At 38.2% G+C, this 999743-nt stretch overlaps 14 protein-coding genes and 2 long non-coding RNA genes across 41 annotated transcripts; 9 read left to right on the top strand and 7 right to left on the bottom strand.

Annotated features, from left to right (window-relative positions):
* Nucleotides 1–75785: 75785 nt before the first annotated feature.
* LOC120315433 lies at nt 75786–91165 on the top strand. Its single transcript, XR_005558682.1, has 3 exons — nt 75786–75876; nt 76009–76090; nt 89795–91165. It is a non-coding gene; the product is annotated as an uncharacterized LOC120315433 (long non-coding RNA).
* A 55149-nt stretch (nt 91166–146314) lies between these two features.
* On the top strand, nt 146315–149783 carry SOX1 (SRY-box transcription factor 1). Its single transcript, XM_039359750.1, has one exon. It carries the CDS (start codon nt 147399–147401, stop codon nt 148584–148586), a length of 1188 nt encoding a protein of 395 aa, XP_039215684.1. The 5' UTR covers nt 146315–147398; the 3' UTR covers nt 148587–149783.
* Nucleotides 149784–283731: 133948 nt separating this feature from the next.
* On the bottom strand, nt 283732–302999 carry LOC120315432. Its single transcript, XR_005558681.1, has 4 exons — nt 302889–302999; nt 300632–300792; nt 290033–290112; nt 283732–283765 (listed from the first exon to the last, which is right to left on the bottom strand). It is a non-coding gene; the product is annotated as an uncharacterized LOC120315432 (long non-coding RNA).
* Nucleotides 303000–373594: 70595 nt separating this feature from the next.
* Nucleotides 373595–375552, top strand: LOC120315430. The gene is made up of 2 exons (XM_039359752.1): nt 373595–373955; nt 374613–375552. The coding sequence occupies exons 1-2, from the start codon at nt 373684–373686 to the stop codon at nt 375352–375354; spliced, it is 1014 nt and encodes a 337-aa protein (XP_039215686.1). The 5' UTR covers nt 373595–373683; the 3' UTR covers nt 375355–375552.
* A 533-nt stretch (nt 375553–376085) lies between these two features.
* TUBGCP3 (tubulin gamma complex associated protein 3) lies at nt 376086–456791 on the bottom strand. Its single transcript, XM_039359740.1, has 22 exons — nt 456511–456791; nt 446236–446343; nt 442971–443038; nt 440687–440764; nt 438372–438577; nt 435704–435876; nt 419344–419462; nt 418598–418723; nt 413828–413896; nt 412810–412942; nt 410347–410513; nt 398725–398835; nt 397782–397890; nt 395783–395972; nt 393204–393339; nt 392514–392582; nt 390228–390363; nt 386192–386280; nt 385909–386040; nt 385543–385683; nt 383472–383588; nt 376086–377199 (listed from the first exon to the last, which is right to left on the bottom strand). The coding sequence occupies exons 1-22, from the start codon at nt 456584–456586 to the stop codon at nt 377041–377043; spliced, it is 2712 nt and encodes a 903-aa protein (XP_039215674.1). The 5' UTR covers nt 456587–456791; the 3' UTR covers nt 376086–377040.
* Nucleotides 456792–481493: 24702 nt separating this feature from the next.
* Nucleotides 481494–651985, top strand: ATP11A (ATPase phospholipid transporting 11A). Of its 6 annotated transcripts, none has more exons than XM_039359715.1 (30): nt 481497–483118; nt 582461–582583; nt 585142–585231; nt 586057–586137; nt 587522–587629; nt 595080–595208; nt 596026–596129; nt 599766–599816; nt 603504–603568; nt 604519–604600; nt 605785–605935; nt 607540–607737; nt 609389–609562; nt 611195–611358; nt 612624–612695; nt 613001–613074; nt 613766–613869; nt 614485–614666; nt 615238–615489; nt 617298–617472; nt 618258–618360; nt 618584–618729; nt 622367–622426; nt 629679–629806; nt 630875–631010; nt 638960–639025; nt 639820–639923; nt 641098–641263; nt 645431–645535; nt 647811–647948. In XM_039359715.1, exons 1-29 carry the CDS (start codon nt 483080–483082, stop codon nt 645518–645520), a joined length of 3417 nt encoding a protein of 1138 aa, XP_039215649.1. In that variant the 5' UTR covers nt 481497–483079; the 3' UTR covers nt 645521–645535; nt 647811–647948. The 6 variants fall into 6 exon arrangements, with proteins under 6 accessions (XP_039215653.1, XP_039215649.1, XP_039215651.1 ...); XM_039359717.1 differs by lacking the exon at nt 645431–645535 and adding an exon at nt 643709–643797 and having other exon boundaries at nt 481498–483118; nt 647811–647945; XM_039359714.1 differs by lacking the exon at nt 647811–647948 and having other exon boundaries at nt 481498–483118; nt 645431–645765.
* A 2043-nt stretch (nt 651986–654028) lies between these two features.
* Nucleotides 654029–661564, bottom strand: LOC120315421. 4 transcript variants are annotated; one of them, XR_005558680.1, is made up of 3 exons: nt 661358–661553; nt 658280–658536; nt 654029–655022 (listed from the first exon to the last, which is right to left on the bottom strand). XR_005558680.1 is itself a non-coding variant. In XM_039359733.1 (2 exons), exon 2 carries the CDS (start codon nt 657704–657706, stop codon nt 656606–656608), a length of 1101 nt encoding a protein of 366 aa, XP_039215667.1. In that variant the 5' UTR covers nt 657707–658536; nt 661358–661564; the 3' UTR covers nt 656284–656605. The 4 variants fall into 4 exon arrangements, 2 of the variants coding, with proteins under 2 accessions (XP_039215667.1, XP_039215668.1); XR_005558679.1 differs by lacking the exon at nt 658280–658536 and having other exon boundaries at nt 661358–661539; XM_039359733.1 differs by lacking the exon at nt 654029–655022 and having other exon boundaries at nt 656284–658536; nt 661358–661564.
* On the top strand, nt 661205–775411 carry MCF2L (MCF.2 cell line derived transforming sequence like). 12 transcript variants are annotated; one of them, XR_005558678.1, is made up of 31 exons: nt 661205–661461; nt 667022–667214; nt 720450–720533; nt 723845–723959; nt 726408–726498; nt 731356–731475; nt 732870–732986; nt 741360–741509; nt 742166–742290; nt 747153–747267; nt 748208–748327; nt 748431–748622; nt 749629–749820; nt 750452–750611; nt 750733–750809; nt 751392–751468; nt 751884–751950; nt 753317–753432; nt 755588–755657; nt 756941–757033; nt 757125–757217; nt 758665–758790; nt 761057–761278; nt 763723–763815; nt 764281–764359; nt 764961–765027; nt 767678–767787; nt 771563–771681; nt 772121–772195; nt 772774–772877; nt 773316–773343. XR_005558678.1 is itself a non-coding variant. In XM_039359720.1 (31 exons), the coding sequence occupies exons 2-31, from the start codon at nt 667046–667048 to the stop codon at nt 773408–773410; spliced, it is 3471 nt and encodes a 1156-aa protein (XP_039215654.1). In that variant the 5' UTR covers nt 661207–661461; nt 667022–667045; the 3' UTR covers nt 773411–775411. The 12 variants fall into 12 exon arrangements, 11 of the variants coding, with proteins under 11 accessions (XP_039215654.1, XP_039215659.1, XP_039215655.1 ...); XM_039359720.1 differs by having other exon boundaries at nt 661207–661461; nt 772121–772233; nt 773316–775411; XM_039359721.1 differs by lacking the exon at nt 661205–661461 and adding an exon at nt 661629–661726 and having other exon boundaries at nt 772121–772233; nt 773316–775411.
* A 2505-nt stretch (nt 775412–777916) lies between these two features.
* Nucleotides 777917–800697, top strand: LOC120315420 (coagulation factor VII-like). Its single transcript, XM_039359732.1, has 8 exons — nt 777917–778223; nt 779997–780157; nt 792865–792889; nt 792980–793093; nt 793506–793646; nt 794974–795077; nt 797858–797978; nt 799347–800697. The coding sequence occupies exons 1-8, from the start codon at nt 778154–778156 to the stop codon at nt 799886–799888; spliced, it is 1278 nt and encodes a 425-aa protein (XP_039215666.1). The 5' UTR covers nt 777917–778153; the 3' UTR covers nt 799889–800697.
* Nucleotides 800698–803521: 2824 nt separating this feature from the next.
* Nucleotides 803522–821701, top strand: LOC120315425 (coagulation factor X-like). The gene is made up of 8 exons (XM_039359741.1): nt 803522–803688; nt 808796–808956; nt 813077–813101; nt 813889–814002; nt 815489–815620; nt 816200–816453; nt 818801–818918; nt 820032–821701. Exons 1-8 carry the CDS (start codon nt 803619–803621, stop codon nt 820604–820606), a joined length of 1449 nt encoding a protein of 482 aa, XP_039215675.1. The 5' UTR covers nt 803522–803618; the 3' UTR covers nt 820607–821701.
* Nucleotides 821702–827244: 5543 nt separating this feature from the next.
* On the top strand, nt 827245–841683 carry PROZ (protein Z, vitamin K dependent plasma glycoprotein). 3 transcript variants are annotated; one of them, XM_039359735.1, is made up of 9 exons: nt 827245–827331; nt 830875–830994; nt 831905–832068; nt 832956–832980; nt 835107–835220; nt 836773–836904; nt 838038–838123; nt 839526–839640; nt 840941–841683. In XM_039359735.1, the coding sequence occupies exons 2-9, from the start codon at nt 830925–830927 to the stop codon at nt 841456–841458; spliced, it is 1224 nt and encodes a 407-aa protein (XP_039215669.1). In that variant the 5' UTR covers nt 827245–827331; nt 830875–830924; the 3' UTR covers nt 841459–841683. The 3 variants fall into 3 exon arrangements, with proteins under 3 accessions (XP_039215669.1, XP_039215672.1, XP_039215670.1); XM_039359736.1 differs by lacking the exon at nt 827245–827331 and adding an exon at nt 830703–830721; XM_039359738.1 differs by lacking the exon at nt 835107–835220.
* A 183-nt stretch (nt 841684–841866) lies between these two features.
* Nucleotides 841867–855599, bottom strand: PCID2 (PCI domain containing 2). The gene is made up of 15 exons (XM_039359739.1): nt 855272–855599; nt 854446–854519; nt 853326–853415; nt 852376–852449; nt 851830–851895; nt 851248–851289; nt 850607–850661; nt 850314–850417; nt 849656–849731; nt 849409–849550; nt 848637–848737; nt 846630–846703; nt 845329–845454; nt 843888–844011; nt 841867–842613 (listed from the first exon to the last, which is right to left on the bottom strand). The coding sequence occupies exons 2-15, from the start codon at nt 854479–854481 to the stop codon at nt 842524–842526; spliced, it is 1200 nt and encodes a 399-aa protein (XP_039215673.1). The 5' UTR covers nt 854482–854519; nt 855272–855599; the 3' UTR covers nt 841867–842523.
* Nucleotides 855600–866821: 11222 nt separating this feature from the next.
* Nucleotides 866822–895354, top strand: LAMP1 (lysosomal associated membrane protein 1). The gene is made up of 9 exons (XM_039359747.1): nt 866822–867049; nt 877067–877179; nt 887066–887285; nt 887605–887763; nt 888251–888471; nt 889052–889174; nt 891761–891830; nt 892233–892403; nt 894415–895354. The coding sequence occupies exons 1-9, from the start codon at nt 867001–867003 to the stop codon at nt 894552–894554; spliced, it is 1266 nt and encodes a 421-aa protein (XP_039215681.1). The 5' UTR covers nt 866822–867000; the 3' UTR covers nt 894555–895354.
* Nucleotides 895355–895533: 179 nt separating this feature from the next.
* On the bottom strand, nt 895534–934331 carry GRTP1 (growth hormone regulated TBC protein 1). Of its 2 annotated transcripts, XM_039359749.1 has the most exons (9): nt 933774–934331; nt 933504–933569; nt 929632–929783; nt 920255–920413; nt 913166–913290; nt 909413–909509; nt 898803–898975; nt 898518–898703; nt 895534–896472 (listed from the first exon to the last, which is right to left on the bottom strand). In XM_039359749.1, the coding sequence occupies exons 2-9, from the start codon at nt 933530–933532 to the stop codon at nt 896383–896385; spliced, it is 1011 nt and encodes a 336-aa protein (XP_039215683.1). In that variant the 5' UTR covers nt 933533–933569; nt 933774–934331; the 3' UTR covers nt 895534–896382. The 2 variants fall into 2 exon arrangements, with proteins under 2 accessions (XP_039215683.1, XP_039215682.1); XM_039359748.1 differs by lacking the exon at nt 933504–933569 and having other exon boundaries at nt 933774–934322.
* A 6485-nt stretch (nt 934332–940816) lies between these two features.
* On the bottom strand, nt 940817–982842 carry ADPRHL1 (ADP-ribosylhydrolase like 1). Of its 4 annotated transcripts, none has more exons than XM_039359744.1 (8): nt 982310–982827; nt 975182–975346; nt 968999–969124; nt 966620–966760; nt 964536–964663; nt 963978–964110; nt 963006–963159; nt 940817–941125 (listed from the first exon to the last, which is right to left on the bottom strand). In XM_039359744.1, exons 1-8 carry the CDS (start codon nt 982521–982523, stop codon nt 941053–941055), a joined length of 1134 nt encoding a protein of 377 aa, XP_039215678.1. In that variant the 5' UTR covers nt 982524–982827; the 3' UTR covers nt 940817–941052. The 4 variants fall into 4 exon arrangements, with proteins under 4 accessions (XP_039215678.1, XP_039215676.1, XP_039215677.1 ...); XM_039359742.1 differs by lacking the exon at nt 940817–941125 and adding an exon at nt 952281–957656 and having other exon boundaries at nt 982310–982842; XM_039359743.1 differs by lacking the exon at nt 940817–941125 and adding an exon at nt 959019–960289.
* Nucleotides 982843–984753: 1911 nt separating this feature from the next.
* LOC120315431 (DCN1-like protein 2) lies at nt 984754–999235 on the bottom strand (the record flags this gene model as incomplete). Its single annotated transcript, XM_039359753.1, has 5 exons — nt 984754–985277; nt 986888–986984; nt 987436–987518; nt 993689–993819; nt 999030–999235. Coding segments are annotated over 5 exons (597 nt in total), but the record flags the coding sequence as incomplete, so codon positions are not given.
* Nucleotides 999236–999743: the final 508 nt, after the last annotated feature.

The raw sequence follows: 999743 nt of genomic DNA, 5'->3' as shown, positions 1-999743 counted from the left end.
GGTTGCAAGTCATTTCAGTCATTGCCTTCTGATACATTACCACACACACGCATTCTCAATCACTCACTCATTCATTTCAAGGTACCAGTGAAGTGGTCTTTCCCATGAAGCTTGAAGAGCATTTGAGCACGGGCCTCTGGCGAATTTTTAAGAATTGTGGAAATTGTGCATTAGAATAAACAGCCTGTGTTAAATAGAATTTATTTTTCAGATTTTGTTGCAAGAAGCAAAAGATACACTGTCTGAGTGGCTGGACACTAAGTTGGGTAGCCAAGTGACTGACAACTCTATATTTTCAAAACTTCCCAAATTTTGGGAAGAAGAATATCATAAAGATATGGCAGCTCTCAATGTAAGTAGACATGATTATTCATCAAAACTTCAAAAGACACTCCAGAATAGTATTGCTCATCCTTTATTGTTTCAAATGTCCTCTTCTTTTCAAGACTAGAAAGGAAATGTGTCATATGTGCAGTTAAAAACTTCAAACCACAAGTTAGGAAACTATTTCAAATAGATCTTGAATTAGAATTTTATTAAAATGATAACCAAAGAATGAATTAGTGAACACCTACAGGCAAAACCAAGTCATTATTAAAAGCCAACACGGGTTTGTCAAAAACAGATCATGCCAGACAAATCTTATTGCATTCTTTGACCAAGTGACAAAATTAGTGGACCAGAGGAATGCTGTGGATATAATTTACTTGGACTTCAGTAAGGCATTTGACAGAGCAGATCACAACCTACTACTTGATAAGATAGAAAAATGCAGGTTAGACAGCATCACCACCAGATGGATCCGTAGCTGGCTGACCAGCCGTACTCAGCATGTGGTCCTCAATGGAACCACATCTACATGGAGGGAAGTGTGTAGTGGGGTGCCCCAGGGCTCTGTTCTGGGCCCAGTGCTCTTCAACATCTTCATCAACGATTTGGACGAAGGGATAGATGGGGAAATAATCAAATTTGCAGACAACACCAAGCTGGCAGGAATAGCCAACACTCCAGAAGACAGGCTTAGGATACAGGAGGATCTGGACAGACTTGAACACTGGGCACTATCTAACAATGAAATTCAGTGGTGAAAAAAGTAAGGTTCTACATTTAGGCAGGAAAAACCAAATGTACAGGTATAGTATAGGGGGTACCTTGCTCAATAGTAGTAACTGTGAGAGGGATCTCAGAGTCCTAGTGGACAATCATTTAAATATGAGCCAGCAGTGTGCCGCAGCTGCCAAAAAAGCCAAGGCAGTGCTAGGCTGCATTAACAGAGGGATAGAATCAAGATCACGTGAAGTAATACCACTCTACAATGCCTTGGTAAGGCCACACTTGGAATATTGCATCCAGTTTTGGTCACCACGATGTAAAAAAGATGTTGAGACTCTAGAAAGAGTACAGAGAAGAGCAACAAAGATGATTAGGGGACTGGATGTTAAAACATGTAAGGAAAGGTTGATGGAATTGGGTATGTCTAGTTTAATGAAGAGAAGGACAAGGGGGGACATGATAGCACTGTTCCAATATCTCAGGGGTTGCCACAAAGAAGAGCTATTTTTCAAAGCACCTGAAGGCTGGACAAGAAGCAACGGGTAGAAACTAACCAAAGAGAGAAGCAACCTAGAACTAAGGAGAAACTTCCTGACATTTAGAAAATTAACCAGTGGAACAACCTGCCTTCAGAAGCAGTGAATGCTCCAATACTGGAAGTTTTTAAGAAGAAACTGGACAGCCATTTGTCTGAAATGGTATAGGGTTACCTGCCTGAGCAGGGGGTTTGACTTGATGACCTCCAAGGTCCCTTCCACCTTTATTATTATTATCAATCATCGCACAGTCAGCCAGATGTTCAGACTGGATTTGGCATTTTGTCTACCTATCGAGTCCTTACCCAGGACCTGGGATAGGCAGAATTAGATGTTTGATGGTATTATAGGTATCGTCGCAGGATGGAAGCAGTTCCTAATAAGGCCGCCTTTTGCAATTGACTAATAGCAAATTTGTCAATGCCAATGGTGTTCAAGTGGTGCTCCAGTTGTTTTGTGATTGCGCCCAAGGAGACTATGACTATTGGTACTACCCTTGCTTGCTTTTGCCACAGTCTTTCTATTTCTATTTGTAGGTCTTTGTATTTTGTTATCTTCTCCAGTTCTTTCTCGTCTATTCTGCTGTCTCAAGGCACTGCCACGTCCACTATCCAGACTTTTTTTTGTCTTTCTTATCGGACAATTGTTAAGTCTGGGGTGTAGTTGCAGGTGCTTGTCTGTTTGATTCTGAAAGTCCCAGAGGCAGTTTAATTTTATCTTTCTATGACTTTCTATATTGTATGATCCCACCAGTTTTGCTTAAAGGCAAAAAAATGATATTTTTGCAGATCTTCCAATGCACCTGTGCTACTTGTCATGTCGCTGCTTGTCATCAGTCTGTGCAATTTCTTGCAAACAGCTTACCAAGTGGTCCACTGTTTCTTCAGCTTCTTTGAATAGGCGGCACTTACTGTCTGTTGCTGTCTTCTCAATTTTGACTTTGTATGCATTTGTCCTTAAGGCTTTGTCTTGTGCAGCCAGAATTAGTCCCTCGGTCTCTTTCTTCAATTTTCCTGCTCTTAGCCATTGCCAGGTTTTATTATTATCTGCTTTCCCCAGCTATTTTTTTCATGTATTGGCCATGTAGTGCTTTGTCTTCCCATGCCTCTATTCTGTTCTTCATTTGGTCTTTCTTGAAGGCCAGTTTGGTCTCTCCAGTAGTTAGTAAGCCTTCCTGATATACTAATTTCAGTGCATCTTAATCATTGTTCTTCAGATATTCTTCCAAAGCCATTTTTTCTTCTTCAACCATCTGATGTACTTGTAGAATTCCACGCCCACCTATTTGCCTTGGTAGATAAAGTCTATCAATGTCACTGCGTGGATGAAGGGCGTGATTCATTGTCATTATTTTTCTGGTCTGCCTATCCATTGCTTTAGTTCTGCTTGAGTCCAGGTCACTATTACAGTGTGTACCTAATGACTGGGATTGCCCCCAGGTGTTGAATTTGCCTTTATGGTATTTCCTCCATTGAGTTTTGACTTTAAGATCTTCTTCACTCTCTTGATGTATTCACCTCTAATCTTTTTCTTGACTTCAGTGTGCTTGATGTTGTCAGCTTGAAGAATACCCAAGTATTTGTAGTACTCTTCCTCATCCAGACTCTTAATGTTATTTTCGTGGGGCATCTTGATTCCTTCAGTTTTCACTATTTTTCCTTGTTTGATAGTAAGTGTGGCACAGTTGTCCAAGCCAAACTCCATTCCAATATCTGGCTAATATACGGACTAGTGTTGAGCAGCGATTCTATTTCAGATGCGTTTTTCCTACAAGTCTTCAGATCATCCATGTAACGGAGATGGGTAGTCTAGAAGATGTTTTTGATGTTTGAAAACCCCCCCCCCCCCCATGTCGAGTTATTCAGTATTTTGACAGAGGAAAACAGTGCAATAACAAATAGTAATGGTGATAATGAATCTCCTGAAATATTCCTCTCTTGATATTAAACCTTCTCCAGTTTTTCACCATTGATCTGCAACTGTGTCTTCCATTGTGCCATCGATCTTTGCACAAATTTTCTGATGTTTCTACTGACTCCTGTTATTTCTAGGCACTTTATTATCCAATCATGTGGCAGAGAGTCAAATGCCTTTTTTTAGTCAATCCATGCCACATTCAGGTTGGTCTTCCTTCTCTTGCAGTTTTCCAAGATCATTTTGTCTATTAAGAGTTGATCTTTTGTTCCTCTGCTATTGGGGCAGTTTCCTTTCTGCTCAGGTGGAAAGAGATTGTTTTCAACTATATGCTGTTGTACTGCATCAGCTACTACACCAGTTAGTAATTTGAAAGTTGTTGGTAAGCAGGTAATTGGCCTGTAGTTACCTGGTGTTGCCCCTTTTGCTGGATTTTTCATTATTAGGTAGGTTTTCCCAGTTGTTAGCCACTTTTCAATTTATCCTCCTTGTAATATATTGTTGAATTGCTTGGCAATGAGTGGGTGTATAACAGTTAGATGTTTCAACCAAAACCCATGCAGTTCATCTTCACCTGGTGCTGACCAATTTTTGATTTTCTTTGCTCTTTTTTCTACCATTTTTGTTGTTATTACTAGTTCTTTCATTTCAACTTCTGTTTTATTTGCATCCACATCTTTTAACCAAGCTGCATCCTTGTTGTATTTCTTTGGGTTATACCATATCTGCTTCCAGAATTGCACTGTTTCTTCCTTGTCAGGTACTGACTGATTCCTTGCAGTTTCTCCATTGATGGATTGGTAGAAACGTTTCTGATTGGATTGAAATTGGAGGTTCTGCCTATAGTTTGCAATTCGAGCTTCATATCTACTGATTTTCCTGCTATAGCTGTTATTTGTTGCTTTATTATTTCCAGTGCTTCCTTGATCTTCCTTGTTTCTAAGTGGTATTTCTTGATTAGGTATTCTTTGGTCTTCTTGTTCTTCAGCTTCTTTTCTTTCATCTGTTCTAGCTTGCTTGCATGTGATCTTAACTTGCTGATCTTATTTTCTAGTCTAACCTTCCATTTTTCTGGTGCACTGTTTGTTTGTTTTTTCTTCTTTGTTGATTTTGCATCCCAGGTATTCAGTTATAACTGAAGCTGTGCTGTACATTAGTTGGTTTGTTTCTTGCAGTGAATTGGTGCTTATACTTGCTATTGCAGTATTTGCATCTTTTAATGCTTGTGCTAGCTGTTTCTTTGGAACACGCTTCAATGCAGGCAGCCTTATTCTGTTGTTTTTGTGCTGTTCTAGATGCTCAATTATTCTTTGTTTCAATTCTTTTATTTCTTTAGTTAGAGGGTTTTGTTCTTACTGAGGAAGAGGTGCATGGTTTCCAAATGAGAACAGTTGTATATCTCTACTGGATTCTTTCACTGCCAACTCCCCCTGGTTTGCCTCTACATTCTGAATTACTTCTTGTAAGGCTGTGATTTCTTTGCCCTGGGTAAACCTTTGCAGTTCGTCCAATTCTGTTTCTGTAAATACTTTATTTCGTGTTATAAATCGGCGTTGATCTGCTAGTCTCTGTTCTGTTATTTCTGATTCTGGATGTTGTTCTTTCCAGAATTGGTGCATTCGTTTTAGATATCCTCGCCTTGTTGGACTTGATCTGTAGTAACAGATCATTCTTTCTTTGTTTTCCATCACTGTGTACCTGCGACGGGTAAACACCTTTTCTTCCAGTAGTTCTGCAGCTGCTAGCCCTGGTTGCTCAGCCAACAGTCCTGAGTCCTGGAACCCATTTTTCACCAGATATCCAGGAACTCCAATATCTAGTGCGGACCTTGTTAACCCGGGCGACGTCCGAGTCGGTATGGCATTCTGCAATTTATGTCTCACCATATTTTTTATGGGAGAGACACTCTTTGTCTGACTCCTCTGATGAGACCTGTCCAGTATGGTTGAACCTCTGGCATAGCTCTCATCTTCCTCAGAGTACACAAGCCCCACAACCACGTCAAGGTAGTGCCTCACTGGGGGTTATTATATTATTATTATTATTATTCATTATTATTATTATTAGTATTATTATTATATTATTATTATTATTTTGGATCATCGCACAGTCAGCAGATGTTCAGACTGGATTTGGCATTTTGTCTACCTATCGAGTCCTTACCCAGGACCTGGGATAGGCAGATGTGGATGTTTGATGGTATTACAGATATCGTCGCAGGATGGAAGCAGTTCCTAATAAGGCCGCCTTTTGCAATTGACGAATAGCGAATTTGTCAATGCCAATGGTGTTCAAGTGGTGCTCCAGTTGTTTTGGGATTGCACCCAAGGAGCCTATGACTATTGGTACTACCCTTGCTTGCCTTTGCCACAGTCTTTCTATTTCTATTGTAGGTCTTTGTATTTTGTTATTTTATCACAGTCTACTTTACATCTTCTATTCTGCTATATCAGGCACTGACACGTCCACTATCCAGACTTTTTTGTTCTTTCTTATCGAACAATTGTTAGAGGTCGGGGGTGTTATGTTAAGGTGCTGTCTGTTGAATCTGAAGTCCCAGAGCAATTAATTTTATCATTTTCTATGATTCTTCTATTTTATGATCCCACCAGTTTTTGCTACAGGCAAATGATATTTTTGGCAGATCTTCCAATGCCCCATTGTTGCTACTTTGTCATGCCGCTGCTTGTAGTCAGTCTGTGCAATCTTCTTGCAACAGCTTACCAAGTGGTCCACTGTTTCTTCAGCTTCTTTGCATAGGCGGCACTTACTGTCTGTTGCTGTCTTCTCAATTTTGACTGTGTATGCATTTGTCCTTAAGGCTTGGTCGTGTGCAGCCAGAATTAGTCCCTCGGTCTCTTTCTTCAATTTTCCTGCTCTTAGCCATTGCCAGGTTTTATTATTATTTGCTTTCCCAGCTATTTTTTTAATGTATTGGCCATGTAGTGCTTTGTCTTCCCATGCCTCTATTCTGTTCTTCATTTGGTCTTTCTTGTAGGCCAGTTTGGTCTCTCCAGTAGTTAGTAAACCTTCCTGATATACTAATTTCAGTGCATCTTCATCATTGTTCTTCAGATATTCTTCCAAAGCCATTTTTTCTTCTTCAACCATCTGATGTACTTGTAGCATTCCACGCCCACCTATTTGCCTTGGTAGATAAAGTCTATCAATGTCACTGCGTGGATGAAGGGCATGATTCATTGTCATTATTTTTCTGGTCTGCCTATCCATTGCTTTTAGTTCTGCTTGAGTCCAGTCCACTATTCCAGCTGTGTACCTAATGACTGGGATTGCCCAGGTGTTGATTGCCTTTATGGTATTTCCTCCATTGAGTTTGGACTTTAAGATCTTCTTCCTCTCTTGATGTATTCACTTCTAATCTTTTTCTTGACTTCAGTGTGCTTGATGTTGTCAGCTTGAAGGATACCCAAGTATTTGTAGTACTCTTCCTCATCCAGACTCTTAATGTTATTTTTGTGGGGCATCTTGATTCCTTCAGTTTTCACTATTTTTCCTTGTTTGATAGTAAGTGTGGCACATTTGTCCAAGCCAAACTCCATTACAATATCTTGGCTATATATACGGACAGTGTTGAGCAGCGATTCTATTTCAGATGATGTTTTTCCATACAGCTTCAGATCATCCATATAAAGGAGGTGGGATAGTCTGGCAGATGTTTTTGATGTTTGATAGCCATGTCCTGAGTTATTCAGTATTGTTGACAGAGGAAACAGTGCAATAACAAATAGTAATGGTGATAATGAATCTCCTTGAAATATCCCTCTCTTGATATTAACCTCTCCCAGCTTCTCACCATTGATCTGCAACTGTGTCTTCCATTGTGCCATCGATCTTTGCACAAATTTTCTGATGTTTCTACTGACTCCTGTTATTTCAAGGCACTTGATTATCCAATCATGTGGCAGAGAGGCAAATGCCTTTTTGTAGTCAATCCATGCAACATTCAGGTTGGTCTTCCTTCTCTTGCAGTTTTCCAAGATCATTTTGTCTATTAGGAGTTGATCTTTTGTTCCTCTGCTATTGGGGCGGTTTCCTTTCTGCTCAGGTGGAAAGAGATTGTTTTCAACTAGATGCTGTTGTACTGCATCAGCTACCACAACAGTTAGTAATTTGAAAGTTGTTGGTAAGCAGGTAATTGGCCTGTAGTTACCTGGTGTTGCCCCTTTTGCTGGATTTTTTATTATTAGGTAGGTTTTCCCAGTTGTTAGCCACTTTTCAATTTCTCCACCTTGTAGTATATTGTTGAACTGCTTGGCAATGAGTGGGTGTATAACAGTTAGATGTTTCAACCAAAACCCATGCAGTTCATCTTCACCTGGTGCTGACCAATTTTTGATTTTCTTTGCTCTTTTTTCTACCATTTTTGTTGTTATTACTAGTTCTTTCATTTCAACTTCTGTTTTATTTGCATCCACCTCTTTTAACCAAGCCGCATCCTTGTTGTATTTCTTTGGGTTATCCCATATCTGCTTCCAGAACTGCACTGTTTCTTCCTTGTCAGGTACTGACTGATTCCTTGCAGTTTCTCCATTGATGGATTGGTAGAAACGTTTCTGATTGGATTGAAATTGGAGGTTCTGCCTATAGTTTGCAATTCGAGCTTCATATCTACTGATTTTCCTGGCTATAGCTGTTATTTGTTGCTTTATTATTTCCAGTGCTTCCTTGATCTTCCTTGTTTCTAAGTGGTATTTCTTGATTAGGTATTCCTTGGTCTTCTTGTTCTTCAGCTTCTTTTCTTTCATCTGTTCTAGCTTGCTTGCATGTGTTCTTAACTTGCTGATCTTATTTTCTAGTCTAACCTTCCATTTTTCTGGTGCACTGTTTGTTTGTTTTTCTTTTTTGTTGATTTTACATCCCAGGTATTCTGTTATAACTGCAGCTGTGCTGTACATTAATTGGTTTGTTTCTTTCAGTGAATTGGTGCTTATACTTGCTATTGCAGTATTTGCATCTTTTAATGCTTGTGCTAGCTGTTTCTTTGAAACAAGCTTCAATGCAGGCAGCCTTATTATGTTGTTTTTGTGCTGTTCTAGATGCTCAGTTATTCTTTGTTTCAATTCTTTTATTTCTTTAGTTAGAGGGTTTTGTTCTTTCTGAGGAAGAGGTGCCTGGTTTCCAAATGAGAACAGTTGTATATCTCTGCTGGATTCCTTCATTGCCAACTCCCCCTGGTTTGCCTCTACATTCTGAATTACTTCTGGTAAGGCTTTGATTTCTTTGCCCTGGGTAAACCTTTGCAGTTCGTCCAATTCTGTTTCTGTGAATATTTTATTTCGTGTTATAAATCGGCGTTGATCTGCTAGTCTCTGTTCTGTTATTTCTGATTCTGGCTGTTGTTCTTTCCAGAACTGGTGCATTCGTTTTAGATATCCTCTTCTTGTTGGACTTGATCTGTAGTAACAGATCATTATTTCTTTGTTTTCCATCACTGTGTATCTGCGACGGGTAAACACCTTTTCTTCCAGTAGTTCTGCAGCTGCTGGCCCTGGTTGCTCAGCCAACAGTCCTGAGTCCTGTAACCATTTTTCACCAGATATCCAGGAACTCCAATATCTAGCATGGATCTTGTTAACCTGGGCGACATCCCAGCCGGTATGGCATTCTGAAATTTACGTTCACCATATTTTGTATGGGAGAGACAATCTTTGTCGGACTCCTTGAGAGAGACCTGTCCAGTATGGTTGAACCTCTGGCCATAGCTCTCATCTTCCTCAGAGTACCCAAGCCCCACAACCACGTCAAGTAGTGCCTCACTGGGGATTTATTATTATTATTATTATATTATTATTATTATTATTATTATTATTATTAGTGATCATCGCACAGTCAGCCAGATGTTCAGACTGGATTTGGCATTGTGTCTACCTATCGAGTCCTTACCCAGGACCTGGGATAGGCAGATGTGGATGTTTGATGGTATTACAGATATCGTCGCAGGATGGAAGCAGTTCCTAATAAGGCCGCCTTTTGCAATTGACTAATAGCGACTTTGTCAATGCCAATTGTGTTCAAGTGGTGCTCCAGTTGTTTTGGGATTGCACCCAAGGAGCCTATGACTATTGGTACTACCCTTGCTTGCTTTTGCCACAGTCTTTCTATTTCTATTTGTAGGTCTTTGTATTTTGTTCTCTTCTCCAGTTCTTTCTCTTCTATTCTGCTATCTCCAGGCACTGCCACGTCCACTATCCAGACTTTTTTGTCTTTCTTATCGACAATTGTTACGTCTGGGGTGTTATGTTGCAGGTGCTTGTCTGTTTGAATTCTGAAGTCCCAGCGCAGTTTAATTTTATCATTTTCTATGACTTTCTCTATTTTATGATCCCACCAGTTTTTTGCTTACAGGCAAATTATATTTTTTGCAGATCTTCCAATGCACCATTGTTGCTACTTTGTCATGCCGCTGCTTGTAATCAGTCTGTACAATCTTCTTGCAACAGCTTACCAAGTGGTCCACTGTTTCTTCAGCTTCTTTGCATAGGCGGCACTTACTGTCTGTTGCTGTCTTCTCAATTTTGACTTTGTATGCATTTGTCCTTAAGGCTTGGTCTTGTGCAACCAGAATTAGTCCCTCGGTCTCTTTCTTCAATTTTCCTGCTCTTAGCCATTGCCAGGTTTTATTATTATCTGCTTTCCCAGCTATTTTTTTCATGTATTGGCCATGTAGTGCTTTGTCTTCCCATGCCTCTATTCTGTTCTTCATTTTGTCTTTCTTGTAGGCCAGTTTGGTCTCTCCAGTAGTCAGTAAGCCTTCCTGATATACTAATTTCAGTGCATCTTCATCATTGTTCTTCAGATATTCTTCTAAAGCCATTTTTTCTTCTTCAACCATCTGATGTACTTGTAGCATTCCACGCCCACTATTTGCCTTGGTAGATAAAGTCTATCAATGTCACTGCGTGGATGAAGGGCATGATTCATTGTCATTATTTTTCTGGTCTGCCTATCCATTGCTTTTAGTTCTGCTTGAGTCCAGTCCACTATTCCAGCTGTGTACCTAATGACTGGGATTGCCCAGGTGTTGATTGCCTTTATGGTATTTCCTCCATTGAGTTTGGATTTTAAGATCTTCTTCACTCTTTGATGTATTCACCTCTAATCTTTTCTTGACTTCAGTTGTGCTTGATGTTGTCAGCTTGAAGGATACCCAAGTATTTGTAGTAGTCTTCCTCATCCAGACTCTTAATGTTATTTTTGTGGGGCATCTTGATTCCTTCAGTTTTCATTATTTTTCCTTGTTTGATAGTAAGTGTGGCACATTTGCCCAAGCCAAACTTCATTACAATATCTTGGCTATATATACGGATAGTGTTGAGCAGCGATTCTATTTCAGATGATGTTTTTCCATACAGCTTCAGATCATCCATATAAAGGAGGTGGGATAGTCTGGCAGATGTTTTTGATGTTTGATAGCCATGTCCTGAGTTATTCAGTATTGTTGACAGAGGAAACAGTGCAATAACAAATAGTAATGGTGATAATGAATCTCCTTGAAATATTCCTCTCTTGATATTAACCTCTCCCAGCCTCTCACCATTGATCTGCAACTGTGTCTTCCATTGTGCCATCGATCTTTGCACAAATTTTCTGATGTTTCTACTGACTCCTGTTATTTCTAGGCACTTATTATCCAATCATGTGGCAGAGAGTCAAATGCCTTTTTGTAGTCAATCCATGCCACATTCAGGTTGGTCTTCCTTCTCTTGCAGTTTTCCAAGATCATTTTGGCTATTAGGAGTTGATCTTTTGTTCCTCTGCTATTGGGGCGGTTTCCTTTCTGCTCAGGTGGAAAGAGATTGTTTTCAACTAGATGCTGTTGCACTGCATCAGCTACTACACCAGTTAGTAATTTGAAAGTTGTTGGTAAGCAGGTAATTGGCCTGTAGTTACCTGGTGTTGCCCCTTTTGCTGGATTTTTCATTATTAGGTAGGTTTTCCCAGTTGTTAGCCACTTTTCAATTTCTCCTCCTTGTAGTATATTGTTGAACTGCTTGGCAATGAGTGGGTGTATAACAGTTAGATGTTTCAACCAAAACCCATGCAGTTCATCTTCACCTGGTGCTGACCAATTTTTGATTTTCTTTGCTCTTTTTTCTACCATTTTTGTTGTTATTACTAGTTCTTTCATTTCAACTTCTGTTTTATTTGCATCCACCTCTTTTAACCAAGCCGCATCCTTGTTGTATTTCTTTGGGTTATCCCATATCTGCTTCCAGAACTGCACTGTTTCTTCCTTGTCAGGTACTGACTGATTCCTTGCAGTTTCTCCATTGATGGATTGGTAGAAACGTTTCTGATTGGATTGAAATTGGAGGTTCTGCCTATAGTTTGCAATTCGAGCTTCATATCTACTGATTTTCCTGGCTATAGCTGTTATTTGTTGCTTTATTATTTCCAGTGCTTCCTTGATCTTCCTTGTTTCTAAGTGGTATTTCTTGATTAGGTATTCTTTGGTCTTCTTGTTCTTCAGCTTCTTTTCTTTCATCTGTTCTAGCTTGCTTGCATGTGATCTTAACTTGCTGATCTTATTTTCTAGTCTAACCTTCCATTTTTCTGGTGCACTGTTTGTTTGTTTTTCTTTTTTGTTGATTTTACATCCCAGGTATTCTGTTATAACTGCAGCTGTGCTGTACATTAGTTGGTTTGTTTCTTGCAGTGAATTGGTGCTTATACTTGATATTGCAGTATTTGCATCTTTTAATGCTTGTGCTAGCTGTTTCTTTGGAACAAGCTTCAATGCAGGTAGCCTTATTCTGTTGTTTTTGTGCTGTTCTAGATGCTCAGTTATTCTTTGTTTCAATTCTTTTATTTCTTTAGTTAGAGGGTTTTGTTCTTCCTGAGGAAGAGGTGCCTGGTTTCCAAATGAGAACAGTTGTATATCTCTGCTGGATTCCTTCACTGCCAACTCCCCCTGGTTTGCCTCTACATTCTGAATTACTTCTGGTAAGGCTTTGATTTCTTTGCCCTGGGTAAACCTTTGCAGTTCGTCCAATTCTGTTTCTGTGAATACTTTATTTCGTGTTATAAATCGGCATTGATCTGCTAGTCTCTGTTCTGTTATTTCTGATTCTGGATGTTGTTCTTTCCAGAACTGGTACATTCGTTTTAGATATCCTCTTCTTGTTGGACTTGATCTGTAGTAACAGATCATTATTTCTTTGTTTTCAATCACTGTGTATCTGCAACGGGTAAACATCTTTTCTTCCAGTAGTTCTGCAGCTGCTGTCCCTGGTTGCTCAGCCAACAGTCCTGAGTCCTGTAACCCATTTTTCACCAGATATCCAGGAACTCCGATATCTAGCGCGGACCTTGTTAACCCGGGCAACGTCCGAGCCAGTATGGCATTCTGCAATTTACATCTCACCATATTTTTTATGGGAGAGACACTCTTTGTCTGACTCCTCTGATGAGACCTGTCCAGTATGGTTGAACCTCTGGCATAGCTCTCATCTTCCTCAGAGTACACAAGCCCCACAACCACGTCAAGGTAGTGCCTCACTGGGGGATTATTATTATTATTATTATTATTATTATTATTATTGATCATCGCACAGTCAGCCAGATGTTCAGACTGGATTTGGCATTTTGTCTACCTATCGAGTCCTTACCCAGGACCTGGGATAGGCAGATGTGGATGTTTGATGGTATTACAGATATCGTCGCAGGATGGAAGCAGTTCCTAGTAAGGCCGCCTTTTGCAATTGACTAATAGCGAATTTGTCAATGCCAATGGTGTTCAAGTGGTGCTCCAGTTGTTTTGGGATTGCACCCAAGAGCCTATTACTATTGGTACTACCCTTGCTTGCTTTTGCCACAGTCTTTCTATTTCTATTTGTAGGTCTTTGTATTTTGTTATCTTCTCCAGTTCTTTCTCGTCTATTCTGCTGTCTCCAGGCACTGCCACGTCCACTATCCAGACTTTTTTGTCTTTCTTATCGACAATTGTTAAGTCCAGGGGTGTTGCAGGTGCTTGTCTGTTTGAATTCTGAAGTCCCAGAGCAGTTTAATTTTATCATTTTCTATGACTTTCTCTATTTTATGATCCCACCAGTTTTTGCTTACAGGCAAATGATATTTTTTGCAGATCTTCCAATGCACCATTGTTGCTACTTTGTCATGCCGCTGCTTGTAGTCAGTCTGTGCGATCTTCTTGCAGCAGCTTACCAAGTGGTCCACTGTTTCTTCAGCTTCTTTGCATAGGCGGCACTTACTGTCTGTTGCTGTCTTCTCAATTTTGACTTTGTATGCATTTGTCCTTAAGGCTTGGTCTTGTGCAGCCAGAATTAGTCCCTCGGTCTCTTTCTTCAATTTTCCTGCTCTTAGCCATTGCCAGGTCTTGTTATTATCTGCTTTCCCAGCTATTTTTTTTCATGTATTGGCCATGTAGTGCTTTGTCTTCCCATGCCTCTATTTTGTTCTTCATTTGGTCTTTCTTGTAGGCCAGTTTGGTCTCTCCAGTAGTCAGTAAGCCTTCCTGATATACAGTACTAATTTCAGTGCATCTTCATCTTTGTCCTTCAGATATTCTTCCAAAGCCATTTTTTCTTCTTCAACCATCTGATGTACTTCCACATCCACCTATTTGCCTTGGTAGATAGAGTCTGTCAATGTCACTGCGTAGGTGAAGGGCATGATTCATTGATATTATTTTTCTGGTCTTCCTATCCATTGCTTTTAGTTCTGCTTGAGTCCAGTCCACTATTCCAGCTGTGTATCTAATGACTGGCATTGCCCAGGTGTTGATTGCCTTCATGGTATTTCCTCCATTGAGTTTGGACTTTAAGATCTTCTTCACTCTCTTGATGTATTCTCCTCTAATCTTTTTCTTGACTTCAGTGTGCTTCATGTTGTCAGCTTGAATGATACCCAAGTATTTGTAGTAATCTTCCTCATCCAGACTCTTAATGTTGTTGTTGTTGTTGTTGTTGTTGTTGTTGTTGTTATTTATTTATTTCCAGAAGTGGTAGAGCCAATTACTCCATTCTGGTTGAGACAGTTCCAATGTGCCCCCAGGACACACTACCTGAACCCACTGAACTATCTCAACCACCCAGTTCTAAACAAAAACATGAAATAAAGACTCAACAACAGAGAGCAGAACTCCATAAATCTGACAGTTTTGCCAAGAAATAAGACTGCAGAAGAGTCAGCACTAAGGAGTTCTGGATTCTGCCTCACTGTGTATCTTGTTTTGCCCTAGATTTATAGCTTGTTCATTGGATAACCTATGCCAAGCCTATGACTATGTTTTCAATTGCCAACTTACAATATTAGAAAATGTTTCTTTTCTTTTCAAAGTTCTAAGCTTGCGTATCATTGGACTATGGCAGGCATCCAACTTTCTATCATCTTGGGTGGAAAGCAGTAGTGCTGCACAGACAATTGGGTTTATTTATATATTTACTGCATTTCATAAAACAGTTGGGTTTTTTTCCACTTTGGAAAGATAGAATTGGGATTTCAATACAATTCACATGTGGCATAAATGCATAAGACATATTATGCAATGCTTTAGACTCACTGTGTAAATGGTCTTTTGAGCTTGCAAGACCAGTGCTATTTAGGCTGTCTTCAAGTTAACTATGGATATTTATGATGCCTGGCTGGAAAATGCTCAGGTGCAAGATGCTCAGCCTTGCTGATATTTCACCTCCTGAAGCTTCATGTCTTCAGGAAAAAAAAACAATGGAAAAACTATTCATCTGGCTCTGGAGAAAATGGCCTCCCTTGACCAATTGCTTTCATTTTTTTTTTTTTTTTTTGTAAAATTTGTATTAATTTTTTTCCAAACAATTCAATGGTATTTATTCAACAACGTGTTGTCTGAGTTTATCATTCACTAATACAAATTTAATTCCTAATCCTTTATTCTTTTCTCCAGCCATTGATAAAATAAGTCCCAAGTCTAATAGTATTTTGTTTCTTCTTTTTCTTTCAACCTCAAAGTAAGTCTGTCCATTTCCACACATTCTAGTATTTTTTTAATTATTTCTTCCTCTGATGGTATTTCTTCATTTTTCCAATATTGTGTGAATATGATTCTTGCTGCTGTTACCACATGAAAAATCAAATATATACTTTGTTTATCAATCTTTTCTGGCATAATACCTAATTTAAAAAATTCATGTTTAAAATCTACGTGTTTTCCCAACATCTTTTCTAGCCAAGTATGTATTTTTGTCCAGTACCTCTTTGCTTTAATACATGTCCACCAGACATGATAATAAGTACCTGACTTATGTTTACATTTCCAACATCTGACATATTTTTAAACATTTTTGCTAATCTTGCTTGTGGCAGTGCCATCTATAAAAATTTTATGTACATTTTCTATATAAGAAGTTGACATTGTCAGTTTATAATTGCTTTCCCATAAGTTTTGCCATTTTTCTAATTCTATATTATATTCAAAGTTCTTTGCCTGTGTTATCATTGTTTCTTTAACATTCATCTTCCATTTTCAAATTCAATAAAAATTTATAGATTTTCTTAATTAGTTTCTCATCAGAGGTTAATAATGTCTGATCAAACAAGGTCTGCTCTTTATAAAATCCATACAGTTTAACATCTTTATCATATCTAACTTGCATTAATAAGTATGCCCACCATGATAGATCTACACCCTGATTTTCCATCTCTGGCTTAGATATTAAATTCCCTTCAGAATTTAGAATATCTCTATATGTCCATATTTTCTTAAAGTTAACTAAATTTGGATGTATAAATGTTTCCATTGATGAAAATCTTCCTGGAATTTTCAAATATATTTTATATTTTATTTTTTCCCATGTTAATAGTAATGCGTTTCTTATATAGTAGTTTTGAAAGTACTTATGAATTTTATTTTTCCCAAACCATAAGAAAGTGTGCCAACCTAGTTGTTGCCACCAGAGACTGGCTACCATTGCTTTAGGCAAGTTGCCATCACCAGAAGCTGATTAACATCGTTCTGGGTAAGTTGTTGTCATTAGAGATTGACTACCATTTTCCCTGTAAGTTCTTATTGCCTGAGATCAACCAGCATCATCCCAAGTGAGTCACCATCAAGAGAGAGTGACCATCATCGCCCCATGTGCGTGGCTGCCGATTGTGACTGAATACCACTGTGTTACGTGCCCTCTTAGGCAGAGGAGCCAATGTGAGAGATCTCTTTGGGCTGGTGGCCAGTTGGAGCGGAGGTTGGAAGGGCCCGGACTTAAGCGGTCCCTATGGGGGTGGCATTACACATATTTATAAAGTTTTGTCCAAAGACTATTATTTTAAGTTGTTGAGTCATAAATTGCCAGGAAACATTATCAAACACCTTTTTATTTGTCTCTTTGGTACAAATCCATTTTGATCTGGATGTATAAATTTAATTAAAAATCTTTTCAGTCTCTCTGCTATTATTGAAGTAAAAAATATAGCCCACATTTAGTAATGATATTGGTCTGTAATTTTTTTATCTGGGTCAAATCTGAATATTATTTTGGTATTAAAGTAATATTTTCTTCTGTCCATGTACTTGGAAGTTTAGCCTCCAACAAAAGTTCATTACACACATCTTTCAATGATGCACTTAATGTATCTTGTAGGCATTTAGATAACTTTGCCAGTAGCCTCTGTTAATTCCATCGTTGTTATTTTTTCATTTAACATGATTTTAAAATTTTCTGAAATTTTTGGTAAATTATTTTTCTCTAGATATTGAATTGTTTTCTCCCATGAAATTTCTTCTATGCCTTACAATTTCTTATAGTATTCTTTAATTATCTTTTTTATTTCTTCATTTTTAAATTGTAAACAGCTTTTTTCATCTACTAAATTATTTATCAGTTTTTTCTCCTTCTGTTTTCTAAGTTTATAGGCTAACCATCTTCCTGGTTTGTTTGCATTTTCAAAAAAGTTTTGTTTTACTCTTTTAATTTGCTGTGCCAAGTTAATTGTTATTTTCATTTGTTTTTTCAGTATTTTCTTTTGTGGATTTATTCGTAGTTTTAATTCTAGTTTTTTTAATTCTTCTCTTAAAAGTATATATTGTTGACTTTTTTCTTTTTGCCGTATATGTTATAGCTACACCTCTAAAATATGCTTTGGCTGTATCCCATACATTTTGTAGTGTTGTATCTTCTTTTTTGTTTTCTTTAAAGAAGAACTCCATTTCTTTTGTTGCTAATTCTATAAATTCTTTTTCTTTTAATATGAATTGATTCAAAGTCCATCTTAATTTTTTTTGTATTCCTTTCCATGTCATTTTTAAAGGATTATGATCTGCCCATGTACCTAATTCTATCTCAATCTCCTGCATATTGATCCTTAATTCAGGTGTCATCCAAATCATGTCAATTCTGGACCAAATTTTATGGGCTATTCAAATAGAATGTATATTGTAATTTTTTCAGATTAGTTTCCCTCCAAATATCTTGTAATCCAATTTCCTCTATCATATTAAAAAAAAGTCTTAGGTAATCTTTTTCTTCCACTTTTTCCTGTTTTCTGCTTTTGTAGTCTAATGCCCCATCTACTATTGCGTTAAAGTCTCTTACTAAATCAATATTTTGGTATTCCATTTCTGTTATTTTTCTATGAAGATTTTGATAGTATTCTTCTTATTTATTGTTTGGTGCATATATTGCTACCAAAAATGTTCATTTTTGATGTAGAAATATTTCTACCATCACAATCCTTCCTTCTTCATCTGAATAAATCATTTTAGAATCTATTGTCTCTTTAACATATACAGCTACTCCTCTTTTTTTCTATTGTGTTGATGCATAATAAAGTTTTCTAATTTTGGGATATTCAAAGAGTTTATAATATTATAATATTGGTTTTTTATATGTGTCTCTTGCAAACAAATTATATCAATATTTAATTTTTTGTAATTTAATGTACAAAAAATATTTAATATTTAATGTAATTTTTTGAAGAGTTTATTTCTTTTTGTTGGGGAATTCAGTCCATTTATATTTACTGAAAAGATTCCATTTTCTTTCTCCATTTTGTTTACTTCTATTTAGGTTTTGTTGATTGCGTAGTCCTCTTCTCCCTTGCCATTCCCTCACCGTCTTGATCAGGCTTCTCTTTCCTTTCTTCTGTTTGTAAAGTAGTTTCCTCTACTATTTCTTCTGTCTGTTTCTAGCCTTTTCTCTCCTCTTGTTGATGTTGTACTCTTTCATTTAGAAATGCTTGATTTCTTTCATCAAAGTCTTCTGCCTTCTAAACTGAGTCCAGTCGATATCTTTTATTATTCCAGTTGATTAAGATCCCTTCTGGCATTAACCATCTAAAGTTTATACCTTTTGCAATCAACTTTGTGGTCAAAAAAGTGATACTGTCTTCGGGTGTCTCTTATTGTAATGGTTCATCTCTAACTCTTTTCAATATCTCATCTCTTATTGTTTTCTTTATAAATCTTACATGACTTCTCTGAGTAATATGTATTTCTGTGCATGGTTTGAATTCATTCAAAATATTTCATCTATTTCCATTTGTATCTCTGCTCTATCTATTTTTAAAGCCTCTGCCAGTAAATTAATAATCACTTCTGCTATATCTTCTTCTTTATCTTCAGGTATATTTTGGAATCTTAGATAGTGTACAGCTTTCTCAATTTCCAAAGCTGCAACTGCTCCTTCTAAGCTTTGATTTGCTTGTTCTAGTTTTTCATTTTATTGCAGTAATACTTCCATTTTTTATCAATATCTTCCGACTTATTTTCCATTTTCTGAATTCTTTGTTCATTTTAGTAATTATTTGTTGATGGGCATCAAATTATGCCTTTATATCCAACATTTGTTCATTTAACTTATCAAAGTTGTTTTTTGTCTCTTCATGATTTTTCTATTATTGATTCTTGAATTAACCATAATGTGGCTTGCATCTCTATTTGTACAGTATTTATTTTTTCTCTCTGCAACATTGTTTCAATAGATCCCTCTGACTTGCTGAACAAGATATTCCAACAGAGGGTGCAGAAGAGATTTTTTTCATAATTTTAGTGAAATTTGGTGCACTCGTTTTTCAACTGACAAGTGGGAGGCACATATGCAAAGTGCTGTAAGTCCTGCCCCGTTCACCTGAGTTGGATGTACATACCCTCAAATTAAAGCTGACAGTCTGCAGTTAAAGCACATTGTGTTTGTTTCATTCCAACTCCATTGTGGTGGTGTATAGCGCCAAAGATGTTTGAATTGTGTCGATGTCCCAATATTTCTGGACCTGACTGTACATGAGCAAACATTTGTTTGAATATGGTTAAAAGAATAGAGAACTTTGAACATAAAGGGGCCCTATAATAAGAGGGATAAGAGATTTAAGTAGTATAGTATGTTTTACAAAATATGAAATGAAAAAATATTGGGATGACGTAACTTTTATAAATATAAGTGAAATATAAGCTGATCAGAAAGAATGTTTCACACAGATGCTATAAGATAGATAAGAAATACAGTATTTTTATAATGCATGAAATATGAAAATATTGGGATGGTGTACTTAAATGGAAAAATTTGGATATTTAGATGACTAGCATTGAGGAAAATCATTACTGATAAGAATGGATTGAATAGAAGGGGGAAATTAAGTTTAAACAAAAATCACAAAAATAGGATGCATGGTGAACTAATGAGATGATTTTTATAAGAATAATATAAACTGATAAAAATGTTATACATAGATGTTATTATCTGTACAAATATGAAAAAATGTCTATATTTAATCATTTATATATTGAAAATATTAAGAATTATATTTGTTTAAGGTTGAAGAAGAAGAATACAATTGGGAGAAGGGAAGATCAAAGAAATATATTATTAATTAATATACTAATTATGGAATTATCAAAACCAATCATTATTGACTGTTAATTATTATTGCTTTTTTCAAATATATAAACCAAGACAACATGCTGTACACCAGGCACTGGAGATTGTTATTGTAAAAAAACCAATACAATGTTTTTTTAAAAAAAGAGGAGGAGGATTGAATTGAACATTTTTAGTAAGGCTCAATAAAGACATTTTACTGAGAAGCACATGTTGCCCATGGGCTATATATTGACAATCTTTGTTTTTTGGAGACTCATGGGTATAAAATCATCATTTTATCCATTGTCTATCCATTGCATGATGAAGGCCTCTACCGCATGTTTCTAACCAATACGGTTCTGAGCTTTCTTTTGCCAATTGGGCCTGCAATACTTACAGATGTCATCGATCCATCTTGTTTTAGGTCTCTTTCGTGGATGCTTTTTATCAAGTGGGATCCATTCTGTGACTGCCTTGGTCCACCTGCCATCATTTCTTCTTGCTATGTGACCAGCCTAGTTCCATTTCAATTCTTTTACTCTCTTGATGATATTGTATACTCTCGTTTGTTCTCTAATCCATGTGCAGGTCTTTCTATCTTGTTTTGTATGCCAAGCATGTATCTTTACAGGGCTTTTTGCACCACTCGTAGGTTTTGTATCGATCATGAGGTTAGTGTCCTTGTTTCACTGGCATATGTTAGAGAAGGTAGCACACACAGATCGAAAACTTCTCGCTTCAGGCATCGGAGGAGGTTGTTCTTGAAAATTATGCTTAGCTTGCTGAATGCCTGCCAATCACATTTAACATGCCGTTCAATTTCCTTTATTGTATCAGCTTCCATTGTGATCCATTGTCCAAGGTCTACTACATCTAGTTCCTCTCCAGATATAATTTTTTTTCTTTCTTTGGTGAATTTATTAAACATAACCTGGCTCTTTTTCAGGTTTATTTTTAAGCCAAATTGTTCTCCTGCTTTGTGCAGCTCAATATAACCATGGAAAATAAGAAAATTCATTTTTCAAAATGGCACTTTTGGGTTAAGATCTAGATGAGAATGAGTGTTGGCAAGAAGAAATTGTGTGGAGGACCCAAAGAAATTTTCTTTTCTTTTTTTGTAATATATTTTATTGATTTTTTAAAAAAACATAAATCACTTAATTGGTGAACAGTGTGTTGTCTGGGTTTACATTTGTAAAACAATCACTAACAATTGATCTCTATAATCCATAATCCACATAATGGTTTTAGTTGATTTCCTCTTTTCCCAAAATATCTTCATTTGCAAACATTGAGTTAATAAAATTCTTATCTTATATTTAATAACAATTAAATATATAATTTTCCCAATATTTCTAAAAATAATAATCACATCAATATAATATTTCTTTTCTATCCAATCATTCTGATTGCCTTATCATAGATCAGACATGTCAAACACAAGGCCCACGGGCAGGAACTGGCCCCAAATGTGGTTCCGTCTGGCCCGGGGACCTGCTCTGGAAAGAGCAAAGGACCGGCCCACCACACCTCAGCCTGGCCCAGGCCAACCAGGTGCTGATCTAAAGCCAAAACACTCTCAGCCTTAAATCCACGGGGCAGCCCCACCCTGCCCCCTGGATGCACGCTCAAGTGGAGTCTGGCATCCCTGCTGGCTGTCTTGTCCCGCAGGCTGAGTTCACCCAGGACGCCGGCACTGGCTGTCTCCTATATCTCCTATGCGCGGGGGGGGGCAGAGGTGGTGAGGCAGCTCCTTGCTGGTTCCAGTGGATCTTAGGCTGAGCACATTCTTGTTTTGATGGACGCAACCAGTTTGTAGATCAGCGCCACTCCCCCCACCAGCACCTCCAGACTCGCAGCCATGAGGCATCCCTTTCAACGGGACCGCCTCTGCCTGCCCACATGGTATAGGAATGGCTGGCAGCAGCATGTTAGTACTGGCAATCACTCCCCCACCCATCACCCCTTCCTGAGCGCAGGGGAAGGAAAGAGATGAGGGCGAAGGAAGGAATGGAGGGAGGAAGGAAGGGAGGGAGGGAGGAAGGAAGGAAGGAAGAAAGGAACAGAGGAAGGAAGGGAGGGAGGGTCGGAGGGACCATGTCCCAGTGCTCGCTCCAGTCCCAGCCTCCTACGCCAGAGCCCCTCAGATCTGCCCCAGTCCTGCCCAGGCACCCCTGAAGCGAGTGATGTCAAGTTGGCCATGCCCACCTGGTAGGCTATGCCCATCCCAGCCACACCCATCCGGCCCCCTGAGGGCAACCACAATGTTGATGTGGCCCTCAATGAAATTGAGTTTGACACTCCTGTCATAGATCCTGTTCCAGTCCTTATTTTAATTTGTTTCTCCCACCAAATTCTAGGTATTCTTACTGGTTAAGATTTTCTCAAAAATTAATTACATTTAAAAAATTAATTCTATTTTTCCATATGAACCATCTCACACTTTTACATTTCTTAAGGAATAGATAAAACAGTGAAAAAAGAAAGGAGAGCAAGAGTAAAGAAACTTAAAAAACAACATACTGCTTAAAATATATATCCCTCCTAAGCTAATATATATTTGTTTCCTAAATTTCTTATTCTTTTTAACCCTAATTAAAAATATGTTTAATCTTTAAATATTCCATTTAATACATCTAGTCATCTAGTTCTTTAACTCTTATTCAAAACATTTTATCTATTATAATTTTCTTAAATTCAATCACATTTAAATATCTAAAACATTTCCTTTATCTAAGTCATTTCAACTTTTTTATATTACTCATATCAAGAAAGAGAACAAAAAAGGGAAAAAAAGCATACTATATTATTTAGGGAATTAATCCCTCTTAAAATGACATATATATTCCAAACTTATTCTATTTCTTTAACCATATTCAAACAAATGTTTCTTTTTTAAGTATTCTCTCTGGTAAGTCCCATCATCTATGTTCTTGGTTTCCACTTTAGTCTTTTCCTTTGCCCATTAACTTTCTTAATCAATGTATTTTGCTGAATCAAAAGATTTTTCTGTATGTTCATAAATGTTACTGTAGTTATAAAAAGTAAATCAGATGAAGTGTCTTTGTATGGGGCTTCTGCCTTTCCATGTTTGTTGAAAATCTTTTTCTTTTTCTTTCTCTCCACTTTTCTTATCATTTCCTTTCTCTCTGATGTTTCTGACATCTCCACAGTCCATTTTATCCAATCTGTTTTTTGTCTTCAGATTTATTTTGTAGTCTTAAGGAATAAATTATTTTTTCCAATTCTTGTGAATTTTATTCCACTAGGATTAAATTGTGTTTCCTTTTTTTGTTCAGTTCCATCTTTAAGTCTCTATTCTCTATTTTGTATCCACTTATCTGTTTTATCTGCTCCTTCTCTGTTGTTGTTTTCTGGGATTTTTTTTGTTGTAGAGTTAAGTTGGAAATAGATTGATTTATATTTTCAAAGTTATTTTGGATTTCTTTGTGGTTTAAAGTCATTGTTGTTTGAATTAGTTGCAGTATACTATATATCTCCTCCTGTGAAGTATTTATGTTTTCTTGATATGTCCTTTCTACATGTCTCTGATCCATGGTGACCAAGAATTTGAGTTTTTCTCTTCTTTTCTTTTCTCTGCAAATAGCTTTAAAGTCCCAGTTAAATAGATATTTGTAATCCAAAAAGTTCAAAAAAGTTTTTTTCCTGAAATTTATAATTCTCTCTTTGTCTACAGCCCAGATTATTTTCTTTTTTGGCATAGCTGTTCTTTGTTGTTAAAGCTTTGAAGGTCACAAACACAGATTAGCTTTTCCCAGGTTTTGCCAAGTCTTATATTAAAGTCATAGCTGCCATAGTCTTCATCCACCACTAGATGGCAGCAACTATTTCTTTTTCAATTTCAAAAATGAACAATTATCTTTAGAATGAGAGTCTTAACCATTCAAACATATTTAGATTTATCCAGATTTAAGTTTTAAATTTCAGGTTTTATATTTATTTCACTTCCATATATTTTGATCCTCCATAAAAAGATTAATTCACCACTTCCATTACTATAAGGGTGGGGCAGAAATCCCTCTCCTTCCCTTTCAGAGGCATTTTGCTTCTTGGAGATCTTTCCAGGCAATTAAATGTAGAATAGAAAAGAGAAGATCGAGTTCTTCACCCAGTTTCAAGCATGCTGTTCACAGTTGTGCTGATTAGTGCTTTTGGACTTTGGTTGCTAGTAGCTTGGGCTGGTCGACGCAATATGGCCAGCCTTTCTCCTGTCTAGTTAGAAGGCTTTCCCTAAGTCAAACAGAATGGCCGCCACCATTCCAGAATTGCTGGAGCACCCTTCTTTCTTCGTCGCCTCTCTGGGACAACTTAGACCCATTTAGGGTCTCCTGGCAGGGCGAAATGAGCTGCAGGGGTGTGGAGAATCTGCAAGCCCACGATCAGTTGCTACCACGCAAAACTGGAAGTCTCCCAAAGTGATTTTGCTTAATGGTCAAAGATGATGGTTTAAAGATTTCATAAAGTACATTTGACTCTTAAGAGTCAAAAAGTCACAAAAAAACCTGAAAAAGGAGAAATAATTTGATTTTGTGAAAAAAAAATGGAACTTTGTACCAACAGATGGACCCATACATTTTTGTCTAGATAAAACAAATGATTAAAATTGGAGCATATTGTCAGATGGAAGGTGGAAAAAATACCACGATAATAGTATAATTTTAATAGCACACCTTATTGTAAGAATGTTTTTGGCAGACATTTAGGTTCAAGGTATAAAAACTGCCATATTATGTTTCAGTCTTCTGTGTAACTAATATGTATTTGAAACACTAAAGGGACTGGTTACATAATTTTATTGGCAACCATGGGAGAAGTTTGCCACTCCTTTCTCCCAGTTTCCAATCTAACTTACAGTCTTAGATTTCACTACTGGTAATAGTCACTAACCATGCTACGCCTGAACCTGCTTAGATTTTTACTTTGGATGAATTATACTGTATTATGGTGATATAAATGTAGTTTTAAATTTAATCAGATAGTTAAATTTAGGGCAGAGTTAGAATCTTAAAATTAATGTTTAAGACTGGAAACATTGCTCAACATGAACTTAACATATCAAAAATGCATAAAGAAATTCATTAACTAACTTTTACGTTGTTCTAATTTCCTAACAGTATTTCAAAATAACTAGCTGTGATTAATAGACCATGATCAGAATTTTGATTAGTCAATTTTCCATTAGAAAGGAGATTTTTTAAATTGTACATTAACATTGTTTGAATTATTTAATTGTAGATTTCAATCTTGTCTGAAAAAGCAATCTTCAGCCATTCAATAGCATACAACGTTTGCATTTTGTGTGCAAACATTTACAAACATGCTCCCATTTCTTTTACTTCTAGCATTGATATTTAATGGGTTTTTTAATGAATGATTGTTTTCAGCAGTTTCTTTGAGTTTCAGTCAGCTATATTTCATTCTGGAATAAAAACTAATGATCCATAAATTCTTAATGCCATATTTTTATAACCAGTAAATTAGTCTTTAATGGGTTCAATAAGTTTTGTGATGTATGTCATTAATTGTTAATGGTGTTTTAACTAGATAATTGTTGTGAAAGGTTGTTTATCATCTCCATTTGGGAATGACTGATCCTTCCAATCTGTTCCGCCTCCTAATGTTGAACTACTCTATCTACCATCGCATGCTGAAAGGAGTTCAAGAGCTTGGGTGGCACAGATCAAATACCAAATTCAAACATTTTCAGTGGATAATGAACCATCACATAGAGACTATCAAACTTAATGAGGCTAGATTAGTTTTGACTTCTAGACAGAAATATTTCTGTATTGCATCTCAGCACTTTCTATTCACTTTGCAGCTACTATATAAATCAACCCTAATTAGTAAAAGCAAATACTCCTCTATAGATCTAAGCCAAGGAATTCAATTGTAGAAAGATTCTCCAGCCTAGCAGTTGTAGCACCATATGTAAGTTTTAATAATCTTAATACTTTCATAAATGCATAATGATAATCCAACATTTAAGTGAGATTTCAGATAGTCGTTGACTTATAACAGTTCGTATAGTGACTGTTCAAAGTTACAATAGCACTGAAAAAAAGTGATTTATGATTTTTCACACTTATGACCAGATTAGTTTTAAGACATGTTTAATTACAACCAATTTAAGATTAGGTGTCAATAACTTGTATTTCCCATATATATCTTCATCCCAGATCAATCCAGTGATTCCACACTATAAGCAAAATCTCCAAATCAAAAACATTTTATCAAGCTATTAATGGAGAGACTGCAGTGAACCAATCAACTCCTGATAAAAATGAAACTGCAGTTCTGAACACAGCTTTGTGACAGCCTAAAGAACTGCAACAAGAATGCAACAAGTATTACAGACAAATGCCTGGCAGTGGCTAAGAGCAGGAAAATTCTTGGTACACAGGACCCAGCCTTAAGAAGAAATGCAAACAACACCAGAATTAAAAAGACAGCAACAGACAGCAAATGCTGCCTCTGCAAAAAAAGTTGAAGAAACAGTAGACCACATATTCAGCTGCTGAAAGAAGGTCACACAGACTGACTACAAACAACAGCATGACAAAGTAGCAACAATGATGCTATTGGAATATATCTGTAAGAATAACTGTTTGTTCTCAGGCAAAAAACTGGTGGGGCCAAAAAAGAAAAAAAAGGACAAAGTCATAGAAAACAAAGAAGCTAAAGTGCTCTAGGACTTTAGAATTCTAACAGACAAACATCTGCCACCTAACATTCAAGATTTAAAAATTGTCAATAAGAAAGACAAAAAAGATAGTGGACATGGCAGTACCTAGAAACAGCAGAGTAGAACCAGAAAAAAAAATCACTAAATACAAGAACCTGCAAATAGAAATAGAATGACTGTTACAAAAGAAAGCAAACACAATACCAGTAGTAATAGGCATATTGGGTGCAATCCCCAAACATCTGGAGCACCATTTGAATACCACTAATATTACAAAATCATCATCGGTTAATTGCAAAAGGCAGCTTTACTTGGAGAGGCTGACAATAGCTCTAACCATCAAAAACAGCAACTATCTGTCTATCCCAGTCCTTGGAAAGGACTTGCTAGGTGGATAAAGACGCCAAATCCAACTAAATATCTGGCTGACTATGTGATGAACCATACAATATCATTTGGCGGGCAGTTTTTTTGCCATCATGGGTCATGGCGCTATTTAGAGATACATGTAGATATTTTTCTGTTGCCAAGACTACAATTGGTGTAGCAATGCAAAGGGGTTATCAAAATCCTATGAGGCAAGTTGTTTTGTTATTTTCCATTTTTTTTTACTTTTGTCACATAGAGAAATACACACCAAAGGGGAAGAGTTGTAATTATTATAGATTTATTAAGCCTTTTATTTGGATAATGAACCAATTTCTTCCCATCAAATATCAGCAAGTAGTTGTTGATGAATTTTAATATCATAATGTTTAGATTTTCTGGGAGCCACAATGAAGAGATTCAAAGGCCATATGTAAACTTGCATTCTACATTAGGCAGGGGAAGGCATGTACGATAACTCAGGAAGCTGATTTTAGGTGCCATAGAAGGAAAACAAATTGATTTATTATTTACCATTATATTATAATATTACTATCAGATAGGGAAAGATCTTTAAGGGATTTTCTTTGTTAACTGGCAATTTATTTATATGTAATTTTCTGTTACATTTATTTAAAAGATTTGTTATTTAAATAGTATATTTAATAGTATATCTTGTAGAGAGGGAGTCTTTTGTAACAGAAACACTGAAGGCTTCAAATTTGTTTATACTTGCCAGAATTATTTTTAGATTTACTTTTGAGTAGCTATGTAGGAAATGGTATTAATTAGGTGTTCAGCAGAGTAATGTCCCAAGGGGAAAAACTATCCCTGTGTCTAGTTGTTTTGGTATGCAACATTTTATAGTGTCGTCCCAAGTTTATATTCAGGATGTGAGGGGTCTGTAGGTATTTTCTCAGTCCTCCTGATCTGCACAATATGTAGGCTTTCTATGGGAGGCAGGCTGGTTTCAATTGTTCTTTCTGCAGTCCTAACTGTCCATTGGAGTCTGTACCTTGCCTGTTTGGTTGCTGTACCAAACCAGACAGTTATAGAAGTACAGATGAGAGACTCAATAATTCCTCTGTAAAATAGTATCAACAGCTCCTGGGACAGTCTCAACTTCCTGAGTTGATGCAGGAAGAACATTCTTTGTTGTGCCTTTTTAATGATGGTTCTAATATTAGGTGTCCATTTCAAGTCCCCAAAATTTGGAGGATTCTACTGCTGAAACTGTGTTGTCAAATATAGTTTCAAATATCATTAATCTGATCATAAAACTTGAATGAGGACATTTGACTTTAGCAAGATTTTTTCTCTTTAGGGTTCTTCTGTATCGGCTTACTAAACAGATAAATTGATAGATGGACGGTTGGTTGGTTGGTTGGTTGGTTGGTTGATTGGTTGGACAAATAGATGAGAAAGATGAAAATGCCCCCCCTTTTCATACTTTTGGCACTTAAATGAACTTTAGGATCTGTTAGGAAATAATTTTACCTAAGCATTTTTACAACACTTTGCAACAATAAGTATGCTGGATGTTATATGAAACAGAATAAGCACTGAAGTGCCCTGAGGCATTTAAGATTCTAGTTCCGTGACTAATTGCAGAGGCGCTGGAGATCATACAGTAGGAGAGAAAGAAAAAAGAGAATGCACTACCCCTTGTTATGATGGGGTTGTCCAAAAGAGATGAAGCCATGCAGAATGGCAAATTTCCAATTCAGGCACTGAGAGTTTATCCTGAGAAAGTTGACCTTTTAAACTAACACTGAAGCTTTTTTTATTATTTTTTGAGCAGAAACTGCTCTTTAATAGATTTTCTCTTTGCTGTTTATTACACATTGAGTGCAAGGTTTGGTTTCTAATAGTTTCTTTTCATTGAGCTGCCTGCTGCTGACTGTGGAAAATGTAGGTTTGGCTACACTGATGGCTCTCCGTAATGGCTGTGATTACACCCTCTGCATCTTCTTCACAGTGCCAGCCTTTCAGCAGAACAGCACATTATGCCTGGATAAGACTCAAAGAGCAGTTTAATATCAGGGTTCTTTGGAGCTGTAATAAATGGTTCAAGATCGAAGAGATAATGCCACAGTAATATGACTGGGTGGCCTATGAAGCAAAACACATCAATAGGGCATACATATACATTGGAGTAAAAAAAGGACTTCTGCTTTACCAAGCAAATGTTTATATAGAAAAAGACCATGAAAATGTGTAGCATGTGGGAACACATAGACCAAGTAGAAACAGATGTGGAGCAAACTACCAGCCAACTTATTACCCATAGCTATCTGCTAATATTAAATAAGATTAGACAATAGATGATATGTTGAGTCATCCTTTGAGAGAAAAGTAGTGTAGTGTGATGGAATAATAATTGTGATGGCAAATGAATTTCAATAATAAATCAAAATTTATTTACCAAAAAGATAAACAGAATGGCCATGGAAGGACAAAAAAGTAGGGGAAGCAAGAGCAATTTCCAACTTCCTGCTGGCTTCCGCATTGACTTTGCTTGTAGGAAGTTGGCAAGGATGGTCAAAATCACAATCATGTGACCATTGCTGACTGTGAAAGTGCTGCCACAACCAAAATCCTTGAAATTTTAATTCTAGGCGTGTAATGGGTCCTGGGCTTTGTATGCATTTTTAAGTCCCAGTCCTCCCAGGTAAATCAGACAGGAAACATAAGATGAATTAATTATACTTTACTATAAAACTATGTTAATAAAATCTTGCAAGTCTGAAAGTACAAACTTTCCAACATCTATTTTTACTATTTGATCCATTAGGACAGATCCTTCCTAAGCCTTTTTTCTGTTAGACCAGTGGGTCCCAACCTTTCCAGCTTTGCAGACTGGCAAGGGAGGAAGAGGGGATGGTTCCGCACAAGCAGCAGGCAAGCGCGTGTACAGCTCCATTTGCTTGAGCAGCAGGCACCTGCACCCACCGCTCACACAAATGGAGCTGCATGCATAAGCTCACCTGCTGTTCACAAAAGTGGAGCAACACGCATGCACTCGTACACTGTTTCCACAGCCCAATTCCAATGGGCATGCCCCAAACCCCACATCCCAGGGTTTGAGAACCCCTGTATTAGACCTCTAAGGCTCCTCCCTCTGTTATTTGATTGTTTCCTAGGCAGCATCTCTTCCCCTCATTCCTTAAGGTCATCCGTGCATTCAATTTTATTATATTAGTGGAATCAAAGTACCTTGATTCAAAACGTGTTGTGCTATAATACCCTGTTTTGGCTAACTGAAGTTTACAAACAAACACTTAGAGTTTAGTAGTATATAGATTCTTCTTAACTAATATTTTTTAAATATTATTTCTGCTTTTGTGCAAATTTTACTGTCTGCTCCCCAAAGGGGTCTAGGGCTTTTTCTTTCACAGTGGAACTAGGTACAGTATAGATCCTGGAATTGCTACCTCAAAAATCAACTTTACTCCAGTTTTCCTTTGTACATACGAAATTTTGATTAAAAGAAGATGGTGTAGTGGTTAACACGTTGGCCTAGAAACAAGAGACTGCGTTCTAGTCCTGCCTTACAAATAAAAAACCATCCGGATGACTTTGGGCCTCTCAACTAACCTGACAGAGTGGTTTTTGTGGGAAAAATCTGAGAGTGTTGACAAGTTACCCATATTTAGTTGTAAAAGAAAAATGTGTGATAAAAACCTTTTAATAATATTTAATATACTATCTTCAGATTTTCTATTTTTCCTGCACTTTGCAAAATAATGATGGCTACAATAGGGGTGAAAAATGGAATTAAGATCATCCTCACATTAAGATTGATCCAAAGATGGCAATTAGTACCTCAAGCAAGAAACTATTTTCCTGTTATACCTAAGCAATTATCCTTATTTGAGGAGAAATGATAACAAATGGTTGCTACTTATTTGACATCTAGAGGCTTCAGAGTCTACCTTGTTATCATTGTAGGACGTTCTTCCAGGTATTATGTTAACCAGTTTAGAGTACGTAACAGAGCTAAAATGGATCTGCAAGTAAGTGAAACTATTCTGAATTTGCTGCAAGAGAGCAGCAATGGATGTAAAACTATGCCTCATTCAGCAAAATGGGTGCTCAGCATTTGTAAAAATGCTTTCAGATTCTAAATCTGGACAATCTTCCTTTTAATTTTTTTAATATAATTGTATTAAGAATTACTACTAATTGTATTGCAATACAATTACTAATTGTATTACTAATTACAGTAGTAAAAACTAAAACAGACTAACTTTAAAGAAAAAAATAGAATAAAAAGAAAAATAGAAAGTGCAAAAAAAGAAATAAAAACAAAACAAAGACTATAATAAAGAAAAAGAAAAAAATAACGTCAACTTTCTTCACAATAGGTATAAACAAAATTAATCACTTTTTATTCCCTGTAATGTTAAACAGATATCACTTCATCCCATATCCCACCTCATATCTATAAGTAAATTCATACAATTCTTCAGTTTTGGTGTCAGCAAAAAGTCTGTAAAGAGTTGCCAGAATCTGCCAAAAAAGTCTTATTTTAACCATGATCAATTAAACCTACTTTATATTCCATTCTTTTACTTCTAACAGTCATAATCTTTAATTCAGTCTGGCTACATCTTCCTCAGCTATAGTTTTGCTGAAGAGTAAAACCTCCTTGGGAGTTAACTTTTGCACTAATGATTTAGTTCTTAGTTTGCCCAATATAAACATTTCAGGATATTCAAATTCTAGTTGAAGGAATAATTTTCTAAGAACATTTTTAGGTGCTAATTTTGTGATCCTCAGATCCTGCAACTTCTCAGTAAAGTATGAGCAGTAGATTAAAGGGATGACAATGCAAATAGTCTCAAAATGTAATAATAAGAGACAAGAATATTTGGAACATATTATTTATTGTATTAGTTCAGAATATTCCTACTGCTATTCCTACACTGAAATAGATTGAGCTACATTTGGACCATGTTGGAACCAGAAGCCAACAATGAGTTTTAACTACAAATCAAGAATGATCTAAATATTTTTGATACCTTATTGCTATTTGTTTTCTGTTTTTTATTTTAAAATCATAACTATGAGAATATAATTTGTGCTTTTTTTCTTTCAGTATCATTTTGCTAAAATATAGAACTTTTAAGTCTCCAAGTACATTTAACTGTTGACTTGAATAATTCTCTTCTCCAGCAATGAAATTTTAGAAGATTTCAGTATGAATCTATCTATTTAGGCTTGAATATAAAAACAATCATTTCCTATTATACTAGAGTTGTTAATTAACACAGCAAAATTGGGATGATTGTGTTATCAGTGATGACTGCTATTTTAAATGATCATATTGCTTATCTCATGCTCTTCACAGAATTGACATAAACTGTATTTTGTACTTTGACACCATTTTTTCCTGTGGGTTTGTGGGTAAGGATATACATATCAATTAAGGAAAAAATCTTTGAGCGCTGGCTAAAGAATGAGCCTTGTGTTACAATAAATTCTTAGTATTTAAGGCCACAGTACTCCAAGCATATTAATGCTTATGAGCAGCGGGACTCGATGATCTCCAAGGTCCTTTCCAACTTTTTTATTATTATTATTATTATTATTATTATTTGTCTTCATTGTGCATTGGATAAATAGGGGCATTTTCTAATTATGAGTAGGTGTAGCCTCATCTTTACTAAGGCAGCAATAGCAACTTGAGATAACACACCACTACTTTGGCTTGGGCATTCAGGTAGTCCTCTACTTACAACCACAATTATAACCAGAATTTCCATTGCTAAGCAAGGTAGTTGTTAAGAGTCACACACAATTTCACCACCTTTTTTGCCATGTTAAGCTAATCGCTTCAGTTGTTAAGTGAATCATGGGGTCTCAACAAATGTGGTTTCCGCCATTGCCTGTTGGAAGCTCGTTAAGAAGGTCCCAAATGGCAATCACATGATCCTGGGATGCTGCATGTATCATAAATTCATACCAGTTGCCAAGAGCTAAATTTTGATCACATAACTGTGAGGGAATGCTTTTTTTCCAGTGGTGTTGTAATTTCAGTCACTAAACAAATGGTTATAAATCAAGAACTACTTGAAACTCTAAATACTTGTCAAGTTCCCTGGCCTGACGGACTTGCCTCTTAAAGATCAGTTAACTTTAGAACAAAAGAATGAGTGGAAATCCAGTATGCTGCAAAATAAAGTAACACATTCAGCATTGCCTTTATTTACAAAGATATCCCAGACTGGAAATACAAACTGATCATTAATTAGAAATATGCCCTCATTTTTAATTCTGTATTATTAGTTGTTACTGCTATGGTGAACCAGATGTTTCAAAGATTGCTAAGAGTTAAAGATGTCATTATTTTGTTAAATGATATCTGGAACCTAGAATTCTCGGGAGTTGTGATCTAACACATCTGAAGGCTATCAAGTTGCCTGAGAATATATGTTCCATAATAATGCTATTTAATGTTAGATGTTAGCTCTGGAAGGAAGTATCACTCCAAATAGTGACAAATGAATTTTCAGTTCTCAGGCACTAAAGTAGTCCCCAAAAACACAGAAGGTCACCAAACTTGTATTTACCAAAAAACTAAAGGAACAAATTGTACTTGTAAGCATGATTACGCTATTGTTTGTATACACATATGCAGATGTTTATATCATGCTATGCAGGCTTGTGACTTATGTGAAGGCAAAAAATAGAGTGGGAATGCCAATGCTAACCTGCAATGGATATTTCTAGTAAAACAAAGGTCTTGTTGCAGAAAGATTTCTATCTAGTTCTCAAGCAATTGAAACAGAAACATATTCAAATATGTCCATCAAAATGACAAAATTGGGAACAATGTACATAGGGATGTTGGAAATATAGCTTGTTCAGGCTAAATATCTGGATGCACGAATGACTGGATGGCTATTTCAAGTGTTGAATTTGGCACATGGTTGCTACACAATGGCTAACTGTTGCATTTAGTATTACAGAATGTAGAAACACCTTGGGTGACTTTGAACAAGCAAATCAGGGATGGATCTGGTTAATATTTTGGTGACAGCCCAGTGCATATTAGACTGAAAACTTGATAAATTGTTATACCTGCTGCCTCAGCAGGTGGCAGCACCTGCCTTATCTTGTCTGTTCATGAATTCTGAACAGAGCTGGGTCTACTTAGTATTTGGAAAGGAGAGTACCAATGAATGTAAGGGGTATATTATAGACTGGGAAATAAAAAATCATTACTGGAGCAAGCCAAAGCAAATCACTTTCCTATTGTTTCCAAGAAAATTACATAGTTTTATTAGTGAAGCCACCAGGAATGAAGTTCAACTAAAAGGAATGTTGTCATTAAGTTCTATTAAGATCATCAAGTTTCATGTCCAAATAATTAAATACACAGTCTAGCACTGGCAACATTCATGCTGAGACTTTTCAGTCTCTTCAAATTGCAAAAAGGGAGCAATTGTTTTCTTGTATAGGAGATGTGATATTAATATGTAGCACCCATGTAATCATTAGGAGTGGAGCTCAACTCAAATATGTTTTTATTTTACTTTATCATGAATCAAAGCAGGAATTCATGTATAGGCTAGAAACACTTCATTAAGAACTAGGATCTATTGAGCAGGAAGAAAAATTAAGTTGGGGGGGGGGAGCCAATATTCAACTATGTCATTCTGTGGAATTGCAACTTACTGTGTTTATGATCACAACTTTGGATTATATCATTACTAATTCCTGTTAATATATATGCACAGAGAAACCCATAAATATGCAGATGCTGTACATTTTATATGGAGAAAAACACCACTAGTGTTATGTGTACTTTCTAGAGTACAGAGACCTCTTTTTGCATCCATCATCAGCAACTCAATCATTCAAATAAGGTGAAATCACTCATACAATAATCTCTACCACATGATACTCATCTTTGTGAAGCATGAATAAATCATTGTGCCCCTGATAGGGCATTTATGTCACAAATTGATCTAGGAAAGTGGCTTTGCAACAGTTTGATAGTTATGGCTGTGATCGTGGTAAATGGGTGTGTGTGAGTGAATGAATAAATCTTTGTATTTTGACTAGTTTAGATACTGGAACCTGTTGAAACTGAAGCTGTGAAGAGAGAAAAATCTTGTTGCAAGAATCAAAACGTATGGGTGTGAGAGGAACAAATGAACAGAAGACTGGCTCTGTCTTCCCTACGCATTTTGTGAGAAAAGCAGTAAACTGATAAGCAATTTTCTCCTGGTGAAAGAGCAAAACTTCCAGGTTTCACCCCAGAGCAATCATTTCCATTTGTCTAGCATTACCAAATCCTGGGTCTGTAATGAGGTTGTTCAATATTACTACAGTGATATCAACTAAACTATACCAGACATTTCACAAAGGAATAAAATAAATAGGGTTGTTCCCAAATGATTCATAGATGATAACTAGAAAGGAGGCAAAAGAAATAGGAAATAACATGTTGCCCACAGTTAAGATAATAAAATCATAGTCTGAAGTGCAATACAGCTTAAAGCATTAAGAAGTCACATTGATTTAGATTGGAAAGAAATCCATCTTCTGTCCATTTGACCTCAAACTGGACTCTGCTCAATGTAACTTAATCCTGACCATGCATAAAATTGCAGCCTGGGCATTTCCACCAAAAGACAGAATTTTCTTTCTTTTTTAAAATTTGTCTGCTTTAAAATTAAATTGTGGCAAAATGTGAATAGAAAAGAAGAAAATAAATAATTTTTGCAATGTGTCTTTGAAAAGAGTTTAGATATGTTCAAGAAAATAATTTCTAAAATACAAGTCATTCTTGCAGACTTATCCTCAGTATAGGTACTCTGATGACTTAGCAAAGTGCTTGAGCTCATAAAAATATAGTTTTAGAGATATAGTGTCTACTTTTGAATAGGAAATTTCCTCTCTTAAAAAGAGAATCTTATTTCCACTAGATTTTCTGCAAAACTGAAAAAAAATCTCTATCAATAGATCTGTTCATATTCCTCACATCCATTACTAACCTTACTTTGCTCTGCTACTCAAAAATAATAAAAGCAAATTTGTTATCCTTACCTTATTTTGCCATGCTGGCTTTCTAAATATAGCAATTGGAACAACATTTAGCTTACACATATTTATAGTTGAAATATGTCATTTTCTCCATGACCATATTAGCATAGTGTTGGAGTAAAAATGGACAGAAGATCTTCAAAGTTCAATCCTTTTGAAAGTGATAAGTATGTTTCGAAAAGTTGCTTCCAGAAAAGGTTACTGTGAAATGCCAAGAAAAGGCACAGAATAGCCAAATTATCAATTTCTCTTTCAGTTCAAATTTTACCCTTATCAGAAGAAAGTGGTAAGTTTATTAGAGTCACTTCTCTTTTGAAATGGGTTTTAAAGCAACTCCCAGAATCTGCTACAGCCATCATTATATATAGCCTCTGAGAGAACGAACATAAATCAATATGGGTAAACATTGGTGTACACCACTCTTCAATGCTTCAATAAACACATCACACTCAATTCCAGAACTTCCTTATACATTTCTATATGTGAGCCAGCTGAGGTACCCAAGAAGCAAAATAAAAAGAAATGTAATAATTGAGTAGAAAGGTCTAGTCACTAGGTATGTTTGGGAGGGTTGGAAAAGATTTTCAACTGTGCTTTGAGAACTATGTGACAAGGCAGTCTGTGATTTCAAAACTGAATGTCCCGAAATAACAAACATATACCTCGGATATGGTACTAGAACAGTGGTTCTCAACCTTTTTAATGCTGCAACCCCCAACCGGTCGTAAGTCGAGGACTACCCAACTGGTCATAAGTCAAGGACTATCCAACTGGTCATAAATCAAGGACTTTCCCTGCCCGGGAGCGCCACGCATGCGTGGTGCCGCCCCCTGCGCCGGCCGAGGCGTAGCTGGCAAGCGGCAGAGACGGCACAGACCGACCACCGGCTGGGCCACCAGCTGGCCCAGCCCAAGGGAGGTAAGGCACCCGCTGGGCCCCACGCGCACCAGCAACCCTCCCTGCGCCCGCTGGCCTCCCACCTCCCACCCCTGGCCCTCTTTTACTTACATTTTTAGTAGTTGCTCAGCAGGGAGGGGTGGAAACTTCCAGACAGCTCACTTTCGCTGCAGACAACTTGCAGAATGGGACTTTTGGCGGGCTCAGCAGGGCAGAGACAGCCTGGACAATTCCTATTGGCTTTTGAAAGCCAATAGAATTCGGCTCTATTCAAGAGAGTCTATTCTATTGGCTTTCAAAAGCCAATAGAATAAAAGGGAGTAGCACAGCTAAGGAAAAGGGGAAAAAATGGCGGACTGCGTTGTTTGGTGACCCCCGTGAAATGGTCGTTTAACCCCAAATGGGGTCCCGACCCACAGGTTGAGAACTGCTGTACTAGAACAAGGAAAATAAAAGCCTTGCTCAGAATTTTGATAAGAAAATATAACAACATCATTTCAAGTTGTAAATAAGTCATTACTCATTTTATTTATCTGATTATATTCATTTGCACTAAGTCTGTAATTAGATGTAATTTCATACTTCCAAGTTGTTGTGATAGTGGTGGTTAAATGTAATTGTGGTAATGCTCTGATGAGTTCAGATGTGAACTATGGGCTGTTGTGTTCCAGGAAGATCCAAAATAATTGCTCACTGAGCATTTCCAGTTTTACCAAGTGTGAGGAATAGGTCTGTGCAAGGTAACACCCACCTTTGCTTCAGTCTATCTGTTATTCTTGATTGAAATAAATTTAAGAGTTGAAACTTTTACTGTTTGAACTGCAATCATGAGAAATGCCATTGTAGCACAAGAAGGGTATAGAAACTTGGAAAATATTTTGCTTAGTTCTCTATGTGTATCACTATAAATGAGTGAGTCTGTTACAACTGATGCTTCCCTCCCCCAATATTTATCTATGTTGATCACCAATAAAACATGTCAAGTCTCATGAAAAGCAGATGAATGCCTCTGTCAAAGGTATTTAAAATTGGTTTTCTTTCTATAATTACTATATTCTTCCATTCTTGTGTCCCAATCAGTAGATAGTCCCAAACAGATCATGGGAGATCTGTATATCTATCAGAGTATCTTCCATTCTAGAACTTAGGAAGATTGTCTCTAAAGTATGGATTTCACAGAAAATTCCCATAGAGTTTAAATTTTGGAATATCTGCTACTCTCCAAAGATATGACTCTCTGTTCTATAAACCTTTGCTTATGTTTCAGTTCATAATCTTGTCCTCAGTTGTTCTCAAGAGTTAAAGTGAAAGCAAAACGTGTAGGAAAAATTTAACATTTTAACTGGAAGAAGGAAATATTAAAGAGATCCCATTGCAAATATGAATGAGATGACCAAACATTGACTTTTTAAGTGTTTTATCCCTCTCATTCAGATCTTAAGAAATTATGAATAGGGAAGAAACCGACTGAAATTCAATCCTAACAAGACTGGGGGACTTTCCATACTTGATTTTAGATGGGGGGAGGCACTTTTCCACTAATGTCTACATTTAATTTAATTTAAATAAAGAGTGAATGAATGAATAAAATGCACAGAATCCCCTTTGAAAGTAATTCATACTATCCTGTATGTTTGTTTCCAGACTACATACAACATTCAATACAATCAGAAATACAAAGGAGAATATATGTGGGGAGTGCCCGAGAGCATTTGTATCACCATTAAAGTTGGAGAAAATGTTCATGGAGGAGCAATTTCTGTAACTATCTCTCTGTGATTCTTTCTATGTAATTAGAGTAATATAAAATTTAACTTTTACAAGAAGAAGCCAAGTGTTTTGCTTGGAACTGTCCTGAGTGAAGCAAGTGTGACAGACAAGAAATGAGTAATTTTTTTCAAAAATGAGTGCAGTTATGCACACAGGATTTTTTTTTTCTGTACAGAAGTTATTCAAGATACTTATATGCTTTTTGCAAAAACAAAACAACCAGCAATTTGAGCCTGCAGATAAAGTGCTATACAGCTTGTAAAAAAATGAGTTCTCCTACTTCTCCAATACTCATGTTTTAAATGGAGCAAATCTTACCCTGTATTGAGCAGCAGTTGTGCTTCAAAGAAGTGCCACTACTATATAACAAAGAGCTTCAGTGTAAAACCTGCCTGCTGGAGTGGGAACTGGCAACATTAAAGATATGAACTTTAATGGGCAATTCCACACTATAACCTAAATTGCTGGTCTCCTGTGCTGCTCTCTGCTGTTTATAAAGCCAACTTAAGAAATTCTAGTCTGTATTGCAGTGGGTTGGCAATGAGCCAGGCTAGTGCTCAGCCCAGACTATGGCCATGTATGGCCTGATTGGTCATTTTCCTGCTTCTTTCACTTCTCATCTCTGCAGGGTGGGGGAAGCCTCACTGGCTGGCTCTGTGTAGGCCAGTCCAATCTATCTGCCTTTTTGTTTTAGGGATCATTCCCTTCTCATTAGTCTTTGTCCCTTGCCTTTGCTTTCCCAGATAGTTATTCACATGGACACTTTCAGATGCTGCACTATTGTAGGTCTGATGCCATAGTAAACAAAACTTCTTTCTTTCATTCCTACTTCATGCATGTAGGACCATGGAAGCTTAGTAGCAAGGAAGACATTAAGAAGTGGAAGGGAAGGTAGGGGAGGAGAGGGGAAGGGAAGTACCATGGACACGGTGGCTGGAAGCTTGTGGTATGCTTCACCTAGCCTGGGCAGAAGCTAAAAAGATCACACTGGGAGATTGGATGTAGCATGAGCTTCTAGGGTTGAGAACTTAATGGCCATTGTTAGTTCAATTAGAAGGCTATTAACAAACAAGAGTGGCCAACCAGCACAAAACACAGTTCAGTAGGATTCCAGGGTAGCCACCCGCTTCACAGAGGAGGAGGCACATTGGGCAATGCAGCTGATCAGAGGTGGGGCTGCTAATAAAATGGAACATAGTCCTGGAGTCCATCTACTTTGAAAGGCTTAAGATAGCTCAGATCAGACAACAGCACTTTTGAATCAAAGCTAAAAAACATAGGCATAGAATATATTTGCAATGTCTGACACAACATCTGTTTCTGTACTTAGGAAGTGGTGAGTGGTACAGGCTGGTGATGAGCCAAGCAAAAATTGGCTCTATATCTGCTCTGATTCTTTTCTAGGTTAACAATTGTCTGTTCAGTTTGTCATAACTCCATTACTAGTTGTAGGTCATTAATAATATTCCCAGGAACATTTTCTATGTTACAGCATAATATGCACTCCAGCAGTTCCTAGGTCATCCTAATATTTCAACTTCATTTTGTATATTCTGTGCATAATATTCAAGTAGCCTGAGGAGTATACAAAATTCCATTAAACCATGCATGTTCCACAATGCTCTTTTTTTAATTGAAAAGTTTTATACAATTTTTCCATTTTATTACAATACAATATCCCCCCTCCCTCCCCCCCCCACCCTAACCCTAAACCCCCCCTAACTTCCCAGAGCTGATTACAGGGTTACAAATAAGCAAACAAATTCTAACTAAACTTATCCAACTATACCAATAACCAAATCCATAAAATACTTTAACTCAAATACAAGAAAATTTCAAAAAAAATTAAAAACAAAAATAACAATATAAACAATTCCCACTTTAAACTATAAGTTATTCAAAAACTAAATGATACTTTCTAATCCCATATTTGTTCTGTACATAATTTATCCATCTTCTCCACACCGAGATGTATCTTTCTTGTAAATGATCCTTCAAATAAGCAGAAATTTTGGCCATTTCTGCTAAATTAGAAACTTTAAGCAACCATTCTTCTATAGTGGGCAAAGAATCTTTCCTCCAATATTGCCTAACCAGTAACCTTGCAGTTGTAATAAGATTCAACATTAAAATAGTTTCTTTAGCATCACAATCTACAATAATACCTAACAAAAATAATTGTGGTGAAAATTTTATCTTTCTCTTGAAAACCTTTTGAATGTTCCACCAAATCTTAACCCAAAAAGGTTTTATGTTTCTACACGTCCACCAAATATGATAATAGGTTGCATCCAAGCAATCACATCTCCAACACTTAGGCTGTAAATTGGGATATATGCGAGACAATTTTTGGAGATCCAAATGCCACTTATAAAACATTTTATAAAAATTTTCTCTTAAATTTTGAGCCTGAGTAAACTTCACATTCCCAACCCAAATTGCCTCCCATGTATCTAATAAAATCGGTTCTTGAAAATTTTGGGCCTATTTTACCATACAATCTTTGACTAATTCTGTCTCTGAATCCAATTCCACTAATACATTATAAACTCTCTTTATATGACCTCAACTTTGATCTTTAATCTGTTTTATCAAATTCTCATCATCTAAAGTAATACCAATCTTTTGGTCTAAACTCCATCTATCTAACAATTGCCTATACTGAAACCAAGAGTAAACAATATTTTCTTGCCTTAATTCATCTAGCGATTTTAATTGCCAATGCTCTTAAAAATACATATGGACAGAATGCAAAGGGGATTCTAATTCCACAAACCGAATTATGTAAGTAAATTGGGAAAATATATCAATTTCTTTTTCATACAGAGTTGATGTCCACATTTTCCATGGATCACAGGTTATATCCAGATAACCAGATGTTATTACCTAGCCATTCACTTATAGTAATATCATTGGTAAATATCCTGAGAGAGTCTTCAATTATGCATTCAGTATATTCTCTCTTGATTTATTTGTAAAGCTATTTTACCAAGCAGGGAAAATAGAATGTCTCCACCAGAAACTTTCCCATAATTTTTCATTGCCCTCCTAGTAGTTCATAGTCACTGTTCTAACTATATCCGGTTCTCTTTCTAAGCTAATTGTGTTCACGCTAGCCAATACAAAAATGTTACAATATTCTATGGTCAAGAATCACAGTTGCTGTCTTAGCCAGCCTTGAAAACAAATAAAAATCAGACCAGGATACAGAGCTAGTTCTAGACATTTTGACATCCAAAGTTATATTTTTGTGCCCCCTGTGGCATAGCTCATCTTCCAATTGTATTAGGAATTTCAAAAGGGCATCCTCTTTGATTTTTCCCCAAGTTTTTTTACTTTTTACCTTACACTGTGTAATTATATTTAATCCTTGAGTGAGTGCGCTGGATCACAGAGTGCACCGTTATTGCTTTTTGCTTTCTTATTGCATTTTTCAGAAGTCTTTTCAATTTAAGTGCCCCCTAAAATTTGGTGGCTCTAGGCCAGTGCCCATTCAGTTTTTGCCTTGAGCCAACCCTACCAGGATATGAGATAGTAGAAATCCAAGACCAAAGGAGCAATATCCTAGGAGAAACCAAATAATACAATTTATTTGATTTGGGCACTGCCCAACTCCAAATTTTGGTATTGTTATAAAAGAAAGCTACATCAATGTGTCCATGTAATCACTAGAAACTGAGATATATTTGAGGGAAGGTTTACCATTGATCAGGTCAATGGGAGTGAATGCAGATAGTTGAGAATAATAACAATGCCCTCTCCTTATTTCATATGTTTGATCTCTTTTCATATTCCCTTCACAAGAAATCTTTGAAGGAGTAAGAGGTGGTTTCTGTTCACCTCCATGCCCCAAAATCTTTACTTCATCCCTAAATATTTGTGGTAGTGGGAGACTCTATTCAGATTTCCTCCTGCTATAAAATCATATATTTTAACAAGTTTTCAAATGAGCTTTTTTTCTCTTTTCATCCAATATTACCCTATATTTCTTTGCTCTTGTCAGCCAAAGGCAGCATTCACATCAGAGTAGATAGAACAAGTCCAAGATTTACACTCAGTAATATTTCTGAAGCAGAGCAGGTGCAACTGAGGGGGGGGGGGGAAGAAATAGCAATTTTTTTAAAGGAGTCAGATGGCATTGTGTAGCAAACAGAAGGCAAAAGACTAATTTCTAAGCACAAAATCAGGTTCTTTTATTGATTCAGAATACATTAATTTGTGATGCAAGATTTAAAATGCCTGCTTATAGAAATATAGCCATCTGATTGTGGTTTAATTTTCCATGGACTGCAATATCTATCACAGAGGAACTGTACATATCATCTGCAGGTTTCATCTTTTTGGAATGAACACCTGCAGTTTCACATGTGCGGGGGAGGGGGGGAGACAGAGAGAGAGAGAGAGAGATTATATAAGGACAACTTATCATGCAGCTGTACAATGCTATCTCCATCTCAGTATCCTTTGAATTGCAGTATCCTTGAGCAAAATATTTTGCAACGATGTTCAAGAGGGAATATTTTGAACTCCATTTCTTTACAGTTTTCTAATATGTTCAAGGTCATCACCAAATAGCAAATTAAAGTAAAATTAACTATACTTTTTACCATCTGATGTACTTCTGCCCCCATTCTCCATAGAAAGGTATCTGGAGTGCCACTACACTAGGAACAATGCTGGTGGCTTTCAAACAGTATGAATTTGACATGCTCTGAATTTCTGTGACATGCTAAATATATGTTAAGCATATGAAGCCACCCAGTTCCAATTACATTTTGTGAAATTGAAAGTGTGCACTAGGACTTTGGCTGGGAATATATATTCTTTTTATTAATATGGTATATCTATACATTCATTATTATTATCATTATGTATTCAGGTCATGGTCCCCAGTGCATATAGAAACTGTAATAAAACAGAATCAAACAAATACATCATCATAATAAAATGAAAATAAAGTACATTTTATATAAAATCAGAAAATAATCTGATATATTTTATATACAGACTGTAGCACTTTTTCAGAGCAACAAGTTTATTTAGAAAGTTTACACTATATTCAATCCATGTAACTGTGCCGGCTCTACAATATTTAGTTATTTATATAACATTTTTAAGAGAAAATAATTATGCAAAGAGTTGATAACTAGTTCTTATCATGCCATAAAGAAACTTCTTCCCAATCTCTGAAGAGTTCTTTTTAAAAAAATAGCAACATCTTTTAAAATATATTCATGGACAAATAGATAAATAAATGATATATACATTCCTATGTTTCTTTCTCTTTGAAAAACTGTATGCTGCCAAGTGTTTATATTAACAATATAAACTTTAGAGAATATCCATCAGGGTGCTAATCATAACAGCAGACCATCACCTTGACAGGAAACCCTATTAACTGCAGAGGCTGCTGAAAAGTGGGCTGATACCCATATGTGTGTGTGTGTGTGTGTGTGTGTGTGTTTGAGGGGGGGGGAAGGGAAGGAGATTTACCACTATAAAAACATATAAGACTTACTGTAAGCTAAAAACCCAAAATATAAAAAGAGAAAATAATAATAATAAATGTTGACCTTCTAAATACTTGTCCAATTCATCAGTATACAACCTAATTATTATTATTATTATTGACTTTGTATAATGTTTTGTAATTGTGATAAAGAGGCTTGTTAAAAATAGGTCCCTGACTTTGATTCTGTTATATACAGTACTATAATTGCAAATGTACTATTCTTTGAGGAAAAAGACAAGACAGTGGTTTCTAATAACAAGAGAAATGCAAAATTTAGACTAGTTTTTAACACTTTCCTAGTAAAGATGAAACGCTAGGAAAGAGAAGAATGCAAACATGGTACTTTCTCAGATGCATCTGGTTGAAACAACTTTTTTGCCCTGGAGGAAGCCTTGAAATGTTTTTAGATTTCAGGAAAACCCTGTATAAATATTGCCAAAAATATAAACAGTTCACAGTATAATTTACTTCTGACCTACACGATCCATGTTTTACAATATTTGCAACAAGAGCAGAGCAGTTGTGGTACCAAGAATCCCCATCACTACAACTTTGCATGGTGCACAGTGTGCAAAGTTCAAAAAATATTTTTTTTTCAATCATAATCTAGCAAGCTCTTATAGAACCTTAGGTTTCCTCAAACCACAGTTGAGAAAGTGATTTCCCAAAATCACTAAAATCTAGAATATTGCTTTCCTAGGAGCCATGGTGACACAAAGATTAGAATGCAGTATTGTAGGATAACTATGCCCACAGCCAGGAGTTCAATCCTGACCAGCTCAAAGTTGACTCAGCCTTCTATCCTTCTGAGATTGGTAAAATGAGGACCCAGTTTGTTAGGAGGCAATATGTGACATTATTAACTGCTCAGAGAGTGCTGTAAATATTCTATTTTTAAGTTAACTTACAGAGTTTGCTGTAGAAAACTTGTCTGTTTTAAAGCTGAGCATCATTTTCATTTGCATAATTTTATCTTATCTGAAAAACACTAAATATATCCACACAATTTGAGATACAAATTGGGTCTTCTGAGTAATGTTAAACAAAAAAATCCAGATTTCCTTCTCTCTCTTTCTCAAGAATAAAAGTGGCTTAGAATGTGTTAAGTCCTTGAAGCGAAGGCGAAGGAAAAAGGACACATTGCTGTATAACAACCTTTTATTGTGCATTCAGTCAAAATTCCAACAATGAGCAGAGGCATGCAGGCCTCCTTTTATATGCCCAGATCCCCAGACAACATGGTTACATAATAAGGCACTTTTTGTGCCTTGCGCAAGCGCGCAAAGCCAGCACCACTCAGTCTGGTCCCTGGCAGCTTTTGCAAAGCCCGGGACCCTTGTAACGTCCCGAGCCTGCATTTGCAGGCTCAGGACACAACACCCTTCCCCCCTAGCTTGGAACACCCTGACATCCAAGCATGGAAGGGATTCCTTACTGTTGCCACCACTCACACTTCCTATCCTTGCTTTCTTATTACAAGACACTTAAATTATAATCAAAACGAAATACATTATTACAGTATTCTTAAGGGTAGTACCCCTTGTAATTGGACAGCAGTTTTACAAAGTCTGAAAGATATTTGGGGGGGGGCCTTGGTCCTTTGTGACCTCCTCAGACCGGGAGAGTTCCCTGGGTCCAGTCCATGACCCACTATGTTAGATGAGCCCAGACATGGATGACCACTTACTTCAGGAGACCCTGGTGTTGTTGCCTGACCTACCTGCTCACCTGCCAGGCTCATTAGGTCAGAGCTTTGCTGGCCCCTGTATCTGGTTGATTTGCCCCTCTGCTGATTGGCTGAGCCCTCTACACACTCAACCCAACATCTCTTGGAGGGGTGGTAGTCCCCGGATCCACAATGGACCCTTCTTGGGAGCACTGTCCCTCACCTCCAAGGTCCGTGAGGGGATAGTCAAGAGTGGCTATCCTGTGGACCCCGATGTGGTGCCTCTCTGCTTGCCCCCCTTACAGAGGACCTCCTTCTGTGAACAATTGCAGAATTGAACCTGCTTCCTTGCTGTGTTGCCAGTTCTTGTGCATTATATGAGTTATGTGGATACCCCCGGTCAGTCTCCCTGTCTGGAGTGTTACTGGTTCTGTGTGGAATATGTGGATGCCCCAGGGGTAACTCCCTGGCTGGAGTGCGTCTGGGTGTGTGGAATAATTCTCTGCCCCATGAATTCCTGTTTGGAGCACTTGCGGAATCTTGAGATGGGGGATCAATGATCTCCTCAGCTGCCAGTAATGGCTGCTGACATTGATCCTTAGAATGCACTTTATGACCTTCCTCCCCCCCCCAGTGCAGAACCAGGAGTACAAGGGTACAAATCCAGCCGCACACGCAGCTGATATATGTGCCGCCGAATGACACGGCCGTCAGCCAAGGACACTTCATAAGACAAGGGTCCCGAGACTTTGCAGACCACAACTGATACCCAGAGATGACCAGGTCCGTAGTTCTGAGTCCAAACCGGATCACCCACGTGAAGGCACCTTGGTGCCCGTGGATGTGGCACCTGAGACGTCACCCGGTCAGGAAGCAGTCTGTCCAGTTTAGTAATGAGCCGGCGACCCCAGCGGAGTCAGCAGGACTCTTCCCTGTGGATGTGCAAGGTGTGGTGTGATGTTCAAGAAGAAAGTGTGCTAACCTGTGATGCCAGTCACCGTAAGTCAATCTCTTGGTGGTGCGCATCATATGCTCAACCATCCTGTTGGTGGATGGGTGGAAAGGAGCCAAAGTTGCATGGCAGATCAGGTTGGCTTGAAGAAAAGCCTGGAACTCAGAAGAAATGAATTGAGGACCGTTATCTGAAACCAGAACATCTGGAAGGCCATGAGCAGCAAAAATACCTCTCAGCACCTGGATAGTCTTGGCAGTAGTAGTGGAGGTCACAGGAACAACCCCTAGCCACTTGGAATGGCTATCAACAACAACTAGGAAGAATTGCACCTGAAAGGGCCCAGCATAATCAATGTGTACCCTAGACCATGGTGTTAAGGTTTCCTCCCACCTATGAACTGGGGCCTGAGGCATTTCAAGCCAGGATTGTTGGCACACATGGCACCCATGTACCTGGGCCTCGATGGCTTTATCAAGGCCAGGCCACCACAAATGGCTGCGCACAAGCGCTTTCATCCTGACTATCCCAGGGTGTCCCTCATGCAAAGAGATTAAGATTCTAGACCTCAATGAAGCAGGGATTACTACCCTACTTCCCCATAACAGGCAACCCTTGAAACTGGACAACTCATGCCTCTTATGCCAGAAACTTTGGAACTCAGAATCAGGGCACCTGTCAGGCCAACCTGACAACACCCACAGCAACACGTGTGTAAGTGTGTGATCAGTGGCAGTTTCTGCAGCCACATCCCTAGCATTGAGGGGAGATTCAGGCAATTCTTGAATGGACAGAATATTAACTGCTGGAGCAGGGTCAGGCTCCAAGACTGGCAGGGGTAATCTACTTAGGCCATCAGCATGGCCCATTTCCTTTCCAGGTTTGTGAATCAGCGTGTAGTCATATGCTGACAAGAAAATGGACCATCTCAGCATACAAGGAGAAAGGATATGTGGGGTCTGTTTGGTTGTGGCAAACAATCCCAGCAGTGGCTTATGGTCAGTGTAGACCGTGAAATGGCAGCCGTATATGAAATCATGAAACTTCTTAATGCCAGCCACAATGGCCAGCGCTTCCCTGTCAATCTGAGCATAATTATGCTCAGCAGAAGACAGTGTTCTGGAATAATAAGCCACAGGGACCTGTGTCCCATCAGCTATCAGATGGCTAAGGACAGCCCCTACTCCATAAGGAGAAACATTGCAAGCAATGCAAACAGGCAGTTGCTCATTGAAGTGAGCTAATACAGCATTAAAAGTAAGCAAGGTTTAGCCTCATTGAAACTTTTTTCATGGACCTTAGTCCACTGCCAACAGGCTTGTTTGTCTAAGAGCCTATGCAAAGGCTCAGCTATAGCAGCTTTATGTGGCAGAAATACATGGTAGAAGTTCAAAAGGCCCAGAAAGGCTTGAAGTTCGCCCTTAGACTTAGGGCTTGGGGCCTGCGTAATGGCCTTTAATTTAGCATCAGAAGGGTGAATGCCTTGAACATCTATCCTGAATGCCAAAAGTCAGTAGAATTGACTCCTATCTTACACTTGTCTTTTTTTAACTTAAGGCCTGCTCTTCTAAAACGAAGTAAGACAGCCCTTAATATCTCTGCCAAGTTTTGGGATGATTCCCCTGCAATGAGGACATCATCAAAATATGGACAAACTCCAGGAATACCTCTCAGTGTGTTTTCCATGATACTTTGGAATATGCCAGGGGCTACATTCACCCCAAATTGCAATCTCTTTACCTTAAAAGCCCCTCTATGGGTCACAATTGTTTGAGCTTCAGCAGCTGCCTCATTAACAGGCAACTGTTGATAGGCCTGTGCCAGGTCAAGTTTCGCAAAAATGCACCCCCCTTTTAAGGAAGTCAGAATGTGACTTACTACAGGTACTAGATAAGCATGTTGCTGTAATGCCTTGTTTAGTGTGCACTTGTAATCTGCACAAATACGTATGTCCCCATTAGCCTTAAGAGTGGGAGTTTCCCAAGGACTAGAATCTACAGGTTCCAAGATGCCCTGCTGGAGCAATTTGTCCAGTTCAGCATCAATTTTGCCCTTGAGGGCAAAAGGTACCCTCCTAGGCTTGACCCTAATGGGTGTTATGGAAGGATCTAATTGTAATGAAACTGGAGGCCCCTTATAGGTTCCAAGCTCAGAACTGAACACATCTGCAAATTCCTTGCAGACTTCTGCAAGACTTAACGTTTGCAAATGGTGCAGGCCCATGAACTGGATTCCCAGAGCCTCAAACCAATCAAGTCCAATGAGACTCGTGCATTCACCCCCAACAACCAACACATCTAAGGGACCCTCAAAATCCTTGTACTGTACCTTAAGGGTGGCCTCCCCCTTAACACACAACTTAGAATTCTGAAAGTCAGTGAGTATCACATTGGATGGCCTGAGTTTAACTCGAAGGCCACTGCTGCTACAAATCTTCCTGAATATGTTGAGGGAAATTATGGAAACAGTGGACCCAGTGTCCAATTCCATGGATAAAGGAACCCCCTGCAACCTTACTTTAAGGGACAGTTTCTTCTTTAAGGGTTTATGTGTGCCTGTCCTTAGAACACTTCTGCGTGTTGTGCAGAAACCCACCCTATTTTGGCTGGGGATCCTGGTACCTTTCAGATGCAATTCTTCTCTAGGTTGTACCTTCTGATGATCCAAACAGACGAATGCGATGTGGCCTTGCCTACCGCATGCCCTGCAAATGGCGGAACGGAACCGGCAGTCTGCTCTTCTGTGGTGTCCTCCACACCCGAAGCATTGCAGAGCCATTGAAGCCTTTTCTGTGTGTTCCTTCTGTCTCCTTCCAGCTGCCTGGTAGAGCTTGCCCACCTCATCTTCAGGAACTTCTTCCGACTATTCTCTCACGTTCTCCTGGTGGACAGCGATGGTCTCCAGAGAGCTTCTGTTGGGCCACATGTTCTTGACTGCCCCTCCTGCTGCTTCCTCTGCTGTAACCTCTCGCAGAGCATCTTGGAAAGAGACATCTTCCTTAGTGAAGATCTTTTGCTGTAAGTCTCTATTCCTTAACCCGCATACAAAACAGTCACGTAGCCTTTCTTCTAAGTCTTTAAACTCACACGGTCTGGCTGCTCGTCTCAAGGCCACAATAAAGTCTTTAGCAGATTCTCCTGCCTTCTGATCCCTTTGTTCAAATGTGTGCCTCCATGCAATGATGGACAACTTGGGCTGAAAATGTTCCTTTAGAAGCTTCTTTAAATCCGTGTACGTTACGCCTTCCAGAGAAGCAGAAGCCACTAGGTTTTCAGCAATCTCAAAAGTCTCTTGTCCGCATACACACAACAATGTGGAAGCCTTCAGCCCATCTTCACGAATTTGGTTGACTCTGAAATAGTTCTCCACCCTCGCGACGTATGATTCCCATCTTTCCGGGTGTGTGATGTCGAATTCTGACAAGCGGCCGATCTTCACCATTGTAGCTTGTGCTTCACCCACTTGCTTCTTCAGGGAAAGGATCTTTCACCAAACTCACCCTCCAGCAATGCTGTACTGGCAGGATGGATGATTTTAACGCCGTTTTTCCCTTCAGGACTTCTTTTGGGTGAGTCTTATAGCTTCCTTCTATTTTTCTTGTGAAAGATCCCACCTTCATCGTCAGTGTTAAGTCCTTGAAGTGGAGGCGAAGGAAAAAGACACACTGCTGTATAACAACCTTTTATTGTGCATTCAGTCAAAACTCCAACAACGAGCAGAGACACATAGGCCTCCTTTTATATGCCCAGATCCCCGGACAACATGGTTACATAATAAGACACTTTTCGCGCCTTGCGCACGCGCACAAAGCCGGCGCCACTCAGTCTGGTCCCAGGCAGCTTTTGTAGAGCCCGGGACCCTTGCAACGTCCCAAGCCTGCATTTGCAGGCTTAGGACACAACAGAATGAATATTAATGTAAACATAATATTCATTTGCATGGAACAAAAATGAGGAAGTAGAATAAATATAAGAAGTAATATCTAAAAAATGCTCTACTTAAAATAAAAAAGATTATTGATTCTAAAAATCAGAATGTTTATCAGGAATGCTTGAACTTTTCATATTAGTCTACATTTTTTTTTCTATGCATGCATTGATGGCCTTATTTTAGTTTAGAGTTGTGCTTAAGAGTTAAACTCAAATTGCCTAACTTTCTCCCACCCAAGTTAAACTTTTGTGTGCTACATCAAATTTTTGATACAGGTTTGAAAATATTTTGTGTTGTGATAAGCCTAGAGAGACGGCCAATTTTCATGTATTGTTAGCAATTCCTTTGAGAATAGCTTTCTGCTGTCTGCTAGCTGTTAATGCCCATAAACTTTGGCAGCCGAAGCCATTTTCTTGCCAGTTTCCCTCTTCCAGATTAAGAATACTTTGTAGCAGAACAACATTCCAGATTCAGAACAAATGGTGAGGAGTTCAGCAAGGTGACTTGTTAGGACAATTCCATCTGCCAAACCTCTGAGCCAGTTGGCAACCAGACTCCTTGTCAGAAAAGGTGAAGGCTACCTCTACAGGAGAATGCCTCCGACCCTCATATTCGCAGGAGTATTTGCTTTGCTAACTAAAATTGCAAAACTGGCGGAGAGCCCTTTAATTCCATGAATAGTTCCAGAAATGTTTGAAGATTTAAATATTGGCAGGCCTGAAAAGATTAAAAATAATGGGCATGCATATGGGATATTTTCACATGATACTTTTAAAAACTGCTTATAAATCTCTAAATTTCCTTTAGCAAGCTATGTGATATTCTACTATATAATCAACCATCTTTCAGGGAGTGGTTAAAATCCACTTTACAAGAAGAAAAGGAGTATAATCATAGGTTCCATTGACTGGATGATAGAGCTGAAATAAATATTTGGAAATATTTCAGATTCATCCCAATTCATCCACTCTATGGCTTCAGTTTAAAATTTGTAACATTTAGGTGTTTTCGTGTTATGGGCATCTCTTCTTCATGGGTTTCTTTTTGGTGTGCTAAATACTAAATTCTATTGCATGTCAGTTATCAAATATTAAGCACATGCTAGCTATTATTCATCTCTGCTTAAGCGAATGATATGCCTCTTGCCATTTACAGCCATGTCCCTGCCTTTTTCTGTAATATCCCCTATACTCTATGTTTACTAACACACGGTGCTTTTATAGATGAAGAAAAGCCATATTCCAAAGCCATGTAAGTATATATTCCCAAATGGATTAGTAATTAGGGTAGCTTTTAACAGTGCTTTTAATGAGAATGGGAAAAACAGGAATGAGATACCAATCCATATGTGATATTTATTTTGCATATGAAGATGGGACCAAATCCTGATCCTTAGGTTTGGAAAGAAAATCATTTATTAGAGGCAACCAAATAGTAAATACCAGTCTCTTCTTTGCTATGCCATGCTCATTTCCCATTAGGTGGAAGGAGGCAATAGTCTCAAACATATTCTGGTTGCGGTGTAAGAGTACCACATTGTTACTTATCTATATTATTAGATTTGCCTTTTAATTTGAGACCAGAAATCAAGAGAGCAAAATCACTTAGGGAATAATTTCTGAGTACTGAGTGCCCTTTCTCTCTGGTCAGCAACAATAAAAGGAGTGGCCACATGTCTTTTTCTGTACTTACTAGTTAGGAGTTTAATTCAGCAATATGCTAGTCTTCCTGGTTCTAATATGTTTTAGTATGATCTTTGGATCTTTGACTCCTTATTTCTGATTCAGTTCTGACAGCCTGGCTGCAGCAAGGCAACTTTGATAGAAGCTTTTATTGGGAGCCAGTAAAAAGGAGAGAGAAAGGAAGAGAGTAATTCATTATGGATTCTGTAACCCATTTATATATGATAGATTCAGCGTTCACGGAGGGGGTGCTGTAGGACAAATAGTATTACTTCAATACACGCAGAGAGAGAGACATCTCTGTGTGTATTAAGGTAGTGGCCCCCAACCTTTTGGGCACCGGGGACTGGTTCCATGGAGAAAGGATTTTCCATGAACAGGAGGCAATGTGGTTTTATGTGCTGCCTGTATCCCAAGGATGGGGCTTCGCTTGTTTGTACAAACCGGTTGCTGGCATGTATGCAGACCAGTGCTGGTTCACAAACTGGGAGTTGGGGACCCCTGTATAGGAATAAAATACAATATTGTATTTGTGATGCAGTCATGTCCAGCTCAGGATATTTTCTTTTTGTGTTATCAAAATAGAAAATTCTTGATTGGCTTTCAGTAATATTACAGATTCTGAAATCTGTACTGCTTACCTTTGTCAAAAGATAAGCAGTACTGCTTGATGTAGAATATACAACTCAAGAAACAGTCATGATGATGATGATGATGGATATATTTGTATCAATTATTCTATAAAATGATTTCTTTGCCAGGTAGAATGGTTTATTTGTTTTTGTTAATACAATAGAGTGGTTCTATAAGTTCTTTTAAAATACATTAATTAATGTAATTAAGTAAGTTATTTTTTCCTCTGCTTCACATTAGAGTCCTCCCTCCTTTGCTCTTCAGACACTTTGTATTTAAATATTAGAAAATGTAAAGATCATGTGACCATAAAATCCTCCATGTTGATTTATTCAAGCAATTGAAGTGATCATGAAATAATGTTCTAATAGGGAATGGTCTTATGGGAAGAAATTTTGAGGAAACAATGGCTGCCTCTAGTTCCCATCTGAAATTTACAAAATTTCCCAAACATACATTCTTATATGCCCATATAGCAGTCACATATGCACACACACATTACAATAACATTTTGGCATTTAAACATACAGGTGGTCCTCAATTATCATCTGTAATTGGGACTGGCAACTCCATTGCTAAACAACATAGACATACAGTGAAATATCACATGACTGCACCAACTTACAATGGCTGATCTGTCAGTTTCAGTTAAGACTATTAAGCATGCTGTCACATGATTGTGAATTGTTACTTCTGGCCAGCTCCCTCATTGTTTTTGCTTGTTGGCAGCTGGCTGTGAAGGTCTTAGATGGTGATCACTGATTGCCAAGTGCCCAAATCATAATCCTGGGGATATTGTGATGGCCACAACTTTGAAGACTGGTCATAAGTTTCCTCATTCAGTGTCATCATAACTTTGAACAGTCACTGAATAAATCAACAAGCAAGAAAAACTTATCTTTCTTAACTGAAACAGATACTTAAATTTATGATTATACAGCCCAAATAAATACAATTGTAAAAAAACTACCGTGCTTTTTTCCAACCATGGTGGACTTCGTATTTTCAAAGAGAGTGAGGAAAAGACAAAAAAAACTATATGCAGTCTGAATCTTGCAACACAGAAAGTTCAATATGTATGGTAGCACTGCAATAAAAGATCCTTACTCATGTTCACAACATGATATGTATCCATGTTGTGAAATTTGCTAATAGATTACAAAATAATAATCCTTTCCTTGTTAGCTCAACTTTATTGGCATAACACATTAGTGTGCCATTATGACATTATATTCACACAAGTCATGTCCATATGCCTACTCTTTTGGCTCTGTTTCCTCTCAGTATTCCTTCTTTCTTTTAGCCTTGCAATTAATTTTTCCAGGAGATTGCAAAGTATAACTATGTAGATAGGCAAATCCTTTGACTAGTAGAGCCAGGGTCAGAAAAATATTTATTTCTAAACTTCAGGAAATTGTTGTGTCTCTGCAAAGAGTATTTGGATGGCATGGTCAACAGTGTCTCTCGGATGTGTGAGAAGGACTGATATTGTGATATACTAATCATGACATTGATTAGACAACTATCCATTTCTGGTCTGAAAATGTTAGCACTCAACCTATTAAGATGCCGTGTTTGGTTAGCAGCACAGTATCATGGTCTAAAAAACAGTATTTATGATGGGAGTTCTTTTATTCAACAAAGTGAAGAATTGGTATCACATTTTGTTTGTTTGACCTGCTTATAAAGTCAGCCAATTCACTAATGACTGAAACATTCATGACAGAAGACTCTGTATCCATGCCTTGTGCTGGCTCTTGAAAGCACACCACAGGCTAGCTCTATTTATTCAGCATATGCAAACTGAGTAGCAGTTGTGCTTTCAAGAAATATTGCCGCTGTGGTATTTGAGACAGGAAAGTAATTTTACTATGAATCCTATCCTAAATAAAGGGAGGCAACGAAAGCTTTCCTTCCTTGTTTTCAGTTATAATATGCTAAATCCAAAAATTAAAACAAGCCTGGTAGCACCTTTTCTGATTAACATTTTATTAAAAGGCTTAACTTCATTGCATCTGATGAGGGGAACTGTAGCCCTGCAACTGCCTTTAATAAAATGTGTTAGTCAGAAAAGGTACTACAGACTCCTCCTGGTTTTTTGCTGTCATAGACTAAGACAGCTGTTCTCCTATAATATGCTAATATCCAAGCAGCAATTCTTTGTTGGTTGTTAATGTTTTGGACCAATATTGTTGAATGCTGTAACTAAAGGAAGCATACACACCTGGGGTATCCTGCAAAAATTAAGACTGAAAAAAAATCATGCTTTTAAAATGAAAGAAAATTACAAGCCTTTTATCCAAATGACAGGGAAAAGGTTTTGCAAAAGCTCCTCAGCACTCCCACCTCCTAGTCCCAAATTTTTGCCTAGCTGTGTCACTGAATGCAATGCCATTAATTTTAATGATACGTCAAATGGCTAAAAGAATTGAGCACAGCAGATCAAAAGATATACTCTTTGAATTCCATTACACTTTCTGAGGACCTCAAGGGGTTAAAATAGCAACCAGTTTGATCAAGTTCATATTATTTTTGCCCATTTTTGTTTAATACTGTATTCTCTTTTAATTTTAATTTGCAGATGAGATATAAAATATAGATTGTTTCTTACAAATAAGATTTAGGGGTGGGGACCCTTTATTTTGCTAATATAGCACAAACACAGTCTGACTGCAACATATTTACAAAATGGTCCTAACTACAGAATCTTACAGTAATTTGCTAAGTTCAGTTTAGTAGTGAACAATATACCTCACACTTCATTTATCCCTTCCTCTACACATACATACACCTTGTCCAATTATTTCTGTTTTCCTGACATACATAAGGTCAAATTGTTCTTTTCCTCCCCTTCTTTTTCCTAGCTCTTATGCCTGCTTGCCTGAGCAATGGCCTTTTGTGGCACACTCAGACCACAACCTGACAGTCATCATTTTGTCTTTTAGCTTTTTAAAATTATTAGACTAATCAGACTTGATACCAACCTTTTCAAAGATACTATCCATTACATTGTCAGTAAAGCAGACTGGAGACTAAGTGTCAACAGAAGGTGAGACAGAAAATCAGCCACAATCTAAAAGCTAATTAACCTGCCTAGAAGTTAATTAAATACATGTTAGGAGCAGCAGGGTAGATCCTAATTAAACTTGTCTAATAACAGTACATTGACATATCCCGACACTGAGAATTCCTTCAGGATTTAAATAATTGTGTAAAGAGCAATAATACCTGCCACATGGATGCAAGCAAACCCTGAAGATGCACATATTTCTCAAGTATTTCTATACTAATTGGGCATGTATTTTAATTTACATCTCTTTAAATGTTGATTTCCACAATTTTTCCATATCACATTGCTTTTCCTCTCCCTACCCATTTTGTCTGAAATTCATCAGAAAGAACCAATTCAAGCTGAACCTGTTGACAGTGGGAAATACTGAGTATCATTAGTTGCAATGATGGTGGTTAAATTAATTTGCTGATTTTAGTGTTGACATATTTAAATAATCCATAGGTCTTTCTAACTTCACATTAGTAAATAATGAATGTACATATACATAACCTCGCTTTCATTAAAATAAGTAGAAATCTGTTTGGGGTTAAACTTCATTATTTTTATATAATCCAGAAATGACATAGCTTGATAAATTATAATTTGGCACTTGAATAGTAATTGTTTGAGAATGGCCACTTTCAGGATAGCAATAATGGGAACTGAGAAATTAAACCGTTTATGAATTGCTTTTTCAGGTATCAAATTTATATTTATGCATTTGGTTGCAGAAATGCCTTGCTGGCTAATCCTAGCAATTGTGATCCTGAAAGATAAGCAAAGGGGTGAAGGAATAAACACTTGATTTTGATGCTCATGTATTTAAAACCTATGATCTTCCTGATTTTCAAATTGAAACCTCTGTAAGACTTGCTCTTTGTATATGCCTTTGAGTCAATGTTGACTCCTGGTGACTCCTGGTTTTTTTGGCAAGATTTTTCAGAATTGGCTTGCTTGCTTGTTATATATAACTTCTTAACTGTTCATCTCCCTCATAGAGGAGCTTGCTATTGTTTTTCCTAAGGCTGACAGTGAGTGACTGGTCAAAGTCACCCAGGTGACTTACTTAAGATAGGACTAGAACCTACAGTCTCTCAGTTTCTAGCATGATACCTTAATGACTACATCAGGGGTCCCCGTGGACTGGCATCGGGCCGTGGCATCGGGCCGTGGCATGTCAGAAAGAGGTCCGCGCAAATAAGCAAAGTCCCATCTGTGGGATACAGGCAGTACATGAAACCACGCCCCCTCTGGTCAGCGGAACAACATCTCTCCACGGGACTGGTCCCTCGTGCCCAAAAGGTTGGGGATCTCTGCACCACACTAAACTGGCTGTCTGCAAGAGATGCTGTAGCAGGGAATTTTTTTACATTTTTAGAAGGTTGGATTAGAACAGGAATCTTCAAACCTGGTCCTTTTGTGACTTGTGGACTTCAACTCCCAGAATTCCTTAGCCAGGCAGGCTGGCTGGCTAAGTGGGAGTTGAAATTCTGGGAGTTGAAGTCCACAAGTCATAAAAGGGCCAAGTTTGAAGACCCCTGGATTAGAAGATCTCAGAGAAGTCTTCCACTTCTCTGATTACTGTTAAATAAAATTAGCTATTGAGAAAGAAATGTAAACGTAGCTATTGAGAAAGATCTGCAATATGATCTGTTGTAAGCACTGAATTCTATGCTGTTATGTGCTTCGATTTGCTGCTATTTTAGAGGAGCTGGTTGGTATAAGCAAAGTTATCTTAATCAAGATTTACTGTTAGCAGGATAAATAGCTATACAAGCCAGTATGCTGTTCACAAACACGTTTGTTTTTACACCACTTCATACAAGATAACTAGACTACAAGCTTTGTCCTCAGTCTTAGATTCAATATTTAATCATATTTTTCAATTCTAACAGTTTGGTATAGTGGCTAACATGCTGTGAAAACATTTGCTCAACTAGGAAGCTCTGAGAGGGACATAATTATTCTACTCTTTGTGATTGCTTTCTGGATGAATGAGTGGAAAAGCCTATCAGTACAGAGCTGACAGCATGGAGACAGTCACTGAGGCATGGTTGCGCTGAACAGCATGGAGAATAAATGTGCAACTTGAACTGTGTTGCCATTCCAGTAGTAATCCACTGTTCCTGATAATTATTCTACTATTGGGTAATTTTTGAGCAAATTCCTTTTGGCCTAAATTATTTTGAAGCACTAGCTTCAAAAACAGGCTACAATTGGAACAACAATAAGAGAAAAAGAGAGAAAAAAAGTTTGACATTTAAAAAAAATTAACAGAAACTTCCACATGAGAACTATTAGACTGAAAGAAAAAATAGAATCATATTACCTATTTTATTTCATTAAAAAAATCAATTGCTATATGACCTAAAAAAAAAAAAACCCACCATGGACAATCACTTAAAAAAAATAGATTTTGAGCAAGTACAGCATATAAGTTTCTCTGTAAAAACAGCTGTCAAGCAAATACACACACACATACAAATAAAACAAACCCTGACATTTGACCAGGTTCTGTTTTTCAACTGAGTTGTCTTTCTATCTTGCATGCCCGTTAATCCCCTATTGTGCCATCTAGGCCACTGAAAAGAATGATGTCAATAACAAATATGCAATTGCTGATAAAGCTCATCTCTGCTAGAACACCCCTGAGCGGCATTGTTGAATGCTGACGGGCTTTTAGTGAAACAAATGCTAAATGTCAGCTTTAAGAAAGAGCTGGAATTCTGATTCGTTACTGGGTTTTCGTTTTCAAATTTAGACTGGGTTTGGAGTTGTTGTTGCTGTTTTGTTTTTTGTTTTTTTTGTCATGTTCTTTTTCATGATCTTGATGTGCTCACTTTTATTTTAGTTTAGTCCTTTTAATCTTAAACATTTTTGGTATCAGTGCAAAGCCTTATCCTTATAGGGACAAGGCTGTGGGGCAACTAGATCTGGAAACAGTTAAATGCAAAGTAATGTAGCCTTACATCTTCTCACTAAGTAGCAAAGGATTAATTAGAAGATGAAAGCACTCTGATCTTTTCAGGCAATATAGTGGTAACAATAATCAATTAACCTTGAAAGATCTATATGGCAGGGTTTAAGTATGAAGTTGTTTGAAATGCCAGATTATCTGTGCAGACGATGCATTTGTTGTAAGAAGAGAAGGGTTAGACCACTTTGTGGTATAGGATCATAGGCATGCTGAGCTCTGCTGAACTAAGTAGGAATATTTCTGTATAATGGATTTAAGAGTGGAGTATTATTCTGATGCAACAAAAAATGCAATTGGAAATAACACATTTCCTGCACATAAGCTCATGCTACACATAGATGCTACTTTGTCAGACCCATAGAGTAACCTTGTATAATGGTGACTTTACACATGATGTCTCTGAACTCACATGATGTCTCTGAACTGGGAAGCTGAACAGAGTTGGATTCAATTATATAAGTGATTATATAGACAATATTTTTATTGAAAAGTTTTATTAAAATTACAGTATACACCCCAAAACCCACCCACCCTAACCCCCCCTCTCCCTCCCCCACTTCCCAGAGCTGAGTACAGGGTTACAAATATAATAATCAAACTCTAACTAACATTAACCAACTGTATAAATAACCAAGTCCATAATGCGCTTTAACTCCCCTTTAACATAAGTATAAACAAATTAAAAATAAACATAATAATATAAACAAGTCATTATTAAACAATACAATATCCAAATTGTTAAACAATACTAATACTAAAAATAATAATAAAACTAATAAAAATTCAATTATAATAAACTATTAATAATAATAATACTCTAAAATTTACTCATAAACTAAATGGAACTTTTTAGTCCCATATTTATTCTGAATATAATCTATCCATCTTCTCCAGACCCAAATATATCTTTCTTTCAAGTAAGCAGAAATTTTCACCATTTCTGCTAAATTTGACACTTTAAGCATCCATTCTTCTATAGTAGGCAAGCAATCCTTCTTTCAATATTGCCCTACCAATAACCTTGCAGCTGTTATCAAATTCAACATCAAATTAATTTCTTTAGCATCACAATCTACAATAACACCCAATAAAAATAATTGTGGGGTAAACTTTATCTTTCTCCTAAAAATCTTTTGAATGTTCCACCAAATCTTAAGCTAAAAAGCTTTTATATTTCTATAAGTCCACCAAATATGAAAATAAGTAGCATCCAAGCTACCACATCTCCAACATTTGGGCTGTAAATTGGGATACATACAAGACAATTTTTAGGATCCAGATGCCATCTATAAAACATTTTGTAAAAATTTTCTCTTAAATTTTGGGCCTGGGTAAATTTTATATTTCTAAGCCAATTACCTCCCATATATCCAATAGAATTGGTTCTTGAATATTTTGGGCCCATTTTACCATAGAATCTTTAACTAAATCCATTTCCGAATCCAATTCTATTAAAGCATTATAAATTCTCTTTATATGCGCTCGATTTTGATCTTTAATCTGTTTTACCAAATTCTCATCCATTAAGGTAATACCAACCTTTTGATCTAACTTCCACCTAACCAACAATTGATTATACTGAAATCAAGATATTTTCTTGCTTTAACTCAACTAACAGTTTTAATTGCCAATCATTCCCTACCAATCTAAGTAATTCCTTATAAGAAATCCTATCCAAATTCACACCCATAGATACCTCCTCTACCACGTGTCCAGGAATCCCCCAGATTGGTATTTTATAATTTAACCTATAATAATACTTTTTCCAGACACGCAATAAAGCACTTCTTAAAATATGAGATTTAAAAGCCTGGTCAACTTTTTTGTTATAAATTAAGTATGCATGCCACCCATATAATAAATCCCATCCCTCAAGGTGAAGTATACTTGTATTTGTTAAATTAAGCCAATCACTAACCAGTGTTAAAACCACCGTATCATAATATAATTTCAAATTAGGCGCCTTAAGCCCTCCTCTTTCCCGTGCGTCTTGTAAGATCTTAAATTTAATTCTTGGTTTTTTCCCCGCCCAAATAAATTTATTAATACCTAGCAATTATAGGTATTATAGACAATATTTTTGACATAAAAGTGGTTTGCTATTACCTACTTCTGACACATTTTTGAGTTGTCAATTTAGTTTACAACCCTAGAATTCCCTGGTTGTCTTCCATTCAGCACTAACCAAGCTTGACCCTATCATGTTCCTAGCTAGCTACTAACCAGACCAGCCATGCTTAAATTCCAACCACCGACTACTCAACTGAATGCTACCACATTTCTGCAAGTAAATAAACACACCCAATTCACTAACTTAAGAGTTCTGCACTATGAAAATCTATATAGCAATTAACGTCTTCATTTATAAAGTGTTATATGAACCTTTATTTCAAGAATAAAAGCTGTGCAGCCACACTGGGCTGTTTAAATAGATTTTGCTGACTGCAGCATTACTATTCATTCCATACTTAGGAATTGATAATTATATCTTACTGTAGTATTACAGTGAGATAATATCTCCACTACACCTGTAATAAGTAATTTATAAAGTTTAGCTGAGGTCAAAATGTAGTCCTATTCTAGCTGTTTCCATGCATGAAAGAAATTTACTGGGACACTCTATAAATGTGGCAAGGGTGTAATTCTGCCACTGCCACCAAGATTTTGGGGAAAGTCATTTGAGCATTAAAAAAGTGTGCCTAATGCTAAGGCCAGCCCACTGGTCCCAAAATCTCCTCTACAAAATGATAGAAATTTTCTTCTGAAGACAGAAATTTAAATGATATAGTGACAGACAGAAAGAATAATCCCTCACTTTTTCAACATTTCTCTCTGATAAATCATTTACAATGAGTTATTTGTTGATTAAGTGCTTATTGATATATTTATCTTTTAATATTTTAAAATACTTCTTAATCAAACTAGACCCAGTGCCAATCATGTACAGATATACAATAAAAATGTACAATAAAAAATCAGAAACTAAAATAGGTAAGATACAGAAATCAGTTTTGTTTTGTTTAATCAAAAACAAATTTAAAATTTAGGGAGGGAGTTATTTATAAAATTGAGGCAGAATGTCCAGAAGAATAATAGGACATTAGAAATAAACATTCTGGACCAGACCAAACATTCTATGAGAACAATGCATTTGGTTAGCATGGTACTATGAACACAGCTATAGACTGAACAGCCTCATTTATGATGGCAGTTCTTTTTATCTTCCACAATGAGGAACAGTTGGTATATTAAACTGTTAATGAGGAAAGGCCTTGTGAATTGATCATTGCTTTATTTTCATGTTTAATTACTTCTTTTTAGGAGGTTGTGCCTAGTGATATATTTTGGATATGGAGTTATCACTGTCATGAAGAAAATGACACTAACCAATGAGCAAAAACCTTTTGCTTAGCAAGATACTACAAGTGCAAGATGAAGGCTACAACTTAGAGAACCCAATTTTTCAGAGGCAGGGAGTTTTATTAACATAATGAGGACTGAATGAAAACTACTAGTAGAGAAAGATTTTGATTTTAAGCTGCCCAGAGTCACTGGCAATGAGTAGGGAGCCATAAAAAATTTATAAATAAATAAACAAACAAATAAATAAATACATAAATATGTCCAGTTATAATTTTTAAAATACATGTACTGTAATGTATTCATTGCATGCTCATTTTTAAAAATAATTAATAATTCATTACTTTTTATAATTTATTATCTTTAACCTTCAGATGCTAATTGGAATGGAGTCCATGTTATAATTTTGTTGACATAAATGTTCTTAAGGCATTAGATCAGAAAAATGACTATCAATTTCCAAAGGTCATAGTATATAGATACTTGCATTAATTCAAAGAATTCAGATACAAGTAGTCCTTGACATGCAACCACAACTGAGACCAAAATTTCCATTGCTAAGCAACACAGTTGTTAAATGAATTTTACAACCTTTTTTACCATATTTGTTAAATGAATCACTGCAATTGCTAAATCAATAACATGGTTGTAAAGTGAATCTGGCTTTCCCTTTGACTTTGATTATCAGAAGGTTGCAAAAGGGCACATGCCACTTGCCAAGCATCCAAATTTTAATCATGTGACCGTGGGGATGTTGCAATGGTCATAAGTGTGAAAAATTGTCATAAGTCACTTTTTTCAGTGTCCTTGTAACTTTGAACAGTCACTAAACTAATGGTTATAAGTCAAGGACTACCTATATCTTATTTTGAAGTAATGTTTTCTAATATTTTTTTCTCACAATTTGAATAAATTGTTTATTTCAGACTTTCATTAAGACATTTTCCTACCGTTTCATTAATTATCTTTAGGTCACATGATCTTTATGTGAACATGTACAATAAAATGCATACAATGAATGCATGATTAATAACAAGTAATTTCTGGGCTTTTCATAGTTCTCCACATATGTATGAATTTTGTATAAATTTCAGCCATGCTGAAAGACACATTATGTTCAGTAAAATATATTTGCAGCTAAGAGTTGCACTTAAATAATGTCTTGATCATATGAATGCATGATGCATAAATGTTTAATTTTTTTATATCTTCTCAATCTTAATTGACACAGGCTTCTGGAACCCAAATGATTAGTCTACCCAAAAACTTCCTCTCAACTTGTTCTTATCGCTTCTGCCTCCTGCATTAAATCATCATAAAGCAATTGATCTGGGTTAATTACTTTATTTTACTATTAAATGTTTTAACAGTCAGATTTTGATTCATTTAAGAAAAAAATATTGACAGACTTCCAATTTGCGTTGCGATAAGATAGATGCAGGAAGGCAGGGCTCTGCCTTCCATGCCCGATTTCGCCCTGCTGGGGGCCTAAAAGGGCCTAAAGTTGCCCCAAAGAGGCGAAGAAGGAGGGGTGCCTCGTCAATCATGGAGAGATGACAATGGGAGGAAAACCCTCCAAACCAGCAGGGGAAAGACTGGCTACATTCTTGTGGCCAGCCATTAGCCACTGACAACTGAAGAAGAAAAGCACCAATTAGCAGATCATAAACAGCATGTTTGGAACTGGGTGAGAATAGTGATCCTTTCTTTACTATTCTACAACTGAATTGCCTTGGGAAATTCCCAAGAAGCTAAAAACCTCCAAATGTGAGAAGGAAAGGGATTGTAACCCCACTCTTCAAGAGGAATAGAAGTGGCGTGTTAATTTCTTTTATGGGGGACAGAAATATATAATACTGAAGTGGAAGTAACATAAATCTACAGTTTTGATAAATTTGAGAACTGAGATTACTGTTAAGATTTTCTCTTTGGGAAAAAAATATTGAGGTGAAATATGAGAAATCAACTCTTTGTTTTAAGAGTGGGAAATGGATTTTGAATAGCATAGTGGTGGATTTGAGTATAGCACTACAACTAACTTCCTGGCTGCTTGGTGACTTCTAGCTTAATGGAGAACAGCTGGCAATAAAGGAAAATATTTTGGCATACTTATCACCTTGACCTTCTTGGACTATAAACACCTACTGATCTTGGATTTTAATCTCAAGAACTATTGGGAGAGGCTTCTGGTGGCGCTGCGTTGCCGATGATGGCTACTTTGTAGCCGTCCATCTGAGACAGCGTTAAAACCGCCAAGGACAGCAGACATCAGCTGTTCCGCGGTTTGAAACTTCTTTCCTGGGCAAAAGGAAAGAGGTGAGGTTTTTTTACCCTGAATAGTGGTAGAGCCTCTGAAACCCTAAAGTGTTTTTTGGGGGGTGAAGGGTGAGCTCCCACGGAGTTCAGGGCATCTCCGCTTCTCAGATGCCTTTGTCCCTTGTTGTTTTTGGGACAAAGCAAGACACCGCTCCCACATCCGCAATTAAAGTAAACTGGTGAGGTGATTTAGAAGCAGACAGAGCTGATCAGTGGATTGTATTTTTATGTTTTATTTGGACTTTAACTCTAAAGAATTATATATTTTTTTCTATAGTGAGGGAAAGTAAAATGGCGATGAGAGGCTTTTCCCTTTTTTTTAAGCGCACGGAAGGAAAGTGAAAGGAGTTTTCTTACTTTCTTACTTTTTTATTCCTTTTTTGTTATAATAGTTTCAGAATTTTTGGGAACTTTGGGTGTTTGTAAGAGGAGGAATATTTCTTCTTCTTACAGACAAAAAAGGGGTTTCTTTTTTCTTTTTGTTTCCTTTTTTTGGTCTTTTGGATTTTTTTAAGGAGGAGGAAAACGTTTTAAAATGGCTTCGAAGCGTCAAGCGTCCTCTGCTGTGCCTAAGGTGGCTTCTTCTCCGGCAATATTACCAGCACAACAACCTAAATCCAGATCACCACCACCCTCTCTGTCTGTACCACCACTTACGGTAAAAGACCTTCAAGATGTTATGGGAAATGTTGTATGTCAAATTAGAGGAGAAATGAAGGAGCTTTTAGTAGAGAGAAATAACATCTTGAGGGAGGATATAGTATTGGCTTTAAAAGGACTTGCTTCTGTTGTTGAAAAGCTGGACTCTCGTATTGAGGATGTTGAGACAAAGTGGATTCATTGGAGGATAGGGTTGAAAGTGTGGAAAAAACGGTGGAAACTTCACAGGATGAAATTGTTATGTCTCAGTACAGAGAGATGGAGTTCGCTTTAAGAATCAGGGGTTTGAGGGAAAATATGCAAGAAAATCTGAGAGAGGTGGTGGCAAATGATATTGCGTGATTTTGGAGAGGGATCCAGAGGAGATACTCAGAGAAATTGAAAAAATATTTAGAGTCAATTCCTGGATTGCAAAGCAGAGAAACTTGCCAAGAGATGTGGTGATTTATTTTGGAAAAAGATCTTTACGCAATGAAATTATACAAGCATTTTACAATAAGAGATTCCAGATTGCTGCTCAGTATGTTATAATTTTAAAGAAGATTCCATCTAAAATTTTAAGAAGAAGAAAGGATTTTGCTTTTTTATCAGATGAACTTAAAAAGTGACAGATGCCATTCAGATGGAATATTCCAATTGGAATTGTGGTGAGTCACGCGGGGACACGTTATAGACTTAATACTGTTTCTAAGGCAAAAGAGTTTTATATCTCGGCCCTGGGAGCGCGCTCATCACCATCTATAATGTTTAAAGCTTTGGAAGTGAAGGAGGGAGAGCAGTTGGCTGAAGATGCTGTATCAATGAAAGTTGGAAAATTACAGGCTGAGTTGTTACAGCAGTCTGAGATGAAAGAACAGAGAATAACCCGAGCAGCGCATAGACGAAAAGAAAAGGAGCAACAGAAGAAGGAAATTAAAGAAGTTACACAAGAATTTGCTTCTGACCCTGTGGGAGGAGCAAGACCTAAGAGATCTTCGTTGGTTCAATCTTCGATGGTAGATCTTCAAGCAGTCTTCTCTAGGCTAATAGATGGAGGAGATGGCATTAACCTGGAATGTTAATGGCCTTAATTCTCCACAGAAAAGGAAGAAAATATTTCATTATTTGAAGCAATATAATAATGACATTGTTTGTTTGCAGGAAACCCATATTATTTCAAAGGATCAAAAATATTTGATTAATGCTCGATTGGGTTCTCATTTTGTATCTTCTGCTCCTGGGAAAAAAGAGGGTGTTGTTATTTATGTTAAGAAAAATTTATCAGCTGTATTAATAGATTCTGATCCTCAAGGGAGATATGTTATGATTGAAGTGGGAATGTATGGTAAGAAATTGCTTATAGTGGGTTTGTATGCTCCTAATCAACAACAAAAACAGTTCTATAGGTTTTTACACCAAAAATTGATTTCATTGGATTATAGATCTGTTATTCTGATGGGGGATTGGAATGGAGTTTTGGATACACATAGAGATAAGAAAGGACTTTCTACTTCTTTTAAGCAAGCCAAACTACCTAAGGCTTTTTTTGACTTGAAAGAGGATTTGGAACTGAGAGATTTCTGGCGGGAACGTAATACGGAAGAGAGAGACTTCACTTTTTTTCTGACAGACATCAATCGTTTTGAAGAATTGACTTTTTTCTGATTATAATGGATTTATATTTCAGGGTAAAAAATGTAAAGATTTTTCCAAGGACATTGACAGATCATAGTCCTGTATGGATGGAATTGGTTGCTGAGAAAGAGGAGAGAAGATCTTGGAGATTGAATGAAAATTTATTTAGACAAGAGGCGAATGTTCAGAAACTTAAAGAGTATTTAAAGGAATATTTTACTTTAAATATGTATAAGGGAACCTCAATGGCAATGGTTTGGGATGCTAGTAAGGTTTATATGCGTGGGGTTCTGATTCAAATGAACAAGGCTTATAGGCAAAAACAGATGCAAAAGCGTAAGGAATTGGAAGATGAGATTAAAATAAAAGAAAAAGCATTAATTTTGAATCATTTGGATAAGAATATAAAGGCTTCTATAAATTTGCTTAAAACACAGTTTAATATGTTAATGGCTGATCAGGCTGCAACTAATTTACTTTATATGAAACATAATATATTTTGTAATGCAAATAAGCCAGGGAGGTGGTTGGCTTATCAATTAAGGAAGAAACAGAAGTCGAGAATTATAGATAAAATAAATTATAATGGAAAAGTGGTTTTTCAGAAAGAATTGATTAAAAAATCTTTTTTAGATGTTTATACAAAATTATATACGGGTAAGAAGGTACAGAGTTCAGATATAGATAAATATTTACAAGATGCTCACTTTCCTAAGTTATCAGATGATCAAAGAGATGAGATTAATGGATTTATTACTTCACAGGAAATTATTATGGCAATTAAACAATTAAAAGCTGGTAAAGCACCTGGTACCGATGGATTGACATCAATTTATTATAAGACTTTAAGTGATGAGATGATAGAGCCCTTAAAGCAGTGGTTCTCAACCTTTCTAATGCCGCGACCCCATAATACAGTTCCCCATGTTGTGGTGACTCCCAACCACTTATACATCACCGGGTGCCAGGGGCGTGGCCAAAGAAAAGGGGGAAAAAATGGCGGACAGCCTTGCTTGGCGACCCCCGTGAAATGGTCGTTCGACCCCAAATGGGGTCCCGACCCACAGGTTGAGAACCACTGCCTTAAAGGAACTTTTTAATAATATATTATTGGGTTTAGAGACTCCCCCGTCTTGGGGAATGGCTTTTATATCTCTGATTCCAAAAGAGGATCAAGATCTTACTTTACCAAAAAATTACAGACCCATATCTCTTTTGAATGTAGATTATAAAAATTTTTCAAAAATTTTAGCCAATAGACTTATGACTGTATTGAATCAAGTGACATATACTGATCAAACAGGTTTTATAACTGGGAGATATATGAAGAATAATGTTAGACAAATTATTAATTTAATAGAATATTTGGATAAAAACAATCAGATTTCTGCAGGATTGATTTTCTTAGATGCTGAGAAAGCCTTTGACCAGTTAAATTGGCAATTTATGTTAAGGTTGGTTGAAGAGATGAATTTTGGAGATAAAATTTTGCAAGCTCTTCAAGGTATTTACCAAAGACAATCGGCACAACTTATAATTAATGGAGGTTTATCTGAGGTTTTTCAAATTGGAAAGGGTACAAGACAGGGTTGTCCACTGTCTCCTTTGTTGTTTGTTTTAACGTTGGAAATTTTGTTGATTAAAATTCGTGAATCATCTAAAATAAAGGGAATAATGATTGATAAGAATGATTATAAATTAAGAGCTTTTGCAGATGATTTGGTTGTTACTTTGTCTCAACCAACTTATTCTGTATTGGAGTTGTTACAGTTGATAAATCAATTTGGACAAGTTTCTGGTTTTAAATAAAATAAAACTAATAATAAAACTAAAATACTATCTAAAAATATGACTAATTTGGATAAGGAGACGTTGGTTAAATTGACGGGCTTTGAAGTTGTAAAAAAGGTCAAATATCTGGGGGTTTATATAACTGCTTCTAATGTAAAATTGTATAAAAATAATTATGAAATGTTATGGTCTAAAATACAGAAGGATTTGAATGATTGGAAAAAATTGCAACTATCTTTGTTAGGGAGAAATGCTGCAGTTAAAATGGATGTTCTGCCAAAATTCCTTTTTTTGTTTCAAATGATACCTATTCTAAAGAAAGAGGCAAATTTAGAAGAATGGCAGAAGGGTATCAATAAATTTATTTGGGCGGGGAAAAAACCAAGAGTAAAGCTTAAAATTATACAAGATGTTCGAGAGAGAGGTGGACTCAAGGTGCCGAATCTGAAATTGTATTATGATGCGGTGGTTTTAACATTGATTAGTGATTGGATTAATTTAACAAATTTAAATATACTTTTTTGGAAGGGATGGGATTTATTATATGAATGGCATGCGTATTTAATTTATAATAAAAAGGTGGATAGGGTTTTTAAGTCCCATATCTTAAGAATTTCTTTATTGCGAGTTTGGAAGAAATATTATAGATCAGATTCTAGAATACCGTTGTGGGGAATTCCAGGGCATGCAATAGAAGGGATAAGGAAAGGAGTGAAAATGGAGAGTATTTCTTATAAACAATTGCTTAATTGGGATGGGAATAATTGGCAATTAAAATCTATGGACGAATTAGCGCAAGAAAATATTAATTATTCTTGGTTTCAGTATAGACAATTATTAGAAAGGTGGAGAATAGATCAAAAAGTGGGTTTTATTAGGGAGGATGTGAATTTGATGAAACAAATTAAAGATCAAAGTCGAACTCATATAAAAAGAGTTTATAGTGTTTTAGTGGAACTGGATTCAGAAACAGAATTAGTTAAAGATTGTATGGTTAAATGGGCTCAAAATTTTGATGAGCCGATTTTATTAGATACATGGAAGATAATCTGGGTGAGGAAAGTCAAATTTACTCACGCTCAAAATCTACGAGAAAATTTTTATAAAATGTTTTATAGGTGGCACCTTGATCCACAAAAGATGTCTCGTATGTATTCAAATGTGCAGCCTAAATGTTGGAGATGTGGTTGTTTGGATGCAACGTATTATCATATTTGGTGGTCATGTAGAAATATAAAGGCTTTTTGGATTAAGATTTGGTGGAACATTCAGAAGATTTTTAATAGAAGTATAAAATTTACACCATAATTGTTTTTATTAGGTATTATTGTTGATTGTGATGATAAAGAAATTATTCTAATGTTGAATTTAATTACAACGGCAAGGTTGCTGATTCGGCAATATTGGAAGAAGGACTCTTTGCCTATTTTAGAAGAATGGTTTCTTAAAGTTTCTTATTTATCTGAAATGGCAAAAATTTCGGCTTATCTGAAAGATCAATCGCAAGAGAAATATATTTTGGTGTGGAAAAGATGGGTGAATTTTATACAGAATAAATATGAGATTAGAAAGTATTACTTAGCTTTTGACTAATCTATGTTTAAGGGTAATGGTTAGAATCTTTGCTTTTATGTATTGGAGTTAAAGTATTTAAAATTTTGTTTTTTGGATGTATGTATAATTGTTTGATGTTCATTTAAGTTGTATGTTTTTTGTTGTTTTTAACCCTGTATTCAGCTCTGGGAAGTAGGGGGGAGGGTGATGGGGGGGGTGGGAGGGGGGGAGTATTTTATTGTAAAATTTTAAAAATTTTCAATAATAAAAAAAAGAACTATTGGGAGAGAAAGAAAAATGTAACCTTTGACTACATTTGCCTGGGAGATACTTTTGAACTGTTTTCAGGGTGGTTGAACATTTTGAACATTGTGGATTACAATCCTGACTGACTGACAATTCTTGGACTCCTGAGACAAAGGATCACTACAAAATATTGCTTTTAGGACTAGGCTCATATTCTGGAACCTATTGGATTATAAAGACTACACATAAAGACCAGAAAACTAGATGAAAATTTGTTCTACTCTTATTAAGATTGGTGATATGAGACAAGACTTGTATTTGGAGAACATAAAAGTTTTGACAGATTATCTGGAGGGGGGAAACAAAATGGATGTTTTACACCCAGCTAAAAGTGGTAAGAATATTTACCTTGAACCTCCATTTGAAGCCCCCACCCAGGCTAACCAACAATCTCCAGGAATGATGCCTCAAGAAAAAATAAACATCTTTCAGAAGGAAATATACTCTAGGCTACAACTAATTCACCAAACATTTGTTGCATACAAAGAGGACACAAAAAGAAACCATAATGAGACTAAAAACAATTTAGTTAATATAAATTCACCACCAGTCAATTGCAAAAGGCAGTTTTACTCAGCCTTCCATCCTGCAGCAATATCTGTAACACCATCAAACATCCAGATCTGCCTATCCCAGATCTTTGGTAAGTACTCGATAGGTAACAAAAATGTCAAACCCAGTCTGAACGGTTAATAATAATAATAACAACAACAGACAGTAAGTGCCACCTATGCAAAGAAGCTGAAGAAACAGTGGGCTACCTGGTAAGCTGCTGCAAAAAGATCGCACAGACTGACTACAAGCAGCTGCATGACAAAGTAGCAAAAATGGTGCATTGGAAGATCTGCAAGAAATATCATTTGCCTGTAAGCAAGAACTGATGGGATCATAAAATAGAGAAAGTCATAGAAAATGATAAAATTAAACTGCTCTAGGACTTTAGAATTCAAACAGACAAGCACCTGCAACATAACAACCTGTGTTAACAATTGTCGATAAGAAAGACAAAAAAATCTGGATAGTGGACATGGCAGTGCCTGGAGACAGCAGAATAGACAAGAAAGAACTGGAGAAAATAACAAAATACAAAGACCTACAAATAGAAATACCAAGACTGTGGCAAAGGCAAGCAAGGGTAGTACCAATAGTAATAGGTGCCTTGGGTGCAATCCCAAAACAACTAGAGCACCACTTGAACACCATTGGCATTGACAAATTCGCCATTAGTCAATTGCAAAAGGTGGCCTTACTAGGAACTGTTTCCACCCTGCGATAATATCTGTAATACCATCAAACATCCACATCTGCCTATCCCAGGTCCTTGGGAAGGACTCAATAGTTAGACAAAAATGCCAAATCCAGTCTGAACATCTGGCTGACTGTGCGATGATCAACAACAAGAACAATAATTGTAAATAAAATTTCATTCAAAACACATTTGTAGCAGATGTGTGAGGAATCCAGACTGCAAAGCTGGTTAGTAAATATAGCAGCAGGTAATTATCTTCAAGAGCCATGGTGGCACAGTGGTTAGAATGCAGTATTGCAGGCTAATTGTGCTGACTGCTAGCTGCCAACAGTTCAGCAGTTCGATTCTCACTGGCTCAAGGTTGACAGCTTTCCATCCTTCCGAGGTTGGTAAAATGATGAGCCAGATTGTTGGGGGCATTATGCTGACTCTGTAAACCACTTAAAGAGGGCTGTAAAGCTCTGTGAAGTGGTATATAAGTCTAAATGCTATTGCTAGGTGCTATTGCTATTCAGATTAGTGTTGGTCAATCTCCCTAAATTTCTAGTACCGCCTTCTCATATAATTATATACAGCTACAATTGGCATATATTATGCTATTCCTTTTTAGGTTAAGCAATATTATGCAATATTAAGCAGGAAAAGGGTAAGCAAAAAAGCAAGCAAAAAAATTGGAGGCAGGAGATAATAAAAAGAAAATGAAACCTAATTTATCCCAATACTATTCACTATGCCTCTCCATAGCTTTATATCCTTGAAAACCATTCTTGCTTCTATCACATCCATACATTAATTCATACTATATGTTCTTTAAATGTGTCGTTTCTGTCTTTTTCAGAAATTCATCAATTCCATCTAATCACTTTCTTGGTGTTCCTTTTCTTAAATCCATTTTTTCTTCCTTTTTTTCTTCATATATTTGTTCTTAATTTGGGTCCTCATTCATTCACTTTCCTAAGCCATCTCAACATATACTTTTTTTTTTTGCATGGGTCACTCATTTTTGTATTCACATTCATTCATCACCTATGCGTTCTTGACCCTCTCTCCTTGTTTTACCACACACACTTCTTAAGTAACCCATTGTCATATCATTGAGCTTGCCTTTATCTTTCTCCTGACATACCAAATTCTCACTTCCCTGTAAGAAAGTGGACGGAAACACACTTTTATATGCAGTCATTTTCAATTCTTTTGACAAACAGAATAAATGTGAGTTTTAAGCCTTGACTAATGTAGAGAGTGCAACAAATAATGAAGCACTTGGATATCATTCATTAATAGCACATGGCAAGATCACATGATGTGAAATTATAAGTGCTGTGCATATAAAGAGCTTTTCTCAAAGTATTTGGCCCTGATGGCTTAATGTCCCTGCATTCACTTGGAAGCTCCAGTAGTTTCAGTCAGCCTTGAATGACTATTAGGTATTTGGGATTACATTTAGACCTGTTGCTTCTTTCTATCCCATTTTTTTTATCATCAAAGTCCCATTATTAATTGTCATACATTTCTCAGGCTAATTAACAAAGATTCAGTATCTTCAGGGAAGTACTCCAGGCAAAATCCATTGATACTAATATGAATGGAATGTACCATTTCAGCAGGTCTCAAGTGGAGAAAATCTCATTGGTTGGTGTCCTTATTTCACATTTTTCTGCTACCTTTAATATAGGACTTCCATATCCTGGCTACAGAAATCCAGCTGATCACTAGATGACAACAAAGAGATGTCATTAGATTGTTACAGCTCAATTGTGATAGCAATATTTGTGTGTATCTACAGGTCTACCTACCAATATTTATTGTATATAAAGCAACCCGTATGTGGGTTTTGCACTGGCAGGCTGAAAACCACATGCCAATATAGCAGGGGTTCTCAACCTTGGCAAATTTAAGACTTGTGGACTTCAACTCCCAGAATTCCTCAGCAAAGCTGGCTGAGAAATTCTGGGAGTTGAAGTCCACAAGTCTTAAAGTTGCCAAGGTTGAGAACCCCGGAAATATAGTAAGCCATTCAGTATTTGATACATATAGAGGAGTGACTACAAGTTTATCCCATCACCTGGATGTCAGCTTTTATTAACTCAGTAGAATTTCCTTTTGAGTAGACACACAGAAGAATGTGCAATTCACTGTTTTCCTCTAGCAACACAACTGCTTTTACAACTTATCTTCTTGAAGGTCACTTGACTAAGATACAGATATTAGATTGCAAAGAAGATTTATAGTGTGTGATGATGGGGTTTCAAATTTTCAACCAACTAAAGTTTATATATAAACATAACAAAAGTTTAAAACAATCTATGTATCAAATGCCAATGGTAAAAAACAGACTTCATAATTCTAACCCCCAAAATCTATATGTATAAACATATTAGGGGGTATTTTGGGGGGGGTGTTCTTTACAAAAAATATTTTGTTTACATTTAGGATTTAATTTTTTGACTGTTTGAAATTTGAGCATTTTTAAAGTAAGGAACATAAGTTTCACCTGAAAAAAAGACACCATCACCATCTGTGATTCCATCACAGACACAACCAAGAGTAAACATGTTGTTTCTGGGATCAAATATGAGAAGTTGCTTCCAGCAAAACGCATACTGGTAGCTATGATGACTGAGCATTTAATTAAGATGGGGACAATTATCTATGTTTGATCCAAACTGTAAGTCTATCTTCCAACAAAATTCCAGAGTTTTAACTATGGAAAGTTAACTATGACAGTGCTGCTGGATGGAGATTTCTGGGAGGTAAAGTTGCCAAGATTGAATAAATCTAGAATAAAGCAAGGATTTAAATGCCTATTGGTTCCCAGAAACCTATTCCTGTGAGACCCAATCATTACAGAGCACAACAAATCAATCCCTTCCTCTTGTAGGATCAAGCTATTGTAATTTTCAATTTATCCACCTTTTTAAAAGATCACCCATGGATTTTCGCTGTAAATTCGCTCTAAATGTGTACAGATTTTATGTAAATTGAAAATAATAAAGAAATTAAGCAAACTTTTATTTAGGAGACTAATTTCCCCATATTTCTGGAGCTGGGAGGGAAGCATTACATTTTACCTTCACAATACTTTTGGAATGACTGAATAAACTGCAGCCTCGTTGCCCATATGCCACTCAGCTTCTGTCTGTCTTTTTGTTTACACTGGGAACACAATGGAAACCATAGTCCTCCCAATGCATCATTTATAAGTGTATTCTACCTCTGAATGTAGGGACAGAATCGGCTGTATGAATGAGCCCTGTGAATATTGCCAAGACACTGTGCTTTGTTCAGCATTATTCTTCACAATAGACACCACACTTTGGAAGTAATTTTTAAAAGGGAATCAAAATAGTGGTACTTTTAGCCTTTGTTTCTTTTTTTACCACACTGCATTCTCTCTCTCTCATTCAGCAGCTTCTATTATACTGGCAAATTAAATAAACCACTCCATTGCTAAAGAGGCTTGGGCAGGCTGGGGAAGTTATGGCACTGGAGAAGTTGCACTAAACATTTACTATGTGTGTGTGTGTGTGTGTGTGTGTGTTTTATTTTTGTTTTTTAAACGCAGGAAAAAGATGTTGATCAACTGGCATTAAAGCTTCTTTTTTTCTTTTTCTTTTTTCCTTTCTCTTTTGGGCAAAATTAAAAAGGAATACTTGAAAAAAATATGTGTCGATCTTCAAAATCGAGAGGTCTCGCATCTGGAGTCCTGAGAAGCTGCGCGGTGTGCAGGTAATGAGCTCGAGTTTTGCTTTTGATCTCTCCGGCTCCAGGCCTTCCTTTGCCACCTCCCCCGCTCTCGCCCTCCCTGAGCGATCAGCCTGCTAGAAATTCGGGGGTGGGGGGAGTTTCGTCTTTTAACGTGGGAATCTAAACACCGCGTTTATCTAGTGCAAAGCGGCGCTTCCTTTAAATTGCGGACGCTCCTGCTTAAAAGAAAATTCAGCCGATGTTCATCCAGTTCCTTTTCTACTTTCCCATTTTCCAGAAAAGGTCTTTGGCTAAACAGCTTGGCTCTTCCCGAGCCTTGTTATATACTAACATCAAGGTTGCCAGGGTGCAAAAAGGGGGAGATGCGGAAAGAGGGCGAGTTACTCCTCTTTTGCGGTTTTTCGTGCAGGCTGACCCTGGTGTCAAAATGGACCCGGCGGGAGAGAAACGTAGCTCGTCGGAATTTAACCATCCACCCCAACCCCATCAATCGTTTGGATATTGGGCTTGTATTCAAGCCGGGCGCGTTTGGACAAGGAGCAGCCGCAGTTATGGGCAGTTGGAGGAGGGAAGTGGCCTTTTTTTCAAGGTCGACCTTGAGTTTGTACAAATTGTAGGTTGTGGTGGGGCAAAATGGGACGGCTCGGCCGAGCGAAAGCAGAAGAGATCCGCCTTGCTAGTGCAGGCTGCGTGTGCTCGATTGGAGGAAGCGCGATTCGCGTGCGGGGAGCGAGAAGTGTTCCGGCGGGGGGGGGGCACACTTCTAAAGCCGCGCCAAAACGGAGAAGAGCCGCAAGCCCCCTTCCGCTTCGAAGTGAGGCGTGTGGAAAGAAGGCCGAACTGGGAGGCAGGCGGGCTGTTAAGGGAGAGAGAATTGCCTTGCTGGGGAGAGCAGTTTGGTTCCTCCGGGCGACTAAATCCAGCAACGGGGGGGGGGGACAAAATCAGCCTCTCCTAGAAGATTTTGAAGAAGCCTGGGGAGGAATGGAAGCCATCTCCTTGGAAATGCCAGGAACCAAAAAATGAGCGAAGGGGTGCAATCATGTAGGGTTCCAACAGCGAACCCCGTGGGCGCGCGAAGCAATGAGCCAAAGCAGTAGGAAGAAGCCGCCAGGCGGGAGTCCCCTTTTCTTACGCTGGGCGGCCGGGAGGGGGTGGGAGAACTGGGGAAACAGCCCTGCTGAAATATGCGGGTATTCGTACTCTGTCCTCCCCGCCCCACGCACGCGCGCACATTACGTGTGTAATTTGTCTCAAGGGAATTTCAACTCTTCGGGAGCTTTCGACTAATAACAACTCTCTCTCACACACACACACACACACACACACTCTCTGGGTTTCCCCGTTAAAATGTTTCTGAGATCCGTGGAGAATAGAGCGGGGCTGAGGCGAACGCGAAGGTCAGGATTGCCCACTGTGGCGTAACTTTTCAACTAAAGAAGGTTTTAATGCCTTCGCTTGCCCTGTCGAGTCTCATTCGGCCCGCATTGTGCTGGAAGGGTTGGGCCCGCTCGTGACAGGACGGGGGTTAAATGAGATTACAAGCTTTAGAGGTTGTCAGCAACCGCTGCTGCCTGGGGGATGTTAAATCGTGATTTAATGGTCAGCTTTCTCTAGATCGTACCAGAGGGAATCTGTTGTTTTCAGCAACTTAATTGGCCCCGGGTTTTCAGGCGATTTTTTTTTTTTTTCCTTCCCTCGGTTAGGGGTGGCGGAGCTGACTATCAGCTTTTGAGGGTGAATTATTTAAAGCGGTGCATACACACAATGGAAATTGGGAGGCTGCGCGGGCGAGGTGGGGGCGGTCTGGAAAGCAGTGCGGGGAAGACGGTGGGTGGCTAATCGTTTCCCCTTTGCTCGGTGAAAGGAAGCTTAACGGCAAACCTAGTAATGGGAAGACGAGCTGGAAGAACTGCTCCTGCGCTCCTGCAAGGCAGTCAGAATAATGACTCTTTCCCTATATGTAAAGTGCAACTTCCCCCCCCCCCTTTCTTGTTTCAGATTAGGGCATTCGGATTATTGTTCCTTTAAAATAACCATTAAAAAGTTTGGGCTCAAAGAGAAACTACTAATTAAACAATATGATTTTTTCTTCTTCTTTTAAATCCCCCTTCCCTAGCAATGGCTTTTCTAACATGAATGATGTCTATCTGCTATATATTGTGTAAGAAACTCTGGACATGTTCAGAGACTCCCTTCTCTATCTGTGATGATTTTATATGGTCTCTGGGCCATGGGAAGTATCAACTTTCTACTTAAAATAATACACAAAAAGATCTATCCCTCTATCCCTAGCATATTTTGTGCTGTGATAAGAAAATAACCTGATTATCAAGAGTTCAAAAAGGAGAGAGACTGGTTTTAAGGGAATAGATTTATCAGACTCTGGTGAAGACTATTGATAGATATCAGTCCTTTTTCAGTACTCATTTTACAGGTTTTAAAGGCAGCCATATTAATTCCCTTGTCTCACTCACAATCTTATACACATTAAAAGACTCTTGGAGATCCACTAAGTATCATTGGGCAATGTTCGGCATTCCCAATGACCTGTCTTCTCTTTTTTTCATTTCCCAATCTTTAATAGCTACTACAAAAGGATATAATTTTGAGAACAGAAACACCAGGGAAAGTGAATCTGTGATCCTTTCTTCTAAATTGTTTTAAATTTAAATTCTTCTACATGTAAATATATTTCTAAAACTCCTGCAGAGAGGACAGTTCAAAATTAGTCCCTAGAGGTTTTCACCTTATTTGGTTTTAATAGTAGATCTTTAACGTTGTTGCCAACTAACAGGGTTCTCCCAAATATGACACCACTGTCCCAGACAATTAAATTGGGACGGAGTTGTGGGTTCCTATCAAGTTGTTTTAAACATATCATATGTGTCACGCTTTTAATAGTGTTTTGAATGCAAGCATAGGATAGAATGCAAACATGGAATTGGCTAGCAAATGTAGTACTTTAATACATAATCTTTCTAGGTATGAATTAAAAGGGAAGGGATACATAAATAATAAATCTTCAACACTATATTAAGGTATATGTGCATTAATAAGTAGACTAAAACTTATGAAAAAGGCACAATTAAACATTCTTGCAAAATTTCAGATCAAAGAAATAGAAATAGTGGTTCTGTGTATGGGAATATGAGAAAGGGAGAAAGGGAAAGGGAAAAAGAAAAGATACCCATTCAAAAAACAAATAAAGAGAGAATATGCTTTGTAACAAGTCAGGCAATGTTAGTATCGCTTATGCATGAGGTAAGGGTCAGTCCAGAAAGTTCAGGATTAGTAAATTTAATATCCTGTCAAATTTCTCATGATAATGAATCCTGGCTGGTCTTCCTGGCTTAGCTGGCACAGCTACTTTGATGCTGCGGCTTAAGAGATAGAGCTGCTCATTTATGGGCAAGAAATTGTACAGTGTTGGCATGTGCTGAGCTGGTCAGTTAGGAAGCATGTCATTGCCAATTTAATTTGTTTGAAGTTTGAATATGAAGTGGTAACTGAGGAAGAAAATGCACATATATATATTATGCATTTTCCCAAGCATTATTTTGTTTTAAAGGTTTTTAGCTCTTCTTAAAATAATCAACATTAAAGTGTCCAGATTCCCTTCACTATATAAAATGTACATTATTTGGGAAAATCAGTCACTTGGAGCTGTATCTTAGTTATCTTAACAGAACATTGTAGATTTATACTTACAAAAATATGGTTTCTTTATATATTTTTTACCTTTTGTTTTTCTTTCCTTTAAAAAATAAAATAAATTAGCAGGATAGTTTTAAATTTGTAATTATTTGTACTTTTCTAACCGTTGAATATACTATTCATTTTTTTAACAGCTTGGCTACACTATTCAGTATTTTATGAACTTGATAATGAAGATTTTTAAATATGTTTTCCTTCTATAGTCTGTCTAAAAGTTAGATCTAAGTTTGAAAGGCTTAATTCCTCATAATGTAGGAATGATGGACCTATAATTAAATATCTATACTGACCAGCAAGGTATCTGAAGCATGGTTAAGAATAAAATACATTTTGCTGCAAGATATTCAATTTCTTTTATTTGATATTTCATCTATCATATATTTTTAGTTTAATACTTAGCATTTATTTAATGCTTTAAACTGTTCAGTGGCCTGATAATTTCACAATAATTCTTACAACAATTATGTTAGGACAATATTTTTATTCCCAAATTATAGAGAAGGGATATGCTAAGAGGATGTTTTGCATAAAATCACATACTGACTTCCAAGTATTAACTTTCATCATTGTTTTAAGAAAGGCAACTCATTTCATCAGGATTATACAGTATTTTGGAACCAGTCTTATTTAATTTGCTTGAATTTCTCAATAAATACTCTTTGAATGAAGTTGTTTGACATTGTATGTATTTGAGAGTAAGTCTCATTAAGTTTGCTGGGATTATTTTTAAGTAAACATAAAAGAGAGAGAGCAGAATGTTCTTTAAGTACTGTAGACCCACGGGATTTCCTCTTAGCCACAGTTTTGGGTCCCCAGTCCTTCACTGTGACATTCAGGTGATCATGTGGGTGTCCTTACAATTTACTGCTGAAGAACTTCATCTTCTCCCTCACCAGAGAAACAATGCCAAAAAAAGAGAGCAAAGCTAGTGCTTGCCTTTCTTCTTGTTTATCTTCCCATACCTGTACTTGTAGTGAAGAAAAAAACAAAGTGTTATTGTGCAGGACAGCAACAAAGCTACCTCAGGAATGATGGGGGAAGGTCTGTTAGCAAGGCATCTGAGCTGGAAGTGAATTGGTTCAGATGCAGAATACCTAGGGAATCTTTGGCATCTTGGGATGTTGAAGTATAATTCTTGTGTGGAAATGGCTTTATCTTAAATGAGCCCATTCAAGAATAATTCTGAGTAAATAGGGTTTGTTCCCCACAAAAATGTGCGTAGGGCTAAAATCATAATCATGATAAGGGTGCCTCGTGCAGTTGAAAAAGGTGAAATGAACATGATGTTTATAATAATCCATACTGGCAATAAGAAAAAGAGTGCAACAATATTGCCATGTACAATCAGTGCATTTAAAATGTAAGTCAAAGAGGTGGGGAAAGCAATCCGTATCAATAAATAAGGCTGTTACCAATTACAGTGGTTCCCACTATCCCAATTTAGGAGTTTCTGAACCTATAGGCATGCAGTTAAAAATATACAGTTCCTGACTGGGAAATAAAATGACAAAATGAAAAGAAGAGAAGGAAAGTTCCTGTGCACTTTGTTCAAGGTTCTGCACCTCTCTAAGCAGCTGTCACATCCGTACATTATGGAACATTGAATCTGAATGAGGCTCTCCACATCAAAACCTTGCATCCATTATGATATCATCTCCTGCTCTAAGCTGTAATGCTTATTAATTCTGCACCCATACTCTCCAAGCTTCAGCAAATGTATTCCATCAGCCTAGCATTTAATTTAATTAGTACAGCTGGGCTCTCATTCTCCTTTCTGTGTCAGAGGTATTGTCAGCACGTTCTGCTATAACACAATTACTGATTGCTTTTAGATAGGCTGAAATATGATTAGGGTATTGGGTGACTGTATCATAAGCCTTATTAGATTCATTTGAAATCTGGAGATAAATAGGAAACTTTTATTTGCAGTGTAATGAGATTATGCTTATTAGGCCAAGGCCTCACAACCTTTTGCAAAGAACATAGTGTATTGCTAGGATTATACTCTGGAACCACACTTTTTGCTCACAGCCTCCATCCAATTTCTCTGTGGCTTTGAGATTTAACTATTGTGGCTCTGCACGCATCTGAAGATTGTTCTCTCTTAATAGTTATCCCTCTTAAAGCAGATAATCTGCAATTTTTGTTATGAATATAGAAGATTTTATTTATGTATCCCCCCCAAAAAAAATTAATGAGCCCTAAGGAGCTATTTTGTTTGGATTTAATGGAAAATAATATCTTGCACAGGATAAGTGTTCCCTCCCCCATATCTTGCTATTTTACTATCCATACATAGGAGGGGGCATTACCTTGGATAATAGAGCACTTAATACTTAAATTTTATTGTGTCGATCCCTGTGCAGAAACATTCAGGAAAAGTTTAATTTATTAAATACTTGTGATATGTTCCATTTGCTATTTCATATGAATGCTAAAAATTAGAATTTCTTAAATGGCCTTTTGTAATTTTATTTTATAAATTTGATATAATGAAATAATTTTGAAGCAAGGAATTTTATCCATTTTTTAAAAATTCAGCATTGTAAATCTTGAGAGAAACTAATGAATGTTATGTCACTGAGGGAAACAACTCCTTTGAGTTGACTTCTGAAGTCCATCAACCTCAATATTAAGCAGTATATATTTAGATTTAAATTGGATTTATGAAAAAAATAATAATTTAGGAGGGACTTATGTTTCCCCAGCTAGGTGGCAGCACTTAACTGACATTGGCTAATCTGGAGAAGACATCAGGATTGGACCTGGGTAGTACTATAATGGAATATTATTAATAAATATTAAAGCTACCATATAAGCTAGACTGAGAAGTTGAGAAAACTTCCTAGAACACAGTGGGGAAACAATTACATATTATTGCTAAGAAAGCCTCATGGATATAATTACTAAGAGGAGTTGAATTTGCCTTAAAGTCAACTTTACCTTAGATAATTATTTGACTTAGCATAATTATATTTTAATGCAAATAGAGATTTATTACTAATTGCTAGACTTTGGAAATGAAAGAGCAGAAAAGAAATCATATTTAAACTACACATATGCATATGTATGCAAGAAGGATCATTTCAGAATGAGCAAATAGTATTGTGGCATTCTCAAGATAGTTAACTTCTTTAAAACACAAAGCTTTTGTGGCCCATGTTTCTGTTCTGGAGTGTACTGGAGTATAACATGTATTTTATGAATGAAGGCATCTGGAATTTCCTGTTTCAGATGTGTTTTATAGGCCCAATGATTAGCATGATACCACTGTGATTAATAAATTTCAATGGTGATTAATAAATAAGTAGAAGACTCATTGCCATTTCTAAAATATGAGGAAACATTTCTTAAAGAAATATTAAGAAGTACTAGTTTCTATACAGTAGTTTAGCTTCAGTTGTAGGCATTTCAATGATCTAAAGTTGACATAATGATCACAATGAAAGCGATTTATTTAGTTCAATGGTATCCAGTGCCTGTCTTATAACACTTGCATCACTTCCAAAAGGTCAAATGGTAATGCATCATTATCTGAAATAATGATTTTTTTCTATTTAAACATACAGCATTATATGTCAGAAACCCCCATTGTTACACTGAGTCAGATATATATAGATATAGATATAGATATATATTCGTAGATTTTCACGGGTATAGGTATGCAGGTCTTGGTGTATTCGGGTCATTTCCCGTTTAAGATTGAGAGTATCTTGGCGATGTTTTGACGAGGTCCCACTCGTCATCTTCAGGCTGGGGTCTTCAGCTTTGTGCTTGTGCGAGCAAAGTGTGATCGGAGCTGCCGTCTGTCTATAAATATTGGTGGGTGTGTGTGGAGTGCTGGCTTAGTTGTTGTAGGTGGGTTAGTTGGCTGTGTTGGAGTTATTGTTTGCGGATTGTTCAGCTGTTTTGTAACATCCTGAGTAGCTGAGGTGCTGGCTGTGTGCCCAGGTCGTTACAACACAAAAGACTAATGGGCACACAGCCAGCACCTCAGCTACTCAGTATGTTACGAAACAGCCAAACAATCTGCAAACAGTAACTCCCACATAGCCAACCAACCCATCTACAGCAACTAAGCCAGCACTCCACACACACACACCAATATTTATAGAGAGACGGCAGCTCCGATCACACTTTGCTCGCACAAGCACGAAGCCGAAGACCCCAGCCTGAAGATGACGAGTGAGACCTCATTGAAACATTGCCAAGATACTCTCACTCTTACACAGGAAAAGACCTGAATATGCCAAGACCTGCATATATATCTATAAGTAAAAATCTGACTCTTGGGTATATCCATACTATAAAAACAAACAAATAATGATCACCAAGAGAATAAATAGAAAATATTTAATAAATCAAACCTAGCTTTCGCCGGGTATTCCCGACATCGTCAGGGTTTTAAAAAGCAGTCATTGGGAGGAGTTTATATACAGTCTCTGATTGCCTGCATCCGGCTTCTAGATCGTGTAACCGGTCCCAGCTGATCGTGCTGAGTTCCGAGTATATCTCGGAGAGATGTCGGATTGGATGATGGACAAGCTGGGATGATGTGTATGGAAGGAGATAGGGCGGATGATGTGGAATGGGATGAGACATCTAGGTTGCAATCGCTGGAGGTGAGGTCTGATTGTAACTCAGTTGGGACACACAAAGGGGCTAGGAGAAAACTGAATGACCCGTGCCCCCCACCTAGCAAGGAGAGTTGCGCATGGGGAGGTGGGAGAATAGAAATGGTTACCACAGGAAAGAGAGAGGAAAGGATCCTTTCTAGCCCCAGAATTAATAATGGAGGTATGCGTGGCAGAGTACAGAGAGGGGATGGGAAGGCACCACATGCCAACATGAGAGATGTACTCAGAACTTAGCACGATCAGCTGGGATTGCTAACAAAGAATTAAGGGAGAATGGAATAGCTATTTCAAAATTTTTAGTTCTCGTCAACCATATTTGGGTTGACAGGGTGCATCAAAAAGCACTTAAGGTAATTCCTCTCCCTGTCTCTTCCCTCCCTGACACAGCTGACAAAGTGAGAAAGAGCCTGTGGCCTAGAGGTTAACACAGCTGCAGACAGCCCAGGTTCGAATCTCAGAAGGGTATGTCTGGTTGACGAGAACTAAAAAGTTCGAAATAGTTATTCCATTCTCCCTTAATTCTTTGTTAGCAATCCAAATTTTATAATATAAATGATGTCGCAGTTGCGACTGCTGCCTGTGGATGGCTCTAGTTTGAGCTGACACAAGGCAAAAGATTTCTTTCTCCCATATTTGGGTCGACGGGGTGCATCAAAAAGCACTCAAGATATATATATATATATATATATATATATATATATATATATATATATACATACATACATACATACATACATACATACATACATACATATGTAGGTCTTTGGTTATTCGGGTTTTCTCCCACGTAAAATTGGAAGTGTCTTGGCGACGTTTCGACGAAGTCTCATTCATCATCTTCAGGCTGGTGCTTTCGGCTTCGTGCTTCTAGGAGCAATGTGTGATTGTAGCTGTTTCCTCCTTTTAACTGCCAGTGGGGGTATGAACTGATTGGATGAGAGCTTGGCTGTGTTCTGATTGGATGGAGGTGTGTTCTGATTGGTTAGGAGCTTGGCTGTGCTCTGATTGGCTGGGGGGTTGGCTGTGCTCTGATTGGCTGGGGGAGTGTTCTGTTTGGGTGGGGGCTTTGTTGTGCTCAGGTTAGTCTGAGTTGCAGGGGGGTTTAAAATGGTGAACTGCATTGCTATTTTTTGGCTTCGCGTTCGTGGTCGTGCCTCATCTTCATGGTGGGTGTCAGTTTGCTTCATGTATGGATTGGAGGGGTTTAAAGTGGCTAATGATGCAGCTGTGGTCTGGCTTCTGGTTTGTGGTCGTGCCTCATCATCGGTGTGGCTTTGGGTTTGCTTTTTGCGTGGATGTGTGGTGGTGACATCCTGTGTGGTTTTTGTGAGTGTGTGTCTGGTGTCATTTTTTGTGTTAGGGAGTCGTTTGTCAATAAGGGCAGGTTTCCAAATGGCTGGTAGGCGGGAGATATCATCTCGTTTGTTCATGCTGTGTGGGCGTTTTTCTATCTCGATGGCTTCTCTGATTACTCTGTTATTAAAATGTTCAGTTTTGGCGATAGTTCTGGTCTTTTTAAAGTCAATTTCATGCCCTAATCAGAAAACATATACATACATACATACATACATACATATTTGTGTGTGTGTGTGTTTTCTGAGGTTTTCGCGGGTGTTTATATGAAGGTCTTCGGTTATTTGGGTTTTCTCCCGCGTAAAATTGGAAGTGTCTTGGCGACGTTTCAACGAAGTCTCATTCGTTATCTTCAGGCTGGTGCTTTCAGCTTCGTGCTCCTAGAAGCAATTGCTAATACACACCTACCATTATACTGTTTAGCAAAAATAAATTTCTTGAAAGCATTCACAAGAAATAACAGGTTTTAAAAGTATATACCAAAGTTGTATTGGTTAAAAAAAATAAGATACAGGTAGTCACTGACTTGACCATTCGAAGTTACAATGGCACTGAAAAAAGTGACATGACTAGTTTTCACACATCCATTGCAGTGGACATGTGACCTGGAAGTTTTTAAGAACACTGGAAGTTTTTAAGAAGAAACTGGACAGCCATTTGTCCGAAATGGTATAGGGTTACCTGCCTGCGCAGGGGGTTGGACTTGATGACCTCCAAGGTCCCTTCCAACTATTATTATTATTGTTGTTGTTGTTGTTGTTGTTGTTATGGATCATCGCACAGTCAGCCAAATGTTCAGACTGGATTTGGCATTTTGTCTACCTATCGAGTCCTTACCCAGGACCTGGGATAGGCAGATATGGATGTTTGATGGTATTACAGATATCGTCGCAGGATGGAAGCAACTCCTAGTAAGGCCACCTTTTGCAATTGACTAATAACGAATTTGTCAATGCCAATGGTGTTAAAGTGGTGCTCCAGTTGTTTTGGATTGCACCCAAGGCTCCTATGACTATTGGTACTACCCTTGCTTGCTTTTGCCACAGTCTTTCTATTTCTATTTGTAGGTCTTTGTATTTTGTTATCTTCTCCAGTTCTTTCTCTTCTATTCTGCTATCTCCAGGCACTGCCACGTCCACTATCCAGACTTTTTTGTCTTTCTTATCGACAATTGTTAAGTCTGGGGTGTTATGTTGCAGGTGCTTGTCTGTTTGAATTCTGAAGTCCCAGAGCAGTTTAATTTTATCATTTTCTATGACTTTCTCTATTTTATGATCCCACCAGTTTTTGCTTACAGGCAAATGATATTTTTTGCAGATCTTCCAATTCACCATTGTTGATGAATCTCCTTGAAATATTCCTCTCTTGATATTAACTTCTCCCAGTCTCTCACCATTGATCTGCAAATTATTATTATTATTATTATTATTATTATTATTATTATTATTATTATTATCCCCATGGTCACGTGATTAAAATTCAGATGCTTGACAACTGGTTAATATGATAGTTGCAGTGTCCTGGAGTCATGTGATCAGCTTTTGTGACTTTCTAACAAGTAAAGTCAATGAGGAAGCCAGATTCACTTAACAGCTGTGTTACTAACTTAACAACTACAGTGATTCACTTAATAACTGTGGCAAGTAAGGTTGTTATATGGGACAAAATTCACTTAACAACTGTCTCACTTAGCAATAGAAACTTTGGGCTCAAATTTTTTTCCCATAAGCCAAGGACTCCCTGGACTGGAAATTAATTTGAGACTGAATATAAGATTTTTTTTTAGTTCATGGAATCATGTTGGAGGGGACCTCACAATCTTCCAGTCCAACTACCTACCCAGACAAAGCCAGTTGTATGGGTACAAATAGCACTGTTTTAAAAAATAATATTTGCAACTGGATAGTTTTCTAATATTTTTACAAAGAAGGATTATTACTTGTTATTTATTCAGTGTATTTTGAACCTATTTTGGGGGACCAATCCTTCCAAAGTGATATTTCTAAAAAAAAAAATCAAACTATCATAGGACTTCAATTATTATAAGAATACAGCTGTTCATATAATCCTTTCACATTTTAAAGGAAAGGCCACAGTGAAGGTATCATGTTTGCAGTCTTTTCACCTCATTGTCCATATTGATATAGAAGTAAATCCCAATGAATATAAAGTGGCTTATTCCCAGGATTAATAGGTATGTATAAACAAAGTCAAGTGTAGGTTATCTGGAAGAGAGTTCCATAATTTGAGATTATAACACACATTTTATGTGCTTGCCAGTTTAAGCAATTTTACTAGCATGGCACAAGTTATATATAACAAAATATGGATACACATGGAAGAGTCAGTCTACTCAATTCCATAGAATTTTTCTTCAAATATAGGTCTATTTTTTGTATAGTTAAGCGTACCTAGGTCCACTAAAAAAAAAATGAACTATATACCAGTTATATAGTTTTATCTCCTTTTTGCAACCCTGTAATCCCTTAATTCAGGGTAGAGTCGGGGCACCTGGATGGAGCTGAGCATTTACTGGCCAGATGCCCTTCCTGATGCCACCTGCAGTTCTCAGCAGATATTTTTCTTTGCGCCATAGGAAAGAAACATCTACCTAAGATTGAACTCTCAATCTTCCAAGTGGGAGACAAGCGACTTTACCACTAGGCCACCACTCCATTACTTTAATGCTATATCACATTAATTTTAAAAAGTTAATTGTTTAACTTAATTGTTAATTGTTTTTGGTGCCTGTATTTGGTATATGGGTATTTTTAGAAAAAGAAAAAAGAAAAATTGTGGGGTGACTGTAACCCACATGTGCTCACCGATCAGTCCTTATTAATAATGAGGATTAGGTGTGTCAGAGGAAGGAACTTTGTAAAGATTCCTTTTCAGAAATGGGTATCATTTTATTGGCTACATTGTTAAATATTGAATGGGCAACTCCCTCATGGTAGCCATTTTCTGAGACTTTTCAGAACATGATGTCAACATTCAAAAAGATTATGCATCCCAATTTTAAAAAGAAATGAATGGATGGAAAGAAAGTATAACTTTCCATAATAAATGTCCCTTTCTTGCTGAAATTACTTTGGTTGCTGCCTTATAATACACAGATCAGTTTCAGCTGCTAGTCCTATTACGTTATACAAAATAAGGAAAGGACTTTTACTAATAAGAAAATGAGAAAAATGAAACAAAATTACAAGATTCTTCTGTTACATTTTATATAATAGAATCAGAATGAGACTGATTTGAAGGCACAAAAACAGAAACAAGAATGAGAAGTGGTCTTCTGGTACTGTTCAGTTTTGATGTCCTACCAAAGATTCATGGTTCAGAAGTAGCAAAACCTAACTGCTTTTACAATGCAAGTGCTTGGTTTTTCAAGACCCCCTATATTTCTAGTCAACTTGGCAGCTTGTTACATGTAAGTAAATGCAATTATTCCAGACAAGGATATCCAGGAATGTGCATGTGTTTCCTCATTTGCTTAATCTGCTATTTATATGGAATTGTTCATATTTTCTATTTAGAATGTCAGCATTTGTCCAGATCTCAACACTGCAGATGCATCCATTTTGCACATCTTGTTGAAGGGACTCACAAGAATATTGTGAGAATAATAGGTGACTCTGAAACCACCCCCTTGCTTAAAACTCCTTTGTGACTCTGTTGACAAAATTGCTATAGCTATGATTTATAAATAAAAACCAGTATCATCCTGCACTTTAATTCTCAGTATAAGCAAAAACAGGCCATGAAACTTGGTGATCCTTCCTGTCTTGAGCTAGAAAACATAGTAAAAGAGCTTTCTAGAGAAAAATATGTTTTTAAAATGGCAATGGCATAACTATACAATACAATATATGTATGTTCCATTAACATGTTTGATTCCAATATGATTGGACTACATTGATAGCACCACTGTATTTCGTTTAAAAGAAAAGCACTAAATAGATAAATATTTTATATCTTAAATAAATATTTTTTTTCATCTTTCTCCTCTTCCTTCTAGATATATTATAATTATGAAAAACCTACTTTAACTACCATATGCTGGGAACATTTTCCTCAAATTAAAAATCTGTTGCATTGATATCTTAGCAGCCAGTGAAGGAATAAGGCTGTTTTGCTTGCCAAAAGTCAAAAGGTTATCATTCATTGGAAGAATACCAGCAGTGTTGTGGAATTAAAATATGAGAACAAAGCCTCCTCACCTTTTTTTGAGCAGGAATAATGAACATCGTTTGCCAGAGAATCCCCAAGTACACAGAAGCTGCATATCCTGTGTTTTATTAAATAGGTTAGTCTGAGATAGTGAATGAATAAAGATATGGACCTCCATCTTCCATGCATATATATCAACACATCTACTGAATTCGGGAGATTCTGTTTAAGAATGTGACTATGGACTTTATCTCAAGTTTTGAAGTTCTCATGGTGACCTCATACACATTAAGGATGTCTGTGACACACTACTGGCATGGAAAAGGCTCTTGATTAATTTCAGGTATAGCCGAAAAACATTTCTGTAATTTGGGGAGCTCTTGGTAGAATATAGATAATATTAACTATAGACGGACCAAAGGTCTGATTTAATATACAATATATTTTCAAATAGACATAATGTGCAGTCCTTTTACCAGTTGATTCCAGAAGCCATATAAGTATATGAAAGACTTAATAAAATCAAAGTCTGAACTAAAGTCCAGGAAAATGAGGCTTAGGCTCAGAGTCCAGAAAAACTAGGAAAACAAACACTTGCTGCTGATTCTGTGGTTTTTTTTCTATGAATAAAAAGAACTTTAGACTCTGGGGAAAATAAATAAATATGGTCTTGCCTGATGCCCATGGCACGTTTATTGTCAAATTAAAACAAACAATTTTATCTTTGGCCTATTCTAAATGAATTAGAATTCAACTGAAATAATAGCTGGCTCTCCTAAAGCTCATTAATTAAATGAAAGTGTAACTAATTGTTATATGTTTGTTTCATGTAGACTGAAAGGTAGAATCACAACAGACATAATTAGAGTAATTATTACAGTCTGCATTTAATTCTGAACCCCCAGGGAATATTGAATTTTCATTCGTGGAAACCATATTCCTTCTATAAGAAATACAGCTTCTCCCACTTAACCGATATGTTTTTCATAATGCCATCTCAAGTGAGATCATCCCATTCTATTCTTTGTCACAACAGTATTGTTATTCAGAATGACAGCAGTCAAAAGATAAATGCTAACATGCATGTTCTAGTTTTGCATTTCTCATCTCAAAATATATGTGGCATATATGACAAAATATTCTATGTCTGAACATTTCTAAATCTTCTGAAAGAAAATTAATATGAATTCACTTTGTCCTTAATGTTCAGTGGTACTTAAAGTTTGGATCGTTTTTCTCAATAAATAAATGAATAAGTATAATACTTTTGACTTATTTGTTTAATTGAGTTCTGTTTATCTAGAACATTCTATGTCTGAACATTTCTAAATCTTCTGAAAGACAATATGAATTCGCTTTGTCCTCAATGTTTAAAAAAATTGAAAGTTCCAATGGTTTAAAGTTATTAGTATAATATCAAAAAAAACCTAACCCTTCTAATGCTTAAGTAATTTTTGTTTAATAAATTGTAGCATCTTATTCTTCTATCAAGGTCTCAAAAATCTAAATATTTTGTAAGTAAATGTATTTAATTGACTAATAGAGTTACAAAAGTGCAAATGTTTAATTATTTCAGAGTCCGGCAAATAAAATATTTCATTTCCAAAGTGAATTGGAATTTTTCCAGTCTAAAAGCATATGGACAAAGTTTGGTAAACAATGTTTGGTACAAAACTTTCTCATACAGTACTGAAGGTCCATTGCTTGTTAGCATACTGAGGAGTTTTCAGTGAAATATACTGATAAATATTCATATGGAAAGCAACAGCCATATGTGAACAAATACTACTCCTGGGGATAAAAACATACATTTGTCATTCAAATTAAATGAAAATAAAGCTAGCTACATATATCTTCTGTTCATAAGGTTCAATTATATTTGAATGTACTATACTTAAAAGAAAATCAGTCTTCGGTTTTCTTTTTCAAAAAGATTTAAAAGGTAAAAATTAATTAATACAAGAACTTGGAAATAGAATCCTCAAAGAATATGGGGAAACTTGTATTCATATTCCATAAAACTCATAGAATACTGCCAATCATCTAGCCATCCTGCTTTTATAGAAGACTTAAACTGAATATATGCAAATTCCAGTACACTATTAATATAAGTATCATTTATTTCCAAAATGCCATAACAATTTAGGACAATGAGAAAACAATATAAACATTTATATTTACTTAGAAATAAAACATATTTCTTCTCCCATTTATTAGTTATTTACTTTGAAAATACGAAAATTATCTTTAATTTGCTGGGGATCTGGTATTATAAATAGATTAGGTATTTTGTTGTTGTTTGATGTTGTCAGGAGACAGGGTCTTAAATTCAGTACTCTCTCCCTCCCTCCCTCCCTCTCCCCCTCCCTCCCTCCCTCTCTCTCTCTGACTAAAAATGTATTTTTAAATTATCCTCAGAAAATTAATCCACTTTTTACAGATGCCGTAAAGACTGAGAAAATCAGGAGCTTAACAGGATCAGAAAAATTAACAGATGTTAGCAGTTTTTCTAAATTAGTAGAATAAAGATGGCACCAGATTAAAAGTATTGGGGGGGGGTCCATAAAATAATACTAATAAAACAGTGAGGACTCTAACTGAATACATGAAATAAGTTCTTTCTCATAAATTTTATTTGGACTTATCACCAGCTTATAATGATAATAATTTTATTATGGTTCACAGATCAATGTTACAAATAAGAAATAATAATAATAATAACAATAATAACGACAAGAACAACATAATTGTGGGTTATAGTGGGTAGTCAGAGTCTACCTAATTTTGCAGGTAGTATAACAAAATACAAATTAGTAACATGCAACAACCTATGATTCCTGTTAGTTCACACATACATTCACTCATGGTAATTCTTTCTAAAACATTTTATGTATTCAAATATTAAAAGTTAAATGTATATTCATATAAACTCATTATTATATAGTTTTTTCTAAATATGTGGATATGAAGTTAAAGTTTTTATATTTTTAAAAACTGTATTGCAGTCAGAGACAAAATAAAATACATTTGGAAGCTGAAAAAGACATTTTGTTTTTATAATGTATATCTAAACAGCTCCTGTCTTATAATGGTGACTTTCTAATAGCATATACTTACACATAAAACACATTACAGCTCTTCACTGATCTCTTCACTGATCTCATCAGTGAAGTCCTGGAGATAATTCATAAGGCTTGATAAATTACTTTCAACATGATTTGTTAGTAGTGTATTAATATCATTTGACTTTATTAATTTAATATTGGTTGCCTTCAATCAAAAAAAGGATGTGCTGACTTTTATTGGTCATATTTGTGCTCAGATCTTTCATAACAAAATATACAGGTTAGAAATATACAGGTTTTTTTTTCCTGGAGCGTCCTTTAAATGATACTTATGTTTAATAAGAAAAAGAAATAAGTTCCACCACAATAACAGGAAAAAGTTTCAGAAATTGTATGAGTTTCATTTAAATAATAAAATGGGCATTAGTTATATTGGTATTGGAGTATCAAAAGTAAAAAGTAATTTCAGCAATGCTAAGAGGATACTATACAGAGTGCTGAATGTTAAACCAGATTCTGGTATATAACGCATTGTATAACAAAATCTCAGCCGAAACTATCAACTTAGAATCAACTTAGTACTGAAAACAGAAAAATATAAATTTGAATGAAAACAATCAGGCAGTTATTATTTTGTCATTTATATTTGATTCCTGAAGTTAAGGAATCAGGTGAGTGTGTTTATCCCTCTCCCCTGGGTGGGAGCTTGGAGGGGGGAGGAGTGGCTCCCTGCTGATGGGTGAGAGCGACTGGGCAGGGCGTTGTTTGTGCATTGAATGGATGTATTGTGAATGTCTTAAGGGATAAGAGGGTGCTGGATGTGATCCTTCTGCTGCGTGAGGAAGGGGGTGTTGTGATATTGAGGGTGCTGGGAGCAAGTGCTATAGTGTCTGTCGGGCTCGCCTTGCTGACTGTCAGCTGGAGGAGGTTCCCCTTCTAGAGCAGTAAAGAGTGTGGAAGATGGGAGATGGAATGGTTTGTAGGTGAGGGCAGTTTTTTGTGGTGTCAGGAAATAGGAGATATGGGAGACAAGGGGGAAGCCCTTTACAGGGAACATGATCTCAGTATTTAGTACCAGTTTCATGTTCTGCCCCCTGTACTCACCTTATTTACTTGGTCAACAGATCTGTGGGCTGCTTTTAAATGTCAGATCAGCCTGAATAAGGTTTGCCTTGTTACTGATTTGATTATTGAAGAGACGGCTGATTTGGTTGGGCCCAGAGGGAGGTGTTCCCCTTTCAGAAATGTGCCCAGTGGGTTATTAAGCACGGCACTAGCCTAGATCTCAGGGCGGGGGAGGGAGAGTGGCTATTGTTACCAAAGAATCTCTGGTTGCTTCCATGCCTCCACATGTACCCAGCCGTGAGACCCAGCCATGGACTCAAACGATCATGTGGGCGGCTGTTACTGTATCAGCCTCTCTGCTGTGTGGTAGCTCCACTACCCGGGCTCCTGGACCTCACCGCAGAGCTGGCAGTGGAGTTCCCCAGACTTAATAGTTCTGGGGGACTTCAGCCTGCCATCCCTAAGAGTGGGGGTCGGAGGTTGCCTAGGATTTCATGGGAACCATGACTTCCTGTCCCAGATTATCCAGGTCCTGACTAGGAATAGTGGTCACATACCCAATTTGGTGTTCCTACTGGAGCACTGCCTATGTGATTTGGAATTGGTGAACCTGTCTTTGGTTCCCCTGTCATGGTTAGATCACGGTCTGATGGCAATGAGCTTCTTGAGAGCTGTATTCCCCTCCTTGCAGGGACCTATTAGATTGGTCCACACACACACACGGTGACTAATGGACCCGGATGGGTTCCAGAAGGATCTGGGGGTTATAACTGTGGATCTGCTACACAGTCCTACTGAGTTCTTAGTCACTACTTGGAATAGGAAGGTGACTGAGGCTCTGGATGGATTGTGCCCCTGCAACTCTCCTCACCTGTAGATCTCTTTGTCCTCCATTGTATACAGAAGAACTAAAAGGAATGAAATGGTTGAAGAGATGTCTAGAAAGCTATTGGCGTAAGACAAGGGATGAACTCAATCGAATGGGTAAGAGCTGCTATCAAGGCCTATCTCAGGATGAGGGTAGTGCATCCATCCTTGCTCTACTTGAACTCTTGGCAGCCTTTGATATCATCAACTGTGATATCCTTCTGGAGTGGCTTTGGGGGTTGGAAGTGGGGGCTTTGTACTATCCTGGTTCACTTCCTTCCTTTGTGGCTGATCTCATTCAATGTTGATAGGTGGCAAGAGGTACAGCCCTCATCCACTGTTTTGCAGAGTCCTAAGGGCTGGATGCGGAGCAACAGGCTGAAACTGAACCCTGGCAAGATCAAGTGGCTCTGGATTTGAGGTTCTTTGGTCCATGGAGAATTTATACCTCTGGTCTTGGATGGGGTGGCATTGCCCCAAACAGCCCCAATGCATAATCTGTGGGTTCTCCTGGACTGAAGACTCCTGCTTGAGGAGCAGGTGGCAGTTGTGGCCAGGAGGACCGTTGCATAACTTTAGATTGCGCACCTTCCCTAACAATCCCAACTCGTGGTCAGTCATGCCCTAGTCACTTCCCATCTTGACTATTGCAACATGCTCTATATGGGGCTGCCCTTGAAAAGTTCCAGTTGGTTGGTTCACAATGCAGTGGCCTGCATGGTTTTGTGCAGACCTTGTGTGCACATGGTTTTGTGCAGTCCTCGATGTGTCACCTCTTCTGCAGGAGCTGTATAGGCTGCTGATTTGCTTCTGGGTGAAATTCATGGTGCTGTCACCTTTAAACCAAATGAGACAACTCACCACAACCAACTCACTGCGGCAAACTTGACACAGTCAAATCACCATGGCCAACTCATTGTGGGACAACTCATCACAGCTAACTCGCTGCAGGACAACTTTTCATGGGACAGTTGAACAATTCAATTTAATTATTTAAAGTAAATAAAAAAAATATTTTAATATTTTAAAGTAAATAAAAAAAAAATTAATTTCATTTTATCCCTCCTTTTGTATCGTTTCTTTAATGATTCTATTCCACCATTTCTTTAATATTAGTGTAACTCTTGTCCTGCAGCAAGTTGGCCATGGCTAGTTGTCCCACAGCGAGTTGGCCGCAGCAAGTTGGCCATGGCAAATTGTCATAGATCCTCCTTTAAAGGCCTACATGACTTGAGACCAGGTTATCTGGCCTCTTGCCGGTTACATCCACCCAACCCACTAGAGTGGGGAGGCAAGAAATTTGTGGGTCCCGTACCCTAAAGAGGTACATCTAGTGAGACCCAGAAGAAGGGCCTTCTTGGTGAGGGCTCCCTCCCTTTGGAATGTCATCCCTTCAGAAATTAGACCACCCCCCACTTTGGCACTCTTTTGTAAGGCCCTGAACAATTGATTTTGCCAGTGGACCTGGGGAACCCAGAATGGGATGGAGCCTATCAAATGACTTATTTGACTTTGTGTTGTTGGCAGTGGATGGTGTTTCCTTCTATACTGTATGTTATTGCTTGTAAGCCGCCTAGAATCGCTGTGAGTAGATGGCTATATAAATTTTTTAAATAAATAAATAAGGGTCAGGAAGGGAATATGAATATGTTCTGTTCAACAAGAGCAGAATCTCTCAATTGTCAGATTTTATAAGAAAATTTTACAAAATGAGGAAATACTGTGGCCTATAGGTGGGGAAGCATGGATAAGCATGGGGAAGGCAAATAATAAAAAGGTGTTATGATGCAAACTTCATTCTTTTTATACTTGCATTGTTTTTATACTTGAATCTAGTGTAAATGTATTATGACACTAAATGCAAATCTACCTCCTATTCTTGTGGATGCTCATGTGGAGAAAGACTGTAGTTGAGTTTGCAAAATGATTGTTTTTGTCAACTGGATGTGCTTCATATCAATAATTCAAGATTAATTGTGCACTGGAATCATAACACTGCACTTATTGAAAGACTCTAGTAAGATCTGGTGGGTATAGAACTTTATAATCACCTTTTAGAAACATTTGGTTATTTGGGCATTTTTCTCAAGAAAGCATATATTATTCTGTAGTCTTCATTATCCTATTTTTTCTTTCTTATTATTATTGTTTTATCATAGAGAATAAAATACAAAACTATAAAACAAACAAAATGAAACAAAACAAAAGCATATATTATATATATATATTGAGAAAAATAGTCGAACACCAGGATAAATATAAAAACAACTGTTTAATAAACTAACAACTGTTTGATAAACTTAGCTTTCGTCGGGTCATTAGAGTGGTATGCCGGAGGTTCAAAAGCCTGCTCATAAGACCAGCAGTTTGTGCTCTCTGCTCATAGAACGCATTACCGGTCTACCCGCCCCAGTTGACTGTATTGCTTCTAATAGTCTCGCATTCGTCTATATACTCATAAGCTCAGGGATCATTGCTTCTCTTGTTGTCACTCTCTTTGCCTGCTTTGGATGTATCTGGGTACACATTACTATAGGATGGTCCCCCAGTGCCTCCTATCCTGTGGCCACCACCCTGTTGTGGGGTGTATATGTATATACCATTTCTTCTAGTTCAGTCAATTTCAAAATCCATTCTTCACCAGTGTTTGGCAAGTACTTGCCAAACAGTTTTTCTTTCCAGTGTTTGGCAAGTACAATCCTCGCAGCCATCACTATGTAAAGGAATAGCACCCCAAATTATTTTTCAATTGGTTTGTGCATCATACCTAAAAGAAAATGTTCACATTTCATTAATATTTGTATCTTAAATATTTTTGCATTGTCATTGTTATGTTTATCCAGTATGTTTTCTCATATTTGCAAGAGCACCACATATGATAAAATGAACCTGGATTTTGATTACATTTCCAGCACTTATTAGAAATCCCTTTATACATTTTCACTAGTCTGTCTGGGATCAAGTATCAATGATACATCATTTTATAAATGTTTTCTTTCAAAATATAGTGTGTCCATTCATTCATACATTTATCTAACATTATATTATACCCCCCCCAAAAAAATCACCATTTTATCATACACTATTTAGCATATTCATCTTCTAGGTTCATCTTAAGTAACATTATATATACTTTAGAAATCAAGTGGTCATCTCCAGAACATAAATTAATGTCTAATTCAGATTTAGTTCCCGTGAAAACAAAACTTTTTTATCAAATTTAAATCTTTCAAAAATTCTATAATAATTAAACCAACCATAAGCAAATCCTTCACTTAATAGTAAATCATCCTATTTTTTTCATGGAAAAATACATTTCCATTCTGTATTGTTTACAATGTATTTGCTGCCAACATCAAATTATTATTTAAATCTAGAGGATGCCATATTACTTAAGACTAATGCATAGAAAAATACTAAGTAAGATTCTTTACTCATTTTGACACCTCCATTCCCTAATGTGACAAAATCCTTTAAATCCAAACTTGTCTCAAGTAATTTACAACTGGAAGATTAATGTTTAAGCAAGAGAAAAATATGAGACGCAGTGAGGACCTCAGCCTAGCCCAGTGGTGGTGAACCTATGGCATGCCTGCCAGAGGGGGCACTCGAAGCCCTCTCTGTGGGCACATGCGCCTCACTCTTTGGCTATGTTTTCACAGGAAAAAGCCATTTTTCAAGCCCCTTCCTAGCCAAAACAAGCCTCTTGAGCGAGCACACTGTTTTCAGCTTTGAATTATATTAAATCTGACACCAGAAACAGACTAACAGATGACCTGAGTGCTGCATGTATTGCTCTCAAACTTAGAAAGTATAAGCCAAGGTTAGACAAATTATCAGCATGCATACAACAGCAAAAATCACATTAATTGTTCAAAAGCATGCCAAATGTAAACTTTTACCTTTCAGTAAAAAGTTGTTTGTATCTGTGAAAGCTTTGTTATTGTGTTTTTCTTTTAAGACAAAAGATGTTAATGTATGAGTTGTTTTTTTTCTAAATTAAAACCTCAGTATTCAGATTAAATTGCCGTGTTGGCACTTGCGATAAATAAGTGGGTTTTGGGTTGCAGTTTGGGTACTCGGTCTCTAAAAGATTTGCCATCACTGGCCTAGCCTGATGTTTTTCAAGAATTGCCATCCTTTGGGTGAATGAATACTGCCTGGATTGATCCAATAAAGGGAAAGTTGAATGCTGAGCCTAACAGAAAAGATATTTTGAATCCCAAGGAAGTAGAAAGCATGAAAAAGAAATTTTGCCTTGATTGTGTTAGATATATGTTAAAGTAGAGAGGGGCAATGACGGGTTTTCAAACTTTTTTAATATTCAAATGCATTAAAGTACATCCCCAAGACTTCTAGTAAACCCTGTTTATTGGACTTAATCTATCTTGAAGAGCTAACATTAATTCACTATTAATCCAGATGACATCTTCAGCAAATTGTGGCAATCCAATTCTTTTTCTCTTTTCAATTGTTCCCCCTTTTAAACAAAATTTCAGCTCTAGTCCTTCTAGTGTTATCAGGCAATGTTCCATTGAGGCATTCAGTAGTTGGTCTTTTTTCTTACTATTGTAGCTTCTACATCTGTTTTTACTTTCTATCTAATGTAGTTTAATGTGAGTGATAAATCTGTTATTACTTCCTGTCCAGTTTCATTGAGTAAAATTAATGAAATGTCTCTTAACTATTGAGGTTCTGTTTCATGCAGATATAGCCTTTAATCACTGCTTTCCATTCATTATTTGCACAGTTTTCTTTTATAGCAAATTAATATTATTTCAATATAATTTTAAAAAATGAAAGGCATTGAATCATTACATCTAGTCCCGTGGAGATTAGAAAATACCTTAATTAAAGACAGGAAGCTGCTACTCAAGGTTACAAAGGATCTTTGTTGAATTATACTGACTGAAATTCTATTTTTGTTTATTTTGAAATAACTACTATCAGTATCTTTTTTATTGGAACCTAGTGCCAATTATCTATATCTGCCTGTCTGTCCGTCCGTCCGTCCGTCCGTCCGTCCGTCCATCCATCTATCTATCTATCTATCTATCTATCTATCTATCTATCTATCTATCATCTCTACATTTACTACATTACTGGTGTTATATGAACTTCTGTTTTGCCTATTTCTTGCTCTGGATACACTAAGACCACAAGTACTATTGTGGAAACAGTACTAGATATTTTACATTATTGGAAGGTGCATAATTTTGCTTGTTTATCTGCAAATACACTGGCAAACCAGGATTCAGATTAGACATGAGACTTCCCCTCCCTAATTTAACATCGCACACACCCATGCAGTGATAGCAAGTGAAATCAAATTGAATCGGTTGACAGAATAGTATTCATCAGTAGAATGCATTTCTCTTTTCCTTGCAGTTTATGAAAAGAGTTGGGGATTTTCTGAAGCAGATTTTAGGCTTAGAAGGAATGGCAGAGAGGAAAACAAAAGTCCACCATACCTTTATTGTCTTCAAATCTCTTTAGAGCACAAATCACCTGATTCAGATTAATATCTTGAATTGCCCTGGAGATCAGATTTTATTCTTTCTGAATAATGTTATATTACATTTCCTTTGTGATTTATTTTAGTGTATTTGGAAAAAGTATAACCAGGGGATTTTCTAAATGTCCTAAAACTCTTTCCTCCTCTCAGAACATGTGGCAACATTCCTATAAGCTGAGACATAAAGTGTAAAAGTGTCCTTAGCTGAGTTCAACTCTTGGGAATTGTATGAATACAACTTAATTTGCTGCTGCCCTTTCCTATTTTTTTCTCTTCAAATTCTACTCTACAACCCTGAAATGTCTTGATAGTTTTCCATCCAAGTATTAACCTGGCCTGAATAAAGTATACTACAACTTCATTAAACCATAAATAAATTGTGTGTAGCCTTTGATCCAAATTTGGCAATTTCCAAAAATCGCAACACTAAATGACTAACTTTGATTTCTCCCTCAAAAATGGTATAGTAGTTAAAGGAAAAAAGTGGCATCTGTAAGGAGTGCTAAAAAAATCAAGATGATACTTGTGGCAACATGATAGGAATCCTGCTCCCTTTGTATATGTGGCACTACATTAGGGGTAGAACGTCTGTCATGCTGCCAGAACCACCATCTTGGCTTTAGGGATGCCCCATAATCACAAACATTTGACAATTCTTAATCTGAATATTTTTCTTAAAATATTTTAATGCATTTTGCCATAAAAGATACAAGTTGGGAATGTGGATTTGATATTTTTAACAGTGGTCACATTTGCCAAACTGTATTTAGTATGGTACAAAACAAATGTATTGATATTGTAATTCCCAGAATTCCTAGACAGGGTAGCCAAAAAAATTACAAGGCTTCTGAAGAATGACAAGCTTGGAGGTATTGCAGTTGCAATTGCACTAAACAACATGTTTTCATTTATTGAAATATATTCAGTGGTTTCATCTAGTGACCTTCAAAATTTGAAATAACCTAATTTGGGTCCATTCTACTTATCACAGAACATAATTTGACTGCTAAGGGTTTTGACTTTACTACTGAAGTCCATTAGTCCAAACACTTCACTCCGTGTGTTTATATTCAATTTTCAAAGTCCTCGAGCCAACAGAAAACTTTAGTTCTTTGTCTCAATTACAAAAATACATCAAAATAAATATGTTTTTCATCTTTTACTCTTAACAGAGACAACTATAAGTATTTTGATCACTCTTGTTTTAATTGAATGTTACACTTTACACTGAGTCTGCCAGCACAATTTGGGAATTCAGCTCCACATTCCGTATAGGAATTCACTGCTGACAAGTTCAGCATGCTTTCTTAGTCCAAAACAGTATAGACACTTGGTTCAAAATGTACTTTTAAACTCAGCTGGTTTGAGCAGAATTAAATCATGGTAATAAGCAAATGGCTTATTATTGGCTAATATTTACAGGAATTGGTCTAATGGTTACTGTTTTTAAGAATAGAGATAGTATAGCTACACATTTTCTCTACTGCTTATCTGTGTGGTATTGTATTTCACTATGCAGTGCCTGACTCTGCTGTCTTTGTTAATTAACCTGAGTACTACTAAGAAGCCACAACTTTGTCACAACTAAGCCTGGCCAGTAATGAGGGGATACTTCCCATAAGGTAGAAACTGACCAATCAGCTGTTCCAGGAATTCAAGAACACAAAACCCTTAAACAGATGTATAAAGTATAAAACTCTATAAGCACAAGCACAAGTGGTTATTCTTCAACTTCATATTAAGATTCCCCCCCACAGAAAAACAAATAAGAGCTTATCTACACATAACATCTATGCATGTCACAGCTTTAGTCACCGTCAGTCCACTATAGAGGTAGTCTATATTTTGTTAAATAGTTTTACTGTAGTGATTTCTGTCTTCTTAAAAAAGTCAAGCTATTCTCCAAAGCACCTGAAGGTAGGACAAAAAGCAGAGGATGGAAATTAATCAAAGAGAGAAGCAACCTAGAACTAAGGAGAAATTTCCTGACAGTTAGAACAATTAATTGGTGGAATGACTTGCCTCCAGAAGCTGTGATGGCTCCAACACTGGAGGTTTTAGAAGAGATTGGACAACCATTTGTTTGAAATGATATAGAGTTTCCTGCCTGAGCATGGGGTTGGACTAGAAGACCCTCAAGAACCCTTCCAAGTGTGTTATTTTGTTATTCTGCTTAGGTTCAAGTTGAATCAGTCTGTCCTCAAATCTGAATTTGCAAACTTAAATTGTATGATGCTCTCTTCAAATGCCCAGATCCAGCTGAATTTTGGCTGATCTATACATACTTACTAATAAAGCACAGACTTGATGGTGGAATATTTAAAAAGACCATGTAGAAATATTTGCATATTTGACGGTTCTTTTTAACAATAAATACTTGACTCTCTAGAAAATAGCACATCAGAAGTTCTTACGATGCTATTCCTCCACTCTGCAAATATATGGGGTTATGTTATAAACTGACTCTGCCTTGAGAAAATTACTACACTGTAATATCTGTATGAACTAGCTCTGAGAATCAATCAGGCAGTAAGTGTAGATGACATAGAGCAGACGTGGCAAGTACTGAACAGAAAGACTAATTAATGTAGTTTTATTTGTTACAGTCAAAGGGGAAAGACTGATTAATCATGGGATAAATGCCATACAATATGATTTGTATATTGTCCCTTCAGACTTGCAGATTTCTAAGTATATCTGTATTGCTATGCCACAAGCTTGTACAAGGCAGAGAAATGAGAATTCTGCTCAAAAACAAAACAAAGAAAATAAAACTTTACTTTGGAACCATGGGTCGATTCTTTTGAAGCTAGTCCCTGCTTCATTATGCCCCCTCCAGTTTGAAAACAATAAAAGAAGTTTAAGGCAAAATTTTATGCTAAATCTTAAAATTCCACACATTTTTATTAATACGTGTCAAGATGTAATGCTACATAAAAAGGGATTTTGCCTATTGATTTCTTTCAATGCCAAGCAGGCTTGACATCTTGGTTTACACTGTTATTTGAAGCAATTTAAGTTCAGCAAATTTCAGCCATAGGGACCACATTTGCATTTCATGAACAGCTTTTGGTGAATGCAATTTATACAATCACACTGTTCCATGAAAACAGCAGTGGTACTGGCAGCATTAAAGTGGCTGGTAAGGATGCCTCTTCCCAGGCCACCACATAGCAACCACTATGTTTCTAAGGACAAATAGCTCCTTTCTAGCCTAAGCAACTGGATGAGAACATCAAAACATGTCTTGTTCAAGCCCTCTAATACCCATTAGTGTTAGAAACTGTTACCTCAATCATAGCCCTAATTATTAAGGTAATTAGAAGTTATAACACTGGCAATATTAAAGGGAGAACTCCTAAAGCCCATTAACAATGTTATTTTAAGTGATCTGGCTGTGAACTGTTCAAATCTCTAATTACATTATATGTCTATCTTAAAGGGTGATGCAATTAAGTGATGGGAGAGGGAATTAATGTATAGTGACTACTGTGCAACACTTGTAAGTACTATTTTCACAGAAAATCAGCTACAGTAATGTCATTAATGTCATTTAAAGCCTTTCTCATACTTAACGGTATACAGTATGGCATGAAAAAGTATTTAGTTCTTAATACGTTTATACTTGTGTATATATTAGCATAAATATTTCACATACAAATGAAATATGTTTACTACAATCAAGCCTTGCCTCCTGGACCAGTAATTCCTACACTATGGATTGCATTTAACATTTATAAGCTAACCTGTTTGGAGAAAACAAGCCTATCCACAGCAAGTATTTAACATTAAAGTTATCTACATTATCTACAACTTATACATATTATATTACAGTATGCACAATGAGAAAATAGGCTACAATTTCCATAGCTTTGTGGGTTTGTGTTGATCACTGGAGTAAGCTACTCACTATATCAGACTGACATAGAATACAAGGTAATAAATTCTTATATCTTCCATTTTGTGTTTCTGAACTATATATCTTTAGGTACTGGTAATTTTAAAAATTCTTGCGCATATAAATTAGCAAAACTAATAAAATAGAAGTTTAGATAAACACAGCAATTATCAAGAATAATAATGAATAAAGCCCTAACCTGACCTGTATCCATAATATGCTACTTTCTAAAACAAGATGTTCCTGGAGATTTTTGACTTTTGAGAACTCTCTTCTTTTCATACATCCGAATTTTGCTATTTATTTTTTTAGAGTATAGGAGAACTGAAGTAAAATCTCCAAAATTCTTTAGGGACAATCATAATAATGCACTTTCTTGATGTGGTTGTAGGACTTATGTGCTCTGAGGAAGAGAAGAGATTCAGCCCAACTGAACAGAGGAGCCAGATGGAGAGTGTCTCTCCCATAAAAAAAAAACAAACATGGTGAAATGTAACTTACAGAAACACATATCAGCGCATTCACCATGCAGATCAACAAGGAGTACACTAGGTATTGGTGTTCCAGGGCATCTGGTGAAAAATGAGCTACAGGATTCAAGACTGTTGACTGAGCAACCAAAGCCAGTAGTTAGAGAACTACTGGAAGGAAAGGTAGTTTACCTGTCGCAAATATGCAGAGGTTTAAAACAAAGAAATAATGATCTGTTACTGTATTACAAATCAAGCCCAACAAGAAGAAAAAAATGTGACAGTTCTGGAAAGAACAGTATCCAGAAAAAGAAATAACACAATAGAAGCTAGCCAATCAACAGTGATTTATAACATAAAATAAAGTATTCACAGAAACAGAATTGGAAGGAATGCAAAGATTTATGCAGGGGGGAAAAGCAAAGCCTTGCCAGAAGTAACTTGGATTGTAGAGGCAAACTAAAGAAAGTTGGCAAAAGAGCAGGTCAGCATAGCTATTGAATTGTTTTTATTTGGAAACTAGGCACCCCCTCTTCTGCCTCGGAAAGAACAAAGTCCTCTAACTAAAGAAGTAGAAGAATCGAAACAAAGAATAACTGAGTATTTAAAAGAGCATAGAAACAACAGAATAAGGTTACCTGCATTGAAACTTGAGCCAAAAAAAAAACCTGCTAGCACATACATTAAAAGATGCTAATGGTGTAATATCAAATATAAGCACCAGCTCACTCAAGAAACAAATCAACTAATGTATAGCACAACTGCAGTTATAACTAAATATCTGGGATACAAAATCAACAAAGAAGAAAAGCCTACAGGACACCAATAAATAAGATCAGCAAGCTGAGATCAGATGCAACTAACCTAGAACAGATGAAAGAAAAGTACGGTAGCTGAAGAACAAGAAAACCAAAGAATACTAAGTCAAGAAATATCACCTAGAAATAAGGAAAATCACTGGAAATAATAAAACAGCAAATAACAGCTATAGCCCAGATGAACAGCAAATACTAGCTTGAATTGCAAATTATAGGCAGAAATTGCCAATTTCAGTCCAGTCAGAAACATTTCTGCCTTTCGATAAATGGAGAGCTGCAGTGAATCAGACAAGGAAGAAATAGTGCAGTTCTGGACACAGATATAGTATAACCCAAAGAAATACAACAAGAACACAGCTTGGTTAAAGGATGTGGATAAGAATAAAAAAAGAAGCTGAAATGAAAGAACTTGTAATAACAGCAGTAGTGAAGAAAAAAGCAAGGAAAATCAAGAATTGATCAGCATCAGGTAAAGATGAATTGTATAGATTTGGTTGAAACATCTAACAGGTCTACACCCACTTGTTGCCAAGCAGTTTAACAATATACTACAAGGAGGTGAAACTGAAGAGTGGCTAACATCTGGTAAAATCTACCTGCAAAAGGTGCAGCAGTAGGCAACCTCAGGCCTATTATCTGCTTACCAACAAGTTTCTAAGTGATGGGGCAGTTGATGCAGTCCAACAGCATTTATTTGGAAACAAGCTCTTTCCATATGAGCAAAAAAGAAACAACCCAAATGGCAGATCAGCTCCTAACTGGCAAGATGGTTTTGGAAAACTGCAAGAGAAGGAACACCAACTTCAATATAGCATGGATTCGTTACAAGAAATCATTTGACTCCTTGCCACATGATTGAATAAACAAGTGCCTAGAAATAACAAAAGTCAGTAGAAACATCAGAAGCTTTGTGCAAAGATCAGTGGCACAATGAAAGACACAGTTGCTGGTCCATGATGATAGATTGAGAATAGTTAATATTAAGAGAGGAATATTTCAAGGAGATTTGCTCTCACCACTACTATTTGTCATTGCACTGATTCCTCTGTCAATAAAACTGAATAACTCAGGCCATGGCTATCAAACATCAAAATCTTCTGCCAGGCAATAACAGCTCCTTCATGTGGACAATCTGAAGCTGTATAGAAAAACACCATCTGAAATAGAATCACTGTTCAACACTGTCTGTATATGCAGCCAAGATATTTCAATAGAGTTTGGACTGGAAAAATGTGCCATGCTCACCATCAAACAGGGAAAACTTAAGGAATCAAGATGCCGTATAGAAATAACATCAAGAGTCTTGACGAAGATGATCACTACAATATCTGGGCATCCTTCAGGCTGACAAGGTGAAACACATTGAAGTCAAGAAAAAGGATAGAAATGAATGCATCGAGAGAGTGAAAATCTTAAAGTCCAAACTCAGTGGAGGAAATATCATCAAAGAAATTAACATCTGGACAAATACATAGCTAGAATAGTTAACTGACTCGAGCAGAACTAAAAGTTCTGAACAGGAAGATCAGAAAAATAATGACAATGGGCTTCCGGTTTTGACATTGCAGCAGAACGGGCTCAGGAAGATGGGGCTCCATCTTTCACCTTTGATTTTGCCATGCTGGGGACCCTGGAAAGGGTTGAAAGTCACCCCATAGAGGTGACAAGTAAGGAGGGGACCCTCGTTTAATTGTGGGAGGGTGACAGTCCTTCTGTTTGATCTGAGGAAGCCCTCCAAATTGGTGGGGGAAAGTCTGGCTACATTCATGTAGCCAGTCAGAAGCTGCTGACAACGGAAGACAATAAGCAACTTTACAGCAACATGGATGAAACTGGGTGAGACTCTATCCTCTCTTTAAGACTTTAAGACTTCTTCCTGAAAAAAAAACTGCCCAAAGCACCCTCCCCAATGAGAGGGAAGGGGAATTTCCACCCCATTCCCTCAGGAAAAGAAAAGCAGTGAATTAATTACTTGGGGGAAACAGAAAACATTACAAGATTAATTTGGAATTAATATACATTTATGGCTTTAAATTTGGGGACTAAAAGTACTTTTGAGACTTTTATTTAAAAAAGAGAGATTTGAAAAGCTTACATTATAAGTTGAGATTTAAAAAGCTGGGAAATGGCGCTAATGACATCTAGTGGTGAATTACGGCACTATAATTTGTTATATCTAAAGGAAACTTGGCTTGAAGCCCAGGTTTAAATAAGACTCTTGCTGACCTTGGAAGCTTTCACTTTTGAAGATTGCAGCTGGGAAAAAGAAAAAATATAAGAAATTTTGGGCTGCTTATCGATGTGGCAGAGACAATGAACTATTTTGAAACTGGCTTGCCTGAACTATGAATATAAATATTATCTGACTTTCAAAGCTGTGTTGTGGAACTATTTCCCTGCAGGAGAAATATACTTCATTGCTTGAGCTGATGGAATATTTTGGATTACAAATCCTTGATTGATGAACAATTTTTATTATAAAGACCACCTACAAAAAATGAAATGGATGTCCCATACTCAACTTGAAATGGTAAAAAGGCTTCAGTTTAACATACTACCAAGAAAATATGGATGAAGATCAGAAAGAAATTCTCTTTATGCTAAAATCAATACAAGAAACTATTGCTTTAGCTCATGATGAGACTAGAAATAATACAAAGGAGATAAGAGAACAATTTTCTAATCTAAATTTATAAACTCAGAATATGACTACAAAGAAGGAACTAGAAACCCAGAAAATAGAAGGAAAACTAGAGGAAGCAGATCCAAAGATTGAGGACCTAAAGGAAAAAAACCAACCAACAAATTCAGACAACTGAAGAACTAGAAGACAGAGCGATAATATTGGAAATGGAAAAGACATCTTACCAATTAAGAACTCAGGACATATGCAAAGAAAAGGAAGAAGAACTGATTGAATGGAAGATAGAGTTGTTAGAAAAACTGTGGGGAATTGGAGAAGGAAAGAGGCTGTTTAATGAATATCAATGGGTTCGTTCTTCCAAAAATACTTTAACCAAATGGTCTTTCTTATTCCAAACAATATACACAAAAACAGAGGAAAAATTACTTGATAATTCAAATGCATTGACTTGGAAAGTTTGTTGGCAAAGGAAGAAAGCTAGAGTAAGACTGAAGAAAATAGAGGTTTTGATCTATTAGATGGGATATTATATTATTAACTAGATGTTTGAATATGGTGGAGAATAGATAATTGCTAGAAATAGAAGTATTATTATAACTAGACAGATAAGATTTGTAACTAGAATAGTAGATTTTGGTATAAGAAGGGAAACAGAAAAACGCTAAGAAGTTTGAATAAGGGAAGCTTTTGGTTACCCAAATATAACTGATACTGATTGAACATATGGATATTAAGTGCAAATGCAATTAAGATATGTTTTAGTTTGAAAATTAATTTAAATGATATTATTGATATTATGTCAAAAATGTAACAAAGATGTTGATATTCAATTGTATATTTACTAATAACAATAAGAATTGTATTTGCCTAGTGTGGGAAAACAGGTACTACCGGAAGAAGAGAGGAAACATTTGATGGTGCAATATTGGATCTAGATTGAAGAAGTTAATATATACCACTGAATTATTAATAGACCCAGACAACACGTTGTCTATTAAGTACTTGATTGTAAAAATAGAAAATTAATAAAATATTTACATAAAAAAAGAAAAATAATGACAATGAATCATGCCTTTCATCCATGCAACGATGTTGACAGACTTTACCTACCAAGGAAAATAGATGAGTATGGAATGTTGCAAGTATATCAGATGATTGAAAAAAATAAAAGGGCATTGGAAGAATATCTGAAGGACAATGAAGAAGATGCACTGAACTTATATGCCAGGAAGGCTTACTGAGTACTGGAAAGATAAAACTGGCCTATGGGAAAAACCAAATAAGAACAGAAAAGAGTCATGGGAAGACAATGAAGAACAGAAAAGAGATATGGGAAGACAAAGAATTACATGGCTGATACATTAAAAAAAAATAGCAGGCAAAGCAGATAATAACAAGATCTGGCAATGGCTAAGAGCAGGAAAGTTGAAGAAAGAGACAGAGGGGTGAATTCTGGCTGCACAAGACTAAGTCTTAAGAATAAATGCATACAAAACCAGAATTGAAAAGACAGCAAAAGACAGGAAGTGCTGCCTCTGCAAAGAAGCTGAAAAAAAAACAGTGGACCACTTGGTTATCTGTCACAAAAAGATTGCATAGATGGACTACAAAAAATAGCACAACAAAGTAGCAGCAATGGTATAGAAGAAGTACCTTTTACCTGCAAGCAAGAACTAGTGGGACAATAAAAATAAGTAATAAAGAAAGAAAAAAAGAAAAGAAAATTAAGCTAAAGTGCTTTGGGACTTTAGAATTCAAACTGACAAGCATCTGCCACATAGCACCCCAAACTTAAAAACTGTTGATAAGAAAGACAAAAATGTCTGGATAGCAGTAGATGGAAACAGCAGAAGAGGAGAGGAGAGGAGAGGAGAGGAGAGGAGAGGAGAGGAGAGAAAGAACTGGAGAAGATAACAAAATACAAAGAGCTGCAAATAGAATGAGTGCAGCAAAAGAAAGCAAAGGTAGTATCAAGAGCAAAAGGCACCTTAGGTGCAATCCCAAAACACTGGAGCACCACTTGAACACCATTGGTATTGACAAAATCAGTCAATTGCAAAAGGCAGCTTTTTCAGAATGGCTTACATCCTGTGACAATTCCTTTAACACTATCAAACATTCACATCTGCCTATTTCAGGTCTTTTATTCTCAATAGGAGAATAAAAATGCCAAATCCAGCCTGAACATCTGGCTGACTGTGCAACAAACCATAAAGACAAAAAATCTGGATAGTGGACAAGGTAGTACCAAGAGACATCAGAATAGAAGAAAAAGAATGGGAGAATATAATCAAATACAAATACAAATTTATTGGACACCATTATGCCTGTATAGAAAAGGCATAATGCCTAAGATAGCATTTTGCTGAAGATGTAAGAAAGAAAAGACAATGTTTCTTAAAACGTGTGTTTTTATAATGTCCTATTCTTAGTAAATTTTGGGATAAAGTAGTGGTCTATATAAATCTAACTGCAACAAAAGTTAACATTTTCAGAGGATAATATTGTCTTGAATGATATACCTGATTTATAAAATATAACAACTGGGCAACATAAGTCTCCATGCCCTTATCCTACACAAAAGATTCTGACTGCAACATTGGAAAGATAAATCTATGGCCCCCATTTACTCAATGGATTGAAGGTTTGATTACACTTATTATTTATATGAGCAGTTTGCATATAGACATGGATAAATATAATGAAATATGGGAGTCAAAATACAGTAGGTATACAGTAGGTTAAAAAAACATAATAGCTATATAAGTATATTAAAAGTATATGTGTCTGAATAATTATTACATTAGATAATTATATAATTACATGATAGCAGTGTTCCAATATCTCAGGGGCTGCCGCAAAGAGAGAGTCAAGCTATTCTCCAAAGCACCTGAAAGCAGGACAAGAAGCAACGGATGGAAACTAACCAAAGAGAGAAGCAACCTAGAACTAAGGAGAAATTTTCTGACAGTTAGAACAATTAATCAGTGGAACAACCTGCCTCCAGAAGCAGTGAATGCTCCAACACTGAACGTTTTTAAGAAGAGACTGGACAGCCATTTGTCTGAAATGGTATAGGCCAGGGTTTCCTACCTGAACAGGGGGTTGGACTAGATGACCTCCAAGGTCCCTTCCAATATTATTATTGTTGTTGTTTATAGAATTATAATAGTTTTTTATAATTTTTTCTGTTGTATTTTTTCCCCTCATTTTTAAAGTATGTATGTTTTCTATGTATAAATTTTTGTGTCTTGTATCTTTTCTTTCTTTTTTGTCACTATCTTAAAAGCAATAAATTTATTTTTAAAAATTGCAATAAATGAGTGAGATACTGTTATTGACAGTGATCTGAGACAGAGCTCAGAGTGGTAACAGTCAAAAGATATCCTGTACCTATTTCATCTTTCTCTGTTTAATGGAATTTTTTTTTGTAAGAAAAAAACAGAAAAAACATTAACAGAAATACAGGATGTCCACAAAAAATACAAGGGTTAGCTAGACTCTCTTTAAAAATCTGAAAATGGCAGAACAGTTGCATAATCCAAATCTCATTTAAAGGTCAAAAGAAGTATTTAGGAACACATTTGAATTTTAGAATTAATCAGAGACCATTATCCCACTATAAAATTGGAAGCACATTTGTAGATTATTTCTCAAATTCATCAAAAACATAACATGCATGCATGCGTACATATGAATGCAATATTCAGTTAAATATCTATTTTAAGCATCTATATTGTTAGTCAACCCAGCTTGTTCTAAATATATTATAAAATGAGCAAATTACTATATGTATATCCATATTCATAAATTAATTTCCTTTAATAAAAGAAAGAATAACAGTATGGCCAATAATACTTCACCAATACAATTTTTAAAATATGTTCCTATTTTCTTAAATCTCTGCCAGATTGATGTGAATGGGCTATGAATTGATTACAGTTACATTTTTTCCCATTTTTGTACCTACTTTATATTATTAGAAAACCCCAAAGAAAATCAGGATGAATGAAAAATAGACACTTGGAAATCAAAACTTGGAAAATAGCCAAAGCTATAAATCTGAAGGAAAAATGTGTGGTCATTTCTCATATTTAATTTATTTTTAAGCAGGCAGACTTGAATATTTACGTAGTTATGAATAGTTACCATTTCTTTTTTACAATTTATATCACACCCTTTTATTGACATATTGAACAGATAGAAAAGGTTTGTTTGTTTTTCGGATGGTCAGGTAGATTAGCTAATAATCATTCATGCCTTTCTTCAGATTTTCTCTCTCAATTTTAGGTGTTTGGCTGAAAAACAGGGATATTAAAAATCTATCTCACCAGATTGTTACAATGGGTTGTCTTAGCAATTCATTCTACCTTTTTCTTTCACCTTCTGGTTTTAAAAATAGAGATAATAGTACCATGCCCATAAGACTTTTGGTGGAACAAAATAAAAAGTAAATCTACTATACATGAATACATTTCAAATAAATAACCTGTAATAGCCAGTTTAAACATTACCATTGTAGCATTGTTTACCAACTGATGTTTTTGACTAGAAACAGTACTGTAAATCCAGTAAATGTACTATCCTCTTATATTACTGTTAAAATATAACAGTATTATATTAACAGCCCAATCATCTGATTATTCAAAGATAAGCTACCTTGAGTTCAACACAAATTATAAAAGATGAGTGTGAATAAAATGAAGACCAAAATTACTGGAAATAATTATAGTAGCTGCTGCTAAAATAGCAGGCACAGATCTCTTTTTCTTCACACATCCCCCCCTTCCTCTCTCTCTCTCTCTCTCACACACACACACACACACACACACACAGAGAGAGAGAGAGAGAGAGATAATGTGGAAGAAAACAAAACATGTGACATTGTCACTAGTAACAAAAAAATAAGCAGGCAGAGATGTATATTTTTACAGAAAAATGAAGCATCCCATTCCAATTTTTTCCATCTCCACTTCATTTTATTAAAAAACGCTACAGTTGTGGAGAAAATCAACATGATGAAATCATTTTTCATTTCACTACCTGTTCCAGAAGAGAAAGGAGGCAAGGGCTGCTATCTCTCATAACAGCCAGTCCCAGCCTATGTCTTTATATAACAAATGATATTGATGTCTATGTTGGTAGAGGAAGAAGAGAAACAGGAAGCTTCCCCTCACTAATAGACTTTAGCAGAATCCAGCTTTTGCAATGTTGATAAGCTGTCTTTTTAGAATAGCAATTGAGTTTCCTGACACTTGTTGTGGTACTGTCTGGCTGACCAAAGGCATTGTCTAGACCAGGAGTGTCAAACTCGCAACATCACATGACATGTCACGACGTATCAACTTTTTTTCCATTGCCGGCAATGGGGTGGGCGCAGTTTCGCCATGATGCATCTGGCCCATGGGCTGGCAGTTTGACACCCCTGGTCTAGACAAGTACATTTGGTGATGAATTAGCCAAACCCATGGAATTTCACACAGATTTATCTTTTTCAGATTTAGCTCAGTAAGCCCAAAATTCTTCATGAATTGATAAATTCCAAGTTTTAATATAGTTTAACATCATATTAACATATTTCAACTTTTTCCCTTCTTCCCATAATTATATTAAAAGTAACTCGAATATTAAACCAGAATGAGAAAGTTCTAGAACAAATCCAAATAATGCATGTAAATATCCTCTCAAATACATTTCTAGCATAACAGAGCTGTTTTTATTCAATGTTTTACATTCTTTTAAACACAATCATTTATTTGTCATACAGAATATTCCATTGTTATATTTTATTGTTCTTGTAGATTACCAATATCAATTTTTATAAAATTCTTTAGATTTCTAGAAAAATAAGCTGCAGGCTTGGAGTTTTTCAAAATACTTTCCACCATAAATCATTTGACATTTTCAAAGCTTTTACAAATTAGATTAGAAAGTGTTTTAATTAGTTATGTTGCCATTCTGTAGATTTAAGTATTCCAAATTCTTATAGTGCATTAGAGGCTTAAAAGAAGTCATTAAAAATAAGGTAGTCTAGAGTATGGGTAACTTTTTTGACCTTGACCCCAATAATAATAACAATGGTAATAACAAAAACCAATATGTTTAGATTGTGATTATCCCAAAGAGGAATTAATTTACAAATTATCTTAACATGCATATTAATCTGGAATAATATTGATTCTAAAACATTCTTCCACATAAATTAATGGAAATGTATAGTCTTCTATTTATATCAATATGAACCTGAGTTAAACAATTTGAAATATTTAATCAATCAGTGATATTCAATTTTATTATGGCCTTTAGCCGGTAAAGCAAGTGATATTTTCCTAGAAATTGTTATTCCAAGATACTGTACATGTCTGAATTCATGGTTTGCAGATTTTCTTAGACATCTTAGATCAGAGTTCCCCAAACTTTCCAGATTTGTGGACCACGTAGGGGAACGGGATGCTTCTGTGCAAACAGCAGGCAGGCACATGTGCGTGCAAAGTTTCATTTGCATATTAAACCTATTACACTTAATTGAATACCCTGTCACTTTATCAAACTATTGCATTACATCCACAAATTTAAGTAAAGAAACTTGACAATTGTTAAGACTCAAAATAACATCTGCATATTGTATAAATTTGTGTTCATTTCCTGCCTTCTTTCTACCCCAAATGCCATTTGATGGTTTGATACAGTAAGCCAGTGCTTCCAAAATGAAGTTAAATAGAAAAGGACATAAAATACATATTTCTTTCATAAAAGATTTAATTCATACTAACAGAGAAGAAGTGATAGAGAGAGTTGAAATTACAGGACCTTGGGTGAGAGTGACCATGTCATATTGGAATTCAATATAATGCAAACACAAGCAATAGAACATAATCATACCAGAGACTTAGATTTTAAAAGAGATTATTTTAACAAACTCAGAGAGAGCTTGGGAAAGATTCCTTGGATGAAAATCCTAAAGGGGAAAACAACTCAAGAAGCATGGGAAACTCTGAAAAATATGATCGTAAAAGCCCAGTCCAGCACAATACCACTGAAAAAGAAAAAGAAAAAATCCAAGAAGAAACCAGCAACCGAAAAGATCTCTCTGATAAACTAAAAGACAAAAAGGATAAGTACAAAAAAATGGAAAGAGGGACACATAACTAAGGCAGAATATTAGCAGATAGCCAGAATCTGCAAAGATGAAGTCAGGGGGCTCAGAATGAACAAAGACTTTCAACAAAAGTCAAAGATAATAAAAAAAAAGTTTCGTTCAACATATAAATAACAAGAAAAAAGTCAAGGAAACAGTTTGTCCACTAAAGAGATAAGATGGCAAGGAAGTAACAGGCAGTAGAGGGAAAGCAGAGTTGCTTAACTCATTCTTTGCATCAATCTTCACAGAAAAAGAAACTATAGCCCAACCTACTAAAACATAACTGTAAAAGACAGACTAGAAATAAAAATTAAAATAAGCAAGAAAATCCTAAGAGTACACCTGTCTGATCTTGATTAATATAAATCATCAGGACCTGATGGATTACATTCCAGAATTCTAAAAAAAAAAAGCTGGTGGATGCCATCTCAGAACCATTGTACCATATATTTCAAAAATCATGAGAAACTACCAGAGAACTGGAAAAGAGCCGATGTAGTTTCCATCTTCAAAAAAGGGGGGGAAAACAGATCCAGGAAACTACAGACCAATCAGCCTAACATCAATACCCAGAAATATACTGCAATTAGATCTGTGAACATCTAGAAACAAATAAAGTTATAACTAAAAGCCAGCCTGGGTTTGTTAAAAATAGATCATGCCAAACCAATCTTATTTCATTCTTTGACAAAGTGACTAAATTAGTAGTATTACTATATACTATGCTGTAGACATAGTATATTTAGACTTCAGTAAGGCATTCGACAACCTACTTGTTGGTAAGTTAGAAAAAACTGAGATAGATAGCATCACCACCAGATGGCTGACAAACTGTACTCAACGAGTAGTCCTTAATGGTACTACATCTACATGGAGGGAAGTAAGCAGTGGAGTACCACAAGGTTCTGTCTTAGGCCCAGTACTCTTCAATATCTTATAAATGACTTAGATGAGAGAATAGAAGGGGAACTCATCAACTGCAGATGATACTAAACTAGATGATAGGCTCAAGATCCAGATGGATCTCAACAGACTTGAACACTGGGCGCTATCTAACAGAATGAAATTTAACATGAAGAAAAGTAAAGTCTTACGCTTAGGCAAGAAAAAACAAAAGTACACACACAGATTAGGTGAAACCTGGCTTAATAGCAGTAACTGTGAGAGGGATCTTGGAGTCCTAGTGGACAATCAATTAAATGTAAGCCAGCAGCATGCGGCAGCAGCCAAAAAAGCCAATGCAATCCTAAATTGCATTAATAGAGGGACTGAATCAAGATCATATGAAGTACTAATAACCACTCTATAAAGCCTTGGTAAGACCACACCTAGAATACTGCATCCAGACTATAAAAAAGATGTTGAGACTCTAGAAAGAGTGCAGAGAAGAGCAACAAAGATGATTAGGGGCCTAGAGGCTAAAACACATGAAGAACAATTGAGCATGGCTAGTCTAATGAAGAGAAGGACCAGGGGAGACATGATAGCAGTGTTCCAATATTTGAGGGGCTGTCAAAGAGAGGAGGGGGTCAAGCTATTTTCGAAAGCACTCGAAGGCCAGCCAAGAAACAGTGGATGGAAACTGATCAAGGAGAGATTCAATCGAGAAATAAGGAGAGACTTTCTGACAGGGAGAACAATCAACAGTGAACAATGAACAATCAATCAATGGAACAGTTTGCCTTCAGAAATTGTAAGTGCTTCATAACTGGAAGCTTTCAAGAAGAGACTGGACAGCCCCCTATCAAAAATGATGCAGGAGGTTGGACTAGATGACTTACAAGGTCCCTTCCAACTCTGTTATTCTGTATCTTCATTAGTTAGTTTTGTGAGGCATCTTATTGGATTTAGAAATTAATTTGCTTATAACCATTTTAGCTGTGGAATGTAGATACCATATTTTAAATCTCCTAATAAAAACATAGGGAGAAAAAAAATATTCCGAAAATCCTCAAAACTTATATTATCAAATTTAGTTTCCCCGAAATTTAAGGTGAACTATATCACCTTTTTACACATCATGGTATGTGATATCTGGAGATTTATATAAGCAAAAAAGAAAGCAGTGAGATAAAGTTGATAGAAGATGACATCTGTGATCATGTGAATAGAGTATAAATTTCGGGCACCAATAGGTGCCATTGTAACCTGAAAAATAATAAAGACCCTCCCAAACAGTCAATAAAAGCACTGAGTATTGACTGATTTTCTCTGTGATGGTGACTTTTTTGGCATTATGCAATAGCACAACTGCTTGTATGGGTGCTGAATTGTTGAAGTTTAAGTGAAAATACCGAATTCACCAACATCATTTATTCATGTGTAAATGTTAGGATGCCTGGTTTATATTTTTCACATAAAAGCTTCACAACTTTATTAGCTGCAGAAAGGTAGCTATTAAGGTCAAAGACTAGAATTCATCATAATAACTATAGTTATTTTCTTCAGGTATTCATGTGGTACCTCAGCAGCAGCACTGACAGCTCCATGCAATTTATTTATATTAAGACAAATCTATGAATTGTATTCACACCTACCCTCAAAGCAGCTTTCTAGGGATATCTCTTGGCCAAAATCATCAGTAATATTAATGAAAGGATGCAAAGATGTGTATTGTTCAGGAACCATGCTGAAGCACAGGGCATGTAAGAGATTATAGGAAGGAAAAAAGAAAAGCTATTTAAAAGCTGGTACGTTATAGCAGAAACTCTGAGACTCTATGTCTAGGTATGTCAAAAATAAATATAATCAATTATCTACAGTAGCACTGAAAATTGAACCTTTGTGTGGTGTTCATGCAGTCCAAATTCAGATAATGTCCAATCCGCTCATGGAGGACCTCAGTAGGTGGCAGCAGTGGATGATCTGGTTTATGTTTGGAAGCTAAGCAGGATCATATTTGCTTAATACTTGGAAAGGAAATGACTAAGGAATTCCAAGGTTTTCCAAAGTTTTTTTTTAAAAAAACATCCCGGAAGAACATAATGACAAAACTCTTCTGTACTACTGAGAAAGAAACCACCTGAATGTCCATGAGGTCACCAGGAGTTGAATTCAAGGAGATTTTATCTTTATATTAGAGCACTCTTGCTGTGGTTGCACCCAAATAAGCAAATGCCATACTGTATGCCCAGGGCTTTTTTTCTCATAGAAGGCCCAGAACGGAGTTCCGGCACCTTTTTTGAATGGAACCTTGTAGGGTAGGCAAGGCGGGTTGTATGACATGTGTGAGTTCCGACATCTTTTTTTTTTTTTTTTACAAAAAAAGCACTGTGTATGCCTAAATAAAGAGAGCCATTAAGAAGCCAGATGTTTCTTGCCTTGCTGATGATTGCTTGTATCAAAGCTGAAGAATTCAGTTGTTTGTGCTTTTCTTTGTTGTGTTACTTTTGATTGGGAAGGGAAAAGGTGCTTCAGCACATTCATGGTCATGGACCTGACCCTGTTGGACAACTCCTTAAAGAAATTAGATCTGTTTCCAGGATCTTGCAGCTGTTTTCTACAGCTGCACTGTAATCACAGGAAAAGACACATTTGGTTGGAGAAATTGCCAATAAGTGCTTCCTACATTGCCATGTAGTCTAAAGCACTTTTTCCTTTCTGATCTGAACTGCCTGATCTCGTTTTCTCGAATTTCTGTAGGACTGCTTTACACTAAAAGTCAATTCAGGTAGTGAACTCTGGTTACCCAATAGGAAGTACGCTTTTCCCTCAAAAGAATTACATGTGAATCGGGCAATGCAGGACACTCTCTTATTTTTTATTTAAAAAATGGAAGTTGGTATTGGGTATAATCATGCTCCTGCAACCACTGACTTTTTTGATACATACACCAACCTGTGGATATTACTGGATGAAAGTAATGTCTACTCAGCATAATGGACTTGCTTGTGTGCAGACATGGTGTTTATCTAGAGATCAGTTTCAGTAAGTTAATCAACTAAAACTGTTACCTAATTCACTAATGAAGATTATAATTTGGGAGCTGAAACAGGAGCTTATCTATTTATTGATCTGTTAGGTCAGGGGCCCCCAATCCCCAGTCCATGGACCAGCACGGGCTGGGGCATGCCAGGCTGCACAAACAAGTGAAGCCCCATCCACTGGATGTAGGTAGCATGTGAAATCAGGTCCCCTCCGGTCTCTGGAAAAACCTCTTTACACGGAACCGCTGCCTGGTGCCCAAAAGATTGGGGGCCACTGCTTTAGGTTACTTCTTAAGGTAGAGAATGAAAAGGAAAATAATAAAGATAGCTTTCTTTCTAGCAGTGAGAAAGATTATAATAAATGCAAGAATATGACACTTAATTATCTCAAAAGTTAGTTGGATTTGAAAGTATAAATATGTACATTAATCAAGTCAAATTAAATGGTTAATAAATTTAAAATACTTTAATTGGCTGAATTAAATTATCCATTAATTGGTTGATAATTAGAAATTAGAAATAGAAATTATTTATGTATTTATCTTGCATCCATTGACAACTTTTACTATCACAACAAGAAACAATATAACTACGTCTAATACTCAGCTCATATTCATGGCACATGCTATTAATGTAACATCTGCATCTTTTAAAGTATACACTGAAAAATAGAAAGGGTATGATTTACACAGTTTGCAGTCCTCTTTATGACATAGTAATGTTGTTCATGTAGAAAACACAGAAGATATTAAGAAATCTCAGCAATGCTTACATTGTTTCCTTTTTTTCCCCAGCATCATTTAACAGAATCTAAGTCATCATCTTGCAATTTACTTTGCACTGATCATTGCCTTTTCTCCATTGCTTCATATAGTTTTAGCTCAAAACCGATGATTGTATCTCAGCTAAACAAAATGACATTTGGAATCTGCCCACTTTTACTAAATGACTTGCCACATCTTAGATCCGAATGATGAAAGGCTCTTCCCTGTGTGCCTGCTTAAAGGTTTTCTCAGTAAGGCTGAAAGACACCCCACAGAAACCTGAGGAATACCCACTAATCGCATCCAAGTGGGAGTAAATGACCTGAGCAAGGGTCAATAGAATCAAAATTGACTTCAGGGTCCCCAAAAGAAACATGAAACAGGAATCGACATAGATCATTCTCCTGGGGAATCTTCAAGTCCCAGTGTAAATGTCAAGTTAAAATCAAGTTTATTTGCTTAGGTTTAAACCACAGTTTGAAAGGCTCTTTTTTAAAAGCCATCAGGGACTTGAACATTTAATTAAATTTCCAAAAGCACACAGAGCAATGGTTTCTTGCTAGCTGTACTACAAATAGCTTTAAAAAGTATAACATCAGCAACATTAGCAAATTAATTTTGATTTATGAAAAAGAAAGTAACAGTCTTATTTCTCAGTGCTTATAGCTGAAAAACTAATATGATCCTAATAATGATTTTCAGGAACTGGTAAATGTTAAGTTTTCAGTAGATTCCCATTTATGTTTTACTATTTTATATTTGATACACATGTATAAAAATAGATTTTTCAATGGCAACTGCCTCTGTACTCTGTTTGACAAGGTTGATCCCAATGCTGAACAGCACCCGAGAATGTTTGTCTAGTGGCTGGTACTTGATGTTTAAGATGCTCAGTGGTATATGGTAGCCTCAAACTCTCAAGTGCATGAAGGTCCCTCACCTGCATTTTTGGCAGGTTTAAGTCAGTTTAGTTTGGTCAGTGGAAATTGAGAGGATATAATGTTGATTCTGTGACAAAATCTCAGGGTAGCTCCGATGCTATAGAACTCGCCACGTCGTGTGACATGTCGTGACGTATCATGACTTTTTTCCCCTTGCCGGAGCTGGGGTGGACGTGGCTTCTGTGTGATGCAACCGGCCCGTAGGCCAGCAGTTTGACACCCCTGCTATAGAAGAAAATTTGAAAACTGCATGCGGTCCCCAGGTTGCAAACTGCCCATCCTTATCATGGAGTGACAGAGATATTCCAGGGCATAGGACCAGTAACATAGCAACTGCTGACATTCCAACTCCAGCACAATTGTAAATGGTACCAGGTGTCATATCTCATCATCTGACTGGTCAGATGTATTTCTCATTTTAACATTAGTGTCTCTTGGAATTAATTTCATGCCATACAATTAGTAAAAGTAGAACTAAACATGTGAATAACCACTGTCAATAATTATAGATTTCTATGCAGATGTAAAGTGAGCAAGATGCAAATTTGTACTCTGCTCTCAAATAAGATTTGTCAGTGATCTTATTTCATGCTGTCCTAAAGAAAAAATAGCAATGGGGGAATAAGGCCTGTTTCATTATTTTGATCTGTAGACTTGACTTTACCTTGCTTTTCAGGAAAAGCTACCGTATTACACACACCCTGTAGTGTTGTCAAAACTGTATAGTTATGTTCTAATCCTTGTGAGTCAATAAATGCAAGTAAACCCTTGCTGTTCAGAGGAGAGAAAAAGGAAAATTAGAGCAGATAAATAGAGTGAAAGGAAGTGGGCATCTCTTTGTGTGCTACCACTACATCAAGATAAAAAACTTAGAATCAACAGTGTATTCTGAGGAATCCCTGCTGGTAATTAAATTGAAGTGGTATGAAATTACTGGTACTTTTAATTTTTAAACTTTCTCATTGCTATTCAGTGATATGAAATAAAACATCTTTTGCTCCAGTAAATGAAATCTGCCTCAATGGACAAGGGTGAACTTTATGCAAATGTCCACAGATGTTTCCTTGGGACAGAACAGAATTGCATTTAAACATTTCTTGGTCTTTAATTACATTTACCAGTTTTATCCCAAATCCTTACAACAGCGTGTATCTTCTACTCCCATTCTATCATTGCAACAACACCGTGAAAGAAAATGATCCAAAATCATGCTTAGTTTGTTTTGTAGCTGATTGGAAATCTGAGTCTGGTTTCTACTAAATTAATGTAGTGCTATACCATATTGTTCTAGTTTTTTCTTATTAAATGAGATTGATCTGATCAAGATAAAATAGATATTCAGTTGATTATATGTTATATTTATATGTAATACTAGTGTGAAGCCTCATTCCAAACATGGCAGCATTATTTGCTTCTATCTGGCAAGAGACACGAGTGACAGAAATGAGAGTTTTTATTTGAGTCACATGAGCTAATTGAAAAGGAAATCTGGGAAATGATAGGACAAAGAGCTATAAAAGGGCACTGGAGTTGGTTTGGGGATCGTTTTAGTTTTTATAATGCACTGCAAACAATAGTCCAAGGATCTCTGTGAAACCGAAGAAGAGTTCAACTCCACCACTGATTTTAAAAGCTTCATCTGCATGTTCCATCATTACAGTGCCACATCTGAAGCATCCAGACTTTGATTTGAGGCATTCCACGTTGCAGTTGTCCACATCAGTTTTAAATGACTCAGAGGATCTACAGTAGTGTTGTTTAATGACACAGACCAATTTAAGTTGTTTTTCAATGATAACCTGGTGTTATCATTCAATCAGTCATATTCAAGCACTGCTCAAAAGACTTCATACAAACAAAGCTGAGGATGCACAGAGTATTGCATAAGCAGGCAAAATCCCACAAACCATTTTCTTAGGCCTGTTGCTTTCTAAAAATTCTGAACAAACTCCCCATAAGGAGTAGCAGCTGCTGACACAACCCATTTATACATAACCTGCCCCCATCATGCCTGTGTGCAAATACTACAACTCTAATATAACAGGTTTGACGTTTGCCTATATTACCATACTAAAAAAGTTCTAAGGGAAGCCTTCTGTTTGTATTCTTGCTTTACTTTATTATTTTCTTAGCATTGCGTATGGAGTCAATTACTAACCTGCAGATATTTCATATTACAACATAGGAAATAATTGCATCATATTTTTAAAATGTTTGGGATAGTACATCGTCTGCAAATACGCAATGAGAAATGACTGAAAATGACTCATTTGCATGTGTTCCTTTGTACGTGGAGGGCCTAGGAAAATCCAGTGACTTTTGCATGGTAAATAAATACATGAATGTACCCCAACAAATATATTGTTATATGTTGTTCCATATACAATTCATATATGAAGATGAAAGTATGATTAAAAGTTGATGAGTTTATAAATCTTGATTGCTTCCTAATTTTAACTTTGAGCAACATTTTTATCATAATTATAGGCTTTCTTTAAGCATTTATGCAGATTGTTTTATTCAAAAGAGGTCTTGTTTCATTTCTGTGTAAACTGTACTCTTATGTCTTCATAAAATAAGAGCCTGTATTCATACAAGGGCAGTTTCATCATGTTCTGTTCCTTCCCAGTAATATAACAGCAGTAAGCATTCACAATTACTGTTCTGGGGGGGAGGAGTGAGGGATTTTTTAAAAGACATTATCTGAAGTTCTTGAGAATATTAGAAGTAATATGTAATGCTACTAGTTTTTCATACTTCAAATAAATAGGGCAAAAAATATACCCTCAATAGCTTTTCCTAACCTTGTACATTCCAAACTTTAAGGATTGCAGTTCCAAGAAGCTGCACTCTTGGCATATCTAGACTACACCAAACTGGGATAACCTGTTAGGGTATTGTGCAACAGCTGTCCAGATGATGTCAGAGACACTAACACAAACTTATAGTTTTTTATATATATATAAATATAGTTAACATTCAAATTTAAAGCAGTCTTTGTCATCATGTGAAAAGGTGATCCTTTGAATTTGAGCCAACAGTTTGCAACAGCAGCCAAAACAACTAATACAATCCTGAGCTATATAAACAGAGGCATAGAATCAAGATAACGCAAAGTATTAGTACCACTTTATAAAACCCTAGTAACACCACATCTGGAATACTGCAACCAATTTTGGTCACCATACTACAAAAGATGTTGAGGCTTTGGAAAAAGTTCAGAGAAGAGCAATTAAAATGATCAAAGGCCTAGAGACTAAAACATATGAAGAACAGCTGCAGGACTTGAGTTTGGCTAATCTAAAGAAAAGAAGAAACAAGGGTGACATAATAGCAGTATTCCAGTATTTGAGAGGCTGCCACAAAGAAGAGGGGGTAAAATTAATCTCCAAAGCACCAGAGGGCAAGACAAGAAACAATGGTTGGAAACTGACCAAAGAGAGAAGCAATTTGGAATTAAGGAGAAACTTCCTAACAATGAAGGCAATTAACCAGTGGAACAGCTTTGCTTCAGAAATCATGGGCACTACATCACTGGAGGTTTTTAACAAGAGATTAGTCAGTCACTTGCCTGAAATGGTATAGGTTCTCCTGCTTGAGCAGGGGGCTGGACTAGAAGACCACCAAGATCCCTTCTAGCTCTATTCTATAGTCAGCAACAAAGACCATGAGGTAAATTAAACAGTATACAGAACACATACAAGAAAAAGAGGGGAAAGGGGGAAACTCCCCCTCTATATTTACAACAACCAAACATAGCTTCAGTTGCATCTTGCATCAGTACTCCCTAATAATCAACTACAACTGTGGGTTCTGGCCTATTGTATACTTTACTGTTCCAGCTACTAAATTCAATATCCTAACATAACCTCATGATGTGATCTTGTTAATGTGAGAATTATCCTGGAATGGTATAGGTAGCTAGTAGCATAAGCTACTTTATACAGCTAAGAGGAAAAAATATCTTCGAGTCCTACTAAATTTAAGTGGGAATAACCAGTTTTGAAACAGGTTACTTTAAGTAATAAACTCCATATTCTGTGAAATTCCTCATCCATAAGATGACCAACTGGGAGGACAGTCCTCCTTTTGTGAGTTCTGTCTTCCCTTGAAAAGTGTCCTCCTACATATCCTCCTTTTCAATATTTGAAGACTAATCTGTAGGGCTTTTTTTTTTTCTCATAGAACGCTCAGAATGGTGTTCCGGCACCTTTTTTTGATGTTTTTTTTTTCAACTTTTGCATGAGCTGTGCTACTTCCCCTATTGGCTTTTGAAAGCCAATAGGAATTGCTGCTGAGCGTGCCAAAACACCCGACCGACCGGCAAACTTTGCACATGTAAATTGTCTGCAGCTAAGGCAAATTGGCAGGAACTTTGCACCCCTCCCTGCTACCCAACTACACCATCTCCTAATTAGTCCCAAAGATACCTGGAGGAGATTGGAGCAGCGACACCACAGTAACTTTCTCTTGATCTTCAGCCCTGCTAGGGCAATAATGGCTGTGGGCGCAAGAGGCAGGGGCGGCAGGGTTGCTGCGGGTGGGGGTGTGAGGGGCGGTGGCAGCCGGCTGCCCCCCCATGCTGTGGGAGCCGCAGGGCCTGCTCTACACGGGGCTGCGCAGAGTGGCGGTGGTGCTGGCGGGGCGGCTGCAGGCAGGGTATATTGATGGTGGGCTGCCCCCTGGGGCCAGAGCCAGCGCGGCTGGTGCTTTGGGAGACACCGGGCTCACTCTGCATTTACCATATTATTGTGTATTCTGTATTATTGTTGCAATGAATAAAATGTTTCTTTTATGTACGATATTTTTTTCTTCAATTTATTTGTGTCCTCCTTTTTATTGTAAAAAAGTTGGTCACCTTATTATCCAGGGAATTTATATGGAATAATTTCCCTAAGCTTATTCCTTAATTCTGAAAAATCACATGGAATAAACAGGCAGGCTGTCACTTTGGATCATCAGTGCCAAAGTTGGGAGCAAATAAAAAAGTTTTAAAATCTATCCATTCCTGATACGGCTTTTCTTCTTGCCTTTCTAGGAATCTGACTCGAGATCACTTCCTAATGCATATCCTCTAAGGGAACTATAAACAATAGATAAAGGTATACCTTAAACAGGGATGTCAAACTGGCGACCTACCCCGGCTCCACAAAGGCAAAAAAGTCACAATATGTCACATGATGCAATTGAGTTTGACACTTGTGCCTTATTGTATTGCAATCAATTATTTTAAAGCTAAGCAGATCAGGCTTGGTTCATACATGCATGAGAGCCTCCAAAACTATATTTGCTCTGGGCTAGTGGGCTAGACTGAGAAACTTTTTAAAAAATGGAAAAAGCAGAGCAAATAACATCTATATTGCTACAAAAAAAAAACCCACTGCTTTCATGAAAGCACCAGTAGTTTGACGTGAGGGAGACATAAATAAATAGTCTCTTTAATAAGTACATGTGAAGCCTGCCATCAAAATATTCAAGTGATTTCTCAGGGGAATAACAAAAATAGTATGAATTATGATATTAGTTAAGGAATTAGCAATCCAGTAGAAAAAAACGTTAAATGAAGAGTAAAATGTAAGTTAAACAAAGTTGCATGCAAAATGTAGCAGTAAATAATATTTTAGAATTGAGTTGACTAGGTGAGCTTGGTCTGGTGGGTTTCAAAGCTATTTGTAGTCTTAGGTTTTTGATTGATTTAATATTTCTGAAACCTAGAGCAATGAGGAGTAAATTGAGACATGATTCCAGAATGATCTAGAATAAAGGAAGTGGTGCTTAGAAGGAAGAGAATTTTGGACATTCAATGTATTTTCAAATTAAGTAAACTAACCAAAGAAATATACTTACAGTATTGATAAATATAATGATATTTCAAGGGATTTTTTAAAAAAGAAAAGGCATGAGAATTATACAGTATTGTAAACAGAACAACTTTTAAAGATGAATATCTTGCTTAATATTGTAATACTGCCTTAAACAATAACTAATATATTATTTTCAAACAAGACATAACCAAAATCCTTTGCTGCATATCAAATGTAGATTTCTTCTTCCAATGTTTCATTATGAGTCCTTTAGCCTATCCCATACCAAAAAAATGCATAACACTTAAGAAATTCCAAACCTAAAGCTATAGAAGAATATATGCATTTTAACTTATGACACATGATATGATATGTACATTATATGCAGCTGAGAATCATTAGATAGTGGAAGGATATGAAGATATTTTAACATGGAGCGATTGAGCCAGTCAGCCAATCAAATTAACATTCTATTGATTTCAACCCAAACTGTGGAAATATCAAGGTAAATTCAAGTCAGGTAAGTTAATATCCCAACTGCTGATCTGCATCACCAGCAAGGTGTTTGCAACAAATTCCTATTAAATATTCTCTGAGATATCCAATATGCATGAGGAAAAAAATACTATGTTAACCTCATTTAATTTTTTTGCATTATTTAAAGCAACTCCTCACTGATTTAACAGAAAAGGAACTCTAAATGCATTGTTTCAGAGTTCACATTGCTAATAATATCAATTTCATTTAAATTCCTATAAAAAAGAGTGATGGTTCTGGCTTACTATATTCTGTATTGATTCCTCCATAATCTCTAAAATTTTACAAGTAGGAATAGTAACGGTGACTTTGCCATTGTAATATGCCTTTACACTTTATATTCGGAAAGGTTTCCTTTAATTTATCTGATCAGTGCTGCTTTCTGTTCATGTGAGACCCTCTTGCCCATTGAACAAGAGACTATCTTAGAGAACTGGCAACTCTTTCTTGGATTTACAGAGATCTTGTCAAACTGGAAATATATAAATTTCCTTAATATTGTTCAGGATATGGAAAAGAAATGATTGTGAAGCATTTCAGATGGATCTCTTTAAAGTGGGTTAAAATGAATTAAATGATCAAACAAATAGTTAAGGGTGGTTCAATTTAAAAAGGAAAAGTAATGCACATTGGTGCAAAAACACTAGCTTTGCATAATAAACTTTGTCACTCAGCAAAAAAAGATACTGAGATTATAACTGATAGTTCAGGGAAAATGTTGCTTCAATATGAAGCAACTACAAAAAAAAAATCCATGTCAGAGACCCTTAAGAAAGGGACTGAAAATAAAATGGCCAACATTATAATCCAATACATATGTATAGATTATCCTTGTATAGTAGTCACTATTGGGTTAGCAACTTAGTCTTAAATGAAGTGGTTGCTAAGTGAAATCAATACTGTGCTTATGATCTTACTTCAGTTTTCCTTTGCTTTATGGACCTGTGAAGGTCATAAAAGTGAGGACTGGTTGTAAATTGCTTTTTCATCATAACTGCAGTCACTAAACAAGGCAGGTGTAAGTTAGTATTATCTGGAATCCTGTGTATAATTCTGATTACCCCACTTGAAAATGTTTATGATATACTATGCAAAAGAGAGAAGCCAGTATGATACAGAAGCTCAAAAACAGCTTTACCAGAAAAGGTTAGAATATTTAGGATTCTTTAAAAAAAACAATCAAGCAAACAGAGAACATGGTTATGATATACAAAATCTTCATGGCATAGAGCAGTGATGGCGAATCTTTTAGAGACCAAGTGCCCAAAAACTGGCCCCGCCCCCACTCCACTCTCTGCCTCGCCCCTGCTTAATGACTTATGACAGGTCTTTGCACTTATGGTTGTTGCAATATCCCCACAATCACATGATCAAAATTTGGCTGCTTGGCAACTGGCATGTGTTTACAATGGCTGCAACATCACATGATCACCTTTTGCAACCTTCCCAGCTAGCTTCTGACAAGCAAAGTCAATGGGGGAAGCTGGATTCACTTAATGACCACGTGATTAACGTAACAGCTGCAATGATTTGCTTAACAATTCTGGCAAGAAAGATCATAAAATTGAGTATGACTTAACAACCGCCTTGTTTAGCAATGGCAGTTCTGGTTCCGACTGTGATTGTGAGTCAGGCACTACCTGTGATAACCCATACCAGCAGGAGAATCATGAAAGATAAAATTTTGAAACTAACAGTATCTTAAGCAGTAGGGGACACTGTCTTCGGGACTAGATTATAGCCCCTCACCCTTTTGGCTTGCCTTAAAACCAAAAAGCATCTTCAATCTAATGAACTAAGCCCCATTGAATTACGTGACAAATCTTCCTTGGTATCTCCATAGTTCATAGAAGTTCAGAAGGTCATTTATCAAGCTTTAATTTGAACTTAAATGGACTCCAGAAGATGGTAGAGGAAAGGAAGACCTGGAGGAATGTTGTCCATGGGGTCGCGATGGGTCGGACATGACTTCGCAATTAACAACACAATTTGACTCTGATATTTTAGGATTATTTATCTGTGAATAAATTCAAGAAGACTTAATTATGAGTTGTCATGTCCAAATGTCATTACAGTTTTATGTATACCTGACATAAGTTTTTGTTTAATGAAGTAAAAAAACACATGGAAATATTGAAAGCCCCAGGCAACTCTGCTATTTATTACGTGATAATTACATGATCAGAGTGAGAACTCTACTACTAAAATTAAGCCGCCCCCCCCCCAAATCTTCAAATCCACAAGTTATTTTCAATTTTATTTTGCAGATAAAATTCAGACATATTTTTGCTTTTTTATAGCCATAATGATTCAAGAGCAACATTATTTCTATTAGATTTAGACTGACTTTCATTTATTTATTTTCCCTTTAGGTTCTTTTATGACACTGAATTTGAAGAAATTTAGTTTATATTCTCAAACATTTTTAAGAATTAGATTGCTATGGAATTTGCTCCTTGACTATTTAAAACCAATCAAAATTTCATAGTTCAGGCCACATTCATTTTAAATTAAATGATTCAAATTGCATAAATCCACAGCAAAAATTTCCCTCATAACAAAACTCATTTAAATATCTTCGCAGATGTCCTGTCAGTAAGGACTAGTCTTAGAGCACTCATTTTCCATATATAATATATTTAGTAATCTCACCAAATTCAGTTCCTTGGGGGTGAGGTTTCTTCATATAATATATGTATGAAAGAAAGTAATAACTTGTTGACTGATAGTTGCTATCATCCCTCAAAAAATAATGGCCTTAGATATAGCCAGAAAAATGTTTTTTTTTCCTCGCCACATTTCATCTGAAAGTAAATATCAATTGGGTAAAATCAACCACATATCTAAACATCAAATAAAATGTCTAAGTTTAGACCAACTGTTGAATTAATGGACATATATCCATATGGTTCTCTTGACAACAACAATACAAAAATGCAATGGCTTTTTCCAGGACTCTTAAAAAAACTTCTCTGTGTCTTGATCAACTGTGTGCTCCCAATGCCTATAGGTGTTTAAAACATTATTTAAATCATATAGATGAATGTGAAAAACACCTATTTGCAAATATGAGTATTGCCATGACTGATTGTAGATCCTTGGGAATGAGTCAACTTGGGATTTACTGTGTGATGTGGGAAAGGGATATGGACACAGGTTGACTTGGATTTCTAGTCTTATCATAAAATAACATCTACCTTCAACAATATTCTTGAAAGACTAATTTCTATACCGCTCAGATAAATATTATATTACGATGGAGCCACTGTAACCTACTTTATTCACAAAAATTATTTCAATGCTGTTTTTTTAATTGCTTTTCAGGATTTGTTCTGCTTTTGGGTCTCAAGAAATATATTCAGTGTTTCCTTGGAAGTAACCCCCTTTAAATGGACTTACTCCATGCATGTTAGAATGCAGTCTCTGGAAATGTCATGGTTAATTTTGCCTGTCTTTCATGCTAAATGGAGGTTAAATGTTTTGCCATTAGGACATTGCTTTCCTTATCAATGAAAGTAGTAGTCTACATTCTGGAGGTTTAAAAAAAATACACAGTGAATTCCTTAAGATCCCTGCCACTTTCACTATTTATCTAAAAAGTGGCAAGGCATTTATGAAATCAGTTTCCCCACCAAGAGACAATATTCAGAATAATTTCACTTTGCAGTTCATTTCCCAAGTTTTCTATTCTTTTGAACATGACAATATATTCTGAACATAGCTGACCCAAAATATGCATTTACGATTCATGTTTTCTGATCTTTTTAAAAAAAGGATGGCACAGATTAGAATTCCTTTAATTTGGATCAATATCTTTTTCTACCATCTCACCAGCCAAGCCACAAGGATTTAAAAGACTCATTTTTAAAATGCATACACAAATGTATGCACATGCTCAGAGGTTCAAAATGCACCCATTTGAAAATCTTGCTGAGGAACTAGAAAATGCTAGAATGCTAGAATGGGACAGACAAAACCAAGGAGTCAAACTGCTGCTGTGGTGGTGTTGTTGTTTTTTTAAAAAGTTAAATTTGGGGGGGGGGGCTGTTTTTAAATGACTACTTAGATCACTCTTACCTGGAGGGAAAATATTACATCCATATATTTATGCACACTCAGAATTAGCAGTGGGAAAATGTGTGGATCTTGTTTGACAGCTAGGATATATGCAAATATTTCAAGAAACAAGAAATGCACAGTATAATTCTAAAGTTTAAATTCGATTGTAGTTCCTACTGTAGATATTCCAATAAAATCATGTAGAAGTCTTCTCTGTATCATCTTTTCATTATTTTAAGTGTTAAAAAAACATGGGTGCAGAATTAGCCAGAGCAATTCTCAGATGAAATGAAAATTATTCTGGATCAGTGATAAAGCTGACAAATTTCACACCATTTTTCACCTGTATTTTAGTGTTACTTTCTTCCCCACCCTTCCAATAAAAGGAAAAATAAAAGGGTAAACCCAATATAGTATTAAACTTTGCAGTTGCCAAAGAATAGATGCATATACCTCTCCTTAAATTGACCCTACTTCTTCCCCTCTTTTGCTGCTCTTGTAAGCAGTTGGTTTTCACGCCATTTTTGAACCGGTTATCCCAATGAATCACCGCATACAAAAGTTACAGCATTCTTGTATTATTTTGAGCATAATGAAATGCTCAAGGTGTTGGCATATGGATGAGCACTCTCTCATTCTTATCTTTATAGGAACAACAAAAACAAAGAGAGCAATCAAAAGCTTGCTAATGAACAATTCTACCGAATGCCATGCTTTCAACAAAAGTATCAGGACGGTCAATTTAAAAAAATTCTATCAGACTGAGATATGCTGTGAATTTTTCTCTCTTGTAGAACAACGCAAGAAAACAAGGTCTTGAACCCAGGATTTTAAAAAACCCCTTCCCACCACTGCACGCCCATATCATGTATCTGAAGCCCCTTCAATGTGTGCTGCGCTTGGGCGATATTTCCCTGTCTCCCCCTCCCCAAATATTTCTCTGGTAACTCCCCTAAGCTACGGACTTTTGTTTTGAGCACACAAACACGCACGCACTCTCGAGTACTGGTCTCTTATTTCCCTGTCTGAAATGTGAGAAGGAGCTGCTATAATTTGGAGGTTAGGTTGCTAAAGACACCGCTTTTCAATAACAAACACGGCAGCAGAGATGGTCAGGGTGCCTCCTTTGTGTACAGTTTACACACTGGCACCTTATTTTTTAAAAAAAAAAATGCCTGAGCTCAAACTCAATTTCACAACCCACGTTTGTATGAAATGCAGGTTTGACATCTGTTTGCCAGAATGTTTTGCACTTAGCCTAACACCCACTATTAAGTGACAAAAATTGTGGCAGGTTGTCAAAGCCAGCTGACTGACAGGTGCTCCGCTTAACAAAAAGAGAGACAGCCGCGGGGGTGGGGGTGGGGAAGAGGGACACCATTCAACTGTTTGCAAAGCCGAGAAGCCCGCACCAGAGCTATCTATCCCCTGTACAGTATTTCCACGTTTAAGTGGGAAAATGTAAGTGGCAAGCTTGGAATTGTCGCACCCAATTTATTTGGCGAGTTGCAACATAAACAAGATTGGAGGCGATTCCAAAGCAAATGGGGTGGGAGGCCGAAATACGGCTGGAGCAGAAAGTAAGCCTTGACAATTTCCGTGGGATCTACTTCCCAAGTGTAGGTTTGGCTGCGACGAAGATACGAAGAGGAGTTTAAATAATTCCTAGTCTGAAGCGCCGGTGAGGGTGTGTCACGCGGTCCCATAAATCCAGAACTTCCCCTAAGAGATTCCTGCTCCGAATTTTTTCAATGAAAAATTGGCCTTAATGCTGGTGGTTGCTGTTTTTGCAAAAAAAAAAAAAAATGTGTTTCGGATCAGACTACCTTTTCCCCTTTTTTTTCGTTTTTGGGAGGAAAATGTTGGGTTTTGACGCCTAAAACAAAACCTATATTCAGACGAGTGCATCTTTGGATCCAAAAGAAGGAGAAGGAGAAAGAGAAAGAGAAGGAGTAGAAGGAGAGAGAGAGTTATATATCTTTAAAGCACAGACTACTCTCAAGTGCCCACCTTGGTTTAAAAAAAAAAAAAAAGAGTTTGCGGGGAAACGATTTGGCTCGGGATGCCGGAAGGCTTGCTATAGGGGAGAGGCCACCAAACAGCAGCGGCTTCCACTTAGAAATGTTGCTAGCGGGGGAGGGAGAAATCGGCTGCCACCCGAACTTCCCCGAGGCCGCCTCCCGTCGGAGACGGAGGAGTCTCCGCTGCGCCGCCGCCCTGAATGGCTCGCAGCGGCGGCCGCCCCCTCTTCTATCCCCCCCCCCCGGCTCCCTCGTCAGTTCAAAGTAGCCCTTCAGCGAGCGCGGAATAGCCCGAAGGGGTCGCTTTGTCCCCCCAGGCTCTGGTTTCAGGCAGGGCCGTTCCCGGAGCTGTGCGTGTGCGTGTGCGCACCTGGAGCGGCTCACGCCCATTAGGGTACGCCGTTAGACCCCTCGGGAGCCCCTTATTACCCCCTCCCGAGGCGAGACTTCCCGCACTAGGCTCAGGCTTGACGGAGCCCCGGCAGATGCTCCCTCCTCCAGCAGGAAGTTGCTGGATGCAAAGAAGAAGCCGGCGAGGCGCCCCCTTCTCGGAGAAAGGGAACTGGACCCCTCTCCTTCGCTGCAGGACATTCCGGGGTGGGGGGGGTGGGGAAGGGGGTGTGGAGAGGGACCCTAACTTGCCAGCCCCCCCCCAACAAAATAGAATGGGAAGAAGCCGGGAGGGAAGGGAAGCCCCGCCGGGGGCGGCCCAAGAAGGCGCCGTAGAGAAAAGGCGGGAGACCCACCAAGATTCAAGGAGAAACCGGCGAGGGGGCAAGGAAAGGGCTGGGCTTCTCTTTCTTCCTTCAAGCGGCGCGGTCCCATCTGCTTTCCAACCAACTGCTCGGTCCTATTCGCCGAGACTGAAGGAGGAAGGGGGGGGGCGGACAAGAGTGGAAGTGGCTATTTATTAGCATCCTTGTTTGGTATTGTTCGGTGACATACAAAAGCGCTTCATTATATTCCAGAATTGGAGGAGGGGGGGAGGAGAAGGGAGGGAAGCCCTGCTCCGTCGCTGCCGTAGCCTTTGTTTTGTTGTGGTTTTTTTTTTCCCAAGAAAGAAACAATAACTTGAAATTGTCGAGAAAGTCTTTCTCCGTTTTTTTTTTTAAATCAATAATAAATTTCATTTCCGAGCCTCTCTCTCTTTCTCTCCCCCCCCCGCCCCGCAGCGCGAGAGTATGTGAGAGGGAGAGAAAGTGAAAGGGGAAGAGAAAGCGAGCAGGAGAGGGTGTGTGTGGATGAGGGTGTGCGCCGCTGCCCGGGCACTCTCGCTTTTGGCACCGTGGTGGCGCAGCCAACCGCTGGCTGGGCGAGCGGAGAGCGAAGCTGGGCAGAGGTGCGCCGGCTGGGCGCGGGAAGGTGGCCGGCCTGCCCTGCGGGAGAGGCTGCGCTCCGGAAAGGCTGCAGTGCGGGAGCGGAGGAAACGGGAACTGTAAGTGGGCCGCGAACTTTTGAAGAGGGCGGGTGGGTGGGTCACTCTGGGCGTGGGGGGGGAGGGACGGGCACCACAAGGAGTTTTCAAGGGAGGCGGGCTTCCAACTTTCCACAAGTGGAAAGAAAGACCTTTCCTAAAGCCGCCGCTTCGATTGGAATGCCTGTGGAGAAGTGTGACGAATACGAGAGGAGGGGGGGGGTCTTCCCCTTTTTTTATGATAAGGTTTTCCTTTGTATTCTTCCCTTTTAGGCTGACTCTCCTTCCCTCCTTGTCCCCAAAGGCAGCACCACTTCCCCACTTCCCCGCTCAGCGGGACAATGAGAAACTGGGCGGTAGCTCTTCCAGCCCCGCTCCTTTTTTTCATCCCCACCGCGCACCCCTCTCATCCCGCAGCAGAGGGAAGGCGAAGGGGGCAGAGGCCAGCGCCTTCCTGGTTAGGGGTTTTTTGTGGTTTCTCCGTTAAGAATGCGCAGCACTGGCGGGGAGTGTGTGCCCGGAGCCGGTACTTTTTGCCAGAAACAAATCCCACGTAGGAATGCGGAGAAAGACGCTTAGCGCGGCAACCGGTTTCGATTGGAGAGAGCCCCGGCCTACCAGGCTCGAGGGAAAGTAGCAACCGGGCCCCGAAACTCTGCTCGTGCCTGTTCGAGGGCGAGCGGATGAGATTCTGCGACCGCTGAGGAAGACTGCCTGGGGGCCGGTTTCCCCGGGCGCGCAAGACGGTCCTGGCCATGGGGAGTCAGAGTCAGATCCCGAAAGGGTCACGGATCTCTCTCCCCTCCTGCTAAATCACAGCCCGGGAATCGCTGACCCCGAGCTAAAGCCAGGTGAGCTTTGCTCTCCAACTGAGCGGAGCGCATCGCTCGAAGTTTCTTGGGCTGTTGAGCTCCGACGACCCGGCTCTTCCCCCCCCCCCCCGCCGCGTCTCCTCTTCCTCGTTTTCTGGCGAGAAGAGGACGCGAGAAGAGGGTTTCGAGCACGGCGAAGGGGCCGGGCTTGGAGCTGGCCCCCTTTGCATTCCGGACGCAGACGGCTCAGATCCCTGGCCGGAAGAAGCGAGCCAGTTCGTAAACTCGCTACCACTGGGTTGCCAGAAAAGCTTTGGAGAAAGCGGGAACCCTCTTTGTTTCAGGGGCAAAAGGCGGGTCTTGTGTTCGTTGAGGAAGGACTACAAAAGAGAGTAAATGGAAGAGAGCCATTTAAGATGCACCTGCTCTAAGGCGGTACAAAGCATACGGCATCAAACGGGTCAAAATAACCCCTTTGACTGTGGCGTTGAAAGGAAGACAGATCTCTTGACCCGTCGACGAGATTTCTCTTTCTAGCTTCACAAAATAAAAGAAGAGAAAGAAACAAGCAGGCAGGCGGGGGGGGGGAGGAAGGAAGGAAGGAAGGAAGGAAGGAAGGAAGGAAGGAAGGAAGGAAGGAAGGAAGGAAGGAAGGAAGGAAGGAAGGAAGGAAGGAAGGAAGTCACACAGTTGGACTTTACAATATTAATTAATATGAATTAATATTTAATTGCACATTAGCAAACAACCAATAAGACTGTTTATGTTTGCATATGTATTCAGTTGCATGCACGCTCTTGGGGACCTAGGGATAGTGGACACCAAAATAAACATTCCAGTAGGCTGCAAGTCTCTGGTCAAAATTTCTTGAAAAGGCAAGCTGGATTGTGCCTATAGTCTGATCTCAGTCTCAGATATTTTAGGAACTGGACCCACAAAAATTGGATGAAAGATAAGACAGAAGCCTTGCTTCGCATGAAAATGCTTTCCTCCTTTTATCATTGAAGTGACTGGGGTCCAGATCACAGAATCACTTCAGGTGTTAGGAATGAGGTGTCCCAGGGCAAAACCAGCAGAAATAATTTGAGTAGACAGAAGATTTCTCTGCCCACTCAAGTATACATGGAAAATATGCACAAAACAAGGGGGAGGGGACAAGAGGCACAGAATCACATAAATACAAGTACTGCATCTCTCCTTTTCTTTCAAAAGCCTAGAAATCTTTTACAAACTCCAAATACATTTTTGTAAAACGATGCCAGTGGGAATAAGTGAATGGTGACTCTGTGCAGGTCCCAATTAAATATTGCATTAATATCTTATTTCATTCCTTATTTAAATGCATAAAGTGGCAGCCACCTGGGTTCAAGTAGTGTAGAAGCAGAAGGTGCTAACCCTGTTATAAATAAGTTTAGAAAGAAGTAGTGATTCCTGAAGTAGATAATCCACTGAGTGGTTAAATGCAGAGAGAAAATTACACTGTTCTTAAATAGGATTGTAGAAGGGAGGAAAGATAGGTGCTATTTGTGGCCACCTATATATTTTTTTCTGTATGCTTTTAGAAGTTAGTTATTTATTGTTTTATGAAGATATAAAGGATTCTGAAATCAGCCTTCCCGGAACACAGGATTTTGGCTCCTGTGCTAAGCAGAGAAATGGACATAGTTGTTATGGGATTCCTCCTAATAGTAGGATTCAGTGATTCTAAAGGTCCGGAAAGAATGCCAAAGTCTTGGAGAGGCATTTCCATAAGGTGCCTGAAGAAAGAAATAAGTTCAGTTTGGGCCCAGACCCCCTTCCCCTCCCACAACCTTTCAAACTGTTTGGAGGGGAGGGGAGAAACAGAAATGGCATGAATAGTTCCATATGACAAACTTTTGTCAACTCATTGGTGTCCCCTAGATACTTAGACTTCAGCGCCTATGAGATTCTGGCTTCATAATGAATGATTAAGAATTACTGGAGTTGTAGTCCAATACATATGAAAGATATAAGTTTGCCTTTTTTGTAAGTTGGGACTGTTGTTCCAAATAAAGTTCTTACAATGGTATTTAAAACCATTGACCTTGCAATAGTCTTATTATTAAGAGCAATACCTCATCTAATAAATATCCAACATAGTCCCTACTTTTTTTAAAAAAAATGTATTTTGGGGAACTGGACTCCACCTTACAGAGGAAGAGATTAATAAAGCATTAAATGGAGCGAAGGAAGGTGTCTATTAACCCTGACTTAAATGCGCAGAAACTCCATCTGCAGGATTATTTAGATGTCTTGCCTTGTTGCCTGTTTCCCAAGCGACTATAGGATGCGGCTACCCAGTTCTAAATTGTGTCAAAGTGATGTTTTAATCTCGTAGAAAAGTGTATGAGAAGACAAGATGTAATTTATGGGAGATGCTCCGATGAAAAGAGATTGGAGTGGATGATCCTGCGCTCTCTCGTGAACTTCGTGTCATACCTATATTGAAGCCTGGGTGGTTAATCTAATTTGCAATAACAGAAAAAGCTTGGAAGGGGGAACGCGGCGGGCGGGAGGGCGAGCAAGGGGGCTGGAGGAGAAAAAGAGTAACGGGGGTTAGCTCTCTTCTTCCCTTCTCTTGATGTTCCGCTTATCAAATATCTCCTGACTCGTCTCTGGCAGTGACGGAGGGGATGTCTTTTTAGTTGGGAGTTAAAGAACAGCTTTTTGATGGCTTCTAACACCACATGCCACTCCTCTGAATTGCCCTGGCCTTGACTTCCAAAGCGACTCTCTTAATTCCTTTTCATTACTGTAAACGGTTGGCGTTAAGCAAAGCAAAGCAAAGCAACTCTATATATACTTACATTCAGTTTCCTAAACCTACCTAACCCAGCATTTCATCCCTTGAGTATTTGGGTCTTCCAACCTCACATCTTGAAAGAACCGCAGCAATGAGGCACCCCGGAGGTTACAGGGCGTATTATTTGCCTCAAAATGCCTTTAGGTTGCGTGGCATTTTCCCGGTCAGAACTGAACAACCCTCACACCACCACCCCCCACGCACACACACACTCAATATGGAAGGGGAAATGAGCAAGCCGCCTTGGGGAACCGTGGTGGATTTGTTTGTTTTTCAAAGCCGTTCTGGTGATTTCGTGTTACATGCGCATTCCTTTAGCAACACAAAGACACAAAAATTACAACTCTTGAGTAATGCCTTTTTTTAAGGTACATTCAGACTGTTAATTACAGGGGGGTTGTGTTAATGGAACTTTTATCAATGAGCCGTTTGATTCTGCTATAATTACTGACAAAATAAGACAAGGATGGATCACAATAAAGAATATTCCTTTTTACAAAACAATATTGTGCAGGGAGCCTCGTTAAGGCATAATGCAAACAAACAGTTTATAAAACCCTCTTCCTGACAAAGCAGGACTCAGGGCAGTTTCCAGTCTTCCTAGGGGAGCCGCCTTCCCAACACCCACGAAAAGATTGGAACCCGGGACCAACTCCGGCGAGAAAAGCCCACCTGAGCCCGCCCATTTCCTTCTGGGGCTTCCACCAGCGGGACAGGGCGAGTGCGCCTAACTCCGCCCAGGAATGCGCCTCCCGAATAGACCCCAAGCGCATCTTGAGCGGGGCTTCTGTGGAGCGCCTGTGTTCCAAAGGGAAAGGGGGAAGGGGAGGGGAGGGGGAGGGGGATACAAGGAGAGCCAGCCACTCTCCGACTCTGACCAAAAGGAACCGCAAATAGATTTTATCTGGTAGGTGCCGCAGGCCTGCCTGCCCTACATATATTTGGCTCCAAACTGGAACATCTAGAGATGTTACGCATAATAGGGCAAAAAGCATTACGGCGGAGAAATATGTATTCCAACGAGTAAGCAGGATTTATTTCTGGAAAACTGTCAGCCGATTAGCGGGCTCCTCTACAACTATTCTGTCATTAATTCTGCATCAGGCCAGCCCGAGTCTTTATAATTTTAATAATTGGTTTAACCGTCAGCATGGACACTCCCCTTATCTGGTTTTGTCTGATAAAATAGATGAGTGTCAAGAACGCGGTCTCTAGTCTAGGAAGAGAAAACTGATCCGTCCATAAACAGTAGGGCATTATAATACCATTAATCCGTTTTCTTTCCCTTAACCGTCTCCCCCCCCCCGCTTTTCTCCATTCCTTATTTCTTTCGAGGTATATGTGTACATGCGTGTATACATATACACACGTACGTATACTTTACACTATAGATTTTTTGTGTCTGTATGTGTGTGTTGGTCATACCCGTTTTCTTTTCACTTTGCCTTCCGTGTTACAAAAAAAAGAGGGGGGGGGAGAAAGTGAAGCGTTCTCCCCGACGCCTTTGAGATGGAGAGAAAAAGATCAGCTTAGGAAAGTCCCCCTCATTTCAGCTGCGAGAGGAAATTGCTCAACTATTTGGAGGGATAAGAAAACAGGCCGGTGGGTAGCACGTTTTCAGAGCTGGGCGGGTAAGCTGGGTGGATTCCCAGGGCAACAGCAGAAAAACCAGACTACCTTTCAGGGACCCCAGGAGGGACCGGTGATGGGGTAGACTGGTTAGACTGAAATCAGACTTTTCTTTCTTTCACTGTATCACTTTAGTCCTAAAACAGCGGCCCGGAGAAATCGTAAGATGGTGTGGAACGGGTGGGTGGAGAAGTCGAAAACGAAAGCATTTTGTGAGTGAAGTTTTAATTCTTTTCTCTGGCGGGTCTTCCCATTACCCCGCCCCACTCTTTCATTCATAAACCTGGCGGTAACTCTAGACGCGGTTTGAATATTATTGGCGTCTCTTTCTCTTCCCTCAACTGCTCCCTCCGTTAACCCAATTACAGAATTCATCAAGAACTGTGTTGAATTATCTCTTTTCCATACAGTATCAGCATTAGCCTAATTAAAAGCTATAATGTCTGATATAATGATTAAATCGTTAGCTCTGCTGTAGGGAAGCAATATTTTGTTTTCCCATCAATTAGAAGCTGATTGAGGTTTTTCAGAACAGGTCAGCTGTGAAATTTGAATTATATGTGTGAGCACTGTTCACAGGGGTGAGCCCCCACTCGGAAGCTCCAGAGATTCTCCAAACGCTTTCAGCCAGCGAGCTGAAAATCGCAACACACACACACACGCGTGCACGCGGGCGCTCTCCCACACCTCACAGCGCGGCGGGGTGGAGTAGAGGTTAGGGTCTCTGGAGGGACTCCGGGAGGAATCGGGCTCGGTCGGTGGAGGGGAAAGAACCGCTTGGCCGTCTAAAAAGGATTCTCAAATAGCAAACCGGCCAACCCGCCCTCGCGCCTCTTCAGAGCACGGAAGAAGCGGTGGGGCTGGGCCCCGTTTCAGATTGAATCCTCCATGCCTGCCTCCACCCCCCCCCCGACCTTTCCTAAATATTTTAAGAGGAATGCTTTCCCTTTCAAATAGTACCTTGGCGGGGGGGGGGCAGAGACGCTCAGGGAAGTCGCTGCAGAACAGCAAAGGGGAGGCAGGGGCCAGAGTGGGGTGTGCGGGGCAGGTCGCCCAATTAATTGCAGGTCCTCGGGAAGGCTCCAGGAATCCCGAATTGAAGAGCAGCCACCAGACGGCGATCGCCCTCTGCGCTGGGGAGACCCTCAACGCATCACATTTGCAGAAGCTTGGGGTCGGTGGGATGTTCCGAGGGGTCTCCCGCTCCTTTGCCCTCTACTCGCTTTTTCCTGGCGGGAAACTTGCGGGGATTTGCGAGAATCAGCAGAAGCGGACCTTGGTTTTTTCAATGAAGAGCTGGGTAGACTAGGGGAGCAGCGGAGGTTCCACGGGCCTCAGCCAAAAGTAAAGGCATGTGGAAGGAAGGAAGGAAGAAGAAGGAAGGAAGGAAGGAAGGAAGGAAGGAAGGAAGGAAGGAAGGAAGGAAGGAAGGAAGGAAGGAAGGAAGGAAGGAAGGAAGGAAGGAAGGAAGGAAGGAAGGAAGGAAGGGATTATGGTCCCTATGTAGTGAAGAAATTGAACGCAGCTTTGTTGGGATGGCTGTGAAGCTTCCTTTCTGGGTTCCATTCCTGATTTGCAGAAAATGAAAGTTTTAATATAGAGTCCAAGTTTGCTTTCTCAAATACTACCTGTCCCTTATAGTAGCTTTGCCCCCTCTTTCTGGGCAAAGAGATTCTGCTGCCCCTTGTTATGTACAGTGGCAGATTCCCCTTGAATATGCACATGAGAAACAGCACTTCTTGTGTGGTTGCAGGTGGAAGTTTCTAAAACACCCTGACTCTCTGTAGAAAAACATGTGGTGTTCTTTGGCCCACTGATAAGGGCGTCCTGATTTTTTCAACTCATTTTGTAAACAAAATACCAACCCCTGGATCCTCACAGCAAAACAAGTTCTAGTCTGTCTGGTGACAAACTGCAACCCATTACTTCACCAACAGTTTCAGAGAGGCCTCTATCCTGTTACCCTGGGAGAATAATCTCGAATTTGGTGACCAGGCTAAATTGATGACTCAGGAGGGCATTCCCTATTCCCCTCCCCCTCCCTCTGCTCAGAGCCCAAGGGCAGATCCTAGAGAGTCTGCTTCTCTTTGGGACCTGAGATAGATACCCTCACTCCACCTATTTGAAAAGAGTCATTTTCTCCCATTTGTTAACTGGTTTCTATTATAGGCATAAATGAAAACACTTATTACTTTTAATATTTATTTTGCGACAGTAATAGATTTCATGGCTTTGAGGTACCTTAGGGAACTCCAAATTATGTTTTTCTTATAGCCATTTTACAATAATTAGAAGAATGAACAAGCTTAGGAACCCACAAACCTATGAACCCCTAAATGAGTTTGGACACTCACTTAGACCATTTAATTGCCATTTTTCTAGTCTCATCAACAGTTTTTTGAGGGGAGTATAAGAATTTAGTCCCTCTGAAGAAAAGCAACTCCTGAACTTTTTTGTATGCATCAAAATCTCTAAAGGAATTTACAGGATTTGCAGGCCTTTCTACTTAGCAACATCTGTGGCCTGATCCTAAGCTTCCTGACCTAATCTCACTTTGAGGCAGATCCACATAGGATCAACTCAGCACCAGCATAATTCAGATATGGTCCCCCCCCCATAGAACACTTGTGTGATTTCTTAGATAAAAACTATAGAATAATGCATTAGCTTCAAGATATCTCTTTCCTCACTTTGTCCAGTGTAGGCATCTTGGCACCAAGCACCACCATGTTTACCATTGGATCAACAAGAACAGCTGTCATTTACTTGTCACTTAGCAACAACACATATCTGCAGGTGTAGATTGCTTAGTCCCACTTTAGCATAAACTACATTAAAGCTTGCTAACCCACCAGCAGTTCAGAATATTACAAAATTATACTCATAATAATTTGAAAGATTGAACTGGGTTTCTCAAAACTGAACCATACATATCAGAGAATTATTAAATACATTCCTAAATCAAGACAAAAAATGATATAGCAATGGATTTCATATTGCACAACTAAACAGGACAGCTCGGGTTTATAGATGTCCACTCAAGAGTAAACCCTATATAGTTTCATACAGTTTTTCAGAATAAGTGCTCACAAAATTGCCTCTTTAAATGGATCAGGATAAACCTCTACAGTGTACACTGTATTCTGTTTCGCTTTGTATAGTATTGTTTAATAACTGATCAACTGAGAACATGTAACAATTTCACATTCTGTAAAATGGAAGAAATGCACTTGTTTATTCATTAATTTTCTTATTTACTTACTGGAACTTATAAGTCACCCAATTCCAATAAGACTCTGAGCATGAACAGTATAAGTAATTCAGTATTACTAAACTCTTTGTCTTAAATAAACTGGGTTTTCCAAAGTAATATGTCTAAGATCTGGCTGTTCGATTCAATGCTCGCTCTTTCTCTCTCTCCCTCCTACCTGCAGAAAAAGATACAACTTATTTTCTATATTTTTCAGTATTAGTATTCCACCCTGAATTCCACATTGAATGCAAGGCACTTTCACCTATCAAGTGAGGATCCTGAATGAATTATTTTTTAGCTTAGTCCTCAGTACTTTGGAAATGGCTGCTGTGCATTCTGGCTGACAACGATAAAGAGTTGAAATTTGACAATTTGCAAAGACATTAGGTTGGGGAAGATTATTTAGATCTTGTTCCCTAAAATGATATGGGCTCTCCTTTATATTATTCGATCTGGATCCCCAAACCCTTGAAGATTTCTTCCTTCAGACTCTCAAGTATATAGTCAGCAGAACTTTTTCTGAGGGTTCCACAGCTGAACCAAAGAGAAACCTGTCTAGAAACCCTGCCGGAAGTTTCCAGAATAGTTTGGGTTTAGTGCTAACTGCCATGACTGTTCCAACCTGTCTTTAGCTCCTATTTTAAACATTTTATGTTCATGCTACCTTGGACTACTGGGAGCTATACCCATCTGGGAGATATCAGGTCCCTGTGATCTGCCTTCCTACAGAATGCTCTTTTCCAGTGAGATAATTTCCACAGCAGCAAATAGAGAAACTTCAGGGTTCTTCAGAGGTCTTTCATCTGGTGCAAAAGACCATTGCCCAGGAAATATATGCTATTTTCAATCTGTGTTCAGCCTTTAAAGGCGATGTACATTAAGAGAAGAACTGCACCATAGAAATGTTACAGAAGAAAATGGATGGATTGGACACTGGATGGGTAACCTTTGAAACTATGAAAAAACAGATCTGAGGAAAGGCATTTTCTGCTGGGGATATGTATGTTTCTCGATATGAAAACTAACACTGTATTTATTGCTCACAGATGGAACCATGTACTTAGATATATAAAGCAATATATTATTACTTAGTTACAATTATACATTCACTTGAAAACCATAAAATATACTTATATCTAGTTGCCTCAACCATAATCATAATTTCCTGTTGTATTTTAACTACAGTACTAACAAATAAGTTGCCAATTTAATGGGGTGAAGAAGTTGATAACAGCAACTTTTTGAAAACAGTAATGGAATGCAGAAGGAATTATCTGACACTCTCTAGTTACATTTTGTTACTGCATAACTACTTACTATTCATTTAGACTGAATGTACCAAAGGTTCTCAAGTCAATAATTGAAGAAAAAAAATTGAAAAGGACCAGTGGGATGTGAACATGCAGATACAAACTTGCATACCTATTGAAGTGAAATCCAAATAGTACCACCTTATATTAGCACACCTTATTTAGATTGCAGGCCTGAACAGTTATAACTGGGTCTCTCAAAGATGTAACATTTTTGACCAACTATTTCGTTAACTGCAGAAATTGGAATAATTGTAAGCTAATAACAGATATTACAAGACAGCAAGTGCTATCTTGGAGTTGTATATCTCTAAATATTGAGTTAGGATATGGGTGCTAGCTTTCTCTTGTTAAAAATGTTCTTCTTGAACAAGTGTGCCCTATGAATAGGAGCCAAAAGAGAGGCAGTAGAACATCACAAGTTTAATATGATCATACAGAAAAAAAACCCATTACTGAAATCAAAACATAAATCAGAGAAAGTTTATTTAGGAGTTTAATTTAGGGTACATTTATTTGGGCAATTAAATGCTACAAGACTTACTACCAATAAAACATACAAAGGATCCCTCTATGTGTTTATTCTTAAAATTAACGCATCAGATTTCAAAAAGAGTTTAAAATAATTTTCATATAACTCAGTTTTAACTAGTTTACCTGAGAATTATTTATAACACAACTCTCATTCATAACATTCATAAAAGATTATGTAGCACATATTTAATTGGCAGTTCCCTTCTCATCACTTCAAATAAACAAGTTCAATGAGCCCTTCTTCCATGCTTTCCAGAATCAGAGAATCAGCTTGAATTGGTTTATCAAATGGGTATACAACATGGGTGTGCTGGCTCACATTCATAAAGTTGCACCCTCATAAAATCATTCCACAGGGTTAATCTAAAAGTTTACTTTATCTTTCCCAGCGACTTTTTTTACAATTGGCCCTCGTGCATGTACACACGCACAAGCACAAGCATCCACACAAACACTCCACCGCCTTCAGAAAGGAATTGATAAAAAGAGAAAAAGAGCCTTTCTGAGATGAGATACAAATTCCAATTTGGGAGCAAAATTGTATTTGCCTGTTGCAAATTTTCTACCAATCCACTTGTGAACGCTTTCCTTTCCCCTGTTGCAATACACGCTGGATCAGCTAAACTATATGCACCACCATGTGTGCTTGTGTCTCTGTGTGTGCGTGCGGGCGGGCGCGCGCGCGCATTTCAAATTTTGAACAGCTCGATCTGGTAGTAGCTAAAACACCTCCTGAATTCTGATTCCAATGAGAATCTCTGGCCTTTATGGCATATGACCTCCAAAAGGTTATTGTAGCAATTGATGCCGTTACTGATGCCGCTATTGTAGCAATTGATGGCTATTACCGCTTACTTCAGTTGGTTCTGTTGTTGTTGTTGTCGCCGCCGTCGCGGCTTCTACTTGGGTAGAGTTTTAATGGTGGCTCTGACCTCTTCCGTGGCCCCTCCCAGAGATTCACACCCTCTCCGCCCCCGCCCTTCCCTGCCAGCTCCAGAAGAGTTTGTACTTCTCACCTCCGGACGTCACTCCTCAGTTGCGCCATGCAAATCATCCCCCGCCGGCGCCCTCCCATTGGCCAAGGCAAACTCATTTAATCCCAGTTCGGGGCGCCTTGTATGGCTCCTGGGCTCGTCTCTCGCCGAATCTCTCGGCGGCTCCTCCTTTCCTGGTTCCTCCGGCCGCGAGGAGGGAAACCACAGAGAACAAATTATTGTGCAAGTTCTGTTCCCTGGCTGGAGGCTTTCTTTTCTCCTCCCCTTCTTCCTATATTTCTCTTTCTTTCTTTCTTTCTTTCTTTCTTTCTTTCTTTCTTTCTTTCTTTCTTTCTTTCTTTCTTTCTTTCTTTCTTTCTCTTTTCCCCCTCCTCCGTTCCTTTGGTGCTTATCATTTAATTACGTCTCTTCTCTCCCCTTTTTGATTTTGCGGGTAGCTGAGGGGATAGAGGGGGAGGGGGGTTTCCTGTCTCTTTCCCCCCGTTCACTTGGGACCGGCGGATGCGAGTCACACACGCTCCCTCCCTCCCTCCACGCTCTCCCTCCCTCCCTCCCTCCTCTCTGCCTCTCTGCCAGTGGAAGTTAGCAGAGAAGGGGGGGGCATTAGATCACTTCGGCAGCGGCGAGAAAGAGGGGAGTCCTGCCTGCGAAGCGCGCGTGTACCAGGCGAGAGAACGAAAAGAAGCGTTGAGAGTTGGGCTGACATTTTCTCCTACCTCCTCGGCGCAGTGGAGCTGCGGAACTTTCGCCCTTCATTACCCAGCTCTCCGCCTTGCACCTGTTCGAGTCGCCTTCGCAGCCGCCGTTTGCCTCGGGCCAAGGCGGTCCCCGGAGGAAGAAAGTTTTGCTGCCGCCTGAGGAGATTCCCGCACGCGCGCTCCCGCTCTTTCTTCAAGCTCACAGGGACCGACCGAAGTGCCCCCACAGGCAGACTCTTGGGGGCTCCCTCCTCCTCCTCCTTACCTTTGATCGTCCTCCTTACCTTTGATCGTCGTCTTATATCATTTCTTGCGCCTCGGCACCTCCTCTTCTCTCCCGGGCTCCTTCGTCTGTGTTTCGCTTCGCCCCTCCGCTTGGCAGACGCGCGGCTCCTTTGCTCTATGTTTTGACATTGTGGAGCCTGGTGGCCCCTAGCAAACTGCGTGAATGTATAGCATGATGATGGAGGCGGACATGCACTCCCCCGGCGGAGCCCAGGTCACCACCAACCTGTCGGGCCAAACCGGTGCGGGAGGAGGAGGCGGCGGTGGTGGTGGTGGCGGCGGCGGAGGGGGTCCCAAGGCCAACCAAGACCGAGTCAAGAGGCCCATGAACGCCTTCATGGTTTGGTCGCGGGGCCAGAGGCGGAAGATGGCCCAAGAGAACCCCAAGATGCACAACTCCGAGATCTCCAAGCGCCTGGGGGCTGAATGGAAAGTCATGTCCGAAGCGGAGAAGAGACCCTTCATCGACGAGGCCAAGCGCCTGCGGGCGCTGCACATGAAGGAGCACCCGGATTATAAATATCGGCCGAGGAGAAAGACCAAGACTTTGCTAAAGAAAGACAAATATTCGCTGGCCGGCGGGCTGCTCGGCGCCGGTGGTCCCGGGGGCGGCCCTCCGGTGTCTATGGGCGTAGGAGTCAGCCCCGTCGGGGTCGGCCAGCGCTTGGAGAGTCCCGGTGGAGGTGGCCCCGGGGGTGGCGGGAGCGCCGGCGGCGGGAGCGGAGGCTCCGGCGGCGGCTATCCGCACATGAACGGCTGGGCTAACGGCGCGTACCCGGGCTCGGTGGCGGCGGCGGCGGCGGCGGCGATGATGCAAGAGGCACAGCTCGCTTACAGCCAGCACCCAGGCAGTGGTGGCCACCCGCACGCCCACGCTCATCACCCGCACCCGCACAATCCCCAGCCGATGCACCGCTACGATATGGGCGCCCTCCAGTACAGCCCCATCTCCAACTCGCAGGGCTACATGAGCGCCTCGCCGTCGGCCTACGGAGGCATCTCCTACGGCGCCCAACCACACCAGAACTCGGCTGCTGCGGCCGCCGCCGCCGCCGCGGCTGCGGCCGCCGCCTCGTCGGGAGCTCTCGGTGCGCTGGGGTCGTTGGTCAAATCCGAGCCTAGCGTGAGCCCCCCCGTCACCTCAGCGCACTCACGGGCCCCTTGTCCCGGGGACCTGCGCGAAATGATCAGTATGTACTTGCCCGGCAGTGAAGGCGGGGACCCAGCAGCTGCCGCCGCAGCAGCCGCCGCAGCCGCGGCCGCGGCCCAGAGCCGGCTCCACTCCTTACCCCAGCACTATCAGGGCACCAGCACAGGGGTGAACGGCACCGTGCCCTTGACGCACATCTGAGACGGACCGAAGGATGGACGCCGCCGCCGCCGTCGCCGGCACTGCCGCCAAAGGGGATGTGCTCCTTGGAGCGGGCTGGCTCCCTCTGCGCCATCCCTTTTCCCAATTCTTCCCCGCAGCCCCTTTTGTACAGAATGAGGACGATGCACTGAAGTCCTTATAATTATTATTACTATAACAAACATTTATAGTACAATGGATAATGAAGAGAAAAGGTAACAGGTTGCTGTAATGCTAACTCCTGGTGTCTCCCTCAGTCCAAAGAACTAGGTTTTGAAACCAGTGGGGGTTATTATTATTGTTGTTGTTATTATTCCTTCTGTTGTTGTTGTTTTAGACGAACTGTGTTTTAACTGAGATTTTTTTTTCCTTTTGTACAGTATTTATCATTCATCCACAAACCACATAGCCTTTTTATTTACTAAGCAGTACGGGGATGGGGAGAGAAACTGAGAAGAATATGCTAATTATTATTAACAATTCAAAGGTTTAGGCGATGCCAACTTCTTTGCCATATAGAAGCATTAACTGGTCGTCACTGGGGCAACTTCGTTTGAAGATTTTAAAGCCTAATGAAAGAAAAAATAAAGTCAAGAGCCATCTTAAAACTTTTTGGGGTGCTTCTTATAAAACAAGGTTCTTTTGGTTCTGTTTATTTATAAGAGTTTTTGTTTCATGATCAAGAACAATATTCTGAATTTTGTAAATGTTTCTTATGTCTGCATTTTTCTTTTGGTAACTTTTTATATATATTTTTTCTTGTAAATGCATTGTGGAATAATTTTAATTAATTTTAGGCATTAAAAGGGAATTCATAAATGTGTATATAGTTTACTAAAAAGCATTTTCGCTGAAGAAGAAAACAAATAAAAATCTAAAGATAAGTTTGATTCTGAGTTAAATCACTTTCAAAATAAGATTGGAACCAGGTGATCCAAAATATACTAATTCATGACATGCCTTTAAACTGGACACTTTGTATGTATAAATATAACTGAAAAAGATGGGAAGCAACAAAAGTCTAACATGGGATAGATTTTCATGGTTTTAGGTCTAGAGATTTAAAAGCACCAGGCTGCAAAACGGAGGCTAGTCCCAAACCTGCTGGGTGACCTTGGGCCAATCACTCTCTCTCAGCCCAACTTACCTCACAGGGTTGTTGTTGTGGGAAAAAAAAGGGAAGGAATATTGAATATGTTTGCCACCTTGAGTTATTTTTTTAAAAAACATTAAAGGTAGAATTAAAAAAGCAAAAGTAGGAAAGTGGGGTTTTTATTTGTTTTTAAATGGTGTAGGTTTGGGATATTATTTTAATATCTGTACAGTATGGTTAAAGAAGGCAAAGCAGTAAAGCATTTCTAAACTGCATTTCATTTGTTTTGTTAAATTGTGTAACTGCTTGGGTAAACATAAGTAAATTTTTGTCTAACTTCTGTTTCTTTGGTTAGCACCAGAGTTTTAAAAAGTTTGGACAAAGCCTTCTTCTCTCTCAGCTCCCAATTTCTTTCACTCCACACTGTGTTTGGGGTATTTAGATTAAAAAAACATTTCTTGTATGAATATTGATCAATCTTAGGCATAGTGAAGGATAGTTAACTTTTTAAAAAATGGTTTCTTAATTGCCCCAGCAAAATGATCTTTTGGGGGAGGGTAAATGCTGTTACATTCAAATAATATATTTGTTTGCAGAAATTTCTGTGGTTTAATGTTTCAAATTGTAGTTTAAAAGAGATTTCTGGCTAAAATGAAGTTAGATATTAAACTTGGCAGAATACAAAAGCCAAAGGTCATATTGCAGATTATAAATTATTGTTTCAGCTTGAAAAAAAGAAAGAAAACATGTAAGGAAATTATGCCTGTTAATAGCCTGGGTGGGGGATGGCAATGAAGTCCAGAGGAAAAATTTTGGATAAAGCAAATATTTAATATTTTATTTGTATCCATTGCCTGCAGTTCCTGAAGCAACTTACTCAGAAGTAACTACTATTGGATCTCTATGAAATCCTTGGGTGGGTGCCAGTTTATTCCAGAGTAAAACCTTTGACAGATGAGAAGCCACACACATTTTCTAGAAGTAAGGTCCTCTGGTTTCAGCGTCATTTATTTTGAAGTAATGTGGTTAAAGACCGCAAGTGCTGACTGATTCAATTTCTTTTACAAACTGCTTATAGTATATTGTTTTGCGGTCTAAGCAATGGCCATCTTTATTTAAATGATTAGTTTTCTTTATAGATTGCGGGTTTTTTGTTTTTAAAAAGGGAAATAAAATATATTTCCATTTTGCTCGCTTATTTTATTCAGTATAGTTTGATCCTTGATTATTTGTACCTCTACCCTCTACACCCACACATTTCTCTGATGCCCCCCCAGTACTGCAGATGAAGGTTTTGAAGTAGTACTCTTGTGACATCAGTGGACCTGTGTGCCATTTCTCAACTGAGATTCTGCCAAGAGAAGGCTGCTTCTTCGGGATAAACCAATTGGTGCTTAATCTGCTCTTTCTCTCTCCCTGTCACATTTCACAGTGTTGGTTGAGAAGACAGAGAGAGGCAGAAACATTCCAAAAATTGCACCTTTACTTCAGTACACCTGTTCACAAAATATAGAGGCTTGCAATCTGTGTGCAAATAATCGGTGAGGATCTTCAGCTACAGTTCGTTAAATTGGCAGCTGTCAGACCCAGGTCTGATTTTGTAAGAAATGTAATAAACCTCTTAGCGTTTGAGAAAGTAATCTGCATTTCCCTTTGCATGCAAATCATCCCAGGAACTGGGAGAGGTGGGGTGAGGGAAGAAGTGGAGGGGGGGAGGTTAAATGCCAAATGTACTACCTCCACATTCTGGCATCAGGTTTTTTATTTCAAATCTCTTGTTCTGAGTATTAACTTTGGGTGTTATAACAACATCTGTGGTACTATTAATATATTCCCATTAACCTCCTGATTCAAATATACCCCCAATCCCTAAAACATTTACCTTTATCGGTATTAGAGAAATAATGTAGGCCAAAGTATAGTGTGTTAAAGATCCATTGGGAAATAATGAAGTGTGTGCTTGTTGGTTGTCCAACTACAATCAGTTGAACTAGAAAATACTTAGTTTCGGTTGCCCAGTGTCCCTGTATTGCTAATAGTCATTATATGAGAAAAAATACTATATTAGATTTATTCAGCTTGTGTCTCAACAATTAGGGTCTGTTTCTATTTTATTTTTCTTTCTTTTAAAATCTTTCTGTGCAAGTCAAATAATCCTCATAGAATAAATCCCAATATTAATAAAGTTAGAATTAAGGATTTTTTTAAAAAATGAAATTGCCTGTTACCGAGTGATTGAATAGAGACAACTAAACTAAGTTGTAAACGATTGTTTTATTTTAAATACTTCTGCTTTGGAAATGCGGAATTGTTCACCCTACAGTTTCACTGGAAAAACTATTAAAACCACCTGTGTGGGTTTCTTTCTACTGAAGGCTGCATCTTCAGTGCTACCTGGACGCTATTCCAGATCAACTTAGAGGCAACGAAGCGTGAGGAACGGTGGTTTTGAGAAGCTCGGATACCCACACTTCGGAACTGTAGTGGGGAACAAGAACAATATACCCCCGGCTGGCTTCTCTCTCGCGCTCCATCCCGGAGGAGGAGGAGGTCAAAACCTCAGCCCAAGGATAAGCGCTGCACATAACCCGCAAACAAATTCAACGTTCCCAGGTAGATTTGAGCCTCTCTGCTATTTTGGAGGACGCAGGGCGTTTCCGGGCACCGATGAGAACTGGCAATGCTGCTCCAAGGACAGCCTCAAATCGAATTTCAAGCAGCCCCTTCCCCTGCCCTCTCCATCAGACAGCCTGCTTTCTGGCCCGTTCAGATCTTATCTTAGCCAAGTGGGAGGTGGGAACACTCTGAGATCTGCTTAGGGAACCGTGAAAAACGCACAATGAAGTCCCAGCCGGAGCGCTTGTGGGGGGTCGTGAGGGAAGAGGGGGAGGGGCGACCAATCTGCCCTTTCCCAGCCTTTCTCGCCGATCGCAGCAAACCGCCAAGAAAAATAGAGGAACTGAATTCGGCGCGCAGTAAGCGTTGGTGATGTATTCCATCATTAGCAATTAGGACCTAATCCTCTCTGGCCCATCTCGTGCCGAAGTTCTGCGCCTGAAAGTTGTTCTGTTCTAACATCAGAATTTCCAGTCAGGACGCGGTACAGTAGATCTCGTGTGGGTTGAATTTCTTAACGCCCCAAATTGCCACAATCCCCTTTGCAACTTGACTAACTCTCCTGAATCTTTTCCCTCTTCCCTCTGTGTGTCAGATCTGTTCATCCTTCCAGATTCTCTTTCTCGGCGCTCACTTGGGAGTCCTTCATTTTCTGACCCTCGCATCCCCCCTTCTGCGATCTCCTCAACTTCAACGTTTGCCTTTCTTTTACTATTACTTATCTCCGAGAGCGTCTTTCTCACTCCAAATAATCGCTCCCCAGCCCGGTTATCGTCTAACTCCTTTCCCAGAAGCGGCTGGTGGGAAAGAGGCTAGTGGTGCGGAGAAGCTTTGCCTAAAGGGAGTTGACGGCCAGGGAGACAAGTGGGTGGCTCTTAGGGCTGCCTACGACCAGGACTGACTGATACCTTCGCCAGTTTTAAGGGGCGCGTTTCCAACTTCACCAATTCTTTTTTCACCGACCCATGTCTTTTCCACCAGAGCAACAACCCCCATTATCCACTCATTTTTAGGATACTCCTGATTTGCAGGTCAATTTCTTGAAACTTTTTAGTATCCTTGCTCAAATTCCGGAGACATCCAGTCACAGCAACCGAGAGAATAACTAGGGAGAGCCCCAGGGGTGTTAATGTTGACCATCCCCCTCCCTAATCCTTAGAGTAATCAGAGCCAAGGAGAACCCCTGAGGAAATCAGGCATAAGTCTCCCATGCAGGCCTCGATTTCCCTGGGAGTGAAACATATCGTCGCAGCAAATAAGTCTTGCGACTGTTCCTTGATACCGAACACTCCCGTCGCCCCACCTACCGAATGGTAGGGTCGGTAATCCCATTGAAAAGAACCATTCCCCGGGCCGTCGCAGCTGAGTCCCGATCAGCCACGCACTTCCCAGTTTCTTCAATCACCCCTCCCGAAACTCAGTCTGGGCCTGCCTTTGCTGGCCATCCCCCGCAGTCTGGCTGCGCTCGCTTCCCTCCGGGGGTCCCCTCCGTTCCTCTCTTGGGACTCTCCTCCGTGGCTTTTCGGAAGCCCTTCTCCTTTCACTGAACCGGCCCTCCCCAGAGATAAGTGGCGAGCCGCTCAACTCTCCGCGGATGAATAGCGGCCCTCCTTCTTTTGAGCGCCTCAGGCCTGGGGGCGGGAGCGCAAGGGCTGGAGGCAGGGCAGGGCAGGGCGGCGGTGCGAAAAGTGGAAGGGGGGGTGAGGGTGTTTGGAGAGCGTGGGATTAAGCAAACCGGAGAGATCTGACCCCGGGATCAGCGGCTAGTCAAACCGATTTACGATCACCCGACCGCCAAAACCGCTGATGGCTCCCACTGCTGTAAGCGGCTTGCCGGGCAAGAAGTGAAACCGGAGCCTCCTGCTGCGCGCGCAATGGGAGCGAATCCGGGCTAGGCGCTTGGCCAAGGCGCTCCGGCGCGGGCCCGAAAAATGCCGGCTTTGGCGCGAAGAAGAAGGAGGTGGCCATTTTGGGAGAAATTCGTTGGTGGTTGGGTTGCGGCCCAATCTTTAGGCGGCGGGATTCTGATTTCCTCGGGCGGAATCGGGCGCTGCCAATACTCTTGCAAAACAATTCCTCCCTAAGGGAGTGGGCTCCATCCCGAATATTGTTCACTATCGACATTCTCGGCAGGATAATTAACAGTGAAACCAAGTTGCATATCTTTATAGACTACCATTTATTAGGCTATTGATTTCAAAGTGAGAAGAATGAGTGTACTGGGGATGTCAGATAAACTTTCTGCCTCCAGGCCTTTCAGAATGTGTGAGAGCATGTCTTGAGTTGTGTGATTGTGATTACATAGACAAGCCCCTAAAGCTTTCCTGGCAGGTTTTCAGAAGTGGCCATTGCCTTGGCTATCATCTTCTTAGAACTGAGAGAATAACTGGCCCAGACCACCTCAGTAGCTTCCATGCTTAGTGAGAACTTAGTCCTCACAGTCTCCCATTTGTATCGTTAACCTCACCATCAGAACCATTGAAAAACCTCACACTTTCTGAATTGTTTTTGTATACAGTATCTTCTTCCAACTTCGAGAACCAAAAGGCTAAGATAAAAGTGAAGAAACTGACAGGGTTTTGGATGAGAGCTTCCTATGTCCCAGTCCATGCCTCTCCACTTAAATTTATCCTCATAACTCTATGAAAGCTTGCATTTAAAAGCTGTTTTGTCTGACAAAACATCACAGAGATAAATAGTCTGTTATGAAATTCAACTGTGTGATGTTTCCAGGAATAAGGGCAGGGTTGGGGAACTTACGGCCTTAAGATGCTTGTGAAGTCTTAACTCCCTTCATTTTCAATCAGTGTCACTCAAAGCAAGTAAAAGTTGGGCTGGAGTTGCAATTCCTTCTTCCTACTGTAAGAAGATGCACCTGGCAAATGGAGAAAAAACAAGCAACACCTAAGAACAGTCTTCTGCAACCTGGCATCCTCCAGATGCACTTAATTATAATTTCCTTCACACTGCCTGGGGATGGTGGGATTTGTAGTTCAGTATATCTGAAGAGTGCCAAGTTAGGGAAGATTGCCTTAAGACTGATTGGTGCTGATATAATTGAGGAATAGCATTTTGCAGGCCAGCTACTTCTACTCAGCTTTTCCACCCTACTGTTAACCTTATCTAAAATAGGTAATTTTAAAAAGGTATTACCACAAGTAGCTATAGATTTGTGGAAAAATAATTTATGTACTAACAAAGGGGAATATGTGTGGGAAACTAGTATTGCTTTCTTGCCTAGGAAAGAAAAAAGAAAAAAAAAGAAACATCCAGATCTCCGGATTTAACAACCACATGAACAATAAATACCACAACTGAAATTAGGCTGAAGAAACTCACAGATCGTGATAATGCAGATAATTTAGGCAACATATTAGGCAAATGAAACTCCAACCATGGCAATTTTTTACCTTGTACCAAAGGCCACCACCATCTGCAGCAAAAGCACAGTCTGTGGAGACTTGCTGAGGCAATTAAGTCTTTGCTGAAGGATGTGCAAAGAAGGCCTCTTGGGCACTTTCTGCCTTTTCAAGCCAAGCAAACACCACCATTGTTCTTGCCGCCATGTAGGATACGCTATATCGGCTCTCAATTGTAGGCCCTGCTGGATAGGGGCTGGTGTTGGCAGCTGTTCTTGTGACCCCTTTCCAAGCTTATGCAACACTAGTTGCTTATTTTTTTAAAACCACCATTTCACCACAGCAAAACTGGCTGGGAAAATACAGAATGTGCCCCATACTTTTCTAAACTTTCTGCTTTTTTATGGTGGAACTAAGGAATCAAAAATATAACATATTCCATTGATATGAATATTAATAATATTCTTGTATTTCATATTTTTCCTATAGAAAAAAATATAGTGCTGGAGTAATGAGGAGCTTCTTTTTTCCTTTCCCATCCATGCCCTGTGCTAAAGATAGGAAATCACAGTTCAGGGTATTGATTGTTCAAATATTACATATATAAATAATGTCCTCCAGTTTCATTGCAAGAAAAAGACTATTGTAATGGAAGAAAAGTGGGAATAGATTATTAGAGATACTAATCTTATACCAAAAAAGGCCTAGCTTAGTCCTGCAGCAAAATGAGATGGTGGACTCTTGAGATGTAATAGTGGAGTGGAGTAGACTACTTCAGATGTCAGTGGGGGAGTTCAGGACACCGGGGAGAAACTTTGCAAGCTCCTGTGCTATTTACAGATAGGATTCTTTTTTTGTTTTGTTTTGTTTTGCTTTGCTTTCTTTTGTTTTTCACATAGTCAAGTATTTAACAACAGCAACAGTGTGACACCAGAACACCCACCTGAAATATAAAAGTGGCACAGTCTATTCTTCCACCTTAGGAAATCTGCCAGCTCATTACAATCTCTCTCTCTATTGTATTTGTTCCAAGTACTTTGAAGTTCTTGTTTACTAGAGTAATTAAATTTAAGGTAAAAATGAAAAATTCACATTTTAAAGAACCTCTGGAAACAGAAGTGTAGACATATCACATGGGACCAGAAAATGAATTTTTAATTAAAGTAGAGATGAATTTAGTTAAGTCGATCATTACCTGTTTAATTCTCATTCTTTAATTCTCTCATCTCTTATTAAGAGATACTTGCTGAGGCAGATAAGGCAATTATCCATTAAAATAACTAGAAGTTATTTCTTATATGTTTAATACTGGAAGTTTGCAAAATTAAAAAATAATGTGAATATATCTTCACAGGTGAAAACCCTTTTACCAAAATATGACCTCCACAGCAATTTTTCATCTAATAAAATTTCACCTTTTAGGAGAGACCTCATTATACATATGTAAAGGAAACAGATGTAAAAACTTTTATCAAGTGAAGTAAAATATATATCCAGGAAAAGGAACAAAAATTGAACAAGCAGTTCTAATGCATTCTTGATTTTCATAATACTGAGTACACAGACATTCTATGATTCCATTGAGGGCTGATTAATATAGGTCTGAAATTAAAATACAGAACTGTGAAGGACAGTGGTAGTTGGGATGGGGAGCCTGGGAAGGAAGGTGTATTGCCTTTAATTACATACAAACATCTTTCCTAAAGTAGCCTGGCAGGACCATTAAGTCTCTTTTCTTCCCTTATCCAAATCCTCACAGCCTCAGGATAAATCCCTTTCTGAGAAAAATTGGGAAAGGGGACAAAGGACAACAATGAACTGCCAATGTTGTTCCCAAGACCTTGAGAAGAGGAGGAGATTGGTTGGTATAATGCCAAAGCCACAGGTGAGTAATTATTGTCTTGTACCAGAGATATCTCATTTACTTGGCTAAATAAAACAGGAATATAAATACAGTTTGGAAGCTGTTACTAAAATCACTTAATCCAATAGTCTTTGATGTTTATTTATTTATTAAATCAATTTATTACTTCCCCATTCACAGAGTAATATGTTCAGTCTATCAGTTAAATCAAGAATTCCTGTTAAAAGAAAATATGTGTATGTAGATATATCAGATCAGTCCTTGGTTGAATTATTACAGATAGTAATTAGTATAAAAGTTCTGTGATTAGATTTGGTGGTTGCTAATCTTAAAAACTCAAATACTAGTCCTTTCTATATTACTTGGTATTCCCAATTTGGTCTTAGTATTAAAGTAAACATGGTACAATTTAACAAGGCTACTATCCTTAGAGTTATTGCTCCCTATTATACTGTAGAGCAAACTATAATCCAACTTCAGGTCTCCACTCAGGAATTTTTAGGAGAAATTTAGTGCGTTCTTAAAATACAGTTTACAAAGAACTTCTAACAAGTCAGCCTTATTATTAGAACTTGAGATGGTAGAAGGAGAATGTAAGATTTTTACGTATTTGAAGAGTTCATAGCAGTATCTCATTTAATTGAAGCACCAAAAAATAACTTGCATATGCGATTAGCCATCAACATTCTAATCACCTGAAAAGGAACTTAAACTTAATTAGCTATATCAACACAAACTATACAGTAGCTTTTAGTCCAAACAGTGCTTACACTTGATGGGAATTATATGGTAAATATGTAGCTCTTTATGATTGGCACTAAATGAATATCAAAAAATATGTTTCTGATGTGAGCTTAAAATTTTTCCTTTCAAAGGCAGCTTTAATTATTCTATTAATTTCAATGGGATTTCAAGGCTTGATATAACCCCATGAACTGAGAAATCTTTTAAAATATGAAAAAATACAAATTCAGGTCATTCAGCACTGGATATCTAGAAGTATATGAAGATTTAATAATGACTGGGGAGTGACAGCTTAACATTTATAATCCTGATATAGTTTTCAAATGATTGTGAATTTGCCCCTTTTATTACAAAATAGGTGTGCACAACTTAGTATATCTGAGTTCAATGGGAAGTTGCAGTTATACTTGATTAGAGAACAGAAATCTGCCACATGCTGACCCAGACTATTAATCCCCTGAGCACTGTAGTGTCTGGGTAGTTCTTCTGTATTTAAAATAAAAATATAATTTGATTTTATCTGCAAATGCCAGAACTGAACTGTTTGATATATATGATTTGTTCATTAGGTGGAAAGAAAAGAATGTGTCCTGTAGATTTAGACCTGTTTTTTAAAATTGTTTAGGAGCTAATTCATAAGCCTATATGGATATTTTGATTTAAACAAAAACTATAAATATTTTAACTGAAGTATTCAGTATAGACATAATTGAGTTTAAGCTGATTTGAGGTATTAGTTTGTGATTAGGTTACAAAACTAGCTTATGGAATCTCCAGTTTCAAATCTACAGTTAACCATGAACTTCACTGGACCAATTAATCACTATCTTTTCATCTAATCTGGCTAATAGTGTTGTTAGTATAAAATGGAGAAAAACCAACTTGACTAGAAAGATTAGTTATACACAAATCTATTAAATAAGATAATAGTTCTTCATTTCAAGAAGGTGTAGTAATTATGACAACTGTGATCCAGAACTTCTAAGTTCATCTAAACCAGTGGTTCTCAACCTTTTTAATGTCGTAAGTCGAGGACTACTCAACCGGTCGTAAGTCGAGGACTACTCAACTGGTGCAGCACCGTTTGCAGAATGGGACTTTTGGCGGGCTCAGCAGGGCAGAGACAGCCTGGACAATTCCTATTGGCTTTTGAAAGCCAATAGAATTAGACTCTATTCAAGAAAAGGGGAAAAAAATGGCGGACTGCGTTGTTTGGCGACCCCTGTGAAATGGTCGTTTGACCCCAAATGAAGTCCCGACCCACAGGTTGAGAACCACTGATCTAAACAAATCATAAAATTTAGTACAAAATGTATTCTTTTATCAAATACTTTTATTAAATACTATCTAGGATATAACCATTAAGACCATTAACAGCATGTTTACATTTAGTCATAAAGGAATGTCATCAGTATTGCATAAAATTCTTATACTAAACATGAAAGAATTTCTTGAAAAAGCTCTGGAACGATATTGCGAGATGAATCTCATTGGATCTATTTATCACATAAAATTTCTTTTAAATCCATTTCAGCAAGTCAACAGGAATTAACTATGACTATCATTTGCAGGAAACATTAAATTCTGTTGAAGTTAGAATAGAATAGAATTATTTGTTGGCTAAGTATGATTGGAAGTTGTCTCCAGTGCATAAGCTCTCAGTGTACATACAAGCCACAAGTTATAAATCATGATCATAATCATACAACACTCAGTGATTGTCATCAGATACTAAATAAAAGCAATTAATATAAATCATAAGTTCAAACAACAAAGTGATAGTCATAAGATGCTAAAGGAATAGGTAATAGGAAAGATGAGAAGGATAATATTACAGCCCTACTACATGGTTTAATATCCAGGCCTAGGGCATAAGACAGTCTTTTGGGAAGTCATTGTTTAGCAGAGTGATGGCATGGGACAAAAACTGCCTTTGTGTCTAATTCTTTTGACGTTGAGGGAGGAAGTTGAAGGGGAAAAAGTTGAAATAGTTTATGTCCAGGATGTGAGTGCTCTGTAGATATTTTCACAGCCCTTTTTCTAGCTCATGCAATAATATACAGGTCCTCAATGGAAGTCAGACTGGTTGCAATTTGTTTTTTCTGCAGTCCTAACTATATGTTGAAATCTGTGTCTGTCCTATTTAGTTGTTGTGTCAAACCAGACAGTTATAGAGGTATAAACAACAGACTCAATAATTCCTCTGTAGAACTATATCAGCAGCTTCTTGGGCAGTCTGAGCTTTATGAGTTGGCACAGGAAGAACATTGTTTGTTGTGCTTTTTAAATTATGTTTTTGATGTTAGGTGTCCATTTCAAGTCCTGGGAGATTATAGAACCTGGAAACTTGAATGTCTCTACTGTTGATACTGTGTTTTCTAATATTGTATGTTGAATAGGAAGTCCTCTCCTAAAATCTACTATCATCTTTACAGTTTTGAGTGTGTTCAGTTCAAGATTGTTACAGCCGCACCACAGGGCCAGTTGTTCAACTTCCTGCCTATATGCAGATTTATCATTATCTCAAATGAAACCAATGACTGTTGTATCGTTTGCAAACTTCAGTATTTTAACAGAGGGATCCTTTGAGATGCAGTCATTGGTATACAGAGAAGAGAGTAATGGAGAGAGCACATAGCCCTGGGGGGCACCTGTGTTAATTGTACAGGTATCCTTTGTGATTTTGCCTAGCATCACCTGCTGCTTCCTGTCTGTTAGAAAGTTTATAATCCACTTACAACAAGTATGGTCCAGCACAGCTACCTGAGTCAGTTTAGTGAGAAGAATTTCTGGAATAATGGTATTGCATGCAGAGTTGAAGTCTACAAAAAGGATCCTTGCATAGATCCTTGGAGATTCAAGATGTTGTAAGATGTAGTGCAGTGCCATATTAACAACATCATCTGCGATCTATTTGTTTGGTAGGCAAATTGCAAGGGGTCTAACAGCAGATCTATGATTTATACATCATATAAATTATAATATTTTCAAACTTTTATTGGCATGATTGTAAACAAAATAGTTCAATACTCTAATCACTTCCTCACCTTGACTTTTTCATAAAGTCATCAGGTGCTTTTTGCTTTTCCATAAATTTTTATTCAATTATCAGTGAGATTAGTAATGCTATTTTGTACGTATCTTCTTAAAAGTAAATGTTACATTTACTCTTAGGTGAGTATATATTTCCACTTTAATAGTTTTAATTAAGCTATTTTTGGATTGTATATACATATCAGAATGAGTGTGCCATGGAATTCAGTGTGACTTTCTACCATTTAACCTAAAGAGGGTCATGATGAAGCTGATTTGCAGATAGAGTTGAAATTATTATGCTCCCCACTTTCTCCACTCACTGCCCAGGAATGCTAGAGGTTGTGATCTCCACACCCAAGGATGGCACCAGAGAGGAAATACATGTGGAGTAGACTTAGTGGGTTTTTATTTGTAATTAATTTGTTCACACTAAAAGTTCCTAACTATATAAGTAATTAATATCACCTCCCTCACATACAACTTTTAGGAAGGGCAAAGCTGAATGATTGAAGGAACAAGTGAAAGCAATTCATTTGTTTTCAACTGTGTTTGATGTCCTGCTTTTAGCCTTGTGGAAACTCCTAATTAACTTCCCCTCCCAATAAGAGGCAAAATCCAGAGAAGCTTTCCCCAGCTTCTTGCTACCAGAAATGCACTGCAAGTGTCAGAAAATGAGCAGAAACTACAGTTTTCAGAACTCAGTAATGAATGAAATGTGAGAGAATCTGAAGTAGAGAAATCATTTGATAGTGAATTTTGATTTTCTGATTAAGCTTGGATATTTCCTATATGTTAAAATGAAGGAATTTCAGTACCATCCCTTTATGTTATCTCCTCCATGATTCTCGAGAGGGTGAAGTAGCTTTCTGTAATCAGGATGAGCACAGGTTGCCACACATAGAGAGTGAGTGGAGCAGAATGCTGCATGAATGAAGCAAGTGTGGCTCTGGGCATCAGGTTGCACACTGTGATGAAAAGAATTGAATGCAACAGAAGTAACCAGACACACGCTCTCTCAAGGTCCTGCACATATATCCTGGATCAAAATTCTAGGCATTTTGAAAGAGGCCAGTTCCTCCTTACCTCTGCTAATTTTTTGGTATTTACGCCCAAATCCTTCTTCTTTGGTCTTTGAGTACAATAGATACAGTGTTTCTTTGGTCTTCTGCTTAATCCAGAACATCAGAAGTCAACACTGCTTCCACTATATTGCATTCTGCACTCACATATGCAGAAAAGCTATCACCATTTTTAAAAATAGGTACTATCATCATTTTTTCTGTTCCTCAAATTCTAGGAGCCTCCTTTTGGGTGTTGGTCTAAAGTAAAGCTATTTGCCAGAGTCAATGGCCATAAAAACAATTTTACAGGTCTTTGGTAGAACCTCTGGTTCTTTAAATTTCAGATGTTTTGGACTCCAACTGCCATTCATTTTGGTTAGATCTGCAGGAAATGAACAATATTTGAAGAATACTTTCTAATAAAGCCTATCTTCTAGTTCTTATAATTTAGTTCTCAAATAATTTGCTGGACATTGATCACATAAATTAATACAACTAGTTCTAGATCTCAAGTACCATCCAGAATTTAATGTTAAGATTTTGGTTCTGAGCATCATTTCTTTCTTCCTTTGAGCATAAATGAGAGTTTTTCTGTTATTTCTCAATTAGATTTCCAATATTGTTATAATGCATTTGAGAACACCCCCCCCCCAATAGTCAATTCAGGATAATAATGTGGTTTACAGGAGAAAAGAGAGTAGCTGATTGGAATCCAGAAAGGCCTGATTAAAACAAATATTCCTTTTTCACTTCCTCCATACCAATGGAAATACAAATAAGAACACACCATTTAAAATTAAACAGCATTGCAACCTGAACAGTGAGAATTCTTCTTGAGAATTCTACAAAGATCTTAATTTCATAAGTTGAAATGTATCTCAAGAAGACTTTCCAAATCCCCCAGTTTGGAGCAGATTTTCAACAAAGATTGTGCTCCTTTTCCCACAAAACTATGGGTTGCTGGTGTGTGTGGTGTGTGTGTGTGTTTATTGGGGCAGGTATTCCTGATACATAATACTCCACTTATCTTTCTAAAAAATGTCTGGGTAAAGACACACAAATAGCTCATGTTATTAAATCAGATCAACACGGAGGTTGCAGTCTAAGCTCAAGAAAATCTTTTAGAGAGCCACACAGTTGTTTAATGGCTTGCAGATTATGCCAACCTCTTAACTCCCTTGCTGCTCTATGTCTTCCAAATTAACTGATATAAATTTCCTGTTTATGAACTGAATCTATTTGTAGCTTTTATTATTGAGTCTGTAGCCAAGGGCGTATTACTTATATGTGATAAACTAAAAGATCTTAACAGAACTTTCAAATACAAGCTGTGGTATGAAAATCAGAAGCTATAGAGATGGAACTATTTGGGGGGGGGGAGGAAAAAAATAAAATAAATGCCACATAAATATGTGAAAAATGTTACCATTTGCAGAAGTAACTTTACCCAATCCCATAAACCATTCCAAAGCAGCCCTCTTCTCTTGTTGCCAAAGCATTTGGCAGAAAAAGTATGGCACAATTATTGCAAAGTACTAAGATCACTACTCCTCAACTATACAATAGAAAGGAAGCAGCTGATTTGTGGAAAGAAAAGGGGAGGATGGCAATTTCTAAATTTAAATGTGTACCTGTTTTCTTTTACATGGATGTGAAAAACTGCTTAAGTTTTAAAAACTGAAAAGTCACATGAAAATGGTTTCATATAGCCAACCCACATCTTTTTCTTAGATATTACTGGCACCAATTTGGCTAAATAGCCAACTTTGGCCATTTTATCCTTCCTCAGCTCTCTCTGTTCTATCCTTCAGATTCAACCCCTCCCTCCAATTAGATTATGATTGGTGCACTATCTTAAATGCACAATTTAAAGGGAATTCCCTATTACTTCAATTATTTGTTTCTTATCAACTGATGTTACACTACAAGGATTTGCATTGAAAGGACACAAAGAAAGAGCAAGTCATGGCACGTTGCCAAATAAAAGAGTAATGTTCTGGTGAATTTAGCCTAAATAATTTACTGCTATATAAAAGTGGAAAAGTGGAAGGTGAACCCTTTGACCAATAAATCTCTTTTGCATGTGAAGGCCTTATCTTGTCCCCTACAATATATTCCACACGAGGAAGTCATCATCATTGGCTCTGGTTTGTTATTTGTAAACCTTGATCTTCTGCACTCAGTGTCCTAAATATGGATAATTAGCATCAGTTTATCACGCCTCTGCATATTTTCTCTTCTCTCCAAACATGCATGCTTCTATTGGCTGCCATGCTGTCACAGAAGATTATGGAGACAGATTGCAGAGAATGAATGTGCTAAACGAGATTAGGAAGGAATAGAAATAGCAACTTGGCCAATAAATTCCTCGTGAGAGCCTTATCATACAATTACACGTTGACTTGTTTCACACTCTCCCAGCCCCTTAATCCAATGCGCCCACCAAGAATAAAATTTCACTAATTTCTGAATTACTGCATATCCTCCTGCCTTGTCACTGAGAATAGTTGGAAGAAGCAAAGCAACAGAAACTAGAGCGCCCAAGTTCCAAGGGAGGCAAGATGGGTGGTGGTGAGGGTGGTGAGTTGGTGGTGGAAGTAGGAGGGAAAACTTTATTTGCTAGAGGAGGGTGAGAGAAAATGAAATTGTTCCTTTGTAGGTTGGAATGAAAGGGAGGGCAAGATTTGGCTACCAGAGTTTCAGGTGGCAAGATTCATAGTTGGAGTGCTCTTTAGCTTCAAATTAAAGCTTCTCTTTACATCCAAACTTCAACGCAATATTCCCTTCGCTGCTTTTGGTTTACACCTATCAACTCGTTAAATCTCACAACGGGATTCCCCCCCCCCGCCCGCGCGTGGAATCAGCATTAAAAATGTAAACCGTCCCCTTCATAAGCAAAACGTGGAGCGCGGGCCTCGCATTCGCCGGCCATTAAACAGAAGTGTCTGGACGGGCAGCTTTACTCGAAGGTAGTTTCCTCCAGCTTTTAACAAGTTCTTCCCGAAGAAGGCGGGACGGATGGGGAGGTTGCAGAGTTGCCTGCGGGACTGTTTCCGCCTGGTCAGCGGTCGGAAGCCAAGCGCAATGGGAACCAAGGGGGCTTCTTCGGGAAAAGAGCCAGGCGCGGCCGGAGGATGGGGGCTGAGTCAGGCGCGGAGGACGCCTCCGCTCCTGATGAACCAGCAACAAAGAGAACTTTGCCGAGCGGCCCTGGCGACTGCCGAGTGATTCTCCGGCCAGGAAAAGCTCGGCCCCAGGGACCAGATTTTGACGACAACGCGCTAAGTGGGACAACTGACTGGTGCCATTAGCCACCATTTTGAGAATGAAAAGATAACGCGGGATTTTATTTATCGCTTTTTTAATTACGGGAGATCATTCCGAGCTCCTTGGAAAGTTGCGAAAGTAGTTCTCCACGCAATAAAGAGCACAGGACGGAGTGGCGGTAAATCAGAAACGCGCTGTAAAGAAAACGAGCTTCGCACTGTACGACCGAAGAGGCGGAATCTAACGCCCCTTCAGCATGGGGTACAAGTCCGTGAAACCAGATTGGGCCTACCTGTCTCTAGACTAACCTCAGGAAATTTCGCAGGGTCAGGGGCCTTCTGCACGAGGCCCAGAACAGAATTCTTCTACTTGCTTGGGATTGCAACTCCCCGAATTCGTATGCCGAGTGGCTGGGAATTTTGAAAGGTGTAGTCCCCGCACATCTAAAGGAGGGCACGGAAAAAGCGGTGGGAAAGGGGACGTTTGAAAAAGGCCGGGCCAAAGCGCGGGCGCTCACTCTTTCTCCCAGCCAAGGGACCCCGCTCCTGCCCTTCCTTGGGGCACCCAAAGGCTTCACCATGACGCGCCCACCACCCTATCGGGCCCCAACTCCCAGCAGCCTCGCTTAGATGTCCGGACTCAGATCAGATCTTGTTCTCCAGCAACTCGGCTTGCCTGCAAAGGCTGCAGGTTACATGCACTACCTCTCCCCAAAGGAGCGGCCGTGCGGGCCCTTTTTGATGCCGTAAAGTTTCTAGAACGAGTTAAGTTTTCCACATAAATAAGGGATTCGGGCTGAAAGGCAGGTTGGTGTTACAGCCTTAAACTTTGTTGGCCTAATGTCATTTCCTAGAAGGTAAATTAATTATTTCGCAGAGGCCTGGCGATATTGAACCTAAGAACTCTTGACATAAAACCTGAGTGAAAATGTCGTCCTTAGGAATCAATCAAGGCGCCACTAAGTTAAGCTGTTTCGAAATGAGCCACGGGCCCGCCTAGTTTTCTGTGGAATCGGCAAGTAGTAAATCACAGAAGGCGAGCTCCTTTCACTCTGGCGTCCTGTAAACCAAAACAAAAATCCTCGGATTTTTCCGGAGCTTTCGCGGGGCGCTGGGGCAACACTTCACCAGGCATTTCTAGGGCCCGAGGATGAAAAGGAGGCGAGGTACCCTCTGACCGTACCGGTGCATCCTGTGCCACAGTTGCATCTTTCCCAAGTCTTTGTCCTCTTCGATGGCGGCCTTTCTCATGCAACTCGGCTCTAACAAAAGGGGGGCTGGGAACCCCCTCCCAATTCCCACTGAGCTTGAGGGGGCATCTCGCTTGCACGGAGAAGCGAGGAGAAATGCTGTTGGGTTGCAAATGTGGCCAAGTTTTATCCGGGCCTGGGTTTTAACTGGTGTTGATCCCCGCCCCCATCTGTTTTTTCCTCCTTTCCTTTCCGCCGCAATTACCAAACACAGTTTTGAAATATTGTAGTACCATCGCTCCTAATCAGATACTCTGCAAAAATAAATTGGTCGCAAGGCATAGTTTTGCGTTTTAAAGGGAGCAAGCTATTTTTCGTCAGAGTTGCTTATAATAGTGAGGCTACCTTTCTTAACCAAGCACAACAGGCACGCTCTCTGTCGCGCGCGCGCGCGCGCACGCACACACACACACACACACACAAACATATCTCTATATCTCTATATCTCTATATCTATATCTATCTATCTATCTCTATCTATCTATCTATCTATCTATCTATCTATCTATCTATCTATCTATCTATCTATCTATCTATCTATCTATCTATCTATCCTCTGCCCAGCCAACACTCAAAAGAGGAGCCTCCGCTGCTTGCTGGATGGGCAGATGAGAAATAGATAGCTGGATGGTTAATCCGGCCGAGCAGCCTCCCGAGTTTCGCTCCTAATCTGGGAACAAATGGCCAACCTCTGCGACTGGCATTTTCGCTTTTCTTTTCTCAGGGCGGGGGACGCGTCCCCACTTGTGTGGAGCGATTGTGCGGGGCTCTGCTGGAATTTGGCAGCGCCGGGCCTTGGAGAGGCGCCCCATGCTGACTCTCATTCAACCGGCCGGTCCTCCGCGAGCCTTGGAAGTTTCCCTCGGCCGGGCGCTCAATGGCTTTACAAAGCTGATTACAAGCTTCAGCGCGTTCCTGAAGGAGCCAGAAGCGACGCAGGTGCAAACGAGCCGAGGGAGCCCCTTCGCTCGACCGCCGAGAGGGGCGAGCTGGGAAAGGAAGGCCTGGACCACACAGAGCCGAGGCCGGCCTGCCTGCCTTGAGAACGGGAGGGGGGGGGGTCATTAGCCGCTCCTTTCAGCGGGGATCCAGAAAGCGCCGCAGTGCGCGGAGAGGCCCTGGGAGCGCGCCCAGCAAGAGGTTTGCGGGGGGAGCTCGCTTGGCAAGCGGGAAGGAACGCCCCCCTCCCGCACCGGATGGGCCCTCTCTTGGGAAGGAGCCGAAGGCCCAGCGTCTGACTCTCGCCAGCTCCTGGGCGGCAGCCAATTCGCATCTCCAGCAGCAACGCCCGCCAAAGCACTTTTCCTCCCGTCACTGGAGTGGCTCGATTTTTCCCTTCTGTTTTGAACTTCCACGGCAGCAGTTTAAAACGGGGAGGGCTGTGGGGACAAAATTGCTTGGCACGGAGAGGTCCGCGAGCGCCTATGTATCCCATCCCCTCCCCACGCCAGCACTCCCTTGAAGCCCCACGAGCTTCCAAGACTTTTCGGCTCACCTCCGCGGAGGAAGAAAGGCCGAACAATTGTTTGCCGACACAACGGGGGCCGCTGGGCTTGTCCTCCCCTCTTTCTCGGCGGGGGGGGGAGAAGGGAGGGGCGGTGAGTGGAAGCCCTGTGGCTTTAAGAATTCCTCGGGGTCGAGCGCGCGTCCTTCCCTTCCCCAACAGGACGCTTTCGCTCCTATTTAATGACAGCCTACCCTCCTAACAGTATGGGGGGGGTGATGGTGAGGAGGGAGACAAGCTGATTCTTCTCCATCAGGAACAGCGCAGTGGAAGCAAAGGAGCTCTACAGGGCCTCCTGGGGAGTCATCTAAAAGTTCCCCCTTCCCTGAATATTCGACATCTCCACGGCCTTGGACTCCTCTTTGCCTTTTGCCCGGGGGGGGGGAGCTTGGAGCACCAACCCCCAGCATCCCTCCCGCCCTGTCAACTACCTTTAGTGGCTTAGAAAAATCTGGCCGGATCTGTCCCCAACAAAGGTTGTCTGGAAGACAAGGTGCAGCTTTCGGATGTTCTTTTGTCTGATAACTAATTTAAGTTAATGCTATCTTTATATAAATCTAACAGCGGATAATTGACTATTTTCTCGCCAACAATCTCCATCACAATCACTTATCTGGAAACCTGGGGTTGCATTAATCGTTATATATTCATCGAGATAAGCGCCTCTCGAACGATAAGTAAACACTGGAAAGGGAATTAAACCCGTTCTAGAACTGTTCGGGTCTCTCCGTATTCTTAGCCCCGGAGTAGGGAGCAACAAAGACCGAGTGGGCAAGAAACGGGTGAGGGGGTGTCTAACCAACGGCAGCCTGGAAAGGGGGGGGGAAGCCAGCTTGGCCCCATTCCAGGCAGATGCTGCCAGCTCGACTCGGCGCCTCTCCAAAGCGGCCTATCGCAACCAGGCCCAGGCTGTCTGGAGGCGACCCCTTGGGGTGTGTAGTCTCAACGGAAGCAGCTTATGTGATCGGCCAGAATGCCTCTCCCCTCCCCCGAGCCCCAGGCAACTTCACGGTTCAGGGTACCCATTTTTTCTCCAGCGTCCCTCACTCCCCAAAGTAGGAAGGGGCTTGTTTTGCGGGATTGCGCAATCCAGGCCAATCTTTCAAAACCGGATCCTATAGCTCTCCCCGTTGCTCCCCTGGACCGACCGGGGCCCGCTTCTCAAGGATCGCGGAGTAAGGTCTAGAAAGCCGCAGTCTGAAGATAGTCTAAACGCTGCTTTTCGCAAGCTCAACAGGTTCATCCGGCAGCCATCCCTTGCGAATCCGCAATCTCCAGGAAATGCCGGCAGGAGAACTAAGGAAGCCAAACTGGTGGCTCCATCCACTCTGCCTCGAATTCAGCGGTGGGCAGAATTTAGCCTTTAATTATAAATAAATACTTGTAACTCTTTCTCCCTCCTTCCCTCCCTTTTTCCTTCTTTCCGTTGACTGTGGACGGCAGTGGGATTAAGGCACTTGCATTTGGGCCTGAGCATCGCTGGAGTCCTGCCACACTTTTATTTCCTTCTTCCGGGCTAAGCAGGTGTTGGGGAGGGAGGAACTGGAGAGGCAGCGGGTGGATATCCTTGCACTGCAAGGGGACGCGAATATCAGAAATCCAGAACTGCCTCGGAATGATCTCGATTGCTTAGGCCACTTCCTTTCGAGAAATATATCTATGCACCTGGATTTAAAGAAATGCAAATAGTACCCGAGATGGAGGAGGGGAAGGGGCAGACGGGAAAAAAATACAATAATCTCGGATCTCCAAAGCTTGGTCTTCGTTTTACGAAGTCAAAGCGAAAGTGCCAAACCACCTCCATCTTGGACCCCCGTGCAAGTGCCTGTTGGGCTAAGTCAGCCTCTGTCTCCGCAAACGTGCCAGCTCGGAAGAGTTGCTGGGAATCACGAAAATTTTCCTGGAGGCGGGAAGAGGGTGGAGGATTCCTCCAGGAATAAGTAACTCCCTTTTAAAATTTTATAATAAAAAAGTATTAATATTTAACAAAATAACATAGGGCAACCTCCACTGCAAACCTCTGAAAGACAAGCAGACATCAGTGAAAATGGAAAGATTTAAAACACCTCCAAATGCTCACTGTTTTTCCTTAGCCACCAATACCTTAGATATAACCACCTACCTTAGATTTACTCTTTCAAAGTTTATTCTTCCAAGACTCAAGTAGAAGTGTCTGTCTCTAGTCTTTCTAAGGAATTAATCAAAGCTTAGTTTCTTGGACTCAAGAAGATGAAGGGCTTTGGGGGGGGGGTGAGAGGGTTATCATCTGAATATTATCTGAATAATAGACACTCTTCTCTAGCAAGTCAGGATCTCATAAGATCCCATCTACTCTTTGAGGCATCCATATCTTCTTGGTTTGTTGTATGTTTGATGAGAAACTATGAATTAAAAATATTTGTAGTGCCCTGTACTATCATCTAGATGTAGTTAAACATTTACTTTACTCTGACTTTGGGACAGAGAACACAGAAACTTGGATTCAGAGTAATTCCTATTTAAAAATCTAGGACACAACAGTTTCCTTTCTTTTCCCTGCCCTTACTCCCCTTTGCTCAGCTCAGCTCCTGAGAGTGTCTGGCTTGGGCTGGATGTATGAGCAAATCACCCACATCATCTCTCACCTGAATCTTGTCATCTCTGCCATCTCCAAATGATATGGGAACAATGGGGGGGGGTCACTTGGACAGCAGAAGCTGCTCAATCAGGCAGAACATTCTATGCAAATAGGATGGAATGGCAAAACAGGAGAACAGTGGTTCCCATTGTCTTGCACAGTGCAAAGCCAAGGAAACAGCAGCAGTGTTGCAGGCACAGACCATCAGTTGCTACTCTTATGTTCAGCAATGCAATCAGTCCAGCAGCTACAATGACAAGTGAGGTGAGCCAAGGCAGTAGTAGTCCTCTGGATCGTAATGAGCAACAGCAAAAAGGAGGCCAATCATCTGGCACACCATCAGCCAAAGCTGCTATAAGAAGCATCTTTAAACCTTACTTCCAGAACCTTCTCTTTCTCCCCCCCCCCCCAAGATGCCTTTGCAAATCTAGATTGACATTCGCAGTAGCTGGTGTCCCCTGGGTTAATCCTGGAATGGCACTTCTATCTTGCAGAATCATGTACTGTAAATGTATCCTTGAAAACCAGGGAAGGCTGGGAAATAGCTTTATACCACCAAACTTGGGATTCTCAATTCTGAAACTCAGTTCTAAGTGATATGAAATTATTCTAGTTAAGTTCTGTAGTAAAATGAAACCAACCAAGTGCTCAGTAACTCCTTACCAATGACTAATCCATCCCTTGTGAAAGCAACCAGGAATTTTGCATTAGTGTAGCAAATTATAATTTTTTGTGCATCACAGGTCATCAGAGGACTGGAAGATCATTCAGTGAGAGAGGAGTAAGATATATTATAGACTAAAGCTCTGATGAAATGGATATAGTCCATTCTATTGTAAATATCTTTAAAGGACCCATAAAAAAACACGCTGCCAAAAGCCAACAGCACACACAAAACAAAACATTCCACCTTTCAAAGGCTAATTTTTTTTGCATCAGAACCATTTCTTCCTTGCAGAAAGAAGGAGAAAGAGACAGAGGGGAGGTGTGATAGGAAATAAAAGACCGAAGGCTCAGCATTACAAAAGTTATTGTTAAGCAGGTCAAATTGGAGTTCTGGGGTATGAAGAATAGCTTTGCTTGATTATTTATAAATCCTTAAATTGCATTCCTATAAATACTTTGGAATAAATTCATCCCATGGTCAGGATTGCACTGCTAGCTGAGGTACAAAAACACTCAAGTTTGCTTACCTTTCTTTCCCTTCCTTTAGGCAGCTCTTGTTATCTTTCCTGTTTTGGTTCTCAAAACTAGGCCTTGAGGATAGAAATGGCTCTTCTTTTCCAGGACAAGCCTCATTAACTGAAGTCAGGACTACAAAGGATTTCAAATAGGCATCTGGCTGAGACTTTGGAAGAATGAAATTAGTATTACACTGGATAGACTGATTTACTAAGGCAGTTACTGAGCTGAGTGCTTGGTATATCTCTTGTCACAAAATCCACTAGAATACTGTTTCCTCCTTCTCAATAACTATTCTCTTCTGTAAGCATTTGTTCTGTGTATCTTTTCAAAGTGCAAGGAAAACTTTCTCCCGCTTTTCTCAAATTAATCACAGTTTAAAAAAAATAAGGAAAATAATCTTGCCTTAAACAGGTTACAAGCCGAAACAAGTATTATGCAGTAGTTAAACATTTTATTAAAATTAGTTAAGTTGGTGAAATTCAATTTCATGATTTCTTTTTCCCAGCGCAAAGCAGCTGCACATTTAAGGGAGGAAAAAAGAATTTAAAAACTGTCAAAAGCAAAACATATCATCTAAATTAAATATAAATAAGACTGCATGCTATATCCAAGCTTCCAGTTCTAGAATGTACAGTAAAGTGCCTTGAGCCATGCACTGAGATCTGTATGCCACATCATTTAACCCCGGTCTCTGTGAGTTGCTTATGTACGCAATAATAAGGAAACAATGCTTTCATCAAGGAGAGGCAACCTATAGAACCTTGTCTCAACCAACAACTTCCCTTCCTTAGTACCACCCAATGTGGCAATTAGTGATTTTTCTAAAGGTCCTATTTATATAAATGGGTCTTTTTTTCTTAACCTTAATTACTGTGCAAATTGGATTTTCAGGGTAATGGAAGGAGGGGATGAAAGGGTTCATCTATCCAGCACTGACTCCAGATTTCTTCATCCCTGGAATGTGGGGCTGCAAAAATAGGAATGCAGCTCCCCATCATCACTTCACATTTCAATAAGGTAGAAGAGATACAGATTTGGCCACATCAAAAGATCTTTAAGAAAATGGTCCTCTAAGGCTTTTTATTTTGGTTATAGAGTAATACATAATATATAGGATTACACAACCAATAGCTTTGATCTTCAGGTGGTGAACTATATTCTTCATTAAATGTTGATAATTTAATTTCAGTCAGATCCATTTTAGTTTTTATCCTGACTCCAAGCACTACTTTATTTTGGCCTGGCTATTTTTTGGAGCATAAACTCATTCAAAGGCGAACTGTGACATTAACCCCTAGTTTGAACAATAAAACTACTTCAGTATTTCTTCCAAGACATTCCAGTGTAAAAACTGTGTTCACATACTCTACAGAATCATACTTAACTATCTTTTCGTTCTTGAGACTGCACATTAGTCAATGTTTGAAGCATTGCTAGAGCTAAACTATTATTTATTCATATGATTTATATGGCTGTCCAACAAGCAAAAATGTCACTCCAAGTGTATAACAATAAAAACAAAATTATAATTTAACAACACAACACCTCAAGGATGAACCTCTTCAAAATCTTAGTCCCAATGCCTAAAGAAATAGCCTGATCATCAAGGCCTTCTTGAAGGCTAACAGGGTCAGGGCCAGCCGAATCACAGAGTGGAGAACACTCATACCTAAAAGCAGCTAATTTTTTTAGTTTCTGTGAACCAGAATTTAAAACCAAACTTAATAATTGGTTTCAAATTATAGTAAGCCTTGAGCCACGATTAAAGCATCATGAAAGAAGAGAAGTAAGTTGTATGCCTATTCTTACAAATCAGAATAACTTCTTGAGTGATGCAGAAAACTCAAAGTTGGCCATATTCTGGGACACCTGAAAGGGAACAAAAAATCATTTCTGCATAACACTGACTTCTATGCCTCATATTTCAAAGGGTAAACAATCCCATTTGGAATATGAGACATAGCCTTTTTATATTAGTTTCCCTAAAGAAACAATAATGTATTCTTTTTAAAGCAGTGGTTCTCAACCTTTCTAATGCCGCGACCCCATAATACAGTTCCCCATGTTGTGGTGACCCCCAACCACTTATATTTCACCGGGTGCCAGGGGCCTGGCCAAAGAAAAGGGGGAAAAAATGGCGGACAGCCTTGTTTGGCGACCCCCGTGAAATGGTCGTTCGACCCCAAATGGGATCCCGACCCACAGGTTGAGAACCACTGTTTTAAAGCAAAGTAATTGTTATGGATATAATTCTGCCAACTGCAATAGTGAAAAGTTCTTCTGTGAAATGTGAAGTATAAAAACTGGACAGAATGACTCTGCTTTTCCTAACTGGATGGTTCCTCCCATTGTATTTAAATATCTTATTTTAAAAAATGTTTCATATCTAAAGAGTCCGTAAGGATGAGATCATTTAACCCAGCATCAACTGGATCTTAAACAAATTTATCTGCAACATTTTCTGTTTTAGTGAACTCTTCCATTCTTATGTGTTCCTCCCCTTTAAGCCAATACATTCCTTTCTCTATAAAAGACTTGCTTTCTAACAAGCAATGCTTAAGAGAAATTCAAAAATGGTAGTGAGAAGAATCAGGCCATCTGGAAATATTAGGGAAGTGTTTATCCACAGGTGTCTGACACAGGTGGAACAGGCATTGGTCTGAGTTTCTAGGCCCCAACACCCATCACCTCTTACCTTAGTTATACTATATATGTTATTATGTAAAATTGCCCAATGGAAATCTCTCCAGCCCATCTCATCTGTTATATTGCTGTTTCCTGGGGCTGCAATGCAACTCAACCCCCACCCAGAACCTAATTTTGAGCTGAAGATAATCAAACTCCCTTTGATTTTCCCCTTATTATTATTGTTCCCTTCTTCAGATTCCAGGGGAACCTTGACCCAAACTCTGGAACTGCACATTTTGCACATCTATAGGGTGGAGAGATGCAAAAGTATTAGACCATTGATTTTGGTATTCTCCTGAGCAACTTTTTTTTCTTCTCCTAATAACAAGTAAAAAGAGCAAAAGAACAAATAATCTCCTTATTTTTAACTTTCATGTGGTATAACTTATTATATAAAGAGTGCCTATAATAAAAAATACTTAGCAAAGTGCTATGCTGAGCTGACCGCAATGATGCTTTTAAAGAATTAGCCCTATTTTTCCTTGGCCTTGACTTCCCTGGATTTTTGAAAGCTGATTGTGTGTGTATGTTTCTCTGTGTTTACTATTTGAACAGAAAATACATTTTTATATAGCAATTTTTTGAATCCTTTAAAACACTCAAACTAAGTGTAAAGGCTTGGGCTCTTCAAAAGGAGGTTGAAAAAAGGATGGGCTATCAGTAGCTTTAATTATTTTAATAGAGTTTTTAGGTTGCTACAGACCTGTATCATGTTATAAATCTTTATAAGTCTCATTCTAATTAGCTTTAAGAATATATAATTGGTTGTGGGTTGCAATTATAGGTTATCTCCTCCCCTCAAATCCTTATTTTAAAGACAGAATAAAGTGGAAGGCTGGCACCTATCATGTATCATTTTCAGGTTTAACTGATTTGAACTGTGGGTGTGCAGATATAAGCAGAAACCAATTGTCTCTGTTGCCCAAAAGTAAATGGGAAAATAGTCTACTTATTGCTTTTGCCCCATGCTTCCTTGTTGAAAAAATAAATGCTAAATGTAAGAAATATTCAAAGGTTTTATCTCTTTGCTCACCATACAAACTAAGAAGGAGCTTGAAAAAAGAGATAAAAATCAACCAAAAGAAACTGAGAACAGGATAAGGGCATTCCCTTGAAAATATTCATTCATTTTCTTTAAAACTGAGATGAAAGGTTTATTGAGGGGAACAATTACAGATAATTGTCCAACTATGCTCTTATTTGCCATATTAGGCTTGTGGTTTTTGTCATTCATTTGTGTTACAAGAGTGCTCAAGAACATAGGAAAAAGGCAACCCAGGCCCCTTCTCAGTGCTTTGGAGTACATCTTCCAGAAACTCTGACCATGGTTCATTTTGTCCATGGACAAAATGGAAGATATGCATCAGATTGCCAGTCTGTGTTTAAGCAAGATATCTGCTTACCTTATGCGCTTTAGTGTTCATCAGCCAGCTCTAATACATCATAAATAAATATAAAAGATTGCAGGATATGAGTTGGAATGCTCAAATGATTGCTTAATTGAGCCATATTTTACTGTTTGCTGATAATTACACTGAAATTAGATTGGTAATTTATCCAGAAGCTTTATAACATGTGTAATGCTAAAATGTGTGCATATATGCGTATAGAAAGAAAAAGAACTAACTAGTACAGAAACAAAATTTCACATACTGTACTTGATCAGAAAAATATCTGATTAATTCATTCACAGAGAGGATGTTCTATGGCCCACAAGTGTTACACAATTGATCAAATTGTTTATACTTACTCAAATCAAACCCTCTAAATAAATCTATTCCCTTCCATTTTTTGATTCTTTTCTAACATAAGGATTTAAACCAAACATAAAGGGTTACTCTAAAATACAAATCTTTCCTCTGATTTCATTCTTATGTTTTAAAAATAATACAACAAAATATTTTCAATTCATGTTTAGCCTCCTACTACCAAATACATGTAAAGTTAGAATGGAATGGTACTTACTTTAGGATTGCAGTTATATTAACAAATTTACAAATATTGACAGATTTTTGTATAATGTCTTCTGTTGCAGGCTAGCTTTAAGCAACTGCATAAATGGTTTAGGTTAGAATTATTACTGATTTGTGTATAGTATTGTTTTCTCAAAATGTTAAAAATTCTCATGATTTACTTGCACTCTTTTCTGTGTAAACAATTCAACTTGTTACTAAGATCATCCAAAGAATATAATTCTTTGTAACATATAGGATGTTTGTGATCAGTATTTAAATCTGCCACTAAAATCTTTCCAAAATGTCATTGTGAACAAGTTTGCATTCAGTGAGCCATACTCCAAATTTCAAAAAATTATGTTCCCAAATACTATCAAAATTTAGTTTCCCAGTAAGAATCATATACTTAACCATGTTTTTGTTACTGCATTGTTTAATTGCTCTCTGTGTTTTTTTAATTGTGAACTGCCCAGAGTTTCTGGGACTCGAATAGTGTAAAAATGTTATAAACAAACAAACCTTGCAGAGATGCTCTCTCTCTCTCTCTCTCTCTCTCTCTCTCTCTCTCTCTCTCTCTCTCTCTCTCTCTCCCTCCCTCCCTCCCTCCCTCCCTCCCTCCCTCTCCTTCTCCCCCCCTCTCTCTGTGCCTTCAAGTCAGTTTTTAACTCCAGGCAATTGTCAAGACTAGTCCCTGCAATTTTTGTGGCAAGGATTTTCAGAAGTGGCTTGCCATTGCCTGCTTCTTTCTAAAGCTCAGACTGGCCTAAGACCACCCAGCTGACTTTGTACCTAAGGCCTCACAGTTTCTAGCTTGGTGCCTTAACTACTACACCAAATGGCTTCTCCCCTCTGCTTCTATTAATTGCATAATAGACCTGTGCAGTCCTTTCCCACGCCCTACCCCACACCCTGCCCCAGCCATTTACTTATTTTTTTCCACTTCTGGCAGATAAGATCAGGCTTCAGGAACTCACCTGGATTCCATATGGCAAGTATCGGAATACTATTTTCCAAGACTGATAAAATCGGAAATGTTGCCTCTGCTTCCCAACAACTCACTCTATGTATGTTTTTGGGCAGATACTTTATTTCAACCTTGGTGTCCCACGTGTGAAAGAGGAATATCAAGACTAATGTGCTATTCTCAAAGGTGCTTTTTCAAGAGGCAACTGGATTTCCTTGTTTTTCTTTGAAGATGTTTCACTTCTCATCCAAGAAGCTTCTTCATCTCTGGCTGCATGATGGCAAATGGAAGGGTTTATATTCCTGCCAGATAGCTGGTTATTTGCATTCTTTTAGAGAGTCGTTGAGGTCACTTGGAGGTTTATCTGGGTCCTCAAGGTCACCTAACTGGTGCAAATGAGTGTGGAGCTTTCTTGGAACTGCTGAAAGGACTCTGTTATAGACTGGAGATAGATGATGTCATATCTCTCCCCCTTTATTGAGAGAGGGCTGTTCAGTTTTGATATAGATGGCCTCTTTGATATGGTTGACTGAGAATCACCATAGACATTTCACTAATGTATTGTGCATACTAAAAAAACAACAACACAGCAGCAAAGAATTATTAAAATGCTCACCATCTGACAAATAGCTGTGGTTACAATTTCATTTGCCATCACATGAGGAAAAAAAAACTCACAAAATTCAATGGGACTTGTTTCTGGCTAAACCTGCATGTAAATAATTTTTAAAAAAACTAGTCAATATCACTTTATAGCACTCAGATACCCTTTGCTAGAATATCCAGAAATAACTAACTTTGCCAATATTCCCACACTAATTTGATCACTATTTCTCTGCAATTGAGGAAACAACCTAATCTTTTTTTTATTGAAAAGTTTTATAAAAGTTACAATATACTCCCCAAAAGCCACCCACCCTAAAAAAACCCCTCTCCCTCCCCCACTTCCCAGAGCTGAGTACAGGGTAACAAATATAATAAGCATAATCTAACTAACATTAACCAACTATATAAATAACCAAGTCCATAATGCGCTTTAACTCCCCTTTAACATAAAAATAAACAGATTAAAAATAAACATAATAATATTAACAAGTTAACATTAGGAAACAACCTAATCTTGAATCCTAGAAAAAGGAAACTAATTTTCATTCCCTGTTATAATCTTTGCCATCTCCGGCAAGAATATGTTTTTCAGTCCCAGCTATCTCTGCTCATGCACTGCCTATATTTATCATCTTTATTATCATTTGATACCATATATTGCCATCTGGTGCATACTCACAGGGAAAGGGAGAGAAAATCATAGGTTTAGTGAATGGAATGTGCATTGCTTTCTTCTCTTGCTTCCATAAAAGTTTATAAATACACAAAATAGATAAATGGTTCCTGGGTGTCATGACAGAAAATCCCAATAGTGATAACTCCTATAATTACAAATGATTTTGAAAATGAAAAGGTATTTCTAGTTATACCTCTAGATTTTTCTTTGTCTTTTTTTTTGCTCTGTTCCTTCCTGCTCCATTTTTAAACAGTTTTTTTTAAAGAATTGGAGAATAACTTTTAATGTCTGTAGATAGAACTGAGCATGCTGTAAAGCCAGTGTAAATGCAGAAGATTAAACCTGCTTGGTCTCAACTGAAGGGAGCAGATTTTTATTTTGTTTCATTTTGTTTGGCTTTTTTTTCATATAGCATTCAAAAACTGTCCTTATCCCTTTACCACATCATCATTCCATTCAATGTATTTATCCAGTCATGGTAAAAAGTTCTCTCAGCCCTATAACTGGTTCTTCCTTATTTCGTTGTTATGAAATAGGCTGTCATTATTCTCACTGCTTACTGGGAAAATTGAGGCTGAGATAGTTGGGGGAAAAAACACCATGCAGTGAAAAGCAGGGTTTTGAAATAAACATTCTGACCTGGAACTTAGCACAGTAGCTGTAGGCAAGGCCAGAATATAATTTTCTTAAAGAAAATCTGGAAGATTTACTGTTCTGCTTCTTGTACAATAAATGCAGTAAAACACATTGCAATGGGTGCAGTAAGCTGGAAGCCAATGCTAGCCAACGTATTCCAAAACTACTTTCCGAACAGAAGTATTTATAATCAAAATGTCGTTCTTTCATGAGAATACAAACACTGTAACACCACCACAAAGGACTGTGTGGGAAAAATACTACGCATTGTATTATGTGATTCATTTTCTTTCTATTTTTACCTTAATTCTGTCTAATTACTGTATTGTGATCGAAGTCTGCAATCTTAAATTAACTATCAACTAAACTTTTGAAGTACCCTACAAATGCAAGATAATGATTAAATTTAAATTACTACAAGTTATTGTGTAATGTCTACACAGTGGCAAAGCAAACCTTTAGGTTTTCTATTCCCGTCTCATTACGGCTTTGTTTCCCTCTTTGAAATCTGAAGAGGAACACAATTCTAATCAGAATAATGCAGAAAATATAAAGCAATTTTGGCTGAAATCTGACATATGCTGAATACTCCAAAAACTTGGGTGTGGACCCTAGATTACTTAAAAATGCTGTAAAGTATTACAAATATGAGCAATCCTAAAAATCATGTATGAGTAGAATAACATTTCATTTTTGTCCTGACCCAAATGACTTTTGGCCTAGCTTTGCCTAATTTGGGGAGTGTGCTCCTAGAAAAGCACCCAAAAGTGAAGGTAGAGACCCTAAAAATTGCATATATCTGGCCTAAGTGGATAATTTAAATGTTTCTAGTATCAAATTATTGCTCCAGAAAAAAATAACTGAACAGGAATAAGGGAAGGAATATTTCTTTTCATTTGGAAGAAGAGAACTATGTGGCAAAAATAGTATAGCATATGTTCTATTAAAAGCTTCTTATATTTAGTTGATAAATATTTTGGACAAGAAAATTGAGATTTGCATTCTGCTACTGCTGCTGGTAGATTGTGTGTTTAAATCTTGGCTTTTTATGTAAAACGTACAGGAGTGTTATGACAACAAGCAAATGAATACCAAATATGGAATCTTTATCATTTATCTTTGTCCTTTCACATTTTTTTTCCTTCCATTTAGTTGTGTCTGATTCTCAGAGATTGCCTGAACAAGCCCCTGTAGTTTTCTTGGCAAAGTTTTTCAGAAATGATTTGCCAATGCATCCTTCCTGGGGGCTAAGAGAAAGTGGTCATCCAGCTGGCTTTGTGCATAAGTTGGGACTAGAACTCAGAGTCTCCAGGCTTGAAGCCTGATGCTTTAACCACTACACCAAAGTAGTGTATACAGGAAGTTAAGTACAGTTAACTAAAGAAAGGAACTTAACTGGAAACAGACAGTGGAAAAGTCTTGTTCCCCTACATCAGTGTTTCTCATTCTTCACCACTTTAAGATGTGTGGAGTTCAACCTCCAGAATTCTGGCAGTTAAAGCCCACTCATCTTAAAGTCACAAAGGTTGAGAAACACCGATTTACCTCAAGGACTGATTTTGTTCTTAAATCATGCCTCTATGATTTATAGCCAGGAAGGACTTCTTCATAGTTCCTATGTTCTCTCTCTCCAGGGGTCAATTAATTTAGACAGCATGTTGACAATCAGTTACTGTTATGCTTCTTTTGTACACATGTGATGTTACCGTTTCTACTATTTGCCTTTAATTTCTTCACTGTTTATTTTTCTGTCTCTTACAAAGCATGTATCCGCTTTATCTGCCATCCAAGGATCTCATTTCATGCAGCTGATGAAATGGATTCTAGCCCACAGAATTAGGTTACAATAAATTTATGAGCCACAGCAGTGTCTCCAATTCTTGTTGCCACAGACAAACAGGGAAATCTTGCTAACCATTTCTTAAGCTCTGTTCCTGTTCACACTGATATGAGTACATCAGCTCCAGGTAAGGCCGAGTTCTCAGAGACTCTTGTTGAATCTGATGGGTCAAGCTACACCAAGTGATCTGGATGAGTGCCATCATCGGTGTCATCATCAGTGTCATTAGTGCCTTGATCATATTCAGTGCAGTCGCTTCATTCCAGCTGAATCAGGAGACATTGTACAGGTGCCAGGCAGTTGCCTGGATGCAAAAAGAGGATGGATGAAGAGCAATCAGCTCAGGCTGAATTTCAACAAGGGTGAAATTCAAGTTGCCAGTTTCGATAAGATTTCACCTGATACCTTATGGATTTTTAATACTCTGTCAGGAGTGAGCAATAAATAATATTGATTGATTGACTGATTTCCCTTCCAAAAGATGCATGAAGCATGACAGGGATCCAGTGTTGTCAGAAAAGCTTTTTTTTCCCCGTTGGAGAAGGGGGATAGAGGAAGTAGTGAAAAATAGTTGCTTGAAATCTAGTGGAGGTTTGACATACTTTTGTGCCTGTTTCCATGAAAAATGCCAATCTGTCTGCAATTTGCCCAGAGATGATGATAATGATGATGATAACAACAACAACAACAACAACAATGGTGATGATGATGTGTGGCTACATTTAATGACTATATAAAAAAGCAAAAGAGCCTCTGCTGAAGGAGGTAAATAAAGGAAACCTCTTGAAAACAACAAGACTGAAAGAATATCAAAAGGAAACAATTGAGCATTGGGTTTCTAACTGGAAAAAGAAGCCTATGCACAGTCAGTACCTGAAGGACATTGAAGGAAAGGTAGATACAAAGCTAACATGGAGATGGTTGAGATCAGGGGTGCTGAAGAAAGAAACAAGGCTTCAATTTTGGTTCCCCAAGAACAAGCCTCACAGACCAATTCTATGAAAGCAAAAATTCAGCATATTAGCAACAACAGCAAATGTCACTAATGCAATGAGAAAGATGAAACAGTGGATCACCTTATCAGCGGCTACAGCAAAATCTCACAGACTGATTTTCTACAATGTCATGATCAAGTTGCCAAAATCAACTGGAAGCTTTGCCAGAAGTTTGGGTTTGAATGCAGCAAAAATTACTGGGAACACCAAATTGACAAAGTTCTTGAAAATGAGAAAGTCAAGATCCCATGGGACTTTTGGATCCAAACAGACAGACATCTGGCCCACAACATGCCTGACATCACGACTGAGGAAAAGAAAAAAAGTCTGGTTTGTTGATATTGCAATACCAGGCGATGCATGAATTGAAGAGAAACAGCTAGAAAAAATAACAAAATATTGTGATTTGCAAATTGAAGTTGAGCGATTATAGAAGAATAAATCAATGGAGCTCTTGGAACAATACCCAAAGGGCTGTCTAGATACCTGGAAACTTTGAACTTATTAGACCTGAATATCCTAACTTTGCAAAAAAACCACTCTATTCGGAACTGCTTATATACTCAGATGCTACCTTAATAGTTCTTAGGTCCTTGGTTAGGACTTGAATTGTTAAGTTTTTATCAGTCCCAAACTGCGAATTGAATTGAAGATTAAATCTTTAATCATCATCATCATCATCATCATCATCTACATTCATGTCTAGACTGATAGTCTGGGTATATTCCTCAATCATTCTTTGTGACCCAATAAAGCAGTTGAAATTAAAAGTGCAGGTTATTTGGTTCTACTGACATATGGGCTGCATCTTGTGCTTTTAGAAACATCCTGCTACTCTTATTTGTACTTTGATTGACCTTTGGCTTAGTGCAATTAATTTCAAAGATGTCCCAGAAATCGCCCACAGAACTATGTAGATTATCTTTCAGCAGATAAAGTCAGTGAAAATCAGAGAACAGCCTGTGCAGCACCAATATTGTAAATGCCTGTGTCATGCTGGAAGCATTTCTCTGTTACCAGGAAAAATACTGTTTATGTCCATTAAAGAACCCATACCAGTAATAGTGGAATCAAACATTACACATTTTTTTACTTGTACATATGATCTCATTTGTCCATCCATTCATTCACAGATTTACACACAAACGTATTCTGTATTTCATCACTCATTTTTCATACTATTTTCTTTTTCAGTACTGGGAAACTATATCCCACGGTCTGGACTCTATGCTCCTCTCAGTGTGCCCCAAAATTTCATTTTGCCTTTTTAGCAGCTGCTGCATATTGCTGTCTCATATTTAAGTTGTGGATAACAAGGACACACAGCTCCCTTTTATATATGCTACTGCCAAGCCAGTTCTCTCCCACCATGTACTGTACCTCATCCTTAAATTTTTCCTAATTAGATGTAGAACTTCACATTTCTCCACAGTTAAGTCTTTTTCTGCCCACTGCTAAAGCCTGTCTTTGTTTTTTTAATCTTCCCTCTTTCATCTAGTATTGGCCACCTTTTCCAATTTTGCATCATCTGCAAACTTTCTAAGTGTCCGGCTAACTCTCTCACGCAAATTACTGATAAAAATGTTGAACAACATAGGGACTCTGTAACACTCCCTTTGATATTTCCTTCCAAGGTAGGTGGAGCTGCTGACTTTTTGGATGTCATAATTCAGCTAATTGTAAATTTATCTTTTTTTGAATATAATGAGGCATTCTGAAGGCTTTTACAGGTAGTACATTTGCCTGATCTGTTAGGCAAAGAATTGTCGGTAAAAGAGGTCAGTAAAGATAGCCTGGCATGATTTGTTTGCAAAAAACTCCATGCTAGTTTTGGTTAATAGTGGCATGTCTGCCCTAGTGCTCACTTTATTCATTGCTGCTATGTATGAAGACTCAGTTTGACAGGTCTGGACTCTAAGAAGAAAAAGAGGGGAAATGTAGTGTCTCCTTCTTGACAACCCCTGCTAAAATCCCTTCTGTTGGAATCACTAGAAGTAATGTTTTAGCTTAATTCATAGATTCATAGAATTATGCCACTTGACGCAGCCATTTAGACTTCTGAATCCAACCATTATTTCATGCAGAAACCCAAATCCTTGAAAGATAGATATCCAGCCTCTGCCTGAATCCAGTGAAGGGGAGCCTACTATCTCTCAGGGTAATTAGATCCACTGTTAATTTGCTTTTATTAGTATATTCTCCCCCAGTTTCAATCATTTGTCTAATAACTTAAATCTTTCTTCTGTGTCTTCCCTTTGGCAGCAGAGAACAGGTTTTTTATCTTCTTCTGCATGATATCCTTTCATTAAGTTGAAGAATACTACAGTATTTCTTTTCAGTCTTCTCGCAGTCTTTAATTTCAGTTTCTGTCCCACAGTTATGTTTATTGCCTTTCTATGAAACATTTCTAGTCTGTCTATATCCTTCTTCAAGTAGGAAAAGGCACCTATATATACTCAAGATGGGGGTCTGACCAACTAAAATAAAGTGGAAACCTATGCTTTTACCAATACAGCGTAAAATTGCATTCGCCTTTTTGCAGCTACATATCACGCTCTTCACTCATATTTGGTTTGTAATCAGACTTTTTTCAGAAATACTGTAGCCAAACAAGTGTCCTTATTCTATACCTGTCCACTTGACTGCTTTTACTTAGGGGGAAAACTTTGCATTTGTCCTTATTAAGTTTTGTTATTTTCAAACCTTTTCTCTTAATATATCAGACTATTTTAAATTTGATCTCTTGGGTATTAGGTATCTCACACCATTTCGTGTCATCAGCAAATTAAATTAAGCATTCCCTCCACTTCATCATGTAATATATTAATCAAAATGTTGAGTACAGGGCCCAGAACTGAGCCTCATAGCACCCACTTGATAACTTCCCTCTAATTTGATGAGGAACCATTGATGAAGGCTCTTTTCTTCAATGTTCAAGCTAACTATGTAGCCATTTAATTGCAAGGCCATCCAGCTCAAACTAAACTATTTTGCTAATCACAATGTTTGCCGCACATAAAGGGTGATTTTAGTGGGAATTTGTTACATGTGAGGAAAGCTTTTATAGAGGTCCTATTCACATGAGTTAGAACATTTTTTTTCTTCTGTAAACTTAATTGCCACACTACAGTGAGCATGAGAAAGGAGAGGGAAAAAGTATGTTTGTGTGGTGGTGGTGGGGAGGTACAAGATCCTAAAACAATGTGAGCTGTATCTGGCTCATACGCCAATAACTCCCCCGGCACAGTTGCCTTTTATTTCAAAGACCCAGCTGTTTTTGGTGTGTGTGTGCATTCATGTGTGTGGTGTGTTTTTTGGGGGGTTTTGTTTTGTTTTCACTGTTGTATCATGAGGTTACAAAAGGTTACATACCTCACAAAGCTATTGTGAAGGTAAGCCAAGTTAAAGATATTGAGGCATTTGCATTCTGAAAGTACAACTGTTGTGAAAGAATAAAATATATTTATGACACATTGTATGTAGGATATTTATGTACTGAAACTTTATGTTGCCATCTTCTTATTTTCTGATTATGCACACTGCTGTTACAGCACAAAAGAAGACAGAATACAGAAAAACAAAGTTGGAAGGGACCTTGAAAGTCTTCTAGTCCAACCTCTTGCCCAGGCAGGAGACCCTATACCATGCTGGACTAATGCCTGTCCAATCTCTTTTTTAAAAAATCCAGTGTTGGAACACCCACAACTTCTGAAGGCAATTTCTGTTCCATTGGTTAATTGTCCTCACTGTCAGTAAATTTCTCCTTAGTTCTAGGTTGGATCACTCTTTGATACGTTTCCTTCCATTATTTCTTGTCCTGATATCAGGTATTTTGCAGAATAGTTGTCCTACTGTTCTTTGTGACAGTCTCTCAAATATTGGAACACTGTTATCACGTCACCCCTAGTCCTTCTCTTTCTTAGACTAGACATACCCAGTTCCTGCAACTGTTCATCATATGGTTTACCCTCCAGCCCCCTAATCATCTTTGTTGCTCTTCTCTGCACTCTTTCTAGAGTCTCAACATCTTTTTTTACATTATGGTGACTAGAACTGGATGCAATATTCCTAGTGTAGTCTTACCAAGGCAGTATATAGGTACTAATACTTCACATGATCTTGATATTGATCTGTTGATGCTGCCTAGGCCTACATTGGCTTTTTGGCAGCTGCAGCACACTGCTGGCTCATACTTAAGTGGTTGTCCACTAGGACTCCTAAATCCTGAGCCAATCTTCTAAAGTGCTGGTTATTCCTCCTAGCTTGGTGTTGTCTAAAAATTTGAAGAGTTCTCCTTTTATCCCCTCATCTAATTAATCATTTATGAAGATGTTAACGAGTACTGGGCCTAAGACAGAAAGTATTTACTGCATACTTCCCTCTGTGTAGATGTAGTTCCATTGAGGACTACACATTAAGTGCAGTTTGTCAGCTATAAACCATCTGGTGGTGATGCTGTCTATCCCACATTTTTCTATCTTACCAAGAAATACGTAAGATAAACTACTTTGTCAAATGCTTTGCTGAAGTCTAAATATACAATGCCCACAGCATTTTGCTGGTCCACTAATTTAGTCATTTTCTCAAAAAAAAAAAAAATGCAATAAGATTTGTTTGGCACAATCTGTTCTGACAAAGCCATGTAGTAATGCTTGCTTCTAGGTGTTTGCAGATCTGTTGCTTGATTATCTTTTCGAGGCTTTTATCAGGTATTGATGTCAGGATGATTGATCTGCAGTTTCCTGGATCCATTTTTCTCCCTTTTTTTAAAGATGGGCACCACATCAGCTCTTTTCCAGTCCTCTGGTAGTTCCCCTGTGCTCTAGGATCTTTGAAAAATATAGTTCAGTGGTTCTGAAATCACATCTCTCAGTTCCGTCAGAACTCTGGGATGTAATACATCTGGTCATGGTGATTTGAGTTCATTTAAACAGACCATTTTCAGCCCTATTTTAACTTGTATTCTTAGTTTGTATTTTATGGGTCTGCTTTTGGTAGGTTGGGCTACTTTTTCCTTTTGTATGATGATAGAGGAAAAAAATGAATTAAGCAGTTCCGCTTTTTCCCTGCTACCCTTCAGTTCCTTACCATCATCTCCCATTAGTGGTCAAATCTGTCATGGTTCTGATAGATGAAACCCATCAAAAGAACTTCAAGGCAAAAATTCTTCCTTAAAGTATATTTTATTCAGGAAACAAAGTATCGGCACTACATAGTTGAACCCAAAACTAAATTCCCTTTCCCCAGATACAAAGTAACAATTCCCATTCCCAATAAGCAGTCATAAATCACTTTCTCCAATTAGCCTGAAACGCAGGCTTTCTCTCCAGCTCCTCAACCGCCAAACTGTTATCAGTTCATCCTTGAGTTTCCACAGAGCAGCATTATTATTATGGCTAGCCAAGTTCAAGCATTCATCCCAACCCCCCTTCTGCACCTGATTTCTAAATAGAAGAAAAAGTATGTTAAAAGCAAAGCAGAAATCGCTGCAATTTTCATCAGTTGTCAGAGCAGAACATCCAATGTTTACAGCATTTATACAATCATTTCCTTGGGGGGGGGGTTCTGACTCTTAACTTTCCTGACTTCATCTTTGCAGATTCGAGCTATATGTTGATATTATGCCTTAATTATGTGTCCTCTTTCCATGTTTTATACTTCTCCTTCAGTTTAACAGAGAACTCTTTAGGCAACTATGTTGGTTTCTTCTTGGATCTCTTATTTTTCTTTTTCAATGGTATTGTGCTGGACTGGCTTTTATAATCTCATTTTTCAGAATTTCTCAAGCTTCTTGAGTTGTTTCCCCTTTAAGATTTTCATCCAAGGAATCCTTCCCAAGTTCTCTCTATGTTTGTTGAAATCAGTTCTCTTAGAATCTAAGATACTAATTTGATTTTGTTTTGTTCTTGTATCTGCATTATATTGAATTCCAAAGTGACATGGCCATTTTCCTCCAAAGTTCCCGAAACCTCAACTCCCTCAATCATTTCATCTCTGTAAATAAGAATTAAGTCTGTTATAGCTGGCCATTTAATTCCTTCCTCTACCTTTTAGATGACAATGTTATCAGCTAGACTCATAAGGAACTTGTTTGATCTTCCACTTGATTCAGAATTTGTCTCCCAGTTGATGTCTTCTATTACTACTGAAGTATAGTAAGTACCCTCAGCTGTGGTAGTGATGAAATGTCTTCAAGAAAACAACCAGGTTCAGAGAGCACCAAGGACCCCTCATTTCAACCCTGAGCAACAAATATTCTCCTTTATTGACATCTGAGTTTTCCTTCCTTCCCAACACTCCCTACCTCCATGTTTAATTGGCTATGCTTGAGATTAGGTCCTAAATATAATAAAGATTGGTTACTTTCCCCCTTCAATTTTAGTTTAAAGTCCTTCAGATAAGTCATTTTCCAAATATATTCTTCCCAGTTCTTGTGAGATGCAGTCCACCCCTGCCAGAAGCCATTTATGTAGGTAATGTAGACCATGATCTAGGAATCTGAAATTCTCTCAGTGGCACTATCCCTTAAGTCAGTGATTTATTTCTAAAGTCCTATGTTCCCTCATTGGATGTTAACTTTTTGTTCAAAGTATGGATGAAAACACCACCTGTGCTCCTAATTATTTAGCTTTCATGTTGAGCTGCTCATAGTGTCTTGATTTTGTTTTCAGATTCATGTCGTATCATTTGTCCTCATATGAAAGAGATAATAATCTGTGAGTCTGATTATTTAGTAAGATTTTCAGTCATATTTTTCATTTTCACTCCTGGGAGACAAGATACATCCCTAGATTGATTGTCCAATCTACAAATTGCTGATTCTGTTCTGAGAATCCCCAAAATGCAGTTAACAAGATTACATTTTGGGCATATTTTCAAACATTTCTTTGTGTTGGGGGGGCTTCGAGTCAGTTTTGAGTCCTGGTGACTACCTGGAGAAATCCATGCAATTTTTTTGGCAGTGTTTTTGGTAAAGGCTTACCATTGCCTGATTCTTCGGACTAAGAGAAAGTGACTTGTCCAAAGTCACTCGTGCCTAAAGTGAGATTAGAATTTAGAGTCTTCTGGCTCCCAGCCTGATACCTTTAACCATTACAGCAAACTTGTTGTCCTCATTAGGTTACTTTTAAATTTTTGATTTATTAATTAGAATAATCTCAAAGCAGCTTAAATGGAGATCTTCCTTTGTTGTAACCGCACAACAACAGCTCTGTGAGGTAGGTAGGATTGAGAGAGAATGACTGGACCAAAGTCTTCCAGCTAGATTTAATGGCTCAGGGCAGATCTGAACATAAGGCTTTATGGCCCTTCTCCAATACCATAATCAGTATATCAGTCTGGTTCTTGGAACCATGCTGGCCCATTCCTTCCAGGAGCTTCACCTACATATTTGAGGAAGTGCCATAGCCATAGAAGACCTCCAGTTGCGTACCCCTGAGCTAGGAAAGGAGGATTGATCACTGGAATAGCTGGTGTTTTAGTTTGATTCCCAAACATTATTCTTGTATTCTTACAGAATACAAGAGGTTTTTGGGATTTTTTTTCAAAGTTTCCAAAGACAACATAAATGTTTTTATAGTATTTTTTTTCTATTTCATTTCTTTGGGGCCCTTCTTGTTATAGCACAGTCCCTATGAGAACATATGACCCCATATTAATCATAAAATTTGCTTGTTTTTATAAAATGGTTGTTCCATTTATCAAAAGACAAAGCATGCTGTTGAAAGATATTGATGAGTAAATGTGAGAACTAGTTTTGGGGGTTTTATATTTAATCTATATTTTCTGCTATTTCTGTTGTTTTCTATATTTGCCCAAACTGTTGTGAGCTCTGATAAAATTCACCACAATGTCAAAATGCCTCCGAGGGTTGGCTTCAAAGGAGGGAGCTGAATGGGAACACAAAGAATGGCGTGGTGGGAGGGGGGTTGAAATTCACCAGAGCAGCCAGTAATAGAAGATTTATTTTCACTAGGCCTTCCTAACTACTGAATTAGTTGCTTCTCTAATGAGCAAACGATCCCACAACTTACATATGTGGGAACTTAATTATAGAAGCCTCTTTTCAGTGGTGAAAATGAATTCCAAATCTACTCACCTTTATGTTCATATGATACTGATTTTGTTTTAATTTAGTAATCTACACAAAATTGTGGGCAGGTTTTGAGAATTCCAGATCTTCCTCTAAAACAATAGAAAAAGCAATCTGGGAATAGAAGGAAATTTTATTTTGTTTTTTAAACCAATCAATCAACCCCAACTATCTTAATGTTGAGGCTAGAAAGTCTGCTGCAAAGAAAGAATACAGCTAGAACTCATTCCTTACCCTATGATAGGGTAGAGGAAATGCCAGCTCTAGTTCAGCAGTACAGTATCTGGGACGTTACAGGTTCCTTGTGGGGATCCTTAGCAGGGCATGAAACCTGAGACCCTCCAGATTCTGCTTAACTGTAGTTCGCAACTTCACTCATTATTGGTCCTGCAAGGTCTGGCTGTTGTGATTGCACTTTAACAACATTAGAAAAAGGTCCAGCTCTGCTCTGGCTGTATAAGCGTAAGGCAGATTGTAGGAAACTTTTATGATAGCTGAGATAAAGTCTGAATGATAATGACTGTAAATCATACAATCCAATAATTAGGCAGTTCTCCAGCTTAAAGCAATGTTCCTTTTTTTACCGTTATATAATTCCTATGCAGATTTTGCTACAGCAACCCTATATTTTTAGGAGCATCATTGCTGCAATTTCCTTATAATCCCCTTAGAGTAGAGCTGGTGTTATTTATCTGGGCTTCCTTTACTGTCAGGAGGCTGGCATCCCTCCCCAGTGATTCTCATCTAATTGCATTTGCCATGCACATACGTACATAGAATTGAAGGCAGACGGGAGATTAGAGTCAATGCTGCAACATGCTCTGTGCAGAAGTCCCACCTTTCCCACATTCAGGATGGTTTGGCTACCACCCAGATCTTTCAATCCCTTCCAATTAGCACAGCCAGGCATTCTTTCCCAGCCCCGAAAACACCAAGGCGTATTTTTAACTCGACACTTTCCCTCCACTGAGCTTCTGGAACCCCGCTGAGCCTATGGAGTTCCAATCAGTGGGCTCCTTCTGAGGCTGCCCTTCACAAGATTGCCCATGAAGTTATAGGAGAAATCCCCTAATGAGCACAGAAAACCTTCCTGTCTGAAATGGCATATTTTGATTCATCAATGGCTGGTTATTGATGGCTGGTTTATCATGCCAACTGAAGGCACATTAAACAGATTTCTAGGCAAAATAGATCATCAATGGATAATCATTAATCTTGATACCTTCTTTTATAGCAAATGTTTTAGGTTAAGAGATTTTTAACCTTGCTGTGCTTTGTTTCAAGGCATGTCTGTACCTCTTTTTTTTTTTCTTCCCAGTAGTACAAATATGAGATGCTGCTGTGGGTCTTAACATTTCCCAAGTCACTCTGAGTCCTTGGTCCTTTTTCTCAGCAAAGGATTCAAGTTTATAAATACTTTCTTAGTATTATTCAAGCTGAAAATTAGTTTTGATCTTTTCATTTATATTTTATTTATTTAGTACCTGTATTACAAAACCCTAAAGGGAGAGATACTGAATTATCTCTATGGTTCTCATTCTTGCAGCATTGTAGTATTTAAATGATTAACATGAATTCAAAGACTATATATATATATATATATATATATATATCAGTAAAAAAGGAAGCGATCACCAGGAAATAAAACACCAAGGTTTTAATAAATAAAATCAAGCTTTCGATGGCTAACATCTGCCATCATCGTCAGGATACAAGCCAGCTAGTGAGGAAACCTGCTTATAAGCATAGCCACACCTAAACTCTACGCATGGACCTTGTAACAGGTCCAAGCCAACTAATCCTTACTTCACTTACAGCCTTCAGTGATTCTTTCTTTTAGCTCTTACTTACATCCACACAACCACCCACTTCCTCCCTCCCTTTAGTTCCTGAGTCATATAGGCAACGTGTGTTTCTCAAAATTAAAGGGTCCTCTGCACTATTAAGTTGATTTTTCTTCCTGTGTTCCTTGGGACGTTTCTCTCCTCCACTCCTCTGGCACACTTTTGCTCACAGAAATGGGGGGGGATTTAACTTGAATATTGACCTACGAGGGAAGATGAGCATGGGGGACACCATGATGGAGGAGGATGATTCAAACATTGAAAAATACCACATCCAGTTGATGCTTGTACATGCGAGCGAAGATAAATACGGGAGCACGCAGCAGAGGAAAGATGTTAAATTGCAGCCGATGAAGCCCCGCCTCCATGGTAGGATACACAATGACATCAAACTAAATCCCCCCACTGCAACGAGAGCCAGTACTGCTGGGAGAGGGCGGAACATAACTTTAACAATACCCCCTGAGGTCGACGGAAATGTGAACAAAAGTGCTCGAGAGAACGACAGAAGAAATCTTTACTCCGATTCCCCCTCCCACCTATCAGCTGTTCAGCAGGGAATGCTAGCACAGTCTAGGAACCACGTGCAGACGTCTATGGAACCCGTTTGAATCACCTTGTTAGAAACGGTCTCTCAGCCCTGAAGATGTTGGGGAGTTTTCCCAACGAAAGCTTGGCAACCTTTTAATATAGTAAAATACTTTAATTAAAGTATTTTAACTTTAAACTCTCCTGGTGAACGCGCTTTATTCATTCCGTTTATATATATATATATATATATATATATATATATATATATATATATATATATATATATACTCTGATTGGCAAGGTCTAGGAAGAGAGCCTTCTCTGCTGTTGCACCCACCCTGTTGAATATTCTCCCCCCCCCCAGAGATGAGGCAGGCCCTCACTCTTCTGGTCTTTTGAAAAAGGAGTTAAAATATGGCTCTGCAGCTCACATGGGGAGCCCAGAGGAGCATGCAGCCATGTGGCTGGCTGATGTCTTGAGAGCCCTTCCTTCACCTTTTAACTAATTTTAACAGTTTAATCATCCTTGCCTCCTTGAAAACTACTATTTTTTATATATTGTTTTTATATTTTAACATTTATTGTACACTGCCCAGAGATCCTCTCTGAAGAAGATGGGCTGATCAAAAATGTGAAATAAATGAATGAATGAATAAGATTATTACTAATCTTAAACAAATGTAATTAACTTACAGTCGATGACGGAGAAGCAAAAGTGGTGACTTTTTTTTCAGCTCATGAGATGGACAATGTACTGAAGAAGTAAAGAGAAGTTTTATCCTATGGAAAGAGGCAATATGAAATTAAGATCAGACAATGAAAAATAAGGAAATATTACTCATAACAAATAAATTGGGAAAGTGATGGTTTTTCCATAGTAATATACAGCAATGAAAGATGGATATTAAGAAAAAAATAAGAGAGAACTGTTTTGGAGATGGCTATTAACTGCAAGAGAAATTAATCAGTCAGTCCTGGTCCGATAAAGGTTGTCTACTCTTTTGAAACAATGAACTGCAAACCGAAATTCACATATTTGGAGCAGGTGATATGAGCCAATGGACTAGAAAAATATCCTTGGAAAAATCTATAAATTTATTGATAGACAAAGGTCAGCATAGTTCACGCAACATTTATTCATAAAATCAGCAGAAGCTGAACCTGACTTACTGGTATTAAAGGAAGGGGAGTAATTACCAGTAACTTCTTTGCTGAATGAATGTTCCTTTGGGACTATCATCCCTCATCAAAAATGATATGTGTTGTTAAAATTTATAGTGCAAATGTCAAGACCCCTTAGGAGACTTCATCAAATAATCTAATAAACATCTTTATGATACATCCTGTAATTTGCACATAGAGATGAGTCCAATTTTGTTCAGTATTGGATTCTGCCAGGCAAGTTGGTATATAACTTTAGCTTTGCACAATCTTGGAAAATCCAAACCCAGTATGTCTCCAGAAACATACAGTTTAATAAGAATAAAATTTCAATTTTATTAAGCTAATCTGCTCAAATTTTGAGAGAATATATTTTTAACCTTTTGACAATAGGAGAAGACATTTGTATCTGGCAGAAGCTTGACTTTGAAGGACTTGGTTTGCTTTTTAAAAAATGAACCCTATGGTTTTACTTCGTGAGCTGCTTTGGATTGTGCAGTCAGCAAAACAGTAGGGCAGAATTCTCCCTGCATAAAAATAAGGTAATATTATTATTGCTTAAAGATATTAAAATCACAGCACTTTATAAAAAGTTTTAGTTCTGTTTCACAGTTCCAGAGCTAACCTTTGAGAATATCATGACATAATTATTCAGAGGATTTATCTAGGAACAAAGTATTGGATTTGTGTACACTGTTAAAACACAAGCCGAATCCTTTTATTGTCATTTTATTTCATTATTTTATTTAGCTAGGTCAATCTTTTTATATTCGCTAATATAAAATATTACCTTTGTGCACAAACGGGTTATAAATAATTTTAAAAATAAAAAGAGATACCATCCCATCAGCACTGACACTTCAAATAGCTCCAAAGCTGTTGATATTCTGGCTATCAAAATGAAGAACTCAGTGGCAAAAGTAAAGGTTTTTGTAGCTGTATCTGTGGCACCCATATGATTTCTCTATAATGCCCCTGATGTGCCAGACTAATATAATAGGTAATTATAATGGTAGCTAACACACCCACACACCACACACCCATAGTAATCCCCATTTTCCCCACAGTAATCTAGAATAACTCATTTCAGACATTGTGAGCAAGACTTAATGGGAAATTTACAGAAGTGATCTAGTACATTAATAGGCAATATATTGGAATAAAGTAATGTAATTCCTAACAAAATGTATTTTTAAACTCTCAATTGCTTTTGCTCACTTTAGGACAGGACACTTGCACTGTCACGTGACATGTCGCAATGTATCGTGACTTTTTTTCCATTGTCGGCAGTGGGGTGGGTGCAGTTTTGGCATGGTGCCTCTAGCCCACAGGCCAGCAGTTTGACACCCCTCCTTTAGGGGCAAGATCAAACAGCATTGTTTGCTTCTTTTGTTTTCTTTTTATTTATGTTGCTTAGTTGTTTTTTTTAAGGTGTATTTTTTTTATTAGGGTAAAATGAAAAATATGTTTGGTTCTTAGGTGTTCTTTTGTATTATTTAAACTCTCAGTATAAATATTTAAAAATAATCAAATAAATTTAGTAAAATTAAAATAATTTAACCAATGAAATATGAGGAAAATCATACATATTCTGGAGTGTTTGCAATGTTTTTTTTCGTCTTAATAATAATTTAGTTCATTAATAATATAGACGTTATTGCTAGAAACAATTTTGTCCATTATCATCACATTTTTGTACCCTCTGCTGCTGAGAGGCCTTCATTTCCAATATATATGTTTTAATAAAAGAACAAAGCAGCAACAGTTGCTAAATACAAAACTGCCATAGAAATTAATAGTAATCTTGTAAATCCAAGTTCAGATTGAAATAAATATGTACATAGGACAAAAGACATCCAGTACAAACGACTTTTGGCTTGGTATATTGTTCAAATCGCTAAATTTGTCCTTCCATAATCATTAAAATACAGGGCAGCAATTTTTAACTTTGTGTTCTAGCAGCATGGGCTTATCTGCTTTGAAGTATGCGACTGAGTGAGCAAAATCTATTTGTCCTCTTTTCAACTGAGCTATTTGAAGTCAGAGTCAGGTGATGATGATCCTAACCCCAGAGAAGATTTCATTTCTTACTTTCTAGTTTTAGAATATGGTATCTCTATAGGGCAGATACTTCAGAAACTTTGGAGATCAAAACAGAAAACACTTTATTCTAATAGATTTCCAAAGGCATCTGGTAAGTTCTATTTATTTCACTTGAATGAACCTTCTTATATATTTGCATAGAAAAATAAACTTGGGAAAATATGCAATTTACAGCATATTGAAGTTTATTTATCAGGGCTGCACAAAGTAATTGAAAGAGGTGCTTCACAAATGCACAGGAGTGAACAAAGTGCCTCTCTTCCAAGGGTTGAAGCTCTCATGTCCTTTGCAAGGCTCGTGCGGGCGCTTTGAAGTCTGTCTACAGCTGTCTTCATGTGCATGCCCAGCCCACACTTCTTCTAAGACTTCCAGGAAAGTGAAGTAGCTGCGCAGCAAACACACATGGAAGAAGTCCTGTTTGGGTTTTGAAGCAGCCTTAAAACTCTTGCAAAGGGCACAGCTCCTTTTATCCTTTGAGAAGAGTTGCTTCGTTCAATCTAATGCATTTGGCAAAGCCTCTTTCAAATGCTTTGCTTAGCCCTATTACTTAGTCTTACCAGGCTGAATCAGTATTGATGGTCTGCTAGTGGAATCAAAACTCCTGATGAAACTGAGTCTCTTTTCTCCCTGCAGATCCTGTGGGCCTCAGATATTTTCAAAAAAGGTGAATGATCCCTCTAAAACAGAGTGAAAGTTCACTCTACATGTTTTCTCCTATGGCACACAGACCTTTAGACAGAGTGAATCATCTAATTTACACCAAGGCTATATGAATTCATGTTAAATGGTTTGGAGATATGCTCAGTTCTCGGTAGTATTTGTTAGTAGAATTAATGGTGAAAACTGCTATGAGATTAAGTATGATAATCTAAAATTAAAAAGATTGCATTGTCTTTATATTAAAATAATCACCAATTAAAATATCTAGCAAAACTGAATAATTTAGATATTTAACATGGATTTTGCAACCTTAATCTTGATTCCAATCCTGAAGACTCAAACTACAACTCCAAATCTCCAGTTTATGTGAGAGTTGTATTTCAACCTAGAGGGCACCAGGCTTCAGAAAACAGTTTTAATAGGTCTATCCCTTAATTGTTCAACGCAGATATTGAACATATGGGGTAATATAGGAAAATGAATCATGAAATTTAAAACAATCAATTTAAAAGAGTGAATGTGAATTGAGTATGTGAATTGATAACTGCCTTTTGGGGTGTGTTTAAAAGCTATACAGAGAAGATAAAGCCATTGAGGGATTACGATCTATTTGTAAGATGAAAATGTACTAGGTTATTTCACCAGATGTTGTACTGAAAAAAAATAATAACTATGTATGTAGTATCAATATTATGTATGGCCTAAAACAATTAATTCATTAAAATATGTTTTAAAAATCCAGTAGACCTGAATAAAGGTGCTGCAAGCAACTAAATGGAACAAACAGAGAAGCAACTTTAATAAACTATTATTCATAATTAAGTAGTCAACCAATGGTCTTTATTATGAAAGTACCTTGTGAATTTATATGGTAGAGTGAATTCCTATTTCCTGTTAACTTGTTTGAATTGTAATAGTATTTATTATATTTTAGCAGTACATCTGTTCTCTATATGAGAACCCAGGATTCCTTTTGATAGTTTTCTATAATGAAAAACAAGACAAGACAAACAAGCCCACCTCTCCTCCACCGCCATCTCTTCCAGATTAAATCAGGAAAGAAAAAGAATTTCTGCAACTCCCAAGTACTTAGGATATTTTTAGAACACCTTCTCCGAGTAGAGGAGAGACACACCCGTACGAGACACACCCGTACTCTATAGTATACATCAATCTATGACCACATATGGATGACAAGAATGAGCCCGAAGTGCAGATCATGACTTGCTGCTGTGATAAAAGCTGTTTCTGTTTGCTTTTGCATTCATGCATTGCAGTAAATGTCACCAGGGATGTAGCAAAAGTAAGTATAACTTCTTTTGTGTCAGTCAAAGATAATGTAGGATAAAAGTTATATCTACTACTATGAAACTCCTATCACTTCTTCTAAGATTGGTTAATTTACCCTTGCATCTTAAGTAGATGGAAAGCAATAATGTTCAAGATACAGCATTATGGGCATTATTTTTCTTGTTCTTTTTAAAATGCATACAATACATTTAAATGAATTAAATGAATTTTTAGGAAAGGTGCCCCATGATGTAGCTGTGTGTAACTATATATAGCTTTTGTTGTTTTGATTATCATCCGAGTTGTATGTTATTTCTAAAACAATGGGACCGCAGTTCACTTACTCCTAAAAAATACACACTATTTAGAAAATTCCAGTTCAGTAATGTTAACAGTTAAGTTCCAGTCAGAATCAGGCCCCTTTTCCAAGAAAAGCAGCAGAAGAAAAGAGGATCAGACAAAAGAAAAAAAAATGTAGAAAAGAAAGCAAAAGAATATTCAGAAAACATTCTGAGAATAACCTACAATAATCCTGGAAAAGCTATCTAGGATGGATTCCTTGCCCCCCCCCTCTCCACCTGCCACTCCCCCTGGTTCTCCCCCTCCCCCAGTCATAGGAAAATACATTTTTTAAACGGAGCATTTCCAAAGACATCCATAGCGTATTTCAATTTTGGAACATGTAACCGCAGTTAGTAAGGAAGTGGGTCTCACATACTGTAATATAAAATAAATGCTTTTATTTAATGGGATGAATACTGGTGCTGTAGAGATGTGTTAAATACCTGCAACATTGTTAAGCACTACACATATTTGTGATGGGAAATTTAGATGAAATTTAGAAACTCATTCTTAACTAAGAACTTTAATACAATTCAAGTAATGTTATTTTTCTATTAAAATGTGGAAAAATGCTTTCTGCCATTCATTAAAACAAAGCTGTCAACAAATTAGATCATTTGCTTGATTTCTCCTCTGTGCCAGGTAGAAAGAGCAGAGTCTGAGTGATCTGTTCCCTTGGGCACCAGCGTTATACTAAGCACAAATGACTGTGTCTTTTACCTGGTTGATAGATCTAACATTAATAAAGACCTATTGGCCAAACCTGAAGCAATTTATGTAATTATGCACGTAATGTATTTCAACCAAGTACACAAAGAAGGTTTTAATAATGCCACTTAGGATGTAGATTTAACTTATACCACTATTTAGTTTCTCTTCCTTAATAGGATACTAAAAAGGAATTTTATGACAACATTATCAGTAGCATTTTGTGATAATTATAATAACAATAATAATACTGAGATATTTTTCAGTAATAATGGTGTTATTAATGAGATTTTTATGAAAGACAGACTTCTTTGGTATAATTATGAAAATTGATCTTTTGCATTTTAGATATTCACTGAAATCAGATAAGTGGCTTAACTACATGTATTATTTCTAATAAATATTCAGAAGAATGCATTTAAACAAGGCTCTTCATTCTATTCTTGCTCATATTCCTTGCATTTAAATAAAAGTGTAATTGCTCTGCTTTTTTTTTTAACTGCTAGTTTGGATTAGCTGTCTCACCTGTACAGTGTAGCTGTTTGCTGTTTGCATTTTTAATAGCTTTATTACCATTTGGTGAAGCCTTAATTTCTGACTCCCTTGAAGAGTCCTGCCGTTAAGTCAGCTCTACAATTTAACCAGCAATAATCTGTCAAGATAAGATAAAGACCTAAACCAGATGAAATGCAGTATTTTTGTGCAGCGTCCTGTCATTGTTAAGTAAAGATCAGAGTATGTCAAAATGGAACACTTAAAAGTTTAATAAATTTCGTAGCTTAATTTTACAGTTTACCTTTGAAATCATTGGTAGGGGAATACAATCATTTGTTCACTACTGGAATACATATATATTTATATATATATAAAATCCTTCAACACATCCATATTTGGAGTAACACATTGATAAAAAGTATCCAAAATCAAAATTCAGAGCACACTTAGAGCTTCTACACACACAAGAGGCCCAGAGACCCCTTCTTTCTTGATTTGAGTAAATAGCTGTAAGTATATATGGCAGAGAAGAACCTAGACCAGTTAATATACACTTAGTGAAGGTACTGAATAGGCAGACCAATCTTAAGATGATGAACATATATACAATGTAAATCTCACCTTTCCATCAAGGAAGAATGATGGGACAGGTGACCATGCTGAATGTTGCTCTCTGTATACTGTACATGTAAGATATTACAGAGAGAATGAATGAGGCCAAGCACAGATCACCTCAGACTATTCCACCTGGATTTTCCTTGATTGCTAGGGTCATTGCTAATAGCCTACTTATGGGCAATGAAATATTTTTTAAAATATAGGTTTTACTCTGTTCTTAATGGTGCTTATAAGCTAGCTCAGTTGGATTTATAGCCTAAAAGATAGGACATAAATAATGACAGAATGAAAAGGTGAAGATTATTAAGAATATGGAAAAGAAGAATTATAAAGAGGGGAAAATGCAAGACTGAAATTCCATGGTGCAAAATATATACATAGGAATACTGCTGTTATTACCTATCACAGACCATTGGTGACTTTCAACACACTGCTGCTATGCTTCAGTGTTCCTCAGTGATAGGTATCAATTAGAACCTAGGACGGGGTAAGCAACCTTGATTCTTTTATGACTCGTGGACTTCAACTCCCAGAATTCCATAAAAGAGCCAAGGTTGCCTACCCCTGACCTAGGATGATATCCTGTGCACCATCATGTTATCCTGCAAAGAGCAGGGAGTCTGCCCATTTTGCAAATGAAGCAGATTACATAATCTGCATTATTTGCATAACGATGTCATGAAACTTGTGATATCATTTGCTCTCTTTTGACCATTCACTGCAGAAGCCCATCATACCACCTCTTCTTTCAAAAAACACTCTTTTGTGCCAGTCTCTTACTGATGTTTGCCATCACTGCAACCACAATCATTTGTTCCTTAAGGTCTCCCTATGTTAGCCCAAGTTACAAATGATAGATCTTTCTAAAATCATGATTTAGTAATGAACAATAATATTCAAAAGGGTACAATTTCCAGCTACACACTGTGTTAACTATAGGATGTGAATTGATTATAATACCTTCACTTAACAGCACTTTCTTAATACATTTATGCTGTCTTACCATAGAAGCATTTGAATTTTTAAAATGACTTTTTAGAGGCTAATGGCAATACTAATGTTTTGTAAAAAAAAAAATGCTTTGTCATTGCATCTTTTGTCTGAGTCTAAAGGATTTCAGGAGAACTGTTTTTTCCTGCTCCCTATATTTCCAAATAAATATATTTCAGGACTGGAGGTGTTAATATAAGTTTCTGGGTGGGTGCATATGTATATCTATATATTTACAGATATAGATATAAATGAATCTGTCTATCATAAGCCTTCTTGCTTGGATAAGTAAAAGACCAAACGTCTAGATCAATAGCAGAGTCATTCCCTACCTGTGACAGAAGCAAAGAAAAAATATGTGTGGTAGGATATACTTATAGAGTGATATTTCTTAACGTGGGCTGGTGGAACAAATAAGAAGAATTAACAAGGGTTTCCACCTCATTAACAATGGTACATTGGTCATAAGCCAAAATCTGACAATAACTCACATTTGAAAAAAGTTTCTTTCAGTGTGCCTTCCTGCCATAATTATTGAAGGTTTAGAGGGGAACCAGATCTGTAGTGATGTAAAACTCAGCACAATGAACTTGACAGACAGCCAGATTTCTGTTTTCAGTCAGTTTAGGGTTACTATAATCTCATTATTATGCTTGAAAGACGACAAGTAATAGAATCTCAGGTAGCTGTTCTGCCTTTACTCAGCCGCATCTTCTCTTTTATGCGGATTTCCCTTGATTACCCGAACTAGTGAAGCTCAGTTTTCAACCACTTATCTCCCAGAAATAATCATCTGATCAGCCTGTAAGGTTCTCACTGCACTCAGTGGTTTTAATGGGTCAAGCGTTAAATTAACCCTTTAACCATACCCTTGTAGAATACAAAACTTATTAAGAAGCCGTTTACTTCCCAGTCATTGTGAATTTCACAAAAGAGAAGGAGCTTGTGAGTCAGCTCTGCTCCTTGTCTTCTGAAGGATTCCACCACCGTTTTTAAACAAAATTATTATAGCAAGCAATTCTGGAAAAGAAAAGGCAATTTAAAAAATTGCCTGGCTTTGAGAAGCCTATTTAACTTGCTAGGATAAGAATAAGATTTTTTTAAAATATATATATATTATTGATTTTTTAACATAAACACCTTAATATTTGGTAAACAGCATGTTGTCTGGGCTTATATTTGCAAAGTAATCACTAACAATCAGTTTCTATATTCTAAAGTCCACATAATAACTTTGCTTGATTTTCTCTTCTTCCAATAAGATTCTCTTTGCCAACCTTGAATTGATACAATTCTTATTAGTTTGATAGGTAACAATTAAATATAAATTTTTTTCTAAAAATTCTACAAATAATAATCACATCAATATCATGCTTCTTTTCTATCTGGTCATCTTGGTTGCCTCATCATAAATCCTGTTTACAATTCTTATTTAAATTTGTTTTCCCTACAATGTTCAGAACATTCTTATTGGTTAAGATTTTCTCAAGGTTAATTACATTTAAGTATTTCAATCTATTTTCCTCCTACAGGCCATCCCAATACTTTTAAATTTTTCATGTCTTAAAAAGTAAAAAAAAAAGACAAAACAAAAAATGAGAGGAAAAAAGAGAGGAAAAAGGCAGAAAAGAATAAGAAAAGAATATGCAACTTAAGATATATATAATAATAATAATAATAATAATAATAAAGTTGGAAGGGACCTTGGAGGTCATCTAGTCCAACCCCCTGCTCGGGCAGGAAACCCTACACCATTTCGGACAAAGGGCTGTCCAGTCTCTTCTTAAAAACTTCCAGTGTTGGAGCATTTACTGCTTCTGGAGGCAAGCTGTTCCACTGATTAATTGTTCTAACTGTCAGGAAGTTTCTCCTTAGTTCTAGGTGCCTCTTAAACTAATATACATTTATTTCCAAAATTTTTCTGTTCTTTTTATCCATAATTAAACATATATTTAATCTTTAAATGTTCCATTTAATAAATCCAATTATCTAATCTTTTAATGCTATTCAAAACATTTTTTAAATTATCCATTGGAATTTTCTTAAGTTCAATTACATTTAAATATCTAAAACATTTCCTTTATATTGATCATCCCAAACATTTTTATATTTCTCATATCAAAAAATAAAGTAAAAAAAGAAAAAAGAAAGAATACTATATTACTTGGGGATTCATCCCTTTTAAGGTAAAATCTTTCTATTTCTTCAACCATATTCAAACATTTAATTTTTAAATATTCCCTTTGATACATCCCATCATCTAGTTCCTCAATTCTCTCTTTAGCCCTCTTCTTTTGCCAAACATCTTTCCCAAATAATATATTCCATTGAATCAAGGAGTCTTTCCATAATGTTGTTGTAGATATAAGAGGCAAATCAAGCAACATGTCTTTGTAAAAAGATTTTGCCCCTTCATATTCATTGAAGATCCTGTCTTTTCTTCCTCTTGGTTTCTCTCATCATCCCTTGTCTCCCCATTTCTCGTGGTACTCCCAACAGCTCTGCAATTCATTTTGTCAAATCTTTTTTCTTATCCTCAGATTTATTTTGTGGCCTTAGAGTACAAGTTATCTTTTCCATGTCCAATGTTTCCTGTAAGTCGTTCTCCACTTGAGTCAAGTCATACTTCCTTATATTATTAGGTTCCCTCTTTAAATCTCTTTCCTCCAATTTATACTCAGTTGTCTGCTTTATCTGCTCCCTCTCCATTATTATCCTCTGAGAGGTTTTTTTTGCCATAAAGTCAAATTGTACATGGATTCATTTAACTTTCAAAATTATTTTTAATTTCCTCGTGGTTTAAGATAATTGTTCTTTGAATTAGTTGCAACATCTCATACATCTCTTCCTGGAAAGTATTTGTTTTTTCTTGATACATTCTTTCTGCAGATCTCTGATTTTCCATAATAGCCAAAAATCAAGATTTTCCTTTCTCTGCAGTTTTAGAGTCACAGTTAAGTTAATATTTGTAATCCAGAAAGGTCAGATTTTTTTTAAAAAAAATTATGGTTCTCATTTTGTACGTAGCCCAGAGTGTTTTCTTTTTTTGTCACAGCTGTTCTCTATTATTAGAACTTTGAAAGTCATAAGAACAGATTAACTTTTCTCAGGCTTTAGTCTTGTATTAGAGCAACTGTTGTCATAATCTTCATCCACCACTAGATGTCAGCACCAGTTCATTTTTTTCCAAAATAAAGAGTTATCTTCTATTTTCATAGTTTAAAATGAAAATCTTAAGACATTTCAGACAAATAACAAACTTATCCAGATTTAGGTCTTATATTCATTTCATTTCAGTATATTTCTCACCCATAAAATGTTTAATTTGCTGCTTCCATCTGCAGAAAAGTGGAGCAAAGATTCCCCTCTTCACTGTTGGAGGTTTTTTTTTACTTCTTGGGGTTTTTGCCCCAGGAAATTAGTTAATATGTAGAATAGAGAAAATTGATATTCTTACCCAGATCCAAACACATTGTTTACAGTTAGCTTAAAATAGTGCTTTTGGGCTTCAGTTGCTTGTAGCTTGGGCTAGACTCTGAAGTTGGTTTCTGGAAGGCTTTTCCAGTGGTCCACGGGACTTCCTTCCTTCTTTGCCTCCTCTTTGGGGCAACTTCTGGCCCTCTTAGGATCCCCTTTATGGATTACTGCCTTGTCGTGGCGAAAGGGCTTGCGTAACTCAATGAAGCTATAAGCTATGCCGTGCAGGGCCACCCAAGACGGACAGGTTATAGCAGAGAGTTCTGACAAAATGTGATCCACTGGAGAAGGAAATGGCAAACCACTCCAGTATCTTTGCCATGAAAACCCCATGGACAGTACTAAAAGGCAAAAAGATATGAAGCTGGAAGATGAGCCCCTCAGGTCGGAAGGTGTCCAATATGCTACTGGGGAAGAGCAGAGGGCTAGTATTAGTAGCGCCAGAAAGAATGAAGCGACTGGGCCAAAGCCGAAAGGACGCTCAGCTGTGGATATATCTGGTGGTGAAAGGAAAGTCCGATGCTGTAAAGATTTTTTCTCCATAGGAACCTGGAATGTAAGATCCATGAATCAAGGCAAGCTAGACGTAGTCAAAAAAGAGATGACAAGAATGAACATCGACATCTTAGAAATCAGCGAACTAAAATGGACAGGAATGGGCGAATTTAACTCAGATGACCATCAGGTATACTACTGTGGGCAAGAATCCCTCAGAAGAAATGGAGTAGCCTTCATAGTCAATAAAAGAATAGGAAAAGCAATACTGGGATACAATCCCCAAAATGACAGAATGATCTCAATTCGAATCCAAGGCCAACCATTCAATATCACAGTAGTCCAAATCTATGCCCCAACCACTGGTGCTGAAGAGGATGAAATTGACCGGTTCTATGAAGCCCTACAGCACCTTATAGAATTAACCCCCAAAAATGATGTCCTTATCATCATGGGGGATTGGAATGCTAAGGTAGGAAGCCAAAAGATAACCGGAATAACAGGCAAGTTTGGCCTTGGAGTACAAAATGAAGCAGGGCACAGGCTGATAGAATTTTGTCAAGAGAATACGATGGTCATAACAAACACTCTTTTCCAACAACCCAAGAGACGGATCTACACATGGACATCACCAGACGGTCAACATAGAAATCAGATTGACTATGTGCTCTGCAGCCAAAGATGGAGAAGCTCTATACAGTCAGTAAAAACAAGACCAGGAGCTGACTGTGGCTCCGATCATGAGCTTCTCGTTGCAAAATTTAGGCTTAAATTGAAAAAAGTAGGGAAAAGCACTAGGCCACTCAGGTATGAACTAAATCCTATTCCTGATGAATATACAGTAGAGGTGACAAATAGATTTAAGGAACTGGATCTGATAGACAGAATGCCTGAAGAACTATGGATGGAAGTTCGCAACATTGTACAAGAGGTAGCAACTAAAACCATCCCAAAGAAAAAGAAATGAAAGAAAGCAAAATGGCTGTCTCAGGAAGCTTTGCAAATAGCTGAGGAAAGAAGGGAAGCGAAAGGCAAAGGAGAAAGAGAAAGATACACCCAATTGAATGCAGAATTCCAGAGAGTAGCTAGAAGAGATAAGAATGTCTTCTTAAATGAACAGTGCAAAGAAATAGAAGAAAACAATAGAATAGGGAGGACCAGAGATATCTTCAAGAAAATTGGAGATATGAAGGGAACGTTTCATGCAAAGATGGGCATGATAAAGGACCAAAATGGCAGAGACCTAACAGAGGCAGAAGAGATTAAGAAGAGATGGCAAAACTACACAGAAGAACTATACAAGAATGAGCTTAACATCCCAGATAACCACAATGAGATGGTCACTGACCTCGAACCAGACATCCTAGAATGTGAAGTGAAATGGGCCTTAGAAAATCTGAGCAACAACAACGCTAGTGGAGGTGACAGTATTCCAGCTGAGCTATTCAAAATCTTAAAAAACGATGCAGTAAAAGTGCTACACTCAATTTGCCAGCAAATTTGGAAAACTCAACAGTGGCCACAGGATTGGAAAAGGTCAGTTTACATTCCAATTCCAAAAAAAGGCAATGCCAAAGAATGTTCAAACTATCGCACCATTGCACTTATTTCACATGCTAGTAAAGTTATGCTTAAAATCCTACAAGCTAGACTCCAGCAGTATGTGGATCGAGAACGACCAGAAGTACAGGCAGGATTTCGAAGAGGCAGAGGAACTAGAGATCAAATTGCCAACATACGCTGGATCATGGAGAAAGCTAGGGAGTTCCAGAAAAACATCTACTTCTGCTTCATTGACTATGCAAAAGCCTTTGATTGTGTGGATCACAACAAATTGTGGCAAGTTCTTAAAGAGATGGGAGTACCAGACCATCTCATTTGTCTCTGGAGAAACCTATATGCGGGTCAAGAAGCAACAGTGAGAACCGAACACGGAACCACTGATTGGTTCAAAATTGGAAAAGGAGTCCGGCAAGGCTGTATACTGTCGCCCTGCCTATTTAACTTATATGCCGAGCACATCATGAGAAAGGCAGGGCTAGATGAAACAAAAGTTGGAATTAAGATTGCCAGGAGAAATATCAACAATCTAAGATATGCAGATGATACCACTCTAATGGCAGAAAGTGAAGAGGAACTAAAGAGCCTCTTGAGGCGGGTGAAGAAGGAGAGTGCAAAAGTTGGCTTGAAACTCAACATTAAGAAAACCAAAATCATGGCATCCGGCCCTCTCAATTCCTGGCAAATAGATGGGGAAGAAATGGAGGTAGTGACAGATTTTATTTTTCTGGGCTCAAAGATCACCTCAGATGGGGACTGCAGCCAAGAAATTAAAAGACGCTTGCTCCTGGGAGGAAAGCTATGGCAAATCTAGACAGCATTCTAAAAAGCAGAGACATCACCCTGCCAACAAAAGTGCGCATAGTCCAGGCCATGATTTTCCCAGTTGCAATGTATGGCTGTGAAAGTTGGACCATAAGAAAGGCTGAGCGCAAAAGAATTGAGGCCTTTGAACTGGGGTGCTGGAGAAGACTCCTGCGAGTCCCTTGGACTGCAAGGCGTTCAAACCGGTCGGTCCTAGAAGAGATCAACCCCGACTGCTCTTTAGAAGGCCAGCTCCTGAAGTTGAAACTCAAGTACTTTGGCCACCTAATGAGAAGGAAGGATTCACTGGAGAAGAGCCTAATGCTGGGAAAGATTGAGGGCAATAGAAGAAGGGGACGACAGAGAATGAGATGGCTGGATGGAGTCACTGAAGCAGTAGGTGTGAATTTAAATGGACTCCAGAATATGGTAGAGGACAGGAAGACCTGGAGGAATGTTGTCCATGGGGTCGTGATGGGTCGGACATGACTTCGCAATTAACAACAACAACAACAGGCAGAAAATCAGCCGTAGGGTGAGGAGCCCCGCGATCCCTCAGCTGCTGTACTACTGAACAAAACCGGAAGCCTAAGAATAAAGTTTTTAAAAGAGATACATTTCTACCAAGATGAGTGTATTGTTCATCTCTTCTTTGTTTTAAACATTTACCTAAAGGAGGCTGCCGTAGTTCCTGATAATACTTTTGAGAAGTAAATGTGAAAAATTGATGATTTTTTCATAACTGATAAGACATTGCCCTTATTGTGACATTCTAGAACCCAACATGATGCAGCCTTTCTCAGCCTCCTAACCTGAAGATGTACTGGGCCTCAACTCCCAGCCAGCCAAACCTTCAACAGGTAAGCTATTGGGAAAACATGCAGTAGATACATGGCATGAGAATTTGAGTACTTAGTATCACAATTGTGTAAACTGAGAGATAACCATGAAGGAGAATATTTGTAGCTCAGGGTTGAAATAAAGTGTCCTTGGTACTGAGTTTGGTTGTTTTCTTGCAGATGTTTCATTACTCAAAATAGATAACATCATCAATGCTAGTAAGAGAGTGAGGGTGTGCTCTCAATTTATATCTGATGGCCGATTTGTGAATCACAATATATGGACAGACTTAACCATACTTTCAATTGAGAAACTGTGACCATCCTAGTCCAAGCCAAGTCCAAAAATGCTACAGAATTCCTGGAAGCCTGTCACTCTGACATATCAGCCATCAATGGACACATAAATAACATACTTTGCAAAAGAGAAAATCAGCAAGCCAAAAAGGGAACAAAAAAGACCAAAACACCATTCCACCAGGAATTGACACCCAGATAAGCAGAGATTATCACCAAGATAAACATCAGACCAACAATCAAGAAATAAACAATATCTTAATCCAGGAACTGTCAAACAAGTTAAGAGTAAACAGCCCAATCAAAGAACCACCAAGATCATTTTCATCAACACTAACAGTGCAAGCCACCAAAATATAAATAGAGAGCAAACTCCGTAACCTACTAGCACTGATGATGTTATCAAGTTGGGTAATGAAATGTCTGCAAGAAAACAAATAAACTCAGAGACCACCAAGCATTTTGATGCTCTCTGAGGTTTATTGAGCAGAAAGCACCCCTCAGATAACCAGCATTTTAAAGTGCTAAAATATTTTACTGTAAGTGTTTTCTTAAAATGCCTTTAAAAATAGTAAGCTGATATTACCTTTAAAAGTTATTACACCTTAAACACCTTGCCATGCTAGCTTAATGGCAGTTTAAGAGTAACATGTTTTTCCTCTTCCTCTGTAAATGAAAACTGACATATAATCAACTTTAAACTGTAAATAGCATCTGTAATGCTATAGGGATGGTGTTTTGGAGCCTAAAATGTTACATGTCGGAACTTTTTTTTAAATGTATTTAGAAGTATTTGGAGACTAAAAGTGAGGTTGTAGCTATTATAATTAAAGCAAATAAAAATAATAAAAAATAATAAAATAAAATAAATTAAATTAAATTAAAAAATAAAAATAAAAATACAAACTTTTACCAAGCTTTTGAACTGCTGTAAATTGGACAGCTGTATAAATTTGATTTATAAATAAATGAATAAATGCACTAAACCAAAGATGGGCAATTAATTTTCCCAAGAGGTCACAGAGAAACTGGGACTGTTGTGGAGGGCTGCCATCCCTGCTGCCCCACCCCTGCCAATGACAGCCCCCTTCACCAACAGCATCCTGCCCCCCCCCATTGCCACATTCATTCTTGTGTATTATACTAAACGCTATAGCTGGCAAAGGGTCCACACTGGAAAAGGATTGGATGAGCCATAAGGGGAGAACGGCAGATCCATAAGGAAAGCAGGGTATATCTTAATGTTTAATGCATTCAGCATATGCATAAATAGAATAAGCATTTTCTTCCCAGACAGTCAAAATAACTTTAGCAAGTACCGTAGGTTGAATTATGCAGGGGTTGATTGTAACAGCTTTGCATAGTTTGTGTGCTAAGATAAAGATAAGAAATATGGGTCTTCAGTTGCATGGTTGTGGTCACTGCCTTTACTTTTTGCGATCCTCTCTTCCCATCCTCATGGACCCCTTGAATGGATTCTTCAACTCAAAACTTCTCTGGTGATTAGAATGCCTTTAAAACAAAGATTGTTTTAAAATTTCATTATAGAAACTTTTAATTTAAAGTTTATGTCAGAAACTATTTTGGCAATATAGCAATATTTATAACATTACTGAGCAATATTTCTGTTATTTTATGGATAGCATAAAATAAAACTTAAAATCCAGACCTTATGGGTTTTCTTGGTATGCATAAAATAGTTATGTTTCCAAAAGAAAGTTCATTTGGCTTAATATTCTATTTTCCTTATTCTTAAAAAACAATGTCAAATTATACAAATACATGCTAATTCCTCAAAACATTTTATAATACAATCCAAAACAGAAATGATTAGTTTGTTAGCACTCATAAGCAACTATGAAAACATGCATAAATCTGAATCTCTGATAATCTAGACATTTGTACTTGCTATCTTACTTTTAAAAGAGTCTTAGTGAAGCGTATACATTACAATATCTTGATGGATGCAGTTGAGGCCAAGTACCTTCACTATCATTTTGTTTGATAGTGTTACAAAAAAATTATAAGATCATATTAGGTTGTTCAAATTGCAAGAAATTACAAGATTGATAATTGCCAAATTTCAGCATTTTACCCTTGCAATCTCATGAAGTTTGGGCCTAAAACATTCAAATTCATGAGACTTCAACCATTACTCTGTTTAGAGGTGTCACAGGCAACAGGCACCTGCAGACAATGAGAACTTGCTCTACTGTATTAATTTTACTATCTGAATTTTAAGACTGCTCCCTTATGCCCTATAAAAAATTCTATGGCACAAGTAATTAAAACTAATACATTCTCAAATTTGGTAATCTAGAAAGCTTTCCAACATGTGGGTTTTAAAATGTCATCTATCAATTTTTATGATTTTATGATTTTATAAGAAAGTACACTGGCTCTTATCCAGGCTGCCTGTGACATTTATTTGAAGAACCACAATAAATCAGACTATAAGAGGAGATGCAAGTGATCCCTTGAGCTTAGCAAATAAATTGTGAAGCTACACTGTGCCTCTTTCTTTACTTGATTAAGATTCTGATGTGTAAAATCTACCCCAAGAGAACTTCAGACAGTGGTGTAAGATTGTGAACAACAGCAGGATCAGGACAAAATTACAAGAAAATGAAATATGAGACAATTCATATTTCCTATAGTATCACTGCATAATAATTTACACTCAAACTAAAATATTTTATATTTGTGAGGGCCAGAATTGCAGCCTATCCTGCTGGATAATAAGAGCAGCAATAAGAGAGTTCGTTTTTATATTATATAATCCCAAAATGGGAAATTTCTCACAACTAGTATGCTTTGATATACAGTATGTTGCAACTCCTGCAATAAACTGTCAAAATTAGGGTCTACAGGTAGCACTGAGGTCATCTGGGATAGGCCACAATTACATTAGACGTTTTATGACATTACCACACAAATGATAAGAATATTGTAATTGGTGACACTTGTGCAATGATACTGTAACATGGTGTTCACCTTGCCCATTTGCCCTGGAAAGGTATACAGCTGTTTTCCTCCATGGTAGAAAAATAGTCTTTTAAAAAATATTTTAAATGATTATTTGCACATATTCAATTGGCCTTTCCAAACTGGCAGAACTTACCTTCTCTTAGACCAGTGGTTTTCAACCTGTGGGTCGGGACCCCATTTGGGATCGAATGACCATTTCACGGGGATCGCCAAACAACGCAGTCCGCCATTTTTTCCCCTTTTCCTTAGCTGTGCTACTCCCTTTTATTCTATTGGCTTTTGAAAGCCAATAGAATAGACTCTCTTGAATAGAGTCTAATTCTATTGGCTTTCAAAAGCCAATAGGAATTGTCCAGGCTGTCTCTGCCCTGCTGAGCCCGCCAAAAGTCCCATTCTGCAAACGGTGCTGCACCAGTTGAGTAGTCCTCGACTTACGACCGGTTGAGTAGTCCTCGACTTACGACCGGTTGGGGGCCACGGCATTAAAAAGGTTGAGAACCACTGTCTTAGACTGTTTCCCTGCACTATTTAATGGTTGTATCTTTAAAAATTCCTCAGGAAACAGTGGACCTGTTTTGTGATTGCTTTACTATGTAACCTTTGAAACTCATTACCCTTACAAATTTTGATTCTGGGCACATGATTTTCCTATAGGTAACCAACTTGACTCTTGGCGAGATACTTTTTAATAATGGTATCTTACCAACAAATAAATACTCTTTATCTAATTGTTATATTATTGTTTTATGAACTGAGATCACTTTGTTACTTCTGCATGCATGCTGCAAAGCGAGGTTAAATTTTGTTTTGTTGACCAATCTGAACCATGTTTATCCATGTTCAATATACTGAACCATGGTCAATATTTAATATTTTTTTTTGTCTTGTAGGACCACATTAGTGGCTGTCCAGGGCCACATGCAGTTACAAGTGAGAACTTTCCTATTACAACCATGAAAAATGTCCCATGAAGCAGTTGGATTGAGAAATCTTCCTTCTGTTTCTCAGCAGTCTATGAACTGCTGGACTTTATGTCCCCAGTCTGTTTAAATTTTGCCAGACATTGCGACTGCTTATTCTCCCCTGCTCTAGGAGCAATGCTGGACGAAAAGCAGAAATGTAGCTTTGTTTTTCTTTATTCACGTAACGACAGAATCAGGTTTACCTTTCAGTGATTTCAGTAATAATTCCAATAATTTTGGCAAAGGGGAAAATGTAACACACACTTTCTACTCAACCAAGATATAGGCTTCTGGAACAAGCCACAATGACATTAGTCTTTTTATGCCATTGCCACTCAGTGATAAGAATATTGTAACTGACAATAGCTGTGCAATGATACTATAACATCATTGACACCACTCATCCCCCCCACCCCCTACCTGTCCTGGAGAATATACAACTCTGTTACATGCAGTGAAAATCCTATACTTAGAATTGATGACCGCCGCACCACCTTGTCTTAGGAATCGCAAGAATACTTGCAAAACAGCATTTCTGTATATAGAAACATCAAAAACTCCTCTCCTGGATTAAATATTTTAATTTTTCTTTTTTCTTCTACAGGTGGAAAAATATATGTTTTTATGTCACATCCATTTTTGCTTGGAAATATGGCTTCTACCAGCTGCTTATTATACCTCTGTTTTCCTGTGTGCCCAGAAAAATGTTTTTTTAAGCAAAATGTCTATGGAGATTCTCAGTCATCCAGGTATGGTTGTCCCAAAGGTGCTTTTTAAAGCAATATTGGATGAGATTTATTGGGTATAAAAACATGATTGCTTTCCATTAATGATACTTTGTAGCATTTTAAGAGGATTCAGTGTTTAGTTTGAGCAACATCTTTGAACAAATTGGGCAAATTGAAAAAATTAACGTAATTATTCTATTTAATTATTTAATTTAGCCCATTTATGTACTGTGTAGGAAGTATACAGCTATAGTCAGTAATATAGTCAGTAATAGCCACAGAAATCTACAATGACTCTAAATGACAGCATGCAGGACTATATGTCCTGCTGCCTGATGCATGTACATAATTTCCAGAAGTATAACTCAATTTTTAATTTAATTTTTGAATCCTCTCTTTAGCCAAAAGATAAAATTAATAGCAAAATATTCTGAATACCAGTGGTAAGATGTTTTAAGAACTGACCAGGGGAGTCTGCAGGAGAAGGTCTAAAATCAAGATGGCTGCTTTGATTCCACATGACTTTGATTGCCATCTGCCTTTTTTATTCCCTCTCTTGTGGAATGCCTTCAGATTTAATTCATAAGGAAAAAGAAACAGAAAGGAGAAGATACAAAAACAAGGTCTGGCATATATCCCTAAAAAAGTACAAGACAAACATATTTTATAGCTTCTCTTCTTCAGTGTTGCTACATAATCCTGTAAGTGCTCTTTCTGTTTACCCGAGACAAAGGTTTATAATTGTATTGGTAGAGGAAACATTGATATAACTAACCCTGTACCTTTGTTCTATTCATTGAAGTAACCAGTGGTGAGATTCAGCCAGCACCACTTCGGCAGAACCGGTAGCTAATTTTTTGTTGCCCAGGCCCAGAATGGACTTCCGGAAGCAGAGAGCCGGTTGTTCACATATTTGAATCCCACCACTGGAAGTAACCCATCTTTTTCATATTTCCATGTAACTTTGAAAAAAACTTTGACTTATTAAAGCAACTCTTAAAACAGCTTCATCTTTTTTCCCAACCTAGCTCAGAAATCTGTAGAAGATGGGTTGTTTCAATAAATGAGGTTCTGGGCTTGCTGTGTCCAAAGCACCTCTTTTAATGACTTTTGAAGCATGCATAGTTCTAGAATTGGCACTGACAGGGAAATATAAGACTGACACAGATTAAGCTAAAAGCAGGATGTCCCAGATATCCCACTTTCTGAAATGATAAAACTGGTTAGATAGAGATGAGGTGGAAGTTACTGATGAATATACATGTGCCTAAATGAATGTTTCTTCCTCTCAACCTCTGCTGTATCAAACTGGGAATTCTATAATCACAACATATTGGACCAGTCATGTGTGTTCATATAACTCATCACAGATGCTTATTGGATGATCTATTCTGGTAGGTGAGGAAAACTCCTGTGCTACATTTGGAGTTATCTGAGCTAAGTGCTCCATAATAGGTAGGGATATGCAGAGCTTCAGATATAGTTCCATTAAGAGACTTCATAATGCACAAGAGCTGAATGTAGCACCTATCTGCAACTTTTTAAAGCAACTACATCTCTTTCCAATATTGCCCAGCTGCCTTCCATAATTGCTATGGATTCCTGGATCAAAACACAGCTGCTTTAAAGAATTTCAGGCCAGGGATACATATCTGCCCCTATAGTTTCTGAAGTATTCTTTGGGAACAAAATGCAAAGGCCTGCTCATTTCTACTGCACAATCTCACTATAAGGGCCAATGAAGCTTTCCCCTCCAGCCATCCTAATCTTGAAATGGCACCAAAAGGCATAAGGAGAGGAATTTCTTCTTCAGTAAATTGTTTTGGGGACCCTTTGTTAAAAACTTAGCAGTGCAGGTATGAGACACCAGTAGTGCTCAAGATATTGTCTCACCTTAGTGTTTTTCAAACTTTAAGCAGGCTGACTGGGGAGAATTCTTAAAGTTACCAAATTTGAAAAACACTGTCCCAGCTTCTTCATTCAGAATGACCACAAGTGAAGGATGCTAAGAGTTCATTAATATGATCACAGTTCTCTCATTAAGTTTTCCTCACAAATGATTATGATTATGGTTTGCATAGTCAGCCAGATGTTCAGACTTGATTTTGTCTACTTTCCAAATACCTGGGATAGGCAGATCTGGATATTTGGTGCTGTTGCAGATATAGTCGCAGGTTGGAAGCTGTTCCAAGTAAAGTCGCCTTTTGCAATTGACTGGTGGTGAATTTGTCAATGCCAATGGTATTCAAGTGGTGCTCCAGTTGTTTTGGGATTGCACCCAAGGCGCCTATTACTATTGGTACATCATCATTATTTATCCCACCTTTATTACTTTATAAATAAGTCAAGGCAGTGAACCTACATAATACTCCTTCCCCCTCCTATTACATTACATTACTTTTTGACATAATCGCCATTCAAATTGAGACACTTGTCATATCGTCTTACAAGGTTTGAAATTCCTTAGTAGTAGTCGCTCAGGGCCAAATCTGAGCTATGGGGGGGGGGTGATCAAAAACATCCCAACAGAACCGCTTCAAAAGTTCTTGGGTGCTTTCTAGAAGTGTGCAGGAGAGCATTATCATGAAGCAACAATTTGAATGGCAATTATGTCAAAAAGTAATGTACTGTTGTTGTTTTCTAATGTGTATAATAAAAGTTCTAGTATCTGTGGGTGTGTTTCATTGATAACCAAACTGAGGTTTATTTCCGAATTGCCCTCGTATATCTCCTGAAATTTCCTATGGATCTTCACTGGCTTCACAAGTCTGGGATATGAAGTACCTCCAAAAAGATTGTAAGGTGCTATGGCTGGGTCAGCAACCTTTCACCTTTAAAACTTAGGTTGCCATGGCAGCTAAAATCAGCCTCATTAACTGGATAAACTAGTGACAAATATAAGCTGTTGTCCTACAGCTAATTAATCTTCTGAATTGTCAACACAATCCACTTTATATCTACACATATAGGACACCAAGCAGACAGTATTTTCTTAAAGCAAGAGTTGATTGCCAGGCCCTACATGATAGGCAGTTTGGCTCTGATTTTACTTTTAAAAATAAGAGTAAACATTGATTTGCATTGCTCAGACTTCTAGTAAGGAATGTCCTTCTGGAAGTCTCTTAGCATGGTAATTACACTGATGAGATAGAAGGGGGGAGTGTATGCATTTTTGTGTAGCATTTGTTTTGTTTCAAAGGATAAATAATAATGAGATGAATCCTTCTTTTTGTCTGAAGAATTTCATTTCCTTGCTGGGAGGACCAAAATGAAAGATTTATGGATGCTTGTTTCTCATAAGGAAGAAGGAAAGCGATCTGTTTCCAGGAGTTATATTTTCAGGCACTTTACTGAGGCACCCCAACCCCCCTTGGTTCCTGACTGTAAAATAAGAAAACTATTACCCAGCTGGGGTAACAATAGGCTCCCACAGTGCTTTTTGCTCAGACCGCAGCTGCCAGTGAAAGTGGAAACTACAACAGCAGGATAACATTCTTTTCTTACAGCCTGTTTCTATGGACAAGGAGCCCTCCCACTGACTTGGTGTATTTTCTATGCAAAACTGCAGAAGAAGTGACATTTTAAAAGTTTTGACCTTTGTTTTGTGTGTGTGTGTGTATTTTAAAAAGGGGTTCTAGGGGTTGCTTTTTTTCCATGAACCAACCTATACATTTTGAAACCTGTGTTTTTTTAAAAGAATGGCAATTTCCATTACAGTTATAATCAAATGTTTCAAAATTTGAAAATTTTATGCTGAGTCAACATGCACTTCACCTTTATCAAGAAAATAGTTGCAGTGTTGCAGCACTTTGGAATTTGGGGCAGAAAGACAGGGATTATCAAAGGACCTTGGAGATAAGCATTGCTTTTATTATTTATCTTTAAGGTAATCATAGTGCAAAGCAAAATTTTGAAGTTTGTCATTTATAAATACTTTTTAAGAGGCACAAAAACTGATTAGCTACTCAGGATATGAATCAACCCTCAATATTATTCCCTTTTGTTTTCCCCATTTCTGTGTGGAGAGCATAGCCTGGATTCTCCAATTTATATAGTATAAATTAAACATTCTACCTGTTCAATGCATTTTGCATATATAATCATAGACTATTTTGTGATATTCCTTTATAAAATTTCAATTCCAAATAGCAGATTTTTTTAATGGCATACCTATCGGTGACATTTGCTAGAAATGTGCAGACAAATACTTCTGCTGTGTTATTTGTTTTATAGGAAAAAGAATGGTGAGAGGATGGATAGTAAGATGTGGGAGTACATCCTTTCTTTACATAGATTTATCTTGCTATAGATTGTAAAAAAATAGTACCTCAGGGATAATAAAGAGAGACAATTCCACATGCAGAAACCATGTGTAGTGTGTATAATCATATCACAACTACACTGGTTACAGCATAACCTTGATATCAATCTCTGCCATTGCTCTAATCTCACAACCTAATGCCAATCACAATTGTATTGCCAGTAGCTCTTGTCATTACTGAAGGCCACGTAGTTCCATTGAGCCAAGCTTATTTGTGAGCCACAAATGTGGGCTTGAGCAAAACAGGCATGTGGCCAGCCTCTCAGAGAATTTGCCCATCTGTCGCCCGAAGACTGTCCTCATAGGCAATGATATCAATACGAATCTACAGAAGAGCCACCTGATGTCACAAGCAGCAGAATTTTGGAGACTAGTTGAGGCAGAAAAGGATGTCTGAGAGTTTAACAAGTCTTTCAATGTGGTGACTGGAGCACAGAAGGGAGACCACTTAGGGCAATTCTACCTGGCAGCCAAACTGCTAATCTCTCGTGTGTTCCTAGCTGTTCCCAAAGCCAACATTGAAAATTCCAGTCTATATGGAAGTGGAGCTGGGTAGGTGCTCTGTCTGTATTGATCATTTCCCTGGTTCTTATCCTTCCCATCCATGCCAGGAAGGCAAGCCTTGAGGATCTTCCTTTTGTGGACCACTCTACCAAAGGCCACATTTTCCTTTCAGAATTTGTTCCCTTCTCATTATTCTCTGATTATTTTTTTCTTTTCCTTTCCTATATTTGCCTTCCAACTCTGTTTCCAAGTTTTATCTCTTGGCACTAACACATAACCTTTATTTTGTTTTTTCCACTGTGGATGTAATGCTACACTACTCAAAGCAATTGGTATATGGAATTCCTTTATTTATAAACTGTGCTGAAGGTCATAGAAACTTTGTAATAAGGAAAAATGATAGTTCAGCTTCACAGAAGCAAAGCAGCATCCATTGGAACTTTATAGGTACTATGTGCCTATGTGCCTATGTGCAACTTAAAGTTTTTAGGGAAAAATAAGAAGAGAAAAGCTTTGCAGGTGGAAAACAAGATGACCAGGCTTCATCCAACCTGGACAAAATCTGAAAGATACCCATTGAAAGTTGAAGCAATAAACTTAGGAAAATTAATAGGCCATTACTGAATCAACTAAAAGTTGTTTTTTTTAAAGAAAGTTACCAACCACGGAGGACACAGGAGCTTAGCAATTCAGGATAACATGGTTCTGCAGGGCAGTGATAGGCCACTCAGGGGAGGGAACATGGCAAGCATTGTAGCCTATTACAGCTGGGGGTGTCATTAGACTGGAAAGAAATCCAGTTGGAAGTGCTTAAAGCAGCCTACGATGGAAAACAGATTAGTGTTACATGTTCACTTAGGCCAGCGGTTCTCAACCTGTGGGTCGCGACCCTTTTGGGGGTCGAACAACCCTTTCACAGGGGTTGCCAAGCCCCCTCCCCATTGTCTGGAATACACTGGGGCGGGAGCTTCTCGCCAACTGCTGGAGGGCAGGTGGGGCGACTCTGCCCTGAAGCTCTCCCAGTCACGCCAATCCAAAGGCGGGATATTGAGGGGGCTCCCGTCGCAGCCCTCGAGTCTCTCTGCCTGAGCGGCCCTCGGTAACTCACCGCTCCAGCAGGCTTCCAGGGGCGACCGTGATGCCCTCCAGCCGATCCGGGGCCCCGTCAGCACCCGCCTCCTCCGGCTCCTTCCTCTGCGGCAGTGACGCCTGCTACTTCGCCTCGCCGCTTCCCCTCGCGCTGGGCCAAGAGGACGGCGGGGCTGTGTGGAGCAAGTGAGGGAGCCTCCTTCCCTCCGAGCTTGGCAAGCCAGCCTTGCCCTTTTCGCTCCCCCGGCAACGATTTTACCTTTTAATGCCACTGGGGGAAAGGGACCAACCCTGCCCCCACCTTTATTGCCGCTGACTGAAGAAAGCGGCAGGTGAGAGCCACCGCTTGCCCGGGGAAGCCGGCGCGCTTAAGATACGGCTGGGCCACCCGCTCACTCGCTCACACCAGCCAGCCTGCTCACCCTTGCTTTACTTGTCAGCTAGAGAGGCTCGGGGCTTTCGTGGACTTCTGTCCTTTGTAGGCTGGCTGGGCCCCCCAAGCCTCCCAGACTGCTTGTACCCAGTCAATAACCTCCATAACAGAGGGTCGGAACTGGTCAAAAGTTCCGCACCTCCAAATCGATCCCCGATTGGACAGAGAGGGAGGGAGGGAGAGAGAGACTGAGAGAAAGAGAGATGGAGAGAGAAAGAGAGAGGGAGAGAAAGAGAGGGAGAATGATAGGGAGAAAGAGAAAGAAGGAGAGAGAGAGAGGAAAGGAGAGAGAGAGAGAGAGAAAGGGAAAGAGAGAAATAGAGGGAGAGGGAGAGAAAGAGGGAGAGAGAGAGAAAGAGAAAGAGGGAGAGGGAAAGAAAGAGGGAGAGAGAGATTAAATTAGTAACATGGTTCTTAAGTGAATCTGATTTCCCCACTAACTTTGCTAGTCAGAAGGTTGCAAAAGATGATCACATGACCCTGGAAAATGTATTTGTGTATGTGTGTGTGTGTTGTAGGGCAAGGGGAGAAGAAAAAAGGTCAGGTCTCCTTTCAGAGCCATAGGTGGAGCAGCTGAAGGTGTGATTCGGCACCCATGCTTCAAGACAAAATTTCATTTATTTGTAATTAGAAATAAATATTTCACAGTATATAATTACATATTGGTTTTGTGATTAATCACTATGCTTTAATTATGTTCAATTTGTAACAATGAAAATACATCATGCATATCAGATATTTACATTATGATTCATAACAGTAGCAAAATTACAGTTATGAAGTAGCAATGAAAATAATTTTATGGTTGGGGGTCACTACAACACGAGGAACTGTATTAAAGGGGCGCGGCATTAGGAAGGTTGAGAGCTACTGACTTAGGCAGTTAAATGTTTTAAAGCAGCCCCTGAATCTCTGCAGCCATTACCAGAAAGGAAGTGATTAAAATGGGATGCCTTTAGTTCAGTGGTTCTCAACCCGTGGGTCGGGACCCCATTTGGGGTCGAACGACCATTTCACGGGGGTCGCCAAACAACACAATCCGCCATTTTTTCCCCTTTTCCTTAGCTGTGTTACTCCCTTTTATTCTATTGGCTTTTGAAAGCCAATAGAATAGACTCTCTTGAATAGAGTCTAATTCTATTGGCTTTCAAAAGCCAATAGGAATTGTCCAGGCTGTCTCTGTCCTGCTGAGCCTGCCAAAAGTCCCATTCTGCAAACGGTGCTGCACCAGTTGAGTAGTCCTCGACTTACGACCGGTTGAGTAGTCCCCGACTTACGACCAGTTGGGGGTCGCGGCATTAAAAAGGTTGAGAACCACTGCTTAAGTTTAATCAGTTTTTGTACAAGCTGTTTTTCATGCCATCTCATTTTCAGTCAGATAAGGTTCTCCCGTGCAGAATATCTAGCAAACATTTTACCCTCAGCTCCACTACAGTGGTATTGGCAATCTTCATTGCTAGAAGGAAGATTCAATAACTTCCTTCAGCAAGAGAGTTTGTGCCCCTGCCTGCCAGAGGAAATGGAAGTGTTCTTCTATAAGACATGGTAAGGCAACCCAATCATACCTTTCTTAGCCTTTTCTCATGATGTTTCGAAGAAGAGTAGTCTCCTCCTCTTAGGTGAAAAATGACCAGATCTCTTTCAGTGAGTCACTGTATTTATTGCAGTTGCCAATGCTATTAGACACCTAACTGTTCAGCACCTCTGGTACCATTGATACTTTTCTGTGTACTTTTATGTAATCAATAATAGGCATCTTCTTTATTGATTTTTGTTTTTCTGGCACCAAATGACACCACTTGATTAACATTGTGCACTATGATGTGTATTCAATCCACAACTATTTTGGGATGCTGATTGATCTTATCTGTCTAACAAAAAAGAAATTTGACATCATTTTTCCAAGCCATAGTTGGATATTACCTAGGTTCCAAAAAGTGTCTTTCACTCTTAAAGCCATTTGCATTTTCTTTCTGAATCTGTCTGTACCCAATACATTAACAATTCTTAGTTCTCAAAACTCTCTAATTCCTCCTTCCATTGTTAAAGTTGCTTTTGCTGATTTTGTAAACACATGGCATATCAAGTGCAATGGGTTAGAGATAGATAACAAGAATTGAGCTTTAGGTGCTCAAACAATGGCATCCTTCATTGTCCTTGCTGGCAGGAACTGCTGAGAGTTCTAGTTTAAAAACTTCAGGAAGATTACAACTTCCTTAGTATGAAAGTGTGTAAGCATTTATTTTCAGGGAGGAAAACATTCAAAATATTGGTTATCAGGCCTAGAGATAAGGGAATTACACATTTCATCATTCAAAGGCACACCTGCATACATATGCCCAAGTCTCACATGCATTCCCTCAATCTCTAAACTACTGAGTAGTGTTGCTGGAAAGGCTGCTTTATTATGATGTCATATGGAGACCCTCAGTTTCAGCTGGCGTTTTCAGATTACAAACATTGCAGTGCTAAAGGTTGCAGATTTCTAGTTGATTGCAGCAGAATGTATACTACAAATGCTATTTCCTACAATTGGGGAATATTGGCCAAGAATATCTGTAGTTCAACAATGGAAAACAGAGAACACTTGAGTCGTACTTTGTGTTGGTATTACAATGGGGACATTCTGAATCTATGATATTTGGACAAATATAGTCATAACTAAGAGACACAGACTCTCTGACAGAGTTATCTAATTAAGAACAAGAAACTTACAAATGATCTGGAGAAAAAATAGCATCTCAATTATAACGCATTTGATTTGCATTTTGTTGTCAGCAGTCTTAAAACACTTTTTTTCAGTAACAAGGGCAAATGTAATATATAGATAAATACCATGTGCATACATACCGGTACTATCTGGGCAAACCACAAATGGATTGTGGGAAACAAATGGGAAACACATTTTTAATGATTGTTGAGTAAAAATATACGCAGAAATCTTAAGAAAGGAAGAAAACATAAACAAATTTAAAATAAAATCTGAAATAAATCTACTCTTGGAGAATACAAGTCATGAACTGTTCTTCAGTATTGCGTATGGTGTAGGCAGAAGTCTAAATTTAACTTGACCACCTACTCAGGTCTCATAGCAACAACCCCCTTGGCTTTCTTTTACAATATTTCAGATGGACTTGAAAATAGTGATTTGCTTCTTTTGCACATCACCTTTACAGAGATCTAATATTCTTTCACTTTGGAAAAAGTAATATAATTAATAATATGCTACCATATATTGGTCATTGCATTGTTTATTGAAGATTTTCCACAATGCCAGACTATAAAACTGAATTCTTGAGAGCTACTGTATATCTGACAGTCTGGTCTCTTTTCAACAACACAAAGTCCCTTAACATCAGACATGTCGGTGACAATTGGTCAATCAAAAAGCAACAAATAAGTCTCCTACTTGCAAATGAATGAATGAATGAAAATGGTACACCTAGCAGTTGTTCACTATATCAGCCCATTTAAAAGAGAAGGTAAGGGGGCAAGAAGGTGGTACGGTGCTTAAGAAATACACCCATATATGTATAATTAAAACCAGCAACATGTTCCCAATATAGCAAAGCTAGTTATGTAAATTCTTATAAAAGCCTCAAATTGTTTTATTTTTTTATTACAGCTGTTTCTTCAGCTCAAAGGTTCATTCAAGGTTAGTCAGGATTACATTCATTGGGTATGGTAGACCCACTTTATTTAGCTATTTTGAAGGATTATTCCAGCTCTGTTTCAGGATATCATGATGGAAACATGATGAGAACCTATTCCTGTAGGTTAATATAAAACAATATATCAATATTTAGAAATTGCAATTGATATTTATCTAATTCCAAACATAATACATATATATGCACAGTATGGCAGGTTTTACAATTCATTAGGTCTTATATTTCTATCACTATCTATCTATCTATCTATCTATCTATCTATCTATCTATCTATCTATCTATCTATCTATCTATCTATCTATCCTCTTCTTGAATCACTATTCCCATCATTACCAAATGAAACATGTAAGGTTCATAACAGGTATTTTATATTTACAGGTTTGCCAAACCTGTTGACATTCTCATGCATTCAGACAGTGCTATTTTGACTACCTAAGACAGTGGTTCTCAACCTGTGGGTCGGGACCCCATTTGGGGTCAAACGACGATTTCACGGGGGTCGCCAAACAACGCAGTCTGCCATTTTTTTCTCCTTTTCCTTAGCTGTGTTACTCCCTTTTATTCTATTGGCTTTTGAAAGCCAATAGAATAGACTCTCTTGAATAGAGTCTAATTCTATTGGCTTTCAAAAGCCAATAGGAATTGTCCAGGCTGTCTCTGCCCTGCTGAGCCCGCCAAAAGTCCCATTCTGCAAACGGTGCTGCAAGTTGTCTGCAGCGAAGGCGAGCTATCTGGAAGTTTCCACCCCTCCCTGCTGAGCAACTACTAAAAATGTAAGTAAAAGAGGGCCAGGGGTGGAAGGTGGGAGGCCGGTGGGCGTAGGGAGGGTTGCTGGCACGCGTGGGGGCCGGTGGGTGCCTTACCTCCCTTGGGCTGGGCCAGCTGGTGGCCCAGCCGGTGGTTGGCCTGTGCCGTCTCTGCCACTTGCCAGCTATGCCTTGGCTGGCGCAGGGGGCGGCACCACGCATGTGCGGCGCTTCCGGGCAGGGAAAGTCCTTGACTTACAACCGGTTGGGTAGTCCTCAACTTACGACCGGTTGGGGGTCGCGGTATTAAAAAGGTTGAGAACCACTGACCTAAGAATAAATCAACAGAGAATTAAGTTAACTGTTAGTGATGTACTGATGTACTCAAAGGAGCAAATAATCACTGATTTAGTTTGAAAGGCAAGGCTGAGGACTGAAGCTCTGCAATTTATTATGTTCCCCATTGAGAAAGCCTGCCAATTAATTTCTAGCTTGCAAATTCCTCTGCATCATCCTCAAAAAAGTGACAAAAACATAACAAGAATAAGGGAGGCAGTTCCTCCCTCAGGTCAGCAGTTAATAAAAAATTCATGATATTAAGGATTTCACGAGATAAATTCCTTTTGAAATCCATAAGCTTGTTTTACTTTGTACTAAATAGGTGTTAACAACTTGCTGGCTGTGGAATTCTGGGAGTTGAAGTCCTCATGCCTTAAAATTGTCAAGTTTGGGAAACACTGCGCTAGAGGATCAAGTCTGCCCCCTTATATTATCAATAGTCCTCTACCACTCCATTGGGGAGTGACCAATAGTCCGGTTTTTAAACCTAAAGGTTACAATTCCCACCAAAATTTCTCATAGTTGTATTTCAGTAAAGCGATCTACAGACTAAGAAGAGAATATAAAACCATTTAGAATTCTTATCCTTATATTTGGAAAATGGGCATTAAATATCCATTTTACCAATGATCGTTTTTGAAGTAATTATATATCGGTGACTAAAATTACTAGGTGTAGTAAAATTAAATTTACACATTTCTGTACAGTTAAATGGCCAATCCAAGGACAAAATGATGTCACTTAGAAATTGTGATTCATTTTGTGATTTTTCTATATAATTAAAACACCTGAATATACATTAAAACACAGTCATCTTCTACACATGGTTGGCAATTAAATTAGCAATATAGCAAGCTATATTGTGGCAATCTATATATTGCCCAATTACAGAAATTATACCATGATTACCCTACAAGGCTGAAGCCTACCTTGCTGAGCTATACAATTAAATCTCTCCTCATCTCTCCGGGTATTCAGCCTGTTACAGATAGTTTTCTTATATTCTTCCTTCCTCTCAGATGGGAGTGTATATTGCTTTTACAAAACATTTGCCATTTAACGATTTGTGCATGAACAGAAAACATTTGTAGAAGAAAACTGAGTGAGTGAAAGGTGAGTGAAGTTCTTAATCTTTTCCTCGTGTATTAATTATTTATCACAACCCTTCTCACTGATTCCTAATCCCTGCAGGTCTTATTTCTTATGAGCGGAAATGGTTTGTTTGTGTTCGTACTTGCTTTGAACTATTCACAAATATGATTGAATAAGCCACAGTTAATGCCCTGGGGTCTTACCTAGCCAATGGCAGTTAGAGATTTGGTCCTGGGATTCATGGGCAGCAGCAGCCAGCTGATCACTGTTATCAGATGGCCAGTGGGAGCAAATAACAGGTTCGTTCCCACATCCTAATGACTACCAATATTGAGCAATATGTCTGAGATTTTGAATTGGTTCATCATGAAGGGAAGAGAAAGTCTCCTTGCTCTGAAATGAAGTATACTTTCTTCCTTCCAGTAAACTTGTTTACAATTTCTCAGTAGGCAATTGGTGATCTGCAAGGATTCTTGGATGGAGATGGACTTATCTTTGTTTCCACAAGTGCCCCCATTAAAACCTATTGGGGAAGGAAAAGATGAAAGGTTTGTGTGTTTCAGTGTATGCGTAAATGGGTGTGTGTGTCCAAGCCCTCATATGTAACCTTTGGAACTGAAGAAGATTGTTCAGTCTTGTCTCACTACCTCCCTTCACTTAATACTTTCATTTTCTAGGAACCTTTTAGATAGTTCCAGCACAGGATACCTAAGCATCCAAAACTGCTTATATGAAAACATCATGATACATGAAACTGCCCACAAGTGCATCAAATATGTTACAGCCACCTGATTTACATATTATTTCTTGTTCTGTTTATGCTACTTCTGTTACACGCAGGAATCAAGATGATAAAGCAGATCATTTATCTACAGTAAGGGGTCCAGTATAAATGCACCCATTTTGCCATTGTAGCTAAAAAATTAACTTTAGCTCAGGTGAACAACGGACAGCTACTATACTCCTTTAAGAAAGAATTATGCAAACATCAAAAGATATAATGAGCCTGATGGTTTATTCAGCTTGAGTGTTATTGGTCCTAATCCTATGAACCCTTGCTCCTATGAACATTATGCAAGACTTCAAAAAAGTCTGTTTTGCCTTTTACAATGGAACCCTGAGTTTGACTGTATAGTGCAATATGGCCAATTAAAAGGGTTTTGATTAAAATTCCAAACATATTTAAAGACAGTTAAGGAAAAAAGATTATACAGTAGTGAGATAAACAGCAATTGGATGAGAAGCCTGACTCTTAAATAAGAAAATATGTTTACTGTGCAATTTGTAGACTTTAGTTTAATTAATCTCCTTGCTGTGCATATTCAAACATGTGAACAGTTTTCAATTCTGTTCTGCATGTGCTTTCAAAGGATTTAGGACAGGTATAAAAGACAATATAATGTATAAATACTGAGGCATTACTGTGGAAAATTGAGATTCACTGAAGCCATTGCTTGGTTTTTCCACATATAGCTCCTCCACTGTATGTCTGCATTTACTCTACAGAAATTAAATGACAATGTGACATTCCACTGAAAATTAATTTGGTTAATGGATCCTAGAGATAGGATCTTTCTGTAATAATTTTCAGATTAGAGAACCCCCTTTATAGTAAATCATTTTTAATCCTGACATTAAAAAGTCTTTAAAATATTTATTTCAACTACCTTTCTCTGAGTTTTTATATACAGGAGTTGGTTTTAAGTATTCATTTTTCTTAACAATGTTCAAATATTAAATTATATTTATTATTTGAATTGTTTTATCAGATTCTACTTTTTGATATATTTGAGTTGTAATTGGTTGCAATTATTTAGTTTTTAGTATATTTTATATGTATTACATTGTAATCCATTGTATCCATGTAATCCATTATAATTAGTGTATTATTGTGTCACCCTTCATTTCATCCCGCTTATCATCTTTTATCTTTATTTATTAGGTTTAATTTTGTTGTAATGTCTCTGATAGTTGTGAGCTTCCCAGAGTCATTGAGAGTCAGGCAGCATACATGTTTAATAAATTATTATATGCACAAAAATTAAAGTCACAAGTACCAGATGTTTAACTTGTGTTGGCCTTTATATGTATTGAGTTCTTCTGAAGAAACCAGGATATCATAATGTATCAATGTAATATATGTATGGATCCAAGAATGTGGTCTTTTGTAATTGACAGGTGGAAAATTTTGTCAATGTGCATATTTTCTAAGTGCCATCTAATATTTTTTTGTTATGGCACCCAATGTGCTGATAACCATTGGGGCCACCACTCTCAGTTTATGCCATTATTATCATGGTTGGTTGCACAGTCAGCCAGACATTAAGACTGTATTTGGCATTTTTATCCACCTATCAAGTCCTCCTGGGATAGGCTAGGCAGATGTTGTTGTTTGATGGTGTTAAAAGTATCCTTGCAGCATGTAAGCTGTTCCAAGTAAAGCTGTCTTTTGCAATTGACTGATTATTTTTGTCAGTGATAATAGTGTTCAAATGGTCCTCCAGATGCATTCAGATTATAGCCAAGACACCTGTTACTATTGGTACTATCTTTGCTTATGAGGTAGTAGCAGCACAGTTTTTCTACTTCTATTTGCAGGTATTTGTATTTTATGATTTTTCTCCAATTCTTTCTCTTCTATTCTGCTGTCTCCAGGTACTGCTACTTCCACCATCCATACTTCTTTCTCTCCTCCTCCTATGTTCATTCATAAGAACATGATCAGTGAGGAAGCTTTTGGTGACAAAGTCACATATGAAACCTATCTATGCACACATACATTTTTATACACATGCACCACAGTGATCTCAATGCAGCTGTCACAGCTGCAAATCAAAGTCTCATCACTCACATCTCTCAGCTGACTTCCATTACTTACCAAGATCTGCAGTAGCCCAGGACTCAGATGACTCAGACATTGAGCAAGATGCTCATGTAGAATCTGTGGAATGTCAAACTCAGGAGACACAAAGCCAAAAATCATCTCAGACTAATCAAACACAGGAGCAACAAGAGCCGTCAGATGATTTTGGTGCCAGCAGGCCACCCAGCCCCCACACTAAGAATAAGAAGAGCAAAGAGCAGAGCAAGTTCTATTAGACTTCTGGCCAAGAAAGGGAGTAAATCTTCTGATTGTCTTCTGATTGATGATAGCCGACTGCAGCTTGATTTACGAAGCAGCTCTGAACCAAATTTTGCTGAACCTATTATAAAGCAAGCATTGATAAAGCTGAGCAAGTCATGATTAGTCAAGTCAAATGCAGTCCACTAAGAACAGATAGCTAGTCATAAAAAAAATCCTGCCTTTTTGCTACTTTACCTACAGGGAAGTTGGAGAGGAGGAGAGACAGAATATCCATCAGGAAAATATATATTACTATTCAACTACAATTAGCTAAGTTACTGCTGTGCTTTAATTCATGGTATTATATCAGACACCCAGTCTATTTGTTATCAGTGGAGAGGTAGGTACTCATGTTCTTATAACAATATTGGTTTTCCAACACATACAATAATCTGTTGCACTGATTCCACAGAGATGGGGTTATGTAAGATGATATTTATTATGTTGGATCAAAGGAAATTCCAGCCAGAGATTAACAAATAGGGTATGGTAACCATGTCCTTTAGTATATATCAATGCATTTTGAGCTTTTTTCCTAGCAATCTAAAATATCTTTAATATTTATATTCAATTATATAGTTGCACTCTACAGTTGTCATTTGAGCTATTTTTCTCATAAACTCTGTATGAATATTATCACTGTGAATATATTTCACCCATGTTCATATGATGAGAAACTATTGCTACATGAAACCAGTAAGAATTGCATTAGTATTGCAAATATTTAATTACATTTAATTATTAAGACTTGGGCAGCTAATCCTAACCCCAAAAACCTACGTACTTTGGCTTCAGAGTTTTACAATAGCACTTATGTGAGTCAGAAAGCTGTTTTGTAAGTATTTTAGTGCATACCTAATAAATAGATGCAAGAATCCTACCAATCTCTACCATGTACATAGGACTTCCTTAACAGTAACTTCTCTGGCCAATATCCTGAAAAAAGATAAGAACCACTATTTATTTCTTACATCTAGCTTGAGACCCACATATTGTACTTTAGGGGGATCTCTGCAGTGTTGCCACAAGTTTTATAAAAAGGATATTTTAATGTGCTTGTTCAAGAATGTATTTGAATATTTTGTGGCATTTCACAAAACAGTTATTCAGAGGACTTCATTATACTGTGTGTATACCTGATTTTGACTTATTTACCCAGGTCTATTGTGTGCCATAATGAAGCATCTTCTTTCACTCCTCTCATAGACTTTCTTTTGATAATAGGATTAGAAGATGGCTGCTTCCTATTTAAGAACTTGAAGATAGCAAGTAAAGAACCACCACCAGATGGATCCGTAGCTGGCTGACCGGCCGTACTCAGCAAGTGGTCCTCAATGGAACTGCATCTATATGGAGGGAAGTGTGTAGTGGGGTGCCCCAGGGCTCTGTTCTGGGCCCAGTACTCTTCAACATCTTCATCAACGATTTGGATGAAGGGATAGATGGGGAACTCATCAAATTTGCAGACGACACCAAGATGGCAGGAATAGCCAACACTCCAGAAGACAGGCTTAAGATACAGAAGGATCTGGATAGACTTGAACACTGGGCACTAACTAACAAAATGAAATTCAATGGTGAAAAAAGCAAGGTTCTACATTTAGGCAAGAAAAACCAAATGCACAAGTACAGCATAGGTGGCACCATGCTCAATAGTAGTAACTGTGAGAGGGACCTCGGAATCCTAGTAGACAATCACTTAAATATGAGCCAGCAGTGTGCTGCAGCTGCCAAAAAGGCCAACACAGTGCTAGGCTGCATTAACAGGGATAGAATCAAGATCACGTGAAGTATTAATACCACTCTTCAATGCCTTGGTAAGGCCACACTTGGAATACTGCATCCAGTTTTGGTCACCACGATGTTAAAAAGATGTTGAGACTCTAGAAAGAGTACAGAGAAGAGCAACAAAGATGATTAGGGGACTGGAGGCTAAAACATATAAGGAACGGTTGCTAGAATTTGGTATGTCTAGTTTAACGAAGAGAAGGACAAGGGGGGACATGATAGCAGTATTCCAATATCTCAGGGGCTGCCATAAAGAAGAGGGAATTAAGCTATTTTCCAAAGTGCCTGAAGCAGGACAAGAAGCAACGGGTGGAAACTAATCAAGGAGAGAAGCAACCTAGAACTAAGGAGAAACTTCCTGACAGTGAGAACAATTAATCAGTGGAACAGCCTGTCTCCAGAAGCAGTAAATGCTCCAACACTGGAAGTTTTTAAGAAGAGACTGGACAGCCATTTGTCCGAAATGGTGTAGGGTTTCCTGCCTGAGCAGGGGGTTGGACTAGATGACCTCCAAGGTCCCTTCCAACTTTACTACTATTACAAAGTCAAAAAGTAAACATAATGATAAAGAATAGGCAAATAAAATAATTATTTTAAAGATTGCTGACAACTTTCAGACTTGATGAATTTAATTTTAAGAGTCAGTGCACATTTTCTTCCATTTTGTGTCACAGCGAGAATTGGTTAGCATAAAAAAAAGACAAAACAACATTTGGAACAAACATGCAGAGGTGGACACATATTTTTGAACAGGTGTTACTATCAGACTTCAAACCAATAACAATTTGGAAAGCAAAGGCTGATTTTGGGGGAGTGGGGAGACCCATTATTTCTAAATTTCCTTTCTCTATTCAGGAATTGCACTGATTGGCAGAGTTTCTCCTTTCTTTAAGAGAAATTTTGCTTCTCTCTTTTGTCTCCTCCCTCCCTCTTATCCTTCCCTCCCTAGTAGGCCCTCATCTTTACTACTTTATGCCTAATCGCTCCCATTCAGAGCCTCTTTTCTTTCCACCAATGGTTTTCCCCCCCCTCCCCCCTTAGGCTGTGCACAACTTCCTACAAATAAAACTTTCTAATATTGGAATCCTTCAAGCATACCTTGCACTGCAGTAGGAATAACTAAAATCACTTCTCTTTTTTTCCTGAAAAAAACTGAGGGCTTTTTTTAGTTTGAAATACTCTGTATTGGTTTGGCTAACAGACGTCTGAGATGTAAACATTAATGAATGTTATATTCTTAAAGGAAGAAAGAAAAGCTTGTGGAAACTTTTCAGGCACTTTCACCTTTATGAAACCTCAGAAAGTTAGTTGCATTTTTATTTTTATTACACAATGCATTAGAAGTAATTGATTCAATGCTGAATATGATTTGTTTGTCTGAGTCTTTAATGTTAGACGGCACACTGTTTCTCTTACACACACACAAACACACACAAACAATTTACATGAATATTCAAGGATCTAGTGATTTATAATACCTCCAGGTGCTATGATCTTCTTTATCCAGAAGTAGCTTATATTTATGAACATTTTCTTTATAAAAAAAAAGTACAAGGAAATATTATGTTGACCATTAAAGAGTGTCTGGAGGTAGAAAAAGTATTTTAGTACACAGCTCAATACAAATTAACAGATCAATTAAAAATATACACATAATTGTTGAAAGAAATGAAATCTGAAGGTACCGCTGCACAATATCCCTGCACAATATATGCTTCTGTAGAACACAAAGCCCACATTCTATGAGCATTAGTAAGGTGACCAACTTTTTTACAATGAAAAGGAGGACACAAATAAATTAAAGAAAAAAATATTGTAAATAAAAGAAACATTTTATTCATTGCAACAATAATACAGAATACACTATAATATGATAAATGCATAATAAAAATCATTTGTAACAATAACATTTTATATTATAATTATGCTTACGTGCCATGCCCCCGCCCACAGCCACCCCGCCAGCACTGCTGCCCTGCTGTGTAAAGCGGGCCCCACGGCTCGCAAAGCACCAGCTGCACTGGCTCTGGCCCCAGAGGGGCAGCCTGCCATCGACACACTCTGCCTACAGCCGCCCCGCCAGCACCACCACCCACCCTGCACAGCCTCGTGTAGAGCAGGCCCTGCGGCTCCCACAGCACAGGGGGCAGCCGGCCACCTCCGCCCCTCACACCCCCACCAGCAGCAGCCCCGCCGCCCGTCTCTTGCACCCGCAACCATTATTGGCCTAGCAAGGCCAAAGATCAAGAGAAAGTTACCATGGCATCGCTGCTCCAGTCTCCTCCAGTTATCTTCGGGACTAACTAGGAGATGGTGTAGTTGGGTAGGAGGGAGGGGTGCAAAGTTCCTGCCAATTCGCCTTCGCTGCAGACAACTTACATGTGCAAAGTTTGCCAGCCAGGTGTTTTGGCACACTCAGCAGCAATTCCTATTGGCTTTCAAAAGCCAATAGGGGGAATAGCACAGCTCATGCAAAAGTTGAAAAAAAAAACATCAAAAAAAGGTGCCGGAACAGATTAGTCTTCAAATATCAAAAAGGAGAACATGTAGGAGGACACTTTTCGAGGGAGGACAGAACTCACAAAAGGAGAACTGTCCTCCCTAAAGGAGGACGGTTGGTCACCTTAGCATTAGGGAATCTCTGTTATTTCTCTAGAAAGGGTATATAGCAGGGGTCCTCAAACCTGGCAACTTTAAGTCTTGTGGACTTCAACTCCCAGAATTCCTGGCTGAGTTGAAGTCCACAAGTCTTAAAGTTTCCAAGGTTGAATACCCCTGGTATATAGCACATAGAGAAATCTCATGAAGAATTAAAAGAGATTACTTTGAGAACACTCCCTCAGATCTCTTACTTTGGAAACTAAAGGTAAATGCAGTCAAAGGAAATCATTTTGCTAAGTCACTGAAGGCTCATCAACAACAAACAAAGGCTGGCAGCAGGTCTCCAAGATGACAACTGCTTTTAGAAGACATCTTGTTGCCAAATGCTGAGTTGGAAATTCCTGCTTGACAGAGTAGTAGATGATGTGTGTTCAGTGACAAACAAGCTAAAGGAGATGAAACATTACATAAGGAGCAAACTTATCTAGAGGACAAACATGCCATAGAAATGCACATCTCCAGAACAATGATCTATTCACTGACCCAAGTAATTATGTGTGCAACCCTTTGTACACTTCAACAATCTGTAGCTTACTTTTTGATGCAGATGCATTATGTTTCATTAAAAATCTTGTATGATTGTGCATGTTATTTGTGTGGAGGAAATTATTGGGTGACTACGGAAATCATCAGAACAAATATTCTCAAAACAATGTGAAGTGTTCTTTAAAAAAACAAGTACAAAAGAACATGTACTTTGTAATATTACTTTTAAAATAATATCACTTTAGCATTTTGGTGTTTCTGTAAATAATCCCTTTTTTCAGCAAATTAGAAAAGAGAATATGTTGGGACAAATGTAAATATAGAAGATGGAATTTTAATTTTGATCATAAACCTCTCTTCCCAAACTTGACACTTTTCATATGTTTTAGAACTAGAGATCTTTAAAGATTACTTGTATTCTAATCATGTAAAAAGATGTGGGATTATGGCTCTCTAAAGAGTGTAAGTATTAAACACAGTGCATGCTTATTCTAGTTGTAGTTCAATTGTTTGTTTTTCTTCCATATTTAAAAAGAATAATTTGATTGGTCTAAATAATTTTTAAGATAATGGGTTAATACAGAGTGAATCCATAGGAATCAATAGGAATGAACTGTCATACCTAATTGCTCCATTAGTTTCCTTTTAACTCTTTTAATCACAAATGAGTTTGGAGTCAACCAGTAAAAATATGTAAGTTTTAGAGAAGTATATAAAATTGCCTGTGAATAGAATTTTGAAGATTGATATTATTGTTGTTGTTATTGTTGTTGTTGTTGCTGTCCAGTCTCTTCTTAAAAACTTCCAGTGTTGGAGCATTCACAGCTTCTGGAGGCAGGTTGTTCCACTGATTAGTTGTTCTAACTGTCAGAAATTTTCTCCTTAGTTCTAGGTTGCTTCTCTCTTTGGTTAGTTTCCATTCATTGCTTCTTGTCCTGCCTTCAGATGCTTTGGAGAATAGCTTGACTCTCTCCTCTTTGTGGCAGCCCCTGAGATATTGAAACACTGCTATCATGTCCCCCCTTGTCCTTCTCTCCATTAAACTAGACACACCCAATTCCAGCAACCGTTCCTTATATGTTTTAGCCTCCAGTCCCCTGATCATTTTTGTTGCTCTTCTCTGTACTCTTTCTAGAGTCTCAACATCTTTTTTACATCATGGTGATCAAAACTGGATGATATTGCATTAGAAAAAAGGAAGTGTATGTTTTATGTACTTTCTATATATATGAGGGCAAACTTTCATGGAATATGCTCCAGTATTAACTGAACTGAATTAGAAGGAATATCCAATTATTTATGCTGAAGAAAATTAGCCATTTCTGTGAAAAGAAAGTATTCTTAATGGAGGAAAAGGTTGAAGAAAAAAATTAAAAAGTAGGCATGTGTTCTGTCCAGATTACACTGGAGTGGGGCAGCTAATATATTTCTATAAATAAATAAATCAGATAAAATGTTTCCCAAGAATGCTTCTGCCTCCCGATGAAGTGACAGCATAAAATATATGCATAAAAAGGGTCATACAATTATTTATTATGGATTTATTACAGATGTAAATCCAAGATTGTTCATGTAAACCTGATCGCAAAAGTTGGAAATTAAGAATAGGGTCCTTGTTAATTGCTCTGTATAATCAACAGCTAAAAAAAAAATTTGTAATTTTTTGGAAACTAATATATTTAGTATGATACAAGCTTTATGGATCCACTTTTGTATATGTATATGTACATGTACATGTATAATTATGTATACATGCTTAATAGAGGGGAAGGAAACAAAGAGACAACAGAAACAAATTGCAAAAAAAAAAAAGATAATTCTGTTATGCAAAAAGCTTATTGGGTCAATTAACATGCGATATTAGGAAGTCATAATTTGCCAATTTCTCTTGGAGGCATATGTTGAAACATATGTATACAGTATCTTTAAACATTATTTTAGATAAAGTCCTTCAGATTAATAAACAACTGAAGAAATGTACAAATTTGCTATTCTTAGTATTAAAGAAAGTCCTCTGTAACAAAGGGCATATGAAAGCTCATCTTTATAGGTTGTGGTTTTTCTTATTACTGAAAGGTTTTGCATATTCTACTGTATTCTGTAAACTTTTTTTTTCAAAATTTGTCAACTTAGTTTGAATCATTTTAAGCTCACTTTAAACAAATAAAGCATAAAAGCTAAATGGCTAGTTGATAAAATAATGTGGTTCCTTGCCTTCTGTCCTAAGATATGAACAAATATTTCACAATATGTTAACATTATTATATATTTCTATTTCTATTTTTTGTCAGAGATTAATATAGCATCACACTCAAGCTACACATTTTCAGCTGAACTGGTGGCAGAAGGATATAAGTTTACATACAGTATAAATCTATCTATCTATCTATCTATCTATCTATCTATCTATCTATCTATCTATCTATCTATCTATCTAATATAGATATAATCACTTAGAGTAGCCCCACAGTGAGATGGGCAACAAATACATTTAATAATAAGTAAATTTAATAATAAAGTATAGTTGACAATGTTTCTATGAGTTACAGTTTAAATTACAGAAATTAATCCTATAGAATATTTAAAGTAGGCAAAAGAGTGTATGGTTTTGAACACTGTAAGATTAAGTTACAAATAGAATTGTGTACAAATAGTAAACATGTACTTGCTAAACTTTTAATAGTGATAAAATAATAAGCTTTTATTGAAATTTAAAACAGAAGGACATGTAACAGAATGTATGATAAAGTGGGCTAAAAAGTTTTGGTTATAATAAACAGATGGAACAATGGGAAAATATATAGTTGAAAGGAGTGTATTTTAAATAACATTATAATCTTAAAGAGAATGTTTATAACATATACCATTGGCATATGTCATCAGGGAAATTGCCTAGAACAGGGGTCCCCAACCCTTGGTCCGTGGGCCAGTACCAGGCCACGGCATGCCAGTAACCGGGCTGCACAAACAAGGAAAGCCCCATCCACAGGATGCAGGCAGCACACAAAACCACTCCCCCTCTGGTCTGCAGAAAAATCTCTCTCCATGTAACCGGTCCCTGGTGCCCAAAAAGTTGAGGACTTCTGGCCTAGAATGTAGTTATCTCAAATTCATGTTGGAAATGTCAACAAGAAGGAACATTTTATCATGTTTCGTGGATAGTAGAAAATTCTGGACAAAGATCAATTCAGAGGATTTTAAAGATTAATATACAATTGAGACCAAAGTGTTTTCTTTTGGGATAGATGGACAGACATTTGGGAAAAAAATCATGGAGCTTTGTTTTTGTACATGATAATTGCAGCAAGATTGTTCTATTGAATAGATTGAAAGATTCAGCATTACATAAAATGGAGGAATGGTTGGTGAAAATGATGGAATTTGTTAAGAAGGTTAAACTGACTTCTTCGATCGGGGAAAAGACACTATCTACATTTATTGGAAACCCTTTATAGTCTTTTGGCATAAAGCAAAAAGTGGATTACAAAAAGAAGAGAAATATGTTGTAACCATAAAGCAGGAAGCAAATTTGTAATAGTATTTATCTACAGAACACCAGGAACTACTTCTTTGTACCTTTTCTCTTTCTTTTCTCTTTTTCTCAGTTGTAGTCATATTTCCTATTTCTTTCCTTAATAATGTGTTAAAGCAATAGCGTCTGCAATAGAAGGCTCACCTATAACAGCAAATGTCACAACCATATCCTCTCTGAATTTTTGAATTTTCTTTTCTCAGTCTTAAATTTGTACTACTTTATATCATGAAGATTTCTGCAGAATTAAAAATATTAAACATTCATGAGGTGTTGTGTTATACATTTATAAAGAGTATTGTCTGATTATGGATTTTGCAGATTGTGATCTTTGGAAAGGCATATGATAGAATAGAATGGATTTTTATATGCTACCTGGGCAAGAGTAGGTGAAGGAAAAATGGCTTTGTTAATTAAATGTTAAAGTAGATTATGGTACTAAGTCTAATACTTATGGCTTCTTTAAAAGCCATAAGTTCTTAAGAATAAAAGCTGTCTTGGAACCACTTACTTTGAAGAACTGAATATGTACTTACCTGAATCCATGAGGAGAAAAGCAAAAAAGGATGAAAAATATGAAGTTATCCTATTTGTTTCTTGAAGAAACATATCAACAATAGACAGCATCAGATATTCATTTGAGTTTTATTTATTTATATCTCTCCTTTATTATTTTTACAAATAATTCAAGACTGCGATCATATCCAACATATCTTCTTCCCCCAATTCTCACTACCACAATAATCCTGTGAAGTGAGTAGGCTCAAAGAGAGTGATTGGCTGAAGGTCACCCAACTGGCTTTCATAGCTAAGGCAGGACTAGAACTCATGGTTTCCCACTTTCTAGTCTGATGTCTTAACCACTAGACCAAACTAACTTTCCTAGAATGTTTCCAATATGAGTACAATATTGGAGCTATAAATATTCAGAAAAGTAAAAATTAATAAAAAAATATTTCTTATCTCATGGTCATCTGGAATTTTGCAGACCAATATGGCAACCTTCAATATGTAATCCTGAGACACAATAAAATGAGAAAGAAGTTGAATACAAGTGGTGTTGACACTGAAATATCACTTTCCAAAGTATGATACAACTCCTTATTAACAAATAAAGCATTCCCCCACCATATACTCCTCTAAAATGTACATTTGAGAGAGTGATACCAGTAGATAAAAATAGGTCAGAAGAATTAAAGTCTTCTGGAAGCCAACATTGTTGAAGCTTTAGTATAGATGTCAGAAATGGCACATTAGGAAGGAATATCCTCATTTCAAAGCTTTAGAGGTCTACTGTGCCAATAATGACATATGACCAAACCTATTATCCCTCAGGACTTGTCCCAAATTTGCTTTATATGGCCACCACCAATCTTATGTGCTACAACTCTAGGTGTTTCACAGCAATAATACTGACACCCCTTCCCCCAAACCCCGGTCCCCAGTAAAACTAGAATCTGGCATCTCAATGATCAGTCTCCAATACAATCCCCTGGTTCTACCCTTATTCAATGTGGGAGCCAGCTTTTTACCATTTTCCAGAAGGCTAGAAGGGTGGGAGCCTGTTGGATCTAAAAGGATAGGATGTTCTACAGAGTCTGCTATACAGAAGGCATTTTTGTGTCAATTCTTATCCCAACCTGAATTATCATTGAGTTATTTGATCTGATGGAAAAATTAATCATACTGGATAGTAAAATGGAAGACCTGAATCATAGGTAGAAGCTCAGGGCAAACTGTAGAAAACACAGCCAACTTTTGAATGGGGTCAAGGGACAAGATGAATACTATGGGCCTTGTAAATTAAGATTTCCATTTCATTTTTTTTATTGAAAATTTTTATAAACTTTTTACAATAAAATACCCCCCCTCCCACTCCATAACCCTCCCCCCTCCTTCCCAGAGCTGAATACAGGGTTAAAGAAACAAAAAAACATACAAATTAAATGAACATCAATCCACTATACATACATCCAAAAAAATTTAAAGTACTTTAACTCCAATACATAGAAACTACAAATCCAACCATACCCATTTTAAACTATAAATTATTCAAAAGCTAAATAATACTTCCTAATCCCATATTTATTCTGTACAAAATTTACCCATCTTTTCTACACCGAGATATATCTCTCTTGTGAATGATCTTTCAGATAAGCCGAAATTTTTGCCATTTCTGATAAATGAGAAACTTTAAGAAACCATTCTTCTATTGTAGGCAAGGAATCCTTCTTCCAATATTGCCCAATCAGCAACCTTGCCGCCGTAATAAAATTTAACATTAAGGTAATCTCTTTACCATCACAGTCTACAATAATACCTAACAAAAATAATTGTGGTGTAAATTTTATCCTTCTATTAAAAATCTTCTGAATGTTCCACCAAATCTTAATCCAAAAAGCCTTTACATTTCTACATGACCACCAAATATGATAATACGGATTTCCATTTCATTTTAACCTTGAAATTTCTAAAGTCTCTTCCCAAAACCAGTTATGACCTTGCCTCCTTCTGGAATGCAGCCTTTGGCATCCATCCAAAGCCCAGCCTCTAGACAGAGAAAAGTTGTGCATCCTTACTTTAGTCTAAGATACTACTTATTGCATGGATCCATTTGGGAGACAGGCAGCAAGTAGAGCTTAATATGTGCTGGAAATCATGGAGAAAGCTTGGAGGAATGTTAATTTAATTAATAAATTGGATTTATATTTTGATTTTTGTTCAAGAGCTCAAGGCAACAAACGTAGTACTCTTTCTTTGTACCTTCGCCCCCACAAGAGCAGTTTGGCAGGGCTTTATAGATCATCTTCTTCCCTGAGGTCCAACTATCTCCTATGAAGGCAGTTAAGGTTGAATGCCTTATTTTTGAATGGATCTGTCCTCAGTTTATCTATATACTACTGAAACCAGTGTCTGTAACCTATAACAGGGTGAAAAGATGCATCATAGGGCAAAAACTCCCTCAAATGGATAACTTAAAGAATGTGTCAAAAATCCAGGACCCGTGATTCCCCTCGAATTAAAATTTGGCAAACTTTATAAAACAATTTATGATGTTTGGGCTTCTTTTCAAGGCAGATACGTCTCTGAATACATCTCAGAATTTTTAAGAACTTTTCAAGTATATTAGAAGCTGGTAAAGATCTGGTGGGGAAATATTTATAAAGCACTGATCCAAGGTTGTCTAGAATTTATTTTTCCTTTATATTTAATTTTTGTTTGAAGGTTCTGTAGCCAGATTGAATTCTCTCTTTCTAACTTTATTTACTTGTAAGCCATCCAGAACCTTGGGACCAAGTGAATTTTTATAATAAATAAATATCTAAAACCAAATTATATGATTCAACCATGAGAAGTCTTTAATAAAATCGCTAATACATTTTTATTTATTTAAAGTATTTCTATTTTACTATCCAAATATATAAACTAACAAGGAGAGGGGAGCAGAGAGGAGGGGGAGGGGGCAGGGAAGGAAAGAGGAAAGAAGGAAGGGAAAGGGAAAGAAGGAAAGGAAAGGAAAGCGGGTCCTTAGTTTCCAGCAATGGAAGAAAGATAATTTAATTGAAAATAATACAAACTAAACCTTAATGTTACACAAATCTCTTTAAAAGTATTCTTAATTCCCAGCACACAAATTCCTATATGGTACTGATTTCAATACTTTATCTTGGACTTTTAAAGGATTGTATGACTTTACTCATTATCATCAATTATTTAAAATTAATATTATCAATCAAGAAGTATGATTTTGATCCTATTTGTTCAAATAATTTGTACAAAACTAGTATAATGTCATTATTTAAAAGCTGCACTACTGCAAGGAATTATTACATCTAAATATACATATTGGTGCAGAATCAATGTATGCTCAGCTCCTGAGATGAATAGGTACAGTGTGTGAAGTATCAGCTGCATTGAATTATTTGTTCTTTCCTTTTGCTCTTTTTTTTCTTCTACAAATATCATTTTTTCTGCTGTTTAACACTATAAAGTATCTTTTGGTTCACTTAAAGCAGTTTTACAAAAATCTTTAGTAAATACATATTTGAAATGATTGCCCTATTAACAAAAAATAATTGTAAGGTAGAATTATTTGAAGACACCGTCCATCAACCACCAAAAAGAATGCCTAATTATTTCTTAGAACATATTCAGTATTTCTGAGGCAGACAAAAAAATTAAGCATAAGTGGGAATTTTAAAAAGGAATAGAAAAGATCTGACATTATGAATGTTTTTAAAAATAAATAGCCATATTGCTGCATTTATTCTCATGCGCACAGAGAGAGAGAAATTGAGTATAAAAGTGTTCTCTTTTTGCCCTGCTTTTATCATATAGATTCAATTAGTGAGCACTTGACTTGATACAAGTGTTTTAAACTTAGAACTTCTCTTAATGTTATCTCCCAATGATGACCTGGCTGAAGACTACAAATCCTCCAATTGTGAAGAATTTAAAATTCTTTTTGACATCCTCCCCATATCTCTTTATTCTTTTAATGTTTTCTTTTACCAAAATATCCACTAGATTTGGATTGAGAAGACTTTCTCCTCCTTAGTTTAAATTATATATACACAATTGATTCTAGCACAAAGCCCCCCCCCAAAAAACCTACCACCCAAGAGAAGAAAGTTTATTTTTAACAGGTGGCTGCAATTATGTACACTTGATGAAGATTTTCTTTTCCCAACCCCCATCTTCTTTCCTTTTTGGGGGGGGGGGGTGTCCCTGGCCTGTGCACCCTTCAATCTTGTCAGCTGTAAAATGGGTCTCTTTTTAACCCATAATGGATCTGCAAGATTAAAGGTGAAGTCATGAATTAGTCAAAGTGACAGCCCAGCACGATGGTCTGGCAGCAGGGGGTATCTTTTGTATTCGTCCACTCTGACCTCTAATGCCACTCCATGTCTGTGGGAACTGGACAAGAAGAATGTTGGGGCGGAGTTAAAAAAGCATTTAAGTGGCAGCTCCTGTTACTGGTCAGAGAGGAGTTGACATTCTTTGGCTGGAAATAGTCTGACATCATCCCACTCATACCTCCTCAACAGCCCATTCGCTGGCTCTTTTATGCTTGGCAAGGGAAAAACAATAGATCTTAGGGCATGGAAGAGATGTAAAAGGAGAGCAGGGAAGTCTTTTACCCAATTTGCTAGTTTCAGCAGAACTTACACATTTTCAACTCTGCAGTTTTATTTTTATTAGTAGGGAACTGTTCGTTTTGTCAACTCATCTGCCTTGCAAACAGCCTATCATTAACTAATTTATTTTCTTTGAATATATTTTATTTGATACACATTTGGCTTGAATAATTAACTCTTCTTTGAAAAACAAATTAAACAAGGCAGAAATATGATCCACATAAAAAGACCTGCTCAAAAAGCACTATATTTTGCTGTAAATTGGTGTACATATAATCTAAGTGCTGGTATATTCTGACATAAATGATGAAAAGTACAATAGCTAAGAAGCCTACCATATCATCAGTTGTGAAATATAATGAAAAGTGAAGTTCAACAAACCTGGAGGACCAACATTTTATATACACCTGGAAGAGTACACTGCCCAGACTCACTGGCAGTCTGTTGGCATATAAATTTAATAAATGATGTGTTGAATTTGCCAAAATAAAATGCCAGTTATGTACACCTTCATGATCTAATAATGTTTCTTCTCTGACATTAAACATCAACAGAAGAAAAAGAGATGCTATATAAGCGGCTCCTTTACTCTGAAACTGCCTTTCTCCACAGGTTGATCAAGGGTTAGGGTTGATCTCTATCATCTTGGGTCTGCATCTTTGCCTCTCCCAACTCCTTTGGTTAGCCAGAGGTGAGGGTAGTTTTCTGGATATGATTGTTAATGCTTCAGTGCAATAGAAGCTCAAACAGACAGTGGTGCATCTACTTTTAAAGTGGTGCTGCCTGGATCCAGAATTGTTAGTTAACTATCTAGAACAGTGGTTCTCAACCTTTCTAATGCCGCAACCCCATAATACAGTTCCCCATGTTGTGGTGACCCCCAACAAATTATACATCACCGGGTGCCAGGGGCTTGGCCAAAGAAAAGGGAAAAAAATGGCGGACAGCCTTGTTTGGCGACCCCCGTGAAATGGTCGTTTGATCCCAAATGGGGTCCCGACCCACAGGTTGAGAACCACTGATCTAGAAAGAGAAGATTGTTGTGATAGTGGTAAATGATCAACTACTAAGCATCCCAGAGGAAATAGATTATCCAAACCCTTGCCAGTCAGGATTCACAGTTGGCCATTGAAGGGAGACACTGATAGTGCTAGTGAATGGGAGAAGAGTGCCTATTAAGGTTCATTTAGACTTCTCAATGGTTTTCTGTATCATTAACCATGGACCATCTACTGTACATGGGTTGGGTATTTCAGGCAATGGTTACACTCTGTTTCCATTAGATGGTTCCAACTGGGGGGAGAGAAAAAGAAGTTGGCTCAATGGATGCTTCCTTGTGGGATACCACAGGCATCAGTTTTCTCCTCCCTAACACTTAATATCTACATGGAGTTAGAGGCAGAGCTTATCTAACAGTTTGAGGCTTGGTGCCATCAGTATTCTAACGTTAGCCAGCTTTACATTGCTGGTGATGCTGTTGAAGTCCTAATGTATGAAGATTGTAAGAGTCTGGATTCTGGATGGAGAGGACAGACTAGAATTGAATCCTAGCAAGGCAGAGTTATTGTTCATCCATCAAGCTTCTCTGTATGTGGTGTCCCTTGACGAAAAAGAACTCCCCCGAAAGAGCAGTTCCACAACCTGGAGTCCTCCTGGGTTTGTCTCTTTAGCTGGTCTTTCAGTTGTGGCCCTACCTGGGTGACAGGACTTTGCTACTCTCTCTCTTTGATAACTAGTTGTCAGTCCTGACTGGGAAAGGTCTTAAAAATATGTTTCCTCTGGGGTGCTTAGTAGTTGATCCCTCACCACTATCTCAACAGCTTTCTCTTTCTAGGTAGTTAACTTATCACTTTGACACCACCCACTTGTAAATATTATAGTATTTTTTTTATTATAAATTTTTATAATTTTACAATAAAAACCCCTTCCCCGATCCCTCCCAACCCACCCCAAAACCCTCCCCCATTCTTCCCAGAGCTGAATACAGGGTTAACTATAACTTATAAGAAAAAACTTTTAAACCCAAATAAACCTCAAGCAAGTATAATCACATTCAATAAATAAATATTATAGTATTAAAATCTGAGTAGCCATGATCAATTAAGAGACTGAACCCTTAAATGTGGGTTGTGCTGCCCACTTCTTTGAGTCAATCATTCTAAAATGTTCAGGTTCTTTAATTACTCTCCATATAGAAGAATAAAAATGTTTGCTGCATACAGAACACTAACAGTTTAAATTGCCTTTGGTTATATATGAAGGAGATACCTTCTCCTTCATAAAGTCCTTTTCCTCCAGCAATAATTCATACTATGTGAGATGAAATCATGTGGGATGGCAGCTTCTTAAAAGTAAAAATGGTATGTTGCTATTTCATAGCAAATAGTATTCATATTTTAAGCTATTCTCACCTCCTGCTTATAAAATCATCAAGACAAAAACTAGCATTGTCATGATTACAAAACATGTAAATAAATAGACCCAGTCAAGACAATATGTAGTGCACATTCTTGTCCTAATTCCCCACCCCAATTTAACCTTGACATAAAAGGTTTTTTGACCAGTGCCTGCAATTTATATGTTGCAGGACTTACACACATTTCCCTCCAGCCAGGTCTGACACCTTTAAAGCTTCAAATGATAATACCACATTGTGAAGACAAAAGGAAAGTACATTGAAGATGTACCTGAATAGCAGGAGGAAAAAGAATCACATTGCCAAGTGTCGCTTAGCAACATGATATATGAAGAATATCTATAAGAAGAACCTACCACAAGACTGGACACTTCTGAATTTTCATTTTAAGATTGCACTATGATTTTTTCCTGCTCAGTTACATTTTAACAGGTTTTGAAGAAAGAGTGCTTGATTATTTAGATTAGCTTAGAAAAAGACTCCATTCCAGTTAATAGTGGCCTATTATCATTGTTTGTTTGGGATCCTTGGACCAGATTTGCATAATTTACACGTACAAAATGTATTGATACTTCCTATCATACCAGACCCAGAAACTGCATATATTTTAAGATACCACTGTTTAATTCTGTATCTGAAATCTAACCTTTGCATTAGATTATAACTTCCAAGGCAGATGATACTGGGTGGAAAAAAGCTATGAGATAAAGCTTAAAAATTACTACAGCATAGAAATGCTTATGATTCTGATGATTTATGTTGTCTGCAATCAATAGGGGATGAAAAATTTAGACACCTGGCAAGTGTATAAAGATTAAAAAAAATTAAAAAATAGGAAGAAAGAAGAATGAAAGAGGTCAGTTCAGAAAAACAGAGCAACCAGTTATCGTGTAAATTTATTCAAAGGATGTTTCCTACTCAGATACTACTGTATTTGTTCGATAATGCCCTTTTATTAAATGTTTCTAGTAGGCCAGAGAAATGGGCATGTGAAGTGATTGGCAAAGACTGGTTATAATGGTTTTCATGAAGGACCTCATTAACCTTCTCCACCAAATAATTCATGCATTGAGATCATCTTGTGTTTAATTAGGCAATTCACCTCCACCAAGCAATTCCAACAGGACCAAGTATTGAAAGTGGAGAATAGAGTTGTAAATATACATTTATAACCACAGTACGTTTGAAACTAAGTGCAAAACGCTTAAACTAATGATTGGTAGACATTTAACAAACAATGTAGAATAAAGGAAAAATATGATTTTAGCCAAAGCTAAAATTCCAGGATTGCAAAAGAAAAAGTCTTCAGAAGAAAGCAAACCATTCTGTATTTTGGACACTTTTACGTTAAGCCAGGAAAGATTAAGAATCAAAGAAAAAACTATTTTTAAGGTAAGTTCCTTGCATAGAGTTGGGCAATCTCTAAAATTAATTATGTTTTTTAAAAAATAATATCAAAATTAAAATACGTTTTCATATGTTTTTGGGAAGGGGCTTTGAGCTATCCCCCCAGAACATCATTTCAGATTAAATCAATTGCTACAAGTAATATGTTTTGATCTCACTTACCAGGAGCAGAAACAGACATTGGCAAAGGAGTTACTATGCACTATATAATGAAGCCTCTAGCTTTCAAATATAAATTAAGATAAAAATATTTTTGAATGATAGTTTATTTCAAGATTTCAGGGATCTCATTTTGAGATATGACACAAGAACACTAAAATCTCTCAAGCTGATATCCAAAACGCAAGTCTTGCAAAAACTGGATGCTAATTTTGAAATCTTGCATTATTTATTTTTTTTTTAAAAAAAATGTGAAGCTGTGCACTCTGCTGCTGATCCAGCACTGCAGCTTCCCCCCAGGAACTTACCTGGACTTCTACAAGAGGTCTCCAGAAATGCAGAAATTCTACATTTATGGAAGCCATTTATAGCTGGGTGATCAAAGACCATGCAATGTGATAACTTCTTTATGTCAAATTCTCAAGGCAATTCAGGTTCCAGAGAACATATCATTTGGCAGGATGCTATGACCAAGTTTTGGTACTAAAGAATAATATTGTAAATGTTTCAACAAACATAAAGCATATTAAAACATCTATTCTCTTTCCATTTTAGCCTCCCTTAGGATATTAATGAAACCATTCTGTGTATGAGCATTAACACTAATTATCTAAAGAATATATAACTAGGATTGTCTATGGAGATTCCCAGTCATCCAGATCATGGTTATCCCAAAGCTGCTTTTTCAAGAGAAAGTGTGATAGGAGGCCAGTATACTGTGCAGCTTCCAGTAATTGATTTCTTTTAAATTGCCAAAGAGATTTCAGTCCTCATATAGTTAAGTTTATAATGGACTGGTGGGAGAGGAATAAGTATTCAAATCAGCCTTCTGTGCTCAAAGGTGGAGGGAACAGAGAGAAAGAGAATAACTTTGTTTAATGTGTGTTTATGTGCGATTTAGATGGTTCTACTGCAAACAAGAGAAGGCAGGGGAAGAGAAGCTGTTAGCTGAAACCTGATATTGCCTAATACTGTATATATAACATCCAAAGTATAATCTCAGTACATCTTGTAAGGCCAGCACCAGATATCTATTTGCATGAGCAAAGGGGGTTCTTTCCATTCCCTAAGGTAGCTAAGAAATTCTGGGAATTGAAGTTGACACATCTTAAATTAGCCAAAGTTGGGAAACATTGCTTATGCAAAACCCATACAGGGATCTAACCTCTGGATCATCCTCCATTCCTGAAGGTAGCGATGACAAGTACATGCTCGTGATGGAAGTGTGGAAGAACAACTAGCTTGAGAGAGTTGAATCACAGCTTTTAGTGATAAAGGTAGTCTCTATGATCTGTTTACACATTTCAGAATGATTTAATCATGAAAGTGGTTAAAATACTAGTAGCTCTCTTAAGAAGGTTGAGACCTGGGCTCTTAATGTGGAATATAGTTGAGATGTTTTCCAAACAAATATTTTCAGTAAAGGGAAGGAAAAGAAAATATTCATTTAATTAGATTGAGTTTTGTTCATTGAAGAAGATTATTCATGCATAAAAAAATCAAGCAGAGAAAAACTGAAAAATAATATTAGGTGAATATGCAGGTAATGGTGATTGTAGACAGATTTTTCTCCCAAAGGCTGAAGCCAGCTGTAAATAAAGCCCAAAGGAGGTTTAAAAGACAAACTTTCAGTGTCATCCATAATCACTGTTCATGCCAGGGACTATTTTCTCAAAGCTGCTTCTCAAGTCTTGTGATTTACAGCAGCGCACTTCTTATTACAGGATACATTATGCAGAAACTCTCTGCTATATGATGGGACATGGCAACCCTGCTGTGAGAATGCCGATCAGCACTTCTTTTAAGGCCTTTTCTCAATTGTCAGCAAAGTATTTTTTTTTAAGGTTAAAAGGTGTAAAATTATTCTGAAATGCTTTTCTGACCTGTCGTCTTTCACACTTTAAAAAGCCAGAGTTCATTTTTCTTCTACCTATTTTTGTTGTTATTGATAATGGAGATATAAGAATAAGTCTTGGAAGCAGCAATAAATGACATTAGAAAAAAATAAATTCACCTTCTGTTTCATTACATATCCATAAATGTCTGCATAAAAAGTCTACAGATAGGTCTATCTGATGGACCGGAGACTAATTTTAAGTGCAGGCATATTTCAACTTTTTTGCCCTTTTACCAGTTTTATTCTGTTTTGAAATGCAATTAATGGGGAAAAGACTACTTTATAAACACATCGATATTTCATTATATGATTTAATGACACACTATGTAAAGTAGTAGTCAAATTACTTTTTGAAAAAATACCATCATGGAGGTGTAATTTTCAAATAAACTATTATTCTAAAAACACTACCTGCAGTTTGATAGGGGTGTGATGATTCAGTGGTTAAGACCCTGAACTTGTTAGCTGAAAAGCTGACAGCCTGTGTTTGAGACCCACGTGCTGTGTGGTGGGGTAAGTTTATTTATTTATTTATGAGACTTATATACCGCTTTAAGTGCAAGCACTCTCTAAGCGGTGTACACCAGTAAGCAATGTATATATATATATATTTACATTGCCCCCAACAATCTGGTCCTCATTTTACCTACCCCGGGAGGATGGAAGGCTGAGTCAACCTTGAGCCGGTGAGATTTGAACCGCTAACCTGCTGAACACAGTCAGCTAAAGTGGCCTGCAGTACTGCACTCTAACTGCTGCGCCACCTCAGCTCTTAAAGTTCCCTTTACTTACCCCAGCTCCTGCCACCCTAGCAGTTTGAAAACATGCAAATGCCAATAGAAAAATAGGTACCACTTCAGTGAGAAGGTGACAGCGTTTTGGGCACCGTGGTGTACAGTTATGCTGGCCACATGACAACAGAAGTGTCTTCAAACAATGCTGGGTCCCTTGGCTAAGAAAGAGATGAGCATTGTCTCCTAGAGTTGGACATGACTAGACAGGGGAAGCCTTTATCTTTAGATATCCAAAAGATAAAAGACAGATACTATTTTTCTCTAAACATATTTTTTTCAAGTTGATTAACTTTAAATATCCAGGCTGCATAATCATTGGAAGTGAATAATTCTAAAAATTTACTTCTAAATCCAAGAAGTAAAATTGTCTGTAGTTTAAGATTTTCATTTGGGATTATTTATACTCCAGTACAAGGCCAAAAGTTTTTGGAAGTCCTTTCAGGTTGTTTCACAGGATATTTTGTATGGCTGGGCAGTATTGTAGATTTGATTCCAAAAAGATATTTCAGAATCATGAAAGTTACATCAGATTGCAAGACTTAAAGCAGCCACATTTTCCCCCAACAGAATAGTCCCAGGAAAAGATGCAGCTGCTTTAAAGAGTTGCAAACAATTGCTATATACTTGCTCTTGTATGGCCTGAAGCACTTGATAGAAATGAATTTGAAGTACTCCATAGTATCAGTATTTTAGGGAGTTGCATAATCCGGCTTAAATAAATCAAATCAATATTATAATGACAGATAATAAGGTATTATAAAGATATTTGTCAGGGACTAGAGTCTCATTACTACATTAAGTGCCTAGCCTGTGCAAGAAAGGAAAACTGGGGGGGTAGGGGAGAAAAATAATATTGAAATAAAATGTCAAATAAATAGCCAAACCAATGTCTTGATAAACAGTTTCCTTATGTTTTGAAAAATCAAAGGGAAAATTAAAAAAAATCAAATCAGCTGTTTGATGTGTGTAGTTTCAGAAAAGATGGTCTGTGAGGGAAAACAAAGCTACATTACTACACATTTCCCAGAAGGAAGATGCTAATTAGTCAGTAGCATAATCCAGTCTTAAATTGCAAGAGACACTGTGCACATTTGATGCTTCCAGGAATAAGTAGACTAGATTTGCCCTTCTCTCCTGGTTCTAACAGCTTCTTGCCTATCTCTAAAATTTACTCGGGGCAATTATGAGGTTCTTTAGGGTAGATTTTGATAGTCCCAGTTTTGCTGACAGGAACAATTTTATCATCAGCAATGTTTCTGAATGTCATTTTATGAAAGCAGGAGCTCTCTACTTAGTTGGCCTACTATATTGTATAGTTTTAATTTAATTTACATAATTTTAATATGTTAATTACTTTTATATTTATCTTTTTATAACCTGTAAGCCATCCAGAGTTACTTTATAGAGAAGATGAGCAGCATAAAAATTTAATAAAAAATAAAATACTATAAGTACCTGTAGAGGAGAAAGATCTGTAGATACCAGAAAGAGACATTTAATACTATAAACAGTTTTCAATACTATCTTCTACAAATCTTTTTATACCATTTCTGAAAGATACCCTTTATAGAAATAACGTGATGTATTTTCAAATTGCCCTGAAAAATCTGTTGTTCTCTTCTTGTTTTCTAGCAATCTTTCTTAGCAGAACATCTCTAATTTTTTTTGCCTTTTTCCTTGTTCCCAATTTTTAATAACATCTACTGATCATTACAAGTCTTCTACCTGTATTTTTGTATAATGCTTAAACCGTGGCAAACAACATATGACAAAACACTAGCAATGAAGGTTCTTAAGCTTTCCAGATCAAATAGTGTGTTCAAGTTTTACAATTCAGTCATATGCATGTTTGGAAGCAAGTTCCATAACAGGCTATAAAGACTTACCAAGTAGATTTAGGATAGCAACCTAGCAAATTAATACAATGAACTGATTATCAAAGGATTTTTAGAAACACAAATATATTTATATTAAAATGTAATCCTACAACTGAATATGAATTTGTTGTAACAGAAAAGGAGATTTTCTGTTACATACGCCTATTGTAACAGAATTAGATTTAGTAAATTTGCAATCCTGGAATACATTACAATGTAATGTAATGATATAATATGATATGATATGATATGATATATGATATGATATGATATACGATACAATACAATACAATATGATATATTTTTTCAATATCACTCATTGCTTAGAAAATATTCTGAGTTCACTATATTTTTTCATTAACAGCTTTCAACTAAATGGTGGAATTGCAGAAGGAAAAGATACACTCCAGGCTAAAAGCAAAACAACAGTTGACACAATCATAAGCAAACTTACTTAGAATCAAGTATCAGTGAATTCAATGGGTTCTTTTTCTGAGAAAATCTGAATTGTATTGGGTTCTAAGTGATTCAAGGTAAACACCAGGGCATAAAAGCCAATAAAGAAAAAATTGATAAGAGTGGATTTCCAAATAATTTAATACACCATATACGGAAAATTAAATGAGGTAACAGCACCCCCTTCTGAGAACAAATACTGAATTCTTAAACAATGTTCACTTTACAGCATAATTGAGACTTTTTTGTTTTAGTTATTTCATTTTCTTAACTGAGCTCATTATCTCATCCACCTTTCTTTATGTGCAGGATATGAAGAAAACGTGACAATCAACAGAGCTGAAATATACATACACACACACACACACACACACACACACACACACACACACTTATATATATATAATGCATACTTATTAATTATAAATATAAAATTCAAGTCATAGTTTGAAGTAAACTTACTTCAGTTCAATCCCGTTTAGTTCAATCCTCTTCAGTTCAATAGGCAAAATTATTTAGATGAGCAGATGGACAGTAATTCATCTCTTGATTAAAATTATTTTTTCTTGCTGATATCTGATAAAATAATATTTTTACCAGGTACTTTTATTGATTGGCTTATTTCCTCTGTGCTTTTTCTTCCAAATGGTTTACAATATTTTCAAGAATTTTTTAAAAACAGTAAATAAAACTTGATATTGCTTATGTCTCTCCTGCTGCTCTAAGTTCAAGAATATGTATGTAGAATTCCTATCTCCAAGTTTTCTTCACAACCACCACCCTGGTTGGCCAAGAGATGATGACTGGCCCTGGAGCTTAGATGACTAAGATGAGGCTTGAACTTGAGTTTCCCAAACCTCAACAGAATACTGTAAACATTCCACTATATTGGTTCATGAATTTATTGCTTCCTCAGGCTTAGATTCACAGATATTAAGCCAAAAAGCTCCAGAAACCCTTGTGCATCCACTTGACCTTTCCACATCCAAATCCCCATGGATTATGGTGTAAAGCTGCAGAGACTTCTGAAAGAACAGAGGGTTGCTTTGATTGCCATCAATCAATTTTGGAAATTCCTCTCTCCTACTTCATCTCCTATTTTACTTTATTCAGGATGTACTGACACATCCTCCAGCTGGTCAGGATTTTTTTTTCCGAGGAGAATATAGGTAGCTGCAGAGGAGAAATGGATAAGAAAACACACATCCTTTTATGCCTTTCTATTCTTAAGAACCTAAGCCTAAGTTTCAATGTTGCCTACACTGCATAAAATGAATTCAGAATGAGTTATAAAACATAATCAATATGGATATAGAAAAAAGGGTAGCCCAAAATTCAATCACTAGCCCCAAAGAAGAGCATGCAATTGAGTTTATTTATTGATGTTAACATTTTTGCCAGAATGGCCTGGTTCAGACATAAACCAAACCCAATGCAATAGTTTTGAATAACAATCTTATAAATAGGTTCATACTATACGGAAAGCTTGCTATCCCTTAAACTAAGATTATAATATTCATTTTTAAAGACAATCTGTCAAATTTCCAAGATTAAGCAGGAATACTTGCAAATTCTTTACCTTGATTTAAAACTTTGAGTTAAATTGATTATATTGTAAATTATTGTACTATAATCTGATTTAAATTCTAACTTATATTAGTATTGAGCTAAAACTTCACAATTTATATAAAACATGCTAATATACAAATTTTATTAATTTCACTTGAAAGCTTTTGTGCTAAGTTTATAATACTTAAAATGTCTTTTTCTCTCTCCTTTTTATGTGTTATTCATTCTTTGTTTTTCTTTGATTGTACTTGTATAATTAATAAATAAATAGGTTTGTTTAGGCAAAATGAAGAAAACCATAAAGCAATGATTTATGACTGATTGCTTAAGTGGTCCACCTTGGTAGACAAAGAGGTCATTCCATCCACAACACAAAGTGAGTGTAACATTAATAGCAGCAGGGGTTCAGAGTGCACAAACTGCAAGTAGTCCTTGACTTACGACCAAAATTGAGCCCAAACTTTCTGCTGTTAAGTGAGTTTTGCCCCATTTTATGACCTTTCTTGCCACAGTTTTTAACTGAATCACTGCAGTTGATAAGTTAGTAACCTGGCTGTTAAGTGGCTTCCCCACCGACTTTGCTTGTCAGAAGGTCACAAAAGGTGATCACATGATTTTGGGACACAGCAACATTCATAAATATGAACCAGTTGTCAAACATCTGAATTTTGATCACATAATCATGAGGATGTTACAAAGGTTGTAACCAGTGCTTTTTTTTCTAAAAAAAAAAAAAAAAAGGTGCCGGAACTCACACACGTCATACAACCCGCCTTGCCTACCCTACAAGGTTCCATCCCAAAAAGGTGCCGGAACTCCGTTCTGGGCGTTCTATGAGAAAAAAAGCCCTGGTCGTAACTGTGAAAAATGGTCATAAGTCAATTTTTCAGTGCTGTTGTAACTTTGAACGGCCACCAAATGAATTGTTGTAAGTCAAGAACTACTTCTATACAAAACTTATTTTGTTCTAACTTCATCAGTGTTTTCTGCAGGGGTGCCCAGTTTCCTCATGTTTTTATTACTAACATTTCCTCATCCCTTTCGGCAAAATACATTGCTAAAAATCAGATTGCAAGATTGTTTATAACTGTTTCCACCTATCTCATTAAGAGACCCTAGAATTATTTTGTACAACTTAATTTTTCAAGTCTTTTTCCTTGATCTAGAAAATAAATGCAAAAATTGAGCTCTTTAGTGTTTCAAGTGGCAACAGTTGTAAGCAATTCATATTAAAGTTGTGCATCACGAAGATGACAGAAGATCATTTCAGTTAGCCTCCTTTTGTTGATGAGTGAAATTTTTTTGTGCCGCTAAGTGACCAGGGTTCTCCCCAAAAAGAAAAAGAAGAAGTGTGTAAGGAATCAACCTAACAAATCTGTTAAATATAATAGGACAAAAAGACTGGAAGCCACATAAATCTCAGAGAAAATTGCACAGATGAAATCTGTGTTGAACATTGGAACTATCTGGCACATTTGCGTCCTGGCCCCCTGGAGATAAGACTTGAAAAGAGGATACATTGCCTATCGATAGCTCCACGGAGCACGTCTTTTCGAGCGTCAGAAATGTATTCTATTTGCTCCTCTGTGCACATGCACACACACACACACACACACACACACACACACACGCATGCACGGACAAAAGATGCATATACATATAGAAATCACTTATTAGTGTCATTTCTAAGGATGTTAGCATTTTTCCATTCATTATTTAAGCAATATTTTGCCAAATAGGCTTTTTGATAAAGAAGAATGCTAATACTAACAACCTTCTCTGCCTTTGTTGAATTATTCAGGCAAGACTGTTAACAAAAGACATTGTTTGTTAAGATATTGATTGACTGTCTCATGCTATATTTCCTGCTATAAATATAAAGCACAATTCTTTGACTCGTGAATGCAGCAACACAATGGGAGGATACTAGCATAGGCTGTCTTCCTCCATTTCCCAGCTTGCTTTCTGTGGGTCAGTTGTGGCTTCCAACCCACAATTCCTTTCAATGGGAGATATAAATTTGTTTTCTTACCACATAAATGTATCTAGATTCAAGCTCTATTTAAATGTTTTATCTTTATTTTTTTCTCAAGATATAAAAATTATATTGATTATATCAAATAAAAATAGACTTGCTCAATCGGGTCAAGTCATTTATGAACAAATTAAAATGTGTGAATTGTACAAATCCTTGAAGGACTCCACATCTTATTCCCTTCATTGGAAACACTCTCCATTTCTGCTTATTCTTTACTTTCTGCTTTTAACTGGATAACACTCCATTAAGTAATGGATTCAATAATGGGTCCTTTTATCCTATGACTATTAAATTTACTCAAAAGGCTTCAATGAGGAATGCTGTCAACATTGAAAATCCAAATTTCATTGCTGACAATCAGCATCTTCCACAGCAGCCAGTAACTTCTTCAAGTTCTAGAAGACTGATGAGGCAGGGTTTACTTTTGTAGAATCCATATGGATTTTTCAAGCTATGTTTGGTTTTTTTTTGAACTTACTTTTTATTTCATGATATTTTTCTATCATTTTGCCTGTAACAAAGATTAAACTGGCTGGCTTAGAATTTCCTGGTATCTTCCCTTGATACCTTTTTTTAAAAAGGTAACATCAGCTATCTCCCACTTCTCTGGCAAAGGGACTGATTTATAGGAAGACAAAATAATTTTAAAGGAACACAGGAAGGAAGACTAATTTTTCCAAATAAAATAGAAGCATGAGAGAAGAAGGTCTGGCATCATGTAACTTGAAGGACCAGCAGATAGTCTCCACCACTGAAGCTGCACAATCAATTTCAATTTTTTACCTGCGTGGTGCGACTGACTTACAAACTTCCTGAAACAATGCATCCAATGCAAGAAGGATACTGAGGAAAGGAAAGAGTACGAGGAAAATAAGAAAGATGCTAAGGGCATGGAAACTAAATTCTGTGAAGAATGGGTAAAGAAAACTGGGTTCATTTAGCCTAAAGAAAAGAAGGGTAAGGGGAGACATGATAGCAATCTTCCAATAGAAGTGAGGAAGATTGAAAGTTGAAATAAAGGACAATTTCCTGACTACAATGCTGTAAAGCAATGGAACAGTCTGCCGTTGGGAGTTATGGGTGCTTGATTATTGGAGGTTTTCAGACACAGTTTAACCAGCCATTTGTCTGAGGTGGAATCAAGATTCCTGCTGTGGGCAGACTTTGAATTAGACCTGCAAGCAGCGAGAAGCAACCATCTGATTCTATAAACTCATGCCTTATCCACATTAAAATGCCTGAGAATATCTTGTTTTGATACCACCATTTGTCTTCATGGTACAATTCCCTCCTTGAGAAACTCAGTACAGGCTCAGGTATCTCTTTTATGTTGGGATTGATGCCCAATCAGGTTCTGAGATTCAAAGACAATGGCTCAAACCAGAGTGAATGTCAAACAAGTTTAATTAAGAAATTAAGAGAATTTACAGAGGAAAAGTAATTATTGTTTTAACTGTTGAGTTTTCATATTGATATGCCATTGATAATCACTGTTCTGAGATGGCTGGCCATATAAATTATTTAAATAAGTAATAAAAGTACCAGACCGCATCCCTTCAGTTTGTCAGGAACCCCAGAAATGACAGCAGATGGACCCCCTGTAGCTGCCTGGTTGCTGAACAGCGCCTTCACTGGTCCTCAAGGTTCAAATTGTCTTGCTTCTTACTGCCACCTTTTAATATTGTTTCAAAAGATAGAGAATATAAACACACAACAGCCATTGATGGCTTGGCACTTGCTCTAAGTATCTTGGCCATAACTTGGATAGTTGAACTACTATCAAAACTATTTTAAGAGAGAGAGACTGTTTCTAAAAAACTCTGTGCAGATCTTGTACTTGGCATTCATCCCCTTGTTGTTATCTTGTTACAAGTGACAGTAGAGATATAAAGCTCAAATGAAAGAATGTTTACATACAAGTTGGAAAGCTTGTTATGTAATTGTTACTAGTGATAGATAATATAAATAAAATGCTCAAAATCAAGAGTAGTTAAATACTCTTTTAATTTGCTGTGAAATCAGTTGAGTAATTTCTTCTAAGCAAAGGTGTAAGGTATCCATCTTAATGTGTACAGAGAAAAAGTGGACCACACCAATGCACCTTCTTGAAAAAAGATAAAGGTAAAATCTCCTTTGACTAGAACTTGAATATAAGTACATAGCAAAGTTAGAGGCAAATAGGTAGCAAAAGCAATGGCACAATAGATGTAGAATCCTTATGTTCTGAAAAGTCAAAAGGGAACAATAAAAAAATCAAATCAGCTCTTTGGCTGATTTCTACTTCTACAGAAAAGATGCTTTATGAAGATGTACTTCAAAGAAAAACAATGCCATATTTCCCATTGTGATGCTACATTTCTACAGTAAATTTAGATGTCAAGACTTCTCTGCAATTTCAAAATACCCTTTGAATGGCAACATAAACTTTTTCTGCCAAAGTTTATGTTCTGCTTTCTGAATGTGGCCATGCCAGCATTTTCTGGATTTGGTATGATCTTCTTTAGATTGTGGAATATATTCCTTCTTATTGGACTCATAATTAGTTTATATAATTTCCAAGTATAATGAAGAAATTCAAGCTCTTTTTAAAGAACTTTTTAAAAATAATTGATTTTTCTCCTTTTGTGCTCCAAATGATTTATTGGATCCTGCTAGTAATCTATGTACTTTCGTTGCATTTACATTAATCGATAATAAGGATTCCTGCCTTGGGCAGGGGATTGGACTAGAGAAACCTCTAAGGTCCCTTCCAACTCTGTTATTCTGTTAATCGGGCAGCTCTGGAGCATTTACAAGTAGAAAACTGGGAATACAGCATTAGCCCTGGGGGAAACGGATTATCTGAACCCTTTTCAGTCAGATTTCAGGCCCAGATATGAGACCAAAACTGCCTTTGGTGATTAAGCAAAACAATGTAGTTGCTAAGTTCTTTACCATGCCTCTCTGTAACAAAATGATTATTCAGAAGGTCTACTCTGCACTGCCATGCTTATATCACTTTTCCCCAGCCAGATGCCTCCCAGATGTATTAGCATCCCAATACATTCAGAGGGCACATGTTCTGGGCAAGATTGGTTATAGATTCAGTGCATCAGTTAGAGAGGCTGGGAGCAAGACATAGAAGAACTATTTTTATATCCTTTAAACTGTATCCATAATTACTGTTTTAAAAGTTTATAGGTGGCATATTTGGCAAAAATAAGGGCTAAAATAAGGGCTCCCTTCTATTGAAAGTCTTTTTTTTCTGAATTCCATCTTTCACGGACTTTCCAAATGCAGGTGGGTAAAAGGAATGATGGAAGAAGCAAATAAAAATGGACTTCAGGACTTGAAGAAACCAGTACCAACCCCACTTATGTATCAGTCTGAGGGCATATCACAATACATCCCCCAAACACTTATGGAACATTTATCTCTCCTGAGTCTAATTATCCAACAAATCAATCTAGTAAACATTCCTCACAGCATGGGTCACTCTTTATGTAAAATTATAGGGCTTAGAATATTTACTAATTGAGCAAGCTGATTGGCTGCATATCTGTAAGTGTCTTCTAATATATTTAATTGCAATGTTTTTGAATCTGTAGAGTCTGAGACCCTCTCAGAATCAGCACTTAGTCCCTTTCACAATTATAAATGTCAGCAGCAACAAAGAGGCTTTCCCTGTCTCCAAAGTGAAACACAAAATTAATCTTATGTGCCTGGCATAAGGAGCTTTTTTAAACTTCCATTACCTAAAATTATCGGATTAGAAGAAAAAACATCTATGTACATCATGCCTAGTCAAAAACCAAAGGGCCTGTTGAGTTAAAACCTTATTTATTTACTGTATTTAGTATATTTGATGGATGTGCAAAGCTTCAAAGGGCATTCACTTCAACAATGCTTTGAGTGAAGCAGTCCACTAGAAATACCACATTGCTCTCTTCTCTATATTTCCCGAGGCTTCTTTTAGCTCTTGAACTTGCTGGAAGAAGTTTCCTGATCCAGAAGAGTCTGGCTGCCACCTGGGACTTCTATAGGTTGAACAAACCAATGTAGAGACTAAAGAGGATGACCTTGATGGAGAGTGGGGAGATCCATTATCAAAGCAACAAAGAGAGAAACACTGCTAACTTCAAATAATGAAAGTCATGGCAAGGAAAGCCTTAGGTCAGCTTTGATTGTGTGCCAGTTGCAGCCTTACCTGGAATGTGAAGACCTTATAACAGTGATTCATACTCTGATCACCATTCACTTGGACCACTGTAATGCTTTCTACATGGGGCTGTCTTTGAAAATTACCCAGAATGCAGCACTCCAAATGTTGTTATATACAGGTAGTCCTCGAATTACAACAGTTCACTTAGTGAACTGTTATAATGTTACTGGATGGCACTGAAAAAAGTGACTTATGACCATTTTTCAAAAAGTGACTTATAACTGTTGCAGCATTCCCATGGTCATATGATTTACATTCGGATGCTTGACAATTGATTCATGTTTATGACAGTGACAGAGTCCTGGAACCATGTGAACATCTTTTGCAACCTTCTGATAAACAAAGCCAAACAAGATTCACTTAACAACCATGTTATTAATTTGGCAACTGCATTGATTCACTTAACAAATGGGGCAAAAAAGTTGTAAAATGGGGCAAAACTTACTTAACAACTTTCTCAATTAACAACATAAAGAACTCTCTGACAAATTGAAAGATAAAAAGGACAAGTATAGAAAGTGGAAAGAGGGGAACATAACTAAGTCAGAATATCAGCAAATAGCCCGAGCCTGCAAAGATGAAGTGAAGAAAGCCAAGGCTCAAAATGAACTGAGGCTTGCGACCAAAGTCAAAAATAACAAAAAAAAGCTTCTTTCAACATGTAAAAAACAAGAAAAAAGTGAAGGAAATGATTGGTCCATTAGTGGGTGGAAGTGGCAAGAAGGTGACAAGCAACAGGGAGAAAGCAGAAATATTTAACTCATTTTTTGCATCTGTCTTTACACAAAGGGAAAAAACAGACCAACCTATCAAAAATAGTGCCACAAAAAACAAAACAGAAACACAAGTTAAGATAGGAAAGAAAATCGTTAGTGAGCACCTGTCCAGCCTAGATGAGTTCAAATCGCCAGGACCAGACGGATTACACCCCAGAGTTCTCAAGGAACTGGCAGATGTGATATCGGAGCCACTGAACTATATTTTTCCAAGATCCTGGAACACAGGGGAACTACCAGAGGACTGGAAAAGAGCTGATGTAGTTCCCATCCTCAAAAAAGGAAAAAAAAAGGATCCAGGAAATTACAGACCTATCAGCCTGACCTCAATACCTGGGAAGATCCTGGAAAAGATAATCAAACAACGAATCAACGAACACCTAGAGGCAAACAAAGTCATGACTAAAAGCCAACACGGGTTTGTCAAAAATAGATCATGCCAGACAAATCTTATTGCATTCTTTGACCAAGTGACAAAATTAGTGGATCAGAGGAATGCTGTGGACATAATTTACTTGGACTTCAGTAAGGCATTTGATAAAGTAGATCACAACATACTACTTGACAAGATAGAAAAATGTGGGGTAGACAGAACCACCACCAGATGGATCCGTAGCTGGCTGACCGGCCGTACTAAGCGAGTGGTCCTCAATGGAACTGCATCTATATGGAGGGAAGTGTGTAGTGGGGTGCCCCAGGGCTCTGTTCTGGGCCCAGTACTCTTCAACATCTTCATCAATGACTTGGATGAAGGGATAGATGGGGAACTCATCAAATTTGCAGACGACACCAAGCTGGCAGGCATAGCCAACACTCCAGAAGACAGGCTTCAGATACAGAAGGATCTGGACAGACTTGAACACTGGGCACTAACTAACAAAATGAAATTCAATGGTGAAAAAAGCAAGGTTCTACATTTAGGCAAGAAAAACCAAATGCACAAGGACAGCATAGGTGGCACCATGCTCAATAGTAGTAACTGTGAGAGGGACCTCGGAGTCCTAGTAGAAAATCACTTAAATATGAGCCAGCAGTGTGCTGCAGCTGCCAAAAAGGCCAACACAGTGCTAGGCTGCATTAACAGAGGGATAGAATCAAGATCACGTGAAGTATTAATACCACTCTTCAATGCCTTGGTAAGGCCACACTTGGAATACTGCATCCAGTTTTGGTCACCACGATGTAAAAAAGATGTTGAGACTCTAGAAAGAGTACAGAGAAGAGCAACAAAGATGATTAGGGGAATGGAGGCTAAAACATATAAGGAACGGTTGCTAGAATTGGGTATGTCTAGTTTAACGAAGAGAAGGACAAGGGGGGACATGATAGCAGTATTCCAATATCTCAGGGGCTGCCATAAAGAAGAGGGAATAAGCTATTTTCCAAAGCACCTGAAGGCAGGACAAGAAGCAACGGGTGGAAACTAATCAAGGAGAGAAGCAACCTAGAACTAAGGAGAGACTTCCTGACAGTGAGAACAATTAATCAGTGGAACAGCCTGCCTCCAGAAGCAGTAAATGCTCCAACACTGGAAGTTTTTAAGAAGAGACTGGACAGCCATTTGTCCGAAATAGCGTAGGGTTTCCTGCCCGAGCAGGGGGTTGGACTAGATGACCTCCAAGGTCCCTTCCAACTTTACTACTATTACTATTACTACCTGTATACTGTATGCCAACATGAGCACATTATATCTGTGTTCCAGGTCCTACACTGGCTTTCTTTTGGCTTCTGTGTACAATGTTTGTTGTGGGTGTGAGTATGCATGTAGATGAATGGTGGCCCTGTTATGTATAAATTTTATTATTGTATTTAGGGCGTATGAATGTGAATATTTTTATTTTCTATGTATATAAATTGAGTGTGAATGTGTATTGAGTGTTTGGGGTATGAGAATGGTGGAGTCGGGGGTGGAGCCTGGTACCTCCTCTGCTGAGTGCAATAGCAAAAGTAGGGGGGGCAGGACTTACCCTTGGGCTTGGTCTGTATGGAAAGCGAGTTCGGTCAGGAAGGGAGAAGGCTGGTGAGGGTGGGGGTACTCCGGAGAGGGGAGATGGTTGGAGCATTCCGGTCATGACTGGGATGGGCAGATAGGGTGGGAGCCGAGGGACAGGCCATCTTTGGGGAACGAGGACTCACTATGTTAGAGTGATTCCTTGTTCCGGCCCCTCAAAAGGCTCATCCTGTAGTACTGGTGACAGGGGAGTACAGGGCCCTAATTGTAGGCTGCTGTTGCTTAATGCCAGGTCCGTTGTCAGCAAAGCCCCCCTTGTCCGTGATTTAATATTGGACAGCGGGGCGGACCTGGCATGTATAACCGAAACCTGGCTGGGCCCTGAGGGGGGTGTTTCCCTCTCGGAGATGTGCCCGGACGGTTTGTGGTGCTTCATCAGCCTCGACATCAGGGCAGGGGTGGGGGAGTGGCAGTCATCGCTCGGAAGTCCTTGAGTCCTCGTGGGATTCCTGCCCCGGAGGTTGTTGGGTGTGAGTCCCTCCTATTGAAGTTGGGTTCACGGGTTCAGTTGGGCTTGCTGCTGACGTACCTACCTCCCAGCTGCGTTGCAACAGCCCTGCCTGCGTTGCTGGAGTCAGTAGCCGGGTTGGCGGTGGAGTTCTCCAGATTATAGTACTGGGAGACTTTAACCTACCATCACTCGGCGATCGCTCAGAGGCGGTGCAGGAGTTCATGGCTTCCATGGCAACCATGGACCTGACCCAGGTAATTCAGGATCCAACTCATAGGGGTGGTCACACACTCGACCTTGTGTTTCTCTCGGGGCAATGGAGACATGATCTGGAATTAAGGGGAATAGAGATCTCGCCCTTGTCATGGACAGATCATTTCCTATTGAGGCTGGACTTCAGAGCATCACTCCCCCATCGCAGGGAGAGGGAGCCGACTAGGTGGTTCCGCCCCAGGCGCCTAATGGACCCAGATCGGTTCCAGGAGGAGCTTGGGGAAATACCTGACTCCCTTGTCCACAACTCGTCCGGGTCCCCGGTTGCGGCCTGGAATGAGGCGGTGTCCGGGGCCCTGGATCGAATTGCGCCTTTGCGACCTCTCTGTGGTGGTGGTCCCCGGAGGGCGCCTTGGTTTACTGAGGAGCTCCGGGAGATGAAGCGCCACAAGAGACGTCTAGAGCGACATTGGAGGGACAGTAACTCTGAATCTGACCGATCACTATTAAGAGCCTATCTTAGGACTTATTTAGTGGCGTGTTCACTTTTCCGCACTTATTGTGTCCGCAGAATCTCGCCTGGCCGCCTTGTTTAGGGTGACCCGCTCCCTTCTTAAAGTGGAGGAAGCGGAGGAACCCTTGCAGGGGAGAGCTGAGGAGTTTGTTCAGTTTCTTTCGGACAAAATCGCTCAGATTCAGAGAGACCTGGACTCCGACTGGGCAGTGCCAGCCGAGTTGCCAGGGGCTGGTCTTAGTCATGTTATCTGGAGCGAGTTTGAGCCTGTGACCCCTGATGAAGTGGACAAGGCCGTGAGGGCAATGAATGCCGCCACCTGTTTATTGGACCCGTGCCCCTCCTGGCTGGTTTCTGCCAGTAGGGAGGTGACACGAGGCTGGCTCCAGGTGATAATCAATGCCTCCTTGATGGAGGGGTCTTTCCCGCAACCTTTAAAGGAAGCGGTGGTGAGGCCCCTCCTCAAGAAGCCTTCCCTGGACCCAGCTGTTTTGAAGAACTTTCGTCCCGTCTCCAACCTCCCCTTTGTGGGGAAGGTTGTAGAGAAGGTGGTGGCGTCTCAACTCTTGCGATCCTTGGAGGAAACCAATTATCTGGACCCTTTTCAATCTGGTTTCAGGCCCGGCTACAGCACTGAGACTGCTTTGGTCGCACTGACCGATAAACTCTGGCGAGCCCAGGATAGGGGTTATTCCTCTATCCTGGTGCTTCTTGACCTCTCAGTGGCTTTCGATACCATCGACCATGGTATCCTTCTGCGTCGTCTCGGAGAGGTGGGGGTGGGCGGCACCGTATTGCGGTGGTTCTCCTCCTCTCTGACAGGTCGCAGTTGGTGTTGGCGGGCGGACAGAGATCGACCCCTAGGCGCCTCGATCATAGGGTGCCTCAGGGCTCGGTCCTGTCCCCCCTCCTTTTTAACATCTACATGAAACTGCTGGGTGAGATCATTCGGCGACACGGGGTGAGGTATCATCAGTACGCGGATGATACCCAATTATATATCTCCACCCCGTGTCCTTTCAGTGAAGCAGTCGACGTGATGTGCCGGTGCCTGGAAGATGTGAGGGTCTGGATGGGGGTGAACAGGCTTAGACTCAACCCTGACAAGACCGAGTGGCTCTGAGTCTTGCCTCCCAAAGGCCAACTGGATGGTCCATCTTTAGTCCTGGGGGGGGCAAATTTACCTCCCTCAGTGCAGGCACGCAACTTGGGTGTCCTCCTGGACTCACAGCTAAATCTGGAACAACATCTATCGGCTGTGGCCAGGGGGACCTTTGCACAGGTTCGCCTAGTGCACCAGTTGCGGCCTTATTTGGACCGGGAGGCTTTACTCACAGTCACTCATGCCCTTGTCACCTCAAGACTGGATTACTGTAACGCGCTCTACATGGGGCTACCCTTGAAGGGCGTTCGGAGGCTGCAGTTGGTTCAGAACGCAGCCGCGAGAGCGATTGTGGGCGCGCCAAGGTACGCCCACGTGTCACCTATCCTCCGCGAGCTGCACTGGCTTCCTGTGGGTCTCCGGACGCAATTCAAGGTGTTGGTTATCACCTTCAAAGCCCTTCATGGCATAGGGCCAGGTTACTTACAGGACCGCATTCTGCCGCACAGCTCCCAGAGACCGGTGAGGTCCCATAGATTGGGCCTCCTTCAGGTCCCGTCGGCCAGACAATGTCGGCTGGCGGGCCCTCGGGGAAAGGCCTTTTCTGTGGTGGCTCCAACCTGGTGGAATCAACTTCCCCCCGAGGTTCGAACTACTCCCACCCTGCCGGCCTTTAAGAAAGCCGTTAAAACTCTCCTGTTCCGGCAGGCCTGGGGCTGATGTCCCCGGGGGGCCGGGATATGATCGGACTCGCGGTATGACTGTATTATTTTATTGTTTTATGATTGTTTTAACTTTGTATGCCGCCCTGAGTCCTTTGGGATTGGGCGGCATATAAATATTTGAAAATAAATAAATAAATAAATTCAAAATCCTGATTTTATCCTTTGAAGGATTTGAGATATTTCCAGATCAATCTTCTCTAAATAGTCCTGACTACTCAATGCCGATGTATTTCTGGAGAATCTTTAGATGGTCCTCCATTTTTGCAATGTCAAGGGAGCGAAGGAACTGGATGAGGCTGTCGGCAGGCCCAGAGGAAGAGAAAGAGGCTTTTGGAGAAGTTGGTGGCAGTGGCAATGTGCTCCAGGGGCAAAAAGAAGCAAGGCCTCTTTAAGGAAAAGGTGGAAGAGTCAGGATCAGAAAAAGGAAAGGAGGTGAGGTTGTCGTGCAGGAATACAATCTAATTTGAGGGCTAATCCACACGGAGCTCCGTTTCTTTCTGTCCGGTTTGCCCTCGTTCACTCCCTAGAGATTAAAATGGACGATCTGAAACTTCAGCTGGAAGCCATGAACAAGGGGTGTATATTGAAGGTGGTGGCCCTTTGAAAGCTGTATGCAACGAAATTTCATTTCGGTGTATGCTGATTGGTGTACATTCAAAATGACAATAAAGTTGTTGTTGCTGTTCTTCTTGTTGTTATGAGGGAACAGAGTCTCTCAGATGCTCCTTAGCTTAGGAAGAACAGAAAATTAAAACACTCACTACCTATAAAGATTCCCAAAGCCAAGTACTTGATTTGACATACTCTCTCTCATAATGCTATCGGCCCCCACTTTATTAAAATGTGATTAATATGTTCCAAATGGAATGAGTTAGAACAGCATCTGAATTGTGATTATTGTTAACTACTTATTTATTGGAGATTTAAAATTATTTTTGTAGCTGTTTTTCACATCTTCTGGTTTTTTTTTCAAGTTTTACCTTTATTTTCATAATACAACACCATGGACATTTTAAGATATTGAAAATCTGGTATATTGGAAGCCATTTGGAGTCATTAAATTGTGGCAAGTAACAAATGAAAACATGTAAAACAAAGGAAAAGCTAAGAACTTAGGAGTCAGTTTGGTGTAGCACTTAAAGCAGCAAACCAGGAACTGCGAGATTGTTCTAGTTCTACCTTTAGGCACAAACCCAGCTGGGTGACTTGGGCCAGTTATTCTCTCTCAGCTCTAGAAAGAAGGCAAGGGCAAACCATTTCCAAAAATCCTGCCAAGAAAATTGTAGGGATTAGTCTAAACCAGGGGTAGTCAACCTTGGCTCTTTTATGACTCGTGGACTTCAACTCCCAGAATTCCTGAGCCAGCTAAGCTAAGCTGGCTCAGGAATTCTGGGAGTTGAAGTCCACGAGTCATAAAAGAGCCAAGGTTGACTACCCCTGGTCTAAACAATCGCCAAGAGTCAACATTGAGTTGGAGTCCCCCCACCTCTCAAAAAAAGCTTGGGAAGACCATTCCGCCTGTAATCTTCCTGTATTGTTGCTTTTATTACTAACACTTTAAACTATTTTTAAAATGCCTTGAATTCATTAAAGTGCTTCTTAACACAACAAATTAAAAATGTTTTCCCATTTGCATGGAGTTTGAAGCAATCTTTTCCCCCCCACCCTTCTCCCCCTTCCTGCAATACCCCACTCCCAAATTAACTTGTCAGGAACATCCTCTGGGGCTATATTAGCCCATTCTTCTCTTATTGCCATTTTTTTTCTCTTCTTTTCCTTTTTTTTGGTAAGATGCCAAAGCCTGTCAATTAACAGTAAGCCTATCCCTTATGAACAGAAGCAGGGGCTGTGATCATGTTCAGCTAAGATCAAGGATTAGTAAATCAGTATGGCTCCAGATTGCAGACACTATTTAAACCCCACAGGCCTCACAAGCCAACACAGCATATTATATTCTGACTGGACATAGAGAACTGAATCTCTTGGTTACAGGAAAGTTCCTTTTTTTCCTTTCTACCTTTCCAGGCCAGTCAATTACACAACTTAAAACAAGCACTGATTTTATCGTCAGCGTGGTACGATCAAATGTCAGCTTGCTAGTCCCAGCTTTATCCAGGTGCTCCCATCAAATTAAAGATATTCCATTACCCTGGTGATAAATGATAGAAAAATGGTTGTTCAAAACAAACAAACAAAGATATTCAAGGCTAAAAAAAATGTAGCAGTAGCCTTTCATGCAAGGCTGTTGGAGGGTGGGGATTGTATGTTTATTCCTACAGGAAAACCCTCCCACCATCCACATATTCACTGAATGAGAGTTCTCATATAGAGGCATATATTAGGTTTCCTTGCACAGTCAACTGGATGTTTAGACTGGATTTGGCATTTTTATTCATCTATCAAGTCCTTCCCAAGGATCTGGAATAGGCAGGTCCCACCATTCTTATTTGCAGGCAAAAGGTATTTCTTGCAGATCTTCCAATACACCATTGTTGTTACTTGCCTTGCCATTGCTTGTAGTTAGTCTGTGCAATCTTTTGTGATTCACTATTTTTTCAGTTTCCTTGCAGAGGCGTCACTTGCTATCTGTTGCTATCTTCTCAGTTCTGGCTTTGTATGCATTTGTTCTTAAGGCTTGGTCTTCTGCAGCCAGGGTTAGCCTCACTGTCTCTTTCTTAAATTTTCCTGCTCTTAGCCATTGCTAGGTCTTGTTATTAACTGTTTTCTCTGCTATTTTTTTTTAATGTACTGGCCATATAATATTTTGACTTCCCACACCTCATTTCTGTTAGTCATTTGATCTTTTTTGTAGGCCAGTTTGATCTATACAGTACTCAGAAGGCCTTCCTGTTATACAAGCTTCAGTGCATCTTCTTCACTGTCCTTCAGATATTCTTCCAATATCCTTTTGCTTCTTCAACTATCTGATGTACTTACAACATTCCATGTCCACCCAGTTTCTTTGGTAAGTAGAATCTGTCAATGTCACTTCGTGGATGAAGGGCATGATTTATTATCATTATTTTCTAGTCTTCCTATCCAGGGCTTTTAGTTCTGCTTGAGTCCAGTTCACTGTTCCAGCTGTGTATCTAATGACTGGAATTGCCCAATTGTTAATTGCCTTGATGGTATTTCCTCCACTGAGTTTGGACTTTAAGACCTTCTTCACTCTCTTGACGTCTTCACTTTTAACCTTTTTTTAAAAAAACTTCAGTGTGCTTAATGTTGCCAGCTTGAATGATGCCCAGGTATTTATAGTGATCATCTTCATCTAGACTCCTGATGTTATTTCCATACAGCACACCATGAATCCTTCAGTTTTCACTATTTTTCCTCATTTGATGGTAAGCACATTTCTCCAGTCCAAATTGCATTGCAGTATCTTGGCTGTATATATAACAATATTGAGCAGTAATTCTATTTCAGATTGTGTTTTTCCACAAAGTTTCAGCTCATCCATGTAAAGAAGGTGGGGTAGTCTCGCAGATGTTCCTATTAGCCATGGCCTGAGTTATTCAGTATTGTTGACAAAGGAATCAGTGTAATGATAAATAGTGAAAGTGAGTCGCCTTGAAATATCCAGGAACTCCAATAGTTAGCACAATCCTTGTTGACCTGGTATAGGTTTCTGTAAGTTATATCTCACCATATTGTTAATGGGAGAGACACTCTTCCTTTGGCTCTTCTGATGAGATCTATCCTGTATGGTTGAACCTTTGGCATAGTACTCATCTTCTTCCAAGCATGGAAATCCCACAACCACCTCAAGGTCGTACCTCATTGTTATTATGGTTGGTTACAGTCAGCCAGATTTTTTTGACTGAAGTTGGTATTTTTATCCATCTATCAAGTTCTTCCCAAGAACCTGGGATAGACAGATTATTGAAGTTGTTATTTTATGCTTTTAAAAGTATCATTGCATTATTATTATTATTATTATTATTATGGTTTATTGCACAGTCAGCCATATATTTAGACTGGATAAGTCAGATGTTTAGTAGTAGTAGTAGTAGTAGTAGTAGTAGTAGTAGTAGTAGTAGTTATAATAATAATAGTAGTAATAATAGTAGCAGTAGATGTCATCATTATTTTCTACAACTCAAGGCAACATACCCAATGCTTCTGCCTATTTTCCTGACAACAATCCTGTGAGGTAGGTTACTCTAAAAAAATCACCAACTGGCTTTGATTTGTAAGAGAAGACTACAACTCACAGTCTCCCCTTTTCTGGCTCAGCACCTTAAGTGCTACACTAAATTGGCTCTCTGCGATCATGGACTCAGAGATTTGAAGTCAGGTCACATGAGCAGATAGAAACCTTTTACATTGGAAGGAGACAGTTTAATAATAATAATAATAATAATAATAATAATAATAATAATAATAATAATAAACTCATAATAGACAAAATGATTTTGGAAAATTGCAAGAAAAGGAAGTCCAACCTGAATGTGGCATGGATTGACTACAAAAAGGCATTTGACTCTCTGCCACATGACTGGATAATCAGATACCTAGAAATAACAGGAGTCAGTAGAAACATCAGAAAATTTGTGCAAAGATCAATGGCACAATGGAAGATACAATTGCAGGTCAATGGTGAGAGGCTGGGAGAGGTTAACATCAAGAGAGAAATATTTCAAGGAGATTCATTATCACCATTGCTATTTGTTTTTGCATTGTTTCCTCTGTCAACAATACTGAATAACTCTATCAGACATCAAAAACATCTGCCAGACTATCCCACCTCCTTTACATGGATGATCTGAAGCTGTATGGAAAAACATCATCTGAAATAGAATCGTTGCTCAACATTGTCTGTATATATAACCAAGATATTGCAATGGAGTTTGGCTCGGACAAGTGTGCCACACTTACTATCAAACAAGGAAAAATAGTGAAAACTGAAGGAATCAAGATGCCCACGAAAATAACATTAAGAGTCTAGATGAGGAAGATTACTACAAATACTTGGGTATCCTTCAAGCTGACAACATCAAGCACACTGAAGTCAAGAAAAAGATTAGAAGTGAATACATCAAGAGAGTGAAGAAGATCTTAAAGTCCAAACTCAATGGAGGAAATACCTTAAAGGCAATCAACACCTGGGCAATTCCAGTCATTAGATACACAGCGGGAATAGTGGACTGGACTCAAGCAGAACTAAAAGCAATGGATAGGAAGACCAGAAAAATAATGACAATGAATCATGCCCTTCATCCACGAAGTGACATTGACAGACTTTATCTACCAAGGCAAATAGGTGGGTGTGGAATGCTGCAAGTACATCAGATGGTTGAAGAAGAAAAAATGGCTTTGGAAGAATATCTGAAGAACAATGATGAAGATGCACTGAAATTAGTATATCAGGAAGGCTTACTGACTACTGGAGAGACCAAACTGGCCTACAAGAAAGACCAAATGAAGAACAGAATAGAGGCATGGGAAGACAAAGCACTACATGGCCAATACATTAAAAAAATAGCTGGGAAAGCAGATAATAACAAGACCTGGCAATGGCTAAGAGCAGGAAAATTGAAGAAAGAGACCGAGGGACTAATTCTGGCTGCACAAGACCAAGCCTTAAGGACAAATGCATATAAAGTCAAAATTGAGAAGACAGCAACAGACAGTAAGTGCCGCCTATGCAAAGAAGCTGAAGAAACAGTGGACCACCTGGTAAGCTGTTGCAAGAAGATTGCACAGACTCACTACAAGCAGCGGCATGACAAAGTAGCAACAATGGTGCATTGGAAGATCTGCTAAAAATATCATTTGCCTGTAAGCAAAAATTGGTGGGATCATAAAATAGAGAAAGTCATAGAAAATGATAAAATTAAATTGCTCTGGGACTTCAGAATTCAAACAGACAAGCACCTGCAACATAACACCCCAGACTTAACAATTGTCGATAAGAAAGACAAAAAACTCTGGATAGTGGAGTGGCAGTGCCTGGAGACAGCAGAATAGAAGAGAAAGAACTGGAGAAGATAACAAAATACAAAGACCTACAAATAGAAATAGAAAGACTGTGGCAAGAGCAAGCAAGGGTAGTACCAATAGTAATAGGCACCTTGGGTGCAATCCCAAAACAACTGGAGCATCACTTGAACACCATTGGCATTGACAAATTCGCCATTAGTCAATTGCAAAAGGTGGCCTTACTAGGAACTGCTTCCATCCTGAGACGATACCTGTAATACCATCAAACATCCACATCTGCCTATCCCAGGTCCTAGGTAAGGACTCGATGGGTGGACGAGATGCCAGGTCCAGTCTGGACATCTGGCTGGCTGTGCGATGATCCATAATAATAATAATAATAATAATAATAATAATAATGATGATGATGATAATAATAATAAAAATAATAAAGTTGGAAGGGACCTTGGAGATCATCGAGTCCAACTCCCTGCTCAGGCAGGAAACCCTACACCATTTCGGACAAATGGCTGTCCAGTCTCTTCTTAAAAACTATAGTTTTTAAGGAATAAGGAATAAGATATATAAGTAGTATAATATTTTTAGAATATATGAAATGTTAAAACTTTGAGAGGGTCTATTTAAATGAAAAGTTTGGATATTTAAAGGTAATGAATTCTGAGAAAATTATGACTGATAAGAGTGATCTGAATACTGAAGGGAAACTAAGCTTCAATAAGAATCTTGAAAACATAATGATTTAATAAGAAGTCTTTTATAAATATAATGGAAACAAGCTGATTAAAAACATGTTATATATTGATGTTATTGTTATATGCATAAATACTAAAAATGTTTATATTCAACTTGGTATCTACTGAAAATATTAAGAATTATATTTGTTTATGTAGACAAAAGAAGAATATTACAGGAAGAAGAGAGGATCAAAAAATATATTACCAACATATTAATTGTAGAAATTAATTATCATTGATTGTTTTATGAACCCAGACAATACACTGTTCATGAAGCACTAAAGATTGTTATTGTAAAAAATCAATAAAATATATTTTTTTTAAAAAAAGAAATCTGCAAACACTTTTTAAAAGCAGTAGAATACAGTAGGCTACAATATTGCACATGGTCTATAAAATAAGTTAATAGGCACAAACATACTCTTACACCTTGAAACTTCAACCTATACATGCCTCCGACGTGTACGGGATGAGAATCCTAGAAACTAAGGCATCCAGGTGCAACACTCAAGCTGTGATCCTGAGTCTTCAAGTAGATGTAATTTCATCCAACAATGGGATTTATTTGTTTATTTTCAAGTGCTTTTAAGCTAATTCAGTTGTACAACTTGAATTCTTATTCCCAATGTCATTTAATTGCTCAGGAATGTAATTCAGTTTTGCTTAAATTAATAGGTTGTTTACTTTGAATATCCAGAATGCTTCAACCGTTTTATCCTTTTCATTTATTTGCAAGAACATTGTTATTCCTATCAGGGAACATCTTCATATAGTCATGAAATGACGATGGTTGCTTGACCAATCTATAATAATTTTGATGTAGAAGTACTGAATTGGATCTAATGTTTTAATTCAAAGTCAAAAGATAGGTACAGATCCATTTAATTCATATGCTGTATACACAAAGACGGGGGGGGGGGAGAAAAGAAACCCCTTATGCCCTTTTTTGTATTACTTAGGAAAGTACAGATCTCTTTTCATGCCTGATCAAGTGACAACAGAGGGAGCCAAGATATTTATTGCCAAGTAGAAGAATACAAAGTCAAGATGATCCACAGGGATTTCTCTACTGCCTGAATGCTAGACAAAAACAAATGATATTATCAGGAAATGATCACAGAAAGCAAGGCTCTTTGCTCTGATAGAAACAGTCTTTATTAACCTTTCTTTAAAACAACATGGGAGTAAAGTCAAACAACAATGCACAAGGTTGACCCTGTTTTACTGTGCCCTCTCTTTCTCATTTAATCAGGGGCCAAGCATTTAAGTTCTGCCACTGAGAAGAAAATGTTGTAACAGAAATCCTCTTAAATATAAAGGACATGTTTCAACAACAGTTAAACACAGAAAAATACTGCTGAATTAACCCCTCTGTATGACTATTTCTGCTTAAAGATATACAGTCTGTTTAACGAGACATAGCTTATGATTCCTTTTGAAAATCAAAAAGTTCCATTTGTTATTAAAATGATTACTTTGCTGCACTGATTTTAGCGATTCATCTCAGGCCCAGCACTTTTGAACCTACCCCAACAGAACTGAAAAACAATTGGCTTGGACTAGATGGTACCCAAGCATTTCCATGCATGATACATTCTGTAGCATGAGAACTGAAGAAAGTAATCTTTATTTCTCATTAAAGAAACCTATGTCACACAATCAGCTTGCAGTATATTGTGCATTCATCTTAGAAAAGGGAAAAAGACCACTAAACCTTCTCATACACTTTGGGACAATCTGCCTTCTAGAGGACCTTGGTTTTTTAATTTTAGAGCACATTTCTAACCCTCAGGTCCCTCGGCAAGGCTTCTAGATTTTTTTTAATTTTATAATCAATCTAGTTTCCCGTCTTTCACTATGACTGACTATTTCAATGATCCTAAATTAATGCACTCTTTTTTCCTCCTAATATTCACATTTCTTTCTATCCTGTTTTGAGTTACAATGAATAGAATGAGGCATACAGGAAGAATTTTGTAACTAGGCACTAGAATACTTATTGAAGAACAAGATATATAATCAAACTGTAGACAAGAAAAAAAAAATATTCCAGAGATCTCTGTAACAGTTTCCCCTTCCTCAGAATATCTGTAGCTCAGAGTTGAATTGAATGGCTCTTGGTGTGATCAATGTGAACGCACTGATGATGTTACCTAGTTGGTTAATGAAAGATCAGCATGCAAACAACCAAGCTCAGAGACCACCAACAGCTCCATAGTTTTTCAGTCATTGCTCCAAACATCTGTAGCTATTCACAGGACCACTGCTAACCTGTAATGCTCCTTTGTACAAAATATATTTTTTTTCTTTTTGCAACCACAGCTTCAAATTACATCACATGGCAATTGCAGCTTCTCAGTGCTTTGTTCTCCCTTTTCTTCTACAAGGCATGCACAGATGAGTGGTCACTGGAAGGGCTTCTTCACCTACTGTTCCCATTGTGTCATAGCACCTTTGTGCAGTGCACAACTTTCACACTTCCTTGCAGCAGTCCTGGTTGCTTCCATAATCAATGATATCAAATATCAGAAAGAAAAGGATGAACTGAGAAGCCCTTTGCAACAGGAGATTCATAAAAGGCAAAGTTTGGTTTACCTCTCTGCTAAGCCAAAGTAAGGGAGGGGGAGGAAACCTACCCACACACTGGGCAAGGTATCTAGGTCATAGTTACTATGACTTGTACTAATTTTACTAAATAAAACACTAGTCTGTAGGAACCCGGAAAAGTAAACTCCTTGTCTCTGAAGAGATATTTAAAAAGATGCCTTGGAAGTAGCATTTCTTTGGGGTTATATCTTCACAGGTTAAAATTTCTGAATAGTTTTCAGAACTAATTTAAGGAATAATTAATTATACATTTAGGTGCATATGTAAAAAGAAAAGTCAGAAGAATAATTATACTATAGTATATCATCTTGAAAACTTGATGACCTAAATATTTGTTTTTATTTCAGGTAAATATAATCCAAATATAAAAACCACAACTTCCATATATATATGAATAAGCATCTGTTTCATTTGCAGCTCTGTTTCCAATATTTGTGGTGCAATCATCTTGTATGTGTGTGTAACAGTAACTATGCAGTTTAGCATACAGAATAATGTAATTACTCATTCTTGAATAGCAGGATAATTACTGTCACTGAAACCCACATAACATACAGATCTTTTTGTTCTCTTTAAAAATGATAAATACTACATTTTCCCTTTTGGCACAGGGCACATCTTTTTTTTCTTTCTGAATTTCCTTCGTTTTATACTGCTCTTGAATTACATACAATTTGGAATGAATTACGAGATGTATCACTAAGTCAGTAAGAAGAAGAGCGACAAGATTATTTGGGAATTTGCAAAAATAAAAAAGTCACCATATGTCTTGAAGGATATTATAGGGAGTCACCATAATTTAAAACTAACAATTATGACAAGCCATTTTGGAGGCTCTGGGATAACTTTCAGGGGTTGCATAAACCTGCTATCACAAGAACGACATAGCTGTCATTGAAGAGGGCTGGAATAAATAAACAGTTGACCTTGTTACGGCGCTGTTCAAACATGAAAAGATCTGACTCCCCTATCAATTGGCCAGGCACCAAGATCATCTCCGGAGGACTTCCCTAAGAGTCTGCATTATTGCAGATGTTTCGCTTCTCTTCCAAGAAGCTTCTTCAGCTCTGCTTCTTGGTGAGAAGCGAATGTCTTCAAAGAAAAACAAGAAAGTCCAGTTGCCTCTTGAAAAAGCACCTTTGGGGCAATCATGACTGAGAATCTCCTTAGACCTTCACAAAAAACATAATTTGTTCTATAGTTCCTCCTTCTTGAAAAATCTGCTTCCAGAATCTGAAGGAAATCCTAGACTGTTACTTATAATATAGCTATATATCATGATCTTATAAACATTATCCAGCCACAACTAAAATCTCCACATGAAGACACACAGACATGCACACACACTAGAAACCCTGGTATCATTTTTATCCAGGAGAGCATTTCTGCCAGGGCAGAACTAACAAGAGCCTTCAAGGCTTGTTGATGGAGCAACTGCCCACATTAAAAGCCAGCTAATTAACCAGAAAAGTCATTACAAAAATCTAATTAAAGTGAAAAAATATGGTTTTGCCCAAGAAATTGCAAGCAACTTTTCCAAACTATATGTAATAACAGCACTTTTCTATTTTGGAGGTTTATTACCTGTTTGACTAAAACAACAGCCAACAACTGGAGGCTAAGTTTCCAGCTGCTGGATGAGAAGAGTTCTACAGTACACATTATAGTTCTCGTCTCTCCATTTTCAGGCCCCAGAAGGAGACAATACAGAGCATATCTGTATGGCCTCCACTCAGAAAAGTGATAAATCAATTGAAAAACCAAAAAGACCCTGGCACTGATCAAACACCACATGAGTTGCAGAAGGGAAATGCTATCTGCCCTGGCATTCCTTTTCACCACAATAACAACACCACATGCCATAGACCAGTGGTTCTTAACCTTTTTAATGCTGCGACCCCCCAACCGGTCATAAGTCGAGGACTACCCAACTGGTCATAAGTCGAGGACTACCCAACTGGTCGTAAGTCGAGGACTTTCGCTGCCCGGGAGCACCACGCATGCGTGGTGCCACCCCCTGCGCCGGCCGAGGCGTAGCTGGCAAGGGGCAGCAACGGCGCAGGGCGACCACTGGCTGGGCCACCAGCTGGCCCAGCCCAAGGGAGGTAAGGCATCCGCCGGGCCCCATGCGCACCAGCAACCCTCCCTGCACCTGCCAGCCTCCCACCTCCCACCCCTGGGCCTCTTTTACTTACATTTTTAGTAGTTGCTGAGCAGGGAGGGGTGGAAATTTCCAGACAGCTCGCCTTCGCTGCAGACAACTTGCAGCACCGTTTGCAGACTGGGGCTTTTGGCAGGCTCAGCAGGGCAGAGACAGCCTGGACAATTCCTATTGGCTTTTAGAATAGAATAAAAGGGAGTAGCACAGCTAAGGAAAAGGGGGAAAAAATGGCAGACTGCGTTGTTTGGCGACCCCCGTGAAATGGTTGTTCGACCCCAAATGGGGTCACGACCCACAGGTTGAGAACCGCTGCCATAGACCATATGGACCACATAGAACAGGTCTATAACTATTCCTATCCCTACAGCAGGTAAATGAACAGATTCTCCAACTGAATTTACCATCTAGTCTACAGAGGGCACCTGATAAGCTATTTATCCACTTTCTATACTAGAAACTGCTGGATGGCCCAGAGCAGGTGAGATTCTTGGCAGACAAACAAGTGGGATTCAGAGATAGCAAATCTATAATAGATCAGTGTGCCATGTAGCAATTATTAATAGAAAAATACTCATGGAAACAGCAATTCCCTTTATACATTGCTTTTCTCCATCTGAAATCAGCTTTCAATTGTTTAACAGATGGCTATTTTCACTAAACAGGATACTGCATGAAAATACAATGACCCAAGTTAAGTATAACAAATCTGGTTATCTTAATGCAGAGATTCCAGTCAGATAAGGAGTGAAACAGAGATACAGTCCTAGTGTTTAATATTTATATAAACTCAATGGTTTGCTGCTGTTGAAAGAAAAATCTTCATCAGGGTCCAGCCCAAGCTGGGAATAATCAACATGGAGACTGCTTTAGAAAGAAGGTTGTAGTTTATTGAAGAGGAGAACCAGACAGAAAGATGGCTCTGGGAAAACTGGCCACATGTAGTATGGAGTGGTGGGCTTTTGTTTGGAATTGTTCCTGTGGCATGAACTTTGACCTGAGTCTGAGTGTGCCTTTCTGGTATGCTGATGGTGGTGGGTTAATCCTATTATGTCCCAAAGGTCATATCTTGCTTTCCTGTGGCTGTGGCTGATGACTATGTCCTGTCGTTGGATTTTTTTGGTGTGAGGGGTTGTTGATTCTAGGGATCTTTGTCTTTCTAATCCAAGCTTCCTGGCTCCAATCTTCCTGGCAAGATTATCACATCTGCATTTCTGCAGACCTGGTTTCTGTTTGGGGTAGAGAGCCTTGGGGGAAGGGTTGGTTTCTGCCTTTAAGAACCTTTGAGAAAATATAATATTCTGCCTTTTAATATTCCCCAAAATATTTCTTTCTCGGGGGAGGATGACATCCCACACTGCTTTTACCAAAAAAGAATTTCATCTCCCATTCACCCAGGGACAGATATTTGGCAACGCTGCTGTGTGCTGATGACATAGCAATTCTCTCCCTTACACAGCTGGGCTTTAGAAGGAATTATGCAAGGAGGAAGGTCGTAAAATTAATTGCACCAAAATCATAATTCTGGTTTTCTCAGAAAGACGTAGCTGTCATAAAAATCAATGGCAAGCAGGAACTAACCAAATGTAGAACAAGTTCCAGCTTTTAAATATCATGGTGTAATTTTCAAGCCTCTGGAAGCTGGTAGGAACAACTTTCTTTTCTGTTGGCCCACTGGCTCTACTAATTCTCCTTGATGACTTCATATCAAGATGGAAGATTAAAAAAAATGACAGCTAACCTATGTCATCGCAGCTTTTCTATCCACTCTTTCCTAGCTCTTGGCCTAGGGAAGGTTAAATTTTACCAGGATTTACACATCAGATAAACTTAAGTACTATAGGCAACCTACAAGGGTGGATTCCTTCTTTCCTGGAAATTTTTAGACCTGAAAATTAAGCTTTATTTTTGTTCTGCTTTCACATTCTATCTTTGGCAGTATTAAATGGGAGGTTTCATGAAATTCCACATAATCAGAGAAAATTTTCCTCTTACCAGAATGAACCTGACTTTAGTGCACACATTTCTTCATGGTTCCTTTTATAAGAATTTACATGTTGGTAAATTATATCACATTTTAGTACAGATCAACCTTTCAATTAGGGAGAAGTGGTTTATTTTCTATTCTCAGGACAGAGTCCTGCTATTATGAACAAAAATGCCAAATTCTTGGCAACTATTGTCTTAAGACGATCTAGGGTATCATGATGTCAAGAAGAAATATCAGGAAGAAATCTTTTTATTCTTCTATCTAATGTTTATTTTTAGTTTATTTTCTTTTGCTTTGTTTTATTCTTTTTTCATTTTTCATATGTGCATATTTTAATTGATAGGTCTGTATGTTGGTTTATTGTTCTTATTGTATTATATTTTAGCCTCCTTTTATATGTTGTTTTAGGGTGGTAGCTAATTTGTTGGTCATTGACCATAAATAAATAAATACATTTTAAAAATTAAACTTATACTATAGCTCAGTGATGGCGAACCTTTTAGAGACCGAGTGCTCAAACTGCAACCCAAAACCCACTTATGCATCATCGGGTGCCTGGTGGGTGTGGCCCATTGGCTGGGTGTGGCCCATTGGCTGGGTATGGCTGCGGTGGTAACGGCAGACTGGGTGGGACTAAAAAGTTCAATCAATCAATTCCAACTTTGCAAGATCTTTTTTTTCCCGCAAGAAGTTGAAATTGACTGATTGATTGAATCTTTTTTTTTTTTGCACACGGCAGCAAAGGCCTAAAGCGAAAAGGTTTTATAAAACCCAGCTGAAGGCCTAGGACTGGGGCGACGGCATGCGTGCCCACAGAGAGGGTTCTGAGTGCTGCCTCTGGCACCCGTGCCATAGGTTCGCCACCACTGCTCTAGCTCTAAGAACAGCATCACAACATCTGCAGCACCAAAATTAGGCTGTGGTGTTTCTTTTAGAGAAAAGAGATGATTTCATTTATTCTAGATAACCCCAGAAAACATAGATTTATCTACTTATTTTACTTTTATATCACAGGATTCCAGAGGTGATTTGTATTATAGTTTACATCAAACAAGAATGAAAGGATTTAATAAAATACAAGAGCAAAATGATCAAATACAAAAACAGTAGAATGCTGATGTAATAAATGTGATGCTACTTTACCCCCAAATCAGTAGCTCCTGGAAGATGAGGTGGTGCCCAAATTCTAGAAGAAAGTTATTCTATAAAATAAAGGCATGGTTGAGTAGTATTGTCTGTGAGCCCCTATCCCAGTGATGGCAAACCTTTTAGAGACTGAGTGCCCAAAAACTGGCCCCGCCCCTGCTCCACCCCCCTGCCCCACCCTGCTCTGCCCCCTCTGCCCCACCTGGTCACAGGACCACTCACCACCTCCAGGGCCCACCGCAGATTACCCAGGCAGTCCAGCAGCGCTATGGTGGCCACACCTTCTGCCCACGCCCTGCAGCATCAACTGCATGATGGGGTGTGAGGGCAGAGTCTTGTCTATGCTGCCTGACTGCCATGTCCTTGGCTGCACTGCTCCATGTGGGCCACGCTCAGGGGCGACTCTCCTTCAGGGAGGCTGCTGGAGAGGAGGGGGTCACGGGGGGAGGCAAGGCTGGGGCAACGGCATGTGTGCCCACAGAGAGGGCTCCGAGTGCCACCTCTGGCACCCATGCCATAGGTTCACCACCACTGCCCTATCCCCTTTATCTCTCAGGCCTGGGGGGGGGTTCAAACAAAATGTTTTGAAAGGATGTACTCACTAGCCAGTTGTACATTGGGAAGCCAAATTAAATATCTGCTATCATATATCAATTTAAGTCTTTCTAACAGTAAGACAAACTCCTTGAAGTTGAGTTTGACTTAGGGACTACAGAAATACATCCATGTAGCTTTCTTGGTAACAATACAGAAGAAGTTTCCCACTATGATCTTTCACTTCTCAGTCTAGCCTGCAGCCCCCAAACTCTCTGGCAATATTCGTTACCAACTATTAACTAAGCCTGACACTGCTTAGATACTGAGCCCAACCAAAGACAGCCAGGTGCAATAATGTACTGAGACTATGATTAACTGTAGGAATAGATTGTATGTTGTTATTATAATTAGTGTAATTATACTAGATTGAACATTGTTGTTAAAGGTTGATCAAAGGTTGATCAATCTCATTACCTGGAGATGTAATTGCTATTTTTGTTATTACTTTATTGAAAGATGCTTTTATTTTTATACATTCTAAATAGAACATTGTTTTGCATGGTGTTTTGCATTTCTAAATTAAATAAATAAATGGTATTAAGTTTTGCTAGAATTTAATTGTTATTTTTATTTTAGAAAAAGAATATTTTACCAGTTAAAAGCTTACTTTGTTCTAAAAGGTGAGATTTTTTTCTCCAGGAGTAGCTGTTCAAACTAGGTTACATCTTTGATTCAAAATAGATTACTCTGAATACCTTTGGACCTTGCCTTTCAGGAAGAAATTTCTAGGGAAATAAGGCTCAAGGAAATAAACAGAGAGGTAAAACTAACTGCCCAGAATTCACACATAGGTGAGCTTGTCCTTGTTAAAAGGCTTTTAGAATTAAACTGGCTATAATATATTCTATGTGATCATTTGAGAAAATGAAGAATTACGCTTATTAAGTGAAACTAACCTCTGACTCATTTTGCAATGTTGGATATTCTGAAATGGAATATTAACTTGCAGAGCAATCCTACTATAGAAAGAGGCTATGATTAGGCAGAAGAAAATAAAGACACTGCTGCAGAATCAAACATATAAAGCACTTAACCAAATTAACCAAAGTTACCAACTGTTAAAGCATTTTAAACATGCATATCTTGAAAGTACATATTCTGGAAGATGAGATACCCTTTGGAAAATATGTCATTTATCAAAGCTTGAATAAATATCCCTTTTCATCCTCAAAGAAAAATTGCCAATTCTAATATCAGCATTTGTTAATTTACAAAAAGGAGATACTTTGTGAGCATAAACACAATTTGTTGTCTTTCAATGCACATTTCCATGCATACATCAGAAAGCAGAACACTAATAGAACATTTTTCACATATACATTTTAGATGATTACTGGTCAATAGCATTTAAACACCTCTACTGAATTAACACCTTTTATAAAAAGTTCACATCAGCAGGACAAATGGAACCATCTTGTTTGTGAGTTTTTATTTTGAAATTATTGTACAGCTTTGCTTTTCATCAGGCTGAAAAATATGAAGTCCAAAATATTTATGGTTCTGATTGTCAATCTTGCTTTTGCAGAGATGTATGTGTGAAGACAAAATAGACAACTCATTTTGTTGACTCAATAGAAGCCTATTATCACAGCAAGATTTTAATTCAGATGGACAATACCTGCTTTTTCCCCAACACAACAATGAAACTGCCCTGGACTGCGTGTCACAGCAGGTAACTAATATCAACAAAGTATAAAAAAAAACCTATGTGCAAATAACATAGCATGGGTCTAACCTTGAGCAACAAAAGCAAAGAATTTAAAAAGTAAGGTCTAAGTTTGTATCCTTAACCCACTCTGTTGGGTTTATTTTCTATATTCTAAATGATACAAACTCTTTATCAAGGCTGTGCATACAGAGACATGCTCTAATGTAACCAACATGGTAAGTATATTTTGTTGCTTTCATTCAAAGTAGTTTCCCATGTCTATCAGATTTATTCAGATGCTTATCTAATTACTATCCTACTACTAGAAAACAAAATCATAACCATACATTTGAAACTGTACCATTAATCTCACACTTCATTTTATTTGAACTTCTGGTCTAGAAGAAAAAGATTTATTAATAAGTCTTTTTTCCCACTTATTAAAACCCTGTGCTGGAGCAACATTACTTACGCAGGAGCAAAATCCAGCTCTTAATCTCTAATTATAATTTTTAGTTGATTTAGCTTCTGCCTTATAACTTAACCTAAATATAAAATATTTGAGTTTATCTCAGGCTGAAATCCCACATTAAACATTTTAAGTAAGTTTGTTGCAATAAACAAACTTTCTTGCCACAGATGCTTCTAAGGCTGAGAATACATCCCTGAAATCTTTTGCTGAGTGACCCAAATTTCAAGTAGCCTCCAGACCAATGGCTGTTTTCTCCAGAACAATTTCTGGAAAATTGGCATGTGAGTCTAATTGAGCAACCCATAAAAGCTTCAATGCCCCTTTCTTTCCAGGCTTAGGACCTCTCTTTCCTCTTTCACACTTGTTCCACTATGATTCTCTTCTCTGCCCTGCTCCAAATTCTAATCCCTCCTATTGTTTTGCCCTAATAATATAATCAGCCTCTAATACCATCCCTGGCTTAATCCTACCAAGACTACCCAGATCTGGAGACTTCCATTTTTGACCTTGAATGGGGTAGCACTTCCCCATTCAAGGTTGGTATGTGATTGCAGGTATTTCTACAGTAGCAGCTTGAATAGTAAGTGACAGTAGTGCTCAGGAAGGCTTTTGCCTAAGTCAGTTGGGTGCATCAATTAAGCCCTTTCCAATAATGGATATGCCTTGGAATCCCCATGTAACACTTCTGCTTCATAAACTGCATTAGTTGCCAATTTGTTTCTAATGTAATTCAAGGTGCTATCTATAAAGCTCTACATGGCATAAATCCTGGTTAGTTGAGGAACTGCCTCCTTTAATATTTGCCTGGCTGATTTGATACTGCAGAGCTGGCACCTTCCAGATTCCTTTGATTAAACAATGTCATCTGCTAAGGGTCTCTGTTACAATATCTACCCTCTTAAATGAGGGCAAAGAAAATGAGACCCATCTTTGATTGTGCTTGCTATCTTTTATGTTTTATTCATTTTATTAAAATTTCTTGTTTGTTGTGAGCTATCCAGAACCATTGAGAATCAGGTAGCATATATTACTATTGTGATTGGTTGCACAGTCTGCCAGATGTTTAGAACTCAGAAACTTGCTGCTTTTTGTACTACTATAACCAGACTCTGCGACTGGTCAACATTTTCCATAATTCCTTTCATTTCTCTAGCAACCTTTTTTCCATAGCCTGCTGCTGGCTCTTCTGCTTTAGCCACTACTTGTTATTTGCTCCTTAGATTTTACATCCAAGTACTGAATTATATCATGAAATCATATCTTCTGCATACATACACACAGTGCTTTTTTTGTAAAAAAAAAAAAAAGTGCCAGAACTCACACACCTCATACAACCCACCTTGCCTACCTTACAAGGTTCCATCCCAAAAAGGTGCCGGAACTCCGTTCTGGGCGTTCTGGGAGAAAAAAAAGCCCTGCATACACACATAACAGAGAGAGATGGAGAAAGAGAGAGAATGCAGAATTTATTTACAATGCTCTACATTTGTTTGAACTCTTATTGGTCACAAATTATTTTACTCCTTGCATGATGAGGAGTAAATATATACTGATGACATAATTGAATGGGACAATATTTAAATTTAGCATATATGCCTAACATTTCTAATTCAAATAGACATTGATTTATTTTACTTATCATGCTAAATCATAGTTGATTAACCATGGTTTTCTGAATAAGTGATGGCTAGTCATTAATCCTGGTTTATAAACCAAAATGGCTGGATTTGAAGCATGTTAAGTTTAAACCAAATGCATTATAGCATAACTTAGGGCAGGGGTGTCAAACTGCCGGCCTGCGGGCCGGATGCATCATAGCAAAACCATGCCCACCCCATTGCCGGCAATGGCAAAAAAGTTGTGATATGTCGCGACACGTCACGTGATGTTGCGAGTTTGACGTCCCTGACTTAGGGCAATTTATGACCTTCTCATATTTATTTCCAGCATGCGATTGTAATTACCAGGTACTGAGAATGTAGACCTGAACCATAACCTTGATAACATAGACACTCTTATAATCAACCAAAATAAAATACATTCCAATTCTTTGCTTGGAACAGAATAATTGTTTTTTAAAAAAGCACTAGAGTTAGCTATTTTCCTATCATGCAAATTAGCTTAGTTACATTATTTTATTTCACAGACTCCTTGAAAAGTACAATACAAAATGCAAAAGTTGGATGTGCTTCTTATACTTTGAATATTTGAGATCATATTTAAAATAAAATGTCGCAATTTATTTAAGTAATATACTGTAGCTATATTCTCTCTTAAGGGAAATCCCAGTCTTTTGTGTTTACTGTTTTATTTTGAACTCCTTTACTGAGGGCTTAAGGAAAGAGATTAGTTTACTTGATAACTGTATTGCTGGAAAAGACTTCAAAATTACTCCCTCTCTTATGTAATAAGAGCATATATAAATGTTTACAACAGAATTAAAAAATGCTGCAGCACATTTTCTCAGATATTGTTTTGCTAAAAAAATGTATGAAAAAATAGCCAGATAACAGAACTTTTAGTTGATCTTCTTACCAACTCTTATCTTCATAACTTATTTTTTCTTACTTTGTATATTTGTTTAAAACATCTATGCAATTGCAATTAATTTTATTTCTTAAAAAAAATCAAGTCCACATAAGAAGTACCTATTTACAACCTGCCCAATTATAAGAAGAAAAAATCTTCTACAACCAGAAACCTTAGCATCTGGTAATTAAAATTGCTAATCACCAGCAATTATATGTCAGAGCTTTATAGCCAAGTGAAACAGTTTGACCCTTTGCCCATCGAAAAGAAGAATGTTTGCTGTCTATTGATAAGCAGTAAGGCAAAGCTGTGTTTCGTTCCCATCCATTCACTGGTTACTAATAGGACATCAACAAAAGGGCTGACATCTGTGGCAGAATACTTACAACCAGGCCAGGTCTAAGAACCCAGGTGTGAAAAGTTCCTGACAAAAGTCTATAGGAAATGGGGGAGGGTTACTAAAAACTAAAATAACTGCTACCCTTCAGAGCCAAGACTTTTAGAAATTAATTGCAAATCAAATTCCCAAGTTGGTGTCCTAGCTAATGTACTACACTTGTTTGGGAGTGAACACTTGTTTAAATATAAAAGGATTTAAAATAAATTATTTTTAAAAGAGAACAGGTTTAAGAGAAACCAAAAAAGATTATAAGAAACTGTCAGGCTTTTTTTTCACATTCCCTTCAGATATTTCCAGTTCTCTGCCATTATTATGCTAAGAAAAAAAAATAATTTCTGACATATTGCCTAGATGTTATCATACAAAAAAATCCTAAAGCAACCAAGTAGTAGAATAATAGAAAACTCTTCTACTGGGACATTATTACATTTGTGGCCTATATTTCTTAAGGAAATTGCTTGTCAAATTCTAAAAGCTACTGAAGAAATTTGTCAGATGGTAGCAAACAAATCACTTAAACTTCCCAAGCTGTATGGCTCCTCTTCTGGGACTGATTTTTTTTTTTTTAATAAAGTAAGGCTTCAAAGATTCTATGAGAAAATATAGTAAAAAGTCTTATGATAAAGCAGCCCTCTCCAACATAATGCTCTTCAGATATATTGGGAAAAATATCTATAATTTTGAGTCAGTGAAACACTACTTGAAAATCACAAGCGCTATAATCTAGCTTGTCTGGAATTTACCAAGTTAGGAAAGACTGTCTCTTATCATAATCATTGTTACTTTCCCGTGATATTGTACAGTTGCTGTAGCTTTGCAAAGCAATACTGTATAGTATTATTGAGCTAGAGTTTCAGTTCCATGAAGTGAGGGTTAGAATGTAATTTAATTAATTGCTGAACTCAGTTCCTAGGGCTTCAGTATGACCAATGGTAAATGCTACAAACTAGAAAAGATATACTTTAAAGATCATGATAGATCTCTCTTAAGGATAGAGAGTTCATCATGATAGCTATTGCTAGTCAGGTAGAATCTCTTTAGGGTGGATCAAAGTTTGTCTATAATAGAAGGAAAATTCTTTGGATCTCCCAGTCCAAAGCCCAGAAATAATAAAGTCAAGTAATCTTGTGCCAGCCTTGAAATACAAAGGATACATCCACAATCATAAGGTTTTTTTATGTCAAAAAAAACTTAGTTCCATTTTTTTAAACCAATGAAACCAAATCTTTGTATACAAAAGGGCACTAATTGGAAAAAGGTCTTAAGGAAAGGAGCATAATAATCATGCTCATATAATTCCAAGTAAAATCAAAATAGTCAGCTTAACTAAACTAATTCCTTGTTTGCATAAATCCTTAGGTTTCTGAGTCTGTTCAGGTTCATTGTGAGAGGATGGTTAAGCCTCTTGTTTTAATATTCATCTTTCAGAAAGTCATAGAGTTGAATGGAACTATTTAGACCCTGAATACAACCTTCCACTCAGTGCAGGAATCCATGTTCAGTGACTCTAACAAACTATTAGAGCCTCTGTTTGAACACAACCATCGTCTCTCTGGGCAAATGATTTATCAATCATCATGATTTATCTATCTGTTTATCCATCATCTTTCTCTTATTTTCATTTTCTTGGCATTGGTTTTCCATTGTCTTCTCCTGGCTTTTATTTTTAATTTTCTACCTCATCAACAGTGAAAGAATTCCACAATTCTTGGTAGAATTGCCTCCTAGCAACCACTAAACAGGACTGACTCTGCTTACTTTCTGATATAGCCAAAGTTGGCTAGGTGCTATTACTGCTAAGGCTATAGATTATAGGAGGAAGCAGTTAGAAAGTAAGACTTGAATATATTTTTGGTTTATTCCCAGATTAATTCACATGACCATTTCAGCCTGTTGGATCCATGTATGCTAACTTTCAAACGCACTGGTTGTGATTGTGAAAATGCTAATTTGGACAACAGAAGAACAGAACTTAGCTGACGCTAAAGATCATAGTGGTCATGTTTACTAAGTTTATCTTAAAGAAAAAAATAAAATATATCCTAACCATAAGTAATTTTTTTTCTAAAAAATTAAACATGTTAGTTGCAGCAAAAACAACAAAGAACTTGTGGCTACTCAAACTACTCAGATGTACATTATTGTAATATACATTTTCGTATGATATATACATGATAGGAGGAAGAAAGTGTGTTGGATATGTTTGCCGCCTGGAGTTATATAAAAAAATGATGAAAGGTGGAATTTTTTTTTTTTTTTAAAAAGCAGCTGTTGGAGAAAACTAGGGGATGGAAGACAGTGTTGCATTCCAATCTTGCTTGTGAATTCTGTGGACAATAGTTTGAAAAGAAGGTTGGGGTCTTCCTTTGCCCATGTGAAATCATTCTTGTTTCCTTGGGAAGCATAAACAACTGGTTGCCATTCTGTATCTTGGTACCTTTGTTAAACTTTGAAGAAAACATATAATGCACACTGCAACAAAGAATATAAGGCTTGAAGAGAAGAGGTGGGTGAAAACAGTCTAAATACTGTAAGTGAAAAAGGAAAGGTTCTTGAGAAAGAAACTGTTGCCAAGAAGAAGAAAAAAGAGAAATGTTAATACTATCTGTTGGAAGAGAGCCCAGAATACGGGAACTAGCAACTGATAAATATAAACATAATAGAGGTGAGAAACTCAAAGGATAGGTGAAGTTCAAGTTTTCTGAAATGTATAGAATTGAGCCAACAAAGTTACAGACAATTTTCCAAAATATCAGCAATTAAAGCACAAATTGATAAACAGTCTTCAATGGCTTAAGCAAGGAAGGAAAAGGAACCCAGTATCACTTGCAAAGAATAATGGACAGAGGTGAGGTTGTGAAGATGCGTAGTTCCACTGCAGAGACTCAGAGGCTCCATATTCAGTTTCCAAGGATATTTCTCTTTGGTTCAAGATTAGAATGTCACCTTAAAGCAACTTGCTGCACCCTCTACCTTTATAAATGGATTTCCCTGTCATTTTTCAAAAGAGTCTTCTGTTTTGTGTGCCTATTTATTTGTTTGTGTGTTTGTTTGAATGTATATGCCAGCCATCTCACTCTGCAAAGCAATTCTGGATGGCTCAATTACTGAAGTGTTCATTTTCATATTGGAGTAAGTATTTTATCTGGCTCCTAAAAGAACATTACTTGTTGTTGAAATAGGCTTGATACAACAAGAGCGTCACTGAGTATTGCATGATTCTCCCAATTGAAACCCATATTGCTTCTTACCCTATCAGTGAAAAACACCGAGCAATGACATTGGAAAAATAGCCTGGCCTGAAGAGGTTGAGAACTGTGTACATTAAGCAAATAATTGTGAGAATTGTTCAAGAAGTAAATGCTCAAGAAATTTGATTTTACTTATGAACAACTTCTATGATCAATTCTAGATTGTTGTCATTCAGGGCCAAAGTACACATTACTAACAGATTTAATATAACTTTGCCCAACTTGAGGTGGCCTCTTTGAAACTGGGCAATCTATGTTTCCAGTCAGCATAAGAATCAAGAGGACAAGGGAGGTAGCAGCATATTCTAAGGTCCTGCAAACTCAGCCATAGAACAAAGCTTTTGGTTTCAGCCTGTCTTCCTAATATTACATAAGACAGGATTGACTGCTGCCTTGCGGAAAGGTGATGAACCTTTGCTTATCCCTCTCTGGAATATCCTCCAAGGACTATCTTTTTTTCCCTTCCGGCTATTACACTGCTTTGAAGACTTAACTTTCCAACAGGCAGGTGATTTATGGCCTGGCACAATAGGAAAGAATGAATTCCTTTAGATAAAGGAAGAACTCATGAACCAGGCTTAACACCAGCAATATGGTATTACAGAAAATAAGTCTTATTTAAGTGAAAGTAGGTACACAATTATCCTTTCTTATAGACATAATGAAAGATGTGGGTGTGTGAACAACAGTTTTATCGTGATCCTTACTAGATTTTGGTGGAAACAAAGGGGATTAAAGTCATTCTCTGCAGTCATTTCCTGTCATAAGCATCTGAGCTTGCCATGATGTTAAGACTTCTTTTCCTCTAAACAGGAGGAAATTAATCCCAAGTATTTCATTATCTGAAACTAAAATTGGACTATAAGTAGTCCTCAACATATGACCACAATTGAGCCCAAAATTTTTGTTAAGTAAGACATTTATTAAGTGAGTTCTGCCCCATTTTACGACCTTTCTTGCCATAGTTGTTAAGTGAATCAACTATAATTATTAAGTGAGTAACGGTTGTTAAAGGAATCTGGCAAAGCATTGACTTTGCTTGTCAGAAGGTTGTAAAAGGGATCACATGACTCTGGCACACAGCAACCAACATAAATATGAATCAGTTGCCAAACATCTGAATTTTGATCATGTGACCATGGGGATGCTGCAATGGTTATAAGTGTGAAAACCAGTCAAAAGTCACTTTTTTAGTTCCATTGTAACTTTGAATAGTCACTAAATGAATTATTGTTAAGTTGAAGACTACCTGTAATTGGTTTTAACCCAATTTTAATCTCAGATAATAAAATATTTGGAATTAACCTCCTGGAAGAATGGATACCTGACCACCGGTGTTTGTGTTTCCCAGAGCCAGAGATGCTTCAGTATAATTTAACCTCGGAGTTAGCTGGACTTCCTATCCTAAAGTTTTGGTAAACTCATCACAGCTTTGTTGTACTTCTCAGAATATGCCTAGGATTCCAGCTGATGATACATCTTGGAAGATTATAACAACATACCCAAGTGGTTGAGAATGATTTGCCAGCAGTCTTCCCACCAATCAGCAGCTACTGGGATTCAACTTCTAATTTGTGATACTCTGAAAAGACAATAGATTAACAAGTTGACCAACAGCTAGAACACTGAAATATCCTTAACTAGACCTTATCTTGCTAAATGCTAAAAACTATGACTATCTTCTCTAAAGCAGCCTCAGAAGCAGCAGCAGAAAGAAGTATTAGTAGATTAGCCCCCTTGAGCTATTTATCAACATTAAAAAGGTGGGAAATAAGATAAAAATAATGTGTGTAACATGTGTGTATGCCTATGTATTTCATAGTATTGGTATTTTATACTGCAGTTCTAAGTTTATATTATCCATATTGCTAATTTTAATTTCTTCTTCTTGTATATGTGTAACCTGAGCAACACTTTTAGTTTATATTATTTAGTTTTGTCTTTCAGTCGAAATGTTTTGTCTTTTCTTAATTTGCCATTGTCTATTTAATTTTGGATATTTTGAATATTTGATATTTGCACAGTTCTGTGGTGCTGGTTAATGACTGCAATAAAGGTAAGGATAAAGGCTTTGGCCTCCAAGTGAAAATTCCCTTCTTGGAAACTTAAAGATAATCAAAGATTGGAAGGACTGTATCTTAGTCAATATGCTTAACTATATCAATTACACAGCCATGTCTCAGAAGACTGGAATCTATATATTATTATTCCAATCTTTAAGAAAGGTGGTCAAAATTATAATTATAGGCCAATTAATCTCATTAACAACATAGCCAAACTCTATGTAAAACATTTCCTGCGCAAACTGGAAGATGGAGTTGTTAACAACGTTCTTTTTGAGGAACAGACTGGCTTTGATCCGACAGTTAAACTACCAAAAATTATTGCTTTGTATTGACCCATTTGTATGTCAACATTGTGAATAAGAAATTGTATGTGGCATTTGTGGACTCCCCTGACTGAAACAAGTTATGGGTCAGACTGAAAGCTTTGAATATCTATGGCAGATTGCTGGCTTTAATAATGAGATTATCCATGAATGCTCAAAGACAAGTTAGGTTTTTTCCCAGTCAGTCTTCTGACAAAAGCCATTGCTACAAACAGGTCTGTGTCTTAGTACCACATTTATTCAGTCTTTTTTGATAAACGATCTTCTGTTGACCTTGAAGAGAGATAACTTTTCTCCAGTTAAAATTGGTGACAGAGATGACTGCCCTTTTCTATATTGATGACCTCCAAGCTATTGCTTTCATTAAGTAATAAGAACCAAAGATGCAGCAAAGAAAGAAGTATTTATTCATAGATTCCCTTCAAACTCCTCCTCCTTGTGCACTCACTCTGTACTCATACCCCACACATGTATTCCTCCTACATTTGGACAGGATGAGTGGGGCAAAGGGTGATTGGATTACATATCACTTCTATTCAATTATTCCCTACTTCTGGTACATGCTGAGTATATTCATTAGATCCTTGATAGTTCTTTATAATACAACTGTGATAAAAATCAAGATATTTGTTCCCTCCTCCTAAATGCAACTGTTTTTGCTCCACTTTTCTGGCTTCTCAATGCCTTTGAAGTTAAGAACTATTCATAGATCTCTATTCATGTTTCCTTACCTGCTTGTAAATTTACTGGAAGCTAAGCTTATGATCAGATTTCTATTTTGGTTTAGTCAAAGAAATTTTCAGAATGTTTTCTTCATTTGGACAAATAAACATATTTCAATAGAATGTTATATAATTAATTAAAAATTTGTAAGAATTTTTTTTCATCTTATAAGAATTTTACATTGATCTGACAATCAAATATGTGCATTTAGGATTGACTTATAGATGTGAAAAGGTCACTTGATCTTTATCATAAATATGAATTATTCATAGTAATCTCACCAGAATTGCACGCATTAAAGATCCTATACAAATCAGAGTAATCTATAATGCAAGCAAAAGAAGGAATTATGGCTTGAGTCCATGAACAACCACGTTCCTGATTGTTATTCCTAGCTCAACCAGTCTTGGTGTTATGTAATCCTGTAGCTCATATGCTTGTTTATATACTTAATTATTGATCTGCGTGCCATTCTTGTTCTCCGGCATAAAGAAATTAACCTCTCTAGCTATCCTATCTCACTGGTAAGTCAAACTGTAAATGTAAAGTGACCCTTATTGTTACAGCCCGTACATTCTTTTGCGTTCATTATTTATGCTTCTTACACATTTGCATATGAGTTAAAACCCAACAGATAATTAAAATTTGATGGTTTTATTTTGTGAAATAATCCACCATAATATATATATATATATATATATATATATATATATATATATATATATATATATAATCTCTATAAATGCAAATACAATATCTGTGTGCACATGCACACACATGCATGCTAGTGTGTAAACATGCATATACCATATGCTCAATGTGCATTTAAAACCTTTACATTGTTAGGGCATGTAAAATAATAAACAGATCTATTGAAAACTTTAAAATGCTTCAGCTGAAAGACCCGAAAAGAGCTCAGTGACCTTGCTTAATTAGCCATGTAATGAAACAGAATTGAGAGAGCTATTCCCACAAACCCCTGCGCAGCATCACATCACCCCCTGCTTGTCAAAAATGACATGAATAGGAAGACAGCCAGCACAATTCAGAAACCAACTCTTAATTCCTATAGACTTTTTGATATACATTGATAGTAATTTTATGACTACTCCAGCAAATAAACATTTAAGGGACCAGGATGACTGCTGTTGTATCAAGGAAATCTTATGAGTCCAAAGATGCAATCCTGTTCTTCTCAAATCATTATTTCTTCATTGCTGGAATATCTTCTGCACACTTCTCCATAATGCAGGAGTTACAACGTAGATCCACAAGTATTGCAGGCAAATAGAAGGTGCATAAATACCCCAAGTCTCAGATAGCTTCTATATAGTTGCACACTGTTGGCAACAGCGGGGAATTGCCAGTGAAAAGAGATTTGACAAGAGATGCAAGGATGAAGTGACAATGCCATTTCTTGGCAAATGGTTCCCAAGATAGCATGGACTGTCACTCTGACATTTCACTAATGGTCTTTAACAGAGGGACGGCTGCTTGAGTATCAATATGGAGTCAGTTGTTCCTGCAGGGCTTGTGTGGATCTTTCTATACATTAGACAGTCCAACTGTTTATATTCTATGTTTATTCTCCTTCCAGACACATATATCCAATTTCAACTATCTCATTTTTTACTGGTTTTATTAGAATTCTTTGCATGGTTCCACTGCATCTCCTTGCAAAATATACTTCAAATCTGGAATATTTTGAATTATTGTTAGGTATAGTTATGTTGCAAGAATGTGCTAATGAACAGAGCATGGCTATAATAAGGAAGCAGCCTCTCCTTTCTGAACCATGGAAGATGTTGTAGGTAGAAAACAAAAAGTAAATATAGAATCAAAAAACTCAACAAAGGGTTAACTGATTAGCTCTTTCAGGAGGAAGGGATTAGTGAATAGGGAATGCCTGGTTTTGTTTAGCTTTTTTTAAAAAGCATTTCAAATACAGGGTAACAAAGGAGTGTAGGTTCAAATGTGCATAAGCACAAAGTGATCATTTATTCTTTAAAGTGAGTTACTATGCAAAACCAGAGAAAACTATTGCACTTTTTAAAAAAACTGCAGCAGCAATTATAGCCTGCAATTTCAGTGCTACAGCTTATCAAAGACATGTGACCTTTCTAACACCTCTTCATACAGTTAGAGCATCTTATTTTGGTGTGTGTGTATGTCTCATGTTCATCTACTAAACATAACGTTACTGTGTTTGTTTTTAGGTGCTCAGCAAGCAACAACTAAGTTTTCAAGTATCATTCCATGCTGGTTGCTCTCTGAATGGGTTCTTGCCCAAAATTCAAGGCCTGAGGGAAAAAAGGAGGGGGGAAATGGAGGAGTAGATATTAAGGTAAAGAAGGGGGAATTGCCAACATTTCAGGCAATTGTCATAGAAACTTGATAACTAGACAAGATATAAATTAGGGGATAAATCTTAATCTATACCTATATCTAATTATAGCGCATTTCTGTCTGTCTGTCTGTCTGTCTGTCTGTCTGTCTGTCTGTCTGTCTGTCTATCTATCTATCTATCTATCTATCTATCTATCTATCTATCTATCATTGAGAGGGAGAGAGAAAAAGAGAGACAGAGAGAGAGAGAGAGACAGAGAAAGAAAGAGAAAGATTATATTTACAGAGAGGGGGGAGGGAGGGAGAGCTTGCAGAAAATATTTAACAAGAAAAAAATCACTGTCAGCATGTCTAAGCATTAAAAGTTTCTTTTTTATTGATAAGACTTTTATAGAGAACCAACTGCTAGATCAGTTGATCTTTGGATAACCAGAACCTAAATGAACGCCCATTACAGAAATCCACTTGAGAAAATGAGAAAGCCTCACATTCAAAAACTCATAAAGGGAGTTTCTCCTGGAATCCCAGAGAATTATTCTGTAATGATCTGTTTTCTTTCTAATATAAAAGTACCAAAATAATGGGGTGGGATTGGAGTAGGGGGTGGGGTCATGAAGAAGCATTTATCATCGCTACCAGAAAAGAAAATTTGGAAATGTCAGACTGATCTTTTTCTCATCTTTTCTCCAGTTAACTCCTTCTGACTTTTTCATCGCTAAGGATGGAGGATGACGCCCTCCTCTGGCTAAGAAGCCCCTTTTCATCAATCATCACATCTGGTATAAAACCTTCCTTTGAACACAGAGGCAGGGAACTGGAGGCAATTACTTTGTGATTGATAGTATTAAATATGAAACTTCACATATCTTGGAGGAATATTGTTAGTGGGGGAAGATGAATGGAACTTAAGATAACCTTGCCAAATTAAGCATATGTAAGCATTAAGTTTTGTCAGTAAGCAGACTAAAAAATTACAGGCATTGTAACTCCATAAACTCTTCTAATGAAGTGAATGGCAGTGATAATTTAATGAAGAATGTAACAGTCCTTTTTGGAATTTAGCTCAATTTCTGTTGTGTGCAACAAGCCAAATTATAGCACAATCGCTGAAGATGGAAGTTCAGGGCCTGACTGGACATTCTAACCATAAATTTGTACCACCTTCTTCACATTTCATGCTTATTTTGTACAAACAGTAACTAATTCAGAATTCCTTTTCAGTTGATTCAATTAGAAAGAATGGAAAAGTGAAAAAAAAGTTTTGTGCATTCTCCAATTATTTTCTCTCCTTGTATGATTAAACTAAATATACTGAAGTAATAAGACAGAACCTGCAGTGTCTTTTTGTACTATTACTGAACCCCGTGGGAGGCATTATGAGGCATGAGGCTAGAGGCTGTCTGACTTTAATAACCTCAGAAGTGCAGTAATCCCTTCAAATGCACGGCCTGTGGTGTCTTATTGCTATTATAAAATGGAATTTATAAATAAAAATAAGAGGGGAAGCGCAGTCCTCTGTATTTATTGTCTGGTACTGACAGAATTATGACTAGTGACAGCTAAGCCAGATTTCACAAGCCATTTTCCAATTTATTCTCTATTTCAATCACACTTCCATTTGGAAAAGAACTAACAAATGTCTGTTCAGGCAAGGGGAGAGGTAAAACCTACATTGGTAAGTTAAATATAATGTATTATTACTGAATATATACTGATATGGTAAAAACATTGGAGGAGTTATTTATATTGGAGTAATGTTTTCAGCAGCATCAATAAATTGTCCCGGGGCAGGGCGGGGGCAATCTACAAATATAGGGTTGGCTCTAGAGTTTGAAATCTGGGTTTGCTTTAAGCAAGTTGTTTGTATAGAATAGTAGAAAACTCATCATTAAAACACATTTCCTCATTTAATACTTATTTAAAGTCTGCAGTGAGATGTATCTTATTGCTCATTTATATTTAGAGTATAAATTATAATTTACCAGAGCGTAAGTTTTGAGAGATCAAAAGCCTCAGGTGGATTGAAGCATGGCATACTGTGTTATTGTGTGCACAGGCATTATGCAACCAAGGCTGAAAGAAGGTAGCAGAGTAAAAAATTAACCTAGATATGCCTTGATGTGAGAGTAGACTTCCAATTGAATGCTGAAATATATACATACCTCTGCAACCCTGTGCCTGGATGGTTTCTGCACAAAATATTACCAGGTCCTTCTCTTAGATTGGGAAATTTGTCTTGACCAAGGATTTAAACCATGACTACATAGATACTCAGGTTCTGAATCCAAAGCTTATTTGATGACTTTGGGCTGAACATGATTAAAGAAACAAACTAACAATATTTTAGTATTGCTAAAATAAAAGGAGAAATGTATTCTCTACTCTATGTTTCTTAGAGAAAGGATGAACCACCACCAGCCCTGCTAATATTAAAGTTCAAATGTGGTATTTTCAAATACTAATGATCACATGGTCATGTTTCTTTTTTTTTATTAAAAGTTTTAGAAATTTTTTACAATATATAACCCAAAACCCTCCCCCCTCCCCCCTCCCCCACTTCCCAGAGCTGATTACAGGGTTACAAATAAACAATCATAATCTAACGACATGGTCATGTTTCAATGACAAAATAACTAAAAATCAAAATCAAACATATACTATAAAATAATTTTCTGACCTATTATTTTGGGCTTTTCTATGAAAGATGGAAATAAGATTTTTTTTCAAAAAATGAATTTGCATGTCTCTAGATTGTGGCAAAAACACAATTAAATAAATAAACACTGGCTGTAACAAATAAACACTGGATTGTTAAGCTAGAGCTATATTAATTGTGACCATAACCCAGCATGGGTCTGCTGTACATCAACAGTTACCCATAGTGGAGACAGACAGACATACGTGATCTAATATTATAAATAACTTATGGTATGGAGATAACATTCACTTTTTCAATAGGTCTTGCTTTCAATAAGTGTGCTTTGTATTTTTAGTTTGGGGGTAACCACTGGAATTACATTACATCACTGGGTACATTTTGTGTATTCTATCCTGTTTAGAAGAGTGAAGGGGTGGGTTTTTTATAATTAGGATTTAGGACAATTATAGAAATATAAGGCAGTATATTTCAGTCAAATAAAGGGTTTCCATGCATTTTTTTCTCCTTGTACATCCAAACCCTGCCATGCATACTACATGCTTCTGAAAGTTTGTTCTAATAGAACTTCATTATTTGAGCTTACACAATTAATTTGTAAATTACATGTACGCTGACAAAGCTTTACATAAGAATATGACCTTTGAATAATATTAGTTCCTGTTTTGAAAAAGATTATTATGACCTCTTCCTTTCTATCCATTTTCTTAATGGTTTCTTCATGACAAAAGCAAAACTGAAAGAAAATTGCCTGCCTTTGTAAGATTTGGAATTATATTTTCCTGATGAAAATCAATAAGAAATCAAATCTAAAAGCCTAAGTCTGTTTTTTCCTGTCTATCTGTCTTTTGCAATAATCCATCATCAAATCATTTTTTATGTTTAACCTCTGGAATATTTGAAGGTATTATATCAAGGTAGATTGATAAATGTATCCTGTCTTACACATTTTAATGCTTTGATCAGCAACGGAAAGAAACAATGTGTATTAAGATGTTACAAATCATTTATGTATTAGAAATATCCAAGTAAAATCAGTTGCAATAGAGTGAAATAATGGCAATGGCATTGTATGGTCAGGCACACAAGTTATTGTCAAAGTTTTCTAGAATATTATCTTTATTTTTGATTTATGATTACTTAGCTTATGAAAAGTCCAGTATAAATTCTAATTAATTTCTCACATTATTAGAGGTAGAGCTTTAAAATGCAGTATAAGGAGAATTGAACATGTTTTCTATTTCTCTATTTCCATAGAGAAAACAGCACTGATATCGGAAACTTACTGAATGTCTAAATTGCATATTATACTCAAACTCAATGTATTTTCTTTGGTGTTGAATTAGTAATGGAATGCAAGCTCAATCCCTGAGGTCTTAAGCAATGATTTGTGGAATATAAACCTAAAAACTGAGTTTACTTAATAAGCTAATTCTTACAATAAACCATGGCTTAATAACAGCATACCAGTTCAGCCCCTCAGTTTAGGAGGCTGCAAGATAGCCTCAGGTGTTCCTTTAAGTCAGGGGTAGTCAACCTTGGCTCTTTTATGACTCGTGGACTTCAATTCCCAGAATTCCTGAGCCAACTTAGCTGGCTCAGGAATTCTGGGAGTTGAAGTCCACGAGTCATAAAAGAGCCAAGGTTGACTACCCCTGCTTTAAGTCAAGGATGGACAATACATAACTCTTGAGCTGCATCTAGCTTTTTAGCCCCCATTTATATGTCACAGAGCCTTCAAGAGCATACAGAGTCAAAGCTCAGACCCCCTTTGTGTGTGTGTTTTACGGTTGAAATTTTACAATTAAACCTTGCAGAGGCTTATGATAGTGTTACACTCCGTTCATAAAATCTCAGGCAATTTTTCCCCAATTTTGGAAGTTGTAAAGCAACAAAATAAGTATCTTACGTCTATACCTATGCTATGCCTTAAAGTTACTCCCAAATTAAGTCTATTTTTTTAAAAAAAATGTTATGTCACCTCACATCACACTGCTATGACGTACAGGTTCAGCAGAAAATTGTAATTCAATCCCAAACAGATGTCCCATTCTTCCTGTACATAGTGACAACCACTTATTTTTGAATGTATAGTAGAATTGTATACCTGCAGTTGTGAATATCTATATTGTATGTTGTACCTCAGTGGATATATTTCCTTAGGAACATAAGAATCTTTCTTATACCAGATCAGATCACTGCTCCATTTAGCTTAGTACTGTCAACATTGATTGCTAGAAGTTCTCCAGGGTTTTAAACCAGAATCTTTCCCAAACCCAATAGTGGTTGTCTTCCTTTAATATTCCCCTTCTCCTTTGCCACACAAAGCATATGTATATCGCAGTGTTACTGCTCTATGTACCTAGGTTCTTGGCAAAACAATAATTCTGTTATAAGCATTTTGCAAGCACTATCTCTTATCTTCTAAAATAGGGATGTCAAACTCACAACGTCATGTGATGTGTCATGACATATCACGACTTTTTTTCCATTGCCGGCAATGGGGTGGACACGGTTTTGCCATGCCACATCCGGCCCACAGGCCAGCAGTTTGACACCCCTGTAAATCTAGAAGAAAATCTTTTTATTTTTTTAAGTGGGATTTCAAAAATATTGAAAACTAAAAAGTATGTTTCTTCTATTTTAAAAACCACATGGAAAAAATAGCCTGTGGCTAGTAAAACATGGTTTTATTAATTAAATTAGAAACTACAGCTTTTGAAATAGCTTGTAAGGAACTAAGAAGAGTTTTGAACACATTAAATATTATCACATAGTTACAGGTAATTTTTGAGTTATGCGAGGTCTAAGAAACAAGGTTAACAAGAGCTAGATACAGAATATACTATGTGCAGTTTCTTCCCTTTTTCCCTTTCAGTATTAACAGTTACAAAGAGAGAGCACAGCTAAAGAATTGACTGTTAAGAAAGGCAGTTTGAGTTACTGATTACTGAGCTATATATTTTATTGATAATAGTTTCCATGCCTTGATTTTCTGAATGTTATATGCAAAATATTATAGGTGCCATAAATCATACATTTCTTTTTGTCATGTAATTTTTTGCATTTAATACCTATTAATTTACCTATTTCATCTTTATATTTTTAAAAGTTCCATACAATTTATATTACTATTATTTACCTATCTAAATAAATACAACATCCTTACATGAAATGATAAGATACATTGTAATTGTTTCCTATGCTGTATAAATTAGACAATGTCTTAATTATGAAAATATGAACTTATTCTTAATAAATGGGAGGAAGAAATGTGCATTGTTCAATATAGTTCGAAATAGCTTCTATTAATGTTTCTTCTAAACTTTTTTATAAATGTCATCTCAACTAGTAGCTAGGCTATACCTTGTGCTATGGAACATCATAACTAAATTATGTGTTATATCTTCATACTTAAAAACTGCTTTTAATTAAAACACTTTTAAGCAGTCACCTTATTTAATTCATGGATGTCACATAACTCTTTTAATTTGTAGCCCTCTGAGTTTTCCTTTTTCATATTTTTTTTCTGAAAAAGAAAGTTCATTGAAGTGTGAAAGACAAAATAGCTGCATTAAGCTTCTTGATTTGTAGTGATAGCTGTCATCCATCTGGAAACTCCTTAAGTTAGTTGCATGTAATTCTCAGTCAAATCAATGTGACTAACATTCTATATTGATTTTAATAAAATTTAAGTACAACAAATTTACAGTAGTTATAACAATTGTAGCTAGATCTACAAAAAATAGATATAGATAAATTGGTTTCTATTCTGGCTCTATATTCATTCAAGCCCATGATCATTAATGCATAGAAGAAGAAAAATATTGCTGAAGGGCAATGCTAGAATCCTATCAGTTCATAAAAAAAGTATTCCTTTTGTGATGAGACGCATACATTTTTAAAGGAAAAAAATGCCTCGATCTCCCAGTCAATTGTACAGTTAACATGTTTTACATTGAGCTGGATAATTCAAAGGATTCATACCTTGTGATATTTGAAGGGGCAGCAATGTTGAACTTTAGACTGAAGAGAGAAAGATTAATGGTATTTCATTTTTCCTAGTGTTCTTGATACCCCTCTTTTACATTCTGTATTCATTTCTTTGTGCTTGAGGCTAATTTCAACATTTCCTTCAAGCATTATCCCTGGAGAGAGAAAAATCAAAATATCTTGACTTTGATGGACAGACAGGACTTCGGGAATTTTACTTGATGCAGCTGGATCATTAGAAATACTGAAAACAGGTGTGCAATTAAATAATTTGGCAATAAATCTCAGGCAAGATATTTACGGTTATTAATTAAAACAAGTGGTCTATAAAGAGTATGAGCAGCCTCTGTCTGAGCAGGTAAGATCTGAATAGTTTCAGCTCAGCTGGAACGGTAAGTGCTCCAAGCTCTGGCAAGCACAGCCTGAAAAATTAGCTCCCAAACATTCCCATCAAACATCCAGACTCGTGAGAGTCTAATTATATAGTGCAAAATGTACATGTACCATGTACATATCTTTAATCTATATGTCTGCTATCTCACTCTTTGCTCTCTCTAAGACCTATGATTTGTAGTCTACATCCATTTTGGAATGAAGTTAATCTTAGGCTACACCGCTATGTATAAAACAAGTGACATCTTCAAATGGGTTAGAAAAATGAGCCAAAAGACTCTGAGTCATTAAGTGCACATTAACATCTTGTCACATTAACTATAGGGTGTAACACCAATTTTCTCTTCTTTGTCATGATCTAACACTATCCTTCTGTGTGTGTGCATGCTATATACCCACTGTACCATTCAGGCAATATGGTAGCCTATTCTCCATTTTAATATTTATGGTTGGTTCTTTTGATGATTTGCTACAGAGACATATTATCTGACATGCTATCTCTCCTTAAATCAGATATCATCAGGAAAATGTACCAAAATTATATTTGTTGGAGCAAAATAAATATCAAGTTTCAATTAACTGCATAGGAATTTCTTTAGACATTTAAATTTTTGTTTACTGTCTGATTAGGAGTCACATACACACATTTTGAAGAGTAAAATTACACATAAAATGCTTACCCACTATAAGACTGTTAGATGGGCCGCAAAAATCATTAGTGCCACTAAAGGAGTCATGGTATCAAAGGGACACTTAAAGCGTTTAAAACTCTTGGCTGTCAACTAGGTGGTATTCAGATTCTTGGAGTCTAAATCTGGTAAGTTAAATTTATGGAGAAGTACCTTCTAAATATTACCTCTATATAATATTTAGATACTATACAGTATATTGTATAGAACAATTATCATAAAGTATTTATATAATGTAAAAATAAGAATGTTGGTTCTAAACAGCTCCTGCCCAAGGTCAAATAAAATTGCCAAAATCTGTTCTAAAAACCTAAATCGGCAGAGTAAACTTCACCAAACATAAATGTTGAAAGCCAACAGTTACTAATCTTACTTACACTAAGCCTGTTATATCTGACAATATATTAGACTGCTATTCAATAGTACTTGAAATTTCCTATATACCAAGGTTTCTCAACCTTAACAACTTTAAGATGTTTGGACATCTTTAACTCCAAGTTAAAGATGCCTTTAAGCCTTAGTTGCCATGTTGCCAAGGTTGAGAAACACTGCTATATATATAGTGATGCCTGGGTTATTGCAATTCAGATATGGTAGGCTTCATCTATAGCAACTCCTATCAAGATGCAACAAAGGGGAAGCAGGACCATGAAACTATTTGACTCCTCATCTTCCTGAACTATGCAAATAACAACAATACAAATTATATGGAAGAGAACTTGGTGCACAACTTGATCTTTTTTCTATCTTCTTTATTCTTTTGTGTCATGGGATTTGGATAGCAAATCTATAAAGAGGTTTTCATTTTAAATTTTGTAAAATAATTCAAGGTTTCTTTCTCCCATCTTGCTAAAAAAGTAAAAACACCTGCTTATTTCCCTTGCAGTTTCTTTGTTTAGAAATTCTTTCACCTTTGAAGGGGTCAAAATCATTGCCCAATATTTTGCATACTAACATGTAACATGAAACAATTGTCTTAAATAAGGATTCTAGGACAATTTTCCAGGACTGCTGTTTCTGGGGAACTTTATAGTTCCAACATGGCACAACAGATGCTGGCATCATCTCTGGGTGATAAATCATACCTTTCTACTAGTATATTCTTAAGTATGCACTAACATACCTTTAAAAAGTAAATAAACTGTAATTAAAAAAATATTTTTACATACCTTATATTTTGGGGGTTTTTTATAAGCTTATTTGAAAGAGGAGGGGTAACTAAATGAAGAGTACAGGGAACTAAAAAAAATCCTCCCCAGTATATCACAAACAGCTCACTAAATAATAGTGCAGTTTTCAATGCTAATAGAATGTTTTAACACCTGAATACATTCACATGCTTGATTAAACATTAACAACATAAACGCATAAAAGAAGATTATAAGTTCCAATATCTCTTTTCAAGGAACAGCATATTAGCCACTGTTGTGTACTTTTTCAATTACATTTCTTTAACTTATTTCTGTTGCAGAAAACATAATATTATACATTACTTCTGTTTCAAAAACAAAAGATTATATTACATTTAGTCAATTGGAAACTACAAGTCGGCAAGTATATGTTCAAAGATTATCTTAGCTCAACTGAAGTAGTAGTGTTTTCATTAGTCTGCCCTTATTGTGAAATTATCTTTGCAAATATAGATTTCATAATTGTTTCTGCACTCTCTACTCCTACCTGATTTCTCATCTTTTTTTCTTAGCATATTTATCCTGTCTGATTAGATAAAGACAAAAACCTCCTTTGACACCAGATAAGTTTGATCTTAATTGCTGAAAATTAGCTAAAAGGTTCCTTATTCTTACAGATTTTATTTAGTGTTTTAAATTAATTATGAATTATATCTGTCGCTGTCCTCTCTCTGTACCGGTGCTTCACATTAAGAAGCATCTTAATTTTATATCTACCACAATTTTCTGCCATGAAAACCTAATAGACAAAACCAGGTGAAGTGTAGATTCCTAGGAAGGAGGGGCTGAACAGCAGAGAACCAAAAGCAGCCAAATTTAGAGAAAGAGAGTAGTTCCTCCCTAGGACTTCTCAATGTATATCTTTAAAGATGCAATTTAATGTTATACAGTTAATGTTATACAGCATTTAATGATGCTTTAGTTTGGCAAGATTTCTGTCTACAGGAGAGGAACAATAAAGGAAACTGCTTAGAAGTAAATGCGTGTATCTTTCTTAGTTTTGGGAGCCTGACACCAAGACAATGTCAATATGGTACCAGAAAACTAGCATGGCTCTCACCCAATTGGATATAATTTGAAGGACAGTAAGCAAATACAAGTAGTGCTGGTGTTTACAGTTGGATTAAAGCCAAAAGGACATCCAGTTGGCCAGGTACCTAGAGGCAAAAACTCAGTAAAAAAATAATTTAAATTTTTAAAAGATGTATACCACTGTTAAATGGAATATCAGAACCATAAATCAAGGCAAGTTTTATTACATCAGAGCAAAACTGTCAAAATTGAACATTACTAGGAATTAACAAACTAAAATGGATGGAATAGGTTACGTCATATGAGAGGAGCATTAGCTTTTCTACTCCACAAAAAAAAGCACAGAATAAATGGAGTAACCATCATTATTAACAAAAAGGTGATAAAGTCAGTGTGTGGGTATAACCAAAGAAATGAAAGAATGATCTCAATCTGAGGCCAAGGCAAACCAATCAATATTATGGTAATTCAATCTATGCTCCAGTCAGAGATATAAAGAAAACAAAAGCTAAACACTTCTATCAAGTCTTTCAACCCCTTATTGACCCAACAACATTGTATTAATTATAGAAGACTGGACTGCTTAAGCTGGAAGTTAGATAGCATCTGAAGTACTGCAGAAAATGTGAAACAGAAGTCAGACGAATGGAATGAGGCGAAGAAAATTCAGTATTTGTAAGAAACACCTTCTTCCAATAACCTAAAAGATGATTCCTCTGATGGACAACAGTGAATGGACAACACTGAAATCAAGCTATACAAGCAAAGATGGAGAAAAAAAAACAAGAGTAGGTGCTGACTGTGGCTGGGATCATGAACTCTTTGCAAAGTCATAATGTAAACAGAAAGAAAGTCATCAAGCCCCCCCCCCAAATATAATTTTAGTATATGGTGATGATAAAGATTTCATCAACATACTCTTTTTATATCACTTTAAATGTGTTACTTTAAAAATTAAAGATGAGCCAAACAAAAATATTTAAAAGTGCAAAAAATGAAAAAGGAGTAAGGTAGTCCTCAACTTACGACCACAATTGAGTTCAAAATTTCTGTTGCTAAGTGAGACATTTGTTACGTGAATTTTGCCCATTTTACAACCTTTCTTGCCACAGTCGTTAAGTGATTCACTGCAGTTGTTAAATTAGTAACATGGTTGTTAAGTTAATCTGGCTTCCCCTTTAATTTTGCTTGTCAGAAGATCACAAAAACATGACCTTAGGACACTGCAACCATCATAAATATGAGTCAGTTGCCAAACATCTGAATTTTGATCACGACCATGGGAATATTGCCATGATTGTAAGTGTGAAAAACAAATATGTCACTTTTTTCAGTGCTGTTGTAACTTCAAAAGGTCATTAAATGAACTGTTGTAAGTTGAGGACTACCTGTATTATGTTGTCAACTGATATACTGAGAAAAGCTGAAAAAAAGTGGAAAACAAAAGGCAAAGGATATAAAGGAAATTTGTTAAAATTCTGTGTTCCAACAAATAACATTTGTTTGTTTAAATGTATTGGCCATCCTCCTCCAATGGACCATGCTGTGTACAAAACTAGAAAATAGAGTAACAAGAGATGAGAGTTATCTAAGTTGGCCTCTATGCCTATAGGCCTCAAGCCAGCTTCCTCTTCTTCCTTCATTATATTTTACCCCACTGCCTCAGCAAGTGAAAGCATATAGCTAAACTCAGTGCTTTTTTTTGTCATAGAACATACCAGAACAGAGTTCTGGCACCTTTTTTCAATGATTTTCCAAGTTTTAAAAGTAACTTTTGAAAATTTGATGTTTGGTCCACGTGGAGTTGAATCGCCCTGTCAAGCGTAGCAGGTCAGCAGCAAAATCATTAAACGGTGCATGTGGGTTGCTTGTGTGTCGAGTCGATGCATGCGTACTTTGTCCGCGCTGGTTGTGATGATGCTGCTTGGCTTGTGGCACTGCTCGGCTTGTGATTGGTCATGTGGTCGCGCACTGAGTGCTTACTGCGGGCGGCGACTGTTATGTTTCCTTACACAACTGACCTTTATGGATGTGTGTACACTGATTGACTATGTGTGAAAGGTAAATAATTTCTTTATTTTAAAAAATCGTTGGTGAATTGAAAATCTTTTTTTAATTTTTGGTGTAAAATTTACTATGAACATTTGCCTTAAATACAATAAAATAAATTTATGTTAAGAATTGAATATACAATTTTTTAAATAAAAGATTAACAAGATGTGAGTTCCAGCACATTTTTCTTACAAAGAAAGCACTGGCTAAACCTGTCCATTTCAGAAGCTAAGCAATGTCATTCTGCTTAGGATCTGGATTGGGAGGTGGGGGGGGAGGTAGTAAGCAACTCGGAAATACTCTGAAGAAGATAGAGACAGAGATGAATCTGCTGCTTCAAAGGGACTACAACACTGTCTAGGTTTTTCAAGTCCCAGAGCCATGAGCTATGTGTAATACTTTCCTCTTATTGGCATTCAGTTTCATCCAGCAAACTGCAACTTCAAGATATTGGTGAGCATTTCCACTACCAAACTGGAGTTTGATGACAGAATTAGACTGTGTGTCATTAGCATAGTGACAGCATCTAACCCCTGATCCTCAAATGAACTTACTCAGCAGCTTCATTTAATTGTTCGACAATAAGGATAATAAAATGGGACTATTTCAGGATCCCATAACTTAGTAAATATGGAACTAAGCAGAGGTTCCCTAAGGCTATCTTCTGGAGCTGACACTAGAGGCTAGAGTAGAAGCAATGAAAAACAAAGCATCCGGCTTCAAGAGCAGATAGATAGCTAAGCAAAAAATTGCAGCTGAGCAAAAAAAGAGAAGAAACAGGAGTTTGCCAGTAGAGTTCAATAGGAGAAAGAAGAAAAGAGAAAGAAATAATCAGAGAGAACATGCAGTTTCAAGGATTATGTGCTCAGTAGTGAGAGATGAAAAAAATATTTTTTACAAAAATATTTAATATATTTATATGATCACCCATCTTGCAATTACAATTTTGTGCAGTAAACATTAAAACCAGTACAAAAATCATCAAATAAAGATAAAGACAGCCTGATGTAACTGAGGTCATTTCACAATAATTCCATATAGACCATTCCAGAAAATGGACCACCCTACTCTAGTGCCTGGGGGGAAAAAACATCTTCAAGTCCCTATAAAAAGCCAGCAGGATTGCTTTAATAAAGTTTTCACAAAGTCAATTTCCTGTAGTTGTTGAAACATAAATTGCCAATTTAAATTATCAAATGCTTTTTGTGTGTCAAGAAATATGAGCGCCATCTGGTTCCCTGGATGATTTTCATAATACTCCAAAATATTTAAAATAACCCTTAAGTTGTTCTTTATCTGTCTTTTAGGAAGAAAGCCATTTTGGTCTGGGTGAATAAATTCTATTAAAAAACTTTTCATTCTTTCTGCCAAAATTGCAGCAAAGATTTTATAATCCATATTTAGTAACGATATTGGCCTGTAGTTTTTAATTTGTGTAGGATCTGTATCTTCTTTAGGTATCAAGGTAATATTAGCTTCAGTCCATGAGTTCGGAACTTTTGTCTGTATGAAAGTTTCATTACACAAGTCCTTCAGAAAAGGAGTCACAGTATCTTGTAAAGCTACATAAAATTCTGCAGGTAGTCCATCTGGCCCCGGTGTCTTATCTTTCTTTTGTCTTTTAATTGCCTCTATGATCTCCATCATTGATATCTTCTCATTTAACCTCTGTTGCATATTTTCTGATATTTTTGAAGATTTGCTTTTTTAAAATAGTCCTGAATTGCCTCTTCAGAGATCGTCTCAGCCTTATAAAGTAGCTCATAAAAGGCCTTAGCGATTTTTTTAATACCATCATTAAGACAGTGTATTTCACCCTTTTCATCCAGTAATTTACTTATTGATCTTTTTTCTCTTTCTTTTTTCAGTCTATATGCAAGCCATCTACCAGGTTTATTAGCATTTTCAAAAAAGTTCTGTTTGGCTCGTTTAATCTGTTGTGCCATAGTATCAGTCTCAAGGAGATTTAATTTATGTTTTATTAAGTCCATTTGTATCTTCAAATTTTTCTTTTGTGGATCAGTTTGTAACTCTAGCTCCAATATACCAAGCTGTTTTTTCAATTTGAACTGTGATTCTCTTTTCTTTGTTCTTTTTAGCAACATAGGTTATAGCTAAACCTCTAAAGTATGCTTTTGCCATGTTCCAAACATTTTGAATAGAAGTATCTTCCTTTTTATTGATCTTAAAAAAAATCCATTTCTTTTGTTGCTAATTGTAAAAATCCTTTTTCCTTCAAAATAGATTTATTCAGAGACCATCTCAATCTTTTCTTAGATCCTTTCCATGTCATTTTAATTGGGTTATGGTCTGCCAAAATATTTGATTCTATTTCAACTTCCTGTATCATAGTCTTCAAGTCATGGGAGATCCATATCATGTCTATTCTTGACCAAGATTTATGCCTGTTAGAGTAAAAAGTATATTGTGTCTTTCCTGGATTCATCTCTCGCCATATATCCTGCAAACATAGTTCATCTTTCATTTTTAAACAAGATTTAGATAAAATATTACTTCCTTTCTTCCCTTGTTTATGGCTTTTGTAGTCTCGAACTGCATCAACAATTGCATTAAAGTCTCCCAATATACAAAGACTATGGTAGTTTAAGTCCACAAGTTTGTCATATAGTTGTTGAAAAAATTGTTCTTGTTTCTCATTGGGGGCATATATTGCCATCAACAATATTTGTTTTTGATTCCATGAAATCTCCACCATTACTATTCTTCCTTCCTCATCAGAATAAATTTGTTTTGAATTCAACTTTTTTTTATATATATATCACTATCCCTCTTTTCTTTTGTAATGCCGAAGAGAAATAAAGTTTGCCAAGTTTTGGCTGTTCTAAAATTCTAGAGTGTTGTCTCTTAATATGAGTCTCTTGTAGACAAATTATGCCCATTTTAAGTTTCTGTAGCCTATGAAATATTTTACTCCTTTTTGATGGGGAATTGAGACCATTTATATTTATTGAGTATATTCCAATTTCCTCCATAATTTTAATTATTTCAGGATCTCAATCTTCTAGGTGAGCTTATCTGTCTCTGATCTTTAGGTCTGCCATCTTCCTCTGATTGCGTCTTTTTTGGTATCTCCTCCTCTGTTTGCTTAGAAGTCTCTGAAGTAGACATTCCCTCTGATCTCTTAAATTCCATATCGCCTTTCTCCAAAAGGGCTCAGTGATTATTGAAAAATTCCTCTGCTTGGAATGGGGTGTCCAATCTATATCTTTTCAAGTCCCAAAAAATCAGTAGCCCTTCTGGAATCAACCATCTAAAATTCATTCATCTATCAATCAGTTTCCTTGTTAAAAATTGATAATCTCTTCGTGCTTCCCTTATTTTTCTAGGAATCTGTTTAAGAACTACAAGCTCTTTATCTTTATACTTCATAGGTTGGTCCCTTACAATTCTCAAAATTTCTTTTAAGAAATCTGACGTGGACCTCCCTGGGCACTCTGTTCCTTCTTGCGTAGTTGGAGTTGACTCTAAAAACCTGGTCCAATTCCCTATTCATTTGGTCCTTTACTATTCCAAATAAATCCACTCATCAAGTCTAATAAGTTCTCATCTTTCTCTTCTATCACATTTTGAAATCTTAAGAAATACAATGTCCGTTCCATTTCCATGACCGCCATATTTCCTTCCAATTCCGCATTAGATTGTGCCAATCTCTGGTTTTCCTCTTATAGGGCTACTAATTTCTCATCTACCACTGCTGACTTGTCTTCTATTTTCTGCATTCTTTGTTGTGTATCTATCATCGCCTGTTGAAACGCTTCCATTCTTTGGTCCATCTTAAGGATATCATTCTTCAAATCTTCATAGTTTCTCTCTAAGTCCTTTTTCATATCCATTCTGCAATCCGCAATTGCCTGGAGTATAGCCTGTGTATCTTTTTGTTGAGCTTGTGGGTTTCCTGCTGTAGAAATGTAGTGATAGGTTTTTGAGGAGCCAGACTCACCGAAGTTAAGGCAGGGGCTGAAGAACCCTTTTTTACCCCTTTCGCCAAATTTAGAGTACTCATCTTCAAATTATTATAGTTGTAATTTGTAATCCAATAACAGGCCCGATGGCCACTTTATTTGTAATCCAACATGGAGGCCCCCTGGCCGATTGTAATCCACCAAATGCACAAAAAGGTGAAAGAAGGATAAAAATAATAGTCCAGTGCCCACCTATTATCAGGAGACAAAGCCAAAAATAATTTTAAAAAAATAAGAGAGAAAAAAATCAAAATCAAAAGAAGAAGTGAAAACTATCCAAAAAATAAAAAATTATCAAGAAGCCCTAAAAAAAAGAAAAAAAGATATGGACAAAGAAGCATCCAAAGCGATCTACAAGAAACAATCAGCAAGGATACTTATAAATGGAGATTATACAGAGAGATTTGATATTAAAAAAAGGCACGAGACAGGGATGTCTACTCTCTCCCCTGCTATTTATTTTTACTCTGGAGGTATTGACTAGAAACATCAGGCAAGACATAGAAATTAAAGGTCTTGAGATTAAAGACCAGAAATATAAATTACAGGCTTTCACGGACGATCGGATCTTTATCTTAGAGGAGCCTTTGGAAACAGCCCCTAAACTTTTGCAGAAAATTGAGAAATTTGGAGAAGTGGCTGGACTGAAAATAAATAGGGAAAAAACTAAAGTGTTAACAAAAAAATTAACTGATAAACAGAAAACTCAACTCGCCAAAAAGACAAATCTTCAAATAGTTAAAAAAGTTAAATATTTAGGTATCTATCTTACAGCGAAATATACATTACTAAAAGAAGATAATTATGAGAGACTAATAAAACAAATAAAAATCAACTTGGAAAAATGGGAACATCTCCAACTATCATTGCTAGGAAGAATAGCGACTGTTAAAATGGACATTTTACCAAAGCTAATTTTTTTATTTCAAACAGTTCCTGTAAAGCTGGGTAAGAAATTTTTTGATGATTTAAACGCAATGATATTAAGTTTTATATGGCAAAGAAAGCAAGCAAGCATTAAATGTAAACTTCTACAAGAATCGAAAGATAGAGGGGGTTTTGGACTTCTGGATTGGAGACTTTATTATCAAGCAGCTATTTTGCTTTGGCTTAAATAATGGATTACTCTGAGAAATAAGCGAATTCTCTATTTAGAGGGATATGACCTTCAACTAGGCTGGCATGCTTTTTATGGTACGAGAAAGCTAAAATACATAAGTACGTTCAAAACCATGCTATAAGAAATGTTTTACTTTCTGAAAGGGAGAAAGTTAGATACAAAATGTATATGAAAATTCCTGAGTGGCTTTCAACGATGGAAGCATTTGCTTACCCGAATTTGATTAATTATGATAAACTTGTTAGTTATAAAGATATTTTGGACAAGGATGGAAAACTCAAAGACAGGCAAGCCCTTCAACAACAAGGTATTGACTTAACATGGTGGTCCTATTTGCAAATTCAAACAAGATATGAAAAAGACATAAAAATAATGGGATTTTACAAAGAGCTGACTCCACTTGATAAAATACTTTTAAAAACAGATGAACATTTGATTAAGAAGCTTTATAAATACTTATTAAATTGGAAGATGGAAGAAGAACAAGTAAAAGAGACAATGATAGTATGGGCAAAGAACTTTGGATATTCTATAGAATTAGAAGACTGGCAAAAACTGTGGGATAAAAATATTAAACTTATTAAAGCAGTAACATACAAAGAAAACTTATATAAAATGTTTTATAGATGGCATATGATAACAGTTCGCTTAGCGAAAATGTTTAAAAATTTATCGGATACATGTTGGAAATGTAAGCAAAAACTGGGTACTTATTATCATTCCTGGTGGACATGTTCTATTGCAAAAAAATATTGGTCTAAGATTCATAGATGGTTAGAAAAGATGATGAAAATGCAGATAGAATTTAAACCGGAACTGTTCCTATTAGGTATATTAAGACCTAACTATGGCAAAGAAAATTATTATTTAATATTACATGTATTAACAGCTGCAAGAATAGTATTTGCTCAATTTTGGAAAAATGAAAACCTACCATCAGACCAGTTTATAATTTTGAAAATCCTACATTGTGCAGAAATGGACAGATTAACGTTAGAGATGAAAGAGAAAGAAGATTCAATCTTTTATAAAACCTGGGGAAATTTTTATCAGTGGATTGAAACACGTTAGAATAAGAAGATATTTTAGAGTTTTATTATATTAAGTATTAAGGTTGATGATTGGAAATAGTTGTTATGCTATCAACTATGTTAATTATTTAAAGGAATATTAGTGTTTTACCAAATGTCAGTTGTAACTATACCGATTTATTCTTATAGATGTCTAGTATTATATAAACAATAATACTTAATATGAAGACCCGGACGACAGCTTGTTTGCTGAATTATGTATTTACTGTAGTTATCCACACCCTGTCCCCTTTATCCTGATTTTCCTGTATCTGCATTGACCCTATCTTTTCCCCACCCATATAAAATCTAATAAAATATATTTTTTTTAAAAGCCAGCAGGATCAACACTATTCTGGGTACTGCCAAATAGTATTGTTGTATAGAGGAGACCCAGAGTATGCCTACCTTCTTGGATCTTGTGGGATAGGCAGATTCAATAGGACACAAGTGCTCCTACAAGTAGCCTATACCTATGCCATAAAGGGCTTTCCATGTATTAATCAACCCCATGAATTGCGCCCAGAAACCTAATGGGAACTAGTGCAGGTTCTCAAAGAATAATGCTACAAGGGCATATCATGATCCTACACATGCTACTGCATTCTGGACCAGCTGTAGCTTCTAAATGTTTTTGAAGGGTATCCACCCAATCAAATTGTTTAGTCAGGTCTTCAAGACATTTCTGCCCAGCAGTCCGTATCCCTAACTCCAGGGAGTTACTTAAAGATCCCTAACAACAAATAGATACATATCACCTTTCTTATTAATGATGCTTTCACAAGTAAGAGGATTGAAAATGCTCTCTATCCCTACTAAACTGGCAACACACTGGGCATAAATAACACTCCCCCTCATCTCCCACCCAAAGGAGAAAGGATTAGCATCTCAATGGAGAACAATGGTTTGTATTTCAAAGGCAACCATGGTTGAACAAAAAAGAGGAACTGCCAGTAGAGAGAAAGAAGAAAAGAGAAATGAATAAGAAAGAATATGTCTTTTGAAGCATTGTATGTTCAACAGTGAGAGGTGAAATGATCATCTTCCAAACAGCTGATAATAAGTGTGTTCTAAAACTGCAAACTGTTCATATTACTAAACCACTTGTGCTGAGAAAGCACTGACCATATGGAGAATATATGGCAACCAGTTCCAGAAGTCAGTGAACGGGAAAATCAAACAAATTTGCCAATGGAGTTTGATGAGGAAAATTAAGTGGAAGTTTTTATAGATTGCCTTTTTAAGAACAGATAATATAAGAGCATGAGAAGAAACAAGAAAAAATAGAAGTCTTTTGTTGGTAAAATTTTAAGTAACAAAAGGAATCAGTAATCATGTCATAATATTTGTGTTCCTGCCTGAGATTAAAGTATCATACAGTATACTTGAATTAAGTGCAGGTTTGTGGTAATTCTTGAAGAAAAGGTCAAAAGATCTAAGCAGTAAGTGACCACACTTCAACTAATGAAGATGGTGGCTTCTCAGATTAACAAAAGAGATACTACAAAGGAATCTGATAAAAGAAGAACACTCATAATAATGAAATCCAAGAAGAAATTCTAATGCATAATACAAACATGCCCTCTTTAAAAAAAAGCTTAGTCTCCAAATTTTAGGAGAAGAGAAAATGCACTCTGAAATAAGAGACACTGTAGTAGATTCCTGAAAAGCAAGGGGATGCAAATGGCTAAGAGAAGAATTATATTAGATATCACCACCACAAGGAACTGGAACAAATGTGGACCCATTAAATCCATTGGCTCATGAAGTGTGCTGTTGGCTGGGAGCAAGGATTAGGAATATCATAGAACAGTTTCCAACATACATTGACAATTATCACTTTTAGCTAATCCATGTGAATACAACTGACAGTTACATCCGTATCACTATACTGCATGTGTATGATAGATAATTTAACAGGTTTTGATGGGAAAAACGTGGTTTGTGGAAGATGCATTGCTTCCACAAGATAGACTACATGTAACAAGATCTAATATGTGTCAGCTTCACTAGATAGATCAGACCAGGAAATCAACTCCATAGGTAGGCTACAAAGCTTTTATTGGCTATAATAACAGCACCTTGAAATTCTGATTATGCTATAATACCTCCTCCTTATAGTTCAATCAATGAGAGAGGCATCTTGGCATTTGGATCCTAAAAAGTTATCTTGTATGTATCCGAATTTGCAACCCAAATGCTGGAGATGTGGTTCCTTGGATGCAACTTATTTTCATGTCTGGTGGACTTGCAAAAATATTAAAGCTTTTTGGATTATGATTTGGTGGAACATTCAAAAGGTTTTTAAAAGGAAAATTAAATTTACTCCCCAATTATTTCTTTTGGGTATTTTTGTGGATTTTGATGTTAAAGAAACTATTTTAATGCTGAATTTAATAATAGCAGCAAGACTATTGGTGGGTCAGTATTGGAAAAAAGATTCTCTGCCTTCTTTAGAAGAATGGGTATTCAAGGTTTCTAAATTAGCAGAAATGGCTAAAATTTCTGCTTACTTAAAGGACCATTCACAAAAGAGATATGTTTCTGTATGGAGAAGATGGATAGAATATATTCAGAAGAAGTATGGAACAACAAAGTTTCATTTATTTTATGAATAATGGATTTTTATTAAATTATGAATTGAAGTTTGCAGAGAGTTAAGGGTTATTATGATTTCAGTTCTTGTATAAGTAGTAAATTTAAGTTGACTATGTTTAGTTTTCTTTTTTTTTCCTTTTCTTTTTTTTTTTTTGTAACCCTGTACTGAGCTCTGGGAAGTCGGGGGGAAAGAGGGGTGGGGGGAGGGGGGAGGGGAGAGTATGGGTAGTATGTTCAATAGTTCAGATTTTGGTGATAGAGGATTGCTCGGGCATTTTCCCTCAGGCCGCATACGATTGAGAAGAAGAGGAGAGGGATAAGTAAGTAGAAAGATGGAGGAGAGAGGGAGGGGAGGAGAGGAGGAGGTAGAAGGAAGGGGGAAGTGAAGAGATGAGAGGGGGACGCGGTCTGGGGGGAAATGGATAAGCAATGTCGGAATTTGTGTGTTGTATTTTAATTTATTATGTATCTGATTTTTTTTCTTATAATTGTAATGAAAATAAAATAATAAAAATTAGAAAAAAAATGAGAGAGGCATTTTTCTGAGTGCAATATTAACTTGCTATGGGCTTAAAACTACTTCAGCCCGTTTTGCCTACGCAACAGATCCTGCTGCATATTTCTGTGAAGATCATCTTCCTTACTCCCTATGATTTGTTTGTGGAACAGTGAATTTGAGCAAGAGGGCTTTCCAATAAATCCTGTAGGGAATGAAAATGAAAATTGTAAAAAAAGGACCTCCTTAATACTACAGAAAGAGAGTTCTTAATGGGACCTATTGCAGTGGAAAAAATTAACCCAACAAAATGGAGATTGTACCCTTTCCTTTCATCTGCCTTTTAGATATTACCAAGGTCAAACCCAGTTTCTCTCTTTCCCTAATCCCATCAGATTCAAATTGACCATCCCTGCTCTATTCAAAGCCCCCTGAAATCCCATCTAAAGCAAAGAATAGAAGCTTCCACAGCTGCTCATGGTACAGCTCAAGGGAAATTGCACAGAAATTGCAACCTAGAAAAACCTCAAGGTCAACCTTTCATCCTCTCTCTGTTGATGACCTCAGCATTCCATCTCTTTATAATGGGATTCCCCAGCTCTGCTGTCCTCTTGAAAGGACCCAGTAACAGAACTCAACCCAAGTACACTGATCAGGATCTGCCCAGCTTTTCCAAAATGGTCAGCAAATCAGATCCCTAGGATTTCCTCCTTTGTGGTCCTCAACCTTTGTAAAAAATATCTGCTTTTCCATTGTTCAAAGTCCCTCTTTCTTTTAAAGCAGGCACCCAGTGATCATTGCAATAAACATGGTTCTTTTCTTCAATGTTGTCCTCCTTATTTTGGCAAAATGCACTGACACTCTTATTGGCCATTTATTACTACTTTTCTTTTGCTTCTTTAGAGGATCCACTTATTCATGACAGCCAAGCTTACTCAAGACACTTTGATGAAGAACTTCGTCAAAGGCCTTTTCAACTATATGAAGTCAGGTTCTCTCATGACAATTTCTACCAATTTTACACAATAGACATTTAGCTCACTGACTGAAAATTATCTAGCTCGGTCTCTGGGTCTATTTAAAAAAATGGTATCATGTTGGTTACTTCTGATACTTAGTCCAATTCAAGAGAAAAATTAAATGTATATTTGTTTATGTGATCAGAAGTTTGACATTAGTGTCAAATTATTGGGTGTGTACAATAAGGACCTTGTGTAATTTCTCAAGATATCCTAGAACAGTGGTTCTCAACCTTTTTAATGCTGCAACCCCCAACCGGTTGTAAGTCGAGGACTAAACAACTGGCCGTAAGTCGAGGACTAAACCGGTCGTAAGTCGAGGACTATCCAACCGGTCATAAGTCGAGGACTTTCCCTGCCCGGGAGCACCGCGCATGCGTGGTGCCGCTCCCTGTGTCGGGCGAAGCGTAGCTGGCAAGCGGCAGAGACGGAGCAGGCCGACCACTGGCTGGGCCACCAGCTGGCCCAGCCCAAGGGAGGTAAGGCACCCGCCAGGCCCCACACGTGCCAGCAACCCTCCCTGCGCCCGCTGGCCTCCCACCTCCCACCCCTGGCCCTCTTTTACTTACATTTTTAATAGTTGCTCAGCAGGGAGGGGTGGAAACTTCCAGACAGCTCGCCTTCGATGCAGACAACTTGCAGCACCGTTTGTAGAATGGGACTTTTGGCAGGCTCAGCAGGGCAGAGATTGCCTGGACAATTCCTATTGGCTTTTGAAAGCCAATAGAATTAGACTCTATTCAAGAGAGTCTATTCTATTTCCTTTCAAAAGCCAATAGAATAAAAGGGAGTAGCACAGCTAAGGGGAAAAAATGGCGGACTGCATTGTTTGGCGACCCCCGTGAAATGGTCGTTCGACCCCAAATGGGGTCCCAACCCACAGGTTGAGAACCACTGTCCTAGAATATCTTCTCTTTTATCTCCTTTGCTTTGGTTATTTCAATTTCTTTCCTGTTTTACACAATTCCCCAAAAAATAATCATCGTATCTCTGTAATATCCATATTCTCTCTGAATATCCTCACTCCCTTATTGTCCACAATCACACTTTTGTTTAGATAGTTTTTCTGCTTAGATTTTTTAAAAATAAAAATGTATTTTTCCATGTTTCTCAAATTTTCATTCAGATATCAGAATGCAAATGTTGAGAAGGGTTAGGACTGACTGTTGTGGCCCTTCATTCTATAGCTCCGTACTTTCTTCCAGTCTGAGAAGGAATCACTCATGAGTACTCTTTGATTACACATTTCTAAATATAAGTTATTTTTTCAAATATCTTACACTAATTTAAAAAGATAAGTATGTTCTTAAATTAATAATAAAAAAGACTTATTTTAATCATTTGCATTTTAAGGGGTATTTATTATAATTAGTTTCCTCTGTGTATGTGTGTATATATTCTTTTGCTTGTATCTAATTTAGAACTAACAATTGTTCATCCCTTTTAAAATATATTTATTCTATTACAGAGCCATATTACAGATGCATCAATATATACATTGACTTTTTCTTTAAATGAGCCTGTGCATGACCCTGTGTAAAGCAGATCCATTATGTTCTTTCAAAATCCTGTAAAACAGCATATAGATAAAGTATATTTAACAGTATTTCTTGCAAACATTGGTTAATAAATCCCAGCTTAACTATGTTTAAATTCTCTTAATTTTAATTGCAACATATTTAAACCTTGTGTTCCTCTGGAATAATGACATTTGGAAGACCTTATTTTGAGATGAACTAAATTTCAAATTGAGTATTCCAGAGATTAAAGATAAAACATATAAATATGGAATCCTTTTTTTAAAACAAGTTTTATTAGTTTTTTTCATTTTACAAACAAGTGCTTAAGAAGCAACGTGGTGGCAGGGTAGTCAATTGTCCAAAAACAAAGTCATACTCATATAGTTCAGATTAAATTATTAGAAACCCCCTCTCTATTCCCTCTAATAATATATTATATTCAAATTAATATATTTCAATACAACTAAGTCAATCAAAACAATCATCAATAACATTTCATCTAAATAAGTCCAAATCCTGTATTAAGCTTTACTATTTCATTGCTATATTCCATATTGCTAATATAAATAGATAATTAACACTTCAGGTGTCTCTCCATTCCCTTTTTCCTTAACATATTCAATAATCATTTATTAATATCATTTCTTCTTTTGTCTTATTCTTCTTCCATTACAAAATAACGATCATTTCTAATAACAAAAATATTAGTTCAAAAAAGAAAAGAGAAAGAAAACAAAAAACGAAAACAAAAGAAAAAAGAAAAAAAAATACCTTTCTACTCTATTATACTTTATAATCTATCAGTCCCTCAATATCTGTGTCTAACTCCTATAAATATGGACTCCTTGGTGCTCTCTGAGCTTGGTTATTTGCTTGCATGCTGTAATATTATCAGTGTAGTGAATGTGACGTTTGCTTCCTGTTTATATATAGAGGCTTACCCTAACAGTGTTGGCGGAGATGTGGTTTTCTTCTTTATAGTTCTTGATTAGAGAATTGTTTTCTGCTTGATTATTTGTCTGGAATTAATCTCTGCTTTTTTGATGTTGGTTGCTGGAGAGGATGTGTTCTAGTCTTTTTGTTTCCTTCTTAGCTTTTTTTATTGTCTCTTTACAATGGAGTGAATGTGGTTTATCTCCATGGCTGATTTTTTTGAATGCCAAGTAGCAACTTACTGTATATAAAATGAATATAAATAGGGGGCAAACCCCATAATCCCTAGCACTGATGATGGTGTTATCCAGTCAAGTATTGAAACATCTACAAGCAAATAACCAAGCTCAGAGAGCGCAAGTTCTCCACAATTCAACCCTGAGATACATATATTGTCTTCTTTTAGAATTTATAGATATGCCACAGGTTTTTAACAAACTCTTGACTTTCTCAGTATATTATTTGCATAACAAATAAAAATCCATATTATTAAAACTATCTGTTACAAAATTTTCAAGAATTATTTTTGGAAATATTTAACAGGTAGAATTTACAGGCCTTCCATAATGAATGAATAATGCTATGACAGACTTTATTTTTCTTATTTTTTCTTATTATTTAATACTGACATAATGCATAAATGAACGGTGTGTTGTTTGCATTTTTCTTGCATGTTCATATGCATGAGTTTATGTTCATATATGTGAACTTAAAATGATATTCTGATACTTAGAAACCTAGACAGAGGACATGACTATAATGACTATAAAATGTTTCTGCAATTTTGGCAGAAAGACTAAATATTTTACAGGTACATATTCATGAAGACCAATCTGGCTTTCTGCCAAAAAGACAGTTAAGGGATAATGTGAGGCCTGTTCTGAATATCATTGAATATTTACAATATCACAATGAGAAACAGGCAGCTTTAATATTCCTAGATGCAGAGAAGGCCTTTGACAATTTAAATTGGACTTTTTTGTTTATAGTTCTGGAAGAAATGGACTTTGGAGAGAGCTTTATTCAAGGAGTTAAAGCTATTTACATGTCACAGCAAGCAAAAATTGTTATTAATGGTGATTTAACTGATCCATGTGACATTCAAAATGGTACGAGACAAGGATGCTCCTTGTCTCCATTGTTGTTTATTTTGGTTTTGGAAGTTTTGAATAGAGACATTAGGCAATATGAGAGAATAATGGGTATAAATATCAAGAAAGAAGTTTACAAATTGATAGCATTTGCTGACGACTTGGTTATATTCCTACGGGACCCAAAAAATCAGATAGAATATATGTTGAGGAAATTAAATGAGTTTGGGGTTCTAGCAGGTTTTAAAATAAATAAACAGAAAACAACAATGTTGATCAAGAATATGTCCCCCCAGGATGGCGATATATTGAGTAAAAGGTCTGGTTTCAAGGTTGAGAAAAAGGTGAGATATTTTGTGGATATGCTGACAAATTCCAACACAAAATTGTTTCAAAATAATTATGTATCTCTTTGAAATGATATAAAAAAGGATTTACAAAGATGGGACAAACTACATTTATCATTACTGGGCAGAATTTCAGCAATTAAAATGAATGTTTTACCAAAGATGCTATTTCTGTTCCAGACAATACCAATACTTGCAATGGACATTACATTTAAACAGTGGTAGAGAGATATCTCTAAATTCATATGGCAAGGAAAGAAATCAAGAATCAAATATAAGTTATTGCAAGATGCCAAGGAAAAAGGATCTCTGGGTTTACCCAATTTGAAATTGTATTTTGATGCATGCTGTTTGGTTTGATTAAAAGAATGGGTGAACTCCAGAATAAGAGGTTGCTCGATTTGGAAGGCCATGAATTAAGGTTTGGATGGCATGGGTATTTATGGTATGATAAAGTTAAAGTAAATGTTGGTTTTAATAATCATTTTATTAGACGTTCCATATTAAGAGCTTGGAATAAATATAAAACAAGATTTTTTTATGAAATTGCCCCTATGGATGCCCCCCCGCCAGAAGCTTTTTTTAGAAAAGACTGCTGAATGTATAGTAAAATATTATCTTTCAATTCTGGAGACCCCCATCCTCAAGTCTAGGGAAGAATTAGAAGGTCATGCTTGTCATTGGTTTACACATCAACAAATGAAGGAAAGATTTAAACTACCGGTAGATAAAAAAAAGGCCATGGTTTTGAGTTCACTAAAAATGAATTGGAAATCCTATGATGTGGTAGTGATGATCATATAATTGCCAAGATCTATAAACTGTTATTAAAATTGAATTTGGAAAATAAACATGTAAAACACTGTATGATCCAGTAGGCAAGGAATTTTGGATATAATGTGATGTTTGAACAATGGGAGAACATGTGGATAAAAGACTTAAAATTCACATTAAATTTAACCTAAAGAAAATTTCTACAAAATGATGTATCGCTGGTATTTAACACCAGATAAGTTATCTAGAATGTATAAAGGTATTTCAAATGAATGTTGGAAATGTAACTGTAAAGAAGGGACTTTTTATCATTTAAGGTGGACATGTGATAAGGCAAAGAAATATTGAGATAGGATTCATATATTAATGGAGAAAATTCTTAAAGTGAACATAAAGATTAAATCGGTAACTTTCCTTCTGGGCCTAATGGAAAGAGAAGTGGAAAAAAAATTGGAACTCTGATTTTGGTGATGGCAGCAAGATTGCTCTATGCACAAAAGTGGAAGGATGCCTCGATTCCTACCATGGACGAAGGGTTACAAAAGCTGATGGAATTAGCAGAGATGGCCAAATTGACTGTGCTGATAAGAACATAAGTACTTTTGTTTTTACTCGGAAATCGCTTCTGGACTTTGTGCTTGAGGTGCAAAAAAATAATATCATGATTTTGGGTTTTACTGATTAGACTGATTAGCCAATACAGAAATGGCTAGTGCATACTACTATAGAAATGTAAAAAGTTGAGATTTGATTTTAATGTCTGATTTTACTGCAACTGAGAGTCGGAAGTCAATGCTTTGTGTTTCTTCCTCCCCTTCTTCACATCTTTTTTGTTTTCCCTTTTTCTACTGTTGTCCCTTACTATTTGATTTTGTATTTTCACATTTTATGTTATAAATAAATAAAACTAAATAAAATTATGTGTGAACGTTAAATGATATCCTATGATATTTAGAAATCTAGACAGAGGACAGAAAATCCCAACCTTTGGAATCTGACAGAATTAATGAAGGATATTTAAAGCTTCACATAAGAGCCATTTTGAACTTTAATTACACTGAGAGTACTCAGAATATTCAGCTTAGAAAGAGCATTTGGTACTAATAAAGGAGAATATTTGTAGCTCAGAGGATTGAAATAAGGGATCCTCGGTGCTCTCAGAGCTTGGTAAAAGAGCTTTCAGTAAAAATCAAGTTTGTTTAAAAACAAGTTGAAATAAAACATTCTCCACATTCTGCTTCTTAGACAGTATCAGAATGTTCTTTCTTTGTATACATCACTTACACTGTAATATTTGAAGGAAGAATGCATGCCTTCTCTTTTTATAATAATTTTTCAATTAGTAGAACCATTGATAAAGCAAGATAACTTTCAGTCATCTTTTGGATAGAAGTATTTATTATGCCAATTTATTGCAAGAAAGCTGTTATGCCTATCTCCTTCCTATGGGCTTCCACTGGGCATTCTTTAATCCAAGTTCCATTAAGTCTTAAAGTCAAGGCATATCTATTTCAAGCTAACATTTTGGGTCTTTCCCTCCTTGCATCCAACTATAATACAAGCATATTCTGGCAACTTCTTTTTACTGCTGTTTCTTCTGCCATGCTATCCTTACTTTTACCAGTGTTAAATTACCCTTTCCCCTATTAAGCCTACAGCGTCCAAGACATGCATGAAAGAGTTTAAAATTTATTAGCCTTTAGAAGTAGGTACACCTTGGATCAGGGCCATCTGCAGGGTAAAAAATTCTCAAAATGGGGGCCATGATTGGATGATTGTGATGCACATAAAAAACTGGCAAAGCTTTGACTGTATCAACACAACAACCTTGACAGGGCATCCTTTGGATGCTCCTACTTTGGCAGGGAATTTACTTTGTCCCTTTATAGCAGCTCATCTCACCCAGTCAGCCAGCAAAGGCACCGCATCAGCCAAAGAATTCCAATTGATGGGTCAAGGAAGAGAGCTTTCTCTGCGGTAACCCTCGGATATTCTTTCCCCAGAGGTGAGGCGGGTCCTCACTTACCTGGCCTTCTGGGAAAGCGTGAAAACATGGCTTTGTGGCCTTGGTTGGAGGAGCATGCAGCCTAGAACTGGTTAACATCCCAAAAGCCCTCCCCTTTCCTTTTAATTAATTTTTAACATTGCTTGCCACTTTTAAATTTTATGTACCATTTTTATGCTTTTAATATTTTATTTGTACATTGCCCAGAATCTCTTAGTGAGGGAGATAGGCAGTTTTAAAATTGTATGATTAAATACATACTGGATTAAGGGGAACAGAGGATGGGGATTGGGGCCATTTTACAGTTTACAGTATTTTTCTACTCAAGGAGGGTGGATAGCATTTGAATACAGCAGATGGGAAACTTGCTTTGGCACTGCTAGGGGGTGAACTTACTATTTTTAACATGGGCACTCCAGAGAGAAGAAAACCCACCACTTCCCACACAGTCTGCCCTATACTCCTTCTCCTCTCCTTCCCCTCCTTATTTTTTTCTCCAGCACTTCAGACTACCAATTCAGATTCCTCCAATTTCTGTTTCCCAGGGCCTCTTGGTCCTCAGGTACCTATTTCTAAAGTGACCAACTGTCCTCCTTTTGGGAGGACAGTCCTCCTTTTGTGAGTTTTGTCCTCCCTCAAAAAGTGTCCTCCTAAATGTCCTCCTTTTCCATATACTGTCCTCCTTTTGGGAGGACAGTCCTCCTTTTGTGAGTTCTGTCCTCCCTCGAAAATGTCCTCCTAAATGTCCTCTTTTTCTATATTTGAAGACTTATCTGCAGGGCTTTTTTTTCCTCATAGAACGCCCAAAAGGCATTCCGGGACCTTTTTTTGATGGTTTTTTTCCACTTTTGCCTGAGCTGTGCTACTCCCCCTATTGGCTTTCGAAAGCCAATAGGAATTGCTGCTGAGCGCGCCAAAACACCCAGGCGCAAACTTTGCATGTGCAAGTTGCAGGAACTTTGCACCCCTCACTGCTACTCAACTACACCATCTCTTACTTAGTTCCGCAGATAGCTGGAGAAGACTGGAGCGGTAAGTTTCTCTTGATCTTCCCTGTTCGGTTCTACACGGGGATGCACAGGGTAGGCGGTGGTGCTGGGGGGTTGCTGCAGGGCTGGAGCCAGCGCGGCTGGTGCTTTGCCTTTGCGAGCTGTGGGGCCGGCTCTATGGGGATGTGCAGGATGGGTGGTGGTGCTGGGAGGCAGCTGGGGGGGGCGGCTGCAGGGCCGGAGCTGGCGTGGCTGGTGCTTTGCCTTTGCGAGCCGTGGGGCTGGCTCTACGGGGATGCGCAGGGTGGGCGGTGGTGCTGGGGGGCGGCTCAGGGCCGGAGCTGGCTCGGCTGGTGCTTTGCAAGCCACGGGGCCGGCTCTCCACAGCAGGGCAACGGTGCTGGCGGGGCAGCTGTGGGCGGGGGCGCGGCGGGCAGTTGACTTTCCATGGGCCGCCCCAGCTGGTGGTCTACGTAGTGCTGACCTGCGCTGCCACCACCTCACCCTACGCATCTACGTGGCCATCCTGGAGCGCCTGGCTCACAACACCTGCCTCCGCCGCCCACCCCCGCGCAGTCCAGCCGTGTAGATTTTTGGACAAGTGAGAAATCGAGATTGAATGTTGATACTCTAGCTGCAGCACTTGCCGTAAAATTCAATATGAAGGATATTTCTTGTTCAGATATTTCCAATATATTGTTAGAAGATGATACATTGACAAAAAATATTCATTCAATGGAAAAGTACTCATTTAAATAATTAATAGGCATGTAAGCATAATTACAATATAAAATGTTATTGTTACAAATGTTTTTTATTATGCATTGATCATATTATAGTGTATTCTGTATTATTGTTGCAATAAATACAATGTTTCTTTTATTTACGATATTTTTTTCTTCAATTTATTCGTGTCCTCCTTTTTGTTGTAAAAAAGTTGGTCACCTTACTATTTCTGCTGCCTGCATAGCATGCATGTCACCAACAAACTGGCAGGGGATCCTCCCCACAACAAGAAAGTGGTGCTTAGCATCCACCTCTCAATCTCCAGGTCACTGACGCCCAGTTTTCTTGCTCTCTCACACACACACACCCCACCTTACTGGCCATGCTAGCTCTGGGCTGCTTGCAATTCAGTTTGTCCTTGTGTGGCCTGAAAAGACCACATTAGGATTAGAAAGTTGTGGAGAAAAATCTATGTGCTTGCTAGGAGCGGGAAATGATTTGATAGCATATAATCAATATCTGGCAGGGCATACATTGCAAAACATACAGATCCGGGGTGTAGGAGAAAGCGTTTCAAGGTTAGAGGAAAAGATTTTTGTCTGAGCAGCCTGGTCTATAGCTCTCAGAGGCAAGAAACTGGGTGAAGCCAATCTCCTTCCTCCGCTTTTCAGGAGCTTTCAGAAGTATTTCAGGAATATATCGAATTTTCCTGCTTTTCCTATCCTTCCAAAAAGTTTCATTCAATTTTATGGCGAGCAAACAGCGTTCAACCTCAGAAATTCTGGGTACTGCGAAGGTCAGAAATAATTAATAACTGCTGGAGTGCCGTTTTTACTAAGGATGTGTTTGAAGAAGGAAAAAAAATCTCGCCTTTTCTTACCTCCCATTCCCGCCGCCTGGCTTCCACCAACCCTTTTAGAGCCTTCAGGCGGCGGGGGGGGGAGGGGCGCCCTCTACGGTTTGCTCGCGTTGCGCTTCGACCGGGCAGGAGAGAGCGACCGAGCGGGCTACGAACACGTTGGAATGAGGTCACAGAGCAGCTAGGGTTCTGCCGCCGTCGCCCGCGTCTTCGCGACCGAACCCCGAAGAAAAAGAGAAGGGATATTCGAAGACGTTCCAGGCTCCTACAGCAGGCAGTTGCTGGAGACCATGGCGCGCTCTGGCCCGGGTACAGCACCTGCCTATCTTCTTCTCATTCTGGCTTTTCTGCCCAGCCGAGAAAGTCAACCAGGGCTTCGACTGGGGGAACATGACCCAGGTAGCATGGGTCGGGCTCAGGTAGAGTGGGACTGAGGATGTGGTGAAGCCATTTTGGACCTCGTCGGCTCTGACGAATCGCCATTTCGCCATAGTGCTTAGTATCACCTTGTCGGTGCTCTTGTTGGTTTCCTTTCCTTGTCTGATTTGACAAGTTGATAATAAATTATTTTCTCAGGCTTGTATAGTGAAACTAAGCACGGAAGAGAACTTGAATCCAGATGTGCAGAGCCAGACACTTGGTCTTCCTGACTGTTTAAACTCATCCACTAACTTTAGATCATATACTGTCACTTTGCAGCACGGTAGATATAATTGTGGTCAAAGACATAAAAAAATTCTTACTTATGATTTTTGGCATCCTGTGACCCAGGTTCTCTGGAGCGAGGCACTCAAGATTATTAGCTTAGTACACAATTTGTATCTTATCAAGCTGAACTGGGCATTCACTAGTCACATAGCTGGGTCCATCAGAATCAGAAACATTTAGTGATGTTCTAATTTTTGCCCCAGGCAGTAGGTTGAAAAAGAAACTATAAGTTATACCTGTAGATTGGTTCTTCCTGAAGTCTCCAATCATGGTAGCAACATCTGGTAATTTCCTCATCCCGTCCTACCTTTGGACAGCGGCTCATGATGGTGCCTTTATCTCATCTCCATCTGAAGCAGCGTAAAATCACCCTGAGTTAAAGTAGAATGTTTGCTTTTCTCTCAATATTCTTTGAGTCCTAGGTTATGAAATGCTATTTTCCCCCCACCATTTGATGGCTAGTCAGTCAAAGGGTTAGGAATTGTCCACTTTAGGTTGTTGCCAGTATGCCTGCTTTCTTCTAGTCATTGAAACTAACCCCCACCCTCCATTACCATTTTGACTTGGCCATGAACATGGCTGCAGGATATCTGGCTTCCTCAGAGGCATTTGCTGGCATAATGCCTGACTGGTACTTCCTATAGCACTTGTAAGGATTTACGCAAGTTCCTTATAAGTATAGGTTTAGTGCTGCTTAGCTGTTTTGAAAGAGCATTAAACCTATGTTTAAAAAGGAGGAAAAGGGGACAAGTGCTATGCAGCAGAGAAGATTAATTTAAATTGAGAAAGGAGGCTCAGTTATGTCAGCAATCGATTGCTAATTCTATTATCTGATGAGCCTTACAGGTTTTCTGCTGCCTCTCTGGACAAAGGGTTTCATTTTCTTCTGTCATTTCTTTGATGGGAGGACTGTGCCATTTTGCTTATTTCATTCTGGCTTTGGTGGCAGTAGATGCTGCTAGCAATATGGCCAGAATTTGATATTCTGCCCATTTGCTACCAATACTAGCATAGCTTTGGAGTACTAGTCAAAGGTGGAGTTTCCTCAGTATCATTACTTTTGTTTTACACTGCACACTTTCTCCATGCCTACTGCATGTTCCCTGGCTATTTATGAACACAGGTTTTGTGTTCTTTCAAAAAAAACTCTAGATCTGAGTTCAGAAAGAAGCTCTACTGACAGATTACAGTGTGTGTTAAGAAGTAGTTAACCCTGTTGTTCTAAGCATCCATCTATGTATGCCCAATGTGCCCCATTGAGGAGAATGATTGTTGCTGTTTTCCTATCAGGAAATGGAAAGGGAAACATAGCTGGGGCAATATAACAATCCCTTTACTTAATTTGGCTTGCATTAGGAATGTAAGACAGTGTCCTGCACAAGTCCCTTATGTTTGCAGATCAGGGATCAGCAATACTGACAGAAAAACTCATGCCATATACTTATGTGCCAATTTAATAATTTGTGGATAGCAGTTTAGTGTGGCCTTCTCAAAGAGCCCTCTCTTTGATTTAATGGAGACATAGAGACCAAGAAAGCAGAAAACAAAGGGAGACCCTGAAAATGAGAAGGTGGAGCAGTTTCACACATAATGAAAGATAGTGCTCAAAACCTCAGATGTTTCTGTGCCAGCGCATAAACTAGTGTTTCTAAAGCTTGGTAACTTAAAGATATGTGGATTTCAACTCCCAGAATTCCGCAGTCAGTGTGCTGCCTGGGGAATTCTGGGAGTTTAAGTCCACATGTCTTCAAGTTGCCAAGTTGATCCCAGGCCATGCAGGGCTGAGAGGAGGGAAGTATCAATAATTAAATAATTGGTGTCAATAATGGCCAACAGTTCATTTCCCATTTTGAGAAACAAGATTTTATCATCATCTCTTCACTTGCCATTACTACCAAGAAGATCAAAATATAGTGTGATATTTACTACTTTCAAAAACATGCATATAGCTTTTACGTTCCAATTTTAGAAACGGATTTATGTATTTCATTATTATACTGTGGGAAGTCAGGCCCCCAGAGAAAGAAATATTAAAAGGGCAGAAAAATATATTTCCTCCAAGGATCTTAAAGAGACAGAAAAGCATGCCCAGTTTTCTTAATAGCCCAAAATCTACCTCCTCCAAGCAGAAGCCAGCTCTGTACAAACGCAGATGTAAACCATCAGGAAAGTTGGAGCTAGGAGATTAGGAAGACAAAGACCTAAAATCTGTATACCCCACCTGAGACAGGACATGGTAGGATTAACTCACAAAGGCTAAAGGGCACACCCAAACTCAGGTCAGAATACATGACACAGGAAATAGCCCCAAAACAGGAACAGGAAATAACTCCAAACAAAAGGCTTCAGAGGGTATAAAAACCTACTCCCTACATGTGTTCAGTCCTTTTTTCACTTCTCTTGCTGCCAGAACCATCTTCCTGTTTGGCTCTCCTCTCCAATAAACTACAACCTTCTTCCCAAAATGGTTGCCATGTTTATTTCCACCTTGGATGAACCAGGATAAAGACTTTTCTTCCAACAATACGATTTCTGACAAATAGGCAAAAAGTCTATGTCAATTATTTTATTTGCATTTATTTGGTGGATACTTTATAAACTTGTCTATGCTGTAATAACTAGAAATTAAATTAAAATATGTCATAGTCCAGTGATGGCGAACCTTTTAGAGACCCAGTGCCCAAACTGCAACCCAAAACCCACTTATTTATCACCGGGTGCCAGGTGGGCATGGCTCCCATGGTCATGGCAGACTGGGTGGGCAGGGCCAGGACAGCAGGGGCCAGTCCCTTGCCATCTCCAGGGCATGGCACACATGCCCACAGAGAAGGCTCTGAGTGCCACCTCTGGCACACGTGTCATAGTTCACCACCACTGCCATAGTACTTTAGTAACTACATACAGTATAATAATAGTATCATTGAACAAATAATAACATTTGGAAGAGTAATGACCAAGCTGACATTTGACAGTGTTGTTAAAAACCATATAGTTGTTTTAAAAAACATGTATTTTACTGCATAGGCTTACTTGCTTCCTTCCACAATGTTTTCAATCATAATTATGGGACTGACACTGAACACAAAAAGAATATTTTTAACCGAGTGTTCAGATGATGCAGCTGTACTCATTCTTAATCACCCATTAATGTTTTCTCAAAAATGTACTGTACTTTTTGTTTGTTTCATTTACCAAAGGTCAGCATACTTGGAAGCAATTGTCATGCACCATTACAGACCTTTTTACATATTTTTCTTGTATTGTTCTAAGCTATCATGTGCGCAGATGAGTCAATTGGTATGCAGATTGTCTGTCATTAAGACAATTTGAAAATCAGCTTTGTCATTGCTTTAGAGTTGGAACTTTGGATTCATGCATATACGTCTTGAATATGTTGTGGCTTTCAGAATCAGTCTGATGATGGATGGTCATGCCAGAGTGAATAGTTCTGCAGACCATAGCCAGTCTAACTGACTAGTGATTTATTGTCCTTCCATCTCCAAATAAAAGTAGGTTGGAAACAAATATTAGTTCTTAAAAAGAATCAAATGTGGTATTACAGAAGCACTGTTCTCTTATTTCACCAGATAGATAGATAGATAGATAGATAGATAGATAGATAGATAGATAGATAGATAGAGATGATATAGATATAAATATAGATATAGATATATAGGTATATACAGATATATATATATATATAGATATATCTATCTATCTCTGGAACCATACTAATTTTTCAAGTGCCATAGATAGTAGCATGGTTTGACATCATGGCATCATCAGCATGGGCTGGTGCTTATTTTAATTTTTTCAGTATTTTAATTCATATTATTGCACTTTTGTTGTTTATTTGTATTGTTCCCATTGCTTTGTTTACATTTTTAATTTTTTTTTCCATTTCACTGTTGTAAGCCTCCCTTCTTTGTGGGATGGGGCTCAAGGAGAAAAAAGGGTGCTTGGTTTTGCACAATTTTAAGATACCCAGCAGGCATCTTAAATCCCTGGTTGACCTAGTTTTTGTTTCTAGGGAACAATTAAGAGGTGAAATAAGTCCCTTAGCCATCTACAAGATTTGTTTTCAAAGTGCATTTTTCTAGTATGTTACTTTAGTATCCCTTTTCTACATTCCATAGTATAAGCAAAAACTTAAAGGAATCAGGGATCCATTGGAGTTTTAGATGAACCAGGTATCCAAGGCATTGGTGCTTTTAATACTTCAGTATTGGTCCAATTAGAGGTGAAGTAGCATCTTATTTTTAGTAGTTCTTTTTTTCTTCTCTTGAGCTATTTCCCAACTCTTCTAGTAATGGCTCCATTTCAGAAAAGCTCTTAACACTTAAAATTCTCCATTTTTTTCCATTAGGGGTTAATGGAACCTCTTTGTGGAATAATTCACAAATTCAGGTTTGCTTTCTAGTTGTCCAATTTGAGTTCTTGACATTTTCCTCATCTTGGCTTTGCATGTTGCCCAGCTTAATTTACTGTTCATTGGCTTAATAAAAATAGTATCCATTTGCTTCAAAACAGTTCACACAAGAAAAAAATTCCTTGAACTCAATCTGTTTTTTTTTTGGCATGTATAAACTCTGAACTAAAAACTCATGTGCTTTTACTACTTTATTCCTTCACCACCCTACTCCAAGTGTGGGCTTTGATTTCAGTGTTCTACCATTTCCGAAGGCTAGGGAGCTTCATTGTGTCAGAATTTGTAGATGGAATAAAATATCATGACTCTAATCACTTTTTAAGACAATTTGCAATGGCATGGTTAAAAATGGTTGAATTACAGGTTGAATAAACTATGAAAAAGAAAAAAATAGAAAGAATATGGCGCAAATTTAATGTATCATGTTTCCGTCTAATCAGAACATTTGGTTCTACCTTCTGCCAAGTTCAGTGGGTACATATCTTGATATAACATCTCCAAGTTTTCAAAATATTTTAGTATAATTGATTAAACTGATATAGAATAATTAAACATGAATTTATTATTTATTTATTGCAGATGCTCATGCTGTTGCAGATTCAAAAAATAATCTTAAAAAAATTATTAAATTCCTTGGTAAGTAACCATTTTTGGGAAACATAGTGACATATTACAATACAAAGGTGTGTGGAATATTCAGTTTTGTGTTTATTGTTAAAATATAACCCATAACCCGAGCTCTCTTCCCTTCAAAATAGTTAAAATAGTTAATTGTGTGTTAATATTCTATTCATTTATATTTATTTGTTATGGATTTGGGATGGCTTTACATATTTGGTCTGATAACATCAGACAATACATGGAGATGACCACTGGTTTTTGTAACTGAGTTCATAACTGTTGTAATCTAATTGCTGCCTCAGTATTTTCCCCCCTCTTTTTCTCTCTCTCTATATTAAGCAGAAAATTTCTGGAGAAAATCTGCCTGCTTATTCAGCATTTTTCCCATCTATTTTTTATTTCATTCAAAGGAAAGTTAAAATACAAAACTCCAAAATGTTTTAAAAAAACAAAACATACAGACACAAAATAATAATACCCCCAGTGAGGCACTACCTTGATGTGGTTGTGGGGCTTGTGTACTCTGAGGAAGATAAGAGCTATGCCCGAGGTTCAACCATACTGGACAGGTTTCATCAGAGGAGTCAGACAAAGAGTGTCTCTCCCATAAAAAATATGGTGAAACGTAAATTTCAGAATGCCACACCGGCTCGGATGTCGCCCGGGTTAACAAGGTCCGCGCTAGATATTGGAGTTCCTGGATATCTGGTGAAAAATGGGTTACAAGACTCAGGACTGTTGGCTGAGCAACCAGGGCCAGCAGCTGCTGGAAGAAAAGGTGTTTACCCGTCGCAGATACACAGTGATTGAAAACAAAGAAATAATGATCTGTTACTACAGATCAAGTCCAACAAGAAGAGGATAGCTAAAACGAATGTACCAGTTCTGGAAAGAACAACATCCAGAATCAGAAATAACAGAACAGAGACTAGCAGATCAACGCTGATTTATAATACAAAATAAAGTATTCACAGAAACAGAATTGGACAAACTGCAAAGGTTTACCCAGGGCAAAGAAATCAAAGCCCTACCAGAAGTAATTCAGAATGTAGAGGCAAACCACGGGGAGTTGACAGTGAAGGAATCCAGCAGAGATATACAACTGTTCTCATTTGGAAACCAGGCACCTCTTCCTCAGGAAGAACAAAACCCTCTAACTAAAGAAATAAAAGAATTGAAACAAAGAATAACTGAGCATCTAGAACAGCACAAAAACAACAGAATAAGGCTGTCTGCATTGAAGCTTGTTCCAAAGAAACAGCTAGCACAAGCATTAAAAGATGCAAATACTGCAATATCAAGTATAAGCATCAATTCACTGCAAGAAACAAACCAACTAATGTACAGCACAGCTGCAGTTATAACTGAATGCCTGGGATGCAAAATCAACAAAGAAGAAAAACAAATAAATAGTGCACCACAAAAATGGAAGGTTAGACTAGAAAATAAGATCAGCAAGTTAAGATCACATGCAAGCAAGCTAGAACAGATGAAAGAAAAGAAGCTGAAGAACAAGAAGACCAAAGAATACCTAATCAAGAAATACCACTTAGAAACAAGGAAGATCAAGGAAGCACTGGAAATAATAAAGCAGCAAATAACAGCTATAGCCAGGAAAATGAGTAGATATGAAGCTTGAATTGCAAACTATAGGCAGAACCTCCAATTTCAATCCAATCAGAAACGTTTCTACCAATACATCAATGGAGAAACTGCAATGAATCAGTCAGTATCTGACAAGGAAAAAACAGTGCAGTTCTGGAAGCAGATATGGGATAACCCAAAGAAATACAACAAGGATGCGGCTTGGTTAAAAGAGGTGGATGCAAATAAAACAGAAGTTGAAATGAAGGAACTAGTAATAACAACAAAAATGGTAGAAAAAAGAGCAAGGAAAATCAAAAATTGGTCAGCACAAGGTAAAGATGAACTGCATAGGTTTTGGTTGAAACATCTAACTGTTATACACCCACTCATTGCCAAGCAGTTCAACAATATACTACAAGGAGGAGAAATTGAAAAGTGGCTAACAACTGGGAAAACCTACCTAATAATGAAAAATCCAGCAAAAGGGGCAACACCAGGCAACTACAGGCCAATTACCTGCTTAACAACAACTTTCAAATTACTAACTGGTGTGGTAGCTGATGCAGTACAACAGCATCTAGTTGAAAACAATCTCTTTCCACCTGAGCAAAAAGGAAACCGCCCTAATAGCAGAGGAACAAAAGATCAACTCCTAATAGACAAAATGATCTTGGAAAACTGCAAGAAAAGGAAGACCAACCTGAATGTGGCATGGATTGACTACAAAAAGGCATTTGACTCTCTGCCACATGACTGGATAATCAAGTGCCTAGAAATAACAGGAGTCAGTAAAAACATCAGAAAATTTGTGCAAAGATCAACGGCACAATGGAAGATACAGTTGCAAATCAATGGTGAGAGACTGGGAGAGGTTAATATCAAGAGAGGAATATTTCAAGGAGATTCATTATCACCATTACTATTTGTTAGTGCACTGTTTCCTCTGTCAACAATACTGAATAACTCAGGACATGGCTATCAAACATCAAAAACATCTGCCAGACTATCCCACCTCCTTTACATGGATGATCTGAAGCTGTATGGAAAAACATCATCTGAAATAGAATCGCTGCTCAATATATATATATAGCCAAGATATTGCAATGGAGTTTGGCTCAGACAAGTGTGCCACACTTACTATCAAACAAGGAAAAATAGTGAAAACTGAAGGAATCAAGATGCCCCACGAAAATAACATTAAGAGTCTGGATGAGGAAGATTACTACAAATACTTGGGTATCCTTCAAGCTGATAATATCAAGCACACTGAAGTCAAGAAAAAGATTAGAGGTGAATACATCAAGAGAGTGAAGAAGATCTTAAAGTCGAAACTCAATGGAGGAAATACCTTAAAGGCAATCAACACTTGGGCAATTCCAGTCATTAGATACACAGCTGGAATAGTGGATTGGACTCAAGCAGAACTAAAAGCAATGGATAGGAAGACCAGAAAAATAATGACAATGAATCATGCCCTTCATCCACGAAGTGACATTGACAGACTTTATCTACCAAGGCAAATAGGTGGGCGTGGAATGCTGCAAGTACATCAGATGGTTGAAGAAGAAAAAATGGCTTTGGAAGAATATCTGAAGAACAATGATGAAGATGCACTGAAATTAGTATATCAGGAAGGCTTACTAACTACTGGAGAGACCAAACTGGCCTACAAGAAAGACCAAATGAAGACCAGAATAGAGGCATGGGAAGACAAAGCACTACATGGCCAATACATGAAAAAAATAGCTGGGAAAGCAGATAATAATAAAACCTGGCAATGGCTAAGAGCAGGAAAATTGAAGAAAGAGACCGAGGGACTAATTCTGGCTGCACAAGACCAAGCCTTAAGGACAAATGCATAGAAAGTCAAAATTGAGAAGACAGCAACAGACAGTAAGTGCCACCTATGCAAAGAAGCTGAAGAAACAGTGGACCACCTGGTAAGCTGTTGCAAGAAGATTGCACAGACTCACTACAAGCAGCGGCATGACAAAGTAGCAACAATGGTGCATTGAAAGATCTGCAAGAAATATCATTTGCCTGTAAGCAAGAACTGGTGGGATCATAAAATAGAGAAAGTCATACAAAATGATAAAATTAAACTGCTCTGGGACTTCAGAATTCAAACAGACAAGCACCTGCAACATAAACCCCGGACTTAACAATTGTCGATAAGAAAGACAAAAAAGTCTGGATAGTGGACGTGGCAGTGCCTGGAGAGAGCAGAATAGATGAGAAAGAACTGGAGAAGATAACAACATACAAAAACCTACAAATAGAAATAGAAAGACTGTGGCAAAAGCAAGCAAGGGTAGTACCAATAGTAATAGGCGCCTTGGGTGCAATCCCAAAACAACTGGAGCACCACTTGAACACCATTGGCATTGACAAATTTGCCATTAGTCAATTGCAAAAGGCGGCCTTACTAGGAACTGCTTCCATCTTGCGACGATAACTGTAATACCATCAAACATCCACATCTGCCTATCCCAGGTTCTTGGTAAGGACTCGATAGGTAAACAAAATGCCAAATCCAGTCTGAACATCTGGCTGACTGTGCGATGACCATAATAATGATGATGATGATGATGATGATGATGATGATGATGATGATGATGATGATGATGTTGGAAGGGACCTTGGATGTCATCTGGTCCAACCCCCTGCTCAGGCAGGAAACCCTATACCATTTCAGACAAATGGCCATCCAGTCTCTTCTTGAAAACTTCCAGTGTTGTCGCAAGAGAAGTATCTCTTGGTGTGGAAAAGATGGATAAATTTTATACAATATAAGTATGATATAAGAAAATACTACCTAGCTTTTGAATAATTTATATTTAAAGTTTAAGATATTTATGTAGAAGTGTAATTATCATCATTTTTTAATTTTTTTTATCTTTTTTTATTTTTTTTTATTTTCTGTTTTTTATATATAATGGAGTTAAAGTATGTTATAATCTGTTTATTGAGTGTAATGATATTGGTTTAAGGTTTATTTGGGTTTAAAAAAATTTTCTTTTAAGTTCTAGTTAAGCCTGTATTCAGCTCTGAGAAGAATGGGGGAGGGTTTTGGAGAGGGTTGGGAGGGATTGGGGAAAGGGTTTTTATTGTAAAATTTTAAAAACTTTTAATAAAAAAAAAGAAAGAAAACTTCCAGTGTTGGAGCATTCACCACCTCTGGAGGCAGGTTGTTCCATTGGTTAATTGTTCTGTCAGGAAGTTTCTCCTTAGTTCTAGGTTGCTTCTCCCCTTGATTAGTTTCCTTCCGTTGCTTCTTGTCCTGCCTTCAGGCACTTTGGAAAATAGCTTGACTCCCTCTTCTTTGTGGTAGCCCCTGAGATATTGGAACACTGCTATCATGTCCCCATTCATCCTTCTCTTCATTAAACTAGACATACCCAATTCCAGCAGCCGTTCCTTATATGCTTTAGCCTCCAGTCCCCTAATCATCTTTGTTGCTCTTCTCTGTACTCTTTCTAAAGTCTTGACATCTTTTTTACATCATGGTGACCAAAACTGGATGCAGTATTCCAAGTGTGGCCTTATCAAGGCATTGTAAAGTGGTATTAATACTTCACGTGATCTTGATTCTATCCCTCTGTTAATGCAGCCTAGCACTGTGTTGGCCTTTTTTGGCAGCTGCAGCACACTGCAGGCTCATATTTAAGTGATTGCCCACTAGGACTCCGAGGTCCCTCTCACAGTTACTACTATTGAGCAAGGTACCCCCTATACTGTACCTATACATTTGGTTTTTCTTTCCTAAATGTAGAACCTTCCTTTTTTCACCATTGAATTTCATTTTGTTAGATAGCGCCCAGTGTTCAAGTCTGTCCCGATCCTCCTGTCGAGACATTAAAAAGTGAACTGAAAAAAACCCAACATATACACCTATTATCTCCCAGCTGAATAGTGATTAATACATTACTTCAACATTGGTTCCCATCCCTTGTGAAATAGCCCCCCCCCAAATTTTGAACTAGTAAATCCATTTGCAAATTATTGACCTGTCATCTATATACTATAATAATGACAAATAGTTAACAGGAAGAATAATAATAACAAACAAAGTTAAAATTTCATAACCCTCTGTTAACCAGCTCATAAAAAATTTGCCACAGATTTTATCTATCTCAAATCATCCCCAAAATTAAAAGTAATTCATCTTGGATCAAATATCCACATTTGTTTCTTAATGGTATCTCTTGTCAATTGTTGTCTAATTAAATATAAATTCAGTCACTATAGTAGGTCTGTCTTCTAACAAAATCCAAATAGAAGTGGTTTCTAATTAAGGGTAATAAACCCATTCTCCAATCACCCTCAGTCCTCCTAGGTAAAAACAATTTGTCATCTCTCCCTTCAGTCAAGCTTCTAATATTGTAAAGGAATACAGACTTAAACTTCAAAAAGACATACGTGAATTAGTTCTCCATCTGTGAAGTCCATATCTCTTTGGTCTGCAACTTTCATATTAAAGTTCTTTAATGAATTTAATTTATTCAATGCTACATGCTTCTGCATATTTTCTCTGATCATTATCATCTCATCAAACTTTTTTAAAAAAACTTTCAACTAAAAGTTACACGTTACCAGAGAGTGTTTTCAGCCATCTTGCTTGTCTGTGTTGTGATAGATTGTTGTTCTGTGTAATTTCATCAGGGAACAAAGAACACTGAAGCAGAAGGAAACAGGAAAGATATTTTCTGAATATTTTGATCGAAGTCTGAAAGAAAAATTCAGAAGAGATAAACTCCAAATATTTTGCAAATACAAAAAAAATGCAAAAACCTTGTGGTAGAGTTCAATATTAGTGTAAATCAAATGAAAGAACTTCACTATCCCAAAACACACTATGTTCCTTAAGAGGAAAGTGAAAGTAATTCAAAACTGCAACATAAAAGCAGCTAGAGTGCAGCAAGGGATTAAAATAAACCAGCCTTCAATCAGTTGGTCAACTTTAAAAACAAAAAGCAAAGTAAAACAATACATTCAAAAAGTGAAAGTTAATACCCAGGCTTGTTTAGAAAATAAATTTGCTGAAAGGAAGATGGATTTGCCCAATGACTTTCCGACACCTCCCACAGGGAACTGGAATCTCCCAGGTGGGTCCACAGATGTCCAAAAGTTGTGTTGAGATATTCCTAAGTGCTCCCATTCAAATCCAGGGAGCAGCACTGCCAGAGAACCAGCTAAATCAGCAGATCATCAGCAAAAGAGAAGAAATCCTTTAGCCATGCAGCAGCCATGTTGGGGAGGAGTCCTGCTGCCTCTGTAGTTTTTGACCATGAGAGATACAATATCCAGTTTGGTCACCATGTGCTCTGTTAGTACAGAACATTGCCCGAAGTATGCCATTTTGGAGGTACTTGGCATACCCTAGAGGCCATGCCAGAATTAAGGGAAACCTCTTTAGGGAATGACTGAGAGCCCGCAAAATTACTGTGATGCATCAGAACAAAGAATAACACCTATTGTTCAAGAATGTCTCCCCAGGAAATGTCAAGGTACCTGGGATGATCTCACTGCAGCCACACCAGAAGCAGTTAGATGGTTAGCTTCCTTAGATATCAAATTATAACATCTATCCTATTGCAGCTATGGCACACATTATAGCAAATTTATCAAGGTTTTGCCCTAATTTAATAATTTATCTCATCTATTATATCGTCTACATACTTTATATGCACATATTTGTTGGTGCTTTATATAAACATATTTGTGTGTGTATTTACCTTTTTTATCAGTGTTGTATATAAAGTGATTGCATGGCCTCTGTGGATGGCATACACTAAATAAATAAATAACCACTGGTTCGGTGGCTTCCAAAGAGAATGAATTGCATCCATGGTGAATGGATCCATCAAAGACAATAGTTATAATGACCATGGGTATTTTTCAGGCAGGATCTACACCAAAGTTCTTTTCAGTTCTGAGACACCACTAACTTCTTTGTTTTGTTTTTGCAAATTATTTCTTAGATCCCTTCTCCCCCAACTGCACAGCTTGTTCAATATTATTATTTTTAAATATATTCAATTGTTTGAAAGTTTTCATGCCAGCTACAAAAATGCAAGTCTCTATCAACAATTATTCTTTGAGTATTTGGAGGTTTAATTATACATCTTAAACACTACAGTTAGGAATGGAAACCTATCATTTTGCATTGATATGGTATTACATGAAATAACTGCCACTTATGGATGCAATTTTGAATAAGTGGTATGGTTTTAATGAGTTCAGTAGGACTTGGTTACCAATAAATATGTTTATGAGTTCAGTCATAAGTCCAGGCAGGGGCATGCACTATATATTGCAAAACCATTTTATAAGAATACTTCCTTGAGTTTTATCATTTGCAGTTGTTATTTTGCTTTACTTCTTATAAACCAGAAGTTGGTAACGCTTATTTTTAATATTCTTATAGCATCCTGGAGGACTTCACATATATTATATTTAATATTTCATGTGCAACTTATTTAGTATGTCTTTATTCGAAAACTGATGAAAAGGGTATTCAAGATGATAACTTACTTAAAAACATATTTAACAACAGATTTAATGTAAACATTTTCTAGCCAATACAAATATTTTTGACTAGAATATTATCAAATCATAACAATTTTAATTACTGTTATGCTTTAATTTGTATGTCTTCACTTATATATATATTTTACTGACTATTTCATTTGCAGATCAACGAATCCAAGTTCTGCACCAACAGAATTTGATGCAGGAACCTGAAATCACAGAAAAACAAGGCAAAACATTCACTGAAAACATGAATTTGGTAAAAGGCAGGTAGTCATTGTGGTGGGCATTTGTGATCTTTCTGTAGAAAAGGCCATCCATTCTCTGTAACACTACAATTGTGTTTTCACTCTGGGACACTTCAATCTAAAATCCAGTTATCTGGAAACCTATCCCTCTCATATGTTTTCCACGCAAAATACCCAAGAATCACAATATCAATAATGTCACATAAATTATATTTGTAAACTGCATGATTAGTGCAGAGTATTCTGCTGGAATTTTTAACATATACAACTATGTTTTTTCAGGATCCTCTGTAAAAGAGAAGGCAAGTCCCAGTAGCCTAACAGCAAAAGAAACACTGTTCCCCAATAGCTATTCAATGCTGATGGGTAACAAGGCTTACAAGATTTCCCCAAATATTCTTATGGATACTCCAATGAAACATAATAAAGTGAAGGGTGGAGGATCTGAAGAGGATGGAAAGGAAGGGGCTTTGCTTTCTGACTTGAAACAGGACAAAACTGCTGGTAATAATGGTGGCAGATCATTAAGAACAACTAACATTACTGTAAGATTTCATTCTCCTGACAATTCAAGTGAAACTCAGATTGACATTTACAATTTAAAAGATTCAAGAGAGGTCCCTGAAGTTCATATTGTAGCCAACAACATTATTAACCAAGGCCTTAAAATGGATTCTGTAGCATTAAAAGACAATGGTATGCAAGTGATAGTAAATAGTTCAGTGGATAAGAAAATGAAGCGTATTAAAGGGAGAAGAAAAGCTCCAATAAAACTTGGTGGTGGAATTACAGGAGAAAGCGCAGCCAAGAGCAGTAAGACAAATCATCCTATAACAGGTAAAGATTTTAAAAAAAATTTGGATTCACCTTGAAGTGATTATAGAGTTGCAATATTATAACTGTTGCTATGGTATTTTGGGAATGAAATTGAGCTGAATGCAATTATACATTTTGTTATATAGCTTCTAATATGATATTGCTTATGACCTTCTTTTTTACAACAATTTTATGAATCATTCCATTATGATGACTCTTATTACTGTGATACTGAATCTGAAAGGGAATTGTTGAAAGTTTTGCGTTCACCATCTGCTCACTAGGATCCTCAAAACACAACTTAAAAACAAATGCAACAATATAGTAAAATCAATACATTTCAAAAGCAAAATGGAAAGAGAAATTAACTCTTCCTTGAAACTAACCACAGAACATTTAAATCTCAGCAAAACAACTATTTCCTACTGTTTAATAAAAGCAACTTTTTAGAAAAGAGCCTGGCTTGTTTGATCAATAGCCTCTTTATAATGAGACGCAAGAAAGGTTAGGAATATATTGGTCAAAGCTAGCACTTAAGTTTAACTGAAAATTATTTGTACGTTAGAGTAGTTGGTTCAAAATAGTTTTACATACTTTAAAGTGCACAGCGCTGGCCACCATGTTTTAATTGTGCCTTCTGAACATTCTTCAAGAGAAGCCATTTAGCATGATCAATGATATATCAAAGATCACTTTCAGATTGTGGTGATCTTTCAGAATTTACTTGTAGAAACACCTGTCTGCTATGGTTTCTGCCCGCCCTTCTAGATCTGACAATGTGGGTATGCTCCAAATCCCCTCGGAGAAGCAGTGTTACATGGTGAGCCCTTGGAAGCATGCCTTTTCTGTCATAGTGCATGCCTTATAGAACGGCCTCCCCTCAGAATATGAAGATGGCCCTGGCCCTGTTGGCTTACAGGAAAGTGGTGAAGATCAGACTTTTGCCTCAGGGACTAGGGCTGGGATGTTGATAGAAGGTGTTGATGGGGTGATAAGTAAATGATGCATTTTTATTAGGGCCTCGGTGTGGGTTTTTGTTTTAAATTATTGTGTTTGAGTGATACAGTGGCCTAGAGGTGAAGATGCTTGCCTTGTACTAGGCAGCGAAAGATGTTTCATTATCAGGTCACAAAGAGAAAATATCTGCTGCGAAATCCACATAGGCATCAAGAACGGCATCCAGCCAGTAAACGCCTCAGCTCCAATTACCCTGACCCCAACCCAAAGCAAGGGATTACAGGGCCGTAAAAAGAAAAAAAATGCATTGTGTTTTTATTTTGGTTGCTGCCCAAAGTTTGTATATGGTAGCTGATTGGCTATATACATTGGAGGATGGATGGATGGATGGACAGACGGACGGACGGACGGACAGACAGACAGATAGACAGACAGATAGATAGATAAGCATCTTCCTATAGATGGATTATACTCCCAATTTCATGTAAGTTATAAGTTAAAATTATAACTTGGAAATTGCCAATAAAACAACAACAATAATAATAGATATAATAATAATAATAATAATAATAATAATAATAATAATAATATTGGATAATAAAGTGCCTAGAAATAACAGGAGTCAGTAGAAACATCAGAAAATTTGTGCAAAGATCGATGGCACAATGGAAGACACAGTTGCAGATCAATGGTGAGAGGCTGGGAGAGGTTAATATCAAGAGAGGAATATTTCAAGGAGATTCATTATCACCATTACTATTTGTTATTGCACTGTTTCCTCTGTCAACAATACTGAATAACTCAGGACATGGCTATCAAACATCAAAAACATCTGCCAGACTATCCCACCTCCTTTACATGGATGATCTGAAGCTGTATGGAAAAACATCATCTGAAATAGAATCGCTGCTCAACACTGTCCGTATATATAGCCAAGATATTGTAATGGAGTTTGGCTTGGACAAATGTGCCACACTTACTATCAAACAAGGAAAAATAGTGAAAACTGAAGGAATCAAGATGCCCCACGAAAATAACATTAAGAGTCTGGATGAGGAAGAGTACTACAAATACTTGGGTATCCTTCAAGCTGACAACATCAAGCACACTGAAGTCAAGAAAAAGATTAGAGGTGAATACATCAAGAGAGTGAAGAAGATCTTAAAATCCAAACTCAATGGAGGAAATACCATAAAGGCAATCAACACCTGGGCAATCCCAGTCATTAGGTACACAGCTGAAATAGTGGACTGGACTCAAGCAGAACTAAAAGCAATGGATAGGCAGACCAGAAAAATAATGACAATGAATCACGTCCTTCATCCATGCAGTGACATTGATAGACTTTATCTACCAAGGCAAATAGATGGGGGTGGAATGCTACAAGTACATCAGATGGTTGAAGAAGAAAAAATGGCTTTGGAAGAATATCTGAAGAACAATGATGAAGATGCACTAAAATTAGTATATCAGGAAGGCTTACTAACTACTGGAGAGACCAAACTGGCCTACAAGAAAGACCAAATGAAGAACAGAATAGAGGCATGGGAAGACAAAGCACTACATGGCCAATACATGAAAAAAATAGCTGGGAAAGCAGATAATAATAAAACCTGGCAATGGCTAAGAGCAGGAAAATTGAAGAAAGAGACCGAGGGACTAATTCTGGCTGCACAAGACCAAGCCTTAAGGACAAATGCATATAAAGTCAAAATTGAGAAGACAGCAACAGACAGTAAGTGCTGCCTATGCAAAGAAGCTGAAGAAACAGTGGACCACCTGGTAAGCTGTTGCAAGAAGATTGCACAGACTGACTACAAGCAGCGGCATGACAAAGTAGCAACAATGGTGCATTGGAAGATCTGCAAAAAATATCATTTGCCTGTAAGCAAAAACTGGTGGGATCATAAAATAGAGAAAGTCATAGAAAATGATAAATTAAACTGCTCTGGGACTTCAGAATTCAAACAGACAAGCACCTGCAACATAACACCCCAGACTTAACAATTGTCGATAAGAAAGACAAAAAAGTCTGGATAGTGGATGTGGCAGTGCCTGGAGATAGCAGAATATAAGAGAAAGAACTGGAGAAGATAACAAAATACAAAGACATACAAATAGAAATAGAAAGACTGTGGCAAAAGCAAGCAAGGGTAGTACCAATAGTCATAGACTCCTTGGGTGCAATCCCAAAACAACTGGAGCACCACTTGAACACCATTGGCATTGACAAATTCGCTATTAGTCAATTGCAAAAGGCGGCCTTATTAGGAACTGCTTCCATCCTGCGACGATATCTGTAATACCATTAAACATCCACATCTGCCTATCCCAGGTCCTGGGTAAGAACTCGATAGGTAGACAAAATGCCAAATCCAGTCTGCAGTCTGAACATCTGGCTGACTGTGCGATGATCGACAATAATAATAATAATAATAATAATAATAATAATAATAATAATAATAATAATAATAATAATAATAAAGTTGTAAAGGACCTTGGAGGTCATCTAGTCCAATCCCCTGCTCAGGCAGGAAACCCTATACCATTTCAGACAAATGGCTGTCCAATCTCTTCTTAAAGACTTCCAGTGTTAGAGCATTCACAGCTTCTGGAGGCAGGTTGTTCTACTGATTAATTGTTCTAACTGTCAGAAAGTTTCTCCTTAGTTCTAGGTTGCTTCTCTTCTTGATTAGTTTCCATCCATTGCTTCTTGTCTTCCCTTCAGGTGCTTTGGAGAATAATGTGACTCCCTCTTCTTTGTGGCAACCCCTGAGATATTGGAACACTGCTATCATGTCCTCCCTCGTCCTTCTCTTCATTAAACTAAACATACCCAATTCCAGCAACCATTCCTTGAATGTTTTAGCCTCCAGTCCCCTAATCATCTTTGTTGCTTTTTTCTGTACTCTTTCTAGAGTCTCAACATCTTTTTTACATCTTGGTGACCCAAACTGGATGCAGTATTCCAAGTGTGGCCTTACCAAGGCATTGTAAAGTGGTATTAACACTTCACGTGACCTTGATTCTATCCCTTTATTAATGCAGATTATTTTATTATTTTATTTTTATTTATACTTTATATTTTAAGTGCTCTGGGCAGTGTACAATATTATCAATAAAATTAAACATTAAAATCAGGATAATTTAGAATTAAAAGTTTTGAAATTATAAAAACAACATTATAAAAATTTAAGAAGATGAAGAATTCCAAAATGAGAAATTAAAAATTGTTAATACAAATGGTGGTGGTGGGTGTTTCTCATGAGGCCAGCCAGTCCCATAGTTGTATGGGCCTCTGTGTCCCCCATGCAAGGTTATATAGCCTTTGCAGAAGGCCAAAAGATTATGGGCTTTCCTCCCCTCTGAGGGCAAGATGTTCTATAAAGCAGGGGCAATGGCAGAGAAGGCCCTCTTCTTAAATCCCACCAGTTGAAATACTTTGACTGATGGAGTCTGTTGCACACCTCCCCTGCCTATTAGGTAGAAATCCAGAAACTCTACTTTAAATTCTTTTGGATTTGAATTTACCAAGTTGTTTGATTAGGTATAGAATAACAGAATAATAGAATAACAGAGTTGGAAGGAACTTTGGAGGTGTTCTTATTCAACTCCCTGATCAAGCAAGAGGCTCAGACAAATGGCTATCCAATCTTCTTAAAAACATCCAGTGATGCAGCACCCACAACTTCTGAATACAAGCCGCTTCACTGATTAATTGTTCTCACTGTCAGGAAATTTTTCCTTATTTCTAGGTTAGTTCACTCCTTTATTATTATTATTATTATTATTAATAATAATAATAATAATAATAATAATAATAATAATAATAATAATAATAATAATAATAATAATAAATCCAGTCTGAACATCTGGCTGACTGTGCGATGATCCATAATAATAATAGTAAAATTGGAAGGGACCCTGGAAGTCATCGAGTCCAACCCCCTGCTCAGGCAGGAAACCCTACACCATTTCGGACAGATGGCTATCCAGTCTCTTCTTGAAAACTTCCAGTGTTGGAGCATTCACCGCTTCTGGAGGCAGGTTGTTCCATTGGTTAATTATTCTAACTGTCAGGAAGTTTCTCCTTAGTTCTAGGTTGCTTCTCTCCTTGATTAGTTTCCATCCGTTGATTCTTGTCCTGCCCTCGGGCGCTTTGGAGAATAGCTTGACTCCCTCTTCTTTGTAGCAGCCCCTGAGATATTGGAACACTGCTATCATGTCCCCCCCTCGTCCTTCTCTTCGTTAAACTAGACTTACCCAATTCCTGCAACATTCTTCCTATGTTTTAGCCTCCAATCCCCTGATCATCTTTGTTGCTCTTCTCTGCACTCTTTCTAGAGTCTCAACATCTTTTTTATATTGTGGCGACCAAAACTAGATGCAGTATTCCAAGTGTGGTCTACCAGTGCATTATAAAGTAGTACTAACACTTCACGTGATCTTGATTTTATCCCTGTGTTAATGCAGCCTAGGACTTTGTTACTTTTTGGCAGCTGCAACACACTGCTGGCTCATATTTAAGTGGTTGTCCACTAGGACTCCAAGATCCCTTACACAATTACTACTATTAGATGCACAGTTACTACCTATTCTATACCTGTGCATTTGATTTTTCTGGCCTGCTTTAAGAATAACAACTGATCTTATCTTCTATTGTAAAAACTGTTGAGATCATGAATGTGAAGATTGTATACTTGAAAATGATTTTATATTATTATATGGCAGATATAACCTGCAAATTTTGTGTCCAAGACACCATTATTTACTGTCTGTTCATCCATTTGGAATAAATTTGCTTTGTATGAGTAGATGCCAAATGTATGAAATAAATAGAAAATCATTTTTTCTGAAGAAAATAATGCAGTTCATTAATTATTACTATCTTTTTTCTGTTGCTCTTTAACTTTTCATGAAAGTACAGTGCCTTGAACTGCATTAACAAGGTATTTAGTATAAAGAGCCTATTAGTAGTATTTGTTTGTAGGATGAAGGTAATAGTAAATCTACTTGTCTTATATGTACATGTGTTTTAGGATTCATAAGATGCCCTATGGTTCAGAAAGATCCAAAGATCCTTTTCATTTTGAACCTAGAACTTAGAAATACCGTGTTTCCCCAAAAATAAGACTGGATATTATTTTTTTTCCTCCAAAAGAGGCACTAGGTGTTATTTTCAGGTGGGGATGCTGCCTTTCCCACTCACCTCTGGCACCAACAGCCCCTCCCAGCCGGCCCACTTCTGCGGCTGAAGGAGCAGCTTCTTTCTGCAGCTCAGAATGGACCTTAAGCCTGCATTTCGCAGTCAGGCCTTTCTGGAAGGCCTCTGCAGCTGATAACCAAGGAATGGATTCAATCCATAGCTCAGTTCTCAGCTGCAGAGGCTTTCCAGAAAGGCCTGACTGCGAAATGCAGGCCTGGGGAAACCACAGTAGAAGTAGGTCGGCGAAGAGAGGCCTGGCTGCAAGATAAGTGGGTGCAGGGCGCGTGGGGCAGCTCCACACCCCTCACTCCCGCCCTAGCTTGATTTTTAGTTGTGTGCCTCACTCCAAAACTAGGGCTTATTTTGGGGGTAGTATTTATATTAGGTCCACCCCCAAAAATCAAGCTAGGGTTTATTTTCGGGTAGGTCTTTTGGGAAAACAAGGTAGAATGTAATACTCTAAATAATATTATTTCTATTTATGATCTGAATGTATCCTGTTAAGGATCCTTTTTTCTTATTTATAAGAGACATGCAATCAAATATTTGGTTTTTATTTTCTGCTAAGCTCAAGAGTGGAGAATTATAGAATTACAGTGTACAGTCTATCTTGTTATGCCAATAGTTATTCATACATTTTAAGAAATGATATACTATGTATCTACAACTCTGAAACCATTGAAAAATAGCAACATAGAAAAATATCCAAGTTTATTTGCTGAAGATAGCAGCCACAAAGATTAGAAAAATATTTGAATGAGTATGTGTGTTATACTTATTTCTCCACATCAATATACAGTATTTCAATCACTCTTACAATTATTTAAAAAAAGATAGGCATTTGCCATCTGATGGCTGATTTTGCCTTGGATATTTCTGTGGCAGGCTTGGCTGTGTGTGTCATGGATATAAATAATAAACAAGTAGTCAAAATCTAGTAAGGCATGGCAAACTTAAAAGATTTAATCCATAAAAATGTAAATTGAGCTTAATTGAAGAAAATTACGGACACTGTCTAGGGTTCTTGCCCATATCACATGTTCCTGCTTTGATGCTCTTTCTCTATCCCACATACTGTACATCAGATTTTATTACTTGTTATAATGGAAAAAGGATATTTCCTATTAGGCCAGAGTTGTGCTTTTCAAAATTGGCAGCTTGCTGACTGAAGAATTTTGGGAGTTGAAATCATATTTTTTAAAATTGCCATACACATAGACATATTTTCTTACGAGATATTATTTTTTCCATAAAAGCCACATGCAATTAACTTATTAGCTTGTGTTTTATTATGTAATGTGCATTTCAGCTAACAGTTAGTCACCTGCCTAGCTCAATTTATACTACCTTTATCAGATCAAATTATCAAGGAATTCTGTGTTATTCATAAGTGCTAGTAAGGAAACAAATACAATTTATTTGGATGCTTATAATTCTTTACTGTTTGTGTATTATACCATTTGTATTTCCTTTGCTGAATTATTTCCTTCTACAGGACTTTCAAAATGCCTTTCTTCATTACTATTCAATATAGCTTTTATATGAGTTTATTGGAAATTACTCTGATATTATTCCAATTACAATTATAGTATTTTTACAATTTTAAAAAATTCCTTATAAGAGTGAGTCTTAATAGTTTATATTTATGTTTTATTTTAGATGTCCCTGAACCTTTTACTTATCAGATGTTGGTATTAAATCAAATTCTACAATCAATGAGGGGTAAATATGGATTCTGTTGAATAAATTGTTAGATAATTTGTGTAATCAGAATTAATCAGTCTTTATTTTTTTCAATTTACAGCAGAAAGTGCACACAGAGACAATTCACAAAGCACAATTAATGAACAGTCAGAAATCTCTGTAAAAGAGCTGGAATATATATTAAATGAGCTAAACAAAGAGACTGGTATGTCTTTTGCTTTCCTTTGTATAATAAATGCATTCTTAGATCAGAGATTATTCTATAATAAATCAGATGGTTTCCCAAAGATTTTAAACTAGGATTTCATTAATATATATATCAGCCATGAGTTATATTTTGACAAGCAATTCAGATTAAAGGACTTGAAACTTCATATTATGCAGTACATTGATTTCAGGACTAAAGACAATGTTTCTGATTTTATTTTGACAGTTAGGTAGATTGGTGCCATTTATGTTTTTGCTAGACTCTGTGGTCAAATGACCAATATTTGATCTGTCTTTAGTAATAACAAGTTTCTGTTTGAAAGGATGTCCAGTATTCTCTTTAATCCTGACCCTAACACTGTTTCCATTGTTTTCTCTTTCTTGTATTTCCCTTCACTTTGCCAAACATTTTTTTGTCCATCATCTAGACCAGGGGTAGGCAACCTTGCTCGTGGACTTCAACTCCCAGAATTCCTGAGCCAGCATAAAAGAGCCAAGATTTCCTACCCCTTATCTAGACATATCATATGCCCAAAGTATGAGTTTCTGTTTGCTGTTCATCACCTCAGGAGAGCAGTCAGCCTTTATTTAGTCAAAGATTGATTGTTTGGTTGTCCTTGCATCCACGATGCTCTTAGTAATTGTCTGCAAATCCATAAGTCAAAGGCACCCATCTTTCTCTTGTTCTTTCTCAGTCACTAACCTTAAGGGCCATAGATTAACACTGAAAAGATGATTGCTTTAACTATTCTGATTGTATTGTCATTGAAATAACCTTATCTCCATGATCTTGAATGAATTTGTCATGACATCCTTCTGCAGGACTAATGACCTCATTATTTTTCCAGCACACTGTCCATTCTGTATGTCATCTTTATTTCTTTACTCTCAAATATAAGTTCAGAAAGTACCATATACTTTAGTATTATTATTTGACATTATCTTCAACAGTTATTTTTCCTTTAATATGGAGTTCTCATTTTTCTTTTTTTATTTTCATAATGAGCTTTTCTATTTTAAGCTAAGAAGATTGTGTCATCTACATACTATATAGTATATCAAATTGTTACAATCTACAATTTTTATTTCAGGTGATATCTCTTCCAATTCTGCTATTCTTATGATATATTTATTATATAAATTAACCTGAAATGCATACTGTATATTCCGGCATATAAGGCGACTGGGCATATAAGATGACCCTCAACTTTTGAGAAGATTTTCAGGGTTTAGAAAGTTGTCTTATACGCCAGAAAATACAGTACAATATTGAATTTCTGTTTATAGATGAGCACAATAGGAGCTCCATTCCTTTGCTGCTAGAAAGCTTTGTCCTGTTAGTGCTTATTTCTGTAAAAAAAATAGGGCTGGCCACTAGGGGCAGATTGGTTTTAAATTCAGAGAACAGCTACCCGTATATTCCAGCGTATAAGACGACCCCCGACTTTTGAGAAGATTTTCAGGGTTTAGAAAGTCGTCTTATACGCCGGAAAATACGGTACTTTTCTCACTCACTTTTCTAATATAAGCCCTACCCCAAAAGTAAGCCCTAGTGCAGGGCGGGGTGAGTCGGCTCAGATCTTCCATGCAACCACCGGAGTGCCCCTCCGCCACTGACCTGCTAGGGCCCTTTGCCAGCGGCCGCCGGTGAAACCAGCAACTGCCGTCCCTGCACTCTCCATCCTACCATCTGTTTGCCTGCAGCTGCAACAAACCAAATCCTCGGTGAGCCCCAGACTCTGCCTGCCCTGCCTGCTGGCCCTACTGCTGCTGGGACATTTCTTGGCTGCGTTGGATGCTGTGTGCCTGCCAAGTGGCTGCCCATGCTGTTTCTGACCTGCTCTGGGCTGCCCTGCTGGGCTGTTCCTGCCTGGCGTGGGACGAGTCCATGCCTCCACCTTTGGGCTGCTGAGCGCCAGCCTCCATGCCTACTCGGTGCTGCAGGCACGAGGCTAAGGGCTGAACCTGGTGCTCTTTGGGCCCTGGTGGGCACTGCAATTTTCATGCCGGCTGGGCACTTTTGGAATCTACTGGTTGCTCCCACTGGATTGCATTCCACCTGTCCGATAGCTGCTGCTGCTGCCATAACATAAGGAGGTGAGGCAGGTGGCGGGGTTGGAGTTGCTTCCCTCCACCTGCCAGACACCTGCCAAAGCCACACAGGGTAAGGTTACCACTCCCCCCCCCAAATGCCTTCACCTCCCCCAAGCATTTTTTTTTTACTAACCTGCCTTTCAGCTGTATTGCATTTCTCCACTTCTCAGCCTTTGCTGCATGTTTGTGGGACAAAAAAAAAAGTTCAATCAGACTTTCTAACTTGTGAGATCTCACAAAGTTAGAAAGTCTGCTTGAACTTTTTTTTGTCCCACAAACATGCCGCGAAGGCTGAGAAGCGAATGGAGAAATGCAAAGGCAAGAGCAGCCCAGTAGGGCAACTCAGAGCAGCACAGCCAGGAGGGGAAAGAGTCCCACGAGGCCCGAAGAACACCAGGTTCAGCCCTTAGCCTGGCGCCTGCAGCACCGAGTAGGCATGCAAGCTGGTGCTCAGCAGCCCAAAGGTGGAGGTGTGGGCAACGCAGTTTCACCAGTGGCCACTGGCAAAGGGCCTTGGCAGGCTGGCGGCAGGCTGACACTCCGGATCTGGGCCGACTCACCCCATGCCAGGCTTAGTGCCTTTCCGCTACTGCCCACCACAGCCACACCGGTACCATACCTGGTCCACCACCACGCTCTCACCGCTGCATTGCTTCTCCACCCCATGCACAGGCCACATCCCATCCCGTGCATCACAGCCCACTGGTACTGGTATCAGCAAAAAAATAAGTCCTCCCCAAAAGTAAAATCTAGTGCTTACTTCAGAGCCCAAAAGAAAGTAAGACCACATCTTACTTTCGGGAAAACACAGTATATTCTACATCAATAAAGTAGCAGTCCTGGAATCTTTGGTGTATGTTTTTTTTTTAACCTGACCTACCTTGAAGGACTGAGACCTTACTGAAACTACCCCTCAGAAACTAGTGGAACCTCTGTGGCAGAATTTCAATAAATCTCAGTCCTTGCAGGTGCTTCAGTAGGCTGCCATATTCAGTGCTAATATTGCCAAGAGGTCTCATACTCCCTCCTTTCAGATTGGAGCTGAACTGAGAGATTTCCTCTATAGAACCATTCAGATCTCTCACAGCAGGTGGTATTACTTCCTTCCTCAAGAAGGAAAGTATTCTTCTGATGTCCCTCTGCCGCTTTTGAAACCTATCTCATTTCATTCTTCAGTTATGGCTGTGTTCTTTGCAAGATCTAAAACAAAGCTTTGCCTGTATGTGGAATAAATGGAGTCAACTGGCAATGTGTACATTCTATTGTCCCTGTTTTTTATAGGTATATACACCAATTTTGTAAATGCCTAGGCTATGTTCCCTTTAATTCTTCAGTTCTCTTACAGCTTTAAAAGAGTTCAGTTCAATATTTTCATATTTAATCACTGGTCTACTTGTTTTTCCTAATTTTTGAGCAGAATCAGTTCCTGAATATATTCTCTGCTTACAAATGTTTGTCAGTTTATAATCCCATTTGTAAAGGGTTTTAGTATAGTCTTTCCATCTTTCTTTAATCTTCTTTGCCTCAGCTTTCTTTCATTATTTCTCTTGAGCATTCCTAACTTTGCTATAAATTTTCCTCTGATTTTTCAGTTCTTCTCATTTTCCTTTTTTGTGATAAATTTCTCTATTTGCTGATGTTGAATGAAATGTATTTATTTGTCCTTTATTGCTTGACATTGAAAGACTGTGTTTTTAATTATTGTATACCATTTTCATTGCCCAGGGCTTTCATCTTCTGCCTTTCCCTGGCTATCATGATAGCTTTTTCTGAAAGCCACTTGGATCTGTCCCTTTTTAACATTCTGAGAATATATTTTTCTGCTTTGATATTCAGGATATTGATACTTCTTTTTCTTTTTTCTTTTATCTCCTCCATAGTTTTTTTCACAAAGTAAGCTTACTGAATCTATTCCTTGCTTTATCCTTACATTCCGAATGTGTCTTATCCAAGTGTTATCTTGTTGACACACTTATATGTCAGCATATGTGTTCTTTTTAACACACATTTGATATCAATAATTCTTATTTTACAATCTGCACTTTGAAGTGTATTGGCTGATTACACTGCATTTTCTGTTTTGTGTTCTCTATTATATAGGTTTCCTAATTTAGATATAGCACATCCTATTATGTTCAAGTGTAAAATTTGTACTTGTTTCTGCTGAGTATACTTTTTGAGTAAACCTGTTTAGGATTATACTGCTAAATTCTTATATATTAAGATACACTTTAAGTTTAAACTATTTGTCTAGGATATTGTTAGAATGTTTAAACATTCTATATTCTGGTGGAAAATAATATTTTAAAATTGTTTATTCTTATAGGACAGTTGATGGCAGTTGATGTTTATTTAACTAATATTGTCATTCATACTGAGTTTAATCCAAGTAAAAATGTTAATTTAACATTTGATATTTTGAAAATAGAAAACCAGAAGCCTTTGTTATCTAGTGATGAAATGCAATTATCAGTAATGGAAAATATCCTTCAGGAATTAAAGAAATATACAGGTAAATCTTATTTCACAACTTAATATTACAGATAATGGTGGGGTTTTTTTGCTATATGTAACAGATATAAGGGCTGTCCAAATAATGAAGGAAAGTCTACAAAGTAATATTTATTTTGTTGGTGGGGAGATGCTATGGTTGTTACCTATATATTTCTAAATGAGCTATGGAAATTCAATTAATATTTAATAGTACTTTCTTAGCTTGTCACTTTTATTTTAAGCACTACTTGCAAGTAAATAAACACTTGGATACTGAGCTAATGTGATTGCACTGTTGTCTCTCCAGTTCACTATGCCATGGTTTGCAGTTGTTACTTAAAGCCTAGCTCATCTAGTTAGAGCTATTGTCTTAATACAGCTGTTCTCTGCCTCCATCAGTTCAACTTGGAATTATTATTTTTTTTTTACATTTGAGGTAGGGCATTATATCTATAATTCACTCTGTTCATTTCAGAATTCTTTTCAAAAACTGCCTCTGATATGCAGTTTAGGAGCTCTGCCAAGCTGCAAGGCTCAAGGCATCACCACAGCAACTGCAGTGCTTGTTTGTGTAAAATGCCTTGATGAGGTGTGGAAGAAAGGAGGGCGGTATAGAAATCAGTGAACAAATCAGAGTTACCTTTGCAATCAGACGACACATAACACCCCATTTGTAGCTTTTTGGATAGGTGGTGAGATCATGGGAAGAAAAAGAGATAAACTACCAGTATTTACTCTTGCTTGTATTTTCCCTCCTCCCCAGTATTACCCAGTGTAATACTGGGTAGTGTAATACAGTGTAGTGACACCACAAGTGTCTCTTGTGAACAAAATATGATTGATTTTTTTTCATAATTTTCAATATAATAACTTCATTCCTCTATACCTAATTTGCTTATCCAACTTCCCTTTTTCATTTCCCAAACATTCTTTCTCATTTCCATAACAGTAAATACTTCCTAAGCTTTTTTATATTCAGTTAGTTTGCATTTAGACCCCCTTTCTAATTGTTTCTATTCTACAGTTAAAATTGTTCAGTAATCAGATTTAACTTTGTATTTTATTTTGTTCTCTCTTCCTTGTCTTTTGCCCTTATAAGCAGTATTTTCCACCATCCTACTTTGTCAACTACTAGGTATTTTATAAGGTATAAGTATAAATTAGACAGTGTTATCTGAGATTCAAGCTGGATAGGTTGCGAGCAGATGTCAATCGCGTTACGTTGCCATTATACATATTTTTATATTGCAATTTATTTTGCATTGTGAGATATTTTAATCCTAAGTTAAATGCCCATAGTCACTATTGCAAGATCAGTTGTCATATAAATGGATTAAAATAAATGAATAATACTCATTAAAATTTATTGAGAGCATTGAGAAATGGAACAAAGTAAAAAGTTGATTAGAGCAAAAGGAAGTGTACTGGAAACAGCCAGCACTGGTTTCTAATAAATGTATTTTATACACTTATAAATTTTCCATATATTTTATCCCATTCCCAAAGAGCAAAGCAAACACTTTAATAACCCATTTTAAAGAAGAGCGATTTAAGATCTACTTCACCAATGTCTATGAAATGCGAACAATTCATGCCCTTGTGATTGACTAGCTATTCAAAACACTTTATATCATTCTCATGAAAAGCAAAATAAACATTATTAGGCAACTGCGTTTTTCCATGTTGGATAATGAATCACATTCTAGAAGGGAGCAGGTACTCTCCTGAGCCTGACCTTAAGACAAGTGGGATGGCCTACACAGTCTAGAATAAAGTTACTCTTCCAAGACTTCCAGGCCAACTTCTCCCAAATGATCTTAACTGCAAATTATGGATTTCCCATGGAGTTCCTAGTGTTCTCTGAGCTTGGTTGTTTGCTTACTCTTACAGAATATATTTAAGATATCTCATAAGAAATAAAGCTGAGTACTATCCACTATTTACTGATGAGAGGATTATTAAAATATTGCTTATTTATTTTAAGGACTATGCTAGAATAAAATGAGACAGTCAGTTTGGAATAGCTATTAAGGCATCAGGCTAGAAACCAGGAAACCATGACTTCTAGTTCCACCTTCAGCATCAAGCCAGCTGGGTAACCTTGGGCCAGTCACTGTCTTTCAGCTCTAGGAAGAAGACAATTGCAAACCACTTCTGAAAAATCTTGCTAAGAAAACTGTCCAGGCAGTCACCAGGACTCAATCATCACTGACTTAAAGACACCTAAATCAATCAGTCAGTCAATTGGTCAATCAGTCAATCAATCAATCTTAGTATCTTTCCAGTGTGGTGCTTAAATGAATCACAGTTTCATTTTTTGTTAATGCTAAAGTTAGGAATACTCCACCAGCTGATGAAAGCAAGACACAGATGCTTATGAAACATTTTCCGTTAAAAGAATCTCAAGCTCCAGGTAAACTCATTTTACAGTGCTGCTGCACAGATTTCTAATAATGCTCAGTAATTAAATGTTGTCATGTTATTCCCATAAAATGATTAGGGTTGGGGCTGGGGTTGGTTAATCAAGCCAAATAAATGCAAGGGTTGTTAAAAAAAAAAAAAGGGAAAAATGGCCATGGTCACATAATTGAATCTCTGCTCTTTTTTACATTTGTTACACACGGAACACACATAAAAAGAGGCAGGGCTTTGATTGTACAATGGCAGCTGCCATCTTTTTGGATACACCATGATGATTTTGCCTTTGTGCAACCATCATTTCAGTGGAAATTGTGGGAAGTTTTGAAATATACCAGTGATTTAGAGACCGAGTGCCCAAAAACTGGCTCCGCCCCCACTCCACCCCCTACCCTGCCCCCATTCCCCATCCCGCCTGCCCACAGGGCCACTCACTACCTCCAGGGCCCACTGCAGATCGCCCAGGCAGCCCACCAGTGCCCTCTGCCTGCGCTCTGCAGCATCAACTGTGCACGATGGGGTGTGAGAGCAGAGTCTTGTCTATGCTGCCTGGCTGCCATGTCCTTGGCTGTGCTGCTCGGTGTGGGCCATGTTCAGGGTCGACTCTCCTTCTGGGGGGCTGCAGGAGAAGAGGGGGTCACGGGGGCAGGCAGGGCTGGGGCAATGGCATGTTTGCCCACAGAGAGGGCTCTGAGTGCCGCCTCTGGCACCCGTGCCATAGGTTCACCACCACTGAAATATACTGTGCACAGCTGAATATATTGCATCTGCTGGACTCATATGAACTTCGTTAGTTCATAATAAATTTACATTTTTGTCTGAAGTCTCTCAAGATCCCCCTTTTTCATAAACATTGAATGCCTGACCCAAAGGGGCAGAGGTTGCAATGCAATGCCACAGCAGTGGTCTTGTCATTTGCTAAAAGTAGTGAGAACTTGAGGCCTTCATTGTTATCTTTATGAACACATGCAGGAAACCTCGGAAAGCCTTCAAAGGAGCATGACTTTGCTCATCAAATGCCTATCCCAAATGTCTACATAGATGTGTTTGTAAAACCTAGGCTAAGACATCGCTTTTCTCCCATGTTTCAAATAATTTAACTCTAGGAATCCTACAACAAACAGATGGCAGAAGCACTATAAAGAACCAAAGTGTGAGAACTGAAAAACAGACCCCCTAAATCTTTTGTCATGGAAGAATATCTGGATCTTGCACACAAAAAAGAAAGCAACATTTCTGTACTTAGCTTATCTAGAAAAATCCATTTCGTTGGCAAAAATTATACAAATGTGCAGATTCTGATTTTCTTTGTTCCATGAAATCCAATGAAAAAGGACCTCTTTGGGTCTTTTCCTTGATATATATAGATTAGATTTTACAAAATAGCAAATTAGCATTATTTTGTAAAGATATCATTGTTTAGAAATAGACCTATATTTTACACTAATAACTATTGTATTATTTAAAATTTATTTTTGGGGCGATGCTTATACAATCTTCTAATATAAATGTTTTGTCTCCTTGAATTGAAGAGAGACATTCGAGTGAAAAGGAGAACACACTGATGGAATCTTACCCAGAAGAAGGTTTTCTTCTACCTGCTTCCAGTGAAACATCATTGATTTACTCACTTAAATCAACTCTTCCTCAAAGTAAAATCATTATCTAATGTTCTATGCCATTTTGTCTGAGGTACACTCTGCCCAAACTGGTCTTTTTAACTATCTGTTCCTATTAAGAATGATTGAATGATTGAATTAATGACTTAATTAGTCCATTAAGAGCAAGATGTTTCTACCCAAATCCATATTTGAAATTAATGATAAAGATTCCAAAAATGAAGTACCTGAAATGGAAGAGCTTGGGTTTATTAGTTAGAATATGCCATTGTTCTACATGGCTTAAAAGATGGATTGGGGTAGGTCATTGGTCAGAAATAGTCTACTTTAAATTGGAGAAATCAGAAATATAACAAAGCAGCAATTGGGAAGTAAGGTGGAATGATGTACTGCTAGGTTGCAATTAATGCCAGTTAAAATAATGTGATATTAAATTTAGTGTAAATTGTAAAATGATACATTGTTTTTAATCCAACCCAAAATTCAATTTATGTGAGCAGGTATGTGTGCAGTTGCCATTGGGGTTTTAGACACTACTAATCTTTGTGTATATAAAATGGAAAAAAGGAAGATTCTTTCAGAGGAAAACACTATAATCTCAAAAAAGAAGAGGCTCGTTATTACATTAGAGCAAAAATTTGATGTAATTGAGTGACATGAATGTGGTCATAGCAATGCTAAAATAGGATGAGATGTTGGAGTGCCTGAATGTAGATTATGCAATATTACAAAGCATACGTGGAAAATAAAAGGAAAAGATAAAGTTGCACCAAATATTTGTCATGCCAAACAGTGGTGCTTAAATTTGTGAACTCTTCTGAATTTTCAAAATTTCTGCAAAAATATGACCTAAAATGTGATCTGTTCTATACATAGTCATAAAACTAGATAACAAGAACCCAGTTAAATAAATGAGTAAAAATATTATACTTCTTCACTGATTTATTGAGGAGAATTATCCAAAGTTATATATTTGTGGATGGCAAAAGTATGTCCCTTGCTTTCAACAAGTGACGTGTCCCTTTTGGTAGCAATAACTGGAATTAAATGTTTCCAATAACTGTTGAGCAGTCCTGCATATGGGCTTGGAGGAATTGTAGCACATTCATTCTAATAAAACAACTTAGATTTTGGGGGCTTTCTCATATGCACTGCCTGCTTCAGGTCTTTTCACAACATTTCTCTAGGATTAAGATCAGGATTTTGACTTGGCCATTCCAAAACATTAACTTTCTTCTGCTTTAATAATTCTTTGGTGGTACAACTCATATGCTGTAATGACCCGCTTCAGCTGTTCTCCCAAGAATTTGAACTCTTGAGACAATCACTGCTTCAAATAGGATTCTTTTATTTGGGGATCAGTAACAGTGGAGGATCAAGGTGAGGTCTGAGGTAAAAATTTGTTAACACTGTATAGTCACCCAAGCCATAAAACCCCTCCCACCAAAGCTGCTCAGGGATTTGAATTGTATCTAATCAGCTGGCGTCTCGAAGTGATCAGCCATTGCTCTTGGAGTGTGATTTACTGGCTTCGCTGGCATCTGGCTCGTTGCAATTGTCTTCAGAGAGCTATCATACCCCTCCCCAAGGCAATCAGGAAAAGGAAACAGAACTGGTGAACAAATATAAGCATGCAAGTAATGCTGGGCTCCCCCCTCCCCCAACAGAATGGCAAGTCCCAAAGATGGCGGGATAGAAGGAAGATAAGTAAACTAGAGAACCGTTTGGGACCTGACATCTGGCCCCCCCTTCAAAAAGAAAGGAGATCCACCTAGAGATGAGAAAAAAGAAAAAAGAAAGAAAAGAAAGGGGGGACAATGTTATTTAGGTTTATCAGGAAACAGTGTATGAAAACGTTTAAGCAATCGAGGAGTTCAAACATGTTCTTTGTAGGCCCATTCCCTCTGGGAACCGGGGAGGTCTTTCCAAGACACGAGGTACTGAGTTTTCCCATGGTGGGTTCTAGAGTCCAAGATGTCATGGACCTCAAAATGTTGTTCTCCCTCAACCAAAATAAGGGTAGGAAGAGGGGGAGCAGGTGGCCTGAGGTCGGAGGTAATTTCTGGTTTCAGCAAACTGCAATGGAAAACTGGGTGGATTTTCCATAGATTCTTTGGTAGGTCTAATTCAACAGTTACAGGGTTTATAATTCATTTAATTGGGAAAGGACCCACAAATTTTGGGCCCAATTTCTTTGAGGTTTGTAGTGATTGCAAATATTTAGTGGAAAGAAATACACATTCCCCAATGTTGAACAGTTTTTGTTCATTTCTTTTCTTATCAGCCTGGGTTTTGTAAGCTTCCCTAGCTTTATCTAGAGCCTTCCTGACTACTGGCCAAGTATTCTGTAGTTGCTTAATCCATTCCTGTAGTGAAGGGATTTCAGGCTCTAAGAGGAAGTTCCAGCATGGCTACAAAAGTCTGCCCATTGGCAACTTGAAATGGGGTAAATCCAGTGCTAGAATATACAGCTTTATTATAAGCCACTTCGGCAAATGGTAATAAGTCTGACCAGTCATTCTGCTGGTAGTTAATTAAACATCTCAGGTACTGTTCCAGGACAGAGTTTAATCATTCTGTCCCCCCCCCCCCGTTAGTTTGAGGGTGGTGAGAAGATGAGAGGCCTTGGCTAGACCCCATTAAATTCAGAAATGCTCTCCAGAATTTAGAAGTAAACTGGACCCTACTATCAGAAATTATCCTTTGGGGGGGGGGCATCATGGAACTGATAGATATTTTGTACGAAACGTTTCACCAAAGTTTTTGCTGTGGAGATTTTTGAGCACTGGATGAAATGTACCTGTATGGAAAACAGATCTATAACCACCCAAATAACCGTATTACCAGCATTTTCATGTAGCTCCACAATGAAGTCCATGGAACTCTCTCTCTATGGTGCTGAAGGGCTTGCTACCAGCTGAAGTAGTCCTGGGCTGTTCCCTTGGTGCCGTTTCGCTTCTGCACACGTGGAGCAGCTGACTATGTAACTCTCAATATATTTTTTTAGTGCTGACCACCAAAATGGTCTCTTAATCAAGTATAATGTTTTCATGAACCCGAAATGGCCAGCAATTTTTGAATTGTGTCCAGCCTGCATCACCTTAATTCTCATTTCAGCCAGGACATAGATTTTCTGCCCTACCCATCCTAGTCCATCCTTTATATTACATACATTTTTATGGTTGCAGTGCCACTCATCAGTTTCTAGTGCTGACTTGAATTCATGCAAAAGAGTTTCGTTCACTGTAACTTTCAACTTTGATTGGGCCCTGGTGGTAACAGGAGCAGCTAATTGGTGAGGGTATAAGAAGTGTTTAGCGATTTCAGTTTTCTTGCTGTTATATTAAGGTAACCTAGAAAGACTGTCAGCTAAAAATTTCTTTCCTCCAGGGAGATAGTGGATAGTGAAATTAAAATGCTGAAAATATTGAGACCATCTTGCCTGCTTGGGTGAAAGTTTCCTAAAAGTTTTCATTGATTCTAGATTCTTATGATCCGTCCATACTTGGAACGGTATTTTATTCCCATCAAGAAAATGTCTCTTAGCAACACTCACCATACTGTGTAGGCTTCCTTCTCCCAGGATGCCCACCTTTGCTCTGTCTCTGAAAGTTTTTTGGAGGTGTAAGCGCATGGTTATAACTGCCCCCCTTTGTTCCTCTATAGTAATACAGCACCCACAGCCACGTCACTAGCATCTGCTTGTATTATAAAAGGTTGCTCTGGGTCCGGGTGCTTTAACACTAGTTCCATAGAGAAAGGGGTTTTTAGTTTTTCAAATGCCGCTTGGCACTCCCCCGTCCAATTGCTAGATTTGCTAGGTTTTGGTTTATCCTCCCCTTTAGTTTTTAATAAATTTGTAGTAGGAAGAGTGATTTGTGCGAAAGAGGGAATAAACTGCCTGCAGAAGTTCGCAAACCCAAGAAAACTTTGAATTTGTTTTCGAGTTTTAGGAGGAGCCCAGTCTAATACAGCTCTTATCTTTTCTGAGTCCATCTCTATTCCCTGGTGTGAAATGTGATACCCCAAATAGTCAATGCGACTTTTGTGAAATTCGCACTTTGATAATTTAGCATACAGCTTAGCGGAGCACCGTTTCTCTAATACAGCCCTGACTAGTTTAGTGTGTTCTTCTTGGGATTGCGTATATATAAGGATATCATCTAGATAAACTAGGACTCCCTTATAGAGGTGTTCACGTAAGACCTTGTTAATTAGCTGCATAAAAACTGCAGGTGCACCTTGTAATCCAAATGGGAGGACCCTAAACTAAAACATCCCAAGGAGCAGTTAAACGCGGTCTTCCACTCATCTCCTTCCCTGATACTTATGCGGTAGTATGCTTCGCTTAAATCAAGCTTTGAGAATATTCTACCCTTCGACAGGTGTACTAGCATGTCCTTCATCAACGGTAACAAATATACATTTTCCATGCAGACTGCATTGAGGCTCCTATAGTCTACGCAGGGATGAAGAGAGCCATCTTTTTTCTGGGTATAATACAGGGGCTGCCACTCAAGGTTTGGTAGGCTCAATGAACCCCTGCTCTAAATTCTTATCTATAAAGTTTTTTAGTTTGTCCAGTTCCCTAGGGGTCATGGAATACATTTTTGGCTTTGGTAACTTTGCCCCTGGGATGATTTCAATTGCACAGTCTGTGGGTCAATGAGGGAGAAGTTTGTCCACCCTCCGCTCACTAAATGCCTCAGCCAAATCTTTGTACTCCATTTCTAGACTTTGCTCCTCTGGTTCAGTAAGGGCAGTGGTAAACTCCTGTTTTGTTTCACACTCTCCCCCCTTTTCAAGGTCATTACAGGGGTTTAGAGTCTCCTTTTTCTGGAACCTGAGTTTCCCCTCCCTCCAGTTCACCATGGGGTTCCAATTTCTTAACCACGTTAGCCCCAAGACTAGTGGCCATTCCATTCCAGGGGCCACAATGAAAGCTAGAGTTTCTGTGTGGCTTCCTAGGTTGATGTGTAAGGGACAAGTGGCAAAGCTGGCAGGCATTCCCCTGCAACTGAACCATCCAATTGGTGAAATGTGATCAGAGTCTTTAGTCTCCTAAGAGGTACTCCAATTTTCTTAACTAGTTCTGGGCCAATCATGCACCGAGTGCAGCCTGGGTCTAGTAAGGCGGCTAGTTTCATGGTCCTTCCCGTACCCGGGATAGATAGTTCTACAGGCACCATTATTGGATCGATCAGCCCACTCATCCTTGTCTTCCATAGCTCTGCGATCCTCGAAACATGGGGCCGTAGCTTGACCTCGGTTGTGGCCCCAAGGGACCTCGGCAGCTTCAGCGGCCCTCATGGCAGTCTCTTTAGGGTGTGGTGGGATTCGCGAGGGTCTACTAGCTGACAGATGATCTCCCCTCCTTGTAGGTATCTTTGCCTGACAATCTGTGGCCCAATGGCCTTCTTTTCCACATTTAAAACAGGCAGTGCTGCGGGGCGAGGTAGGCAGTGCTCGTGTGGGTTCCCTTTGGTTTTCTGAGTGTGGGGTGAAATTTAACTTCACCGGGCTGTGTAAGTGCTTATGTTGATCAATTTCTACCTCTTCCACCAGCAGGCACCAGTCATATAACCGTCCTGGGGCCCCACAGGCTACACAGGCATTGTACAGTCCTCATTAAGTCCATCCTGGAAGCAGCTTACCAGGATGTCCTCTGGCCAATGGAAGCGGTTAGCTAACTTCCTAAACTCCTCCATATACTCTGCTACTGGCCGTCTGCCCTGCTTTATTGTTTTTCTACGCTCCCAGGCTTTTTTATCAGCTAGTCAGTCTTCAAAGCTTCTGCGGAGTGCAGTCATAAACTGATTAAAATTCCGCAGTTCAGGTGCTTTACAGTTATAGAGGGTGACCATCCAGTCAGCAGCTGCCCCTTCCAGGGCTAATGTGACTACCCGGACTTTCTCCACATCAGTAAGTAACATCCTCCCATAAATCTGCGTATACATGAACACCTATGCAAGGAAGAAACCTAGCCGCCTTGGGTCTCCGTCAAATTTCACCCCAATTGGGAACGGTTTTGCTTCTACTGGCTGAAGCGGTTGCCCCCTATTTACCTGAGTTTGACACCCCTAGTACTGGGCTGTGGTCTGGACTGTCATGGCCCCTCACTCTCTGGTCACCAATTTCTCAACCTCCAACTCTTCTCCCCCCAATTCTGCCTCGGATTTCCGATCCTCCTCCAGCTGTAATTTGAATTCATCTAAGGCTCTCCTTACTTATTCCATTACTGCCTCCATAATTTCTGATTTTGGTTCCTCCTTCCCCCACTTTCTGTCTTGGGGAGCAGGGTTGGACTCCTTCTTATTTCTCCTCCCCCCTTGGTTCAGGGTAACTTTGGAGTCTTTCTCCTCCCAACCTTTGGATTTACCGACTCCAAAGGACCATCTGGCTCGGTCCCCTTCATCGGACGGCCCAGCCGCTTCAATCTCCCTGGAGAGGCCTTCTTCACCATTCGATTATTGGAGGAAGGAAGGTAAGTAAAATAGGGAACTGTTTGGGATCTGACATATGGTTTGGATCATTGTTTTGCTGATACACTGATATGATACATTGTTTGAGCTTCTATTCGCAGATAGATACTGTGATATTTTCCTACAGTATATTCAGAATTCATAGTTCCATCAATGACAATAAGCCATCTTAGTTCAAAGGCAACAAAGCAAGCCCAAGCCATCTTACTGCCACCATCACCATGCTTCATACATGGGTAAGGTTGTTATGCTGGAATGTAATGTTTGCCTTTCACCAAACAACACTTTTTATTAAAGCCCAAAAGTTCTATTTTGGTATCATCTGTCCACAGAACATTCTCCCCATAACCTTCTGGCTTATCCAAGTGATCTTTCACAAACTGTAGATGAGCAGCAATTTCTTTTTTTGGAGTGTAGTGGCTTTTTTCTTGCAACCTTATCATGTAAACCATTGTTCATTGTTCTCTTGATGGTGGTCTCAGGAATACTAACATTCAGCAATGCTAGATAGGTCTTTAGTTCCTTAGGCATTATCCTGGAATTTTTTGAGACCTCCTCGTACTTTGTCTGCCTTGCTCTTGGTATGATCTTAATTGGTCAACTGACTTGGGGAGGTAACTGGTATTGAAATATCTCAACTTGTACACCGTCTGCCTGACAGTGGACTGGTAGAATCCAAACTCTTTGGAGATAGTTTTGTAACCTTTTCTAGCCTGGTGAGCATTAACAACAGTTTTTCAGAGGTGTTCAGAAATCTTTGTTTGAGCCTTGACCCATTTCAGATACCTGTGTGTTGAGATCAGACTTTAATAGTGACTATCCAAAGTTCTGTTCTTTAAATAAGGCAGGACCCCACATGTTAACACCTGAGCATCATCCCATCAGATTGAAACACCTCACTCTAATTTCTCTTTCAAATGAACTGAAAGTCCTAGAAATTCACATAATTTTACTTCCCACAAATATATAGCTTGGATAATATTTCTCAATAAATCAATAAAATAAGTTTTTAACGTATTTGTTTAATTATTTTTTTTAATCTAGTTTTAGATTTGTGAAGAACGTATCCTCTTTTAGGCAATATCGATGCAGAAATATTGAACATTCACAAACTTTTAAGCAACACTGTACAAGGATGAAATGTTACAATGATAGAAACAAAACAAACTATCTATTGAAGATTGCAATAAAAATGGATTTCCCTTAGCAGAGTGGCTATTCATACCAAAGCTTTAAGTTTGTTTAAGAGAGTAAAAGAAAAAATAATAATGAAAATTTAATGCAAGTGTTGGCTGCTTTGATCTATTTAAAAATCAAATTCAGCTGCATAACACTAAAATTAGGGGTGAAGTAGCCAGGGGAAATGAGGATGCACAATCTAAATATTCTGGATTTTTTTAAAAAAAAATAGCCTAAATGGTTGTTATGCTGACAACATATATTCAACAGCGATGAAACTGGTTTATTCTGGAAAAGGATGCTTTCCTAAACTTAAATTTCCAAGAAAGAAAAAAAAACCTCAACCTAACATTTTTACTGGGAGGCAATGCTCAAGGTGATTTCAAACTGAAATGAATGCTTGTTTATCAGTCTTCAAATCCTCAGACTTTGAAAGGCTATATCCATAAATCACTTCCAGTTACTTGGCATTCAGATCAGAAAACAGATGATCCAAAAATTATTTTGTGACCAATTTTCAAGCTATTTTTATTCAGCTGTTGAAAAATATTGCAAGGAAAGCAACATCACATTAAAGCACTATTGGTTTTAGATAATGTTCCAGGACATCCTTTTAGAGACTGAGTGCCCAAACACTGGCCCCGCTCCACTCCACCCCCTGCCCGCAGGACCACTCACCACCTCCAGGACCTGCCGCAAATCACCCAGGCAGCCCAGCAGCACCATGGCAGCCACGCCCTCTGCCCGTACTCCGCAGCATCAACTGTGTGCGATGGGGCGTGAGGACAAAGTTTTATCTACGCTGCCTGGTTGCCATGTCTTTGGCTGCGGTGCTCTGCGTGGGCCATGCTTGGGGATGACTCTCCTCCAGGGGGGCTGCTGGTGAGGAGGGGGTCGTGGGGGGAGGCAAGGCTGGGCAATGGCATGTGTGCCCACAGAGAGGGCTCCGAGTGCCGCCTCTGGCACTTGTGCCATAGGTTCACCGCCACTGACCTATACTGAGTTCATTAAGTAAAAATCATTTTTGCTGCCAAAACATTGGATCAAGGGGCCATCACAACATATAATACATACTACATAAGAAAAACATATGAACAGGAAATTACTAAAACTACAGGAAATAAGATAGCTTCCTTAAATCTGGAAAAATTATAATATCAGACATGCCACAGAAAATATTCATCATGTTTGGCAACAAATAACTACAGATAACATTTGTGGAGTGTGGACATTCATTTTGCCACATTGTGCAAATAGTAGTGATTTTGAAGAAAACACTATTAATAGAAGAAATAACAAATATTGGAAGAGAATTTTGATCTGATGAACTTGAAGAGGAAGATGTTCAGGAACTGTTCAATTCTCTTTTGGAAGAATTGATTATCTCCTACCTTTGGGTCAACACAAAGTATTTGAAGAAGCTGGTAGTGATTCCAAACAGTGAAATAATGTGCAAATGAAAGTGTTCACTCTCAAGATATTTGAAGTATTTTTTGAGCTGTAGAAGTCATAAAGCAAAGGTTTATGGATGCAGACCCTAACCTCAATTGAAACATACACCAAATGGTAGATAAAACACTCTATCTACCAGTACACGTATGAAGATCTAAAGAAAAAGATATTTTTTGATAGACAACAAAAATATATAAACCTGAAGGATGGCATAAAGTGATAGGAGTCAGTAATCAGTCGACACTTATAAAATCTGCCATCTTGGACACAACTAGTCTCGATGTGAGGCATATTAGTAAAAGCAAAAGAAAGAGAAATCCACTCTGGTTCACAGCAGTTGTAAATAGTAAAGGAGGAAAAAAATCAGCATATAGCAGATATAAAAATAACTGAAATATAGCTGATAGGTGTATAAGAACCCACAAAAAAGCCAAAAAAGTTATTAGTGCGGCTAAAGGACAGAAAGAAGGAACTGGCCAGTGAAACAACCTGCCTCCAGAAGCGGTGAATATCACTGGAAGTTTTTAAGAAGAGGCTGGACAGCCATTTGTCTGAAATGATATAGGGTTTCCTGCCTGTGCCGGGGGTTGGACTAGATGACCTCCAAGATCACTTCCAACTTTATTATTATTATTAAATCTGTTAAAAAGGGGGATAAAACCTTTTTTTGTATACAGGTAGTCCTCAACTTACAACCATTCATTTGGTGACTATTTGAAGTTACAACAGCACTGAAAAAAATGACTTATTAACATTTTTCACACTTATGACCATTGCAGTGTGATCAAAATTTGGACACTTGGCAACTGATTCATATTTATGACGGTTGCAGTGTCCCAGTGATCATGTGATTATTTTTTTGCAACATTCTGACAAACAAAATCAATGGGGAAACCAGATTCACTTAACAACTGTATTACTAACTTAACTTACTTAACCTAATCTAACTTAAAAACTGCTGTGATTCACTTAGCAACTATGGCAAGAAAGTTCATAAAATGGGGCAAAACTCACGAACTGTCTCACTTAGCAACAGAAATTTTGGGCTCAGTTGTGATTGTAAGTCAAAGACTACCTGAATTAATGATAGAAAGAGAAAAAACGGCAATCACCAAAATCAGAAAATGCAAACAATTCTTATATTAAGAAGACTGGCTATAGCAAGCCATCTAAACAAATACTTCTGCTCAGTCTTCTCAGAAGTACATTCCAGCAACAAAAACAGGTTGGAGGCTCCTATATGTTCTAGCAGCATAGGTTCTTTTCCAGGGTTTTAAAAAGCAGAGGTGGCAGGTGAGCTAGCCTGCTTAAAGCTTAATAGAGCAGTGGGCCCAGTTGGCATCCATAGTCCTGAGGGAACTTGAACGTGTGCTCACTGGAACATTTACTGATTTGTTTTTAATCAGGCTCTTCTAATAGGTGAAGTTCCTCAGGACTGGTGAACAGCTACATGGGTCAATATAAAAGGTGAAAAAAGTGACATTGCCATAGGGGTATACTACAGGCCACCCAACCAATCAAAAGAAATAGATGGACTTTTTGCCAACCAGTTAACAAATGTATGTAGGAAGCATACCACAGTAATAATGGGAGACTTCAACTACTCAGATATCAACTGGGAGACAAACTCTGCAGCAAGTGGGAGATCAAACAGATTCCTAACCAACCTAGCTGACAACTTTGTCATCCAAAAGGTAGAGGAGGGAAGTAGAAGTAAAGCTATACTGGACCTAATTCTTACTAATAGAGAAGAAGTGATAGAGGGAGTTGAAGTTGCCAGAACCTTTGGGGAAAGTGATCACATCATACTGGAATTCAATGTAACGCAAACAAGTAATAAAAAATAATTCAACCAATGTCTTACACTTCAAAAAAGCTGATTTTAACAAACTCAGAGAGAACCTAGGAAAGATTCCATGGATAAAAATCCTAAAGGGGAAAACAACTGAAGAAGCATGGGAAACTCTGAAAAATGCTATCATAAAAGCCCAGTCCAACACAATATCACTGAAAAACAAGAAAGTCAAGAAGAAACCAGCATGGCTGCACAAAGATCTGTCAGACAAAGACAAAAAGGACAAGTACAAAAAAATAGAAAGAGGGACATATAACTAAGGCCAATTATCAGCAGACAGCCAGAACATGCCAAGACAAACTCAGGAAAGCAAAGGTTCAGAATGAACAAAGACTTGCCACAGAAATCAAGGATAATTTTAAAAGGTTTTTTTCAACATATTAATAACAAGAAAAAAGTCAAGGAAACTGTAGGTCCACTAAAGAGAGAAGATGGCAAGGAAGTAACAGGCAACAGGAAGAAAGCAGAGCTGCTTAACTCATTCTTTGCATCAGTCTTCACACAAAAAGAAATTATAGCACAACACACCAAAAAAATACTGCAAAGGACAAACTAGAAACAAAAATTAAAATAAGCAAGAAAATGGTAAGAGAACACCTATCCGACCTTGACGAACATAAATCACCAGGACCCGACAGTTTACATCCCAAAGTTCTAAAGGAGCTGGCATATGTTATCTCAGAACCATTGCACCATATCTTTCAAAAAACCTGGAGCACCGGGGAAGTACCTGAGGATTATAAAAGGGCTGATGTAGTTTCCATTTTCAAGAAAGGAAAAAAACAGACCCAGGAAACTACAGATCAATCAGCCTAACATCAATACCTGGGAAGATTCTGGAAAAGATAATCAAAAAACAGATCTGCGAACAACTAGAAGCAAACAAAGTTATAACTGGTAGCCAGCATGGGTTTGTTAAAAACAGATCATGCCAAACCAATTTTATTTCATTCTTTGATAAAGTGACCAAATCAGTAGACCAGTGAAATGCTATGGGCATCATATACTTAGATTTCAGTAAGGTATTCAACAAAGTAGACCACAATCTACCGTTTGGTAAGCTAGAGAAAGATGGAATAGACAACATCACCACCAGATGGATTTGTAGCTGGCTGACAAACCGTACTCAATGAGTAGTCTTCAATTGTACTACATCCACACAGAGAGAAGTAAGCAGTGGGGTAGTGCAAGGCTCTGTCTTAGGCCCAGTACTCTTCAATATCTTCATCAATGACTTAGATGATGGAGTAGAAAGGAAATTCATCAAATTTGCAGATGACACTAATCTGCAGGAATAGCCAACACCCCAGAAGATAAACTCAGGATCCAAAAAGATCTTGACAAACTGGATCAACGGGCCCTATCCAACAAAATGAGTTTTAATGTAGAGAAAAGTCTTACATTTAGGGAGGGAAAAAAACCGATATAAGTACAAGAAAGGTGGTAAAATAGGGTAAAACTCACGTAACAAATGTCTCATTTAGCAACAAAAATTTTGAGTTCAATTGTCATAAGTCGTGGATTATCTATATAATGAATATTCATGGGCAGAACTGTGTGAGTATGCAAGTAACTTGATGAGTCCCTGAATTGGAAAGATTGCTTACTACCAAGATAAAAGAATCCAATCTCTTTGACCGTATTTTTATCCTTTCTTAATCCCCTTGCCCACTCAGAGCATGAAAATGACAATTTTTAAAAAAGTAAAATGATAGCTGTTAAGAAACCATATGTAATAAAGAGCACTCAACAAATCCCAAATTAGCATATTTGCTTTAAAAGATGGCAATTCTTTGAAATGAAATAAAATGTTTTTACCTTGTCACCTAAAAACCAACAGCACAAAATATTGTTACAGTCTATCTTTTGGTTTTTAGCTATAAGAACTGAAGTGACAAATGAAGATGTGAAGGATGCCAGAAGATTTGAATTTTTTGAGAAGTATGAAGGTAAATAAAATAAGCTTTTAGGTAAGCTTTTACACCAAGTTAAAACAAATGATGTTCCGTGTGCATCATCTGTGTTCTGTTGTTTGGTGGAAAAAAGTAGTATTACCTAATACATCAGGGCTATAATTTCAGCTCTGTTGTCCTGTGTTTATTGACATAGCAAACTGCAGCTATCTCCATTCTATTTTTAAACACTTGATTTATGCTTTTCTGTTGGGTTTGTTCTGCTAAAACCTATTTTGTGTGTGTTCAGCTGAAAAAGAACAAACATTTTTTCTATAGCTGTGGCAATTTGTTTGTCTAGACCTCAATTACAAAATTAACAAGGCAGGGTTTGTTGCTGTTGTTGTTGTTGGGTTCCTTAAGCCAAAATTTAAACCTCTAATAAAGCATGACATGCAAAGCTCCTGATAACAATGTGCAGATAACAACATAAAGATACTTTCTTTACTTTTTAACTTTATAAACCTATGATGGGGTGCAGTTTCAAAATTCATTTTATAAGACCAAAACATATTATATGAAGATTCATAGCTGAATAGTAGAGTTTTATTTTTCAGATCATTATCCATTAGCAGCACTTGATGTGATAAATAAAGCACCAGATAGGTAGAGCAATGAATTGTTTTATCAGACACTAATGTATAGTAAGAACAGGAATTTTGTTCACAGCCCAGTGAAGCTTAAAATAAATGGCAAAAACGGCTTAGTCCTAACAGAAATATTTCATCTATATAATCAGACTCTAGTGAAAACAGATTTTTAATAGCATTAGTATTTTTTGTCCTGAGATAAAAGCTACAACCCCCAGTGTAAATGCTGATTTTTGGATGTCAGAGCAATGTGGCTGTACCATTCAAAGGCTTAAGGGCTGGCAAGCTTTGGAGCATTGCTCTTGCATGCCAGATTTAGTGAATATATGCCCAGCTTTTGTGTGTGCTGGTTTCTCTGGGCTTCTGCTGCTTGGATCTGAAGCCAAGTACTCATGGAGTACTGTATCCAAATTCTAAATGAAGCCTGCATCCCTTGGCATTACAGCCGCCAAGTTTGGAATATGGGGAATCAAGCACACAGCTTTAAGAATAGCAGGGTCTCTCCTAATTACCTTTTTCTAAATACTTATACTAATACAGCTGATTTCTGGGGGAGAATTGTCACTTTTAACCTCTATTCAGAGGACAAAAATGAATACAGCTAAAAGGGATTTTGGGGGTTAGAGGCAAAGTTTTTTCTGCATAGTGACTGCACCTTCACTTCAGGATGAAGAAGGACAATATAGATCAATAATGGGAGGAAATCTATTTGGGGATAAAGGGGAGAGATATTGATGAAAGGGAAAGAGATGAGATATTGTAAACCACATATAAGCCAGCAGTTTTGCATCCCCCGGTAGCATTGCTAAAGTAAAAATCACTAATTAATTGCAAAAAACTTTTAAAATTTAAATTTAAAATGTTTTTCCCTCCATTTTGAGCTGGAACAAACTTTTACTATGAAGAAAAAAATATTGCTTGGATGGATAGTGAAAAGCAACTAAGGCATGCAAATGTAAGATGCCAGTGAAACATCAGCCATATACCATATTATTCTCACTCATTTTTAGAAAGCTGAAGACAACAGATTTAGATTCACAAATGAGCACTGCCAGCTACTTGCGTGCTTCCAATCAACAGATTTGATATTTTATATTAACTGAATACAATAATCATGCAAGCTGTTTATATTCTGTGTAACTTCTCAACTCAAACCTTCTCCATTTGTTAATTGTATTGAAGGATGTAATACAATCCTGAGAAGTAAATTTAATTTTTTTTAGATACTTGCAACATTAAATGAGAAAAGCAGAACTAAAATCATTGGAGGATATTTAAAGATTTTTCCATTTCAATAGAAATCAAGTGTAAATTTAAGCATAAATGGCAGTTTAAAAATGTAGAATTCGTCAGGATCCAAAATCCAATAATCTCTTGATCCTTGTTTATATACAATTTGTTTTAATATCAAAATATTTAATGATGCACTGTCAAATGAAATGTAAAAGAGGAGTTACTTCTTATAATAAATTGTGCATGGTAAATATGTTAAATGGTAAATTGTGCATGGTAAATTTATTATAATAAATTGTACATGGGAAAATGGACAGTTGTTTTATAGGAGGCCCTTCTGAACTCTTTCTCAGAATACCACAATTGTTCAACCTTATTGGCACTGCAGTGATTACATTACAATTCATTATGCATACTGGCTTAAGCTTTGGCTCAAACTTTGGAATAAGCTTCTGAGCTTCCTAATGCTCACATCTGAATGAGCATCAGAATTCTGATTCTCTTCCCTTCCCCTACTCTTTTCAAATTATAAAAGACTTTGCAGCTAAAGAATTAAATCTTAGAAAAATTCAGTAAAAACAGTCCTATAGAAGGCAGCATTAATTCTTTCCAAATGACATGTTTTTTGGCCTCAGATTATAAAAGAAGCATGTCTTTACAACATTTCTCAGGTAAGGCTACAGAAGTAATTATGGTGTTTTGTTGGAGGAACTATTGATTTAATTTAGTAATGAAGCTGCTATTGTTGTAGAGATAACTAGTAAAGTTTACTTTTAAATTATATGCTACTTTAATGCTACTATTCAGGATCCAAGCTTTTAAAATATTCTTGGAAGCAGAAACATCTGAATGAGTACCACAGTGACTGATTTCGGGAGAAGAAACAGCTTGGGGGGGGGGGGAGGAGGAATCTTAAAATAAGTTTCATTCCTCAATCACTGATTACAATTGGGACCGAGCAACCTGGGAAACACTACTTAACCAGGCATCCAACTTATGACATCATTTCTAGTTGCGGTTAAGAAGCAAATCTCCCACAATTATTAAGCTCAATGTCACATGAGCATGACTTGTCTTATGACTTCCAACTTCTGCTTTGACTTTGCTTGTTGGAAGGCAAATATAAAGATCACAGATGTAAAGCTGCAAACTCAAGAACTGATTGTAAATCTTTTTCAGCACTGTTGTATCTTTGAACAGTTGCTGAATGAGCAGTCAGTAAGCAAGGATGACCTGTACTATTTTTCATAGCTGTATTTAGTAACAAAGCAAAGAACTGATACCATATGGCACATTGCTTTACATCAGCGGTCCCCAATCTTTCCAGCTTGGCGGACCGGCAGGGGGAGAGGGGATGGTTCCGTGTGAGCATGTGCGCCAGCACCCACTGCTCATAAAAATAGAACTTCGCAAACCAGTGCCTGCCGCTCATGCAAATGGAGCTTCATGCGCCAGTGTCTGGCATTCACAAAACTGGAGCTTCATGCACCAGCGCCGGGCAACTACCGCTCATGCAAATGGAGCTTCAGCACAGGGGCCAGCATCTGCTATTTGCACAAATGGAGTTTTGTGTGTGAGTGTCAGCACCCAACCCTTTTACAAATGATATATCACACACTCGAGTGCCTACCACTCAGGCAAGTGGAGCTGCGCACACATGCTTTCCCCTCACTTGCTTAGCCCGGTTCTGAACAGGCCTTGGCCCATATTGCGCCATGGCCCAGGGTTTGGGGACCACTGCTTTACATAAAGTGAATCAGATGAGTGATCTGACTTCAAATGCTTAAATGCATCAGCAAATTTTTTACCAAAATGTTTCATGAATTACAGCTCAGTTATGATAGGTCACTGTTACATTATGGAAAATATGATCTACTATTCTGTGTCATCTATTATGTCCCTTTAGGTATTCAGGATAAAAAAAGAGCAAAGGCTGCAGATCTTAAAGAACTACTAAAGCACATCATTATTGCCTGTGTAGCCGTTTCTGGTTTGATCTTAGCAGTGATAGTCCTTGTGCACATATATAATTCATTGTTTGTGAAGAAACAGTTAAGTTATTGTTTCATTCTCTTTTCCCCTCCTATCGCTGTAATTCTATATCATAACAACTCCCATCCTAATCCTTACCATTTATATAATTTAACATAGATATAACATGTTGGGTCAAACTGATACAGTAGTAGAGATTGCCAATCAAATGCAACTCGGCCATCTAAGAATCAGATGTTGAGGTTGAATATCCTGCAGAAGGAAGACATCCCAGTTCAGCCATGATGCTCCCTTCTAGGATCTTGAGACTTGTCTCTTGGCCTAAACTTTATGATGTTTAAAAACTTGTTTTAGTCTTGTGAGAAGTGGGAAGTAGAAATATGTATTTTGTATGGGCTTATTGAATGTTTATCCATCCACAATATAATTCTTGCATGTCTAATGCAGTCTTCAAAATACCATTCTGTCGGCTAGGAATCCTTCAGATGCAATAATCCCTTCTCCCTTATGGCTGATAATGAAATTATCAGTAAAAAAAATGGCAGCTTGATTAAAGCTTTCCTCCCTTTCTTGGGAAAGGAATGAAAAATAATGTTTCATCATTTGTAATCTATTCAACATTGGTCTTTTAGCTGAAATTGTCCCCAAGTTATTATTTGACATTAAGAATTCTTTATAAATAAGTTTTGTTTAAAATTATTCCTTTATCATTTTAGGAAACCAATTATAGCAAATGCTAACACTGATAAGAAGGAAGAATCTGACAAGAAGAATGAATTTGTCCAAAATAAGGAATCAAACAAACATGAAGAATGGGAAAAAACTGAGGAATCAGAAACAAATGATATGATACCACTGGAACCAAAAACACCAGCCTACAATGCTATTGACATAGAAAATCACAACAACAATAACTGTTCACCACCAGCAATTTTTCTTTCAACACATGGTGAGGATGTTACAAAGCCTTTAGAGATTCAGTCTGTTTCTTCCCCTAGCTGCCCAGCAAAACAAACAGAATTAATTCCCTTTGTTGAATCATTAGAGGAATCGCCTAATTATAGTACACATAAGAATTTCAAACTACAATCTAAACCTTTCAAATTGAATAGCACTTCCTATAATAGTCTAGAACAATATAATACATCCAGGAATCAGGACTATGAAACATATGAAGAGAAAGATAGTACTTCTCACAGAAAAAAAACAGACCATCATGTATCCTCCAGGAGTAGACCAAAATCCACACGACCCAAAAGAGCACACACTGCTCACTTATCTAAGCATCAATATTACGACAGTTTAAATTGGGTTTATGATCCTTCATCAGATAATTTCATTGCTCTAAATACAAACAAAAAAATTAATGAATCAAAAATGTTCCAGTTTGATGGCACAGAGTGTACATGTTTTCAGCATCACAAATATGGTTCTGGTACAGATTCGTACTCTGACTAGAAAAACAAGTGAATAGCAAGGAGTTATTTATTCTATTTAACCAATGTCCAGAAGCATTTAGTCTAAATGTTTTTACCAACAGTAATCATGATGAAACCCTATAGTATGCTGATCAATCATACTGAAATCATGCTTAGGATTAATAAAATTAGATTTGACACTTTTGAGTTGTAGGAATTGCTAATCCAGCTTCTTGGATTTGCTCAGTTAAAGCACAAGTTAATTTAATTATAATATTTGCTCAAATTCTTTATCTGGCACTTTTCAAATTCCTAATTTGAAAAAGTGGACCAAACTAGTATAATGCACTCTGCAATGACAAATACCTTTTGGTATATGTAAGCCAAAGCAAAACTGCACATATATTGAATGTTTTGGGCAAATTGAAACACTGTTGAAGTGAAAGATGGATATTGACACATCAGATACATGTGAACTGGAAAAGAACTGGAAATATAGGGAAGAATACAAAGATTTGGGTTTTTGATTTTTTTTCTATTTAAAAATACCCACACAATGAATAAAACAAATTCAGAAAAAATATTTTTTTTTCAGAAAATCAAAAATAATAAAGAGATATCCTTGGCTCTGTAGCCTGTGATACTGAACTTGGCTCAGCTAGGAAACCTATATGGAGACCTCAATATGAACTGGAGTCAGGCATTCCCATTTTTGAGACATATTATGTATTCCGAAAAGCTATTAGGCAAGGTAAAGAAAAGAAGGGCCTATACATTCAAAACTATTTTTATTATATAATTATTTTTTTAAAAACAGGCACTTTTCCAGTTAGAAGAAACAATAAAGTGTTTGAAAGATAATTGTGTTTATTTTCTAAGATTTTACCTGTGAATATAACAAATGGATAATTGAATGACTTGATATATAGTGGCTTCTTTACAAAAGTGTTTCCCTGTAATATTTGGACAGCAATATATAAATATTTACAATGAAAAAATAGGCAAGGAAGAGAAATAAGTAATCTTCAATATCCAAATTAATTTTGAATACATCTGATTTGAACACAAAATACTTCATTCACATCTATTTCATATTTACAAATTTAATTACTTGAGAGCACTGAATTCTTTAGAATATTTCTGCATGTTAAGTTTCTAATATGTTTCTGTATAAGCTGTTAAAAATTTCCTGGAAAAATAAATCATTGCTTTGAAAACGCTGAAAATATTAATGTAAGTAATTTATGTGATATATTTTCCCCACAATACTAAAAAAAAACCTCCAAACAAACAAAAAAACACCTTGGATACATATTTTTGACCAGCAGCAAATTTTCACAAAACTGGTTTCCAAGTTCAAATGGAAACCTGGGAACAGTGCTTACTATAAGTGGAAATGATATCCTAAAGACAAATATAAAATTACAGTGGATAATTCCTCAGAAGGTCCAAACAAAATATACTGATTTTTCAATAGCTTAACAAAACTGAAACAATTTAAATCCACTTAGTTGTATCACTTATTAAATACAGAAAGGAAACTTTTGCTTTCTCTACTGGTGTTGCACAACCACATGACTGAAAACAGGTTGTTTGCAAGAATGACAAACACTACTGCATGCCATTTGGTTTCATACTGTCAACCATCACTGCCACATCCAACAACAGTTACACTTTGAGTGATCCAGGTGAGTAATCCTGGTTATGTTTGCTGCAGAAAAAAAAATCATATGTGTGAATTACGCCGCCCTCTAGTGCCCAAAGACACCCGAAGCCTTGGTTCTCTGGCTTTATAATGTTCATTGAAATCCAGTCTAAAGCTAAGAAATCGGAGGCTTTCGTCAGAACTGGTGGTCAGGAGCACCAAGAACTGCTGTACAATGCCCTGAAAGGAGAAGGGGAAAAAAAATCAGAAGAAATTGATAATTTTAATGCAACACTAGTAGTAAATACTACCCTAAAGCAGGTTATGTATAACTTTTCAAATAACAAGCCTCACACTGAGTGCCAGGTTAATAGTCACATTTCAAAGTATTTAAGTTCATTACAAAAATCATAAAAAAACAAGTTCATTTTAAATTATTTAATAAAAGCTCATCCAATTCCTTTCTTTACTCATGAAAAACCAACTACCGGTATACTGTTCTCTCCTCCACCCAATCATATTACCACAGATCCATCCAAAGAAATAAGAAAAACAAAACTGTTTCTAAGTTAAAGGAATTGGTGATAGCTGTAAAACCAATAGCTCCTTTAGACAAATCCCTGGCTAAGTGGATTCGGCTTTAATTTTTGAAGTGAGAAAGAAAAATAAGAAAAGGAAAATCAGTGAAGAGGCCATGCAACATGTGGTGACAACCACAGGGAGATTTTGAGCTGTTACACTAGATGAGCTCAGTGGAAAACAGAATAATTGAACAATTTGTAAGAGAAAACTTGTTGGAGAGGCTATAATTGGAAAGGACAGGGACAGAAAACAGGTTCGTGACATAAGACCTAACAGTTACGGAAGTCATACCTTGGAGAATGACCAAGGCAGCTGGAAAGTGAAGAGAGAGGCTTCCTTTCTCACAGTGAGGGCAAAAGTGATGAGGCTTTCCACCAAACAAACAACACTGCTGGAAAGTGTACTGAAAGTGGGGTGGAGAACTGAGAGAGGGAAATATTTAGAATAGCCAAAGGAGAACCAGCATAGCTACAGCCAGTCAGATTAAGAGAAATTTATGAAAATGATTCCATGAGAAGTTAGCAAAAAGATACTTGAAAGGAACAAGTCGACACTTCAATATTCAAATGATTATTTTATAAGCCATTTAAAATGGATTTTTATCTTTTTAGAGCAATGCTTCCCAAACCTAGGTAAATTGCATATTAGGGGTTTTTTTTTTAGGTAACAATACATGAACCCATTATCCAATCACAACAGGCACATTTAAATTGATTTAGTGTTTTACCTATATTGGGTGAAAAGGACTTTCTCACAAGCAGTTTTGGGTAATGAAGGAAAAAGTTTGGGAGGCACTGCTTTAGAGGAAACATTAACATCTTACATAAAATCTAAGGTTAGAAAACTAATCAACTGTTGAAAAAATGAACAGAGGGCTAAGGAGAATTTCTTTTAGAAAATGATGAAATGTGGGCTTAGATTAGGTCTGCTCATAGATGCCTCAGGAGACCTTGTTCTAAAAACTATTTTAAATGGGGTCAAGATAGCAGAATAATTTGTTTTAAATAATAATCCTCTTATTAAATTAATAGGAGGTGAAAGAAAGGTTGAATTGTGAGTGTATCTCAAATAAATAAATAAGCCTCAAGAAAACATATAACCTTTCTGGATAGAGAAAAGGGCCAAAACAGTGGCTAACGTAAAAGGAAGGTAATATAACCAGTTTCTTTAATGAAGAAAGGAAAAGCCATGTCAAAGCTTAGTGTCAGTTAAGAAAAGCTACAATGAAAACACATCAGAAATGAAAAATAATTTCTAAATTGAAAATGAGAGTAACTTCAAAAGTATATGATTCATATTACTAATGTTGAAGAATAAATGGTTCCTTGAGAGAAGCAATGAAAGTTGGTCAGAAGCCATTAACTGGTTATAGTAGATACTGCTGTGCTATGTTTTTGATAAAGGTGGTTTTCATTGATTAAAAATACCATGGTTTGATTATTTGCAACATGGGAAAATATGAGAGAACTGCACAAGTGAAAGCTATGGAAGATTCCTTTATACCCTTCATTATGGTGAGAGATATAATGGGATCTGGGTTTAACTCAGAATAATTATTCTGGGCTCAGAATAAAAAGAATAAAGAAACATAAAGGGCAGGAATATAAGCATTTAAGACTGGGTCTGAAATTAATTTAGCACATCATGATTAACTGCTATGTGCCATCAAGTCTGTTTTAATTCAGCAACTATATCCATAACTCTTCTCCAGGATGATCTTTCCAATCTGGCCCTTTAGACCTTCAAACATTGTACCACTGCTGCTGTAATCAAATCGATCCACCTTGCTGCTGATCATTTACTCCCCTTTTCTTCTAATTTTCCCACCAATACAGCCTTCTCCAGAGAGTTGAGTCTTCACATAATGTGTGAAATAATCTGAGTCTGGTCATATGTGCACTTTGAGTGAGAATTCTGGGTTGATTTGGTAGATGATCCATTTGCTCATTTTCTTGGCCACTCTCAGGAGTCTTCTCCAACACCAAAGTTCAAAAGTGTCAATACTCTTGTTATCCTGTTTCATCAAAGTCCAACTTTCTTTCCATGAAGGAGAATAATACCATTGCCTATAATTTTGATCTTTGCAATCATAGATACATTATTTATTTATTTATTTATTTATGAGACTTATATACCGCTTTAAGTGCAAGCACTCTCTAAGCGGTGTACACCAGTAAGCAATGTATGTATATATTTACATTGCCCCCAACAATCTGGGTCCTCATTAGAACATCTGAATATCATTTCTAAGGTCTTCAAGCCTTAGAATGTGTTAGTGTTACTCTGTGGCATGGTTCTTGATTTTGTGTTCCTTTATTATTGATGGCTGATCCTAAAAGGCAGAAACTATGCACACCTTCACCGCCAACATTAAGATTGGTTACTGTACCTGTTGTCATTAGTTTTCTCTATATTTAATTTTAGTTTCATTTTTTTCACTGTGTTACTTTCTAGAGCTTGCAGATCATTGCATTTTCATTATCATTGGTATACTATGTGCAGATGAAAAACAAATACCTAATGCAATGGATATAAAAAATCTACACACTTGTTAAAATGACAGGATTTTGACATATAAAAAAATCAAGATAAATCACTTCAGATTTTTTTCACCTTTAATATAGCCTATAAGCTTTGCAATTCAACTGAAAAACAAACTGAAAACTTTTAGGAAGAAAAAATAAAAATAAAAAACTTACAATGAAATGGTTGCATAAGTGTGCATACTCTTTAAACTAATACTCTCTTGAAGCAACTTTTGATTTTATGACAGCATTGAATCTTTTGGGGTAGGAATCTATCAGCATGGCATATCTTGCCTTGGGAATCTTTGCCCACTCTTCCTTGCAAAAGCACTCCAGCAATGATATACCTTTGATGCACTGTAAGCTCTTTGCAGACTAGGCCTTTTGCTGTGAGGGGCAACTGAGTAAATGTCAGAAAAACTTTACTCGAACAGTTGAATTTTATATGGGCTTGATCAGAATCACTTTGATTGATGGCAGGTGTGTACTGACTACTATTTGACATCAGTTTGAGTGTGATTGGTTAATTCTGAACATCTCTAGTTATAAGAAGGAATGTACACTTATGCAACATTTTATTGTACGGGGTTTTTTTTCCTTCCCTAAAAGATTTCAGTTTGTTTTTCAATTGAATTGTATGGCTTATAGGTTATATTAAAGGTGGAAAAAATTCTGAAATGATTTATCTTAGTCTGAGTTTTTTACATCTCAAAACCTGGCATTTTAACAGATGTGTGGACTTTTATATCCACTGTACTGTATATATAAAAGGTCAGAAATCTCTCTTTATATTGAAAAATTCACCATGACAACCAGTGCAGTTTTGCAAGTTGTCAGAAGATTTTAAACATGAAGTACAAACTGCATCTCTGAGAGATTCAATGGAATTTTAAAACTGTGATAAAGATTTATCTGGCACAAAGCTCAAATGACTGGCATGACAATTTACAATGGTTTACCAACTATGAAGCACCCCAGGAATCCACATGTATTTCACTTTTTGATCTGATGTTTGGAAGGAAAGTGGTGAGCTAAGAAATAGTTGGCAAGATTGATTCCAAAAGCCAAAAGCAGATATAGTCTAGGATATTTTAAAAATCATGGCTATGATGAGTTTAGTGGGAAAATACATCACCTGATCAAAAGTTCAGTCTTAGGGAATTCCAGACAGAAGATGAAGTGATTTTATTGGTTTCCCTCAAAGTCAACAAAATGAAGATTGCATGGAAGCCCCTTACATGGAAGAGATATTGGAAGAACAGCAATATGGGTCATTACTGATCTACTGAGATTTGACCACACTAAATCACTATTGCAGGAGCTGTGCTAGCTTCCAGTTAGCTTTCAAGTGCAGTTGAAGATGCTGGTTGTCATTTTAAGCCTTACAGGGCTCAGGGCCTAGATATCTATAAGACTACCTGCCTGGATGGAATGCTATCTTCAGGAATTCTAGCCTTCTTAATGCTGTGATGTCCTAAATCCTTTGGAACAACAACAGCAGATACCTAAGCCATCTTTCCTTCCCACAGTTTCAAAGAGCTGTAAAAGTATGGCTCTTCAAAAAGGTGTTTGAGGACAAAACCATGCTGCTCTGAAAGTGGTGTGTGAATCAGACTGTTTGGTTATATTTATATTAATTGATTTTCCCCCTAATCTTCTGTATCAATATTGTTAGCTATTTAGAATCCTGAAATGTAGCTGAAATAATAAACAGAGTAGTTTAGTAAAGTAAGGATTGACAGAAGGTACATGGTGAAATTAAGGAAATCTGTTTTAAGCCATTTTAACTTATTTAATAAAAATCAATTCAGTTCCTTCTTTGGATATTGAGAACAGTGCTGTTATTCATCCTGTCATGTTTCTCATTCATTCATCTCTATTCATATTATATGAATGTGGGTATATATGTTGTATATGTAGCATCTATGCGTGTATGCATGCATACACGAACATAAATATATTAATCAATCCAGGGATTATCTCTAAAGCATCTGTTGGTTTATTGTTTACTGATTTTGAAATTCTTCCATACATACATGCAACTCTCAAAATTGTGATTTAAATTAAATCATATTGTGATTTAATTTTAAAAGAAAGAAAAACAAGGACTTCCATAAAAGAGAGAATAGATATGTGTATATTAAATACCTAAATACTGAAATTTTCTCTTCTATCATATTAAAAATTATATTTTTGTATCAACATCTGGTAAAGCTCTGGAGACCTCATTCAAAGTTCTCAGTGAGTGACACACAGCCCTCTGCGTTAAAGTGGTGCACTGTTTCTCAGCCATATGAACACCAATTCTACTCACTTTATTCCCCAGTTTCCTCCCAATGTATTTGAGTGGTGCTGGGATAGAATGAAAAACAACAACACTTTGCTACTTCCCAGAGAACTGCTTATAGATTGCTGGCTTCTAGTGGGAGAAATCCCACATTCTCTAAACTGAACCTATCTCTTATTCAAGCAATTCTCTCATTTTTTCTGCTGCAAATCAGCAATCTTGAATAGGGTCACAGAAAGGAGTAGCATCCAACAAGGTTTCATGGAGATTCCTCATTTTCTACTAGGATAGCAGTGGAAATTAGCTATTCAACTAACTCAAACATGGAAAGGATATTTTTGTACTAGTTGATTGACCATCTAACCCAGGAGTGTCAAACTGCCGGGCCATGGGCCAGACGCATCATGAGGAAACCACACCCACCCCATTGCTGGCAATGGGAGAAAAGTTCCGATACATCGCATGACATCACGTGACGTCGCAAGTTTGACATGTCTGATCTAACCAAAAAGAGAAGACTGTGGTTTCTCACTATCATTAGATGCCAGAAAGCTGAGAAACTGTCTTCTCCGGGCAATTGGACATGGCAGCAGAAGCAGCTAAGGATTCTTCTGATGCAGCTTATTCCTATTCTATAGCAATCTTTGAAAATTCCTCTCTTAAGCATTAACTGGAAATTGATAATCTTTAAGGCACATTTAATGTCTACCAATTACAACTGGAACAGTTGTATAGTTTTTAATGTAGTCAAGCAATTAAAGAAATAGCAGTTAACTCAATGAAATTAGTGCCATGGTGGTTGTGACATCTATTGCAGGAAAACACTTCTATGATGGTATAATATTGTCTATCTATAGCAGGAATGATCTGATGTAAATCCATAATATAATGAGTTATGTAAGCAGTCATATATATTGACAATGTTCGTGATATCTTTGCTTACTCTTCTAAAAATACATCCTGTTTACCAATTTTAGCAATCATAATGGAATCATACAGCATGAACAGTTTTACTATTTCCACCCAATTACAAGTCATAAAATGGTCTGAATAATGCTGCATTAAAAGATTATTTATTTTAGACAAAGATACTTAGTTCTTAATTTAAACAAAAATACCTGATAGAAATGAGTAAGTAGTCGCAGCTGTGAGCACATTTTCGGTATTGAATCTTCAAATTCTTTCATTCTTTTCATCTCTTCTTCTTGTTGTGAAGCTGTTACTCCCCATTCACCCTTAAGAATGCAATTTTTTAAAAATGGGGTGATAAATCAATAAGTACACATTTATTTATTTGTGTCCTTTGTTACACAAAGGAATACACTGATTTTTTTAGATTAATTACTATGGAACAAAGTCATAAATTTGGTTGATGGTTTCTGAATCCTGGAGGACATAAAATCAGTAGAAATTCTCTGGAAACAGTTTAACAATCATGAACCAAAAAACACCAAATACACATTTCTTGTCAAAAGACTGATAAAACTACATGAATGTTATTGTGGGAAATTAAGAATTAAAATTCTAGTGCAATGTTGCTTGGGATTTCCAATATAGAAATTTGCATTTAATTTATAAAGGAATATAAGATGGTCAGCATATAGCATATTTTTCTAAATTCTAATGAATATAATGGATTTATTTCTGAGTAGCATACTTACATATATTCAGTAAGGGGAAAATTGTTTGATCCCCTGCTGATTTTATATGTTTGCCCCCTGACAAAGAAATGATCAGTCTATAATTTTAATGGTAGGTTTATTTTAACAGTGAGAGACAGAATAACAACAAAAAAAATTTAGAAAAATGCATTTCAAAAAAGTTATAAATTGATTTGCATTTTAATGAGTGAAATAAGTATTTGACCCTTTTGCAAAACATGACTTAGTACTTGGTGACAAAACCCTTGTTGGCAATCATAGAGGTCAAGACATTTCTTGTAGTTGGCCACCAAGTTTGCACACTTCTCAAGTGGGATTTTGTCCCACTTCTCTTTGCAGATCTTCTCCAAGACATTAAGGTTTCAAGGCTGACGTTTGGCAGCTCGAACCTTCAGCTCCCTCCACAGATTTTCTACGGGATTAAGGTCTGGAGATTGGCTAGGCCACACCAGGACCTTAATTTGCTTCTTCTTGAGCCACTCCTTTGTTGCCTTGGCTATGTGTTTTGGGTCATTGCTATGCTGGAATATCTATCCACGACCCATTTTCAATGCCCTGGCTGAGGGAAGGAGGTTTGATGGTACACTTTCACCCAGTTTTCCTCTGAATCATTCAGATGTTCATTGGCAACTTTCAGATGGGCCTGTACATATGCTTTCCTGAACAGGGGGATCTTGTGGGTGCTGCAAGATTTCAGTCCTTCACAGCCTAGTGTGTTATCAATTGTTTTCTTGGTGACTATGGTCCCAGCTGCCTTGAGATCATTGACAAGATCCTTGTAGTTCTGGGCTGATTCCTCACCATTCTCATGATCATTGAAACTCCATGAGGTGAGATCTTGTATGGAGTCCCAGACTGAGGGAGATTGATAGTTATTTTGTGTTTCTCCATTTGCAAATAATCGTACCAACTGTTGTCACCTTCTCACCAAGCTGTTTGGCTATAGTCTTGTAGCCCTTCCAGCCCTGACATCCTTGGACAGCTCTTTGGTCTTGGCTATGGTGGAGAGTTTGGAGTCTGATTGATTGATTGATTGCTTCTGTGGACAGGTGTCTTTTACACAGGTAAGAAGCTGATTAGGAGCATTCCCTTTAAGAGAGTGCTCCTAATCTCAGCTTGTTATCTGTATAAAAGACACCTGGGATCCAGAAAACTTGCTGATTGATAGGGGATCAAATACTTATTTCACTCATTAAAATGCAAATCAATTTATAACTTTTCTGAAATGCGTTTTTCTGGATTGTTTTGTTGTTATTCTGTCTCTCGCTGTTAAAATAAACCTAATAAAATTATAGACTGATCATTTCTTTGTCAGTGGGCAGACATACAAAATCAGCAGGAGATCAAATAATTTTTCCCCTCACTGTACATACACACATACATACATACATACAATTGCATCTTTCTACACTGTGTTTCCACTTTTTGTTCATTACTTTTCAGGAAAAAGAACACAGGAAGCTTGTTTTATTTGAGTATCATTAAAATACAAGCAGATGCCATAGAATGCCACAGAAAGGAGCTATACCTCAAGTTCTCGCTCCTTTTTCTTTTCTTCAAACTGCAAGCGTAGCTGCAATTCCTCTAAGGCGGCTCGGTACATTGCGTTTTGCACATTTTGAAATTCAAGAATCTGATCAAAAACAGCTCGAAGCTGGTTAAGAAGCATCTATAAGAAATTGTGAAATGTAAAAATAAGATCCTACATCCACAAATATTATATTTAGTGCAAAGACAGATTCAACCGAGGTGTGCAATTCTAAGCTCTCTTATTAAGGAACAGTGGGATTTCACTTCTGAATAAATATTATACTGCACTCATTGCTAAATGAAAAAAAAGGGGCAATGAGCATAATTGTTACAGAAATAATGTTTAAATAGAGAAAAGACTTACTCTTGAATCAGTGTCCAGCAAACAGCGAGATATGATAGTATCTAGGAAGACTTCATGAGCTGCAATGATGTGATCTAAGTCCTGAGCTTGTTGGACCTTGTTCCACAGTTCATCCCATGAACATTCCAGGACCTAAGGCATAATTTTAAGTATTTAGTATAATGATGCTCTTCCTTCAGAAACTCTTTATTTAGCACACTCTTTATTCTATACGGCACTACACACATTTCTTCTCCTCAAAACAAAATCAAAATAGACTACAAAATGGTTGGTTGAAGGGTACCTCAAATGTAATATAATACTGCATTTGATGAATGAAATGGACCATTTCTGATGCCAAAACGTTACACTGATGCAGCACCCCAGAAAGCTCTGTAAGAAAATCAAAATATTTGTATATTAAAAATTAGAAGGGATTGATTCGTCTAACATTTTTTTAAAAATACAACTGAGGTTGATAACCTGCACCCTTTCTGAAAGGAATAAAATATAACAACTGATCAAAGATACTTAAAGAAAAAGCATAATATACTATATTTATACTATCATCTTTTTAATCCAATAAATTGAAGCTATAAATTCTAATAGCAGCATTGTTTCCAGTTAATAATAATATGACAAGCAGAGTCAAGTGAGAAACCAAAGTTAACTGTATACATTCCATATAATAAATGAAGCAATGCTGCTTTTTACTAAGATACCTGGTTCATTTAACTTAGTCCTGTAAGCCTGGCAGCACCTGTTCATACTTTTTTCTAACTCCACATGTAGATTGAATTTGGCACCTTCAAAATGTAAAGCTCTAGCTCTACCACTGAGCTACAACCATCTCCCAAATTGTTAGTAAGAACATGGAAAAAAAAGTATTTCAAATGGCAGAACAACAAAAACCAAAAGATAAGAAATGGTTCCTCAGAATTAGGGATGGATGAATCTGTTAATTCCCAGCTCTGCTTTTTCATTTCACTGCAGCTTATTTTAAAAAGGTGGTACAGAACAATAACAGGAATGAGAAATATTGCCTAATAAACCTATTATTTTAGAGGAATGTTCATACTTGGCCAGGGCCAATACTCTAACTCATGAGATACCTTCTTGCTTATTAACAAAAGAAAGGTGACTTTCCTCTTAGGTGGATTGACAAGTGGTTTCCAGTAGCTACTATGCTCAATGCAGGAAGGGAGAGACTTATCCTCAGAGATTATAATACTCTTTTGGGAGAGAGCTTTGCCGAAATGTTTAGGCCAAACTTTGTGAGGAAAGGAGATAAGGCTTTCTCAGTCAAGGGTATTCAAATGGGAACAAGCTTCAAAAGAAGATAAAGCCATGCCAAAGCTTTCCTTTTGCATACTAGATGTCAAAGCCTACTTGGTTGCCTTAGCCCACCTGTGACAGAGAAAGGTTAAAGAATTACTACCCTGTAGCTATTCCTTTCTATAAAAAAAATGTTTTATAGTATTTGAGATGCACAAAAAACAAAAGCCACATCATCTAATATAAAAGGAATCATACCAAGAATACAACCCGCTGAAACAATGCAATAAAGTTTCTAAGGCTTGATCTCTTCTAATGTTTATAAGGTAGCAAGAGTCTGCTTATTACTTACATGATGTAATAGTCTTACATCACAGATAAGACTAAAAACTGTTGAAAATAAAGGAACTGGCAAGTGTGTGAATTATTAATTATATTGTAGCTGAAAAGCATGGATGTCTTCAAATTTAGCTTTTGTAGGACTACCACATCTGGATGACCATTTGTTGGTAGCAAAGAGACAGAAAATCTAACTTCTTCTGCAACTCAGGTCTGATAGACTTAGCTTAGTGCTTAAAAGGGAGTGCTTACTGAGCTGATTTTAATCCTTGTTGTAATGCCTGAACAGGGTTTTGCTCTTCCCTGTCTCTGTCTCTTTACTTCATTTCCATCCAGTTTTGTGGCCTTCCTTCTCCATCCTGGCCTTCTGGCAAATACAGGCAAACACATGGACAGATATATATGTCTTTGTGTATACTGTAAATTTCAGCCTAAATCAATCCATTATGGATAAAGGCCTCTTAATTGAAGGTTATGAATGGTTCTAATGAAGGATTCAAACTGGTTCTCATGAACCAGTTTGGTGTGGTGATTAAAGAGCTGTAATAGAAGCGTGGTCTTTTATGGTTATGGTCTTTTATCATGGAAGCCAGCTGGTAAATTTTGAGCCAGTCACTTGCTATCAGCAATATTGTAGACTGCGAAACAAAAAATAAAACAGCTACCACACTCCATCTGGTGGATTGTGGTTCATAACTCACAAATGTGTAACAATCTTACATTCAGTGTAATGGAACTACATTGAAAATTTCCATCAACAACTGACTTAACTGATCAAAATATTTAATCAATTAAACCAATAATTATAAGCTCTCGGTTGTTTAAAAAAATGAATGTTCCACAATATTGATTTATTTTTAAAATTATCTAACAATCTCACCAGTATGGTTGCTTATAAAATAAATACTCATTTAATCTTCAGAAATTTAAACTTCTTATAGGCCTGAAGAAGAACTACCCAACAAACCTATACCGGTAGTCCTTGCTTATTAACTACCTTGTTTAGCGAATGTTCAAAATTACAATGGTATTTAAAAAAACCACCTAACTAATCCTTGCATTTACAAATGTCACAATGTCTTTCAGTCATGAGATTGCTATTTACGTTCTTTGCAAGTGGTGCACATTTATGATCACTGCAGGGCTTCATGATCACAGGATTGCTATTCAGATGCTTTGCAACCATCTTGGGACAACCAGAGTTAATAAAAACGGCAGAAGTAAAACTGTAGGTAGAAATAACTTATAGCCATATGGTGTTTTAATTAGCAACCATGTTTAGTGACAAAGTTGCTGGTAAAATGAAGTTTTCCAATTAGAAAATGGGAGCACCTGACCAACTTTGGCAGGATGCTGAGGTGAACTGAGGACCACCAGGGAGTTATAAGGCTTCAAACTAGAATGCAAAAGAGTTGAAATAACATTCCAGAGCCCATTTCCGTAGGCAAATCACTAACACATTGTTGTCAAATAGTACAATATGGATTTTTACATACAGTCAAAAGCTCAACCAGCTTTTTACTTTTAACTGAAGCTGCAATAAAAAATTATAAAGAAAAAATAAACACTCTAAAATAAAGGAAACATAACAAAAACAATGAGATTTCAATAGGGCAGTGCAGTGGCAGAAATGTCCAGTGTCATTATATACTGCTTTGGCAGAAGGTATCTCCCGAGATTAGAGAATAAAGAAGTACGAATATTCCTATTCAGCATATCCATAGTTGCAGATAATTAACACACATATTCTACCAGCCCAGTGTCTTAAACAATACCCCTTGCTTTCTATAAATGGCTATGTCACAGTGAAAGTGAAGAACTGCATCATTTTCTGAATAGATGCCTTACACATGAAATGAACTCTAACTTAGCATCCCCTCTACCACATCCAGGCTGCCATCCAGAGCCCCACAATGCCAGTGTGGCAGGAGAAGATGAAAAACGAAAGGATAGACATTAAAAACTCAAAACTGTAAAGTACTACTCACAAAGACTTGCTTGCTGATATCTATGGAATGTGATAAGCTTTACCCCCATTGTATTTGGTTAGTAAATAAACAAAATATCTAAATGTATACATAAATTTAATTTATTTACAAATTAAATAAAATTTATATAAATAAATATTGGGCTAGTTTGCAAATGTTGCCCCCTTCTGGTAAAAAAAACTACTCAAGCTGTCAGTGTTATGGGTTTTTCTGTGCAAACGCTGGAGGGAGGATAAATTACTACTACCCACGTGGAAACCCTAACCAATAGAAGGCCGCTATCCTTTTGGGAAACTGACTTCTATATTTATTCTGAATATAAAGGTTAGAAGGTAGCTAATTAGTAAAAAATAATAATTTCCACAACTTTTATATACCATGTAAAATATGCAATTGGGTTTTTTTCTATTGTAATAAAGTAGCAACTAATAGCAAGTTTATCTAAGCCAGGGGTAGGCAACCTTGGCTCTTTTATGACTCGTGGACTTCAACTCCCAGAATTCCTGAGCCAGCTTGGCTCAGACAGAACATCATTAGAGCCTATTCATTTTGAATTTAATTAAATCAGTTCAATGATCACAATGTACCAGAATGTATTCTAAGAACATACTCTAAACTTACTCTAAGTTTACTTTAAACTTCCAGAATAACCTGAAGAATATTCTCTTCTATTGATAATCTGAATTATGGATAGAAAACAGCAACTGATGTAATTATGCACTGAACTTAATCCCTTACCAGGCATATTTTTTAGAAGTTTTGCATTGCACATATGTCCTTTCCATATGTCAGTAAGAATATATTCCATCCGTTTTGCTCTCCATAGGAAGTTAAACACCCTCAGATAGTGGCTCATACACTCTCGTGTAAACATCTGCAAATAATAGCAACATTCGATCATAACCTTTAAAACGTCAAGTACTGCTGCTTCCATTGCTTCAAGTATATCTATTAAAGGATAGTGCAACCCAGAGCTTCTTTTGCACAACACAAATCCCCATCATGCTGTTTTCCTTGTATTTATTGTAGCACAGAGGAACAAGAGAAATCCTTACGTACTAATGTGAAACTTCTTAATAACAAGACTGTAACTTGACTGAGTCTTTGTATTCAGAACCCATAACTCAGCTTCTTGAGTCAATTAAGATCATTGACTCAAGAAGCTGAGTTATGGGTTCTGAATACAAAGACTCAGTCAAGTTACAGTCTTATTATTAAGAAGTTTCACATTAGTACGTAAGGATTTCTCTTGTTCCTCTGTGCTACAATAAATACAAGGAAAACAGCATGATGGGGATTTGTGTTGTGCAAAAGAAGCCCTGGGTTCATTTATCTCAGCTTCCCTAGATTCAAGGGCTTTTGTACCTGATCCTCAGAGCATCTTCAGCCAAAATAAGGAGTTACGACAAACCTTTTACTAAATACACATATTCTGAATGCACCAAAAAGTTAAGGTCTGTGCTGCAGTCATGATTAGCTACTGCTTCAGTTCCTGATCTGAGTAGATAGGGAAAATAGTCCCATTAATCCCCCTCTACAATTTCTGTATGCTGTTTCATTACTAGAAATAATTGAAGATATAGAAAATAAGACATTTTATTGGATGAATAAATCTTTGTGTTGTAACAAATAGCTAAGTTTCAGTTGTTAGCATCCTCCCAAAGTAGTAAAATCTCCCTTTCCTTGATCCTTACTGTCTCAAACTGTGTTTTAATGCCTGTTGAAATAATGATTTGTGTTCATTAACTGAAAGATCTTTTGATAAAATCTGAGAGATTTTTGCATCTAACTCGATGTTTAGAAAACAGTTGCTGCTTTTTTTTTCACCTCTTATCTATAGATCAATCTGAGAAATGCAAAGCTTCAAGGGCCAAGAGCATATTTTATAACCCAGAAAAAAAAAAATCATCATTTGAATCAAATTTTCTACATTTTGACATCTTTGCCTAGTATACAAAAGTAAATAAAATATTAGAGTTCTAATCATAAAGAACTATGCTTATTTTCATGTTTTATTTGATATCATAACAACCTTAAACAATTAGATTATGAGTGGTGGATGGAAACTGAAAAAATGATTTATCAAAGCAAGATATAATTGTTTTTATTGATAGATGTTTATATACTTCCCTTGCCCAAGATTCCAATGTTTACTGGGCTTCTTTATTTTCATGATATATAGCTTTAAATTCTGTTCCTTATATAGGTTGGGTTGATTTGTTTAAGGAATAATCACATTGAAGAATATTATATTATAAACTATAGCTATAATAAAATCTTTCCACTACCTTTCAATTCTCAACATGTAAAAGGTTTATTATAATGAAAGGAAAATACATTAAATGGTTAACAGCATGCTACAACAAAAATTAAATATTAAGGAACTGATTACATAGCTCTATAACTACTCATAACTTATGGAGAAGGATATAGAATGTACAAATGGATTAACAGATGTTAAGTTAGATATTATCTTCCTTTGATTAAACTATATGTAGCAAATACCTTCTGACCAAACTTTCATTTTTGACACCTCGTTCACAGTGCACTGTTATTCTTTACATATAGTAAAAGCATTTGGAACAATGGTGCTATTTTCTCATCTGTTTTAATGAATACTATATATCACATTTATTTAAAGAGAACAAATAGGTTCCCTAAAATACATTTTATAGTTCACACAAATTATCCCAAATTAGTTGCTACAGTTTTAGAATAATGGCTGAAAATGAAAATCCATTTATTAAGTACTTTCTAAAATCTCCGACAGAGCAAATGAATTATTTATTTCAAATAATGACGGTCTTAAAATGTAGCATTTTAACACTCATTAATAATTTAGGAAATTGAAATTTTGGCTGTACTCTTAATACAATGAGTACATCAAAGATATCAAGCAATCTCTTTAATCATGTACTTCTAAAAGTACAAAGGCTATTTTAATAACAAGTATTTAGAGAACTAAGTAGCTAATTTTAGGTAGGAGGGGATCAGAAATGTACAAACTGAGCTATACATCCTTACCGTTGCAATTGGCCCATCAACATGATAGTCTAAACTGAAAACATCCCAACCAGTATCACCTGGAGACACCTTTAAAAAAAGTTATAAATATTTAAGCAAATCAGTTACATAGTTATTTAGCTATTTTCCCAAAGGAATCATGATCTAGCATTTAGTAATGATCAGTGGTCAATTGCCAAGACATAGTGGGTAAAAGAAAGACCAGCCTTATTTAACCAATCTAAAATGTTAGACTAGGAGATAATTCTATTTGTCAGTACACAGAATAAAGGAAATATAACTGTGACATTTTCTGTTCAGATAAGCAAAAAGGACAATGATGAAGTTCCATTTATAACAAATCAGACTGAATAATGCAGCATCTTAACAAAACTATATCAGAATAAATTCAGCAGAACTGTAATTTAGGCCATACACCACACTGTAAGCCCATATACATTATGAGTATGCTTAATTTGGATTATAGCCTTATGTTTTCATTATCGAACATACTGCACAGTAATATCTATAACTGTCTAAGTACTAGGACTCATTTTTCAGTGAAATAACAATTAATGAAAGGTCAAGAAAATCTGACAATCCAGAAAGATGATAATACTTTGGATGCTGCTGACCTCAGAGTATATTTTTCTTACTTTTGACAAATCAAATCTAAAGCTATCATGAAATATTAAAATGGCGCAGAAATACCTCCAAAAGTCTAACATCCAAGCGTTTGAGGATCTCGGGATTATCAAACTGTGCATTAGTTGCCCTGACAGCTGTTTCAAGGATTCCTGTCAGATTATGCTGATACAAGGTTGTAGCTGGTCTCGCAAGTTCTGGCCTATTTTTAAATAATATAAATAAAAGACAGATATGTCATTGTTATTATACCCCATTTCCATCCAGCTGTAGATGCAATAGTTTTACAATCAGTTGTAAAACTGCACAAAAGAATATGCACATTTTCAAGTTTTCTACATCACATTATTTTTTGTAGTTGCAAATACTATAAATTTCAACAACAGCAACAACTCTAATCCACCAATCATTCATATTTCAGTTCATATCCAGGGGTCAGGATGCAGAAGCCAATGAAAATACCCATAGCAGTTTCTTCCATTCGTGTTCAACTGAATTCCTACAGAAACTGATTGTGTTTTTCAAACTTCAGGTCATATCTGAATTAACCTATTAGCACTGCAACACATTTTTTCCTTTAATATAAAATCTTTTTAGATGATGCATTCTTTTCTTCTGCTCCTATTTTTAAAGGATTTTCTTATTTTCCTCTTTTTAAACAAGTATACCCTGTGGGGCTAGGAAGAGATAGTGACATAAAATGACTACAGAAGAATGCTTCCAAACAGCTACACTATCTATAGTTTTGGGGAACTTCTTTATATAAAAGATGGTTGTCCTATCTAGAATCGATTAGTTCAAAATATATATTGTAAAAATTGATAAGAAAATATCGCTTTTGTATTCCAAAAACTGTTTTAGATTTTAAATTTAGTGACAAAGACTATGCAGTTGTGCTTTTTGTATTAAAGAATATTTAGAACCAAAGCTTATATTCCCAGAACCTGAAATAGCAAATTAAAAATTCCATGTCAAAAAGTGTTTATTTCCATTAATCCACAACTCTCCAGTGTTTGACACACCAAAATGTTGTGCCAATTTTCTGTCTCATTATCAGTCCCTGCTGCACTTGAGTGTAGTGATGTTACACCAATTCAGCTCTTGGACAAATAGACATCTCTTTGATGTCTGGCAAGCAAATGGAATCCTTTGTAATGAAAAATTGGCATTATTGAAGAAAAAGAAATGTAACATGTAGAAAGTCTGTAATTATACTATTGAAATGCCATTGTAAAAGAAAATCCAAGATGCTTTTAAAAATATTGACACCAAGGGAAGTAGGTGGGGTGCTGAATTTAAAAATATGGGATCCAGGAGTTTTAAAAGCTTGGGATCTGAATAGACATTTAAATAAATATATCATGATATATTCATCAAAAGGTAGTCTTTATTTTCTCTTTGTCAAAATATTACTCAGTGATAGCAGCCACCGAATAGTAAAATCCAGAGTGCAGAATTTAAAGTTTTATATCTTCAGGATTTATTTGGCAGCCTGCATGCTGAGGCAATAAATAACAGAAGATACCATATAAATTTAATATCATGGCAATTCTTATTCTCAAATTTACAATCTAAGATGCTGAAAAACAAAACAAGAAGAATGAGAGAATCAATTAAAATTAATGTAGAAAAAAGAGCAATTTTAAAAGATTTGATTGATACTGTTAATGGCTGATGCACAAACAATTCAAATAGTGCAATCCATTCTCTATTTTATAACGTATATATGAAGTCTAATCATGTCCGAAGTTATCTTAGTGAAAAGGTATAATGTAAATTTAATAAAGTTTTAAATACAGAGAATGAGAAGGATTATATTTTATATTAATAGTGCAATCTTATGAACATTTATTACGCAGTAAATGTAGCTGTTTGAACTAAAAGAATCTTACTTTTGAGTGTACACAGATAGGATTGTACCATCAGGCTGCAATCCTATGCACACTCACCTGAAAGTAAGTTGAATGCATGGTTAATATTATATGAAGAACTTTCAAAAACTTTTAAAAGAACAGATACAAGAGATCAGCTTTTTAAAATTTGGGAAAACTGTTCCACCAAAATTTAAAAGAACCAAATGTTTCCCAATAAAAACTTGAAAAAAAAATCAAAAGTAGAGTGATTTATCACTGAATAAAATAATAAGTGATAAGAGATAAAGATATATATTATAAATTTCAATATTGGGCTTCACAGATACATTTCTTTCTTTGCATTTTTCTTTAATTAAAAAATAGGAAAAAAGAAAAATAACAACTATATGTATGTGTGTGTGTGCACATACTGAGACACATAGAATTTCTCAAAAGTCTTAGTGCAGCTTTAGGTTTTAAGCTTTAAAAGAATAAAGCTGCACTTTTGTGACACTCTCTGTATGGGGTTCTATATATGTATATAAATTTATAAAGCTTTATACAAGAGTTTCAGTAAAGGTTCTTTTTGTCCAGAACATTCCTATACTGATGAGTTCCTCTCCCATTTTATAAGGTAAATAATAATCCTCTATAAAATAATATTCTACATGTCCAATGAAATAGAATTATCTTATAAAAGCATCATACCTGTATTAAACGTTAAGGTGACAAATGATAATTTTTACAACTACAGATTAACAGAATCATCCCTCTAAATCTGCATTTACTTACTTTAACAAGTCCATTAAATGTCTGATAAAATCTCCTTGACCAAGGAGCAAATAACGTCTCATGGCTTGCATATGCTCCAGTAAATTGTACTTCTTATTGAGCACATCTAGCAAGTATTTGCTGGTCTCAAAATATGCAGCATCTATTTTTCCCTGAAATGCATTTTCCAAATCAGTGAACATTTCAACAGCTGTTACGGGAAAAACAAGAAGTTACCAAGATTGCAAAACAAGCAAAACTTATTAACTCTTGCACTCAGTATAATTATTTGACTTGAATTCCATAAAATGAATTTTTCCAGGTACACCCAAATCATTTTATGGTGAATAGAATATTAAATGCTTGCTTGTTTAATGGTGCTATAGTGAATTTTTTAGAGGTAGTAGGGATTCTTATTTCATCAAAGTGACATTGTGAGTGTGCTAAGCATGTTCTCTCTATTTTTTAGTACCAAAGCATGAATCCTAAGCTAAGCCCAGGAAATTCTCTGCAAGGATAGATGAAGATTAAACATTTGAAAATGTATCTATTCCATCTGTAGGAAAGCTGGATGGCTTACATGGGCATGAGAAATTGGCTCTGCTAGATTTGCTTCATAATTGAAAGTCCAAGTGTAGAGGTTGGGGCTTCTCCTTGACCCAATGATATATGATGCAAAGGGTGGAGATAGCAACTAGTTAACTTTTAATTAACTTAAGGCACCATGGCACTGGGGTCTTATCTACACATATAGAATTTGCCTTGTTTTTCATGTCCAGGTTATACCCAGGCTAGTCTATGGCACTGAGCAATATGTGAAGCTTTCAGGAAAATTGGCTTTACCTATAAATGTTACATTAACTTAAGAAGGACCTAAAATCCCAGGTCACAGGCTCACCATTAAGATCAATAGACAAAATAGATGCTTAAACAGAAAATATGACTTGGATCATTTTATGCAATGACTGAACTAAGCTACTGTTCTAATCAGTTTTAAGGTTATGAGAGTTATGAAAGAAGTTCCCAACTGAGTGTCCCCTGGAGCAATGGTGATGTCACCAGCTAATCCTGTCAAACCAGAAGTACCTTGGTGTTTCTGATAGGAGTATGATATGATATAAATTAGTATAGTATGGTGCTTTGAGATTTAGTTCCCCAAAAGTGCACAAATAAGTGAATATGCAGTAGCAGTTGCTGGGTGATCTCAAGAAAAAAATGCAGCTGCTTTAAAGACTGCAGACAGGTGATATGCTTGTGCTCGTATATATTGAAGAATATTTTCAGAAGTAAATCCAAAGAAACAGTTTCTTATATATAAATTTTCAAATAATAACAAATTTGAAATTGTAACTGGAAAAATAATTACAATTATGTGAAGTTTTCAATCAAAATTCAAGTCCATGAATTTGATCATTATCTTTAAATTAGCTTTCCAAAATATGTACCTTTAGATTTAAATAAAATCAATATAATAAAATATATTTTTAAAAAAATATAAAAGCCACTTTCCCAGTTCGAATCAGCTTTCCAAACTTGATTGTCCTGATTTGACAATTTGATTCAAGGCACGAACTAACCTGATTTTTTAAATCAAACACATAATTCAAATCAGATTTAACTGACAAATAATTTGTCATTTTGCATATAAGCTAAAATGCTCAACATGATTATGACTTTTATTAAACTCCTGCAACAAGAAAATAATGAACTAGCAACACCGTTATACTTAAGCACACTATATATGAAAGTGCACTATATATTTAGAATCACACAACCCAGTATTCAGGTGTTTCTGCACCTCTTAAAGAAAGACTTTGTGGTGCTGTACAAGCCAGAAAACCTTGGCTCTTGAACTTTTTACACAATATTATTGTTTCAGATAATGATAATCTGAAAATAATGAAGTCAAAAACAAAGTTACTGCTGAGTTTCTGTGTAACCTTAAGACAAAATTCTGTATGGCAAAAGTTAACAAACAGCTTATATAAACTAGTAAAGTAATCTTATTCTAATTTCATACCATCTTTTGGAGATTTTGCAGATCTGGGCACAGCTATCATCTTTGATGATGGACTTTGGTCATGACAAACCTGATGTAAGAAGTTTATGGATTTTCCTATTAGGAGAACCTAAATATAAAAAGGACATAATTTTTGAAGTTTTTTAAGAGCAGAACATTTTCCCTTTCAAAATATTTTTCAGGGAGTACACTTTACTTATTAAAATAAAGCATACAAAAAGCAAACAACAATAAATGTACAAAATTTACTCCAGCTTTGATAGCCCCTTCCAATTCTATATTCAGACTTAGCAAATAAAGAGGGGGATTCACCTTGGTTTAAATGATGGGTTTATCACTTTGGATGTCAGGCTTAGTAGAATGTTTTCACCATTTATTGTAAAAAAAAAAAGTTATATGTACCCAATTTTGGAGACTAATCTGAAGAAAAAGGCTCTATAGCAGTGGTTCTTTGACCCAATTGCCTCATATCCAAGTCACAAATATTGTCATTACTCCCCACCTGTGTTATTTCACACAAATGGCTTAGCAATAGCAATTCCAAACTGGACTCTCACAAAAAGCAACTATAAATTGCCTCTTATGAATGGGATATGCCAAATTACCCCCGCTTTAAGAATCACTGCTCTATCGAATATCAACTTTTATAAGGTACGCTTCCATATCATGTGTGTGTATATCTGTACGTACGTGTGTACCGAATTTCTGGCATATAAGATGACTTTCTAGTGTGGAAATCGGCGCCGAAGTCGTCTTATACGCCTAGTCGTCTAATACACCAGAAATTACGGTAGTTTCCGGCGTATAAGATGACTTTCTAGGCATGGAACTCGGCGCCAAAGTCGGGGGTTGTCTTATATGCCGGGTCGTCTTATACGCCGGAAAATACGGTAAGTCAATTTTAAAGTGATCAGAACATTCTACCAGGTTTATTTTTTCATACCTTTCTGGAGTGATCCATTGTAATGAAAGAAGGAATCATTGATTTTCTTAATGTATATTTGTCATGCCACAACCGATCTGTTTTCACTGTAGGATCTGAAGCTACAAAGAACTGTGGATAAAACAGTTTCATAATAAGCCTAAATATGATACATATATAATCACATATATTTTTCTCTATATAAAAACTAATATATATTTATATATACTGTAGAATGATAAGAGTTGGAAGGTACCTTAGAAATCATTTAATCTAGCTCTCTATTCAATGCATCCTTATCTATATTTTTATCAGAATATTACTTTTGCTGCTTAGTCATAACCTATTGGCAAAAAACTTGTGTGCTGTCTTGCAAAACCAAATTTTCTCATGGTAGCTTACTATAGAGTCATTTAAAAGGTATTTATTTTTAAAAGACCATCAATTCACAGCAAAGAGATATGAATACATGCTGCACAAAATTGGACATTTTTAAGCCTTTCGGTTAGCCTAATTCAGTGTTTCTCAACCTTGACAATTTTAAGGCATGTGGACTTCAAGTCCCAGAATTCCACAGCCAGCAATGCTGGCTGTGGAATTCTGGGAGTTGAAGTCCACATGCCTTAAAATTGTCAAGGTTGAGAAACACTGGCCTAATTTAACATTAAGAAATGAATCATGTCATAATAGCATCCAGTTTGTTCAGAATCTAGTTAATTTTGAACTTTATAGGGCACAAAATCAATTAAGTATAACCTAGAGATTTTTTATCTTTTCAAAAAAGAAAATATGTCCATCTATTTAAGAAATACACCTAGAGAAAACTGAACTATGGTGCAGACAATTTTAGTTCCCCCCTCCCCTTTTGCTTATAGCCATAGGTTCCTAATGCACATTAGATCATCTGTTAAATAATTCAAAGATAAGAGCAATCCCCTCATTCATTATCTATTTTCCCAATGTTGGAAACAAAACAGAAGAATCCATAGGAGTCCAATTCTCTGAGATTAAAGTATATAGATCTAAAAAGTGTCTATCCCACAGCTCTTCAGCTGAGAGATCTCACGTTAGAAAAATTCAATAGACCAATGTAATGCAAAGTGAATTAAAATATATTAATCATGAATATCAAAGGAATATACAACAGCTTTGGTAGAACATATAATTTTCAGGAAGGGTTCAAATAAAGTTTGCTATTAGTATTAATATCCCTGTATCATAAGCAATATATATTTATGTATTAGAACAGGGGTCTTCAAACTTGGCCCTTTTATGACTGATGGACTTCAACTCCCAGAATTCCTCAGCCAGGCACTGGCTGAGGAATTCTGGGAGTTGAAGTCCACAAGTCATAAAAGGGCTAAGTTTGAAGACCCCTGCATTAGAACTTAGTTTTGAAATGTATCTCTCTTTATAGATACAGTACCAACACCTTGATCTCTTCCTTCCCATAGGATGAACTTCATTCTTTCTTTTTCTAGCTAAATAACCTCTGCAGTATCTCAGACACTTCCCCATTGAGGAGACTGGGCCTCTGGAATGGCCTCCTATAGGGGTTCTATCTGTTTGAACATTATCTGCTTTCTGAAAAAAGTTAAAAACAGAGCTTTTCCAGGGGTTTTGGGGGATCTAATATCATGTGTTGCTTTTGGACATTTATTTGTAAGATATCTTTGTTTGATTACTTTTGTACGTTCATTTTATTAAATTGAGCCACCAAGAGTTTTCAACAATTGTGAAGAGTTAGAAATTGATGAATAAATATATATTTTTTTACTTTATTTATAACCTGCTTTTATTATTTTTACAAATAACTCAAAGGGTGACATTCTCAAAAATTATCAATAAATTTGCACATTTCTCTGCTGGTTCTCCACAATTATGGCTGGACACCCCATCAACAGAAAAGCATACAAAATTCAGGCATTAAGACAAATATAAATTGGTACATATCACCATATCTGGTTCAATCCTGATTTGGTTGCTTGCCTTGCTAAATGCCTCCTTTCCTCAAGGCCAAACTGCCCCTTTTATCTGCCTGCATATTCATCTTATATCTCAATATATTCTTGCTTTGCTCATTCCCTCACTCTCTTTACTGTGGTAATCAGGGATCCTAAGCTTACATTGCTCCTACTAATATGTTACACAAAAGGAAGGGGAGGATCTTCATCTATTAGTTCCTCAAAATAAATACATGCATATACTTTGTAATATAAGCAATGTGGGATTCAGCTGGTTCGCACCACTTCGGCAGAACCGGTAGCTAATTTTTTGTTGCCCAGGCCCAGAATGGACTTCCAGAAACGGCATCCACAAAGAGAACCGTTTGTGCACATATTTGAATCCCACCACTGAATATAAGCATTTTTAAAGTATTAGCAGTGCTACATGTTATTTATAAGGATGTTTTAAATTCATTTTGTTCCAAGTTAAAAGAAAGAAAAAGATTGTTTACACAACAATGGAAGTGGGCACATTTAAACAATATTGGGACTTCTATAAACAAAGTAATAAATCTCATTATATCCATTCTAATGCAAACACATTAGTTGGATGTCTCTGATCACTATCTTCACTATCAACTGAATGCAATTTCTGAATTAGATGTTTCAGCTATTTATATGCATACATCTTAATCCCATGAACCAGACCTTTTCTGAAAGTAGATTACTCTGTTTTTATGTAAGAAACCATAAGAACTTGTAAAGACATCCCATTTTCAATTTTTAAAATTTATGTATGAGTAGACAAGATCACATGCATCAGTCTAAACCACATATTCATGTATGTGCTATGCAAAGAAGCACAAGCAAAAAAGGAACAAATATGGATATGTGAAAAGCAGCGAGGGGGAACAGACCCCAAAACATAACATTCTATCCCCCTCATATACACATTTGCACTGGAACATAGTAGTAACTCATAAATATGTATATACCACATGTACACTTACTCATTTAGGAAAGTATGTTTTAAAGGACCATTTTCTAAAATTGACTGTAGCTATTTTGCTCAACAACAGGCATGAAACCATAATTGAAGTATTAATGAGAAAAATATGGTTTTAAATCCATCAGACAATTAAATCATCTTTCAAAACCATGAAAACGTTCATTTTATAACCAGGGCAAAGTAACATGCAATGAATGTATTTAGAAAACACTATTTTTATGTTTAAAAAAAAATACAAAAAGCAAGAAGAGCATTTTATAATAATCCAATGAAAAAAAGAGATCTTGGAAAGGGTGAAGGAAACCAAGGTCAGAACATAATTGCAATATAATTATTTTATCGAGTCACTTTACGCATTCAAGGTTCTTTGAGTTTTGTTATTATATCTAGTACAAAAAGAATTGCAGGAGAAATGAGAAATCATAGTACAATCTAACTGATGAACAAATGCCAAGGCCTTCCAACCAACAGATAACAGGGGTGATTTTCTGCTGAGAAAATTAAGAGCCTGTTTACAAAAGCAATCAAAGTCCCAAAGGAAAACCCACATTTTCATTTGCCCCAATGTAATGAGGCCCTCTTCCCTCCAAGAAAACACCATATGACAAGCTTTTGTAAGGGTCATATTCAGCAGGATATTCATATTTGCTATAGTAGAATGTTCTTGGGGCTTTAACCCCATAAGATTTCTATATCAGACAGAACTTTATTTTACTAATTAAAGTTCCAAATTTAAAATGGATGTTGTGTATTAAGCATCTTTTAGTACATACCCAAATTAAATGCTGACTGTTAATGGACATCCTCCATATATTTTGACTTTAACTGAAAGAATTTCTCATCCAACATGGCTGTTTTTGAAAATTTGTGAAGTTATTGAATTTATAATTTATAATCTATTTCAGCAAACATTAAGGAATATTAGAATTTTTTTAAAAAACAAAAATAAATCAATTATTGCATATTCATATTATATCTCTGATAAATATGGGACATGATTCCTTAGTTCCTGGTCATTTTATCCTGATATGCATAACGATATTTGATTGGTTGGTTTATGGCTTATAGACATTGGACCTACGAATAGAATAGAGTGGAGTAACGTGGACTGGAATGGAATTTGGAATGGGATAGAATAGAATAGAATAGAATAGAATAGAATAGAATAGAATAGAATAGAATAGAATAGAATAGAATAGAATAGAATACTTTATTTGGCTAAGTGTGATTAGACACATAAGGAATTTGTCTCCAGTGCAGAAGCTCTCAATGTACATGCAAAGCAGCAGAGTAGTAATAATCATAATAATAATACCAATAAGAGGGAGTAACAAAGAAGATAAGAAGGATGATGATGATGATGATGATGATGATGATGATGATGATGATGATGATAATGATACAGCCATACAACATGGGTAAACATATTTAAAGATACAAAAGTATTGTGAGAATTAGGTATTCAGCAAAGTGATGTCACAAGGGAAGAAATTATCCCTGTGTCTAGTTGTTTGGCATGCAATGCTCTATAGTGTTGTCCTGAAGGGAGGAGTTAAAACAGTTTATGTCCAGGAAGTGAGGGGCCTATAGATATTTTCTCAGCCCTCTTTTTGACCCACAAAATATGCAGGTCTTCCAGGGGAGGCAGGTTGGTTGCAATTGTTTTTTTTCCCTAGCTATCTATTGGAGCCTGTACCTGTCCTGTTTGGTTGCTGTACCAAACCAGTTATAGAAGTACAAATGATAGACTCAATAATTCCTCTGTAGAACTGTATAAACAACTTCCTGAGCTGATGCAGGAAGAACCTTCTTTGTTATGCCTTTTTAATGATGGTTCTAATCTTAGGTGTCAATTTCAATTCCTGGGAGGTTATAGAGCTCAAAACTTGAAGGACTCTGCTGCTGATATTGTGCTGTCTAATATAGTAAGAAGTAGTACAATAGAAAGGCTCTTCCTAAAATCCACTCTAAGCATGTTCAGATCCTGACTGTTCCAGCTGCACCATAAGGCCAGTTGTTCAGTCTCCCATCTATATGCAGACTCATCACCATCTCAAATGAGACAAATGACTGTTGTATCATCTGCAAACTTCAGTACTTTAACAGAGGGATCCCTAGAAATGCAGTCATTGAGAAAAGGGGCGTTGTCTTACCTGAACGCCTTTTCTCAGCATGAAGATGTAGCATCCACCGATTGGGTAATCAAAGCCCTCCTGCTCAGATTTAGACTAAGACCAAACTTTAGCCACGCCTCCCTTGGGCGCTCCTTTCCCAGTTTTGTCGAGGCGAAGCGTTCATTAGGTCCGACACAGTAACTTCTCCTGAAAAAAATCTGCCTAGACTAAGTGCTAAGAGTAGGTGTGGATGCTACATCTTCATGCTGAGAAAAGGTGTTCAGGTAAGATAATGCCCCTTCTCCAGCATGATAGATGTAGCATCCACCGATTGGGACATACCAAAGCCACCCGTGTCCCTGTCGGGAGGGAAGTCTAGGCTTGTGGCTCATGCGTAGAGACTACCTGCTGCAGAACCCTTCTGCCGAAGGATGCGTCTGAGGCAGCGAATTTATCAAGCTTGTAATGCCCAGGTGGCTGCCCTGCAAATTTCCTCAATCTAGGCCTGAGTGGACCAGGCCGCAGATGTAGCAGCGCTACGTGTAGAATGAGCAGTGATGCGAGGAGGAACAGGAAGAGACTGAATCCTGTAAGCGTGAGAGATGCAGTTCCTAATCCATCTACCAATGGTCGAGGATGATACTTTCAGACCCATGGAAGAAGGTTGGAAAGACACAAACAAGGCCTCCAATCTAGGAAATGCAGCGGTTCGCTTCACATAGTGATGCAAAGCCCTGCGTAAGTCTAATGTATGCCACAATCTTTCAAGACGGTGAGAAGGTCGCAGACAAAAGTCCGGAAGAATCAGATCTTGATACCTGTGGAAGCTAGTATTGACTTTCGGAATGAAAGAAGGGTCCAATTTTAGGATCACTCTGTCATCCAGAAAAACACAAAGATCCTCCCTGATCGAGAGTGCAGCAAGTTCCGAGATGCGTCTTGCTGAGGTGATGGCTATCAAAAAGGCTACTTTCAATGAAAGGAAGTGTAGTGAACAAGATCTGATGGGTTCAAATGGTGAACTGGTAAGAACCTGCAGAACCCTTGGCAGGTCCCATGTGAGATATCTGTGTACTACAGGGGGACCTGTATTAACGGCTCCCTTAAGGAAGGCCGTAACAGCTGGATGATGAGATAGCTGTACCTGATCCTCGCAAATGAGGACCGTGGATAATGCTGCGATCTGCCTACGGATGGTATTGTGAGACAGTCCCCTGTTTAGTCCGTCTAAAAGGTAGTCCAATAATATCGGAATGGTGGTAGCCAGTGGGTTGACCCTCCTGGTGTTACACCATGCACAGAAACTTTTCCACGTGGCATCGTAGATTGTGTTAGTGGAGGGACGTCTGGAGGCTTGAATTATAGCAATCACTCCAGTCGAATAGGACTGTCTAGTTAAGCTCTCCCTTTCAAGTGCCAAGCGGCTAGTTGAAGCCACTGCGGGTCCGGATGTTGGAGCTGACCCTGACTGAGGGAGATGCGATCTGCTGGAATCTTCCAAGGTGGGGAGATCGATAGGTCCACGAGATCTGCAAACCAAGGACGCCTTGGCCAATGTGGGACCAGCAAGATTAATTCTGCCCCCTCTAATAGGAGTTTCCTGATGACAGCTGGAATCAAGGGAAGTGGAGGGAAGGCATACAGAAGTCCTTTGGGCCATCTGCTGCGTAGCGCGTCCGTTCCCTCCGCCCGTGACGGAAACCGCGTGAAATACCTGGGAAGCTGAGCATTTGCTGGCAAAGCAAACAGGTCTACCTGAGGCTGCCCAAACCTCTCCAATATTTCCCTGAAGAGGTTCGGTTCCAATCGCCACTCCGAGTGGTCTATCGTCACCCTGCTTAGAGAATCTGCCTGACGATTCTCCTCCCCGGAAATGTGTTCTGCTCTGATGGATTTCAGATGGGATTCTGCCCACAGACCCAATGCTAGGGCCTCCTGCATGAGGGACCAAGATTTGGTCCCTCCCTGTCTGTTGATATGAGCCTTGGCTGCGACATTGTCCGTCATTACCAGGACATGATTCCCCTTCACTATGTTGGAGAACTGGCAAAGAGCCAGGTGTATTGCCCTGAGTTCTAGCCAATTTATATTGTGCGTGAGGTCGTGCTTGGACCATTGACCCTGAGCCATATGTGTCTGCATGTGCGCTCCCCAACCGAACAGACTGGCGTCCGTGGTCAGGATAAGTCTGTGAGGCTCCTTGAAGAATGTCCCCTTGTGTATGGCTGGTGACCCCCACCATCTGAGTGACTGTAGAGTGTGGTACGGAACTCTCACCTTCCGTGTGGAGGCACTCATGTTCCGCTTCTGGAAGGGAAGCAGGAACCATTGTAGATGTCTGGAATGAAGACTGGCCCACGGCACTATTCCTAGGCAAGAAATCATCTTCCCCAACAGCTGTGACAACTGGACAAGGGGAACTACCTTCTCTCTCTGGATCCCGTGAACTAAGGATCTGATACCGTCCCTGCGTTCCTGGGAGAGGTAGACCTTGCATAGGTCTGAATCTATCACCGCCCCTAGATGCAAGATCCGAGTGGTAGGGGTGGTGTGTCTCTTCTTGAAATTTACTGAGAAGCCGTGTCTCTGAAGTGTCTCTATTGTGGTCTGTAGATCTAGTTGAGCAGTGTGGAATGAACTGGACCGGATGATTATATCATTGTACTCTTGTACTCTTACCGGTATTAATCTGAGATGTGCCGCTAATACTGCCAGTATCTTTGTGAATACCCGTGGTGCCGAGAATAGACCGAAGGGAAGTGCCCTGTACTGATAATGTCTGTTTGCATGGCAGAAGCGGAGGAATCTGCGGTGATGTGGTCTGATAGGAACATGAAGGTAGGCTTCTGTCAGGTCTATGGAGGAGAGGTAATCTCCCTTCCTGACACTTGCTAGAATGGACTTGAGGGACTGCATTTTGAACTTCCTGTAGATTAGGAAGCGGTTGAGTCCCTTTAGATCTAATATCGCTCTCCATCCCCCCGAGGGCTTGGGAACCACGAAGAGAATGGAGTAGAACCCTTTTCCTTTTTGTTCCGGAGGAACTGATTCTATGGCTCTTATTTCTAATAAGTGTGATATTGCTGTGTCTACTAGTTCGGCCTTGTGTGCGTGTCTTGAGGCGGGGCACTGAAGGAAACGGTCTGGTGGTATGGACTTTAGTTCTAGGGCTAGACCAAATCTTATGGTTTCTCTCACGCAGGTATCGTTTGTGGTGACCTCCCAAGTGTCGCTGAACAGGGTTAAGCGTCCGCCTATGGGAGGGTCCAATCTGGCGTCACTTAGACCTTCAGAATGGACGGCCTCCCGCCCCCCTGAAGGGTCGCTTGGTCTGGAACTGACCCCTGGCTCCTGAATTCTGGCGGTCCTGTTAGCGATCCTGTCTGGGGGAGAAGGATCGGGAACCTCTGGGCCAATCCCAGGACTGCCCTGATCGAAAGGGCTACCTCCATTCCCAAGAACTTCCAGCCCTGAAGGACTGCCTGCGAAATTCTTGTTGAGGTCTCCTATCCGTCTTCTTGGACGGATGAGCTAAGGTTTTTCTCTTATCCTTCCCTTCAACCAGGTACGGCTCTAGGATTTGGCCAAATAAATTCTTGCCACTGTAGGTGTCTGTAGCAAGACGCCATCTTGACTTTAGGTCAGCCCTCCACTGTTTGAGCCACATGAATCTGCGGGACGCAACTGTGGCTGCAATAGATCTGGCCGAAAATTTGGTGGAGTTGAGGGAAGCATCTGACATGTATTCCGCCGCTGTTACTAGTTTACCTAGAGTATGTTGTGCGTGTACCTGGTCTGGAGGAATTAATGCTTGTAGTTCCTGGAGCCACATGATAGAAGTTCTCGCGAAAAAGGACGAGGACGAAGACGCCCTGATGGCCCAGGCAGAGGCCTGGTGAGCCCTGCGGAGAGAAAACTCAAAACGTTTATCTTCCGCCTTGAGATGTTCGGCCATGTCTCCAGGAACAGTGGATGTGGAGAACAAAGATATTAATGGAGCGTCCACTGTGGGAACCTCTAGAAGGGAAGAGAATGCAGAAGATACATTATACAATCTCTTTTCTGTGCTGCTAGGAGAGGGTAGGGTGGCCAGTGAGGTCCACTCTTTTTCCACCGTCTCGTGGAAAACAGCTGGACAAGGAACTTGTTTTTCCTCTACCACCTTTCTAACAAACAAAGGGTTTGACTCTTGTGCAGCCGAGGTAGATGGCTTGGGTTCCTGCTCCGAGACCAGGTTGGCTGTTGTGCAGGCTTTTAACAAAAGAGATTTGAATAGGTTTGGATCAAAAAGCCCCGATGTTGGGGTTGGATCCTGAGTTACCTCCTCATCCTCAGACATAGGTCCTTCAGTTGTCACCAGGTCAACAGATTCAGTCTCCCCAAACTGAGATGAAGTCTCAGAAATACCTGAACCCGCTGACTGGGGACGTCCAGTGCGGTCTGCGGGCAAGGGTGGAGAAGGTGAAACCTGTGAGGGACCAGCTGCTAAGGAAGAAGACATGAATTGACTGAAGGCCTGGTGCATAAAGCTCTGAAACTGTTGAGCCCATAAGGATCGCTCAGCTGAAGGCACACCAGCAGCGGTGGTCTCAGGAGTATGCGTACTAATGTTAGCAGGAGAAATGGAAGGCCCTGGCAGAGGGGATGTAGGGATATGTTGTCTAGGGGCAGATAGACTGACCTGTTCAGTTCCCCCTTGAGGAGACCCTGCCCTGGGGGCTTGATAAGACGGCACCAGTGAGGGCTCATAAGGTGAGCTGGCCAGAGAAGCAGGGGGAACCAATTCAGCTTCTCTGGACCTGAGCCTTTGTGCTTTGGAGAATTCTTGCTCCAGTGCCTGGTGTCTCCTCGAGGCCTCTCGCTCAGCAGTCTTGGAGGGTTCTTTGGTTGATAAATGCTTGGTTTTAGCTTTTTTCTTCCCCCCTGTATTCGAATCAGAGGATCTGCGTTTTGCTTGAATGGGGGGAATATCAGAACCCTGCAAAGCCTGAGGAGACTCACCATCTGCCATTGTGCCCAGGCTTTCCAGGTAGGAGAAACCCTGGGGTGGGGGTAACTACGCAGATCAAGTTGTCCGGGAGGGAAGCTTCCCACGCCCTAAGACAACCACAATGACAAACAGCCAGAACAGCTGTCTAAAACTGTCTGCTGGGCCCTGCCGGCACAACGCCGGGAGCTAAATAGAACAGGTCAGGAACCCCACAATTTAAGATAATAGGTGTTATTGTTGTTATTATTATTGTTATTTTATTTTATCTTATTTTATTTTATTTTTGTAATAAATCTCTGAGAAGCAATGCGTCAAAAAAACAACAGCTAAACCCCCAAGAGGACCCAACGCAGTGAGTCACTAATGCTAGGCCTGAATTGGAGGCAAACAGCAACCTTAAAATGGTGACCACGCCCAGCACCAAATTCAAAATGGCGGCCGCAGGTCTTCTTTGCGCCTAAAAATGGCCTCTCCTCTTAGTCAGAGCTGTAAGACAGCTTCTCCGGCCTCGTCTTTGAAGTCCCCGTTCAGGCAGGCAAAAAGACGGAGGGAACCTTACACACACTTCCCCCCTTACAGCTATAAGGCACCACAAACTACTTGCGATTCTGCAGCCTGGGGGAGTCTCTGTGCGATCCTGGATAGAGCCTCGTGGCCATGAGGCAAGAGAGAAGCTCTGGTAATCGGCTGAATTCTCCAGAAACGCTGGCAATAAAAATTGTTATCAGACACAAGGGAAGCCTCCCTCGATGTGCTGAACAGATACTCTGAGCTGAAAGCCGCCTCAGCGGCAAAGCTCCGACGATCCACGAGGCTAATTAGGCCCTCTGGAAAGCAACTCTCCAAGGTTGCTAATTCACTATCCTTTACTAAAAAAACAAAAATTATGTAAAGAGTACACTACAGGAAGCTATATTAACAATCCTAATGCTACACCATTTAAACTAACAATTGCTGAGGAGCTAACAAAACTGTGTCCTCTCTGAGCATAGACTAAGACAAAACTGGGAAAGGAGCGCCCAAGGGAGGCGTGGCTAAAGTTTGGTCTTAGTCTAAATCTGAGCAGGAGGTCTTTGATTACCCAATCGGTGGATGCTACATCTATCATGCTGGAGAATAGAAATGCAGAGACCACACAGCCCTGAGGAGCACCTGTGCTAATTGCAGAGATACTAGATGTGATTTTCCTTAGCTTCACCTCTTGCTTCCTATCTGTCAAAAAGCTAATAATGCACCTAGAAGTATGGACAGGGACAGCTAATTGAATCACTTTAGAGTGATGAATTTCTGGAATGATGGACTGAATGCCAAGTTGAAATCTACAAAAAGGACCCATGCATACAGTAGGTCCCCGTGGATTCAAGATGTTGTAAGATGTAGTGCAGTACCATATTGAGTTATTTAAAACTTAAGTTATTAATTATATTAAATATTAGGGTTTTTTAAAATTGTAATAATATTTATAATTTAATAATCATTATGAAATGAATGAAATAATCATTTAATAATAAGTTTAAATTAAATATTAAGTTTATTATTAAATAAATATTAGGTTATTTCAAAAAAACAGTTTATGTAACTCACTTCATGGTATGTGTCCTCCAATTCTCCATCATAAATCCAACGATAAAGAAAATTCAAGATGGGATGTGATACAAGGCCAAGAATATGTTGCACTAGGGATTTCATGTAGGGATCACCTGTTTTACTATAGGCATGAACAGCTGATGCAAGTTCACCTCCTTTTCTTCCTGGAAAAATACAGTGCATAAAGTTTGATTGGTGGAGAATCTACTGAGATTATGCATAATAATCTGAGATATCTTCAATATTTCTCTACTGAGGCATTCCTAAACAAATAGCTAGGGATGAAATTCTGAACCAACAGCATAGGCTAGAGAATGAAGCCTCTGTTTCTCTACCTCTACACCCTGGTGCTATTATCTTCTCTTACGTAGCTGATTGGAACTTGGCAGAAGACACCCAATGCAGCACAACCAATCTTTCCTGAAGCCATTTAAGCAATTGATTGCTCTCTGTAAAGATGAAGGTAAATTTTCTTCTTATACCCTCTGCATTATAAATCCAGCCTGCTTTTCTCCACCATTTTCACAACCTAATGGGCTGCTCTATGTAACTCACACAATTATTGACATAATTGTTGAATTCCAGTTCCCAATGTATTTCCACACAGTTATCCTCTCCACCAGCCACACCCTTTCATTCCATGTACATAGAAAGACCAAAAATATCTGGAGCAGCAGGAAAGGAAGAATATCCCACTCTGACTCCTCTCATATTGAGAGTGACAGGCATGAGCACCCCCCCCCCATTCCCCTTCAACGGAAGCTGATGGGACAGCTGCATTTTTAGAATTCTCCCTTTCATCTTCTGCAGTCTCCTGCAATCCAAGGGAAGGTGAATCGTGGAGACAATCAAGATATCTCTGCACCTCAATCATTGAACAAGTAAGAAAGATGCCTTGACAGAAATATGAAGAAGCTTTATTTAGGCAAAAGGGACTGAAACAAGGTAACATTTGGAAGTGGTTCAGGCAGAAGCCTCCCTGGTTCAATGGAGTACAAGAAAGGGAGGAGACACAGCACAATTTGCAAGATTTTGTTATTTTTGCCAATCTCAATAAAAATAGTTTTAGCCTTCCTGTGGAATAGATTTCTTGGTTTACTCAACCTAGCAGGATGAGAGTCATCAATACCAGGTATTCCTTATCTCCAGAATTAGAGTCTTTAGTAGAAGGCTTTTCATGTGGCCAGTTGTTTCATTGGAAACAGTAAAAGAGACATGGTATAATGGTTTTCAGACAAGTACCTATACAATGACCTAAGCAAGTCAAACCTGCAGAACATCCACACACAAACACTCAGGTATTTAAGAAATTTAGTCTCCTAAACTATGCCTATGAGCTCAGAGAAAAAGGATCAACATGAGTGATTCAATTTCTTTTAAGAGGAAAAACTTAGAGAATTAGTGAAAGATACAGCCTGAAGGACAGAAGGGAAAGGATGTGAATAAGAACATGGGGGCATAACTTCAAACTGACAGGAGGAAAGTTCAGAAGTAATGTTAGAATGTATTACTTCACACAAACAGTAGTGGAAGCTTGGAACCAACTTCCTGTGGAGGTAGTGGGTCAATCATCAGTAACTGAGTTTAACATGTTTTAGAGAAACACGTGTCTACCTTCCAACAAAAATAAAAAAATAGAAAATAAAAAAACTTCAAAGAGCAAACTCAGTGGACTATTGGGTGTTTTTCTGCTGTCAGTTTTCTATGTTTCTTTGTTTCTATACAAGGGACATAACACGTTCAGTATCTGACTGACTGGTTTAGACTGATTTTTGGTGTCAAGAATGGATTCTTGGGAAGAAATGATCATTGAAGGGAAAGTATAGTGAATGTGTTGACCCCCTGCTCTTTCCCTTTATTATTTATGCCCTTCATTTTCATTACTACCGTATATGCTGGCGTATTAGGTGACCCGGCGTATAAGACGACCCCCGAGTTCGACGCCGGGTCGCAAGACGATCGACGCCGAGTCGCATATAAGACGACTTTCTAGGCATGCGACTCGGCGTCGATCATCTTATACGCCGGAAATGACGTCATTTCCGGCGTATAAGATGACTTTCTAGGCATGCGACTCGGTGTCGATCATCTTATACGCCGGAAATGACGTCATTTCCGGCGTATAAGATGATCGACACCGAGTCGCATGCCTAGAACGTCATCTTATACGCCGGAAATAATAAATAAATAAATAAACGTTATGACTCGGCGTATAAGACGACCCCCGAGTTCGGAGGCTGTTTCATCGCTCTCAAAAGTCGTCTTATACGCCGGAATATACAGTATTCCTTACTCCCTTTCTGCCTTCCACTCAAAGTTACTTACACCAAAAGCAATAGTGTGATGTGTATGTATGTAATACTGTAATCCTAACAAATCATCTAATTGGAAGCTCATGGAGTATCAGTATTATCTTAACATTCATTTTTATTTTATGTGCAATTGGAAATATTGTATTACCATGACAGTGATCAACAAGAGCTGCAAGAGTTTTCAATCTTATTTTAGGATCATACGTCCAGACTAGCAGACGGCGAAGTGTTAAACTGCTTTCAATCCCCAAATTTACACCTTGATCATCTTCTACCTGCAACTGGAAAGAAAATCAAGAGATTAAAAAAGAAGTTTTACACCAACATTCTATCCGTATCAACTCTGAAATATATTGCACTGAATTTAAATGGGATTTAATCCCTATTAGTGAGAGAAAATTACTTCTTCAAACCTTCCTCAATCAAGAATGAAAATCTCTTGTTTTATTTTAATCTGAGTTTTTAATCTCAATTTGAGCCATGCATTTATATATTTTACTTGATTGTTCACTTTCTGATTTGGGGTTTATGTGGAAAATGTACGTGAGTATGTAAAAACATGCTTAGAATAACATATTGGAGAATCATGAGAACTGACATTTATGAAAATATATAAAGAAAATCTGTGCTTTATTATATAAATCAGAAAGCACATACACAGGAAACTACAGATAATAAGAAATAAAGTTTTAAACCCCAAACGTTACAATGATTTGCTATAAAATAGTTGTTCAACAATGTTTCTGTAATAATAACATTTTTAATATAATTCTATACAAATTTCATGTTATATAAATACAAGAAAGATTATAAAGTGGATTTATTAGTTTAATAACTCAGAAATAATATTCTAACAGAACTGACCATGCACAACAAAGTGACCAATATGTGATACAACAAAAAATGGGTAGTGAGAAATTATCAGAATTATAATAGTTTGTTTTCCCAGATGTCATTCTTAAACAACACAGATTAATAACTATTTACAAGTCTATACTAGAGACTATAGCTCTTCAGAGATCACTGTACTATAACTCTCAACATGCTGATAATTGACCAAACTAGCTAGAGTTGCTGGAAATTGAAATCTCAATTCCTCTTAGCATGTAAATAGCCCATTCCTGAAGTACAGATGCACAACTGTCAAATTATGTGGACTTATTTACCTGTGAGTGTAAAACAGACAATAATCTATAGTATTCTTTAAGCTCTTGGTTTAAGGCAGCACAAAAACTCTAAAAGACAAAAGACAAAAGGAATCAAAACAATTGTTATACTTCAATTACATTACAGAGTGGTCTGAAGGATTATAGTCTATTGATTCAAAATATGTTGGGGGAAGTAAAGTATCAGATTTCACACCAAGATGTAGAAGGCAATGGCATTGTTCTCGTATAAATAACTTTCAATGCAATCTGGACAGAAGGAGTACAATAACCAGCATAGGCGATCTTTTCAGTTGAGATGGAGGGAATTAACTGTCTTCAAGAGGTTGGGGTTCATAATTTAATTGGTTGGGATTAGTTTGTGCAACATATGTTGGAGATGTCAGGTAGGCCATTCTAATGGACAGGCCAATTTGGGACTGAGCTTCTGGCTTACCGCCTTCATCCTAAGGAACAGGTGGTTATATTGCTGTTGCCATTGACCTTAAAAGTGCTGATGGTGAGTTACACATCTATTTGCAATAAATCCATCTTCATCCACGATTTAGTGTTGAATGAGTCGATGGTGACAATATTGTCATGTCAGTTATCAGGTTCTTTGGCAGCATCAGCATCATGGCCATTGGGTTAGGAATGGCTCTGATAATGAGATAAACCTTGACTGTGACCAGGCAACCTTATGGAAATATTGTGATGCAAGGCCCATATGATGCTGCTGGATGGGAAATTTCAATGGTTTGGATTATAACAATGATATTAAATCATATAATGCCATTCTCGGCCACTGGGGAGATGCTGTTCACCCCCTTTCCCAATGCCTGGAGGCTGACAGGGTCTGGATGAGAGAAAATAGAATGAGGAAGATCTCTGGTGATGTAGAGAGGAGAGGGAGATGATCTTCAAAAAAAGTGCATTTTTATGTGAGCCACCAAGAGTAGATTTTGATTGCAGTAGCTACAAATAGGTTAAACAAACAAACAAACCACCTCAAATCTATTGAATGGGATACAAGCTATGATATAATAACTGAATAAGAAAAGACTATAGCTCTTCAGAGTTTATGCACAATATTCTTCATAAAACAGTGTAATGATCTACTGAATACATTCAGTGATTGTGAATACTGAAATGAATCTTTTAAAAAGTTAAGAGAATGTCTGTTCTTAGAAGATACCCATAGTCCATATTAAGAAACATTAGAAAAGCATAAATAGCAAGAAAAGGAGAAGATAAAACAGCAAATCAATTAGAAAAATCAATCTACCATATATTAAAATCAGGTTAATAAGAAGTATGCTATAATGGACTTCCAGTCCTGCGCGGTAGCGACTAGTCACAGGCTTGCAGACCGCCACACCCCCATGGCAAATTTTCATCCTGCCTGGAGACCAATACAAATGTTTCTTTTAAAAATATTATCTCTGGTAAAGCCCATCATCTATTTTCTTAATTTTCACTTTGATCGTTTTCCTTTTACCAGTATCTTTCTTGATCAATGTGTTTTGCTGAATCAAAAAGTTTTCCCATATATTCATGACTGTTGCTGTAGGTATAAGAAGTAAATCGAATAAAGTGTCTTTATATGAGGTTTTTGTCTTTCCATGTTTCCTGAAAACCTTTTTCTTTTTCTCCTTCTTTGCTTCTCTTATAACTTCCTTTTTCTTTGATGTTTTCAACATCTACATTCCATTTTATCCAATCTGTTTTTTTTTCCCCTCAGATTTATTTTTTAGTCTTAAGGGATGAGTTGTTTTTTCCATTTCTTGTAGATTTTTTCCCACTAGGTTTAAATCATGTTTTCTTGCTTTGTTAAGTTCTGTCTTTGAGTCTCTAGTTTCAATTTTATGTCCACTTATTTGTTTTGTCTGCTCCTTCTCTGTTGTTGTTTCCTGGAAGTTTTTTTGTTGTAGAGTTAACTTAGAAATAGATTGATTTATATTTTCAAAGTTATTTTGGATTTCTTTGTGATTTGAACTCAGTGTTATTTGAATTAATTGCAGTATACTATATATCTCCTCCTGAGATATATGTTTTCTTGGTGTGTTCTATCTACATGTCTCTGATCCATGATGGCCAAAAGTAGAAGTTTTCCTTCTTATCTGCAAATAGCTTTAGAGTCCTGGTTAAATAGATATTTGTAATCCAAAGAGTTCAAAAAAGATTTTTTTCTAAAGCTTATAATTCGCTCTTTGTCTGCAGCCCAGATTATTGTCTTTTTTTGTCACAGCTGTTCTTTTTTATTAAAGCTTTGAAGGTCACAAACACAGATTAGCTTTTCCCAGGTTTTGGCAAGTTCTCTATGGAAATCATAACTGTCATAATATTCATCCACCACTAGGTGTCAGCATCTATTTAGTTTTTAATATGAACAATGGTCTTTAAAATGAGAGTCTTAACCATGCAACAATTTTAAACTTGTCCAAAGTTAAATTTTAGCTTTCAAGTTTATAAATTTATCTCACTATCATACATTTTGATCCTCCATGGAAATTTAAGTCGCTGCTTCTGTTACTATAAGGGTGGGGAGGAAGTCCCCATCCTTCAGTTTCGGAGGTATTTTGCTTCTTGGGGATCTTTTCCAGGAAATTAAGTGTGGAATAGAAAAGGGAAAATCAGATTCCTCACCCAGTTTCAAGCACACTGTTTACTGTTGTGCTGGTTAGTTCTTTGGACTTCGGTTGCAAGTAGCTTGGGCTGATTGATGAAATACAGCCTTTCTCCTGTCGGATTAGAAGGCTTTTCCCAAGACGAATGGAGCGACCGCCGTCATTCCAGAGTCACCAGGGCACCCTTCTTTCTTTGCCGCCTCTCCGGGGTGGCTTGGACCCATTCGGGTCTCCAGGCAAGACGAAAATTAGCTGCAGGGGTGCGGCGATCCGCAAGCCTGCGATCAGTCGCTACCGCGCAGGACTAGAAGTCCATGTGAATTTCTTTTTCTACATACCTAAATAAAATGCAAATCAGTTTCAGCCTTTTCTACTTTATTCTGCCCAAAACATATACAATCCATAAGATTCAATTACAGTTAAGATTTAATTGGGTAATGGAAGGGTGCAATTCATAGTTACATAGAAAAGCCCTTTGGAAAATCAATGAGACCATGAGATTTGAACACAAAAAATAGCTCACTGATTTGGGGGTTTTTTGGGTGGGGGACATGATACTCAAATGGGATATTGATAGATAACAGTTCCCCACTGATATATTTCACCAAAAAAGATAAAATATTGTTAGGGGGGAAATCTGCGTATCTGAAGAAAAGAATTGTACATGCAGAGTTCTCTATATATTGAGGATTTTTTTTATAGGAAACATCAGAACAATGTGAGAGAAGACTGAGGAAATACACACATCCTGCACAATTTTCCACTATATCTAACCCTTGCTTAACTATGGTACTTGGGACCAGCAACTCCACTGCTAAGGGACACAGTCATAAAACACATCATGTAACCATGCTAAATTATGACAGCAGTTTCAGCAGTCACAGTTACCATCATTAGGTGAGCCCCTGCAGTTGCAGTGTTCCATGGTCATAGGATCAGCTTTTGCAATCTCCTGTCAGCTTCCCCATACACTTCACTAGTCAAAAACTGGAAGGGAAGGCCGAGGAACACTATTGTAATGGTAAGCCAGGTGCCAAGCACTCAAATCATGATCACATGACCATGGGGATGTTATGACAGTTGCAATGAGGACCCCTTTTAAGTCCCCCTTGTTTAGTACCTGTAATTTGAAACAACTGTAACTTTAAATAGTTGGTGAACGAATGGTCAGTCAAATGAGAACTAAATTGTACTGTCCTTTTATGGTATACCTTCACTTATAAAAGGCAGAAAATTATGTTAACAAGAAATTGCTTTATGTTCTAAATCTTCCCCATTCTGGTTTTTGCTGAGAATTCTGGAATAAAACCACTCCTTTAAAGGAGAAAGCCTGAATTAAACTAATATGTCAGATTTTAAGAGATACAATAATACAGAGACAGACACACATAATTGCCAACAGATAGTAATAACACTACCAATATTATTAAGACTGATTACTGATTAAGTGTCCAAATTAGGAAAAAATAACTTCACATATCTAACCAGTGGGAGGGAATTGCAAAGGTAAAGAGTAGACAGTTTTAATGTGCCATATCATCTCTACCGAAAGAACTCAAATTGCTAATTGTTAAAATAAATATTTTTTAGTTAGCTTCTGTAATCTGCTGTCCTCCAGACATATTAAATTACAGTTTCCACTATTACCACTTAGGGGGATCATCCAGAAGCCAAACTTTGGGGAAATTGATCTGGATCATTCTTCTTTGAAGCAGGGCCTTTTCAACCAAACTGGAGTTGTGTGTTCAAGTATAGGTCCTGCAATAAGAGCCAGCTGCCTGAAGAGTCCCCCAAATATAATAGGGTGCTTTCTTCTCTTGCAGGCTGAACACAGAAGGAATCAATATTTTGACAACTCTCCTTCTAGTATGTAGTCTTGATTGCTAAACTAGATATCAGAAATGCCACAGCTCAACCCTCAGGTGCTTCACCACTACTACCCGTGTTCTGAAGGGATGTGCCAATTCAGTATCTTTGGTCTCTTCCCTGAGAATAACAGGGACATATTCATGGAGGGACCATGTATCCAATCAAACCATCTTTGACTCTTCATGCTCCCTTGTATTTTTCTACTTGACAGTTTTATTCTATAAGTAAATAACCAGTGGAGGCCTTGTTGTCTCCCAGCAGAAATAATCAAAGAATTCTCATTTTACTCACATACCTGACCCACCAATCCAAATGCACGGTCCATGCTTCTCTGGTCAGTATATTTTCTTATTTTATTATGCAGCCATCCTAGCTCAGCGAGCCGGCTTGTGGTATCTCTGAGAGACTTACAAAGATTTGCCTAAAGGATTAAGGTAAATGCTAAGTAAACAAGCTGCAGAACTTCAGCAAGCACACTAAGAAATAAATGTCCACTCAATCTACATACCAGTATCTGGTTTCTTTTTTATTTATTTTAATCTACCCCATTACATCATGATGTTTGTACTAATTCACATTTAGTGTGTTTAAAATGGCTTGCAATTGAGCAGATTACTTGAAGAATTTGCTCCTGTATAAACCTATATTATATCTAAGATTGATTACTGGAAACTTTTCCACAAGGTCAGCCAACTGTGGAGATTTGGCGGACAGCAACTAAAAAAAGGCCATTCCTGTCTTTACCTCTATATTTGGATGCCAGATTTTTATTCCAAGGTCAGGTAATATTACTTTTGAGATTGAATTTTGCTGCTTTTTAAAAATATCTGTATATTTAATGCATATCTGATATTTAACTATTGTTTTATGGTCTTTTTGTTTTATTATTAACCACCTTGGATATCAACAATGAAAGAATTTGACAGAGAATGTTTTTTTAAAAAAATGTTAAAAGGAATAATACATTACAATCTATGCACATAGGCATAATCAAGTTTCATCTCCCCCATCTACAGTATATCAAATAAGTTAACCCAGTACCTTTGCATCTACTTTGTAACAATTTTCTGAATTAAACATCTTAATGATTTTGCCATCTATTCCCTGGAAAACATATAAAATGTCTCTCACAAGATATGCCTCGGTTATTTCAACAGATCCTGTAAAAACAAAAAGAAGTCAAGATAGTTCAAAAATTTATTTAAATATATTTGTTCATTTTTCTTTCATAATGACACAGTATGGTAGTGTCCACAGATTAATTTCAGTGTGAATATATTTTGGTGCTATCACTATTTTAATAATTTTTGACATATATTAAATTGTAAAAACACTAAATTCCAATATAAATGAATATATATCTCTTATGAAATAAATTAAATTCAGAAAATATTAAACATCTGGTGTTTCTTAAATATCCCCACTTCTTTCTTCATCCATCTATCTCACATTTAATTCTGGAAAACTGTACTCAGTAATTCATCATATTCTTTTAAAAAAATCTATATTATCACTGGATGTTTGAAATTCCAAATATCTACAGCATTTAAAAATTAAAGAACACTTAGGCTGGTATTTTTCCCTATAGTCCACAACACTTAATATTTATAATATTCATAAAATGCATATGCTGTCTTTATAAATATTCTTTAACTAAGAATATGAATGTTTTCAGAAGCAGTTACAAAATATAATGGCAGGATATATCTGTTTCTTCTATTACGTTTGCAAGCTAGAATGAGTTGGGGTTTTTTTACTGGCATAGTTTAAACATAGTAAATTAAGATACTGCTCCAATGCTTTATCTGTATCACAGAATTCAGGCATCAAGTGATGATACTGCCTAAAAAATAAAGCAATTCTATTACACTTTTGAACCATAAAGTTAGCAATGGAAGGCAACAAAATAGTAAGCACAAAATAGTTTTTCCTGAAAGTCACTAAGCATACTGTATAAAGCACTCTACAAGGTTATTTGCAGCAAGCATTGAACAACTAACTTCCCTTCATTTTTTTAATTGACTGGGTTAACGTAACAATGACATGATTTATTAAATTTATTTATTTCAGATATTTTAACGTTTGCTTACATCTTTTATTTATTTATTTATTAAATTTATTGGCCAACCATCTCACTATAGGGTAACTCCAGGCAGCTTACAATGTTAAAAGAATAAAACCATATAAAGCATATAATATGAATAAAATACAAATTATCAAATCTAACCAAAGGGTGGGATGGGAGGAAGTTGGATGAGAAGCGAGAGAGGTGGGATTTGTTATTAATCTATCAATCACTTCCAGTGTGAAGCTCCCCCACTGTAGCCCCAAGCCAACTGGCAGAGCCAGATCTTCAAGCTCTTATGGAAGGTCAGGAGGGTTGAAGCCAACCTCACTCCAAGGGACAAGATGTTCCAAAGGCCAGGAGCGACGGCAGAGAAGGCAGCCGAAATACTAATCCCATTGGGATGAGATAGTCCCTCAAGTAACCTGGATCTATGTCATAATCTTTTGCAATTAATTGGAACAAATTTGACCTTATTTTATACCTAGCAAAATCCAGCTGCTGGATAGTACATAGTTGTTGGTTCCATTTCTAAAATTATAATCTGAGTCATTAATTAGGCACTTCATATTTTAACATAAAGCAATTTATTGCTGCCACATTTTTTAAATGATGCAAGCACACACAAAGTTTATGATGTTAACCTTTAACACAATTACTGAGAAAGGCATCTACCTTACCCACTCAATTCTTTCGGAAACATACAAAGACTAGAAGGAGGCAAGATTAAGAGAAAGCTAATTAGTGACATCATCAAATGATATCTTTAGGAGGAGGAATCACTATTTTACCAAGAATTATAAATACAGGTTTTCAAACAATGAAAGAAATCCTTGGGGGGGGGGAGATTAAGAATAATATAAGGTCTTTTCTAGCTAGTCTTGAGAGTGGTGATTATGAAGAGTTGTTTCTATTTTAGAAGCAACCTTATTGTGTCCGTGTCATTTTGTGGATGTTCTGCAAGCATTCCTCCCTGCTGATAGATGTATATACTAGGAAATTTAGCTATTCTTCTACAGAATCTACATCTTGGTCCTATACAACTCTTGCTTTATCACAATCTACTCCTGAAAATGTCACTATGAAAAGCAATTCACATACAAAGCTCCCTTGGTTGTACAAAATTATAGTTGCATGTCTCCTTGAATCATAGTCCATGAGCTTTCAAATGTGGAGCTTACATCATAAAGATGCTCCCAATGAACAATACACTGTTTATATCACAACAGGTAATCTTCACTTAACACTTAGCTGCCATTTGAAGCTATAGACACTTCCCCCCAAAGGTACTTATGATTGTTTCAAAGTTACAGCTGCTGCAGCACCCCCACAATCATTTGCCCTTATGACTGACTGCAGTCATAATTTTGGGGAAGGTGAGTAGGCCATTCATTCCTGGGCTGCTTGGCTGCTTCACAGAAGCAGCTGCCATTTTCAATGTGTCCACAATTCCTTGCCTCAAAATGGCAGCCCCTTCTGGGAGGGCACCATGTAGCCAAGGGACAAATTTGCTTCCCTAAAGCACTCTGCACAGCAGAGGAAACCTCCAGAGCTCCAGAGACCTTTCAAAGCTAAATGTAATGGATGATGGGGAGGGGGTGAGGAGGAGTCCCAAGCCCTGCTGGAATCCAGTATGGGAGAAAAGACTTGCAGCGGCCCAATTGGGGGTTAAAATAGGCCCAAGGATTGTGGGGACCCAATGGGTGAAAAACGGAGCATGGGGTATTTCAGGGGGTGCAGTATGCCCATGGCAGGTGGACCTGGGCCTGCACTATGCTTTCCAAGACCTCCCCCACCCAAGACATTCCATACTCCACATCAGAGAGAACAGGGGATGGCGGTCATTAAGTCAGGCTTAATGTCCATTACCACTTGCAACTGTAATGGGCAGGCTTCATTACAGTCATAGGTTGAGGACTACCTGTAATTTCAAATATAATTACGTCATTGTAATAACTTATAGTTCTTATTCTTTCTTTCGTTTAAATCCAAAGTAGGCTTATAGTGCTCTAACAAGTGGGATAGAAGGGGCATTGTCTTACCTAAAAGCCTTTTCTCAGCATGATGATGGATAATCCACGGATTGGATTTCCTGAAGTCCCTTCTACCCAATAGACTAAGTCTGAGAGTTAGCCACGCCTCCCGCTGGGCCGTGCTGCCCCAGTTCCAACAAAGGCGAAGCAGCAGACGAAGTCCGACACATTGGTTCCCCTACCCCTGACACAGGACCTGACAGGCACCAAAGGGGTGGGAGTGGATTATCCATCATCATGCTGAGAAAAGGCGTTCCGGTAAGACAATGCCTCTTCTCCAGCATGAGGATGGATAATCCACGGATTGGGACATACCAAAGCCTACACTGTCCTATGGGGGGGAAACAGTCAGGGCATGTGTCCCTCTGGACGGCACCACACGTTGTAGCACCCTCCGGCCAAAAGAGGCATCAGCAGAGGCAAACTGATCGATCATGTAATGTCTAATAAACGGGCAGGGAGATGACCAAGTCGCTGCCCTACAAATCTCGCCAATGGGTGCTTGAGTTGCCCAAGCCGCTGATGTTGCCGCACTGTGGGTGGAATGAGCAGTGATATGGCGAGGAATGGACAAGGACTGGGATTGGTAAGCCTTGGCTATACAGGCCTTGATCCACCTACCAGATCTAAGAGACCTTCTGCCCCATGGAAGAGGGCTGGAAGGAAATGAAAAGCGTCTCTGATTTGCGGAAGGTAGAGGTCCGCTTGATATATCGCTTCAACGCCCTGCGCATATCCAAGGTGTGCCACTGGCGCTCCAGGTCATGAGTTGGATGGGGACAAAAACTCAGTAGTATGAGTTCTTGTGATCGATGGAACAAGGAGTTCACCTTAGGAATGAACATTGGGTCCATTCTAAGGATTACACAGTCGCCATGAAAAACGCACAGGTCCTCCCTGACAAAGAGTGCTGCCAGCTCGGAAATGCGTCTGGCTGATGTTACTGCCACCAAAAAAGCTACTTTCATTGACAAAAAACTCAATTCACAAGACTTAAGTGGCTTGAACAGTGGCTTGGTAAGAGCCTGTAAAACACATGAAAGATCCCACGAGGGGTATCAATGGACCGTGGGTGGCTTTGTGTTGGTCGTCCCCTTAATGAAGGAGCGAATCATCGGGTGATGTGCTAGAGAGGAAGAATCGTCACATGTCAGCACTGTAGTTAGAGCCACTACTTGTCTCTTGAGGGTATTCATCGAAAGACCTTTGTCAAGCCACTCCAGCAAATATCCCAAAATGTTTGGGACAGTGACAGATGACATGCTAATTTTATTCCTGTTACACCAGGTGGAAAAATTCCTCCAAGTAGAATCATAAATTCTGTTGGTAGACTGATGCCTGGAGGCCTGAATCATGGTGATCACCCTCGGTGGATAAGACAGCTGAGTCAGGCGTTGCCGCTCAAGTGCCAGGTGGCTAGCTGGAGTCATTGCAGATCCGGGTGTTGAAGATTTCCCTGGCTGAGCACAATGCGATCCGGAAGGATCCTCCACGATGAGATGGAAAGACACACGAGGTCGGCAAACCACGGACACCCCGGCCAGTGTGGAGCAATGAGGATGACCTCCGCCCTCTCCTGCAATATTTTGCATATTACTGCCAGCATTAGCGGAAGGGGAAAGGCGTATAGTAGACCCCCGGGCCAAGGACTGCGAAATGCATCCACTCCTTCCGCCCCCGGAGACAGGAAACGGGAGAAGAACCGCAGGAGTTGTGAATTCTCCAGAGACGCGAACAGGTCCAGAGCCAGGTGACCGAATCTCTCCGCTACCTCTGTGAATAGAGCTGGAAGCAGACGCCACTCCGAGTGGTCTATTGTTGCTCTGCTCAAGGCATCCGCCGGTCTCTTTGTCTCCCCCCAAAATGTGAGCTCCTTGATGGAAGAGAGGTTGGTCTGTACCCAGAAGCATAGTAGCTGGCCTCTGTCATGAGCGACTGGGACCGGGTGCCTCCCTGCCGGTTCACGTGGGCTTTTGCCGCTATGTTGTCCATGAGGACCCTGCGTCTGAAGTGCCGTAAAGCTAGATGTATGGCTCTGAGCTCCAGCCACTTTATGTTGTGCTTCAGGTCTCGGGGGGACCACCGTCCCTGAGTCAACTGGGATTGGAGATGAGCTCCCCAGCCAAAGAGGCTGGCTTCGGTGAGAGTGAGTCGTGCCAGTTCCTTGAAATGTGCATCTCTGGCTATCGTCTGGGAAGTCCACCAGTGGAGAGACTTCAAAATTAGGGGTGGCACCCTCACTTTCCTATTGGAAGATGTGAGTTTCCGCCTTTGAAAGGGGAGGAGGAACCACTGCAGAGCTGTGGAGTGCAGTCTGGCCCAAGGCACTATGGAGATGCACAATATCATTTTCCCTAATAGTTGGGAGAGGGTCATCAGGGAAACCACACGGTCGTGTTGAACCTGACATACTAGTGACCTGAGACTGACCTGGCAGTCCAAAGACAGGTGGACCATGTACTGTTCCATATCTATGACCGCCCCCAAATGGAGAAGACGAGTAGAGGGAATCAACTGGCTCTTGAGGAAGTTCACAAAGAACCTGTGGTTCTGAAGTACTTCGATGGTGAGTGCTACATCCGCCCTTGCTGTCTGAACTGACAAAGACTGTATGAGAATGTCATCCAGATAGCACTGGATCCATATTGGAACCAGTCTCAGGTGTGCGGCTAGAACCATCAAGATTTTTGTGAACACCCTCGAAGCAGATGACAGACCAAATGGTAGAGCTCTGTACTGATAATGACAGGAGTTGTAACAAAATCTGAGAAACCTGCGATGTTAGAGAAGGATTGGTATGTGTAGGTACGCTTCTGTGAGGTCTATAGACGTCAAGAAGTCGTGCCTCCTCATGCTGGCCAGGATGGATTGTAGAGTCTGCATCTTGAACTTTTTGTACAGTAGGTAAGTATTTAGCCTTTTTAGATCGAGAATGGCTCTCTATCCTCCCGAGGCCTTTGGCACTACAAAGTAAAAACCCTTCCCTATCTGTTCGGCCGGGACCGGCTCTACAGCCTTTATGTCCAAAAGATGATTTATTGCCTCGTTCATGAGGTTCCTCTTGGTTGGATTTAAGAAAACTGGGCACTGGATGAACTGATCCAGTGGTCTGGATAGGAACTCCAATGACAGACCGTGTTCTATGGTGGATAGAACCCAAACGTCTGTTGTGGTGACTTCCCAGCTGTGAATGAAGAGGGAAAGCCTGCTACCTATGGGAGGTCCCTCCCTGGAGTCATTTATTCCTCCTAAAGGGACGGCCCCCCGCACCTCAAAAGGGCCGCTTTGACTGAACCTGCTGCCTGGGCCTGGCCTCAAAGCTGTCCGATTGATGCTCACTCTGGGGGGGAAGAGCGGGGTGGTTGTGACCACTCTGTCCCTGAAGTAGTGCGAAATGTTTGCTTCCAATAATACGGAGTAGCTTTCCTGTCCGCCCTTCTAGCCTGGTGTACTAACACCTTCTTCTTGTCCCGATTCTCCACCAAGTAGGTGGTGGAGAATCGGGACAAGAAGCTTCCCCAAATAGATAACCCCCAGTGTGAAGTGCAGTGGCCAGACGCCATTGTTTCAGCCAGAGCAACCTGCGAATTGATACGTTTGTGGCAATTGCCCTGGCCGAAAATCTGGCTGTGTGAAGGGTGGCATCCGCCGTGTACTCTGCCATAGCAAGTAACTTACCCAAGGTCTGGTGGGCCCGCATCTGTTCCTGGGGAATCATGGCTTGAAGCTCCCGAAGCCAAATGATAGAAGACCTGGAAAAGAAGGACGCTAAAGTGGAAGCCTTCACTGCCCATCCGGATGCCTGATGTGACCTGCGCAAAGAAAATTCCGATTTCCTTTCCTCCGGCTTCAATGCCTCCGCCATATCACCTGGTATGGTGGAGGAAGAGAAGATAGGGGTCAATGATGTGTCTACCGCCAGTATCTCTAATAAATCCAACAGTGATGGGGCCACATTGAAAAGTTTTTTATCAGCGGCCCCTGGAGCAGGAGGAGCACTAAGACTAGCCCATTGCTTCTTTACCGTATTGATGAAAAAAGGGGGACACGGTATATGTTTTTGGGTCACGGTCAGCTCAGAAAACAGTGGGTCAGGTGTATGACTGGTGGAAGAGGTGGGTTGTGGTTCTTGCTCGGGCGCAACCTTAGATGCTGCGGAGGCCTTAGCTAGAATGGACTTGAACAATGTGGGATCAAATAATCCCACGAAGGGAGAGGGTTCCTGATGCATTTCTTCATCCTCAGACAAAGGCGGATCCCGTGTGTCCTCAAGATCCGAATATGACCCTCTGTCCTGAGATGAATGCTCAGAGGCGATTGTTGTTGTTGTTAATTGCGAAGTCGTGTCCGACCCATCGCGACCCCATGGACAACATTCCTCCAGGTCTTCCTGTCCTCTACCATCTTCTGGAGTCCATTTAATTCACACCTACTGCTTCAGTGACTCCATCCAGCCATCTCATTCTCTGTCGTCCCCTTCTTCTATTGCCCTCAATCTTTCCCAGCATTAGGCTCTTCTCCAGTGAATCCTTCCTTCTCATTAGGTGGCCAAAGTACTTGAGTTTCAACTTCAGGATCTGGCCTTCTAAAGAGCAGTCGGGGTTGATCTCTTCTAGGACCGACCGTTTGAACGCCTTAGTCCAAGGGACTCGCAGGAGTCTTCTCCAGCACCACAGTTCAAAGGCCTCAATTCTTTTGCGCTCAGCCTTTCTTATGGTCCAACTTTCACAGCCATACATTGCAACTGGGAAAACCATGGCCTGGACTATGCGTACTTTTGTTGGCAGGGTGATGTCTCTGCTTTTTAGAATGCTGTCTAGATTTGCCATAGCTTTCCTCCCCAGGAGCAAGCGTCTTTTAATTTCTTGGCTGCAGTCCCCATCTGAGGTGATCTTGGAGCCCAGAAAAATAAAATCTGTCACTACCTCCATTTCTTCCCCATCTATTTGCCAGGAATTGAGAGGGCCGGATGCCATGATTTTGGTTTTCTTAATGTTGAGTTTCAAGCCAACTTTTGCACTCTCCTTCTTCACCCGCATCAAGAGGCTCTTTAGTTCCTCTTCACTTTCTGCCATTAGAGTGGTATCATCTGCATATCTTAGGTTGTTGATATTTCTCCCGGCAATCTTAATTCCAACTTTTGATTCATCTAGCCCTGCCTTTCTCATGATGTGCTCTGCATATAAGTTAAATAGGCAGGGCGACAGTATACAGCCTTGCCGGACTCCTTTTCCAATTTTGAACCAATCAGTGGTTCCGTGTCCAGTTCTCACTGTTGCTTCTTGACCCGCATATAGGTTTCTCAAGAGACAAATGAGATGGTCTGGTACTCCCATCTCTTTAAGAACTTGCCACAATTTGTTGTGATCCACACAATCAAAGGCTTTTGCATAGTCAATGAAGCAGAAGTAGATGTTTTTCTGGAACTCCCTAGCTTTCTCCATGATCCAGCGTATGTTGGCAATTTGATCTCTAGTTCCTCTGCCTCTTCGAAATCCTGCCTGTACTTCTGGTAGTTCTCGATCCACATACTGCTGGAGTCTAGCTTGTAGGATTTTAAGCATAACTTTACTAGCATGTGAAATGAGTGCAATGGTGCGATAGTTTGAACATTCTTTGGCATTGCCTTTCTTTGGAATTGGAATGTAAACTGACCTTTTCCAATCCTGTGGCCACTGTTGAGTTTTCCAAATTTGCTGGCAAATTGAGTGTAGCACTTTTACTGCATCGTCTTTTAAGATTTTGAATAGCTCAGCTGGAATACTGTCACCTCCACTAGCTTTGTTGTTGCTCAGATTTTCTAAGGCCCATTTCACTTCACATTCTAGGATGTCTGGTTCGAGGTCAGTGACCATCTCATTGTGGTTATCTGGGATGTTAAGCTCATTCTTGTATAGTTCTTCTGTGTAGTTTTGCCATCTCTTCTTAATCTCTTCTGCCTCTGTTAGGTCTCTGCCATTTTGGTCCTTTATCATGCCCATCTTTGCATGAAACGTTCCCTTCATATCTCCAATTTTCTTGAAGAGATCTCTGGTCCTCCCTGTTCTGTTGTTTTCTTCTATTTCTTTGCACTGTTCATTTAAGAAGGCATTCTTATCTCTTCTAGCTACTCTCTGGAATTCTGCATTCAATTGGGTGTATCTTTCTCTTTCTCCTTTGCCTTTCGCTTCCCTTCTTTCCTCAGCTATTTGCAAAGCTTCCTCAGACAGCCATTTTGCTTTCTTGCATTTCTTTTTCTTTGGGATGGTTTTAGTTGCTACCTCTTGTACAATGTTGCGAACTTCCATCCATAGTTCTTCAGGCATTCTGTCTATCAGATCCAGTTCCTTAAATCTATTTGTCACCTCTACTGTATATTCATCAGGAATATGATTTAGTTCATACCTGAGTGGCCTAGTGCTTTTCCCTACTTTTTTCAATTTAAGCCTAAATTTTGCAACGAGAAGCTCATGATCTGAGCCACAGTCAGCTCCTGGTCTTGTTTTTACTGACTGTATAGAGCTTCTCCATCTTTGGCTGCAGAGTACATAGTCAATCTGATTTCTATGTTGACCGTCTGGTGATGTCCATGTGTAGAGCCGTCTCTTGGGTTGTTGGAAAGAGGCGATAGAGTAGGCATATTCCAGAGGCTCAGAATAAGACTGGATGGAGGATAAAGTCTTAGGCCTCTGTAAGGAGGCAATACTCTGTGCCAAGGCCTGAGTGAGCATTGATTGAAGCTGTTCTGGCCAGATAGTTTGAGGAACTTCGGGACGGAGACCAGCTGCAGTGGGTATGAATGTGGCAGAGGGCCCTGGTTGAGTACTGGGTGGTGGGGCCGCCCAGCTGACACTTGGATATGGAACCAAAGGACTGATGGACCTCTGCTGGGCCTCCACATCAGGGGAAAATGGTCTATGGTCTGTGGTTAGTTGTGGGCCAAACAGGGCGCCTTCGGACGTGGTAGTGGGAGCTGGGGGAACCTCCCTCGGAGTCTCCCTCTGGGCCTTTGAGAATTGCCTCTCTAGGGCCAAATGTCTCCTGGTGGCCTCCTTTTCAGCAGCTTTGGATGGAGCTTTGCTAGCCAAAGTTTTGGCCCTTGCTCTCAGCTTCCCTGCTGCCTCCAATTTGGAGGATTTACGTTTCTTTTTGCTTGGAGAGCTGGTAGGAGACAGGACAATCTGAGGTTGTTTATCTTCTGCTACTACGATGGAGATCCTTCAATACAGGACTGAGGATGGATCTCAAGGAGAAATAGGAGCAAAGAAAGGCCTGATTGGAGACTGTTGAAACAAAACTGGTAAAACCAGTGTGATCTCCTGAGAATGCTACTGTGAATCACAGTGTAAGGCCTGATTTGATGACTGCTGGAAACTGGTAAAACCAGTGTGAGCTCCTAATAATGCTGCTGTGGGAGGCCAGCAATCCTTTAGAGTAGTAATTGCAGAGCAACGATTTCAAGCGAGGAAGTGGTGAAACTTCCAAGGCACCAAAAATATTGCCAGAGGCAATGTCAATTAGATGTGGCTGGATAAATAATGGGAAGGCCCCAGGGCGCCAGCATCACAAACGGAATGCTTCCCAAACTGGCGGCCATTCACATGTGAAGTCACCACAATGTAGCTGAAGGCACACTAGATTGGATCTTGTAAAAAATATATTCTCTCCCACAGTTACACCACCAGAATACAACTAATCATCTAGGAGAACAATCCTGGATACAGAGAACCTGTGGAAAATCTATTCAAAATGGCGGCCACCAGCCATGTGGCGAGCCAGGGAATCCGGTAACCAGCAGGCCAGAGCCCAGCCGATCAATAGACAATCGCAGCTTCCACTGCACAATCTAAACAAAAATTTCACAGAGATTTTAGCAAGAGGAAAAGCTGCTCGAGAAAGGAAATAAGCCCCTTGAATTACACAGCCGGTTGCCGGCCCCTGCAATTTTAAGAGGCTCCGGAGGTCCGCCGATTGTAAATAACAATTGGAGGAGTCGTGCTCGGCTGGCTGCACGAGAAGTGCCTCGTGAGCTCAAAAGTTCAGAAGGCAAGGGGGAAGGAGAGAAAGAGTTTTGAAAAAGAAAGGACAGAATCAAAGAAATAGAACAAACTCCAATACTCCAGAAAGAGAAAGGATAATACACAGATTGAAAAGGCAAAACCTGATAAGATCTGAGAGGAAACCAACGCGTCCTGCTGGGTATAAGACTAAGTTGGAACTGGGGGAGCACAGCCCAGCGGGAGGCGTGGCTAACTCTCAGACTTATTCTATTGGGTAGAAGGGACTTCAGGAAACCCAATCCGTGGATTATCCATCCTCATGCTGGAGAATAAAGGGCTGAATATATATTATTTCAGTCTTCTGCAAGGAACTGTATCTCTTAAAGTTCTTTTAAAGTCTTTCTTTTTCAGACTACAGCCGCTCTTCCCAACTGAGGATGAGTTAAGCAATATCAATCTGGCTGCTTTAACTGTTACCACAGTAAATCAGACTTCAATACCCATATTCATTTGTTAAGGCAGTTTTTTTCAGCTGCCTTTCAAAATACTACTGGATTAGAATGTAATTTCCCAAAATAGTTTTTCCATCCCCATCTTACAAAAACATACCGTATTTTCCGATGTATAAGACGACTTTCTAAACTCTGAAAATCTTCTCAAAAGTCAGGAGTCGTCTTATACGCAGGAATATACGGGTAGCTGTTCTCTGAATTTAAAACCAATCTGTCCCCTAGTGGCCAGCCCTATTTTTTTTTTTACAGAAATAAGCACTAACAGGACAAAGCTTTCTAGCAGCAAAGGAGCTCTTATTGTGCTCATCTACAAACAGAAATTCAATATTGTACTATATTTTCTGGCGTATAAGATGACTTTCTAAACCCTGAAAATCTTCTCAAAAGTTGGGGGTCGTCTTATACGCCCAGTTGCCTTATACGCCGGAATATACGGTACTATTTTTTTTCCTGTAACTTTTTGTCCTGAGAAGTATTTGTCATTGAAGATTAAGATCGATATAGAATGTTATGCATGTTTTATTATATTCTAGCTTTTAGTGAGAGTGCTGTACTCAGTCTCTTTGTTTATTTATTATTTACTTATTTGCAATATTTGTTGACTACCCCAATTGCTGGATTCTCAAAGGAGAAACAACAGAACAATGTACATTTAAAATGGATCAAAACTTACATACCAAAGAAGGACGTCCACAATCAATTAAAGCCAATAGCATAGTGGAATAAAAATATTTTAACTATCACATGGAATGCAAGGAGAGAGAATGTGGCACATACGTCCAGGGGAAGCATACTGCAAAACATGGAGGTCACCACAGAGAAAGCTGTCTGTCTGAGTCAGATATCTCATATCTCCCATGGAGAGGAGAACCTTATCAGACCTTAAATTACAAATTGGACTGCAAAATCCATTTTGGAAAGGCGGTGTGTTGATGTAAGCTGATGTTACAATGCATAGGGCTTTACCACTTCTTATCTACATTTTGAATTGGCATCAGAAATGACCAGTGCAGCAACCTCAAAACCTCAGTCTGGCTGCTGCAGTCTAGATCAATTATAGCTTCTGTATCATTTCCAAAACCTGATCAATGTATAGTGCATTGCAACAGTCCAACCAAATGGTGATTGAAGTATAAGTTATTATTTCCACATAGGGTTCCAATTGCTACTATAGGGCTGAGCAAAGGACCCATTGGTCTTCAATGTTCATATCCAACAAGAGCCCCAATTGTGAGCCTACTTTGAGGGAATGTAAGTCTAGCTAGAGTAACTATTAGGACAAATGTTACTGATTGTCCCAATGCTTAATGGTGAAAAAGTATAGATAGGATTTCATTTGAGTTTGTTTCACATCATCCAGATTCTTAACGTCCAAATTCAGATAGTCCTCAACTTATAACCATTCATTTAGTGACAATTTGAAGTTACAACAGCCTTGAAAAAAGTGACTTATGATCAGTTTTCACACTTACGACTGTTGCAGCATCCCCATGGTCATGTGATCAAAATTTGGGTGCTTGGTAACTGGTGTGTATTTATGACAATTGCACTCTCCCAGTGTGATATGATCACCATTTGTAACCTTCCCAGCTGGTTTCTGACAAGCAAAGTCAATGGGAGAAGACAAATGTACTTAACAATCGTATGATTCATTTAACAATTGCAATGATTCTCTTAACAACTGTGGCAAAAAGGTCGTAAAATGTGGTGCATTAATAACTATCCTGCTTAGCAACTGGAATATTGGGCTCAGTTGTGGTAATAAGTTGAGGACTATCTGTACCAGTTGAAGATTTCGACTGAAGGCTCAGTCTGGTGTGGAAATGTATAATCAAATATAACCAACATAATCTCTCCCTGGGGCTTCATACAGAGTTTGAATAATAAGGGGAGCACATTGAATCCTGTGGCATCCAACATTCCAGAATTTAGACTGAGTCTAAATTCTGACTGACATGAATTCACATGATTCCTGTCTTCTAGGATTCTCTACAGGTAGATTCCCACTATCTTCTCAACATACTTTCCACAGAAAAGGGAAATTACAGAAAGGGACGAAAGTGTCAAAAATGTCCTCAACCTACATTAGTTCTGTTAATACCAGTGCTGGGGAAAAAAATCTTCTCACTTTACAAGAACATACACTCACTCAATTATTGACCAAGTTCTGCAAATTTGGCTGAGTGCTACCATCCATTCAGATAAAGTTCTCTTATACAGCTAGGCCAGTATTATTCTCACTTCAGTGCATTGTCAGGCACTTGAAATTTGTTGTAAATGTGCACAGTGGTCAGAAACTGAACTTTTTATTATATTATTGTATTTCAGAATGGTGACTAACTGAGGTAGTTGCTAAATGAGAAGTGGGTGCATACAATTAGAATAAGGAATACAAAAGGGTAGAAAGAAAACTTGAAATTCTTAAACTTGAAGTGAAATGTACCAAACTGGTTGTTTTAGGAATGAGTGAACATAGGTGAACTTGGATGGTCTATTGGAAAATCACTGATATTCAGGGTATGAATCGCTATGAAGGAATAGAGGAAGAAACAGCAAATGAAAAAGGGGTTTTTTTAAAGATAAAGAGATCTGAGATGAGATCACTAATATTTATACATAGCTAATATCTTATCCAACATAAAATGGAGAATGGAGACAACAAGAAAGAAAGCTGATTTACTTTTGCTTCTCTAGTTACAATAAGGGAGCTGGTTATTCTTTTGAAAAAGTTTTAAAGAAATAAGCTACTGAAAAAATGAACTTGGAAATTCAGAATATAGAAAGGGAACAGCAAAGGAATGTGTATTCTCCATATATAACACACTATGCAATATGTCTTTATATTATAAATATAAATTTACATGATTGGACAAGATGTCAGCAGGAAAAAATTGGAGTATAAGATACAAGCAATTTCAGATACGCAGATGACATGACTTTGTTAGCTGAAAATAAAGATGATTTATAAGAAATATTTATGAAGCAAAAAAATGGAATGTGCTATAACACTTGCCCATAGAAGACAAAGTTAGTATCAATTTGCATATTGATATGTCAGAGGACTGGAGGACAATGTGAAACTTCACCTCATATTCTTCCTCCATTTCACTGAGTTGCCAGCTAGACTATTTTTTGATATCAGTTATAAGAGACTGGCAGACAGTTTTACTCATCTTCCTATCAGTTTGGAGTTATATTCAGACAAATTATAATCTGTCACTTATGCAATTTAAAATATGGCTAATGTTTCCATTCCAGATAACCATCTACATTTGCTGAAACCTGTCAAGTGGTGGTTTTTTAATCCAGGGGAAAAATTTGTCTGTAGAATCTATACAGGCTGTATGGATGGAACCACTTGGAAGACTTGATACTGAAAGACATTGGGGCTCAGCTTCCAGGGCAACATAAATTATATCAATTCAAAAACAGGAAGAATACACATTAATGGGGCCGTGATAATTCAGCGTCTGGAGACTAGAGGGTCAAGATGGAAAGGAGCAGATTCATGCTCAATCCTAGCAAAACCAAATGGCAAATGAATTTTGAGGTCTACTAAATTCAAAGACTTCTATATTTAGTTCTGAGTGGGTAGCATTCTTCAGAGAGACTTGATGTGCAATCTGGGGACCTCCTAGACTCATGACTCCTACTTGAAAATCAGATGGCAATTATGGCTCAAAGGGCCTTTGAACTATTACTCGACCCATTGCTGAACCTACTAATGGACTGGGAGACCAGACACACAGTCACTAATGCCTTAGTCATCCTTGTCTGGATTTATTCAATTCATTCTATTTGGCTACCCTTCAAGACTCTCTGGAAGCTACCCCTGGTCCAGAATGCAGTGGCACAGACAGTTGCAGCTGCATCTCAGTACACCCATGTAATATTGTGGCTTTGAGGTTACCAGTGGGCTTGGAGGTACAATTCAAGGTGCAATACGTTAAATATCACATTTAAAGCCCTTCATAGCACAAACTCTGGGTTTTGTGGGACTATCTCTCTCTGATTATCTCTATCCATCCAGTAAAATTCCATGGAACTGGTATGTTCCAGATCCTGTCTCTTAAGCAATGTCCTCTCATGGAACCCAGGATTCATGCTTTCTCTTTCACTATACTTGCCCTATAGAACAGTAATCCCACCAAGATCCAGATGGCTCTGATCCCACCTGGTTTTTCCATAGACATTGGATTAGGAAGATCCCATCTGGTTTGACTGTTCTGATTGCTGAATTTGCCTCTTGCACAATCTGTATTATGTTTTCTTGCATCTTATTACTTTTTACATTTTATTATTATAATTATATATGGAGTTATTTCAAAACGGCAGCAACAATTTAACTAACTAAATATTACCATGCAAGAATAGCCAGTCAACTGGTTCTGAGCCAAAGAAAGACTAATGTCTGATTAAGGAGATCATAATCAAGCAGAAATTCACATACTCATGCAAGTGATATGAATGAAGTAGGAAAAATTATTATATTTGGCAAGGCTGATGGAAATACCAAAAGACAATGGAGATTATGGAAATTTACTTCAAAAAGATATGAGTTGTTGCAGGAGACTGGTGAAGATGCCAAGCATTTTTCCACGCAGTTGCCAAGAGCAAACATAATTCAGTAGCATTTAAGCAACTAATAAACATACTAGGACTTATTTCCAAAGAATTATATTTTAAAAACTTTATACTAAAGTTTTTAATATGGACAAAATACCTGAAGCCCCCAATTTGACAATTGATTTAGACTCTTTCACTATGAAAGTTTAGACACACTGCAGAGTCAATGAAATACATTTCGCTTACCACTTATGTCACCCTCCCGCCTTGATCTTGGCTGATTACGTGAAACCGCGGTTGACAGGCCTTTTGAGGTAGAATTCTGTAATGTAGGTTGGCCTGCAGTTAATGTCCAAGCAAGCCGTGTCCCCAGCTGTTGTCGGAGGCAATCTCCTACTCCTGTACGTTGATAGGATTGTCTAAGAAAAGAAACCAGTATTAATATAATAAAGATAAAATGGCAATAAAATACATGAAATGCTCCAAATATTTTTGCTTTCCATGGTTGTCCAATGGTGTTCCAGCTAAGCCTAATTCAAGCTTTGCAGACAGAAAATATAAATATATATATAAAAATATCATCACTATAAAAGCAAAGGATTTCTCATGTGTTTCCTTCATATACAACTCATAGTTGTATAGCCCTGTAGTGTAAGAGGAAGCCTCAAAAATCTTTATAATGTTCTGCAGATATATTCTCTAGTATATTAAATACAATACCGAAGAAACATATTCACATCCCTTCAGTTGTTTGCTATCAAAAAAGTTATTTAACAAAATAATGTCCTTTAATGGGACATTAGAGACTGACATTTCAAATGCCTTCTGAGAGAAACTGTCTTTCACACTGAATTACTAAATTTAGACCTGCCAGGGCAAGCCTCAAAGCTTTGTTTCAATGATTACTTGACTTTTTTATATGTTTGTATGGTTTTTATTTGTAAGCCACCAAAAGTCATTTAGGTGAGATGGGCAGTGCAGAAATTTGATAAATAAAAAATAATAAAATAATTTCTAGTAGACCTCCTCTAATATTTTAGTAAACTTATTTCAATCCTGCAAGAAAGCCTATTCTTAGCAATGGAAATGTCTCTTATCCAAAAGTTCATATATGGTGCAGATGAGAAATAATCACCATATCTGGGACACTTTTCTCTTACTAGCTATATTCAAGGTCATGTTGCTAAGCTATTGTGGGGAAAAGACTGAGAAATTCTCAGGTTCTCAGACTAAGAAATCAGCTAAGTCCTCGTTTATCAACCACAATTGGGACCAGCATCATGGTTGTTAGGTGAAGTGGTCGCTAAGTGAACCTGTAATTGTGCTTATGATCTTACTTCAGCTTTTCTTTGCTTTAGAGACCCAAGAGAGTCATAAAGGCAAGGTCTGATTGAAAATTATTTTTCAACACCATTGTAACTGCAGTTGGTGAACGAACCAATAGTTAAATGAGAACTATCTATAATTACCACACCACTTACCATGATAAGTAATGTATTAAGTTTATCAAACTGAAGAGATTTATCAACAAAATACTGCACTTTCTAAATCCTGCTTTGAAACTTAGAATGCATTCAACAATAAGCCTCATTAAGGCCAACAAATATATTTTAAGATAATATACTGAAACACAAGATTTTCTATATTACTACCATGGAATCATTCTAAGCACTTAGCAATACAGATTGCATATTAAATAATTCTAGAGATCCTCATACACAATCCACAACAATATAAAATACAGATAAAAACCTAATCTGAAATAATTAATTATAATAAGTTCTTCTAGAGCTTAAGAGGTACCTCAATAATAGACTATATATTGGCAAGTCCTCAATTTATGATTGTTCACTTAATGACATTTTGAAATAACAATCGCTCAGAAAAGGTGCTTTATGGCTATAAAGCACTTACAACTGTCCCAAAATGTGACACAGACACTCCATAAACAGATGATCTTGATCTGGGTGCTTGACAGTCTGTACACATTTAAGTTTGGTTGCCAAATGCCCTGTGGCCATGAGATACCCATTTGCAATCTTGCTGGCTTCTCCAGAAAGTCAATGAGGAAGTCGGCCAGAAAGGTTGCTGCTGTTACCAACTGCCTGACTGCTTTTCCTGCAACCCGCTGAAAGATTTCCACTCTTCTTCATGAACAGAGCTGAAATTCTTCAGCTGGCAGCTCTTTCAGCCAGCTCCCAGAGATGAGAGGAAGCTGAAATCTAAGCAGGATTTTCAGTCCCAGAGCAGAGAGGCAGAGCAGTAAGATAAGGAGCACAGGGTGTCTCAGGTAGGTGAGGGAAGCTCAGGGAGGTTCAGCACAGACACAAGTGCTCAGGGCTGAAAATCCCACTTGAATTTCAGCAAGGAGGATTATCAGTTCCTGAGCAGAAAGGAAGGCACAATAAAATAAGGAGGCCAGGATGCCTCAGGGGAAAGGAAAGGCCAGCACAGGCTGGGCATGAGTGCCTCTCTGCTCAGGGGCTGAAAATCCTGCTCTCAGGAGGTTAGTAAAAGTTTTAGCTGTTTAAGGCTAAAACTGAATAAAAAGAGTAGAAGATCAAGATAAGCAGAGAATAACCACTGGATTAACACCAGACAAACAATCAAATGAACAATCAAATAGTAAACAACAGCCTAACCAAGAAACTAGCAAAAATTTCCAACACAGATGAGCAAGTTATTTTAGATAAAGAGATAGCAAACCCCACTCCCTTCTAGCACTGAAGATTTTATCTAGTCTGGTAACAAAACATTTGCAAGCAAACAATCAAGCTCAGAGAGCACAAAAAACTCTACTATGAACCTGAGAGTCATATTTAAAACATACTGTGACTCCAGAGTCACTCTGAAGTCAGGCAATGCCAAAACTGAATTAAATAAAATAATAAATAAAATGACATATTTCTTTTACCCTGGAAGAAATGTTGGTGGAGTTGGCGTTGGCCCATTTGGGGCATATATCCCTATACTACTGATCCCACTGCTTCCCATACTGCCAGGCTGGACATTCCGGTCTTGATAATTCAGAGGAAGGCTCTGAGGTCTAGCATAGTAGTAAGGAGTTGAGTGAGCATCCCGTGGTAGAGCTTGAGCAAAGAGGGTAGCAAAATTTGAAACCTTGAAAAAAAAGGTCCACATTTTAAGGATACCTCATAGAGGAATCATAACCTAAAGCATCATCCAAATCAGTGTTTCTTACACTGTTCTGCAGAACACCAATAGTAAAGATGAACCATAAACAACTCCATAATCCAGCAAAATGGTTTTTATGTTTTATCTTATTATAAGGTGACCAACCGTCCTCTTTTAGGGAGGACAGTCCTCCTTTTGTGAGTTCTGTCCTCCCTCAAAAAGTGTCCTCCTACATGTCCTCCTTTTCAATATTTGAAGACTAATCTGCAGGGTTTTTTTTTTTCCTCTCATAGAACGCTCAGAATGGCGTTCCAGCACCTTTTTTGATGATTTTTTTTCAACTTTTGCATGAGCTGTGCTACTCCCCCTATTGGCTTCCGAAAGCCAATAGGAATTGCTGCTGAGCGCACCAAAACATCCAGCTGGCAAACTTTGCACATGTAAGTTGTCTGCAGCGAAGGCGAATTGGCAGGAACTTTGCACCCCTCCCTGCTACCCAACTACGCCATCTCCTAGTTAGTCCCGAAGATACCTGGAGGAGACTGGAGCGGCAACGCCATGGTAACTTTCTCTTGATCTTCGGCCCTCCTAGGGCAATAAAGGCTGCGGGTGCAAGAGGCAGGGGCGACGGGGCTGCTGTGGGCAGGGGTGTGAGGGGTGGCGGTGGCCGGCTGCCCCCCGTGCTATGGGAGCCACAGGGCCCGCTCTACACGGCGGGGCAGCAGTGCTGGCGGGTCGGCTGCAGGCGGGGGCCCGGCATGTAAGCATAATTACAATATAAAATGTTATTGTTACAAATGTTTTTTTATTATGCATTTATCATATTATAGTGTATTCTGTATTATTGTTGCAATGAATAAAATGTTTCTTTTATTTACGATATTTTTTCTTCAATTTATTTGTGTCCTCCTTTTCATTGTAAAAAAGTTGGTCACCTGACTTATTAGCTTAACATTATTTTATTGATTTGCTTATTAGATGTTTATGACAGCTTTAGTACTTTATAAGTAATGTAAGACAGCAAATATCACAATATTCCTTCCTCTTCCTATTTTCCCCACAACTATTCTGTGAGGTGAGTTGGGCCGAGAGAGCATGATCGGCCCAAGGTCACGCAGCTGGCTTTCGTGCCTAAGGCAGGACTAGAACTCAGTCTCCTAGTTTCTAGGCCAGCACCTTAACCAATACACCAAAGTGGATCTCTATTATCCTATCAGTGAATAAAAAAGACATTATTGCAGCTCTTTGTAACACCAAATGTAAAACAAAAAGAAAAGAAAACATATCTGGACTTTTTGGATTAAATTTCAGAGAATGCCAGCTTTTTCAGCAACTACCCAATATAACCAGTAACAAAACTGAAATAGGTTGAATGTTACAGCTTAACAAATCTCGTGCAGAAGATGAAATAGGTCAACAAGTCAGAATATAGGTATTTCTTACTGAAGAAAAATTGATATTCTGACCTTGAAATTGTTTAAGAAGTTACATCTGTTAGAAATCTGACTGTTATTTGTTTTTACTAACTATGTATCTAAAATAAGTCAACAGTAATAAAACATTCCTAGAGCCAAGTCCATTTTTTCTCTGGATATTTTAGATATTTTCATTACATTCAATGCATGAATTCACTTCTAACGTCTTAATGACTACTGACTGTAGATTGCAGAGATATCAAACACACTTTTGTTTCTTGTAAATTTATTTGCTAACGTAGATCAATTGATGCCTTTTGCTAGCTACCAGGCCTATCAGGCATAAAATTTCTTATAATGAAAAAGAGGCTTTTTGTGTAGTGGCACACCAAGTATGACATACATTCAGAGTATTACTTGCTACTAATTTCAGTGAAGTTTTTAGGCAGAAGAATATATTGAATTATTTAAACAGTCATTTAAAAACATTTTAATGTTGTTAATCAATTAAAACTCACTGGCTTGTCATTTAGCTCATAAGAATGACAAATCAATGAAATTCAAACATTTAAGAAAATTCAATGTCAAATTTTATAAACAAAAATTAGATTTTAAAAGTTAACATCTACGTAAACAAATACATACATATTTAATAAACAAAATTAAAAATGCTATTTGCCTTGTTTGACTGCTTACGCGGATCTTCACTGAGGCTAAGCAGGAGGTAGAGAATTGACCATCTGTTTTTCAAAACGCCCTATAATAATAGGCAACAATTAGATATGACAACCAGACTTCAAAATATAAAAATATCACTTATTCAGAGCAGAACATGTATTGTGTACCTTATCATTTCAGAATAGCATGAATAGGTAACCCCAAGTTCCAAGAAATCTAACCAGCTATTGTTTATTTTTGCAAAACTAGTCTTTAAATTCTACACCAGCAGCCAATTACTCAGCCAGCTTCAAAGAGAATAAATCACTTACAGACACACAGATCTATTGTCACAATCATTTTGTGTATATATGTGTACACATACTTACACTTTAAAGTATCAGCAATTGCCTACTTGCACCTTTTGTACTTATAAGGTTTCTGTGTTTATACATGGCATTGGCTTCAAATTATTTCATTTCCACCTTCTACATTTGATGGTGCTAGTAAAACCAAGTGGACAGACTGTGTAGACCAAACTGTTTCAAAGAACGACCTATCACAGCCATACAAATAAGATCTGATATCAAGCATCAGTAATGGAAGGATTCCTACTAAAATAAGACATGTCCTTGCCAGGACATTCCAAGTTTCTTTCAGGTTTGTTTAAATAATTTGATTCTGCAAGATAAATTATGAAAACTAGAAAACTAAAGAAAAGACCAATACTTCTCTTTGAGTCATTAGCTGCTCAGGTGCAATTGCATTAAGCAGCCTTTTAACCATTTTCTGAATCTTAAAATCTTTTAGTAGCCTCCTCTATTGAAAGAAATAACTCAACCATGCCAAGGAATAATTAATTTGCTTATGTATATGAGGGTTTAGTTGTGTAAGATTAATATATTGTCAATTATCATGTACAGTATTTTAAGGAATCCTAGACATAATGTACCAAAAAAGAATTAAAATAAAACCAACATTATTTAAGGGACTGAAGGAATATATGATCAATTAATCAATATACATTAACTTAAAAATAGAACAGGAAGATAAGTTTAACATAAAAAAAGCAAAATATACCTTGATGGTCTATGACCTTTCCATAAAAAGTCATTGCTATTCATTTTATTTTCATAACAACAAGATTTCATTACAGTATCACAGAACGTAAGGGAACACAATACATTTCCAAGACTAAAAACTATGATCAAACTGATATTGCAGGGAATAAGGTTTTGCAAAGCAAAGACATTAGTACAAATGATGTATAGCTGGTCCTTGGGCTACAAGCCTAATTGGGACTGCAGTTTCCCTTGTTAAGCAAACTGGTCATTAAACAAAACATCATGTAACCATACCACCTAGTAGTAATGAGAATTTGGGCAGTCCTGATTGCAATCTTTAGGCAAGGATCTCATGCCACTCCTATCCTGTGTAAACTGCCACTGCTTCAGATCTCCCCACCAGCCTAACTCCCCCCCCCATATCTGCCCTTTGGCCACACTGTGTTCTACCACCTACCCCTGCCCTGAGCTGACCATCACTGTCCTCCTCCCCCCACAGCTGCTTCAGGATCCAGGTGCTAAACAAGGACACAATCCCAGTGAGTCCAGCAGGGCAGCAGGGCCTCATCTGCTAAAGGAAGCTCAATGGGCCCATGGTCTGAGGGCTATTGTTGCTCGTGTCTAAAGTGGAAGTTGGGGATCCTGTGCCTGCCCTGCCATCCTGCCTCTTCTGCCAGCTAAGTCCCATAGCTCCTTCTTAAGTGGGCCCAGCTCTGCTGCACTGATGTGGCATTAGCAACAAGAATAGGTGGCAGAGTATAGGGTGGCTCAAAGGGTAGACATTGGAGGGTGGGGGGGAGATAGGCAAGTGGAGGAACTAAAGCAAAAGCAGTTTGTGCAAGGCCAGAGAATAAGAACATGGGAAGCTGCAACTGGTTGTAAATGTAGGCTGGTTGCCAAGTGCCCAAATATTGAACACATGACTGCTAGAGTGCTGCAACAGCCAGAACTTTGAGGACTGATCATAAATCTCATGCATTCAGCAATATGGTAACTTTGAATGGTCACTGAACAAATGGACATAACTCAAAGATTATCCATTTCTCTTTTGTCAAAGGGAGAAAAAGAGCCAAAGGGGCATTCACAAGGTTCCCATGTTGTCTATATATGTTGTTCCGAACAGCGAAAGGGAATGTGAATCCTTTTAGAAGCCAGGCTGCTTTAATGCTTCAAGAGGTGCTTCATTTTGCTAATGGTTTTCTAAAATTTTTTGCACAGCCCAAGTAGAGTTCGTTCCTTTACCTGTGAGTAAAGTTTTCTGTAGAGCTCTGAAAATACAGCAGCATGTTCTTCTCTTCCTTGGCGTACAACTGTAATACAGAAAGGCACTTTAGGGGCAGTATTGTGAAGCAAATTGTGTTTTACTCAGCATTGATACAAGAAGCTCTTCGAAGGCAAAGGACATTGCTAATGAGTGTTTTACTGCTATATAGATTTTTCTGGTTTATATTACAAGGTTGGCCTCCAACAATTCCTATTATATTATATTTTTTATCTCAATATTGTTCACATTTATGTTGTATTAAGAACCAAATGCATGCATCTATTCATTCTTCATAAAGAACAACCTTTTACTTATTATTATATAAGGGATCTAAGTGCTAGAAAAAGGTTTTTCTGCATAAAGATGATTATCTCTTCACAAAAGCTGCCTCACTTACATAAAAATGCAAAATAATGTGTAAATTAATGGAAAAACACAAATCTTTGTTATATTTGATAGTACTTGCCTCTATTGCAGGGGTCCCCAACTCTGGGCCACAGCTCACTACTGGACCATGGTCCATTCGGAACCGGGCCCCGCCAGCAGTGGGTGAGCAAATGTGCACATGCAGCCCCACTTGCAAAGCGGCGGATGCTCACACAAATGAAGCTGTGCATGTGCACATGCTTGCCCCTCACACAAAACCATCCCTTCTTCCCACTCCGCGCCGGGCCTCCAACCCAAAAACGTTGGAGAAAGCTGCTCTATTGTATCCTCTGTGGTACTGATTTGAAGAAAACATGATATAAATGTCCAAAATGGAAATGCAGACATTGCTTCTTTGCCAAGATTAAGAGTCACACTCCTCCTAACTACAACACATTCATCTGACATTACTCAAGATAAATCCCAAAAATATATCCATGCCAGGGCTTAAAGTGAGAGAATGGTTCTAAGCTATACAATTATGAATACTATATACTCATGTAATGCTTGGTTTTTCTTTTTGTGAAAACTTTGAACTGTTCATTTATCGATATGATTACCAGAATACTAGCTATATAAATCAAGCACAATTTGATGTCATTCAAGAGTTATAGTTTGCAAATTATGTTTTATTAAACACCATTCAGTCACATTTTTAGATGGGTGACTATACAAATTTGATAGATTAATAGACAAATTGATAGACAGATAGATGTGGATGTCATAAGATGGCAAAACTGTCAAAAAGGTAACCTCTTCCCCTTAAGTTTCTTGTCTTGTCCATGGAAGGAGGGAAGAAATGAAGGGGCAAATCCCCACTTCCTGCTGCAAAGAGAAAACTGTCCAACCTGCTCTTTATACAGCATTTTTCTCTACATATTTGCAATTAAAAAATGGCTCGCCTTATTGTTCTGCAGAGAAAACAGTGGACAGTGTAGGATGAAATAGGATCATTGCTCCCTGCCTCACTTCCCACAACCAGTAAGTGCATAATAGCCAAAAGCTACACTTCCAAAGTGCTTGTATTTTGGCAACCTCCATCTTCATGAAATAATAGGATGACCACAGCAAAAAATTCCTGCCTCAGCAATCTATAAAGGAAATGGGAACTTTCAAGTGAAAGAGAGAGGAGAACAAGGAGAAAAAGAAGGAGAAAGAAAAAAAAATCTACATTTGAGGTCTTAAAGATCTGATTAAAGATACTGGTTAAGATACCTTAGAATTATGTTATTTTTTGAAAGGGGAGCCAGGGGAGGAAGGATAACTGCTCATAACACAACTAATCAAATTATGACCACTTGTTCAGCAACTGTTCAAAATTACGATGCTACTGAATGAGGGTAACTTATGACCAGTTCATAAAGTTGCAGCTGTGACCCTGCAGTTATGTGATCATGCAGTTACAATGTTGCTGCGAGCTGAAATCACATGATTGCCATTTGTGATCTTCCTTGATGGCTTCACACAATCAAAGTCAATGGGGAAGCCAGGAGGTAATGTTGCAGTTGCTCCTGTAAATCAATCCTATCACTTTTTCTCCTAAGAAGCCCCACTATGGAATACAAGAGCAGGGATCTTGTACTCTATAGTACACTCACCCACCTGAGCTCCCACCCTCTTACATTCATCCTCTCTGGTGCCCACTTGCATCTTTTGCTAGCCTGCCAGTGGCCTTCACTGTTCCACCTGCACCTGCACCTTCATTGACCTGAGTATGTTCTCCATTGCCTACCCACACAAGGCCCTCACTATACCCCTTGCTGGCCCACCCCACAAGGCCCTCAATATGCCACTTGCTGGCCCACCCACATAAGGCCCTCAATGGTCTGCATGCACTCCCTACCCCCATCCACAGCACCCCATCACCTCTCCCAAGCTCCTTACTCCCACCTCTTAACTAGTGCATGGTGCTGGGATTAAGACGGTTGCTAGGATTGCCATCACTAAGCAATGTGGTAACTTGATATTTTACTTTACGACATTATTACTTAATGACAGTAATCCCAGTCCCAATTGCTATTGTAACCTATATATATGTCAAGCCATTAAAAAGCTTAAAAAATAAAAGAATGGGGTGAGGCAAAAACTCAGATTTAGAATTCACCTATACTAGACTCCACTAAAGTCTGTAAGCTTGTCTAATAGTTATCTAAAAGTTTGGCTAAAAGTTTGTAATTTCTTTTAATTGTTGCTAGACACCTGGAGTGACTGAGTTGGGCAGCATACAAGTTTATTTTGTTGTTATTGTGATTGTTTAAGTCTACTCTAAATTCCCTCAAGTTCAGCTGGGCTTACTTTAAACGAGCCTCTTGTTATCCCCTTACTCATTATTTAGAATTGCTTTACGTTAGAATCTCTTCTGCATCTCAGATCTTTTTGTGTGTTATTGACAATAATCAAGCAAATACTATCTGAGCCAGACAATCCACCTGATGCCCTCAGAGGTTGATACCAACCATGATGGGAACAGCAAAGACAGCGTAGAATTCTGAGACTTATCAAGAGTGCTTCAAATTGTCATTTTATATTTTCTTCACTACAGTAGTTATAAGTGATATTAAAAAAGAATTTAAAAAATGCATAAAGCCATTTGTTCTGCATTATGTTTTCTCTGTATTAATTTCAGCTAACAGTGATATGTTTAAATTCATACGAACAAATACTAAATTTTAGTTAGGCTTTATAAAAATTACTGGAGTAATAATGCAGCACTGATAAGTAGTAAAGTGAATCTAATCAAGTACAATTTAACAGCAGTATGAACTGTATAAAAATAAATCTAAACACCATTAAAAAGCAAATTCAAAATAAACTTACGTTCTTTTTTAATTTTTTCTGCCACAAGAAATTCATCTCTCTCAACTGTAGGGGCAAAGTTACTTCCAATGACTCGCACTGCATATTGAAACTGCTGAGCTACATCAGCTGAAATGAAATCAGAGTTAGACTGCAAATATTTCATTGTATTTGTTTATTTAATCATAATGTATCCTATCTTTCTCTCAAAGAGTTCATGAAAAGGCATGTTTTTTCCACCCATATTATCTTCCAAACAATCTTTGAACTTAGGACAAATTGATAATGAACTCAGTGTTATCCAAAAATATTCATCACTGAACAGAGATTTTTCAAGACTTGGAAGCCATAACTTCACATATATTAGTAAACTGATAGAAATAACAACAACAATAATAATGATGATGCTAATAATGCTAATGATAATGATGATAATAATAATAATAATAATAATAATAATAATAATAATAATAATAATAATAATAATAATAATTGGAAGGGACCTTGGAGGTCATCTAGTCCAATGGTTTTTAACCTTTTTGAAAGAATCGCCCCCTTGAGCCAATGACGAAGTTGCCATCGCCCCCCTCCCCCAACATAACCTCTCAATCACAACATAGGAAATAATTCTTCAATTTACGCGCAACGCGCATGAAGATAAGCGATACGTATTCATATATGTACGGCGTTCTGTACTGAAGCTAGCTAAAGGAACATTTGAAAACAATTCAATCCACTAATAGTGAGTGATCTGATGTTTTTGTATGACAGATATGCAGCGATTCACTGTACGAAAAAGTCTCAAAAGTATCCCCAAAACTTCTCACTCCATCGCCTCCATATCGCCCCCTTTTTGTTCCTTCACCCCCACATTGCCCCTTTTTGTGCCATCGCCCCCCTGAAAAACAAAATCACCCCCTGGGGGGGTGATATCGCCCAGGTTAAGAACCACTGATTTCTAGTCCAACCTCCTGCTCAGGCAGAAAACCCTATACCATTTCAGACAAATGGCTGTCCAATCTCTTCTTAAAATCTTCCAGTGTTGGAGCATTCACAACATCTGGAGGCAGGTTGTTCCACTGGTTAATTGTTCTAACTGTCAGGAAATTTCTCTTTAAAAACAAAGCCTTCATAATACAGCAGCTTGAATGGATAAAGTGTGGTCTTATACAATCAAGATCTTTGATCTAAATCAACAAATCTCAAAGTATTGTCTGGGGATTTTTTCAGGCAGTCTATGAAGTCAAATCAATATTTTTAAATTTCTCAGTTTTAACTTCTAATGTAATAAATATTTATAGATTTATATTAACCGAAGCTTTCTGGGGTTCTTAATCATTTTGAAGCATATAAAGTGGTCCTGAGACCAAAATATTTAAGAACCACTGATCTAAATCATTTTGGAAGCAATCATCACAAACCCAAGAAAGATACATTGCATTTCCTCAATTAAACCCAAGGCTTTCAGAGGCTTCTTATCTATTAAAAACCATTTCAATTATATATTGCCTATAGCTGAAGCAGATGACACAGATTGAAGCATAAATTTTATTTATTTATAAGACAATTAATGTAATACCATTCACAACGGGTTAAGTAATAAACAAAGCAACCCAACTCTAAAAAACTAGATGAGATTTTTTACATAGCTTGTCAAGGGAGAACATCTATTTGTTCAACTCAAAAATCAACTAGGTTAGCAAAATTCTTAAAACAATGATTCAAAAATTACAATGGGGTTTCCAGGTGTTTGATTCAAGCAGCCAGGTTTTTTTCACACATTTTTCAGTTGTTTCCTTTCAATTTTAGTTGCTTCCTCTCCCCTTAATAAACAAAACATGTGTACACAACCTTGTAAAAATAGGGGGCATTGACTCACTCCCCCAATCAACTGAAGGCTGCACATGATGTCACATGGAGAGATGTGATGTCATTAGAAAAAAGCCAATTTTTTAAAACAAAATTTGGGAGTTGAGATTTTTATGGATGGAAAGTGGAAAGTCCCAAAAAATGATTTTTAGAGATGTGATAGGCTGATGGTTTAATAGTGGTAATTTAGAATAGTTTGCTTCATAGACTTCTATTTCCATCTTTATTTTGAAGAGAGGGAGAAATTTGTGCCTTGTAGTAATTTTTCCATTAATTTTATTGTTGCAATCTCAGAGCTTAGGAGAAAATCAGGACCTGGGGACAACAGGATACTTAAAAGTCACAAGTTGCCTCCTCGTGGTTGAAAAAAACAGGGGGGGGGGGAATACCAAGTGCATATAGCTGTGCTTAAGGCATTAATGGGAGTTTCAGTTGCAGCTAGAGTGTATAGCTTCAGTTTAAAATCATAACTTCCAATAACAATTCCAATCTAAGTCAAAACAAGCTTGATTTTCAAACATTGACACTTCAAATAATATCTTGATTTTTCAGTACTACTCACTTGAATCTTTATAATTAAACAATATATTATTCCTTCTAAAGCTGATTTCTCAGGTCAAAAGCTGATGGAAACAAGAAAATCAGAAAGCTAGATTTAAACAGCTGTATATGCTGGAGCAGCATTTAAATCCAATTTTGGATAATTCTAAATGGAGGCAGAACATGTATTGTGTTTTCACCACCAAATATATCACTCAGTTTTTCTAACGCCTTGCTTAGCCCTTAAGAGTCACTAGATATTGTGTGGGATGGAGGGTAATCGGTACTGATTAGCCAATGGCAGCTTTAGTAATCATCAGTATAAAAATGCACTCAGACACATTTTTGACAGCATTCATGTTATTCTATGTATAAGCATCTGTAGTCTGTAAACATTACTGAACAGCAAAAGAAAAACAGTGGGAGGTTATATTACGGTACTTCTTTCACATAACTCGTGAAAGCCATCATGGTTGATATCATATGATGTGTAAATCAAAACCAAAGCATATTATGGCTTAATATATTGTATTCTGTCAATGTCTGGTAAGGCTGTCAGCCATTGCCTTCCGTTGCTTGTGGAACCCAATAATCCGCTCTTTATTCTACCTCTAAATTCACTATGAACATTCAGTACTTAGACTTTAATTCTTTATTTAAAGAAACCTGTGTCTTTAAATGGCTGGACGGGAGTGGGGGGTGAGGGATGGCAGGAAACTGATAAAGCATTGTAAAAATGCAAAATTAAAAAAATACACAAGTGGAGCCTGCATACAATAATTATTCCTTCAGTATTCAGCATTCTATACTCAATGAAAATTGAGTGATCATCAGAACCTTGGTCCTAATATGCTTATTGTTTACTTATTTGTTTTGATAAACTTAGAAAAGTAAAAAATGGTAGCATATTTCAATGATAAAAGTGCCAAGCTGCAGATCTGAAGGGAGAAAAATATATCCAAGCATTAAAAAAAAAGCCTAATGTGATCTCTGAGATGCATTCCTTTCACCATCTGATCTTTAATTCCTTGTTTTTATTAGAGACTTCATTTCATATTTGGCAAAACTAGATCAGCAAAATGAAGAATGCCAAATGCAATGGGATAAATGCCAAATGACTTTTCCAAAAGCAGAAGGAAGGAGCTGATATCTTGAAAAACAAGCTTTCATCTTGCAGATCCTAATGGACTTCACAAGCTGGCACAAACCAATATATAGAAAAGATAGCAAAATTAACATCTATTTTGCATGTTCTTCTCTATTTGTTACCTTAATTTTCAAAACGCTGGGGCTTAACAATGTCCCAGTAACAAAAATTAAACAGTAATCTAATCATATTAACATTCACTATAACTATAATTAAAATAAAAGAGAAACACCCTCAACTACCCCTTAACTTTTATTACCCGAAAAATTCTTATTTAAATGAATTAATTGCATCTCATGAATATACAACATAGCAATGTGAGAATATATATTTTAGAGTTAATAAGAAAGCCATTTAGAATAAGCCCAAAACCACATATATGCCAGTTCAAAGATTTCAGAAACCTCACTTTAGGAGTGAAAAAAATACAAAAACTTATGTGAACGATAATAATTTTAAGATTATGTCTTTGTTTGACTATCCTGGCAGAACCTCTTAATGAACACATTTACAGAACATTCTCCAAAAGTTAAGGATATTATTATATGCTATTCTGATCTCAAAGTGCCTACAGCAAAAAGCATACATTATCAATTTGATGAAGGCATATTCCTAACACATTTTTTAGCAATTTAAATCATGTGCGTTTTTATATTAATTGCTATAAAACCATGTTTCCCTAATGATTAGTGGTGATTGTTCTTTACCATCTATTATGCAATATATATTTTCTTCTTTTCATTAATGTATTAGAGGAATTTACACTCCATTATTTAATATATATATTTCAAAGCCTAGAAGGGGCTCTCAGCAAATCCTCTGGGAAATTGGAAAGGAAACAGTATATAGAGACTAGTATATAAAGTTAAAATGGAAAAGAATCCCCAGAATAAAATATTCTAATTGTTGTAGCTGTAAAAATATGAAAATGTGTAATTAAATTAAATATGTGGTCACTATGTTGACAAAGACTTGATGGAGCAAATGAAAAAAATATTAAAACATTTAGCTGAATGGTTTTTCCATTAACAAGGTAATTAGTAATAAACAAGTATTTGAGGTCAGAAGTCCTAGGCCTTCAGCTGGGTTTTATAAAACCTTTTCGCTTTAAGCGTCCGCGGCTGTGTGCAAAAAAAAAAGGTTCAATCAATCAATTACAACTTCTCGTGAGAAAAAAAAAAGATCTTGTAAATTTGGAATAGATTGACTGAAATTTTTAGTCCCACCCAATCTACCATTACCACCGCAGTCACACCAACCCAATGGGCCATGCTCATCCAATGGGCCACACCCACCTAATGGGCCATGCCCACCCGGCAATCAATGATACATAAGTGGGTTTTGGGTTGCAGTTTGAGCACTCGGTCTCTAAAAGGTTCGCCATCACTGATCTAGGTTTTTAGAGAGTGTTTGGGGAGTTTTCTAATGATCTGACAGGCTTCTGTTCTAGTAGTTGGCTTCTAGGAACAGAAGGCAATCTAGGCTCTCTGACAAAATTGCCCCTGAGCAGTTTATTTCTATGCACCAATCCTGGGGCACACTTTAAGTTTCTCTGGGAGACGAAGCATCAGAAAAGACATATAGTATATGCATGGATAAGTATCAGAAGCCAAACTGATCTAGAATAACTTCAGACCTATGCCATGGTGATAAGTAAGGGAAACTAACATTAATTCTCTCATATAACTCATCAGACTGTCAGCCAGCAGCTTTCTTTAGGGCAGTAAATTCCTGCTCATCACTTTCTGGAGCAGGAGAACCTGTCTACAGTGTTTCTGCTTATGAACTTGCAAAGCATTTTTTCTTTATAATGGATGTTTTATTATATTTTGATATGTTGATTTAAGGCACAGTTAAGGTGGTGTGCATAACACAAACCATTAAAATACATCATCATACAATATATACAACATCATTATACATTTAAATTAAATGCAGGAAGTCCACAGCTTACAACCACAACTGACACTGGAATCTCAGACATTGAGCAAAGTTGTCATTAAGCAAGGTGCTCATATGACCACTTTGCTCAACAACAGCAATCCCAGCTCTCCTAATTGTAGTTGTTAAGTGATGATGTGGGTCATTAAAAGGATTGATAGGTGCCTCAAGGGAACAGAAACAAAGCTTAAATCATAAAGTTCTAAGATGCCTTTCTGCTCCCCACCAGAAGAATTCCCTTCCTTGCATGGAGAACCCTTTTCTGGCATGCAGGGGAAGAAAGCTTAAACCATTAATATCTAAACTATCTAAGCTTTGTTTCTGCACCCCACAAAAGGAAACTCCTCCAATGGGATGCAGAAACAAAGCTTAAACATGAAGATGTAAGTCCATTTCTGCACCCCTCTAGAGATCTCACATCCTTCTGTGGGGTACAGAAAAGAAGCCTAGATCTTCATGAGTTTAGTTTCTGCACCCCCAAATGAGGGGTTCTCTTCCATGCATAGAGGAGAACTCACCTCCTTCTGCAGGCGTGAGGGAGGATTTAGAAAAGAAGCTTAAATCATGATTTAAGTTTCATTTCTGTATACTATAGAAGAATATTAGCTCCCTCAGCTGGCAGCTCATTCACCCAGTCTCCAGAGACAAGAGGGAGTCCTTTCAGCAAGCAGCAGTGGCAGCTTGCAACCTTCCCTGTCAGCTCACATTGACTTTCTGAGGAAGCTGGCAGAGAAGATTGCAAATGGTGATCACATGATCGCAGGGAACTTGTAACTCGTTGTAAATACAAACAGACTGCCAAGCACCTGAAATGTGTAACTGTGGGGAGGGCAGACAGTGTGACACTTTACTATGACCAGAAGTGCTTTCTGAATCCATCATAACTACAAATAGCCACTAACCAACCAGTTGTATGTTGAAGACTATTTGAGCTGCTTATAATGGATCTTAAAGGCTAAAGGCCTATTGAAGCAACAAATGAACAAATTAGTGCCTTCCAAAACAATTTAAGGGTTGGAGCGAGACATACTTTCACAATTTTCCACAAGGTGGACGTCTTTGGCTCTTAGTCCATATTCCTTTTACCTCCAGCTGGACAGCTACCCAGCTGCCTGAGAATACCATTTTACCTGAAGAAAAGTAATCATTAATCTATTTAAAGATTAATCTATTTAAAGATCCCAGACCTTCAAGCAAGTTTTGAAACATGTAGAAAACATCCCTATAAAAAGAAGCTTCAGGGAATTAAGTAGAGCATTCTTTCCAAAAGGTCATGGCCCAATGATAAGCACTACCCTTACCAGGACTAGCTTCTGGCATGTCTTATTCAATAGCATCACAATGCAATAGAGTAACAAAATTATCTTGTATTCAGATTTAAAAAGCAATTTTAAAAAATAATTTATCCCACAGCTCTCAATATGATCCCTGATCTTTGTGCCAAGCATATACCAATTCCATTACATGCATGAATTGCACAACAGGTTAGAAAATCTGCACTGACCTGCAAAATTTAGCTGCCCTTCACTTTTGAAAATGGAAAGAGTGATTTATAATGAGAGTTACAACTCATGCAATACAGCAAAAGATAGCAAGGTAAAATACATTGATCAGAAATCTTTTTTTACATATGGGTGTAAGCAATCTCAACTACAGAAGTCTGGCAATGAGGGAGCTAAGAGGACAGGTAAGATCTACAACTATCACAGAGATTTTTTTAAAAAAAAATTCCAGAACAGTTTATTAAAGCAACTGGGAGGGAGAATCAGCCACACACTTCTCAAGTGATGCAATACCAGCCGGGCAGCCTGGGGTTTGCTCTTAACTCTGGAGCACCCTTCTTATATATGTCATTCTTTTCTCCCGTAACTGTCCAAGAACTAAACTGAGAGGCTGGAGAGGAGGGAACCAAAAGCAGTTTTATACATAGATAAAAAGGCACAATCATGTGATGGATAAATTGGAGGAAGGTTTCCGAGAAGAAGCTAGAGGTGATCTTCAGCCGCCTTCAAAGCCATTTCTTTTATTCTGCCAGTTTCTCCAAGCTCTGAGTGTATTGCATCAAACTGGCGGTGGAGACTGGCAAGTTCACGGTCTTTCCCATTTAAGGTATACTTTAATTGGTCTAAAGACAATTCCAACTGAGCAACTGTTTTTTGTAAGTTGAGGATAGTCTTTTTCTTGTTAGTTAAATTGTCTTCTAGATATGCAATTTTTTCAGTTTTTTCATCTATACTTTCCTGAAGGCTATCTTTTTCCTTATCCAAAGCATTAACAGTACTTCTGAGCAGAATGACAGTCTCACTTTGCGATGACCTCTTAGTATTGAATGTATCTATTTTGTTCTATCACAGAGATTTTTATGGCGAGCCTTAAGATCAAAGCTATGCTTACTGCTCAGCAAAAAAAAAGAGAGGCTAATATAAGGTTTTTCATAAGAGTTTCCAGAAGGTCTAAGCATTGGGGTTGGGGACTCTCCCACTCTGTCCACCAGTTTGCATGATCCAGAGTGAATGCTCCTGAAATTGCTTTCATCACCATTTTCCCCATTTCATCTGGGAACTTAGAAATAAGTCTGAAAAAAGGGAAACCTTTTTCCTTTCAGTTAACTGATTACGATCCCATCTGAGGTATATTACTAGATTACAACTTCCAAGACACAATTGGCATGAAAAATGTTTGTTGAATAATTCTCATCACAACAAAAGTTTTGGACCAAACCCTTCTCTCAAGAGGAAAGTTATTTATGGATGAACTTAACTAAATGTCCTTTCTGGTTTTCCTTAGATCAGTGGTGGCGAACCTATGGCACAGGTGCCAGAGGCGGCACTCGGAGCCCTCTATGTGGGCACGTGCCGTTACCCCAGCCTCGCCTCCCCCCGCGACCCCCTCCTCTCCAGCAGCCCCCCTGAAGGAGAGTCGCACCTGAGCGTGGCCCACACGGAGCAGCGCAGCCAAGGACATGGCAGCCAGGCAGCGTAGACAAGACTCTGCCCTCATGCCCCATCCCGCAGTTGATGCTGTGGGGCACGGGCAGAGGGCATGGCCGCCATGGTGCTGCTGGGCTGCCTGGACAATCTGCGATGGGCCCTGGAGGCGGTGAGTGGTCCTGTGGGCAGGTGGGGCGGGGGATGGGGCAGAGTGGGGGCAGGACAGGAGGGTGGAGCAGCGTGGGGCCAGTTTTTGGGCACTCGGTCTCTAAAAGGTTTGCCATCACTGCCTTAGATAAAAACATACTCTCATTATTGACATACAGTTGAATTAAAAAGTCTTCTTTATTAAGCCAGTCTCGGGTACATGTATTGTTTAATGGCTAGCCTGGAATAAGGGCTTTAAACATTCATGACATTTCTTCTCCAAAAACTATAGGCCACAGTTCGCCATATTTTGATCTGAATTTCCACCTTAAAATCTAATGGACTGATTTCTGACTGTAAGTTGCCTCTTCTGAGCAGGATGTAGAGTTAACTCTGGCAAATAGTCTGGCAGAGGTTTTTCATGTGCCCAATTTGCCACAAAGATTATGTCAGAGTTGACCTGCCTGCTGGCCAGACCCTTGGTAGTGACTTCAAGTACTGTTTGGTGTGGGTATGCCTTTTGGCCTACATTGTCTATTAGGGCATTTCTCCTGACATGCCAGTGGCCTTTTGGTATCTTTGATGCAGTTATCCCCCCAAAAGTGGCTATGGATAATCCTGGAACTTCTCTTGATTTCTACAGTTCACTTGCTTCTAAATCCATCTTGAGCATCTGACATGTTTGTGGCAGCTTTGGCAACTGTTGTAGGGATTCCTCTATTAACTAAAGTCTTCAGAGAAAGTAATGAAGTTCCTGAAGATCTTCAAATGTTTGTTTTTATATCTTTTTATCCATCTTTTATGAAAGTGATGAGGATCACAAGGCTTTCTGTGTGCTGCTAGTTAGTTCTTGCTAGATTCTTGACATCAGTAATATTTGGAATCCCAAGACTCCATCCTTTTAATTTATCTATGTATAGTATCTATTTTCACATTGTATATATATCTTGCTATCCTTTGACTTACCTGCATTCAGTTAAGTAGCACTCCTGTACCTACCGAATGTCTGAACTAACATATATGAAAGTAGTAAACAATCATATGTATTTAACCTCTTGTAATAGTCTACAAGAAACTGGCCTTGCAGAATCTTTCACTGCTTGCTACTGGTATCAACATTTCAACAACAGTCCATTGGCCTACTAACTAAGAACATTTTTCAAAAAATTGTATCAATGATTTCAATGAGAGCTAATTTATACATATAAATCTTGTTTACCCTACAGGTAAATCATGTTTGCATGCAGTTTTACAACCAGCACACTATTTGCCTTCCACATCTGCTCCTTCTGGCTTCTCTTATTCCTTTAAGAAATTTAAACTAGAACTAAACACGATTCCCAGGACTATAATCCCTGGACCGGGGATGATTAGTTTCAGATCTGAGAGGCATAACTGAAGAGCCGTTTAAATTCGAGTTCCCACTGAACCATTGCTTCAGTTCGCCCGGATGCGAGGGGAGGAGAAAGAAGAGTCCATAAGGTAGTTGCGCTACTCTCGTCCCCGCCAAGGGACTGCACGTGAAGCAGCCTGCTCTCCCACCCCACCCGCGGTCCGCTTCGTCTGTATTCTGCAACATCATCACCATCCTCCTCCTCATTATTGAGAAGGGGAGCCGGAAAGCCCGGCTGTTCCGAGTGGCCCTGTCAGCTACAAAGGAGCCGCTTATTCTCTTCCTGCCAGAGAGCAACCCTCTGGGGGGAAGGGGAGCCAGACAGTTACCTTCGCCCTTGCCCAGGATGCGGCAGCAGAGATTCTGCAGCAGAACGTTGGGGGACTTCTGGTCCGGGCTCGCCATCCTCGCTCGCGGAGGGGGGGACGGGGGCGGGGAGAGCGCCCTCTTTCCTCCCTCTTCGCGGGGCCACTCCCCCAGCCGCCCAACCCGGTGTTTGACTGGCCCGTGCCTTAGGGCGCCATTTTAATCAAATCCGTCGAAAGGAGAGGAAAAGAAAAGAAAAGAAACGGTTTTCAAACGCAAACCCCCCATAATGCCCCGCAGTCCGGACGGCGCAACACTGAACACCTTCCGTCGGGCAACAATCTTTTCACAACGAAGAGGTTCCGGGGATGGAACGGATACCTCCCGAGAACCCTCAAGAAGGAATTTCATTTTTTTCCTTCATTCTATACAACAACAATTGGATTCTTTTCCCACAGAAAACGAACATAATTTGCCCCTGATTTGTCGGACCGCACTCGGTTACATCATCTCATGACGTCATCTTTTAAAAAAATGATTGGATTTTGGTTGCGTCTCTTCGGATTAAAACAATAATCTTTCATTTTGAGGGTCATTTTTTGTTCTCATAGAATGCGAGCCCTAAAATTTTGCATCTCAGCGGCCCCTTCATGAAATTTCAAGTTGTTCATTGACCCCCATGAAAATTATTTAATAAATACTATTTTAACTAAAAGCAACAGTACTTAGACTTAAATACCGCTTTCCAGCCCTCTCTAAGCGGTTTACAGAGTCAGCATATTGCCCCCAACAATCTGGGTCCTCATAATTATAATAGTAATAGTCCCATTAACCCCTGGGAGTCGTTATTCACCACTTTGCGGAACCATGCCATAGGGTAACAATTTGATTCTTTTCCCACAGAGGATACCCAAGAAAAGGGAGATAATTTATTCCTTGTTTACCTTATGGCCACTTAGTTACACCATTGACCATCTCATTTCAAAATAATTGGACTTTTTGTTAGTGCGGAGAGATGCTATTAGCTTTCTTTTGATTTTTGACTACCAATGTCTTCTATTACAATGTCTAAATGGTTAGATCTGAGATACTGTATATATTGATTTGATATATATTCTTGCCTAATAAAGAAGAATATTTGTAGCTCGGGATTAAAATGAGGGATCCTTAGTGCTCTCTGAGCTTGCTTTTTTTTTTCAGGCTAGTATTACCCAAACTAAGTAACATCATCAGTGGTGATGATGATATCTAGTTTGGGTAATGAAACGACTGCAAGAAAACATGCAAGCTCAGAGAGTACCAAGTACCTCTCATATTCTTGTCTATTTTTATAGGATAATCTTAAACATATTCTCTGGAAGTACAGGTAGTCCTCGATTTACAACCATTCATTAGTGATCGTTTGAAGTTACCATGGCACTGAAAAAGTGACTTTTAACCACATTCCACACTGCAGTATCCCCACACTCACATGAACAAAATTCAGAGGCTTGACAACTGGCTCATACTGTGTTTCCCTGAACATAAGACCCAATCTTATTTTTTTTTTTTGAACCAAAACACCCATTAGGGCTTATTTTGGGGGGATCTCTTATTTTGCAGCTGCCCGACACTCCATCCCACTGTCTGGTTGCTTGTGGCCACAACAGAACAGGAGAGCGCATGTCGCACCACTGCTGCTGCCACGAGGTGAGGTGAGGCAGGTGGGGGAGGAAGCTTCCCCATGTGCCCCGCACCAGCTTACCTCAGGGCCCCTGCAGCCAGGCCACCCATGCCCTGCCACCAGCCTTGCCTTGTGATGGCACTGGCAGCAGCAATGCCTTCCAGCAGGAGCCCAGCAGGAGCCCGTGTGGCCACCGGCCCATTTGTCTGTTTGCTTGTGGTCGCAATAGGGCAGGAGAGTGCGCGTCACACCGGTGGTGCCACAAGGTGACGCAATGCAGGTGGAGGGTAGAATTGCCCCATGCACCCTGCATCGGCTCCCACCCCCTCTTCCCCCTCTGGAGTGGACTGCCATGCTATGGAGGATGAATGGGGGAGGCTTGGTCACCTTATCCAGTCCCCATGCTCCGTTTCAGACCCACCAGGGAGTGATAGCAAAAGGCTTTGCTTCGGTTCCCTTCGCGGGTCTGCCCACACAGCCACAGGAGAATTATACAAGGGCTGGCAGTGGGAGCGCTCTGAAGACCGTGCTGCCGTGAATCCAGCCCCCTGCCCTGGTCTAACTCCCATGGCTGTGTGGGCAGAGCTGCAAAGAGAACCGAGGAAAGCCCCTCCAACAGTGGATGCAGCTATTGCACAGCGGTGGCGGAGGCCTTTCACCTGGCTCTGAAATGGGGAGAAGGCAGCGCAAGGCAGGTGGAGGAGGAGGTGGCAGCTGTCACCAGCTATTGCACAATGGCAGTGGAGGCCTTTCACCATCACTCCCCCCCAGGTCTGAAATGGGGAGCAGGCAGCGTAAGGTGGAGGAGACAAAGTGGGGCCGGCAGAGACTGAAGAGGACCCCTCCAGTGGTGGATATGGCTAATGCACAGTAGTGGCAGAGGCCTTTTGCCATCACTCCCCTCTAGCTTTGAAACAGTGGAGGGGGACCGGGTAAGGCAACCGGGCCTCCCCTGCCTGTCCTCCGTAACATGGCAGTCTGGCTTGGAAGGGGAGTGAAAGGGAAGAGGTGGACGGGCAGCGGGGTCATTGAACAGGGGGCAGGTCGCGAGTATGGAGTGGCCTGGCTGTGGGGTCCCTGAGGTAAATGGGTGTGGGGCATGTGGAGCAGCTCCACCTCCTCCACCTGCCTTGCCTCAACTCATGGCGGTGGCACCAGTGCAACGCATGCTCTCCTGCCTGTTGCGACTGCGAGCAACCATACAAGTGGGTCGGCAGCTATGCAGGCTCCTGTTGGACGGGGCTGCTGGTGCCAGTGCCACTGCCATGAGGCAGGTGGCGGGGTGTGGGTGGCCTGGCTATGGGGGCCCTGAGGTAAGCAGGTGTGGGGCATGTGGGTCAGTTCCACATACCCCACCTGCCTTACCTCACCTTGTGAGGGTGGCACTGGTGTGATGGGCGCTCTCCTGCCCCATTACAACTGTGAGCTCCTGGTGGATGGGGCTGCTGCTGCTTTCACTGCCACTACCGTGAGTCAAGGCAGGTGGCGGGGAGTGGGTGGTCTGGCTGCAAGAGCCCTGAGGTTAGCGGGTGTGGAGCGATTGGGACAGCTCCACCCCCACCAGCCTCGCTGGTGGCATCGGTGCGCTCATGGTGGCACTGGTGCGCTCATGGTGGCACCGGTGTGCCACATGGCCTCCTGCCCCATTGTGGCAGTGAGCAACCAGACTCTGGGATGGAATGGGCAGGCTCTTAACTAGGGCTTATTGTTGTGGTAGGGCTTATATTATACACATACCAAAAATCAGGCTAGGGCTTATTTTCTGGATGGATCTTATTTGGGAGAAAACACGGTATTTATGAGGGTTGCGATGTTCTAGGGTCACTTGATGACTTGACAAGCAAAGTTAATGGGGAAGCTAGATTCACTTTATAACCATGTTACTAACTTAACAACTGCAGTGATTCATTTAACAACTGTGGCAAGAAAGGTTATAAAATGGGCAAAACTCACTTAACAATTGTCTTGCTTATCAACAGAAATTTAGGGCTGAATTGTGGTCATAAGTCGAGAACTACTTGTAAACATATATAGGAAAGTTTTAAAGGAACTATTGTATTAAAAGCTATTTATTAAATTATAAATTATACAGTATGTTCTGGCTAGTGTATTTTTACCCTATGTATAATTATTTTTTTTACTCTGATGAGTTGCTTTAAAGCAGACATGTCAAACACAAGGCCCGGGGGCCAGATGCGGCCCGCAAAGTGGTTTCATGTGGCCCGCAGAGCCATCCTGGAAAAAGTGAGGGAACGGCCCCCACTGCCATGGCCCTGGCCCTGGCCCAGGCTGGCCGGGAGGGAGCCAATGTACAATTTTGTGGTGGCCATTTATGCTGAAATGCATTCAGTCTTAGCTCCACAAGGAAACAGCAAGGAACAGCCCCTGCCACGTCGGCCCCGCCCCCTGGGTGCATGCTGGGGAGGTGTCACCCTTTGTGAGGAATGAAGAAATGCACCATTGTCTGGAAGTGGCCAACAAATGGCCCTGGCCTACTTCACATATCCGGTTTAATGGGCTCCGGGGGAGGGGTTTCGGCAGGCAGTAGGGTGCTCTCCTCACAGTGCCAAGAGGCTGAGCCGGGCGGCACGAATCTGATGAGAAGTGCAATGCTGCCTAGCCCCCAGCCTGCCCAGTTGCCGCAGGCAGCAAGGTGCAAAGCTGGCGAGCTTCGCACCGCCCAGCTCAACCTCTCAGCGCTGTGAGGAGAGCGCCCTGCTGCCTGCCGAGACTGGGCAGGCTGGGGGCTGGGTGGGGTCACACTTTTCGGATTTGCGCTGCCTGGCTCAGCCTCTCAGCACTGTGAGGAGAGCGCCCCGCTGCTTGCCGAAGCCAGGCAGGCTGGGGACTGGGAGGCATCACGCTTCTTTTCAGATTCGCACTGCCTGACTCAGCCTCTCGGCACTGTGAGGAGAGCACCTCGCTACCTGCCGAAACCAGGCAGGCTGGAGGCTGGGCGGCATTGCGCAGGTAACATTGATTCTCATGCTGCTCATGGCATCCCCTCCCCCAGAGTCCATCAAGCCAGATATGTGAAGTAGGTGAGGGCCATGTGCTGGCCACTTCCAGGCAGTGGTGCATTTCTTCACAAATGCACATGTCAAACACAAGGCCCGGGGCCAGATGCGGCCCGCAAAGTGGTTTCATGTGGCCCGCGAAGCCATCCTGGAAAAAGTGAGGGTGACACCTCCCTGCATCACCATCCAGCCACCCCCCCACACATGGCCTGAGAGGAACAGTGAGGCTCCTCCATTGGATCATCCCTTGGCACTTGTTCTGGCCCCACCCCCTTTTGCCAGAGACCCTCAGATCTGTCCCACTCCTGCCCAGGCTCCCACAGGCATCATTGATGCAAACGATGTAGGGCTGGCCACGCCCACCCAGTAGACCACACCCACCCAGTAGGCCACACCCACCCAGCCCCCCGAGGGCAACCGCAATGCTGATGAGGCCCTCAATGAAATTGAGTTTGACACCCCTGCTTTAAAGGTTTTATTTAAAAGTGTGAAATATTATTTAAAAAGTCTAAATCAAGAATTGTCAAACTTTTTCCAGTGATGGAATCTTTTTGTTACCTTGAACACAATTGAGAGGTGGGCTTCTGAATATCAGACGATCAGCCCTGTTCTTTAAGCTCCACTTTAGTAGTCACAAGAAGGGGAGGGGGGAAAAAAGCTATCCTCAAGGATTAAGAGGTTCCCCCCTCTTGGTCATTTGTAGAGTGTGGGTGTTTTGATCTTCCTTCCTTCCTTCCTTCCTTCCTTCCTTCCTTCCTTCCTTCCTTCCTTCCTTCCTTCCTTCCTTCCTTCCTTTTTTTCTTTCTTTTTTCTTTTTCTCTTTGCCTCTTTGCAGAGATGTTTTTGTTTTTTAAGGTGCTTTGGTTTTAGTCCTTACAAAGAATTTTCTCTTGCCCTCTTGGGAATTTTTTCGCCTTGTGCCCATTTTTTTGCAGAGCCCTTTGTGTAGTACCCAGTTTGAAAAATCTAAGATGATGAAATGGTTCTTTTTATTATCCTTATCTTCCAGAAAGCGAGACCTTGCATAGCATACAGATGGGCCTTGCTTAAGGACCATTCATTCAGTGACAGTTTGAATTTACAATGCTGAACAAGTGGTATTTATGACTGGTCCTCAAAGTTCCAGCCATTACAGCATCCCCAACATGGTGGGTTCATGATCCAAATGCCTAGTAACTAGCTTGTAATTATGACACTGCAGCATCCATTTGTAATCTTCACTGCCAGCTTCCAAGCAAAGTCAACCCGGAAGCCAGGGAGGTCACAAATGGCGACCACATGACATGACTCTTAACAATGGCACAGGATTCACTTCACAATGATAACTGAAAATGCCAGGATGCTGTTGCTAAGCAGTGTGGTCATTTGATGACATACTTTATTACCAGCTCGCTTAGCAATAGAAATTCTGATCCCAATTACCATCATTAACTGAGGATTACCCTTTATATGTCTTATGCTTTCATGGATGCAGTTTTCCCCAACTGTATGATTTCTTTTAAACAGGATTATAAAAAAATAAACAGTGCAAACTTACAAAAATGCAACAAAATACAGAAGACAATAAATGTCTAAAGATACAAACCTAAAAAATAGAAGAATCCACTTAATCAAAAAAAATCCATCCACTTTAAAAAATAATCCAAACACTAAAATCTAATATATATATTTTAACCAATTAGACTTAACTGGTTTACAATGTTCACATAGTTAAATTTTGTATTTGGGCAGAGAGAACAGCCAGCCCATTGAGAAATTACACATGAGCTTATTTCTTCCTATGCTCTAATGTAAATATTGAAAACAGACTGCTAAGATCTTAATTAAGGCTGTTGAGTTAAGCACCTGATACATCCAATACACTGGGGTACCATGCAAGAGAGATTCACTTGTCTGATTGCTGACTCCTTGCATTATCATCCCCTATGTTTTTTATCTCTCCATTACCATTACCTTCCATCTATTTTATCCTGGAAGCAATCTATATATTTTATTTTTTTATTTTTATCTCCTCAATAAGGTTGCTAGACTAATCAATTAATAAACTATTCTATTCTAATTTGGGCATTCTTCCTGTTGAGAAACACTTCTCAAATATGCATTCAAAAATATGTATTTGAACAGGCAAAGCCAGGGCAAAACTAGGACATTTCTTGATCATGTTTTTTCATTTCTCTTTTAATGTACATTTTTGTCTCATTTTGGCTTTTCTACTACTTGGGTAGAAAAGGATGCTATGGGATCCTGTACTTGGTATCCCAAATTCTGCTGTAATAAAGCTATAAGCTGTACTGTTTAAAGGAATAAAATGAGATGCCAGATATACTTTACTTCAGTTCTTTTATTGATGAGACATTTGAAAATAACATCAGTTGAAAACAACTCAGCAAACAGAGAAATGATAGAAATTCTTTGGCAGTCTTCACAATGGTATTGCTGGAGCTACGGTTTAATTCAGAGAAATGAAATAAGAAGGAATAATGGATCTGTGAATGTCTGCAGAAAGCTTTGACTGTACAAATGGAATAAAAACCATGTAAGCACACATGGGGAGAGTCTTCAAATGAGCTGTAAAGAATAGAAGCAGAGATCAACAACTGTAGACTTAGTGTACTAGAGAGACGTATATGCCCCAAAATCATTTAGAATGGAGTACTCAATCTCAAGAATAGCTTTTCTTTTTTCATTAAGAAGATTCAATAAAGAAATGTTACACTTCTTACCAACCTTCATGCCAATTTCATTTCCTAACAAAACATTTCATTTCTAATATTTGTAGGACACTCTACCCATCATGGCACTTGTACCACATAGGAACCATCAGTTTAAAGTTCAAGGAGGAGAAGACATTGTAAATCAAGTTCTGACATCCAAGCAATCTTAAGAAATTGAATGCCGGGAAGATAGTTGAAAATGGAAGCAGAGAAAGTAATAAGGCAAGTTATAGTTAATTGCAATTTCCCAATAAACTTGCTCAACTGAAAAAATTTCAAAGAGTGCAAAACGATACTATGTCTTGTACAACTATACAGCATTTCAGAAATAATTTGCAGGGGTGCAAATGTATCACTTCTCTGCAACTTTTAAAAAATATTTGCATTTTTTTCAAGATTGCACAAGTGACCTCTGATTAAGTTTATTTTCAGCATATTAATATATCACACCACAATGTTTCTGCTAGACCAGATTCCAGAACAACTGCTTGGAAAACGTGTACTAGCAATAGCAGTAGAAAACAATTAATGTCCCTTTGTTACTATCACAAACAATGATCTCTTGTGTTTAATCAGATTTGAGAAAAAGATTTCCGCTAGCCATGTATGAGTTGTTACTCAATTTCCTTCCTTGTCTTTGGAAAGAGGTCATGGAGCCAAATTTCACAAAAGGATAGAACCTTCATAAGTTATTGTGTTAGCTGAATATATCATCTTTATATTTTACAAGATGATGAACAAGATTTCAATAGCAACATCCACTTTATTGGTCAGCAAATTTTCCAGAACACATGTATTCACTATCCTCCAAAGTGGTCCTTTGGTTTTCAAACCTGCAAGAGGTTGATGTTTCAACAGAATAATCTGATCAGGACAAATATCCAAGAGCTTCATATCATCCTCCTTTTGCTTTGTGGAAAAAGATTCAGAGTGTGAATCTCTGTCTACATGAGTTAGAACTGTAATAAATTGGGATAGGTCCATAATTATCATGGCTGCCCATAAAATATTGAGCTGCTTGCTATGGACACTCAAACTGCAGGACATTCATTTTAAGGTTGGATCATCAACAAAGTTAGAACCTACCTTGGAGAAACTCTAGGACCTGATGCTCATTGTCCAAAGACAATTTCTGTGGTCATGTGGCCAGCATGGCTATACACCAAATGTTCATGGAATGCTGTTACCTTTCCACCAAAGTGATACCTATTAATCTACTTGCATCTGGATACTTTTGAACTACATATATATGTACTGTATATGTATGTATGTATACACACACACACACACACACACACAGACAGACATCCACAGAGAAAGAGAAAGAGAGAGAAAGAAAGAGAGAGTTGGGAGGATAGTAACCTCTTTTCATTGTCACTTCCTAGCAACCAGAGAAGTTTGAATGCCAAATAAAAATTACTAAGTGTACCATTTTCAGAGAAAGTCAAGAAAGTAAAGAACTAAGCTAAGGTCCTCAATGAAACATGCATACATGCAAACACTAAGAAAAAAGGAAGCAAAATATATCCTACTAAACTTTTAAATTCATTCTACACGACCTAATTTTGAGGAGGAGGAGACAGAAGAGGTAGTGATGGTGGCAGTGAAGACAAAAACACAACTGGATTTCAGTTCAAATTAGGCAATTTTATTGTTAAATAATAACTAATTCTAATTTCATCTTCTAGTCCTAGAATTATTTTCATAACATAGAAATTAATGGAATGTCTGAAGAAATATGGCAAGCAACTGAATCAGTAAAGTTTTTATGTCAGCAAATCTGTAGAACAATACTGTAACCAACCGATTGGAAGAGGTCAGTCTATGTGCAGTACTAATACCAAAGAAAAGCAACGTAAAAGAGTTTTAATGGTTTTTCTATGAAAATGAAAGCTGGACTTTGGTGTTGAAGAAGATTCCAGATAATACTATAGATAGTCAAGAAAATAAACAAATGGATCATAGAACATATCAAATGAGCTCCTTAGTGCTCATTTGATGTATATTAGGCTCAAATTATCATATTTTGGACACTTTATATAAAGACCCTGAGAAGTCCATTGTGCTGGGCACATTGGAAGGGAAAAAAAGAGGATAACCAGCAACAAGGTGAGTAGATATGATTATAGTAGAAATGGGTGCAAAGTTGAAGGCTGGGGAGAGGTCATCCTGGATAAAATCTATTTATGTGATTGCTAAGAGACTTGATGGCATGTAATAAACTGATCAACTGTCAAGTGACAAGGTAGTCTGATTATTCTTTTTCGTAATCACCTTGGAAAAATTTTATCTGCAAAGGTATATCATGAATAAAAGTACTGATTCTTTGGAGAAGTACAAGGATTTCATTCCTTCCAATAAGAATCCCAATAGTCAATATCTTTCCTTGGCTATAATATTTTCAGCAGAAGTAACTTGAGTACATAGACATCAGGACAGATAGATTTCTTAATAACTATTTTACTCTACCATTTTTCTTTATATTGTAGCACCCAAAAAGTCTCCAAGTTGCAATTATGTTTATCTTCTATTTTTCTTTTAATAGAAGCTATAATATCATTTACCCAGTTCATATTTAACTATCAGCATTTTATAAAATATATGTAGAACTTGTATAGGCAGGCTATCTTAACAAGTAATAGAAGTATATAACGTAAGGCTTTTAAAATATATGAGGAACTGTAAAAGGAATGGAATATGCTTTTCTGGTGCAAGACATACACTGAAAACATTTTCAGCAAAATGTGCATTGAAACAGTTAACCAGATGCTACAGTATAACTGTATCTACAGATTGTTTACACCAGGTGGCAATGCAGAGGTTTCACAGACCAACTAAATAGCACTCATAGTTTTATATACAGTGAAACCTGAAATATATACACCTAGACAGGAAACATAATTTATCTGGCAAAGTTGTTTTGCTAGGAGAAAAAGTGAAGTTATACCAGCAGAACAGTTTGGAGTTATAGGCAAAATGTGTACCAGTTCATTTGTGGTTCATTCCCTTAAATTCACATTCTTAAGCTCCCAATACAGCCAATTAAAAATAAAAATGGAGAGTGACTGGGGAATTAAAAATAACGTTAGACTTTTAATGTTCCATTGTGTTGCTGTGTTCAGTATAGCTGACATTCTTGGTTTTCTTATCAAGATCAATGAATGGATATAGTTAGAGAACAATGAGAATAGAATACTAATAGGATTTCAGCCAAATATTTATAGTTCTTCAGTCAATATAGTGGTTCTAGGTGACAAACACTGATGCACATGCTCCCCAAATTAATAATGCTTATAATTAAACATTTTATGGCATACTATATTTAACATGCCTGTTGATCTCAAGGGCTACTATACTTGCGTTTCACCATCTGCAATCATATTGCACAAGCAGAAGTGAGGTATTCTCATCATTATATAGCTGCATGCACAGATAAAAAATTGAATAATGGGTCATTTTATAGTATCTTAGGCTTCAGATAAAATATTAAAAGGGGTTCATTTCTTTTGCTTCAATACAGTGGAGAAATTCATAGTTGGACTTACATTTTTTTAAAGAAAAAAAAGAAAAATTAGGCGTACAGTCAAGGCAGCATGAGCCTACAGGTGAAGCAGCTTAAGACAAAAATTAAATGAAATCAGAAAAGCCAATAATTGTGCTCCCTTATTTCCACTGCTTGATTTCGACTTCAGAAATATGTATTTTAATACGATACTCTTTGTATTAGCATTCAATATTTAAAGTAAAAGAAAACTTCAGTAAAAATGAGAAATGAAATATGTACTGAGACAACATTGATCATACTTGTGGATGATCTCTGACAGGTCCAGCATGGGGGGGGTGTCCATTCTGGCTCTTCTTGATTCCTTGATGACATTCCATATCATTTATTAGAGAGTTGAGAGTGGGAGACAAGCTTCATCAGTGATTCTCCTCCTTCTTCCAAGCTCAATTCCTTTTCTGTAGATAATGAGGTTGAGGTCTAGCTCTAAGCTACTGCACTGTTGGGTGCAGGGCTTGACTGTCTTCCCATTCAACATCTACATGAAACTCTGATCATCTGCCGGCATAGGACTTAGTATTATCACAATCCAGATGACATTTAGTTATTCATCTCTGCACTGAGCCATCCAAATGATGCTATGAATGTCCCTTCCAGTATCTGGATGCTCCACAGCTCTGTGGATAAGAACTGACTTCTGCTCCGCCCTGACAAGATCTAACACTGTGGGCCCTCCCATCTAGTAATTAACCACAATCTTATTGGGGCCAACATTTCATACATTTAATAGGACTTAAATAAGGTAGATCTCTGAACTAGAAGGCAATTTAAGCTAATTCAAATGCTTTGAATCGAGGAATTCTATATATAGAAAATATCCTCCCCCCAGAGCTTCATGTGATCCCACACTTATGACATGCAGGAAATTACTGAACACTTGATTGTTTTCCCAGTCCTCTTTTTGTTTGGTTTTGGTCTCTTCTGGTCCACTTTGATTTGGCTTTGGTATTTTGCCCTTCCAATGCATTGCATTCTTTTATATGTTTGGTGTTTTCTTTTAGCTGAAGGCTGCCCAGTTGTTTAGGAATTGGAAAACCTATTAAATAAACAAATAAACAAATAAATAAATGTAGTCACAATTGGAGATAAATCTGAGTGGATATCTCAGAGAAAAATTTTCCACACATTTTGGAAAGTGGAGAAATTTCCTGAGGATGGTCTCCAGCATGAATCCAAAAGTTCAGAAGAATACATTTCTGGTCCCAGTGACTGACTAAGATTGGATCCTGCAGAAAAACTATTGCTTTCTAGGTGTAACTAGATTAAAGAATTTGATAGCTTTAGAGAAATGTTTTATCAGGACAGGTAGTCTATCACTGATTAAAAGGTAAAACTGTCTGTCTGTCTATATTTACCTACCTACCTCCCACCCACCCACCTACCTATCATAAAGTTCACCAGAATTCATTCTGCGCTAAGGAAGTGGTTACCTGCAGATTTTCAATAAACTTCTGTTTTGTTTTGTTTTTATAATATTTTATTAATTTTCCAATTTTACATTTGAGTATTTAAAAAGCAACGTGGTGACTGGGTTAATCAATAGTTCAATAACAAAATCTTTAGTGCAAATCTCAGGTTACAACATCAGATATTTCTTCTCTTTTTCCCTTAACATTTACTATCTCGTGTTCAAGCTAATACATTTCTAATTATATCAACTCAATAAAAACATCATTATTACATTTATCAATACATTTTTAGATTATAGATATCTTAATTACATTCAATCTTCATAAACAATCCATATCCTGTTATTAATTTTTACATAATTTTTAATTTCTCATCAATATTCCAATTTAACCTTTAATATCCATAATTTTCAGACTTTGGGTAACCAAGATTTCCCTTATCTCACTTCATAACAAACTATAATATCCAAAATACATATTTTATCTATTTCAGTGGTTCTCAACCTGTGGGTCAGGACCCCATTTGGGGTCGAACGACCATTTCACAGGGGTCGCCAAACAACGCAGTCCGCCATTTTTTCCCCCTTTTCCTTAGCTGTGCTACTCCCTTTTATTCTATTGGCTTTTGAAAGCCAATAGAATAAATTAGACTCTAGAATAAATTAGCCAATAGGAATTGTCCAGGCTGTCTCTGCCCTGCTGAGCCCGCCAAAAGTCCCATTCTGCAAATGGTGCTGCACCAGTTGAGTAGTCCTCGACTTACGACCGGTTGAGTAGTCCTCGACTTATGACCGGCTGGGGGTCGCGGCATTAAAAAGGTTGAGAACCACTGATCTATTTAAATATAATCTTGTTCTATTCCTAAAAGTTATCTATTTCCCACCATATTAAATCATCTACTTAATAATACAATATCTCCTTTAATAAATCAAAACCATTATATATATTGCCTGGGTTAATAAATAAATCAAACATATTCATGATAATTTTCTTTTCCCTTTTAGATCTAATTTTTCAATATTAAACAGATCATATCCTTATTTTCAACTGATTTCCAACTATTTTAAATCTAATAACCAAAATTCCCCTTATCGCAACATCTCCTTTTAACCCTCTAATTGACAATATAAAATCCCCTCTAATGAAACAAAACCCCAATTTTTTCAACCTTATTCTAGCTTTCTTCCTTTGCCAACTAGGCTTCCATATCAGCGCTTTTAGATCATCAAATAAAATTCCCTCTATTCTTATATATGTTATTTGAATTAAAGGAGACCATTTGATTGCCAGTTTTCTGGAAGGACTGGCCGATTTGTATTTGGTAAATTGTCGCTCTGTTATTCTAGTCCCCCATGTTTGCTCTGATATATTTGTCTTCAATTCAATCTGTTCTTCTTTCTCAAATTTCTTCTGATTTGTATAGAACAGTGATTCTCAACCTGTGGGTCGGGACCCCATTTGGGGTCGAACGACCATTTCACAGGGGTTGCCAAACAATGCAGTCCGCCATTTTTTCCCCCTTTTCCTTAGCTGTGCTACTCCCTTTTATTCTATTGGCTTTTGAAAGCCAATAGAATAAATTAGACTCTAGAATAAATTAGCCAATAGGAATTGTCCAGGCTGTCTCTGCCCTGCTGAGCCCGCCAAAAGTCCCATTCTGCAAATGGTGCTGCACCAGTTGAGTAGTCCTCGACTTACGACCGGTTGAGTAGTCCTCGACTTATGACCGGCTGGGGGTCACGGCATTAAAAAGGTTGAGAACCACTGGTATAGAAAGTCATTTCCATTTTCAGTGTTGTCACTTCCTTGTCTGGATTTTCCATCAGTTGTACTTGTTGGTCAGTTGAGTCCTCTGTCTTAATATTTGATTGTTCCACTTTTTCTGTTATCTTCTGCATTGTTGGTTCTTTGGTTGTAGTCAAAATTTGGCTTTGTGCATCTAAGCTGGCATCTTGATCTTTTATTTTAGGTCTCATTTTGTCACAAGCTGAAAGAATAGTTTCATGTATTGCTTTCAACATGGAAAGAATTTTTTCCTGGTCTTCATCCATCTCTTTCACGTATTTGTAAATAGTCTTTCTAGTAAAAGTTGTTTGTTAAGCAAAAGTCAGTAAAATTTTATATTCACAGTTCAAGTAGGCCAATTTTACTGCTATTCTCTTACAATTGAGTCTCTCACAGATAGTGCCAAGATCAGGAAAGTCTTATCTAAGGTCTGGACTTTGAGCCAAATTTCTTTTTAGGAAATAACAAATTGCCATACCAAGCTCCACCACAAGATGTCACCGGTGCCATTTAAGGTTTTTTAAGTCCCGAATTTTTCTAATTCTTTTTCCAATTTTATTCCTTTTTTGTAGATAAAAACAAGAGTTTCCAGTAAAAATAGGAAAATGTTTGGTCCCCAAGTTTCAGGAACATATAAATCCAATTAAATTAAAATTGTTCTTTTTAATGCTTTGATTCCCCTGGGTAATCAGATACTGCTGTTCCCTTTCCTCTCTCCTCACAGGGGGAAGATACTTCAAAGAGCTTTTACAGGAAGAGAAAGTACTTGAGGTAAAGAGAAAATTTCACCCAGTTTCATCCGCGTTGCTTTCAAAGTGTTTGGTAGTAAGTTTGACTTCGGCTGTCAGCAGCTTAGTGACAAGCCATATTTCTATGGCCGGTCTTTTCACCGTCGGTTTGAAGAGCTGCCCCAAATCAAGTGGAAGGGCTACCATCCTTCTGCAATCAAGTGGGAGGTCCTCTCCTTGCTCGTCGCCCCTACAGGGCAAATTTCGACCCTTTCCAGGGTCCCCCAGCAGGATAAAACCGGACGCTGGAGATGGAGCTCACCTCCAGGAGTCCGTCAGTGCTGCAATGGCAAACCGGAAGTCAATAAACTTCTGTTTTGTATGATAGTTGGTTTGTCATATAACTTCATCAGGCAGTATTTTCACTATTACATAGAATACCCTATAGGTCTGATTGATCATTACAGGCACAACTTCCTTCTTAATTTTTTTTTTAAATTAAGCTTCATTATAGGATAAAAATACAGAGAAACAAAAGTCTGAAAAATAAGAAGAGAGAAAAGTGCAAAGAAATAAATAAAAGTAATGACTTCCATCTTTCATTGGTGCAGTAGATTGCAAAAATAATGCAACATTAACCTTTTGTTTAATATTTCACAACATTTCAAGCCATTTCTATAATTGCAAAATAATTCTAATCATTGAAACTTAAAATCAAATTTTAATTTTTGCAGTTTCAAGCAAAAAGTCCATGAGTGGTTTCCAAGTAGAAACAAAACTATTAGGTAAATTTTTCTCTTTAATTAAAACAGTCAATTTTGCCCTTTCCACCAACTCCATCATCTTTACTATCCACTCTTCCATTATAGGAATTAGTGTGTCTTTTCAACTTTGCACATATAAGATTCTCACTGCTGTCAACATATACTATAACAAAGTTCCATTTTTTTTTCAATTTCTTTATCTATCAAACCTAAAAGAAAAACTTCTGGTTTCAGTTTTATATTTATGTTGAGATTCTTCTGAATTAGAGGAAAAATTTGATCCCAATATTTCTTTGCTTTATCCACCAGACATGATAAAAAAATATTCTCTTTGCAGTTGTATTTCCAACATATATTTGAAACTCTGTCATACATTTTCAGCAATTTCTCAGACATTAAATACCAACGATACATCATCTTATAAAATTTTTCTTTCAAATTATAATTTGATGTTATTTTCAATTCATTAGTCCAGGGATCCCCAACCCCCAGCTGCAGCCCATTGGGAACCAGGATGCACAAATGGCAGGCAAGCAGGCAAAACTCCATGTGGGCAAATGGTGGGAGGGCGTCCTTGTGCATGAAGCTCCATTTGCACAGAACCATCCCCGCTCCCTTCCCCACCGCTGCTGCCACCACCAGTCCGCAGAGCCGGAAAGATTAGGGACTGCTATATTAGTCCACATTTTTCCCATTGATCAATCATTATACTATATACATACATACATATAATTTTTTTTGCCCATTTTTAACTTTAACATATTCTTTGCCCATTTTTACTCTTTAACATATTCATTTTCCAAATTCAGTTTCAACAACAGTTTATAAATCTTAGCAATAATGTGTTTATCATTACCACATAATGCAATTTCAAACTCACTTTTTGTATACTTAAAACTATAGCTTTTCTTATCTAAATTAAATCTTCCTTTTACTTGTACAGGCACAGCCACTTTAGGTGCAATTGTATTTCTTGATGATTAGTTGGTGGGGTTTTTTTTAATCAATTTTTGGCACTGCCCATTTCAGCACCTAAATGACTTTGGGAGGTTTACAGATAAAAAATCATAAAATCATATAAAACAGACATGTCAAAGACAAGGCCTGGGGGCCAGATGCGGCCTGGAAGTGTTTCATGTGGCCCGCGAAGCCATCCTGGAAACAGTGAGGGAACGGCCCCTGCTGCCTTGGCCCTGGCCCAGGCTGTCCGGGAGCCAATGTACAATTGTGTGGTGGCCATCTATGCTGAAATGCATTCAGTCTTAGCTCCACAAGGCCGTCTGGAAACAGCAAGGAACCAGCACCTGCCGTGTCGGCTCCACCTCCTGTGAGGAATGAAGAAATGCACCATCGCCTGGAAGTGACCAGCAAATGGCCCTCGCCTACTTCACATATCCAGCTTGATGGGCTCCGGGGGAGGGATTTTGGCAGGCAGTGGGATGCTCTCCTCACAGTGCCAAGAGGCTGAGCCGGGTGGACCATGCCTTGGCACTTGTCCTGGTTCCACTGCCTTCTGCCAGAGACCCTCAGATCTGTCCCACTCTTGCCCAGGCCCCCACAGGTACCCTTGACGTGAACGATGTAGAGCAGGCCATGCCCACCTAATAAGCCACACCCACTCCATCCATGCCCACCCGTAGGCCGCACCCACCCTGGCGAAACCCACCTGCCCCTCCGAGGGCAACCACAATGCTGATGCGGCTCGCAATGAAATTGAGTTTGACACCCCTGCTATAGAAGCTGTGATTCAATTCTGCTTCCCTGTGAAGAGAGCAATACTCCACCATGCAGAAGCATAGACATGTGCTCTCATTGATGGTGATCATAAGGAAAAGCTATATACCCATTGGACTTAAAGGGCTTTTTTTATGAATTAGCATGCAAGGATCATACTATGACATCAGAAGGAAATCTGTAATACTTACTTTTTGGTATTTCCAAGAAGAAACGTAGCCTTAAGGTGCTTCTCTAATAATATGATAGCATAACTATTTATTTATTTATTTGTTAATTAAAAATCTGTGCCTATACAGCAGTGGTTCTCAACCTTTCTAATGCCGTGACCCCATAATACAGTTCCCCATGTTGTGGTGACCCCCAAGTGGGTGTGGCCACCAATAAGAGGGAGTAGGACAGCTGGGGAAAAGGGAAAAAATGGCAGACAGCGTGGTTTGGCGACCCCCGTGAAATGGTCATTCGACCCCATATGGGATCCCGACCCACAGGTTGAGAACCACTGCTATACAGTTTAAAAATAAATTTCTAGTTAAAGCTGAATTGGAAGGTTTAAGCTGTCGCTGGGTTTATTCTCAGAGCTTGATCCTAGTGATATTGGCAGTATACCATCATCGTCATTGTCATCATCATCATCAAATTTATATCCTGCCCCAAGCAGTTATATTTGGGAATTATTATAATATATAATAATATATTTAGTGGTACATAATAAATAATAACATATTATTGGTGGGGAGAGCAGAAAAGCAGAAAAGATACCTAATATTACCAAATTAATGAGTTCTTTATTTCCTTTTCTAATTCTTAAGCAGTGACCAAAACTTGCTTCACAGGAACTGAGTGTTTCAAGTTGTCAGGTGCTTCTTTGATCTTCTACTGCCTGAAGGGACAAGGTGACAAGATCCTCTTTTATATGTCCTTTTCTTGGCCTTGGCCCAGCTCATGGTGTCTTTCAAGATTCCTTGGGTTTTTTGTGAAACATGTGAACAATGAAACTAACCTGAATGTGTCACAGCAGGGCAAGCGATCAATTATACCCCCTTGAGCATAATTTTGACAGCCATTGTGACCTACTCAGTTCTCTCATTTGATATATTTTCTGTCTCATATAAACACAGTTTAGAATTGTTACCCACTTTAAGGAAGCCTTACTGGGACTGAAAGGGACTTAGTTATTAAAATTACATTAATTTTAAACATCAAAATAATATTGATAAATGAATGAAAATGTTCTCCCCCCCCCCAGAAATGTATGCATGCCATCTTAGAAAAAGCATTTATTCCTGCATAATAAAGAGGTAAAAAAGAAGTGTCATTTCTCTAATAAGTGTCAGACACTGAGGTTCTTATGAATATAGGTATTAAAACTAATTAAGGCTTAAATGTTAATTGTGCTAAGTTTTTAGATTTACTTATGAGATTTTGAATGTATTACTCTAAGTGACTTAAATGTTGCAGCAACCCCTATGAAGTGCTTTCCCTTATTTTACATTGTTTATGTGACCTTGAAGAACATATGAGATCTGGTTTGGGAATATAAGATGTAAACCCCACAATAAAAAAAAGACATTTCAGAATTAATTTGAGGCAGTGGAGTGACTGTTTCACAGATTCAAAACCTGCTCTTGGATATTTCCAAGCCTTGAAAGTGGAACGGTTAAAGTGATGATAAGTAATGATTCTCTATTTTAAGTAGCACTAGACAACCTGTGACCCATCATCATTTGTGAGATATTTCCTGACAAAGAAACAAAGGAACAAGATGACCACAGGCAGGGAAAAAAGCAGTGGGAACAGGAGTGACTTCAATCTTCCTGCCAGCTTCTCCATTGATTTTCCTTATAGGAAGCTGGCAGGGAGTGGAAATTATGATATCATGACCATGGTTGACTGGGGTGGCACAACAGTGCAGCAGCACTGAAACAGCCATAACTTGCCAAATTTCAATTTCCAACCCAGGAGTCATGGATTCCAGATTTTGGATGCATTCCATAAGTTAGCTCATTTGAGGAATGTTAATTTAAAAACTGTTGCCCTGTGATACACCATTTTGCCCAATTGAAGGTTACAAATAAACAGACATAAGAGTTTTAGTAGTACGTAGTTAGTAGTGTTATCAGTTCTTCTGAAAAGCAATCAGAAGACTCCCGTGTAGCAGGTTTCAAAGGATCCACTATTTTCATAACAATGACAAAAACATCATGCTATTGCATCTCCAGCCCTTTTACACCTTTTGTGTTTGATGTGATGTGAACCAGTCTGTGAGGTCTAGTAAAGAAGGCTTGCTGAGCTGAATGGAACAACTCACCACAGCCAAATCACCACAGCCAGCTTGCCATGGTCAACTCACCATAGCCAATTTGCTGTGGTCAACTCACCATGGCCAACTAGCTGTGGGACAACTTGCCATGTCCAACTCATCCCAGGGCAACTCGCTGTGGAACAATTCAGTTTAATTATTTAAAATAATTAAAGCATTATTTCAATTTTTGTCATTCACATTTTATTTTGTCCCTCCTTTGGCACCCTTTTTAATGATTCTATTCCACTATTTCTTTGATTTTAGTGTAACTCGTGTTCTGCGTGAGATGTCCTGCAATGAATTGGCCGTGGAGAGTTGTCCCACAGTGAGCTGGCTGTAGCGAGTTGGCTGTGGTAAGGTGGAAATGACAAGTTTGCTATGGTGAGTTGTCATAGACTCCAGCAGATTCTCCAGTAAGCCATCAAGACTTTGCAGAGGGTTTTCCCTCAGATTTGGGACTCTCAGCAAGGAAAAACTGTTTGCAAAGTCTTGAGTCTTTTCCATAATGGACCCCAGCCTCTGGAACAATCAACAATAGATAGTTGAACAATATTCAACTATCTACTACTAGATAAAAATGGCTTATTGGAGAATCTGGTTACAAAATTGATTTTCTGTGTTCTAATATATATATATATTAAGTATACCTACTTAGAGTCTTTCGAAATGGAGTGGCCTGTAAACCAAAGGAAAATAAATAAACAAACAAATAAATGAATAAACAAATAAGGTTTTGCTTATCATGAAATCAGGACTGACCTTGCCAGATGCTAAAATGCTTTTAGCTTCTAATGAAATTAAACACAGTACACCAAAATAACAGGTTTTTAGTAGGGACTTAATAGAAATTATGGGATTGACAATCTTATGGTAGTTTGGTATTATTGAATGTTCTTTTCTGCTGTGAATTGGGCTTGTTTTCCATGGGACTTTCTACTGTGAGTTGCTCAGAGCATTCCATCTGCTAGCAGTTAACAGCTTTTTCAATCACTTCTAATCCCATTGCAGGGTTTTCAGCTTAGGAAACTGAGCTGAAAAAAAAGAACTTTGAGAAATTCTATCAAATGACAGGTTTGCATGTAGTATTACCATTAAACATAAAAAGGACAAGGCTAATATATTTTTGGATTCTTTAAGCAAAGTTTAATTGGAATTTTAAATCTAAGATCTGTTTTAAATACCAGAATAGATGGAAAGCCATGGTATTAGTCATTACACACAGTTCAAAACATAAAATTTAAATGTCTACACAAATAAGAATCAAAGAATATTAGCTAAAAGGATTTAATCCCTGTAGTTCTTTCAAGAAATTAAATACCAGTTGCTTAAACAAAGTTAACAAAAAAAATGACTTGCATTTATAATGGCCAGGTCCAGACAATATGGTAAACCAAAAGCAATTAAAATAAACGTGGCTTGAAGCAACATATGAACCAACCCCTATATTTTGATGGCTAGCCTGGTTACAATTACTCACACAAAGATATTAATTCCATTGTTTGTAGCTTGTGGTTGGAACTCATGGGAAAGATTTACTCTTATAAACATTTATTATAAATTTAATTAATACATAATACATTAGTGCTCTCAAGTTTGCAGCTGATGGTATCAAAAGCTGCTGAGAAGTCAAGTAAGGCAGGATGAATGCACAATCTCATCCTGCCCTCGCCAGAGATCATCCAAAAGCATGACCAATGCTGGCCTGAAGCTCCATCGAAAGGGGTCCAGATAATCTACTTCATCCAAGGTTCTCTGAAGCTGCTGCATAAGCACCTTCTCAACCAACTTCCCAGAAAGGGCAGGTGAGATCCTGGATTAACGTTGTCCAGTATAGTTGGGTCCAGCAATGGCTTCTTGAGGAGGGGGTGAACAAAGGCCTTTTTCAGAGACAAATAAACAACCCTCCCACTCAAAAAATACTTTACCACTGCAAGAACTCATGCACATGGCATCTCCCACTTCTGCCCAGACATTCCTCTGCAACAACGCCACCATCCACCTCAATGTTTCTTCTTTTTCTTCATCTCCCTCAACTCTTCCATGAACCACGGGGAGTGCAGGGACCCATGAGAGCCAAGAGATTGCAGGGGTACAATCCGATCTAAAGCCTCAGCTGCCTCCTTATTCCATGTGGCAACCAAGGTTTCAGCTGTCCTGTACAGCACAGCAGACCAACAGAAACAACTCCCAGCAATCTCTGAAATCTATTCTGGTTCATCAGTCACTGCACTCACCCCATTGCCGGCAATGGGGAAAAAGTTCTGATACATCACACGACATCACGTGATGTCGTTGAGTTTGATGTCTCGTCTAGCCTCTTTTTTAAAATCTCCAGTAAGGGAGTGCAACGATTTCTGTGAGGGCAAGCTATTCCACTGGTTAATTGTCCTCCTCAACTTTTGTCCTCAATTGTTCTCAACTTTTGGAGTAGCACCAAGAAAAAAATGTATCAATGATTAGGAAAGTGAAAGTAGGTCAGTAGCAGACTGCTTGCCAGATCCTTAGATACAATGTAGAGATTCTTAGTCATTTCAACCAACAGAGTTAGTACAAATGCTGATGGACAAACTGTATCAACAAATATCTTAAGGCAGGGGTAGGCAACCCCAAACACTCAAAGAGCCAAAAAAGGATATATGCAGTGTTATCTTCATTTTAGATGTCAAAAGGGTCTCTCTCTGTGTCTCCCTCTCTCCCTCTCTTTTTTCTCCCTCTCTCTCTCCCTCCCCCCTCTCTCTTTCTCTCTCTCTCTTTCTCTCCCTCCTCTCTCCCTCTCTCTGATCTTCTTCTCACCTGGCAAGCTGGCTTCAAGCTGTTCTCCAACAAGCTCAGGGGTAGGTGACTCATGGATTTCAACTCCCAGAATTCCTGAGCCAGCATAGCTGGGCTAGCTAGCTCTCTCCTGCCCTTCCGGCTTCCTGCTTCCTGCTTCCTCCAGAGAAGCTGCAAAGGGAGGAGCCCCACCCAAAAGCTTTTCACTTGTCGGAGAACACCGTGGGTCCACTCTCTTTTACACACAGAGAGAGAGAGAGAGAGAGAGGGAGAGAGAGAGAAACAGGGAAGCGCAAGTGCCTCTCTCTGTCTCTGTCTCTCTCTGCAAATGACAGAGGAGGCTGGGAGCCACAGGGAAAGGCTCAAAGAGCCGCATGCGGCTCCGAGCCACAGGTTGCCAACCTGTGTCCCAAGGCACAGCATTTCCCACTTCTTTCTTTCCTCCATTTACTTCCCATTCATGTTTATTCTTGTCCTAGCAAGGAAAGGAATATAATGGAGTGAAGCATGGGGAAGATAACAAACTTGGTTACCATTGGATTAGGAAAGAAAGTTTTTTTTTATTCAACAAATACTCTATATCCCATCAATACTAACCTTTCTAAAAGACGGGGAGGAGCCTACCACATAACAATACACAAACACAAAATATCAAATAACAAATGATGACCAAGCACATAAACTTTTTCTGACTTTGTCTCCCTTGCAAGAGGAGGCATTTGAAGACTTGCTGTCTACCTTTCTTTCAGACCTGCAACACCCAGATTCCTTTCTTTTAGTTCCCTCCTTTTTTCTCTTTGTTTCAAAATGTTATCTGTAGCAGGTTTTCCTACTTCAAGGAAACAGTAATCGTGTTTACGCAACAGTGCGCCACAATCTAATCAATGACATTTTAGCCTTAGGTCTGAATTCGTGCCATGTAAATCCATAAAGTCAGTTTGAGAAAGTCATAGTTACATTGGCTTTTGATGATGAATCATCAAGTGAGTGTTGACTTCCAGCAAAATCTATACCCACCTTTTCAGGCCTTCCAGCAGCGCCCCTATTGCTGCTGTAATTGAAGTCCATCCATCTTACCACATTTCTGTGCTCGGTCTGGTGATATCCATAAATGTACGTGTCATTTTGGTTGTTTGAAAACTGTCTCATCATTGAATAAATCATTGGATTGGGAGAAACTGATAAGTTGTTCACCTGCTTCATTTTTGTTTTCTAGGACTGTGGTTCCTCCTTGCTGCTTTCAAGTTTGACATTCCAGGCTCTCACCACAAGCAGCACATCTTGCTTGCACATTCTGTCAATTTCAGACTGAATTTGACCATAAAAGTGCCGTATTTTTCTATTAATGGCCGGGACATAAACTTGGATAACCATTATACTAGACAATTGTCCACAAAGTCTAATTGCTGTTAACTGTTATCAGTTAACTGAGTACATTGTACCCCAATACTCTCTACTGTGTCCTTCCAGACTGAAAGCAACACTATATTTCTTCTTTAACATAACCTTAGTAATAAACATGAGAACCAATTTAATCTAATCAAATTAAGGCACCAAATGAGAAACCTAGGGACAGTGAATTCTAGTCCCAGCTTAGACACAGAGCCAGCTTAGTGACCTTGGGCCAGTCCCTCTCTCAGCCCTAGGAAAAAAGCAATGGCAAGAAAATCCACAGAATTTCTGAAATCTTGCCAAGAAAACTACATGGATATGCCCAGGTATTCACCAGAAATCAGTGCTGGTTCAAAGGCACACATACACAAGTAAAAAAATAGTATATTTTTCTGACTCAATGTGTCCAATCATTCCATTTCAGTTTATATGCCTAAAATGTCAGCATGTACTTGCTTCATTTCATCTTTCAGAGTAGAAATTCTCTGGGTTCCACAGCACACCATTCAGGAACCACAGTTTTATTGTGTTGAGGTTTTCCTTGTGATGCTTTTTATGTTTCATGCTCCCTTGTTATTCAGTCTTTGCAGTTTTGGATTTTCTTTTCTGCATGTCTACAAGGAACTATGCATTAGAACTAGCTTTAACTGAGCTGCATCATAAACATTATTAGAACTCCGAATGACTCGGGGTCTTCCTCAGTAATAAGTTGAGTACTCTCTGATCTGAAAGCCTCATCATTTGGCACTGACTTGTCGATCACTTTATCTTGTCTAACCATGTGGCTTCCTTGGTAAAATATAGAAGTCATTTACAACTGCCTTCTCTCAGGCAGTTTGAAATGATGTGATCATCCAGTATCTTCCTATATCACTGCTGCCTAATATAGGTGCCTGCTTGATTTAGCCAAGCACCTGGAATGACCTTCCTACCTTGAATGAACTTGCTGGATATTGAGTACACTTCCGGCATTCTTCACTCATTCCTTTCAGAACAACCCTTATGATGAGACAACATATTTGAGGGGGATAGTTACATTAACTGTGAGTTTATGAGCAGTACAAATGCAGCCAATGAATAACATTAGTCTTCATCCTTAGAACAAGGTTATTATTTATTTACTTCAGGGCTTGGGATGAAATACAATGCACTGTCCTTCCTAAAACTCAGAGTCTTTCTTTCTGTTTATTAATAGCTTAAGGTGGGGACAGCTATTTGTATGACTTTATTTTAACTTTTAAGTAATGCATCACTAGCTGACTCTAGTAAAGGGCATTACTATCACCTTGTATTTAGGGATCCCGTATTGGTTTACTTAAAACCAATACGGAGGTTATTCCCAAATCACAGGCGTTAAGGGATGCCTTTCTCAAAGTGCGACAAAACTCTTCGTTGTTTTCATGGATCTTTCTGGCAATAATTCAGCGTATCCAGGATGCTCCTTGCCGCTCCAGCCCAGGGTGCGCCCCTCTCCGGAGACATAAGCGGGAAAGTCAGGGGCTCTAGGAAGTCCGCTCCTCTCCTTAACTCTCAATCACTTTCACGCGCTTTTGACAGACGGGAATTCGCGTTTTGTTAGCCTCGCGCTGGGATTTCGGGATCTCAACGCTCGCCGTTTTTTTCACTCCAACTTTCTCCAGCCTGATGCTTTTAGGGTTTGGAGAGAGTATCAGGCCGGCCGGGAACGCGAAATTAATCGCTCTTTCACCAGGTGTCCGGGAGGGAAAGGGGGAGGAAATAAACAATAGTCTGTGTAGAATCTGAAGACAACTACAGTTGCGCGCCTGGCTGAATAAAGGCGCGTTGTTTCCCGGCTTCTTCCGCCTTCGGCTCCCCCTCCATTTCCCCATCCCGATTATTTCAGACCGGCGAAGATTTCAATAGCCCCGCCGGCAAAAGAGCGCGTCGGAAGCTGTCAGACAATACCGTCTGGGGGGTGGTGGTGTTGAGCACTTCTGAAGTTTGCTCTGGTGGACGTCGATGAGCCCAGAGGCTTGGTGAGCTCTCCGCGTCTTCCCACCGAGTACTGCCAATACCACGCGCTCGGCCACCCCCTGTTCTTTAGGGCTCTAAACCGGCCAATGAGGAGTGTAAGGTAACCCCTTTTCAGATTTTGTTCCAGGAACTCCTGGCAATCGGCGAGGAGAGCACTTGTGGGAAACAACGGGGCGGGGATGGAAGAGTGTGTTGCTCCTGGCGAAGAGATTGGACCGCGCATGCTCGCCCGCGCCGTATGACGTGAGCTTAGCAAGGAAAGATCAAAGAAGAGGGAGAAAAACCTGACGGAGAAGCGATCGGGGCTCGCGGGGCTCGCGAGGCTGCGCAGGAATCGGCCCAGCGCGGCGGGAAGTTTCTGGGAAAAGGAAAGCGCGAAACAACCTCGCCCGGTCTCCTACGATCTGCCCGGCTCTCTGAACAAAGTTGCCTTTTCTTTTCCTCCATCTCCGCCTTCTTCGAAGCCAGCTGCTGCCGGCGGTGCTACGATTCAGGCAGCGCGGACTGGAGCGCACATGGGAAGGCGAGCTAGCCTGGTGCACGCGTGACAGAGCGGGAGCGAGAGACGAGAAGCTCCCGCCAAGAATACCCGACCGGTCATGGCAGGGCAGGGCTGTGATCGGGGCTGCTCTGAGGTAGAAATCCCAGCGTGGGTGCGGGAAGCAGAAGCGTGAGCCGCGCCAGAAAGAATCCCCCCTGGGCGAGAGCAGCAAAGGGAGGGCGCCGCCGGAGCAGCTGCCAGTCGCTTCGCCATGGATTGCAGCCGCCTCAGGACTCTTATTAATAGATACGTAAGTACGCGGGGCCCCGCTGCCTTGCTCGCCGTCTCGACTTTCCCAGGGCGCTTCGGCGAACCCCGACACCGACCTGCAAGCTGCCTCGTTTAACGTAGAAGCCTCTCCCCCTCCCCCCTCGCTTTCCATCCGCCACATGTTGGTCGGCAGCTGCCCCTTTACGCGACGGGCTGGAACCGGCTTTTCGCGGCTTTTCTTCTTTTCAGGGAATTGTGGTGGCTTCAGATCCCGAAGGAGCTGAGCAAAGCCGGCCCTTCTCTGTTTGTGAAATGTTGATCCGGGGATGGGAGATAAGCTCCCCGCCCCCACCTTCTGTATTCGTGACAGACGAAAGAGGGAGGATTTCAAGTTTTGAGGTTGCAAATATGGATCCTTGGGTGCCCTGCTTATTTTTCCCGTTCTTGGAGGTTGCTCCTGAATACAGTTGACATGCAGATGAATGAATAGAATGGTTCGAGCTCGGTCCTCATCTTTACTGTATTTAGTTGGAAGTATTAATGGGGGGTGCTTCAGTGAGATTTCTGTGGTTGATTTTGCCTCATGTAAACAGCATTCAGATCATAGTTGTGCAGCATTTATTTGTTTGGAAACAAATTCATTAGATCCAGGTACTTATTGCCAAGACCAGGGGTAGGCAACCTTGGCTCTTTTATGACTCGTGGACTTCAACGCCCAGAAGACAGAGGTTCAAGTCGATTGCTTCTCCAAGAATTATTTTTCTCTTTCATTCCAACTTTTTCATTTACTTTTCATTCTTCCATTATTAACATCCTGGCACTGCATATGCTTTTATTATGAAGATTTCATTTCAACATATAATTTGCGCCCTGTAATTTCAGTCTGAAGAAATTTATGTAGTAGTAATTATTAAAATTAATCAACAGGACTTTTTCCCCCAGCACTTTTTTTCAACATTTTTCTTATTTAAAAAAAACTTTCATCAATTGTTGAGGATTAGCAACAGATTTCATTAAAGACTATCTTTTAATTAAACCATCATATTAATTCTAACTGTGTTGTATAGAAGCATGTCCCAATTGACTTTACTGGAGCTCATTTCTCCCCATCTCCATTTAGAATGGAATGGAAGTTGGTTACAATTAAATACTGTACATTTCAATAGGAAGAGGAAGCCTGTTTTGTGAGGAACATATATTGGCAAGATTGAACAGCAATAACACATGCACCAAAATTGGAAAGCCAATTTGTACTCCATTCTGAATTTGTTCAGGGTTCTTGACCTATGAAAGAAACACAGTTTCCCCAACATGGTATAAATTTAGGGGAAAAAAATCACTGTAAACAAATTGACATTACATTTTATGAGGCTTTTTTAGCATGTAAAATCTCTGCAGGCCTGGTTTAAATATTATTACAAGCTCTCCTTTCTGAAGCTTTCTAGTCCCTGATCAGTCATGTGTCTAATAATCCATCTCATGATTTGCAACTGAGATCATAAGAAATAGCCTTGAGGCATGTTCTACATGATTGTCCCTAGCAGGTAGCCATTGCTAGTTTGTCTGCTAGTTTGTCTGGGGTTTCTTGATCATTCTGATACAATCTGCACTTTGTTATCTCAAAAATAAAAACTTCATGTAAAAGAGTAGGGCTTAATTGCTTTAGTATGTTTCATTACTGATGCTGAGCAATAATAATAAAATAAATCTAAGCAAAGGGTAATGAATCACATTTTGTTTAACATAACTATTGATTTTTCCTTGAAATGTTAGCTGGCTGTGAGTATTCTGTGTGTAAAATAAATTTTAAAAGAATGTTAGCTGGTTGTGTTTTGTGCAGAGAATGAAAAAAAAAAGAATGACAAATTTTGCATCAAATTTCAGGTGTCATTTGTTCGGATTATTTCAGTACTACTAGTCATGGAATTAGTCAGAAATTGTGAGGCACAAAAATCCTTACACCATATGGAAACTTTGTGCCTGGCTTTCTGTTCCATGAGATGGGCAGCCAATAAATTTGTTAAATAAATAAAATAAATGAAACCAAGTTAAACAAGAGAACAGAGAGTTGTGCATCCTCTATCACAGGACAAGCTTTGATATAAACTATAGGTAGTCTTTAAGTATTGCAGCTCCATGAATATTGCAGCTCCATGACATCAGCTAAACTTCAAATTGACATGGTGTGTTATAATGTTCTCTGCTCTAATGTAGAATCACTTAGACCAGGGGAAGGCAACCTTGGCTCTTTTATGATTCGTGGACTTCAATTCCCAGAATTCCTGAGCCAGCACATGTCAGATATCCTAGCGGGAGCGTTGGGGTCTAGCAGAGAGGAGATGGCCAGTGAGATAGATGAGACCTATAGAATATACACAAATTATGAAAGACGACACAATCTTCCCAGAGAAGTGCACGTTAGATTTATTAAGAAATCAATTAGGGATGAAATTCCTTTCAGGTTCAGAGATGATACAGTGGAATATCGAGGTAAACAGCTGATTGTACTTAAACAAGTACCCAAAAGAGTGAGAGACCTGAGAAGGCCTTATCAATATATAACTTCCAAATTGATAAGGAAAAATATCAACTTGAGATGGTTGACTCCAGAAGGGATTCTGGTGACATGGCAGGAGAAAAAGTTTCGCCTAGACTCAGTAGAAAAAGCAGAGGAATTTTACAGGGAAAACTTTGGCAGCAAGGAAGATTTAGTTGAAAGAGGAGCGAGAGAAGAAGGAGAGACACTAGTGCAAGCCATTGAAACCAAAGGTACACGAGTTGAGTTTCGAGAGGATATTGATGAAGGGAAAAATGAAGGGAAACAGGAGGAGAGTAGGTTTAAGGAAATTAAAGAGGCTAGACCGATAAGATCGACAGTGGAAAGAGGGAAGGATTTACAAAGCCAAGAGTCTAGACCAGCAATAGTAACCAGATCTAAACATAGATAAGGAGGGGAAAAATGTGTTGAATTCCATATTTTTCTTATAAGCTTTGCATAAAGGATTATTATTTACTGAAAGTTCACAAAACAGTGCTGACTTTATTACTGAATCTTCAATATTCAGTTGCAACATCTAAACAAGAATTAAGAAATTTATCTTGATGTACATATGCTTATCGATTGCTTAGAAGCAAAACTTGATTTGTTTCCAGGGGGAAAAGTCAAATAGACAAATCTGAGCATCCGCAGAATGCCCTTTCTAATTCAATTCCTCCACAATTTTATGAAAAAAACCCTAGTATGAAAAGCAAATGAGGAATTTAAAAATCTAATCTAAACCTTTAAATGCAGCAGCTTTAGCCCTCAGGTTGAAAATCAGTCTTTGCTTATTACAAATGCATTAAGGGTAATAAGATCTTAATAGTCCAATTCTCATATTCTATTTTGTTTTGTGTAGAGGGAAGGGGTCTTAGACATTAGTTTGAAAATTCTCCTACTTAGCAGGATATCATTCATTTAAATTAGTCTGTATTTTCATGTGCTAGTTCCAATTTTTTGCACTGGAATAAACCAGAAATGCAAGGTTGAATGCTTCAAATATTTTCTAGATTCAAAGAAGCAGAATGTTGCCAGTTAGCTTACCTTTGGAAATTGTAGACTATGTAATTTTCTGTATATAATCTGTGACCAGCCTATAGCTTAAACTGGGATTACACAGTCTGTAAATTTGTGGTTATTAACTTGTATAGGTGTGCCTTAAAGAACAAACAAACAAACAAAACAGGTTTCTTTCCTTCCTGCAAGGAATAAATAATATATTTCCCAACTAATAAAGTAAATATAGATGCAAATAGTTGGAGTTTGTTGTGGTTAAAATGAAATGAGATGTTACGGGTGAATAGGAGTCCTAACGTCCATCAAGGAGTATTGGATGGATGGTGTGGCAAGAGTTTCAAGGAAAGTTGTTAGTAGGATAATGCACCTTTAAATACTGTGTTTCCCCAAAAATAAGCCCTACCCTGAAAATAAGCCCTAGCTTCATTTTGGGGGTTGGGTCTAATATAAGCCCTACCCCCCAAAATAAGCCCTAGTTTTAGGGCGAGGCACACACCTAAAAATCAAGCTAGGGCAGGGGTGAGAGGGTGGAGCTGCCCCATGTGCCCCGCAACCACTTATCTTGTAGTCAGGGCTCTTCTTGCTGGCCCACTTCTTCTCCAGCATCCACAGGCCTGCATTTCACAGTCAGGCCTTTCTGGAAGGCCACTGCAGCTGAGAACCAAGCTATGGATTCAACCCATTGCTCGGTTCTCAGCTGCAGAGGCCTTCTGGGAAGGCCTGACTGCAAAATACAGGCCTGAGCTCCATTCTGAGCTGCAGAATGAAGCTTCCTCTTCATCTGCAGAAGTGGGCCAGTTAGGTGGGGCTGTTGGTGCCAGAGGTGAGTGGAAAAGACACACCCCGAAAATAAGACCTGGTGTCTCTTTTGGAGGAAAAAAAAGACCCAGACTTATTTTGGGGGAAACACGTATACTAAAATATTGAATGGCTTTTTAAAACTAGAGATTCAATGTTTTCTTTTTATTGATTGCAGTTGGATTGAAAAAAAATCAACTCCACTCATATAGAATAAAGGAAATGGGAGCAACTGTGCAGGGAAAGTTAGTGAGTCTGCAGAAGGAAAAGGCTACTCTATTTATAAAAATAAAATATTTTCATTATTTAATTATCTTCAATCTTAATAGAATTACTATGGTGTAATTGCTCTGGAAGCAATAAGAATGAACTTCAAGAAAGGCTAAGGGATGAATCACTAATATTGGTCTATGGATTGGTTTAGGGAAAAAAAAGATGTCAGTGAATAAAATGATGATCATCTCTACACCTTTTGGTATCCCCTTCTTCTCCCAAACCAAATTAAGAGTGAACAATGACTCGATGAGACATAATCAGTCAAAGTTCATACTCTGTCAGAACAGAACTTTAAAATTTTGTGAGTGCTACCGGCAGACAATACAAAGGGAAACCAAGAGAACTTGGAATCAGCCTTGCTTTGCATTGTGCATAGTCACAAGTGTAGGCGGCACAGAGGTCCAATCTGACTGCTACTGGCCAACTACCTGCAGAAAAAATGGTGAAGGATTTCAACTTTCTTTTAAAACTCCTTCTATGAAAACATTAGCACGGGAACAATATTTAATATGTTATCAGGAAAATTCTCTGGGTCCTCAACAGTAACAACAAAAAACAGAGGTCTTTCCAGATGCTTTTAATTAAACTCCTGGGGACACTTAGCCAACACCTTACAGGGCAGAGAAAGCACTAATCCCTCATCAACATTCTTTAATAGCTGCTAGCACTTAGGAGAAGTCAGATGATACAGTCTACAGCAGCCAGCCACCAGCAGACACAGACACTAATTTATGATGTTCCATTATCACTGGGTTTGTTTTCTTTTTTTAAAAAAACTTTAAAATACTGTAATGTTTAAGCCTTGCTGCTTTATATGAATAAATAGAAGAACACAATGATTGTAACAACACAATGCTGCTCCAGTAGAATAAAACCCAACTAATAATAAAAATAATGTATTCTGAAAAGTTCTGATTGGAACAAGAATCAATTGTGCTTGTATGCACATGCCCATGGATGGAGCCAAGTGAGCAAAAAATATGGAGAAGAGTAGTACAGAACAAGAGTGGGAGAAAGCTCAGTAAACAATGGAGAATGGAGTCTTCAGCTTGGGTACTTTGAAATGCATCCTGGAAACTCAACAGGGCAGAAAACAGAGCACTGTGGGAATCCCCTTGGCTCCTACCAAAACTCAATATACATACCGAGTTCAACATAGACTTTGGATTTTTTAAAAATGTATTTTGAAATCTCAACATAAATGCAGAACATGAGCACAAAGAGTCTGAATCTATCCCTTCCCCAACTCGGAAAACCAATCCAATAATTGTATTTATTACTTTTTAGATTAAAAACTACAGTATTATCAGTACTTTGTGTATGAAGCAGAGTTGTGCACATGCACATGGATACAACCTGCTTTGCATTAACTTTCTACCTGCAATTAGTACATAAAAATGCTGCTCCAAGAGAAAGCTAGGATACATGGATCCTTCAAGGAAAACTGTGCTAGCATGAGATCCCTGCTTATACTACCATTGAGTCTCCTGGAGATCAAACCCTTTCTCCTCCTGGATTATCAGGAGCTCTCTTCGCTGGGGAGATTTACATTACTGGTAATGTTTTTATTCACTCTTGAATCACATAGACTGAAAAATATAAATGTTTGTTCATCACCCAAGAGCTTTAACCTGCACACAAACCCTATGAGATTCCATGCTGCTAAGACTGTCTCACTGGTGATTTGTAGAACTTTCTTTCTGCTGAAAGAGTTACTGCAAAGAGGAACAGGTCAAGCCTAAAGGGGACCTTTGCTATGAGTCATGCCAAATGTTGAGTCCTTGGCGGGAAGCAGACACGAGAAGCAGTTGAAGTTCTCAGTTTCCTTTATTCAGCGTTCAGCTTACAAGGAGATGGCTTCAGCAGCTCCCCAAACCTCCCAGCTTCTTATATAGACGCTTCCCGGGTAAATGTGTTACTTTTCCCGCGCCAGAACCCGCGCATGCGCACGGCGCTGGCGACAGCCTGTCTGGTCCCGGGCAGCTTTGCACCTGCCCGGGACTGCCTGCAAACGCCCGAGCCGTTTGCAAGGCTCGGGACATAACACCCCTTTCCCCCGGGCTAAAACTACTACCAACATATAAACATTTATTTTATGCAGTGTTCTGCTTCTCAGTGCTCCTATCGTTACCTGGCTTTTGTTTAGCCAGCAATGTTATGTAATCCTCTAAGTATTTAGGAGACTTCTTTGCTCTCTGTGACCTTCTCAGCTCTAGGTTACTAGCATGAGTTCCCTGACTGGAGGGAGATGTGAGCCTGTTCTCCTTATTTTGCCTTGGTGCCTTCCAAGGACTGTGCCCCAATGCCTGGCCTGCTTGCTTGCCCACCGGGCTCGTCAGGCCAGGGCTTCTGTCACTTTGTGACCTGGTTGACCTGCCTAGCTGTAGACCCTCGGGCCCCTTGAAGTGATAGCCACTGCTGGGCGTCTCTGTTGAACCTTCTAGGTCCGTCCAAGACCTGTCAGGAGGCTGACCATTCCCTGAACCCCGTTCTGTGTCCGGGCTTGTGTGGGTTCCTGTACTTTCCCAAAACTCAGTTACTCCCTGATTTGGGCTAGAGGTGTTGTAGTCGGGACTTGGTTCCTCGACCACCTCCCTGTATGTTTGACCCCCTGTAGAATTTGGGGTAAGGTCAGGCCAACCTTGGGGATTGTGTGCCAGCTCTCTTGCGGGGAATGATTTGTTGGGATGCCCCCGGGTATCCTCCGTGACTGGAGTGCTGTGTGATGTGTGTGGAAGGTGAGTATGCCCCCGGGGTGACTCCCTGGCTGGAGTAGGCGTGAGTGCCTGTTGTGTGGGTAAGCTCCATGAATTCCTTTTCGGAGCAATTGCGGAACCCTGGGATGGGCCGTTTGTGGCTCCATCAGTGGAGATGGGCAGCAGCTCGTGCCCTTCCCTTTGCTCCAAAGGGTCCCCCTCCCCCCCTGGAAAAGACCCAGGAGTCTCATCTGAAAAGTCCCGCCTAGGGCGGAGTTGGTCGATGTGCCGACGCAGGACACGACCGTTGTCCAGGGCAACCTCGTAGGAGAGAGGACCTGTGACCCTGGAAATAGAAGTGGGGACCCAGGTATGACCAGGCCCGTAATTGCGAGCCCAAACCGGGGCACCCACAAGTAGTTGTCTAGGTGCCCTAGGATGTGAGGTAGATGAAGGCAGTCTGTCCGGATGCAACCGGTCAAGTTTAGTAGTAAGTTGACGCCCCCAGCGAAGTTCAGCTGGGCTTCTCCCTGTAGAAGTGGACAGTGTGGTGCGATAAGAAAGGAGAAAGTCAGCCAACCTATGATGCCAGTCCCCGTAGGTGAGTCTTTTCAAGACGTCCTTTGTGATGCGCACCATACGTTCAGCCATACCGTTGGTGGACGGGTGGAAGGGTGCAGACGTGGCATGACGAATCATGTTAGCCTGTAAGAAAGCTTGGAATTCGGAGGAAGTAAATTGAGGGCCGTTGTCAGACACGATGACATCTGGAAGCCCGTGTGCAGCAAAAATCCCCCTCAGTACCTGAATAGTCTTTGCAGCGGTGGTGGAAGAGACAGGTACAACCTCAAGCCATTTTGAATGGCTGTCAACAAGGACCAAGAAGAACTGGCCTTGAAAGGGCCCAGCGTAGTCAATGTGCACCCTAGACCATGGGGACTGCGTTTCCTCCCATTTATGCACGGGAGCTTGGGGCATCTCTGGGCGAGATCGTTGGCACAGGTGGCATGCATGCACCTGAGCCTCAATATCCTTATCTAAAACAGGCCACCACAAGTGGCTGCGTGCAAGAGCCTTCATACGAACAATGCCAGGATGACCCTCGTGGAGGGATTCTAAGACCCTAGTCCTCATTGAGGAGGGAATGACAACTCTGTTTCCCCAAAGCAGACAACCCTGAGAAAGGGACAACTCGTTTCTTTTGGACCAGAAACTCTGAAACTCAGGACTAGGGCAGTGCTCAGGCCAACCGGACAAAACCCAGGAACGGACACGTGAAAGTGTGTGATCTGTACCTGTTTCAGCGGCAACATCCCTGGCACAAAGAGGGAGCTCGGGCAAAGCTTGGATTGATAGAATGTTGACAGCTGGCACAGGGTCAGCTTCTACTACTGGCAGAGGCAATCTACTGAGGCCATCAGCATGGCCCATTTCTTTCCCAGGCTTGTGGTGTAAAGAAAAATCATATGCAGACAGAAAAATAGACCACCTAAGCATTCTAGGGGAAATGATTTGGGGAGTCTGCTTACGTGTGGTAAACAGTCCCAGCAGAGGCTTATGGTCAGTAAAGACCATGAAATGCCTGCCATAGAGAAAATCGTGGAATTTTTTAATTCCAGCGACAACAGCCAGAGCCTCCCTGTCTATCTGAGCGTAGTTGCGCTCAGCAGAAGACAATGTTCTGGAGTAATATGCAACAGGAACCTGAGTTCCATCAGACCTGAGGTGGCTCAGGACAGCTCCTACCCCGTAAGGGGACGCATCACATGCGATGCACACAGGAAGAGATTCGTTGAAATGTGCAAGTACACTGTTAGAAGTGAGCAAGGCCTTGACTTTGTTAAAGCAAGCCTCATGTGTATGTGACCACTGCCACACTGCTTGTTTGTCTAGTAGCCTGTGAAGAGGCTCAGCTACACTAGCTTTATGTGGAAGAAAAGAATTGTAGAAATTCAGGAGGCCCAGGAAGGCCTGAAGTTCGGCCTTGGACTTTGGCCTAGGTGCTTCTAAAATAGCTGTCAGTTTGGATTCAGCAGGGTGAATCCCAGCAGCATCAATTTTGAACCCCAGAAATTCAGTAGAAGGCACCCCAATCTTGCATTTGTCTTTTTTGAGCTTGAGGCCTGACTTCCTGAATCTTAACAGAACAGCCCTTAGCCTTTCAGCTAGAATGTGTGTGGAGTCTCCTGCAATTAAGACATCATCAAAGTAGGGGCAAACCCCTGGTATACCCCGTAGTGTGTTTTCCATTACGCTTTGGAAAATCCCAGGAGCGACATTCACTCCAAACTGCAGCCTTTTTACCTTAAAGGCTCCCCTGTGGGTCACAATAGTCTGAGCTATAGCAGCATCATCATCAACAGGCAGCTGTTGATACGCTTGAGCTAGGTCAAGCTTTGCAAAAACGCGCCCCCCCTTGAGGGAGGCCAGAATATGACTGACCACAGGAACAGGATAGGCATGTTGCTGCAATGCCTTATTCAGAGTGCATTTGTAGTCAGCACAAATGCGAATGTCCCCATTTGCCTTTAGAGGCGTGACAATGGGGGTCTCCCAAGGACTGGAATCAACAGGTTCTAGGATTCCCTGTTGAATCAGTTTGTCTAACTCAGTGTCAATTTTACTCTTTAAAGCAAAAGGGACCCTTCTTGCTTTAATTCTAATGGGAGTGACAGTGGGGTCTAGCTTTAAGGACACAGGGGGTCCTTTGAATGTGCCCAGCTGGGGGCTGAAAACATCTGCAAATTCTTTGCAGACTTCCTGTAGGTCGAGTGTTTGTAAACTGTTGAGTCCTGTGACGTGTATCCCCAGGGCCTCAAACCAATCGAGTCCTATGAGACTCGTTCGTTCACCCCCTACTACTAATAAGTCTAGTGGACCTTCAAAACTCTTGTATTGCACGTTAAGGGTGGCCTCCCCCTTAACACACACTCTTGAATTTTGAAAATCTGTTAACACAATGTCAGAAGGCCTTAACTTGGCCTGAGTTCCACTACCGGAACAAATCTTCCTAAATGTATGCAAGGAGATAATTGAAAAGGCAGACCCTGTGTCTAGTTCCATAGATAATGGAACCCCTTGTAGCTTCATCTTGAGTGACAGCTTTTTCTTAATTGGCTTGTGTGTGCCTGTCCTAAGGATGCTTCTTTGCGAAGCGCAAAACCCTACCCTATTCTGGCTGGGGAATCTGGTACCTTTCAGGCGCGATTCTTCCTGAGGTTGTACCTTTCGTCGGCCCAGACACACAGCTGCAATGTGTCCTTGTTTGCCGCATGCCCGGCAGGTAGCGGAGCGGAACTTGCAGTCGGTTCTCCTGTGGCGACCTCCACAGCCGATGCACTTGAGCGGAGCTGAAGAGCTTCCCTTCTGTTTTTCTTCCGTCGTGGGGTGGAGACGGTCGACTTCCTCGTCCAGATCCTCCTCGGAGTTCCTTTGGGCGTCTTCCTGGTGCACGGATGCAACCTCTGGACTGTTTCTGATCGGCCGCATGTTCTTGATAGCGCCGCCTGCTGCTTCTTCTGCAGTGACTTCCCTTAAGGCATCTTGGTAGGACAGTTCTTCTTTAGCGAAAAGTCTCTGTTGTAGATCTCGATGCCTTAACCCGCACACGAATCGGTCCCTCAGTCGTTCTTCAAGGTCTTTGAACTCGCAGTGCTTGGCGGCCTTCCGTAATGCGGCGATGAATTCTTTGGCCGACTCGCCGGGCCGTTGATCCCTCTGCTCGAAGGTGTGGCGCCATGCGATGACGGACATCTTGGGGTGGAAGTGCTCTTTCAGTAGCTTCTTCAGATCTGCGTAGCTGACAGACTCTACTGGAACAGGTGCTGCAAGGTTTTCTGCGATGTCGAAGGCGTCTTGACCGCAAACACAAAGCAGGGTGGCAGCCTTCAAGCTCTCTTCTCTCACTTGGTTTGCCTTGAAGTAGTTCTCCACCCTGGCTACGTATGACTCCCACCGCTCTGGATGTGAGACGTCGAATTCCGAAAGCCTTCCGATTTTTGCCATCTTTAGATCTTCAGGAGACAGGTCTATCAGCCAGCCTACCCCCGAATGCGCACCGGATTGGCGGGCAGCTGCCGAGTCGACGCTGTTCCTTTCCGCCGCTCAGGACTCCTTGGGTAAGCTTACACTTCTTCCTTTCCAGGTAGTGCAAGGCATCCCACCTTCGTCGCCAGTGTTGAGTCCTTGGCGGGAAGCAGACACGAGAAGCAGTTGAAGTTCTCAGTTTCCTTTATTCAGCGTTCAGCTTACAAGTAGATGGCTTCAGCAGCTCCCCAAACCTCCCAGCTTCTTATATAGACGCTTCCCGGGTAAATGTGTTACTTTTCCCGCGCCAGCACCCGCGCATGCGCACGGCGCTGGCGACAGCCTGTCTGGTCCCGGGCAGCTTTGCACCTGCCCGGGACTGCCTGCAAACGCCCGAGCCGTTTGCAAGGCTCGGGACATAACACCAAATCTAATGCTTTTGGCAAACATCTAAGCAAAGCTATGGAGATAAGAACATTTACTATCTATTATTACTGTACTGATAAAGTCTTTCATTGGCACAGAAGAATTCTACAACTGATGGGAGATAGAGTTATAAAGCTTTAGTTTTTCAAACTATTATATCAATATAAGTATAGCTCAATATATGAATGAATGAATGAATGAGGGTTAGGATCTGATAAGTGGCATGTAAATTTATGTAAATGAATAAATTGAATGCATTGCACATTTTCATACAGTATTTAGATTTAATCTGCAGGATTGCCAGTCTCATTTATATTTAAATTAGTAGGTGTTTGAGCTTCCTTGACATTGAAAGATGTTTTGTTCCAGCCTTTGCTTTGGAATGGTTAGTGTTGTGAGTCATCTGCTATTTCCTTGAGTAATGACCATCACCAGATAGGCACCCACATTCAGGAATTGGACTTCTCCTTTCCAAACTATCACCCTCAGGAAGGAAATTGGTTGGCTGAGCAAAAAGTCAACATTGCCAGTTTCTGTGCTTTAGGAAATACCTCTCCTGTAGCACAGGCTTTGCTCCAGATGTACCACCTTTGACACCAATTCAGGATCAGTAGCAATTCCATTTTGTCACTTAGGACAATAGACATAGGAGGATTTGAAACTGTGGGAGCTCATAGGCTGATGAACCAAGACTTTGAGCTGCTGCTTCTACTCTGTATCTTTGCATCAGAGAGAAGCTTCATCTCTAATGATAGATGGAACTCTGTAATGCAGAGGAATTTTAGCGGGTTTTTAAATAAATTGCTCTAGGATACCATGAAATATTTCTAAATGAAGAATAATTACAAAAGATCCTCAGATTTTTAATACCATGAGAGATGGTGAGAATCAATTTCTTGAAAGTGCAGTCCTTTGCCTATTATGCCAATGGAATTGTTATTTTTATTGAAGTAACTCTGTTAATATAAGTTTATAAAGTGATTTAGCTCTGAATTCAGCTTTTGGTAGGTTTTAGTTCTGTTTTCTTCAAAACTAAAACTATACATGTGTGCTGATTTTTAAAAGAATGATGGTCCCTGAGTTTGACTGCTAAATATTGTTGCTCTTAACATTTGTTCCATTGAGGTGCAGGATCTGCTTGTCACATCCTGCAGTGGCTGCAGTTCACCTAGCAAAGCTATCAATAGGAAACAGAAAGTTGTTTTTCACCCAGCTTGTTGCACAGATTAATGTTGATCAGGGCTGAGAGGGATTGGTTGCCCAAGGTGATCCAGTTGGCTTTGGTACCCAAAGGAGGATTAGAAGCTGGTTTTCCCACTCCTAGTTCAACTCTTTAACCATTACACCCTTTGGTTCTCAGTGTAGTTTCAAAGTATTTTTTAAAATTGGAAATTTGGTCATCATTTATGTAATTTTCATTTGAACTACTGGGCTACATCCAAGAATGTTCATATTTCTTCAGTTAAGTTGCTCAACATTAATTTGTTCAAAAGTGAATCATTGGAGTATCAAGTGCTCAGCATGAGAAACCTGCCCTAGATTCTGTTTGGTTTTCCAGGACTTGAGGAGAAACTTTACTAGAAATCTTTCCTGTTTTGTTCTTTTCCCTGAGCAAGTTTGAGATCTTTTTAGAAGATACTTTAAAAGATACTTCAAAGTTTCTTTCAGCATTACTTGAGTAGCATTATAAGAACAAGATAGAAGGAACAACAAAAAATCTTACCAGCCAACAATCATGGGTCTGTGTGATCTCTGTGTGCTCTGAAGTATAAAAAGCTACTTAGTTGAAGTATTTAACAATTCTTTCCATTCAAATTGGCAGTTAGAAAATGTGCAAAATCAAATGGCCTTCTTTAAGGTCGCTAAATGTAACTTCTAATAATTTTCATAATTAAAATTTATCTGTCACTATTGTACTTTCAAAATAACCTCTTCATACAAACCTGCACACTGCTTTTGTGCAATGCATTATCCAGTTATGAGAAGTTGCTTTCAGCTTTAGCGGCTTGATGATGTAAACATTATGGTTTTATCTTTTTGGTTTATAACTTGTCCTCTCTTGCCTGTCGTCAGTTATTTCAGCTGGATGTATCCACAGGATAGTGAATCCTTATTTGAGTGATGAAGTATTGTCAGCAGTCTTAAAGAGAGGCTGTTGTATGTCCTTTCCTAAAAAAAAGAAACCCTTCCTGTATCCAGATATCTATGACAAGTTCTACCAGTCATAAATATCATTTGGGGGGCTAGGTTTAAGAATGACTAGTGTTTGTGCAGGTGCTGAAGTCGTCTGAAAAACAACAACAACCATCTTGGCACATTTGAGTCTTGGTTCAACTTTGAAAAGCCTGCTTATAAAATGAACTCTCTTTTATCGGTACTAGCACTTGCTCTGAAGAGTAATAGTAAAACTCTCTTTTTATTTACCTCTTAAGAACACTGAGTTTAGCAATATTTTGTTTGCTGCCATACTTAAATGATTTTGCAAGGTTAAAAAAACAGGACTTCTCAAGAGTCACTTTTTGTTGGAACAAAAATGGATGGAAAATATAGGAAAGATGAAAAAGACTGATATAATTTTAAGTGGAATATAATTGCAACATCCTCAATTTTTTCAATGTAAAATGCACGCAGATAGTCCTTGACTTATTCATTTAACAATGGTTTGAAATTATGACAGCCTTGGAAAAAGTGATTTACAACCTGTCTTTGAAGTTACAATTGTCTCACACATCTGTGGTCACTGTATTTATGATGGTCACATTGTCCTGGGGTCCAGACAGGATATCACCTTTTGCAAACTTGTGATAAGCAAAGTCAATAAGGAAGCCAGATTCACTTAACAACCATGTCACTAACTTAACAACTGCAGTCAGAGATTTTTTGATAAGCATCCTCATAAACCTTGGGGAGATTCCTAACTCTAACTTTTCTTTGTCTGCAGGATTTGTTCTCTCTCTAGGAGACCCAGCCATCAACTCTGCAACGATCTTGGCTGAAGCTATTTTTGCTTCATTTTCAGTTGCCACAGTACTGGGAGGGGGGAATGGGTGGTTTTAATGTTAGACTAAACAATAATTTGTCCCGTGGGAACCAAGGTCATTGCTGTCTGACTTTTGGCAAGCTGAGTCTTCATTAGAAAGCCCGACAAAGTATTCTATTGGGGAATGTAGTTGATTACATTGTGCTGGGGTGGGAAGTTCAACTTTGTAACATTGCACACTTTGGAGGGAACTCCAGATTTAGTTTCACTTTTGACTGTGCTGATACTTTGTAGCCAATAAACATGTTCTTTAAGGAAACCTCTTGCCTTGGAGTTCTGCTTTTACTGGTCTCATCTATCGGAACCATGACACAGTGATAACAACTGTGGCAAGAAAGGTTGTAAAATTCACTTATGTCCCACTTGGCAACAGAAATTTTGGGCTCAATCGTGGTAGTAAGTTGAAGACTACTTATATGGCATTCAAGTGAAGTTGTATATTTGTTAAGGACCATGGAGAAAATATAAGGGAAGGGAAGTCTAAGCAAGAGCTGAGGAAAATGCTGATCAAAAGATGGTTCATCGTCTGTGATAATGGTTGTTACTACTGTATCTGTAGCCTGTTTGGGATGTTTGGGAGTTATTGTCATGTTTTATGTTGATTTCACTGCTATTTTAGCAGGCAGTTTCCTTATTCCTATTTAACATCTACATGAAGGCCCTGAGAGAGGTTTCTAGAACGCTAATTTGCTTGCAGCAGTTCTGAAGCAAAAGTAACTTGACCTGTAGATCTTGATGCAATCTCTGCAAACACTGCTGTAGAAGTGGGGAAAGACACAAACAGAAACATAAGCAGATAGGTTTCTCCATCAGTCTCAAGTAGAAGATTGAATAATGGATCCAGGAAATCTATGGGACTTTTGGATCATAGCCATCCCAATAGTTTTGAAACCTTTTCCAAAACATGGCATCTCTTTAGACAGGCATTATGAGATTAATCTGCATATTCTCCAGCACTGGAGATGGATAATCCACTAATGGGTTAACTTAATCCTCCTGCCCAATCAGATCAAGTCAGCCAAACTTGCCACGCCTGTCCTGGGCCTTTTTGCCCCAGTGATCTTGCCCGGAACAGTCGTGCAGGTTTGGCTCACAGGCAGGTAGATACCCATTAGGGGATTATCCATTACATTATTAGAATAAGAACTTTCCTTCCCTCTGAGTCCTCTGAGCAGCGTTGGGACCAACACTCCTCTAGAGGTCCAATTTTTACTGATTCCCACTGGGACTCAGCTTTCCAAACGGAGGACTCTGTTTGGCCTCTAAATTCCCTCCCTTCCCCCCTCGTTTAGGAAAAGGAGGCTTTCCGTTTTTTCCCTTTCTTCCTCTCTTCCCCCCAACTCTCCTGGCGCCAGGGCTTCTGGCTGCAGCCCCGATGGCCTTAAAGAGCCCAGCCCGGCTTGCGGAGGTCATAGGGACCTCAGATTGACTTGCCGCGTTTGTTCGGACACTGCGGTGTGGACTCTGTTGTCGGAGCTTGTGGCTGCAGCTCCAACAGCCTGAAAGAGCTGGTTTGGTGTGTGGAGGCCGCAGGGGCCTCAGACTGTCTCTCGGCATCTCTTGGCTGTTCCGGGGCTGCGGGCTTGTCGGAACACCGACGATCAGCTGAGAAGGACAGCTCTGTCCCCTCCGGGAAGGGTCCTTCAGGCTGGGTGAGTCCTACATGCTGCAGAGCCAGAGGGGGGAATCGGCCTGAGTTGCGGTCGCCATTTTGGCGACTGCATGGCCTTCCAAAGCCTTGCTGACTGCAAGTGAAGGTGGGGGGGGGGTTTGAAAAAGACTTTTCCACCTATTTCGCCAGTTCTTAAATTCAATTAACCGCTTTCTTCTCAGCCTCTGGGTGCTTTCCTCAACAAAGGCCTAGATCGGGACAGGGGCCCTGCAGCCTGCGGCTGCCATCTTGGAGGCTTCGGCCTATCCCAGACCGAATAAGGCCTCACTGAGGCCTCCTTTGACAAGGGCTTTCCCCTGTTTTTAGCAGCCAAGGTTACCTGGGGGGGGGGAATTCTCTCAGGTTATTCTTGGAAATTCCCCCTGTGGTAATTGGAATTTATCCTTCTATCCTTGGCATAGGCCCAAGAGTTCTATATTGAGCTTCCTGGTGTCTCAAACCCTGGTCACCTTGGGCTTGCTAACCACTACAGTAGTCCTAGCCTCTGACACTGTGCTGTTGCCACCTTTAATTTTTTTTTTTTTTTGCTGGTGTGGCAACATAGCAAGCCTCACTAGCAGGCCGCAGTCCACTCAGGTGGAAGCAAGAGCGACTGCAAGTAGAACTGGGGCCTTTTTTGGATACCACTGGTTCAGTGGCCAGGGGGGGTGGTAGGGCAACCTAATTCCAGCCTTTGCCCTACAACCTTATCAGCCAATTGATCCCTTTTTCCAAGTGCACCTTCTCGCGCACCTGAAGTTTTCATACCAGCATGGAGGATAACACGGCTTCCCAGTCCAGGGCCATCTCTCCTTCCTCCTCAGTCCGGAAAAGGCACAGATCTCCTTCCCAAGAGGCCGCTGGTGAGATCGCAGCCAAGGTCAGGCCCAAGGCTGCTTCCGGGGGGGGAAACCTCCAAATTGGCTGAAAGACAGGCCAGCAGGAGACACCAGGCATTGGAAAAAGAGTTTGAAAAAGCTCAAAAACAGGTCAGGACTGAGACTGCTCAGACAGAGTCTACCTTTTTTTGATCTACCTCTAGGTCTTGCTGCTTCTCCTCAGGAGGTCTGGGCACCGGCAGAACCCGTCACTTCTTATGACCAGGCCGAGGAGGTATTTGAGGTGCAGGCCTTCAGGTCCCCCCATACCCCACCAGTCCCGCAGACCCCGGAAGCCACCTTTACACCCATGGCCACAGGGCTAGGAGGGGAGGAAATCACCCTCTCAGTCCTGGACGATAGGATTCAGGCCTTGGTAGCCCAGGCAGTGGAGCGGGCCCTTACGGTCAGGACTCCATCGGTGCCCAGAGCGGAATCCTTGCTCTCCGTTCCTCTTTCGCGTCCTGTACTTCACAGTTCTCGGGACCCTCCTTCTCCCTCCCATTCTTCTTTAAGCGGGGTCTCAGTGACCCTGGAGCAGGATCAGGTGCTCAACGCTTCATGGTCAGAGGAGGAGGAACTGGTTCCGGATCCGCCCCCGTTCAGAGGGCTATTTAATCCATTGCTTTTCCTTCCTCTGCTTCGCAAGGTGAGCTCGGTGCCAAACGGGGGACCCAGCCAGCCCGCCCCAACAGCTTCCACAACGGATCCAGAGGCGGACCCCGTCTTCATTGAACCGGTGGTCACCCAACATCATGTTCCATGTCCAGCCCTGTTCCTCAACGCAGTTAAGAAACAATGGGCTTCCCCAGGTACCTTCCCTCTTCCAGATGGTAATGATAGGAAATTGTTTAGTGTGGCCTCAGAGTTAGAGGAGGTGCTGAATGTACCCACGGTGGATGAACCCCTGGGTCACCTGTTCTCCCCCTCTGCTATTTCGGGGGATATGGCAGAGGCCCTAAAATCTGAGGAACGCAGAGCGGAAATGACCTTTTGGAGGTTACACCAGGTGGCGGTGTGGTCCATCAGGGCGTCCACCCCAGCTTCCTTCTTCACCAGGTCCGCCCTCATCTGGCTGGTCAGCTGCAGGCCAGGATCCCTGAGGACAATGTTTGCACATATCAGGACCTGAGCAAGCTAGTGGCCGCAATGGAATACGCTTCCGATGCACGCTGCTCAGTTTTCTTCCAGATCCTTGGCATCCAACGTGACAGCCCGCCGCATGCTATGGCTAAGACACTGGCAGGCAGACGCCAAGTCCAAGTGGCATCTGGCAGCAGCTCCATACCAAGGCGGTAAATTGTTTAGGGATGCCTTAGCCCCATACCTGTCAGAGAACAAGGATAAAAAGAAGATCTTGGCCCATATCACTAAATGATCAGATAGGCGTACTACTCCTTACAATCGTAGACAGACCTTTTGGGCTGCCACTACCCCAACAGTCATGCAACCTTCTTGGCCCTTCACGCCTAGACAGGACCATCAGGCTGACAGACAAGCCATACGGCCCAGGCAGCAATTCCAGCCCAAACGGCCCTTTCGAGGCGGGGGTCGCCCCTTCCGTAAGAAGTGACCCCCCAGTGGAGCCTCCCATAGGGGGAAGACTCTCCCTCTTTGTCACTCAGTGGGAGGCCACCACCACAGACGCCTGGGTCCTGGACACCATTCGCCACGGCCTGTCTCTGGAATTTATATCCAGTCCACCAAAAAGGTTCATTGCTTGCCCCCAATCAAAGAAGCCCCCAAGGAGAGGTCTCATGCAGGAGGCCATTCGTCACTTACTAGACATCAGAGCCATAGAACTGGTACCTGGCCCAACGGGGGCGCGGATTCTACTCCATCCTCTTCGTAGTCCCCAAGACCTCGGGAGGATGGAGGGCAATCTTAGATCTAAAACGCCTGAACCTTTATTTGGCATACCGAAGGTTCAAAATGCAGACACTTCAGTCCATCCTAGGCAGCATCTGAAAGGGGGACTTTCTCACGTCAGTGGACCTCACAGAGGCATACCTCCACATTCCCATCATCCCCAGCCATCAAGGGTTTCTCAGGTTCTGCTACATGGGACATCATTACCAGTACAGGGCACTGCCATTCAGCCTGTCGTCAGCTCCAAGGGTCTTTTCCAAGGTCCTGGCAGTTCTTGCAGCACACCTGAGATTGATGCCGGTTCAGGTGCAATGCTACCTAGACGACATCTTAATACAGTTGTCCTCCTCGCAGAGGGCTCTGATAGACCTGAGACTAGTGATCGGACGCTTGCAGAGCCACGGCTTTTCAGACAATTTCAAGAAATGTCAGACAGTACCATCGACCAGATTGCACCACCTAGGAGCCATCATAGACACGGTAGAGTGTCGGGTTTATCTGTCTCAGGAATGCAGGGGCAGTATACGGGACCTAGCTCTCAAGGTCTGCAGAGAGAAGTCTCTGTCCCCTGCCGGACACTCTAAGCTCCTGGGAAAGATGATATTGTGCATCTCGATCGTTCACTGGGCCAGATTATACTTGCGGCCCATCCAGTGGTGTCTGCTCCCCTATCAAAAGCAGGGAACAAGCACTTCCACCCGAGAGGTAAGGATTCCACCACACATCTTACGCTCCCTCAGATGGTGGCTCTCTCCAGCCATGACCAGAGGGTCTCTATTCAAGGAGTCCAGGCGGCTCACGGTCACGACAGATGCCAGTCTGTTCGGCTGGGAAGCACACTATCAGTCTCAATGGCTCCAAGGGAGGTGGTCTCGAGCGGACGTGAGACACAGCATCAACTGGCTGGAACTCAGGGCCATACACCTGGCCCTCCACCACTTTCACCACAGCATAGCAAAACAGCATGTACTCGTCCTTATGGACAACGTGGCGGCAAAGGCCCATGTGAACAGGCAGGGGGGCACCCGGTCCTGGGCTCTCCTGGCCGAGGCCCAGCAGCTGGGCTCCTGGGCAGAGACCAACCTCGCCTCGCTCAGGGCGGATCACATCTCGGGGGAGGCAAACAAGAGGGCAGACTCCCTGAGCAGGTCAACCGTAGACCACTCAGAATGGCATCTGCATCCGAGGCTATTCAGGGAAATCACTCACAGATTCGGTCTCCCCATCATAGACCTGTTTGCCTCCAGGACAAACGCGCAGCTCTCGCGGTTCCTTTCGCGGTTCCCAGTTTGGGGGGCAGAGGGAGTAGATGCCCTCCAGACCTCATGGCCAGACGGCTTACTCTATCCCTTTCTGCCCCTTCCCCTCCTCCCAGCGGTCATCCGCAAGCTCCTACAGGAGAGGGCAGAGGTCCTCCTAGTAGCCCCTTATTGGCCACGGAGACCCTGGTTCGCCGACCTCGTCGGTCTTTCCCAATCGCGTCCTTGGAAAATCCCTCCAGACAGGATATCACTGATCCAGGGGGACCTGACTCATCCGGACCCTCAGTGGCTCCAGTTAGCCATTTGGCACTTGAACACAGGATCCTGATCCAGGAGTCCTGTTCACCAGGGGTGATTGATATAATTCAGGCATCCTGTAGGCCGGCAACGGAACCGCATCTACGAGGCCACATGGCAGAACTTTTGCCGGTGGTGTTCCACTCGTCAACTACCTTTATCGAGATTGACTGTCCCAAACATTCTAAACTATTTGTTGGAGGGACTGAATAAGGGATTGGCACCTAATACCTTGCGTAGGCAGGTGGCGGCCCTCTCTACCTTGCTCTCTGGCGACAATGTTAGTTCTCTGGGACAACACCCCTTGATCCGTTCCTTCCTCAAGGGAGCTATAAGTACCAAGCCACCTGTGGTCCACAGGTATCCCACATGGGAATTACCTAGGGTCCTTCAGGCTCTTACCAGAGCTCCCTTTGAGCCCCTCAGTTTGTGCGACATGAGGTCCTTATCCCTCAAGGTCGCCTTCTTGGTGGCCATTACTTCGGCCTGGCACATCTCTGAAATGGCGGTCCTCTCGGTCAGGGAAGATCTGTGTATCTTCCACCAGGATCGGGTCACTCTTTGTTTAGACCCCATGGTCTAATTTCCAAAGTTAATTCTCTGTTTTATAGGACCCAGGACATCATCTGTCCTGATTTCTGCCCCAATCCGTTCCATGAGCTGGAACGGTGATAGCATTCTCTGGACGTCCGACGGGCTCTCCATCACTACATTAAACGGACGGCCCACTTCCGTAGCTCCGAGGTTCTTTTTGTCTCCTTCTCACCTTCTTCCAGGGGTCGGAAGGTCTCGGCCTCCATGATCAGTCATTGGATAAGAGCTTGCATTGCGGGGGTGTACCAGTCCAATTCCTTGCCAATTCCGCCCCGTGTCATGGCCCACTCCACATGCAGTGTGGCCACGGTGGCGGCCTGGGCCACGCAGGCTTCCATCGAGGAAGTATATAAGGCAGCCACATGGTCTTCCCCATCACTGTTCATACGGCACTACATACTGGACAGGTACGCTTCCGCCAAGGCATCCTTTGGCAGGAGGGTCCTCCAACAAGTGGTGCCTCACGACACGGTTCCAAACTTGCCCGCTTCCCTCCTGTAAGGACAGTGGGCTTTGGTATGTCCCATTAGTGGATTATCCATCTCCAGTGCTGGAGAAGGGGCGTTGTCTTACCTGAATGCCATTTCTCAGCACGGAGATGGATAATCCACACCCACCCAATTAGGTCCTTAGGCCTAGAGTCTGTTCTGTGAGCCAATATGTCATGCTGTCAGTCAGTAGCTGCGTCCTCGTCAAAAACTGGGGCAAACCGGCCCAGGACAGGCGTGGCAAGTTTGGCTGACTTGATCTGATTGGGCAGGAGGATTAAGTTGACCCATTAGTGGATTATCCATCTCCGTGCTGAGAAACGGCGTTCAGGTAAGATAACGCCCCTTTTCACTTATTATCATTTTCACTGACCTATATGCAGTGATTTTACACTAAAATTAAGTTATTTTGTTAAATTGCGGAGGAGCGTATTACCTAGTTGGATAATAAAATGTCTGTAACCAACCAAGCTCAGAGAGCACCAAGAGTTCCACAGTTCAATCCTGAACTACATATATTTTCTCTGGTTCAATTAATTTCATTTTGCTTTGTGTGCTTGTTTTTACCAATTGAAATTTGTTCATTATGGTGTGATATGAAGTCTGATAGAATTTGGGCAATCCATACATATTTACATAACAAAACCTTGCTGCTCTAGATAAATTGGGAATGTATTCTAGAATTACTAGGTACTCTGTACATACATAAGCTAGGTAAAGGAAAACTGATCTTAACAGAAAACTCCTAATATATGTTTATATTTTTGCAGCTTTGTACAAGTTCAAAACACATTTTCTCCTTTTCCCAGTTACCATAAACAACTAAATGAATAATTTATTTGGACTGGTCGATGTTTGTAGAAATCCTTTATTTGAGTAAAGACACAGGGATGGGTTTCTGGCTATATTCCAGATTCAGAAAAAATCTAGTTGTAGCCTGTTACTTCCTACAGTCTAGTTGCTATTGGTTACAAAGTATTGCTGATGCATTTTCTATTTAATAAAACGCTACTGTATAATATTGATGTGGTAGTATTCAACTAAGGAAACGTGTTTGATTAGTAAGGTCATATTTTCATTTAGAACTCCATATTGGGTGTTCTTTTAATTAAGAACATTATATTAGGTGAGGTGAATTAGCAATGCAATCCTGTTTAAGGTTTATTCCTCAAGGAATTCTCAATGTGTTTTGCATGGATAATTCTCAATGGAATGAAGGCAAATCATAAATTTGGATTACCTTAACAAAGTATGCAAAAACTTGAGAAATCATAGTAAATGTTTATGTGTCTGTTATAATTATTGATGCTGGTTGCAGTCCCCCCCATATTTTAATGAAAGGGAAAAATAGAATATTGTAAAGTACAGCACTAATTCTGTGATAGTTTAGCAGGATATTGTTCAAATACTACTTCAAGATCAGTTGTTCCATTTATAGTAAATGACAATACCAGCCAATCTTGGTCAGTCAGATCTAGAAAAAAAATCAAAAATATATTTTATTTGGAATCAAGTCTTGTGGATTTCAGAGTTGACTAAAAAGAATTTATTCTTTTTACTTCTGCTTTTAGTATCGTGTTGTCTCTATAGGGATAAAGAAATTAAAAAATAAAACCAAATCTAGTGTAATAGAGTATATATAAATGTGTAATTGAAAAAAGATAGCATGGCTGATCTTTCCATCGCTAGAACCTTCCAGATTTATTCTGTTGAAGTTCCCTTCTTATTCAGCCAATCTGAACACTGACAGAGGTTAGAAAGATCTAGAAAAGTTATTTCCAAACTTGGCAACTTTAGGATATGTGGACTTCAACTTGTGGAAATCCACAAGTCTTAAAACTATCAAGTTTGGAGACCTCTGATCTAATATATCTCAATGAGACCAAAGTTGGGAGGCTGACTGAACTGAAGTTCAAAGTGTCCTTCAAGGCAAAATAATGTGAGAATACTATTATCTCATCAGTTTAAATCACCATGGCAACGATTCTACACAAATAAAACCAACATTGGCTTTTTCTTTGTATCTTTGTCCTCCCTTCTACACCCACACTTTCTTACTTTAATTTTAATGATTATGCATTTTTGATGGGGATATTTCTTTTGAATAGTGTTGAATAACTCATTTTGTAAAGTGTGCATTTTTAACTTAAATACATAATATATTGAAATATTTCACAAATAGGTAGTTCAAATGAGATCTTTGTAACCAAATGAAGCAAAACCTTTTTATTTATGTATGTATTGTAGTGCAGTCACACAAATAGAATAAATCTGCCTTGCTCTCATTTTGTCAGATTGTATATTATATAGGTCCTTCTATTCCTGAGTAAGGTTACAATATATTACCTTGAAACCACAGCACTGAATCCAGACATTGTACTTTTTCCCATTAATCAATTGGCATATACATTTTTGTTGTACATTAAAAAATCAGTTTTATGTGACTGAAAATGCAGATTCAAATAAGTTGCACCTTTTCCAGTTAGTCTACTAAAAGTGTATCTTTCATGTGTGTATATATGTATATTTCATTTATACCTAGACTTTTTCTAGTTAAATTTTGTATTTTTTCACATCTTTAGGAATTAAATATAATTGAACTGCAAAATTATAATGAATCTGTTTTCAGATAGTCTTAAATTATCTCCCTGCTTCAATTAAAAGAGGACTTTATCTGGCCTATTTTAAATAGGGGATTAAAGACACTTCCTCTGCATTGTTATTGTGATATGGTGGCATTATATATCTCCTGAAATGTGTATCTCCTAAAGGTGTAGGGGAAAAAAGTCTTTAAAAAAAGATACTGCGTACAAATATACAGGTTAATTTTTGTGATGCTTTAAAATGTGGATAATTAAAATCAAGGTTTTATTATTTTTTCTGGATATAAATGTATTTAATAATATATTAAGTAATGAACTGAAAGCTGAAATTCTACAAATAAATAGAATAGAATAGAGCTGGAAGGGACCTTGGAGGTCTTCTAGTCCTGCCCCCTGCTCAAGCAGGAGAACCTATACCATCTCAAGACAGGTGAATGTCTAGTCTCTTCTTAAAAATCTCCAGTGATGGAGCACCCACGATTTCTAGGGGTAAGCTGTTCCACTGGTTGATTGTCCTCACTGTCAGGAAGTTTCTCCTTAATTCCAGGTTGCTTCTCTCTTTGATCAATTTCCAACCATTGTTTTTCGTCCTTCCCTTTGGTACTTTGGTGAACAACCTGCCCCCCTCTGCCTTGTGGCAGCCCCTCAGATACTGGAACACTGCTATCATGTCTCCCCTATTTTTCTTTTCTTTAGACCATGGATGTCAAACTCGCCATGTCACGTGACGTGTTGCGACATATCGTGATTCTTTGCATTGCCGGCAATGGGGTGGGTGCGGCTTCGGTTTGATGAAAACGGCCATGGGCTGGCAATTTAACACCCCTGCTTTAGACTATATTTTAAATATTTTAAATAGGTTTTGTATTAACATTTCTTAACAAAATAAAAGACAACATGAAACTTTATAACCTTTTAAACATGTTTATTAGAATATGAATAATTATGAGTCAATACTGAGAACTGCTATTTGTAATAACAAAATCAACAATATTTAAATATGCTTTAAATATTTAAACAGATGCTACTTCACTATATAACTTTCCATATATGAAAAATTGTACTTCTTGAAACAAAACCCCTAATGGGTGCACCTCTGTATTGTAGTAATTATTTGTCAGATATGCATAATAAATATTTTGTACTATTTGTAGATATTTATTTATTTATTTATTTATTTATTTTATGAGACTTATATACCGCTTTAAGTGCAAGCACTCTCTAAGCGGTGTACACCAGTAAGCAATGTATATATATATTTACATTGCCCCCAACAATCTGGGTCCTCATTTTACCTACCCCGGAAGGATGGAAGGCTGAGTCAACCTTGAGCCGGTGAGATTTGAACCGCTGACCTGCTAAACACAGTCAGCTAAAGTGGCCTGCAGTACTGCACTCTAACTGCTGCGCCACCTCGGCTCAGGTGGCTACATGAGAGCCAGTTTCATGTAGTGGTTATGCATCAGGCTAGAAACTGGGAAACCATGAGTTCTAGTCTTGCCTTAGCCAGTCTCTTTCTCTCAGCCTTAGAAAGGAGACCATAGTAAATCATGTCCAGGAAAAAACTTGCCAAAAAAACTGTAGGGATTTACCCAGGCAGTCTCTGAGAATCAGACATGATTGAATGGAAGGAGAAAGAAAAAAAATATGTATCCATATGTTTGTAGTGGACATAGTTCCATTTATGAAACCTCATGAATTTGTTAGGAAGAAAATATAACTGAGAGGTAAAGTTATGTCTGCCAGTTTTGGTCTCTGACAACTCAGGTACATTTGGAAAAGCACCTCTATAAAATCTGAAAACGTGTGGTCAGTGTTGGCTAGGGGACCGATGATCTGATTTAATGTATCTCCCTGTGTAATTTTGACAGCCTTGCAAGGCAATCCAGACAAGTAACACACCAAGATGTACTGGCTCTGCTTTATTGTGAGGTCACATTAACAGAATCTTGCAAGATTGAAAGTACATTTCTCTCCCCATCATCTTTATAGCCCAGAAAAAGTTGTGAGACGTTTGCCATATCCACCTTTCTTCTGAGGGCTAAGCTGCTGCTTATTCATCCATTGCCCTGGCTGTAGCTCTTCCTTTTGTCTCCCAAGATAACTCCCACACACCATTACAAATATTTAAGATGTCACAAGTCTTCATGATGCTGTTCATTTTGCTTTAAGAAATGAATAATATCCTGCATGTTTGCATGAGGGGGCAAGAAGGATGTAATGCAAAATCCATCTCTTACAGTAAAAAGACATGTTGTATGGAAATCTCAGAATGACCTTCAGATTTGGAAGAGTTGTTTAACCAGAATGTCATGTTTCTCAGGGGAAATATTTGGCCTATTTTTATAAAATTGAGATCAGAATTTCCAGACTGATAGTAAGCTTCTCATACTAATATCTAGCCTTCCACTTTTTAAACAATTGGTATTTGCTATTTTCAGTTCCCTTCTTTGACATCTTCTATTCATGTCATCATTTTTTCTTGATACTTTTGTTTTGAAAGTTATTCATTAAAAATGGATGATCCCATTACTTCCCCAATTGTTTGAGATACATATTATTTCTCTTACTTCTATTGTACAAAATCCTCTTGCTTTATCATTCTTCATTTTCACTAGTGGCAGGCTCTACCTCACTTTCTTTTCTTTGTTTTTATTACATCACTAACTTCTCACTTCTACAGTTTATTTTTGAAAATTGTTATCAATATCTATCTGTCTATCTATCTATCTATCTATCTATCTATCTATCTATCTATCTATCTATCTATCAAATTTCTATGCCTTCCATCTTCCTACAAGGTGACTCTGGGTAGCTTATTTTGTATTTCTACTACTAACATCTTTAAACTCTCTATCTGCCATTTCTAGACTGCAAAAATCTGGATGACCAGAGAATTTTTAATGTCTCTTTGCCATTATCTAATGATCCAGCCAAAGTATGTTAGCATTATTCTTTTCCTCTCCATTGGTATTGCCTCTCATCTCATAGTGTTGCCTATAATAGTCTATCCATGAATTGTTTCTTCCAGAAAACTTATTTAGATCTCCATTTTCTTTCTCATTATTATCCTTTTTGATTTTTTTGAACATACAAACTTCATGAGTAGTTTGTATATTGGTGTCCTCTTTAGTCTTATGTTTTATTCCAACTTTTTATTTATAAAATAAGTAGAGTTGCACAATGTGCAAAGTCTCAAGGACTTTCTAGCTTACTTTTTGTTTGAATGCAGCTGTTTACTTTGTTTCTTCATTCCCTTTGTACCTCATTATTTGATACCATGTTCTCAATTTCACTTTAGTCTCATGAACTGTTCTTTTAATTTAGCCAGTTGTTCTTACTTATGAATTCCCATTCCAGTTGGGGTTTGGCAGAATGCATTTCTTTGGCCTTTTCATATGCTTTCTTTTGGCAACCTGGTTTCTTATTTTGGTTTACAGTATTATTATTTCACTGATTGATAACTAGTTGCTTTTTATTTTGTACTCTCCTTTCCCACCACTGATATTGATATGTCTAATTGCTTGGATGTTAATAATTTATTACACTCCTTACCAAGTTAGAATTATCTTCTTGCTCTTTTAGTTGGCAGTATCAAGCTTCAGTCTTTGTGGAACTTTAAGACTCTCAATGTTAATCTATCATATTCTACAGATTTGTTCATTTCTGTTTACAGGCTACTTAACTCTTACAAGTCTCCTTCTACCAGTCATTTTGATTATCTTCAATCCTTTTCCTCATTTAATGCTTCATTGATCTTAAGTTATACATGTAATTTTTCCAATGGTGGGATTCAGCCGGTTCGCACCACTTCGGCAGAACCGGTAGCTAATTTTTTGTTGCCCAGGCCCAGAATGGACTTCCGGAAGCAGCATCCACACAGAGAACCAGTTGTTCACATATCTGAATCCCACCAATTTCTCTTTACTATTTTCTTATATTATTTCCTATTACTTTCTTTTAATTTTTGATAGTACAAGCTTTTATAAACACACACACACACACACATACACACACACACACACACACAAACACATATATATGCACACACACATATACATACATATACATATACATACATACATACATATAAGCAGATCAGATACTAAGGTCCCAGTCCATTACTTAAACTTGAGATACCATATCAAGCTAATTAGATAACCCAAGCGGAGACTTCTTTATAAGGCAGCACTTTATTTGATCAAATTAAGCAGCTGGGTGGCCAACAATCTGGAAGGCTGGCAGAGGACGCTGCCTTTTTCCATGGATATCTGTGAGTATACTGATCCACTTCTGGTTGTACCCCTCATCTTAAGGTCCTTTGCTGCTTTATCATACATTGAGTTTGCCCTTCTTGCGCGTGTGCAAGGTCCCGTAGCGTAACTTTCCATCACTGACCCGTGGATTTCTTGTTTATTCTTGTGGGTGGAGTGACTCGTCTCTCCTCTTGTTAACGGGGATCATGGTATGGGTGCCCCATGAGTTGTCATCCAGCTATCTGTGTCGTTCACTCCCGTCGTTATTTCCCTTTGTGCCGTTCACCCCCATCATTATTTCCCTTCTGAGTGGAGGAACACACGCAGGAACATATCCATTGGAGACTGCCCGGATCTACCCAACATACCCCCTCCCCTGAGCACACACACGCACAATTCCACCAAGGAAGGCCAGACAGACCCCAGAATAGAACCAAAAAAGGGGACAAGGGCAAGTGAGTGAAAGCAACTGGCTCACGCTAGTAGACAGAGAGTGATTGGATCCAAGGAAAAGAAAACAGCAACCCCGTAAAGCACCAGTATAATAAGAGGCATGTGCCCTTTAAGAACAAACCAAGTAGAGAAAACGGACAGACTGATAACTAGATCAAAGAGCCGGGCGCAAAGCTGCCCGGCAGTATAAAAAGGACTCCCAGCAATCTTGCATTATGCTCTGATGATGTCGGTAGTGCTCAGCTTTAGCTTTTATATTAAACAGTTTTTGTTTTAATATTATCCTGGTGCTCGGACTATTTTATTTCTATGATATGGATTTACCCAGGATTCGCATTTTTAGCATAATTAGGGCTCATACACACACACACACACACACACACACACACACACACTCACCTGAAATAGATTATTCATGTAACAGGAATGTTTTAAAGAGGAAAAAAAATAGACTATTGTGTATAATGTAATGTGTATAAGCAAAGTTTTAATTTTAGAAGATTGTGACATTTAATCATAATCATGGTTTATTGTGCTTTTTAGAAATGGAATATAAAGAGAATTGAATTACTGGTACAGTATTATTTTTAGTGTAAATTAGCTGCTTTTTTAGTTTAGCATCACCCTTTCAGCAACTGAATTAATGCCTACATTGTGGATAGATAGATTTTGTAAAAGTCTTAAGTGAGTGGAATTGAAATAGTAGAGTAGTATTTCCAATATAATGCTTTACTTTTGGCAGTGAAAAGTGTTTGCTTTTTAAACTGGGGGGAGGGTATTAAAACCTAAAATTATTTCAATTAGTACCCTTTCATTCCTAATTCTCTTTGCTTTTTTACTGTAGCTTGATGAACTGTTATTTCAGCAGAGAAAGCTGTGATGGCTATCATATGTCAAATTGTCATTCAATCTCAATGTGAAATGGGTCTCCCTAGAAAAAAACATTTGTTATTAGAAACATAATATATAAATGGGAAGAGAAAACTGCTAACCTGGATGTTTACCTTATTTTTTTTGTAGTTTTGATTATATTTCAGTCTGAAATTTAAATTTAGACCAACCATTTACATTTCAACAGAGCAGAGTACATAAAGCATCCTTCAGCAACCACAAGCACTCCAAATGAGTTGGGACTGTTGGCATCTTTGGCCAGTGTAACAAATGAAAGTTTGGAAATTACAGTCTCAATATATCTGGTATATGTTGGGGGATGGGGCAGAAGGCTGCCACAGAGATGATAAAAGTACGAGAGACGCATCATTTAGAATAACATGCAAACATTATTTCAGTTACCATTTTCACAGATTTGCCAATATTCTCAGGATATGTTAATAGTCAAGAGAGAAAAGACAGCAAGATGAATAAATAAATCCCAGTAAAAAAAATCTGGTTTCTTCATAATATTTATCTTTATAATGCTTTGCATTATTGTATGAATTTGTATCCATTTTTTTTAGCCTTTTCACAAATCCACCATGCATGATAAAATGTCCCCTCATATTTTTCACATTTTTGACATAGGTTTAAAGTACCTTATACATTTTGGATAATTTGTATTGTCTCATACAACAAGTCATTTTATTAACAAATTCTCTTAAATTATAACACAATATGAATAACTTATGTGGATTCTAAGTGACCAACACGGAACAGATGCTTTAGCTGCCTCAAAGTTATCCTGAACTTTGCTTCATGGAGTCCATTGCAGTAGTCCTCAAAACAGAATCATAATTTAGCCCAGAACTCTGGGTATGTAAATTTTTGAAATCATAAGTCAAGGCATATGATACTGGACCCAATCTTTTGACATTTTTTTTCCAGCAGTTGTAAAGCAAACACTGCAGTTGTTAAGGGAATCAGTTTTTTGGCCAGAACTGGAAGTAAGTATCAGAAACTGACAAAATACATTGCCAATCATGGGCATGTGACCATCGGACACTGCAAAAGGCAGTAAAGGTGAGACAGTTGCCAAGTGTTCATGTAATCACAAGAGAGTGTGCCGCTGAAATTTGGAAAAAAAGGGCAAAAGTACTTCTTGGCGTCTACCATAACTCTGAATTGTAAGTCAAAGACTACCATATAGAAACAAATATATAACAAAAAGAAATCATTGTGATCTTCACATCATAAAAGATAGACCTCCAAGGTCCCTTCCAACTTTACTACTATTACTATTACTATATAATTTAATCTTCAAAGAGGATTATGTTTAACTGTAACAGGACCTGCATCTGCATAGTAAATGATTAGATGTGGAGTATTGGGATACCATGATGGTGCTGCATGTCCGATATATACTGTGTTTCCCTGAAAATAAGACCCAGTCTTATATTTTTTTGGACCAAAGGACCCATTAGGGCTTATTTTCAGGGGGTGTCTTATTTTGTGGCCACCCACCCACTCCATTCCACCATCTAGTTGCTCGCAGCCGCAAGGGGGCAGGAGGCCATGAGGCGTGCTGGTGATACCACCATGAGCAACAGAAGAATCTCCCCAGGATGGCCAGCTGCATGCTATTTAACCCTAAGAGCCCAGACCAAAGCCTCGGTAGGCTTAAAGAAAATGGGTGCTGCCTTGGAGCTGCCTCGCACTTGCAGCTCTGAGGGGGAAGCAGCAGTGGCAGCAGAGCGCTCTGCTCGTCGCCTGAAGCCTCTGCCTCCTTACCAGCCCAAGGCTCCAGTCTGGCATTGGCAGGGCCGTCCCAGGGGGATTCTGCTATTGCTGCTGCTGGCCTGGCCTGAGCTGCGCCCTGCTGCTGCCTCCCAAGCCAGCCAATGGGTGTGAATCCTGGGCAGTGGGTGAAGGTGGAGCTTGGAAGGCAATGGTGGGGCGTGGCCCAGTAGCAGCGGCGGCAGCAACAGATCACCTGCCTCCCCCCTGCCTCTATGCTCAGACTTACCTGCAGTGCGCCAGGGGGCCGGTGGGCTGTAGCTGCTGATGGACACTATTGACCCCCACACACTCACCACCTCTTGTGCTGGCCATACCCACCTGCCCAGGCTTATTTTGGGGATAGGGGTTATATTAAGCTTACCCCAAAAAATCAGGCTTACTTGATTTTTTTGGGTAAGCTTAATATAGCTTATTTTCTGGGTGGGTCTTATTTTGGGGGAAACACAGGTAATCCTTGACTTACAACAGTACATTTAGTGATCGTTTAAAGTTACCGTGGCACTGAAAAAGTGCCTTATCACAACTGTTGCAGCATCCCCATGGTCATATGATCAAAAATCAGATCCTTGACAACTGTCTCATATTTATGACGGTTGAAGTGTCCTGGGGTCATGTGATCACCTTTTGGGATCTTCTGACAAGCAAAGTCAATGGGGAAGCCAGATTCATTTAACAACCATGTTACTAACTTGACAACTGTGGCGATTCACTTAAGAACTGTGGCAAGAAAGGTCATAAAATGGGGCAAAATTCACTTAACAACTGTCTTGCTTAGCCATAGAAATGTTGGGCTCAATTGTGTTCTTAAGTTGAGGACTAATGCCCCAGTTAAAAAGGCCAATTCAGTATTAGACGGTATTAAGAGAAGCACAGTATCATGGAAGGCAATAGTTTCATTGTACTGTACTATGTGCTGGTTAGACTGTTTTTGTACTATAGTTCTGAAAATTACATTTTAAAGTGAAGTTGAAAAAAAAAGGTCAGGGTTGATGTGATAGTAGCTTTCAAATATTTAAAAGGCTCTCATTACAAAAGGAGTCAATTCAATTTTCTGTTGAAACAAAGAGCAGACGATAAACCAACAGGTTGAAATCCAAAGAAATATTTAGGCTCAGAATCTCACAATACAGCAACAGCTGTTTAGCAGTATAACTTGGTGGTTTTCAAATGAGCACCTATACGGTCAACTTACAAAATGAGATGTAATTTGCAATTCTTGACTGAGTAGGGAAATGGATTAGATGACTCACAAGGGTCTTTATAGCTGATGCAATGTATGAATAATAGAATTTTATGATTACCTTAGAATTAGATTTGTGAAGCTGAAAGTAATGCTGATATTTCTTGTATGCTCCCAGGTGAGATTCATTCATAACTAGCAAAGATCATACATTCATTACAGAGCTGAATACATCTTAGTATTCTTTTTCATCTGAATTATCTGGCTGTGGTTTTTACCACTTTGAAAAAATAAAAGGCATTCAGTGGAAATATATGAAATTTCAAAAGAATACCAGGAATAAAAAAATATACTGTGTTTCCCCCAAAATAAGACTAGGTCTTATATATATTTTTTTGCACCAGAAGACATATTAGGTCTTATTTTGGGGAAACACAGTATCAGGGTGATCAGCCTGGCTGGGTGCCCCACCCCCAGTGTGCATACAAGAAGCAGCAAGCTCTTGAGGGCCGAAGATATCCAGCAGCAGCCGCAGCCCATTGACCCCTTGGTGGAGTGCAGGTAAGTCCGAGCATGGAGGCAGAGGTGGGGGTGAGGCAAGCGATCCAGATGTGCTGCGCAGCCGCCTGGCTCAGAGGAGGATTGTGCAGCAGCGCTGGCAGCAAGCAGAGGCACAGGGGGAGGCAGGCAATCCCAACATGCCACGTGGCTGCCTGCCCCGGCCTAGTTATGGGCAAGTTGAGAGATGGAGTGGGTAGTGTGTTGGGATTGCCTGCCTCCCACATGCCTCTTCTTTCCCCTGTTGCTGGTGCCACCATGCGAGCCTCCTGTGAGCCAGCTGGCTGTGGGCTGTGTCTGGAACACCTCCCTTTCCCCCCATGCCTCTGCCTCCACCTGCTGCCAGTGCCACCACGCGAGCCTTCCATTAACCTCGCACAAGCCAGGCGGCCTCACAACATATCTAGATTGCCTGCCTCCCCCCCGTCTCTGCCTCTGCGCATGGATTTAGCTGTGCTGTGTGGGCTACAGCTGCTGCTGGACACCGTCAGCCCTGCACGCTCGCTGCCTCCTGTGCTGGCCATGCCCACCCCGGGCTTATTTTTGGGGTAGGGCTTATAGTAGGAGCACAGTAAAAAGTCAGGCTAGGGCTTATTTTCTGGGTGGATCTTATTTTAGGAAAACACGGTAGTAATGCTATAAATACTGACCGATAGACATTATCAACTTGAAGCACGTGATTGATATGCTTTTGTCAATCCCATTCCACTGCTGTGATTAAATAATGATTTAAATCAAATCATAAAGTCTGAAGGTTATGTTTATATTTAAATTCATAGAATAGAATTAAAGACTGGACCAGAATATTACTGTTCATCCATCCCTTTATTTTCAACCTTTCAGTGCTATGTTTATCTTACATTATTTGTAAAAGCCTTTAGAATTTTATGGAAGGAGAATTATATAATTTTAATTAGAAAAATACGCCTGATCCTGATACAGTTAGACTGTGCCTATAAACCTTTACCTTATTAGTCCTCAAAAATATAAATAGTTGTAACTACTGTATATTGAAAGGAGCATATTCTTACCTAATATTCTTTACATTCTTGCCTAACATCAATTCTGAATACACTTAACTATTTTATTGCCTTGTAATAAGGAAATATATTATCTGATTTTGCTACTATGATAAATTGATGAACTAAAAAGAACCAAGAGGTTTGGAAAAGTCCATCCTTCATTGTCCTTTAAATCTACACTTGGAAAATGTAAATAACAGCTTCTTTTAAGCTTAGCAGGGTTTTCCCTACATGCATATCTTATAGGGAAAGAGAAGGATGTTTCCTAGGATATCAGCACTGAACTTAATTCCAAACTTAATAAAAATGTTTTAGGCTGCTTCACTGTTTTGCTGGATAGTTTATTAAGGGATTTGGAAAAATATTTCTATAAGTTTAGGATTGGTGTTAAATATGAGACTTTCTACCTCCACTACACCTGATTGTGCTCATACTATGGGCCAATTATCAGACCTATTATTAGCATGGCCAGGCCAAGCTATTCTTTCTGGTTCCCATGCAATGGAAATTGTTCTGTAATGATGGCAAATTTCAAGGGTGAATAAGAGTCACACAAATAAAGATGGAGATATTTACTCCTTTGTAAAGCAACGCAATACTTATAGCATATGGTGGGGGGAGGGGATTGCATCAGAATGTACCTTATATTTTTCTCACAATTCTTGTATTAGGGATTGTTTGTTTTTTTAATTCTCTAGAAGAGGACGGCTGCTCATACAGTAGTAGCAGTATTGAATAAAATGAAATGATAAGTTTGGAACCGGATTCTAATATGCCCTAATGATAATCATGTAAGAAGATTATGCATCAAATAGGAAAGCACCAGGTTTAAAGTTGCAGGAGAAGAGGCAGTTAGTAGCCTTTTTGTCGAAAAATTTGGGAAATGATTATATTTATATAAAATGATGGCAGGAGTGTAAGAGTATGAAAATTACAGAACCATTGTATTAAATGTTTACACAAGCAAAGATTTGCTTAAAAATGAGAGAGAACAGAGCTATACATAGAGAAATATTTGTTTCCATTTTTTTTTGTTAGGTAGAAAGCTGGTATTATAAAAAATTAATTTGCTGAGCTATATTTTTTGCTTCCTGGTGATCTTTTTAATGAATTCTCTTTCATTTTTATTGTGTTAAAATCTTTTGCACTTTTTCTACTCTGTTTTTTCAGTTTGTCATTCTGCTATGTGAATTGTCATCTCATAAAAGGTTGACTTGCATCTCATGCTATCCTTATGTCTGTATCTTTATTTAATCTTAAAAAATCTTTCAACTACTTATTGCAGTCCTTAATCATTAATTGTTACAAAATCTCATTTTATCTCCAACTAAAAGTTCTGTCTTTCCTCTTATTTTTAAATATCACCAGGTTATATCTGAAAAAGTTTTTGCTCATAATTCTTTGTTAGTACTAATTTATAACAAATACAAAACATATGTATCCTTTAAAGCAGACATGTCAAACACGATGCTTGCAGGCCAGATCTGGCCCGCCAGTGGCCCAAATTTGGCCTCTGGAGCTGTTCCAGAAATGGCAAGGGACCGGCCCTCGCTGCCCTAGCACAGGCCCATCCCAACCCGGCTGGGCATGCTCCCAGTGCATGCATAGGAAATGGTGAGCACTCGGAGGCTGTTGGTGCGCAGGAACAGCTGCAGCTCGTTTGCCTCACCCCACCCTGCCCCTCCTGGCCTTCACCCATCATGCCCGACCATAATCTGCTTTACTCGGCCTTTCCTTGTCTGGCTCTGCTTTGCCAGGCCTCGGCTCACCAGGCCTGGCTCCACTTTGCTGGGCCAGGCACCAAAGTGCTGCTAAAAACAGCGGAGTCTGTGTGTGCGCCTGCCTTGCCTGCGTCAGCCAAGCTTTCCATGGCATGCTACAGCTGATCCAAGGCATGGAGAGCAATGGCTGATGGATGAGCTTGTAGCAGGCGCACACACAGACTCCACTGTTTTCGGTGGCTCTTGTTGCCGCTGGAGCTACTGCTCGCCTTCTTCTGCACTAGTGCCTCCATGCCCCGCTCGCTGGCCTGGTCTCACAGCCTTCAAGGCTTCCCTTTCACTAGGATCACCCCACCCCCCCAAGTGGGAAAGCCTCGGCTGGCAGCGGCATGGCAACCGGCAACACTGCCAATCTCTTCCCCGCCCCTTGCCCCTTCCTGAGCATGGAGGAGACAGAATGGGAGCTTTAGGCTTCTGCAATAAGAGATCGCGGAGGCTGTTGGGGGACACGGCAGGTGGTGGCAGCTTGCGGTTTCTGCATGGGGAGGTCGGAAGCAAAACTGCCCTTTCGGCAGGGGTAGAGTCAATCCCGGCATGGAGGCCACGGAGGGGAGGGTGGACTAAAAAGGAAGCCACTGCTCCACATGTTGTTGTCTTTTAAGCTGCCAGAGACTCCGGACATTTTGACCCCTTCCCCTATCATTTCCTCCTGTTCCGTGGCTCTCCTCACCTCTCCAAGAACCTGCGCACGTGTTTGTGTGTGTGTGTGCACGCGTGGGGGGGTCTCACCTCCTGCAGTCCCACACTGTGACATTGGGGAGGAAAAGAACGGGAGAGATAAGAGAAGCTGCAATGGGAGCTTCTTGCAGCCTTCTATAGGGTTGGGGGCAGGAGCTGAGGGGGGAGCAGGGCGCGATGCGATTGGCAGCACATTGAGAAAAAGAAACAAGTACTCCAAAAAAGCAGCTTTGATTAGTTTGCAGCCTGCCATTGCAGAAGCTCTCTGTTGAGGGTGTGGGGCTGCAAGGGGTGAGAGACACACACACACCTTCATGCACGCACACACACACACACACACACACACACACAGGAAGGAAGGAAGGAAGGAAGGAAGGGGGAGGGGGGGAGGGAGGGAGGGGAGAGGAGGGAGGGAGAGGCAATTTGGTTGGAAATGCCTCAGTTCAAAAGAGAAAGCTATTTTGTGTTCTGTTTTGTCACAGACAGAACTTTGTTGGCGATCCAAGTTAACATTGATATTCTTGAAATGTGAGCTCTTAGGAAAGTATCCCCTCCTTGTGTATTGCAAACAGCAATTTCCAGTGGGGAAAACAGGACAAAGAAGAGTGGGGGAAAATATTTTCCTTTGGTATATTTCCAGTCTGAATTAGACCAAGGCAGGCTCCCTACAGGAGAGCACTTTTAAGGATTATGTATTAATAAAAAAACAACTAACCTACCTCTGCTTATAAAAGCTAAAGCTGTTGCACATAAAAAACAGAGGAGGTCTGATTAACTATCACAGCCACCATTTTGACAGTTTTGCTGTACTGTTGTCTGTGGACACCCCCACTAAATTGAGCCTGGTTTGTTCACAGTCTTTTAAGGGGCCACAAACTAAACTGGCATTTGATCACAAGGCAAGAAGGCATTGAGAAATGTTTCCCCTTTTGCATTTGAGCATCCAAGAAGGGACAGGAAAGGAGAAAGGGAAAGAGGAAAAACAAAGAAAAAAGAAGGAAAGAGAGGAAAAGAATAAGGAAGGAAAAAGAAGGAAAGAGGGGAAGGAAGAAGAACGAAAGGAGAATAAAGAGGGAAGGAAAAAGAAGAAAAGGGAAGAAGGAAGGAAGGAAGGAAGGAAGGAAGGAAGGAAGGAAGGGGATTACAATGAGAGAGAGGGAGGGTCTGAGGGAAGTGCTGCCTTAGCACTTGGCCACCAGCAGCCCTGCTGCCTTTTTGCCATCCCCTTGTCTTCTCATCCTGATCTCTCCTGGTGGTCTCCCATCCTATTGCTGAGGAGGCTTTAGTTACAAAACCAGGTTTCCTTACATGGAGAAGGAGTGGGTCTCACTTTGACCCACATACTTTGCCCTCCCGCACACATCATGAGCAACCTGGCCAAGGAGAGCAAGAACAGCAGCAGCAGCTTCGAGAAGGAGGTAAGCGCAGCAGGGCACCCCCTTGGGACAGCAGGGCTGGCCTGGGCTGGCCTGGGCTGAGCTGTGGGGTCCCGGTGCCTCAGGAGCTTGAGGACCAGGCAGGATCCCCCCAATCCCGCCTGGACACACAGGTGCCCCCCAACACAAGGGATGTCGAGCTGGCCATGCCCACCCTGACCACACCCACCTTGACCACGCTCACCCTGACCGTACCCCTCTGGTCCCCCGAGGTCAACCACAACTCTGATGTGGCCCTCAGTGAAATTAAGTTTGACACACCTGCTTTAAAGAGATCTATGTCCTTCAGAAAAGTATGTATATTCTGCAGAATTTCTGGATGAACATTCTCTGTGATGGCTTTCCTCTTTTTGGAACAGCCTACCCCTGAATATCTACCCCAACCGCATTTCTGAAGAACCATGAAGACATTTTCATCAGATTGATTGCAATTTTTGTTGCTTCTATTAATTTTAATGTTTAATGTATATAATTTAATGTAATATTTTGTAAACCATTCAGGATCTTTGAAATTGGAGTAAGTAAATAAATTCTACAGCATCTTAGGTAGGGTAAGGAACATAAAACTAGAATTGGATTAGTTTGAGGAAAATAAGGAAATCTATTAAAAGGATTTGAATCTGATTATATGATGAATGCTCTTTATTGTCAGCAAGGTGTGATTATCCAGGCACTAATCTGCTTGCAATAAACTTGGTGTTATCTGTGTTGTGTGATTCCTTGAGAAGCAACAGCTTGTAAATTCCTGAGCTGGTGAGCCTGAAACAGCTGTGAAAGCTGAACAACATGAAATACCTAGAAAAAGAAGATAAACAGTAGAACACAGTTACTAAGTATCATGGACTGCAAGAAGATGGATCAGTCAGTCAGTCCTAAACCAAATAGCCTGACTGATCCTTTGAGATGTTGATGATAGGAAAACAAAAACTCACCTTCTTTGGGCATGTGATACAAGCAACTAAAAAAAGAAATTATGTTTAGTAAAGTGGAAGAAACTAGAAAAAGTGGTTGATAATGGAAATGGTGACGGGAAGAGATCAAAGAGAATAGATGGACAAAATGGCAACCAGGAGTGAAGCTATACTGATTATTATATTTTATTTCTAAAATATTTGTATGTTGTTTGTTTTGCTGTGAAGTCTAAGAAACTATATGTTAAATATTTAATAACAATAATGACAACTTCTTGTTCTCAGCAGGCAATTCCAGCACTAAAGACAAGGAAATAGATTTTTACATTATTTATAAATTATTACACATAACAAGATTTTCTGATTTTATGACATTCATTTTATAAGTAGCATAATGAAACCAAGTGCTCATTTTTAAGGGATATTAATGAGGCAATTTTGTAGAAGAGAGTTTCATATAATAGCTATATATTCTTTTAAATCTGGATAGTAGGTGTGTAGATATATTAAAATCTGAATGATAGAATAACAACTGAGACTGGATTAGTTCATCCTGTAATCTAATGTAGACTCTAATACAGGGGTCCCCAGCCCCCCACTCCGTTGCCGGCATCAATCCGCAGCATGCTAGAAACTGGTCCATGCAAACAATCAAAGCCCCATCTCCAGGATACAGGCAGCACACAAAACCACACCCTCTCCGGTCCACGAAAGTCTTGGGTGCCCAAAAAGTTGGGGATCTCTGCTCTAATAGTATCTCAATTATGTCATCTTCTCTGCAACTTTGTGGGGCAATGAAGAATTGAACACAATATTCCAGCTGTGCTATACAAGAATTTAGAAAGCTTGCTGTGAGCTTTAATTTCCTTCAATCTTAATTTTATTTGTTCCGTAGTAGCTCCTGCAGAAACTTATTAAGATCCTATAATGTACCCCCAGCTGGAACAAGTGTATATTAAAAAAATCTATTTATTTAACATAGGTTCACCAATTAAAAGTCAAAAAGATATGCTCTTATAATTTTTTTTTAAATTAATCTTAATGAAAGCATAACTGTCAAGAGCACACAGAAATAAGAAAACCATTAATAGAGTTAACCATACTCCCCCATAGCTATATCATTCAATGGGTTTTGCAATGGTGGGCCCATTTATTCTTTTGACTTTTTGGGTAATTCCAAAATTTAATAATACATACAGTATGAATCATTTTCTGTTGATTGGTTCTTTGGCATATGACTAGGTATTCTTCTTTCATTTATCCATATCTTCTCTTGACTTTTCTTGATTTTGATTTCCTTAATTCCTACTTGATTCTTGGGTCAAGTAATTTCATTGTTCAATGTTTTGCATTGCTAACATTGACATGTTTCTTTCTTTTATAATATGTTTTTGCTGGTATTGTTCTTTTTCACTGTAATTCTGTTTTATCTGACTATACTGAGAAATCTTTAATGTTCCCTAAAATAATTTCTTAGAAGTTATAAGTTGCCTTTCAATTCTAGATGCTGTTTAACATCCACATCTACATCTATACTATCACTGCGTACACATGTATGTACTATATATAATAATAATAATAATAATAATAATAATAATAATAATAATAATAAAGATGGAAAACAAAGAAATAATGATCTGTTACTACAGATCAAGTCCAACAAGGCGAGGATATCTAAAACGAATGCACCAATTCTGGAAAGAACAACATCCAGAATCAGAAATAACAGAACAGAGACTAGCAGATCAACGCCGATTTATAACACGAAATAAAGTATTCACAGAAACAGAATTGGACGAACTGCAAAGGTTTACCCAGGGCAAAGAAATCAAAGCCTTACCAGAAGTAATTCAGAATGTAGAGGCAAACCAGGGGGAGTTGGCAGTGAAGGAATCCAGCAGAGATATACAACTGTTCTCATTTGGAAACCAGGCACTCTTCCTCAGGAAGAACAAAACCCTCTAACTAAAGAAATAAAAGAATTGAAACAAAGAATAACTGAGCATCTAGAACAGCACAAAAACAACAGAATAAGGCTGCCTGCATTGAAGCTTGTTCCAAAGAAACAGCTAGCACAAGCATTAAAAGATGCAAATACTGCAATATCAAGTATAAGCACCAATTCACTGCAAGAAACAAACCAACTAATGTACAGCACAGCTGCAGTTATAACTGAATACCTGGGATGTAAAATCAACAAAGAAGAAAAACAAACAAACAGTGCACCACAAAAATGGAAGGTTAGACTAGAAAATAAGATCAGCAAGTTAAGATCACATGCAAGCAAGCTAGAACAGATGAAAGAAAAGAAGCTGAAGAACAAGAAGACCAAAGAATACCTAATCAAGAAATACCACTTAGAAACAAGGAAGATCAAGGAAGCACTGGAAATAATAAAGCAACAAATAACAGCTATAGCCAGGAAAATCAGTAGATATGAAGCTCGAATTGCAAACTATAGGCAGAACCTCCAATTTCAATCCAATCAGAAACGTTTCTACCAATCCATCAATGGAGAAACTGCAAGGAATCAGTCAGTACCTGACAAGGAAGAAACAGTGCAATTCTGGAAGCAGATATGGGATAACCCAAAGAAATACAACAAGGATGCAGCTTGGTTAAAAGAGGTGGATGCAAATAAAACAGAAGTTGAAATGAAAGAACTAGTAATAACAACAAAAATGGTAGAAAAAAGAGCAAAGAAAATCAAAAATTGGTCAGCACCAGGTGAAGATGAACTGCATGGGTTTTGGTTGAAACATCTAACTGTTATACACCCACTCATTGCCAAGCAATTCAACAATATATTACAAGGAGGAGAAATTGAAAAGTGGCTAACAACTGGGAAAACCTACCTAATAATGAAAAATCCAGCAAAGGGGCAACACCAGGAACTACAGGCCAATTACCTGCTTACCAACAACTTTCAAATTACTAACTGGTGTGGTAGCTGATGCAGTACAACAGCATCTAGTTGAAAACAATCTCTTTCCACCTGAGCAGAAAGGAAACCGCCCCAATAGCAGAGGAACAAAAGATCAACTCCTAATAGACAAAATGATCTTGGAAAACTGCAAGAGAAGGAAGACCAACCTGAATGTGGCATGGATTGACTACAAAAAGGCATTTGACTCTCTGCCACATGATTGGATAATCAAGTGCCTAGAAATAACAGGAGTAAGTAGACACATCAGAAAATTTGTGCAAAAATCGATGGCACAATGGAAGACACAGTTGCAGATCAATGGTGAAAAGCTGGGAGAGGTTAATATCAAGAGAGGAATATTTCAAGGAGATTCATTATCACCATTACTATTTGTTATTGCACTGTTCTACAGCAGGATGACTGTAGAGTCCAAATGGATGGGTTCTATGACGGCCTTCCTGCCTGGCAGACTGGGTAAAAACTTCGGCCACACCCCTTCCTTTGGGCGTGACCCCAGTTTTGACTCAGTCTCGAAGCCTGGTAGAAGTGCGAGAAGCAGCTCTCAGAACAAAACTAACTTAACTTAAAAAAAAAAAAAAAAAAAAAAAGGGAATCCCCTCTTCCTCCAGTTGAACGAAAATTTGTCTGGCAGCGGATAGGACTCGAGAGAGGCAGCCGGGATCGGCGGATTCGTGAGTGGGGCGTCAGGGACTAACGGGAGGCTTGGAGCCGGACCGGATCGCTCGCCCGCCGATAACCGGCCCACCGAGCAGCTGTTGGGCGCGGGGGTTTCACTACCGGATTGCTCGCCGCTCTCCGGGGCCGCCAAACAGCTGAGCGGTTCGGGCGATAGAACGAGGCGCCGCTCAGCGCCAAACAGCTGAGCCGCGCGGAAAGCGTGATTGGGGCCGATAGAACGAGGCGCCGCTCAGCGCGACACAGCTGAGCCGCGCGGAAAGCGGCTAAACCGCGGCGCCGCTCGGCATAGACCAGCGGAGCGGCGCGAGAGGCAGAACCAGCGCTAGAAGTGCCTTCTCCTTAGAGGAGAGGCGCGGTCCCTCAGAGTCAAAGATCCGCCATTGTTTGAACCTCGTGGATTCCCGGGCTAACATTAGGAGGCGTGGTTTCTTCCCCATTCGCCATTTTGAGCGAACGGACCTTCCCGCCGTTTTCCCCTTGGGGGCGGGGCCATCCGGACTCCATTCCCTTGCAGACAAAGGGGCAGCCCTTAAGCTAAAATCCGGGATTATCGCAAGAAACTGAGACAGGAGGAAGGAAGAGGGAAAAGGAAGAGAACCTGTCTGATCGTGGTCTGCTGCCACAGCCACAGACAGGGGGAGAGAGAGGTATAAACTGCACTTTCTCTGGACTAAGTGAGGAGGTGAGGAGGAGTATTTTTCTCTGACTGTTCCTATAGTGACCTTTAGTCACTGCCTTGCAGGATCTTCTGTCCAAAGACTCCTGTCTGTCCGGCCATTGTTTGTATAGGCAGAGGAGGGCTCAGCCCCAAACATCTGCATCTGATCTGCGTATCCTGTCCCCCACTCCAGGCACTACCTACTCGGGGTGTCTGGCACAATGGCAGACAATGTCTCGTATTCAGTCACACAGGTCCCTCAATTGTCCCCCCCACAGCAACAACAAAAACGCAGATCCTCTGAATCTGAGGTGGGGGGGAAGAAGAAAGCTAAAACAAAACACCTTTCTCAGAAGGGACAGTCTAAAACGGCTGAGCGAGAGGCTTTGAGGAGACATTTGGCTTTAGAAAGACAAATTAGCAGGGCACAGAGAACCAATGCCAATGGGACAAATTCGGTTTCCCCTGTCCCAGCGGTGGCACCCAGCACAGACCCTACTGCCGAGGAAGTGCTTAAGACTTGGTCTCCTCCTGGGGAAACTGAACAGTTAGACTCCTCCAACCCCTCCTCACCAGCTTCTTCACCCGACCGCACCCCAGCGCCTCACTCGAACGACAAAGCGCAGGAGGGCATTTGGTCGGCACAATTCCATGCATTCATGCAGGATGCATTCTCCCAGTTCATGGCTTCTAAGGGACAAGTGGCCTTTCACACACCCCGTAAGGGTCGGGCTAGGCCACCCCCTACCAGCACCTCTGAAACTTCCTCTCAACTGGGAGAGGGTGACTCAGTGGACCTCGACATGTCAGACATGCCCCTCTCGGAGGACGAGGAGACGGCACCTGAGCAGGCAACGAGCTCTGGACTCTTTAACCCAGCGCTCCTAAAATCACTCCTGGTAAAGGCTGTTTCCACAGTCAACCTAACATCAGTACAGGATGAGAAGCCCTCAACAAGCAAGGAGGCCAATCCTCTGTTTGCCCAAAAGGTTCCACAAGATAAGTACATCCCATGTGCGGAGGTCTTCATGACCACGCTGGAGGAACAATGGTCCTCACTTGCAAGCCCCCCGGCACCAAACAGCGCGGAAAGAAAGCTTTTCAACCTATCTCCCTCCTTCTCTAACATGTTAGAGGTTCCCACTGTCGATAACCCATTAATCTCATTATTTTCGACCTCCGCGATTCCAGGAGACATGGCGGAGGTCTTGAGGCCTGAGGAGAAGAAATTTGAACACTCACTCCGGCGTTACCATATGGCTGCAGCCTGGGCGGCCAGAGCAGCCACTTCCTCATCTTTCTTCGCGAGGGCCAGCATCATGTGGCTGAGGGAACTGCAAGGCACGGTGCCTCCAGACCAGGTCAGAATACACCAAACATTGGCCAAGCTCCTCGCGGCCTCGCAATTTGTCTCAGACGCTTCACTGTACGCAACAAAGTATGCGGCTAGATCCATTGCGGCCACAGTGGCCTCACGTAGGCTACTATGGCTCAAAAATTGGAAGACAGACCTGAGGTCCAAATGGCGTCTTTCGACGTCCAAATACAGTGGAGTAGACCTATTTGGTTCCATTCTGGACCCACATGTCAGCGAAGGCAGAGACAAGAAAAAAATCCTAGTACACCCATCAAAGAAGTTAGACAGGAGAGGCAGTCAGGACTTCCGGAGACAGGGTTCCCGCCCAGGAAGCCCCTGGGAATGGAGGCAGCCCTTTCGATCAGGGCAATCCTGGGACTGGCCCAGAGGCTCACGATCCTTCTACCCCAGACAGGATCGAACCCAGGATCGCCAGAGCCCGGGAGCCAGGGGCCAGTTCCAGTCCAGCCGCCCATATAGGGGAGCGGGAGGCAGATCCTTTAAACGCACCAAGTGACGCCAAACAGGATACTCCCATTGGGGGTCGGTTAGGAAATTTCATCAGGGTCTGGGAGCAGACCACGACCGACTCCTGGGTCCTGGAAACGATCAGACATGGCCTGACCTTAGACTTCTGCTCTCCCCCACCAAACCGGTTCATCAGATGTCCCATCTCCAGAAGAGCACACAAGACGAGGCTGATAACTTCGGCTATAGTCCACCTCCTGTCAATTCAGGCCATAGAGAAGGTACCCAAGGAGGAGGAGGGAAGAGGATTTTACTCTATCCTCTTCGTCATCCCAAAGACATCAGGAGGGTGGAGAGCAATCTTGGACCTGAAGGGCCTGAACTATTTCATAAAGTACAGGAGGTTCAAGATGCACTCCTTAAAGTCCATACTAGCCAGCGTCAGGGAAGACGATCTACTATCCTCAATAGATCTCACAGAGGCGTACCTACACATCCCCATCCACCCCAGCTACCGGAAATTCCTCAGATTTACCTACGCGGGGCGACATTACCAATACAGGGCATTACCCTTCGGACTGTCGTCAGCACCAAGGGTATTCACAAAGATCTTAGCTGTACTAGCGGCCCATCTCAGGTTGATTCCGGTTCGCGTCCAGTTTTATCTGGACGACATCTTGATTCAGTCCAGATCTCGGGAACAAGCAAGGACAGATCTCAAGACCACAATCCGAACCCTACAGGGGCACGGATTTTCGGTCAATCTAAACAAGAGCCACCTCATTCCCTCAAGGAGACTGCAACACCTGGGCGCGGTGATAGACACGTCACAGTGCAGGGTATTCCTTTCCCAGGAGCGACTGATCAGCATATCCAAGCTAATCCACCAAATTCAAAAGATCAGGAGAGTGCCCTTGCTACAACTCTCGAAGCTCCTGGGAAAGATGATATCTTGCATGGGCATCATCCCATGGGCAAGGCTCCACTCGAGGGAGTTGCAGTGGTTCCTCCTACCCTACCAGAGGAGGAACCTCAGCACCTCAAACAGGAGTGTGCTGGTACCAGCACAGGTGATGAAATCACTAAAATGGTGGCTATCCCCCATGACACTCAAGGGGAGCATATTCAGGGAACCGAACAGGGTCACGCTCACGACAGATGCGAGCCTGTTCGGATGGGGAGCCCATCTGGGGACCCAGATAGCACAGGGCCAGTGGGGTCAAAAGGACCTGTCACACAGCATCAACTGGCTAGAGCTCCGGGCCATACACCTGGCCCTCCGTCATTTCTCACACCTAGTAACGAGGAGACACGTCCTCGTGCTTACAGACAATGTAGCAGCCAAGGCACATGTAAACAAGGAGGGAGGAACGAGATCAGTGGAACTAATGAAAGAAGCATTGGTTCTGGCTCGGTGGGCAGAAGCCAATGTGAGTTCCATCAGAGCGGAACACATCTCAGGGGAAACAAACACCCAGGCGGACTCCCTGAGCAGAGCCAAGGTGGACCAGTCGGAATGGCGTCTGGACCCGGCTCTCTTCGAGGAGATCTCCCGGAGGTTCGGACAACCGCACCTAGATCTATTTGCCAACCACAAGAATACACAACTCCCCAGGTTCTTCTCCAGATTCCCGTCCCCGGGATCGGAGGGAACGGATGCTCTCAGGTGCCGGTGGCCGGCGCAACTCCTGTACGCCTTCCCACCACTGCCACTAATACCGGCAACCATACGCAAGATGATCCTGGAGGGCGCAGAAATGGTCTGCATTGCCCCTCACTGGCCACGGCGCCCGTGGTTTGCCGACCTCGTGGACCTTTCGATATCACCTCCGTGGAGGATTCCCCCGGACAGGGTAAAACTCAGTCAGGGCAAGCTTGTACACCCAGATCCCCAGTGGCTACAACTAGCCGCTTGGCATTTGAGCGGCAAAGCTTAACTAAACAATCTTATTCTGCAGGGGTGATATCGATCATACAGGCATCACGAAGGGCGTCCACCAATAGGATTTACGACGCTACATGGAAGGGATTCTGCAGGTGGTGCGCTTCGCTTCACCTAGACCCGACCGCAGTATCTATCCCCAATATCCTAGACTACCTATTGGAGGGTCTTAATAGGGGCCTGTCAGTCAATACCATCCGCAGACAGATATCGGCCCTCTCAACCGTACTCTCCTGCGACAACTTAACTTCCCTAGCACAACATCCAGCGATTAATGCCTTCTTAAAAGGGGCGTCTAACACAAAGCCCCCAGTCATACACAGGTACCCGTCCTGGAACCTGCCTAGGGTCCTTCTAGCCTTGACATCTGCACCCTTCGAACCTCTTGAAACATGCTCACTCCATCACCTATCACTGAAGGTAGCTTTCCTTGTGGCAATTACTTCGGCAAGGAGAATTTCAGAACTAGCAGCTCTGTCAGTAAGGAAGGATCTGTGTACCTTTTTCAAAGACAGGGTCGTTCTTAGACCAGACCCGACCTTCATCCCGAAGGTAAATAGCACCTTTCACAGATCTCAGGAACTTACGCTTCCTGATTTCTGTCCAAGACCCAAACATAAGCTAGAACACAGATGGCACAAGCTAGACGTACGGAGAGCACTGTGTTTCTACGTGAAACGCACCTCGGCTTTCCGAAAGACTGAAGCATTATTTGTGTCCTTTCAACCATCAACTATGGGAAAGAAGGTATCTTCTTCCACCATAGGCAGGTGGATCAGAGCCTGCATAGCGCAGGCCTACGTCTCACAGGATTTGCCAGCACCCACTCAGGTGACTGCCCACTCAACTCGGAGCGCAGCCACATCTGCGGCGTGGCTAACGCAAGCTCCGGTGGAAGAGATTTGCAGGGCCGCAACCTGGTCCTCACCTTCGGTTTTCATTCGACATTACCGTTTAGACTCCCTAGCAGCAGCAGACGCGGCTTTTGGCAGAAGAGTTCTTCAACAGGTCGTATCTGCTCAGAGTTCGGTAGCCTAGACATTCCCTCCCAGGGGGACATGAGGGCTTTGGTATGTCCCATCCATTTGGACTCTACAGTCATCCTGCTGGAGAAGGGGCGTTGTCTTACCTGAACGCCTTTTCTCAGCAGGATGATGTAGAGTCCAAGCCCACCCAGAGGATAGGTCTAGGCAGGGATATAATAAAGATATAATAAAGAGCTGCAAGGTTAATTCCAACAAAGTTTCTCGCCTAAGTCAAAACTGGGGTCACGCCCAAAGGAAGGGGTGTGGCCGAAGTTTTTACCCAGTCTGCCAGGCAGGAAGGCCGTCATAGAACCCATCCATTTGGACTCTACATCATCCTGCTGAGAAAAGGCGTTCAGGTAAGACAACGCCCCTTTCCTCTGTCAACAATACTGAATAACTCAGGACATGGTTATCAAACATCAAAAACATCTGCTAGACTATCCCATCTCCTTTACATGGATGATCTGAAGCTGTATGGAAAAACGCCATCTGAAATAGAATCGCTGCTCAACACTGTCCGTATATATAGCCAAGATATTGTAATGGAGTTTGGCTTGGACAAATGTGCCACACTTACTATCAAACAAGGAAAAATAGTGAAAACTGAAGGAATCAAGATGCCCCACGAAAATAACATTAAGAGTCTGGATGAGGAAGAGTACTACAAATACTTGGGTATCCTTCAAGCTGACAACATCAAGCACACTGAAGTCAAGAAAAAGATTAGAGGTGAATACATCAAGAGAGTGAAGAAGATCTTAAAATCCAAACTCAATGGAGGAAATACCATAAAGACAATCAACACCTGGGCAATCCCAGTCATTAGGTACACAGCTGGAATAGTGGACTGGACTCAAGCAGAACTAAAAGCAATGGATAGGCAGACCAGAAAAATAATGACAATGAATCATGCCCTTCATCCACGCAGTGACATTGATAGACTTTATCTACCAAGGCAAATAGGTGGGCGTGGAATGCTACAAGTACATCAGATGGTTGAAGAAGAAAAAATGGCTTTGGAAGAATATCTGAAGAACAATGATGAAGATGCACTGAAATTAGTATATCAGGAAGGCTTACTAACTACTGGAGAGACCAAACTGGCCTACAAGAAAGACCAAATGAAGAACAGAATAGAGGCATGGGAAGACAAAGCACTACATGGCCAATACATTGAAAAAAATAGCTGGGAAAGCAGATAATAATAAAACCTGGCAATGGCTAAGAGCAGGAAAATTGAAGAAAGAGACCGAGGGACTAATTCTGGCTGCACAAGACCAAGCCTTAAGGACAAATGCATACAAAGTCAAAATTGAGAAGACAGCAACAGACAGTAAGTGCCGCCTATGCAAAGAAGCTGAAGAAACAGTGGACCACTTGGTAAGCTGTTGCAAGAAGATTGCACAGACTGATTACAAGCAGCGGCATGACAAAGTAGCAACAATGGTGCATTGGAAGATCTGCAAAAAATATCATTTGCCTGTAAGCAAAAACTGGTGGGATCATAAAATAGAGAAAGTCATAGAAAATGATAAAATTAAACTGCTCTGGGACTTCAGAATTCAAACAGACAAGCACCTGCAACATAACACCCCAGACTTAACAATTGTCGATAAGAAAGACAAAAAAGTCTGGATAGTGGACGTGGCAGTGCCTGGAGACAGCAGAATAGAGAGAAAGAACTGGAGAAGATAACAAAATACAAAGACCTACAAATAGAAATAGAAAGACTGTGGCAAAAGCAAGCAAGGGTAGTACCAATAGTCATAGGCTCCTTGGGTGCAATCCCAAAACAACTGGAGCACCACTTGAACACCATTGGCATTGACAAATTGCTATTAGTCAATTGCAAAAGGCGGCCTTATTAGGAACTGCTTCCATCCTGCGACGATACCTATAATACCATCAAACATCTACTTCTGCCTATCCCAGGTCCTGGGTAAGGACTCGATAGGTAGACAAAATGCCAAATCCAGTCTGAACATCTGGCTGACTGTGCGATGATTGATAATAATAATAATATAGTAGTAGTAGTAGTAGTAGTAGTAGTAAAGTTGGAAGGGACCTTGGAGGTCATCTAGTCCAACCCCCTGCTCGGGCAGGAAACCCTACACCATTTCGGACAAATGGCTGTCCAGTCTCTTCTTAAAAACTTCCAGTGTTGGAGCATTTACTGCTTCTGGAGGCAAGCTGTTCCACTGATTAATTGTTCTCACTGTCAGGAAGTTTCTCCTTAGTTCTAGGTTGCTTCTCTCCTTGATTAGTTTCCACCCGTTGCTTCTTGTCCTGCCTTCAGGTGCTTTGGAAAATAGCTTAATTCCCTCTTCTTTATGGCAGCCCCTGAGATATTGGAATACTGCTATCATGTCCCCCCTTGTCCTTCTCTTCGTTAAACTAGACATACCCAATTCTAGCAACCGTTCCTTATATGTTTTAGCCTCCAGTCCCCTAATCATCTTTGTTGCTCTTCTCTGTACTCTTTCTAGAGTCTCAACATCTTTTTTACATCGTGGTGACCAAAACTGGATGCAGTATTCCAAGTGTGGCCTTACCAAGGCATTGAAGAGTGGTATTAATACTTCACGTGATCTTGATTCTATCCCTCTGTTAATGCAGCCTAGCACTGTGTTGGCCTTTTTGGCAGCTGCAGCACACTGCTGGCTCATATTTAAGTGATTGTCTACTAGGACTCGGAGGACCCTCTCACAGTTACTACTATTGAGCATGGTGCCACCTATGCTGTACTTGTGCATTTGGTTTTTTTTGCCTAAATGTAGAACCTTGCTTTTTTCACCATTGAATTTCATTTTGTTAGTTAGTGCCCATATCTCTTTCAGGAATTGACCTAAGATACTATAGGAATACATATCTGGGCTACAACAATCCAGACAGTCATGAAATGAACATAAGGAAATATAGAAACCTGTGGATTCTTGCCTAGTAATCTTGTTCTAAAACAATCGAAACAAAAATGTGTCTTCATCCTAAAATCCCTTTCCCCTCTTTTTCTTTTGATGGGAAGCATCATAGACTTTGAATGAGGAATGCAGGTATCTTCCTTTACCAATAACTAAATCAGAAATGGAAATTGCTTTTCAGGTCTTTGGTTTTCTTCTTATAAATCCACATTGTGTTTGCATAACCCTTAAACAAATCTTAATTTTCTGAATTAACTCAACTGCCTGCATTGCATAATACCCAAAGGTATATACGAACCACAACATACTGAACCACAAATGAGCTAATTCCATTTTAATATAGCACATTGTGCAAAATCAGTCACAAATTGCCAAACATTAATTGGGCTGTGTGAACAAGGAAATCTTTCTTTTGAATGCAGGAGTCTTTTTTTCCTGTATCCCTTTTTACTTCTATTGATCCTTTCTCTACATCCCAAGCAAATTTTCAGGAAGTAGCAATAGACTGGTTGGGAAGGCTGTATAGAGCACAGGAGAAACTTTTTTGGGAGGTAGAGGATTTCTTAAAATAAATGTAATAGACTAGAAATCAATACAAGCAAAGTCATAGTAGGTGAATAATTCTGCCCTAATTCTAGAATACTTAGAATATTTACTTGTTTGACATTCCCAGGCCTCTTTTGTGATAATTGATTTAAACTGAATTTACAATTGACAACATAATTTCACAGCTAGCTAAAATTAAACAGATTTTCATTTAAAGAAATTTTAGTTTTGCTAATTGCATGGAACCAGTATTTTTAGACAATTAGAGATCCAATACTATGGACATTGTAAATAGTATCTCTGAAACATTGTTTTACATTTCTGTAAACCAGCATGTTATGTTGATCTTTAATTTTTATGTCTAGGTAAATGGTCTATAAACTTTCATCTTTCAGCCTGACCCTCTCCAGTTTCATTGGATTACATATATCCATTGTACTTGGGATAATTAAATTGCAGAGCAATATATCTCATCAGCTTCAGAGTTTGGGCAAATTTCTAAAAGTTGCCATGATGTTTTATTATATTTGCTTTTCACCCAATAGTAGTTTGAAGAGTAGAATATTGAAATGGCTGTTTTCTGTTTGTTGCTTTCCATTACTTTCAATGGCAATAGCCCTGATCCAGCATCAGGACTGGCATGTTAGTGTAACGATGCTAAGAAAAAGACTCAGGCATGTCTTGAGCAGAGGTTTGAAGCTGTAGGACACAGCTTGACAAACTCTGAGTTTATTGTTTCTTATATACTTTTTACATACATAGGCTTTTCCATTAACTGCTGACATTTTATATTTATAAGTTTAACCTTTAGCTGTTGACATAAAGTAATTGAAAAATGCCTTCACATAAGCAATTATTTTCTAGTAACATATTACCTGTTGAGAGCAGGTAAAAACAAATACAGGTAAATTAGAAAAGGAGAAAGAACTGATAAAGACAGGAAGAGATAAAGACAGGAAGAGATAAGGGGGAACTTAAAGCATATTATTTATTTAGGTAGGTAAGGTATTAAGTCAAAAGGGGGTGATCTTTTGGCTGCTTCCTTGGGACAAAGGGTATCAAAAGGTTATGAGGTTTGTGGGGGGGGGGAAGCATGGCAGTTTGCTGCGCGTGCAAATGCCCCCTCATGTTAGTATCAATGTTATTGGAGAGAAGGTAACTGACTAGCAATTATTATAAAAAAAGGACCCTACTCATTTTTTCCACAGTTTCAAGTTACACTGGTTCTACATAAGCAAGGAGAGAGAGGAATATATTGACAGGTTTAATGGCACCTGATTCAATCTGTTTTATTCCTAAGTGAGTCTTCATCACTACTAAAAGAAAATTCTTGCAAACAGTATCTGTAAGTAGATAGAAAAACTGCTATTAACTAGCAACCATCCTGATTTGTTTCCAGCCCAGAATCAGTAGCCCTGCCATAGGCATTTATAACGGTGTTATAGTACCATCAGATTAATTTTTTGTTCTTTCCTCAGAAATACTGAGCATCAAATTTGCCTACTTATAAAACAGCTATTTACATGTTAAATTGAGTTTCTATCAGCTTCCATCACAATTACAATATCATTTTCTTGTGCAGTGTATGTATTGTGTAAAAATATACAGCTTTAGCCACATCACTATAAAGATATAGCCAAAAGAATCCCAAATTGCCATGAAATTAGTTGAAACTGATAGAAGTAAATGGCATTCACCCTTTTTATTTCACAGTCCATAGAAGAGACATTTTGATTTTGGTATATATCTTGTAATCTTTTGTAAATAATAAAAATGCAAATGTTACACAATTTTGGTACCTTTAGTTGGGATTCTCTGGAGAAAAGTGGAAGGTACTATATATGTGAAGTTTTCATATACATTTTTATAATATAAGATGATAAAGTGGGGGGAGGTTCTCAGATTTTGTAGGACAGTGATGGACGCTGCTATTTATAAGATGCTTTAATAAAGAGAACAAACTTGATCCAGATTGGAAAGATAATGGGATTCAGAGTAATACTGTCCTATAACATCATTTTTTTTAAAGTTTTATCATTTTTTTCTACAGTTCTACATATAGCTACTGTACAGGCTGCAATACTTTTTCTATACTTTTAATAACTCATGACCACTTTATGATCAACTTTCATAGAGTTCTCAAATTTTGGAAATGCAAATGTAAAGAAGAGACCTTTTATCATTTATAGTGGACATGTGATATACCAAAGAAATATTGGAGTAGGATTCATATTCTAATGCAGACAATTTTTAAAGTGAATATAAAAAGAAAATCACAGACTTTTCCTTTAGTTAAAAAAAGACTTGGGACAAAAATTTGGAACTTTGATGTTGTATATGTTGATGGCAGCAAGACTACTCTACACACAGAAATGGAAGGACATTACGATCCCAACAATGGACAAATGGCTGCAAAAGCCATTTTGCAGCCATTTGGAGTTGGCAGACATGATTAAATTGTCTGCTTTGATCAAAGAAAAAAAATACAAAATCTTTTATTTCTACTTGGAAACCGCTCCTGGACTTTGTGCTTGAGGTGGAAAAAAATGAAACTTTTGATTTTGGGTTTTACTGATTAAATACGGTAGATTTGTTGCTATAGAAATGATTAGTTTAAACTATTATGTAAAAATAAAAAGTTGAGGTTTGATGTTAATCCCTTATTCTACTGCACCAAAGGGAGTCGGAAATCAATGGCTTTAATTTCATTTCCCCCTTCTTTTCCTCACTTTTCCCTTCCTTTCCCCCCTCCCCATTTTTCCTACTATTTTGCTTTTGTATTTTTTTGTATGTTATAACATAAACTAATAAAACTGTTAAATGATATTTAATACCATTTTTTTCAAAAAGGAACTAAAGCTGTTTTGCATTTGGTTCAATAAATTTTTCAAATTCTGATTATCTTCAAAATAATAATAAAAAACCAGTCATAGTTCTAAACTAATCCTATATTCATATTCTTGTGTTCTGTCTAGTATCTTTGCTTAGAAAATTGTCCATTTGATTAGATGTGCATTGATAAAGGTGATAGTCTTGGACTTCCGGTTTTGCACCCGTAGTGGTCACGTGAGAGCGGACCTCCACTCCCCACTGCTAGTTTTGTCCTGCCAGGGGGACCCTAGATGGGTCCAAAGTCACCCCAAAGAGGCGACCATGAAGGAGGGGCACCCTGTTGATCACAAAGTGGCAGCAGTCACTTCATTTGATCAGGGGGAAGCCTTCTGAACCCAACAGGAGAAAGGCTAGCATGAGATCAGTGTCTAGCCCAAGCTATTTGCAGCCAAAACCGCAAAGCACGAACCTGAACATTGGTGAACAGCATGCTTGGAATTGGTGAGAGTACTGATCTTCTTTCTTCTATCTACTAATTGAATCCTTGAGAAAGATCCCCAAAGTAAGAAAACCTCTGGAAGTGAAGGGAGGGGACTATATCCCCATTCCCTTATAGATGGAAGCGGTGGATTAATATTAAGGAGGAAAGAGATATACTAACATTTGATTTAAAATACTACAGTCTGGACAAATCTAGGAACTAAAAAATTGTCAAGATTATACCCTAAAGAGTTTTTGATGGAATTATAAAAATATATAACAAAAATAACTTTTTGATTAAAAAAACTGAAAAAAGAAATAACTGCTGACATTTAGTGGAGAATTAGAGCATAGAATACTAACAATAAGGACTCAGAAATTGGCAGAATGCCTAGAAATAAAGAAAAAGCTGTTCCTTTGAATTGTAAATAACCTTGAAGACAGCTGGGAACAAAGGAAGAACCAGCTATAAGATTAAAAAGTGTCTGAAAGAAAAAAAACACCTGGACTTTTGCTTAAATCTAGGAACTGTTCATGGAAAAGAAAAACCTTTTGGCTAATCTTTTAGAGGAGAATTTACAGGAAGGATTTAAAGTGGCTTAACACACTGAACTGTAATTTTGACTGACTGATAAATTGACTTTTGAATTAAAACATTGATGAAAGATTATTTGAAGTGGGAGACAACATGGATATCACATACTTATCAAAAAATGACAGGACGCCACATTCAATATTTTCTCCTGAAGGACTTAGCCTGGAAAATCAAGGGCCTCCAGAACTAATATTTCAAGGCAAGATAAATACTTTCCAGGAGGAAATATATGTAATGTTAGGACAAATTCAAATGACAATAGACTCAAACCACGAGGAAATTCGAAACAACTTTGATGATTTAAATAAACATATTTCCAATCTAAATCTACAATTAAAAAATACCCAGGAAATAACAACGAATGAACAAATAAATCAGATAACAGACTACAAATTAAAAGAATATGATCAAATTGATGAAATAACAAATGAAAAGAATTACAATTTAACACAAGCAGGAAAAAATCTACAAGGTTTTGATACAACAAGAAAAATGGAATGGACTATAGAATTACCAGGAGAACCATCAAAGTTTGGGAGACAGAAAGTATTCATGTTAACTTACTTCATCTTTTGTATTCCCAACAACATTTGTAAAAATACAGGAACCGCCGGGTAAGCAGATTACATCAACTTGGAAAACTACTCAGCAAAAGAAGAAGACCAGAGACAGATACAAGAGATTTGACTCAGCCTACCAAATGGACTATTATGTGAACAAACATTTGTTTGAATATGGCTAAAAGAATAGAGAACTTTGAACATAAAGGGGCCCTAGAACAAGAGGTATAAGAGATTTAAGTAATATAATATGTTCCATAACATATGAAATGTAAAAATAGCAGGTTGATGTAACTTTTATTAATATAAGTGAAATATAAACTGATTAAAAAGGACATTATATCTAAATACTATAAGATGGATAAAAATATAGTATTTTTATAATGCAGGATATAAAATATTGGGATGATGTACCTAAATGGGAGAATTTAGATAGTTAGATGACTAACATATGAAGAAATTATGACTGATAAGAATTGGATTGAATCTAAAGGAAATTAAGCATAAACAAAAATTACGAAAATAGGATGCATGCTGAACTATTGAGATGATGGTTATAAGAATAATATAAGATGAAAAAATGTCATACATATAGATTATTGCTATTTGTATAGATATAAAAAATGCCTATATCTAAATCATTTATATATTGAAAATATTAAAAATTATATTTTGGTTAAGGTTGAAGAAGAAGAATATAAATGGGAGAAGGGAAGATCAAAGAAATATATCATTAATTAATATACTAATTATGGAATTATCAAACTTAATCATTATTGATTGTTAATTATTATTGTCCTTTTTTCTTGTTAAAATATAAACCAAGACAACACACTGTACACCAGGCACTGGAGATTGTTATAGTTAAAAACCAATAAAATATTTATATATATAAAAAAGATAAAGGAGATAGTCTTCATACTCAAAAATGTTGGTGATAATTCCTTTGCTCCTATGCAAAAGGTATATAATTAATATAGTACACATATAATATACTGAACTTAGAAATGAGTCAATCCTATTTATTAAATGTATAGCTCCTAAACATTTTTGTTTTAAGATAATTCATTAAGACATATGAGATACTAGAATCAGATCTGCCGGAACTATAACAATGCAATAAAAATGCCGTCTCTGACTTTGCTTGTAGAAATTGTATTCTTCATTTCTAGAGCTTCACAATGAATCCTATGGCTTGTAGGGACAATAAATATTTCATAAAATAGCATAATAGAATAATGATGACTTACACAATTTCCTGTTGGTAAAATTATTTTTTCCATTACAGCATTTCCTGAAATTACTGAATGTTTCTGTCTTAACACATTCTAAACAGAGAGAATGAAACATTTACTTGATAATATCTGCTGTCTTAAATAAAAGGATTGCTTTCTAAATATAAGGCACATTTATTTAAGTATAAATTTTTCTTTCTATCTATCTGTCTGTCTGTCTATCTGTCTATCTATCTCCACTCACTGCTGTGTTGAAGTAGCCTGTTTATATAAATGTATGTTTATCTATGTAATTTTTTTTCATAACAAGTTTTGTGTTTAAAACCATATCTTAAAGCCATAATCTAAATGAATACATTTTCAAAACACTTGAAATCTGAATATAAAACCGTAAATATTATTTTTATTTATTTACTCAATTTGGAGACTGCTGAACTCCCAAAAGTTTCTGGGCAAAAGTTTTTGTGCTATTTTTTAAAGATAGTAACAGAAAAAGAACAAAACACAGAAAATTAAAATGCAAATATATGGATTCTAAAAAAAGCATTGAAAGTGTTTCTAAAACAGCAAAAAAGTATAATATATCATTGTAATAGTTACAGTTATAATTTTTATATACTTGTTTAATGTAAACATCAATCAAGGTATATATATTTATCTCTAATATACATAATTTTTAACCTTCTGTGTTTTATATAAATGAATTCCATAATTCATTATATTTGTCCAAAAATGTCTACATCTATAGGCAATCTGCTATTGGAATCAGTAGTTTGTGAGATTTGAAAACAAGTCCAGTCTATATTCATTGAGTACAAAGCGTGTGTTAATCATGCTTCAGTGATGGCACAGACTCTTTACTGTACATATTGAATGTCCTTGGTCATCTTCTAATCAGCTTTAACTCCAAAAGAAGGATTTAACTAAGCTGTTATTGTCCACTGTGGTGATTTTAAGGATACTATAAATTCATTAAATAAAGTATTTATTTCAAGAGCAAGATGAAATATGTTGAATATTGTATAGTTTTTATCTTTTTGTTCAATATATATATATAGTCAGAAGAAGCCTGCAATTTTTATACATTTTTATTTATATATATATTCCTCCTTTTCCACTTAGTTTTGATAAGAATCATACAATATTATACTTTATTGCTCATGAGTGCTGTTTAATGGCTTTGATAATAAGATCCCCTTTAAATGCACTTTTGGCTTGTTAATAACCTCTGTTTCAGAGAGGAGCATTATATTTCAACTTAATTTACCATCATTGCATCCAAAATGTATCCATTTATGTGAAACTAAATTCCCCTGAAATGGAATACACTGTCAATATCAGTGATTCATCAGCAAAACCAGAAATGAACTAGACTGCAAATCAGTTTTATTTGTGATTCTATGAAACAAACAAACTTCAGTTTAACCAATGAAATAAGGTGCTAACAGAGCACAGAAGCACGGATATTGCTTTAATTTTTGTGTCCAATAATGGCATTCTGTTTTGCATTAATGTTTTAGACTTTATTTATTTGGGTTGTTTCAGAGTTAAATTGAGTTAGATTGATAAATCCACCCTATTACAGTTTTCACTGCAATTAGAACTCAGTGTACAGAGTCCAGTTTTAATTGTCAAAACTGATTCTAAAAGCTAATGTAGTTAAATATAGTGATTTTGTACCACCCTTTTTTTCTAGAGAACCCTATTAAATTCACATTTTTTGGGATTTTAAACCTGACCCTAAAAAAGGCTTTGTATAATTAGAATTTCAAGCATTTTCCAAAATACGAAGTACAAAAATTACATTTTCCAGTGTGGTTGAAAAGTTGCTCAGTATTTCCATAGACTTCTATTAAGAAAACAGAACATCATTATCCATATATGAAGTAATAAAGGAGTTCAGGGACAATCACAGAGCAGTAAAAAAGCTACGTTGGAGGTTGGGAGTGCAGGATCAAAGGTGCACTATTTTCTATTCTGTATTATACCATATAAAAAAGGGCTGAGGATTTAATTGCAGTCATTGCCCTCTTGATGTTTTTTATACTGCCTCCATCCCTTTGATGGGGTTCTAGGCCCAAGACATGTCACTGAGATTGCTACATACAATGTAAGAAAAGAAAATTGTCTTGTACTGATGTCTATACAAGTAGTCCTTGACTTACAACAGCTCATTTGGTGACTGTTCAAAGTTACAATGGCACTGGAAAAAGTGATTTCTGACCGATTTTCCGCAGTTATGACCATTGCAGCATTCCTATGGTCACATGATCAAAATTCAGACGCTTGGCAACTGATTCATATTTATGACAGCCGCAGGGTCCCGGAGTCATGTGATCATCTTTCCCGACCTGACAAGCAAAATCAATGGGGGAAGCCAGATTCACTTAAGAACTGTGTTACTAACTTAACAACTGCAGGGATTTGCTTAACAGCTGTGACAAGAAAGGTTGTAAATGGGGCAAAACTCACTTCACAAATGTCTCATTCAACAACAGAAATGTTGGGATCAATTGTGGTTGTAGGTCAAGGACTATCTATATTAATATACTTTTTGGTAGGGTTTTCCTGATACCTGCTAATTCACCAATGCACTTTGAGTTGCAACTGAAAGTTGCAAACTGAAAGTTGCCTTGTGGCTAACATTGGGATAACAGTGTTTTTCTATTCAGACATTTTACTGCACTGTGAAATACAGACGTTAAAAGATTTGCAGCATTATGCAATATAGGAAGCATGTACAGTTGTATCGTCAATGCTCAAATAATTTGAATAAATTAAATATTTCCAGTGACGTTACCTTATAAGGAATGGAAAATATTAGTCCAAGACTGACCATTGCTAAAAATTGCTGAAGCTCATTTATAAGAAGAAAAACTGAAGTGAGTGGCTAAAAGGTGAAGTCATTGCTGCAAACAACTTCTACTATATTTGTGATTAATCTAATTTGAAATATTTGTAGTATGAAAGCAGAGCAACAAACTAGAGTTTATATTAACCAAAAAATAAATAAGGTAAATATAAAGATTAAATATAGGAGGTAAATTTAATTTAACCTTAGGTGGAAAATATATACTAAGTTTTTTTTTAAAAAAAACACCTATCCAAAAATTATTAAACTATAAATAAGAACATTTATATATGTATCAAATTTAAAGGGATCGATTATTCAAATCATCACTCGAAACAAATCAATCACTTTTGTGCTTTGTAAAAGTACAAAAAAAAATGCTACTCAAAATTAATGAAGGCCATAATCAGTTTTAAAGCGAGACTTAATGATTCACGGAGAACAAATGTATTACAGTAATAACTGGTAAATAATGCAAAAGATACTATTAGAGCAAGTGTTGGATTGTTGGTCAGTATGTATCCTTTCTTATCTGCAAAGGTGCCAAAAAAAGTTTTGCTCATATTGCACCTAACTTCATTTGTATCCAGAGAGTTGTACTTGTGGATATTCAGAGTGAGGTTGTTTGTTGGGCCAACAGAGATCTCTTTGGTTCACTGGAGAACATAATTGAAAATTGGAAAATCAGTAGTAAACACTAATAATATAAGCTGAAGAAAAAGCAAGGTACTTGTCTGGAACGTGTGGCTGAATTGCTATATAATATTTTGTGGTTGAGATTACCGTGTGCAGGTAGTCCTCGACTTTCAACCATTTGTTTAATGACCATCCAAAGTTAATGGCACAGAAAAAAAAGGGATTTATGAACATATTTCACACTTAGAACCATTGCAGCAGCCCCATGGTCACGTGATCAAATTTCAGGCGCTTGGCAAGTGGCATGTATTTACGACAGTTGCACTGTCCCAGGGTCACCTGATCATCATTTGTAACCTTCCCAGCTGGCTTCCAACAAGCAAAATCAAAAGGGGAAGCCAGATTTGCTTAACGACTGCATGATTCACTTCGTAGCTGCAGTAACTGGTTTAACAACCATGCCAAAAATATTGTAAAACGGAACACAACTCATTGTACAACTGCTTTGCTTGGCAACAGAAATTTGCTGTATGATTTCAAAAAGCTTACAGTGATTTCTTTTTGGTTGTTCTTCAATATCAACTTCTTAATTCTCAGTTTTCAGCATTTATATTATATTACATATTTATTTATTTTTTTAAAAAATGTCTTGTTTTGAGTGGGATATCGTTGAAATAGCCCAATGATTACTTCCTAAAACTCTTTCCCCAACACTTAGGATAATGTCTATTATTTAAATGACAGTATTTTATTATTACTTTGTTCTGAACTGATTTAGTTAAGAAAATATTGACAAGAACATCTCTAGCCAAAGGGACAATTAAAGCATATGCAACTAATGATGGTGAGGCGTATTGTATGGAATTGGCTCTTTTGACTTATGCTTATTAACTTCTATACTTATTTCTGTCAGTGTTTCAGCATTTTTTTGAGCAACAGTTGTTGTACTAGGTATCCTTATTTCCGTCTCCTCTTCCCATTTCCAAGTTAAATAATTGACAACAACCAGTAATTTAACAATTCTTTAAAGACTTTTTAAATAAAATCTGTTTTTATTATTTTTGCAAATAACTCAAGGCAGCAAGCATACTAATACTCCTTCCTCCTCCAATTTCCCCCCCCCCCACTACAACAACCCTGTGAGGTGGGTTGGATTGAGAGAAAGTGACTGGCCCAAAGTCAGCCAACTGGCTTTCATGCCTAAGGCAGGACTAGAACTCACATTTTTCTGTTTATGCTACTAATGAATAATTATTGCTTAGATTAATCTTGTTACTGAAGAAACTAAGGTGAAAGTCTTGGAGATGTTTCATCAAACTATAGTCTATAAGGAAAACTTATAAGGAAGGATATGAGATTACCAACAAGTATCTGATTTTGAATTTGCTTTGGCTGCTCCAGACCTAAGGCTTCAGGAAATACTTTGGAATCAAGAAGATGGATATGGTATTAAAGGACTTTAAAATGTGTCTTTCATGGTGCCTTTGGGGGAAGGACTGGGGAGGGGGCAAATGACACAATATGTGTGAAGATGACATCATAAAAATGACACAGATTATATAGTTTGATATTCAGTCTAATTTCAGAAATTTTGTAACTGAATAGTTCTAATCTCCAGCAAGCGTGAATTTTTCTGGGAACTTTAAAAGGAAAAAAGAGTTGACAGAAAGAAACTAAGACATAGTAAATGAAAACTGAGGAGAAAAGAAGGAACCAGAGAGTCAGAAAGAATAGGTAACCATACCCAATTGTGGAGAGATCGATGAGCCAGCTCTCAGTGCCTTATTCCTTACTCAGTCCTGCTGGCTGGAGACTGGCAGGGAATTGAATCCACAAAGTTGCCAAGTTTGAAAAACACTAATCTAAATTCAGAGAGGCTGCACAGTTCATTAAGTCAAATTGACAGCTCCTTTTTCAGCTGCTGAAGCTTTTAGAAAGTTTTTATTTTTCTGGAATTTATATTGTCCTCCATGCTCTTCGGGAGCTCTAGGAAACTAGATGACATAGGTGCAGCAAGCAGTTAAATTGGTAGTGGTAAAAATAAAACAGAATCTATATATAGGTCTTCATAGTGCAAAGTTCATTTATTTTCTTTCTTAGAACTATTGATATGTGTTCTGCACTGAAGTCATTTAATTGTTGTGTTTAGACAGTGAATCTGTTTCTGCTTGGCTCTTGTATTAATTGCCTGGTTAGACTGGGATTTCATATCTCCTGGATGCTGGAATTTAAATTCTGATTGTTTGTAATATAGTATGACAAAATAAAGTGAATTAATTTAAGACCCACAATAAACCCATGGTAGGTCTCCACAGCTTCTCCCTTGGCATAACATACTTTGCATTATAGGTACAGCCCAAGCATTTGTAAGGAAGATATTTTATACAGGTAGTTATTTGTTCAAAGACTGACTTTCATTCTGTGCATGTAGACAGCAGAAAATGGGACAAGGTCTGTTAGTTTATCTTCCTCATCCTCTTCACCCTTATCCCACATTACTGGATGCATTTATACCAGTAATGAATAGGAATTTAGATTTATATCTATGGAGATTATTGGTCAGCCAGGTCATGGTTGTCCCAAAGCTGTTTTTTCAAGCGGCAACTGGACTTTCTTGTTTTTCTATGAAGATGTTTCGCTTCTCATCCAAGAAGCTTGTTCAGCACTGACTGAATAAATGTAGCTAGTAATCCTGATAATTGATCTCTGCTCACTGGCATTCTAATTTTAAATTGAATGGGCTAACTCTGATCACATTTATTCTACAAAATAACCCAGCTTTGAATGGCAGCTAGTTTCTGTACAGCTGCAAATTTGGCAGAACTATCTAGTGCAGCAAAGGACACAGTTGGCACACAACATGAAGTGTGCAACAGCTCTCCTAGCCATGATTTGTTAAATTTATTTGCCACCCATCTTGCTGTGGGGCTTCCATCTGTTTCTCAAATACGACCCTTGGGTCCATTGCATACTGGCTACGTTTGGGGTATGCCATCCCATCCAGAACAAGAAATGGAAAGGGCTCGAAATGGGGGGGGGGCTAAAATCCAGAGCCACTCAGCCTTCCTAGGGCTGAGCTGAAGCCTGTTCTTCCTCACTCAAACCCTACAGCCCCACTTCATTTTAGATTGACTGAAATGAAATATAACTCAAAAAGATTGTCTTTTTGACTCCATCAAGACTTTGCTAAGCTCCTATTATTGGCATTTCTGCATCATCCCTGCAGCATCCCACAAGTGTTCTCACTTTATTTATCATTCTATTTATACAATTCATATTGCTGCCCAACTCACAAACTGAGATGCTGATTAGTTAATGTAAAATTAAGTACCTGGGACGAGGATAAAGCAATTAATATAACAACTGCAAAGCCAAAACATTAAACAACACAAACTAAGGAGAAATTCAGCCTGACCCAAACAACTGACCAGAAGGATTGCCCTACTGTCCTGAAAAGCCATCTTTTAGCACCTTATAGAAGGCCAACACCTTACAGAAGGCCAACATCTGAATGCTTTTCCAGAAGGAAGGTCTTGCGATTAGAAGACATCATTCATAGAAGGAACCTGATGCCTATTCTGTCTTTGAGAGGGACAAACATGATGGAAATAGGTTTTGTCCTCCTTTTCAACTATCCTGTACTGCCCCTACTTGGGTAATGGGAAGGAATTAGGTTGCTCCCACCATAATTTTTTTCTTCTCTTCTTACCATATTTGCTTTTAGCAAAGATGAAAAAAAGTAAAAGTAAAAAGAACAGGCTGCGGCTATAATGAATTGCTGCCATGCAAAACCATCCTTCAGAGCAACCAGAAAGCAAGCAAGCAAGGAAGGGTAGGATCAAGGATCCTGCCCCTTTGCTTCAGGATGGGAGGGGAAATCTTAGGAGACAGAAGCAAGGATAAACCAGGAACTCCCAGCAAGGGGCAATTTTAATTCCAGGACTCCAGGGGCAAAACAACTATGCTGTGTTCTCTTTTGGTGCAGCAGCTGAGCTGATTAATTTCTGAGTTAATCAGCTCAGCATGTGATGATTGCTGGAAACCCTACAATGTCATGGGGACATGCAAGGCCATTGCTGATCTTATGAGCACAGTTCAGATCTTGTTACTCTTTTGAAAAATTATTTTCCTTCTTAAATAAGAAAATTGGAATCAATATACCTCCACCTTATACTTTGGGCAGTACATGATTTTGTGCAAAGGTTAACAGGAAAAATTAGTAGCATCCAGAAGACTAAAAAAACATTTAAAATTAAATTTAAAATGTGCATTAAAAGGTTGTTTATGTGATTTTCTGGGAACATAATTTGCCCCCAGAAGAAGCTTCTTCTGTACTTATTCCAACCCTGGAATACAGACTCTTCTCCATGAATTAGAAGATGGTAAACTAATGTATATGGAAAGGCAAAAGGAAGTGTAAAAAAAGGAGGGCCATCTCCCCCACATTTGGATAAAGGAGACATGCAGAAAGGAGAGATTGAAGAAAAGTTGGTTATAGGCTTGGCATTTTAAATTAACTCTGACAAGTTTGTTTCTGGTCTGTTCTACATGCTCAGCTAGTGATCTTCCCCAAGAACCATGGGAAGGGATATTGTGATGTTGCTCACAAATTTTTCCCTGCAAATAGATATTCTTCTAGCACCATTTATTCACATCATGGAGGAGGGGGAGGGGGAGGGGGAGGAGGAGGAAGAAGGGGACAGGGCTTTGTACATTTCAGTTATCTTTTAGATGAGCTTTGAAGATCTTTGAATTATGGAAAGTAGGAAAAAAACTTAGTATACCTTTTAGTAATTATGATACAACTCTTGCAATATATTTTTGGTTTTGCATACCCACTTTTCCTTAACTTTTTGACCCAATTATGACTGCATTAGCTGATATTTAATCATGTGCTTGGCATGCACAATATGGATAAGCTAATAACCTCGTTTTATCTCTTAAAATATCCTAATATCTGTGCATTCTGAATTAAACACATTACTCATTTTGTTCAGATCACTTGCAAGATAGTTCTCTAATGATTTGTACTTCGTTATTTTCTCCTTTTTCCTGTAACTGTAGGAACATGAATTTCAATTTGCATTAGTTTCAATTTCTGGATAACATACAATATTGTTATCCAGTTTAAGACTAGTGTACCTTGCCATTGACAAAAAAAATACAATACAGTAATAGATTTATTGTAAGTTGAAAAGGTAGCTACAACTAAACCATAATAATTCTGACATTATTGTCATTATTCAATAATTTCCATGAGTGAGATTTTATTGACCATGGAGTTTATTATGATATAGATAAAAAAGTCATAGGAAGATACAGTTCCTACTTGTACTTTGTGTTCCTCTTTCAGTTTTAATTTCAATCCATTCATAAATGTGTATGGTGAAATCATACTTAAAATAATGTAATCAAAGTTATTGAGGAACCTCTTTCTGGAGATTCTGTGCTACCAGTTTATACAAATTATTCAGTGGATTATTCAGTGGATCACCTTATAGATCTTCAGTCTCATTATGTTTGTTCTCCATGACTTGCCATTGTGTCAATGTCAAGGTACACTAGTCTTAAACTGGATAATGATATTATATGCTATCCAGAAATTGAAATTGGAATCAAATACAAATTTAAATGCATGTTCCTAGAGCTATGTGATAAAAGATGAAATTAACAAGATGTTTAGAAGTACTCGCATTTCTTGTACATGAAATGGAACTTGTTATGTACCCAGATCAGAATGATCTGTGTTTAACTTTATCTATGTATCCCCAGTGACTATGAAACTAGTCTTTTTTCACCTTAAGTAGTACAATAGTCATGTTTCAATTCATTTTAAATGGAAGTTTCTACTTTTACTGACTCATTAATAAGCCAGAAATGAAGGGGAGAACTCAAGGTTCACAGAAATGGCTTATTGTTATGCAAAACATCAGCTTAATATTAAGTTTTATTTCTGTAATTATCATGATTCAAATTTCTTGTTACAGACATACTTGACTTACAAAAGTCCAAAAGAAATCATTCCCTCATAATTTTCCATCGAGACAGTGTTTGGAAACAGAAAAAAATTGAATGGCAGCATGTAATGTAGCTTCAAATTATTCTGTGTCCTATGGCTTCTGTGTATCTTATTTTTTATTTTAAAAGTGATAAAGTTATAACCATTATATTTTTATTTTCCTTCCTATCTCATAACCCTTGACAGTAAATTAGAACACTGTAGTATGCAGTGCACTATACTTATTGCTAAATAGAAAGCAGTGTTTGAAAAGAATAGGGATTCTTTTAATATATCACTGAACAACAGGGACATCTGGAAGTTGTGATTGTCCTTATCATCTCAACCAGACCCAACTTACACAATCTCTTTTTGGCACTTGTTAGCAAAAACAGTGCAGTTCAGAATGCTTCAATCTGTTAAATGTTCCTCTGCTTTTTAACATAGAATAAAAATAATTTGACAATGACATCACTGATCAGGTTGACCTAGGGATGATTGACAGCGTTTCTACAATAAAATGTATTTTAAATGCAGAGCTGTATTAGAGATAGATAGATAGATAGATAGATAGATAGATAGATAGATAGATAGATAGATAGATAGATAGATAGATAGATGCAGGCTTTTTTTCTCATAGAACGCCTGGCACCTTTTTGGGATGGAACCTTGTAGGGTAGGCAAGGCGGGTTGTATGACGTGTGTGAGTTCTGGCACTTTTTTTTTTTTTTTTAGAAAAAAAGCACTGGATAGATGTAGATAGGTAGGTGGATAGATGGATGGATGGATAGATAGATAGATAGATAGATAGATAGATAGATAGATAGATAGATAGATTATGACACAATTTGCCTCCATTTATTTTTCAGGATAATTTCTTGTTGACCAAGATTTGATCTGAACTGTACAGTTCAGATCAAAAGCTGCATGTTTTTTTTGAGCATTGTAAACAAACTCCGTATTCTCCAGCACTGGAGATGGAGAATCCACCAATGGGTTAACTCTGCCTTCCTGACCATTAGACCAAGTCGGCCGAATTTGCCATGCCCATCCTTGGGTAGCCACTCCCAGTCTTGACTTGGTATTCAGCCCAGATGGACGTGACAAATCTGGCTCCCGGTCTAAGGCAGGTAATAGAGAATAATTGATTGGTGGATTCTGTTTCCTCCTCACTCACAGCCTCTTCAGCAGCGCTGGGATCAGCGCTGGATGAAATAGGCTGTAGAAGACGGGGTGGCTTTTCCCCATCTACAAGATCTGAAGCTTCTTCTGAGACTCCAGCTCTTTTAAAAGGGGAAAATCCCAGGTCAGCTGTTCAGCGCTGGGATCAGTGCGGCAGCCATTCCATCGGGGGAGTTCCTAGGCTCCAGACCTCCCAAAAGGGGAAAGCCCTGATCAGTTGTGCAGCGCTGTGATCAGTGCAGCAGCCAGATCATCGGGGGGAATTCCTAGGCTCCAAAAAAAGGGAAGCTCTGATCAGCTGCTCAGCGCTGGGATCAGTGTGACAGCCAGCTGGGCTTGTCCATTGGAGCAGCAGCCACCATTCCTTCGGACTTTCCGACCCCTTTTTTTTGCATCTCTCTCTCTGCTGCTTCGAGCAGTCATTGCACTTCTAGTTTCCTTGGGGGGGTGCTTAGTGACATGCAGAAAGCTATCGTTATTGAGAGCTCCTTTCCAAGCGATCGCTGGATTAATCAGAGCGATCACTTTACCACTGATCTTGTTGCTCCAGTTGCCATTTTGGAGGCTGGAACACGCCACAGCTGCAGGAGGCAACCCTTCTTCTTCTGTTTTAAATTTCCCACCACAGGATCAGAAGTCCTGCAAGTGACCACCCCTTCCTTATTAGAAACTATTCCGGTCGCTATTTTAACTGCTGGAACAAACACGGTAGCTGATTCAGCCAATAATCATCTAATCCCTCATGAGGATTTTTAAGCCTCCCAGACAGGAAAGTCAAGGATCAGTTCTCCTGTTTTCCCCCGAAGTAGGGGAGAGCCGCACAACAACAGCCACTGCTGCCGGCATTCTTCTTTTAACAACCCCCTCCCCCTCTTCCATTTCATTTGGTAAACCTGCACTACATACTTCAGTAATAAATAAATAAATATAGAAATAAATACAGAAATAAATAAATAAATAAAATATAAATTCCTTACTCAATCCTTAGAAGCGCTTGCTCAATAATCTGTGCAATTTATTGGCCTGACCACATTAAAACATCATCAGCCCGTCTACGAGTGAGCAGGCTTGACGCAACAATAGACAAGACCAGACAAACCTACTATCACCAGTCAAGTGGTCAGAAGAGCAGGATGACTAATTCCCTTCTGTACCTGCTCAGCCTATCTCGCCAACTGATCCCCTGCCAGAGCTCCCTCTCGGTATCACTGAGATAGCTCACATCAGGATGGAGGAGTCCACGGTGCCTCAACTCAAGAACACCGCTTCCCCTCATACCCGCCGCAAAAGACAAAAATCCTCCAAGCAGGAGGCGGCAGGCAGGATCAAAGCCAAGACTAAGACCATTTCTGGAAGGAAACCTTCCAGGTTGGCAGAGAAACAGGCTAGCAGAATGCACCAGGCTTTGGAGAAAGAAAGAAAGAAAGAAAGAAAGAAAGAAAGAAAGAAAGAAAGAAAGAAAGAAAGAAAGAAAGAAAGGAGGGTTCTCCAACAGGTAATCACTGGGGACGCAGCTTCGGCCTCCTCTGTTTCCCCCCCATTGGGACAGTGAGGCTTTGGTATGTCCCATTGGTGGATTCTCCATCTCCGGTGCTGGAGAAGGGGCATTGTCTTACCTGAATGCCTTTTCTCAGCACGGAGATGGAGAATCCACTCCCACCCTTAAAAAACAATTAGTACATATTAGGGAACCGGGAGCCAACACATCGAATTGTAGTCAGCTGCTTCGCCTTCATCAAGACTGGGAGTGGCTACCCAAGGACGGGTGTGGCAAATTTGGCTGACTTGGTCTAATGGGCAGGAAGGCAGAGTTAACCCATTGGTGGATTCTCCATCTGCGTGCTGAGAAAAGGCGTTCAGGTAAGACAACGCCCCTTCTCTCCTTTTTAAAAGGCCACATTGGTATCATGTTAATAAAACAATTTTCTCTTCATTCAAGTTAATATTTATTATCTTTCTTAATCAAATTTCACTTTTTTTTAATTTCTGCCTTTATCTGTACCCTTAGGTTTTTGACAGCCTCTCAGTATTGGCGGAGTCTTATTTCAGACACTTCTCTGTCTCTTTCTTGTTTGGCAATAAATGGCTTGGATTGACCATTAAATTTTGCCCCAATATATGTCAGGTTCTATAATCTTAATTATAATGGCTAGAGGTTATGGGATCTGATCTATAACATAAGTCACACAATAGCAAAAGATTCCGATGGCTAAACTACACTAAGAGTGTTATAGAATATTTTAGAAGAAATTTGTAAGCTGCCTAGCATTTTTCCCATGTTGTATAAGCCTGTCATGATCTGGGGGCAAACAAATACTAGTATATTTATTTATCCCTAAAAAGTGAGCTTCGCTTTGTTATTGTTTCATTTAACAGTGTATCATAATGATTTTTCTTAATCCAATAATTGCTTAAATTAGCATGCCAAAATATACAAATTCCTTGTCTATAAAAATTGTTATTAGAAATTGCTATTCCCAGGTATTGTTTCCTTCCATATTTGCTTAAATATGATGACCTCTGCGTTTCACACTTATAAAAAATGGGAAGTAATTATAAAATAATCCTGCCCAAACATCTTAACCAGAGGACTTTATTTTCTAAACGGTCTTCAGAAGCAGCGATTTTTAAATGTTGTGTGGGGGTGTGTGCCTTCTCCAGCACTGGAGATGGATAATCCACGCAGTGGGTTGAGACTGTATTCCTGGCCAATCAGATCAGTCAGCCAAAGTTGCCACGCCCCGTCTTGGACCATGATCCTTTAGTCTTGACTGATCTGGCCATGCGAGACATCTACAACTTTTGGCTCCTGGGCAGGTATAGTTCCTTTCCATTAGGGGGGATTTTTTCTAGTAGCTGAAATTGCTTAGTTTAAAAGTTAATTAGAGATAATTTAATTCAATTTAATTGACCACTCAAAAATTTCCTTGCTAAATTGTAAAACTCAGGAAGTCAGATTCCTACAGGGGAAACCACCCCCACTTAAAAGGGGGAAATCCCTAACTCCCCTCCCTAACCAACCCCAGCCACCTTCCAGCAGCCGGCAGCCGCCTTAAACAAACGGGGAGGCTCGGGCAACCCCTCGCGTTTAAAACAAAAACAAAAAAAAAAGACAGAAAGGCAAGCAGTTAGCAAGGGAAGCGGAGGACAAAGGGGACGCATGCTGGGAGGGAGATTGATTAAGGGAAACAGCTGGCGTGCGAAGGAGCAGTCTTTTCACTCCAGGCTGCTCAGGATTTTTTAAACGAGGCGCCATTGTCTGCACAGCTGGAAGCACGCGCAGCTCTTTGTTACAACCGCACGTGGCATAGGCAGCCTTGTTAACACATGCGCAGTAGTTTCCTGGCAGCGGCGGCCATATTTTTTGTCCAAACAGGGGAGTTAAAGTTCCTTAAGAAAGCTAGGTTCAGCCGCTGGAGTGAATTAATAGGCAAGCAGTACTGGGGTACTAAAGCATCTATTATTCATTCAGAGACATTCAAATCAGACACATAGCTACTGGTTCCAGGACTTGGTGTCTTCTACCTAAAGTAAATAAGAACCTTTCATAACTAACTGTGTTTAGTTGCCTTTGGCTCCTTCCAGACTTCGGGTCCCCCATTAGTGGCCCGTACGCCTCTGGATTTAGTGGTGGGTTCCAGGCATCCCCAGTCGCGTGCCTGTCCTTACCCACCATAGTCAAGCCGGGTTCCAGGCATTCCCATTAGCGTGCCTGTTCTTATCCGTGCACAGTGACTAACTCTGACAATTTTGCAGAGTCTGCTCCTGAGTTCCAGACGCCCCCAGTAGTGCGCCTGTCCTTACTCAAAGTTGGAGCTCTCCTACTACCTGGGTCCCCCCTATCGCGGCCCAGCGTTAGTGGAGAATGGAGGAAGCAATCATTCCCTCCACTGGAGCCCCGCCTTCATCCTCTGGAGCACCTGCTTCAGAGGATTCGGAATCCTCTGCAGCCCCTAGAAAGGCTGCAAGGAAGTCATCAAAGAAGGCTGACAAACAGGCAATCAGAAGACACCAAGCCCTAGAAAAAGAGTTCGACAGAGCCCAGAAAAGGGCCAGAATTGAAAATAGGCAGAATGGGGGAATAGGTCCTGACCTACCGCTGGGTCTCCCTTCATCCCCACGGGCCATTTGGTCATTAGGGAACTCATCACAGTCCCAAACAGAGGGTGGGATAGGCGAATTCTCATCGCTCTCCCGATCCCCCTCCCCACGGAGGTTACAGGAAACCCCGAGGACCATGCTAACCACAGCACCTGCAGGGTCGCAGGCAATGGTCACTCCTCCTGCATTGACAGGGGATCTGCTAGCTACCCTAATAGCACAGGCAGTGGACCGTGCATTTGAGGCCAGGGCTCAAACTTCAAAAGCCAAGCCTCTAGGACTTAGAACGAGGCATCGGGAGGAAACGGAGGACCATCAGGACCTCTCCTCCATCTCAGACTCGTCGGTCTCTGAGGAAGCTTACCTGGACCAGCCAGGTACGTCACAAGGGATTCAAATGTCTGAGGAGGAGGAGGACACCTCACCTCAAGGGCCGTCCTTCAGCGGCCTGTTTAACCCTTCTCTTTTTGTTACTATTCTGCGCAAGGCTGAGGCCACAGCCCATCTGGGGCATGGGACACCAGCGGAGCCTGTCACAGTTGACACGGAGGCTGAGCCGACGTTCGCCGAAAAGGTAACCACTCAACACCGCATACCATGCCCGACCATGTTCCTAAACACAATAAGGAAACAGTGGGCAGCGCCAACCTCCCTACCGCTTCCTAGCAATGCGGAGAGGAAGCTATTTAACGTAGCAAGGGAGCTAGAGGGAACATTGGAGGTACCGGTGGTGGACGAACCCATAGGTCCCCTGATATCGGACACGGCCATATCAGGAGATTTTGCTGAGGCTCTTAAAGCCGAGGACCGAAAGAGTGAGTCCAACTACAGGAGAACGCACCAGGCAATAGCTTGGGCTACCAGGGCGTCTACCTCTGCGTCCTTTTTCTCCAGAGCCACACTTTGTTGGCTCCGTGAGTTACAGGGCCGGGTTCCCATGGAGGATATACGCACTCACCAGGAACTCAGCAAAATGGTAGCGGCCACGGAATATGCGTCGGACGCAACACTTTTAGCGACCAAGTTTTCAGCCAAGGCAATGGCGGCAAACAACACGAGCAGGCGCATCCTCTGGCTAAAGAACTGGCAGGCGGATACCAAATCCAAGTGGAAATTGGCTTCGGCTCCGTACCAAGGGGCAAAGCTGTTTGGTGAGGCACTAACGCCATACCTGACAGAGAACAAGGACAAGCGCAAGGTCCTTAAACACATGCTTAAAAGGCAGGACAAGAGACCCGGCTCCTGGGGAAGGAAACAATCCTTTCGTACGGAAGCCAGGGTCAACTACTTTCAAAATTCCCAACCCTTCCAAGCTAGACAGGATAGGGAAAGACAGGGGGACAGACAGAACACAAGACATAGGCAAACACAGGGAAGACGGCCCTTTCGGGGGAACAACCGCCCCTTCCGCCGTACCAGATGACTCCCGCCCAGACCTTCCCATAGGGGGCAGACTAGCAGGGTTTGCTCCCCAGTGGGAAGAGACCACCACGGACGTATGGGTCAGGAACACCATACGTCATGGTCTATCTCTAGAATTTCTCTCAAAGCCCCCGAACCGCTTCCGCCCGTGCCCCTGTCCCACAAACCCAACAAAGAGAAGGCTCATGAACGAGGCCGTTCAGCACCTTCTAAACATACGGGCCGTAGAGCCGGTGCCTATGAACCAGAGAGACCAGGGGTTTTATTCTATCCTCTTCGTGGTCCCAAAACCCTCAGGGGGTTGGAGAGCCGTTTTGGATTTGAAAAGGCTAAATTTCTACATAAAATACCGCAAATTCAAAATGCAGACACTACGCTCCATCCTTGGAAGCGTAAGGAAAGGGGATTTTCTGGCATCGATCGACCTCACGGAGGCATACTTGCACATCCCTATCTCTCTGGCTCACCGCCGCTTTCTACGGTTTGCCTACAGGGGGCACCATTTTCAATACAGGGCACTTCCATTCGGCCTGTCATCAGCGCCCAGGGTGTTCACCAAGATTCTGGCGGTTCTGGCAGCACAACTAAGAAACGTACCAGTCAGAGTCCAGTGCTACCTGGACGATATTCTAATCCAGTCATCGTCCGCCCAGCAGTCTCGGGCGGACCTAAAGTTAGTGATAAAAATGCTGCAGGACCACGGCTTCTCGGTGAACTTTCCAAAGAGCCATCTAACCCCAACTACGAGAATACTCCACCTGGGAGCGGTCATAGACACAAAGGAATGCAAGGTGTACCTATCACAGGAACGCCTCAGCAGCATAAAGAAAGCCGTAAAACAGGTAAGCCGCGGGCAGTCAGTGACGCTGGTCTGCCTCTCCCAGCTGCTAGGGAAGATGATATCGACCATAGCAATAGTTCCTTGGGCAAGGCTGCACTCAAGAGAACTGCAATGGTTCATGCTCCCGTTTCAGAGACAACAAATCAGTGCATCCCGGAAGAGGGTAGGCATACCTCTGAGAGCACGACACTCCCTCAGGTGGTGGCTATCTCCAGCTCTCCTCAGGGGGTCCCCCTTCAGGGAACCAGACAGAGTAGTAGTCACAACAGATGCGAGCTTATTCGGCTGGGGAGGCCACTTGGGGACCAAGTGGACACAGGGCCGCTGGTCAGCGGTGGATCTCCGACACAACATAAACTGGCTCGAGCTGCGGGCTATTCACCTAGTGTTAAGGCATTTTCACAGCAGCATAAAAGGCAGGCACGTACTGGTCCTGACGGACAACGTGACAGCCAAGGCCCACATAAACCGTCAGGGGGGCACACACTCTCGCTCGCTCTCGGCCGAGGCCCTCCTACTGGGGGCCTGGGCGGAACAAAATCTGGCCTCCATAAAGGCCGACCACATATCGGGGGAGGCAAACATCCAAGCAGATCTGTTGAGCAGATCAACAATAGATCACTCGGAGTGGCAACTACACCCGAGGATCTTCAGGGAGGTCTGTCACCGCTTCGGGCTTCCCCAGGTGGACCTTTTTGCCTCTCCTTCCAATGCCCACCTAACTCGCTTCTTCTCCCGATTCCCATCCAAGGGAGCAGAGCAGACGGACGCGTTACGGAGCCCATGGCCAAGGGGGCTCCTGTACGCGTTTCCACCCTTACCTCTCCTTCCGGCGGTAGTACGCAAGATTCTGCGGGAAAGGGCCGAGGTAATCCTTGTGGCCCCTTATTGGCCAAGGAGACCTTGGTTCGCAGACTTGAGGAGTCTCTCCCGCACGAATCCATGGCGGATTCCTCCGGAGAGGATCTCCCTCAAGCAGGGGGAGATCTCCCACCCAGAGCCACAATGGCTACAACTAGCCGTCTGGCTCTTGAACGGTCAATTTTAGCCAAGGGGGCTTGCTCACAGGGTGTAATTAGGGTCATACAGGCATCAAGGCGCCCCTCCACGAACCGTATCTACGAGGCCACATGGAGAAGCTTCCAATCATGGTGCTCTAAACAGGAATTTTCACAGGGACAAGGTAGTCCTAAGAATAGACCCTTCATTCATTCCAAAGGTCAACTCCCTTTTTCACAGATCACAGGAAATAGTCCTACCAGACTTCTGTCCAAACCCAGCTCATCCCCTGGAACAACAATGGCACACCTTGGACGTACGCAGGGCACTAAGACATTACATTTCACGCACAGCGGAATTCCGACGCTCGGAAGCGCTTTTCATATCCTTCCACCCTGCTACTAGGGGCCGGAAGGTCTCGTCCTCTACCATCGGTAGGTGGATTAGGGCATGCATCACGGGGGCATACCAGGCGGAGTCCTTGCAAGTCCCCAAGCATATCACAGCCCATTCCACAAGGAGTGCTGCCACCTCAGCAGCATGGGCCATGCAGGCTTCTATTGAAGAGGTATGCAGGGCAGCCACTTGGGCCTCGCCCTCTCCATTCATTCGTCATTACAAAATCGACAGGTACTCCTCTGCAGAGGCCTCCTTCGGTAGGAGGGTTCTCCAGCAGGTGCTAGACCAAAGTTGCACACGGGACCAGTCTATTCCCCAACCCAAGGGACAATAGGCTTTGGTATGTCCCACTGCGTGGATTATCCATCTCCAGTGCTGGAGAAGGGGCGTTGACTTACCTGAACGCCTTTTCTCAGCACGGAGATGGATAATCCACACCCACCCTTATAGACTAGAATAATAGGGTATATTTAGTGGAGCCAAAACGTCTTACTGTCAGTCAATGGCTGCGCTCGAGTCAAGACTAAAGGATCATGGTCCAAGACGGGGCGTGGCAACTTTGGCTGACTGATCTGATTGGCCAGGAATACAGTCTCAACCCACTGCGTGGATTATCCATCTCCGTGCTGAGAAAAGGCGTTCAGGTAAGTCAACGCCCCTTTGAATCAGCACCCCCAAACCCACCCTTTTTAGAACCACTCTAATTACTCAAATAACCTCTTGGTATGATTTGGTTTGGTTTTGGACTTGTATCTAGCCATTATATACATTTATTACAGTGATAATAGAACCATGTGTTTATCATAGAGTCAACAATCAAAGTGAAAGAGGTTGCTTCAGTGGGATGGGCGGCATAGAAGTTTAACAGTAAACAATAAATAAATAAATGAGCATTTTCAATAATTTAATTGTTACACTGGCTATTTAATATTCCATTGCATACACACATGAGCCAGGCAGCTGGGTTGATTTATCACAAATGTGCACAGCACTGATAGAAGCAGTCCATTTGTTCCACCCTTCGCAGAAATGGGTAAAGCTAATCAGAGACCATTTGCTTATTGTGATATCTAAATTCAAGCTCCTAATTTGTTGTTTCCAAACAAGTAAATTTTGGGTATCTACAATCTAGCTTTGTTGCTGGAAATAAAAACTATGATGCTGAACTCAGATACCCAAAGAACAATCTTATCTACTTCTGTGAATGGTGATGTAAAATGGAATCAAATATTCTTTATGTTGATGAACTGGCTGTTATAACAAGTTATAACAAAATAACTTATTGTGTACAAATAATGTATAGTGATCTGGCCCATTGTTTACATGTACGTTTTTTTCCTATTATCATTGTCTCTCATCGAATAGACTTTGAAAAAGAGTGTACAGCTTAACCTCTTAAACCTGTGATTTAGTAGCATTGGTGCTGTTCTATTGCAAAATAAAAATGTGTTTGGTCTCTGTGGCAACCATATTGAATAGTACCACTTTAACAAACTTTGCCTTATGGACAGTCATGGGAATGGTGGTAAAAACATGTCAATAACATGTAGTTATATTTCACAAAAATCTCCTGCCATTTCAAAAACAATTTCTTTTGAATAATGTTGGTTCACCTAGGAATAAACCAGATTGAATCAGATGCTGTTTAAAGCTGCCAAGTCTGTTCCTCTCTTTCCTTGCTTATATGGAAGCAATATTACTTGAAATCAAGAATGAAAATGAACAGTTATTTTCCTACAATAAGTAATTTCTCTCCTCTCCAACTGGATGGATAGAACCACGCTGCTCCTGATGCTGGATCAGGCTATTGTCATAGCAAGGAGTTGGAAGGAACAAATTGCTCCTATTGTACTTTAGAAATGGACATTACCGAAAATATCCCGCATAATAGGGGATTCATATCTAGAAAAATAGACTTTTCTCTGTTCCTCTCTGCAAATTGCTACTGGATGAAAAGTTATAGTAAATCATTACAGCTGCTTTGAGAAATCTGTCTCAAACTATGATGCTTTTCTGGTGTCTTGGTCTGTTACTCTTATGATCCCAAGCATGATGCACATTATTATCCGATAGAACTGGAGGGAGCCAGGCTGGAGAGAACTTAGAGTTAGTCATAAACATTACAATAATCAGATAGACCAGGACCTATTACACACATATGAAAGGTGACATGCCAGCATTCAGTAACACCTGACAACCCAAGTCTCGAAAGCATGCCCCATTTTCAGGCAGTTTTTGGAGGTTGCAGAGGCCATGTGAGAATGGGATGTGCTCTTTTGTGGCCTCCAGAGGCAGTGCAAGAGGGTCATGCTCTTGCACAGACTGAGCCTCTGAAAAATGTGTGAGAACTGAGGGGCATATGAAATGGATTTTATAACTTGTTAACTAACATAGTTACTTTGTATTTTAATTTATTTTTCTCTCTTTTAAAATGGTGTTAAGGCTCATTACAGACTGCAATGGAGGGAAACGTTTTATCCTATGGCTGTATGGATTGATCGATAGCTTTTAGCATTCCTAAACTGAAAAGATAAACGGGCTGATAAGAAAACGTTTGTTAGTGCTAATTGTGATATTATTTGTCTTTTCCTGAATGCCAAACAACCTTTTTCCTTAAAATTTACCCCCCTTCTGACATCAGACCTCATTTTAATGAACATGTGTGATATATTGGGATGCAAATTTGTAACATGTTTCACTACATATAACTGATTGACTGAGCAAAGGGGAAGCTACTTTTGACCTGTCCAATCACTTTTCCTCTTGCATTTTCTTGGATGTCTTAACTATAGAAGGGAATGTAAGATGTTTTCATAGGGAGATCCCACTTTATCAGGACACCCTAAAAAATTGCTTCTAAATGATTTTCCAACTCGCTTGCTTATTGGGAAAGTAAACCAAGGCAGAACCTAGGGCCAGATTTGGCTATCAGAAAAGAACATGCTTTTGCACAGTTTATGGAGGTTGCAAAGGCCGTGAAAGAGCATTCTCCAAAGTTGTTTCAAGAATGAAGGCCTTGGGCAACCTGGCCTCAGAACATCACCTGAAGATAAGCAGCATGTGGTGGATCCTGAGGAGTGTTGACTGAGGGTGGCACTCTTCGAGAAATGGCAGAAGGTGGCCTTTTTGAGTGGCAGCAATGGGGCTGAAATCAAGACCTATGTCTCTACTTTAGGGCCAGCCTTGGTTTTGCCTCCAAGTAGGGCTATTCAGGGTGGCCTAGATGGAGATAAAGAATTGTTTCTGTTTTGTTGGAGGGAGTGACACACCAGCAGAGGAAAATTAGCATTTTCTCAATTTTTGACACACCAAGCCCAAAAGGTTCGTCATCACTGACACAGTATTAAGAGAAGGGGGGAAAATGTTGTAAGTTGCCCAGAGTTGGCCTCTAAGATGGATGGTCATACAAATCTTTAAAATAATACAATAAAATATAAATATCATAAATATTATTTGCAATATCTAAGATTTAGTTAGTTTCACACAACATGCTGCACTAAAATGAAATTGCTTCATTTTATAACTTAGCAAGTTGGGCAAATTCAGTCAATGTCTTTGCTTATGATACCATGAATTATACAAATGCAGACAATTGAAACCAGTTTTCAGTCAACAAGTTATACAAATAGCCTGTGGACCACAACCAGCAGATCCAAAAGATGAATTTTCAATTCTGTGCTATTTGTTGGTTAATTGTGTTTTCCTTTCTGCTCCTATATTTTTTCCTAGTACCTAAGAAAGAAGAAATTACTCTAATTTCAATAATATATCTTTATTGCTGAAAGTACATGTAACTACAGAATTTTGCCATTTTTCTTCCGTTCCTGTGAGTATTTCATCTAACTCTGTTGTCCCCAAATTAACACCATCTATTTTAACATCTTTTTCATATCTAGATTGTATTTGTGTTCTCATGTACCAATCCATCTTTATCCCTTGTTCCTCTAATTGTTTTGGTTTTCAACTCCCCCATATCTGTTAATAAGTCTTTATATCTTATAATGTTTCCCATGTTAAACATATTGGGGTGTATTAGCGCCTCCATAGTTGAGAGCCAATTTGGAATCTTCAAATAATGATTTCTCTTTACTTTCTCCCAGACCATAAATAAAGAATTCCTTATATGGTGTCTCTGGAAATAGTTATGTATTCTGTTTTTTCCATACCATATGAAAGCATGCCATCCCAACTGTAAATCATGTCCCTCTAATGTTAATAATCTTGTATTCCTCAGACAGATCCATTCTCTCATCCATGATAATGCTGCAGCGTGATAGTACAATTCCCAATTAGGTAGACCAAACCCACCTCTCAATCTTGTATCTTGTAACATTTTTAGATTAATTCTTGCCTTTTTTCCCTGCCAAATATATTTCAAGATTATTTTATTAAGCCCTTCAAAATATTTCTTTTCTAATCTTATTGGTATTGTTGAAAACAAAAACAATAATTGTGGTAATATATTCATTTTGATTATCGCAATCCTTCCCATTAATGATAGTTGTACATTTTTCCATTTATCCAAATCTACTTCAATTTGTCTTTTCAATTTATGATAATTATCCTCTTTAATTGTTGTGTATCTTGCTGTCAGGTGGATCCCTAAATATTTTACCTTCTTTACAATCTGTATATCTAATTTTCCCACCAGTTCTTTTTTTTTGTTTTTCAGTAATATTTTTCACTAACATTTTGGTTTTATCTTTATTAATTTTCAACCCAGCTACCTCACCATATTTTTCTATTTGTTCTATTAATACAGGTCCTGTCTCTAATGGTTCCTCCAAAATAAATACTAAATTGTCTGTGAATGCTTGTAGCTTATATTCTTCCCTCTTAATTTTCATCCCTTTTATGTCATTATTCTGTCTTATACGTCTATTTAATACTTCTAATGTCAGAACAAACAACAGTGGAGATAGGGGACAACCCTGTCTTGTTCCCTTCATAATGTTGATCTTCTCAGTCATATCTCCATTTATCATTATTTTGGCTGATTGCTTATTATAAATTGTTCTGATTACGTTTATAAATTTCTCCTCACAATCCATAGTCTGTAATTGGCTTATCATGAATTGCCAGTTCACATTCTCAAATGCCTTCTGAGCGTCCAGGAACACCAGTGCCATCTGTTTCTCGGGATGTGTTTCATAATATTCTAGTGTGTTCAATATAATTCGCATATCGTCTCTAATCTGTCTTTTGGGTAAGAAGGCGTTTTGATCCGATTGTATAAATTCATTTAAAAACTTTTTAAGTCTTTCCGCCATTATTGATGCAAATATTTTGTAGTCCACATTCAGTAGGGAGATCGGCCTGTAGTTCTTTATTTTCTGTGTTTCCGTTTCTTCCTTTGGTATGAGAGTAATAAGAGCTTCGGACCACGAATCTGGTATCTTAGCTTCAGAAAGAAGTTCATTATAAAGTTCCAACATTACATTACCTAGTACTTCCTGCAATGTCTTATATAGCTCTGCTGGTAGTCCATCCGGTCCTGGTGTTTTACCATTTTTTTGTCTGTTGATTGCTTCTATTAATTCCATCGTGTTATTTCCCCTTCTAATAGCTTTTTAAATTTCTCCGGCATTTTAGGTATCTCTGTTTCTTCCAAAAAATGTTTTATCCTATCTTCTGAAACTGTTTGTTGTTTGTATAGGTTCTCATAATATTCCCAAATTACTTTTTTCTTTTCTTCATTTCGATGTTGTAAAATCCCCTCAGCATCTTCCAATTGTTTAATCCATCTCTTCTCCTTTTTAATTTTATATGTCAACCATCTCCCTGGTTTGTTTGCATGCTCAAAAAAGGTTTGCTTAACTGCCTTTATTTTCATTGCCACTTCTTCATTTTCTAGTAAGTTCATTTTATGTTTGTTCAGTTCCATTAAATTTTTAATCTTTTTGTTTTGTGTATCTTTCTGTAATTCTTTCTCAAGTGTCTTATATTCTTCCTCCAGTTTTCCCTTATTTTGTCTTTTCTGTTTGTTCTTTTTCCCCAAATAAGTGATAACAAGTCCTCTCATGTATGCTTTCGCCGTATCCCAAACATTTTGAAGTGAAGTATCTTCTTTTTTGTTTTCCTTAAAAAAGAAAAGTACTTCTTTTTTCATATTTGCTGAAAATCCTTTTCATTCAATATAGTTTGGTTTAATGTCCATCTTGTTCTCTTTTTTTGTCCTTTCCATATGATTATAACTGGGTTGTGATCCGCCCATGTGCTTGTTTCTATGGCTATATTTTGTATATTTGTAAATAAATCTGTTGACATCCATGTCATATCAATTCTCGACCAGGACAGGTGTCTGTTAGAATAGAACGTATATTGTTTCTTTTCCGGATATTTCTCTCTCCAAGCATCAAGTATATTTAATTCATCCACCATATTATAGAAGGATTTAGGAAGTGTTCTTCTCCAGTACAGGAGATGGATAATCCATGGATGGGTTTTCTCTGTCTGCCTGCTCTTGAGACCAAGTAGCCAAAGCTTGACACGCCCCCACTTCCTGTGGAGTCCATTCTTAACTTGGTCTCTGCTCGGAGAAGACTCGTTTTGGCGTGGCTCTCAGCTTATCAGGTTAGACAAGAAATCCATTGATTGATTATCCCTTGATAATTGGCTTCCCCTTCCCCCCCCCCCAAAAAAATATTTTCCACCTATAGGAATTTAACCACAAAATTTTCTGGGGATCAGTCCTGATCTCAAACCTAAAATTAAAAAGGGGATTGGTGGGGAGGGAAATTTCCCCACAGATATCAGCCAGCCCCAGGGCTCTGGGGGGTGAAAAGGGGGGGAAGAAGGCATCAGCAGAGACTACTTGCTGAACCTTTTCCCCAACCACTAAGTTTTCCTTGGGATCATCCCTGATCCTATATTAAAATTGAAAAAGGGGGTGTGGGGGGGGGAAAACTCCCCACGGATCCCAGTCAGCCCCAGGGCTCTGGAGGTGGAAAAGGGGGGGAAAAAAGGCATCAGCAGAGACCACTTGCTGAGCTTTTCTCCCCAACCTTCCAAGGGATTTTTTCCTCAAATTGGGGGAAAAAATAACAATCTCCAGGTCCGGATTCAAACTTGAATTCGGATCATCAGAGATTCCCTAGCAGCCCAGGGCAACCGCGGGCGCCATTTTAGTTGCCGTTTTCAGACAACAAAGGCAATCCCTGGCTGGGATTACCTTAAAACGTCACAGCGCGCCAAATTTAAATCCCCGGGCACAAGCAGCTTCTGGGAGGCTGCGGAGCTTATCTTCAGAGGGAAACGAAGCACAGGAAGGGAGTAAGCCAACCAAGAAACGGAGGCTAGAGAACCCTCCTGGGATCTGCAAAGCCCTTTTTCAGGGAGAAACGAGCTGTGGCTGCCATCTCTTGCCAGAGAAAGGCAAACCAAGCTTAAGGAAGCTCTACATCATATCTGGAATCACTGATAGAGGCGGAATAGGAGCACACAACCAGCGCTCCACCCCCGATACACACATATAATAATAGGACAAAATATAATAATAATAAAAATAGATACATAAATTTTAAAAATAATAATAATAATAATTAAAAAAAATTTTTTTTTAAAGCTAAAAATTAAGCGACTGCAGGGCCAACAGGCCTAAAGACAGAACACACAATATTATCATCATCACCATTATTGTTGTTGTTATTATTATTATTATTTTACTATTATTGTTGTTCCTATTATTAGTATAATAGTAATAGTATTAATAAGAATAAATTCCGCTCTAGGTGACCACCATTTGATACCTGCTGTGTATTAAGTCAGGCCTACAGACCCTTTTGAGGTCGCCACTGATATTTTTTGCCTCCCTTTTCCTTTTTCTACTGGTGCACGTTGCCTGGTCACCTAAGGCCTCCGGGCGGAACCCAAAGAGTGGTTCCAAACGTGCCTTCGGTACCTCCCTCAGCTACCGTGACCTTAGCCCAGAGAGAATATTTTTGTTGTGGTCGGGTGATCAGGGGAACAGTCCTGGTACTTGTTCCAATTTCGCTCCCGCCAATACTTGCCTGCCTGAGCGTCTTCTCAGTTTTTCTGGGACTGCTCAAGCGGAATGGAGGGACCCTCGTTGCCTCAATCCATGAGCACGACCCCTCCACCTCCCAATTACGGCTGCAACACACCTTCTGACCAGAAGGCGGCAGGCAAGTGCAAAGTGAAGACAAAACACTCGCACAAGAGGCCCTCCAAGTTGGCGGAAAAGCAAGCCAGCCGTAGGCACCAGGCCCTGGAGAAGGAGTTCTCCAGAGCGCAGAGGCAGGCCCAATGGAATTGGTTCAAATGGCGGCCACCGAGATGGAATTACCATTGGGTCCATCCACATCAACCCAGAGTGCGTGGTCCATTCCAGGAACACCGCAACCACTGGACCCGCCATCTACATCAGCCCAACAAACAACCACGGCGGCAGGCACAACCACTGAGTCCAACTCTCCACCTGCGGTCACCACACCCAAAGGTAATGACATAGGGGACATCTGGGCAGATGGACGGCTAGAGGCCCTATTAACCAAAGTGGTGGACCGAGCCCTAGCACAGCGCTCCGCCCACCACGACCAGGGGCCCTCCATCTCAGCCATGCCACACTCGGAACTCCCCTCAGAGTCCTCAGGCATTCAGGAACCCGTCTCCCCGGCCCAGTCCTCCATGAGTGGTTATTCTTCACCACAAGAGGAGGATCAACCTGGGATCTCTATGTCAGAGGATGAGGAACTTCCCCCTGAGCCCCCCTCAGGGGGATTATTTAATCCCAACCGCTTCCTCACGATACTACGCAAGGCCACAGCCATTGCGGACATGGGGACGGATCAGTTTTCTCAGCCGCAAGCGACACCGGCCACCACATCCAGACCCGTATTCGTAGAAAAGGTGACAACGCAACACCATATACCTTGCCCCGCCATTTTCCTGAAAGGGATCAAGAAGCCATGGGACTCTCCCGCTTCCTTCCCATCAGTGAGTGGTACGGACAAAAAATTATACAGCACTGCCACAGACCTCAATGAGGCCTTAGAAATTCCTAAAGTAGATGAAGCCTGGACCCCCTTGGTCTCCCAGACAGCCATGGCTGGGGACCTAGTGGAGGCCCTTAAGGCAGATGACAAAAAGTGGGAACAAGCCTTTCGCAAAACCCACCAGACAGCGGCATGGGCCATCAAAGCAGCCACCTCGGCCTCCTTTTTTGTCCGGGCCACCCTCATCTGGTTGCAACAACTACAAACCATAGTTCCTATGGAGGACATACGAACACACCAGGACCTGGCTAAGATGGTAGCAGCCACGGAATACGCTGCAGACGCAACGTTCCAATCGGCCATTTTTTCATCCAGATCCATAGCATCCAACATAATTGCCAGGAGAATGCTATGGCTAAAACACTGGCAAGCTGACACCAAGGCTAAGTGGCGGCTAGCGACCGCCCCTTACTCAAGCAACGGTCTGTTTGGGGAGGCCTTGGACCCCTATCTTGTAGAGAACAAAGACAAGCGGAAGGTCATGGCACACTTGAACAAAAGGTCAGACAAACGTACCACACCTTACTTTCGTAGGCAGTCCTTTCGTCAACCGACAACCACGCCTATCAGTCAGGCACCCAAGCCATTCACTCCCAGGCAGAACAAACCGTACGGCCGCCCCTACGACAGACCGGGGTTCCAGCCCAGACAACAAAACCAGTCGAGACGACCCTTTCGTGGAACGGGTCGTCCGTACCGGAAGACAAAATGACTCCTACATAGACCTACCCATTGGAGGAAGACTAGCTCACTTCTTCCACCAGTGGGAGCAGACCTCCACGGACAACTGGGTACTACAAACCATCCAGTCCGGGCTGTCCCTGGAGTTCCTGGTCACACCCCCAGACCGACTCATCAACTGCTCGGTCTCCAGGAACCCCACCAAACGCAAACTCATGCAGGAGGCCATCCAACACCTGTTGGACATTCAAGCAATAGAACCGGTCCCAGCGGAATACAGAGGCAGAGGATTTTACTCCATCCTCTTTGTGGTTCCAAAGACTTCAGGAGGATGGAGGGCAATCCTGGACCTAAAAAACCTCAACCGCTACATCACATACAAAAAATTCAAGATGCAATCCCTTCAGTCCATCCTGGGAAGCATCAGAGAAGGAGACTTCCTGGCATCGATAGACCTCACGGAAGCCTACCTTCACATCCCCATCCACCCAAACCACCGCCGGTTCCTACGTTTCTGTTACGGGGGAAAACACTTCCAATACAGAGCTCTCCCCTTCGGTCTATCTTCGGCACCCAGGGTATTTACCAAGATACTAGCAGCGGTAGCCGCCAAACTGAGAAAAATCCCAATACGCGTCCAATGTTACCTAGACGACATACTAATCCAAGCAACATCCCTACAGACAGCTCAGGCGGACGTAAGGACCGTCATTCGCGTCCTCCAATTACACGGATTCTCAGTAAACTTTCAGAAGAGCCAGACAGTTCCCTCGTCCAGGCTGCTGCATCTGGGGGCCATGATAGACACAACCAACTGTATGGTCTATCTCTCCCAAGACCGGGTGGCCGGCATCAGGGAACTGGCTCGCTGGGTTCACAGGCAACGTTCAGTTCCGATACTAACACTTTCCCAATTATTGGGCAAGATGGTATCGGCCATAGCCATTGTACCCTGGGCCAGGCTCCACCTACGGGAACTACAGTGGTTTCTGCTCCCGTACCAACGGCAGAACACCAGCGCATCCAACCACCTAGTCAGGGTCACGGCACAAATCCGCAGGGCGCTACGCTGGTGGTGCTCTCGGGCCGTGACCAAGGGGTCACCCTTCAAGGAACCAGTCAGAGTTACCATCACTACAGACGCCAGTCTGTATGGTTGGGGAGCCCATCTGGACTCCCAGTTTGTACAGGGACGTTGGTCCGCCACGGATCTGAGAAACAACATCAACTGGCTAGAACTCAGGGCTATCCACCTAGCCTTGCAACAATTCAAAGACAGAATCAGAGGCCACCACGTTCTAGTCCTAACAGACAACGTAGCAGCCAAGGCGCACATCAATCGGCAGGGGGGGACCAGATCAAAAACCCTGATGACAGAGTCACGACTCCTATTCAGCTGGGTAGAGCCCAATCTGAAGTCACTAAAAGCGGAACACATATCGGGGGTCAACAACCAGCAAGCGGACTTCCTAAGCCGCACCACAGTGGACCCTTCGGAGTGGGGGCTACACCCGAACTTGTTCCTAGACATCTCCCGCAAGTTCGGGTACCCGATCCTCGATCTGTTCGCATCATCAGACAATGCCCAGCTCCCCAGATTTTACTCTCGTTACTTCAACCCGCGAGCAGAGGGGACGGACGCTCTGAGAACTCAGTGGCCTCAGGGTCTGCTTTATGCCTTTCCCCCACTACCACTCATACCGGCGGTCATCCGAAAGCTGATTCAGGAGCGGGCAGAAGTGATCCTAGTAGCACCATATTGGCCACAGAAACCGTGGTTCGCCGACCTGATGAACCTGTCTCAGTCGCCCTCATGGAACATTCCCCCTCATCAAGTGTCCCTACACCAGGGAACCATCAGTCACCCGGAACCCCAATGGTTACAACTGACCGCCTGGCACTTGAGCGCCAGATAATGGCACAGGAACTATTCTCTCCCGGGGCCATTACCATAATTCAAGCTTCACGCCGTCCGGCAACAAACCGCATTTATGACTCCACTTGGAAAAATTTTTGCCTTTGGTGCAGGGAACGGCAGTTTGACTTACACAAACTCTACATCCCTCAGATAGTAGATTACCTCTTGGAGGGACTAGACAGAGGCCTCGCCCCCGCGACCATCCGCAGGCAAGTGGCGGCCTTGTCCACCCTCCTCACCTGCACGGATTCGGTTCCCTTAGCTCACCACCCCAGGATCCGCGCCTTTATCAAGGGCGCCTATAACACCAGACCTCCAGTAATTCACAGGTACCCGTCCTGGGAACTACCGCGAGTCCTTCACGCACTCACTCGGTCACCATTTGAACCATTGGCGACCGTTTCCTTGCGACACCTGTCGCTAAAGGTGGCGTTCCTGATTGCCATCACATCGGCCAGACGAATTTCGGAACTGGCCGCACTGTCAGTCAGAAACGACCTATGCATTTTCCACAAGGACAGGGTGGTCCTTAGGTTAGATCCTGCCTTCATACCGAAGGTGAATTCACTCTTTCACAGGACACAGGAAGTAATTCTCCCAAACTTCTGTCCAAATCCAACACATGACCGGGAGCGGCAGTGGCATACATTGGACGTCCGCAGAGCCTTGCGGCGTTATATAAAGCGTACAGAACCCTTCCGCAAATCGGAGGCCCTATTTGTGTCCTTCCAAGCGGGCACCTTGGGGCGGAAAGTTTCCGCGGGCACCATTGGAAGGTGGATCCGAAGCTGTATCGCAGAAGCTTACAATGTATCATCCCTGCCGCCCCCAAGTCATCTCACAGCCCATTCCACCCGAAGCGCTGCAACTTCGGCGGCATGGGCTACCCAGGCGTCAATCGAGGAAGTTTGCAGGGCCGCGACATGGTCCTCGCCTTCCCCGTTTATACAACACTACAAGATAGACCGCTTTGCATCGGCGGATGCCTCCTTTGGTAGGAGGGTCCTCCAGCAAGTTGTCTCAGAGATCAATCTACCGGCCTTATCTGTTTCCCACCCCTTGGGACAGTGAGGCTTTGGTACGTCCCATCCATGGATTATCCATCTCCTGTACTGGAGAAGGGGCGTTGGTCTTACCTGAACGCCTTTTCTCAGTACGGAGATGGATAATCCACACCCACCCCAAGGCCAGCAGGCCGCTAGTAGGGAGCTGAGAGCCAATACCTCGTCAATCATCAGCCAATTCGCCCTCGTTAAGAATGGACTCCACAGGAAGTGGGGGCGTGTCAAGCTTTGGCTACTTGGTCTCAAGAGCAGGCAGACAGAGAAAACCCATCCATGGATTATCCATCTCCGTACTGAGAAAAGGCGTTCAGGTAAGACCAACGCCCCTTCTTAGAGTCTTATTTTTTTTTTTGTATTATAATCCAACTCAGGCTTTACAATAGCATTAAAATCTCCAATCATACATATATTCCAGTTCTATTATTTTCTTATGTAATTTTAGATAAAAATTCTCTTGATTTTCATTTGGAGCATAAATCGCTACCAATAATGATTTTTTAACAGTTCATAATTACTTCTACCATTAGGATACGTCCTTCTTCATCTGAATATATCAATTTAGTTTGTATTGTTTTCTGAATATATAATGCCACACCTCTTTTACTCTGGTCCGCAAGTGAGGTGTATAATTCTCCCAATTTTGGATATTCTAATAAATTTTTATGTTGTTTCCTAATATGAACTTCTTGTAAACAAATTATGTCCATTTTTAGTTTCCCTAGTTTATTTAGTGTTCTTTTCCTTTTTATGGTTGAATTTAATCCATTTATATTTATGGAGATTATTTTTATCTCTTCTTCCATGATTATTTATTTAAGGTTTTAGCTGATCTCGTCATTCTCATCTCTCTTTGCTCTTTTGCTTCTTTTGCCCTTACTCCTTCTACCAAAGCCCTTTCCTCCTGTTCTTTGCTATACTCACCCTGTTGTTTCTCTATCTGATCTCCTTGATGTCTAATTCCTCTTTCCCTTCTCAGCCTTTCTTCTTCTTGCTGTCCAAAGTAGTGATCATAAAAAAGCTCTGCTTTCTCTAATGTGTCTAGTCTGTGTCTCTGTTCTTGCCAGTTTACCATTACTCCTTCTGGTATTAACCATCTAAAATTTATCCCTTTTTCAATTAAGACTTTTGTCAAAAATTGATACTCCTTTCTCAAGTCTTTCACTCTTCTTGGAATCTGCTTTAATATCACTATCTCTCTTCCTTTATATTTTATTGTGACATTTCTCAGTTTCTGTAATATATCTGCCCTTAATGCTTTTTTAGTAAACCTTATATGGACCTCTCTAGGAAGCTTATTTCTCGTTGCATATCTAGTATGTATTCTAAATATCTCATCTATATCATTAATTATCTTTTCCTTGCTTTCCTCTAGTACGTCTGCTAATATTTCAGCCATCACGTCTGCTAAATTCTCTCCCTTTTCTTCTTCAACATTTTGGAATCTTAAGTAATAATCAGCTCTATCCATCTCTAGAGAGATAATCGTTTTTTCCTGGTTCCTATCTGTTAATGTCAGTCGATTGTCCATCTCCTCTACTCTCTTATCCATTAATTCAATTTTCCCTTCCACTTGTTGCAGTTTTCGTTCACTTTTCCCCATCAATTCTTTGACCTCTTTTAATTCCTCTTCTAATTTACCTAACCCTTCCTTGAAGTCTGTATGTAATGCCTGTATCATATTTTTCAGTTCCATATTAGATTTATCTTGTTGTATTGTAGAGTCCAGTGTTTTCTGCACCACCGGACTCTGTAGTGTTGAGGGGGCTGTTGTTAGATGTGTTGTGATCTTCTTCATTTTATCCAATGATTTATAATCCAAATGTCAGTGTGCTATTATAATCCCAAAATGTTCCAAGAAGAGGAGGAAAGAAACAAAAATAGGAGAAAAATCCCACCTCAAACGTCCAAGGGCAGGAAAAAGTACAATTTACACTTCTTTATTTCAGGCTCTTCATGCCTTAATCCGAAAAAAAGAAGGAGATCGAAAATAAAACCTCCATAAGGCAATCCACCAGTCTCCAAAACAAGAAACAGTTTCTGTGTTAAATGCAATTAATGTCTCACTTCTTATCAGTGAGCCCAGCTTTAGAAGAAAGACGTTGAAGAAAAAGAAGCAACCCACTTAAAGGAAAAAAGCAAACAGTTTACTTTTACAGTTGTTTACTCTCAAATAGTTCTATTAGTCCAATTGTTTTCAGTAGGCTTTTTAAATTCCACAGTCTTTACATTGATTTATTGATTTATTGCCTTCTGCTTTTTCGCTGCTAAAATTCCAGAGGAGGAACAAGAGCAGCTTAAGGGTCTGCTCCCCCCCATTTTCTCCACGGCTTCAAATTCTTCTAATTCCACCCCTCAGCATTTCCAGCATTTAAGAGAGAAAGTTTTCCTCCTTTTAACAATCTCTTGATCAGCTCACCCAGGCGATTCTCCAATTTTCTTTCTGATTGTTGGAAGTAAACGCCCGGCTTGTGACAGCTCGCAATGGCTGTCTGACAGCTGCTGGTCTGGGAAGCTTCTGTTCAGCTCTTCAGGAGATTGCGAACTCTCCTGTGCTGCCAAACTATCCTTCCCTTCTTCACTGACCCCACAGAACAGCTCTGGTCTGTCTAGGACTAAGCAGACCTCCCCAAACAGCTGGAAAGCGACGATTCTTAGGGAGCCCCCAAGGAATACGTCGTGCCACTGAGATGTTCACTCCTCCCCCTCCTCATTCCTCCCCCATATGTAGTTATCTACTACATATGGAGTTAGAGAAGGAACAAGTGAAAGAGACAATGATAAAATGGACAAGGAATTTTGGATACACAATTGAATTAGATAGATGGCAGAAACTATGGGAAAGAAACTATAAATTGACAATGGCGACTGCGTATAAAGAAAATACATACAAAATGTTTTACATATGGCACATGTCTCCTGAAAGATTAGCTAAAATGTTTAAGGATAGGTCTATGAAATGTTGGAAATGTCATCAGATACCAGGTTCCTTCTACCATATGTGGTGGATGTGTGTATTAGCTAAAACCTATTGGAATATAATTAGAACATGGATAGAAAAGATGATACAACAACGTATAGAACTAAGACCAGAAATATTCCTGTTGGGTATTCTACCAGAGAAGTACAATAAAGAAAAAAACATATGTAATTATTCATGTAATTACGGCAGCCAGGATTGTGTTTGCACAAAATTGGAAAGCACTGAAAGCCCCCCCCCCCCCAGAGAGAGAGGTGATTGGGAAAATACTGGAATGTGCAGAAATGAATAGACTAACAATGACAATTAAAGATAAGACAGAGTCAGACTACTATGAAATCTGGGGAACTTTTTATGATTGGCTGAAAAGAGAATACGGTTAAAAGATAGTTAACATCAATTTAGATGGAAGAAGAAGGAGCAGATAAGGAGGGAGACCCAGGCGACACAGTATTGAATAACTGGAGGTTGTATAAATGTTTATAGAAGTATATACCGAGGTTAGATAAATAGAAGTATTAATCTTATTGTATATAATACAGATAGGGAAATTTGGAGAGAAGAGTTGCTCGGACATTACCCCTGAATTGTATCTGAAGAGGGATGAGAGGGAAGAAAGGAGAGGAGAGAGAAAAGAGTAAAGGAGGGGAGAAGGAAGTAGGAAGGTTGGAGGAGAAGAGGAGAAGTGGGGAGAAAGGGGAGGAGAGTGGTGAAGGAGACGAGAGGAAGAAGAGGGAAGTAGGGAAGAGAAGAAAGGGAGAAAGAAGGTAGAGAAGGAGTGTGGATGTGGTGAAAGGGGAAATGGGTGAGCAACACCAAAAGTCATGTGTATGTATTTATTTCATTTTATTAAAAGTATCTTATATATGAATGTAAAAAGAATGTATGTTAACATCTGATAAATATTACGGTATACGTATGGGGGAGAGTTTGGAAAAATAAAAAATTATTATTAAAAAAAACAAACCTACAGAATTTTGGAAATCAATGCTTATTAGTCAGTTCATTGAGGCAAAGACTCCAGGAACATTTTGAACCATTGTTTGCAAGCATCTGCAGATATTCAAGTTGCCAAGGTTGAGAATGATTGAACCAGGTTACTGTCAATTATGAGACCAGAGTTCCTCTTCCCCTTTCTATTTCTTGGTTGTTTATTCCTTCCATTACCTTCCAGGCTTCTTCATGGTCTCTCACAACATCTAGTTACAGATAAGAAAGACACTAAATTAAAATTAATTCCAAATTATGGATAATTGTAGTCTACAAAGTCAAGGAATGTTTGGTATTTCAAGAGAAAGTCCTTGCAATATATCTATAAATATAGCATATCTTCTTATTGTTATTACAGTGTTCAGCTACATTTCTATCAAGACAGAACCAAATCAATTCTAGATATGCTCAGGAGTTTCAAATTTCATGTTTTTGAATCAAAAGAAGCTGAATGATTAAAATTGTACAAATTATAATTAATTTAGAATGCAGAACTTGGTATATTATATCTGCTGTATATATTCAAACCTTCTACTAATCCAGTGGTTCTCAACCTGTGGGTCGGGACCCCATTTGGGGTCGAATGACCATTTCACGGGGGTCACCAAACCATGCTGTCCGCCATTTTTTCCCTTTTCCCTAGCTATCCTACTCCCTCTTATTGGTGGCCACACCCACTTGGGGGTCACCACAACATGGGGAACTGTATTATGGGGTCATGGCATTAGAAAGGTTGAGAATCACTGTACTAATCCCTTCACACCAGATTGCAGCCCACTTGGATTCTCTTCACTAATATGAGAGATGATAGGTGCTTTTTCAAGGCCAAAACTCTTCTGATGCCTAGTAAGTACATTACTTGTTTTTAGGACTGTTGTCTAGCTAATTATAAGACAGAGAGTACAGTAGCATGTTGCAGGTGTTGTCTAGAAGGATTTGCTTATCAAAGTGGTGACAGCGGTAAGATCATGGTTCATGCTTTCCATATTTGCTGTCCAATAGTTACATTGGCATAAACAGCTGCCCATCAATCTCACCTTGCTCAGACAAATGTGGTGCATTTATTCTAATGCATTAGCCTATAGGATGATAGGCTTTTATTTCTTGAAAACATTCTTAAAAGCATGAATCTCTAAAAATCCCAATATTTAAACCAAAGTCACTTATTTGCGAACTTTCTGCCTCATCATTTTCTTAAAGCTTTTACGCCCTTTAAACTAGACTCAAAGTCATATATAAATTATTATTCCTTTAACTTTTGAGTTTGTTAAAGATAACATTCTTGAAAATGGTATTTTTGTATGTGATGGAAAGACAGCTTAATGGATTTTTTTTTCAGTTTTGGGTTCTGTTTTTGCTGACAGTGTTGAAGCAAGAGAAAGCATAAGTAATGCTTCCTCATTGATGTGCCAATGAAACTTGGTTTCGGTACATTGAGCTTTTGGTTATTATTAGAAAGTCATAATGCTAAGGCATATTTATGGTTTCTTGGATGTACCTTTTAATGGGTTTAAGTAATAAAGCACAAAGAGATGGATACACTTCACTACCCTGTCCATTTTGCTGCATGATTTTTCTGTTCTTTTTGTGTATATGTTCTTTTTTTGCAAAGGTCTTAGTGGAATTTTCTGAGGGAGCTCTGGCACAGGGTAGAAAACTGTCTTTTGTTATCCTTTTAAAGTTTATATATTGATACATGTTATCAAGAGTTACAACAATATCTTTTGTAGTATTGTTAGAATTTGGGGGAGGGGATTGTAGAATAGTGGCTTTAATGTTGTGTGCTGCTGCTTTAAGTATTACTTTTATTTATTTTATTTTGTTTATTTATATATCAAATTTGAGACTGCCCATCTCATTCACAGAATGACACTGAGCAATGTACAATTAAAATTATATAAATATTATAGTCCAACTGGAGCAGTTAAAACAGGAAAAATTAAATTAAAATAATTATTTTTTGTTGAACAAAGTAGAAGTTGAGAATAATTTTAGAGGGCTTTCTCCAAAACACTTTCTCTATGCTAATCCCTTCTAGATAGATGCACTCCCAGAACTTTTGGTCATACCAAAATCAAGTTCAAGCTGTCTTAGCTGAGAATTTCAGAAATTGTAGTCTCAACATATATGGAGTGAACCAGGATGGGAAAGAAATTATTATCATATCATATATCATTTCACATCACATATTACATATCACATATCATATATCATATCATATGGAATATAACTGTTTTGAGACACTTTCTTTATTTTTAAATGTATAAATTTTTATTATCAACTGAAACATAAAGCTACCAGCACAGGTTTTTGATCATCTATGCTTTTTATCATCCTACTCAGTTGAAATGATAATCAATTGTATTATAAAGTTCCAAAATAATTGTATCCAGTATGAATCTTAGTATATTTTGTATGATATTATTGAAGATTCATAGAGTCTGGGTTTTTCTTTCCCATGTTCTAAAACTGAGGTGGTATATTTGGAGACAAAGCCCACAAAGGAAGGCAAACAGATAATCATAAGATAATGGAAAGTTTTACCTTGTCTGACCACAAGGAGATAGATCAAGACTTTGAGATCTACCATTTTGGGGGATACTGCATCCTTGCTCTTGCTGTATCCCATCATCATCAACATCAAAGTTGCAATGATGTGCAGTAACACTTTAAATGCACCATTCAACTATCTTCCTTCCATGACCCTACTGCATACTTCCATGCAGGTCTCCCATCCTTTATCCTCCTATGACTCCCTTCCATGCCTCTCACCTCCCAGCATGTAGATTGCAAACTGCAGTAGGAGAAAGCAACCTGAGGAATCAGAATGGTTGGGAATCTTAGTGGTTTGTCATATGGCAGAATTTGTTATTATTTCTTTAATCCAGTCTTTCCTGAACAACATTTCTTCCCTTCCCTTGCTGGGATTAAGAGTGTAATTCTCTCCCCCCCCCATCTTTGTGTGACCTCTCCCTGTATTGTTTGCCTGGCTTTTTGCTACTTGATTCCTTAGCTGAAAGAAGAATGGTTGCAAAGATCCTGGTTTGGAGTCTGCAGGATACAAACCTTCAGTTTGCAATGGACTTATCTTATTCTGACTCTTAGCTCAAGACTAGAAGTAAAATTCAGTTTAATTCTAAATATTTTGTTACTCTACAGGGAGATGTTAGAATAGTCTTTCTGTTGCAAAAGACCATGGATTAAACAATGTTACATGCATTATGGCACACACAAATCCAAAATATCCCTTCTGGGTGTTCAATCCAGATCAGGTCTAGGTTGTGAAAGATGTAATTTGAAGCCATTTTTCCCTTTTCAATATCCAATTAAAAGAGAATTGGGTGGCCAAAGTCACAGAATTCCTAACAGCTCCTATTAAGATGAGCCACACTGTGTGCCTTTGGTTTACTTTGCTATATTTTAAAAGTTTGATCAATATATTCTATTTTTTATGTATTTGGTACATATTACTTAAATATTTTGGGGAGCAAATATATATATACATGAGAGACAGTTTTATGTAGTGGCTAAACATCAAGCTAGAAATCAGGAGACTTGAGTCCCACCTTAGGCACAAAGCCAGCTGGATGACCTTGGGCCAGTTTCTTTTTCTCAGCACTAGGAAGCAGGCAATGGCAAACCACTTCTGAAAAATATTACCAAGAAACCAGGGACTTGTCCAGGCAGTCTCTGAGAATCAAATACTATTGAACAGAAGAGTACACACACACTTACAAACATACGCACACATATCAATGATATTAATGCAAATAAATTTTAGTGTAATCTGATCTGACCCTGCCATAGTCCCAACAAACACTGTTCTTTTAGTAACAGGTTTCTCCTTGATGTAGGGGTGTCAAACTGCTGGCCCACAGGCTGGATGCGTCATCCGGAAGCTGTGCCCACCCCATTGCCGGCAATGGCAAAATATTCTGATACATCTCGCAACGTCACGAGACATCGCTAGTTTGACATGTCTGCCTTGATGCAGTGTATAAAATCTTTGAGAATTGTAATTGTGCCCTTATGATCCCATTATGACAGCTTTAATAGCTGTTATAGCAGCTATTTTCAGTTAAGCGGAGTAATGCATTCTATGTAAATATTGGTTTATGACAGTGGTTCTCAACCTTTTTAATGCCGCGACCCCAACCAGTCGTAAGTGGAGGACTACCCAACCAGTCGTAAGTGGAGGACTACCCAACCGGTCGTAAGTCAAGGACTTTCCCTGCCCAGGAGTGCCGCTCATGCATGGTGCCGCCCCCTGCACCGGCCAAGGTGTAGCTGGCAAGCGGCAGAGACGGCGCAGGCCGACCACCGGCTGGGCCACCAGCTGGCCCAGCCCAAGGGAGGTAAGGCATCCGATGGGCCCCACGCACGCCAGCACCCTCCCTGCGCCCACCGGCCTCCCACCTCCCACCCCTGGCCCTCTTTTACTTATATTTTTAGTAGTTGCTCAGCAGGGAGAGGTGGAAACTTCCAGACAGCTCGCCTTCGCTGCAGACAACTTGCAGCACCGTTTGCAGAATGGGACTTTTGGCGGGCTCAGCAGGGCAGAGACAGCCTGGACAATTCCTATTGGCTTTTGAAAGCCATTAGAATTAGACTCTATTCAAGAGAGTCTATTCTATTGGCTTTCAAAAGCCAATAGAATAAAAGGGAGTAACACAGCTAAGGAAAAGGGGGAAAAATGGCGGACTGCGTTGTTTGGTGACCCCGTGAAATGGTCGTTCGACCGCAAATGGGGTCCCGACCCACAGGTTGAGAATCGCTGGTTTATGATATTTAAATTAAGAGAATAAATTATAATATAAGATAACAGTGCTAGTTTTCTAAATGGGAGATAATGGAAGCATGTTGGTTATAATTTAACTTTTATATACAGAGATGCACACATCAAAAAAAGGAAATATAAATTGTTCTTGGTTTCTATTCCCTTGAAGGTTTGAATGTCAAAAGCTATTATGAGAATTAGAGAACTGTGCTAAATATACAGAATGGATGCCCCAGAGCTATATTTTATTAGGATTCAAACTCCTACTTTAATAAAAATCACGTTCGTATTCTGTTCCAAGGATGAATTATGTTATTTTTTCTGAGGCTGGTGTATTAATTTGGTCAATTAATGGGGAAAACAACAACAAAGCAAATACTCTGTTTTATTCTCATAAATTATTGTCAGCCTTGTGAGCTAGTCTAGGCACAAAGCACAGAAAGCATTAGTTTTATCTTTACTGTAAGGTTTCAGTAGAAGAATTTTGTGAGTCTGAAAGTACATCTCTCTCCTCCCCCCTCCCGGTCTTGACAGTCCAAGAAACCAGGGAGGCTCCCTTCTGAGATGTTTGGCAGAGCCCTATTTCTTCTGTGAACTTTGCTGCCATTGCCCAACCATACTTTGGTCTGTGTCTCTTCCTCCTGTCTTCCAAGGTCATCCCCACATACCATTATATAACTAGAGAGCATATTTCTCAAATGATAGACAAAGAAACAAGCATCTGGAACAATATAAGCTTCAGCTCTCTTCATGGAACCGGTCCCTGGTGTCCAAAAGGTTGGGGCCCGCTGGATTGACATGAATGAACTCAGCCAATTGTCATTTATTCTAAAAATAATGAATGTGATCTGCAAATTCCTTTGCTTTGTCTTTGTCATTCATTTAAATTCAATTCAAGGAAAATTTGTAGAGGATTCTTTATAGTATAGTTTCAAATGTTACTAATTTTATGGTACCCACTATATAGCTAGACTGAAAGTTAAAATCCAAGTTGATTAATTTGAAGAATCCCCTAGACAGAAATTTCTGAAATCATAAAATCAATGGTTTAATTATTTTTTGGTTGAATTGCCCTAGAAAATCTGCTCTGAAACTTCTGCATGGAAGTACCTTAAGCAAAATTTTAGAAACAAAGACTGGAACTATTTAATATACAAACATATTCAAAATGTGAGGAAATATTAGCACTGGCTTAACTCTAGTTTGTCAGCAAGAGAAGCAAAGTCAAGTATTAGTAGTGTATCCTTGAACCTTGTTGGACATCTAAATGGACTACAGCCTATATATAATAAGAATATACATACTGTATATTCTAAGATAGGAGTTATTTTCCTAATATTTAATATTTATGAATAATACAAAAGTAATTATTGTTTCAAGCATAGGATTCTGACAGCTTACCTATAACTGTTCAGGAAATTATGTTTTATTTATTTCTATATCAAATGCAGAAACCACACATCTCTGGATAGTGTACAGTTAAGCCATAAATACTGTGTGTGTGTGTGTGTGTGTGTGTGTGTGTATATTATATTTCATATTATGGATATTATTTATTAGAGATTTAGGAGATGGAACTTTAATCATATATGAAGGGTGAATTGATGCATGTTTCATTAGGTCAGTTATTTATTATTTGTTTATTTAATATATTTCTATACTGTCACAATAAAAAGGACTCTTGGAGGCTTACATTAAAAAAATGGTATAAAATGTGCCTCATACAAAAATACGAATACAACAGTACTATAATAACGCAAACAGAAAAAAAAAGATAACCTCAAATCAGGGAAATGTTCTCTCTAAAAACAAAACAAAACACCAGCCTCTGATGTAGAATGATGTAGAACTACTGGCTTAATTATTATTTTTCTTCACAGTGTGCTGGGGAAGAGAACTGGGTAGACAATCGGACAATTTATGTTGGGCATCGTGAACCCCCGCTAGGTGCTGAAGCATACATTCTGCAGCGATATCCAGATAACAGAATAGTCTCATCAAAGGTATTCCCTCATATCTTTATTCTTTTCAATGCCCCATACAGTATCATGGTTATTTAATTTGCCTTATACTTTTGGCTTCAATGTAAACACTCCCCTTTTTATCAATAATTTCATTTTTTGCAACAAAATCTCTTGTTTCGTTGCAGAAGTCTGACTCTGAAATAAAAATTTGCTGTTTACTATTAAAATTTGCCAATAGTCAAAATTTCTGCTGGTCTGTGCAAGCATAAAATACCACATTCAATTACTTTATGTGCTGATTTACAGTTACAGTATACTATCAATGGATTTTTCCCACAATAGATACATGATTGGCTTCACCAAATCTGGGCTGCAGAAATCTATTGGACTACTGGATGCCAGCAGAAACATACAGTTTTCTTAATGTCTTTCTTGTTATCCAGTGATTATGAAATTACAGCCCACATCTGGTAGTGTCAATACATTGGGTAATGTCATATAACTTTATTAAATGTTTAAAAGAAAGATTAAAACTAAAAAAAAATAATGTTTTGGATGAGGGGATAGATGGGAATCAGATCTGCAGACAACACCAAGCTGGCAGGAATAGCCAACACTCCAGAAGATAGGCTTAAGATACAGAAGAATCTTGACAGGTTTGAACATTGGATACTATGTAACAAAATGAAATTCAATGGCACAAAAAGTAAGGTTCTACATTTAGGCAAGAAAAACCAAATGCACAGGTATAGTATAGGTGGTACCTGGCTTAATAGTAGTAACTGTGAGAGGGATCTTGGAGTCCTAATGGACAATCACTTAAATATGAGCCAGCAGTGTGCTGCAGCTGCCCACAAAGCCAACACAGTGCTAGGCTGCATTAACAGAGGGATAGAATCAAGATCAAGTGAAGTATTAATAATACTTTATAATGCCTTGATAAGATCACACTTGGAATACTGCATCCAGTTTTAGTCGCAGTAAAAAAGATGTTGAGACTCTAGAAAGAGTGCAGAAAAGAGCAACAAAGATGATTAGGGGACTGGAGGCTAAAACATATAAAGAAGTGTTTCTGGATTGGATTATCTAGTTTAAATGAAAAGAAGGACTAGGGAGTGACATGATAGCAGTGTTTCAATATCTAAGGGGTTGCCACAAAGAAGAGGGAATCAAGCTATTTTCCAAAGTATCTGAAGGCAGGACAAGAAGCAATGGATGGAAACTAATCAAGGAGAGAAGCAACCTAGAACTAAGGAGAAATTTTCTGACTGTTAGAACAATTAATCAGTGGAACAACCTGCCTCCAGAAGTTGTGAATGCTCCAACACTGGAAGTTTTAAAGAAGAGATTGGACAACCATTTGTCCAGAATGATATAGGGTTTCCTGCTTGAGCAGTGGGTTAGATTAGAAGACCTCCAAAGTCCCTTCCAACTGTTTTTCTATTCTCTTCTGTTCTGATCCTTTTTAGGCCATCTCGAAAACTCAATGGCAATGCTGAGCTGGCTCTGAAATTGAGGCTCTCACCTCAACTTTAGCTGCTGCCACTCAAAAAGGCTGCCTTGAGCACAAGTCTTATTAATGGTGCAACTGCCCACCAATCTAGCATTCCCCATGATCTGACACACACTGCTTACCTTCAGGTGGTGTTCTCTTTATGTTGACATCTCCCTGTAACCTAGCTGAGGCTGCTCTTGAGGTTGCATGAGGCCTTTGTTCTTGAAGCAACTTCAGAGAATGCTGTCCCGTGGCCTCTGCAGCCTCTGAAAACCGAGGCTTCTGAGGTCGGTCAAGAGCACACCCAATTGTCGTGCAACTTCCATAGCCTCCAAAAACTGCATGAAAACAGTGTGTGCTTTCAAGCTGTTGGGTGTTGGTGAACAGTGGCATGTCACCTTGACACACTGCCTTAGGGAATTAATTTGGTATGAGGTCTCCTTAATCACTTTATGTGTGATTAAGTGATTAATCACTATGTTTTCTGAGTAAAATACCAAACTTTCACAAGAGGTATTTCACACTACTGCCCAATTTATCAACATTCCTTAGAGCAGCGGTTCTCAACCTATGGGTCGCGACCCCATTTGGGGTCGATCGACCATTTTACGGGGGTCGCGAAACAATGCAATCCGCCATTTCCCCCCCAGGGGGCGGCGCCGCGCATGTGCGCCGCGCATGGGGGGCAGCGCCGCGCATGTGCGCTGCGCATGGGGGCGCCGCCGCTCATGTGCCACGCGCCACGCATGCGCGGCACGTTCGTGTGACGGGGTCGCCATCACACGAAGATTGAGAATCGCTGCCTTAGAGGTTTGTTAAATGATTGTCACAGCCAAGTGTAGCAAAGTACACTTCATCTCCTCTAAAATGCCAAAGAATGGTATTTTAGGCTAATTAGTAATACAATCCACTTTATTTAATATGTGACGTACGTAGATATATAATATATAATCTTTGTATGATCATAGAATGTTTTTGCAGGTATGTAGTTTATTCCCAGCAGTGAACAATATATTGTGCTATTGACATAGAAAGAAAGAAATCATGTCTAATTTCTTTGTAAATAAAGATTTAGCCTTCATTAACTTCCCATCTTTTTCAGTACACCTTTTGGAACTTCATACCAAAGAACTTATTTGAGCAGTTCAGAAGAATAGCAAACTTCTACTTTCTTATCATTTTTCTTGTACAGGTAAAATGTACCTCTTTTTTATGTTAGATATATAAGCCATGTACAGGATCTTTCTTACCACACTTTAAGTGAATAATTGCAGTTGTTAAGTTAGTAATACAGATGTTAAGTGAATCTGGCTTCCCCATTGACTTTGCTTGTCAGAAGGCTTCAAAATATGATCACATGACCATGGGACACTGCAACCATCATAAATAAGAGTCAGTTGCCAAGCATCTGAATTTTAATCAAGTGACCATGGGGATGCTACAATGGTTGTAACTGTGAAAAATGGTCATAAGTCACTTTTTTCAGTGCTGTTGTAATTCTAAAATCCCTGTTTTGCAAATATCTGCATTTGGAGTTTGGAAACTTTGGAAAAGAAACTTCTGGAAAAGTCAAAATATGCATTTTGAGCTCAAAACAGGATGTTTCAAATTCAGGATGATGTGTGCCCTTGGGAAGGAGCTGTACAAAATCAGTAAACAAAGTACACTTTTGTTGTAAATATTAAGCATGAATCACTAAATATGTGTTTGTGAAGACATGCATCCTAAAATATATATTTCAAGGAACGTAACTAAGTCAGCCTAAGAGATAAACCAGATTTTCCTCTCCATTTCCGCATTATACCTAACAGCACCATCAGTCATTTGAAATTATCAATATGGATGCATTTCTTAAGTTATGCAATTTCCTTAATATTTAGGCTGCATACCTCACTGCTTTTCAAGAACAAGGTTTGTTTTTATAAAAGTATAGCTTGAAAACTCTATACTTTGTTTAAATATGTTTTTTGTTGAAATCTATATTTTATAAAAAAAATATGTGACACTTTATTCCCAGTTAATTATTGACACACCAACCAGTCCAGTGACAAGCGGGCTCCCACTGTTCTTTGTCATCATTGTAACAGCTATAAAGCAGGTAAGCATTTTAGAGTTTTAATTTTAGTTTTTCAATTTCAGAATTGGAGGCAGATCATGTCTACATGGTTTTCAAAAAGGATTTTTTGAATGATTCATTCATTTCAATGACTGTTGTCATGTTTTATTCCTTCTGCCTTTATATTCCCTCAGTTGGCCTAAAGCAGTGTTTTTCTACATCAATAACTTTTAAGATGTGTGGACTTCTAGAATTCCCTAGTTGAAAGAAAAAAAATGTTTCCCTTGTTCTGGAAAGCATATCTCACTTTTTGATTTTCAATTTTTGTTTTGATTCATGATTTTACAGCAGTTATATTTGCTATACCCAAGTGTATATGAAAACTGCATTTCTTTATTTATCCTTTATTCATTGATTTGTCACTGTCAAGGATGCATTGATTGATTAAATTATACAACAATTAGAATTAAGTGGAAAAAAAAGCCTGAAAATAAACATGCAGATGCTGATATATTAGAATAATACTTTCTACCTTATGCTGAATACTTCAGTAGTACTGCAATAATACTATATTTTCGAGTGATGATTGCAGAAATAGCTTGTGACCATTTTTAGTCATTAAATAATTATTCAAACTGAGTTTTGTGTTGAACTCTAAGATTCCTGATTGTTGTGAGAACTCCAATGAGACCATTAATTTCTATCCTAAATTATAATTCTTAATGTGAATAAATACTGAAAACTCAAATATGTCAGTGAAATACTCCCCAACAGATGTACTTGCAGGAATTATGTCAGAAAAGCTCTAGATAGAACTGGACCAGGACGTTTAAGACCTGCCCCTCTTATAAGGAGATAGTCCTTGACTTTTGACTAAAATTGAAACTGGAATCTCAGTCACTGAGCGATCAAATAGATAATTAAGCAGATGGTCAGCGTTTCTTAACTTACTGTGCTGACTTGCCACCCTCTGCTTGGATTTTGTCTCCCTCTCATCCCTGGGGGCTAACTGAAAGAGCTACCTGCTGAAAGAGTTCAGCTCCCCTCCATGCATGGAAAGGAAATCCTTTAGTGGGGAGCACAAATGGAGTTGAAATCTTCAGGATTTCAGCTCTGTTTCTGTACCCCATTGAAAGAGTTCTGCTCTCCTCTATGCACGGAAGGGAACTCAGTTCTGGAAGCAGAGATTCTACTCTTAAAGTTCTGAGCCTGTGTTTTTCCCTCACTATGAGATGCAGATTAATTAATGTTCTTTCTTTCCTGATTTCTCTAATTTATGGTACATAATAGGCCAAAGGATAAAAAGGAAAGTCAGTTTCAAGTGGATACAACCATGCAATTGTTTTGGTCACCATGCACCAGTAGTTTGCCATTTTCTTCTTTTAGCACACATTTGATTATATGTTTTCTTTGCTGTTTCATTCAGGGATATGAAGATTGGCTTCGTCATAAAGCTGATAATGCAATGAATCAGTGTCCCGTTCATTTTATTCGTCATGGCAAACTAGTTCGAAAGCAGAGCCGCAAACTAAGAGTAAGGATCAGGGATCAATAAATATTCTTATGAGGTTTCTTGATATTAGAGTGTATATTTTTGCAGGTTTTACTTATGGCAAATAGACATTTCATAAATAAGTTACAGTTCTTCACACCCAAAGGGTGTGCCATTAATGGTTTCCTATTATGGTATATAGCATTTGATCCAGTTATGTGATACATTTTATATAGAGTATCTGAAATTATACAGAGCAGTAAAAAAAGGAATTCTAAATTCACTGCAGTTTCCAGACTTTAATATCCTCAATTTCTTAAATCACTTTATTGCTGCATTTTTAAATCCAATCCCATTATCCATCAAGTGAACAAAGAGATGTTATCTCTCTATGTGCATGAATCAATCTGCCAAAAGGTAAGAATGTTTGACTTGCATCAAGCAGCACTTTGTGGTTAGGCATGATAATAGCTAAGTTATGATTAGCTACAAAGTAGTTAAGAATTACTATGGCATTCTCTTCCCAGCCCAAAGGGGTGATATGTGGCTCCATTGTTAGTAATATCCCTTCTTCTATTATGTTTTTATAGTTTTTAAATGTTTTAAATGTTTTTATAATTAATAATGATAAGTAGTTTTATGCATTTATATGCACTTATATTTTAGCTTTATTGTACACTGTCCAGAATTGCTTTGGTGAATTCGGCAACTAAATACATTAGTTTAAATAAATAATTAAATAAAGTGTACTATTGTATTGTTCCTAACAACATAAGTGAGATTGCAGTACATGAATCATGTGCCATAAGAAATGTAATTATGCTGGTTTGTGATCATAATAAAGTTAATATATGGGTGCTAAGAAAGGTATTAGTACTGTATTTAAGATTTCACGTGCTTGGCTGTTGTTTCAAAAAATAGTCTCGTATTTGTGACCTTCTGAGTTTGCCTATGATAGGAAAATTACAAAGTAGAATGTTGTAATGTAAATAGCTACTCAAATCCACTTTGAATGAATTTCACATGTGCTGTCTTTCAGAACTTTTAAAATAACTGGGAATAAGATTGTAGACAAACAAGATTAGAGTGATAGTATAAGAGAAACCAGTAAGACTGGTATTATAGCAGGAAGTATTTTTTTCTTTGTAACTTGAACTTTACACATCCTGTAAATATTGAACCAATGGATCTTAAGAGTTCTGTTTCACTGAAAAAGGAGACTTAATTCTAGCACTCTCTTCATGATGGTGCTCTTGGGAGTCTTCCTGTCTAGGCTTGTGGCAAATACGAATGTATATAGTCCAGGCAGAAGGGATCTCTTAACAACTTGAAAACTACAACTGGGATTATTGTAGATTTTATTCTCTGCTGAACTAAAATAACTTTATATATAGGAACTAGCAAAATGAGATCAAATGAGTGCAAGTGTATATAAAAAGAGACAAGAAAGAATGAAAGGGTACTTAATTTCATCCATAACATCTCTTGAGTTTTAATGTTGATTGTACATGCTGATTCCTGAACTCTCCATAGTTTACTGAGGGGCCATTTTGTAACAGTCCCTGCTTAATAGGCAGAATATGAGAAGAATGAAGGCAAAGCAGATCATTGGCTACATGGCTGGGTGTTGTTTTCCATTGTTCAGTAAAATTTATTTAGATATAGTGGAAAGTTCTTTTGAATAAACATACAAGGATTATGCTGTTGATTTATAGAAAAATTTGAAAGCAATCTTTATGCAATGGGATATGGATCTTTTTATTGTTGTTGAGGGCTATTTAAAAAACTATTTTCCCATGGTGGCTGTCACAGTCTGTCAGCCCTTCAAGGAACAGTAAGACACCAATGTCATGTCTCTACTTTTACTGTAAAAGTATAGTAAGAGAACACTGCAATTCTCTGAATACTCCTTATCTTTGTGTAAACTAGGAAAGGGCTTGCCTAAGATGTTTACACATCTTATATTCTTGTCCCAGAGTCAGTGCCTTTTATTTGACCATTGTTTTAGTAGCATCTCTTCCTTCTGTTTCTCAAGGCCATTTCTTCTTATTACATCCTCTGACTAATTCAACTTACCGGTAATCTAAACAAGCCAATATAATAGTTAAATGAATAAACCATAAATAAATAGAATAATCTAAAAGTCATAAAAGTAACATTGGCAGTTTACTTTTTAATACAAAATGAGAAGAAATTTTCACTAGATTCAATAGTTCTTAACCCTCTAATGATAGCTAATGCTAGAACTTTTGTTCTTGATCATTTCCTTTATGTAGACCATTATGACCATTGGAATGCTTTTAAGCACCTTATAAGAAAGACACTTTTAGCACATCAGTTTAAAACCACCATTCCCTTTTTAGATTGACAAATATTTCTGAATGTGTAAAGAGCCACAATCCATAACTACATCATGCAAAATAGCATCATTTAAAATCAGAGAATGTTATAGGATGTAAATATGTTAAGAGGTGAATGTTGCTCTACCATATTATTATAGCACAACTTCCTGCCTGATGAATAACTTCTTATTTCCTTGCTGATCAATGTCCAGGGACCACTGATACATAGCCTTAATATCTTTAAAACTAGCAAATTTATTATGGCACTGTCTTTTCTAGACTACAGTTCATTTCGGCAGCTATCTTCTTGAAAAATGGTATATATCAATACTAAAGTTAAAATACATGAATAAATATATAGCGAAGTTAATGGAATTACTCCTGAAAAAAAGGATTAATGAACATTTAAAAGCACACAACTTGATGGACCCAAAGCAGCATGGCTTTACTTGTCAAACTAATCTAACTGATTTTTTAAATTATGTCACAAATGTTTTCAATGAAGGTGGTGCTATGGACATAGCCTGTCTGCATTTTACCAAAGTATTTGATACAGTTCCACATAACGAACTCATAAAAAATGTACAGGTTAGGACTTAACTACTGGGTGATTCATTGGATAGGAAGTTGGCTCAGGGATAGATTCCAGTGTGTGATTTTTTAACGAAGCACTGCCTGAACAGAGACAAGTCACAAGTGGTGTACCACAAACCTCAGTCTAACTCCTGTTCTATTCTGTGTGCTTATAAGTGATACATTAGACCAGGGGTGTCAAACTCAATTTCATTGAGGGCCACATCAGCATTGCGGTTGCCCTCGGGGGGGCGGGTGTGTGTGGCCAGGGTGGGTGTAGCCTATTGGGTGGGCGTGGATGGAGTAGGTGTGGCCTAGTGGGTGGGCATGGCCAGCTCTACATTGTTCGCATCAAGGGTGCCTGTGGGGGCCTGGGCAGAAGTGGGACAGATCTGAGGGTCTCTGGCAGAAGGGACTGGCACAAGCGTCAAGGCATGGTCCATTTCTTCATTCCTCACAAAGGGTGACACCTCCCCAGCATGCACCCAGGGGGTGGGGCTGACGCGGCAGGGGCTGGTTCCTCACTGTTTCCAGACGGCCTTGTGGAGCTAAGCTTGAATGTGTTTCAGCATAGATGGCCAACACAAAATTGTACATTGACTCTTGGCCGGCCTGGGCCAGGGCCAAGGCAGTGGGGGCTGTTCCCTCACTGTTTCCAGAATGGCTTCGCAGGCCACATGAAACCACTTCGCAGGCCGCATCTGGACCCCGGGCCTTGTGTTTGACATGTCTGCATTAGAAAGATTGCTAGGTTTGTCTTTTTGCTGATAACACGAAGGTGTGTAATAGAGTTGATATTCCTGGGGTATTCATAATATGGAAAATGATTTCGCATTATTGAAAAATTGATCAAAATGTGGAAACCATTGCTCGGTGTTTGTAATGGTAATATCATGCACTTAGGAAAAAAGAATCCATTAGCAGGGCACAGTATTGAGGGTAAAGTGTTAGATAGCACAACAGAAGAAAAGAATGTAGGTATGTTGATAAGAAATGACTGCAAAATGAATAAATAGGGTGGCCAGGCAGCTGTGAAGGCAAATAAAATTCTGCAGTGCATAACTAGAGGGATCAGCAGCAGAAAAAAGAAAGTCCTAATTTTATATATAGAAGTTAGTCAGACCCCATTTGGAGAATATGGTGTCCAGTTCTAGAGATCTCACTTAAACAAAGATAATAATAAGATTGAGTGAATCCAGAGATGGACAACAAAAATGGTGCAAGGTCTGAGGGACAAAACGTATCAGGAAAGATTGGAGAAAATGAATACATAAAGGTGGGAGAGACAGAAGGTAAAGGGGTGACATGACCTAAACCTTTAAATATGTTAAGGGTGTGAGTAAGGTTCTAAAAGGCAGTATTTTCAATATTAAGCAAAAATTAGGAACAAGGGGCATAACCTCAAACTGACAGGAGGGAAGTTCAAATGTAACGTTACAACATATTACTTCACAGACAGAGATGTAAAAGCTTGGAACTAACTTCCAGCGGAGGTAGTGGGTCAATCATCAATAACTGAGTTTAAACATGCTTCGGATAAATATATGTTCATCATGTGACAAAGAGTAAATAATAAATAAATAAATAAAGTAAGTAAGTAAGTAAGCAAAAACTTGAAGAGTATACTCAGTGGATCACTAGATCTTTTCTAATCTCTTCCCCTTTTTTCCTAATACATATGCCAGCTCAGATTGACACTTGACACAGATGTAGTGAAATCTTTTTTTTCTTCCATTCAGTTATTTTTGATTCTCAGAGACTGCCTGGACAAGTCACTGCAGTTTTTTTGGCAGGGTTTTTCATTTGCCATTGCCTGGTTCCTAGGGATGAGAGAAAGCAACTAGCCTGAGTTCACCCAGCTGGCTTTGTGCCTAATTGGGACTAGAACTCAGAGTATTCTGGTTTCTAGTTCCCAGCCTTAATCTCTACACCAAACTGGCTATCTACATTACTCTATCCAGGGAGACTGAGTTCTAGTCCTACCTTGGGCACAAAGCCATCTGGGTGACCTTGGGCTAGTCCAGCTAGGTGACCTTGGGCTACTTCTCAACATTGGCAATTTTAAGGTGGGTGGACTGCAACTCCCAGAATCATGGGTTGAGCAAACACTGGACTAGTCCCAGCCCTAGGAAGCAGACAACAACAAATCACTTCTGAAAAACCTTGCCAAGAAAATTTCAGGGACTTGTCCAGGCAGTCTCTGAGAACTGGACATGATTGAACATTTCACTCAAACTGAACTTAATTTCTGGTGATTATATAGAAACATCCTTATTTTATTGAGACAATAAGGCAGTGTTTCTCAACCTTGACAATTTTAAGGCATGTGGACTTCAACTCCCAGAATTCCACAGCCAGCATTGCTGGCTGTGGAATTCTGGGAGTTGAAGTCCACATGCCTTAAAATTGTCAAGGTTGAGAAACACTGCAATAAGGGAAGTGTTTGTCACTATCATCTTATGAGATTTTTTTGTTAATCTTTAAGGCACTATATGTTTATAATGTGAAAGTATTTAAAGCAAATCAAGGCATGTTATTCTGTTAACAGCTAAGGATTTTTAATTGTGTATCCAGCTAAGTGAATATAATATATGTAGAAATAACTTTCAAGATGTACATCACAATCCCACAATCATAAGCACAACATATTTATGTTAATTAAAGCAGTCCATTTTTTTTTCAGATTTCTGTGTATATATGGTGGGGGGAAGGCTGCAATAGCATAGAAGACTTATATATTGCCCCATAGTGCTTTACAGCCCTCTCTAAGTGGGCTCAGCATGTTGCCCCCAACAATCTGGGTCTCATTTTACCAATCCCGGAAGGATGGAAGGCTGAGTCAACCTTGAGCTGATCAGGATCGAAATCTTGGCTGTGGGTGGGGTTATCCTGCAATACTTCATTCCAACCACTGCACCCTCACAGTTCCTTTAAGCAGTTTACTAATTAAAGTTAATGCAGCTCTTAAAGGCTCATGAGGAAGCTAAGAAAAAGAGAGGCAGCTTTAGTGAATAGCAAAGGGGTATAATTTTGGAGCGTTCTTTTCATAAATTACATTGTTTATATTTACAGTTTTTTTCTAGGTCAATAAGTACTTCTGCTTGGTTGGTCTGCTTTTTCCTCTAGAGAGAGTTTTGCATATTATTTTACTTCACTGGTGCATGAAAAATGACTATATGTTTTACATAAATGTTTCCAATTTTTCTTCCTCTTCTACTTTAAACTGAGCTTAAAACAAAACTAAAAGCTATTATCTATAGGTGTTATTTTGAGGGAATGCTATTAGAAAAATATTGGGTGTTTTATTGCTGTTCTTTAAATATTTTTAATTTTTTGTTTAAAAGCTTAGGATTCCTGTACATTTGATATATTAGCAGGGATCAAATGAGTTTGATCCTTCATTTATATTAACAGTTTGTTTCTATTGGAGCTAACAATCTAAAAGTACAAATTTCAATAACCCTTGAGAATTCCACTCTTGTGTTCAAGAGTGATCCTCTCTGTTCCTATTTATTCCTAAGTTTCACTATACTTCAGGAAACACCATAAATTCTAGCAATCACAGTCAACATAGCATGAAATCATGGTAATTGTAGCTTAGCAAAATATTTCAAAAACGTCACCTAAGTGGACACTTTTCAGTCAGCCATCTTGACACCAATCAAAATGATGAAGTTTGCATTGTGACATTGAGACGTCACAATACAAACCTTCTCCACTAGTGTTACAATGCCAGTATGTGAGGGGTTATGTTTGCATTGCAATGTCTCAACACGTATTTTCATTCCTTGTTACAACTGCAGTTCCCCAATTTATCACTTGAAACATAATATTGCAGCTGAGCAGTACAGGAGACTGTGAGGAAGTGCTACTTCTATTCGGTGATTTTCTGAACAGGACAGAAGCAAAATAGAGTTAATAATTTCTAATTTGTTTTTTCTTGATTTGTAGCTATAGTTTTGCAGTGTGAATTGTATATAGGCCTAGACAGAAAGAACAAAGTACTGTAGGATTATATCAGAAATTCACAAATAAATATTGAATCCTTATGTGCATATCATGATGCACTATAGTCTGGTACGCCAATAAAATCACAGAAAGAATAATAATTCAGTCACCAATGTAATTTACTTATTAGATTAAATCCAAATCAAATTACATTATGTTGCAGCCTAGGTTTAATCAACTTAATGTCATGCTAGGCCATGATCTGTTTTGACCATGATTTATTGAATAAGCTACTTCAACTGGCTTAATATTAAGCCGTTAACATGGGATATAAACCCCATTAAGACACAAACAACAAAACTACTGTACATTATGACTTACCACATTCTGTAACCAAGCCAATAGGTTCATTGTACAGCACTAAACCAGTATTTTAAACTATAATAATTTGATTTATGGGTAACATTAAGCAATCTTGTTGGGTTTCTGTGTTATGATAGACATCATACTAAGCCTAAAAATAGACAAGTCACATTTTGGTTTAACAGTATATTAACAATGGATTCACTTTATGGGGAGCAACTCTAATCTTATTCTAACCATGATTTCCCCTTGCCTTTCCCCCCTAGGTTGGAGACATTGTGATGGTAAAAGAAGATGAAACATTCCCTTGTGATTTAATATTATTGTCAAGTAATCGATCAGATGGCACATGTTTTGTTACAACAGCAAGTTTGGATGGTGAATCAAGTCATAAGGTAACAACTTTAATGATAGACTCTAGCTGAAGATCAGGCATTGGATGTTTCTCTTATATTACAGAACCTCAATTTATGAATGAAAGTGTCTATGTTTCTGGAGGATTAAATAACCTAAAGCTACAATGTTAGTTTTTGTAGGTGAGTAATAAGACAAACCATCACCTCCGAAGGGGATCACAACAGGCAAGATGACAGATGTGATATCCTAATAGAAACTTCAGTGCTTTTATATGTGTGTCAACATTGCACATCTTAAAAGGAACAGGGTTTCAATTGCAATAGTGTGCTTTTTATGACCTTATATCCCCTGAAAATGACACTGCATAAATCCCCTTTTTAGACTGGTATAGATTTATGCAATAAACCTGTTCACACTTCAAAGAATGGGCTTCCTGAAAAATCAGCTGCAGATTAGCATCACATTCCCCTGCCCACTATATTACTTGCTGTCACCATCCTGACAGGAAGGATGTGCTCCTCATAATTAAAAGATTACCTACCTTTGGTTTAATATACGACATATCAAAATTTGAGTTTGTTCAGAGCTCTGCACCATTTTGAAAATATGAGCTTTCTGATACAGCTTATAACATGCTAATTTAACCTAGTAGATCCATGTAAAATGGTTTGGTTTAGTTAAAATCTCAGAATTTATATCTGCAAAGATAGCTGTTTGGTAGTCATTCAAAACTGCAGAATTTTGCAATATTGTAGTGTTAGACTACGTGATTACAGATGGAAAGATGAAAAGAACTGTGTTTCATGTTCAGAGTTCTTGTTTCCAGTTTCAGTATTATTTCCTTTTTTATTCCAGACATATTATGCGGTCCAAGATACAAAGACTCTTCACAATGAACAAGATATTGATAAACTACATGCTACCATTGAATGTGAACAACCTCAGCCTGATCTTTATAAGTAAGAACATGTAATTTATTATCTTCTTACTAATTCTGACTTCACTATTACCATTTTAAATACATTGAACTCCCAAGTGTAGAAGTGCACATTTTGAGAAGATATCTGGAACAATGAAGACAGTTCCTAATTCTTCTCTTCTCTTAGAAAGAGACCTCTGCCTCAGGTGATCAAGATGAATCACATAACACTGACTGTCAGTCCAAGAAAACTAGAAAGCAAATGGTTTAATCTTTATTAATGGCTCTTTAGTACTGAGGTATGGTAACTACACATTTTTCACATATTGGTATTATATTTCATCTAAGTGTTCTTTTGTTCAAATATATGATGACTATTTTCTGTGTAGTCCTTTTTAGACCAGTTAATAGTTTAGGAGAGGATTGAGTAACTCCAGTTTCTGTCAACTCTTCTTTCATCCCTTATTGAAACATCCCAGTTGGGATGATAACTTGAAAAAAAAAGTTCATGGGTTACTTGACTTCTAACCATTTATTCGCTGCTTGTAATACTGGCCTAGAATTAGGGTTACACATTCTCTATGTATTCTAACCCATTAATGATACCCACACTACATTTTAATCATTTAAATATTATCATACACAGTTGAATTATATGGTGATGCCTTACTTAAAACTAAGTTAAAATGTGATCCTGGGTTATATTTATGTGAAAATCTGAAAAGTTACATGAACATAGAAATGTATTTAGAGAAATGAGAGAAATATTTATTGAACTTAGTTATTTGTGGATGCAAGTAGATACGTTTATGCTTCTTTTTTCCAACTAGCTCATTTTAATGCCAGTTCCCAGAGTTTCTTAGGTTGCACACTGATGCAATTTTGGAATAGGATCAGAGATCACCTAACACAGTAATATTACTTTCACATTAGTAATTTTAGGCACCATTCTCTCCATAGGTTCCTGGCTTTCAGTCTCCCAATGTGTTTTACAAAAGCTACAGAAGCACTGATCTTTTGCTATCCAAGTTTAAAGTGTATTCAAATAAATAAGAAAATAAGATCTATTTCAAATCAAGCTCAGTTCCTGCTGAGTTAGACAAGCATATTCATACATTTCTCTTGGTGTGATGCAGAAGTTACTTGCCCTTCTTTTTTCTGTGATTTCTTTTTTTTTAAATGTCTTGGTCAAAGACATTTCTCAAATGAATTCCCATCCAGGGAAACCATGGTCAACTCCACTTAGCTTTTTAGATCAGCCAAGGTCAATTAACTGTTGCTGTCAAGCTGGGTGTTCAAACAATTATTGTTAAAGAAAAAGCAAAATCCTTGTGTATATGAAGGCAAGGAGAGATCTATCAAAATAACTAAAACAAAAGAACTAGATCAGTGATTCTCAACCTTTCTAATGCCGTGACCCCATAATACAGTTCCCCATGTTGTGGTGACCCCCAAGTTGGTGTGACCACCAATAAGAGGGAGTAGGACAGCTAGGGACAAGGGAAAAAAATGGCGGACAGCATGGTTTGGTGACCCCCGTGAAATGGTCATTCGACCCCAAATGGGGTCCCGACCCACAGGTTGAGAACCACTGAACTAGATTGAATAGAAAATGACAATTGCTAACCAGCAGCTTCTACAAGAAAAGGCCAAAATCAACAAGACGTCAACTGTGATGTTACAATCTAAGACCTATCCTTTTGTCCAAAAGAGATGAGGCATAGATTTCCTTGCCATGCCCACTTTCTTATCATTTTTCACTCTTTCCTGCTACTAGCATTTTTACTACAAAACCTTTGAGTTGCACTATAATTATGTCACACCATAATGAAAGATGGGGAGACATCCTAAAAGGAAGCTGATAAAAAGGAGCAAAGGAAAATGTGAATTCATTATAGGAAACTGATAGGAAGCAAAAGTGAAACTAATGGATTTAAATGGACTGTTTAAAAAAAAGGGGGGGAGTCTATTTTCCTTCCTCCTTCCTTTTTTTGCAATACTAGTTCTCTTAGGTCAGATCCTAGCTATTTAAGATTAAGGCTTGAGATAAATGTAGCATAACTGAAGATGAGGAAGCTGTAGAAACTTATGGTGTAATCAACAGTTTCAGCATTCTGTTAAAAAAAAGGTTAATTTTTAACTAGAAGGACCGGCTAAAGCAGATTTGGAAGCTGTCCTGGATATAAAGAGAAATGGATGGCAGATGTATTAGCTCAAACAATAGAAATGTAGCCATATGGAAAGGAACATGTATGTTGCCAATTGCTGCATTGAAAATTTATTTATAATATTTATATAGCTGTCCATCTCACAGAATGTGATTACGGTTTAAAAGATCATTTAAAACATTATACGCAACTAATAATTAAAAATATTCTATAATTAAGAACACCAATCAGGATTACTAGCAACAGATGAAAAATATGCAATATATAGATTGAGAAAATAGGAATATTCTAAACAAATAAAAATTAACCACTTCCTATAGGTCCATAATTTACTGTGCCAAAGCAGAAGAAAAGAACTTTAAAGAAAATTAAAGTGTTTTGTTGAAGATCAGGTTTAAGCTACAGAAATAGCTAAGGATACAAGCTTTGGAAAGAAACCAGAGAAATGCCATGGGTTTGAATGGAGGTACAGGTATTCCTCCACTTACAACAGTTCATTTAGTGACCGTTCAAAGTTACAACAGCCCCGAAAAAAGTGACTTATAACCATTTTTCACACTTATGACTGTTGCAGCATTCTTGTCAGGGCCCACTTCAAAACTTCATCCCAAGAAAGCAGGACTCTTGGAAACAGTTTCTTTCCAAAAGGAACTTTTATTAGGAGAAACTGATAGCAGGCATGATAGGCAGGATCTGAAGGTTTCCCCTCAGATCAATAGGTTAAAAGAGTCCCAGGCATAACCCCACCCCAATAGTTCATCCGGTCAGTTTGAATGGGCCAATCCCAAGGTGTTAGGTCCACTGCGGGAAAGGAGCTGATAATGAGATCCTTTCCCATGCTTGTGAAGATGTTGGAACTTCGCACCTTCCCTTCCACAGCGAGAGATAAGCCAGAGGCACATTCCTTTCTCACCTCAAGGTAACATAAAGGGAGAGACAGTTCAAAGAGTAAGTATGTAGGAACAGTGGAAAATATAGATTGTAGCAAAACAGAATAACATACCACAGAGCATTCCCCCCTCCCCCTTAGGAGAATGGCAGAACCCTCAGATAGAAAAAAATTAGGAAGAAATGAAATACATTCCCCCCCCCCCCAGGGAAAAGTGGGTTCTGACAACTGGTTCATATTTAGGATGGTTGCAGTGTACCGGGACCATGTGACAATTTTTGCGACCTTCTGACAAGCAAAGTCAATGCGGAAGCCAGATTCGCCTAACAGCGAAATTTAAAAACTGCAGTGATTCACTTAACAAACATGGCAAGAAAAGTCGTAAAATGGTACCAAACTCATTTAGCGCATTTCTCATTTAGCAACATAAATTCTGGGTTCAATTGTGGTCATAGGTCCTTAATACATAAATGTATTAATGTATTAAGGATGCGTTTTTTCTAGAGATAACAGTGGAATCTATTTGTATGTCCATATGTCCAATTATTGACATGCATATCTCTGCTCCCCCCCACAGCCATATTGATGCTCAGCTTTTTCCTTTCCTTTTGGCTTTCAGATTTGTTGGCCGGATAAATATTTACCATGAGAGTAATGAGCCAATTGCAAGGTAAGACTTCAAATACAAATTTGCATATGTTGCCCAGGTAATTCATCTCTTAGTATTAATAAATAGAAAAAAAATAATGTTTCATCCGGACTGTGCATTTAAATGAATAACTAAACCTCTACCCAAAGATAGGTTCTCTTGAGTTAAATGCTACGTGCATCATGTCCCTGGATATTGGATTGCAGCTGGGTAGCTGAGTGCTAAATGGCTGGGGGCCAGATGAGCTGTTAGCTTGCTGAAGCCAGGCTCCATTTCCTTAATCTTTATAATTTCTGGATGAATATAGCCCAAGGGGAGATGGAAACCAGGAATCTGTTTTTCCAGAGCTCCCTTTGTGTCCATTGTGTTTGCTGTAAAAGAATAAACTGTGGAGTTGTTCCTAATATGGAAGGAGTCTGGATATGACATAACTTCACATTACAGTTGACATTTTCCTTCACCGTTCTTTTTTCAGTTCCTGTTTTGGCATATTTGGCCTGATAATAGATCAATCCTGTCAGCAAATCTTGCAATACTTTGACATATCTCTGGGATTCACCAGCAAAAGCAGATTATCACTCACTGTAATTCCTTCTAACAAAATTCCTTCTTTGAATTAGACTTATGCTGTTCATCATTTTGATATATTAGGTTCAACTTCAGAGATAGTATAAATATTTTTCCCTTTATAATTTATTTTTATATTTAGCATGTTTTAATTGTATTCATCTTTTTGGAACCACATTTAAAATCTAATGTTTTTGAAGTATACAGTGCATCCAGAAAGTATTCAGACCCCCTTCACTTTTGTCAATTTTGTTATGCTGCAGCCTGATTCTACAGTTGTTGAAATTCATTTTTTTTCTCATTCATCTACACTCAGTACCCTATAATGACAAAGTGAAAACTGAATTTTAGAGATGTTTGTAAATTTATTAAAAAGATTCTTTTTTAGGCTGCAGCATAACAAAATTGACAAAAGTGAAGAGGGTTGAATAATTTCTTTTTTTTATTTAAAAGTTTTATAAATTTATTACAATATAAACCCCCCACCCCTTCCCCCCTCCCCCACTTCCCAGAGCTGATTACAGGATAAAAAATAAAATAAACAAACATAATCTAACTAACATAAACCAACTATACTATCAAACAAAACCATAACACACTTTAACTCCTTCTCCAAACAAATATTAACAAATTAAATCAAAAATAATAAGAATTAAAACTATTAATAATTATCTAAAATCTACTCAAAAGCAAGATAATACTTTCCAATCTCATATTTCTTCTGAATGTAATCAATCCATCTTCTCCAAACCATAATATATTTCTCTTGTGATTGATCCTTCAAATAGGCGGAGATTTTCACCATTTCTGCTAAATTAGAAACTTTAAGTATCCATTCTTCCAAAGTAGGCAATAAATTTTTCTTCCAATATTGCCCCACCAATAGTCTTGCAGCTGTTATAAGGTTCAACATCAAATTAGTTTCTTTAACATCAAAATCTACAATAATACTCAATAAAAATAATTGTGGAGTAAACTTTATCTTTCTCTTAAAAATCTTTTGAATATTCCACCAAATCTTAATCCAAAAAGCTTTAATATCTCTACAAGTCCACCAAATGTGAAAATAAGTTGCATCTAAATTTCCACATCTCCAACATTTGGGCTGTAAATTCGGATACATGCGGGACAACTTTTGGGGATCCAAATGCCACCTATAGAACATTTCATAAAAATTTTCTCTTAAATTTTGCGCCTGAGTGAATTTTACATTTCTAACCCAAATTGTCTCCCATGTATCCAATAAAATCGGCTCTTGAATATTTTGCGCCCATTTAATCATACAACCTTTAATTAATTCTGTTTCAGAATCCAATTCTATTAAAACATTATAAATTCTTTTTATATGAGTTCGACTTTGATCTTTAATCTGTTTTACCAAATTAACATCCTCTAAAGTAATACCAACCTTTTGATCTAAACTCCACCTTACTAACAATTGATTATAATGAAACCAAGAGTGTACAATATTTTCTTGCTTCAACTCATTCAATGACTTTAATTGCCAATCTTGCCCAACCAAACTAAGTAATTCCTTATAAGAAATCTTATCCAAATTCACTCCCCTAGATACTCCCTCTATCACGTGTCCAGGAATCCCCCAAATTGGAATTTTATAATTTAACCTATAATAATATTTTTTCCAGACACGCAACAAGGCGCTTCTCAAAATATGGGTTTTAAAAACCTGATCAACTTCTTTATCATAAATTAAATAAGCGTGCCATCCATATAATAAATCCCATACCTCAAGAGAAAAATATTTTTATTTGTTAAGTTGAGCCAATCACTAATCAAAGTTAAAGCCGCCGCATCATAATACAATTTTAAATTAGGCACTTTAAGTCCTCCTCTTTCCCGTATATCTTGTATAATCTTGAATTTAACTCTTGGCTTTTTCCCTGCCCAAATAAACTTATTAATCCCTTTCTGCCATTCCTCCAAATTAGCATCTTTCTTCAAAACAAAAACAAAAAAAGAAACTTTGGAAGTATATTCATTTTAACTGCTGAAATTCTCCCCAACAAAGATAATTGTAATTTTTTCCAATCATTTAAGTCCTTTTGCACTTTTGCCCATAGTATCTCATAATTATTTTTATACAATTTGACATTAGAAGCTGTGATATATACTCCCCAATATTTAACCTTTCTCACTATTTCAAAACCTGTTAGAGGGTTGAATAATTTCTGAATGCACTGTATATCTGCTATTTCCTATCTGTGATCGTGCAAACATAAACCATGCAAATATTAATTAGTAATATAGGTGTGTTCATGTTTATTAAATTAAATATAGAAAATATACAGAAGTCCTCAATTTATAATCCCAAAAGTTTCACTGCTAAGCAAGACAGTTGTTGAGTGAGCTTTGCCCCATTTTACAATCCTTCTTGCCACAGTTGTAAAGTGAATCACTGCAGTTGTTAAGTTAATAACACGGTTGTTAAGTAAATCTGGTTACCCATTGATTTTGCTTGTCACAAAAGGTCACAAAAGGTGATCATATCACCCCAGGACATTGCAACCATCATAAATACATGCTGGTTGCCAAACATCCGAATGTTGATCACATGACCGTGGGGATGCTGCAATGGATGTAAGGGTGAAAAAGAGTCATAAGTCACATTTTTCAGTGCTGTTGCAGTTTGAATTATCACTGAATGGTTTGTAAATCAAGGACTACCTGTACCTTATACAATTAAAATTCTCCAACATTGACTCAAGCCACAAAAAAGCTAAATATCTAGTTCTCTTACTCAAATAATGTATCTTGTATGATATATAGTAGTACAGTGTAATTAAAATGGAATTTTCCAATTAATTCCAATAATTCCAATTCCAACTGATCAATCAATAAGCATCATGGAACTCTACAGCAGTTTATAAAATACATGCAAGTTAGCTTTAATGCTTTCTGGATGGACTCTAATTCTCAGTTTGTATTTCAGGAATATTTGTTCAAAAACTTTTAAAGGTTTTCCTAGTATGTTTTGGGTTAGGATTAGCATTTTATGTATTAAACATGTATTTATGAATTGTCATAATCAAAATTATGTTTCCTTGTTCGTTCTGCATTTTATTTCATTCTGAAAATGTCTGGTATCTTTCCTTGATAAAATCAATTATTTTTGCTTTGCAGGCCACTGGGATCAGAAAATGTGCTTCTTAGAGGAGCTACATTAAAGAACACTGAGAAAATCTTCGGTAAACTACCTGTTGAGACATTGACATCTTTTAATGTAGTACAAATTATCTCTTGTTCAAAAACAAAGTGAAAGAGACCAACAAATAGAGCTATTTTGAGTTGAAAGCAAGGTTGTCAATATAAAATCCTAAATTATTCAGTAGTCTGTGTGGTGAGCGTAGGTGGTTCTGGTTTTTGTCAATTTCCATTTGCTACTTTTTGCAATGTTTTCTTCTTGTGTGATATCTGCAAGGATGGATCACATGATAAAATCACATTATTAAACCTCTCGGTTTCTACCATGATCTCTGACTATGCCCAGTTATCTATGCACAGAGACCATTGTTGTCCTCTGCTGGGCTCCATTGCCTATTTGATTTTATTTGTTAAACTGTTATTAACTGCTGAGGAGCTCTAGGCTGTGGCTTCATCTTGCTTTCAAGATATAGGCATCCTTAGAAAATAAAAATGGTGAATACTGTTCCTTCAGCCCAAAGAAATGGCCAAGAATGATAGCATGGTAGTTTGTACCTTGTGGCTTATCTGCAGGTAAGCTCATAGAATTTGGCCTTGCCATTTACAGTGAATCTTTTGTGAGAATGCCTGTGACATCATAAAATATCAGATATGTCTGTTGTCCCAAAAAGGCTGGAATTCCTTTGATTGACAAATTGCATTTGGATACACAATGTTATCACTGTACAGAATAAAGACAATATTTTGTTTTCCTAATCCTAAAATATAAACCAGTTTTCACCCTTCTAGATCAGTATTGCAAAAGTGGGATGGATTTTTTTCAGTGTAGCAATAACAAATCAGAATAGTACAACCACCCCATTTTGGATTTAGTATCTATCATGAATGCATGTGGCCATTATTCAATTTATTAGTCTAACGATAATCCTGTCTTCTTCATAATCCTATGTTTTTTATTTATGTTTTTGTTTGTTTTTGTTTTTTCTTCTTTCAGGCGTTGCAATATATACTGGCATGGAAACAAAAATGGCATTGAATTACCAATCAAAATCACAGAAACGATCGGCTGTAGAAAAGTAAAGTGTTATCAACTGTTCTAATATCTCTGTGTGTATTATGGATGAAATGAATAGAAAATAAAAACATTTATCTGATGAGTATGGGAATATAATAATTTGTATATATTTGTCAATAATTACTTTCATAATGGAGTTTGGGTCATTTGTGTTCTTAAATGTTTTCTTAAAGTTTATTATTAGGAATTTAAATACAGTTTTCAGTTTGTTACAGTTCTAAACTTTCTAGTTTTGCCAAGTTTTTTATGCCATGATCTCTTTTATCTCATGCCCCTCAAAATTGTTCAGAGTCAGACGACAAATACATTTAAGAAATTATTATTACCTTCATAATTTAGTGCACGTATTCACACAAACACATGTACAGACATATTTTAATATTTTATTCCTGGTTACAGGCAAGTTATCTATTTTAAAATCTAAAGTATATTGAAAAAATAGCACAGTTCTTTTCATGGCATTTCATGGCATTTGTAAATTTCTTTCAATTACACACATAAGAGCTATGAATCTCTACAGTTTGTCTCAAATCATTCTTTAAATGCTTCCTAACACATCTCAAAATGAAAAAGGAGTGGAAGCAGTGATATTTCTGGGGTTTACATAAGCTTGCTTGTTTTAACCTGGCTTACTTTGAGGCTTTGGTGTTTTGTATGTGTATAGTTATGTATCTCTCCCTCTCCCCCCCCCCCTCTCTCTGTGTATTTAATGACTGACTTATCCTGGAAAACATCAAATCATGTTTCAGGTTTAGCATACAATAGTTATTTACAGTAATTAGTTACTTTGTATTGCTTTTCCTCTATATAAAGATAGAATAAGACAGTCCTTTGAGGAATTAAGAAACATAAATGTGATCAGCGTATTTGGAAATGCCCTTTTAGCATACATCAGTACTATGTAATGCTCCTTGTATATGAATGTAGACACACTGTATTCTTTTTCATCATGTATCAAATTATATCACTGAGACTCTATTTTTGTTGAACAATTGAGTTAAAATAATATAAAGTAATTGACAATGTATAGTAATAGATATTCATTAATCAGATATTCATTAATCTGACTTTCAGATTAATGTATATACAGAAAAGACTTAGATTAATTGAAAATATAAAATGAATAGTTGTGTTTTAAAATGACTATGTTTCATTAATTATAATATTTTATTTCATCTGTTTCAGATCAATGAATGCTTTTCTTATTGTATACCTTTGTATTCTAATTAGTAAATCACTAATAAATACCATCCTGAAATATGTTTGGCAGCTTGAGCAATATCGTGATGAACCTTGGTATAATAAAAAAACAGAATCTGAAAGGAAAAGAAATGTGGTATGTGGACTATGTCATTCATACTGAGATATAATAATGTACTTACTTTTGATTTCTGTCCTTTCCTATCTTGAATAAGTAGAGTGCTTTCAACACAGCTCTTGGCTTTATCCTGTAAACCAATGTTTCCCAATCTTGGGAACTTTAAAAATGCTGGCTGAGGAACTCTAGGAGTTGAAATCCAAACATCTTAAAGTTGTCAAGGTTGGGAAACACTGATGTTAGCTGTTGGAATAATTTTTCCATATTTGTGCAGCCTTCCACAAATATCACATTCCCCTACTCCAAGACAGCTAGTGGTCTCTTCAACTGGTCAATGGGGCAGCCCTAAAAATGGCAGCCTTCAGGCATTCTCCCTCCACTTTTCCTGGTGCTTTCTATGAAGAACATAAGACCCCTAAGCTTTAGGATTGTCAGAAAGACCATAGGAACTTCTGATATTTATCATTTCAGGATGCAAAAGTATCAGTATCATGGAATATGCAAGGGTAGGTCACTAACAAATTAGCCCAATATTTGAACATAAAAAGTTCCTTCATATGACAAACAATACTATACATTTTTGCCTCTACAATTCTACAAGCACAACAGAAGAATTAAAAAAAAACCATTTTGTCTAGTTATATTCAGTTTTATGCTAGCAAAGGTGTCAGCTCTGTGAGGCAGTTCAGGCATGAAGCACCCTTGAAGAATGAGCTCTGTGTTTATTGTAAGATTACTTTAACAGAATCTTGCAAACCTAAAAGTACACCTCTTTCTCCTGACCTTTACTGTATAAGAAGTTAGGGAGATCCCTTGTAAGGTGTTTGCCATGCCCCCATTCCTTCTGTGGTCTCAGTTGCCTTTTATCTGACTGTTGCCTAGTTTGTACTTGTTCCTCTTGTTTCAAGGTCATTCTCATTGTACCATTACATAAGATGATGATGTACAACTAGCACAACAATTGGCACAACTTGAAATGAATTAAGGTTCTGATTTTTAGAGGCTCTTTCACAAATAGAATCAAAGTAAGGAATGAAATACTTGTACAAGAATTAAAATATGGTTTCTACATATGCATAAACCTGGATAGGACAAAAGATACTATTGGGAACAAACTTGTGGATTTCTCTTGCTGCATGGGGATGATGTTACTTAAAAATGGCATGGACCTAGTTCACGTATTCCAACCTGATCAACAAATCACACAAGGGTTGGCACTTCAATAAGCAACTCATAAACATGGATTGGAAATCAGGATGTTTTCTAACTCACATAATAGGGAATCTTAAACGTGGCAAACTGAGAGGAGAGAAAAGATGTAAAGAATGCCATGTCAGCTATTGTAGACCAATATATATGTTTACTGAGATAGCCCATTAATCCAAATCTTGGCCTCTCAGTAGTTTTGACTAATTTATGCTCTTACATATTAGTCATAGAAATCAGAATATATTTTCTCTTACGCAAAAGCAATAATAACATGTCTAAGAGTATAATTATATACATTTTCAAAGAAATAAATCCAACTGTAGCAGCTTCTGCCAAGTTAATATGAATAATACTGTAGTCTAGCATCAACTAGCTTATATTAATATTGTTTTATTTTTGTCTTCTCTTGGCAGTATATCACAGCATTTACAGATTTTCTTTCTTTCATGGTCCTTTTCAACTACATCATTCCTGTATCTATGTATGTCACAGTAGAAATGCAGAAATTTCTTGGTTCTTATTTTCTCACTTGGGATGAAGAAATGTTTGATGAAGAAATAGGTGAAGGACCACTCGTGAATACCTCTGATCTTAATGAAGAGTTAGGGCAGGTAACTATCATGCAGAAACAACTATAAAAATATAATAGATGTCTTTGATGTGAACACAGCTGGACAGATTAATATTTCAGTTTTCCTAGAATTATTTTTATTATTATAATGCATAACTATTTGCCTGGTTTATAGGGTATACAGACTATCTTGCTGATCAGAATTTCTTATAAATCACAGTTGACTTTAGATATTTGGTAAAAAAAGAAACCTATGCAGTAGTTTCAAATGTCCTGCACTAGGAGAAGGAAAAAGCTATGCCTAAATACAAGATGCATCTCTTTTCAACTCACAACACTAAATGCAGTTTGGCAAAGGGTCAGAAAGTATATGACTTTGAATCATGTCTCTCTCAATAACTACAGTAAGAACACCCAGTGGTAAAAATTCCTGGAGATCATAGTTCTCTATTTTATTTATTTGTTATGTTCAAACTAGATCTGATTGATTGTCATATGATGTATTATCAGAAAAAAACACTATCAGTATCAGTATTGACAGTTCATATCTTGGACACTTTAGATTATTATTTAAATAATAGTGCAAAAGTCATGCAGTGTTCTGCTGATAGTCCCAAAGGTACTTTTTAAAAAGGCAACTGGACTTCCTTTGTTTTTCCTTGAAGATGTTTTGCTTCTCATTCAAGAAGCTTCAGAAGCTTCTTGAATGAGAAGTGAAACGTCTTCAAGGAAAAACAAAGTCCAGCTGCACTTTGAAAAAGCATCTTTGGGACAACCATGACCTCCAGGACTGAGAATCTCCATAGACATTTTCTGCTTATATAAAGGTAGTCCTTGACTTACAACCACAACTGAGCCCAACATTTCCATTCATAGGCAAGACAGTTGTTAAGTGAGTTTTGCTACATTTTGCGACCTTTTTGCCACAGTTGTTAAATGAATTATTGCAGTTGTTAACTGAATCATGCGATTGTTAAGTGAATCTGGCTTGCACCATTGACTTCATTTGTCAAAAGCTGGCTGGGAAGGTTACAAAAGGTGATCACATGACCCCCAGACAGCGCATACATGCCACTTGCCAAGTGCCCGAATTTTGATCAGAAGTATGAAAAACCCATCATAATTCACTTTTTTAGCACCGTTGTAATTTTGAATAGTTACTAAATGAATGGTTGTAAGTCAAAGATTACCTGTGTCACAATCCAAATCACTTAGCACTCTTTGTACTGTAAATAGGCTTACCGTATATGCCGGCGTATTAGGCGACCCAGCGTATAAGACAACCCCCGTCTTTATCGCCGAGTTGCCTTCCTAGAACGTCGTCTGATACGCCGGAAACTACCAGTATTTCCAGCATATAAGATGACTCGGTGTATAAGACGACCTCGTCTTTGGCGCCAAGTTTAGCGCTTCTGGAAGTCGTCTTATACGCCGGCATATACGGTACTATTGGAAATTCATAAAGATAAATTTTTGAACTAGAGTAATACAATATTGTTTTAAAAAATAATAAAACAACTTTCTCCTCTGTATTGCATTCATTTGCATTATAGCAAAATGTCTCCTTGAAAAGAAAATATTGCAAATTTTCTAAAGACCAAATGACATAATTTCAAAATTCACACATAATTATTCAAATCTGTCTGTCCTTGTTTTGTTAATCCTAGGTTAAGCTATCTTTCTCTTTTCAGGTTGAATATGTTTTCACAGATAAAACAGGGACATTAACTGAAAACAATATGGAATTCATAGAGTGCTGCATTGAGGGGCATGTTTATATACCCCATGTCATCTGTAATGGCCAAATCCTCCATGACTGTGCTGGAATTGATATGATTGATTCGTCCCCAGGAGGAAGTGGAAAAGTATGAACAGTTGTGCTTTGTTTTATTAATGCTGATCCAACATATTGAAAAATTAAATTTGATTTCTTGATTTTCTGGACACATTTATGTAATTTTGTTGGCAACAATATGCTGTTGCTTTCCCATCTAGCTTACTGCCTTGACCATTATTGAAAACATGTCACTTGAATCATTAGCTTTTTGTCTGATAGATATTGTGCTTTAAAAATGTTAAATGCTTTTTCTAAGATATTTCTAATTTGACAGTGATATCAACACCACTATTTAAAATCTTTGCAGAGAATAATTAAGAATTCTCTGGACATCAAACTAATAAATGAAGATGATATCACTCGAGTTTAAATTAAATTGGAGCAATGTAAAAAGTGGGCTGCAATTCAGTCCGAGGGTTGCAATCTTGATGCCTCCCTAGTTTGATAAGGCAGGATAGAAGGATGGATCTAGAGGATTTAATAAGGATAGCAAGAGCTTGGGGGTGGCATAGACACAATTTTCAATTGTGTTTAAATTTAAATTTAAATGTACACCTTTTAATTGTATTTAATGATAGCTACACTAATCATTTATTGGTGGAAAGGTAAACTTAATTATTCTAAAATGACTTTGTGGGGTGGACTTATCATTGTGAAAGGCTTACATTGATATATTGGTTTTTGTAATGCACATGTGAATTGGCTCCTTTCTCAGAGAAGTTTTCACCAAATCACATCACCTCTGTCCTTTTCTTCTCTCTCTCTCTCTCTCTCTCTCTTCTCTCAGAGCTCATAACACTTCAGATAATCTCACTAGCTTGACTTAATAAAGTGATAAAATGTCCTGAGCGCAAGTTGCATGTTGATCCCAAAATATCATTTTATTACCAGTTCAACTTCACAGACTTTCTGTCATTGGTCTAGCAGTGGCCCTAAGTGTTCAAGGGAATGGCTATATAAACTATAATAAGAAAAAAATAGTGATCACATGGGATTTCTACAGCTAAGACCCCTGTAGCTGAACCCAGAAATAGAATGACTAAACACTTTTTAATGAACAGATCAAGAATATTATTTCTTTAAAATAAAATAACTAAACACTTTTTAATGAACAGATCAAGAACATTATTTCCTTAAATTCATTGAATTGTTTTATTTATTTGTAGAGTTTTTTTTTCTTAAAATAGATACACTTACTAACAGTGGAAAGTCTTCCCTTCCCTTCCTCTTTGCAGCCTCTTATCTTGTGTTCCATTCCACTTTTTTTATAAGATCTCGATGCTCTTATGGACAAACTTTAGGAATCAGAGGTGTTGGAAGGAGGGAGAGAGAAATAAAACTTTCCTTCCATTAACTTCCTTAAATTGGGATCAATGATAATAATGTATCCACTTTGAGCTCATCAGTCTAATAAATTTAAATGTACAATATCTTTCCTATAAGTAAGTACATACTAGTGCTTTTCATAGATGTTCTTCCCTTTTAATTTTTTTATAAAGTTTTCTTGATTTTTTTAACAGAATTCAATAGTAATCATTCAACAAAAACGTGTTGTCTGAGTATCTTATTCACTAATTCAAATTAAATTCCTTATCCCTAAATCTTTTCTCTAACCATCGATACATTTTAATTTATAAATTTAATTTATTTAATTTATTAGGACCGAGAAGAGCTCTTTTTCCGAGCTCTATGCCTTTGTCATACAGTTCAAGTGAAAGAAGATGATATGGTGGATGGAGTAAAGAAAGCTCAGCTTTCAGGAAAATCTTCCGTGTATATTTCATCATCCCCTGACGAAGTTGCTTTAGTTGAAGGGATTCAGAGGTATGTACAAATTAGTATAATTGTCTCAAAAACTGTGTAAGATCAAATGCCTGCTTCATTTCATAGTATGAGCACAGGAGAAAATGTTATCTTTGAAAATATATCTGTGATTCACTGAGAAAAATACAGGCATTAAGAAAACAAAAGTAGGCCTAGTGCAGGGGTAGGCAACCTTGGCTCTTTTATGACTCGTGGACTTCAATTCCCAGAATTCCTGAGCCAGCATGGTTGAAGTCCACGAGTCATAAAAGAGCCAAAGTTGCCTACCCCTGGCCTTGTGGATATGAGATGTTACTTTGGACATAAAGACTGTAAAACAGCTCTAGGTTTATCTTAATTTCTGCTGAAAAATAAATGTTTCTTCTGTTTTTAAAGCCCCATTATTGTAATTTGGGTGAACATGTCTGGCTTGTTTGTAATAAAAACCTTTATAATAATCTAGGCTAAAGCACAACAATAAAAATGGTAAAAATCTTCTCTTAAGACCTACTTGAAAGAGAACATGAAACTGGCTAAGCTAGTCTATATATGGGAATATCTGCACTCCCATCTTTTTAAAATAATCGTTCACTCCCCACATAGGGGAAAGATAGAAAATGGAACGTTGGATATTGTTATCTCATAAGTGTTTACCATGGAGTTACATTCGGCATGTTTACTATAAATATGGACAAGAATATAACTGAGAGCCAGAAATGCAATATCCAAATGTGATGAAAATAAAAACTCTGAAGGTAGTTGGCATACAGTATACACCATTTAGGTATTTCTACTTGTGTCTTCAACCAGTATGAGCAAGTAAGTACACTTGGAACCTTTGGATACTTTGGACTTGTTGGGAAAAAAAACAAGCCAAAGCATATAATGCTAAGGAACTAGAGATGAAGTTATTTGGCTTTGTTCAGCTATTCTTACTGGTAAGAAGGAGCAAACTAAAAGCAATAACTTCCATGTACTTCCTGCCTAAATAATACTCTACAGTTGTCACTAATTCCAGCATCTGAATGCATCTAATGTCTTGGTAAAAGCAAAATAAAAAACTTGATTTGGTTACAGATAGGCATCAACAGCTTAGGTAAATTAGCTATTCTCTAATCCTTGAAATAGAAAACAGGATAAAGGAATCCTTAACCAACCTGAGTGAATCACATTTTTCTGACCTGAAAATTATTTTAAAAAGGTATTTTTTAACATACATCAAACTCTATTGTAAACGTGAAATATAATCATTTTAATTCCTGTAATGTCTATAATTGAATTTTTAGACTTGGTTATACATATTTACGATTGAAAGACAATTTTATGGAAATTCTAAATCGAGAAAATGACATTGAAAGGTAAGTTGTTTTTAATATGAAACAAGGGTAATCAATGGAATACTTCCCGTATATAGTTATTTAAAACACACTTAATGTCATTATAAAATTACTTGTCAAAAATATTCTGCTTAATTGATTCTTTAAGCTATTTTGGAAAGACTTAGAACTCTGTAAGTGAATTTTGAGTCAGAATATGGGGTTTAAATGGGACATTATTTTTCCATCATAAGAAACATAAGAGCATGGCATCCCTATTCTTCTAAGGCTAAGAATGTATACATGCAAATGTAATTGATTGCAAAATGTTATTTTGTTTCCTTCAGATTTGAACTATTAGAAGTTCTTAGTTTTGATTCAGTAAGAAGACGGATGAGTGTGATTGTAAAATCAGCAAAAGGTAATCAAAAGAAACTTTACAATTTCACATTGAAGGACCTTTTATTCTTTCCAGCCCAATAGGTTGCTATTAAACAAGCTTTAAAAAATTGGAACTCTGCCTGTATGTCAGAAAGATAATTTTCAAATAAGAACAGGACCAAATTTGTTGGGGGAAAGATGGCAAGAGAAAGATCTACTTAGGAAAGCACTACTGTAGATAGGTCACATGACTCTGAAACAAAGAGAGGGCTTAGAATGCAGCATTCTGAGCCAATGCATGTGCCTAACTTGTGTCTTCCTTATTTTAATATACTATAACTATGTTAAAGAATGTCTATTCATATTTTAGAAATCTGTTTAGACCAGGGGAAGAAAGATACTGTCAAACCCAAAATACCAGACCAGAAAATCAACTCCATGGGAAAGCTAGAACTATCTTTATTGAGTTAGAAAAATAGAATCTTGCCTGTCTGATTCTGCTGTACTTCCCCCCCTCTGCCCCTTTTTATACTCTCATGAATCAGGATATCTGCCTGAGCTATTTCTGAATACTATTTTCCCTCTCAGGATTTAAAAAATGTTGTCAGCCCCTTTTGCCTACGTAATAGTTCTTGCCTATTTTCATCAAGTTCACTTTACTTACTCTTCCCAGATATGTTACTGTATATCTAACAAACTTTTCTCATTTTGTTTTGTTTCTATATTTTCAGGGGAAATCTTTCTGTTTTGCAAAGGAGCAGATTCTTCTATATTTCCTAGAGTTACAGAAGGAAAAATAGAACAGATCAGGTCAAGAGTTGAGCGAAATGCTGTGGTAAGATCCAAATTCTATTAAGTATAATTTATATTGTGTGTCTATCAGACAGAAAGAAATGTAATTTATCCCAAATGGAATATTATATGGTAATACCATGATGCAAATCCCACCTCTCTTTATTTGCATTTTTTTATCCTTCTGTCTAATAGAAGTATATACAGTAAGTTGTGATATTCAGTTCATGATATCATGAAGCAAGTTTTGTCATACATTCTCTTGATCTTTTCCTGCTCCCTGTATCTACCTGTGTATAGAACCAAAGAGTTGAATGATCTAACCCAAAGATCTCACATAACAAGTGATGTAATTATGCATCATTATGAATGTTCTTTCCTAAGATGTGAAGGTATCATATGATTGTCATCATTTTTAATCTTATTTTACTTTGTGGGATCCTCAGGCATTGTTTTGGAGGATGTCAGCCCTAAAAGCCCTCAAAGGCTTCATCTTCCTGATGCTACACTTATATGTGGTATGTTTGTGGTTTAGCACTATATGTAAGCGAAACCACAATAATTTGTGCCTTAGACTTCATGTAAACTAGAGCTCATTAGTAAAGTATGCAACCTTTCCAATAATTTTTTTTTGTGCTTCTATAATAATTGTTTTTAGGAGGGTTTGCGAACGTTATGCATTGCATATAAAAAATTCACACACGAAGAGTATGAAATTGTGGAAAAGCAGCTTCAAGAGGCAAAAATAGCCCTTCAGGATCGCGAAAAAAAATTGGCAGAGGCATATGAACAGATAGAACATGGGCTTATCTTGCTTGGAGCTACAGCGGTTGAAGACCGGTTGGTGTTCTTCTTTCCATATATGTTAGATATATTTTTCTTGATCTTAAATTCAGTTGTGGTAGTTAATTTTTTTTCTTGGTCTAACTACCTTTGTGATGAAAAGATTCTAACTGTTATAGTTAGATTGGTTAAGCATAGTCTCCCAGTTTGGACAACAAGGGACATTCTAGTTAACTAAAGGTTCCTGATTTATTGAGACAAGGTCAAAGGGATTATTTGGGAAATTGAAGCTTTTTCATTTTTAACATAATGAGCTAAGTTACAGTAATCTGAATTGATTGAATGAAGCTTTAGAATCTCATCCAGCTCAGAAAAATGATCCCTTTAGTAGCAAATGTAAAACAGTTGAAAAACACAGTCATTCTTTGGAGATGAAATTTCCTGTATCAAAGAAATTTCCTGTATCAAAGTCAAATAATTGAACAATTTGTTAATAACATGATAGAAAACATATTGTTAAAAGAAATTTAAATTGGGGGCTTCCCTTATATAGAAATGTAATAAAATGTAATATAATAGATTCTATTCTTAATTCCAAATTTTATTAGTTATTGTTGTTGCTTCCTAGATTACAGGAAAAAGCTGCTGATACAATTGAAGCTTTGCAGAAAGCTGGCATTAAAGTATGGGTTCTGACAGGAGACAAAATGGAGACTGCTGCAGCAGCCTGCTATGCCTGCAAGCTATTCAGAAGAAATACTCAAATACTTGAATTAACTACAAAGAAAATAGAGGAGCAGAATTTGCATGATGTATTGTTTGAATTGAGCAAAACTGTCCTAAAGCACAGTGGCAGCTTAACAAGGGACATCTACTCAGGGTAAGCTGAAAATACTAATGGAACAGTGGTTAGAGTGCAGTATTGCAAGCAAATTCTGCCCACACCCTGGAGTTCAATTCTGATGGGGTTCAAGGTTGACTCAGCCTTCCATTTTTCTGAGATCAGTAAAATGAGAACTCAGATTGTTGGGGGCAATATGCTGACATTGTAAATTGCTCAGAGAGTGCTGTAAAATACTATAGAGCAGTATATAAGTCCAACTGTTATTGCTATTGCTAAAATACATGCTCAAAGTTGAAGCTTTCAGGTATAAGATGAAGGACAGATTGGAAAATCTCTTTGGTATTCAGAATGCAAATAGGTGTATTCTTCAGCAGGAAGTTTTTTTATCAGTATGTATGGAATACTTTTGGGGGACTGTGGATGTCCACATGCATTCATTTTACAGGATATTTGAGCTCCCTTTTCATACTACTCATCTCTGGACCAGGAAGGCCTTCAGCCTATTATGCTTTGAAAGCCTGGCATTTGGACTCCGGCAATGAGTTTTAGTGGCTATGTCCTTGAAAACCACCTGGGAATTGCAGGTGGTGGCAGGGCCCTTACACAATTTTGTATTGTGCACTAATTGTGCCTGTTCCTAACTCAAACTCATGCTCGCTCATGCTCTGGTCAGCCACCAGCTGGACCAGTTAGAGTAATGCACTCTGCCCTTGAAGAGAATCCAGAAGCTTCACTTCATGCAAAATGCAGCAGTGTGTTATATGTGTTCCTTGTAGAATATGTTACACTTCTGCTCCATGAACTGCATTGGCTACCAGTTTGTTTCTGAATCCAGTTCAAGGTGCTGATTTTGACTTTTAAAGCCCCATATGGCATGGGACTGGATCATTTGAGGGACTGCCTCTCCCCAATTACACCTCTCTGTCCCACCAAATATAGTAGAGAGAGCATGCTGTGAATTCTGTCATTTAGGAAGCTACATTTGGTGGGCCCTAAGCAATGGGATTTCTCAGTTGTGGTATTGACATTGTAAACTATCCTCCCCTCTGCTTGGCTCCATTCTTTGCTTTCTGGTTGTGCCATCAGGCCTGGGGACCCCAGGGAATGGTGAACGGGTGAGGTAGCTCTGTTATTATAAATATCCACCCACCAATTACTTTTCTATAGTTTTGAATGTTTTAATAATAATATAATTATTTATGATTTTTTTACTTATTGTATAGCACCAAGAGTCACCATATAATTGTATATAAATAAAATAAAACAATAAAAATATGGTGGCATGCCTATGTGACACCCCTGTTGGGGTGCTGCACTGGTTACCAGCAGACTTCCAGTTGCATTCAGAGTTCTGGTTATTACCTATAAAACTTTAGATGGTACAGGGTTCACCTATCTGAGACATCTCTACCACCTGTAGTTTCTGCCCATCCTGCATGATCAGAAAAAGTTTGTGGGCTTAATTGGACCTAGAAATGTGTCTCCTCCATTGCAGCATCTGTCCTCTATAACAACAATGGAAAAAAGAAGCTGTACATGGAAACTGATGTTGTCTGATAGTGTTGATGTTGTCTGATAGCACCCTTAAAATAGCCCATTTTTATATTCCTTGATATATATGATATCTGAGGTAGACCAAGAGACTAATGGAATGACAGTCTAGTGGAAAAAATGTACTCTTTTCTATAATCCTTAGAGGGGAAAACAAATCTGCTGTGGATTTATTTAAAAAGGAAACAAGACCTGGATCTCTAAATTTGCTTTATTTCAGGATATCTTTTGGCATGGCTGCTATTGCTTAGTTAAATTGCAAATCAGCATTAATTTCTATACTTTTGTCAAAGGCTTTCAGCTGAAATGCAAGATTATGGTTTAATTATTGATGGAGCAGCATTATCATTAATAATGAAACCACGGGAAGATGGCAGCTCTGGTAACTACCGAGAAATCTTCCTTGAAATTTGTAGAAACTGCAGTGCAGTTTTATGCTGTCGCATGGCTCCTTTGCAAAAAGCACAGGTTTGTATTTCCATCTTTCTAGTTCTGTCAGTATTGAAATTGTCATATAATACATTGTGGTAATTATAAAATGTTGAACACTCTGCTTCCAGTAACTGAAAATGGACAAAAAAACTAAACAAAAAGAGAAAAGAAACCAAAGAAAGATTTCTACAGGAAAGCACTTAGTTAATAGTTCATTCAAGATGCATCCTGCTGTGACACTCATTTTTGTATATTTCAAGCAGATTTCAAGATTTAACATATCCCCCTAAACAAATTAATTTTTAACAAAGGAAAAATGTTTTGTTTTTTTTTTGAAAAAATGTTATTTTTATTTACTAAATTATTTTAGTAAATAATTCATAAAAGCTGGCTGGGTTCTGTCTAAACTGATATCAGGAATAAAACTGAAAAGAAAGTTAAAAATGTGCAAGAGAGAAAACAGCTAAATATATTTTTGAGTGAAACCCTTGTTACACTTGGGCAATTGTTTAATATACTACCTACTTCCAGTGCTATGAGAAATGGGTAAATTTGGCTCTGTTGTGTTTGCTTGAATGAGGAAAGCTATCTGGAAATATTCACTTGGATAATCTGTGCAGATAACTACTTATTATTTACTCCCTGTAAATAATAAATGAAGGGGCGTATTAAGTTTTTTGAGAAAGTAAGACCCCAGAATGTATTCTCTATCTACCCTTGCAGACAATTTGCAAGAAAATGTAATAAACCCTAGCAAGTAAACTATTGCACATAACTACAATATATAGAAATAGTAAAGTATTATACTTTTTCCCTTTTAGATTGTAAAATTAATTAAATGGTCAAAAGAGCACCCCATCACATTAGCAATTGGTGATGGAGCAAATGATGTCAGTATGATATTAGAAGCACATGTTGGCATAGGTAAGTAGACAGGCTCCATCTGAAGTAAGCTTTTTCATATCCTTTGCCTAAAAATAATGATATTGAGTCATAAGTCAAATTGCGCTGGATATGTCCTTCTTAACAGTGTCAAAATTGTAATAAAATGTAAACCCCAGGGAAATTCTGGTATAAATTTTACAACTTGATTTCTCAGCCTTGCATATACTTTGCCTCACCAGCTCTCACCCTTCTTTCTCCTTAGGCATTATTGGAAAAGAAGGCCGTCAAGCTGCAAGAAACAGTGACTATGCAATACCGAAATTTAAACATTTGAAAAAAATGTTACTGATTCATGGGCATTTTTATTATGTCAGGATATCTGAACTGGTGCAATACTTCTTTTATAAGGTAAGATAGTATTTTCTTTTCCTTCTAAAAAATGTTTGAAACACTCAATAATAGAGTACCCTTTCAACTGTGTACAGTGATCTCAAGTCAGTGGAAGCCACTTCTGCTTGTGCACACTGGCACTGACCTACTTAAACTAGCAGTGGTACATATCTCCAAATTATTGGGAAGGTTTCCTGGCATTCTGATGCTCTCTGGAGTATCAGTAGCCTCTCTCCCCATATTAATGGAAGGATTTTCTACTCACGTAATATGATTTTGGATCCAAGCCTCAACAGCCCTTTTCTGCACTCATAACAAATAAGCTTATTTTTTTACTACTGTTTATCTGGTGTGGGTAAAGAGTTTTTGAAAATGCAAAAAATTGTGCCCCAACCTTAAGGAAGTCTGTTGGCTTATTACCTTGCAGTTCTTTTGATCCCATATTTGGTAGTAGGTGGTATACCTCACTGTCTTCATCGATTTGCTAGCATAACAATTGTGTGGATAGCAAAACAAAAACCCTGCAGTTCTAAAATCACTTACTACTGGAACATTCATTAATATAATAAATAAAGAAGCAAGCTGTTTGCTGGCTGCAATATTTATCAGGTTCCTATTTTAGTCGACCAAGCTGAATAGAAGACAAATATTTTTATGTCCAGACTGGTTGCCTAGCCCTAGATCATATTAACAGTACCTTTAATTGGTATTTTTTATACATCATACATTTTTATATATTTTCAAAATCCATAAATTTGTAAACTTGTACTTTAAAATGCCAACTTCAAGTATTTTAGATTAACATATTCCACAAAGGCTTCAGGATCCAAGGCATATCTTGGACCAAATTATATTTTATTCCTACCCAGTCCTTGATATATGGATTCATACATTAATACTGTATATTACTCAAATACAATGCCATTCAGCTATGGCCTCTTAAATGGCTTTATCCTGGAGACAGTAATTGATGGACAAAATAAGGTGACTCAAAGGCAAGCTCTTATTTTCCCCAAGCTATTATTTTTAAGTTTGTTTGTTTGTGTAATTAATTATTTATCAAATTTATATGTCCTCTCATCTCACAGAAAATGATAAAGTTCCACTTTGAATTGAATAACAGTTTTAATAGCCATTTGAACTAGCATGGCTGAAGTAGCAATATGTATTCCCATGACTGATCTGTAAATAGCTCTTCTGATCAATATGGTCTAGTGTAGCAATTGATCGACAGAAGTATACTCGATTCTATGTTATCCTCCTTCTCCAGACAAAGTTAAGCATATAAGTAACTTATTAGATCCATACTATGTCTTTATTTCTATATCATTTATCTTCCTCCCCACCCCCCAAACATACCCAATTGTTTGGGTTCTCCTAATCTTTCTTTTCCTAGCCTTTACCTTGGATAAAGGATTGATACTTTTGTCTTTCTTTTCAAGGGCAAATTGATAATATCAGGCCCTTTGCAGCCATTCAGAACCCAAAAAAGCTACACTCCCATCAAATCTTATTAACTAGATATTGTATTACATATTGAAATGTAAAGGAAGCGATGTCCTAGATTTGGCTCCTGGCCATATATACTTTAGCAGCCTGTATTTGAGTTTTTGATCCTCTTGCAAACTGATCTTTGATGTAGTGGGGAGATCTTTGCCCATTTTCTTGAGAAAGAATATTTTTAAATTTATTTGTCAAATTTAAGTACTGTCCATCTCATCCTCAGAGTGACTCTGGGCAGTGTACAGTTAAAAGCCTAAAAACCAAAGAAAAATACATTACATCAATAAAAGGAGCTCGATAAAAACAAGGATAAATAGTTAGAAGTTAAGTTAGAAGTTAAGAGTCAGGGCAAGCAGCATCAAGGCACCAACCAAATCCAGCAAGCCCCATGTGAGGTGGCAGAGGTAGGTCTTCAAACTCCTTTGAAAGGCCAGGAGAGTCAGGGCTGCCTCACCTCTAAAGAGAGCCCTCTTCCTGGATCCTGCCAGCTGAAATTCTTTAACAGACACGGTCTGTAGCATACCTTTCCTGCCTGACTAGATAGGGATGAGTCAATTGCTCAGGGAACCTGTCCCCATATTTAAAAAATAACTGTGAAGATGTTCTAAGCCTGCATTATTCTGCAAACCACCATTCTCTTTCCCTAGTTCCCAGGCGTTCATTGTAATATACAGACTTTGGAAACAAAAATTAATACTGTAATGTCAGGACTGAACCCATTAAGTGAAATGTTGGAAGCTTCAAACTTCTTTTCCCATTGGTTTTCTCACAATGACACTTTCTTCCTGCCCTGGTATAGCTTTTATATGTTGTCATTGCCTATCTTCCAATGGGATGCTTTTATCTGATGTCCACCCAATAACTCCAATATAAAAAAATATAAAGATATCCCACAGCTAGTACATCTTAATTGTGAAGTAGGAAAAGTTGAAAAAGTCAAAGAAGTTGATAAAAATAGAATGCATTCTATAGAACATGGGTCCTCAACTTTGGCAACTTTAAGACTTGTGGACTTCAACTCCCAGAATTCCTGAGAGCTGAAATCCACAAGTCTCAGTTTCACAGAGAGATAGATCAGTTTCACAGAGAGATCAGATTCACAGAGAGATAGATCAGTTTCACACTCCATTTTTAAAAGAGAAAAAGGCAGCACGCTGGTTCACCTGGTTAAGACACTGGGCTGATGATTGACAGGCTCGCGTTCGAGACCCAGTTACTTCCATGGAACAGGTTTGAGTTCCCATCACTCACTCCAGCTCCTGCCAACCCAGCAGTTTGAAAGGGAGCAACCATGAATAGAGACATGGATATAACTTGAGTGGGCAACTTAAGAAGGACATGAAAGGAGCCCCCAACTGAGTGTCGCCCTGAACAATAATGGTGTCACCAGTTAATCCTCTCAACCCAGAAGGCTTTGGTGCTGCTGACATGATTGTAGTAGTCAGTGCTTTTTTTGTAAAAAAAAAAAAAAAAGTGTCGGAACTAACACATGTCATACAACCCGCCTTGCCTACCCTACAAGTTCCGTCCAAAAAAGGTGCCGGAACTCTGTTCTGGGCATTCTATGACAAAAAAAGCCCTGGTAGTAGTAAAAGAGAAAAAAGTAATAACTTCCTCTTTAATTGCACGCAAAACAGTTTTGTTCAGGAGATAAAATAAGAGAACTGTGGAAAAACACAGACATCTCAAGTACAAGAAAAAGTGCAAAAAAAAATTAAGATTCTGAACAGATGGCATTGCTTTATGATGGCATTGCTTCATTATTTAGACATACACTGAGCTTGCATTGTGAAAATATTCATTAGAAACTGTGCACATATCCACCTGCCATTTAAGTGACATTCAGCTGACAGTCTGGAGCAAGAAGTGCATCTTTATATTTTCATTTGTCATGGCTTGTTTCTTACAGATATTCATTCTATCCCGTGTATGAGAATTCTGAGAATACATTGCATTCTGCTTGTACTGGCCTACAACATCAATAAACTGAATTGAACACCCATATATTACTAAAAATTGTGTTTAAAATGATATTAATGTAATGTCTTATTAAAAACTTAACATTTATAGTTGTTAGAACTTAATATTTGATTGTATTGCTACCACTTTGTTCGTGATCATTTGTGCAATATCTATTGCTCTTGTCTTCCAGAATGTCTGCTTCATTTTTCCTCAGTTTTTATACCAGTTCTTCTGTGGATTTTCACAACAGGTATCTGAGAACATCTTCATTTTATGAACCAACATAAATTTTGTTTTTATAGTATTTTATTTATTTCAGTTAGTTTTTCTTCTTCAATATAGAGTTGAATGAAAACTGTTAGCTTTTTTTCCAGTTGGGGCTTTTTTTAGATAATTAAACTTGCATTAATTCTGGATAGCAGTGGAGGGACATCAATGGAAATAATGAAATTATATTTGAATGTCAGCTTGGAAGGATTCCACATTTGCATAGACATAACAATCAATTTTTAAATTTTTCTGCTGAAAAACTAGAAAGGAATGTTTGAATCTCATAAATTAGTGGCTATTTCTTGAATTTAATGCAGAGGTACCCAACCTTTTGGGCACCGGGGACCGGTTACACGGAGAGAGGTTTTTCCATGGACCGGAGGGGACGTGGTTTTGTGTGTTGCCTGCATCCTGCAGATGGGGCTTGCTTGTTTGTGTGAACTGGTTGCTGGCATGCCACAGCCCGGGACGGGTCCACGGACGAGGGGTTGGGGACCCCTGATTTAATCTGTGAACACATTTCTAATCTACTCTTTTATCTATGCATTTTATTTCTTGATTCCTTATAATGTAAGTAGTATAATCTTCACTACTTAAAGTATGCAAATTTGCAGTGAAGGTTATAGATTCTTAAGCTCATGTACAACTGAAAGATAACAAATCTTCAGCATTTCTTACTTTTGTAAGATACAAGTAGATTTGTCAGCAATACTACAAGACCATCATGCTTATTTTTGTCCCGTTTTTTTGTTACTCTTCTAATTTATGTGAGATATGAAGCAATAATCCACAATGGCTTAGAAAGTTTTTATTATTCAGATAGTGATTGCTGCGTGAAACACAACACCAACTTTATGCCTGAAATAGCCAAAGCTAATCATTTTGTGGTCATCTTTTTTTAATGGATAAGAAATATATTATTTAGTGATTTCTATTGAAATGAGAAAGGGGCGTTGTCTTATCTGAACGCCTTTTCTCAGCATGATGATGGAGAACCCATGGATGGGTTGTCTTAATCTATCTCCTCCAATTAGACTAAGTCTGAATCTTAGTACGCCCCCGCTGTGCCAATTGCACCCCAGTTTTAGGCTAAGGCGATACTCAGACTTTAGTCCAACGCGTCTGATCAATATCGGAACCAGGCCAACTGACCTTATGGGAGGGAGTGGATTCTCCATCATCATACTGAGAAAAGGCATTCAGGTAAGACAATGCCCCTTTCTCCAGCATGATTGGATGGAGAACCCACGGATGGGACATACCAAAGCCCTGTGTCCCTAAGGGTGGGAATTAGTTTGGGCCTGGGTCCCGTCCGATGTTAATGCGTGTTCTAGTACCTTGCAGCCAAATGAAGCCGTAGAAGAGGCATATTTGTCCATCTTGTAGTGACGGACAAAGGAAGAGGGCGAGGCCCATGTTGCTGCTCTACAAATCTTCTCTATGGAGGCCTGGGTAGCCCAAGCAGCTGTAGTAGCCGCGCCTCGGGTGGAATGGGCCTTGATATTTCTAGGAGCTTGCAGTGACTGAGTCTGGTATGCCAGAGAAATACAAGCTCTAATCCATCTGCCTATTGTGGATGAAGAAACCTTCTGTCCTAGTGACGAAGGGTGAAAGGACACAAATAGAGCCTCAGTTTTGTGGAAAGATGAGGTTCTCTGTATATAACAATGTAAGGCCCTGCGCACATCCAACTTGTTCCACTGTACTTCTATGTCATTAGATGGGTTAGGACAGAAGTCCGGCAAAACTATTTCCTGTGACCTATGATACAAGGAATTAACCTTGGGCACGAAGGAGGGGTCTAGCTAAGGGTTACCCTGTCATTATGGAAAGTACATAGGTACTTTCTCACTGAAAGAGCAGCCAGCTCAGAAACTCTTCTGGCTGAAGTTACAGCAACAAGAAATGCCACTTTCATCGATAATTGTTTAAACAAACAAGTGTCAATAGGCTCAAAAGGTGAAGAAACAAGAGCCTTAAAACCTGATGAAGATCCCACGAGGGGTATCTGTGTATAGTTGGTGGTCTGGCGTTGTTAGCTCCCTTTAGGAAGGAGCTTATCATGGGGTGATGTGTCAAAGAGTCATTGCCACAAGTAATTACCGTGGCAAGTGCTGCTACCTGTCTACGGATGGTGCTTGTGGAGAACCCTTTGTCCAGGCCATCCATCAGGAACTCCAAGATAATTGGCACTGAAACGGCCAAGAGGTCAATTTTGTGATCTGAACACCAATTACAGAAGCTCTTCCACGTGGCATCATATATTCTATTCGTCGAGGGTCACCTGGATTGCTGAATCATGGCTATGACCCTTGACGAATATGAATCTCAGCCTAAGGCCTGCCTCTCAAGTGCCAGACGGTTAACTGGAGCCACTGAGGGTCCGGATGGTGTAGTTCCCCTTGAATGAGGGAGATGCGACTTGCTGGGATCCTCCAAGGAGGGGAGATGGAGAGCTCCATCAGGTCGGCGAACCATGAACATCTTGGCCAATGCAGTGCAACCAGGAGGACCTCTGCCAGTTCGTGAAGAATCTTCCGGATCGTTGTGGGAAGAAGCGGTAAGGGAGGGAAGGCATAAAGCAGTTCCCTGGGCCAAGGACTGCGGAGCGCATCCGTCTTCTCCGCTGATGGAGACGGAAACCTGGAAAGGAATCTGGGAAGTTGTGAGTTGGTTGGGAGGCAAAAAGGTCTAAGGTTGGGGAACCAAACCTGTCCATGATCTCTCTGAACACCTTCGGATCCAGTTGCCATTCGGCATGGTCCACGGTGGCTCTGCTCAGTGAGTCTGCCTGTTGATTGGTCACTCCAGATATGTGCTCCGCCCTGATGGAAGCAAGATTCAGTTCCACCCAATACCCCAGCAATTTGGCCTCCTTCATGAGAGGCCTGGATCTTGTTCCCCCTTGTCTGTTGACATGGGCCTTGGCTGTAATGTTGTCGGTTAGAACCAGGACATGTTGGCCCTGTACCATGCTGCTGAATCTCTTTAGGGCCATATGTATGGCTCTGAGCTCCAGCCAGTTTATATTGTTCTTTAGATCCTGATTGGACCACCGACCTTGAGCCCAGTGTGTCTGGAAGTGTGCCCCCCACCCAAACAGGCTTGCATCTGTGGTGATGGTAATCCTGTCTGGTTCTTTGAATTCTGCTCCTCGTGACAGTGCCGGAGAGTCCCACCAACGAAGGGAGTTCAACACCGACCGTGGAACTCGGACTTTCTGATGGGATGTGCTGGTGTGAAGTCTCTGAAATGGAAGAAAAAGCCACTGTAATTCTCTGGCATGGAGATGTGCCCATGGCACAATTTGCACGCAGGACACCATCTTTCCCAGTAGCTGTGATAATAAGGCCAATGTTACTACTCTGTCCTTTCGGATCCGATGTACAAGGGTCTGAATAGAGTTCCGTCGGTCCTGTGATAGGTAGACTGTACAATTGTTTGTGTCTATAATAGCGCCCAGATGGAGGAGCCGAGTTGTTGGTACAGTATGGCTTTTCTGGAAATTAACAGAAAACCCGTGCTCCTGAAGGGTCTTGATGGCTTGGGCGAGGTCTGACTGAGCGTTCTGGAATGATGATGACTGTATCAATATGTCATCTAGATAGCATTGAATTCTAATTGGAATCTGTCTTAAGGTGGGCTGCTAGCACTGCCAGTACCTTTGTGAATACTCTTGGTGCTGATGAGAGGCCAAATGGTAAGGCTCTGTACTGGTAGTGGCGTTGGGCATAGCTGAATCTGAGGAATTTGCGGTGGTCAGGAAAAATAGAAATGTGCAAATATGCCTCAGTCAGGTCTATTGACGTAAGGAAGTCTCCTTGTCTGATGCTAGCCAGGATTGATTGCAGTGATTGCATCTTAAACTTCCTATACATCAGGTAAAGGTTTAGACCTTTTAAGTCTAAGATTGCCCTCCAGCCCCCCGAAGTCTTAGGGATGATGAAGAGGTTTGAGTAGAAGCCTTGTCCTTCTTGGTCTTGTGGTACTGGTTCAATTGCTTGTATTTGTAATAGATGAGCTATGGCCTCTGACATAAGATCCGCTCTAGTCCTGTTCCTGGGAATAGGGCAAGAGCGGAACCTGTCAGGTGGTCTGGACCAAAACTCTAGTCTCAGACCCTGAGTGACGGTGTCTAACACCCATGAGTCTGTAGTAGTGGCTGCCCAAGTGTTGGAATAAAGGGTCAGCCGGCCTCCTATAGGAGGTGAGACTGTGAGATCACTTGCCTCGTTTAAAGGAACGACCCCCTGCGCCTCAAAAGGGCTGCTTGGTCTGGACCTGTGGTCAGCTTCTGTATGCTGAATGATCCTGCTGTCGTTCTTGTCTCTGAAAGGAAGAACGAGATGCCTGGGCCCAGTCCCAGGATGGAGCTGGCCGAAAGGGCTGCCTTCGGTAATTGTTCCCCGAACACTTATCTCCTTTCCTTGCTGAGTTAACAAGAGTTTTGCGTTTGTCCTTACCTTCTATTAAGTAAGGTTCTAGGGCCTTACCAAAGAGATGTCCATCTGTGTAAGGTTTAGAGGCAAGACGCCATTTGGCCTTGGTGTCTGCTCGCCAATTCCTGAGCCAAAGGAGCCTTCGTGCTGATATGTCCGTAGCGATGGTCTGGGCAGTGTATCTGGCCATGTGCAGATAGGCATCGGCTAAGTACTGGGATGTAGCAACCAACTTACCCAGATTTTGATGAGCTCTGAGTTGGTCCGGAGAATCATGTCCTGGAGCTCACGTAGCCATAGGACTGAAGCTCTGGCAAAGAAGGCCATGGATGTTGATGCCTTTGTTGCCCAGGCTGACGCCAAATGGGACCTGCGTAAGGCAGCCTCAATCTTTTTATCCTCTGCCCTAAGTGCCTCGTTAACATCCCCTGGAATGCTAGCATTGGGGAACAGTGAATTTAGGGGTTCATCAATCTGGGGAATTTCCAATAAGGAGTCCAGGAAGGAGCCACATTTATTAGTGTCTTTTCTATGGCTCCAGGGTTTGAAAGAGATCCTAAATTCTCCCATTATTTCTGAACTATGTTGAGAAAAAAGGGAGGGCAGGGAATATGATTCTGAGAGACCGAAGGCTCAGCATATATGGCGTGAGGACCTTTGGATGTTGTAGGTGGGGTCTCCTGTTCTTGAGGAAGGTTTGCAGTTGTGCAAGCCTTGAGTAATAAATAATTAAAGAGTGAATGGTCAAAGAGACCGACAGGAGGAGCAGGGTCAGATGGAATAATGCCTTCATCATCTGACACAATCAGGCCTGATGGTTCAGCCCCTGTTGATTCTAAGTCCGATGAGGCTTCATCAATGATATCTGGAGATTGGGAATGATATATGGACTGTGGAGGTGCTGTGGGTGGCTGTGTAGTGGTAGAAGCCATGAACTGAGCAACGGCTTTAGCTATCATGGCCTGAAGTTGCTCAGGATTTAAGGTCTGAGCTTCAGGAGAGCGGAGCCCCGCTGCAGTGGGAGTGAATGTAGCCTGAGGTCCCAAAGTAATAGTGTCCTGACCAGCTGCACCTTGTGTCCCTGGAACAGCCCTTGTGACTGATTCAGATTGAGAACTTCCCCTGGGGGGAGACCAGGCCCCCTGGGGCCGAGGCATAATGTGAGGAAAGATGGACCTTCCTGTTGTGGTGGTGCCTGTCTGACCTGGGGAAACTGCCCTCAACCTGTGGGACTCATCCTCCAACATATGCTGACTATTGGTTTCCTTGATTGACTTGGCTCGTTTTGAGGCATTTCTCCCCCCTGCCTCCGTAGCATGTTTCCTTTTGGCTGGTTCGGTGGAAGCTTTTTCTGTGATGCTGAGTGATTGTTGAATACACCTTGAGGGCTCAACCTCAGCGAAAACACCCCCCCTCAGCGTTGTATTATCACTGAGGGAGCCCAGCAGAGACAATCTGGCCCAGGTGAGGGGGGGCAGTGGGGGTTAATGATAGGCAGTGCGTCCTTCCGGAATGAGCTTGCCCTCCCCAATTCAGTCAGGGTTCATAAGAATGACAGTAGTCAATCAAAATGGCGGCTGCAGCTTCAAACACGTCAAAAAACTGTCATTTGGAATGTTCCTGCAGGCAGTTAGGCCTCAGTGGTTGTTCAAAATGGCGGCCGCAGCTGCCTCAAAATGGCGGCCGCAACCGTCTGCATACCAAAATGACCTTTGAGGAGGAGGCCTGCGAGGTCTGAAGCCTTAATTGCAATGAGCCCTCGTTCGGAAGAAACGCTTGGACTCCTAATGCAGCTGAGGGTAATTGAAATGATCAGCTGGGCAGCGGTGCTGAAATAACCGGCAGCTTGCCGTTTGCAGATCCCCCCTTTCTGGTAACGTCTGCTGTGGCCGAAGGACCTTAAAATGATCCCTCCAGGCCTGACGACATGCGTCGCTGCTTGCGGATCCCCCCTGACGATCGGCAAGGCTTACCCTCATCTCCGGAGTCCCGGGAAGTCAGTGAGGCTTGTCTCCGTGAAATGGATCTTCCGACGAACAGCTGACTGTGAGGGAGATCGTCTGGGCGGCAGTTTAAATTTCAGAGGCCCCCGACGAAGAGCTGGCTGGTGGGGATCGTGAAAGCGGCTGTTTAAAGCTGTTTAATTCACAAAGTGAAAGTGCTCTGAAATGAGTTGAAAGGGAAGGGCACGCAGGAAGGTACCGAGCCTGTCAGCCCAGCCGGACAGCCAGGCTTGAGGAGGAGTGAACTCCAGATAATGGAAAAAAAAGATTAAATATATAAATAATCAATAATGAAATAATTAGTCTAAATCAAAGTGAATGAGAAATTACTGCAGTCTTCTGCTCCAGGAGCGAAGAAAAAACGCATCTTTAGAGCAAAGAGACTAAGTCTAAAACTGGGGTGCAATTGGCACAGCGAGGGTGGTACTAAGATTCAGACTTAGTCTAATTGGAGCAGATAGATTAAGACAACCCATCCGTGGGTACTCCATCCAATCATGCTGGAGAATGCTTATTATTAATTGGATTTTGCTGTTTTCATACTTACTTATTATTTGTTTGTCCACAGCCAATTCAACTCAATTTTTTATCTTATCAGGAGTAGCATATGAATTAGAGTTAGCTGAATTGAAGAGTATTGTTACAATGATTAATACTGGTTATAACACTCATTAGCTAGTAGTAATATTAATATCTGCTAATTGGTGATTTCCAATTTCTTTTATTTCCCTATAATTCCTTTTATGACACTATTTTACTAAAACAAATAATCTGTTTTTTTTGTCTGCAGCCTTTATATGATACTGCGTATCTTACTCTGTATAATATCAGCTTTACTTCACTTCCTATTTTGTTATATAGTCTAATGGAACAACATGTGAGTTCTGAGACGCTCAAGAGAAACCCTATACTATACAGGTAAATGATCATTGTTTGAACAGGCAGATGAGACCAGTTAATCCATATTCTGTTTCTGAAGGGTAGGCAAATATTGAGTGTTGGAGCAAGAGATGTTATGTTAGTGAAATTTATTGTGTGGATATGTTAAATATTCCCAGCAGGAAAACAAGACAGGAACTCTGTTTAGGATTTATGAATCAGCTAAAAATTACATCCCACATACCAGTAATAATTATTGTTTATAGTTGAAAAACAAGTGAGCTCAAAATTGCTTTAAACGTAGTTGTAGTCTAAGCATTGTCACAGTTTCTCAGCTAAACTCAGTGATACAGGATTTATCAATAGAATCACTGATGAATAAATAATTTCAGTAATATATGGTAATTAATATTTACAAAAATCACTTGGGAACAAATATCCAAGTATGCATATTGTATTTAATCTGTAGCTGAGAGAGAGAGAGAGAGAGAGAGAGAGAGAGAGAGAGAGAGAGAGAGAGAGAGAGAGAGAGAGAGAGAGAGAGAGAGAGAAATGAAGCAGTGTTCTGGGGACCTCTAGTGTTGTTTTTTATTACTTGTGTGCATGCTTTTGAGTAATTTTGACTCCTGCAGACTTCCTGGACTAGACTTCCTGGACTGAAAGTGCTTTGTTATTGCTTCCTAGGGCTACGAGTTGATCACAAGTTCACCCAATTAGCTTTGTGCCTAAGGCAGTACTTGAACTCACGGTCTCCAGGCTGGTATCTCAACTAAATTGGCTGTCTTAAAATAAAGTAAATCATGTATTGGATATATCTGAGTCTTCCTATATGAAAGAATTTAGAACAGCCTTGCTCATCTTGATGCCCTGCAGATAAAGTGATCTTCAATTCCCTTAATTCTCCCTAGAAGGGAATTATAAAAGTTGAAGTGGTTTAAGGCTCAATGAGAAGACATGTAGAGACTGAAACATCAGCATAGAAATGCATGAAAAGCTTTGGTCTACATAAAGTTCATAGAAACATTACAGCATTCTTTTTGTAACAAAAACATTTATTTTTCTTTATTTCAAATGTAAAAAAAATGAGTATCTTATGTTATTATTCAGGGATGTTGCCAAGAATGCTCACCTACGATGGCGTGTATTCATTTACCGGACATTCTTGGGAGTTTTTGATGCTGTCGTCTTTTTCTTTGGTGCCTATTTCTTGTTTGACAATTCAACAATGACCAGCAATGGGCAGGTTTGTATCTAACTTTCAGATGCTGTTTTAGAGGAAATAATTGAATTGGTTTCTCTTTGGGTATATCTATCCTGGCATGTATTCTCTTAAGGGTTCAGGCAGGATTTTTTTTTTAACCATATTTAGAGAAATTGCAGAATTGAAACTGAACTGTCTGTATGCTAAGGCACGTGTTCTTCCACTTCCACATCTTCTGCACAATGTCTACAGATTGATTGAAGTACTCTGAAAAAATTCCAAGAAGCTAAATATGTTTACGTGTTTTATATTTCATTAAATGTAATTCTAAGTTTCCAATTCTGCTCTAGTTATTATAATAGGCAATTTTTAAAATGGGAAGCTGGTCTGGGTGGTAACCTTTGAACTCATTACATTGATTTCAGACTGCAATTTACCCTTAAAGCCTTGGGACTATATTTCCTGTAGATTATCTTATTCTGATGTATTCCTGACATTCTTCTTCCGAGGTTCAGCTCCAAATGTATTCAGATCAGACCTATTTATCCAGAACATCATAAACCATTTATAATTCACAGTATTTCCATTATGGCCAGATTGGCATGGTCCAAAGGAGAAAGACAATATTCCAAAATTCCCCAGAACATTCCATTCTCAGAAGAATAGGCTTTGTACTTCCTGGTTTAACTCCATAAGGCCCCTGCCAAATTAAAAAAAAAAAGATAGGTGTCTTTAGACAGAAATGGTGGTGGTGGTGGTGGTGGTGATGGTGGTGGTGAGGATGATGATGATGATTGAAATAAGGCTCCATCAATTGATTATATTTGCAAAGAAAATTACCCAGAATTCTATCAAATCCTAGACTGGATTTTAGGAGTGGAATCAACAAAAAGCCATCACTTTCTAGTTTTATCCCCTGAAGAGAGAGTGAATTCTCTTCATTAACCTATACATAGAAAGCCAGGAATCCTAGATTATCAGTATATGTTAACATCTTCACCTTTTCAATTCTTTAAAACTAATTTGTCTCTGGGAAAACGAAAAGTGTTGATTTATATTTTTAAAAGTATCTTAATAGAGAGCTTAGTTCATAGTTAATTTCTATTAAGGACTATTAATAATTTTTTTAAAAAAATCAAACAAATTATAGGAGTTAATTGGGGTACCAGTCACTTGAAACATTTATTTAATGAATTATACAACTTTAGTTAAGCTATTTTCAATATGTGATATATTACATCTTCCACTTCAAAAATAGATATCATATAGTTAATTACCATAATTAATTTGAAAAGAACAAAGTATATCCATTTAAATAAAATTCTATTTGTAGTTTTTGTTAAGTACTGTACATAATTTAAAACATATTTTAAAGTCCTTCTGCTTTTATTTGCACATTAACATTTTGCAGTTTGTTTTATTTGTGTCTTGCTTTTTTCTTTTCATCCTCCTTTCTTCTCTTTCTGTCTTCAGCTAATGACAGTCAACACTCACATGGTAAGACTGCTGTGGTTTTGTCATGATGTGTGTTTTTCTCTATTGCAATTCAGATATTCTTTTTTGCCTCTTATATGCTATGCCAAAATAATAAAAAACTTAATTTATTTTTAAAAAACAAAGAATTGAATGGGATTTTTTAAAAAATTTTTTTGCTTCTTTTTGTTTACTTTGTTTCATGTTCATATAATTTAATTACATTAGGATAGTTACTGTTAATACACACACACACACACACACACAGTAAAAACAAATAAATACGAACACCAGGATAATATCAAACTAGGATTTGTTTAATAAAATGCTGAGCTTTCGTCAGCCAGCACTGCCAACATCATCAGAGCATAAAAATAAATCAATGGGAGTTCCCTTTTTATAACGCCGGCCGATTTTGTGCACTAGAGCCTTCCTGGACAAACATTCAGACCCGTTTGACGGACCATCTTGGAAACACTCACACACGCGCAGGAGCAATGGGGCGAAGAAGCAAGAGGGTTTTATTGGATACACATCCTGCTAACAGCCTGCCAGGGACAGAACGGTTATGCCTTGGGGTAGAGACAGACTTGCTTGCTTGCTTATTATCTATCTATCTATCTATCTATCTATCTATCTATCTATCTATCTATCTATCTATCTATCTATCTATCTATCATCGTCTGTCTGTCTGTTTGTCTGTATCTATCTATCTATCTATCTATCTATCTATCTATCTATCTATCTATCTATCTATCTATCTATCTATCTATCTATCTATCTATCTATCTATCTTCCAAGCCACCCACTCCCAAAGTTCTCTGGGTGCTGAACCATAGAACAAAAAAAAAATAAAATAAAACTAATGAAACATCATTGGCACTGGACCAAGACATAATGGAATAAGATTGTACCTGCTTGTGAAAAGCAAGGATGGGTACTGCATAAAACTGGTGAGGTTGGGGGGTAGTTGCATAAGGTACAGGGTATTACTGAGAAATTCTGTTGACCGGCCCATGTCCTATCAACAGAATTGGGGGACTCCCAGCAGGACATCTCACAATGATGAACCAGGCAGCTAGATTTGATTCTACAAGGAGTTGTCGAATAAATATGCTAATGTAAGGTTTTTAGGATATAAAGACCAGCACTTGAATTTGGTCCAGAAGCCAGGTTTTATGCTGTTGGTATATACTGATAGTGTTGGCCTGCCAACGGTGTAGCTGCTGCATTTTGTACCAGCCAAAATATCTGGGTCATCTCCAAAAGCTTGAAAATCACATTGCAGAAGTCCATCCAACCAACTGGTGATTAAAATATCAGTCATTGTGATAAGTCATCCTGGTTCAACTAGAGTCATAACTGTCCCAAAGATGCTTTGGAAAAAGTAACTGGACCTTCTTTGTTGTTTATCATGAAGACTTTGCTTCTGAAGAAGTTTCTTGGATGAAAAACAAAATGTCTTCAAGGAAAAAACCAAGAAAATCCAATTGCCTTTTGGAAAGCACCTTTGGGACAACCGTGACCTGGATGACTGAGAATCTCCAAAGACATTTAGGGTCCTTGGTGATTTCTGAACTTGCTTGTTTCAGGCATTTCATTACCCAAACTAGGTAACATTGTCAGTGCCAGTAAAGAGTGCAGTTTGCTCTCAGTTTAAATTCTAGTGGCTTGCCTGTCAGTGTTGGTGGGGATGGTCTTGAGATCCTTTGATTGGGCTATTTGCTATTGGCTTCTTTGACAGTTTCTTGATTGGGGTATTGTTTACTTGATTGCTGGTCTAATGTTAACCTTGGAGTTAATCTATGCTGATCTAAGTGCTGATTGCTGGTGAAGAAGTGCTTGGGTCTTTTTGTCCCTTTTGGGCTGGGTGATAGTCTCTTTTGCATAGTCTATAGATGTTGTTAATGTCTATGTGTCTATTGATGGCTGATTTGTTTGAGTGCCAGGTTTCTAGAAATTCCCTGGCATTTTTGGACTTGGCTTGGTCTAGGATGGTCACATTTTCCCAATTGAAACTATGGTTAAATCTCTCTATATGTTGTGAAATTAAAGAATTTTCATCATGTCTTCTGATTCCTAATTGGTGTTCGTGGATGTGTTCTGCCTGTTTGTCCTATATAGTGGTTTTTGCAGTGCTTACATTATATGTTGTATAATGTATAATGTAGATGATTCCTGTTTTTCTTCTAAGGTTGTTGGATCTTTTGATCTACTTAGGATGTTTTGAAGGGTTTTAGTTGGCTTGTGTGCTACACTGATTCCATGTGGTTGGAGTAGTCTGTTGGTAGTTTCTGAGATATTCTTTATGTATGGTAGTGTAATTCTTTTTAGGGTTTGTGTTGGTTGTGCTGCACTGGGTTGAGTAGTCAGGGACTTTTTAATAAATTGCGTGGATATCTATTTTGTTGGACTATGTCGTATAGATGCATTGTTTCCTTTTTATGCTGTTCCACACAAGCCAAGTCCAAAAATCAGAAATGTTGATATTTTGTTCCTGTTCATAACTCCTTGATTTCAGGATAATTGTTGGAGTTTCCATGACAAGAGTGGGCGGGGCTCCAACCAGTGATAGTTGAGGCTACCTTTTCCTTACAACAACAACAACAACAATAATAATAACAATAATAATAATAATAAAGTTGGAAGAGACTTTGGAGGTCATCAAGTCCAACCCCCTGCTCAGGCAGGTAACCCTATACCATTTCGGATAAATGGCTGTCCAGTTTCTTCTTAAAAATTTCCAGTGTTGGAGCATTCACCGCTTCTGGAGGCAGGTTGCTCCACTGGTTAATTGTTCTAACTGTCAGGAAGTTTCTCCTTAGTTCTAGGTTGCTTCTCTCCTTGATTAGTTTCCATCTGTTGCTTCTTGTCCTGCCTTCAGGTGCTTTGGAAAATAGCTTGATTCCCTCTTCTTTGTGGCAGCCCCTGAGATATTGGAACACTGCTATCATGTGCCCCCTCGTCCTTCTCTTCATTAAATTATTAGACCATCCCTCTGATGAAGAGGTGACTGCTTGACATTAAGCATAGGACTGTGAGCTATAATTATAATAAATAATGCTATATTTTGTAAAATATAAATAAAGTTTGTAACAAGATTTTTGAGGACTGAAAATTCTTCATCTTTAGAATTCTGTTATTTTCCATCTTTTGTGGCATTCTTATTATTGACATGGTGTGAATTCAGTTTTCCTTTCTACCTGCTTTGTTATTTTTCATTTTTTCCTTCTCATTTTAAATCTAAAACTAGAGGTCTGTTATTCTGGCACTTTTTTGTCATAGCAGAGATACTTTGTGTTTTGTGTGCACTTATTATTTCCCACTGTCTTAAGACACTTAGGTTTGCTCTAGAAAAGATAAATAACATAAATAATTTCCAGTCATGGCGCTTGTCTGTCTTGGAACCCACACAAGTGCTTGCTTTTCTTTCTCCTCCATGCACAGAAATAACTTTTTCAGATAAATGCATATCAAAATTCTGTGCTAGTTTATTGAAATCCAATTAATAATATGCTACTTTAGTTATAATTAGCTATTTTTTCAACATCCTTTCTTCATATTTTAACGTATAATTGGGCAGTGTGGTTATCTATATACTGCAAAATCAGTTGCCATTTGTGTTACCTTTGTATCCCAAGCCATGTAAGGCTTTATAGGTAATCACCAGCACTTTGAATTGCACCAGAAACAGACTGGTAACCAGTGTAGCTCATGCAGGAGTGGTGTTATGTCTGCCATATACCTGACACTATTTACTTCCTGTGCGGCACCATTCTGTGCCAGTTGGAGTTTCTGAATGGTCCTCAAGGGCAACCCATGTAGAAGCATGTCACAGATTTACTGTGAGTAGAGCCTTCTGGTCCAGATATGAGCTCAGTTGGTGTACCACCCGAAGATGTGCAAAGGCCCTTCTAGCCAGGGTGGCCACCTGCTCTTCCAGCAAGTCCAAGAAACCCCCAGATTGTGCACCAGGTCTATTTGGGGCAATATAACTCCATCAGAACCATGGAAGAACCTTGTCTCCAGGGAGTCCAAATATACCCACAGCCACTTTATCTTGCTAGGGTTGAGTGGGAGCCCTTTTCACGCCATCCAATCCCCCAAATCCTCCAGACACTGGGATAGGATATCTACAGCATCACTCTGGGGGCCTGGAGTAGAGACATAAAGCTCTATATAAATCCTGCCCTCTTGCCCCAGCCAGGTCTTAGTGATATGCCAGATCAGTCTTTTCCTCAACAATTAAGTCATGGATCAAGTGATTTTATTACAGACTGATCCAGCCTTCAGCAGCAGCCATTGACAGCACAGGGCATTAAAAGCCATTGACAGCACAGGGCATTATAACATTGTTATAAAAATGTTCAGTATTTATATAAACATCTGATACTGAATTACCTATATCTCTTTCATTTTAATGCCAGATTTTAACCTGGTCATTATTATGAAATGGACAATTTTTAATAATATTAAATATTTCCCATAAATATGGAAATATATGTCAAAATCAAGAAAGCTATTTTAATATTTGTTACAAATATTAAACATTAACATGCAACTGGAAACAAGAGTCCTCTGATTCATCTCATTTTGCTTATTCAGAAAAAAGAACCTTGATGTCAATTTTACTCTTGAATCCTATTTTGTTGGTTGATCTCTAATTCTGATCACTGTTTGATACAAAGTTTTGGAATACACTAATAATCTAATATCCCAAATGTATTTATCATTTTAAAACTTATTTGTTCAAGGGGAAAATTAGAAATATCGACATCCTTTCACTATACCTCTGAGGGGTTTTCATCTCTCAAGAGTGGGAAGTTGTCCACAAGGGGGAGAAGAGATTGTAACATTTTTCTAACTATTCTGCAAGTGGAATTATACTTACACATTTCTGGATCTGTCATTTGGTAGCTAAAGGTGTTTTATTGTTATTATGAATTATTTTCAAATTACTTTTACTAGAAGGTAGATGAGTAAGTCATGAACGAAAGATATACAGTAAATATGATACCAATGACCACCAATGATAAGGATGATTTTGTTTTACATTTGATATTAACAGTGAAATCTTATGCAGGATGTAAGAGGTTTTTTATTCTATTGGATTTATTCCTTGATAAGCATGCATAGGATTTAAATCTTTTTACATCGTAATTCATGTACTATCCAATTAAAATGACATTTGCTCTTTTCTTTCATAGTCTTTCCAATCGTCCTTCCCCATAATACTGTAGATGCATGACACAGAATTGTGTGAATCATAAAATGTATTTTAAATATAATGAAAGTCTAAAATAATATAGTATTGAAACACTATGTTTATTTATATCACACCTGAAACTTCCAATTCCAGCTATTCTGTTTTACAGCTGCATATCGTCTACCCCATGCCCAAATTCCATCAGTTGCTCAGCATTCCAGATTCACTGATTATGTTTGTATGTTGAGCAGGCGGGAGATCCTTTTTTTTTTCCATTTCTATATTTTGCTAAGGCTTCTGACTTTTACACATGGTCCTTGATTTATGACAACAATGGATCCCCAAAATTTCTATTGCTAAGCACGACAGTTGTTAAGTGAATTGTGCCCCATTTTACAGCCTTTTTTGGCACAGTTGTTAAGTGAATCACTGCAGTTGTCAAGTAAATCACGCGGTCCTTAAGCAAATCTGGCTTCCCCCATTGACTTTGTTTGTCAGAATCAAGCTAGGAAGTTACAAGAGTTATCACATGATCCCAGGACACTGTAACTGTCATAAATTCATGCCAGTTCTCAAGTGCCTAAATGCTGATCACATGTCCATGGGATTACTGCAACAATCATATAAAAACTGGTCATAAGTCATTTTTTTCAGTGCTGTTGTAACTTCAAACGGTCACTGAACAAATGGTTGTAAGTTGAGGAGTACCTTCATATTGGCTGTAGCATTATGACTCAGTCTTAGAAAGCTGAATTCAGTTTTAGTATACAGGATGTGTTGCAAATACTAAATCAAGGCTTTCTGTAAAGAATGTTTAATTCCCGTGTGCCATCAACATATTGGTCTATTAGAGGTGAACATATTGGTCTTTTACAACCATTTATTTATTCAACAGCACTGTAAGAGGTGACTTATTATCAATCCTCACATGAGTTGTAGCGTGCCCAGGTTCATGTGATCAAAATTCAGGTGCTTAGCAACCAGCATCATCTAAGAGGATTGCAGTGTCCAGAGGTCCTGTGATCATCATTTGCGACTTTCCCAACCAAATTCTAACAAAGTCAAGGGGAGAAGCTGGATTCACTTAACAACTGTGTGATTCACTTAACAACTGCGGTGACTGTTTAACAACTATGGCAAAAATGTTATAAAATCAGGCATTACTCCCATGATTGCCTTGTTTGGGCCATTTTGGTCCCAATTGTGGCCATAAGCCTAGACTACCTATAAACAGCACTGTTCTAAAAAAAACCCAAACCCCTTTCTTTATTGGAATGTCTAACCTAGGACTTATTTATTCCTTCCTGAATAGATGTTTGGAAACTGGACCTTTGGAACACTGGTGTTCACAGTACTGGTATTCACTGTTACATTAAAGGTATAATCTCTAAAACACCAAAATTACAACATTCTTATAATCCAAATGATATGGAAGATATTTAAGAAAAAGTAATGTTTATAAAGTTTATAAAGATATTCATGGCATGGAAAAGGTAATAAAAGAGATTTCCCTCTCATAAACTAAAAGCTGTGGTATTTGTCAGAGCTCTTTGATTATTTAATCCTTTAAGAAGATGAACTTTTAGAAATCAAGGTAGTAATATTGGTCATAATGAGACTTGTTACTGCTGTAAGTCAAGCAAATTTTAAAAAGAGCCAGTGAAATTAATTACATAAAGTGCCTCATCTTATCAGCTCTTTATAAAAAGAATTTCTAAGAACTGTTCTGTATTTGGCTTCCAATTAGATTTGAATGCTTGGAGCTTTTAGAAGAAACTATCAATAACCATCTCAGTGGTAAACAAAAAAATAATTTTACAATTACAGCTTCTGAGGAACATGATGTAGAGAGAGCTGAGTAAGGAAGTGCATTTTTGGCTCATGAAAAAATAAAATTGATATTAAAATGAAAAAAAATTACATGGTATTGGAACAGAAAATGTAGGGGGGTGAAATAGTCTGATAACTGCTAATAAAATTTGCTGCAATTTATATACAACTATATTGTATTGCTTAAGAGTACTTTTCAGCACTTTGGTTTAGATAGCTAAGAACAAATTGCTCAAAAATCCAGGATTCCACAAGTTAAGGCCATCGTAAAGCAACTAAATATTTATATAGTCTCCTTTCCTCTAGACCCTGAAATATTGATATTAGTATCTTTCTATACAGCTTGCACTGGATACTCACTATTGGACATGGATTAACCACTTTGTGATCTGGGGATCACTACTTTTCTACATTGTCTTTTCTCTTCTCTGGGGAGGGATCATTTGGTAAGAAACCATTGTGAATCTATATTTAAATCCCTTTGTCTGTTGCATGTAAAAGTTCAGACATCCAGGGGTCACATTGTGTATCTAGGCCCTCATAGCCTCTGAACACTGGAACAGAACCTCTATGGCAGGCATGTCAAACTGCTGGCCCGCGGGCCAGATGTGTCACACTGAAACCGCGCCCACCCCATTACTGGCAATAGGGAAAAAGTCCCGATACGTCGCGTGATGTCACGTGACGTCACGAGTTTGAGATGCCTGCTCTACGGCATCTTTTAGGTGACCAGGGTGGAGATATAAATCTGAGTATCATTAGCATACTGATGATACCTCATCCCATGCTATTGGATAACCTCTCCCACTGGTTTCACCTTAAACACACACACACACACACAAACACACACACACACACACACACACACACACACAGTTAGTTTCTAATTGCTTCTACTCCCTTTTCTTGTTATTTTTCTAGGTTCTAATGGGGTCCTAGTTGTTAGCCCCAGCTCCAGAATCTAGTTGGGAGAGGACTTTCTAATATCTATGCTTGAGTCTCAGTAAAACCCTATTTATTTACTTGGGAGAAGTGTATACACACAAAAATAGCATGTTATTATTTTGTGTGGGAATGGAATGTACATGAATTATGTGTGTATTGCATTAATTTTCTTTATCTAGATTGTAGCCAATCTAGATAAGGTTTTTTAAAAGTTTCTTTTAATCCCACCTTTATTATTTTTTATAAATAAGGCAACAACACTGTGAGTTGGATTGAGAGAATGACTAGCCGAAAAATCATTTAGCTAGCTACCATGCCTAAGGAGTTGTTGAGTTCTAGAACTCAAAGTCTCTTAATTTCTAGCCTTATAACTTAGCCACTAGACCAAACTGGCTCTCTGAAGTTGCTTGCAAAATAATTTTTCTCCTAGCTTAGGGAAGACTATACTGCCAATGTAAATACGCCTATTAAAGAGACAGGTTAATAGAAAATACTGTCATTTTAGTTATTTATCTCCATGCAGAACAGTAATATCCAGTGAAAACATAGTATTTTGAGCTAACCAGTCTAGGAATATGGAGACGGAATATAATAATAAAAACATGCAAGTTGAAATCACTATTGTTTTAATTCATGTCTTCCACCCCTGACAGTATTTTACTCTTCATCCATTAGGCCATTCCTCAACTATCAGAGGATGTACTACATATTCCTGCAGATGCTATCTACTGGTCCTGCATGGCTGGGCATTATTATGCTTATAATTGTTAGTCTTCTTCCAGATGTGCTGAAAAAGGTTCTGTGCCAGCAGATATGGCCTACAGCAACAGAAAGAATTCAGGTAAAAAATTAGCTGTCTTATTTTTACAGAAAATATCTATCTAAATATCTTCTAAATATCTCTGATTTTATTGCTTAAATTTTTATTGAATCAGTTAATAAAATATTGAGAATAAAACTATTGTAATATTTTACATAGTAGTTTATTTTACATATGATTGGAATATAATGTATATGATTGGGAAAAGAAAAATATACAATAACAACAACAAACAAATCACAAAAAATCATCTTAAGAAGAAATATAAAATTGTAAAAATCCATCCCCAGTATTTCTATCAAAAAACTTGTATAAATAGATATAATTTACTAGGGAGTACGTTTATACTGTATTCCATAGTCTTGTTACATGGAGACCAAATGTGAACAAAACAAACTTTTAACTAAAAGACTCTTCAAAGAGTTTTCTACTATTTCTTATTTTTTAAAGTACTATTGTTCCAAAGAAAAATGCATCTTATGTTTTGCTGCAGTCACTTTAGCAGCTAAAAAAAAAATAGCATGTATTTGTTTCCAAGGAAAATGGATAATAAAATTACATTATTATTAATGATTAATAATGATCTTCATTTTTCTCAAAATATTAAAATAATTAAATTGCCATTACCATTATAGATATCAACTAAAATCCTTCCAGTATAGATTAGAAAGATTATATTTAATGTCATGCAATATAAAAGGCTATAGTAACATATTTTGATATTATATTCAATTTTATGCCAATTATATCCAAATGTTTACATAGTTTTACATTGCTTGCCAGGAAATAAGCTAGAGACTATATCTTTATGTATTCATGTTCTATAAAATTTATAAAATTATTTCTATTTTGGTTCCTTACTGTAATTGTGTAAACCAATTCAAACAGCTGTGATTGTTTCCATGGACATATCCACAGCCACAGAGTTGAATGTATGATGGGTTGAATGGATTTGACATCAGTGTATCATAACTTCAAAAGCTAGAAGTATCACTGCAGTCAAAGGCATTGTACCCAAAATCAAAAATCTGTTACCCTGATAATCTAATTATTTCTTAAATCACCCTTTAAAAATCAAATCTACTCTAAACTTCAAACATCTATAAAGTGGTATGCCAAATTAGGATTAAAAACACCAATTGCTTCTAATGTTTTATCTAACCTCCAATAAAGACTGTAGAACAATGCATTCCAAAACAGGTCCACACATTATTCCTGCCTTCCCTTTCCTACATGCTGTTGAAATTCCCAAGCAAGCATTTATCTTGGATTGTGTGGGATAACTATGCACACCTCAGGCAACTGAGCAAGTTTTCTCGCACCAGTCAGAAACCAGCTTGGCCAAACATCAATCAGAAGTCAGGATGTCTGGCTATAAAATCCTTGTTCCATTGCCCATGGTCTGTTTAGCAATTACTTTGTTTCTGAAGATGACAGCCACAGATGCTGGGAAAACATCTGTTCTCAAGACCATGATCACTAAATCCTAAACCCCAATATTGTGAAGAAATCCTCCAAACAATAAAGCACAGTGAATTCCAAAGCATGATGTTCAACATCCAAGTTTCCAGTCAATCTGAAATGTCATAAGTGGGAGGAGACAGGAATGGAAAGGCTAAAGTAGGCATTCTGATCTCAAAATCTGACATCAGATTTATCATCATTTATATATTTTCCCATGAATTTAATGACATAGTAATTTCTCTAAATAGTCTGACAGATAAAAGAATCTGACATTATTCAATGTTTGCCAAAGTGATGCAAAAATATATTATGACTCTTGGTTTTTCAGTTAAGCTCAATGTATCCAGTAGGATAATCTATTTTTTAAATGTAATACAATTTATCTATGTTGATATTTCAAATATATGGCAAACTTATATGAATAAATTTAAATAAATGGCCTTGTTATCTTCAAATTGTTGCTTAGAGATTATTTTTAGGACATCATGTGAAAAAAATAAAATCACACTATGCTATATAAATTGCATTGCATTAAATAATCTGAATGGCCTATGATAGTAGCCATTATAGAACTGAAACTGAGCTCCAGTACAATGAATTAAATATGTAGTAATACAGTAATAGTAAGTAGAAGAAGCAAGAATTGTTTTTTTAGCATGTTACACTTGCCTAAAGAACTAATGAATGCAGTGGTATAGCGGAGTCATCGTGCATAGGATTACAGTAATAATGAGGACATTGTACTATGTTCATAAAGGTGTCTGATGTACAAGTTTGAGGGACTTCTCCTTGATTTGAATGTGCACCTTTCTATATGCATTACCTTGTCATTGTTTCTTTGTAAGCCTTTGGGATTTAATCAGATTTATTCCTTGTGTTTCTTCTTTTCCCACTCTCAATACACTCCTGTCTTCCATACTGCTTTTTCTAAATAACTGCTACCTTGCTTTAAACTAAAAATGATGTACACGGGTACTACCATCAATCTTCTTGGGAAATCAGACTAAACACCAGTGCCTTTCTGTTGAGCAGTCTACCATCTTTATGCTTTCTCAGACTTCAAGCAGTCTAAGTTTCTAATGGAGCAAAAGGTGATTTTTTTCCTGCCTTTCTGCATGTGTGGTCATATCATTGAGAGGATGTTAGAAAGTGCATTCAGAACCACAACATATCAGTCATAATTCATCTTTCTAATGGAACATTAAACAACAATTACAATATTTTTATAGATTTTTTCTTTGCATTTCCAAGCGAACAATATATGTAACTGTATGCATGTATTCTTTATCATTGTATATAAATAATATAATATCCCTGTTGTGTTTATTCTTTTTTAGTAATTTAAATAGTATCCACAATTGCTAAGCATAGATGTGATGGGAATTCCTGAATGCCATTGTTCATTTGTAACCGTGAACCATAATTGCCATTATATGAACATGTCTGTCTAAATCTATGGATTCAAAGAATGCTGACTTTGAAAATGATTCAAAATGTTTTGGCTCTTGCATGATAGCATCTCTCATTTATTAAAAGATCCACTTTTTTCAAACATCCAGGTGTTTCGGTGATGGGAGACGATGCTAAGAAAGTAGGATCAGGAATCTCTATACTTTATGTTTGGCCTGTATTTCATATAGATATTCTTTCACTTTTCACTTTCCATTTTGATAGTATAAGTCTGATCTTTTTTTCCAAGTTCATTACAGTTTTTATGTTGTTCAACTTCTGAGTGGTAAGCAAGAAACATTTATTCTTAACATCTAAACTTGAAAGAGGAAGATTGTCTCTTTTTTTCCTTTTCTTTTCTTTTTTGGTGTTTTGTTTCCATGGCTTAATAAAGCGTATATGACAAACTGCATTGGGCTATTAAATCAATGAAGCAAAAGCTTTGGAGGAATCTTTTTCTTTTGGTAAATTATTAGCCAAATCCTATTTCCTATGATAATTCTAGACAATTACATAAAGCTAATTAGAATTTCTTCTAACTTGTATCTTTTTCTGACAACTACGCATTTATCTCATTTATTCTGCTATATATAATTATTCTGGTTTTACAAGATGGGTATTAATGTATCTTCATTTCTACTTAAGCTTTTCTTCAAACATTAGTCTTTTGCTATAAGCAAAATATTATTCCTTTAATTCAAATTTTCTTTTTGATTAAAATAGAAGTAAAAAGCAAGCATTAAATATGAAAATAAAAGTCAGATTTGGACTTCTGGACAGGATATAAATCTATAACTACTTTTCTGCATGTGGCCTATGGGTGTCTTCATTCTATCTTTTGCATGATCGGTATTATCCTTCCATTTAAAGGTATCACAGGTTTTTCCAGAAACGCAGTCTCAGTTGCAAGGGGACAATTTTTAGTCAGACCTAATTTCAGCAGGAATGGTGATGGTTGATGCTGAATCACTATATATTTGAATATAGATCAGTTACTATCTTCTGAAGTTCATGACTAATATCCACTACAAACCTAAAACTAGAAAATAAAAAAAAATTATGAAACCATTTTATGAAAGAATATAAAACCACTGAATTCTAATTATGATAAAAAAGTTATTTCTTGATGTTTTTTCCTCAACCTGTCAGGTTTTCATTAGCAGGATTTAAAGATTTTTGCATACATAAGCTATCCTAACATTATTTACATGCTCCTCTTAAGATGTTCATATTGGACCTATTGTATAGTTTCAGTGTTTTTCCTCATCCTTGCAGAGGAGTTTGAAACATAAATCAACTCTAAATGCTTTGATGAACAACGATGACCCTCTCCTTGAAGGAACCCTTTCTGCTTCCGAGACATAATTAGATCACTGATAGGTAACAGCATTGACCGTGGTATCATTAGGTAATTTCTATTAGTGTGCTGTGATATTTTCAAAGACAAAGCCATTTCCTCCAGAGTTTTTGCTATATTTTTCCAATTTAAGTCTGATTCTTCTATTCTGAGTATTATAGTCTGTTTTTCATTAGTTCACCATACAGGTAAGTTTATAATAATAGAATGTTGTGTGTGGGAGCATGTGTGTGCATGTATTTTGAAAAAAAAATAATTTAAAAACAAGCTAATTTGTTTTATTTTTTCACTGATTTTAATAAGGTTGCACGAACACTTGCAGTTTAATCAAATATGGTATTCAAACGACTGTAAGATGAGTCAAAGAACTTTGTCCCATATATTTTGTGTAAAACTTCCATATATAGTGAATGCTGCCATTCTGTAACATTGGCTGTACCTAACATGATGAAACAAATCTCATAGGTACCAGTGTTCATCTTAAATCTCCAAACATGTATATAAGCAACAGCTACAGACTTCAAAGCACTTGGATTAACATTATAGGTGCACAGGAGTATGCAGTTCCGAATAAATCAATTTCTTTAAGACATATTTTCACACATTATAAACAAGGAACAAGAAGCAGAAATACAATTTCACACACGTTTTATTGCATAGATTATAATGTGCAAAGAAGCACTTGGAAAGATAAACATATCCAAGGTTGTGTGAAACATTCGGAAGAAAATTTCCCAAAGCAAATTAGCATGAATGAAGTAGCTCTTCCTGATGCTTTAAAGCAGCCATATCTTCTTGGATGGCTTATATAGCTTCTTTAACAGCTGTCACTAACTGTTCCCATACAGATAATCCCACCTTTGGGATCACTACTAAGGAGAAGCAATTGTGCATGTTCTTTGCCTTTAGACAGTCAGGAACAGCTGCTAAAGCTGTTCCCTACTGCTTTGTGAATCACTCCTTCAGATATTTGTGCAACCTTAAATCTTTCCCTGCAAATTAGGGATGGAGATAACTTGAAGTGCTTTGAGAGCTGAATGCAATGAAATTTCATTTTAATGTATGCCGATTAGTGTACATTCAAAGTGACAGTGAAGTTATTGTGCTATTCTAGTAGCCCAAAACAGAGTTTCTAAAATGACCTGACCTTACTCTTTTTCATTTGAAAGTAGTCTAATCTGGTTTGATATCTGCATCTGGAAATTTAGATTTGGAAAAAAATAGAGCTTTCATTTCCCACAGCATGACAAAGAAATATAGCATTTTTGTTTTTTAGCAGTTATAAAATATGTAGAAAAGCTAAATTATCAGAGAAAAAGCGTGCAATTTTTTTATTTTTAAAAATAATTTATATTTTGAGATAGAATATACAGTAGAAACATTTGTAACATTAAATAGCCTATCTGATGATGAAAATCCACCAAAATGTCAGATAAATTAGTTTGGGGGAAGATCATTCCACAGAATGAGTATACGTAAGATGTTCTTCCCTTAATTCAATAGAATTGGTTATCATTTGAGGGAGCACTTTAAGTTAAGTGATTAATTTGTGTTTTCTATAAAATAAATCTGTCACTGGCAATCCACTGTAGCTCATAAAGCATTATCACATTGCTCAGACAGGAGATGGGAACAATCAGATGGAAGAAATGCTAAAAACAAAGATTATTTTTCAGATTGTAATTAGAGCAACTGCTAGTCATATGATAATAAAAATCACTCTGATTTTAGCCACTGGATCCCGCTACCCAGCATGATGCTTTATACAAAGGATAATATTTGAGAGAGATACAGTTACTGTAGTTTCACTCCTTGAACCCCAAAGCTGCAGGAAAACACAAATTAAGGCTTTGTGACAGATCAGACTCCTGAATAAATGAGTTTCTGTTCTCAGACTTTCAGGATTGCAACCAAATCTGGTATCACTGTAATAGGTAGAACTTAGAGCACTGTTTGCCAGCCATGGCTTTTTCCAAGTGTACGTATTCCAATATCCTGAATTTTCTAGCCGTGGCTCAAAAATCAGGAGGTTGGAATTTGCCTTTGTAGTTTTGGCTATAACGACAAGTTAATTCTTACATGAAAATATCCACATAATTTTTCTCTGTTGAAATTGAAGAAAACTATCTGCAATTTCAGTCATTTCAATATGTCATGATTATGCAGGATCATGTAAGATACTGTATAAAAAGTGGTTAATTGTGTAGCCATTTGGCCATATTGTCACTTTTAGATAGTAGTACTTAATTTCAGTTGTGATTATTAAAAATATATACATTCCTTTTGATTTTTTGGCAGAAAACATCAGGCCATGATCAGGACCCTATTTCAGAATTCACACCCCTTGCCTCTTTGAAGAGATCAAGATACCGAAGTAATGAATGCAAGAAGTCCTCAGCCAAAAGTTCTCGTTCTCATTCTAAAAAAATAATGTTCACACGCTGGGAAAACTATGATTATTCGATGCTCCCATCTATCTTTGCATATTCCAACTATTCCAAGCGTTGCAATTCCAGCACACCGTACTATCACCAAAGTGCAGGTTTTGAAACATCTCTGTGACAGATCACCAACTCAAGCCTTTAAGAACTACAGCAGCTCCCACCCCAGCCCACCTGCAAACCAGAAAACGTGACTTTTGCTGCCACGTGTAAGATCCTGACAAGCTGAGTCAAGAGCGCCTGCTACAAAACCAGGAGTATTGGTCTTTTTTATGTTTTTGAACTATTGAAACAATAGGTTATGTGCATAGTCTGGTACTGTGGAAATAGTTCTAATGCTATTTTCATTCTTGTCAGTCAAAAACTGTGTGTATTACCTCCATCATCCCTTTTTATTTGTTTGATGGGCCCTGCTTTGATTAGTGACTATCTCTGGATATGAATTTTGAAAAATGGTCAGTCATAAATAATACTTTTGGATGTGCAGTCAGCAAGTATATTCACTAATGCTGCTTCTGACAGTCTGTCCTTTCTTTGCTTTTTCTGTGGGTGTTTCTGCTGTGCAAATCAGCACTCAAAAACAGATTCTAGTATCTTTGTATTGTCAGTATAGGATTATATGTTATTTCAAAATATTCTTTTTTGGGGGGCTAAAGACCAATGTTTTAAAGTATATGTAGTATAATCCTTAAGAAGTCAGTCTGGCTATCAAATGTGTGATGTGGCCAGTACAGCAATTAGACTGAAAGTAATTATTGAACCTTTAAATTCAGCCATAGGAGATTGTAGTAATAAACAAACCAGTTAGTAACTCTAAAGTAGTATATTAGGAAGTGTTCTGCTAGTCTGTGGTCTTATTTTAATTAAGAAAAACAAACAATTGATTATTTAACAAATTATTATTAAAGCAAGTATTTTCTTGTTTTACTTTTAATTTGATCTTACAAGTAGAAGGGGAATCAACACTAACAAGAAATTTTATGGTATTAACTGACTCTGTGTGTTAGCTAGCACCACCACATGGTGTTTTCCCATTATTTAAATAGGGAGTCAATCAGACTTCAAGGGGGAAAAAAAAGCTTTTATATACAGGCTCGTCATTTTCAACAGACAGCTTGTGAGAACCACCACTTGTGACTCTAGTTTGCTTTCTATTGATTTTAATAACAGCAAACATATACCAGCTTGGTTTAATTTTTCTTCCAGTATTTTATTTAGATTATAAAAAAGGCTTATAGATTACAGAAACTAACATTGCTGTTTGTGCAAATTCCCTGTTAACTTCCTGAGCAGAGATAGGGACAACAGATATTTTAAAAGGCAATATGTGAAATATGCATTATACCAAAGACTATGAAGAAAAATGAATCTGGATTGTTCACAGGAGTCCAAGTCTGGTGGAGCAAGCAAGATGGGGCAAGTGAGGAAAACAAATATCATAACACAAATGTCACCCCTTATCTACCTACACATGACAATGTTGTGTTGTAATAAATAGATCTTGTGTTGTAATGTCACAACATAATATCTCATCATTTTTGCATCATCATGTGAGGAACAACCACCAATGAATGTTATCATTTTTATGTTTTCTCATTCCATACAGTTCCCCATATCATAGCATTTTGATAATTTTAAGATGCAAGCAATTTCCATTTCTGGTGTTGCTAACACACTTAAAATACATTTAATATTATATATTTATTTGACACTGCATACTTGAAGGTTGGGTAGAAAAGTCCCCTACATAAAACACTGGTTGTAAATTGTACATATATAAATATTTCTTATTCAAAAGAAAATCAACTTGATGTGGGTATTGATTTTATACCTGTGCTAGTGATAAATCTCTGGGTATAATTAGCAAAATTATTTTTAATGTATTTTTTTAGAAATCTAAAAAATGCCTCTGCAATGAAATATTTTTCAATACTGAAGCTCTTTATATATCTGATTTATGCATACATTTGTTAATATATCAATTCTATTTTTAAGTATATGTTTTAGAGGAATTTTTTTATATATATGAGTTTTTGGAGCTCTAGAATTTAGCTTATAATGGAACTGAGATTGTAGGAACTTTGATGAATGTTAATATTAGACATAGGTTTCATCCAAAGCTGCTGATTTTTATTTGCTTTTGCTTGTAAATAGACAGTCTTACAAGGAATTCTGCCACCATTATTTTGTATTGTTCCATAAAACTTTGTGTCATTTGCTCCGTTACGTTTTCATTTCCATCCATTAGCCTTAAATGGGAAGACTCTTATGGGATTATTAAAAATGCTGCATTCCTGCCCTGCATTCTTAAGAAAGATCTTATAGCAACGTTGTTGTATCTCAGCCGTTTCCTTAAAAAAAATTACAGGCTGAAACATTTAATGTTAGTTGTGGAGAAAAAAAAATATTAAAACATCTTTTACCACTGAGTTCAAGGGAAATCTGCCAGTGTATATATGTGTGAGAGTGTATGTGCGTGTCAAAAAAAGGGCAAATAGTACCCGAGACTGAACAATCAAAACCCTCCCCCCTTTTATCATCCACATAAAAAGAGGCAGGGCTTTAATCTGGCCGTGGCTGATACTTTCTTGACTTTTTTTGTGACTTTTTTGACCGCCCCTTTCTAGGAGCTGATCTTAGACTAAACCAGTTTTTAACATTAAACTCAATAGGCCTCCTATAATGATTGAATCTGGGATTCCATTCATTATATTAAGTTAGGAACAGTTTTGAGTTTGATAGCTTCATTTAGTTTTTAAAAATATTTTAGGAAAATGACAAAAGGAAAAGATATATAAGTATTAACTTCAATTTTTTTTTCACTGCCTTTCTATAATAGACATATGTGTAGAATTCAAGTGCAGAGACCTCAGTCAGAAGGGACCTTTGAGATCTTCTAGTCCAACCCCTTGCTCAAACTTTATGCATAAAATCTCAATATATGTACACTGGTACACCCAGTATTGAATTCTACAAAATAAATGAGATATTCAGTCATTACTTCTTACCTTGAAGATCTGAAAAACTAGACTGGTTATTGATTCAATTCTATGCTTGCACCACATTTGGTAATGGAAACCTTTTTTGATCTGAGTGGGAGCAAAGGAAATTACAGAAATATTATTTATAGCTGTGGTTCATTTCTATTCACTGTGCATTATACCCCATAATTAAATATTACAAATGAGTAGCAATAAATAATCAATAAAATTAATCAAAACTGATGAAAATCTAAGAAGAGAGAATACTTCATTTTGTATTATTCCCTCCCCAAGTCAGTGCTACCAATTTTTCTGGTTATTTATGTCTATTATTTTGTACAACTACTTGACATAAAAACAAAACCATTTAATCACCTGATTGCATCAACTTGTTTATTACACATATAATGCAAGAATCAAAGGAAATTACACATTGTGATATCCATAAGATGTCAAAAAGCTTTAATGAAATATTGTCAAAAGTATTATAAAAGAATTCTGTGTATGATTGTACATTGTATAATTGCACACATCAGTTTCTATAGCTTTACCTTTGTCAAAACTATACAGAATTTTAAGTATATCTGAAATTCTGTGATGTGCTAACTGTTCTCAATAATCTTTCAACCTATATTGCAAAGTAGAATTGGCAGAAGATGCTCTTGGGAAAAGCGGAACATAGTTATTAGAACATTAATCATTAAAATATCTATAGTCATCAGCACTAAATACTGACATGTATTTGTAAATGGTACAGTGATAAGTTCACTTGCCTGATAATTCAGCCTTTAAAATCTCTGTTAATCTATAATACTTAATTAAAAGGTTCAAAGCAGTCTCAATTATTAAGATGATATATATAAATATATATAAATATAATATATATGTGCATTGATGTAAAGTTTATTTTCTGTGCTGTTTTTAAACTTTCATTTCTGTAGATAACATGAATTCTTTATATCCATATTTTGGGACTTTCTGTAGATTCTATATAAAGCAGTAGATGTTTAAATCTGCTTGCAATAAAATAAAATTTACATATTTGTTTTGGTGTATTGTGTACCAGTCTTATGCTGAATACTTTTATACATAATCAGATTTTACTATTGTCTTTTTTTACTATTAGTGCAGAAAAAATAGAGGTACTTTCAGAAGGTAAAAACACCTGATCAAGCATGATTTTTTCAGTGACTAGTAAAGGAACATGATTGTTTTGCTAGTTTTGCTTTTTAAAATTAGCAATAACTAAAGTTACCGTGTCTTGATTTGCACTGTAGGGAGGAAAGAAAGCTTCACTTTAAAAAAAAACCCCTTCATACCTACAAAAGATGAAAAATAAAAATTGAATATGGGAATTGAAATTGCCAACTTAATTTTTTTGAAGCAATTATTTTTGGCCATTCATAAAACTGCTACTGTTAGGAGCATAACTATTTCAGGTAGTCCTCGACTTATGACCACAGTTGAGACTGTTATTAAGTGAGACTTCTGTTAAATGAATTTCTTGTCTCAGTTGTTAAGTGAATCACTGTAATTGATAAGTTAGCCCAGTTGTTAAGTGAATCTGGCTTCCCCCGTTGACTTTGCTTGTCAGAAATTTGCAAAAGGAGATCACATAACGTTGGAACACAGAAATGGTCATAAATATGAACCAGTTGCCAAGCATCTGAATTTTGATCACATGACCATGGGGATGCTGCAAAGGTCATACCTTTGAGAAATGGTCATAAGTCACTGTTGGTAGAAATTCTAGCCCACTGAATAACACCAAACAGCAAGTTGAAATTAGACAGAGATTTATTGACTACAACAGTTTGCAAAGCATGGTGGACTCCAAATAAATATTTGAGCCACACCTAGTCACAGCGAAAACACACATTATATACATTTTATCCCGACGCCTTGGCCCCTCCTCTTACAATTTTATCAGAGCCGCCTAAACCAAATATATTATCCCTGCCCCTTACCATTTTGCTTCACCTATTCCCTTATATGTACTTTATCATGAAATCCTACAGCTCGGTGTGGAAATCCTATAGCCTACGTGCGGAACTCTTACAAGGTACGTGTACATGTAGAAATTGTGTAGAAATCTTGCAGTCTACGTGTAGAAATTTTACAGAGTACGTGTCACTTAACTTTACTTTTTATTCTAAAATTTTATTCCTAACAGATCCACCCTTTTTCTTTGCATACCTAATAAAATTTTAGAATCTTCTTAAATTAATTTCAATCTCTTCTTTGTGATTATTCTGTTATGTCTACCTTGTTTTTAATTTCCTTAAAAGCTAACAGTGTCTGTATCTTTTCCTCCCGTTTGATGCCATCCATTATACTGGTTATAGTTTTATGGACTAAATTTTTAATCATAGGAATTAGGCAGGGCAAACACATTCCTAATAATATGCCCACCATGAATAATTCTTATTTCCAATTGTGAAAGATTCCTCTCAAAATTCCCCCTTCATCTAGAAGACCAGTCCAACTCTGGACTGGAACATGTACAAGTTGTCTCATTTCAGTGGTTAATTGCTTCACCGTTGCACCTGTTTCATCTATTTGTAAGCAACAGTTCATTGAATTAAACTTCCCACATACCCCTCCTTCCTTAGCTAATATCTTTTCTTTCTTTATAGTGATATAGGTTGATGGATCTGTTCCTGTTCCGTCTATCCCAGATCCATAACTTACTACCGTATATGCTGGCGTACAAGGCGACCCGGCGTATAAGATGACCCCCATCTTTATCGCTGAGCCGCATTCCTAGAACGTCGTCTTATATGCTGGAAACTACCAGTATTTCCGGCGTATAAGACGACACCCGTCTTTGGCGCCGATTTTAGCGCTCGTGGAAGTCACCTTATACACCAGCATATACGGTATATCAGGATGGTTCTTAGTGATTTCCAACTTCATCGTATTAGTTCCATATATTCTTTTAAATTGGGTAATACCATTACGTCCTGGATAACCTTTTCCAGTGTAATCACACACACAACTCCACCCTGAACATTTAGTAGATCCTGCACAAGGTAATCATTGATTGGGGTTCCCATGTACAAAGTTCAAATTAGTGGAACATATATATTTATGATTTTTTTTATATGCTGTGATCCAACTAGAGTCTCCACACTTTGTGGCGAGAGAAGATAGACTTAATACTGTGCATGCATCAAATTGCATCAAAGCCTTTTCTGTCCCTTTTTCTAATATTTTAGTAGAATTAATGTATATTAATCTTTCTTCACCTTCAGGTCTCTGTCTCACTCCTACTTTAGCTAAACCCACATATATACTTAAATTCAAATATGTTGGTATCGATGGATCATAGCATTGTATCTTTTTGTCTCTTCCCTTACAAACTGAATATTGTGTTTTATTTAATTGACATATAGATTGAAATATACACCCCTTTGGTGGCATTGGTAATGCAGGCTTCACATCCTTCTGCTTCAGTTGCTCTTCTATATCACTCCCTAGAGAGGGAGAGGTATACAGCCAGGGACAAATATACAGCACTAGGGATTCACATTTTATATTAATCTTTTTCTTCTAAATTGTGATATTTTATGAAGGCTTCTCGTTGTTCTTCCTCGACTAATTGGATTGAAGGAGTATCTTTTAGAGTATATCTTACCACTCCAGTCAATATCTCAGTATATTCCTCAAAAGGTTTCAATTTCTTTTCAATGAGTACTATATCGCATGGTCCAAAATGTTCTTCACATCCAGTACATCTTACACAGTCAATACAATGGAAACAACAACAATCAACATGGCATTTACAGTCACAGTACCAACACATTTAAACAGGAATTTTACAAAGTATCAATTTAAACGAGTCGTCACCCGGAACACAGGTCCTCTGTCCTTTTGGTTCAGCTACTGGTCCCTTCACTCGCATATGAGTCCACCCTTTTTCTTTTGTCCGAACTGCAGTTTCAGAGATCAGCAACATCTGGAATGGTCCTTCCTGCTTAGGTTGCAATTTCTCCTCTTTCTACATTCGGATCAGGATCCACTGTCCCACCTCAAACTTGTGGACAGGAAATTCCAAAGGGGGTGTTTGGATCAACAAGCCTTGTTTCCTGCAATGATCAAGATACTGCGACAGTTTATGCACATGTCTTATTACTTTATCCCTTGTTACTAAAGAGTCCATGGAAATGTTTCCAGGCATAAATGACACACCATATAACAATTCATAAGGAGACAATCCTAAATCTTTCCGTGGTTGTGTTCTTATTTGCAACAATACTAAAGATAAACATTTTATCCAAGTCATTTGAGTTTCATATTGTGGAATTTCCCACTTGAGGTAATTTAAAATCAACTTGAATGCATTGAAATAACCTCACCATTAGATGTTATAGAACATTTTATGTATTTGTCTACATATCATACTTATCGTATAACCAACCATATATTAACCATAGAAAAGTATCAATTATCCTTCCCCTAGCCATTCCTTTGTCCGTATGTATTTACAAACAGATTACTTAGTAAAGAGCCAACAAAGGAGCGCTCTCCAAACTCTGCATGAGTTTGTTTGCATACAAATCTTTATTCAAAACAACATAGCTCATTTATAATCCAATTTTTTTTCTCAACTCCTTCATTTTAAACAAGGGTTGAATTATAATTCCTTCAATTTTCTTAGGTATTATTATTATTTTATCAGTGTGTCCTGCATAGAGATAAAAACATAAAAAAATAAAACAACAACAAAAAGCAACTCCACAAAATAAATAAATAAACAAGCTTAATAAGATATTCTGAGTTACTGAAATAGTTTTGTATCAAACTCTAGTATCAACTCTTTGGTTTTAATTTAATTTTTGTCAAATTCCAATTTAATCAGATTCCATTCAGATGGAAACAAATTTCCATTAAATAGGTTAAATCATTTATAAATCTAAACAAATCAATTCAAAATCATTTCTATTGGTTAATGGTTATATAGGTGTATTCCAGTTCTTCTCATACTTCATTTATTTTTAAAAAATAACCTTATTTCTTACTGCAAGAATGGGTATTAAATTTCACATCCACCCATCTTCCTCAAACCAGAATTCTAAGCAGAAAAAAAAGTTTAAAAGATCAGACCCCCCTTTTCTGTCTCTCTCGCTTTTAAAGCAACACCTGGGGGTGGGGGGAAAGAGACAGGAAAAGAAGAAATTACACAACAATTTCACCACTAACAAAATAGTTTTCTCTTCACATGCATTTTCCATTTCACTTTTACAGTAACAACAAAAAAATCAGCAGTTTACTGTTTCTTTCACAGTCTGGGATGGGGGAGAAACTCACACAGAGACACACACACACACACACACACACATACACAGGATCAGCACATCCACACATTCATTTCCATTCAAACTGCTTGTATAAACACTTTCACATACAGATATTTCATTTCATACTTTCTCCTGACAAACAAATAACTATTATTATAATTTCAAGGAACTGTTCAAAAGCCAATGAGCATCTTTCCTCTCCCAATTTCCTTTGCTCTTAGAGCTTGCCTATTAACTTTCTTGCAAAATGAGACATCCAGCCGTTATTTGTTTCACAATAGTGAAAACTCTCCTGTAGCCATACCTTTCAGAAACACATCTTCTAAAACCCTCATGGAGTATTTGGATTACTTCACGTGTTATGGCTTTATTCAGCACCTGCTATCCATCAGGTAATATCCATTTTCCTTCTGTATTCTTTCCTTTTGTTTTATTACTTGGTTTATTGTGGCAATCATCATTTTATTCTGTTGCCTAAATTTCTCTACATCCCTTTGCACATATACCTTTTGTGCCTCCTTCAACAAGTCATCTATACTTTTCCCTGTCCATCCCTCCAATTTTTGTAGTTTTTTGCTTATATCTGGCCAGGATTTTATCACAAATTGTATTTTAACCAGAGGAATATTTGCTGGGTCATCTGGATCAGTTCCAGAATACTTCCTCATTCCGTCTTTCAATCTTTGGAGGAATGTAGCTGGAGATACTTCTTTTTCTTGTTCTATCATTAAAGTTTTACTCATGTTCTGTGCTTTTGGAACAGCTTCTCTTATTCCTCTTATCAATAATACTCTCATATCTTCCACATTTTGTCTATCTGCAGCATTATTATTATCCCAATTTGGTCTTATTACAGGAACCTTTACATCTGCCAAAATTTCCCCCTGTGCTTGGGGATTATGTTCCCTAGTCCAGACCAAATGAGCTGCTCTTTGAATTAACTGTCTTTCTTCTGCTGTAAGTAATGTGCTCTGTATCACTCCTAATTCATCCCATGTGTATATGTTTGCTCCTAACAACAGATCTAGTTGCTCTGCTACCCCTACTGGATCTTCTATCGTGCTTTTCATTTCTTTCTTAAAGGCGCATAATTCAGATACCTTTAAAGGCTCATGTACAAAACTGATAGGGGCCTGTCCTTGACCATCTACTCCATTGGGTACTTCTCTTAAAGCAAAAGCCTGTAGTGGTTTATCCTTAAAGGGAAAATTCTTTATATCTTTCTTCAATTGTTCCAATTCTTTTACTAATACCTTATAGGGTCCACCTCTCACAGCTCCCTGGGCTTGTGTTACAGGAGCTGGTAGGGGTGGTGGAATAGGTATTTGTACATTTGTTGGTTGTGGTAGATTAGGATTATAAGGTGGGGGTAAATATTTAATGGATTTTTCATCATCTTCTTCCTTTATTTCATTCTTCTCTTCTTCTTGTAAATATATTGAGGTTATTTTATGAGGGCTAGGGCCACTCATAGTCAAGGTGACCCATTTACCTGGGTTCCAAATTAAAGCATAGTCTAATTCATTGACTAATGATTTGCATGTTTTCCTTCACACATATTCATATAAATTCTGACAAGCAAAATAGTCATTTGTTCCTAATCTAGGCACTCTTACTTTTTCATCTTCCCACCAGACAAAACAACACAAATTAACCATATCTTCCTTGGTTATGGCTAGTTTACTAATTATTTCATTATACGGAGGTTTTCCCCAATTACTCAACAAAATCCCTAATGGACTTTCTTTATCTATATTTAATTTGGGGTTCCTCCTTATTTTTCTCAAACATTTCTTTCCTGGAGTACTCCCTGTGTTGCCCATACTGGTTTACCGTCCTGTGTATTCCAATTGAGACTTCACGTAAATTCCTTAATTCACTTCCCCCTGATCCTCCTAGATATGCACTCGCATATCAGAGGTCCACTTTCGCTAAGCGGATACTTGGGACGTCTCACACACACACTGTCTCAAATTCACACAGGCCTACCCAGTCTTCCCACCGACTGCCTAGGCAGTGTATACTGGCCATCTCAGAACACTTACCTAGGTCCGTGCACGGAGTTGCCCAGTTCCCAGAAGCCAGCAACACACACACCGGTTCAATTCGTATCTCTGTCTAATATCAACTCTATGGGTTCGCCGAGGAAAGCGTTGCTGCTCCTTTACCAACAAGATGAGATAGACTGTCGAAATCGACAGGGCATGCCTTCCACGTCACCTTCTGGATCTGGTGCAGACAAATGATCCTGGTCTCGAGCCCCATGTTGGGCGCCAAAACTGTTGGTAGAAATTCTAGCCCACTGAATAACACCAAAAAGCAAGTTGAAATTAGACAGAGATTTATTGGCTACAACGGTTTGCAAAGCGTGGTGGACTCCAAATAAATATTTGAGCCACACCTAGTCACAGCGAAAACACACATATACATTCTATCCCGACACCTTGGCCCCTCCTCTGAGGTTACAATCTTATCAGAGCCGTCTAAACAAAATACATTATCCCTGCCCCTTACTATTTTGCTTCACCTATTCCCTTATATGTACTTTATCATGAAATCCTACAGTTCAATGTGGAAATCCTAAAGCCTACGTGCGGAACTCTTACAAGGTACGTGTACATGTAGAAATTGTGTAGAAATCTTGCAGTCTACATGTAGAAATTTTGTGTAGAAATCTTACGTGTAGAAATTTTACAGAGTACGTGTCACTTAACTTTACTTTTTATTCTAAAATTTTATTCCTAACAGTCACTTTTTTCAGTGTTGTAATTTTGAACAGTCACTAAATGAACTGTTGTAAGTTGAGGACTACCTGTATTAGATAACAAAACGCTACCTGTTGTCCCACCATCTTGGTGGTCCTGTGATCAAGATTTGGGTGTTTGGCAAATGGTATTTATGATAGTTGTACTGTCCCAGGATCATGTGATCACCATTTGTAAACTTCCCAGCCAGCTCTAGACAAGCAATTGCATGATTCACTTAAAAACTGCAGTGATTCACTTAACTGTGGTAAAAAAAGTCACAAAATGGGGCAAAACTCACTTAACAACTGCCTTGCTCAGCAACAGAAATTTTGGGCTCCATTGTTGTTGTAAATCAAGAACTACCTGAATAGGGCTATCTTGCCTCCTTTCTGCTTATATTAACTGTATAGATACATCCAGAGATTTATAAATTCTATATATTTTACCAATGCAAAGGTGAGGCAGGGAGCCTGGCAGGCCTCAACAGATATCTCTAATCACACATTAACAGGTCAGTATTTTGCTCACACACAAGCTTAATGTGATTCCAGTCAATTTACTGAACTAAATCAAGTCCCATGGAAGATGCTCCACTGTATAATATCTAATATGTAATGGAGAGTGTGCTATACTCAAACACATTATGAAAGAAAGAAAGCAATCCAACATCCGCTGTTTCAGAATACAGCTTCTACAGTTCCAAAGTATTGGCTATACTGGTTAAGGACTATCAAAGTTACAATCTAAAACAGTGATGGCGAACCTTTTAGAGACCAAGTGTCCAAACTGCAACCCAAAACCCACTTATGTATTGTCGGGTGCCGGGTGGGCATGCCTATTGGGTGGGTGTGGCCCATTGGGTGGGCATGGCTGCCGTGGTAATGGCAGACTGGGTGGGACTAAAAAGTTCAATCAATCAATTCCAACTTTGCAAGATCTTTTTTTTTACCCGCAAAAAGTTGAAATTGATTGATTGAACCCTTTTTTTATGTTGCACACCACGGCGGAGGCCTAAAGTGAAAAAGTTTTATAAAACCCAGCTGAAGGCCTAGGACTGGGGCGACGGCGCTTGTGCCCACAGAGAGGGCTCTGCGTGCCATCTGTGGCATGCGTGCCATAGGTTCGCCACCACGGATCTAAAACATCCAGCTAGCCCTTGGTGGCTTACATCTAAACTACATAGAGCCTTGGTCTGATTCAGCCATGCTGTAGTGTAGATGGTAAAGTAACAGTCAAAGCACCTGGCTAGCATTGTCTGAGTTTGAAATCTATGCAATCTGCATGACCAATAAGCAGATGGGAGTCCACCAGGAGGTTGTCTAGACTTGGCACTCTAAAGAAACATCCTGGAAGAAGACAGCAGCTAGCTATGTCAATATTTCTACCCATAAAACTTCATGGTCATTTCCATGAAGTCAACAGCGAGCGGTTAAGTAGAACATTTCCTCTGCTGCACTTTTTATAGCTCAACTTTAAAGCCCTTACAGATATATTTTCATTCAATAAAACAAACTCGTATCGATAAAAATAGATCACTGATAATTTTTCCTGTGCAATCTTAAAACGACATGGCCTACTAACCAGGCCAGTCATACACATCTAATCATTTAGCAATTAGGTCTTAGTAACCACAACGTTCAAAGAGACCTGTGGGGAAATAGCACGCCAGCCTTATTTTCTCATCTGTATTTCAGTTCTGGTCCTCAATCTGGAACGTTGATGGATCAGGCCTGGCAGAAGAGCTTAAATTTTGTAGGGCAGATCTTGAATAACTTCCCCCGCCCACCCCCGCCGTTAAACAAACAAAGGCGAGCCTGCAAATGGAGAAATCCGGCCACGTAGGCAACGTAAGGACGTGGGGGGGGGGGGATGCGCGAACATATAGCTGCGTCGGCTTCGAAGGGAGGGCGTCCCATCAACTCATTCAGTTCAGTCCTGGGCAGGCTTATACAACGCAATCCTCTTAGCCACTATCCAGAAAAAGGACCAGCGGCTGAGCCCCAAGCCGTGAGAGAAACACTCGCAATAGAGAACCAGCCACGCTACTGGTCCGAAAGGCAAGTTTCATCACCCGATAACCCCCCCCCCCGCCCCTCAGACACCCGGGCCTGGCAGAGACAACGGTGTTGAGCTACAGCATCCCGCCTTTCTCTCCTCCGCCTCTTCAGTTCGGGCCGAGCAGCGGTTGAGGGGAGTGGGCGGCGCTGAGCGTCGGCGGAGAGGCGCGCGTCGGGCTGCGAAACGCTGTTCCGCCCCCTCCCTTTCTCCCTCCCTCCCCACCTTACGAGGCGCCGGTTCCCCTGGAGGGGAGCAGCCGCGGACTAAAGGAACTGGCCGCAGGGAGCCGGACAGGGGAGGCGACCGTTCCGAGAGTACCTTGTGGCTCCATTGTGGTCCTGAGAAGCAGCAACGCCAACAACCCGCCGCCGCCGCCGCTGCTTTCTCCGGGGCGGGTGAAAGTCAAGGAGTCAGCCCGACAGGTGCGCGGTATATGTATGTGTGAATGTGTTTCTTTGGTTGGGCGGCTCCTCTATCGCTGCTGCGTGCAGGGAAGTGCGACGGGCGTTGCCAAGGGCAAAATTGAAATCCCGGTTTTCTCCCGCCCTTTAGCGGCTTCTTTCGCCGTCTTGGTAGAAGGGAAGCGTTTAAGGAAGGAGATGCGCGGAAGTTTCTTTGGCTTTCAGTCTGACCTTCTTAGCTCGAAACAGGATTCTGGGTTGCCTTGCAAAACCATTCCGTATCAGGGTGAGAAAATATTCGCGGAGGCCGCCCTGTTCCAAGGCCAGGCGCACGTATGGGGTGGGAATCGTAAACATGGTGTGGACCGTTTGATGCAGCTGTGTGGCTAATTCAGTTGAAGGGAGCTCTAGATTTGGTCTTTGGGGTGGGCTGGGTGGATGATGAAAGCTCTGTAGATTTTGGGGTGACAGTTCTGCTTAAGACTCATATCGTGAATTACGAAAAGGTGGCTCTAAATTGGAATGCAGTGCAGTAGTCTCCTGTTTATGAAAGTATGCTAAATATTGTAGGAGGCTGGCTTTTCATCTGGATTATATATTAAATAGAATTCACGTGTTTGGAACAGTTCATACAAATTATGACTCCCCAAAACTCAAAAGAAATGAGATTTCATTCCCAATTATAGTTAATTATTGCCCTCTGATTGATCCTGTTCCCAGGAATAGGAATATTAGTACCCCAGAGACTCCTGTGGTTAAATATTAAATTAGCATTTTAGGTCAGATGACAGTACAATACAGCTGTACCTCCCCACTGCAGACTTGATGCAAAAGTGAAATAAGGTGTACTTGTTGAAATTCTTTACTTAACACAATTGCTAAAATTCAGTTGGCAGAATCCTCAAAGTTTGTTGTGTGTCTTTCCACATGATCCATAGAAATGAAGCTGGAACAGCATGCTATCTTCAGATTAATCACTAGATGAATAAAGCACAGATTGGAGAGAGAGAGAGATCATTTGTAGTTTCAACATCACTTCAGTCCTCAGACATTTGAAATTTTCTTTTGTTCATTGTTATGGACAACAGTGGGATGCGCTCACAGTTGCCTTCACAAACAATAATTGGAAAGTTGCAGTGGAACAAGTGACTCCAACATTGCTTACAGTAAGCCTATTATATCATTTAATCAAGGTACCAGATCAGATGAAAATTATTTTCTTATTTATGTAGGCATAAGGAATAGTATCTCAAGGTAGAGAGAGAGTGACCTGCAATGGAGAAATTTTGTTCTGTGTGTTATGTTCTAGAGCTGTCTATTCAGTTAGCTTAACATTTAGTTTATGACAGACTCAAAGTTACTGCTTGTCCTCAAAGTTACAACTGCTGCATTTCCACACATTTCCCCCCCCTCTGGTTATCCTATTTCAAATGCTACAGATCATCTTTATGATTTGTTGCAGCATGTCATGGTCATGTGTCTATGATTTGCAACATTTTTTGCTGTTTTCCAGAATAAAACAGTAAAAAAATGCCCATTGGATATGCTGGATTTGCTTAACAATCATGTTTGATTAACAAACATAATGATCCATTTTAGAACAAATGTCAAAAGTGTCATAAAATTGGGTCAGGTCATGTGGTGACTCACAATGGTTGTGACAACTTATCATCCAATTGTGGTCTTTAAGAGAAGACTACCTGTAGAAAAATTAATCTTCAAAAATTCAGTCCACCAACAGGGTTGGAAATTTATTTTCTTTATACTCTTTAAAAATAGATTATTCTGATAGGATTAGCATAGTCTTTAGCTGCATTGCTGTTTGGTTTTGTGCTCAGCATAGGATTTTCCAATAAAAATGATACCATGTCTTGAACATATATCTTTACATTCTTGGTAATAAGTATTGGCAAAAATAACCAAAAAGTATATTGCTGTAGCTTGTCATTCATATAAGTGCCAAATTGACCTAGTAATGAGATTTTCTGTCAATAAAATAAAGGGAAAAATATTAGAAACACTATAATTTTTTAACAATGAGCTGTCTTTTGTTTATTACTATTTTAATTGGAATTAATCCAGTATGTTTAATGGAATTCATTGCCAGATAAATGTGCAAATGAGTCTGGAATCCCATGCCTACTTATTTAGAAAAAAAGTTCATTTAAATAATTGCATTAAATTCTTCCATTAAATACCTTTGTAATTTGACTTACTGGAGTGGATCCCAAATGTTGAGTTTATAGAAAGTATCTCATATGCTAAATTTCAAATATGAAAGAGTCTTACCTTATGCCCATAATAAGGACCAAAAAAAATCATTGTTAAGATGCAGTTATTAAATAAGACAGTGGTTTCCCCCTTGACTTTGCTTGTTGGAAACCAGCTGTGAAGGTTGCAAATAGTAATCATGTGACTGAGGGACACTGTTATTCTCATAAATGTGCAACAGTTGCCAAGCACCTGAAATCATTATCACATGATTGCAGTGATGATGCAACAGTCAGAAGTTAAGGATTGGTGGTAAGTTACATTTTTCAGTGCCATTGTAACTTTGAGCGATCACTAAACAAATGGTCTTAAATTAAGATCTATCTCTATATTTAGACTCTCAATTTGATTATTCATAGAAATATTTTAAAGACAAATGGCAAAGGAATGAAATGATAGCACTTGACAGTTGCGTTCATTGTTCTTTTCCCATCTGCTTGAAAAATATGTAAAGTCTTGATATTCTTAATTAAATTTTGCGTTCAGCTGTTCAACTATTTAGGTGAATTGTTGCACTGAAAAATTTAAATTCTTCTGCAAGTGCTTTTTAAAAAGGTGAATGTTTATCAAGAGGAGCAGAGAAATGCCAGAGAATTGCCCTGTACTTTTCTTTGTTGCATAGCGAAAGGATTCTTTGGACCTTGCACAAGCATGTAGTTGCAATACATTTAAAGAGAGAAAATGTTTTTTGTAATAGTAGTATTTGCTTTATGCTACTTGTGATTCTTCAGATTCAGAACCCTTAAACCAGTTTATAATATACATGTACACATATAACAAGTAGAATATTTATAATTAAAAACAATACTTTTAAGTTCTTAAGTCACCTAGAGCACCAGGGACTGGTTCCGTGGAGAGCAGTTTTCTGCGGACTGGAGGGGGCATGGTTTCATGTACTACCTGCATCCTGCGGATGGGGCTTTGCTTGTTTGCGCAGCCCAGTTTCTGGTATGCTGCAGCCTGGTGCCAGTCCACAGACTGGGGTTGGGGACCCCTGACCTAGAGCAAGACATTCAATAACTACTTGATTTGCTCAGTACAGGCCAGAATATATTTATTTGGCAGATAACTGAATTCAGGAGGAGCCCTTGTTATGTGCTATGTTTCTGAGCACAAGTGGAGTGCTCAGAAAATATTGAGTAATTTAAGGTCCCATTCAAAAAGAAAAATGTTCTTAATATAGTTCTGTTAAATACAGAGGGCCAGCTTTTTAAGCCAGCCATCAATGAATGCCAGCAAACATTTTCTTATCCTTGAAGTAAATAGTAGATGAATTCAGAAATGCATAGGATAGGAAAACCTGTTAAAATACATTTTAGAGAAAGGAAGTTACCCATTGACTTGCTTTTATAAAAAGTAAAATGAGAGACAGACAGGGAGACATTATATAAAAACCCTTCCCCTTATCTATCTCTTGTCACTTGCCCTATAGTCCAAAAGCTCATTAGATGATGCAATTTCCAACAGTATTTTTATCTATCAACCAGGTAAATAAAAATTAACAGTAGATCCAAGTGATTGGCCAAATGTTTTTGGGGAAATACTTCTTTATGAACATATTATTGATAAAGACAGGATGTGACATTTAGTTTTATAAAAAGAAAATGGATGAAATTAGAGTTAACACATTCAAATTGTCCTTCATCTTGGTCATAGTTCATCTCTGCCAAGAGTTTATGTGGTCTGCTTATGTCATTCTTAGCAGCACTTTGGGAGTGTTTTTTTATTATAGTTCTCCTGGGTTTGGGAGCAGTCTGGTTTAAGAATGCTGAGAGTGTAATTTTCTCTTCTTTTTTAAATACCATTGTATTAGTTCCTTGTCTTCATATTAAAGTTAAAGAAACAGAGAGAGAAATGCAAAAAATCTGTGAATTAAAGAAATTCTACATCTGTTAACAGGGGTCTTTCACTTAGAAAAGTACACAGAGTAGGATTGGGAATTTGTAGCCCCATTATTCTGGAACAGAAGATCACAGCCTCGATATGTAATGCTGGAAATTATAGGTCAATAACTCCTGTTAAAGGACAGGGTTCCCACCTTCTGGGGAATTCTCAAGATTATGGATATTTGTGTATCTCCTGCCAATTTATCAAGGGGATTTCATCTGGTGCTTCATAATTGACACAATATGCTAACCATTCTGCAGTTCTGTTCTGCAGTTAACAAAGTATGTGTTTCACTACAGAATGAAAAATGTCCAGCTGTTGCTCTTCTGCCTGAAAATTATATTTGGTAAAGATATTATTTTATTTATTACAACTATTTGTATGCTGCCTTCTTATATAATTTACAATAGATATAAATTAAAACATCTATGAAAACTGGTCTACTTTGGAACAGCCTCAGTTGTTTGGTAGATTCCTGTAGAAATGGTTTGTTTTTACCAGCCTCATAAAAGATGAAAGGTTGGGAACTGACCTCACCCCCAAAGTGAGGAACAACATGTCACTGAGAATGCACCCAACGTACCCCCTACAGCATACGTCACATAGAGTAGCTGAAGAGATTGTATCATGCCTGAGAAAGGAGAAGGAATATCAGTAACTAGCCAACAGGGACATCCTGTTACAGGCTTGCAAATATTCTGGAAAAAAAGGATACACAATTTTCAATGCGGTCCTGCCTTAAAAACTTATTAATAATGGAGGATTAGAGAGTTCCAATCTCAGTTACCCCTACATTTTGGCAGTAAAACTCATTAGAGCAGTGGTTCTCAACCTTTTTAATGCCGTGACCCCCCAACCGGTTGTAAGTCAAAGACTACCCAACCAGTTGTAAGTCGAGGACTACTCAACTGGTGCAGCACCGTTTGCAGAATGGGACTTTTGGCAGGCTCAGCAGGGCAGAGACAGCCTGGACAATTCCTATTGGCTTTTGAAAGTCAATAGAATTAGACTCTATTCAAAAGAGTCTATTCTGTTGGCTTTCAAAAGCCAATAGAATAAAAGGGAGTAGCACAGCTAAGGAAAAGGGGGAAAAAATGGCGGACTGCATTGTTTGGCGACCCCCGTGAAATGGTCGTTCGACCCCAAATGGGGTCCCGATCCAGAGGTTGAGAACCACTGCATTAGAGCATGTATGAATCTTCTTTCCATGATTGTTCTCTGGAATTCAGCTGGACAGATGTACCTTGAGATGTTTCTTAGGTTGCATACCACATAGTGCAACTACTACAAAATATAGGTTTTTTTGCCTATTCTTAATGAAACCATTAAAGTGAACTCTGTTATAAAATGTAGAATCACATACCTCAATGGGCTGTCATTGTGGATTAAAACAGCTTATTTTGCTTTGTTTTTCTAACTGCAGGAACTTGAGGTTAGACACATTTTCATGTCTAATTATTGGAGGCTTATTCTCTGTAAGGAAGCTGGAAATTGCAACTGTTTTTCAGCCAACAGCCAACCTAATGAAGAAAAAGATGATACAGAACACCGCATTGTGGTATCAGACATTCTGCAGCTTGTGCAAGATAAGCAGAAGGTACCTGCAACACAGTCAGGTATGATGCACTGCTGATTATTCCATCTTGGAAACATAATAGTTAAAGTGGCATTTTATTTTATTATAAAACTGTCTAAGCTTTCAAGACAGTAAATCTTGCTGATCGGCATTATTTGTTTTCTTTTGGAATAAAGCTAAAATAATTCATGAATGTAACACTTAACACATAATACTCCAAGAGTTGGATGGTTTCTATGCTTATAGTTTTCAATATCAAAGACTTGATGCAGACTGTGAAAGACTCTGGCTAATAGAGGAGCTGGCTGTGCTTGTTCATTTTTTACTCTTATTTATTGGTTACCTCATAACAAGAGCCCTTTATTTTGGAAAATAAATGGTAGTATAATTCCTATCTTCATCAATTTGAGGAGTTGTTAGACAATAATGGAGTAGATTTGTTTTTTTTGTTGTTCACTGCAGTGGGACACAAGCCAGGTGTTCAGAATAAAAGCAATTCATATTAAAAACTGTCAATATAAAGGCTGTTTTGAATATTTCTCAGTCTTTTGAGACCATCTCATTCACTATGAAAAGTTTGATGGTTAGCTATTGCAGGGATGGGTGGTTTGCAGGCCTGCACCCCAACATCTGAAAATCGTGGCATTGAAATTTGGCAGCAGAAAAACTGATTCAGGATTCTATCTTTGTCTCTCTCTCTCTCTCTCTCTCTCTCTCTCTCTCTCTCTCTCTCTCTCTCTCTCTCTCGGAACCAGGCTAGGGAATAATGTGCTGTTATAGGAATATTATTAATGTGTGGATATATTAGTCCCTAACTAATTGCAGTCTTTTTACTGGAATAACATGTACACTGACCAGAGTCCTTTTTATTTATGCACCTGTTTATGCACTTTCTGCACCTCATCATTGAAATCATCAATGAGAATATTGAAATCTGATGGATGCTGTAGTATTTCATTTGATATCTTTGTTCAGTTTAAGAACTTTTGATGGATGATGAGTTTAGTTTTTAAGTCAGCTATATATCCATTTAATTGTCTTGCCATGCAGCCAAACTAATTAGCATGTCATGGGGTATTTACCAAGGGCTTTGCTGAAATTAAGCATAGTCTATTTTATCTCCATAACCTCTCAAAGAAGCTACCCGATCAAAAAAAAGGTGATTGGTCTTTGCAAGATTGGTTACTGATAAATGTTCTGATAATTACCGTATTCTTTTCAGGTTGTTTGTAAATAAATTTATGATCTAGTCTAAAATATGCCTGGGTAGCAATCACAGACTGGATAGTTTATAGCAGTGGTTCTCAACCTTTTTAATGCTGTGACCCCCAACCGGTCGTAAGTCAAGGACTACTTAACTGGTCGTAAGTCGAGGACTACTCAACTGGTGCAGCACCGTTTGCAGAATGGGACTTTTGGCGGGCTCAGCAGGGCAGAGACAGCCTGGACAATTCCTATTGGCTTTTGAAAGCCAATAGAATTAGACTCTATTCAAGAGAGTCTATTCTATTGGCTTTCAAAAGCCAATAGAATAAAAGGGAGTAGCACAGCTAAGGAAAAGGGGGAAAAAATGGCGGACTGCGTTGTTTGGCGACCCCCGTGAAATGGTCGTTTGACCCCAAATGGGGTCCCGACCCACAGGTTGAGAACCACTGGTTTATAGTTTTCTGGAATGAATGTGTTTCCTTTTTGATAGGAACAGAATAGGAACAGAATTTGCTTTCTCTTTTTCTTATGCTTAACATCCTTTGCTAATCTCAGCTCATTCTGACAATTTGCTTTTCTGACAACAGATGTACAATTATGGACTACCTGTCTGAACTGTTCCTTTCTGACCTGATCCTCTTCCATTTCCTGCACATGTCTTTGTTCTTGTTTTTACATCTTTGTTAAGTTATTGGAATATTTTGCAGTTGTACTTTTAATATCTACTCCATTAGGAACTCCCACCATTCTTAGTTCCTTTTCCTATCACCCTTTCCTGCTATAGAACTCTACTTACCGTTGCTTAACATAACCAGTTTATTAAAATCTACCTTTGAACTAGTTTTGAAGATACATATTTTGACTATGCTCTGATCTTAAATATCAGGAACTCTCTCATTACATGATTGTTTTCACACAATGTTTTGCTATTTCCACTTATTAAATTAAATCTTCCCTATTGTTTAGTGTTAAATCAAGGATAAACATTTTGTTGTTGTCTCCAGCAGGACAATTCAGTAAGTTTCTGGAAAGACAATGTTTGGTTGAGCTAGTTATGTTTTTTGAAATCTCCATTGATTATGATGACAAAAAAACTACTCTTCTATGGCCCTCCAGAACATCATGAATGTAGCTTCTTATTTCCATGACTGGCCAGTCATGTTAGGAATTTGATCATGGATAATAGATATTTGGGCAAAAACAAAACCCAAACACTTTCATCAGGAATCCTTTCCTAATGATATACAGGTAGTCCTCGACTCACAACAGTTCGTTTAGTGATCGTTCAAAGTTACAATGGCTCTTAGAAAAGTGACTTATGACCGTTTTCACACTTATAACCATTGCAGTATCCCTGTGGTCACAGGGACAAAATTCAGATGCTTGGCAACGGTTCCTATTTATGATGGTTGCAGTGTCCCAGGGTCATGTGACCTTCTGACAAGCAAAATCAATGGGGAAGCCAGATTCATTTAACAACCAGGTTATAACTTAACAACTGCACTGATTCACTCAACAACTGTGGCAAGAAAAGTTGTAAAATGGGCAAAATTCATTTAAATGTTTTGGTTAGCAGTAGAAAGGTTGGGCTCAATTGTGATCATAAGTCGAGGATTACCTGTAATTTATGTGAGCCAGAAACGGAAACTATCAAATAAATAAGGGTATCCTAAACTCCTGATAACTTGATGAAGTAAAATTAATTGTTTCTTCTAATTATGTCTAATTTCTTTTTAGCATACGTGTTTGCTCTTGAAATTATCAGGTAGATTAATTTTTGCAGCTGATCAAACTTGTCCTATTGTTTCTGGAAAAAACAGCAACAGATATTTTACATAAAATAATACATTGGTCCCTAATTCTATAGATCTGAATCTTTCTTATTTTAAGCAGAACTAGTAATTTCAATAGAACTTTATTAGACTTTTTAGGTACCAAAATCTACACTAACAAAAATAGCATCTTGGTTAAGCAGTCTTGTGATGGATTGTGGTGGCTCAGTGGTTAAAGACTTTCCAGGTGACAGCCTGAGTTTGAGACCCAAGGGCTGCATTACAGGGTAAGTTTCCATTACTTGCCCCAACTTCTGCCCACCTATCAGTTTGAAGGCATGCAAATGTGAGTAGATAAAGAGGTACCACTTCAGTGGGAAGGTAACAGCGCTCCATGTGTTTTGGCGTATAGTCATGCTGGCCACATGACCTCTGAAACGTCTTTGGACTATGCTGGCTCCCTTGGCTAAGAAACAGAAATGAGCATTGCCCCCTAGAGTCAGACATGTTGGGACAGGGGAAACCTTTACCTTTATGTAGTCTTGTACAAGAATACATTACTAAGGCATAAGGTAGTCCTTTGACTTATAACCATTTTTTTAGTGACAGTTTGAAGTTATAACGGCACTGAAAAAAGAGACTTATGACCATTTTCCATATTTATGACATTGCAGCCTCCCCATTGTCACACGATCAAAAGTCAGGCGCTTGGCAACTGGGATGTATTTATGACCTCTGCGTTGTCCTGGGGTCATGTGCCCACCCTTTGTAATCTTCCCAACCAGCTTCTAACAAACAAAGTCAATGAGGAAAGCCAGATTTGTTAAGCTGCATAATTCAGTTAACAACTGTAGTGATTTGCCTAACCACTGTGGCAAAAAAGTTGTAAAATGGGGCAAAACTCACTTGACAACTGCCTTGCTTCACAACAGAAATTTGGGCTCAATTGTGGTTGTAGATTGATGACTACTTTTATTCATAAATTGATCGAGGAAGCTAAAATAACCTAAGCTATCTTTTTCAGGGACAAAGCAAAATGACTAGTTCTAAAACAAACTTGCTAGCTATAATTAAATTAAACATCCTTTCCACATTCAAGAATGCCTGGTGGTTAAAATGAACATACAGTAAATTGACACTAGCTACTTGAAAGATAACTTTAAAAAAACCCCATGACATTCTGGATATAAAATTCATCAATGAACTTACATAATTAACTATTTGCTTGAAGTTACAGGATAATTGGATATAGTAATTGCACTTGGCCAGCAGACTCTATCCCCATATACAAAAGCAAATAAATTAAATGAAGCAACTCTGATCATGAATGAGCTAACACATTATACTAAGCCCTAGTTTTAGGAAGGGGGTTAAGTTCATGACATGTTTTCTTTGTGTGCCATAATTTCTGCCTTAGTGCTATGTTTGAAGCATACCAGCCTTTCATGTGCAACAAAGCATAGTTTATATACGTTATTATACACAATGCTACCAGTATATAAACTCAGCCATTTAACTTTAGAATTCTTCCACAACCATATTAATTTCCATACTAAAGTACCTATTGCCTGTACTGCCCTTGTTCTATAGGGAATTTCCACACACAAAATATGAGATTAAATTTGTATCCCTGCTGATTATTGATTTATTAATATAAACAGTGTACCTTCATAAAATTGCAAACATAAGATTTTATTTTTGATTGGAAATTTAAACACTGTTATATTCTAATTGCATATAATCTCAATAATGGGTAGGGAGAGTGTACCACGACATACATATAACTTAGTTAAAAAGGCAGATCACATTTTCACACAGTGGTTAGTGTTTTTAGGCTATGCAAATCTTGAGGCTATGTTTATATACGAGAGTGAATACACAGAATTGAAGATGATCAGCCAAATACAATAAAATATATCAAACTGACTAGGTGCATTTTAACATATGTCCCGTAATTAATTTGGAGCACTATGAAACAAAAATGGTTACATTGTCTTTTATGTAAGAAACTATAGATCAGTGCAGTAGTCTGCTTTAATAACATGATATCAAGTACACTTTGGTGTATAAACCCCCCCCAAAAAAAATCATCAATATTTCTGTTTTAAAAATCACAAAGAGAAGAGGAAGTTGGAGATCATTTAATACACCATCAGTATTTGCATCTGTGATATAAAATGTCAGGAGATGGCAACCCATTTTTTAGATGGCAGATGGCAACCCATTTTTTAGTCTTTGCTTAACTGTTTTCATGAAAGATAATCATATCTTGTCTGCTGATAGGAATCTTATTCTTAGGATGTTTCCCTTTAGGTAACGTCTAACTTCTTCGAGTTTTACCCATTTGGCTCTTGTCCTGTTCTGTAGAACATTCTACAGTATCTTCCTTTGCTAATCTTTCTGGTCAATACTAATGTGAAATTTGGAATGTAGAAAGTCTACAAGTGGCAAAATCAACTTAGTCATCAGGACATTATTACCTTTGACTCTTGATGATGTTGTGCACCAAAGGCTTGTAATCTTGCCGGGGGAGGGGGTTTTTTTGACTCACAGATTTGGCTCACTGCCTAAATATTTTACTGTATTCTTTCTTCAGTAATTTCTGTCCATCTCAGGCATGTCCAACTTGTGACGTCATGCGACAGTGTGCAACGTCTTGCGACTTTTTCCCCATTGCCAGCAATGGGGTGTGTGCGGTTTGGCATGACACATCCGGCCCATGGGCTGGCAGTTTGACATGCCTACTTGGACAACTAGGGAGAACCTGTGAGGGTATCCACTAACCAAAAGTTATAGTGTGAGGGGCCCAACAACAAATGTTTTCTATAACAGTTCCCCTCTTTGCAACAACTGTTCCCTGAAGTGTGATACTTGATTATTAGGATGGAATAATGAGGGTTTAAAGATCTGTTTATGGGAATGTGGTAGATATGAGATGAAGAGATGATTTGTATTTTAAGAGATGGTGATAAGTTGTTGAAGGAGGCAATGGCTTAGTGATTAAAGACACTCAGCTTGTCAGCTGGAACACATGCCTTTGTTATAAGTACAGTGTGGTCTGTGTAAGAAGGAAGGAAGTAAAAAAAATGATAATTAGAATAATATAATTGCTAAGACAGTGAGTTGTCAATCTGAAGTCAGGGTTGAAATCTCATAATAAATTACTCTTTCACTTTTGTAGTGCATTTTTAAATGCAAGCATAACAATGATCTCCTATCTTATAGTAATGTTTGTAACTATTACAGCTGGCAGCACCTAAACGTCTATGATTAAATATAACATTTCAGTGCTTTTTTGTATGTTCAGTGCTTTTTTTGTTAAAAAAAAAAGGTGCTGGAACTCACACACATCCTACAACCCACCTTGCCTACCCTACAAGGTTTACCTTTGTAGTTGAAAAAAAAACTCTTCAATTTTTAGTGTATCTAAAAGACTAGGATTTTGTTCAAGATAAGTTAATACTATTAATGTTACCATGCACTGTGTGGCTTTAAATTACAAGAAAGCACTTTATTAATCTTTGGGACATTTACCACTGGCATACCCATTTAGTTTAATGAGTGGAAATGTCAGCTTTCTATGTGGAATGAAATTGGCCCAATAAAACAAAACTTGGTTGCTTGTAAAAGATTGAATTATTTTTAAGAAGTTGTCAAACAAGGTGGAAAAATTTACATTTGGAGTTTAATATGGATATTGACTTGAAATAAATTAAAGTTGAAACTTTTAATCTACCTTTAAGTTAAACCCAATTTAGTAATTGATTAAACGTCATACTGTAGGTCTACCTTTACATCTGATCAATACATAATTAATATATATTATTATTAATAATAACACCTCCAAATCACAAGCCATTTGCTTTATTCTTATTTTTCTCCTCTGCAGTTTGAATATAAAGTATAAAAGACTAAAAAGAGATTTTTGTAGACATCCCAGCCTTTGAACTACCCAAGGAACTGAAAGAGCAAAGTTTCACTGTCGGGCAAGTTTCCACGCCAGCCGCCTTTCTTTTCTCTCGCTTTGCCTCTTTTTAACCTCATACCCCACCTTCTGTAAGGGAAGGCAAAAAGCTCACTCACCCTCTCGTGAAAGATGGCCTCCATGTTTATGTGTCTCCCACCACCACCATTGGCTTCCACAATACATGGTCTGACCCAGCCAATCAAGCCACGCTCTGGCTATGGTGTTCCGGCGCCTCATGACTCCTCCTAGAGGAGACAGACAGCACCGGAGGGAGCCCCGCTTGCACCGTATTTTCAAAAGCAAATGAGGATAGGAAGGGCAACAATAGGAAAAGAACGCAACTATGGACAATCTGTCAAAAAAAGTTGCCGGAACTCTGTTCCGATGCGTTCTATGACAAAAAAAGCCCTGCATTTTTTTAACAGCCATATCTAGTTGATTGTACTTACAACAAAGGCATTTGTTTAAACACTTCTGATTCTGCACCTTATTTGGTGCACCTTATTTGGTGCATAAAGTGAAGATTGTGGATTTTTGACATGTTTCCATAGTTTTAGGTTTTGCATTGCATTGTTAACATTTTGTTTGTATAGTAGTAAAATAGTCTGAGATATTTGAAATTATATTAAGTTTACTGTATTTAGCAACAATAACCAGTAGATGCTGCTGTTGAATCAATATTGTAGGATTGATGACTGCAAGGAAAGGAGAGGAGAGGAGAGGAGGGAGAGGAGAGGAGAGGAGAGGAGAGGAGAGAGGAAAGAAGGGGAGGAGAAAGGAGACTTCCATATACAATGTAAGAGTGACTGTCTAACCCAGTGTTTCTCAACCTTGGTAACTTTCAGTTGTCTGGATTTCAACTCCCAGAATTCCCAGCTAGCCATGTTAGACTCTGGCTGTGGAATTCTGGGAGCTGAAGTCCATACAACTTAAAAGTTGCCAAGATTGAGAAACACTGATTGTAAAGCTTCAATCTGCTATTTCTTCCCTTTTTAAATTAATTAATTTAATACTGTATATATTCTATGTGGAACTTTTAATAGCAATGCCTAAAATAAAAATAATTGAACATTAGTAAAATGTGTTTGTTTAAATCTGTTCCAAGTGAGCTTGGATTTTGCAGGAGAAATGTTCTTCCCTGTTGCAAGACATGTGATCGTTTCAGTTTCCAAGGTAACCAGTCCACTGTGAAGAGTCTGCACTAAACTGAATCTGTCACACTGTTTTTGATTATGTCACTGTGAATTGGAGATTTTAAAAAAATGTTTCTGAACTTCTTTTATTTTAATCAAACAGAGACAGTGTTAAATATGAAATGCTTTAGTACAGCAGAATTGGAATACCAGAAAAGGTACATGAAAGGGTAGTAGGATTCCTGGTCCAAGTGTTTGAATGACAGTACAGAACTCCACAGGCCCCCCAAAATAGTGATATTCATTTTGCATTTTAGAAAAAATACAGGATTTAAGATACTGGATCTGCAATGATGCAAATTTGCTTCTTCAAATAACTTTCATATTGTCATTCATTCCATATTAGATAACTCTGTTTGCCTTCACAATATATATATATATATATATATATTTGGTGTGTTCAATTTTGTGTAGATCATGTATTTCATTATTTCATCCTACTTGCTTAAAAATAACACCCTGTAGGATTTATCTCCATTTTACCTAGATGGGATTAAAGCTGGATAAATGAAAAATTGCCTTCATAGCTAAAGAAGAATATCCAAGTATTCATAAAGAAGTGATAGCAAGTAGTGAGAAAGCATCAATCTAGGAAAAAAATGTAACAGAAAGCCCCATCCTAAGGAAAGGATATCTGTGCAAGCAGAGCAAGCTCTTTAAAATGGAATTTCTGGAGTAAAACTAGTAACAGAACAGGGGAAAAAAGAAGTTTGGAATGATTCATCTCTGAGTATATCATAATGAGAACACTGAAAGCATATATACACCATGAAAAGAAACATAGTTATATGGAAAACATAGTTTCTTAGTGTAGCTCTACAAGAATAATTACATTCTGTATCATTGAAGGTCATGACTTTTTAGAGAGTTTTTAAACAACCCTAGAGACAAATCATTACCTCAGAGCAGGGCTTTTCAACTTTTTCACCCATTGTACCACTTTTAGGATATGGCAACATCCGAGTACCACCAGTCGCCTAGCAAGGTGTCAAAAACCTGATGACTCCCCCAAAAGAAAAAAAGTGATAAAGTACAGGTAGTCCTCAACTTACAACAGTTTGCTTAGTGACTGTTTGAAGTTACAATGGCACTGAAAAAAGTGCCCTCTAAGCCACAGCCGAGCAATACACCTGCCTACCCACCGGCGCACTTCCTCCTATCCGAGGTTTTCATTGTTGTGAGCATTTCTGATGAGGATTGGCAGCGGGGGTGGGGTGGGGGGTGTTTGCTTTTATTCCCCCCGTCTGCTGGGTGGTTGCAGCAGGTTTTGGTCACTTTGCATGACCCTGGGACACTGTAACCATCATAAATATGAATCAGTTGCCAAGCATCTGAATGTAAATTACAAGATCCTGGAATGCTGCAACATTCCAGCTGATCGGTGCTTCTTCTGAGCTCAGCTGGAGCCTGGCGCTGATCCTGGTGCTTCCATTGAGCCCTGACAGCCCCGAAGAAGCGCTGATCCTGGCGCTTCCGCTGAGCCCTGACAGCCCTGCAGTTCCAGTCATCTCTTGCTCAGGCTTGTGCAGTGCTGCCACTAGTTCAGCTCATTCCCCTCCCCCACTACCACTTTTCTAGGATGGGTGCGTACCACCTGCCATGTGCCAATGTACTACAGGTGGTACTTGTACCACTGATTGAAAAGCCCTGCCTTATAGATCCTTTAGTAATCAACAATAAAAAAGAGAGCGAACAGATGAGAAGAAAGAAGGAATAGTGGACAAATAAATCAATGAGCAGTTATACACTATTGAGTTTGTTTACAACTAGTGAAGATAATTTTAGTGAGATTGTGGCAACCTGTCAGTTGGGAGCTGGGCAATTTTGCCTCTTGCATTGTGCGTGTAATTGGGAAATCAATTCTGTGTTGCAAAAAATGTAAAGTGAGAGTAAGCAGCCTGTCCTCTTCCATATGTTTTGATCTATAACCTTCATAAGCCCTACGTATCATGACTAATTGTCGGAGATGTACAAGTTGGCCAGAACATCTGAAAAACTATAGATTGCCTGTAACTGGTTGAAAGATTTTTGTTTGCAACATAACATCCCAAGGAACACCTTTCAGAAACATATTGGCTTCTAAGTTTTTTTGAAGGCAGGGTAGTAGACAATTGAGATAATCTGTTTCAGTCAGAGAGAAAAATATAGTCATTCTATTGTCTCTTTTAACATTATGAAAGTTTACAAAGAAATCAAGAAACCAAGTTCATTAGAAAGGTAGGTCTAGCAGGCAGTATATAATGTATATAAATCTAGGTATTTGAATGGTAGATTTATATATTCTTAAAATGGTCCCCCCCCCGGTCACATAGAAATTTTATATAGAATTATTTCTAACATCAAAATCCCCATATAGATGAGAAATGTACAATATTTGCTTTGCTTTCTACCTTCCACAGCCCTTTTTCTTAAGCATCTTCTAATAAAAGAGATGGTAGGTTAACAGATAATCAGTGTTGGAAAGAGCTAGAGGCTAGTGCACAGGTCGGCAACCTGCAGCTCCGGAGCCGCATGCGGCTCTTTGAGCTTTCCCCTGTGGCTCCCAGCCTCCTCTGCCTTTGCACAGAGAGACAGAGACAGAGAGAGGCAATTGCGCGTCCCTGCTTCTCTCTCTCTCTCTCTCTCTCTCTCTCTCTCTCTGTGTGTGTTTGTGTGCGTATGTGTAAAAGAGAGTGCACTCACAGTGTTCTCCGAGGAGCTGAAAAGCTTATGGGCGGAGCTCCTCCCTTTGCTGCGTCTCTGCAGGAAGCAGGAAGCAGGAAGGGCAGGAGAGAGCTAGCTAGCCCAGCTAGGCTGACTCAGGAATTCTGGGAGTTGGTCCATGAGTCATAAAAGAGACTAGGTTTCCTACCCCTGAGCTTGCTGGACAACAGCTTGAAGCTTGCCAGGTGAGCAGCAGATAGGAGGGGGGGAGAAAGAGAGGGAGAGAAAGAGAGAGAGGGAGGGAGAGAGAGAGAGAAGAAAGAGAGAGAGAGAGAAAGAAAGAGAGCGGGGAAGAGGAGTGGCAGACCAAGGGCAGATAGGGAGGGAGAGAGAGAGAGAGCCTTTTGACATCTAAACTGAAGATAACACTGCATATATCCTTTTTTTACGTGTGTGTGTGTGTGTGTATGTGTGTGTGTGTACACATACACATACATATACATATATATATATATACACACACACACACAAACACACACACAAACACACACCTATAATAAAGGTAAAAAAGGATATATGCAGTGTTATCTTCATTTTAGATATCAAAAGGGTTTTGCGGCTTCCAGTGTTTTGTTTTTGGTGGGAAATGGGTCCAAGTGGCTCTTTAAGTGTTTTGGGTTGCCTACCCCTGGGCTAGTGCCTCTCTGTGGGTACACACACCATCACCCCAGTGCTAGGCCTTCAGCTGGGTTTTATAAAACCTTTTCACTTTAGGCCTCTGCCGCCGGGTACAAAAAAAAGGGTTCAATTAATCAATCAATTTCAACTTCTTGTGGGAAAAAAAAGATCTTGCAAAGTTGGAATTGATTGATTGAATTTTTTAGTCTCACCCAATCTGACGTTACCACTGCAGCCACGCCCACCCAATGGGCCATGCCCACACAGTTGGCCACACCCGCCCGGCACCCAACTATACATAAGTGAGTTTTGGGTTGCAGTTTGGGCACTCGGTTTCTAAAAGGTTTGCCATCACTGGGCTAGTGTGTATGTAGTTTCTATTTCATTGGAAAATATTTACCCTTCCCCCCCCCCAAGAATATATATTTAAAAAGTCAGTTAAATTCTCATGGGTATGAAGCAGGATTTCTCTCCTTATTATAGTTAAAGATGTTTGAAAGTAGCACGTGAGACTGATCTGTTTTTCACTGTACAACTTTATTTCCAGCATTATGGAATCTTCCTTGCTTCCTATCCTTTAATTCAATTTCAGGGGAGGACCTTGTGAAGGAAATTCACCCATGGTATCAGATGTTCTTGCTGACTTAAACTGATTACATCCTGGCTAGGGAGAAGCTAGATATCTTGTTAATATGACTTGTTGACATTTGATGTATTTCTGCATTTTATGTCTTGCTATTATGTTTTGTTTTTGGAATGTTCATCCAATGATACATCAGTGACTATTATTGTCATTATTTTAGCTACAAACCCATGTGCAAGCAGAAACATCAGCAAAGAACCTTAGTTGCTTTTGATAGGCTTATGCAATGGTAGGCAGACTGCCAAAAATGAAGCAGAACAAAACAAGCTCTGATACCTAAGTGTGGTATCAGAAATGTTATGAATGAGAGCACATATATGATGATGTTGGTGAGGAAGTAGATGGAATGAGCACAATAATTTTTGTATTCAGTTTCTATATAAGTAAGTGAAATTTCACTATCATGTAAATATAAATAAAACTGCAGTCTTTTACTATTTCTTTAGCAAGTTGCTTGCATTATCTTCAGGTATCCATACAAGAATTTTTAATGTATGATATGAGAGATCAAATATGTTTTTTTTAATTTGGAACATAATTCATGCTCCTGTGGCAGCCATCCTGATTAGGTTCATCTATCAATAGCTGTTTGTAATGATGGGCATAACTGATTCTTAGTTGCTTTATGTGGAAATAAGATTTATTATCTTGGATTTTCTATTCATAATGCTTATAACTCTCAAAGAAGTTACATAACTGACTTCTGAATAACATATCCTTGGGTTATAACTTAATTTAACAGTATAAGGCTGAACTGAAGCAATCTAGCCAGTTCATTTTCCCCTTACTTTTTCAAAATTTATAATATTTAATTTTCATCCGCTTTGAAGGAAACTGTTTCAGAAAAAGTCCTATATGTGAAGTGATTTCCCAGATTTGATGGGAAGAAGAAAGGGTACTAATCTCCAGAGATTTATGACCAGAAAACCTCTGCCAGCTTTAGAAGTGGATATGCTACATTTCAATATACACCCAATGAACTTTCCCATTGAGATCAAGTGAAATGGTAGCATTCAAGATCATCTCAATCAAACCATGCTATCTTTTGGGATATGCAATGCACCTTTTTTTATTGTGGCACTTGCCCTCTGGAAAAATATAACCCCAGAAATTCATATGGCTCCCACCCCACAACTGTTCCAGAAATCAACAATATGGATCTTGCTTCCAGGCCTTGGTATGTTCAGTTGTTTTAATCTTCCAAGTGCCTTTTAGAAAAGTGTGGTTTTCTTTTTCTTTGTATATTTTGTAAGCCACCAGAATTTTTTTAGGAATCAGGTAGGTTCCAAATTGAATAAAAGAAATATCCTAGCTTAAATCAGCAAAAGGGTGAAGAGGCTCCTTGACTTTAAGAATCATTGTAAATTCATCTGACATCTTTCTAAACCCAGTAATTGTTTCTGCACTTAGCATTGAATTAAAATTATTGGACAGAGAGATTATGGCCACTACTTTATTCAATTCCTTGATTTCACCAGTTGGGTAGAATCATCAGTCAAATGAATGTAGTTAGATTTCTGTTGAAAAAGAACAACTCAAAAGAATTACTGGATGTTAATCTAAGAAGTTGCCTTATCCATACTTTATTTACTCCAATATTGTAAGTGCTGACTGCAACCTGTTTCTCAGAGATTCAGATAGGAATTTTTATAATATCGTCTTGAAATTCCAGGAATTGAAATTATGACTTTATCTATGCAAAGCCTAATTATGCTCTATCTCTACATTGTTTCATGGTCCCTTTTTAAAAAGCAAAATACTTGCATTAATTAATGTGCTAGTAAATTATGTAAATTTCAGGTAACCAAAATTAAAATGATACAAATCTGCTTTGATGTCAGACAAGAGATTGAAACAGAGTTAAGAGTTGTGTTTTTACCTTACTTTGAGAATGAAGATTCTCTGTGGGTGTTCTGTTATATTTCCTCTTATAAGGGAACAACAGTCAGCAACAAGCTCTATCTGATGCTCTAATGCAGATACCCTGAGAAATGCTTGCTCTAATCTTCCAGAGGGAAAGAACTGGTTAAAGAAAGCATCACATTAATTCTGACATCTTTTCAGCTAGAGAGGGGGAACACGTCACAGGGAAAGAGCGAACATGTTAAAGTGATATTAATGTGATTACATGATAAGCCTCTGGTTCTGAAGAGCATCCTTCTGCCGGTGCATTGCAGAAGAAGAGTACTTCCCCTCCATTTGAGCTGGATTGGAGGATCTGTGTAGAGAGTTAATTGAAATGCAGCACTAAAGCAGGGCTGTAGGTTCCCCATTGTTGTATCCTGAAATGTGGGTTCTCTTGGTTAATGCTTGACAATGAAATGCTGGCAGAAAACCCAAGACACGGCTTCAGAAGAATTCATATGGAGATTGTATTCTGTTTCCTTTAACATCGGTAGGAAGACCTGCTTGCCTTAAATTATTTGTGCATTTGGCACATGGGATTTATCTCTGTGTCTGATAATATCGTTTATTTGACTCAAAGTGTCATTGGAATAATTACTCAATCCTGTTTAGATGTGCTGATGAGAAAGATGATTATTTGTTAATTGGGAATAAGATTTTAGCATGCCTTTTTACAGCTATTGTAACAATAAATTATAGTTGTCAGCAATACAGGTATTTGAAAGATATTATTCATGGATTGTTCTTGTTCAAGGAAATCAGTTCCACTCAGATGCATAATTTTCTTCTAGGGTTGTCTTCTAAAATTAAAACTTGAAAATGCTTGCTTTGATGCAAAGGGTTAAAAGCTAATAGTAGGTTGCATCTTTACTGGTTTTTTACAGGAAAAGGAATGTTTGAATCTGTTTAAAATTGCATTATTTACATTTAATGTCTCTATCTAAAATATGTATGTGTGTTTTTAATCTTAAAAAGTGAAATGTTTAAATAAAAACATTTCAGTTCCTTATTTGTGTGTGATGGTTTGTTCTGTAGAATCCTATAGAAACACAGAAGAACTTTCTGAACATGATTTATGAATCATTGTAGACTAGAAATCTGATATGAGTGATGAACCTGTTTTAAGGATGTATCTTAAATTTTACAGATAATTTTAGTTGTTCCAAAGCATTTTTTCCTATAGGTGTACTTTCATACAGTACAAATAAGCAACTGGATGATAGAATTTTTTTTTATTCTACAGTCTATGCTATTGAGAGATCTGACTTTGCTAACTGATTTTTCTAACCTTCTGTAAGAGGGCAGCACAAGGATGTATATTAAAATGCATGTACCTTAAAATATATGCAGTATTAATTTAATTTAATTTAATGTGTTTGATGGCAGCCGAGGAAAAAGTATAACAGTAACAAGGTTATGCACGCTATAGATATTCTTGATCTAATGTCTTATCTCCTGTTGTGTGTGTGAGGAATACCAGTGTTATAATTTGTTGTAGAAATCTGATGATACTCCCATACCCCTCAATCATGACTCACTATATGTATATTAAAAGCCCTGTTATTTGCCATTCTTTATTACATATTTTTTCTGCCAAATTCTGATGGTCCTTTATATTTTTTGTTCAATAGAACAGTATTTTTTTAAATGGGTGGTGTTCATGTACAATACAAGTGGTTCATAATTTGTATTTAGTTACACCTGGGTATTTGGGATCTGTTAGCTTCTCCTAGTTCTGCTAATTCAATGGAAGAACAATATTAAAATCTTTAATAAAATAATTAAACATTTTTGAATAGCTGTGATGGAAGATGGAAGAAAATTTACAAGACCTAGAATTTCCAATACCTCCTCTTAAAGTAAGATACCGGTTACTTGTATTTCTTCTCTTGCTAATCAGCTTATCAATTTCTATTTAGAAACATTGGAAATATTTGATGGAGTTCCCTAGATGTGTAAGAATTCACTGTACCTGGAAACACAGATTTTGCTCTGTCTGTTGGAAGCACTAAATTCTCAAATTGATTCAATAAGATTTTGTAATAAATGTACTATGGTCATTAATCATAAACATTTTGTGAAATGTTATTTTTTTTTTATATCTCCCTCCCATTACTTCAGTGAGAAGTTAGGTGACAAAGGTAATTCATATGAGTTTTAGTAGTAAGCCCAGAGCTTTTTTTCTCATAGAACGCCCAGAACGGAGTTCCGGCACCTTTTTGGGATGGAACCTTGTAGGGTAGGCAAGGCGGGTTGTATGACGTGCGTGAGTTCCAGCACAGTTTTTTTTTTTTTTAACAAAAAAAGCACTGAGTAAGTAAGCCATTCTGTTTCAAGAATGAAAATATTCTGTTTCAAACCAAAGGGCACAGTCAAAGTCAACAGTGGTTGATTTTTATTTATGGCATTTGGCTCTGCTGCTCTTTTCTGTTCTTGCTCACCAGTGAGGGATTGAAAAGTTTAGCTCCTTATTCTGCACCCCACCTTCCATCCTCATAATTTCGTTGCTGAATTGGCTTTCACAATAAGGAAGAAAAAGAAGTGCTTCTATGATAATGGCAAAACCAACTTTCTCTTCCTAAGTAGTGAGGGGGGAGGGAGAAATAGCAAATGGTGCTAAAACACTTAGGAGGAAAATCTAAGAGATGAGAATTCCTGCATGTAAGATCCTATAGTTCCAGTAGAAATACCGTAAAGCTGTCTTTATAGCATTCCCTTTGGAGCAGCAATTGAAATGGGATTGGCTCAGCTGCCTGAGCCCTGCCAATTATGGGGTCTGCAAGTATCCTGGAGACAAAGGTATACTGTGCTAATCCCAAATTAGCTTAGTCAGAACATGTGGAATGGGTATTAAGAAAAGCTGCTGCCTGAAAGCTTCTACAAACTAATATAGTACAGGTTATATATGCTGAAGAATATTTTATCCAATTTCAATGGGATATGTTTATGTTCCCAAAATGTAATTGTTATAAAGTACTGTAGTAACTAGTAATTTTGCAAAAGTGAGGTCAATTTATCAGGAAAAAGTTGGGCTATGTATGTGCAATTGACCTTAAATTCCAGGTGGTTGTATTTGGAATTAAGTCTGCTTATTGGACTTGAAACAGGATGGCCATACACAGATCCTTATTAAACTTTAAAACCCATTGGGTGTCCTCAGACCAATGACATTCTCTCTAGGAATGGCATATTTTTTATACTATGCCAATGCTGGATTAAGTCTAGGAAGCCCAAATTGGTTGATTTGCTAAATGATTTATAGAACTGTTCATTTCATAGCAGTGACTCTGGGTGGCATACAAAGATAACAACTATCACAATAATCCCTGAAACAAAACCATATCACCAACACCAACTGAGCTTGCCTAACTTCATGTCCCCAAAGACTGGACAAACTGCCTTGCAAAAGGCTAAACAGACTGTTCAAAACTTTGCTCAGCTCTAGATATTTATTGGCTGACTTAATCTTTGGCTTAATCTACCTCACTACTGTAGTTGTGAGAAGAAAATTGGAGGACGGTGTAGATTGCCTTGAACCCCTTGGCAAAAGATAAGAAATAAAAAAAATCCTGTCTTGATTTGAACAGTTGGGGGAATTTTTAAAATAGAATTAATATTTAAAAAGTGGAAATATATTCATTATCCCTTTGATTTATGTTGGTTTTTGTTTTTAGACTTTGTTACTCTGAAAAAGATAAAGATGAAAACACTAAGAAATTTACTCAGTGGAAAGTCAATTATTTGTTTACATTGCAAGATTTCACTGTTAATAGGCTGAAAAAAAGTCTCTCATTTCATAATAATGTATTCCACTTCACGGTGCAATATTTCCAAATAAATAATAGTATAGCATCAAAAGAATTGCAGAAATAATATTGAGAGAATTGAATTTGAAAACTTATCACTCATAATGACAAACACCAGTTAGGTATAAGTTATATGCTACTAGTGAAATATGACTCAGAATCTCAAAATCTTAAAGATTTTATGTTTAGCTAGATGCAAAACTTGAATATAGTAATAGCATCAGTGGGCATTTAAATGGAAAAAAATATTAATATTATGAATATTATATTTATGGAATATTATTTTCACTTTGAGTTAGACAATTGACAAAAAGTATGGCAGAACTGGAAATTTATGACAACAGAAGAAAAATTCTAATCCCTACTTACATTAGTATGGTTACAATAAAGGAAAACTCTTCAATCAAGGAAAAGTTTCCATAGATATTGTTTTATGTCTAGGCAAAAGACCATGGGAAAAACTTGATGAATGTAGAAATACTTCTAGGATATATACAAATAGTGTATTTGGGATGTTTTAGACCAGAGGTATCAAACTGCTGGCCTGCGGACTGGCTGTATCATGTGGAGGATGTGCCCATTCCAGCTCCAGCAATGTGAAAAAAGTCATGATACGTCAAGACACATCACATGACACAGCGAGTTTGACACCCATGCTTTAGACCTTCTTGGATTTGGCGTCCCAAGTCTTGCTTCTTTCACAGCTCTTATTTGAAGTCTCTTTATCTGCATTCAGTAGAAACTAGTGAGAATTTTACTTCCTCATCATATAGTACATTACCTATGTGGCCCTTCCCCCCCATTACATTTGTATACAGGTAGAATAGAACTAATCACAGGTAGAATAGTCTGGATCAAACAGCATCTCACTGACAATTATTCTTTTAATAATCAGTTGTTATTTGCTACTACAGTATATCTCAACCATTCCCTTCAGTAATAATGCTAATTATTTATGTGTGCATATGTTCAGGTAATATTGCATCTTGTTGCAAGCATTTTATCTATTACTTGATGTCCCAACCTTCTTCCAAGAACCCATGGCAGCTTGCATGGGAATCATTCTCACAACGACAATCCTGTGAAGTAGGTAAAGGCTTGGACCTGGTTTAGCCTGGAGCTTGTCAGATTCTTGACCTCTGTGCCATGCTGGCTTTTCCTCCAACTATCTTCCAAAAAGTATGAAAAAAGTGTGACTAATATTTTATTGGAATTTCCAGGCTTGTCAAAAGACCAAAAAATCTTATTTAAGCGTAGCTCAGATTTTCAATGCCTTGTTTGTTTGTGCTCCAATGCAGTTTGTTTCATCTTTGCACAGGGGACAGAGAAGAGCAGGTGGTATTTGTTCAGAACTTCCAATTAATACTGTTAAGGCCTTGCTCTCTTTGAAGGTGCTAATTAATTGTGGGTTGTTATGGAGAAGGGAGAAATCTGGTTGAAACTTACAGATCAGTGTTCAGAAGAATAGGAGCCACTATCCTTTTTATTACAAATTATGATTTATATGACAGATGTAGTTGTATCCACAAACTCTGAATACGCAAAAATGAATTACCATTCATTTTTTTCCCAGTGATTGTGAGTGCATTGTTGCCTATGTTAAACTTAACTAATAGCCATCTTGGAGGGAGGGAGGGAGGGAGGGAGATACATGTAATATCTTGAGTTTTACTTGTCTTCAACTTTACTGCTGCTTTCCAAAGTGGTTACAATGATGGTTCTGACATTTTTGCAGGGAAAGTTCCACTACTCAGTGTGAGGTGTCCACAGACGGGATCAAAAAGATCAAGATGGCAGCCTAGATGGTGCCAACCATGCAGTTGAATCCCCACATATTTTTATTGCCTTTGCTCAGCAGTAGCATTTGTGTGCTCACTTAAAATATTTTGCAAGCTCACATTGAATTATAACGATCTCATTTAAACATATAGTAAATAAATATTTACATATAAGCCTAAATATGCTTCCTCTCCTAGAGACTCTGCTCAGTGTAGCAGACTTTCAAATTAAGAAAAAATATTTCAAACCAGATGAATAAAATGAGAAAAATTATTGATCTCTAGAGTCTTGAGATGGTACTGATTGGCTATATTTTTAAAATCAATTTTTAAATGTTGATATGATAGAAAGGGCATAACACATACACACATTATAGTACTTTTAATTACTACTAGTCATTGGTATTCTTACTGTTTCCAGGAACTCACTTTTTCATATTTTATTTGTCTTTGTCTTTATATGTACAATGGATAATAATAAACATGTACAATAATGTGGTTGCATAAGTGTCTACATACTCTTCTAAGTAGGGATGTGGCTGTGTTAGAGTTAATCACATTCAAACTAGTGTTAAATACTAGTTAGTACACACCTGCTATCGACTCTGATCAAGCCCATATAAAGTTCAGTATTAGGACTTTTCTGACATTTACTCAGTTGCCTCTTACAGCAAAATCCATGGTCTGCAAAGAGCTTACAAAGCATCAAATGGATCTCATTGTTGGAGGGTATTAGTCAGGATACAAGTACAAAACAATTTCCAAGGTGTTGTAAATACTATGGAATACAGATTGAAGACAGTCAAGTGGAGAACATATGGCACAACAGTTACATTACCAAGAACTAGATGTCCTTCCAAACTTGATGAACAAACAGGAAAAAAACTGATGCAAGATGCTGCCAAGAGGCCTATAGCAACATTAAAGGAGTTGCAGGAAGTTCTGGCAAGTATTGGTTGTGTATTATGTGTCACAACAATCTTCCATATTCTTCATGTGTCTGGGCTCTGGAGTAGAGTGGCAAGGTGGAACCTTTTCGTATAAAGAAAAACATCCAAGCCTGGCTAAATTTTGCAAACACCTAGATCAAGTCTAACAAAAGCATGTGGGAAAATGTGTTGTTGTCTGATGAGACCATGATTGAACTTTTTGTCCATAATTCCAAAAAGTATGCCTGGTGGAAAAACAACATTGCATCACCAAACATACACCATACCCACAGTGAAGCATGGTGATGGCAGCATTATGCTTTGTGGCTGCTTTTCTTCCAATGGAATTGGACCTTTAGTCAAGGTCGAAGGATTTTATGAACAGTTCTAAATATCAATTTTGTTATAAAATCTCCAGGCCTCTGCTGGCTGAGGAATTCTGGGAGTTGAAGTCCACAAGTCATAAAAGAGCCAAGGTTGTCTACCCCTGGCCTAGTCCATGCCTGGACCTGAATCCAATTGAAAATCTGAAGAGGGTTGTGTATGGGAGATGCTCTCGCAGTCTGACAGATTTGGATCTTTTTTGCAAGGAAGAGTGGACAGAGATTCCCAAGGCAAGATACAGCATGCTGATAGGCCCCTACCTCAAAAGACCGAATGCTGACATAAAATCAAAAAGCGCTTCAATAGAGCATTATTTTAAGGGTGTGAACACTTCTGCAATCTTTTTATTGTAAAGTTTTTTATTTTTATTTTTTCCTCCTGAAAGATTTCAGTTTGTTTTCAATTATATTGTATAGCTTATATCTTACATTAAAGGTGGGGAAAAAATCTGAATTGATTTATCTTTGTCTGATTTTTTTTTTGTATCTCAAAAACCTGACATTTTAACAGGGGTGAGTAGACCTTCTATATTCAATGTACCTATACCATAAGTTATGTTTTTCCAAACCATTGTTACAACATGCAGCATGGGAGTGTTTTAAAAAGCAACTCTAAAGTCCTACTGCAAAAAGAAAATAGTCAAATTGCATATCATGAACAATTTAGTGAAAATAAAATATTCTAGTACAAATTGAATGATACAACTCTAAAAGGTGTTGGTTCTTTTCATGTAAAAAAGATTGACATTGTCTTTTATTATATTGTCACATTTTTAAAAGAAAACTCCATAAGCTGGGATAATTTACTGTCTTCCAATTGTTTTATATAGATAATGCCCAACTCTTGTTTCATGAGGTGTTAGATTAGCTGTTATATTTCAGTGTTTGCAGATGTTGGTATACTATTGTGGAAAAGTGCTGGCTTTCTGAATGCACCCCAGTTAAATATCTTTCATGGAAAGGAGTTTATGCCAAGGAAAGCAATGCAAGCAGTTTCCTCTCTCCTGTGCTGAATAAGATGAGAACAAATCCTGTAGAGCAGTGGTCTGTATCCCCTCCCTTCCTTCCCATTGCATGTTGTTTATTAAACTAGAGTTTTTCTGGGAGTTGTTCTTTTCCGTTTTGAAAGCTTTGACGAAAAATCAATTTTAGCTTTGAAGAGCTCCGAAGCAACATATTTTGTATTGGATAGGCTGATGAACAATTAATGCTTGTTATATGATGAGTCCATAAACCTTGAATTTGACTATTGGTGGGTTTCTCTGCCTTGTTGAAATCAGCAGTCTAGAAACAATCTTGACAGAAAACAAAATTCTTAACAGCCAGATCTAAGATTTGAAGTTTTTAGTTTTCAAAAGAAAGATGTCTGTTTTATTAAGTGCTGATTTTTGAATATTTGAAAAGGGTCCTGTATGGATATCTTTTGCTTGGCAATTCAGAGGATATTCCTGTGCAATTAGAAATGAAAAACAGATGAGAATGCTATGAAAAGATACATGGTAAAGTGAAAGATTTGGATGCATCTGCAGTTCTGGATCAAGTGTATGTATAGTTTCTTCTGATTTGAAGGACCATCTATCAGAGAAATAGTGAATGTCTTTTGTGCATCAAGAAATTGGATATGCTTTGAAATTTGCTCAGCAAAGTATACAGTAAGCTCTTCAAGAAACTCACTGCTATTCTTAATTAAATAAATGTGATTTAACTTTATTCTTGCGTTGCGTTGTTTGGTAACTTTAAAAAGACTCCTTTTAAGTAGCACTGGAGTACCAACTGCAATCAAAGCTTCAAGAGAAATACTGTGTAGGTTTTCATTCTAGAAAACGTTAAAAGTTAATGTGACAACAACACCATGTCGCAGCGTGGATATTCAAGAGATGGGCAAGAAAATCATCACCAGATACTTCACAGAGTCAGTTATTTCCGCCAAAGGATTACCTCAGCCGTTCACCGATCTCTTACAAAAAGGCATGGAAGAAATTACTCTTCCCACATCTGGTCGGGTGAGAACTGTCCCAAATTATTTTTAGCATATATCTACTAACTACTATCCATAAAAGTGTAATGTTTGTTTTGTATGCTCATTCTTATGGCACTTGTCTCTATTTTTCTTCCCCTTCAATTTTATCTGTATTTTTTAAATTAGTGCACCATTATTTAATATGCTTTAAAATATGCTCTTAATTTATTGGAAAAGGTATGTGCTTCAACTATTTATATTAGTATCCTACTGGGTCATTAAGCAATCTGGATTTTCCTCTACCTAAGCACAGTTCCATTCTCTTCACCACACAGTGATGTCAAAGTCTCTTATAGTCCTTAGAAAAGCCTGCATGCCTTAGTACAAATGGTTTTCATTTGAAATCTTTCTTTTAGCCAATATCATCACTACATCATTTTGAATGTTTTTATTTTCTGTGGTGGTACTGATATGCTTGTCTTATGCTGACCAAAGATCATTTAAAAGTGGATTTAGCATCGACTAAGTTGACATCCTCAAATTATCTATATTAATTTTAGTAAGTGTATGTTAAGATACACAATAACTTTTAATATTTCATTGTTTTAAAACTATTAGAAACAAGCTTTGGCTGAATCCAGGGATTTGAATCGGTCCTTTAGTTCTGCTTGTAGAGTTTGCAGAAAAGAAGCTTTGGAGTTTGAACTTGTTTGTTTGTTTGTTTGTTTGTTTCAGTAAATTTATATGCGTCCCATCTTCCTGTATGAGGTAACTCTGGTCCAAAAATGATTCACAGTTCTCTGCTAGGTCCTTTTTCTTTTCTTCATAATGTTTGATTTTTGTTTATTTGTTTGTTTGAATAACACATACACAAACACACACCTGTAGTAAACCTTATCAGATTTCTAACCTGATTTTTCATCCATTTGGTTCTCAATGAAATTGCTGCAATTAAAGTCAGGCAATTAAAGTTACTTGATGTTACCACTTCATATATTGATCAGTAAATTAGAAGACTGTAGGGCAGGGGTCCCCAACCCCCAGGCTGTGGCTCGTTCAGCACTGGGCCATGGAAGCAGTGGGTGAGTCCGAATATGTGCGCAGCTTCCCTTGCACGCACAACAGGTGAGCACATCTGCAGTTGCCCACCACTTGCACAGAATCATCGCCTCCCCCCCCCACTGGTCTGCAAAGCCAGACAGGTTGGAGACCCACTGCTATAGGGGACTGTATAAGACATCCAATAGACATTCTTTTTTTTAAAAAAAAACTTGTATTAAAGGAGATAAAAGTAGAAAAGAAATACAAATGTAAAAAGAACAAAGAAAAATGAAAAATAATAGAAAAATATTTAAAGAAATTACTTTTGCAACAAGTACAGGCAAACTTAACATTTCCCCATTCACTATAAGATTACATACATATTTCACTTCTTTCCATTACTCCCCCTTATCCATTTGTAATTCCAAAAATTCTCATTTCTGTCAGCAAAACACCTATAAAGCATTTCCAGAATCTATAGAAACATTTCTATTTTAACACTGATTAAACAAGTCAACTTTATATTCCTTTCTTTTGTTTTTACCTATCTTGATCTTTAATTCATCAAAATTGCTGTTGTAGGATTGAATCTCCATTCCAACTTCTCCCCTCTCAAAGTTTTAGAATCTCTCTTTTGTAAATCCAGTAATAAATTCTTGCCCAGATCATTGTTCATCATTTGGTTTGTCATTTGCATTTTCACCTTGGCACCTCTGTCTTATAATCCACAATTTCTTTATTTTTCACTATTTCTACTCATCTGGCGTTTGTTTTAACTCTTTGTCCTCTCAGTCTTCTTTCATATTGTTCTCTTTCACATGTTTCTTTTTCTTCTTTATAATCTCTTCAAAACGTGCACTTGCAAGCGCAGTAATTATTCCTGTCAGTTTAGTGATAAATTTGGCTTTCAATTTTTCAAAAATCATTTGAAATTTCTCAGGTGTCATACTGTTATCATTTTACAAATTTCACCGCTCTTCTTTGGGTTCAAAAACAAAGGACAAGTTCCCTCTACCCCACTTTTTTTTCTTTTCTAGAACTTTAGTCCCCTCCAGTGTCCCATTTCTAATCAGTCTGAGATTTCTTCGTTTGTTTTCAAATTTCAACCAAGCATCACTTTCCTTGATAGATTAAATAACTGTTAATTATGTTCCTACAAGCATAATTTGTTTACTTCATTATTTCAAAAATCTGAGCAAAACGTTACAAATTTGTCTAGTTGTTAGTTTACTTATAGTTTTCTTGCCTTAAATTCTTACTTGCCTTTTTTCATTTATTTTATACTATTATTTTATTATTTTGGGATGAAATTTACTCATCAAGTAGTTTTTAACTTCAAAATTATTATAAATGTGAAAGTGAGGTTGGACGAATCCAGTGTCCTTAGAAGGTACACACTGCAGTTGAAAACTCAATGGCTTCCTTTGTCTCCTGGCACTCAGTCACAGGGGTTGACTGAAATCTTGCCATCTCCTTGCAAGGAGCACAAGCTGATGATCATTCTTTTTCCAGAGATGTTCCATTAGACTTTGCTTGCTGCCAGTTTGGGCTGCTGCATTATCTCTGCACCTTTGGAAAGGTTTAGTTCGCTATTCCTTGCCTGTAAGTCCCCTCTAACATACTCTCTTCACTTCTTAATAACATTTTTTTACCTTACACTTGTAATCATATTAATATTTGTGTTTAAAATGACATACTTCTTGACTAGGTAATAGACAAAGTGTCAAACTGAAGTATGGATTTACTAATATAGTGACAGAATAAATATAATGTGGTTTAAAGGTTTAAACCGAATAATAAAATACATAGTCATTTTATTACTTGGATTATTGCCGTTATTGTACTTTGGATTATTGCTCACAGCATATTTATTTGTCCAAGGTAAGAGTATTCTGAAAAGAGATCTTACAAACCTGTGTTCATAATTGGAGACAATTTTGCAGCTTTCATCTTAGAAATGCTAATATGTTAAAAATGTTTTTAAAATGGTTTTCTATAGATATTAACTTTTCCTCCAAATTTAGTCATTTTCTTAATACTTTAATATCATCAATACATGATAAGCATTCAGAACATGGGTTCCAAAGCTATGGTTCAAGGTATGGATCCCAACTGCTCTGCCTTTTTCTGACACCCTTGTGAATTTTTATTTGAAAGAATTGTGCTTTGCATTCAGTTTTCCCATCCTTCTCAGCTCAGGGTGGTTTTTAAAGAGTGTAAGTTGCATTACAGGCACTCTGCTTGCACAGCAAGTCTTTTTCTCCCCATCCCTGCTAGCCTCAGTCCTTTTTCAAACAATTCCTCCAGAGACCTCTGGAATAGCGTTTGAGGAAATTTCAAGAACAAAGGGAAAATAGCCCTCCTTCCTCTTTCTACTGATTGCACTGGTTCTCTTGGTGGAAAAAATCTCTGGATTCTTCCTTCTTGCTTGTTGATGGATCTTGGGATTCTAGATGCTACAAGACTAAAGCATGCCTAACTGTTCACTGCCATGCTCCCCTTAGGCTAAAATGTCTGGCCTAAATTTAGCAGAGTCAAAATTCTTTATTTCATTGTCATCATCCAGACTAAAAATAATTCATGAAATCTTCCTTAAAAACCAAGAAGAAAGTATTCATCTAAACTAAATAAGGCACAGAAAGTCACAATAAAAGGTTGTTTCTTCTGCTGCTGCTGTGATTACTACAGCACTGTACATACTATAGTAAAAATGAAGTGCATCATAATTAAATGAATTAAAAATAAAAGACAGAATAAAACTGACAGGAAATCAGAGTTTTGTAATGGAGAAAATGTTGGGACTAGAACTAAGGAGATTCAAGATCAGTTACTACAAAAACAGTGAAAGCCACTGAGCAACTTTGACTAGGTTCACAGACAGACAAACACACTTACACATAAACAAAGCTCAAACTTCTCCAAAGGCCTGCTGTTGTGGAGAAAAAATGGAAATATTCCATATGCCATTTGGAACTGAAAGAAAAATAGGATATAAATGTAACAAGTAAATAACAGAGGAACAATAGATAGTAAAACATGAGCAACATTTCTGAGGCCTGCCCTTGAGGATTGGATTTACAAAATTTATTAGATGCCTGGACTAATATATCCTCTCAGGATACTGAATATCTTGTGGGCAGTATTTATACTTCCCTCTCACCTTCCCCAACACCATTATTCCTATGTACAAATTATGTTCTGGCATGTGAAATCAAGTACTTTTAGAACATAGCAAGCAATGCCTCCAGGAACAGACTCCTAGCCCATCTATTCCACCAGTTCACACAGTGGTCAACCAACTACACAAGGAAGTTCTGGTGAATGGAAAGTTTAGTTTCAAAGTACAGAGAATAAAAGTTCAGATTATTTATTTATATAGTGTCATATGCACTTTTACGATTTTATCATGATGTGTACATGGGGCTGGGGAGAGATGTTAGAAGTTCAGGCTGGACCTCAGAGATGGATGCTTTGTACTTCCAATATTAATCTATTAAAATATACATGTACAAATTTACCATATATGTAAAGTATTAACATTTTGGGCACCAGGGACCGGTTCCACGGACTGGAGGGGGTGTGGTTTTGTGTGCTGCCTGCATGCCATGGATGGGGCTTTGCTTGTTTGTGCGGAGTGGCTGCTGGCATGTTGCGGCCCGGTACTGGTCCACGGACTGGGGGTTGGGGACCCCTGGTATAGTCTAATACATCAAATCCATTGAAATTTTATAAAATTGTGGTTCCTGCTTCTGATGCCTTATTATTTTAGCTTTTGAAGTAGCTTTATTAATGAACATTTCAGTTGTTATCTAGAGTTTTCCAATATTGGACAATTATTTTATCTGCTAAAATTAGATGAGTTCCTTATTTTTAAACTTGAGATTTGGTCCTGTAAATAAATGCACTGCCTAACTCTGAGGATCATTCAGTTCTTTGTTTAGTGATGGTACTCATCTCCCCCCAATATTTATCCTAAAATAAAGCCTCCACCACAAATAAACCCCCTCCCTATTTTTTTTTAACATTTCCAACATTTGGAAGAATAATTTTGATATATTTACTATGCCAACCCAACTGGAGTCACATGCGAGCCATGTATAATCTTCTACTGCAGTTCTTGCATTGAAGCTGAATTCATCCAGTTTCCATAATTTCTGCCAATTTTTCTCCAGCATCTACCAGATCAATGTTCAAACTTCCTGTAAACCATAGGGTGGATCTCCTATGTTATTTGCAGTATTGTCCTATACGTTTTGAGGTTATTGGTTTTGGTTGTTCTAAGTAGTTAAGTATTACATTCTCAGAAATGGTAACACCGTATTGCTAATATTGGTATTGCTCAAAAGAGATTTGAGTTTATACCAAAAGAACCATAAACCTATTTGTTTATCTGTCTGATCTTTATTGAGATGTTTCTTATTTCAATAAAAATCTTTTAGTTGATAAAGATTGTGCTTTCTCAAAACTAAAAAAAAATGAAAACCAAGATATATGCGTATCCTTGTAGTTAATTTTAGATCAGAAGAGTACTCTAAAGGTGTGGTTAGTAAAGTAGGCCTACCTGTTTTAAGTAAACATCCTGCTTAAAGTTATTGTAAATAATTTGAATTGCTAAGAGTAATTTAAGGATGACAGGCAGTTACAAATTGCTCTACATAAGTTATGATTTTAAAGGAACACAATTCATTCCAGGAGTAAAATAAATCTCACTTGTGTGAAGATGAGTTATGCTGATATTTCAGTAGAAGAAATGAAATGTTACTATTTCTTTTCCTATCATTGCTCTTGCCTAGTTTCTATGGTTCCTGGTAAGTACATAATTTCTGTTTTGTTATCCAAGTTAGAGCATTCAAGTTACAGTTTATATTATGTGACTTATGTTAAATTTCTGCAACTTTATTGTGGGAGTTAATTCCCATAATTCTCAAATGGGACAGCTAGCTAGTAATTCTGAGAGTTCAGATCTATACATCTGAGGATACTGAAATATGAGGGAAGCACATGAGAGCACAAGGTAAGGTCAGTTTAAACAGCAGTTTGGCTTAAAAGGCTATTTAGGAACAATGGGACATTCAATGCAAATGTGTATTCAGTGAGACTGAAGGAAGAATTATCTCTAAGATTGTATTCTGACATAACTATTTCTTGTAGAGACAGATTAATCCAAAAGATTTTAAGGAAGAAGAAATGTGTCCAGTCATCACACGCTTCTCCAAATCACATTCTCCACCTGTGGCTGGGTTCCTTCTTTAGGCACCATTTTCAGAATGGGAAGGGGGAGTGAATTGTTCTTTATTGCATACATTGATGTGGGGGAAACTAAATACAAAATGGAGTTGTGATGAGAATATTGAAAATGAATTAAGATTTGGGGGGAGGGTGAAAAGAATGCAAATTTGTACAGGTAGTCCTCAATTTCTCCTTTATGGATTACTGCCTTGTCGTGGCGAAGGGGCTTGCGTAACTCAATGAAGCTATAAGCTATGCCGTGCAGGGCCACCCAAGACGGACAGGTTATAGCAGAGAGTTCTGACAAAATGTGATCCACTGGAGAAGGAAATGGCAAACCACTCCAGTATCTTTGCCATGAAAACCCCATGGACAGTACTAAAAGGCAAAAAGATATGACACTGGAAGATGAGCCCCTTAGATCGGAAGGTGTCCAATATGCTACTGGGGAAGAGCAGAGGGCTAGTACTAGTAGCGCCAGAAAGAATGAAGCGACTGGGCCAAAGCCGAAAGGACCCTCAGCTGTGGATATATCTGGTGGTGAAAGGAAAGTCCTATGCTGTAAAGATTTTTTCTCCATAGGAACCTGGAATGTAAGATCTATGAATCAAGGCAAGCTAGACATAGTCAAAAAAGAGATGACAAGACTGAACATCGACATCTTAGGAATCAGCGAACTCAAATGGACAGGAATGGGTGAATTTAACTCAGATGACCATCAGGTATACTACTGTGGGCAAAAATCCCTCAGAAGAAATGGAGTAGCCTTCATAGTCAATAAAAGAATAGGAAAAGCAATAATGGGATACAATCCCCAAAATGACAGAATGATCTCAATTCGAATCCAAGGCAAACCATTCAATATCACAATAGTCCAAATCTATGCCCCAACCACTGGTGCTGAAGAGGATGAAATTGACCAGTTCTATGAAGCCCTACAGCACCTTATAGAATTAACACCAAAAAATGATGTCTTTATCATCATGGGGGATTGGAATGCTAAGATAGGAAGCCAAAAGATTACCAGAATAACAGGCAAGTTTGGTCTTGGAGTACAAAATGAAACAGGGCACAGGCTGATAGAATTTTGTCAAGAGAATACGATGGTCATAACAAACACTCTTTTCCAACAACCCAAGAGACGGCTCTACACATGGACATCACCAGACGGTCAACATAGAAATCAGATTGACTATGTGCTCTGCAGCCCAAGATGGAGAAGCTGTATACAGTCAGTAAAAACAAGACCAGGAGCTGACTGTGGCTCAGATCATGAGCTTCTCGTTGCAAAATTTAGGCTTAAATTGAAAAAAGTAGGGAAAAGCACTAGGCCACTCAGGTATGAACTAAATCATATTCCTGATGAATATACAGTAGAGGTGACAAATAGATTTAAGGAATTAGATCTGATAGACAGAGTGCCTGAAGAACTATGGATGGAAGTTCGCAACATTGTACAAGAGGTAGCAACTAAAACCATCCCAAAGAAAAAGAAATGCAAGAAAGCAAAATGGCTGTCTGAGGAAGCTTTGCAAATAGCTGAGGAAAGAAGGGAAGCGAAAGGCAAAGGAGAAAGAGAAAGATACACCCAACTGAATGCAGAATTCCAGAGAGTAGCTAGAAGAGATAAGAATGCCTTCTTAAATGAACAGTGCAAAGAAATAGAAGAGAACAACAGAGATTTGTTCTCAGAGAGGACCAGAGATCTCTTCAAGAAAATTGGAGATATGAAGGGAACGTTTCATGCAAAGATGGGCATGATAAAGGACCAAAATGGCAGAGACCTAACAGAGGCAGAAGAGATTAAGAAGAGATGGCAAAACTACACAGAAGAACTATACAAGAATGAGCTTAACATCCCAGATAACCACAATGAGATGGTCACTGACCTCGAACCAGACATCCTAGAATGTTAAGTGAAATGGGCCTTAGAAAATCTGAGCAACAACAAAGCTAGTGGAGGTGACAGTATTCCAGCTGAGCTATTCAAAATCTTAAAAGAGGATGCAGTAAAAGTGCTACACTCAATTTGCCAACAAATTTGGAAAACTCAACAGTGGCCACAGGATTGGAAAAGGTCAATTTACATTCCAATTCCAAAGAAAGGCAATGCCAAAGAATGTTCAAACTATCGCACCATTGCACTCATTTCCCATGCTAGTAAAGTTATGCTTAAAATCCTACAAGCTAGATTCCAGCAGTATGTGGATCAAGAACTACCAGAAGTACAGGCAGGATTTTGAAGAGGCAGAGGAACTAGAGATCAAATTGCCAACATACGCTGGATCATGGAGAAAGCTAGGGAGTTCCAGGAAAACATCTACTTCTGCTTCATTGACTATGCTAAAGCCTTTGATTGTGTGGATCACAACAAATTGTGGCAAGTTCTTAAAGAGATGGGAGTACCAGACCATCTCATTTGTCTCTTGAGAAACCTATATGCGGGTCAAGAAGCAACAGTGAGAACTGGACACGGAATCACTGATTGGTTCAAAATTGGAAAAGGAGTCCGGCAAGGCTGTATACTGTCGCCCTGCCTATTTAACTTATATGCAGAGCACATCATGAGAAAGGCAGGCTAGATGAATCAAAAGTTGGAATTAAGATTGCCGGGAGAAATATCAACAACCTAAGATATGCAGATGATACACTCTAATGGCAGAAAGTGAAGAGGAACTAAAGAGCCTCTTGATGCGGGTGAAGAAGGAGAGTGCAAAAGTTGGCTTGAAACTCAACATTAAGAAAACCAAAATCATGGCATCCGGCCCTCTCAATTCCTAGCAAATAGATGGGGAAGAAATGGAGGTAGTGACAGATTTTATTTTTCTGGACTCAAAGATCACCTCAGATGGGGACTGCAGCCAAGAAATTAAAAGACGCTTTCTCCTGGGGAGGAAAGCTATGGCAAATCTAAACAGCATACTAAAAAGCAGAGACATCACCCTGCCAACAAAAGTGCGTATAGTCCAGGCCATGGTTTTCCCAGTTGCAATGTATGGCTGTGAAAGTTGGACCATAAGAAAGGCTGAGCGCAAAAGAATTGAGGCCTTTGAACTATGGTGCTGGAGAAGACTCCTGTTAGTCCCCTGGACTGCAAGGCGATCAAACCAGTCAGTCCTAGAAGAGATCAACCCCGACTGCTCTTTAGAAGGCCAGATCCTGAAGCTGAAACTCAAATACTTTGGCCACCTAATGAGAAGGAAGGACTCACTGGAGAAGGGCCTAATGCTGGGAAAGATTGAGGGCAATAGAAGAAGTGGACGACAGAGAATGAGATGGCTGGATGGAGTCACTGAAGCAGTAGGTGTGAACTTAAATGGACTCCAGAAGATGGTAGAGGACAGGAAGACCTGGAGGAGCGTTGTCCATGGGGTCGCGATGGGTCGGACACGACTTCGCAATTAACAACAGGTCCTCAATTTACAACCATTCATTTAACTACATTTTAAAGGGATGGTGGCCGCATAAAAAGTGATTACAGCCTTTCTTCACACTTACAACCATTGTACCACTCTGAACGTGGCTAGGTTTACCATGTTTAAGGTCCCACCAAGATATTAAGTTCATTGATTAAATTGAAAGTTACTCTTTCTCTAAAATTAGGGGACAGCATCATATTGTAGGAGAATGCCTTGTCAGCAGTGTTCAGTTCTCAAAAGTTATAAATTCAATATGTAGGTGCCTTCTGGTAACACAGTACTAGTGATTTTAACTGGAGACATAAGAGTTACTGCTGTGAATTGAGCAGCTCTAAATTATTTCAATAAATATATAAAAATCAACTACAGTGTCCACTTTTTTTGGAAAAAAAGTTTGAACCAGTGATATTTACCATTAATTAGGGTTCCTCCCCAAGATTAAGCTGATGGCAAGAGGGATGAGAACCAACCAAACATACAAATATAATAGTAAAGAAATGGAAGTGAGCTAGAACTTTATACTGGCTGTATGCCATATTTATACCTGAAAGGTAAATATTAAAAAGAGTCCCAAAATTTTACAGTTCTATGCATATCTGTACTTGAAGATTGGATAGGTGTATCGGGATTTAAAAAAACATACTTCAAACCCATGGTAGTGCAGCGTTTGTCACCAAGAACAATTTTAAAAAATACAATCCAGGAAGTAGTCTCTGTGATGGCTACAACTGTGACAGGATAAATAATTCAAAGTGGCACTTTAAAAAAATCTCCCTTTGGTGACTAAAGAATGGGAATTACTTTGCAGACATACACATTGTGTAATTTTTTGATATGGTTTTCAAGTACACTGCCTTTAAGGCATTAACTGTTGTTTTGAACCTCAGGAATGGTAATATATAAACTAATGTAAAATAAAATAACTTCCTCTAGCACATTTGTAGGGCAGAGGCTCTTTAATATGAAAGTTATCCCTTGTGTACATAGCAGAAAAGTACATAGAGAAATAATATAAACAGCATTGTAAAAGGTGACGTCTCTTCTTACACAATTCTATTCTTTGCATCTGGGGTTGAACAGGAAGTTTCGTAGGAAATTAAAAATAAAGAGAGCAGTCATTGTTCTAAACAGAAGACCTTTTGGAAGATTAAAACTCTTCTTTGAGGTAAGGGCATATTTCCTTTCGGATCTGCAAAGGAGCTCAGGACACAATTGTATCTCAATTATGAAAAACAGACATTTTAGGGAGACTCTTTTCTGTATGAATAGGGTTATTCTAGCTGAACTGCAAAAATGCTAGATAATAGCAGAGTCAGAATATTTTACATATCTTTTTCCTGCTATCTTTTGGTTTTTCAGTTTTGCAACCCATGCATAATTTCTGATTACTGACTTGCTGAATTTTATTTGTAGTTAATTGAATTTTTGTCATGCTCCATTCAGGTTTTTGGATTATAATAACATGCATAGTTCTCAAATGTCAGGTACAAACTTTAGCTAGAAAAGGATTGCACTGTAACATTCTAGCTGACTAGATGAACAAGCTTCACCACTTGTTCACAAGTTCCTTCTTTCTCTTCCTCTTCAAAAGACTGTTTGTTGGTTTTATATAGACTTTCAAAATTATGCCATATATCCAAGTGCAGAATTTCCATTGGCTTATAGGCAGCTTATCAAAATGAGGGCAATTCTCGCCTATGGAAGGAATTTCAAGTGCTTTAAGGGAGAAATTGACACGTTAAACATCTGGAAAACAAATCTATTTTTTCTTTTAAACAAATCTATTTTGTCTTTTAACTTCAGTCCACAAAATTGCAAAATGTCCACAAACATTTGATTTCCACCCAACCCCACATTTTTCCATTTAGAAATTAGAATAACAGAGTTGGAATGGACTTTGAAGGTCTTCTAGTCCAACTGCCTGCTTAGGCAGGAAACCCTATACCATTTCAGACAAATGGTTGTCCAATCTCTTCTTAAACATTTCCAGTGTTGGAGCATTCAAACTTCTGGAGGCAAGTTGTTCCACTGATTAATTGTTCTAACTATCAGGAAATTTCTTCTTAGTTTTGGTTGCTTCTCTCCTTGATTAGTTTTCATCCATTGCTTCTTGTCCTGCCTTCAGGTGTTTTGGAGAATAACATGACTCCCTCTTCTTTGTGGCACCCCTGAGATATTGGAACACAGCTATCATGTCATCCCTAGTCCTTCTTTTCATTAAACTAGACATATCCAAGTCCAGCAAATGTTTTTTTTTACATATTTTAGCCTCCAGTCCCCTGATCATCTTTGTTGCTCTTTACACTCCTTCTAGAATCTCAACATCTTTTTTACATCGTGGTGACCAAAACTGGACACAGTATTCCAAGTGTGGCCTTATACCAAAGCATTATAAAATGGTATTAACACTTCACGTGATCTTGATTTTATCCCTCTGTTAATGCCGCCTAGAACTGTGTTGGCCTTTTTGGCAGCTGCTGGCTGCCCACTGCTGGCTCATATTTAAGTGATTGTCCACTAGGACTCCAAGATCCCTCACAGTTACTACTATTGACTCAGGTACCACTTATATTGTACCTGCACATTTAATTTTCTTGCCTAAATGAAGAACCTTACTTTTTTCACCATTGAATTTCATTTTTTTAGGTAGCGCCCAATGTTCAAGTCTGTCAAGATCTTTCTGTATCTTAAGCCTATCTTCTGGAGTGTTGGCTATTCCTGCCAGCTTGGTGTCGTCTGCAAATTTGATGAGTTCCCCATCTATCCCCTCATCTAAATCATTGATGAAGATGTTGAAGAGCACTGGGCCTAAAACAGAGCCTTGGGGTACCCCAGTGCATACTTCCCTCCACGTAGATGCAGTTCCATTGAGGACTACATGTTGAGTGTGGTTGTTCAGCCAGTTAGGAATCCATCTGGTGGTGATGCTGTCTAACCCCCATTATTCTATCTTATCAAATAGTAAATTGTGGTCTACTTTATCAAATGCCTTACTGAAGTCCAAGTAAATTATATCCACAGCATTTCTCTGGGCCACTAATTTTGTCACCTTTGGCAAACCCATGTTGGCTTTTGGTTATGACTTTATTTGCCTCTAGATGTTCACTGATTCGTTGTTTGATAATCTTTTCCAGAATCTTCCCAGGTAATTGAGGTCAGGCTGATAGGTCTGTAGTTTCTTGGATCTTTTTTTCCCCTTTTTTGAAGATGGAAACTACATCAGTTCTTTTCCAGTCCTCTGGTAGTTCCCCAGTGCTCCAGGATCTTTGAGAGATATATAATTCAGTGGTTCTGGGATCACATCTGTCACTTCCTTCAGAACCCTGGGGTGTAATCCATCTGGTCCTGGTGATTTGAACTCATCTAGGATGGACAGGTGCTCACTTACTTGTGTTTCTAATCTGTTTTTACCGTACTGTTTTTGATAGATTGGACTCTTTTTTTCTCTTTGTGTAAAGACAAATGCAAAAAACAAGTTAAGTAGTTCTGCTTTCTCCCTGTTGCTTGTCACCTTCTTGCCACTTTCTCCCACTAATGGACCAATCGTTTCCTTGATTTTTTTTCTTGTTTTTTACAAGTTGAAGGTAGCTCTTTTTTTTTTTTGTTATTTTTGACTTTTGTCACAAGCCTGAGTTCATTTTGAGCCTTAGTTTTCCTCACTTCATCTTTGCAGGTTCAGCCTACTTGCTGATATTCTGCCTTAGTTATGTGTCCCTCTTTCTACTTTTTATACTTGTCTTTTTTATATTTCAATTTATCATTTGGAATACTGGTATCCAGATTTGGTCCCAAATGCACAATTTTTGCGCACCTATCAAAAATGATGCAATCAAACAACTGCTTGTCTTTGTTCCATTATTTGAAGAAACAAAACCAGAATGTGGCTGCTTGTTAAGAGAAATAAGTGTCTACCATTTATTGTTTACCTTTTTAAAAATGTCTGTTGAAACCTGAGATTTACTTTGTGTGTAGAGTGTGCACAAAGACAAAACAGGAGAGCAATAGCAGGAAGTATAACAGCAGCTTGCCAGTCTTAGCCAGTACTATTGATCCTTTGGCCATGAAGAAATTGTGGCAGAATGGCAGACAAGTTGGCAGACTTATAGCTTTGCACAGTAGCACTACCTTAGCTCTGGCCACTGTCTGTCAGCTCACCACTAATGTGATAGCTAATGGCCAAATCTATAGGGATCCTGTTTCTTCTGCTTGAATGGGATTGGTATTCTGCCCTTCTTACAGCCAGAGGTGCATGTCCTGGCCATGTTTTCCAGGGGAGGTTGAGAGTTGCTGCTATTGCTCCTATTCCCTATTTCCTTGTGTTCTGTGGCTATTCACTAGATTTACCCATTTACCATGTAGAGAATGGTAAGCACTTGCAGATTGCCTCTGGAAACCTGGCTGGAAGGAAGGTATTCCTCTTGATATGAAGGAAGGCAAATATTGACTCTTGGTGTAGTCTCTTCCAGCTGGGCTTTGGGGCTAAAGCAGAAAAGCTACGTCATCCTCTCTAGTCTCCCCTTTGCCCTTGGTCCAGGAGCTTTCCCACACGAGCCTTTCCCACCATATTCCTGCCTTTGTCCATTGCAAAACTGTTCCCTGATTTCTGCCCCAGGCTGTTAACTTCCTATCCAAGACAGCCCTAGGAGGTAAGTATTTTGCTCAAATATTAAACTTAATCTGAAATCCCAAATGTTCAAGATTCCTCATTATTCACAGTTGAAAAAGATTAAAAGGCAATTACCTTTTTTCTCTGTGATAGAATGAATGCTTTTTTAGCCTGATTTCCATCAAATTAAAGTGAAGGAATGATTGTCTCTTATAAGAGGATGACATGTGACAAAACATGATTTTTTTTATTTCGTTTTTTTTTTATTTTCATTTTCATTGCAAATATTTTTGTCTCTTGGCAGATTGGAAATCTTTTTCAGGCCAAGTTGCTGAATCAGAAGTGATAAATCCTGCCAAGTTTCATGATTAGATTTAAGACTTTTATGCTGTTATTCAGCAACAACATCAAGGCAAATAAATATTGGTGCTTCAAGAGACATAGCCAAAGCAAAAAAAGTATTTCTTTCTCTTCTCTTTTTAAAAACAATGTAAATATTAAGGAGTAATATGCAGCATTTTGTAAGTAACCTGAACAAGATATTCATGATATATGGAAATGCAAACTTATCACCCGTTTACAACTCTTTAAAACAGATTAATCTTTATCTGTGATTCTGCAGTTGCAGTGTGCTTCTGAAAAACAATGCAGCTGCTTTAAGGAGTTGTAGACAGATGTTGGGTTCACACTACCTCATGCTCCAAATCTCTTTGGAATTAAATAAAAAACATGATTTGGTCCTATTAATGTGATACATCACACCCTTTCTGCAATATGAGTTACAGAGATTCTTGCCTGAAATTCTCATTTGGATGTCAGAGCATGATAAGAAGTAACAATAACAATTTGAAATAATTAGCATGGGTTCATATGATTTCAGATGCTCCTGCTGGGGGGCAAGATGATGGAAGCTATGTTGCTATTCTGTCTGTATTAACCTACATACAGTTCACAAGCTCTATTGATAGATTCCTTTGACTATATTAAGCTAAGCATGTGATCGGCCTTCCAACTTTATTATTATTATTATGGATCATCGCACAGTCAGCCAGATGTTCAGACTGGATTTGGCATTTTGTCTACCTATCGAATCCTTACCCAGGACCTGGGATAGGCAGATGTGGATGTTTGATAGTATTACAGGTATTGTCGCAGGATGGAAGCAGTTCCTAGTAAGGCCGCCTTTTGCAATTGACTAACAGCGAATTTGTCAGTGCCAATGGTGTTCAAGTGGTGCTCCAGTTGTTTTGGGATTGCACCCAAGGAGCCTATTACTGTTGGTACTACCCTTGCTTGCTTTTGCCACAGTCTTTCTATTTCTATTTGTAGGTCTTTGTATTTTGTTATCTTCTCCAGTTCTTTCTCGTCTATTCTGCTGTCTTCAGGCACTGCCACGTCCACTATCCAGACTTTTTTGTCTTTCTTATCGACAATTGTTAAGTCTGGAGTGTTACGTTGCAAGTGCTTGTCTGTTTGAATTCTGAAGTCCCAGAGCAGTTTAATTTTATCATTTTCTATGACTTTCTCTATTTTATGATCCCATCAGTTTTTGCTTACAGGCAAATGATATTTTTTGCAGATCTTCCAATGCACCATTGTTGCTACTTTCTCATGCTACTGCTTGTAGTCAGTCTGTGATGATGATGATGATGATGATTATTATTATTATTATTACTTGCATTTTGATTTGATGTGCAACACTCCTTATTTTTTTGTGGTGTTTAATAATAGTCATTTTGCATGAATTGTTAGTTTTTATGCTAATGAAATCAAAGTAGGTTCATCAGTACTTGCTACACTATAGAATTTGAAGTGTATTTTAGGTAGAATTACCATGATAGTATTTAAGTATCTTAATGTTTTGATCCATCTTTTATAAATAAAGAGAAAATACTGCATTAAAAATAAATTTTATTTTACAAAGAATATTGTTTTAACTTTATTGCTAGTGGTCAGACCAAATCTATTGCTATAAAAACTGCATATTGAGTATTTTTTAGAATGTAAATGTACAAGGAAAAGCAAAACTCAAATTCTTAACAGTTGTTTCTCTCAATTTCATTTATGTTTGTGCTTATTTGTTTTACTGACTCCAAGATTGCTAATAAGTAATCTTGAAGTCACTAATTAACAGATAATCTGCTCAACAGTTACTTAAAAGGATCCAATGAAGTAAGAACTTTCTTAACAATACTAGCTGGGAGTTCACTGGCCTGCTTGAACTAGATTTAAGGAGGACCGTATCTTTTTTAAAAATTATTTTATAAATGTCATTAAAATACAAATAAATAGAATTAGATCATATTATGCTTTGTAACCTAATTCATCTGCATGGATAGGAAATATTTATAGTTCTCCAGCATGATGATGTAACATCCACCGATTGGGTAATCAAAGCCTTCCTGCTCAGATTTAGACTAAGACCAAACTTGAGCCATGCCTCCTTTGGGCGTTTCTTCCCCAGTTTTGTCTTAGTCTACGCTCAGATAGGACACAACTTTACTAGCTCCTCAGTAGTTTTGGTTAAAACATCTTTGTTCTCCACATCCACTGTTCCTGGAGACATGGCTGAGCATCTCAAGGCGGAGGATAAAAGGTTGGAGTTTTCTCTCCACAGGGCTCACCAGGCCTCTGCCTGGGCTATCAGGGCGGCTTCATCCTCATCTTTTTTCACGAGAACTTCTATAATGTGGCTCCGCAAACTATAGGCATTAATTCCTCCTGACCAAGTACGTGCGCAACAGACTCTAGGTAAGCTAGTAGCGGCTGCAGAATACATGTCAGATGCCTCCCTCCATTCAACCAAATTTTCCGCCAGATCTATTGCGGCCACAGTAGCTTCTCGCAGGTTCCTGTGGCTCAAAAAGTGGAGGGCTGACCTAAAGTCAAGGTGGCGTCTAGCTACAGACACCTACAGTGGCAAGAATTTATTTGGCCAAATCCTAGAGCCGTACCTAGTTGAAGGGAAGGATAAGAGAAAGACCATAGCTCATCCATCCAAGAAGACGGATAAAAGGTCCCAACAAGAATTTCGCAGGCAGCCCTTTCGTGCCAGAAGTTCTTGGAATGGAGGCAGCCCTTTCAGTTAGGGCAGTCCTGGGATTGGCCCAGAGGTTCCTGATCCTTCTCCCCCAGACAGGATCGCCAACAGGACCGCCAGAATTCCGGAGCCAGGGGTCAATTCCAGACAAAGCGCAGGAGGCCGTCCATATAGAAAGTCTAAGTGACGCCAAATTGGATCCTCCCATAGGCGGACGCTTAGCTTTGTTCAGCGACACCTGAGAGGTCACCACAAACGATGCATGGGTCAGAGAGACCATAAGATTCGGTCTAGCCCTAGAACTAAAGTCCATCCCACCAGACCGCTTTCTTCAGTGTCCTGCCTCAAGACACGCACTCAGGGCCGAGCTGGTAGCCACAGCAATATTATCAGACATAAAGGCCACAGAGCCAGTTCCTCTGGACCAAAGAGGAAAAGGGTTCTATTCAAGACTCTTCGTGGTCCCCAAGGCCTCGGGGGGTTGGAGAGCAATATTGGATCTGAAGGGACTCAACTGCTTCCTTATCTACAGGAAGTTCAAGATGCAGTCCCTCAAGTCCATTCTGGCCAGCGTCAGGAAGGGAGATTACCTTTGCTCCATAGACCTGACAGAAGCCTACCTTCATATTCCTATCAGACCACATCACCGCAGATTCCTCCATTTCTGTCATGCACACAAACATTATCAGTACAAGGCCCTTCCCTTCGGTCTATCCTCAGCACCTCGGGTTTTCACAAAGATACTGGCAGTATTAGCGGCCCATCTCAGGCTGATACCGGTAAGAGTGCAGTGCTACCTGGACGATATAATTATCCAGTCCAGTTCATTCCGCACTGCTCAGATAGATCTACAGACTACAATAGAGACACTTCAGAGACACGGCTTTTCCGTGAATTTCAAAAAGAGCCACACCACATCTACCACTCGGATTCTACATCTTGGCACGGTGATAGATTCAGACATTTGCAAGGTTTACCTCTCACAGGAATGCAAGGACAGCATCAGCTCCCTGGTTCACAGGATCCAGAGAGAGAAGGTTGTCCCTCTTGTCCAACTATCACAGCTGTTGGGGAAAATGATTTCTTGCCTAGGCATAGTGCCGTGGGCCAGACTTCACTCCAGACATCTCCAATGGTTCCTATTCCCCTTTCAGCAGAGGAACATGAGTGCCTCCACACGGAAGGTGAGAGTTCCACATCATACTCTACAGTCACTCAAATTGTGGGGGTCGACAGCCATACACAAGGGGACCCTCTTCAAGGAACCTCACAGACTTATCCTGACCACGGACGCAAGTCTGTTCGGTTGGGGAGCTCACATACAGACACATATGACTCAAGGTCAATGGTCCAGATGAGATCTAACACATAACATAAATTGGCTAGAACTCAGGGCAATACACCTGGCACTTCGCCAATTCTCCAACATAGTGACAGGGAATCATGTCCTGGTAATGACGGACAACGTCGCAGCCAAGGCTCATATCAATAGGCAGGGAGGGACCAGGTCTTGGCCCCTCATGCAGGAAGCACTAGCATTGGGTCTGTGGGCAGAATCCCATCTGAAATCCATCAGAGCAGAGCACATTTCCGGGGAGGAGAATCATCAGGTGGATTCTCTAAGCAGGGTTTTGATAGACCACTCGGAGTGGAAATTGGAGCCGAACCTCTTCAGGGAGATATCGGAGAGGTTCAGGCAGCCTCAGGTTGACCTGTTTGCTTCACCAGCAAACGCTCAACTTCCCAGATATTTCACGTGGTTCCCATCATGGGGGGCGGAGGGAGCGGACGCTCTATGCAGCAGATGACCCAAGGAGCTTCTGTATGCATTCTCTCCACTTCCTCTGATTCCAGCCATCATCAGGAAACTCCTATTAGAACAAGCAGAATTAATCTTGCTGGTCCCACATTGGCCAAGGCGCCCTTGGTTTGCAGATCTAGTGGACCTATTGATCTCCCTGCCTTGGAAGATCCCACCAGATTGTATTTCACTCAGTCAGGGTCAGCTCCAACATTCGGACCCACAGTGGCTTTAATTAGCTGCTTGGCACTTGAGCAGGAGAGTTTAGCCAGCCAGTCCTATTCATCTGGAGTTATTGCTGTAATTCAAGGTATCATCCTCGACTATTGGTAGATGGATTAGAGCATGCATCTCCTATGCATACAAGATTCAGTCCCTTCCTATTCCACCCAACATCACGGCTCATTCGACGCGTAGCGCAGCTACATCTGCAGCCTGGTCCACCCAAGCCTCTATTGAGGAAATTTGCAGGGCAGCCACCTGGGCTTCCCCCTCTTCATTTACAAGGCATTACAGGCTTGATAAATTTGCTGCCTCAGACGCATCCTTCAGCAGAAGGGTCCTGCAGCAGGTTGTTTGTACACATGATTCATTAGCCTAGACTTCCCTCCCGACATGGACATGGGTAGCTTCGGTATGTCCCAATTGGTGGATGCTACATCATCATGCTGGAGAAGGGGCGTTGTCTTACCTGAATGCCTTTTCTCAGCATGAAGATGTAGCATCCACACCCACCCTTAGTCTAGGCCAATTTCTTTCAGGAGGAGCTACTGTGTCGGACCTAATGAACGCTTCGCCTCGACAAAACTGGGGAAGGAACGCCTAAAGGAGGTGTGGCTCAAGTTTGGTCTTAGTCTAAATCTGAGCAGGAAGGCTTTGGTTACCCAATCGGTGGATGCTACATCTTCATGCTGAGAAAAGGCATTCAGGTAAGACAACGCCCCATCTCTAAATTTCTATAAAATCTCAATTATCATATTTTATGCCAGCGTATCAAGAACAATGAGAATGACTGCATTTATGCTACTTTAAAGAAAGACTTGTAAGGAGTTTAAAGGGAAAATTTGCGATTACTGAAAAATAAAATAATCATATTTATAGATATTTATTAGAGTATGTATAATTTTTTTTATACGCATACACACATTTCTGTGACACTCAAAATCTACATAGAGATTTAAGAGCTGTATTAAAGTCATTATTTCTTGCCTGCCTTTGCTGTAAAAAGTATGAGATCTGGGGATTTTATTTCAAATGTGGATTTCCCTTTCCATTTCAAAGAAATGTTCCATTACAAAGCTCCTTAAGAGAGGAAACTATCAGGTGACCTGTGATGTTCTCTGAAGCTGAAAAGAGATGACTCTACTTGATAGGTTATATTTGTTAAAGAAGGGTTCCTTGAGGGAGGCTTTTGACATGCCACTCCAGGAGAGGTTTGGAATTAATTTCTTTGGAAAATTGGGTGTTAAATTTTCCCAGGGAGTGCCCGCATATTCTGAATAACTCAAGTTGGTAAATTCAGTGGATGTTTGTTTATGATAATTGAATATAAAAGACCATGCCAGTAAAAGCTAACCCTTGTTGGATTGTTGAAAAACATACTGAATTTAAATGTAATTTGAAGAAAGGCAGTGTGTCCCACTGAGCTGGAAGTTTATAGTGAAAGGCAATTACTTTTTTTGTATTTTAAAGCAAGGCTCACAGATATACTGAGTTTTCAGTACATTGATTTATTGCAAGACTTTGAATCCAATTTTTTTGTTTTACAAGATTATTGCAGAATTATAATATCTTCTAAAGAAAAACAAAGGTTTGTCTAACTTTCATGAATTCCCCCCCCCCTCTGTGTTTTCCTTGTGTTGGCTTTATTGTACTAATGTAACTGGTAACTTTAGTAATTTTTGTATATTGTTAGATTATTTTATAATACCATATAAATTATTTTCTTTTTGTAAAACTGAAGTGTTCATGTATTACAAAACCATTTAAAAATTCATTTGCATTTATTACTTAAATGTTTAAGTTACTTGCTACAGGATGTTGCACATAGTTGATTGTTCTTTTATAAACCCTTCTCTGACTTGAAACATGCTGTTTGAGACTAATGCAGGCATGAGGATATAGTGCTTTTAAATGTTTTTATTCTATTGTTTCTGATTTTTTTTAGCACAAAAGGTTCACTCATACACACAGAACTATGTATTTAATTGAACTTAATTAAACTTTCTGTTGTAATCTTGCCTTTTAAAAGGATATAAATGAAACAGTGGAGACCCTCTTTTCAGCAAAAAGGGAAGCTACAGTCCACTATGAAACTGAAAGCTTGTTTTTGTGGAAGTTTGGGAGGAGGGGAGGGAGAAACCAAATACTGCTGATTCTGTTCACGTAGTTTGCCTTGTATTCTCTTTGGAGCCTAACTGTTGCAAAGGAATACAGCACAGGACAGGGAGCTGTCTCGTGTCAGGTTGGTGATTTGCATTTTAACATTTCTCTACATAATTCTGTTAAATTAATTCTGTTAAATTAAATTAAACGACAGTTGAAATATCATTGTATGGTGTGAATGAACAGCTTTATGTTTAGAGTAACTTCAGTCTTCCCAGTGTTATCCTTTTTATGACATAGTTTCTGCTGAACATAATAGAATGTGTGGTTAAGTAAACATTAAATAAGCTGAAACATAGCTTATTAAAAAATTAAATTTTAACCATTTGTGCCAGTTACAGGTTTGCAACATTTTATGGGAAATGGGAACAAACTATTTTAGGCGAATTCTAATAAAAATCTATTCAGCTATTACTCCAGCTGTTTTGGTATAAATCATATCAAAGAATCATGAATCATCTGAATCATTTTTTAGCTAGAATTATTGTTCAACCCAGTTTAAGTTGCCATTGGAGAGAGATAGATTTTTTCCTGTTGTTGCTATTAAACAACAGGTGAAATTTCATGAAACTTGCAGATGAGCGTTATGCCAAAATAATATACAGAAATGAAACCTTTTCACAGCCACTTGACAGTTCTGTGATAACCTGTGAGGAGAATAATTTTATTAGCCTTGACTGTCTTGAAGTTCATTCATTGTGAAAATAACCTAAGCTACAAGACTACTCTTAGTCCTTTCTAAAATGTTATTGATAGTTCACACTGTATGCAAGAGAGTGCTCAGCATATTAACTGTGGGTTCAAAATAGAACAATAAGGATAAGAGAGACTCCCAACATCTTTCATGGTCTGCAGGACATTAATAGACATAAACATGAGTTTGAGTTTGACTTGCAATAGGAACATGACCTTGTTAGCTTTGATTGTTTGTTTTAATTCTTAGTTGGGTTTAGTTTACGGGATCAATATGAGTTCTCATTGTTTAGCTTTACAAAATCTCATTCCCTCATTAGGTAATAATAAAGCAAAGTATAGATGAATCATTTCCTAATTAGTCCTAAAATATCCTCAAATATTGAAGTTTTAATGCTTAATTTTATTGATTAAATTGTATGCTGCACAGAGCCTCTCTCTGAGGGAGATAGGCAGTTAAGAAATTGAAATATAAATAAATAAAATAAGTTGCCTAATTGTTTTGTAGTTCCCTGGATCTTACCTGTTTCCTGTTATTTCTGTTATTGAAGACATAAATAACTGCCTTCCTTCAATCATTGGATTCCTTACTGTTTTGCCATAATTTTTCAAAGATAAATTTTTAGTCAGACCATCAGAAAGTTCATTTAATACCTTAAGCATTCCCTGGTCACTTTACTGATAATCACAATTCCCCCCCTTACTCATGTTACCCATAATTTATTTGTAGAATACGCAGATTCTTGTTGGAGAAGACTAAGAAAAAATAAGATGATAGCTTTGCATTTCCTTTATTAGTTGTCAGTATTTTGCCCTCTTTACTAAGTAGCTGATATGCTGATTCTTTTTCTTGACCTTTTAACATATGTGGAAAACTCTTTTATGTTGTTTTTAGCATTTTTTGTCAACCTAAGCTCATTCTTCAGCTTTTATAATAATATCCTTACTTCTGGGCTGTAGGAGCATTTACTAGATTCACTTGTGGTAAACTGAATCAGGTGCAATTTATAAGATAAATGCTTTTCAATTTAAAATCTCTTTTTACACCATTGTAATTGATGTACAGTGTCTGAAATAATTGTTCTTATGCTTAACTTGGGATGTAGGAGTTTGTGTGTGTGGCTCACATGATTAGGATGCTGAGCTGATGATCAGCAGGGTCACATTTGAGACCCAGTTGCTGCCGCGGGAAAGGGTGACTACTGTTATTCACTCTAGCTCCTGCTGACCCACCAGTTTGAAAGTGGGTGACCATGAGTAGGTAGCTGGGTATCATATTGGTGGGGAGCTTAATAGGGACATGAAATGAGCCCCCAGCGGGGCTTGTCCTGGGCAACAGTGATGTCACTGGCTAATCCTTTCAAGCTGGAAGTGCTTTGATGCTCTTGACACAATTATAGTAGTAGTAGTTGGGCTTAGTTGTAATTCAGTAGATTTGAAAAGAAATTATATTAGTGGAATCCCCAATAATTCCTCAATAATTATATTTTTTTATTATTTTGCTATATGTACAATTTATAGATTATAGAATAGAATTTATTATATTTAGCAACTAGAAAGATCCTTTTAAATCATTGAAATTTTAAGATGTCTGTTCTTCAGTTCCTGGAATTTCTCAGCTATCATGGTTGACTGGGGAATTCTGAGAATTGAAGTACAGATGACTTAAAATCATCAAAGTTGAGAAACACTGCTTTTGAGCATCATTATTATTATTCATTACAAAAATTGATATGATCATCCAACTCACTTTTCGTGACCCCGGGCAGCTTACAAAGATTAAAGAAGGTTAAACTCTATCATTTCATCAAGTACAGTATTTTCAATTTATGGAGAAGTTGTGTCTAGAAATCACATTATGCATTAATCTCAATGCCCAGTGGCATTTATCCATTGGTCACTTCAACTTTTCTAGTTTGCAAAGAGATAACTCTTCATAATGCAAATTCTGTCATATGTTCATGATTACTTGCAAATTCATAGAGACTTTTCCTGTTTGGGGTTTAAAAAATCCTTTATATCAATCCTCTATTACAATTAAATACAGCTAAAGGTTTAAAGGTGTCCCCTCTCCAGTCATGAGGAACCCAAGGGGGTGTGTGCTCATCTCTGATTCTTAGCCAAGGGAGCCTGTGTTTTCAGAGAGACACTTCTGTCATCATGTGTCCAGAATGAAAATACAGAACCCAGTAATCTTCCTGCTGAAGATTATCAGCTCACATTTGCATGCTTTCAAACTGCTAGTTTGGCAGGACCTGGAGCGAGAAATGGGAGCTCATCCCATCACATGGCGCTCAGGTCTCAAACCCAGGCTGTCAGCTTTCCAGTTGAGAAGTTCAACATCATAACCACTCAGCCATTGCACTGCACCTAAAAATACACATACTTGACAACTGATAATTGATAATATTTTAATAAAACCATCTTTTTTATCCCAACCACTACATATTTATTAAAACCTATTAATTTTAAGTGTGCAGTTATTGATTCAATAAAAAATGATGCTTATATAATTTTCCGATAGATTATTTTGAAATGACAATGCATTTGAAATCATCCAGCAAAGTTAAAAGAGAAAGAAAAACTAAGATTAAAAAAAGAAGGAAAGTTAGAGGTCAATATTTCTGTGGTTTTGCTATTCCTTCTATTTCTTTTTGAAACTAATAAATATTTCAGTCATTTTTCTCCATCTCTGTTTCTGACCATTTCTGTCTGAGTTTGTTAAGGAGAGCTTTGTAACGGAATGTTAAGTGAAGAAGACCTAAAGTGACATCTGCTCCTTTAGTTCATTCAGTGCTTTGTAGTCTTTTTCCACATAAAGAGCCCAACAATCTAATCATTTTCTAATTACAGCCTCCTTAGTTGAAAGTTAGACCAGCTGCTGGTGGAGATGAGATGGAGCCCAAAGAAATACAAAATTAAAGATGAGCCTCAGGGCTTCAGTTCCCATTTGCAGATGATGAATGCTATGTATTTAAGTCATAATATAGTGAACATTCTTAAATAAAATGAAAGATTCATGCTGTATACTATTACAAAAGATTCCCTTGTATTTTCTGAATGGTATTTCACTTCCAAGACATGATTCTCAAATATGTGTTTTATGTACTTAAAATAGAACATTTATCATTAGGTTTTTCCTTTGGCTGTCCAATATCTCTGCTGTTAAGAATGCCAAAAATGTTGTAAAAAATAGTGTTTTCTTATTTATTTATTTATTGCATTTCTTTATTTAATAACAGAATTTAAAGATTCCGGACAGCTTAAAAAAATAATAAATACTTTTAAGAACATCCATATTATTACTAATTTCTGCCTTCCCCAACAAAATATCTTTCCAATATGTTTATGAGTTATTAGAATTCACTTCCTAATAGGTCACTCAGTATTCTGGGAATTCTACTTTCAGTTACACAAAAAAAGAAAAGGAGGAGACAAACATCTGTTAATATGTTAGGACAAAGCTTTATGTCCCTGCTTAATAAGTAGCAGTATCAGATCCATACATGTGGGTGACATTGTGTAAGTGACAAAGCTCTAATCTTTTTGCATTCAAATAATTTGCTTGAACCTTGTCTAGCTTTGGTTTCAAGACCAAGATCTAGACAGCAACAGTGGTGGGATTCAGCCAGTTCGCACCACTTCGGCAGAACCGGTAACTAATTTTTTGTTGCCCAGGCCTAGAATGGACTTCCAGAAGTGACATCCATACAGAGAACCGGTTGTTCACATATTTGAATCCCACCACTGGACAGCAGCAATGAGCTGTAGCCAGACAGCTTCTCAAACTAGAGTTGACAAGGATATATGGGAAAAAGTGTTTTTCCTTTTAGTGTTGCTGTTATGTTTTACATAGAACCTCATTTTCGGCATCCCTGTTGCTGTCTTTTGTTCCTGCTGCCCCCTGCTTGGTGCTTTATTACGGACAAAGAATAACTATTGATTGGTAGTAGTGCTAAAGAATTTTACTAGCAGTAGGAATTGGTCTTAGCCATGCAAGGTAATAATATGCTTTTAAAATTTATGTTGCTAAATGAGACATTTGTTACGTGAATTTTGCCCCATTTTATGATCTTTCTTGCCACAGTTAGTAACATGTTTGTTAAGTGAATCTGGATTCCCTATTGACTTTGTTTGTCAGAAGGTCGCAAAAGGTAATCATATGGCCCTAGGACACTGCAGCCGTCAGTTGTCAAGCATCCTAATATAAATCAGATACCATGGGGATGCTGCAATGGTTGTAAATGTGAAAAACTGTCATAAGTCATTTTTTCAGTGCCATTATAACTTTGAACGGTCACTAAAAGAACTGTTGTAAGTTGAGGACTACTTGTATTCCTTATATAGGATTGAGCTACAGTTTTTATAGCTGAGTCCCTTATAGAAACAATAAGATCACTGTAGTCAGATCGTTCTCTGTGTCTGCTCTCTGTATTATCTCACCATTCTTCCTGGTCACCATGTTAAATTTTATCAACCTAGGACTTTTGATAATCCCCCCAAAATTAACAATTGGAGTTTTCTCCAATATTGACATCTCCGTTTCCATGTGTTTGTGCTCTTATACAGGTGAAACTTGAAAAATTAGAATATCGTGCAAAATTTCATTTATTTCAGTAATGCAACTTAAAAGGTGAAACTAACATATGAGATAGACTCATTACATGCAAAGCAAGATAGTTCACGCCGTGATGTGTCATAAGTGAGATGATTATGGCTTACAGCTCATGAAAACCCCAAATCCACAATCTCAGAAAATTAGAATATTGTGAAACGGTTCAAAATTCTAGGCTCAGAGTGTTCCACTCTAATCAGCTAATTAAGCCATAACACTTGCAAAGGGTTCCTGAGCCTTTAAATGGTCTTTCAATCAGGTTCAGTAGGAATCACAATCATGGGAAAGACTGCTGACCTGACAGTTGTGCAGAAAACCATCATTGACACCCTCCATAAGGAGGGAAAGCCTCAAAAGGTAATTGCAAATGAAGTTGGATGTTCCCATAGTGCTGTATCAAAGCACATTAATAGAAAGTTATGTGGAAGGGAAAAGTGTGGAAGAAAAAGGTGCACAAGCAGCAGGGATGACCGCAGCCTAGAGAGGATTGTCAGGAAAAGGCCATTCAAAAGTGTTGGGGACTTTCACAAGGAGTGGACTGAGCCTGGAGTCAGTGCATCAAGAGCCACCACACACAGACAGATCCTGGACATGGGCCCAGTGTGAGGTTTCCACAGTCTGTGTTGATTTGGGGAGCCATGTCATCTGCTGGGTGTTGGTCCACTGTGCTTCATTAAGTCCAGGGTCAATGCAGCCGTCTACCAGGAGATTTTGGAGCACTTCATGCTTCCTTCTGCAGACGAGCTTTATGGGGATGCTGACTTCATTTTCCAGCAGGACTTGGCACCTGCCCACACTGCCAAAAGCACCAAAACCTGGTTCAATGACCGTGGGATTACTGTTCTTGACTGGCCAGCAAACTCACCTGACCTGAACTCCATAGAGAATCTTTGGGGCATTGCCAAGAGAAAGATGAGAGACATGAGACCAAACAATGCAGAAGAGCTGAAGGCCGCTATTGAAGCATCCTGGTCTTCCATAACACTTCAGCAGTGCCACAGGCTGATAGCTTCCATGCCACGCCGCATTGAGGCAGTAATTACTGCAAAAGGGGCCCAAACCAAGTACTGAGTACATATGCATGCTTATACTTTTCAAAGGTCCGATATTGTTCTATGTACAATCCTTGTTTTATTGATTGCATGTAATATTCTAATTTTCTGAGATTGTGGATTTGGGGTTTTCATGAGTTGTAAGCCATAATCATCACAATTATGACAAATCACAGCATGAACTATCTTGTTTTGCATGTAATGAGTCTATCTCATATATTAGTTTCACCTTTTAAGTTGCATTACTGAAATAAATGAACTTTTGCACGATATTCTAATTTTTCGAGTTTCACCTGTATGTGTTAAGAAAAACATCTCTTTTTCTGCATAGGCAATCTTGAAAGCTACTGAAGATGATCATGGATATATGCAATAGTTGTGCTTATTTTTTCATTATAGGTATAAATATCCATCTTTAAAAACCTGAGCATTCAGTTTCCTGTATGAAAATATTATCCTTATAAGTATTGTGGAAGCGGTGCTGTCCATGGTACATCTATACTGCAGGTAGCTTAATGAAATTGCAATAAGATACTTATAGTTCATATTTACATTATTAAACTACTCTATATAATTGTACAGAAATAGCCCTATTATTACTATTTTGGATGTATAAGTTCAGTAGTACTTAATTGATGAGTTTATGTGAGGTAATAAAACTTGTGGATTGGTGTTACATTTGTTCAAAAGTGTGAGATTTTTGTCACTGTACTGTACTTGTCTTACTGTCTCTTTAATATGACTTTCATTCCCCATGCAATATGTCCAAAGCAAGAGTAAAGTACCATACCCAGTGAAAGAAACTGAAGCCAGAAAATCTTGTGGTTTCAACACTACTATATTTTAAAAATTGCTTACATCAGAAAAATGTACTGTAATACTGGATTTCCCTGTCATTTTTATTTTCCCTCTTAAATTCATAGATTTGTCATGCCACAAACCCATGATACAGTACTTCTGCGTTTTAATGTTTTAATGTACTTTCTCTGTTTTAATCAGTGTCTGTAGCTCATGAACAGAGTACAATGTGACTTCTCAAATTTGTTGAGCTGTGATTTCCAACATCCTTAGTCAGAACTGAGAATTAAACTTCAATATGATGAAATTTTCAGTTTTTTAAAAATAATTTTATATGTGGTGCTAACTTATAATAGGTGATCTGTAATGGAAATAGAGTAAGCTCTACAGATATATTTAAGCAGTATAGCATACTACTGCTAATTGAATTGCACAAGGATTTATTGTAAATGCCGTCTACAATATCTTCATTTTTAAAATATCCTCTATGTTTAAAATATTTTAAAAATCTGTTCTCTATCTAACCAGAACTCATTACTTGCCTTTACCAGAAACCAATGTACACAGAAAATAATAGTGCAAGATTTAGCTATGTTGCTGAAATGCTTGGACCAAAATAATAGTAAATGTTGTTGTGGATGTTTTTATTACTTTAAAGTTTTTACATTGTTTTAATTGTTTCATAATTTTAGAATTGTAAGGTCACTTGGTTGAATTGGGTGGCTATAGAAACTGAATGAATGAATGAATGAATGAATGAATGAATGAATGCTGCACGAAAATCATAGCATCATAAACCACTGATTATGTGTCCCAAATTCTCAGGGACAGATGAGTAGAACCAAACTGTTATAGGTAATCCTCGACTTACGACCACAATTTAACCCATAATTTATGTTGTTAAGTGAACATTTGTTGAATGAATTTTGCTCCATTTTACGACTTTTCTTGCCACAGTTGTTAAGTGAATCATTGTAGTTATTAAGGTAATGGCACGGTTGTTAAGTCAATCTTGCTTCCCCATTGGCTTTGCTTGTCAGAAGATCGCAAAAGGTAATCACATGGAATATATTGAATTTGGCCACCATAAATTCTCCTGGGTTATTTAATCACTTTAAAAGTGGCTAGGGAAGATGGGGCAAACAATTTTTTTTTTAGAAACTCCTACACAAATGATTGCAATTAAGGTTTTTTTTTTTGTTTCTAGGTCTGTTCCAGATTTGCTATTTTTATTTTTGTCCATTAATTTTAGACCTAGAAGCAATAAGTTGGAGCAACTTTTCCAGCTATCTCTTCTAGTTAGTTTAAAATGGAACAGTTTTAATTAATAGAGAGAGGAAAGAAAAACACATTTAATGACTGAGTGTTTTGCTTTGTAAGTACTTTAAGGAAGATGAGGGGCTCTTTTGTGTAAGAATAATCATTTTGCTTATGGAACTCATCTTTCAACATGTGTTCCATGATTTTATGACATCTCATTTTAGAACACTATTGCCAGCTTCTGATCCTAATACCTGAGCATTAGATTCCTTACAATACTGTGGCATTACTGTATGCTGTTGATAGTTAGATTTTAACACTGCCATCTTTAGTCCTATATATATCTTTGATTGTGTAAAACGATTTAAACTGACATTGAGTAGAAATTATAAAGTGCTTTTTGTAAACAAAGATATAAATGTGAAACAAACATTTTCCATGGAATTTGATTTTGTGGGTATGTTTGGTTTCAGATGAAATCATGCATCAGGATATTGTTCCCCTCTGTGCTGAAGATATTGAAGACGAGTTAAGAAAAAAGTTTGCATATCTTTCAGGTAAGAAAAATTCTGCTGGACTTTCTACTAATCAGTATGTGTAAGTTCATCTCTTTTCCTAGTAATCATCCTATTTGTTTAATTCCTTTGATAATATATATTAAAATGTCAAGATTGAAATAGTGGGTTGAAATCTGATCAATGAAATTTCCAAAATGATCTTTTCACAGAAATTAATATTCTCCTAGATGCTAGCGTGGGTGTGGGAATTAAAGATTATATCCTCACAAAGCGACATTCTGGAGTCCTTTTATTATATGCCATCCTTCCCAACCGGGGCATCCTAAATATGAGGAAATTAACTCTTATTTCTCAACTATCCTGGCTAGAAAACAGGAAAGTGCTTTGAGTCCACAAGGACCCTCAAATTACCACCTCATTTAGATGGAGAATCTTTGGTACCAGAAGTACAATGCATATATAGCCACTTTGTCTTATGAGGGTTAAAGCTGTTCTTTCCCTTATGGAAACCAAGAGATCATAAGTTCCAGTCCTGCCTTAGTCATGAAACCAAGCTGATGACCTTGAACCAGTCAGTCTATCTCAGTCCTAGTTTCCAAAGACAAACAATTTCTGAAAAATCTTGCCAAGAAAAATGCAGCAACTAGTACAGGCAATCATCAGGAATCAAAAAGTTATTTGAAGGTCGACATACACCATATCAACATACTGATGATGCCTAAGCCATGGATTATTTTACCCAGAGACATCCAGTTGAACAGGAATGGGAAGAGCGTTGAAATCTGAGGCACCTCACAAACCAGAGGTTTGGGCTGGACCTCTTCCTTCCTGTCAATACTGAGTGGCATTGGTCAAGAAAAAAGCAGAACTAGTACAATATTGTTCCTCCCATTCCCAAACTCTGTAATCAGTCCGGAAGGATACCATGAAAGCTGCTGAGAGATCAAAAAGAATGGGATGCTTGAATCATCTCATCCTGGTTTTGCTGGGGTCCTGTGGGGCTGTAACCCACCTTCACTGTTCTTCGGGCCATAATATCCTATGTCTTTTTTCCATCCTTTTCTTGTTTGTTTACTCTGCATGCCTTTAATTATGGATATATTTATCCCATTTATTATCTAGGGTACTATCAAATTTGATGATAATGCTGTTCCTTTGTCCCTATAAAGTTTAATGTTGAAAGAAACTCCACTTGCCTTTTCTTAAGCCCAACTATGCTTACTTTGGATTCCATTTAACACCTGGTCTTATCGTCAGAAGATTTTTCTTTCTTTTCTTCCTTTTCCTTTTAAAATTCTTTTTTAGTTTTCAGTCAGTACTTCTTTTGTTGTGCTCTTCTGTAGTGCACTTGATAGTTCTTTTCTTTCTATTGATTTCTTTGTTTTTGATTTTAACAGCTGAGTATTTTGCCACCAGATTAAACTTTGAGCTCCAGGTCTTTCTTAAGCAGTCCTTCAGAGCCCTTTCATAAGACATTTTTCTGCTTTTAATCTTCCTTTTGTGTGCTCCCCTTCATGAAAAATCAAAAGTATAGAAGTAGGATAAAAGCATCAAGAAAAGCTAGGGAAGATGTTAAGGTACAACTTAGTGGACCAGAGGAATGCTGTGGATATAATTTACTTGGACTTCAGTAAGGCATTTGACAAAGTAGATCACAACCTACTACTTGTTAAGATAGAAAAATGAGGATTAGACAGCATCACCACCAGATGGATCCATAGCTGGCTGACCAGCCGTACTCAGCGTGTGGTCCTCAATGGAACCACATCTACATGGAGGGAAGTGTGTAGTGGGGTGCCCCAGAGCTCTGTTCTGGGCCCAGGGCTCTTCAACATCTTCATCAGTGATTTGGAGAAGGGGATAGATGGGGAACTCATCAAATTTGCAGACAACACCAAGCTGGCAGGAATAGCCAATACTCCAGAAGACAGGCTTAGAATACAGGAGGATCTGGACAGACTTGAACACTGGGCACTATCTAACAAAATGAAATTCAATAGTGAAAAAAGTAAGGTTCTACATTTAGGCAAGAAAAACCAAATGTATAGGTATAGTATAGGGGGTACCTTGCTCAATAGGTATTAATATCACTCTACAATGCCTTGGTAAGGCCACACCTGGAATACTGCATCCAGTTTTGGTCACCACAGTGTAAAAAAGATGTTGAGACTCTAGAAAGAGCACAGAGAAGAGCAACAAAGATGATTAGGGGACTGGAGGTTAAAACCTATAAAGAAAGGTTGATGGAATTGGGTATGTCTAGTTTAATGAAGAGAAGGACGAGGGGGACATAATAGCAGTGTTCCAATATCTCAGGGGCTGCCACAAAGAAGAGGGAGTCAAGCTATTTTCCAAAGCGCCTGAAGGCAGGACAAGAAGCAACCGATGGAAACTAATCAAGGAGAGAAGCAATCTAGAACTAAGGAGAAATTTCCTGACAGTGAGAACAATTAACCAGTGGAACAATCTGCCTCCAGAAGTGGTATATGCTCCAACACTGGAAGTTTTTAAGAAGAAACTGGTCCAAAATGGTATAGGGTTACCTGCCTGAGAGGGGGTTGGACTTGATGACCTCCAAGTTCCCTTCCAACTTTTTTATTATTATTATTAACTTGTTATGGTGGCTGTTTTATGGAATATATGTATCAACTATACTTATTAACTAAAGCTTGTTGCATTGCTAAAACTAGTTAAACACGATCTCAGTAATAAAAAGAATCTAAAAATGATAAATTTCAAAAGAAGCCTGTATTGAAATGAAATACTGAAAGCTAAAACCAATTAAAATCTAAGATTTGTAAAGTTTTAACCATTAAAAAGGTCTTTGCCTTACAAAGCTCAAAGATGTGCATTTTAAAGATAAAATGCTTTTTATATCTTCTATTTCTCTCCTATCCCAATAGGAGTAAAAAATATAGCAAGCCAGAGATATGCAAATACTGATATTGGAGTGACACATATTGTCCTCCTACTTTATAATATTCCACTTTGATTCAGTACAGATATATAGCCTGATCTGAATTGGTATACAGTGTTTTCAGACTATACAGTATTTTGTCAAGTATCTTGTACAAATCAAATCCATAAGCAAAGGCAACATTTCTCTTTTGAAGTGAACCTTTTGGGCAGTGAGGCAAAACTACTCTAATTTTGCCAAAAATCAGTTATACTGTATAACTTGTATCTTGGTCTTCATTTTGTATCTACAACACTGATTTTGATCTTGATCCCCATGGATGAGGTTGTCACTACAAACAATCAGTAAAGATCAATTCATCTAGTTTCATATTAGTCCTTTTAAATAACATGGTAAGATTTATTTTGGGAATGAAATTCTTTTGTCTTTGTAGGTGGGCGAGGAAAAGATGGCTGTCCTGTCATCACTTTTCCTGAATTCTCTACGTTTAGTGAAATTCCAGAAAAGGAGTTTCAGAGTGTTTTGACATACCTCACTAATATTCCCAGGTAAGGTTCTCAGCTACAATTGAGCAATCTGTACAACCTACTGAAGTCTTCCCAAATGATTGATTCATAGAATGCACACTCTTGTGACATTTTTGGCTAGGACATCTATGGCAGAGGGAATTTTTAATGGAGGGAAGACAATTATAGAACACTGTTAATATAAAAGAGGGCATATTATTATTTGAAAGAAACTGGAAGTGGGAGTTTGATTTGTTTGTTTTAACATTTTTAACCAGAACAATAAAGAAGAAACAAAATTTTCAAAACCAGCAAAAGACAACAGAAACAATCTAAACTCCCCAAAAAAATAATAATAATAACTTGACCAAAAAGGTATTACGAACTTTCTACACATATCACACTTTCAAATATTAAACAATACATAAACACCTCTAAGATATGATTATAAAAGGTCATGAAATCTGTTCCTGAAGAAAATATATTGTGCCATTTTTGATTAGATAAAATTTCCTTTTCAAAAACAGATAATTTAAACATTGTTTGAATCCAGTCCTTCATATCAGAAATAATGCAAATTGTCCTTTTCTCAAACTAATGTAGTATATAAGTGATTTCCTTTTCTATCTCCAAATTGCTTTCTCTGCCATTAGGTACCACTTATCTGGGAATAAGCCTCAATAAGTTCCAAGGAGAAACAGGTTAGAAGATTGTACTGCTAAGATGAGAGCAGAGATGTAGCACATTTAAATACTTCTACATATTTGCTCACATGAAGTACTTTTTATTCATTTGACCTTAACTTAAATAAATAACTAAAAGCAAAAGAAAAAAAGCAGATTTAAGCAGTTTTAAAGATTTGGATAAATAAGGTGTTTATTCAGAGCTCAGGAGATGAGATCTGGTTTTGCCAGAACAAATGCCTGGAAAAAGTGTTCAATAAATGACACGCAATTGGTGAAAGTACCATTGTCTTACTTGTCACGTTTGGTATTGAAGTATTTGAATAATAGTTTGAGCAATACTCTTAGTTTTATCTGGAGCTAAACTATCTAGTTCAGCGGTTCTCAACCTATGGGTCGCGACCCCATTTGGGGTCGAACGACCATTTTACGGGGGTCGCCAAACAATGCGATCCGCCATTTTCCCCGTCAGGGTGCGCCGCCACGCATGGGCGGCGCCCATAGGGCACGCATGGGTGGCGCGCATGGGGGCGGCGGCGCGCATGGGGCGCACATGGGGCAGCGGCACGCAGTGCACCGCACATGCACACCGCGCACGGGGGCGGCGCGCATGCGCACCACGTTGGTGTGACCAGGGGTCGCCGTATAAAAAGGTTGAGAACCGCTGATCTAGTTGTTCAGAAAGTTGCATGCAGAGCCATATCAATCTTTAAAAATGACACAATTCCTGTAGCTAGAAATGTTTATTTTAAAGTGTGTTCCTATCCATGATGCCAATTTCAGTGAGTTCAGATTGGGTACAGCATGAGAGTCACAATCATGATATGAATGGAAACATTTTTTTAAATCTTTAAACATTTTTCATTTTCCTATATTTTGAAATTTTGTATTTGTTTATGAGGGACTTGGTTATGAGCAAAAACTCCCTATCCCTCAAGTAAGTGGTGGTATGTCTCTTCTTTGTCACTGAGATTCCGTTTCAGTAGCATTGTTCCTTTTTCCAATAAAGAAAAAACATTGCAACTTTTTTTTCAAACACAATCTGCTCAGCATACACAATAATTAGACATTCAAGTCAATTTGGTTTATGCTTGCCAGCCATTTCTATTATATTGCAACTGGTTGGCAATCAATTTTTGACATTACATGATGGGTTTGTATTGTCAAGTAGAAAACAAGAGTGGGTATCTTTGAACTCTCCAGTTGCTGCACATGCAGATGATCAGAGCAAAAGAAAGATCTTGTTGTCTCTTCCCTCTCACCTGTAGGTTGTCATGGATCTTCCTTCTTATCTCAGTTTCCTGTTTTGTTCACATGATCCTTTAAAGATTGGGGCTAGCAATGCCAGATTTCTTAGATAGAATCAGGATATAAAACCTAGGAACTTGTATTTCATAATATGAAAGTTACATTACTCTCCATATAAAATTACATATTAGCAACAAAAATCACATAAGGAAAAATAGTTTTTATTCTGGAGTGGGCATTATTGATCATTTTTTAAAGGATGGATTGTCACTGTACAAGGAAACACAGTGAGTTAAAAAAGAGATAATTGTGTATAAAGTAGCATATCAGATTAATAAAACCCTGGTCTTCAGGAAGAAGGATAATGAATGTTTTGAGCAGCTGAAGTTGCATGAAATGTTTGTTGAGTCTGTTTTAATAAGGATTATTCTATCTTTGTAATTAATTAACATACATAGTTTAATCAGCTGGTATAATAGGGCATTTTTGTTGTAAGATCTGGTGAATAACTTGTTTTCTCTTTCCTCCTCCTTCTCTTCCTCCTCCCTCTTCAACTCAGTTCACAAGATGCTGGAATTGGATTTATCCTTGTCATAGACCGCAGGCAAGACAAATGGACATCGGTGCACGCCTCTATAATGCGAATTGCAGTGAGTTGCTGTGCAGCTAATGCGTTTTTCCCCTTGACAAATCTGTGTGAATTGCATTGAGTAACATGTTTGTTTTCCAAAGTACCTGGATACTACTTTTTTAATGTAGAAAATTTATAAAATTATCTGCTTCTAAAATAAATGTTGTTTATTTGAGAAGCAGAAATAATCTGTAGTAATATAAAAATGGCTTTAATAAAATTTGAAGTTTGTAGAAGCATTATATCTAGAAATTCAGTGAATCTAATATTTTTATATCAATTTTATCAATATTTAGTTTTGCTGATTGTAAAAGTATATACAAATTACTGAACCTTTACTGATATTCTGTTTTTATTTATTGCAGAGACTTGCTTTTAATCAAATATCTGTCCATGGTAAACTACTTAATAGAGCTGAAACTTAAAAACATTTTAAGATGCTTGCTGTATTTACTAATAAAAATTTGTATATACTTTTGTTTATAATGAGGAATATAAACAGAAATTGATAGAATTTATAAGCAATTCTTCAATTATCACTAAAACTGATACTTCATTTATGCTTCTATAATGTAAAAACAGTCTTCTAGTATTGTGCTATAGATAGTCATGTGTTATTTTTTTTCTTTGTATTTGTGTTTGTGGTTAGTTTGGAGGGAGGTCTCATTAGTACTGAAAAATATTATATTAAAATGAGATATGCAAATCAGTATGCATTTGTACATGGTTAGATTTGTTATTTCTGGAAAATGAGAATCAAAAATAAAATCGCTGATTGTTTTATCAGGGCAACACCTCAATTTTACGCTTTCAGTGGATTAGAGATAAGCATCTTCTCTTTTAAACAGCCACATCATTTATATAGTAAAATTTTTGAGTTGTTAAGTTTTCCATTTAAGGGAAATTATATCTCATAATTACATACAGAAAAATATTAAATCTAGAACTATTAATTGTTTACTTAAAGGCAATAATAAGGGCAGGGTTCAGAAATTTGAAGATTTAAGGAATAATGTCCAGAAAATACTGCCCATTTTCAAAATCAGGATTTTTAATATTTCTATAGCACAAGAACACTGGAGTTAGTTATAAAGTTATTTTTTATTAGAATCTCACAAAGGATTTTTTTTAAGTTGATAACATTAACATTTCCAAGTCTAGCAATGTTTGGCCTAGTTCAAGTATATTCCACATCTCAATTTTCCAACTTGCAATAAGTATTGACCCTTTAATGGGGGGAAAGGGGGATAGATAGAAAGTTGAGGGCATGATTCTCTCTCTTCTGTTGACCAGTTGGGTCCATCAGCTGTTTCCTTGACATGAGCTTTGCTATAGTTTAGCCAACAAGATAGTTGCTATCCTGGGAGATTAGTTAATTGATTGTGGGTTGACATGCTTGCTTCGTCTTTGAGGTTGGCAGAGATGAACAGTTTTTATACCACAAATTAATAACTGTTTATCCCTGTTTGGATACAGAATATGTGTTTTCCAATTTTTAACTATAATCAATGGACAATATCCCTTATTAATTTCATTTTATGCTGTAGCAATAAGGGTAGTGGTGGTGAACCTATGGCATGTGTGCCAGAGATGGCAGGCAGAGCCCTCTATGTGGGCACACATGCTGTCATCCCAGCCCCGCCTCCCCCCGTGGCCCCCTCCTCACCAAGAGCGCCCCCAGAGGAGAGTCGCCAAGGACATGGCAGCTGGGCAGCAGGGAGAAGACTCTGCCCTCGCACCCCATTGCTTGCAGATGATGCTGCGGGGCGCGGGTTGAAAGCGTGGCCGCCATGGCACTGCAGGGCTATCTGGGCGATCTGTGGCGGGCCATGGAGGTGATAGATGGCCCTGCGGGTGGGTGGGTGGAGCGGGGAAGGAGTGGGCAGGGGGCGGAACAGAAGCGGGCAGGATGGTTTTTGGGCACTCGGTGTCTAAAAGGTTCGCCATCACTGAATTAGCATGTGACCAGAATAAAGTTATGCTCAATATCATTCTTTGCAACCAGATTACCCTATTCTAATCTATGTTCACAGCCATTTGAGTTACCTGGGGTAAGGACATTATGATTAGTACAAACTATGAAAGACCAACCCATTGTTATTTAAATCATGGTTTTGAATAATTCTTGATGTATGACAATAGTTTGTCTGATTCATCTGACAGAGCATACATCATTATTTCAATCAGAAAAAGGAGGAAAGGAAGTGGTATGAAAAAGGGGGAGGAAAAGTGAACCTGTCACACATTTCTGATCTGCAGACTTTAAACATAAATGTTTTGAACTACTCTGGGCAGCTTACAGTAAGGGATTGTATTATCAAGGATTGTTCAATAATAAGTACTGTCTTCAAAGTATGAGACAAATATAGAAAAGGAAACAATCCAAATCTATTGCCTCTGGCCTTGTTCTGATACAGAATTTTTCCCAAAGTGAAAACCTTACTGTATTTGGATTATCATTTTGTTAAAAAGTTTGTATCACATCTAAAGTTTTGGATTTTTTAAAATATATGTTTTTAATTTCTGTATTTTCTCCAAGCTTCTCCAGCTTTATGGCCCTTTTGAGTTTCCAAAATTAAAAAAAAAAATATTCTGGGGACAAACTGATGTCAACCACAAGACACTCTTGGGAAAAAAACAAGGATAGGGAAGTTGGAACTAATTTTATAGCAATACCACCTAGTCAGGTAGACTTGTTTCTGAATAGTTCCTGTGGCTAAATATTCATTGTGATCTGACACTGCCTGTGTTTCCTTTATGTCCTCTACAATGCTGTGTCTGAAAGATGTTTAGTTCCATGCCATTTCAGAAATGTACTTCCTAGCAGAATAGCAGGAGAATTTTCTCCATTTTTTTTACTTTCTAATTCTTTTTCAGTGCTGATGATTCTGTAGAGCTGGTGTGTTCCAGGGCCCACACCCAGTTTTAAGCTGGCATTTGTGAACTTGGTGATTTATTTGCCTTTTAGTGTTTTTTTTTTAGACTCACAAGGATTGGGAACTACTTTAAAAACTGGTTTTGAGCTGTCAAAAGTAAGCTATTGTTCATTGCCATCTAAAGCTTTAGGGGAGAACAGATTGACTATGGTGAGGTAACCACTTGAGGAAGCGTAGCTTGATCAACCATGAAAAAGCTAGCTGTGAAGAAAATGGAAACAATATCCTTCCAGGTGACAGGTTTATTCATTTCAGAACACTTCAGCTCATTATTAGCTTGTAGACAATGTGACAAGTTCCAGGGCATGTCAGTGAAGTATAGCATGCATTTTTACCTATATTCCAGAAATTATTTCTCATTACCAAATTTGTTATAGAAGTAGCTCTCAGAGTTTAAAGTGTAATGACTTCTACATAATGTCTATTGAAAATATACTGTTTCTCAAAACGTCTGGATTTCTTGAACTAATATGAAATAAAATTTTATTGAAACCTAAATAAAATTGCAATTTAATGGAGAAATTTCTTCTTGAGTCTAGAACAGTGATGGCGAACCTTTTAGAGACTGAGTGCCCAAACTTTAACCCAAAACCCACTTATGTATCACTGGGTGCTGGGTGGGTGTGGCCGCCGGGTGGGTGTGGTCTGCTGGGTGGGCATGGCAACAGTGGTCATAGCTGCCGGGTGGGCATGGCCAACCTGAAGTTGCTCCTGGGGAGGGACACCTGTGGGGGCTGGACAGGGTTGGGGGAGATCCAGGTGGGGTGGTGGGGCGGTGGGCAGGTGGCTGGTCCTGCAGGGCGAGGCAAGGCGAGACAGGGCTGGGTACCATTGTCGCAGGATGAGGCAGAGGCCTGGCACCATCGGCCCCTGCACACACAGGCCAACAAGCACATGGGTACTGGGATGCATCCGGCCATTTGGGACCTCGGCGAGTTAGCGGGCTGCTGGTTGAAGAGGACGGTTGCCATCTCTGAGGCATGGCGCGGGTGCCCACAGAGAGAGCTCTGAGTGCTGCCTCTGGCACGCGTGCCATAGGTTCGCCACCACTGGTCTAGAATGAGTCATAAAATCACTTTGTTCTATTGTATTTTTTCCATTCGGGTTTTGTTACTGTTTTCAATTCCTCATAGAAAACCAATGTAGGAACACATATCTCAAATGCCACACACCTTATCTAAAATATAATAAAGCATTTCTGTTTCCTGATTACAACCAAAGGATCCAACTGTAGAGATGATTCTGTAAGATTAACCTGTTTTATTAAGCAGAGAAAGTTTATGTGTTTCTAAATGTGTGGAAAAAAGTATGTTTGATTGTTTCTCAAAGTAAGAATCTTTTGAAGGCAGAGATGGATGGAACTATATATATAGCTTAGCTTTGGCAAGCAACATATTATTATCTATAAAATGCCCATTCTTTAGTAAGAGATGACTCATAGAAAAAAAAGATTATGCATAATAATCACATTATTATTCTTGATAAGTTATTTCAAAGAGTCAAAGTTTCTTTTGTTCAGTATAAATATATGATCAATTAGATAATATACTGGCTCAGTTTAGGCAGTACATCAAATTATGCTTTTAAGAAAGCTTATCTAAGATTTGGTGCAATAGCTTAATTAAAAATGATATCACTTACAGAACCTAGTTCAGAACATAGATCTTGGAAGCCATAAATGATAACTTGGTATAACGTCTGAATTGGCAGACTATAATTACTTCTATTACTCCATAGAAATTAAACCCTAGTTTGTCTATATCTTTTGAAGGTCAAAATGTGGTCCAATTTAAACTGTGGTTAATACAAAGTAAGTGTAATGTAATTTGTAAACTGATTTGTTGAATCTATTATATCTGATCTGATATATCAAAATATTACAAGAAATAATTTAGATTGTAATACATTAAATATGATAATTCTGTTTCATCATTTTGCAGACATCATTTCCAGGAAATCTGCAACTCGTTCTGGTTTTGCGTCCAACTGGATTCTTTCATAGAACTCTCTTTGACATTGCCTTTAAATTTCATAGAGATGACTATAAAATAAAGCTGCCGGTTAGTGTTTAATCCTTTTATTTTCACTTGTAATTTATTTTTGTGCACAGAGTAGTGTGATAAGTATACTGGAACAGTAAAAAGTATGTCTTTAATATAACATCTTACACTTTTTTTTGCATAGGCAATTTGTTTTCATAACTAATAAATGGACAGAATTTTCTGTAGACAAAATGATGGATTTGAAAAAAGCACTGATTTTCCTTGTGTTTAGGGTCATATTTGAAATTAGATCATTTTTAGATAATTTTAAAAAATTTACCTAGAAGATAAGAAAAAGTACTAATTACTATTCATTAAGTAATATTTATTGCTTATTTCGCTGAGCACATGATAGCACTTTTTAAAAAAACATGCATAAATGAGGTCTATTGTAAATGTTCTTACATAACTACATTTTTAAAAAATGATTTGGAAAAACTACATTGGACATTGTGAGAGAAAGAGTAAAGCATTTATCTGCTTTTCATTAAAGAACTGGCCTTTTCCGGCTTTTAAAAGCTTTAAAAATTGTTTGATAATAATTTCAATATTAATTAAAGGACTCTTTAAATTAGCTACAGGTTTATCTGTATTAATGCTGCCATAAGTTGCTTTTTGAATAATAAAGGAGTGCTGTCTTTACATGAGGTCAAAAGAATTTCTTCCAAAACTTTTTCAAACCATGCTCAGCTAATATTTATTTGATATAATTATTTGGTAAAAAGCAATTAATGGGAGAAAAGTCACCCAAACTCACACACAAGCTTTAGGCTAATAGGTTCTAGGATTAGTCAAAATAATACCCATTTGTGCACAAGCCTCTGAGTTTTTCAGAATTGTTCTTCAAGCAGTTTAAATGCTATTACATTGGATTATAAGGCTGTGTAGTGCTTCATAGATCATTCAGAAAGGCTCATCTGATTGCTTAGGAATACAAACATAGAATCTGTTTGCTGTTCTTTAAAACAGTCCTGTCTTTTTCCAGGATTCTATCACTGTTCTCTGAAGTTGCCACATGAATCTAGGAAATGAAATGGCTACTTTAAAGACTTCCAAAAAATGTTTACTTTTGTTAACACTCCAAAATAACACTTTTCAATCAAACTAAAGCATTGCCAGCCCTAGATAAGAATAAGAACTTCTGCTATTTTACATGACCTACAAATATCAAACCTTTCCTAGTTATTAAGTTTACGAATGTTACCAACATTATTCATAATGGTTTTGAGCTTTGATTGAAGGAGATACTTTATATGCTGTTATCATAGTGAAATTCTCCTTTATCTGATAAATCACGTTTCATTGAATATTATTGTTTAGTTTCATGACTACAAATTTGCCAAAACTACCAAAGCAAAAATCCAAAATAATGTTGATTTTATTCACTTGATGCTGTGATTTCTGTCTTATAGATCATAATGCTGAGCTCACTAACAGAATTAAATAACTATATTGATATAGCCCAGCTAACTGAAGATCTTGGGGGTTCCCTAGATTATTGCCATAATAGGTGGCTTACACAGCGCACTGTAAGTTTTTTTTCTCTTTCTATTTTTTTTTTTTTTTTTTTTTTTTTTTTTTATTAAAAGTTTTATAAATTTTACAAAAAAAAACAAGAACAATACAGAACAAAAAACAACATATACAAAAGAAAAAAAAATTAAACAATACATATAAAAAAAACCCCCACCCCACACCCCTCCCAAAAACCCTCCCTTCCCCCCCCCTGAGCTTCCCAGAGCAGAATATAGGCTTAAGAAATAATAATAATAAAAAAAAAAATAAAAATTAAATTAAAAACTTTATATTTATATATATAAAAAAGATATCTATAATATATATAAAAATAAAACTTATGAAAAAGCTATATAATATTTTTGTATACCCAATCTAAATTGTATAAATTTTATCCATTTGTCCCAGATAGCAAAAAACTTCTCTTGCGTTTGTTGCTTTAAGAAAGCCGAAATCTTTGCCATTTCTGCCAGATAAGCTACTTTAAAAAACCATTCCTGCAATGTAGGCAAAGATTCCTTCTTCCAATATTGTCCAATTAACAGCCTCGCGGCTGTGATCAAGTTTAACATCAATACAACCTCCTTTGTATCACAATCTGTAACAATACCTAACAAAAATAATTGCGGAGTAAATTTTACCCTCCTTCTAAAAATTCTCTGGATATTCCACCATATTTTGATCCAAAATGCTTTTATCTCTCTACATGACCACCAAATATGATAATAGGAAGCCTCCTTATAACCACATCTCCAACATTTAGGTTGCACGTCAGGGTACATGTAAGACATTTTTTGTGGATCAAGGTGCCATCTATAAAACATTTTATAAAAATTCTCCCTTAGATTCTGTGCTTGAGTAAATTTGACATTTCTCACCCAAATAGTTTCCCAGGTGTCCAATGAAACTGGCTCACCAAAGTTCTGCGCCCATCTAATCATACAATCTTTAATTAGTTCCGTTTCTGAGTCCAATTCAACTAAAACCCCATAAATTCTCTTAATGTGGGTTTGTCTTTGATCCCTCAGTTGCTTAATAAGATTTTCATCTTCTCTAAGAAAACCCACCTTACAATCCATCTTCCATCTATCTAGTAGTTGCCTATATTGGAACCAAGAATAAGTAAAATTTTCTTGTGCTAATTCTTCCCGTGATTTTAATTGCCAGTTTTGTCCATCCCATTTAAGTAACTGTCTGTAAGACACCATATCCATTTTAACCCCTCTTTTTATTCCTTCTATCGCATGCCAAGGTATAGCCCATAATGGTACTTTAAAATCACTTTTATAATATTTTCTCCAAATCCTAAGTAAAGAAATTCTTAAAATATGAGATTTAAAAGCCCAATCTATTTTTTTATTAAATATTAAATAGGCATGCCACCCATAAAGTAAATCCCATCCCTCTAGATAAAGTATCTCAGAATTTGTCAAATTTACCCAGTCACTAATTAATGTTAAAACCACCGCATCATAATATAATTTCAAATTTGGTACCTTGAGTCCGCCCCTCTCACGGAAGTCTTGCATAATTTTGAACTTAACCCTTGGTTTTTTCCCTGCCCAAATAAATTTATTGAGACCCTTCTGCCACTCATTTAAATTAATCTCATTTTTCAAAATTGGTAACATTTGAAACAAAAAAAGAAACTTGGGTAGAATATTCATTTTTATCACTGCAATTCTTCCCATGAGGGATAATTGCAGCTTTTCCCAATTCTTCAAGTCTTTCTGTACCCCGACCCACAACCTTTCATAATTATTTTTAAATAGTTTTGCATTAGAAACAGACAGCATCACCCCCAAATATTTTACCTTATTAACAATCTCAAAACCCGTCGAGTTAACCAAAATCTGCTTCTCCTGACTCGACAAATTTTTAGGTAAAATTTTAGTCTTATTTACATTAATCTTAAAACCCGAGACCAAACCATAATGGTGAATCAACTGTAATAAGTTTACTACAGAATAATCAGGTTGCGACAAAGTAACAACCAAGTCATCCGCAAAAGCTCTCAACTTATATTCTTTTTTATTAACATATATTCCTTTAATTTCCTGAGACTCTCGAATTTTAATCAATAATATTTCCAATGTTAAAACAAACAACAATGGCGATAAAGGACACCCCTGTCTAGTACCTTTCTCTATTGTGAAAACCTCCGACAAACCTCCATTAACAATAAGTTGTGCTGTTTGTTTTTGATATATTACCTTAAGGGCTTGTAATATGTTTTCACCAAAATTCATTTCTTCCATTACTCTTAGCATAAAATGCCAATTCAGTTGGTCAAATGCTTTTTCAGCATCTAAAAATATGAGCCCTGCAGGAACTTGGTTGTTCTTATCTAAGTATTCTAATAAGTTAATAATTTGTCTAACATTGTTTTTCATATACCTTCCTGTTATAAACCCTGATTGATCTTTATGCACAAGATGATGCACCACCCTCATAAGCCTATTTACCAAAATTTTTACAAATATCTTATAATCCACGTTTAAAAGAGATATAGGCCTATAGTTTTTTGGTAAAGTAAGATCTTGATCCTCCTTTGGAATCAATGATATAAAAGCACTACGCCATGAAGGAGGAATCTCTAAACCCTGTAAGATACCATTAAAAAGATCATTTAATGGTTGAATCATCTCCTCCATTAAAGCTTTATAATAAACAGCTGTTAACCCATCCGTACCCGGTGCTTTCCCTAATTTCAATTGTTGAATTGCTGAGGCGATTTCCTCCTTAGTAATTAAACCATTAATTACTAAGGAGGAAAAAAAAAAACAGCTAAGACCACACATTGCTCCTCGAAGCACGAAGCTGAAAGCACCAGCCTGAAGATGACGAATGGGACTTCGTCGAAACGTCGCCAAGACACTTCCAATTTTACGCGGGAGAAAACCCGAACAACCAAAGACCTACATACAAACACCCACGAAAACCTCAGAAAACACACACACACACACACACACACACACATACATACATACATACATACATACATACATATATATATATATCTGTAGGTCTTTGGTTGTTCAGGTTTTCTCCCGCGTAAAATTGGAAGTGTCTTGGCAACGTTTCGATGAAGTCCCATTCGTCATCTTCAGGCTGGTGTTTTCAGCTTCGTGCTTCGAGGAGCAATGTGTGGTCTTAGCTGTTTCTTCCTTTTAACTGCCAGTGGGGCTGTGAACTGATTGGGTGGGAGCTTGGCTGTGTTCTGATTGGGTGGAGGTGTGTTCTGATTGGTTAGGGGTTTGGCTGTGCTCTGATTGGATGGGGGGTTGGCTGTGCCTTTTATGCATGGGAGGAGGGCTTTGCCGTTTTCTTGTTCTCTGTCTTGGATTTTAGTGGGGATTTCTTTTTGGATTAGGTTTGTAATCTTATTTCTTTGGAATCCATTGGATGTTAGTTCATTGATTAGAGTGTGTAGTTCGGTTTTTAGGTGTTATTCGTCAACTAAGCGTTTTGTTCTGGAGATGAGTGTCTTGGCTCTAATCCAAAAAGATACCCCCACTAAAATCCAAGACAGAGAACAAGAAAACGGCAAAGCCCTCCTCCCATACATAAAAGGCACCACAGACAGAATCAGCAAGATCCTCCATAAACACAACATCAAAACAGCATTCTGCACAAACAGAAAAATAGCCACCATCCTAAGAAACCCCAAAGACAGAATTGAGTTAGAAAATCAAGGAGTATATGAAATCCCATGCACCGCTTGTCCCACCACATACATCGGACAAACCAACAGAAGAATAAGTGCACGCATTGAAGAACATAAGAATTCAGTCAAAAAAGAGGAACCAACATCTTCCCTGGTCCAACACTTTAAAGCCACAGGACATAAAATTGACTTTAAAAATACCAGAACTATCGCCAAAACTGAACATTTTAATAACAGAATAATCAGAGAAGCCATTGAGATAGAAAAGCGCCCACACAGCATGAACAAACGAAATAATACCTCCCGCCTACCAGCCATTTGGAAACCCGCCCTTATTGACAAACGACTCCCTAACACAAAGAATGACACCAGACCCACACTCACTAAAACAACACAGGATGTCACCACCGCAAAAAGCAAACCCAAAGCCACACTGATGATGAGGCACGACCACAAACCAGAAGCCAGACCACAGCTGCATCATTAGCCACTTTAAACCCCTCCAATCCATACATGAAGCAAACTGACATCCACCATGAAGAAGAGGCACGACCACGAACGCGAAGTCAAAAAATAGCAAGGCAGCCCACCATCTTAAATCCCCCTGCAACTCAGACTAACCTGAGCACAACAAAGCCCCCACACAAACAGAACACTCCCCCATCCAATCAGAGCACAGCCAACACCCCATCCAATCAGAGCACAGCCAATCCTCCATCCAATCAGAGCACAGCCAAACTCCTAACCAATCAGAACACACCTCCACCCAATCAGAACACAGCCAAACTCCCACCCAATCAGTTCACACCCTGGCAGTTAAAAGGAAGAAACAGCTAAGACCACACATTGCTCCTCGAAGGACGAAGCTGAAAACACCAGCCTGAAGATGACGAATGGGACTTCATCGAAACGTTGCCAAGATACTTCCAATTTTACGCGGGGAAAAAACCCGAATAACCAAAGATCTACATACAAACATCCGCGAAAACCTCAGATTATATATATGTGTGTGTGTGTGTGTGTGTGTGTGTGTGTGTGTGTGTGTATATATATATATATATATATATATATATATATATATATATATATATATGTTGTTGTTAGTTGCGAAGTTGTGCCCGACTCATCACAACCCGATGGACAATGTTCTTCCAGACCTCCCTGTCCTCTACCATCTTCTGGAGTCCATTTAAGCTCATGCCTACTGCTTCAGTGACTCCATCCAGCCACCTCATTCTCTGTCGTCCCCTTCTTCTATTGCCCTCAATCTTCCCCAGCATTAGGCTCTTCTCCAGTGAGTCTTTCCTTCTCATTAGGTGGCCAAAGTACTTGAGTTTTCAACTTCAGGATCTGGCCTTCTAAAGAGCAGTCAGGGTTGATATCCTCTAGGACTAACCGGTTTGATCGCCTTGCAGTCCAGGGGACTAACAGGAGTCTTCTCCAGCACCATAGTTCAAATGCCTCAATTCTTTTGCGCTCAGCCTTTCTTATGGTCCAACTTTCACAGCCATACATTGCAACTGGGAAAACCATGCCCTTGAGTATACATACTTTTGTTGGCAGGTGATGTCTCTGCTTTTTAATATGCTGTCTAAATTTGCCATAGCTTTCCTCCCTAGGAACAAGTATCTTTTAATTTCTTAGCTGCAATCCCCATCTGTGGTGATCTTGGAGCCCAGGAAGATAAAATCTGTCGCTACCTCCATTTCTTCCCCATCTATTTGCCAGGAATTGAGCGGGCCGGATGCTATGATCTTGGTTTTCTTAATGTTAAATTTCAAGCCAACTTTTGCACTCTCCTTCTTCACCTGCATGAAGAGCCTCTTTAGTTCCTCTTCACTTTCTGCCAATAGAGTGGTATCATCTGATATCTTAGGTTGTTAATATTTTTCCCAGCAATCTTAATTCCAACTTTTGATTCATCTAGCCCTGCCTTTCTCATAATGTGTTCGGCATATGTTAAATAGGCAGGGTGACAGAATACAGCCTTGTCAGACTCCTTTCCCAATTTTGAACCAATCAGTGGTTCTGTGTCCAGTTCTCACTGTTGCTTCTTGACCCACATATAGGTTTCTCAAGAGACAAATAAGATGGTCTGATACTCCCATCTCTTTAAGAATTTGCCACAATTTGTTGTGATCCACACAATCAAAGGCTTTAGCATAGTCAATGAAGCAGAAGTAGATGTTTTTCTGGAACTCCCTAGCTTTTTCCATGATCCAGCACATGTTGGCAATTTGGTCTCTAGTTCCTCTGTCTCTTCGAAATCCTGCCTGTACTTCTGGTAGTTCTCGATCCACATGTTGCTGGAGTCCAGCTTGTAGGATTTTAAGCATAACTTTACTTGCATTGAAATGAGTATAATGGTGCGATAGTTTGAACATTCTTTGGCATTGCCTTTCTTTGGAATTGGAATGTAAACTGACCTTTTCCAATCTTGTGGCCACTGTTGAGTTTTCCAAATTTTCTGGCAAATTGAGTGTAGCACTTTTATTGCATCATCATTTAAGATTTTGAATAGCTCAGCTGGAATACTGTCACCTCCACTAGCTTTGTTGTTGCTCAGCTTTCCTAAGGCCCATTTCACTTCACATTCTAGGATGTCTGGCTCAAGGTCAGTGACCACCTCATCATGGTTATCAGGGACGCTAAGCTCGTTCTTGTATAGTTCTTCTGTATAATTTTGCCACCTCTTCTTAATCTCTTCTGCCTCTGTTAGATCCCTGCCATTTTGGTCCTTTAACATGCCCATCTTTGCATGGAATGGATCTCAGTTTACAACTGTAAGGCAGCTAGAATTTCTGTTGTATGTCATGTCGGTCTTAAGTAGAGGAATCCATGTGACTGGCCCAACTTTATTACCTTTTTGCAGCAGTCATAAAGCAAACACTGCGGCATTTTTTGCTGGAAATCTTAAGTGCTGACTTCCAGCAACAATAAATAAATAAGTAAATTATAAATTGCTTAGGACACTGCAGATGGCCATAAATGCAAGCTGGTTGTAAGTGCCCAAAAATGTGATCACATGACCGCAGAGGCAATCATCATAAATTCAGGTCCTAAGTACTTTTTGGAGGATTGTAACTTTGAACAGTCACTAACTGACTGGTCATAAGCTGATGACTATCTATAGTCCCATATAGAGTGGAATGGAACTTTACGGGGAAATGAGCATGATAGAAAAGTGAAAAATGCTGGAGTGAATGTACAACAACTGCAGAAAGAGAAAGAGTAAGCCCTGTATGAAAAAGTGTTAGAACAGAGGTTGTTTTCCCAATAGAATGAAGGCAAAGGAGACCTAAGGAAATAGGAAATGTAGTTTGATTGCAAAGAAATAAAAAAAATTAAATTGCAGAGTACCATGAAATGTGCGGAGAAGGGTTTGAAAGGATGTTTGGTAAAAAATATTATCTATATGTGTAGATAAAAATATAGCTGCAAAGAATGTGGTTAAAAAGAGGAAAGCCATTAAAAGAAGCATAGAAATTCCAAGAGATTTTGCTGGACATTTTTTAAAAAAAGCTTTTTAAGAGGACTTTCCAGCATAATGAGAAATAAAAGTAATGAAATGGTTTGAGATGAAACTCAAGTGAGTACTGCTAGACAAAGTATTATAAAAGTAGCACCTGAAATAATGGGCTGAAACAAATTCTGGAAATATATTTGTCAAAAGAGATGAAAATGGCCAACAGAATTGACATTTAAGTATATGAGAAGATATATAAGCATAAGTTGATGGAAGTGCAGATAGGGTTCTTAATTGTGTATGGTGAAATAAGAAGGGATAGGGTGTTGAAGGGATAGGGTGTTGAACTCTCTACAAAAAAATCAGAAGGGATCTATATTAGTGGTTCCAAACCTGTGGTCCACGAACCCTGGCGGGCTGCAATGTCATCACAGGGGGTCCATGAAGAAATGTTATGATTTAAATCCTGAGTTAAATCTTGAGGGTCCGTAGCCTTAGTCCATGGCCACAGAAGATATTTAAATGCAGTCCATGGTGAAGAAAAGGTTGAGAACCACTGAAAAAAATACATTGAGGTGCTTTAATCTCAGGTGGAATTATTCAGTTGCAGAACAAATGCATGGAAGAAGAAGGAATAGATGAGAATGTTGTGGTTGGATAGAAACCCTGAAGAAGTATAGTATGAGATGAGGACTTTAAAAAAATAAAAGGGAGTGTATGAAGTGGTATCTGGTCATGTAGATGCACATCTATTTTTCAAAAATAAACAGGTGCAGAGGAGTTGGTTTAGTATAATTTAGCTATATTTCCATTTCTTTCATTGTGTCTTTTCTTTGGCTTATTGTGGCTTGCTTTCTTTGTGCACTTTGCATGAATATAACTAAAACATTTAAAAAATATTTAATATCATAAGTATACTTTAAAAGTTTAAGGATATATTTGTTAAGGAGTTAATAGTGGAGATAATTTTTACTAGAATATATTTAGCTGGGGTTTGAACTATGGAGTCTTGGAACTCTCAAAAAACATCAAGCTCACCAAAACTGGCAAAGCAAGCTACTGTATATAAACAAGGAGTAAACCCCATGCTCACTTGCATGGTTGATGCTGCCTAGTTGAGTAATGAAATGTCTGCAAGGACCACCACAGATAATTGTATTTATGCCTATTGATATATTTATATTTAAAACAAAATATATAAATACATCTCTTCCGTGTCCAATGTATGTGTGTTATGTATTTGTAATTCATAAGGCTATAGAGAGCTTTGCTCAAATGGTTAAGGAGACAGCTCAAACACTTCAATCCTTTGGGAATGAGCTTGCAGAAACAGAGCTACCAAATGATGCTCAGGCCACCAGCTACCTCCTTGCAACACATACAGAAAGGAGAGACAAACTGAAGGTATGTTAGAGCAGTTGTTACATAAGATAATTTTATTGAGTTAGCCCATTAATTGGTGTTTAGTTTTATTTTCCTTTACAAATGTTTCATTTGAATGTTGTGTGATATCCTCCCTTTAAATCAGTGCCAGTAAATTTTATGATCCTTCACATTTTCCATGGAACTAAAGTTTTAAATATGGCTAAAACAGTAATAAAATCTCGAAATGCAGATGATTATAAATATGGCAAAGCAATTCCTGTGACATGATTTTTATCTATAACAAGTGGACTATTTAACATTTATTTTTGCCTTATAATGTTAGAATAAGCTTTTTGGATTTGTGCACACAAACACACACAATTAGGTTTTGTAATTTTTTAGATTTGTTTGTTTATTTGTTTATTTATTTATTAAAGTCTTTTTATACCACCTCTAGATTTCACATGTACTATGAGCAGCATAATACATTGGTGCTGATTTTCTATCAGTGTAAAATCACACTGTTGTTCAACTGTGTCAAAAAAAAAATTGAAAGCACAGATTGGAGTTTGCCACACACCACAGGTTACCCATTCTTGGCTTACACTGTATTGTTTCAAAACCCTGGGATGGCATTTCAAAGTTGAATTCTTATGCAACAAAGCCTAACTATATACTCTTCAACTTTTCTATAGGAAGATTTGAAAATAGCTTTAAGGCAAGGTCATGATATTCTCCACGATATTCGAAAACCAGTCCTTGAAAATCCAGAATACAAACTGAATCCAGATCAAATAGAAAATCAAATTACTGTAGAAAGGTGAGATAAATCTAGTATTTAATATATATTTTCATTGTATTCCTGTTTTTCTGTTTCCAAAATCTTCCTGATAGTAATATTTTAATACTTTTGTGAAGGTCCAATATTCACCTTGCCAGTGCCATCTGGCAAGTTATGTTATCTCTCTCAGCAAAAGAATGAGAATGAGAGAATATCAGGCAAAATAAAGGGTTATACACACACACACACACACACACACGAACGTGGGTATAATAAATTGCTTAGATTGAGTCAGACAAGCAATTAATTAAACCACTTTTCCCCAACCAGTGTAAACCTCAACTGTCCCAAATTTGGTTTGGGAATTCTGGGATTTGAAGTCCATATATTTGGAAGAGAGTCCAGGTTGGGAGAGGCTAAACTAGATTATAACATTACATGTGGTTTAACATGCTTGTTGTTTGTTTGCATGGAATATCAAATTTTTTACTTCTAATATATTAGACTTGGAAAAGAAATAGAGGACCAAGCTTTTTATCTCCCTTTTTGATTTTTAGAAGCCTCATGCCTTCCCACGCAAATTAAATACATCCATTATTTTGTATGTTCCTAAAAGTATATTTCAAGCCTCTGTGCCCCTCAGTTTTCTAGCACAGGGCTTTTCAACCAGTGGTACGGGTACCACCTGTGGTACATTGGCACCTGGCAGGTGGTACGCGCTCATCCTAGAAAATGGGGGAGGGGAATGAGCTGAACCGGTGGCAGCACCGCACAAGCCTGAGAGAGATGGCTGGAGCTGCAGGGCTGTCAGGACTCAGAGGAAGTGCCAGGATCAGTGCCGCTTTCCAGCTGATCAGTGCTTCTTCGGGGCTGTCAGGGTTCAGTGGAAGTGCCAGGATCAGTGCCAGGCTCCATCTGGAACTCAGCGCTGATCCTGGTGCTTCTGCTGATCCCTGAGGAAGCAGCAATAAGCTGGAATGTTGCAGCATCTCCAGGGTCTTGTGATTTACATTCAGATGCTTGGCAACTGATTCATATTTATGACGGTCAGTGTCCCAGGGTCATGTGAAGTGACCAAAACCTGCTGAAACCACTCAGCAGATGGAGGGAATAAAAACCAAACACCCCCCCCCACCCCACCCCTGCTGCCAATCCTCAACAGAAATGCTCACAACAATGAAAACCTCAGGACAGGAGGAAGAACGCTGCCAGGCAGTCAGGTGTCTTGCTCGGCTGTAGCTTGGGGAGCACTTTTTTCAGTGCCATTGTAACTTCGAACAGTCACTAAGCGAACTGTTGCAAGTCAAGAATTACCTGTACTTTATCACTTTTTTCCTTTTTTTTGGTCAAGTTTTTGACATCTTGCTGGTGGTACTCGGATGTTGCCATGTCCTAAAAGTGGTACAATGGGTGAAAAGGTTGAAAAGCCCTGTTCTAGCAATCTGTTTTTTGTTTTGTTTTGTTTTTGTTTTTTTTTATTAAAAGTTTTATGAATTTTACAAAAAAGAAAAAAGAATACAAAACAAGAGACAACATATACAAAAAAATAAAACTAAACAATACATATATAAGAAAAAACCCCCATCCCCCACCCCTCCCCCCCCCAAAAAAAACCCTCCCTTCCCCCCCCCCTGAGCTTCCCAGAGCAGAATATAGGCTTAAGAAATAAAAATAAAAATTAAATTAAGAACTTTATATTTATATATATAAAAAGATTATCTATAATATATATGAAAATAAAACTTATGAAAAAACTATATAATATTTTTGTATACCCAATCTAAATTGTATAAATTTTATCCATTTATCCCAAACAGCAAAAAACTTCTCTTGCGTTTGTTGCTTTAAGAAAGCCGAAATCTTTGCCATTTCCGCCAGATAAGCTACTTTAAGAAACCATTCCTGCAATGTAGGCAAAGATTCCTTCTTCCAATATTGTCCTACTAACAGCCTAGCGGCTGTAATCAAATTTAACATCAATACAACCTCCTTTGTATCACAATCTGTAACAATACCTAACAAAAATAATTGCGGAGTAAATTTTACCCTCCTTCTAAAAATTCTCTGGATATTCCACCATATTTTGATCCAAAATGCTTTTATCTCTCTGCATGACCACCAAATATGATAATAGGAAGCCTCCTTATAACCACATCTCCAACATTTGGGTTGCACGTCAGGGTACATATAAGACATTTTTTGTGGATCAAGGTGCCATCTATAAAACATTTTATAAAAATTCTCCCTTAAGTTCTGTGCTTGTGTAAATTTGACATTTCTCACCCAAATATTTTCCCAGGTGTCGAATGAGACTGGCTCACCAAAATTCTGCGCCCATCTAATCATACAGTCTTTAATTAGTTCCGTTTCTGAATCCAATTCAACTAAAACCGCATAAATTCTCTTAATGTGGGTTTGTCTTGAATCCTTCACTTGCTTAATAAGATTTTCATCTTCTCTAAGAAAACCCACCTTACAATCCATCTTCCATCTGTCTAGTAATTGCCTATATTGGAACCAAGAATAAATAAAGTTTTCTTGTGCTAACTCTTCCCGTGATTTTAATTGCCAGTTTTGTCCATCCCATTTAAGTAACTGTCTGTAAGACATCATATCCATTTTAACCCCTCTTTTTATTGCTTCTATCGCATGCCAAGGTATAGCCCATAATGGTACTTTGAAATCACTTTTATAATATTTTCTCCAAATCCTAAGTAAAGAAATTCTTAAGATATGAGATTTAAAAGCCCAAGTCCATTTTTTTATTGAATGTTAAATAGGCATGCCACCCATAAAGTAAATCCCATCCCTCTAGATAAAGTATCTCAGAATTTGTCAAATTTACCCAATCACTGATTAGTGTTAAAACCACCGCATCATAATATAATTTCAAATTTGGTACCTTAAGTCCACCCCTCTCACGGAAGTCTTGCATAATTTTAAACTTAACCCTTGGCTTTTTCCCTGCCCAGATAAATTTATTAAGACCCTTCTGCCACTCATTTAAATTAATCTCATTTTTCAAAATTGGTAACATTTGAAACAGAAAAAGAAACTTGGGTAAGATATTCATTTTTATCACTGCAATTCTTCCCATGAGGGATAATTGCAACTTTTCCCAGTTCTTCAAGTCGTTCTGTACCCTGACCCACAACCTTTCATAATTATTTTTAAATAATTTTACATTAGAAACAGACAACATCACCCCCAAATATTTTACCTTATTAACAATCTCAAAACCCGTCAGGTTAGTCAAAATCTGCTTCTCCTGACTAGACATATTTTTAGGTAAAATTTTGGTCTTATTTACATTAATCTTGAAACCCGAGACCAAGCCATAATGATGAATCAACTGTAATAAGTTTACTACAGAATAATCAGGTTGCGACAAAGTAACAACCAAGTCATCCGCAAAAGCTCTTAACTTATATTCTTTTTTATTAACATTATTCCTTTAATTTCCTGAGACTCTCGAATTTTGATCAATAATATTTCCAATGTTAAAACAAACAACAATGGCGATAAAGGACACCCCTGTCTAGTACCTTTCTCTATTGTGAAAACCTCCGACAAACCTCCATTAACAATAAGTTGTGCTGTTTGTTTTTGATATATTACCTTAAGGGCTTGTAATATATTTTCACCAAAATTCATTTCTTCCATTACTCTTAGCATAAAATGCCAATTCAATTGGTCAAATGCTTTTTCAGCATCTAAAAATATGAGCCCTGCAGGAACTTGGTTGTTCTTATCTAAGTATTCTAATAAATTAATAATTTGTCTAACATTGTTTTTCATATACCTTCCTGTTATAAACCCTGATTGATCTTTATGCACAAGATGATGCACCACCCTCATAAGCCTATTTACCAAAATTTTTACAAATATCTTATAATCCACGTTTAAAAGAGATATAGGCCTATAATTTTTTGGTAAAGTAAGATCTTGATCCTCCTTTGGAATCAATGATATAAAGGCACTACGCCATGAAGGAGGAATCTCTAAACCCTGTAAGATACCATTAAAAAGATCATTTAATGGTTGGATCATCTCCTCCATTAAAGCTTTATAATAAACAGCTGTTAACCCATCCGTACCCGGTGCTTTCCCTAATTTCAATTGTTGAATTGCTGAGGCAATTTCCTCCTTAGTAATTAAGCCATTAATTTCATATTTCTGATCCTCAGTCAGTTTAGGAAAACTTGCCTCAGCTAAATATTTATTTATATCTAACAATTGTACATTAGTAGATTTATATAAGTTTTGATAATAATCCAAAAAAGATTTTTTAATTAATTCCTTCTGAGAAACTAGTTTACCCTTGTAATTTATTTTCTCTATTATTCTCTGTCTCTGTTTCTTTCTTAATTGATAAGCCAACCATCTCCCCGGCTTATTAGCATTACAAAATGTATTTTGTTTCATAAATAATAAGTTGGTTGCAGCTTGATCTGCTATCAACATATTAAATTGTGACCTTAATAACTTTACAGATTCTTTAGTACTTTCATCAGAAGGATTTAGAATCAAAGCCCTTTCTTTTAATTTAATTTCATCTTCAAGTTCTCTACGTTTCTGAATCTGATTTCGCTTATAAAAATTATTCATTTTTATCAAAACACCGCGCATAAATGCTTTACCTGCATCCCATACCATACCCATACTAGCAATCTGTTATCAGTCCTCCTGACACACACACACCGTCTTTCTATCAATCTGCCTTTTCCACCAATTTTTCCAGTACATTAGATTTTCATTTGATAATGACTGTATTTTTCAGTGCTGTGATTTTTTTCTAACAGTTTCATATCCTTTCCCTTCTTGGTATTTCTCATTTCCCTTATCCCATCTTCAATTGGGGAATACATGATATAAAACTGCTTCGTCTTTTGTCTTTTAAGGCTTTTATCTCAACTAGATGAGACAGAAGCAGCTTTTGATGACTTTTGGTATAAACATCAACAGAAGCTTGAGCAGTGCTTACAACTTAGATATTTTGAAGTGGATTTCAAAGAGGTATATGATATGTTGATCTAATTAAAACAATTCTGGATTAGCAGTATTTTTATTTAAAATTTGGAATTTATTTAAAAGATTCCATTATTCTGTGCTAGAAAATACATTTCATCAGAGATGTTTTTGATCATCCTTTGTATGATTACCATTGTATGGTAATAATTTACATACAATATACATATAATAGTAATTTAAATATTTAAGTGATAAAATGAAATTAAAAGCATAATAGTTATAGTTTACCAGTATTGGCTTACTTGATGTGCCTTAATAATTTAAAAACTTGTCTAGTTTAATGAAAAAAAGGAACTAGGGGGTGACATGATAGCATGTTTTTAAAGTCAAGCTAGACAAGTTTTAAAGTCAAGCTATTCTCTAAGGCACATGAGAGCAGAACAAGAAGCAGTGGATGGAAACTAATCAAGGAGAGAGGCAACCAAGAACTAATGAGAAATTTCCTGACAGTTAGAACAATTAATCAGTGGAATGACTTGCCTCCAGAAATTGTGGGTGCTCCAACACTGGAGGTTTTTAAGAAGGAGATTGGACAACCATCAATCTGAAATGGTATAGGGTCTCCTGCTTGAACAGGGGGTTGGACTAGAAGAACTCCAAGTCTCTTCCAATGGTGTTATTCTGTATGCTCTAAAGCAGATATGTCAAACTCGCAACATAACGTGACATCGTGCAACGTATTGGCCAGTTTTTCCATTGCCGGCAATGGGGTGGGCGTGGCTTCCACGTGATGCATCCGGCCTGCAGGCTGGCAGTTTGACACCCCTGCTCTAAAGAACCATAACATAAAAGTTTCTCAAAAAATATTGCTTATATATGTTTCTATGATCATGACCGCTAATTGATTTCTGTGATCCAAAGTCTGATTTGTAGCTGTGTTACACTGTTGTGACTTACAAAAATTGATATATTCTATTTCATTTAGATCAAAACAGCACTTGATAGTGTGTCTGAGAAATTATTTCATTTCATGGAAATGGGAAATAACAGTTCACATGTGAAGCACCTTCTGAAAGATCTTGCCAGTTTTGAAGAAAAAACACAAGTAAAGATATAAGGATTCTTTATTTTGACACATTTTTCTGTGGGACATATTTATAACGAGATAATGTTACAACTTATATTTTCTGCTATATTATTTTCCTTAGGAAGTTTTGGGAAAAGCCAGCCTATTAATTTCTAAAGGAGACCAGTTTATAGAAAACAAGCATTATGCAGTGGACTCTATTCTTCCCAAGTGCAATGAACTCCGACAACATTATGAAATGATTATTTCGGAAGTGAATAGAAAAAGGGCTCTCCTGAACCATTCATTTGAATTACATAGACGGTTGGAAAAGGTAAACCTAATCTCATCCTCTTCCCTTCTTACTTACTTTTTATATACAACTTTATTAATATTTTTAACAAGATAAAAACTAAAAAGAAGACATATTTAGAATAAAGTAGAAAGGAAATGAAAGAAAGGAAATATAAAGAAGTAACTTCCAATTGTCTTTTACAGCAGTTATAAATATAAATTAACATCTTCCTCTGTGAATATAGCATGGCTTTTATTTTTTCTATATTTTTTTCTAAATCTCAACTATAGCTATCTAGCTATCTATATATCCATCTATCCATCCATCCCACCTTTATTATTTTTACAAATAATTCAAGGTGGCAAACATACCCAACATATCATCCTCCTCCTCTTTTCCTCACAACAACAACCCTGTGATCATAAATTCATTTTTTTTGTTTCACACAAAAAGTCTATAAGGGGTTTCCAGTCAGCATTAAACTTAGTTAATGTCTTTTCTCTCCATTTTCTCTCTTATTTGCTGATTAAGCTTAAATCTACAGGTAGTCTTCAAAGTATAATCTTAATGAAGCCTAGATTTAGATTGTGACAAATCAGAAAAATGTCTTCTTTCAGTATATGGGATGTGGTCATGTCATACAGTTGTGGACTGTTTGTGTGAGGAGAGAAAACTTTGATCTCATTTTTTGTCTCATCTTCTGAACAGTTTCTATTAGGGTAAACATTATACATAATACAATGCAGTGTTTAAAAATGCCAGTAGTGTGTGCTCTTATTGTGGCTGAGGCCGCACCTTCAGAATATTTTCTTGATTCAACTGTCTTTGGAGATAAAATATTTCATCTCTTCCACCATTTCCAAGTTTCACAGTTTTGTCTCTGGATCAGCCAAGCTCATTTACCACTCATCCTCACAATATAGTAGCCTGAATAGTACAATCAAAAAAATCCTGGTTTCTTCAAATCATTCTGGTAATTTTGATAACATAAATAATTTGTATAATGCAGCATTTTCATGATGTGTTTTTCTTGGCTCCCTTGTAGTGCATGAAGTGGTGTGATGATGGAATTTATCTGCTGGCTTCTCAACCTGTAGACAAATGCCAATCGCAGGATGGAGCAGAAGCAGCTCTGCAGGAAATTGAGCAATTTTTGGACATGGGTGGTGATAATAAACTCAGGGAACCAAGTTACTTGTCCAAAGAATTTGAAGTTATCCTCACTGAGGAACTAATGGTAATCTTAAGATTTCAGAACAATATTTCATCACAGTTTTACAAAAACATATATAAGCAGTGACTTGGAATATTTGAGTTGAAATCACTTAATATGTCTGTTCAGCTTACTGAACCAAAATCTTCATAAACTATAACATCAATGGCCTAGGTGGGTAACTTTTCAAGTAAATTAACTATTTGGTTAAAGAACTCACTTATTGATGTTTAACATAACATAAATAATGTGGCAGTGTATTTGTCATTGCTAAATTTCCATAAGTCATTTAATTTACTGGAAAAGACACCCAATTACTGCAATATAATATTTTTGAGATTTGGGAATCATAAATGTTACGGATACTCTTAAATACACTATCTTATATCAACACTCCTTATTTTAACAGAGGCACTATAGTCACATAAGGAGTATAGTTTTCACCATGGCTGCAAATTCTCCAGACCATCCCAGTCCTGCTCTGTTTAAGAAGACATAATTCACTGGCTTAGATTCGGTCTAATAAATGTATTTTGTATAGTGCATCAATTTAATGTTGAGCACATTTTTGTGCATCGCTTTCCATATTCAGCTTTTAAAATGATGTCTTATGGATTCAATGGTCCACATAGAATTTTGCCTCCTCTTTTTACAGGAACATGTAAAAAAGGTTTTTCAGAAACAGAAAAGTATGGAAGAAATGTTTCAAAAGAGGCAAGTCAGCCTTAAGAAACTAGCAGCTAAGCAAACACGCCCTGTTCAACCAGTGGCACCTAGACCAGAGGGATATCTAAAATCACCTTGTCCTTATCCTGGTAAGAAACCAATCAGTCAAGGTATTGTGTTTTAGTTGAAAACAAAAATTATTGATCTGGCAAGTATGCTTAGCTTGACATGAGCTCTAGTTACAGTGGTTGATTCTGTTTCACATACCAGGCCTTCACATAGAGTTTGAAGATTCATCCAGTTCTGATAACCATGCAATAAGGGGAGTGAACGTCAGAAAAATGAAGGTAACAGCGTATGAATGAAATAGAGACAGTTGACATGATAAATTCTCCCTAAGCATATGAAGCAGCCTATTGAATCAGATCCCTGATCCATCAGAGCTTAGATATCACTTTTCAATTGCTTGTGCTACAGTAAGGAGTAGAGCAAGGAATTTCCTGCAAGAGAAAGACTGCATTAACATTTTTTTTCCTTGATCTGCTAGGTGACCTTGATTTGGAGATCAGGAACAGCCAAATTGTGTCCCAGCATCCTATACCAGGATTTGAAAAATAAATATTTGTTTAACATGGAAGAACTTAGCAATAATTGTGTGTCACGTGCATTTTGCCTAATATGAGTTCATATTATACAGTTTGTCTAATGTTCTCATCTACTCGATTAATTGCATAATGCATTTGGGACACTTTCTTGCAATATAAGTACATAATCTTTAATTTTAAATGACAGGCTATATATATTAGCATATGCATGCATGTCACATCATTTGTGAACCAAACTTTTCTGTCTCTAGCCAAACACATTTTGGAAACGAGAGGTTTGGCTTTAAAGATTTGATGCCAAGTTGTTGTTCTTGTTTTTATTAGAGTGAGATAAATGAAATACAGCAGTCTAAAAGTGTGTCTGTGACAGATGATGAAGAAAATCTAGCAGTGTTACGCAAGTGAGTATGTTTTTATCCAAGCAACTCTTATGTGAGAAATGTTTCCAGAATAATGTCAAACAAATGCATTTAAAGGTAGTATAAGTTATTAAGGGGCAACTCAAATGTGTTAATCAAGCAGTAGTCATTCAGTTCTAATCACTAATCTTTTTTTTTTTTTTTTGACAATAGTTCCGTATCCATTCTCTTGGATACAGCAAAACCTTTTTCTGTCATATTAGTTGCCTTAAGGCAAACAATTTTTGGTAAAATATTTCTCTGTGATCAGATCTAAGAAACACCATCCAATTTGTTTTGCAGTTGCTAGTTTTTATTAAAAACCAATTCTTGATCTCCACTGATGAAAATTCTACACATTTAAAGGCTTTGAAATCTGAAACCATTTAATAATTCATTTATTCCTTAATGTTGATAGACATGTAATGAATGAACTTCTTGAAACTGAACGAGCTTATGTGGAGGAACTTCTCTGTGTTCTTGAGGTACATTTTTTAAATCCTTGCCAATGGTTTATTTCAAATGATTCCTTAATTGACCTGTAATGTAGAAAATGATGTGGATTATTTACATAGGTACTACATGGAGTCAAATATTTGTGGGACAAAAATGTTACTTTACAGAACATAAATGTTCTAAAAAAAATATCAGCCGTCTTCTAGAAAAATTTGACTTTTGGAAATTGGAGCCTTTTTTTAAAGTGAATACTGCTGGGCACTGCTCACTTTAAAAGAGATGGTCCACTGAGTTCACAAGTCATCTTAATCTGTGTTTTTTTTTCCTAATTAAAATTTGCTGAGGAAATAAACTAAGAAACTTAATATAGCTAGGTGCAATATATGAATGCTGTGAAGCCAGATGTTCTGTGACTAAAAAAGTAACAGCTTCAGCTTCTGTTAATATTTTCTCCACCACTATCGCTGAAGTCAAGGAGAACCAAGTCAAAAAGCTGAAAAGCTTCCTTTTTTCTGGCTTGATTCACAACCATCCAGCCCGTTGTAAATATATTCTGATCCCCCTATTTTAACGTAAAGTTATTTTTACTGAAGGCAAGAGAAACTGAAAATCAAAGACACGGACCTTATATTCGTTTGGTTTCCATTAAGATTAAGACAATCCCCTTTTTTGCTGCTCTTGTTTCTAGTGATGGATGAAATAAAGACTATAATATAATGGCTTAAATATAAGGGCATGGAAGAGAGAATTAGAATGTCATTGCAGCTTCTTCCTTTTCTAAGTATGTATTCTCCCTTGAGAGAAGTTCCCCAGAACCAAATACAACCACTTTGTATTACTTCCCTTTCAAAGCCAGCTGTTTTGGATACATCAACTAAGAGCAGAATCTTCTCTAGCCTAATGAGTGTTTAAAGAACAGGTTTCTGCGTCTTTCCTGGTGTGCTAAATAATAGATTTGGTCTTGTTGCCTAGAGCAGAAGCCATAAACAGGAACTTGGGTCAGGAAGGAAGAAGAAAGAACAATTGCCTTGAAAGGTTATTCTGTGAGAACCTGCAGACTTTGTGATCAACTCTGGAGTCAAAACATTCAAATTATCAGCTGTATATGTGGCTATAAATAGTTCTGACTTACAGTACATGTAATAAACAGCTCAAAACACATGTTGATTATTTACAAAATTTGTTCATGTTAACTATTTTTCTAAATTAAATGTTCATAGATTATAACTAAATTATATAATACTGTTAAGATATGTAAACTCTGTATTGAAAGCCTGAGCAGATTAATATTGAAATATGTTTATCAGCAGTGAGCAGGCTGCAATTGTTGAAAATAGAAGACACTTAAAGGGAAATCAGTGGAAGCAATGAATCTGCTTCCCTTTTGTATTACAGGGCTATGCAGCAGAAATGGACAACCCCTTAATGGCACATCTCATTTCAGCTGGGCTACAAAATAAGAAAGATGTATTGTTTGGAAATATGGAAGAAATCTATCACTTTCACAACAGGTTGGGATTTATATCTCATGCAAGCTTTCTGGCAATATAAATAGGGCATTAAAAATAATAACAAAGGAAATGTCCCATTGTTTAACACAAGTAGAACACCATATTCCCAGATGATACCCTCTAGTGTGCCATAATGGCCAAGGACAATGAGACTGTAGTCCAACATAGGATGAAAACCAGGGTGTCAAAGAGAGGCTGTATTAGGAATTTTGATATTCATAATAATCTGACAAACAAAACTTAACAGTGATGGCATAAGTTCTTTCCATAAAACTCCTGCTTATTTTTTTCATAAAATTTTCATTTATAATAAATTTAATTTCTCTTTCTTGAATAGGGATTCCTCATAATCCATGTTGTTAAGATTCCCATGGAGTTCACACATGCATGTATACATCTACTGTAATATACACACAAAATGCATGATTCTTTATTGAGCTCTGCTGCCCATAAGACAGGACCAGAAGTAATAGTTTTACTGTATTTTGAATAGGGCAACAAAGAATCATGCATTTTGTGTGCAAATTTAAATATATGTACTATTAGCTGCCAGGAGGGAGTTATTGATTATACAAGCTATCAACCACTGGAACAAGATATCACATGAAATGCTGAATTCTCTTGTGCTGGTCAAATAGAGGCTGGATAGTCATCTGTCAGAGATAACTCCAGTGGATCTTGCACTGTGCAAGAGGCTGAGATAGATGGTCTCTAAAATCCCAACCTTAATTTTGTGATATTATAAGGATTCATACAGGTATTGCAAACTGTGTTTCTCAGTAGAGTACAGTAATGTTTCTCAGCCTCAACAACTTTTAAGATGTGTGAACTTCAACTCTCAGAATTTTCCAATCAGCATAATCCAGAAGTCCACACATCTTAAAGTTGTTGAGATTGAGGAACTCTTTGAATAAAATAAATGCCATTTTATTATTGGCAATATGAGCCTGGTAACTTTCTCAATGAATATGATGCTAGGGAGACAGAATTATGCGTGTTGTTTTTTTATGTGGATTGGAATAGAGGGGGAGGGGTCTAAGCAAAGAGGAAGAGATGGTTTCTGATTTCAGAATTGGGCATCTGCTTTTTTAAAACTTTTAAACATTACTCCTCATTTAGAGCCCACATGACTCAAAGTCCACCCAGTGGCCAAACTGTAGAAATGCACCTTTATGTGATATAACTGCTCCAATTAAAAAATGGTTGCTGATTCTGTTATTCACTGTTAATGAATAAGCTAGAAATTGTGATTTACTGGAAATAATTAAGTACAATTATTGCTCTTGTCCTTTTATATCTTTCATGAAGTTCTGACTTTACACTACTACCTACTTGAACTGTTGTCTGTGTGTATCATGTGGATTCTATGTTAAAGCAAAACAAATTGTATGAACTTAATTTAAAGCAACAATTTTAGAATTATGCTTAGATATCGAAATAACAAGTCATCTGCTGGTAAATTACCTGGAAGAATTTTTTCTCATGCTAATTGATTCATTTCCAAAAATTACTGGCAATCTTTTAGCTGCTTACTATAACCAAAACAAAATCTCAGTGTTGTTTTTTATATTCTAAATACTTATCTATAAACATTTGAATGTGGTTAAGATTTTATTTGAAATTAATATTTATGTAGAATCATTTTTCAAAGTCTTTCAGACTATGTTTTATATAAAATGCACATGTGCATGTATATATTTCAGTCTCATTGTCTTTCCTCTTATTTTTTTCCTTTTCCAATTGTTCTTACATATAGTCAGATATAAGTCAAGATAGAGACTGCTTATATGGCTCAAAACCTGATATTGACTAAATGAGTTGGCAATGAAAGTAAGATTTATTAGAAACTGTAAATTCAGCCTCATATTGGAGAAGACTGCTCACTGTTATGACCGTACATATCAATAATGTTATGTAAATGAATTTTTTCCAGCATCATCAATTTTATCTGGTAACTTATATAGTGTAAGGCTAAACTGTTTTATTTTTAATGCAAATAGTAAATTTTGCTTATGCACATGCAGCCATTATAGATTCGTGCTCCTGAAATGTATTAGAATGTGCATGTAAATTTAGAATAGAATACATGTGGGCACATGTAGGTATGTTACATTATTTCATCACATCAATAAAATACAATTATTATTTTTGATAGAATATTCTTGAGAGAAATAGAAGATTATATAGACTACCCTCAACTAATAGGACGTTGTTTCCTTGAACGGGTAAGTGTTAGGTTTTAGGTCACTTGGAATCAACATTTGTTACTAAATTGCTCTTTCTCGGTATTCTTTCAAGATCCAAAAATGTATATCCTTGGGACTCACTGAGTTCTGATTGGCATTTCCATCATCCCCAATAATACTGATTTTCAGTGTTGGTTGAGAACAGCAGAGAAATGCCACCAAGGTATCCCTGTTATATGCATCAACATTTTATAAGTCTTCTCCCTTAATGCTATTACAGATAACCTGTGGGGAAAATTCCAGAAATTGTTATTGCTGGTATTATTTGTAAAAAAAAAAAAAAACCCTGCTAGGATTTGTATTCAGAAGGTGAATTATACAACAGTTGCAGGAGGAGAAGGAGAAGGAAATGGAAAGAGGAGAAGGAAGAGATCTCAGGTTCATTCAGAAGAGCCTGATGAGTCTCAGATAGATGAACAGATACTTTGACCATGTAACAACCAGCTTCCCATTTCATGTAATGCTTTGAATATATGAAGTGCCTAATTACAGATCAGCTGTACTAGTGCCATAATACTCCAGAAGTAAGAAAAATTTTAATCATCAATGCAAGGTTACATTTGCATATAAAGAAAGAAATTTGGGTGCAAAGTTAAGCCACTCTCCCACCATTCTCATATAGTGGTCTATACAGATCTTGATCTTTACACTAAATTAGTGTTTCTCAACACCAGCAATGTTAAAATATGTGGATTTCAAATCTCAGAATTCCCTAGACAGTATGGCTGGCTGGAGAATTCTAGGATTTGAAGTCCACAAATCTTTAAAAAATTGCATATGTTGAGAAATACTACACTAAATAAATGATGATCACTGTAACAGACACATCGGGGTATTGGATATGGGACTTGTATATCCAACTAATCCCCCATTGCTCATATTATTATCCCTAAAAAGAGATAGCATTACTTTGAAGTAATTTGCTATGTCAATTGGTTTGCCACATCTAATCAATCATTGAAGTGTGTGTATATTTAGAAAACAGTCTATGAGTTGCTGCTAGTTCCTTTGAAATAGCAAAGTACCCACTTAATGTCTCATTATTTTCCTTGATTTATGTAAATGTATACTACAGATTTTCCTATAAAGGAAAAATAATAGCAGAAATATGAACAGGAAAAATGTTTTTGAGATGCATCAGTACTCTCTGCCAATATCTCTAGATAGAAGAATATGGTCTTTCGGTAAGATCATTATTATAGATGTAACTACCAAATGGATGCTTCATTGTTTAATTTATGGTTCTGTTTTTTAAAATTAAGATGAAAGACTTCAAAATTTATGAAAAATATTGTCAAAATAAACCTCGATCAGAAAGCCTTTGGAGACAGTGTTCAGATTCAGCATTTTTCCAGGTATTTTTTTTTTATGTACTTGGGACCATATTGCTTAGTCGATTATGACCTTGTGGGGAAGAAGTTATTGTCTGTCTTTTATTTTTTGTAGGAGTGTCAACGAAAACTTGATCACAAGTTGAGTTTGGATTCCTATTTACTAAAGCCTGTTCAAAGAATAACCAAATATCAATTGTTGCTAAAGGTAGGAATTCAGCTATGTCGTTGGTTGGTTGGTTGGTTGGTTGGTTGGTTGGTTGGTTGATTGATTAATTGAAATCAGGTGGGACAAAAAACAGAAATCTAGTAGATACCAGGGGAAATGCAGGCAGTCACATTTGTGGCACACTTCAGAGATTATCTTTTTTTTAATAACTGTGTAAAAAAATATTTTTGGTCCAGTGACTTGAGATTTGCAATAGACTTTGAGGTTGTCCTTAGCAAATTATGACATAGAAAACTCCATGTTCCTCTTAAGGAATCATATTTCCAGACAGAAGGAATATTTGGGGAGGGACAGAGAAAGGCAAACATTGCTACATTTACTATTCCTTTGTATAGCTTACTTTCACCATAATTGGAAGATCAAGGAATAATCTCTTCCCCGAAATAAGCAAAAGGTGATGCTCCAAGAGAGACTTCAGGGCAATAAAATTTATCCTTTCTGAAAGTTGGATCCTTTTGCTGGATCAAAACTGGTTCTTTCTACAGGAAAAAAAGTCTAATCCAGGATTCTGAATGCTTCTACTTTACAAATGGAAAGTAGAATGTGTACAGTAACACCTTGACTACACAACACCTTCAATAACACCTTAAGGGGATAGAAGGAATACAGAAAAATGATGGTTGCTGCTAGTTTGTGCATCATCATTTAATTTAGGATTTGCAGGATAGATATCAAAGAACAAGAGCACCAAGGAAGACACCAGGATGACAGCAAACCTTTCAAAAAAATTATTAAGAAATTATCCCTGAACATACTTACAATGTCATAGAAATTTGCCTCCCACTACTGGGTGAGCCTAAACTGTAAGGATGATCTCTGAAATTTGATTCCCAAGGCAGCCAAGTTTGAGAGGCCAATCTTGTAGCACTTTTTCTCATTCTCCTATCCTTTGGAATGTTCATTGAGAGAAATGTGCTACTACTGACTGGCTAGCATGCTCACACACTTAGGCAAAAATAATAATAAAACACTTTGTATAAAACTGATTAAGATCTAGTCAGTTTCAGGCAGCAGCCTGCCCGTACGGTTATGATCAACTAATTAAGATCACAGCTGAGTTTGTTAAGTTGCCAGCACTTTTTTACAGAAGCAGTATTCTGCAGAGAAATGCTACTCAAGAAGAAATATCTTGATTAAGCAAACACTCCATTCTGAAAGTGGCAGGGGAGAACAACGTAGGCACTGGACAAAAATGGCCCTTGAACTGATAAATAATTGACCCTGAAGCTAATGGTCATTTATTCTATCCAGTAGATTTAATATCTATTTATTTGAAAATAATTAAGTGTAAATTGTATTCATCCTTGAAATCATTTAAGACCATTGCTTTTGCCATAGTAGATTAAAAAAGGCCCATTAAGCATTCCCTTAAAGATTTATTGCAGGTGATTTTCTGTTGCCTGAAGTATATATAATTGTCCAACAGGAAATGTTAAAATATAGTAAAAATTGCGAAGGTGCTGAAGATCTCCAAGTGGCCCTGACGTCAATATTGGGAATTCTTAAAGCAGTTAATGATTCCATGCATCAGATTGCAATCACTGGCTATGAGGTAACTCATAATATTTGTTTGTTTATTAAATTTGCTGCCCATCTTGCCAGAAAGTGACTCTGGGCAGCTTACAACATTAAAATAAAACCATAAATATACACATAAATGTTTAAAATTACATTAAAATTGCAATAAATTCCAAATTATAACCAAAGAAAGGGAAGAAGGAGACAGAATATACAAGGGGGTAGATGGGAGATGGTATTAGTCAATCAACCACCTCTAGTGTGATATTCCCCCATTGGGATCCCAAGCCAACTGGCAATTTTTGCTATCTCATATTTTATAAGAGAAGCAACACCAAGCCTATATAAATAGTACAAATATTTTATTTTTCCAGTAGCCTGAAAAATATATTTTTGGGTTCAAATTAAATCCCAACTTTCATTAGGATTTCAAGCAGTATAGTTAATCTTTCCTATTTTTCTTCATCAGAACAACTGCATAAAGCGGGTTGGGCTGCAAGAGGGTGGCTGGCGCCAAAGGCATCCAGGATCCTTCAAGAGCTGAGGATATATAACAAAGTGTTATATACAATCTCATAATTCCATATGCTGTACCTCTCAGAATATTTTTTTAAACTGCAGAAAGTTCTGTTTTTCAGATGATATCTCACTTAACTCTGCATCTTATCTCTCCCTTTAATTAAATGGAATGGAAATGTCATTAACCCAACTTAAAAATAAATACACGTAGGGCTTGATTTACAACCACAATTGAGCCCAAAATTTCTGTTGCTAAGTGAGACAATTGCCCCATTTTATAACCTTTCTTGCCACGATTGTTAAGTGAATCACAGCAGTTGTTAAGTTAGTAAAGAGGTTGTTAAATGAATCTGGCTTCCCCATTGACTTTGCTTGTCACAAAAGATAATCACATGACCCCAGAACACTGCAGCTATCATAAATACAAGCCAGTTGCCATCGCATGATCATGGAGATGCTTCAATGGTTGTATGTGTAAAAATGGTCATAAGTTACTTTTTCAGTGGTGTTGTAACTTAGACTAGTCACTAAATGAACTGTTGTAAGTCAAGGACTACCTGTAATTGGAATTTTTTAGAACTTGCCTATTTGATTTCTTCCATATACAGTTTTAAATTGCAAGCTTTTCTGTGCAGAGTCTTGGCCATAAAGCTAATTGAGGAAAAAGGGATAAGACTGTTTTACTTCAAACCGTACTTTGGAGATCAGATATTTGAATAGTAGCCTATGTGTACTGCTTAACAGAGGTATTCTTTGATCTATGGCGCTTTTTAGGCAACTGCTTGAAGTTACACCAGTCCTAAACAAATGCTGCCTGGGACCAGAGTTCCAGTCATTCCAATTCCCCCTATCTGGATGACAACCCATGCACATTTAAGATAGGCTCCAAACCACCCCACACTCCTTGACTGCCATTTTCAATTTTCCCTGCTGGCTTCCCCACAAAGTCAATGTGGAAGTCAACAGGGAAACTCACAAGTCATTGGCGTAAGTATTCCCCACCTGCTTACATTCCCCTGGCTCCTCTGTGTTCGTGGCATCAATCTCCAGTCTCTCTGAGATCACATTCAGAAAGGGAAAACCAGCCAATCTGCCCCACAGCTTTCCTGTACATATAGAGGCTGCGTGGTACTGTCCTGGAAGCAGACACCATTTTGGAAGCAGTTGCAGTTCTTATGATCTGTGAATTGCCTCCAATCCCAAAATGGTCACTGCTTCCAGGATGGTACCACATGGCCTCCCTGTAGGAAGATCAACTGTTTCTTCCCAAAGGCAACCTTTGGAAAATATAAATAGACTAAGTTGTGATAGGGGAGAGAGCATTGTGAGGCCCAGCAGGGATTCAGCAGGGTGGGAAGCAGAGCATTGTGTTCCTCATGGAGAATGGGTGGTCCTAGGCAATGGAGGCCTGGGCTTGGGCTAGGCTTCCCAGGGCCTCCCACCACCACCCTTGAGGCACCTTGCGCTCTACAGGGAGAGCAGGGAATGTGGTCGTTAAGTGAGGGAATCATGTGGGTACCTCACTTAATGATGATACTTACTACCGTAATGGGCAGGCTCCATTATGGTCGTAACTCAAGGACTACATGTAAACAAAATAATCATTCTCTCCTTTGGTTTTGAACTTAAGCTAAATTATATTTCTTGGGTCATCGTTTAATAATCAAATGTCAGTAATCAAAAATAAAATCATCTACTTGCAGTTCTATTGACTTTTTTGTGTGTGTTTATGTGTGCGTGCGTGCGTGCGTGCGTGCATGCACACTATTTTTTTCTTGAAGGGGAACCTGAATGAACTGGGCAAACTTTTAATGCAAGGATCCTTTAACGTATGGATTGATCATAAAAAGGGCCACTCAAAAGTGAAAGATTTGGCTCGATTTAAGCCAATGCAAAGACACCTCTTCCTCCACGAGAAGGCGATCTTATTTTGTAAAAAGAGAGAAGAAAACGGAGAAGGATATGAAAAAGCTCCTTCATACAGTTTTAAGAATTCTTTAAATGTAAGATTTAAAGATACATTTAAAATATATAGACAAATGTTTGAATTTGAAGTTCTGAATGTTGAATTATTTAATTTTAAATATTTGAATATTGGGTCGAAGTCCAGTTACGTTGGAATAAAACTAAAATTGCCTTGTTTCTATTCTGTTAAAGTGGTGGATGAACCTGATATACATTAGCACTTTATATCTCATAAAACCAAAGAACTCTAAATAGATTTAAGGCTTTTGATCTTCTTTACTCCAATGTCTGCTCTTGGAAAATTAGGATAACAATATCAGTGTACAGTTTAATGTAGTACCTAGTCAATCTGGCCAACAAATTCAATCTTGTTTTCTCTTCATTTCTTGTATATTTTTTTTCTTCATGTCTTTTTCTAAAATAACACAAATTAGTTATTATTTCCTTATGCACAGTGCCATAATTCCATATGCATACATACATACATACGTATATATATATATATATCTATATATCTATATCTATCTATCTATCTATCTATCTATCTATCTATATATATATATATATATATATATATATATATATATATGTTTTCTGAGGTTTTCGCGGGTGTTTGTAGGTCTTTGGTTATTCGGGTTTTCTCCCACGTAAAATTGGATGTTACTCCCACGTAACATTGCTCCTAGAAGCACGAAGCCGAAAGCACCAGCCTGTCTTGGCGATGTTTCGACGAAGTCTCATTCGTCATCTTCAGGCTGGTGCTTTCGGCTTCGTGCTTCTAGGAGCAATGTGTGGTTGTAGCTGTTTCCTCCTTTTAACTGCCAGTGGGGGTATGAACTGATTGGTGGGAGTTTCTTTTTGGATTAGTTTGGTAATAAGCTAATAATAACTTCCCTTCCTAGATGTCTTAGTCTACAAGAAATCCAATGGCTCCCTAGGACACACCATCTACCAGAAGAAAACACACACAAACCGCTATCTGCATGCTCTCTCACACCACCACCCAGCACAGATCAACTCCGTAGCCAAGACACTCATCTCTAGAACAAAACGCTTAGCTGATGAACAACACCTAAAAACCAAACTACACACTCTCACTAATGTACTTACATCCAATGGATTCCAACGAAATAAGATTACCAAACTAATCCAAAAAGAAACTCCCACTGAAACCCAAGACAGAGAACAAGAAAATGGCAAAGCCCTCCTCCTTTACATAAAAGGCACCACAGACAGAATCAGTAAGATCCTCCACAAACACAACATTAAGACAACATTCTGCCCAAAAAGAAAAATATCCACCATCTTAAGAAACCCCAGAGATAAAATTGAATTAGAAAATCAAGGAGTATACGAAATCCCATGCACCACTTGTCCCACCACATACATCGGACAAACCAACAGAAGAATAAGTGCACGCATTGAAGAACATAAGAACTCAGTCAAAAAAGAGGAACCAACTTCTTCCCTGGTCCAACACCTTAAAATCACAGGACATGAAATTGACTTTAAAAAGACCAGAACTATCACCAAAACTGAACATTTTAATAACAGAATAATCAGAGAAGCCATCGAGATAGAAAAACGCCCACACAGCATGAACCAACGAGATGATACCTCCCACCTACCAGCCATTTGGAAACCCGCCCTTATTGACAAACGACTCCCTAACACAAAAAATGATACCAGACCCACACTCACAAAAACCACACAGGATGTCACCACCACACATCCACGCAAAAAACAAACCCAAAGCCACACCGATGACGAGGCACGACCACAAACCAGAAGCCAGACCACAGCTGCATCATTAGCCACTTTAAACCCCTCCAATCCATACATGAAGCAAACTGACACCCACCATGAAGATGAGGCACGACCACGAACGCGAAGCCAAAAAATAGAAATGCAGCTCACCATTTGAAACCCCCCGGTAACTCAGACTAACCTGAGCACAACAAAGCCCCCATCCAAACAGAACATTCCCCCAGCCAATCAGAGCACAGCCAACCTCCCAGCCAATCAGAGCACAGCCAACCCCTCAGCCAATCAGAGCACAGCCAAGCTCCTAACCAATCAGAACACACTTCCATCCAATCAGAACACAGCCAAGCTCTCATCCAATCAGTTCATACCCCCACTGGCAGTTAAAAGGAGGAAACAGCTACAACCACACATTGCTCCTAGAAGCACGAAGCCGAAAGCACCAGATGACGAATGAGATGACGAATGAGACTTCGTCGAAACGTCGCCAAGACACTTCCAATTTTACGTGGGAGAAAACCCGAATAACCAAAGACCTACATACAAACACCCGCGAAAACCTCAGAAAACATATATATATATATATATATATATACATACACACAATTGCAAAAATGTATTTAAATTAAAAATGTATTTAATTAAATAAATTTTGTGTGAATTTTGTTTGGCAAGATTATGTACTTGAATATTGCTTTAAATTTATTTTGTTTTCTAGATGACTGCAGTTGGAATAACAGAAAATGTGAAAGGCGATATTAAAAAATTTGAAATCTGGTATAATGCAAGGGAAGAAGTTTACATAATACAGGTAAAAATCTTTTCTTTAAATACTACTTATTGAAAAAGCTATTTATTTGATCAGTTTATTTCCCACTTCTGCCAACTGTAATGCTCCAGGAAGCTAATAAAAACATGAAAACAATAGTATAATTACAAATATAAGAATATCATTAACATAATTTATGCAGCAATAAGGTACCTGCACCAGGTCTTTTCTCTAAGTCTTGTGCGGGAGAGATGGTTGGGAAACAGAATTTTGCATTTTGTGACAATGAGCCAGTACAGTACAAGGGGGTACTTATAAATATTGCACACATTTACTTATAAATATTGCACACATAATAAGACTTTGTCACAATTTCACAATTCTTGCCAGTTTCGACCCTGGCACAATTCTAACCTCACTTGCTGAAATTCTCTTCTTTTTGACTGACTGCCTTCAGAAAGACAAAAGGATTAAATTTCTGGTGTTTTTTTTTTCTTTTTGACATAGGCTGCAACTCCTGAAATCAAAGCTACCTGGGTAAATGAAATTAGAAAAGTATTGACTGGCCAATTACAGGCTTGCAGGCGTAAGTTAAGTCTTTCTCATCAATCTCCCAGATATTTATTACTTAGATGTAAAATATCAGCGTAGAGTGAAGATTGCCTTTATTTTTCTGAACAGAAACACATTTCTTAGGAAAAGAGCAAAGCTTACTCTTCTTCCTTGAAATAGTGGTCATTATTTGAGGCAGGACTCCCAACACCCTTCTATCTTTAGATGCACCCTCATAATTTTTCCTGTAGAAAATGGGGGAGGGGAAGGTATAGCATGTTTTTTCCTTCACATCAGAAAACTTTCATCTGTTGCTTGGGACATGGATGCAAGGTTGTTTTTGACATATCTCTGACCCAATAAAGAAAAGGCAAAGATAAATAGAGATGGCAAAGTATATATTATGAGCTAGAAGTGATGATCATGAGCAAGTTACCATAAGTTACAGTTACTCTAGTTAAAACCTTATTATTTAAGTGAGAATTCTGTCCACACCCAGTACATTATGGTGTAAAAAAAATGTTTATACATTTATTAAGGTATTTGGGTAGCAGATAAAATAGTTACCCTGTGTGAACTACAGTTTCCTTTATTCATGATTAGAGAACTTTAATGTTTGTCTTTCTCACTTGCAGAAGCTAGCCAGCATAAAGCTGTTGAACATACTCAGAGCTTACCTCTGTCTCTCTCAGCTAGTACCAGGTGAGTCATTCTCTACCTCAAAGATTATTATTTTTTTTTATTGAAAATTTTTTAAATTTTACAAAACAATGCAGTTCCCTTCCACGAGCCCCCCCGACCCTCCCATACCCTCCCCCGACCTTCCCAGAGCTGAATACAGGCTTAATTAAAAAAATTTCAAAAAGTCTTAAAACAGATATAAACCATAAACAAATCTAAATACATTAATTAAACAAATTATGAAATAGTTAACAATAATATATGTATAAAAAAACAAAAATACAAGGAAATACAAGAAAATAGGAAGAAAGAAAAGGAGAAAAAAGAAAAAGAAAATAAAAAAAGAAAAGTCTATAGAGTCTATAAAATATCTTAAATTTTAAGTATAAGTTATTGAAAAACTAAATAATATTTTTTTATATCCAACTTATATTGTATAAAGTCTATCCATTTTTTCCATACCAAAAAATACTTCTCTTGCGATTGGTCTTTCAAGAAAGACGAAATCTTTGCCATTTCCGCCAAATAAGAAACTTTAAAAAACCACTCTTGCAAGGTAGGCAAAGATTCCTTCTTCCAACATTGCCCTACTAACAACCTTGCCGCTGTAATTAAATTTAACATCAATATAGTCTCTTTAGTATCACAATCAGAAACAATACCTAACAAAAACAATTGTGGGGTAAATTTTACCCTTCTTCTAAAAATTCTTTAGATATTCCACCATATCTTAATCCAAAAAGCTTTTATATTTTTACGTGACCACCAGATATGATAATAAGTAGCATCCAAACATCCACATCTCCAACATTTAGGCAGTAAGTCAGGATACATACGAGACATTTTTTGTGGATCAAGGTGCCATCTATAAAACATTTTGTAAAAATTTTCCCTTAAATTTTGGGCTTGTGTAAATTTAACATTCCTCACCCAAATAATTTCCCAGGTATCTAATAAAACCGGTTCATCAAAATTTTGTGCCCATTTAACCATACATTCTTTAACTAATTCTGCTTCTGAATCCAATTCTACTAACACCCCATAAATTCTCTTAATATGGGTTCGTCTTTGATCTTTTATTTGTTTTAATAAATTCTCATCTTCTCTAAGCAAACCCACGTTACGATCTATCTTCCACCTCTCCACTATTTGTCTATAATGAAACCATGAATAAATAATATTTTCTTGTATTAAATCTTCCAAAGATTTTAATTGCCAATTTTTACCATGGCATCTAAGTAGTTGTGCATAAGAAACGCTATCCATCTTGACTCCTCTCCTTATCCCTTCTATCGCATGCCCCGGTATAGCCCATAATGGAATTTTAAAATCACTTCTATAATATTTCCTCCAAACCCGAAGTAAAGAAATCCTTATGATATGAGATTTAAAGACCCTATCAACCTTTTTATTAAAAATTAAATAGGCATGCCATCCAAAAAGTAAATCCCAACCCTCCAAGAGGAGTATTTCTACATTTGTTAAATTAACCCAATCACTTATTAATGTTAAAACCACAGCATCATAATACAATTTCAAATTCGGTACCTTGAGTCCACCTCTCTCACGAATATCCTGTATAATTTTAAGATACCCCAATGGATTCAAAGATTATTTTTTAAAATATTGAAAACAACGGATGCTCTTGGATTTCAAGTGTCATGGGCCAAGTTAGAGATTTAAATTCTTAACTTTTATACAGTACTTAAATGTCCCTTAGGACAGTGATGGCGATCCTTTTAGAGACCGAGTGCCCAAACTGCAACTCAAAACCCACTTATTTATCACCGGGTGCCAGGTGGGACGTGGCCCATTGGGTGGGCATGGCTGTGGTGGTCATGGCAGACTGGGTGGGTGTGGTCACCTCGATGTTGCTCATGAGGAGGGATGCTTATGGGGGCCAGGCAGGGTTGGGGGAGATCCAGGGGGTCTCTGGCAGGTGGGGCGGTGGGCAGGAGGCTCGTCCTGCGGGGTGAGGTGAGGCGAGGCAGGGCGGAGGTGCCATTGCTACGGGGCAAGAAGAGGCAGGGGCTGGGGCAGCTGCTGTCTGACACCATCAGTCCCCACACACAGGCCAGCGAGCACATGGTGGCCAACAGTGTCCGTCAGCAGCCACAGCCTGCCGGCTCCTTGACCGGCGCACTCTGGGGCTCCACAGCCCGCCGCCAGCAGTTCAGAGAAGCTGCCTCTGAGCTGGCCAGCTGGCCAACAGCTGAGGAGGCGATGCAGTGGGTCATGCCTGGGAAAAGGAGAGCATGCGAGGCCAGGAGGGACAGGACGGGGGGTGGAGGGAAACCAGCCATGCCAGGATGCCTCCGGCCACATGGGACCTCGGGCTGCTGGTTGAAGAGGGATGGTTGCCATCTTAGGGACATGGAACGTGTGCCCACAAAGAGGGCTCTGAGTGCCGCCTCTGGCATGCGTGTCATAGGTTTGCCACCACTGCCTTAGGGGCTTTCCCAAGAAATAGACTGTGGGCTCAGGTTATACGTGCTTTCCTAAAACCAGTTTTCCCATGTGATTTTAGGTTCTAATGGGGGGTTCTTTTAAAGATATCCCATCCCTTGCAGTTTGTTTTAAAGAACTTTCTGTGATATAAATCATCCATGCATATAGCACTATTAGGATAACTATAAATGATAAATATAATCTCATTTTCTTCCATGAATAGCCCTTCAAAAAATGAGGGAAGATACTTAAGAAAACAAGAAATGAGAAATGCAGATAGTCCAGATGGTTGTGTCAGTTCAATAGCATCAAAGAATCTTGAAAAAAGCAAAGGTAAATTTAGAATACACTTTAGCTTTCCATGAAACCAATTGGAAAAGTTATGGTATGAAACAAAAAATGGTGTGGTACTTTATTATGAGAGAAGCAACCTAGAACTAAGGAGAAACTTCCTGACAGTTAGAACAATTAACTGTCAGGAAGTTTCTCCTTAGTTCTAGGTTGCTTCTTTAACTGGTGGAACAACCTGCCTCCAGAAGCAGTGAATGCTCCAATACTGGAAGTTTTCAAGAAGAGACTGGACAGCCATTTGTCTGAAATGGTATAGGGTTTCCTGCCAAAGCAGGGGGTTGGACTAGATGACCTCCAAGGTCCCTTCCAACTTTACTACTACTACTACTACTATTATTATTAAATATAAAATATTAAAAATTTATAGAGGTTAATGCCTCTATGGAATTTGACTTTCAGGTTTCAAAAAATGTGGGCTTAGCTTTATCCATTGCTGTCCTTAGTCTTGTTTAACAACTGCACTAAAATAGTTACCCAGCTCCTTTTTGTTTGAGTGAAAGAGTAGAATCACATTTATAAATATAGAATCCCAATAAAGTCTCTGCTATGTGCTGACTATGTTTGTCAATTCTTTGAAGAATTGAAGAACTGATATGGATTCCCATATGAACTGCTTAGTAAATTTAAGTTTGATAGTGAAGATGGTCAACAGTTCAATTTTTTTTAAATCAGGAATAAGGATAGACTGTGCTAAAGATATAAAAGAACAAATTAATCTTAGGGAAGAAAAGTTACAATAAGAAAACTTAGGCAAGTTTATTAATGATAAGAATATTTTGATGGCAATAACAATCCATATAATCAAATCACTGGTATTTCCAGTGTTAATTTGTGTCTGTGAAAGATGAACATTGAGAAACTTTTATAGAAATAATGGATCTGATTGCTACTACAGTTCTAAAGACTGCAGAAGAATTGATCAATCAGCCTTAAACTAGGGAAATATGAACTATTCCATTCAAATGAAGTATAAGCAGTTATGCTGTGAGCAGATAATGTGGGCAGATGATAGATATGATTATGTTAAAAGATAAAAGATATGATTATGTTCTGCAAGGCTGAGGGTGATACTGATAGAAGATCACTGGATGAAGGGAAAGGGTGAGAACAAAAAAATTATAGGAATGTCCTTAATAGTGCTACATATTAGCATATTGCTAAGTAGAGACTGAGATAGTCAGCATTTATTGATGCTGTCTCTAAGATTTCAGTCCAACTAATTGGCACAGCAACCACAATAATTTGTATCCATGATAAAATGAACTCAGCATTATGAGGAAGTAGTAGATTAATAAAATGAATGATCCCTTTGACTGATCTATCTATCTACAGTTCTCATTTGGAAATATTAAAAATTGGCAGTGTAAAACGTAAGTCTCATATGTGAAATACAGGTAGCACCAAACATCAGCATATTTTGACCTGGTAGGAGTCTCACAACTCTAAGCCTGTGGCTACTGTTGTCCCTTACTAGGGATACCAGGTTTGGACTCCAAAAGTCAGGTTGTCTGGTAAATGAAAAAAAGAATTAGGGTTTTCTGTATCTGTTCTAAAGATATGAGTAAGTGAGGAGAAAGAAGAAAACCTGCTGCTATTGCTCTTGTTTGTTTATTCATCAGCTCTCTTCCTGGCAAGCAAGCAAGCAAGCAACTGGTATTAGAGACAGGAGAAAGCTCTGTTGATGTAAGGATATAATATAAGGAAGATCCCATTTTTTCTCAGAAAAATTCTTATAGTACTCATTAGAGGTCACTATGTATCAGAGATCAAGGTATCACTCATTAAATATTCTGGATCTTTTTTCTTTTAAATATTACTAAGCCTTACATTCCCACAAAATATGCAGAACAGGCACTCAACATGGCATATGAAGAACATTATCTCTGTATGGGTAAAGCTGAGGAAAACAAATTGCTTCTGGGTTTCCATTCAGTTATGAACAGGTAAAATATAGCTTCCAATAGTAGAAGTAATGTAGCTGCAGCGTAATGAAAGAGGGATATTTATTATTCAGTTCTTTCACAGATGCAAGTTCTGTGTTAACATGGAACAGGGCAAAGTGGGTCAGCGCCACTTACCTTTTACTAACAACACAAGGCAGGCAAGGTAACGTATTTTTCTTGGGCTTAGATCACTGAGCTTTCTGCATGGTGTGGTTTGTTGTGACTTTCTTTCCAGCAGACCTGCTCCCAAACACAGGTTGCTTGCTTGATTTAGTCATTGTAGGATTTGGTAGATAGGATTGTTGCCTTTAATTCTTCATTTGTGCACATTTATTTGATAAAACCTTCCTTTTTAGTTCTTTTTAGAATTTCTATTTGTTATTTAGATCTGTATATTTTTCCTTCTAAAGATGTCAGGATGTCATCAGAAGGTTTCCCATTTACCATTATCACAAAAAAATTGATCTGTTTCTTATTCAAGGAGCTACTAGTGCAGAGAAAAAAAAAATAAGACACAGGTAGTCCTTATTTAGCAATTGCAACCTGCAGCTTGGTTGTTAAGCAAAGCAATTGCTAAGTGAAACCGTGACTGTACATATGATCTTGCTTCAGCTTTACAAACCTGTGAAGGTCACAAATGTGAGTATTGGTCATAATGTTAGTTAACTTGGAATGGTCACTAAATGATGCAATTGCTAAATAAGGACCATCTGTACTATGTATCTGTTTAGTCCTCTGTGACTAATGGTAGCTGAGTGATTTAGATCAGAGAGTTAGCAGGGCTATAGAAGAAAAATAATTTCTTTTCTTCTACATTTCTGTTCTTTCAATACAACAAAGATTGTGGAATTTTCAGCCCTCTGACCCCATATCAGATCTAATTTGATTAGGTGATCAATATAATGACCAATATAAACTCAAGTATATCTAGCTGCAGCTCAACCCTGCACTGGCAGTCTATGACTGGCTAAGTTTAAATGCTTTGGGATCTGGTGGAAATGATAGTTATAGACTGCAAAAATCTCAGAAAGAAAAATTCACAGACACAAATATCTCTCCTTTGTTTCCTTTGTTTGACATTTCCAGACATTGTCAATTAAAGAAGTTGTTCTATTTATTGGTATCAATTGGGAGGGATTAAATGTATAATCTTAGCTATTAGGAAAAGTACATTCAAATTCTCCCTGAACCATCCTGCCAAATCTTCCCTAAGCCATCCTCTTATTTTATTCAATAGAAGCTGTTATTAGCAAGTAAACATTTTCTAATTATATTCCTGCTTGCCATGTTTACTTTCTTGCATGTAATAAATAAAGTAGGAGAGGAAGATAGATTACTGAACCAATATAGAAAGATACATGAGACAATATGTGCAGTTGTTTGAAATTGTATTGTTAAATAAAGAAAATGTATATTTTTGTTCTGTTCTGTAGTTGTTATTTGTATTGGAAGTGAGAGATTCGAAATTAAATGCAGTGATTATCATTTGCTTGTTCTAAGCATACCTTTGCCAATATTGAATGAGTTCCTTGTTTTGTACTTTTTTGTGTATTGTAGCATAAAATATTAAATATTGGTATTATTAAATGTTTCTATATGATTTAATGCAACATTATTCATGTTTAAAACCAAAATTTGGTGAATGTGAAACTAATAGCAGAAAAAAAATTAAATTCATTTTGTTTTGTCTTTCCTAGTTCCAAATATATTCTGCATTTTTATATTAAAACTATATATGTGTCTCTATGTATATATGTCAGAGAAAGAGAGAATTTCAGATATCTTCTAATAATAATAAGTATTGATTTATTCAGGTTGGTCCAAAACATGTCAATCTCTTGATGCTTCTGAAGAAAATGATGATTGGTCTAGTTCAGAAGATCCACTTAATTCATCAGATGCAGAAGAAGAGGGAAAGGGAGAGAAGAAATTGGTAATTTTCATCTTAATTGTAGAAATGTGATGAGATATATGAATCCACTCAATAAGTAATCACTAGGGAAAAATTAATGTTTGCTGTTTTTATAATTATAATTCAAAAAAGAATTATATATAGTTTTGAACAATTCTAATGTAGCTACTAATAATGTAACATAATTATAAGTCATACTTACAACATTTCTTAAAGGTTCTGAAATTTTAGATGCTTGTATGAATGTAAAATCATATATATGAGAAAGCTATAATCCTGAAATGTTATAAAATAGTCTTTAATTTAACCCTGAAGACTGCATTTGGGAGCTTCATTGTAGAAAAACTAAACTGATATCACTGTATAGTTATGTCCCAAATGTCAGTCTATTTATTGTGACAGTTCTAACGGATTATTATTTCTTATTAAACCAATTATAGTTTCTCATTTTTGTATTTAGGTTCCTGGTAAATACACTGTTGTAGCCAGTTATAATAAAGGCAACTCAAATGGCTTGATCCTGAACAGTGGAGAGGTAGTTCAGCTAATCCATGAAGGAGCAGATGGTCTTTGGTATTGTATTTTAATACAAAATATATTGAAATATATATATGCCCAGTATATATATACTATTTTAGATATATAACTATGGTTAAGAAATCTTGAAGAAGCTTAGAATATTGCTTCCCCAGCTCCCCGTTATAACAACAGTCTTTGCTAAAACTACAACAATACAGTATAAAACAAACTAAAATAATTCAGTATAAATAGCCTAGTCTTGGGAAGTTAATCTGATTTACAAATGTAATAAATTTTTCAATTTGTCTCTCAAACTAAATTTACATTTAATATAGGTGTTATCATGGCCAGAACCATTCAGGAGAGAATTTACAAGACAAAATATTGTCTGAGATGGGAGAATGAGATTCTGACTTGAATTCATATCACAGCTGGAAATCTGGAATCTTCAGAGTGTATATAAGATTACATTCCAAATACCATCTATATCTAAACACGGGGTGGCTATATTGCTTCTGAATTTAGCTATAATATTATGATTTCTTGCACATGCTGGGTTTTTCAAATAGTTTGATAGCGTATGTGTATTTTTAGGTATCTTAGGAATTTGAGCACAAACAAAGAAGGATGGGTTCCTATCAACATTTTGATACCGTTACTCAGCAACTCAAAATCTATTTTCTCTCTCAGCAGCTCAGGTAAGATTCACTTTGCAGATGATTGCATTTAGTTTCATTTATCAAATATATTTCATGATATATCTTAAAGAAATGTGTCTTTGCTTAGGTATCCCTTCCCCTTAGGTCAGGGGTGTCAAACTACCGGCCTGCAGGCCGGATCCGTCATGCCGAAACCATGCCCACTCCATTGCCGGCAATGGAGAAAAAGTTGCGATATGTCGTGACATGTCACGTGACATTGTGAATTTGACACCCCTGCCTTGGGTGGAATTTTGTACTCTTTGGATTAATATACAAATGTTTGTATCTATATTGTTTTACAGAAATGGCTTATTCAGTTTTATCTTGTGCAAGTTTCTTTTACATTTAGGGAAAATTTCAGTTAGCAATTTAGAAATACATACAATCCCAACTGTATAATACTCTGTTAATATATGTGTGGGGTTTTTTTTCCAGAATCTGCAGCGGGTTCAAGTACACTGAGTTCATCTTCAAGTTGTAGTGAAAGTTGCAATGTCAGTGGTAGCACTTTCTCAGATACTAAAGGTTAAATTGAAAATTCCACCACAACTCTCTGAAGATTTAAAACTGCCAATGTGGCTATCAGATGTTAAAGAAGTAAAGAAGCATCGTAATTGCACATCTCACAGTTGTTCCTCTTGTGTGTAAAGATGGTTTAGTGGATATTCTTGAAGAACCTGAATACGTTGGTAACAAATTAATGGGAATAACATTTTTGGAAGCTGCTATCATAGAAACCTATCACGCTTCGAGAATGAAATGGACCTTGGCATGGATAACTTGGGAAGAATATTACTAGCAGCTAGTACTTTCCATTATGTAAATCTGACTAGTTAAAACAATAATTAAATTAATATAGAATGTAGAAAACAACAACTAAAAAACTTGATCCTCATAAATAAATGAATAAAAAACATCTGGGATCAAAATATAATGTGCATGAAATTACAGAGTTGGGTACTTGCTAATTTGATATAGTAATTATTTTCTAACTTCATTTTCTGTGGCATTTCCTTTAGCCATGATGAACAAAATTAATAATTTGAGATATTTTTAACACTGAATCAAATTTTGTGACCAATTACTGTTGTTTATGAAATTATGATAATTTAGTAGTTATTTGGTCTTAAAAATCTTTGTAAAAAAAGAAGTAAAAACATTGAAATCCATTTTTGTATTAGTTAAGATGATACTGCAGTCACAAAATTGTCCTCTGTTCTTGCAGCTAGGCCAAAATTTGTCCAATCATTTCAGAATTTTCTAATTCTCTGTGTGACCGAAAATCCTGCTGCTACTTTTTTTTTATTCAGTTCGTTGCAAAATTGAAGGCATCACACAACAAGAATAGGAAAGAAATTCTTAAGTATTTTACTTTCGTTGTGTGAAATAGAATGATATTGTACAAACAATTTCTTCTAAGAAAATGGTTCATAAATCTATCTTGCCAAAGGAAGGACTACTTAAAACCACATTTAAACCATGCTGGATTCACCCATCATCTGAATTAATTTACAGCTCATGCTGGCGTTATGTGGAAATGAATGTTTGACTTTCAATATTTATGTAGAAACAGTAGAAACATAACAGTTTATCTGGGTTTTGGCTCTGGATATACGGTATAACCACTGACTTTGATTGTTCCAAATGTCAGGAAAGTTCCAGGCCAACATTACCATCTACTGCAGCTAACTCTGGTTAGTACACCAAAATATTATTTTTGTAAGCCTGTTTATATATCTCTGTGTTATGTATTAATGTAAAAATATCTATTTATAATTTTCCAGTCTTTGCATTTCAACTTTTTAAAAGGTATCAGTGTGCAGTCTTTCCAAGGCTTTAATCAATACACTTTCAACATAAAATTATCTCTCTCTGAACCTTCTCAGAAAATAGGGCCACGCAAGCAAAGTCAGCACTGGCTCTGTTCTGCTAATCTACTAGCAATATTCTTTATAACTTATTTTGTAAATATGAGTGTAACAAAAAAGAGGAAAAAAAAACTTTTTTTATTTACAACATTGACTGAGAAGGAAGAATGTAATGCTGAAGTTCATACATAAGGCTTATCGCTTTCTCCCTCTGCCAATCTGCTTTGGCTTGGGAAACAGTAAGTGACTACTTAATATGTATAAAATGGTTGGTTATCGTTGACTTCTTTCTGTAAAGAGCTACCGCAGGGAAATAAAGCTCTGCAGAAGGCTCTCCTATCAAACCCTGTTTATTTTATACTTCCCAGTGTCATTTCATGTGCTTGTACATGTATCATTGCACTTTAATAGCCAATATTTCAATTTTCTACCGCTGATGTAAATTACTACTACTGAATCCAGTATCCTTATTGTATGTATGAAACTTTGAATAAATTTAAACATTACTTGTTGGTTGGTCTGAACGTATAGAGATGTGTGTGTGTGCACGCGCACACGCACTCATGGGTGTATTATTTTGATTTTGTTTTGTTTCTTAGCACAAACAGAAAATTGAATTGGTGCAGTAAATCTAATTGCACTCATAATGGGTGCAAAACAAGACAAAGCCTTTATAGTCTCTGTTCATAAAGCAGCATTTCAAGACTGTCTACTTCCCTTTCCTCAAAACCACTTACTTTACAATATAAATTTGTATTTTACCAAGTGTGAGGGCAATGATCAGGTGCCCAGGCAATTGGGTCTTTGGGACAATAAGCACACCAGTAAATAAATGGATTTTAAGCTTTATTATTAACTCATTTAAAAGCATAACATAAAAAGCATACAGATCAAACAAGATGATACCCAAATATCTTACAAGCTGTCAAGAGCTCCTTAATAACAGCAGAGATACTCCAAGGGTGACCAAATTCCAGAGTATCCCATGTTAGGCCCCGTGCAGAAGCTCCCAATAAACAACAACAGCCTCAAGGTTTTTATTAAACATGGCGCCATGATTATAGTCATGTGACTACAGACCTGACCTTGACTGGGTGGCACATGACTGGCATGGGAATCGAAAGTCTAAGACTTTCACAATAAGAAAAGCTTTGCAACTACATGAAGATTCCCTAACCTTTTCCTGTATGCAATAAACAAGAATAAAAAAATAAAACAGGTTAGCTCAAAATGAGCTCTAAACTTCTACACTTTTATTAATAGGAAGAAATCAAAATGTGTCATTCAACTTCTTAAAATAACTGGTCTTCCGTATTACCACTACAATCCGTCAAAGCTTAGTTTTTGTTTCTAGTTTTCCATGGTAAAACTTGACTTTAGAAAAGAGAAACAAGATAAGTATTGCCAGCTTAAGACATTTGACAGAGTTCTAACAACTGATCTGTAATCTACTGATGTGTAGGCCTCTAAGAGCTCATCCAACATCATTGATTTTACAGAATTCTACAATTATGTAATTGAAATTTAAATTAAAATCTGGTTAAAACAGAGAAGCAATGGTTATCTAACTGATTTTTTCTGTCCTGACCATTCCCAGTTTTATTAGTCTAATACCTGAGCAAGGAATTGGTGTGGAAATCACTGCCATATGATAATTAGTTGCAGAAAAAAATCTGGATAAAAATTGTGGGAATATATGTTGAGAAATGATTTGCAAAAGAAAAAATGTCACTTTGTGGGGACTTGTAAGATGCAAAACTGGCTATATTTCTAACACATTCAGGGAGAAAATACTGTTCAACAATACGGGAATTAAATTAAATTAGATTAATTGGTAATTCTCAGTGGAATGAGAATCATCCCAGGTCTTTGCTTTTTTTTTTCTAAATGAAAGATCTCCGTCTCTCAAGTTTACTTATTTGTTTTGTGAGGACTAGAAATAAAAAAGCTAGAAGAGTCATTTTAATTAGGAGAATAGATAATAGGTAAAGCTCAGTTCCTGGATTGCATTTAAGGGCTGTTTCTTAAAATTAAAACCCTTAGAACATCCAAATTATTTAAAAATATGTAATTTATCAGATAAAATGGAGAAAATACATGTTCTCCATAAGCTTTTGCAGCTATTGCTGCAACATCAGAGCAGGGGGGACAGGCCAGAACGATATCATTGAAATGTTTCCAAATTTTTATAACTCTGCAAGTCATGCTTCCTCTTTTCTGTTTTGCAGAAATTCTCTCCTCACATCTTGTATCATGGACACAATTTTTTCAGGAAACTATTGGTCTGTTTTCTATACTTGACAAATATTTTCCTCCATTCCAAAATGAGCAGTCTTTCCAATCTTAACAAAAAACAAAGCATCTTTAAATTCAGAAAATATGTGTGATTAACCTCTTGTCCAGCCATGGAACTCATTAGGTGGGCCTCACCAGTATTGATAATTTCACATGGGGGACTTATCTACATCTGTAATATTTCAAGTAATATTTTAGTCTTGGGTGATAAAATAAGTGTTCTTTATTGTGCTTATTGGCCAGACTTCTACCAATTAATAAAGTAATTAATATTTATTTTACATAAAATAAAACAAACTGGATTTGATATTCAGGGTGTGTTGAGTATTATAAACTAAAAAAAATATGCCAGGGAAATAGAATTGAACTGTTTGTACATGAAATAAATCAGAACAGTGTTAGTGTCACCAAATAGGGAGCTGAGATTCTTTGAGGTTCAGAACTCCACTTCGGGGGTGTCTGCAAATTAAATAAATAAATAAATAAAAATAAAAATAAACAAACAAGCCAAAAAAAGTAAAAATGGCAGCCACCATGGTGTAATCAAAGCACTGCCTGGTGTTGTTAGTTTTTTTATATGTATCACTTGTGACTTCTTTAACCACCTCCTTTGAACACCTTGCCCTATTATCCCTCCAGGTTTTTCCCTTTTATCATCAAATACTAAGTCTTATAGTGTTCTGTTGTTTCTATTTCAAATAATTCTCCTGTTTACTCTGGTGATTTCAAGCTTTCTTCCATTTGATTTTATATACTTGTTTATTTAAAATGCAATTAGATATTTCTAAGCATCTTATGTTTTGTTTTACTGTTCCTGGCAATGTCTTCCAAGTACTACGGGTCAAATGGCAGGATAAATATCAAACTAATAGTGAGAAGATGTTGCACTAATCAATCAAACCTGCCTATTTTGAGTCTACCGGAATTTGAAACCTGATTTTTCCGTCCCCTTCTTTTGGCCTATCTGGTGTGCCAGAGCCAGTGTTAGGGTTTTGGAGCTTTTTCTTCTTCACCCCTCCTCCAACTGAAGCGTTGAAACAGAGAACTTTGCTCTCAGAGTCCTTGCTGAAATATCAGTACACTATTTGGACACAACATTTTGGTTTCATCATGATTTCCTGCCACTTCGGTGTTTTGCTTTGCCTTCTTTTGCTTGCATCTCCCATTGCAAGGGCTTCAGGTATGATAACATCTGAAAATGTTTGTTACAGTCATGAATTAATTATTAAATGCTTGCCTTGTTTTCTATAATCCAATTATTATGCAATAGTGTTCAACATCTTAGAAAATCTATACTTAAGATATTTAGTAAATCAGATTTTAATCCCTCAACTCAGCAATCACATTCCAAGAATAAGTTTTTAAAAAGTAGCAAGTTGAACCATTCTTGAAATAAATTTTCTGATTGTTGTATATTGCAGATAGATATCAGTATGAAGAAACACATCTAAACAAAAATGTTATACAATGTATTTAAATATTTAGCATTTTATATCTTAATTTTTCTGTAATCAGTTTATGAAGCATTATTATAAAAGACTTCTAGGATGAACAAAAATCTCTTTGTAGTATCTATTTTCAAGAAGGGAATTTATAGTAAACATGATGGTGGTTTTATTCTTTGCATCAAAATAATGACAAAAGCCTAGCTGTAGATTCATTCTTTAATTTTAAAGTCACAAATTAAAACCAAGTCATTTTCCATTCTTCATCATTTAAATTGTGTACAATATATTCAAAGTCATCTTTATCAGGAAAATTTAAAGAATGATACAAACAAAAATGAAACAAGTAAAGCATGGTCCATTTTTCATATCATCTAAATACAACTTAGTTTCCAGTTAGTAAATGTAAAATACAATAAATATTAATAATGTCTTCATTGTATTAACTGGTTCTTTTTAAAATTCCTGTATGCTTTCCTTGGCAGAATTTAAAAATACAGCCCTACTGCCTAATGGTCTTTCAATCAAGGAAATAATGGAGGACAGGACTATCAAGGGCTACTAGATTTGAAATGTCAATGTTACCTCTTGATTGGAGCCAGCGTGGCAGAGGAACATCAGTGGGGAAGGGCTATATTATCTGTCTCCTGTTTGTGAGCACCCAAGAGGCTTCTGGTTGGCTGCAGTGAGAAAGAAAATGCTGCTCTATGAAGAACTTTGGCCTACTCAGAAGAGTGGTTCCTAGATTCTTAAGTCCTTGAAGCAGAAAATTTAAATCATAAAATTATGGGAGAAATATTGAAAAGACTTTTTAAATGGTTATAAAGAGGATACATGGATTCCTTTTAATATCCTATAGTTCTACAAAATAAATAATTGCTTCAGTAAATCCAAGAGAGATTTAGATTTATATTTCTTGGACACTCCTGGATGTTTCTGAGCTAATTGTTTTGAAATATGATGCAAGATAGAGAATTAGCTCAGTTATATGAAAAGAGAGGGAGGCTTTCTGGTTTAAAAGAATTGTTTTCTATACACTGGGATTGCCTAAAAGCCAACCTAACTTTATTCTGTACAGTCCACTTCATAGGATTAAGGAAAAGTTGACCATCCCAGACAAGAAAGGATTTTTTTTAGTTTAAGAATTACTGCTAGACCTAATCACAATGACTATCATCATCACTGCCATTTCATCTGATTGGTGATGTATGTGTTGTATAGTATAACTTTACTGTTAAAAAGTAGACAGAAGACGGGGTCATGGAGATTTCAACTGCCTTCAGGTGAACAGGCAAGGGAAATGATGCAGACAAGCAGCATTAGAGGACACTGAGCTGAGCTAGCACCAAAATGATGTGAATATCTCACATTAAATGTTGAAAACCTTTTCAGATGAGAACCACTTTGCCGACTGAAATGAATGTTAAGATAGGATATGTGATTTCTGGTGGGATGGTGGTACACTTCAGTCTGATGAATGCAGCTTGCTCATTATTTCTATTTTAAAGTTTTCTTAAGGCACAAGGAAGCCAGCAACCTCTTACAAAGATCTAGGAGAGCCAATTATTTTTTAGAGGAGCTTAAGGCAGGATCACTTGAGCGGGAATGCCATGAAGAGAAATGTTCATGGGAGGAAGCAAGAGAAATCTTCCAAGATGATTTGAGGACCGTAAGTAACAAACTATTATGGACAAATAGTCGTCTTCTGCTGACCTATTATTGTTTCTAACGAACTTTGAATTTCAATGATACTTGCCTATCTGTAGTGTTAGCAGTTGATAACTTGATAATAAGTCTGTTGTTATTATAAAGAGTAAGTAGAGTCAAAATATAGGACATATCAGGAATACTGTTGAAAATACTAAATGAGCACTACAAACTGTGGCATATTATTATAAATTCTCACAAACAAATTCTAAACCACTCCTCAGATCTCACATAGCCATGTAGCACTTATACAAAATCTAAACTGAGCTATCACACTTTGGAAGAATTCATTCATAATGGCATCAAAGGATGGGAAAAGCTGAATCACTCTAAGTTGTATTCTCTTCCAATTACTTTCTTTCTCCCAAAGATGGTTCCTTATGTGTATCCCTAGTAGATTTCTCATCTTTGTCCTGTTAGCCAACAGGCAACAAATCTGGTCTGTAACCTCCTTATCACACCACACTTACCCTTCTTCTGGGCCATATCTTGTGATGCACATCCAGAAAAGGAAATATGTAGAAAAAGAAAGGGTAGAACTTCTATAGGCCAAAGTAGTTCTAAGTATTATCTAGGCAGAATGTTTTCAAAATATACTTTTAGGGTAGAAGTAGGGAATAACTTTATTTTTTAAAAAATCTAAAGTATTAGGAGAATCCAAGGCCTGAACCAGTTCCTGCAGATGGCTTGTTAATGACTCCATAGGATCTCAAAGCAAATCTCAATAAGACACACTAAAGGCCATTTCACATTCCAGAATATTTATTTGTTTATTTGTTTGTTTATATTTCTTAACCACCCATTTCCCTCAGAGAGAGGTTCTGTGATGCCAAACCATAATCCCTATATAATATCACAACAAAGGGGGACTTCAAACATTCATTGAAAAATGGAATGATTAATTCTGGCTATGTTTTCTGTCCAGAAGCAACAACAATTTCCCAGTAGCTGCAGGCTGAGAGCCTATGATTGGTAGGAGTTCCGTCTCATCCTGCTTCCTGATTTTCAGATTCTTCCTTTCTTCCAGAACCAAAGCTTTCTGTTTGTCAAATTCTGATACCTTGTTTTGGTGAGGGAGTGGGATGCCAACTGTGTCTTGGTTTTGGCATTCCCTAAAATTGGCTAAAGAGAGCACTGACTGGCTCAAACAAGCAAAAGGCACTTGTGCAGAGGCCTAATGCTGTTTGAAGCTAGTCGTTGAAAAGATAAGTATGGAAGTGCCAAAGAAATTGTGAACTGTTTGAATGTAGAGGAGGCTACTGTTGTGTCCTGAGCCTGCTGAAGCATTCAGCAGGCTCAGAAATGTTGCAAATGGTCCCGGGCAGACCAAAAGCTGCCCAGGACCAGACTGGCTATCGCCAGCCTTGTGCGCATGTGCAAGGCGTGAAAACAGCCAGATTTCTATTGGCTGATGCTGTCCGGGTTTAAGACAGTATAAAAGGCCTGCGTGCCTTTTAGGTTATTGCTGGTTGTAAGGAGAAATCAATAAAGAAAGCTTGATGTTCACCATGTGTCTTTGTTTAATGCCTGAGACCTGAAAACATAAAACTGGCAATGAAGGTGGGATCGCTGCAGGCAAGCAGAAGATTTACAACTGAATCGAGGACTCACAGAAGGTCCTGAAGCTTGGGAAGTCGGCATCCAGCTCTGCGACTCTGCCAGTACAGCATCGCTGGAGGTGAGCTTGGCAAACAGACCCCTTCCCCCCCCCCCAGTAAGACGAGCCTTGCAGCAAAAGGCATTAATGAGGCCTGTGAAGACTTAAGATGTCGAAGATTGGCCGCTTATCTGACTTTGATGTCTCCCACCCGGAGCGCTAGAATTCATACGTGGCGCGGGTTGAAAACTATTTTAGGGTCAATCAGATAAGGGAAGACGGCCTTAAAGCGGCAACCCTGCTGTGTGTTTGTGGACAGGAAACATTCGACATAGCAGAGAACCTGGTAGCCCCTGTGCTTTCAGAGTCAGTAACTTATACTGACTTGAAGAAAATACTTAAAGAACATTTCCAGCCTAAATTTTCTGTAATTGCTTGGAGGCACGCATTCGAGCAGAGAGAGCCAGAGGCCAGGTGCATCTGCTGCAGACTTTATTGCTGCCTTAAGACAAATGGCCAGGCCTTGTGAATTCAAGGACCTGGAAGAGAGGCTGCAGAGATTGTTTTGTTTGTGGCCTATGAAGTAGGGAGCTGCAACAGAAGATCTTTGCCAAGGAAGAAGTTTCATTCCAAGATGGATTGAGAGAGGTTGCAGCTGAAAAAGTAGCGGGTGGCACTATGAAGGCTTTACGGCTTGCCAGAAACCCTCTAGCCACCATGACCGTCCATCAAGAGGTTGCTAGAGAAGATCCAGACACGGATCCTGAAGAGGAGGTAGATAGGCTACACCAGCCAGCTGAGAGAAGGCCGAAGGAGCATCCAGACAAGGCTTCAGCATCTCCTCAGTGCTTCGGGTGTGGATGACGTCACAAGCACGCGGACTGCAGATTCCGCTCCGCCATTTGCCGGGCATGTGGAAGGCAAGGCCACATTGCCTCCATCTGTTTGGGTCAACATAAGGTCCAACCTTGGGAAGAATTGCTTCGGACAGGTACCAGGTTTCTGCGCATCGCGCAGGGGTATTCTGAGGGCAAGTACACACAAGCCCCTTAAGAAAAAGCTTCGTATTGACGTAAAGTTGCAAGGGGTTCCCTTGTCAATGGAGTTGGACACAGGGTCCATTCTATCGATCATTTCACATGACACCTTCAAAAGGATTTGCAGCAGTAGTTGCCTTTGAGTCAAACTCAGGCCATCGAACTTAATCCTCACTGACTTCCAGAATTCCAGAGTCAGTGTGAAGGGGGATGCGATGCTCAAAGTGCAGCATAAGGCTTTTGAAGGCCTACTAGTTGTGGTACTTGTAGGTGATCGTACGAGTCTCATTGGAATCGATTGGTTCGAGGCCCTTGGAATCCAAGTGATTAGGCTGCATAGCATGCAAACGCCAGGCCTTGCAGAAGTCTGCAGGGAGTTTGCTGATGTGTTTAGCTCAGAGCTTGGCTCTTACAAGGGGCCTCCCATTGCCCTACGTTTAGACCCAATTATCCCACCTATTAGGATTAAGCCTAGAAGGGTGCCTTTTGCTCTCAAGAGCAAAATTGATGCAGAGCTGGACACGCTGCTCCAGCAGGGCATCTTAGAACCTGTGGACTCTAGTCCATGGGAAACCCCCATTGTAACGCCTTTAAAGGCTAATGGAGAAGTCCAAATTTGTGCAGACTATAAATGTACATTGAACAAAGCACTCCAACAGCACACATACCCAGTCCCTGTGGTAAGTCACATTCTGGCCTCCCTCAAAGGGGGGGCGCATTTTTGCAAAACTCGATTTGGCACAGGCCTACCAACAGCTACCTGTTGATGAGACAACAGCTGAGGCTCAAACAATAGTAACACAGAGAGGAGCCTTTAAGGTTAAAAGATTGCAGTTTGGGGTTAATGTAGCCCCTGACATATTCCAAAGTGTCACGGAGCGCACACTTCGTGGTATTCCTGGGGTCTGTCCTATTTTAATGATGTCCTCATTGCTGGGGAGTCATCTTGAAACCTAGCTGAGAGATTAAGGCCTGTCTTGCTTCATTTCCGCCAAGCGGATCTGAAACTGAAGCAAGAAAAGTGTAAAATTGGAGTCACTTCCACTGAATTCTTAGGTTTCAGAATTGATGCTCAAGGCATCCATCCTGCTGAATCGAAGCTTCAAGTGATTCAGCAGGCCCCAAGCCCCAAGTCCAAAAGCGAGCTGCAAGCTTTCTTGGGGCTCTTAAATTTCTATCATGCATTTCTTCCACACAAGGCTGCAGTGGCAGAGCCGTTACACCAGCTCTTAGATGAACAAGCTCCATGGCAGTGGACTAAAGTACTGAAAGGAGTTTCAATGAGGTTAAGGCCTTGCTCTCTTCAATTGCTGTATTAGCGCATTTCAATGAGCAACTGCCTGTATGCATTGCATGCGATGCATCTCCTTATGGGGTGGGAGCAGTACTTAGCCATCTGAAGACTGATGGGACACAAGTCCCTGTGGCTTACTACTCAAGGATTCTGTCATCTGCAGAGCGGGATTACGCTCAGATTGACAGAGAAGCCTTGGCCATAGTGGCTGGCATAAAGAAATTCCATGATTTCTTATATGGCCACCACTTCACGGTTTACACAGATCAGAAGCCTCTGCTGGGTTTGTTTACTACTAACAAACAGACACCACATATTATTTATCCATGTATGCTGAGATAATCCATTTTCCTGTCAGCATATGACTACACTCTAATTCACAAACCTGGAAAAGAGATGGGCTATGCAGATGGCCTCAGCAGATTACCTCTAAAACAGATAGAGGCAGATTCTGCTCCTGCTATTAATATTCTTTCCATTCAGGAGTTGCCTGAATCTCCCCTCTATGCTAGGGACGTGGCTGCTGAAACTGCCACTGATCACACGCTCACACGCATGCTGACACGGGTGTTGTCAGGATGGCCTGACACCTGTCCAGATACAGAGTTTCAAAGTTTCTGGCAAAGGAAGCACGAATTTTCCACTTTCAAGGGGTGCCTGTTATGAGGTAGTAGGGTAGTCATCCCAGCCTCATTGAGGTCTAGAATCTTGCTCTCTCTGCATGAGGGACATCCAGGCATAGTAAGGATGAAAGCGCTTGCGCGCAGCCATCTCTGGTGGCCTGGGCTCGATAAAGCCATCGAGGCCCAGGTGCACGGGTGCCAAATGTGCCAGCAGTCAAGGCCTGAAATGCCTCAGGTGAGAGGAAACACAAACACCATGATGATGGGTACATATAGATTACCCTGGGCCCTTTCAGGGGCAATTCTTCCTTCTCCTCATTGACAGCCATTTCAAGTGGCTAGAGGTTGTTCCCGTTTCCTCCACTACTACTGCCAGGACAATTCAGGTGTCCAGATGTCCTGGTTTCAGATAATAGCCCCCAATTTACCTCTTTTGAGTTCCAGGATTTTCTTCAAGCAAACATGATCCAGCATGCGACTTCTCCTCCCTTCCACCCATCTTCCAACGGCCAGGCAGAGAGGATGGTGCCCACTACCCAAGATGCTCTCAAGAGACTCACTTTAGGCAGCTGGCATCACAGCTTAGCTGATTTCCTTTTTGCACATCGCACCACACCTTGCACAGCAACAGGGAAGAGCCCAGCAGAACTATGCTGGGGTCGCGCCTCATCACGAAACTGGACAGGTTGCACCCAGACCGGGTGGCTTCACAAGTGTCACAGCTGCGGGCACCTAGGAGACTACTGGTGGGCGATCCAGTCTGGGAAAGGAACTATGGCCCTGGACAGCTCTGGGTCACAGCAGTGGTATGCAAGGTCTCTGGGCCGCTGTCATACGAAGTAGCCTTGGACGATGGGTGCGTCATCAGATGACACATTGACCAACTGCGTTGGAGGCTATCCAGCAACGTTTCCATGCCTGGTTCTGCTCTTGGGGGGGAGGAGGACCATAATTTGCATTCTGGGCCACAGTCTCCCAGCTCTAGCGGGGGTTCACATGTTCCTGTGGCAGAATGGGGACATTCACAGAATTCAGTTATTGCTCCAGATCAGGGGTCATCCCAGGCTTCAGCAAGTGCTCCAAACAGGAATTCTCCTGAAAGTGGGTTTGCCATGGAGGCGGCTCCTGACTCTGGCACCTCCGACACGCACACAGGGCTAATGGGGTACTGGGGCATATCAGCCACTCAGGCCACTCCAGCTGCTGGTCTTGGGCTCGAGGGACAGTGCTCCCAAGAAGAGTCCATTGTGGATTTGGGGAATTCCACCCCACCACTGGACTTGGGGAATTCCATCCTCCCCAAGAACCCTGGCTGGAATTCAGAGGATTCAGCCAGTCAGCAGCTGGGTGGTGCACCTGAGCTTTTGGGCCATCAAACTCCTGGTCTGCCTAGCCTGGCAGGTGAGCTGACAGGCCAGGCACACTCACTGGCCATCAGAAGGTCAGAACGGGCCAAGGGCCCATCTAAACATCTTGAGGACTATGTGAGCTTCTGTCAATTCTAAGGGAACCTTACTAGTCCTTAAACAAGATGCAGAACAAAACACTTTGTGAAGGGGTGTTATTTTCAGCTTATTATTTGTTCTATTTTCTTTCTGAATGATTGTATACGTAAGAGTGCTTGCCTGTGTGCAGGCAATTGTGATTCAATTAATCCCAGTGCCTTGAACATACAGTACCTGTGCTGTTACATCATAAGGTATATTGTTTTATCTAGGGGGGAGGGGTGTTGTGTCCTGAGTCTCCTGAAGCATTCAGCAGGCTCAGAAATGTTGCAAATGGTCCTGGGCAAACCAAAAGCTGCCCAGGACCACACTGGCTGTCGCCAGCCTTGCGCGCATGCGCAAGGCATGAAAACAGTCAGATTCCTATTGGCTGACGCTGTCCGGGTTTAGGACTGTATAAAAGGCCTGCGTGCCTTTTTGGTTGTCTCTGGTTGTAAGAAGAAGTCAATAAAGAAAGCTTGATGTTCACCATGTGTCTTCGTTTAATGCCTGAGACCTGAAAACATAACAGCTACGATTTCCTATAGTTATCTTCTTCAGAAGGAAAGAACAGTTGTTCAGATTATGCTAAGTGAAAGGTCCAAGTCACCTGAAGTAATCTACAGTACCAAGTAGCTAATGCAGGTTTAAAGAATTTTAATGGAATAAATTGTATTTGAACAAGAACCAAACAGCATTTCTTCCCTACCTTGACTTAGGCTTACGTTCCATCAACACCATCACTACTTTGATTTCAAACCTTAGCTTGCATGCATTTAACCCAGAAAATATATTGTCTGCACTTGCACTCAAGCCAAAATGTCAAAGTTAGATTTGCCAACTTAATTGTTTGGTAATTCTGGCTGGTTATGAAAGGAAACACAAAATGATATTTTGATAGTTCATGTGTATAGTAATGGCACAATCTGTGTTAAAAGGGGTTATGATTCCCTCTATATGTATATGCTACATAAGAAAAATATATGAATATGAAGCAGATACGTATCAATTTCCTTTCATATGCTACGTCTGGTAGTAGAACATCATTTTGAACTGTTAGGATATTTCAAGGCACTTTTACTAAGCTAGCTTTAGAAAGGAAAGTCCGATGCTGTAAAGATTTTTTCTCCATAGGAACCTGGAATGTAAGATCCATGAATCAAGGCAAGCTAGACGTAGTCAAAAAAGAGATGACAAGACTGAACATTGACATCTTAGGAATCAGCGAACTAAAATGGTCAGGAATGGGTGAATTTAACTCAGATGACCATCAGGTATACTACTGTGGGCAAGAATCCCTCAGAAGAAATGGAGTAGCCTTCATAGTCAATAAAAGAATAGGAAAAGCAATACTGGGATACAATCCCCAAAATGACAGAATGATCTCAATTCGAATCCAAGGCAAACCATTCAATATCACAGTAGTCCAAATCTATGCCCCAACCACTGGTGCTGAAGAGGATGAAATTGACCGGTTCTATGAAGCCCTACAGCACCTTATAGAATTAACACCAAAAAATGATGTCCTTATCATCATGGGGGATTGGAATGCTAAGGTAGGAAGCCAAAAGATAACCGGAATAACAGGCAAGTTTGGCCTTGGAGTACAAAATGAAGCAGGGCACAGGCTAATAGAATTTTGTCAAGAGAATACGATGGTCATAACAAACACTCTTTTCCAACAACCCAAGAGACGGCTCTACACATGGACATCACCAGACGGTCAACATAGAAATCAGATTGACTATGTGCTCTGCAGCCAAAGATGGAGAAGCTCTATACAGTCAGTAAAAACAAGACCAGGAGCTGACTGTGGCTCAGATCATGAGCTTCTCGTTGCAAAATTTAGGCTTAAATTGAAAAAAGTAGGGAAAAGCACTAGGCCACTCAGGTATGAACTAAATCATATTCCTGATGAATATACAGTAGAGGTGACAAATAGATTTAAGGAACTAGATCTGATAGACAGAGTGCCTGAAGAACTATGGATGGAAGTTCGCAACATTGTACAAGAGGTAGCAACTAAAACCATCCCAAAGAAAAAGAAATGCAAGAAAGCAAAATGGCTGTCTGAGGAAGCTTTGCAAATAGCTGAGGAAAGAAGGGAAGCGAAAGGCAAAGGAGAAAGAGAAAGATACACCCAATTGAATACAGAATTCCAGAGAGTAGCTAGAAGAGATAAGAATACCTTCTTAAATGAACAGTGCAAAGAAATAGAAGAAAACAACAGAATAGGGAGGACCAGAGATCTCTTCAAGAAAATTGGAGATATGAAGGGAACGTTTCATGCAAAGATGGGCATGATAAAGGACCAAAATGGCAGAGACCTAACAGAGGCAGAAGAGATTAAGAAGAGATGGCAAAACTACACAGAAGAACTATACAAGAATGAGCTTAACATCTCAGATAACCACAATGAGATGGTCACTGACCTCGAACCAGACATCCTAGAATGTGAAGTGAAATGGGCCTTAGAAAATCTGAGCAACAACAAAGCTAGTGGAGGTGACAGTATTCCAGCTGAGCTATTCAAAATCTTAAAAGACGATGCAGTAAAAGTGCTACACTCAATTTGCCAGCAAATTTGGAAAACTCAACAGTGGCCACAGGATTGGAAAAGGTCAGTTTACATTCCAATTCCAAAGAAAGGCAATGCCAAAGAATGTTCAAACTATCGCACCATTGCACTCATTTCACATGCTAGTAAAGTTATGCTTAAAATCCTACAAGCTAGACTCCAGCAGTATGTGGATCGAGAACTACCAGAAGTACAGGCAGGATTTCGAAGAGGCAGAGGAACTAGAGATCAAATTGCCAACATACGCTGGATCATGGAGAAAGCTAGGGAGTTCCAGAAAAACATCTACTTCTGCTTCATTGACTATGCAAAAGCCTTTGATTGTGTGGATCACAACAAATTGTGGCAAGTTCTTAAAGAGATGGGAGTACCAGACCATCTCATCTGTCTCTTGAGAAACCTATATGCGGGTCAAGAAGCAACAGTGAGAACCGAACACGGAACCACTGATTGGTTCAAAATTGGAAAAGGAGTCCGGCAAGGCTGTATACTATCACCCTGCCTATTTAACTTATATGCAGAGCACATCATGAGAAAGGCAGGGCTAGATGAATCAAAAGTTGGAATTAAGATTGCCGGGAGAAATATCAACAACCTAAGATATGCAGATGATACCACTCTAATGGCAGAAAGTGAAGAGGAACTAAAGAGCCTCTTGATGCGGGTGAAGAAGGAGAGTGCAAAAGTTGGCTTGAAACTCAACATTAAGAAAACCAAAATCATGGCATCCGGCCCTCTCAATTCCTGGCAAATAGATGGGGAAGAAATGGAGGTAGTGACAGATTTTATTTTTCTGGGCTCCAAGATCACCTCAGATGGGGACTGCAGCCAAGAAATTAAAAGACGCTTGCTCCTGGGGAGGAAAGCTATGGCAAATCTAGACAGCATACTAAAAAGCAGAGACATCACCCTGCCAACAAAAGTGCGTATAGTCCAGGCCATGGTTTTCCCAGTTGCAATGTATGGCTGTGAAAGTTGGACCATAAGAAAGGCTGAGCGCAAAAGAATTGAGGCCTTTGAACTATGGTGCTGGAGAAGACTCCTGCGAGTCCCTTGGACTGCAAGGCGTTCAAACCGGTCAGTCCTAGAAGAGATCAACCCCGACTGCTCTTTAGAAGGCCAGATCCTGAAGTTGAAACTCAATACTTTGGCCACCTAATGAGAAGGAAGGATTCACTGGAGAAGGGCCTAATGCTGGGAAAGATTGAGGGCAATAGAAGAAGGGGACGACAGAGAATGAGATGGCTGGATGGAGTCACTGAAGCAGTAGGTGTGAACTTAAATGGACTCCAGAAGATGGTAGAGGACAGGAAGACCTGGAGGAACATTGTCCATGGGATCGCGACGGGTCGGACACGACTTCGCAATTAACAACAACAAGCTTTAGAAAAAAATCTCTCTTCCTAGATGTTGTTAAACAGTTCCCAGCATTTTCTGTTATTGATCATACAGAATGCAGCTCAAAGGAGCTAAAGCCAACTTAAGCAAAAGAACAATATAATTCCTTTGCTTAATTTACGTCAGGATAAATTGCTGAATACATGAATGGAATGAGTCAAGGATCCCCAAAACATTTCTAACTAATAATAGACCTAGAAATATTTTAAGAGCAAAGCTTGATTATCAGAATTAGTGATGGAAGAATTCCTGTTTCTGTATATTAAAGCTGAAGCCGATAGCTTGGAAATCTCCTTGTTTCTATGTTGGCGATTTTTCTCTGAATTAGTTCCTTCCATTTATTTTGGATTACTCTTCTTATCACTCTCAGACAGCATAGCTCAGTGGTAGTCAACCTGGTCCCTACCGCCCACTAGTGGGCGTTCCAGCTTTTTTGGTGGGCGGTAGGAGTTCAATCGAGCCGTTTAAATTTTTGGATCCATTGAGCCCTCCGATCGGCTCACAGAGCTTTCCAGCAGGCATGGGGTGTTAGCCTCAGCTGTGCGACCCCCCCACGGAGCTCTTGGAGGCCAGAGAACCTCGCTGAAGCGCGCCATCATCGCGAGGCTCCCGTCAACTTTCTCGATGATCCGGATCGCAGCAGAGGCTGCGCAACGAGATAAAACTGCAAGTGCCTCATTTTCCGCTTCGGGGGGGGGGTGGAAATTAAAGGCACAACGAACAACAAGCTTCCTCTTAGAGCCCCTCATGGCTGGGAAGGCCCAGCCAAAATACAAGCGGCCGCTAATTTTGGTGCGGCCGCCATTTTGAGAGCCGCACAGAGCCCTCAGTCATAGAGGTTTCAGGCATCTCTGACAAAAACCAGGCTCTCTCTTCATCCTGCTGTGACAGGCACGGATTGGGGGCAAACCAGACTCCACTGGGCATTCCCTAAATACCAAGGTAGAGGCCATAAAGGCTTTCTCTTCATTCCTGCTTGCCCAGGACTTAAATTGGACATGGAAAAACGATTTGAAGATATTTTGAAATTGAAGGTGTATGACTGGATGAAAAATCCTTTTACCGCAAATATTGAAGAGGCTGATATAACTTGCCAAGAAGAACTGTTAGAAATTAGATATAATGAAGAAAGTAAACATAAATTTGAAAGTGGTGGATATGAAAACCTATGGCAAAGTAAAAAAAATGCCTGCCTTATATCCAAATATGTGGAAAATGATATTCAGTTTATTGATACCTTTCCCTACCTCATATCTTGTGGAATCAGGCTTTAGTGCTGTTAATCATATTATGACCAAAGAAAGAAACCGCCTGAATATTTCCGAAAGAGGAGACCTTCGTTTGTTCCTTACAAAAATTGAGCCAGATATCCAGTATTTAGTTTCGCAGCATCAGCCTCAGGAATCTTATTAATAATTTAATTAATTAAATGTAATTTCATCAGACTTCCTGTTTCTACAGTGGGGCAAAAAAGTATTTAGTCAGCTACCAATTGTGCAAGTTCTCCCACTTAAAAAGATGAGAGAGGCCTGTAATTGTCATCATAGGTAGACCTCAACTATGAGAGACAAAACGAGAAAACAAATCCAGACAATCACATTATCTGATTTGGAAAGAATTTATTTGCAAATTATGGTGGAAAATAAGTATGTGGTCACCTGCAAACAAGCAAGATTTCTGGCTCTCACAGACCTGTAACTTCTTCTTTAAGAGGCTCCTCTGTCCTCCACTCATTACCTGTATTAATGGCACCTGTTTGAACTGGTTATCAGTATAAAAGACACCTGTCCACAACCTCAGTCACACTCCAAACTCCACTATGGTGAAGACCAAAGAGCTGTCAAAGGACACCAGAAACAAAATTGTAGACCTGCACCAGGCTGGGAAGACTGAATCTGCAATAGGCAAGCAGCTTGGTGTGAAGAAATCAACTGTGGGAGCAATAATTAGAAAATGGAAGACATACAAGACCACTGATAATGTCCCTCGATCTGAGGCTCCATGCAAGATCTCACCCCGTGGGGTCAACATGATCACAAGAACGGTGAGCAAAAATCCCAGAACCACACAGGGGGACCTAGTGAATGACCTGCAGAGAGCTGGGACCAACGTAACAAAGGCAACCATCAGTAGCACACTACGCTGCCAGGGACTCAGATCCTGCAGTGCCAGAAGTGTCCCCCTGCTTAAGCCAGTACATGTCCGGGCCCGTCTGAAGTTTGCTAGAGAGCATTTGGATGATCCAGAAGAGGACTGGGAGAATGTCATATGGTCAGATGAAACCAAAGTAGAACTGTTTGGTAGAAACACAATTCGTCGTGTTTGGTAAGTAATTATTATTATATGCTTTAACTTGCTATAACTCTGCTTTATAAATTTTATAAAGTAAAGTTATTTCCCTACTTTATAAATCACCATTACTATGGAACTGGTGGGCGGTTAGAAAATTTTACTACTAACAGAGATACAAAAGTGGGTGGTAGGTATAAAAAGGTTGACTACCCCTGGCACAGCTAATCACTGAGCATTGTAGGAATTGTAGTGTAGAATATCCTAGGGAATATTAGTTTGGTGGGATTGATCCAGGTATTACCTTTCTTGTGAAAAAAATTAACATAAATGTTGGATAATTTGCTTTATCTTTTTCTTTCTTCTTAGAAAGAATTCTGGGCAATTTATACAGGTAAGGGTTATTCATGTGAACACCAATTACCAATTCTGCCACAAATGCCTTCCTAAAATGTGTGCTAATGTTGAGTGCTCATTTTCACAGATCCTGATCAGTGCGACTCCAACCCTTGCCAGAATGGTGGGACCTGCATTGATAGCTATCAAGACTACTTTTGCATTTGTTCTCCAAAACATGAAGGCAGAAACTGTGAAATAGGTAAATGCTTATTAACTTGGTAAAAAAAAATAACAAGTGTTGTGCCCCTGATGATTAGTCATCATTCCATATTCTCTCAGCTATTTATTAAAAAATCTAGATTTTTGAGACTTGAGGTGTCTTTCTTCATATCACCACGGTCTTTTGAGTTTAAATGAAGGCAGGTGCTTATCCAGATTTGCATAATTGTGCAGTCCAAAACAATGGCGATGCAAATTCATTAGCAAGCAGTATCCTTCCTTCTAAGGGGGCTATATGAATTCCAATTAACTCTGTTTTCCATTCTTCCTTAGAATCAAGAAAATGGAAGCTCCTGTTCCAGAATCTGACTTCTTAATCTTCTTTGCCAGCAGCAAATACTTTTCTACCCAAACCAGGAAATGTTAATTCACATCTTTTTCTTTATATTTAGGACCAGAAAGCAAGTTGAAATGCTTTTTTAAAAATGGCAATTGTGAGCAGTTTTGTGTAGATTCCCCAACCACATTAAGGCAGTGCTTTTGTGCAGAGGGATACAGGCTAGCAAGTGACCAAATTTCATGCATTGCAGAAGGTAAGCATGAGTCATCACACTAGTGTATGATCATGATATTCCTTTCCAGATAGATGCCAAAGCATAGACCAGTGTTTCCCAACCTTGACAACATTGGTTGCCCGCTGGGGAATATTGGGAGTTGAACTCCAGACATCTTAAAGTTGCTAAGGTGGAGAAACACTGGTATAGATAGATGCCTTTTTACTATTAATTGACATACAATGAACTGGTCACAATGGTAGAATGAATTACATAAGTGGTCAGCTTCCAGCCTGTTCTAATTTTATCAGTCTCAGTATTGAAATACTGATCTCAATATGGAAAGCAGGAATAGCCTGTGGAGCCAACATTCAAACCCTTGGCCAAAGCTCATCATTAGGACATCTCATTTGCACTGGGAGGGAAATGCCTCATGCCATGACATGCTGGCATTCTTCATGGCTTCAGATAGGCATCTTTCACCAACCAGGAGATGCCAGGGACTAAGTCGTGGTTCTGCCTGCATGAAGCAAAATTGGGCAGAGAGGGTGATGGTGGGTGAGAATAAGATCTTTTTACAGTGAAGACAGATCCTGATCAGTGCGACTCCAACCCTTGCCAGAATGGTGGGACCTGCATTGATAGCTATCAAGACTACTTTTGCATTTGTTCTCCAATCCTTTAGGATTGGACATCTTCTTGGTGTCCAATCCTAAAGGACCATAAGTAATTGGATCCCTCTGAGACAGCCTTGATTTTATTGGAAACATCAATTTTACCTGCTCCTCAACTGTTTGAGCCAGTAGCATTGCTAGAAAATGCAATTCAATACCCTCTCTAAAAGAAAAAACCTTGTTTCGGGAAGTTCATATCTCAGGGAGTTGTTTCACTTTCAAATATTGTCATCTAAACTGGAAATCACAAAACTGTTTCAGAAGAAGGAAAAGGAGAAATTCACCACTGGCTACCATTAATTTTTATAATTAATGATTTTTCATTTTACAGAAAATGAAAGATAGCAATTCACACAGAAACATAGTTGAACATGATTAAGAACATGAAATTATAGAAAATGAACAGCAAATAGACAGTTACTATTACAACTGAAATATTGCAGTATTTTTGTCAAGCAGGGCTACAGAAATAGAGCTGTTGCTGTGTGTATGTGTGTGTTTATGTATGTGCTTATGTATATATGCCTACATGTGTGTGTATAAATGTGTATGGGTCAATACCTGTGTGAATAAAGAAGTCTGCATATTTTGACTTTAAAAAGCATTCACAGTACTACAACTCAAAATATTATTGATTTGCTTGAAAATATTTAATGTGGTTTTGAAATATTATTCTGATTGTAATATTACAGTTGATTATCCCTGTGGGAAAATACCTGTTCTTGCAGAAAGGCCAAATCGACAAGGAAGAATCATAGGTGGTTATGACTGTCCTCCAGGCGAATGTCCATGGCAAGTAAGTGCTTATAAGAATTTAATACACTTTAAATTAAAATCAATTGAATCACTCACATTTGTATAGGCATCCACCCACTTTCTTTGTACTTTGCAAGGTATTTTAGGAGAATGTAGGTCAGATCACTAGTTTCAAAAGAAACAGATTAACTATAGTGCACAAAAACAAATTTATAAAATACTGAAACTATGCAGAATGTTGTGATAGATAAGAGGCCTTGCCCTTTATTTATCCTTCCTTTTCTCCCATTGCAGCCCTTGGCACATCACACAAAATTGGTTTTTTTACACACATAAATAACACCTGCCATATACCAGATGGGTGGAAGATGGCAATAGTTGTCCCCATATATAAAAAAGGGAATAATAAGGACCCTAGTAATTATAGGCCCATTAGCCTGATTGATATTGCAGCAAAAATATGTGCTAGGTACCTTTTGAACAGAATTGAAATCTGGGTAGAGGAAAATAATATCCTTACAGAAGAACAAGCAGATTTTAGACAAAGCCGATCTACTATTGATAACTGCTTTGTCTTGAACCATCTAATTGCCAAATATGCCTATAAGAGGAGACCCCAGTTTGCTACTTTCATAGACCTTACAGCAGCATTTGATATGGTAAGCAGAGAAGTACTATGGAGTAAACTGACATCTCTTAAAATAGAACCTAGACTCCTGGCTTTGATTAAAGCCCTTTACACAAGTACCTGTATGGTATGGGGTTAATGAAGCTCTGACTAACAGGATTCACACAAATAAAGGGATAAGGCAAGGGTGTATCCTGGCCCCATTATTATTTAGTTTATATATCAATGACTTGCCAGGGTTAATGAAGGATCCCATGGTACATATGCCAATGATCCTAAATACTTACTGTAACAGCTTGCTTTATGCCGATGATATGATTTTATTATCATATTCACAAGTAGGATTACATAGGCTATTAAGAAGATTCAGCTCTTACTCTCAGGATAACTCCCTAATCATTAGTAAAACTAAATCAAAAATAATGGTGTTTAATAGATAATGGTTGCTTATAGGGGTGCGGCCTGGGCACTCCCTTTATGCTGCGTTCATGGGTTTGATAGGGATGAGAGGTGAGAAAGTGTAGAGAGGAAGTAGGGCAGTGAGAGGAGAGGGGGAGGGGAAGAGAGTAGGATGGGAGGTGAGAAAGAGGAGGGAAGTAGGGAATGTTTTAAGAGAGGGTGGACGCGGCCTGGGGGGAGTGGGCAGGCCGTATTAATGGTTATTTTATTTCAAAATTGTATTGTACCTTTTTTTTATAATGTTTATATGGAAAAAATAAAAAACTTTTAATAAAAAATAAAAAAAAAAATAATGGTGTTTGGAAGACCCCATCAGAGACATAAGTGGCAATTAGATGGTGAACCAATTAAACAGGTTAACACCTTTGTATATCTGGGCGTAACTTTTTCCAAGACTGGATCTTGGGTTTGCCATCATCAACGAAGTACATTTAGAGCAAAAACCCGCCTGAATCTACTGCTTAAACTAAAGAACCATAGTTACCCAGGGTCCTTAGCCCCATTAATTAAGATATATACAGCTAAGGTTACCACTATGCTCTTGTATGGAGCAGAAGTTTGGGGTCTTTACTCAACCACAGTCTTAGAACAAACACAGTCCCAGCATTTGAGATGTATTCTGGGTGTAGATCCAAGAACATCTGCTACAGCAGTTAGAGCTGAATTGAGAATTCATACAATTCATGCTCTATCCAAAATTAGAGCTTATAACTACTGGTGCAAAGTCAATGAAATGGAGACTGATAGACTCCCCAAGTTATGTCTACTAGAGCAAATAAAATTACAATCACAAATCTCCTGGATCACCAAACTAACAAATTTTGTAAGAAGCTGTGGTCTTCCTGTCTCTTGTGTAACAGGAGAACAATTCAAAAAAAGAGCTGCCCAAAGAATTAAGGATATAGAAGCACAAAATGATATAGTGATCCTTAGTAAGGTGGGTAACTTGAAATGGCTGAGTAAATACAAACGTACTTTTTAAGTAGACAGCTATTTGAAGTTATAACTGCAAAACACCTTAGGGAGATATTTACATGAGCAAGATTCGAACAGCTTGACACAATGGTCAGATATGGGAGATTCCATTCTATGCCTTACAATGAGTGTCTCTGCATTTGTCGAGCGGCAGAGGTAGAAGACCTGGCTCACATACTATTTGATTGTTGCCTGTACAAGAGGGTGAGAGACAGGTACCTTGGTCTTTATACCAAATGAATGACTCATTGGGATCCCCATATCAAAACAACTTATCTTATGTGCGGCCAGAACTTGAAAATCACATTTAACACAGCACAGTATTTAAACAAAATGGTTCAGTTGAGATCTGCATATGTGGGACTGATTGGGGTAGATTGCAAGAGTGACTCCAAGATATAATTTTATCATATTTTATCTATATTTTAAATCACTGTACTCTATTTTAATTTCATTTTAGACTGTATTTTACTCAAATTTCATTTTAAGTCATATTTTACTCTAGTTCCATTTTAAACTGTATTTTATCAAATTTCATTTTAAATTGCTTTTATCAAACTTTAGTAATAATTTGTTGCTGGAATTTTGCACTTTGATATGGACCAAGGGCTAATCAATAAAAATTTATTATTATTAAATTAAATGCAGCCTTTAACCTAAAAATGCTTGTCCATCTGTTCTCTGGTCTGGATGATACAGCAAGATTACTCCTTCATAATATGCAAGTAAATCATACGATTTGATTATCAAATATTTAGGCTCTCATAATAGACAATGGAAATGAAAAATGTGGAGGTGTTCTGGTTGCTCCGTCCTGGATCATTTCAGCAGCCCACTGCTTTCATCTTGTCCACCGACAAAATCTCAGGATAAGGCTTGGTAAGATGGTTTTTGTTAACTTTCTAAAACTCAGTGAAATTGAGGAGGGAAAATCACAAGAAGGCCTGTCCCATTAATTTCACCTATATCTTTAAACATCTATTTTCATATCAACTGCTCCTGCACACAAACTATTTGGCTTTATATGACTTCTTTGAACAGTTCCTAGTCTGAAATAAAAAAAATATATTTGAAATAGTTTGTAGCATTCCAAAATAAGGAACAATGGGAATCTGAAATAAACTCTTTATCCCCTTGTTCTTCATCCTAGAGTCACAAACATAAGTAAGGTGGTACCACTTTAAGAGCACTAACTACAATGCAATCTCCAGAAAACTGGCAAGGAGGTGTTTATAATAAATATTATTATTATGGTTCATTGCCCAGTCAGCCAGATGTTTAGATTAGATTTGGCATTTTTTCCCACCTATTGAGTGGAACTTGGGATAGGTAGGATATGAATGTTAGGTTGTGTTAAAGCAGTGGTTCTCAACCTTTCTAATGCTGCGACCCCATAATACAGTTCCCCATGTTGTGGTGACCCCCAACCACTTATACATCGCCGGGTGCCAGGGCATGGCCAAAGAAAAGGGGAAAAAATGGTGGACAGCCTTGTTTGGCGACCCCCGTAAAATGGTCGTTCAGCCCCAAATGGGGTCCCGACCCACAGGTTGAGAACCACTGTGTTAAAGGTATTGTCACAGAATGTAAGCTATTCTAAGTAAAGCTGCCTTTTACAATTGACTGGTAGTGATTTTGTCAGTGCCGATGGTGTCCAAGTGATGCCCCTGTTGTTTTAGGATTGCACCCAAAGCATTTTATAACAATAATGATAGAAACCTTAAGTCCCATGACATGACAACAGCAGTTAAGTATGTATTTTGCATGCAATGTCAGACAGCATTAGATGTAAGTATAGCAAATCAGCAGCAGCAGCAATGGATTCATTTGAACACATACTGCAAACAATAACTAAAGTATGAATTTTTTTCATGGTCAAGACAAAATTTTGGAATAGGGGTATGTCTCAAACTTAGCACACTTGAATAGCCATTTTGAACTAAGCAAGTTTTGTGTTTGAAATGTTCTGCACAGCCCTCAAAATCAGATTTTATATTCCAGAAAGCATATCCTGATTCAGTAAACACTGTCAGTAACAGTAATCCAGCACTCTAAGAGAGAAGGAAGATTAAAAAACCTTTCTATAAAAAGAGAAGAAAAAAATAAAATATTTCTGTTGTAAGAGAGGAAGAAAATAAATAAAACTTTTTGTATTCATTAACTTCCAGTGAAAAATGAAGAGATTAGGCCTTGTGCACTGTGAAAAGACTTGTTATCTTCTAAATAAATCAAGTATTGCTTTTTCAGGTGAATACAATATAAATCAGAGAGATGAAGGTGAACAAGAAAGAAGAGTTGATGAACTTATAATCCATGAAAAGTATTCTTCCAAAACCGTTGACAATGACATTGCCTTGCTGCGATTATCAGCGCCAGTCAACTTCTCTGAGTATGTGGTGCCCATCTGCTTGCCCCCTCCACGGTTTGCAGCAGACATATTGAATTATGTTGAATTCTCCACAGTGAGTGGGTGGGGGCGTCTCTTGGAAGGTGGGGCTACTTCAGCACTTCTTATGCGAGTGGAAATCCCCAAAATACACAAAAAGGAATGCATTTTGCACACTACACTCAATATTACCAACAACATGTTCTGTGCAGGTTATCTCGATGGAAGTAAAGATTCTTGTGAAGGTGACAGTGGTGGACCCCATGTCACTGAATACAAAAATACTTGGTATCTAACAGGAATTGTGAGCTGGGGTAAAGGGTGTGCTTCATTAGGAACATACGGAGTTTATACAAAAGTTATAAGATACTATCAGTGGCTAATTAATCATATGGATTCTTAATGCATATTGCTTCCAATTTCATTGTCCTTTCATTATCCAAATCCATGTTTAACCTTTGAATTTAGCTTATAACTAGATTATATATTTTAGATTATATATTTCTACATTTTAAATCTGTAGTAAAACTTCAGTTTAATTAACTGCACTTAAATAATTTGAATACTAAAAACTTTCAACCATTCACAATACAGTGGTACTTTGGTACTCGATTACTTCAAAAATCATTGAATTTAGTACTCGATGGATTTTGACACAAAAATGTTGTCCCAGTATTTGTTTGGTACCCGATGCTCTGTGATAGGAAAAGGGGGATGGACATAGAAAACAGATAGGAAGTCGGCAATGCCAGGAAGTTTGCTGCAAAAGGAAGAGGGGGACGGTGGACAGAATGTTGGCCATGCTGGGAAGGTCACTGACATAGGAAAAGGGACAGACAGGAAGTCCTTCCTGGCCAAAACAAGGTCACATAGTAAGTCACATGGTTGGTTTGGCCCTTATCATTTTTACTATTCGTGTCTCTCAGATCCAGTACCAAGTACTGAGGTACCACTGTAATGGGTCTAGACAAGGCATTTAAATTTATTTTAAATGTTTCTTTATTCACATTATTTGCATATGATGTAAATATCCAAATAATCTGAACATGCCATTTGCATAATGCTGTCAATACATAAATTATGTCCATTGCTGTAAATGACACATTTGGATTTTAGAGATGTTCTGAAATAAATAAAATAAAAATTTATTTTAAATGTATTTATTTTAAAGCTAACTTAAGAAATCAATAAAGTATGAACTCAATTTAACCAGCCATATAGCAATAAAATATTTTCATTTTATTTTTTTTATTTTTTATTTTTTGGTCATCTGTATTTCTAGTGGTTTGGCTCATTTTGTATCAAGTGTCACAATTTTGCCCACAAAAAATGCAAGAGCTCTCCGTCAAATACAGCCTCCTTTGATGTCTGATTGTTTGGGGATTTGTAGACTAATAAATGAAATACACACTACATTTTGAAAAGCTAATTGAGACTTTGCAAAACTGGATAGACCACGTAAGATAAATGCTCTGATTGAATTAGGAAGTTACTTGAAATATTAGGAGTTTATAAAAACTTAGAATCATTTCTGACTCTACAGATCTGATGCCTCTGCTACTGTCATATAATTACCAATCTCATCAGCACTTTGCAGTTAATAGTATAAGTTGGAAGGGGCCTTGGAGATCTTCTAGTTCAACCTCCTACTCGGGGATATTGATCATCAAAATGTTATCACTAGTGCCTATGGATGACATTGCTAAATGTTAGACCAGGGGTAGTCAACCTTGGCTCTTTTATGAATCATGGACTTCAACTCCCAGAATTCCTGAGCCAGCACAGCTGGCTCAGGAATTCTGGGAGTTGAAGTCCACAAGTCATAAAAGAGCCAAGGTTGACTACCCCTGTGTTAGACAGTCATAAGCCCTTTATTACAGAGTATCTATCCTGGGGTGGGTAATTAATTTTCCCAAAAGGCCACACGAGAAACTGGAACTGTTGTGGAGGGCCAAACCAATGTGTTCAAACTCCATCACCTCAACTCCTCAGGCTGCTCCAGATAAGGCTGAGCACTGAACAGGCTCAGAAAAGGGCTTTCTCTCCTTGCCTTCCTGTGGCCAGCAGCCGACTGAGGGAGCCGACTTGGCTTCTTCTCCTGCCCCCTGTGACACACTTATTTACATTGGATTTTAAATTTTAAATTGATCTTTTGTGGGCTGAACAGGAACAGCCAAAGGGCACGGGGCCATAAAATGCTCAGGTCTGAGCTGTAGGATCTAATCCTAAGCAAATATAGATGGGCCTTTTCCACAGCCTGCTTTGATGTCCTTCTCTTAGCTCAGCTGTCAGGATTCATGGGACTTTTTATTTGCAGAGACTTTGCCCTTGTAGACCCGCAGAATAGAAACTCTCACTCATGTCCTCATATGGTGTCCTTTCTATGATGCCCCAAGACATGTTCTAATCACTCCAATCATTTCCAAATAAGAAGGCCACACAGATAAACATTACTTTTATTATTTTTAATGGTAACCTCACATCACATATCAGGTGGCCAAATATCTTTACCAAGTTCTACAACTGCCCAAAACTTTAATTAAATATATGGTTTTATTGCCCTATTTTTTCTTATTCTCAATAATAATAAGGTGACCAACTTTTTTACAATAAAAAGGAGGACACAAATAAATTGAAGAAAAAAATATCATAAATAAAAAAAACATTTTATTCATTGCAACAATAATACAGAATACACTATGATAAATGCATAATAAAAACCATTTGTAACAATAACATTTTATATTTTAATTATGCTTACATGCCGTGCCCCCGCCCGCAGCTGCCCCACCAGCACTACAGCCTTGCCATGTAGAGCAGGCCCCATGGCTCCCAGAGCACCAGCTGTGCCAGCTCCAGCCCCGGGGGCAGCCTGCCATCAACACACCCTGCCTGCAGTCACCCCCCCCACCCTGCACAGCCCTGTGTAGAGCAGGCCCCACGGCTCCCACAGTACAGGGGGCAGCCGGCCACAGTCGCTCCTCACACCCCTGCCCGCAGCAGCCCCGCTGCCTCTGCCTCTTGCACCCGCAGCCATTATTGCCTTAGCAGGGCCGAAGATCAAGAGAAAGTTACTGTGGCATCGCCGCTCCAGTCTCCTCCAGGTATTTTTGGGACTAACTAGGAGATGGTGTAGTTGGAAAGCAGGGAGGGGTGCAAGTTCCTGCCAATTCGCCTTTGCTGCAGACAACTTACATGTGCAAAGTTTGCTGGCCGGGTGTTTTGGCGCGCTCAGCAACAATTCCTATTGGCTTTTGAAAGCCAATAGGGGGAGTAGCACAGCTCATGCAAAAGTTGAAAAAAAAACCATCAAAAAAAGGTGCTGGAACGCCGTTCTGAGCGTTCTATGAGAAAAAAAAGCTGTGCAGATTAATCTTCAAATATAAAAAAGGAAGACATGTAGGAGAACATTTTTCGAGGGAGGACAGAACTTTAAAAAGGAGGTCTGTCCTCCCTAAAGGAGGACGGTTGGTCATCTTAATAATAAATGTGTTAAAGTATTTCTCTTTTTTACTGTACTGTAAAATTACTGTACTGTACTTTTATTGTGAAGTCTAATCAAATATTGTTATAAAGATTTGATTTGAAAAAACATGTCTTACTGTGCTCTACTTTCTGCTGCTTTTGGGGATGTGTGTGAGAGAAAGAAAGAGGGGCAAAATGCAATTTCCTCTTATGTTCAAATATTGCAGAAGTATACTTATTATAGGTAGCATTAGCATTTGCTAGGACTTCTTTGGAACAAGTTGCTCTGGATGTATAGTGTGTTAAGATTTCTTTATGAAGAACTCAAAGAGCAGTGAAGCTCTTCCCCTATAATCTGCTTTCAACTTCTGGGTGAACTTCCTTTAAATGTCAAATATCTGTGCTTAACAGTGAGGGGCAGCTCTCTTTTGAGGTATCCATCCTACTCCATACTATTAATCTTGTACTGACTCAAATGACCTTATTTGGCAAAGACCCGAATTTTGAGTTAGTCAGCACAATGATCTGAAGAATCCATATCTAAACACAACAGGCTTTGGAGGACATGATAAGGGCTGGAGCAGAACAACAGGAAGCCTGTTTGCTTGAACCTTGTTCATAGCCAGCCCTGAAAGAGAACAAAGTGCTCTTTTCCACCGATAGGCACCATGGCTCCTCAGCTGCTCCTCTGTCTGATCCTCACTTTTCTGTGGAGTCTCCCAAAGACTGAAAGTAATGGTAAGAAGCTCTTTGTTGGGTTTCTTTCTCTCCTTCTTATAATTTGTCTCACGTTTGCAAGGTCATACAGTCTTTCTCTCCCTTTCTTCTATCTCAGTTTAAACCCACATCAGTTAAGCTTCTCCATGAACCTGATGAACCTCTTGAAAGCTAATGCTTTTTAATATGTGTTAGTCTGAAAAGGTGCTACCAGACATTTGAGTTAGTGCAGTCATACATACGGCTCTCGCCCTACAACTTTTTTCTCTCTGTAATTGGTTTAATATAATTTGAAGAAATACTAATTATTTTTTGTGCAGCCACAAATAAGGATTGGATTAGAGGAAGTCTTCATGCTGAAATACTCATATATCTGCTGTCTTATGTGCACGAGTTGTGTAATTTCATTTCCTATTAAAGATGAAAACAGAAAACAGTGCAATCTATTCTATTTCTGAGACTGCAGAAATATCTCCTGTTTCAGGCGTGGGAGGTAGGAGATGAATAGAGAAGGCTGAGTTTAAGTACCTTTGTATTGCAATTATGTCCACTCAGAAGAGTTAGGAAATTACATATACCCACAATCATTGTATGTAATGGTTCCCACCATCAGCAAGTAACTAAGTTAAAAAAATTAGAATTAAAAAGTGCACAATGACAAATGAAGATAACCTTTGAAAGGTCAAAAATGCAAGAATGTGAAATATGAAAGAAGAAAAGTATCCCAAGTGCCTGGAGAGAAAAAGATTTCCTTAAATTTCACAAGTTAGGAGGAAAGAGGAAAACTTGACATGGAAAACTTTTGACCTATTTGTAATATACTTCTAGACATTTTCCAAATATTTTTGTGAACAATGAAGGTTGATCATTCAATACATTGAATGTAACAGAACCTCACTGGGGTTGGTGTGGGGAAATTATTATTTTTTTCAGCCTTGTAGCAGTCCTGGTCCCTCCCTCCAAATTTTCTAATGAAGAATTTTATTCAAATAGCAACTTATTTGTTGTATTTAAATATTTCTTAGATTTATATCATGGCTTCCTTTAGAAGCTCAAAGTGATATGCCCAGCCTTCCCTGTGATGACAACAGGTGGAGAGGGGCATGTGTCTTCTATGGAAAGTTCCAGTACTGTCCTTTAAATATTTGGCTTGTAACATCTGTCCAGGATGTAATTAGAGATGCTTTCATAAATGCCTCTTTGAGGATAGAAGTATTCCACCCCATTTAAATAAGGCAATTATCCACCAGAGGTAGACAATTATTGAACCTCCTCATTTTCAGGAAAGTAAAAGGAAGGGGAGAGTTACTTTCAGATTTCCATGATTCGTTACTGTAATCTTACAATTAAAGTAATATTGGTACTCAGAGTTAGTACTTCTTGTCTGGGTTACCTCAAAGGGCTGACAGAAGTAGATTATCTCAACCCATTTCAAATTGGCTTTAGTACAGATTACTGGGGTTGAGGCTGTCTTGATTAGCCTGATGGATATTCTTTTAGCATGGATAAAGGGAGTATGGTTGTTGGTTCTTCTTGAACTTCCAGTATTTTATTATTGAGTCAAGCATAATGTCTTTTTGTATTGCCTGTTTTGATAACAGTTTCAGTGGCTCCATTCCTGACTGTCTGGTTATGTTTAGTCTGTGTCTCTTGCAGTTATTCAAGTGCAGCTATATTGTGGTATCCCTCAGGGCTGTATTCTATCTCCTGTCCTACATCAAAACACTGAAGAAATTCACCAGGAAATTTAGAGCAAGGTATCTTCAATGTGCAGATCTATTTCTCTATGACCTCTCCAAGAAATACTATGGCTCCCACGCTTGCACCAATGATTGGCTAGATGACGGATAATGTGTTGTAATTGAATCCAAATAAGATAGAGCTGCTGCTTGTGAGAGATCAGGATTGAGAGTGGCAAATCTTCTGTTCCCGTTTTTTGGAATGCAGATGTATTCCTCAATGTCGCATATATATACATTGGTACTATTCTCTCTTTTTCTTACAAAACCAAATCTTTACATTTTCTGAGGCACTTTAATTGCTTTGGGTTTTGTTTAATTCCTATTTGAACAGGTTTTATATCTCTCTTATTTTATTTATTATATAGTTATAATATATAACATTTCATCTTATGACCATCTGTTTAGAAACTGTTCAAAAACACAACAGCGCTGAAAAAACTGATTTATGACCACTTCTCACCCTTACCACTATTGAAGCATCCCTGCAGTCAGGGGATCCTGGATTTGCTTAATCACTATGTGATTCTTTGAATGTCTACATGATTAAATGAAAAACCATGGCTAAAAGGTAGTAAAATCTAGTGTGGTCACATGCTGATTCATTTAACGACCATATCATCGCTGAGTAACAGACAATCCAGTCCCAATTGTGGTCATAATTTGAGGACTATCTGTAACTGTTTTACTCTATGCATTGCATACCTGCCTTGGAATTCTTTGTGAAAGGTGCTTAGTGAATGTTTAAAATAAACCAAATAGCTGTGCCCTTTAATTAAATGCCATTTTGTGGAACTGAAGAAGCATGCTTTCTCTTCACAGCCCCCTGCCCTCCAAAACTGCATCTCCCCAGAGACATAGCACTCACTCTCCTAGAGTTCTGGAAGGTTCTTAAGACTTGCGTCTCTTCCTAGACCTCAGTTTGGGGTGTCTGTGCAGCCATTGTTGAATCTTTCCTGCATGTTGAGTAATGTTGTTTTTATCTGGAGAGTTGTTTTTTTAGTGTTTTTTTTTCATATACATATATATATATGTAGGTCTTTGGTTATTCGGGTTTTCTCCCGCGTAAAATTGGAAGTGTCTTGGCGACGTTTCGACAAAGTCCCAATCATCATCTTCAGGCTGGTGTTTTCAGCTTTGTGCTTCGAGGAGCAATGTGTGGTCTTAGCTGTTTCTTCCTTTTAACTGCCAGTGGAGGTATGAACTGATTGGGTGGGAGCTTGGCTGTGTTCTGATTGGGTGGAGGTGTGTTCTGATTGGTTAGTGGTTTGGCTGTGCTCTGACTGGATGGGGAGTTGGCTGTGCTATGATTGGATGGGGGGTTGGCTGTGCTATGATTGGCTGGGGGAGTGTTCTGTTTGGGTGGGGGCTTTGTTGTGCTCAGGTTAGTCTGAGTTGCAGGGGGGGGTTAAGATGGTGGGCTGCCTTGCTATTTTTCGCTTCGCGTTCGTGGTCGTGCCTCATCTTCATGGTGGGTGTCAGTTTGCTTCATGTATGGATTGGAGGGGTTTAAAGTGGCTAATGATGCATCTGTGGTCTGGCTTCTGGTTTGTAGTCGTGCCTCATCATCAGTGTGGCTTTGGGTTTGCTTTTTGTGTGGATGTGTGGTGGTGACATCCTGTGTGGTTTTAGTGAGTGTGGGTCTGGTGTCATTCTTTGTGTTAGGAAATCATTTGCCAATACGGGCAGGTTTCCAAATGGCTGGTAGGTGGGACGTATCATCTCGTTTGTTCATGCTGTGTGGCCGTTTTTCTATCTCGATGGCTTCTCTGATTATTCTGTTATTAAAATGTTCAGTTTGGGCTATAGTTCTGGTATTTTTAAAGTCAATTTCCTGTCCTGTGGCTTTAAGGTGTTGGACCAGGGAAGATGTTGGTTCCTCTTTTTTGACTGAGTTCTTATGTTCTTCAATGCGTGCACTTATTCTTCTGTTGGTTTGTCCGATGTATGTGTTGGGACAGGCGGTGCATGGGATTTCATATACTCCTTGATTTTCTAACTGTTTTAGAACTGCAGAAATAAAAAGTCTGCTTGAAATTATTTACTTTCTATAGGAAATTAAAGGAATGGTTGGTGTGGTACAAGATTGGCTCATTGTTTGAGACATGAAATTTAGGATCCAGAAAAGCATAAGAACAAAGATTCATGTAAGAATTAAATGAAGAACCAAGAGACACCAGAACTGAATAAGTAATGTGGATGATGGATGATGGGTCAAAACTTTCTAAAGAGTCATAGATTGCCAATAACTTTTTAAATATCCAAAATGACTTAAAGTAGCCTCTAAGAACCAATGAGGTCAACTTCACTGGGAAGAAAATTAACTTTAGTCACAGGTTAAAGTGATTGTACCAAGGTCTAGTAGCCATAGAGTCCAAGCCCATCTCTATATATTAAATATTAACAAGAAGAATGGGAAACTGAGAAAAGGATTGTTGTGAAGTTTCCATATCACTGAGAAACAAATCAAGATAAAAAGGAGAAAGGGAGGCAGTGACAGATGGAAAGTTGCAGAATATCGGCATTAAAAAAAGAGACTATGAAGATTAACTGAATGGTTATAGATTATGTTGTACAAATGTAAGTAACAGAAGGAACAATCAAGAGTTGACAATTCATTCTCAAAACAGAACAGGAACAAGTAAAAAAATATATATAAATAAGGAGCTATAGGTTTTTTTTTAAAAATTAAATGCCATAGGTTGTAAAAGAAGTCAAAATAAAGAGTCTCTAATAAAGAAAATACTGAATTCTGCTGTGAAACAACCATGGATGGTGGCAGATTGCTTTTGGAGAGAAAGAATAGATTTCTAAGATGGAAGGGAAAGTAGGGAATACTGTAGACCCAGGTTGCAAGTTTACTTCTGAATGAGCCATTATATAGAATATATACTGCAGTCAGAACGGAGCATTTTGGCTATAAAGCTCAGCTCTCTGACATCTACAAGTTCTCCAAATATACTTTGGGGCCTCTTCTAATCCCATATGGTGGAATTCAGTGGTTGAAAAGGTTTATGGGAAAACTTATCAATCTCATTATAGTAAAATAAGTATGGTGTGTGTTGCTCTGTATGTCCATAGGAGGCTATTTCTATTCAGCTTACCTGTTGTCGTGTCTGAAAAAACTGTTTGTGATCATGTAAGGTTCCCCATAGTTGCCACTCTAATAACTCATTATTCCTCTCTTGCACATTTCACATATTCACACTTACTCACATAAAAAACTTGTGGAATCTTCCTGTGTCAGAAATAATGATTTTTAAAACTCAGGACCATAATTTCTCATAGCATTATCCCTAAATATAATTATACAGAATATTATTTCTTGGCTTGGGGGGGCAGGAGAAATAGACAGTTCATATCTGTATCTTTGTTTTGCTCTTCTTTAGTATTCTTACAAAGCAAAGTGGCAAATAGATTTTTGCAAAGAACAAAACGAGCTAATTCACTGTTTGAGGAATTTAAATCTGGAAACATTGAAAGGGAGTGCATTGAGGAGAGATGCTCAAAAGAAGAAGCCAGGGAGGCATTTGAAGATCAAGAGAAAACTGTAAGTGTGTATCTTTGACTGCTGTCTCTATGTGCTCTTTTGGTGCATGTGTGTTTCTATGCCTCTTATTTCTGTGAGGCCTTCAGAATCAAAATCAGATGGCATGAAATGGGTTTGAAGTATGTCTTCATCATGGAGTATTTTACCAGATCATTTTTTCTGTGGTTCTTTCTGTTGCTTTTGGCTGCTCCATGCTCTTGACTGTATATCTCTACCCATATATATCTCATCCCACACTCTGAGCATCCAATAAAACTGTGTGTCATCCAGATCAGAGGTCCCCAACCTCCGGTCCGTGGACCAGTGCCGGGCCGCAGCATACCAGAAACCGGGCCACATAAACAAGCAAAGCCCCATACATGTGATGCAGGCAGCACACAAAACAATGTATTCTCCAGTCTGTGGAAAAACCTTTCTCCACAGAACTGGTCCCTGGTGCCCAAAAGGTTGGGGACCTCTGACCCAGATCATTCTTACACTAAAGAGAACAGCACAAGAGAACCTTCACATTGCCAAAGAAACAGAGGAAGTCACCCCATGGAGCATATTAAGAAATTAAAATTAAATCCCAATCAATTTTATCCCTGGGTGTAACTTGGGGGAGGGATGTTGCTCCTCCTTGCAACACCTTATTCAATGGCCAAACACAGGCAGAACATAGGATGGAGTATCAGAAGATAGGAAAGGAGGTATTCAAAACTGAGTGGGGAGGAACAATAATTGTTGATGCTTGTCAGGCTCTGTGGTGGCAATAGTATGACCTGTTTTTATCTTGCATTTGTCTAGCACAGTGGTTCTCAACCTGTGGGTCGAGACCCCATTTGGCATCAAACGACCATTTCACGGTGTTCGCCAAACAATGCAGTCCGCCATTTTTTTCCCCTTTTCCTTAGCTGTGCTACTCCCTTTTATTCTATTGGCTTTTGAAAGCCAATAGAATAGACTCTCTTGAATAGAGTCTAATTCTATTGGCTTTCAAAAGCCAATAGGAATTTTCCAGGCTGTCTCTGCCCTGCTGAGCCTGCCAAAAGTCCCATTCTGCAAACGGTGCTGCACCAGTTGAGTAGTCCTCGACTTACGACCGGTTGAGTAGTCCTTGACTTACGACCGGTTGGGGGTTGCAGCATTAAAAAGGTTGAGAACCACTGGTCTAGCACTTAAGTAATAGAAACAACTGGTTCTTTCTTCATTTTTCTGTTCTTACCAGTCTTTATCATCTGATCTGCAAGCTACAAGGTGACAAAAATAAAACTACAGATGATGCAGAGATCAGGAGCAGTGGAAGGAATCTTTAGAGCAGAGGTGGGGAACTATAGCCCTTTTATGACGTGGACTTCAACTCCCAGAATTCCTGAGCCAGCCATGCTGGGAGTTGAAGTTGATTCTGGGAGTTGAAGTCCACAAGACATAAAGGGGCCATAGTTCCCCCACCTCTGCTCTAGTGCAGTGCTTCTATTGGCTAAGGAATTCTGGAGTTGAAGTCCACTCATCTTAAAGTTGTTAGGGTTGAGAAGCACTGCACTAGAGATTGTAAAGGGAAGAATGTGAAGCAAAATCCTGTCATGTGCTTTACTCATCTTTGCAGCATTTTCCCCTTTTATACAGCAGGCTTTAGGTTTTAAATAGTTTTAAATTTTCAAGCAGCTATGATATAACCAAGAGGCATATTGTGAAGTAATTTTTCCAATGCACTGGACTACAGTTCATTTCATCGCCAGCATTGTTATCAGTGCCAGTTATCGGCATCTGTTTGGGGAAGGTTATTATGGGAAGGCAGGGAAATATAAAGCTTTTATAATACATTTTGTAAATGTATGGTAGCACCCTTAGGATATTTACTAGAGGATTTTCAGACAGTAGAATATTGATCTGAGCTACAAATACATATATTCAGTGCTTTTTTTGTAAGAAAAAAGGTGCCGGATCTCACATCTTGTTAATCTTGCATTTAAAAAATTATATATTCAGTTCTTAACATAAATTTAATTATTGTATTTAAGGCAAACGTTCATCGTAAATTTTACACTAAAAATTAAAAAAAGATTTTCAATTCACCAACGATTTTTTAAAATAAGAAATTATTTACCTTTCACACAGTCAATCACTGTACACACACCCACACATGTCAGTTGTGTAATGAAACATAATGGTCGCTGCCCGCAGTAAGCACTCAGAGCGCGACCACATGACCAATCACAAGCCGAGCAGTACCACAAGCTGAGCAGCACCATCACAACCAGTGCGGATGAAGTACGCATGAATCGGACTCAACACACAAGCAGCCCGCATACACCATTTTAATGATTTTGCCGCCGACCTGCCAAGCTCGACAGGGCAATTCAAATCCACGTGGACCAAACATCAAATTTTCAAGTTATTGGGAAAACTTGGAAAATCCGTCAAAAAAAGGTGCCAGAACTTCGTTCCAGTGCATTCTATGACAAAAAAGCACTGCATATATTTAAAAGGTTGTGCACCAAAATGCATTCATGTTTTATTTCAGACATTTTAAAAAATTATCTTGATAAGCTGAACTTTTGAAAGGAGTTCTGTGCTACATTTGGTAAGATCAGTTGTAAAAAGTGGAAAAAGAGAATTGATGAAGAGTTGACACTATAATTTTATAATTTTGGGGGGGGGGAAATATTGGATCAATTCTTGAGAAACCAGACTTGACAAATTTGCAGAAATGAAAAACTCAGAGAAACCAAATCAACAGATATTCCTATTTTTGTAAGAATGTATATGTTTGTATGAGGGCAATTCGGAAATAAACCTCCATTTCATTATCGATGACAGACATGCACAGATACAGAACTTTTTTTATGCACATTAGAAAATACAACATTACATTACTTTTTGACATAATCGCCATTCAAATTGAGGCACTTATCATAATATGTTACAAGGTTTGAAATTCCTTCTGCAAAAAAAAATCTCCCATCTGGGAATGAAGCCACCCTTTAACAACATTGTGAAGCACATTGTCATCATCGAAGCAGTGCAACGCAAGCCACTGTTTCATGTTCCTGAAGAGGTGGTAGTTGCTCGGCACCAAATCTGGGCTATAGGGGGTGTGATCAAAAGCATCCCAATGGAACTGCTTAAAAAGTTCTTGGGTGCATCTAGCGATAAGCGGGCAAGCATTATTGTGAACCAACATCACACTGAAGGTCCATATGTCCCGACGCTTGTTATGGATGGCCACATCTTGCCTCATCGTGCACATCAGTTCATCCGTCATTAAACATGTGACACCACTGATGTACGATACTATAAACATTATACAGTTTGTGATGAATTGCAGCTGCTGAAAGTTTTTTCGCACACAGGAATCATATTACTGCACGCACTTCACATTTGGCAGGATTTTCTATGGCAGGTTTCATTGCCAATTGATCTAATAGATGAGTCAACTGCAACACAATCTTCTCCTTCCACTCCTCATTACCTACTGAACTACTGTGCACGGTGCCATAGGATGGGCATCGCTATCCCCACCTATTTCTTGCACATGCTCAAACCGAGGTTTATTTCCGAATTGCCTTCATACTACAGTGGTAGTGGTGTTATATAAGCTATTCCATATTGCCACCACTTAATATCAGAATGTTGTAGGCTTTTTCCCATACTTGCTTTTGCTAGATTTGTATTAATTTATTATCCTGTTACATTTCTCATCCACTTCTTATATTTTATATTAATCAGGTGATTAACCATGCTTAAAATCCTGCAAAAAATAAAATAAAAATAAAATTCACTAATAATCCAACTCCTCAAAATATTGGAATGTTTGTTTAAACAACCACAGTTTAACCCATTACTTAAAAGGCAACAAGCTCATAAATAGATCAAGATGTGTAAATTTTTGATCATTCTTTTCATTAAAGGACTGTTCATATTTGCACCAACAGAATAGAAAAAGATAACAGAGTTTTTAAAATATAGTATAGAAATAATATATTGTAATATATTAGCATTAGTACTTAATTGCTGCTCACTGAAATGTTACATGAGATTCTTCTTAAATTATTTTTGTTTCATTCCCTAGCTTTGTAAATTTTATTTAACACTGCTAAATTCTAATGTGCATATATATGTATTTTTTTTTTCTAATCAGGAGAACTTCTGGAATATTTATGTAGGTAGGAGATCATCTGCTTTTGCTCCAAGCATTTTTCCTAAATAATGGTTAAATATGTTCAGTGTATTTGATGAAATAAATATATTACTTTTGATTAAAATTAAGAGTATTGTACTGTATATCTAGGATAGATTAAAACTGACTGGTTGATCCCCATTTTTCAATAATTCAGATTCTTAAGCCCTTCAAAGCTTAGAAAAAGGCCAGTTATAGTTATTCTAAGGTTATTAGGTATTTATTACTATCCATATACTGGGCATTTCAAAGACGATACATATCCATAATATATGTGGTTATTAATATCGTATTCAAATCAAGTCATCTGGGGAGAACTTCTAATAATTTCAATGATCAATAATTATTTTGGGGGAATATGTTCTATTATATTCTAAGGCTAGTTTATGTATTCTGATAAAGTAAACTATATGATTTGGTCAAACTGCATTCATCTGTCCACAGAACCAGGTTTTCTTTTTCTACAGAGGACTGAAGTAATATAATTCCATATGTTAAACTGGCTTAGATTTGCTATATACCTTGTGAGAAAGCTTTCCTGGTAATTTGCAGGTAAACTTTTCCTCTGTGCAGTGTGTTCATTTGGTAAAGTTGATTGATCCGATGCTCAGTATAAGTATTATTCATTATAGCCATCTTAAAAATTCCATTCTTGGTACTGCATTTGAACTTCTTTTGTAGGAAACAACGTAACAGTAATTTGGATTTTTGTTCTGAACATATAAATACAGTATTTCTATATTTTGGATCTTAACTTCTTTTTTTCATGCTAGATGGGGATCAGTGTTTATCAAACCCCTGTCATTATGGTGGGACATGCAAAGACGGCATTGGTAGCTATACCTGTACATGCTTGGCTGGCTATCAAGGAAAAAACTGTGAATATCGTAAGTTGAGCTGGAGCTAGTCAAAAGACCTAAGGGCAAGAACAGAGTCATGTGGGGTCCTTGGTGCTCTCTGGCTTGCTTGTTTTGACATTTCATCACTCACACTAAGTAACATCATCAGTTTCACTGTGTAATGAAACATCAAAACAGCCAAGCTCAGAGAGCTCCAAGAACCCCTCATTTCAATCCTGTGCTACAAATATTATCTTTTATCAGAGTCATGTGGCCACACTTCTTCCTCCTCTCCCTCCCCCTCTCCTTGCCAAGATTTGAAAATGTGTGAGATTTTTTCCCCCCTAAGTCTTCAGAGACTTCAGTGAAATCTTATGAGAACTGATAGTGACTTAGACCGAAGCATCATAGAGGTCATAGCAATAAAATGAAATAAAATTAACACAATTTTCCAAGGGTTTAACTGCTATCCAAGAAAAACATATGTGACCCAGACTTAGTTTATGGGAAGTTAATGGCTTTTGTAGGTGAACTGGTGTCTTGAATATATACAGTAGTAGCTCCTTAACAATATTCTTGGTAGAAGTAATGGAAAAGGATGTTCCTAAGTATATGGACGATTAGTTCAGAGATATTGGAATATAAAAAGCACCTGGGTGAATCAGGTCAAAGACAACTATGTCTTGTAGCTAGCATCCTCTTCTCTTATTGATGTACAGCTGGTATACTGTGAAAAAAAGCAGTAGCTTTAATTTGTCTACTTCTCTTTTAAAACTGGTCATAGTATTTCAAGATTCCTTTTCTGATCAGCCATTGTTAGTTCATATTTAATTAATATGTATCTGAAATAGGTGGGGGTTTTTTTGCATTAATACCTAAAATTTGGTACTTTGTTACCCTAACTCACATTTTCTAGTTTAAAGGACATTTACCAAAATGGGCTGAACCTTACTCAGGCTGGAAGAGAGCACTCGCGTCCCAATATGAAGATGGAGCCATGTACAACTAACTCCCCCTTCCCCCCAAATAGAACCCCAGGTTTAACTGATAGATTTCCTTTATTTTGTGGACAAATAAATGAGGCTTATAGTTTGCTTCAGTTTGTCCCATCAATAATGGTCCATCTCCAGAGAAGAGAGATGAGGTCAGGTTCCTACCAGCATCACTTCTACTTCTGCAACCAATTTTATAAGCAAGCAACATAGGACTGCTGTGCCAAGAAAATTGGCTATGACTGTCAAAATGTTATCTTTATACAAAGAATATGTTTTTTTTAATTTATTTTTTTATTAATTTTTCCCATCAACATATGTTCATTTTTCCAATCAACAAAGTTGTCTGGAGTTTGTTAAGCTAATACATGTTCAATTCCTAATCCTTCACTCTTTTCTCTAACCAAGAATAAAATAAAGTCCAAATTTGATAGTAGTCTCTATCTTCTTTGTCTTTCAACCTCATAGTTAATCTGTCCATCTCTGCACAAAGAATATGTTTTTTATCTACTAATGTTTTATCTGTTTATTTTTTTACATAGTTATACATAAGTCCTGCAGATTGGACAATGGTGACTGTTGGCACTACTGCAAACTTGATCAGAATGATATTCAATGTTCATGTGCTGAAGGTTACATTTTGGGAGATGATGGGCAATCTTGTGTTGCTGGAGGTATGACTGTGTTTGTTCAGCTGAAAAATTATAACATTGTATTTTGTTTTTTTCATATCAGGGTTAGCCAAAAGACTGATGTGTTATTCCTATTGGGCTGTTGTAATTTAAAAGTCAGAACATTAAAAAAAAAACTTAGTTTGACTTTGGTTGTATTATATAATATATTATTTTATTATAAAGGGAAAGACAGTATTTTATATAGCAAGAAAGTAACAGAGCTCTATCTACCTCTTTTTTCTGCATCCTGATAGACTTTCAAATCTGGCTCCAGTGTAATTTTACTGACACAATTTATCTCTGTCCATTGACAGCTAAGGCTATATAAATATTACTTTAATAGGAATTATTATTACTCTATTATTATTAATTAATCAGCATTCCAAAATGTAGTTTTCAGCAACAATTATCCTTTATTAAAAGAATAGAGATGGCAGTTATCTAATTTGTTAATAGTTTTCTCACTCAGAATGAGATTATTTAAATGTAAAGGTGTCCTTTTTTGTATTCTTGTTTCTTGACCTCACGTTCTATTGCAGCGACATCATTTAATTTGAAATTCTCATTATGATTTTTCAGGTGACTTTTCATGTGGTAGAATTAAAAAAGCCAGGGACAAGAGGGAAGCAAGTCTGCCTGATCAAACAGATTTCTCTGAGGCCTACGATTTGATTGACGAAGATAATTATGTTGAATCTCCTACAAACTTCTCTAGCATGGTTCCTACTGTGCAATCCAAGAATGAAACCTGGCTCGATAAGGCTGATGATTCGGACCGTGGAGTGAGAGTCGTTAACGGAACTGACTGCAAACTGGGTGAATGTCCATGGCAGGTAAATGAGTTCAGAATGTGTATGTCAGAATACTGACTGATTTACATCCCAAATTTGTTGAAACAATGAAACATACATTACTTTTAATTTCCAATTCTTTTGTAAGGTCACTGGCCCTTGGCAAAACTTGAGAAATCATAAAAAAATCCAATCATGAAAACTCAAGCAGAAGCTTCTTAAAGATACAGCACTTTATTTTCGATCAAAATAAGTTCTGGGTGGGAACACAATCTGAACCAGTGTTAATGTTGCGTTCAGAAGTGCCATATCTTAGAAAGTTAGTAGCATTGCTTTATAAACTTTATTAGCCAATGAAAATCAGACAACAGAGTCATTACATTATAAGGAAGACAACAATCATTGCTGTACACTCCCTTATTCCCTCCTTCAGTACATCCCATCCACGTACATGTTTCCCATGCTTGCATGAAATTTTTCCCTGACTGCAAACGCTGATTACAGAAACGAGATAGGAATAGTTAGGCTAAACTATTTTGTTCCAGTTACAGGACCCTTCATTTTCATATGGAAAAAGTCATAGTTGTGTGTGCATTTAAGTATACAGGCCTACATATATTTAAGAATCAATGTTGTGATATAGAGATAGTCCTCGACTTATGAGCACAATTGAGCCCATTTCTGTTGTTAAGTGAAACATTTGTTAAGTGAGTTTGTCCCTTTTTACGACTTTCCTTGCCACAGTTGTTAAGTGAATCACTGTAGTTGTTAAATCAGTCAAACTGTTGTTAAGTGAATCTGGCTTCCCCATTGACTTTGCTGATCAGAACGTTGCAAAAGATGATTGCATGGTTCCGGGACACTGCAACCGTCATGAATATGAACTAGTTGCCAAGCATCTGAATTTTGATCACGTGATCTGGGGATGCTTCAATGGTCATGTGAAAAATGGTCATAAGTTACTTTTTTCAGTGCCGTTGTAACTTTGAATGGTCACTAAATGAAATGTTGTAAGTTGAGGACTATCTGTAATGTAAATACCTCACCCTGCTTCAAGTAGAGTAAAAAAATTTAACTCTTAAGGCAGCGGTCCCCAACCCCAGCCTGTTAGGAACCGGGCTGCACAGCTGGAGGTGAGCAAGCAAAACTTCATCAACACATGCGCGGGATCTAGGTTGCATATGAAAGCATCCACCAATACCTCACCCTGGAAAAACTCTCTTCCATAAAACTGGTCCCTGGTCACCAATCTTTTTAACAAGATTGGTGACCACTGACTTAAGGACTTGCATGATCTGCAGATCACTATAGTTTATCTTATAAATCAGAAAGTGGAGACGAAACTGAAAGTCAATGGTTCTTTTCCATCTGATCCCAGAGTTCCTTTTTCTCCTCCAATATGGCAATTTAGTTTTAAAATGATGGACTTTTTAAAAAAATAAAGCCTAATGGGATCGCTATTGGAGAGGGATTAAACCTCTCTTGTTGGTTGTGTCCTTCCTCTCTCCTACCTGCACAGTAATAAATACTTGATGGGGATGTTTCATCAGTTAAGGGGAGATTTTTTTTTTCTCAAGAATTATGGCTGCAGATGTGGCCATAAAAGTATGGAGATAATTTGAGAAGGAGCTGGTAAAAGAGATACAAGAAAGGACAAGAAATAAAGAAGAAAAAGAAAATGAAAGGAAGATTTGCCAATTATTTTCCCAGTTTATATATGTTCATTTATCCAAAATATCTTAATTTTGCTCAAATACATTTCTGTTAATATTTAGGATTTGTATTTGATGCTCAATCAACCATTTATTAGCAATACAGCAGCCATGAAATTTAGTAATCAAATGAGGCTATGATCCTATAACTTGGTACCATAATTAATTTCACTTTTTTAAAATAAAGTTTTCAAAAAATAAACTTTTCAAATTATACACACAAGTATAATATAAAAGTATAATATATATATATGATTTAGTTCCAGGAATAAATGTCCTTTTACTGTACATGTGCAAGCCCTTTGTTCTGAAGGCCAAGTGAATTTTTTAGCATGGCCAGAACCATTCTCTTCATGAGAAGTTAATGAGAGTGACTCTGTGTGTGTGTGTGTGTGTGTGTGTGTGTGGCTGTGACTGCACAATGAAATTTCCACCTATTTTTAAAATATTTTTTACATTAGATAAAAAGGCATGATTTTTTTAAATTCTATAGTCTCCGCTGCCTTTTTTGAATCTCCTTGAAGATGTTCCTGGCCATCTGTTATGAAATCAATATTCCAAGAATAATGACTATTTAATTTATTTATTTTATTTATTAAATGTTTATGCCAACTATCTCCCCTATAAAGTGATTCTTGACAGCTTTATTCGTATACTTTTATGACTTCTATTTTTAGGCACTTCTGATAAATGATCTTGGAGATGGGTTTTGTGGAGGAACAATTTTGAGTCCCATGTATGTGCTTACTGCAGCCCACTGTATTAACCAAACCAAGCACATTAAAGTTATTGTAGGTGGGTATTTTATCTTTAAAAATATCTATAGTGCAAGCCAACAGCATTTGTGTTTTCTGATGTAATTCCAAATTAGCATGCCTAAAATTGCAGCTTTAATTGCCTACATAATTTTGGTTACTAATATGTCTCAAGTCAGACAGAATCAGAGTACAATCTCTTTGCTATACTAACATTAATGGCAGTGGCATTTAATGACATTCTTCACTCTCTACTATGGCCATATGTTTGACATTTTATGTTTAAGGATGCAGGAGGTGTAGCCTGTATGCTGTTTTCACAGTGATAACTCTATTCATGTCACACAACACTGGATTCTTACACATTCTAAGCCAATGTTCCTCAACCTTGGTGGCCTTAAGATGGGTGGACTTCAACTCCCAGAATTGTCCAGCCAGCATGCTCCACCCATCTTAAAGCTGCCAAGGTTGAAAAATACTGGACTAAGCTGTAATACCATTTGTTTGGTTTTGGCTGAGAATGTTGTGTAACCCAAATATTTGGGTCACAAGCATTCACTAAGGAAGAGGAAAAAGGGAGAAATGAAGATGGGTAATGGACAAGCAGTATAGATGATGAAATACTTCAGCTTATATACTTGCATCACATGTCCCAATATAATTATGTTATCATGGCAGTGGTGTGATGCTTTGATGTCACGTGCTTTGCATTTTGGCATTGCCACCATCTGTTACAGATGCCGCCAACTGTGCTTTGTAAATCATGTATTTTGGCTCAGTATTTTGCTCAACAAAAATGGAAATGCTCTACACAACTCTCCCCTTCTGTTTTTTTTTCCATAGTATTTTTTTTTAATAAAATATGGAGGTTTACCATGCCTACTTATATTTTTGTCCTATGGTCTGGTATTGCTTTTCCTATCTAAGAAATACATTCAAGCATTGCTTTGGCATAAATTAATTGCACAGGGACAAAATAAGACAAAAGTAGCCTTATAGTTATAACAATGGTATATAATTCTGATTAGATATGTTTCTTGGATAGATATATTTTATAACTTATTTTTCAATCTAAAAATATTTCTCTGATAATCAGAAAGCTGGATAGCTATGTGGTATCACACCATAATTTTACTAAGTTTGTCTTCCACAGGGGAAGTGGACATATCAAGAAAAAAAACTGGACGTCTTCTTGCTGTGAATAAAATATATGTGCATCAAAAATTCGTTCTGGCCACCTATGACTATGATATAGCCCTCATCCAGTTGAAGACTCCTATCCGGTTCTCTGAAAATGTGATTCCTGCCTGCCTTCCCACTGCTGATTTTGCCAACCAAGTCCTAATGAAACAAGATTTAGGCACTGTTAGTGGATTTGGGCGTATTCAAGAAAAAGGACGAACCTCCAACACACTTAAAGTTGTTAATCTTCCTTATGTGGATAGGCACGTCTGCAAGCTTTCCAGCAATTTCCCAATTACTGAAAATATGTTCTGTGCTGGCTATCATACTCTGCCTCAAGATGCATGCCAGGGAGACAGTGGGGGCCCCCACATCACTGCATACAGAGATACCCACTTTATTACTGGGATTATCAGCTGGGGGGAAGGATGTGCACAGAAAGGCAAATATGGTGTTTACACAAAAGTGTCCAAATTCATCCCTTGGATAAAAAGAATAATGCGTCAAAAGCTACCAAGAACAGAATCAAGCACTGCTCAGCCCTAAAATTCATTCAATCGCTTATTTCATGCAGAGATAATGCATTGGGTTAGAACATTCAGTATATACATTTGGTTTGGAACTCTTCTTTTCAGATGTGTTTCTATTTTTAAATATAACATTAAAGTCATGTAGCTTTCTAATTTATGGAGGTCTTTTTTCTCTGGTGTCAATCCTCTTTTGGCACATAGAGTGCCAGAATGAGTAGACTATGTCATTTTAGCTCTCATCTCTTGTATGTCTATTACAATCTTTTAAAAAAAAGATTTTTAGAGGTAACAATAATCCTTCAAGTAGAAGCTCAGCAGCAATATTTGGTCCCTTTGTAATACAACCATCAGTTCCCTTGAGACCATCAGTTGAGTTAATCTGAGTAGTGTCCATCTGGGTAATCAGCTGAATTGTTTTCCAATTTAATTTACCCCAAACAGAAGCAGAGGCCAAGCCAAGCCTTCAGTACTATTGCCTGCCAGTTCAATGGAGGAGAGTTTAGGGCAGGGGTGTCAAACTACCAGCCCACAGGCCGGACGCGTCATCCAGAAGCCGCGCCCACCCCATTGCTGGCAATGGCAAAACCGTCCCGATACATTGCGCGACGTTGCGTGACATCGTGAGTTTGACATCTGCTTTAGGGATATCATAAAATCTTGCTTTCCTAATCCAACACTTCATGGGATATCAGAAATTTCTTGAAGAAAGTGAACAGAGAATCTGTATTTCCCAAATGGTAATTCCACTCACACACTCACATTTTGTGTTATTTTGTGTAATCAGAATTTCCAGTGACAGGGTCTGACTGAATTGATTACTAACTGGGTTAAGTCTGTCATAGGAACAGGATAAAAGTGATATATTTGATATGCTTTTTAATTTTTTTATTGTATAACATGCATTGTGGGGGTGCTTTATGAAAATATGTTTGATTGAAAAGTTAAAAGGCTTTTCAGATTTGTGATATATATAAAATTAAAGCTATTTGAAAGTTTTATTTATTGTATCACAAGCATTGTGGGGGGGATTGTGAAAATATGTTTAATTGAAAAGTTAAAAGACTTTTCACATTTGTGATATATATAAAATTAAAGCTATTTGAAAGTTTTATCTGCCTGTGAAGTGAACTGGTATATTTTCTAGACATCAGAAGATTTTGGGAGATTAATTAAAATAGAGTGTAAACTTCACATTTACAAATTATCTTTCTCTTGGTGAAAACCTCAGTGCATTATCTTCTGGTTTTATACCATGAATCTTAGTTTAATGCAATTAACTTAATATTTTGACACATCAGCAAAGAAAAATAATGTACATTGAATCCAATTATGTGCTTCCAACATAACTAATCATTTTTATATTTGTGTTCAGCAGCAAAGGGAACAGCACAACAATAGGCCTAGTAAAGGTTTAAAATGAAATCCCTTGTCAATGACTGGCAGCTACAAAAATTAACGCTCCTAAATTGTAAGGCAAGAGAGGAAGAATATTTAAAAGCTCAGTAAGCATAAAAGTGTTAAATTTGAAATCATAGAAACATATCAGCTGATAGAGGAATGAACACAGAGTTCTCAAATATCTAATAATTAAACCAAAATATTTATTGGGAGAGCCCTGTTAGAGGAAGACAATATTAGACAACTCTTATATTGTCTATTATTTCAAAAGAGGCAAACCAATAGAGACAAACCAATGGGAATGAGAATCGAATGCTAAAATAGCATGTACAGATAAATGAAATATGGGGCTCAGTTTAAAAGAACCGGAAGAATGATTCTTTTATTTATATTCCCATATGCAGTAATAAAATAAAATGTTCAGCTTTGGAACCACTCTCATATTTATTACAAATATTTCCAAAAGATCCAACTGTATTAAAAAATATGGAAGACCATTCTTACTAAATACATCATGAACTCAAATCTAAGCAAAACTAAAAAGAATCAGGGCCTATATCAACTCTCCTCTATCACATACTTCTGGTACATAATTAAGATATTTTATCATAAAGTGTCTAAATGTGCCCATTGTTCATAAATATAAAGTGGAGGGTTTTCTTAAGAGATGCTTAATGTGCATCTCAAATTCTTAATTTTGAGTACAGTAATATTTTTATTCCAACAACAATGTCCCAGTTGAAACAGAGATGAAAGACTTAAATGTGAAACACACATCAACTAATCTTTAGTACAAGAAAGTTGACAAAGTTTAGACAGTTCAAGAATAGAAGGAATCAATACAGCAACCATAGTTGTGCAAACTGTTGATTTAATATGACCCAGAAATTGATCTACTCCAGCTGATTTCAGAATATGAAGATCTAAGATACTATTAAATACCTACATAGTTCTTGTAATTAGAGCTGCAATTAGAAGTTTCTCTTCTCAAGTTTAGTTATGTTAAAGTGGCATAGAAAATATCACAAAATTTACAGACCTCTCTATGAAACAGATGTTTTTACAATGAATTGTTCAAAATGTTAATCCTGGGTCAACTCTGTTTCTACATTCATTCATAGTCTTTGCCAACTTTCTACTGTAAAATGACTTGAGCTGCTAAATGGCACAGTGATTTATGATTTTAATGATGGTGCAGAATATTGACATCCTGGTGGAGAGTTATGTCTGGACAAGAGGAGGAGGAGAAGGAGGAGGAGATGACTCCATTCCATAAACAGGCTTCATGCAGATACAACATAAATGTAGCAGGATTAACATGCTTTCCAGGTTTACTAGCACACTAACCCAAGCTTGAATAATTTAAGCCATATATTACAGCTTACAGGCACATAAATATTGACTGGAATCCAAACTCTTGAATAACAAGAAAATTGCGGTCTGTGTTTACCTTAATCACAGATTCAAAAAAATAATGTTCCTGTTATGTCCTGGGCCGGCAGGCACAGGCTGCAGCGATTGGCCCGGGCAGACCATGTGGATGCTCAGGACAAGAAAGGCTGCTTCCAGCCTTTGCAATGATTGGCTAGCAAGGTATTGTGCAGGGGGGCTATAAAAGGGGGCCGCACCATTTTAAAACCTGTTCTGTTGCACTAAAGAAGACCGTTGGAACTCATTGCTTCGTCTCAATGCCTCTTTTCCTGAAACAGAACATTGGTAATGAAGGTGGGATGCCTGCAAGGCAAACAGATTAAGCAGCCAAGCTGACTCACCACAGGGGGGCTTGCAGCTCAGAGAAGTGTGGCTCCTGGAGATTGACTTAGCCTGCCAGCACTGAGATGCTGGAGGTGAGCTCAGAAAAGGGGGCCCCTTCTCAATCCTTGCAGCACTGAGACGAAGCAACGAGTTCCAACAGTCTCCCTGCACAATACCTTGCTGGCCAATCATTGCAAAGGCTGAAAGAGCCTTTCTTGTCCCGGGCATCCACATGGTCTGCCCGGGCCAATCGCTGCAGCCTGTGCCTGCCGGCCCAGGACATAACAGTTCCCTTACATTTCCAGTAAATGAAATACAGTACTCTCTTTTGAAGCTACAAGTGTAACAGTTAGACCAAGAACCTTAGAGACTTGTATCCAGGGTTATCCCTATCATGAAAGTTCATTAGATGATTTTCAGGGTCATTATTTTCAGTTCAAGTTACCTGACAGGTGGTTGTGGTATGGAAAAATGTTAGTGCTCCACTTTCAGCTTTAATCTTTTAAAAACAAAATGAAAATGCATATTACAGCAAGCCATCTGACTCAGCAAAAAGATATTCACATTTTAGTGTAGGACAGCACAATAAGTTTATTTCTTTTTAGATGTCTTGGGTAAATTTACAACAAAATTTTGTGCAAGTATTTGCAGAGCTCAGAGCTCTTCTAAACTTTCTTCTCTGGGCTTTAATAATGAAATAATGGTGCAAGATGAAAGGACACAAGAAAATCAATCTTCATCTGCATTTCCAAGGCATATTAGACAAGGTATCTCCTTCTGCAAAAGGGAGGGATTGTTTTTCTTTCAACTATAATCTCCTGAATACCAAATTCACTTGGTGACTTTCTATCTTATGAGTCAGTAGCAAAGTCCAACATTCTTCCAATGTTGTTATCAGCAAAACTATGCTATCAGCTTGGGACAAAACTTACCACCGAACATCTGTACAGTTCTTGGAAGGGAGGAATTATATGACATAGGTCATGGCACCGCTGACTCAAAATGATTTTTCATGCATATTTCCAACAGGCTAATAAAACTATTCCCTTTTTCAACACACTTTTGGCATCACATAAAATGTTTCTCTGACCATGTTCTAACCTGTTTTCATTCCTAACTAGGATCACATTCTCTTACTAATGTTGTCATGTAGCCATCTCCTGTCTCTATAACACTATAACCCTATCTTAATACTAAATTAAAAACTAACATGAAAAGATATTGAGTGCTTACTCTATTGAAATTGCTTTTTTCTAACCAGAACTTGAGCAGATTTTAGCTATAACTATTTATTTAACTATACTGATTATTTAGGCTATATGGAACTCTCCTAGGAGGATTTCATTCTAAAAGTCTGAGTGCAAATATTTGAATTAGACATAAATGGCTGCTTTTGCTTCTAAAGCACCAAACAGTTCAAAGATTAATTTGGCAATCATTAACACACATTGAATGTCTGATTTTTTTTAAAAAAATGTTACTTTATCTATTTTTCAGCTTATACTTGATGAAGAAAAGTGAATAGGAAATAATTACCATAGATTATATTGATTAATATAAGGAAAGTCAAAATTATCTTCATACACCAATTTGTTGCATGCACAGCCCAATGTGCTCATCTTAGTGACTGACTTTCTCTGCAACGGTGAAGATGGTCTGTCAATATCCTATTCCAAACTGTTTATATTTCAAATGTGAAAACAAAACCTTGAACTTGACTTGGTTATTAAAGGCTGCCCAGCAAAACAGCTGTGTATATAGGAGCAGGCAGGAACAGTGCGATAGCAGCTTTATGACCTTGGAAAAAGAGGTAGCTCTTTCAGTGATTCAAAGGAAGTGCTTCATGCATGCTCTGCATAATAAGAAGCCCTCCCTTTGAAGGATATGCAGAGCCAAAGAGGACACTTGTTTCATTTCTTTGTTTGTTCATTTTATAGAACCACCCATCTTGCATATGTGACTTTGGAAAGATTACGAACAAACAAAAACAATACCAAAAAAAAACCATAAGCAAAACAAAAACATTAAAATAGCAAAAACTATAAAAACATAACCAGTGGGAAAATGCAGTTAATTCACTAACAATGTAACCACTTTGCAGGCTTCACATCTTGTGATCAAATCCCCAAGCCAGATGGCAAAACCATGTTTTCAAGCTCTTCTGAAAGGCCAGCAAGGGTGGGATGAGACATTTCTTTGTGGATGGGACCCACAACATGCCTTTTCTGTTAGAGTGGATGGGATGAGTAGATGCAATTGGGAACAGATGGTCCCACTAACTTGAGTCTTCAATGACAAAGCTGACCCACTCCTAAGTACATTTTCTGCAATGCCACTTAGAACAAGTCAACCACCACGCAGAAAGTCTCCATCCTCTTAAGGAGTCAACTTGAATTTATTGGCCTCCCCTTTCCTAGCATGGAATCAAGAACTGATTCAGACCATGTGCAGCTTGACTTGTTCAGATGTTTGGGAAAAAATAGAACCAAGTACCAATCATATACTGATAACACTTCACCGAAACCTCTGGTAATAAAATAGTGACATGAAACTGCCAAGCTGTAGAACCTTAAGTGCTCAGTACCAGATCATCTCTGAAAACTTAGATCCTTAAAATGACTTAGACATTTGCCCCAATTTGATTTGTGCGCTTACTTATAGGATTGCACATACTTCTGGTTTTACAACCACTGTGATTATCCCAAGAATTAAATAAGCTTTTTAGCAACTATCTGGGTTAGCAACCATTCACAAATATAACAGTAATAAAAATATTTTCTAACTAGTGCATCCATTTATGACCAAATTTCATGAGCCTGACACCAATCTAGCCAGGTCCCAGTGGCACTTCTGGTTTCCAGTTTCCTCTTAAGTGTCTCTTGTTCACTACCCTTTGCTATTTCTCTTTGGAAATCTTTGTAAAGAGTTTAACTGGAATGTGGCTGCAACTGTGCTATGAAGGTTGGGATCAGCATTGCCTTGTGAAATAATTAGACTAAGAGAAACTGTTCCTTTGGGGAAACAGTGCCCCATTTCTTGAGTAGTAAGTTAGAGTTTAAACAGGTAAGAGAAGGTAAGAAAATGAGGGAATAGTTAGAGTAATTCATCTATGAGTAGGTTTTAGTTAGAAGAATCATTTAGAGCAGCGGTTCTCAACCTGAGGGTTGCGACCCCTTTGGGGGTCGAACAACCATTTCACAGGAGTTGTCTAAGACCAGGGGTTATTTTCTTATAGAATGCTCAGAATGGTGTTCCGGCACTTTTTTTTGATGGATTTTTTCAATTTTTCCATGAGCTGTGCTACTCCCTCTATGCTATTGGCTTTCGAAAGCCAATAGAATAGAGTCTATTGAATAGACTCGTAATCTATTCAATAGATTAAGAGTCTATTCAATAGACTCTATTCTATTGGCTTTCGAAAGCCAATAGGAATTGTCCAGACCTGGTCATTAACGGCTGCCTCTGCACTGCTGAGCGCGTCAAAAGACCCAGCCCACAAACGTTGCACATGCAAGTTGTCTGAAGCAAAGGCAAGTTTGCAGAAACTTTTCACCCCTCCCTGCTGAGCAACTATGCCATCTCCTACTTGTAAGTAAAAGAGGACAAGGGTGGGAGGTGAGAAGCAGCACTTAATTCTGCCCTGCCGAAAAAGCGGAGCCATGTGCACTCCTGCCTTGTGCTCACCTGTGTCAGCCAGGCTATCCATGTCATGCTGCAGCATGGAGAGCCTGGCACTGAAGCACGGAAAACATGTGCTCGCCTGCCTCGTGCTCACCTCATGTGCCATCGGTGTGCATTGCAGCTGTTGCTGTGGGAGCCACAGGGCCCACTTGACACAACGTGCCTACGTGGGAAAGGTGGTGGCGGAGGTGGCGCTGGCGGAGCAGCGGCCAGCACTGGGTGGGAAGGTGGCGTGCATGGGGCACGGCGGGTGGCTGACCTTCCTTGGTCCGGGCCAGCTGGTAGCCTAGTCGGTGCTGGACCTGTGCCATCACTGCCTCACCCTGTGTGCCTACATGGCCACCCTGGAGCGCCTGGCCCACGATGCTTGCCGCCGCCTCGGCCTACCCACAGCCCGCGCCCTCCCACCACCCTGCACTGGCATCTGGCTCGGCAACCATGAGCTCTGCGCCATCAGTGTGGTGTGCAGCTGGTGCTGTGGGAGCTGTGGGGCCCACTCTACACAGTGGGGCTGCACGAAGTGGGCAGCGGGTCTGGTGAGGTGGCTGCAGGCGGGGGTATGGGCAGCTGAACCAGCCGCTCCAGCTTTGGGGGGGCAGCCCACCACCAATGCCCTCCATGCCTCACACATCATATTCTTAGGAACCTGTCTCACTTTCAACTCCCCCTAAAATTCTTCATTCAGGCAGGCTTCCAGAGTTTGGCCGGCAGGTTGCAGGTAACCCCGCCCGTCTGTCCTGCCACCTCTCATGGCACCGCGCTGCTTCACATCCCGTGGCACAGAACCACTGGTGTGGTCCCCAATGGCCACTGATGCACTCCTCGCCACTGGCGACCATGCAAGCCCTGGCAATTGCTCCAGCTGAAGAAGCAGGTGGCTGGGAGGCCACTGCAGCGCCAATCTTCTGCGTCATCAGCTGGTGACCCCCTGAATGTGTGCTTGTCAGCTGGGAGGTCTGGCGATGGAGCCAGCCAGCATGGAGGGCAATGGGGAGATGGCGGCTCGGCAGGCGGGTTCCCGCCTGCCCGCAAATGTCGGGCTCATGGGCTCGACACAGAGTGGAAGGTCCAACATAACTTCACTCCTTGGATGAGAAAGAAGGAATCTCTCCTGCCCATGTCCCTTCCCCCCCCCCTAGCGACAACAGGAGGTTGCAGACAACTAAGTCAGCCAGTGCAGGAAGCCCTGGAATGGCCAGTCGAGAGTGCCTGGTTGCAGTGCTGGATGTCTTTTGCTCCTCCTAGAAGCCGGTGGCAAGAGAAAGAAGTCGTTCAAACTTCAAGCTAGCTACTAATGCCTATTCGCACTTTTTTTTCCTTTTTTTTTAAGTACTTGTCTGCCAACCCAACTCATCTGTAAAAGAAAAAGTCTTCCACCCAAGCATAACTTTTAAGGATTTTAAGGATCTTTGAGAGGAAGAGAGGGAGAGAGAAATAGAGAGAGGGAGAGAAAGAGGGAAAGAGGGAAAGAGAAATAGAGAGAGGGAAGGAAAAAGAGAGAGTGACAGGGAGAGAGAGAAAGGGAAAGGGAGAACGGGAGAGAGAAAGAAAGGGAGAGAAAGAGGGAGAGAAAGGGAGAGAGAAAGGGAGAGAAAGGGAGAGAGAGAAGGAAAGAGAAACAGAGGGAGAGAAAGAGAGGGAGAGAGAGGGAGAGAGAGAAAGAAATGGAGAGAGAAAGAAAGGGAGAGAGAGAAATAGAGGGGGAGAGAGAGAGGGAGAGAAAAAGGGAGAGAGGGAGAGAGAAATGGAGAGAGAAAGAAAGGAAAAGGGAGGGAGAGAGGGAGAGAGAGAAAGAGGGGGAGAGAGAAAGAAAGGGAGAGAGGGAGAGAGAGAGAAAGAAAGAGGGGGAGAGGGAGGGGGAGAGAAATAGGGGGAGAGAAGGAGAGAGAAAGAGAGGGAGACAGAGAAAGAAAGAGGGAGACAGAGAGAGTGGGAGAGAGAAAGAAAGAGGGAGAGAGAGATTAAATTAGTAACATGGTTGTTAAGTGAATCTGGTTTCCCCCATTAACGTTGCTTGTCAGAAGGTTGCAAAAGGCGATCACATGACCCTGGAACAATGTGACCATCATAAATATGAATCAGTTGCCAAGCATCGAAATGTAAATCACATGACCCTGGGGATGCTGCAACGATCATAAGTGTGAAAAATGGTCATAAGTCACTTTTTTCAGTGCCGTTGTAACTTTGAACAGTCACTAAGCAAACTGTTGTAAGTCAAGGACTACCTGTACTTCATCACTTTTTTCCATTTTGGGAGGGTCATCATGTTTTCGACACCTCGCTAGGTGACTGGTGGTACTCGAATGTTGTCATATTCTAAAAGTGGTACAATCGGTGAAAAGGTTGAAAAGCCCTGCACTAATGGACCAATTATTCATAACAGTACCAAAATTACAGTTATGAAGTAGCAACGGAAATAATTTTATGGTTGGGGGTCACCACAAGATGAGGAACTATATTAAAGGGTCGCAGCATTAGGAAGGTTGAGAACCACTGATTTAGAATATTTAGAGATCTTATAGATCAATGTCTTGACCCTGTTTATGAATCCCTGACCATCACAGACAAATGGTTTGTTAGAAATTCTGTTTATAGCCCTACAAAACAAACAGTGCACAGTCCACATGTGCTGATTTTCTTGAAGACCTGGACAAAAAGCTGTATGTTTGCTTACTGTCAAAAGACATGATAATACCTATTCACAGATTTATGTAGGATTGCAAGACAAGTGACACTGTAAGGTCACAGCAAACATTCCAGTTAAATTCTTTACAAAGATCTCCAAAGAGAAACAGTGAAGGGTAGTGAACAAGAGACATTTAAGAGGAAACTGGAAACTAGAAGTGCCACTGGGACCTGAATTATGTGTTTATTATTCCTAAATACCATCTTTCATTTTAGGAGTTTAAAATTTTCGCCTTTGTCATAAATACAAGTACAATTGATCCTTGTGAAGGACATTAGGATAAGAATTGTTTTAAGTATGACAGTATGCCACCATTCAACAGTGGTCATAAGCATAAGGTCATAAGCTTGCCTAGCTAAGAGCAAAGTGGAGAACACTCTGCCTATGAACCTTAGGACTTTGCCATCAATGACGTTCATCTCTGTGCTTAATGCTTAGCAAAATATCCCTAGTAGCTTGTCCCTCCATATGGATAAGACTCTGAGCAGCTGCTCTGAGCTGCATCTTCTGCCCACCTGTTGAGGCTTACAATACAGTATTTATATTGAAGAGCAAAGTCAGAAGGACATTTATGCACATGTGCAGTTTGAAAACACATATTAGTTCATCAGGTAAAACGTAATATAAATGCCACAGTTTTCTTTTTCTTTTAAGCAAAATCTCTAGTTGTTGACACTCTGCATTGTCATTGCGCTACCTCTTTTTTTGAAATCGGCTTCCAAAGTTGCACTTTAAACTTTGCTCATTCTGTGTCTTCATCAAAGGGCCACAGTTAAGCAGACAAAATTCAGCAAACTACGCCTAAGGAACCAAAATGGGAATTCACAAATGGATAATATGCTTTTTCTTATTTGCACTTATTACTCACTCCGTAGACCTAACAGGTAGGAAGTTTTATTCACGTAGTATTAACTGTTACTTTTCAAAAAAAGAAACAAGAGCACAGGGAAGGTATATACTAACCTCTTACTATTCTATATCTTTAAGAGTTAATCCCCAAATAATGTTTGTTATTGCACAGGAAGGAAAAATAAATCAGAAGAAGGAAGCTTTAGATCAGTACTGGCATTCAGAAATGAGTCATTCCATTTACCCCTCAATAATAAAGTGGGAATGCAATCCTATGCATGATACTTAGAAATTGTTCTATTGAGTGCTATCAGACTTACTGCCTAGTTAAGGGTAAACTGAGACAGCAGCCTCAGTGGCAAAACTAAGTGGCTTTTTTTTTTTTTACCAGAAAGAAGGAAGGAAGGAAACTGAATATTTTGTTCTTCTCTGTCTTATCTCCTCTATTGCTATAGATATTCTATATATAGAATATAGATATGCTTGGAAAATAAAGCCTGCAGATTTGTTTTCATATGAAGCATTGAAACAAAAATAACAGGGCTTAGCTTCTTGTACTTAGAGACATATTTAGTAACAAAAATGAGAGCCTTCCCATCCCCATTCAGTTTTATGTGTATATAGCATATAGGTGGAGACCAAAATTGTTGCTACCACATCCAATTTACTATTTTAATCCAGCACCAAACATATTCATTTTGCCTTTGTTGAAAGAGAATAAGTAATCCTCCCATGCACCTTCTCATCCTTTCATGATAAACTTTAATCATCTAATCAGTCACCTCACCCAAGGAAGGATATTTTCAATCTATTCCAGCTGTGGGGCACAAAGGCATGGGGCTGTTTTGGATCCTTTCCATACTTAAGAGGCTGGGCTGAGATGGGGATGGATTAGGTACTTTGGGAGGAAAAAATCTGATTTTTTTCCCTTGTCCTTCTGTTAAGTGTTCCTGAAAACAGAAGATGCAAATCAAGTCCTGACAAGATCCAAGCGTGCTGCTTTTATGTTGTTGGAGGAAATTCTCCAAGGGGATTTAGAAAGAGAATGCCTTGAGGAAAGGTGTACATATGAAGAAGCAAGAGAGGCTTTTGAAAACACAGAAGAAACTGTATGTATTTTCAAAAATCAACTATTCCCATACAGACAAGTTAATTCCCTTATCAGACAAGCCCCCTTGATGGCATTCTAATCGAGGTATGGCACAGCTATAATATCTGCAGACAATTTATTCTGGAATTGTAACCATTTCTGTACCAATGCAGGACCCTTAACCAGGGTGTTAGGTTTGCTTTCCATATATACAGTAACTCAGCCTGACACCTGTTGACCACTTTAGGTCAATGCAAGCATGCCTTCTCCACTCCAAGGTTTTATCTTTTATATTTAAAAGTTAAATATTTTCCTATGTTTTATAAATAATTCAAGGTGGTGAGTGAACATGACTGACCCAAGGCCTCCCAGCCAGCTTTCTTGCTTAAGGCGGGACTAGAACTTATAGTCTCCCAGTTTCTAGACCAAACTGGACCAAATATTTAAGGGGAGAGAAGCAAACAAACCTGCAGCAATCCATCAATCCCTGTCCATAATATGCAGCACCATTTGCCAGTACTGTTCTTATGAAAGCAACATATTTTGTGTGGATGTTTTTTCTGTCAGTTCAGGGAGTGATGGATAGTACTTTAAGTTGGCTGTGTGGAAGAGCCCAAAGCCAGGAGACAGTACAGTTAGTGTTCTGCAGAGCAGAGAAAATGTAGGGGGCAATAATACATTCATGATTTGCTGCAGCCTATCTCTGCAAAAAAAAAAAAAGGAATGGCATAATCACATCTATGTCTACTTAGCAATAGGACTCAGAAAGTTGAAAGATGTTGACCAAATGCTAGAGACTGATAAACTTTACACTGCAGTGTTGAGCAGCAGTCTTATGTCTCTTACACTCAGTTATTTTACATGTCTGCAATTACACAAGAAAACAATTACATTTCTTTTTTCTAGGATGAATTTTGGAGTGTCTATTTTGGTAAGTTCCTAAGAAGAAATTTAGAAATATTTTGTAATGGAAGAATGTTCAATGTTTATGTTATCTTATAAATCATCAGCTATGCTGGTATAATTTTCTATTCTAAAGGACACCCAAAAGAAGATGCTGCTATTAATGCAAATTTTGCTTTTTTATTCTTAGCCTTCTTTGGGAGGGAGGAACAAAGGAAGGAAGGAAGTAATTCTAGTCAGTATTATTAATCCAGATTCATTGCTTTAAATCATATGAAAGAATTTTCAAACAGTTCCAGGCTAGTCTTGCAGCAGTAATAAACAAACATAGAAATATCAAAACACAGTTTTTTCTTTTAAAATAATAGTGATATTTGAAGATTCTTTTTTAAATTTTTAATTTTTTCATAAATCATGCTCTCCAGTTACCTATTAAATGGGTCTGCTCATCCTTCACTAAGTTTTCTATGGTTTTTTACAACAAATTTATCCCTATGAATACCCCATTTTTATTTCTTGCTTGATCTGCTTTAATTTTTTTCCAGAAAAATACATCAAATCTTTCTTTAGAAAAACACTAAGCTTTTTCAGGGGACTTATTAGCAGAATAATCTCAAATCAGCTGAGAAGCATTTCAAAATAATCTTATTTATGCATGTTTTTAATTACCTTGAATTTCCTTCATAAGGGAAACTCAGGCTGATTTTAATTGATGGCAAAACAAGGGAACTGACTAAAACAGAAGTCGCCAACCTTTCTTGGTTGGCAGACCAGAGGGAAAGGGAGGGGGAAGCATTTTACGCATGTGTGCATGGGTGCCCGCGGACAGGGCTGCAAGCATGAGCGTGGTGTAAACAGGGTGGGGCTAGCACTTGTATGATACTCACTAACTCTGCCCCATTCTTGTGCACAGTGCCCTGTTTCTGCGCCCTGAAGCACGACGTCGGTCCATTTCCGGGCACTGAAGCGAGGCAGCATCCCATTTTTGTGCCCTGAGGTGTGGTGTTGACCCGTTTTCACGCAGTGCAGCAGCGCGGTGTCTTGTTTTTGCACCCCACGGCTGCGATGCTAGCACAAGTGTGGGGTGTGTGTGCACATGCACACATTGGCCAGCCTGTCCCAGTAGTGGGCATGGGCTGTTGGCCACCGGGCCTCAGCCCACAGGTTGGGGACGCCTGGACTAAAAATACACATTTATTAAAATTTAATCATGATAATTTATCTAGTTGCACTTGGAAGTAATCCACACGTTGGCATGGTGAAACTATCTCTGAATAAAGCAGAGGGTCAAACTGTGGTCTGCAGGCTAAAGATAGTCTCAGGCCCATTTTTGCAGTCAATAATTACTTTATATCACACTACCTAATTATTCCAGTAAAGTGCAAAAAGAGTGAGTTAAGGCTTTTGTTAAACAAACAAACAAAATTGCAAAAAACTTCTACCAGGCTTACGTTTATTTCATTTCTAAATAGTATCAGAAAACAGTAGAAAAGAACAGATTTTTTTTTCAGTTCTACTCCCCAAGTGACATTCCTAAATCATTGCTCCCTGCAATTATTAGAAGATGAAGATTTTTTGTTTCAAAAAATGTTCCACCCCTTAACAAAAGTTGCTTATATCTGGTATAAAAACTAAGAACAGAAATAATGCAAGCAGAATTTGATCTATTTTTCAGATATGGTTGATTTCCATCCACCTTTAACTGAGCCCATTGGTTTCTTTTGAGAATATCTGTGATCTGATCTTAGTTGCACTTTTATTGATGGTTCTTTTTCCCCCCATAAGAGTATTTGGGGGGGGGGTGTTGCTGCCTCATCAGGAATCCTCAGTCTTTTAGGGGCTACTGGCATTCAGGGATCACATGAAAAGGAACTAATGATGGGTGAAGCCAATTAAATAAAGGTTTTTGTTGCCATCAGCGATATGTATTGAGACTACAACTGGCCCTGCTGATTGAACGGTTATTTCTCATCTAGTGAATGCCTGAGTGGTGAACAGCACTCAGCATAGAAGAAATGATTTCAAAAATTTAAATTGAGCCTAGGAAATTCTTTTGGGAAAGTTGCTTAGTATCTTACAGATAAACATATGAAGAGAAACAAAATATAAACTCCCTTGTTAGGAAGCTCTAAATGCAGGTGTGTTTTTTTCCAGGTGGTATCAGGTGTTCTTCCAACCCTTGCCTTCACAATGGTGTATGCAGGGACACCATTCGCAGCTACACATGTAGCTGTACAGATGACTTTGAAGGAGTAAACTGTGCATTTGGTAAAACCAATTTTTGTTAATCAACCAGAATGTGTGCCATTACTTCTTATGAGAAATTAGTAATAGTTCAATAATGAAGGTACTATAAGTAATTTAGTTTGCTGTCTTCCAATACTTGGTGCCATAAAATAATGTATAAGCAATATACGGTCACAATGGACATTTTTCTCTCTAAATCCTTTTGTTTTGCAAGCAGATATATTTGTCTAGAAGAGCTCTACTGCAAAAGAAGGACCGGGACCTGCTGGAGGTTAACTAAATAAGGAGTAGGGAACTGATTCTGCCCAGTTCCCCTTCCTCTGCAGCATTTCAGGAGATTCCCCCATCCCAAATATATTTTTAGGAGAAAAAAGCCTGCTGTCACATTGTTTTGGTGGCAACAAGGCCAAGAATGCTTAAGTGGTATTATGTATGTTCGTTGCCTTGAATAATAAAATTGGGATTAAAAACCTAATAAATAAAATAATATAAATAGTACTTTCTCTTCTTCTTCCCAAATGTCCTGCCATGGTTGAAGAACTCCCACTTCTCTTTTCCCTTTTTTCTTTTTTGATTACAGTACAGACCTTTTCCTTCCAATATTGTCTCACTGAAGACAAACCACACAATAGCAGTCATACGATTTTCCATTGTGTATATGCATTTGCTAAATGAAAAGTACAATAAGTCTTTAATAGTCATCTATTTTTATGAGGGTAGTAAAAGCTGAAAGGAAAAAATGATTAAAAAAGAATTACTCACAGCCCATCATCTAATGATATATCACTGTATCTTGCCACACTTCATAGAAAATTACACGGCCGTCTCTGTACTTTATTCATACTGTAAAGGAACTGAACTTCTGCTTAATCGGTACATTGAAAATGACAACAATATGGGATGTTTTGGCTGCAGGTACAAAATTATTTTACCATGAATGATCACAACTAGATACAATCCAGCCATTTCAGTCCATTGTGGGACTTTTCCCACTCTTAGTTTCTCAAATCTACTACCCAAATTTAAAGCTGATTCTCTGCATATGATTCATTCCAAAATTAGTCATACTATAATCCGAGAAGAGTGGCAAATAACAATGGGACTTTATGCAATGATTTCAATGAATCTTCTCTATGACTAAATCTGGGTGCTACTCATCATTCACCAGAACACAGCTGCAGCTTTTGATTCCAAAAACCAGGGCTTTTTTTCTCATAGAAGGCCCAGAACAGAGTTCCAGCACCTTTTTTGGATGGAACCTTGTAGGGTAAGCAAAGCTGGTTGTATGACGTGTGTGAGTTCTGGCACCTTTTTTTTTTTTTTTTTTAGAAAAAAAGCACTGCCAAAAACACTTACCAACAACTTATGGGAACTACAATGAATCTGTACGTCTCAGAGAAATAAAGTCTGGCAAATGGCATTTTCAGAGATAAATTGAAAAAAAATAATAGCCACCAGAAAAAAGAACAAATATTAGAGAAACAAAGTTCTTGTTGTTTTTTTATAGAATAATTTTATTTTTTACTTCCCATTTCATGTTTGCCTTCTAAAAGCGGCAATTTATTTTCCATAGCTAAAAATGAGTGCCGCCATGAAATCCACAAAGGGTGTCAGCATTTCTGCTATCCAGAATTCAACTTTTACCGCTGTTCATGTGCCCAAGGCTATGAATTGGGGGAAGATAGTAAATCATGCATTCCACAAGGTATGTATTTATTTTTTAAAGGTAACCCAGGAGTCTATATTGTATAAATAATAAGCAAAAGAATTAAAATTATCTCTGGTTCATTTGTCAGTAACTGAAGTTGCATTAAGGACTGGGAGAAGATTACATATTACAATAACCCCTTGATTATCTGTGCAAAATGTAGCTCAGTCTAAACATAACAGATAATGTAAACACAACTCATTGCTACTCCCTTTAGAGGAGGTTGGGTCTCCAATCATAAGAAATGATGAACAGTTTTGATCCTACTGCAGCTTTGCTCTACAATTCCTCAGAAAAATCAACTATCAGTAAACAACAACACACATAACAGAAAGTTGGAAGGGACCTTGGAGGTCTTCTAGTCCAACTCCTTGCTCAAGCAGAAATTTCAGACAAATCATTGCCCAATCTCTTCTTAAAAGCTCCAGTGTTGGAGCACCCACAACTTCTGGAGGCAAGTCATTTCACTGATCAATTGTTCTCACTGTTAAGAAAGTTCTCCTTAGTTCTAAGTTGCTTCTCTCTTTGATTAGTTTGCATTCATTGCTTCTTGTCCTGCCTTTGGTGCTTTGTAGATAGGTTGACCACCTCTTCTTTGTGGCAGCCCTTTAGATATTAGAGCACTGCTATCATGTCACACTTAGTCCTTTTTATTAAACTACTAGACATATCCAATTCCTGTAACCATTCTTTCTAGATTTATTTTAAATTTATTTATTTCTACATTTTAAAGTAATAAAGTTTAGAAGGTGTTTGCCATCTCCCCTAGTCTGAATACCAAAGTTTTGTGGGAAAAAATAATCTAATTCCACTATACAAATTGCTAGGGCTTTTTTTGTCACAGAACGCCCAAAACAGGGTTCCAGCACCTTTTTTGGATGGAACCTTGTAGGGTAAGCAAGGCAGATTGCATGACATGTGTGAGTTCCAGCACTTTAAAAAAAAAAAAAAAAAAGCACTGCAAATTGCAAATGGTAGCAAAATAGTTAAAGTATGCTTGCTTTCATCAACCAAACACCCAATTTCTTGTTTAAAAAACATTTATTTTAATCAAATTTAACAAAAATAGTTGCTTTTGAAATCTACCTATTAAAAATGACATTGTTTCTTTTCTTACAATGTATTGCTAGATGAATGTGCCTGCGGAAAATTACAAGATCCTCTTTCATGTCCACCCAATGCAGCTGAAAAGCTTGACAGAGAATTCCCCTGGCAGGTACCCAAAGAGATGGAAGAGCTCCTGAGTTGGTCTGGCTTTGGGGGCTCAAATGGAGACTTGTAATGCTTACAGGTGGTCAAATCCAAATCCAAATCATGACTGTAGATCAGAAAAATAAAATTTAAAATATAAATTACAAAACAAAATTAAAATCAGTTTAGGGAGTTAACTGATATATCTTTACTGCTGCCCATCAATAAGTGGCAATTCTCCTTATTTCATCTTGACATAATAATTTAGTACAGTACAATTTTCTTGGAAATTGAGGACTGGTATATATAGTACTTTCACACTTGTCTATAGTAGTCTCAATAAAGGAGGAGGGATGTACTCAACAATTTCTTTTTCTTCAGAATCACATGGACGTATTTCATGTGTGTTGTATTTAATCTTATATCTAGCTCTAAAGGATTTTTCCCTTAGGCTGGGAAAGGTTAACATATTCCAATAATTCACAGATTTCATGGTAATGAGCATTCCGAAGCGCCCTTTTAAGGAGCTAATTCTGGCCTTTTGGCTAAGATGAAGTGTAGTGTGCACTGTTTAAAACTTTGTGGCATCAGAGAGCATCAAATTCTTGTATTATTTTTGGAATTCTACTCAAACAATAGCAAACATTTTTTAAGAGAATTACAGCTGGATAATCCTTCTTATCCATTTGTGATTTGCATAAATTTTTGCTAGTACACTAATCTGGATTTTCTACTCCATATTCCTTACTAAATCCCACCTGGCCATAATTCAGCATAACCCAAATGGCTTAAAATCAGGAGTTTGGTAGCACCTTTTCCAACTAAGAAATTTTAGTAAAAGGCCAAAGCTGCTATAAGCTGCACAGCTTTTCTCCTATGTTAATTGACTTACCAACTACCCAGTTCATAAAGACAATGATTACAGCTACTAGGTAGCTTTCCTTATAAAGCAATCTTGAATGAAATAGCAACATATCCTGTCTAGTGGATGTACAGGTAGTCCTCAACCTACAATTGGTCACTTAGTGAACATTCAACATAATGACAAATCCCCAAAAGATACTTATGACCTGGTTCTGGAATTTTGACAGTCAGCCCCCCCCTCCCCCCGTGGTCATTTGACAATATTTCATGTACTCAGCAAGCCATTTGCAGCGTCCCATTGTCATGACAATTTACAATTGTTTTGCCAGAAACAGGTATTTACTTCCAGTTTTCAGAAAAAACAGCAAATAATGGTTTTGCTTAATGGCCACGGCATTTGTTTAACGACTGCAGCTTCACTTAATGACCATGATTTGCACAACTGCCACAAAAAAAATCATAAAATTAAGTCAGTCACGTGATGACCTCCTTACTACTTATGACCTTAATGGGCAAGCTGCCTATAAAGAACAAGAGAAACCCTAGTCTGCTCTGTTTTTAAGGTCTTGCTGTTAAATTCAGAAGGAAAGTGGATCTGTGGAGGTGTTCTCCTGAAAACTAACTTTGTATTGACTACAGCTGAATGTGCAATGTTGTCTCCTGTTAGTGCTGTGGTTGGTAAGTAACTTAATAACCATTTCTTTCAGTATTGGGAATGTCAAAGAAAGAAACTCAAATATATCAAGTAAAAGTATTAGTAAATTCAGAATGCTCACCCTGCAAATTTGTCTTGCTACTGTTTGGATGGATGGATGGATGGATGGATGGATGGACGGACAATAGACAGATCTGCTATCACCTTCACTGTTCCAGCCATCTTTGCCTAATCTCAAGTTATTGTCAGCCATCATTAATGAATTAATTTGGATGGGAGACTTTGTAAGAAAATCCCAGCGCTGCAGGCTACTCTAGAAAGTCCAAGAACATTTTACAAAGTAGTTATGCAAAGTGCTTTTTCAGTGTTGCCAAGAAAATTACATGGTGCATCCATGATACCACCATGAATCAAACTTGAATCAAGCAAGTTTTTTAACCTTTTATTTTAAGCAAGAACTGGACAAGAACAAAGAAATGTTAAGGAACAGTAACATTGCATTCCCTCAGTGCACACATGCATCATGTAGCTGCAGTGATGCCAAGAAACCTCTCAGAAACTTTTCTTAAAAAATAAAAACATATTGAAATGTCACAAGATTACTAAGATTCCTGTCTTCTCACACAAGATCTTAATAAATGTTAAAATCTCACCTGATCCGGTAATCTGTGGCCATTTATTTATTCTTCCCTAATATCAGTGAAAGTTATGTGATGTAGAAAAGTTGTGGTCCGGTGTGATTGTGGATATAATCCTTATGTTATTCCCTGTGTGGCAATTCCTTTCATACAAATTGCACCATGCAAGAAATGATGGGTTACAGTATGTTTGCTGCCATCTGACCATAGGTATTTTTGCAGACCCTGTTCCAGTCACTGCAGCCTTTCCCCCAAACCACAAGATCCTTCTAAGTGTGACAAAGGTTGCCAGCCTAGATATTCCACTATGTAAAATTGGTGCAACTTCCTGCCACCTCTTCCTTTTCCGTTTTTGCTCCAGGACAGTGTCTACTCTTCCAAGCAAAGTGAATAAATTTTGCTATCTTTGTTAGATTGAACAAGGATCATAGATACTGAGCAGACCCAACAGATCCCAAAAGAGATGCATAATCCATATATTTATAGATATATGGATTAACTATATCCATATATATATTTAAATATTTTCAAGACAACGTTCCAAATAAGCACAGAATTTGTTTTCTATTCCGTAACATTAGCAACTTAATTAGTAAAGCAAGATGGCATTTTTCATTTGTTTAATGTAAACCCAGTTGAAAGAAAAGCTATTGACCAATGAATACATTTTTTTTAACCTGTTCAGGAATCAAGAAGTTGCAAGAATTGAATCAAGTAATACCAGTGAAAGAGTCAAATATACACTTCCGCTATGACAACACCACTGGCGAGAATAACCTGGCATTGCTTGAGCTTAGCAGCCAAATTGATTGTGACAGTAACCATTTACCCATATGCATTCCAGAAAGGGATTTTGCAGAGCACGTGTTGATTTCAGAAATGGAAGGAACTCTTAGTGGATGGAATGCAAACAGAAGTCATCTGACACCCAGCCTGGTAGAGAAACCTATTTCCTACCTCAGTGAGAATGATTGCAAGCAAATTCTCAACAGAAATCTGATAACAAGGGAATTCTGTGGTTACAATCAAGTGCAAGCAAAAGAGATGCTTCTGGGAGGAAGTTTTATAGCTGTTCCCTATAAAGGCACATGGTTTCTCACCGGAGTTTTAGAACCATGGGCAACAGAAATAATTAATTTGAAAACATTTATATTTACCAAGACCTCAAGATACATGATGTGGTTTAAACGAATAATGGGATAATGAAATATAAAAATAAAAAAATATATAGAAAATGAGTATTCAGCGTATTACATATTCAGGTTTGAACCACTACTGTAAATATTAGGTATGACTATCTATGAAAATAAAACTTTTTGCTTTTCACAAACAAAGCAATGATTCACTTCATTTGCCTCTGTGGAAAGATTTCATAGAACATCCAGAGATAGAATCAGTATTTGTTACCCAATAAATCCCAGTACCAATTTCTCTGATTGTGTGATTTGGTATTAAATTTGACTATCTTTCCCCAGTAATGTGTATTTAATTTTGTATTCTCTTCAGGGAATCATTTGTGAGATCACTGGTTCTAATATATAAACATAAAGAAATACAAAGGAGAAAATGTAGCACAATGACCTAAACAAGAATTTACAAATTACACCACTGTAAACTAAATTCATTGTATTAGCACTGCAGATAATTACTTAAAGATATGCTTAATAAAAGCCCTACATTGCTTATAGATGCTAAAGTCAAATTAACAACATAGCAGCCAGTCTCACTGAAAGTACCCTTAAATTGTAAATTTAAAAATGTAAAACATCCCAAAATGGGTTCTGTTTTTACTATTATTTTTCATTTTCTACATTTAATTAAACTTTGAAAGATAACACATTCGGTCATTACATTTTTTAAAAATATATAGCAATATTAAAATTGAAAACATTATCATCACATTATGAACACTGAGTTCACCAGAGGTTATCAACAGAATATAATGCTGTTTATTCAAATTGGGATTTTTTATCAAGAAAAAGCCACAAAAAAGTTCTGCTGGAACAATACACAGTTCATTCTGTACCTATTCTGAAAACAGCCTTCCAGAAGGCGGTTTTGAAGATTACAGAGAGGGGACCGCAATCATTTCCTTTGAGTGGAAGAAAGTAATGGAGCCATTCGTTCTCTTCTGTGCTGCAGCCATCTCTTCAACAAGTCCTTGCCAGTTCTCCATTGCGTTGTCCTAAATATAAGACTGTTCCACTTTTTAAAGAGGGCTTCTCCAACCGTAATTCCCGTCCAGGAGCAACATTCCTCCATCTCAGTTCAGCATACAGTAGAAAGTGGAGGGAAAGGATTTTGCTTGCTGACGACAAGCTTCTGATGCTGATGTGATATATAGCCCTTAATGTGACCCTAGTTTGGGGAGAAAAACCCACAAGCATCAGCCTGGTAAATCTAGAATAATTTACATATTTCTCTTAGGTTTCAATATTTATTTAACTATGTATATTTTTTCCATGTATGCTATTTTTGAAAGATTAATTACAGATCAGAGCAATATTATACACAGGGACATGCTCTTGTGTGAGGTTGTGTGATTTAGGCACTAGATAATTTGAATAAGCATGTACAGGGCTCAGGGCTAATGTGTGGTAATGAGTAAGAGTAGGTAATGTAAGTGAGATTATAAGATTAATAGATTATTTTGTATCAATATTCAAGTAGGAAACAAAGTCACTGCAAACAACATATTCTGAATTAATGCTCTTTTTCCTGGTCTTGAATAATGTCATTACCCCACCTCCCCACCCCCCAAAAAACAGATTTTTCTTGTTTTGCACAAGTGCCTCAGGAGAATGATAATCCCAAACTGAATCCTCAACTCACAAACCAGCAATTACAAATTAGTCCATTATTCCCAAGATATGCCCAAATTACCTCCAATTTAAGAACTGTTGTTCTAAATCAATTTGGCATCCTCCAGATTAGCAAAACATAAACACATGTATTTATAAAGTTAAAGTTAAAATACAAACACATGTATTTATAAAGTTAAACTGAGATGTTTTTTCACCATGCTAGATCAGAATTTGGGCAGTTAAAATTCAGCACTGGTTGGAAGGCACTAGACTGGGAAAGGTGCACTAAAAGGTATCAAGCAGGTATAAAGGAATTGCTTTTCTTGAATCAACATTGTGTTATATATAATCCTTTCCACACATCATTGCTGCTGATACCTTGAATGTCTATTTTCCCTGAATCTGTTCTCTTCCAGCTATACCAAAACTATGAATTTCTAAATTCTCTGCCAATTTGGCCACTGATTAAGGTGGCTGGGAATTTTGGGATCTGTTACCTCAGTGAAGCCCAAAGACACAAGGCTGAAAAAGGCTGATGTACTCTCATCCTAATACAGAACCTGGGGCAGCTGGCAATGTTTCTCTGACTATAAGCTAGTGATTAATACACCATTAATACAATGTTGGAGAAATACCTAATTGAGAAAAAAATTGTCCAGTTCCATTGTCCTATTGAGTAACCATTTGTCCTTTTATGCTTATGAATATACAGAGTACATTCACTGTATATAAGTAGGATTTAGAGACATTAAAGTTATAGTACAGCAAGCTTACAACAACAGCAAATGTTGTTTCTATCCATGCCATGTTATGAATGCCAACACTTACCATGTAAATGAGATTAGCCAAAATGCACTGGACTTCATCAATATCGACATCAGTGACTTTCATGAATTTCAGGGCAACCAGAAAGGCATCTAGAGCTAGCTGGTGAGTTTTAAGTAACAAGTATCTTAAGGAAAGAAAAAAAGAAACCATCACAGTTTCTATTATTGGCAGTAATTCCAATCTAGGCTATGCCTCAACCTCCAGATCTATCTCCTTGCTGGCTACTTATATTTCTGTGAATGGAAACATGTACAAATTCTACTTTTCTGAGAAAATTATTGTAGATTCTATCATATAATCTGGCGGATCCAGCCAAATTTCATTTAGGGAGAAAAGGTGCATTAAAGGGCAAAACTGTTTCAACCAAGGTACCTCAAATGGGCCAACTTACAGAATGTCGGGACCCATTACTCCCATGGGAATGAAATTTTGGAAAATTCTTGCTGTTTCAGCAGAGCTGCACTGCTATTCAGTGCCACTGCTCTGCTGCCATGGTTATGTGACCCTCATTTACAACATTCCCTGACACCTTCCCATAAGTCAATGGGGAAGCCTGGGAAGCTTGCAGGGAGAAAGTCAAAGGGGACCATGTGACCATGGCTGATGACAGGAGCACTGTGGCAGATCTGGACTTGCATTCTCTGTTTTGGTGAGGAAATATATCTGAAAGGATGACCCAATGGATCATGAGTTATCTAGTTAGTCCCTAATATTTGGAACCAAACTGTCCCATTATTACTTTATTTGGGGAATGAAAGAGAATCTTGTCATTTTACTAATAGATTAGGGTTAAAAGTAACCCAAAGAAGCAAACCTGGTTATTCCAGAATAACTCAGTTCATTAAAAGTATTAATTTAATAACTATAAATGCTTAATCAAAATAGAACATAAAATTCATATAAACCAAGCTTCACTTTATTCCCTGACTATAACTTTTCTCGGCTTGTCTGAATTGTTACTACAATCAGAAATTCCCATTTCAGAGACCTCTCTTTTTTTTAAAAAGCATGGAGGGACAGTTTTTCTCTTACCAGATATTTAAAATAAATGTTGCAAGCATGTCTCTGAAAATTGAAAGCATTTAAAACAATAGATTCCAGACGCTTCTGAAAAACATACTACTGATTAAAAAAAAATACTAGCAGAAATTTCCATTTAGGAAAATGGTTAAAAGCAGAGGCTCTTCACTCAACAAAAAATATTCCTTACAGTAAAGGAAAAGTAAGTAGTATAATTCTGGTTAATGTGGCCTTTTCCCTATTATAACATCATACTGTATACCAGTGGTATCAAACTGCCGACCCGCGGGTCAGATGCGTCACGTGGAAGCTACACCCACCCCATTGCTGGCAATGGCAAAAACGGCGCGAGTTTGACATGCCTGCTATATACAGTTAATGACACCTTAGCCATGTCAAGCAATATAAATGAAATTCTTACACTTTCTTGAAGAGATTTCTGTAGGTGATGATTTTCAACTTCTCAAGAATAAGAAAGATACCACAGCGAATGAAAAATGTCTCATGTTTTGCCAGAGCATCGTTTAATAAAAGAAGGTTCCCTTCACTAAAGGAATTAGAAAATCAAGATTTTGAACATTCCCAAAAATTCACAGTGACTGTATATACATATAACTTGGGATGCATAATAACCTTCTGAGTGATGAGCAACAAATAGCTTCATAGGAATTCATCAATTTATTTGACTTTTCCAGTATCTTTGCCTCTCCCCCACAGTCAAGAGGAAGAGTAAACTAAAACTCTGTTTCACTTTAACCTGACATGTTATTAAAGGAGAATGTGGAGAATTCTAATCTAACAGTCCAAGAGTTATAGACTTGTTCCATGTTTATTTTGCTGGCTTACTCAGAGGTGTTATCTAAATTAAGCAAGAATCATTATGCAACAATGGTAAGTAGTGGCCCATTCCCATTTTCTCTTTTCTCTGAATTCCCAAACATAATTACTTCTTCCCACCCTACATCAAACTATAAAGACCCTGAAAGCTCTTTCACAATCTAGTGAAAGCATCATTACTACACACTACTAATATCTTCCCATTGCAAGCAGCTATCTTGCTGCAAGAAGAGATACAACAGATACACCATCCAATTGCCCAGAGAGAATCATTAACTTAGCATTAGCAACCAGCATGATATTCCTCAGAAAGAAGCCCAGAAATAAATTAACAACCAGTTTACAAAAATCAGACCAAATCAGTAAATTAACACTCCAGTTTATATGAAAGAAGAGGTCTAGTCAAAGTAAAACAGAATTTTACTTTGTTCTTCCTTCTGATTCCATGGAGGAGAAAGTCCACAAACCAAGATTTTGCCTGAGATGTTTCTGCTTGTGCACACCACACTAAACCAATATTTAGAGACACCAATATTAAGCAAATGGATTGGCAACTTTTTGGATTCTGGGATCTATTTTGCAAAAAATGGTAGGGCATTAGTACAAAGCAGGCAGAGTTACAACTCATGTAGTTATGGTTGGGATGTTTCATTTATATCCTGGGGAGAGAAGAATGTTGGTTTAATTTGCTTTACAATTCTCATTATTTCATTACACTTGTATGAAATTAGGGACTAAGAAGAGGAAGTAGAGAAAAAATCTGTGGTTTTTTTCTTGATTTGTTTTAACATAAAGCAGTTTATGTTACATTGTAAGACAAATATAGTTTGCAGTCTTATTATACTAATAGGATTATAAGTATGTAATTCCATAAATGAAACTTACCTCACAGCTTTTGTAACTTCTGCAAATTGCATGAGGTCATATTTTTTTAAAAGCTGGACCATTGGCATATGCCCCTGAAAATCCAAGTATAATTTTAAACTCAATGCAAAAAATTAGAAACACCAATAATCAGTTTTTTCCTAAAGCTATAAATGGTCATGAGTTGTTCTACCACCACAGCCAATTTCCTAGCACTACAGAGACTGTTTTTGACTGTATCTTACCCCAAATAATATCCAGCATTTGTCAGATTCCAAACTGGGTCATATCATATGGGGACCAAAGTCATATCTCTAAAATGTCCTACAGCCCATTTCCATTACATATTATTCCTAGTCGGAATGCCATTTTTGAACAGAAAGCCCAATTTGAAAGACTAATTCTGATTCTAGCAGAAAGAATCTACTGCAGTGGTTCTCAACATTTGTGTGACGGCGACCCCCGTCACACAAACGTTCTGCGCATGCGCGGCGCCGCGCACATGGGGGAGCGCTGCCCCCATGCACGGCGTGCAGCGTGGCGCCCCCATGCACGGCGTGCATGCGCGGCGGCGCCTCCGTGCGCGGCGCGTATGCGCGGCGCCGCCCCCTGGGGGGAGAAAATGGCGGATCGTCTTCTTTGGCGACCCCGAAAAATGGTCAATCGACCCCAAATGGGGTCGCGACCCATAGGTTGAGAACCCCTGATCTACTGAAAGCAGTCATACTACCTTGGATTTGGAATTGTGAGTTTTGCATTTAGCAAAGGATATCAAAGAACCTATTCTTTCTCTTCTTCCTGTGTTCTGAAGTTTAAACTACAGTTTATTCCTAAGTGTTTGCAACAGGAGTTCCAATTAAGCAGTTCTGGAATTTCATTAATGATTCCAGCTCTCTGGAATCCAGCTTGTCATTCTCAAACCAGATCTGATGGCATACTCTGTGCTCAATCCAGTTTCAAGTTTTTCCTGACTAACTGGAGTTACAAAACACAACTAACAAATTTATATGCCTAATGGGTCCCAAATCTTACATGTCTTCTGTAAACTTTTACTTATGGTGGGCAACTCCATAAATCTCTGGCTAACAAAGGGCTCATTCCCCAGTTCTTTACTAAGTACCAGAACATATTTTAAGACCAGAGATTCTAATGTGGCACTCTGCTGATATCCGACTTGATATCTATCAAGATACATATTCTCATAATTTTAACGTTAACATTCATTTTCATTTAAACAAGGTAGGGAAAGAATGTGTGACTTCAGGATTTCTTTACAACACCTTTGCCAGAAGGAGCCTTAGGAACCATCTGTACTTTTGTTTGGGTAATGAATTAACAAGTTGCAATTGTATTTTTGCTCTATCCTTAAACTATATCTGTGTTTTTTGTATATATTGGCTACATATACTCAACTCTGGATCACATGATCATGAAGGGGGAGGGAAGTGGGCTCAGAAGAGTGGAGTAGGTAGCATTCTGAGCCATGTCCTACAGCCTTCCCACATGGGGATTTTTTTTTCCTACAGTTCCAAAGGCAGATCTGGCCCACTATCTTTCTGTTGACTTCCAGATTTGTCTCCTTCTGTTTAATTTTTATAGAGTCATCCTGCTGCCAAACAAATAGACAACAGAGACAGTCCTGAGCTCTTTATATAATTTCTTTCCAACAGTTCATTAGGTTGGCAAGAATAAAAACAGAAACCCAGCATGCTACAAAGCAAAGTGCCAGCTTCTTCCATTACATTGAATGAACTCCAAACAGAGCTCTAGTCTTTCTTTTTTTAAAAAATGGACAGTTGCCAGCCCAAGCTTTGCAGAAACGCATTCCCATTCCCCATGTGGGAAGGCTGTAAGACATGGCTCAGAAAAAAGACATATCTTGAATAGAAATTAGAGTGGATGAAAGGGGCAGGTCATCAGATAATTTGTGAGAATGTCCAGGACATTCTCATAATTCCAAATTCTTTCACTATTCATCAAAAGTTCGGAATCTTTTCTGGAAGATTAGTAAATTCAAATGCCACTTACCAGTAACATTTTCACTGGCAGCAAATAAATCAATATCATTCTTTTATTTTTCTGACTGGACCGGTGACAGTGCTCAAAGGCAAAAGACAGATACTCTTCAGCTACAAGAAGACAAAGAGAGAAAGTCATCAGCACAGACCATGAGCAAGTACTGGGTGACGATACATTTTTTTTAGCAATCTTTCCAAATATAGCTCCATAGCCAGTCCTCCAGAAGACTGCAGATATCCTACTACAATGTAAAATTTAGCTCTTCAGAATAACAGAATAACAATCGGAAGGGACCTTGGAGGTCTTCTAGTCCAACCCCCTGCTCAGGCAGGAAATCCTAATCCATTTCAGACAAATGATTGTCCAAAGTGTATGTTTTTACGCCATATCAAGGCAAAATTAAATCAGCTGAGATTTCAGTATACATTATATATATTAAAAGCAATGTATCTCAACATTGGCCATTTTAAGATGGGTGGACTTCAATTCCCAGAATTCCTCAACCAGCATACAATAGAAAGATCATGATTATTCTCAAGAATCATTTGTACAAATATTCAGGTTTAATAGAACTGTTCTCCCACCCAGAGTTTTATGAAATTAGCAATTTATCTATTTCAATAATGTATATTTACAATGAATTTAGATGAGTTTATTCAGTCACAGATCTGTAACCTGTGGAATCTTTAAGATACTGGGATCAGATATATCAAACTAACTTTTTAAACGTATCAATCTGCAAAATCTCTTAGCAAAAAACATGTTATAATATGATAAATACCTTGTTTAAAATCACTATCAAACATGGCCTTCCTTCCAACATAGTATCTGTATGTTACTCTTTGTGCCATGCTATATTCATCCTTAAGGTTTGAGCTATCAATTGCTCTTATCAATGGTTTACACAGGTGAAGTTTATTGATCTGGAAAGAACAACAATATTAGCAAAGGGGAAGCTACATGTTGACAATCAATCTTGAGTTAAAAAGATAGAATTCATGATAAGATTTTCAAGGTTCATGTCATACCTTAAAATATATTTTAAATAATTGATTCACCAGAAATAACATGCCCCACTTTTTTGAATCGTCAATGCTGGCTCGACTGTAACAAATATTATAAAAATGATCAAAATTAATGTTTTGTCCTTAAACACACATATTAGGCTTTGAGTTACATTCCTAAACAAGTGTTTTTGCATACCAAAATCATAACCAAGGTCTGTAATCATTATAATCCTCTTTGTACATATCCAGAAACATTCTACTGAGCTCATCAAATCTAAAGTAGCATATATAAGAATCACCTTATAGGGGAGATGGGCCACGTAAAAAATTAATAAGTAAAATCATAATAAATATAAATGTTATGAAGGTCTGTTTCAATTGTGACATTTATTGATAAATTAATATTTACATTAATTTTCAACCCAACAAATTCAGACCTTAAGAGTGAGGAAACTTTGTCTTAAGAAAAATAACTTCTGCTTTGGATAAGTACAGTTAATGATTTGCCACAATAAAGCTCTGAAAGAATTCCGAATTCAACTTATGGGCAATTTCACAATTATCTCCTGAGCCAAGGAAGATTGGCATACAACAAGCCTACAGACCAATTTACAAAGTAAAAAAAAAAACGTAATCTACATTTCCAAATAATTTAACCTAGGACTAAGGATATACTCACGTGTCGCTTGCACATACACGAAAACAGCTCATAAGAAGTTCAGCTGCTTTTTCCAACATGTCACCAACTTTGCCTTTGCCTTTCTTTGCCAGTTGTTGATCAGCCTATCATGACACAATAGTGAGATACAATCACCCAGAATGTATAGTGTATACACAAGTGAGCAAATACCTTTGTGTATTCTTGAGCATGTTTCAGGCCAAGCTCAGAGCATCTCCATTTATTACTCAGTCCATCCCAATCTCTTCCATTCCTTCAGCATCTATAATTTTGGCCCAAGCAGCAATACTTACACTGTTGGCAAAAATTCGAAGATCAAGTGCCACTGCATACATAATAGGCAAAGCCCTGGCAAATGAGAATTCAACCCAGGGTTAATCTTGCAAACACTGAAAAATGATCTGCTGCTTACTTTTAAACACAGCAACAAAACATCTTTTATATTTATTATTGTAACATGGACAATGAAATTCTACAGTTTCTAATGAGTTCCTTTAATTTCCCCCAATATTCAGGATATAGAAAAAGCACACCAACATCCAAGCCCACATTTACCCAGGACAAATGAGGCCTTGAGAGATTTCATGGCTATTTCAAATTCTTCCATGGGCTTTTGTTAGTATTTGTTGAGGATAGTCAAATGGCTGAAAATTATAGGAAAAGGCTAGCTTAATGCAAATAAAATCAAATGTTGATTTTAGTTGTCTTTATATCTTTCTTCAATCTCCATGCCATTCTCTATGTATGACAAACTACTACTTTTGGTCCATTAAGAGATCACTTTACTTCTGTTTATCTTCAAAGTTGAGAAATATTTGAGATATTAAAATGGGTTATCTCTTGTCTTCCTCTTACCTACGTAAAATGGAATATTTCTCACCAGGCCAATTCATTTATATTTTGAGATATAGATTTATGTTAACCAGGTACTTACCAGTTTTCTTCTTTGTGTGCTTGAAAAGCTCTCAGGAAAGATGTAGAGAGTATAGGAAAATTTGATGAAATTTGATTCATTAAAAAAACATCATGCAATTTAGTGACACAACTTTAAGTGTGAACCCACAGCTTAACACTGATATAAAAAGGCAAGAATAATGTCCATGGTTTAATATGAACATTCAAAGGACTTACATGACAGAAGCCACTCACATTCTGATCAGAAGAGACAACAACTATTATTACACCATGCTGCTAATTACCAAATGTTAACATCCTCCTTATCTAGAAATGCAAATCTATTGACTATAAAAGCCAGGCATGAAGATTCTTACATTGGGTGTGTTTTGTATAATCAGCCCCCCATTAGATTGCCCAGAAATCTAACAAAGACACGATTCTTTAAGTATTTACATCCAACAGTATAGCTGACCCTATAGTATAGACAGACCCTGAGTTAAGTAGTAGATTGTACATTTACTTGGTCGTTAACCCAACACTGGTAATTCTGTAGTTTGTGCTGAAAGTTTAACTCCAAATTCCACTGCAGGTTTTTGGAAGAGTGAATGGTAAAGGATATTGTACAACAACTGTTTGGCATTTATACGCTTCTACAAAATCATGGTTGGCAACTGCATAAGTACATCTATTAAGAAAAATGAAACATGAATTTTAAATAATAACCAAAATTAATTTAGGTTATATTCTTTTTACTTCAATTTAATAAATCTTAACCATTTTTAAATCCAACTGTATTTCATGATTCTTGCTTCTTAGTAAACTTGTCTTGCAACTTAAATATCAGACTTCTTAAATGGCAACAAGTGATACCTAATTTCATTTGCTAAAAAGGGTAAGTGAGTAGAATGCTTACCTGATATATTTAGAATGTTTTATTTTTCTGCTTTAAAACTTTTCAGGTAAAAATCTATCTAAATATTTGTTTTGGAAAAACTGGTTTTAAAAAAATAACTATTCTTTTACACCATTTCAGCCACTTCTACACTTTCAGAATAATTGCTAAGATATCATTTTTTTTAGTGCAAGGTTCCATTTGTGACTACTTGGAATACTTGAAAGTAAGTGCACTGTGCTCCAGGGGGCATCTTATCCCACCCAATTTTACCTTAAATGAGCAGCAAACATCTCATCATAAGGTGGTTCCAACACTTGTTGACATTTTTCTTCTGGAGATGAAAGCTAGTTATAAAATAGAGACCATAGAGGAAAATAAGGCCTTGTTGGCCACAAAATAGTTTGACAAAAACTATGAAGCTGGAGAAGTACAACTTAACTGCCTATGTCTTTTTTTCTCATATAACAGAAAAAATAACAGAAATAATTTTATAAGTAAACTGCCTAGCCAAATTCTATTTTTAAGAAGTCCTGAAGATATTTACATCATTATTCTTTCAGTCAATGATATACAGCATGGGAGGAATTTGTCACTGTCATTGGAATCAGATTCAAGAGTGACTAAGGTTCACATTTTATAACAAGGATAAATCATACATGCAACTCAAACAAAGAAAGAAATGAGCCTCAGAAGGCAATTAGGTTTCAAAAGCTTAACATACAATGATGCATGCTAAACCAAATACTTTCATGAGGCAACATTTAATCTAGAAGCTGGTGATTAAAAACATTGTACAATATATTGATTTTAGAATCACAGAATTCTGGATTTAGAAGGAACCACAAAGATTATTTATTCTGATCCTTTGCAATGTATAGAAAAATAAGTTAAACCTTCTTTCATAGGCTGATATCCAACCTTTTTTTTAAAAGATGTCAAAACAGTTCTGTAGGAAGATTGTTGAATAGACCTTTTACATTGACTAAGTTATTGTAGATACCTCGTCATTAAAAACATAAGCAAACATTGCAATACCTTTTAGGCATGGAATCCATAGCAAATCAACAGTTCAAAGATGTATTTAAAGTATTTTCCATGGCTCTGATTATGGCTATCTAACAATCCTATATATTTCTATTTAGGAATAAATAGGTTATGTTCCTTTATTGAATTCAACAGGACTTCAATACATTTACAGGATTTCAGTCCAAATGTGTTACCTGCAGTCTTGGATTTGCAACATGAGGATGTTTAAATGACACTAATTCTGCACAAAACAATCCTTCTCTACTATCAATAGATTCTAGTACCTGTGAAAGAAAACAATATAAATTTAGTATTAGTTTAGAGGACCAATAAGAAAACTTTATTAAATCTTGGTAGTTTTGACTATGACCACCATAGTGCCCAGCAGTAGGGAGTAACATGTGACTTTCCAGATACTGCTGAATACAGTTCTCACCACTGATAATTGGAACTGGAGTCCATGAACATCTGGAAATCACATATTGTCCATGCATTTTTTATACTATGGAGAAACCTCTCAGAATCACTGAAGAAATAGAGCTGGGCCTTGGTACAAGTCTCATTTTTTAAAAACTAAAAATAGCAATGAAATAAAGAAAAGATATGACTAATTTAAAGTGAACTATTTCATTTGATTCTTTCTAATGAAAAATGAATTCAAAATGTCACTCATATAAATGAAACTTTCAGAGTCAGAGAGCTACACCTCCTGCCTTAATCAGTACAATAATTAAAAACATATTTTTTGAGATTGATTGTATTTATGTATATGTTGCCCACTCAAGTAAGAAAAATGAGGATAAGACTAATAGTAGAATAGGTGGCTATGTAATAACTGAATGGAAATTCAAACTCCCATTAGATTAGATTATCTGCTTAAGGGCTGATTCACTTTGTAAACTAAAAGTAGAGTACATAATAAATAATATTGATGTATCAGAAATATAGAAATACAGAAAAATTAAAGCACACAAGTATGAGTACTATTTTTTGTAGACAGTTTAAGGGTAACTTACACTAAAAATGAGTTTAAAATGCTTTTAACTGTTTGTTAAAGTCATGTTTAAAAGTAACAGAAGAGTGGACAAGGATCACTATTAACCCTTCATGAAATTTAGTCTATTAAAATATTACTTTTAACAGATAATCTCATGCAATTATTGAAGGCGAAATGTTTCTACTATTTCATGTACATTCCATAGAACATTATCAGGATTGGAATAGTTCTAGCCAAATTAGAAGAATTTTTCAAAATATACCAAAATGAATGATTAATAACAGATGATTTTTCTTCAAATTATACTTATGAATTACCTGCTGCAAATATTGGTTGATACTGATATGTGCCATTGAAAGAGTACTGCGTAAAATTAAGTGAATGCTTTAATCTGAAAAATAGTAGACATTAGTATGATAAACACAATAGTAGAACAAGTTAGCCAAATAACTTCACTGCTGCCATTACTTTTTCAATAATAATTCCAAATCCCATTCCTTAAAGCTCTGATCTACCATCCATAGAGGCGGCGCATCAGAATTTTCTCTGGGGGCCATTACCAATATAGTTGGAAGTACACTTATTAGTAATAGCTCCTTGCTTTTAGCTTCCCCATCGTTTAAACACTCATTTAAGGGTTGTTCTGTCTTCCCCAAATTGACTTCCTAGAGGCCAGCCTCCTTCAGCACATAGTAGTTGGATTCTCTCATCAATATATGTAGGTCCCAACTGTCATACTACAAAACTGATATATCAAAACTGATTTTTAATTTATATGATACACTAATAAAACTCTACATTAACTCATTGGATTAATTCAACTGTCCTTTTTAATCTGGCAGTGACTGATTACAGACAAACAGAAAAGGATAAGATCTTTGCAGGAAAGCTAAACTTAAAAGTTACAGGTATGGCTTTTGCTGTCAAGTCCGAGGAGGGATTAAGGGCGCGTTGGCAGATATTATTGAAAAACAGCTCCCGTCGGTGCTTCGAAGCAAAGCCGATGTGCAAATAACCAGAGCTGCATTAACAATACACTAGTCACGGTTGCTCATGGCTGCGAGACCTAATCAGCAGCGAAAATAAGAAGCGATCCTCTGCATATCCACCCAAGCCAGATTTAATAAGTGAAAAAGACGGAACCTTCTGGAACATAAGGACCAACACGTTTATTGCAGCAGCAGAAGCTTCGCACGAAAATATCTCGATTTCCGGAATCCACAACCGAACCTTTCCCGATCGCTAACAAACAGTCACGATGCCCCGGAACGCATGCGCACAACTCTCCTATTGGCTGCATTTTCTTCCAGCGCTGCCTACAGTACCATGAGCCCGATTCCTGAACTACGTCACTGCTGGATCGCCATACAGGCTCTGTTGTAGATAGACGGACCAAGCACAGCTTTCAGGCTCCTCTATTGCGGATTGGCTGTCTCCGATTTAATATTCCGCCTACTCCCAGGTCCCGCGACCTGCAGTGGAAGCGATTCCTAGGTACTAATCCAACCGAACGAGAAGGGCGTGTCGATGCAAATAAACGGGGTGGGGCTCAGCGAAAGCGAACGTTCGAAGCCATAAAAAATCTGGCGGCCACTAGAGGGCAGCAAAGAGGTAGTGACCTGGGGAGGTTTTTTTAGTCCATATTTCTAGTATTAGTTTTTCTCATATCTCCCAATTTAAAAGCCCAATATGGGTGCTTTTTGCTTAGGTTAAGCCAGTGTTTCCCAAACTTGACAATTTTAAGGCATGAGGACTTCAACTCCCAGAATTCCACAGCCAGCAACGCTGGCTGTGGAATTCTGGGAGTTGAAGTCCTCATGCCTTAAAATTGTCAAGTTTGGGAAACACTGGGTTAAGCTATCCGTTTGGTCAGCTAATTTCCAGGTTAAAGAAATACGTAACCTACGAATTAAAACAGAAGTAAACGTTTAGTTGCGTTTAGAGTAAACCTGTTGTCATTTAAGCGAATATAGTTCTGATTTTATGCAATTCTCAATTTTCCTAAGGAGACGAGGGAAAAATAAAGCCCACGAAGAGGAATGTCCTGCAAAAGCTTTATTTAACCACAAGCCATTTGTTCGGATTGCACGCCTTGGCTACCATTAAGGCAGCGCAGAGTTTTAGGCAGATTCTGTGCAGGCTGACTCCTGGCTGTGTCGGGGCCGAATGTATCAGTGGATCGGCGCTATAACTAGCGAGGAGGAAGATCATATTGAAGGAAGACGAGGGAAGCCTGTGGGGCTCGTTTGTTAGGCTGTTCAGACGACGAAATGGACTCGAGTCTGCGAGAACATCTCCCTCGAGCGAGAGGCAGAGGAGCCATTTTGAGAGGCGCCGCGGGGAAAGGCCCGGGGGGTGCATCGAGCGAGAAAAGGGAGCACTCTTCTGCAGCCGCGGCAGCTCTTGGGTGAAACAGCGCGGCGCTTCTGGAACTTGTGAGCAAACTGCCATTTCCACGAGAAGTCATTTACCTGAATTGTTGATCATTTGTAAAACCCCAGAACCCAAACTGGAGGATGGATGGATGGGTCCCCTTTCAAAAGCCTTTGCCTTTTCGCTTCGACCAGTCGGCAACTGGTTTCTTTGCCGCAACTGGTTTCTCAGATGAGTGGATCCTGCGATCCGCCAAAACCAACAGCAGCATTTCTCAGTCCGGCCCTCCCCTCTTGATCGAGTTAGCGAGCACCAATGGGAAAAAAAAATGCAATCGAAAGGTTTAGTAATTTTAAGGGTTTTGTTTGTAGATTTCTTTTCCGCCCATTTGCTTTTATAATAGAATGGTCCGGTGCCGTTCAATTAGATTGGTTGAGTGCCATCAAATCTTTTTCAATTCCTGAAGACTCCGTAGATTTTTTTCCCATGAGGATCTATCCCAGCCTGTTCTTTCAAGTCTCCCAGCGGTGAACCATGAATTATCCCCTCTAACTCAAGCCACCCACCTTGCTGGTGGTCATCACCTTTTTCTCTTTCCTTCCACCTTTCTCAGCATTAGAGTCTTTTCCACAGAACTAGGTCTTTGCATAATGTGTCTGAAATGGAATGATTTGTTTCAAGTGAGAACTCTTGAGTTGATTTTGTTCGATGATCCATCAGTTTGTTTTTTGGCTGTCCATGGTATTTTAAGAAAATAATATAATTATATTAACCTAAATATGTTAGGTTTTATTAGACTTATTGTGGCTAAGTATTTAACTAAGTCTTTAGGAGTCATGAGCTCTCAGATATTGATTTCCTGTAGCCACAGGTGCAACTGGTCACTCTAGTTTGACAACCTAGTTGTCTGCCAAAATACTTTGTTCTATACAGTATAGTACTTTTAAAGTCTTAACAAGTTATCCTCTCTAGCTTTGAATCTTGGAATCCTAAACAATCATGTCTATCTGTTAATCTCATCTACAGTGTAAACTTCTACATCTACTGGAAGAATTGTTCTGTTCAACAGACTTTCATGATCACATGAGTGTGCATAGGATTGGAGTCAACTTAATGTGAGAGTAAAGCCATAATGTCTTGTCCAGGTTTTCTCATGTATATTCCCTTGAGGTAAAAGGATATTAACCTTTGAATGTTGTCCTGGGAGGTTAGAACATTTTCACGCAACTATACAAAAGTCTCGTATAGTATCCTGTCCCTTCTGACTTCACCAGTTAGATCTGTTTATTTATTTGTGCCATTTCTGTGCCACTGACTTTCAAATGTAGAATTACATAAAATCATAAAATTATAGCTATATTACCACCACCACCATTAATGAAATCTGGTATCCCACAGCAACTTCCTTCACTTCATCCATTAAAAGTGCTGCTTTTGCATTCCATTTTGCACATGTTGAATTGTAAACCTTGTGATTTTTGAAGACTCTCAACTTTCACTGCTATTATACTTCCCATATGAATCTGAGTCATGTTAACTCTGAAAGCATTTTTTATTTTTACAGGACTTAGTTTGTACCAAGTGCAATACATGTGTGTTTGTACATGTTACAATTGTGCTGGCATGCAAAGAAGAGCTACACCTGGGCTTGTTCCTGCAATGCAAACACCCCTGGCCTTGTGACTAGGGTCATTATTGCTTGTCATGCAGATTACCAACTATGAGAGTTGGCAAAGTGCAAGAATAAAGGGAAGGTGTTTGGCATTGAGCCTAGGTTACATCAGAATCTGGCAGCCATTTGAGAACTGAGGCTGTCTATTTGCTGAAATGTGACATTCTTGAACTTTTCTTCATCTTATTTATTTAGTGTATTTGTGGATATCCCTGCTGTTTAATGAGTATTTGAAAATAAGCAAACATGGAAAAAAGATATACTAGAATCAATTACATTCTTTGCTTTAGATTCTAATGCTACTAACTTTTTAGGACACAAAATATATTTGTGTTTGAAACAGGAAGCTTTCAGTATCCATGGGTCTTTGCTATAGGCCTCACCACTTTGTTACAACCTGCAGGAAAAATGTAGTTGCTTTTATTACAAAGGCAGTTTGGAATCTTTTCTTTAGCATACCTATTATTTGGTATGAATGCTTTTTGTTGACAGCTCACTGAAAAATTGGAATTGATCAAAGTAAAGCCTGCTAGTATGAATAATGAGATAACACATCTATTTCTGGGTTTTCTAAATCTTTAATAAGGCATCATGTATTTGCCTGTAAGTTGCTCATTTCCTCTCCTCCTCTTTGATGTTTGACATAAAGAAATACAAAATAAACTCAGGGGCATATTCCCATGGTGAATTATATAAATTTTATGCTACAGGAAGAATTATTACTTAAAGACATTTCTATGCATATTTTGTCTATAGTGTATTCCAAAATGATCAGCAGGTCTTAAGTAATTATGATAAGACTGAAGTTTTTAAGGTTTTTGCCTCATTCTCTGACAACTATTGCTTCCTTAAAAATGTTGCTCAATATGAATAATAGCACTCATTGCGTTCATACATGAAACCGTATCTTGGTTATCATTGGAGTACTGGATTTTGAAGTATCAAAAGCAACTTCTCTGTGCTTGCAACTATGACCAAGCATGTTCATTTAATACTATATTGAATATAGATTCACAAAATGTAAATCCTTTAAGAGGAGTTTAAAAAATGATACAAGTAGGTTCAAAACGCTGTACTGCTTTTTTAACACATCCATACATAATGCACACCCATGAGCTATTTCCTTTTGAGGTAAGAACATTTACCACAGTACAGAAAATAAGAAAAGATACTTAAAACTGTGAGATAAAAGGGGGGGGGAGGAAATACAGCTAAATATAATTTATATCAATGTTTACAGCTAAATATAATTTTGCTATACTTCACCTTATGACATTCTTCTGTTAGGCACCTACATAGTTTTTACACTCATGTGAAACAGATTGCACAATTCATAAGCAAGCTGTATCTATATTTTAACATTATTTCAGTCACTGTGTCTACATTTTTCAACATTCTTAACAGCATTTATGACTTCTTTTGCAATATTTGTTTCTTGGACATTAAATGTACAGCATTCATTTAAATTCCATTCTTCAACATATCGTTATATTCCCTTACAAATCTCTAAAATAATCCTCCCACCATTCTCTCACTTGTTTCATACCAAATCACTTCATCATTTTTATTTTTAATCCATTAACTCTATTAATTTAATAAGATCGCGACTGTAGCATAAAAGTAGAGTCAGTTAATTCTAGATCATCCATTAGCTCCTCCTGTTCCTTATATTGTAGTTTGTATATGCAGCCTAATGCATATTTATGTTTATTTGGGAGTAAACTCCTTGTAGTTTGGAAGATATTTTCAGTCTTCTAAATGGCCAAACATTTTGGCTTATATTAGACAGTGGATTGATATATAAACATAATTTCACAAAATTGCCCCCTTTTGAATATAACATTAAGAGATTTGGCATTGGCATTGTGATGTTAAAGAAATTAATTTGATGTTGAATCTTATAACAGCTGCAAGATTATTGGTCGGGCAATATTGGAAGAAAGATTCTTTGCCCAGTATGGAAGAATGGATTCTTAAGGTGTCTAATTTAGCAGAAATGGCAAAAATTTCTGCTTATTTGAAGGACTATTCACAAGAAAGATATATTTCGGTTTGGAGAAGATGGATAGACTATATTCAAAATAAATATGGGAATAAAAAGTTTCATTTACTTTTTGAATAATGAGTATTATTGTTACTATTACTAGTATTATTATTATTAATAGTTTATTATAGTGGACTTTTTATTATATCGTATTGTTTAAGAATTAGGATATTAATTTGTTTATGTATTATGCTTATTTAGAATTTGTTTATTTTATGTTAAAAGGGAGTTAAAGTGTATTATGGATTTAGTTTTTATATAGTTGGTTAATGTTATTTAGATTATGATTGTCATATTTGTAACCCTGTATTCAGCTCTGGTCAAGAAGCAACAGTGAGAACCGAACACGGAACCACTGATTGGTTCAAAATTGGAAAAGGAGTCCGGCAAGGCTGTATACTGTCGCCCTGCCTATTTAACTTATATGCAGAGCACATCATGAGAAAGGCAGGGCTAGATGAATCAAAAGTTGGAATTAAGATTGCCGGGAGAAATATCAACAACCTAAGATATGCAGATGATACCACTCTAATGGCAGAAAATGAAGAGGAACTAAAGAGCCTCTTGATGCGGGTGAAGAAGGAGAGTGCAAAAGTTGGCTTGAAACTCAACATTAAGAAAACCAAAATCATGGCATCCGGCCCTCTCAATTCCTGGCAAATAGATGGGGAAGAAATGGAGGTAGTGACAGATTTTATTTTTCTGGGCTCCAAGATCACCTCAGATGGGGACTGCAGCCAAGAAATTAAAAGACGCTTGCTCCTGGGGAGGAAAGCTATGGCAAATCTAGACAGCATACTAAAAAGCAGAGACATCACCCTGCCAACAAAAGTGCGTATAGTCCAGGCCATGGTTTTCCCAGTTGCAATGTATGGCTGTGAAAGTTGGACCATAAGAAAGGCTGAGCGCCAAAGAATTGAGGCCTTTGAACTATGGTGCTGGAGAAGACTCCTGCGAGTCCCTTGGACTGCAAGGCGTTCAAACCGGTCAGTCCTAGAAGAGATCAACCCCGACTGCTCTTTAGAAGGCCAGATCCTGAAGTTGAAACTCAAGTACTTTGGCCACCTAATGAGAAGGAAGGATTCACTGGAGAAGAGCCTAATGCTGGGAAAGATTGAGGGCAATAGAAGAAGGGGACGACAGAGAATGAGATGGCTGGATGGAGTCACTGAAGCAGTAGGTGTGAACTTAAATGGACTCCAGAAGATGGTAGAGGACAGGAAGACCTGGAGGAACGTTGTCCATGGGGTCGCGATGGGTCGGACACGACTTCGCAATTAACAACAACAACAACAAATTCAGCTCTGGGAAGAGGGGGAGGGGGAGGGAAGGTTTGGGGTTGTTTTGTTGTAAACTTTTGTAAAACTTTTCTTTTTTTTTATTAATTTTTTTTTATTTTTTAAAACATACAATCATTTATAAAAATACAATAAAATTTTAAAGTAGAAGAAAAAACAAACAAACAAAAAAAGAAACAAAAAACCCCCTACCCTCCCTCCCACCCCAACCCCCCTCCCTTCACTTCCCAGAGCAGAATACAGGGTTAATAATAAAAAAAATTATAATAATTAAGAAAAAAGAAAAAAAAGAAAAGAAAAAAAGAAAAAAAATATCATAATTAACCTTTAACTCCATAACCTATAAAACAATTCTCTATAATATTTAAAATTCATTCATAAAATAAATGAAACTTTTTAATTCCATACTTTTTCTGGATATAATCTATCCACCTTCCCCATACAATAATATATCTTTCTTGTGTATGATCCTTTAAATAAGCAGAAATTTTTGCCATTTCTGCAAAACTAGATACTTTAAATATCCATTCTTCTAAAGTAGGCAAGGAATCTTTCTTCCAATATAGACCTACTAGTAACCTTGCTGCAGTTAATAAATTCAACATCAAAGTAGTTTCTTTTTCATTTAAGTCAACAAAAATACCAAGTAAAAATAGTTGAGGAGTAAACTTTATCTTTTTTCTAAAAATCTTTTGAATGTTCCACCAAATCATAATCATAAACTTTTGTAAAACTTTTCAATTAAAAAAAAAAGAGAGATTTGGCATTGTTACATCCATCAGACCAGCCTGGAAATGGTGCCTTAGAAGTGGCAAACCATTGCCAATCAGCTTAATCGTAACAAGAGTTGGCCATGGTAGAAAACTGCATTCACCAGCTACAATGTTATGTAATTGGGGTAAACCTAAACCCAATCTCTGTGTTTTGCTGGAGTAAGGGCAATGCCTAATCCTTTGCAGCAAGGATGAGATAGGACATTTCTCAGTTACATTTTTTTTTAATGAATACCCATTTTATCTGTATTTATTGATTTTTTTTCTGACCAGAGTCATGACAAAGATCAAAAGGACTCAGCCAATAGCTTGGTGACCTCATAGTTATAGTTCATCCTGTTTCTTTAGTCCATCAAGGGTACTTTCACTTTCTGAGCTTTAGTCTCATGCATTGGGGTTAAATTTCCATTGAGACCAGGGGTGTCAAACTGGCAGCCCACGGGCCAGATGCATCACACACAGGCCATGCCCTTCCTGGCTCCACAAAGGCAAAAAAAGTCACGATACATCATGTGACACGATCAGGTTTGACACCCGTGATCTAATAGACTATGAGTGTTTGATTGCACAAGGTAGAACAGGTTATTTTAGTCTCTTGAAGTTTTCATAAAGGTTTCCTGTGTCGCTAAATGGAAATCCTTTGAAGCTTTTGCTCAGAAATAACCATTCAGTCCCTGCAATATTAGATCTACCATGTTTTTGTTTTTTACTTGTAGCTGTAACACAAGACTTACACAAATTTAACCGTCTGATAAATATTTCCTGAAGGGCCTAGCATATCTCTCTTCTCGACCATTCTGGCTACTTCCAGTCTGGAGCCTTCCCCTTGTCCCCTCTATGAAAAAACTGAAATCCTTGGAACCACAGAACAGAGTTTTGCCAGAACCACAGCAGCTTTTGGAGGAGATATGAAATTTATACAGAGCAATTCTCACCCTCCCCTACCCCACCATTACAAATGTATTGTTAACCTTTTACTCAGGTTAAATGTCAGTGCATTACCTATAGAGATATTTCTATTGAGGAAACATGGACCAAGCAAGTAGGTGTATTGCTGAAAGGTTGATTGAATTACAAATCTTAACTAGGCTGATCTCTTTGAAGGCAAGAAGACAATGCATTTTTAAAACAATCAGAACCAGGAAGTCTTTTGTGTCTTTGCCTTGAACAGAGAATAATCAATGTTAAGATACTTTTATTTTAGTAAAGGTGTACCTAAGTCAGAACTTGTTGCAGCTGGACAGCCAACTATGAGCATTCCCTCTCATCACAAGACTTGCAGATAGAAATCTTCTGGTTTTGTTAAAAACAGATTGACAAAACTGAAAAGGTGTTTCAATATTAAAGTCATAGAAGTGATATTGGATGTATAATGAAGAAAAGGAAGAAATATGTTCATAACCTTATTTCATAGTGAAATAACAACTAGCATTTCCAGTAAATGTTAAGGTTCTTGTTTTAGGTACATAGAAACTGTTGTTCATAATTGTCAGTTTGACTAGCAATCAGGCAAGCCTTTTCAAAGCCAGCTGGATGACTTTGGGCCAGTCATTCTCTTAGCTCAGCCTATCTCACAGAGTTGTTGTGGAGAAAATATAAAAATGTTTGCCACCTTGAGTTACTATATAGACTGAGTAATAAAGTCAGGATAAAAAAATCTAAACAAATGTACCTGGAAGTATCTGGAGTTTTGAAATTTCCACTTGATAACTATTATCATATGTGATGTCACCGTGCATATAATCATGATTCAAAATTATAGTCACAGAATAAATATAATTATTCAAACCTTTGTTGCAATTTTTCCTTTGTATTACTAAATGACATATAAACTGGAGGGTTGAAAAAGTGGGTTGCATTATTCATTGATAGACCCTATATGAAGGACAGACACAGTGGTGCTTAAAATTTGTGAACCTTTTTGAAATTTTCAGAACTTCTTCCTAAATATGACCTAAACATGTTCTGTTCTCTATACAAGCCCTAAAGAAAACACAATTAAACAAGTGAGTCAAAAATACTATACATGTTCATTTCTTTACTGATGAAAATAATTCAGAGCTACATGTATATGTTCAATAACCTGCTTAATGTACCAATATCTGAAACATCTTTAGCCAAAGTCCATTGTAGTTTTAGTTCTGCTTTTAGAATTCTGATCAAACTTCATTTTGAAATTAAAATTATATAAACAGTATTCTCATGGTGTAACTATCTGGCACAGAGAAATCAGTGAGGCTATGTGATTGGGTGCACATTATAAAGATTATGCTGCATCATTCTGCTTGAAGAGTTTTTTTAATGGAACAAAAAGTTTGTGACCCTAGAATGTACTAAATATTTACTTGGAGAGGACTAATTAACATTATTTTTAAATGTTATCTTCTTAAACTATCCTTAGTCAGATCAACTGTCAAGAGAGTAATTACATAAAAAAAACATAGTAACTGAACTTTCTAATTAATTCAAGGCATACATTAGTGGGTTTTTTACTCATATGAAGTGAATTAAACTGCCTTACTCCAGGACAGTTGCTTTGTGAAATTTCATGTAACATCACAGGATACTTTAGTTTTCTTTTGAGAGTTGTCCTGAATGTTTTAATGTGTTTAAATGTCTTACAAAGCAGGGGTGTCAAACTGGCATCCCACGGGCCAGATACATCAAGTGCAGGCCGCACTCACCCCAGTTCCGCAAAGGCAAAAACGTCATGGTATGACACATGATGCAATCGAGTTTGACACCCACGTCTTATAGCATGAAAACATATGTGAAAATCACATCCATCTCCTTATTCCTCCCATTTACAGAACCATTTATAGTAGCTTCCCTTCTGCTTATTTAGATATGCTTACAAATGCAAAGAACTAATTTCATGGTTTTTGTCATTGAAAAATAGTAGCCAGAAGACTTTGATCAGTTGACTTCAGTGAGCTTTCCCCTAGTTAAGTCTTCAAGGTGTGGGAAGTCAGCCCCCTCCAGAGGAGGAAATATTAAAGAGGCAGAAAAGCATGCCCAGTTTTCTTAACAGCCCCAAGTTTTCCTCCCCCAAGCAGAAACCAGCTCTGTAGAAATGCAGATGTAAATAATCCAGGAAGGTTGAAAGCCCCCAGCTAGTTTAGGAAGACAAAGACACCTAAAATCTACATACCCCACCCAAACTCTAGTCTAAGATAGGACATAATAAGATTAACCCACAGATGCCGAAGGGCACACTCAGACTCAGGTCAAAGTTCATGCCACAGGAACAACTCCAAAGGAAAGGCTCAAGAAAGTATAAAAACCCACTCTCGACAGGTGCTCTGTCTCTTTCTTCCAGAGCCATCTTTCTGTCTGGCTGTCCTCTTCAATAAACTGCAACCTTCTTTCTAAAGCAGATGCCATGTTATTTATTCCTGGCTTGGACTGAACCATGAAGAAGACTTCCTTCAACAAAGAGAATGCAGTCCTATACAAAATTAAAATTATTTCACATTTTTTCTGCATTCAACATCACAATGTAATGAAGATGTAGGAGTGTTCTTCCAGTGACTTTTTGTTGAAACACACCCTGAATTCCACTTTGGAAGAGTGTCCATGATGGATGATCAGGAGTCAATGCTTAAGAGTTATCAATTATATTATTCTGTGTTAGCAAAGTCTCAGGTCTTGCCAAAACTTTTAAAATTAAGCATGAACTTCATAAAAAAAGTTTATGAAATTATAACACAAAATGTAACACATATTGCTTTGTATAAATCAGATTCAGCAATACATTTGCTAGCAATCAAGACAGGTTCACTACTTAAGATTTCCTTCGTTATTCATTACACTTTCTAGGTACATACTTAATTTCTAGAAAATAATCACTAATAAATATTTATTAATTATATTAACTATTAACTACTAATAAATATTCCAGTTCTGAGCAGCTTACACTCCAATAGCAGTATGCAAAGCAGATGTAACAAAACAAGTCACATTTTGTGTCAGTACCATCAAGAGGGCGGGATAGGAATTCAGAAGGGATCAAGGCTTGATTCTAAACCCTTCGGATATACGAGTTCAGTTTCCCCCATTCAGATGAATAGCCGTCTCCCGTGCCGTCACTTTCCTAGTTCTGTGCAACTCTGGATCCTATCCAGGGTTTTATTGTGAGATGAACAGACGGATACTGAAGTGCCACAAACCCCTCGAGTGTCTCTGCACGAATTGCACGCCTCTCCAAAAAGGTGGCGACGAGAACACTTCAAAAAATGCACTTTATCTGACAAAAAAAACCTATTCCATGAACTTTCGGTCTGATTCAGATAAACGCATTTACGCTGCTAAAATACATTTTAAAAAAGAACCCCTCGACCCCTAGTTAGCCCCGTGCAGCATCACGCGGTTAAACTAAGCACAGGGCAACAAGAAACCGCTGCCCAGGCGATCTTCTCTCGCGCTTGCCCCGTTTGCTTTGATGGTATTCTCGCGAGAGCGTGATTCTCGCGCCTACCCCTCCCCCTGTAAAAAAAATGAAGGAGGCGGGTCTTAATTGGTATCAGGTGACAATGAGGGCAATAACGACGGAGGGGCGGGGGTGGGGCTGAAGTCCCAGGTCATGTGATCGCGCCCCTGGTCGTTTTTCAGCGCTGCGCTGGGTCTCGGTCCCTGTGTCCCGTGGTTGCTCGCAGCTTCGTGTGGCGCTTCTCTTCTTCCAGGTCCTCCCTTCTCCCTCTAAGCGCTCCGTCATGGCAGGCCGAAGTGCGGTGGGTTTCCTCCTGGTGGCTGCCCTACTCGGTGAGTGTGACCGGGGCGGTTTCTCCTCTCTCAGCAGGGCGAAGGCCCGCAGGGAAAAGGCTTCCTGCGTAGCGCTGGACTCGCCTGGCTCTTCCCGAGGGCACCGGACGAATCCCCCCCCCCGCCCGAGGTTCGGTCGGTCCAGCAGGGCGGCCAAAAGGAAAGGTAGGCGGCCTTTCCTAGGTAGATTGGCCGCCTCCTTGCTTGGCGAGGCGGGTCGTTGGCTGCCTTTGGAGAAGGTGAAAGGATGAAAGAGAAAGGGTTTCCTTTCCCTGCTCCTCTCCCCACCGGCTGCCCGATCACATCCGCCGCTTCTGCTCAGTGTTGAAACTGGCTGATAAGAGCCTCCGAACCGGATCGGCTGTCTAAACTGTCCATTAAAGAATGCGTGATGTATAACACGGAGGTGCTGCTAAGCGGCCCCAGCCTCCTTTTGTATTCTGGTGTCATTTCGTAATGCTTGGAGTAGTGAAATCAGTGCCTTTCCTTTCTCCCTTTTGCTTCTTCCTGAAATTTTATCCGAGCGCTTTTTTTTTTTTTTCAGTAGAGGAAATGACTAACTACTTTCTTCTTTTTTTGCCCTTTTGGGGCACTGTAATGTAAAATAAGCTGCTCTTCCACCTTCCATTATGCTGGGTAATTGGGAAATTTTAAAGCTGGAGGCCTCATTTTTTTCCTTGGCCGTGTTTAGCCGTGTTTTTAGAATTTGTTGCTGTATTCTCCTTCCAACTATGTTTTGCTGCGGAGATGCTTTGCTCCAGTATTTGACTTATACTGTATTTCTTACAACTCTCAAGGTGTAGATCTGGGCCTTAGGTTTTAATTTATGGTGGCTTGGTGTTGTTCAAAGCTTGTATTAACGAAAATAAGAGAAGAGTTGAAAAGAATAGCAGCTCTAAACCCTTCCCAACTATATTCGGAGAAAAAAAATCTAGTTCATTTTACTCAGAGGGAATAGCTCAAAGCAACAGTTTTGTACAAGAAGACTGTAACTTCTCCCTGCTCAAAGGGCAACAAGCTGTTAGTGTTATATGAACTATTGACGAGTTCACAGATTTATTTAGATGGTAAATATCTTATCCTTGAGGAAATTCCCTGTGGATTTTTATTATATATTTTCTAAGTAAAAGCATTTTAAAATATTTTGCTGTGTCATTTAAGCATGATTTATTTAGCATATAACAGCAGAACTTTTGGTTCTTTTTTTTCTTCCTTTTTTGAAGATTCTGGATTTCTGCTTTCCTCCTCTAAATGTGTTACATCTATCTGTATGTTTATTTAAACAACCCAAATTTCTCATGTAGTTTATTATACTAGTAAGATTCAGTTGGTTCTACGGTATATCCAGGTATTCTTTACTTTGTGAAAACTAGGTAGGTGTGGTTCTTTGAAGAATCATGCAATATGCTACCATTGATCCAAATTACAGTAAATTTCCTTTATGTCTTTCTATGTCAGTATTTGTTACCAGTATACTTACTTTGATTCTACAATGTTTATGATGATAGGGTATGAATGAACTTATACAAACTTGAGTAAATATTATTGAACTGTATGAACTATTTACACCAAGGGCTCCCAAACTGTGCAGTGTTGTGACCTTGGAAAATTATAAATCTGTGATTCTCCCATATGAATAAAACTAATAAATTCACCTTGTTTACTTTTGTGAGAAATAAACTACATACCTTTAATAAATTGTTAATCTAGAAGCCAAATGACACAACCATAGAACTGTACAGCTTTATAATATAAAATATTTTACCTGAAATAATAAAACTATATTCCAAACCTTATTTAAGTAAAGTTTAATTTTACAGAATTCTTCAAATTTAGAGTATATTTTAAGCCTATCACTCCTTTTTTCTGTATTCAGGATTGAGATATGTATTATTTTAGAGCAGCAATCGTAAATAATCCTGACCTTGCTACCAGTTTGCCAGGGCAGAAGAAGAATATGTAATGAAAGCAATCCACGCTTTGGCTTCATAAGCAATAAGAGCTTTGCTTTGACAAGTCAGTTGTTGGCTTGTCCAGGCAAAACAAGTAGTGCTTCTGATATTGTTTCAGCTTTGTGGGTGTAAGCCTTTAGGTTTGTGTATATAAGGCCTGAGGCTTGGCATATTGTATTCTAGCTGTGATTGGCCAAACAGAAGAAAATTCTGTTGTAATCCAGCCTTGTATGTTCTTCCTCAGACTAGCCTATAATAGTCTAGAACAGGGGTAGGCAACCTTGGCTCTTTTATGACTCATGGACTTCAACTCCCAGAATTCCTGAGCCAGCCATGCTCAGGAATTCTGGGAGTTGAAGTCCACGAGTCATAAAAGAGCCAAGGTTGCCTACCCCTGGTCTAGAATAATACACAATTTCCTAGCTTCTAAGTAAAATATAAAAGAATACCCATAAAAAGTCAATATCTTTTTGAACTTAGGTATTTCATAAATATAACTTTCCAATGCCAACATACCTCTTCTTTATCTGAATCCATGAATGATGTGGTTTACAATGTTTTAGAGACATTGAAACAGATTAGGAAAACAAAAGGGCATTGTTTAATTAGTGAAGTCAGTCTTCCCTGTTTATCATGAGCAAAGATGAAAATGTTCTTGTTAGCTGTATGCTTAGGCAATTGCAAAACTAAAAATTTAAAAGATGAACTCGTAAATATGACTCTGAATTTTGTTTTGTATTTGATAACTGTTTGAAAGCACATTTGTTACTTAGCTTTATATAAATATTTCTATATCCTCTTTTAAAAGGATGCATGTAAAATTTTCTTTTGGAGTTGCTTTTGACTTTTAAAAATGCTTATCCAGCATGAAATTAGAACTAGGACACTATTGGCTGGAAAATGCAATGTATTGCCATGATATGTGACTTTCATAGCCAGAAAAATTTCAGAATTAAACTGTTAATCCAATGTTATTTTTTATAGAAATGTATATATTTGTTTATGCAATTTACTTCCCAGTCCAGTTGGATTCCAGGAAATATAAAGATATTAGTAATCAAACACAAAGAAAGAATAATACATTGTAGTCAGTTGCAAATTTTCCATATAATTCCATATATAGTTAGGTAAGGGTTTTTTTAAATTCTACTTTGAAAGCAACACAGTTTTTATATGGGAAATAGTTGTTTGGTTGGCCTGGATTCAATTCCAGCCTTATAATAAATAATGAACTGGATTCTCCACCATTTGTAGTAAGGTCTTTACATCTTCCTCTGCCTGTGAGCTCAACTGATAAATGGACAGTTGCAACTTAAAATGAGACAGTGCCTTTAGAGATCAGATAGGAGAGAAAGGATTGAAGGAATAAAGTGGCTTGACATTTAAGAAAACTATAGACTTTACATGGGAAATGCCTATTTTTTTTAACTTCCCATGTGTTCCTCTTGTGCTCATATGTGCTATTCTTAAGACCCACTTCACCACAGAAACGTTCTATGTTTTGATAGAACCAGGACAGAAATATATAGACATGACAGTATAATACAATTATATTATTTACTTAGGAGTAGAACTAGATTACAACTTTACTCTTAATGCTTTTTCCTTTTTGGGACAGTTACATAGTTGCTCCCTAATCCTATTTTTTTAGTATCCTTATAAAATTAATCTTCTTAAATAATGAAAATGGATGCTGTATTCCATTAAAGTGGCTCTAATTTTTCCAGTAAATGAAATAGGCTACTTTAAGATGAATATTACTTATGTTTTGTTAATGTTGCATACTCTAGTGTGGTTGGTATCTTCTTGAACAAGATTTCAGCATTATATTTTATATTGCTTATGCTGAGAATCGTGGGGCGGAAGATTGGATTTGGTCAGGAGGCAGAATCCAGCTCGCCACTTATTCAGTGAACTACCCAAAGTCTGGAGTTAGGGCTTATTTGATTTCATTTAAAACCTTATCCAGTATTGCAGTAATGTAATTTTGTCTAGGCTTCATCTAATATGCACCTTTCCTCAGAGAAAAAAGATGTGACAAACTAGTAACATCCAGTTTTATTTGCCTCCTGCCATTCCCTCTTTATAGGAAAAAGAAAGTATGAGCAAGGAATAGAGCAGTGGTGGCGAACCTCTGGCACATGTGGCACTCGGAGCCCTCTCTGTAGGCACACGTGTTGTTGCCCCAGTCTCGCCTCCCCCCGCGGCCTCCTCACCAGCAGCCCCCCTGGAGGAGAGTTGCCCCCAAGTGTGGCCCACGCGGAACAGAGCAGCCAAGGACATGGCAGCCAGGCAGGGTGGACAAGACTCTGCCTCACACCCCATTATGCACAGTTGATGCTGCGGGGTGCAGGTAGAGGACGTGACTGCCATTGGGCTGCTGGCTGCCTGGGCAATCTGCAGTGGGCCCTGGAGGCGGTGAGTGGCCCTGCGGGCAGGCAGGGTGGAAGGCAGGGCAGGGTAGGGGATGGAGCAAGAGCGGGGCCAGTTTTTGGGTACTCGGTCTCTAAAAGGTTCGCCATCACTGGAATAGAGCTTTGGTAGAAGGTGAGATGTGAATCCAAACTGCTTTACACTGGTCTTAATCCATGTTAGTATGTAAGATTGATGCATTTTAAAACATAAGCAAACCCAGTATCATTTTCCTTAATATGTCCCAAATCATTTAGCTATTCTTTTGTAAGGATAGTGGTCTGCATTGCCTTGGTTTGTACTACAGCTAAAGTCTATATTTCAAACCCAGCTATGTGTGTGGCTGACTATGAAGATGGAAGAATTATCTGCCTTTGATAATCCTAAATGTCAGGTTTCACTATTGTAAAATATCTTGTCTATAGATTTTTTAAAATCCCAATTCTAAGACAAAATACTCATTTTGTAAGGGACTAGTCTTCTCCCTTCTCCCATTTTTTAATAGTGAGCAAAAATCATAACACAAATCAACATATTTGGAGTATGCAGAAGATGCTGGGGTGCAGTGTGTATTTTTTATGATAGGAAGCAATTGCCCCATAAAATGTAGTTTTGATTAAATGTAGTTTTGATAAAATGTGTATCTAAAAGGAGAAGGGCGGAGAAGCCAATAATATTTCTAATTTGGATCCAAGTTGTGCATATTTTAACACTTACATGGGCTGCATGCCCTGGAATAGTATCCATATTGAGATATTACAAACCCAGTACAATTTGGACAAAGGCACAAGAAATTTAAACAGAGTATATAATAAATCCTGCATATAATCTGATGTCAGACTTTTTTAATGTTAGGAAAATCCTATTCGGAAGCACTATAAAGTTGATTGTAGCCACTCTAAAAAAAAGAAAAAAGGGTGCTACAATATATATATATACTTGTATAGTATCTAGAACAGACATGTCAAACACAAGGCCCGGGGGCCGGATGTGGCCTGCAAAGTGGTTTCATGTGGCCCACGAAGCCATCCTGGAAACAGTGAGGGAACGGCCCCCGCTGCCTTGGCCCAGGCCGGCTGGGAGCCAATATACAATTTTGTGGTGGCCATCTATGCTGAAACGCATTCAGTCTTAGCTCCACAAGGCTGTCTGGAAACAGTGAGGAACCAGCCCCTGCCACGTCGGCCCTGTCCCCTGGGTACATGCTGGGGAGGTGTCACCCTTTGTGAGGAATGAAGAAATGCACCATCGCATGGAAGGGACCAACGAATGGCCCTCGCCTACTTCACATATTCAGCTTGATGGGCTCCGGGGGAGGGGTTTCGGCAGGCAATGGGGCGTTCTCACCCGTCCACCCAATAGGCCACACCCACTCCATCCACGCCCACCCAGTAGGCAGCACTTACCCTGACCACACCCATCCGGCCCCCCAAGGGCAACCGCAGTGCTGATGCAGCCCTCAGTGAAATTGAGTTTGACACCCCTGACCTAGAAGGTATACTTGAAAAGGAGAACCAGTACAAATAATATCAATTAAAATAGTTACTACTGATTTATAATTGTAAAATTAGATACCTTATTTTAAAAATTAACTTTATCATATCAACTTTTTTCCTATACACAAACTATATGCATACATGTTTACATAGTCCTTTTCAGTAGAAATAGCAAAATGGGGAAAATACAGGATGAGGGATGACGAATACCTGGATGGAAAGGAAGAGGAAAGAAAATACAGTGGAGATGAGAAAAATAATAGAAGTGTGAAAAACTTGATAAAATTGTAGAACAGATCATCTGCCTATCTAGTATGGCATTATATATCAATAATCAGTGTGATGCATTTGTGATATATGGAAGGGTTGGTGATAGCTTCCTTCCCTTATTAGCAGGCAGTAAATAAAACATGCTGTCTTGTGATACAAGAGGAAATAAACATTCATCAATATTAGTAGCCACTGAGTGCCTTCTCTTTCACAAATATATCCAGTCCGTTTTTGAAGTCATCAAAATTGTCACCAATAATTTGCCAGTTTTAACTATGCACATTTTTTTGTGTCAGGGTAGGGATAGGAGAACTCTGCCTACAGAGAAACTCCAGTCCTTGGGGGGGGGGAGGTTTCCTTTGACAACATTATTTGTGCCTTACATGAGTTTAAATAATTTAATGGAATTGCTGTAGTCTGTTGTCACAGCAGATCTTCAACTCCCCAATCATTTTGTTTTGACTTTTATTATATCTTTTCCAATTCTGTAATAACATCTTTAAACATTGTCCAGAATTGAGCACAATACTCCAAATATAGTCTTACAATAATTTTATATAAGAGTATTATAATATCAGCAGATCTAATTCGGTCTAATGATTCAGGGCCTAGAATATAGTTCTTTACAGAAGCTGCACAATGAGTTGATATTGCCATCAAGCTCTCTACTGTGAGTCTACAGTCCTTTCCCTTATCAGTCACTGTCGACAGTGCTCCCACTACTTGTAATATTTTGTGTGCCAGCAGTATTACTTAAAGTCATTTGCAATTCTGAATTTTATATTTCAGTTTGAAGGCTATTCAAATAAGTTGAATCCTGTAGAGCTCTAATAGAATCTTTATTTTGTCACCTTGAACAGTGTGTTAGCATGGTGTCTCTACTGCTCATCCTGAACTCCAGTTCACTGACAAACACATTAAAAATAGTAGGTCCCAATCCTTGAGAGGCCTACTATGCATATCTCTCCAGTGTAACAATTGGTCTATCCTCCTACTTCCTGGTCATTGAATTTGCTCAGGAGCCTTTGTTGAAGTCTTTCATAAAACATCAGATATATTTACCTTTTCAGCCTGCCTTTTCTTACCTTCTCCAAAATCTAGGTGATTAACATTGTAGAAACTATGTTTCTTTTCAGTCAAATTCATTTAAATATTTAAGTAATTTTAATTTTTTAATTTTAATTCTTTAATTTTTTCAACAATTTTCATTGGAACAGATATTAAGCTAACTGGACTGTGGTATTCTTTATCTCTACTCAATCCTTTCCCAAACATTAAGGTCATTTGTAGCTATTTTTAAATCTCGGAAATGGATCCTCTTTTGATTTTTAAAAAATTTTTAAAACATTTTTTGCATTTTTTAAAACTTAGCAATTTCATATTTATGTTCTTGAAAAAAATCTCTTTTCAATATTGTTACGGCCCTGTGGATTAATTCCTTTTAATTTGTACACTTTGACTTACGAATATTTTTTCTTCACGTATATTTGTTTCAGTTCATCTGACATTCCCTCTGAAAAAGTCAGCTTTGGCATAGATATCTGTCCTATGATCTTTGCACTAAGAAGCAAAAAATTCATTTTCTATGCTGGTTTTATCTTTCAGCACACATTGTCCTGATGTTTTCTTTGCTCAGATTCTTGTTTTGAAGAACTATTTTGTTGTCCTAACATTTTTACCAGGTGCTTTTTTGCATCTTTTATTGAATGTGTGTGTTTATTTAGCCATGTTTATGAACAGAGTTTTAAAGAGATATATTTTGAAGAAAGCTTTTGTTGTAATAAGATCTCTGAGTATGCTGATTATTAACTCCAGTTTCCCCTTGAAACATAGTTAAGTACTTCTTCACCTGAGATGCACATTCTGGCTAAATTCCATTATTATTAAATTCTACTATTATTAAATAATTTCTGAGCATTGTGGAGAACACTGATCTTGACTCTACACTAATTTCACCATGGCTTTTGAGTTTTTTCAATAAGTTCATATACATGGATGCCTAAAGTTGTGTAACACTATGATTCCAAGTGAGAAAAGAGGGATGCCTTCTTTAGGCCTTACACAATATTCACTAGGCACATCATCCCTTCCAAGTAACTATTTTTTAAAATGAGATGATCTTTGCTTACAGTATTTGCATCTTTCAGCATTCAGTCTGCAATTATTTAAACCCATGTATTACTTTGTTTGCAATAGATTCAGCTGTCCTAGCAAGAAAATTTCAGTTTACAAATAAATTATAGGGAAAAACTTAATCAGATAAATAGTTATCCCTCTCTTCCCAAGTACAGAGGTCAGAAAGAGAATACCATGCTGTATAATCCTAGTATTGAAGCTAGTATTGACTCCTGTAAAAACAACTGTGTTTGTAGGTAGTCTGAAGAGTTGATGTAGATGGCATGAGCAGATTAATTAATTAATCTCCCCAAAATCTTGTTTTGAACTACCAGTTCTCCTTAGGGCAAAGCAGTTTTCAAATGCAAGGTTTTTGTCCTTATTCAGTTAACATCCTAAATGCTGAAAAATTACTTTTTTTCTTCTCTTAAATATACTCCGTAGTCTCCTAGTCCTCATGTTCATTAGGTTTTCAGATTGAAGGAAATCTCACTAGAGTTATAGGAGGAATTTTTAAATAATTTGTAAAAAGCTATTATTTATAAGGACAATAATGCCAGAAAATTCTACAGCGTTCTAAAGTGCTGTGTTGTTAGTAACACCTATATCATCTGTTCTTGTTCCTGTTTCTGTTTGTACCCTTTTAAATAACTTGTGTTATGCATCCTGTATGAAGCTTGGATAAAGCATTGATACAGAAGTGCTGTCACATTCCTAGGTGTTTTGCCACATTTTATATATATGAAGGACTATTTCTCTAAGTAGAAGAAAAATGTGCAGCTATATTGTAATGGTAATGGCAAACTTTTTGTATGTGAGTTGAAATCACCACTACATTATATCATTTTGTCCTATGCTACACTCTACTGTAGAAAAATGCTATAGATTTGTATGGTTGTGTATACAATATTACTAATTGTAAATTTAAGGTAGGAAAAGGATATTATGGGGAAATTGTATCTTGAGAATTCAATGCACAGGGAGTGCATCATTTTTTAAAGGCAGGTCTTTGAAGAATTGTCATATATAGAAATTATGCTGTCACTGAGTAAATCATTAGCTCTTGTGGGTGATAGTTTGTACAGTTGCTGTTGACAACAGCTTGTATAATAACAAGAAACTTGTTAATGAAGTGTAGCTAAGATGAAGTTAATATTACTTGCTTTTAAAACTGTCTCCTGCCAAGGTAGAAATAATATTTTATGCACAACTTTGTAAGATAGTGCTTTTGGCGTCAGAAAAAAACCCAAGAGTTAATGTTATCTCATTTTTAAAAAATCTGAGGGATCATTAACATTTGAGGGGGAGAAATAATATATATTACTAGGGTAATTTTGAAATAGTATTTTAACCAGTATGTTATTAAGAGTTCTCAATACAAATTATGCTACAGAAACTTTGTTGACTACTGCCTCTTCAGTAATCCTTGTGAACCCGGTCCATATATAATAAAAGAGAAAGAGATTAATATTGGACGCAGATTGTTCTTAAATACTAAGCTTCTTAAGGCAGTTGTATGTAAGCAGGGTAGAATAAATGCATTTGCTTTTAAATCACTTTCTATGTACAAAAGAGCTCAACATAAGTCAGAATCCTGAGTAGATTTCTCTGTGTGTATATTAAAGAGTTTAGATCACTTGAACAAACAAGAACTTCATAAAAGCTTGAAGATCTTCTGAAAGTATTTGTATTATATTGAATTTCAAATGACATAAAGCTCTTTAAAATAATTGTAATCCCTTGCTTTGTTTTTGTTTTTTACATATTTATAGGGTTTTTACAAACATCATCATCATTTCAAGTGAAAGATCCAAGTGGAAAACTATGTCTATCAGCCAATTTCTCCATGAAGTTCACAGTGGAACTTGACACAAAGAGTAAACAGGTGAAACTACTGAAATTTAAAGGGATGCTAAGAGAGAATGCTATATAATGTTGCTAGAGCACTCTGTCTCAGTACAGGTAGTCCTCAAATTACGATCACAGATGGAGCGAAAGAGCTGCTTGCAGGAGGATTTCAGCTCTGATCCTGCAGCCTGCTGAAGGATTCCCCCTCTCTTCCATGCATGGAGGGGGAATTCTTCAGGGGACTGCAGAAACGAAACTGAAATCCAGAGTGGTCCTGCAGCCCATGAAAGGATTTCAACTCCCTTCCATACACAGAGCTCCCTGTGTTCCTTCCTCAGTCCCACTGAGTTTTTCAGGTCCCCTCTGTCCTGTCCCCTTGCAACCATCTCTTCTGGCTTTCCCATTGACTTTTTTTGAGAAACTGGTACAGAGGATGGCAAATGGTGATCACATGACTGGGGGCACTGGGCAACTGGTGATGAACGTGAGTCAGTTGCCAAATACATGGAATAAGGTAATGTGATTGTGACCATCAGAAGTGCTTTACAAGCTGTAAAAAAAAAAAATCTTTCTGAGGCTGTTGTAACTTTGAGCAATCATTAAATGAGTGGTTGTAAATGGAGGATTATCTGTACTAACCCTCTACTGCATTTTTGATTATATAATAGCAAACATCAAGCTTTCTGAAGCATGTACTTTGCATATGAAAGCCAGTTTGATATAATAGTAGGCCCAACATCATCCAGTGACTTCAGGTCTAGAGCGGGACTAGAACTCCCAGTTTGTAGCCTGATACTTGTAGATCCGCTTAGGTATGAAGTCAGCTGGGTGAGGTTGGGCCAGTCATTCTTTTAGCTCTGGAAGAATGCAATGGCAAGCTACTTGCCAGACAAATTGCATGGTTTTGTTGAAGACAAATATACATAGTTCCCTTTGCATGCATATGTTCAGCCTATTTTTGTTTTATATTTTAAGTATTATGTTAATTCAAAAAATAAATGAATTCACTGCTGAAAGATAAAACTGTTATTTGCGGTAAATTCATGCAGGTCATATATATTGTTTGTATGGTTGGTACCTCTAGGATCTAATTTATTTAAACAACTATTGTTCAGAATAAATAGCTGTAGAATGAGCACAGAGCTAAAATACTCCAGTTACTTTATTGGAAGAGGTGCTTTTTATCAATAATTAAATATTGCTTATTATAGTATTTCAGCCCCTATCAATCAGCAAGATTTCTGGCTCCCAGGTATCTTTTATACAGATAACGAGCTGAGTTTAGGAGCACTCTCTTAAAGGGAGTGCTCCTAATCTCAGTTTGTTACCTGTATAAAGGACACCTGTCCATGGATACAATCAATCAAATTCCAAACTCTCCCCCATGGCCAAGACCAAAGAGCTGTCCAAGGTTTCAGGGACAAGATTATAGGCCTACACAAGGCTGGAATGGGCTACAAGACTCGCCAAGCAGCTTGGTGAGAAGGTGACAACAGTTGGTGCAATTATTCGCAAATGGAAGAAACACAAAATAACAGTCAATCTTCCTTGGTCTGGGGCTCCATGCAAGATCTCACCTTGTGGAGTTTCAGTGATCATGAGAACAATGAGGAATCGGCCCAGAACTATATGGGAGGATCTTGTCAATGATCTCAAGGCAGCTGGGACCATAGTCACCAAGAAAACAACTGGTAACACACTATGCCTTGAAGGACTGAAATCCTGCAGCGTCTCCCTGCTCAAGAAGACACATGTTCAGGCCCATCTGAAGTTTGCCAATGAACATCTGAATGACTCAGAAGAGAACTGGGTGAAAGTGTTGTGGTCAAATGAGACCACAATCGAGCTCTTTGGCATCAACTCAGCTCACCGTGTTTGGGAGAAGAGGAATGCTGCCTATGATCCCAAGAACACCGTCCCCATCGTCAAACATTGAGGTGGAAACGTTATACTTTGGGGGTGTTTTTCTGCTAAGGGGACAGGACAACTTCACCTTATCAAAGGGATGGTGGATGGGGCCATGTATCGTCAAATCTTGGATGAGAACCTCCTTCTCTCAGCCAGGGCATTGAAAATGGGTTGTGGATGGGTATTCCAGCATAACAATGACCCAAAATACACAGCCAAGGCAACAAAGGAGTGGTTCAAGAAGAAGCACATTAGGTCCTGGAGTGACCTAGCCAGTCTCCATACCTTAATCCCATAGAAAATCTGTGGAGGGAGCTGAAGGTTCGAGCTGCCAAACGTCAGCCTTGAAACCTTAATGACCTGGAGAAAATCTGCAAAGAGAAGTGGGACAAAATCCCTCCTGAGAAGTGTGCAAACCTGGTGGCCAACTAACAAGAAACGTCTGACCTCTATGATTGCCAACAAGGGTTTTGTCACCGAGTACTAAGTCATGTTTTGCAAAGGGGTCAAATACTTATTTCACTCATTAAAGTGCAAATCAATTTATAACTTTTTTGAAATGTGTTTTTTTGGATTTTGTTGTTATTCTGTCTCTCACTGTTAAAATGAACCATTAAAATTATAGACTGATCATTTCCTTTTAAATGGGCAAATGTACAAAATCAGCAGGAGATCAAATAATTTTTTCTTTCACTGTACACACACACACACACACACACACACACACACGTAAGAGCAGTATAGAGTTCTTCATTCTGCTGTGGTTGTTGGCTCTGCTTTTAGTGAAATCATCTTCACTTTACTATTTTTTCCCTAAAAGTCAGCATTAGACATTTTTAACAATTATTCCTTGTCCCTGCCCCTCCTAAGAAAATCTTTTTAGAGTATAAAATTAAATAAGGAGTGGTTAAAAAGTTTTGCTCGAGAACCATCTCAAATCTCTGTATATCTAGAATGGATGTGTATGTCAAGGCTGCTCCAAATATGTGGGCATGTGTTAATTTTGTATGATGAATTACATGTCTGAAGTGCTCATTAATACTGGGCATATAAAAATTATCAAAATTTGATTGACTGGTTTGATTAATGACATTTGGCAGATTTATGTATAAATCCATATTTACCCATGATATTCTCCAGTACAGGAGATGGATAATCCACGGATGGGTTTTCTCTGTCTGCCTGCTCTTGAGACCAAGTAGCCAAAGCTTGACACGCCCCCACTTCCTGTGGAGTCCATTCTTAACTTGGTCTCTGCTCGGAGAAGACTCGTTTTGGCGTGGCTCTCAGCTTATCAGGTTAGACAAGAAATCCATTGATTGATTATCCCTTGATAATTGGCTTCCCCTTCCCAAAAAATTTCCACCTATAGGAATTTAACCACAAAAATTTCTGGGGATCAGTCCTGATCTCAAACCTAAAATTAAAAAGGGGATTGGTGGGGAGGGAAATTTCCCCACAGATATCAGCCAGCCCCAGGGCTCTGGGGGGTGAAAAGGGGGGGAAGAAGGCATCAGCAGAGACTACTTGCTGAACCTTTTCCCCAACCACTAAGTTTTCCTTGGGATCATCCCTGATCCTATATTAAAATTGAAAAAGGGGGTGTGGGGGGGGGAAACTCCCCACGGATCCCAGTCAGCCCCAGGGCTCTGGAGGTGAAAAAGGGGGGGGGGAACAAAGGCATCAGCAGAGACCACTTGCTGAGCTTTTCTCCCCAACCTTCCAAGGGATTTTTTTCCTCAAATTGGAAAAAATAACAATCTCCAGGTCCGGATTCAAACTTGAATTCGGATCATCGGAGATTCCCTAGCAGCCCAGGGCAACCGCGGGCGCCATTTTAGTTGCCGTTTTCAGACAACAAAGGCAATCCCTGACTGGGATTCCCTTAAAACGTCACAGCGCGCCAAATTTAAATCCCCGGGCACAAGCAGCTTCTGGGAGGCTGCGGAGCTTATCTTCAGAGGGAAACGAAGCACAGGAAGGGAGTAAGCCAACCAAGAAACGGAGGCTAGAGAACCCTCCTGGGATCTGCAAAGCCCTTTTTCAGGGAGAAACGAGCTGTGGCTGCCATCTCTTGCCAGAGAAAGGCAAACTGAGCTTAAGGAAGCTCTACATCATATCTGGAATCACTGATAGAGGCGGAATAGGAGCACACAACCAGCGCTCCACCCCCGATACACACATATAATAATAGGACAAAATATAATAATAATAAAAATAGATACATAAATTTTAAAAATAATAATAATAATAATAATTAAAAAAAAATTTTTTTTTAAAGCTAAAAATTAAGCGACTGCAGGGCCAACAGGCCTAAAGACAGAACACACAATATTATCATCATCACCATTATTGTTGTTGTTGTTATTATTATTATTATTTTATTATTATTGTTGTTCCTATTATTAGTATAATAGTAATAGTATTAATAAGAATAAATTCCGCTCTAGGTGACCGCCATTTGATACCTGCTGTGTATTAAGTCAGGCCTACAGACCCTTTTGAGGTCGCCACTGATATTTTTTGCCTCCCTTTTCCTTTTTCTACTGGTGCACGTTGCCTGGTCACCTAAGGCCTCCGGGCGGAACCCAAAGAGTGGTTCCAAACGTGCCTTCGGTACCTCCCTCAGCTACCGTGACCTTAGCCCAGAGAGAATATTTTTGTTGTGGTCGGGTGATCAGGGGAACAGTCCTGGTACTTGTTCCAATTTCGCTCCCGCCAATACTTGCCTGCCTGAGCGTCTTCTCAGTTTTTCTGGGACTGCTCAAGCGGAATGGAGGGACCCTCGTTGCCTCAATCCATGAGCACGACCCCTCCACCTCCCAATTACGGCTGCAACACACCTTCTGACCAGAAGGCGGCAGGCAAGTGCAAAGCGAAGACAAAACACTCGCTCAAGAGGCCCTCCAAGTTGGCGGAAAAGCAAGCCAGCCGTAGGCACCAGGCCCTGGAGAAGGAGTTCTCCAGAGCGCAGAGGCAGGCCCAATTGGAATTGGTTCAAATAGCGGCCACCGAGATGGAATTACCATTGGGTCCATCCACATCAACCCAGAGCGCGTGGTCCATTCCAGGAACACCGCAACCACTGGATCCGCCATCTACATCAGCCCAACAAACAACCACGGCGGCAGGCACAACCACTGAGTCCAACTCTCCACCTGCGGTCACCACACCCAAAGGTAATGACATAGGGGACATCTGGGCAGATGGACGGCTAGAGGCCCTATTAACCAAAGTGGTGGACCGAGCCCTAGCACAGCGCTCCGCCCACCACGACCAGGGGCCCTCCATCTCAGCCATGCCACACTCGGAACTCCCCTCAGAGTCCTCAGGCATTCAGGAACCCGTCTCCCCGGCCCAGTCCTCCATGAGTGGTTATTCTTCACCACAAGAGGAGGATCAACCTGGGATCTCTATGTCAGAGGATGAGGAACTTCCCCCTGAGCCCCCCTCAGGGGGATTATTTAATCCCAACCGCTTCCTCACGATACTACGCAAGGCCACAGCCATTGCGGACATGGGGACGGATCAGTTTTCTCAGCCGCAAGCGACACCGGCCACCACATCCAGACCCGTATTCGTAGAAAAGGTGACAACGCAACACCATATACCTTGCCCCGCCATTTTCCTGAAAGGGATCAAGAAGCCATGGGACTCTCCCGCTTCCTTCCCATCAGTGAGTGGTACGGACAAAAAATTATACAGCACTGCCACAGACCTCAATGAGGCCTTAGAAATTCCTAAAGTAGATGAAGCCTGGACCCCCTTGGTCTCCCAGACAGCCATGGCTGGGGACCTAGTGGAGGCCCTTAAGGCAGATGACAAAAAGTGGGAACAAGCCTTTCGCAAAACCCACCAGACAGCGGCATGGGCCATCAAAGCAGCCACCTCGGCCTCCTTTTTTGTCCGGGCCACCCTCATCTGGTTGCAACAACTACAAACCATAGTTCCTATGGAGGACATACGAACACACCAGGACCTGGCTAAGATGGTAGCAGCCACGGAATACGCTGCAGACGCAACGTTCCAATCGGCCATTTTTTCATCCAGATCCATAGCATCCAACATAATTGCCAGGAGAATGCTATGGCTAAAACACTGGCAAGCTGACACCAAGGCTAAGTGGCGGCTAGCGACCGCCCCTTACTCAAGCAACGGTCTGTTTGGGGAGGCCTTGGACCCCTATCTTGTAGAGAACAAAGACAAGCGGAAGGTCATGGCACACTTGAACAAAAGGTCAGACAAACGTACCACACCTTACTTTCGTAGGCAGTCCTTTCGCCAACCGACAACCACGCCTATCAGTCAGGCACCCAAGCCATTCACTCCCAGGCAGAACAAACCGTACGGCCGCCCCTACGACAGACCGGGGTTCCAGCCCAGACAACAAAACCAGTCGAGACGACCCTTTCGTGGAACGGGTCGTCCGTACCGGAAGACAAAATGACTCCTACATAGACCTACCCATTGGAGGAAGACTAGCTCACTTCTTCCACCAGTGGGAGCAGACCTCCACGGACAACTGGGTACTACAAACCATCCAGTCCGGGCTGTCCCTGGAGTTCCTGGTCACACCCCCAGACCGACTCATCAACTGCTCGGTCTCCAGGAACCCCACCAAACGCAAACTCATGCAGGAGGCCATCCAACACCTGTTGGACATTCAAGCAATAGAACCGGTCCCAGCGGAATACAGAGGCAGAGGATTTTACTCCATCCTCTTTGTGGTTCCAAAGACTTCAGGAGGATGGAGGGCAATCCTGGACCTAAAAAACCTCAACCGCTACATCACATACAAAAAATTCAAGATGCAATCCCTTCAGTCCATCCTGGGAAGCATCAGAGAAGGAGACTTCCTGGCATCGATAGACCTCACGGAAGCCTACCTTCACATCCCCATCCACCCAAACCACCGCCGGTTCCTACGTTTCTGTTACGGGGGAAAACACTTCCAATACAGAGCTCTCCCCTTCGGTCTATCTTCGGCACCCAGGGTATTTACCAAGATACTAGCAGCGGTAGCCGCCAAACTGAGAAAAATCCCAATACGCGTCCAATGTTACCTAGACGACATACTAATCCAAGCAACATCCCTACAGACAGCTCAGGCGGACGTAAGGACCGTCATTCGCGTCCTCCAATTACACGGATTCTCAGTAAACTTTCAGAAGAGCCAGACAGTTCCCTCGTCCAGGCTGCTGCATCTGGGGGCCATGATAGACACAACCAACTGTATGGTCTATCTCTCCCAAGACCGGGTGGCCGGCATCAGGGAACTGGCTCGCTGGGTTCACAGGCAACGTTCAGTTCCGATACTAACACTTTCCCAATTATTGGGCAAGATGGTGTCGGCCATAGCCATTGTACCCTGGGCCAGGCTCCACCTACGGGAACTACAGTGGTTTCTGCTCCCGTACCAACGGCAGAACACCAGCGCATCCAACCACCTAGTCAGGGTCACGGCACAAATCCGCAGGGCGCTACGCTGGTGGTGCTCTCGGGCCGTGACCAAGGGGTCACCCTTCAAGGAACCAGTCAGAGTTACCATCACTACAGACGCCAGTCTGTATGGTTGGGGAGCCCATCTGGACTCCCAGTTTGTACAGGGACGTTGGTCCGCCACGGATCTGAGAAACAACATCAACTGGCTAGAACTCAGGGCTATCCACCTAGCCTTGCAACAATTCAAAGACAGAATCAGAGGCCACCACGTTCTAGTCCTAACAGACAACGTAGCAGCCAAGGCGCACATCAATCGGCAGGGGGGGACCAGATCAAAAACCCTGATGACAGAGTCACGACTCCTATTCAGCTGGGTAGAGCCCAATCTGAAGTCACTAAAAGCGGAACACATATCGGGGGTCAACAACCAGCAAGCGGACTTCCTAAGCCGCACCACAGTGGACCCTTCGGAGTGGGGGCTACACCCGAACTTGTTCCTAGACATCTCCCGCAAGTTCGGGTACCCGATCCTCGATCTGTTCGCATCATCAGACAATGCCCAGCTCCCCAGATTTTACTCTCGTTACTTCAACCCGCGAGCAGAGGGGACGGACGCTCTGAGAACTCAGTGGCCTCAGGGTCTGCTTTATGCCTTTCCCCCACTACCACTCATACCGGCGGTCATCCGAAAGCTGATTCAGGAGCGGGCAGAAGTGATCCTAGTAGCACCATATTGGCCACAGAGACCGTGGTTCGCCGACCTGATGAACCTGTCTCAGTCGCCCCCATGGAACATTCCCCCTCATCAAGTGTCCCTACACCAGGGAACCATCAGTCACCCGGAACCCCAATGGTTACAACTGACCGCCTGGCACTTGAGCGCCAGATAATGGCACAGGAACTATTCTCTCCCGGGGCCATTACCATAATTCAAGCTTCACGCCGTCCGGCAACAAACCGCATTTATGACTCCACTTGGAAAAATTTTTGCCTTTGGTGCAGGGAACGGCAGTTTGACTTACACAAACTCTACATCCCTCAGATAGTAGATTACCTCTTGGAGGGACTAGACAGAGGCCTCGCCCCCGCGACCATCCGCAGGCAAGTGGCGGCCTTGTCCACCCTCCTCACCTGCACGGATTCGGTTCCCTTAGCTCACCACCCCAGGATCCGCGCCTTTATCAAGGGCGCCTATAACACCAGACCTCCAGTAATTCACAGGTACCCGTCCTGGGAACTACCGCGAGTCCTTCACGCACTCACTCGGTCACCATTTGAACCATTGGCGACCGTTTCCTTGCGACACCTGTCGCTAAAGGTGGCGTTCCTGATTGCCATCACATCGGCCAGACGAATTTCGGAACTGGCCGCACTGTCAGTCAGAAACGACCTATGCATTTTCCACAAGGACAGGGTGGTCCTTAGGTTAGATCCTGCCTTCATACCGAAGGTGAATTCACTCTTTCACAGGACACAGGAAGTAATTCTCCCAAACTTCTGTCCAAATCCAACACATGACCGGGAGCGGCAGTGGCATACATTGGACGTCCGCAGAGCCTTGCGGCGTTATATAAAGCGTACAGAACCCTTCCGCAAATCGGAGGCCCTATTTGTGTCCTTCCAAGCGGGCACCTTGGGGCGGAAAGTTTCCGCGGGCACCATTGGAAGGTGGATCCGAAGCTGTATCGCAGAAGCTTACAATGTATCATCCCTGCCGCCCCCAAGTCATCTCACAGCCCATTCCACCCGAAGCGCTGCAACTTCGGCGGCATGGGCTACCCAGGCGTCAATCGAGGAAGTTTGCAGGGCCGCGACATGGTCCTCGCCTTCCCCGTTTATACGACACTACAAGATAGACCGCTTTGCATCGGCGGACGCCTCCTTTGGTAGGAGGGTCCTCCAGCAAGTTGTCTCAGAGATCAATCTACCGGCCTTATCTGTTTCCCACCCCTTGGGACAGTGAGGCTTTGGTACGTCCCATCCGTGGATTATCCATCTCCTGTACTGGAGAAGGGGCGTTGGTCTTACCTGAACGCCTTTTCTCAGTACGGAGATGGATAATCCACACCCACCCCAAGGCCAGCAGGCCGCTAGTAGGGAGCTGAGAGCCAATACCTCGTCAATCATCAGCCAATTCGCCCTCGTTAAGAATGGACTCCACAGGAAGTGGGGGCGTGTCAAGCTTTGGCTACTTGGTCTCAAGAGCAGGCAGACAGAGAAAACCCATCCGTGGATTATCCATCTCCGTACTGAGAAAAGGCGTTCAGGTAAGACCAACGCCCCTTCTCATAAGGTTGCTCTGGGGGAAAATAGGGAAATGTTGTAGACGTGTTTGCCACTTTGATTTAGGTATAAAAATAATAAAGGTGGAATACAAAATAAATACATATTTGTTAGATCAACTTTTATAAATTACTTGTGGCTTTGCCACTCAAATGAATATGTAATAATTCATTATATACTATTGTGGGCTTGTTGAAGGAAGTTCCACTTTAAACATACTCAGATCAAGGGGGGATTGCATGTTAAATCTACAAATATTAAAAATAGATAATCTCTTTTATGTCTGTTAGAACGTAACCTTCACACTTCCATCTGATGCTCATGTAATAAAGAATGCTAGCAGCTGTGGCATCAAGCTAATATCTGAAGAAATTCTTACAGTTGGATTTGGCAAAGGACATTCATTAAATATGACATTTGAGAATAAAAATAAATCTCTCTACGTGGTCAGTGCTTTGGGGTTCAAATTCAACTTGACCGATTCTTCCCTTTTCCCAAATTCATCTGGAGGTAAGTGAAGAGGTTTTATATTTAAGGTTTTCAAAATCCACTGCACAGGAGTAATTGGTAAAGGTGTGGGATTAGGAACAGAAAGATTTGGCATACTAATCTGCCATGAGCTTCAAATACTCCCTGGGTGGCTTTGGACTAGTCTTCTAGTCTTGATCCAATACCGCTGGATTATGGGGAAAAATAGGAGGAAGCACTATATATAGGGACTTGAGCCCCTGAATCAAAGATGGGGTATAATGTCTAAAAAATAGTGTTGGCTTCCACTTGGATAGATTTCTATGAAGAGTCTTAAACTACTGCCTCTTTCTTGCTACAGAACTAACGGAAGTAAAAAAGGGAAGTGATATTCAAGCAGACTTAAATACAAAATATTTGTGCCATAGCAGCAAGTCAGTAACTGCGGGAAAAGTGTCTGTTCTTCTTAGTAACGTTGCAGTTGAAGCATACATTACAAATGACACTCTCAGTAAGAAAGGTAAGTACTTCTGAAGAGTAACTACATAAGTTAAGTCTTTATTCAGTCTAAGTCTAATACTGGGTATTATCTACTTTCATCTGAAACTATTTAACAGGTTTTAATAACATGGACTTCTAAGAAAGGAACACATTACAATCTTAAGTAGAGTGCCGGATTTCACTGAATCATAGTGTAACTATTTAAAAAGTATTTTAAAAACAGTTACTATTGTTGGAGCAGATGCACATGGAGGTTATAAGTGGCCTTTGAGTAGCATTTTTAGAGGTGCATTTAAAGAAAAAAGCAGATTCTCCTTTTGTCATATTTTTAAAATTCTAGTTTGGTAATTATTGTTCAAGGAGCTCTGTGGCTCCATCCATTCTTTTGCAGCATGTGTAAAGAAAGTTATTAAAATTGTTTAAGTTGGCCTTTCTCCTGATTATTGGAAGTGAGCCAAGAGGTTCATAATTTTTCAGCCTTGTGATTTGCAGTTGTTGCTTTCTAGAAACAATTTGTTCTGAAGACAAAGGTTCTACCGTTAGACCCGTAATCACTACTCACCTATCACCAACTCACACGCCTTCAACTACCATTGTTACAACTGCCAGTGTACCACCCTCAGTAAAACCAGACGTTGGACGATACAGTGTAAATGGTTCATCTGGGATGTGCTTACTTGCTTCTATGGGTCTGCAACTTAATCTCACTTACAGTACACAAAATAAGGTATATAATTTTTTAATATACTTATACATCAGATCCTTGCAACTAGAGCATCTTTTTAAAAACAGTTTTGCTGCTGCTATTCTTCTCCTCACTCTAGTAGTTCCTCTCTCTACGTGTATTCTATACATATAGAGCATTTCTCCATATCTCGTTTCCATCTATTTTTATTAAATTTAGAAACTGCCCATCTCACACAGTGACTCTGGGTGGTATACAAGTAAAATATTAGTGCTCTATCTATATACGTGTGTTTCTGTTACATATAGTATACTTTAAGATAGCTTTGAAAAGTTTATTTTCAACTTTAAAACGAAGTATTTTAATCATACTGCAAGCTTAGAATGGTTGAAACAACTTTTTTCAATGCTGAATATTTAAAAAAACTTTAATCAGACTACACTATGGTGCAAAATGCTGTACATAGTATACTATATTCACCTTATATAAATAATTGTGAGACATAACAATTCTTTACTGTTTGGATAAATACAATTGAAGTAAAATGGTACATAATGATAATTACTACTTTTTCTTCTGTGCAAAGTTTAAACTTTCTATCACAATATGTTTTTTTTTTAAGACTGTTCGTTCAAAAGTGTTGAATATTTCACCAAATGCAACTTCTTCTGGGAAGTGTGATAACATCACAGTTACTTTAAATTTGACTTCTGGGAGCACCAAAATTTCTCTCACTTTTGCACAGGTAAGCATATTTCAATATACAACATTACCAAACTTTCAGCCTATGAGTAGAGTAGATTGGGGTGCTTGAGTTGCTTATAATGAATTGGATGTTTATAACATTTAATGACAGAAGTGTTGTTTGTTCTAGGTTTAAATATTTGCTTCACATTTGTATTTTGTTTTGGGTATAGAGCACAAATATGCACAAATATGCTGAATATTTAAAAAACCTTTAATCAGACTACACTATGGTTGGAACATTGCAGGGTATAGAAATAATATTCATCAAAATCTTCTTTCTGGCACAGAATCAAACATTTCAGGCCTGCTTACAAATTATTTATTATAATAAATGAGGTCTAGACCAACCTGGCAACCTTGAGATCAATATTCCCCAACCCCAGCAACTTTAAGATGTTGGCTGGTAAATTCTGGGAATTGAATTCCACACATCTCAAAAGTTGATGAGGTTGAGAACCATTGCTCTGGATGTATTAGGACCCCAAATCCTAACCAGTGCAATCTTCATTCCAGCACACCTGATGTCACTTTGTAGGCAAAGACTAACATAGCTGCTTGCTATAAACCAGTGGTTCTCAACCTTTTTAATGCCGCGACCCCCAACTGGTCGTAAGTCGAGGACTACTCAACCGGTCGTAAGTCGAGGACTACTCAACTGGTGCAGCACCGTTTGCAGAATGGGACTTTTAGCAGGCTCAGCAGGGCAGAGACAGCCTGGACAATTCCTATTAGCTTTTGAAAGCCAATAGAATTAGACTCTATTCAATTTCAAAAGCCAATAGAATAAAAGGGAGTAGCACAGCCAAGGAAAAGGGGGAAAAAATGGCGAACCACTGCTATAAACAGATGCAGAACTTGGAAGCAAAATATATGTTTGCAATTCTATTTTTTTTTAAAAAAAAAAAAACGTCTTCCCATTATCTACGCCAGCTGTAGCAGGTGGTAATTCTATGTAGTTCACTATCATGAAAGATCTTCGAAAGAATGAAAAATTATGGGTAGAATTATTTATAAATTTATGACCCTGACCTAATTTCTGTCAGTATCTTACAGTAAAAACAGATTTAATGTTGCAGTTTTATTAACTACAAACCAGCTGAACAACTCTAGATTGAGACAAATTTCTTCAGTTGTTCAGCACTATTTTGTTGCTTATTTATTATATGGTCATTCGTATTACCACTTCCTGTTTCCAAGTTACCAGCATACTATTTATTGAATAGCCAACACTCTAAAAGATAGGCTCAAGATCTAGACAGACTTGTACACTGATTCTATCTAACAAAATGAAGTTCAGTGATGAGAAAAATAAGGTTCTACATTTAGGCAAGAAAAACCAAATGCACAGGTATAGAATAGGTGGTACCTGGCTCAATAGTAGTAACTGTGAGAGGGATCTCGGAGTCCTAGTGGAGAATCACTTAAATATGAACCAGCAGGGTGCTGCAGCTGCCACATTCCCAGGCTGCATTAACAGAGGGACAGAATCAAAATCACATAAAGTGTTAATACCACTTTGTAATGCCTGTTGTGGACTGTTGCATCCAGTTTTAGTCGCCATGATATAGAAAAGATGTAAGAGTTCAGAGAAGAGCAACAAAGATGATTAGGGAAGTGGAGTCTAAAACATATGAAAAACAGTTGCAGGAATTGAGAGGTTTTTTAAGAAGAATTGGACAACCATTTGTCTGAAATGTTACAGGGTTTCCTGCTTGAACAGGAGGTTGGACTAGAAGACTTCCAAAGTCCCTTTTGTTTTTCTGAATACCATCATAATGAATTCGGAATAAATTTTCAGAAAAAGCTCACAATGCAGCAAATTAATATGCTGTGGTTTAAATTGATTAATCCTTAGAAGATGTACATAAAGTCCTTGCTTATCAACAGTCATTGGGACTGGAATTTCCATTACTGATTAAGGAAGTTGTAACGTATGATATCATGTGATCACATTCCTCAGCAACAGCAATTCCAGCAATCCCTATTGCTGTTGTTAAGTAAGCATATGACTTAATTTACTGCCAGCTTCCCACAAGCAAAATCAATGGGAAAGCCGGCAGGAAGTCTTAAGTCTCAGGAAGCTTGCAAGCAGATTGATGGAGAGGCGAGTTCCACTGAGTGCAACTGCATGGGGGATGCTAGCTGTAGTTTGGCATGCATAAGCACTGCCAGACAGGGGGAAAGGGGACTGCTGCAGAGGAAGACTGTATAGGAAAGTGGAGGGAGCAAATTCAACCTTCTCTGCCAGTTTCCCTGCTAATTTTTCTTGTGGGAAACTGGCAAGGAAGGTCCCAAATAATAATAGCAGGATGCTGCAATCATCACAAGTGTGAGCCAGTTGCCAAGCACTTGGATTGTGATCATGTGATTGGAGGGTACTGCAATGGGTGGTATTTGGAGAACCAGTTTTAAGTACTAAATTTCTAAAAAAAAGTTTTAATTACTATTAGACTTTTCAAAGCTTCACACATTATGCACGTTTTCTCTGAATTAAAAACTGTGAGGTATTTGAACTGCAAACATTGAAGTAGCTTTTGTTAAAGAAAAATGAAATTAATAAGTGATTACATCTGTTTTTTTAAAGAATTCAAGTACTGAGAAATATTTCTTGCATGGCATCCTTGTGAACGCAGATCTTCCTTCTGAAGCTACAGGTAAGAATTCAATTCCTTTATAAAATGTTAATGTTCTAAACATTTAAAAATACATAGTGTGTTTTAAAAATGCAAACTGCTCAATTAAATTTCTTTTACATTTCCTAAATTTGCACTAATGTACATTATTTATTCTTTTTCTCCGAAGGGTCTTCCAAATCCTTTTTTAAAAAAAACCAAGTATTTAAACTGTAGGACCTTTGATCAAATTGTCAGTCATGATTTGATGGTTTCTAATTAAAAAAAAACAGATGACTTTTGAACTTATTATTTGATGGAGGGCAGAACATCAGCAGCAATGGTTGACTGCTCACTTTTAGTTCAGTTCTACATCTTCCTCTCACTTGTCTTTTTAAATCATGGTTGCTCGTAATGTGGATTGTTTCTGTAAATCTTTTGCAGAAAAAAGTATCAGTGTTGTCAACAATAGCTTAAATGCCCTAAAAGCTACAATTGGAAAATCTTACAAGTGTGTGGCAGAAGAGATAATTCAGGTTTCAGACAAAGCTTCTATCAATATATACAATGTTCAAGTTCAGGCTTTCAAGGTTGCAGGATACAAATTTGGAGCAGGTAAGGTCTCTTGAATATAGATTAAAAACATAGTTTATTGCAAATATGCATTCCTATTGAAGCTATTGAAATGTTTTGTTTAAAAGTATTTTAAGCAATTTAGCCCCATGCCCTTTCAAAACAGAGTTGATAAAAGTGTTCTAAGAGACAACGTTACAATTCCTGTGGCATATAGACAAATGCTACATTAAAAAAATAACAGTCCCATGAGAATGGGGAATTGAGATTGTAGCCATTTTATTATATATATATAGATAGATAGTTGTTTTCTGAGGTTTTCGCAGGTGTTTGTATGTAGGTCTTTGGTTGTTCGGGTTTTCTCCCGCGTAAAATTGGAAGTGTCTTGGCGACGTTTCGACGAAGTCCCATTCGTCATCTTCAGGCTGGTGTTTTCAGCTTCGTGCTTCGAGCAGCAATGTGTGGTCTTAGCTGTTTCTTCCTTTTAACTGCCAGTGGGGGTATGAACTGATTGGGTGGGAGCTTGGCTGTGTTCTGACACCTCCACCCAATCAGAACACAGCCAAGCTCCCACCCAATCAGTTCATACCCCCACTGGCAGTTAAAAGGAAGAAACAGCTAAGACCACACATTGCTGCTCGAAGCACGAAGCTGAAAACACCAGCCTGAAGATGACGAATGGGACTTCGTCGAAACGTCGCCAAGACACTTCCAATTTTATGCGGGAGAAAACCCGAACAACCAAAGACCTACATATATAGATAGTATATATACAGTTTCTCCATCAAAAGGAATATCCATTGTAAGTGCCAGTCTTTGCAGTCTAATAGTATGTCTCAAGTAGTAATTATGGTCTGCTTGTAATCAGTTATGCTGATACAATAAGATTCCCATATAAAACTGGCATATGTAAGTTTTCTTACCTATTGGTTAACAAGCTAATCTATCAGCATAGTTTAAATGGTTATGGTTGTCTCATCTTTTCCCCCAAATTAATGAATAGCAGCTTAAGAAATGTAAAGTATTTTAAATGAAAGTCAACCTTTGACACTAATTTCTTATTAGAATGTAAAGTGAATATTATCTAATGTAGCAGTCTTATTTAAATAACTGAGCCAACTGAAGTAGACAAATTGCCATCATTTGAATTTTTTAAAACAAAATTAAGGCAGATCAAGATGGCTCTAATTTTGCAAGAAGATAATACCATAATTCTTAGTAGGATGGTAACCTGGGGCAAGGTAGTTTTATACAGTATAATACAGTACTGTTATTAATATATTGCAAGAGCTCAGCAGGGCTTGTATTTGCCAGAACAGTTTCAAATGCTCAATAGAGTATAGAGGTTGCATTGGAATTTTACAAAGTTTATTTGATTAGATCTAATGGGAAAACTGTAATGTCCTGTTGAACATGCTTATGGTAAATAAATATCTCTTTGCCATTTCAAATTGGGAACTAACTCTGTGCCAGGTTTGTTTTGGAAAGTAGAACTTCCAGTTTTGAAAATCAAAATAAATTCTTTTATATGGCAGAACTGCCTAAAGCCGAGCTAAGGACTTCTACCACTAGGATCATTTTTGTGAAAACAGAAAATTATACATTTTATTTGATCATTGGCAAGTGAAGTGTCAAATTGCATTTCTTTAATTTGAATGGAGATGGCTTTTTTCCAAACAGATAATTCCTGGTTTTACACATTGCTTCAAGGCATGTGATTTATTTGTCCCAATGTTATGGGAATACTGCTTTATTCAGTGATTATAACAAATCATATTCTACTCTTAACACAATGTGAGAATCCAGTCTGTTTGTAATCTTAAAGCTAGTTCTCCATGTGCAGTCTACAGATTTTTACCACTGTATTCTGAATGGTATGAATACAATTCTCTCAGGTGGAATTTTTTACATTTAGTGTAATAAATAGTATTGTAGTCTGGGTTTAGTCAGATGCTTTGACAAATTATAATTCTCTATTGAAAGAATTACATTGTACTTGCCTTGCTCTTTTATCTATTTAAAATTGAATTATGTTTATTTATTTTTCTTTCAGTGGAAGAATGTCAGCTGGATGAAAATAATATGTTGATTCCTATTGTAGTTGGTGCAGCCCTTGCTGGACTTGTCCTCATAGTGTTGATTGCATATTTAATTGGCCGAAAACGTAGCCATGCTGGTTATCAAACAATTTAATGATTTGCACTGAATTATACCAGCATGGAAGAATAGCAGTCGCAAGAAGCAGAAAATTGATTCCCCTCCCCCATCTTCTCCTCAATTAGATTTATGAGGGAGCACAATCTTTTCCTTACAACTGTTTCTTGCAGTGTCTGCTTTACTAAATGTGAAATCCATTTTGTGGCATTTAACTATGCACAAAGAATAACTTTAGTTCTGTTTAATTTTGCTAATGGGCTAAATATTTGCCCATCTAGAAACAGGCTGAAATTTTATGAATGCTTTTCTGAATTGGCATGGTTTATAATGTCAACTACTTAAATGAGGATGATATAGTTACTTCATACTCCACTTAAATTCAGATTAATTGTATTTAACAAAGGGAAATTTCCACTTTTCTGGTACTACCAACCTGTGCTGACTTAAGTTACTGCATTTACAGTAATGATTGACCAATTGACCTCTGCTATTCCCACTTTGCCTCTACCTAGGTGTGTATCATTAATCTTTAAATGCTAAGCTTGGTATATGCAAAGTGTGAAAATAAAACGTGGCTAATTCTTAATATATTTTTGGTCTGTCAGCTTAGTAGGAGCTGGCCCTTTTTTACATGAAAATGGGTGTTACTTTATTTTTGGTAAAGTGAATTTCAGTCTCTTTTGTTGGAAGTTCAAAGGAGATCCTCTTTCTGCACATGTGTACAATAAATTTCAATCTGCTAATTCTTGCTTTGACTTTGGCTGGGACTGTACACTGCAAGGATCAGTTATGAATGCATTGCCTGTAACAATGCTAATAAAGACTTTTCTGTATGTTCTCGGTGTTCTTTTAAGCAATTACAAGGCTGCTTTGATTTTGAAGTAAATTAAGCTTGTTTGTAAAGTTTGGAGGGGTAACTCTATTACCTCAGATTCTTAGTTGTAAACTATAAGCCTAAAATCTAAATCCATGTTTTGTATTTCAAATAATATTCCTTCGATCCTTGTATAATTGATTTTTTTCCTTGGAGTGTGTGGAGGAATTTACCATTAAACAAGTGGATCTGTGTTTATGGAATTTCCTTGTCACACATGAACCTAAGCTCTTGTGTTTGCTATAGTTTTATCCATAGAGATTCCCCACAATACTACAGCAAGTTAAAATGTTACAAAGTAGTAGATTGAATAAGAAAAAACAACTTGGTTATTCCTTGATAGAATAACTTCCCATTAGTAGCACATGAGAGTAACATAGGAGATTGCAGCTCTTGTCCAACCGACAGTTCTGGGATGAATTCAGGACAAAACTTCACATGAAGCATTTTGCTCACTACAGTTGCATGCAGAAAAGTAGAAAAAAACAAATTGTTTCTTAATTTGCTGTAAGGTGTAACTCCTGGTGTTTTTGATTCTATCAGAGTTCACTATTCAGAATGTAAGTGTGTGTGTGTGTGTGTGTGCATATAAATAAAATAATCTCATTTAGCAGAGCCAGACAACAGAAAAGGGTAGATACGCTGTTCTTTAAAAAAAAAAAGTGAGATTAAGTAGACCACTAGTTTTCTAAACAAGGATCTCTACTTAAAGTCCAGAGCCTTAACATGGTTACAATTCAAAAAATGATAGCTTCAAATATACTTTATTATATAGTTTTGTATTCTGTTATTACAAAAATGTCTGAAAATATATAGTCCATTTGTTGAAAAGGGATTACATCTACATTACATTTTATTTACATAATTAAAGTGTTTGTGCTTTTTTTAAAATAAAAAATCCCATTGAACACATGAAAGGCTGGGGCTAATTAGTGTAGTGTCAATGGCAGCCTGAGAAAATTGTATCTGAGCAAGTGAAGTAATGTTCATTTAGACTGAAGTAATCAGATTTGCTCTACACGTATCTCGTAGTTTGTTTATTGTAGCCATTCGCAGACTTCCAGGTTCCGTAAATATTTTCTAGAATTGAAAATTAAAATATTAGCATATACTACGATGCAAAGAAATATCTGTATGTGCTTTGTGGTACAAAATGAGCAGAATCACACTAATCAAAAAATACCATGAGTCAAATCTTTCTTCCTAGAATGGGATGCATCACATTATTAAATCAACAACTTACAAGATTCCATCCAGATTGTTACACGTGTGCATTAAGAAATACTTAAAATTCACTTGCAGTACATTAGAAGATGAAAACTAGTGAACCATTAGGGTCTTGTACCAATTTGGTCAAATAGCTATGGAGGAAAATTAGCCCTATATCTAAATTTCCATTTTTAGACACAGCCTATTTCTAAATGCCAGCTAAATTTATGCTGCAATTGTAACTTTCTCAAGGCCAAAAATTAGATGGATCTTAGAACGGTCCCATCAAAATTTTAGCGAATTTATATCTGACCCTAGAGATTTTTAATTGACTCAAAATAAGAGGGAATTGTGCTTAGGAATAATTGGAATACTGTGTTACATTTAAAAATATTGTGTTCCCCCCCCAAAAAAAAAATCCTATAAAGAAAACAAGTAAAGCACCAATCTTATGCATGAAAACTCCTACCTTTCAGAGTGAAGATAGATAAAGAAGACATTGTAAATATCTATAACATCATATATGGTTAATATGGCACATAGGAAGATAATTTTTTCTCCTCAGAATGAATACATTGGGGGCATCCACTAAAACTAAATACATGGAGGAGATTCAAGATTTGAAGAAGTTCATTTACACAGCATGTTGTTCAACTGTTGAATTTGCTGCCATTAGTTGCAGTGGCCATCGAAAATCATTGTAGGAGGAAAATTTGACAAATTTACATAAACCAATCTATTAGTAATTACTAAGCTGGCTGGTTGCATCGTGACTGAAGAGACAGCATATTTTAAATATCAGCTGCTGGACAGTAAGAAGACTGTTCCTCGCTTGTTCTTGTTTGGAGATTTAATTTGCCACAACGAGATAGAATGGGGGACTCAAGGGGTCTCTGAGACACTCCAAGGTTCTACAGGGTTCTCCTTATAGAAAAGGACAGTATCTCTCAACTTTCCAGAGATTTAGTGCTATTCAGTATTTACGAAGCATGGGGATGCCCCTGATCTGTGAAACAAATTATATGGCTATTGACACTATATGAAGCTAATTGAAACTAATTTGACATCCCTGCAGGCAAATCATGAATATAAATGAATGGTAGACTTTATTGAAGCAAAGTGACTTTTTGAAAGTAAGGGCCTTGTAGGGTTAAATGTAGTTCCAGAAGTGTGATAGAAAGCATACCCATAAAAGTAAAATGGCATCTACATTTCCATTATCTATTATCTGTATATCCTTAGCTATTTTGATTATGCAGAGGTGAGAGACCCTGGTTGACTCTACAGTGCTGTGGATTATTTCCAACATGATCTGTGCCCATTACCAAGAGTTTGATCCTGATTGGCTGAAGGTTGACTTGCCTCCCATCCTTCCAAGGTCAGTAGAATGAGGATTCCAGATTATTGGGGGCAATATGCTGACTGTAAACCGCTTAGGGCAGGTATGTCAAACTTGCGATGTCATGTGAAATCACATGACATAATGGGACTTTTTCCCCATTGCTGGCAATGGAGTCGGCACAGTTTCAGCGTGACGCATCCAGCCCGCAGATCAGCAGTTTGACATGCCTCGCTTAGAGAGTGTCCTAAAGCGCTATAAAATGGTATACATGTCTTATGTGCTATTGCTAATATTCTTCAGGGCAAGGTGATAGTTGAACTCCTGTTGGATGGAGCCGTTTTGTTTTATATATTTGTCTCAGCAGCTCATGATCTCTTTTGTTTTTGTTTTCTTTTTAACTGTGAGCCTCCCAGAGTTGTTGGGCATTGTGCAGCCTACACACCGTATAATTAAATACAACATATTTTAAAAATAATGAATTATATTTCATAAAGCCCGCTTAAACAATCTTATGAGCAATAGTATCAATACATATTTTTATAGCAGATTCATTGTTTTCTAGGATGACACCCACCTGCATGAATATGTGACACTCAGTTACAAATGACCCTGTAGTAATCTGCTTAAATTTTTCACAGATTTCAGGAAAATTTGTAGCTTCCAAAATGAAATCTTGATGTTGCTTAATTAATGTTAAGGCCACACGAAAGATTATTTTTGATCCTTCATAAAACAAACAGTCCCAAATTCGGAGCACAGTCTGTTGAAGAATTAAATTAGTTACTGAGTGTATGAAATACATGCACTAGAATTTGGATAATTATATAAAAGGCAATAAGTTGTTGTCATTCTCACTTGCCTCTACTGGAAGAATGTCAATGAACAAACATATAAACCAACGGGATGCCACCAAAGTCCACAAGTTGCCATGTTTTTCCATTAATTCTGCCACAGCGGGAATCTTCATTTTCACAAGGTGTCCAAGAACCTCTTGATCTGTTTTCAGACCCATCATTTCAGGACTATAATAATCTTCAGAAAGATATGAAAACTAAGTCATCAGAACGCAATTTATTGTTTTAAATATATATATATATATATTCTGTAAGAGATATCTAACAGTAAGAAGTATCTTCTTTCAAAGCTAATTTGCATCTTGTCTAGTCCATGAGTCCTGTGAAATTATGAAATTCTAGAGCAGCCAAGAAAACAAAGACTGGGCTGTATTACAAGTTTTGACCAAGGACAGTTTGCAGGAAAAATACATTCCAGTTTTCTCTCTTCATGAACATGGACAGAGAAGATGGGCTAGCAGGAATAGATGGTGCTGGAAATTTTTGTTTTTTATTACCACTAGCTGGATCTCAACCAGAATAGAATGAATTTCCAGTCCTACAAATTATGAAAAGTTATAGATGTTGAGTTTCCATAAAACTACAGACAAATTTACATCTTAAAGAAAGTATGTTCTATACTGAAGTATAACACTGGCATGGTACATCTAGCTTCAAGGAGCATACACACAAAATTATTCCATCATAAGTCATTTTTCTCCATTCATACTGTATGAGAAAGTAAAATGGTCATGCCAATTTTTAATAAAGACACCAGATGGTGCTCCATAACTTGGCATAGATTGCCATGCAGTAAATTCCAGGTTTCTAATCAATCCAGGATCTGTTGAAAAAGAACAGCAGTTGCTGCTTTCAGTCTCCAAAAGCAGAGCAAAAACGACAGGTCAAAGCATGAATAATGGAGCATTATTCCAAGCCACTAGAAATGCTACAAGATCAAGGTTAGGCATGCCACTACTTTGCTTTCCTGATTGTGCAAAAAGCCAACTCCAGAGAAGAAAGATTTTCTTTCTTTAAAACATAGCCCATCTTCTAACCGACTCTCCCAATCAAAAGTTAAAACCACATATAAAATCACGTTAAAGTTATAAAACTAAACACATTAAAAACAACAAAAAAATCTGGTGCCAAGTCAGGCTTCTAATGTGCAGTCATCCAAATACGATCCCAGAACTTGAGGAAAATGCCAGAGCTACAAAGCTTTATGAACGAGGGTAGAGGCCTGTTCCAAGGGGCAGGGGCTGCCACAGAAAAGGCACAATTCGTAGTTCCTATCAGATAACAATATTCAGGCAAGGTACTAGGAGTTGACCTGGTAGGATGGGTAGATGGCCTTAAGTCCCGCAGATAATCTGGCTCTGTGCCATATAGAGCTTTAAAGGTGATGACTAGCACCTTGAATTGCACCCAGAAAGAAACTGGAAGTCAGTGCAGCTTAGTACAACAGAGGCCCCATTACTCTGTGTGATGCTGCAGTCTGGATGGTCTTCAAAATAGAAAATGATAAAAAGAAAACATAAAGATTTCATTCTACAATAATGTATGGCATTCCACTACAGCACATGCCTTATTTTACATATGGAACATTACCTGTGGGAAATATAAAAATCTAGTAGAATACAGTGATGAAGTAATTCTGAATGCTTCAGTAACAAAACCTTCAAATACACAATTCTGGGTTGCATTTGTTTTGCCATTTTCAAGTGTTCTGCTGCAACAAACATTCAATTTCAATATTTTACTGCAGCCACAAATTAGTATAACTAGTCCAGAACCACTGAGAATTATAACTAATAAAAGACTACCATTAAAAGCCATAGACTATGAAATACATAAAGCTTACATATTAGCTTTATATTCCACCTTTTGTTCAGAAGCTCAAGTAACCTACCCAGACCTCTGTTTTCCTTTTTATTCCCATGACGGCCACACACAAAGCTCAGTTGGGTTAACAGAGAAAATTTGTTCCAAAGTTGCTTTCATGGCAGAAGAATGTCCAGAGCCAAGGTTTCCTGCTCCTAATCCAGTGCCAGGACCACTATACAACATTAGCTCTCAATGCTTTCTCTTACTTTTAAATAGGATGCATGAAGTGATATCATCCATACATGCTGCTGATTATTACATTTCACCCAGGTACTACTCCAATTGCAATGTACAACATACATAAAAAAACCAACTATCTAAAATAATGTATTCTAACGGTAACAGAAGCCTCAAGAAGCACTACATCACTAAATCACTGAAAGCTAATTTAAGCCCATATTCACAATCCAAGAAAGAGAAAGGGCTTTATTCTAATACTGAAAAGTCAACATGGGTGCCAGGAAAAAGAGTTCCAGAGCTGAGGAGCCCAACTTCTCAACACTCCCCTTATAGCCAAGTATCCATACTAATGGATCAACTCAATATGAATATGCAGATTGTATTAAAATGGCATATGCAGCACTATTTTTCCTGCAGTTCTATGCTGCAAAGATATTAATATAAATGAAGCACAAACCAGAACTTGGTTACATTATCATAATGCTGTTATGAAATTCAGTTTTCTACTTATAAAATAGGTAAAGATAGATAATGAAAACAACTAGGAAAGTTTTTGCAACTAGTAAGGCTTTTATAATCTGCTGAAGCAGCCTATATTTTCAATTTTGTTTTATTAACATTATTGGTTATTATTGATCAAAGCCTAAAGCACCCACACTAGCTTATTATTTTCTATCTCTTTTGCATGAATAAACTCAAATTTTAAAACAGCTGAAAATTCTCACATGCAGGCAGGCCTTGGATCATCTTAGCTGAATAACCTGGAAAGATTATTTACATGTAAAACACACATATATTTAAAACACTAATGATTATCCAGTCCTTGTATTTATACAATTTATACAAAATTCAAACATTTTGAAAGATGGGTCTTCAATTGCTACAGATGGTTCATCCACAAATAAAGAATTTAGTGAATTCAGTATAAAAAGTCAATGAACTACACCCTTCTATTTCTAGCCATTCTTCTCTATCTATGGAACAAAACAAGATTACATAGGATGTATCCTTTTCATTCCTTATTTCCAAATCTCCAGTCCTTCATTTCCTTATTTCCAAATGCAAAGTTGCTACTTTGCAATATTAAGAAAATAATATCAGGACTTTAACAAAGCAAAATAACCTGCTGCTTTGTTTCCATCTGGTAAATGGAAGAAGGGCTGTCATAAGCAATTGTATTGTAGTACAATTTTAAATCCATTCTGGAGTCGCAGGGGGATGGGATGGGAAGGAAGTGGTATGAACATATTTGCATATATTGCATCCAGCAGTGGAAATATGTATGCAGAGACTGCAGTCTAACAGAATTGCAATACATCTCCTCCTTGGAACATCTACTCTGCAGAAACAGAAGTTTTTAATGTTCTACAGTACAATACAACAAACTGAAGGGGGAAAAAAGCATAAATAATACTTTTCAACTTCAGTATAAACAGAAGACTGTGGTTGTAAAAAATATGGAATAATCTGAGATATTTAACTGAGACACAAGGAAACAGTTGATTAAATTACATGCCACTTTGAAGACTAATACAATTACTTCGATGTTAAGACTATAGAGTTTCCCAAATGTTTTCATTTCACAGTGTCCTTACTGTATTAGTAATTTTTTTTCATAGCATCCCTAACCTCTAGTTACATAAGGTCCTATGGGTATAAAATATCACTGTGTTATTTCACACTGCCTCTGAGTGTTGGCTGTGTAGCCCAACGACCACCAGTGATAATTGTTCCTTTTACAAAGAAAAAATATTCAGGTCTCCAATAATTTTTGGTTTTCTTTTTTCCCAATCTTTTCCAGCTCTGTCAAATTGTATTCTTCTTAAGATGCAGTGACCAGAACTATGCATAATACTCTGTGATATCACCATAATTTGCAATTCTACTACATACTTAGGATAATAATAGTAACAACACTTGAACATCACTGGGATTGACAAAATCATCAGTCAATTGCAAAATTCAGTTGCAATTGAACAGTTTATGTCCTGCAACAATTCCTTTTATACTATCAAACAACATCTGCCTATCACATAACAGTTTCAAGGTTGATATTTTCACCAAGCAGTCAACTGTGATTCCAAGTCCCCTTCATTAGCATTTATTACCAGCTCATATCCCATTAATGCAGTGGTTCTCAACCTGTGGGTCGGGACCCCATTTGGGGTCGAACGACTATTTCATGGGGGTCGCCAAACAAGGCTGTCCGCCATTTTTTTCCCCTTTTCTTTGTCCACGCCCCTGGCACCCGGTGATGTATAAGTGGTTGGGGGTCACCACAACATGGGGAACTGTATTATGGGGTCGCGGCATTAGAAAGGTTGAGAACCACTGCATTAATGTATTACAAATGGACATTTTGTATGTGTACCAACATGTATTGCTTTACTTATTTACCCTGACTGCATTTGCCATTTAGAAGGCTATCTAAGTTTGGAGAGATCTTTTTGGAGCTCTGCACTATTGTTTTTTGATTTCACTACCTGGAACAGTTTGGTATTGTTAGCAAACACGGACACCTAACAGTCCAAAATGAATCCCACATCATATAAAAATTGCAAATCACCACTTTCTATATTATGCACTTTTTTCCACTATGAGAACCGAACTTTTATTCCAACCATTTCCTATTTTTAACAGATGCCAATCTGGATAAGTACTTATTCCATGCAGCTCAGTTTCCTTAGAAGTCTTTATGAAGAATTTTGATAATGGCTTTTTTAAAACCACATGAACATTATTAATTGGATAATCCTTATCTCCCTGAATTTCTATACCCTTATAAATGTTTGAAAATTTAGTGAGACAAGATTCCTTGCAGAAGCCGTGCTTTTTAGCAAATCTCATTCTTCTGCATATTCACTTGTTTCCTCTTTAATATTCCTTTCAGTTATTTTCCTTGAAACAGATGTTAATCTAATGGGATTATTTCCTTTACTGATCCTCAAAGACATTATATGAATTGGGTCACAATGGCTATTTTTAAGCCCTGAGAATGGAGATTAATGTTAAACAAAAGTTTTATATATTTTTTTAAAGACCAGCAATTTCATAATTAGGTTTTGAAGAATTTCTGATTGGATATTATCTGGATATGCATACTTATTTTTAATTCATCCATTTAGTTTATGACTTATGACTTTACAATAATTTCTCAATTGTTCTCATCTGTCTCAATTCATCTGACATACATTCTGAAAAGTCAGCTTTGGCTCAGAAATCTGTTTTATGTCCTAAAAATGAAGATAAAGGAAATAATGCATTCAATTTCTATTTTCCTATCCTCCTTTAATACATCCTTGTTATTAGTTTCCTATTCTGAATATAGTTGAGGGCTTTTTTTTCTTTTTTAAAGGAAGTGCTTTGGAAATTATATTAATATTGCCTATATAGGTTCGGACTTTCTCTAAGGTACAGATCCCCACCCAACACCTAGTGTGCTGTCCTCATGGATGGGTGGGCATATTCCTGGGACAGTTAAGTGAAGAACACTAGCAATATTTGTCAGAAGTACCGTATATAGCCCCAGCAGAGTCACCCAAGGTCTAGCTCTCCAGCTCAAGCAAGCAGGTACCTATGTTGGGCCGCAGCAAAATAGGGAGATGCTGGGACAGGTGATCACTTCAGTGACAATGGCAATGGCATCAGTTCTTACAACATAGGAAAAGGAAATGCATTTCATCAGGAAAATCATATGAATAAACAATATACAAAGTGATTGACGATATTGTGCCAGATAAAAGGCCTCAGCAATCAGATGGCACCCAGCACACTACTGAAGAAAAATTCTTTCAGAATATGAATTTTTATGACATGGTTAGGCTAAAGTCCTTTGGATGTCTACTTGTTGATGCTGCCATGCAGAAAAAGAAAAACCCAAGCTGCAAAGACAAAATTAAAGTACAGATAAAAACTTAGGATCATTCATTTAGAAACAGTTCAAAGTTATGACAAGGGTGAAAAAAGTGACTTACAACCTGGTTCTCATTCTTATGACCATCATAGTATCTTCATAATCGTAAGGTTGCCGTTTAGGTGCTTAGCAACCAGCATGTATTTACAAGGCTTGCAGTGTCCCAGGATCACATAATCTTCATTTATGATATTCCCAGAGAGTTAATAGTCAAAAGTCAATGGGAGAAGCCATATTCACTTAATGACTGCATTGATTTGTCTAATGACCCCAGCAAAAAAAAATTGTAAAACAGTTGTTCAGTGACTCACTGAACAATTGCATTGCTTAGTGAAGGAAGTTCCCAGTAGTGGCCATAAGTCAAGGATTACCTGTAGAAACCTGAAATGTTCGATGCATAAACATGGCAAAACTCAACATAGCAGAAGATGACATGAATCAACTAAAGGTTGATATCATGGGCATCAGTGAATTGAAATGGACTGAAATAAGAAACTTTTAGTCAAAAAAATCATACTATGCTCAGGACATGAAAAACAAAGAACAGGTGTACTTTCATATACAGGATGCCTATGGCAAGAACAGATCTTGGCTATAGTGCAATCAATGACCAATTAATATTAGTTAGAATTTACAGACAATCCTTTAATTCAATATTCATCCAAGTTTGTAGTAGTAGTCCTCGACTTACGACTGGTTGAGTATTCCTCGACTTATGACCGGTTGGGGGTCGCGGCATTAAAAAGGTTGAGAACCACTGGTCTAGGTGGAACATGGCAAAATGGACTGGATATTAAGGGATACTGAATTGAAAGAAGATATGGATGGTTTAAAAATTGGAGGAAGAAACATCAGTAAACTGTGCTATGATAAAAATACTACCCCTTTAACTGAAAATATAAATGCAAAGATAATAATGAAAGTCAAAGAGCAGAGTGAAAAAGTGGTAGTAAGATTAAATATAAAGACAAACTCATGACAACAGGGACTGACAGTGAAAATATTGAAGTAATAGGTAGCTTCTCTATTTTAGGAGTAATTACCAATATAAAGGAGCAATTACCAATATAAAGTGAAGAAATATACCAATACTTGGTAGAATTGCAATCTTGAAAAAGATATTCAGATGCTGGGATGTGTCTACACCTATGAAGATGAGAACTGTGGAAGAATTGGTTTTCCTTATGACTCTCTGTGGAAGTGAACATTAAAGAAGCAGGACATAAAAAGTATTGTTTCTGAATATTGATGATGTAAAAAATATCATGGATAATCAATAATCATGGATCACTGAACAAATCAACATACAGTACTCACTAAGGCACAAATACCTGGATTGAAATTATAATAGTTTAGATCAGACATGTCAAACACAAGGCCCGGGGGCCGGATACAGCCCGCGAAGTGGTTTCATGTGGCCCGCGAAGCCATCCTGGAAACAGTGAGGGAACAGCCCCTGCTGCCTTGGCCCTGGCCCAGGCCGGCTGGGAGGGAGGGAACCAATGTACAATTTTGTGGTGGCCATCTATGCTGAAACGCATTCAGTCTTAGCTCCACACGGCCGTCTGGAAACAGCAAGGAACCAGTGAGGAGAGCGCCCCACTGCCTGCCGAAACCGGGCAGGCTGGGGGCTGGGCGGCATTGCGCAGGTTATGTTGACTCTCACGCTACTCATGGCATCCACTCCCCCAGAGCCCACCAAGCCAGATATGTGAAGAAGGTGAGGGCCATGTGCTGATCACTTCCAGACGATGGTGCATTTCTTCATTCCTCACAAAGGGTAACACCTCCCCAGCTGCATTTCTTGCCTGTTTTTCTTCCTCCCTCATCTCAAATATTTTCCCACCACTCTGTACTTAGGATGGAAGGAAGGAAAGAAGAAAAGGAGAGGGAGGGTCTGAGGGAAGTCCTGCCTTAGTCCTGCCCTGCTGCTCTTTCACCATCCCCTTGCCACTTCCTCCTGGCATATCCTGGGGGTCTCCCATCCTATTGCTAAGGAAGCTATGGATACAAAGCTGGGTCTCCTCCCATGGAGAGGGAATGGGCCTCCCTCTGACTTTGCCCTCGTACACATCATGAACAACCTGGCTAAGGAGAGCAAGCACAGCAGCAGCAGCCTTGAGGAGGAGGTAAGTGCAGCTGGGCACACCCTTGGGGAAGTGGGGCTGGGCTTGGTGCCGCGGGTGCTCGAGGGCCAGGCTGGGCATTTGACCTCTGCTGCCTAGGGCTTCGGGCAGCCTGCACCACCATCCAGCCCCCCCCCCATGGCCTGAGAGGAACAGTGAGGCTCCTCCAGTGGACCATGCCTTGGCACTTGTCCTGATCCCACCCCTTCTGCCAGAGACCCTCAGATCTGTCCCACTCCTGCCCAGGCTCCCACAGGCACCACTGACGCGAACGATGTAGAGCTGGCCACGCCCACCCAGTAGGCCACACCCATTCCATCCAAACTCATCCAGTAGGCCGCACCCACCCTGGCCACATCCACCCGGTGCCCCGAGGGCAACCGCAATGCTGATGCAGCCCTCAATGAAATTGAGTTTGACACCCCGGGTTTAGACATATTATGTAAAGATTTAAATTTTTTTCTGAAGTCTATAATGCCAAGAAGATGGAAGGAAAGAGGGGAAGAAAGGCTAACTCACAGCAAGGTGAATGGACTTCATTACAGAAGAGATTGGCACACAGTTAGAAGACATGATGGGCCAGGTTAGGAAGGTATCCTAGAGAAACTATCTATGTAGTTGCTAAGATCCAACATCAGTTTGATGGCACATAACCAATCAAAAGTAGTTATTTCTCAATTTATGCATTTTAGTCTATACATCCCCATGCTTAACAGTTAATTCTGTTGCTTTAACACATGTACATTCCTCTCTTCAACCCAGGTACATGCATATATATGCATTCTTTGTCCTTTAATTCTTTCTCAATACGGACTAAGCAGAGATTATGGAACATCTCCATGCAGGAGCTAAATAAACAAAATTAATTTATCCATCTTATAATGGGATTTTGGCATCAGTTCCAAATGACCATAATAAACATCAAATTACTTTTATTAAGATTAGATTAAATATCCCATCATCTCATGTGTTGGAATATAGATTTGAAAGGATTTCTATCCTACAAAGATTTAATTCTTTCAATATCAAAACTAGGATCAATGGAGCTCATTTTTAATAATCTGTATTTTTATGTAATAGTTCACAAGGATTTAATCTGGTTTATTTTAAAATGTATCAAACAGATTTAATTTCAAATATACATTTTTGCCACCATACAAGAGATACAAAGATGATTCTTGTGATGGTCAAACTTTTAGTGGTAGCTTCTGAAAGCAGCTAATGAATTAAATAGGAATAATTTAATTATTTTGGACACTTAGTTAATAGTTAACCAATACTGAATATTTTTTCTTAATGTAATATAATCAGCTTAGTTCTGCAATATCTATATTCCATTTCATGTTTATCTTAACTGTAATACATTTACAGTATATAGAAATATAGACTCCATCTAATTTTTCATATTCGCTCCAAGCTTATTCATGCAAACACCTACCTCATCAACTTTATGAGTAGATTAGATTCTAAGGATGAAGTATAACATTCTGTGCAGTGTATCATTCCTCATCCTGTTGAATGTGATATTTTTTACTAAATAAGTCATAAAGGATTTTATGTCTTCCCTCTGAAAGACATCAGATAACTTATCCAAATACTATTTTATGCTGCCATCCAAAAAAATTCCTCCTTACTTTGACAGTACTATGGGAATGAATTAGTAATAAGAAAAGCAGCATCAGTTTATCAGATATATATATAAGCAGATCACTGAGCCTATTCTGTATTTCAAAAAGCTGTGGTGTACAACAATTTCCCCACTCTTGGACAACTTATATATATGTGGATATCAACTTCATAATTCCCAGCAGTGGCCAACTTATCAGGGGAATTCTGGGAGTAAAATGCCCAGGTCTGATATAGAGAACAAGGACAACTATTCTAAATTAAAAGACTTCAAGTCAAGCTAATGATCTTCCTCAGAGCAAAGGCTTTTATGTTCTTTGAATAAACTATTTTGCAAATAGTCCAACATAATCTATCAATATTGGCTATTTAAAAAAAAACATTGGCTTCCAAGCACTGTTTTGAATCATTGTTTTTAGTAGTTAAGCTACAGTCATCAATATATTTAGAACCACCTAATGCTTTATCTAGCAATCTGGTATATGAAAAGCTATTTTAAAGCTACTAGATCCACTAAGAATGCCAGCTGACCTATTTTAACAATTATATAAATATCTTTAAGCTTTTAGAAGAGCAGTTCTGGTTTAGGTTAGTTTTTTCCAAATCATTTCTCATAAAAATAGTAAAATATCAGCCAAGAATGGACTGCAGATGAAAGTCCACATAACCAGATAAAGCTTGTCTAAATACATTCCATTTTCCAATGCAGAGCAAAGTTACACTAGAAACATTCTCCTTTTAAAAAAATTTGATCACAAGATGCAAACAACATCATATATTTATTTTGCATATAGGTATGGTAAACATAAATTCTCAATGCATTACTGATTGTACATCATATATATTTAGACTTCTGGAATCTCAGAACATAGGAAATGAATTGTGAGGTGAGATTCAAACATACCAGGTAATATTCGGCCGATGAGGGCATCTAATAACCAAAATGATTCCTCCTCATTCCTTGTAATAAGAATCAAGTATCCAGCTATGAAATTCATGCCCTGAAATAAATAAATTTCCTATTTATTTAATGTCAAAAGAGGGAGTCAAAAGAATGAAATAAAGAGAAAAAAAGCAAAACATTTTTTATTTCTCATTGGTTAAGCAATACAGGAATTCTTTCTTCTTTCTTCTTCTTACATATCCAACAGAAGCACTTTGGGGGTGGGGGCTGCAAGGCTTTGATGAAAAATTAATCCAGATAATTATAAGGTGGTTAATCTGACATAAACGAGAAAGGAAACTGATCTGGGATAATTTAAAAAATAGCTCTGCTGTCAGTATAAAATTTGCCTTTGCCTTATTACAAGCTTATAGACCGGTGTCTATGCCAATAGATATTTTCAATATATTTAAGCATGTTTACAAATCAAAAATTACTTTGCAACAAAGCTGACTAATGCTGTAGCTTTTGAAGTGTTAAATGTGTAAGCTGTAAGTTTTAAAATATTCAGGAAGAATATCACTTGCATTAATTTAGATTTAATTTCAATGCATCACCAGTTTCTCATTGCCTTTTTAATTCTCTTAGCTTTTGTTTCACTAACTGTTCTTGATCTTTCCAGTCAATTCAAAAGCAGAAAGATTATACTTTTAATTTTATAAATAATGCCAGCTTAGATTCAAACAAGACAAAAAGTTCAAAGTGGCAATATTATTTTATAGTACATTTCCGGTCATACAAATAGAATCAGCTGTTCTAAGTTTCCAAAACTTTATAATCATCTGTTGATATGACATTGGCCTTTTTCAAAAAGTGCCTCCCTTCCCCCCCACCTCCTCTTTCTAATCTATGAAAAGGCAACAACCAGTATAAAAAGCAATCCATGGGGTCAGGTTATTTTGCTTGACAATAGCAACCATGGTGACTATTTGGCATTTGGTTGCAGGAACTATAAAGGTCTACTCCTCAGAGGGTGTTTAAAGAGCAAGTGCATTTATTAACCATGCACACCAGTACAAGATTTTATTAGTACTTTTGCAGAAAATAACAAAGCAAACTTGTCCAGTTCTTTTAAAGGAATGCTCACTGCGAGATTCTCTGAAATAGGTTAGCTGTCAGTCACATTAACATTTTTGTACTGGTAACTAATTAACAATTCCTGAAATATAAACATAAATTATACAGAATCACATATATTCTACTGCTTCTGAAAGGTCTATGTACTTGGAACAATCTGCCACCTGCAATGTTCAACATATTTTATCCAGTTGAAAAAACTTCAACTGCTCTAAAGCACATAATTATCCGAATTCCTCTACTGATGCACTGATTTGTCAAATATTTTGGAAAACAGTGGATGTATTCTGAAGTCACCATCTACTGAAATTATTTGATGGTATAATGAATTCATGATAGTTATTCTAGGACAGGGATAGACCCCTCACATCCTGGAGATAAACTGTTTCAACTTCTTCTCTCAAGATGAGCATTGCATATATAGAGCATTGCATGCCAAAACAACTAGACAGTTCCCCCCAGCCCCCATGCCATCACTCTGCTAAACAACTAATTCCCACAATACTGTCAAACTATCTAGTAGGGCTTTATTACTATTATACTTCTTATCCTTCCTATTACCTATTCCTTATCTTCTTATGACTATAACCTTGTTGCTTATATCTTACAATTTATATTTATTATTTTATTTAGTATCCTAGTATGATTTATGTTGACTGCTTATTTAGTATCATATGACCATCACTAAGTATTGTATCTTATGATTTATGATGAATGTATTTTATGATTATAATCATGATTTATCATTTGTTGCTTGTATGTACATTAAGAGTTTATGCACTGGAGACTAATTCTAATTCTAATTCAAATTCTAATAATTCTATTCTATAATTTGATATTATTTTTCTGTTAACAAGCCTAATTTGGACTACCAGACCAGCTCCCCTTGGCAGAATGATTTTAAGACAATTCCTTTCCTACTTCCATATCTACCAGAGTTAGTTTCTACAGACACTCTAGCAAAACACTCTTATGAACAATCCTTTTTTCATGTCTTCTGCCTTCCTTTGAGGAAAGTGCAAGGCAATCAAGAACTGTCAGTCATTCATGTAAGTATTCCACTTAAAATACCTGTCAGCACTTTCTTAATGGGAGAATGTACAGGCCAACTAGTTTCTTGGTATGGAGAATTGCCTTCCTGTTGCATCCTGAACAGAGGAAATGCTTCATGCACAGAATGCTGGTTCTCCACCTCAATTGGCTTTGTCAAGCCTCTACAGATTGCCCCTCATAGCCTCCTTCAGGGAAAATATATGTTAGTTGTAGGGGCATTTTGGAAAAGAAGAACATTATTCCATTAAGCTTCACCAATGAGAGAAAGAGGAATGGCTCACCTGGGTAGGTGGAGAACCTAGATCTATTCTTTGCTATACTGGTTTCTGCTGGATGAACTGATATTCAAACTGATAATACTGGCTAGGAATTCTGGATATCATAACCCCAACTTACATGACTATGCTAAAGATCATCAATTGGGAAAGGCTGCTCTAAAACTATTTTTAGCCACATTCTTTTCTACTGTAACAACAAGGAAGCAACTCCACTGGTGCAAGAAACATGCATGTGTAAAATCATATTAGTCATGTGACTAGTCCCATTCAACAGACTTACAATTATCAAATGGTACAACACAGGTCTCTATGCCCCTTTTCAATAATATTTATAAACTCTTAAAATCCTTTTGATTAACCCTAGTGGAAGAATCCTGTTTGCAGAATCTGAATTTTTAGAGAAGAAATTTACTTGCTACATCAAAAAGATGGTTCTTAATCTCAAGATGATTTTCAAGTGCTGAGACCCAAAATGCCATCCATCCATCCATTCATATCCCTTTATTATTTTAACAAATAAGGCAGTAAACATATCCAACACACCTTACGCCTCCTATTTTCTCCACAACAACCTTGTGAAGTGAGTTGGGCTTAGAGAGAGTTACTGGTCCAAGGTCACCCAGGTGGCTTTCATAGATAAGACAAGTTGAACTCATGGTCTCTTGTTTTTTAGCCTGGTGCCTTAACATTATACCAAACTAGCTCTCATCCTAATCATTAAAAGGTCTTGCTTTAAAAAAGCCTAGTTTGCAATCTTGATTTGATACTATCCATTCCTTTGAAATGTCAAATATCATATTTAATTATAACATGCTTGATCTGGTTACTTAGCACATTATACTTAGCACATTATGCACTCAATGTTTGTGGGTTACTCATTCATGATTTATTACTTAGGACAGAGTATGAACTTAATAAGATTTGTTCCAAATGATTGAGTTTAGCTCAGATATGATCAAAAGCATTAGGAAATAGGATACAAACCTTAGAATACATTCTTAGTGACATGCTGATGGTGCCCTTCTTCTTTGCACATTCTCACTTGTTTCCTGTCACCTGTAACAGTAGTACTGGCACAGTACTTCTTCTTAAACCCAGATCCAATGCTGGACAGGAGGTGCTCAATACCAGTCTCCAAAGCAATTCCAAAGAGGTTCAAATGGAAAACAACTAGATTGCATGTCTTAAGCTACTGAAATATAAGTAGCATTCAAGACACTACAGGAGTAAAATTTAATGATATGAAATTTGTTTGCTATTATTTTCTACTTCAAAAGTAAGATATTTATTTTTTAGTATTACATACCTGGCAGTATCCCACAGATGGGTTGTGGTGCCCATATGCTACTAATACATTGTAGAGTGTTTTCTGTAAACAGGGAACAGCAGTTTTGCGGAACTTTATATTATCTGGAAATGTTCTATTTATGTCTATAATTTGAAAAAGGAAACATGTTAAACATGTTAAAAATTAATCTATGGAACAAAGTTTTGGGAACTGAACCAAATTGAGCCCCCATAAATTACTCATGAAATTATGATTAAACAAATGATAACATAGATAATATTTTGCTCAAAAGCAAAAACCTACATCAAACATTTTAGAAAAATTCTACTTTGGCTTTATGTTTTTCTTTCATCTACAAAATCCATCATTTCTTGCCAGATTGCACTTCTAGATGTATCCTAATGAATAATTCTTGAACCCAATAGAATTTAACTTCAAATAAGTAAAAAGAATCATAGAATTATATTATAAAAATGTAAGTTTCTCAATAATTTTTTAAGACTAAGGTTTAATTACATTTACTGCCGCATCTTTAAATACAAAAACTAGCCAAAAGAATATATATGAAATTAAAGGACTGGGAAACTTACCTCTATTAAACTAACATGTTGCTGTGACCTGTTCAAAGTCATTTAAAGATAACTTCCAATGAGTTCAGTAAAATTTATTTCCTTGCAATCACACTAGTTTTAAGAAATATATCACTCCTAAGAACTGTGAGTAAAGACTAACTTGTATGAATCATCATCATCATCATCATCATCTTAGCCATTTTCTGTCCACTGCAGGATGAAGGCCTCTTCCTCATGTTGCCAACCAATATGGTCCTGAGCTTTCTTTTGCCAACTGGGCCCACAATACTTGCTGATATCATTGATCCATCTTGTTTTAGGTCTCTTTTATGTATACTTTTTATCAAGTGGGATCCATTCTGTGACTCCCTTGGTCCACCTGCCATCAGTTCTTCTTGTTATGTGACCAGCCCATTTCCATTTCAATTCTTTTACTCTCTTGATGATATCATATACTTTCGTTTGTTCTCTAATCCATGCGCAGGTCTTTCTGTGTTGTCTTGTAATGCCGAGCATGTATCCTTCCATGGCTCTTTGCGCCACTCGTAACTTTTGTATAATTAATTGTGAGGTTAGTGACCATGTTTCATCGGCATATTCATCGGTTAGAGCAGGTAGCACACACGGATCGAAAACTTTTCTCTTCAGGCATCGGGGGAGGCTGTTCTTGAAAATTATGCTTAGCTTGCCGAATGCCTGCCAACCACATTTAACACCCTGTTCAATTTCCTTTATTGTATCACCTTCCATTGAGATCTGTTGGCTAAGGATCTGTATATGTAGTCTGTATATCTGTATATGTCTAGTTTTTCTCCAGATATAATTTATTTTCTTTCTTCGATGAATTTATTCAATATAACCTGGTTCTTTTTTAGGTTTATTTTTAAGCCAAATGGTTCTCCTGTTGTATGTGTCTCAGTATTCCAGCATGCAAATTAAGGCATTATTCAATCAAGCATAAACACTGCTTACATAAACTTACTACAATCAATATATGAAAAAACAATGGCAACAATTTGCCTTGATGACCTTAAAGTGGAAATCAACATAGAACAAGGTGTACAACAAGGCAATACAATATCGCCTAGCCCAGGGGTAGGCAACCTTGGCTCTTTTATGACTCGTGGACTTCAACTCTCAGAATTCCTGAGCCAGCCATGCTGGCTCAGGAATTCTGGGAGTTGAAGTCCACGAGTCATAAAAGAGCCAAGGTTGCCTACTCCTGGGCTAGCCTTTTCTCAGCCTGCCTTGAAGAAGTAGTTCACAAACTAGACTGGATAGAATAAATATGGAATAAAAATCAGTGGTGCCTATTTAAATCACTTAAGATGATGACGTTCTCTTCTCGCAAGACTCAGAAGAGCCACAAAGACATATACAAGAATGTGTATGAATATATAGCTATATTTGAAGGGGTAGAAGGGACAGCTAAAATATGATAATTAAGTAATACATTTTGGCTTAAAGTATCAAGAATTTCCCATCATGCTCTTCCTCCTGTCTGCATTTCTGGGCATGCCCAGTTTTCAGTAAAATAGGCTTGTCTCGAGTGTGACCAAATCGGAGTCCTATTTAGTATTCCAACTCTCCCTTTAATAAAGACATGAATTTTAAATTAGCAGGCACTGAAACTGATCCAGAGAACCCTGCAGGATAGAGTGGTTGGTATAGGTAGCAGCGGTGCTTGTAGAGATGCTTAAAGAGTTATATGTTACTGCATAGTTATGCAACGTTAGTTATATGGCTAAATGACACTGCTTTTAGGATTTTACTTAGAACAGCCAGGAAGCACTATAGACGCAGTCCTTGACTTACAATCATTCATTTAGTGACTGCTCAAAGTTAGAAGGGCACTGAAAATGTGACTTATGACCAGTTCTCACACTTACAACCTTTGCAGCATCCCCATCAAGATTTGGGCACTTGGTAACTGTCATGTATGCATGATGGCTGCTGATATCCTGGAGTCTTGGGACTGTCATCTGCAATCTTCTTAGGGAGCATCTGATAAGCAAAGTCAATGGAAGAAGCCAAATTCGCTTAAGTACTGCATGATTCACTTAACTGTAGTGATTCACTTAATAATGGTGACAAAAAGGTTGTAAAATGGGGCATGACTCACTTAACTGCCTTGCTTAGCACCAGAAATCTTGGGCTCAAATGTGGTCATAAGTCAAGGACTACCTGTAAATGGCTATATGGATAATGTTATACTATTGAGGTTTAGTCTTATTTTTTCTCTAGAGCAGCACCGCATGGTCACTGTTGGATAAGGAGTTATTCTGTTGGAGAAGATTGTAAACAAAACATTTTTATTGCTATAAAAGTTAGGTACAGGCAATCCTCAACCTGACTGGTCACTTAGCAACCATTTAAAGCTATCACAGATCCAAACAAGGAACTTACAACCTGGGTTCTAAGTTATGATGGTTCCCCCCCCTCACCATAGTCATGTAACCAACCCACATGTATGGCCATTTGCAGAATCCCAAATCACATGATTGCAATTTGCAATATCTTTTGCCAGAAATTGGCGTTTACTTCCCATTGCTGACCAAAAAAAATGCCCATTTGGGACAATCGGTTCACTTAACAACTGCAGATTTGCTTAACAACCACTGGAAAAAAAAACTCAAATTTGGGTCAGTCACATGATGACCCGCTTAACAACTTATGATTGTCTGTGGAGATTCTCAGTCATCCAGGTCTGGTTGGCCCACAGGTATTTTTTTCAGGAGGCAACTGGACTTTCTTATTTTTTTCTTTGAAGACATTTGGCTTCTCATCCAAGAAGCTTCTTCAGCTCTGACTAGATCAGAAGTCCTCAACCTTGGCAACTTTAAGACTTGTGAACTTCAACTCCCAGAATTCTGGGAGTTGAAGTCCACAAGTCTTAAAGTTGCCAAGGTTGAGAACCCCTGGACTAGATGGTGCGGAGTGGAAAGATTTATATTGCTTCTGTCTGCAAGCAATATAAATCCTTCCACTCCCCACCATCTAGTCAGAGCTGAAGAAGCTTCCTGGATGAGAAGCGAAACATCTTCAAGGAAAAAGCAAGAAAGTCCAGTTGCCTACTGAAAAAAGCATCTTTGGAACTTCCAGACTCAATTATGGTCATAAGTCAAAGTCAAAGACTACCTGCATCCCCATAAAATACATAAACCGAAACCGGAGAAAAACACAGGTAGTCTTTGACTTACGACCACAATTGAGCCCAAAATTTATGTTGCTAAGTGAGACATTTGTTAAGTGAATTTTGCTCCATTTTACAACCTTTCTTGCCACAGTTATTAAGTGAATCACTGCACTTGTTAAATTAGTAATATAGTTAAATGAATCTGACTTTCCCATTGACTTTGCTTGTGAGAAGGTCACAAAAGCTGATCACATAACCCCGGGACACTGCAACCGTCATAAATATGAGTCAATTGCCAAGCATCCAAGCAATTGATCACATGATCATGTGGATGTTGCATAATGGTCATAAGTCATTTTTTTCAATGATATTGTAACTTTGAACTGTTCACTAAATGAACTGTTGTAAGTCAAGGACTACCTGTATCTTATAACCTTAAACAACCTTATTTGTTACTCAGTCTGCATTACTCTGTTACCAACACCCTTTGAATAACTAGGGGGACATCGAGGCAGGATAGGTTTTGTTGTATGAGCTTTCCCATCATTGCACAAGGAGTCTCTTGAGTTGGTCAGCTTCAAATAAGTGATTTTTTTTCACCCATTCCCTTTTAAACTAGGGTATATATACTATGTTACATTTCAGAATAACCATTTTGGGGAAGTCTTGTTGTGGGAAACCTATCTTTGTTTACTGTCCTTCAAACTTTCTAACAAAATTCTTTATTTACTTTCTCCACCTGTTCATTGTATCTTGCCCTTTCTTATTGACAAAAATATCTTCTCTTTGGGATATCAAATTCTCGTGCTATATCTATCCAGGCCTTTTTCCTTCTGATTACAGGTAGTCCTCAACTTATGACTACAATTTAGCCCAAAATTTATGTTACTAAATTAGACATTTGTTAAGTGAGTTTTGTCCCATTATACAACTTTTCTTGTCACATTTTCTCAACACTGCAACCGGCATAAATGAGTCAGTTGCCAAGCGTCTGAATCTTGATCACATGACCATGGGGATGCTGCAACGGTCATAAATGTGAAAAATTGTCATAAGACACTTTTTTCAGTGCTGTTTTAGCTTTGAATGGTCACTAAACGATCTGTTGTAAGTTGAGGACTACCTGTAGTTCTTTTTCTTGCTCATGAGCCGGTTGGCACATTTCCAGCAACCTGCATGTGACTATTTACATTCTAGACCAGTGATGGTGAACCTTTTAGAGACTGAGTGCCCAAACTGCAACCCAAAACCCACTTATGTATCGTCGGGTGTCGGGTGGGTGTGGCCCATTGGGTGGGCGTGGCTGCGGTGGTAACGGCAGACTGGGGTGGGACTAAAAAGTTCAATCAATCAATTCGAACTTTGCGAGATCTTTTTTTTTCTCACGAGAAGTTGAAATTGATTGATTGATTAAACCTTTTTTTTTTGCACACGGCAGCAGAGGCCTAAAGTGAAAAGATTTTATAAAACCCAAGGCCTAGGACTGGGGCAAGGGCCTAGGACTGGGGCAAGGGCGCGCGTGCCCACAGAGAGGGCTCTGCGTGCCACCTGTGGCATGCGTGCCATAAGTTTGCCACCACAGTTCTAGACCATTACTTTCTGATAACTCAGTTTTTGCCTGTAGTTCTTGTCCTGGTATGTTTTTATCATTAGCTCAGCCTTGTTAGGACTTGCTTCAGCCGCTTCAACAAATATCTACTCCAACCACACTGTAAAACGCCGGTTACAAAAGCCTCAAATAGTAATAATCTTAATTTTTCTTGAGGACACTTGCTTTGTAAACAGTAAATCTTTTTATGTTACTACCATTGTATCAATTTGCTTATGTCAATTAACATTTATCATATTCAGAGAAATATTAGCTTATCACTCTAGTTGCTTTTTTATTTCCTATGAATTCCTCCAAATTAATGTATCAGGATAATCCAAAAACACTACTCATTTTTTAAAAATTAGCAATTTAATTTTCAAACTAAAGCAGCAACAACAAAAATAGAGTAAAATATTTCAGCATATTTCAGCATTCAGTCCTAGTGTTCCACACCTCAATGACCTTCAGAGTTTAAAACTTCCACCAGCTGAACTGGGTCAGAGGCTGCAGCCCAAAATAGCCAGTCGACACAAGGTGGAGGAAGACTTCTATGCAATGATATAAAGGCAGTCCCAGAAAAGCAGCTTCACTTGTTTTCAAACAGTCTTCTCAAACACAGTGTTGTCTAGATTTGTTGGAATTTTACACTCTCCCATTGTGGACATTTTTAGAACCTCAATCCCAGCACAACTGTGATACAGTTGGGAAAATCTAGTGTAGCACTGTTCAGTCATTATTTAGCTTCCTCTACAGGGGTGTCAAACTCAATTTCATTGATGGCTGCATCAGCATTGCAGTTGCCCTCAGGGGCCAGGTAGGTGCGGCCAGGGTGGGTCCGGCCTACTGGGTGGGCGTGGATGGAGTGGGTGTGGCCTATTGGATGGGCATGGCCAGCTCTACATCGTTCGCATCAAAGGGTGCCTGTGGGGGCCTGGGCAGGAGTGGGACAGATCTGAGGGTCTCTGGCAGAAGGGGATGGGACCAGGGCAAGTGCCAAGGCATGGTCCACTGGAGGAGCCTCACTGTTCCTCTCAGGCCATGCGGGAGGGGAGGGTTGGTAGTACAGGCTGCCAGAGCCCTGGGCAGCAGAGGTCAAATGCCCAGCCTGGCCCTTGAGCACCTGCAGCACCAAGCCCAGCCCCACTTCCTCAAGACTGCTGCTCAAGATTCTCCTGGTTCCTCGCTGTTTCCAGACAGCCTTGTGGAGCTAAGACTGAATGTGTTTCAGCATAGATGGCCACCACAAAATTGTACATTGGCTCCTGGCCGGCCTGGGCCAGGGCCAAGGCAGCGGGGGCTGTTCCCTCACTGTTTCCAGGATGGCTTCACGGGCCACATGAAACCACTTTGCGGGCCACATCCGGCCCCCGGGCCTTGTGTTTGACATGTCTGCTCTAGGACTACCTCTCATCTTCCCATAACTAATTTAGAAAAATTAAGTTGCAGCAAGTAAATGGAAAATTTATCACAGAATTCTAAACTTGCAGGAAACTTAAGAGCTTTATATTAGAATTAGTACTAGATTAACGGCAACATATCTGCCAATTTTTCTGACAGGTAGTGAGAGACAAGGAGAAATAATTCAGTGATCCTTAAGATGTTTTAATTGACATAAAAACCATTGTTTCTGTGCAAAACAATAATTATCTGTTTCATGCACCTCCACAATGCAAGAAGATGGTCATACTTATATGTATTAAATCTGTGCAGGGAAATGTGGACAACAAAATCCTAATACATACACACACACACACACACACACACACACACAATAAAAAAAATGTATAGACATGTATTTTGAAGCTAACCTGTCATAATAGTTTCGACAAGTTTGCTGTTATGGTCTCCTTCCAATAATTTCTGGTAGTAGCCTGGGTTGTGATCCATATGAGACTGAGCACCACTCACTACCATCCAGATTTCGGCACGGTGCTCATTTGGAATACCTTTTCTGATATAGCGTTTAACTGCAATAAATTAATTAAAATACATGTTTTAACATGTAAAATGATGCCATAATGATACCCAACAATTAAAGCTATAAATAATTAAAATATATTAAACATATTAACAGTGGAGATAGAGGACCATCTTGCACTGTCATACATCAAGGTGCATTCAATGTTGTTAATGTTTCATTCCAACATTACAATTTCATATTGTCCTTCAAGATGAGACATACCAATAACCACAGTAACTTTGGAGTCACTTCAGGCCTCTTGCAACAACTGTAAGAAGCTGCCTAAAACCCGAAAGATGGAGACGAGGATAAACTTCCCATGAGAGCAACTTGGAAAATAGAAAGAATATTGGCCAGGCTATCATGGTGTCTTATCTACAGAAGTTAATCAGCTCGAACTACCAAATTCTGCCACCTCACACTGCGTTGTGAGCATACAGAGACTCATTGCCAATCTATATTATAACATGCTTGTATGTAGAAGGAACTTCTTAACTGCTATGCTAAGTGTAGGTGTCCTGAAGAAAGTGTCCCAGTGCATCGTTTAAGGCAGGGGTGTTTAAGGCAGGGGTGCTGGCCTGCAGGCGGTTGCATCATACAGAGGCTGCACCCACCCCAGCTCTGACAATGTGAAAGAAGTTGCAATACGTCACGACACATCACGTGACGCACAAGTTTGACACCTATGGTTTAAGGGATTTGTCAAGAAAAGATGTTCCATTATTCTGATGTTTTTCTATTTTTCTGCTTCTCAGAATAGAGAACCTAATTTCCACTATAAATAAAAAATGCTTTTCAAAGGGTTCCCTGGAAGGTTTGTAATTTAATGTTTACTATTCAGAAAATCATAGTCTTTTAACAACATTTTGGGGCCCATTATAATTTAGAATCACCTTCTTCTTCTTGTGCCATATCCGTTATCGGATGTTGGCGATCATGTTGGCGATCCTGTTTTTATCAGCAGCCGCACGAAAAAATTATGCTGAGTTTTGTCCAAACCAGTCCCTTAGATTTTGAAGCCATAATCACCAAGGTTATGTAATTATATGTACTTAAGGGGAGAACTTAAACAGTAAAGTAAATATGCTACAACCTCCACTTATACAGAAAGAATGTGACTTCATTCAATATAATGCTAAACTGAATTTTTAAAATAATGGCTTGTTAAGTAAACCACCATGAGTGGATTATATAAAGCTAAACAGGAAAAAAATGAAAGAAAAAATAAATAACTTAGGTAAACATGCAAACACAGCTCTTGTTTTAAAATGCACAAATTCATATAGCAGCGTATGCCCCTTGTTAAATACTCCGTTCGCTTGCAAATGATGAGTAAACATGGCAAAGTTCAACAGCTCTTTATTCCTCTTTACTCAAAACAGAACAGGCAGTAACAAGCACGCAGGCCTCTTTAAGCGACAGAGACCCGGACAAAAACAGAACAAAGTAATGGGGCATTTTCACGCCTTGCACATGCGCACAAGGCCAGCGCCACTCAGTCTGGTCCCGGGCAGCTTTTGGAATGTCCGGGACCAATGCAACGTCCAGAGCCTGCTTTTGCAGGCTCAGGACACAACACCCCTCCCCCCTAGATGGAACATATCTGTGCGCACAAAAGTGCAACATACCTTGGGAGAGTGTTATATAGTTCCACAAATCAAATGCATGGAATGTGGAATACCCGAGGGTACCCTCAGGTAAAACCTCTTCTACTTGCTAAGGAATAAATGTATCCAAAATCAAAAAATAATACAAAATAATCTATCCCTATTTAGGGCCTTTACGAGCAGCACCCTTAGAACTTGACAGCAACTTCACAAACTCACTTGGGTGGGCACTTGGCCCGCTGCGACCTCCTAGGGCCAGGAGAGATTGCCTGCCCCTTTGCTCGCCTACTCGGCGAGGCAGGCCAGTGTGTGGCTGCCTTAAATCTTCCGGAGACCCCGGTGAGGTTGCCTGGCCCACCTGCTCGCCTACCAGGCTAGGCAGACCAGGACTTTGCTGCCCCAAATACCCGGTTGACCCCCCATCTGCTGGCTGGCTAGACCCTCTAAGTCCGAGCCAGCATACCCTGGAGGGGTGGAAGTTCCCGGGTCCACAATGGATCCTTCTTGGGAACACTGTCCCTCGAACCCAAGGCCAGCAGATGAAGAGTGCTGGGTAGCAGAAGTGCCCCAGTACTCTGTGGCCCCCAAGCACGTGCCCAAGGTACCAGAGTCAGGAGTCGCCTCCCTGGCTACCCCCTTCCCTGTTGACCTCCTTCTGGGAGCAACTGCGGAATTGGGCCAGCGGCCCTGCTGGAATTCTTGTTCTCTGGCTGTTTGTGATTTATGTGGATACTCCCCGGTCAGTCTCCCTGTCTGGAGCACTATCTGACGTGTGAATAATGTGGATACCCCCGGTGTGACTCCCTGTCTGGAGTACTTATGAATCCTTGGGATGAATCCCCAATAGCCTCAGCAGCGGCTAATGATGGCCTGTTAGGCCTGTGAAACTGAACCTCAGAATGCATATTATAGCCCTCCTCCCCCCCCCCAAGCAGAGCCAGGAATGGAAGAGTGAGAGTCCAGTCTCCTACGCAGTTGGTCAATGTGTCTGTGAAGAACGCAGCTGTCTCCCAAGGCGACTTCGTATGAAAGCGGCCCAGAGACCTTGCAGACCATAGCTGTGACCCAGAGATGACCAGGCCCATAGTTCCGTGCCCAGACCGGATCACCCACTTGGAGTCTCCTAGGTGCCTGCAGTTGTGACATCTGTGAAGCCACCCAGTCTGGGTGCAACCTGTCCAGTTTAGTGATAAGATGTGACCTCAGCGGAGTTCAGCGGGGCTCTTTCCTGTAGCAGTGCATGGTGTGGTGTGGTGTGCAAGAAGGAAGTCTGCTAATCTGTGATGCCAGTTACTGTAAGTCAGTTTCTTGAGGGCATTTTTGGTGGTTCACATCATTCTCTCAGCCAGTCCGTTGGAGGATGGGTGGAATGGAGCCGAAGTCGCATGCCAGATCAGATTGGACTGAAGAAAAGCCTGGAACTCAGAAGAGGTAAATTGGGGGCCATTATCTGAAACCAGAACATCTGGAAGACCGTGTGATGCAAAAATTCCTCTCAACACCTGGATGGTTCTGGCAGTAGTAGTGGAGGAAACAGGAACAACCTCTAGCCACTTGGAATGGCTATCAACAACAACCAGGAAGAATTGCTCCTGAAAGGGACCAGCATAATCTATATGCACCCTAGACCATGGGGTTTGAGTCTCCTCCCACCTATGTACTGGGGCCTGAGGCATTTCAGGACGGGACTGTTGGCATACTTGGCACCCGTGCAACTGGGCCTCGATGGCTTTATCGAGGCCAGGCCACCAAAGATGGCTGTGAGCAAGTACTTTCATCCTGACTATTCCAGGATGTCCCTCATGCAGAGAGATCAAGATTCTAGACCTCAATGAGGTCGGAATTATTACCCTGCTACCCCATAACAGGCAACCCTTGAAAATGGAAAACTCATGCTTCTTGAGCCAGAAGCTTTGGAACTCAGTATCTGGGCACTTGTCAGGCCATCCAGACAACACCCATATCAGCACGCGTGTAAGCGTGTGATCAGTTGCAGTTTCTGCAGCCACATCGCTAGCATTGAGAGGAGACTCAGGTAACTCCTGAATGGACAAAATATTAATGGCTGGAGCTGGAGCTGGCTCTAATTGGCTCAGGGCTAATCTGCTCAGGCCATCTGCATGACCCATTTCTTTTCCTGGTTTGTGGACCAACGTATAGTCATATGCTGACAGGAAAATGGACCATCTCAGCATATGAGGAGAAATTATATGTGGTGTCTGTTTGTTAGTGGTAAACAGCCCCAACAGAGGCTTGTGGTCCGTAAAGACCGTGAAATGGCGGCCGTATAAGAAATCATGAAATTTCTTAATGCCAGCGACTATGGCCAAGGCTTCTCTGTCAATTTGAGCGTAATTTTGCTCAGCAGAAGACAGAGTCCTTGAATAATAGGCACAGGGACCTGCATCCCATCAGCCTTCAGATGACTGAGTACAGCTCCAACCCCATAAGGAGATGCATCGCATGCGATGCAAACAGGCAGTTGCTCATTGAAATGCACTAAAACTGCCTTAGAAGTGAGCAAGGCTTTAACACTGAAACGCTTCTCGTGGACTGCTTGTCTAAAAACCTATGTAAACGCTCTGCTACTGCAGCTTTATGTGGAAGAAATGCATGGTAAAAGTTTAATAGCCCCAAGAAGGCTTGCAGCTCACTTTTAGACTTAGGACTTGGGGCCTTCTGGATAGCTTGCAATTTAGATTCAGCAGGGTGAATGCCTTGAGCATCTATCCTGAATCCTAAGAAGTCAGTAGAAGTGACTCCTATCTTACACTTGTCCTTCTTTAACTTAAGGCCTGCTCTTCGAAAACGAAGCAACACAGCCCTTAATCTCTCTGCTAAATTTTGAGATGATTCCCCAGCAATGAGGACATCATCAAAATAAGGACAGACCCCAGGAATGCCTCGAAGTGTGCTTTCCATGACACTTTGGAATATGCCAGGGGCTACATTTACCCCAAATTGCAGTCTCTTGACCTTGAAGGCCCCCCTGTGAGTTACAATAGTCTGGGCCTCAGCAGCTGCCTCATCAACAGGTAGCTGTTGATAGGCCTGTGCCAGGTCAAGCTTCGCAAAAATGTGCCCCCCCCCTTGAGGGAGGCCAGAATGTGACTTACCACAGGCACTGGATAAGCGTGCTATTGTGATGCCTTATTCAGTGTGCACGTGTAGTCTGTACATATACATATATCCCCATTAGCCTTTAGAGGCATTACTATGGGGGTTTTCCATGGACTAGAATCTACAGGTTCTAAAATGCCCTGCTGGAGCAGTTTGTCCAGCTCAGCATCAATCTTGCCTTTGAGGGGAAAAGGTACCCTCCTAGGCTTAACCCTTATGGGCGTGATGTTTGGGTCTAACCTTAGTGAAACTGGGGGCCCTTTGTAGGATCCTATCCCTGAAATAAACACATCTGCAAACTCCTTGCAGATTTCTGCAAGGCTTAACGTTTGCAAATTGTGCAGCCCAGTGACCTGGATCCCCAGGGCCTCAAACCAATCGAGTCCAATAAGACTCATGCATTCACCCCCAACAACCACCACATCTAGGGGACGTTCAAAATCCTTATGTTGTACTCTAAGGGTGGCCTCCCCCTTAACACACACCATAGAATTCTGAAAATCTGTAAGAATTAGATTGGATGCCTGAGTTTAACTCGAAGGCCACTGCAGCTGCATATCCTTTTGAATGTGTTAATGGAAATAATGGAGAGGGCAGACCCAGTGTCCAGCTCCATTGATAAGGGAACCCCTTGCAGCCTTAGATTGATGGACAGCTTCTTCTTAAGGCGCTTATGTGTTCCTGTCTTTAAAATACTCCTGCGCGATGCGCAGAAACCCACCCTATGTCGGCTGGGGACCCTGTTACTTTTCAGACACAATTCTTCAAGAGGTTGTACCTTCTGGCGACCCAAACAGATGGATGCGATGTGGCCTTGCCTGCCACACGCTCTGCAAATGGTGGAGCGGAATCTGCAATCAGCTCACTTGTGGCGTCCTCTATCCCAAGGCTTTGAAGAGGTGCTGGAGCCTTGTCCAGTCATTCCTTCTGCCTCTTTCCAGCTGGCTGGTGAAGTCTATCCACCTCTTCTTCAGGATCTGCTTCCAATTCTTCTCTAGCGTCCTCTTGATGGACTATAGCTGACTCTGGAGGGGTCTTGGTGGGCCTTATGGTCTTCACAGCCCCGCCTGCTGCTTCCTCAGCTGTCACCTCTCGTAGAGCATCTTGGAAAGAGACATCTTCTTTGCAAAAATCTTCTGCTGTAAGTCTCTGTTCCTTAAACCGCATACGAAACGATCTCGCAGCTTCTCTTCCAGATCCTTAAACTCACATGGTCTGGCTGCTTGCCTTCAGGCCGCAATAAAATCTGTAGCAGATTCACCCGGCCTCTGGTCTCTCTGTTTGAACGCGTGCCTCCAAGCAGTAACAGATAACTTTGGCTGGAAGTGTTCCTTTAGCATTTTCTTCAAATCAGTATACTGATTCCAGAAGTGCAGGGGCCACCAGATTCTCTGCAATTTCAAAAGCTTCCTGTCCACAAACACACAAAAGAGTTGCAGCTTTCAAGCCATCCTCTTTGATTTGGTTTACTGTGAAGTAAGTCTCCATCCTTGCAACGTAGGAGTTCCATCTCTCTGGGTGTGAGACATCAAAATCAGCCAAATGACAAATGTTCGCCATCATACCTTTGCTACTTTCACCACTCGCTCCTCTGCAAACTTCTGTTTGGGGGAAGGGTCCTTTTAGCCGAGCTCACCCTCCAGCGACGCTATACTGGCAGGCTGGGACGCTGATTCAGACGCCATCTTCCCTCTTCAGGACTTTCTTGGTAAGTCCTCAAAACTTTTTCTTTAGTTTGCAAAGAATCCCACCTTCATTGCCAGTGTTAAATACTCCGTTCACTTGCGAATGATGAGTAAACATGACGAAGTTCAACAGCTCTTTATTCCTCTTTACTCAAAACAGAACAGGCAGTAACAAGCACGCAGGCATCTTTAAGCGACCAGAGACCCGAACAAAAACAAAAAAAGTAACGGGGCATTTTTGTGCCTTGTGCATGCGCACAAGGCCGGCACCACTTAGTCTGGTCCTGGGCAGCTTTTGGAATGCCTGGGACCAATGCAACGTCCAGAACCTGCTTTTGCAGGCTCAGGACACAACACCCTTGCCACCTGATAAATTAGATTTTTCTCTGGGATATTTATACCAAAAAGGAAATAGTATATCTGAATATTTTGACCTTCTCTTTCTCTTGTGGCTGACACTTCCCTGGCACAGCTACTAATTCTGAAATATCGATAAGGTGTCATTCTGTAAAGAAGAATAGAGAAGGGGGGGATTGGAAATACATGTGCACCCAGATCTCAAATGAGAAAGCCACTGAGGGGGGGGGACTTAAGCAAAATGAAGAACATTAGAAAAAAGAAAAAAGGAAAGGGAAACAAGAGTGTGAAACAATGACAAAAGATGATATAGAGCAGTGACCTTTCAGAGACCGAGTGCCCAAACTGCAATCCAAAACCCACTTATGTATCGTCAGGTGGGCGTGGCCCATTGGGTGGGTGTGGTGCATTGGGTGGGTGTGGCCCATTGGGAAGGCATGGCCCATTGGGTGGGCATGGCTTTTGTGGTAACGGCAGACTGGGCGGGACTAAAAAGTTCAATCAATCAATTCCAACTTTGTGAGATCTTTTTTTTTCCCCGCAAGAAGTTGAAATTGATTGATTGATTGAACGTTTTTTTTTTTTTTGCACATGGCAGCGAGGCCTAAAGCGAAAAGGTTTTATAAAACCCAGCTGAAGGCCTAGGATTGGGGCGACAGCCCACAGAGAGGGCTCTACATGCCACCTGTGGTATACGTGCCATAGGTTCGCCACCACGGATATAGAATATGTTGGGACTCCTCATAGATATATATGTAGGGGCCATACTTACATTTATATTTCTAGTGTTGAAGGATTAGTCTATTAACTACAAGGAGGAGTCACCTGGATGCCCAGAATGTGTTACTGGAATTTTGAAATCTCTGTGTGGCTGATTAAGATGTGTTGAATTAAATCTTATTTAAATATTCATTACACATGTGCAGCTTAGCCCAACAAACCTAACTCCTTTCACCATAGTAATGTTAGTAGTGTGGTGCAGCAATGTGATTCAGGAAAAAATTATACAGAGCACACAGAGATGCACACGTGATGCCTATCAGCATATATTTAAGTGTGTCTTTTCCTGACTTAATAGGCAGCTGTCACAGTTCCAGAAAGGAATTGCTGACAAGTGTAATACGTGCACCACGCATGCACTCCAAATCAGATCTTCCCTTCTGAATCAGGATTTCTCTGTATAATAACATGGTAGGTTTGGTCTAGCATATGTTGAGGGCTCCCACTTGAACAAAGGCCAAATATAACTTCCCTTTTGAACCCTGCCAATATTTCATTTTCTAATCTAATTGACAATATAATCAGCTCAGCTTACTGCTTTTATAAAGTACTGTTAATTTTATAATTGTACATTATCATTCAAATAGTGTCCATACAGCCAGTTAAGTAAATAATGTCATGTTAGATTTAATATCTCATTTGCCAAAATATTTTAAACAGAGAAATGTCTTTTTCTTTATATTTATTTTTCTTCTTGCTTGCTTCTTGACATCAGTAGGCAGCTGCTATAAAGTATAGGTGTACATATTATCTGCTGTTTAGATATCTATGGCAAATTAACTTCAGTTCTCAGAATGATTAAACCTTGGCTTGTACATCTCTCTTAAATCTATGGATGTTTTAGCTTATTGGTTTAGACTTCATTTTCCATGGAACACACTTTGATCGTAAAATTGTGTTTCCTCACTTTTCTTTCCTGCTCCATTTTTCAATACTCTTTGAAAATCTACCAATAAGTACTAGGGAAGCCTGGAATAGCACCGGATGTGATTTTGGGATCCCTGTGGCAAAAACAAAAAGAAAAGTTCACAGAGTCTCTCTTGTGATTGCAGAAACAGAACTGATGGAAACAAATGTATGAGGAAGTTCAAAGTATGGTTTGCTATCTAAAATATAATTATACTCATGTATTTATTTATTGATATTATTTGCCACCCATCTCATAGCAAACAACTCTGCGCCGCTCTTTAAAAATAAATTGTATGCATTCATTCAGCATTTATATTCGCCTGTTTAATAACTTGTATTTATAAATAAGGCTTTCTAAAAGTGCTATGTATTAGAAAACTATGTGAGAAAGATTGCTTTTGTCTTCAGATGACAACTCATTGTTCCAGTTTTGCAACAAATAATTAGTGTTAACAAATATTTATACCAATAAACAGATTAACTTCTTTCAAGGACAGAATCTATACAGAAATCAAACCAATTTGTCAGTGATGAACCACAGAATCTAGGCGTTATTGCACTTCAGTTTTGTTTATTTTTGTTTGTTCAGCAATTAAATTGCCAAATTTCTACACAAGTTGCTAGAGAAATAATGATAAACAAGCACAGGGTCTCGGAAATGATGGCTCTAAAATGTAATAAAATACCTTTTGAAAAAAATAAAAGGTTGCAAGTTAAAATGAAAACTATTTGTCCCGATGTCATATTTAAACATGGTATAGTCTTACCTTTTATGTTTTTCTGTACCCTTGTGCTTCCCTTTAAAAGTTTGGACCACTTAATTGCTCTTCGAGTGAGTACCACTAAGTATCTAGAAAAGAATTCTTCATAGGTTGCGTAGTCAAAGTCAGCTGGTCTTTCAAAACCATATGGATCCACACTATTTCAGAAGAAAAATGATTACAGAGACATAAAAACCATGCAGTTAAATGGGAATTATTCATTAACCCAAACTTAAAACAGAAGGAGAAAATAAAGTACAAATATAATGCCAAACAGATTCCATAAAGTTTTTCAATTCCAAAATATCTAGCTAATTAGGCAGATGTCTCTATCAGGACAATGGGGCCATTTCATACAATCCACTAAAACAGCCAGAGACCATTATTACACTCCCTGTTTCCGGATCTATCCAAAAAAGGAGGAGAAAAGATGCTTAAAACTTCCATTTTTGTGTCATTTGAACTAGGAGCTATTAACAAAAACTATGGTTGTTTTAAACAAGCTGGTTTCAGACACAATGAAACAACAGAGTTCATTTTAGCTGACATTAACTACTTTATCAGCCTGGATGGTACCAAAAAGCTAATGTTTATTGTCTTCTATTGCTTTTGTAATGTAGTAGAGATGTTTTCAATTATATGCTGCCCATTTATATTTATAAAGTTGAACATAATTGCTGGTGATTACACAGTCACAACCGTGCACATTTCTGGGAAACAGTATGGAAATGGATTTGCTGTTGCTGTTTTTTTTTTTTAACTTTCCACTCAATTCTACCATTCTGATCAACTATAATGAGTATAGAAAACGGCCTTGAAGATCTGCTACCAAGACAACAATCAGATAAATGAACCTTGAGCCCAGATCAGCAAAGTGGTCTATGATAAGACCTCAGACAGCCTCCCCACTTAATTCATGAGATGATAGAAGACAGAGAAAGAAAGCACATTCAGATCTCTAGATTTTGTTACTATGGCTATTCTAATAAAAGTAGCTTTAAAACTGAAAAAAAATTATGTTAAAAATATCTGAAATTTCCAAATTTCTCACATGGTCTTATATGAGAATGTCAACAGTTTGCAAGGTATCATGAGACGATTAATGTTTAATCACATTTTGAATATTTCAATTTTTTTTAAAAGTTGAATGTTGAGGTTCTATGCATACCATCTGGGAATCCTAAAGACAACTTGGCACCCATAAATGCTGCACTGTCAATCCAGTGCACCTGTAAGATTTCCAGGAGATACAATTCAATAAATTGCTTCTTTCAAAGAACATGAGCATATTACAGATGTCTTCGTTTAACGACCATTTGTTCACTATTTGAACTTGCAATAGTGCTGAGTGAGTGTTATTTATGACCGGATCTCATACTTATAGCCCCATGGTCATGTGACTGCAATCTGCAGCCTTCCATGCTGACTTCCCACAAGCAAGGTCAATGGGGAAGCTGGCAGGAAGTCAGACGACACGGTCATGTGAGATCCTCACTTAACAACCTGTGAAGTCCTCTCTTAACAACAGTAACCTGGACTTCCAGAACAGCAGCACAGTCACATGATTAGCATTGTTATAACAAGGGCTACCTGTAGCATAAAAACTTATCCTGGTTACTAAATATTCCTTCATGCATTTCACGCAATTGAAATAAATTCTAAATAAAAGCTCATGTTATAGTTTCCACATTGTGTAAACCATAAGGGCATTTTTGAAAGTAGCAGCATTGAAACAGAATAGGGAAAGAAACTAGCCATGTCATAAAATATATTTAAATAAGACATTTTAAATTCAGATCTAATTTTGCAACATTCTGTGGTTATATGACACTTTATGTTTGGGTTTGTTTTTTTTTTTGCCAGAAACAGGCTATTTGGCTAGTTTCTGGCAAAAAACATCAAAAGAAGTGTATTGACTCACCTAATCACCACGGTGTTTGCTTAACAACTGGCACAAAAAAATTGTAAAATCAGATTGGTCATGTGGGTTTCTCGACTTACAACAGAAATTCTGAGCTCCATTATGGTTATACAAGGACTTCCCTTAATTCAAGGATACCTGTATAAAGGTAGATTTACTGAGATATATTGATATTATTTAAAAAACGTTTGATGCATTATTATGCAGCAAGGCTATTAAGGGTACCTTTAATGTATGTCAAGGGTAATTCTTTCTCATTTTAACCTTGGATTAATTTTTCCTATTACACTAGAATTTGGTATAAAGGATAATTATATAAATTTTTCAGTGAGGATTGCTACTAGTAGTAGTGATACAATAATGATTTTTTTTTAAGTAAAAAAATGTGTGATTCCTGAAATAATGTATCAGGTAAGCCCCCAAACCAGTTATTAGAATTTCATTGCTACATAAACAATTTGTTTACACTATTGCTTCTCTGGCCGTGCAAAAAAAAAAGCGCATATCAATCAAAAGTATTTTCTGTTCCTTTATTTTTAGTTACTTGAATCCATGCCTGTCCAACCAGAAATAAAAAATTGTAACATACCACATTTCTAAGGAAAAATATCTCTCTCTCTCTCACACACACACACACACACACACACACACACACATATATATATGATAGACAGCCAGTTTGGTACAGTAGGTAAGGCCATCAGGCTAGAAAGGGAAGAATGTGAGTTCTAGTCCCACATTGGGCAACTGAATAATCTTGGGCCAGTTGTTCTCACTCAGCTCTAGAAAGCAAATGAGGGCAAACCTGGAAAACTTGCCGAAGAAATGCAGGGACTTTGTCCAGGTGAATTCTGAGAACTGGGCAGGATTGAATGAAAAGGGGTAAAGAAGCATGCAGAAAATTTCTCAAAGAGGAATACAAAATAAGTTTAAGAAGGCCCAGTAAAAACAATGTCTTCTCAAACTGTTTTAAGCCACTTGCTTTCTATTGTACATTCCTTCTGTATCATCATTCTACAAATTATATTAAATAATTTATATATAATAGTAAATTAGTAAAACATTAAAGTGAACATTTCAACTCTCCATGTTTTGCCTTTCAGGTTTGCTGGCATGGAATAACAAAAACATGCCAACATATATTAGCAACCTGAAGGGCCGTTCCAAAATGAGAGAAACTAACTCCCTTTGTCTGAATTCAGACCCTTTCTCCCATTCCGATGTGCAACAGAGGAATTATTAAGTGTTGGACAGTGGACATTATTTTGTTGTGAACAAGGAAATACTAATCATTCCTGATGTCTCATCTATTCCTCTGTGAGCGTCATTCTGAAAACAAGTCTTTCCGCCTGCAGAAAATCTATGTAATTTACAGCATTTAGACTTTTCATATTTAGTTCCAGGAACTATCATCTTCTGCATAGTGTTTAATATATTCTTGTCTGAGTCTAGAGCTTTCCTTCAATTAACCCTTAAAATAATAAAATGAAATTGTTCAACATTCATTCAGTACAACTGTGAACAGTAGATTGAGAGGAGATCTACCTAAATAACTCATCATCTCATTCTGCTTTTTAAAAGCTTTTCATGCTAACTCCAACAAAAGAAAGAGAATTTCCTGGAGCCTACATAAAATAAAGTATTTTCCAAATAAGGAAATCTTACTTATTTCACCATTTTATAAATTTAACTCTCCTACGGAAGGTAAGATATATTGTCATTATTTCTTTTCAAATAAACTAGGAAATGCTAGTATTAGATTACCCAAGGATTAAAAAAGTTTTATCCTGAGGAAATTTGTATTCATACAACAACAACAAAATGTATTAAAACATGGTTGCCTATTTGCGCTTGAGCATGTTGCGGAAATACAGCCACTAGTAATAAAATCCTTAAAACAGGATTCGGTCAAGCAAACAAACAACCTCGGTTGACCTAATATAAAAGCCAAACACACCTTGCTCTCCCAGATAAACTTGTTCCCATTAAAAAGTAGGCGCGCAGTCCTTAAACGAGAGGTCAGCTGCTCCAACAAAGGAAAATTGGAGAAGTTTAGCCTTTGCTGGAAAGAAAAGGAGTTCCAGAACCCATCCCAAAGCCCTTCTTCCTTCATTACACCTGACGGGGCCACACCGTGCACGCCAAGCAAAAACCAGTTGACCCTCACGCCCCTTCCTCGAAACCCAATCCCGGGCGGAAAGGCGCGCTCGGTGAGGACGCGGCGTACCTATGGACGCTGCTTTCCCGGCTCTCTTGCTTCGCTCGCCGTACTCTCCCCCCCTCCATGGGAAGGGCTCTCTGGGGACTCCTCCAGCACTGAATGATCAAAGGATCCCCCCGCCTCTCCGCTGTGGCTGGAGAGTCCAAAGCCCACCGCTGCGTCAGCGAGGTGGCTGCTTTCGACGGCGCCGCTTGGCTCCCTCCCGGCTCCAAGAGCGCCCCACGGCTAGCCGCGAAGTATTTTCAGGAGGCAAGAAGGAGCCGCTGCGGCTAGTGAGCGCCGCGGCGATACTTGCACGTTGGAGGGACCAGCGGGAGAAACCATCCGGCTTCCAAGTTCAGCAGCAGCTTGGTCCCTTCAGGGTTGCTTCCTCCGCTCCCGAGAAAGATCAAAAGACGCGGAGCAGCGTCTTCCCCGTAGCCCGCGATAGCCTTTCCTGTTCCCTACCTGCTTTTTAAACCGTACGGAGCCTACCTCCGCTAAGGGAGCTCATAATGGCGCCGCCTTAAGGCCAAAGCCGGCGTAGCCGCTAAAGGTAAGAAAATGAGCCGCTGAGGAAAGGAAGCCCTCACGCCCGGGGGGGACTCCTAAATTACAGCTCCCTCCCTCCTGCCTCAGCAACTCCGACCTGCGCGCGCACCCTCGCATGGTAGAGCGGAGCACGCTGAAAGTGCAGGGAGGGATATATCTGCTAGCGGCGAAGACAAACGGTCTATCAGATCCCCTCGGGCAGACCTCTGAGCCCGTTTTCGGCTCAAGTACAGTAATGAAGAACGTGCGCTTTAGCGGTGATGTGTTGTGGTCCTCTCGGCTTTGATTTACAGGATTAACTCAATTGTCTGAGGTTTGTGTTAAGATACCAAACCACAGGCTAACCACACTGGATGGATTCGCATTATAAAACCAAGCCACACGTTTTAAGCTTGCATGGTATGGTAGCACAACGCACGTGCTTTAAGATCAGGGCTGCAAAACCACTGTGTATGCCTGAAGGAAATTCTTACAAGTTTTGGTCAAAGTTTAGGTATCCTTCCTATGCATGTGCATTGAGGTGCATTGAGGCAGAAAAGGGCTGCTCGGATGCACTGCCCCAAATCCTACGGAGGAGGTGGAGTGAGTGAGGAGGAATCAGTTAAAGAAGGATCAATCTTAAGTAGCTTATGAATTCACTTTTCTGAAATAGGTGACCTCTGGATAATGGCATCTTACTGAGGTCACAGGTAGTGTTCTTAAGCTGATGGGACATGTTAAGCCTCCAAACACTGTTGGCTTTTCCAAAAAGCCTAACATCTGACTTTTCCAAAGCATGGGGGTGGGGCAAGAAAGTTAGTTAAAACGTAGATGAGTTGATTGCTGGTCTTCTTGGTTGCCATATTATGCTCATTCTGTTCTTGATTATTGTTTTTCTCTTGCTTGGTGTAGTTTTAAAATTTTCTTAGCTACCCAGAGTCACATATGTGAGATGAGCAGCTATATGATTGATTTAAACAAATAACAGGTTTTATCTAGGATAACAGGATATTTTTTGTTATAGAAATCCAAAATGGAATTTTTAGAAAAAGTACATTGATATGATTTCCTTTGTCAAAGAACCAAAGAATGTCAGTTACAAAAACTTGGCTGTTACAGATTTCTAATTTCTTTTTTTTGTAAGAATCCCAGCTTGATTGTGAATGTAAATAAATCCTACCTTTCAAATCATGTGCTTTTAAAATTCCTTGCTTCTCAGATAGAAACCAATATCCAACTTGGCTGCGTTTTGCAAGGACAGAGATTTTGCATGTGCACAAGAAAAATTGATCTGGAACAAACCTTAATAAACTTGACAGATGTTCCTTCCAATAAATACGCACAGGATAGCATCTGAGATAACTTTGAAAGAAAGTTTGAACGCAGTCCTTTGGGTTCAGAAATAAATTTATTTGTGAATATAAAAATACAATCTTTTCACTGTGTTAAGATATTATATAGCTTGTCCTCATTTAGCAACTATCTCATTTAATGACTGTTTGCAGTAACAGTGGTGATGAAAAAACAACTTTACAACCAGTCCTCACATTTACGACCTTTGCAGGTCTGTAGAGCAGTGGTTCTCAACCTTTTTAATGCCGTGACTCCCAACCAGTCGTAAGTCGAGGACTAAACAGGTCGTAAGTCAAGGACTACCCAACCGGTCGTAAGTTGAGGACTTTCCCTGCCTGGGAGCACCACGCATGCATGGTGCTGCCCCCTGCGCCAGCCGAGGCGTAGCTGGCAAGCGGCAGAGACGGAGTAGGCCAACCACCGGCTGGGCCACCAGCTGGCCCAGCCTAAGGGAGGTAAGGCACCAGCCAGAAAAGGGGGAAAAAAATGGCGGACAGCCTTGCTTGGTAACCCCCGTGAAATGGTGGATCGACCCCAAATGGGGTCGCGACCCATAGGTTGAGAACCGCTGCTGTAGAGCAAAGGAAAGTTCTGAAATAAGATCATAAACACAATTGTGGTTTCACTTATTGTTTGCTTTGTTTAACAATCAAGTTTCTCTAGCATCCTGTTGACTAGACAAAATGAACCTCATCTTGAGAAGGCAGGGAAAATATGTAAGTGGGATGGAAGAAATGAGATGGAAAAGAATTTGCTTCTTACAAATTTCTTGCCAACAAATAAATATAATACACGCCATAACACTGAAAACAATTTTAAAATAATGATTTTAGAAATAAGATGATTTTCCTTTCTTTAACCTTATATATGTTATCTATTTTCTGATGTTTATAAAAATAGTTGAGTATATTAAAAACTGAGAAACATTTTGGTGTAATCTTTAAAAGTACCAAGGCAGAAACCAGGAGACTGTGAGTTCCAGTTCTGCCTTAAACACAAAACCAGGTTGATGACTTTGTCCCTGTCTTCCTAAGCCAGTGCTTTTCAAACTTTGTAACTTTAAGGCATGTGGACTCCAATTCCCATAATTCCTCAACCAGCCAGCACTGCTCTAAGCACTAAGAAAAGCAACAGTAGAAAACCACTTTTGTTGCCAAAAATTTGAGGAGCATGTCCAGGCAGTCAGTAGCAGTGAAAACTAATTTGAAGGCACCTACACACACAACATAAAAGCATGAAAATATGAGGTAGGAGAGAAATAGAGTTGGAAATGGCAGTAAGAGATTCCTATCAAATAGCAGACTCCTGCTGATACTATAAGCCTTATATAAGTAAGTCCTTGTTTACCAACTGCCTTGTTTAGTGACTGTTCAAAGTTACAATAGTTGGAAACCATCCTCACATTTATGACCATTGCAGCATCCTGCTATCCTATAATCATTGTTCAGGTGCTTCACAACCAGTGCACATTTATGATCATCACAGCATCCTGCAGTCACATGATCACCATTTGTGAACTTCACAACTGATTTCCAACAAGCAGAGCTAATGGAGAATGTGGAAGTGAAATTGCAAATTATAGTCATGTCCTGTTTAATGACCACAATGAGTTGTTGATCTCAATTGTGTCAGTAAGTAAGGATTAGTTGCATTGTACATTGAATGACAGACAGCTTGAAGTGCTTGCTCAAACTCATATTATTAGCATTATTTATTTTATAGCAAACTTCATTTCTGCTGAGTTCTTCTGATCGGTCCAGAATCCATATTTGATAATTTTTAAAATCTATTTTTCTCCACTGATGGTTTCAGCTGTATATCTGGGAAAAGGGAGTAACTAAGGCAGCTGAATGCTTTCAATGAAATTATTCTGGATTTAATTTCATCTTTGTTTAGTTCTATCTGGTACAGTATTTTGAGAATCAAAACATTTTAATATAGTAAAAATTGTTTTACCCTTACAGGGCATCCTGGAATAGAATTTTTTTCCTTAAAATCTTAAATTTCAATAAAAGAGCATTTGAATGTGCTTCCCCTTCAAATATTGGGAAAGTAAAAAAAGAGAAAGAAATGAGAGAAATGATCTTCAGTGACATTTCCAAATTAAGGTGAGAATTTTTTTTTCTACAAAAACTACACATGACATTTCTAAATATATTGGGACTATGGTTTTAATGAGATGATTGAGGATTGTAAAATTTGCAATCCTCACCCTTTGGAGGATGTCTGATTCAAGGATACGGCTCTACCATTTCTGATGTGGGGAAATATCTGCAATGAAAAAATTAAGATGGTGTAAAAATGAAGATTGCATGGTTACCAGGATTTAAACTAACTGAACCAGAAGGACTCAGTTTTCAGTAAGGACATAATTTTACCTATCATACAATTCTTTACTAAATTTTGCTAGTAATGTCTTATAATGATCCAATTAAAGTTACAGATAGTCCTTGACAATCCTTTGTTTCATCACTATTCAGAGTTACTGTGGCACTGAAAAAGTTACTTATGATCGGTCCTCATATCCTCACAGTGACGTGATCAAAATTTGGTAACTGGCAAGTATTTATGATGGTTGCAGCTTTCTGGGTCATGTGATTGCCATTTGTGATCTTCCCAGCTGGCTTCCCACAAGCAGAGTCAATGGGGGAAGCTGGGTTCACTTAATAACCACGTGATTCACAACTACAGTGATTCGCTTAACAACTACGGCAAAAAAATTCCAGTGAACCTAGAGAGGGATATGTGTGAATAAAGGCATTGTGTTCTCTAAAAGGATGATAATAAAGCCAACGTGCATAAGCTCTTATGGTATTAATACAACTCTACTCAAAAGCCTAGAACTGAATTTTATTTTGATTTAATTGTTTTTGTGTTAGAGAGGAGGAAAGATGCTTGTATTTACATGTTTTTATCTATAAGTAGCACACTTAATCACCAGCTATCTTTTAAATTAGTTAATTACCAGAATGCCTCTTCAATGTTTAGTCATATCCTTTCTGTGATTCTGTATGTGTGTACAGTGAGTATCTAATTGCATTTAATTCCTGATGAGAAGTTTTAGCTTTTACTCACACCTTCAATGCGACAAGTAACCCACGTATTATGGTACTAAGTCTCGTTATTAAAAATGAAACTGGGAATAAAAATTCAAAGTAAACAAAGCAATATGCAGAGTCTACTTTGTGGCTTCCCTCAGCCAAATGGAGATGGCTCTACTCATTTCAATCTTACTGGATCCTGAAGGTTAAAGTATTATAGCTTTTATACTATATTATTTCCTAGCTTCCATTTTATGTGTATATGTTAGATATAAAATAATGGTCTTGATTGCATTAGGACAAAGTCTAATGAATATATATAAAATATATAAGGTAATCCCCGAGTTATGAGGGTTCACTTAATACTCATTCAAAGTTACATGATGAGCGCCCCCTAGTGCTTATGAGCAAGTCCCGAAGTTACAAATATTGCAGCACCACGGCAGTCGTTCAGCCTTACAAGCAACCGCAGTGGCTCTGCAACATTCACCCTGGTTATTCCCTCCCTCCCCACCCCCGCCCCGGGTCTCCCTAGGCACCAGGCCTTCAATACTCACCCTGCGAAGATCAAGATCCTTCGCTTTCTTGGCTGCTTCACGCCTTTGGTGCATTCGCAGAGAATGAAAGCCTAAAGTAACACAAGATCACATGAGATCAGTGGGGTGAGATCTCATGCTACTGATCTCGCGTGATCTCATGGTACTTTAGGCCTCTGTTCTCTACAACAGAGAACAGAACCAAAGCTGAGGGACGCTTTCCCATGCCTCTGGAGGCTGGATTGGGGCTCTGGAGGCCTTTTCCAGGCCGCTGCAGCCTGGATCTAAGGCCGGAGGAGGCTTCTGCACACCCGCGCAGCCCAATCTGGGCTCCAGAGGCCTTTTCCAGGCCACTGCCATTCAGATTTGAGACCAGTGAACGCTTCTGCAGCCCCCCCCTCCCCGTGGCCCAATCGGGCCTGGAAAAAGCCTCCGGAGTCTGGATTGGGCCGCACGGGGGGGCACGGAAGTCTCCCCCGGCTTTAAATCCAGGCAGCAGCAGGAATGGCAGAGAGGAGACGGATCTTTTGCAGGTGAGTCCTACACAGCAGGAAGGGAGGGGGAAGCATGAGGTATCTTAGTGGATCAGGGAAGCCTTGGGAGTCTGTTCCAGCACTAGGCCCTCCATGGCCTTCCCCACCCTGAGATACCTTATCTTCGCTTAACGAGCCGCATGCGTTTTAACGAGCAAGGGAGTTATCTCATACCTCCAAGATTCACTCTACGAGTTTTCGAGTTACAAGTGGAATGGGCAGGCTCCATTACACTCGTAACTCGAGGACTACCTGTATTATGATGTTATACTATATAATAATTGCATGACTTAAATAATTATCTGTCCATTTATTTATACTGTCTTTTTTTAAAAAAAATACAGGTAATTCTCACTTAATAATGACAATTCTGACCAGAATTTCCATTGCTAAGTGATGCAGTCTAAAGTGCAACATCATATGAATGTACCATTTGGCAACAGAAGTTCTGGGACTTCTGTTTGCTGTCATTAAATGAATCACCATGGGTCTTTAAGCAATACATCATATGATCGCCATTTGTAACCTCGTGCCAGCTTCTCCATTGATTTTGCTTGCAGGAACCTGGAAAAGATTGCAAATGGTGATCATGTGATCACACGAGACATCTGTTAAGTGCAGTAGTTGTTAAACAAGAACCGTCTTTATTTACCTGTTTTAAATACAAATTATAAATTCAAAAAAAAGAAAAGAAAGTACAATCAATAAACAGCTCATCCAAAATCTTCCCTAGTTTAACACTACAAAATGCTTGTTCACAATTCTTTAATATACACTTAGCTTGGGAATTTTTCATGTACAAACTTTTTTTCTAATTTTCCCCATAACCTTTTCAGATGAGGTACTATATAGAAAATACAGAAGACAACAAATAATAAAGAACATTCAAATGGCATTTGACTAGGCTATACAAAGTGCAAATTAAATAGAATTAGTGAGTACATATAATGATTGCAGCTCAATAATTAATTATTTTAGTATTGCACTTTGGAGGCCATGAAGTAAGGCCCTGCATTAGAACTGCAGTGCTCAGTGGTTATTCAATATCTTTAGATTCTTGCAACAACAACTAATACACTGGTTGATCCAGTCAAGCAGCAGCAAACTTGAGGGAAGTTCGTGAGGGAAGTTTGTATCCTGGCTATCAGGATGTACAGAGGAGGCACAAGTCTCACACAGGAACATCTAATTTGTAGGGAGTCAGCTTATGTAGAGATGCTTGAGCTATTTATATTCCTTTATTTAATCTCTTACTGTTTTGTATTCCTGTACTCACATACTTGCTGTGTATGATGCACTTTTGTGATATTTATCACTTCCATGTATGTGCCTTGAAACCTTTCATTCTGGATTGTACTGTGAACTTTTGTTCACAGATGGCAAACCTGGGGATTAAAGAAACAAAAAAAAACCATGAGAGAATAAAAAGAATATATGTCCAAAGAGTGCTGGGATAGAGCAGAATGGCATACATTTTAAAATTTATTTATTAACTAATCATATTTAGAACCTGCCCATCTCCCTCACAGAAGGACTACATAGACCTTGTGTACCTTGGATACAGGTCAATTTCTCCCCTTCTGTTGTTTGATTTTACAGGGACAATCTTCTAATATTATGGGTCAGTGATGCAATAATGAGCCATTTTGGTGTAGTGGTTAAGGTGCTAGAATCCAGGAGATGGTGAGTTCTAGTCCTGCCTTAGACACGAAAGCAACTGGGTGAGTTTGGGCCAGTCATTCTCTCTCAGCCCAATCCACCTCACAGGATTGTTGTTGGGAAATAGGAGAAAGATGTATTATGTATTTTTTCTGACTTGAGTAACTTATAAAATAATAAAGGCAGGATAACAATCAAATAAATAAATGATTCTGGATTTACGTTTTTATGGAGGGTTCAAATCAAGGAATACACATTTTTGAATTCTGCCATTCCACATCCTGTAAGATTACAGCTTATATCTAATGTGCTGTACAGTCATCCTACCTTCCCCCATATTGAGCTTATCCACGCATGGTAATTACTAGTCTGGCTGCCTGGTCTCCAGGAAAATGTGGCTCCTGTTTGAGTACTAGGGGGCTGACTTTTGATAAGATAAGAAAGGGAAGGTGTTTGTGCCATTACCAAGAGGTATGTAAGTGGGAGAAGAAGGTGTGTCGGGAAAACCCAGCTATGTATGAACTGCAGCAAAATGTGAAGTGTGGGAAAAACTTTATTCATCAAGTGGGGTTGTCTGTCAATTGTGGTGGATTAGCATCAGATAACTACAAGTGAGCATGCCATATTTATCCCTCATATACTTATTTTGCTGGCATTGCTGTCCTAGATGATCCTTGACCCAATAACTGACTTTTACCTTTACTCATTCAACAGATCATGGTTTGTTTTGTTGCAGCCAAAGTCAAGATATTGCTCCTAGGACTCATGAGAATCTTGGGATCCTTCAGGTATAGATCTGAGTATAGATAGTCCTTGACATATGACTATAAATAAGGCCAGGTTTCCGTCATAAGTTGAGGCACCATGTGACTGAATTTATAATCTTTTTGTGGCAGTTGTTAACTGTATTCTGAATCATATAGCTCTATGTAACCCTAACTAGAGAGCATGTATCAGTATGTTAGAATATCTGGCATTTATTGGGTTAAGTGCTGTTTCCTTAAGAGATGGATTATGGGAAATGCAGTTTAGCTAGTCAGTCATCCCATGTTAATGGGTCAGTGGGAGGAGTTTCCAAAGGACATTGGGAGACTTCCTGGACACAAGCCAGTTTGGAATGTCTTTGTCTAAAGAAGAGCATGGGCCATCAGATGTCACCCGATGACCCTGTGCTGCTATAAAGATGGTATGGAGAGATAGCATCATTCTTTCACTATTCTGATCTTGAATTAAAACGCCTTCTTAAATCAAATCAGATAGATAAACTCAATAGAAATGATTTCATAACAAAAACATATTTAATCAGAAAGATTACTTGCATTCATGACGGTTGCCTCTGATAATATATCTCTGTCCATTTCTATAGGTGAAAGAATGATGCTCTCTCTCCATACCATCTTTATAGCAGCACAAGGTCATCGGGTGACATCTGATGGCCCATGCTCTTCTTTAGACAAAGACATTCCAAACTGGCTAGTGTCCAGGAAGTCTCCCAATGCCCTTTAGAAACTCCTCCCACTGACCCATTAACATGGGATGACTGACTAGCTAAACTGCATTTCCCATAATCCATCTCTTAAGGAAACAGCACTTAACCCAATAAATGCCAGGTATTCTAACATACTGATACGTGCTCTCTAGTTAGGGTTACATAGAGCTATGTGATTCAGAATAAATTGAATGCTGCAGTCATTAATGAATTCTTATGGGCATTTTTGCTGGAAATTGGCCAAAAAGGCCAGTTTCTGGCAAAAAAAGTCATAAATCATGTCATATGATTGTGGAATGCTGAAACTGGCTGTAAAGATAAACCAGTTGCCAAGCACCCAAAATGTGGTCATGACCATGGAGAGGTTGCCGCTGTTGGAACTCTGGTACTGGATCATAAGTATCTTTTGGGGATTAGATCAAAATTTCAACCTTTCTTATCATTCAATAGTATTTTGCAAGAAATGCTTCTGTATGTTGGCCCAGTGGGTTGCCCAATATTAATGTACAGATTATATATATTGTTTATTTCTTTAGAGCTATTGAATTATACTGCTTTTCAAAAAACAGTATAACAACTTCAGGACAACATCTATAGTACTTCTTCATTTGATCATTGACTATAGTGTTTACTTATTTTCAAAGATACACAGGTTCTCAGCCTCACTGTGGTCACATTCATTTGAGTAATTAGATGCACATGACTATGTTCCATTCATTGTATGCCTCAGCAACATGAGATGCACAGACATTGCAGTACATCCTTTCTGCTTATACAAATCAATTCCATTTGACTTTTTTTTTGTTTCTCATTTAGAATATATGACTAAGATTTTTTTCCAAACACAACCAACTTGACTTTACCATTCTTACAGGATGTCTTCTGATAGGAAATAATGGTACAGGTAGTCCTTAACTTATGACCACAATTGAGCACAACATTTCTGTTGCTAAGCGAGACAGTTGTTATGTGAGTTTTGCCCCATTATACAACCTTGCTTTCCACAGTTGTTAAGTGAATCACTGAAGTTGTTAGATTAGTAACACAATTATTAAGTGAATCTGGCTTCCCCATTGACTTTGCTTGGTCAGAAAGTTACAAAAGGTGATCCCCTGACCCTGGGACACTGCAACTGTCATAAATGTGAACCCAAGTATCCAAATTTTGATCACATGACCATGAGGAGGCTATCATAGATCACTTTGTCAGTGCCATTGTAACTTTGAACAGTCACTAAACAAACTCTTGTAAGTCAAGGGCTACCTGTATAGTACGGTAGATACTTGTAGATGAATTTTTTTTGCAAAATGGAAAATATGCCATCTAAAGGCATAAAGTGGCATTGCAAGAAAACAAGGCATTTTCAAGTCAAATAATACTACTGGTAGCAGAACATTAATTCTTCTCATTGATTCTCAAATCGAAGAAGTTCACTGACACACTGATAAACAAAGAAACATTCAAATGAATTGGTTTGGGTTTCAACTGGAGGCATCCTTTACAGTTTCTATGGAATAGAAATGTTACACTTGAATACTAAAAAAACCAGGTGTTTTCAGTGCAGAAACTGTTGTGGGGTGATATAGTGTATGAAGTACATGGTCAACTTTCTTAACAGAGTAGTTTGATAAAGAACAATTACCTAGAATGATGAGTTTGCCAAGAAGTCGGGGGTCCATTGGAGTTGGTGGCCAATAAATGTATAATAATAATCCAAATCCTTGGGAAGGATTTGATAGGTAGATAAAAATGCAGAAACCAGGCTAAACATTTGGCTGACTATACAATGACTATAATACTTTAATTTAGATCAGACATGTCAAACACAAGGCCTGGGGGCCGGATGCGGCCTGCGAAGCGGTTTCATGTGGCCCGCGAAGCCATCCTGGAAACAATGAGGGAATGGCCCCCGTTGCCTTGACCCTGGCCCAGGCTGGCCAGGAGCCAATTTACAATTTTGTGGTGGCCATCTATGCTGAAACGCATTCAGTCTTAGCTCCACAAGGCCTTCTGGAAACAGCAAGGAACCAGCCTCTGCCACATCAGCCCCGCCCACTGGGTGCATGTTGGGGAGGTGTCATCTTTATGAGGAATGAAGAAATGCACCATCGCACTGGTCACTTCCAGGCGATGATGCATTTCTTCATTCCTCACAAAGGGTGACACCTTCCCAGCTGCCGTTTCTTGCCTGTTTTTCTTCCTCCCTCATCTCAAATATTTTCCCACCACTCTGTACTTAGAAAGAAGGAAGGAAAGAAGAAAAGGAGAGGGAGAGTCTGAGGGAAGTCCCACCTTAGTTCTGCCCTGCTGCCCTTTCACATCCCCTTGCCCCCTCTTGGCCTATCCTGGGGGTCTCCCATCCTATTGCTAAGGAAGCTTTGGATACAAAGTCATGTCTCCTCCCATGGAGAGGAAATAGGCCTCCCTCTGACTTTGCCTTCGTACCCATCATGAGCAACTGGCTAAGGAGAGCAAGCACAGCACCAGCAGCCTTGAGGAGGAGATAAGTGCAGCTGGGCGCTTCCTTGGGAAGTGGGGCTGAGCTTGGTGCTGCAGGTGCTCGAGGACCAGGCTGGGCATTTGACCTCTGCTGCCCAGGGCTCCGGGCAGCCCGCATCACCATCCAGCCTCCCCCCCCCCGCATGGTCTGAGAGGAACAGTGAGGCTCCTCCAGTGGACCATGCTTTGGCATTTGCCCTGGTCCCATCCCCTTCTGCCAGAGACCCTCAGATCTGTCTCACTCCTGCCCAGGCCCCCACAGGCATCCTTGACATGATGTAAAGCTGGCCATGCCCACCCAGTAGGCCACACCCACTCCAGCAACGCCCACCCAGTAGGCCGCATCCAGCCTGGCCACACCCACCCAGCCCCCTGAGGGCAACCACAATGCTGATGCGGTGAATTTGACACCCCTGATTTAGATAGTTATTCTGAGCAGAGCAGTCTGACTTGATGGCCTAAACTCTTTGATTCTATCATTAAGAGACTTGGTTTAAATCTCAGATGTGACATTAAGCGGATCTTTTTTAATTTTGAAGTTAATTCTGAAAAACACTATTGAAATGCAAGTGAGTTTGGTTCCCTGTAGTAAATGTGACAATTTAAAACAAAACAATGCAGAAAATGAAAAATAACCTAGCAGAGATTTCAGTTGATTATAGGGCCAATGAAATTATTTGACCTAAATTGGTACTGATTATATTTTTAACTTTCCTTTCTTTGTTGTATTTTATTGTTTAATGACATGGTCAAAAGACTAATCATCAACGTGTATGTGTATATGTATGTCATATGTACATAGTGATGGCAGACCTTTATGGAAAAGAATAATATATAATTTTTGTAATAGAATTTAATCTTTTGTGGGAGGTTTTTTTACTCTTTAGCTCACTTTTCTGACAATTCATGGTGACTAAGGAAAATCTTAAAAGGTAAAAAAATATAACCATAAATGAAATAGACAAAGCAAAGCAAGTTTAAAAACCACATTAAAACTTGTTCATATTCTTTTCTATGGTCCATGTTCTTCCAAATGGGTGCTTAAAGGTATTTTGCTCATTCAGAAAATGCATACCATGAGGAAAGATAGGCAGTTTCAAATTGTACATATGCATGTCTTCTGGAGCTTCTATCTGTCTTTATTCAAGACACATTTCTAGTCAAACATTGGGAGCTACTCTCCATTTTTATTTTTATTTTTTTTAAATAATTTTCAGAGCTTAGCAGCATTTTTAAAATAAGCATCATGCTGCAGCCTGTGGTTTTCCTTTGCAGCATGGTATGGTTTTTTGTGTGTGTTTGTTTATGTATGTATAGAGTAATATATCCTTGAACCTGATGAACATCAAAAGAGGAATCTCAAACCAATGGACACATCCATGTATCTCTTTAGGATTCTAGTCCCACTTTGTACTCTGAGGTTTGCAGTTTGTCAATGAACTCCATTCTGAAAGTTAATTGTCTAGAGATGCCTGCTGACAGATTAATCTTTTGTGTATAAGATATGTAGGAGCCCTGGACTGAAAGATCTATAAGGTCCCTTCCAATTCTGTTATTCTGTTACTGACTTCAAGTCACAGAATTATCCATTCTTAGCAGAATATTCTAATCCATCATATAAATCATGATGTAAATCATCATTTGATTTTGTGAATAGACAATTCAGAGCAGCTTCCTGCAGCCAGCATGGCCATCACCAAAGATTGCTTAAGCTGAAATATTTGAATGGTGCCCAAGTTGAAAATCTTGGAATAGAGACAGAATTTCAGAATTTGCATGTGCAAAGCAAGTGGTAGGAATTGTAAAGTCTGTCCTGAATCATAGCTCCTTTATATGCAAGGAAACGCCTGGGCGTTAAAGATGGGGCTTATGCTGAAGATACAAAAATTAAACAGAAGATGGCTCTGTGTCTATACATACAAATCATCACTAACCTGAGTGGTTTCCTTTCATCATTAATTCAAGAATTATGTGATAATATAGTCTGTGTTCTTCACCTCTATTTGTTACAGTAACAAAAGTGGGTTTTTACTGGTCTTAATCCAGCACTTAACCATTATACCATACTATCTCTTTTTAGAATAATTTTAACAAGTTAAATTAAAAAAAAAATTCTTGGAACAGAGGTACCTTGGTTTTTATATACTTTGCAGCTGGGATCTCCAGATTTTGGGATATTAATACCAAGGTACTGATCAGGTTTTCTGCAGATGCTTCAGAAAAACTGTCTGCTATGTTTTCTCAGTGTAGCCATTCAAAAAGAGAGAAGATTGCCTTGTAGAATTTTTAGTGTATTTAAGATTTGAACTCAGGAGGATTGATAGGTGATTGGAGGTTTCCTGCAAGGTATCGATCAATTCATTCTTGGGAGTGCTGCTGTTTCCATTTTGATTGGTCCTTGTCTGTTGATGATTGATATTTTAATTTAAGTACCTGGTAGATGGTAGATAGTATCCAGCTCAATGAATCTCTTCGCAGCCCATTTGCTTGACTGCCAGACTTCTAGGAAATCTTGGGGAGGGGGGTTGTTGTTTCATGGGGTCTACTATTTCACTCTCCCAGTCAAATATATGATTAGTTTTAACATTATGGTGGCTGTTAGATATTTACAATCCTGATTCTTTATTGTAGTTTTGTGTTTCATAATTCTTTGATGTAAATGATGTATTCTATTTGTCCAATATAATATGGTTTGCAATGTGGGCAGGCATATGATTTTGATTCCCTCATGATGGAGTGTGCAGACTTTAGGATTATACATCTTCCTATCAGAACAGGGCTTTTCAACAGGTGGTACGTGTACCACTTGTGGTACATTAACAAGTGGCAGGTGGTACGCAGCCCTGCTAGCCAAGTGTAGTAGGGGAGGGAAAGAGCCAGCGCAGGCAAAGACTTACTGTGAGAGAGTCCTCTGGAGCTGCAGAGTGGCTGAGGCTGAGCCTCACCCCAGGCTCACTTCTGGCTCACCCTTCCCCTTGAGAAAGGAGGAGGAGGGGGCGGAGACAGGAGAAGCTATAAAACAGTGGTTCTCAACCTTTTTAATGCCGCGACCCCCAACCGGTTGCAAGTCGAGGACTACCCAACCGGTTGTAAGTCGAGGACTACCCAACCGGTCGTAAGTCAAGGACTTTCCCTGCCCAGGAGTGCTGCGCATGCATGGTGCTGCCCCCTGCGTCGGCCGAGGCATAGCTGGCAAGCGGCAGAGACGGCGCAGGCCGACCACTGGCTGGGCCACCAGCTGGCCCAGCCCAAGGGAGGTAAGGCATCCGCTGGGCCCCACACGCGCCAGCAACCCTCCCTGCGCCCGCCGGCCTCCCACCTTCCACCCCTGGCCCTCTTTTACTTACATTTTTAGTAGTTGCTCAGCAGGGAGGGGTGGAAACTTCCAGACAGCTCACCTTCGCTGCAGACAACTTGCAGCATCGTTTGCAGAATGGGACTTTTGGCGGGCTCAGCAGGGCAGAGACAGCCTGGACAATTCCTATTGGCTTTCAAAAGCCAATAGAATAAAAAGGGAGTAGCACAGCTAAGGAAAAGGGGGAAAAATGGCGGACTGCATTGTTTGGTAACCCCCGTGAAATGGTCGTTCGACCCCAAATGGGTTCCCGAACCACAGGTTGAGAACCGCTGCTATAAAAGGAGGCAGTTTGGGTGGGAGAGGGGAAAAAAAGGAGCAGCCTTGGGAGGATGTGGAGTCAGCTCTAGCTGCACCGAAGGGGAAGGAGGAGGGTGGGGGGGAGAAGAGAGGAGATCAAGGAGTCCAAGCAGGCCGGCCATGAGCCGATCTACAACTTCTGTGGCAGCCACCTGCTGGCAGCAACGAACAGGCAAGAAATGCAGCAGGGGAAGGGTTGCGCTCCAGGAGGAATGAAGAAAGGTAGCATCAGCTGGAGGTAAGACACTGAGGGAGATGGAGAGTAGAAGGATTCTTATGTGCTTTTGTGACTTTGAAGTTCTGGGATTTGTGCAATGTGGGCTTTGTGTTCTTAAGGAGTGTTTGGCAGTTTCTATTTGGCTGATGTCTCCTGTTAGCTTCTATTGTTCTGCTATTGTTAGCTGTAAGTTTTGCTGCAAGGGATTTTGAAGTATTTTTCTCCTGAATGGATTTTGCCTGTAGCATTCCTTTACTTATGAATGGAGCCATTTGGGGAGGCTGCCTTAGCTGGCAGCCAATACTTACTACGGTTTTTGTTTCTTCCTTAAGTGCCGGATGCACTCATTAACTTTCCTTTCTAGCCAGTAGTAATTCTTAAAGGGGAATGTGCCTTTTTAAGCTAGTTCCCTCAGCAGCTTCACTTTTCTGTCTCTGGGGGCTTTTCCTTGTTTGATGAATATATGGAGGAGGGAAAATATGGGGGGGGGTGTTCAAATTCTTCCTTCAGAAGGAGGCGGGCACGAGAAAGAAGGAGGCAGGGAAGAAGGAAGGGAGAGAAGGAAGGAAGTTCCACCTTAGCACTTGGCCACTAGCAGCCCTGCCATTGACTTTGCTTGTCAAAAGGTTGCAAAATGGGATCATATGACCCTGGAACACTGTAATCATCATAAATGTGAATCAGTTGCCAAGCATCCAAATATAAATCACATGACCTTGGGCATGCTGCAATGGTCATAAGTGTGAAAAATGGTTATTTCAGTGCAATTTCAACTTTGAACAGGCTTTTTGTTTTTTGTTTTGGTCATCAAGTTTTTGACACCTTGCTAGGTGGTACTCAAATATTGCCATAGCCTTAAAGTGGTACAGTCAGTGAAAAGGTTGAAAAGCCCTGTATTAGAACACTCTAAACCCCAAAGTGAACCGAATCACAAGGTATGAATTGTGGGATTATAACATCACACAAAGTCCAATATTGAAAACCAAGAAAATATTATGATCAATTAATTTTACAGGAGTGTGTTTTCAGTTATCTACCTATCTGTCTTACAGCAATGTAATATAATGATGAGAGGAAAATTCATACAAAACATACTGAAATATTCACCTTGAAAATTGCTTAGATGGAACTGTCAAACCATTAACCGTGAACAATGTTTTCAATTGTTCAAAAGCGTGTTATCAGCTGTAAAACAACTTCAGTGGCTTCAATCAACTCTGCCCTTCTTAATTAGTAGTTCAGGACAATGAATGAACCTATCCTTGTAGCAAATTCATAAAAACACCTAGAAGTAACGAATACATTTGTTTGCCTTAGTAGACTACAAAAAACACATAAAAACTGTTATAACAGCAATAGTTAACTGTTGGTTTGTTATCTAATAAACCAGTAGTAAACATGCTTGATTTAGAACAAACATAGAAATATATTCAAATAGATGAAAAATAATATGAAGAAGAGAGCAGTACAGGATGATACATAGGCTATGTTTTGCAGATATTCTTACTTCCCAGTAGAGATAGGCTAAGATTAGCCCTCTTAACATGTTTTAAAAAGAACACAAGGACAATGGGAAAGGTATTGCTGTAATTAAACATGGTTTCCATTTTGCAGATTTTTCCAATTAATATTATTACAACATAATTAACACCATAAGTTTACAAGTGGGCTAGAACAGGGAGCCTTTTCTCTCCTTGATGGAGAAAAACTGGAAGCTAATTGTTTATCTGAAAAGAATTACTGAAAGAAATGTATTAAGTCCAAAGGGAAGCAGGCATTATGATAAATGAGCTGAGGTGGTGCAGCAGTTAGAGTGCAGTACTGCAGGCCACTTTAGCTGACTGTGTTCAGCAGGTCAGTGGTTCAAATCTCACCGGCTCAAGGTTGACTCAGCCTTCCATCCTTCCGGGGTAGGTAAAATGAGGACCCAGATTGTTGGGGGCAATGTAAATATATATATATACATTGCTTACTGGTGAACACCGCTTAGAGAGTGCTTGCACTTAAAGTGGTATATAAGTCTCATAAATAAATAAATAAATGCAAGTATTGCCAAAAGTAAATCTACGAGCCATTATGAGATGATACTTTGTCCCTTTTTAGGACTGCAAAAATCTAGACAATTACTAAATGGCATCAGAGAGAAACAGAACACTCTTGGCTACCATGTCACAAGTCACTGAATCTTTGCAGCCATAGCCTCAGTTTTGTTTTGTTTTTTTTTCTGAGAAAAGGTTGAGAATAATTCAGCCAAAGTAAAGGGCCTTTTAGTTCCATTGATTTTAGCGGAAGAGTTAAGAATATGTACAATTGATCCTTAATGAAAATCTGTTTAACAAGAAAGTATTTACCACTTCTGGAGTAAGGTTGAAATTGTGAGCAGCACAATATGTATAGTTGTGTAAGATATAGACTATTGAAGTAGGATCAAGAAGATCACTAATATTAATATTTAACCAAGAGAAGCAATTTAGTCTTGTTGCAGCGAAGTTAGATCTGCTGAAATATAACAGGATTAAAAAGAAGCTACCTCTTCTAGTTCATGCCACAGTCATCTACAGGTCATCCTTGTTTAGCAACTAACTCATTTAGTGACTATTTGCAGTTATAATAGTGTTGAAAAAGTAACTTTTCAGCCAGTCCTCGCATTTATGACCTTTGCAGGTCTATAAAGTAAAGGAAAGCTAAAGTAACATCATAAAAATAGTCATAGTTTCACTTAGCGATCACTTTGCTAATGACCAAGTTTCCATCCAAGTTTTGGTCACTAAAGAGGACCTACCTATCATCTTACATTCAGTTTCCAAAAATAAACACGCAGATGCCTGTAGAAAATTCATCAGGATAGCAAAGGGGCAATGACATTTTTTTCAGGGATGAGGAATTCAGAGAGCCGAGGTGGCGCAGCAGTTAGAGTGCAGTACTGCAGGCCACTTTAGCTGACTGTGTTCAGCAGGTCAGCGGTTCAAATCTCACTGGTTCAAGGTTGACTCAGCCTTCCATCCTTCCGGGGTAGGTAAAATGAGGACCCAGATTGTTGGGGGCAATGTAAATATATATATATACATTGCTTACTGGTGTACACCGCTTAGAGAATGCTTGCACTTAAAGCGGTATATAAGTCTCATAAATAAATAAATAAAACCTGCTTTATTAGACAGAGATTCCATTTAGCAATTTTGGCCAAAGGTAGTTGATAATTTGTGAAGTCTCCTTTTTTCAGATTTTTGAAATCCTCAGAAATAGGTTTTTCTTTCCCACTCCCATAAATTCCTATAATACCACTCATACATTTTTAATCCACATTTCTTAATTTCCAAGAATTAAAAAAAAAGCAGTTTTGTGGGATCATGAAAATTGGCACTTTTATCACAACTTAAAGTTGGATTGTGGATAGGAAAATGAGTCCAGAAACTTTCAGACAGGGAATTACCGATAACAGAGATTTTGAATGGGATGTGATGTTCTGTGAGAGACAAATATTTATCAAAAGAAGTGAAAATGACTGTATAAGAGCGTGTTTCTGCTCACTTTGTTATGTGGAAGTTACACCTGAGTATACCAGGAAAAATGTAAAAGTAAATTGGATGCATTGAAGCAGTAAAATTAAGAAGAGAATGGAGTAAAACAAGGAGAGGTAGGATCAAGAATGAAGAGGTGCTGAATGAGTGTGGAATTGAGTTATCAATACAAAAGAAATATGTGGAGGTGATTTGGTCATATAGACAAAAGATACAATGGTCGAATTCTAAAATAAATATATAAAAGGAAAACAAATGGGTCAGAATGAAGGAGAAGAATGAGAAAGCTATGATTGTAAAAGAGAGAGGAGAGAAGTGAGAAGTGTTTTAATGAACTTTGGAACCTTCTGTTGTTTTTACTGTTAGGGCATAACATGTAAGTATACAATGTAGCAGAAAGATGTTACAAAGTTGAGATAGTAGGATGTGTCCTGCCTTCTTATAAAGGTTCCTGTCATCTAAATGAAAGTGAGGACAAATTTGTCCATACATGACAAACATCACCGATCTTTGTTACAAAAAAACCAAGCACTTTTAGATTATGCATTTTCTGTGCAGTTTGAAATGGTACCCACTTCATTCTACTTCATGGCTTCATATGCCCTTAAACACTACATTAAAGATTTCCCATGAATCTTAGGCTATATTTACTCTTGGTTACCATTATGCTATTTCAATGTTTCAATTATGCTACTTTAATGGCAAAATTAATCACTGGACAGCCATTTCCATGTGGTTTCTATGCCTTGAAGAGAAATGTGGCAGAAACTGAACAAGCTTCCATCAATGGAATATGGATTTGAAGTTATTTCAGTTGTCAAGCTTAATTGTATCAATTGCCCGAATAATCAGTGGCTTAAAAGACAATGGTGTGGTTTCTTCACTGTAACTTTCAGCTTTGTATTTTTCTACTAACGTAGCTTCATTCTCGTCCATTGCTGCAGCTCCAACTTCTTTAAATTCTCCATATTTCAGCCCAGACAAGTAATTTGTTCCTGGTATTTGGTATTTATTAGAGGAATGCTCTGTATTCTTCTGTTTGGGTGGGTGGGTTTTGTTTGAAGTTCCTTCTTTAGGGTCTTCATTATGCTCATAGCTTATTTTTTCCTTTGACAAAGTTTTATCATGACTCAATGTTGGAAGTCTGTATTTGTTGAAGTTCTTCAAGGAACCTTTTTTTCTGTGAGCATTCCGCTCATGTGTTTCTGGATTGGAGGGCAGACATGATTTTTCAGGTTGTTGATGTTTATACATTTCAACTTCTATGTTAGATTTTGATTTGATGTAACCTTTTGGGGTTTGTATCTGCGGCAGTTCTTTCCCTCCTGCCACATTATCATCCTGCTGTTTATTCAGTGATGTCACATCTGATGAGAGTAGCTGATATTTCTTAGAATCTTGCTCATGCTTTTTGCTCTTAGTAATCAAGTGAGGGTTTCTAGAGTCATTTAAGGATGGCTTCTGTGTAATTGCAGCTGCCGTATTTTTTGGGTCTGCTTTTAATTCTTTTGGTGAAAATGACATTTTACTTTTCTTAAAAGGATTCAGAATGCTCTCATCTGTTGCACTGTTCTTTTCATTTTTTGAGCATTTGTGTTTGAAGGATAACTGGTTTGGGATTGAATTATTACTATTATCTCTCATCTTTTCTGGATTACTTCCAGGCTTCATTTTGTTACTAGATGCTATTTTCTCATTCTGAAGATTATCTTGAGAATTATTTCCCCTTATATTATCATCTTTCATTGATTTCTTGAGTAAAGGGAGCTGGGCTGTTTTAGTACTTTTATTTTGTGTTATAGCACCTTCCTCTTTTACTGTTTGCCTTGGTGGTGTTTGGTATTCTGAATATTTGACCATAGTAGGCGTAGAACTGTTGTCCTCTACTGTAATGTCTTCCTGTTTTGCTGGTTCCCTTGGTGATATTTGGTATTTTGAGTGTTTGACTATTGAAGGTATAATAGTGTCATCTTGTGCTGTAACATCTTTGTGTTTCACTGGTTCCCTTGGTGGTGTTGGGCATTTTGAAGTGGTGACTATGGAGAGTACTGTTCCTATGTTACTAGTTTTAGATTTAGGTGGTGTTAACTGCTCTGTCTGAGAAACTTTTGTTTCTGTTATACCACCGCTATCCTTTGTAAACTCATTTTTTCTTGATTTCTGGGAAGTTTTGGAAGTATGTGACATTTTTGGTGAAGGATTGTTATCTTCTGTCTTATTTTTCTCTTCTTCCCTTTTGATGATTGATAAAGAAGTCAGATGTTGTGCTGTTTTGGGTAAATCCTTATTCTCTGCATCTTTGGTTCCTAGACACATTACTTCATTTTGGGGAGGGAAATAGCTCTCCTCAGACTTTTCTTCTGACATCATTTTCATCTTTTGTTGCTTTCTAATGTCATTTCCCAAGGACATTGGTTGTGTTTCTTCATTGGGCTTGAGATGTGCAGGGGCATTTTCAGGCCTCCTAAACTTCCTTTTTGAAGACAGTTGATACTTCCCACTCTGATGACCAAAATCTTTGTCTTCTACAACATTTTTTTCATTGTGTATTAAATCATTGCTCAAGTTGTGCATTATTTTGTAATTTTGTCTGGGTGTATTCTTGGGCTTTAGAGAGTCACTAGGAGAAGGGCTATGGCATTTCTTAGAATGAGAACAAAAGGTAATATCACTTTCATTCTTTGTTAATGAGGATGAGGCTGGCGTTGGAAAGTTCCCTGTTTTGCATAAAGGACTGTTGACATCAGCAATATTGAGTACTGTTTTTGCTGAATCATCTAATGAAGATAAATGACATTTTTCAGAAGCAGCCCCAGGACTGTCTGTTACATTGTGGCTTTCATGGCTAAGCAGTTCTTTCACAAGGCTTTGAGAGCTATGCCAGTCGCTCAAGCTCACCCTTTCCTTGTTAGTGTTGTTTTCTGAATATGTATTTTCATTGATTGAGCAGGATTTGGCTTTACTATTTTCTACTGCTACATTAGACCGGGATTTCCTCATTGTATTAGGCAAAGACGAGTAATGTTTTTCAAATTCACTGTGAATATCATTTCCTTTTACAGTATTATTTGAAATGAGGGCTTGATCTGAGTTATTGGAAAAGTTTGGCCTGCTGTTATCCTGGTAATTTTGTTGGCTCATGGGCTGCAGAGGCAAATTTTTATTTTCTATCCGGCAGTCAGACAAGTTTTGGTTTCCTTGTTTTGTTTTGTGATCATTATTTGTCATACATTTTAGAAATAGTTCTTCTTTATCAGAGAGTTTTTCTTTGTCCTGAATTCCATCAGAAAATCTACTTCCAAAATCTTCTCTATTCTTCCAACTGAGAGACATTTTGTCTCTAGCTGCAGGTTCAACACTTGATTGTTGGTTTTTGATTGACGGCTCGATGTTACATGATCCCTGAGTTATAGGAGAGTGAAACAGTAGAGTATTTTCCAACACTTTCTGTTTAGAGAAACATTTCTGGCTGGCAAAGGGGGGAGGATCTTTTACAGACGCTGTTAATTCTATTTCTGTCTCTTTTGACCTACACAAATCTTCTGGCATGGCAGGAATCTCATCTTCTTTAATTTCCTGATGGCTGAGGGCACTGACTCCTTTAGTAGGGCAGGTGATAGAGGGGCAAATAGTAGAAGATTTTTCATTCTTAGCAGTTTGTGTTGTACCTTTGTTTGTAGAGCTAGAGAACATGCTATCTTTAGGTGATGAGGGTTTCTGGTTTGGGTCTAAGGGTAAAGTAAGCTTATGGTCAACAAGGAATACCTCTTCCATCAAAAGTGGAACGTTGCCCATGTTAGGAACTGGACTTGCAGAAGTTTCAGCCATATCTACTTTGTCTGCAGCCATCTTAGGCATTTCATTAATTTTCCTTTGCAACTGTCCTTTCTGTTCCTTGTGTTCTGATATCTCATTTTCACCAAATTGAATGCTATTTTCTGAATCCTTTATTTTTAACCCTGGGACATTATTGTCAGAAAGCTGAATGATGCATTTGGTATTTGTTGCCCAACTGGAAGGATGATTAATTACAATAGCAACACAAAATTTAGGTATAGGGACAGTTGTACAAACCAAAAGTTGTGGCTTATTGCTGTTGATATTTGTTGCTACTCTCAAATTATCCTTTAGTATTTTAGCTTCTCCTTTGCAAATAGCTTTTTGCTGCAGAGGCTTTTTGTCCTTTTTTGTCTTTTCTTTCCCTCTTGCATGGGGGGGAGCTATTCTCACATCAATAACTGAACAAATATTACTGGTTTGCTCAAACTTTTCTTTCATTTTGGAGAAGACTGAGTTTTTATTGATTATTTTGGGTAGGTTCTTTTTCAGATCCGGCTGCTTCTCCTTAGCTTCCTTTTCCTCAGCAGCTATAAATTTCTTCAGAACATTTTTTACAGTATTTTTCCCACATAAGCTAATCCATTTAGTTTTTTCTTGGCTTATCGTATTTGGACTTTCTTCATTGGTTAACGAATTTCTATCAAACTTGCTTATGATGGAATTTAGCCCATTTTTAGGGGCAGAATGCTTTTCTTTAATAATCAACTTGCCTACCTCTCTTGGCTTCTTTCGTAAGGGCTCACGATGGTTGTTCATGAACCTTGACTGCAGAAGTTGAAATTTTGTAGGGCGAATACCATTGTTCGTGCTTTGGCATTTAGGCTTTGAGCTCATATTTTTTTCTATGCTTTCTAGCCACTTGACTTTTTTGTTTTCAGCTGGAAGCCTATTAGATACGAGGTCTGTGAGGTAAATCAAAAGGCTGCTGAGAACAGCAAAAGCACCTAATTTGTTTGACATCTTATTGAGTTTCTTCTTCAGTGCAATGGGATCAATCTGCACCATATCGCTGCTCACCTTCATAACTTTGCTTTTGCTGCACAGAAGAAAATCAATGTTTTGGAAAGAGGAACCATAAATATGCATTATACATTACATTGTATACTAAAATTGCTCTTAAAGCTGCAAACATTGTACATCTAATGTACACATTTATATAAAATACATAACCTTAGACAAGACAATCATCAACCTGTTATTTTGGGTACCTATCTATGACTGGCCATTGTCAACTATTGTATTATCTGATATAAGCAGTAATATGTTTCATTAACTTTGAAAAAGATTGCATACCTTCAGCCAATAGCTAAATAAAGGATACCCAAAATATATTACTGGATGTTGTACATTTTTAAGGAACTAAAAATACAATGTTGACAAGTTTGCTCAATTTTTATAAAAATCTATTTCCACAGTATTCCATATCCTACAAAGTATAAAATATAGGAGGCTACAGTTTTGATAAATTTAGGTCCAAAGCCTACTTAGTTAAATTAAAACACAATTTCCAATTTTGTGGAAAATGTACTCTTAAAATCTTTTTTCTGAATGCATTACCTCCACTTGGAAACCATTTCTGGACTTCGTGCTTGAGGTTAAAAAAAAATGAAACTTTGATTTGGGGTTTTGTGATTAGATAGGTTTGTTATTATAGAAACAGCTAGTGTATAGTATCATGCACAAGTAAAACATTGAGGCTATTACCTTATTCTGTTATGGTAAAAAGAGTTGGAAATCAATGTTTTTTTTTAATTTCCTTTTTACCCTACATGTTTTCCTCTTTCCTTTTTCCTTCCCTACCTTCCCATTATTTTTATTTTTCTTGTATTTTATATTTTGATAAACTAATAAAAATTTAAAAGTATTACCCCTATAAAATTACAATGGCAAAGATAAAAGCTTTATGTATGCAAAGATATGCAGGATGATATTAACTGGCTTCTGTGTCATTTCAGTCATTAACATGGTTGTAAGAATACTTTTGTTGGAAGAATTTTGAAGAACTCAATGTGAAAGCCACAGAATGAACCAATGGCGATAGACTATTGCTTGGAAGTGGGTGATGAGAACCCCAGTGGTTTCAGCTTTCTAGCACCATAAAAATCTTAGGTAGTTAATTCGTCAAATAATAAAATAGTACGTGAATGAGATTCATCTTACAGATCAAAATAGGATTACGTTTTTATACCTCTTCATATATAAGCAGAAGCAGGACAACAATTGTTTTCGGATGAATTCCTGATGAGGTCAAGGGCAAAGGAAATTATTAATTCTAATAACACAGGATTTCATCCTTAATACCACATAACAAGAAAGTGGCCAGCCCATGTAACACATGTCTGATTCCAAGAAGCAACATGAACAGATGCTCATATTAATTCTGCCATCCAGATCATTGTAAAGCCAGGTAATTATTTATTCTTGCTCAGTAATAATCACATAAGGACAAAAATACTACTAGCATTTATGTCCTGCAAACAGAAGGATCAGGGCCAGATTTGGGGGAGGAAGGCACAACTGTTTTAACATTGGTTGTAATCTCAATTTCTCATAATCTGAAATTTAGGTGGTTCCTAAAAATATCATAACCGTATGCTGAGTAAATATTCTTCCTCTTTCTGAAATTTAAAATGACAGAATCCAGTATGCAGGGTTTCACTTATGGATAATGCTGCACATAGGAACATTAGACTGAAACAGTATTGTCATCACAGGCTCCCTTTATAAACCTTTACCATATTCAACAAAGACCACATGGAAAAAAAGAAAAAAAACAACCTTTGTCCATTGACCATCTCTGAATGAAATAAGCAATTCAAAGCCAGTATTTGGTCAAATCATTATATCTTCCTGAAGGGCAAGTTTCCCTCTTACTCATCATCCCCCCACACACATACAAAACATTACACCTGTGACAACACTTTTATTAAAAGCAAGTTCTGCTGGGTCCTCTTCATGATAAATACATGACAGAGGAAAGTGTTGCTGTGAGGATTGTGGCACACATTTACTGAGCTTGATCTCAGCATCAGAACCCTGCCTATCACTGGGTTCTTTTTCCATTATGAAAATCTGAGTTCAAGATGATTAAACATTTCAGATGCTTTTAAACTTTGCTTTTAACAAGTGGGAATTTGTCCTGACCAAAACATTTCAGTTACAACTAGGACTCTGATGCATTTACAATACATAGATATCCCACCTTAACTATTCCACTAGTTAACAAACAAAAGGTTTTGTAGCTGATGCTGGTTTTGCGACGGTACTTATTCAGACAATTTAAATATTCAGAGCCAAATCCATACAGTTCCCTTCTACATTATCTCTGTAATGTGGGAAAGCATTCTGTGGTATTATGGGTAAAGCAAAAACTCTGCATTAATGTTAATTGTGTTGCTAATGCTTAAGGGCATAAAAAGCAGTTTAATTTTATGAGCTTGTTATGCAAGATAATTGCATTTTTATTATTTATTAATATTATATATTACCTTAGACAGTTGTGTTTTGCCAGGTGATCTATATCAATCAGGAAATAATAATTATTATTTCAGCTCCCAGGAAATATTATGAACTTATGCAAGAAAGTTTGGTAATAGTTCTTCCTCTGCAGCAACCCCTAGGAACCCATGACCAGGAAGTGGGTTAAGCAGGCAGCATGGTGACTTGTTCCTACAACATATTGATCTGCGTGTTAAAGTATGGGATTCTTCCAAAACATAAGAAATGCAGTATATAATAACCAACTGTAGGAACTATGCATCATGATGGTAGAAAGCAATATATGATGCAATCCATAGAACCACTATAATTTATTTTTTTAATGTACAAATACAGTAATAGAGTGACATATACAATCCTTCACTCTAACTCAGTGGTGGCGAATCTATGGCACGGGTGCCAGAGGTGGCACTCAGAACCCTCTCTGTTGGCACGTACGCCATTGCCCCAGCCCCGCCACCCCTTGTAGCCCCCTCCTCACCAGCAGCCCCCCAAGAGGAGAGTCTCCCTGGGCGCAGCCTGTGCAGAGCAGCGCAGCCAAGGACATGGTAGCTGGCCAGCGGGACAAGACTCTGCCCTCACGCCCCATCGTGTACAAATGATGCTGCGGGGCATGGACAGAGGGCGTGGCCACCATGATGCTGCTGAGCTGCCTGGGCAATCTGCTGTGGCAGGCCGTGGAGGTGGTGGATGGCCCTGCGGGCAGGAGACGTGGGGATGGGGCAGGGACGAGGCGGTTTTTGGGCACTCAGTCTCTAAAAGGTTCGCCATCACTGCTCTAACTCCTTTAATAAAGAAGCAAGATATTTCTAACAGGAACTTTAGAAGGATGTAGGACAAGGATAGGCAATCTCCTGCCTTTCAGATATTGTATATTTCACTGTTTCTCAACCTTGGTCACTGTAAGCTGTGTGTACTTCAACTCCCAGAATTCCCCAGCCAGCAAGCTGGTCAAAATTGAGAAACAGTGGACTATATTTCAGTACCCTTCAGTCAACCAGCATCATCAGTAGGAAAGGGGTTGTGAGAACTAAAATTCAAAATACTTTGTACATACACATTTCCCTAATTTAGAGATTGATTCACAAATACTTTCACCTTTCTCTTACAGTAGAGATGTTAAAGAATCAGGAAATGTAGCATACAGTATCTAAGCTAAAACTCAAGTTTTTGTTACCATTAATGACAGCAAATCAGAATAATCTTTTATTTAGCCAGTGCTAAATTAGCACCTGATCAAAACATAAGTGCATAGTTTTATTTCAATGACTATTTCCTTCATATGCGCAGTTTTCAACCACTAAGAATAGCCTGTACATTTTATATGCCTGGATATTCATTCTTTGAAAAGTACAGGAAAGTATACTATAGGGCAGGAATTAGGAATGGCTGTTTTAGGGCAGTGCATTAGTTATTTTAGTTAGTCAGTAAAGGACTATGTAAACCAGTCCTAAATTAATGGATGAAAGACCACCAGTATCTATGGAATGGGAGGAGTTCAAATTTGGATGATGGGAATGAGTTCATGATTAAAATCCCACCCTTTTCTGCATGTGACATTGATGCATATACAAAAGCAGCTGGGCTTCAATCGCGCAGATTTTGACACAGATGCCAAGAGAAAAAACAGGCCTTATTGGTATCTCTACCTAACTCTTTTGTCTCCTAGACTTTATCATCTTTCACCATAGCATGAACAGAAAGAAAGATGTTTAAAGGGAAAGAAAAATAAGGGTGAATAGAATTGGGAAAAGATGGAAAAAAGTCCAGTCCATTGATTCAGAATTGTTGGAGTAGAATTGATCATTCTTCCTATAGTCACCGTCATACTTAAGTCCTATGGAAATGAGTGAAAATTAAGTAAGCTTTTATTATTAATTTTATTGAAACCCAGGAGTTCTGCTATTGTAATCCTGCATGTATCTACTTGGATATAAATCATGGCAATTTCAATTTATTCCTAGGTAAATATGCATGGCTCTGAATCCTGACCAAATATGTAAGTGGAAGGAATCAAAACTGAAGAAATGTCTGCCTACAAATAAATCACTTTAACCTTGACCTCTAGTGACAACTGCAAGCAAAAATTCCGGTGAAAACACACAGGAACATGCAATAAGCACAGTGCGAAAATAAAGAACAATGCTTATGAAGAGGCATAACATTTATTTATTTACAAGAATTTTAGCTACCCAAAGAATTACAAATTTTGTCTTTTTAAAAAATAGCATTGAAAAATCTGAAAGGCTAAACTAGGAACCATTGTACTTTTGTGGATTTTTTTACATTTGAATGATTTGGATAACTATTTTCTGCCTTTTCTTGGATCGCTTCCTGGTGTTAGCTCTCCCTCTAGCTCTCCCTCTTTAAAAGAATGGTACTGCAAGTCTGACACAGAAGTCACATTAAAAAGAAGTGACAGGAGTGTGGATTAAGAATTTCAGGGAAAATGAGTGCATGAAAAAGTAACAATGCTCTTTTAGAGGGGTGATGAAAGCAATCTCTGGGGTGTACATAGCATGATATTTTTATATGCATAAGTGAAAATGAGCATACAGATGACAGGGTGACATTAATTAACAAAGTGAGGCAGAAATTCATGTCATATAATTTTTTTTAGAAGAGTTACTATTTAAAATGGATGCCAAGATTCTACCTTTGAAGAAACATAGATAATTTTTAAAGTTATTCTAAAACGCTGACTGCCAACAGTGCTTAAATGCTTCAGGGCAACGATCGTAATATCCTGGGGGAAGTTGAGCACATTGTTATTACTGAATAGTATAATCTTAAACAAAAGGGTCTTTTCTTTTTTTGCCTCCTGCAAATTTGTTTTCAAAAGTGATTACCAGTTTATTATAAAATAAAAAATTAAAAGTATCTTTACTTTTCCTCTGAAGATCGTTGGAAAATACTTTCCCCCAAGTTTTCGAGCCTCTCCCTTTGCTCAAGTTCCTGGTATAAGCCTTTAGGAACCTTGTTGAGGCCATAGAGCAGCCCATATAAGCAGCCAGCGATTGATCCCGTAGCTGCACTCTCGCCTAAAAATCAAAAGCACAAACGAACAGTTAGCTCCATTCAGGGACTTTAACCATGAGTGAAAGATTAGACAATTGCCAAACAATGATCAAGATTGTATTTCTGACAGGATTCTGGGCCGCTTTGTGAACTGAATCTCTAAAATTTCCCCAGCATCTCCATCCTCAATTTTCATCAGCATGAACTGTGAAATAAATCAAAATCCTGCACATCACAGAAGTAAGATGACAACATTGTGCCCCACTGCTGTGATGTTATATGTGAATCAATGCATTTATTAACCAGCTTTGAATTTATAAAAATTGATGATCTCATCCAAAATAATCTTCATGTACAATCCCCTCAATCAGCTGCATAGAAAACCAACGGATATTCTATGTTACTACCACAAACTATTCCTCATTAATATCAGTTGACATTTCAACTGATAATGCTTTGTTTTCTTATCATTCTTGTATCATAATAGCATAACGAGGAAAAGTATTATATCACTCTAAGTTATTAGGTAGGAAGTAGCCTAAGATGCTTTGAACTTAAATAGAAGGGAATGTCTAAATAGCTGTCACTATTACCTTCTTTATCTAAGGTTATCCTGCTCTCTGTAATGGAAAGTGAGTCCTGCAGTGAAAATATTGACAATGGTTGAACAATAGAACTTTCAATGAGATACTGGCCAGACTGGCAGGAATTATATGACTTGTAGACCAAGACATCTCAACAACTTTTGGTTGAGGAAAGCTGCTGTGAAAGCTGCTGTTGCTTTTTAATTTCTATAAGGATTGAATTATAGAAGAAATATAAAAAGCAGTAGTTTACTCACCTCCATGGAACATTGCCCTGTTACAAAGCTCTGTCCAATCACCACCACATCCTAAGAGAGCGTCATATGCAATCATGGGAGCATCATGACCTCTCCTTCCACCACGACCTTCAGAACTCCATCTCCGGTAAGTCTAAATGGATAATTAACAACTTGACGAAATACAAACCAGAACATGCATCTATAAATCTCTCAGTTTGCATGTTTTAAAAATATAGATTGATAAAGAAATGTTAAATTACAGTTTATGTTTTCAAGTTTCTTGATTTATTTGCCTTTAATGCTTTGAGTAATATCTACCCATTGATCACTGATTCACTATACACCAACAATCACTACTTTTTTATCACTTGTTATTGTTTTTATTGCTATTTCTCTTACAAATGACCAACTTAAACTTTATTCTGTAAAATCTGTCTTTTTGAGACACAACCTCTGTCATTTGGTTTCATAATTACAGCATAACATTCATTTTTAATAAGAAAAGTATCATTTCATATCTATTCCTCCCCTCCCCCCACACACAGAGTTTAAACAGCTATTTCTTGAAGAACTTACTTTTTCTCTTTCTTCAGCATCATAATTGTCAGGAAAATGAGGTTTATTCTGGTTTTCTTCATTGATCTCTCTCTCCTCCAAATAAAATTGCCATTTTGCTTCAAAGTAAAACCAGTGTTCCTGATATTCTGAATGGAAAATAAATGTGCAATTATAATATATTTAATCTTGAAAAATTATTCCAGTCAAGAATAGTCAAATAATGCTGTTAAGATACTGTTTGTCATTAATACCAACCAATATATTGTACAATAGAGAATTGGTTTGGAAGATTTTTATTTCCATAAAGACAGAGAATTAGAATCAGCTAACACAAAATAGAGACCCCATTTAGTGTTGTGGTTAAGGCATCAGACTACAAACAAGAGACTCTGAGTTCTAGATCCACTTTTGCCACAAAGCCAACTGCATAACCTTAGATTAGTCACTTATTTCAACTCTAGGAAGGATGAATAACAAAACCACTTCTGAAAAACCCTTTCCAAGAAAATTGCAGGAGCTTGTCCAGGCAGTCTCTGAGAATCAGACATGATTGAGCTGAAGAAAATAGACACAAAATATGAAATAAGCAGGGTAGATCTGTCCAAGTCCTTCTGCACTTTGAGTTTATGTGTGAATTTAGACTTGAGCCTGGAAATCTTTTAAGATGTTTTCTTACTGCTTAATGCATTTATGGAAGCCAAGTTTTGTTAGCAATCTGGCTGTAATAGGATTTATATTAGTTTCATTTTTAGGCCACTTTCAACAGCTTTCTTTAACGCAATATGCTATAGTAACATAGCCAACTAAATAACTAAATATAGTAACATAGTCATAAAGGTAACTAAAGCCCAGTCAGCTTTTGATACACAATCTGAACCCTGTAATATTTTTTGTTAATATAATGAGTATCACATTTAAGCTGTATACTTGAATATTATGCAAGTGTTGTATGAATCTGGGTGAAAGATACACATTTTTTTAAGGGTAATTCATCTTTGACTTTTTTTTTCTCTTAAGAAATAATTTTTGGGGAGACAAAAGGGCACGCTCACTGTTATTCTTAAAATATGCCCTGCTATTCTGTCTTAAATGTATTTTCTGACACCATAATATTGGGTTAGAAAAACTTCTAAACATATTTTATGCTAGAGCTCTTTCTGTATAGGAAATTATCTTTGATTTCAGGAGGAAAAGTAATTTGTGAAGTAGCTGTGGTGTAAGCTATCTAAATTGTATTTATTTTCTTCATTATATTTAGCTTAGTGCTGCCACGTACCATTTAGAGCTGTTGAGTAGGAAAGAAAGAAACTTTTATCATTGTTTAGCTAGCCAAATATCTTGAAAAACAGGATTCTGTTGTGATTCAAGCAGGGATCTATTTTTTCAACCTCTCTTCCTGCTTTCTAAAATAGCACTGTTTTCCACAATGACGGGGTTACAAGCACATGCTTCAAAAGGTTTGCATGTTTAGCTTAGAGATGACATTGCCCTGAGCAAATGCCAGCCTCCTCCTGTGAGAGACAGACCTATAAGTGTTAATCCTGCACCTGCTCTACTCTTAAGAAACAACAACAGTTTGAATAAAAGTGGAAGAACTTCCATTAAAAAAAATGAAGGGGCTATTAAAAGCACATTGCTTATGCATATGCATCACTGGTCTAATATGTGTTGTTATTTTAAAATTAATATTTCATTACATTTCTCACCCAACTTCTTATCTCACAATATCATTTAAATTTAAATTCAGACTGAAAATGGCAAGTTAAATTAATTACTAGAAAGGGTAGCAATAGCAATAGTAATAGCAGTTAGATTTATATACTGCTTCATAATGCTTTATAGTCCACTCTAAGCAGTTTACAGAGTCAGCATATTGTCCCCAACAATCTGGGTCCTCATTTACCAACCTTGGAAGGATGGAAGGCTGAGTCAAACTTGGGGTGGTGAGCATCGAACCCCTGGCAGTTGGCACAATTAGCCTGCAATACTTCATTCTAACCACTGCGCCACCTTGGGTAACTAAACAAATTTACTGAGAAGTTTAAAAAGTGATTTCTTTTTTACCTTTTATGAATTTGAAATGCCCAATTAATCAGTTTTACCTGCCATGTGCCTGATGGTCTTTTTGCAGTATTCTTCGGCCATTGGAATGACTTTCATCATCTCTCTTCCCCACTGGACCAATGGCTTTCCTTGGATAGCATATGAAACAAACAGAGCTGCACAAAGGGATCCTAGGAAGCCTGAAATTAGCATATAAAGATAAATGTGTGTATGGTTAAAAAAAAAAAAGGTAATACAACTTTTTTTTTTAAAAAAGTTTGTGGACAGAACCATATCTATGTGTACATAAGAAAAATGTTTTAGGAGGAGTCATTCTGTGAGACTGAAGCAGCTAATTAAGTCAGTTAAAATATTGTCTGCTTTATTTTATGGATCAGACATACAACATAGTTTCAACACCTTTTTGAAAAATTGAGGAAGCAATCATGAGATAAGTTATCTGAATCCAAATAATGCTTCATTTACTTAGTATTTAGGAGTTGTTGCTTTATAAAGTACCTGGACTTTTAATGATCCACTTTGAAATGCTAACAACCTCTGTCTTTTTATATACAGATATAAATAACAGTTCTTTAAAGAACAAAATAAAAGATTATGCTATATTTAACAATGTTTAGTTTGATCACTTAAAATTTTAAAATGCTTTATAAACATCCCCAAATGGCCAAAGTATAATGCTAATGGTAGCATAATAAAAACAGGTGCTGTGAGGCTTAATTCATCCAACTTCAAGCTCTATATTTCCTTAAACTTTTTTAAGAAAGAAAAATTAATTTAAAACTAGCCCCATGTTAAAGATGTTCATAATGCCTTTTGTACCACTGCCAGCACATAATCATAACTTTGGAACATTTCAGAGAATAGCTATGACATGGTGCTTGTATCTGCCTTTAGGAGGTAGCTGGCTGGCATGTTTTCATGGTAACATTCCAGGAGGATGAGCTATTTTATTTCTATATGCAGTTCTGATCTCAGTGATTATGACATGAGAATGGGATGCAGAAATTCAAAATAAACTTCTAATGATTCTCAGCGCAACTTAAAAGATGAATTAATATCCCGTTGCATGTCACTGCTTGGAGAGGAGACTGATTTAAATTTTAGTTTACAGTTATTGTTCTCTTCATTGGGGGCAATAATTGATTAATTCATTTACCGATTTCGCACATTTTTATGGTAACTCCTCTTGTACTGAATGCTCATATTGGTTTCTAGAAAACATGATAGATCTATTTTAAGTGCATTTGTGAGATACATTAGGGCTGATTTTCATCTGACATTTAGTAGGAAGTCAGAGAAGAAGAAAGTTTGCCATTAATATGCATGCTCAGATTATAGTGTGTCACTGTTTATGCATCTTTCCCTGACCAGGATTTTTACAGATGTGTTAAATTCCCTAGTAAGCATACTTGTAGGTTTACTATTGGTTCCTGGTGGCTGCTTGTCCTGCTGCCCATCCACCCTACTTACTTTAGTTCCTTTTGGACTAAAGGAATTGACTCTATACCTCTTTAGGTTATACCCAGTGCTTTTTTTCTAAAAAAAAAAAAAAAAAGTGCTGGAACTCACACATGTCATACAACCCGCCTTGCCTACCCTACAAGGTTCCATCCAAAAAAGGTGCCGGAACTCCGTTCTGGGTGTTCTATGAGAAAAAAAGCCCTGGTTATACCTATGATACCCATCTTTTCTTTTCATAGCTCCTTCCCATTCCTCCCTGAACTACAGCTGGGAAAACATGTTAATTCAGAATGTGAACCTGTCATGTTGCAATCAAATCACACTTTGGAATCCTTGGCCCTAGGATTCCACTTGGAACATAAAATATGTTCTAAATCTAGGCACATGTATTTGGAAGTGAGTCCTTACAACAGATGGAACTTCTTAATGACTAAATAAAATAGGGTTACTGGCAAATATTTGTGCATGCCTGCATTAACATATCCTACCTTTTACATTTTTGTTTTTAATATTAGAATCTTACATGTTATTATCTCAGCTCTTCCAGAAAATATCAAGCATCTTTCTTGAAAATTCTTCCTATAATTATTTTCTTCTCATATTTGTGTGTGCGTGTATAAGTATCTGTTAGCTTGCAAGATACTCTAGACAAGAAACACAGGCAGGAGTACTAGCTCTATCTTTATTCTAATGGGTAGGGACAGATAAATGTTCCTTTCCACCCCCCAATCCCCCCCCCTCAGTGTTTGTCTTCATATGATTAGTGCAGTTCTAACCTTAAGGGAGCTAGTATATTTTAACATATGTTCAGTATACTAGAACATATGCCTTTAATTATACAGATATCAAATAAAACTTATAGTACCCAAGAGCCAGGATACGTATTACTACACCCAGTCATTTGCTAATGACAGTGTTTTATATAGGATGACCAAGCACATTCTCCTGGATATTACCTGTAGGATGATTATGAGTCATTCGTCCAACTTCAATGCTCACTTCAATGAGAGTTTCCAGTCTTTCGGGCTTCCAGTATTTCATCCCTAAACACATGGCTTTTGTAGCTGCACCAAACCCTGAGCCTACGTGATAAACAACAACATGTACATTATAATAAAGTACATTCCACTGTTTTAAAATGGCTGCACAAACAATTTAATTAAATACAAAGAAATCCATAGAAATAGTATAGTATAAATACTATAGCATATAAATGTAATAAATAATAATAATAATTCACCATCAGTCAATTGCAAAAGGCAGTTTTAGTTGAAACAGCATATATCTTGCAACAATACCTTTAACACCATCAAACAAGATCTGTTTATCTCATGTCCTTGGGAAGGAGGCTATAGGTCAATGGTTCTCAACCTTTTTATACGGCGAACCGTGGTCACACGGATGCGCCGTGCATGCGTGTGCGCCACGCATGCGCGGCGGCCCCCATGCGTGATGTGCATGCGTGGCGGCAGCCCCCACGTGCAGGGCGCATGCGCGACGGTGCCCCCATGCGCGGGGCGCATGCGCGGCGGCGCCCCCGCGTGCCGCACGTGTGCGTGGTGCCCCCCCACGTGCGGCGCACATGCACGGTGGCGCCCCCACGCGCGGCGGCGCCCCCTGAGGGGGAAAAATGGCAGATCGCGTTGTTTGGCAATCCCCGTAAAATGGTCATTCGACCCCAAATGGGGTCGCGACCCATAGGTTGAGAACCGCTGCTATAGGTGGATAAGAATGTCAAATCCAATTTGAACATCTAGCTGACCCTAGATGTTTAATAATAATACAAACTTTAAAAAACCAAGATAAACCAGGAACAGGTTTTTAGAGAAATTAATAATTTGGAATGCACACAACACATACATAAGAGTTTTGAAGTGAAATTTTGATATTTTCTTTTTTATTGGATTTGATAAAGTCAATAAAATAAAAATTTTAAAAGGCTCTGCGCAGCTTAAGTTAAGAATAAGACAAAAAACCAACAGAAGACTCCCCATCATGCAAGAAAGAGGCATCAGAGGCTCCACAGACATTCTAATCCCAAGCATAAGCTTTACACACTCCCTCCTCTCGTCCCCCGACCCCCTCCCACACAAATTTTCTATATGAAATTACATTTCAACAGATGAGGGTAATATATTAGAAAAATCACAATCACAATAAGGCTCGTGAAAAAGATTTTTGACAAGTTTGGGTGTGAGTGGGTGTGGCTGTGTAAAGCTTATGCCTGGGATTAAGGGGTCTGTGGAACCTCTGATGACTCTTGGAATGTTGCATTAATTTTTCATGCCAAGTAATTTCTCCTTACTTCTAAATACTATTGATTGAACAAAGTTGCATTTTAGTTCTGTAATGTTTAGTAACAACAAACTTTTGACCATTATTAACTTTTGACCTGTATTTCTATACAGGTAGTACTTGGCATACAGTTCATTTAGTGACTGTTCAAAGTTACAACAGCACTGAAAAAAGTGATTTACGACCATTTTCACACGACCTTTGCAGCATCCTCATGGTCACGTGATCAAAATTCAGGAGCTTGGCAACTGACTCATATTTATGACAGGTGCAGTATTCTGGGATCATGTGATTACCTTTTGCAACCTTCTGACAAGCAAAGTCAATGTGGAATCCAGATTCATTTAACAACTGTGTCACTAATTTAACAAGTACAGTGATTCATTTAACAACTGTGGCAAACAAGATCATAAAATGGGGCAAAATTCACTTAACAAATGTCTCTCTTAGCAACAGAAATGTTGGGCTTAATTGTGGCTGTAAGTTGAGGAGTAACTTTATCTCTTTGTAACCTAGACACCCTGCCTTTATTATATATATATTAATCCCAAGGTTTTGATTTCTGGGCCTCTTCCTTCACCTTTTCAAGTGATCAACAGTGCATGATTTGTTTCTTGGTCTTGAGCATTTCTGGTGCCTATCGCTTGTTTACAAAATGTCTTTCTCTATCACAGGAATCAAAAACTCCAGCTTCAACAGCTCCAAGCCCAGACACTTAATGCCGTAAATCACTGCACTATATTAAATGATATTAGACTATTGTATATTCAGTTTTATTGTTCAATGACTAATTGGGAATTTTCCAAGTTACATAAAGTGGAAAAAAATAGCATGTTCCCATTAGGAGGTGTTACTTATTTTTTCACTCATGGTTTATAATAATGGTATTACTGTCAAGTGTCCTCTCAGAATGATAGAGTAGTATGAGACAGATGTCTCCATGTCACGACAATTTGCTACCTCCCAGTTGGCTGAATCACAGAATGGATCAGATAGAGACACAGAGCATCAGTGGGAAACTATAGCCTAAGACTGGTCCAGTTTTATTTTATTTTTTTCTTCTGGAGAGTGAGGAGGGGCAGCTGTTTTGACATCAGTGCTGTACTGCACAGGGACAAAAATAATTGCCACAGTATGTTGCAATGTTTATGACACTGTCTTAGATGATGATGTTCCAACTGAGTGCCCTTATATTCCAATGAATCAGTGTCATATTAACCCACTGCTGGATCTGGAATCTGCATCATCCAGTGGAAGCTGAGCTCTTACCCATGAAATATGGCCCCTTAAATTTGCCAGCATTCAGAACATAGAACAGGTTCTGCAGTTTGCATATGTGGGAGTTAGGTTTGTGCAATCTACACCAGAAGGGAAAGAAAGTGAAGTCACTGGAGAAATCAAAATGAAGTTTTGTCTTTAGCCCTATACTCAGAGGCTTTGTAACCTAGACACCCTGCCTTTATTATATATATATTAATCCCAAGGTTTTGATTTCTGGGCCTCTTCCTTCACCTTTTCAAGTGATCAACAGTGCATGATTTGTTTCTTGGTCTTGAGCATTTCTGGTGCCTATCGCTTGTTTACAAAATGTCTTTCTCTATCACAGGAATCAAAAACTCCAGCTTCAACAGCTCCAAGCCCAGACACTTAATGCCGTAAATCACTGCACTATATTAAATGATATTAGACTATTGTATATTCAGTTTTATTGTTCAATGACTAATTGGGAATTTTCCAAGTTACATAAAGTGGAAAAAAATAGCATGTTCCCATTAGGAGGTGTTACTTATTTTTTCACTCATGGTTTATAATAATGGTATTACTGACACCTTCTCAAGTGTCCTCTCAGAATGATAGAGTAGTATGAGACAGATGTCTCCATGTCACGACAATTTGCTACCTCCCAGTTGGCTGAATCACAGAATGGATCAGATAGAGACACAGAGCATCAGTGGGAAACTATAGCCTAAGACTGGTCCAGTTTTATTTTATTTTTTTCTTCTGGAGAGTGAGGAGGGGCAGCTGTTTTGACATCAGTGCTGTACTGCACAGGGACAAAAATAATTGCCACAGTATGTTGCAATGTTTATGACACTGTCTTAGATGATGATGTTCCAACTGAGTGCCCTTATATTCCAATGAATCAGTGTCATATTAACCCACTGCTGGATCTGGAATCTGCATCATCCAGTGGAAGCTGAGCTCTTACCCATGAAATATGGCCCCTTAAATTTGCCAGCATTCAGAACATAGAACAGGTTCTGCAGTTTGCATATGTGGGAGTTAGGTTTGTGCAATCTACACCAGAAGGGAAAGAAAGTGAAGTCACTGGAGAAATCAAAATGAAGTTTTGTCTTTAGCCCTATACTCAGAGGCAATATATATATATATATATATATATATATATATATATATATATATGTTTTCTGAGGTTTTCGCGGGTATTTGTATGTAGGTCTTTGGTTGTTCGGGTTTTCTCCCACGTAAAATTGGAAGTGTCTTGGCAACGTTTCGACGAAGTCACATTCGTCATCTTCAGGCTGGTGTTTTTAGCTTCTTGTGCTCAAAGCAAGAAGCTAAAAACATAGCCTGAAGATGACGAATGTGACTTCGTCGAAACGTTGCCAAGACACTTCCAATTTTACGTGGGAGAAAACCCAAACAACCAAAGACCTACATATATATATATATATATATATATATATATATATATATATATATATATATATATATTGATATTAAAAATAGAAGAATGATTCCTGGGTATATTCATGTTGAACAGCAAACAAGCGTGAACACCAGGAAAGTTAAAAACTATAAAAGTTTTAATTAAATAAAATTCCAAGCTTTCGTTGGCTATTGCCAACATCGTCAGGGATCGTTTAGGTCAATGAGAGAACTTATATATAGATGACAAAGCCGTTTGCACCTGACTCTTGGATCTCGTCATAGGTCCTGACCGACCAATCAACGCTCCGGTCCTAATCTCCATATTACTAGTCAATTTACACTTGCTTCCCTTACCTGCGCACATACTGCTACTCACTTCCCTCTCCTCCTCCTGTATCCGTGAATTAGGAGTATACCCTATCTTACTCCGAACAGGCACACTATCCAAATCCTTGGGCTGTTTCATCTTCTCACCCCTTTCACTGGGGTGCTCCATCACAATGGATTTTTTACTACTTCCACCCTTTCCTGTCCATTGTTCTCGCTATATATATATATATATATATATATATATATATATATATATATATATATATATATATATGTACATAGTTGGATTGTCTCAGTAATCTGATTTCAATAAATATAACTGGCAAAATGTCTAATAAATGCACAGTTCCAGATGAAACATGACCGATTGATTGCTGTGAAATGAATACAAATACAAAATTCGAGGACATAAATCTGGGATCAGAAAGCATCATGCCAAGAACAAAGACTCTAGAAATAGATATTAAGCTATTTGTAAGCCGAGATAATTTACAAAAGGACACTCTGCTGAGCCCAAGGAATTCTTGGCATCTGACTATGCAGGCACATATAGATCAGGGATACAACAGACCATGATTCTTTCTCACTTGTCAGAGAAGAGCATACAGGTTTCCTCCTTGTTATTGTAAAAAGAGAAAAAATAGCACACATATTTTTACAGGATCAACCAATAAAACATTTTTATAAAACACAAAAGAAACCTAAATAATTTAGCTCTTTATGTATACCAAACCAAACAGGCTCTAAATTTGAGTGGTCCAACAAGAAGTAAATTCTTTGACAGTGGTGTAGCCATTCCTAATCTGATATCCTCCAGAAATATGGGAGTTACAGTGATATATGTATCTTTGGATGGCACCATTTTGGTGAGCTTACTTTAGTAGTTTTCTGGGTTATAATACATGGAAAACCGTAATCTGCAATGATTTCTCACTGGTTAATTGAGATAGCAGCCAAGTGCCAAGCATTTAGTATTTTAAAATGCACACACCAAACAAAAGCAATCATGTTTATATTTATCTAAAGTTAGTTCAATATTGTGTATGGGGGTGCGTGTGTCTCTGTATATAAATATCAATGTCTTCTGTGCAATCTACCAGCAGCTGAATACATTAAAGTGCAGCCAAATAGCAATAGCAGTAGCAATAGCACTTAGACCTAAATACTGCTTCATAGTGCTTTACAACATTCTCTAAGCGGTTTACAAATGTCATTATTTTGCCCCCAACAATCTGGGTCTTCATTTTACTGCCCTCAGAAGGATAGAAAGCTGAGTCAACCGTGAGCCAGTCAAGATTGAACTCCTGGCTGTGGAGAGTGAGCCTGCAATACTGTATTCTAGCCTCCATGCTACAACAGCTCCTAATATATTCAAAATGATTGTATAAAAAGTTGTAGCTTATTAAGTTAATACTTAAGAAATATTAGTCTAGTCCCCACTTAACATGATCTTGTCTAAGATTCCTTGCCACTTTCTGTAATACTTCAGGCTACTTTGAAACAGGGCAGGGAATCCACATCCAAAACTTCAAACTTTATGTATGCCTTGAGACCTTCAAGTACAGTTCCCAGAATATTTACAAAACCTCCTTCTCAATTGTGGTTTTTAATAGGTCAGACAAAAGAAAAGTATTAAATAAATGGGTAGGCGTTTCTTTTAATTCAAGTTAGTTTATAATGAATATAGATTCAACACAATAATTGTACATTTGTTTTGTCCTAGAACTTTGGGATGCCAAAAGAATGTGCCCTTTGATCCAGCAATGGTCTGCATCTTTTTTTCCTGAAATGACAAGCATGTAATATGGCTTTTGTTAAAATAGTGAAAAAAATATTCAGCCTACCTTTCTCATTGAAGGGTGTATGCCAAGCAAGAAGATAATTATCTGGCTTCAATTGGGAGCATCCTTCAATAGTAGCAGGATCTGACCTTCTCTCAGGAAGTTTTTCAACTGCATCAACATAACGTTTAACAACATCGCGATACAGGTCTTCTAAGCACCAATAATCTATGCAGGCAAAAAATAAGATAAATGTGTATATAGCAGGAAATGTTAAAAAGAGAAGGAAGAACATGAATGATGCCTGAACAGGGCAATTATTTCATTGTCACTGTCATTTAACATGTTACATCATAACAGTCTTGGCATACATGAATGGCAATAATAAATAGGGCAACTATGCATGGTTATCAACAAGTTAGTCTTATTACATTCACCCTGGCTTATTCTGATCTCTGCTGAGTGAATTTATGAATGTAGGATAATAGAGAGTTACAGTTTGGGCTGCAAACTTTCAGGTAAGCACTAAATAGTAGCAAAGTATAAATTCATGAAAAATGTAGAATATAGTACATCTACTATGACAGATAAAGTGAGGCCCATAGATATTATTGAACTACAGTTCTTAGTGGTTCCAACCAGCAGGGTTGACATATGAAGTTCACTTCTTAAGAGCCGCATATGGTCTATTTGTGAATGATTAGAAAGGTAGAAAGATGGCAGTAGAATCCTCTATGTAACATGGAAGACATGAATATGATAGTTTGGAGGTGAGAGAAATTTGTAATGTAATTTAATGAATTCCCTGAATGGATTGCCCTTGCAACTATGTGGCAGATGGAGAGGAAGCTAATCACCAGATTGCGAGAACAGTCGAGGAGACCCAAACTCATTGGTAGCCTCACATTGCAATGAACAAGGACATGCTTTTGATTTTGCAGCTACAATTATTGTTGGCTGAGCAGGGACAAATATAGCCAGAGAAATATTAAAGCCGGAGAAACTGGCCTGATGTCAGTCAATAGGAGTGCTGATTAACCATGAGCCTATGAAGTACTTACGAACCAAGGATGTGGTGGCACAAGGAAACAGCTAATAACTTAATAACCAGCCAGCCACACCCTAATTACAACTAAAAGCTACACATAACCAGAAACCATATACTGAGCGTAGAACAGCCCAGTGCATATATTTGGAAGAGAGAGAAGTTCCCCGATAATGAGTTCCAGGACGAGCCTGAAAGCTTGGAAGAGTAAACCTTTGTTCCCAGTGGCTGACTCAGATTGCACCCTTCAATATTATCTTGGGACACATATATTTATCTTCATTCTCATGAATATGAGTTGAATATTGGAAATAAAAAATAAGGTGGAAAGTTCTTTGTACAACCAGGAGTTCTTTTTGCTTTATCACAGAGTTAAGAACATTGTTTTATCTCCATAATACAATTTTATAAGAACCAAAAAGACATTGCATTCTGTAACATGATTTGGCCAAACAGATGTATTTAGAAAATTCACAAATAGAAGATCAATGTCTCTTTCTATTGAAGCGTAGCAGTCATTCAAAGTTTGTTGGCTATGATTCAGATGTAGCATCAGAAATCACTGATAGCACAGCTGTTTATGAATATGCATAATTCTCCTTTAAAACTTTCTAAATAGTAAGAAGTTAAGTCTGCAGAATGTAAATACACTTTTCATATTTTTGCTATTCCTGAATCTTTCTGTATTTAATTTCAAAGGTTAGTGCTCTGAAAATTAAATTAAAGAACCCTGCAACTATTATTCATTTTTCTTGTAGGGAATTTGCTTTAGCCTTCTATTTATTTTACATATCTGTGTTTGCTCTTTTCCAATGCTTGAGGCTTTTTGAGACTTAATCATCAGTATTAGTAAAATCATAGGATTGAATATTGTGTATACCAGTAGGTTTCTGGAAGGACATTCATTACTAGCAATTCTTTTTCTAATAATTCCTAGAATGGAATTTGCTTTTTAAAACAATAACAACAACTAGACACTGTGCTAGCATTTTAAATGAACAACCTAACATGATAGCAAGACTATTTCTTGAGCATTCACACTTTCCCTGCCCAAAGACAGTACTAAAGAGGTATAGATAAAAAGTATTATAACTTTAAGTGACTTCATATTTTTAAAAATAATTTCATTAAATATTTTAATTGCAGTAGTAATAACTGATATAAACTAAAAGAAAGAAAAATAGAAAAGGAAGGAAGGAAGGACTTCTAACCTTCATCACAACAAATATAAACAACTTTAGTAACTTCATCTCCTCTTAATTTACAAACTATGATGTCTTCGTTCAATATCCCACTTCTTATCTATAAACAAACCCATAAAGCATCATTTCAGTCCTAGCAAAAGTTCATTAAGGATTGTCAGAAACAACATAATTACAGTATTTTAATTTTGATCAAATAAATCAACTTTATATTCCTTCTTTTACTTCTTATAACTTAATCCAGTGGTGGCAAACCTATGGCACGGGTACCAGAGGCAACACTCAGAGCCCTCTCTGTGGGCATGCGCGCCATCGCCCCAGTCCTAGGCCTTCAGCTGGGTTTTATAAAACCTTTTCACTTTAGGCCTCGCCGCCGTGTGCAAAAAAAAAAAAAGTTTCAATCAATCAGTCAATTTCAACTTCTTGCGGGGAAAAAAAAGATCTTGCAAAGTTGGAATTGATTGATTGAACTTTTTAGCCCCACCCAGTCTGCTGTTACCACCGCATCCACGCCCAATCAATGGGCCACACCCCCAATTGGCCACACCCATTCAATGAGCCACACCCACCTGGCACTCGACGATGTATAAGTGGGTTTTGGGTTGCAGTTTGGGCATTCAGTCTCTAAAAGGTTCGCCATCACTGACTTAATCTTTAATTCATTCAAGTACTGTAATGTTGTAGAACTTTTGCCTCTTCTCATAAGATTAACCCAAGCTTTAAGAAACCTCTTTTATAATCTAATGTAAAACAATTATCAAGATCAATCTCTTTTATTATTTGTAATTACTCCTTGATTTTTAAAGCATCAACCAATTTCTTTTGTATCCAATGAGACATCTTTTCCCATGTTATTCTTATAGCCTGTCATTTGTACATCCACTTTTAGTGTCAATTCTGTCTCTGCTATGTCAAATAAAACTTGTTCCTCTTCTACCATTTATTCCATAACATTTTTTGGAAATAGTCTACCCATAGAAACAAACATCACTGTTGACATTATTGATATTAACTTCTGACACCATATTTCAAAATGGTCCTTCAATATAGCTGTAGCTATGAATTAGTTTTATGTGTTCTTCTCCTTTAATTAAAAAGTGTAGTTCCTTCTAAAAAGCAGAGACATCACCCTGCCAACAAAAGTACGTATAGTACAGGCCATGATTTTCCCAGGTGCAATGTATGGCTGTGAAAGTTGGACCATAAGAAAGACTGAGCGCAAAAGAATTGAGGCCTTTGAACTATGGTGCTAGAGAAGACTCCTGCGAGTCCCTTGGACTGCAAGTCGTTCAAACCCGTCAGTCCTTGAAGAGATCAACCCCAACTGCTCTTTAGAAGGCCAGATCCTGAAGTTGAAACTCAAATACTTTGGCCACCTAATGAGAAGGAAGGACTCACTGGAGAAAGGCCTAATGCTGGGAAAGATTTAGGGCAATAGAAGAAGGGGACGACAGAGAATGAGATGGTTGGATGGAGTCACTGAAACAGTAGGTGTGAACTTAAATGGACTCCAGAAGATGGTGGAGGACAGGAAGACCTGGAGGAACGTTGTCCATGGGGTCGTGATGGGTCGGACATGACTTCGCAATTAACAACAACAACAACAAGTTCCTTCTAGCATCCAATTTTTAAAAATTGCTTATTTTCATTTGTCTTACAAAAATTCAAAACAAGTCCACTTTCCAACAACATATTCATATGATCAGCTATCTTTAGTTAGCTCATCTCAGGAGATCCAAGAGAGTGGCACGCTTCAGGTCCCCTCTATGAAACAGTACCTCCTGGCAGGACCTGGAATGTGTGTCGTCTTTGTTACAGTGCTTACCCTGTAGAATAGAATTTTACCCATGTTTTTGATAGCTCCAGCTCTGCTGATCTTCCATAAACTTAGTTTGTCCCCTCGGCATTGGGCCAGAGCATGAAATAAGATCATCCAGAACTGAAAAAAATGGTATAGCTATTGTTGGCCTCATATATTTTGTTTTGGATCTTCATTGTGGTTTGGTTTCTGGTTTTGTTTATTGTGCTTCTAACCATTTATAAGCCACTCAAAGCCACTTTTGTAAGTTGAGCAGCTGTGCAAATCAAATAGAGAGTTTTTCTGCATACCTTGCCAACTGTAGAAGATGCAGCAATAGTATTTGGAGGACATCAATTATCAATGTACTTTCAACACATCCCTGACCCATCATCAGAGAACCAATATAATTCATATGTAACATATGAAGTGGCAGCAGATCCTAGGGTTGCCAGGACTTGTCTGGATGGCAACCCAAGAGTAGCTCTCCAGGCTAAAGATTTGCCACCTTCAGGGTGCTGCTGTTTGCTGTGCTCACCAGCCCTGGCATACCATCTGACCAGGAGGGTTGGAGAGCTGCCATTTTTGACATGCATTCAGAAATCTGGAGGGCCAGGCTTACTGCATGTGAGTGGCAATTGAAGAGTTGCTTACCCTCACTTGGAGTTTAAGTGCTGCAGACATCACTTCCATGTGATAATGCAAAAGTGGGAAGGGGAGACTGATCTTGGTACATGGAAAACTGTCACAAAAAGGACATTCACGTTTCTCTCACCTTTGCTTCTCTTCCCGTGGACGGTAGGTAAACCGGGAGGAGACAAGTGGCAATGATGGTGTCTCTGGTGCCAGTTCTCCAAACAATGTGTTAGATTGGAAAGCTGACAGCAAGAGGCTTTTCACCTGTTTGTCTCGACCCCTGGGTTCTGACATAGGACCATATTTCATCTTTTTGTTGAGACAGAATCAGGAGTGGAAATGCTGCCAGCATGTTTTTCTACTGGCATACCCTATGCTGGCCTCTGCCCTCAAGAATAGTGCTTCAACACTGTTTTGCAAAATACCTCTCAGCAGCGGTTTAGTTCATGATGAATGGCAGCACTACTGGTACTCACCCATGGAGGAACAAATCAATGTAGCTCTTTTTTTTCTGGCTGAGAACTATTGTATTTGACCAGTGGTAGCCATGTATTCATTTAGTGGCCTAGATTAGAGACCCTTTTATAAAATTGGAATTATATTGGTATAATAAACAAAGCTGCTGTAAAAGTGTCATTAGCTGCTTCTGTACTAATTAAATTGGGATTCTAATAAAATTAAAATGGCCAAAGGTACCTTTCTTCCTGTATTTTATTAAGGGCTGGAAACAGAATTATCCAGAAAGCCATTTGAGGATGGACATCTGTTTATTGGCTGCCCATTTATTTATATATTAATTGTATCTTGCTTAATTTGAATTAATTTGTTTGTTATAGAATTTAAATAGTTTCATGGCTTCGGTTTTTGTATTGATCATTCTTAATTATGTTTGAGAAAATAATTGCACATCACCATGAGTCTTTGTTAGATATTGTAATATAGAAAAAGAGAGAATAGTAAATGTCAAAATGGATATTTTACTACTACATCTGCAACATCCACTGTGCTTGTAACATTTCTAATGAACATTTTACATTTCTAATAAATATTTTTAAGTATGGCAAAGCAACTGAACTACCCAAATACAAAAGCAGAAAATGGATGTGTGTCTATTTTCCATCTTTCTAGAAAGGTAGCATGGTTAGTTTCCAGATAGCATGGTTAGTTTCTAATTTATTCTTTGTCAAATGCTTTTTTCCTGTCAACTGGTAGATAACAATAAACTATCAACATCTGTATTCCCTGTTATCTATATAATTTTATTTTAAAGGTTATCAAGTAATGCTTTCTATAATAGAAAAACAGCATATTTCCTATTTAGAATAAAAACGGACAAAGACACTGAATAGCTGTTGCCTGTAAATACAATTGAAGAAATCAAGGTTAAGGTGTATCCTGACAAGTGGTGTCATGTTATATATTGAGAGAAATATGACCTTGCTAATTTGGAACTACTGTATCTAAAAATGGTTGCAGAGCCGACTGATAAGGCTTGCAGATAACCTTTATGCTCAGAGGTCAAGAAGCAAGAGACATGTGACTCGTATTTAATCATTGACTATATTCAGAAGTATGCTAGTCATTCTTTGCTTTCATAGGTTGACATCTTGCCATTATCTTTAGGGTGTTAGCTCTATCTCACTTCATTGGCTAACTAGTAGCTAGATAAGAAATACTCAAGATTCTCATCAACAGATCAGTGGCAGCTAATTTTAGAACAGCAGTCAGATAAGAAAGGAATTTAAATGAATTTCATTGACTTTGACACATCTGATTGTACAATACACATAAAAAATAAGAAAGCAATACAAGTTAGGAAATGCTTTTGTCTTTAACAAAGATATCTATATCTGTCCCTCTATATCTGTCCCCCTGAATGTGCATCATAAACTGGGTACAAAATACAATTGCATGAATGTTATATCATTTATTATTGATGCAGGAGACTGATTTTTACTACACCAAAGAGCTGCAGGACTGGCATTTGAGATTAGTTTTCTTTCCATATTTGTGGAAATTCACTCAGTGTATCATGCAATCTTAATGTATTCTTTTAACCAAATTTATACAACCAAAATGAGCTAATGTGCAACCTTGCTAACTGGAATTCAGCTTGATGCACAAATTAAATAAAGCTAATTTTGAGTTTTAAATAATTGTTTAATTTTTTACTAGGAATAATTTATTCCTAGTATTATTCATATAATCTTTTTAGACAAACAAGTATGATATTTCAAATATCACAAATAAACAGATACACATAGTGCCTCTCCAAAGGTGACTTTATGAGTTCATGGTTGAGGTGGCATTTGAGTCATAGACTTCCTTCTTTATTTACATTCTTTTTCACCTTATTTAAATTTAGGGCAAATGCATGGCCTATTAAACATCATTCACTAAAGGTAGTATTAGCTCACTGCTCAACTAGTAAACATGATTATTACAGCTCTTCTCCAGTTCTCTTTCTAACCTCCCATCTGCATCCAGATAACAATGTTTTTTCCTCTTACCTGTGATGAGAGCTTCAGCTGTTGCCATGTGCATCAGAGTATTGTCACTTACTGGCCATTTGTCAGAGGACAAGACCAGGTTCCCGAGTCCTCCAATTTCTTTCAATTCCTCTTGGATCTTTGCACCTAAAGCATTGTTTTCCTGAATAAAATTTCGATAGCCCAAAGCATCCCCTACCCCTGCTAGTAACAAAGCAGCCTTAAATTTCTCCATTGTTAAATGACGTGCTTTTTCAGTTCTCTTTGGTCTCAAACAGGCACTTGATGTTTCTTTGTTCCTTTGCCTTCTAGCTTAGATTAAGCAACACTTTATATTGGAGCCATAGTGTCATTGCAAAGAACTGTCCGTATAAGGGAAGCCTGGCCTTTCCTGGCATGCATATGCCATTGCTTCTCTGATAGCCAATGGTTAAGATAAAACTGTTAAGTCCAAATATTTTCCCATTTATTTTTAAGCTGCAAGCTTAGAAAGTGTGCAGAGCACAAGTAAGTATAGTTGCAAAACTCAGAAGCCCCAGGACAAAACAAGCCAAGAAATATTTGGTCTCTCCAGTTTATGTAACTCTATCCCTTGAGAAACACATGTTGAATTAAGAGACTTATTTTTAAAGCTGTTCAATTGGTACATTTCTGCAGTTTTGGAATCACTGCCTTATTGTGTTTCCTTAAAGAACACAGAAACACGTTGATTTTACGGACATTACATTCAGAAGATCTAAACATTATTGAGAAAGTAATTAAAAAACTACTGAACCAAATCTCGTCTAACCCCTACATTTAACTGAAGCAGCCATAGATTTGTCTGTATATCAAATGCTGTCTTATTGCAAATTTATATTATGATATAAACAATTGGAACTGATTTTCCTGCCCAGCAATTGTGCATTAGAATCAGTTTGTTGTGCATATACATAGATGAATTATTCTGCACTTCTCAGAAGAGATTTCACTGATGTTTTTTATTCCCATCTTCTTGTCTTTCTTCCTTGTAAAACTTGACAGGATGTTTGTGTGAATGATAAAAATAACTAAGTAAGTTTTATATTACCTCACAATGAAAAGATAGAAGTTGTAATTATTAATTTAAAATTGATAGGTTTAAATGTAAAATGTAAACTGACACAGCTTTGCAGACGTGTGAAGATATTTACAAAGCAAGTTACAAAATAATAAAAATTAGCGTGTAGCAGCATGAGGTTTAGCATTCTTGAATGATTTCCTATTATAATAATGCAAACTTTATTTTAGAAAGAAAACTATTTTATTATTAACAATGCCTGGGAAGATGCAGCTTCCAAATACAAGTTTACTATTTTTTCAGTAAAATGTTTCAATTTCTTTCAGTAATAAAGCTGGAAAAAAGATAAAACATTTTAACTGTTGCAAAATAGTGCTAATTTTTATTCCAAGTCATAACTCTTTGGCAGAGAATTTAAAAGGGTTGGGCAGTGCCTTCCAAAAAGGTACTTTTTACAATAAGCTGTGCCTAAAGAAGTGAGTAGCTGGATAGCCATATGTCTGGAAACAGCCATGACAGCCTTGAAAAAGATATGATTGCTTTAACAACCTCTCGTAGATTGTGAAGCATCTCCTTAAGACTTGGAATTTAGTTTTCAAAAGAAAAATTGCACTGATGCTTATTATGGTCAGCCCCATCATCCTGTACTGGCATTTCCATTGTTACAATCCCTGCACTATGATGTTACAAAGCTATTATGCAATTACTGGATAGATCCTGTGGCACTACAGAAGAACCATGCTGGATTTGCCCTAAAGAGTGGACAAATTCCAAATGGCTTGTCTTATATTGGTCTAGTTTTTCTCTTTCAACCTGTATCAAACTGAAATTTTGATCTGTTTCATGGGATTTTTGTGAAGAACAGATAAGACAACATATTATATTTGATACTAACGATCTTGAAGATACCATCTTCCAATTTGAATTGACTTTGATTTAAACACGTGTACTGATTGAAGAGTATAAAATCGTATAAAGTGTAAATGAACATATTCCACTAGTAATAAGGGAATGCACAACTTTGTTTCAAATAAAACACAGTTCCAACAAACCTCATAATATTTATGCTGCAACAAGATCAGCAGTTGAATTCAATCAGCTTTGCAAGCTGTGTGTGAGGACCATCAATAACCACCTTTGCTCAATCTTGGTTTTTCATTTCCTATAAGTATAGAAACCTCTCAATGTTTCAATGATAGGTGGAAATATTTATCTTCACTTTAGCTACTGTTACATTTTAGAATATTGCTCATTGTAGGAAAGTTTACAAGTTTACATTTCTTAAAACTCCCAATATGAATAGTTTGATATTGTTATAAGAATGTAAGAGAAAATAAATTAACTCTAATAAAAAAAATGGTAACGTCTGGAATAGGTGATTGTTTCCTTAGCTCTTGAATTAAAAGAATAAACTGTAAAGATGACTATTTAGAGATTTAATTTATATATCACAAATACTGCTTTTAATATAAGTACAATATAATACAGTTGTATTTATGTAACTGCTGGTGTTCACCCTGTATTATGAACTGAATGGCATGCTGTGCTGTTAAAATTTTACTAAAATGGCCTCGAGTTAAACTTTTCCAAAGTATAAAATCATGCAAAATCTACATCCTATATAATACAACCAGTACAGTAATTGAAGCCAGTATCCTACAGATAGCCTGAGCTATCTTTTGAATTTCTTCTTGTAGTGTCCATGAGTCAGCCATCATTTTCTTGCAGCAGAAGTAGCGATTTCTGTTTTGTCAGTGGCATCCCACCTCAACTTTTGAAATCAGAGACAGTGTGTGCACAGTTATTGGCCAAAAGTCTTCATTACCCGATGCAGTTCAGACTGCAAAATTAGTCCACTGAGAAGTCATGGTTAGGAAGCTTTACGTTTTCCTCCTGTGACTACTGGTCTTGCATATTCCACAAAATCATCTATTAGGACTGGCCACGCTCCTGAAGAAGAATTAAACAATTCTGAGTAAAGGCTCTGAATATTTACAGCAATCTAATCTTATAGTAATCTGTATCACTTGGAGGAGTTGGTGATATGTCTTAACCTAAAGTCAATTACTGCCCCATTTCTATTCTTCTCAAAGCAGGTAATTCCAGTCAACAGGAATAGGGAAGAGAATGGCTGAGGCTCAGTCCTCTTCTTCACATTATTTAGCAACTACATAAAAGTGCTAGAAGTCATTTGTTGGTTGTGGACACATACCATCAAAATACTAATGAACACAAGTATACACCTCTCAGCTGGATTACACAAGAGATGCAGTGGATGTCCTGTCTTGATACTGGAGGCTGGTCAAAAAAGGATCAAGCTGAATCCCAGTAAGGTAGAATCATTATTCAAAAATTATAAACCTTTTTAAAAGCTCCAACTTTGGTTCTGGATGAGGTGGCTCTCCCTTTGAAAGACCAGGCCTGTGATCTAAAGGTTCTCTTGGACTTGTAGTTTTTCTGTCACATTACCTGTCCTTTGGAACACCATGCCCACCAAGATTAAATTGGTCCCAATCCTGCTGATTTTCCAAAAAGCCTGACAGACTTTGATGTGTTGTCACACATGGGGGAATCAAGAAATTACCTGGAGCTCCTGAGGTATTTTTCTTTGATTAGATTTGTTTTTATCTTAATAGTCACTATGATTTTTTTAGTTTGTATGGTATTTTTATGTATTGCTAACTCCCCAGAGTCATTATGGCAAGATGGGCAGCCCTATAAATCTAAATCTATAAAATTAAAACAAATTAAAACATCTTCTTCATGGGAAAATATAACAATAATCTGAAGAAAGACTTTTAACACCTAATTTAAATACAGTGTACATTAGATACATTTTAGAATGATAATTCTTTGCAGTACATACATATATACAATGTATATATACAAAGGTGGCGCAGCAGTTAGAGTACAGTACTGCAGGCCACTTTAGCTGATTGTGTTCAGCAGATCAGCGGTTCAAATCTCACCGGCTCAAGGTTGACTCAGCCTTCCATCCTTCCGAGGTAGGTAAAATGAGGACCCAGATTGTTGGGGGCAATGTAAATATATATATACATTGCTTACTGGTGTACACCGCTTAGAGAGTGCTTGCACTTAAAGCGGTATATAAGTCTCATAAATAAATAAAAAACAAAATAAAATTTATAAAACATATAAACAAATAAAAATTAACTCTTATTCATAGGAAGTCACTAAAATAATGGAAACCAAATTAATCCCACTGATTATATGGAGCTAGCAAACTATGACCCACAGGCAAGATGTGACCTACCACCCATAATCATCTGGCCCATTGTCCTAAAAAGAAATATATTTACCTGACCTGCAACTAAGAAGGAGGGAGTATTTGCCACCTCCTTCGACAGCCATTTTGATGACACTCAGCACAAGAGGAACAGTGAAAATAGCATGGCTTCTGGCTCCAATAGAGAAGAAGGTTGCCAACCCACTTAAGAGCTATATTCCAAATATTGCTAATCAGGTATCTAATTAAAAGCAGAATTTTTAAGGACAATATTTCAAAACAATATTTAAGTCTGAATATCTATATCACTTACCTTCTTCATCATAGTTTGACATATCATCTGCAATCATATTTCCAAAGTCTAAAAGTAGGTTCCAAGTATCCTTAGGGATTGATCTTTTATGATGCTCCTATGTAAGAAAACAAATCTAGTATGAATTCAATTTAGATTTACAGATTTAGTAAAATCTTTATTAAGAAGATACTGACCAGAATTATTAGAGTAAGAGACTAAAATGAATCGAGATGCAGTAATTTTACAAATTACAGTAAAATTACTGTAAAACATCAACTTCATGGACCCCAATCAAAAGAATTTTTGTAATAGACAAAATCCATTATTTTAAATTGACCCAGAAATAATGGACAAAATCTGTAGTTTTCAAAGCAGCTTGCACAACTGATGCAAATGATCTTAATTATGTAATTATGCAGATGACACATTGGTGAATTGCTCCCAATTTTCTATCAATAAGCTCTAATGCACAAACCTTCTTCCTATATGATGTGTTACACAAATTTATTATATTCCTATTCAGAATTTGCACAAACACACTTGGAATAATCCTGCAGGATACTTACCAATAAAAATTTATTCCAAAGATCTAAAAATTTAAATCTTCCTGATAACACTAAATTCCAATATGCAATTGCCATTTCTAGATCTGAAAGACATAAATGTAATTTATAATCCAGGTTAATTGTTATTAGAGTTTCCAATATCCCCACCTAGGCAGAAAAGTATGAAAGAAAATATTTGGTTTTATGTTATATATGGCAAGAAAATTCAGTACAGGTAATCCTTGACTTACAACCACAATTGAGCACAAAATTTATGATGCTAAGACAGTTAAGTGAGTTTTGCCTTATTTTATAACCTTTCTTGCCACAGCTGTTAATTGAATCACTGAAGTTGTTAATTTAATAACACATGAAATGAATCTGGCTTCCTTATTGATTTTCCTTGTCAGAAGGTCGCAACACATGATCCCAGGGTATTGAAATCATCATAAATATGAACCAGTTGCCATCCAAATTTGGATCACGTGACTATGGGGATGCTGCAACGGTTGTAAGTGTAAAAAACTCTCCTAATTCATATTTTAGTGCCATCTAACTTTAAATGGTCACTAAACGAATGGTTGTAAGTCAAGGACCATCTGTAGTTCTATAGATTTTAAGTTACATTTTTAAAAAACAGTTTGTGCCAGTACAAATTCTAAACCATTTCAAGGTTTAAAAATAAATACGCATAAGGCAGTGGTTCTCAACCTGTGGGTTGGGACCCCATTTGGGGTTGAACGACCATTTCACGGGGGTCGCCAAACAACGCAGTCCGCCATTTTTCCCCCTTTTCCTTAGCTGTGCTACTCCCTTTTCTTCTATTGGCTTTTGAAAGCCAATAGAATAGACTCTCTTGAATAGAGTCTAATTCTATGGGCTTTCAAAAGCCAATAGGAATTGTCCAGGCTGTCTCTGCCCTGCTGAGCCCACCAAAAGTCCCATTCTGTAAACGGTGCTGCACCAGTTGAGTAGTCCTCGACTTACAACCGGTTGAGTAGTCCTTGACTAACGACCGGTTGGGGGTCGTGGCATTAAAAAGGTTGAGAACCACTGGCATAAGACCTGTAAATATGGAATGGGTCTAATGAGGTCTCACGGCCTCGTTTGTCCTACCATGCTGTATATCAGATGTGTGATATACAAAACATCACTCTTCCTTGTTATTATGTTATGACACTATAGCTCAAACAACATTTCACCTTATTCATGCAAATTATCAACCCTTTTACTACAGTCTTTTAGTACGAGCTCCCAAGTTGTAATGTTGAATGTGACAGAAAGGGAAATTATTAAATACATGGAGAATAACCATATTTATTTCAAGTATCACAGAATAGTTTTTCTCCTGTCTTATCTCATTTTTCAGAATGTACCCCAATTATTCTACTAAAAATTTCCTTTTTTGCATAATACTCCAATGCATGTTTACTTAGAAGAATGTGAGTAAAAGACTACACAGCGTTCTAGTCTTATACTGAAATTTATCAGAAGTATTTCTCAGAGGTTATCATTGATACAAGTGCACTGTTCATTATCTTGAGCTATCTCTACTGTACACAAACTGAAATTTGGGGAGAGATTACCAAAACAATGCATATTTTTACGAGACAAATACTTTCATACTCTTACTTATGCTAATATTTTCCCTTGATGCATATATTGCAGCGAAGCTTACTTGAAAATGTATTTTTAATTTCTATTAATGTTTTAAATACAACAGAAAAAGCAATTATAAATTAAACTCACAAAAAAACAGAAAAAAGGAAAGAAGTAAAAAGAAATATAAAAAGAAATATGTAAAAAGAAGTGACTTCCAATCTTCATTAGAAGGAAAAACAAAATTTGATAACTCATTACCTCCCTATAAACTTACAAATATGTATTTCTTCTTCCCATAATCTATCCCTTCTATATGCAAAACCATAAATCATCAACTTTGCAGTTCTGGGGTCAGCAAAAAGTCCATTACAGTTAACAAGAGCTTTATTTTAACCTTGATCAAACAAACCAGCTTTATATTCCTTTCTTTTACTTGCAACAATCTTGATCTTTGATTCATTCAAATGTTATATGTCTTTTTCCTATCCCAAAGACTTCTTCGAGGCTTTCACAGATCTGTTTTGTAAATCCAGTGGAAAGTCATTATCCAGGTCATTGTCTTGGTTTGTTTTTTGTATTTCCCTTTTGATTTTTCAAAACCTTAACTAGCTTCTTTTGTATATTCAATAAAAAGTCATTATCAGGGTTGTTCTTTTCTCTATTTTATAATCCACACTTTTCCTATAATTTGTATTTCCAATTTGCATCTCTTGTCTGTTTTGCAATCCACACTTTTTCTGTCATTTGTATTTCCAATTTGCATCTTTTGTCTGTTTTGTAATTCACATTTTTTTAAATCCACTATTTCTGATTCCAGTATTACTACATCAAACATTTTTTTTCACGTGTCATTCCTTCATCAACATCTTTTAGGTCAACTCAATCCTTAGAAGCAAACATTGTTACTCATATTGTCGCTACTAATTTCTGGCCCCATACTTCAAATACCTCTAATATTTCAATTGTTATAGTATTTTGTATCTTTTTGTAAATCACAATCTTAAAGGCAAGTTTTTTTTTCTTTTTTCCCCTGAACTTTTGCCCCCTCTGGTGTTCAATTTAAATCAAAAGGTCTCTTATCTTTGTTATGACTAGAAATAGTCAAAATAATTCTGATTCTCACAAAAATCCATTTATTTCAAATTGAGTTAATTTTTGATTTGTTTAGAAATAAACTCACCAAGTGACTTTTTAGACTGAAGATATTTAAATAAGCAATTTCCACATATGATTAGAAGTTAGTTTAGCAAATTTAGTGTCCTTAAAGCTGGTGCTTGTGAGCTTGATGATTATTTCCTTTGTTTCCTGGCACTCAGATCTATTAGACACCACCATCTTGCAGTGTCCTCACAAGGACAAACCATCCAAATCACATTTGAGTGATCTCCGGTCTTCTTATCTGGACAGGTTCCAAAGAACTGGTCTACTCGCCGGTTCTTTGGTCTTTGCCGTGGTTGTTATCTTCACTCTCCACAGAGATGTGTTTAGCTTGCCATGCCTCCACTGGAAGTTGACAATATATAATCCTTCATTAAAAAAAATAAAACTATACCTATTGAGACAGCTTTTTGCCCCCAACTCAATCAGTGGAAAGTATGCACAAAACAGAATAGACATTTGAGTACTAATATCTGTGTCTCTGAATAGAAATTACATTGACAATAAGCTCCTGAATGAAAGGCAGAATATAAATTTAATAAACAAACAAACAAACAAACAAATAAATAAATGATAAATAGATAGCCCATATCAATAAAAACAAATCAGTGGAACAGCTGAAAATCTTAATAGTACATACTTGCTTGATTTTTTTAAAAAAAAAAAATTAAATGCATTATCAAATAACATGCCAACCAAAGACAGGACAAATTTGAGGATGTTTTTGTTTTAATAAATTATAGAGTATTGTGAATAAGCATGGAGCCTTGTACAGATAAGCCCATCTTTTCTCCATATTTGATACTTTAAATATCTCAGAGAAAAAATAAGTTCAATTTGCATATTTATTCCAAACTTAAGTCAAAATCATTAAAATGCTACATAAACTTTCAGCTTAAGGAAACAAAAAAATATCAAAATGAGCAGCCAAAGAGATATGACAACATGGGCTTAAAGCATGGCATATTAAACCAGGTATTTTAAATCTGAATTGAGTCTACAATGAAAAATGGACATAACAGGAATAACTATTTCCTTTACATATAATGGACAGTAAATTTTTCTTTTGTTTATAAACGGGGGGAAAATAGTTTTGGCAATCGTCACTATGCAACTGTCTGCATAAATTTCCAGAGATCATCCAGTCCCTAAAATAGTATGGTCAAAGCTTAATGGCTTCTATGGTAAAATATTAGATATGTGCTGAGGTACCACACTAAGGAAATACCTTTATTGCACTATGACATTGTAACCATTTGTCTTGTAAATCTACAAATGATTGTCCTCCTTGAAGATTGTCCATGCATGATGACTATACTGTACTCATTTCACTTGATATATCATTTGTTTACAAGGTAAACAATGGTAGCTACAATATTATATATAACATGATATGCTTTTCTTTAACCAATGAATACCAAAAACTCTAAGCAACTTCTAAATTCTACAAAAGTGGTGTGCCAAATCAATTTTAATTTTAACTTAGGTAACTGTGATATTTAAGTAATTAGTGGAATAAAACAATGAGAATGAATCTAAAAGCAATGCTCATTTGCCATGAGTGACAATTCTTCCTAATTTACCAAGTCAATTCCAAGCAACTAAAAATCCCCCAAAATAACATTACAAAAGTGGATTTGTATTATATTTGATTATCATACTGCTTTTTCAAAAATACCTACTAACTATAGTCTTTTCTTATCACATTTTGTTGTGACAAACAACAAATATGACAACAATACCGTAATTTGTTTTGTATATAAATGCATGTTCAGTGTAAACTTGAAATATTTCCTTTCCAGGATAGCATGTGCTATCTTTTGCATGGCATTCACAATCCGTATATGTCTCTACAAGATAAGGCTAGCATTCCTTTGGTGCATTAGATTATTTTAAGAGAGGATCTGAATTTTGAAAGTTAGCTCCAATTTCTGTCATAAGTACTGTTTCTAATGCCATGTTTGTATACATTAACCAGATTAGCTTTATCTATGTGCAGTCCAAGTGGATTTCAACTTTGCTTAATCTGTCAAATATAACCATTTATATATAATAATATATAAGAACTAGAACACAGTTAGTTGCCTTAACACAGGATGCAGAGTTTAAGGTCCTGAAAAACTGAATCATTTAACACAGCCTCTAAACATTTAATATTTAAACACATTTAATTCATAAATGTGCAAAGAAAAGATAAAAATTAAACTATTTCAACCGTATGGCATCATAGCAACATACACATCAACTAAAGTCCTCCAAAACATCCTAAGTAAACCAAAAGAACCAGCAGCCCCAGAAGGAAAAACAGGAGTCATCTACAACCCACAGTGCAAGGACTATGTAGGACAAATAGACAGAAGACTAGCCAAGCTCACCTATTAATACCAACTAACAGTTAGAAGACATAATGAAAACTCCTTAATTTCACAACATATGATCAGACTTAATCATAATTTAACTTGGGAACTGTGAAGCCAAGTCCAAAAACACCAAAGAGTTCCAAGACATGGTACATAGACAAATCAGCCATCAACAGGCACACAGAAATAAACAACATCTATATACCATTCAAAAGAAACAATAAACAAAAAGGAAACAAAAAAGACCAAAACACCTCATCAGCAATCAACACCCAGGTGAGGAGAGATTAACACGAAGATTAATACTCTATAATCAAGAAGCAAACAATACCCCGATCAAGAACTACCAACCCAGATAAACAAGGGAACAGGTAAACAATAGCCTAGCCAAGGAACCACCAAGACCACCCCCACTAACAGATAGGGCAAGCTATTAGTATATAAAATAAGAGCAAATCCCACTCTTCTAGCATTGATAATGTTACCTAATTTGATAATGAAATGTCTGCAAGAAAACAACCAAGCTCACAGCACCAAGGGCCCTACAGATCATAAACCTATCCATCATTGCCTTAGCTAAAGGGGCCAATGAATCAAAAACTGAAACAAATGTTTTTATATAGAAAAAGAAAGAAAAGCCACCAGAGTCTGCTGAAATGTACAAACTTGTCTTTGAGATATAGCAACTTAGATTTATATACAACATGTATGCTAATTTAGTATGAGAGACCAGAAAGAGAAAGAATATTGTAAAATAAATTTGTTTCTGGAACATCATAAAAGTCCACATGTTTTGACTGAATATCCTAAATTCTACTTGACAGAATTGCCAAAAGCTGTAAGAACTGAGATTTTAAAAACTATCCTTGTAAAAATAATGGCTAATATATTGATTTCTACTTAATGAAAAACTGTAATATACTACCCCATTATCAAGATATTTTGTCTATTTTTAAAATAATGTGACATTTATTATTCAAAACATGTAAGTTAAACCATTCACTTAGACATGGATCACAATAATGTTGCCTTCCCTGCCAACCTAATATCTCGCCTAAAAAAATTTACAAGTGAGTCTCACCTAAGCTTTCATTTTGTTAAATCATATTATAAAATCTCTTATTGAAAACACAATAATTAAAAAAAAAACTCACCTAAACCTTTTTGCCCAGGGTTTTTAGCAAAGTTAAAAGTAAACTGATAAAAATCTTTAAACTTCATTGGATCCTTTAATTCTTGTTCCAGTCTTGGCAAAAGAGTTTTTAACTTGTCTGTGGTATCACACCTGGTAAAAAGATGCTACTTTTCAGTTTACTCAGTATCAGTTATATTGTTTTAGAATTTTGAAATATAAATATAAAAGTTATAAAATATTTGTTTAAAAATGGAAAATTGCAATATACAAGAAATAGTTCCATTTTAAGACTAATTCAGTTGATGTTAATATAACAAACTTATATTATTCCATAATATTTCATTTAGCTGGTGCTGCATAATTCATAAAATACATATTCATTTTTATTAGAACGATTTTGCAAATAATAGGCAGCTATAATAAGTGCAGTAAAATAAAGGCATTTTACCCTTACCAGGATTAAAACATGGTGTAAAGGCATTTATTTGTGGTCAATAAATACGATAAAGGTGTAACACACTCTTCAGCTAACTTAGTTTTCTACAATAGTTTCTACTTACATGTTAACATTCTCATACTGTAATTTAACTTGAACTATTGTTTTATGCTATTTTTCTGCCAATAGTTAAAGTAGATCAAGTATATATGTAAAATTGAAAACAGTAATTCTTAACTAAGAAATCATCATCTTATAACAAAATTACCATAGGCAGCTATCCATTCTCCACTTACTGTACTTCTGATAATGATAAAGTCCACTTTTAGTTAGCAGAAAACAAGAAAATTCATCTGACTTCCTAGTAAGCAATGTGGGCAAAAATCACATCCTTGTGATAGCGTTAATATTATTTCAATTTAATTATTAGTGTATTTTATTTTTAGGTGCACAAGCAAGTCATACTGAGATTTTATAATATTTGTTCAGTATTGTCTTATACAGGTACTCAACTTACAACAAACAGTCCTTGTACTTATAACCATTACAGGATCATGGTCACATGATCAAAATTCTGGCGCTTGGCAATTGACAGCTGCAGTGTCCCAGGGTCATGGGATCACCATCTGTGACCTTCCCAGTTGGCAAAGTCAACGGGGGAATCAGGATTCGCTTAACAACCTCATGATTCACGTAACAACCAGTGATTCACTTAACAATTGTGGCCAAAAGGATGTAAAATTGGGCACAACTCGTTTAACAATTGTCTTACTTAGCAACAGAAATTCTGGTTCTAATTGTGGTCATAAGTTGAGGATTAGATATCTGATCTGTATACAAACTACTTGTCCTAGGATTGTAACTGAATTACAGCTTTTTGCACAGGTGTAAGATCAACAATTAAGCATTTGCTGGAAAATATAAAAATCAGCTATAGTTTTATTTAAACATAATGGATAAGTATAAACATTTAGTTAGGTGACATCAACATAGCTACAATCCGTGGTGACTATGGAAAAACACTTGCCATCGCAATCAGTGAGAATCTATCGGTCTTTTAAGGCATTCTTATTTCTTGATGACATTTATTGTTCTTTTCTGCTACTTTGTTCAACTTTCTCAAGCATGATTGTTTTTACTAATTTGCTGACATGATATTCTCTAATTACGTAAGATTTTGTTTAGTGAGCGTTGTTTAATGGAGACAATCAGTCTTTATTTAGTCCACTGGATGTCATTTCCTTTGTCTTCTTAAAATTTAACATTTAGCCAAATTTTTCACTTTCCCTAGTGAAAGTTCCCTAGAAACTAATATTATCTTTCAAACTGTTAGTGTTTCGACCTTCAACTTTAATTCCATATCTCATCCCTTCCCATCTTGCCATTCATATAATCTATTTTCTGTGTAAATTAAACACATTACTTTCGCTTTATCATCATATTCATCTGAATAGTGCTGATATTTAAAATGATAATTTCAACAAATATTTGTATTTCATCTAGTATTTTGCTATAGTACTGCAGTTTGGACCAATACATTTTTGTAAATCCACCTTTCCATCCTGCGTGGGCATGTGTAATTGGAGTACTACCATGTCACTTTTTGTGTTCATCCACTGTCTGATAAATATTCAATGACCCATGTCCATTTTTATTTCAATGTAATACCATTTTTATGACAAATGTTAGAGCATTACACCAATTAAAAGATATAAGAACAATTACAACTATTTCATTTCTTCTTGATTTGGGACAATTCTACTTCTCCAAATTTATATTTTATTGTGGCTTCTTGTTCTATGTACAAGGAACTAATAAGATTTCTTGGAAAAATGATACAATATTCTGGCACACTTATTAATTTTAATATTGTGCACATTCTGACAAACTCTGCACAAAGGTCTCATTATATTTAATAAAACACAGGCAAATCTTATAAATTTGCTTGGCCTCCCTATCTACACTGTATATGATCTTACATCCTTTGGCCTCTTCAGACATTAGAAAGATAATTGGATCTCTGAAGTTGGAAGAGCTGTTCCCTTGCTGTGGCAGAACCACTTCCCATTAAAATTTAGAGTTACAGCAATTATTCCTTTCGCTGAGGAAACACCAGGATAGTCCTCCTTGGAATGAATAGATCTCAATGGATAAAACTCTAGATCTTTTAGCTAATATGATGGATGCTCCTGTCAAAGGTCTTGATTATTCTGTAAATGCAGACGTGACTTATGCAGTTTATTTATTTATGAGACTTATATACCGCTTTAAGTGCAAGCACTCTCTAAGCGGTGTACACCAGTACGCAATGTATATATATATTTACATTGCCCCCAACAATCTGGGTCCTCATTTTACCTACCCCGGAAGGATGGAAGGCTGAGTCAACCTTGAGCCGGTGAGATTTGAACCGCTGACCTGCTGAACATAGTCAGCTAAAGTGGCCTGCAGTACTATAACTGCTGCACCACCTCGGCTCTATAAGCAATTTGGAAGGCAGTTATATATAGAAGTAAAAAAAAAATCAAAATTTGATTAAATACTAGTAAGAGCTCATTATTAAAGGCTAGTATATGGCAGCGATGGAGGTACTTTGGGCATTACTAAGAATGGCCCAGCATAAAGTTTCACAGAATCCTTGATAATACAATGTGGTGTGCTGGCTTTGAGGATAAAATCAATTATACATATACTTAAGACTCAGCATTTCTGACAGTTCAATTTATAAAAGTCTTTTTTATGACTTTCATTTGTTAAATTCTGATGACAAAATGCTTGATAGAGAGAAATTTACCTCCTCACTTGACTTTAGCTACAATAGCTTATTACATCTGGCAGGATGGGAGTATTTGGGTGGAGGTTATAAGCTAGTTAAGAGATATTTTGTCATACTGTAGCACATTTGCATTTTAGAAGTAACGTTTGTTTGATACCTTTCATTCCAATCTCTTTTTATGTTTTTTTAAATAAACTTGAACTTCATCAGTGAAGGAGCGGGCCTTCAGTCATAAAGACTATGATGAAAAAATTCAGATCTAGATCTGAATAAGTATAGGCTTCTGAATTCCCTTTTATCTTCCCTAAGGTTTAACATCTGCATTAATCTATTCAGAGAGGTCATTCAGAAATTTAGAGTAAAATATTACTATGTTGCTGATGTACAACATTCTTGTTTTCATAAAATCCAGTGAAAAAACAAAATGCTGTACTTGGTCAAAGTAATTGGGTGACAGTCAAGAAAGCTCAGTCCAGACATAGAGATGCTATTGGTAGATGGTTTATTTGTCCAGATGAGTAATGTACAGCCTATTTTAAAGGAGATTGCACTCTTCCTAATTTGAAAAACTTCTGTATCAATCTTTGTCATTATGTGCTCTGTGAATGGAGTATCTTTTCTTGGTTTAGATTACTGGGTGAGTTGTAGTACTATTTTGACACAGACAGTTTACCTGTGCTAATTTATGCCTTGATAATTTTTTATGTAAATTACTATGTGTTTTATACGAGACTAATCTTCAAGGTGGGACAAAAACTACAGTTAGTATTAAATAGTTCAGCCAGGGTATGAATTGGAATTAGCACTACAGTATGAAAGTAAATTTATTTTACATGATTATCGGCAGCGCCAGTTTGCTCATCATTCAAGGTATTAGTAAAAATTTGTATAAGTTTTCATAGTTTGGGATCTTAATGCCTGAAATAACAGTATTAATTATATGGTCATCATCTGAGATCATCTTCAGGGACTTTGCTTTGGGTGCCTTATAGGCCAAGATGTCTACAGCAGATACTTGGGAATGGGCCTTTTCAGTGGAAGACTCATCTCTGGAAAAGTATTCTCAGTGAATTATACTTGGTACTAACTTGGGGGGGGGGGTTAGAGCCAATGACATTTTAATTTTTCTAAGCATTTTAGTCATCTTAATCCATATACTGAACACATAATTAATTTAGTAATTCATTAAATACCCTTAATTAATATTACCCTTTTAAACTATAGCTATAATAATGTCTAAATCAGAGCTAAGAGACAAGGCTGAATACATACCGGTACCAAGAATATAGATAGTCCCCAAATTAATTGAGCCCGGAATTATAAGACATTGCAGTTGTAAGTCAAGGCACGATGTGCCTACCTGATTATTTGACATTTTTTGTGGTGGTAATTTAACAAACACTATATTTCTTAAGCAAACACTGCTGTTGCTAAGCAAATCAATTTTCCCCAATGGATATTTTTTGCTGCAAACCAGACGCAAATGAAAAAAACACACTACAAATGATGGTCACATGACTGCGAATCACTGCAAACAGCCATAAAGTTAAACCAGCTGCCAAGTACTCAAAATGTGATTCCATGACCAAATGGCAAATGGGCGTTATAATTTAAAAAATGTAGTTTTGGGAGGAATCATTTTAAGCTGAGACTATCTGTAACCAGTTGTCACTGAAATCAATTAAACATATATTAATAGTATCGCACAATATTTGTGTTTTACTCTCCTCAAATGGCAAGACTGCTGCTCCCAGAACTGCCTGCCTTCAGCAAGACCACTTTAAAAAAATAAATTAGTTTTCAGTTGAAAGAAATAGTGAGTCAGTTATTTAGAAAGCGCTCCAACTGAATGCAAAATATGGTTTGTGGATGGGAATAAATTCAGAACTGAGGAACTGGATTATTCTTATAAATTTTAAGGTATTTATGCACCATAGGCTTATGTCAAAACATTTTTATAGTCCTTGCATAATAAATTAGGCAAGTTACTGTTACATTTTAATGCCACAAGCATGCTTTAGATACCTGCATAATTCTTTGTATATTTCAAATAATTGAATTTTTAACCAATTTGACAAAATCAGTTTTGATGTAAACTATTTTGATATTGAAAAAAATGGAATTCTGATTAAAAACTGTTATACTTACCCCAGCTCCATCATGCCATCTACAAATTCTTTTTTACTGAATTCACACTGAGTGGCTGCCCGGAATTTCCATGCTATGACCAAAACACTGATACTAGCAGGGTCCAGACTTAAATCATCACAAAATTGCTGAATTCCATCAATGCCAATTTTATTGTCATCCTGTGGGTCTGTATTTGAAAACAAAAAACAAAACAGGATGTTATGTTACATTTTACATTAAAGATGTGTAGCCTTTTCATAATCACACAATGTTATTCTGATTTTTAAAACTATAACTTTATAGTTTTAACTCTTACTACCTAAAAAATATAATCATATAAATCAGGTAAAAAAAGAGTTAGTGGCAATTCTGTATACTGTATGTAGAAAGGTTCATTTTATTTAAAATTGTAGTAATTATACCACAACCGTCAAACATAAAAACACATGGTCTTAACAATATTGTGGTTTTCTTCCAATATGAGCAAGCAAATTTATATGAGAAGTACAGAGTACATTTTGCTGACGTGAAAAGTAAAAAAATTGAGACAGATTAGGGTTTAGAATCACTGTTGTTGAAATTGTTAATCCCTATTATTTCAACAAAAAGTTCCTGCTATTTTAAGCAACACAGGTCTCCAGTGGATTGATAGGCAGACTTCTGTTTCTTCATATCACACCATCATTCTTTAGACATCAGCAGCTAAAAAAAGACACCTCTTTGCACATGCTA

Source organism: Crotalus tigris, unplaced genomic scaffold (genome assembly GCF_016545835.1).
Source record: "Crotalus tigris isolate CLP2741 ecotype Arizona unplaced genomic scaffold, ASM1654583v1 scf7180000019116.999743, whole genome shotgun sequence".
Classification (NCBI taxonomy): Eukaryota; Metazoa; Chordata; class Lepidosauria; order Squamata; family Viperidae; genus Crotalus; species Crotalus tigris.
Note: the sequence above shows the minus strand (reverse complement) of the source record. Positions and strands in the feature narration are given on the sequence as shown.

What these genes read in the sequence shown, in the direction of transcription:
- ATP11A (XM_039359713.1), top strand. Translation starts at nt 483,080, where the DNA reads ATGGATTGCAGCCGCCTCAGGACTCTTATTAATAGATAC. An exon ending in GATTGTAAAATCAGCAAAAG is followed by an intron (nt 613,075 to 613,765) that starts GTAATCAAAAGA and finishes CTATATTTTCAG; the next exon opens with GGGAAATCTTTCTGTTTTGC. An exon ending in TCTGTGGATTTTCACAACAG is followed by an intron (nt 622,427 to 629,678) that starts GTATCTGAGAAC and finishes TTTTGTCTGCAG; the next exon opens with CCTTTATATGATACTGCGTA.
- PROZ (XM_039359735.1), top strand. Translation starts at nt 830,925, where the DNA reads ATGGGAATTCACAAATGGATAATATGCTTTTTCTTATTTGCACTTATT. An exon ending in ATTTTGGAGTGTCTATTTTG is followed by an intron (nt 832,981 to 835,106) that starts GTAAGTTCCTAA and finishes GTTTTTTTCCAG; the next exon opens with GTGGTATCAGGTGTTCTTCC. An exon ending in ACAGAGAATTCCCCTGGCAG is followed by an intron (nt 838,124 to 839,525) that starts GTACCCAAAGAG and finishes TCTGTTTTTAAG; the next exon opens with GTCTTGCTGTTAAATTCAGA.
- LOC120315421 (XM_039359733.1), bottom strand. Translation starts at nt 657,706, where the DNA reads ATGAGTGGCCCTAGCCCTCATAAAATAACCTCAATATATTTACAAGAA.
- LOC120315430 (XM_039359752.1), top strand. Translation starts at nt 373,684, where the DNA reads ATGCTTAAATGCATCAGCAAATTTTTTACCAAAATGTTTCATGAATTA. An exon ending in TCATTGTTTGTGAAGAAACA is followed by an intron (nt 373,956 to 374,612) that starts GTTAAGTTATTG and finishes TTATCATTTTAG; the next exon opens with GAAACCAATTATAGCAAATG.
- SOX1 (XM_039359750.1), top strand. Translation starts at nt 147,399, where the DNA reads ATGTATAGCATGATGATGGAGGCGGACATGCACTCCCCCGGCGGAGCC.
- MCF2L (XM_039359720.1), top strand. Translation starts at nt 667,046, where the DNA reads ATGTCTAATTATTGGAGGCTTATTCTCTGTAAGGAAGCTGGAAATTGC. An exon ending in TACCTCACTAATATTCCCAG is followed by an intron (nt 723,960 to 726,407) that starts GTAAGGTTCTCA and finishes TCTTCAACTCAG; the next exon opens with TTCACAAGATGCTGGAATTG. An exon ending in ATCTATCACTTTCACAACAG is followed by an intron (nt 753,433 to 755,587) that starts GTTGGGATTTAT and finishes TATTTTTGATAG; the next exon opens with AATATTCTTGAGAGAAATAG.
- TUBGCP3 (XM_039359740.1), bottom strand. Translation starts at nt 456,586, where the DNA reads ATGGCGAGCCCGGACCAGAAGTCCCCCAACGTTCTGCTGCAGAATCTC. An exon ending in GCGGGAGGGTGACATAAGTG is followed by an intron (nt 419,463 to 435,703) that starts GTAAGCGAAATG and finishes TTGTTTTTACAG; the next exon opens with GATCTGTTGAAATAACCGAG. An exon ending in TGCAAAATCTCCAAAAGATG is followed by an intron (nt 395,973 to 397,781) that starts GTATGAAATTAG and finishes TTCCCGTAACAG; the next exon opens with CTGTTGAAATGTTCACTGAT.
- ADPRHL1 (XM_039359742.1), bottom strand. Translation starts at nt 982,523, where the DNA reads ATGGAGAAATTTAAGGCTGCTTTGTTACTAGCAGGGGTAGGGGATGCT. An exon ending in TACACCCTTCAATGAGAAAG is followed by an intron (nt 969,125 to 975,181) that starts GTAGGCTGAATA and finishes TTTATCACGTAG; the next exon opens with GCTCAGGGTTTGGTGCAGCT. An exon ending in GACCATCAGGCACATGGCAG is followed by an intron (nt 964,664 to 966,619) that starts GTAAAACTGATT and finishes TTTTCCATTCAG; the next exon opens with AATATCAGGAACACTGGTTT.
- GRTP1 (XM_039359748.1), bottom strand. Translation starts at nt 933,832, where the DNA reads ATGGAGGGGGGGAGAGTACGGCGAGCGAAGCAAGAGAGCCGGGAAAGC. An exon ending in TGTCGAAACTATTATGACAG is followed by an intron (nt 913,291 to 920,254) that starts GTTAGCTTCAAA and finishes TTCAAATTATAG; the next exon opens with ACATAAATAGAACATTTCCA. An exon ending in AGTGTCACATATTCATGCAG is followed by an intron (nt 896,473 to 898,517) that starts GTGGGTGTCATC and finishes TTTCAATTCTAG; the next exon opens with AAAATATTTACGGAACCTGG.
- LAMP1 (XM_039359747.1), top strand. Translation starts at nt 867,001, where the DNA reads ATGGCAGGCCGAAGTGCGGTGGGTTTCCTCCTGGTGGCTGCCCTACTC. An exon ending in CCTGGTGGCTGCCCTACTCG is followed by an intron (nt 867,050 to 877,066) that starts GTGAGTGTGACC and finishes ACATATTTATAG; the next exon opens with GGTTTTTACAAACATCATCA. An exon ending in TTTCTCTCACTTTTGCACAG is followed by an intron (nt 889,175 to 891,760) that starts GTAAGCATATTT and finishes GTTTTTTTAAAG; the next exon opens with AATTCAAGTACTGAGAAATA.
- LOC120315425 (XM_039359741.1), top strand. Translation starts at nt 803,619, where the DNA reads ATGGCTCCTCAGCTGCTCCTCTGTCTGATCCTCACTTTTCTGTGGAGT. An exon ending in GCAATCTTGTGTTGCTGGAG is followed by an intron (nt 815,621 to 816,199) that starts GTATGACTGTGT and finishes ATGATTTTTCAG; the next exon opens with GTGACTTTTCATGTGGTAGA. An exon ending in GCACATTAAAGTTATTGTAG is followed by an intron (nt 818,919 to 820,031) that starts GTGGGTATTTTA and finishes TGTCTTCCACAG; the next exon opens with GGGAAGTGGACATATCAAGA.
- PCID2 (XM_039359739.1), bottom strand. Translation starts at nt 854,481, where the DNA reads ATGGCACATATCAGTATCAACCAATATTTGCAGCAG. An exon ending in GAAGTTACAAAAGCTGTGAG is followed by an intron (nt 845,455 to 846,629) that starts GTAAGTTTCATT and finishes TAATTCCTTTAG; the next exon opens with TGAAGGGAACCTTCTTTTAT. An exon ending in AGAAATCTCTTCAAGAAAGT is followed by an intron (nt 844,012 to 845,328) that starts GTAAGAATTTCA and finishes TCTTTCCTTAAG; the next exon opens with ATACTTGTTACTTAAAACTC.
- LOC120315420 (XM_039359732.1), top strand. Translation starts at nt 778,154, where the DNA reads ATGATTTCCTGCCACTTCGGTGTTTTGCTTTGCCTTCTTTTGCTTGCA. An exon ending in TCCAAGATGATTTGAGGACC is followed by an intron (nt 780,158 to 792,864) that starts GTAAGTAACAAA and finishes CTTTCTTCTTAG; the next exon opens with AAAGAATTCTGGGCAATTTA. An exon ending in AATTTCATGCATTGCAGAAG is followed by an intron (nt 793,647 to 794,973) that starts GTAAGCATGAGT and finishes GTAATATTACAG; the next exon opens with TTGATTATCCCTGTGGGAAA.